Source organism: Triturus cristatus, chromosome 1_2, assembly GCF_964204655.1.
Source record: "Triturus cristatus chromosome 1_2, aTriCri1.1, whole genome shotgun sequence".
In the NCBI taxonomy this organism is placed as follows: domain Eukaryota; kingdom Metazoa; phylum Chordata; class Amphibia; order Caudata; family Salamandridae; genus Triturus; species Triturus cristatus.
This window is the reverse complement of record NC_140580.1, coordinates 1,161,842,084-1,162,995,516: the sequence shown is the minus strand read 5'-3', so window position 1 is coordinate 1,162,995,516 and position 1,153,433 is coordinate 1,161,842,084. Positions and strand designations below refer to the sequence as shown.

Genomic DNA, 1,153,433 nt, shown 5'->3' with positions numbered 1-1,153,433 from the left:
CTTCAGAACATACTTCTGAACCCCAAAGAGCCCATATTGCCCTTCCTGGGGATGGATAGTGGCAAAGGAGACAGTGGCGGATGATTGTGGAGCGCAGGACGTCTGTGGTGCCATCTTAAAGGACTATAGGTAAGGGTCCGACAGATAGGTTCATGAGCACAGTTGGAGAGGAAACAGTGGGGCCCAACTCACGTTCCACGTACCAATAAATCCAGACCAACTAGGCTGACCTCTGGACAGACGTGGGCATCTATACAGCATTGTAGGACGCTCCTTCACACACCTGGCGGCCAAAGCTTGAAACAACCTTCCCCTGCACCTCAGGTCCGCATCACCGCTCCAGCAATTCAGGGAAGAACTCAAGACCTGGCTGTTCTAATGAGCAGTCTGCCAAGGAGCAGCTTGCAACTCCAGCACCTTGAGACCCTCATGGGGGATTTGTTGCACTTTACGAATCCCTGATTGATTGCTTGATGGTTCATCTAAAGCTCGTTCCAACAGACAGAGCCGCGCAGTCAGGTCAAGCTGCCCATGATCGTGGATGAAAGCGATCTCACCCGCGGGAGTGAGGTGGACATCACCTGGGAAGGTCGAGGCGATGAGATGGGCTGGGCCCGGCCTCTCCTAATTGTTGGAAGGACCCTGGCAAGACTGGACAAGGGGAACGTGGAGGCGTGGAGGCTGATCCTCTTCCGTGCAAGATGTCAGCCGACCAGGCTTCCACACTGTTGTATCTTCCCCTCTTTCTTCACCCCCCTTGGTACCTTCCGTCCACCCCCTCCATCCCTCTTACCTTGGTATCTCCCGAAGCTCTCCTTAGAATGTTGACAACCTGCTCATGTCAGAGAGCAGATGACTTGGAATAAAGTGACAGTTGAACTTCCACTGGTCTCGTCACTTTCTTTACTACACTGGCGACGATCCTGCGAGGGGGGCAGGACAAGTCATTTCCCCTTTTTACGTTTACGCTCTCAAACTGCGTGTGACCTCCTGGACTCCGCACATCCTATGATTCAAGGAAGACTGACTGGCGTGCTGTGTCAGCGGCTCGGGCGAGTTGCTGTGGCTGTTCCGACTTTCTGTGTGAGAAGCCTCCTCGTACATAATAAGACTGTGTCAGATGGTGCCTGTGAAGGATTTCCTTGTCAGTGACGCGAGCGTCATCGCCCCTACCGAAGTCTGAAGTGCACCGCTGGTGTTCCGGGGGCTCTGCGCAAAGTGACCTGGCTGTCAGGACTTCCCAGCGAGGTCTGTTACTGTTTCACGACTCTTCTCTGTGGAGGTATTCCCCGTGCCACGACGGCTGCAGCTGTTGGCGCCTGTCAAGGGTTTCCCTCAGCGTGTCCTCGTCTCTAACGATCTTCGGAGGCGCATCGCTGGTGTTCCGGGGGCTCGGCGATTCTTCACCGAGGTAGGAGTGGAATTGGTGTTCCTCGGTGACTGACTGTCGGAACACCGTTGTGTTTGGCACCGGGGACTCGGCGCGAGTGCCGGTTGTTGGACGTCCTCCTCAGCGAGGTTTGTGATGTGAGGAATTTCCCCGTGCTGGCAGAAGGTATCCCGGCACTCCAGCGGCACAAGCCTCCTGTGGGGCACCCCTTTTTACCTCATCATCGCAGCTGTTGTGGTGGATTCCAGCGCTCCCTCAGCTGACGAGGAACTGGTGGTCGACGCGCCTCATCACGCCCACAAGTAGGTGGGAAGCAGAAGTGCTCTGCTGGGTCCTGCCGCCCCTTGCCATTTCGTCAGGTTTCTACGAGATTCCTCCGCGTCAGTGCCGTGAAGTCTCCTGCACTCCCTCAGCTGACGGGGGGGGGGGGGGGGGGTGAAAGTGACGCGCCTCCTCACGCCCACTAGAGGGCGGAAAGCAGTTTGTTCCGCTGGGTCCTGTCGCTCCTGGTTGTTTTCATCAGTTTCCAACAAGCCGCAGGCGCTGAGCTCGTTCTGGGGAAGGCACGATCGACAGCAACTTCAAATACTGGATCACTGAGGTACGTCAAGTGGTGGTTCCAGTGAGTTCGTTGTTTGAGAGGTCTTACCCAAAGGTGTGATTTTGGGGAGCTCAATGACTCCTTGATACGTGACCAGTTAGTCAGGTGCACAAGCAACAGTAAAATACAAGAGAAGTTGCTATCCAAAAACCCGTCGTTGGAGGAAGCGGTGTCTATTGCCCAGTCTATTGAACATACGGCAAAGTGCATGAAAGAAATAAAGGTATCAGAAGAAGTGGTTGCGGCAGTTCAGGCAGAACCTTCCAATAAGAATATCTCCAAAGTCAGGAGCAAGGGTGAGTCATACAGTAAGTCTCAAAAAGATCACTTGGACCTCAAATGCTACAGATGTGGGAGCAGCAATCATCTGGCCAACAATCCCATTTGCACAGCTCGCAATGCCCACTGTAAGAAATGTAATAGAAGAGGACATTTAGCCAGAGTGTGTAGGGACAGTGACAGCACTCAAGTTAAAGCCGTCAATGATACCAACATTGAGCAGCCAAGATTTACATTCCAAGTAAAAAGCACGTGTGGCAGTATCCCCTTTGAATACCCAAAATGCAGCATTACAATCAACGATACATGCATTGAAATGTTCGCAGACTCATGCTCTCCATTCACCTTATTAAACATGGAAGATTACAGGAAAATCAAAGGGGATTCAGGCATGCAAATCTCTAAACCTGACATCACACCCCAGGGGTACACCAAAGACCCCATTCCATTGGTAGGCATGGTGGAGACTGAAATAAATTTCAAAGGGAGATCCACAGTAGGCAAGATCTACCTGGTCAGCTCGGGTTCCAACCTCCTTGGGTGGCGTCACCAGAGAGAACTGGGGGTAATCCTAGATCCTAATGGTAAGGAACAAGTCAACGTAGTCAATGGCGCCACGGGGGAATCTCCCCTTTGTGACGAAATCCCCCACCTGTTCTCCAACGAGCTGGGAATTTTGAAACATTTTCAGCATAAGATAAAGATCAGACAAGGGGCGAAACCTGTGGTACATAAGACTCGCCAAGTTCCCTTACTGTTAAGACAGCCTCTCAAAGAAGAACTCGATAAACTCTGCCAACTTGGAGTCATTATACCCATCGACGCTTCAGAGTGGGTATCCCCAATTGTGATAGCATCTAAGGCCAATGGTCAGGGCATTCGCCTATGCATCGACTTACGCAGTCTCAACGAAAACATCTGGGTCGAACGGTTCCCGCTTCCCAACATCAATGAAATGTTGAGTACCATGGGGAAGGCTAAGTTCTTTTCAGTCATAGACCTTTCAATGGCATATTACCAAGTAGATCTTCACCCTGAGTCTAGACCTCTTACTGCATTTGCAACACCATTTGGCACCTATATGTTCCTAAGGATGCCTTTTGGCCTGGCATCAGCGGCTGCCGTCTTCCAAAAAATTATGCAAAAGGTATTGGAGGACATTCCTAACTGCATGTGTTTTCAAGACGATGTTCTAGTCTATGGGGCCGATGGAGAAGAGCATGACCTCATTTTCAGAAAAGTATGTTCCAGGTTATCTAATGCAGGTTTATCGGTTAAAAAGGAAAAATGCAGGATCAAAGTCATGGAGGTAGACTATCTGGGACACAATCTTTCCTTTGAAGGGATAAAACCCAAGATGAGCTTAGTTCAAGCAGTGGAAAACGCTCCTCTTCCCTCTAACAAGGAGGAGCTCAAATCCTTTTTAGGGTTGGTGGAGTATATGGCCAAGTTCATACCAAAGTTTTCGGAGAAATGCGAGCCCCTACGAGAACTATTAAAGAAAAAGAGTGAATTCATATGGGAAGAGATACATTCTCACTCTGTAAATGCTCTAAAAAAAGAGATTGTGGGTTCACGTGCTTTGGGACCGTTTGACCATAGGAAGAGAACCATCCTATGCACGGATGCATCCAACAAAGGGCTTGGAGCCACCCTATCTCAAAAAGGGGAAGGTGAGGAGACCATCATTGCCTTCGCCTCTCGTACTTTGAGTCCTCCTGAACGGAACTACTCCGTAATTGAGAGGGAGGCGTTGGCCTGCTACTGGGCCATCAACCATTTCAAGTTTTTTTTGTGGGGCAGTAAATTTACAGTCCGCACGGACCACAAACCCCTAACACACATCTTTTCAGCCAAGAAATCCCTCTGTGAATCACCCAGGATAGCAAAATGGGTCTTGGGACTGGAGAAATTCAGTTTCAGAATTGAATACTTGCCGGGGAAGGACAATGTCCTAGCAGACTATTTATCCAGGTCCCCGGTAGAAACTAACACCGTGGAAGACCTTTTGGATTCCCCCATTCTTGCGATTCATCTGCCTTCCTTTTCAAAAGAAGAATGGAATAACGAAATGAGCAAAGATCCTATAATGGAGGCACTAAAGAATTTAATCATAAAGGGGTGGCCAGATAAATGTGGGGATGTGGCAGAAGAGTTGAAGGAATTCTGGGAAGTCAGGAATGAGCTTACCATTCAGGAGGACAGAATCTACCGCAATGCTAAGGTTGTGCCACCCGAGACTTTGAGAGACAGAATAGTAGACCTTGCCCATGAAGGCCATTTGGGAAGAAGTATCACCAAAAGCAAAGTAAGGAACAACTTTTGGTTCCCAAAGATGGACTCTAGAGTGGAGTTAAAAGGTAAAAGACTGTTTTAGCTGTGCTAAGAGTGATAAATCCAAGTCCTTACGTAAGGTTCCCCTTTCGCCGGTGGAGGTACCTGTTGTTCCATGGACCAAGTTGGCCATGGACATTATTGGCCCCATGGATGCACTAGGTCCACTGAGAAGGTTCATGGTTGTGTTGGTGGACTACACCTCCCATTGGGTCAATGTCAAGTTCACCCCTTCCACCACTACCAAGAACCTTGTGGCATTTTTGGAATCTGTATTCTCATTTGAAGGTATTCCATCTACTTTAGTAACTGACAATGGGGTGCAGTTTACATCAGATGAAATGGTGACCTTCCTAAAGGAACACAACATCAAGCATGAGAAAACGGCCCTCTACTGCCCTAAGGCCAATGGCTTAGTAGAAAGGATGAACCGTATGATTAAGGAACATATACAACTGGCAACGTCTAACGGATTCAACGTAAATGATTCGCTTAAAGACTGTTTGTGGGCCTATCACACTGCACCCAACCTTGTAACAGGAATCTCTCCCTTTGTAATGTTAAGAGGGAGAGAACCAGGCACCAAGCTAAACCCTCTCTGGCTAGAAGGGGGTAAGAAGGTTGTATATGACAGGTCAGAAAGTCAGGCTAAGGTGCAGCAACATCAATCCCGCTACAAAGGCTGGTACGATAAGAAACATGGGGTGAAGGAGTTGGAACCTTTGGCCAATGATGCTGTAATGATAAAGAAACCCACCAGGGTTAAAGTGGGACAGAGTAAATTTTCCCCTTCTCAGAACGTCAAAGGGAGGGGGAAGAATGTGGTGGAATTGGAGGATGGTCAAGTTTGGAGTGGAGATAGAGTAGCTAGGTAACTGCTCCCTCCATGTTCATCGTTATGTTGGGTAAGGAGATGTGTTGTATCTTCCCCTCTTTCTTCACCCCCCTTGGTACCTTCCGTCCACCCCCTCCATCCCTCTTACCTTGGTATCTCCCGAAGCTCTCCTTAGAATGTTGACAACCTGCTCATGTCAGAGAGCAGATGACTTGGAATAAAGTGACAGTTGAACTTCCACTGGTCTCGTCACTTTCTTTACTACACACACACTTGATTATGGGCTATCAAAGAGGTTTATTTCGTGAAAACTGAGAGTGCGGTCACTTCCTGAAGGTTCTAAGGATCCAGAATCCAGTCTCTAGAACTCCTCAAGGTCTGGAGTATCCGTCTTCAGTGGACGCGGCGAGGACGGGAAGGTATTCGGGAGGACCATCAATCTCTTCTTCGGGAAATGTTCCCAGAGTCCCCTTGAAAGGTCCCGCAGAGCCTTCGCACGCGTGCCACCAAGCTTGTATATGTGGCCCATGGAAGAAAGATTGTCCCTCCCACAAAGATGCAGAGCTGAGACCTCCCCATCTGGCTCTTGGTGGCCAGGCGTTAGTCTGAAGTACTTGAGAGCTATCGTGGGCTGACGTTCCGCCAAGGGCCAGCAGTTCCTGGTAAACCCTGCACTCCCTTCTGTTGTCCTAAAATCAACCTTTTTTTACAGCTTTTTTCAAGCAAAAGGCAAGTTACTGATTACAGGAGCAGTTCCCACCAGCCTGCCACATCCACCTGGCAGGAGATGGGAGGAAGGCGTCTCTCTTCCACCAATTACCAGTTAGGATGCTGCAACCCCAGCACACTGCCCAGCAGGGGGCAGCATTGCACCTGGAATGGGGAATGGTTTGCCTTGTGGGCTCTTTAAAATTGGCTCCTCTTTCCATCTTCCTGCGGTTTTCTCTGGTCAGGTTTCGTCTGTGCTCAGTCTGAAACAAGCCTGTGGTTGTAAGAAGGCGACATCCCTGGGCAAGGGTGCTCAGTGGTGACCATGTACCGTAGTAATGTACAGCACCTGGTCACAGACCCCTGGACATGAGTCCAGCCCTACGTTCTGTCCAGAAAGTACTTCCCAGCCTCTTGAAGGGACCCCCGGACCCAGCCCCTCCCGGAATCTCCAAGCCTTCCTGAGCTCTGCAGCACGGCTCACTCCTTACATGAGGGACCTTCTCACGGGCTCGGAATCCCTCGCGTGGCTAACAGTGGAGGGTGAGACCTGCCTGCGACTCTCACAAAGCCCCCACCGTATCTCTTGGACATTTCACATTTAATAGGGAAGTGGAGAAATGGAAAAAGCAAGGAGGTGCCGGCTCTAGACATCCCAAAATGGCAATAAATAAAAAAAACTCTGTCACTCCTCTGCTGATGTGACTAGAATCAGGAACAGCAGTTTCACAGCGCTCAAAATAACTAGTGCCAATATCGGCAACTGTTGTCACATAACACATAGTAAATACATAAATAAACCACACGACACTTTTTGTAAGTGGAGAAATATTGCTGCAGGTTTATTAGCATAACCAATATGCAAACATGGTGGGTTATCTTAGGGGGTGATCCGATCCCAGGGCAGGCCAACCCCTAGCAGCCTGCCCGTCTGATAAGCCTAAATTACACCATGGCAGTCGCCGAATGGTGCATACCAAACCTTGGGAGGGGCCACCCCTCCCATCCGTGGACCACCAGTCCACATGCTTACTCACGCCCCCCCGCCCCAAAAGAGGTGGGCGGAGCGTATGCTGGCAGCCCCCGGTTGCTCAGACCCACAACCGCCCGTAGGACTAAACGGGCCGCCGTAGTTCTTCCAGGGGACACTCTAGACATCCCTGGGTATCCTGGCTTAGCACCACGCTGTGCTGCTGCATGAAGTACCCCTTGGTATCTGCAGACTCTGGATCGCCCTGTAACTCCTCCTGCAACACAAAATAACATGTGAGAGAGCCTAACCCCCTTCCTTGTACCTCTGTCTGCTGGGTAAGCGGAGGGGCGGGCAAGGCGCGACGAGAGGGACAAGAGGGCGAGGAAGGGGCGGGCACAGCCTAAATACCCTTGCCCCCTCCCCCACCGCCGGAAGTGACCATTCGCCGGACGTCTTCCCTGGCTGGGCCCAGGGACTAGACCGGCTGCCCCCAGTGCCTTCATGCGGCACTAAGGCGGCCGCCCTGATAGGGGGGCTGCTGCGCAACCCCCCGGGGCAGCCTTGCATAGTGCCAATATCGGCAACTGTTGTCACATAACACATAGTAAATACATAAATAAACCACACAACACTTTTTGTAAGTGGAGAAATATTGCTGCAGGTTTATTAGCATAACCAATATGCAAACATGGTGTGTTCTCTTACGGGCGATCCGATCCCAGGGCACGCCAACCCCTAGCAGCCTGCCCATCTGATAAGCCTAAATTACACCATGGCAGTCGCCGAATGGTGCATACCAAACCTTGGGAGGGGCCACCCCTCCCATCCGTGGACCACCAGTCCACATGCTTACTCACGACCCCCCCCCCCCCCCCCAAAAGAGGTGGGCGGAGCGTATGCTGGCAGCCCCCGGTTGCTCAGACCCACAACCGCCCGTAGGAATAAACGGGCCGCCGTAGTTCTTCCAGGGGACACTCTAGACATCCCTGGGTATCCTGGCTTAGCACCTCGCTGTGCTGCTGCATGAAGTACCCCTTGGTATCTGCAGACTCTGGATCGCCCTGTAACTCCTCCACAGCCTTGGGAGTGGCCACCGTCACTACCAGGGTCCCCCACCAAGGTAGCCTTATTTCCTTACAACCTGCTGCAGCCAAAGCTTCCCCTCGGTCCAGAGGAAAGGATCCATGCCTAAACTAGAGAGGTGCACCCCATCTCCCTCCAAACACCCTGTGGACTCGGTGTGTATAAGACCATGCCTGATGAAGCCAGAAACCACTTATTGCCGGGCTTCTCCCAGGTCCAGCCAAAACAAGTCTTAACCAATACCGGACCAGAGGCCATCATGCCCCATCAGGACAGGTGCCCCCATCCATTCTAAACTCCCCATGGATTTATGAATTAACCTGCCTAAAAATAGGCGACGGTCCAATGATACATTTGCCTGGCTGAAGAGCAAGACCTATTCCAAGCCACTCCTGCCAGGAAGTGCCCATGCGAGTGTAGTTAAGAGTTGACAAGTCCGCTCTACCTCCTCTTACCTCAGATAGCTGAATCTAGCACTAGTCGGAGTATAACCATCACCTTCCGACAGTCACCACCCTAAGTGAAGCCTTGCCCTCCCAAACTTCTGCTAGCATACCAGGGAGCAGACAGGACAGCGTGACCCAGGGGGGAACCAGAGCGTAAATACCTCTCTCTGTTGAATACTGGGAATGCCAGTAGTTCTCCTGCTACTTAGTAGCCCAAAATGTTTCCCAGGAGTTTCCCCCAATCATATGGACCAACGCCCTTGTTGGGAAGGCCACTTCCACAAACTGCATAGCTGCCAGCCAGTGCTGGAGGGCGGAAGAAGTTGCCCTTTACTGTTACTCCCATCAATGGTACCTGTTTCGTCTAACTCAAGGACGGGCTCCTAAGTGGGCTTACCAGGCTCCGCCCTTGAACCAGAGGTCAGACCCAAGCCCCTCTAAGTTCTGCTGCTTCACCTGCCCGTTAACACGAATAACTGGAGCAACTGAACCACTTATCGCCGTGCTACCTGTCCTTTAGAACAGGTGCGCGGGCACCTGTCCAAGCATCCAAACGCAACCAGAAAGTCGGACCGTACCCAGAACGGTAACCCCCAACTAGCCTCGAAGCGAAACAGACCATACTACTGCCTCAACAAGGTATGTCCTGTGCCTATTCCGTGTCTGGCTGTAAGGGTTAGACATTGCCAGTCCCAGTCCCGGGTGAAAAATAGGAGCTATACAGCTGCAAGTGCTAAAGATGGAACACGTGGCCTGATGAAGCAGACTGTAATTCCCTTGCTACTGTTGTGCACAAACCCACAACCATTGGCTCTCCATGGTACAATACCTTTATGCTAATCATGGTTTCCTAGGAGGATGTTGAAAAGTCTATGTTCAAGAAGTCTAACCGAGTCCTGAACAGTAACCCCCAACTGGCCCTGAACCGAGACAAACCATGCCAAGGCACATAGGAGATTTTAATAACTAATAGCAGGTCCAACAACGTAAACAGGCATCCTAAGTTTACAATAGGAGTGTTGGAGTAAGGGTATCCAGTGAGAATAAAGACGACCCTCCCATCTGACCAACCGAGGTGGGAACCACTCCTGTTCATTCCAGTACATATGGTCCCTGTTGACCTGTCACTGCCTGATGTACGTGACCTAGTTACATGGTCACTTTGCATGGCGGCATGCCATTGAGACAAGCATCCATTCCCCGATAAGTACCACTACCTGCCTACGCTACAATCTTGCCTGGCAATCCTCCATGCCCAGATATACCATGCGATGATTGCTCTACTCCGTCACTTGACCCGACCATACTTCGAAGTGTAATGCAGGACATGTGTCCTAGAGTACCTATTGTTAGGGTGCAAATATCCGTACCACAAATACCTGGTGTGTTCAATACTAATAACAGTACTAACCTCAATCATCGTCTTAAAAACCGCGTGTGACAAAGCGGGCGATTAAAGGCAGGCTAACCCCAGTGTGACACAGAAAGACCCACCACGCGGCTGTGCTCCAAAAAACCACCATCCCGCATATCACAGACCCGATGGAAAGACAACAAGAGCCTAACGCTCTACACCCGCGGATAACCCAGGAAACCCAATAAGACTTGCATAAATAACAACGGACATCCTTTCGGCGTCTGAAGGCCTGGCCCTTTCAGAAGTGACCTGGGGACCCAGGGCCAGGCACAGTGCAGGCCTCAGCACCTGTGGTGTGTGTGTGTGTGATCGAGGGCGACTTCAGTGTGAGCCAGGCCCCGCGATGCATACTGTCTTCAGGGCTAAGCACCGGCATTGCATTCTGAATGTTCCTGACGCAGCCAAGAAACATGCGCAAAACTACCGCAACTGGCACCCTGCCATAAAAGTATCCATTCTGCCTTCATGAACGCAAAAATTTGCTCTTGTGGCGATCCATATTAGTGTTCCCTCCAAACCAGCCGACCTAACCAGGCATTGGCAGCCCAGTCCCGGGCGAACCTAGCAGCTATACAGTTTCTGTTGCTGTAGACCGTACCTGTAGCTTGATGAACCGAATGCAATTCCCTTGCTCCTGTTGAGCACGGAACCCACAACAATTTCTCACCATGGTTCAATACCTTCACGCTGCTCATCATTTCCTAGCAGAATGTTGACAAATCTATGTTCTGCAATGGCACTACTTCGCAGCCTGCACCATTCTGCCAGTGCCGAGAAGACCTTTGTCCTGCTGCCCGGCATAAGCAATCTTGCCCTGTTCTAGAAGAGCCTGCTTCAGCCCTAGAGCAAACAATTCACCAGTAACCCCAAACTCACTCCACATCGGCGTACTCTTTGCTTCGCCTAGGTGCTGGATGCAAAGTGACACCTCCCCCTGCTCCCGACCATAGTGGTGAAGTGTCCCAGGAGTGCTTGGCTAATATAAAAGACCTCAACAGAACCGAGGGAGCCCTGCACCGCTACAAGTGTTATCGAGAGTAAAACTGGACTGCAGGGCTACCCAGCATGCTCCGGCACTGGCTATGGCATACAGACCGGCCACCAACACACCGCGCATTTAATAGGTGTTCCAAGTCCTACGGCCTGATTTGCCAATGAAGCAAAGCATTGCAACCAAGCCCCCAAAACCAGGCCCATTCCCCCGCTGTGGCAAGAAATACTATCAATCAACCTCCCATCTCTCATCATCCGTACTGGCTAGACTATGCCTCATTGGTAGGGGTGGGCGGAATTTGCGGAATTAACCTTCGCAAATTATCGCGAGAATGTTTAAAATTATCGCAAACAAGCAGAAATATCGCGAAGATGCGGAAGTTTTTTTCCGGCATGTTCGCGAGATTTTCTGCATGGTTGCGGGTCGCCAACTTACCCATGTGGTTGCTTGCGGGCGCGGCCATCTTGATTTGAGTTGTTCTCGCGGTGCATGATCGCGAGAAGAAAGACGTGATCGCGCGACGCATGACGTCACTGCGGGCGCGAACTGTCGCGAGACAGCGCAAATGACTAAAAACAATACAACATCTCATGGAGAACGCGACCGGATCAAGAAAACTTGTCGGCGAACGCAGGGATTCAGGTAAGGCGATCGCGCGCGCGCGAGAATGTATTATTTTACAGCGCGAGCAAGAAACAAATTATCGCCAAGCTGCGGAAACCGGAATTTTTGACATTTTCGCGCTCTCCGCGGAACGCAAAAATGTCACATTATCGCAATTTCCGCGAACGGAACGAAATTTTTGCCCAGGCCTACTCATTGGTGCATAGGATAATGAGACATCATTGTGGCTAACAGGCATATTCTCTTGAAAATTCCCTCCGTTCAGGCATGGTAAGGCCGGGTCACCAACACTACTAGCCAAACTAACTAAAGTTTTACACTCCTAGGCCCTTTCAGTGCGAATGTTATTGAATCAGAAGGCACAAGGGATACCTACGGGCCCGAGCCCATCCCGATGAAGGGTGTGCATTACCAACCGTGAGAGCCGTAGTCATTACTGGTGACCCCAGGCAAAGTCAGGCAGCACATTGCTTCCCCAGGTCTATTTACAACATTTGCTGAGTTACCAATTACGTTAAGGACATCTGCAATGCATAACCACCAGAATACGGTGTTGGGCCGGTGGCGATGAACGACGTACACAAAAGGCTGGTAAAGCAGTGGACACTGAGAGATGTAGCACTTGGCCACCAAGAACTCACACAATAGGTCAACCTGCCTGGCCCACCGCGGGCAATAACCGGGAAATCACACCTCCTTCCTGGACAAGGGACCTTGACGGACCCAACCAAAATGGGCCCCTCACCCTATGCCATTAACCGACTCGGGCCCACGAGGTAATCTACAGTGGCGGAGGACACCTACCCCTGATGGATGCTGTATACACATTGCCCCTTCAGGACATGCCTCCAAGGTGGCCGACTCACCACGTGCTCTCCGAAAGGCGCGACGAGAGGGACAAGAGGGCGAGGAAGGGGCGGGCACAGCCTAAATACCCTTGCCCCCTCCCCCACTGCCGGAAGTGACCATTCGCCGGACGTCTTCCCTGGCTGGGCCCAGGGACTAGACCGGCTGCCCCCAGTGCCTTCATGCGGCACTAAGGCGGCCGCCCTGATAGGGGGGCTGCTGCGCAACCCCCCGGGGCAGCCTTGCACTCTCACGATGACACGAGAAACCGTTTCTAGTACTAGATCAGCCTGACTGAACGCAACCGGACCTCTAGCTGCCCACTTCCGGTTCACAAGGCCCGTCCTCTGTGGTCACATGACTAGGTCATGACTCTTTAATATCCCCATTTACAGGGTGGGGTGGTTAAGAGCGGTTAAAGACGTCCCGGCCAACGGTGCCTTGCTCTGCTCTCCTGCTTGTTTTCCATGTTTGGGTCTGTCAGGGTCAGACTGGACGTGGGGCCAGAAGTCTTGCTTCTTCGCCCCTCCTCCATCTATCCTTGAACCACCTCTTTGCCCCGTTCTCTTCTGTTACCTGAATGGATTCTTTCCAAACAATCTCTGATTGAAAACCCTCTCCTCTATCCTGGTTTCTTGTAATCCCCACCTCAAGGGGTTGTGCTGCTAGTGGTCCTGGCTGCTCCTCAGATGTGTGTGCGGTGTCTGGTAAACCCTCGTTTGCTCATCCGCGCTCCTGGTGGACTCCCCACACCATGTGGCATGGCTGGTTGTATAATGGCCATTTTTATGGTTCCTGCTGTGCCTCTCTAAGGGGTACCCCTAGACCAGGCTTCTTTGACATATGTAGTTCTTATTGCTATGGGTTACCCATCTGCCATTTGTGGGTGGCTCCTCCCACCATATAGCGTGGCTGGTTGTCTAATGCCACCTGTCATGTGGTACTCTGCAGCAGCCTTGTGGAGACCTAGGGCTTTGTCGCTTCCGGACAGACTGCACTTGGGTAGCTCCATGCCCCTCGTGGGTGGACTCTTCAGAGTGAGTACCACGGCCCCTGTGTTATGTCCATTCTTGTGTGTAGTATATTTTACCAAACTACGGAGGATTGTCCAGGGGGCACGGCTGTATATGGCTTATCGGTGGCTAATGCATAGCTGTAAACCTTTGACTTATAATTGTGGGTCAGACTGCGGCTTCACCGGCTGATCCCATTAAGGTAAATAAAGAGGAAACACTTGTTTGGAGATCTATGAAGTGGCTGACCTCGTTGATGTCTATTAGCCACGTGGCCGCTTAGGCCACTGAACACCAGTCAACAAAAGCTCACAGCCACTGAATGTGGGTTCGATGACGGACACATACTCGTGTCCTGCTGGTTGCCGAAGGTTATGTCCATTACCATCTGAGTGGTGACAGAAAGTTGGCACCAGGTGCAGCTTGTTGAATCCTATCCAGTCCACAGCGCCTGTAGCATTTATTATATGATGTCATCAGTGATGTCATCAATTATATCATTAAACATGTCATGGCAGATGCAATCAGTGAGGTCATAAGCAGTGCATGACGGGAGCTCACTGACCGATAGCGAATTTCAGTGTATTTTTTGTTTTTTAAACATAAGCTCTGGTGTTATTTTAACAACTAACTATAACTTTACTTTAACATTTGATTTTTTCCATAGATTTTCTGTTTTTTTCTGTATTTTAAAATCTTATTACCATTCCTAACTATACCATCATTTTAACCTTTGGCTTTTTTGGTGAATTTTTACGGGGATGTGTTTTGATCATATTCTAAATGTAGCAGGTGTAGCACCGTCTTTAGGGCGCGTCTGGTTAATACTTGGATGAGAGGTCACCTGGGATTTCCATGTTAAAAGACATCGTGCAGCTCACCACAGACTCATGCTCCTTCCTCCTTCATTTGTTTTTAATTTTCTTTATTATTATTACATTATTTTTAGACTTTGGCCTGTGACTGCCAAACGTCAAATTGTCACTGCTTTAAGTGCCTAGAGTCCACGGAACCCAGGAAAGTCGCTCGGCTCTTTGGTACAAGCACAGGGAGGGGAGGTTGGTAGTCGGCTCTTGTTGTGGCGTGTTGCTGCAGCTGCTCGTGCCGAGGCCTAACCATGGTGCTGTCTAAGCCACTCTGGATGCGCAAAGGAACCAAGTGTAAAGGGTGTGAAAGGAAGGAGCGCCCTCTCTTCAGACCCTTCCACCCTTTTTATTATATTAATGTGGTGTGTTTGTACCACGGTGTCAGGGTTGTTACCACCGTTCCACGGGGACGCCTCGTTGAGTCCTGTGATACTAGATGTAGGGGTACTCCGGTACCGCAGTCCTGCAACAAAAATAAATATATATATATTATCATTGGACATAAGGGAGGCTCCCATCGCACATGGCCCTCAGTGTTAGGGAATGCCCACCCTGCCCCTTTGTGGCCTTTGATTTCTTTTCTCAGGACTCGGGCAACGAGTCTCCGAGTCATGTAATGGCTACCACAACATATTCTCCATGTTGTGGTCAGCCAATCAGGATCCATCAATCCACTTTGAATGGACAAATCACAATATATCAGAACACCAACGGTCCAGGTAACTAACTGTTTACCAACTTTACCATCTTCATGTCCACCTAAGCACCATTTTAAACACTACGTTTTGGAAAATAGCTGACAGGATTTGCACTAATTAAGAAAAAACATGCTTTTTTTGTAAAGTTCTAACTTTTTGTCAAATTTGGTGTAATTCTTTCCAACTATTGTTTTTGTACTGGATAGCAGATTTTCCAATGGGAATTGAAATAGGAAATGGCACGTTTGGGATCCCCACCCTTTTTAGGTTGAGCCTAGACAGCACTTGCGCTGTCTCTTCGGGACATGCTGTATTCAGTTTGTGGGCTTAGAGCCTGCCTACTGTTTCTCATTGGTTTGTTCCTGTGCCCTTTAAAAATCCTTACTTTCAAGTGGGTATTTGTTCCCATTTGTCCCACCTTTTCCTGGTTTGTTCCGTCCACTGGAGAATGCCCCCAGGATGTGTAGCCTTCCGCCTGTGTGCATTTAGGCTGTTGATGAGCGCTACGTTTTTCTTTTGTTTCTGCTGGCTGTATGGAAAGACTCTCTGGCCGCACAGCTGATCCCCCTGTGCGATTGAAAATCAGGCTTCTGCATGATCCCTGCTCCCGTTGCGAGATCTGCTCCTATCCAAACACCTTTTTTTCTCTCCATTTTACCGTCTCACTCTTATCATTGACTGCGCGCTGGGAAAGGCAGGGGCAACGAGTCACGCTGGCGGCTAAAAAACAACACCAAAAAAAACAGTGCGTGCCTTATCTGCTCCCTTTCCCCTCACTCCCCGACCCCCCGTCTCTCTCCGCATCTGCTCATTATGATTGGGGCAAGTGCCGGGATCCCAGGAAGCAGCTCTACGTTAAGGCTGATGCAACCGTTCTGTCCCCTGTTGTTAATTACCCCTGTTATCCATGTTCCCTTTACCCCCTCCCTCCTATATGTTACGCCTCGTCCTTTCATACCGCTCACTTGTTGTGAATGTCTGCAGCATAGGATCAACAGTTGTGTGAAGGAGGCAGTCTCGGAGGTGGCAAGCAGCTGCCGCGCTTGAAGATGCGAGGGTGATTGATGTGGTGTGTGATGAGCGTACGGGCGGGGGTGAGGGTCACTGCCCCACCGAAGGACGGGTTTCATTGGGTGAGGTTTATTGTCATTCCAGCTGAGGCGCAGCCATTAATGCCCCGGAAGCATGAATATTAACTAGGACCAGTTAAACGAAAGCGATATCAATACGGATGAACAGCGACACCAACAGTATTAACAACATTACAGATAACATCAGTTCTAATGGTCATAACAATCCCCAACAAGTAAAAAAACTGGCACTTATATTACTTGTGGCACGAGCTACAGTAGCAAAAATAACAATACTGACCCCACAAGAAATCATAGGAAGAAGAAGAATAAGCAGCCAGTATGACCACTATTGATATCAGTGTTCTTAGCGTGATTGTTTTGTCGTTGCTGCCTCTATTGTTGGCGTTACTAGTGTCAGTTACATTATTTCTTGTCATTATGCTCATTGTTATATTAACAGTGATAATAACGTCGTATATAACAATAAGAATGACGATGATCCTATTAGATCCGATAGTAGTGCTGGTAACAGTAATAGTGAGGGGGCATTCCACAAGTCTTGTGTAGAGGATCAAGGGGAGTATTTCTTTTATTCTGCACCTTGCTGGGTATTTATTTTTGCTCACCACGGTTATGACTTGGGGCAGAGGTAATGTCCTTCGCGTAGCTGCAGCTTGATTTGAGAGACCGAGATTCGATTAAACTCTGAAGGGAAATGGAGGTTTGCTCTGGAACTCCCATTTTCCTTTGAGCAAAAGTAGGGATTGGCTTGGGATAGTGGTTTGCTGTCCTCTTGCCATCTGGCACAGGTGTGGGCTAGTCCAGGCAGGCTTTCATTTGCCACCGATCACAGGTGTGGGCTAGCCCAGGCAGTCTTTCATTTGCCACCGAGCACAGGTGTGGGCTAGCCCAGGCAGTCTTTCATTTGCCACCGACCACAGGTGTGGGCTAGCCCAGGCAGTCTTTCATTTGCCACCGAGCACAGGTGTGGGCTAGCCCAGGCAGTCTTTCATTTGCCACCGAGCACAGGTGTGGGCTAGCCCAGGCAGTCTTTCATTTGCCACCGAGCACAGGTGTGGGCTAGCCCAGGCAGTCTGACAAGTGCCTACAGGCAAAGGGGTTTACTAGCGATGGGTTGCCCTCCATTTACAATCGGCCATTTTGAGATTCCAAAGCTGATATTGGCTTTCTGCCTCGCACTTTAGCCACCGCCTTGAATATGCTTGGATAAAGAGTGCGTGCTGGACCCTGGAGCCATCTTCCTGACTCTCCTGTCTTTTCTCCGCAGGCGCCTGGAGTACAGAATCTTTGTGTGCCATCTGATCCCATCGGTGCGGAAGCTCATCCGGCACCCCCTTCATGCGGTAGAAGTGCGGGGAGCATGTCTGCAAGGGTGACCTCCACAGCCGCTCCATCGCTCCACGCGTCAGACCGTCCAATCCATCGAGTCCTTCAGAGGCCTGGGGGAAAGGGGCCGAGGGAACCGAAGGACACCCGTTCTGGATTTCATCCCGCAGAGAACCCACCCCATGTTCCATCTCCCTGCATAACCCATTCTTTCTCATTGTGGGCCAGATACCTGGGCCACAGACACACCCATTTTTGCCTTAGATGACACGGATGGAATGTGAGCTGCGACCGCAGCATCTGGCGTCCTCTGACCGCCAACGCAACTCTGCCCTGTTGGATGGGAGAACTTTCATGCGAAAGAAACACAAGTTTTGCTGGTAGGGGTCAGGAGCCAGTGAAAAGGCAACATCTGCAAGATTATTCTGCAGCAGAAAATGCCACAGTGCTAAAAGCGGACTTTATTCCAGGAGTTGACGCAGTATTGTGCTTTTTTGGTGAAAACTGTGTTTTTTTTCTTTTGCACACACTCACCTATATTTGCTTATACATAGATATATATATATATATATCTTTTATTTATTTGATGTTAATGTCAGCTGTGTGTCTTGCGTCTGTGACAAGAGGCTAGAAGTGTTTTGTCTGTGCATGTTGGGGATGGGTGTTTGGGAGGGACACCAGGGGAGGGAGGATCATGTCCTCTCATTGACTTGTGACAATCCACTGTGCCACGCTTTACGAAACTCTGCTGCAGCATCTGATGGTCAAAATACTTTCATTCAGCATGACATAAAAACCTGTGATGTTGCATTACAGTGGGAGGCAGCTAAAGCTCCTGCATGGGGTCATTCTTGCTCTCTGCTACATTGAGAAAAATTAGGTTTTATTCCTAGATTATTAGCTTTGGAGGGTTGTGAGAAGTTCATGTTCTGCCTCCTTAGCCCCGCTTCCTCCAGTCCGACACCTCTGTACATTATCTTTCTTCCCTACACATCACATACTCAGAGTTTGATGAGAGCGGCAAGTAAGTAACCCATTTCAGGGCAGTGAGTTGTAGACTGAGGGATGGGAGCTCAGAGCTTTTCTACCCAAGGACCCATGTTATGAAAGCCCCTTCAGGTGAAGCCCAACATGTCTATTCTGAAAGCCCATCTTTCTTAAGCGGGCACTACGCCCCTTTGTACTGAACCGAGGCTCATGGAAGAGGGTGAGTTCCCTACTTAGCTGTGCTCTTTGAATTGCTTTATCTCTGCCGATACTGGACTCTTGGTGGCAACGAGACCTCTTCCGATACTGGACTCTTGGTGGCAACGAGACCTCTGCCGATACTGGACTCTTGGTGGCAACGAGACCTCTGCCGATACTGGACTCTTGGTGGCAACGAGACCTCTGCCGATACTGGACTCTTGGTGGCAATGAGACCTCTGCCGATACTGGACTCTTGGTGGCAACGAGACCTCTGCCGTGCCACATTACTACAGACTGGGTGGCCATCCAGATGTGCTCCAGGAGAAGGCGTGTCTCCAGCAGTACCACCTTACTACAGACTGGGAGTCCATCCAGATGTGCTCCTGGAGGAGGCGCGTCTCCAGCAGTACCACCTTACTACAGATTGGGTTTCCAACCAGATGTGCACCAGGAAAAGGCGCGTCTCCAGCGGTACCGTGCCCGGAGAGGGGTTAGCTCCCAGCTACTTTGAGCCCCCCAAGTTAAAGCAAGTACTCCACCCTCAAAGAAGCCAGTGCGCCACCACGCTGTGCGCTTAAAGATAGTCCCTTGCCCTACCATGCCTTTAAAAGAAGTGAGTTCTATGCGATAATCGCCGACCATGCGCTGCTCCGAAGGTGAATCCTTTGCATTCTCTGCCCTCGTTGAATGATGATGGGCCATTTCAGAACCATGCGTTGTGGAAATGACATTTGGTGGCGTCACCTAAGTTTGAAAGTGAGGTAAGAAATAAAAAGCTGGAAGTATTTCTTGTAATATGCCCCTGATCCTGCCGTAGGAGACAAAACCGTTTTTTGGACGTCTGCTGACATGTTCATTTTTTTAAAGAAATCTTTTTTTGTCATTCAGTGCACACATCCAGAATAAGAAGCAGAATGTTGCCTGCTCTGCACTTCCTTAAACACCTTGCAGGTGCATTATGGGTAAACGAGACCCCACACACGGACACCGCTGTGGCGCGAACATGATATCCCGCAGGACAGCAGCAGCCATCCAACAGTTTACACTGTCTCAGCTAGTACCTTCTTCAGGCACTCCAAGGTAAAGCTCCTGTGGTCCAGACCTCAAGAGACATTATAGATTACCCACAATGCTTCCTGAAGTTAACATTAATCAGAGTTCTCCTCGCTTCCGGTGTATCCCAGTTTAGCGTAGAAGGGGTTCGCATGAAGACTAGAGTTGTGCCTGATAGCATCCTATCCTTCTGCACCTGAGGCCACTTCTATGGTCAGTCAATAATATGACGTTCTATTTTTAACCGCATGTTTTAGCGGAATGTTGATCGCTATTGTTTTGTTATATATTTCCTGTGTAGTCCATCTCTCGCCGTAGGTTTGTTGAGTCGCCATGCATTTGAAGGAGGTCTGTCGCCCACACTATTCCATTTATTCTGGGAAGAGTTCGCTTGTTTCTCCCTTTAGGTTGTAGAAGGGGTTCTGGTGCCAGATCATACTGGATCACGTTATTAGGGCAGCCATCTCCCTGCCAGTGTGCTCATTCGTCCCTGATTTGTGTCCGTCTCTGTGTATGGCCAGTGCTGGGCGTCTCTGTTATTGTATGTCTTTTGTAGTCCCTTCTTGGTTCCTGTGTCTTTGTGCGTTTCATTCGTAATGTGAGAGGCAACATAAATTCCGTAGAGCTAGAAATGTCAAGTTTCCCTTTGTGATAGGATCTGATCGTTGGCCAACAGGGCCCTCTCTGTTGGTAAGTTGGTGACATCATCGTGGGGTTGGAGAGGCTGAAGAGGTGCTCAGAGGAGTTGGTTTGGTTGGATTGGTTTGAGGACTGCTGTAAAAGTCTTAAGCGAGGTGGCATGAGGACGACCACGGAGAGTTGGACATGTACGAGGAGGGCTGTGTGAGCTTGAGAAGGATTTCATTAGCTTGACAAAGACTGGACCGGCATGAAGATGGCTGTATGATCCTCACATGGGTCGCTTGAGCTCGGTGATGGTTGCAAAGATCTGAGGAAGGTTGCATAAGCTTTAGAACAGGGACTGGATGCAGGCGTTGGGTGGTGGTTGTAAAGGGATGAGCTGTGTGAGCATGAGATGTGTTTCATGAGCTCGTTGGTGGTTGAACATGCTCGGGGAGGGCTGTGTGAGCTGAAGACAGGTTGCATGATTTTGAGTGTGGTTTTAAGGTTATTAGAAAGACTATTTGAGCTTGAGAAGGGTCGCATGAGTTGGACGATGAATGGAAAAGGACAAGAAAGGCTGAACAAGCTTGGTGGTATAGATCAGCCGAACGATGATTGCACAGGTGCGAGGAGGGCGGTATGAGCTTGAGATGGGCTTGATGAGTTCAACAACAGAGGGTTGTATGCGCTTCAGAAGTATTCCATCAGCTGGATGGTGGGTTTATCAGCTGTATGATGGTTAGAAAGGGAAGAGGACGGTTATGTTTGAGATACATTTCACAGGTACGGGGTGGCTACATGCAAGAGGAGAGGGGTATGATGAATGTGATGGCAGTTGGACAGGTACAGATAGGGCTACATGACCTTGGGAATGGTTGCATGGGCTTCAAGATGGATGGACACTTGTGAGGAATGTCTTGATATGGTTTCGACGAGCTTGAGGTTGGTAGACAGGTACAAGAATGTTTTTTACTGTTTGTTTATGTATGGGTGAAGGTTGGTCTGACTTGTGGAGGTCTGTACGTGCATAAGCTGGGTAGTGTGAGCCGGATAAAGGTTGGACGGACTCCAGTAGGTGTGAATGTGTTCATGAAGGTGTAGAGGCACTGGTCTGGTATTGGACAGTTTGCAAAGGGTTTGACTGTCTCAATTAGGTTTACAGGTGATCAGGGAGAGATAGAATGGATCATGAATGACTTTGAGGGCAGTTGGATAAAAGCTTGAAAATGGTTAGTTGCGTTCGAGGTGGACTGGAGAAGGTTCCGTGTTTGAGGGGTTACAGAGATGAAGACGCTCAATAAGAGATACTCGTGCTGAGTGAGACTTATACAAGTCTTCTGAGGCCTTGAAGTGAATGTGGAGTCAACGATGGGCTGATCGAAGATGGGAAGTATTCGAGGAGTGTTTGGGAGGATTTGTGGGTCACTGGACTGATTCGAAAGTGTTGGAATAGCCTGATGAGTGTGACATGGTTTAACGAATGGAAGAATCTTTGCATGGGTGTAATGACCTTTGGAAGGGCTTGGATGCGCTCGGGAAGGGTTGAAGCTGCTTGAAGAGTCTTGAGTGGGCGAGATAGATTCCATGATGGATGGATGGGCTTGAGTTTGGTTGGACAGACCCAAGGAGGTCCGAATGGCCTAAAGGAGGGTCCCGTGCCAGCTTTATAACGGTTGTAGGGGCAGAAGAAGGGTAGGAGGAGTCAAAGATTGTGAAGAAGATTGGAGGGGTTTAAGAGGGGTTGGGAGGGCTCAAGGAGGGTTACGTGCTGGCTTAAGGATGGTTGTAAGGGCTTACAGAGGGCAGAGGGTATCAGCGGTCGCACAGATGTCTGGAAGGGTTTGGGGGGAGTTGGAAGGGCCGGTAGAGGGAGAGAACTGAGTCCATTCTGGCTTGAGGTTGGTTTTCAGGGCTGAAGAAGGGAAAGAAACTTTGAAGGTCTCGAAGGCGGCGGGAATAATTCAAGAAGGGTTAGAAGGGATTGGGGCGGGTGGAGGGTCTCAAAGATCTTTAAAAAGAGGAAACTGATAGAAGGGACACCAGGCAGAAATAATCCGACAACTAAGGGTATGAAATGTAAAATATTTGGAGCCGATACCATTATGCCACAGGTCACATTTGAAATTAGAAGGTCGAAGATGAAACTGCTGCATTTCTCAAAAGGTAGCCCCTCATTCTTGCCTGTCGTCCTGCTCTGGATGACGCGCTCTGACGCTGATATTGGCCACGCGAGCCCTGTCTCTTGTCAGCGGAAGTTTCTAGATCATGCTTACGTAAGTGACTGGATCCTGGTTCCTTTGAATTGATTGAGCGGTTCTCCGTTGTTAGTTGGCCTACATTCTTCTCACCTATTCCTTTGATTGGATCACAGCAGGCGCTATTTCATTTGTGATTGGCCAACAGCCGTGGTTCGTGCAGGTGACAGCGGTGGGGCCCGGTAAGGGGGGATTTCAAGGGCCGATGAGGAGGGGACATTAATTATTTATTTAAATTTCCCTCGGCATCGTCCCTCGAAATCCCCATTTACCCGGCCCCACCGCCCCACCGCCCCACCGCTTTTACCCGCATGGACCGTGACCGTTGCCTGATGTATTGACCGGTTGAATTCACTCTGTTTTTTTGTTGATTTTTCAATTTACTGATGTTACTCTGTTAGCTTTTGTTGAAGGTAGTAGATAGCTCAGTTTCTTATGGTTGCAGCAGAGGCAACTGTCACCCAGTGGTCGCAGGTTCGAAATACACCAAGTCTCCTCCTCAGCACTTTTTGCTGCGGCGTTGATTCAATGAGCTGTGATATTGATGACTTGTGTAGCTGCGCCTCGACGGTATGGAAACCATTTGTAGGCGCTGTTACCAGACTCCCATTCTGCCCTGGGTGACCAGTAGTTCTTCCCGCCTTGGTCAGAGAGTCATGTACCCCTCCCCCCCCCTCCCTAAATAAACATTTAAAATTCAGTTTTCAGGCCTTACGTCAGATTTCTGGAACATCTATATGAGCAGCCCCATGGGCAGCTGGACCCTCTCCCGCGCCTGCTTTCCACCCCAGAGGCTCTCTGTAAATCGAGGCCTCCTCTGGACCCACTAAATGTAACAGGAAAGCTGGAGTCTTTCCAGGGCCAAAGGTACAGGATTTGCTGGTTCGAAAGGGCCCATTTCGTGTCGCTTTCTAGCCTTTATTTTTCTTTTCTTTCTTTGCTCTTCATTTCCATTTATCTTTGTTCTGCGAATCTTTTTTTTAATATAAAATTGAATTGTTTTCCATATTTCCTGTAATTTACAATAAGAACTTTTAGCATGTGTAATTTACTCACCTCAGGCCCCCAGAGTGTTGTCACGGTGAATATTCCCTCAGCAGAGTAATATCAGGCCAGAGGTGCCTGAGATCAAACTGGGATATCATTCTATGATCGTTACATCAGACTACAACGTCACTCCAGGAGTTTGACGTCGTACTGTCACACACGCAATTTCACTCCCATAAGTCAACATGGTTCCGCAAACCTGACATCAGAAGCTGTCACTCTGGAAGCTGACCTCTCTTCAGGGCCTTGAAATCAGACGATATCAACATCTCTCCATAACACTGACGTCATACTGTGACATACATGGCTTCACTGCAGCATTCTGATTTCAGACTTTGACATCAAGCCAGGAATCCAACATAAGCTTCTGACCTGAGAACTTGCCCGTGACAACCTCACTCAATGACATAAATCCAACAGCATGCTATATTGTGAGGCCACTCCCAGACTGACCGGACATCATACCGTGACGTCACTCTGAAGGACTGACATCAGACTGACACACCTCTCTGGAGGAGGCCAGGCCCAGGGTGAACTCCAGGAGATTAGCTTTATTCCAAAGAGTTTATATGAAGCGGACATTCCTGCGGTAGGTAGTTGGATCACAGGATACACCTCTGAATTGTGACATCAGGCTGTGACCTCACTCTACAAGCCTGACATCAGACTCTGACGTCTCTGCAGCATCTCAACATCAAAACCAGTGATGTCACTCCATAAACCTGACTTCAGATTATGACACTACAAAAGAGGCTGGCTTCCGATTCTGACATCTCTTCCAGAATCTGATGTGAGTGTGTGACATCACCTGAAAGGTTTCCATGTCACTACAGAAACGTCACTTCATACAGAGACATCATCCTGGCAGCATGACATCAGACTGTGACATCACTTCTCAGTAATGGCCTTCCGTCCGCAGGAAAGCTGGGTCATCGCCCTATACATTTACAGTGAATGGAAGAGGTGTTATGAAAAACGAAACTGCATGCTTTACAAAGCTCCATGCAAGGGGATGCCCCAAAGGTAACACTAAGGGACAGGGGAAGGGGGACCTCTTAAAATGTGACTTATGCGGACAAGCAATCCCCAGAATGCAATGCAAGAAAAATGTGATGTGAACTTTTTCTGGTCATGTTGTAAAGCGGTTGAAAGGCATGTGCTGTTCCTCGAAGGCGGGCCAAGCCCCGCTGTGGGCGCAGGAGGAGACGGGATTGCCACATGCTAGAAGGGTCCCTTCCCCATACAAAGTGTGACGTGGCTTGGTTTGAATATAGCAGTATTAATCTCGGCCGGGGGTCCTGCCCACGCCCGGAGGCGCGAGCCAAAGGCTCACATGAAGATTGTGTTGTCAAATTGAAAAATATGATTTTTGTTCTGAATTAAAAACGTTGAATATTCGAACATTTTGTTAGTGTTGTGTTGCGCCCCAAGGGAGCAGAGTCCTTTATGTATTTGTTAACAGTTTCTCCAGCAGGGACATAGACCCAGAGGGGACAGAGTGCTTTATTTATTTGTTAACAGTTTCTCCAGCAGGGACATAGACCCAGAGGGGACAGAGTGCTTTATTTATTTGTTAACAGTTTCTCCAGCAGGGACATAGACCCAGAGGGGACAGAGTGCTTTATTTATTTGTTAACAGTTTCTCCAGCAGGGACATAGACCCAGAGGGGACAGAGTGCTTAGCAAAAGTCCAAATTAGCGGATGAGGTTACAAATCCATGACCTGTTCAAACACACCGAGGGCAGATATGGAGGGCAGAGAGCCATGATACAGCCATCTGCAGCCTCGATAGGGGCCGCTCCGTATAAAATAGATACAGATGTAAAGGTTGGGGAGGCTTACTACAGACAGACTAAAGTGATACAGCAGTGTGTCAGTCCAAGTTTAAAGAATGCAATCTTTCAGAATCAAGCACATGGATCTCTCCTTCTGTCCCTCTGGGTGGGAGGTGGCATTTAACCGGAGAGTTTTTCAGTCCTCATTAATGTATCCTGAGAGGATAAAACACCGATGTCCGGAAGGATGAAGTTTCAGACCCAGGGGGCCACTCCAGGGGACTGCTTTTGGGTCTTAGGGCCCGATTTAGAGTTTGACAGATGGCGTAGGGTCCATCAAGGTGGCAGAGACCACTGCCTCCACCATCCTGATGGTGGTCCGAGCATCTAATTCAGAGATGACCGGCAGCCCAACGGTCATCTCGGTACTTTCCAAGGAACCACCTTCACAGTGGTTCCCTTCCCCTTGCAAAACATTTGGTGAACATCCGCCGTTTAGTTTTGATGGCCGTTCGATAGAGCCAACAGGGGCTCCGCTAGCATACAGCGTATGGTCTGCCTATCTCTAAAGGAGGAGGGTGCACCGAGAGTTTGGCGAACAGGGTACTGCGTCAAGTTTGCGATGGAGTACCCTGTCTGCGAAACTCTAACTCCGCCTGTATGTCTGTTTGAAAAATCTCCAGAACCTTTAGTGCTGTTTCAGTCAAGGTCCCTGGTGCTGGCTCTTCACCGCGCCTCCCAGAATTAAAAGAAATAAGGGTGGCCAACCCCAGTTGCACCAGTGACTGTGTGAAAGTTGCATTCGACATCCATAGAGCTGAAAGGCTGAAGGCATCGGCCCCGCTCTCTCCTCAGCTACCCGTGCGCTCCTGGATCCATCTATGTCTGAACCCGGCATAGGCCAGGGATGGGGTGCGGAATATGGTCACCCTTTGTTCTTAAAAATATATCACTAGAGGTGTGGATTCAGTGAGTTAGTGTGGATTCACTGGTTCACTGAGTTAGTGTGGAGTCACCGATGTTGTAGTAGGGGCAGAAATTGTTTCATAAACCCCCCTAAAAGCTTTTGATCTGATGGAATGGTCCATCGTCGGGGAAATAAGTTCCGTTTGCACTCTCTGTCATGGAAGAAGATGGCGGTTATCTGAGATGGGAAGAGAGCTTTCCAGGGATTTTCTTTATAGAACATGCTGGGAAAAAAGAATAAAATCTACAAATGCAGCTATTTCCTTCCCATTTTAAAAGTGCTGGAATAATAAATTAAAGTAGGAAACATACCAGGGGCGTCTCTAAACTATACCTGTCCAAAGTCAAGTGTAGCCAGAGTTTCCGTGTATGACACGGAAGTGTTCATGCAGTTTTGTGGGAGTACCTCTTTAGTCCATCTCCAGTGAATGATTGATGTGTGACTCTGAAGTGTGAGTCTCTGCTTTGCACGAGTGATGTTCACTTGAGAAAGATGGAAACAGTCGTGCAAGGGATACCGGTTGGATGTGGGAACCCTACCAAGGCCTTCTCCGGAGTCTGTTATAGTTTCCTTCAGCTCTGTCTCTTTTTTTCTTGTGTTGTCACAAACTGGCAGTGGGAACCATATCTTTGCATTCTCAGGAGTAGCTGCTATAGTTTATTTGAGTTGTGTCTTGTTTTCTTGTGCTTTCTTCCTGACTTCAGTTGAGAGTTGCCTCTTGTTTCAGGAGTAATGTCTATCTTCTTGAAGTTTGTCCCTCACATTTTCTTGTGTATTTTCTTACTTTTCCTGAATCTTCTTCTCAAGTTTACTTTGTTGTTTTATTCATAATTACCTTGAGCTATAATATTTTCTTGAATGTGTTTTTCTCGAGCTGTATCTTGTTTTTTTTTTAGCGTTAACTGGTCTCTCGAGTCCCTTCTCCTATCGGTGAATCTTGCCTCTTTCCAAAAAAGCTGTTTCTTGGCTCTTCTTGGGTACTGCCTGTTTCTTTGTGAATTTGTATTTTCTAAAGTTTTGCCTGTTTGGTTTTATTGAGTATAAACTGATTTCTAAAATGTCTTTTCTCATTTTTTTCCAAATGTGGCTGTTTTTCTATGTGTTCCTTCGCGGTTTTCTATTTTCGTAGGTGTTTTGTTCTTGTTATCTTCTTTCTTCTCTGTTTTTTATGGTGTCTTCACTCGTCTCTTATGCGTTGACTGTTTTTCTAGATGTTCTCTTGAGGGTTACCTGTGTGTTGCCTGTTTTCGGGGTGTTTTACTGATTGCTGTTTGCTTTCTAGAATGCCTTGTTGTATTGTGAACTCTTGTCTGTCTTCATTCGCTTCATCCCTCCCATTTTCTTTGCTTGTCTCCTTGTGACAGCCATTTTCGAATAACTTTTCTAAAAGCATTAAAACCATTCCAAAATGGCCGCAGCATCTATAGCCATCTTGGAATGGTTTAATAATATTTTTAAATGGCTGCCTGACGATGCAGCGGAGATCGTTGGGCGAGGGGGTGGGAAGGGCAGGTGGCCTGGGGGAGGGGCCTAGGTGTTGAGGAGTGGGGGAGCAGGAAGAGACAGAGAGAACGAGAAAGGATAGACCCCATGCACTGTAATGCAATGTCAGTGGTGAGAGCATGCTTGTCATCCAGTCACAAATGCACCTTGAAAAGACAAACCCATGAATAAAGAGGAAAGACATCTACCGATGAGCAAGGGTCTGCCTCAGAGCGGCTCGAAGTCTGCGCTGGATAAAATAGGTCTGGCTGCGAACAGCTAAATCTGTCTGTGGGTGAGAACTAACAATGCTTGGACAACATGAGCCTCTTCAGCCTCCACTCGAGCAGTGGGTCACAAGCTTTGTTTGAAGATCGAGATGGGGTATGGGGTGATGGTGCATCACTGAACCTGCTCCCCTCAGCTAAGTGCCAGTACGGTCCAACACAATCTGATCTTCTGTGGGAAGTGCCATTACCGTCTAACACAATCTGTCCCCCACCCCTTGAAGAGGTGCAGTACTGTCCAACACACCCTGCCATGCATGTAGTATCCTGCAACCCTTAGAAGCGCCCGTACTGTCCAACAGAATCTGATCTCCTGTGAGCAGTGCCGGGACCGTCCAACACAATCTGATCTCCTGGGGGAAGTGCCAGTACCATCCAACACAATTTGTCCCCCACCAATTGAAGAGGTGCAGTACTGTCCAACACACCCTACCATGCGTTTAGTGTCCTGCAACCCTTAAAAGCACTCGTACTGTCCAACAGAATCTGATCTCCTGTGGGCAGTGCCGGGACCGTCTAACACAATCTGATCTTCTGTGGGCAGTGCCATATTATCCAACACATGCGGATCTGTGGGTAGTGCCTGTACCATCCAAAACAATTAATTTCCCCTCTGAGAAGTGCCGGCTGTGTTGGACGGGATCTGCTGTGTTTCAGAAGTGTGGGTTCCACACACCGTCATCTGTCCCCTTCCGCGAGTGGCTCTCGCCTATGAAGTTTAGTTCCATCCGAAGTCTGCCACTGTCCTCCACAATGAATTTGCTGGTACTGTCCCATTATTGGACCTGCAGTCCTTCTGGTGGATGCTGCTTTTCTGCCACTGTCCCACTGAAGGCGTTGCATCCCTGTTTAGCAATGCCTGCACTGTCCTATTTCGAGGTACAAATGTTCTGTCCTTGAAATATAACATACAAAGGACCTGATTGGTTAGAGAACAATGCCTGATAAAAAATAAAGCTCACCTGTGTATATTGGAGGCTTTGAGGTTGGTAAAAAGGGGTGATATTGGGGGTCAATCAATCATTCAATCAACTCAGATTTGTAGAGCGCGGCTAATCACTCGAAGATCAGTCAAAAAGCCAGGTCTTGAGTCCCTTTCTGAATCCCAGGAGCGAGGATGCTTTTGAGGTGAAAGGCGAGGCCGTTCCAGGACGTGGCAGCGTGGTAGAAGAAGGACCGTGCTCCACTGTAACTTCGGCAGATGCGGGGGGTGTGAGCGAGGCAGGCGGGCGCAGGCGTCCGGAGGGTTGGTGGTAGTTCAGGCGGTGGTTGATGTATGCTGGTACTCGGCCGTGGAGGGCCTTGTAGGCCTGTCAGCAGCTTGAATTGGCATCTTTTCTGGACGGGGAGCCAGTGGAGATTCCTGAGGTGGGGGTGATGTGGGTGCGTTTGGGGAGGTCGAGGATGAGTCTGGGCACAGCCTCCTCTCCTCGGTGTAGCGCCCTGGAATGAACGGGCTGTTTTACAAGACTCCATCATTAAAGATGAATGTGTGCTGGGCTCAATGAGTGCTTACTTTGTGCAGGTGTTTGCCGGTCCTCCGCACCATCTCCTGATTCTTAACAGTGACACTTATGTGTGACATTCCACCACATGGTGGCACTGGTTGACTATGTTTAGGCAGAACACATTAACGGAAGGTTTAAAAGCTCAATGTATGTAAAAACAATAACAAAACCTGTGGGTTTAATAACACCAATGGGTTTAGTCAGTTCGCACAGCTTTGGGTGGCCTGGAATAGTCGACATTGTCTAATTTATAGGAGTGTGGGTGAGGCTGGCATCTAGGCAGGGGCTGGCATTGATGGCACCGGCTGGTGCAGGGCTGGGACAAGCAGACGATGCCTCCTTGGCAATACCCGTACAGAACAGTACCTTGCTGTTTTACGGGTTGAGCTGTGAAGAGGGGCCGCCGCGACGGGTGTAATGTAGCTGAAAGCTATTGAGCTACATCACCGCCACTCCCTGGTTTTGGGGTTCAGGTAGGTGGTGCGGGCTTGGAGGGAGGTGGGGGCGAAGGATATAGACAGCCTCTTTAACCTGTAATCCACAAACCCAGGTTGATTCACAGAAGAACTTCGGTGGAAAGTGTCCTCTTCGAATCCGACATGAGGTTTTGGAAGCGCCTTTATCACTCTACACAAAGTCGAAGCACTGTGCCCCAGAGGGCTCGGACTGGACACTCTGGGGTTAATTTGGGGTGCCGGTTACCCGTCCTCCTAGGGACCATGGGTGGATCATTTAGTGTGTGTTAGCGTTCGGTGCGATGGATGGCACAGCGCCTCGAAGCGCTTCGTTTTATCACGCGTCAGTCTAGGCCTGCGCCGCGGGGGGTTACCAGGGCTGTGGGTCCACGTATCCCCACTCCCCTGCCCTCTTTGTCTACATGTGCACGTCTGTCTTTGTGGTCGTGTCCAGTCTTGAATAAAGGATTAACGCGCCCCATCCTCCGGGGGCTGAGACTGGGGGCTCCGGGCTGTGCCCCCACCCCAGCTGCATGCAGTATAATGCACAATGAATGTACACATGCTATAAATAGGTGTACATACGCGCAGACACAGCAAGAGTACATTATTTTTAACAAAATAAAGGAGGTGTGGAGGGACGTGTCTTTGTGTGTTTATTTCCTGACCTATTTTGTTCGCAGTGGGGGGCCCCATGAACGAGCAGACCCCCCCCCCCCCCCCCCGCCGCCCAATCCGCCTCCGAACCTCGCCTTTTGGAACTTAAAACCCTCAATGCACCTCAGCCCGTGAGTGTGAGGGAGGAGGTGTGTGGGGGAGCCTCGTCCATGTTAAATTCCACCCTCTTGGGGGCAGGAGGGGGCTCTTCTGAAGTGCTGTGTCCAGAGGCCTCATCCGGAGACCTGAGGGCAGTCCTGAACCTCTCACCTCGTGTCCAGTTCTAGAGACTTCATCTGGAGTGCTGTGTCCAGTTCTAGGTAATTCATCCCGGGTGCGGTGCCAGGTTATTCATCCAGAGTGCCGTGCCCAGTTTCAGGTTATTCATCCAGAGTGCTGTGTCCAGTTCTAGGTTATTCATCCAGAGTGCTGTGCTCAGTTCTAGGTTATCCATCCAGAGTGCTGTGTCTAGTTCTAGGGTATTCATCCAGAGTGCTGTGTCTAGTTCTAGGGTATTCATCCAGAGTGCTGTGTCTAGTTCTAGGTTATTCATCCAGAGTGCTGTGTCCAGTTCTAGGTTATTCATCCAGAGTGCTGTGTTCAGTTCTAGGTTATTCATCCAGAGTGTTGTGTCTAGTCTAGATTATTCATCCAGAGTGCTGTGTCCAGTTCTAGATTATTCATCCAGACTACTGTATCCAGTTCTACATTCCCCACCAGAGTATTAAGAGCAGTTCTAGATTATCCATCCAGAGTGCTGTGTCCAGTCTAGATTATCCATCCAGAGTCCAGTCTAGATTATTCATCCAGAGAGCCGTGTCCAGTCGAGATTATTCATCCAGAGTATTAAGAGCAGTTCTAGATTATCCATCCAGAGTGTAGTGTCAAATCTAGATTATTCATACAGAGTGCCGTGTCCAGTCTAGTTTATTCATCCAGAGTACCAAGAGCAGTTCTAGATTATCCATCCAGAGTGCAGCGTCCAGTCTAGATTATTCATCCAGAGTGCCGTGCCCAGTTTTAGGTTATTCATCCAGAGTGCTGTGCTCAGTTCTAGGTTATTCATCCAGAGTGCCGTGCCCAGTTTTAGGTTATTCATCCAGAGTGCTGTGCTCAGTTCTAGGTTATCCATCCAGAGTGCTGTGTCTAGTTCTAGGGTATTCATCCAGAGTGCTGTGTCTAGTTCTAGGGTATTCATCCAGAGTGCTGTGTCTAGTTCTAGGTTATTCATCCAGAGTGCTGTGTCCAGTTCTAGGTTATTCATCCAGAGTGCTGTGTTCAGTTCTAGGTTATTCATCCAGAGTGTTGTGTCTAGTCTAGATTATTCATCCAGAGTGCTGTGTCCAGTTCTAGATTATTCATCCAGACTACTGTATCCAGTTCTACATTCCCCACCAGAGTATTAAGAGCAGTTCTAGATTATCCATCCAGAGTGCTGTGTCCAGTCTAGATTATCCATCCAGAGTCCAGTCTAGATTATTCATCCAGAGAGCCGTGTCCAGTCGAGATTATTCATCCAGAGTATTAAGAGCAGTTCTAGATTATCCATCCAGAGTGTAGTGTCAAATCTAGATTATTCATACAGAGTGCCGTGTCCAGTCTAGTTTATTCATCCAGAGTACCAAGAGCAGTTCTAGATTATCCATCCAGAGTGCAGCGTCCAGTCTAGATTATTCATCCAGAGTGCTGTGTCCAGTCTAGATTATTCATCCAGAGTGCCGTGTCCAGTCTAGATTATTCATCCAGAGTGCTGTGTCCAGTTCTGGATTATTCAGCCAGAGTGCCGTGTCTAGTTCTAGATTATTCGGACAGAGTGCCATGTCCAGTCTAGATTAGTCATCCAGAGTGCAGTGTCCAGTCTAGATTATTCATCCAGAGGGCCTTGTCCAGCCTACATAATTCATCCAGAGTGCTGTGTCCAGTTATAGATTATTCATCCAGACTACTGTAACAAGTTCTACATTCCCCACCAGAGTATTAAGAGCAGTTCTAGATTATCCATCCAGAGTGCAGTGTCCAGTCTAGATTATTCATCCAGAGTGACGTGTCCAGTCTAGATTATTCATCCAGAGTGCCGTGACCAGTCTAGATTATTCATCCAGAGTGCTGTGCCCAGTCTAGGTTATTCATGCAGAGTATTAAGAGCAGTTCTAGATTATCCATCCAGAGTGCAGTGTCCAGTCTAGATTTTTCATCCAGAGTGCCGTGACCAGTCTAGATTATTCATCCAGACTGCTGTGCCCAGTCTAGGTTATTCATGCAGAGTATTAAGAGCAGTTCTAGATTATCCATCCAGAGTGCAGTGTCCAGTCTAGATTATTCATCCAGAGTGTTGTGTCCAGTCTAGATTATACATCCAGAGTGTTGTGTCCAGTTCTAGATTATTCATCCAGACTACTGTATCCAGTTCTACATTCCCCACCAGAGTATTAAGAGCAGTTCTAGATTATTCATCCAGAGTGCCTTGTCCAGTCTAGATTATTCATCCAGAGTGCCGTGTCCAGTCTAGGATATTCGTCCAGAGTATTAAGAGCAGTTCTAGATTATCCACCTAGAGTGCAGTGTCCAGTCTAGATTATTCATCCAGAGTGCCGTGTACAGTCTAGAATATTCATCCAGAGTGACGTGTCCAGTCTAGATTATTCATTCAGAGTGCCGTCTCCAGTCTAGATTATTCATCCAGAGTGCCGTGTCCAGTCTAGATTATTCATCCAGAGTGCAGTGACCAGTCTAGATTATTCATCCAGAGTGCTGTGCCCAGTCTAGGTTATTCATGAAGAGTATTAGGAGCAGTTCTAGATTATCCATCCAGAGCGCAGTGTCCAGTCTAGATTATTCATCCAGAGTGTTGTGTCTAGTCTAGATTATTCATCCAGAGTGTTGTGTCCAGTTCTAGATTATTCATCCAGATGACTGTATCCAGTTCTACATTCCCCACCAGAGTATTAAGAGCAGTTCTAGATTATTCATCCAGAGTGCCTTGTCCAGTCTATATTATTCATCCAGAGTGCCGTGTCCAGTCTAGGATATTCATCCAGAGTATTAAGAGCAGTTCTAGGTTATCCATCCAGAGTGCCGTGTCCAGTCTAGGATATTCATCCAGAGTATTAAGAGCAGTTCTAGATTATCCATCCAGATTGCTGTGTCCAGTCTAGATTATTCATCCAGATGCTATGTCTAGTATAGATTATTCATCCAAAGTGCTGTGTCCAGTATAAATTATTCATCCCACATGCTGTGCCTTGTTATAGACTACTGCAGATTACGGTATCCAGTATTAGGTTGCCCACCCAGAGTATTAAGAGCACTTCTAGATTATCCATTCAGAGTGCTGTGTCCAGTCTAGATTATTCATCCCAAGTGCTGTGTCTAGTTATAGATTACTGGAGGCTACTGGTTCCAGTTCTAGATTCCCCACTCAGCGTATTAAGGCCAGTTCTAGGTTATCCATCCAGAGTGCTGTGTCCAGTTCTATGTTATCCATCCAGAGCGCTGTGTCCAGTTCTAGGTTATCCATCCAGAGTGCTGTGTCCAGTTCTAGGTTATCCATCCAGAGTGCTGTGTCCAGTTCTAGATTCCCCACTCAGCGTATTAAGGCCAGTTCTAGGTTATCCATCCAGAGTGCTGTGTCCAGTTCTAGGTTATCCATCCAGAGCGCTGTGTCCAGTTCTAGGTTATCCATCCAGAGCGCTGTGTCCAGTTCTAGGTTATCCATCCAGAGTGCTGTGTCCAGTTCTAGATTATCCATCCAGAGTGCTGTGTCCAGTTCTAGGTTATCCATCCAGAGCGCTGTGTCCAGTTCTAGGTTATCCATCCAGATGCCTGTGTCCAGTTCTATGTTATCCATCCAGAGCGCTGTGTCCAGTTCTAGGTTATCCATCCAGAGCGCTGTGTCCAGTTCTAGGTTATCCATCGAGAGTGCTGTGTCCAGTTCTAGATTATCCATCCAGAGTGCTGTGTCCAGTTCTAGGTTATCCATCCAGAGCGCTGTGTCCAGTTCTATGTTATCCATCCAGAGCGCTGTGTCCAGTTCTAGGTTATCCATCCAGAGTGCTGTGTCCAGTTCTAGGTTATCCATCCAGAGTATTAAGGCCAGTTCTAGGTTATCCATCCAGAGCGCTGTGTCCAGTTCTACGTTATCCATCCAGAGTGCTGTGTCCAGTTCTAGGTTATCCATCCAGAGTGCTGTGTCCAGTTCTAGGTTATCCATCCAGAGCGCTGTGTCCAGTTCTAGGTTATCCATCCAGAGTGCTGTGTCCAGTTCTAGGTTATCCATCCAGAGTGCGTAAACATGCTTAACGCCAAGCAGCTTCAGAGCCCATGTTAGTCCAGTGCTATTGGTTGCTATGGTGATTCGTCATATGTGCTCAATCGAACCCTACCGTATAGCAGTATGGTGGGATCATTAGTGGGGGGGTCGATTCGAGGAGGTGTATGTGAGCTCGCGCCGGAGGCTGGTGGGGCTCAGATCAGCTACAGCAGAGCAGGTGTTTTTGGGTCGCAGGGGTTGGACTCTGCAAGGAGAGAGCTGGGTCCCTGTAAATTAGGTGTGTATAATTTTCAGAAATAGAGAGTAAGGCAATAACACCTGTGACAGAGAAGCTTGTGCTCAACCACAGGAGGCTTGACAAGGGTGGAAGCAAAGGTGAGGCCATTTGAAAGAAGAAACAGAAGGAGGCGACCGTCAGAGGTATTTAGGAAAGCGCAGGTTTCATGCCGGACTTTAGGAGTACAGAGGCCGTTTTTAGAGGCAGTGAAGGAAACTGTATTTGCATGTAAAGGCAGCGCTGTGTTAGGGATTTCTGATGGGCCCACTGTTGGACCACCGCCCCTGCTGGTCATCTGAGCGGCCCAGGGCTTGGAAATGAAAAAATAATGTCTGGACACAATAACGGCTGGACACACTTGGCGAACTATTGAGGGATTTCCATTGGACTTCACTCAAGGGAGGCAGTGACCTCAAGGTCATAGGAATGAAAGGAAATGTGTGGACAGATGATGCAAACGTTGGAAAGAAGATTCTGCAAATGCTGATTGTAATGCTGAAGCCCAGTGTGCCAATGTGTGGAATACCACAAGTGTTACAAGGAGGGCAGCACGTCCATGCCAGCCGTAGGTAGGGTGCTTGTATGTGGGGAGAAAGGCTTGAGGCATTAACACCACACGGTCTTACACTCTACCCCAGACTGCACCTTCCTTGCTCTGCATGCCTGGCGTCAGGCGGAAGTCCTCGGGTGTTACAATGGCACTTCCATGGATGCCCGCCAGAGGGAGCTGGAAGTGTCCACATTACAGCCGCCGTGTCCAGTTCAGGGACCGCATCTGGGTTTTGTGTCTACATTTAAATCAAAGACTCTAAAACAACAGCGAGAAATCACACGAATACAATGGCTAATGAGGGAGGATTTTTCAGCAATAAAATAAACTTGCCCGTGCAAGGATGTGAACAGGGTCACAGGGACAAAGATACTGTGGGGCAGACACTGACCCTAGGATGCTAACACTGGGAACTGATCGCAGTATTCTGACTCTGAGACAAACTTACACAGGGGCACAGAAAGTGACACAGAGGTACAGAAAAGACACCTGGGCAAAGAAACCGACATTGGGTCATAAAAACAAACACTGGAGCACAGGACCCCAAACCTGGAAAACAAAACTGAACACAGGACACAAAAGCCAGTAGACACTGAGACACAGAAACTGACCCAGAACCTCATAAACTGACACTGGCAAACAGAAACTGTAACTGGAACCCAGAAAGTAGCACTGGGACACAGAAACTGCCACAGAAACTGTCACATGGGCATAGAAACAAACACAGGGACACAGAGACTAACACTGGGACACAGAAACTGACAGAGCAACAGACACTGACACAGGGTCACAGAAACAGACACAGGGTCACAGAAACATACACTGGAGCCCAGAAACCAACACCTGGAAAACAAAACTGAACACAGGGCACAAAAGTCAATAAACACGGAGACACAGAAACTGACCCATAACCTCATAAACTGACACTGGGGAACAGAAACTGGAACCCAGAAAGTAACACTGGGACACAGAAACTGGTACTGGGACACCGAAACTGCCACAGAAACTGACACATGGACATAGAAACAAACACAGGGACACAGAGACTAACACTGGGACACAGAAACTGACAGAGCAACAGAAACTGACACAGGGTCACAGAAACAGACACAGGGTCACAGAAACATACACTGGAGCCCAGAAACCAACACCTGGAAAACAAAACTGAACACAGGGCACAAATGCCAATAAACACGGAGACACAGAAACTGACCCATAACCTCATAAACTGACACTGGGGAACAGAAACTGGAACCCAGAAAGTAACACTGGGACACAGAAACTGGTACTGGGACACCGAAACTGCCACAGAAACTGACACATGGACATAGAAACAAACACAGGGACACAGAGACTAACACTGGGACACAGAAACTGACAGAGCCACAGAAACTGACACAGGGTCACAGAAACAGACACAGGGTCACAGAAACATACACTGGAGCCCAGAAACCAACACCTGGAAAACAAAACTGAACACAGGGCACAAAAGCCAATAAACACTGAGACACAGAAACTGACCCATAACCTCATAAACTGACACTGGGGAACAGAAACTGGAACCCAGAAAGTAACACTGGGACACAGAAACTGGTACTGGGACACCGAAACTGCCACAGAAACTGACACATGGACATAGAAACAAACACAGGGACACAGAGGCTAACACTGGGACACAGAAACTGACAGAGCAACAGAAACTGACACAGGGTCACAGAAACAGACACAGGGTCACAGAAACATACACTGGAGCCCAGAAACCAACACCTGGAAAACAAAACTAAACACAGGACACAAAAGCCAATAAACACTGAGACACAGAAACTGACCCATAACCTCATAAACTGACACCGGGGAACAGAAACTGGAACCCAGAAACTGGTACTGGGACACAGAAACTGGAACCCAGAAAGTAACACTGGGACACAGAAACTGGTACTGGGACACAGAAACTGGTACCCAGAAACTGGTACTGGGACACAGAAACTGGTACCCAGAAAGTAACACTGGGACACAGAAACTGGCACTAGGACACAGAAACTGGGACCCAGAAAGTAACACTGGGACACAGAAACTGGCACTAGGACACCGAAACTTCCACAGAAACTGACACATGGACATTGAAACGAAAACAGGGACAGAGACTAACACTGGTACACAGAAACTGCCACAGAAACTGACACAGGGACACAGAAACTAGCACAGAGACACAGGAACGTACACTGGGACACAGAAAGAGACACAACCACAGAAACTGACACCGGAACACAGAAACTAACACAGGGACACAGAAACTGACACCGGGACATAGAAACTAAGACAGACTGGGACACATAACCTAACACCAGGACACAGAAACTGACACCGGGACACAGAATTGGAACCGGGACTAACAAGCAGACACTGGGTCCTGGAAACCAACACTGGACCATAGGAACCAACACCAGGAAGCAAAAAACAGCAGTCGGATAGTGACAATGAAGACACGAAACTGAGACAGAATCTCATAAACTGACACTGGGAAACAGAAACTGGAACCCAGAAAGTAACACTGGGACACATAAACTGGTACTGGGACACAGAAACTGGCACTGCGACACAGAAAATAGGACTGGGACACGGAAAATGCCACAGATACTAAGATTGGGACACAGAAACACACACCGGGACAGACACCGGGACATAAAAACTAACACAGGGACACAGAAACTGACAAAGCTACAGAAACCGACAGAGAGACATAAAAACAAACACTGGGACACAGGAACCAACATGCACATGCATCAAACATACCATTTGGGATTCCTTATTAGCGAAAAATAAGGATTCACTAATAAGGAAGCGCAAAAGCTTATACATGTAGGAATCGCTGAGAAAATAGCGATTCCTACAAATTCCTTAATTGCGACTCGCAAATTGCGAGTCGCAATTAAGGAATGACTCCCCATTCATTCCTATAGGCCTACAGGCTCATAGGAATGAATGGGAGGTTGCATGCGCAATTTGCGAGCACCAATAGGTACTCACAAATTGCGCATGCAATTTCAAGGGTGCAAGGGTGTCAAAATGACACCCTGTTGCACCCCTGAAATAGTGATGTGCACGCATGTTGCGCACACAAATGCCCCAAGGGCATGTGTGTGCGCAATATGAAACTTTGAAAAATGCACTAAAGTGCATTTTTCAAAGTTTTTGCAAATTACCATCAAGTTCAACTACATGGTAATTTGCGCCCCCTATTAGCGAAATCGCTATTCTAAAGTGTTTCTTGCATTGCATTTAAGGAATCGCAAATTGCGATTCCTTAAATGGAATTGCAATTTGAAAATTGCAAATAATTGTGAATTCTCAAATTGCGAGTGACTTGAACCTTGATGCATCGCAAATGCCCTTTTTGCGGGCGCAAATGGCCGATTTTTGCGTTTGCGCTTGCAAAAATGGTTGATGCATGTGCCTTCAACACCTGGAAAACAAAACTGAACCCAGGACAGAAAAGCCAGTATACACTGAGACACAGAAACTGACCCAGAACCTCATAAACTGACACTGGGAAACAGAAACTGGTACTGGGACACTGGCACTGGGAAACAGAAACTGGAACTGGGACACAGAAAGTAACACTGGAACACAGAAACTGGTACTGGGACACGGAAACTGACACTGGGACACAGAAACTGGCACAGAAACTGACATATGGACATAGAAACGAAAACAGGGACACAGAGACTAACACTGGTACACAGAAACTGCCACAGAAACTGACACAGGGACACAGAAACAAGCACAGGGACACAGGAACGTACACTGGGACACAGAAACTGACAAAGCCACAGACACTGACACCGGGACACAGAAACTAACACAGGGACACAGAAATGAACACTGGGACACAGAAACTGACAAAACCACAGAAACTGACACCAGGACATAGAAACTAAGGCGGACTGGGACACATAACCTAACACCAGGACACAGAATTGGAAACCGGGACTAAGAAACAGACACTGGGTCCTAGAAACCAACACTGGAGCATAGGAACCAACACCAGGACGCAAAAACCAGCAGTCGGATAGTGACAATGAAGACACAGAAGTTGACCCAGAACCTCATAAACTGACACTGGGAAACAGAAACTGGTACCGGTACACAAAAACAGACACTGGGATAAAGAAAAGAACACAGGAACACAGAAACTGGCATTAGGACACCAAAACAGACACAGAGTCAAAGAAACTGACACAGGGACATTAAAAACTAACACAGGAACACAGCAGCTAACACAGGGACACAGAAGCTGACACTGGGACAAAGAAACTGACATGGGGACACAGAAAGTCACACAGGGACACAGAAACTAACACTGGGACAAAGAAACAGACACTGGGTCATAGAAACCAACACCAGGACATCAAACTGACAACAGGATGCAAAGGCCAGTAGTCGGATGGTGACACTGAGGACACAAAGGTTGACTCAGAACCTCATAAACTGACACTGGGAAATAGAAACTGGAACCCAGAAACAAACACTAGGACACAGAAACTGCAGCAAAGCTACAGAAACTGGGACATAGAAACTAACAAAGGAACACAGAAAACTATCACCGGGACACAGAAACTGACAAAGCCAGAGAATCTGACACCGGGACATAGCAACTAATGCCTGGGTACAGAAACTGCCACTGAAACTGACACCGGGACATATAAACTAACAAAGGGACACTGAAACTAACAGCTGGGACACAGAAACTGACATAGCCACTGAAACTGACTGGTGTTATATTCCATATAGGTACCATAATATAGGCCTCAGTAATTTCATTACCCTTCATCACCTATATTCTTCCCTACATTACACTAGTCACGGTTTACCGGGACTGACCTTTTACCTAGATACGACACTGCATTCAGAGCACGGGTTTTCCCTAGTTTGAAATCTCATACATTATGCAGGAGGATTCTTGGAAGCACAGCCGGGCGACCATCTACTGTATAATATCTATGTATAAAGTTCATGCCCGACGTCATCCTTAGGCCGACACAGTAATACATCAAGGTAGGACAGCTGGGTAGACCTATGGGTATATATATATATCACATCTTGCTAAGATAGCTAGAGAAGACCGAGACTTCCCGGCCAACACACTGACCAGAGACACTGAGCTTCCTGCATGCAGACACTCCGGCTCGTAGAGGTCTAACATCATCGCAGGGTGTCCAGCTCACGACCAGGACGGGGTCCCATAGTCTCTCACTTCAGGTAATGGGGTTGACTAAATCCGAGAGGGATTCTTGGATTAACACCTACACCCCGGCTAGGTACATTTAGGTTGATCTAGTTAGGGAGACATCGTAGGAGTATACATCTTTTTATCATGTGTTATATATACTTGAATGTATTCATGATTATAGTAAGATGGTAGAACTATACCATCCATTTACCCTTATATAGTACTGCTAATCATTTGTATCCTATACTGTCTAATGGTTGTTGCAGCTCATCTATTCTACATCAGAATAACAACTGTTCAATAATTTATTTTTGAAAACGCCCGGCCTGTTTATTCTTTGTATCTCTCTGAGACAGACTAAGTAAGCACGAGTGACTGAGCGAAAAGTAGTATATTGTTTCCACAGTCCTGAGGAATCAGGGTTGTCATGTTCGGTGGTTGCCAGAAACTATTCTCTCCTTGGTAAGAGGAGATTCTAGTGGCACTGTGAGATAGTTGGTACAAATGGCCAACATACCCAGTGGGGGTGTTCAGGGTCAGTCTGACACCAATCCTCCAGAGTATGCTGTCCGAATGCGCAGATCCTGTATAATTGTTATAGGAGTTACACGACACAGCGCCACCAACGTTGGTTGGGTACTTATTTAACAGTAAAATCTGCGTAGTTCAGTCATGCTATTCTCAGAAATACCTAGTCAAAGAACACCAGAGATGTCTGGAGTGGGTGAGCAAACTCCACCACAGCTGAGTAGGTGAAATATCCTATTTATTGGCTCTTGGTTCATCAAGCTTGAAGGACACAGTGTTCCCAAATATTGTGCAAAACACCTAATCTTAGTTACCTTGAAAAGACGACGCAGATAGAGTCGCGCAAAACTTGCACCTCTCAGATGAAGAAGAAAATGCAGAAGCGATTCACGTTGCAGAAAATATTAGAAATGCAGTCACCCTGAAACTGCTTGCGCTTGGTCTAACACCTAGGGGTGGCATGGTAGCTTACGTGATTGAGGCACACAAATCATACAAAACAGAGATATTTTATTAGTAGATTACATTCCCAGCAGCAAATGCAAGAACAAAAACGTATCATTTCTACATAGAAGATGAATCACCAGCGGAATATTGTTTGTATGAGGACATTGAGGTTCCGCTCACGTACCAGGAACACTTATACTGGTTTAAAGGCACCCTAACCCATACAAGAAGTAGAGTAAGACTCGGCCTGCTCGGAAGAGAAGGAGCAACATGGCCAATATTAGCGGCCTACACACCACATCCTGACATCGAAACAATGCCAGGAGCAGACTTACTCTTACTTCACAAAGAATTAATAAAACTTTACAGAAACATGACGCAATTCAAAACGAGGACACTTACAGTCCAGCCAACGATGGTAACAACAAATACAACTCACGTTCAAAACACAGCAACTAAAATAACACCACAATTGTTACACGAAGTAATGGGTAAAATGCCCGCAAAACGTGAACAAATGCCATTCTGGGTAGCTAATAAAATAACACAGCTAGAAACAGTATTTCCAAATACTAGCCCTTATGAAAAACACAGAATGCTGACAATCTGCTTGCCCATGGAGATAACACCACAGATAGAGGACTGGACCTCGTGGGGGTACAGCTTTAGCTGCCATATACACCACAACACATGGTATCCCGTCATTAGCCGTAATACCAGATGTATTAAGACAAATACAAATTGAGTACGGAGCAGAACCTGCTCTGAACATAGGGATGAAGTTACTAGGGGGCATATTATCAAGGCCAGCGGATAAACTTATCGGTGCTTTAGCGTTCGTTTTCGGGCGTAAAGCGGCGATAACTTTATCGCCTAATCAGCAAGGACATGCTAGCACGTGTTTTGCTGACTTAGCCCCCATTTCCAGCACGCCTAATTTTGCATCGCTAATGAGATGCAAAGTAGGCGTGGCTGTGAAACCAACCAGGGAAAATATCGCAAAGGCAGCTTCGCGATATTATCAAGGAAGGGTAGCGATTTTTTAAATCGCGTTAAGTATGCCTTAACAAAGGAATTTAACGTCTGTTAAATTCCTGACTAAGGCATACTTAACATGGGGGGTGGATTGTGTGGCTAAGACCACAGGCCCCTATCATCAAGGGTAACGCCATTTTCCATGGAACATCGCTGGAAAACCAGCGATGTTCCATGGAAAACATCGCTATTACTAGGATAATTATCACCATTGCGCTGAGAGTTGTTAATACAGTGCTAGCATGGCGATAATTATCTGCGATAGCCGGCGTTAATCATTTTGACGCTAAGAGCGGCCAGCGATAATTATCACTGTCCGTTGATAATATGCCCCTAGGTAACTATGCCCAAGGATCAGCCATAATATTAGCAAATATTGAAGGGAAGGCAGCATCTGTTGGCTATCTGCCAACGCTTAAGGGAATTCAGGAACACGAACTACCTAAAAAAATTGAAACTGCGTATGCACAATTAGGCAGGGACAGTTTGGGTGGAAAAGCATTCAAACCACAACTTATGGGTAGTCCCGAGAAGGAGACCTTCAAGCAGATACCTGCTTCTTCTAAAAAGAAGTGGGACAATACAAAAAACTAAAAGTTAAAGAAAACAGATCTCAATCCAGAGGTAGATCTCCTCCACAGGAGCCCTCCGAAAGGAGGTATAACCTTAGGACTAGGGGCAATATTAGAACAAGCATTGGCATAGCCAATAGGTCTCGCCTTTGGGACCTCATAAGTGTTTAGCCATACAACAGTTAATGTTGTTGCAGTAAGGATATTGTGCTGCATAACTAGATACTTTTTTAACGGTATACAGTAAGACTTCTAAGGGAGTTTGGGGCGTGGGAAGTAGGAATTATGTTGATCATTAAACCCTATTATAATAAAGGTATTTGGAGGCAACAGGCGCTCTGCAATGTTGGGGGGGTGGGCAGTTTCAAGTCGACCATGCAGGGATGTAGGGAGGGGGATTTTACAGTGGGAATGTTTTTTAATATTTTTGTTGGCCAATTATTGAGCGGGTTTTTCTGCAGACACTGTTTCCACGCACTGACACACCATGCCTTCTTGCTTTTAGCAGCCTGGATCAGAAAAGACCTGTTTGTAAAGGGCATGCAGTGGGAAGGGCAATGGGAAGACAAAATATCATTGTATGCCGACAATATCCTGCCGTATGTGACTGACCTGAAAATGATCCGATTGATGCAGGTCATCACCATCTTAGGTAGGTACTCAGGCTATACTATTAATTAGCAAAAATCCATGCAATACCCCCTTAAGGGGTCCAGTGCCTCAGCTGCCGCCGGACTGTGCGGTGACAGTAGATCTGGTGGGATTCAGATACATAGGGATTTATGTCACTCCGAACCCCGTACTTATTCAACAGACAAACCTGTCGCCGGGGGCAGGAGTTGAGGATATGATAAACTGAAATTTCAGCCAGTAAGAGCTGCTAGAAGGCTTTCAAGGTGGAGCTAGACGAAACAATACAGACCTCAGAGCGCTTACGCTTAGATTTCTGTACTGTACTGAGACCTCTATTGGACATCGAAAGCTTTTGTAAATTCCAGTTAATACTACAATTACTACTAAACTTCACCAAGTTTCCTGCAAATGGGCTGCCACATTAAAGTCGAGACCTTCACACTTTTTTTATTTTTATTTTTCATTTTTATTATCACAAATTTAAAACAGTGCTGATTACACATAACAATGTCCATCATCATGTTGTACTCATTCCAGGTTATTTCCACAGGTAATACATTGTACACAGTTGCCCCACCCCATAACATAACATTTATAAGTGTCTGGTTTCTTGATCCCTGGCGTGTGAGTGGTTCTCTAATGGTTCGTGTGGGTTAATCGCTTAGGTCTGGGTCTGATTCTTCCGTGGGGAGGGGGCACAAATATTGCCGTGGAACAAATTCCATGTGCCCCATACCCTCTCCCATTTTTTGGGACACCCCCTGTGCATAAAGACTGCCTTTTCCGCCACCATCGCTCTATCCATGTCTTGACACCATTGCTGATGTTGGGGGGCAGTGTGCGTGCCCCAGTGCTGTGCAATATTGCGTTTAGCTATTGTAATCCCTAGGGTCGCCCAGGCCTGTGATGCATGGTTGAGGTCCGTTGGCTCCCAAATATTGAGCAGGCACCTCCGCGGCTCAAGGGGAACCTCGAAACCACAAACTCGAGTAATTGTCTCCATGACTGCCTCCCAGTAGTGTGTTATGTTGGGACAGTCCCATAGCATGTGGTAAAATGTGCCGTCTTGCCCACATCTCCATAGACTCAGAGATGTCTCAGTCCGACCGATTTTGTGGAGCAGCGTTCTAGTATAGTACATCCTACGTAAAATCTTCAATTGCACCAATTGTAGTCGGGACGGAATTGCCACATTTCACGGGGACGCCAGAGCCTCCTGCCAGTCCTGGTCATCCAAGTCCCCCAGGTCGGTCTGCCATTTGTCTCGTAGGGTGTGTTTGGGATCTTTTTGATTATTGATTAGTTTGCAATAAGTTAGAGAAATTGCTTTTTTAGTGAGATGGTCTGTAAGGAGGCGGTCCTCAAGCGGCGATGATTCGTGGAGATCGGTAACTCGGGGTATGGCTTTGGTGAGTGCGTTTTTCATTTGTGAATAGCGAAACTGTTCTGAGTCAGCCATTTGATATGTCGTGCGCAGTTGGGCAAATGTCACTACATTTCCCTTCTTCCAGAGGTCCCCAATTCTCGAGATACCAATAAGGTCCCATTGAGCGAAACCTTTACTGTAGCGGAGCCTACTTAGTTTATGCGTGTCCCACAGAGGTGTGACTTGGGTGAGGACTCCCTCCCAGCCCAGCGCTCGCTGCGCCGCAAACCATGTAGATACTGTGTGGGCAGTGGGGCCGATCCATGCAATTTTTTTGGTCTTGTTGTAAAGGGCCACCAAGGGTCCATCGGTCCCAAGAGTGTGCCTGTCAAGCCGGAGGGCTGGTTCCTCCGGCGAGGCATGGAGCCAGTAGTTTACTACTATAAGTTGTGAGGCCCAGTAGTACAGTTGTATATTTGGCAAGGCGATCCCACCATCGTACCAGCTCCTAGTGAGTTTAGATAGGGCTATGCGGGGGGGTTTGTCGCCCCAGAGGAGCAGTCCCACTTCAGCCTCGATGGCTTTAAAATAGGAGGTGGGGACTGGAGTGGGCGTATTTTGTAAGGCGTAAAGGAACCGCAGGAGAGCCATCATTTTGAATAGGGCCGCATGGCCCAGGAGTGTCAAGGGCAGTGCATGCCAGTGTTTCACGTTGTTTTTAAGTCTCAGGAGAGGGGGCACGAGATTTTGCTCGTGGAATTGAGTATGGTCTGGTGTAATGTGGATGCCCAGGTACTTAAAACCGCCTCTCCTGAGTTGTATCATTAATCCCCTGGGCAGGTGCGGGGGGGGGGGGGGCCATGGAGAACAAATTAAACCGATTTCGCCCAGTTAATCATATAGCCTGAGTTTCTGCCATAGGACGCACAGATATCTAGTAAACAATTAATTGAGTGGCTGGGGGGGTCATGTACAGTAATATATCATCTGCGTACAGTGATATACGGTCCTCCCACCCTTCTGTCCATCGCAGTCCTCGTATCACCGGGTCGCGTCTTATCCAAGTTGCGAGAGGCTCAAGCACCAGGGCAAATCGGAGCGGGGACAGGGGACATCCCTGTCTGGTTCCTCGCCCCAGAGGAAAGTCCTCAGATATGCGCCCATTGACCACTACGTGTGCCATGGGTTGTGTGTACAGTAATCTGACCCAAGCGCAAAAGTTGGGGCCGAAGCCAAAATGTTGTAGCACTGCGAACATGAATGACCACTCCACCCGATCAAAGGCCATACTGTCGTCTAAGGATAGAATGACCGCCTCTTCTTGGATGGTGGACATACAGGCCATGACGCCGTGGAGCCGTCTTAGGTTCATTGCTGTGTTACGGCCCGGCATAAAACCGGATTGATCAGGGTGTACGAGACGTGAGGTGCGGTTGGAGCCTGGAGGCTAGTTCTTTCGCTAATATTTTTGCCTCCGCGTTGAGTGAAATTGGGCGGCAGGAGGTGCAGTCCTGAGGTGGCTTGCCAGGTTTGGGAATCGTCACTAAAGTCGCTATCCTCTGATCCCTGGGAAGTATTCCCTTATCTAGACTGTCTTCGTACATTGTTAATAAATGAGGCCCCAGCCTATCTGCTTTGTAGAGTTCCACGGGAATGCCGTTGGGACCTAGTGCTTTGCCTGATTGGAGCTCCCTAAGTGCAGCCGTGATTTCATCTACCGTAAGTGGCTCGTCCAATGCACCGGCGTCTTGGGGTGCCAAGGTTGGCAAACGGATATCCTTGAGAAAGGCCAAGTTCTCTTCAACCGTGGCATCTGTGGTGGGTGTATATACTGCCTCATAGTGCCGCGCAAAGGCTGAAACGATGTCCTGCGGCTCCGTTACGTCTTCCCCAGAAGCTAGATGTAAGTGAGCAACCCAGCAACTAGCACGCTCTTTCTTGTATAGCCAGGCCAGCAACTTACCGGCCTTGTCCCCCACCTCATAAACAGTGTGTTGCGTTTTTGCGGCTTTCGCTCTGGCGTCCTCCCATGCATGGCCCCTGTAAGCTTGTCGAGCTCAGGTCAGATTATGTGTTGTCTCGTCAGTCGGGTCTCTTGCATGTTCCTCTTCGGCTAGACCAACCGCGCTCTCAAGTTCCTGCACTTGCCGGGCCTTGTCCTGTTTGTGTGAAGTTATTGCGGATATGGCCTGACCGCGTATCACTGTCTTGTACGCCTCCCATAGAGTACTAGGAGAAGCCAGAGAGTGTGTGTTTTCTTGAAAGTAGTGCTTTGTGGTTTTGTGCAATTGTTTCCTAATAGTCGGGACCTTCAAGTATCCCGGGTAAACTGGATAGATGCGTCTTTGTCCCGTGTGATGCGATGTATAGGTTACCGATATGGGGGAGTGTTCAGATAACCCTCTGGGAAGGTGCGTAATCTCTGTGACCGCTGCAAGGCTCGTCAGAGAGGAAAATACATAATCTATCCTGGACAGACTATTATGGGCTCCTGAGTGGTGTGTGTATTGGCGCGTCGTGGGGTGACGCGCGTGCCAAATGTCCACTAACCCCAGAGCTTCCGTGAAATCTCGCAGGTGTGGGGGGGGTTCCCTTGGTCTCGCGGTGGCAGCCTATCCCAGGAGGCATCAAGAACGGCGTTAAAGTCCCCTCCTATAACCAGTTCCCCAAGGGGTAAGGTGAGCAGGAACTTACCGAGAGCTGGGAAGGCCAGACTTTGGAGTGCGGGGGGAACATATACGGAGACTAGGTTATAAGCTCGTCCTTCCCATTGCCAGGAAAGTGCCGCAAAGCACCCCTGGTAATCTGTCTGGGTACTCTGTATTATCAATGGGCAGCTTTTTCGTACCAGTATCCCCGCCCCTCTAGAACCCGTAGTGAATTCGGAGTGCACAATCATTTTGAACCCCCATCTGTCCAGTGCTTTGGTGGCTGTTCCCACCAAATGAGTTTCTTGGAGGAAGATCACTGAGGGAGTTAGCCTCTTAAGATATTGTAGTACCAGTCCTCTTTTAATTTTGTTACCTAGGCCATTAACATTCCATGATATGATGGTGAGGAGGGGCTGGGCTTTTGGGTGTCATCCAGACGCAAATGCGAGGGGTCAGGAACTATGTCTTCCTGGGCGGTAAGGCAACCGTGGGACATTGGAGTCGTGTGTGAAAGTCGATGGGTTCCCTGTGTATTAACCCTAAAGTGTGTGGCATCAGCATTAAGCAATTGAACATATATAAGAAGGAAATTATGAACTTAAACAATACCTTAATCAAACCCCCCCTTCTGCCCCCCTCCCTGCCTCCCTGCTAGACCAGCCACCCCAACTGTGCAGAGTGCTTTAGTCCCATGAACAGTACTTGCGTGCGGGGGAGAGGGCATCCGGAGCACTCTGGACATCCCTTCACTCAAAGACGTTGGATAGGTCAGGGCGTTACAGTAAGTATAGTATCGGAACTGAAAATCTACGTGCAGTAGTAGGTCTCTAGTGGGCCACTTCTTGTTCGCCCTGGGCGATCCGAGCTGTGGACGGGCACTGTGGCATGAGGTGAGTGGATGTCCCAAGTGTGAGGTTTCATCGCTGCTCGGTCGGCGACCACCATCCCCAGTGGTTCACTGCTCCGAGTTCGCTTGATGTTGGTCGTTTTCTTCTCCCATGTGTCCCTGGCCCTGCGATGCCGCCACCGCGGGGTGGCGTTGTTGTCATCCATTGCCGTTTTTTGATCTACTGACCCGTAGCCAACTCTCCAACCAGTCATGGGCATCCTTCGGCCTATCGAAGAACCAGGCCTTGCCGTCTGCAACAACTCAGAGTTTCGCGGGGAAGAGCATGGAGTATGCAAGTTCTCTGCTTTTGAGTTCCTTCTTAACCTCGAGGTAGCTCCTTCTTTGATTCGTGACCACCGCCGTATAGTCAGGGAATAACGAGATGATGGAGTGTTCTATACGCAGCGGCGGGGCCACTCTCGCTGTTTGGAGGATGGCGTCACGGTCCCTGAAATTGAAGCTCCTAGCCAGGATCGGTCGGGGGGTGCTCCAGGCTTTGGTTTACCTCCCGGTATTCTATGCGCCCGTTCCACCGAGAAGAAGCTGGACAGTCCCCTTGGCTGGAGGTGGTTCTTGATGAGATCCTCTATATAGAGGTCCGTGGCTGGCATCCCCTTGGACTCCGGGACTCCTGTAATACGCACATTGTTGCGTCTCGACCTGCCTTCCTGGTCATCCAGTTTGGCTGCCATTTGGCGGTTTTGAGCTTCCAATTGCTGGACCTGTCGCTGGAGGCTGGCAGTGTCCTTCGTGAGAGACGCCGTCTTGGTTTTGACCTCGGTCATTCTGAAAACCATTTTCTGAAGGTCTGCTCGGAGAAGCGATACATCTGTAGAAAAAGTCCCCACTGTTGTTTGGACGTTGGTCAAAGCGGACATTATATCTAGCAATGTGACTTCTTGTCGGCCCTCGGGCGCGGCAGCAACATCCGTGGGTGCCCGTTGAGCGGCCGCGCCCGTTGCGTCTTTGGAAAATGCGTATTTGTCCAATTTGACTTGTTGGGGCGCTCGCTGACCCCGGCCCGCCATTGGATCCTGTCCACGGGAGTACTGGTGTTGCGCAGTACTCACCGCCTCCTGCCTCGTGACTGCGTGTCACTTCGCGGCCTGTCGGGTTTCCTGCTCGATTACGTGGGGCCAACGATGGCCACTGGGCCCGGCGCCAGCAGAGCGATGACCCAGCACAGAGGGGTGGGAGTCTATGGGTAGCAGCGCGTCGTCCAGTGCCTTATTCAAGCTCCATAAGGTGTGGTGATCCACTCGTTACTGCCAGTGCTGCCCGCTTGTGCTTCCAGTAATGTCAATGCGACCCAAAGCAGTGGGTCCCCTGAAGTACGGGGGCACGTGGCCCTCCCACGTGCAGCGGCGGCGTGTTGTCAGTGCGCAGCAGCTGGGAGCGTGGAATTGCAGGAGGGGGGTGCCAGTTCCTCAAACCTGTGCCCCCGTGTTTTTTGTTTTGCTCTGGAACCGTGCAGTTGGCAATGGCGCCGGGAAGATAGGTGTACTGGATCTGCAGTGTGGAGTCGTCCGTTGTAGCAGGGTCCCCAAGCGCCACAAAGAATGTGTGGGATCACGTCACCAGGGCAGGGAGCCCACACCTGTGTGTCCCAGAGGGTCCCTATGCCTCTCCCTCCGGTATTGCAGGCCACTGGCCGGGCAGCAAAGCAGATTCTCCGGGCCCTCCAGCATATTGTGTCACAATGGCTCCTGTCTCACTCAGCGCCTGGGGGCCCCAGATGTACAATGCAAGGCCTCTGTCAGACCTGAGGGAGCCGCAGGTGCGGGGGCTCCACCGGCGTCCTCCTGCGCGGGGCCTCGAGGGCCTGCCGGATGGGGATCGCGGAGCCGGGCCCCTCACAGTTGCCAGGAGCCATCGCAGTGATAGCGGGTCCTGCGGGGGCTCTTTCAGCGCCGGAAGGTGTCGCACCGAGTGGCCGCCAGGGCACAGACCCCCCAAGCCAGGCCAGTGCCCTCCACCACCCACTGCCGCGGGGTGTCTTGTTGGGCCAGAGGAGGCCGCAGGTCGTTCGATAATGCGAGTCTGATGCTCCGTGCAGGGCCGCAGGCCGCACCCTGTCCCAGGTCCGTAGAGGGATGGTGGAGCGCCGTTTTCGCTCCAAACTCGGTCGGAATGAGCCCACTGTGCTCCAATGCCGAGAGAGCGTCTTGCGAGTCAGATTTAGTGCGGATAAATGACCGGATTAGTAGGGGATGTTCTCGTGCTGGCCGGAGCTCAGTTAGGTTGCGGCCATTACTCTCGGCAGCAAGCAACGCCCCCGACGTTCACACTTTTAAAGTCGTTTTAAGAGAAATAAAATATCGCCATCGAGGTTCAAGATCACAAGGAAAATAGGGTTTAAAATTAATTTACGAGGAAATGGCTGACCTATTTTCAGTGCCAAATAGCACTTGCAAGGAAATATTGCCGGTTGGTGGGGAGAATTTGCCATGGTGTTCATTTGTAAAGCAGAAAACTGTGCGACCTCGGGGAAGGCCAATAATTGGGATCAACGAGAGACTTTGCTCAACTAATAAAAACCACACCCACACCTATAAAAATGTCCTCTTCGCTGACCCGTGGCTGTGCTTCCAGTGCCTGTGCTGCCACTCACCTTGTGTCCATTGCCTCGCTGCTGTCCTTCGTCCTCCGCCGCCGCCATTTCCACCAGCGGCCGCCGAGCGGGGACGGACCACAAATCCCATCATCCTGTGTGGCAGGAGACCCGCTGACACCATTTCCCGCGCCAGGAGGCGCTTAAAAGTCCGGTGCTTCCTCGGCCGAGCGGGTTCCTCTTCGCTGACCCGTGGCTGTGCTTCCAGTGCCTGTGCTGCCACTCACCTTGTGTCCATTGCCTCGCTGCTGTCCTTCGTCCTCCGCCGCCGCCATTTCCACCAGCGGCCGCCGAGCGGGGTCGGACCACAAATCCCATCATCCTGTGTGGCAGGAGACCCGCTGACACCGTTTCCCGCGCCAGGAGGCGCTTAAAAGTCCGGTGCTTCCTCGGCCGAGCGGGTTCCTCTTCGCTAACCCGTGGCTGTGCTTCCAGTGCCTGTGCTGCCACTCACCTTGTGTCCATTGCCTCGCTGCTGTCCTTCGTCCTCCGCCGCCGCCATTTCCACCAGCGGCCGCCGAGCGGGGACGGACCACAAATCCCATCATCCTGTGTGGCAGGAGACCCGCTGACACCATTTCCCGCGCCAGGAGGCGCTTAAAAGTACGGTGCTTCCTCGGCCGAGCGGGTTCCTCTTCGCTGACCTGTGGCTGTGCTTCCAGTGCCTGTGCTGCCACTCACCTTGTGTCCATTGCCTCGCTGCTGTCCTTCGTCCTCCGCCGCCGCCATTTCCACCAGCGGCCGCCGAGCGGGGTCGGACCACCAATCCCATCATCCTGTGTGGCAGGAGACCCGCTGACACCGTTTCCCGCGCCAGGAGGCGCTTAAAAGTCCGGTGCTTCCTCGGCCGAGCGGGTTCCTCTTCGCTGACCCGTGGCTGTGCTTCCAGTGCCTGTGCTGCCACTCACCTTGTGTCCATTGCCTCGCTGCTGTCCTTCGTCCTCCGCCGCCGCCATTTCCACCAGCGGCCGCCGAGCGGGGACGGACCACAAATCCCATCATCCTGTGTGGCAGGAGACCCGCTGACACCATTTCCCGCGCCAGGAGGCGCTTAAAAGTCCGGTGCTTCCTCGGCCGAGCGGGTTCCTCTTCGCTGACCCGTGGCTGTGCTTCCAGTGCCTGTGCTGCCACTCACCTTGTGTCCATTGCCTCGCTGCTGTCCTTCGTCCTCCGCCACCGCCATTTCCACCAGCGGCCGCCGAGCGGGGTCGGACCACAAATCCCATCATCCTGTGTGGCAGGAGACCCGCTGACAACGTTTCCCGCGCCAGGAGGCGCTTAAAAGTCCGGTGCTTCCTCGGCCGAGCGGGTTCCTCTTCGCTGACCCGTGGCTGTGCTTCCAGTGCCTGTGCTGCCACTCACCTTGTGTCCATTGCCTCGCTGCTGTCCTTCGTCCTCCGCCGCCGCCATTTCCACCAGCGGCCGGCGAGCGGGGACGGACCACAAATCCCATCATCCTGTGTGGCAGGAGACCCGCTGACACCATTTCCCGCGCCAGGAGGCGCTTAAAAGTCCGGTGCTTCCTCGGCCGAGCGGGTTCCTCTTCGCTGACCCGTGGCTGTGCTTCCAGTGCCTGTGCTGCCACTCACCTTGTGTCCATTGCCTCGCTGCTGTCCTTCGTCCTCCGCCGCCGCCATTTCCACCAGCGACCGCCGAGCGGGGTCGGACCACAAATCCCATCATCCTGTGTGGCAGGAGACCCGCTGACACCGTTTCCCGCGCCAGGAGGCGCTTAAAAGTCCGGTGCTTCCTCGGCCGAGCGGGTTCCTCTTCGCTGACCCGTGGCTGTGCTTCCAGTGCCTGTGCTGCCACTCACCTTGTGTCCATTGCCTCGCTGCTGTCCTTCGTCCTCCGCCGCCGCCATTTCCACCAGCGGCCGCCGAGCGGGGACGGACCACAAATCCCATCATCCTGTGCGGCAGGAGACCGGCTGACACCGTTTCCCGTGCCAGGAGGCGCTTAAAAGTCCGGTGCTTCCTCCGCGTCGCGGGACGCGCGCGGGCGGGGCCGGGCTAAGCCCGGGACAAGGGCGGGACCGTCTGTGGCCGTCAGGGGCCTAGGGAGGCCGGGCTGGGCCTGCCCTCTTGGTTCTTTTGTGTTACCGTCCCGATTCTGGTAAAGTGGACTGTTAACCTGTAATACGTGCGCTAAGCGTGGATGTGCTTGTATTAGCTCATAGCCATTTTGTACTATTCGCTTAACATCGCTTTATCCAATTGACCTCATGGCTATGTCCACACGTTCGGGAAAGAGAGGTGGGACTGGTGGGAGCACAGTTAGCGGCACTCTAGATCATTTTATAATACGTGCCTGCTCAGTCCTCGAAAAGGAAATAGCCATTACTGAACGCCGTTTATCTATCGACCTGCTTAACGCCAAGCGCTCGTCACTGGGCAATATAGCAACAGCAGTTTCCCCTGCAATAGAATCCACCCAGATTAATGTTACTAGATCAGGGGTTAATCAAAGCACGGCGCCCAGTGGGGACACAAAATCTGATAGCTCCCCTAACCATGGCCCTCCCTTACAATTAGACCTTTCATGTTCTCCCTTGCAGGCAATTCAAACAGCGACCTCTGGGCCGCCCACTAATCCAGCATCTTCTCCCGTCATTGTTCTTCCATCTGAGGTTTTTAACATTGTCGGGCCTAAAGTCGTTCCTAGCAAAAGGAAAAGAGTGGGTAGCAGTCACAAGGGGGATCGACAAAAAGCTTCTAAGAAATATAAAACCAAGTCATGTAATAATACTAATACCAAATTAGGTCGCACAGTGTTATTGACTCCTCGCTACCAGAGGACACATCCATCCACTGTGCATCCTACTAATTTGACCCCCCAAATAATATCTGCAGAACAGTTACCTCTGAATACTGGTTCTCATGGCCCTGAGTCTCAACCTTCCCTTGTTGACCAAATTGAACTTCTCATTAAATCTCTTACACTTCCATTGATTGAAAGAGTGAAGACTTTGTCTGAGAGGCTCGAGAGATTCGAACAGGCCTCTTTAGACAATTTCTTCTCTCTTAAATCATTAATTAAGCTGCACTCGAAGATTGGCCAAGATAATTCTGTCATTGTAGATTCCACTTCTAATATTCCAAATGAGCTTTCCTCCCAATCCATTTTGCCAATTCTGAATACTACCTCAAGTACAAGGCCTAAGAATGGAGCTCTTATATCACGTCACAAATCTGCAATATCCCCATGTATCCGGAATAGTGAACCCACGAATAACAAAACACTAGCCTCTGGCCCAACTATTTGTAATGATAATTCAGAAGTGTTGGTCCACGAGGTAGAATCTACCAAGAGTCAATCTAAACCACCTAGTGTGAGCCTCGCGCCAGATCACTCGAATGATAATTCTGCTCACACCCAGCAAGCCTTACCTCACATTAATTTACCACCGGAGTGTTTACCTTACGTGGTTGTCTTAACAGGAGTTCCGCGGCTTAAAGCTGGTAAATCTGAATCCTTTACCGAGCTAAAAAATAAAACAACCCATTGGCTGAATAACAACAGGCCGCTTCCGAGGCACCTGGACGGCCACGTCCTTCATGTCAGAAGGGTTTCCTGGGTGGGTAACAGACGCAAGAATATGTCTGGGGATTGTATTCTTGTAAACTTCAGGGATCCTCGTGTTGCAAGGCTAATTTGCAATCATCACTTAGGTTTTGCTACGAATGGTATAGGATGTTCCGATTTAAGCCAATTTTATTCAGACTTTTCATATTCTCACTACTCACAGTCTTTTTTCCATGTAGCTCACGATGGGTTTCAAAAGGGGGTTCAGTCCATCAGTGACAATGGTCTTGTCACTTTTCCCTTTATTAGGCATCGAGAACCACACCTACAGTACGACTTTGACTGACATGGAAACTTTGCTGCGGCTGATCTTTGTATCCCTGCTGGTGATGTTCATAGTGAAGTGGTAGAGGTTTCTTATGAACCTGACGGGGATTCTCCACCTATCACTCCCCCACTTCAAGTCCAACATCAAAGACCACAGTCTGGCCCACACTCCCAGCATAAAAATTATCCAGCGTTGGTTTCCACACCTATTTTATCCCAGGGTATTCCTAATCCCGCCACTTCTCCTATTATTTGTGATTCACCTTTAGATTCACCTTTAGATGTCCCTCCTTTAATGATCTTAAGTTGGAATGTTGCTGGCATCGCTAGCAAATTAGATCTTCCAACTTGGAACTCTCTGATAGAGCCTTATTGTATTTGTATCTTTCAGGAGACCTGGAGTACAGTGCCCCGCCATATGGTTGGCTTTACTACCTTCTTTGAGCCAGCCATTTTATCCTCGTCTGGGAGAGGTCGCCCTTCAGGCGGTCTCCTCATTTGGGTTAGTATTTCTCTTGGGTGCACTATCAGACAGGTTTGCCATATCTCTCCTGACATTCTAAGGATTACTATTAAGGGAGCCCAGGGCAGGAAGTCTCTTGATCTATTAAACGTTTATGCTAGAGGCCTAAGCGGGGGAGCCTTGTCACCCACCCTCATATCTCTTGAGCGGGAATTGCGCAAGTGCCATCACGCATCTCATGTTTTGGTAGCAGGAGACTTCAATTGCTCTTTTGAGCCCCTTTCATCGTTAGATCTTCCCGATCTATTGGAGGATGACACCAAAAGAGGCATTCCTTCACTATCATTGCCTCCTATTAGGAGATGGTCAAAGTCAGTTGTATTCATGAACACCATGATCTTAGAGTTTGGCCTAAGGGCGGCTAATGGCAGAACTCCTTCAGATCTGCAAGGCGCACATACCTACAATAAGATAGATCACTCCTCAAGGATAGACTATATCCTCCTTGACTTCAAACTTTGGCCATACGTGCTGGACATGGAAGTAATTCCCACTATCGATAGCGACCACAATCTGCTATCTTTAAGTTTACAACCGTTCTGGAAGGGAGTAACTGGACCTTTGATTCCAACAGTTGGTATTTTAATGTCAACTCTCGAGGTATGTCCCTCAAATTGTGAGAGACGCCTTAAATGGCGCAAAGTGATGCTTGATGAGAAGAAAGTCCAGTCGATTGGATCTATATTGCATATAGCACAAGCTGAGTTAGCCAGGTTTAATACCCATGAGACTGATTACGATAAGGTCTCAACTCTGTTCCAAGGCGTTATTAAAGAACTGGGGACTTTATTTTTAGTAAGTGGCAAAGGAGGACTACCGAGGGGGGGGGGGGGGCAAGCACAATTTTGCAGGAGGTTGGTATACACAAAATTGTAGGCGGAAGAAATCAGCTTTAATTACGGCCCTCAAAAGTAGAGTTACGTCAGAGATCCAGCTGGCTAGGAGAGAGTATACGATCCGTGTGTCAGATGCTAAAAAGGCCTGGGAAGAACTGTACTGGCAGGCACTAAGGGAGGCCTCCCTCAAGCGGGACTCTAGCCACTTCTGGAGTACAATTAGGACCAAGAACAGACCCGACCAAGATCTCATGACCTGTAACATTACTAGTGCGGCTTGGTTTGATCACTTTTCCAAGCTTTATTCTCTCCGACCTGAGAGTGAGGGCGAGCTTCCTTGCATGGAGGTCTTCCCCTCTCCGGGTTTATTGAATATTAATCTCTTTAATGAAGGGGAAGTGGCCTACGCCATCAAGTCCATTGTCCCCCAGAAGGCAGCAGGCCCTGACGGTATCCCTGGTGATGTCCTTAGACTAGATCCAGTTAAATGGGGGAAGGTCCTCTCAGCTTTAATTAATGCCATTGTTAATGGCGCTCCGGTCCCTGAATCCTGGAAGGGGGCTGAGGTAGTCCCGATCTTCAAAAAGGGTGGTAGGGACGATCCTGCCAACTACCGCCCTATCAGCCTGATCGACTCAACCCAGAAGGTCATTGGGAAGGTGATCTTGGAGAGGATGCTATCCTGGGTAGATGAGAACAAAATCCTCTCAGACTACCAGGCGGGCTTCAGGGTTGGGACAGGTACTATAGAGCAAGTTTTTAGACTGCTCCTTATCTACTGGAAGGTTGTTCTTCTTGGAAAGGGTAGTCTTTATCTCGCCTTTATAGATCTTAAAACAGCCTTTGATCTAGTTCCTCATCCTACCTTGTGGAATGTCCTAGCCAGTATGAAGATTCCATCTTACTTATTGGCTCTCCTAATAAAACTACATGAGGGAAATTTCGCACAGGTGCGTTGGGGCTCTCAGGGCCAAAAAACAGAGAGAATCCCAGTGAACAGGGGTGTTCGTCAGGGATGCGTTCTTGCCCCTACTCTTTTTTCACTTTATGTGAATGGTGTAGTGGAGCACTTGTTGCAAGTCCCTTCGGACGCACCATCCCTGGCGGGTGAACGTATTCCAACCCTCCTGTTCGCGGACGATACTCTTCTATTATCCAAAACACCCATGGGTCTCCAAACTCTACTTGACAGATTTCAAATCTTCTGCAATAACAGAGGGCTCATTATAAATTTCACCAAAACTAAATACCTAATTTTGAATCCACCTAAAAAGTTAGGACGGCCCCCTGTCCTGAATGCAGTCAATCTCGATAGGGTAAAAGAATTTGATTACCTGGGCATTCGCATTTCAGACACAATGCACTGGTCAACCCATATACAAAAGATGCTTTTAAATCATAAGTGGGTTACTGGAGCCCTCCTTAGAGAGCATCGTACTTCCTCGTCCATGCCAATAGCACCAGCCCTCGAGATATATAAAGCAAGAGGTGTAAGTTCGGCACTTTATGGTGCCGAATTATGGGGCCTAAACAATATTGACGAGCTTACCAAGTCTGATTCCAGTTTCTATAAGGAACTGATGGCATTACCCCAAAGTACACCTGTGGTACCTCTGTTAATGGAATTAGGGTGCCAGGGATTGAATGACATGGCAAGAGTTCGCCCCCTTCTCCTATGGGCCCGGCTCTGGCGTACCCCGGAGTTAGTGAAGTATGCTGAGGGTCTGTCTGAAATACTTTCTATGCCTTCCTGGCACAAAATTAAATGGCTAAAGGATGTCAAGACCCTGCTCTATGACCTTGGCCTAAAAGATGCTTGGGTGAATAGAACTTCACCCCCGAAAGCTGAACTAAAGATAATATACTGGAGATGGGTCACTGCGAAGAGGATCTCTAGTTCTCATGGTGCTAGATGCACCATTGAGTTCTTAAGGCTTAAGGATGAAGTGCGTTATGAGCCTTATCTTGACATTATCTAAAAGCCTTTCGACCGAGCACTTTATTTTAAATTTAGGGTTGGTACACTCCCAGTGTGCGAATTAACTGCACGCTGGAAGCCTCCACTCCAAACATCACCATTCTGTCCTTTCTGCGAGTCCAGAGTTGAGTCAATTGCTCATGTTCTATTTGCATGTCCCAAATATAGAATTCCAAGGACATACTGGCTCAAACCTCTCTGCAGAGATCTTGGGACTAGAGACTATACCATAGCTTTGCGCATCTTTAAATCTGATACTAGAACCCTGTATGTTTGCGCACTATCTAAGTTCCTAAGGTGGGCTTGGCTTTTAAGATCTAAAGCCCTCGCAGTCCAAATATAATGCAGATTTTCTCTTTTGCTATATTGACCCTTTTTTATCTTCTTTCAAAGAAATTGTCCTATTTATTATGTATATATGTATTTTTAAACATTGATGATGTTATTATTATTATTATTTTGTGTTTTGACTTTGTGATCTAATGATTGTTCATACTTTTTTAATTGTATGTGCTTTTAAGATATTCTTATATCGAAATAAAGCTTATTTCATTCATTCATTCATTCAAAAATGTAAAAAATATTACAGATAAAAAATATGAATCAGGGAAAATATCGAAAGGCTGTGACGTGTGAACTTTTATATTAGGTTGCAATACCTCCATGAGACTGACTGTTCGGATCGAGTTTCAGATACTGACGCTTATTTACAGTGCTTAATTTGAGCCAATGGTTGGGAACTGGCACCTATTATCCCTCATCAGGCATTTCTCAAGAGCAAGAGGGAGAAAAACAAACAAAGGTTGAAAGAAGGAGGAAGAGAAAGACGGTAAAACCGTCACAAAGCGAGAAAGCAGAAACCTGCAAGAGTGAAATAAAGGGGCAGGGAGTGTCTGACAGTGGATGGAAGAGGCCTGAGGTGGATTCAGGACTAAGCAGTCTTGGTGTTTGGCGCAATGACATTTAATAGCGCCGGTCGCAGGTGTCTTAGGACATTTGGGCATCGGCACTCTTTATTTTACAAATTAAGCATTGCTCTTATGTAGATGAAGGATGTTCATAAATCGGGTGTGTAGGAGAGTAGGGTCTGCTATCCTATGGTCACCCCAAATTTTTGCTTTTTGCTTCACTGGTTTTTGACATATTGAGGCTGTGGGCCTGCTAATCAGACCCCCGGCCTGCTGTTCTCTCTACTAAATTGACACTATGCACTATAGGTGCATAACCAATTGGAATTGGATCACCCTGTGAGCCCCTGTACCAGTGTACACTGGGTACCCAGGGCATTGGTGTATCTAAGGCCTACCAGGGGCTGAAGCATGTATTGTGCCACCCCTGGCCTGGCCTAGCAATTTGACACAACTGGCTGATCACTCAGCTGGGGTAAGTTGGTGTAACCACCTCTTACTTAGGTGTAGTATACCTATACCTAACCTTAAATGGGACCCATGTTAACCTATAAGTCACTCCTATGGCAGGCCTTAACAATCCTGAAGGCAGAGTGCTTGATTCCATGTGAGATGGTGCTCTGGCATGAGCTGAGCCTGTCTGCAGTGGTCGGAACAACTTCCTTCTACCGTTTCCAGATATCGTCATACCATATACTCTTAAGTGCATTATGAACCTCGCGGTTAAATGCTATCTTTGGTTTGGCTTTATCAAAACATGTCGAGTAAGGTGTCATACGAATTGGAATACTAACCCCTCGCCAATTCTGGCGACAGGGTTAGCATTCCACCCTTCTAGAGGGACACGACATGTACAGTACCTGAAACCCGGGTAAAATCAGACATAGCCTCAGCTCCACAAAATGGATGCTGCCACCACAGACACAAGTCTGCCCTCCTGCTGCTGGGAGTCCTTCCAGCTTGGGAGACGTGGACAAAAGGTTTCCTGCCAGGGGAGGTGCGTGCACCACCCCAGACAGGATTTTGTGTATTGGTCAGGTAGGGCTTGAATGGAATCAGACATGCCTGAGGCTCACAAGGAGCCTCGGTGCATATGCAAGTTCAAACCGGTCCTGGGGCACACCAGCCCCGGACCTGGGGCGAGCTGGACAAAGGATTGGGGGTGTAACCACCCCCCTTCCTGGTCCCACCCTTAGGGAGGGACCTAGCAGGTAGTCCGGCCCCTAGAATCCGCTTAAAGGTAGGAGCTGTGTCCTAAGACTTCAGACCTCCTGGAATCAACTTAACTAGAAGAAGAAGACGGGAACTTCGATGCTCTGCTGCACAGAGGACAGAAGGAAATCTCCCCTATGGTCAGGGAGTGACCATCTTGCTAACGCAAGCACCAACCAGCTACTCGACGTCTGATTTGCCGCCACCTCCCGCCGGAGCCCGAGCCCAGAGCCCAACAAGACCTGGACCTCCAGACCTCTCACCGCCCGATCCACAGTCCCTGAAAAGAAGGAACCCGTGGAGGCACCGAGACACGTGGAGCCAGCCATCTTGAAAGACCCACGACAAGCTGCAAGCACAACAACAGAGGCTCCCTCCAAGTTGTGCTTTGGGTCCTGAGAAGCCCAACATCCGAGCAGCATCTGCACCAAAGGTGAGCCCTCCAGCATCTCCACGATCTGCGTGGGGCCCCTCTGCACTTTGCATCTCGACGCGCCTGCCCGGTCCCTGGCCCGTTGGCTAGTGGCCATTTTGGCAACGAACCTTGAAATCTACGACGCTGGTCTGGTTGCTCCAGACTGGCCCCTGCTGCTCTCCAAAGGAGCAGCCCCTCTGACCTTGCTGGTCAGCACCATCAGCTTTCTTTATTCTTCACGACTTCTGCTTTTGCCAAGGCTTGTTTGCTTCCTTCGAGTCGCCGACACCGCCGACAGCGAGAGCCTGCGTGGGACAGCTCATGACCCGACTCCTGGACGTCGTCAACCTTCAGGGACCACGTGGCTGCGGAGACAAGCTACACCTCATCACCTGTTTGCACCCGACATCGCCTGGTACCTACCTGGTGCCACGCCGGTCACTGGCTAGTGACTGTGAACACTGTCCCCTCTGCTTTCAGGTCTTCTACAACTCCGATCCACTCTTGGATCCCCCGCATCTCTTCTAGACCGGTCGCCTGCAGCATCTTTGTCATCAGGCTCCATTGAACAGATAGACGAAACCCGACGCACTTCAAGACCTATGCACCCGCTTCCTGTGGGTGAGGTAAAGCTGGCACTCCAGTGCCCAAGTGTAGAGAAACATCTCTAGTGTCTGTGTTTTAAGTCTTAAGTTCGTAGTCCATCCAGAAGACCCTTCTAGCAGTAACTTTTGAACTTTTACGCACCCATTGAAAACCTATGGGAGCCCGCGTGTAACTTTCCTCACTGCACACGCGACCCGTGGACCTCCTGGTCACTAACTGAAGTTAGCTCCTTGTAGGCCCAGCGATTCTAGAGGCCCTGGGCCTTTTCCCTTTCCTGTTCGTGGTACTTATACCACTATTTTAGTATATGGTTTGAGTGGCCACCAGGGCCCATCCATATAAAGTGCAACTTCTGTATATTGTAATACTTTCTTGTTTAACAATTTGTGCTCCTGTGCTCATAAAGAGTCTAGGGGATACTTTGAGTAATAAATACATATATATTTTGAATATATATCTGTGTGGTGTCCTTTCATTGGTATAAAGGGGGGTTACATATGGTAAAACAGCCTGCTTAAAACGCTTTAACGAGTTTAGCCTCAAAGACTGCTTAGCCTACGCTACCACTAGGGCAGCTAGTCCGAAAAGGTTGACTTACAACCACACCATAAGGGTTGCTTGGCATGGTACAAGGTGGTCACTTTAACTAGTGAACATCATATACCAGGCCAACTTCTCACATTGGTGAGCAGCGGTTGGATTTGAGCTTGCTGTGTTTTACCTCTGTAATCTCTTTGTTACCAATTGAAAGATCATACAGGTACCTTTAGGTACATATAAAACAAGATTAGATATACTTAAGTTCTACTGAACTTAGTTGTTGTAGAGCAAAGGGAGTAGCACACCCTGACTACAACTACTAGATAGGTTTAGTAGGAAAACCCAAGTGTAGGTAGTTGCAACACATCCACCCACACTTAAGAGCAATGGCTGCGGCAGAGGGGTCCAATGTACCCATCTCTGTCGAGAGTGACCCCCAGAGGGCACCAACCATCTTTGCTACCCTAAATCAAAATGAGCTCAGGCAGTTGGCAAATATCAGGGGCCTTAAACAGCCCAGGAACCCTACCTCTGCTGAACTCAGAGAACTCTTACAGGCTGATGAAGATCAGAGAGCTCTCAAGAAAACCTCCCAGTTAGACCCCTTAGGGACAGGAACAGGAGGCCCTCCTTCTGAAAATGCCACTGAAGTACCCCTTTCCCACAGTCGCCCTTTAGTTGAGAATCTGACTACAGATGATGAGAATCAGCATAAGGACAGGGATGACAAAGGGGGTGAATCTGACAGTAGTAGCAGTTCAGATGGGAGAGACAGCCCAGTGCCAGGTGCCAGACCTGGCTCAGCTAACTTAAGGCTGCTGGGGACTGATAATGGGTTCACCCCATTGGATCTCCCTAGTGGACATAACCAGGGGTTTGGGAGGCAGAGGAATCACTCAGGTGACTCTAATGCTTCTCATGCCTCTAGAGGCTCTCAAGGTCACTCCAGGAGAAGGATGACCAGCCCTCAGAGGAGGGAGCATGAGGCCAGAATGAAGGAAGCTCAGCTGAGAATCAGGAGACAGGAGCTAGAAGTAGCCCTGATGGAAGAGAAACTGAGTAAGGCTAGGCAACCTAGAGAGAGTGGGTCTATACCCACTGGTGGCAGCATTGTCCCTAAGGACAAAGATAGGGTCTTTGACAATAGGAACCTGTCCTAGGTTGTGCCCCCCTACAAAAGTGGGGATGATATCCACAAGTGGATGACTGCTCTTGAGAGAGCCTGCAAAGTGCAGCAGGTTCCTGAAGACCAGTGGGCAGCATTCTTATGGCTCTCCTTTGAAGGTAGAGGCAGAGATAGACTCCTCACTGTTAGAGAGGAGGATGTCAGAAACTACAGAGCCCTGAAGAGTGTCCTGGTTGATGGGTTAGGCTTAACCACTGAACAGTACAGGTTAATGTTCAGAGATACCCAGAAGACACAGACTCAGGACTGGTCTGAATACATTGAATGTGCCACTAAGGCTTTGGAGGGTTGGTTGCTGGGAAGTAAGGTGTCTGATTATACAGGATTGTACAATTTGATGATGAGAGAACAGATTTTAAATAACTGTCAGAACCAGCAACTGCATCAACACTTGGTTGACTCAGATCTGACCTCTCCCCAAGAATTGGGAAAGAAGGCAGACAAATGGGTCAGAACCAGGGTTAAGCAAAAGAACCAGAACCAGGGCCAAGGGGGTGATCAGAAGAAAACAGACCAAAAGGGTGGAGATCAGAAATCCAAAGACCAGAAGTCTTCAACAGGGCCCCAAACTAGTACTAATGAGGGTGGGTCCCAACAATCTAAAGGGAAGAAGAAAGAAGGTCCAAAGAAACCCTGGTGCAAATCTTGCAAGAATACAACTCACTGGACTAGTGATTGTAAGAAGGGTGGAGCCCCCAACACTGTTGCCCCTAAGACACCTGCTCCCAGTACTACTGTTAGCAGTGTTGGTCCCCAGACAAAGGGTGTAGTGGGAATCATTATGGGAATGAAGGAGATTCTGACTTAGACAGAACCCTGACACAGGCAGTCTCTTATCTGTGATGGGGACATGGATTTGTCCCTGACTGTGAGCCCCAGTAACCTGGGCAAGTACAGACAGACTCCTTTAATAAATGAAAAAGTGGCTCAAGCCTACAGGGACACATGTGCCAGTGTCACTATGGTGACACCAGGCTTTGTGGACCCTGGACAGTACATACCAGGTGAGAATTACCTGGTGACCAATGCCAGCACTGCCACTACTTCACATAGTGTGGCTGTTTTTAACTTCTCATGGGGAGGGGTAACTGGCCTCAAAAGGGTTGTGGTTAGTGCAGACCTCCCAGTAGAATGTTTGTTGGGCAATGACCTAGAGAGTTCTCTATGGTCAGAATTGGAGTACAGGACACATGCAGAGATGTTAGGTATATCACCACATGTCCTTGCTGTGACCAGGTCACAGGCCAAAAAGTGCCTTACTGAACCACAGGTCTTGGATCCTGGAACAATGGACCAAGCACCTACCAAGAAGAAGAACAGGAGGGTTAAGGCTGTGCCTTCCCCCCTGCCTCCAAGTGATGATCAGCCTTCCCAGGAAGATCATCTAGAGAACCCTCAGGGAACTGTCCCTGAAGAGCTTGAACCTGAGCAGGTTGAGTTTCTGGGGACAGGGGGACCTTCCAGGGCTGACTTGGGGCAGGCTCAGTTAACCTGTTCATCTCTTGAACCCCTCAGACAGCTGGCTGCTGCTGAGGCTGCTGGGAATGCTCAAGGTACCCATAAAGTGTATTGGGATGATGGGCTCCTTTATTCAGAGGCTAGAGACCCAAAACCTGGTGCAACCAGGAGGTTGGTTATACCTCTGCAGTTTAGGGGCTTCCTTCTTACCTTGGCCCATGATATTCCTCTAGCAGGACACTTAGGCCAGAACAAGACTTGGGACAGGCTTGTCCCTCACTTTCACTGGCCTCACATGAATGAAGATACCAAGGAGTTTTGTCGCTCCTGTGTGACCTGCCAAGCCAATGGCAAATCAGGTGGCACAACAAAGGCCCCCCTAATACCACTACCTGTGGTGGGGGTTCCCTTTGAAAGAGTGGGAATAGATATAGTGGGTCCCATGGATCCTCCCACTGCATCTGGGCACAGATTTATACTGGTGGTAGTGGATCATGCCACCAGGTATCCAGAGGCAATTCCCCTTAGGACCACTACAGCACCTGTTGTGGCCAGGGCCCTGCTGGGAGTATTCTCCAGAGTGGGGTTTCCTAAGGAGGTGGTTTCTGACAGAGGTACCAACTTCATGTCAGGATACTTGACAGCTATGTGGAAGGAATGTGGTGTCAACTACAAGTTCACCACTCCTTATCACCCACAATGCAATGGGCATGTTGAGAGATTCAACAAGACCCTAAAGGGTATGATCAAAGGATTACCTGAAAAGCTCAGGCGAAGATGGGACATCCTTCTACCCTGCTTTCTGTTTGCTTACAGAGAGGTCCCACAAAAAGGAGTTGGCTACAGCCCCTTTGAATTGTTGTTTGGGCACCCTGTGAGAGGCCCACTGTGTTTAGTGAAGGAAGGATGGGAGTTACCTCTCAAAAAGCCTAAACAAGACATAGTGGACTATGTACTTGGTCTCCGCTCCAGGATGGCTGAGTATATGGAGAAGGCATCCAAAAACCTTGAGGCAAGCCAGGCCTTACAGAAAGCTTGGCATGACCAAAAAGGCTGTCTTGGTTGAGTATCAGCCAGGACAGAAGGTATGGGTGTTGGAGCCAGTGGCCCCAGCAGCACTCCAAGACAAATGGTCTGGACCCCATACAATCCTGGAAAAGAAGGGAGAGGTTACCTACTTGGTGGACCTAGGAACTCCCAGGAGTCCCCACAGGGTACTCCATGTTAACAGGTTCAAGGCATATGTTGACAGGGCAGACATGGGCTTGCTCATGGCTACAGATGAGGGACAGGAGGAAGAGAGTGACCCTCTCCCAGACTTGTTGTCTCAGAACCCTGAAGATGGTTCAGTTGAAGGAGTGACCCTTGGAGGCAACCTCACTGATCATCAGCAGATTGAATGTAGACAGGTTCTACAATCATTTCAGCATATGTTTTCATTGATACCTAGTCAAACTGACTGGTGTACCCATGTGGTGGACACTGGTGACAGTCTGCCTGTGAAGAACAAACTTTACAGACAACCTGACCACGTCAGGGACTGTATAAAGGCTGAGGTACACAAAATGCTGGAACTGGGTGTCATTGAGCCCTCAGAGAGCCCCTGGGCTAGCCCAGTGGTTCTGGTCCCCAAACCTCACACCAAAGATGGCAAGAGAGAGATGAGGTTCTGTGTGGATTACAGAGGACTCAATGCTGTCACTAGGACAGATGCACATCCTATTCCAAGGGCAGATGAGCTCATAGATAAACTGGCTTCTGCTAAGTTTTTGAGCACATTTGATTTGACAGATGGCTATTGGCAAATCAGATTAGCTGAGGAGTCTAAGGCCAAAACAGCATTTTCAACCCCAGGTGGGCATTATCAATTTTTGGTGATGCCCTTTGGTATGAAGAATGCACCTGCCACCTTCCAAAGGTTGGTGAATCAAGTCCTTACTGGGTTGGATGACTTTTGTGCAGCATATCTTGATGACATTGCTGTCTTTAGCTCCACCTGGGAGGATCACCTGATCCACCTGAAGAAGGTACTTGAGGCTCTGCAAAAGGCAGGCCTCACTATCAAGGCTACTAAGTGCCAGATAGGGCAGAGTAAGGTTGTTTATTTGGGCCACCTTGTAGGTGGAGGCCAAGTTCAACCACTGGAGAGTAAGATACAAACCATCAAGGACTGGTCTCCTCCAACCACCCAGACTCAAGTTCGAGCTTTCTTGGGCTTGACTGGGTACTACAGGAAGTTTGTTAAGAACTATGGGTCCATTGTGACTCCTCTTAATGATCTGACATCCAAGAAGATGCCCAAAAGGTTCAGTGGACAATAAGCTGTCAAAAGGCATTTGAAGACCTGAAGAAGGCCATGTGCTCTGCACCTATCCTGAAAAGTCCTGACTACTCCAAAGAGTTTATTGTCCAAACAGATGCTTCTGAGTTGGGTGTGGGAGCTGTGCTGTCACAACTTAATGTAGATGGTCAAGACCAACCCATTGCTTTTATTAGCAGAAGGTTGACCCCCAGAGAGAAGAATTGGTCAGCTATTGAGAGGGAGGCCTTTGCTGTGGTGTGGGCCCTGAAGAAGCTGAGGCCATACTTGTTTGGCACTCACTTCAAGATTCAGACCGACCATAAGCCCCTCTTGTGGCTAAATCAGATGAAGGGTGAAAACCCTAAACTGCTTAGGTGGTCCATTTCCCTACAGGGGATGGACTTTACAGTGGAGCACCGGCCAGGTACAGACCATGGGAATGCAGATGGTCTCTCCAGGTACTTCCACTTAGGACATGAATACGAGACTGGTCAAGGCTAGTTTAATGTCCCTGCGTTTGGGGGGGGGGGGTTGTGTAGGAGAGTAGGGTCTGCTATCCTATGGTCACCCCAAATATTTGCTTTTTGCTTCACTGGTTTTTGACATATTGAGGCTGTGGGCCTGCTAATCAGACCCCCAGCCTGCTGTTCTCTCTACTAAATTGACACTATGCACTATAGGTGCATAACCAATTGGAATTGGATCACCCTGTGAGCCCCTGTACCAGTGTACACTAGGTACCCAGGGCATTGGTGTATCTAAGGCCTACCAGGGGCTGAAGCATGTATTGTGCCACCCCTGGCCTGGCCTAGCAATTTGACACAACTGGCTGATCACTCAGCTGGGGTAAGTTGGTGTAACCACCTCTTACTTAGGGGTAGTATACCTATACCTAACCTTAAATGGGACACATGTTAACCTATAAGTCACTCCTATGGCAGGCCTTAACAATCCTGAAGGCAGAGTGCTTGGTTCCATGTGAGATGGTGCTCTGGCATGAGCTGAGCCTGTCTGCAGTGGTCGGAACAACTTCCTTCTACCGTTTCCAGATATCGTCATACCATATACTCTTGAGTGCATTATGAACCTCGCGGTTAAATGCTATCTTTGGTTTGGCTTTATCAAAACATGTTGAGTAAGGTGTCATACGAATTGGAATACTAACCCCTCGCCAATTCTGGCGACGGGGTTAGCATTCCACCCTTCTAGAGGGATACGACATGTAGTACCTGAAACCCGGGCAAAATCAGACATAGCCTCAGCTCCACAAAATGGATGCTGCCACCACAGACACAAGTCTGCCCTCCTGCTGCTGGGAGTCCTTCCAGCTTGGGAGACGTGGACAAAGGGTTTCCTGCCAGGGGAGGTGCGTGCACCACACCAGACAGGATTTTGTCTATTGGTCAGGTAGGGCTTGAATGGAATGAGACATGCCTGAGGCTCACAAGGAGCCTCTGTGCATATGCCAGTTCAAACCGGTCCTGGGGCACACCAGCCCCGGACCTGGGGCGAGCTGGACAAAGGATTGGGGGTGTAACCAACCCCCTTCCTGGTCCCACCCTTAGGGAGGGACCTAGCAGGTAGTCCGGCCCCTAGAATCCGCTTAAAGGTAGGAGCTGTGTCCTAAGACTTCAGACATCCTGGAATCAACTTAAGTACAAGAAGAAGACGGGAACTTCGACGCTCTGCTGCACAGAGGACAGAGGGAAATCTCCCCTATGGTCAGGGAGTGACCATCTTGCTAACGCAAGCACCAACCAGCTACTCGACGTCTGCTTTGCCGCCGCCTCCCGCCGGAGCCCGAGCCCAGAGCCCGACAAGACCTGGACCTCCAGACCTCTCACCACCCGATCCACAGTCCCTGAAATGAAGGAACCCGTGGAGGCACCGAGACATGTGGAGCCAGCCATCTTGAAAGACCCATGACAAGCTGCAAGCGCGACAACAGAGGCTCCCTCCAAGTTGTGCTTTGGGTCCTGAGACGCCCAACATCCGAGCAGCATCTGCACCAAAGGTGAGCCCTCCAGCATCTCCACGATCTGCGTGGGGCCCCTCTGCACTTTGCATCTCGACGCGCCTGCCCGGTCCCTGGCCCGTTGGCTAGTGGCCATTTTGGCGACGAACCTTGAAATCTACGACGCTGGTCTGGTTGCTCCAGACTGGCCCCTGCTGCTCTCCAAAGGAGCAGCCCCTCTGACCTTGCTGGTCAGCACCATCAGCTTTCTTTATTCTTCACAACTTCTGCTTTTGCCAAGGCTTGTTTGCTTCCTTCGAGTCGCCGACACCGCCGACAGCGAGAGCCTGCGTGGGACAGCTCGTGACCCGACTCCTGTATGTCATCGACCTTCAGGGACCACGTGGCTGCGGAGACAAGCTACACCTCATCACCTGTTTGCACCCGACATCACCTGGTACCTACCTGGTGCCACGCCGGTCACTGGCTAGTGACTATGAACACTGTCCCCTCTGCTTTCAGGTCTTCTACAACTCCGATCCACTCTTGGATCCACCGCATCTCTTCTGGACCGGTTGCCTGCAGCATCTTTGTCATCAGGCTCCATTGAACAGATAGACGAAACCCGACGCACTTCGAGACCTATGCACCCGCTTCCTGTGGGTGAGGTAAAGCTGGCACTCCGGTGCCCAAGTGTAGAGAAACATCTCTAGTGTCTGTGTTTTAAGTCTTAAGTTCGTAGTCCATCCAGAAGACCCTTCTAGCAGTAACTTTTGAACTTTTACGCACCCATCGAAAACCTATGGGAGCCCGCGTGTAACTTTCCTCACTGCACACGCGACCCGTGGACCTCCTGGTCACTAACTGAAGTTAGCTCCATGTAGGCCCAGCGATTCTAGAGGCCCTAGGCCTTTTCCCTTTCCTGTTCGTGGTACTTATACCACTATTTTAGTATATGGTTTGAGTGGCCACCAGGGCCCATCCATATAAAGTGCAACTTCTGTATATTGTAATACTTTCTTGTTTAACGATTTGTGCTCCTGTGCTCATAAAGAGTCTAGGGGATACTTTGAGTAATAAATACATATATATTTTGAATATATATCTGTGTGGTATCCTTTCATTGGTATAAAGGGGGGTTTCATATGGTAAAACAGCCTGCTTAACACGCTTTAACGAGTTTAGCCTCAAAGACTGCTTAGCCTACGCTACCACTAGGGCAACTAGTCCGAAAAGGTTGACTTACAACCACACCATAAGGGTTGCTTGGCATGGTACAAGGTGGTCACTTTAACTAGTGAACGTCATATACCAGGCCAACTTCTCACAGGGTGTTACAAATTCACAGACCTCCTGGGTTACTAGAATGGAACGACTACCATAGACATGGAAGAGAAAGATGGAAAGAGTTCTTCCAATGCATGGAGAGAACATTATGGCAGAGGCCATTCTGCTGGATGATTCTCCACCAGCAGAGAATCCTCCGAGTGAAAATGTATTACTTCCTCCACCTTCTGATGATGGTCAGTCTCAAACCAACTCTACATCAGGCTCGGACACTATCCCTGCACGAAACTGAATAAACAGGGTGCACAATTACATTGTGGGTTATACAGATCGACCCACTGCAATTCTGCTTTGAGATTTGTGGATTGCATAGTTGACACTAGTGCCAGTTACGTTTTGCACCACAATTTGGACCGACCAATTGGTGCTCAAGGAAGTTTATACCAGTCAGACAGCAGAAAGGTTGCTCTTGCAATGACAGTGAAAAATGTGTCACGAAAAGGTAGGGTGTTCTCACCCAAGCAATGAATGACTGAATGTTTATATGTATATATATATATCTCCAAAGAACTCCTTCTTACGAATCCCGATTGTCAGGAAGGACGAAAACGGACCCAAGCTGCTGCGTGCAAAAGTCTTTATTGTTCCATTAAGGCACCAAGCTCCGCCATGATGTGTTTCGACCTCGGTAAGGCCTTGATCACATATATATATATATATATATATATATATATATATATATATATATATATATATATATATATATATAGGCACGCAGTATTCCTCAGTTTTGCGCAAACAAGAATACACGAACTCCTCTTCGTCGGTGAACACTCTTTATTTCAAAAAGTATAAGAGTCTCCCTTCTGTCATGACGCGTTTCGCCACCGGAGTGGCTTGATCACATGAGACAAACTTTGCGTATGACGCGATTTAAAAAGGCAAACACACCTATCACATGGTGGAGAGGAAATAGAAGACATACTATCGTATTACATTTACAACTTCCTGCGGAAAAACAGACTCTTAATAAATGCACGTAATTCGATTGCAAACATAGTCAAATGTAAGTATGGCCCAGTATACCGAGTTAAACACTATATACAAAGTTTAAATACCTATTGTTGTAGTAAACTCGGAACACATAAAAAAATAATATATACATATAAATTTTTCATCATCTGTGTTAAAATGAGAACATATGTGATACATGGGCAATTCAAGACAGATCTAGTGTTAAATGTAAGTCATACACAAAAGAAGAATAGTAGATATACGTGCAGATATAGTCAGCAATGTATTCTGACACTACTCCATAAGTGTAATCTGGATAAAATCCAAAACGCAGTAATATCAAATGTTGAATGAATTTAGTCATAACAGTCCTCTCCAAATGTGCTCTAATATTTCCTATCGGCATGAGTAATAACTATTTTTAATATGATATTTTTTTTAAAAACATTATATATATTTTTTTGGTATACAATTTAATAATTTAATATGTAAACATTTTACGTAAAGTGCAATAGTGCCTAAAGGTGCAATAAATAAAGTACTAAAGTGCAAAAGTGCAATTCAAGACATTGTGCAAATCCGCAATAAATATATCGAATATAAAACTATTTGTAAAACTCATACATCAAGTAATACATACCGATAGGATCTCAATATTACCTAAAATTAGGATATTGGAATAATGTAGTGAAGTGGGTGTGTTTTTTTCTCTCTCAGTTATTTTCATGAAGTGAAGCAGCATCTTATATAACAAATCTAGATAGATAATCATAGAGTATAGAATTGCTAATATTTCGTAACATGCACCACCAGACCCGAAACCACCTAAGCATATGGTTTAAGGCAAGGAGGTAGAGACCCATGCATCGACATAGAGTAAATATGAAAAGAGGCACAACAAGATAGTATTTCTGCTATCATTGTCACTAGACTTTTATAGAAAGTTGTGCATATCTTCCGTTGTGTTGAGCCCGAAAGGTGTTTTAGTATCGAGCTCAATGATTATTCGTGTTTCCAGTTGTCTAAGCATACGCTCTCTATTACCCCCTTGTTTTAATTTCGGTATTGTATCAATTACATAGTAAGAGAGACAGGTAAGGTCATTGTCATGAACAGCTCTAAAGTGACGGGCTACAGGATAGGTGGAATCATTATTTACGATGGCCCTGAGGTGCTGTAAAATGCGTGCATGAACTTGTAATTTGGTGCTACCTACGTATCTGAGACCGCAGGTGCAAGTTAGGACATACACTGCAAAGTCCGTGCGGCAAGTGTAATGCCCCCTAATTTGTATTGGAGTGGGACTGAAAGGAGTGTTATACTGCAAGGTATTCACTCCAAACTTACATGCCCTGCACGAAGTGCATTTAAAGAAAACTTTTCTTTGCAACCAATTTGTTTTGGTGATGGTTTCAGCATTTTTAGACACCAACTGGTTTCTCATCGAAACTGCCCGTCTAAAAGTAATGGTAGGAGTGGATGGTAATCTGGGGGTCAACACTGCGTCTGTTTTCAGTATTGGCCAGTTACGATTAACAATCCTCCTGAGCTGGTTGTGCTGTTTATTGTATGTAATGATAAGACGGGGTGTATTGCTTTCTTGAGAATTATTGGTCACAGGTGTAACAACATTTGTCTTAGGGGATAGAAGGTCCTCTCGGGATTTCAGAGCCACCTTCACCTGAGCTTGTTTAAGGATGTTATTTTTATATCCCCTTTCCCTGAATCTGGATAATGCCTGTTCAGAGCATTTAACAAATTCCTCATCAGTGCTGCAGATTCGTTTCAGCCTAAGTAGCTCCCCGTAGGGGATGCTTCTAATCAGATGGCTGGGGTGAGAGCTAGTTGCATGTAGGGTGGCGTTCCCTGCTGTGGGCTTTCTAAAAAGTGTAGATGCAAGACGACCATCCTGGATGTAAATCATAGTATCTAGAAAGGGAACCTCAGAGGCGCTGATTGATGCAGTGAATTTAAGATTGCATGTGTTGTTATTCAATTCATTAATAAACAATAAAGCACTCTCACGATCACCTCTCCAAATGAAAAAAACATCGTCTATATATCTAAGCCAATGCATCACTTGTCTATCCGCCACTCTAGCCAGAATGCCATGGAGGGTCTGCTCCTCCCGCCAGCCCACATGTAAACATGCGTAGCTGGGAGAGAAGCAAGCCCCCATGGCTACACCCCTTGTCTGACGGTATACTGAATTCTCAAACATGAAGAAATTGTTAAAGAGACACCATTTGACCATCTCTAGAAGCATAATGTTGTGGTTATACAGGCCAAGGGGTCTATTGTCCAAATAATGCTTAATAGCTGACAAACCAGCGTGATGGTCAATGCTGGTGTATAAAGACTCAATGTCCATAACCACTAATAACAAATCATCTTCCCATTTAATGTTTTGAATTTTGTTTAAAAAATCACCCGTGTCTCTAATATAGGATGGCAGTCCTTGTACAAAAGGTTGTAAAAAATAGTCAACATATTCGGTGATATGCTCACTCATTCCTCCAATCGCCGAAATGATCGGTCTGCCAGGCGGGGGATTAATTTGTTTATGTACCTTAGGTATTAGATACAGGGTGGGAATGATGGGAAAGTCATTAAGCATAAAGTTCATTTCTTGACTGGAAATAAGACCCTGTCGTTTCCAGTTCATGAGATCTTTCTTAGTCGTGTCTTTGGCTTTATGATATTCACTTAGTGTGGTTTTGGAATAGCACTCAGTATTGGACAATTGTGTCTGGGCCTCTTTTATGTATTGTTCCTTTGGCCAGATGACCACATTGCCACCCTTGTCTGACATAGAAATGACAATGTCCTTTCTGTCCCTTAATTTACGAACAAGATTCTCATATTGCAAATTGTGGTGTTTAAGTCTGGTTTTGTTGTGATTAGTTCGATGATATAGTTTCTTGATGTCCTCTGTTAAGCGTTCGTGAAAAATGTCTATGGCGTCCTTATATATATATACACACACACACTCTCACTTCGTGCTCGTGCCTGGTGTAAAATGATATATTCCAAAAACATTTAAACAGTTGCTTTACATCCAACACATATAGCTCTTGACGGAAAAATAAAAAATGCTTTCCATAAAATATGCATGGAAAGAAATATTCAAAAATGTGCAACCCGTGCAATATATGTATCCCAGCAGCAGTGCAATCCACGTACTATAAAAATAATGGCACATAATTAAAATGAAACAGGTGCAACGTATATAATAAGTCACCATGACCTTCAAGCAAAACTCTGCCTTTTGTCAAGACTGTCGATCATGGAGGGAACATTTGACTTTCACAAAATGATTCCTACATGCATATTAGAGCCATGCAATTTGCACCTATTCGAAACCGTGCCGTGCCTAATAAGTGAAAGTAAATCCGTTTTTCTGTGGTGAGCTTTGAACAGTTGAGAGCTAACCTAGTCGGATATTGGACATAGAGATAAACTAATGCAAAGTAACTTTGTTTTTAGCAATATTTATTTGTGTATAGGTCAAAGTATTCGCGTGAATCGTGTTTCTTTTGTCTGTGGGCGGTGCCTGTTTAAAAGATCAGACGGGGCTGTAAAGGTAGGGTAGACACAGAAGAGAACAAATGGAAGGGGGGGTGCACGCGCGCGCGCTAAGCAGCAGCTGTTTACTCTTTTTCAAATCACACACTCGTGCTTGTGGCACGCCGCTGCATACTCCCGCAAGCTGTATGCCACCAGAAGAATGAGTATGTGCTTGGAAAAAGAGCTGTACGACAGCTAAAGGTCTCCTATGCAACGCATGCGTGCTGCGTAGGCGAGACCTAAAAACTGTCAGGTATCAGGATACTGATACACGTTACTCTCATTCCTTGTAGGGTTAAAAAAAAAACTCTGAGAGGGAACGACAGTCAGACAGACAAGAAGAGTGTACAAAGTCCAGAGACAAGCAACACGCTCAAGAATACGCTTCCACTTACGCACTGCAAAATGCCCTGGGTCCGGTGCCTGCACAATACTTCAGGGAAGTAGAAGGCCTTCAGAGAGAGCTGCTTTGGGACGGTAGACCGCGTATCGCCCTAAACAAGCTGACCTTAAACTGGTATGATGGGGGCATTAGCCTCCCGGACATCAAAAATATTATTGGGCGGCACAACTTGCTGCCAGAAATCATGGCACCTACGGGCGAGGCAATGACCCTGGTTATGCCATGGATAAATTGCTCCTCCCCGGAGGTAACTACAACAGAGCACTCTATTCGCAACCCAAAAGATACACCCGGAGAGGCCCCACTAACCATTCGGTACGAATTTGGCACGATGCCACTAACTCTCTTGGGTGGGGACGTAAATTGCCGTTAGCAACCCCACTCTGGGATGCTGAAACCCTAGGTAGCCTATGGAGATCGAAAGGTTTCGATAGATGGGACCTCATTGCCATCACACAAGTCAAAGACATTTGGGGAGAAGGGGGAGTCAAATCCTTCACCACACTACAGGCTAAATATGACCTAGCCGGCACTGAATATTTCCGGTATGCTCAAATTCTACACTCACTTCAATCACTTCTGCCCAAGGGGGCAGCCCCTCCTGAAGTCTCACCCTTAGAGGACAGAATCTTGGATGGCTACGTGCCAGAAAAAACGATTTCCCTAATATACAAAAGACTGATATACAACATGGCAGATCCCCTCCAGGCATTAAGGGAGAGGTGGATGGGGGATGGGATCGAGATAGTCGATGAAGACTGGCAAGAGGCAGTGTCATCCCCTAGAGTGGTCGCCATATCGGCACGCCTTAGACTGGTGCAACTAAAAATTCTTCACCGTGCGTACATCACCGGTATGGGGGAAACAGATAGCGGGGAGTGTAAGAGGGGATGTGGACACCTGGGAACCTTCTTACACATCATATGGGAATACGTCAGTTCCTTCTGGCGAAAGGTACATGAGACAATGTATGCAGTACCACATATCCGCCTGTCGCCGGAGGCAAGACGTTGCCTCCTTAACATATGGGAACCTACAGACCTGACCACTCACCAGATACAATGAGCCACCCTGGGGTTCATGATAGCCAAGCGAAACATTGCACAATTATGGGGCGCTGCTAAACCGCCTTCGCTAGAGGCCTGGGAAAGAGACCTTGATTGGTGTACGTTTAGGGAGAAGAAGGTCTATGTTGCCAGGGGATGGCCTAAAAATGGGACCGTATCTGGAACCATTGGAATAGCTATCGTGGAGAAATGTATACGCCACCAGACTGTTCTGAACTAAATGTCCCTCTTTCCCCGTGATGTCCCCCTCTTATGTCAAAATGTAATCCTCTTCCTCTATATGCCTTTGTAACATGTCATCTGGTTGTGTCTTCTGTATTGTTTATATGGACCGATGTATGTTTCAATAAAAAGATTTATTAAAATAAAGAATACGCTTCCAAAAAGAAGATAAACCAAAACAAAAACCACAGTTCAAAAAGAAGGAGCAAGCAGGTCTAAAGAGAAGACATGCCCAGAATTCTGAGGACTCGACTACAGAACGGGGAATGGGCTCTGACGATGCTAGACAGTGCGGCAGAAGTAACAATAGCTCGCCAGAACCAGATGGAATTTCTGGTGACAGCAGACTTGAATGATTATATCACGGTGGAAACACCTGATACTAGGGTAAGTGTCCCCCATAAATTGTATGAAATAACACTCCAAATGGAGGGGACAAATGCAGGACAGTTAGAGGTCTCTTTAGGGAGAACCTAACGTTTGGCTATGACATTTTGTTAGCTGAACAAGATTGGCCACCAGCATTCGTCATGGATTGCCATAGAAACAAACTCTGGGACACAGAAACTCCCACAGAGCCACGGAAACTGACACCAGGACAAAAATAGCTAACAAAGGGACTCCAAAACTAACACTGGGACACAGAAACTGCCACGGAGATACAGAAAACTGAGACATAGAAACTAACAAAGGGACACAGAAACTAACACCAGGACACAGAAGCTGCCACAGAAACTGACACCAGGATATAGAAACTAACACAGAGACACAGAGACTTGCACTGGGATACAGAAACAGACACCGGGACATAGAAAAGGACACTGAGTCATAGAAACCAACACCAGGACACCAACGCTGACGTCAGAATGCAAAAGCCAGTAGTCGGATGGTGACACTGAAAACACAGAAACTGACCAAGAGCCTTATAAACTGACACTGGGAAACGGAAACTGGAACCCAGAAACTAACATTGAGATACAGAAACTGGTGCCAGGACACACAAACTGGCACCGGGACACAAAACCTGACACTGGGACAACGAAACTAACACAGGAAACAGAAGCTAACACTGGAACACAGAAACTGACACTGGAACAAAGAAACTGACACTGGGACATAGACACTAACACAGGGACACGGACACTAACACAGGGACACGGAAATGACCACGAGAGACATAAACTGTCATAGAGCCACAGAAATTGACACCGGGATATGGAAACAAACAAAGGGACAGAGAAACTAACACTGGGACACATAAACTGACACAGAAACTGCCACTGGGAAATAGAAACTAACACAGGGACACAGAAACTTACACCGGGATATGGCAACAAAAACCTGGACATAGAAACTGCCACAGAGCCACAAAAACTGAAACTGCGGCATAGAAAGTAACACAGGAAACAGAAGCTAACACTGGGAAATAGAAACTAACACCGGGACACAGAAACTGACACTGGGACAAAGAAACTGACACCGGGACACGGAACTTAACATGGGAACCCAGAAACTGTCATAGAGCCACAGAAATTGACACCGAGACATGGAAACGAACAAAGGGACAAAGAAACTAACACCAGGACACATAAACTGCCACAGAAACTGCCACCGGGAAACAGAAACTGACGAAGCCACAGAAACTGACAACGGGATATGGCAACAAACACCTGGACATAGAAACTGCCACAGAGCAACAAAAACTGAAACTGTGGCATAGAAACTAACAAAGGGACAAGGAAACTAGAAGCTGGGACAGATAAACTGACAAAGCCAGTGACACTGGGACATGGAAACAAACACTGGAACACAGAAACTGCCGCAGAAACTGACACGGGGACATAGAAACTAACAAAGGCACAGCAACTAATACTGCGACACAAAAACTGCCACAGAGCCACATAAACTGAAACTGGGACATGGAAACTAACAAAGGGACACAGAAATGAACACTGGGACACAGAAAATGCCACAGAAAATGACACCGGTACAAAGGATCAGACACTGGATCATAGAAACCAACACCAGGACACCAAAACTGACAACAGGATACCAAAGCCAGTAGACGCATAGTGACACTGAGGACACAGAAATTGACCCAGAATCTCCTAAACTGACACTGGGAAACAAAAGCTGGAGCCCAGAAACCAACACTCGGACACAGAAACTGGTACCAGGAAACAGAAACTGGCACCGGGTTGCAGAAACTAACACTAGGCCACAGAAACTGACGATGCCACAGAAGCTGACACCGGGACATAGAAACTAACAATGAGATAAAACAAGCATTTACAATGCAATGGTCTCGGCATTGTTAAAGTTAGAGCTATTGGCATTGCTCATGACATTATTTTTGTTTATGTTTTTGTTTTTAAAACATATAAAGAAACGGCATTGTTTTTTACAATGTCAATAGCTTAATCACTCTCAAATGCGAGACCTATTGCATTTGCACCTACACACAGAGCCACACACACAAAGCCACCCACACACACAGAGCCACCCACACAGAGCCACTCACACACAAATAGAGCCACCCACAGAGCCACCTACACACACACACACACACACACACACACTTATTAAAAGGTGTTAATGATGGCGTGGCAATCGTCTGCTCTAAATACACAAACACACCCGGTATAGCCATTCGCCGCAAAGCACGGATACACATTAGGGTTTTTATTATCTTTAATAAAGTTTTATTTTCTTACAGCCTCAAAAGCACGCACAAGAAACGCACACAAACTTCAACAAACACACATTTCTGCATATGAGTGCACCTTAGTTGGCATAAGGAACCGCGCTCAACGCTTAAACGCATTTCTATATCCAAAATCATCCTAACAAAATAGTTAACACAACCGCAACGCATGCGTGCATTTCGCAGCACACATAACGGCATAACACTGACACCACACACACCGGTAAGTGTGAACCGGTGGTTGCAGGTGGCACTCCCGACACTCATTTTTTAGGAGAAAACCTTATTTTACCTCAGCATACCTTTATCCAAAGAAGAGAGAGAGAATTATACACAAGCATTTGCAATGCAATAGGTCTTACATTTACGCGAGTTTGAGCTATTGACATTGCAAATGACAATGCCTTTTTAATTTTTGTTTTTAAAACATAAATAAAAGGTTTTGTCATTTACAATGCCAATAGCTTAAACTTGTGTAAATGCTTGTTTGTAGTAGCAACTGGTGACACTGGATATCCTCAGGAAAATAGACTGAACAGGTGTCTCACTTTACTTTTGTGTGCAAGTACATAGCCCACATACAATTTTCACATAGAAGTCCGTCCAGCATAATTCGACTAAGAAACTGACATTTATTTCACAAGGAAAAAAAATATACAATGCTGCCTACTTCTAACTGCCATCGAACAGCATCACATGTTACAAGGGACACTTGACAGCAATGGGCATATTCAATCAACTTCCTTACTCCTTTCCTGCATTGTTTCTCTCTTTTTTTTGCCCTTCTTCTGTTGCCTCCATCCTTGCTTCTTCCCTTTCCAGCTCTCTCTCTCCTTCTGTCTTCCGTCCCATCTCTCTCCCTACTGCTTGTTTCTGTCCCTTCTCTCTGGACGCCCTTCTCTCTTGTGCCTCCAGTCGTTAACTAGTTAGGCGGTGGCCACCATCCCCTCCCTGCGGCTGCCACTCAAGCTGCCAGTCTTGCTTGATCGCCTTCAGGTGTTGTGTTGGTTGTGGAAGGGGCGGGTGCTGATGCAAGGGACTCCCAGTGGGCTCTGGCGGGTGGGGGGGGGGGGGGGGGGCAGCAATCTGGTATCTGCCCTCTCGGACTGAGCTGAGGAAATAAGCCATCTGTCAGAGAAGCAGAGGCACCTGACTGCTGCCTCTGCCTACAAGCAGGGAGGTGGGTACTTCCTAGAAAACTCTCTAAAAGCAACCGTGGGCGAAGGAAAACATGGACTGGATTCTGTGCCGGTTGTGACTTGGGGATGAGGTAACGGACTGGATTTTGTTCCACCGTAACCTCTTTGTAAGAGTTCACTGGCGAAAAATGCTACGTCACCGCCCACTCGCTCAGAAGTTGGCCAGGCCAAAAGAGTGTAGGAGCAGGGTGGGCTCGCAGGGTCCGGGGGGTGGGATGGAGCATGGAGGGACACTCTGGGGGACCAGAGGGCGAGAGATGAGCACCGGCCATGGAGGCACGGACTTCTAGGGGGCGGCACAGAGCACACCGACATACACTTTGCGAGAGACGTGCCCTGACCCAGCTGAGCCGCGCCTCCATTAAAAAACAAGCATTTACAATGCAATGGTCTCGGCATTGGTAAAGTTAGAGCTATTGGCATTGCTCATGACATTATTTTAGTTTATGTTTTTCTTTTTAAAACATTTAAAGAAACGGCATTGTTATTTACAATGTCAATAGCTTAATCTGTGTGTGGGTGCAAATGCAATAGGTCTCGCATTTGAGAGTGATTAAGCTATTGACATTGTAAATAACAATGCCGTTTCTTTAAATGTTTTAAAAACAAAAACATAAACAAAAATAATGTCATGAGGAATGCCAATAGCTCTAACTTTACCAATGCTGAGACCATTGCATTGTAAATGCTTGTTAAGGAGAGCCGTGGTGATTTGTTTGGGTGGTGGGCCAGGGAGAGCTAGAAAAAAATCACCACTAGAGGCTGGGAAGCTGGGGACAGAAAACAATGTAGGGCTCGGAGTTCAAGTGTGACGGGCACGTGGGAGAAAAATAAAGTATGTCTGTGATGTGGAAGGCAGAAGTCCTCCTGATTGAAATCATTGTAGTCTACCAGAAAGCCCATGAGGCCTGCATGCTAGGCCTCGGTGTGAAATTCAGCTTAGCGCGTGGAGTGTTTCTTGCTCCGTGTAGAGCGCGGAGTTCTGAAAAACTCAGTGGAGGAGAGTCTTTTCCTCTCTCGCCAACATTAAGTTGGCGAGAGAGAAAAATCTTACTCCAGACCACCCCACGGAGAGATTTCTCAACCTTGGCAGTCGCTGATGGTCACCACCGCTCACGCTGAGAAGCCTTCCGTTCGCGTTAAGGAAGCTGCCGCTCAAGTAGAAAATCTACTAGAGCAGCCGAAAGAAGTAGTGCCCTCTTGCGCTGTGTGTGGTGATGTCATCACGGTCCAAGAAACACTGCTGACCTCGCAATACAAGAGCATTACTTGCATCATCATTGCTGCCCTTGGGTTGTGTCACGTTACACTCTCAGTTCTCCAAGCCCCAGCATGGCTGCTTAGCCAGCATCACTTGGGTATTTAGGCTCAAATTGATAAGCCGGAAAGGGAAACTACAACTCCCAGAGTGATATGGGTTGTTGACTAAATGGCCAGAACTAGCTGATGGTGTCACACATAGGGCCACTTGGCTGTTAAAAGTGAATGGGGGAAAGGATTTCACATTACGTGACGTGGAAGCACCAAATATGGTTAGAATTCACCTGGAATAGAGGCCGGACCACAGAGAAATTGGAAGGAAATTTGTGCAAGGGGGTGGAGATGTAGTAGGAAGGAAGGAATATACGAAACAGCTTAGGAAGGAGAAGAAAACTAGATAAAAACATTAAAGTGGGAGGAGGATAAAGAGAAAGCAGGTGGTGAAGTGGAAACGACGAGAGAGGGAGAAGATTTAGGCAAAAGGAAGTATCGTAGAGGAGAAAACTAGCGATTATGGCAGGCAGAGAGTGAGTAAATGAATGAATAGACGAGAAAGATGGTGCATCGAACCAGAAGAGGGTTTGAAGCGAAAATGGATTGGCGGGGACGGCAGAAGGGGAGGGGTAAGTGCATGTCACAGGTGTCGTCTCTGCTTATTCTCAGACTGTCGGCTGTGCCAGGAGGTGGGCAACTTACCTGCTCCGAGCTGCTCTTCTCGTGTGTCTGCTGCGCTCCAGGCTGACCTGCAGGGGGATAGAGCTCTGTGGCAGCTGCAGTACTGGTGACAGGCTCCCAGTTTCCACTTTACTGGGTCTGTGTCCAAGTTGTGCCTTCAAGCTCTGATAGGCCTGTGTTCTCGTCACCCATGTCTGACCGTCACACGTTGCTGCAGCCATTTTAAATCCCTTCTAGATAGAGCCTTACATTTCAGAAAAGGGAATCCTGGTTATAACTGCCTTGTCCCGCTCATCATAAAGTGTCACTTAGTGTCACACGTAAGGCATTGCAGTGTCACGCATAAGCACACTGCAAGTGCGGGCATGTTGCAAACTCAGCTTTGGCAAAGCCAATAGCTCTGGCTAACGTCTTATAAAGGGCCTAAGGACGTCTCGAGATCTATTAGCTATGCCAATTCTTGTTTATTAATGCACTTCGACCACTGCTTGCGCCTCTAGTTATTCCTGCTCTTGAGACTTTCCCTTTCGGTGACCTTCTGTGCGTGCTCCCCGCCTCTCCCTTTCGCCGGCAGCACGCCCCCCTGCAACGAGGGAAAGCTGTGAAAAGCAGCTGGCTGTGAATCCGTTTCCGGCCCTTCAGCCGCAGAGCGGCGCGCAGACGGCAGATGGTGGGGACACGTTCGTGCCCCTTGTACTCAAGTGTGGGAATGCCACAGGGACGGAGCGCGAGGAGGGGACGGAGCGGAGGGGACGGGGCACGAGGAGGCGAGGGGCGCTTACACTAGGAATGAACGGGTTCAAGCCGCTGGGCTTCCCGGGGCAACATAACACCAATACACAGATATTGTACAGTAACAGTACAAATACTACACAGTCAAGATAAGGATATAGGCGGTGGTTATCATCTAAGAGAGTGTCTGCTGAGCAGTATCGAGTGATGTTAAAAGATGAATATGTTAGTTATTAGGTAATTTACTCATTTGTACCGAAGTCCTTACAGGCTTTCAAAATGTCTTATCAATGAGCGCTGCTGCGGCGACAAGAAGCGCACCACCTTCGAAACAACCATAGAAATGCACAATATGGGTGGACTGCCTTTAAGGACTTCCGGTTGCACTGCTGCAAGTAGCTTCAACGCGTCTCGCAGGAATAATTTATTTTGTATTTGTTTGGAACAAATCCATAAATACAGAAACTGTGCACGCCGTTGTGCAGAGGTGCAGGGACGCGGCGATGAAGAGACCGGTGCCGTGTAGATGTTCGCTGTCCAGTGGGTCAAATGAGGGGCCGAGCACACCTGGAAGGTTTGTTGCCAGAATATCGAGCTTCTCACATCGACATGCAAAAATATCGCGATCGGAATATCGACTGCCCGAAAATCAAGATGGTAAGTTTACTGGATATGGGTTTACATTACTTAACGTGGCATGTGTGTACTGTGTGTATTTTCAAAATACCTAGAAGTGGAGTTAAGAATATTCGCTGGAGAGAGTCGGTCTTTTTACGAACAAGGAGATCAGGTGAGGGAGCAACGCCGGGACACCACCGCCTTTCTCCGAGGCAGAGAAGAACTGCCTCGGAGAAACGCAGCGTCCTTTTCGGATTCGGGGGCGTGTTTTGCTGTTGTCTCCTCCCTGAGACTTTTCGCAAAAAACACGCCCTCCGATCCGAAAAGGACGGGGCATGATTGGAGTGACGGGACCTCTTCTCCAATGGCTGGCCAGCATTTACTAGGCCAGCCAATGGAGAACAGGGTAGAAGAGGGGCGGGTTCAAGCCCCTCTTCTCCCAAGTCATTATCTCTCGCGAGCGAGACTGCGCAAGCGCAGCCATCGCTAGCCGAGACCTAAAAAACACTGGCAGACACTTTGCGAGAGACGTGCCCTGACCCAGCTGAGCCACGCCTCCATTTAAAAAAAAAACACTGGCAGACACTTTTCCAAAAGCCGGGCAGCTTTTACAGCCTCGTCAACGCATTCCAAAACATTTAAATGCGTACATAGAATAACTTTTCACGTATATATGTTTACAGATAAAAACTAAAGACGTACCAGATTTGGGAGCCAGGTCTTGCCAGAGATAACCCGGAGTGGGAGGTGTAGCGTTCCTAACGCTATTAATTGCATTCTCGCGCAGTAGTGCTGAATAAACACAGGAGCCGGTACTTTGCACTTTACACGCGGCTCCCGACTGCCGCGCCGAGGCCACGCCTATTTATTTATACTAGCTAGCGTCTGACGTCACGCGTCAGCGCTAGCGCACCCCGGCAGCGCGGAAGGCTAGAACGCCTCGCGCGCGCCGGACATTACACTCCTTCCAACCTTTATAAAACATCAAACCAAAACGCAAAATCAAAAACCCAACGATGAGTCTGTTACCAGTCTGCCAGTCCTTACAGGTTACACCATATAGTCCGCCAACTGGGACGACGGTGCCGGGTTCTTCCGCAGGCTGTAGCGGGATTGGCCGCCTCTGGATAGGGCCACCTCGGGGGTTCTGCGCCTTGGGGTGTTAGGCTCCTCCCGGGACGGGGAGCAGCCGGGCAGGTTCCCCCCAGGGGTGGCTGGGATGGACTGGGAGTCACCATCTGCACTCCGACCGTCCTCCCCCTCCTGATCTCCGCTCAGTTGGTCGGGGCCGGGCCCCTCTGGTTCGGCTCCGGGCCCAGAAGGTGTTCCTGGGTGGACTTTTTTGAAGAAGGACACATCTCGGGTGACCGTTTCAGCTCCTCTTTGGGCGGTCACCATCGTGCCTGTCCGGCGGGTGACGACCCACGGTTGTGGTTCGAAAGGAAGTCTGAACTTGCTGCCTGGGTAGCGGTCCTTTACATACTCTCGATCCTGCCATTGTATCGTGGACTCCTTAGCTCCCCATCGTCGGCTGGCATGGTCATTCGAGCGCGTCCGATTGGCTAGAGTCTTTTCATTTGTGGCTTGTGCCGGAATCCAAGTCGGGTGGTGAGGGATCGTGTCACTCACGATTCTCCCCATAGTGGCTGTTCCTGGCGCTGCCTCTGTTGTGACATGGGGGGGTCATCCGGTACTCCCTCAGGAAACTGTATATCGCCCGCTCCAGTGGAGATCCGTCAGCCATGGCTATGCGAATGGTTTTGTTGAGTGTCCTCATAAACCTCTCCACCTCTCCATTGGCTTTGGGCCACCGTGGGGTTACTTTGCGGTGATGGATCCCCCAGCTCTTGAGATATTCTGCAAACTCCTGCCCCTGGAAGGGAGGTCCATTGTCGGTCTTGACCACCCCGAATATGCCATGAGTGGCGATGGTTTTCTCAAACTTCGCTATTACTTCAGTGGCTGTCTGGCTCCCCACGATTTCGACCTCTGGGTATTTGGTGAAATCATCAATGATGACTAACGCATACCGTCCATCTGGGAGATGTCCGAAGTCGGCGCTCACACACTCCCACGGTCTCAGGGGATTCTCTTCGGTCGCCACCGGGTGAGGGCGTTCCGGCTGTCCTGCTGCTTGGCACCACGTGCAGGTTCTCACCGCCTGCTCAACCATCGCATCCATCGCATCGCATACTTTGGCTCGGAGCCTGCCCTTCGTTTTCACCATTCCTTGATGCCCCCTGTGGGCGAGGTCTACCGCCTGTTGAGCGAGGCTGGCCGGCATGACCAGTCTCGGGCCACGCAGAAGACATCCTTGGGCGTCAACGGACAGTTCGCTTTTCACTCTCAAGATGGATTCCAGTGCCAGCTTGGCTTGGGGAGTCCTCCTGTTTAGCGACTCTTGGATTGTCCTCCAATCCCCCAACCTGACGGCCTCCACCGCTGCTCTCAGGCATTCATCACCTCTTGACGCTTCTATGATTGTGGCCAGGCTCATCGGGAGGGGTCGTGACCGCTCTGTCACATACCGGACGTGCTCCTCGGTGTCCTCTGCCTCTTCTTTCTCTTCGGTTGTGGCCTTCCGCGGGTGCCTTGACAGATAATCCGCCGGGTTCGTGACCCCCGGTTTGTACTCCACCCGGTAGTCGTACCCTTGTAGTTGGAGTATCCACTTTTCAATCCGCGGTGGCGGCTTCGAGGCTGACCCTTGGAACAGAGGTATGAGGGGCTTGTGATCGGTTGTTACCGTGAAGTGATGGCCGTACACATACACATGAAAGTGCCGGCAGGCCCAGTGGACTGCGATGGCTTCTCGCTCGATTTGCGAGTAACGCTGCTCCGTCTCGGTCAGGGACCTGCTGGCGTAGGCGATGGAGGCCCACTCTTCGTTGCTCTGGAGTTGGGTCAATACCGCTCCCAAACCAAAAGGGCTTGCATCGACCGCCACGTTGGTGGGCTTCGCCGGGTCGAAGAAAGAGAGGGTAGTGTCCGCAGAGAGGGCCGCCTTCGTTGCTTGGAACGCTTGCTCCTGTTCTGGGCCCCACTGCCACGTGGTCGACGACTTGGTCAGCTCCCTGCGGGGTTTGGTGAGGTTGGAGAGATCCGGAATGAAGCGGCCGCAGAAGTTGACCATGACCAGGAAACTCCTGGCCTCCGAGATGTTCGTCGGGGCTGGGGCTTCTTGGACATCCTTCACCTTGTCCGGGTCTGGGGCCACCTCTTGGTCCGAGAAGGTGTATCCGAAAAAGCTGATCTTGTTCTGCAGGAATTGACACTTCTCTCGGTGCAGGGTCAGGCCTGACTCCTGAATCCTTTTGAGGACCCCTCTCAACCGCTGGTGGTGTTCCTCTATGGTTGACGCATATATTAGCAGGTCGTCGCTCACATTAAGCACGCCGGGGAGCACACTGAGGACTTCTCTGATGGTATTTCGGAATACCTCGGCGGCACTCGAGATGCCGAAGTTGAGGCGCTGATACCGTCTGAGGCCCACATGTGTGGAGAACGTGGTAATGTACCTCGAGTCCGGATGAAGTGGCAGCTGGTGATAGCCTGATCGTAGGTCCATCTTCGAAAACCACCTGGCCCCGTTCAGCTCTCCCAGGATGTCATCAATGGTGGGCGTCAGGTGTCGCTCCCTCTTGACCGCGGCGTTAGGGAGGCGCATGTCCACACAGATGCAGACTTGTCCTGGCTGTTTCGGCTTCCTGGCGATGACAATCGGGGATACCCACGGGGTTGGCCCGCTGACCTTTTCAATGATGCCTTGTCTCTCCAGGGCCTCCAGCTCCTCCTCGACCTTTTGCCTCAGGTGGAACGCGATTCGCCTGTGCCTCAGTGCCACTGGTTGGACCGACGGGCCGATGTGTAAGGACACTTCCTTTCCCTTCAGGCACCCGATGCCTTTGAAAACTTCTCCGAACTCTTCCATGATGGTATCCAGTTCTTCCTCTAGGACTGCCATGGCAAACGAGATCAGTCTCAGCTCTTCGGCCGATTGCCCGCTCAGCAGCATCCCGCTGCCCTCTTCCGTGACATAGACGGTGGTGCTGATCCTCCTCTCACCATGTTGTAGCTCTGTCTTGAAGCACCCAATGAGGGGAATGGGTGTCTTCTGGCCGTACGCGAACACCCGGATCTTCGCCTCTCGCAGCAGGGGCTTGGTGCGCAGTTGGTGGTAGACATTGGCGGCCATCAACTCAATGGATGCCCCGGCGTCAATCGTCGCCTTTACCTCCTGTTGTTGGACTAAGATGCGACATTTTGGAAGTCTGCACTTCTTTTTCTGTGACTGGTGGATTGCAAACACATAATGGACTGGGTACTCTTCGGTGTCATCGTCCATGTCTTCGCTGTCTGCCTCTTCCTGCACCGCATGGGCCGCCTCCTTCTTGACTCTGGTGGACCGGCACACCGCCGCAAAGTGATTCATCCACCCGCAGGCGCTGCACTTTTTCCCTCTGGCTGGGCAGTCTTGCATGCGGTGGGGCTGGCCGCCACAGTACCCGCATTCTTTCTTCTTCGTCTCCGGTTGTCTTTTCCCTCCGGCTGGTCTCCCTTTGGGCCGTACCACGTTCACCGCTTCCGCCACTTGCACTTGCTCCGTCTTCACGGGACGATGTAGGGCTGCTTCCATGTGCGAGGCCCTCGCCTACGAGAGCTCCTTCGACCGTCCGAGGGTGAGGATGTCCGCGAGGGGCTTTCCTTCTTCCTGGAGGACCGTGACTCGGAGCTTGGACGAGTAACACCCCTGTATGATCTGCCCTCGGATCTCCTCTTGCTCATCGCGGAACCCACACGTGCTGGCTAACTCCTTCAGTCGGCCGTGGACCGCATCCAGAGACTCATCCGCCTCCTGTTTGGCTTGACGAAAGATGAACCTTTCATAGTCTCTATTCGCCATGGGTTCGAAATGGGCGTTGAGCGCGTTTAGCAGCGTGTGGTACGTTTTCGGCGTGGCTTCCACAAGAGTTTTGTAGATGCGGTGGATGTCTTTGCCTCCTAGGTGGAGTAGCAGTGCTCTGCACCTTTCCCTCGAGATGCCTGTCCCGTCAAAGTAAATTTGTAGGCGGTCCGACCAATCCCTCCAGCGCGGGGCAAGGGACGACGGGGCCCCGTCAACGGCAAACGGCTCAATGGCGGGAATCGACGCCATCTTGGCACGTGCGCAGCACGCGGTGGAAATCGGCTACCTCTCCTCTTCGTCGAAGCCGATAGGTGTGCACCCCCTATGGGCGTTGCGCGTGGACTTCCATTGGGCTTCTACACCATCCAGCGGGCGCGCATACCTCCAGAAGTCATCCGCGGGACTCTCCGGGAGCTCAGGGGCCTAGGCAATCCCACCAGGCGTGGGCCTGCTCTGGCGGAGGGTGCAGCCGTCGTCAGGCACCTCTTGGCATCAGGCGTGTCACCACCCAGGTGAGACATACCCCTCACAGGCTGCAGGATGGAGCTCCACGGCTCTCACAGAGTCTCCACAGATGGCAGGAGGGGCCTTCAGGGCTCTTCCAGTGTCCCCCACCTGAACCACCAGCAGGCACAGCCAGGTCACCATGAGGAGGGGACACCAAACCCAGGCTCAGGACACAAGTGTGGCCGATGTACACACCGTGGGGCACAAAATCAGCAAAGCAGGGCTCAGTACACCCCTCGTCGCCAGTGTAGCGTTCCTAACGCTATTAATTGCATGCTCGCGCAGTAGCACTGAATAAACACAGGAGCCGGTACTTTGCACTTTACACGCGGCTCCCGACTGCCGCGCCGAGGCCACGCCTATTTATTTATACTAGCTAGCGTCTGACGTCACGCATCAGCGCTAGCGCACCCCGGCAGCGCGGAAGGCTAGAACGCCTCGCGCGCGCCGGACATTACAGGAGGAGGGATAGTCCCTCGTTTGTTTTTATGACCCGGGCAGGGGTTCTGTGGAGCCAATGCCTAGACCAGCATTGTATTACTTTTAGGGAGTTATCATGGGGTAACGGTGAGGCAAAAGGCTCTCTAGGAAGGAGTGGGACAAGGAGGAAGACGGATAAGGGGGGAGTTGCGTGTTCCATTCTGCTCCCCAGGGACGGGGTTCCCCACTCTGAATGTCTAGGCGCTAGGTGAGAGTGAGCGCACCCGCTCAAGGTTTCCCCTGCGCCCACTGTGACCCCGTGCATGGAAGACTGGACTCTCTCACCTGCCAAGGACCAGGGAGAGGGCTTGGGGGGGCTCAGTCTGCCAGCACTGATTACCGCCGCTCCCGGCCTCGCCTCGGGAAGGTGCAGCCGACTCTATCTCACCGGCTCCGGATTTAAATCACCCGCATCCGGCACAAAAGCGCCATGAGAGCGCGGCGCCGCCTCGCAGCGCACAATCCCCACTCTCGGCTCAGTTTCTAAACAGCATCTCTCGCTGAAGACACGAATAGCGGCGTGCTGCTGGCTCCTATCACTTTAAGGCGTGCAGTGACTAGTGCGTCACGAGCAAGGCCCCGTTTCAGTTTCACCAACCACCATTCGAAAACTATAGAGTGCGATTCAGAAAGTGACCTCAAAGTAAGCGTTTCTTCCTAATTAAGGACCGAGTCACGCATTGCTGATATTCTTCCTCCCCGTCAGAACAGCCGCCCAGGTGTACATGCTTCGCCAAAGGTGGATTAAGAAAGTGAGCTTGCATTCCATCCGGTCGCCCTGCACTACTGTTCTCGTTAGTCCTCCAAGTAACATCACTATCGTAACTGCTGCTTTGAAGTTTTTAAGGCGCGTACAGTTGCCCATCTTTCAAAAGAGGAGGTAAATGGACTACATCTTAACACCCAATTTCCTAGCAGCCTAAGGTCACGAGCAAGGCAGTGAAGAGCCGGTCGACCTTTACGACCCTGTGCCTTGCCTCACGCTGATCTGCAGCGCTCGCGTAGATCCCCGGGCAAGGCACTTTCAGCAGCGCCTCTGCTTGCAGTCTCCTCTCTCTGCCATCTGAGAGCAGGGGGAGGAGCCGAAACAGCGTCGGAGAAACAGCGCGTAATTTTTGGATTGGGGGCGTGTTTTTCTTTCTCTCCTCTTGCCATTGGCTGGAATGTATACATTCCAGAGGAGAGAAAGAATCGAAAAAACACGCCCCCGAATCCGAAAAAGACGGGGCTTAAACGCACAGACGCCCCTCTCCTCCAATGGCTGGCCTCCGTTTAGGAAGCCAGCCAATGGAGAAGAGGGGCGGGTTCAAGCCCCGTACTGAACTCATTAAATCTCGCGAGCGAGACTGCGCAAGCGCAGCCTTCGCTAGCCGAGACCTAAAAACGAACACTAGGAAACAGGAACTGCACAGAGCCATCAAAACTGACACCGGGACATAGAAACGAACAAAGGGACTCAGAAACTTACACCGGGATACAGAAATTGCCACTGGGACATAGAAAAAGACACTGAGTCATAGAAACCAACACCAGAACACCACAGCTGATAACAGAATGCAGAAGCCAGTAGTTGGATAGTGACACTGAGGACACAGAAACTGACCACGTACCTCATAAACTGACACTGGGAAACAGAAATTGGAACCCGTAAGCTAACATTGGGACACAGAAACTGGTACCAGGGCAGAGAAACTGGCACCAGGACACAAAACATGACACTGGGACAAAGAAACTAACACAGGGACACAGAAACTAACACTGGGACACAGAAACTGACACCGGGACACAGAAACTGCCACAGAAACTGACACCGGGACACAGAAACTGACGAAGCCACAGAAACTGACATCGGGATATAGCAACTAACACCTGGACACAGAAACTGACACTGGGATAAAGAAACTGACACCAGGACAAAAAAACTAACAAAGGGCCACAGAAATTAACACGGGGACACAGAAACTGCCACAGAGCCACAAAAACCTGAGATATAGAAACTAAAAAAGAGACACAGAAATTAACACCGGGACACAGAAGCTACCACAGAAACTGACACCAGGAAATAGAAACTAACACAGGGACACAGACACTTACACCGGGATACAGAAACAGACACCGGGACATAGGAACAGACACTGAGTCATAGAAACCAACACCAAAACACCAAAGCTGACAACAGAATGCAAAAGCCAGTAGTCGCATAGTGACACTGAGAACACAGAAACTGACCAAGAGCCTCATAAACTGACACTGGGAAACGTAAACTGGAACCCAGCAACTACCACTGGGATACAGAAACTGACTCGGTCTATGTCCACTCTCCGCTGTGCCGTCTCTTGCCTCCATACTCCGACCTCCTCCTTGGGTGGTTCGAGCCTGCAGTCTACTCCTGCGCCTGCTGCCCGCTCCAACTGGGACCAGACTGCCTGCAACCCCCGTAACCTTTCTCAGCCGTTTTTTTTCTTAATTTTTCCCTGTTGTGCCACTGTTATTGTGGCCATCTGTGTCTTGCTCTAATTCCACCACTGTTTTTATTTTCTCGTGCCTTCCTGTTACTTTTGTCTTTTGCCGCTGCTGCCCCTGAGGCCCCTCCCCCCGTAATTCCCCACTTAATTCCCCCGCTCTCACCTCCCAGCCTCTCCTCCCTCCCACCTCCCCTACTTAATGGCGGCCGCGCGCAACAGGCGCGCCGCTGGCGCAGCAGGCGTGCCGCTGACACACCGAAGGCACGCCAAAGGCAAGCCCGTCTACGCCCATCCACGGCCAGCGCCAGAAACCCTGGACCTCCCACTACCCATCGCTACGACACCACCGCCCTCCTTGCACTCAAACCTGGAAAACTTAGAGAATGCCAACAGGCCTCGCCGAACACGACCCACGGCCAGTTCTCCTGCCTCCACTGCCGCCAGACCCTCACCGCCACCCCGGCCTCCAACACCTCCGACGCCAGCACCGGCGACACCCAAAAATGCATGCTCCTCAACATACGCTCCGTACACAAACACGCCATGGAAATCTCTCTCGCCCGACATCGCCTTCTTCACAGAGACCTGGACCAACGCATCCTCCGCTCCCGACATCAGCACCGCCATCCCAGACAGATACAAGATCCAGAGGAAAGACCACCCCAACCACCCAGGAGGGAGCCTCACCATCTGCCACAAGAGCACCCTCCGCCGAACATCTGCACTTCCAGATCCAGACCACCGCCAAAGACACACTCCGAGGAAGCCTCGTCTACAGACCCCCGGCCCCCGAACACCCTTCGCCACCACCATCACCGACTTCATCACACCCCACGCCATAGCCTCACCAAACTACATACTCATTGGAGACCTGAACTTCCACCTCGACAACCCCAGCGACCCCAACTCCATTATCCTTCGTGACAACCTCGCCAGCATCGGACTTAAACAACTCATCAACGCACCGACCAACAGAGCAGGACACACCCTCGACTCCATCTTCGTGGCAGGAAACAGCATCTAATTCAGCCACACAATGCAGCTGCTATGGACCGACCACCACTGCGTACATTTCGCCATCAACTCAACAAACCCAAGGCACCCAAACCAGCCCCACGCCCACCACGAAGGAACTGGAGCAAGGTTACCGACGAGCAACTTAACTCCACCATCACCCGAGAAAACCACATCTGGGCACCCGACAGAAATGACACAGCCAGAGAACTCCACACCTGGATCTCCAACTGCGCAGACGAGCTCGCTACGCAGGCCCAAAAGACAACGCCCCAGGAAAGCTGCCTGGTTCACCACCGCTCTCCAAGAAGCCAGACGCACCTGCAGACACCTGGAGAAGAACTGGAGAAACACCAAGACAACCGAAAAACACACCACCCCATCCCAAGACCTCTGCAACAAGCTTGGAACCTATTTGCACCTCAAGATCAAAAACCTCTATGACAACTTCATCGACCAGCCACCAGGTGCTACAGACAGTCCCCCACCCCTCAGAAACACCAGCCAGCCCACCATCTCCAACTGGATACCGATCACAGCCGAAGACACCACCTCAACCATAAAAAGCATCCACTCGGGGGGGCCCCCACAACCCCTGCCCCCCTCACATCTACCACAGAGCCGTGGCCGTCATCCCACCCGAACTACAACGCACCATCAACACCACCTTCAAAACAGGCACCTTCCCAGACAACTGGAAGCGCGCAGAAGTTAGACCTCTGCTCAAGAAGCCCACAGCTGACCCCACCGACCTCAAGAACTATCGGCCCACCTCGCCTTCTCCCCTTCGCAGCCAAAGTTGCAGATGAAACAGTCAACAGGAAACTGACACTATTCATTGAAGAGAATGCCGTCCTCGACCCATCCCAATCCGGATTCCGAAGCAACCACAGCACAGAGACCGCCCTACTCGCCGCAACAGACGACAGCCGCAGCCTCCTGGACCACGGCCACTCCACAGCCCTCATCCTACTCGACCTATCAGCAGCCTTCGAGACCGTCTCATACCGCACACTAGTCGCCAGACTACATGACGCAGGCATACAAGGAACAGCCCTGGACTGGATCCGATCATTTCTCACCGGAAGAAGCCAAAGGATCAGACTCCCACCCTTCCTCTCCGACCGCACGAAAATCCCCTCGGAGTCCCACAGGGTTCATCACTGAGCCCCACCCTCTTCAACATCTAATACATGGCCCCCCTCGCAGCCATCGTCTGACAACACAGCCTCAACATCGTATCCTACGCCGACAACACCCAACTCATCCTCTCCCTCACCAAAGACCCCACCACTGCCAAACTCAACTTCCAGAAAGGAATGCAAGACGTCGCAGTCTGGATGACCAACAGCTGCCTGAAGCTCAACGCCGAGAAGACAGAAGTCCTCTTCCTCGGTAGCACCCCTTCTGCATGGAACAGAACCTGGTGGCTGACCGCCCTCGGAAGCCCACCTACCCCCTCAGCCCACGCCAAGAACCTCGGCATCGTACTTGACTCATCACTCACAATGAACGGACAGGTCAACGCCGTCACCTCCAGCTGCTTCAACACCCTCCGCATCCTCCGCAGGACCTGCAAGTGGATCCCCCTGAGTCAAGGAAGACAGTCACCCACGCACTCATCACCAGCAGACTGGACAATGGAAACACACTCTACGCCGGCATCAACACGTCCCTACTCCACAAACTCCAGACAATACAGAACACCGCCGCCAGACTTGTCCTCGACATCCCCCGACATGAACACATCAGTAGGCCTGGGCGGTAAATTCCATTCCGCTCGTGGAATTTGGGTAATTTCTCTTTCCACGGGGAATGCGAAATTGGCTAAAATTCTGCATTCCGCGGATTTGCAAACTTTTTTGCTTGTTCGCGTTCTCAAAATGCGTGTAAGTGAGATATTTCCCCCCGAGCACGCAAACAGCATTCGCGAAAAGGAACAAAGCATTGTGAACAAGCAATTCCGTGTGTTCGAGGAACTTCTGCGTGCTCGCGGAGATTTCTTACCGTTTCGCGGAGCTTTGTGTAGCGCGACTATGCAAATTCCGCCCACCCCTAACCATCAGCCAACACCTATGAAGTCTCCATTGGCTCCCCGTGGAGAAAAGAATCACTTTCAAAATCCTCACTCACGCCTACAAATGCCTACACAACAATGGACCCAAATACTTCAACGACAGAATCAACTTCCATGTATCCAAAAGAAACCTCCGATCTTCCAACCTCGCACTGGCCGAAACCCCGCGCATCCACAGAGCCAGAGCAGGCGGAAGATCCTTCTCTCACATTGCAGCCAAGGCCTGGAACGAGCTACCGACAGACATCAGAGGCGCCCCCTCCCTGAACACCTTCAGGAAGACCCTCAAGACCTGGCTCTTTGGCGAAACAGATCTGCGGACCCCCCCGCAGCGCCTTGAGACCCTCACGGGTGAGTAGCATGCTTACAATTCCCTGATTGATTGATTGAAGCCAAGACACAAAAACTGGTACTGGGGCACAAAACCTGACACTGGGACAAAGAAACTAACACAGGAAATAGATGCTAACACTGGGACACAGAAACTGACACTGGGACAAAGACACTGACATCAGGACATAGAAACTAACACAGGGACACGGAAATTAACACGGGGACACCGAAACTGACACCGGGACAAGGAAACTAATAAAGGGACAGAGAGCTAAACTAACACTGGGACACAGAAACTGACACAGAAACTGCCACTGGGACACAGAAACTGATGAAGCCACAGAAACTAACGATGGACATAGCAACTAACACCTGGACACAGAAACTGACACCGAGACATAGAAACTAACGAAGGGTCACAGACACTAACACTGGGACACAGAAACTGCCACAGAGTCATAGAAACAGACACTGCAACATAGAAACTAACAAAGGTACATAGAAACTTACAGCTGGGACACATAAACTGACAAAGCCAGTGACACTGGGACATGGAAACTACCACATGAAACAGAAACTAACACTTGGATACAGAAACTGATACTGGGACAAAGAAACTGACACCGGGACATAGAAACTAACACAAGGACACAACAATTAACACAGGGACACAGAAACTGTAAAAGAGCCACAGAAATTGACACCGGGACATGGAAACTAACAAAGGGACAGAGAAACTAACACCGGGACACAGAAACTGCCACAGAAACTAATACTGGGACACAGAAACTGATGAAGCCACAGAAACTAACAACAGGACATGGCAACTAACACCTGGCCACAGAAACTGCCACAGAGCCACAGAAACTGCCACAGAGCCATAGAAACTAACAAAGGGACACAGAAACTAACAGCTGGGACAGATAAACTGACAAAAAGCCACATAAACTGACACCAGGACATAAAAATTAACAAAGGGACACAGGAACTAACACCGGGACACAGAAACTGCCACAGAGCCACAGAAACTGACACCGGGACATAGCAATTAACAAAGGGACACAGAAACTAACACCGGGACACAGAAACTGCCACAGAGCCACAGAAACTGAAACTGGGACATAGAAACTAAAAAGGGACACAGAAACGAACACTGGGACACAGAACATACCATAGAAACTGACACCAGGACAAATAATCAGGCACTGGATCATAGAAACCAACACCAGGACACCAAAACTGACAACAGGATGCAAACGCCAGTAGACGCATAGTGACGCTGAGGACACAGAAATTGACCCAGAATCTCATAAACTGACACTGGGAAACAGAAACTGGAACCTAGAAACCAACACTCGGACACAAAAACTGGTACCAGGACACAGAAACTAACACTGGGCCCCAGAAACTGACGAAGCCACAGAAGCTGACACCGGGACATTGAAACTAACAACGAGACAAAACACACGAACACTAGGAAACAGGAACTGCACAGAGCCATAGAAACTGACACCAGGACATAGAAACTAACAAAGGGACTCAGAAACTTACACCGGGATACAGAAATTGACACTGGGACATAGAAACAGACACTGAGTCATAGAAACCAACACCAGGACACCAAAGCTGACAACAGAATGCAGAAGCCAGTAGTCGGATAGTGACACTGAGGACACAGAAATTGACCAAGTACCTCATAAACTGACACTGGGAAATAGAAACTGGAACCCAGGAAGTAACACTGGGACACAGAAACTGGTGCTGCGACACAGAAACTGTCATTGGGACACAGAAACTGACCCTGGGACAAATAAACTGATACTGGGACACAGAAATTAACACGGGGACACAGAAACTGGAACCCAGAAACTTACATTGGGACACAGAAACTGGCACCAGGACACAAAACGTGACACTGGGACAAAGGAACTAACACAGGGACACAGATACTAACCCAGGGACACAGAAACTGACACTGGGACACATACACTGACAAATCCACAGAAAATTACACTGGGATATAACAACTAACACCTGGACACAGAAACTGCCACAGAGCCACAGAAACTGACACCGGGATGGAGAACCAAACAAGGGACACAGAAACTGCCACAGAGCCATAGAAACTGACGCCGCGACATAGAAACTAACAAAGGGACACAGAAACTAACAGATGGGACACAGAAAGTGACAAAGTCAGTGAGACTGACACCGGGACATGGAAACACACACCGGGACAAAGAAACACACACTGAGTCATAGAAACCAACACCAGGACACCAAAGCTGACAACAGAATGAAAAAGCTAGTAGTTGGATAGTGACACTGAGAACACAGAAACTGACCAAGAGCCTCATAAACTGACACTGGGAAACAGAAAATGACCAAGAACCTCATAAACTGGGACAAAGAAACAAACACTGGGACACAGAAACTGGTACTGGGACACGGAATCTGCCACAGAAAGTAACACCAGGACACAGAAACTGCAACAGAGCCACAGAAACTGACACTGAGACGTAGAAATTAACAAAGGGACACAGAAATTAACACCGGGACACAGAAACTGCCACAAAGCCATAGAAACTGACACAGCGACATAGAAACTAACATAGGGACACAGAAATTAATATATGGGACAGAGAAACTGACAAAGCCAGTGAGACTGACACCGGGACATGGAAACAAACACTGGGACACAAACTGCCACAGAGCCACTGAAACTGGGACACAGAAACCAACAAAGGGACACAGAAACTAACACTGGGACACAGAAGCTGCCACAGAAACTGACACCGGGACATAGAAACTAACACAGGGACACATAAACTTACATAGGGATACAGAAACTGACACCGGGACAAAGAAACAGACACTGGGTCATAGAAACCAACACCAGGACACTGAAACTGACAACAGGATGCAAATGCCAGGAGTCGGATAGTGACACTGATAACATAGAAACTGACCCAGAACCTCATAAACTGACACTGGGACAAAGAAATGAACAGTGGGACACAGAAACAGACTCTTGGACAAAGAACCTAACACTGGGACACAGAAACTGAAACTGGGACTAAGAACCAAACACTGGAGCATAAGAACGATCACCGGGATGCAAAAGCCAGTAGTCGGATAGTGACACTGAGGACACAGAAACTGACCCAGAACCTCATAAACTGGGACAAAGAAACAAACACTGTGACACAGAGACTGGCACTGAGAAACAGACACTGGCACTGGGACACGGAATCTGCCACAGAAACTAACAGCAGGACACAGAAACTGCAACAGAGCCATGGAAACTGACACCGGGATGTAGAAACTAACAAAGGGACACAGAAACTAACCCCCGGGACACAAAAACTGCCACAGAGCCACATACACTGACACTGCGACATAGAAACTAACATAGGGACACAGAAACTGACAAAGCCAGTGAGACTGACACCAAGACATGGACACAAACACTGGCACACCGAAACTGGGACATAGAAACTAACAAGGGGACACAGAAACCAACACTGGGACAGAGAGGCTGCCACAGAAATTGACACCGGGACATAGAAACTGAAACTGGGACATAGAAACTAACACAGGGACACAGAAACTTACATAGGGATAAAGAAACTGACACCGGGACAAAGAAACAGACACTGGGTCATAGAAACCAACACCAGGACACTGAAACTGACAACAGGATGCATAAGCCAGTAGTCAGATAGTGACACTAAGGACACAGAAACTGACCCAGACCCTCATAAACTAATATTGGGACACAGAAACTAACACTGGGACACAGAAACTGACTCTGGGACACAGAACCTAACACTGGGACACAGAAACCGGGACTAAGAAGCAGACACTAGGTCATAGAAACCAACACTGGTGCATAGGAACCATCACCGGGATGCAAAAGCCAGGAGTCGGACAGTGACAATGAGGACACAGAAACTGACCCAGAACCTCATAAACTGACACTGGGAAACAGAAACTGGAACACAGAAAATAACACTGGGACACAGAAACTGGTACCAGGACACATACACTGGCATTGGGACACAGAAACTTCTACAGATATTAACACTGGGACACAGAAACTGACACAGAAACAGACACCTGGATATAGAAACTACCAAAGGGACACAAAAACTAACAGTTGGACACGGAAACCAACACTGGGACATAGAAACTAACACAGGGACACAGAAACTAACACAGGGACACAGAAACTGACATTGGGACATAGAAAGGAACACCGGGACACAGAAACTGACACAAAGTCACAGAAACTGACACAGGATATAAAAACTAACACAGGGACACAGAAACTGCCACAGAAGCTTACACCAGGACATAGAAACTAACAAAGGGATACAGAAATTAACACTGGGACACACAAACTACCACAGAGGTACAGAGCTGACACTGGGATAAAGAACAGACACTGGGTTATAGAAATCAACACTGGAGCACAGGAAGCAACACCAGGATAACAAAACTGACAACAGAATACAAAAACCAGCAGTCGGAGAGTGACGCTGAGGATACAGAAACTGACTTAGAACCTCATTAACTGACACTGGGAAATAGAAACTATAACTGGAACCCAGAAAGTAACACCGGGGCAAAGAAACTGGCACCAGGACACAAAAACCGAAACTGGGACATAAAAACTGACATAAAGCCACAGAAATTGACACTGAGACATAGAAACTAACCCCGAGACCCAGACACTACCACAGAGCCACAGAACCTGCCAAAGTGACACAGAAACTAAAACTGAGACACAGAAACTGCCACAGAGCCACCGAAACTGACACCAGGACACATAAATTAACACAGGGAACAGAAACTAACACTGGGATGCAGAAACTGACACGGGGACACAAAAACTGACACTGGGACAAAGAAACTAACACGGGGACACAGAAACAAACACTGGGACAGAGAATCTGAAGCTGGCACAAAGAAACTGACACGGAACATAGAAACTAACAAAGGGACATAGAAAATAACACCGGGATACAGAACCTGACACGGAGACAAAGAAACAGACACTGAGTCTAAGAAACCAACACTGGAGTATAGGAACCAATACCAGGACACCAAATCTGACAACAGGTTACAAAAGTCAATAGTCGGATAGTGACAATGAGGGCACAAAACCTGACACAGGGCCATAGAAACTAACACAGGGACACAGAAACTTGCACTGTGACACAGAAACTGACACAGAGGTCAAGAGCTGACACCGGGACAAAGAAACAGACACTGGGTCATAGAAACCAACACTGGAGCATGCAAACAAACAACAGGACACCAGAAATGACAACAGGGTGCAAAAGCCAGGAGTCGAATAGTGACACTGATGACACAGAAACTGATCTAGAACCTCATAAACTGACACTAGGACACAGAAACTGACACAGGGACTGACACTGAAAATAGCACCGGAACACAAAAATTGATACTGGGACAAAGAAACAGACACCAGGAAAATGAAATTGACAACAGGGTGCAGAAAACAGTAGTTGCATAGTGACACTGAAGACACAGAAACTGACACTGGCAAAAAGGAAACTGGAGCCCAGAAACTAATACTGGGACACAGAAACTGGCACAGGGACACAAAAATGACACTGGGAAAAATAAACTAACACAGGAACACAGAAACTAACACTGGGGCACAGAATCTGATGATGTGACAAAGAAGCTGACACTGGGAGATAGAAACTAACAAAGGGGTACAGAAACTACCACTGGGATACAGAAACTACCACGGAAACTGACATTGGGACATAGAAACTAACTAAAGGACACAGAAACTGACAAAGCCACAGAAACTGACACTGGGTGATGGAAACTAACACCAGGACACAGAAACTGCCACAGAGCAATAGAAACTGATACCACCACATTGAAACTAACAAAGGGGCACAAATACTAACACCGGGACACAGAAATTGCCATGGAGCCACAGAAACTGACACCAGGACATAGATACTAACAAAGGGACACATAAACTAACACTGGGACACAGAAACCACCACACAGCCACAGAAACTGACACAGAGACATAGAACCTAACACAGGGACACATAAACTAACACCGGGACACAGAAACTAACACAAGGACACAGAAATTGAGTAGAAGGCACAGAGCTGACAAGGGAACAAAGCAACAGACACGGGATCATAGAAAACAACACTGAAGTACAGGACAACAAAACTGGCAACAGTTCGCAAAAGCCAGTAGGCAGATAGTGACATTGTGGGCACAGAAACTGATGCAGAACCTCATGAACTGACACTGGGAAAACGAAACTGGAACTAGAACCAAGAAACTAACACAGGGACACAGGAACATGGCACTGGGACACAAAAACTGACACTGGGACACAAAAACTGACACAAATCCAAAGAACCTAACATAGGGACACAGAAATTGACACAAAGCCACAGAAACCGTCACCGGACATAGAAACTAACACAGGTACACAGAAAACCTATAACAGGGAATAGAAACCAGTAGTGGGATACTGTCAAGGGGACACAGAAATTAACACCAAGACACAGAAACTAGAACTGGGACAAAAAAAACGCACACTGGGACAAATAAACTAACACAAGGACACAGAAACTTACATTTGGGGCAAAGAAACTAACACAGGGACAGAGAAACTAAAACTGGACACAGAAACTAACAGCGTGACACAAAAACTGACACTGGGACAAAAAATCTAACAGCGGGACACACAAACTGACACTGGGACAAAAAATCTAACACTGGGACACAGAAACTGCCACAGAGCCACAGAAACTGACACCGGGATATAGAAACTGACACAGGGACACAGAAACTAACAATGGGACAAAGAAACGTCCACAGAGCCACAGAAACTGACACCAGGATATAGAAACTGGCACAGGGACACAGAAACTAACAATGGAACAAAGAAACTGCCACAGAGCCTCATAAACTGACACTGGGACATATAAACTAACACAGGGACACAGCAACGGACACTTGGACACAAAACCTGCCACCTGCACACAAAAACTGTCACCAGGACATACAAACTGACACTTGACTGCAGAATTTGACACCGGTACACAGAAACTGACACCTGGACACATTAACTGACACCTGCAAACAGAAACTGACACCAGGACATTGAAGCTAACACTAGGACACAGAAATTGACACTGGGACAAAGAAACTGACACTGTGACACCTCAACCTACGCCACGGAACAGATAAAAATAGTGGGCACAGAAAATATCACAGGAACACAGAAACTGGCACCTGGACCCATCATTGACACCAGTACTAAGAAACTGACACTGGGGCACTGAAAATGAGACCAGAAACCAGCACTAGGGAATAGTAACAGACACCAAGACACAGAAAGTGACACAAAGTGTATACATTTCCCCACCCTCATACTTCCTATACCACAAGTGTTTACATTTTCCTACTCACACTCTTTCTATACCACTAGTGTTTACATTTACCCACTTGTACTATTTCTATACCACTAGTGTACACATTTCCCTACCCACACTCTTCTGTACGACTAGAGTGTACACATCTTGCCACTTGCACTATTTGTATGCCACTAGAATGTATATATTTCCCCACTCACACTCTGTATATTCCACTAGAGTGTTTACATTTCCCCACTCACACTCTTTCTATATCAAAGGAGTGGTTAAATGTCCCCAGTCGCACTATTCTATAGTACTAGAGTGTATACATTCCCCCACTCACACTTTTTCTATTACACCAGAGGGTTTATATTTCACCATTCACAATCTTTCTACAGCACTAGAGTGCATACATTTCCACACTTGCACTCTTTCTTTACATCTTGATTGTTTACTTTTCCCCAATTGCTCTCTTTCTAGACTCTCTAGAGTGTATACATTTCCCCACGCCCACTCTTTCTTTACTACTAGAGTGTTTACATTTCCCCACTCCCACTCTTTCTTTACTACTAGAGTGTTTACATTTCCCCACTCCCACTCTTTCTTTACTACTAGAGTGTTTACATTTCCCCACTCCCACTCTTTCTATACCATGAGTGTATAAATGTGTCAAATTACACTCTTTCTATACCACACGTGTGTTTACATTTCCCCACTCACACTCTTGCTATACCATGAGTGTATAAATGTGTCAAATTACACTCTTTTTATACCACAAGTGTGTTTACATTTCCCCACTCACACTCTTGCTATACTACTAGTGTAAACATATCAATATTCACACTCTTTCTGTAGCACTAGAGTATATACATAATCCCCTCTTGCACTCTTTCTATTCCACTAGACTAAAGTGTTTACATTTCCCCACTCACACTCTTTCTATACTACTAGTGTGTATATTTCTCCGCTCACACACTTTCTATACCATTAGTGTGTATACATTTACCCACCCGCACTCTGTATATTTCACTAGAGTGTGGACATTTCCCCACTCGCACTCTGTATATTTCACTAGAGTGTGGACATTTCCCCACCCGCACTCTGTATATTTCACTAGAGTGTGGACATTTCCCCACTCGCACTCTGTATATTTCACTAGAGTGTGGACATTTCCCCACCCGCACTCTGTATATTTCACTAGAGTGTGGACATTTCCCCACTCGCACTCTGTATATTTCACTAGAGTGTGGACATTTCCCCACTCGCACTCTGTATATTTCACTAGAGTGTGGACATTTCCCCACTCGCACTCTTTCTATGCTACTGGAGTTTATACATTTTCCCACCTGGCACACTTTCTATACCACTAGAGTGTTTACATTTTCCCACTCAGGGTCTTTCTATACCTCTTGATTGTTTACATTTCTCCACTCCCTCTCTTACTTTACCATTAGAGTGTTGTATACATTTCCCCACTACTACTCTTTCTATACAACTAGAAGGTTTACATTTCCCTACTAACACTCTTTCTATATTACTAGAGTGTATACATTTTCCCACTCACACTCTTTCAATGCTACTAGAGTGTATACATTTCCCCACTCGCACCTGAGGTGTTTGACAGTCTGTTGTCTCCCTCCCCTGTCTCGTGGTATGTACACACCTGAGGCGTTTGACAGTCTCTCCTCTACCTCGGCATCTATTGCTGTATCTACACACCGTCTCTTCTCTACCTCACCCTCTGTTGCTGTATGTACACACCTGAGGCGTTTGACAGTCTCTTCTCTACCTCCCGTTCTCACAGTATCCACACACCTGAGGGCTTCACAGTCTCTCCTCCGCCCCCACCCCACCTCGCTGTAGGTGTCTTTTATGTATTGAAGTGCCTCACTCATCCCCCTCTCTGTCTCTTTACGAGGCGCTTTAACACGTGTCTAAGCCGCCCGTCTCCAGTGCTCGTATTTATTATCGCTGGAGGGTCTGTGCTGGGGGGCCTGGGGCCTCTCTTAATCCATTAACCCCCCCCCTCCCTCCACAACCCCCGGGGGTGGGTGGGGGGGGGCAGCACCCACTGTGAATGCTACTGAGACCATGCTTACGTCCTGGGGATGGTGAGAGGCGGCCCCTACCGTGCCCCTGCTGTGCCATTACCTGGATTGTATTGATTGCCGGGGGCCTGGGGAGACCCCCTCCTGTGCTTGTGTGGGCAGCAGTCACCTGTCACCCCCCTCCTCCCCCACCCCGGACTCTTGCTTCTCCAACAGGACGTTGCATTGTTTGAACTTCTATTGACACAACACATGGAAATGTTTGAGCTGCCCTTTGACCCCGTCCACGGGGGTCTACGTGCCCCATTAAACTCAGTCCCTGCCCAAGTGACCCCTCCTTCCCCTGCTGGCTTCCGTTTGTAAATAAAACAAGGGTTTGAGCTGTGTCATGTGTGCCTGGAAGCCGTGACCCGTGGGCGCTGGCCCTGCCCGTGGTAGGGTCAGTGAAGGAACAGAGAAGGCGCTTGAACGCAGCGCTTGATGGCGCCATCGGGTGAATGGAAAGGCCTCGTCGTATTCACTTACTGTGAGTTCAGAAACAACCCCCCCCCCCCGCTTCCGTTCCACGCGGTCCCGGTGGCTTCTTTCTTCCAGAAGCTTCCTTCGTTTCCTTATGGCTGCCTCGCGGCTGCTTCATTCCAGAACCTTCCATCGTTTGGTTAACTAGGTGAAAGGTAAGACACGTGCGCTATGGACTTCAATCATCTCCTTTCCTTTTATCCAAAGATAATACTTTCATCAAATCTTGTAATAATAACCTATAATTAGGGGGCAAAACCACAGCCTTTCTCCCGGCCTTGCTTTACCCTAAAACGCCGAGGGTCTGTTGTCGATCGTTTGTACACGTTTCTCAAATCGTTTATTGCATTGTAGCTCTGACTATAATATTTTTATATATGTTGATTGAATTAATATTTCTATGGAAATATAATAAAATGCATTCCAGAATCTTTCTTCCTTCCTCTGATGATGTCTGGCAGGTTAGTTAATCAAAGAATCTCTCCTCGTTTGATAATCTCTGGTTTGCTTCTGACGTCTGGTACATTCTTCATTTGATGACGTCTGGTTGACTCGTGACGTACAGAATCTGCCTTGGATTGTTTATTCGAGGATCCAGGTTTGCTTGGTGATATTTGATTGCTTGAAACTCCAAAATCTCGCTTCATTTCATGGTGTCTGATTGGCTTTTGACAGACACCTATTTCAACGCCATTCATTGGTTGATACCTTTAACCAGGTTTCCGATATCATTTTGGGTCTCTGGGTCAGGGGTTGGTGGGGTAGGTGTTTGTGTGGTCGTAGGGGAAGCCTACCCAGAGCCTGGGGGGTTGGTAGTGTTTTTAGAAGCTGGCTAAGGAGCAGGGCTCACATTTGATTTGAATCTATCGAGGCAGACTCTACTGTCCACAAAACTATGTTATGTGGATTTGTAGAGCACGCGGATCACCCGAGGGGTATCCAGGCTCTAGGGCAGGTGAGTAGGCCGGTCGGCTCCTAGTTGAATAGCCAGGTGATCGGCTCCTAGTTGACTAGCCAGGCGATCGGCTCCTAGTTGACTAGCCAGGCGATCGGCTCCTACTTGACTAGCCAGGCGATCGGCTCCTAGTTGAATAGCTCGGCTCCTAGTTGAGTAGCCAGGCGATCGGCTCCTAGTTGAGTAGCCAGGCGATCGGCTCCTATTTGAGTAGCCAGGCGATCGGCTCCTATTTGAGTAGCCAGGCGATCGGCTCCTAGTTGACTAGCCAGGCGATCGGCTCCTAGTTGACTAGCCAGGCGATCGGCTCCTAGTTGAGTAGCCAGGCGATCGGCTCCTAGTTGAGTAGCCAGGCGGTCGGTTCCTATTTGAGTAGCCAAGCGATCGGCTCCTAGTTGAATAACCAGACGATCGGCTTCTAGTTGAAAAGCAGAGGCGATCGGCTTCTAGTTGACTAGCCAGGCGATCAGCTACTAGTTGAGTAGCCAGGCGATCGGCTCCTAGTTGAATAGCTGGGCTCCTAGTTGACTAGCCAGGCGATCGGCTCCTAGTTGACTAGCCAGGCGATCGGCTCCTAGTTGACTAGCCAGGCGATCGGCTCCTAGTTGACTAGCCAGACGATCGGCTCCTAGTTGAAGGCGATCGCCTCCTAGTTGACTAGCCAGGCGATCGGCTCCTAGTTGACTAGCCAGGCGATCGGCTCCTAGTTGACTAGCCAGGCAATCGGCTCCTAGTTGAGTAGCCAGGCGATCGGCTCCTAGTTGAGTAGCCAGGTGATCGACTCCTAGTTGACTAGCCAAGCGATTCTTGCGAATGGGGATGTCCTGGTGTGGTGGGGAAGGTCATTCCAGCATTTGGCAGCAATGTAGGACAGGAGCGTCCTCCAAACTTGCTCCAGCGGGTGTGGGGTACATGCGCTAGGGGGATTGAAGCTAAGAGCAGTTGTCTGGTGGGTTGGTGGAAGTCGAGGCAGACAGGTCTGATGTTGTGGAGGGCTTTGTATGTGTGGGTGAGCAGTTTGAATTGGCATCGCTTCTGGATTGGAAGTCAGTGTGGTTCTCTTAGGTGGGGTCTGAAGTGTGTGTTGTGGGGTAAGTTGAGGATGAGTCTTGCGGCGGCGTTCTGGATGGCTATGAGTTTGCAAAATCGACACTTAGAAGAAATTTCATAGAAAAACAGTCAATGGTTTCCTATGGAAGAAAATTCAAGTTACGGGTAAAGTATGTTCTTGTTACTTTTGTAATCCAGGGCTGGGCTCCTAGGTTCAGCACTGGGACCTCTATCTAAAACAGGTAAGTAATTACGTTTTCACAGTTGGTACGATTTTTAAAGAATATGTGTAGTTTGCAAAAATCGAAAGAAGAAATTTCACAGAAAAACAGTCAATGGTTTCCTATGGAAGAAAATTGAGTTAGTGGTAAGTACGGGTGTGAGTACTTTTCAGGGTCAGTGCTGGGCACCAAGATCTCTCCTAATAGCAGGTGAGTATTTCCGTTTTCGGTACTCGGTTGATTTTAGGTGAATATTTTAAAGTTTAGAAACTCCACAGAAGAAATTTCAAGTGAAACCAGTCAATGTTACCCTATGGAAGAACAGTGAGTTAACGGCTATTGGGTAAGTACTCGACTGGCAGAGTTACGGTTCTGGGCATAGACTCAGGGGTCTCCCAGGGTCAGGTAAGTACAGTTGTTACATCCTCAGTGGCACAAGGGCAGCTGGGTGCAGAGAGAGTTAGGCCCAAAGTTATCCTATGGGAGGCTGGGGGCCCTTGGTTGGTGGCTGCTGTCTAGAAGCCCACGTGGCTGTAGGAGCTGGGCTCCTGGTCACTTTCTCAGGGCAAATGGGGAAGTAGGTAGGAGTAGAAGTTACACTGCCAGGGCCACTCGGGCGGCTGGGTGCAGGGTGCTTTTGAGCCTTCGGGCGCTCAATGGATTGCAATGGAAAAGCTCCAGGATGAACAAAGGCTGCAAGCTTGGGGACGAAGATTCTTCAGGTGTGACCACAACTTCGAGAGGTAAGTTGGGTAGTTGGAGGATATGTAGGTACCCAGGAGTTGGGCACAGGTGGCCGCAGGGTGCAGGGGTGCCTTTTGATGTCGGGAAATCTTACCCTCGGATGATCGCGGTTGGGGGGGTCCCTGGTTCTGAGGCTGCAGGCGTCGTCAAGAGCGTTGAGGTGGGTCCTTGGGTGCCGGATTCGGGGTCACTGTCGCCGGGGGGACATCCACAGGGTCTTTGTCCACTCCAGCACAGGCCAGGCTTGGCGGGTGCAGAGTGTGCAGGGTTCGCGGTTCCTGGCTGGTGCCATGGGTCAGTTACTTGCTTTGAGCAGAGCCACTGCTCGTGGGAGTCCCAGATGCTCAGAGTCACAAGGTAGCCAGGTCCTCCGGGGTTTGTGAGGTTGCTGGCCATGGGAGATGACGGGATTTAGCAGGAGCAGGTTTGAGGGTCGACAGGCCGGTAGGGCTGGGGCCAAAGCAGTTGGTGTCTGCCTCTTGTTAGCAGCTGCACGGCAGGTCTTCTTTCTTCTTGATCTTCTTTGCTGTTTCGGAATCTGGAAACTTAGGTAGGAAGGTTCAGGGTGCCCCTAAATACTAAATTTAGGGGCGTCAAAGGTAGGTAAAGGGCAGGGTCCACTGGGTCCCTGCCCTGGGGTAGGTACACCCCCTATCCTGTCACTCTCCTGTGGGAGGGGGGCAGTGGCCTAGTCCTGATTGGGCATGGCTCCCCATCTTCAAGATGGTGAAAGCCCGGGGATGTGCTTCACCTCGCCTCCCCCACCTGAAGGGTGGGGTTGGCAGAGGCTGGCACACACCCTGTCCTTCCTTGGGGTTTCCGGCCAGTCTTCCCGCCAGAGAGGGGGTTTAGAACCAGTAGGGGCCAGTTGCTGGGTACAGCAAGTGGCCTGGAGAAGCTCAGAAAGGCGGCATGCCTTTGAAGCTTCCCCTGCCCATCCTGGGGTAGGAGACCTAGCACCTCGCCCAGGATGTGCACTGTTGCAGGCCCAGGAGAGCAGATGGCTCTCTACCCAGGGGTCCAGCAACATGTCTGCTGGGTGGCAGCCTAGGCAGCCCCTCAGACCAGATGTGGATTGTAGGTTAGGTTCAGGGGGCATCTCTAAGATGCCCTCTGTCGTGCATTGTACATTAAATCCTGCACTGGCATCAGTGCGGGTTTAATGTGCTGAGAAGTTTGATACCAAACTTCTCAGTCTTCAGTGAAGCCATCATTGTGCTGTGGAGTTCGTGTTGACAAGCTCCCAGCACCATATACTCTTAACTGGCAGCACTGCACTTACAGTGCCCAGGAATGGACCTGGGTACTGTAGGGGCACAGGGCTCATGCTCCTGTACCCACACCACTGGCATAGGGCACCCAGCTAGAGGGGTGGCTGATGTATGCCAGAGCAGTGTATGTTGTGGGCATGGCACACAGGGATGTGTGCCATGTCGACTCTCTGTTTTGTTCTATACCCAGACACTCAGCCTGCAAGGGCAGTGTGTTTGTGTCAGGGTACAGGGCCTCTAAGGGTGGCACAATAAGTGCTGCAGCCCTTAGGGGCCTTCCCTGGTCACAAGGCCCTGGGTACCTAGTGTACCATTTAACAGGGGCTGACATGTGGCCAGGGTTTGCCAATTGGGGTTTTAGGTTTCAGCATAGTTTTTAGGGAAGGAACAAAGGCCCTGGGCACCTGATTGGCAGGAGCCCAGGGCACACTCAGTCAAAGTACATTCAGCATTTCAGCAAAAAGTGGGGGCATACCATGCAAGAAAGATGGCACTTTCTCACAGTGTGTGTCAGGGTAGAGGGCCTCTAAGGGTGGCACAATAAGTGCAGCTGCCCTTAGGGGCCTTCTCTGGTCACAAGGCCCTGGGCACCTAGGGTATCATTTACCAGGGGCTGACATGTGACCAGAGATGCCAATTTGGGTTTTAGGTTTTTAGGGAAGGAACATAGGCCCTGGGCACCTGATTGGCAGGAGCCCAGGGCACACTCAAAGTACATTCAGCAATTAGCAAAAAGTGGGGGCATACCATGCAAGAAAGATGGCACTTTCTCACACCCACCAGTAGGATTCCCATGGAGAACTCCTATTTACAAAGATCAGGACTTCGGTTTTATCTGTGTTGAGCTTTAGGCAGTTCTGTTTAATTTATTTTGCTATCTTAGACATGCAGGTGTTGAAGATGGTCCTGGAGGTGTGGTTTTTGTCTGTGAGGGAGAGGATGAGCTCGGTGTCATCCACATATGATACGATGATTCCGTGGGATCTTATGACGTGGGCAATTGGTGTCATGTAGATGTTGAAGAGGTTAGGGCCTAGTGATGATCCTTGAGGGACTCTGCAGATGAGGTTCTTGGATCGGAGGTGTAGGGTGGCAGTCTGATTTGCTAGGTCCTGTCGGAGAGGAAGGAAGCCTGCCAACCCAGGGCAGGGCAGTTATTATGGAGATGTGGAGTTTTGGGGAGAGGGTGCTGTGGGAGATGGTGGCAAAGGCTGCAGAGAGGTCGCGTAGTAAGAGTGCTGTGGTTTCCACTTTGTCCATGATGGTCTGGATGTCGTCAGTTGCTGCTATGAGAGCAGTTTCCGTGCTGTGGTTGCTGTGGAATCTAGACTGTGAGATATCTAGTAGGTAGTGTTGTTCAAGATGGTCGGAGAGTTGTTTGATAACTTTCTGTACGATTTTGGATTGGAAGTGTATGAGGGAGATGGATCAGTAGTTGCTCATCTCTCCCGGGTCTGCCGAAGGTTTCTTCAGAAGAGCTGTGACCTCTGTGTGTTTCCAGTTACCTGGGAAGGTTCCACTTTGGAGTGAGGTGCCGATGGTGGTAAGGTGGGAGTTGATTGGAGTTCCACCTAGGTTAAAGATATGATGGGGGCAGGGGTCAGTGGGGGCCCGAGGAGATTGTTCTCATGATTTCGGCAGTGTCTTCTGGGGTGAGGGGTTTACAGTTTGTGATATGATGGTCCACTTTGGTGGTGGTGGGCAGTTGATGAATTCTGTGTGTAAAGAAGACTCCACCGAGGTAAGTTATGTAGTTTAATGAGCAAATCATGAGTAGAGTCGCACTTTCCAACCACCACCAGCAACTGCCGCTGTTGGAATTCCCATCATCCGTTGCGGTACTCAGCCACATCGCAATACAAGATAGAAAGAGTAAACAGACAATGCATACCCCCCCCCTCCCCCCCATTAACCCAAAAACAACAATACACACCCGTAAATGGGTGCAGAACAAACACAGCATGCAGTGCTTGTATGTGTAACTTGCACAAGGAAACTACAATTTTCGGAGAAAAAAAGAATAACATGGCCCCCAATAAATTCTTGGAGCCTCATCGGCATGGGACCTACCTGGCCATATTTGGTTGTGCCAGTATCCTTCTCAGCTACATCCTCACCAATGGTTGCATCTTGTGTTGTAGGTGCAACAGGGGAGGACCAGGTACCATCAAATGCTACATCCTCTAGTGCATCACAATGAACACCATTCCAGAACACCGGTTTAGTGCTACACCACTCACGCCATCATCCCTCAGCCACTTCCTGGATCGCACGTAGTCTTCCACAGAATTATTGTTCCAGTTCAACATTTTGTTACTCTTGGCTAATTTACTAAAGTGGCTAACTTTACCATCACTTAATCTGGCAGAATCAATAAAATATATTCTACCCTGAAAGTTTTAGAAAATTTACTACAATCTTTTCTTGTCCTCTCAGGATTCTTTACAAGTACTCAATCACTAATTTCTAACATACGCTCTTTGAGCCTAAGCTTTTGGTCATATAATCGATGTAGACAGCTTGAGCTTTCCTAATTTTCTCCCTGTCAAGAGGAAACCAGTACTCAAATGGAGAAAATCCGGATAGAGTAGATGCTATGTGTATGCCGAGGTCATCTCATTGAGTTCTTCCCAGGATTTCGTTCCATTCATGGCTATCTACACCACAACCATGACAACCTTGCTGAAATGCTCAATGGCACCCATATCCACTGGATGGTACAAGACATCTGTTTCGATGTGACTCCATTCCTGACTAGAAAATTCTTGACAATTTCCAACACAAATAGTGGTTCATTGTAGCTAAGGATAGACGTAGGGATTCTTTCACACATGAACAGCCTATCCAGAAACGTAAACACAGCCAGGAATCAATTCTGTCCACAACCGCTATAGTCCACCATTTAGAGAAAAGATCCTGCAATACAATCACAAACTTGAAAGAACCACTCACATCGAGGATGGGTCCAAGAATGTTGCTGCAATGGCTCCCCACGGACTCTCTGGAATCTGGACACACCCCTGTGATAACATCTCTAAGCAAACTACGATCCACGTCACTTTTTTCTGTATATATTATTCTTATACCAGGAGAATGAGTGTAGTCCCTGTGTTAAAATGGTTTGGGCTTCGTCAATGTCGACCTGCCCTTTTGGCACAACAACAGCTTGACAATGTGCACAGTGTTTTTAGGATGGTAATCTTTCTGAAAAAAGTTCTGTGTCAAAGAAAACAAATGCCTCTCTGCTGATTGGCTTCTTTTTTAATTCTTGGAAAACTGGCTGAGTTTAATAATGTTTTATCTTCTTATCGAATTCCAATTAATTTCTGTACATGTATTTTTATATGAACTTTTATATATGAAATGTTGTTACTATGCTCTTATGATTGTTTGTCCACAATTGAATAAAGCTTTATTGATTGATTGATTGATTGATTGATTGGACACACTATAGGACACACAGGATGTCTCAAAATAACTTGGGATTAATCAGCACAACAGCAATCGCTGCAGTTACGCACAAGCTTCTCAAACTCTGAGTCTATACCAGCACAAGATTCTCAAACTCTGAGTCTATACCAGCACAAGCTTCTCAAACTCTGAGTCTATACCAGTACAAGCTTCTCAAACTCTGAGTCTATACCAGCACAAGCTTCTCAAACTCTGAGTCTATACCAGTACAAGCTTCTCAAACTCTGCGTCTATACCAGCACAAGCTTCTCAAACTCTGAGTCTATACCAGTACAAGCTTCTCAAACTCTGCGTCTATACCAGCACAAGCTTCTCAAACTCTGAGTCTATACCAGTACAAGCTTCTCAAACTCTGCGTCTATACCAGCACAAGCTTCTCAAACTCTGAGTCTATACCAGTGCACCAGTTTTGCACCATGACCCTTCTTTTACTCTTAATGATGCTTAAATACCCTTCATGATTTATCTTTATAATTCTGTCTCTCAACCCATGTGGGGGTATTACTCTGGTTGCACTCAAGAAAAATCTCTTGTTATCCATTCATAATCCATCCGTAATTCCCCAATAACTCTTCAGCACTTTCATCAAACACATCTCATCAGGCAAAATACCCTGAATGTGCAATCACACCTCACATACAATAGCATTGTCAGCATAAACATCCAAATATTCTTTCACAGAAATCACTCTGACATTGTTTTCGTTCTCTAAAGTAACAGAAAGCTCACCCCATACATTGGGCGTCTGCCCCATTGTAAGTAGAGGTGACCTTCTCCGGCAGTCAACAGCTGTGTTCCTGACTCCTGGGACATACTGCACTCTGTATTTGTAATAAAATAGCATTTTGGAGATTTTGGAAACAATGGATTGGCTATAAACAAACCGCTTGTGCACAAGATTTTAATCAGCGGCTTATGATAAATGAGGAGCACTAACTCAGAGCCACACACATACTCTATGGATTTCTGCATGCCACACACACATGGAAACATTCCCCCTCAGTCACAGAGTATTTCCGCTCATCCAGAGTGAGGGAACAAGATGCAAAGGAGATTGTGGATTCCTGGACTCCCTCTATTCTCCATCAGGAACCGAACGATGCCTAAGCCCTTTCAGGTGGCATCAATGGTGAGGACACTTCTGGCAAGTGAGTCAAAAACTTGTAAGGGCATGGCCTTGCAAATATCTTCCTTAATGGCATCAACACATTTCTAAGAGTATCAGACCACACAATCCCTTGGCTGTTCTTTAGTAATTGCCATTTGTTGTGGGTTTTACATAAAAAATTATGTACAGACTTAGAATAGAATTCTGATAATCCTAAGAAGGAACTCACCTCATCCTTAGACATAGGGGAAGCTCCGTTTCTAATGGACTCCACAATTTCTCTCCTAGGTAACACCAATCTAATCTCCTGAATATGCCACGGAATGTACATTAAACCCACATTTCCAAAATTCAGGTGTTATACCTCTTTCCTTTAACACACTTAATGCCCTCTGCAGCAGTAGTAGTGGTGGTGGTGGGGCAGGCATACATACACACTCTCTCTTCCACAAAGGCAAACGCATCCTCATACTCATCCACATGCTTTTTTTTCTTGTTGCGGGTAAGCGGGTAAGCGGGGTACACAGACATTGGAAGTGTAGGTAATGGGAGGGAAGAAGCAACATGGACAAAGGTAGAATGAGGGGTGGGAGGTAAGATGCAAAACGGACGAGAGTAGAGGTGATAAGGGAAGAAGCAATACAGACAAGCGGGTGGAAGAAGCAGCAATAGGTATAAAGGGAGGTGGTAGGGAAAGAAATAACAAAGACGGTGGGTGGGTAGGGGTGGGCGGAATTTGCGAAATTCACTTTCGCAAATTATCGCGAAAATGTTAAAAATCTCCGCAAACACGCGGAAATATCGCGAAGATGCAGAAGTTTTTTTCCCGCCCGTTCGCGGTATTTTCTGCTTGGTCGCGGCTCGCCAACTTACCCATGCAGTTGCTCGCGGGCGCAGCCATCTTGTTTTCACTTGTCTCGCGGTGCATGATCGCGAGAAGAAAGACGTGATGGCGCGACGCATGACGTTACTGCGGGCGCGAACTGTCGCGAGACAGAGCAAATGGCTACCAACAATCCAACATCTCGTTGAGAACGCGACCGGATCGGGAAAACTTGTCGGCGAACGCGGGGATTCAGGTAAGGCGATCGCACGCACGCGAGAATGTATTATTTTACAGCGCGAGCAAGAAACAAATTATCGCTAAGCTGCGGAATGCGGAAATTTTGACATTTTCGCGCTTTCCGCGGAACGCGAAAATGCCAAATTATCGCAATTTCCGCGAACGGAACGGAATCTTGGCCCAGGCCTAGGGGTGGAAGTGAAAAACCAAAATGGAAAATTGAGATCGGGCGAGAAGTAGCAACACGGATAAGGGGGGTAGGAGGGGAAGAGGCAAACTAGACTAGGATGACAGGCTCTTTAAAAAGATATTGCTTTGGACAAAATGTTTTACTCAGTTTTGAGGTAGTAAGTAGTTGTAGGAAGGTGGATATCTGACTATGGTTACCCCCAAATTTTTGCCTAGTGTCTAGCTGGTTTTTCGACTTAGTTGGCCTGAGATCCTGCTATTCAGGATCTCAGCCTGGCTGTTCTCTCTTTAAAATGGACTCCATGTACCCTAGGTACATACCCAATTGGTTGGATCACCCTGTGAGCCCCTGTACCAGTGTACACTAGGTACCCAGGGCATTGGTGTATCTAAGGCCTACCAGGGGCTGAAGCATGTATTATGCCACCCCAGGCTTGGCCTAACAAATTTGACACAACTGGCTGATCACTCAGCTGGGGTAAGTTGGTGTAACCGCCTCTTACTTAGGTGTAGTATACCTATACCTAACCTTAAATGGGACACATGTTAACCTATAAGTCACTCCTATGGCAGGCCTTAACAATCCTGAAGGCAGAGTGCTTGGTTCCATGTGAGATGGTGCTCTGGCATGAGCTGAGCCTGTCTGCAGTGGTCGGAACAACTTCCTTCTACTGTTTCCAGATATCGTCATACCATATACTCTTAAGTGCATTATGAACCTCGCGGTTAAATGCTAACTTTGGTTTGGCTTAATCAAAACATGTCGAGTAAGGTGTCATACGAATTGGAATACTAACCCCTCGCCAATTCTGGCGACGGGGTTAGCATTCCACCCTTCTAGAGGGACACGACATGTACAGTACCTGAAACCCGGGTAAAATCAGACATAGCCTCAGCTCCACAAAATGGATGCTGCCACCACAGACACAAGTCTGCCCTCCTGCTGCTGGGAGTCCTTCCAGCTTGGGAGGTGTGGACAAAGGGTTTCCTGCCAGGGGAGGTGCGTGCACCACCCCAGACAGGATTTTGTGTATTGGTCAGGTAGGGCTTGAAAGAAACCAGACATGCCTGAGGCTCACAAGGAGCCTCGGTGCATATGCCAGTTCAATCCGGTCCTGGGGCACACCAGTCCCGGGCCTGGGGCGAGCTGGACAAAGGATTGGGGGTGTAACCACCCCCCTTCCTGGTCCCACCCATAGGGAGGGACCTAGCAGGTAGTCCGGCCCCTAGAATCCGAATAAAGGTAGGAGCTGTGTCCTAAGACTTTAGACATCCTGGAATCAACTTATCTACAGGAAGAAGACGGGAACTTCGACGCTCTGCTGCACAGAGGACTGAAGGAAATCTCCCCTGTGGTCAGGGAGTGACCACCTTGCTAACGCAAGCACCATCCAGCGAATCAACGTCTGCTTTGCCGCCGCCTCCCGCCGGAGCCCGAGCCCAGAGACTGACAAGACCTGGACCTCCAGACCTCTCACCGCCCGATCCACAGTCCCTGAAAAGAAGGAACCCGTGGAGGCACCGAGACACGTGGAGCCAGCCATCTTGAAAAGACCACGACAAGCTGCAAGCGCAACAACCGAGGCTCCCTCCAAGTTGTGCTTTGGGTCCTGAGAAGCCCAACACCCGAGCAGCATCTGCACCAAAGGTGAGCCCTCCAGCATCTCCACGGTCTGCGTGGGGCCCCTCTGCATTTTGCCACTCGACGCGCCTAACCGGTTGCTGGCCCGTTGGCTAGTGGCCATCTTGGCGACGAACTTCAAGAACTACACTGCTGGTCTGGTTGCTCCAGACTGGCCCTTGCTCCCCTCCAAAGGAGCAGTCCCTCTGACCTTGCTGGTCAGAACCATCAGCTTATTTCGTTTTCCACAACAATTGCTTTTGCCAAGTCTTGTTTGCTTCGATCAAGTCGCCGACACCGCCAACAGCGAGAGCCTGCATGAGACAGCTCGTGAACCGGCTCCTGGATGTCGTCGACCTTCAGGGACCACGTGGCTGCAGAGACAAGCTGCACCTTTCCTCCTGTTTGCACCCGACATCGCCTGGTACCCACCTGGTGCCACGCTGGTCACTGGCTAGTGACTGTGAACACTGTCCCCTCTGCTTACAGGTCTTCTACAACTCCGATCCACCCTTGGATCCACCGCATCTCTTCCGGACCGATCGCCTGCAGCATCTTTGTCTACAGGCTCCATTGAACAGATAGAAGAAACCCGACGCACTTCGAGACCTATGCACCCGCTTCCTGTGGGTGAGGTAAAGCTGGCACTCCGGTGCCCAAGTGTAGAGTATCATCTCTAGTGTCTGTGTTTCCAATCTTGAGTTCATAGTCCATCCGGAAGATCCTTTCTGCAGTAGCTTTGTAACTTTTACGCACCCATTGAAAACCTATGGGAGCCCGCGTGTGACTATTTGCTCTGCACACGCAACCCGTGGACCTCCTGGTCACTAACTAAAGTTAGCTCCTTGTAGGCCCAGCGATTCTAGGGGCCCTAGGCCTTTTCCCTTTTCTGTTCGTGGTACTTATACCACTATTTTAGTATATGGTTCGAGTGGCCACCAGGGCCTATCCATATAAAGTGCAACTTCTGTGTATTCTAACGTATTCTTGTTTAACGATTTGTGCTCCTGTGCTCATAAAGAGTCTAGGGGATACTTTGAGAAATAAATACATATATATTTTCAATATATATCTGTGTGGTGTCCTTTCATTGGTATAAAGGGGGGTTACATTTGGTAAAACAGCCTGCTTAACACGCTTTAACGAGTTTAGCCTCAAAGACTGCTTAGCCTACGCTACCACTAGGGCAGCTAGTCCGAAAAGGTTGACTTACAACCACACCATAAGGGTTGCTTGGCATGGTACAAGGTGGTCGCTTTAACTAGTGAACATCATATACCAGGCCAACTTCTCACAGTAGTCCTACAAGAAATCCCTGTACCAGTTTGCAAGGATTATTAAGAACATTAACAATTATACATCTTCACAAAATTACATTGGTAACAGTATAATCTAATAGTATTAAAATGAAACAAGACTTTTCCAATATTTTAGATATTAAATATAAGAAAATGCTTTTATAAAAGTATCAATGTTTGACACAAAAAATGATTGAAGCAAATACATTATTGTTAAAGCTTAGACTTTCAAGGAACAATGAGAGTGGATGGACGGGGTTTCATATTGGTTTCTCTTACAATGATCATACTAGACCAGACATGTCTCAAGTTGCACAATATAGATCATAGACAAAATAGAGACATGGTTTTGGCAATAATACAAAAAAGTATGATAGAAAGTGTCAATTTAAAAGCACAGAATAATGTATATATAAGGGTTTAAAATTCAAAATATTTGCTTTGAAGATAAGCAAGATTTATTCAGATATTCTGTAATCAGTGACCATAACAATTTCCTCTTAGTTAATAACAAACAGGGGATAGGAACTGCTGTATCTTATCTATGATTACAGCAAACTGCATACTACCATGCTTTAAAAGAAACACCTGATGCTTTTTTCCAATTGGTTGTTATTTGTTGAAAAGTAATCGCTAACAAAAGGTCAACCAATTTATTGTCAGGCAAACTGTAAGACCAATCATTAGATACATTAAAAAAAATATTCAATACTTGTTGCCCCAAAATTGCAATGTTTGGACAGAAAAATAACATATGCATCAGATTACTGTGGAGATAATTGCAAGACCAGCATTTTACTTAATCTGTTTTTATATAAAGTAGAAATTGATTTCAGCGTCACTAGAAGCCTACTATACATAAAATATAACATTTGAGTAGTATTTGCTGCTTTGGGTGTCTTCTGAATTTTTAACCATAACCTTTTCCAAAATTGAATGCCTCAACCAGTATTTAAATCATTTTCTACATTGGATTTGGGTCTGGAATAATCAGAGTTTGTTAAATATTTATATATTTTTGAAACTTTATGGATGGATATGTAAATGTGCATATGATTCTCTCATTTGTACAGGGTGTAACTTTCAGTTTTTTAAAGATTTCCTACAACTTCTTTAATGAGAGAGATACATTTATTTTTATAGGATAGACTGCAATTATATTTGATTGGAAAGCTAGATAAAGTTAACAGTACTGAATGATAAACAAATCGACTTATCAGTTTTATAGATTATTGTCTCCAAGAATGACCAAAATAGATTTCCTGTTTTCTTTAACACATTTGTTATGCCAATTTGAAGATTGAAGAAAAACATCCTTTTGGGACTTTCTAGCACACAAAAAGGTTCTAGAAGCATGCAAATATGTGTATAGATTAGAATGAACAATTTAAGAAGTATCGCTGAGAAAATACATTGTTTAAAAGAGAAAGGGTGTATAAGGGCTTTCTCAACATCACCCATAATGTGGAAAAGGGAATAATTACAGACAGCAGCCAATAGGAAAGTTGTCTTAATCAAAAAGCTTTTTTGATACAAGCGAATATTGGAAATTTCACTCCTCCATTTTGGCTCACCATTTTAAGATTAGATTAGGACAATCATGAAGTTTTCTTATTATTACATAAACATTTTTAGAGCAGAGTAAAACAATTTAAATATGAAGTATGGGATCTTTAATGGCATCATAGTGCAAAGGGAGCCATCATCATTGTAACTGAATTTAAACATCCCCACCAAGGTTCCATCGAACCACCTGAGACTATTATTGTATAAAACGTTCCTTAAAATTATTATTGACTGTCTATGTTCTAGTAAGGACGGCCAATGGCCCGAAGAGGCTTATTTTGAGCTATGTTAGTTTCATGAGAGATTTGGACCTGGAGACTAACCTCAAGAAAACCTTTGCCATGGTATGTGGACCCAGAAATACGAAAACTCGTACCTTAAAAACTGATGGTAAAACATTAGATAGGGTTACCTCCTTTTATTACCTGGGCTTGGATTTTGATTATGGTTGTTCTTGGTGAAGTTGTACCAAAAATAGGATATCGCGCTTCACTCAAGCTGTTGGCACCACTTCCTCGCTTGCCTTGTCTATTGGCAAAATACCTATTCCTCCGATTTGAGAGATATACTACCAGAAATGCTTGCTAATTTTAACGTATGCAATGGCTACCTGGGGATGTAGGGACGTTCATGTAATGCAGACGGATGAGAATAGATTTTGTCACCGGCTATTCGGCGTTCCCCCCTCAACCCCGCATTTTTCACTGCATTTGCAGTTAGGCTTGGAGTGCGTCCAAGATACCATAAAAGTTGCTCCCTTGGCTCTTTAGTGTTCGATTTGTTATACGAAAGAAGCCAAACTCATTCGGGCAGTTATTAGAGATTGCTTATCTTGTGCTCATGGATTAGCCATCCCATGGTTAAAATATATTAAAGATAGTTTTTTGATGCTGGGATGTGCCCACCTGTTTGAGCACCCTGAGACCATCATGAAAAAAGATAAAAACTGGGTTCAGGACTGTTTTCTTAAGCATAAGCAAGCCATCAGGGAACTAACGGAAGTGTCCAAACCCTTAGTCAGAGATTCTTGCATCATCCAAAAGGTGCCAACTATTGCTCCATACTTATTATACGTGACTAATGTGTATGAGAGAACACTGTTGGCAAGATTTAAATAAGGCTCCTTCCGTTGGCTAATATGTTTTCCCCTAGGCCAGTATTCCTCAGCCTCAATTTGCACTTGTCCATGTGATGAGCAATCTATGCCAAACTATTTTACACTTGGTATTTTTTTATCAATGTTATCTGCCGTTTACAAGGACATTTGTATTACCCTTGTTACGCAGATATACATTTTCCAAGTGTTAAGCCGCTATATTTGATTTGTTGCAACCTAATGACCGTAATGCATGCATGCAGTTGTTAGCTTCTTGAAGTGTATTTTGGCCAAAAAAAGGAGCATGTTATTATGATAAAATAGTTTTTATATTTTCTTTTTATTAAGTGTTGTAGATTTTGTTTCACAAAGTGAATTTTGTTCCTGGCATCTTTTTTTATCCATTATATTGTTCTATTAGATTTGATGTCATTGGAATCAAATTGTATGCACTGTCACTTTACAAACTGTAATAAACATATAATGTTTTCTTTTTAATTGTGGAAGTTTTTAAAATTTGTGTTTTATATTGTATGATTTTTATTGTATGTATCATTTATAATCTGCCTGCAGGAGATCGAATAAAGACAATGAATGAATTGACTGTCTAAGTGAGTAAATGAGCCATATGCCTAAATATTATATTTTAAAAGGAGGCCCAGGACACTCTAAAGAAATAAACATTTTCATGTTACAGAATTTGTTTGAAGGAAAAATGTCAATTTTATCAGAGCTTATTCGCGTTCTGATATTGAAGAAAAATAATTTATTTCCTCCAGAATGACTAGCAGAGTGATATCAAGATTAGATTTAAAAAAAAGAAAATCATCAGCATATACCACTAATATTAATTGTTCGGTCCTATAATTAAAGGCAGAAAAAGGAGGGTTCTCCGCGAGTCTGGGTAAAAAGGCTCTTCTAATGCCAAAATGGATTACAATGGTGATATTGATTTGATTATGAGACTTACTTAGAATCATCTTATCGTTTTTGAACCCACTAATGACTTTTCTCTTCACCTTCCTCACATGAGCCCTGAAGAAGTGGTTGATGAGCTGTGAAACACGTGTTGGCGGTGACTGTATCCGAGGATCCAGAACTTTTCATGGGACCTGTACTTTTCTTTAATTGTGATTAAAAGGTTATCACTGCAAAGAAAGTTTGGATGAAATGTACCGGTATAACAAGTAAAAAGGTTTTTGAAAAGAGGATTTGAAAAATGTTTTTCAATTAAAGAAAAAGAGAAAAGAGTGAAGGTGTATGATCACGGGTTCATTATTCTGTAGATAATGGATCGCTGCTGATGTGTATCTATGTACTCTGATCGAGAGTCATCCATTGCAGAATCTATGCAGTAAAACTATTGTTTGTAGCACGTTTGTGCATCACAGCAATAAGAAAAGTGCATTCCTTTTAGAACGCCCTTCACATTATGGAAGAATCACTACACTTTGACTGTACACTTTGTGGAAGAATCCAGCATCTGAAATACAACTCGACCATCATTGTTCATATTGGAATTACCATTATGAAGGGTATCAGATCGGTCACAAACAGTGGAAGAAGACACCATTAAAGGCAAGTAGCAGACCTTCTGCAGTGCGCATACAAGCAACATCGAACTGAATGTGGATAAGTCAACATGTGAAATATTCCACTACTCACCATTTTCCAAAAGAAAAGCCGTACCCCTCCTCTTGACCACTTTATGGGGCTAATTGATCTTACCCTCACTGGATCTTCTTCCAATATATTTATCATAACATGATCACCCTTTGGATAGACAAGTCCTTGACGACTTTCCTGTTATTCTAATTACACTGCACCTTGTGTTGTTTTTCTGAAACAACCTTGGGCAAATTGATTTTATTCCTTGCATGGGAATTATTATCCCACCTTATCCACACCATTGACCAGTATGTTTGTAGCCTTGTGATAGCCAGCCTACCACCGAGTATCTCATATGGAGTTTCCCTGTGGTAATGAGGTGTGGTGTGATAGGACCACAGTCTAGCCCTAATGTCTGCTTCAACATGGATGTGGGATTTAAGAGCTGTAACAAAATGGGTTTCGCCCATGTAATTCACCTGGATTTTTTGCCACTTGATCATCTGTTTTTTGGACTTCTTTCCATGGGTGAGCCTCTCAACTGGTAACTCACCCATGGTATACACACGGTAAATGAACTGCATGTGTTTACCACCATTGTCCACCTTTTAAGATAAGGGCATTGCAATGCAGCAATGGTAAGGGTACTTGGCTGGTAGCACACAAATATGTGTGAGGGCTGTGCATGTGAGACTACTGTTGTGCGCAGTCCCGTAACTGCACACAGGTAGCCTGGTGCAGAGGGGATTCTGCAGTGTTAGACAGTAAACTGATGTAAAGTCACCCCCCCGCCCCTCATTATGATCATGTATGTACATGTCGGGGTGTACTGTGATTTTTGGGGTTGTGACCCTTTAGGGGTCAAATATAATATTGCCAAAGGTATTTTCACCAGCCTTATGTGTATTTGTAAATTACTGCGTAGTATTAAGTAGTGTGTGTTTAATAAATGTACCTTTACTTATCTAAGGAAAAAGCACAGGCTGGACAGTCCTTTATTGTTTGTAAATATTGCATGCCAGCGAATGGTGATTACCAGCCCACACTGCCTCACCTAAGTCGGCCTTCAACTGCTTTGCCTCACTACCCTGAGCGAGTCGAGTGCTACAATGGGGTGTTTGGGGCCCAGTGAAGGGTTTAATGTGGACCCATTACTTGTGCAAGCCACACAACTAAAGGCCTGTTTCCTTCCAAGTGCCATTTGAATAGTTTCCTTGATGACTTGTTTAGCCCTTTCCACTTGCCTATTGCTGTGCGGATGATACAACGAGAATTTAGCATGCCCAATACCGTGAGTTTTGAGGAAGCTCATCATCTACTAAGAGGTAAATTGGCCCCCATTATTGCTCACTAACTAATGCAGAAAACCTTCACATCAAAAGGTTTTTTAAGGAGGTCAGGTACTTCTAAGGAATTGGAAACAGATACAAGCTTCACCTCTACCAAAAAGTCTACTAGTACAACAACAAAGCAAATGTCAGTTAACAGGGCATTAATGAGACATATAAAGTCTATACCAGTCTTCATCCAAGGCCCTTTTGGTAGTGACACAGCTGTCATGGGACACTGACATAACGTGACTGTTCACCATGTGCCCTTCTGCACATGGTGCACTGGCTAACATACATGTTCATACACCTATCCATGGATGACCACCAATAAGCCATTTGTTGTCTCTTTTTTGTTCCTGTCATATCCACATTCCCGTCATGTGATAAGGTATTCAAATGACCTATTTGGGGACTTGGAGAAACCAACAAATCGTTTACCATATACTTTAGTTTCAATATTTCTTTTTTTGAAGGTTTTTGCTTTGTACATCCCTTCCAATTTGATCTAATAGAAATTGTACCTCTCCATGATGACACTCATGGTAGTGTCAAAGTATGACTGCATCGTGTTTTTCGGCTTCAATAAAGACTTATCATTCAAGTTAATTTTCTTCTTTCTCAATGTGAGCAATGTGGTCAAATAAACTCCTTCCATCCATGCCCATGCAATTGTAAAGTAAAGCTTGTTTTTTTGCACCACTGAAGGTGCTGCCATTTATGGTCTCAAAATGCTTCTCAAAATATTTTGTCTGTTAAAGTCAATATTCAGTTGGCGGTCCTGGCACATTAAGGAAGGTACTGGGCATGATAACCCCAATTCATCATTCCAGCCATAATGACACAGTGACAACTCCAATAGAAGTTGTGATAGAAAATGTGGAAGGAGAATTGTAAAATAGCACAACCAAATGTTACAAGAAGTTGTCAAACTGATACAGCACTTCTTCTCTCAGTGGAAGGACATGATTCAAGCATGCAGCCAAAAATAAATAATGATACATTCTGGAAAAACAGCCCAAGGAGTATAAATTGATGTTACATACTGACACAATGAAATGAATGGAGAGGATGAAAATCAGGTTTGTGAGAATGTGTGGTTCTTGTCTCCCTCCATAGGTGTACTGCCAAAATATCTGCAACCGGCTCACCAGGTCTATCAAAGGACAGCGCTGCCTTGAGGAGTTGAATGGGTGGGAAGCCAGTAGTCGGATTGGCTGGGAATGCGATCGGCAGCAGAGAGTCAGAAGAATAGTGCACGACCACCAGTCTATTGAGAGGATGGAGAACATGCTGATAGGAGCCCAACATGAGCGTGCACCACAGTCGGCGTGGAGATCAGAGCACGCTTCACCCACCTTCACACGGCACAGCTGGAGTCCAGTGGTAGTCAGTGGTAAGTCGTGGCAGGAGCCAGCTAGGACTTCAACCGGCCACAGCAATGACAGGGATCCTGTCCGGCGTCTGCAGTTTGACTTATGTAGTAATGAGGCAGGAGGAACAGTAAGTATGTTTACTCAGGAGGAGGCAGAGGGAGTGGGTGCTCAGGGAAAATTGAGTGATTGTGCAGAGGGACGGAAAGGCAATGTGGTTCAAATACATTCAGATATTTTTAGAACTAAGCCGGTCTTCAATTAGACGAAACAATATGCAAAATAAACATAAGAGTCTAGGCACAGATAAACATGTCTCTGTTGCCCAAGTTTGATACAGTAACAGATATGTCAACGTTTCGACCCCTGTAATCATAAAGTCAGCAGAAAGAATACAGAACGAGTGAAAAGACTAGAGAAGCTAAACAGACACGCATAAGGGACTATAAGAACCTGATTCTTGGCGTGCACAGGACCAGAAGCAGGAAGGAGCATAGGAAGCCGCTGCCCAGATAGAAGATGCCGATGCCCAAGAAGCACCCATGGAGAAAGGAGACTGACACCTAAGGCAGAAGCAGAGCCCGAAAGGGAACCCAAGAAGATAGCTGGACATCACCGATACCAGTGAGAGGAGGACGGAGCTGCGGTCCCATCTCTCGACAGCCCAGCCTTGGAGGGTCATGGCTGTTCCGCTGTGTACTGAGGTGGCCCTGGGGACATGTACTAAAAGGTAAGGAGGGCCTGCATTCCAAAATAACACCCAGCAAAATAAAGGAAAAAAAAGGGGGAGGGTACCTAAAAACTAACTCAAACAAGGAATAAAGGGGACCCACAGACAAGACAGAATTTACGGGGACACCCAAAACTACAAAAGGAAAAGGGTTGAAAGAGTAAAGTCGATAAACATAACAAGAATTGACTGAAGAGTTAAGTACGGCTGCCTAACTGTCTAAACTGGTTAAAGGCCAGATAGAAATACTACGAGGATTTTGTCCCTTTTATAGACTTACCTTATTCTTTGTCCAAGGCACCTGGAAATGGAGGTCGGTCACCAGCAGAGGGAGAGATACCGCACACCAGCACAATTTCTAGAAAGAGAGAAAACAAAATAAAAGCTACTCCTTTGTTCCCACCTAGGATCTGGAATATACTAACTAGGACACCAAAAAATATTTTTGTTATTGCCTGGACAAACCCATGAGAACCAGGAAGATTGTCTTTTGTAGAAAATCCTGAGCTTCACAGCCTTACTAGTATGATCCCTTCCTCCATGGTGGCCCTCCCAGGTCTGAAAGAAGCCTGACGAGGCCTCACAGCCTTACCAGTATGATCTGTTCCTCCATGGTGGCCCTCTCAGGTCTGAAAGAAGCCTGACAAGGCCTCACAGCCTTACTAGTATGATCCGTTCCTGCATGGTGGCCCTCTCGGGTCTGAAAGAAGCCTGACGAGGCTTCACAGCCTTACTAGTATGATCCCTTCCTCCATGGTGACACTCTCAGGTCTGAAAGAAGCCTGACAAGGCCTCACAGCCTTACAAGTATGATCCCTTCCTCCATGGTGGCCCTCCCAGGTCTGAAAGAAGCCTGACAAGGCCTCACAGCCTTACCAGTATGATCTGTTCCTCCATGGTGGCCCTCTCGGGTCTGAAAGTAGCCTGACAAGGCCTCAGAGCCTTACTAGTATGATCCGTTCCTGCATGGTGGCCCTCTCGGGTCTGAAAGAAGCCTGACAAGGCCTCACGGCCTTACTAGTATGATCCCTTCCTCCATGGTGGCCCTCTCGGGTCTGAAAATAGCCTGACAAGGCCTCAGAGCCTTACTAGTATGATCCGTTCCTGCATGGTGGCCCTCTCGGGTCTGAAAGAAGCCTGACAAGGCCTCACGGCCTTACCAGTATGATCTGTTCCTCCATGGTGGCCCTCTCGGGTCTGAAAGAAGCCTGACAAAGCTTCACAGCCTTACCAGTATGATCCCTTCCTCCATGGTGGCCCACTCAGGTCTGAAAGAAGCCTGACGAGGCCTCACAGCCTTACTAGTATGATCCCTTCCTCCATGGTGACACTCTCAGGTCTGAAAGAAGCCTGACAAGGCCTCACAGCCTTACCAGTATGATCTGTTCCTCCATGGTGGCCCTCTCGGGTCTGAAAGTAGCCTGACAAGGCCTCACAGCCTTACCAGTATGATCTGTTCCTCCATGGTGGCCCTCTCGGGTCTGAAAGAAGCCTGACGAGGCCTCACAGCCTTACTGGTATGATCCCCTCCTCGATGGTGGCCCTCTCGGGTCTGAAAGAAGCCTGACAAGGCCTCACAGCCTTACCAGTATGATCCGTTCCTCCATGGTGGCCCACTCAGGTCTGAAAGAAGCCTGACGAGGCCTCACAGCCTTACCAGTATGATCCCTTCCTCCATGGTGGCCCACTCAGGTCTGAAAGAAGCCTGACGAGGCCTCACAGCCTTACTAGTATGATCCCTTCCTCCATGGTGACACTCTCAGGTCTGAAAGAAGCCTGGCAAGGCCTCACAGCCTTACCAGTATGATCTGTTCCTCCATGGTGGCCCTCTCGGGTCTGAAAGTAGCCTGACAAGGCCTCACAGCCTTACCAGTATGATCTGTTCCTCCATGGTGGCCCTCTCGGGTCTGAAAGAAGCCTGACGAGGCCTCACAGCCTTACTGGTATGATCCCCTCCTCGATGGTGGCCCTCTCGGGTCTGAAAGAAGCCTGACAAGGCCTCACAGCCTTACCAGTATGATCCCTTCCTCCATGGTGGCCCACTCAGGTCTGAAAGAAGCCTGACGAGGCCTCACGGCCTTACTAGTATGATCCCTTCCTCCATGGTGACACTCTCAGGTCTGAAAGAAGCCTGACAAGGCCTCACAGCCTTACAAGTATGATCCCTTCCTCCATGGTGGCCCTCCCAGGTCTGAAAGAAGCCTGACAAGGCCTCACAGCCTTACCAGTATGATCTGTTCCTCCATGGTGGCCCTCTCGGGTCTGAAAGAAGCCTGACAAGGCCTCAGAGCCTTACTAGTATGATCCGTTCCTGCATGGTGACCCTCTCGGGTCTGAAAGAAGCCTGACAAGGCCTCACGGCCTTACTAGTATGATCCCTTCCTCCATGGTGACACTCTCAGGTCTGAAAGAAGCCTGACGAGGCCTCACAGCCTTACTAGTATGATCCCTTCCTCCATGGTGACCCTCCCAGGTCTGAAAGAAGCCTGACGAGGCCTCACAGCCTTACTAGTATGATCCCTTCCTCCATGGTGGCCCTCTCGGGTCTGAAAGAAGCCTGACGAGGCTTCACAGCCTTACTAGTATGATCCCTTCCTCCATGGTGACACTCTCAGGTCTGAAAGAAGCCTGACAAGGCCTCACAGCCTTACAAGTATGATCCCTTCCTCCATGGTGGCCCTCCCAGGTCTGAAAGAAGCCTGACAAGGCCTCACAGCCTTACCAGTATGATCTGTTCCTCCATGGTGGCCCTCTCGGGTCTGAAAGTAGCCTGACAAGGCCTCAGAGCCTTACTAGTATGATCCGTTCCTGCATGGTGGCCCTCTCGGGTCTGAAAGAAGCCTGACAAGGCCTCACGGCCTTACTAGTATGATCCCTTCCTCCATGGTGGCCCTCTCGGGTCTGAAAATAGCCTGACAAGGCCTCAGAGCCTTACTAGTATGATCCGTTCCTGCATGGTGGCCCTCCCAGGTCTGAAAGAAGCCTGACAAGGCCTCACGGCCTTACTAGTATGATCCCTTCCTCCATGGTGACCCTCTCAGGTCTGAAAGAAGCCTGACAAAGCTTCACAGCCTTACCAGTATGATCCCTTCCTCCATGGTGGCCCACTCAGGTCTGAAAGAAGCCTGACGAGGCCTCACAGCCTTACTAGTATGATCCCTTCCTCCATGGTGACACTCTCAGGTCTGAAAGAAGCCTGACAAGGCCTCACAGCCTTACCAGTATGATCTGTTCCTCCATGGTGGCCCTCTCGGGTCTGAAAGTAGCCTGACAAGGCCTCACAGCCTTACCAGTATGATCTGTTCCTCCATGGTGGCCCTCTCGGGTCTGAAAGTAGCCTGACAAGGCCTCACAGCCTTACCAGTATGATCTGTTCCTCCATGGTGGCCCTCTCGGGTCTGAAAGTAGCCTGACAAGGCCTCACAGCCTTACCAGTATGATCTGTTCCTCCATGGTGGCCCTCTCGGGTCTGAAAGAAGCCTGACAAGGCCTCAGAGCCTTACTAGTATGATCCGTTCCTGCATGGTGACCCTCTCGGGTCTGAAAGAAGCCTGACAAGGCCTCACGGCCTTACTAGTATCATCCCTTCCTCCATGGTGGCCCTCTCAGGAATGAAAGAAGCCTGACGAGGCTTCACAGCCTTACTAGTATCATCCTTTCCTCCATGGTGACACTCTCGGGTCTGAAAATAGCCTGACAAGGACTAATTCATATGTCAAGTGAAGCAGCACAGAAAATGCTAAACAATGAGGCTAAAAAGTAGGGACAGGTGTGAATCCTTGATTAATCGGGAGACAAGGCAGTGTTGATATGTAAGAAAGGGGATGGACTCTGGAAACCGAATAATATAGGTCTGGGGTAATGGTCTATACCACGTGCGGTAAATACCCCTCCCTATAACGACAAACGCGTAAGGGTGTGTTTAAGGTGCTCTGGTGGATGTCCAGGAGAGTGTGCTGTGATTGTGATGGTGTGTTTAGTCTACTCTCGTTCATGTACAGGACTGTGTACTGTGACTGTGATGGTGTGTTTGGGGTGCTCATGTACAGGCCTCTGTGCTGTGACTGTGATGGTGTTTTTAGGGTGCTATGGGTCATGTACAGGACTGTGTGCTGTGACTGGTGGTGTTTCTGGGGTGCTGTGGTTTATTTACAGGAACGTGTGCTGTGACTGGAATTGGGTGTTTATGGTTTTCTGGTCCATGTACAGGACAGTATGCAGTGACTGTGATGGTTTGTTTGGGGTGCTCTGGTTCATGTGCAGGTCTGTGTTCTGTGACTCTGATGGTTTTTCTAGGGTCTTGTGGTCCATGTACAGGACTGTGTGCTGTAACTGTGATGATATTTGTAGGGCACTGTGGTTCATGTACAGGTATGTGTGCTGTGACTGTGATGGTGTGTTTGGGGTGCTCTGGTTCATGTGCAGGACTCTGTGCTGTGACTGTGATGGTATTTCTAGGGTGCTCTGGTTTATGTGCAGGTCTGTGTGCTGTGACTTTGATGACGTGTTTAGGTACTATGGTCCATATAGAGGACTGTGTGCTGTGACTGGGATGGTGTGCTTGGGTTGTAAGGTTCCACATGCAGGTCTGTGTCCTGTGACTGTGATGGGTACAGTGAGGTCTGGTCAGTGTGCAGTTCTATGTGCTGTGACTGTGATGGTGTGTTTGGGGTGCTCTGGTTCATGTGCAGGACTCTGTGCTGGGACTGTGATGGTATTTCTAGGGTGCTCTGGTTTATGTGCAGGTCTGTGTGATGTGACTTTGATGACGTGTTTAGGTACTATGGTCCATGTAGAGGACTGTGTGCTGTGACTGTGATGCTCTGGTTCATGCACAGCTCCGTGTACTGTGGCTGTGATGGTGTGTTTGGGGTGCTCTGGTCAGTGTGCAGGGCTGTGTCCTGTGACTGTGATGGTGTGTCTGGGGTGCTCTGGTTCATGCACAGCTCAATGTACTGTGACTGTGATGGTGTGTTTGGGGTGCTCTGGTCCATGTAGAGGACTGTGTGCTGTGACTGTGATGGTGTGTTTGTGGTGCTCTGGTTCATGTACAGCTCTGTGTACTGTGACTTCGATGGTGTGTTTGGGGTGCTCTGGTTCATGCACAGCTCCGTGTACTGTGGCTGTGATGGTGTGTTTGGGGGGCTCTGGTCAGTGTGCAGGGCTGTGTGCTGTGACTGTGATGGTGTGCTTGGGTTGTAAGGTTCAACATGCAGGTCTGTGTTCTTTGACTGTGATGGATATTCAGTCAGGTCTGGTCAGTGTGCAGTTCTATGTGTTGTGACTGTGATGATATTTGTAGGGCACTGTGGTTCATGTCCAGGTCTGTGTGCTGTGACTGTGATGGTGTGTTTGGGGTGCTCTGGTCCATGTACAGGACTTTGTGCTGTGTTGTGACTGTATTTCTTGGGTGCTCTGATCTATGTGCAGGTCTGTGTGCTGTGACTGTGATGGCATGTTTAGGGTACTCTGGTCCATGTAGAGGACTGTGTGCTGTGACGGTGATGGTGTGTTTGGGGGGCTCTGGTTCATGCACAGCTCCGTGTACTGTGGCTGTGATGGTGTGTTTGGGGTGCTCTGGTCAGTGTGCAGGGCTGTGTCCTGTGACTGTGATGGTGTGTCTGGGGTGCTCTGGTTCATGTACAGCTCTGTTTGCTGTGACTGTGATAGTGTGCTTGGGTTGTAAGGTTCAACATGCAGGTCTGTGTTCTTTGACTGTGATGGGTACAGTGAGGTCTGGTCAGTGTGCAGTTCTATGTGTTGTGGCTGTGATGGTGTGTTTGGGGTGCTCTGGTCCATGTAGAGGACTGTGTGCTGTGACTGTGATGGTGTGTTTGTGGTGCTCTGGTTCATGTACAGCTCTGTGTACTGTGACTTCGATGGTGTGTTTGGGGTGCTCTGGTTCATGCACAGCTCCGTGTACTGTGGCTGTGATGGTGTGTTTGGGGGGCTCTGGTCAGTGTGCAGGGCTGTGTGCTGTGACTGTGATGGTGTGCTTGGGTTGTAAGGTTCAACATGCAGGTCTGTGTTCTTTGACTGTGATGGATATTCAGTCAGGTCTGGTCAGTGTGCAGTTCTATGTGTTGTGACTGTGATGATATTTGTAGGGCACTGTGGTTCATGTCCAGGTCTGTGTGCTGTGACTGTGATGGTGTGTTTGGGGTGCTCTGGTCCATGTACAGGACTTTGTGCTGTGTTGTGACTGTATTTCTTGGGTGCTCTGATCTATGTGCAGGTCTGTGTGCTGTGACTGTGATGGCATGTTTAGGGTACTCTGGTCCATGTAGAGGACTGTGTGCTGTGACGGTGATGGTGTGTTTGGGGGGCTCTGGTTCATGCACAGCTCCGTGTACTGTGGCTGTGATGGTGTGTTTGGGGTGCTCTGGTCAGTGTGCAGGGCTGTGTCCTGTGACTGTGATGGTGTGTCTGGGGTGCTCTGGTTCATGTACAGCTCTGTTTGCTGTGACTGTGATGGTGTGCTTGGGTTGTAAGGTTCAACATGCAGGTCTGTGTTCTTTGACTGTGATGGGTACAGTGAGGTCTGGTCAGTGTGCAGTTCTATGTGTTGTGACTCTGATGGTGTGTTTGGGGTGCTCTGGTCCATGTAGAGGACTGTGTGCTGTGACTGTGATGGTGTGTTTGTGGTGCTCTGGTTCATGTACAGCTCTGTGTACTGTGACTTCGATGGTGTGTTTGGGGTGCTCTGGTTCATGCACAGCTCCGTGTACTGTGGCTGTGATGGTGTGTTTGGGGTGCTCTGGTCAGTGTGCAGGGCTGTGTGCTGTGACTGTGATGGTGTGCTTGGGTTGTAAGGTTCAACATGCAGGTCTGTGTTCTTTGATTGTGATGGGTATTCAGTCAGGTCTGGTCAGTGTGCAGTTCTATGTGTTGTGACTGTGATGGTGTGTTTGGGGTGCTCTGGTTCATGTACAGCTCTGTGTACTGTGACTTCGATGGTGTTTTTGGGGTGTACCCGTCCACATGCAGGTCTGTGTCCTGTGAGTGTGGCGAGTGTTCAGTGAGCTCTGGTTCATGTGCAAGACTCTGTGCTGTGACTGTGATAGTGTGTTTGGGATGTTCCATGTACAGGACTTTGTGCTGTAGCTGTGATTTTTTCTAGGTGCTCTGTTTCTTGCACAGGACTGTATGCCGTGACTGCGATGGCGTGTTTGGGGTGCTCTTGTTTGTATGCAGGTCTGCGTGCTGTGACAGTGATGGTGTATTTGGGGTGTCCTGGGCCATGTGCAGTACTCTGTTCTGTAACTGTGATGGTGTTTCTGGGGTGCTCTGGTTTATGTACTGGAACGGATACATTGAATGTGATGCTGTGTTTGGGGTGTTCGTGTACAGGACTCTGTGCTGTGAGGGTGATGGTGTGCTTGTGGTGTTCTGGTCGATGTGCAGGACTGTATGCTGTGACTGTGATGATGTTTCTAGGGTGCTCTGGCTTGTGTGCAGCTCTGTTCGCTGTGACTGTGATGGTTTGTTTGTGGTGCTCTGGTTCATGTGCAGGTCTGTGTTCTGTGACTGTGATGGTATTTCTAGGGCGCTGTGGTTCATGTACTGTGTGTTGTGACTGTGATGGTGTATGTTAGGTGCTCTGGATCATGTGCAGAACTCTGTGCTGTGATTTTGTGTTTGGGGTGCCCTGGTCCGTGTGCAGGACTCTGCGCTGTAACTGTGATGGTATTTCTAGGGCGCTGGGGTTCATGTTCAGGTCTGTGGGCTGTGACTGTGATGGTGTGTTTAGGGTGTTCTGGTCTACATACAGGACTCTGTGCTGTGAATATGATGATATTCTTGGGCGCTGTGGTTCATGTACAGGACTCTGTGCTGTGACTGTGATGGTGTGTTTAGGATGTTCTGGTCCATGTACAGGATAGTTTGCAGTGACTGTGATGGTTTGTGTGGGGTGCTCTGTGTGAGAAGGTGGCCTGATATATGCTGTCCACTAGTTATAGTGGGCACCTTGCACAAGTCCAAACAACCCCTTATGGTGATAGGTTAAAGACAACCTTTATTGAAAGCTATCCTAGTTTTAGCTATGGAGAGCAGCCTTCAGGCTAAGTCTTGAAGGAATGTAAAGAAGCTTGTTTAACCAGTCTATAATCTCTTGAGTCACTAAATGAAAGATATCCACACCAGGTATATATATAAAGTATATGTATTTATTCCTAAACACACCCTACTAGTCTCTTTATGAGGCTAGAGGTCAAAACATATTTTACACTTCAAATATCAAGTAAATTAGCACAATATACGATAGGCCCTATTAAGAAAGTGCTATAAAAACCATGACTTGACGAGACACAAGACCTAGAGCCTGTAGAAACGCTGGGACATCCAAGGAACCACCCAAAGTAGTGACACAGGGGACCCACAGGGGACGTGTGAAGTGTGAGAACACAGCCGCGAGCTCCCGTTAGCTTCTATGGGGAAAGTCGCGGTAAGAATTTTAAAGTTTAAGGACACTTAAGAGTGGACTAGGAACAAACCCTTTTGGACTTAGATAGTTCTAGGGCCAACACCCACAGGAGCACTGGAGTACTCGGGTAACCTCACCCAGGGAAGCCGGGTGAATAGGTGTCAAATGGTGTCGGGTCGCGTCATTGTTTTCAATGGCAGCTTGCTGAAAAGTGCTCCTGCTGGGAAGATGAGAAGTGTCCGAAGAGATCCAAGCCTGGATTGAAGATGTGAAGAACCTGAAAGCAGAGGGGACAGAGTCTGGGTCACTTGCCAGTGACCAGGTGCACGATAGATGAATGCCCAGCGATGTCGGGTGCTTCAGGTGCGAGGAGGGGAAGCTTGACTCTTCAGCCACAAGGACCAGGAGGCATTGAGGACGACCAGGAGCTGGATTCGAACTGTCCCACGAAGGATGTTGAGTGCTGCAGTGTCGGTGCCCGGATTGGACACAACAAGCCTTGACAACAGCAACCCATGCAGGAAGAGGAAAGATGCTTCGGTGCGGACCAGCAAGGTCCTGGGGACTCCCCAAGCGATGGAGAGTCTGGGCACATCTGGAGCAACCAGGAAAGCCCAATTAAAGTAAGAGTTGCCTTCACAGGGACCCACCAGTCAACGGACCAGGGATCGCGAAGGAGCCTCGAGCGAAAACACAAAGAGCGGGCTCACGGAACACACGTGGAGTGTAGGCCAGCAATCTTCGGTGTAAAGGTGCTCGGGGTCTGGGCTACAAGTAACCCAATGCACAGCCTCAAAGGACATCGAGAAGCTACGGGCTACGGGTCTCAGCTTTGCTGGGGACTCAGGTAAGCCTCTGGGAAGTCTGGAAACCCACCTCCTGTGTTGCAAATTCTTCGGCGTCCGGCGGGAGCTTCGGAGATGCAGACCGGACAGATGCATCTTTGGTGCCTGCCAAGCAGGGGAGTAACTCCTTTACTTCAAGGGAGATTCTTCAGTCATCTAGGTGTGTAGATCGTCGAAGTTCCAGGATTTCTGTAGCAGAGTTTCGTCCAGGTGTAATCTAAAGTCCTGTAGCCAGGGGTTCTATTCTTATACCCAAGGAAGGGGTTGGACATACTCTGGGGACCCACCTATGGGAGGGTCAGGAAAGAGAGGGGGCTACACCCATTTCCTTTGTCCAGTTTCACGCCAGAGCAGGGGCTGGTAGCCCCTGCAACTGGTTTGAGCTGGACTATGCACAGGGACACCAAATGTGCCCCCAGTGCAGACTTCAAAGCACTCCTGGAGTGCTCCCACCCAGCCCTAATCCACTAAGGCCTGTCTGGAAGGAGGTAAGACCTCCCTGTGACAGGAAACCTATTGTCCAGGCCTCCCCTGCCGGAGTTTGTGTCTGCAGCAGGAGGCCAGACTCGTGTCTGTGGCTGACAACATCCATTTTGTGATGCCAGGGCTCTGTTAGCTGGTACCGGGTATACCGGTGCTGTCATGTCTCTCCCTCTAGAAGGGTGGGATCATACTCCCACACCAGTTACTGGCGTGGAGGTATGATTCCAAGGTGTTTGACACCAAACACAACATGTTTCCGTGCAGCCAGTCCAAAGTTAGCATTTACCGTTTGGTTATAATGCACTTAAGAGTATATGGTCAGGCTGCATCACAGACAACCCCGGAGAAGAGATTCCGAAGGCTACAGAGGGGAAGCATGGGCACCCTCTCACACAAAACCAAGCACCCTGCCATCAGGATTGATAAGGCCTGCCATAGGGGTGACTGATAGGTTTATATGTGCAGTGATAGGGTGAGATATAGTGAACCTATATCTCAGTAAGGGTTTTATGCCCCACCTTACCCAGGCTGCAGTAGCAGACCTGTGGTGTCATTTTGGAGGGCTTCCCAGGGGTGGCGTAATACATGCTGCAGCCCCTGGTAACCCTCTGGGGTACCTATGCCCTTGGTACCTAGTATACCATATACTAGGGACTTATAAGGGCACCCCAGAATCCAATCTGTGGTGTACCTAAGGTACTAGGAATCAATTTAGATAGGAAGCAGCTAGGCTGGGGTCCTGAATAGCAGGGCCCCCAGCCAGACTAAAGTCGTAAAACAGTGAAACATCAGCAAAAAGTGGGGTTAACCATAAGAAGCAGATCCTACTCTCCTACACAACCCCCCGCCCCCCCAAACGCAGGGACATTAAACTAACCTTGACCAGTTAAGTCTTCATGTTCGTAGTGGAAATATCTGGAGAGTCCATCTGCACTGGCATGGTTACTCCCAGGTCTATGTTTCACTGTATAGTCCATCCCCTGTAGGGAAATGGACCACCTTAAAAGTTTGGGGTTTTCACCGTTCATCTGTTTTAGCCATAAGAAGGGCTTATGGTCTGTTTGAACAATGAAGTGAGTGCCAAACAAGTATGGCCTCAACTTCTTCAGAGCCCAAACCACAGCAAAGGCCTCCCTCTCAATGGCTGACCAACGTTTCTCTCTGGGGGTCAACCTTCTACTAATAAAAGCTACTGGCTGATCCTGACCTTCATCATTCAACTGTGACAGTACAGCCCCTACCCCCAACTCAGATGCATCTGTTTGCACAATGAACTTTTTGGCGTAATCAGGCCTTTGCAGAATGGGAGCAGTGCACATGGCCTGCTTCAGGTCATCAAATGCCTTTTGACAGCTAACTGTCCACTGAATTTTCTTTCTTGGGCATCTTCTTAGAAGTAAGGTCATTCAATGGAGTCACTATGGATCCATAACCTTTTACAAATCTTCTGTAGTACTCAGTCAGGCCCAAGAAAGCTCTGACCTGAGTCTGGGTAGTTGGAGCAACCCAGTCCATTATTGTCTGGATTTTGCTCTGCAATGGTTGAACCTGGCCTTCACCTACAAGGTGGTCCAGGTACACAACCTGACTCTGCCCTATCTGACACTTAGTACCCTTGATAGTTAGGCCTGCTTTTTGCAGGGCCTCTAAAACATTCCTTAGGTGGAGCAGGTGATCCTCTCAGGTGGAGCTAAAGACCGCAATATCATCTAGAAATGCCGCACTATAGTCTTCAAGGCCTGTAAGGACTTTATTCATCAACCTTTGGAAAGTGGCAGGTGCATTCTTCAAACCAAAGGGCATCACCACAAACTGATAATGCCCACTAAGGGTAGAAAATTCTGTCTTTGGCTTTGCATCATCAGCTAGTCTGATCTGCCAGTAGCCAGCTGTCAAGTCACATGTGCTCAGAAACTTGGCTGCGGCCAAAGTATCTATCAGCTCATCTTCCCTTGGGATGGGATGGGCATCAGTCCTAGTGACTGCATTGAGACCCCTGCAGTCCACACAAAACCTCATCTCTCTATTGCCATCTTTGGTGTGAGGTTTTGGTACATGGGCTACTGGATTAGCCCAAGAGCTATCTAAGGGTTTAATGACTCCCAAATCCAACATCTTTTGGACTTCTGTCCTGTTACAGTCCCTGACATGATCAGGTTGCCTGTAAATTTTATTTTTAAAAGGCAGACTGTCCCCAGTGTCCACTTCACGAGTGCACCAGGTAGTCTGACTTGGAGTCAGAGAGAACATATGTCTGAACTGGCTGAGAACTTTTCTGCAGTCAGTTTGCTGCTGGACAGTGAGGCTGCCTGCCAAGGCTACACCATCTACTGATCCATCATCAGGGTTCTGAGAGAACAGGTCAGGGAGTGGGTCACTCTCTTCCTCCTATCCCTCATTAGTAGCCATGAGCAAGCCCATGTCTGCCCTGTCAACATATGGTTTCAGTCTGTTGACATGGAGTACCCTATGGGGACTCCTGGGAGTTCCAAGATCTACCAAGTAGGTAACCTCTCCCTTCTGTTCAACAATTGTATGGGGGCCAGTTCATTTATCTTGGAGGGCTGCTGGGGCCACAGGCTCCAACACCCACACCCACACCTTCTGCCCTGACTGGTAAAAAGTCAGCACAGCCTTTTGGTCATGCCAGGCCTTTTGCAATTCCTGGCTAGCCTCAAGGTTTTTAGTTGCCTTTTTCATATACTCTGCCATCCTGGAGCAGAGACCAAGTACATAGTCCACTATGTCCTGTTTAGGGGGTTTGAGAGGTAACTCCCATCCCTCCTTCACCAGACACAAAGGAACCCTAACAGGATGGCCAAACAAAAGTTCAAAAGGGCTCCAACCCCCTTTTGAGGCACCTGCCTGTAGGCAAATAAAAGGCAGAGCACAAGGATGTCCCATCTGCGCCTAAACTTTTCTGGGAGACCTTTGATCATGCCCTTTAAGGTTTTGTTGAACCTTTCAACCAAAACATTGCATTGTGGGTGATAGGGTGTGGTGAATTTATAATTCACTCCACACTCCTTCCACATTGCAGTCAAGTAACTAGACATGAAGGTTTCAAGGTTCAAAAACAACTTTATTTAGACGATTGTCCATAAAACATTCTAAAAGCACATGAAGTTTGCATCCCTGTCTGATACTACCTCCTTAGGAAAACCCACCCTTTAGAATACTCCGAAGAGGGCCCTTGCCACCACAGGTGCTGTGGTGTTCCTAAGTGGAATTGCCTCTGGGTACCTAGTGGCATGGTCCACAGCCACCAGGATAAATATGTGCCCAGATGCTGTTTGAGGATCCATGGGACCAACTATGTCAATCCCAACCCTCTCAATTGGAACCCCCACAGGTAGTGGTATTAGGGGGGCCTTTGTGATTCCCACTGGCTTGACAGGTTAAACAGGAGCGACAAAACTCCTTGGTGTCTTCAGACATTTGGGGCCAATGAAAGTGAGGAACAATTCTGTTCCAAGTCTTGTTTTGACCCAGGTGTCCTGAAAGGGGAATATCATGGGCTAGTGCCAATAGGAAGCCCCTAAATTTCAGAGGTATTACCAATCTCCTGGAAGCACCAGGCTTCGGTCTCTACTCTCTGAATATAGGAGTCCATCATCCCAATAAATGTTATGGGTGCCACTAGCACTCCCAGCAGCCTCATCAGCAGCTTGCTGTCTGAGGGGTTCAAGAGAGGGGCAGCTCTGCTGCTCCTGGCTCAGATCTGCCCTGGAAGGGCCCCCTGTTCTCAAGAACTCAACCTGATCAGGCTCAAGCTCCTCTGGGACAGTTCCTTCTTCAGGACTAAGATCATCTCCCTCAGGAGGCTGATCTGTATTCTGAGCCAGGGGGAAGGCACTGCCTTAACCCTACTGCTCCTCCTCTTGGGAGTCACCTGGTCCATTCTTCCAGGATCCAGGGCTTGTTCAGTGTTAGACATTTTGGCCTGTGACCTAGTCACAGCAAAAACATGTGCAGGGATCCCTAGCATTTCTGCATGTGTCCTGAGCTCCACTTCTGCCCAAGCTGAAGTTTCTAGATCATTGCCAAGCAAGCATTCAACAGGGAGGTCTGCACTTACCACAACTTTCTTGAGGCCAGTTACCCCTCCCCAGGAGAAATTAACAACTGCCAAGGAATGGTCTGTCCTGACATAGCTAGCATTGGTCACTTGCTACATTTCACCAAGTATAATCTGCCCAGGATCCACAAGATCTTTGTCACCTTTGTGATTCTTGCTCCTGTGTCCCTGAATGCCAAAGCCTCTTTTCCATTTTTCAAAGGCTGCTGTCTGTATTTGCCCAAGTTACTGGGACTCACAAAGGAGGACATATCCATGCCTCCATCACAGACCCGGACAGCCTGAGTTGGTACTCTGACTAGGCCAGAGTTCATCTCAGAACCCAGGGTTAACCCTACTACACCCTTATTCTGAGTACCACCACTTGTAGCTGCACTAGGGGGAACAGTTGCCTTAGGGGCAATGGTGGCTGGATTTGAGTCTTTGGACTTTGTACAGTCACTAGTCCAATGAGTTTTCTGTTTACAGATTTTACACCATGGTTTCTTTTGGCCTTTTCCTTTGTTAGATTGAGACTCCCCCCCCCCCCAGATGAAGATTTTTGCGGACCTTGAGAAAACGTCTGGTCTTTTCTCTTCGCCCCCCCCCCCTTGTCAGAGTTCTTAGAATCTTGCCTCTTTGGGTAACCACCTTGGTTCTGAACCTTCTGCCTCACCCGTGTTCTGACCCATTTGTCTGGCTTCTTTCCCAATTCTTGGGGAGAGGTCAGATCAGAGTCTACCAGGTACTGATGCAACAGCTGATTTTGACAATTATTAAGTATCTGCTCCCTCATAATTAAGTTGTACAATCCTTTGAGATCACACACCTTACTGCCAAGTAACCAGCCCTCCAGAGCCTTAGTAGCACAATCTACAAAGTCCACCCAGTCTTGATTCTGTGCCTTTTGGGCATCTCTGAACTTTAACCTATATTGTTCAGTGGTTAGGCCAAACCCTTCAATCAGTGCACTCTTCAAGCTTTGGTAATCATCAGCATCCTCTTCTCTTACAGTGAGGAGAGTATCTCTACATTTGTCTGCAAAGGAGAGCCATAAGATTGCTGCCCACTGCTCCTGGGGGACGCTCTGAACTTTACAGGCCCTTTCCAGTGCAGTAAATCATTTGCGGATGTCATCCCCACTCTGGTAGGGAGGGACAATCTTGTATAGGTTTCTATGGTAATGAGACCTCTCCCTAACAATAGGGATGTTGCTGCCACCTAGGGACTCTAGTCCCAATTTTCTTCTAGCTTTCTGAAGCTCTAGGGACTCCCTTTCTAAGGCTATCTGCTCTCTTCTGATTCTAAGCTGAGCTTCCTCATACTTGAGCAGTCTCTCTTTCCTTTCATGAGAGGTTTCCCTCCTATGAGAGGAGACAGAGGTCCCTATGGAGGTGTCAGAATGATTATACTCATGAGAAGGAGATCTTGACCTTCTAGGCACACTCCCAACTCTTCCAGGTGGAGTAAAGAGAGGGCCATTGTGGGCATCTTCCTCATCTTCTGGAGAAGGTGCATTGTCCAGGTTAAGATCATTGTCATCTTCCTGGCCAGCTTCAGAGGTTAGGTCATGGGTATCTTCACCCCTATGCCCTTCCTCATCTGCTGCCCCACCCACTCACCCTACCCCTTCAGACCCTGAGAGCCTTCTGAGATCATCCAACAGCAGTACCTCTATGAGGCATTGGGTGTTTGCACTTTTCCCTGTCTTCAATCTCCTAGTACTACACAATGCTCTAAATTCCAAGACTGGGAGTTTGTCATACTTGGAGGCTAGAAGCCCACTGGCTTCTGGCAGCGACCCTCTGGTTCCTGGCCTTGAAGACATCACTAGTGAGGTGTGGTGTATGCACTACCTACTCTAGTGTGGCCTACTAAACTCTCTTGAGTTGTAGAAAGGACGTGATAAGCCTTTGACACACAACTCTAAGTTCAGTAGAACCTACTGTACTTTAAGCTCAAATTATATGTTCCTCAGGTACCTTTAGTGGTTTTCAGTTAGTCACTCACTTGAGATTATCTGGTAAAACAATGGCAAGCTTGAATCCCAACCACTGCACATCAATGTGAGAAGTTGGCCTGGTATATGCTGTCCACTAGTTATAGTGGGCACCATGCACCAGTACAAACAACCCCTTATTGATGATAGGTTAAAGACAACCTTTATTGAAAGCTATCCTAGTGGTAGCTATGGAGAGCAGCCTTCAGGCTAAGTCTTGAAGGAATGTAAAGCAGCTTGTTTTACCAGTCTATAATCTCTTGAGTGGCTAAATTAAAGGAGACCACAGGAGGTGTATATATAAAATATATGTATTTATTCCTAAACACACCCTACTAGTCTCTTAATGAGCCTAGAGGTAAAAGCACATATGTTACACTTCAAATATCACAGTAAATTAGCACAATATACGATAGACCCTAGGGGCGGACCAAACCATATATTAAGAAAGTGGTATAAGAACCACGACTTGACTAGACACAAGGCCTAGAGCCTGTAGAATCGCTGGGACCCCAAGGAACCACCCAAGGTAGTTACACAGGGGACCCACGGGGGACGTGTGCAGTGTGAGAACACAGCCGCGAGCTCCCGTTAGCTTCTATGGGGAAAGTCGCAGTTAGAATTTTAAAGTTTAAGGATACTTAGGAGTGGACTAGGAACAAACCCTTTTGGACTTAGATGGTTCTAGGGCCAACACCCATGGAAGCACTGGAGTACTCGGGTTACCTCACCCAGGGATGCCGGGTGCATAGGTGTCAAATGGTGTCGGGTCGCGTCTTCATTTTAAATGGCAGCTTGCTGAAAAGTGCTGCTGCCGGGAAGCTGAGAAGTGTCCGAAGAGATCCAAGCCTGGAGGGGTCGAGGACAACTAGTAGCTGGATTTGAGCTGTCCCACAAAGGATGTCGAGTGCTGCAGTGTTTGTGCCCGGATTGGACACAACAAGCCTTGGCAAAAGCAATCCATGCAGGAAGAGGAAAGATACTTTAGTGCGGACCAGCAAGGTCCTGGCAACTCCCCAAGCAATGGAGAGTCAGGGCACATCAGGAGCAACCAGAGAAGCCCAATTAAAGTAAGAGTTGCCTTCACAGGGACCCACCAGTCAACGGACCAGGGATTGCGAAGGAGCCTCGAGCGAAAACACAAAGAGCGGGCTCACGGAACACTCATGGAGTGTAGGCCAGCAATCTTCAGTGTAAAAGGTGCTTGGGGTCTGGGCTACAAGTAACCCAATGCACAACCTCAAAGGACGTCGAGAAGCTGATGCACTTGCAAATGTGCATGGTGTCCAGGAGTTCCGGTTCCACAGTACCCACAAGGGCTATGGGTCTCAGCTTTGCTGGGGACTCGGGTCAGCCTCTGGGAAGTCTGGAAACCTACCTTCTGTGTTGCAAATTCTTCGGCATCCGGCGAGAGGTTCGGAGATACAGACCGGACAGATGCACCTTTGGTGCCTGCCAAGCAGGGGAGTAACTCCTTTACTCCAAGGGAGATTCTTCAGTCATCTAGTCGTGTAGATCGTCGAAGTTCTGGGATTTCTGGTGCAGAGTTTTGTCCAGGTGTAATCTAAAGTCCTGTAGCCAGGGGTTCTTTTCTTATACCCAAGGAAGGGGTTGGACATACTCTGGGGACCCACCTATGGGAGGGTCAGGAAAGAAGGGTGGCTACACCCATTTCCATTGTTCAGTTTCACACCAGAGCAGGGGCTAGTAGCCCCTGCAACCGGTTTGAGCTGGACTATGCACAGGGACACCAAATGTGCCTCTAGTGTAGACTTTAAAGCACTCCTGGAGTGCTCCCACCCAGCCCTAATCCACTAAGGCCTGTCTGGGAGGTGGTAACACCTCCCTGTGACAGGAAACCTATTGTCTAGGCCTCCCCTGCTGGAGTTTCGGTCAGCAGCAGGAGGCAGACTCGTGTCTATGGCTGGCAGCATCCATTTTGTGATGCCAGAGCTCTGTTAGCTAGTACCGGGTATACCGGTGCTGTCATGTCTCTCCCTCTAGAAGGGTGGGATCATACTCCCACACCACTTACTGGTGTGGGGGTATGATTCCAAGGTGTTTGACACCAAACACGACATGTTTCCGTGCCGCCAGTCCAAAGTTAGCATTTACCGTTTGGTTATAATGCACTTAAGAGTATATGGTCAGGCTGCATCACAGAAAACCCCGGAGAAGAGATTCCGAAGGATGCAGAGGGGCTCTGCTCATGCATGGTCACCCTCTCACACAAAACCAAGCACCCTGCCTTCAGGATTGATAAGCCCTGCCATAGGGGTGACTGATCGGTTTATATGTGCAGTGATAGGGTGAGATATAGTGAACCTATATCTCAGGAAGGGGTGCATGCACCACCATGCCCAGGCTGCAGTAGCAGACCTGTGGTGTCATTTTGGAGGGCTTCCCAGGGGTGGCATAATGCATGCTGCAGCCCCTGGTAGGCCTCTGGGGTACCTATGGCCTGGGTACCTAGTATACCATATAAATGTAAATTGTAAATTTGATACTTGTATAGCTCACTACTCACCTGCAAGGGTCTCAAGGCGCTTGTACGAATACCGCTGTGGAACCCATCCTGGTTTGGCAATAACTTATGATTGGAGAGATGAGGGACACTTTTGCCTGGTGGTAGGGAGAGAATCCGAGGAGGCAGTCATGGAGGGTGGGGGCGCCAAAAATGATTGTCGCACCGGACACCACCAGCGCTAAAGCCGTCCTGCCCCCACCTACACCCCACCAGGTCCCATTTCTTCCCTCCCTCGGTCCTGGTGGTGGGCCCCATCCCACCCTCCTGTTTACATTCTAGAGAGAAGGCACACCTGCTTGACCCATCAGCACCTTAACGAGACTGCGCTGTCCTCCAAAAATCGTTGTCATCCGCGTTACTGCCTGTTGAGTGTTTCTGCAGCAACTTCCCACCGGTGAGTGCTCCTACCTCAACTTCCCACCATTGAGTTTTTCTACCGTAACTTTCCCCCATTGAGTGTTCCTACTGTAGCTTCCCACGTTGAGTATCCTTACAGCAGCTTCCCATCGATGAATGTTCCTACCGCAACTTCCCACCGGTGAGTGCTCCTACCTCAACTTCCCACCGTTGAGTTTTCCTACCGCAACTTCCCCCCATTGACTGTTCCTACTGTAGCTTCCCACGTTGAGTATCCTTACAGCAGCTTCCCATCGTTGAATGTTCCTACCTCAGCTTCCCCCCATTGAGTGTTCCTACTGTAGCTTCCCACGTTGAGTATCCTTACAGCAGCTTCCCATCGTTGAATGTTCATACCTTAGCTTCCCACCGTTGAATGTTCTTACCTCAGCTTTCCACTGTTGAGTTGTCCTTCCTCAGCTTTCCACCAGTGAGTGTTCCCACTACAGCTTCCCACGTTGAGTGCTCCTTCCGCAACTTCCCACCATTGAATGTTCCTACCGCTGCTTCCCACCGGTGAATGTGTTCCTTCCTCAGCTTCCACCGTTGAGTGTTCCTACCTCAGCTTCCACCGTTGAGTGTTTCTACCTCAGCTTCCAACCGTTGAGTGTTTCTACCGCAGCTTCCCACCGTTGAGTGTTCCTACCTCAGCTTCCACCGTTTGGTGTTTCTACCGCAGCTTCCCACCGTTGAGTGTTCCTACCACAGTTTCCCATTGTTATGTGTTTCTATCGCTGCTTTACTCTATTGAGTGTTCCCATCGAGCTTCCCACAGCTGAGTGTTCCCATTGAGCTTCCCACAGTTAAGTGTTTCTACCATAACTTCCCATTATTGAGTGTTCATACATCAGCTTCCCACTATTGAGTGTTTCTACCTCAGCTTCCCATCAGTGAGTGCTCCTACCGCACTTCCCACCACTGAGTGTTTCTACTGCAGCTTCTCACCGTTGAGTTTTCTTACTGCAGCTTCTCGCCGTTGAGTATTCCTACCCAGCTTCCTTGAGTGCCCATACTCAGCTCTCTACCCTCTGGTTTGTCGGCCCAGTAGTCTGCTCATGGAGTAGCTATTCCCACCCTGTGGCCAAGGCCTGCACCCAACCCCTCATGGAGGGCCATGTCTTTGGCTATGCACAGTGGGGTTGGCCCATAGCGCTTTGCCTATGGTGTGGCCTTAGCAGGTACCACAAACTCAAAGAAAGCTTCTCTTTCCCAAGCTGCCCCTTTGGAAGTGTTGGCTGTTCTGGTTCGGATCAGCGGTAATGGATGTGTCAGAGAAGGGTACCCTTGAATTGTGGCCCTTGAATTGTGGCTTGCGGACATGTGCATCTCCTGGATCTGTGGTATGCTGTCAGGAATTGTGGTTCCCCGACCCTTAAAATGGCAGCCACGTTCTATGGTACCTGCCTCGCTTGACCCGGGCCATTGTTTTAGGTTATGTGGTACCACAAATTCTGTAATGGTACGGTCGTTCGTTCCCGTGACTTATTTAAATGATTTAATTTGACCAATTAGGGACTTGGGGCCCGACCTTGGGTCAGAGTGTGCTCACCCTCTTCCCTTATATGGCCTTATATTTCTTTTTCAGGATTCAGGGATTTTGCTCCAGATGCTAAAATGGCTGCTGCAGGTGGAATGTTTCTACTACGGCAGCCAATCAGATCTCTGAGGGACAATAGGAGAAACAGCTCCCTTGTCCAATCAGACTTCTTTGTTTTTTTTAAATCTAGTGGAGGATCTGTGAATCCCCGAAGATAAAGATGTACAAAAGTGTTAAACCTTTAAAGCTCATGAATCCACTCTCAACAACTGCTGAATGGATTTACACCAACCAACAAGAAGCAGCTTTCTGAGTGGAGTTCTAGTTTTGTTCCATGTCCTCTATTGCCCCTCTATATACTTTGCCCCTACTGTATACTGTAGTAGTGCATGCACCCCACTTGTATCCTATCTCTTGTAAATGACCCCCGTTTCCTCCCCACACTGTTTGTCTCCTGCCTGCCTTATATGGTATTACTTTTTGCTTCCCACTTATGCTGGATCACCTGCAAGACATGAATCTGCAATCCTTGGAAAGCGCTCTGATGCCAAGATGGCACTATTTAAAACACAAAAATTAAATAAAATAATAAATAAAAGATAGATTGTTTTTTATATGATATGTTTATTGTGAGGTTGATACAGCTATTTTCTTCAAAGTTCATCACTGACTGGAATTAGAATGTCTAGGTTACATCTCATGAATATATATATATGTTGATACGATGATGGACACTGGTGAGAGCAGTGGATTTATGCAATTCTGCGGCTTCAACGTTTGCTGCATAATTATGGATCTACCGCCTTCATCACATCATTTGCCATATAAATAGCATCATTTGGAGATTTACCAAAATGTAGATTCACAAAAGTAATCTGAGACAAAATCCTAACTTTAAGACTTTCGGTATTCACAAAGGGCATTTAGGAGTAGTAGAGTTACGACGCTTAACTTTACTACTGCTAAACTGAGACAAAATCCTAACTTTACGACGTTAGGTATCCACAAAAGGCATTTAGGAGTAGTAGAGTTAGGATTCCTAACTTTACTACTTCTAAATGTCTTTTGTGAATACCGAGGGTCGTAAAGTTAGGAGTTTGTCTCAGATTACTTTTGAGATCGGCCCTTGTTTCTTGTTCAGATGGATGAAAACAATAGAGCTCATGAATATGCACCTCGTTTGCAGTTTTTATATTTAGTTCAGACAATGGATCATGATGTTGTCGTTTGTACTGCAGGACACTAGTACCTTTGTCAGTGGGAAGCTCCGCAGCGGGGCTGGGGGGGCAGGGGGCTGTCTCGTTGGTGAAGGGACCCATATTTCTTCAGGAATACTGGATGATTCTCTATGTCACAGTTACCTGGAAACGATGGGCTTTTCTGCCATTGCATTTTGTGCAATATAAACACCCAAACATGTAATAAATACATTTATGTTGCATACTGGTGATAGTACATTATGATGGCTCGGTCAGAGTTTCCATTAAAAGATCATTTTTTGTTTGCTTCATTACTTTGGTGCCGTTTGATGACTCTGCATGGTATTAAGATTTGGCTCAGCTGGTTCCAGAGAGATCTGTCGGGGTGGGGGCCAGTAAAGGTGGTATCCTCCCAGAGGATTTGTAGCGCTTTCTATCACGACCCCAAAGCGCTTGTGTGATGAGTTCAGAGATCTGTCCGTGATCCATGGAGTCTCAAACATGTCTGGGAGGGTGGCTGGGTGCTAGTGAGCTGGAAAGAGCGGGCCGCTCCATTTGGTGAAAAGGAAGCGGTACACTGCAGTTAGCCACATCCAGTCCTGCTACACTGACCCTGGTGCACTCAGTGTAACACGCGCATACACGCAAGAGCTTCAAACTGTTCCCTTCTTTGGAGGTATTTATATTGCACTTACTAACCCTGACGCTAGAAAGAACAAGCATTGGCATAGCCAATATGTCTCGCCTTTGGGACCTTATAAGTGTTAAGATATCCAGCACAATATCCTTGGTGCAACAACATCAAGTGTTGCATGGCTAAACACTTATAAGGTCCCAAAAGCGAGACCTATTGGCTATGCCAATGCTTGTTTTGAGTGAGTGGCTCGTGCAGGTATGCCACTGTGAGGGAGAGATGCTGCGAGTGCTTTTACAGGAGCCCCTATGACATTGCGCCTGTGTTAGTGGTGGACGTGGTGCTGGACGTGGTGGTGGTGGACGTGGTGGTGGATGTGGTGGTGGATGTGGTGGTGGTGGACGTGGTGGTGGACGTGGTGGTGGTGATGGTGGATGTGGTGGTGGTGGTGGGCGTGGTGGTGGTGGACATGATGGTGGTGGTGGACGTGGTGGTGGTTGTGGACATGGTGGTGGACATGGTGGTGGTGGACGTGGATGTGGTAGTGGTGGTGGATGTGGTGGTGGGTGTGGTGGTGGTGGTGGATATGGTAGTGGCCTTGGTGGTGGACATGGTGGTGGATGTGGTGGTGGTGGTGGATGTGGAGGTGGATGTGGTGGTAGATGTGGTGGTGGTGGTGGACATGGTAGTGGATGTGGTGGTGGTAGTGGTTGTGGATGTGGGAGTGGATGTGGTGGTGGTGGTGGATGTGGTGGTGGTGGTGGATGTGGTGGTGGACATGGTGGTGGTGAATGTGGTGGTGGTGGATATAGTGGTGGTAGTGGCCTTGTTGTTGGATGTGGTGGTGGACGTGGTGGTGGTGGACATGGTGGACATGTTTGTGGTAGGCATGGTGGTGGTGGTGGTGGATGTGGTGGTGGACATGGTGGTGGTGGTGGACATGGTGGTGATGGTGGATGTGGTGGTGGTGGTGGACATGGTGGTGGTGGACGTGGAGGTGGACGTGGTGGTGGATGTGGTGGTGGTGGACATGGTGGTGGTGGTGGACGTGGTGGTGGTGATGGTGGATGTGGTGGTGGTGGGCGTGGTGGTGGTGGACGTGATGGTGGTGGTGGACGTGGTGGTGGTTGTGGACATGGTGGTGGACATGGTGGTGGTGGACGTGGATTTGGTAGTGGTGGTGGACGTGGTGGTGGGTGTGGTGGTGGTGGTGGATATGGTGGTGGCCTTGGTGGTGGACGTGGTGGTGGATGTGGTGGTGGTGGTGGATGTGGAGGAGGATGTGGTGGTAGATGTGGTGGTGGTGGTGGACGTGGTGGTGGATGTGGTGGTGGTGGTGGTTGTGGATGTGGGAGTGGATGTGGTGGTGGTGGTGGATGTGGTGGTGGTGGTGGATGTGGTGGTGGACGTGGTGGTGGTGAACGTGGTGGTGGTGGATATAGTGGTGGTAGTGGCCTTGTTGTTGGAAGTGGTGGTGGACGTGGTGGACGTGGTGGTGGTGGACATGGTGGACATGTTTGTGGTAGGCATGGTGGTGGTGGTGGTGGATGTGGTGGTGGACATGGTGGTGGTGGTGGACGTGGTGGTGGTGGACGTGGAGGTGGATGTGGTGGTGGTGGATGTGGTGGTGGTGGACGTGTTTGTGGTGGGTGTGGTGGTGGTGGACGTGGTGGTGGTGGATGTAGTGGTGGTGATGGTGGATGTGGTGGTGGTGGTGGGCATGGTGGTGGTGGACATGATGGTGGTGGTGGATGTGGTGGTGGTTGTGGACATGGTGGTGGACATGGTGGTGGTGGATGTGGTGGTGGTGGACATGGTGGTGGTGGACATGGTGGTGGACGTGGTGGTGGTGTGGTGGTGGATGTGGTGGTGGTGGTGGACGTGGATGTGGTGGTGGTGGACATGGTGGTGGTGGGTGTGGTGGTGGTGGTGGTGGATATGGTGGTGGCCTTGGTTGCGGATGTGGTGGTGGATGTGGTGGTGGTGGTGGTGGTGGTGGATGTGGTGGTAGATGTGGTGGTGGTGGTGTTCGTGGTGGTGGATGTGGTGGCGGTGGTGGTTGTGGATGTGGTGGTGGATGTGGTGGTGGTGGATGTGGTGGTGGATGTGGTGGTGGATGTGGTGGTGGATATAGTGGTGGTGGTGGCCTTGTTGGTGGTGGACGTGGTGGTGGTGGTGGACGTGGTGGTGGATGTGGTGGTGGTGGACATGGTGGTGGACGTGGTGGTGATGGACATGTTTGTGGTAGGCGTGGTGGCGGTGGTGGTGGATGTGGTGGTGGACATGGTGGTGGACATGGTGGTGGTGGTGGACATGGTGGTGATGGTGGATGTGGTGGTGGTGGTGGGCGTGGTGGTGATGGACGTGATGGTGGATGTGGTGGTGGTTGTGGACATGGTGGTGGTCGACATGGTGGTGAATGTGGTGGTGGTGGACGTGGTGGTGGACGTGGTGGTGGATGTGGTGGAGGTGTGGTGGTGGATGTGGTGGTGGACATGGATGTGGTGGTGGTGGTGGTGGATGTGGTGGTAGTGATGGATGTGGTGGGGTGGTGGATGTGGTGGTGGTGGATGTGGTGGTGGGTGTGGTGGTGGATATGGTGGTGGCCTTGGTGGTGGATGTGGTGGTGGATGTGGTGGTGGATGTGGTGGTAGATGTAGTGGTGGTGGACGTGGTGGGGGTGGATGTGGTGGTGGTGGATGTGGTGGTGGTGGACATGGTGATGGTGGTGGATTTGGTGGTGGTAGACGTGGTGGTGGTGGGCATGGTGGTGGTGGATGTGGTGGATGTGGTGGTGGATGTGGTGGTGTTGGTGGATGTGGTGGTGTTGGTGGACGTGGTGGACATGGTGGATGTGGTGGTGGATGTGGTGGTGGTGGATGTGGTGGACTTGGTGGTGGTGGACGTGGTGGTGGGGGTGGACATGATGCTGGTGGACCTGGTGGTGGATGTGGTGGTGGTGGACATGGTGGTGGTGGACATGGTGGTGGTGCATGTGGTGGTGGTGGTGGACGTGGTGGTGGTGGTAGACATGGTGGTGGTGGATGTGATGGTGTTGGTGGACGTGGTGGATGTGGTGGATGTGGTGGTGGTGGATGTGATGGAGGTGGTGGATGTGGTGGTGGTGGATGTGATGGACGTGGTGGTGGTGGACGTGGTGGTGAGGTGGACATGGTGGTGGTGGACGTGGTAGAGGACTTTGTGGTGGTGGAGGACATGGTGGTGGACATGGTGGTGGTGGAGGACGTGGTGGTGGATGTGGTGGTGGATGTAGTGGTGGATGTGGTGGTGGATGTGGTGGTGGTGGACATGGTGGTGATGGATGTGGTGGTGGACATGGTGGTGGACGTGGTGGTGGATGTGGTGGTGGTGGACGTGGTGGTGGATGTGGTGGACGTGGTAGTAGTGGATGTGGTGGTGGTGGACGTGGTAGTGGTGGACGTCATAGTGGTAGTGGTGGACATGGTGGTGGACGTGGTGATGGTGGATGTTATGGTGGTGAACATGGTGGTGGTGGACAGGGTGGTGGTGGATGTGGTGGTGGTGGACGTGGTGGTGGACATGGTGGTTGTGATGGTGGATGTGGTGGTGATGGACATGGTGGTGGTGGACATGGTGGTGGGGGACGTGGTGGTGGGCAAGGTGGTGATGGTGGTGGATGTGGTGGACGTGGTGGTGGTGGACATGGTGGTGGTGGAGGACATGGTGGTGGATGTGGTGGTGGATGTGGTGGTGGTGGACATGGTGGTGGACGTGGTGGTGGTGGACATAGTGGTGGTGGACGTGGTGGTGGTGGTGGATGTGGTGGTGGATGTGGTGGTGGTGGATGTGGTGGTGGTGGTGGACGTGGTGGATGTGGTGGTGGACGTGGTGGTGGTGGATGTGGTGGACGTGGTGGTGGTGGTGGTGGACGTGGGGGTGGAGGTGGACGTGGTGGTGGTGGACATGGTGAAGGAGGTGGTGGTGGTGGACATGGTGGTGGTGGAGGACATGGTGGTGGTGGAAGTGGTGGTGGTGGAAGTGGTGGTGGATGTGGTGGTGGATGTGGTGGTGGACGTGGTGGTGGATGTGGTGGTGTGGACGTAGTGATGGTGGATGTGGTGGTGGACGTGGTGGTGGACATGGTGGTGGTGGTGGACGTGGTAGTGGTGGATGTGGTGGAGGACCTGTTGGTGGACGTGGTGGTGGTGGACATAGTGATGGTGGATGTGGTGGTGGACATGGTAGTGGACATGGTGGTGGTGGACATGGTGGTGGTGGATGTGGTGATGGATGTGGTAGTGGTTGATGTGGTGGTGGTGGATGTGGTAGTGGTGGACATGGTAGTGGTGGACATGTTAGTTATAGACCTGGTGGTGGTGGTAGACATAGTGGTGGATGTGGTGATGGTGAACATGGTGGTGGTGGAAATGGTGGTGGTGGATGTGGTGGTGGTGAACATGATGGTGGTGGACATGGTGGTGGTGGACGTGGTGGTGGTGGACATAGTGGTGGTAGACATGGTGGTGGTGGATGTGGTGGTGGGGGACATGGTGGTGGTGGACATGGTGGTGGGGGACATGGTGGTGGGCAAGGTGGTGATGGTGGTGGATATGGTGGACGTGGTGGTGGTGGACGTGGTGGTGGTGGAGGACATGGTGGTGGATATGGTGGTGGATGTGGTGGTGGTGGACATGGTGGTGGACGTGGTGGTGGTGGACGTAGTGGTGGTGGACGTGGTGGTGGTGGTGGATGTGGTGGTGGATGTGGTGGTGGATGTGGTGGTGGTGGTGGACATGGTGGATGTGGTGGTGGACGTGGTGGTGGTGGACATGGTGGTGGTGGACATGGTGGTGGGGGACGTGGTGGTGGGCAAGGTGGTGATAGTGGTGGATGTGGTGGATGTGGTGGTGGTGGACGTGGTGGTGGTGGAGGACATGGGGGTGGATGTGGTGGTGGATGTGGTGGTGGTGGACATGGTGGTGGACGTGGTGGTGGTGGACATAGTGGTGTTGAACGTGGTGGTGGATGTGGTGGTGGATGTGGTGGTGGTGGTGGTGGTGGTGGTGGTGGTGGACATGGTGGACGGGGTGGTGGACGTGGTGGTGGTGGATGTGGTGGATGTGGTGGTGGTGGTGGTGGATGTGGGGGTGGAGGTGGACGTGGTGGTGGTGGACGTGGTGGAGGAGGTGGTGGTGGTGACATGGTGGTGGTGGAGGACATGGTGGTGGTGGAAGTGGTGGTGGTGGAAGTGGTGGTGGATGTGGTGGTGGATGTGGTGGTGGACATGGTGGTGGATGTGGTGGTGTGGACGTAGTGATGGTGGATGTGGTGGTGGACGTGGTGGTGGACATGGTGGTGTTGGTGGACGTGGTGGTGGTGGACGTGGTGGTGGATGTGATGGTGGACGTGGTAGTGGTGGATGTGGTGGTGGACCTGGTGGTGGACGTGGTGGTGGTGGACATAGTGATGGTGGATGTGGTGGTGGACATGGTAGTGGACATGGTGGTGGTGGACGTGGTGGTGGTGGATGTGGTGGTGGATGTGGTAGTGGTTGATGTGTTGGTGGTGGATGTGGTAGTGGTGGACATGGTAGTGGTGGACATGTTAGTTGTAGACCTGGTGGTGGTGGTGGACATAGTGGTGGATGTGGTGATGGTGAACATGGTGGTGGTGGAAATGGTGGTGGTGGATGTGGTGGTGGTGAACATGGTGGTGGTGGACATGGTGGTGGTGGACGTGATGGTGGTGGACATGGTGGTGGATGTGGTGGTGGTGGACGTGGTGGTGGTGGACGTGGTGGTGGGGGACATGGTGGTGGACAAGGTGGTGATGGTGGTGGACGTGGTGGACGTGGCGGTGGATGTGGTGGTAGTGGAGGACTTGGTGGTGGTGGATGTGGTGGTGGTGTATGTGGTGGTGGTGTATGTGGTGGTGGTGGTAAACGTGGTGGTGGTGGACATGGTGGTGGACGTAGTGGTGTGTGGACGTGGTTGTGGTGGTGGTGGTGGACATGGTGGTGATGGACCTGGTAGTGGTGGACATGGTGGTGGTGGTGGGTGTGGTGGTGGACATGGTGGTGAGTGTGCTGGTGGTGGTGGTGGACGTGGTGGTGGTGGTGGTGGACATGGTGTGGGTGGTGGGCGTGGTGGTGGTGGACATGGTGGTGGGTGTGGTGGTGGATATGGTGGTGGCCTTGTTGGTGGTGGACGTGGATGTGGTGGATGTGGTGGTGGTGGTGGATGTGGTGGTGGTGGACGTGGTGGTGTTGGACATGGTGGTGGTGGTCGTGGTGGTGGACATGGTGGTGGTGGAGATGGTGATGGTGGACGTGGTGGTGGTGGGCATGGTGGTGGATGTGGTGGTGGTGGTGGATGTGGTGGTGGTGGACGTGGTGGTGGTGGACCTGGTGGTGGATGTGGTGGCGGTTGTGGACGTGGTGGTGGTGGGGGTGGATGTGGATGTGGTGGACGTGGTGGTGGTGGTGGATGTGGTGGTGGTGGACGTGGTGGAGGATGTGGTGGTGGTAGACATGGTGGTGGTGGAGGACGTGGTGGACGTGGTGGTGGTGAACATGGAAATGGTGGATGTGGTGGTGGATGTGGTAGTGGACGTGGTGATGGACGTGGTGGTGGTGGACATGATGGTGGACGTGGTGGTGGTGGATGTGGTGGTGGTGGACATGGTGGTGGACATGGTGGTGGTGGACGTGGTGATGGTGAACATGGTGGTAGTAGATGTGGCGGTGGTGGACGTGGTGGTGGATGTGGTGGTGGTGGTGGATGTGGTGGTAGTGGACGTGGTGATGGTGGGTGTGGTGGTGGTGGACATGGTGGTGGTGGACATGGTGGTGGTGGTGGACGTGGTGGTGATGGACGTGGTGGTGGTGGATGTGGTGGAAGTGGTGGTGGTGGACGTGGTGGTGGTGGACGTGGTGGTGGTAGAGGACATGGTGGTGGATGTGGTGGTGGTGGATGTGGTGGTGGTGGACGTGGTGGTGGGGGACATGGTGGTGGACAAGGTGGTGATGGTGGTGGACGTGGTGGACGTGGCGGTGGATGTGGTGGTAGTGGAGGACTTGGTGGTGGTGGATGTGGTGGTGGTGAACATGGTGGTGGTAGACATGGTGGTGGTGGACGTGATGGTGGTGGACATGGTGGTAGATGTGGTGGTGGTGGACGTGGTGGTGGTGGACATGGTGGTGGGAGACATGGTGGTGGACAAGGTGGTGATGGTGGTGGACGTGGTGGACGTGGCAGTGGATGTGGTGGTAGTGGAGGACTTGGTGGTGGTGGATGTGGTGGTGGTGTATGTGGTGGTGGTGGACATGGTGGTGATGGACCTGGTGGTGGTGGACATGGTGGTGGTGGTGGGTGTGGTGGTGGACATGGTGGTGAGTGTGCTGGTGGTGGTGATGAACGTGGTGGTGGTGGTGGTGGACATGGTGTGGGTGGTGGGCGTGGTGGTGGTGGACATGGTGGTGGGTGTGGTGGTGGATATGGTGGTGGCCTTGTTGGTGGTGGACGTGGATGTGGTGGTGGTGGTGGATGTGGTGGTGGTGGACGTGGTGGTGTTGGACATGGTGGTGGTGGTCGTGGTGGTGGACATGGTGGTGGTGGAGATGGTGATGGTGGACGTGGTGGTGGTGGGCATGGTGGTGGATGTGGTGGTGGTGGTGGATGTGGTGGTGGTGGACGTGGTGGTGGTGGACCTGGTGGTGGATGTGGTGGCGGTTGTGGACGTGGTGGTGGTGGGGGTGGATGTGGATGTGGTGGACGTGGTGGTGGTGGTGGATGTGGTGGTGGTGGACGTGGTGGAGGATGTGGTGGTGGTAGACATGGTGGTGGTGGAGGACGTGGTGGACGTGGTGGTGGTGAACATGGAAATGGTGGATGTGGTGGTGGATGTGGTAGTGGACGTGGTGATGGATGTGGTGGTGGTGGACATGATGGTGGACGTGGTGGTGGTGGATGTGGTGGTGGTGGACATGGTGGTGGACATGGTGGTGGTGGACGTGGTGATGGTGAACATGGTGGTAGTAGATGTGGCGGTGGTGGACGTGGTGGTGGATGTGGTGGTGGTGGTGGATGTGGTGGTAGTGGACGTGGTGATGGTGGGTGTGGTGGTGGTGGACATGGTGGTGGTGGACATGGTGGTGGTGGTGGACGTGGTGGTGATGGACGTGGTGGTGGTGGATGTGGTGGAAGTGGTGGTGGTGGACGTGGTGGTGGTGGACGTGGTGGTGGTAGAGGACATGGTGGTGGATGTGGTGGTGGTGGATGTGGTGGTGGTGGACGTGGTGGTGGGGGACATGGTGGTGGACAAGGTGGTGATGGTGGTGGACGTGGTGGACGTGGCGGTGGATGTGGTGGTAGTGGAGGACTTGGTGGTGGTGGATGTGGTGGTGGTGAACATGGTGGTGGTAGACATGGTGGTGGTGGACGTGATGGTGGTGGACATGGTGGTAGATGTGGTGGTGGTGGACGTGGTGGTGGTGGACATGGTGGTGGGAGACATGGTGGTGGACAAGGTGGTGATGGTGGTGGACGTGGTGGACGTGGCAGTGGATGTGGTGGTAGTGGAGGACTTGGTGGTGGTGGATGTGGTGGTGGTGTATGTGGTGGTGGTGGACATGGTGGTGATGGACCTGGTGGTGGTGGACATGGTGGTGGTGGTGGGTGTGGTGGTGGACATGGTGGTGAGTGTGCTGGTGGTGGTGATGAACGTGGTGGTGGTGGTGGTGGACATGGTGTGGGTGGTGGGCATGGTGGTGGTGGACATGGTGGTGGGTGTGGTGGTGGATATGGTGGTGGCCTTGTTGGTGGTGGATGTGGATGTGGTGGTGGTGGTGGATGTGGTGGTGGTGGACGTGGTGGTGTTGGACATGGTGGTGGTGGTCGTGGTGGTGGACATGGTGATGGTGGACATGGTGGTGGTGGACGTGGTGGTGGTGGTGGGCATGGTGGTGGATGTGGTGGTGGTGGTGGATGTGGTGGTGGTGGACGTGGTGAAGGTGGACCTGGTGGTGGATGTGGTGGCGGTTGTGGATGTGGTGGTGGTGGTGGTGGATGTGGTGGACGTGGTGGTGGTGGTGGATGTGGTGGTGGTGGACGTGGTGGAGGATGTGGTGGTGGTAGATGTGGTGGTGGTGGAGGACGTGGTGGACGTGGTGGACGTGGTGGTGGTGAACATGGAATTGGTGGATGTGGTGGTGGATGTGGTAGTGGACGTGGTGGTGGACGTGGTGGTGGTGGACATGATGGTGGACGTGGTGGTGGTGGATGTGGTGGTGGTGGACATGGTGGTGGTGGACGTGGTGATGGTGAACTTGGTGGTGGTAGATGTGGCGGTGGTGGACGTGGTGGTGGATGTGGTGGTGGATGTGGTGGTGGTGGTGGATGTGGTGGTAGTGGACGTGGTGATGGTGGACGTGGTGGTGGTGGACATGGTGGTGGTGGACATGGTGGTGGTGGTGGACGTGGTGGTGGTGGACGTGGTGGTGGTGGATGTGGTGGAAGTGGTGGTGGTGGACGTGGTGGTGGTGGACGTGGTGGTGGTGGAGGACATGGTGGTGGTGGAGGATGTGGTGGTGTTGGACGTGGTGGTGGTGGATGTGGTGGTGGTGGTGGATGTGGTGGTGGACGTGTTGGTGGTGGACGTGGTGGAGTTGGTGGTGGTATACGTGGTGGTGGTGGACGTGGTGGTGGAGGTGGACATCGTGGTGGTGGTGGACATGGTGGTGGTGGACATGGTGGTGGTGGACATGGTGGCGGTGGCAGACGTGTGGACATGGTGCTGGACATGGTGGTGGATGTGGTGGTGGTGGAGATTGTGGTGGTAGACGTGGCGGTGGTGGACATCCTGGTGGACGTGGTGGTGGTGGTGGACGTGGTGGTGGTGGTGGACAAAGGGCATTTAGGAGTAGTAGAGTTACGATTCTTAACATTACTACTGCAAGACATGAATCTGCAATCCTTGGAAAGCGCTCTGATGCCAAGATGGCACTATTTAAAACACAAAAATTAAATAAAATAATAAATAAAAGATAGATTGTTTTTTATATGATATGTTTATTGTGAGGTTGATACAGCTATTTTCTTCAAAGTTCATCACTGACTGGAATTAGAATGTCTAGGTTACATCTCATGAATATATATATATGTTGATACGATGATGGACACTGGTGAGAGCAGTGGATTTATGCAATTCTGCGGCTTCAACGTTTGCTGCATAATTATGGATCTACCGCCTTCATCACATCATTTGCCATATAAATAGCATCATTTGGAGATTTACCAAAATGTAGATTCACAAAAGTAATCTGAGACAAAATCCTAACTTTACGACTTTCGGTATTCACAAAGGGCATTTAGGAGTAGTAGAGTTACGATTCTTAACTTTACTACTGCTAAACTGAGACAAAATCCTAACTTTACGACGTTAGGTATCCACAAAAGGCATTTAGGAGTAGTAGAGTTAGGATTCCTAACTTTACTACTTCTAAATGTCTTTTGTGAATACCGAGGGTCATAAACTTAGGAGTTTGTCTCAGATTACTTTTGAGATCGGCCCTTGTTTCTTGTTCAGATGGATGAAAACAATAGAGCTCATGAATATGCACCTCGTTTGCAGTTTTTATATTTAGTTCAGACAATGGATCATGATGTTGTCGTTTGTACTGCAGGACACTAGTACCTTTGTCAATGGGAAGCTCCGCAGCGCGGCTGGGGGGGGGGGGCAGGGGGCTGTCTCGTTGGTGAAGGGACCCATATTTCTTCAGGAATACTGGATGATTCTCTATGTCACAGTTACCTGGAAACGATGGGCTTTTCTGCCATTGCATTTTGTGCAATAAAAACACCCAAACATGTAATAAATACATTTATGTTGCATACTGGTGATAGTTCATTATGATGGCTCGGTCAGAGTTTCCATTAAAAGATCATTTTTTGTTTGCTTCATTACTTTGGTGCCGTTTGATGACTCTGCATGGTATTAAGATTTGGCTCAGCTGGTTCCAGAGAGATCTGTCGGGGTGGGGGCCAGTAAAGGTGGTATCCTCCCAGAGGATTTGTAGCGCTTTCTATCACGACCCCAAAGTGCTTGTGTGATGAGTTCAGAGATCTGTCCGTGATCCATGGAGTCTCAAACATGTCTGGGAGGGTGGCTGGGTGCTAGTGAGCTGGAAAGAGCGGGCCGCTCCATTTGGTGAAAAGGAAGCGGTACACTGCAGTTAGCCACATTCAGTCCTGCTACACTGACCCTGGTGCACTCAGTGTAACACGCGCATACACGCAAGAGCTTCAAACTGTTCCCTTCTTTGGAGGTATTTATATTGCACTTACTAACCCTGACGCTAGAAAGAACAAGCATTGGCATAGCCAATATGTCTCGCCTTTGGGACCTTATAAGTGTTAAGATATCCAGCACAATATCCTTGGTGCAACAACATCAAGTGTTGCATGGCTAAACACTTATAAGGTCCCAAAAGCGAGACCTATTGGCTATGCCAATGCTTGTTTTGAGTGAGTGGCTCGTGCAGGTATGCCACTGTGAGGGAGAGATGCTGCGAGTGCTTTTACAGGAGCCCCTATGACATTGCGCCTGTGTTGGTGGTGGACGTGGTGCTGGACGTGGTGGTGGTGGACGTGGTGGTGGATGTGGTGGTGGTGGATGTGGTGGTGGTGGACGTGGTGGTGGACATGGTGGTGGACGTGGTAGTGGTGATGGTGGATGTGGTGGTGGTGGTGGGCGTGGTGGTGGTGGACATGATGGTGGTCATGGACGTGGTGGTGGTTGTGGACATGGTGGTGGACATGGTGGTGGTGGACGTGGATGTGGTAGTGGTGGTGGACGTGGTGGTGGGTGTGGTGATGGTGGTGGATATGGTGGTGGCCTTGGTGGTGGACATGGTGGTGGATGTGGTGGTGGATGTGGAGGTGGATGTGGTGGTAGATGTGGTGGTGGTGGTGGACGTGGTAGTAGATGTGGTGGTGGTAGTGGTTGTGGATGTGGGAGTGGATGTGGTGGTGGTGGTGGATGTGGTGGTGGTGGTGGATGTGGTGGTGGACATGGTGGTGGTGAACGTGGTGGTGGTGGATATAGTGGTGGTAGTGGCCTTGTTGTTGGATGTGGTGGTGGACGTGGTGGACGTGGTGGTGGTGGACATGGTGGACATGTTTGTGGTAGGCATGGTGGTGGTGGTGGTGGATGTGGTGGTGGACATGGTGGTGGTGGTGGACGTGGTGGTGATGGTGGATGTGGTGGTGGTGGTGGACATGGTGGTGGTGGACGTGGAGGTGGATGTGGTGGTGGTGGACGTGGTGATGGTGGACGTGTTTGTGGTGGGCGTGGTGGTGGTGGACGTGGTGGTGGTGGATGTGGTGGTGGTTATGGTGGATGTGGTGGTGGTGGTGGGCATGGTGGTGGTGGACATGATGGTGGTGGTGGATGTGGTGGTGGTTGTGGACATGGTGGTGGACATGGTGGTGGTGGATGTGGTGGTGGTGGACGTGGTGGTGGTGGACATGGTGGTGGACGTGGTGGTGGTGTGGTGGTTGATGTGGTGGTGGTGGTGGACGTGGATGTGGTGGTGGTGGACGTGGTGGTGGTGGGTGTGGTGGTGGTGGTGGATATGGTGGTGGCCTTGGTTGCGGATGTGGTGGTGGATGTGGTGGTGGTGGTGGTGGTGGTGGTGGATGTGGTGGTAGATGTGGTGGTGGTGGTGGACGTGGTGGTGGATGTGGTGGCGGTGGTGGGTGTGGATGTGGTGGTGGATGTGGTGGTGGTGGATGTGGTGGTGGATGTGGTGGTGGACGTGGTGGTGGACATGGTGGTGGTGGATGTGGTGATGGTGGATATAGTGGTGGTGGTGGCCTTGTTGGTGGTGGACGTGGTGGTGGTGGTGGACGTGGTGGGGGATGTGGTGGTGGTGGACATGGTGGTGGACGTGGTGGTGGTGGACATGTTTGTGGTAGGCGTGGTGGCGGTGGTGGTGGATGTGGTGGTGGACATGGTGGTGGACATGGTGGTGGTGGTGGACATGGTGGTGATGGTGGATGTGGTGGTGGTGATGGGCGTGGTGGTGATGGACGTGATGGTGGATGTGGTGGTGGTTGTGGACATGGTGGTGGTCAACATGGTGGTGGATGTGGTGGTGGTGGATGTGGTGGTGGACGTGGTGGTGGATGTGGTGGAGGTGTGGTGGTGGATGTGGTGGTGGACATGGATGTGGTGGTGGTGGTGGTGGATGTGGTGGTAGTGATGGATGTGGTGGGGTGGTGGATGTGGTGGTGGTGGACGTGGTGGTGGGTGTGGTGGTGGTGGTGGATATGGTGGTGGCCTTGGTGGTGGATGTGGTGGTGGATGTGGTGATGGATGTGGTGGTAGATGTGGTGGTGGTGGACGTGGTGGGGGTGGATGTGGTGGTGCTGGATGTGGTGGTGGTGGACATGGTGATGGTGGTGGACTTGTTGGTGGTAGACGTGGTGGTGGTGGGCATGGTGGTGGTGGATGTGGTGGATGTGGTGGTGGATGTGGTGGTGGTGGATGTGGTGGTGTTGGTGGATGTGGTGGTGTTGGTGGATGTGGTGGACATGGTGGATGTGGTGGTGGATGTGGTGGTGGTGGATGTGGTGGACTTGGTGGTGGTGGATGTGGTGGTGGGGGTGGACATGATGGTGGTGGACATGGTGGTGGATGTGGTGGTGGTGGACATGGTGGTGGTGCATGTGGTGGTGGTGGTGGACGTGGTGGTGGTGGTAGACATGGTGGTGGTGGATGTGATGGTGTTGGTGGATGTGGTGGATGTGGTGGATGTGGTGGTGGTGGATGTGATGGAGGTGGTGGATGTGGTGGTGGTGGATGTGATGGACGTGGTGGTGGTGGACGTGGTGGTGAGGTGGACATGGTGGTGGTGGACGTGGTAGAGGACTTTGTGGTGGTGGAAGACATGGTGGTGGTTGACATGGTGGTGGTGGAGGATGTGGTGGTGGATGTGGTGGTGGATGTGGTGGTGGATGTGGTGGTGGATGTGGTGGTGGTGGACATGGTGGTGGTGGATGTGGTGGTGGACATGGTGGTGGACGTGGTGGTGGACGTGGTGGTGGTGGACGTGGTGGTGGATGTGGTGGATGTGGTAGTAGTGGATGTGGTGGTGGTGGACGTGGTAGTGGTGGATGTCATAGTGGTAGTGGTAGACATGGTAGTGGACGTGGTGGTGGTGGATGTTGTGGTGGTGAACATGGTGGTGGTGGACATGGTGGTGGTGGATGTGGTGGTGATGGACGTGGTGGTGGACATGGTGGTTGTGGTGGTGGATGTGGTGGTGATGGACATGGTGGTGGTGGACATGGTGGTGGGGGACGTGGTGGTGGGCAAGGTGGTGATGGTGGTGGATGTGGTGGACGTGGTGGTGGTGGACATGGTGGTGGTGGAGGACATGGTGGTGGATGTGGTAGTGGATGTGGTGGTGGTGGACATGGTGGTGGACGTGGTGGTGGTGGACGTAGTGGTGGTGGACGTGGTGGTGGTGGTGGATGTGGTGGTGGTGGTGGACGTGGTGGATGTGGTGATGGGCGTGGTGGTGGTGGATGTGGTGGATGTGGTGGTGGTGGTGGTGGACGTGGGGGTGGAGGTGGACATGGTGGTGGTGGACATGGTGAAGGAGGTGGTGGTGGTGGACATGGTGGTGGTGGAGGACATGGTGGTGGTGGAAGTGGTGGTGGTGGAAGTGGTGGTGGATGTGGTGGTGGATGTGGTGGTGGACGTGATGGTGGATGTGGTGGTGGTGGACATGGTGGACATATTTGTGGTAGGCATGGTGGTGGTGGTGGTGGATGTGGTGGTGGACATGGTGGTGGTGGTGGACGTGGTGGTGATGGTGGATGTGGTTGTGGTGGTGGACATGGTGGTGGTGGACGTGGAGGTGGATGTGGTGGTGGTGGACGTGGTGGTGGTGGACGTGTTTGTGGTGGGCGTGGTGGCGGTGGATGTGGTGGTGGTGGATGTGGTGGTGGTGATGGTGGATGTGGTGGTGGTGGTAGGCATGGTGGTGGTGGACATGATGGTGGTGGTGGATGTGGTGGTGGTTGTGGACATGGTGGTGGACATGGTGGTGGTGGATGTGGTGGTGGTGGACATGGTGGTGGTGGACATGGTGGTGGACGTGGTGGTGGTGTGGTGGTGGATGTGGTGGTGGTGGTGGACGTGGATGTGGTGGTGGTGGACGTGGTGGTGGTGGGTGTGGTGGTGGTGGATATGGTGGTGGCCTTGGTTGCGGATGTGGTGGTGGATGTGGTGGTGGTGGTGGTGGTGGTGGATGTGGTGGTAGATGTGGTGGTGGTGGTGGACGTGGTGGTGGATGTGGTGGCGGTGGTGGTTGTGGATGTGGTGGTGGATGTGGTGGTGGTGGATGTGGTGGTGGATGTGGTGGTGGACGTGGTGGTGGACATGGTGGTGGTGGACGTGGTGATGGTGGATATAGTGGTGGTCGTGGCCTTGTTGGTGGTGGACGTGGTGGTGGACGTGGTGAGGGATGTGGTGGTGGTGGACATGGTGGTGGACGTGGTGGTGGTGGACATGTTTGTGGTAGGCGTGGTGGCGGTGGTGGTGGATGTGGTGGTGGACATGGTGGTGGACATGGTGGTGGTGGTGGACATGGTGGTGATGGTGGATGTGGTGGTGGTGGTGGGCGTGGTGGTGATGGACGTGATGGTGGATGTGGTGGTGGTTGTGGACATGGTGGTGGTCAACATGGTGGTGGATGTGGTGGTGGTGGACGTGGTGGTGGACGTGGTGGTGGATGTGGTGGAGGTGTGGTGGTGGATGTGGTGGTGGACATGGATGTGGTGGTGGTGGTGGTGGATGTGGTGGTAGTGATGGACGTGGTGGGGTGGTGGATGTGGTGGTGGTGGACGTGGTGGTGGGTGTGGTGGTGGTGGTGGATATGGTGGTGGCCTTGGTGGTGGATGTGGTGGTGGATGTGGTGGTGGATGTGGTGGTAGATGTGGTGGTGGTGGATGCGGTGGGGGTGGATGTGGTGGTGCTGGATGTGGTGGTGGTGGACATGGTGATGGTGGTGGATTTGTTGGTGGTAGACGTGGTGGTGGTGGGCATGGTGGTGGTGGATGTGGTGGATGTGGTGGTGGATGTGGTGGGGGTGGATGTGGTGGTGTTGGTGGATGTGGTGGTGTTGGTGGACGTGGTGGACATGGTGGATGTGGTGGTGGTGGATGTGGTGGACTTGGTGGTGGTGGACGTGGTGGTGGGGGTGGACATGATGGTGGTGGACATGGTGGTGGATGTGGTGGTGGTGGACATGGTGGTGGTGCATGTGGTGGTGGTGGTGGACGTGGTGGTGGTGGTAGACATGGTGGTGGTGGATGTGATGGTGTTGGTGGATGTGGTGGATGTGGTGGTGGTGGATGTGATGGAGATGGTGGATGTGGTGGTGGTGGATGTGATGGACGTGGTGGTGGTGGACGTGGTGGTGAGGTGGACATGGTGGTGGTGGACGTGGTAGAGGACTTTGTGGTGGTGGAGGACATGGTGGTGGTGGACATGGTGGTGGTAGAGGATGTGGTGGTGGATGTGGTGGTGGATGTAGTGGTGGATGTGGTGGTGGATGTGGTGGTGGTGGACATGGTGGTGGTGGATGTGGTGGTGGACATGGTGGTAGACGTGGTGGTGGACGTGGGGGTGGTGGACATGGTGGTGGATGTGGTGGACGTGGTAGTAGTGGATGTGGTGGTGGTGGACGTGGTAGTGGTGGACGTCATAGTGGTAGTGGTGGACATGGTGGTGGACGTGGTGGTGGTGGATGTTGTGGTGGTGAACATGGTGGTGGTGGACATGGTGGTGGTGGATGTGGTGGTGGTGGACGTGGTGGTGGACATGGTGGTTGTGGTGGTGGATGTGGTGGTGATGGACATGGTGGTGGTGGACATGGTGGTGGGGGACGTGGTGGTGGGCAAGGTGGTGATGGTGGTGGATGTGGTGGACGTGGTGGTGGTGGACATGGTGGTGGTGGAGGACATGGTGGATGTGGTGGTGGATGTGGTGGTGGTGGACATGGTGGTGGACGTGGTGGTGGTGGACGTAGTGGTGGTGGACGTGGTGGTGGTGGTGGATGTGGTGGTGGATATGGTGGTGGTGGATGTGGTGGTGGTGGTGGACGTGGTGGTGGATGTGGTGGAGGTGTGGTGGTGGATGTGGTGGTGGACATGGATGTGGTGGTGGTGGTGGTGGATGTGGTGGTAGTGATGGATGTGGTGGGGTGGTGGATGTGGTGGTGGTGGACGTGGTGGTGGGTGTGGTGGTGGTGGTGGATATGGTGGTGGCCTTGGTGGTGGATGTGGTGGTGGATGTGGTGGTGGATGTGGTGGTAGATGTGGTGGTGGTGGACGTGGTGGGGGTGGATGTGGTGGTGCTGGATGTGGTGGTGGTGGACATGGTGATGGTGGTGGACTTGTTGGTGGTAGACGTGGTGGTGGTGGGCATGGTGGTGGTGGATGTGGTGGATGTGGTGGTGGATGTGGTGGTGGTGGATGTGGTGGTGTTGGTGGATGTGGTGGTGTTGGTGGATGTGGTGGACATGGTGGATGTGGTGGTGGATGTGGTGGTGGTGGATGTGGTGGACTTGGTGGTGGTGGATGTGGTGGTGGGGGTGGACATGATGGTGGTGGACATGGTGGTGGATGTGGTGGTGGTGGACATGGTGGTGGTGCATGTGGTGGTGGTGGTGGACGTGGTGGTGGTGGTAGACATGGTGGTGGTGGATGTGATGGTGTTGGTGGATGTGGTGGATGTGGTGGATGTGGTGGTGGTGGATGTGATGGAGGTGGTGGATGTGGTGGTGGTGGATGTGATGGACGTGGTGGTGGTGGACGTGGTGGTGAGGTGGACATGGTGGTGGTGGACGTGGTAGAGGACTTTGTGGTGGTGGAAGACATGGTGGTGGTTGACATGGTGGTGGTGGAGGATGTGGTGGTGGATGTGGTGGTGGATGTAGTGGTGGATGTGGTGGTGGATGTGGTGGTGGTGGACATGGTGGTGGTGGATGTGGTGGTGGACATGGTGGTGGACGTGGTGGTGGACGTGGTGGTGGTGGACGTGGTGGTGGATGTGGTGGATGTGGTAGTAGTGGATGTGGTGGTGGTGGACGTGGTAGTGGTGGATGTCATAGTGGTAGTGGTAGACATGGTAGTGGACGTGGTGGTGGTGGATGTTGTGGTGGTGAACATGGTGGTGGTGGACATGGTGGTGGTGGATGTGGTGGTGATGGACGTGGTGGTGGACATGGTGGTTGTGGTGGTGGATGTGGTGGTGATGGACATGGTGGTGGTGGACATGGTGGTGGGGGACGTGGTGGTGGGCAAGGTGGTGATGGTGGTGGATGTGGTGGACGTGGTGGTGGTGGACATGGTGGTGGTGGAGGACATGGTGGTGGATGTGGTAGTGGATGTGGTGGTGGTGGACATGGTGGTGGACGTGGTGGTGGTGGACGTAGTGGTGGTGGACGTGGTGGTGGTGGTGGATGTGGTGATGGTGGTGGACGTGGTGGATGTGGTGATGGGCGTGGTGGTGGTGGATGTGGTGGACGTGGTGGTGGTGGTGGTGGACGTGGGGGTGGAGGTGGACGTGGTGGTGGTGGACATGGTGAAGGAGGTGGTGGTGGTGGACATGGTGGTGGTGGAGGACATGGTGGTGGTGGAAGTGGTGGTGGTGGAAGTGGTGGTGGATGTGGTGGTGGATGTGGTGGTGGACGTGATGGTGGATGTGGTGGTGGTGGACATGGTGGACATATTTGTGGTAGGCATGGTGGTGGTGGTGGTGGATGTGGTGGTGGACATGGTGGTGGTGGTGGACGTGGTGGTGATGGTGGATGTGGTTGTGGTGGTGGACATGGTGGTGGTGGATGTGGAGGTGGATGTGGTGGTGGTGGACGTGGTGGTGGTGGACGTGTTTGTGGTGGGCGTGGTGGCGGTGGATGTGGTGGTGGTGGATGTGGTGGTGGTGATGGTGGATGTGGTGGTGGTGGTGGGCATGGTGGTGGTGGACATGATGGTGGTGGTGGATGTGGTGGTGGTTGTGGACATGGTGGTGGACATGGTGGTGGTGGATGTGGTGGTGGTGGACATGGTGGTGGTGGACATGGTGGTGGACGTGGTGGTGGTGTGGTGGTGGATGTGGTGGTGGTGGTGGACGTGGATGTGGTGGTGGTGGACGTGGTGGTGGTGGGTGTGGTGGTGGTGGATATGGTGGTGGCCTTGGTTGCGGATGTGGTGGTGGATGTGGTGGTGGTGGTGGTGGTGGTGGATGTGGTGGTAGATGTGGTGGTGGTGGTGGACGTGGTGGTGGATGTGGTGGCGGTGGTGGTTGTGGATGTGGTGCTGGATGTGGTGGTGGTGGATGTGGTGGTGGATGTGGTGGTGGACGTGGTGGTGGACATGGTGGTGGTGGACGTGGTGATGGTGGATATAGTGGTGGTCGTGGCCTTGTTGGTGGTGGACGTGGTGGTGGACGTGGTGAGGGATGTGGTGGTGGTGGACATGGTGGTGGACGTGGTGGTGGTGGACATGTTTGTGGTAGGCGTGGTGGCGGTGGTGGTGGATGTGGTGGTGGACATGGTGGTGGACATGGTGGTGGTGGTGGACATGGTGGTGATGGTGGATGTGGTGGTGGTGGTGGGCGTGGTGGTGATGGACGTGATGGTGGATGTGGTGGTGGTTGTGGACATGGTGGTGGTCAACATGGTGGTGGATGTGGTGGTGGTGGACGTGGTGGTGGACGTGGTGGTGGATGTGGTGGAGGTGTGGTGGTGGATGTGGTGGTGGACATGGATGTGGTGGTGGTGGTGGTGGATGTGGTGGTAGTTATGGACGTGGTGGGGTGGTGGATGTGGTGGTGGTGGACGTGGTGGTGGGTGTGGTGGTGGTGGTGGATATGGTGGTGGCCTTGGTGGTGGATGTGGTGGTGGATGTGGTGGTGGATGTGGTGGTAGATGTGGTGGTGGTGGATGCGGTGGGGGTGGATGTGGTGGTGCTGGATGTGGTGGTGTTGGTGGACGTGGTGGACATGGTGGATGTGGTGGTGGATGTGGTGGTGGTGGATGTGATGGACTTGGTGGTGGTGGACGTGGTGGTGGGGGTGGACATGATGGTGGTGGACATGGTGGTGGATGTGGTGGTGGTGGACATGGTGGTGGTGCATGTGGTGGTGGTGGTGGACGTGGTGGTGGTGGTAGACATGGTGGTGGTGGATGTGATGGTGTTGGTGGATGTGGTGGATGTGGTGGTGGTGGATGTGATGGAGATGGTGGATGTGGTGGTGGTGGATGTGATGGACGTGGTGGTGGTGGACGTGGTGGTGAGGTGGACATGGTGGTGGTGGATGTGGTAGAGGACTTTGTGGTGGTGGAGGACATGGTGGTGGTGGACATGGTGGTGGTGGAGGATGTGGTGGTGGATGTGGTGGTGGATGTAGTGGTGGATGTGGTGGTGGATGTGGTGGTGGTGGACATGGTGGTGGTGGACGTGGTGGTGGACATGGTGGTTGTGGTGGTGGATGTGGTGGTGATGGACATGGTGGTGGTGGACATGGTGGTGGGGGACGTGGTGGTGGGCAAGGTGGTGATGGTGGTGGATGTGGTGGACGTGGTGGTGGTGGACATGGTGGTGGTGGAGGACATGGTGGATGTGGTGGTGGATGTGGTGGTGGTGGACATGGTGGTGGACGTGGTGGTGGTGGACGTAGTGGTGGTGGACGTGGTGGTGGTGGTGGATGTGGTGGTGGATATGGTGGTGGTGGATGTGGTGGTGGTGGTGGACGTGGTGGATGTGGTGGTGGACGTGGTGGTGGTGGATGTGGTGGACATGGTGGTGGTGGTGGTGGACATGGGGGTGGAGGTGGACGTGGTGGTGGTGGACGTGATGGAGGAGGTGGTGGTGGTGGACATGGTGGTGGTGGAGGACATGGTGGTGGTGGAAGTGGTGGTGGTGGAAGTGGTGGTGGATGTGGTGGTGGATGTGGTGGTGGACGTGGTGGTGGATGTGGTGGTGTGGACGTAGTGATGGTGGATGTGGTGGTGGACGTGGTGGTGGACATTGTGGTGGTGGTGGACGTGGTAGTGGTGGATGTGGTGGTGGACCTGTTGGTGGACGTGGTGGTGGTGGACATAGTGATGGTGGATGTGGTGGTGGACATGGTTGTGGACATGGTGGTGGTGGACGTGGTGGTGGTGGATGTGGTGGTGGATGTGGTAGTGGTTGATGTGGTGGTGGTGGATGTGGTAGTGGTGGACATGGTAGTGGTGGACATGGTAGTGGTGGACATGTTAGTTGTAGACCTGGTGGTGGTGGTGGACATAGTGGTGGATGTGGTCATGGTGAACATGGTGGTGGTGGAAATGGTGGTGGTGGATGTGGTGGTGGTGAACATGATGGTGGTGGATGTGGTGGTGGGGGACATGGTGGTGGTGGACATGATGGTGGGGGACGTGGTGGTGGGCAAGGTGGTGATGGTGGTGGATGTGGTGGACATGGTGGTGGTGGACGTGGTGGTGGGGGACATGGTGGTGGTGGACATGATGGTGGGGGACGTGGTGGTGGGCAAGGTGGTGATGGTGGTGGATGTGGTGGACATGGTGGTGGTGGACATGGTGGTGGTGGAGGACATGGTGGTGGATGTGGTGGTGGATGTGGTGGTGGTGGACGTGGTGGTGGTGGACATGGTGGTGGATGTGGTGGTGGTGGACATGGTGGTGGTGGATGTGGTGGTGGGGGACATGGTGGTGGTGGACATGATGGTGGGGGACGTGGTGGTGGGCAAGGTGGTGATGGTGGTGGATGTGGTGGACATGGTGGTGGTGGACGTGGTGGTGGTGGAGGACATGGTGGTGGATGTGGTGGTGGATGTGGTGGTGGTGGACATGGTGGTGGACGTGGTGGTGGTGGACATAGTGGTGGTGGACGTGGTGGTGGTGGTGGATGTGGTGGTGGATGTGGTGGTGTATGTGGTGGTGGTGGTGGTGGATGTGGTGGTGGTGGTGGACGTGGTGATGTGGTGGTGGACGTGGTGGTGGTAGACATGGTGGTGGTGGACATGGTGGTGGGGGACGTGGTGGTGGGCAAGGTGGTGATGGTGGTGGATGTGGTGGACGTGGTGGTGGTGGACGTGGTGGTGGTGGAGGACATGGTGGTGGATGTGGTGGTGGATGTGGTGGTGGTGGACATGGTGGTGGACGTGGTGGTGGTGGACGTAGTGGTGTTGGACGTGGTGGTGGTGGATGTGGTGGTGGATGTGGTGGTGGTGGTGGTGGTGGTGGATGTGGTGGTGGTGGTGGACATGGTGGATGTGGTGGACATGGTGGTGGTGGATGTGGTGGACGTGGTGGTGGTGGTGGTGGACGTGGGGGTGGAGGTGGACGTGGTGGTGGTGGACGTGGTGGAGGAGGTGGTGGTGGTGGACATGGTGGTGGTGGAGGACATGGTGGTGGTGGAAGTGGTGGTGGTGGAAGTGGTGGTGGATGTGGTGGTGGATGTGGTGGTGGACATGGTGGTGGATGTGGTGGTGTGGATGTAGTGATGGTGGATATGGTGGTGGACGTGGTGGTGGACATGGTGGTGTTGGTGGACGTGGTTGTGGTGGACGTGGTGGTGGATGTGGTGGTGGACGTGGTAGTGGTGGATGTGGTGGTGGACCTGGTGGTGGACGTGGTGGTGGTGGACATAGTGATGGTGGATGTGGTGGTGGACATGGTAGTGGACATGGTGGTGGTGGACGTGGTGGTGGTGGATGTGGTGGTGGATGTGGTAGTGGTTGATGTGTTGGTGGTGGATGTGGTAGTGGTGGACATGGTAGTGGTGGACATGTTAGTTGTAGACCTGGTGGTGGTGGTGGACATAGTGGTGGATGTGGTGATGGTGAACATGGTGGTGGTGGAAATGGTGGTGGTGGATGTGGTGGTGGTGAACATGGTGGTGGTGGACATGGTGGTGGTGGACGTGATGGTGGTGGACATGGTGGTGGATGTGATGGTGGTGGACATGGTGGTGGTGGACGTGGTGGTGGGGGACATGGTGGTGGACAAGGTGGTGATGGTGGTGGACGTGGTGGACGTGGCGGTGGATGTGGTGGTAGTGGAGGACTTGGTGGTGGTGGATGTGGTGGTGGTGTATGTGGTGGTGGTGGTGGTAAACGTGGTGGTGGTGGACATGGTGGTGGATGTGGTGGTGTGTGGATGTGGTTGTGGTGGATGTGGTGGTGGTGGTGGACATGGTGGTGATGGACCTGGTGGTGGTGGACATGGTGGTGGTGGTGGGTGTGGTGGGGGACATGGTGGTGAGTGTGCTGGTGGTGGTGGTGGTGGACGTGGTGGTGGTGGTGGTGGACATGGTGTGGGTGGTGGGCGTGGTGGTGGTGGACATGGTGGTGGGTGTGGTGGTGGATATGGTGGTGGCCTTGTTGGTGGTAGACGTGGATGTGGTGGATGTGGTGGTGGTGGTGGATGTGGTGGTGGTGGACGTGGTGGTGTTGGACATGGTGGTGGTGGTCGTGGTGGTGGACATGGTGGTGGTGGACATGGTGGTGGTAGACGTGGTGGTGGTGGGCATGGTGGTGGATGTGGTGGTGGTGGTGGATATGGTGGTGGTGGACGTGGTGGTGGTGGACCTGGTGGTGGATGTGGTGGCGGTTGTGGACGTGGTGGTGGTGGATGTGGTGGTGGTGGATGTGGTGGACGTGGTGGTGGATGTGGTGGTGGTGGACGTGGTGGAGGATGTGGTGGTGGTAGACGTGGTGGTGGTGGAGGACGTGGTGGATGTGGTGGTGGTGAACATGGAAATGGTGGATGTGGTGGTGGATGTGGTAGTGGACGTGGTGGTGGATGTGGTGGTGGTGGACATGATGGTGGACGTGGTGGTGGTGGATGTGGTGGACATGGTGGTGGACATGGTGATGGTGGACGTGGTGATGGTGAACTTGGTGGTGGTAGATGTGGCGGTGGTGGACGTGGTGGTGGATGTGGTGGTGGTGGTAGATGTGGTGGTAGTGGACGTGGTGATGGTGGACGTGGTGGTGGTGGACATGGTGGTGGTGGACATGGTGGTGGTGGTGGACGTGGTGGTGGTGGACGTGGTGGTGGTGGATGTGGTGGAAGTGGTGGTGGTGGACGTGGTGGACGTGGTGGTGGTGGAGGACATGGTGGTGGATGTGGTGGTGGTGGACGTGGTGGTGGTGGACGTGGTGGTGGGGGACATGGTGGTGGACAAGGTGGTGATGGTGGTGGACGTGGTGGACGTGGCGGTGGATGTGGTGGTAGTGGAGGACTTGGTGGTGGTGGATGTGGTGGTGGTGTATGTGGTGGTGGTGTATGTGGTGGTAGTGGTAAACGTGGTGGTGGTGGACATGGTGGTGGACGTGGTGGTGTGTGGACATGGATGTGGTGGTGGTGGTGGACATGGTGGTGATGGACCTGGTGGTGGTGGACATGGTGGTGGTGGTGGGTGTGGTGGTGGACATGGTGGTGAGTGTGCTGGTGGTGGTGGTGAACGTGGTGGTGGTGGACATGGTGTGGGTGGTGGGCGTGGTGGTGGTGGACATGGTGGTGGGTGTGGTGGTGGATATGGTGGTGGCCTTGTTGGTGGTGGACGTGGATGTGGTGGTGGTGGTGGATGTGGTGGTGGTGGACGTGGTGGTGTTGGACATGGTGGTGGTGGTCGTGGTGGTGGACATGGTGGTTGTGGACATGGTGGTGGTGGACGTGGTGGTGGTGGGCATGGTGGTGGATGTGGTGGTGGTGGTGGATGTGGTGGTGGTGGATGTGGTGGATGTGGTGGTGGTTGTGGACGTGGTGGTGGTGGTGGTGTATGTGGTGGTGGTGGATGTGGTGGACGTGGTGGTGGTGGTGGATGTGGTGGTGGTGGACGTGGTGGAGGATGTGGTGGTGGTAGACGTGGTGGTGGTGAAGGACATGGTGGACGTGGTGGTGGTGAACATGGAAATGGTGGATGTGGTGGTGGATATGGTAGTGGACGTGGTGGTGGACGTGGTGGTGGTGGACATGATGGTGGACGTGGTGGTGGTGGATGTGGTGGTGGTGGACATGGTGGTGGACATGGTGGTGGTGGACGTGGTGATGGTGAACTTGGTGGTGGTAGATGTGGCGGTGGTGGACGTGGTGGTGGATGTGGTGGTGGTGGTAGATGTGGTGGTAGTGGACTTGGTGATGGTGGACGTGGTGGTGGTGGACATGGTGGTGGTGGACATGGTGGTGGTGGTGGACGTGGTGGTGGTGGACGTGGTGGTGGTGGATGTGGTGGAAGTGGTGGTGGTGGACGTGGTGGTGGTGGACGTGGTGGTGGTGGAGGACATGGTGGTGGATGTGGTGGTGGTGGACGTGGTGGTGGTGGACATGGTGGTGGGGGACATGGTGTTGGACAAGGTGGTGATGGTGGTGGACGTGGTGGACGTGGCGGTGGATGTGGTGGTAGTGGAGGACTTGGTGGTGGTGGATGTGGTGGTGGTGTATGTGGTGGTGGTGTATGTGGTGGTGGTGGTAAACGTGGTGGTGGTGGACATGGTGGTGGACGTGGTGGTGTGTGGACGTGGTTGTGGTGGATGTGGTGGTGGTGGTGGACATGGTGGTGATGGACCTGGTGGTGGTGGACATGGTGGTGGTGGTGGGTGTGGTGGTGGACATGGTGGTGAGTGTGCTGGTGGTGGTGGTGAACGTGGTGGTGGTGGACATGGTGTGGGTGGTGGGTGTGGTGGTGGTGGACATGGTGGTGGGTGTGGTGGTGGATATGGTGGTGGCCTTGTTGGTGGTGGACGTGGATGTGGTGGTGGTGGTGGATGTGGTGGTGGTGGACGTGGTGGTGTTGGACATGGTGGTGGTGGTCGTGGTGGTGGACATGGTGGTGGTGGACATGGTGGTGGTGGACATGGTGGTGGTGGGCATGGTGGTGGATGTGGTGGTGGTGGTGGATGTGGTGGTGGTGGATGTGGTGGTGGTGGACCTGGTGGTGGATGTGGTGGCGGTTGTGGATGTGGTGGTGGTGGATGTGGTGGTGGTGGATGTGGTGGACGTGGTGGTGGTGGTGGATGTGGTGGTGGTGGACGTGGTGGAGGATGTGGTGGTGGTAGACGTGGTGGTGGTGGAGGACGTGGTGGACGTGGTGGTGGTGAACATGGAAATGGTGGATGTGGTGGTGGACGTGGTGGTGGACGTGGTGGTGGACGTGGTGGTGGTGGACATGATGGTGGACGTGGTGGTGGTGGATGTGGTGGACATGGTGGTGGACATGGTGGTGGTGGACGTGGTGATGGTGAACTTGGTGGTGGTAGATGTGGCGGTGGTGGACGTGGTGGTGGATGTGGTGGTGGTGGTGGATGTGGTGGTAGTGGATGTGGTGATGGTGGACGTGGTGGCGGTGGACATGGTGGTGGTGGACATGGTGGTGGTGGTGGACGTGGTGGTGGTGGACGTGGTGGTGGTGGACGTGGTGGTGGTGGATGTGGTGGAAGTGGTGGTGGTGGACGTGGTGGTGGTGGACGTGGTGGTGGTGGAGGACATGGTGGTGGATGTGGTGGTGGTGGACGTGGTGGTGGTGGACATGGTGGTGGGGGACATGGTGTTGGACAAGGTGGTGATGGTGGTGGACGTGGTGGACGTGGCGGTGGATGTGGTGGTAGTGGAGGACTTGGTGGTGGTGGATGTGGTGGTGGTGTATGTGGTGGTGGTGTATGTGGTGGTGGTGGTAAACGTGGTGGTGGTGGACATGGTGGTGGACGTGGTGGTGTGTGGACGTGGTTGTGGTGGATGTGGTGGTGGTGGTGGACATGGTGGTGATGGACCTGGTGGTGGTGGACATGGTGGTGGTGGTGGGTGTGGTGGTGGACATGGTGGTGAGTGTGCTGGTGGTGGTGGTGAACGTGGTGGTGGTGGACATGGTGTGGGTGGTGGGTGTGGTGGTGGTGGACATGGTGGTGGGTGTGGTGGTGGATATGGTGGTGGCCTTGTTGGTGGTGGACGTGGATGTGGTGGTGGTGGTGGATGTGGTGGTGGTGGACATGGTGGTGTTGGACATGGTGGTGGTGGTCGTGGTGGTGGACATGGTGGTGGTGGACATGGTGGTGGTGGACATGGTGGTGGTGGGCATGGTGGTGGATGTGGTGGTGGTGGTGGATGTGGTGGTGGTGGATGTGGTGGTGGTGGACCTGGTGGTGGATGTGGTGGCGGTTGTGGATGTGGTGGTGGTGGATGTGGTGGTGGTGGATGTGGTGGACGTGGTGGTGGTGGTGGATGTGGTGGTGGTGGACGTGGTGGAGGATGTGGTGGTGGTAGACGTGGTGGTGGTGGAGGACGTGGTGGACGTGGTGGTGGTGAACATGGAAATGGTGGATGTGGTGGTGGACGTGGTGGTGGACGTGGTGGTGGACGTGGTGGTGGTGGACATGATGGTGGACGTGGTGGTGGTGGATGTGGTGGACATGGTGGTGGACATGGTGGTGGTGGACGTGGTGATGGTGAACTTGGTGGTGGTAGATGTGGCGGTGGTGGACGTGGTGGTGGATGTGGTGGTGGTGGTGGATGTGGTGGTAGTGGATGTGGTGATGGTGGACGTGGTGGCGGTGGACATGGTGGTGGTGGACATGGTGGTGGTGGTGGACGTGGTGGTGGTGGACGTGGTGGTGGTGGATGTGGTGGAAGTGGTGGTGGTGGATGTGGTGGTGGTGGACGTGGTGGTGGTGGAGGACATGGTGGTGGTGGTGGATGTGGTGGTGGACGTGGTGGTGGTGGACGTGGTGGAGTTGGTGGTGGTATACGTGGTGGTGGTGGACATGGTGGTGGAGGTGGACATCGTGGTGGTGGTGGACATGGTGGTGGTGGACATGGTGGTGGTGGACATGGTGGTGGTGGCAGACGTGTGGACATGGTGCTGGACATGGTGGTGGATGTGGTGGTGGTGGAGATTGTGGTGGTAGACGTGGCGGTGGTGGACATCCTGGTGGACGTGGTGGTGGTGGTGGACGTGGTGGTGGACGGGGTGGTGGATGTGGTGGTGGGGGATGTGGTGGTGGTCATATATGCGGTGGTGGTGGTGATGAACATGGTGGTAGTGGACATGGTGGTGGTTATGGGGTTGGATGTGGTGGAGGACATGGTGGTGGTGGAGGACGTGGTGGTGGTGGACGTGGTGGTGGATGTGGTGGTGGTGGACATGGTGGTGGTGGACGTGATGGTGGTGGACGTGGTGGTGGACGTGGTGGACGTGGTGACAAATAGTGAGAAAAGGTAAAAGCAAAACACAGAGTGAATGATAAAAAATAATAAGAAAGCAAGATAGAGCACGAGGGAAGAAGTGATGAGAAAACTGTCACAGTAAATAGCCGTGCACAAGTGAATAACTAATGCCAAAATTTTGAAGCACATTCGTGCTTGTCACAGTAAAAGCAAAACACAGAGTAAATGATAGCCCTGCAGGAGTGAATAACTAATGCTGCTATTTTAAAGCACACACGTGCTTGTCACAGTAAAAGCAAAACACACTGCTGGCACTGCAATCGTGTGTTTGCTGGCCCGGGAGTGGTGCGTGCATGCGTGCGCGCAGTCGGTTCTTTTTGGAAGCACATACTCGTGCTTGTGGGCATGCCCCTGCTCGTTCCCGCAAGGTGGAGTATGTGCTCCCAAAAAGAGCAGAGCGACAGCTAAAGGTCCTCCTATGCAACGCATGCGCGCTGCGTAGGCGAGACCTAAAAAGGGAGGGGCGCTTCATTCAGTGAAAAGGAAGGGGGACACAGCAGGGATTCACAGCCAGTCATGTTACACTGACACTGGTGCACTCAGTGTTACGCGCGCATACGCGCAAGAGCTTCAAACTGTCCCCTTCTTTGGGGGTAATTATATAGCGCTTGCTGCACCTGACATTAGCTGGAAAGGGAAGGGCGCTTCAATCGGTGAAAAGGAGGGGTCAAGCAGTGATTCACAGCCAGTCGTGTTACACTGACACTGGTGCACTCAGAGTTACACGCGCATACACGCAAGAGCTTCAAACTGTCCCCTTCTTTGGGGGTATTTATAAAGCGCTTACTAACCCTGACATTAGCTGGAAAGGGAAGGGCGCTTCAATCGGTGAAAAGGAAGAACACAGCAGTGATTCACAGCCAGTCGTGTTACACTGACACTGGTGCACTCAGTGTAACTCGCGCATAGATGAGAGCTTCGAAATTGTCGCCCTTCTTTGGAGGTATTTATATAGCGCTTACTACCTCGACGCTATCAGGAAAGGGAAGGGTGCTTCATTCAGTGAAAAGGAAGAGGTACACTGCAGTTATCCAGATTCAGTTGTGTTACACTGACACTGGTGCACTCAGTGTAACACGTGCATAGACGCGAGAGCTTCGGAGCTGTCGCCCTTCTTTGGAGGTATTTATATAGCGCTTACCACCTTGACGCTATCAGGAAAGGGAGGGGTGCTTCATTCGGTGAAAAGGAAGAGAGACACAGCAGTTATCCACAGCCATTCATGTTACACTGACAATGGTGCACTCAGTGTAACACACGCATAGACGTGAGAGCTTCGGAGCTGTCGTCCTTCTTTGGACGTATTCATATAGCGCTTACTACCTCGACGCTAGCACGAAAGGGAGGGGCGCTTCATTCGGTGAAAAGGAAGAGAGACACAGCAGTTATCAACAGCGAGTCGTGTTACACTGACACTGGTGCACTCAGGGTAACGCGCATAGATGAGAGCTTTGAAATTGTCACCCTTCTTTGGAGGTATTTATATAGCGCTTACTACCTCAATAGCAGGAAAGGGAGGGGCGCTTCATTCAGTGAAAAGGAAGGGGGACACAGCAGTTATCCACAGTCAGTCGTGCTACACTGACACTAGTGCACTCAGTGTAACACGCGCATAGACACAAGGGGACCGATTCACAGAACTAACTTAAGACAAAATCCTAAAGTTACAACCATTTTGGTATTCACAGAAGACACTTACTCATTTCGGTATTCACAGAAGTTAGGAGTCCTAACTTTAGGACTCCTAAATGCCTTCTGTGAATACCGAAAGTCTTAAAATTATGATTTTTCTCAGTTTAGGAGTAGTAAAGTTAGGACTCCTAACTTCTGTGAATACCGAAATGAGTAAGTGCCTACTCTGAATACCGAAATGAGTAAGTGACTTCTGTGAATACCAAAATGGTAGTAAGTTTAGGATTTTGTCTTAAATTAGTTCTGTGAATCTGGCCCAAGAGCTTCGGAACTGTCGCTCTTCTTTGGAGGTGCGGGCGCAGGAGTAAATTTGTGCACATCAGTGTATTTAACTCCTTCGAACCCCCAAACTCTTTGAAAAGCGCAGGCCCATGGTGGAGAGAACCTCTAGGCCCTTCTCAAAGCTTATTCATAATGTAAAAAATCTGATTGTTGCACCATTCTTAAAGTGTGGTGCAGCTGTATATACCAGCCCCCTGTCCTGGTTCGATAGTGTGAGCTGCAGGGCACGCGCAGATCAACTCACTGAGGCATGTTATCCTCGTCAAAGCAGAGCCGATCTAGGCACGCACTACTATATGCGGATTACACATGGTAAATGCACACTAGGAAGGACCAGGCACTAGATGCAGAATTTTGGGGCAGATTTACAAGCCCCTTGCGCCACTTTTGCGTCACTTTTCCCATGTTAAAAGTGATGCAAAAGTGGTGCAAGGGGCTTGTAAATCTGCCCACATGTGCCTATCCAGTTAACATCACGTCTATCCACTACGTGTGTAGCACAGATAGGCACTACACTGAGCACAACTAGGCGCTATATACAGAGCGGATCTAGGCACCATTTGCACAGTGGCTATACACTACAAGGAGGGCAGATCTAAGCACTACGGGGAGAGCCGATGCAAATGCCTATCTATGCTCTGTTTGCAGTGTAGATCTGGGGGCACTCCTTGCAGTGTAGATCTGGGAAATTCACACAGAGCGAGTGTAGACACTACATGTAGCGTAAATCTGGGGAATTCACGGAGAGCGTATCTGGGCACTACATGCACTGTAGAGCTTACAGAGTGATTCTAGGCACTCTAGGCATTGCATGCAGTGTAGCTGGCACTGCATGCAGTGTAGCTATGGAGAAATCCCACACAGCGCATCTGAGCACTGCATGCACAGTATAGCTGAGCAATTCATACAGAGTTGCTCTAGGCACTACGCCCACTACAGAGCGGAGTAATTCATACAGAGCGTATCTAGACACTGCATGCAGTGTAGCTATGGGGAATTTATACAGAGGGGATCTAGGCACTGTGTGCAGCGTAGATCTGGAGAATTCACAAACAGCGGATCTAGGCACTGCATGCACAGTATAGCGGAGTAATTTATACAGAGTGGTTCTAGGCACTACATGCACAGTATAGCTGAGTAATGCATACAGAGCATATCTAGGCACTGCCTGCACAGTATCTAGCGTAGAGCGTATCTAGGCACTACGTGCACAGTATAGCTGAGTAATCCATACAGAGTGGTTCTAAGCACTACATGCACAGTATAGCTGAATAATTCATACAGAGGTATGTAGGCATTACGTGCACAGTACAGCTGAGTAATTCATACAGAGTGGTTCTAGGCACTACGTGCACAGTATAGCTGAGTAATTCATACAGAGTGGTTCTAGGCACTATGTGCACAGTGTAGCTGAGTAATTCATACAGAGTGGGTCTAGGCACTACGTGCACAGTATAGCTGAGTAATTCATACAGAGTGGGTCTAGGCACTACAATCACAGTACAGCTGAGCAATTCATACAGAGTGGTTCTAGGCACGGAGCCGCTTGCCTCCACTTTCTTTGCTGCCACCGGGTGACCACAACTCCTGGACAGCCCCGCTTTTGCTGGGCTTACTCTCTTGGACGTGCTGAAATTTGCTGGTCCCTGCAGAAGCTCCATTCGATGTAAGTCGCCCTGCTAATACTTACTTGGGGTAGCCAGAGTTTTCCTTCGCACAGTGGTGCTCCTTGTTCGTGAGCTGTCTCCTGTCCTCAGGATCAAATAAGTATCCTTTGCTATCTCCCAAGTGGCTAAAGGGAAGCAACAGGTGACCAGGGAGGGGACACCTAAGACTCTTCAAAATGTCACACTTGATTGTTTTCTGACCAAAGCCGCCTCTGCCATTAACAAGGAGATCATGGCAGTCGAACGTCGGCTATCGCTGGGGGCAGCTCTCTTGGATCACTGAATCAAGACCCCCTGTCTGGTGGGGAGCTCGAGGTAAAGGATCATGGTGTACCCAGATGTGAGTCGTCTCAAGTTATTCCCCAAACTGAGCTGCTCCCACACCCAGCCAACTCTGTCCTCCCTCTACCAACTTCTAAAGACTCTGGTCCTCCTGCAAAAAAGGAAGAAGAAGACGAGACACATGGAACCCACCACTGGAGCCAAGACTAGGGCTAAGAATAAGTTGCAGGACCAAATGCAAGGACCCTCCAGTACTTGCCCACCCGCTGTCACGGTGCAAGACTCGGACCTTTCCATTTTACCTAGCCCTACATACGTTGGTGACATTTTTATAAATCAGTTGCAAGAACTTTTATCTAAGACTTTTAACCCAATTCTATCTACACTCGATAAGATTGAGCAAAATGTGGCTCTTATAGTGAAATCTGTCACTTATGCCTCGGATGGGGGAGGGAAAAATCCCCTACATTATCAGGGCAGTACCAACACGGCGGGGTCTCATGGCACTACAGATATCCGACAGAGGCAGGGGAATCATGCACCTGCAGACCGCTCAGTAGTACTGCCTGGGTCGGGAGGGGTAGCTCTGGGGGCTGCCAAAAAGGGCCAGAGCACTCCAGCCATTCAAATGCTTGTGAAGCTGTGGAAAATAGGCCCAGGCCTGGCACCGTGAGTTCTAACCACACTCCCAAGGGGGCCGGTGTATGAAGGCGATGACCCAGCCAGTTAAATGCTTTGGCCCACCCTGTTATTGCACCACATGAGGCGGTCCTGGACCTACCTCCCGAATGCTGCCCCTACGTTGTTATACTCATCAATGTTCCCTTGTTACACCCCAATACCCAAGAAACTACAATCCAGTTAAAAAACAAGGTTTGCCATTGGCTCTCACTCGAAAGAATTTAATATCTTACATTATAAGGATATTTTGATGGTAAGAAGAGTGGGTTGGGTTGGCTCCCTCAGTAAGTCCATTGATGGCGATTGTTTGGTTGTAACCAGCCGGAATCCAGATCTTGCAGGGTTTACAATCAGGAGCTGGAACAATACCCCCAGTGCGAGTTCAGCACAGGGGCTAGTCATCATGCCACTAGGTTTCTTTTACAGACACCTTAAACCAGGAATCCCATCCCACCAACAAAATGTTTGTTTACCACGACCCGTCCAGTTTAGAGATGCGCCCTTTCCCACCCAAATCAGCAACAGATTTGAGGCACTCTCAGGTCTAGACAAGGTCGATTGACTGGCTTTTAGCAAAGATGCCCAAGTTAGTCTGCAAGGGAGCCCACTACAGAGTCTAACTCAGGCTGTCCCCATTGCTGAGGCGCTGTTACCGGCCATTCCTATTGAGCTAGAGACCTATAACTTAGCTAGCACATATACCAAGTGGCCGTCTACTACACCTATAAACGGCCCTACCCTTGAAGCTAGGCAGTTAGTGAAGGAAGGCCCCTCTATCGCCGAACAGTTGCATATTCTCTCATGGAACACCGCAGGCCTACGTTCTAAACTCAATGACCCTGAGTGGGGCACACTCGTGGATAACTGCCACTTGTGCCTTTTTCAAGAAACGTGGGCCACTGATCCGATCTTTAGGGGGTCTTTGTTTCCTTCAGTATCTAAGCAAAACGATCTCCCTCGGGCAGACCTGCGGGAGGCATGCTGACCTGGGTAAATATCTCTCTAGCAGGTAAAATTAAGTTGCCTTAACACAGACTCCCAGGAGATATTGTCTGTTGCCTTGAGCACGCTAAAAGGGAATACTCTTGTTAGGGTTTTTAATATTTATAATAGGTTTACAACCCCTCATAAACCTTCTAACACTATGACTACGCTAGTTAACTGTTTGGAATTAGATAGGAACAAATCCCCCCTTATCATAGCCGGAGACTTCAACACATCGTATGAACCTTTGGACTATGTGCAGGAATTAATGATGGAAGAGGAAGTTGCCAGAGGTATCACAAAGCTCCAAATCCCCCCACTCAAAAGATGTACTTGTGTAGCACAAAACGTCTTATCGCTTACTCTTACATATGGGGTGCGGGCTTGTAATGCGAGGACTCATTCAGACCCCAGGTCAGACTACACCTTCAAGAGGGGGAATACCAGAAGTAGAATTGACTACATTTTTGTCGACCTCGATCTTTGGCCATATGTCATTGATATGGCCGTTCTTGATCGAAATGATAGTGACCATAATGCCCTATTTTTAAGCTGTTCCGGGGTTCCAGTTATTAAACCTCAGTGTAGTTCAACAAAGGGTCATGTTGTAACCTCAAACAACAATAAGAGAAATAAGTGGTCAAACGTAGTTACCAATGACAAGCCCCTTGCCGGAATTTACAATGAGGTGACGCAATTTCTACTGAAGTTATCGAACTCTAACATAAACAATGATAGCATTCTAGCTAGCCATCTAGACCTGACATACAATATTTCCCCTTTTTAGTTCTCGCCTACGCAGCATGCATGCGCTGCATAGGAGGAACTTTAGCCATCGTACAGCTCTTTTTGGAAGCACATACTCGTGCTTGTGGGCATGCCCCTGCTCGTTCCCGCAAGGTGGAGTATGTGCTCCCAAAAAGAGCAGAGCGACAGCTAAAGGTCCTCCTATGCAACGCATGCGCGCTGCGTAGGCGAGACCTAAAAAGGGAGGGGCGCTTCATTCAGTGAAAAGGAAGGGGGACACAGCAGGGATTCACAGCCAGTCATGTTACACTGACACTGGTGCACTCAGTGTTACGCGCGCATACGCGCAAGAGCTTCAAACTGTCCCCTTCTTTGGGGGTAATTATATAGCGCTTGCTGCACCTGACATTAGCTGGAAAGGGAAGGGCGCTTCAATCGGTGAAAAGGAGGGGTCAAGCAGTGATTCACAGCCAGTCGTGTTACACTGACACTGGTGCACTCAGAGTTACACGCGCATACACGCAAGAGCTTCAAACTGTCCCCTTCTTTGGGGGTATTTATAAAGCGCTTACTAACCCTGACATTAGCTGGAAAGGGAAGGGCGCTTCAATCGGTGAAAAGGAAGAACACAGCAGTGATTCACAGCCAGTCGTGTTACACTGACACTGGTGCACTCAGTGTAACTCGCGCATAGATGAGAGCTTCGAAATTGTCGCCCTTCTTTGGAGGTATTTATATAGCGCTTACTACCTCGACGCTATCAGGAAAGGGAAGGGTGCTTCATTCAGTGAAAAGGAAGAGGTACACTGCAGTTATCCAGATTCAGTTGTGTTACACTGACACTGGTGCACTCAGTGTAACACGTGCATAGACGCGAGAGCTTCGGAGCTGTCGCCCTTCTTTGGAGGTATTTATATAGCGCTTACCACCTTGACGCTATCAGGAAAGGGAGGGGTGCTTCATTCGGTGAAAAGGAAGAGAGACACAGCAGTTATCCACAGCCATTCATGTTACACTGACAATGGTGCACTCAGTGTAACACACGCATAGACGTGAGAGCTTCGGAGCTGTCGTCCTTCTTTGGACGTATTCATATAGCGCTTACTACCTCGACGCTAGCACGAAAGGGAGGGGCGCTTCATTCGGTGAAAAGGAAGAGAGACACAGCAGTTATCAACAGCGAGTCGTGTTACACTGACACTGGTGCACTCAGGGTAACGCGCATAGATGAGAGCTTTGAAATTGTCACCCTTCTTTGGAGGTATTTATATAGCGCTTACTACCTCAATAGCAGGAAAGGGAGGGGCGCTTCATTCAGTGAAAAGGAAGGGGGACACAGCAGTTATCCACAGTCAGTCGTGCTACACTGACACTAGTGCACTCAGTGTAACACGCGCATAGACACAAGGGGACCGATTCACAGAACTAACTTAAGACAAAATCCTAAAGTTACAACCATTTTGGTATTCACAGAAGACACTTACTCATTTCGGTATTCACAGAAGTTAGGAGTCCTAACTTTAGGACTCCTAAATGCCTTCTGTGAATACCGAAAGTCTTAAAATTATGATTTTTCTCAGTTTAGGAGTAGTAAAGTTAGGACTCCTAACTTCTGTGAATACCGAAATGAGTAAGTGCCTACTCTGAATACCGAAATGAGTAAGTGACTTCTGTGAATACCAAAATGGTAGTAAGTTTAGGATTTTGTCTTAAATTAGTTCTGTGAATCTGGCCCAAGAGCTTCGGAACTGTCGCTCTTCTTTGGAGGTGCGGGCGCAGGAGTAAATTTGTGCACATCAGTGTATTTAACTCCTTCGAACCCCCAAACTCTTTGAAAAGCGCAGGCCCATGGTGGAGAGAACCTCTAGGCCCTTCTCAAAGCTTATTCATAATGTAAAAAATCTGATTGTTGCACCATTCTTAAAGTGTGGTGCAGCTGTATATACCAGCCCCCTGTCCTGGTTCGATAGTGTGAGCTGCAGGGCACGCGCAGATCAACTCACTGAGGCATGTTATCCTCGTCAAAGCAGAGCCGATCTAGGCACGCACTACTATATGCGGATTACACATGGTAAATGCACACTAGGAAGGACCAGGCACTAGATGCAGAATTTTGGGGCAGATTTACAAGCCCCTTGCGCCACTTTTGCGTCACTTTTCCCATGTTAAAAGTGATGCAAAAGTGGTGCAAGGGGCTTGTAAATCTGCCCACATGTGCCTATCCAGTTAACATCACGTCTATCCACTACGTGTGTAGCACAGATAGGCACTACACTGAGCACAACTAGGCGCTATATACAGAGCGGATCTAGGCACCATTTGCACAGTGGCTATACACTACAAGGAGGGCAGATCTAAGCACTACGGGGAGAGCCGATGCAAATGCCTATCTATGCTCTGTTTGCAGTGTAGATCTGGGGGCACTCCTTGCAGTGTAGATCTGGGAAATTCACACAGAGCGAGTGTAGACACTACATGTAGCGTAAATCTGGGGAATTCACGGAGAGCGTATCTGGGCACTACATGCACTGTAGAGCTTACAGAGTGATTCTAGGCACTCTAGGCATTGCATGCAGTGTAGCTGGCACTGCATGCAGTGTAGCTATGGAGAAATCCCACACAGCGCATCTGAGCACTGCATGCACAGTATAGCTGAGCAATTCATACAGAGTTGCTCTAGGCACTACGCCCACTACAGAGCGGAGTAATTCATACAGAGCGTATCTAGACACTGCATGCAGTGTAGCTATGGGGAATTTATACAGAGGGGATCTAGGCACTGTGTGCAGCGTAGATCTGGAGAATTCACAAACAGCGGATCTAGGCACTGCATGCACAGTATAGCGGAGTAATTTATACAGAGTGGTTCTAGGCACTACATGCACAGTATAGCTGAGTAATGCATACAGAGCATATCTAGGCACTGCCTGCACAGTATCTAGCGTAGAGCGTATCTAGGCACTACGTGCACAGTATAGCTGAGTAATCCATACAGAGTGGTTCTAAGCACTACATGCACAGTATAGCTGAATAATTCATACAGAGGTATGTAGGCATTACGTGCACAGTACAGCTGAGTAATTCATACAGAGTGGTTCTAGGCACTACGTGCACAGTATAGCTGAGTAATTCATACAGAGTGGTTCTAGGCACTATGTGCACAGTGTAGCTGAGTAATTCATACAGAGTGGGTCTAGGCACTACGTGCACAGTATAGCTGAGTAATTCATACAGAGTGGGTCTAGGCACTACAATCACAGTACAGCTGAGCAATTCATACAGAGTGGTTCTAGGCACGGAGCCGCTTGCCTCCACTTTCTTTGCTGCCACCGGGTGACCACAACTCCTGGACAGCCCCGCTTTTGCTGGGCTTACTCTCTTGGACGTGCTGAAATTTGCTGGTCCCTGCAGAAGCTCCATTCGATGTAAGTCGCCCTGCTAATACTTACTTGGGGTAGCCAGAGTTTTCCTTCGCACAGTGGTGCTCCTTGTTCGTGAGCTGTCTCCTGTCCTCAGGATCAAATAAGTATCCTTTGCTATCTCCCAAGTGGCTAAAGGGAAGCAACAGGTGACCAGGGAGGGGACACCTAAGACTCTTCAAAATGTCACACTTGATTGTTTTCTGACCAAAGCCGCCTCTGCCATTAACAAGGAGATCATGGCAGTCGAACGTCGGCTATCGCTGGGGGCAGCTCTCTTGGATCACTGAATCAAGACCCCCTGTCTGGTGGGGAGCTCGAGGTAAAGGATCATGGTGTACCCAGATGTGAGTCGTCTCAAGTTATTCCCCAAACTGAGCTGCTCCCACACCCAGCCAACTCTGTCCTCCCTCTACCAACTTCTAAAGACTCTGGTCCTCCTGCAAAAAAGGAAGAAGAAGACGAGACGCTTGGAACCCACCACTGGAGCCAAGACTAGGGCTAAGAATAAGTTGCAGGACCAAATGCAAGGACCCTCCAGTACTTGCCCACCCGCTGTCACGGTGCAAGACTCGGACCTTTCCATTTTACCTAGCCCTACATACGTTGGTGACATTTTTATAAATCAGTTGCAAGAACTTTTATCTAAGACTTTTAACCCAATTCTATCTACACTCGATAAGATTGAGCAAAATGTGGCTCTTATAGTGAAATCTGTCACTTATGCCTCGGATGGGGGAGGGAAAAATCCCCTACATTATCAGGGCAGTACCAACACGGCGGGGTCTCATGGCACTACAGATATCCGACAGAGGCAGGGGAATCATGCACCTGCAGACCGCTCAGTAGTACTGCCTGGGTCGGGAGGGGTAGCTCTGGGGGCTGCCAAAAAGGGCCAGAGCACTCCAGCCATTCAAATGCTTGTGAAGCTGTGGAAAATAGGCCCAGGCCTGGCACCGTGAGTTCTAACCACACTCCCAAGGGGGCCGGTGTATGAAGGCGATGACCCAGCCAGTTAAATGCTTTGGCCCACCCTGTTATTGCACCACATGAGGCGGTCCTGGACCTACCTCCCGAATGCTGCCCCTACGTTGTTATACTCATCAATGTTCCCTTGTTACACCCCAATACCCAAGAAACTACAATCCAGTTAAAAAACAAGGTTTGCCATTGGCTCTCACTCGAAAGAATTTAATATCTTACATTATAAGGATATTTTGATGGTAAGAAGAGTGGGTTGGGTTGGCTCCCTCAGTAAGTCCATTGATGGCGATTGTTTGGTTGTAACCAGCCGGAATCCAGATCTTGCAGGGTTTACAATCAGGAGCTGGAACAATACCCCCAGTGCGAGTTCAGCACAGGGGCTAGTCATCATGCCACTAGGTTTCTTTTACAGACACCTTAAACCAGGAATCCCATCCCACCAACAAAATGTTTGTTTACCACGACCCGTCCAGTTTAGAGACGCGCCCTTTCCCACCCAAATCAGCAACAGATTTGAGGCACTCTCAGGTCTAGACAAGGTCGATTGACTGGCTTTTAGCAAAGATGCCCAAGTTAGTCTGCAAGGGAGCCCACTACAGAGTCTAACTCAGGCTGTCCCCATTGCTGAGGCGCTGTTACCGGCCATTCCTATTGAGCTAGAGACCTATAACTTAGCTAGCACATATACCAAGTGGCCGTCTACTACACCTATAAACGGCCCTACCCTTGAAGCTAGGCAGTTAGTGAAGGAAGGCCCCTCTATCGCCGAACAGTTGCATATTCTCTCATGGAACACCGCAGGCCTACGTTCTAAACTCAATGACCCTGAGTGGGGCACACTCGTGGATAACTGCCACTTGTGCCTTTTTCAAGAAACGTGGGCCACTGATCCGATCTTTAGGGGGTCTTTGTTTCCTTCAGTATCTAAGCAAAACGATCTCCCTCGGGCAGACCTGCGGGAGGCATGCTGACCTGGGTAAATATCTCTCTAGCAGGTAAAATTAAGTTGCCTTAACACAGACTCCCAGGAGATATTGTCTGTTGCCTTGAGCACGCTAAAAGGGAATACTCTTGTTAGGGTTTTTAATATTTATAATAGGTTTACAACCCCTCATAAACCTTCTAACACTATGACTACGCTAGTTAACTGTTTGGAATTAGATAGGAACAAATCCCCCCTTATCATAGCCGGAGACTTCAACACATCGTATGAACCTTTGGACTATGTGCAGGAATTAATGATGGAAGAGGAAGTTGCCAGAGGTATCACAAAGCTCCAAATCCCCCCACTCAAAAGATGTACTTGTGTAGCACAAAACGTCTTATCGCTTACTCTTACATATGGGGTGCGGGCTTGTAATGCGAGGACTCATTCAGACCCCAGGTCAGACTACACCTTCAAGAGGGGGAATACCAGAAGTAGAATTGACTACATTTTTGTCGACCTCGATCTTTGGCCATATGTCATTGATATGGCCGTTCTTGATCGAAATGATAGTGACCATAATGCCCTATTTTTAAGCTGTTCCGGGGTTCCAGTTATTAAACCTCAGTGTAGTTCAACAAAGGGTCATGTTGTAACCTCAAACAACAATAAGAGAAATAAGTGGTCAAACGTAGTTACCAATGACAAGCCCCTTGCCGGAATTTACAATGAGGTGACGCAATTTCTACTGAAGTTATCGAACTCTAACATAAACAATGATAGCATTCTAGCTAGCCATCTAGACCTGACATACAATATTTCCCCTTTTTAGTTCTCGCCTACGCAGCATGCATGCGCTGCATAGGAGGAACTTTAGCCATCGTACAGCTCTTTTTCGAAGCACATACTCGTGCTTGTGGCAGCATACAGCTTGCTGGAGTGCGCAGCGGCATGCCACAAGCACGAGTATGTGCTTTGAAAAAGAGCAGACTGCTCTCTCCAGCGCGCACGCACCACTTGCGGGTGCACCCCTCCGCCTCTCTCTCCTGCTGCAGCGTGAGGCGCGGGCGCTTGTTTCATTTGGTTTTTACACTTGAATTTTGTCCGCTCCAGTGGCGACTAGGCCTGGGCTAAATTTCCGTTCCGCTCGCGGAAATTGCGATAATTTGACATTTTGGCGTTCCGCGGAGAGCGCGAAAATGTCAAAATTTCCGCATTCCGCAGCTTAGCGATAATTTGGTTCTTGCTCGCGCTGTAAAATAATACATTCTCGCCCGCGCGCGATCGCCTTACCTGAATCCCCGCGTTCGCCGACAAGTTTTCCCGATCCGGTCGCGTTCTCCACGAGATGTTGGATTGTTGGTAGCAATTTGCGCTGTCTCGCGACAGTTCGCGCCTGCAGTAACGTCATGCGTCGCGCGATCACGTCTTTCTTCTCGCGATCATGCACCGCGAGAAGAGTGAAAACAAGATGGCCACGCCTGCAAGCAACCGCATGGGTAAGTTGGCGAGCCGCGAACACGCAGAAAATACCGCGAACGGGCGGGAAAAAAACTTCCGCATCTTCGCGATATTTCCGCGTGTTTGCGGAGATTTTAAACATTTTCGCGATAATTTGCGAAAGTCGCTTTCGCAAATTCCGCCCACCCCTAGTGGCGACCTTGGCGAACACCTGGCTCGAAATTTGGACAGCCCACCAAGGTAGTCTAACTTCGTTGCCTTTCTTTTTCTGCTCTCACACTGTTCCCTTTTCTGTCCGCATTTGTCTTTTCTTGTTCCTTTCATCTTTCTTCACCTTGATTTTTGCTTTTTGTTTCACACTCTGTCCCTTCTCTTTGTCTCTGACCCTTTTGTACTTGCCTTTTTCTGGTTTCTTCCTCTGACCCATTTATCGATATTCTAACTGCTTATTTCTCTGTCTTTCCTTTCGTAAACCTTCCCTCTTGATCCACTTCTTTTTATTTTCTCTTGTGCTCTGCCCCGCATTCGCATTTCTCTCTTCTCATCTATCTCTCACTCTCCCACTCTTCCCTTCTCTGCACCTCCTTCACTCATTCCCCTACTCTTTATACTTTCTCACCTCTCTTGCGCACCTATTCTTACACTCTTTCTTTTCTATCCCTCTCTTCCTCTCTCTCGTCGGAATGCGCCCCCCCAACCCTGCTCTCTCTGTCTTTTCCCTTACTCCCATAATGTTTTATTTTCATGGATAGTGGGGTTTCAATGGCAGCCGTAGCAATACGGTTTCTCTTCATACTTTGGAGAAGTGTGCAATGAAGTACATCTTCCATCTCTGCTCTGGCAGCGCCGCCTTCTGGCGGCCTCCATTTGGCAGTCACTATAAAGGTTGCTGAATGTACAGTGTGGCCGCACTTCATGGATAGGACATAGTACCTCTCACAGTGAGAATTACATGGAGACATGCATGTTGTGGCGTTGGTATACAGGTTACACGTTCATGTTGTCTGTCTCCTTTTGTACTTGGTGCTTCCAGCATTAATAAATACTTTAACTAAATTCGTGGATGTTAACTAAACACTGTGGTCCTCTGGCAGCGACGAGCTTGAAGCTGCAAATGAAAATAATTTGCCAGAGGAATAATTTGGAAAGTCACTTTGGGGCAATAAATGTTTTAATTTTTATAGAGGCGTGTATATGGATGTCAGTCCCATCACTTTGAGCTTACTTACGACACGTCATGCAGAGTCCCACAGCGTACATACTAATTTTGTAATGTTGTGCCCCACGTTAATTTATATAATGACGTGTGGCAGCTGAAGATACAGTACCCCCGCCCACCACGTATCATCATTGATCATATAATGATATGCTACAATGTCAACACCCTTGCCCAAGTGTCATCTTTGAACATTTGATGGTGTGCTGCAATGTCAACACCCCTCCCCACGTGCCTTCAGTGGTCATATAATGATGTGCTGCAATGTCATCAACATCCCTCCCCAAGCGTCATCAGTGATCACATAACGGTGTGCTGAAATGTCGGCACCCCTCCCCACGTGCCATCAGTGGTCATATAATCATGTGCTGCAATGTCATCAACATCCCTCCCCAAGCGTCATCAGTGATCACATAACGGTGTGCTGAAATGTCGGCACCCCTCCCCACGTGCCATCAGTGGTCATATAATGATGTGCTGCAATGTCATCAACATCCCTCCCCAAGTGTCATCATTGATCATATAATGGTGTGCGGAAATGTTGGCACCCCTCCCCAAGTGCCATCAGTGGTCATACAATTGTGTTCTGCAATGTCAACAACATCCCTCCCCAAGTGCCATCAGTGGTCATACAATTATGTGCTGCATTGTCAACAACATCCCTTCCCAAGTGCCATCAGTGATCATATAACGTTGTGCTGAAATGTCGGCACCCCTCCCCAAGTGCCATCAGTAATATATCATAGTGTGCTGCAATGTCAGCAACATCTCTCCCCAAGTGTCATCAGTGATTATCTAATGGTGTACTGCACTGTCAACAACCCTCCCCAAGTTTCATCATTGGTCATATAATGGTATGCTACAATGTCAACACCCTTGCCCAAGTGTCATCTTTGATCATTTGATGGTGTGCTGCAATGTCAACACCCCTCCCCAAGTTTTATCAGTGGTCATACAATGGTGTGTTGCAATGTCGGCACCCCTCCCCACGTGCCATCAGTGGTCATGTAATGGTGTACTGCACTGTCAACAACACCCCTCCCCTAGTTTTATCAGTGGTCATACAATGGTGTGTTGCAATGTCGGGAACCCCTCCCCAAGTGCCATCAGTGGTCATACAATGGTGTGTTGCAATGTCGGCACCCCTCTCCACGTGCCATCAGTGGTCATGTAATGGTGTACTGCACTGTCAACTTCCCTCCCCAAGTGTCAGCAGGGATCATATAATGGTGTACTGTACTGTCAACAATCCTCCCCAAGTGTCATCAGAGATCATATAATGGTGTGGTTCAGTGTCAACACCCTTGCCCAAGTGTCATCTTTGATCATTTGATGGTGTGTTGCAATGTCAACACCCCTCCCCACGTGCCTTCAGTGGTCATATAATGATGTGCTGCAATGTCATCAACATCCCTCCCCAAGCGTCATCAGTGATCACATAACGGTGTGCTGAAATGTCGGCACCCCTCCCCACGTGCCATCAGTGGTCATATAATGATGTGCTGCAATGTCATCAACATCCCTCCCCAAGTGTCATCAGTGATCATATAACAGTGTGCTGAAATGTCGGCACCCCTCCCCATGTGCCATCAGTGGTCATATAATGATGTGCTGCAATGTCAACAACACCCCTCCCCAAGTGTCATCATTGATCATATAATGGTGTGCGGAAATGTTGGCACCCCTCCCCAAGTGCCATCAGTAATATATCATAGTGTGCTGCAATGTCAGCAACATCTCTCCCCAAGTGTCATCAGTGATTATCTAATGGTGTACTGCACTGTCAACAACCCTCCCCAAGTTTCATCATTGGTCATATAATGGTGTGCTGCAATGTCAACACCCCTCCCCAAGTTTTATCAGTAGTCATACAATGGTGTGTTGCAATGTCGGCACCCCTCCCCACGTGCCATCAGTGGTCATGTAATGGTGTACTGCACTGTCAACAACACCCCTCCCCTAGTTTTATCAGTGGTCATATAATGAGGTGCTGCACTGTCAACTTCCCTCCCCAAGTGCCATCAGCGGTCATACAATTATGTGCTGCAATGTCAACAACAACCCTCCCCAAGTGTCATCAGTGATATATCATAGTGTGCTGCAATGTCAGCAACAACCATCTAATGCCAGATCACACTATGTCACAAGTGATCCTGCAGTGAACTGTTCAACAGTGAATTTGTAATGCTGTGTCCCACATTGTATGAATACTTATATCATTCATTGAGGTTTTTTGCAAAGAGCTATGGGATAGTTAGATACAATAAAAAACAAATTGGACAAATAACAATGAAAATAGAGGAAAGGCAAAACAGTAGCAAAATTAAACAAGCATTGGCATAGCCAATAGGTCTCACCTTTGGAACCTTATACGTGGTCAGCTATGCAACAGTTGCTGTTGTTGCACCAAGGATATTGTGCTGCATAACTAAATACTGATAAGGTCCCAAAAGCGAGACCTATTGGCTATGCCAATGCTTGTTTTAAATCTCAGGGAGGTTCGCTCCCGTTCAAGCAGAAAAATGAACCCTGGTATAATAAGGAATGCAGGTGGGCAAGAGTCGAACTGAGGGAGGCAGTAAAGGAGGGGACGAGGTCAAACATATCGAGTAAACCAACATATCGAGTAAAAGGAAGAACTACAAGAGTTTACAAAGGGAGGCCAAACGTAACTGGGAAACCGAGAGCTGGCGCAGCCTAGTTGAGGCTTCTAGGCAAAAAGATTGCCGCTTATTTTGGCATCTCCTCTCTAAAGGGGTTACCTATCAGGTTGCCGAAATTGATTCTTACATACAACCGCATACCTGAGAATGGTACTTTCAAGCACTATACTCCCCGGAGGAAGGTGAGGCAGTGGGTATTACAGGGATGTACCCAGGGACCAAAACGTGGAGCCGGAGCCTGAATTAAATGAGGATGTGAGTTTTTCCATTTTGGAAGTCACGAATGCAATCACATCACTCCAAATTAGCAAAGCCCCTGGGCTCGATGGACTCCCTGGAGATCTCTATAAATCAGATCCCAATGTTTGGGGCACCTGCTTCATGCCGTTTTTAAAGCTATTATCCGTGGTTGCCCCATACCGGTTACGTGGAAGGGTGCTGAAATTATCCCCATACATAAACAAGCATTGGCATAGCCAATAGGTCTCGCCTTTGGAACCTTATGAGTATTTTGTTATGCAGTACAATATCCTAGGTGCAACAACATCAACTGTTGCATGTCTAAACACTTATAAGGTCCCAAAGGCGAGACCTATTGGCTATGCCAATGCTTGTTCTTAGTTTAGTTTTCTATCTCTTTTATGTAAGACGTAAGAGTAGGGATCCGTCCTTCTCGTGTAGTGAGGTCGATGGTGTAGGTGCCACCAGGCGGGGGCTCCGTTGAGGGCTGGAGGGGCTCCTCGGCCCAGCCAATCGTGAAAGCAGCCAGGAAGCAAAATGTCACTGGCACATCCATGTCTCAGAACTGCATGACAAACCAAAAATCTTTATTTAAAAAGCATGCTTTGGCGTCATTTAAAAATAAATACTAGGGAAAGAACACCCTAGCCTCCCTTGAGAGGATCAGAATGTAGCACAGAGCAAAGTCCAAGGCTTGTCTAACATTTTCGGAGGCATTTTTTAGCTCACTATTCTTCCTCCCGGTATAGGCTCTACGCGGGAGGAGAAGGGGGGTGGAGCCTTCGTTTCCGAGGGCTCAAGGCCCCAGGCGGCAGCTGCAACTGACGGTGACTGCAGAGGAGGCCGGCTGTTTCTCAGTGATCGCATTAGGTTGTTATGGTAACGCGGGTTTTCTCTGTGATTGAAAGGTGCAGAGGTCACGGGAAGAGCTGGGTGATTAGAGGAGTTGGAGGGCAGAAAGAAAGACATCCGTGCCTGGGAACAGGTCTGGAATAGCAATGAACGAGGGAGTCAAAGATGGAGAAATGGAGCAAACAGCAAACGAATGGAAGAAGCCTTGGGTGAAGGGAAGGAAATCCAAGGCAGGAGGAGAGTGTTATGGAAGTTAGTGAAAGATGGATAGAAGGAAGGAACGAAGGACAGAATAAAAAGAAGGGGGGAGGAAAGAGACGAACGCAAAGAAATGTAGGCAATATAGGCATCAGAAATAAGTCAGGAAGGAAGGAAATGCAGAATGAATGAGGGTTGGGAGGAAGAAAGGAACTGAGAAAAGAAGTTAGGACAGTAGAGAGCAAAGAAGAAAGAAAAGAAGCGTGCGCGCCGCACAAGTGGTGCGCGCGCGCGCGACGATTAGGCTGGTGAGTGGGCAGGAAAGGAATTTTAACAAGCGCGACGCACGAGTGGTGTGCGCGCGCAATGGGAAAAGTAGGCTGGCGAGTGGTGTGCAATGCGGTGCGTGGCTGAAAGCTGGCGGATGCGCGCGTGCACGCTTGCGTGAACACAAGCGCTAGGCCAGCCAGCAGCACTTTGAAAACTAACCTACAAAATGTCTCTCCGAGCAACGCATGCGCGCCGACTCAGCGAGACCTAAAAAGGGGATAAAGGGGACCCAGCAAAGTATAGGCCTATTAGCCTCATAGACATGTCCCAAAAAGTTTTTAGTAAACTAATTTTAACTCGTATCCAAGATGGGGCAGAGGACAACAATATTATCTCGCATCTGCAGGCAGGGTTTCGTGTCGCCACCAGCACCATAGACCAAGTATTCCATTTTATAATGCTTATATGGAAAGAGGTCACACTCAAGAAAGGTCATCTATACGTAGTATTTGTTGACCTGAAAACCGCTTTTGATTCCATTGATCGTACTCGGCTCTGGACTTCCCTGAGGACATGGGACTTCCCCATGCCCTACTCCATCTTTTAACCAGGTTACACCAGGATAACTACGCCAGAGTCAGATAGAATCAAGACGGGAGGCAGACCAGAAATATTTCAATAGAGAAAGGAGTACGCCAGGGGTGCGTGTTAGCGCCAAACATTTTCACTCTATACATGAATGAGCTCATAAAAGAGCTATATGACTGCGGTGGTGATCCCCTGAAGCTGGGTGATAAGCAAACACCTGCGCTTTTGTTTGCTGACGGCACACTGTAAGAAACTGGCTCTATATATACTGCACCAAAGTGAGGTACAGTGTGTATAGAGTCCAAGGGTCTCCAGAGGTTTGGCAGAGGTTGGTAGCTTGGTCGAGCAGTAAGGCAGTATCAGAGGACAGTGTTAAGCATTTGTTGTACACACTCAGTCAGCAAATGGTCTCACACACTCAAGAACTGAACTCTAGGCCAATTGTTTTGTATAAAAAAAAAATATACTGTTGTTTTATTTTAGAACCACAGATTTGCATAAAATACTTTCTCAAAATAAAATGCTGTTATTGAATACTTTCAATGAACAAAATAGACTTTGAATGCAATAAGGTACAGGGGTTGCAATAGGTAACACAACACTTTGTATATCTATAACATTGAGCTCAATGGGATTTTTAAGTAAACTGCAATAGAATTACTTTACGAACGTTTTTCTTACTCAGTGTTGGATCCTGGATTCAGCCCTGGTGCATTTCCTGTAAACAGTTGAAAGAAATCGTTTTTGTTAGACAGGCGATCTTTAAGGAATATTTGTATGTTGCAAAAATCGACACTTAGAAGAATTTCTGGTAAAAACCAGGCAATGTTATCCTACGGAGGAATATCAAGTTATCGTAAAATCACAGTTGTAATGACTTTTTCTAGTTAGTGCTGGGCACCTAAGTCCAGCGCTGGGGTCTCTCCTGAGAACAGGTGAGTAATTTCGTTTTCGTTTATCGGACGATTTTTGGTGAATATTTCAAAGTTTTAAAACTTGACAGAAGAATTTCCAAGTGAAAATCAGTCAATGTTACCCTATGGAGAAAATGTAAGTTATCGGCTTTCAGGTAAGTACTCGGCTGGCAGAGTTAAGGTTCTGGGGCAAGACTCAGGGGTCTCCCAGGTTCAGGATTGTACTGTTTGTGAGAAGTTGGCCTGATGTATGATGTCACTAGTTCTAGTGTACACCTTATATCAGCCCAAATACCCTTATGGTGATTGGTTGTAAAGTCAACCTTATAGACCAGCTATCCTAGTGGTAGCATGGACAAGAGCAGTCTTAGGCTAAACTCTGAATGGCATGTGAAGCCAGCTGTGATACCATATATAATCCCTTGAATACCAAATGAAAGGACACCACAACAGATATATATATAAAATAAAGTGTATTTATTCTAGTCAAACCCTCAGCACTCTTTATGAGATTAGAGGTAAGTACAACACAGTCTTATTTATGCATACATTAAGTCACACAGGTAAGTAATACAGTTAGGCCCTAGGGGCCACGCAAACCATATACTAAGTAAGTGGTATAAGGACCACTGTCACGGAAATAGGATAGGCCTAGGCCTAGGGAATCGCTGGGGCTACACTACACTAGCAACAGTTAGGAAGTGGGAGGCCCACGGGATTCAGGTGCAGAGTGGAAACACTCACGCGTAATGCGTAAAAGTCGATAGAAATAGTAGTTGTTAGCAATTAACAGTTTAAGGACACTTCTAAAGCAGCTAGAGAGTCGAGACTCGGAAACTAGACCCTAGGATAGTCACTACCCTTGTGAGCACCGAAGTACCCAAGTTACCTAGCCCACAGGCTGCGGGTGCATAGGTGTGAACTTGCGTCGGGTTTCGTCGTGGACTTCTATGGATGCCTGAAGGAAAGGTGCTGACAGGCAGTCAGTGAAGAGTGTCCGGTGGATCCCAAGGCTGGGATCAAGAAGAGAGGAGACCTGCAAGCAGAAGGGACAGAGTCAAGGTCACTAGCCAGTGACCACGTGGAACCAGGAAGGAACCAGGTCGCGAAGATTGCAGGTGAAGGTGAAGCTTGTCGCTGCAGCCACGGGGACCAGGGAACGTCGAGGACAACCAGGACCAGGAGGCGAGCTGTCCCACGAAGGCTCTTGCTGTCGGCGGCGTCGAAGTTGGACTAGGACTCACCAAGCCTTGGCAAGCGGAACCCACGAAGAACGGAGGACTTGCTTCTGGTGCAGACCAGGAAGGTCTGAGGTGCTTCTCTTTTTCAAAGAAGCAGGAGCCAGTCTGGAGGAGCCAAACCAGCGGTGAAGATTTCAGGATGCGTCGTCACAAAGGCCACTAGCCAGCGGGCAGGCAACCGGACAGACGCGGCAAGCAGGAAAATGCAGAAGGGCCCCACGCAGGACTCGTGGAGTGTGGGGGGCTGGTCTTCGGTGCAGATGGTGCTTGGGGGTGGGGCTTCTCAATCCCCGGTGCACAACTTCGAGGGTGCCTCAGAAGCTGCGCTTGAAGATACTAGCCACTTTTCCCAGGTAGCCGGTCCCACGTCTCTCGTCGCCTCCACGGATCTCAGCTCTGCTGTGGATGTGGATCAGGGTCGGAGAAGTCTGGAAGTCAGAGCTCTGGTCGGGCTCTGCAGTCGGTCCCTCGTAGAACTTTAGCAAAGCAAAGGGTAGTCTCTTGATGGTGCCTGTTTGCATAGGGTAGCCACTCCTTGGCCACAAGAGAGATTCTTCAGTCTTCTTCTTTCGTCGAATGTCGAAGGTCCAGAGTTTCTGTTCAAGTTGCAGGTTCAGGATAATCTAAAGTCTTGAGGCCCAACTCCCACTCTTATACTAATCTGGGGGGCTGGGATACCTGCTAGGTCACGCCTTATGGGTGGGACCTGGGAGGGGGTGGTTACACCCACTTCCCTTTGTCCAGTTTCGCGCCAGAGCTGGGGCTGGAGTGCCCCAGCGCCGGTTTGAACTGGACTATGCAAGGAACACCTTGTGTGCCCCAGGCATGTCTCATTCCTTTCAGCCCACCCTGCCCCAATACACTAAAGGCTGTCTGGGGAGGTGCTAGCACCTCCCCAAGCAGGAAACCTATTGTCCAGGCCTCCCTGGCTGAGATCACTCCCAGCAGCAGGAGGTCAGACTTGTGTCGTGGCAGCAGCATCCATTTTGTGATGCTGAGGCTTTGGTCAGAGGCTAACAGTAAAGTATGATTTCAACATCTCTTTCCCTCTAGAAGGGGGGATAATATCCTCATGTCCAGAAATGGTATGGGGGTATTATTCCACAGTGTTAGACACCTTACACGACATGTTTCGATAAAGCCAAACCATAGTTACCATAACCGTTTAAGATTATAAGGCACTTTAAGAGTATATGGTAGGCTATATCATAGAACAGCTATAAGGACATGGTTCCAAAAGCTGTAGACAGGCTCAGCTCATGCTAGAGCACCATCTCACATGTTACCAAGCACTCTGCCTCCAGGATTGTTAAGGCCTGCCATAGGAGTGGCTGATAGGTACACATGTGTCTATATGTAAGTTAGGTATAGGAATACTACACCTAAGCAAGGGGTGATTACACGACCTTGCCCCAGCTGAGTGATCAGCCAGTTGTGTCAAAATGGAAGGCCAGGCCAGGGGTGGCATAATACATGCTGCAGCCCCTGGTAGGCCTAGGGTACACCTATGCCCTGGGTACCTAGGGTACACTGTACAGGGGCCAATAAGGTGATCCTATCCAAATGGGTTATGCACCTAAAGTACATAGTATCAATTTAGAGAGAGAAAAGCAGGGCTGTGGGTCTGATTAGCAGGCCCACAGCCACATCTAAGTCGAAAACCAGTAAAGCAAAAGCAAAACGTGGGGGTGAACATAGAAAGCAGACCCTACTCTCCTACACTGTTGTTATACCCTCAGCGACATAGGGGCGGTCGGGTGCAGAGAGAGTAGGCCCAATGTTGGCCTATGGCGGGCAGGGGGCCTTTGGTTGGTGGCTGCTAGCAGGCAGGCCACACGGCTGTGGGAGCAAAGCTCCTGGTCACTTACTCAGGGCAAGTGGGGAAGTCGAAAAGGGTAGTTGGTGCACCCTCAGCAGCACTGGGGCAGCCGGGTGCAGTGGGCTTCTGGGCCGTCGGGCGCCCAATGGATTTCAATGGGAAAGCAGCAAGACGAACAAAGGCTGCAAACCCGGGGACGGTGATTCTTCAGGTGCGACCACCGCTTCGAGAGGTAAGTTGGGAAGCTGTAGGTTGGGTAGACACCCAGGAGTTGGGCACAGGGGACCGTGGGGCGCCGGGTGCAGGGGTGTCTTTAGGTATCGGGAAATCTTACCCTCTGCTGGTCGCGGTTTGAGGGTCCCTGGGGTTACAGGTAGGTAAAGGGCAGGGACCAATAGGTCCCTTCCCTGGGATGGGTAAACCTCTATTCTGCCACTCTCCAGTGGGAGGGGGGCAGGAGCCTGTCCCTGGTTGGCTGGGTCCCCCCATCCTCAAGATGGCGGGGACTCGAGGTTGTGCTTCACCTCGCCTCCCCCACCTTAGGGGTGGAGTTGGCAGAGGTGGGCACACCTCTCTTCCTCGCTTTGTTTTTCCTGCCGGGTCTCCCGCCCAAAGTGGGGGGTAGAACCAGTGGGGACCATTTGCTGAAAGCAGCAAATGGTCTGGAGAGGCTCACAAAGGCGGCATGCCTTTGAAGCTTCTCCTTCGTGAACCCTGCCCATCCTGGGGGGAGGAGGCTTGGCACCTCGTCCCAGGATGTACATTGTTTCAGGCCCCCGAGAGCAGCAAGCTCCTGACCCAGGGGTCCAGAAACATGTCTGGTGGTGGCAGCCTGCACAGCCATTCAGTCAGGTCACTGGGAGTTGGTCGAGTTTCAGGGGGCATCTCTAAGATGCCCTCTGCCGTGCATTTTACATTTAATCCCACACTGGCATCAGTGTGGGTTTATTGTGCTGGGAAGTTTGATACCAAACTTACCATTCCTCAGTGCAGCCATTATGGTGCTGTGGAGTTCGTAATGACAACCTCCCAGCACCATATACTCTTAATGGCAGCTCTGCACTTACAGGGCAAAGGAATGGAACTGGGCACTGTAGGGGTACAGGGCTCATGCACCTGTACCCTCACCACTGGCATAGGGCACCCAACTAGAGGGGTGACTGATGTATGCCAGGGCAGTGGTTTGTGGGCATGGCACACTGGGATGTGTGCCATGTCGTCTCTTTGTTTTGTTCTGCACCCAGACACTCAGCCTGCAAAGGCAGTGAGTGTGTGTCAGGGTACAGGGCCTCTAAGGGTGGCACAATAAGTGCTGCAGTCCTTAGGGGCCTTCTCTGGTCACAGTGTCCTGGGTACCTATGGTACCATTTACCAGGGGCTGACATGTGGCCAGAGATGCCAATTGGGTTTAGGCTTCAATGCAGTTTTAGGGAATGAACACAGGCCCTGGGTACCTGATTGGCAGGAGCCCAGGGCACACTCAGTCAAAGTACATCAGCAGTTCAGCAAAATGTGGGGGCATACAATGCAAGAAAGTGGGCACTTTCTCACATACGCTACTTATATCCAAGACCCCAAAGGGCATTCAAAATGTTCTAATTAAATTTTTTAAAGCGTGTGACTCTAGGGGCATGAAAATCAACTGCCTCAAAACGAAGTACATGGTCTTTAACCCTCACAAATCTGCTAAGGGTAAACTGGTTGTTAGATTTGGGGGTCTCTGTTTGGCACAGGTAGGTACTTGTGACAAGCAGGGACCCTCTCCTCTAGTCAGGACAAGGGGATTACCCTCTCAAAATAACCCCTGCTCACCCTCTAGGTAGCTTGGCGCGAGCAGTTAAGGCTTATTTCAGAGGCGTTGTAGGTTAAGCATTTGTGACCACATACAGTAACTTAGTGACAACACCACAAATGGACACCACGCTCGTATTATATCAAAAGTAGTTTAGCTTTTATGTAAGACTTAGCACAAGACAATATAACGACAAAAATAATCCACAATACTGTCAGCAATAACGAGTTCTGGTTTTAAGAATGCTTATCTTAGAGTTCTGTGCGCTTCGCACCCTTTTTCTGGCTCTCCCGGTGGTGAAAAAAGGCCCAGAAGAGTCTAACCGGCGCAGCGGACGCTTCGGTCCGATGTGCACCCAAATGCAGGGCGAGTTGTTCACAGTACCTTAATTGGATGTGTCCGGCACGGACGGAACAATGTGAAAGAAAGCATTGTATGCGGCGATGTCCTCCTGTCACGGTGCAAGCAACGGCTCGTAGACGTCCTCAGTGCGGGTCGGTTGGAACTCAGAGCCGCGTTGTTGGAGGGGACGGTGCCTGGTGCGGTGCGATCTTTTGACGTTTCGGCGTACGAGCCGTACCTTGGGAGTGGGCGCTTGTCAGTCTTTAAGCGCGGGGCGAGGCGTACTCCACCTGTCAGCGCGATTGTAGGTTTGACATCTGCGGCAGGGTGCGCGGTGATCAGTGCGGCTTGAAGGGGGTGAAACGAAGTGCAGTGCGTGGTCCCCCTGTCACAGTGCGAACTACGGCTCGTTGCCGGCGCTTGTGCGGGACGTTGGGCTCAGAGTCGTGTTGCTTGAGGCGGACGGCTTGGCACGGGGTTTCACCGAGTTCTAGTAGATCCTACGAGGCACACACAGCTCCCTGCCTCAGCGCTACAGGGAAAACAGCGTTTCCAGCAGCTCTCCTCAAGGCGGGTGAAGTCCACTGGTCCTGGGACTTCGTTCAGGGGGCAAGCTCACTCACAAGCCCTTGGAGATCTTTGGCACAAGTTAAAAATAAAGTCTTTGAGTCTTTCTCCTCTCCTTCAGCAACAAGGCAACCACTGCAGGCCAATCCCCCAGGTCAGGGACAGTATTCCTCCTTCAGCTTTCCCAGTTCCTTCTTTTCCAGCAGAGGTTTCTTCTTGGTAAATCTGGATCTAATTTCTGGGGAGCAGGGTCCCAATACTTATACCCCTAATTCCTTTGTTCCTCTGGGGTAGAGGGGCCTTTGCCCAGCCAGAACCAGTTCCGGAGCACTTTGTTGACATGTCTCTGACTTTCCATTCAGGGTGCAGAGACATCAGACGCTCCACAGGTGGTGGAGCCAGCATTGTGGTGGCAGAGCACAGCCCTATTCAGAGTCCAGGTGCACTCCTTCCACCCATCTGGATGTAAATCTCTCTATTCACCACCAGGCTACCTAGCCCTGTCCTCTGGAATCCCCCAGCCCTGTCACTCACAGAAACCAGACAGCACATACACATCATCGCAGAGGCGGGCTGAAATGGTTAGGCAAGCAAATACCAGCTTTCTAAAAGTGGTATTTGCAAACACAGAATATTAAAATAAACTTTACTAAAAGATGTATTTTATTATTCTGAGTTCAGGCATACTAAACTCGAATTTCTACCATGTTCTCTGGGTCTGTTAGGATCTAACAGGCACATGCATCATTATAGGATTTTGCGAGTCCTTAATAGCGAATATTAAGGATTCGCTATTAAGAACTCGCAAAATCCTATGCATGTAGAAATCGCAATATTAATTGCGATTCCTACACATTCCTTATTTGCGACTCGCAAATAGCGAGTCGCAAATAAGGATTAGCTCCCCATTCATTCCTATGGGCCTACAGGCCCATAGGAATGATTAGGAAATTGCAAGCGCTATTTGCGAGTACCAGTAGGTACTCGCAAATAGCTCCCGCAATTTCAAGGGTGCAAGGGTGTCAACATGACACCCTTTTGCACCCCTGACATGATCTGTGCACACATGTTGCTCACACACATGCCCTAAGGGTATGTGTGTGCGCAACATGAAACTTTGAAAAAAGCAGAAAAGTGCTTTTTTCAAAGCTTTCGCAAATTACCATGAAGTACTACTTCATGGTAATTTGCTCCCGCTATTTGCCAAATCGCTAGTTTTTTAACTATCATGCATGGCATTTAAGGAATCTCAATTTGAGATTCCTTAAATGCTATCGCAATATAAGGAATCGCTATTTAGCGATTCCTTATATTGCGATGTTTGCATTTGGGATGATGCATCCCAAATGCAAAAATACTGGTCGCAAAGGGGCAGATTCTGAGAATCTGCCCGTTTGCGACCGGTATTTAGCTTCATGCATGTGCCTGATAGAGTGTAATAATTCCAGCAGCCCATTCTGGCCTATGGAGAGCAGGTAGCCTTCAATAGTGAAAAACGAAAATGGCTGTAATTCACTATTAGGACATGCCACACACATCAGGGCTTGTCCTACCTTATGCTTACAATGCACCCTGCCCTTGGGCCTACCATAGGGGTGACTCACATGAAGTAAAGGGAAGGTTTAGGGACTGGCAAGTGGGTGCACTTGCCCAGTCAGGATGACAGTACCAGACTGCACGCAGGTTCTGCAATGGCAGACCTTAGACTCATTTTACCAGGCCGCTCCTCTGGGTGGCACAACCAGTGCTGCGAGCCCACCAGCGGCATTTGGATTTACAATTCCTGGGCACTCCTGGTGCACTTTACTGGGGTCTGACAGTAAACCAAATAAGCCAATCATGGAATCCAACCAACATATACATTTTAAATAGGGAGCACTTGCACTGTGGCACTGGTTGGCAGTGGCACAGTGCTCTGAGCAGCTAACACCAGAAAAACACATGAGGCACAGCGACAAAAAGTGGAAGGGAGACTCACGCCAAGGTGCCAGGTCTAACACTGGTGCTGGAAGGACAACCCTTAGAGCAGGTTAAAGCCTTCGATTCCTTAGGCATCAGAATTAGCGAGAACATAGCATGGTCCCCACAAAGTCTGAAGAGTGTTTTGAAATTACATCAAGTAGATGGCGCAATCGTTAAAAGAGCCAAACGTTCAGCCTTTCGCCCAGTTTCCCCCGCAAGAGAAATGTATAGGGCTAAGGGCTTGGGCGCAGCACTCTATGGGGCAGAACTTTGGGGTTTAGAGGACACTAAACAATTGGAAGTTGCAGGAAATAAATTCCTAAGAGCTCTTTTAAATATCCCGAAGAACACTCCCCTACTACCACTAGGCACTGACCTTGGGTGAAAATCAATCTCCCATCGTGCGGCACTAAAGGTGCTCGTGTTCTGGGTAAGACTCTGGACCAGCGAAACCTCAATATCCGTGAAAGATGCTGTGGAAGAACTGGTGTCCACACGAAGGAAAGCAGGTTACCCGTGAAAGATGCTGCGGAAGAACTGGTGTCCACACAAAGGAAAGCAGGCCTCTTAACTTGGTTTGGGAAGGTTAAGGGGGGGGCTTATAAAGATAGGGATGAGGACCCTCTGGGGTGACCCCGCTCCATCTCAAGGAATATGCTTCCTCAACTAAATATAATATTTTGGAATTTTATTAATACTGGTCGAAATGAATTAAGGTCACCAGGTATTTTAACAACACAATTTTTAAATGTTAAATGTTGCCCTAAATTCGAAATGTATATGGATGAAGTAGAACCCCCGCAAGCAAGTGCACTTTATATCCAGTTTAGATTCGGCACCCTTCCCTTAAATTCTGTGAGAAGCAAATGGTTGAACTGCACTCACCCCAACGTGCCGGACTTGTAATTCTGCCCCCGAAACTATTGCTCATTATCTTTTTTTTTGCCCCGCCTATGCTACATTGAGGAATACATGGATTGTCCCCGCATGCCGTGTGTTGTCTTTTACATGCCATTCAGACCTACTCAATATCTTGTTTTGACTCTATCCAGATACCTCCTTTATGCCTGGTGCTTGAGGGCTAAACATTTTTATTCTGCATCAAACTAAGATGGGCGGCTCAAGCTGCTATACTTTTTTAAATATTTTTTTGTATGATATGTGTGTATGATCTTGCTACTGATCAAATAAATAAATATAACATATAATATATAATATATATAATACAGCGTGTATCTAGGCACTACAATCACAGTATAGCTGAGCAATTCATACAGAGCGTATTTAGGCACTACATGCACAGTATAGTTGAGTAATTCATACAGAGCGTATCTAGGCACTACAATCAGAGTATAGCTGAACAATTCATGCAGAGCATATTTAGGCACTACATGCACAGTATAGCTGAGTAATTCACTCAGAGCGTATCCAGGCAGTACGTGCACAGTATAGCAGAGTAATTCATTCAGAGAGTATCTAGGCACTACATGCACAGTATAGCTGAGCAATTCATACATAGCGTATCTAGGCACTACATGCACAGTATAGCTGAGTAATTCATACAGAGTGTATTTAGGCACTACATGCCCAGTATAGCTGAGCAATTCATATAGAGCGTATCTAAGCACTACATGCACAGTATAGCTGAGCAATTCATACATAGCGTATCTAGGCACTACATGCATAGTATAGCTGAGCAATTCATACAGAGCGTATTTAGGCACTACATGCACAGTTTAGCTGAGTAATTCATACAAAGTGGTTCTAGGCACTACGTGCACAGTATAGCTGAGTAATTCATACAGAGCGTATCTAGGCACTACATGCACAGTATAGCTGAGTAATTTATACAGAGCGTATCTAGGCACTACATGCACATTATAGCTGAGTAATTCATACAGAGCGTATCTAGGCACTACGTGCACAGTATAGCGGAGTAATACAGAGTGGGTCTAGGAGGCTATGACGTGCCGTCTCATTGGCACCCCACATTTATTCACAACGCACCCTTTCCTGGAGGCTGTAAGTAACCTATCAGAGCACGTGCTGCCTCAACTGTCCGAGGTGGGAGCTCTGGTAGAGTGACCGCGTTTCCCAGGTACACAACTCCTGGAAACTCGGTGTATAGAGAGTAAAAGATGCGCACCCTTTATTACCCTCGAATGCAACCAGCGTTGAATCGAACCCCTGGGGTTCCAGGCGGATGAGGAGAGGAAGAAACTGCAGATTCCAGGAATGTTTGACTTTTCACTTTACCTGCCTAAAATCACAGGAGGGCGCGGGGCGGAGCCGGTATTCAAACCTAAACAATCGATATACTAAACGCCCTCCTTGGGAATAGGTAGGGCCCTTTGGCCAGAAGTCAGCACCCGGTCGGCCTTTGTTCCTAGTGGGAAGGGTGGGGTCCTTGGCCTGAAGCCCCCCACTCCCAGGTGCCTTTGTAGTGGGGAGGGAGTATACTGCACAAGGACGCCGCCTGTTTGTTTTAACCAATAAAGGCCAGTGTCCAAAGGGGAAGTGACTGGGAGGGGGTCATCTCAAGTCGGGAATGGCCCCTCCCCCCGGAGATCTGCCCAGGCAGGCTTGGAGTTGGACAGGGTTGGGGCGAGTGCTGCGGGAACAGCTGCCGGAGCCGGGAGAGGGGCTGCCAGGACCTGGTTGTCTCGGGACAGGACAGCTGAACACGCTGCCCTCATACTCGGGGGGCTGAGGGGTGCGGCCAGAGGAGGGGACAGGGAGCTCCCGGGGTCAGGAGGTGCTAGACAGAGGGGCTGGGGCAGGAGTTGGCAGACGGGGGGGGGAGCTAGGGTCAGGAGTTAGGGAGCTGGGGTCAGGAGTGAAGACACCGGCAGGCGTGTTCCAAACTCTCCGAGACAGGAAGGGAGGAGAGGGAAGGAGTAACGGAGAAGTGGAGGGAGAAGAAGAGAGAGTGAAATAGAAAAAGAAGTAAAGAGAGAGGAGGAAGGGCATAGGCAAAGAAAGGAGGAAAGGGGAAACGAAAGGGAAAGTGAGGTGAGGGAAGTAAGGGGTGAGGAGCAGAGAGGGGGGGGGGGTCGAGGCAAGGGGGCTCCTGCAGTGAGGAAGTGTCATGGCCAGGCTTAGGATATAAAGGCTGAGTAGGGGGTGACCCGTGAAGCTTAGGGGTGCCAGGAGTGAACCTTGGGGCGCTAGTGGTTAGACTTGGAGTACTTAATCCGGAACATTAGGGCTGATTCAGGGGTTTTAGGGGTGATCTCGGGGTGCTGGGAGAGAGCCCAGGTGAGGAGTGAGCCCAGGGTAAGCAGCGAGCCCGAGTGAGGAGTGAGCCCCGGAGTTAGGAGCGAGCCCCGGGTGAGTCCCGGGCGATGAGTGAGCCCCGGGTGAGGAGTGAGCCCCGGGTGAAGAGTGAGTCCGTGCTGAGGTGCCCCCTTAGGAGGCTCAGTGCCCAGGGGCCCAGGATGGGTCCGAGAGGCCCTTGTGGGGCCCTGTTGCTCCTGCTTTTTTTGCAGGGGGGCCTCGGGGAACCCCGGCAGGAGGCCCCCACCATCGCCTTCGTCTTCGATGTCACGGGCTCCATGCACGACGACCTCCTGCAGGTGATTGACGGCGCCTCCCGTATCCTGCAGCGCAGCCTGAGCCGCCACCTCCGGGGTGCAGCCGTCAGCAACTACGTACTGGTGCCCTTCCACGACCCGGGTAAGGACAGCGGGGGTACGGGGCCTGGCGTCTGCGGGGGGCTCCGGGACCTGGCGCTCACTCCAGATGGTCATGGGGTAGGGATGCTGGTATGGACTGGAACCAGGGCATCCTACAGGAGAGAGTACTAGCACCAGATCATCCTATGGGAGAGAGATTTGCGACTAGAACATCCTATAGGAGAGAGTACTGGGACCAGAGCATCCTATATGAGAGGGAATTGCGACTAGAGCATCCTATAGGACCGAGTACTGGGACCAGAGCATCCTATAGGAGAGAGTACTGGGAACAGAGCATCCTATAGGAGAGAGTACTGGCACCAGAGCATCCTATAGGAGAGAGTAATGGGACTACAGCGTCCTATGGGAGAGAGAATTGCGACTAAAGCATCCTATAGGAGTTAGTACTAGGACTAGAGCATCCTATAGGAGAGAGTACTGGGACCAGAGCATCCTATAGGAGAGAGTACTGGGAACAGAGCATCCTATAGGAGAGAGTACTGGGACCAGAGCATCCTCTATGAGAGAGCATTGCGACTAGAGCTTCCTATAGGAGAGAGTACTGGGTTCAGCGCATCCTATTTGAGAGAGTACTGGGACCAGAGCATCCTATATGAGAGAGTAATGGGACTAGAGCATCCTATACGATAGAGAATTGTGACTAGAGCATCCTATAGAAGAGAGTACTGGGAACAGAGCATCCTATGGGAGAGAGAATTGCGACTAGAGCATCCTATAGGAAAGAGTACTGGGACCAGAGCATCCTATAGGAGAGAGTAGAGTAATGGGACTACAGCATCCTTTAGGCAAGAGAATTGCGACTAAAGTATCCTATAGGAGTTAGTACTAGGACTAGAGAATCTTATAGGAGAGAGTACTGGGACCAGAACATTCTATAGAAAAGAGTACTGGGACCAGAGCATCCTATAGAAGAGAGTAAGGGGACTACAGCATCCTATAGGATAGAGAATTGCGACTAAAGCATCCTATACGAGTTAGTACTGGGACCAGAGCATCCTATAAGAGAGAGTACTGGGCACAGAGCATCCTATAGGAGAGAGTACTGGGACCAGAGCATCCTACAGAAGAGAGTAATGTGACTACAGCATCCTATAGGAGAGAGAATTGCGACTAAAGCATCCTATAGAAGTTAGTACTGGGACCAGAGTATCCTATAGAATAGAGTACTGGGACCAGAGCATGCTATAGGAGAGGGTACTGGGACTAGAGCATCCTATAGAAGATAGTACTGGGGCTAGGGCATCCTATAGGAGAGAGTACTGGGACCAGAAGGTCCGCTGGCAGACAATACTGGGACTAGAGCACCCTAAAGGAGAGATTACTGGGACTAGAGAATCCTATAGGAGAGAGTACTGGGACCAGAGCTTCCTATACCTATAGGAGAGAGTACTGGGACTAGAGCATCCTACAGGAGAGAGCAATGGGACTAGAGCATCCTATAGGAGAGAGTACTGGGACCAGAAACAACTATAGGAGAGAGTATGAGGACTAGAGCAACATACAGGAGATAGTACAGGGAATACAACATCCTAGAGACAAGAGTACTGTGACCTGAGCATTCTATCGGAGAGAGTACTGGGACTAGAGCATCCTATAGGAGAGAGTACTGGGACTACAGCATCCTATAGGAGAGTGTACTGGGACTAGAGCATCCTATAAGAGAGATTACTGGGACTAGAGCATCCTATAGGAGAGAGTACTGGGACTAGAACATCCTATAGGAGAGAGTACTGGGGCCAGAGTATCCCATGGAAGAGAGTACTGGGAACAGAGCATCCTATAGGGGAGAGTACTGGTACTAGAGCATTCTATAGGAGAGATTTCTGGGAATAGAGCATTCTATAAGAGAGAGTTCTGGGACTAGAGCATCTTATAGGAGAGAGTACTGGGACTAGAGCATCCTATAGGAGAGAGTACTAGGACTAGAGCATCCTATAGGAGAGAGTACTGGGACTAGAACATCCTAGTGAAGAGAGTACTGGGGCCAGAGTTTTCCATGGGAGAGAGTACTCTGACTAGCACATCCTATAGGAGAGAGTACTGGTACTAGAGCATTCTATGGGAGAGATTACTGGGAATAGAGCATTCTATAGGAGAGAGTTCTGGGACTAGAGCATCCTATAGGAGAGAGTACTGGGAATAGAGCATCCTATACTAGAGAGTACTGGGACTAGAGCATCCTATAGGAGAGAGTATTGGGAACAGAGCATCCTATAGGACAGAGTACTGGGACCAGAGCATCCTATAGGGGAGAGATTACCGGGACTAGCGCATCATATAGGAGAGCGTATGAGGATTAGAGCAACATACAGGAGAGAGTACTGTGGCCAGAGCATCCTATAGGAGAGAGTACTGGGACCAGAGCATCCTATAGGAGAGAGTACTGGGACTAGAACATCCTATAGGAGAGAGTACTGGGACCAGAGCATCATATAGGAGAGAGATTACCAGGACTAGAGCATCCTATAGGAGAGAGTACTGGGACTAGAACATCCTGGTTAGGAGAGTACTGGGGCTAGAGCATCCTATAGGAGAGAGTACTGGGACCAGAGCATCCTATAGGAGAGAGTACTGGGACTAGAACATCCTATAGGAGAGAGTACTGGGAGCAGAGCATCCTATAGGAGAGAGATTACCGGGACTAGAGCATCCTATAGGAGAGAGGACTGGGACCAGAGCATCCTATAGGAGAGAGTACTGGGACCAGAGCATCCTATAGGAGAGAATACTGGGAGTAGAGCATTCTATAGGAGAGGCATTATTCCATGGGGGCGAGCACGCTTGTAACGAAAGGGCAGTGTCAGTACTTCGGATCGGGCTGCTGTAATGGACATTTACTCCTACCCTTGGAACAAGCTATGGGAAATGGTTGTGAATTGTCGGCATTCACGAACATCCCACAGCAATCTGGCCGAAACACACTTATCCTTTCCTGCTGGGGAAGGATCTTCTCACGTGCAAAAGTACCTGCAGGTAAATCTTTTTACAGGAGTAAAATCTCCTCTTGTGAATCCCAAACCTGGCGTTCCGTTTGTGGGAGGGTCGTTAGTAAGCATGTGTTGAATGTACACGCTTTGTGATTAGACAGAGGAGAGGCGGTGTGTCCAGGTGTTCTCACTGTGCGCCCCTTCCGTGGGGGCGGGGGGCACTTGTGTGTCAGGCTTCTCTGGGATATGCGCCCCTCAGACCTCAGGCATGAACACCCTCTGTTGGCATACCTTGGCACTGCCAGTGCCCTCCCCGGAGGCTCCGCGGAGCCTCCTGGTGGGTGGCGGGTCTGGGAATGGAGTACCCCCCAGGCCCCCACCCCTGTGAGGACGGGATGTCTGGCAGAGTTAGGGTCCCTGGAAGAGTTTCCAGCGAGGTTTGCACGTCCAGCGATGTGAAACAGACAAAGGACTACAGCAGGGATGGCGGTTCTACTCACGGACTGGGCTCTGAGTCCCGATGGGAGAGAAGCACCGGAGTGGACTGGTGGGCGGGGGAGGGGGGGGGGGGGGGTACTGTGGACGAACAGCTGGAAAACTGCAGACTCAACAAGCTGGAGAAACAGGCCATCTGCAAATCACAGCCAGAGCTGGACCTCCCCGATGTAACAGATAAAGGGGTTTAATCCGCTTCCAGCTGCGCCGCTCCTGTAGAAACTCTCAAAGCCCTAGGACAGTCAGGGTGACCCGAGGGGCGGCGAGAAAAGGAGCCGGGAGTGTAATCACCAACTGTCGCGAGTCCTGGTGAAAAGGCACCTGCTGGGATCTCGCTGGAGGGCACCACAGTGTTGCTGGGAGGTTTGCCCCTGGAAGGGGGGGTCAGGCAGAGTGGGATCTGGGAGAGTGGGCGCTGGATGGATGGGCGCTGGGAGAGAGGGTGCTGGGAGGGTACGCGCTGGGAGAGTGGGTGATGGGAGAGTGGGCGCTGGGAGGGTGGGATCTGGGAGGGTGGGATCTGGGAGGGTGGGATCTAGGAGAGTGGGTGCTGGCCTGGTGGGTGCTGGGATAGTGGGTGTTGGGAGTTGGCACACACATCTGCTCAGCACCAGGACACCCTCACGGGTGATAACCAACCTTCCACAGACCCAGCTGGGCACACACACCTGGCACACACACTTGCCCAGCACCGGGACACCCTCACGGGTGATAACCAACCTTCCACAGACCCGGCTGGGCACACACACCTGGCACACACACCTGCTCAGCACCAGGACACCCTCACGGGTGATAACCAACCTTCCACAGACCCGGCTGGGCACACACACCTGGCACACACACCTGCTCAGCACCAGGACACCCTCACGGGTGATAACCAACCTTCCACAGACCCAGCTGGGCACACACACCTGGCACACATACTTGCCCAGCACCGGGACACCCTCACGGGTGATAACCAGCCTTCCACAGACCCGGCTGGGCACACACACCTGGCACACACACTTGCCCAGCACCGGGACACCCTCACGGGTGATAACCAACCTTCCACAGACCCGGCTGGGCACACACACCTGGCACACACACTTGCCCAGCACCGGGACACCCTCACGGGTGATAACCAACCTTCCACAGACCCGGCTGGGCACATACACCTGCGCAGCACCAGGACACCCTCACGGGTGATAACCAACCTTCCACAGACCCGGCTGGGCACACACACCTGGCACACACACCTGCTCAGCACCAGGACACCCTCACGGGTGATAACCAACCTTCCACAGACCCGGCTGGGCACACACACCTGGCACACACACCTGCTCAGCACCAGGACACCCTCACGGATGATAACCAACCTTCCACAGACCCGGCTGGGCACACACACCTGGCACACACACCTGCTCAGCACCAGGACACCCTCACGGGTGATAACCAACCTTCCACAGACCCGGCTGGGCACACACACCTGGCACACACACCTGCTCAGCACCAGGACACCCTCACGGGTGATAACCAACCTTCCACAGACCCGGCTGGGCACACACACCTGGCACACACACCTGCTCAGCACCAGGACACCCTCAAGGGTGATAACTCTGACAAGCACAGAGTCCCCCATGTTTGCTCTCTGCAGACCTCTTCCTGCCCTCCTCGAGCTCCTCAGCAGCAAACTGAAGGCCATTCAGGAGTTTAGAAAGCGAAAACCCATCCATCTTGTGATGTCCCGCGGGGTCAAAGGGTGTGTGATGTCACTTCTGCCACCTCTTTATTCCGGGGAGTCGCTTCTCATGGAGGTTACGCGAGAGTCGTCCATAGCGCCTGGACTGTGGCGCGTTTCTCACGCCTGGGCGCCTCGCGGGAGTGTCAGGATCCAGCCGCCCCACCCACCCCCCGACGCTGGGGCCCCGGGGCTGCAGTGTCACATCATCTCCGGCCGGACTTCCGGTCCAGCCTGGACAGGCCATTATCATGAGCGCTCTTTGAAGTCTGATGACCCTGCCTGCAGTCTCTTGTCAGCCGGCGTCTCGCCTGACCTTTGACCTGCGGCCACGCCCCAGCGTGTCTGCATCAGGCCTGGGCATGTCTGCTCCCCTCCGGAAGACCCGCCATTCTGGGGAGCCGAAAAGACATCTCACTAAACACCTACACGCCCAACCACCCGTGTGGGCATCCCTAGAAGCTGAACAGCCCCTTGTCTCTGCAGAAATGTGGAATAAGAAAGAGGCGCTACAAGGACACACCCTGGACCCCGCAGACCGAGGGGGGCACCTATCCAACAGCGGGTCCTAGCTGGAGCTGGAAGGGTTCATGCTGTACTCGAACCCCGGGCAGTGGCCGAAAAGGAGGTTTGTGGAAGTCACAACTTCATGAAAACAACAAGGAGGGAGAGTCTGCTATTTACAATATACATTTTAATGCAAAAAGACGCGATCAGAGGCGCTACATCAATGTACAGGAATGGAGCGAGTAAAGGGCGCGAGCTCGGAGCGTCCCACGTGCCCAAGAGAACGACGAGCAATGGACACAGTAAAACGGGGAATACAGCGACGACCCCTAGACATCATGGGGCGAGGGCTGCCCCGATCTTGGAATCTGTGACCAGGGTCAGACTCAAAAACATGTTAATTCAGACTATGGTCTATCAAACATACACAATACACCTAGAAACGCTACAAATACCCAAACCGTGTACAGATATCAATATTGTAATTTTATGTCAAAATTGCTGAATTTCTTTATCCCTATTAAAAATTGACCCAGTGCCATGCAGCATAAAAAATACAATTTAATAGGTTTTTGTTACTTTTTAACAAATCAGATTGTAAAAAGATATGTTGGATATATTGAAAGAAATGCCATCTTAAAATCAATGCATGCACAGACTAAAAGGAGAGGCAAATTCCCTTTCTATTCCACACCAACACGATCTGTTATTCTGTTATAGAAAAGAACCTTTGCCCCGGCTGGAATTGAGGAGTAAAACTGGACATCATGTGGGATTATAACATTTCCACCCAATACTAGAATTGGAAGGGGAGATGTAAGAGCGCGCTCTCATCACCCCACCAAGAGTCTCGAGTCACGTCTGACGTCCTATCACTCTGTCTTGACCATGGAGGGGCGGCTGGCCTCCATTCTGCTTTAGATTCATTGAATCCGGTCACTGGATTAGCAGAATTTGAGAGAGATCTCTTCTTAAACAGCTCCCTGTCTCTCATTGTGGGGAGATGTAAGAGCGCGCTCTCATCACCCCACCGAGAGTCTCGAGTCACGTCTGATGTCCTATCACTCTGTCTTGCCAATGGACGGGCGGCTGGCCTCCATTCTGCTTTAGATTCATTGAATCGGGTCACTGGATTAGCAGAATTTGAGAGAGATCTCTTCTTTAGCAGCTCCCTGTCTCTCATTGTGGGGAGATGTAAGAGCGCGCTCTCATCACCCCACCAAGAGTCTCGCGTCACGTCTGACGTCCTATCACTCTGTCGTGACCATGGACGGGCGGCTGGCCTCAACTCTGCTTTAGATTCATTGAATCGGGTCACTGGATTAGCAGAATTTGAGAGAGATCTCTTCTTTAGCAGCTCCCTGTCTCTCATTGTGGGGAGATGTAAGAGCGCGCTCTCATCACCCCACCAAGAGTCTCGCGTCACGTCTGACGTCCTATCACTCTGTCTTGACCATGGATGGGCGGCTGGCCTCCATTCTGCTTTAGATTCATTGAATCGGGTCACTGGATTAGCAGAATTTGAGAGAGATCTCTTCTTAAGCACCTCCCTGTATCTCATTGTGTCCGAGGCCCATTTAAACTCTTTATAAAGTATTTCTTTTTAACAATAAGTGGAACTTTGTTTTGGGGGACAAAGATTGTTTGTGCCAAAACGTGAAAAAGGATTGCACGGTCCCACAATGCTATTAGCTTTGTTTCAATTCCAGCGCCATTGTTACATTGTTTACGCCAAGGAGGAAGGTGGTAGAGATGGTAACTGTTTAAGACACTTAGGACCCGGTGCCCAGCTCGAGGGTGTGTTACTCCTCCACAATGGGGGATCTCCCGTCCACCTGACAACAAGTGATGGAGGGTTTAATGCAGTTGTAGTAAGGAGGACCAGAAATCCCTCCCAAACCCAGATATCCCTCACGTTTGTGACGGAGTAACCTATCGGCACAATTCTTACTCTGTAATGGGTCCCGCGGAGTTTCTCTGCTACGTAAGCAGGTTCCGCGCCATTTAAAGCCTGAGGCTGGATCATCGCGTTTCAGGCTTTTATCAGTGGTTTCAGTTGAGGGCCACCAACGTCCTTGACACCTTTGGGCGCCTATACAGGTAACCAGGCATTGATTCACACTACTTGTGTGGGAAAGTGGGGCTCTGTTGCAGTAACCGCTCACTTTTTGCCAGATTTCTGGTGCATTTTGACTGAGTGTGCCCTGGGTTCCTGCCAATAAGGTTCCCAGCGCCTGTGTTCTTTCCCTAGCCTGTACCATTGTTTCCACAATTGTCACCACTCTGCCCTACCTGTAAGCCCCTTGTAAGGGGTACCTCTGGTACCAAGGGCATGGTAGCCAGGGAAAGGACTCGGAGGGCTGCAGCATGTTTTATGGCACCCTAAGAGACCGCTCACCACAAACAGGCACCACTGCCATTGCAGCCTGCGTGTTGTGGTGCAGCTCGAAGTGAAGAGTCGACAAGGCACTCATCCCTGGGTGCCATGGCTGCCCAACACTGCACGAGGCCCAGGTAAGTCACCCTTAAGGCAGGGTGCCCTATACCACATGTGAGGGCCTGTCTGCCTGAGCAGGCCGGTCCCTATAATATCAAAGGCCATTCCTAGATATTATACGTGCACAGTAAAGCCAGACTGAGTATATGGTACAGAAGCTGGTTATTACGAGTTTCCTAGCACCATAATGGCTTTACTGAATCCTGAGATGTTTGGTATCGAACGTCTCAGAATATTAAATCTGCCCTGATTCCAGTGTCAGATGTATTATTCCAGGCACTCAGGGGTCCCTTCGTGAGGGGACCCCTGAACCAAACAACCCGCTGGTGGGTTCCTGACTGGTGAACACCAGCCTGCCACCACGAGACCGGTTTCGGTACCCCTGGGGTGGGAGCCTTCGCTCCTTGGGCTCAGTAACCGAGCCTTTCCTGAGCGGAGGTGGTCACACCTCTCCCAGGTCAGGAAGAGCCATCTGTGGCAGGGTAAGCTTCAAAGGCCTGGCTGCCGTTGCAATGCGATGCCCCAGCCTCTCGTGCTATCGGGAGCAGGCCCCCTTCCTGTCTTCAGAACCTTTTCAGTGGGAAAACAGGCAGGGACATTAAAACAGGCCAGAAGGTGTGCCCACCTCTGCCAACCCACCCCTCAGGTGGGGTAGGTGAGGTGAAGCCCACTATTCAGATGGCAGGCACTCACCAATCAGAATTAGGGATTGTACCCACTCCCCCACGTGGGATGTGCCCACTAAAGGGGTACCCACTATTCAGTGCCCACTATCTTGCAGATGGCAGGCACCCTCCAATCAGGATTAGGGATTGTGCCCACTCCCCCACGTGGGATGAGCACACTAAAGGTGTAGTCACCCTAATGGCAGTATTCCATTGCCCACTACCTCAAGACCTCCTAAAAAGCCACCTAAATACAGTATTTAGGGGGCAGCCCTGAGCCCAGAAGTTAGTTCTTGACGACCTAAGAAGATTGGAATCCTGAAGACGTCCCAGCACTCCAGGCCTAAATGACTTGGCACCAGCCCTACCGGCCTGCCTACAGCTCCGAAGAAAACAACAGCTCCAAAAAGGATCAGAAACCTCCAGGCTTGGTGAGGACTGATCCCCCACTTCAATAAAGACTTGAGACACCAGAGGACAGAGGCTCTTGCCACAGAAGAAGATCCGTCCCCAGCAGGACCAAGAAACCCTGCTCCTGGATTTACCTCTGCACCCATCTTCCATGGTCCGTGTCCCAATGGTTCATCAGTCCTGAAGTCGACCCCCAGCAGTTCTGACTTCCAAACCATCGAGGGGTGTCACCTCCAAGGTCTGTGGCAATGCCTGCAGCCTCTCACGATGACCCTCCTTCCCCGCGACCAGACTGGTAAGTGGATTCCCGATGTCGAAAGGCGATGCTGCAGTCTCCGACCCTGTGTCCTAATGACCTGATCCCTAAATGTACTGACGTCGCGTGATATCCCTACTTACCTGTCCAGCTGCTGGTTGCTCCCAGCAGACTTCCTGGACTGAGCCTGCAGCGGAAATCCAAAGTCGACAACCCCATAGGATTGCATAGGGCTCCAGACAGCATCCAAGCACCCTGCACCCAGCCGCCCCTGTGCCGCCGGTGGTGTAGTGTTGGTGCTAACTTGGGACCCCCTTTGCCCTCACCTTAACACTATGAGCTTGTTTCCCAAAACCGAGTGGCCGGCCAGTGAACAGCCACCAACCGATGTGCCCCCGAGCACAATCGGCTAACATTGGAGCACCCTGCACTCTGCACCCTGCCGCCCTAGTGCCCCTGGTGGTGCACCTCAAGTGCTGGATTGAATCTTGGGGAACCTTGGTTGTACCCCCCCAAAACTCAGCAACCAAAACCATTTACTTCCCTGCAAACTTAACACTTCGTTTTTCTCCATAGGATTGCATGATGGGCTTTTCTCCGAAAATTGTTCTGTGGTGATCGTGTCTTGTACTGCAACAAAGTAACTTAGAGTCTTCAAATGAGTTAACCTGCTTACTAGTGTACTACAATGCCCAAACTGTGTAATTAGTTTGTTCTGTGCAAAGTTAGAAAAGTAAATGAAAAGTAACTAAAAGTAATCTAAAGTAATTGCAAGTATTCTAAAGAGTGTGCAACCCATTTTCTCTACTGCAAAGCAACTTGTATGCTTCTACCAAACCAGCACTCGCTAGATCTGGAAAAGTATCTTTGTATTTAAAGGATCATTACCTGCTACTGAGTAAATCTTGGTTCTAGTAATACAAATAACAAAAGAACAACTTTTTATACAAACAGTTGGTCTGGATTCAGTCTTTGAGTGTGTGACATCATTTCTTGCCTGAGTGTGTATCGTAAATGCTTAACACTACCCTCTGATAAAGCCTTACTGCTCGCCCACACTACCACAATAGAGAGAAAGGTGCTATCTATTTTAGTCTCTGCTATACATCTGGAAATCCACTGGACTCTGTGCACACTATACCTTACTTTGGTATAGTATATACAGAGCTTTTTTCCTACAACTTGTGAGACAGTTCTTTGGGGCGATGGTCTCTACTCTTGAGGCTCAGCAGACATTGAGGGGTTGTATGTTTTCTATTATTTTACTTCATTCAGTACTAGGGGGTCTGCAGGGTTCAGGGGCATACTGACATATGTTACTCTCCAACGACTCTTGTTTCTGTAAGTGGCAGAAACACCTCCTTTTCTGCAAACACCAGGACAAGTTTACGATATGTCAGAACTTACAGCAGCCATGACACATCCTTCATGTGTGGAGGGGGGTGCCTCCCCTCACTACCAGGTGTAGGATCAGGAGCTCGATGCTGGCTGGACCTCTGATGGTAAGGACAGTGGCAAATCGAGTCTGAAGCCTAGATCATCACACCTTGTACTGCACAAGGACACTGGCTGGTGAGTCTAGGCAAGATCTGAGACACCGTTCCACCTTGCCTCAGTTTTTACTATGTTTAGTGTCCCGCAGTTACTCACAGCCAGTGCTTAACTTGTGCAGGTGGTTTCCGGTGCTCAGCCCTGGCACTTAATTGTTGACAACAGCACTTGTGGCTGTCTGCCACATGGTGGCCCTGTTTGCCTGATTTAGAGATGACTACAACATTAGTTGTTTATTAATTCAAAGTACATTACAAATTAGTAATACCTAGCTCCCAAGATATTCTTCTAGATTTGGGTCGGGAAGAGTCTGAACTGACACACCTGTAGGAGTGTGATGGTTAGTAGTTGTGTGGTAATATCATTGTCAGGGCTGGCAGGGGCGATGAGTAGTGCAAACTGCGGTAGCCCCTGACGAGGGCCCGGGCACTTATTGTTTTACAAAGTAAACACTGCTACAGCGATTGGCTTAGTTCCAGAAAGCAGCCTTGACTTGTCTAGGACCAACCCATGATCTCACCAGAACTTAATCCGTGTGGGATGCTGGTCTGCACTCCTGACCTCGTGTGACTACATACAGACTGTGGGCACTGGCTACGCTTCCTTGAACAGGGGTGTACAGTGATGGTCCAGGAGGGACCGATCCGTGCCATGTTCTCGGGATAACCACTCCACGTGTTCAAGAGACCCTTTGAGATTCATTCTATGTCCACTTATCCCCAGCACTGATCCGGCCTCACGAACAAATGTTGGACATCCCTGGCCTGGAACATGCACCAGTGGTGGAAAGGGAAAGACTATAACATTCACCAATGGATGCAGAGATATGGCCTACAGCAAGAGAAGGACAGAACGACCAGACCTAGAACCTACACGTGCAGGAGGACCCAAGGGTTAGACTTACAACTTGCATCGTGGGCAGAGAAACAAAGCACGTGGACAGGCACCGGTTCAGGGAGCGAGAACATTTAGAACATTCACCAGTAGACAGAAAAGTAAGACCTAGAACTGGTCATGAGATGAGCTCTAGAACATGCTGCAATGGAGAATGGAATCAGATCTAGAACATGCGCCAAGAGAGAGAACGGCAAGCCCTCTGGCAGGCACCGGTGCATAACATAATAAATGTGGAGCGTGCACAGCTGGACCGCAGAATGAGGCCTGGATGTGCATCAGTGGCCGTAGAGATGAGTGGCTGGTCACTGACCCATGAAGTGAGGGCTCTGACCTGGAACCATCTCAGAAGCTGAACATGCACCTATGGAGGGAAGCGGAAGACCCAGGGTGGTTAGCAATGGCAACAAGCAATGGTAAATGCAATAGGTTTCGCTTACAGGATTAATAATATATATTTTTGTGTGGCAAGCACACAAACCAATGAAAAGCAAGGGTGAGATGTAAGCCCCTGGTAAGATTTATATTTAATACAATAGCGCTGTGCAGACGATCCCTAAAAAGCGATGATGACCTAACATGCAACAGTACAGACATCCGCAAAAAGATAGGGAGCAGTGGACCCCTGCTTTAATGCCAGTGCCACGCGAGTTTTGTGGCGTGTGTTCCCAGAAGTGGCGATGATAGCTAGAAATACAATTTAGAAGCGCTTGTCTTTCTCTGTTTCTCGTGCCCTGGAAGTAGAATAGAAAAATGCACAATTGTGGTATAAGGGAAATAACGGTATTTAATCTGCAAACTTTGTGGGCCTCATTGTTCTGCTCGCAGAGGCTATGTGAGCGTGACAAAGAGAAGAGCCGCTATGAAACTGATGAATCAGAATGCAAGCACGTCATAGAGACGTTTAAAAAAAGACTAGAGCGCATTGTGAAAAGGCACATGTATGTGTGCAGCCTAACGTTGGTGAAGGAGAGGAGCGCGATTATTACACTGCAGTAACTGTAGACCACAGTTCCGTATTGCAGTGCGGACAAAACGTCAAAAAAAGTTCTGCTTCAAAAATGTATGAAAACAGTACTTGGGCCATGGGAAACTGATAAGAAAAACACATGAGAAACAACAGTAAATTGTATGCTACAGCCAATAGAAATTGAGGAAAAGTAAGTGGCAAGCATAGGACCCAATGAAAAGCAAGGATGGAATGTAAGCCCCTTTGTATTAACAATAGATTTCACAAGCAAAGTGCAAGCTCTGTGTACGTGAAACCTAAAAACGACATGACGTAGAGCACATGGCGGGAAAAGCCAGACCTCACATACAGGATCTGCTCTACAAACATAAGCCCAGTAGCATCTGGGTAAGTGGAGCAGGCACAGGGGGATTTAAATGCCTTAGGAGAAGTCAGATAGACAGTGTCTGTGCTACACACATAGCCTCTCACCCCCGCCAGTAGTGGCCAGGTCACCGGAGCAGGCACACGGGGATTTAAAGGCCCCTGGGGAGTAAACTGTCAAAGAATGATCATGTGTCAAACATCCTGACTCCTCTGGGAGTGGAGATAGAACAGCCAATGGACGCCCCCAGCATGCAGGGTCTACACCTACTCACCGCGGCCTGGTAAACTGAAACTGTGTGAGGAATGGACCCCTTCAGTGGTCTGGGCTATATTTCCTTCTACACAGCCCCCCCTCCTCCACTAGTATAAGCCTGGTATTAAAGAATTACTGAAACATAGGTGTTCAGTGTCTCAGGGCGAGAACCCTGCTCAGATCATGCCTGTCTGTTCCATCACTGTGTCTGTGTGCTGCAGGCGCACTCCGCGGGTCACTCACCCTCCCCTACAACTTCTGTGCAGAATATGTGTAAGGGCCCAGAGTTTCCCCCGACTTTCTATCAGTCCCTATTTTTGTATAATCATGCGTCCATTCTTTGTTGAATGCAGCTATAGACCCATAGGATACCTGCTTCTGTCCTTTCCGTAACACTGTCCTTGTTTGTGGCAGGCACACTCTGGACTCCCAGCCCTCCCTGATGCTCCATGCCTGTGTCTCATGAGACACTGTGTCTGTGTCTCCTATAACACTGTGCCTGTGTGCTGCAGGCACACTCTAGACTTCCTGCCCCCACTGTTCCTGCATGCCTGTGGCTTGTGAAACACTGTGCCTGTGCCCCATGAAACACTGTGCTTGTGTGTCATCTAACAGTGTCACCGTTTGCTGCAAGCACACTCCTGACTCCCACCCCTCTCTGTTCCTCCATGCCTGTGTCTCGTGAAACACTGTGCCTGTGTCTCATGAAATACTGTGATTGTAAACAGTGCCGCTGTTTGCTGCCAGCACACTCTGGACTCCCAGACCTGTTAATTTCTCCATACCTATGTCAGATTCTCGTGTAACACTGTGCCTGTTTGCTTCAGGCACACTCTGGAGTTCCAGCCCTCTTTGTTCTTCCTTACCTGTTACAGATTCTTGTGTAACACTGTGCCTGTTTGCTTCAAGCACACTCAGGACTTCCAGCCCTCTTCGTTCCTACTTACCTGCAACAGATTCTTGTGTAACACTGTGCCTGTTTGCTGCAGGCACACTCTGGACTCCCAGACCTGTTAATTTCTCCGTACCTATGTCAGATTCTCGTGTAACACTGTGCCTGTTTGCTTCAGGCACACTCTGGAGTTCCAGCCCTCTTTGTTCTTCCTTACCTGTTACAGATACTTGTGTAACACTGTGCCTGTTTGCTTCAAGCACACTCAGGACTTCCAGCCCTCTTCGTTCCTCCTTACCTGCAACAGATTCTTGTGTAACACTGTGCCTGTTTGCTGCAGGCACACTCTGGACTCCCAGCTCTCTTTGTTCCTCCGTACATGTGCCAGATTCTCATATTACACCGTGCCTGTATGCTGCAGGCACACTCTGGACTCCCAGCTCTCTTTGTTCCTCCTTACCTGTGCCAGATTATCCTATAACATCGTGCCTGTTGGCTGCAGGCACACTCTGGACTCCCAGCTCTCTTTGTTCCTCCTTCCTTGTAACAGATTCTTGTGTAACGCTGTGCCTGTTTGCCTCAGGCACACTTTGGACTTACCGCCCTCTTTGTTCCTCCATACCTGGGCCAGATTCTTCTGAAACACCGTGCCTGTTTGCTGCAAAGACACCCTAGACTCCCAGTTCTCTCTGCTCCCTCATACCATTTCCACTGCCCTCTGTAATAATGTGCCTATGTCTAATGTAAAACTGTGCCAGTGTCTTGTATAACACTATTATGCCTGTTTACTGCAAGCACACTTCAGACTCTCAGTTCTCTCGGTTCCACCATGCCTGTTCCACTCTCTTCTGTAGGACTGTGCCTATGCCTCATGTAAACCTGTGCCAGTGTCTTGTGTAACACTGTGCCTGTTTGCTGCAATCATGCTCTGGCCTCCCAGTCCTCTCCTTTCCTCCATACTCATGACCCGTCTAAAACTGTGTCTGATTGCAGTAAGAACGCTCTGCACTCCCAGCCCTCTCTCTTCCTTCATAGCTTTTCCTGTACCTTGTGCAATGCTGCACCTGTTTGCTGCACGCACACTCTGGACTCCGAGCACTCTCCATTTCACCATACCTATGCCCGTGTCTTGTGTAACACTGTGCCTGTTTGATGCAAGCACACTCTGGACTCCAAGCCCTCTCCATTACACCATGCCTGGGCCTGTGTCTTATGTAACACTGTGCCTGTTTGATGCAAGCACACTCTGGACTTCCAGCCCTCTCCATTAACCCATAGCTGTGCCCTTGTCTTGTGTCACACTGTGCCTGTTTGATGCAAGCACACTCTGGACTCCCAGCCCTCTCCATTACCCCATACCTGTGCCCGTGTCTTGTGTAACACTGTGCCTGTTTGATGCAAGCACACTCTGGACTCCCAGCCCTCTCTCTTCCCCCATGCCTGTGTCTCGTCAAACACAGCGCATGTGTCTCATATAACGCTGTGCCTGTTTGCCGCAGGCATACTCTGAAACTCCCTGCTCTATTCGTTCCTCCGTACCTGTGCCAGATTCTCGTTGAACACTGTGCCTGTTTGATGCAAGTAAACTCTGGACTCCCAGCCCTCTCTCTTCCGCCGTGCCTGTGTCTCGTCAAACACAGCGCATGTGTCTCATATAACGCTGTGCCTGTTTGCCGCAGGCATACTCTGAAACTCCCTGCTCTATTCGTTCCTCCGTACCTGTGCCAGATTCTCGTTGAACACTGTGCCTGTTTGATGCAAGCAAACTCTGGACTCCCAGCCCTCTCTCTTCCGCCATGCCTGTGTCTCATCAAACACAGCGCATGTGTCTCATATAACGCTGTGCCTGTTTGCCGCAGGCATACTCTGAAACTCCCGACTCTATTCGTTCCTCCGTACCTGTGCCAGATTCTCATTTAACACTGTACCTGTTTGATGCAAGCAAACTCTGGACTCCCAGCCCTCTCTCTTCCGCCGTGCCTGTGTCTCATCAAACACAGTGCATGTGTCTCATATAACGCTGTGCCTGTTTGCCGCAGGCATACTCTGAAACTCCCTGCTCTATTCATTCCTCCGTACCTGTGCCAGATTCTCATTTAACATTGTGTCTGTTTTCTGCAGGCACACTCTGGCCTCCCAGTCCTCTCCTTTCCTCCATACTCGTGACCCATCTAAAACTGTGTCTGATTGCAGTAAGAACGCTCTGCACTCCCAGCCCTCTCTCTTCCGCCGTGCCTGTGTCTCGTCAAACACAGCGCATGTGTCTCATATAACGCTTTGCCTGTCTGCCGCAGGCATACTCTGAAACTCCCTGCTCTATTCGTTCCTCCGTACCTGTGCCAGATTCTCGTTGAACACTGTGCCTGTTTGATGCACGCAAACTCTGGACTCCCAGCCCTCTCTCTTCCGCCGTGCCTGTGTCTCGTCAAACACAGCGCATGTGTCTCATATAACGCTGTGCCTGTTTGTCGCAGGCCTACTCTGAAACTCCCGACTCTATTTGTTCCTCCGTCCCTGTGCCAGATTCTCGTTCAACACTGTGCCTGTTTGCTGCAATCATGCTCTGGCCTCCCAGTCCTCTCCTTTCCTCCATACTCATGACCCGTCTAAAACTGTGTCTGATTGCAGTAAGAACGCTCTGCACTCCCAGCCCTCTCTCTTCCTTCATAGCTTTTCCTGTTCCTCGTGCAATGCTGCACCTCTTTACTGCACGCACACTCTGGACTCCGAGCCCTCTCGGTTACCCCATACCTGTGCCCCTGTCCTGTGTATCACTGTGCTTGTTTGCTGCACGCACACTTTGGACTACGAGCCCTCTCAATTGAACCATAGCTGTGCCCGTGTCTTGTGTAACACTGTGCTTGTTTGCTGCACGTACACTTTTGACTACGAGCCCTCTCCATTAACCCATAGCTGTGCCCGTGTCTTGTGTAACTCTGTGCCTTTTTGCTGTAAGCACCCTCTGGACTCCCAGCGCTCTCCATTACCCCATACCTGTCCCCGTGTCTTGTGTAACACTGTGCCTGTTTGATGCAAGCACACTCTGGACTTCCAGCCCTCTCCATTACCCCATACCTGTGCCCGTGTCATGTGTAACACTGTGCCTGTTTGATGCAAGCCCACTCTGGACTCCTAGCCCTTTTCTTTTCTCCGTACCTATGCTAGATTCTCCTATAACACTGTGCTTGTGTGCTTCAAGCATACTCTGGACTCCCAGCCCTCTTCGTTTCTCCGCACCTGTGATAGATTCTTGTGTAACACTGTGCATGTTTGATGCAAGCACATTCTGGACTCCCAGCCCTCTCCATTAACCCATACCTGTGCCCGTGTCTTTTGTAAGACTGTGCCTGTTTGATGCAAGCACACTCTGGACTCCTAGCCCTCTTCTTTTCTCTGTACCTATGCCAGATTCTCCTATAACACTGTGCCTGTTTGCTTCAAGTGCACTCTTGACTCTCAGCCCTCTCTGTTCCTCCGTGCCTGTGTCTCGTCAAACACAGCACATGTGTCTCATATAACACTGTACCTGTTTGCTGCAGGCACACTCTAAAACTCCCTGCTCTTTTCGTTCCTCTTTACTGTGCCAAATGTTTGTGTAACACTGTTTCTGTTTGCTGCAGGCAAACTCTGGACTCTCAATCCAGTCTGTTACTTCATACTTGTGCCTGTGTCTCACGCAACACTGTGCCTGTTTGCTTCACACACACTTTTGCCTCCCAATCCTGTCTGTTCCTTCATACCTGTGTCTCTCATAACACTGTGCCTATTTGCTTCACACACACTTTGGCCTCCCAATCCTGTCTGTTCTTCCATAACTGTGCCTGTGTCTCATGTAACACTGTGCCTGTTTGCTTCACACACACTTTGGCCTCCCAATCCTGTCTGTTCCTCCCTACTTGTCCCTGTGTCTCGTGTAACTCATATAACGCTGTGCCTGTTTGTCGCAGGCCTACTCTGAAACTCCCGACTCTATTTGTTCCTCCGTCCCTGTGCCAGATTCTCGTTCAACACTGTGCCTGTTTGCTGCAATCATGCTCTGGCCTCCCAGTCCTCTCCTTTCCTCCATACTCATGACCCGTCTAAAACTGTGTCTGATTGCAGTAAGAACGCTCTGCACTCCCAGCCCTCTCTCTTCCTTCATAGCTTTTCCTGTTCCTCGTGCAATGCTGCACCTGTTTACTGCACGCACACTCTGGACTCCGAGCCCTCTCGGTTACCCCATACCTGTGCCCCTGTCCTGTGTATCACTGTGCTTGTTTGCTGCACGCACACTTTGGACTACGAGCCCTCTCAATTGAACCATAGCTGTGCCCGTGTCTTGTGTAACACTGTGCTTGTTTGCTGCACGTACACTTTTGACTACGAGCCGAGCCCTCTCCATTAACCCATAGCTGTGCCCGTGTCTTGTGTAACTCTGTGCCTTTTTGCTGTAAGCACCCTCTGGACTCCCAGCGCTCTCCATTACCCCATACCTGTCCCCGTGTCTTGTGTAACACTGTGCCTGTTTGATGCAAGCACACTCTGGACTTCCAGCCCTCTCCATTACCCCATACCTGTGCCCGTGTCATGTGTAACACTGTGCCTGTTTGATGCAAGCCCACTCTGGACTCCTAGCCCTTTTCTTTTCTCCGTACCTATGCTAGATTCTCCTATAACACTGTGCTTGTGTGCTTCAAGCATACTCTGGACTCCCAGCCCTCTTCGTTTCTCCGCACCTGTGATAGATTCTTGTGTAACACTGTGCATGTTTGATGCAAGCACATTCTGGACTCCCAGCCCTCTCCATTAACCCATACCTGTGCCCGTGTCTTTTGTAAGACTGTGCCTGTTTGATGCAAGCACACTCTGGACTCCTAGCCCTCTTCTTTTCTCTGTACCTATGCCAGATTCTCCTATAACACTGTGCCTGTTTGCTTCAAGTGCACTCTTGACTCTCAGCCCTCTCTGTTCCTCCGTGCCTGTGTCTCGTCAAACACAGCACATGTGTCTCATATAACACTGTACCTGTTTGCTGCAGGCACACTCTAAAACTCCCTGCTCTATTCGTTCCTCTTTACTGTGCCAAATGTTTGTGTAACACTGTTTCTGTTTGCTGCAGGCAAACTCTGGACTCTCAATCCAGTCTGTTACTTCATACTTGTGCCTGTGTCTCACGTAACACTGTGCCTGTTTGCTTCACACACACTTTTGCCTCCCAATCCTGTCTGTTCCTTCATACCTGTGTCTCTCATAACACTGTGCCTATTTGCTTCACACACACTTTGGCCTCCCAATCCTGTCTGTTCTTCCATAACTGTGCCTGTGTCTCATGTAACACTGTGCCTGTTTGCTTCACACACACTTTGGCCTCCCAATCCTGTCTGTTCCTCCATACCTGTGCCTGTGTCTCACGTAACACTGTGCTTGTTTGCTTCACACACACTTTGGCCTCCCAATCCTGTCTGTTCCTCCCTACTTGTCCCTGTGTCTCGTGTAACTCTGTGCCTGTATTTCATGTAACAATGTGCCTGTATCTCGTGTAGCACAGTGCCTGTTTGCTGCAACCACACTCTGGGCCCTCTCTGTCCCTCCATGCATGTTCCTGTGTCTCATGCACTGTACCTGTTTGATGCAAATGTAGCCTGGACTCCCTGCCTCCTCCATTCCCACGTACCTGTTCCTCATGCACTGTGCCTGTTTGCTGCAAGCACTCTGGCCTCCCAGCCCTCTCCGTTCATCTACACCTATGCCTGTGTCTCATGTCACACTCTGCCTGTGACTTTATACGTTTTTTTTATAAATTCTATTTCCTAACTATATAATCCCTGTAAAATTTTGTTTTATTTCAGTAAATTTCTATGGATTTTAGGTCTCGCCGATGCAGCGCGCATGCACTGCTTAGGAGGGCCTTTAACCGTCTTTCTTCACTTTTTCAAGCACTGCACTCCTGCTTGTGGCGGCATCCACTTTGCGGGAGCGCGCAGCGGCACGCCACAAGCACGAGTGCAGTGCTTGAAAAAATTAAGACTGCGCGTATGCGCATGCACGCACCATTCTCGGGCTTGATAAGATAAGAGTTCAACGTTTTTTTTCAGGTGCGTTGTAATGCTTCCCCTATGTGCTGTCTCTCTATCTTAATTGAATTACTTTAAAATGAAATTGATTAATACCAATTAGCAATGACGACCACAAGCATGAGTGCTGTAAAACAGCTGCTGCTTGTGCTCTTTTGAAAGATGGGAAATTACAGGTTTTCAGAACATGCTGATTAAAGTCTTCGCTATAATTGTTTCTTTTATTTGTTCTGCATGTCTTTATTTGCATCTAATAATGTAGTATCCTCAGAGCATTAGGAATAGCCACAAATCGTTAAACTCTGCAAACATGTACGGGTTTTATATTCGAACCATTGTCACAATGAAAGTTGAGCTTTAGAGTACTCACCCTAACTGCAAATGCCTTGCATTAATGGCTGACTCACTCTCACTGACTATCACACTCTCACTGACACTCTCACAGACTCACACTTTCAATGACACTCTCACAGACTCTCACTCTCTCACATCTCACTTACACTCTCACTGACACTCTCACTCACACTCACACTCTCACTCACACTGAGTCTCACTCACACTGACTCTCTCACTCTCACTGACTCTCACTCACACGGAATCTCACTCTCACTGACAGACTCTCCCACTCTCACTCTCTCACTGACTGACTCTCCCACTCTCTCACTCACCCACTCTCTCTCACTGAGAGACTAACTGACAGACTCTCACTGACAGACTGACCCATTCACTCTCACTGACAGACTCTCACTGACTGACTCTCCCACTGTCTAACTAACTGACTCTCCCACTCTCTCTCACTGACTGACTGACTGACTCACTCTCACTGACAGACTCTCACTGATAGACTCTCACTGACAGACTCTCCCACTCTCTCTCACTCACTGACTCTCCCACTCTCTCTTACTCACTGACTGACTGACTCACTCTCACTCACTGACTGATTCACTCTCACTGAAAGACTGACTCTCACTGACTGACTCTAACTGACAGACTCTCACTGACTCTTCCCCTCTCTCACTGACTGACTGACTCTCTCTCACTGACAGACTCACTAACAGACTCTCGCTGACAGACTCTTACTGACAGACTGACTGACTGACTCACTGACTGACTCTCCCACTCTCTCACTAACTGACTCTCAAAACTCTCTCTCACTGACTGACTCACTCCCTCACTCTCACTGACAGACTCTTACTGATAGACTCTCACTGACACTCTCCCACTCACTCTCACTCACTGACTGACTCTCCCACTTACACTCACTCACTCACTGAGTCACTCGCTCTCACTGACTGACTGACTCACTCAGTCTCACTGACTAACTGACTCACTCACTCTCACTGACACACTCTCACTGACTCACTCTCACTGACTCACTCTCACTGACAGACCCTCACTGACACTCTCTCACTCTCTCACTGACTGACTCTCCCACTCACTCTCACTGACTGACTCACTCTCTCACTAACAGACTCTCACTGACTAACTCACTCTCACTGACAGACTCTCTCACTGACTCAATCTCCCACTCTCTCAATGACTGACTCACTCAATCACTCTCACTGACTGACTCACTCTCACTGACAGACTCTCACTGACTGACAGACTCTCACTGACAGACTCTCCCACTCTCTCTCACTGACTGACTGACTCACTCAGTCTCACTGACTGACTGACTGACTCACTCTCACTGACTCACTCTCACTGACAGACTCGCACTAATAGACTCGCACTAACAGACTCTCACTGACACTCTCTCACTGACACTCTCTCACTCTCTGCACTGACTGACTCTCTCAATGACTGACTGACTCACTCACTCTCACTAACTGACTGACTCATTCTCACTAACAGACTCTTACTGACTGACTCACTCTCACTGACAGATGCTCTCACTGACTAACTCTCCCATTCTCTCTCACTGACTGACTCACTCACTCTCACTGACTGACTCTCCCACTCTCTCTCACTGACTGACTCACTCACTCTCACTGACTGACTGACTCACTCTCACTGACTCACTCTCACTGAGACTCTCACTGACAGACTCTCACTGACAGACTCACCCACTCTCTCGCACTGACTGACTGACTCACTCTCAATGACTGACTGACTCACTCACTCTCACTGACAGACTCTCTCACTCTCTCACTGACTGACTCTCCCACTCGCTCTCTCACTGACTGACGGACTCCCTCTCACTGACTGATTTACTCTCTCTCACTGATTGACTCTCTCTCACTGACTGACTCTCTCTCACTGACTGACTCTCTCTCACTGACTCTCTCTCACTGACTCTCACTGACTGACTGACTCTCACTGACTGGCTGACTCTCGCTAAAAGACCGACTGACTCTCGCTAAAAGACTGACTGACTCTCACTGACTGACTATCCCACTGACTCACTCTCTTTCACTCACTGACTAACTGACTCACTCTCTCACTCTCATTCACTCTCTCTGACTGACTCTCACTCTCACTGACTGACTCTCTCACTCTCACTGACTGACTGACTCTCTCACTCTCACACTGACTCTCACTCTTTCACTGACTCTCACTCTCTCACTGACTGACTGACTCTCACTCTCTCACTGACTGACTGAATCTATCACTCTCACTAACTAAATGACTCCCACTCTCTCACTGACTGACTATCTCTCACTGACTGACTCTCTCAGTCACTCTCACTAACTGACTAACTGACTGACTGACCTTCACCCTCCTGTTATTTATGCCTCCCATAACAAAACAAGCATTGGCATAGCCAATAGGTCTCGCCTTTGGGACCTTATAAGTGTTTAGCCATGCAACAGTTGATGCTGTTGTACCAATGATATTGTGCTGCATAACTAAATATTTATAGGGTCCCAAAGGCGAGACCTATTGGCTATGCCAATGCTTGTTTAATACTATTTCCTAACTATAACGTCCGTATAACCTTTGTTTTTTCCAGTGAAAGTCTAATTTTTTTATTGCTATTTCCTAACTATAATGTCCCTGCAACCTGGGTGTGTGAATGGGTGCGTGAGTGGCCTTAAGGGTGTGTACATGGGTATGTGAGTGGGTGTGTGAGTGGTTCTCTGGGTCTCTGAGTGGATGTGTGAGTGGCTGTATCAGAGTGTAAGAGGGTGTATGAGTGGCTGCTTGAGTGTGGGATTGATTTTCTGGGTCTCTGAGTGGGTATGCGAGTGGCTATATGGGTGTGTGAATGGTTGTGTGGGTGTGTGAGTGGTTTAGTGGATCTGTGAGTGGGTGTGTGAGTGGCTGTATGGGTGTGTGAATGGGTGTGTCAATAAGTTCATGTGTGACTGGTTGTGTGGGTCTGTGAGCAGGTGTGAATGGTTTTGTGGGTCTCTGAGTGCTTGTGTGAGTGGCTGTAGAGGTGTGTGAGTGCTTGCATTGGTTTGTGTATTTGAGTGGGTGTGTAAGTGCCTGTGTAGGTAGTGGGTGTGTGAGTGGTTCTATGGGTCTCTGAGTGGGTGTGTGAATGGCTTTATGGGTATGCAAGCGTGTTCTGGGTCTCTAAGTAGATGTTTGAGTGGCTGTATGAATGTGTGAGTGGGTGTGTGAGTGGCTGTGTGGGTGTGTGAGTGGGTGTATTTTTTTTTAATTGGGATCTGGATCCACAGATCCATCATGGATTCACACGTAGGCCATACTGAGTGCCTTGGTGGATCCCTTCTATATAGGGCTCCCGGGTTTCCGTTTTTACTGATTTTTACAGATAAATACAGGCAGAAAACTATTTATTTTCCTGTCCGGGGAGGACTTGGCTTGGCAGTTCGGGCTGGACTGTTCCTATGAGAAACAGGGTCAAGACTGATTTGCATATGGCCGGGTCACAAAGTAGGGTGGCGTGGTGAGCAAAAGAGTGATGGATTAAAGCCAAATCCTTGTGAATGGGGGTGAATGTTTGCATTGTTCAGCATTCTGTTCATCATTTGTTCCTTTTGCTTTTGTCGTCCTAAGTGGGATGGGTATGCCCAGACGTCGGTCCTGTGCGCACTGAACCACTGGAATCAAGCTAGACTGGATGATGAGGGGTGTTACCCCAAAACCAGTCCCAGGATGCTTGTTTCCAGTCCAGGGAGGGCCTGGCTTGGCAATTTGGGCTGTACTATTCCCATGAGGCACAGGGTCAAGACTGATTTGCATATGGCTGGGTCCAAACTGGGGTGGCGTGGTGAGCAAAAGAAGGATGGATTAATGCCAGATCTTTGTGACTGGGGATGAATGTTTGCATTGTTCAGCATTCTGTCCATTATTTGTTCCTTTTGCTAGTCCCAGGTTTTCAGCCACTATGCCACTCTAGACAGAGGTCCTCCTAATTCCAATCAGTGCTGACCATGTTCCTCCAGGACACAGTCGATGGTTATCTGCACCCTGTGCCCCAGTGATGTACCGTAAAATGATGCCTCCCTGCAGAATGTGATGAGGGGCCCCTGGGTCTCCCATATCTCACAGATATACATAGATCACGAACTTAATGCGGACCCTTTGAACAGTTGAGTTCCTCCTTGCTCCTCAGGGCCTTAAGGGGCTCCACATTATGCCCCATGCTGCGGCCCACTGCTTTTTATGTCGGGTAATTTGAGATTCACACACCTAGAATCTCATGGAGTGGGCCTCAGGCCTTGCCTCCGCCATGTCCCAGTCCCACAGCTCCATGTCCCGGTACCACAGCCCCTTACCCCAGAGCCTCTGCTGAGTCTGCTCCATGCCACAGTACCCCATCTCATTTTCCCAGTACCACAGCTTCTTGCCCCAGTACCCCCACCTCCGTGTCCCAGTACCCCAGCTTCTTGTCCTAGTGCCCCAGCTGCATGTCCCAGTATCACAGCTCCATGTCCCAGTACCACAGCTCCTTACCCAATACCACAGCTCCCTACCCCAGAGCAGCTGCTGAGCCTGCTCTGTGCCTCCGTACCCCAGTTCCTTGCCCCAGTACCCCCACCTCCGTGTCCCAGTACCCCAGCTTCTTGTCCTAGTACCCCACCTCCGTGTCCCAGTACCCCAGCTTCTTGTCCTAGTACCCCAGCTCCATGTCCCAGTACCACAGCTCCTTACCCAATACCACAGCTCCCTACCACAGAGCAGCTGCTGAGCCTGCTCTGTGCCTCCGTGCCCCAGTTCCTTGCCCCAGTACCCCCACCTCCGTGTCCCAGTACCCCAGCTTCTTGTCCTAGTACCCCAGCTCCATGTCCCAGTACCCCAGCTCCATGTCCCAGTACCACAGCTCCATGTCCCAGTACCACAGCTCCTTACCCAATACCACAGCTCCCTACCCCAGAGCAGCTGCTGAGCCTGCTCTGTGCCTCCGTGCCCCAGTTCCTTGCCCCAGTACCCCCACCTCCGTGTCCCAGTACCCCAGATTCTTGTCCTAGTAACCCAACTGCATGTCCTAGTACCACAGCTCCATGTCCCAGTACCACAGCTCCTTACCCAATACCACAGCTCCCTACCCCAGAGCAGCTGCTGAGCCTGCTCTGTGCCTCCGTACCCCAGTTCCTTGCCCCAGTACCCCCACCTCCGTGTCCCAGTACCCCAGCTTCTTGTCCTAGTACCCCACCTCCGTGTCCCAGTACCCCAGCTTTTTGTCCTAGTACCCCAGCTCCATGTCCCAGTACCACAGCTCCTTACCCAATACCACAGCTCCCTACCCCAGAGCAGCTGCTGAGCCTGCTCTGTGCCTCCATACCCCAGTTCCTTGCCCCAGTACCCCACCTCTGTGTCCCAGTACAATAGCTCCTTCTCCACTTGTCCAATCGAAAACCTGGTTGTTCAAACAAGCAATATAGCCGTTTCACCTTTTTTGTGTTTTGCTCTCTTGCCCCCTTTGCATCTGTTTTTTTCTGTCTCAGCGCTGGGATACTCTAGTGAGTAGCTGTGCGCTCTATAAATCTATTTTAACATAACATAACATACCACAGCTCCATGCCCCAGTACCACAGCTCCTTACCCAGTACCACTGCTCCTGCCCCAGTACCCCACCTCCATATCCCAGTACCCCAGCTCCTTGCCCCAGTACCCCAGGTCCTTGCCCCAGTACCCCACCTCCATATCCCAGTAGCCCAGCTCCTTGCCCCAGTACACCAGCTCCTTGCCCCAGTAACCCACCTCCATGTCCCAGTACCCCAGCTCCTTGCCCCAGTACCCCAGGTCCTTGCCCCAGTACCCCACCTCCATATCCCAGTACCCCAGCTCCTTGCTCAGTACCCGCCTCCATATGCCAGTACCCCAGCTCCTTGCCCCAGTACCCCAGGTCCTTGCCCAGTACCCCACCTCCATACCCCAGTACCCCAGCTCCTTGCCCCAGTAACCAACCTCCATGTCCCAGTACCCCAGCTCCGTGCCTCAATACCACAGCTCCTTGTTCCAGTACCACAGTCGAGGTCGACGGCCAAACGGCATCAAGGCAGCATAAAAAGAGGGTAATCAGTGGGCGGTAGAGGTATATGTAGCTCTCCCCCGCCTCCTCCTGCCCGGAAGTGGGGCCGGCTGCATGGGGGACCCTCGAGGGTCCAAAACACTGGGAGGCTGACTCGTGTGCCATCCTGTGGCACTCCCCCCCCATGCCTGATTGCCCCTCCCCTCATGTTCTGAAACAGAGCTGCATAAATAGCGCATATGTGGGTCTTTCCGGCAGGAGACAGAAGACATCCTTGTTCTATGGATGGATGACTTCTGGGGGATGGGGGGGGGGGGGGGGGGCAGAGGCGAGGCTCTGGTACTGTGCAGACCCCTTGGCTTCCCTCCTCTTCCTCCCGGCAGCTCCTGTCTGCAGCCTTTGGCCCTACGGGCCCGTGGGAGTCATTCCATTTTCCAATGCCTTAAACAGGTGTAAACTCCAAAGGACATGTGAATTACAAAGGGGGGGGGGGGGGGGGCAGGCCCTGTCCGGCCCCCAGCATGCACTCTGTGCTGTACTTGTGAATTACAAAGGGGGTCAGACCCTGTCCGGCCCCCAGCATGCACTCTGTGCTGTACTTGTGAATTACAAAGGGGATCAGACCCTGTCCGGCCCCGAGCATGCACTCTGTGCTGTACTTGTGAATTACAAAGGGGGGAAGGCCCTGTCCGCCCCCCAGCATGCACTCTGTGCTGTACTTGTGAATTACAAAGGGGGGTAGGCCCTGTCCGGCCCCCAGCATGCACTCTGTGCTGTACTTGTGAATTACAAAGGGGAGGCCCTGTCCGGCACCTAGCATGCACTCTGTGCTGTACTTGTGAATTACAAAGGGGGTCAGACCCTGTCCGGCCCCCAGCATGCACTCTGTGCTGTACTTGTGAATTACAAAGGGGATCAGACCCTGTCCGGCCCCCAGCATGCACTCTGTGCTGTACTTGTGAATTACAAAGGGGATCAGACCCTGTCCGGCCCCCAGCATGCACTCTGTGCTGTACTTGTGAATTACAAAGGGGACAGACCCTGTCCGGCCCCCAGCATGCACTCTGTGCTGTACTTGTGAATTACAAAGGGGATCAGACCCTGTCCGGCCCCGAGCATGCACTCTGTGCTGTACTTGTGAATTACAAAGGGGGGAAGGCCCTGTCCGGCCCCCAGCATGCACTCTGTGCTGTACTTGTGAATTACAAAGGGGGGGGAGGCCCTGTCCGGCCCCCAGCATGCACTCTGTGCTGTACTTGTGAATTACAAAGGGGATCAGACCCTGTCCGGCCCCCAGCATGCACTCTGTGCTGTACTTGTGAAATACAAAGGGGATCAGACCCTGTCCGGCCCCCAGCATGCACTCTGTGCTGTACTTGTGAATTACAAAGGGGATCAGACCCTGTCCGGCCCCCAGCAGGCACTCTGTGCTGTACTTGTGAAATACAAAGGGGATCAGACCCTGTCCGGCCCCCAGCATGCACTCTGTGCTGTACTTGTGAATTACAAAGGGGATCAGACCCTGTCCGGCCCCGAGCATGCACTCTGTGCTGTACTTGTGAATTACAAAGGGGGGAAGGCCCTGTCCGGCCCCCAGCATGCACTCTGTGCTGTACTTGTGAATTACAAAGGGGGGGGAGGCCCTGTCCGGCCCCCAGCATGCACTCTGTGCTGTACTTGTGAATTACAAAGGGGATCAGACCCTGTCCGGCCCCCAGCATGCACTCTGTGCTGTACTTGTGAATTACAAAGGGGATCAGACCCTGTCCGGCCCCCAGCATGCACTCTGTGCTGTACTTGTGAATTACAAAGGGGATCAGACCCTGTCCGGCCCCCAGCATGCACTCTGTGCTGTACTTGTGAAATACAAAGGGGATCAGACCCTGTCCGGCCCCCAGCATGCACTCTGTGCTGTACTTGTGAATTACAAAGGGGATCAGACCCTGTCCGGCCCCGAGCATGCACTCTGTGCTGTACTTGTGAATTACAAAGGGGGGAAGGCCCTGTCCGACCCCCAGCATGCACTCTGTGCTGTACTTGTGAATTACAAAGGGGGGAAGGCCCTGTCCCTCAGCCCGGCATGCACTCTGTGCTGTACTTGTGAATTACAAAGGGGATCAGACCATGTCCGGCCCCCAGCATGCACTCTGTGCTGTACTTGTGAATTACAAAGGGGATCAGACCCTGTCCGGCCCCCAGCATGCACTCTGTGCTGTACTTGTGAATTACAAAGGGGATCAGACCCTGTCCGGCCCCCAGCATGCACTCTGTGCTGTACTTGTGAATTACAAAGGGGATCAGACCCTGTCCGGCCCCCAGCATGCACTCTGTGCTGTACTTGTGAATTACAAAGGGGATCAGACCCTGTCCGGCCCCCAGCAGGCACTCTGTGCTGTACTTGTGAAATACAAAGGGGATCAGACCCTGTCCGGCCCCCAGCATGCACTCTGTGCTGTACTTGTGAATTACAAAGGGGATCAGACCCTGTCCGGCCCCGAGCATGCACTCTGTGCTGTACTTGTGAATTACAAAGGGGGGAAGGCCCTGTCCGGCCCCCAGCATGCACTCTGTGCTGTACTTGTGAATTACAAAGGGGGGGGAGGCCCTGTCCGGCCCCCAGCATGCACTCTGTGCTGTACTTGTGAATTACAAAGGGGATCAGACCCTGTCCGGCCCCCAGCATGCACTCTGTGCTGTACTTGTGAATTACAAAGGGGATCAGACCCTGTCCGGCCCCCAGCATGCACTCTGTGCTGTACTTGTGAATTACAAAGGGGATCAGACCCTGTCCGGCCCCCAGCATGCACTCTGTGCTGTACTTGTGAAATACAAAGGGGATCAGACCCTGTCCGGCCCCCAGCATGCACTCTGTGCTGTACTTGTGAATTACAAAGGGGGGAAGGCCCTGTCCGGCCCCCAGCATGCACTCTGTGCTGTACTTGTGAATTACAAAGGGGATCAGACCCTGTCCGGCCCCGAGCATGCACTCTGTGCTGTACTTGTGAATTACAAAGGGGGGAAGGCCCTGTCCGGCCCCCAGCATGCACTCTGTGCTGTACTTGTGAATTACAAAGGGGATCAGACCCTGTCCGGCCCCCAGCATGCACTCTGTGCGGTACTTGTGGAATACAAAGGGGATCAGACCCTGTCCGGCCCCCAGCATGCACTCTGTGCTGTACTTGTGAATTACAAAGGGGATCAGACCCTGTCCGGCCCCCAGCATGCACTCTGTGCTGTACTTGTGAATTACAAAGGGGATCAGAGGCCCCGCTCCCCCCCCCCCCCCCCCCCCGCCTAGCTGAGCCTATCCAACCTCTGCTCTGTTGCCGCTGGCATAAGATCGTGCCTTGCTCCATCCAGGCCAACCACGAACGGTGACTTCTGATAGTCGCTTTTTGCCATAAATGTTTGAACAGTTCTATCTCAAGGTTCTCTTTATTGATTTTGTGATTTTGGTGTCATTTGACTCATTCAATTTTTCCATATTATTTTATTAATTGGCTATGGGATTTTTATTGTGTTGTGTTTTGACTTTTTAACTGTTTTGTTACTGCTAAAAGCGTCACACATTTCCCCAAACTAAGCCTGTCTGCTCTTGCGATAGCTATCCTGGGATTCATTTTAGCACAGTTTTTCCCCGACAAGCTGGTGTCCCTATTTCTTGTGGTGGATTCAAGTCGATCCCAATGAATAAGCCACCTTATTACAGTTGTCGTTCGAGGAACGGGCAGCCTCTGGGGAGCTACCACATTTAAGGTCCAGATCTCCGTCAGAGGGGAACTTTTACGCTGACGGCCCCACAGACCGGGAGAAGCCATTCTCCAAGTCTGTTTCCCAAACTGAGGGTAAAATGGTTGGGGGTGAAAAAATATGTATTCAAGCCCAAAACCAGATCCCTAAATGGTCTTTGTTGAAGAATCATGCAGAGAAATGGAAGTGACCAGAGGCAGAGTGTGGCAGCTGCACCCTACAGCTCCACTAATGTGTCCATTCATTGAAGCAATTAAATACAGTGTAGGAGCTGCGTGAATTATCCAAGAGTGTCTTGTGTCTCCAGTCAAAGGGCCTTATTTAGGGTCTGGCAGAGCCATAGAAATGCATTAGACTGGCGGTCCTCCTATCCAAGACCGTCAGAGATTCCCAGATGGTTCCAAACAAAGAAAATGTACATCAGAATGTTGCTGCTAAGTGGGGTGGACGGTTTGAGGTACGTAGACCGAAGGCCCAATGCCCTACAGGCTGTGGGTCGAGCGCAGGTTTTATAGGCAGGATATTGAGCATGTTTTTAGGTCTGCCTAATACAGCATATGCACTGTCACTAGTGAGGCTATTGTTCTTTAAAAAAACTTTAAAAGGGCCTAGAGCCTGCCGGTTACTTGCCATTGGTCAGCTTCAACATCACTCTCATTTCCTTGCTTCCCATTGATCAGTGTGTGTTGTTTTAATGTAGTCGTTGCATTGTTTCACTTAGTGTTCGTGTGTTTGTCTGTGCCATGGAGCATGGACCAAGAACAGCTTCATTTCGGCGGCCAGATATAGATACAGATATAGATATATAGAAAGTGCCAACTCATCCCAAGGGCATTGAGTGGTCTATTTGAGCACCAGTTACAATACACAAAGTTACATTCATTTGTTATGCTGGTTAAGTGATGTGCCGAGGATCACAGGATGTTGAGCTGACACTGGGACTCAAACCTGGTTCCCCAGTTTCAAACTCGGCAGCCCTGACCGTAATGCCACATTCATTTCCTGTTTCTACTGTCTTCCTATTTTCACGCCCATATTGCTTTCTTTTTCTCTCTCTCGCCCACGTGCTTCTGTGTTTTTTTGTGCGTATAGCGCCAACTCTGCCGAATGCCACTGGGGCTCTTCATGTGAGCTCCAGTTACATTACACAAGTTGGTTGCAAAGATGTTATGGTTTTGATCCAAAACCTGAAACTGACTAAACTTCGGCAGCTGTTGTGAACTGTGTCCACCCTTGGCCCCCAGCACTGGTCATAGCTCTTTCTGGTGATATTACATATCAGTGCAGCACATGTGAGCAGCTGCAGATGACTCCACTTGTCAGCATCTGTTTTGGATGTAAGTTTTCTTTATTACTGCACCCGCCCGACCTCCATTTTACTCTCTCTGTCGCCTGTGTGTATCTATCTATCTATCTATCTATCTATCTATCTATCTATCTATCTATCTATCTATCTATCTATCTATCTATCTATCTATCTATCTATCTATCTATCTATCTATCTATCTATCTATCTATCTATCTATCTATCTATCTATCTATCTATCTATCTATCTATCTATCTATCTTCGCAGTATTGTGCGGCCTCAATTGCTGGGCAATTTTTGGGATATATTTATGCGGCGGTTCCAGGCCGCAGAGGGATCGCACCATCCTAAGAAGTTTGTGGATGCGGACAGGGGGCGTCTTCCCCCTGTAAATGGTACTGCGAATTGTAACTTTAAACAGGTATAGTCCGATTCGGGAAGCCTAATGGAGGGCTTTAAAAACATTTATCCTGCAAGCAATCGTGGGCATGTAACCCACTGGAGGGGATAAATTGTGCTTAAATAGACTACGCTGCCCAGAATGCAACAATATTGGCACACCGGAGGCCAATTAAGGTACTGCGTACTTAAGAATGTGAGGGGCGGCGAGTCATGCACATTACTTTTTCCTGCTCACGAGGCCTCTGAAGAGATGGTGAAAGTCCACCGAAACGCATCAGGCCACAGGATGTATTACGGAATCGGAAGCTGTCTGTTTCTCATGTATAAGGCCTCAATTGCTGGGCAATTTTTGGGATATATATATATATATATATATATATATACACATATATATATAAATATTCACACATACATATATATATTTTACTGTCACATTGAGATCACATAAAACAAATATTGAAGAAGCCCTCCAGTTGCCAATTATCAAAAACTATTATAAACAATCAGACGTATTCAACAGAAATAGATCATTCATTTAATCTTATCTTAATCTATTAATTAATTAAATAAATAATATAGACAAACGATTCCATATAGTATACTTAAGATCATCCAGCTGTTAATATATTAATGACATCAATAGCTTGATCAATATTCAGAGCTCTGATCTCATTCAGGCCTTATTTCTTTGGTTCCATGCACAAGAGAGACACCTTGAGATCCCAAAGGCTATTTGTTCCCTTGGATCACTTTGTAGAATCCTTGCAGTCCCCCAACAGTGCCTCCCCCATACGTCTTCAGATGGCATTCATCCGTTTCTTGCGTGTTGTCATATAAAGAGGATGAAAGAACAGAAAGTGCGCCTCTGTCTCTGCAATCGGTGGGATGCTTGGGCAGTATTTGGAATTGGGAGGTACATTGGTCCACTTTGAGGTATGAGCCCTCAGCGGGAGAAGGCCACATCTATATTGCACATACAGACATTCAGCTTGGAAGGGGTACATTCTATCCATATAGGGCTCAAACCTCGGAGTACCTTTGTGATTCAAAAACAGTCCATATAGACATAATCCCCTCCAGGTGATCTCTCCAGGCCTCTTGCATCACTTCCTTCCAATACCTTTGTTTCACTTTTTGGGCATCTACTTTAGTTATCTGCGCTGGTGGCGTTCATAATTCACCCGTTCCTATTTTGACTGAAAGTTCCCTTATTGTATTTAGACAGGGGTTGCTACTTCTTTATCGAGGGCTATCAGTTCCTTGAGTGCATCCCTATAAGGTACTAGCTCTTCAGTGGACCAAAGTCTGATCCAATAGAAAACAGGTGTGTATTTACATTCCAAATGCGGCACTTCTGGCAGTCATTTATGGGGCCGATTCACAGAACTAATCTGAGACAAAATCCTAACTTTATGACTTTCGGTATTCACAAAAGGCATTTAGTGGTAGTAAAGTTACGATTCTTGACAATACTTCTCCTAAATGCCTTTTCTGAATACCGAAAGTAGTAAAGTTAGGATTTTGTCTCAGTTTAGTAGTAGTAAAGTTAAGAATCCTAACTTTACTACTAGTAAATGCCTTCTGTGGGTACCAAAAGTAGTAAGTTTAGGATTTTATCTCAGATTAGTTCTGTGAATCGGCCCCAAAGGGATTTCACCCTCACTCCAGCCGAGAAGGCGCCCGTCCAGAGTGTGGCAGTTTTCTGTGACTCTATGAACATACAATTCAATTACTACCAGAAATGCCACATTTGAATGTAAATACAAACCCATCGACCGGAAAGGTTGTTGATTATTGAATTAATGGATTTTAGTCGTACAGACTAAAACCTACGGGACCATACTAAATCTAAACTGCGGCAGTGGCAAGGGACAGCGAGACCGGTATATGGCACCTTTAGTGTGGGGGAACAGTGGCCTTTCATCTTTGAAAGGACTGTATTGATCCAGCTTACGTGCAAGGTACAGCAGGCGTTTCCATGTTTCACTCTATGCAAGAGCAAATGCTGCATCTGAGACTGTGAGAACTTTGAAATAATGAAAAATGAAATGTCTTCCATTTCGTTTGGAGAAATGAATTTACACACTGGCATGGCGGCCGACAATGCTGGCATCTGAACTAAGAATGGTAGTCCTTTCTTGTTGGTTACGTTTCTGTGTCCTCCAATGAAAGTATTTTCCATTCAATACATCGTGCCGATTGATGAGTACTGAAGAAGGCAGTGCTCAGATAAAATCCTACAAATGTCCCGTGAGTCCGCCATGCATCCATCTATCTATCTATCTATCTATCTATCTATCTATCTATCTATCTATCTATCTATCTATCTATCTATCTATCTATCTATCTATCTATCTATCTATCTATCTATCTATCTATCTATCTATCTATCTATCTATCTATCTATCTATCTATCTATCTATCTATCTATCTCTGTCCGTCCGTCCGTCCGTCCGTCCGTCTGTCTGTCTGTCTGTCTGTCTGTCCGTCCGTCCGTCCGTCCATCCATCTATCTATACAAAAAAGAAGCAGAGTGCCATCCATGACGAAGGTCTTTTCCCACTCCGGGCACTGTATTACAGCTGTGGATTGGCAAAATACCATCCAGGCCAGCCTGGAATGAGTAACAGCAACCCCTGGCGCGTGTTTCGCTATGGCCTGGCTCCTTGTTGTCTTCCATGAGTGCTTGCTTTCTGGGAACTCTTTTTTTCTTTTTCGTGAGACACTCCACAAGAGTACATCTGTTTTCGGTTGTCTCCCTCGTATGCTGGTTCACAGCAGTAAATGCTTGCTGTATTTCTCTGATAGGGCTTCCTGCCTCCTATCCTTCTGCTTGACTGACTCTACTTATCTCTGCCTCTACTGGTTCATCAATCCCCCATGCCTGAGGAACAATGTTCTGCCTTCCAGCTTGCTTATTTTGGTAATTGCTTTTTACTAATTGCAAACTAAAGCAATCCTCTTCCTCAATTTCCGGCACATGCCTTAGGCACTGAAAGTAGGGGAATCGGGGGAACCAAAGCACCCCCGAATAACCATGCTGGAGGTCGGAAGTGAATGAGCAATAAACAGGCCTTTCAATGTTTGTCTATGTAAATCTTGTCATATTTGCTGTGCATTGAAAGTCAGGGGTCAGATGTTAGGACTGTCTTTGGAAGAACGCTGGGGGTTATTTTAGTTTCTCTGCCACCAAAGTGAGGGCGATGTTTGTGGCAATCATGCTGGGCATTGGTGGTTGGAAGGGAGGCTGTGGGGTGCTATGTTTTTTCGAGCACATAACAAAATGTAAATGGCAGTCAATAAACTGTAAAAATATTTCAGATTATTCCAGATTTAGGAAAGCATAAATGAAGCACATATCTTGTAATTCTGAGGTGTGGGGAAAACAAATATTACAATATGGTCAAAACAAATCAATACGCTCGGTGGGGCCGATTTCCACACCTTATCGTTAAAGTGCTGCACAGTTTTATCAGTAAGACTGTATGTCTGTTCAAATGTAATAGTGATATCAATTCACTCTACAACACTTCTCTCTGACACTCTGGGCGACTCCACTAGCCAACACACTACTCCACTCTGTTCCACTCTATTCTACTCTATGCCACTCCACAGTACGCCACTCCACGACACTCTAGTCCACTCTATGCCCCTCCACTCTACACCACTCTGCTCTATGACACTCCACTCTATGCCTCTCCACTTTACTCCATGCTGTGCCTCACTACTCAATGCCACTCCACTTCACTCTGACACTTTAATCCACTCTACGCCACTGCCCTCCACACCACTCCACTCTATTTCACTCCACTTTACGGCACTCCACTCAACTCTACGCCACTCCACTCTGCAACATTCTACTCCACTCCATGCCCCTTTACTCCACTCCACACCACTCTATTCCCCTCAATGCCACTCTTTCACCTCTCTAAACTAATCCACACCACTTTACTCCACTCTACACCACTGCACACCACACCACTCCACTCTACGCCATTCCAGTCCATGCAACTCAACTCTGTGCCACTCTACTCTATGTCACTCTACTCCACAACACTCTACTCCACTCTAGGACACTCTGTGGCATGCCACTCTGACACTTGACTCTATTCCACTCCACTTTATGGCACTCCACTCCACTCTACGCCACTCCACTTTGCGACATTCTACTCCACTCCATGCCCCTTTATTTCACTCCACACCACTTTATTCCACTCAACGCCACTCTTTCACCTATCTAAACTAATCCACACCACTTTACTCCACTCTACACCACACCACACCACTCTATGTCATTCCATTCTATGCCACTCCACGGCACTCCACTCTACGCCTCTCTACTCAGCAACATTCTACTCCACTCATGCCCCTTTGCTCCACTCCACACCTCTCTATTCCACTCAACACCACTCTTACTCTTCCCTACAAAAATCCATGCCACTTTACTCCTCTCTATGAAACTCCACTTTTCAGCACTGCACTATACAACACTCTAAGGCATTCTAAAACACTCCACTCCACTTTACTCCACTCTACGTCACTGCACACCACTCCACTCTACGCCACTCCATCTATGCCATTCCACTCTATGACACTCTACTCTACACCACTCCATGACACTTTACTCCAGTCTATGCCACTCTACTCTACAACATTCTACTAAACTCTACAACACTCTATGACACTCCATTCTACACCACTCCACTCTACTCTGCTCTACATCACTCTATTCTATGACACTATACACCACTCTATGACATTCCACTCTACGACTCCCTATTCCGCTCCACTCTACTCCAATCTAAGTCGTTATATGACACTAAACAACACTATATGACACTCTACTCTATGACACTCTTCTCCACTCCACTCTGTGCCACTCTACTCTTGTTCCACCATATGCAACTCAATTCTACGACACTCTACTCCATTCCAGTCTACAACACTGTACTCCACTCTACGTCACTCCACTCTACGACAGTCTACTCTACCTTACACCACTCCTCTTTACTCTATCTATGTCACTCCACTCTACTCCACTATATGGCACTCCACTCTACGACGTTCTACTTCACTCTAAACACTCCACTTCACTCAACTCCAAGCCATGCCATTCTCCTCCACGCCACTCTCTTCTATGCCACTAACTTTTACCCATGCTGAACAGCAGTCACGTTGCTGTACAACATGGCTAACAAACATTGACAAAGCCAATCGCTCTCACACAGGCGAGACCAATTGGCTTTGCCAGTGCTTGTTTCACCTCACGTTACCATCTTAGTCAAGTGTCTCACACGCTCCTCCCACCTGCATCAGCAGTGACCCATCAGCAGTGACCTATCGGCAATGACCTCTCATCAGTGACCTGTCAGCAATGACCTATCAGCAGTGACCTATCGGCAATGACCTCTCATCAGTGACCTCTCATCAGTGACCTGTCAGCAATGACCTATCAGCCTGCAGTCTCTTGCTGCCTGTATTCACCTGGTGCTGCACTATTTTGATGCACATATCTTTTTAATGGGTCTTTTAAAACCAAGGCCACGCTTTACAACATAGGTTTAAATGCAGCTCCTCGAGTCCACATTCTCCCATTGATTTTATTTTTTTGGTTACATTTTTTTATTGATGAATCATAAATCAATCAATCTGTATTTATAAAGCGCGGCTGTTCTCCCGTGGGGGTTTTCAGGCGCTGGCGATTGATAAACAGAGAAGAGTACAAGTTTTCAGTTGATTTACAAACCAGAGTACAGAGCGAAATGTATAGATAAAAACAATTCTAAGAATCTATAATTCAATTGTTCCAGTGACGTGAAAGATAAAAGAACTCCCATTTTTTTCTAACTGGCATGCCTTCAGTGAGGCAGCAGGTATAACTGCAGTGAGGTGGAAGCAGACAGGCATGACTTCAGTGAGGCAGCAGGTATAACTGCAGTGAGGTGGAAGCAGACAGGCATGACTTCAGTGAGGCAGCAGGTATAACTGCAGTGAGGTGGAAGCAGAAAGGCAGGACTTCAGTGAGGCAGCAGGTATAACTGCAGTGAGGTGGAAGCAGACAGGCATGACTTTAGTGAGGCAGCAGGTATAACTGCAGTGAGGTGGAAGCAGAAAGGAAGGACTTCAGTGAGGCAGCAGGTATAACTGCAGTGAGGTGGAAGCAGAAAGGCAGGACTTCAGTGAGGAAGCAGGCATGGATCCAGTGAGGTAGCATAAATGGCTGCAGTGAGGTATAACCGGAAAGGCATGACATCAGTGAGGCAGCAGGCATGGCTGCAGTGAGGCAATAGGCATACCTTCAGACAGGCAGCAAACATGGCTGCAGTGAGGTAGCAGGCATGTCTTCAGTGAGGCAGCAGCAGGCATGGATCCAGTCTGGCAGAAGCAGGCATGACTGCAGTGAGGTAGCAGGCATATCTTCAGTGAGGCAGCAGACATGGATCCAGTGAGGCAGCAGCCATGGCTGCAATGCGGTATAACCAGAAAGGCATGACATCAGTGAGGTAGCAGGTATGGTTCAAGTGAGGCAGCAGCAGGCATGTCTTCAGGGAGGCAGCAGGCAGGATTCCAGGGAGGCAGCAGCAGGCATGTCTTCAGGGAGGCAGCAGCAGGCATGTGTTCAGGGAGGCAGCAACAGGCATGACTGCAGTGAGGCAGCAGGCATGACTGAGATGAGGCAGCAGCAGGCATGGCTGCAGTGAGGCACCAGGCATACCTTCAGAGAGGCAGCAGACTTAGTTGCTCTGAGGCAGCAGGCATGTCTTCAGTGAGGCAGCAGCAGGCATGGATCCAGTGAGGCAGAAGCAGGCATGAATGCAGTGAGGCAGCTTACATGTCTTCAGTGAGGCAGCAGCCATGGTTGCAGTGAGGTATAACCGGAAAGGCATGACATCAGTGAGGCAGCAGGCAGGATTCCAGTGAGGCAGCAGCAGGCATGTCTTCAGGGAGGCAGCAGGCAGGATTCCAGGGAGGCAGCAGCAGGCATGTCTTCAGGGAGGCAGCAGCAGGCATGTGTTCAGGGAGGCAGCAACAGGCATGACTGCAGTGAGGCAGCAGGCATGACTGAGATGAGGCAGCAGCAGGCATGGCTGCAGTGAGGCACCAGGCATACCTTCAGAGAGGCAGCAGACTTAGTTGCTCTGAGGCAGCAGGCATGTCTTCAGTGAGGCAGCAGCAGGCATGGATCCAGTGAGGCAGAAGCAGGCATGACTGCAGTGAGGCAGCTTACATGTCTTCAGTGAGGCAGCAGGCATGGATCCAGTGAGGCAGCAGCCAAGGCTGCAGTGTGGTATAACCGGAAAGGCATGACATCTGTGAGGCAGCAGGCAGGATTCCAGTGAGGCAACAGCAGGCATGTCTTCAGGAAGGCAGCAGCAGGCATGCCTGCACGGAAACAGCAGCAGGCATGACTGCAGTGAGGCAACAGGCATACTACTTTCAGAGAGGCAGCAGACATGGGTGCAATGAGGCAGCAGGCATGTCTTCAATGAGGCAGCGGCAGGCATGGCTGCAGTGAGGCAGTAGGCATACCTTCAGTAAGGCAACAGGCATACCTTCTGCGAGGCAGCAGTCATGTCTTCAGTGAGGCAGTAGGCATTCCTTCAGTGAGGCAGCAGGCATGCCTTCAGTGAGGCAGCAGCAGGCATGGATTCAGTGAGGCATTAGCAGGCATGACTGTGGTGAGGCAGCAGGCATGTCTTAAGTGAGGCAGGAGGCATAGATCCAGTGAGGCAGCAGCCATGGCTGCAATGCGGTATAACCAGAAAGGCATGACATCAGTGAGGTAGCAGGCATGGTTCCAGTGAGGCAGCAGCAGGCATGACTGCAGTGAGGCAGCAGGCATTTCTTCAGTGAGGCAGCAGCAGGCATGGCTGCAGTGAGGCAACAGGCATACCTTCAGAGAGACAACAGACATAGTTGCAGTGAGGCAGCAGGCATGTCTTCAGTGAGGCAGCAGCAGGCATGGATCCAGTGAGGCAGAAGCAGGCATGAATGCAGTGAGGCAGCTTACATGTCTTCAGTGAGGCAGCAGCCATGGTTGCAGTGAGGTATAACCGGAAAGGCATGACATCAGTGAGGCAGCAGGCAGGATTCCAGTGAGGCAGCAGCAGGCATGTCTTCAGGGAGGCAGCAGGCAGGATTCCAGGGAGGCAGCAGCAGGCATGTCTTCAGGGAGGCAGCAGCAGGCATGTGTTCAGGGAGGCAGCAGCAGGCATTACTGCAGTGAGGCAGCAGGCATGACTGAGATGAGGCAGCATCAGGCATGGCTGCAGTGAGGCACCAGGCATACCTTCAGAGAGGCAGCAGACTTAGTTGCTCTGAGGCAGCAGGCATGTCTTCAGTGAGGCAGCAGCAGGCATGGATCCAGTGAGGCAGAAGCAGGCATGACTGCAGTGAGGCAGCTTACATGTCTTCAGTGAGGCAGCAGGCATGGATCCAGTGAGGCAGCAGCCAAGGCTGCAGTGTGGTATAACCGGAAAGGCATGACATCAGTGAGGCAGCAGGCAGGATTCCAGTGAGGCAACAGCAGGCATGTCTTCAGGAAGGCAGCAGCAGGCATGCCTGCACTGAGACAGCAGCAGGCATGACTGCAGTGAGGCAACAGGCATACTACTTTCAGAGAGGCAGCAGACATGGGTGCAATGAGGCAGCAGGCATGTCTTCAATGAGGCAGCGGCAGGCATGGCTGCAGTGAGGCAGTAGGCATACCTTCAGTAAGGCAACAGGCATACCTTCTGCGAGGCAGCAGTCATGTCTTCAGTGAGGCAGTAGGCATTTCTTCAGTGAGGCAGCATGCATGCCTTCAGTGAGGCAGCAGCAGGCATGGATTCAGTGAGGCATTAGCAGGCATGACTGTGGTGAGGCAGCAGGCATGTCTTAAGTGAGGCAGGAGGCATAGATCCAGTGAGGCAGCAGCCATGGCTGCAGTGAGGTATAACCGGAAAGGCATGACATCAGTGAGGCAGCAGACATGGTTCCAGTGAGGCAGCAACAGGCATGTCTACAGGGAGGCAGCAGCAGGCATGGCTGTAGTGAGGCAGCAGGCATGCCTTCAGTGAGGCAGCAGTCATGTCTTCAGTGAGGCAGTAGGCATGCCTTCAGTGAGGCAGCACCCATGTCTTCAGTGAGGCAGCAGCAGGCATGGCTGCAGTGAGGCAGTAGGCATACCTTTAGTGAGGCAGCAGTCATGTCTTCAGTGAGGTAGCAGCAGGCATGGCTGCAGTGAGGCAGTAGGCATACCTTCAGTGAGGCAGCAGGCATGCCTTCAGTGAGGCAGCAGGCATGCCTTCAGTGAGGCAGCAGGCATGCCTTCAGTGAGGCAGTAGGCATACCTTCAGTGAGGCAGCAGGCATGCCTTCAGCGAGGCAGCAGGCATGCCTTCAGTGAGGCAGTAGGCATGTCTTCAGTGAGGCAGCAGCAGGCATGGCTGCAGTGAGGCAGTAGGCATGCCTTCAGTGAGGCAGCAGGCATGCCTTCAGTGAGGCAGTAGGCCTACCTTCAGTGAGGCAGCAGTAATACCTTCAGTGAGGCAGCAGGCATGCCTTCAATGAGGCAGCAGTCATGTCTTCAGTGAGGCAGTAGGCATGTCTTCAGTGAGGCAGCAGCAGACATGGCTGCAGTGAGGCAGTAGGCATACCTTCAGTGAGGCAGCAGTCATGTCTTCAGTGAGGCAGTAGGCATGTCTTCAGTGAGGCAGCAGCAGACATGGCTGCAGTGAGGCAGTAGGCATGCCTTCAGTGAGGCAGTAGGCATGTCTTCAGTGAGGCAGCAGCAGGCATAGCTGCAGTGAGGCGGTTGGCATACCTTCAGTGAGGCAGCAGTCATGTCTTCAGTGAGGAAGTAGGCATACCTTCAGGGAGGCAGCAGGCATGGCCGCAGTGAGGTAAGAGCTAAAGTCAATAGGGTCGTGGCGGTGCTAAGGAGGTATCCAGAAGTTGGGGGGGGGGGTGCTGTGTTCACAGATGTGGCCTGTGTCAGGTGTATGGGGGTGGTCCACGTGAGGTCACCGGCCTGCTTTGGCCACACAGGCTCCTTATGCAGTGACTGCCACCGGCCTGCAGAGTCTCTGCGCAGCCTTTCCTCATCTTCTGATCACAAGCAGGTGGGGTTAGGTGGGGACGAGGGGTGTATTGCATTTGGGGCGCAGACTAGGGCCCATGGGGGGTGGAGGCTGGATTTGAGGCCTGTGGAAAAAGGACGTCCCTCGCTCCTTCTGTGTACGAGTTACTTGGTTCCTTCAACAAGGGCGTAACTCAGGCCCCTACTACAGCCAAGGGGAGGGGCAGCCTGTCATGGGGGGGGGGGCGCAACTCTTTAGGTGTCCCCCGTCCATCCTAAGGCCGATTAATGTCTGCGAGCTACGGGAGACCTGATGGGTACATTCGAAAACCTACACAGAAGTATAAGTTCACCTTTGAGAGTCAGGCCCTAGGTTTGGACCTGAAATCTAAGGTTAGACCTGAAATCTAAGGTTAGACCTGAAATCTAAGTTAACCTGTGTGAGTCAAGCCCTAAGTTTGGACCTGAAATCTAAGGTTAGACCTGAAGTCTAAATTTACCTTTGTGAATCGGGCCCTAGGACCTGAAATCAAAGCTTAGACCTGAAGTCTAAGGTTAGACCTGACGTCTAAGTTTACCTTTGTGAATTGGGCCCTAAGTTCAGACCTGAAATCTAAGGTTAGACCTGAAATCTAAGGTTAGGCCTGAAGTCTAAGTTTACCTTTGTGAATCAGGCCCTTAGTCTGGACCTGAAATCTAAGGTTAGACCTGAAGTCTAAGTTTACCTTTGTGAATCGAGCCCTTAGTTTGGACCTGATATCTAAGGTTAGGCCTGAAGTCTAAGTTTACCTTTGTGAGTCGGGCCCTAAGTTCGGACCTGAAATCTTAGGTTAGGCCTGAAGTCTAAGTTTTCTTTTGTGAATCGGGCCCTAGGACCTGAAATCTAAGGTTAGACCTGAAGTCTAAGTTCACCTTTGTGAGTCAGGCCCTAGGTTTGGACTTGAAATCTATGGTTAAACCCGAAGTCTAAGTTCACCTTTCTGAGTCAGGCCCTAAGTTTGGACCTGAAATCTACGGTTAGGCCTGAAGTCTAAGTTTACCTTTGTGAAATGGGCCCTTAGTCTGGACCTTAAATCTAAGGTTAGACCTGAAATCTAAGTTTACTTTTGTGAGTCGGGCCCTAAGTTCGGACCTGAAATCTAAGGAAGTCTAAGTTTACCTTTGTGAATCGGGCCCTAGACCCTGAAATCTACGGTTAGACCTGAAGTCCATGTTCACCTTTGTGAGTCAGGCCCTAGGTTTGGACCTGAAATCTACGGTTAGACCTGAAGTCTAAGTTCACCTTTGTGAGTCAGGCCCTAGGTTTGGACCTGAAATCTACAGTTAGACCCGGAGTCTGAGTTCACCTTTGTGAATCGGGCCCTAAATTTGGACCTGAAATCTATGGTTAGACCTGAAGTCTAAGTTTACCTTTGTGAGTCAGGCCCTAAGTTTGGACCTGAAATCTATGGTTAGTCCTGAAGTCTAAGTTTACCTTTCTGAGTCAGGCCCTAAGTTTGGACCTGAAATCTAACGTTAGACCTGAAGCCCAAGTTTACCTTTGTGAGTCAGGCCCTAAGTTTGGACCTGAAATCTACGGTTAGTCGTGAAGTCTAAGTTTACCTTTGTGAATCGGGCCCTAGGACCTGAAATCTAAGGTTAGACCTGAAGTCTAAGTTCACCTTTGTGAATCGGGCCCTAAGTCTAGACCTGAAATCTAAGGTTAGACCTGAAGTCTAAGTTCACCTTTGTGAGTCGAGCTCTAAGTTTGGACCTGAACTCTAAGGTTAGATCTGAAGTCTAAGTTCACCTTTGTGAGTCGGGCCCTAAGTTTGGACCTGAAATCTAAGGTTAGACCTGAAGTCTACGTTTACCTTTGTGTATCGGGCCCTAAGTCTAGAGCAGAAATCTAAGGTTAGACCTGAAATCTAAGTTTACCTTTGTGAATCGGGTCCTAGGACCTGAAATCTAAGGTTAGACCTGAAGTCTAAGTTTACCTTTTTGGATTGGGCCCCAAGTGTTGAAGTACCTGGGCAGGGAGTGTGGGGGGAGGGGGCATATAGTACCAGCCCACGAAGGCCGTTTAACTCAGTGACTGCAGGGCTTACCGTTCCAGGTGTGTCTGTGAGGGCTGGCATGCTCCAGATGTGCGAGGAATGTGTGTGGTGGGGTGGGGAGGGGGCACATCCGCATTCTGCAGACACCCCTCATACTGATAGAGCCAGGGACAGAACGATGCTCCCTCGGTGTGCGCCCGTGCCATTGAGAGACAAGGAGGTCCTCAGTCTATGCACATATCAGGGAGAGAGGGAGTTCCCTCAGTCTGTGCACATGTCAGGAAGAGAGGGAGTTCCCTCAGTCTGTGCTCATGTCAAGGGGGGGGGATCCCTCAGTCTGTGCTCATGTCAGTGAGAGAGGGAGCCCTCTCAGTCTTTGCACATGTCCGGGAGAGAGTGGGAGCTCCCTCAGTCTGTATACATGTCAGGAAGAGGGGGAGTTCCCTCAGTCTGTGCTCATGTCAGGGGGAGGGTCCCTCAGTGTGTGCAAATGTCAAGGAGAGAGAAGGAGCCCCCTCAGACTGTGCTCATGTCAAGGGGGGGGGGGTCCCTCAGTCTGTGCTCATGTCAGGGAGAGAGGGAGCTCTCTGAGTCTTTGCACATGTCAGGGAGAGAGAGGGAGCTCCCACGTCCTGTGCACATGTCAGGAAGAGAGGGAGTTTCCTCAGTCTGTGATCATGTGGGGGGGGGGTCCCTCAGTCTGTGCACATGTGAAGGAGAGAGAAGGAGCCCCCTCAATCTGTGCTTATGTCAAGGGGGGGGTCCCTCAGTCTGTGCACATGCCAGGAAGAGAGGAGGAACCCCCTCAGTCTGTGCCCATGTCAGGGAGAGAGGGAGCTCTCTCAGTCTTTGCACATGTCAGGGAGAGAGAGGGAGCTCCATCAGTCTGTATACATGTCAGGAAGAGGGGGAGTTCCCTCAGTCTGTGCTCATGTCAGGGGGAGGGTCCCTCTGTCTGTGCATATGCCAGGAAGAGAGGAGGAGCCCCCTCAGTCTGTGCTCATGTCAGGGAGAGAGGTAGCTCTCTCAGTCTTTGCACATGTCAGGAAGAGAGAGGGAGCTCCCTCAGTCTGTATACATGTCAGGAAGAGGAGGTGTTCCCTCAGTCTGTGCTCATGTCAGGGGGGGGGGGTCCCTCAGTCTGTGCACATGTCAAGGAGAGAGAAGGAGCCCCCTCAGTCTGTGTTCATGTCAAAGGGGGGGGGGTCCCTCAGTCTGTGCTCATGTCAGGGAGAGAGGGAGCTCTCTCAGTCTTTGCACATGTCAGGAAGAGAGAGGGAGCTCCCTCAGTCTGTATACATGTCAGGAAGAGGGGGAGTTCCCTCAGTCTGTGCTCATGTCAGGGGGGATCCCTCAGTCTGTGCACATGTCAAGGAGAGAGAAGGAGCCCCCTCAGTCTGTGTTCATGTCAAGGGGGGGGGTCCCTCAGTCTGTGCTCATGTCAGGGAGAGAGGGAGCTCTCTGTCTTTGCACATGTCAGGGAGAGAGAGGGAGCTCCCACATCCTGTGCACATGTCAGGAAGAGAGGGAGTTCCCTCAGTCTGTGCTCATGTCAGGGGGGGGGGTCCCTCAGTCAGTGCACATGTGAAGGAGAGAGAAGGAGCTCCATCAATTTGTGCTTATGTCAAGGGGGGGTCCCTCAGTCTGTGCACATGCCAGGAAGAGAGGAGGAACCCCCTCAGTCTGTGCCCATGTCAGGGAGAGAGGGAGCTCTCTCAGTCTTTGTACATGTCAGGAAGAGAGAGGGAGCTCCCTCAGTCTGTGCACATGCCAGGAAGAGGGGGAGTTCCCTCAGTCTGTGCTCATGTCAGGGGGGTCCCTCAGTCTGTGCACATGTCAAGGAGAGAGAAGGAGCCCCCTCAGTCTGTGCTCATGTCAGGGGGAGGGTCCCTCTGTCTGTGCACATGCCAGGAAGAGAGGAGGAGCCCCCTCAGTCTGTGCTCATGTCAGGGAGAGAGGGAGCTCTCTCAGTCTTTGCACATGTCAGGAAAAGAGAGGGAGCTCCCTCAGTCTGTATACATGTCAGGAAGAGAGGGAGTTCTCTCAGTCTGTGCTCATGTCAGGGGGGGGGGTCCCTCAGTCTGTGCACATGTCAAGGAGAGAGAAGGAGCCCCCTCACTCTGTGCTCATGTCAATGGGGAGGGGGGGAGGGTCCCTCAGTATGTGCACATGCCAGGAAGAGAGGAGGAGCCCCCTCAGTCTGTGCTTATGTCTGGAAGAGAGAGGGAGCTCCCTTGTCTGAGCACATGTCAGGAAGAGAGGGAGTTCCCTCAGTCTGTGATCATGTCAGGAAGAGAGGGAGTTCCCTCAGTCTGTGCTCATGCCAGGGAGAGAGAGGGATCTCCCTCAGTCTGTGCTCATGTCAGTCTGTGCTCATGTCAAGGGGGAGCTCCCTCAGTCTGTGCTGATGCCAGGGATAGAGGGAGCTCCCTCAGTCTGTGCTCATGTCAGGGGGAAGGAGGGCTCCCTCTTCTGTGCACCTGTCAGGAAGAGAGGGAGCTCCCTCAGTCTTTGCACATGCCAGGAAGAGAGAGGGAACTCCCTCAGTCTGTGCTCATGTCAGGGAGAGAGGGAGCTCTCAGTCTTTGCACATGCCAGGAAGAGATAGGGAGCTCCCTTAGTCTGTGCTCATGTCAGGAAGAGAGAGGGAGTTCCCTCGGTCTGTGCTCAACCCAGGGATAGAGGGAGCTCTCTCAGTCTGTGCTCATGTCAGGGACAGAGGGAGCTCCCTCAGTCTGTACTCATGTCAGGAAGAGAGAGGGAGCTCCCTCAGTCTGTGCTCATGTCAGGGAGAGAGAGGGATCTCCCTCAGTCTGTGCTCATGTCATGGAGAAGGGGTGCTCCCTCGTCTGTGCTCATGCCAGGGAGAGAGGGAGCTACCTTGTCTGTGCACATGTTAGGGAGAGAGAGGGATCTCCCTTAGTCTGTGCTCATGTCATGGAGATAGGGAGCACTCTCAGTCTTTGCACATGCCAGGAAGAGAGAGCGAGCTCCCTCAATCTATGCTCATGGCGGGGAGAGAGAGGGATCTCCCTCAGGTCTGTGCTCATGTCAGGGAGAGAGGGAGCTCCCTCAGTTTTTGCACCTGCCAGGAAGAGAGGGAGTTCCCTCAGTCTGTGCTCATGTCAGTGAGAGAGAGGGAGCTCCCTCAGTCTACGCTCAAGTCAGGGAGAGAGAGGGATCTTCCTCAGTCTGTGCTCATGTCAGGGGGAAGGAGGGCTCCCTCTTCTGTGCACCTGTCTGGAAGAGAGGGAGCTCCCTTAGTCTGTGCTCATGTCAGGAAGAGAGAGGGAGTTCCTTCAGTCTGTGCTCAAGCCAGGGATAGAGGGAGCTCCCTCAGTCTGTGCTCATGTTAGGGACAGAGGGAGCTCCCTCAGTCTGTACTCATGTCAGGAAGAGAGAGGGAGCTCCCTCAGTCTGTGCTCATGTTAGGGACAGAGGGAGCTCCCTCAGTCTGTACTCATGTCAGGAAGAGAGAGGGAGCTCCCTCAGTCTGTGCTCATGTCAGGAAGAGAGAGGGATCTCCCTCAGTCTGTGCTCATGCCAGGCATACCGGTAGCTCCCTCAGTCTGTGCTCATGCCAGGAAGAGAGAGGGAACTCCCGCAGTCTGTGCTCATGTCAGGGAGAGAGGGAGCTCTCAGCCTTTGCACATGCCAGGAAGAGATAGGGAGCTCCCTTAGTCTGTGCTCATGCAAGGGAGAGAGAGGGATCTCCCTCAGTCTGTGCTCATGTCAGTGAGAGAGAGGGAGCTCCCTCAGTCTACGCTCATGCCAGGAAGAGAGAGGGAACTCCTGCAGTCTGTGCTCATGTCAGGGAGAGAGGGAGCTCCCTCAGTTTTTGCACCTGCCAGGAAGAGAGGGAGTTCCTTCAGTCTACGCTCAAGTCAGGGAGAGAGAGGGATCTTCCTCAGGTCTGTGCTCATGTCAGGGAGAGAGGGAGCTCCCTCAGTTTTTGCACCTGCCAGGAAGAGAGGGAGTTCCCTCAGTCTGTGCTCATGTCAGGGAGAGAGGGAACTCTCTTAGTCTTTGCACATGCCAGGAAGAGAGAGGGAGCTCCCTCAGTCTGTGCTCATGTCAGGAAGAGAGAGGGAGTTCCCTCAGTCATTGCTCATGTCAGGGAGAGCGTGAGCTCCCCCAGTCTTTGCACATGTCAGGAAGAGAGATGGAGCTCCCTCAGTCTGTGCTCATGTCAAGAAGAGAGAGGGAATTCCTTCAGTCTGTACTCATGCCAGGGATAGAGGGAGCTCCCTCAGTCTGTGCTCATGTCAGGGAGAGAGAGGGATCTCCCTCGGTCTATGCTCATGTCAGGGAGAAGGGGGGTCTCCCTCGTCTGTGCACATGTCAGGAAGAGAGGGAGTTCCCTCAGTCTGTGCTCATGGCAGGGATAGGGGGAGCTCCCTCAGTCTGTGCTCATGTCAAGGGGAAGGTGGCTCCCTCATCTGTGCTGATGCCAGGGAGAGAGGGAGCTACCTCGTCTGTGCACATGTTAGGGAGAGAGAAGGATCTCCCTCAGTCTTTGCACCTGCCAGGAAGAGAGGGAGCTCCCTCAGTCTGTGCTCATGTCAGGGACAGAGAGGGAGCTCCCTCGTCTGTGCACATGTCAGGAAGAGAGGGAGCTCCCTCAGTCTGTGCTCATGTGAGGGAGAGCGAGAGATCTCCCTCAGTCTGTGCTCATGTCAGGGGGAAGGGGGGGGGGGGCTCCATCAGTCTGTCCCTTAGTCTGTGCTTGTGTCATGGAGAGAGAACAATGTTGCCTTCTAAAAAAAACTTGGCGGGTAAATGCTTGCAATAAAATATAATTAAACACAGCAGCGGGTGGCCATCTTAGAATGGTATGTTGCTTAGTGTTATTGTTCTATAATGGCCGCTAGGTTCCTGGAATGATAAATCATAGATACCCTATGCACAATACTATTGCAATATGTCATTCAATAAACATCACAGTAGGCAGCCATCTTGGAAGGTGCTGTGCATTGTGTACCAATCCATGATGGACGGCATGTTACTTCTAAACGTGATGGCTGTCTTGGAGTGGTAAAAGAATACACTATGAACGATACCATTCTAAGATGGCCACTGGGGTTAGAAGCAGCGACCATACATGATGTGGCACGGTGCAGATGAGCGAGAAGCAGAGTTGCTGGGCAGTCTTAAAAAATAAATAAAACAGCAGGAGAAAAGAAACGAAAGAGGACCGACGGAAGGAGAACCTGCAAAAATAAAGGGCTAACCCACAAGTCTTGGCACTGAAGTGCTGTCTTTTTTAATGGATGTGCCCATGCGATCAGTCAAAGGGCGTTAGTCAAAGGGCATTAGACCGAATATCTGAAGTTGGCTGACCCATTGCCCAATGCTGTTTGCTGCCAAGGGCAGAAGCAAAATGTGAGTGATATTCAAACAGACCAATGACTGAAGAGGGCTGCCTCAAATGCCCTTTTATGAATGTAGAGGGCTGCTTCAAAGGCCCTCTATGTATGTGTCTGTATGTATGTATTTCTTAATGACGTTTTATAATTTGTGGTGTGTTTCTTCCCCAGAGATTGGCCCGGTCACAATCACCGACGACCCCCAAGAGTTCCAGAGAGAGCTGAGAGAGATGTATGTGCAGGTTGGTGCCCTCATCTGCCCTCCATTGACTTTGAGGCGTGGCCCTTAGGCGCGGAGGCCACAGTGGTCTCATAATTCTCAATGCGCCCTACCCTGAACCTCTCCTTAAAGCGGTCTAGAGACGTCTAGGCGCTGCTTCCACGACAATAGGGAGCAGATCCTGTGGGATGTGGGGGAGTAGGCATGCCCATCTTGTACCGGGGGATTCACCTCACAGCGGTGAGTGGTGCAGTGAAAACACTCTCCCAGGGGGGGATTCACCTCACAGCGGTGAGGGGTGCAGTGAAAACACTCTCCCAGGGGGGGATTCACCTCACAGCGGTGAGGGGTGCAGTGAAATCACCTTCGTGGGGGATTCACCTCACAGCAGTGAGGGGTGCAGTGAAAACACTCTCCCAGGGTGGGATTCACCTCACAGCGGTGAGTGGTGCTGTGAAATCACCCTCGCGGGGGATTCACCTCACAGCGGTGAGGGGTGCAGTGAAAACACTCTCCCAGGGGGGGATTCACCTCACAGCGGTGAATGGTGCAGTGAAAACACTCTCCCAGGGGGGGATTCCCCTCACAGCGGTGAGGGGTGCAGTGAAATCACCCTCGTGGGGGATTCACCTCACAGCGGTGAGGGGTGCAGTGAAAACACTCTCCCAGGGGGGGATTCACCTCACAGCGGTGAGTGGTGCAGTGAAAACACTCTCCCAGGGGGGTATTCACCTCACAGCGGTGAGTGGTGCAGTGAAAACACTCTCCCAGGGGGGGATTCACCTCACAGCGGTGAGTGGTGCAGTGAAATCACCCTCGCGGGGGATTCACCTCACAGCGGTGAGTGGTGCAGTGAAAACACTCTCCCAGGGGGGGATTCACCTCACAGCGGTGAGTGGTGCAGTGAAAACACTCTCCCAGGGGGGGATTCACCTCACAGCGGTGAGTGGTGCAGTGAAAACACTCTCCCAGGGGGGGATTCACCTCACAGCGGTGAGTGGTGCAGTGAAAACACTCTCCCAGGGGGGGATTCACCTCACAGCGGTGAGGGGTGCAGTGAAAACACTCTCCCAGGGGGGGATTCACCTCACAGCGGTGAGTGGTGCAGTGAAAACACTCTCCCAGGGGGGGATTCACCTCACAGCGGTGAGTGGTGCAGTGAAAACACTCTCCCAGGGGGGGATTCACCTCACAGCAGTGAGGGGTGCAGTGAAAACACTCTCCCAGGGGGGTATTCACCTCACAGCGGTGAGTGGTGCAGTGAAATCACCCTCGCTGGGGATTCACCTCACAGCCGTGAGGGGTGCAGTGAAAACACTCTCCCAGGGGGGGATTCACCTCACAGCGGTGAGTGGTGCAGTGAAAACACTCTCCCAGGGGGGGATTCACCTCACAGCAGTGAGGGGTGCAGTGAAAACACTCTCCCAGGGGGGTATTCACCTCACAGCGGTGAGTGGTGCAGTGAAATCACCCTCGCGGGGGATTCACCTCACAGCGGTGAGAGGTGCAGTGAAAACACTCTCCCAGGGGGGGATTCACCTCACAGCGGTGAGTGGTGCAGTGAAAACACTCTCCTAGGGGGGATTCACCTCACAGCGGTGAGTGGTGCAGTGAAAACACTCTCCCAGGGGGGGATTCACCTCACAGCGGTGAGTGGTGCAGTGAAAACACTCTCCCAGGGGGGGATTCACCTCACAGCGGTGAGGGGTGCAGTGAAAACACTCTCCCAGGGGGGAATTCACCTCACAGCGGTGAGTGGTGCAGTGAAAACACTCTCCCAGGGGGGGATTCACCTCACAGCAGTGAGTGGTGCAGTGAAAACACTCTCCCAGGGGGGGATTCACCTCACAGCAGTGAGGGGTGCAGTGAATTCACCCTCGCGGGGGATTCACCTCACAGCCGTGAGGGGTGCAGTGAAAACACTCTCCCAGGGGGGGATTCACCTCACAGCGGTGAGTGGTGCAGTGAAAACACTCTCCCAGGGGGGGATTCACCTCACAGCGGTGAGTGGTGCAGTGAAAACACTCTCCCAGGGGGGGATTCACCTCACAGCGGTGAGGGGTGCAGTGAAAACATTCTCCCAGGGGGAGATTCACCTCACAGCGGTGAGGGGTGCAGTGAAAACGGATGTATGATGTATTTACGCATTCTTTTACAACACATGCCTTTACAATGTGGGCAATACAAAGAATGCATCGTTACCACGCATTTCATTACAACGCAAGCTGTTACAACATCTTGCCTTAGGAAAGCACTGGACTTTGGAATAGTACATTTTACTATTCCAACTCCTGTCTGTGCAACAATAGGGAAGGTGTTAGATTTAAAATCCAGCAATGCGTTCCCTAAAGCAGGTTTTTGTAACGACTTGCGTTGCAATGGAACGCGTGGTAACAACACTTTCGTTGTCGTGCCTGCATTGTAATGGCACTGCGTAGTTCTGTCTGCATTGTAAACGCTAATTCCAAGTGAAAACACCCACCCACGCAGGACTTCACTGGATGAACAGCAGTTGCAAGCATCCTTCACCACCACCAGCTCTCCATTTCACCAAAGTGTTGGTGTGTGCCTGGTGTATGGACCTGGCGTATGAACCACAGTCACTGGCATGGTGATTCCAAAGGACATGGTGCCAGGGGTCTCGCGAGGTACCAGCACAAGTGACTGGTGTGGGGTCTCCTGAGGTGACGGCTGCAGTCGGTAGAAGGGTGTCTGCAGTGGCGGTGGCAGCAGTCACTAGAAGGGTGTCTACAGTGGTGGCGGCAGCAGTTGCTAGAAGGGTGTCTACAGTGGCTGCAGTCACTAGAAGGGTGTGTACAGTGGTGGTAGCAGCAGTCGCTAGAAGGGTGTCTACCGTGGTAGCGGCAGCAGTCGCTAGAAGGGTGTCTATAGGGGTGGCACCCGTCACTACAAGGGTGTCTACAGGGGTGGCACCCGTCACTAGAAGGGTGTCTACAGTGGTGGCACCAGTCACTAGAAGGGTGTCTACAGTGGTGGTAGCAGCAGTCGCTAGAAGGGTGTCGACTATGGTGGCGTCAGTAGTCGCTAGAAGTGTGTCTACAGTGGTGGTAGCAGCAGTTGCTAGAAGGGTGTCTACAGTGACAGTGGAAGCGTGGCCGCAGTAGTCACTAGAAGGGTGTCCACAGTGGCAGCAGTCACTAGAAGAATGTCTACAGTGGTGGCGGCAGCAGTCACTAGAAGGGTGTCTACAGTGGTGGCGGCAGCAGTCGCTAGAAGGGTGTCTGCAGTGGCGGTGGCAGCAGTCACTAGAAGGGTGTCTACAGTGGTGGCGGCAGCAGTTGCTAGAAGGGTGTCTACAGTGGTGGCGGCAGCAGTTGCTAGAAGTGTGTCTAAAGTGGAGGCGGCAGCAGTCACTAGAAGGGCGTCTACAGTGGTGGCGGCAGCAGTTGCTAGAAGGGTGTCTACAGTGGCTGCAGTCACTAGAAGGGTGTCTACAGTGGCAGCAGTCACTAGAAGGGTGTGTACAGTGGTGGCGGCAGCAGTCACTAGAAGGGTGTGTACAGTGGTGGCGGCAGCAGTCACTAGAAGGGTGTCTACAGTGGTGGCGGCAGCAGTTGCTAGAAGTGTGTCTAAAGTGGAGGCGGCAGCAGTCACTAGAAGGGCGTCTACAGTGGTGGCGGCAGCAGTTGCTAGAAGGGTGTCTACAGTGGCTGCAGTCACTAGAAGGGTGTCTACAGTGGCTGCAGTCACTAGAAGGGTGTGTACAGTGGTGGCGGCAGCAGTCACTAGAAGGGTGTGTACAGTGGTGGTAGCAGCAGTCGCTAGAAGGGTGTCTACCGTGGTAGCGGCAGCAGTCGCTAGAAGGGTGTCTATAGGGGTGGCACCCGTCACTACAAGGGTGTCTACAGGGGTGGCACCAGTCACTAGAAGGGTGTCTACAGTGGGGGCACCAGTCACTACAAGGGTGTCTACAGTGGTGGTAGCAGCAGTCGCTAGAAGGGTGTCGACTATGGTGGCGTCAGTAGTCACTAGAAGTGTCTCTACAGTGGTGGTAGCAGCAGTTGCTAGAAGGGTGTCTACAGTGACAGTGGAAGCGTGGCCGCAGTAGTCACTAGAAGGGTGTCTACAGTGGCATCAGTCGCTAAAAGGGTGTCTACAGTGGAGGCGGCAGCATTCACTAGAAGGGTGACGGCAGCGGCAGCAGTGGCTAGAAGGGCGTCTACAGTGGAGGCGGCAGCAGTCACTAGAAGGGTGTGTACAGTGGTGGGGCAGCAGTCGCTAGAGGGGTGTCTACAGTGGTGGTGGCAGCAGTCGCTAGAAGGGTGTCTACAGCGGTGTGGGAAGCAGTTGCTAGAAGGGTGTCTACAGTGATGGCGGCAGCAGTCTCTAGAAGGGTGTGTACAATGTTGGCGGCGGCATTCACTAGAAGGGTGTCTACAGCGGTGGGGGAATCAGTCAGTAGAAGGGTGTCTACAGCGGTGGGGGAAGCAGTCACTAGAAGGGTGTGTACAATCATGGCAGCAGCAGTCACTTGAAGGGTGTCTACAGTGGTGGGGGAAGCAGTCGCTAGAAGGGTGTCTACAGTGGTTGTGGCAGCAGTTGCTAGAAGGGTGTCTACAGCAGTGGGGTAAGCAGTCGCTAGAAGTCTGTCTACAGTGATGGCGGCAGCAGTCACTAGAAGGGTTTGTACAGTGATGGCGGCAGCAGTCACTAAAAGGGTGTCTACAGTGGCAGTGGCAGCAGTCGCTAGAAGGGTGTGTACAATGTTGGCGGCGGCATTCACTAGAAGGGTGTCTACAGCGGTGGGGGAAGCAGTCGCTAGAAGGGTGTCTACAGTGGTTGTGGCAGCAGTTGCTAGAAGGGAGTCTACAGCGGTGGGGGAAGCAGTCGCTAGAAGGGTGTCTACAGCGGTGGGGGAAGCAGTCGCTAGAAGGGTGTGTACAATCATGGCAGCAGCAGTCACTTGAAGGGTGTCTACAGTGGTGGGGGAAGCAGTCGCTAGAAGAGTGTCTACAGTGGTTGTGGCAGCAGTCGCTAGAAGGGTGTCTACAGCGGTGGGGGAAGCAGTCGCTAGAAGAGTGTCTACAGTGGCAGTGGCAGCAGTCGCTAGAAAGGTGTGTTTAGTGGTGGTGGTAGCAGTCGCTAGAAAGGTGTGTTTAGTGATGGCGGCAGCAGTCACTAAAAGGGTGTCCACAGTGGCAGTGGCAGCAGTCGCTAGAAAGGTGTGTACAGTGGTGGTGGTAGCAGTCGCTAGAAGGGTGTGTTTAGTGGTGGTGGTAGCAGTCGCTAGAAGGGTGTGTTTAGTGGTGGTGGTAGCAGTCGCTAGAAGGGTGTCTTATTATCAAAAGTTGAGAGGGAGGGAGAGGTGTACCTGGGTTCGCCCTCCTCAATTATACATTTATAGAAAAAAAAAGAACCCAGTGAATTCGGAAGGGATAGCAATGGACATAAACTCCCCAATGAGAGGAAAACTCTGTGTTTTTACAAGACACCTCACCCACCAGGGTTGCCCCTTGGTGGCATGCTTCATCATTAGGGTTTTTCCCAATCCTGCTGCTGACCGAGGCATGCTTCGACCAGACGGAATACCTGGGAGCACTTTTTTGGTGTTTGTGTCTATGATGAAGATGAAGTTGTGGGAGGGGAGTGGAGCGTGGGTGCTATACAAAATAAAAAATACCTGACTAGTGAGTCGACACGATTTTATTCCTGCCCCTAGTCGGTAAGATTAAAAATCAGGGGAAAGAGAAAGAAAGGAACGGATATCAATAAATCTATACCTTGTTTATCTGGTCAACAGGTTTCGAGCCCTGTCCCTATTGGCTCCTAATCATGACCTAGGGAACCTGGTTCCTACCGGTGCCACTCCTCACGAAAGTTCCTAAATAGGAAACACTCGAGTTGCAAGCCATGCAAATCACACAACCTACATACGATTTTATTCACAGGATAACGTCTCTGCGTTCACGCCGTACACATGTGTCATGATCCCACCAAGGAGAAGGGGGCCTGTAGTTAAACCTTCGTCAAGGCTGCCCTCTACTTAATACACCTGAATAGGCTTAGCCGGGGACCGTATCCTCGCTAGAAGGGTGTGTAATGAGGTTGCAACAGCAGTCACTAGAAGGGTGTCTACTGTGGTGGCGGCAGCATTAGCTAGAAGGGTGTCTACAGTGGTGGCGACAGCAGTCACTAGAAGGGTGTCTACAGTGGTGGCTGCAGCATTAGCTAGAAGGGTGTCTACTGTGGTGGCGGCAGCATTAGCTAGAAGGGTGTCTGGAGTGGTGGCGGCAGCAGTGGCCAGAAGAGTGTCTACAGTGGTGGCTGCAGCATTAGCTAGAAGGGTGTCTACTGTGGTGGCGGCAGCAGTGGCCAGAAGAGTGCCTACAGTGGTGGCTGCAGCATTAGCTAGAAGAGTGTCTACTGTGGTGGCTGCAGCATTAGCTAGAAGGGTGTCTACTGTGGTGGCTGCAGCATTAGCTAGAAGGGTGTCTACTGTGGTGGTGGCAGCAGTGGCCAGAAGAGTGCCTACAGTGGTGGCTGCAGCATTAGCTAGAAGGGTGTCTACAGTGGTGGCTGCAACATTAGCTAGAAGGGTGTCTACAGTGGTGGCTGCAGCATTAGCTAGAAGGGTGTCTACTGTGGTGGCGGCAGCAGTGGCCAGAAGAGTGTCCACAGTGGTGGCTGCAGCATTAGCTAGAAGGGTGTCTACTGTGGTGGCGGCAGCATTAGCTAGAAGGGTGTCTACAGTGGTGGCTGCAGAATTAGCTAGAAGGGTGGCTACAGTGGTGGCGGCAGCATTAGCTAGAAGGGTGTCTACTGTGGTGGCTGCAGCATTAGCTAGAAGGGTGTCTACAGTGGTGGCGGCAGCATTTGCTAGAAGGGTGTCTACAGTGGTGGCGGCAGCATTAGCTAGAAGGGTGTCTATAGTGGTGGCGGCAGCATTAGCTAGAAGGGAGTCTACAGTGGTGGCGGCAGCATTAGCTAGAAGGGTGTCTACAGTGGTGGCTGCAGCATTAGCTAGAAGGGTGTCTACAGTGGTGGCTGCAGCATTAGCTAGAAGGGTGTCTACAGTGGTGGCGGCAGCATTAGCTAGAAGGGTGTCTACTGTGGTGGCGGCAGCAGTGGCCAGAAGAGTGCCTACAGTGGTGGCTGCAGCATTAGCTAGAAGAGTGTCTACTGTGGTGGCGGCAGCATTAGCTAGAAGGGTGTCTACAGTGGTGGCGGCAGCATTAGCTAGAAGGGTGTCTACAGTGGTGGCGGCAGCATTAGCTAGAAGGATGTCTACTGTGGTGGCTGCAGCATTAGCTAGAAGGGTGTCTACAGTGGTGGCGGCAGCATTAGCTAGAAGGGTGTCTACAGTGGTGGCGGCAACATTAGCTAGAAGGGTGTCTACTGTGGTGGCTGCAGCATTAGCTAGAAGGGTGTCTACTGTGGTGGTGGCAGCATTAGCTAGAAGGGTGTCTACTGTGGTGGTGGCAGCATTAGCTAGAAGGGTGTCTACAGTGGTGGCTGCAGCATTAGCTAGAAGGGTGCCTACTGTGGTGGCTGCAGCATTAGCTAGAAGGGTGTCTACAGTGGTGGCGGCAGCATTAGCTAGAAGGGTGTCTACAGTGGTGGCGGCAGCAGTCACTAGAAGGGTGTCTACAGTGGTGGCGGCAGCAGTGGCCAGAAGAGTGTCTACAGTGGTGGCGACAGCAGTCAAGGTCAGGGTGTCTGTGGGAGTACCAGCTGTCATTGGCATGGTATGTCACTGATGTCACAATGAGTGGTATGGTTCCAGTGCTCCCAGTCTCAGTGATATGTACGGTGATTAAAGCAGTGCTAGATCTGGTGTCTCCAGAGCAGGGCTTAATTTGTAAAGAAACATAAGTGCCAGGGCCCTCGTCAGGAGACCACTGCAGCTCACACCACCCATTGTCATGCCACTGCTGCCAATGACAATATCAACACAACTACTGACAATCACACTCTTACAAGTGTGACAATTCTGACTATTCCAGGGCCCCAATGTATATCCAATTAATAACTATTGTTGTTGTGCTCATTTCTAAATTAGACAGATAGTACCTCCATGTGGCAGACTGTCACAAGTGCCAGTGTTGACAAATATGTGCCTGTGCTGAGCACCGGAAACCACAGGCTCAAATTAAGCTCTGTCCAGTAGGGACTTGCTGCAGTGATTGGCACTGTGTCTCTGGTGGTACCAGCCCATCTCTGGCTTGGTGTCTCAGCGGCGCCACCCAGGGTCAGTGGCATAGTGTCTTACAAAGTGCGAGTCTCGGTCACTGGCATGATTGTCCCAGAGGTGCCACTCCAGTGATTGGCATGGTGCCTCATGAGCTACCATTCCTAGTCATTGGCAAGGTACCTTTGAGGACATTTTCCACAGTCACTGAGGGATTGTCTCACAGACTATGGCAGATCATCTCTGGGCATAGCGACCCCACACACTGCTGCGTTATCTCCAGAGGTACCACCTCTAGTCTGAGATACCGCCCCTAGTCACTGCTGTGGTATCTCCAGAGGTACCGCCCCTAGTCACTGCTGCGGTATCTCCAGAGACACCGCCCCTAGGCACTGCTGCGGTATCTCCAGAGGTATTGCCTCTAGTCACTGCTGATGTATCTCCAGAGATACCACCCCTAGTCACTGCTGTGGTATCTCTAGAGATACCGCCCCTAGTCCCTGCTGCGGTATCTCCAGAGGTACCGCCCCTAGTCACTTCTGCGGTATCTCTAGAGACACCGTCCCTAGTCACTGCTGTGGTATCTCCAGAGTTACCGCCCCTAGTCACTGCTGATGTATCTCCAGAGATACCGCCCCTAGTCAGTGTTGACAAATATGTGCCTGTGCTGAGCACCGGAAACCACAGGCTCAAATTAAGCTCTGTCCAGTAGGGACTTGCTGCAGTGATTGGCACTGTGTCTCTGGTGGTACCAGCCCATCTCTGGCTTGGTGTCTCAGCGGCGCCACCCAGGGTCAGTGGCATAGTGTCTTACAAAGTGCGAGTCTCGGTCACTGGCATGATTGTCCCAGAGGTGCCACTCCAGTGATTGGCATGGTGCCTCATGAGCTACCATTCCTAGTCATTGGCAAGGTACCTTTGAGGACATTTTCCACAGTCACTGAGGGATTGTCTCACAGACTATGGCAGATCATCTCTGGGCATAGCGACCCCACACACTGCTGCGTTATCTCCAGAGGTACCACCTCTAGTCTGAGATACCGCCCCTAGTCACTGCTGTGGTATCTCCAGAGGTACCGCCCCTAGTCACTACTGCGGTATCTCCAGAGACACCGCCCCTAGGCACTGCTGCGGTATCTCCAGAGGTATTGCCTCTAGTCACTGCTGATGTATCTCCAGAGATACCACCCCTAGTCACTGCTGTGGTATCTCTAGAGATACCGCCCCTAGTCCCTGCTGCGGTATCTCCAGAGGTACCACCCCTAGTCACTTCTGCGGTATCTCTAGAGACACCGTCCCTAGTCACTGCTGTGGTATCTCCAGAGTTACCGCCCCTAGTCACTGCTGATGTATCTCCAGAGATACCGCCCCTAGTCAGTGATGCAGTATCTCCAGAGGTACCGCCCCTAGTCACTGCTGTGGTATCTCCAGAGATACCGCCCCTAGTCACTGCTGCAGTATCTCCAGAGATACCACCCCTAGTCACTGCTGCAGTATCTCCAGAGATACCTCCTTTGGTCACTGCTGCAGTATCTCCAGAGATACCGCCCCTAGTCACTGCTGCAGTATCTCCAGAGATACCGCCCCTAGTCAATGCTGCAGTATCTCCAGAGGTACTGCCCCTAGTCAATGCTGCAGTATCTCCAGAGATACCGCCCCTAGTCAATGCTGCAGTATCTCCAGAGGTACTGCCCCTAGTCACTGCTCCAGTATCTCCAGAGGTACCACCCCCTGTCACTGCGGTTTGTTTTCAGAGGTTCCAGGTCCTGTCATCGGTGCCATGTCTCTGAGATTACCACCCAGAGTCATTGTCACAGTAACTGGGGATAATACCACTGGAGATACCACACCAATGACTGCCATGTACCTGTGGAGCATCTTGTCCATCAGTTTGGGTAGTACCACTGGAGAATCTAGTGTCACCACAGGCACCATGCCACTGAGTGTAACTTGGCCCGCTAGAAACACTATGCCAATGACTTGTTCGTACCTACAGTTATGCCGCACCAAATGGTTGACTGGCATCGCAAGACATGCCATGAAATTGAGGTCCTTCATGCTAGAAATACTGTACTTTACTCCACTCCACACCACAACACTCTGTAACATTCCCCTCTATGACAATCTACTCCACTCTACTACTCTCTACTCTACAGCACTCAACTCCACTCCACTCTACGTCAGTCTACTCCGCTCTATGGCACTCTACTACACTCTGCTCCACTTCACTCTACAACAGTCTACACCACTCTATGACACTCTGCGCCACTCCACTCTATGCCACTCTAGGCCACTGTACTCCACTCTATGCCACTCCACTCTAGGCCACTCTACTCTGGACCACTTTACTCCACTCCACACCTCTCCACTCTATGACACTCCACTTTACACCACTCTATGCCACTCCACTCTATGACACTCTATGCCACTGTACTCCACTCTATGCCACTCCACTCTAGGCCACTCTACTCCGGACAACTCTACTCCACTCCATACCTCTCCACTCTATGACTCTCCACTTTACGCCACTCTATGACACTCCACTCTACTCAACTCTGCCACACTCTACTCCACTCCATTCTACAACACTCTACACCATTCCATACCACTATAGGCCACAACACTCTATGCCACTCCCCTCCACTCCACTCTAGACCACTTTACTCCACTCTATGATACTCCATTTAACGACACTCCACTAAACAACACTCCATGCCACTTCATTCTACGACACTCTACTCCACTCCATGATGCTCCACTCTGTGACACTCTACGACACTCCACTCTATGCCACTTCACTCTATGCCACTCCACTCTGTCACTCCACTCTATGCCACACCAATCTACTCTACTCTACGACACTCTGCTCTACGACTGGCTACGCCACTCTGTATGTATGTATGTATGTCATTTTGATAAGGACCAGGATTTAGTCGATCAGCGCTTTGCTAGTCGATCAGCGCTTTGCTAATGGCATGTCAGCCATAGCAGAATGGATGACTGAACACTTTCTGCAGTTAAATACAGGCAAAACAGAAATCCTGCTGTTTGGTGCTGCACTAACTTCCTGGTACCCTGAGTGGTGGCCGACAGCGTTAGGGCCCGCCCCTTCGCAAACTTTGATGGCAAAAAATCTAGGGGTCCGTCTGGATGTACAGTTATCGATGAAGGATCTAATCATGACCACTGCCGGGACCTGCTATCATACCTTGAGCCTTTTGCGCAGAGTGTTCATGTGGCTACCCCTAACTGTACATAGAACCCTAATTCAGGCTTTGATCATAGGTCGCCTGGACTGTTGTAATGCTTTATTGGCATCCGCAAATGAGTCATTTCTTAGCAGACTGCAGATCGTCCAGAATGTGGCCGCTTGCCTAGCTCTTAACAAACCACCCCGCACCTCCTCCGGGCCATTATTGAAATTTCTCCATTGGCTCCCAGTCCGCCAGAGAATAAAGTTTAAGCTCTGTTGCTTTGCTCAAAGAGCTCTTTATGGTATTAGCCTGATTTATATGGTGGATAAGTTCAAAGTGTACTGCCCGAACCGGTGTCTCAGATCGCAAGGAAAAAGGTTGTTGGTGGTCCCTCGTTTTAAGAAAAAACGATCTGGAGGCAAAACTGTTGCTTATTTGGTACCGAAATACTAGAATTTTCTGCCAGAGGATTTATGTAAATGTCCTAGTCTTGCCACCTTCAGAAAACTCCTGAAGATGGAATTATTCAAGGCTTGAGCTATGGGAATCTGTGCCTGCCTGACTTGTTTCAATGTTAGCACGGAGATACCCCTACGGGGGTGATTCCTGTGCTCTATAAATTCCCTACATACATACATACATATGCCACTCCACTTTACACCACTCCATGCTACACCACTCCAGTCTATGACACTTTACTCCACTCTACGCTATGCCACTCAATTCTACACCACTCCACTGCACTCTACGGCACTCCACTCTATGGCACTCCACTCTACGGCACTTCACACCCCTCACTCTACTCCACTCTATGCCCCTCCACTCGACTCACCTCCACTTCGACATTCTACTCCCCACTACTCCTTTGTATGCCACTCTACTCTATCACACTTTATTCAACTCTGTGCCCCTCAACTCTACTCCAGTCTATGATACTCCAAGACACTCCAGTCCATGACCCTCTATTCCACTCTTGGCAGTGCAACTCTATGCTCCTCATTTCCACACACCCCCCCACTCTACGTCCCGTCTACTCCACTCTTCGCCACTCTACTCCGCTCTACTCTAAGCCACTAACTTTTATCCATGCTGAACAGCAGTCACGCTGGTGCACAACATGGCTAAAACACATTGGCAAAGGTGAGACCTGTGGACTTTGCCAATGCATTTTTTTCTATATGGAGAAAAATGTTTTCTCTGCAGAAGAAAAATGAGAATGCGTTTGCACCGGGGGCTGCTTTTCACCTGTGAGGACTTCTCGCTATGTACAACTCCGCAAAGTGGGAATAGAAGCTACTTGGAGGTGTCACCTGGCATTCCCAGTAGTATGTGTGCCAACCTGTGCCCGGGGCATCTTTCCAGGCCTACTACTGGGAGTAATGTTGAATAGCAAAAAGTCATAAGTCTGTAACACACATGCAGACTTACTACGTTTTGTGACTTGTTCACCTGTAGCATAACATGTCTATGAGCACTGTGTAGGACCAGGGTGTTTTTTATCAATCTGTTGGGAAAATATTGTTAACCCTTACGCTACTAAACCTAGGGCCCGATTCACAAAGGTACACTTACACTTTTGTATCTGTTCATCACTTTTCAGTATTCACAAAGGTAAACTTAGACCAAACGTCTAACTATAATAGTAGTAACTTACCTTTGTGAATACCGAAAAGTGGTAAAGTTAATCTTTTGGTCTAAGTTTACCTTTGTGAATACCGAAAAGTGGTAAAGTTAGACTTTTGGTCTAAGTTTACCTTTGTGAATACCGAAAAGTAGTATAGTCACACTAAAGTGTACGTTTACCTTTGGGAATCGTGCCCCTGATGTCTGAGTTTTAGACCGCTAGGGCTTTATTTAAATGTGATGACCTGACTGCAGATTCGTCACTGTGGCGGAAGACACCCCGCAGCCATGCGGATAACAGCTGTGCCGCCCGTTTACAGATGTCAGTCCTTGCGGTTGGCATTTCCTCCTGAAATGGCTTCCATACGCCTGGCCAAAGCCGCTTAGCAGGGAGGAAGAGGGCGGACGTGAAGCCCACAGTGCCATGCCGGGGTGTCAGTACTCTTGTCACTTATGTGAGTTCTCAAGATGGACCCTGAAGTGGGGTCCTTTGCCAGAATCACATAACCTGCAGAGCCAGAGCCGGACTGGGGAACCAAAGCAGCCCTTGCAAATTCTGCCAGCCCATCCCCCGTAGGGTGCACAGCGAGCGAGCACAGCGAGCGAGCCTGGCCAATACAACGAGTGCTTGTGGGGTTCCTTTCCTAAGAAATGTTGGGAAAAAATTGCAAAAATGGTGCATGCTACAACATATTTCTCATATATTCAATTGTATGAGCATTTAAACCATAGTAAATGATGACCTTACACTGCACCAGGAAACCCAGCCACCTAAACAACTGTAACAGAGCATTTGTCACATATGTGGCTTACAGGCCAATTAGAAACTCTGGATATAAAATGTCAAAGTGCGGTTAAGACTTCCTTTAAGTGAGCCTGCTAGCATTGTGCAAAACAATACACTGTAGACATGTTGAAAGCAATTAAGGTATTGATGTTATAAATTAGGAAGACAAAGTTTGTTAACCATGTCACCTTCTAATCACCCCACAGTTTTTAATGCCGTGGTTTATAATAGAGATATTACTCCATTACCCAATTGTAGGTGGCTAACAGAGGAAAGCCTGAAAGGCATTTTAGTCTTTAACGCTGACCATTTATAACCCCCAGAGCCTCTGAGGTCTGAGGTGGAAGATACGGTCACCCCTCGACAAGTGTGGGCAGGGGGCTTCTCGGTCACGGACGGCCGGGGCCGTCTCTAGCACTGATGGCTGACTGAGGGCCAGGGCAATCTCTAGCACTGATGGCTGACAGTGCGACAGTCTTTTTTTGGGGCCCTTCAATGATCCCATCACCCTCCAGCCTCCAATGCACCTCATCTCTCCATAGCCCCTCTCTCACATGTATTTCATTTGTTTTATAGCACCAGTCATACCAGTGTAGGCTGTCAGAGCAGATTATATGACACACACAGACAGAGGCAATGAATCATACATGTGTATATAAAATGCCACATAAGACAAATGGTACTACCAGGTGTAGGAGTCATGCGTCATCCATCCTGGTAGGCATTTTCTAAGAATGCTTGGTCTGGAGAAGCACAAACTCAGGGTTCAAAATGTACCACAGTGGTTGGGGTTGGCTTTGTTAATGAGAATTTATTTCTACCCAAACAAACCCTTTTTAGCAACATTAGAGTAATAAAGACTGGGAAAACACATAACTTTCTAAACTGTGCTGTGCATTTTGCATGCAAGACTTTGATGGCCGTTCATAGCTCACTGTGTTATATCTAAAGTAACTTGTGAACTGCAAGTAACAAAAGGATCTCTGTGACAAAAGCAGCAACCCACTGAACTATCCACTAAAAATACTGTTCTGTGATCTGCATAGTACACGCTTTTTATAGCAGGCATATTAAACCTCAACGCTACTTTAGATGAGTCGAAAGTGCCACTACACAAAGCTCTGATCTCTCTCTAGTAGGTACATTAATCACCACAGATATCTTTATACTTTTATTGTTGCCTAAAAACTGCTGGATATACAAGGAACTCTGCAGCGGGTGCTTTTAAACCTATCACAAATTCGAAAACACAATTTTCCTAGGAGGCTGAAGTGGTTGCGGGCCGATATTGCAGCACTTCTACAAAACCAGCCCCACTGCAAAAAACTGGCTCCCCACACTTCCAGTGTCCCGGGAAAAGCCTGATGGCTGGTCCAGCCTTGAACATGAGGCCCATGGGCTGGGAGCTTTTCCTTGCGGGTTGAGGGTGTGATATAGATTTTCTGTCTGGGACAGCCAAGGTTTCACTGCGGGCTCTGCACAGGACTGTAACAAGCGATGACTTCTGAGGGAACTCCACTTATAATGCCATTAATTGGGTGGCTTCTCCAATCCCATGGCGGTTGGTTCAAGGGTCTTCCAAAGGGTGTTCACAATGGTGGAGCTGGTGATGGCTGCGCCACTGGGACCGTCGCAAGCCCTTGTCCTATAAATGGATCATCACGTTGGAGAAGTGGGTACACAAGACACAACTTGAGTGTGCAGATGCCCCATTACTACCCACTTCCTACTGACCCCCCAGGTTTTATCAAATATCCTAGGCTACATATTGCTTACACTGGATGGGCCAATCTGATGCTTCCCTTAACCTACTGCATGCTTTCTACTAACAACTACGGCCCTTCAGTGCTGTCACTCATCCAGAACCCTTCCATGCTGCTGCTCATCCACAACCCTTCCATGCTGCTGCTCATCTAGAACCCATCCATGCTGTCACTCATCCAGAACCCTTCCATGCTGCTGCTCATCTAGAACCCTTCCATGCTGCTGCTCATCCAGAACCCTTCCATGCTGCTGCTCATCCACAACCCTTCCATGCTGTCACTCATCCAGAATCCTTCCATGCTGCTGCTCATCTAGAACCCTTCCATGCTGCAACTCATCCAGAACCCTTCTGTGCTACTGCTCATCTAGAGCCCTCCCATGCTGCCACTCACCTCGAACCCATCCATGCTGCCACTCATCTAGAGCCCTTCCATGCTGTCACTCATATGGAGCCTTCCCATGCTGCCACTCATCTGGAACTCTCCTATTTTGCCACGCATCTTTAGCCCTTCCAGGCTGCCACTTATCTGGAAACCTTCCATGATGCCACTCATCTAGAAACCTTCCAAGCTGGCACTCATCTGGAGCCCTTTCATGCTGACACTCATTTAGAGCCATTACATGCTGCCACACATCCAGAACCCTTCCATGCTGCCACTCATGCAGATCCCTTCCATTCTGCCACTCATCTAGAACCCTTCCATGCTACCGCTCATCAAGAACCCTTCCATGCTGCTGCTCATCCAGAACCCTTCCATGCTGCCGCTCTTCAAGAACCCTTCCATGCTGCTGCTCCTCCAGGACCCTTCCATGCTGCTGCTTATCTAAAACACTGCCATGCTGCAATTCATCCAGAACCCTTCTGTGCTACTGCTCATCTAGAGCCCTCCCATGCTGCCACTCACCTCGAACCCATCCATGCTGCCACTCATCTAGAACCCTTCCATGCTGGCACTCATCTGGAGCCCTTTCATGCTGACACTCATTTAGACCACTTCCATGCTGCCACACATCCAGAACCCTTCCATGCTGCCACTCATGCAGAGCCCTTCCATTCTGCCACTCATCCAGAAACCTTCCATGCTGCCGCTCATCAAAAACCCTTCCATGCTGCTGCTCATCCAGAACCCTTCCATGCTGCTGCTCATCTAAAACATTACCATGCTGCAACTCATCCAGAACCCTTCTGTGCTACTGCTCATCTAGATCCCTCCCATGCTGCCACTCACCTCGAACCCATCCATGCTGCCACTCATCTAGAGCCCTTCCATGCTGTCACTCATCTGGAACCCTCCTATTTTGCCACTCATCTTTAGCCCTTCCATGCTGCCACTTATCTGGAAACCTTCCATGATGCCACTCATCTAGAACCCTTCAATGCTGCCATTCAATTAGCGCCCTTCCATGCTGTCACTTAATAAAAGCCCTCCCATGCTGCCACTCATCTGCAACCCTCCTATGTTGCCACTCATCTAGAGCCTTTTTATGCTGCCACTCATCTGGGACCCATCAATGATGCCAGTCATCTAGATCCATGCTGTCACTCATCTGGAACCCATCCATGCTGCCAGTCATCTAGATCCATGCTGCCAGTCATCTAGAGCCATTCCATGCTGCTACTCATCAATAACCCTTCCATTCTGCCACTCATCTAGAGCCCTTCCATGCTGCCACTCATTCAGAACCCTTCCATGCTACCACTCATCTAGATCCCTTCCATTCTGCCACTCATCTAGAGCCCTCCCCTGATATCACTCATCTAGAACCCTCCCATGCTGCCACTCACCTGAAACTCTTCCATGCTGCCACTCCTCTAGAGCCATCCCATGCTGTCACTCATCTAGAACCCTCTTATGTTGCCACTCATCCAGAGCCCTTCCTTGCTGTCACTCATCTAGAACCCTTCCATGCTTCGACTCACCTCAAACCCTTCCTTGCTGCCACTCATCTATAACCCTTCCATGCTGCCACTTATCTAGAGCCCTTCCATGCTACCGCTCATCCAGAACCCTTCCATGCTGCAACTCATCAGAAGGACTTCCATGCTGCCACTTATCTAGAGCCCATGCTGCCACTCACCTAGAGTCCTTCCATGCTGCTACTCATTTAGAGCCCTTCCATGCTGTCAATTAATAAGAGCCCTCCCATGCTGCTCCTCATCTGGAACCCTCCTATGTTGCCACTCATCTAGAGCACTTTCATGCTGCCACTCATCTTGAACCCATTAATGCTGCCAGTCATCTAGAGCCACTCCATGCTGCTACTCATGTAGAACCCTTTCATGCTGCCACGCATCTAGAGCCCTTCCATGCTGCCACTCATCCAGGACCCTTCCATGCTACCACTCATCTAGAGCCCTACCATTCTGCCACTCATCTAGAGCCCTCCCCTGCTACCACTCATCTAAAACCCTCCCATGCTGCCACTCACCTGGAACTCTTCCATGCTGCCACTCATCTAGAGCCCTCCCATGCTTATCTAGAACCCCCTCCTGTTGCTACTCATCTAGAGCCCTTCCTTGCTGCCACTCATCTAGAACCTTTCCATGCTGCCACTCATCTAGAACCCTTCCATGCTGCCACTCATCTAGAGCCCTTCCATGCTGTCACTCATCTAGAACCCTTCCATGCTGCAACTCATCAGAAGGACTTCCATGCAGGCACTCATCTAGAGCCCATACTGCCACTCACCCAGAGCCCTTCCATGCTGCCTCTTACCTGGAGCCCATACTGCCACTCATCTGGAGCCCTTCCATGCTGCCACTCATCTAGAGCTCTCCCATGCTGCTGCTCATCCAGAACCATTCCATGCTGCCACTCATCCAGAACCCTTTTATGCTGCCACACACCTCAAACCCTTTAATGCTGCTACTCACCTCGAACGCTTCCATGCTGCCACTCATCTAGAGCCCTTCCATGCTGCCACTCATCTAGAGACCTCCCATGATGCTGCTCATGCTCTTGTTTTTGTGTTTTGGTTCAGGGTGGAGGGGACTGTCCTGAGATGAGTGTTGGAGCTATCAAGCTGGCTGTGGAGGTGTCCCGTCCTGGATCTTTCATCTACGTCTTCACGGACGCGCGTGCCAAAGATTACCGAAGGAAGCAGGAGGTGCTTCAGCTGCTGCAACACAAGCAGTCTCAGGTGAGACCCTGAAACAGGTTCACTAAGGCAATGGGGCCCTCTAGGGAGCGGGAAGCAGTACTGCAGTTCAACCATTCTCAGCTGAGAGCCCATTGGACAGTAATCCCTGGGGATGGGTCGTGTGGGGAACCCTGAGTGGCTCCCACATCTCAAGCGGCATCAGATAAGAGCCCAGGTCAAGGTAAAGGTCTGACTTTGGACAGTCACAGTTTAGCTCCAAGAGCAATCGTCACCAGCGCTCCCTTCATCACTGTAGAGCAGATTTTTGCCCTGTGTCTGTTTGACTCCTTAAATCCATCTATGGTAACCCTAGTATTGAGGCTGCTTGTGCGTTTATGTCTCTTTTGTCCAGTGTTCTGATTTGTTCTCATAATCCTCTGCTCTCCTGTAGGTTGTCTTTGTGTTAACAGGGGACTGCGGGGACAGGAGCCACCCTGGATACCGAGTGTATGAGGAGATCGCCGCCACCAGCTCGGGGCAAATCTTCCATCTGGACAAGCAGCAAGTAAATGAGGTAAGTTCAAACTGTGGGGCTGGATGAGGCAAAGCTGAGCTGAGGTGGCCAACTGTGGGGCTAGAGGAGGCAAAGCTGAGCTGAGGTGGCCAACTGTGGGGCTGGATGAGGCAAAGCTGTGCTGAGGTGGCCAACTGTGGGGCTAGAGGAGGCAAAGCTGAGCTGAGGTGGCCAACTGTGGGACTGGAGGAGGCAAAGCTGAGCTGGGGTGACCATATGTTGCTTTCTGTAATGGAGAGCAGTTCTTCTCTTCTTTGTGTGGACTGCAATCATTCAGTAATCTCTGTGAGGTCTTATATTTGCTCTCTGTGTGAGGGTTGTCATAGATCACTGTGTGTTGCTAGCAGTCATTGGTTGTTCTTTGTGTGGTTGGACCTCTTTTGCTCTCTACGGGGGTTGTTGTTCAATGATTTCTTATGCACGTACATTGTTCACACCATTTGTACATCTCTACATCTCCTCTTAACCATAATCTATCCATTTGTGCTACTGCTTGCACCAATGAATGTGAATCTTAAAGTGAACTACTCCTCAGATAAATCCAGTGGCGGCTGGGAACAAGAAAGGGGGGGACAAATGGGTGGTGGGTGCATGCTTGCAGGACGAGTGTAAACTGTAAATAAAAAGAAATAGCCACTTACCTTGCTTGCTGCACGCCGTCCTCGATCTGTCACCACCAGGCTCCGTGGGCTCCAGCAAATTCCCCTAACCAATGTTAGCTGTGCTCTCATGCTAGTTACCAGCATGAGAGATGTGTCAGGATTGGATGGAGTGGCCTCTCTCAGCGCTTTGTGCTTTCTCTTACCCAGCTCTGCAAGAGGGCTGGGTTAGAGCTGTTAAAAAAATGCTCATATCTGGCAAGACAGCTGGCCAAAGAGACATGCACACTTTAAACCTAAGTGCACACCCAGCCCACCACTCCTCCCTGCTGAAGCAAAGGCCTGCCCCTCTCATGACCCTCCATTCGGGACGAGTTAGTGAAAAATAAATTAGTCATAAATTCCCTTTAGTATAATTTTATTTTTCATCTCTGGGGCTTTTCAGAGGGGCATTTTTGTCAGTGGGGCGGCACTTCTCCGCTCCTCGACACATCATGCTCCTTGTGCGTTATTTAGACCTACACTGCCTACATTCTGGTACTTGTAGCCCTGCTCTTTTGTGGTCTCGACACAGAGAGCTTCATCCATCTATCCCAGACAGGACTGCAAACAATAATACATAGAGTGGGCTTTGGGACCGCCCCGGCTCATCATTGGATGATGTCCTTGTCAATCTCAGGTCGCTGCTCTTTATCGTATGGATTTCCTCCTTATTCTTGTAGTTGTCCTTCCTAAGGAGTATTTCTTCTTTACCATTGCTTTCGATTGGCAAAAATGTCTATTCTTTATTGCCATAATTCGATCCTCAATATATACAATTTCATAATGCAATAGTATGTCACAAATAATCTAAAATTTCATCAAAAATGAATGCTTTAAAACATCATTCGTAATAGACAAATCATCATATCATATACAGGCTGACAGGAGAGGGGAAACCATGTGCCAAACCAGTTTTCCAGGGGTGTGTAGCCTCCTTGGTAGCCACACCTCTGGGCTGGGGAGCTCCAAACACCAGGAGAGGATCCTGCCATATTGGAAGTGGGCAGAATGGTGCATCCTGGGATGCCAAGATGCTACAGTTTGCAGGAAAGAGTCATCAGGTGGGAGGGAACCTGGTAGCCCATTGGCTACCAACCGCATCCTGCCCAAGAGAATTTTCTGAGCAAGTAGGGCACCCCTGACACCCTGAACTTAGATCTCGACTGGACTGGAAGAAGGACGAGATGGGCTGCCCTGCTGCACCATGGAACCAGCAAACAGAGGCTGCACCATCGTGGACTGCACCTACTGCAACTGGTGGCTAGCAAAGGAAAGGAAGTGTGCCTTCTGTATCCTGCTCAAAGATACCCTAGCTCCAGAGCCCAGCCAAAGCCAACAGACTCCAGGGGCAAGCTGACTGGCCTCCTGTTCACAGCCCAGGCACACAGCATCTGAAGAAGTGTGGTAAGGCGAGTTGGTAACCCAAAGTCTTCAACCCACTGACAACTGTCACTGTGCAGCACCAGGTACCAGGACCTGATGCACAAAGTTGCACCTTAGTTTACTGAACCCAGAAGTGTTGTTGAAGTGCAACTAGGGTCTCCAGAGGACAGGTTATCAACCCAGGAAGGATTGGCCTGTGACCGTGATCTTGGGTGACCGGTTGTCCAGCACCGAGAGGACTTCAAGGGACGTCAGCCTTGTGCCCATGACTGCCTCACCCCATTGTGGACTGAGGAGTAGTTGCAGGAAAACCTCAGTCGACTGCATCGCATCCACAGCATCCTTTAGCATCTTCAGTATCCTTCATTCCTTGCATCAGGACCACTTCCACAAGTCCCCCTGACACCGGCTCAGCATCCACAGCATCCTTGAGCATCTTCAGCATCCTCAATTCCTCGCATCAGGACCACTTCCACAAGTCCCCCTGACACCAGCTCAGCATCCACAGCATCATTGAGCATCTTCAGCATCCTTCATCCCTTGCATCAGGACCACTTCCATAGGAAAGCGCTGCAAAGGATAAAAGCGCCTGGAACTGACTGAAGACTGCATCACCTGCTGAGGTAACTACTCTAAGGACCTTGCTGGTCCCCCTGGCTTGCTGCTCCCTACTGGAGTTGGTTGCTTGAAATGATTCTAAAAGACTGCAATACAACTGGCGCAACTTTTTGCTGACAAAGTTCATGTGTCCAATTCTTTGAATTTTCCAATTTGTGTTCCCGGTTGAGTGAAATGGTTTGATTTACTATACCTTGAAAATTCTATATCTGGGTAACCCTCCGGTAGATCTTTTTCATTGTGGTGTCTAAAATATATAGAAATACAGTGTACTAGTACAATTTGGTGTTGGATTTCTTACTGATTTCTTCTTCAATTGCTTTGTGGGGTTTCGATGCGTAACACTTGCTCTTTTTTGTAAGCCTTGCTGTTCAGAGCCTCAGCTACCCAGGGTTGAGCTGAAGCTTTGACCAACGAGACCTGCTGCTCTTAAAGGGGCTGTGAAGTGTATTACACAGTGAGGTCTCACACCTGTAACATGTAAAGCACCCCATATCCTCACACTGAGGGTAAAGTAACACATAGCCCTCTGAAGACAGGAAATAGTTAGAGACCCCCTGAGGATAAAGAAAGCCATGACCCCTCTGCAGACAAGAAAGAGACTGAAAACCTTGGAGCGCCAATAAAGGAGAGAGAGCGCTCTGAAGACAGAAAAGAGGCTGAGACTCCAAAATAGTGACACGAAGGAGACAAACCCTGGGAATGACTATGGTCACATACGACACAACTGCCGGGAGTCCTTCCCGTCGGATCGCCTAATTTAAATCTATTTTCACTGCACGTAGTCTTCTTCCTCTCTGCTACAAGAGCTTTGAAGGCAGAATTGTCAAATCGGTGCATGTTGGCGGGGCTCCATGTTTTTAGTCCTCGCCTTTTACAAGTCATTTTATCAAGTGACTGACAGCCCGATGTACTAAGCCTGAGTCTCAAATAGAGGAGGATGCACAGGCAAATTCATATGGCGGGCCGAGCCTGAGTCGAGCCATGAGTGTGGCTAGGCTCTAAGAGTGCATGCACGGCCGAGCCGAGACATAAAATGTTTGGCATTGATGTATGTGAATTAATGGAAAACAAAAATTGAAAAAGCACTTTGGAGGAAACCAAATTAAGAAAAGCTGTTTTAAGGAAAAACAAATTTGAGGAAACATAAATAAATAGAAAATTAAAGGAAAACATTTAAAGGAATGATAATGTTAAGGAAAAACACTAAATTACAATAAACGTATGTGGAGTTTGGGGTACTGAGTGTTTTTTGGGTTTTTGGATAGGTGATGTTTAGGGTTGAGAAGAGTTTTTGGGATCTGGAATGGGTGGAGTTTTGGGGTCTGTGATCAGGGGTTTTAGGATTCATGGATGAGTGAAGTTTGCAGGTGGTTGGGCTTTCTAGGGTTCAGGGATGTGGGGAGTGTGGGGGTGGTGAGCAGTTTTACTGTTCACAGATGGGAGGAGATTAGGCTGATGTGAGGTTTCAAGGTTCAGTGATCTATAGATTAGAGGGGTAATGAAGACTTTATAGGTTTCAGGAATGGGTTGAGTTAAGGTGTGGTTAGGGGTTTTAGGAGGCAAGGATGGGTGGAGTTCATGGGCCGAAAAACTTGTAGGATTCAGGAAGGGGTGGAGATAAGGGGTGGTGATAAATTTTAAGGGTTCAGGAATGGATGGAGTTTAGGGGTAAAAGGCATTTTAGTGTTCAGGGATAGATGGAGTTTAGTGATGGTTTTTAGGGTTCAGGGTTGGGTGCAGTGCAAGGTAGAAATATTTTTTAGGGTACAGTGATGGGTGGAGTTTAGGGGTCATGGTAGGTTATAGCTTACAGGTGTTTTCAGGGGGCAGGTGTGGAGGATGTGTAGGGGATGTGAGGGGGTCAGGGGGTCTGGGGTGGATGGTGTTTAGGCGCGGTGAGGAGTGAGCTAATTAAAAGAATCTGAAGCCAATTTCGAAAAAAGGACGTTGGTTTCTATGAATCATCAACCAATCCCTTGAGACTGCCTCTTTCCCCGACAACTGGAAACACGCTGAGATCACCCCTCTCCTGAAAAAACCTTCAGCGGACCCCACCGACCTGAAAAACTTCAGACCGATCTCCCTGCTCCCTTTTCCAACCAAGGTCATCTAAAAAGCCGTCAATAGCCAGCTCGCCGACTTCATTGAAAAAAACAACATCCTTAACTCCTCCCAATAAGGCTTCAGGAAAAACCACTGCACCGAAACTACACTCCTCGCTGTAACAGACGACATCCGCTCCCTACTTGACAGAGGAGAGACGGTGGCCCTCATCCTCCTGAACCTCTCCATGGCCTTCGACACTGTCTCGCACCGCACCCCAGCCCGCAGACTTCACGACACGGGAATCCGAAACAAGGCCCTCGGCTGGATCCTCTCGTTCCTCGCCGGCAGAACTCAATGAGTCAGACTCCCTCCATTTGTCTCAGAACCCACTCCAACCACCTGTGGAGTCTATTAGCCCGACCCTGTTCAACATCTAGATGGCCCGTTCGCAGCCATCGTCAGAGCACACGGACTCAACATCACATTGTACATAGAAGATACCCAACTCCTCCTCTCCCTCTCCAACGAACCCAATATCATCAGACGTAACTTTCAAGACGGAATGGAAGTCATCGCCAGATGGATGAAGAACAGCTGCCTCCAACTCAACACGGACAAAACTGAGATACTCATCATGGGCCTGCAACCCGATGCCTGGAACAACACCTGGTGGCCCCCTGCCCTTGGGGACCCCCCCGCCCCCACCGACTACACATGTTACCTTGAAATCATCTTGGACTCTGAACTCAAAATGGACCACCAGGTCAACGCCATCACCTCCTCCTGCTACCACACCCTATGTCTACTCCGAAAGAACTTCAACTGGATCCCCCTGAACACAGGAAACCCATCACCCACGCCCTCATCAGTAGCAGACTCGACTGCGGCAACGCACTCTACGCCGTGATCAACAACAACCTCCCCCGCAAACTCCAGAACGTCCAGAACACCGCCGCCAGACTAGTCCTCAACTTTCCACGCCACTGCCACATCAGCCTACACTGGAATCCCGTCGAGAAGAGAAGCACCTTCAAGCTTCTCACCCACGCACACAAGGCCCTCCACAACACCGGACCCGCAAACCTAAACCACCGCCTCACGTTCCACGCTCTCCAACGATCTCTCCCCCGGCCCAGCTCTCCCTCACGACAGTACCGCGGGTCAAGAAAACCAGAGCAGGAGGACGCTCCTTCTCCCTACTCGCAGCCAAGGCTTGGAACTCCCTCCCTCTCCACCTCCAACAGACCACATCGCTCCCCAAGTTCTAAAGGACCTCAAGACCTGGCTCTTGGATGGAACTCAGTGACCCTCCAGTGTGCTGCGGCCCCCACCCCCTATCCTCCAGCGCCTTGAGACCCGCTCCCGGGTGAGTACCCAAGCCCATGATTGATTGATAAAACCGTAAATGGCATTCACCCTGCACATTCCCATAAAACCGTTTAGGTGAATGGTTTCTCAGTAATGGTTTCCAAGAATTAGTTTTTTTATTAAATTACATACAACTTTACGTATGTGTATCGTGCAACAAACTTAACGTACAGATATGATACAATCTCTTCAAAATTCAAAAAGTGTTTTTTTTCGCATGTGGAAGCGTTTCACATTTGTACATCAGATTCTATCACTGCACTGAGAGACATTAAGAGGGATAGTTTCAGACCCCCCCCCCCCCCCCCCCCTCACATCCTTCCCCCAACGATCATGCCGTCAGTGAGCTAAGAGTCAAGCCCGAGGTCGTGTAAACTGTAAACATGGCCGGGAGTCTTTGCATATAGAGAGCAGCGCTGCAGTCTATCGAAGCAAATGTAAGAGGGGCTTGTACAGCGCACATCCTGGGTTCAAGTATTTCAAAGCGCCCCCCCTCACAGATGATACTAAGGAAAACGGCGACTCTGAAATAGAATGTTTGCCTAGGATCACACAATTTGGAGAAGCGGGCAAGCCGGGATTGATTCCAAGTTATCTGGTTTCACATTTTGAAATCCAGCCACCAACTGTACATCTGTGTTTCTCTTAACGTCAGAGGTCACTGTTTTCGCACGGACACAGACCCAATTACCAAGCTAAGAATGCCTGTACGTGGGGTTGTCACACCGCAAGCATCCCCCCCGCCCCAGGCTACGCCCCTGCTTGTATGTAGACCGTCCCTGGACTGGAGGGCAGCGCAACCCCCAAGGGAGGGGGGCATCGGAGGTTGGGGCGGAAGAGGTCCCCTTCCGGAGGAGCCCCGCTCCATTTCACGTCCTAATGGCTCCCCCCCTCGGGGGGCTAAAGCAGCCCCTTGACTTTGAACCCGAAGAGGGCAGCGGCGCATCTGATGCCAATTAGCAATTACCACAAGCTTTCCTCTCCCTGACATCAGCGAATTATCTGCGTGTTTACTCCATGAAACAAGTGTTTATTCTGTGGTCGTGCCGGGTGCTGGCCCGTACCCCACCCCCACGCCTTACCCTGCCTTCTCCCAGGCTAACTCACCGTCCCGCATCCCTTCGCCTACTACCCCTCCCCCCCACGCCAGCAGATGAGGTGTGTGCGTCTTCACCTGCCACTCTGCCCACGTCCCATCTACGTGTCCCCATGCCAGTCTCCTCTCTGTGCCCTCTCTGTACATGTACCATGCCAGTCTCATCTCCATGCCCTCTCTGTACATGTACCCATGGCAGTGCTCTCTTTCTACAGGTACCCATGCCAGTCTCATCTCCATGCCCTCCCCATACATGTACCCACGCCAGTGCCCTCTCTGTACATGTACCCAGGCCAGGTTCCTGTCTCTACATGTACCCATGCCACTCTCTTCACCATGCCCTCCCTGTAAATGCACCCATGCCAGTGTCCTCTCCATGCTCTCTCTGTACATGTCCCCATGGCAGTGCTCTCTTTCTACATATACCCATGCCAGTCTCTTCTCCATGCCCTCTCTATATATACCCATGCCAGTTCCCTCTCTCACCGTGTACCCCTGCCAGTCTCTCCTCCATGCCCTCTCTGTACATGTACCCATGCCAATCTCCCTCCATGCCCTCTCTGTACATGTACCCATGCCAGTGCTCTCTGTGTACCCATGCTAGTCTCTTCTCCATGCCCTCTCTGTATATGTACCCAGCCAGTGCCCTCTCTCTACATTTTCCTATGCCAGTCTCTTCTCCATGCCCTCTCTAGATGTACCCATGCCAGTCTCTTCACCAAGACTTCTCTTCTTGTACCCATGCCACTCTTTTCTCCATGCCCTCATGTTCCCATGCTAGTCTCTTCTTCATGCCCTCCCTACATGTAGCTATGCCAGTCTCTTCTCCAAGCCCTCTCTACATGTGCCCATGCCAGTCTCTCTTCCATGCCCTCTCTGTACATGTACCAATGCAAGTCTCTTCCCCATGCCCCCTCTACATGTGCCCATGCCTCTCTCTTCTCCATGCCCTCTCTGTACATGTACCCAAGCCTGTCCCTTCCCCAAGCCCTCTTTACATGTACCAATGCCAGTCTCTACTCCATGCTCTGTGTACATGTATCCATGCCAGTGCCCTCTCTCTACATGTACACATGCCAGTGCTCTCTCTTTATGTGTACCCAATGCCAGTGCTCTCTCTCTACATGTACCCATGCCAGTGCTCTCTCTCTCTACATGTACCCATGCCTGTGCACTCTCGCTACATGTACCCATGGCAATCTCCTCTCCGTGCCCTTTCTATACATGTCCCCATGCCGGTCTCCTCTCCATGCCATCTTTGTACATGTACCCATGCCAGTTGTAGGCTCAGTATATGGTGTACACCTTTTGGTGATACACCCTGCAATGAGTCCAGGCAACCCTTAGTGATAGTGTAAGAGGTCCAGAGTATGCAGCCCTCTCAGGGGGTAGCTGTGTAGAGCAGCTAAGGCTTATCCGGGAGGGTGTAAAGCAGGTGCATTCACCTCACAAGTCAGTTAGTGACGCTTACACAAGAAAGAACCACACCAAGTGTTAAAATACTACAGTAGTATTTATTATACCCCAACACTAAGACTACTTCGGTATATCTCCTACCTGGAGATATGCATACAGAATAAATACACCCGCAAAACAGGCAAGTAAAGCATATAAAACACATGTGCCCCTATGGGGGGCCAAACCATATACTAAGTAAGTGAAATGCAAAGATGGTACCTAAGCAAGATTACCACCCAAGGACCTGTAGGCCAGGGGAAGCACATAACTACCCAAGGTTAGTAACTAGGAGTCCCTAGATGTCCGGGTGCAGAGGTGATATCCCGGGTCAGTGTCCGTAGGAAAGCATGGGGAAGTTGCAGTTAGGATTTTCAGGATTCAGGATCCTTCCCAGAGGACCCAGAGGAAACACTTTGGAGCCAGGGAGGTTGGAGAGTACCCCCATCCGTGGATACCCAGAGAAGCAGGATACCTACACCAAGGAGTCCGGGTGCATAGGTGTGAAGTTGTGTTGAATCCGCCTGCCTTAGTCAATTTTGATCTACGGAAGTCCAGCTGGTACCATGACTCGCGAACCAGGCTGGTGGAACCCAAGCATAGATTCCGCAGGAGGCACACATGAGGAGAGAGGAGACTGAGTCCAAACCACCAGGAGTCGTCCAGGAGGTGCAGGAGCACAATGCCCACCCTTCTCGGGGGTACTTCATGGTAGGAGTTGCTGCTGTGTAGACCAGTCGATGAGGTAGAAACACAGGGGCTATCCACGAACTGTCCCATGATGGTTGACTAAATTCAGGTGTGTCACTGGCTGGCAGGACCACAAACAAGCCTTGGCAAATGCAGCAGACTTGTTGCAGTAACAGTTGCAACAAGCATTGGCATAGCCAATAGGTCTCGCCTTTGGGACCTTATAAGTGTTTAGCCATGCAACAGTTGCATAACTAAATACTTATAAGGTCCCAAAAGTGAGACCTATTGGCTATGCCAAGCGGCTGTGTGGCCGCGAAAGTGATCGCGATCAAACATCAAAGCGAAAGTAAAAGTAATCGCAGTCAAGAGCGGCGCACGCGCCCGCGCACATGCACTGTAGCTCTAGGCTGGCCTGGTAGAACTTTTTGGAGCCCGCTCAAAAAGTCTCGCCAGACCAGCGCATTCGCTGTGTCAGGCGAGACCTAAAAAGGAGGACGAGCAAGGTCCAGGTAACTCACCCAACACAGGTAAGTTAGGGCCAGCCCTCAGAAAGCAGGAGAGCCATCAGGAATTGATTAAGACCTCAGGAGGACCCACTGGTAGCAGGCACAGGGAGGCCTCAGCAGCACAGCAAGGATCAAGTCCCATTTCACAGAAGATACAAGGAGGACATCATTTTTGCAGCAGGGTGACGCTTGAGGCTGTGGCTTCTTGGAACTCGAAGAGCTTCAAACTGGAGGTTAATAAGCCTTAGCAACAGCAGACAGACCCAATGCACTGGGACGCAGTTCCAGTGGCTCCACAAGGGAATGCAGTCTTACAAATTGCACAGAAAACAGTCCAGGCTTCTGGAAGACCACCAAGCCACCACCTGTGTTGTAGAGCCTTGAAGAGTCCATGGGACAGCAGGATCCCCAAGCCGGTCATCGATGTTGAGTTGCCTGTGGCTGCAGGGGAGTGACTCCTTCACTCCAAGGGAGATTCCTTCCAGCTGCCCGTAATGCACACAGAGTCCTTGTGACTCAGGAGGATGCATGGCCACAGATGTTGCAGAATGGTTGCTGAGCACGGAGATGAAGATGCAGTAGGAGCTTTCCTACCAGAAGCAGTCTTGTCTTGAGTACGGCACAGCCCACCAGCAGGGTCCAGTGTCCAGGAGCAGAAGAGTCTTGTGGAGAATCCTGAAGATGAGCCTTGCAGAGGAGTCCTTGTTCCAGACAAATCAAGGGTCTCACCCTTACGAGACCCCTTAAGTAACCCAGGAAGGGGGTTGGACAGCTTCTGCGGTGACCCACCTCTCAGGGGCAGTCAGGGACGTTACTCTGATGGTCTGATCAGTCAGATGTCACAAGGGCCTCTGCTTATTTTGCTTTCGAGATGGCAGAATCAAGCGGTCACCTTGTGGACCTCTGGGCACCTCTCTGGAGAAGGAGCTGGACAGGGGGGTAGTCTCTCCCCTGTCCTTTGTGTGATTGCGTGCCAGAGCGGGAGCCAAGGGCACCTGGACTGGGGAAAACCAGTTTATACAAGGAGGGCATCAAATGTGACCTTCAAATCAGTCTGGTGGGGCCAGGATGCACCCCCACCGTAGCCCAGAGACACCAAATTCTAAATGTGAGGTGGCTACACCTCTCCTCTACAGGAAATCCTTTTTTCCTGCCTTCCCCTGCCCGAGTAAGGTTGAATGTTTTGGTTGTTTTGCTGGGCATGCAGCCACAGAGTCTCCACCCCAGTGAGTTGCCCAACCATGCACTCAGAGCCAAGGAGACAGATTTGTTATATTTAAACATCAGCCTCCGCTCCGTTGACTGATCAGGGTTCTCATGTCCGCGCCTCCGCTCTGTTGACTGATCAGGCTTCTCATGTCCGCGCCTCCGCTCCGTTGACTGATCAGGGTTCTCATGTCCGCGCCTCCGCTCCGTTGACTGATCAGGGTTCTCATGTCCGCGCCTCCGCTCCGTTGACTGATCAGGGTTCTCATGTCCGCGCCTCCGCTCTGTAGACTGATTAGGGTTCTCATGTCCGTGCCTCCACTCTGTAGACTGATCAGGGTTCTCATGTCCGCGCCTCCGCTCCGTAGACTGATCAGGTTTCTCATGTCCGTGCCTCCGCTCCGTAGACTGATCAGGGTTCTCATGTCCGTGCCTCCGCTCCGTAGACTGATCAGGGTTCTCATGTCCGCGCCTCCGCTCCGTAGACTGATCAGGGTTCTCATGTCCGTGCCTCCGCTCCGTTGACTGATCAAGGTTCTCATGTCCGCGCCTCCGCTCCGTTGACTGATCAGGGTTCTCAGGTCCGTGCCTCCGCTCCGTTGACTGATCAGGGTTCTCATGTCCGCGCCTCCGCTCCGTTGACCACCTAAGGGTAAAAGACCCATGGTAGACCAACAACTCTGAAAGTCCCCAAGAACTTAGTGAAGGGGTAGCACTGGCCAGGCTGCTACTCAGATTCTATCCCTCACCCCCTGCAAGAGGAGGACTCGGCTGCTTAACTTCCCTCGCCTCGACAGCCGAGGACCCGGAACCAGTCTCTTGCAGATCCAGGTCGAGTGCAATACAGGTATGTCTGTAAAACACGCTTTTACCAGGAGGGGTTACCCGATAATGGTGATGATGATGTTGACGAAGATGATGATTGTGATTGTAATGAAGACGATTGTGATGAAGATGATGATTGTGAAGATGATAATTGTGATTGTTAGACGGTGACCTCAGAGGAGCCCGGAAAGGGGTCCTGACTACCCTGAGACCCACCCTCAAAGTATCGTAGCCGGGCACTGGCGGGAGATTCCCCAGGGGGAGGACTCTCGCAACTAGGTTCGTACTACTGGCACCACACGACACAGAGGGACCACACTGGGTATTCTCAGAACAAGCTTTATCAAACAGGTATCACTGCAAATATGTACAAGGTGAGCACGGGCTCAAGAGTCTCGGAAAGGTAGGGGGTAGCGGGACTGTCTCTGGTAACGGTTCAAAGCAGGGACGTACCCGGCGCACAGCTCACAATCCTCGAGCTGGGGGATACGTGGTCGGAGTTGGGGTCCGGCGGGACCGTGAGAGTCTGGGGGAGCCGCGAGTCACTCAGCAGGGCTCAGGTACAAGTTCGGAGGTCTTACGATCTTCAGGGAGCCGCGAGTCACTCAGCAGGGCTCAGGTACAAGTTCGGAGGTCTTACGATTTTCAGGGAGCCGCGAGTCACTCAGCAGGGCTCCGGTACAAGTTCGGAGGTCTTACGATCTTCAGGGAGCCGCGAGTCACTCAGCAGGGCTCAGGTACAAGTTCGGAGGTCTTACGATCTTCAGGGAGCCGCGAGTCACTCAGCAGGGCTCAGGTGAGTTCCAGTTCCAGGAGCCGCGACCACGTCAGCAGGCTTCTCGTTGTTCCAGCGTCGAATCTGCCGGACAGTCTCAGAGCACCCCTTGTTATAGGTCGACCCTGCTTTGATGTCCGGAGTCTGCGCAGGCAGGGGTCTTGTCACCTGGGGGCCGCTTGTCGGGGTTTCCTGCTATTGTCTTTTGATCCTTTCAGGGCCGGGTCGGGAGGAGTCCCAGACACCCAGCAGGCACGGAGCCAGCCCGCAGGGAGGCCGGAGGGCCGATCGAAACCCATCGTCCCAGGGGAGTTCAGAGGTGTGATAGAAACTGCTCCTCCCTCTCTCATCCCCTGGAAGCGTGATGTCCTCCAGCCGGAGTGGCGCCTCTAGGCCCGGGTCGCGCTGGGGCCGGGCGGCCATCTTGTTGCAGGGAGTGGGCACGCGGGCCCGGGGTGGCCGAAGGGAGAGAGGCCATGGACGGGGATGTCCGGAGTTGGCGCAGGTGTCCTGGTGGGAAAGGTCGGCTGGGCCGCGTGCTAGGGCTGCAGGCACCAGGTTTCGGTGGTGCGGGGGCCCGGAGGGCCATTCTACGAGGCCGGGTCCAACACGCGTCCCCCCCAGCTGAAAGCCGGAGAGAACTGCCCATCAGCTTGGGGGGTTCTCTTCGCTGAGGCGGAAGAACCGGGAGAGGCCGTCAGCATTGGCGTGGTCCGTACCAGGGCGGTGTTCCACGGTGAAATCCATCCCCTGGAGGGAGATTGACCACCGCAGTAGCTTGGGGTTTTCTCCTCGCATCTGCATGAGCCAACGTAAGGGCCGATGGTCAGTTTGGACTCTGAAATGGGTGCCAAACAGGTAGGGTCGTAGCTTTTTGAGTGCCCAGACCACGGCAAAGGCTTCGCGCTCTATGGTGCTCCATCTTTGTTCTCGGGGCAACAGCCGCCGACTGAGGAAGGCGACGGGCTGGTCTAGGCCTTGGTCATTTACTTGGGACAGGACGGCCCCAATGCCATGCTCGGAGGCATCGGTTTGGACGATGAACTCCTTGGCGTAGTCGGGAGCCTGGAGGACGGGGGCAGTACACATGGCCCTTTTTAGGGCATCGAACGCTTCCTGGCAGGCAGCCGTCCACTGCACTTTCTTTGGCTGTTTTTTAGACGTGAGTTCTGTGAGAGGGCCGACAAGGCTGCCATACCCCCGAATGAATCTTCGGTAGTAGCCCGTGAGTCCCAGGAAGGCTCGGACCTCCGTCTGGGTGATGGGTGGTTCCCAGGCCAGGATGGCGTCGATCTTTAGCTGTAGCGGGGCGACCTGGCCACTCCCGACCTGGTGCCCCAAGTAGACCACGGATCCTTGCCCGATCTGGCACTTGCTGGCTTTTACTGTGAGGCCTGCCTGGCGCAGGGCGATTAGCACCCTTCGGAGGTGCTGGAGGTGCTCACTCCACTCTGAACTGAAGACAGCGATGTCGTCCAGGTATGCCGCGCTGAACTGTTCTAGCCCGGCCAGGACTCTATTCACCAGTCGCTGGAAAGTGGCCGGGGCATTTTTCATCCCGAAGGGCATTACGCGGAAGCGGTAGTGCCCATCGGGGGTGGAGAAAGCTGACCGCTCTTTGGCCCCTTCGGTGAGCGCAATCTGCCAGTATCCGCAGGTGAGGTTGAATGTGCTGAGGAACCGGGCTGCCCCTAGTCGGTCAATGAGTTCGTCGGCTAGTGGAATGGGGTGGGCATCGGCTCGGGTAACGTCATTGAGCCCCCGGTAGTCCACGCAGAATCGGAGCTCGGGGGCGACACCGGGGGCCGCTGCCTTCGGGACCAGGACCACGGGGCTGGCCCAGGGACTGTCAGAGGGCTCGATCACCCCCAGGGTCAACATCTTCGAGACTTCCGCTTGAATGCAGGACCGGACCCGGTCAGGAACCCGGTAGGCTCGGTGTCTCACCGGCGGGCTGTCCCCAGTGTCCACATCATGAACACACCAGTTGGTGACCCAGGGGGTCAGGGAGAAGAGGTCAGAAAATTGTCTTAGGAGCTGGCGGCAGTCCGCTTGTTGCTGGGCAGTGAGGGCTGGGGAGAGGTTCACTCCTTCCACGGAGCCATCCTGCGCCTTGATACACAGGAGGTCCGGGAGGGGATCCGACTCATCTTCGGCCCCGTCATCGGTGGCCAGCAGGAGGCTTAGTTCTGTCCGCTGGAAGTGAGGCTTGAGGCGGTTCACGTGCAGGACCCGGAGGGGATCCCGAGGCGACTGGACGTCCACCAAGTAGGTGACTTGGCTCTTCTTCTCGACCACTTTGTAGGGCCCAGTCCATCGGTCCTGGAGAGCGCCAGGCTTCACGGGGGCCATGACCCACACCTGCTGGCCCGGCTGGAACTCGACCAGAGTAGCATTCTGGTCGTACCAGCGCTTCATTTCTTCTTGACTCGCCTCCAGGTTGGCCTCGGCCAGTTCTCGGAACCTCCTGGTCTGGTTCCGGAGGGCCAGGACATATTGGAACACATCTCGGGGGGTGGTCTGGGGTGCTGCCTCCCACCCTTCCTTAACTAAACTGAGGGGACCTCGGATGGGGTGCCCATAGAGTAATTCAAACGGGCTGAACCCTAAGGACTTCTGGGGGACCTCCCGGTAAGCGAACAAGAGGCAGGGGAGCAGGACGTCCCACTTACGCCGGAGGGGCTCTTCTAGGCCAGCGATCATCCCTTTCAAAGTCCTATTAAACCTCTCTACTAGGCCGTTCCCTTGGGGATGGTACGGGGTGGTGAACTTATAGGACACCCCACATTGTTGCCACAGGGACGTCATATACCTGGATATAAAATTAGTGCCGCGATCGCTCACGACCTCGCGGGGGAAACCCACCCTGGAGAAGATCCCCATCAGGGCCCGGCCCACCACGGGGGCCGTAATGGTGCGTAGGGGAATAGCCTCTGGGTAGCGGGTGGCGTGGTCCACAAGGACCAAGATGAAACGGTGACCTTGGGAGGTGGGGGGGTCCAGTGGCCCCAAGATGTCGATCCCGACTTGTTCGAAGGGGGTACTGACGACCGGGAAGGGTTGGAGGGGAGCCTTGCGCTTCCCCCCACTCTTCCCACTGGCTTGGCACGTGGGGCAGGACTTGCAGTGGGCCTCTACCGCTGCCTTCATCTTAGGCCAATAAAAATGGGTCACGAGACGGCTGTAGGTCTTGTCCTGACCCAGGTGACCGGCGAGGGGGACATCGTGGGCTAAGCCCAGGAGGAAATCCCGGAAGCGGAGAGGTACCACCAGTACCAGTCCGGATCCCAGCTCCACTGATTTCTGCTCACTATACAGGACGTTATTCTCCCAATAGATTCGGTGCGTTCCGGTCTGGTCACCTGCGGCTTGGCCCTCGGCCTGGCGCCGCAGCCCGACCAGGGAAGGACAGGTGGCTTGCTCCCGGCAAAATTCTTCTCGGGTGGGCCCGCCCTCGTGGCGCCAATGGGCCAACTCGGGTAGATCCCCCAACTCGGGAACCGGGGCGGGGTCGGATGGTGTGGGTTCGTCGCTGGCGACGGACCCTTCCGATGGGGGAACGGGAGGACCCTCGGCGGGGACGGTGCTGGCTACTTCGACCGGGGTGCTCTCGATTTCTCTCCGGGGAGTGAGTCGGGCTGTCATAGATCGGGTGGTGGCACACACCCACTTGGGGAGTCCCATCATTCCTATGTGGGCCTTGCGCTCTACGTGCTTCCAGGGAGAACTCTCCAGGTCGTTCCCTAAGAGGCAGTCGACCGGCTGGGAGGTTCTTACGGCCACCTTGAGTTTGCCTATCACCCCTCCCCACTCAAATGGCACCAGGGCCACCTGACACATACTTTCCCTATTGTCTGCAGATATTACGGGGCAAAAGACATTGGGGAGGATCTGCTCCTCGGGAACTAGGTGCCTGAGGACACCGGTGATACTGGCCCCGGTGTCCCGCAGGGCCTCTACCTGGTGGCCATTGATCTTGACGAGCTGCCCATATTTCTGTGTGTTGGACGGTAGGAGGCTACCAGGGATCATTTCCCTATCTCCCAGGGATACTAGGGCCATCGCGGCTGGTTCCCACTCCTCGTCTCCCTCAACCTCCTCCCCTAGGGCTACGTTGGCTATCTGTCTCGCAGGGGTGACTTGGGTGGCCATGGGGCACTCTGGGTCATTGGCGTAGTGCCCGGGTTTCTGGCAGCGGAAACATGTGACGGTCACCCGGTGTCCCCGTCTCCCAGGGGGCCCTGTTACTGGTGGGGGGGGCGCCGGGAAAGGTGGAGGTGGTGTCTTCGGGGGGCTAGGCTGGGACTCCCTCGGCCCTCCCTGGTTCCCTCCCCCTCTCTGGCGGGGTGGTCCCTGACTGGTTCGGGGGTACTCTCCTACCATGCCCCGGGAGACCCGGGTGTTGGTCCAGCGGTCGGCCTCCACGGCCAGCTTCCGGGGATCTGTGAGCTTGCTATCCAGCAGATGTTGACGTAGCTCTACGAAGCAGTTCGCAGCCAGATGTTCCCATAACATGAGGTCAGTGAGTTCGGCAAGGGTGGTGACTTTGCTGCCCTTGACCCACCCATCGAAGGCCCGGCTAAAAAAGTTTACATACTCCACCCAGGTGGTGCCCGGGATCTTCCTGCAGTCCCGGAACCGTTGGCGGTACATTTCTGGGGTGAGGCCGTATCTTGTGAGGAGAGCCTCTTTCATGTGGCTGTAGGAGGTCTGCAGGGAGAGGGGTAGGTCGAGCAGGGTGTCCCTTCCTTCGCTCAGAAACCGTCCCCACAACCCCGCCCCCCAGTCCTTCTGTGGAATCCGATGGGAGGTCATGGCGACCTCGTAGGCCCGAAACCATTGCTGAATGTCATCGTTTTTATAATATTCTTTGACCACATCCTTGGGGATGTGGACCTTCTGTTCCGCTGGGGGGGCCGTCTCTCGGTTCCCCGAGGGCCTCCCGTCCTCATTTCGGGCCTTGAGCTCGAGTTCCTTTAAGCTCCGTTCGTGCTCCAGTTGGAGCTTTCTTCCTTCGTGCTCCCGTTGGAGCTTCTTTTCTTCCAGTTCGCCTTGTACACGCATTTGCTCTACTGCTAGCTTCTTCTCCGCTAACTTCAATTCGCCCTCGATTTTGAGTTTGGCTAACTCGAGTTCATGACTGCGGCTTCTCTCTCTGTCCGCGAGCTCTTCCGGGGATAGGCCCCCATCTGGTACGATGCCTCGCACCTGATTGCTATTGCTTTCATTTTGGGGGGGTTCGGCTTCGTCGGGGCGCTCCCCCGTGCCTTCCGGGCGGGAGGCCCCGGTCTCCACCCAAGTTTTCAGTGCTTTCTGCAAGTCTTCCTTAGTGTTGAGGCCAGTGGTAGCGATTTTAAGTTCTTTGCAAAATTGTTTTAGCTCTTTGTGTGTGTATTCTTCCAGATGCTCCACCTGGAACACTCTGTTGGCGTTGGTTTCTGCGGAGCTCGTGGCGCTTCCTTCTGCCATCTTTGTTGGTCGTGCGTCCATCGTTTACTGTACGATCTCTAGGTGATGGGCCCGAATCCCGTCGCTTGCCACCAATGTTAGACGGCGACCTCAGAGGAGCCCGGAAAGGGGTCCTGACTACCCTGAGACCCACCCTCAAAGTATCGTAGCCGGGCACTGGCGGGAGATTCCCCAGGGGGAGGACTCTCGCAACTAGGTTCGTACTACTGGCACCACACGACACAGAGGGACCACACTGGGTATTCTCAGAACAAGCTTTATCAAACAGGTATCACTGCAAATATGTACAAGGTGAGCACGGGCGCAAGAGTCTCGGAAAGGTAGGGGGTAGCGGGACTGTCTCTGGTAACGGTTCAAAGCAGGGACGTACCCGGCGCACAGCTCACAATCCTCAAGCTGGGGGATACGTGGTCGGAGTTGGGGTCCGGCGGGACCGTGAGAGTCTGGGGGAGCCGCGAGTCACTCAGCAGGGCTCAGGTACAAGTTCGGAGGTCTTACGATCTTCAGGGAGCCGCGAGTCACTCAGCAGGGCTCAGGTACAAGTTCGGAGGTCTTACGATTTTCAGGGAGCCGCGAGTCACTCAGCAGGGCTCCGGTACAAGTTCGGAGGTCTTACGATCTTCAGGGAGCCGCGAGTCACTCAGCAGGGCTCAGGTACAAGTTCGGAGGTCTTACGATCTTCAGGGAGCCGCGAGTCACTCAGCAGGGCTCAGGTGAGTTCCAGTTCCAGGAGCCGCGACCACATCAGCAGGCTTCTCGTTGTTCCAGCGTCGAATCTGCCGGACAGTCTCAGAGCACCCCTTGTTATAGGTCGACCCTGCTTTGATGTCCGGAGTCTGCGCAGGCAGGGGTCTTGTCACCTGGGGGCCGCTTGTCGGGGTTTCCTGCTATTGTCTTTTGATCCTTTCAGGGCCGGGTCGGGAGGAGTCCCAGACACCCAGCAGGCACGGAGCCAGCCCGCAGGGAGGCCGGAGGGCCGATCGAAACCCATCGTCCCAGGGGAGTTCAGAGGTGTGATAGAAACTGCTCCTCCCTCTCTCATCCCCTGGAAGCGTGATGTCCTCCAGCCGGAGTGGCGCCTCTAGGCCCGGGTCGCGCTGGGGCCGGGCGGCCATCTTGTTGCAGGGAGTGGGCACGCGGGCCCGGGGTGGCCGAAGGGAGAGAGGCCATGGACGGGGATGTCCGGAGTTGGCGCAGGTGTCCTGGTGGGAAAGGTCGGCTGGGCCGCGTGCTAGGGCTGCAGGCACCAGGTTTCGGTGGTGCGGGGGCCCGGAGGGCCATTCTACGAGGCCGGGTCCAACAGTGATGAAGATGATGATGAAGATGATGATTGTGATGAAGATGAAGACGATTGTGATGGAGATGATGATTGTGAAGATGATGAAGATGATTGTGATGAAGATGATGATTGTGATGAAGATGATGATGAAGATGATGATTGTGATGAAGATGATGATTGTGATGAAGATGAAGATGATTGTGATGAAGATGATGATGAAGAAGATGATGACGAAGATGAAGCTGTAGATGATAACAATGATTCAGAATCTCTCAAATGCACAGATACCCCGGGTCTGGGTGTCCAGGCTCTAGTCTGTCTGTAATGTCCACATCGCCCCCACTTCCGTCCTCGTCCATTAGTGTTGGCAAGGTTCCTCCCTTCCACAGATGGCACAGCTGTTCCTTCTGCCAGGAAGAGGACCTGTCCTCCCTGCAGCTGCAGCTTACCACCCAACAGTCTGAATATCGTATGGCATGAATATGTGACACAGGAACTATTCATACCCTGTCAACAAATAACAAAATAAAGTCTTACTGTGAATACAAACCAATGAAATTACAAAGAATATTGTGCCTTGTGTAAGATATGTAAATGGTTGGGAGCACACAATTAAAAGTAGACTGTTGGCTCAAACGCAGAAATAAGGTAAAGCGTGTGGCTTACTTAGCAGCGGAGGCTAGTAGGAATGGCCGCAGCATGCCCGGTCCTGTGCCCAGATGGGCGTAGATGGCCTTGCCTTAGGTGCACCACCTGTGCGCGTTCACCTGGCATTGACAAGATGAAACCCTTGAATAAAGATGGCTGTGGGGTGGGTTAGTGGAAAGACAATCATGTTCTGGTCACCTCACAGGAAGTAGGAGGTTAGGAAATTGTCTTTGACACGAGCAAGAGGTAAGATCAAGAAAGGGAGCCTGAGTCCTAAATAAAACATGTTTATTGTTACCTAACTCCATGGTACACATTTTATCAACCTTGGAAGGATGAAAGGGAAGTGGACCCTTCCATCCTGGGATTCAAAGCCTTGACCATAAGATCCAGTGGATGCATCAGTCCTCTGGGGCATCGGCCTTGGCTTCTTCCTTTTAATGTTTGTGCTGCAGTGGGGTCTCCACACAGCGCCTTTATCATCCTTTAAGTGTTTCTTCCCTGGCCTGAGATCTGCAAGCCAGTCCATTGTCCTTTCCTTCCAGGCTAAATGTATCTTACTGTCCTTGACTTCTCCATGCCATGCACTTGGTTTTCAGGTAGAGAGACCCCTCTGGCTGGCTCTGCCTATGCCTTCCATGGTGAGTGTCCCTCACTGAACTGACTGTTCCATGCCCGGTCCTTGTCTTCCTTTTTAAGTGTCTGTCACTGGCAGTGCAGCATGGCAAAGGCCCTTGATGGACTGATTGTGCAATGGCATGTCCTTCCCTTTATATTAAATATGCCTTACTGGCCTGACTTCTCTATGCCAGGTACTTGTTTTTCAGATGGAGTCTCTCTTGGTGTCCTGTCTCCTCAAAGTCATGTCCTTGCCTTCCATGATGAGTGTCCCATACTGGCCCCACAGCTTCAGGCCATGTCCTTGTCTTCCATGATGAGCGTCCCTTACTGGCCTGACACCTCTCAGCCATGTCCTTGTACCCCACAATGTGTGTCCCTTACTGACCTGACAGCTCCAAGCCATGCCTTTGTCCTCCATGATGAGTGTCCCATACTGGCCCCACAGCTTCAGGCCATGTCCTTGTCTTCCATGATGAGCGTCCCTTACTGGCCTGACACCTCTCAGCCATGTCCTTGTACCCCACAATGTGTGTCCCTTACTGGCCTGACAGCTCCAAGCCATGCCTTTGTCCTCCATGATGAGTGTCCCATACTGGCCCAACAGCTTCAGGCCATGTCCTTGTCTTCCATGATGAGCGTCCCTTACTGGCCTGACACCTCTCAGCCATGTCCTTGTACCCCACAATGTGTGTCCCTTACTGGCCTGACAGCTCCAAGCCATGCCTTTGTCCTCCATGATGAGTGTCCCTCACTGGCCTGACAGCTCCAAGCCATGCCCTTGTCTTTCATGATGAGTGTCCCTCACTGGCCTGACACCTCTCAGCCATGTCCTTGTACCCCACAATGTGTGTCCCTTACTGGCCTGACAGCTCCAAGCCATTCCCTTGTCCTCCATGATGAATGTCCCTTACTGGCCTGTCAGCTCCAGGCTATGCCCTTGCCTTCAATGATAAGTGTCCCTTACTGGCCTGACAGCTCCAAGCCATGCCCTTGTCTTCCATGATAAGTGTCCCTTTCTGGCCTGACAGCTTCAAGTCATGCCCTTGTCTTCCATGGTGAGTGTCCCTTATTGGCCTGACACCTCTCAGCCATGTCCTTGTATTCCATGATGAGAGTCCCTTACTGGCCAGGCAGCTACAAGGCATGCCCTTGTCTTCCATGATGAATGTCCCTTACTGGTCTGACAGCTCCAGGCTATGCCCTTGCCTTCAATGATAAGTGTCCCTTACTGGCCTGAGAGTTTCAAGCAATGTCCTTGTATTCTATAATGTATGTCCCTTACTGGCCTGACAGCTCCAAGCCATGCCCTTGTCTTCCATGATGAATGTCCCTTACTGGCCTGACAGCTCCAAGCCATGCCCTTGTCTTCTATGATAAGTGTCCCTTTCTGGACTGACAGCTCCAAGCCATGCCCTTGTCTTCCATGGTGAGTGTCCCTTATTGGCCTAACACCTCTCAGCCATGTCCTTGTATTCCATGATGAGAGTCCCTTACTGGCCAGGCAGCTACAAGGCATGCCCTTGTCTTCCATGATGAATGCCCCTTACTAGCCAGACATCTCCAAGCCATGCCCTTATCTTCCATGGTGAGTGTCCCTTACTGGCCTGATAGCTCCAAGCCATGCTCCTGTATTCCATTACAAGAGTCCCTTACTGGACTGCCACCTCCAAACCATGCCCCTTTATTCGATGATGGCCTTTCAGTCTTGTGCCATGTTTTATGATGTGTGTCCCTTACTGGCCTTACACCTCCAAGCCATGCACTTGTCTTCCATGATAAGTGTTCCTTACTGGCTTGACAACTCCATGCCATGCCTTTGTTTTCCATGACGAGTGTCCCTTACTGGCTTGACAGCTCCGCGCAATGCACTTATTCCTCAGGTTGAGCATCTGTTGCTATCTTGCGTCCTCCAAGTTTTGCCTTTATCTTCCATCAGGTACTAAGATGGGTGGAAGAAGCAATACAGGCCTTGAAGGTGCACCTGCTGTCCACAGACCACGAGACGGAGGGCGAGCACACCTGGAACATCCCGTTCGACCCCAGCTTGAAAGAGGTCACCATCTCCCTGAGTGGGCCGGAACCACACATTGAAGTCAGAGACCCTTCAGGTTTGCACAGTGGAGGGCTAACACTACTCATGGCAAGGGCTCGGGAGGGTGCTTGTACCATGAGGCAAGTCAGGGCTGTGACAGGAAGCCAGGTCTGGGACAGGACTGTTACAGTCTGGGGAATGAATGAGTGGTTGAATCAATTGTAAACCAATGATGGGTATAGAAGCTCATCTCATCGCAATATTAAGGGGGTTTGGACTCATATTATGAGCTCTTGTTGGAAACTATTTTTCACTTTCTTGGATGAAAAGTTGATTCCGTTGGGCAAACAAGAGTTGACACATCCCCACGAGTAAGGCGATGAGGGAGGGGGCGTAAATGGAGAACTAGGTGTTGAATTTACTGCCTCAAGTTAATAACTCTATTTTTCCCATCCTCTACCATACCTCAGTGAACATCTTTGACATCTTCGGGATCTCCAAACATGTTGCTGTCGATTGACTGCCTTCAGTTGCTGCATGCATCTCCACCAGCCTTCACCTCTATCCATCCTGCTCTTTCCTATATCCTCTCACCATGTTGAGTTGCTTTCCTCTGCCCTCTTTTCCAGTTATCGTGTTCTGGTGCATGGCCTCTAGGACACAGCACCAACACTGAATAGAAGTGTCCTAGTCTGGTTTTGTTTTCTGTTCCAGGGAGAATTCTTCAAAAGGGCCAAGGCATGGAAGAGCTTCTGAACATCCCGAACTCTGCCACCGTGCTGGTGATCAAACCTATCGAGCCAGGACTGTGGACAGTGAAGGTAGGAGACCAGCGGTGTACAAGCCTCGTGGTGCTCTACACGTCATGCGATGGTCCATCAGTTCTTTTAACTCTGAATTAAATCTACCTCTAGATCAGTAGCAGCGGACGCCACTCGGTGAGGATCACAGGCGTGAGCACTCTCGATTTCCAAACAAGCTTCTCCACCACACGAGTCATCGATCCAGCTCGCACCAAAGATCGTCCCCTTCAAGGTAATCCAAACATAGCTTCACATACAAGTTCTCTACCAAGTCAGAAGCATTATCAACGGACTAAAATCATTCACATACACAAAAAGAGCACAGCAAAATAAAATCGCATTACCACAGCGCCTTGAGACCCTCATGGGTGAGTTGTCGTGCTTCATAAACCATGATTGATTAATTGATCGATAAAACATAAATCCAGAAAAAATCTCACAAGTATTAAAAACAACATAACACAAAACTTATAACACTTCAAAAAAATCTCTTTTGAGCATTTTTCTGGAGTATTAACTTTGACTCAAAGTATACCATCTTCACGTTGTCTACAACGCACTGTTTTTCCCATTACGTTTGTAAGTAGTTCCTCATCCAAGCATTCTATAATGTGAAAAGCAGGGACAGATCTCTGTGAATCATCGACGTAGCATTGCGGGGGCCCTGGTGGGAAACCCCACATTCTTCGATACACAACATGAATGTATTCTTCTGATGATGACTTTACAATTGAAATCTACCCACTTAACATCCAACTGCTTTGTTAACTCAATAAAAACACACAATAAATAACACACACTTATAAATACACAGCCAAATACTAGGTGTGACACTCATGTATACAAATGCTCCCAATTATGCCCTGATTGAAACACATCATTTTATATTACTCTACTTATCAATAAAGAACTCTGCAGGGTATGCACAGTGGGGTATAACATTACAACTATATTGAACAACACGAAACCGAGCCGCTTACTTAGAATATCCTTAAGGCATGTTGTCTGCCTAAAAATCTTTCGTAATGGAAATTGTTCAAATTATTTCAAAAATGTCTATTGTTATTGGGTCATATTTACCCAGGGCTATAATTTAATATCCTTTCATATCATAAACAACCTCAACAGTAAGTTGACAGTGAGGACATTTTGTGCAGTTATCAAAACATTAAATACATTTTTCCACTTTATTCATGTTGGGAAAATTCCATATTGTTCTATCGATAAATAAATAAAGCAATAGTTACTTGTGGCAACTCAGCTTCTCCAACAAGGTATGAGAAATGCTCTGTAAATCTAAGAAATATGTAACAGCAGGACTGTCTTGTCAAGGCAGGACTCCTATGCTGTAAATCTAAGGAACTTAGCACAGCACTACCGTCCTGTCTTGACCCGAGTCTTAGGAAGCAGGCTCTGTATATACTATCCCAAAATGAGGTATAGTGTGCACAAAGTCCAGTGGAACCCCAAAGGTAGGCAGAGGTAAAGTTAGATAACACCTCACTCTCTATTTGTGGTAGTGTGGTCGAGCAGTAAGGCTGTATCAGAAGACTGTTTTAAGCATTTATTGTACACACTCAGGCAAAAAATGATGTCACACACTCAAAGACTGAACTCAGGCCTATTGTTTGTATCAAAAGTATTTCTTTAGTTGTATGTTATTTTTAGAACCAGGCAGGACTTGGTACAGGTAAGTGGAATTGTACCTTTTAAGACAGGTTGATCAAAACTAGCAAGCTGGATGAAAGTGACCAAGGGCCCGATTCACAGAATTAACTTAAGACAAAATCCTTAACTTACTACTTTTGGTATTCACAGAATGCACTTACTACTTTTGGTATTCACAGAATGGATTTATGACTACTAACTTTACGTCCGCGCTCGGGCTGGAAATTCCGGCCCGGAGGCGAAGCTTCCGGCCCGGAGGTGGGGCTTCCGGCCCGGAGGCGGGGCTTCCGGCCCGGAGGCGGAGCTTCCAGCCCAGAGGTGGAGATTTTTGCCATGGCTAAATCTCCGCCACTGGCCGGAATCCCCACCAGCGCTTCATCTCTTCTTGGCTAGCCTCGAGGTTTGCCTCGGCGAGCTCCCGGAACTTCTGGGTCTGGTTGCTGAGCGCCAGGATATAGTGGAATACATTGGGAGAGGTTCCTCGGGGAGCCGTTTCCCAGCCCTCTTTGACCAGGCTCAGGGGTCCCCGGACGGGGTGTCCGTAGAGTAATTCGAATGGGCTGAACCCCAGAGATTTTTGGGGAACTTCCCGGTAGGCGAACAGGAGGCAAGGGAGGAGGACGTCCCATTTCCGGCGAAGGGGTTCTTCGAGGCCCATGATCATTCCTTTCAGGGCCCAGTTAAATCGTTCGACTAGGCCATTGCCTTGGGGGTGGTATGGGGTGGTGAATTTGTATGACACCCCGCATTGTTGCCATAAGGACCTCATGTACTTGGAGATAAAGTTCGTGCCACGATCACTCACGACTTCGCGAGGGAACCCCACGCGGGAGAAGATCCCCATCAAGGCCCGGCCCACCACGGGGGCCGTCACGGTGCGGAGGGGAATGGCCTCTGGGTAGCGGGTGGCATGGTCCACCAGGACGAGGATGAACCGGTGGCCCTGGGCGGTCCTGGGATCCAGGGGTCCCACGATGTCGATCCCCGCCCGCTCAAAGGGGGTATTAAAAACGGGGAAGGGTTGTAGCGGAGCCTTGCGCTTCCCACCACTTTTTCCGCTGGCCTGGCACGTGAGACATGACTTGCAGTGGGCCTCTACATTCGCTCGCATTTTGGGCCAATAGAAGTGGGTAACCAGGCGATGATAGGTTTTGTCTTGGCCTAAGTGTCCCACCAGGGGTACATCATGGGCTAGGCCTAGGAGGAAACTTCGGAAGCGCAGAGGTACCACCAGTACCCGGCCCGATCCCAGCTCGGCCGACTTCTGTTCGCTGTACAGGAGGCCGCTTTCCCAATATACCCAGTGGGTTCCGGACTGGGCGCCTGCTGCCCGGGCTTCTGCCTGCTGTCGGGGTCCAATGAGGGAAGGGCAGGTGGCTTGTTCCCTGCAGAATTCTTCTCGGGAGGGACCTCCCTCGCAGTGCCAATGGGCCATCTCGGGTAGGTCCCCGAGCTCGGTCAGTTGCTCGGGGTCTGGATGCACTGACCCGTCATTGGGAACGGGTTCTTCTTCCGGGAGAGGGTTGTCGGGCTCGGGTAGCGTGTCCCGGTCCTCGAGGACGGCGACTGGGTTCAGGGGTAAGACCTCAACTCCCTCGGAGGAAGGCGATCGGGCAGACATGGAGCTCGTGGTGGCGCATACCCATTCGGGTAGGCCCATCATCTCCAGATGGGCTCTTCGTTCCACTTGTCCCCACAGGGAGCTCTCGAGGTCGTTGCCCAGGAGGCAATCTACTGGTTGGGATGTTCGGACTGCCACTCTCAATTTAGCGGTGACTCCCCCGCATTCGAAGGGTACCAGGGCCATACGGCAGAGGCTCTCGGAATTGTCCGAAGATATGACTGGACAGAAGGCATCGGGCAGGATCTGGTCTTCGGAGACCAGGTGGCAGTGGACCGCTGTGACACTCGCCCCGGTGTCGCGGAGGGCCTCGACTCGGTGACCGTTGACCGTCACTTGTTGTCGGTATTTTTTCGTGTTGGCGGGTAGGGGTGTTCCGGGAACCATCTCTCGGTCTCCTAGAGAGACCAGGGCCATGGCTGCTGGTTCCCACTCCTCGGAGTCTTCCATCTCTTCTCCTAGGGCTACGGAGGCCATTTGTCGGGCTGGAGGGGCTGTCGCTGCGGGTCGTTGGTACATGGGACACTGGGGGTCACTGGCATAGTGTCCGGTCTGTTGGCAGCGGAAACAGGTGATCTTGACTCGGGGTCCCTGCCTCCCCGCGGGCCCTGTGCTGGCTGGAGGTGGGGCTAGAAAGTGCGGGGGTTGGCCTCTGTGGGGACTATGCTGGGGGCCCACCTGGGATTCCCTCGGTCTGCCTTGGTTCCCTGCGCCCCTCTGGCGGGGGGGTCCCTGACTGTGGCGACCGTAGTCTACCACGGGGCCCCGGGAGGCCCGGGTGTTCACCCATCGGTCAGCTTCGACCGCCAGTTTCCGAGGGTCAGTGAGCTTGCTGTCCAGGAGTTGCTGGCGTAACTCCACAAAGCAATTTGCGGACAAGTGTTCCCATGCTATTAGGTCAAACAGTTCCTCAAAGGTGGAGACCTTGCTGCCCTTGATCCACCCGTCCAAGGCCCTGCTGTAAAAGTTCACGTATTCTACCCACGTAGTACCGGGTATCTTTTTGCAGTCTCGAAACCGTTGCCGGTACATCTCGGGGGTAAGTCCATATCTGGCTAATAGGGCCTCTTTCATGTGGCTGTAGGAATTCAGCACCGTGGAGGGCAGGTCCAGCAGGGTATCTCTCCCCTCGCTCAGGAACCGGCCCCACAAGCCAGCCCCCCAATCCTTCTGTGGAACTCGGTGGGATGTCATGGCGACTTCGTAGGCCTTGAACCACTGCTGGATGTCGTCGCTCTTGTAGTATTCCTTCACCACATCCTTGGGGATGTGGACCTTTGGTTCCACGGCGGGGGAGGTCGGTTGGTTTCCCGTGGTTCTGGACTCCTCACTCTTGGCCTTGAGTTGGATCTCTTTTAGGCTGCGTTCGTGTTCTAGTTTTCTTTCTTCGTGTTCTCGCTGGCGTTTCTTTTCCTCGAGTTCCCCTTGTAGGCGTAATTGTTCTACGGCTAACTTTTTTTCGGCCAATTTTAGCTCTCCCTCTATTTTTAGTTTGGCTAGTTCTAGTTCGTGGTTGCGGCCACTCTCTCGGTCCGCTAGCTCTTCCGGGGGTAGGCCCCCCTCTGTGGCGTTGCTCCTTACCGAGATGCTTCGTGGTTCGTTTGGCGGCTCTCTTTCTCGGGCGTCTCCTTCGGTTTGGGGCAGGGAAGCTCCTGCCTCGACCCAGGTGTTCAATGCTTCCTGGAAATCTTCTTTAGTGCTTAATCCGGTGGTAGCGATTCCAAGGTCGTTGCAGAACTGTTTTCGTTCTCGATGCGTATAATATTCCAACCGGTCCTCTCGGAACGTCAGGCTTGTGTTGGTTCCTGCAGTACTCATGGTGGTTTCTCCTTCCATCTCCTTTCGGTAGTGCGTCAGCCGTTTACTGTACGATCTCTAGGTGTCGGCTCGGATCCCACCGCTGCCACCAAATGTTGGAAGGGCGTTCTCCGGGGGGCTTCAGAATATGTTCCTGACCACCCTTTGACCCACCTCTCCCAGAGTTAGGCTGAGCAATGGGAGGCCCTTCCTGGAAGGGTCTCGTTCCTAGGATCGTACACGCTGCGCTTACACTATTTGACAGAGGGACACCACACAGTAGTTCTTAGTAAGACAGTATACTTTATCGATAGTTTCAGGGGATCTTTATGATCCGGGATGCAGCTGTTGGATCAATGCCACAAGCGGCGGCGGTTTCGTGATGGGGGTATTGGGGTAGCGGGACAGTCTTTAAGTTCAGTGTCTCTGCAGAGTATCCTTCGCACAGCTCTCAATCCTCGAGCTGGGGGATTTGGGTTCACTCGGCAATCTCCGCCGATCCTCCTGGATAGGAGCGCCGCGAGTCTCTCAGCAGGCACAGGTGGTTTCAGATTCTCGGGAGCCGCGACGGCGTCAGAAGGGCTCAGATGGTTCAGAGTTCGGGGAGCCGCGACAGCGTCAGCAGGGCTCAGATGGTTCAGAGTTCGGGGAGCCGCGACAGCGTCAGCAGGGCTCAGATGGTTCAGAGTTCGGGGAGCCGCGACAGCGTCATCAGGGCTCAGATGGTTCAGAGTTCGGGGAGCCGCGACAGCGTCAGCAGGGCTCAGATGGTTCAGAGTTCGGGGAGCCACGACAGCATCAGCAGGGCTCAGATGGTTCAGAGTTCAGGGAGCCGCGACAGAGTCAGCAGGGCTCAGATGGTTCAGAGTTCGGGGAGCCGCGTCAGCGTCAGCAGGGCTCTCGTAGGTCCAGGTCTTCTCTGCCGCCTGTCCCTCCAGCACCCCTTGTTATACTCCCCCTCCTCTTTGAAGTCCGGAGTCCTCGCAGAGAGGGGTCTTGGTGCCTGGGTGCGGTGTATCGGGATTTCCTGCCGCTCTGCCCTTTGATCTGTTCAGGTTGGTCTGGGAGGGACTCCAGACGCCGGGGGCCTGGTGGCCGATCGAAACCCTCCTTGGGGAGGAGATCAGGGGTGTGACAGAGACGGTGCGTCTCCCGGTCTTGCTTGGGGGTTTCTCTCTCCCTCGGCCGGGCATGCTTGGTAGTGTCTTGGGTTTTGCTGGGGCCCCGGTCGGCCATCGGGTTTATTGGGCCATGGTGGCCGGAAGTCTGTGATACCGGGGATCAGGTGCGGTTGCAGGGTTGCTTACTGGTCGGGAGGGTCCACGCCACAAGGCCGGTCTCACACTGTGAATACCAAAAGTAGTAAGTTTAGGATTTTGTCTTAAGTTAATTCTGTGAATCGGGCCCTTAGTTACAGGTTTGTAAAATATTTAAAGAAAATAGGTATTTCTAATTACTTTCTGATTACTTTTCAGATTACTTTTTAGAGTACTTTTTAAAGTACTTTTTCCTCTCAATGTGATATGCCTTGACATCACACTGGGACATTTCCTAGATAAAGGTAAGTAATACTGTTTGGCATTAAAACACAGGTTGGTTAGGTTTCCGTACAAACACAACTCACAAACCTTTTCAGAGGAAAACAATCCATGCAATCCTATGGAGAAGAATGAGGCTATTGGTTTGCAAGTAAGCAATCGGACTTTGGAGGTAAGTTTCTGGGATTAGAACGAGAGTTCCCCCAGGGTCAAGGATGCACTCAAAAGCACCCTCAGCGGCACTAGGGCGACCATGTGCAGAGAACTGTAGGCCCAATGTTAGTCTATGGGCTACGGGCCCATTGGTTGGTGGCTGATCTCCGGCAAGCCACAGCGTTGAGGGAGCAAAGCTCCTTGGGTTAAGCTCAGGGTAAAAGGGGGTCCAAGTTAGCACACAATGTGCACCCACATTGGCACAGGGGCGGAAGGGTGCAGGGTGCTGGTTTGGCATCGGGTATCCTGTTGATTTAAAAGGGAGATCTCCAGTCGGAACAAACACTGCAGGTTCGTGCAAGGAGGCTTCCCGGAGGCGACCACCAGTTGGCGAGGTAAGTTGGAATGCAGGGGGTTGCCAGGACACCGTTGGTTGGGCCACCCAAAGCCGTGGGGCATTAGGTGCAAGGGTGTCTTGAGGAGTCGGGTTTCCTTACCAGCTCCGGTCGCGGTCAGGGGGACCCTCCAGATAGAGACATGAGTTCAATGCTGTAAATCTAAGGAATTTATCACAGCACAACATGCCAGTCATGACATGAGTCCTATGCTGTAGATCAAGGGACTTATCCCAGCATGACTGTCCTGTCAAGATATGAGTCCTAGGCTGAAAATCTAAGGTATGTGTCACAGCACAACTACTCTATCACAACTTGAGTCATATGCTGTAAATCTAAGGGGTGTGTCACGGCACAAATGCTCTATCATGACGTGAGTCCTATGATATAAATCTAAGGAACATGTAACAGTACAACTGTGCTGTCATGACATGAGTCCTATGCTACATATCTAAGGAACATATCATAGTACAACTGTGCTGTCATGACATGAGCCCTGTGCTATAAATCTAAGGAACTCATCACAGGACAACTGTCCTGTCATGACATGATTCCTATGTGTCAACCTAAGCAGCTTATCACAGCACAAATGTCCTGTTATGACATGAATACTATGCTGTAAATCTAAGGAACTTATCACAGCACAACTGTCCTGTCATGACATGACTCCTAGGCTGTAAATCTAAGGAAATTATCACAGCACAACTGTCCTGTCATGACATGACTCCCTGACTGTAAATCTAAGGGATGTGCCACAACATGACTGTCCTGTCTAGAAATGAGCCCTATGCTGTAAAACTAAGGCATGCATCTCAGCAAAGCCACTCTATCATCACTTAAGTCATGTGTTGTAAATCGAATTTATCACTGCACACCTACTCTGTCATGACATACATGAGTGCTGCCTTGAAAATCTGAGTGATGCATCACAGAGTAACTCCTTGGCCTCACATGGGCACAGTCGTTTAAATCGAAGGAGTGAGCGACAACTCGCGTTTTCCATCATGACATGAGTCCTGCAATGTGAATGTAAGGAATGCATCCCAGAGTCCCTCTGTCATGACACGATTGTCATCATTTGAAGTTTCATTAGGCACAATGTGTCTTTTAACGAGTAGGTAATCCCAAGTGAACCTATGTAGACACACATGCTGTCAGCCAGCACCCAGGGCCTGAGATTCATGAACATTTACATGAAGGATAAGGGAGGAGGAGCACTCTGCCACCAGGTCCGCCCCATTTCTCCATTGCATTCTGGGAGATGTAGTTCATGGCATTTTAAATGACTCACAAGTAGAATATCTTTTGCCACCATTGTGCACCAATCAGTGTCTGCACTGCTGGAAATGTGTTTCTTCAGCAGAAAGTAGCAGAGAGGTTTGTGGGGGTCTAAAATGACTCTTGTATTATATCACGTAAAGCACCCCTCTAAAGTATGCAGGTACATTCCATGGTTTGCCAACCACATGCCTTCCAAAAGAGCCTAACAAACAGGGGGTAGGCGGGGGGAGGGGGCGGTTGTGGTGGGGGTGTCATGAAGGAGATCTGTGTGCTAGCACCGAATCTTCCAACAAACGTCATTGTAACTGTGAGGTCGCGCACCATGTGTGATCTCAGACATTTCTTCGGGTAACGTTGAATGTTCAGAGGAATCATTCCTGCGTGTGGCTCCCGGGCAACTTCTAAACAACCCTCAGTCACAGTGTTTGATTCTGCGTAGCCTCTAGTTCTGCTATCTTTCTGACCCTGCTCTTGTTATTTTGAATGAGTTCCGCGGGTGCTTGAATGAGTGAACATATGGCCAATATATGTGTGCCTCCTGGCGCAGGGTCTAGGGCTGGACTGCGGCCCCTCAGTGTGACTGTCTCGGGCACACGAAGCAAGGCCCCCCTCTGGTCCTGCATGAGATCTCACGTGTTTCTACTTTTCACATACCTTCCAAGGCTTTCAGCTGGTCCCCTTTGAGGTGACTCCATGTGTGACCTGTGGCATATCTCCCAGGGTTCACCGCTGGATCTAGGACATCTCTTCTTGTGTGACATCTGGCACTTGCTTTAAAGCTCATGCAATCCATTCTAGCTTTACACAAGAGACACTTCTTCCTAGACTCCCCCCCACTTTACACAATGAATTACTTGCACTTCTCAATTTCTCCTCAAAATGTCCTTGCCGTGTATAGAAGGTGCTTCCTGTAGGCTGCTGTATCTAACACTATGTAGGGTTATTAAATGTGTGCCCGGGGCACCCGTACCCATGCTGCCAGTCCGTGCTCTGTTTCTTTGGATGTTTCACCACAATATCGACTTTTAAATATTGTTCTGCCAACTTATTGCATCCAGATGATCAACTATTGAGGGGACGGTGCATCTGGAAGCAGAGATCTGCTTTTCTTAACTCCACGACCACCTTGAAGACCCCCAGAGCTTCCAGGCCCCTAGACATGGATCGGCACACGCAGTCTTCCCTATCCGTGTCACCTTCACAACACTGTGCTGATGATCTGGCCACAGTATTACCTCAGGGTGATATTTAGTGAGTTGAAATAGTAGTTTATCATTTTTAGAGTGTTCTTTCACCTGAGGGTGTAGGAAGCTGGCTCTGTATATACTATACCAAAGTGAGGTACAGTGTGCACAGAGTCCAGTGGAACCCCAAAGGTAGGCCGAGGTAAAACTAGATAGCACCTCACTCTCTATCTGTGGTAGTGTGGTCGAGCAGTGAGGCAGTATCAGCGGACAGTGTTAAGCATGTGTTGTACACACTCAATCAGCAAATGATATTACACACTCAAAGACTGAACTCAGAACAATTTGTTTATATAAAAATATTATTTAGTTATATTTTATTTTCTAGAAACAAGCCAGGTCTGGCACAGGTAAGTATAATAATACTTTGCAAGATTATGAGGTGAAATACCAGTTGAATGCAGTTGGATGGTTTACAGGTAAGTCAACATTCAAAATTACTCTTCAGTTACTTTGTAGGTTACTGTGTACGTTACTTGTTAGATTGCTTTATAAGTTACTTTTGATACTCAGTGTGATATGCCTAGATATCACACTCAGACATATCCTAGACAAAAGGTAAGTAATTCAGTTTTTATACATATGTAGTTTCTTAAGGCTTTTATACAAACCAACTCCACACAAAAAATAATTTTCAAAGAAAAGTAGTCAATGCAATCCTTTGGGAGGAATTGAAGTTATCGGTTTACAGGTAAGTTCTTGGTTGTGGGAGTTTGGTTCTGGGATTAGAACCAGAGTTCCTCCAGGGTCGAGGATGCACTTTTAAAGCACCCTCAGCTGCACTAGGGCGGCCGGGTGCAGAGTGCTGAGGCCCAATGTTATCTAATGGGGGATACGGGGCCTCAGGTTGGTGGCTGCTCACGAGCAGGCCACAAGGTTGTGGGAGCAAGCTCCTGGTGTTAAGCTCAGGGCAAAGAGGGGTCCGATTTAGCATACAAGGTGTACCCACAGCGGCAGGGGCAGCTGGGTGCAGGGTACTGATTTGGCGTCGGGTGCCCTGTTTTTTAATTTGGATTCTCTGGTTGCAACAAACACTGCATGCTCGGGGATGAAGATTTTCTGGAGGAAACCACTGGTTGGAGAGGTAAGTTGGGATGCCAGGAAACTCTCCGTTGGGCCACCCAAGGCCGTGGGACGTTGGGTGCATGGGTGTCTTTTGGCACCGGGTTTCTCTTACCAGCTCCGGTTGCGGTCGGAGAGATCCTCCAGAAAGAGACTGCAGGCGTTGGTTGCAGTCTTAAGGCAGGTCAGGGATCACCAGATCCAAGGTCAGGATTGCCCTGGGAGCCTCCTCGTGGTGTTGGGCCACTCAAACTCAGGCCATCGGCGTCGGGTGCAGAGTGGTGCAGACTTGCATATTTGGCCAGAGTCTGTGGTTGAGCAAATCTAGAGCTCGTGGGAGAAAAAGTCTGGTTTGGGAAGGCAGGGCAGGGCAGGTCCTCCGGGTTCTTGGGGGCTGCTGGCTGCAGGACACAGCAGGATTTTTCTGGAGCAGGTCGAGGTCGGAACAGGCCAGTAGGGCTGGGGCCAAGTCAGTTGGTGTTCTCCTCTTCTTCTTCAGCACAGCTCTTCGGTCCTTCTTCTTCTTGTCTGAGGAGGCAAGGTTCAGGGTTGTCCTAAATACTAAATTTAGAGGCGTTACAGGAAGGTACAGGTTGGGACCAATGGGTCCCTTACTTGGGGTGGGTACACCCCCTTTATGCCAACCTCCAGTGGGAGGGAGGCTTACGCCTCACTCTGGTTGCTGGGTCCCTCCTTCTTCAAGATGGCAGGGACTGAGAGTTGTGCTTCACCTCGCCTCATCCACCTGAGGAGTGGTGTTCACAAAGGTAGGCACATCTCCCCTCCTAACTTTTCCCATCGATTCTCCAACCCAAAGTGGGGGTCAGAACCGGTGGGAACCAATTGCTGGGAGCAGCAAATGGCTGGGGTAGCTCACAAAGGCGGCAAGCCTTTGAAGCTTCTCCTTCGTGGACCCTGCCCATCCTGGGGGAGGAGGATTGGCACCTCGTCCCCGGATGTGCTTTTTCTCAGGACCCCGAGAGCAGCAGGCTCTCAACCCAGGGGTCCAGAACATGTCTGGTGGTGGCAGCTGGTGAGCAGCCACTCAGCCAGGACACTAGAGTTAGGTCGTTTTTCAGGGGGCATCTCTAAGATGCCCTCTGAATGCATTTTTCATTAAATCCCACACAGGCTCACTCTGGGTTTAATGGGCTGCGAAGTTTAATACCAAACTTTCCAGTTTTCAGTAAAGCCATTATGGTATTGTGGAGTTCATAATGGCAGACTCCCAGCACCATATACTCTTAATGACAGCACTGCACTTACAATGTCTAAGAATGGACTTAGACACTGTAGGGGTACAGGGCTTATGCACCTGTACCCTCACCACTAATATAGTGCACCCAGCTAGAGGGGTGACTGACCTATGCCAGGGCAGTGGGTTGTAGGCATGGCACACAAGGATGTGTGCCATGTCAACTCTTCACTTTGCTCTGCACCAAAACATGCAGCCTGCAAGGGCAGTATGTGAGTGTAATGGTACAGGACCTCTAAGGGTGGCACAAACATTGCTGCAGCCTTTGGAGGCCTTCCCTGGCCACAGTGCCCTTGGTACCTATGGTACGTTTTACAAGGGACTTACATGTGGCCAGAGAGTTGCCAATTGGATTTTACAACAGTACAGTTTTTGGGGAAAAACATAGGCCCTGGGTACCTGATTGGCAGGAACCCAGGGCACAATCAGTCAAATTACATCAACATTAGGCAAAAAGTGGGGGCAGTCATACAAAAAGTGGCACTTTCCTTCAGTGGGGTGTCTTGGTGCTAAAGGATCCTGAGATCATGGACTGTAGATTACGTTTTACACTTGACGAGAAGAGACTCTATAATCAGACACAGGAGGAGGACTAGAGGTTTAGCCAAATAAGGTGGCTTTCAAAGTTTCTTAACCCCTACGTCGCGGGGGTAATTCTCACGCGGCGTGGGGCAGGGGGGGGTGGGTGCGTGGCGGCACTGTGCTCGTGACGAGCCCAGCTCGTCATGAGGCACAGTGGAGCTGTGCTCATGACGAGCTGCGCTCGTCCCGACTCCGCCCACTAATTGATTCTCCCGCACAGGCGGGGAATCAATCGCGCGAGGGCGGAGCGCAACCGTTATGATGAGCCCAGCTCGTCATGAGCACAGCTCCACTGTGCCTCATGACAAGCTGGGCTCGTCATAAGCACACAAGGGGTTAATAGCCAAATGGGAGTTCTAGTCTTGAGGCAGAGAGGGGGTTATTCCAGAGTTGAGGCCCAAAGAACGGAGCGAATGCCCACCAAGCCTTGCTCTAATAATTTTGGGTACAGTCAGGAGTATGTTGCATTTGTAGCAAAGGCTTCCATCTGTCGAGTAGTGACTGAACCGTTGCCTTAGACATGATTTCTCAGCGCTTTAAATAAACTCTTTGCCTAACTGGGAGCCTGTGGGGTAGGATCCAGGCTTGGGACATGATCCTTCAAGAGGAGCTCCTGTTCTAAGTCCTCAGTTCTTTGTCCCCTGCAGCCAATGTAAGGCTTCTTCTGAGAGACCAGGATATAAGATGTAACAACAGTCATTCTGGGTAGGATACAGGCAGAAACCCCTGGTGCCTAATATTCCTCGGGCAGGAATGGGACATTTGAGACAATATCATTTGGCTAATGAGACAACATTGACCTGAGATTTGATGGAGAGATGGTCGTCCGAAGTGACTCCCTAGTGATAAATCAGCTGTTGAAGAGGGGGGCAGGTGGGACGCGGGCTAGACGGTATGATGGCAATGATCTAAGATGTTCCTGACCACCAGAATGTTGGTCTTAATAGCATTTAATTTGAGGAAATTTGGGGACCTCAAGCTTAAATTCCCTTTAAGAACCCATATAAAATTAGTGGTGGAACTGAGGGCTGATCTATCAAACCAGATATTCAAATGAGTGTCTCTGACACCGCAAGACAGCCTTGAAGTGAAAAACCGGGTGAGAGGTTTGGAATAGACATTCAACAATATTGGAGACAGTGAGGAGCTCTGTGGGACCCCCAAAGACCCCTAACATACACCCTGAGCCTCTGGACCAGTAGGGGTGGGGGGTCATTCGCTATTCTGAGATACGTTCTTCTCAAATCTGTTCTCTCATGTCCATTGGTTCTCCCTTTGATATCTCTCTCCCTCTCTTTCCCCGGTATTGGTGATCCTTTCTCACATGCCAGCCTTCTGCATCCTCTCCTTGGTTGATGTGCATTCCTTCCCTCTGCAGGTGTCCCCATCTCTGCACTGATAAACTGCACTGGCCTGCCACCCCCTGGGCAGCTGGAGAACCTGCAGCTCCTTGATGGTTCTGCCCAGACCCTCTTGTCTGTGCCAACCGAGCGCTTCACCCAGGGCGGGTCCCAGCAGCTGTGGTCTGCGTCCCAGTTCCACTCACCCAAGGACAGCTTTTACCTGAAGGTGGCAGGCACTGACCGAGGTGGGCACGCCTTCCAGCGCCTCTCCAGCGTGGCTTACTCCAGCGCCATCCCAGGTGAGCCTCACCTCAACAGGTTCATGAAATCCAGTCATGTGAATTGTGTCTGTGAATTAATGAAATGAAGACTGCTGAGCTGAGGAATCATTGTATTTCTAGCAGACTGTCCATCCTGTGGTGTTTGCAGATGTTGTTTGCTGTCCTTCTGTTATTTTACTAGTCAGACCTACACTCTGTGGTCAGCCCTTGATAATGTTCAGCGGACTCTTGGCATATTCCATTCTCGTCAGTCAGAAAGGAATCTTTTACTGGCACAAAGCAGAAGGTTTCACCTGTAGGAGCTTTCAGGCCTTTTCAGGGATAGCACTGATGAGAACGAACTCCAGCACAAGATGGCGGCTTGAGGAAGAAACACTAAAAGAGAGGATGTATGAGAGCCATAACTTCATGCTGCAACATGCTCTCAGGGCTTGCAGAGTTAAAAATGTTGAGACTTGAACAAAAAGGGTTTGTGCGTTGCACAATTAATATTAAAATGGTATATTTGACCAGGGTACAAAATATTACTAGCGACTGGGTTATCTGTAACGTGCTGTGTGAGTCACCATTATGGGCTGCTCTTACATGAGTATGCTGGATGGATAACTGTGGTGCATGACTGTGACTTGTGTATGATCACATCTGTAGTGGTATGAGAGGCAAGCAAAAAAAGGGGGAGCCAACATCTGCCCCTGCCTTTTCTTTCCGTCTGTCTACACATCTCGTTGGCATCCCCTCTTTCCCTCTGTCTACCCATCTCGTTGGTTTCCCTTCTTTTCCTCTGTCTACCTATCGCATTGGTATCTCTCTTCTTTCCCTTTGCCCATCCATCTCGTTGGCATCCCTTCTTTGCCTCTGTCTACCCATCGTGTTGGTATCTCTCTTCTTTCCCTCTGTCTACCCATCTCGTTGGTCGGTCTTCTTTCTCTTTGTCTACCTTCACGTTGGCATCTCTCTTCTTTCCCTCTATCGACCCATCTCGTTGGTATCCCTTCTGGTATCTCTTCTTTTCCTCTTTCTACCCATCCCGTTGGTGTCTTCCTTCTTTCCCTTTGTCTACCCATCTCTTTGGCATCTCTCTTTTACTCTGTGTAGCCCTGTCATTGCTATTACTTTACCTCGCCTCTTCCCATCTCACAACTTGCCCTTTTTGCACACAGAGCTGCCTCTGGTCACCATGCCCAGCAGCCTCCATGGCTTCCATCTACAGCCACTGCAGGTCCCTTGTGCTGTGCAGAGTGACATCCCCTTCCGGCTGCGGATGTCCCAGGATGGAGTGATGCTGGGTGAGGAGCACCATTTTACGTAAGTGGTCCTTTCTGCCTTTCTTGCATCGTGTGTGGAAGTGCGTAGACGGACCAGGTTATCCAACAAGAAGCCTCTGTTGTTCATGGTGTACAGCTGTGAGGGAAGATGACAGTGGTATTAGCCCCTGGTCTCTAGATATGGGATAAAATACTAGTGTATTAAACTACTTGCTGATGCCGAGCTATGGGATAAAATACTAGTGTATTAAACTACTTGCTGATGCCGCGCTATGGGATAAAATACTAGTGTATTAAACTACTTGCTGATGCAGCGCTGTGGGATAAAATACTAGTGTATTAAACTACTTGCTGATGCAGAGCTGTGGGATAAAATACTTGTGTATTAAACTACTTGCTGATGCCGCGCTATGGGATAAAATACTAGTGTATTAAACTACTTGCTGATGCAGCGCTGTGGGATAAAATACTAGTGTATTAAACTACTTGCTGATAGAGTGCTACGGGATAAAATACTAGTTTATTAAACTATTCGCTGATGCAGAGCTGTGGGATAAAATACTAGTTTATTAAGCTACTTGCTGATTCAGAGCTGTGGGATAAAATACTAGTGTATTAAACTACTTGCTGATTCAGAGCTGTGGGATAAAATACTAGTGTATTAAACTACTTGCTCATGCCGCGCTGTGGGATAAAATACTAGTGCATTAAACTACTTGCTGATGCCGCGCTGTGGGATAAAATACTAGCGTATTAAACTACTTGCTGATGCAGAGCTGTGGGATAAAATACTAGTGTATTAAACTACTTGCTGATGCAGAGCTGTGGGATAAAATACTAGTGTATTAAACTACTTGCTGATAGAGTGCTACGGGATAAAATACTAGTTTATTAAACTATTCGCTGATGCAGAGCTGTGGGATAAAATACTAGTTTATTAAATTACTTGCTGATGCAGAGCTATGGGATAAGATACTAGTGTATTAAACTACTTGCTGATGCAGAGCTATGGGATAAAATACTAGTGCATTAAACTACTTGCTGATGCAGAGCTATGGGATAAAATGCTAGTGTATTAAACTACTTGCTGATGCCGCGCTGTGGGATAAAATACTAGTGCATTAAACTACTTGCTGATGCCGCGCTGTGGGATAAAATACTAGCGTATTAAACTACTTGCTGATGCAAAGCTGTGGGATAAAATACTAGTGTATTAAAGTACTTGCTGATGCAGAGCTGTGGGATAAAATACTAGTGTATTAAACTACTTGCTGATACAGAGCTGTGGGATAAAATACTAGTGTATTAAACTACTTGCTGATACAGAGCTATGGGATAAAATACTAGTGTAATAAACTACTCGCTGATGCAGGTCTGTGGGATAAAATACTAGTGTATTAAACTACTTGCTGATGCCGCGCTGTGGGATAAAATACTAGTGTATTAAACTACTTGGTGATACAGAGCTATGGGATAAAATACTAGTGCATTAAACTAGTTGCCGATGCAGAGCTGTGGGATAAAATACTAGTGTATTAAACTACGTGCTGATACAGAGCTATGGGATAAAATACTGGTGTGTTAAACTACTTTCTGATGCAGTGCTATGGGATAAAATACTAGTGTATTAAACTACTTGCTAATGCAGAGCTATGGGATAAAATGCTAGTGCATTAAACTACTTGCTGATGCAAAGCTGTGGGATATAATACTAGTGTATTAAACTACTTGCTGATGCAGAGCTGTGGGATAAAATACTAGTGTATTAAACTACTTGCTGATACAGAGCTGTGGGATAAAATACTAGTGTATTAAACTACTTGCTGATACAGAGCTATGGGATAAAATACTAGTGTAATAAACTACTCGCTGATGCAGGTCTGTGGGATAAAATACTAGTGTATTAAACTACTTGCTGATGCCGCGCTGTGGGATAAAATACTAGTGTATTAAACTACTTGGTGATACAGAGCTATGGGATAAAATACTAGTGCATTAAACTAGTTGCCGATGCAGAGCTGTGGGATAAAATACTAGTGTATTAAACTACGTGCTGATACAGTGCTATGGGATAAAATACTGGTGTGTTAAACTACTTTCTGATGCAGTGCTATGGGATAAAATACTAGTGTATTAAACTACTTGCTAATGCAGAGCTATGGGATAAAATGCTAGTGCATTAAACTACTTGCTGATGCAGAGCTGTGGGATAAAATACTAGTGTATTAAACTACATGCTGATGCAGAGCTGTGGCATAAAATACTAGTGTATTTAATACTAGTGCATTAAACTACTTGCTGATGCCGCGCTGTGGGATAAAATATTAGTGTATTAAACTACTTTCTGATACAAAGCTATGGGATAAAATACTAGTGCATCAAACTACTTGCTGATGCAGAGCTATGCGATAAAATACTAGTGTATTAAAGTATTTTCTGATGCCGTGCTATGGGATAAAATACTAGTGTATTAAACTACTTGCTGATGAGGAGCTATGGGATAAAATACTAGTGTATTAAACTACTTGCTGATGCAGAGCTATGGGATAAAATACTAGTGCATTAAACTATTTGCTGATGCAGAGCTATGGGATAAAATACTAGTGTATTAAACTACTTGCTGATGCCGCGCTGTGGGATAAAATTCTAGTCCATTAAACTACTTGCTGATGCAGAGCTATGCGATAAAATACTAGTGCATCAAACTACTTGCTGATGCAGAGCTATGCGATAAAATACTAGTGTATTAAAGTATTTTCTGATGCCGTGCTATGGGATAAAATACTAGTGTATTAAACTACTTGCTGATGAGGAGCTATGGGATAAAATACTAGTGTATTAAACTACTTGCTGATGAGGAGCTATGGGATAAAATACTAGTGTATTAAACTACTTGCTGATGCAGAGCTATGGGATAAAATACTAGTGCATTAAACTATTTGCTGATGCAGAGCTATGGGATAAAATACTAGTGGATTAAACTACTTGCTGATGCAGAGCTGTGGGATAAAATACTAGTGTATTAAACTACTTGCTGATGCAGATCTATGGGATAAAATACTAGTGTATTTAATACTAGTGCATTAAACTACTTGCTGATGCCGCGCTGTGGGATAAAATTCTAGTGCATTAAACTACTTGCTGATGCAGAGCTATGCGATAAAATACTAGTGCATTAAACTACTTGCTAATACAGAGCTATGGGATAAAATACTAGTGTATTAAACTACTTGCTGATGCCGAGCTATGGGATAGAATACCAGTGTATTAAACTACTTGCTGATGCAGAGCTATGGGATAAAATACTAGTCTATTAAACTACTTGCTGATGCAGAGCTGTGGGATAAAATACTAGTGTATTAAACTACTTGCTGATGCAGAGCTATGCGATAAAATACTAGTGCATTAAACTACTTGCTGATGCTGAGCTATGGGATGAAATACTAGTTAATTAAACTACTTGCTGATGCAGAGCTGTGGGATAAAATACTAGTGTAGTAAACTACTTGCTGATGCAGATCTATGGGATAAAATACTAGTGTATTAAACTACTTGCTGATGCAGAGCTGTGGGATAACATACTAGTTTATTAAATTACTTGCTGATGCAGAGCTATGGGATAAAATACTAGTTTATTAAGCTACTTGCTGATTCAGAGCTGTGGGATAAAATACCAGTGTATTAAACTACTTGCTGATTCAGAGCTGTGGGATAAAATACTAGTGTATTAAACTACTTGCTCATGCAGAGCTATGGGATAAGATACTAGTGTATTAAACTACTTGCTGATGCAGAGCTATGGGATAAAATACTAGTGCATTAAACTACTTGCTGATGCAGAGCTATGGGATAAAATACTAGTGTATTAAACTACTTGCTGATGCAGAGCTGTGGGATAAAATGCTAGTGTATTAAACTACTTGCTGATGCCGCGCTGTGGGATAAAATACTAGTGCATTAAACTACTTGCTGATGCCGCGCTGTGGGATAAAATACTAGTGTATTAAACTACTTGCTGATGCAGAGCTGTGGTTTAAAATACTAGTGTATTAAACTACTTGCTGATGCAGAGCTGTGGGATAAAATACTAGTGTATTAAACTACTTGCTGATGCAGAGCTGTGGGATAAAATACTAGTGTATTAAACTACTTGCTGATACAGAGCTATGGGATAAAATACTAGTGTAATAAACTACTTGCTGATGCAGGTCTGTGGGATCAAATACTAGTGTATTAAACTACTTGCTGATGCCGCGCTGTGGGATAAAATACTAGTGTATTAAACTACTTGGTGATACAGAGCTATGGGATAAAATACTAGTGCATTAAACTACTTGCCGATGCAGAGCTGTGGGATAAAATACTAGTGTATTAAACTACTTGCTGATACAGAGCTATGGGATAAAATACTGGTGTGTTAAACTACTTTCTGATGCAGTGCTATGGGATAAAATACTAGTGTATTAAACTACTTGCTGATGCAGAGCTATGGGATAAAATGCTAGTGCATTAAACTACTTGCTGATGCAGAGCTATGCGATAAAATACTAGTGCATTAAACTACTTGCTAATACAGAGCTATGGGATAAAATACTAGTGTATTAAACTACTTGCTGATGCCGCGCTGTGGGATAAAATTCTAGTGCATTAAACAACTTGCTGATGCAGAGCTATGCGATAAAATACTAGTGCATTAAACTACTTGCTAATACAGAGCTATGGGATAAAATACTAGTGTATTAAACTACTTGCTGATGCAGAGCTGTGGGATAAAATACTAGTGTATTAAACTACATGCTGATGCAGAGCTATGGCATAAAATACTAGTGTATTTAATACTAGTGCATTAAACTACTTGCTGATGCCACGCTATGGGATAAAATATTAGTGTATTAAACTACTTTCTGATACAGAGCTATGGGATAAAATACTAGTGCATCAAACTACTTGCTGATGCAGAGCTATGCGATAAAATACTAGTGTATTAAAGTATTTTCTGATGCCGCGCTATGGGATAAAATACTAGTGTATTAAACTACTTGCTGATGCAGAGCTATGGGATAAAATACTAATGTATTAAACTACTTGCTGACGCAGAGCTATGGGATAAAATACTAGTGCATTAAACTACTTGCTGATGCAGAGCTATGGGATAAAATACTAGTTGATTAAACTACTTGCTGATGCAGAGCTGTGGGATAAAATACTAGTGTATTAAACTACTTGCTGATGCAGATCTATGGGATAAAATACTAGTGTATTAAACTACTTGCTGATGCAGAGCTGTGGGATAAAATACTAGTGTATTTAATACTAGTGCATTAAACTACTTGCTGATGCCGCGCTGTGGGATAAAATTCTAGTTCATTAAACTACTTGCTGATGCAGAGCTATGCGATAAAATACTAGTGCATTAAACTACTTGCTAATACAGAGCTATGGGATAAAATACTAGTGTATTAAACTACTTGCTGATGCCGAGCTATGGGATATAATACAAGTGTATTAAACTACTTGCTGATGCAGAGCTATGGGATAAAATACTAGTCTATTAAACTACTTGCTGATGCAGAGCTGTGGGATAAAATACTAGTGTATTAAACTACTTGCTGATGCAGAGCTATGCGATAAAATACTAGTTTATTAAACTACTTGCTGATGCTGAGCTATAGGATGAAATACTAGTTAATTAAACTACTTGCTGATGCAGAGCTGTGGGATAAAATACTAGTGTATTAAACTACTTGCTGATGCAGATCTATGGGATAAAATACTAGTGTATTAAACTACTTGCTGATGCAGAGCTGTGGGATAAAATACTAGTGTATTTAATACTAGTACATTAAACTACTTGCTGATGCCGCGCTGTAGGATAAAATTCTAGTGCATTAAACTACTTGCTGATGCAGAGCTATGCGATAAAATACTAGTACATTAAACTACTTGCTAATACAGAGCTATGGGATAAAATACTAGTGTATTAAACTACTTGCTGATGCCGAGCTATGGGATAAAATACCAGTGTATTAAACTACTTGCTGATGCAGAGCTATGGGATAAAATACTAGTCTATTAAACTACTTGCTGATGCAGAGCTGTGGGATAAAATACTAGTGTATTAAACTACTTGCTGATGCAGAGCTATGCGATAAAATACTAGTTTATTAAACTACTTGCTGATGCTGAGCTATGGGATGAAATTCTAGTTAATTAAACTACTTGCTGATCCCGAGCTATGGGATAGAATACTAGTTTATTAAACTACTTGCTGATGCTGAGCTATGGGATAAAATACTAGTTAATTAAACAACTTGCTGATACAGAGCTATGGGATGAAATACTAGTGTATTAAACTACTTGCTGATACAAAGCTATGGGATCAAATACTAGTGTATTAAACTACTAGCTGATGCAGAGCTATGGGATAAAATACTAGTTTATTAAACTACTTGCTGATGTCGAGTTATGGGATAAAATACTAGTATATTAAACTACTTGCTGATGCAGAGCTATGGGATAAAATACTAGTGCATTAAACTACTTGCTAATACAGAGCTATGGGATAAAATACTAGTGTATTAAACTACTTGCTGATGCCGAGCTATGGGATAGAATACCAGTGTATTAAACTACTTGCTGATGCAGAGCTATGGGATAAAATACTAGTCTATTAAACTACTTGCTGATGCAGAGCTGTGGGATAAAATACTAGTGTATTAAACTACTTGCTGATGCAGAGCTATGCGATAAAATACTAGTTTATTAAACTACTTGCTGATGCTGAGCTATGGGATGAAATACTAGTTAATTAAACTACTTGCTGATGCAGAGCTGTGGGATAAAATACTAGTGTATTAAACTACTTGCTGATGCAGATCTATGGGATAAAATACTAGTGTATTAAACTACTTGCTGATGCAGAGCTGTGGGATAAAATACTAGTTTATTAAATTACTTGCTGATGCAGAGCTATGGGATAAAATACTAGTTTATTAAGCTACTTGCTGATTCAGAGCTGTGGGATAAAATACTAGTGTATTAAACTACTTGCTGATTCAGAGCTGTGGGATAAAATACTAGTGTATTAAACTACTTGCTCATGCAGAGCTATGGGATAAGATACTAGTGTATTAAACTACTTGCTGATGCAGAGCTATGGGATAAAATACTAGTGCATTAAACTACTTGCTGATGCAGAGCTATGGGATAAAATACTAGTGTATTAAACTACTTGCTGATGCAGAGCTGTGGGATAAAATGCTAGTGTATTAAACTACTTGCTGATGCCGCGCTGTGGGATAAAATACTAGTGCATTAAACTACTTGCTGATGCCGCGCTGTGGGATAAAATACTAGTGTATTAAACTACTTGCTGATGCAGAGCTGTGGGATAAAATACTAGTGTATTAAACTACTTGCTGATGCAGAGCTGTGGGATAAAATACTAGTGTATTAAACTACTTGCTGGTGCAGAGCTGTGGGATAAAATACTAGTGTATTAAACTACTTGCTGATACAGAGCTATGGGATAAAATACTAGTGTAATAAACTACTTGCTGATGCAGGTCTGTGGGATCAAATACTAGTGTATTAAACTACTTGCTGATGCCGCACTGTGGGATAAAATACTAGTGTATTAAACTACTTGGTGATACAGAGCTATGGGATAAAATACTAGTGCATTAAACTACTTGCCGATGCAGAGCTGTGGGATAAAATACTAGTGTATTAAACTACTTGCTGATACAGAGCTATGGGATAAAATACTGGTGTGTTAAACTACTTTCTGATGCAGTGCTATGGGATAAAATACTAGTGTATTAAACTACTTGCTGATGCAGAGCCATGGGATAAAATGCTAGTGCATTAAACTACTTGCAGATGCAGAGCTATGCGATAAAATACTAGTGCATTAAACTACTTGCTAATACAGAGCTATGGGATAAAATACTAGTGTATTAAACTACTTGCTGATGCAGAGCTGTGGGATAAAATACTAGTGTATTAAACTACATGCTGATGCAGAGCTGTGGCATAAAATACTAGTGTATTTAATACTAGTGCATTAAACTACTTGCTGATGCCGCGCTGTGGGATAAAATATTAGTGTATTAAACTACTTTCTGATACAGAGCTATGGGATAAAATACTAGTGCATCAAACTACTTGCTGATGCAGAGCTATGCGATAAAATACTAGTGTATTAAAGTATTTTCTGATGCTGCGCTATGGGATAAAATACTAATGTATTAAACTACTTGCTGATGCAGAGCTATGGGATAAAATACTAGTGTATTAAACTACTTGCTGATGCAGAGCTATGGGATAAAATACTAGTGCATTAAACTACTTGCTGATGCAGAGCTATGGGATAAAATACTAGTGGATTGAACTACTTGCTGACGCAGAGCTGTGGGATAAAATACTAGTGTATTAAACTACTTGCTGATGCAGATCTATGGGATAAAATACTAGTGTATTAAACTACTTGCTGATGCAGAGCTGTGGGATAAAATACTAGTGTATTTAATACTAGTGCATTAAACTACTTGCTGATGCCGCGCTGTGGGATAAAATTCTAGTTCGTTAAACTACTTGCTGATGCAGAGCTAGGCGATAAAATACTAGTGCATTAAACTACTTGCTAATACAGAGCTATGGGATAAAATACTAGTGTATTAAACTACTCGCTGATGCCGAGCTATGGGATATAATACAAGTGTATTAAACTACTTGCTGATGCAGAGCTATGGGATAAAATACTAGTCTATTAAACTACTTGCTGATGCAGAGCTGTGGGATAAAATACTAGTGTATTAAACTACTTGCTGATGCAGAGCTATGCGATAAAATACTAGTTTAGTAAACTACTTGCTGATGCTGAGCTATGGGATGAAATACTAGTTAATTAAACTACTTGCTGATGCAGAGCTGTGGGATAAAATACTAGTGTATTAAACTACTTGCTCATCCATATCTATTGGATAAAATACTAGTGTATTAAACTACTTGCTGATGCAGAGCTGTGGGATAAAATACTAGTGTATTTAATACTAGTACATTAAACTACTTGCTGATGCCGCGCTGTAGGATAAAATTCTAGTGCATTAAACTACGTGCTGATGCAGAGCTATGCGATAAAATACTAGTACATTAAACTACTTGCTAATACAGAGCTATGGGATAAAATACTAGTGTATTAAACTACTTGCTGATGCCGAGCTATGGGATAAAATACCAGTGTATTAAACTACTTGCTGATGCAGAGCTATGGGATAAAATACTAGTCTATTAAACTACTTGCTGATGCAGAGCTGTGGGATAAAATACTAGTGTATTAAACTACTTGCTGATGCAGAGCTATGCGATAAAATACTAGTTTATTAAACTACTTGCTGATGCTGAGCTATGGGATGAAATTCTAGTTAATTAAACTACTTGCTGATCCCGAGCTATGGGATAGAATACTAGTTTATTAAACTACTTGCTGATGCTGAGCTATGGGATAAAATACTAGTTAATTAAACAACTTGCTGATACAGAGCTATGGGATGAAATACTAGTGTATTAAACTACTTGCTGATACAAAGCTATGGGATCAAATACTAGTGTATTAAACTACTAGCTGATGCAGAGCTATGGGATAAAATACTCGTTTATTAAACTACTTGCTGATGTCGAGTTATGGGATAAAATACTAGTATATTAAACTACTTGCTGATGCAGAGCTATGGGATAAAATACTAGTGCATTAAACTACTTGCTAATACAGAGCTATGGGATAAAATACTAGTGTATTAAACTACTTGCTGATGCCGAGCTATGGGATAGAATACCAGTGTATTAAACTACTTGCTGATGCAGAGCTATGGGATAAAATACTAGTCTATTAAACTACTTGCTGATGCAGAGCTGTGGGATAAAATACTAGTGTATTAAACTACTTGCTGATGCAGAGCTATGCGATAAAATACTAGTTTATTAAACTACTTGCTGATGCTGAGCTATGAGATGAAATACTAGTTAATTAAACTACTTGCTGATGCAGAGCTGTTGGATAAAATACTAGTGTATTAAACTACTTGCTGATGCAGATCTATGGGATAAAATACTAGTGTATTAAACTACTTGCTGATGCAGAGCTGTGGGATAAAATACTAGTTTATTAAATTACTTGCTGATGCAGAGCTATGGGATAAAATACTAGTTTATTAAGCTACTTGCTGATTCAGAGCTGTGGGATAAAATACTAGTGTATTAAACTACTTGCTGATTCAGAGCTGTGGGATAAAATACTAGTGAATTAAACTACTTGCTCATGCAGAGCTATGGGATAAGATACTAGTGTATTAAACTACTTGCTGATGCAGAGCTATGGGATAAAATACTAGTGCATTAAACTACTTGCTGATGCAGAGCTATGGGATAAAATACTAGTGTATTAAACTACTTGCTGATGCAGAGCTGTGGGATAAAATGCTAGTGTATTAAACTACTTGCTGATGCCGCGCTGTGGGATAAAATACTAGTGCATTAAACTACTTGCTGATGCCGCGCTGTGGGATAAAATACTAGTGTATTAAACTACTTGCTGATGCAGAGCTGTGGGATAAAATACTAGTGTATTAAACTACTTGCTGATGCAGAGCTGTGGGATAAAATACTAGTGTATTAAACTACTTGCTGATGCAGAACTGTGGGATAAAATACTAGTGTATTAAACTACTTGCTGATACAGAGCTATGGGATAAAATACTAGTGTAATAAACTAGTTGCTGATGCAGGTCTGTGGGATCAAATACTAGTGTATTAAACTACTTGCTGATGCCGCGCTGTGGGATAACATACTAGTGTATTAAACTACTTGGTGATACAGAGCTATGGGATAAAATACTAGTGCATTAAACTACTTGCCGATGCAGAGCTGTGGGATAAAATACTAGTGTATTAAACTACTTGCTGATACAGAGCTATGGGATAAAATACTGGTGTGTTAAACTACTTTCTGATGCAGTGCTATGGGATAAAATACTAGTGTATTAAACTACTTGCTGATGCAGAGCTATGGGATAAAATGCTAGTGCATTAAACTACTTGCTGATGCATAGCTATGCGATAAAATACTAGTGCATTAAACTACTTGCTAATACAGAGCTATGGGATAAAATACTAGTGTATTAAACTACTTGCTGATGCCGCGCTGTGGGATAAAATTCTAGTGCATTAAACTACTTGCTGATGCAGAGCTATGCGATAAAATACTAGTGCATTAAACTACTTGCTAATACAGAGCTATGGGATAAAATACTAGTGTATTAAACTACTTGCTGATGCAGAGCTGTGGGATAAAATACTAGTGTATTAAACTACATGCTGATGCAGAGCTGTGGCATAAAATACTAGTGTATTTAATACTAGTGCATTAAACTACTTGCTGATGCCGCGCTGTGGGATAAAATATTAGTGTATTAAACTACTTTCTGATACAGAGCTATGGGATAAAATACTAGTGCATCAAACTGCTTGCTGATGCAGAGCTATGCGATAAAATACTAGTGTATTAAAGTATTTTCTGATGCCGCGCTATGGGATAAAATACTAGTGTATTAAACTACTTGCTGATGCAGAGCTATGGGATAAAATACTAGTGTATTAAACTACTTGCTGATGCAGAGCTATGGGATAAAATACTAGTGCATTAAACTACTTGCTGATGCAGAGCTATGGGATAAAATACTAGTGGATCAAACTACTTGCTGATGCAGAGCTGTGGGATAAAATACTAGTGTATTAAACTACTTGCTGATGCAGATCTATGGGACAAAATACTAGTGTATTAAACTACTTGCTGATGCAGAGCTGTGGGATAAAATACTAGTGTATTTAATACTAGTGCATTAAACTACTTGCTGATGCCGCGCTGTGGGATAAAATTCTAGTTCATTAAACTACTTGCTGATGCAGAGCTATGCGATAAAATACTAGTGCATTAAACTACTTGCTAATACAGAGCTATGGGATAAAATACTAGTGTATTAAACTACTTGCTGATGCCGAGCTATGGGATATAATACAAGTGTATTAAACTACTTGCTGATGCAGAGCTATGGGATAAAATACTAGTCTATTAAACTACTTGCTGATGCAGAGCTGTGGGATAAAATACTAGTGTATTAAACTACTTGCTGATGCAGAGCTATGCGATAAAATACTAGTTTATTAAACTACTTGCTGATGCTGAGCTATGGGATGAAATACTAGTTAATTAAACTACTTGCTGATGCAGAGCTGTGGGATAAAATACTAGTGTATTAAACTACTTGCTGATGCAGATCTATGGGATAAAATACTAGTGTATTAAACTACTTGCTGATGCAGAGCTGTGGGATAAAATACTAGTGTATTTAATACTTGTACATTAAACTACTTGCTGATGCTGCGCTGTAGGATAAAATTCTAGTGCATTAAACTACTTGCTGATGCAGAGCTATGCGATAAAATACTAGTACATTAAACTACTTGCTAATACAGAGCTATGGGATAAAATACTAGTGTATTAAACTACTTGCTGATGCCGAGCTATGGGATAAAATACCAGTGTATTAAACTACTTGCTGATGCAGAGCTATGGGATAAAATACTAGTCTATTAAACTACTTGCTGATGCAGAGCTGTGGGATAAAATACTAGTGTATTAAACTACTTGCTGATGCAGAGCTATGCGATAAAATACTAGTTTATTAAACTACTTGCTGATGCTGAGCTATGGGATGAAATTCTAGTTAATTAAACTACTTGCTGATCCCGAGCTATGGGATAGAATACTAGTTTATTAAACTACTTGCTGATGCTGAGCTATGGGATAAAATACTAGTTAATTAAACAACTTGCTGATACAGAGCTATGGGATGAAATACTAGTGTAGTAAACTACTTGCTGATACAAAGCTATGGGATCAAATACTAGTGTATTAAACTACTAGCTGATGCAGAGCTATGGGATAAAATACTAGTTTATTAAACTACTTGCTGATGTCGAGTTATGGGATAAAATACTAGTATATTAAACTACTTGCTGATGCAGAGCTATGGGATAAAATACTAGTTTATTAAACTACTTGCTGATGCCGAGCTATGGGATAGAATACTAGTGCATTAAACTACTTGCTGATACAGAGCTGTGGGATAAAATACTAGTGGATTTAATACTAGTGGATTAAACTACTTGCTGATGCAGAGCTGTGGGATAAAATACTAGTGTATTAAACTACTTGCTGATACAGAGCTATGGGATAAAATACTAGTGTATTAAACTACTTGCTGATTCAGAGCTGTGGGATAAAATTCTAGTGTATTAAACTACTTGCTGATTCAGAGCTGTGGGATAAAATACTAGTGTATTAAACTACTTGCTCATGCCGCGCTGTGGGAGAAAATACTAGTGTATTAAACTACTTGCTGATAGAGTGCTACGGGATAAAATACTAGTTTATTAAACTATTCGCTGATGCAGAGCTGTGGGATAAAATACTAGTTTATTAAATTACTTGCTGATGCAGAGCTATGGGATAAAATACTAGTTTATTAAGCTACTTGCTGATTCAGAGCTGTGGGATAAAATACTAGTGTATTAAACTACTTGCTGATTCAGAGCTGTGGGATAAAATACTAGTGTATTAAACTACTTGCTCATGCCGCGCTGTGGGATAAAATACTAGTGCATTAAACTACTTGCTGATGCCGCGCTGTGGGATAAAATACTAGCGTATTAAACTACTTGCTGATGCAGAGCTGTGGGATAAAATACTAGTGTATTAAACTACTTGCTGATGCAGAGCTGTGGGATAAAATACTAGTGTATTAAACTACTTGCTGATAGAGTGCTACGGGATAAAATACTAGTTTATTAAACTATTCGCTGATGCAGAGCTGTGGGATAAAATACTAGTTTATTAAATTACTTGCTGATGCAGAGCTATGGGATAAGATACTAGTGTATTAAACTACTTGCTGATGCAGAGCTATGGGATAAAATACTAGTGTATTAAACTACTTGCTGATACAGAGCTATGGGATAAAATACTAGTGTAATAAACTACTCGCTGATGCAGGTCTGTGGGATAAAATACTAGTGTATTAAACTACTTGCTGATGCCGCGCTGTGGGATAAAATACTAGTGTATTAAACTACTTGGTGATACAGAGCTATGGGATAAAATACTAGTGCATTAAACTACTTGCCGATGCAGAGCTGTGGGATAAAATACTAGTGTATTAAACTACGTGCTGATACAGAGCTATGGGATAAAATACTGGTGTGTTAAACTACTTTCTGATGCAGTGCTATGGGATAAAATACTAGTGTATTAAACTACTTGCTGATGCAGAGCTATGGGATAAAATGCTAGTGCATTAAACTACTTGCTGATGCAGAGCTATGCGATTAAATACTAGTGCATTAAACTACTTGCTAATACAGAGCTATGGGATAAAATACTAGTGTATTAAACTACTTGCTGATGCCGCGCTGTGGGATAAAATTCTAGTGCATTAAACTACTTGCTGATGCAGAGCTATGCGATAAAATACTAGTGCATTAAACTACTTGCTAATACAGAGCTATGGGATAAAATACTAGTGTATTAAACTACTTGCTGATGCAGAGCTGTGGGATAAAATACTAGTGTATTAAACTACATGCTGATGCAGAGCTGTGGCATAAAATACTAGTGTATGTAATACTAGTGCATTAAACTACTTGCTGATGCCGCGCTGTGGGATAAAATATTAGTGTATTAAACTACTTTCTGATACAAAGCTATGGGATAAAATACTAGTGCATCAAACTACTTGCTGATGCAGAGCTATGCGATAAAATACTAGTGTATTAAAGTATTTTCTGATGCCGTGCTATGGGATAAAATACTAGTGTATTAAACTACTTGCTGATGAGGAGCTATGGGATAAAATACTAGTGTATTAAACTACTTGCTGATGCAGAGCTATGGGATAAAATACTAGTGCATTAAACTATTTGCTGATGCAGAGCTATGGGATAAAATACTAGTGGATTAAACTACTTGCTGATGCAGAGCTGTGGGATAAAATACTAGTGTATTAAACTACTTGCTGATGCAGATCTATGGGATAAAATACTAGTGTATTAAACTACTTGCTGATGTAGAGCTGTGGGATAAAATACTAGTGTATTTAATACTAGTGCATTAAACTACTTGCTGATGCCGCGCTGTGGGATAAAATTCTAGTGCATTAAACTACTTGCTGATGCAGAGCTATGCGATAAAATACTAGTGCATTAAACTACTTGCTAATACAGAGCTATGGGATAAAATACTAGTGTATTAAACTACTTGCTGATGCCGAGCTATGGGATAGAATACCAGTGTATTAAACTACTTGCTGATGCAGAGCTATGGGATAAAACACTAGTCTATTAAACTACTTGCTGATGCAGAGCTGTGGGATAAAATACTAGTGTATTAAACTACTTGCTGATGCAGAGCTATGCGATAAAATACTAGTTTATTAAACTACTTGCTGATGCTGAGCTATGGGATGAAATACTAGTTAATTAAACTACTTGCTGATGCAGAGCTGTGGGATAAAATACTAGTGTATTAAACTACTTGCTGATGCAGATCTATGGGATAAAATACTAGTGTATTAAACTACTTGCTGATGCAGAGCTGTGGGATAAAATACTAGTTTATTAAATTACTTGCTGATGCAGAGCTATGGGATAAAATACTAGTTTATTAAGCTACTTGCTGATTCAGAGCTGTGGGATAAAATACTAGTGTATTAAACTACTTGCTGATTCAGAGCTGTGGGATAAAATACTAGTGTATTAAACTACTTGCTCATGCAGAGCTATGGGATAAGATACCAGTGTATTAAACTACTTGCTGATGCAGAGCTATGGGATAAAATACTAGTGCATTAAACTACTTGCTGATGCAGAGCTATGGGATAAAATACTAGTGTATTAAACTACTTGCTGATGCAGAGCTGTGGGATAAAATGCTAGTGTATTAAACTACTTGCTGATGCCGCGCTGTGGGATAAAATACTAGTGCATTAAACTACTTGCTGATGCCGCGCTGTGGGATAAAATACTAGTGTATTAAACTACTTGCTGATGCAGAGCTGTGGTTTAAAATACTAGTGTATTAAACTACTTGCTGATGCAGAGCTGTGGGATAAAATACTAGTGTATTAAACTACTTGCTGATGCAGAGCTGTGGGATAAAATACTAGTGTATTAAACTACTTGCTGATACAGAGCTATGGGATAAAATACTAGTGTAATAAACTAGTTGCTGATGCAGGTCTGTGGGATCAAATACTAGTGTATTAAACTACTTGCTGATGCCGCGCTGTGGGATAACATACTAGTGTATTAAACTACTTGGTGATACAGAGCTATGGGATAAAATACTAGTGCATTAAACTACTTGCCGATGCAGAGCTGTGGGATAAAATACTAGTGTATTAAACTACTTGCTGATACAGAGCTATGGGATAAAATACTGGTGTGTTAAACTACTTTCTGATGCAGTGCTATGGGATAAAATACTAGTGTATTAAACTACTTGCTGATGCAGAGCTATGGGATAAAATGCTAGTGCATTAAACTACTTGCTGATGCAGAGCTATGCGATAAAATACTAGTGCATTAAACTACTTGCTAATACAGAGCTATGGGATAAAATACTAGTGTATTAAACTACTTGCTGATGCCGCGCTGTGGGATAAAATTCTAGTGCATTAAACTACTTGCTGATGCAGAGCTATGCGATAAAATACTAGTGCATTAAACTACTTGCTAATACAGAGCTATGGGATACAATACTAGTGTATTAAACTACTTGCTGATGCAGAGCTGTGGGATAAAATACTAGTGTATTAAACTACATGCTGATGCAGAGCTGTGGCATAAAATACTAGTGTATTTAATACTAGTGCATTAAACTACTTGCTGATGCCGCGCTGTGGGATAAAATATTAGTGTATTAAACTACTTTCTGATACAGAGCTATGGGATAAAATACTAGTGCATCAAACTACTTGCTGATGCAGAGCTATGCGATAAAATACTAGTGTATTAAAGTATTTTCTGATGCCGCGCTATGGGATAAAATACTAGTGTATTAAACTACTTGCTGATGCAGAGCTATGGGATAAAATACTAGTGTATTAAACTACTTGCTGATTAAGAGCTATGGGATAAAATACTAGTGCATTAAACTACTTGCTGATGCAGAGCTATGGGATAAAATACTAGTGGATCAAACTACTTGCTGATGCAGAGCTGTGGGATAAAATACTAGTGTATTAAACTACTTGCTGATGCAGATCTAAGGGACAAAATACTAGTGTATTAAACTACTTGCTGATGCAGAGCTGTGGGATAAAATACTAGTGTATTTAATACTAGTGCATTAAACTACTTGCTGATGCCGCGCTGTGGGATAAAATTCTAGTTCATTAAACTACTTGCTGATGCAGAGCTATGCGATAAAATACTAGTGCATTAAACTACTTGCTAATACAGAGCTATGGGATAAAATACTAGTGTATTAAACTACTTGCTGATGCCGAGCTATGGGATATAATACAAGTGTATTAAACTACTTGCTGATGCAGAGCTATGCGATAAAATACTAGTTTATTAAACTACTTGCTGATGCTGAGCTATGGGATGAAATACTAGTTAATTAAACTACTTGCTGATGCAGAGCTGTGGGATAAAATACTAGTGTATTAAACTACTTGCTGATGCAGATCTATGGGATAAAATACTAGTGTATTAAACTACTTGCTGATGCAGAGCTGTGGGATAAAATACTAGTGTATTTAATACTTGTACATTAAACTACTTGCTGATGCCGCGCTGTAGGATAAAATTCTAGTGCATTAAACTACTTGCTGATGCAGAGCTATGCGATAAAATACTAGTACATTAAACTACTTGCTAATACAGAGCTATGGGATAAAATACTAGTGTATTAAACTACTTGCTGATGCCGAGCTATGGGATAAAATACCAGTGTATTAAACTACTTGCTGATGCAGAGCTATGGGATAAAATACTAGTCTATTAAACTACTTGCTGATGCAGAGCTGTGGGATAAAATACTAGTGTATTAAACTACTTGCTGATGCAGAGCTATGCGATAAAATACTAGTTTATTAAACTACTTGCTGATGCTGAGCTATGGGATGAAATTCTAGTTAATTAAACTACTTGCTGATCCCGAGCTATGGGATAGAATACTAGTTTATTAAACTACTTGCCGATGCTGAGCCATGGGATAAAATACTAGTTAATTAAACAACTTGCTGATACAGAGCTATGGGATGAAATACTAGTGTATTAAACTACTTGCTGATACAAAGCTATGGGATCAAATACTAGTGTATTAAACTACTAGCTGATGCAGAGCTATGGGATAAAATACTAGTTTATTAAACTACTTGCTGATGTCGAGTTATGGGATAAAATACTAGTATATTAAACTACTTGCTGATGCAGAGCTATGGGATAAAATACTAGTTTATTAAACTACTTGCTGATGCCGAGCTATGGGATAGAATACTAGTGCATTAAACTACTTGCTGATACAGAGCTGTGGGATAAAATACTAGTGTATTTAATACTAGTGGATTAAACTACTTGCTGATGCAGAGCTGTGGGATAAAATACTAGTGTATTAAACTACTTGCTGATACAGAGCTATGGGATAAAATACTAGTGTATTAAACTACTTGCTGATTCAGAGCTGTGGGATAAAATACTAGTGTATTAAACTACTTGCTGATTCAGAGCTGTGGGATAAAATACTAGTGTATTAAACTACTTGCTCATGCCGCGCTGTGGGATAAAATACTAGTGCATTAAACTACTTGCTGATGCCGCGCTGTGGGATAAAATACTAGCGTATTAAACTACTTGCTGATGCAGAGCTGTGGGATAAAATACTAGTGTATTAAACTACTTGCTGATGCAGAGCTGTGGGATAAAATACTAGTGTATTAAACTACTTGCTGATAGAGTGCTACGGGATAAAATACTAGTTTATTAAACTATTCGCTGATGCAGAGCTGTGGGATAAAATACTAGTTTATTAAATTACTTGCTGATGCAGAGCTATGGGATAAGATACTAGTGTATTAAACTACTTGCTGATGCAGAGCTATGGGATAAAATACTAGTGCATTAAACTACTTGCTGATGCAGAGCTATGGGATAAAATGCTAGTGTATTAAACTACTTGCTGATGCCGCGCTGTGGGATAAAATACTAGTGCATTAAACTACTTGCTGATGCCGCGCTGTGGGATAAAATACTAGCGTATTAAACTACTTGCTGATGCAGAGCTGTGGGATAAAATACTAGTGTATTAAACTACTTGCTGATGCAGAGATGTGGGATAAAATACTAGTGTATTAAACTACTTGCTGATACAGAGCTGTGGGATAAAATACTAGTGTATTAAACTACTTGCTGATACAGAGCTATGGGATAAAATACTAGTGTAATAAACTACTCGCTGATGCAGGTCTGTGGGATAAAATACTAGTGTATTAAACTACTTGCTGATGCCGCGCTGTGGGATAAAATACTAGTGTATTAAACTACTTGGTGATACAGAGCTATGGGATAAAATACTAGTGCATTAAACTACTTGCCGATGCAGAGCTGTGGGATAAAATACTAGTGTATTAAACTACGTGCTGATACAGAGCTATGGGATAAAATACTGGTGTGTTAAACTACTTTCTGATGCAGTGCTATGGGATAAAATACTAGTGTATTAAACTACTTGCTGATGCAGAGCTATGGGATAAAATGCTAGTGCATTAAACTACTTGCTGATGCAGAGCTATGCGATTAAATACTAGTGCATTAAACTACTTGCTAATACAGAGCTATGGGATAAAATACTAGTGTATTAAACTACTTGCTGATGCCGCGCTGTGGGATAAAATTCTAGTGCATTAAACTACTTGCTGATGCAGAGCTATGCGATAAAATACTAGTGCATTAAACTACTTGCTAATACAGAGCTATGGGATAAAATACTAGTGTATTAAACTACTTGCTGATGCAGAGCTGTGGGATAAAATACTAGTGTATTAAACTACATGCTGATGCAGAGCTGTGGCATAAAATACTAGTGTATGTAATACTAGTGCATTAAACTACTTGCTGATGCCGCGCTGTGGGATAAAATATTAGTGTATTAAACTACTTTCTGATACAAAGCTATGGGATAAAATACTAGTGCATCAAACTACTTGCTGATGCAGAGCTATGCGATAAAATACTAGTGTATTAAAGTATTTTCTGATGCCGTGCTATGGGATAAAATACTAGTGTATTAAACTACTTGCTGATGAGGAGCTATGGGATAAAATACTAGTGTATTAAACTACTTGCTGATGCAGAGCTATGGGATAAAATACTAGTGCATTAAACTATTTGCTGATGCAGAGCTATGGGATAAAATACTAGTGGATTAAACTACTTGCTGATGCAGAGCTGTGGGATAAAATACTAGTGTATTAAACTACTTGCTGATGCAGATCTATGGGATAAAATACTAGTGTATTAAACTACTTGCTGATGTAGAGCTGTGGGATAAAATACTAGTGTATTTAATACTAGTGCATTAAACTACTTGCTGATGCCGCGCTGTGGGATAAAATTCTAGTGCATTAAACTACTTGCTGATGCAGAGCTATGCGATAAAATACTAGTGCATTAAACTACTTGCTAATACAGAGCTATGGGATAAAATACTAGTGTATTAAACTACTTGCTGATGCCGAGCTATGGGATAGAATACCAGTGTATTAAACTACTTGCTGATGCAGAGCTATGGGATAAAACACTAGTCTATTAAACTACTTGCTGATGCAGAGCTGTGGGATAAAATACTAGTGTATTAAACTACTTGCTGATGCAGAGCTATGCGATAAAATACTAGTTTATTAAACTACTTGCTGATGCTGAGCTATGGGATGAAATACTAGTTAATTAAACTACTTGCTGATGCAGAGCTGTGGGATAAAATACTAGTGTATTAAACTACTTGCTGATGCAGATCTATGGGATAAAATACTAGTGTATTAAACTACTTGCTGATGCAGAGCTGTGGGATAAAATACTAGTTTATTAAATTACTTGCTGATGCAGAGCTATGGGATAAAATACTAGTTTATTAAGCTACTTGCTGATTCAGAGCTGTGGGATAAAATACTAGTGTATTAAACTACTTGCTGATTCAGAGCTGTGGGATAAAATACTAGTGTATTAAACTACTTGCTCATGCAGAGCTATGGGATAAGATACCAGTGTATTAAACTACTTGCTGATGCAGAGCTATGGGATAAAATACTAGTGCATTAAACTACTTGCTGATGCAGAGCTATGGGATAAAATACTAGTGTATTAAACTACTTGCTGATGCAGAGCTGTGGGATAAAATGCTAGTGTATTAAACTACTTGCTGATGCCGCGCTGTGGGATAAAATACTAGTGCATTAAACTACTTGCTGATGCCGCGCTGTGGGATAAAATACTAGTGTATTAAACTACTTGCTGATGCAGAGCTGTGGTTTAAAATACTAGTGTATTAAACTACTTGCTGATGCAGAGCTGTGGGATAAAATACTAGTGTATTAAACTACTTGCTGATGCAGAGCTGTGGGATAAAATACTAGTGTATTAAACTACTTGCTGATACAGAGCTATGGGATAAAATACTAGTGTAATAAACTAGTTGCTGATGCAGGTCTGTGGGATCAAATACTAGTGTATTAAACTACTTGCTGATGCCGCGCTGTGGGATAACATACTAGTGTATTAAACTACTTGGTGATACAGAGCTATGGGATAAAATACTAGTGCATTAAACTACTTGCCGATGCAGAGCTGTGGGATAAAATACTAGTGTATTAAACTACTTGCTGATACAGAGCTATGGGATAAAATACTGGTGTGTTAAACTACTTTCTGATGCAGTGCTATGGGATAAAATACTAGTGTATTAAACTACTTGCTGATGCAGAGCTATGGGATAAAATGCTAGTGCATTAAACTACTTGCTGATGCAGAGCTATGCGATAAAATACTAGTGCATTAAACTACTTGCTAATACAGAGCTATGGGATAAAATACTAGTGTATTAAACTACTTGCTGATGCCGCGCTGTGGGATAAAATTCTAGTGCATTAAACTACTTGCTGATGCAGAGCTATGCGATAAAATACTAGTGCATTAAACTACTTGCTAATACAGAGCTATGGGATACAATACTAGTGTATTAAACTACTTGCTGATGCAGAGCTGTGGGATAAAATACTAGTGTATTAAACTACATGCTGATGCAGAGCTGTGGCATAAAATACTAGTGTATTTAATACTAGTGCATTAAACTACTTGCTGATGCCGCGCTGTGGGATAAAATATTAGTGTATTAAACTACTTTCTGATACAGAGCTATGGGATAAAATACTAGTGCATCAAACTACTTGCTGATGCAGAGCTATGCGATAAAATACTAGTGTATTAAAGTATTTTCTGATGCCGCGCTATGGGATAAAATACTAGTGTATTAAACTACTTGCTGATGCAGAGCTATGGGATAAAATACTAGTGTATTAAACTACTTGCTGATTAAGAGCTATGGGATAAAATACTAGTGCATTAAACTACTTGCTGATGCAGAGCTATGGGATAAAATACTAGTGGATCAAACTACTTGCTGATGCAGAGCTGTGGGATAAAATACTAGTGTATTAAACTACTTGCTGATGCAGATCTAAGGGACAAAATACTAGTGTATTAAACTACTTGCTGATGCAGAGCTGTGGGATAAAATACTAGTGTATTTAATACTAGTGCATTAAACTACTTGCTGATGCCGCGCTGTGGGATAAAATTCTAGTTCATTAAACTACTTGCTGATGCAGAGCTATGCGATAAAATACTAGTGCATTAAACTACTTGCTAATACAGAGCTATGGGATAAAATACTAGTGTATTAAACTACTTGCTGATGCCGAGCTATGGGATATAATACAAGTGTATTAAACTACTTGCTGATGCAGAGCTATGCGATAAAATACTAGTTTATTAAACTACTTGCTGATGCTGAGCTATGGGATGAAATACTAGTTAATTAAACTACTTGCTGATGCAGAGCTGTGGGATAAAATACTAGTGTATTAAACTACTTGCTGATGCAGATCTATGGGATAAAATACTAGTGTATTAAACTACTTGCTGATGCAGAGCTGTGGGATAAAATACTAGTGTATTTAATACTTGTACATTAAACTACTTGCTGATGCCGCGCTGTAGGATAAAATTCTAGTGCATTAAACTACTTGCTGATGCAGAGCTATGCGATAAAATACTAGTACATTAAACTACTTGCTAATACAGAGCTATGGGATAAAATACTAGTGTATTAAACTACTTGCTGATGCCGAGCTATGGGATAAAATACCAGTGTATTAAACTACTTGCTGATGCAGAGCTATGGGATAAAATACTAGTCTATTAAACTACTTGCTGATGCAGAGCTGTGGGATAAAATACTAGTGTATTAAACTACTTGCTGATGCAGAGCTATGCGATAAAATACTAGTTTATTAAACTACTTGCTGATGCTGAGCTATGGGATGAAATTCTAGTTAATTAAACTACTTGCTGATCCCGAGCTATGGGATAGAATACTAGTTTATTAAACTACTTGCCGATGCTGAGCCATGGGATAAAATACTAGTTAATTAAACAACTTGCTGATACAGAGCTATGGGATGAAATACTAGTGTATTAAACTACTTGCTGATACAAAGCTATGGGATCAAATACTAGTGTATTAAACTACTAGCTGATGCAGAGCTATGGGATAAAATACTAGTTTATTAAACTACTTGCTGATGTCGAGTTATGGGATAAAATACTAGTATATTAAACTACTTGCTGATGCAGAGCTATGGGATAAAATACTAGTTTATTAAACTACTTGCTGATGCCGAGCTATGGGATAGAATACTAGTGCATTAAACTACTTGCTGATACAGAGCTGTGGGATAAAATACTAGTGTATTTAATACTAGTGGATTAAACTACTTGCTGATGCAGAGCTGTGGGATAAAATACTAGTGTATTAAACTACTTGCTGATACAGAGCTATGGGATAAAATACTAGTGTATTAAACTACTTGCTGATTCAGAGCTGTGGGATAAAATACTAGTGTATTAAACTACTTGCTGATTCAGAGCTGTGGGATAAAATACTAGTGTATTAAACTACTTGCTCATGCCGCGCTGTGGGATAAAATACTAGTGCATTAAACTACTTGCTGATGCCGCGCTGTGGGATAAAATACTAGCGTATTAAACTACTTGCTGATGCAGAGCTGTGGGATAAAATACTAGTGTATTAAACTACTTGCTGATGCAGAGCTGTGGGATAAAATACTAGTGTATTAAACTACTTGCTGATAGAGTGCTACGGGATAAAATACTAGTTTATTAAACTATTCGCTGATGCAGAGCTGTGGGATAAAATACTAGTTTATTAAATTACTTGCTGATGCAGAGCTATGGGATAAGATACTAGTGTATTAAACTACTTGCTGATGCAGAGCTATGGGATAAAATACTAGTGCATTAAACTACTTGCTGATGCAGAGCTATGGGATAAAATGCTAGTGTATTAAACTACTTGCTGATGCCGCGCTGTGGGATAAAATACTAGTGCATTAAACTACTTGCTGATGCCGCGCTGTGGGATAAAATACTAGCGTATTAAACTACTTGCTGATGCAGAGCTGTGGGATAAAATACTAGTGTATTAAACTACTTGCTGATGCAGAGATGTGGGATAAAATACTAGTGTATTAAACTACTTGCTGATACAGAGCTGTGGGATAAAATACTAGTGTATTAAACTACTTGCTGATACAGAGCTATGGGATAAAATACTAGTGTAATAAACTACTCGCTGATGCAGGTCTGTGGGATAAAATACTAGTGTATTAAACTACTTGCTGATGCCGCGCTGTGGGATAAAATACTAGTGTATTAAACTACTTGGTGATACAGAGCTATGGGATAAAATACTAGTGCATTAAACTACTTGCCGATGCAGAGCTGTGGGATAAAATACTAGTGTATTAAACTACGTGCTGATACAGAGCTATGGGATAAAATACTGTTGTGTTAAACTACTTTCTGATGCAGTGCTATGGGATAAAATACTAGTGTATTAAACTACTTGCTGATGCAGAGCTATGGGATAAAATGCTAGTGCATTAAACTACTTGCTGATGCAGAGCTATGCGATTAAATACTAGTGCATTAAACTACTTGCTAATACAGAGCTATGGGATAAAATACTAGTGTATTAAACTACTTGCTGATGCTGCGCTGTGGGATAAAATTCTAGTGGATTAAACTACTTGCTGATGCAGAGCTATGCGATAAAATACTAGTGCATTAAACTACTTGCTAATACAGAGCTATGGGATAAAATACTAGTGTATTAAACTACTTGCTGATGCAGAGCTGTGGGATAAAATACTAGTGTATTAAACTACATGCTGATGCAGAGCTGTGGCATAAAATACTAGTGTATGTAATACTAGTGCATTAAACTACTTGCTGATGCCGCGCTGTGGGATAAAATATTAGTGTATTAAACTACTTTCTGATACAAAGCTATGGGATAAAATACTAGTGCATCAAACTACTTGCTGATGCAGAGCTATGCGATAAAATACTAGTGTATTAAGGTATTTTCTGATGCCGTGCTATGGGATAAAATACTAGTGTATTAAACTACTTGCTGATGAGGAGCTATGGGATAAAATACTAGTGTATTAAACTACTTGCTGATGCAGAGCTATGGGATAAAATACTAGTGCATTAAACTATTTGCTGATGCAGAGCTATGGGATAAAATACTAGTGGATTAAACTACTTGCTGATGCAGAGCTGTGGGATAAAATACTAGTGTATTAAACTACTTGCTGATGCAGATCTATGGGATAAAATACTAGTGTATTAAACTACTTGCTGATGTAGAGCTGTGGGATAAAATACTAGTGTATTTAATACTAGTGCATTAAACTACTTGCTGATGCCGCGCTGTGGGATAAAATTCTAGTGCATTAAACTACTTGCTGATGCAGAGCTATGCGATAAAATACTAGTGCATTAAACTACTTGCTAATACAGAGCTATGGGATAAAATACTAGTGTATTAAACTACTTGCTGATGCCGAGCTATGGGATAGAATACCAGTGTATTAAACTACTTGCTGATGCAGAGCTATGGGATAAAATACTAGTCTATTAAACTACTTGCTGATGCAGAGCTGTGGGATAAAATACTAGTGTATTAAACTACTTGCTGATGCAGAGCTATGCGATAAAATACTAGTTTATTAAACTACTTGCTGATGCTGAGCTATGGGATGAAATACTAGTTAATTAAACTACTTGCTGATGCAGAGCTGTGGGATAAAATACTAGTGTATTAAACTACTTGCTGATGCAGATCTATGGGATAAAATACTAGTGTATTAAACTACTTGCTGATGCAGAGCTGTGGGATAAAATACTAGTTTATTAAATTACTTGCTGATGCAGAGCTATGGGATAAAATACTAGTTTATTAAGCTACTTGCTGATTCAGAGCTGTGGGATAAAATACTAGTGTATTAAACTACTTGCTGATTCAGAGCTGTGGGATAAAATACTAGTGTATTAAACTACTTGCTCATGCAGAGCTATGGGATAAGATACCAGTGTATTAAACTACTTGCTGATGCAGAGCTATGGGATAAAATACTAGTGCATTAAACTACTTGCTGATGCAGAGCTATGGGATAAAATACTAGTGTATTAAACTACTTGCTGATGCAGAGCTGTGGGATAAAATGCTAGTGTATTAAACTACTTGCTGATGCCGCGCTGTGGGATAAAATACTAGTGCATTAAACTACTTGCTGATGCCGCGCTGTGGGATAAAATACTAGTGTATTAAACTACTTGCTGATGCAGAGCTGTGGTTTAAAATACTAGTGTATTAAACTACTTGCTGATGCAGAGCTGTGGGATAAAATACTAGTGTATTAAACTACTTGCTGATGCAGAGCTGTGGGATAAAATACTAGTGTATTAAACTACTTGCTGATACAGAGCTATGGGATAAAATACTAGTGTAATAAACTACTTGCTGATGCAGGTCTGTGGGATCAAATACTAGTGTATTAAACTACTTGCTGATGCTGCGCTGTGGGATAAAATACTAGTGTATTAAACTACTTGGTGATACAGAGCTATGGGATAAAATACTAGTGCATTAAACTACTTGCCGATGCAGAGCTGTGGGATAAAATACTAGTGTATTAAACTACTTGCTGATACAGAGCTATGGGATAAAATACTGGTGTGTTAAACTACTTTCTGATGCAGTGCTATGGGATAAAATACTAGTGTATTAAACTACTTGCTGATGCCGAGCTATGGGATATAATACAAGTGTATTAAACTACTTGCTGATGCAGAGCTATGGGATAAAATACTAGTCTATTAAACTACTTGCTGATGCAGAGCTGTGGGATAAAATACTAGTGTATTAAACTACTTGCTGATGCAGAGCTATGCGATAAAATACTAGTTTATTAAACTACTTGCTGATGCTGAGCTATGGGATGAAATACTAGTTAATTAAACTACTTGCTGATGCAGAGCTGTGGGATAAAATACTAGTGTATTAAACTACTTGCTGATGCAGATCTATGGGATAAAATACTAGTGTATTAAACTACTTGCTGATGCAGAGCTGTGGGATAAAATACTAGTGTATTTAATACTAGTACATTAAACTACTTGCTGATGCCGCGCTGTAGGATAAAATTCTAGTGCATTAAACTACTTGCTGATGCAGAGCTATGCGATAAAATACTAGTACATTAAACTACTTGCTAATACAGAGCTATGGGATAAAATACTAGTGTATTAAACTACTTGCTGATGCCGAGCTATGGGATAAAATACCAGTGTATTAAACTACTTGCTGATGCAGAGCTATGGGATAAAATACTAGTCTATTAAACTACTTGCTGATGCAGAGCTGTGGGATAAAATACTAGTGTATTAAACTACTTGCTGATGCAGAGCTATGCGATAAAATACTAGTTTATTAAACTACTTGCTGATGCTGAGCTATGGGATGAAATTCTAGTTAATTAAACTACTTGCTGATCCCGAGCTATGGGATAGAATACTAGTTTATTAAACTACTTGCTGATGCTGAGCTATGGGATAAAATACTAGTTAATTAAACAACTTGCTGATACAGAGCTATGGGATGAAATACTAGTGTATTAAACTACTTGCTGATACAAAGCTATGGGATCAAATACTAGTGTATTAAACTACTAGCTGATGCAGAGCTATGGGATAAAATACTAGTTTATTAAACTACTTGCTGATGTCGAGTTATGGGATAAAATACTAGTATATTAAACTACTTGCTGATGCAGAGCTATGGGATAAAATACTAGTTTATTAAACTACTTGCTGATGCCGAGCTATGGGATAGAATACTAGTGCATTAAACTACTTGCTGATACAGAGCTGTGGGATAAAATACTAGTGTATTTAATACTAGTGGATTAAACTACTTGCTGATGCAGAGCTGTGGGATAAAATACTAGTGTATTAAACTACTTGCTGATACAGAGCTATGGGATAAAATACTAGTGTATTAAACTACTTGCTGATTCAGAGCTGTGGGATAAAATACTAGTGTATTAAACTACTTGCTGATTCAGAGCTGTGGGATAAAATACTAGTGTATTAAACTACTTGCTCATGCCGCGCTGTGGGATAAAATACTAGTGTATTAAACTACTTGCTGATAGAGTGCTACGGGATAAAATACTAGTTTATTAAACTATTCGCTGATGCAGAGCTGTGGGATAAAATACTAGTTTATTAAATTACTTGCTGATGCAGAGCTATGGTATAAAATACTAGTTTATTAAGCTACTTGCTGATTCAGAGCTGTGGGATAAAATACTAGTGTATTAAACTACTTGCTGATTCAGAGCTGTGGGATAAAATACTAGTGTATTAAACTACTTGCTCATGCCGCGCTGTGGGATAAAATACTAGTGCATTAAACTACTTGCTGATGCCGCGCTGTGGGATAAAATACTAGCGTATTAAACTACTTGCTGATGCAGAGCTGTGGGATAAAATACTAGTGTATTAAACTACTTGCTGATGCAGAGCTGTGGGATAAAATACTAGTGTATTAAACTACTTGCTGATAGAGTGCTACGGCATAAAATACTAGTTTATTAAACTATTCGCTGATGCAGAGCTGTGGGATAAAATACTAGTTTATTAAATTACTTGCTGATGCAGAGCTATGGGATAAGATACTAGTGTATTAAACTACTTGCTGATGCAGAGCTATGGGATAAAATACTAGTGCATTAAACTACTTGCTGATGCAGAGCTGTGGGATAAAATGCTAGTGTATTAAACTACTTGCTGATGCCGCGCTGTGGGATAAAATACTAGTGCATTAAACTACTTGCTGATGCCGCGCTGTGGGATAAAATACTAGCATATTAAACTACTTGCTGATGCAGAGCTGTGGGATAAAATACTAGTGTATTAAACTACTTGCTGATGCAGAGCTGTGGGATAAAATACTAGTGTATTAAACTACTTGCTGATACAGAGCTGTGGGATAAAATACTAGTGTATTAAACTACTTGCTGATACAGAGCTATGGGATAAAATACTAGTGTAATAAACTACTCGCTGATGCAGGTCTGTGGGATAAAATACTAGTGTATTAAACTACTTGCTGATGCCGCGCTGTGGGATAAAATACTAGTGTATTAAACTACTTGGTGATACAGAGCTATGGGATAAAATACTAGTGCATTAAACTACTTGCCGATGCAGAGCTGTGGGATAAAATACTAGTGTATTAAACTACGTGCTGATACAGAGCTATGGGATAAAATACTGGTGTGTTAAACTACTTTCTGATGCAGTGCTATGGGATAAAATACTAGTGTATTAAACTACTTGCTGATGCAGAGCTATGGGATAAAATGCTAGTGCATTAAACTACTTGCTGATGCAGAGCTATGCGATTAAATACTAGTGCATTAAACTACTTGCTAATACAGAGCTATGGGATAAAATACTAGTGTATTAAACTACTTGCTGATGCCGCGCTGTGGGATAAAATTCTAGTGCATTAAACTACTTGCTGATGCAGAGCTATGCGATAAAATACTAGTGCATTAAACTACTTGCTAATACAGAGCTATGGGATAAAATACTAGTGTATTAAACTACTTGCTGATGCAGAGCTGTGGGATAAAATACTAGTGTATTAAACTACATGCTGATGCAGAGCTGTGGCATAAAATACTAGTGTATTTAATACTAGTGCATTAAACTACTTGCTGATGCCGCGCTGTGGGATAAAATATTAGTGTATTAAACTACTTTCTGATACAAAGCTATGGGATAAAATACTAGTGCATCAAACTACTTGCTGATGCAGAGCTATGCGATAAAATACTAGTGTATTAAAGTATTTTCTGATGCCGTGCTATGGGATAAAATACTAGTGTATTAAACTACTTGCTGATGCAGAGCTATGGGATAAAATACTAGTGCATTAAACTACTTGCTGATGCCGCGCTGTGGGATAAAATACTAGCGTATTAAACTACTTGCTGATGCAGAGCTGTGGGATAAAATACTAGTGTATTAAACTACTTGCTGATGCAGAGCTGTGGGATAAAATACTAGTGTATTAAACTACTTGCTGATAGAGTGCTACGGGATAAAATACTAGTTTATTAAACTATTCGCTGATGCAGAGCTGTGGGATAAAATACTAGTTTATTAAATTACTTGCTGATGCAGAGCTATGGGATAAGATACTAGTGTATTAAACTACTTGCTGATGCAGAGCTATGGGATAAAATACTAGTGTATTAAACTACTTGCTGATACAGAGCTATGGGATAAAATACTAGTGTAATAAACTACTCGCTGATGCAGGTCTGTGGGATAAAATACTAGTGTATTAAACTACTTGCTGATGCCGCGCTGTGGGATAAAATACTAGTGTATTAAACTACTTGGTGATACAGAGCTATGGGATAAAATACTAGTGCATTAAACTACTTGCCGATGCAGAGCTGTGGGATAAAATACTAGTGTATTAAACTACGTGCTGATACAGAGCTATGGGATAAAATACTGGTGTGTTAAACTACTTTCTGATGCAGTGCTATGGGATAAAATACTAGTGTATTAAACTACTTGCTGATGCAGAGCTATGGGATAAAATGCTAGTGCATTAAACTACTTGCTGATGCAGAGCTATGCGATTAAATACTAGTGCATTAAACTACTTGCTAATACAGAGCTATGGGATAAAATACTAGTGTATTAAACTACTTGCTGATGCCGCGCTGTGGGATAAAATTCTAGTGCATTAAACTACTTGCTGATGCAGAGCTATGCGATAAAATACTAGTGCATTAAACTACTTGCTAATACAGAGCTATGGGATAAAATACTAGTGTATTAAACTACTTGCTGATGCAGAGCTGTGGGATAAAATACTAGTGTATTAAACTACATGCTGATGCAGAGCTGTGGCATAAAATACTAGTGTATGTAATACTAGTGCATTAAACTACTTGCTGATGCCGCGCTGTGGGATAAAATATTAGTGTATTAAACTACTTTCTGATACAAAGCTATGGGATAAAATACTAGTGCATCAAACTACTTGCTGATGCAGAGCTATGCGATAAAATACTAGTGTATTAAAGTATTTTCTGATGCCGTGCTATGGGATAAAATACTAGTGTATTAAACTACTTGCTGATGAGGAGCTATGGGATAAAATACTAGTGTATTAAACTACTTGCTGATGCAGAGCTATGGGATAAAATACTAGTGCATTAAACTATTTGCTGATGCAGAGCTATGGGATAAAATACTAGTGGATTAAACTACTTGCTGATGCAGAGCTGTGGGATAAAATACTAGTGTATTAAACTACTTGCTGATGCAGATCTATGGGATAAAATACTAGTGTATTAAACTACTTGCTGATGTAGAGCTGTGGGATAAAATACTAGTGTATTTAATACTAGTGCATTAAACTACTTGCTGATGACGCGCTGTGGGATAAAATTCTAGTGCATTAAACTACTTGCTGATGCAGAGCTATGCGATAAAATACTAGTGCATTAAACTACTTGCTAATACAGAGCTATGGGATAAAATACTAGTGTATTAAACTACTTGCTGATGCCGAGCTATGGGATAGAATACCAGTGTATTAAACTACTTGCTGATGCAGAGCTATGGGATAAAACACTAGTCTATTAAACTACTTGCTGATGCAGAGCTGTGGGATAAAATACTAGTGTATTAAACTACTTGCTGATGCAGAGCTATGCGATAAAATACTAGTTTATTAAACTACTTGCTGATGCTGAGCTATGGGATGAAATACTAGTTAATTAAACTACTTGCTGATGCAGAGCTGTGGGATAAAATACTAGTGTATTAAACTACTTGCTGATGCAGATCTATGGGATAAAATACTAGTGTATTAAACTACTTGCTGATGCAGAGCTGTGGGATAAAATACTAGTTTATTAAATTACTTGCTGATGCAGAGCTATGGGATAAAATACTAGTTTATTAAGCTACTTGCTGATTCAGAGCTGTGGGATAAAATACTAGTGTATTAAACTACTTGCTGATTCAGAGCTGTGGGATAAAATACTAGTGTATTAAACTACTTGCTCATGCAGAGCTATGGGATAAGATACCAGTGTATTAAACTACTTGCTGATGCAGAGCTATGGGATAAAATACTAGTGCATTAAACTACTTGCTGATGCAGAGCTATGGGATAAAATACTAGTGTATTAAACTACTTGCTGATGCAGAGCTGTGGGATAAAATGCTAGTGTATTAAACTACTTGCTGATGCCGCGCTGTGGGATAAAATACTAGTGCATTAAACTACTTGCTGATGCCGCGCTGTGGGATAAAATACTAGTGTATTAAACTACTTGCTGATGCAGAGCTGTGGTTTAAAATACTAGTGTATTAAACTACTTGCTGATGCAGAGCTGTGGGATAAAATACTAGTGTATTAAACTACTTGCTGATGCAGAGCTGTGGGATAAAATACTAGTGTATTAAACTACTTGCTGATACAGAGCTATGGGATAAAATACTAGTGTAATAAACTAGTTGCTGATGCAGGTCTGTGGGATCAAATACTAGTGTATTAAACTACTTGCTGATGCCGCGCTGTGGGATAACATACTAGTGTATTAAACTACTTGGTGATACAGAGCTATGGGATAAAATACTAGTGCATTAAACTACTTGCCGATGCAGAGCTGTGGGATAAAATACTAGTGTATTAAACTACTTGCTGATACAGAGCTATGGGATAAAATACTGGTGTGTTAAACTACTTTCTGATGCAGTGCTATGGGATAAAATACTAGTGTATTAAACTACTTGCTGATGCAGAGCTATGGGATAAAATGCTAGTGCATTAAACTACTTGCTGATGCAGAGCTATGCGATAAAATACTAGTGCATTAAACTACTTGCTAATACAGAGCTATGGGATAAAATACTAGTGTATTAAACTACTTGCTGATGCCGCGCTGTGGGATAAAATTCTAGTGCATTAAACTACTTGCTGATGCAGAGCTATGCGATAAAATACTAGTGCATTAAACTACTTGCTAATACAGAGCTATGGGATACAATACTAGTGTATTAAACTACTTGCTGATGCAGAGCTGTGGCATAAAATACTAGTGTATTTAATACTAGTGCATTAAACTACTTGCTGATGCCGCGCTGTGGGATAAAATATTAGTGTATTAAACTACTTTCTGATACAGAGCTATGGGATAAAATACTAGTGCATCAAACTACTTGCTGATGCAGAGCTATGCGATAAAATACTAGTGTATTAAAGTATTTTCTGATGCCGCGCTATGGGATAAAATACTAGTGTATTAAACTACTTGCTGATGCAGAGCTATGGGATAAAATACTAGTGTATTAAACTACTTGCTGATTAAGAGCTATGGGATAAAATACTAGTGCATTAAACTACTTGCTGATGCAGAGCTATGGGATAAAATACTAGTGGATCAAACTACTTGCTGATGCAGAGCTGTGGGATAAAATACTAGTGTATTAAACTACTTGCTGATGCAGATCTAAGGGACAAAATACTAGTGTATTAAACTACTTGCTGATGCAGAGCTGTGGGATAAAATACTAGTGTATTTAATACTAGTGCATTAAACTACTTGCTGATGCCGCGCTGTGGGATAAAATTCTAGTTCATTAAACTACTTGCTGATGCAGAGCTATGCGATAAAATACTAGTGCATTAAACTACTTGCTAATACAGAGCTATGGGATAAAATACTAGTGTATTAAACTACTTGCTGATGCCGAGCTATGGGATATAATACAAGTGTATTAAACTACTTGCTGATGCAGAGCTATGCGATAAAATACTAGTTTATTAAACTACTTGCTGATGCTGAGCTATGGGATGAAATACTAGTTAATTAAACTACTTGCTGATGCAGAGCTGTGGGATAAAATACTAGTGTATTAAACTACTTGCTGATGCAGATCTATGGGATAAAATACTAGTGTATTAAACTACTTGCTGATGCAGAGCTGTGGGATAAAATACTAGTGTATTTAATACTTGTACATTAAACTACTTGCTGATGCCGCGCTGTAGGATAAAATTCTAGTGCATTAAACTACTTGCTGATGCAGAGCTATGCGATAAAATACTAGTACATTAAACTACTTGCTAATACAGAGCTATGGGATAAAATACTAGTGTATTAAACTACTTGCTGATGCCGAGCTATGGGATAAAATACCAGTGTATTAAACTACTTGCTGATGCAGAGCTATGGGATAAAATACTAGTCTATTAAACTACTTGCTGATGCAGAGCTGTGGGATAAAATACTAGTGTATTAAACTACTTGCTGATGCAGAGCTATGCGATAAAATACTAGTTTATTAAACTACTTGCTGATGCTGAGCTATGGGATGAAATTCTAGTTAATTAAACTACTTGCTGATCCCGAGCTATGGGATAGAATACTAGTTTATTAAACTACTTGCCGATGCTGAGCCATGGGATAAAATACTAGTTAATTAAACAACTTGCTGATACAGAGCTATGGGATGAAATACTAGTGTATTAAACTACTTGCTGATACAAAGCTATGGGATCAAATACTAGTGTATTAAACTACTAGCTGATGCAGAGCTATGGGATAAAATACTAGTTTATTAAACTACTTGCTGATGTCGAGTTATGGGATAAAATACTAGTATATTAAACTACTTGCTGATGCAGAGCTATGGGATAAAATACTAGTTTATTAAACTACTTGCTGATGCCGAGCTATGGGATAGAATACTAGTGCATTAAACTACTTGCTGATACAGAGCTGTGGGATAAAATACTAGTGTATTTAATACTAGTGGATTAAACTACTTGCTGATGCAGAGCTGTGGGATAAAATACTAGTGTATTAAACTACTTGCTGATACAGAGCTATGGGATAAAATACTAGTGTATTAAACTACTTGCTGATTCAGAGCTGTGGGATAAAATACTAGTGTATTAAACTACTTGCTGATTCAGAGCTGTGGGATAAAATACTAGTGTATTAAACTACTTGCTCATGCCGCGCTGTGGGATAAAATACTAGTGCATTAAACTACTTGCTGATGCCGCGCTGTGGGATAAAATACTAGCGTATTAAACTACTTGCTGATGCAGAGCTGTGGGATAAAATACTAGTGTATTAAACTACTTGCTGATGCAGAGCTGTGGGATAAAATACTAGTGTATTAAACTACTTGCTGATAGAGTGCTACGGGATAAAATACTAGTTTATTAAACTATTCGCTGATGCAGAGCTGTGGGATAAAATACTAGTTTATTAAATTACTTGCTGATGCAGAGCTATGGGATAAGATACTAGTGTATTAAACTACTTGCTGATGCAGAGCTATGGGATAAAATACTAGTGCATTAAACTACTTGCTGATGCAGAGCTATGGGATAAAATGCTAGTGTATTAAACTACTTGCTGATGCCGCGCTGTGGGATAAAATACTAGTGCATTAAACTACTTGCTGATGCCGCGCTGTGGGATAAAATACTAGCGTATTAAACTACTTGCTGATGCAGAGCTGTGGGATAAAATACTAGTGTATTAAACTACTTGCTGATGCAGAGCTGTGGGATAAAATACTAGTGTATTAAACTACTTGCTGATACAGAGCTGTGGGATAAAATACTAGTGTATTAAACTACTTGCTGATACAGAGCTATGGGATAAAATACTAGTGTAATAAACTACTCGCTGATGCAGGTCTGTGGGATAAAATACTAGTGTATTAAACTACTTGCTGATGCCGCGCTGTGGGATAAAATACTAGTGTATTAAACTACTTGGTGATACAGAGCTATGGGATAAAATACTAGTGCATTAAACTACTTGCCGATGCAGAGCTGTGGGATAAAATACTAGTGTATTAAACTACGTGCTGATACAGAGCTATGGGATAAAATACTGTTGTGTTAAACTACTTTCTGATGCAGTGCTATGGGATAAAATACTAGTGTATTAAACTACTTGCTGATGCAGAGCTATGGGATAAAATGCTAGTGCATTAAACTACTTGCTGATGCAGAGCTATGCGATTAAATACTAGTGCATTAAACTACTTGCTAATACAGAGCTATGGGATAAAATACTAGTGTATTAAACTACTTGCTGATGCTGCGCTGTGGGATAAAATTCTAGTGGATTAAACTACTTGCTGATGCAGAGCTATGCGATAAAATACTAGTGCATTAAACTACTTGCTAATACAGAGCTATGGGATAAAATACTAGTGTATTAAACTACTTGCTGATGCAGAGCTGTGGGATAAAATACTAGTTTATTAAACTACTTGCTGATGCTGAGCTATGGGATGAAATTCTAGTTAATTAAACTACTTGCTGATCCCGAGCTATGGGATAGAATACTAGTTTATTAAACTACTTGCCGATGCTGAGCCATGGGATAAAATACTAGTTAATTAAACAACTTGCTGATACAGAGCTATGGGATGAAATACTAGTGTATTAAACTACTTGCTGATACAAAGCTATGGGATCAAATACTAGTGTATTAAACTACTAGCTGATGCAGAGCTATGGGATAAAATACTAGTTTATTAAACTACTTGCTGATGTCGAGTTATGGGATAAAATACTAGTATATTAAACTACTTGCTGATGCAGAGCTATGGGATAAAATACTAGTTTATTAAACTACTTGCTGATGCCGAGCTATGGGATAGAATACTAGTGCATTAAACTACTTGCTGATACAGAGCTGTGGGATAAAATACTAGTGTATTTAATACTAGTGGATTAAACTACTTGCTGATGCAGAGCTGTGGGATAAAATACTAGTGTATTAAACTACTTGCTGATGCAGAGCTGTGGGATAAAATACTAGTGTATTAAACTACTTGCTGATAGAGTGCTACGGCATAAAATACTAGTTTATTAAACTATTCGCTGATGCAGAGCTGTGGGATAAAATACTAGTTTATTAAATTACTTGCTGATGCAGAGCTATGGGATAAGATACTAGTGTATTAAACTACTTGCTGATGCAGAGCTATGGGATAAAATACTAGTGCATTAAACTACTTGCTGATGCAGAGCTGTGGGATAAAATGCTAGTGTATTAAACTACTTGCTGATGCCGCGCTGTGGGATAAAATACTAGTGCATTAAACTACTTGCTGATGCCGCGCTGTGGGATAAAATACTAGCATATTAAACTACTTGCTGATGCAGAGCTGTGGGATAAAATACTAGTGTATTAAACTACTTGCTGATGCAGAGCTGTGGGATAAATTACTAGTGTATTAAACTACTTGCTGATACAGAGCTGTGGGATAAAATACTAGTGTATTAAACTACTTGCTGATACAGAGCTATGGGATAAAATACTAGTGTAATAAACTACTCGCTGATGCAGGTCTGTGGGATAAAATACTAGTGTATTAAACTACTTGCTGATGCCGCGCTGTGGGATAAAATACTAGTGTATTAAACTACTTGGTGATACAGAGCTATGGGATAAAATACTAGTGCATTAAACTACTTGCCGATGCAGAGCTGTGGGATAAAATACTAGTGTATTAAACTACGTGCTGATACAGAGCTATGGGATAAAATACTGGTGTGTTAAACTACTTTCTGATGCAGTGCTATGGGATAAAATACTAGTGTATTAAACTACTTGCTGATGCAGAGCTATGGGATAAAATGCTAGTGCATTAAACTACTTGCTGATGCAGAGCTATGCGATTAAATACTAGTGCATTAAACTACTTGCTAATACAGAGCTATGGGATAAAATACTAGTGTATTAAACTACTTGCTGATGCCGCGCTGTGGGATAAAATTCTAGTGCATTAAACTACTTGCTGATGCAGAGCTATGCGATAAAATACTAGTGCATTAAACTACTTGCTAATACAGAGCTATGGGATAAAATACTAGTGTATTAAACTACTTGCTGATGCAGAGCTGTGGGATAAAATACTAGTGTATTAAACTACATGCTGATGCAGAGCTGTGGCATAAAATACTAGTGTATTTAATACTAGTGCATTAAACTACTTGCTGATGCCGCGCTGTGGGATAAAATATTAGTGTATTAAACTACTTTCTGATACAAAGCTATGGGATAAAATACTAGTGCATCAAACTACTTGCTGATGCAGAGCTATGCGATAAAATACTAGTGTATTAAAGTATTTTCTGATGCCGTGCTATGGGATAAAATACTAGTGTATTAAACTACTTGCTGATGCAGAGCTATGGGATAAAATACTAGTGCATTAAACTACTTGCTGATGCCGCGCTGTGGGATAAAATACTAGCGTATTAAACTACTTGCTGATGCAGAGCTGTGGGATAAAATACTAGTGTATTAAACTACTTGCTGATGCAGAGCTGTGGGATAAAATACTAGTGTATTAAACTACTTGCTGATAGAGTGCTACGGGATAAAATACTAGTTTATTAAACTATTCGCTGATGCAGAGCTGTGGGATAAAATACTAGTTTATTAAATTACTTGCTGATGCAGAGCTATGGGATAAGATACTAGTGTATTAAACTACTTGCTGATGCAGAGCTATGGGATAAAATACTAGTGTATTAAACTACTTGCTGATACAGAGCTATGGGATAAAATACTAGTGTAATAAACTACTCGCTGATGCAGGTCTGTGGGATAAAATACTAGTGTATTAAACTACTTGCTGATGCCGCGCTGTGGGATAAAATACTAGTGTATTAAACTACTTGGTGATACAGAGCTATGGGATAAAATACTAGTGCATTAAACTACTTGCCGATGCAGAGCTGTGGGATAAAATACTAGTGTATTAAACTACGTGCTGATACAGAGCTATGGGATAAAATACTGGTGTGTTAAACTACTTTCTGATGCAGTGCTATGGGATAAAATACTAGTGTATTAAACTACTTGCTGATGCAGAGCTATGGGATAAAATGCTAGTGCATTAAACTACTTGCTGATGCAGAGCTATGCGATTAAATACTAGTGCATTAAACTACTTGCTAATACAGAGCTATGGGATAAAATACTAGTGTATTAAACTACTTGCTGATGCCGCGCTGTGGGATAAAATTCTAGTGCATTAAACTACTTGCTGATGCAGAGCTATGCGATAAAATACTAGTGCATTAAACTACTTGCTAATACAGAGCTATGGGATAAAATACTAGTGTATTAAACTACTTGCTGATGCAGAGCTGTGGGATAAAATACTAGTGTATTAAACTACATGCTGATGCAGAGCTGTGGCATAAAATACTAGTGTATGTAATACTAGTGCATTAAACTACTTGCTGATGCCGCGCTGTGGGATAAAATATTAGTGTATTAAACTACTTTCTGATACAAAGCTATGGGATAAAATACTAGTGCATCAAACTACTTGCTGATGCAGAGCTATGCGATAAAATACTAGTGTATTAAAGTATTTTCTGATGCCGTGCTATGGGATAAAATACTAGTGTATTAAACTACTTGCTGATGAGGAGCTATGGGATAAAATACTAGTGTATTAAACTACTTGCTGATGCAGAGCTATGGGATAAAATACTAGTGCATTAAACTATTTGCTGATGCAGAGCTATGGGATAAAATACTAGTGGATTAAACTACTTGCTGATGCAGAGCTGTGGGATAAAATACTAGTGTATTAAACTACTTGCTGATGCAGATCTATGGGATAAAATACTAGTGTATTAAACTACTTGCTGATGTAGAGCTGTGGGATAAAATACTAGTGTATTTAATACTAGTGCATTAAACTACTTGCTGATGACGCGCTGTGGGATAAAATTCTAGTGCATTAAACTACTTGCTGATGCAGAGCTATGCGATAAAATACTAGTGCATTAAACTACTTGCTAATACAGAGCTATGGGATAAAATACTAGTGTATTAAACTACTTGCTGATGCCGAGCTATGGGATAGAATACCAGTGTATTAAACTACTTGCTGATGCAGAGCTATGGGATAAAACACTAGTCTATTAAACTACTTGCTGATGCAGAGCTGTGGGATAAAATACTAGTGTATTAAACTACTTGCTGATGCAGAGCTATGCGATAAAATACTAGTTTATTAAACTACTTGCTGATGCTGAGCTATGGGATGAAATACTAGTTAATTAAACTACTTGCTGATGCAGAGCTGTGGGATAAAATACTAGTGTATTAAACTACTTGCTGATGCAGATCTATGGGATAAAATACTAGTGTATTAAACTACTTGCTGATGCAGAGCTGTGGGATAAAATACTAGTTTATTAAATTACTTGCTGATGCAGAGCTATGGGATAAAATACTAGTTTATTAAGCTACTTGCTGATTCAGAGCTGTGGGATAAAATACTAGTGTATTAAACTACTTGCTGATTCAGAGCTGTGGGATAAAATACTAGTGTATTAAACTACTTGCTCATGCAGAGCTATGGGATAAGATACCAGTGTATTAAACTACTTGCTGATGCAGAGCTATGGGATAAAATACTAGTGCATTAAACTACTTGCTGATGCAGAGCTATGGGATAAAATACTAGTGTATTAAACTACTTGCTGATGCAGAGCTGTGGGATAAAATGCTAGTGTATTAAACTACTTGCTGATGCCGCGCTGTGGGATAAAATACTAGTGCATTAAACTACTTGCTGATGCCGCGCTGTGGGATAAAATACTAGTGTATTAAACTACTTGCTGATACAGAGCTATGGGATAAAATACTAGTGTAATAAACTAGTTGCTGATGCAGGTCTGTGGGATCAAATACTAGTGTATTAAACTACTTGCTGATGCCGCGCTGTGGGATAACATACTAGTGTATTAAACTACTTGGTGATACAGAGCTATGGGATAAAATACTAGTGCATTAAACTACTTGCCGATGCAGAGCTGTGGGATAAAATACTAGTGTATTAAACTACTTGCTGATACAGAGCTATGGGATAAAATACTGGTGTGTTAAACTACTTTCTGATGCAGTGCTATGGGATAAAATACTAGTGTATTAAACTACTTGCTGATGCAGAGCTATGGGATAAAATGCTAGTGCATTAAACTACTTGCTGATGCAGAGCTATGCGATAAAATACTAGTGCATTAAACTACTTGCTAATACAGAGCTATGGGATAAAATACTAGTGTATTAAACTACTTGCTGATGCCGCGCTGTGGGATAAAATTCTAGTGCATTAAACTACTTGCTGATGCAGAGCTATGCGATAAAATACTAGTGCATTAAACTACTTGCTAATACAGAGCTATGGGATACAATACTAGTGTATTAAACTACTTGCTGATGCAGAGCTGTGGCATAAAATACTAGTGTATTTAATACTAGTGCATTAAACTACTTGCTGATGCCGCGCTGTGGGATAAAATATTAGTGTATTAAACTACTTTCTGATACAGAGCTATGGGATAAAATACTAGTGCATCAAACTACTTGCTGATGCAGAGCTATGCGATAAAATACTAGTGTATTAAAGTATTTTCTGATGCCGCGCTATGGGATAAAATACTAGTGTATTAAACTACTTGCTGATGCAGAGCTATGGGATAAAATACTAGTGTATTAAACTACTTGCTGATTAAGAGCTATGGGATAAAATACTAGTGCATTAAACTACTTGCTGATGCAGAGCTATGGGATAAAATACTAGTGGATCAAACTACTTGCTGATGCAGAGCTGTGGGATAAAATACTAGTGTATTAAACTACTTGCTGATGCAGATCTAAGGGACAAAATACTAGTGTATTAAACTACTTGCTGATGCAGAGCTGTGGGATAAAATACTAGTGTATTTAATACTAGTGCATTAAACTACTTGCTGATGCCGCGCTGTGGGATAAAATTCTAGTTCATTAAACTACTTGCTGATGCAGAGCTATGCGATAAAATACTAGTGCATTAAACTACTTGCTAATACAGAGCTATGGGATAAAATACTAGTGTATTAAACTACTTGCTGATGCCGAGCTATGGGATATAATACAAGTGTATTAAACTACTTGCTGATGCAGAGCTATGCGATAAAATACTAGTTTATTAAACTACTTGCTGATGCTGAGCTATGGGATGAAATACTAGTTAATTAAACTACTTGCTGATGCAGAGCTGTGGGATAAAATACTAGTGTATTAAACTACTTGCTGATGCAGATCTATGGGATAAAATACTAGTGTATTAAACTACTTGCTGATGCAGAGCTGTGGGATAAAATACTAGTGTATTTAATACTTGTACATTAAACTACTTGCTGATGCCGCGCTGTAGGATAAAATTCTAGTGCATTAAACTACTTGCTGATGCAGAGCTATGCGATAAAATACTAGTACATTAAACTACTTGCTAATACAGAGCTATGGGATAAAATACTAGTGTATTAAACTACTTGCTGATGCCGAGCTATGGGATAAAATACCAGTGTATTAAACTACTTGCTGATGCAGAGCTATGGGATAAAATACTAGTCTATTAAACTACTTGCTGATGCAGAGCTGTGGGATAAAATACTAGTGTATTAAACTACTTGCTGATGCAGAGCTATGCGATAAAATACTAGTTTATTAAACTACTTGCTGATGCTGAGCTATGGGATGAAATTCTAGTTAATTAAACTACTTGCTGATCCCGAGCTATGGGATAGAATACTAGTTTATTAAACTACTTGCCGATGCTGAGCCATGGGATAAAATACTAGTTAATTAAACAACTTGCTGATACAGAGCTATGGGATGAAATACTAGTGTATTAAACTACTTGCTGATACAAAGCTATGGGATCAAATACTAGTGTATTAAACTACTAGCTGATGCAGAGCTATGGGATAAAATACTAGTTTATTAAACTACTTGCTGATGTCGAGTTATGGGATAAAATACTAGTATATTAAACTACTTGCTGATGCAGAGCTATGGGATAAAATACTAGTTTATTAAACTACTTGCTGATGCCGAGCTATGGGATAGAATACTAGTGCATTAAACTACTTGCTGATACAGAGCTGTGGGATAAAATACTAGTGTATTTAATACTAGTGGATTAAACTACTTGCTGATGCAGAGCTGTGGGATAAAATACTAGTGTATTAAACTACTTGCTGATACAGAGCTATGGGATAAAATACTAGTGTATTAAACTACTTGCTGATTCAGAGCTGTGGGATAAAATACTAGTGTATTAAACTACTTGCTGATTCAGAGCTGTGGGATAAAATACTAGTGTATTAAACTACTTGCTCATGCCGCGCTGTGGGATAAAATACTAGTGCATTAAACTACTTGCTGATGCCGCGCTGTGGGATAAAATACTAGCGTATTAAACTACTTGCTGATGCAGAGCTGTGGGATAAAATACTAGTGTATTAAACTACTTGCTGATGCAGAGCTGTGGGATAAAATACTAGTGTATTAAACTACTTGCTGATAGAGTGCTACGGGATAAAATACTAGTTTATTAAACTATTCGCTGATGCAGAGCTGTGGGATAAAATACTAGTTTATTAAATTACTTGCTGATGCAGAGCTATGGGATAAGATACTAGTGTATTAAACTACTTGCTGATGCAGAGCTATGGGATAAAATACTAGTGCATTAAACTACTTGCTGATGCAGAGCTATGGGATAAAATGCTAGTGTATTAAACTACTTGCTGATGCCGCGCTGTGGGATAAAATACTAGTGCATTAAACTACTTGCTGATGCCGCGCTGTGGGATAAAATACTAGCGTATTAAACTACTTGCTGATGCAGAGCTGTGGGATAAAATACTAGTGTATTAAACTACTTGCTGATGCAGAGCTGTGGGATAAAATACTAGTGTATTAAACTACTTGCTGATACAGAGCTGTGGGATAAAATACTAGTGTATTAAACTACTTGCTGATACAGAGCTATGGGATAAAATACTAGTGTAATAAACTACTCGCTGATGCAGGTCTGTGGGATAAAATACTAGTGTATTAAACTACTTGCTGATGCCGCGCTGTGGGATAAAATACTAGTGTATTAAACTACTTGGTGATACAGAGCTATGGGATAAAATACTAGTGCATTAAACTACTTGCCGATGCAGAGCTGTGGGATAAAATACTAGTGTATTAAACTACGTGCTGATACAGAGCTATGGGATAAAATACTGTTGTGTTAAACTACTTTCTGATGCAGTGCTATGGGATAAAATACTAGTGTATTAAACTACTTGCTGATGCAGAGCTATGGGATAAAATGCTAGTGCATTAAACTACTTGCTGATGCAGAGCTATGCGATTAAATACTAGTGCATTAAACTACTTGCTAATACAGAGCTATGGGATAAAATACTAGTGTATTAAACTACTTGCTGATGCTGCGCTGTGGGATAAAATTCTAGTGGATTAAACTACTTGCTGATGCAGAGCTATGCGATAAAATACTAGTGCATTAAACTACTTGCTAATACAGAGCTATGGGATAAAATACTAGTGTATTAAACTACTTGCTGATGCAGAGCTGTGGGATAAAATACTAGTTTATTAAACTACTTGCTGATGCTGAGCTATGGGATGAAATTCTAGTTAATTAAACTACTTGCTGATCCCGAGCTATGGGATAGAATACTAGTTTATTAAACTACTTGCCGATGCTGAGCCATGGGATAAAATACTAGTTAATTAAACAACTTGCTGATACAGAGCTATGGGATGAAATACTAGTGTATTAAACTACTTGCTGATACAAAGCTATGGGATCAAATACTAGTGTATTAAACTACTAGCTGATGCAGAGCTATGGGATAAAATACTAGTTTATTAAACTACTTGCTGATGTCGAGTTATGGGATAAAATACTAGTATATTAAACTACTTGCTGATGCAGAGCTATGGGATAAAATACTAGTTTATTAAACTACTTGCTGATGCCGAGCTATGGGATAGAATACTAGTGCATTAAACTACTTGCTGATACAGAGCTGTGGGATAAAATACTAGTGTATTTAATACTAGTGGATTAAACTACTTGCTGATGCAGAGCTGTGGGATAAAATACTAGTGTATTAAACTACTTGCTGATACAGAGCTATGGGATAAAATACTAGTGTATTAAACTACTTGCTGATTCAGAGCTGTGGGATAAAATACTAGTGTATTAAACTACTTGCTGATTCAGAGCTGTGGGATAAAATACTAGTGTATTAAACTACTTGCTCATGCCGCGCTGTGGGATAAAATACTAGTGCATTAAACTACTTGCTGATGCCGCGCTGTGGGATAAAATACTAGCGTATTAAACTACTTGCTGATGCAGAGCTGTGGGATAAAATACTAGTGTATTAAACTACTTGCTGATGCAGAGCTGTGGGATAAAATACTAGTGTATTAAACTACTTGCTGATAGAGTGCTACGGGATAAAATACTAGTTTATTAAACTATTCGCTGATGCAGAGCTGTGGGATAAAATACTAGTTTATTAAATTACTTGCTGATGCAGAGCTATGGGATAAGATACTAGTGTATTAAACTACTTGCTGATGCAGAGCTATGGGATAAAATACTAGTGCATTAAACTACTTGCTGATGCAGAGCTATGGGATAAAATGCTAGTGTATTAAACTACTTGCTGATGCCGCGCTGTGGGATAAAATACTAGTGCATTAAACTACTTGCTGATGCCGCGCTGTGGGATAAAATACTAGCGTATTAAACTACTTGCTGATGCAGAGCTGTGGGATAAAATACTAGTGTATTAAACTACTTGCTGATGCAGAGCTGTGGGATAAAATACTAGTGTATTAAACTACTTGCTGATACAGAGCTGTGGGATAAAATACTAGTGTATTAAACTACTTGCTGATACAGAGCTATGGGATAAAATACTAGTGTAATAAACTACTCGCTGATGCAGGTCTGTGGGATAAAATACTAGTGTATTAAACTACTTGCTGATGCCGCGCTGTGGGATAAAATACTAGTGTATTAAACTACTTGGTGATACAGAGCTATGGGATAAAATACTAGTGCATTAAACTACTTGCCGATGCAGAGCTGTGGGATAAAATACTAGTGTATTAAACTACGTGCTGATACAGAGCTATGGGATAAAATACTGTTGTGTTAAACTACTTTCTGATGCAGTGCTATGGGATAAAATACTAGTGTATTAAACTACTTGCTGATGCAGAGCTATGGGATAAAATGCTAGTGCATTAAACTACTTGCTGATGCAGAGCTATGCGATTAAATACTAGTGCATTAAACTACTTGCTAATACAGAGCTATGGGATAAAATACTAGTGTATTAAACTACTTGCTGATGCTGCGCTGTGGGATAAAATTCTAGTGGATTAAACTACTTGCTGATGCAGAGCTATGCGATAAAATACTAGTGCATTAAACTACTTGCTAATACAGAGCTATGGGATAAAATACTAGTGTATTAAACTACTTGCTGATGCAGAGCTGTGGGATAAAATACTAGTGTATTAAACTACATGCTGATGCAGAGCTGTGGCATAAAATACTAGTGTATGTAATACTAGTGCATTAAACTACTTGCTGATGCCGCGCTGTGGGATAAAATATTAGTGTATTAAACTACTTTCTGATACAAAGCTATGGGATAAAATACTAGTGCATCAAACTACTTGCTGATGCAGAGCTATGCGATAAAATACTAGTGTATTAAGGTATTTTCTGATGCCGTGCTATGGGATAAAATACTAGTGTATTAAACTACTTGCTGATGAGGAGCTATGGGATAAAATACTAGTGTATTAAACTACTTGCTGATGCAGAGCTATGGGATAAAATACTAGTGCATTAAACTATTTGCTGATGCAGAGCTATGGGATAAAATACTAGTGGATTAAACTACTTGCTGATGCAGAGCTGTGGGATAAAATACTAGTGTATTAAACTACTTGCTGATGCAGATCTATGGGATAAAATACTAGTGTATTAAACTACTTGCTGATGTAGAGCTGTGGGATAAAATACTAGTGTATTTAATACTAGTGCATTAAACTACTTGCTGATGCCGCGCTGTGGGATAAAATTCTAGTGCATTAAACTACTTGCTGATGCAGAGCTATGCGATAAAATACTAGTGCATTAAACTACTTGCTAATACAGAGCTATGGGATAAAATACTAGTGTATTAAACTACTTGCTGATGCCGAGCTATGGGATAGAATACCAGTGTATTAAACTACTTGCTGATGCAGAGCTATGGGATAAAATACTAGTCTATTAAACTACTTGCTGATGCAGAGCTGTGGGATAAAATACTAGTGTATTAAACTACTTGCTGATGCAGAGCTATGCGATAAAATACTAGTTTATTAAACTACTTGCTGATGCTGAGCTATGGGATGAAATACTAGTTAATTAAACTACTTGCTGATGCAGAGCTGTGGGATAAAATACTAGTGTATTAAACTACTTGCTGATGCAGATCTATGGGATAAAATACTAGTGTATTAAACTACTTGCTGATGCAGAGCTGTGGGATAAAATACTAGTTTATTAAATTACTTGCTGATGCAGAGCTATGGGATAAAATACTAGTTTATTAAGCTACTTGCTGATTCAGAGCTGTGGGATAAAATACTAGTGTATTAAACTACTTGCTGATTCAGAGCTGTGGGATAAAATACTAGTGTATTAAACTACTTGCTCATGCAGAGCTATGGGATAAGATACCAGTGTATTAAACTACTTGCTGATGCAGAGCTATGGGATAAAATACTAGTGCATTAAACTACTTGCTGATGCAGAGCTATGGGATAAAATACTAGTGTATTAAACTACTTGCTGATGCAGAGCTGTGAGATAAAATGCTAGTGTATTAAACTACTTGCTGATGCCGCGCTGTGGGATAAAATACTAGTGCATTAAACTACTTGCTGATGCCGCGCTGTGGGATAAAATACTAGTGTATTAAACTACTTGCTGATGCAGAGCTGTGGTTTAAAATACTAGTGTATTAAACTACTTGCTGATGCAGAGCTGTGGGATAAAATACTAGTGTATTAAACTACTTGCTGATGCAGAGCTGTGGGATAAAATACTAGTGTATTAAACTACTTGCTGATACAGAGCTATGGGATAAAATACTAGTGTAATAAACTAGTTGCTGATGCAGGTCTGTGGGATCAAATACTAGTGTATTAAACTACTTGCTGATGCCGCGCTGTGGGATAACATACTAGTGTATTAAACTACTTGGTGATACAGAGCTATGGGATAAAATACTAGTGCATTAAACTACTTGCCGATGCAGAGCTGTGGGATAAAATACTAGTGTATTAAACTACTTGCTGATACAGAGCTATGGGATAAAATACTGGTGTGTTAAACTACTTTCTGATGCAGTGCTATGGGATAAAATACTAGTGTATTAAACTACTTGCTGATGCAGAGCTATGGGATAAAATGCTAGTGCATTAAACTACTTGCTGATGCAGAGCTATGCGATAAAATACTAGTGCATTAAACTACTTGCTAATACAGAGCTATGGGATAAAATACTAGTGTATTAAACTACTTGCTGATGCCGCGCTGTGGGATAAAATTCTAGTGCATTAAACTACTTGCTGATGCAGAGCTATGCGATAAAATACTAGTGCATTAAACTACTTGCTAATACAGAGCTATGGGATACAATACTAGTGTATTAAACTACTTGCTGATGCAGAGCTGTGGCATAAAATACTAGTGTATTTAATACTAGTGCATTAAACTACTTGCTGATGCCGCGCTGTGGGATAAAATATTAGTGTATTAAACTACTTTCTGATACAGAGCTATGGGATAAAATACTAGTGCATCAAACTACTTGCTGATGCAGAGCTATGCGATAAAATACTAGTGTATTAAAGTATTTTCTGATGCCGCGCTATGGGATAAAATACTAGTGTATTAAACTACTTGCTGATGCAGAGCTATGGGATAAAATACTAGTGTATTAAACTACTTGCTGATTAAGAGCTATGGGATAAAATACTAGTGCATTAAACTACTTGCTGATGCAGAGCTATGGGATAAAATACTAGTGGATCAAACTACTTGCTGATGCAGAGCTGTGGGATAAAATACTAGTGTATTAAACTACTTGCTGATGCAGATCTAAGGGACAAAATACTAGTGTATTAAACTACTTGCTGATGCAGAGCTGTGGGATAAAATACTAGTGTATTTAATACTAGTGCATTAAACTACTTGCTGATGCCGCACTGTGGGATAAAATTCTAGTTCATTAAACTACTTGCTGATGCAGAGCTATGCGATAAAATACTAGTGCATTAAACTACTTGCTAATACAGAGCTATGGGATAAAATACTAGTGTATTAAACTACTTGCTGATGCCGAGCTATGGGATATAATACAAGTGTATTAAACTACTTGCTGATGCAGAGCTATGCGATAAAATACTAGTTTATTAAACTACTTGCTGATGCTGAGCTATGGGATGAAATACTAGTTAATTAAACTACTTGCTGATGCAGAGCTGTGGGATAAAATACTAGTGTATTAAACTACTTGCTGATGCAGATCTATGGGATAAAATACTAGTGTATTAAACTACTTGCTGATGCAGAGCTGTGGGATAAAATACTAGTGTATTTAATACTTGTACATTAAACTACTTGCTGATGCCGCGCTGTAGGATAAAATTCTAGTGCATTAAACTACTTGCTGATGCAGAGCTATGCGATAAAATACTAGTACATTAAACTACTTGCTAATACAGAGCTATGGGATAAAATACTAGTGTATTAAACTACTTGCTGATGCCGAGCTATGGGATAAAATACCAGTGTATTAAACTACTTGCTGATGCAGAGCTATGGGATAAAATACTAGTCTATTAAACTACTTGCTGATGCAGAGCTGTGGGATAAAATACTAGTGTATTAAACTACTTGCTGATGCCGAGCTATGGGATAGAATACTAGTGCATTAAACTACTTGCTGATACAGAGCTGTGGGATAAAATACTAGTGTATTTAATACTAGTGGATTAAACTACTTGCTGATGCAGAGCTGTGGGATAAAATACTAGTGTATTAAACTACTTGCTGATACAGAGCTATGGGATAAAATACTAGTGTATTAAACTACTTGCTGATTCAGAGCTGTGGGATAAAATACTAGTGTATTAAACTACTTGCTGATTCAGAGCTGTGGGATAAAATACTAGTGTATTAAACTACTTGCTCATGCCGCGCTGTGGGATAAAATACTAGTGCATTAAACTACTTGCTGATGCCGCGCTGTGGGATAAAATACTAGCGTATTAAACTACTTGCTGATGCAGAGCTGTGGGATAAAATACTAGTGTATTAAACTACTTGCTGATGCAGAGCTGTGGGATAAAATACTAGTGTATTAAACTACTTGCTGATAGAGTGCTACGGGATAAAATACTAGTTTATTAAACTATTCGCTGATGCAGAGCTGTGGGATAAAATACTAGTTTATTAAATTACTTGCTGATGCAGAGCTATGGGATAAGATACTAGTGTATTAAACTACTTGCTGATGCAGAGCTATGGGATAAAATACTAGTGCATTAAACTACTTGCTGATGCAGAGCTATGGGATAAAATGCTAGTGTATTAAACTACTTGCTGATGCCGCGCTGTGGGATAAAATACTAGTGCATTAAACTACTTGCTGATGCCGCGCTGTGGGATAAAATACTAGCGTATTAAACTACTTGCTGATGCAGAGCTGTGGGATAAAATACTAGTGTATTAAACTACTTGCTGATGCAGAGCTGTGGGATAAAATACTAGTGTATTAAACTACTTGCTGATACAGAGCTGTGGGATAAAATACTAGTGTATTAAACTACTTGCTGATACAGAGCTATGGGATAAAATACTAGTGTAATAAACTACTCGCTGATGCAGGTCTGTGGGATAAAATACTAGTGTATTAAACTACTTGCTGATGCCGCGCTGTGGGATAAAATACTAGTGTATTAAACTACTTGGTGATACAGAGCTATGGGATAAAATACTAGTGCATTAAACTACTTGCCGATGCAGAGCTGTGGGATAAAATACTAGTGTATTAAACTACGTGCTGATACAGAGCTATGGGATAAAATACTGTTGTGTTAAACTACTTTCTGATGCAGTGCTATGGGATAAAATACTAGTGTATTAAACTACTTGCTGATGCAGAGCTATGGGATAAAATGCTAGTGCATTAAACTACTTGCTGATGCAGAGCTATGCGATTAAATACTAGTGCATTAAACTACTTGCTAATACAGAGCTATGGGATAAAATACTAGTGTATTAAACTACTTGCTGATGCTGCGCTGTGGGATAAAATTCTAGTGGATTAAACTACTTGCTGATGCAGAGCTATGCGATAAAATACTAGTGCATTAAACTACTTGCTAATACAGAGCTATGGGATAAAATACTAGTGTATTAAACTACTTGCTGATGCAGAGCTGTGGGATAAAATACTAGTTTATTAAACTACTTGCTGATGCTGAGCTATGGGATGAAATTCTAGTTAATTAAACTACTTGCTGATCCCGAGCTATGGGATAGAATACTAGTTTATTAAACTACTTGCCGATGCTGAGCCATGGGATAAAATACTAGTTAATTAAACAACTTGCTGATACAGAGCTATGGGATGAAATACTAGTGTATTAAACTACTTGCTGATACAAAGCTATGGGATCAAATACTAGTGTATTAAACTACTAGCTGATGCAGAGCTATGGGATAAAATACTAGTTTATTAAACTACTTGCTGATGTCGAGTTATGGGATAAAATACTAGTATATTAAACTACTTGCTGATGCAGAGCTATGGGATAAAATACTAGTTTATTAAACTACTTGCTGATGCCGAGCTATGGGATAGAATACTAGTGCATTAAACTACTTGCTGATACAGAGCTGTGGGATAAAATACTAGTGTATTTAATACTAGTGGATTAAACTACTTGCTGATGCAGAGCTGTGGGATAAAATACTAGTGTATTAAACTACTTGCTGATACAGAGCTATGGGATAAAATACTAGTGTATTAAACTACTTGCTGATTCAGAGCTGTGGGATAAAATACTAGTGTATTAAACTACTTGCTGATTCAGAGCTGTGGGATAAAATACTAGTGTATTAAACTACTTGCTCATGCCGCGCTGTGGGATAAAATACTAGTGCATTAAACTACTTGCTGATGCCGCGCTGTGGGATAAAATACTAGCGTATTAAACTACTTGCTGATGCAGAGCTGTGGGATAAAATACTAGTGTATTAAACTACTTGCTGATGCAGAGCTGTGGGATAAAATACTAGTGTATTAAACTACTTGCTGATAGAGTGCTACGGGATAAAATACTAGTTTATTAAACTATTCGCTGATGCAGAGCTGTGGGATAAAATACTAGTTTATTAAATTACTTGCTGATGCAGAGCTATGGGATAAGATACTAGTGTATTAAACTACTTGCTGATGCAGAGCTATGGGATAAAATACTAGTGCATTAAACTACTTGCTGATGCAGAGCTATGGGATAAAATGCTAGTGTATTAAACTACTTGCTGATGCCGCGCTGTGGGATAAAATACTAGTGCATTAAACTACTTGCTGATGCCGCGCTGTGGGATAAAATACTAGCGTATTAAACTACTTGCTGATGCAGAGCTGTGGGATAAAATACTAGTGTATTAAACTACTTGCTGATGCAGAGCTGTGGGATAAAATACTAGTGTATTAAACTACTTGCTGATACAGAGCTGTGGGATAAAATACTAGTGTATTAAACTACTTGCTGATACAGAGCTATGGGATAAAATACTAGTGTAATAAACTACTCGCTGATGCAGGTCTGTGGGATAAAATACTAGTGTATTAAACTACTTGCTGATGCCGCGCTGTGGGATAAAATACTAGTGTATTAAACTACTTGGTGATACAGAGCTATGGGATAAAATACTAGTGCATTAAACTACTTGCCGATGCAGAGCTGTGGGATAAAATACTAGTGTATTAAACTACGTGCTGATACAGAGCTATGGGATAAAATACTGTTGTGTTAAACTACTTTCTGATGCAGTGCTATGGGATAAAATACTAGTGTATTAAACTACTTGCTGATGCAGAGCTATGGGATAAAATGCTAGTGCATTAAACTACTTGCTGATGCAGAGCTATGCGATTAAATACTAGTGCATTAAACTACTTGCTAATACAGAGCTATGGGATAAAATACTAGTGTATTAAACTACTTGCTGATGCTGCGCTGTGGGATAAAATTCTAGTGGATTAAACTACTTGCTGATGCAGAGCTATGCGATAAAATACTAGTGCATTAAACTACTTGCTAATACAGAGCTATGGGATAAAATACTAGTGTATTAAACTACTTGCTGATGCAGAGCTGTGGGATAAAATACTAGTGTATTAAACTACATGCTGATGCAGAGCTGTGGCATAAAATACTAGTGTATGTAATACTAGTGCATTAAACTACTTGCTGATGCCGCGCTGTGGGATAAAATATTAGTGTATTAAACTACTTTCTGATACAAAGCTATGGGATAAAATACTAGTGCATCAAACTACTTGCTGATGCAGAGCTATGCGATAAAATACTAGTGTATTAAGGTATTTTCTGATGCCGTGCTATGGGATAAAATACTAGTGTATTAAACTACTTGCTGATGAGGAGCTATGGGATAAAATACTAGTGTATTAAACTACTTGCTGATGCAGAGCTATGGGATAAAATACTAGTGCATTAAACTATTTGCTGATGCAGAGCTATGGGATAAAATACTAGTGGATTAAACTACTTGCTGATGCAGAGCTGTGGGATAAAATACTAGTGTATTAAACTACTTGCTGATGCAGATCTATGGGATAAAATACTAGTGTATTAAACTACTTGCTGATGTAGAGCTGTGGGATAAAATACTAGTGTATTTAATACTAGTGCATTAAACTACTTGCTGATGCCGCGCTGTGGGATAAAATTCTAGTGCATTAAACTACTTGCTGATGCAGAGCTATGCGATAAAATACTAGTGCATTAAACTATTTGCTAATACAGAGCTATGGGATAAAATACTAGTGTATTAAACTACTTGCTGATGCCGAGCTATGGGATAGAATACCAGTGTATTAAACTACTTGCTGATGCAGAGCTATGGGATAAAATACTAGTCTATTAAACTACTTGCTGATGCAGAGCTGTGGGATAAAATACTAGTGTATTAAACTACTTGCTGATGCAGAGCTATGCGATAAAATACTAGTTTATTAAACTACTTGCTGATGCTGAGCTATGGGATGAAATACTAGTTAATTAAACTACTTGCTGATGCAGAGCTGTGGGATAAAATACTAGTGTATTAAACTACTTGCTGATGCAGATCTATGGGATAAAATACTAGTGTATTAAACTACTTGCTGATGCAGAGCTGTGGGATAAAATACTAGTTTATTAAATTACTTGCTGATGCAGAGCTATGGGATAAAATACTAGTTTATTAAGCTACTTGCTGATTCAGAGCTGTGGGATAAAATACTAGTGTATTAAACTACTTGCTGATTCAGAGCTGTGGGATAAAATACTAGTGTATTAAACTACTTGCTCATGCAGAGCTATGGGATAAGATACCAGTGTATTAAACTACTTGCTGATGCAGAGCTATGGGATAAAATACTAGTGCATTAAACTACTTGCTGATGCAGAGCTATGGGATAAAATACTAGTGTATTAAACTACTTGCTGATGCAGAGCTGTGGGATAAAATGCTAGTGTATTAAACTACTTGCTGATGCCGCGCTGTGGGATAAAATACTAGTGCATTAAACTACTTGCTGATGCCGCGCTGTGGGATAAAATACTAGTGTATTAAACTACTTGCTGATGCAGAGCTGTGGTTTAAAATACTAGTGTATTAAACTACTTGCTGATGCAGAGCTGTGGGATAAAATACTAGTGTATTAAACTACTTGCTGATGCAGAGCTGTGGGATAAAATACTAGTGTATTAAACTACTTGCTGATACAGAGCTATGGGATAAAATACTAGTGTAATAAACTACTTGCTGATGCAGGTCTGTGGGATCAAATACTAGTGTATTAAACTACTTGCTGATGCTGCGCTGTGGGATAAAATACTAGTGTATTAAACTACTTGGTGATACAGAGCTATGGGATAAAATACTAGTGCATTAAACTACTTGCCGATGCAGAGCTGTGGGATAAAATACTAGTGTATTAAACTACTTGCTGATACAGAGCTATGGGATAAAATACTGGTGTGTTAAACTACTTTCTGATGCAGTGCTATGGGATAAAATACTAGTGTATTAAACTACTTGCTGATGCCGAGCTATGGGATATAATACAAGTGTATTAAACTACTTGCTGATGCAGAGCTATGGGATAAAATACTAGTCTATTAAACTACTTGCTGATGCAGAGCTGTGGGATAAAATACTAGTGTATTAAACTACTTGCTGATGCAGAGCTATGCGATAAAATACTAGTTTATTAAACTACTTGCTGATGCTGAGCTATGGGATGAAATACTAGTTAATTAAACTACTTGCTGATGCAGAGCTGTGGGATAAAATACTAGTGTATTAAACTACTTGCTGATGCAGATCTATGGGATAAAATACTAGTGTATTAAACTACTTGCTGATGCAGAGCTGTGGGATAAAATACTAGTGTATTTAATACTAGTACATTAAACTACTTGCTGATGCCGCGCTGTAGGATAAAATTCTAGTGCATTAAACTACTTGCTGATGCAGAGCTATGCGATAAAATACTAGTACATTAAACTACTTGCTAATACAGAGCTATGGGATAAAATACTAGTGTATTAAACTACTTGCTGATGCCGAGCTATGGGATAAAATACCAGTGTATTAAACTACTTGCTGATGCAGAGCTATGGGATAAAATACTAGTCTATTAAACTACTTGCTGATGCAGAGCTGTGGGATAAAATACTAGTGTATTAAACTACTTGCTGATGCAGAGCTATGCGATAAAATACTAGTTTATTAAACTACTTGCTGATGCTGAGCTATGGGATGAAATTCTAGTTAATTAAACTACTTGCTGATCCCGAGCTATGGGATAGAATACTAGTTTATTAATCTACTTGCTGATGCTGAGCTATGGGATAAAATACTAGTTAATTAAACAACTTGCTGATACAGAGCTATGGGATGAAATACTAGTGTATTAAACTACTTGCTGATACAAAGCTATGGGATCAAATACTAGTGTATTAAACTACTAGCTGATGCAGAGCTATGGGATAAAATACTAGTTTATTAAACTACTTGCTGATGTCGAGTTATGGGATAAAATACTAGTATATTAAACTACTTGCTGATGCAGAGCTATGGGATAAAATACTAGTTTATTAAACTACTTGCTGATGCCGAGCTATGGGATAGAATACTAGTGCATTAAACTACTTGCTGATACAGAGCTGTGGGATAAAATACTAGTGTATTTAATACTAGTGGATTAAACTACTTGCTGATGCAGAGCTGTGGGATAAAATACTAGTGTATTAAACTACTTGCTGATACAGAGCTATGGGATAAAATACTAGTGTATTAAACTACTTGCTGATTCAGAGCTGTGGGATAAAATACTAGTGTATTAAACTACTTGCTGATTCAGAGCTGTGGGATAAAATACTAGTGTATTAAACTACTTGCTCATGCCGCGCTGTGGGATAAAATACTAGTGTATTAAACTACTTGCTGATAGAGTGCTACGGGATAAAATACTAGTTTATTAAACTATTCGCTGATGCAGAGCTGTGGGATAAAATACTAGTTTATTAAATTACTTGCTGATGCAGAGCTATGGTATAAAATACTAGTTTATTAAGCTACTTGCTGATTCAGAGCTGTGGGATAAAATACTAGTGTATTAAACTACTTGCTGATTCAGAGCTGTGGGATAAAATACTAGTGTATTAAACTACTTGCTCATGCCGCGCTGTGGGATAAAATACTAGTGCATTAAACTACTTGCTGATGCCGCGCTGTGGGATAAAATACTAGCGTATTAAACTACTTGCTGATGCAGAGCTGTGGGATAAAATACTAGTGTATTAAACTACTTGCTGATGCAGAGCTGTGGGATAAAATACTAGTGTATTAAACTACTTGCTGATAGAGTGCTACGGCATAAAATACTAGTTTATTAAACTATTCGCTGATGCAGAGCTGTGGGATAAAATACTAGTTTATTAAATTACTTGCTGATGCAGAGCTATGGGATAAGATACTAGTGTATTAAACTACTTGCTGATGCAGAGCTATGGGATAAAATACTAGTGCATTAAACTACTTGCTGATGCAGAGCTGTGGGATAAAATGCTAGTGTATTAAACTACTTGCTGATGCCGCGCTGTGGGATAAAATACTAGTGCATTAAACTACTTGCTGATGCCGCGCTGTGGGATAAAATACTAGCATATTAAACTACTTGCTGATGCAGAGCTGTGGGATAAAATACTAGTGTATTAAACTACTTGCTGATGCAGAGCTGTGGGATAAAATACTAGTGTATTAAACTACTTGCTGATACAGAGCTGTGGGATAAAATACTAGTGTATTAAACTACTTGCTGATACAGAGCTATGGGATAAAATACTAGTGTAATAAACTACTCGCTGATGCAGGTCTGTGGGATAAAATACTAGTGTATTAAACTACTTGCTGATGCCGCGCTGTGGGATAAAATACTAGTGTATTAAACTACTTGGTGATACAGAGCTATGGGATAAAATACTAGTGCATTAAACTACTTGCCGATGCAGAGCTGTGGGATAAAATACTAGTGTATTAAACTACGTGCTGATACAGAGCTATGGGATAAAATACTGGTGTGTTAAACTACTTTCTGATGCAGTGCTATGGGATAAAATACTAGTGTATTAAACTACTTGCTGATGCAGAGCTATGGGATAAAATGCTAGTGCATTAAACTACTTGCTGATGCAGAGCTATGCGATTAAATACTAGTGCATTAAACTACTTGCTAATACAGAGCTATGGGATAAAATACTAGTGTATTAAACTACTTGCTGATGCCGCGCTGTGGGATAAAATTCTAGTGCATTAAACTACTTGCTGATGCAGAGCTATGCGATAAAATACTAGTGCATTAAACTACTTGCTAATACAGAGCTATGGGATAAAATACTAGTGTATTAAACTACTTGCTGATGCAGAGCTGTGGGATAAAATACTAGTGTATTAAACTACATGCTGATGCAGAGCTGTGGCATAAAATACTAGTGTATTTAATACTAGTGCATTAAACTACTTGCTGATGCCGCGCTGTGGGATAAAATATTAGTGTATTAAACTACTTTCTGATACAAAGCTATGGGATAAAATACTAGTGCATCAAACTACTTGCTGATGCAGAGCTATGCGATAAAATACTAGTGTATTAAAGTATTTTCTGATGCCGTGCTATGGGATAAAATACTAGTGTATTAAACTACTTGCTGATGCAGAGCTATGGGATAAAATACTAGTGCATTAAACTACTTGCTGATGCCGCGCTGTGGGATAAAATACTAGCGTATTAAACTACTTGCTGATGCAGAGCTGTGGGATAAAATACTAGTGTATTAAACTACTTGCTGATGCAGAGCTGTGGGATAAAATACTAGTGTATTAAACTACTTGCTGATAGAGTGCTACGGGATAAAATACTAGTTTATTAAACTATTCGCTGATGCAGAGCTGTGGGATAAAATACTAGTTTATTAAATTACTTGCTGATGCAGAGCTATGGGATAAGATACTAGTGTATTAAACTACTTGCTGATGCAGAGCTATGGGATAAAATACTAGTGTATTAAACTACTTGCTGATACAGAGCTATGGGATAAAATACTAGTGTAATAAACTACTCGCTGATGCAGGTCTGTGGGATAAAATACTAGTGTATTAAACTACTTGCTGATGCCGCGCTGTGGGATAAAATACTAGTGTATTAAACTACTTGGTGATACAGAGCTATGGGATAAAATACTAGTGCATTAAACTACTTGCCGATGCAGAGCTGTGGGATAAAATACTAGTGTATTAAACTACGTGCTGATACAGAGCTATGGGATAAAATACTGGTGTGTTAAACTACTTTCTGATGCAGTGCTATGGGATAAAATACTAGTGTATTAAACTACTTGCTGATGCAGAGCTATGGGATAAAATGCTAGTGCATTAAACTACTTGCTGATGCAGAGCTATGCGATTAAATACTAGTGCATTAAACTACTTGCTAATACAGAGCTATGGGATAAAATACTAGTGTATTAAACTACTTGCTGATGCCGCGCTGTGGGATAAAATTCTAGTGCATTAAACTACTTGCTGATGCAGAGCTATGCGATAAAATACTAGTGCATTAAACTACTTGCTAATACAGAGCTATGGGATAAAATACTAGTGTATTAAACTACTTGCTGATGCAGAGCTGTGGGATAAAATACTAGTGTATTAAACTACATGCTGATGCAGAGCTGTGGCATAAAATACTAGTGTATGTAATACTAGTGCATTAAACTACTTGCTGATGCCGCGCTGTGGGATAAAATATTAGTGTATTAAACTACTTTCTGATACAAAGCTATGGGATAAAATACTAGTGCATCAAACTACTTGCTGATGCAGAGCTATGCGATAAAATACTAGTGTATTAAAGTATTTTCTGATGCCGTGCTATGGGATAAAATACTAGTGTATTAAACTACTTGCTGATGAGGAGCTATGGGATAAAATACTAGTGTATTAAACTACTTGCTGATGCAGAGCTATGGGATAAAATACTAGTGCATTAAACTATTTGCTGATGCAGAGCTATGGGATAAAATACTAGTGGATTAAACTACTTGCTGATGCAGAGCTGTGGGATAAAATACTAGTGTATTAAACTACTTGCTGATGCAGATCTATGGGATAAAATACTAGTGTATTAAACTACTTGCTGATGTAGAGCTGTGGGATAAAATACTAGTGTATTTAATACTAGTGCATTAAACTACTTGCTGATGACGCGCTGTGGGATAAAATTCTAGTGCATTAAACTACTTGCTGATGCAGAGCTATGCGATAAAATACTAGTGCATTAAACTACTTGCTAATACAGAGCTATGGGATAAAATACTAGTGTATTAAACTACTTGCTGATGCCGAGCTATGGGATAGAATACCAGTGTATTAAACTACTTGCTGATGCAGAGCTATGGGATAAAACACTAGTCTATTAAACTACTTGCTGATGCAGAGCTGTGGGATAAAATACTAGTGTATTAAACTACTTGCTGATGCAGAGCTATGCGATAAAATACTAGTTTATTAAACTACTTGCTGATGCTGAGCTATGGGATGAAATACTAGTTAATTAAACTACTTGCTGATGCAGAGCTGTGGGATAAAATACTAGTGTATTAAACTACTTGCTGATGCAGATCTATGGGATAAAATACTAGTGTATTAAACTACTTGCTGATGCAGAGCTGTGGGATAAAATACTAGTTTATTAAATTACTTGCTGATGCAGAGCTATGGGATAAAATACTAGTTTATTAAGCTACTTGCTGATTCAGAGCTGTGGGATAAAATACTAGTGTATTAAACTACTTGCTGATTCAGAGCTGTGGGATAAAATACTAGTGTATTAAACTACTTGCTCATGCAGAGCTATGGGATAAGATACCAGTGTATTAAACTACTTGCTGATGCAGAGCTATGGGATAAAATACTAGTGCATTAAACTACTTGCTGATGCAGAGCTATGGGATAAAATACTAGTGTATTAAACTACTTGCTGATGCAGAGCTGTGGGATAAAATGCTAGTGTATTAAACTACTTGCTGATGCCGCGCTGTGGGATAAAATACTAGTGCATTAAACTACTTGCTGATGCCGCGCTGTGGGATAAAATACTAGTGTATTAAACTACTTGCTGATGCAGAGCTGTGGTTTAAAATACTAGTGTATTAAACTACTTGCTGATGCAGAGCTGTGGGATAAAATACTAGTGTATTAAACTACTTGCTGATGCAGAGCTGTGGGATAAAATACTAGTGTATTAAACTACTTGCTGATACAGAGCTATGGGATAAAATACTAGTGTAATAAACTAGTTGCTGATGCAGGTCTGTGGGATCAAATACTAGTGTATTAAACTACTTGCTGATGCCGCGCTGTGGGATAACATACTAGTGTATTAAACTACTTGGTGATACAGAGCTATGGGATAAAATACTAGTGCATTAAACTACTTGCCGATGCAGAGCTGTGGGATAAAATACTAGTGTATTAAACTACTTGCTGATACAGAGCTATGGGATAAAATACTGGTGTGTTAAACTACTTTCTGATGCAGTGCTATGGGATAAAATACTAGTGTATTAAACTACTTGCTGATGCAGAGCTATGGGATAAAATGCTAGTGCATTAAACTACTTGCTGATGCAGAGCTATGCGATAAAATACTAGTGCATTAAACTACTTGCTAATACAGAGCTATGGGATAAAATACTAGTGTATTAAACTACTTGCTGATGCCGCGCTGTGGGATAAAATTCTAGTGCATTAAACTACTTGCTGATGCAGAGCTATGCGATAAAATACTAGTGCATTAAACTACTTGCTAATACAGAGCTATGGGATACAATACTAGTGTATTAAACTACTTGCTGATGCAGAGCTGTGGCATAAAATACTAGTGTATTTAATACTAGTGCATTAAACTACTTGCTGATGCCGCGCTGTGGGATAAAATATTAGTGTATTAAACTACTTTCTGATACAGAGCTATGGGATAAAATACTAGTGCATCAAACTACTTGCTGATGCAGAGCTATGCGATAAAATACTAGTGTATTAAAGTATTTTCTGATGCCGCGCTATGGGATAAAATACTAGTGTATTAAACTACTTGCTGATGCAGAGCTATGGGATAAAATACTAGTGTATTAAACTACTTGCTGATTAAGAGCTATGGGATAAAATACTAGTGCATTAAACTACTTGCTGATGCAGAGCTATGGGATAAAATACTAGTGGATCAAACTACTTGCTGATGCAGAGCTGTGGGATAAAATACTAGTGTATTAAACTACTTGCTGATGCAGATCTAAGGGACAAAATACTAGTGTATTAAACTACTTGCTGATGCAGAGCTGTGGGATAAAATACTAGTGTATTTAATACTAGTGCATTAAACTACTTGCTGATGCCGCGCTGTGGGATAAAATTCTAGTTCATTAAACTACTTGCTGATGCAGAGCTATGCGATAAAATACTAGTGCATTAAACTACTTGCTAATACAGAGCTATGGGATAAAATACTAGTGTATTAAACTACTTGCTGATGCCGAGCTATGGGATATAATACAAGTGTATTAAACTACTTGCTGATGCAGAGCTATGCGATAAAATACTAGTTTATTAAACTACTTGCTGATGCTGAGCTATGGGATGAAATACTAGTTAATTAAACTACTTGCTGATGCAGAGCTGTGGGATAAAATACTAGTGTATTAAACTACTTGCTGATGCAGATCTATGGGATAAAATACTAGTGTATTAAACTACTTGCTGATGCAGAGCTGTGGGATAAAATACTAGTGTATTTAATACTTGTACATTAAACTACTTGCTGATGCCGCGCTGTAGGATAAAATTCTAGTGCATTAAACTACTTGCTGATGCAGAGCTATGCGATAAAATACTAGTACATTAAACTACTTGCTAATACAGAGCTATGGGATAAAATACTAGTGTATTAAACTACTTGCTGATGCCGAGCTATGGGATAAAATACCAGTGTATTAAACTACTTGCTGATGCAGAGCTATGGGATAAAATACTAGTCTATTAAACTACTTGCTGATGCAGAGCTGTGGGATAAAATACTAGTGTATTAAACTACTTGCTGATGCAGAGCTATGCGATAAAATACTAGTTTATTAAACTACTTGCTGATGCTGAGCTATGGGATGAAATTCTAGTTAATTAAACTACTTGCTGATCCCGAGCTATGGGATAGAATACTAGTTTATTAAACTACTTGCCGATGCTGAGCCATGGGATAAAATACTAGTTAATTAAACAACTTGCTGATACAGAGCTATGGGATGAAATACTAGTGTATTAAACTACTTGCTGATACAAAGCTATGGGATCAAATACTAGTGTATTAAACTACTAGCTGATGCAGAGCTATGGGATAAAATACTAGTTTATTAAACTACTTGCTGATGTCGAGTTATGGGATAAAATACTAGTATATTAAACTACTTGCTGATGCAGAGCTATGGGATAAAATACTAGTTTATTAAACTACTTGCTGATGCCGAGCTATGGGATAGAATACTAGTGCATTAAACTACTTGCTGATACAGAGCTGTGGGATAAAATACTAGTGTATTTAATACTAGTGGATTAAACTACTTGCTGATGCAGAGCTGTGGGATAAAATACTAGTGTATTAAACTACTTGCTGATACAGAGCTATGGGATAAAATACTAGTGTATTAAACTACTTGCTGATTCAGAGCTGTGGGATAAAATACTAGTGTATTAAACTACTTGCTGATTCAGAGCTGTGGGATAAAATACTAGTGTATTAAACTACTTGCTCATGCCGCGCTGTGGGATAAAATACTAGTGCATTAAACTACTTGCTGATGCCGCGCTGTGGGATAAAATACTAGCGTATTAAACTACTTGCTGATGCAGAGCTGTGGGATAAAATACTAGTGTATTAAACTACTTGCTGATGCAGAGCTGTGGGATAAAATACTAGTGTATTAAACTACTTGCTGATAGAGTGCTACGGGATAAAATACTAGTTTATTAAACTATTCGCTGATGCAGAGCTGTGGGATAAAATACTAGTTTATTAAATTACTTGCTGATGCAGAGCTATGGGATAAGATACTAGTGTATTAAACTACTTGCTGATGCAGAGCTATGGGATAAAATACTAGTGCATTAAACTACTTGCTGATGCAGAGCTATGGGATAAAATGCTAGTGTATTAAACTACTTGCTGATGCCGCGCTGTGGGATAAAATACTAGTGCATTAAACTACTTGCTGATGCCGCGCTGTGGGATAAAATACTAGCGTATTAAACTACTTGCTGATGCAGAGCTGTGGGATAAAATACTAGTGTATTAAACTACTTGCTGATGCAGAGCTGTGGGATAAAATACTAGTGTATTAAACTACTTGCTGATACAGAGCTGTGGGATAAAATACTAGTGTATTAAACTACTTGCTGATACAGAGCTATGGGATAAAATACTAGTGTAATAAACTACTCGCTGATGCAGGTCTGTGGGATAAAATACTAGTGTATTAAACTACTTGCTGATGCCGCGCTGTGGGATAAAATACTAGTGTATTAAACTACTTGGTGATACAGAGCTATGGGATAAAATACTAGTGCATTAAACTACTTGCCGATGCAGAGCTGTGGGATAAAATACTAGTGTATTAAACTACGTGCTGATACAGAGCTATGGGATAAAATACTGTTGTGTTAAACTACTTTCTGATGCAGTGCTATGGGATAAAATACTAGTGTATTAAACTACTTGCTGATGCAGAGCTATGGGATAAAATGCTAGTGCATTAAACTACTTGCTGATGCAGAGCTATGCGATTAAATACTAGTGCATTAAACTACTTGCTAATACAGAGCTATGGGATAAAATACTAGTGTATTAAACTACTTGCTGATGCTGCGCTGTGGGATAAAATTCTAGTGGATTAAACTACTTGCTGATGCAGAGCTATGCGATAAAATACTAGTGCATTAAACTACTTGCTAATACAGAGCTATGGGATAAAATACTAGTGTATTAAACTACTTGCTGATGCAGAGCTGTGGGATAAAATACTAGTTTATTAAACTACTTGCTGATGCTGAGCTATGGGATGAAATTCTAGTTAATTAAACTACTTGCTGATCCCGAGCTATGGGATAGAATACTAGTTTATTAAACTACTTGCCGATGCTGAGCCATGGGATAAAATACTAGTTAATTAAACAACTTGCTGATACAGAGCTATGGGATGAAATACTAGTGTATTAAACTACTTGCTGATACAAAGCTATGGGATCAAATACTAGTGTATTAAACTACTAGCTGATGCAGAGCTATGGGATAAAATACTAGTTTATTAAACTACTTGCTGATGTCGAGTTATGGGATAAAATACTAGTATATTAAACTACTTGCTGATGCAGAGCTATGGGATAAAATACTAGTTTATTAAACTACTTGCTGATGCCGAGCTATGGGATAGAATACTAGTGCATTAAACTACTTGCTGATACAGAGCTGTGGGATAAAATACTAGTGTATTTAATACTAGTGGATTAAACTACTTGCTGATGCAGAGCTGTGGGATAAAATACTAGTGTATTAAACTACTTGCTGATGCAGAGCTGTGGGATAAAATACTAGTGTATTAAACTACTTGCTGATAGAGTGCTACGGCATAAAATACTAGTTTATTAAACTATTCGCTGATGCAGAGCTGTGGGATAAAATACTAGTTTATTAAATTACTTGCTGATGCAGAGCTATGGGATAAGATACTAGTGTATTAAACTACTTGCTGATGCAGAGCTATGGGATAAAATACTAGTGCATTAAACTACTTGCTGATGCAGAGCTGTGGGATAAAATGCTAGTGTATTAAACTACTTGCTGATGCCGCGCTGTGGGATAAAATACTAGTGCATTAAACTACTTGCTGATGCCGCGCTGTGGGATAAAATACTAGCATATTAAACTACTTGCTGATGCAGAGCTGTGGGATAAAATACTAGTGTATTAAACTACTTGCTGATGCAGAGCTGTGGGATAAAATACTAGTGTATTAAACTACTTGCTGATACAGAGCTGTGGGATAAAATACTAGTGTATTAAACTACTTGCTGATACAGAGCTATGGGATAAAATACTAGTGTAATAAACTACTCGCTGATGCAGGTCTGTGGGATAAAATACTAGTGTATTAAACTACTTGCTGATGCCGCGCTGTGGGATAAAATACTAGTGTATTAAACTACTTGGTGATACAGAGCTATGGGATAAAATACTAGTGCATTAAACTACTTGCCGATGCAGAGCTGTGGGATAAAATACTAGTGTATTAAACTACGTGCTGATACAGAGCTATGGGATAAAATACTGGTGTGTTAAACTACTTTCTGATGCAGTGCTATGGGATAAAATACTAGTGTATTAAACTACTTGCTGATGCAGAGCTATGGGATAAAATGCTAGTGCATTAAACTACTTGCTGATGCAGAGCTATGCGATTAAATACTAGTGCATTAAACTACTTGCTAATACAGAGCTATGGGATAAAATACTAGTGTATTAAACTACTTGCTGATGCCGCGCTGTGGGATAAAATTCTAGTGCATTAAACTACTTGCTGATGCAGAGCTATGCGATAAAATACTAGTGCATTAAACTACTTGCTAATACAGAGCTATGGGATAAAATACTAGTGTATTAAACTACTTGCTGATGCAGAGCTGTGGGATAAAATACTAGTGTATTAAACTACATGCTGATGCAGAGCTGTGGCATAAAATACTAGTGTATTTAATACTAGTGCATTAAACTACTTGCTGATGCCGCGCTGTGGGATAAAATATTAGTGTATTAAACTACTTTCTGATACAAAGCTATGGGATAAAATACTAGTGCATCAAACTACTTGCTGATGCAGAGCTATGCGATAAAATACTAGTGTATTAAAGTATTTTCTGATGCCGTGCTATGGGATAAAATACTAGTGTATTAAACTACTTGCTGATGCAGAGCTATGGGATAAAATACTAGTGCATTAAACTACTTGCTGATGCCGCGCTGTGGGATAAAATACTAGCGTATTAAACTACTTGCTGATGCAGAGCTGTGGGATAAAATACTAGTGTATTAAACTACTTGCTGATGCAGAGCTGTGGGATAAAATACTAGTGTATTAAACTACTTGCTGATAGAGTGCTACGGGATAAAATACTAGTTTATTAAACTATTCGCTGATGCAGAGCTGTGGGATAAAATACTAGTTTATTAAATTACTTGCTGATGCAGAGCTATGGGATAAGATACTAGTGTATTAAACTACTTGCTGATGCAGAGCTATGGGATAAAATACTAGTGTATTAAACTACTTGCTGATACAGAGCTATGGGATAAAATACTAGTGTAATAAACTACTCGCTGATGCAGGTCTGTGGGATAAAATACTAGTGTATTAAACTACTTGCTGATGCCGCGCTGTGGGATAAAATACTAGTGTATTAAACTACTTGGTGATACAGAGCTATGGGATAAAATACTAGTGCATTAAACTACTTGCCGATGCAGAGCTGTGGGATAAAATACTAGTGTATTAAACTACGTGCTGATACAGAGCTATGGGATAAAATACTGGTGTGTTAAACTACTTTCTGATGCAGTGCTATGGGATAAAATACTAGTGTATTAAACTACTTGCTGATGCAGAGCTATGGGATAAAATGCTAGTGCATTAAACTACTTGCTGATGCAGAGCTATGCGATTAAATACTAGTGCATTAAACTACTTGCTAATACAGAGCTATGGGATAAAATACTAGTGTATTAAACTACTTGCTGATGCCGCGCTGTGGGATAAAATTCTAGTGCATTAAACTACTTGCTGATGCAGAGCTATGCGATAAAATACTAGTGCATTAAACTACTTGCTAATACAGAGCTATGGGATAAAATACTAGTGTATTAAACTACTTGCTGATGCAGAGCTGTGGGATAAAATACTAGTGTATTAAACTACATGCTGATGCAGAGCTGTGGCATAAAATACTAGTGTATGTAATACTAGTGCATTAAACTACTTGCTGATGCCGCGCTGTGGGATAAAATATTAGTGTATTAAACTACTTTCTGATACAAAGCTATGGGATAAAATACTAGTGCATCAAACTACTTGCTGATGCAGAGCTATGCGATAAAATACTAGTGTATTAAAGTATTTTCTGATGCCGTGCTATGGGATAAAATACTAGTGTATTAAACTACTTGCTGATGAGGAGCTATGGGATAAAATACTAGTGTATTAAACTACTTGCTGATGCAGAGCTATGGGATAAAATACTAGTGCATTAAACTATTTGCTGATGCAGAGCTATGGGATAAAATACTAGTGGATTAAACTACTTGCTGATGCAGAGCTGTGGGATAAAATACTAGTGTATTAAACTACTTGCTGATGCAGATCTATGGGATAAAATACTAGTGTATTAAACTACTTGCTGATGTAGAGCTGTGGGATAAAATACTAGTGTATTTAATACTAGTGCATTAAACTACTTGCTGATGACGCGCTGTGGGATAAAATTCTAGTGCATTAAACTACTTGCTGATGCAGAGCTATGCGATAAAATACTAGTGCATTAAACTACTTGCTAATACAGAGCTATGGGATAAAATACTAGTGTATTAAACTACTTGCTGATGCCGAGCTATGGGATAGAATACCAGTGTATTAAACTACTTGCTGATGCAGAGCTATGGGATAAAACACTAGTCTATTAAACTACTTGCTGATGCAGAGCTGTGGGATAAAATACTAGTGTATTAAACTACTTGCTGATGCAGAGCTATGCGATAAAATACTAGTTTATTAAACTACTTGCTGATGCTGAGCTATGGGATGAAATACTAGTTAATTAAACTACTTGCTGATGCAGAGCTGTGGGATAAAATACTAGTGTATTAAACTACTTGCTGATGCAGATCTATGGGATAAAATACTAGTGTATTAAACTACTTGCTGATGCAGAGCTGTGGGATAAAATACTAGTTTATTAAATTACTTGCTGATGCAGAGCTATGGGATAAAATACTAGTTTATTAAGCTACTTGCTGATTCAGAGCTGTGGGATAAAATACTAGTGTATTAAACTACTTGCTGATTCAGAGCTGTGGGATAAAATACTAGTGTATTAAACTACTTGCTCATGCAGAGCTATGGGATAAGATACCAGTGTATTAAACTACTTGCTGATGCAGAGCTATGGGATAAAATACTAGTGCATTAAACTACTTGCTGATGCAGAGCTATGGGATAAAATACTAGTGTATTAAACTACTTGCTGATGCAGAGCTGTGGGATAAAATGCTAGTGTATTAAACTACTTGCTGATGCCGCGCTGTGGGATAAAATACTAGTGCATTAAACTACTTGCTGATGCCGCGCTGTGGGATAAAATACTAGTGTATTAAACTACTTGCTGATGCAGAGCTGTGGTTTAAAATACTAGTGTATTAAACTACTTGCTGATGCAGAGCTGTGGGATAAAATACTAGTGTATTAAACTACTTGCTGATGCAGAGCTGTGGGATAAAATACTAGTGTATTAAACTACTTGCTGATACAGAGCTATGGGATAAAATACTAGTGTAATAAACTAGTTGCTGATGCAGGTCTGTGGGATCAAATACTAGTGTATTAAACTACTTGCTGATGCCGCGCTGTGGGATAACATACTAGTGTATTAAACTACTTGGTGATACAGAGCTATGGGATAAAATACTAGTGCATTAAACTACTTGCCGATGCAGAGCTGTGGGATAAAATACTAGTGTATTAAACTACTTGCTGATACAGAGCTATGGGATAAAATACTGGTGTGTTAAACTACTTTCTGATGCAGTGCTATGGGATAAAATACTAGTGTATTAAACTACTTGCTGATGCAGAGCTATGGGATAAAATGCTAGTGCATTAAACTACTTGCTGATGCAGAGCTATGCGATAAAATACTAGTGCATTAAACTACTTGCTAATACAGAGCTATGGGATAAAATACTAGTGTATTAAACTACTTGCTGATGCCGCGCTGTGGGATAAAATTCTAGTGCATTAAACTACTTGCTGATGCAGAGCTATGCGATAAAATACTAGTGCATTAAACTACTTGCTAATACAGAGCTATGGGATACAATACTAGTGTATTAAACTACTTGCTGATGCAGAGCTGTGGCATAAAATACTAGTGTATTTAATACTAGTGCATTAAACTACTTGCTGATGCCGCGCTGTGGGATAAAATATTAGTGTATTAAACTACTTTCTGATACAGAGCTATGGGATAAAATACTAGTGCATCAAACTACTTGCTGATGCAGAGCTATGCGATAAAATACTAGTGTATTAAAGTATTTTCTGATGCCGCGCTATGGGATAAAATACTAGTGTATTAAACTACTTGCTGATGCAGAGCTATGGGATAAAATACTAGTGTATTAAACTACTTGCTGATTAAGAGCTATGGGATAAAATACTAGTGCATTAAACTACTTGCTGATGCAGAGCTATGGGATAAAATACTAGTGGATCAAACTACTTGCTGATGCAGAGCTGTGGGATAAAATACTAGTGTATTAAACTACTTGCTGATGCAGATCTAAGGGACAAAATACTAGTGTATTAAACTACTTGCTGATGCAGAGCTGTGGGATAAAATACTAGTGTATTTAATACTAGTGCATTAAACTACTTGCTGATGCCGCGCTGTGGGATAAAATTCTAGTTCATTAAACTACTTGCTGATGCAGAGCTATGCGATAAAATACTAGTGCATTAAACTACTTGCTAATACAGAGCTATGGGATAAAATACTAGTGTATTAAACTACTTGCTGATGCCGAGCTATGGGATATAATACAAGTGTATTAAACTACTTGCTGATGCAGAGCTATGCGATAAAATACTAGTTTATTAAACTACTTGCTGATGCTGAGCTATGGGATGAAATACTAGTTAATTAAACTACTTGCTGATGCAGAGCTGTGGGATAAAATACTAGTGTATTAAACTACTTGCTGATGCAGATCTATGGGATAAAATACTAGTGTATTAAACTACTTGCTGATGCAGAGCTGTGGGATAAAATACTAGTGTATTTAATACTTGTACATTAAACTACTTGCTGATGCCGCGCTGTAGGATAAAATTCTAGTGCATTAAACTACTTGCTGATGCAGAGCTATGCGATAAAATACTAGTACATTAAACTACTTGCTAATACAGAGCTATGGGATAAAATACTAGTGTATTAAACTACTTGCTGATGCCGAGCTATGGGATAAAATACCAGTGTATTAAACTACTTGCTGATGCAGAGCTATGGGATAAAATACTAGTCTATTAAACTACTTGCTGATGCAGAGCTGTGGGATAAAATACTAGTGTATTAAACTACTTGCTGATGCAGAGCTATGCGATAAAATACTAGTTTATTAAACTACTTGCTGATGCTGAGCTATGGGATGAAATTCTAGTTAATTAAACTACTTGCTGATCCCGAGCTATGGGATAGAATACTAGTTTATTAAACTACTTGCCGATGCTGAGCCATGGGATAAAATACTAGTTAATTAAACAACTTGCTGATACAGAGCTATGGGATGAAATACTAGTGTATTAAACTACTTGCTGATACAAAGCTATGGGATCAAATACTAGTGTATTAAACTACTAGCTGATGCAGAGCTATGGGATAAAATACTAGTTTATTAAACTACTTGCTGATGTCGAGTTATGGGATAAAATACTAGTATATTAAACTACTTGCTGATGCAGAGCTATGGGATAAAATACTAGTTTATTAAACTACTTGCTGATGCCGAGCTATGGGATAGAATACTAGTGCATTAAACTACTTGCTGATACAGAGCTGTGGGATAAAATACTAGTGTATTTAATACTAGTGGATTAAACTACTTGCTGATGCAGAGCTGTGGGATAAAATACTAGTGTATTAAACTACTTGCTGATACAGAGCTATGGGATAAAATACTAGTGTATTAAACTACTTGCTGATTCAGAGCTGTGGGATAAAATACTAGTGTATTAAACTACTTGCTGATTCAGAGCTGTGGGATAAAATACTAGTGTATTAAACTACTTGCTCATGCCGCGCTGTGGGATAAAATACTAGTGCATTAAACTACTTGCTGATGCCGCGCTGTGGGATAAAATACTAGCGTATTAAACTACTTGCTGATGCAGAGCTGTGGGATAAAATACTAGTGTATTAAACTACTTGCTGATGCAGAGCTGTGGGATAAAATACTAGTGTATTAAACTACTTGCTGATAGAGTGCTACGGGATAAAATACTAGTTTATTAAACTATTCGCTGATGCAGAGCTGTGGGATAAAATACTAGTTTATTAAATTACTTGCTGATGCAGAGCTATGGGATAAGATACTAGTGTATTAAACTACTTGCTGATGCAGAGCTATGGGATAAAATACTAGTGCATTAAACTACTTGCTGATGCAGAGCTATGGGATAAAATGCTAGTGTATTAAACTACTTGCTGATGCCGCGCTGTGGGATAAAATACTAGTGCATTAAACTACTTGCTGATGCCGCGCTGTGGGATAAAATACTAGCGTATTAAACTACTTGCTGATGCAGAGCTGTGGGATAAAATACTAGTGTATTAAACTACTTGCTGATGCAGAGCTGTGGGATAAAATACTAGTGTATTAAACTACTTGCTGATACAGAGCTGTGGGATAAAATACTAGTGTATTAAACTACTTGCTGATACAGAGCTATGGGATAAAATACTAGTGTAATAAACTACTCGCTGATGCAGGTCTGTGGGATAAAATACTAGTGTATTAAACTACTTGCTGATGCCGCGCTGTGGGATAAAATACTAGTGTATTAAACTACTTGGTGATACAGAGCTATGGGATAAAATACTAGTGCATTAAACTACTTGCCGATGCAGAGCTGTGGGATAAAATACTAGTGTATTAAACTACGTGCTGATACAGAGCTATGGGATAAAATACTGTTGTGTTAAACTACTTTCTGATGCAGTGCTATGGGATAAAATACTAGTGTATTAAACTACTTGCTGATGCAGAGCTATGGGATAAAATGCTAGTGCATTAAACTACTTGCTGATGCAGAGCTATGCGATTAAATACTAGTGCATTAAACTACTTGCTAATACAGAGCTATGGGATAAAATACTAGTGTATTAAACTACTTGCTGATGCTGCGCTGTGGGATAAAATTCTAGTGGATTAAACTACTTGCTGATGCAGAGCTATGCGATAAAATACTAGTGCATTAAACTACTTGCTAATACAGAGCTATGGGATAAAATACTAGTGTATTAAACTACTTGCTGATGCAGAGCTGTGGGATAAAATACTAGTTTATTAAACTACTTGCTGATGCTGAGCTATGGGATGAAATTCTAGTTAATTAAACTACTTGCTGATCCCGAGCTATGGGATAGAATACTAGTTTATTAAACTACTTGCCGATGCTGAGCCATGGGATAAAATACTAGTTAATTAAACAACTTGCTGATACAGAGCTATGGGATGAAATACTAGTGTATTAAACTACTTGCTGATACAAAGCTATGGGATCAAATACTAGTGTATTAAACTACTAGCTGATGCAGAGCTATGGGATAAAATACTAGTTTATTAAACTACTTGCTGATGTCGAGTTATGGGATAAAATACTAGTATATTAAACTACTTGCTGATGCAGAGCTATGGGATAAAATACTAGTTTATTAAACTACTTGCTGATGCCGAGCTATGGGATAGAATACTAGTGCATTAAACTACTTGCTGATACAGAGCTGTGGGATAAAATACTAGTGTATTTAATACTAGTGGATTAAACTACTTGCTGATGCAGAGCTGTGGGATAAAATACTAGTGTATTAAACTACTTGCTGATACAGAGCTATGGGATAAAATACTAGTGTATTAAACTACTTGCTGATTCAGAGCTGTGGGATAAAATACTAGTGTATTAAACTACTTGCTGATTCAGAGCTGTGGGATAAAATACTAGTGTATTAAACTACTTGCTCATGCCGCGCTGTGGGATAAAATACTAGTGCATTAAACTACTTGCTGATGCCGCGCTGTGGGATAAAATACTAGCGTATTAAACTACTTGCTGATGCAGAGCTGTGGGATAAAATACTAGTGTATTAAACTACTTGCTGATGCAGAGCTGTGGGATAAAATACTAGTGTATTAAACTACTTGCTGATAGAGTGCTACGGGATAAAATACTAGTTTATTAAACTATTCGCTGATGCAGAGCTGTGGGATAAAATACTAGTTTATTAAATTACTTGCTGATGCAGAGCTATGGGATAAGATACTAGTGTATTAAACTACTTGCTGATGCAGAGCTATGGGATAAAATACTAGTGCATTAAACTACTTGCTGATGCAGAGCTATGGGATAAAATGCTAGTGTATTAAACTACTTGCTGATGCCGCGCTGGGGGATAAAATACTAGTGCATTAAACTACTTGCTGATGCCGCGCTGTGGGATAAAATACTAGCGTATTAAACTACTTGCTGATGCAGAGCTGTGGGATAAAATACTAGTGTATTAAACTACTTGCTGATGCAGAGCTGTGGGATAAAATACTAGTGTATTAAACTACTTGCTGATACAGAGCTGTGGGATAAAATACTAGTGTATTAAACTACTTGCTGATACAGAGCTATGGGATAAAATACTAGTGTAATAAACTACTCGCTGATGCAGGTCTGTGGGATAAAATACTAGTGTATTAAACTACTTGCTGATGCCGCGCTGTGGGATAAAATACTAGTGTATTAAACTACTTGGTGATACAGAGCTATGGGATAAAATACTAGTGCATTAAACTACTTGCCGATGCAGAGCTGTGGGATAAAATACTAGTGTATTAAACTACGTGCTGATACAGAGCTATGGGATAAAATACTGTTGTGTTAAACTACTTTCTGATGCAGTGCTATGGGATAAAATACTAGTGTATTAAACTACTTGCTGATGCAGAGCTATGGGATAAAATGCTAGTGCATTAAACTACTTGCTGATGCAGAGCTATGCGATTAAATACTAGTGCATTAAACTACTTGCTAATACAGAGCTATGGGATAAAATACTAGTGTATTAAACTACTTGCTGATGCTGCGCTGTGGGATAAAATTCTAGTGGATTAAACTACTTGCTGATGCAGAGCTATGCGATAAAATACTAGTGCATTAAACTACTTGCTAATACAGAGCTATGGGATAAAATACTAGTGTATTAAACTACTTGCTGATGCAGAGCTGTGGGATAAAATACTAGTGTATTAAACTACATGCTGATGCAGAGCTGTGGCATAAAATACTAGTGTATGTAATACTAGTGCATTAAACTACTTGCTGATGCCGCGCTGTGGGATAAAATATTAGTGTATTAAACTACTTTCTGATACAAAGCTATGGGATAAAATACTAGTGCATCAAACTACTTGCTGATGCAGAGCTATGCGATAAAATACTAGTGTATTAAGGTATTTTCTGATGCCGTGCTATGGGATAAAATACTAGTGTATTAAACTACTTGCTGATGAGGAGCTATGGGATAAAATACTAGTGTATTAAACTACTTGCTGATGCAGAGCTATGGGATAAAATACTAGTGCATTAAACTATTTGCTGATGCAGAGCTATGGGATAAAATACTAGTGGATTAAACTACTTGCTGATGCAGAGCTGTGGGATAAAATACTAGTGTATTAAACTACTTGCTGATGCAGATCTATGGGATAAAATACTAGTGTATTAAACTACTTGCTGATGTAGAGCTGTGGGATAAAATACTAGTGTATTTAATACTAGTGCATTAAACTACTTGCTGATGCCGCGCTGTGGGATAAAATTCTAGTGCATTAAACTACTTGCTGATGCAGAGCTATGCGATAAAATACTAGTGCATTAAACTACTTGCTAATACAGAGCTATGGGATAAAATACTAGTGTATTAAACTACTTGCTGATGCCGAGCTATGGGATAGAATACCAGTGTATTAAACTACTTGCTGATGCAGAGCTATGGGATAAAATACTAGTCTATTAAACTACTTGCTGATGCAGAGCTGTGGGATAAAATACTAGTGTATTAAACTACTTGCTGATGCAGAGCTATGCGATAAAATACTAGTTTATTAAACTACTTGCTGATGCTGAGCTATGGGATGAAATACTAGTTAATTAAACTACTTGCTGATGCAGAGCTGTGGGATAAAATACTAGTGTATTAAACTACTTGCTGATGCAGATCTATGGGATAAAATACTAGTGTATTAAACTACTTGCTGATGCAGAGCTGTGGGATAAAATACTAGTTTATTAAATTACTTGCTGATGCAGAGCTATGGGATAAAATACTAGTTTATTAAGCTACTTGCTGATTCAGAGCTGTGGGATAAAATACTAGTGTATTAAACTACTTGCTGATTCAGAGCTGTGGGATAAAATACTAGTGTATTAAACTACTTGCTCATGCAGAGCTATGGGATAAGATACCAGTGTATTAAACTACTTGCTGATGCAGAGCTATGGGATAAAATACTAGTGCATTAAACTACTTGCTGATGCAGAGCTATGGGATAAAATACTAGTGTATTAAACTACTTGCTGATGCAGAGCTGTGGGATAAAATGCTAGTGTATTAAACTACTTGCTGATGCCGCGCTGTGGGATAAAATACTAGTGCATTAAACTACTTGCTGATGCCGCGCTGTGGGATAAAATACTAGTGTATTAAACTACTTGCTGATGCAGAGCTGTGGTTTAAAATACTAGTGTATTAAACTACTTGCTGATGCAGAGCTGTGGGATAAAATACTAGTGTATTAAACTACTTGCTGATGCAGAGCTGTGGGATAAAATACTAGTGTATTAAACTACTTGCTGATACAGAGCTATGGGATAAAATACTAGTGTAATAAACTAGTTGCTGATGCAGGTCTGTGGGATCAAATACTAGTGTATTAAACTACTTGCTGATGCCGCGCTGTGGGATAACATACTAGTGTATTAAACTACTTGGTGATACAGAGCTATGGGATAAAATACTAGTGCATTAAACTACTTGCCGATGCAGAGCTGTGGGATAAAATACTAGTGTATTAAACTACTTGCTGATACAGAGCTATGGGATAAAATACTGGTGTGTTAAACTACTTTCTGATGCAGTGCTATGGGATAAAATACTAGTGTATTAAACTACTTGCTGATGCAGAGCTATGGGATAAAATGCTAGTGCATTAAACTACTTGCTGATGCAGAGCTATGCGATAAAATACTAGTGCATTAAACTACTTGCTAATACAGAGCTATGGGATAAAATACTAGTGTATTAAACTACTTGCTGATGCCGCGCTGTGGGATAAAATTCTAGTGCATTAAACTACTTGCTGATGCAGAGCTATGCGATAAAATACTAGTGCATTAAACTACTTGCTAATACAGAGCTATGGGATACAATACTAGTGTATTAAACTACTTGCTGATGCAGAGCTGTGGCATAAAATACTAGTGTATTTAATACTAGTGCATTAAACTACTTGCTGATGCCGCGCTGTGGGATAAAATATTAGTGTATTAAACTACTTTCTGATACAGAGCTATGGGATAAAATACTAGTGCATCAAACTACTTGCTGATGCAGAGCTATGCGATAAAATACTAGTGTATTAAAGTATTTTCTGATGCCGCGCTATGGGATAAAATACTAGTGTATTAAACTACTTGCTGATGCAGAGCTATGGGATAAAATACTAGTGTATTAAACTACTTGCTGATTAAGAGCTATGGGATAAAATACTAGTGCATTAAACTACTTGCTGATGCAGAGCTATGGGATAAAATACTAGTGGATCAAACTACTTGCTGATGCAGAGCTGTGGGATAAAATACTAGTGTATTAAACTACTTGCTGATGCAGATCTAAGGGACAAAATACTAGTGTATTAAACTACTTGCTGATGCAGAGCTGTGGGATAAAATACTAGTGTATTTAATACTAGTGCATTAAACTACTTGCTGATGCCGCACTGTGGGATAAAATTCTAGTTCATTAAACTACTTGCTGATGCAGAGCTATGCGATAAAATACTAGTGCATTAAACTACTTGCTAATACAGAGCTATGGGATAAAATACTAGTGTATTAAACTACTTGCTGATGCCGAGCTATGGGATATAATACAAGTGTATTAAACTACTTGCTGATGCAGAGCTATGCGATAAAATACTAGTTTATTAAACTACTTGCTGATGCTGAGCTATGGGATGAAATACTAGTTAATTAAACTACTTGCTGATGCAGAGCTGTGGGATAAAATACTAGTGTATTAAACTACTTGCTGATGCAGATCTATGGGATAAAATACTAGTGTATTAAACTACTTGCTGATGCAGAGCTGTGGGATAAAATACTAGTGTATTTAATACTTGTACATTAAACTACTTGCTGATGCCGCGCTGTAGGATAAAATTCTAGTGCATTAAACTACTTGCTGATGCAGAGCTATGCGATAAAATACTAGTACATTAAACTACTTGCTAATACAGAGCTATGGGATAAAATACTAGTGTATTAAACTACTTGCTGATGCCGAGCTATGGGATAAAATACCAGTGTATTAAACTACTTGCTGATGCAGAGCTATGGGATAAAATACTAGTCTATTAAACTACTTGCTGATGCAGAGCTGTGGGATAAAATACTAGTGTATTAAACTACTTGCTGATGCCGAGCTATGGGATAGAATACTAGTGCATTAAACTACTTGCTGATACAGAGCTGTGGGATAAAATACTAGTGTATTTAATACTAGTGGATTAAACTACTTGCTGATGCAGAGCTGTGGGATAAAATACTAGTGTATTAAACTACTTGCTGATACAGAGCTATGGGATAAAATACTAGTGTATTAAACTACTTGCTGATTCAGAGCTGTGGGATAAAATACTAGTGTATTAAACTACTTGCTGATTCAGAGCTGTGGGATAAAATACTAGTGTATTAAACTACTTGCTCATGCCGCGCTGTGGGATAAAATACTAGTGCATTAAACTACTTGCTGATGCCGCGCTGTGGGATAAAATACTAGCGTATTAAACTACTTGCTGATGCAGAGCTGTGGGATAAAATACTAGTGTATTAAACTACTTGCTGATGCAGAGCTGTGGGATAAAATACTAGTGTATTAAACTACTTGCTGATAGAGTGCTACGGGATAAAATACTAGTTTATTAAACTATTCGCTGATGCAGAGCTGTGGGATAAAATACTAGTTTATTAAATTACTTGCTGATGCAGAGCTATGGGATAAGATACTAGTGTATTAAACTACTTGCTGATGCAGAGCTATGGGATAAAATACTAGTGCATTAAACTACTTGCTGATGCAGAGCTATGGGATAAAATGCTAGTGTATTAAACTACTTGCTGATGCCGCGCTGTGGGATAAAATACTAGTGCATTAAACTACTTGCTGATGCCGCGCTGTGGGATAAAATACTAGCGTATTAAACTACTTGCTGATGCAGAGCTGTGGGATAAAATACTAGTGTATTAAACTACTTGCTGATGCAGAGCTGTGGGATAAAATACTAGTGTATTAAACTACTTGCTGATACAGAGCTGTGGGATAAAATACTAGTGTATTAAACTACTTGCTGATACAGAGCTATGGGATAAAATACTAGTGTAATAAACTACTCGCTGATGCAGGTCTGTGGGATAAAATACTAGTGTATTAAACTACTTGCTGATGCCGCGCTGTGGGATAAAATACTAGTGTATTAAACTACTTGGTGATACAGAGCTATGGGATAAAATACTAGTGCATTAAACTACTTGCCGATGCAGAGCTGTGGGATAAAATACTAGTGTATTAAACTACGTGCTGATACAGAGCTATGGGATAAAATACTGTTGTGTTAAACTACTTTCTGATGCAGTGCTATGGGATAAAATACTAGTGTATTAAACTACTTGCTGATGCAGAGCTATGGGATAAAATGCTAGTGCATTAAACTACTTGCTGATGCAGAGCTATGCGATTAAATACTAGTGCATTAAACTACTTGCTAATACAGAGCTATGGGATAAAATACTAGTGTATTAAACTACTTGCTGATGCTGCGCTGTGGGATAAAATTCTAGTGGATTAAACTACTTGCTGATGCAGAGCTATGCGATAAAATACTAGTGCATTAAACTACTTGCTAATACAGAGCTATGGGATAAAATACTAGTGTATTAAACTACTTGCTGATGCAGAGCTGTGGGATAAAATACTAGTTTATTAAACTACTTGCTGATGCTGAGCTATGGGATGAAATTCTAGTTAATTAAACTACTTGCTGATCCCGAGCTATGGGATAGAATACTAGTTTATTAAACTACTTGCCGATGCTGAGCCATGGGATAAAATACTAGTTAATTAAACAACTTGCTGATACAGAGCTATGGGATGAAATACTAGTGTATTAAACTACTTGCTGATACAAAGCTATGGGATCAAATACTAGTGTATTAAACTACTAGCTGATGCAGAGCTATGGGATAAAATACTAGTTTATTAAACTACTTGCTGATGTCGAGTTATGGGATAAAATACTAGTATATTAAACTACTTGCTGATGCAGAGCTATGGGATAAAATACTAGTTTATTAAACTACTTGCTGATGCCGAGCTATGGGATAGAATACTAGTGCATTAAACTACTTGCTGATACAGAGCTGTGGGATAAAATACTAGTGTATTTAATACTAGTGGATTAAACTACTTGCTGATGCAGAGCTGTGGGATAAAATACTAGTGTATTAAACTACTTGCTGATACAGAGCTATGGGATAAAATACTAGTGTATTAAACTACTTGCTGATTCAGAGCTGTGGGATAAAATACTAGTGTATTAAACTACTTGCTGATTCAGAGCTGTGGGATAAAATACTAGTGTATTAAACTACTTGCTCATGCCGCGCTGTGGGATAAAATACTAGTGCATTAAACTACTTGCTGATGCCGCGCTGTGGGATAAAATACTAGCGTATTAAACTACTTGCTGATGCAGAGCTGTGGGATAAAATACTAGTGTATTAAACTACTTGCTGATGCAGAGCTGTGGGATAAAATACTAGTGTATTAAACTACTTGCTGATAGAGTGCTACGGGATAAAATACTAGTTTATTAAACTATTCGCTGATGCAGAGCTGTGGGATAAAATACTAGTTTATTAAATTACTTGCTGATGCAGAGCTATGGGATAAGATACTAGTGTATTAAACTACTTGCTGATGCAGAGCTATGGGATAAAATACTAGTGCATTAAACTACTTGCTGATGCAGAGCTATGGGATAAAATGCTAGTGTATTAAACTACTTGCTGATGCCGCGCTGTGGGATAAAATACTAGTGCATTAAACTACTTGCTGATGCCGCGCTGTGGGATAAAATACTAGCGTATTAAACTACTTGCTGATGCAGAGCTGTGGGATAAAATACTAGTGTATTAAACTACTTGCTGATGCAGAGCTGTGGGATAAAATACTAGTGTATTAAACTACTTGCTGATACAGAGCTGTGGGATAAAATACTAGTGTATTAAACTACTTGCTGATACAGAGCTATGGGATAAAATACTAGTGTAATAAACTACTCGCTGATGCAGGTCTGTGGGATAAAATACTAGTGTATTAAACTACTTGCTGATGCCGCGCTGTGGGATAAAATACTAGTGTATTAAACTACTTGGTGATACAGAGCTATGGGATAAAATACTAGTGCATTAAACTACTTGCCGATGCAGAGCTGTGGGATAAAATACTAGTGTATTAAACTACGTGCTGATACAGAGCTATGGGATAAAATACTGTTGTGTTAAACTACTTTCTGATGCAGTGCTATGGGATAAAATACTAGTGTATTAAACTACTTGCTGATGCAGAGCTATGGGATAAAATGCTAGTGCATTAAACTACTTGCTGATGCAGAGCTATGCGATTAAATACTAGTGCATTAAACTACTTGCTAATACAGAGCTATGGGATAAAATACTAGTGTATTAAACTACTTGCTGATGCTGCGCTGTGGGATAAAATTCTAGTGGATTAAACTACTTGCTGATGCAGAGCTATGCGATAAAATACTAGTGCATTAAACTACTTGCTAATACAGAGCTATGGGATAAAATACTAGTGTATTAAACTACTTGCTGATGCAGAGCTGTGGGATAAAATACTAGTGTATTAAACTACATGCTGATGCAGAGCTGTGGCATAAAATACTAGTGTATGTAATACTAGTGCATTAAACTACTTGCTGATGCCGCGCTGTGGGATAAAATATTAGTGTATTAAACTACTTTCTGATACAAAGCTATGGGATAAAATACTAGTGCATCAAACTACTTGCTGATGCAGAGCTATGCGATAAAATACTAGTGTATTAAGGTATTTTCTGATGCCGTGCTATGGGATAAAATACTAGTGTATTAAACTACTTGCTGATGAGGAGCTATGGGATAAAATACTAGTGTATTAAACTACTTGCTGATGCAGAGCTATGGGATAAAATACTAGTGCATTAAACTATTTGCTGATGCAGAGCTATGGGATAAAATACTAGTGGATTAAACTACTTGCTGATGCAGAGCTGTGGGATAAAATACTAGTGTATTAAACTACTTGCTGATGCAGATCTATGGGATAAAATACTAGTGTATTAAACTACTTGCTGATGTAGAGCTGTGGGATAAAATACTAGTGTATTTAATACTAGTGCATTAAACTACTTGCTGATGCCGCGCTGTGGGATAAAATTCTAGTGCATTAAACTACTTGCTGATGCAGAGCTATGCGATAAAATACTAGTGCATTAAACTATTTGCTAATACAGAGCTATGGGATAAAATACTAGTGTATTAAACTACTTGCTGATGCCGAGCTATGGGATAGAATACCAGTGTATTAAACTACTTGCTGATGCAGAGCTATGGGATAAAATACTAGTCTATTAAACTACTTGCTGATGCAGAGCTGTGGGATAAAATACTAGTGTATTAAACTACTTGCTGATGCAGAGCTATGCGATAAAATACTAGTTTATTAAACTACTTGCTGATGCTGAGCTATGGGATGAAATACTAGTTAATTAAACTACTTGCTGATGCAGAGCTGTGGGATAAAATACTAGTGTATTAAACTACTTGCTGATGCAGATCTATGGGATAAAATACTAGTGTATTAAACTACTTGCTGATGCAGAGCTGTGGGATAAAATACTAGTTTATTAAATTACTTGCTGATGCAGAGCTATGGGATAAAATACTAGTTTATTAAGCTACTTGCTGATTCAGAGCTGTGGGATAAAATACTAGTGTATTAAACTACTTGCTGATTCAGAGCTGTGGGATAAAATACTAGTGTATTAAACTACTTGCTCATGCAGAGCTATGGGATAAGATACCAGTGTATTAAACTACTTGCTGATGCAGAGCTATGGGATAAAATACTAGTGCATTAAACTACTTGCTGATGCAGAGCTATGGGATAAAATACTAGTGTATTAAACTACTTGCTGATGCAGAGCTGTGGGATAAAATGCTAGTGTATTAAACTACTTGCTGATGCCGCGCTGTGGGATAAAATACTAGTGCATTAAACTACTTGCTGATGCCGCGCTGTGGGATAAAATACTAGTGTATTAAACTACTTGCTGATGCAGAGCTGTGGTTTAAAATACTAGTGTATTAAACTACTTGCTGATGCAGAGCTGTGGGATAAAATACTAGTGTATTAAACTACTTGCTGATGCAGAGCTGTGGGATAAAATACTAGTGTATTAAACTACTTGCTGATACAGAGCTATGGGATAAAATACTAGTGTAATAAACTACTTGCTGATGCAGGTCTGTGGGATCAAATACTAGTGTATTAAACTACTTGCTGATGCTGCGCTGTGGGATAAAATACTAGTGTATTAAACTACTTGGTGATACAGAGCTATGGGATAAAATACTAGTGCATTAAACTACTTGCCGATGCAGAGCTGTGGGATAAAATACTAGTGTATTAAACTACTTGCTGATACAGAGCTATGGGATAAAATACTGGTGTGTTAAACTACTTTCTGATGCAGTGCTATGGGATAAAATACTAGTGTATTAAACTACTTGCTGATGCCGAGCTATGGGATATAATACAAGTGTATTAAACTACTTGCTGATGCAGAGCTATGGGATAAAATACTAGTCTATTAAACTACTTGCTGATGCAGAGCTGTGGGATAAAATACTAGTGTATTAAACTACTTGCTGATGCAGAGCTATGCGATAAAATACTAGTTTATTAAACTACTTGCTGATGCTGAGCTATGGGATGAAATACTAGTTAATTAAACTACTTGCTGATGCAGAGCTGTGGGATAAAATACTAGTGTATTAAACTACTTGCTGATGCAGATCTATGGGATAAAATACTAGTGTATTAAACTACTTGCTGATGCAGAGCTGTGGGATAAAATACTAGTGTATTTAATACTAGTACATTAAACTACTTGCTGATGCCGCGCTGTAGGATAAAATTCTAGTGCATTAAACTACTTGCTGATGCAGAGCTATGCGATAAAATACTAGTACATTAAACTACTTGCTAATACAGAGCTATGGGATAAAATACTAGTGTATTAAACTACTTGCTGATGCCGAGCTATGGGATAAAATACCAGTGTATTAAACTACTTGCTGATGCAGAGCTATGGGATAAAATACTAGTCTATTAAACTACTTGCTGATGCAGAGCTGTGGGATAAAATACTAGTGTATTAAACTACTTGCTGATGCAGAGCTATGCGATAAAATACTAGTTTATTAAACTACTTGCTGATGCTGAGCTATGGGATGAAATTCTAGTTAATTAAACTACTTGCTGATCCCGAGCTATGGGATAGAATACTAGTTTATTAATCTACTTGCTGATGCTGAGCTATGGGATAAAATACTAGTTAATTAAACAACTTGCTGATACAGAGCTATGGGATGAAATACTAGTGTATTAAACTACTTGCTGATACAAAGCTATGGGATCAAATACTAGTGTATTAAACTACTAGCTGATGCAGAGCTATGGGATAAAATACTAGTTTATTAAACTACTTGCTGATGTCGAGTTATGGGATAAAATACTAGTATATTAAACTACTTGCTGATGCAGAGCTATGGGATAAAATACTAGTTTATTAAACTACTTGCTGATGCCGAGCTATGGGATAGAATACTAGTGCATTAAACTACTTGCTGATACAGAGCTGTGGGATAAAATACTAGTGTATTTAATACTAGTGGATTAAACTACTTGCTGATGCAGAGCTGTGGGATAAAATACTAGTGTATTAAACTACTTGCTGATACAGAGCTATGGGATAAAATACTAGTGTATTAAACTACTTGCTGATTCAGAGCTGTGGGATAAAATACTAGTGTATTAAACTACTTGCTGATTCAGAGCTGTGGGATAAAATACTAGTGTATTAAACTACTTGCTCATGCCGCGCTGTGGGATAAAATACTAGTGTATTAAACTACTTGCTGATAGAGTGCTACGGGATAAAATACTAGTTTATTAAACTATTCGCTGATGCAGAGCTGTGGGATAAAATACTAGTTTATTAAATTACTTGCTGATGCAGAGCTATGGTATAAAATACTAGTTTATTAAGCTACTTGCTGATTCAGAGCTGTGGGATAAAATACTAGTGTATTAAACTACTTGCTGATTCAGAGCTGTGGGATAAAATACTAGTGTATTAAACTACTTGCTCATGCCGCGCTGTGGGATAAAATACTAGTGCATTAAACTACTTGCTGATGCCGCGCTGTGGGATAAAATACTAGCGTATTAAACTACTTGCTGATGCAGAGCTGTGGGATAAAATACTAGTGTATTAAACTACTTGCTGATGCAGAGCTGTGGGATAAAATACTAGTGTATTAAACTACTTGCTGATAGAGTGCTACGGCATAAAATACTAGTTTATTAAACTATTCGCTGATGCAGAGCTGTGGGATAAAATACTAGTTTATTAAATTACTTGCTGATGCAGAGCTATGGGATAAGATACTAGTGTATTAAACTACTTGCTGATGCAGAGCTATGGGATAAAATACTAGTGCATTAAACTACTTGCTGATGCAGAGCTGTGGGATAAAATGCTAGTGTATTAAACTACTTGCTGATGCCGCGCTGTGGGATAAAATACTAGTGCATTAAACTACTTGCTGATGCCGCGCTGTGGGATAAAATACTAGCATATTAAACTACTTGCTGATGCAGAGCTGTGGGATAAAATACTAGTGTATTAAACTACTTGCTGATGCAGAGCTGTGGGATAAAATACTAGTGTATTAAACTACTTGCTGATACAGAGCTGTGGGATAAAATACTAGTGTATTAAACTACTTGCTGATACAGAGCTATGGGATAAAATACTAGTGTAATAAACTACTCGCTGATGCAGGTCTGTGGGATAAAATACTAGTGTATTAAACTACTTGCTGATGCCGCGCTGTGGGATAAAATACTAGTGTATTAAACTACTTGGTGATACAGAGCTATGGGATAAAATACTAGTGCATTAAACTACTTGCCGATGCAGAGCTGTGGGATAAAATACTAGTGTATTAAACTACGTGCTGATACAGAGCTATGGGATAAAATACTGGTGTGTTAAACTACTTTCTGATGCAGTGCTATGGGATAAAATACTAGTGTATTAAACTACTTGCTGATGCAGAGCTATGGGATAAAATGCTAGTGCATTAAACTACTTGCTGATGCAGAGCTATGCGATTAAATACTAGTGCATTAAACTACTTGCTAATACAGAGCTATGGGATAAAATACTAGTGTATTAAACTACTTGCTGATGCCGCGCTGTGGGATAAAATTCTAGTGCATTAAACTACTTGCTGATGCAGAGCTATGCGATAAAATACTAGTGCATTAAACTACTTGCTAATACAGAGCTATGGGATAAAATACTAGTGTATTAAACTACTTGCTGATGCAGAGCTGTGGGATAAAATACTAGTGTATTAAACTACATGCTGATGCAGAGCTGTGGCATAAAATACTAGTGTATTTAATACTAGTGCATTAAACTACTTGCTGATGCCGCGCTGTGGGATAAAATATTAGTGTATTAAACTACTTTCTGATACAAAGCTATGGGATAAAATACTAGTGCATCAAACTACTTGCTGATGCAGAGCTATGCGATAAAATACTAGTGTATTAAAGTATTTTCTGATGCCGTGCTATGGGATAAAATACTAGTGTATTAAACTACTTGCTGATGCAGAGCTATGGGATAAAATACTAGTGCATTAAACTACTTGCTGATGCCGCGCTGTGGGATAAAATACTAGCGTATTAAACTACTTGCTGATGCAGAGCTGTGGGATAAAATACTAGTGTATTAAACTACTTGCTGATGCAGAGCTGTGGGATAAAATACTAGTGTATTAAACTACTTGCTGATAGAGTGCTACGGGATAAAATACTAGTTTATTAAACTATTCGCTGATGCAGAGCTGTGGGATAAAATACTAGTTTATTAAATTACTTGCTGATGCAGAGCTATGGGATAAGATACTAGTGTATTAAACTACTTGCTGATGCAGAGCTATGGGATAAAATACTAGTGTATTAAACTACTTGCTGATACAGAGCTATGGGATAAAATACTAGTGTAATAAACTACTCGCTGATGCAGGTCTGTGGGATAAAATACTAGTGTATTAAACTACTTGCTGATGCCGCGCTGTGGGATAAAATACTAGTGTATTAAACTACTTGGTGATACAGAGCTATGGGATAAAATACTAGTGCATTAAACTACTTGCCGATGCAGAGCTGTGGGATAAAATACTAGTGTATTAAACTACGTGCTGATACAGAGCTATGGGATAAAATACTGGTGTGTTAAACTACTTTCTGATGCAGTGCTATGGGATAAAATACTAGTGTATTAAACTACTTGCTGATGCAGAGCTATGGGATAAAATGCTAGTGCATTAAACTACTTGCTGATGCAGAGCTATGCGATTAAATACTAGTGCATTAAACTACTTGCTAATACAGAGCTATGGGATAAAATACTAGTGTATTAAACTACTTGCTGATGCCGCGCTGTGGGATAAAATTCTAGTGCATTAAACTACTTGCTGATGCAGAGCTATGCGATAAAATACTAGTGCATTAAACTACTTGCTAATACAGAGCTATGGGATAAAATACTAGTGTATTAAACTACTTGCTGATGCAGAGCTGTGGGATAAAATACTAGTGTATTAAACTACATGCTGATGCAGAGCTGTGGCATAAAATACTAGTGTATGTAATACTAGTGCATTAAACTACTTGCTGATGCCGCGCTGTGGGATAAAATATTAGTGTATTAAACTACTTTCTGATACAAAGCTATGGGATAAAATACTAGTGCATCAAACTACTTGCTGATGCAGAGCTATGCGATAAAATACTAGTGTATTAAAGTATTTTCTGATGCCGTGCTATGGGATAAAATACTAGTGTATTAAACTACTTGCTGATGAGGAGCTATGGGATAAAATACTAGTGTATTAAACTACTTGCTGATGCAGAGCTATGGGATAAAATACTAGTGCATTAAACTATTTGCTGATGCAGAGCTATGGGATAAAATACTAGTGGATTAAACTACTTGCTGATGCAGAGCTGTGGGATAAAATACTAGTGTATTAAACTACTTGCTGATGCAGATCTATGGGATAAAATACTAGTGTATTAAACTACTTGCTGATGTAGAGCTGTGGGATAAAATACTAGTGTATTTAATACTAGTGCATTAAACTACTTGCTGATGACGCGCTGTGGGATAAAATTCTAGTGCATTAAACTACTTGCTGATGCAGAGCTATGCGATAAAATACTAGTGCATTAAACTACTTGCTAATACAGAGCTATGGGATAAAATACTAGTGTATTAAACTACTTGCTGATGCCGAGCTATGGGATAGAATACCAGTGTATTAAACTACTTGCTGATGCAGAGCTATGGGATAAAACACTAGTCTATTAAACTACTTGCTGATGCAGAGCTGTGGGATAAAATACTAGTGTATTAAACTACTTGCTGATGCAGAGCTATGCGATAAAATACTAGTTTATTAAACTACTTGCTGATGCTGAGCTATGGGATGAAATACTAGTTAATTAAACTACTTGCTGATGCAGAGCTGTGGGATAAAATACTAGTGTATTAAACTACTTGCTGATGCAGATCTATGGGATAAAATACTAGTGTATTAAACTACTTGCTGATGCAGAGCTGTGGGATAAAATACTAGTTTATTAAATTACTTGCTGATGCAGAGCTATGGGATAAAATACTAGTTTATTAAGCTACTTGCTGATTCAGAGCTGTGGGATAAAATACTAGTGTATTAAACTACTTGCTGATTCAGAGCTGTGGGATAAAATACTAGTGTATTAAACTACTTGCTCATGCAGAGCTATGGGATAAGATACCAGTGTATTAAACTACTTGCTGATGCAGAGCTATGGGATAAAATACTAGTGCATTAAACTACTTGCTGATGCAGAGCTATGGGATAAAATACTAGTGTATTAAACTACTTGCTGATGCAGAGCTGTGGGATAAAATGCTAGTGTATTAAACTACTTGCTGATGCCGCGCTGTGGGATAAAATACTAGTGCATTAAACTACTTGCTGATGCCGCGCTGTGGGATAAAATACTAGTGTATTAAACTACTTGCTGATGCAGAGCTGTGGTTTAAAATACTAGTGTATTAAACTACTTGCTGATGCAGAGCTGTGGGATAAAATACTAGTGTATTAAACTACTTGCTGATGCAGAGCTGTGGGATAAAATACTAGTGTATTAAACTACTTGCTGATACAGAGCTATGGGATAAAATACTAGTGTAATAAACTAGTTGCTGATGCAGGTCTGTGGGATCAAATACTAGTGTATTAAACTACTTGCTGATGCCGCGCTGTGGGATAACATACTAGTGTATTAAACTACTTGGTGATACAGAGCTATGGGATAAAATACTAGTGCATTAAACTACTTGCCGATGCAGAGCTGTGGGATAAAATACTAGTGTATTAAACTACTTGCTGATACAGAGCTATGGGATAAAATACTGGTGTGTTAAACTACTTTCTGATGCAGTGCTATGGGATAAAATACTAGTGTATTAAACTACTTGCTGATGCAGAGCTATGGGATAAAATGCTAGTGCATTAAACTACTTGCTGATGCAGAGCTATGCGATAAAATACTAGTGCATTAAACTACTTGCTAATACAGAGCTATGGGATAAAATACTAGTGTATTAAACTACTTGCTGATGCCGCGCTGTGGGATAAAATTCTAGTGCATTAAACTACTTGCTGATGCAGAGCTATGCGATAAAATACTAGTGCATTAAACTACTTGCTAATACAGAGCTATGGGATACAATACTAGTGTATTAAACTACTTGCTGATGCAGAGCTGTGGCATAAAATACTAGTGTATTTAATACTAGTGCATTAAACTACTTGCTGATGCCGCGCTGTGGGATAAAATATTAGTGTATTAAACTACTTTCTGATACAGAGCTATGGGATAAAATACTAGTGCATCAAACTACTTGCTGATGCAGAGCTATGCGATAAAATACTAGTGTATTAAAGTATTTTCTGATGCCGCGCTATGGGATAAAATACTAGTGTATTAAACTACTTGCTGATGCAGAGCTATGGGATAAAATACTAGTGTATTAAACTACTTGCTGATTAAGAGCTATGGGATAAAATACTAGTGCATTAAACTACTTGCTGATGCAGAGCTATGGGATAAAATACTAGTGGATCAAACTACTTGCTGATGCAGAGCTGTGGGATAAAATACTAGTGTATTAAACTACTTGCTGATGCAGATCTAAGGGACAAAATACTAGTGTATTAAACTACTTGCTGATGCAGAGCTGTGGGATAAAATACTAGTGTATTTAATACTAGTGCATTAAACTACTTGCTGATGCCGCGCTGTGGGATAAAATTCTAGTTCATTAAACTACTTGCTGATGCAGAGCTATGCGATAAAATACTAGTGCATTAAACTACTTGCTAATACAGAGCTATGGGATAAAATACTAGTGTATTAAACTACTTGCTGATGCCGAGCTATGGGATATAATACAAGTGTATTAAACTACTTGCTGATGCAGAGCTATGCGATAAAATACTAGTTTATTAAACTACTTGCTGATGCTGAGCTATGGGATGAAATACTAGTTAATTAAACTACTTGCTGATGCAGAGCTGTGGGATAAAATACTAGTGTATTAAACTACTTGCTGATGCAGATCTATGGGATAAAATACTAGTGTATTAAACTACTTGCTGATGCAGAGCTGTGGGATAAAATACTAGTGTATTTAATACTTGTACATTAAACTACTTGCTGATGCCGCGCTGTAGGATAAAATTCTAGTGCATTAAACTACTTGCTGATGCAGAGCTATGCGATAAAATACTAGTACATTAAACTACTTGCTAATACAGAGCTATGGGATAAAATACTAGTGTATTAAACTACTTGCTGATGCCGAGCTATGGGATAAAATACCAGTGTATTAAACTACTTGCTGATGCAGAGCTATGGGATAAAATACTAGTCTATTAAACTACTTGCTGATGCAGAGCTGTGGGATAAAATACTAGTGTATTAAACTACTTGCTGATGCAGAGCTATGCGATAAAATACTAGTTTATTAAACTACTTGCTGATGCTGAGCTATGGGATGAAATTCTAGTTAATTAAACTACTTGCTGATCCCGAGCTATGGGATAGAATACTAGTTTATTAAACTACTTGCCGATGCTGAGCTATGGGATAAAATACTAGTTAATTAAACAACTTGCTGATACAGAGCTATGGGATGAAATACTAGTGTATTAAACTACTTGCTGATACAAAGCTATGGGATCAAATACTAGTGTATTAAACTACTAGCTGATGCAGAGCTATGGGATAAAATACTAGTTTATTAAACTACTTGCTGATGTCGAGTTATGGGATAAAATACTAGTATATTAAACTACTTGCTGATGCAGAGCTATGGGATAAAATACTAGTTTATTAAACTACTTGCTGATGCCGAGCTATGGGATAGAATACTAGTGCATTAAACTACTTGCTGATACAGAGCTGTGGGATAAAATACTAGTGTATTTAATACTAGTGGATTAAACTACTTGCTGATGCAGAGCTGTGGGATAAAATACTAGTGTATTAAACTACTTGCTGATACAGAGCTATGGGATAAAATACTAGTGTATTAAACTACTTGCTGATTCAGAGCTGTGGGATAAAATACTAGTGTATTAAACTACTTGCTGATTCAGAGCTGTGGGATAAAATACTAGTGTATTAAACTACTTGCTCATGCCGCGCTGTGGGATAAAATACTAGTGCATTAAACTACTTGCTGATGCCGCGCTGTGGGATAAAATACTAGCGTATTAAACTACTTGCTGATGCAGAGCTGTGGGATAAAATACTAGTGTATTAAACTACTTGCTGATGCAGAGCTGTGGGATAAAATACTAGTGTATTAAACTACTTGCTGATAGAGTGCTACGGGATAAAATACTAGTTTATTAAACTATTCGCTGATGCAGAGCTGTGGGATAAAATACTAGTTTATTAAATTACTTGCTGATGCAGAGCTATGGGATAAGATACTAGTGTATTAAACTACTTGCTGATGCAGAGCTATGGGATAAAATATTAGTGCATTAAACTACTTGCTGATGCAGAGCTATGGGATAAAATGCTAGTGTATTAAACTACTTGCTGATGCCGCGCTGTGGGATAAAATACTAGTGCATTAAACTACTTGCTGATGCCGCGCTGTGGGATAAAATACTAGCGTATTAAACTACTTGCTGATGCAGAGCTGTGGGATAAAATACTAGTGTATTAAACTACTTGCTGATGCAGAGCTGTGGGATAAAATACTAGTGTATTAAACTACTTGCTGATACAGAGCTGTGGGATAAAATACTAGTGTATTAAACTACTTGCTGATACAGAGCTATGGGATAAAATACTAGTGTAATAAACTACTCGCTGATGCAGGTCTGTGGGATAAAATACTAGTGTATTAAACTACTTGCTGATGCCGCGCTGTGGGATAAAATACTAGTGTATTAAACTACTTGGTGATACAGAGCTATGGGATAAAATACTAGTGCATTAAACTACTTGCCGATGCAGAGCTGTGGGATAAAATACTAGTGTATTAAACTACGTGCTGATACAGAGCTATGGGATAAAATACTGTTGTGTTAAACTACTTTCTGATGCAGTGCTATGGGATAAAATACTAGTGTATTAAACTACTTGCTGATGCAGAGCTATGGGATAAAATGCTAGTGCATTAAACTACTTGCTGATGCAGAGCTATGCGATTAAATACTAGTGCATTAAACTACTTGCTAATACAGAGCTATGGGATAAAATACTAGTGTATTAAACTACTTGCTGATGCCGCGCTGTGGGATAAAATTCTAGTGGATTAAACTACTTGCTGATGCAGAGCTATGCGATAAAATACTAGTGCATTAAACTACTTGCTAATACAGAGCTATGGGATAAAATACTAGTGTATTAAACTACTTGCTGATGCAGAGCTGTGGGATAAAATACTAGTGTATTAAACTACATGCTGATGCAGAGCTGTGGCATAAAATACTAGTGTATGTAATACTAGTGCATTAAACTACTTGCTGATGCCGCGCTGTGGGATAAAATATTAGTGTATTAAACTACTTTCTGATACAAAGCTATGGGATAAAATACTAGTGCATCAAACTACTTGCTGATGCAGAGCTATGCGATAAAATACTAGTGTATTAAGGTATTTTCTGATGCCGTGCTATGGGATAAAATACTAGTGTATTAAACTACTTGCTGATGAGGAGCTATGGGATAAAATACTAGTGTATTAAACTACTTGCTGATGCAGAGCTATGGGATAAAATACTAGTGCATTAAACTATTTGCTGATGCAGAGCTATGGGATAAAATACTAGTGGATTAAACTACTTGCTGATGCAGAGCTGTGGGATAAAATACTAGTGTATTAAACTACTTGCTGATGCAGATCTATGGGATAAAATACTAGTGTATTAAACTACTTGCTGATGTAGAGCTGTGGGATAAAATACTAGTGTATTTAATACTAGTGCATTAAACTACTTGCTGATGCCGCGCTGTGGGATAAAATTCTAGTGCATTAAACTACTTGCTGATGCAGAGCTATGCGATAAAATACTAGTGCATTAAACTACTTGCTAATACAGAGCTATGGGATAAAATACTAGTGTATTAAACTACTTGCTGATGCCGAGCTATGGGATAGAATACCAGTGTATTAAACTACTTGCTGATGCAGAGCTATGGGATAAAATACTAGTCTATTAAACTACTTGCTGATGCAGAGCTGTGGGATAAAATACTAGTGTATTAAACTACTTGCTGATGCAGAGCTATGCGATAAAATACTAGTTTATTAAACTACTTGCTGATGCTGAGCTATGGGATGAAATACTAGTTAATTAAACTACTTGCTGATGCAGAGCTGTGGGATAAAATACTAGTGTATTAAACTACTTGCTGATGCAGATCTATGGGATAAAATACTAGTGTATTAAACTACTTGCTGATGCAGAGCTGTGGGATAAAATACTAGTTTATTAAATTACTTGCTGATGCAGAGCTATGGGATAAAATACTAGTTTATTAAGCTACTTGCTGATTCAGAGCTGTGGGATAAAATACTAGTGTATTAAACTACTTGCTGATTCAGAGCTGTGGGATAAAATACTAGTGTATTAAACTACTTGCTCATGCAGAGCTATGGGATAAGATACCAGTGTATTAAACTACTTGCTGATGCAGAGCTATGGGATAAAATACTAGTGCATTAAACTACTTGCTGATGCAGAGCTATGGGATAAAATACTAGTGTATTAAACTACTTGCTGATGCAGAGCTGTGGGATAAAATGCTAGTGTATTAAACTACTTGCTGATGCCGCGCTGTGGGATAAAATACTAGTGCATTAAACTACTTGCTGATGCCGCGCTGTGGGATAAAATACTAGTGTATTAAACTACTTGCTGATGCAGAGCTGTGGTTTAAAATACTAGTGTATTAAACTACTTGCTGATGCAGAGCTGTGGGATAAAATACTAGTGTATTAAACTACTTGCTGATGCAGAGCTGTGGGATAAAATACTAGTGTATTAAACTACTTGCTGATACAGAGCTATGGGATAAAATACTAGTGTAATAAACTACTTGCTGATGCAGGTCTGTGGGATCAAATACTAGTGTATTAAACTACTTGCTGATGCCGCGCTGTGGGATAAAATACTAGTGTATTAAACTACTTGGTGATACAGAGCTATGGGATAAAATACTAGTGCATTAAACTACTTGCCGATGCAGAGCTGTGGGATAAAATACTAGTGTATTAAACTACTTGCTGATACAGAGCTATGGGATAAAATACTGGTGTGTTAAACTACTTTCTGATGCAGTGCTATGGGATAAAATACTAGTGTATTAAACTACTTGCTGATGCCGAGCTATGGGATATAATACAAGTGTATTAAACTACTTGCTGATGCAGAGCTATGGGATAAAATACTAGTCTATTAAACTACTTGCTGATGCAGAGCTGTGGGATAAAATACTAGTGTATTAAACTACTTGCTGATGCAGAGCTATGCGATAAAATACTAGTTTATTAAACTACTTGCTGATGCTGAGCTATGGGATGAAATACTAGTTAATTAAACTACTTGCTGATGCAGAGCTGTGGGATAAAATACTAGTGTATTAAACTACTTGCTGATGCAGATCTATGGGATAAAATACTAGTGTATTAAACTACTTGCTGATGCAGAGCTGTGGGATAAAATACTAGTGTATTTAATACTAGTACATTAAACTACTTGCTGATGCCGCGCTGTAGGATAAAATTCTAGTGCATTAAACTACTTGCTGATGCAGAGCTATGCGATAAAATACTAGTACATTAAACTACTTGCTAATACAGAGCTATGGGATAAAATACTAGTGTATTAAACTACTTGCTGATGCCGAGCTATGGGATAAAATACCAGTGTATTAAACTACTTGCTGATGCAGAGCTATGGGATAAAATACTAGTCTATTAAACTACTTGCTGATGCAGAGCTGTGGGATAAAATACTAGTGTATTAAACTACTTGCTGATGCAGAGCTATGCGATAAAATACTAGTTTATTAAACTACTTGCTGATGCTGAGCTATGGGATGAAATTCTAGTTAATTAAACTACTTGCTGATCCCGAGCTATGGGATAGAATACTAGTTTATTAAACTACTTGCTGATGCTGAGCTATGGGATAAAATACTAGTTAATTAAACAACTTGCTGATACAGAGCTATGGGATGAAATACTAGTGTATTAAACTACTTGCTGATACAAAGCTATGGGATCAAATACTAGTGTATTAAACTACTAGCTGATGCAGAGCTATGGGATAAAATACTAGTTTATTAAACTACTTGCTGATGTCGAGTTATGGGATAAAATACTAGTATATTAAACTACTTGCTGATGCAGAGCTATGGGATAAAATACTAGTTTATTAAACTACTTGCTGATGCCGAGCTATGGGATAGAATACTAGTGCATTAAACTACTTGCTGATACAGAGCTGTGGGATAAAATACTAGTGTATTTAATACTAGTGGATTAAACTACTTGCTGATGCAGAGCTGTGGGATAAAATACTAGTGTATTAAACTACTTGCTGATACAGAGCTATGGGATAAAATACTAGTGTATTAAACTACTTGCTGATTCAGAGCTGTGGGATAAAATACTAGTGTATTAAACTACTTGCTGATTCAGAGCTGTGGGATAAAATACTAGTGTATTAAACTACTTGCTCATGCCGCGCTGTGGGATAAAATACTAGTGTATTAAACTACTTGCTGATAGAGTGCTACGGGATAAAATACTAGTTTATTAAACTATTCGCTGATGCAGAGCTGTGGGATAAAATACTAGTTTATTAAATTACTTGCTGATGCAGAGCTATGGTATAAAATACTAGTTTATTAAGCTACTTGCTGATTCAGAGCTGTGGGATAAAATACTAGTGTATTAAACTACTTGCTGATTCAGAGCTGTGGGATAAAATACTAGTGTATTAAACTACTTGCTCATGCCGCGCTGTGGGATAAAATACTAGTGCATTAAACTACTTGCTGATGCCGCGCTGTGGGATAAAATACTAGCGTATTAAACTACTTGCTGATGCAGAGCTGTGGGATAAAATACTAGTGTATTAAACTACTTGCTGATGCAGAGCTGTGGGATAAAATACTAGTGTATTAAACTACTTGCTGATAGAGTGCTACGGCATAAAATACTAGTTTATTAAACTATTCGCTGATGCAGAGCTGTGGGATAAAATACTAGTTTATTAAATTACTTGCTGATGCAGAGCTATGGGATAAGATACTAGTGTATTAAACTACTTGCTGATGCAGAGCTATGGGATAAAATACTAGTGCATTAAACTACTTGCTGATGCAGAGCTGTGGGATAAAATGCTAGTGTATTAAACTACTTGCTGATGCCGCGCTGTGGGATAAAATACTAGTGCATTAAACTACTTGCTGATGCCGCGCTGTGGGATAAAATACTAGCGTATTAAACTACTTGCTGATGCAGAGCTGTGGGATAAAATACTAGTGTATTAAACTACTTGCTGATGCAGAGCTGTGGGATAAAATACTAGTGTATTAAACTACTTGCTGATACAGAGCTGTGGGATAAAATACTAGTGTATTAAACTACTTGCTGATACAGAGCTATGGGATAAAATACTAGTGTAATAAACTACTCGCTGATGCAGGTCTGTGGGATAAAATACTAGTGTATTAAACTACTTGCTGATGCCGCGCTGTGGGATAAAATACTAGTGTATTAAACTACTTGGTGATACAGAGCTATGGGATAAAATACTAGTGCATTAAACTACTTGCCGATGCAGAGCTGTGGGATAAAATACTAGTGTATTAAACTACGTGCTGATACAGAGCTATGGGATAAAATACTGGTGTGTTAAACTACTTTCTGATGCAGTGCTATGGGATAAAATACTAGTGTATTAAACTACTTGCTGATGCAGAGCTATGGGATAAAATGCTAGTGCATTAAACTACTTGCTGATGCAGAGCTATGCGATTAAATACTAGTGCATTAAACTACTTGCTAATACAGAGCTATGGGATAAAATACTAGTGTATTAAACTACTTGCTGATGCCGCGCTGTGGGATAAAATTCTAGTGCATTAAACTACTTGCTGATGCAGAGCTATGCGATAAAATACTAGTGCATTAAACTACTTGCTAATACAGAGCTATGGGATAAAATACTAGTGTATTAAACTACTTGCTGATGCAGAGCTGTGGGATAAAATACTAGTGTATTAAACTACATGCTGATGCAGAGCTGTGGCATAAAATACTAGTGTATTTAATACTAGTGCATTAAACTACTTGCTGATGCCGCGCTGTGGGATAAAATATTAGTGTATTAAACTACTTTCTGATACAAAGCTATGGGATAAAATACTAGTGCATCAAACTACTTGCTGATGCAGAGCTATGCGATAAAATACTAGTGTATTAAAGTATTTTCTGATGCCGTGCTATGGGATAAAATACTAGTGTATTAAACTACTTGCTGATGCAGAGCTATGGGATAAAATACTAGTGGATTAAACTACTTGCTGATGCAGAGCTGTGGGATAAAATACTAGTGTATTAAACTACTTGCTGATGCAGATCTATGGGATAAAATACTAGTGTATTAAACTACTTGCTGATGTAGAGCTGTGGGATAAAATTCTAGTGCATTAAACTACTTGCTGATGCAGAGCTATGCGATAAAATACTAGTTTATTAAACTACTTGCTGATGCTGAGCTATGGGATGAAATACTAGTTAATTAAACTACTTGCTGATGCAGAGCTGTGGGATAAAATACTAGTGTATTAAACTACTTGCTGATGCAGATCTATGGGATAAAATACTAGTGTATTAAACTACTTGCTGATGCAGAGCTGTGGGATAAAATACTAGTTTATTAAATTACTTGCTGATGCAGAGCTATGGGATAAAATACTAGTTTATGAAGCTACTTGCTGATTCAGAGCTGTGGGATAAAATACTAGTGTATTAAACTACTTGCTGATTCAGAGCTGTGGGATAAAATACTAGTGTATTAAACTACTTGCTCATGCAGAGATATGGGATAAGATACTAGTGTATTAAACTACTTGCTGATGCAGAGCTATGGGATAAAATACTAGTGCATTAAACTACTTGCTGATGCAGAGCTATGGGATAAAATACTAGTGTATTAAACTACTTGCTGATGCAGAGCTGTGGGATAAAATGCTAGTGTATTAAACTACTTGCTGATGCCGCGCTGTGGGATAAAATACTAGTGCATTAAACTACTTGCTGATGCCGCGCTGTGGGATAAAATACTAGTGTATTAAACTACTTGCTGATGCAGAGCTGTGGTTTAAAATTCTAGTGTATTAAACTACTTGCTGATGCAGAGCTGTGGGATAAAATACTAGTGTATTAAACTACTTGCTGATGCAGAGCTGTGGGATAAAATACTAGTGTATTAAACTACTTGCTGATACAGAGCTATGGGATAAAATACTAGTGTAATAAACTACTTGCTGATGCAGGTCTGTGGGATCAAATACTAGTGTATTAAACTACTTGCTGATGCCGCGCTGTGGGATAAAATACTAGTGTATTAAACTACTTGGTGATACAGAGCTATGGGATAAAATACTAGTGCATTAAACTACTTGCCGATGCAGAGCTGTGGGATAAAATACTAGTGTATTAAACTACTTGCTGATACAGAGCTATGGGATAAAATACTGGTGTGTTAAACTACTTTCTGATGCAGTGCTATGGGATAAAATACTAGTGTATTAAACTACTTGGTGATTCAGAGCTATGGGATAAAATGCTAGTGCATTAAACTACTTGCTGATGCAGAGCTATGCGATAAAATACTAGTGCATTAAACTACTTGCTAATACAGAGCTATGGGATAAAATACTAGTGTATTAAACTACTTGCTGATGCCGCGCTGTGGGATAAAATTCTAGTGCATTAAACAACTTGCTGATGCAGAGCTATGCGATAAAATACTAGTGCATTAAACTACTTGCTAATACAGAGCTATGGGATAAAATACTAGTGTATTAAACTACTTGCTGATGCAGAGCTGTGGGATAAAATACTAGTGTATTAAACTACATGCTGATGCAGAGCTGTGGCATAAAATACTAGTGTATTTAATACTAGTGCATTAAACTACTTGCTGATGCCGCGCTGTGGGATAAAATATTAGTGTATTAAACTACTTTCTGATACAGAGCTATGGGATAAAATACTAGTGCATCAAACTACTTGCTGATGCAGAGCTATGCGATAAAATACTAGTGTATTAAAGTATTTTCTGATGCCGCGCTATGGGATAAAATACTAGTGTATTAAACTACTTGCTGATGCAGAGCTATGGGATAAATACTAGTGTATTAAACTACTTGCTGACGCAGAGCTATGGGATAAAATACTAGTGCATTAAACTACTTGCTGATGCAGAGCTATGGGATAAAATACTAGTGGATTAAACTACTTGCTGATGCAGAGCTGTGGGATAAAATACTAGTGTATTAAACTACTTGCTGATGCAGATCTATGGGATAAAATACTAGTGTATTAAACTACTTGCTGATGCAGAGCTGTGGGATAAAATACTAGTGTATTTAATACTAGTGCATTAAACTACTTGCTGATGCCGCGCTGTGGGATAAAATTCTAGTTCATTAAACTACTTGCTGATGCAGAGCTATGCGATAAAATACTAGTGCATTAAACTACTTGCTAATACAGAGCTATGGGATAAAATACTAGTGTATTAAACTACTTGCTGATGCCGAGCTATGAGATATAATACAAGTGTATTAAACTACTTGCTGATGCAGAGCTATGGGATAAAATACTAGTCTATTAAACTACTTGCTGATGCAGAGCTGTGGGATAAAATACTAGTGTATTAAACTACTTGCTGATGCAGAGCTATGCGATAAAATACTAGTTTATTAAACTACTTGCTGATGCTGAGCTATGGGATGAAATACTAGTTAATTAAACTACTTGCTGATGCAGAGCTGTGGGATAAAATACTAGTGTATTAAACTACTTGCTGATGCAGATCTATGGGATAAAATACTAGTGTATTAAACTACTTGCTGATGCAGAGCTGTGGGATAAAATACTAGTGTATTTAATACTAGTACATTAAACTACTTGCTGATGCCGCGCTGTAGGATAAAATTCTAGTGCATTAAACTACTTGCTGATGCAGAGCTATGCGATAAAATACTAGTACATTAAACTACTTGCTAATACAGAGCTATGGGATAAAATACTAGTGTATTAAACTACTTGCTGATGCCGAGCTATGGGATAAAATACCAGTGTATTAAACTACTTGCTGATGCAGAGCTATGGAATAAAATACTAGTCTATTAAACTACTTGCTGATGCAGAGCTGTGGGATAAAATACTAGTGTATTAAACTACTTGCTGATGCAGAGCTATGCGATAAAATACTAGTTTATTAAACTACGTGCTGATGCTGAGCTATGGGATGAAATTCTAGTTAATTAAACTACTTGCTGATCCCGAGCTATGGGATAGAATACTAGTTTATTAAACTACTTGCTGATGCTGAGCTATGGGATAAAATACTAGTTAATTAAACAACTTGCTGATACAGAGCTATGGGATGAAATACTAGTGTATTAAACTACTTGCTGATACAAAGCTATGGGATCAAATACTAGTGTATTAAACTACTAGCTGATGCAGAGCTATGGGATAAAATACTAGTTTATTAAACTACTTGCTGATGTCGAGTTATGGGATAAAATACTAGTATATTAAACTACTTGCTGATGCAGAGCTATGGGATAAAATACTAGTGCATTAAACTACTTGCTAATACAGAGCTATGGGATAAAATACTAGTGTATTAAACTACTTGCTGATGCCGAGCTCTGGGATAGAATACCAGTGTATTAAACTACTTGCTGATGCAGAGCTGTGGGATAAAATACTAGTGTATTAAACTACTTGCTGATGCAGAGCTGTGGGATAAAATACTAGTGTATTAAACTACTTGCTGATACAGAGCTATGGGATAAAATACTAGTGTAATAAACTAGTTGCTGATGCAGGTCTGTGGGATCAAATACTAGTGTATTAAACTACTTGCTGATGCCGCGCTGTGGGATAACATACTAGTGTATTAAACTACTTGGTGATACAGAGCTATGGGATAAAATACTAGTGCATTAAACTACTTGCCGATGCAGAGCTGTGGGATAAAATACTAGTGTATTAAACTACTTGCTGATACAGAGCTATGGGATAAAATACTGGTGTGTTAAACTACTTTCTGATGCAGTGCTATGGGATAAAATACTAGTGTATTAAACTACTTGCTGATGCAGAGCTATGGGATAAAATGCTAGTGCATTAAACTACTTGCTGATGCAGAGCTATGCGATAAAATACTAGTGCATTAAACTACTTGCTAATACAGAGCTATGGGATAAAATACTAGTGTATTAAACTACTTGCTGATGCCGCGCTGTGGGATAAAATTCTAGTGCATTAAACTACTTGCTGATGCAGAGCTATGCGATAAAATACTAGTGCATTAAACTACTTGCTAATACAGAGCTATGGGATAAAATACTAGTGTATTAAACTACTTGCTGATGCAGAGCTGTGGGATAAAATACTAGTGTATTAAACTACATGCTGATGCAGAGCTGTGGCATAAAATACTAGTGTATTTAATACTAGTGCATTAAACTACTTGCTGATGCCGCGCTGTGGGATAAAATATTAGTGTATTAAACTACTTTCTGATACAGAGCTATGGGATAAAATACTAGTGCATCAAACTACTTGCTGATGCAGAGCTATGCGATAAAATACTAGTGTATTAAAGTATTTTCTGATGCCGCGCTATGGGATAAAATACTAGTGTATTAAACTACTTGCTGATGCAGAGCTATGGGATAAAATACTAGTGTATTAAACTACTTGCTGATGCAGAGCTATGGGATAAAATACTAGTGCATTAAACTACTTGCTGATGCAGAGCTATGGGATAAAATACTAGTGGATCAAACTACTTGCTGATGCAGAGCTGTGGGATAAAATACTAGTGTATTAAACTACTTGCTGATGCAGATCTATGGGACAAAATACTAGTGTATTAAACTACTTGCTGATGCAGAGCTGTGGGATAAAATACTAGTGTATTTAATACTAGTGCATTAAACTACTTGCTGATGCCGCGCTGTGGGATAAAATTCTAGTTCATTAAACTACTTGCTGATGCAGAGCTATGCGATAAAATACTAGTGCATTAAACTACTTGCTAATACAGAGCTATGGGATAAAATACTAGTGTATTAAACTACTTGCTGATGCCGAGCTATGGGATATAATACAAGTGTATTAAACTACTTGCTGATGCAGAGCTATGGGATAAAATACTAGTCTATTAAACTACTTGCTGATGCAGAGCTGTGGGATAAAATACTAGTGTATTAAACTACTTGCTGATGCAGAGCTATGCGATAAAATACTAGTTTATTAAACTACTTGCTGATGCTGAGCTATGGGATGAAATACTAGTTAATTAAACTACTTGCTGATGCAGAGCTGTGGGATAAAATACTAGTGTATTAAACTACTTGCTGATGCAGATCTATGGGATAAAATACTAGTGTATTAAACTACTTGCTGATGCAGAGCTGTGGGATAAAATACTAGTGTATTTAATACTTGTACATTAAACTACTTGCTGATGCCGCGCTGTAGGATAAAATTCTAGTGCATTAAACTACTTGCTGATGCAGAGCTATGCGATAAAATACTAGTACATTAAACTACTTGCTAATACAGAGCTATGGGATAAAATACTAGTGTATTAAACTACTTGCTGATGCCGAGCTATGGGATAAAATACCAGTGTATTAAACTACTTGCTGATGCAGAGCTATGGGATAAAATACTAGTCTATTAAACTACTTGCTGATGCAGAGCTGTGGGATAAAATACTAGTGTATTAAACTACTTGCTGATGCAGAGCTATGCGATAAAATACTAGTTTATTAAACTACTTGCTGATGCTGAGCTATGGGATGAAATTCTAGTTAATTAAACTACTTGCTGATCCCGAGCTATGGGATAGAATACTAGTTTATTAAACTACTTGCTGATGCTGAGCTATGGGATAAAATACTAGTTAATTAAACAACTTGCTGATACAGAGCTATGGGATCAAATACTAGTGTATTAAACTACTTGCTGATACAAAGCTATGGGATCAAATACTAGTGTATTAAACTACTAGCTGATGCAGAGCTATGGGATAAAATACTAGTTTATTAAACTACTTGCTGATGTCGAGTTATGGGATAAAATACTAGTATATTAAACTACTTGCTGATGCAGAGCTATGGGATAAAATACTAGTTTATTAAACTACTTGCTGATGCCGAGCTATGGGATAGAATACTAGTGCATTAAACTACTTGCTGATACAGAGCTGTGGGATAAAATACTAGTGTATTTAATACTAGTGGATTAAACTACTTGCTGATGCAGAGCTGTGGGATAAAATACTAGTGTATTAAACTACTTGCTGATGCAGATCTATGGGATAAAATACTAGTGTATTAAACTACTTGCTGATGTAGAGCTGTGGGATAAAATTCTAGTGCATTAAACTACTTGCTGATGCAGAGCTATGCGATAAAATACTAGTTTATTAAACTACTTGCTGATGCTGAGCTATGGGATGAAATACTAGTTAATTAAACTACTTGCTGATGCAGAGCTGTGGGATAAAATACTAGTGTATTAAACTACTTGCTGATGCAGATCTATGGGATAAAATACTAGTGTATTAAAGTACTTGCTGATGCAGAGCTGTGGGATAAAATACTAGTTTATTAAATTACTTGCTGATGCAGAGCTATGGGATAAAATACTAGTTTATGAAGCTACTTGCTGATTCAGAGCTGTGGGATAAAATACTAGTGTATTAAACTACTTGCTGATTCAGAGCTGTGGGATAAAATACTAGTTAATTAAACAACTTGCTGATACAGAGCTATGGGATGAAATACTAGTGTATTAAACGACTTGCTGATACAAAGCTATGGGATCAAATACTAGTGTATTAAACTACTAGCTGATGCTGAGCTATGGGATAAAATACTAGTTTATTAAACTACTTGCTGATGTCGAGTTATGGGATAAAATACTAGTATATTAAACTACTTGCTGATGCAGAGCTATGGGATAAAATACTAGTGCATTAAACTACTTGCTAATACAGAGCTATGGGATAAAATACTAGTGTATTAAACTACTTGCTGATGCCGAGCTCTGGGATAGAATACCAGTGTATTAAACTACTTGCTGATGCAGAGCTGTGGGATAAAATACTAGTGTATTAAACTACTTGCTGATGCAGAGCTGTGGGATAAAATACTAGTGTATTAAACTACTTGCTGATACAGAGCTATGGGATAAAATACTAGTGTAATAAACTAGTTGCTGATGCAGGTCTGTGGGATCAAATACTAGTGTATTAAACTACTTGCTGATGCCGCGCTGTGGGATAACATACTAGTGTATTAAACTACTTGTTGATACAGAGCTATGGGATAAAATACTAGTGCATTAAACTACTTGCCGATGCAGAGCTGTGGGATAAAATACTAGTGTATTAAACTACTTGCTGATACAGAGCTATGGGATAAAATACTGGTGTGTTAAACTACTTTCTGATGCAGTGCTATGGGATAAAATACTAGTGTATTAAACTACTTGCTGATGCAGAGCTATGGGATAAAATGCTAGTGCATTAAACTACTTGCTGATGCAGAGCTATGCGATAAAATACTAGTGCATTAAACTACTTGCTAATACAGAGCTATGGGATAAAATACTAGTGTATTAAACTACTTGCTGATGCCGCGCTGTGGGATAAAATTCTAGTGCATTAAACTACTTGCTGATGCAGAGCTATGCGATAAAATACTAGTACATTAAACTACTTGCTAATACAGAGCTATGGGATAAAATACTAGTGTATTAAACTACTTGCTGATGCAGAGCTGTGGGATAAAATACTAGTGTATTAAACTACATGCTGATGCAGAGCTGTGGCATAAAATACTAGTGTATTTAATACTAGTGCATTAAACTACTTGCTGATGCCGCGCTGTGGGATAAAATATTAGTGTATTAAACTACTTTCTGATACAGAGCTATGGGATAAAATACTAGTGCATCAAACTACTTGCTGATGCAGAGCTATGCGATAAAATACTAGTGTATTAAAGTATTTTCTGATGCCGCGCTATGGGATAAAATACTAGTGTATTAAACTACTTGCTGATGCAGAGCTATGGGATAAAATACTAGTGTATTAAACTACTTGCTGATGCAGAGCTATGGGATAAAATACTAGTGCATTAAACTACTTGCTGATGCAGAGCTATGGGATAAAATACTAGTGGATCAAACTACTTGCTGATGCAGAGCTGTGGGATAAAATACTAGTGTATTAAACTACTTGCTGATGCAGATCTATGGGACAAAATACTAGTGTATTAAACTACTTGCTGATGCAGAGCTGTGGGATAAAATACTAGTGTATTTAATACTAGTGCATTAAACTACTTGCTGATGCCGCGCTGTGGGATAAAATTCTAGTTCATTAAACTACTTGCTGATGCAGAGCTATGCGATAAAATACTAGTGCATTAAACTACTTGCTAATACAGAGCTATGGGATAAAATACTAGTGTATTAAACTACTTGCTGATGCCGAGCTATGGGATATAATACAAGTGTATTAAACTACTTGCTGATGCAGAGCTATGGGATAAAATACTAGTCTATTAAACTACTTGCTGATGCAGAGCTGTGGGATAAAATACTAGTGTATTAAACTACTTGCTGATGCAGAGCTATGCGATAAAATACTAGTTTATTAAACTACTTGCTGATGCTGAGCTATGGGATGAAATACTAGTTAATTAAACTACTTGATGATGCAGAGCTGTGGGATAAAATACTAGTGTATTAAACTACTTGCTGATGCAGATCTATGGGATAAAATACTAGTGTATTAAACTACTTGCTGATGCAGAGCTGTGGGATAAAATACTAGTGTATTTAATACTTGTACATTAAACTACTTGCTGATGCCGCGCTGTAGGATAAAATTCTAGTGCATTAAACTACTTGCTGATGCAGAGCTATGCGATAAAATACTAGTACATTAAACTACTTGCTAATACAGAGCTATGGGATAAAAAACTAGTGTATTAAACTACTTGCTGATGCCGAGCTATGGGATAAAATACCAGTGTATTAAACTACTTGCTGATGCAGAGCTATGGGATAAAATACTAGTCTATTAAACTACTTGCTGATGCAGAGCTGTGGGATAAAATACTAGTGTATTAAACTACTTGCTGATGCAGAGCTATGCGATAAAATACTAGTTTATTAAACTACTTGCTGATGCTGAGCTATGGGATGAAATTCTAGTTAATTAAACTACTTGCTGATCCCGAGCTATGGGATAGAATACTAGTTTATTAAACTACTTGCTGATGCTGAGCTATGGGATAAAATACTAGTTAATTAAACAACTTGCTGATACAGAGCTATGGGATCAAATACTAGTGTATTAAACTACTTGCTGATACAAAGCTATGGGATCAAATACTAGTGTATTAAACTACTAGCTGATGCAGAGCTATGGGATAAAATACTAGTTTATTAAACTACTTGCTGATGTCGAGTTATGGGATAAAATACTAGTATATTAAACTACTTGCTGATGCAGAGCTATGGGATAAAATACTAGTTTATTAAACTACTTGCTGATGCCGAGCTATGGGATAGAATACTAGTGCATTAAACTACTTGCTGATACAGAGCTGTGGGATAAAATACTAGTGTATTTAATACTAGTGGATTAAACTACTTGCTGATGCAGAGCTGTGGGATAAAATACTAGTGTATTAAACTACTTGCTGATACAGAGCTATGGGATAAAATACTAGTGTATTAAACTACTTGCTGATTCAGAGCTGTGGGATAAAATACTAGTGTATTAAACTACTTGCTGATTCAGAGCTGTGGGATAAAATACTAGTGTATTAAACTACTTGCTCATGCCGCGCTGTGGGATAAAATACTAGTGTATTAAACTACTTGCTGATAGAGTGCTACGGGATAAAATACTAGTTTATTAAACTATTCGCTGATGCAGAGCTGTGGGATAAAATACTAGTTTATTAAATTACTTGCTGATGCAGAGCTATGGGATAAAATACTAGTTTATTAAGCTACTTGCTGATTCAGAGCTGTGGGATAAAATACTAGTGTATTAAACTACTTGCTGATTCAGAGCTGTGGGATAAAATACTAGTGTATTAAACTACTTGCTCATGCCGCGCTGTGGGATAAAATACTAGTGCATTAAACTACTTGCTGATGCCGCGCTGTGGGATAAAATACTAGCGTATTAAACTACTTGCTGATGCAGAGCTGTGGGATAAAATACTAGTGTATTAAACTACTTGCTGATGCAGAGCTGTGGGATAAAATACTAGTGTATTAAACTACTTGCTGATAGAGTGCTACGGGATAAAATACTAGTTTATTAATCTATTCGCTGATGCAGAGCTGTGGGATAAAATACTAGTTTATTAAATTACTTGCTGATGCAGAGCTATGGGATAAGATACTAGTGTATTAAACTACTTGCTGATGCAGAGCTATGGGATAAAATACTAGTGCATTAAACTACTTGCTGATGCAGAGCTATGGGATAAAATGCTAGTGTATTAAACTACTTGCTGATGCCGCGCTGTGGGATAAAATACTAGTGCATTAAACTACTTGCTGATGCCGCGCTGTGGGATAAAATACTAGCGTATTAAACTACTTGCTGATGCAGAGCTGTGGGATAAAATACTAGTGTATTAAACTACTTGCTGATGCAGAGCTGTGGGATAAAATACTAGTGTATTAAACTACTTGCTGATACAGAGCTGTGGGATAAAATACTAGTGTATTAAACTACTTGCTGATACAGAGCTATGGGATAAAATACTAGTGTAATAAACTACTCGCTGATGCAGGTCTGTGGGATAAAATACTAGTGTATTAAACTACTTGCTGATGCCGCGCTGTGGGATAAAATACTAGTGTATTAAACTACTTGGTGATACAGAGCTATGGGATAAAATACTAGTGCATTAAACTACTTGCCGATGCAAGGCTGTGGGATAAAATACTAGTGTATTAAACTACGTGCTGATACAGAGCTATGGGATAAAATACTGGTGTGTTAAACTACTTTCTGATGCAGTGCTATGGGATAAAATACTAGTGTATTAAACTACTTGCTGATGCAGAGCTATGGGATAAAATGCTAGTGCATTAAACTACTTGCTGATGCAGAGCTATGCGATTAAATACTAGTGCATTAAACTACTTGCTAATACAGAGCTATGGGATAAAATACTAGTGTATTAAACTACTTGCTGATGCCGCGCTGTGGGATAAAATTCTAGTGCATTAAACTACTTGCTGATGCAGAGCTATGCGATAAAATACTAGTGCATTAAACTACTTGCTAATACAGAGCTATGGGATAAAATACTAGTGTATTAAACTACTTGCTGATGCAGAGCTGTGGGATAAAATACTAGTGTATTAAACTACATGCTGATGCAGAGCTGTGGCATAAAATACTAGTGTATGTAATACTAGTGCATTAAACTACTTGCTGATGCCGCGCTGTGGGATAAAATATTAGTGTATTAAACTACTTTCTGATACAAAGCTATGGGATAAAATACTAGTGCATCAAACTACTTGCTGATGCAGAGCTATGCGATAAAATACTAGTGTATTAAGGTATTTTATGATGCCGTGCTATGGGATAAAATACTAGTGTATTAAACTACTTGCTGATGAGGAGCTATGGGATAAAATACTAGTGTATTAAACTACTTGCTGATGCAGAGCTATGGGATAAAATACTAGTGCATTAAACTATTTGCTGATGCAGAGCTATGGGATAAAATACTAGTGGATTAAACTACTTGCTGATGCAGAGCTGTGGGATAAAAAACTAGTGTATTAAACTACTTGCTGATGCAGATCTATGGGATAAAATACTAGTGTATTAAACTACTTGCTGATGTAGAGCTGTGGGATAAAATACTAGTGTATTTAATACTAGTGCATTAAACTACTTGCTGATGCCGCGCTGTGGGATAAAATTCTAGTGCATTAAACTACTTGCTGATGCAGAGCTATGCGATAAAATACTAGTGCATTAAACTACTTGCTAATACAGAGCTATGGGATAAAATACTAGTGTATTAAACTACTTGCTGATGCCGAGCTATGGGATAGAATACCAGTGTATTAAACTACTTGCTGATGCAGAGCTATGGGATAAAATACTAGTCTATTAAACTACTTGCTGATGCAGAGCTGTGGGATAAAATACTAGTGTATTAAACTACTTGCTGACGCAGAGCTATGCGATAAAATACTAGTTTATTAAACTACTTGCTGATGCTGAGCTATGGGATGAAATACTAGTTAATTAAACTACTTGCTGATGCAGAGCTGTGGGATAAAATACTAGTGTATTAAACTACTTGCTGATGCAGATCTATGGGATAAAATACTAGTGTATTAAACTACTTGCTGATGCAGAGCTGTGGGATAAAATACTAGTTTATTAAATTACTTGCTGATGCAGAGCTATGGGATAAAATACTAGTTTATTAAGCTACTTGCTGATTCAGAGCTGTGGGATAAAATACTAGTGTATTAAACTACTTGCTGATTCAGAGCTGTGGGATAAAATACTAGTGTATTAAACTACTTGCTCATGCAGAGCTATGGGATAAGATACCAGTGTATTAAACTACTTGCTGATGCAGAGCTATGGGATAAAATACTAGTGCATTAAACTACTTGCTGATGCAGAGCTATGGGATAAAATACTAGTGTATTAAACTACTTGCTGATGCAGAGCTGTGGGATAAAATTCTAGTGTATTAAACTACTTGCTGATGCCGTGCTGTGGGATAAAATACTAGTGCATTAAACTACTTGCTGATGCCGCGCTGTGGGATAAAATACTAGTGTATTAAACTACTTGCTGATGCAGAGCTGTGGTTTAAAATACTAGTGTATTAAACTACTTGCTGATGCAGAGCTGTGGGATAAAATACTAGTGTATTAAACTACTTGCTGATGCAGAGCTGTGGGATAAAATACTAGTGTATTAAACTACTTGCTGATACAGAGCTATGGGATAAAATACTAGTGTAATAAACTACTTGCTGATGCAGGTCTGTGGGATCAAATACTAGTGTATTAAACTACTTGCTGATGCCGCGCTGTGGGATAAAATACTAGTGTATTAAACTACTTGGTGATTCAGAGCTATGGGATAAAATACTAGTGCATTAAACTACTTGCCGATGCAGAGCTGTGGGATAAAATACTAGTGTATTAAACTACTTGCTGATACAGAGCTATGGGATAAAATACTGGTGTGTTAAACTACTTTCTGATGCAGTGCTATGGGATAAAATACTAGTGTATTAAACTACTTGCTGATGCCGAGCTATGGGATATAATACAAGTGTATTAAACTACTTGCTGATGCAGAGCTATGGGATAAAATACTAGTCTATTAAACTACTTGCTGATGCAGAGCTGTGGGATAAAATACTAGTGTATTAAACTACTTGCTGATGCAGAGCTATGCGATAAAATACTAGTTTATTAAACTACTTGCTGATGCTGAGCTATGGGATGAAATACTAGTTAATTAAACTACTTGCTGATGCAGAGCTGTGGGATAAAATACTAGTGTATTAAACTACTTGCTGATGCAGATCTATGGGATAAAATACTAGTGTATTAAACTACTTGCTGATGCAGAGCTGTGGGATAAAATACTAGTGTATTTAATACTAGTACATTAAACTACTTGCTGATGCCGCGCTGTAGGATAAAATTCTAGTGCATTAAACTACTTGCTGATGCAGAGCTATGCGATAAAATACTAGTACATTAAACTACTTGCTAATACAGAGCTATGGGATAAAATACTAGTGTATTAAACTACTTGCTGATGCCGAGCTATGGGATAAAATACCAGTGTATTAAACTACTTGCTGATGCAGAGCTATGGGATAAAATACTAGTCTATTAAACTACTTGCTGATGCAGAGCTGTGGGATAAAATACTAGTGTATTAAACTACTTGCTGATGCAGAGCTATGCGATAAAATACTAGTTTATTAAACTACTTGCTGATGCTGAGCTATGGGATGAAATTCTAGTTAATTAAACTACTTGCTGATCCCGAGCTATGGGATAGAATACTAGTTTATTAAACTACTTGCTGATGCTGAGCTATGGGATAAAATACTAGTTAATTAAACAACTTGCTGATACAGAGCTATGGGATGAAATACTAGTGTATTAAACTACTTGCTGATACAAAGCTATGGGATCAAATACTAGTGTATTAAACTACTAGCTGATGCAGAGCTATGGGATAAAATACTAGTTTATTAAACTACTTGCTGATGTCGAGTTATGGGATAAAATACTAGTATATTAAACTACTTGCTGATGCTGAGCTATGGGATGAAATTCTAGTTAATTAAACTACTTGCTGATCCCGAGCTATGGGATAGAATACTAGTTTATTAAACTACTTGCTGATGCTGAGCTATGGGATAAAATACTAGTTAATTAAACAACTTGCTGATACAGAGCTATGGGATGAAATACTAGTGTATTAAACTACTTGCTGATACAAAGCTATGGGATCAAATACTAGTGTATTAAACTACTAGCTGATGCAGAGCTATGGGATAAAATACTAGTTTATTAAACTACTTGCTGATGTCGAGTTATGGGATAAAATACTAGTATATTAAACTACTTGCTGATGCAGAGCTATGGGATAAAATACTAGTGCATTAAACTACTTGCTAATACAGAGCTATGGGATAAAATACTAGTGTATTAAACTACTTGCTGATGCCGAGCTCTGGGATAGAATACCAGTGTATTAAACTACTTGCTGATGCAGAGCTATGGGATAAAATACTAGTCTATTAAACTACTTGCTGATGCAGAGCTGTGGGATAAAATACTAGTGTATTAAACTACTTGCTGATGCAGAGCTATGCGATAAAATACTAGTTTATTAAACTACTTGCTGATGCTGAGCTATGGGATGAAATACTAGTTAATTAAACTACTTGCTGATGCAGAGCTGTGGGATAAAATACTAGTGTATTAAACTACTTGCTGATGCAGATCTATGGGATAAAATACTAGTGTATTAAACTACTTGCTGATGCAGAGCTGTGGGATAAAATACTAGTGTATTAAACTACTTGCTGATACAGAGCTATGGGATAAAATACTAGTGTAATAAACTAGTTGCTGATGCAGGTCTGTGGGATCAAATACTAGTGTATTAAACTACTTGCTGATGCCGCGCTGTGGGATAAAATACTAGTGTATTAAACTACTTGGTGATACAGAGCTATGGGATAAAATACTAGTGCATTAAACTACTTGCCGATGCAGAGCTGTGGGATAAAATACTAGTGTATTAAACTACTTGCTGATACAGAGCTATGGGATAAAATACTGGTGTGTTAAACTACTTTCTGATGCAGTGCTATAGGATAAAATACTAGTGTATTAAACTACTTGCTGATGCAGAGCTATGGGATAAAATGCTAGTGCATTAAACTACTTGCTGATGCCGAGCTATGGGATATAATACAAGTGTATTAAACTACTTGCTGATGCAGAGCTATGGGATAAAATACTAGTCTATTAAACTACTTGCTGATGCAGAGCTATGCGATAAAATACTAGTGCATTAAACTACTTGCTAATACAGAGCTATGGGATAAAATACTAGTGTATTAAACTACTTGCTGATGCAGAGCTGTGGGATAAAATACTAGTGTATTAAACTACATGCTGATGCAGAGCTGTGGCATAAAATACTAGTGTATTTAATACTAGTGCATTAAACTACTTGCTGATGCCGCGCTGTGGGATAAAATATTAGTGTATTAAACTACTTTCTGATACAGAGCTATGGGATAAAATACTAGTGCATCAAACTACTTGCTGATGCAGAGCTATGCGATAAAATACTAGTGTATTAAAGTATTTTCTGATGCCGCGCTATGGGATAAAATACTAGTGTATTAAACTACTTGCTGATGCAGAGCTATGGGATAAAATACTAGTGTATTAAACTACTTGCTGATGCAGAGCTATGGGATAAAATACTAGTGCATTAAACTACTTGCTGATGCAGAGCTATGGGATAAAATACTAGTGGATTAAACTACTTGCTGATGCAGAGCTGTGGGATAAAATACTAGTGTATTAAACTACTTGCTGATGCAGATCTATGGGATAAAATACTAGTGTATTAAACTACTTGCTGATGCAGAGCTGTGGGATAAAATACTAGTGTATTTAATACTAGTGCATTAAACTACTTGCTGATGCCGCGCTGTGGGATAAAATTCTTGTTCATTAAACTACTTGCTGATGCAGAGCTATGCGATAAAATACTAGTGCATTAAACTACTTGCTAATACAGAGCTATGGGATAAAATACTAGTGTATTAAACTACTTGCTGATGCCGAGCTATGGGATATAATACAAGTGTATTAAACTACTTGCTGATGCAGAGCTATGGGATAAAATACTAGTCTATTAAACTACTTGCTGATGCAGAGCTGTGGGATAAAATACTAGTGTATTAAACTACTTGCTGATGCAGAGCTATGCGATAAAATACTAGTTTATTAAACTACTTGCTGATGCTGAGCTATGGGATGAAATACTAGTTAATTAAACTACTTGCTGATGCAGAGCTGTGGGATAAAATACTAGTGTATTAAACTACTTGCTGATGCAGATCTATGGGATAAAATACTAGTGTATTAAACTACTTGCTGATGCAGAGCTGTGGGATAAAATACTAGTGTATTAAACTACTTGCTGATACAGAGCTATGGGATAAAATACTAGTGTAATAAACTAGTTGCTGATGCAGGTCTGTGGGATCAAATACTAGTGTATTAAACTACTTGCTGATGCCGCACTGTGGGATAAAATACTAGTGTATTAAACTACTTGGTGATACAGAGCTGTGGGATAAAATACTAGTGTATTAAACTACTTGCTGATACAGAGCTATGGGATAAAATACTGGTGTGTTAAACTACTTTCTGATGCAGTGCTATGGGATAAAATACTAGTGTATTAAACTACTTGCTGATGCAGAGCTATGGGATAAAATGCTAGTGCATTAAACTACTTGCTGATGCAGAGCTATGCGATAAAATACTAGTGCATTAAACTACTTGCTAATACAGAGCTATGGGATAAAATACTAGTGTATTAAACTACTTGCTGATGCCGCGCTGTGGGATAAAATTCTAGTGCATTAAACTACTTGCTGATGCAGAGCTATGCGATAAAATACTAGTGCATTAAACTACTTGCTAATACAGAGCTATGGGATAAAATACTAGTGTATTAAACTACTTGCTGATGCAGAGCTGTGGGATAAAATACTAGTGTATTAAACTACATGCTGATGCAGAGCTGTGGCATAAAATACTAGTGTATTTAATACTAGTGCATTAAACTACTTGCTGATGCCGCGCTGTGGGATAAAATATTAGTGTATTAAACTACTTTCTGATACAGAGCTATGGGATAAAATACTAGTGCATCAAACTACTTGCTGATGCAGAGCTATGCGATAAAATACTAGTGTATTAAAGTATTTTCTGATGCCGCGCTATGGGATAAAATACTAGTGTATTAAACTACTTGCTGATGCAGAGCTATGGGATAAAATACTAGTGTATTAAACTACTTGCTGATGCAGAGCTATGGGATAAAATACTAGTGGATTAAACTACTTGCTGATGCAGAGCTGTGGGATAAAATACTAGTGTATTAAACTACTTGCTGATGCAGATCTATGGGATAAAATACTAGTGTATTAAACTACTTGCTGATGCAGAGCTGTGGGATAAAATACTAGTGTATTTAATACTAGTGCATTAAACTACTTGCTGATGCCGCGCTGTGGGATAAAATTCTAGTTCATTAAACTACTTGCTGATGCAGAGCTATGCGATAAAATACTAGTGCATTAAACTACTTGCTAATACAGAGCTATGGGATAAAATACTAGTGTATTAAACTACTTGCTGATGCCGAGCTATGGGATATAATACAAGTGTATTAAACTACTTGCTGATGCAGAGCTATGGGATAAAATACTAGTCTAGTAAACTACTTGCTGATGCAGAGCTGTGGGATAAAATACTAGTGTATTAAACTACTTGCTGATGCAGAGCTATGCGATAAAATACTAGTTTATTAAACTACTTGCTGATGCTGAGCTATGGGATGAAATACTAGTTAATTAAACTACTTGCTGATGCAGAGCTGTGGGATAAAATACTAGTGTATTAAACTACTTGCTGATGCAGATCTATGGGATAAAATACTAGTGTATTAAACTACTTGCTGATGCAGAGCTGTGGGATAAAATACTAGTGTATTTAATACTAATACATTAAACTACTTGCTGATGCCGCGCTGTAGGATAAAATTCTAGTGCATTAAACTACTTGCTGATGCAGAGCTATGCGATAAAATACTAGTACATTAAACTACTTGCTAATACAGAGCTATGGGATAAAATACTAGTGTATTAAACTACTTGCTGATGCCGAGCTATGGGATAAAATACCAGTGTATTAAACTACTTGCTGATGCAGAGCTATGGGATAAAATACTAGTCTATTAAACTACTTGCTGATGCAGAGCTGTGGGATAAAATACTAGTGTATTAAACTACTTGCTGATGCAGATCTATGCGATAAAATACTAGTTTATTAAACTACTTGCTGATGCTGAGCTATGGGATGAAATACTAGTTAATTAAACTACTTGCTGATGCAGAGCTGTGGGATAAAATGCTAGTGTATTAAACTACTTGCTGATGCAGATCTATGGGATAAAATACTAGTGTATTAAACTACTTGCTGATGCAGAGCTGTGGGATAAAATACTTGCTGATGCAGAGCTGTGGGATAAAATACTAGTGTATTTAATACTAGTACATTAAACTACTTGCTGATGCCGCGCTGTAGGATAAAATTCTAGTGCATTAAACTACTTGCTGATGCAGAGCTATGCGATAAAATACTAGTACATTAAACTACTTGCTAATACAGAGCTATGGGATAAAATACTAGTGTATTAAACTACTTGCTGATGCCGAGCTATGGGATAAAATACCAGTGTATTAAACTACTTGCTGATGCAGAGCTATGGGATAAAATACTAGTCTATTAAACTACTTGCTGATGCAGAGCTGTGGGATAAAATACTAGTGTATTAAACTACTTGCTGATGCAGAGCTATGCGATAAAATACTAGTTTATTAAACTACTTGCTGATGCTGAGCTATGGGATGAAATTCTAGTTAATTAAACTACTTGCTGATCCCGAGCTATGGGATAGAATACTAGTTTATTAAACTACTTGCTGATGCTGAGCTATGGGATAAAATACTAGTTAATTAAACAACTTGCTGATACAGAGCTATGGGATGAAATACTAGTGTATTAAACTACTTGCTGATACAAAGCTATGGGATCAAATACTAGTGTATTAAACTACTAGCTGATGCAGAGCTATGGGATAAAATACTAGTTTATTAAACTACTTGCTGATGTCGAGTTATGGGATAAAATACTAGTATATTAAACTACTTGCTGATGCAGAGCTATGGGATAAAATACTAGTGCATTAAACTACTTGCTAATACAGAGCTATGGGATAAAATACTAGTGTATTAAACTACTTGCTGATGCCGAGCTATGGGATAGAATACCAGTGTATTAAACTACTTGCTGATGCAGAGCTATGGGATAAAATACTAGTCTATTAAACTACTTGCTGATGCAGAGCTGTGGGATAAAATACTAGTGTATTAAACTACTTGCTGATGCAGAGCTATGCAATAAAATACTAGTTTATTAAACTACTTGCTGATGCTGAGCTATGGGATGAAATACTAGTTAATTAAACTACTTGCTGATGCAGAGCTGTGGGATAAAATACTAGTGTATTAAACTACTTGCTGATGCAGATCTATGGGATAAAATACTAGTGTATTAAACTACTTGCTGATGCAGAGCTGTGGGATAAAATACTAGTGTATTAAACTACTTGCTGATACAGAGCTATGGGATAAAATACTAGTGTAATAAACTAGTTGCTGATGCAGGTCTGTGGGATCAAATACTAGTGTATTAAACTACTTGCTGATGCCGCGCTGTGGGATAAAATACTAGTGTATTAAACTACTTGGTGATACAGAGCTATGGGATAAAATACTAGTGCATTAAACTACTTGCCGATGCAGAGCTGTGGGATAAAATACTAGTGTATTAAACTACTTGCTGATACAGAGCTATGGGATAAAATACTGGTGTGTTAAACTACTTTCTGATGCAGTGCTATGGGATAAAATACTAGTGTATTAAACTACTTGCTGATGCAGAGCTATGGGATAAAATGCTAGTGCATTAAACTACTTGCTGATGCAGAGCTATGCGATAAAATACTAGTGCATTAAACTACTTGCTAATACAGAGCTATGGGATAAAATACTAGTGTATTAAACTACTTACTGATGCCGCGCTGTGGGATAAAATTCTAGTGCATTAAACTACTTGCTGATGCAGAGCTATGCGATAAAATACTAGTGCATTAAACTACTTGCTAATACAGAGCTATGGGATAAAATACTAGTGTATTAAACTACTTGCTGATGCAGAGCTGTGGGATAAAATACTAGTGTATTAAACTACATGCTGATGCAGAGCTGTGGCATAAAATACTAGTGTATTTAATACTAGTGCATTAAACTACTTGCTGATGCCGCGCTGTGGGATAAAATATTAGTGTATTAAACTACTTTCTGATACAGAGCTATGGGATAAAATACTAGTGCATCAAACTACTTGCTGATGCAGAGCTATGCGATAAAATACTAGTGTATTAAAGTATTTTCTGATGCCGCGCTATGGGATAAAATACTAGTGTATTAAACTACTTGCTGATGCAGAGCTATGGGATAAAATACTAGTGTATTAAACTACTTGCTGACGCAGAGCTATGGGATAAAATACTAGTGCATTAAACTACTTGCTGATGCAGAGCTATGGGATAAAATACTAGTGGATTAAACTACTTGCTGATGCAGAGCTGTGGGATAAAATACTAGTGTATTAAACTACTTGCTGATGCAGATCTATGGGATAAAATACTAGTGTATTAAACTACTTGCTGATGCAGAGCTGTGGGATAAAATACTAGTGTATTTATTACTAGTGCATTAAACTACTTGCTGATGCCGCGCTGTGGGATAAAATTCTTGTTCATTAAACTACTTGCTGATGCAGAGCTATGCGATAAAATACTAGTGCATTAAACTACTTGCTAATACAGAGCTATGGGATAAAATACTAGTGTATTAAACTACTTGCTGATGCCGAGCTATGGGATATAATACAAGTGTATTAAACTACTTGCTGATGCAGAGCTATGGGATAAAATACTAGTCTATTAAACTACTTGCTGATGCAGAGCTGTGGGATAAAATACTAGTGTATTAAACTACTTGCTGATGCAGAGCTATGCGATAAAATACTAGTTTATTAAACTACTTGCTGATGCTGAGCTATGGGTGAAATACTAGTTAATTAAACTACTTGCTGAGGCAGAGCTGTGGGATAAAATACTAGTGTATTAAACTACTTGCTGATGCAGATCTATGGGATAAAATACTAGTGTATTAAACTACTTGCTGATGCAGAGCTGTGGGATAAAATACTAGTGTATTTAATACTAATACATGAAACTACTTGCTGATGCCGCGCTGTAGGATAAAATTCTAGTGCATTAAACTACTTGCTGATGCAGAGCTATGCGATAAAATACTAGTACATTAAACTACTTGCTAATACAGAGCTATGGGATAAAATACTAGTGTATTAAACTACTTGCTGATGCCGAGCTATGGGATAAAATACCAGTGTATTAAACTACTTGCTGATGCAGAGCTATGGGATAAAATACTAGTCTATTAAACTACTTGCTGATGCAGAGCTGTGGGATAAAATACTAGTGTATTAAACTACTTGCTGATGCAGAGCTATGCGATAAAATACTAGTTTATTAAACTACTTGCTGATGCTGAGCTATGGGATGAAATTCTAGTTAATTAAACTACTTGCTGATCCCGAGCTATGGGATAGAATACTAGTTTATTAAACTACTTGCTGATGCTGAGCTATGGGATAAAATACTAGTTAATTAAACAACTTGCTGATACAGAGCTATGGGATGAAATACTAGTGTATTAAACTACTTGCTGATACAAAGCTATGGGATCAAATACTAGTGTATTAAACTACTAGCTGATGCAGAGCTATGGGATAAAATACTAGTTTATTAAACTACTTGCTGATGTCGAGTTATGGGATAAAATACTAGTATATTAAACTACTTGCTGATGCAGAGCTATGGGATAAAATACTAGTTTATTAAACTACTTGCTGATGCCGAGCTATGGGATAGAATACTAGTGCATTAAACTACTTGCTGATACAGAGCTGTGGGATAAAATACTAGTGTATTTAATACTAGTGGATTAAACTACTTGCTGATGCAGAGCTGTGGGATAAAATACTAGTGTATTAAACTACTTGCTGATACAGAGCTATGGGATAAAATACTAGTGTATTAAACTACTTGCTGATTCAGAGCTGTGGGATAAAATACTAGTGTATTAAACTACTTGCTGATTCAGAGCTGTGGGATAAAATACTAGTGTATTAAACTACTTGCTCATGCCGCGCTGTGGGATAAAATACTAGTGTATTAAACTACTTGCTGATAGAGTGCTACGGGATAAAATACTAGTTTATTAAACTATTCGCTGATGCAGAGCTGTGGGATAAAATACTAGTTTATTAAATTACTTGCTGATGCAGAGCTATGGGATAAAATACTAGTTTATTAAGCTACTTGCTGATTCAGAGCTGTGGGATAAAATACTAGTGTATTAAACTACTTGCTGATTCAGAGCTGTGGGATAAAATACTAGTGTATTAAACTACTTGCTCATGCCGCGCTGTGGGATAAAATACTAGTGCATTAAACTACTTGCTGATGCCGCGCTGTGGGATAAAATACTAGCGTATTAAACTACTTGCTGATGCAGAGCTGTGGGATAAAATACTAGTGTATTAAACTACTTGCTGATGCAGAGCTGTGGGATAAAATACTAGTGTATTAAACTACTTGCTGATAGAGTGCTACGGGATAAAATACTAGTTTATTAAATTATTCGCTGATGCAGAGCTGTGGGATAAAATACTAGTTTATTAAATTACTTGCTGATGCAGAGCTATGGGATAAGATACTAGTGTATTAAACTACTTGCTGATGCAGAGCTATGGGATAAAATACTAGTGCATTAAACTACTTGCTGATGCAGAGCTATGGGATAAAATGCTAGTGTATTAAACTACTTGCTGATGCCGCGCTGTGGGATAAAATACTAGTGCATTAAACTACTTGCTGATGCCGCGCTGTGGGATAAAATACTAGCGTATTAAACTACTTGCTGATGCAGAGCTGTGGGATAAAATACTAGTGTATTAAACTATTTGCTGATGCAGAGCTGTGGGATAAAATACTAGTGTATTAAACTACTTGCTGATACAGAGCTGTGGGATAAAATACTAGTGTATTAAACTACTTGCTGATACAGAGCTATGGGATAAAATACTAGTGTAATAAACTACTCGCTGATGCAGGTCTGTGGGATAAAATACTAGTGTATTAAACTACTTGCTGATGGCGCGCTGTGGGATAAAATACTAGTGTATTAAACTACTTGGTGATACAGAGCTATGGGATAAAATACTAGTGCATTAAACTACTTGCCGATGCAGAGCTGTGGGATAAAATACTAGTGTATTAAACTACGTGCTGATACAGAGCTATGGGATAAAATACTGGTGTGTTAAACTACTTTCTGATGCAGTGCTATGGGATAAAATACTAGTGTATTAAACTACTTGCTGATGCAGAGCGATGGGATAAAATGCTAGTGCATTAAACTACTTGCTGATGCAGAGCTATGCGATAAAATACTAGTGCATTAAACTACTTGCTAATACAGAGCTATGGGATAAAATACTAGTGTATTAAACTACTTGCTGATGCCGCGCTGTGGGATAAAATTCTAGTGCATTAAACTACTTGCTGATGCAGAGCTATGCGATAAAATACTAGTGCATTAAACTACTTGCTAATACAGAGCTATGGGATAAAATACTAGTGTATTAAACTACTTGCTGATGCAGAGCTGTGGGATAAAATACTAGTGTATTAAACTACATGCTGATGCAGAGCTGTGGCATAAAATACTAGTGTATTTAATACTAGTGCATTAAACTACTTGCTGATGCCGCGCTATGGGATAAAATATTAGTGTATTAAACTACTTTCTGATACAAAGCTATGGGATAAAATACTAGTGCATCAAACTACTTGCTGATGCAGAGCTATGCGATAAAATACTAGTGTATTAAATATTTTCTGATGCCGTGCTATGGGATAAAATACTAGTGTATTAAACTACTTGCTGATGAGGAGCTATGGGATAAAATACTAGTGTATTAAACTACTTGCTGATGCAGAGCTATGGGATAAAATACTAGTGCATTAAACTATTTGCTGATGCAGAGCTATGGGATAAAATACTAGTGGATTAAACTACTTGCTGATGCAGAGCTGTGGGATAAAATACTAGTGTATTAAACTACTTGCTGATGTAGAGCTGTGGGATAAAATACTAGTGTATTTAATACTAGTGCATTAAACTACTTGCTGATGCCGCGCTGTGGGATAAAATTCTAGTGCATTAAACTACTTGCTGATGCAGAGCTATGCGATAAAATACTAGTGCATTAAACTACTTGCTAATACAGAGCTATGGGATAAAATACTAGTGTATTAAACTACTTGCTGATGCCGAGCTATGGGATAGAATACCAGTGTATTAAACTACTTGCTGATGCAGAGCTATGGGATAAAATACTAGTCTATTAAACTACTTGCTGATGCAGAGCTGTGGGATAAAATACTAGTGTATTAAACTACTTGCTGATGCAGAGCTATGCAATAAAATACTAGTTTATTAAACTACTTGCTGATGCTGAGCTATGGGATCAAATACTAGTTAATTAAACTACTTGCTGATGCAGAGCTGTGGGATAAAATACTAGTGTATTAAACTACTTGCTGATGCAGATCTATGGGATAAAATACTAGTGTATTAAACTACTTGCTGATGCAGAGCTGTGGGATAAAATACTAGTTTATTAAATTACTTGCTGATGCAGAGCTATGGGATAAAATACTAGTTTATTAAGCTACTTGCTGATTCAGAGCTGTGGGATAAAATACTAGTGTATTAAACTACTTGCTGATTCAGAGCTGTGGGATATAATACTAGTGTATTAAACTACTTGCTCATGCAGAGCTATGGGATAAGATACTAGTGTATTAAACTACTTGCTGATGCAGAGCTATGGGATAAAATACTAGTGCATTAAACTACTTGCTGATGCAGAGCTTTGGGATAAAATACTAGTGTAGTAAACTACTTGCTGATGCAGAGCTGTGGGATAAAATGCTAGTGTATTAAACTACTTGCTGATGCCGCGCTGTGGGATAAAATACTAGTGCATTAAACTACTTGCTGATGCCGCGCTGTGGGATAAAATACTAGTGTATTAAACTACTTGCTGATGCAGAGCTGTGGTTTAAAATACTAGTGTATTAAACTACTTGCTGATGCAGAGCTGTGGGATAAAATACTAGTGTATTAAACTACTTGCTGATGCAGAGCTGTGGGATAAAATACTAGTGTATTAAACTACTTGCTGATACAGAGCTATGGGATAAAATACTGGTGTGTTAAACTACTTTCTGATGCAGTGCTATGGGATAAAATACTAGTGTATTAAACTACTTGCTGATGCAAATCTATGGGATAAAATGCTAGTGCATTAAACTACTTGCTGATGCAGAGCTATGCGATAAAATACTAGTGCATTAAACTACTTGCTAATACAGAGCTATGGGATAAAATACTAGTGTATTAAACTACTTGCTGATGCCGCGCTGTGGGATAAAATTCTAGTGCATTAAACAACTTGCTGATGCAGAGCTATGCGATAAAATACTAGTGCATTAAACTACTTGCTAATACAGAGCTATGGGATAAAATACTAGTGTATTAAACTACTTGCTGATGCAGAGCTGTGGGATAAAATACTAGTGTATTAAACTACATGCTGATGCAGAGCTGTGGCATAAAATACTAGTGTATTTAATACTAGTGCATTAAACTACTTGCTGATGCCGCGCTGTGGGATAAAATATTAGTGTATTAAACTACTTTCTGATACAGAGCTATGGGATAAAATACTAGTGCATCAAACTACTTGCTGATGCAGAGCTATGCGATAAAATACTAGTGTATTAAAGTATTTTCTGATGCCGCGCTATGGGATAAAATACTAGTGTATTAAACTACTTGCTGATGCAGAGCTATGGGATAAAATACTAGTGTATTAAACTACTTGCTGACGCAAAGCTATGGGATAAAATACTAGTGCTTTAAACTACTTGCTGATGCAGAGCTATGGGATAAAATACTAGTGGATTAAACTACTTGCTGATGCAGAGCTGTGGGATAAAATACTAGTGTATTAAACTACTTGCTGATGCAGATCTATGGGATAAAATACTAGTGTATTAAACTACTTGCTGATGCAGAGCTGTGGGATAAAATACTAGTGTATTTAATACTAGTGCATTAAACTACTTGCTGATGCCGCGCTGTGGGATAAAATTCTAGTTCATTAAACTACTTGCTGATGCAAAGCTATGCGATAAAATACTAGTGCATTAAACTACTTGCTAATACAGAGCTATGGGATAAAATACTAGTGTATTAAACTACTTGCTGATGCCGAGCTATGGGATATAATACAAGTGTATTAAACTACTTGCTGATGCAGAGCTATGGGATAAAATACTAGTCTATTAAACTACTTGCTGATGCAGAGCTGTGGGATAAAATACTAGTGTATTAAACTACTTGCTGATGTAGAGCTATGCGATAAAATACTAGTTTATTAAACTACTTGCTGATGCTGAGCTATGGGATGAAATACTAGTTAATTAAACTACTTGCTGATGCAGAGCTGTGGGATAAAATACTAGTGTATTAAACTACTTGCTGATGCAGATCTATGGGATAAAATACTAGAGTATTAAACTACTTGCTGATGCAGAGCTGTGGGATAAAATACTAGTGTATTTAATACTAGTACATTAAACTACTTGCTGATGCCGCGCTGTAGGATAAAATTCTAGTGCATTAAACTACTTGCTGATGCAGAGCTATGCGATAAAATACTAGTACATTAAACTACTTGCTAATACAGAGCTATGGGATAAAATACTAGTGTATTAAACTACTTGCTGATGCCGAGCTATGGGATAAAATACCAGTGTATTAAACTACTTGCTGATGCAGAGCTATGGGATAAAATACTAGTCTATTAAACTACTTGCTGATGCAGAGCTGTGGGATAAAATACTAGTGTATTAAACTACTTGCTGATGCAGAGCTATGCGATAAAATACTAGTTTATTAAACTACTTGCTGATGCTGAGCTATGGGATGAAATTCTAGTTAATTAAACTACTTGCTGATCCCGAGCTATGGGATAGAATACTAGTTTATTAAACTACTTGCTGATGCTGAGCTATGGGATAAAATACTAGTTAATTAAACAACTTGCTGATACAGAGCTATGGGATGAAATACTAGTGTATTAAACTACTTGCTGATACAAAGCTATGGGATCAAATACTAGTGTATTAAACTACTAGCTGATGCAGAGCTATGGGATAAAATACTAGTTTATTAAACTACTTGCTGATGTCGAGTTATGGGATAAAATACTAGTATATTAAACTACTTGCTGATGCAGAGCTATGGGATAAAATACTAGTGCATTAAACTACTTGCTGATGCCGAGCTATGGGATAGAATACTAGTGCATTAAACTACTTGCTGATACAGAGCTGTGGGATAAAATACTAGTGTATTTAATACTAGTGGATTAAACTACTTGCTGATGCAGAGCTGTGGGATAAAATACTAGTGTATTAAACTACTTGCTGATACAGAGCTATGGGATAAAATACTAGTGTATTAAACTACTTGCTGATGCAGAGCTGTGGGATAAAATACTAGTGTATTAAACTACTTGCTGATGCCACGCCGTGGGATAAAATACTAGTGTATTAAACTACTTGCTGATGCACAGCTGTGGGATAAAATACTAGTGTATTAAACTACTTGCTGATGCAGAGCTGTGGGATAAAATACTAGTGTATTTAATACTAGTGCATTAAACTACTTGCTGATGCCACGCTGTGGGATAAAATATTAGTGTATTAAACTACTTTCTGATGCAGAGCTATGCGATAAAATACTAGTGTATTAAAGTATTTTCTGATGCAGTGCTATGGGATAAAATACTAGTGTATCAAACTACTTGCTGATGCAGAGCTATGCGATAAAATACTAGTGTATTAAAGTATTTTCTGATGCAGTGCTATGGGATAAAATACTAGTGTATCAAACTACTTGCTGATGCAGAGCTATGGGATAAAATACTAGTGTATTAAACTACTTGCTGATGCAGAGCTATGGGATACAATACTAGTGTATTAAACTACTTGCTGATGCAGAGCTGTGGGATAAAATACTAGTGTATTAAACTACTTGCTGATGCAGATCTATGGGATAAAATACTAGTGTATTAAACTACCTGCTGATGCAGAGCTGTGGGATAAAATACTAGTGTATTTAATACTAGTGCATTAAACTACTTGCTGATGCCGCGCTGTGGGATAAAATTCTAGTGTATTAAACTACTTGCTGATGCAGAGCTATGCGATAAAATACTAGTGCATTAAACTACTTGCTAATACAGAGCTATGGGATAAGATACTAGTGTATTAAACTACTTTCTGATGCAGAGCTATGGGATAAAATACTAGTGTATTAAACTACTTGCTGATGCAGAGCTGTGGGATACAATACTAGTGTATTAAACTACTTGCTGATGGAGAGCTATGGGATAAAATACTAGTGTATTAAACTACTTGCTGATGCAGAGCTGTGGGATACAATACTAGTGTATTAAACTACTTGCTGATGCAGAGCTATGGGATAAAATACTAGTGTATTAAACTACTTGCTGATGCAGAGCTGTGGGATAAAATACTAGTGTATTTAATACTAGTGCATTAAACTACTTGCTGATGCCGTGCTGGGGGATAAAATTCTAGTGCATTAAACTACTTGATGATGCAGAGCTATGCGATAAAATACTAGTGCATTAAACTACTTGCTAATACAGAGCTATGGGATAAAATACTAGTGTATTAAACTACTTGCTGATGCAGAGCTATGGGATAAAATACTAGTGTATTAAACTACTTGCTGATGCAGAGCTATGGGATAAAATACTAGTTTATTAAACTACTTGCTGATGCCGAGCTATGGGATAAAATACTAGTTAATTAAACTACTTGCTGATGCCGAGCTATGTGATAAAATACTAGTTTATTAAACTACTTGCTGATGCCAAGCTATGGGATAAAATACTAGTGTATTAAACTACTAGCTGATGCAGAGCTATGGGATAAAATACTAGTGTATTAAACTACTTGCTGATACAAAGCTATGGGATGAAATACTAGTGTATTAAACTACTAGCTGATGCAGAGCTATGGGATAAAATACTAGTGTATTAAACTACTTGCTGATACAAAGCTATTTGATGAAATACTAGTGTATTAAACTACTAGCTGATGCAGAGCTATTAGATAAAATACTAGTTTATTATCTACTTGCTGATGTCGAGTTATGGGATAAAATACTAGTATATTAAACTACTTGCTGATGCCGAGCTATGGGATAGAATACTAGTGTATTAAACTACTGGCTGATACAGAGCTGTGGGATAAAATAGTAGTGTATTAAACTACTTGCTGATGCCGAGCTATGGGATAGAATACCAGTGTATTAAACTACTTGCTGATGCAGAGCTATGGGATAAAATACTAGTCTATTAAACTACTTGCTGATGCAGAGCTGTGGGATAAAATACTAGTGTATTAAACTACTTGCTGATGCAGAGCTATGCGATAAAATACTAGTTTATTAAACTACTTGCTGATGCTGAGCTATGGGATGAAATACTAGTTAATTAAACTACTTGCTGATGCAGAGCTGTGGGATAAAATACTAGTGTATTAAACTACTTGCTGATGCAGATCTATGGGATAAAATACTAGTGTATTAAACTACTTGCTGATGCAGAGCTGTGGGATAAAATACTAGTTTATTAAATTACTTGCTGATGCAGAGCTATGGGATAAAATACTAGTTTATTAAGCTACTTGCTGATTCAGAGCTGTGGGATAAAATACTAGTGTATTAAACTACTTGCTGATTCAGAGCTGTGGGATAAAATACTAGTGTATTAAACTACTTGCTCATGCAGAGCTATGGGATAAGATACTAGTGTATTAAACTACTTGCTGATGAAGAGCTATGGGATAAAATACTAGTGCATTAAACTACTTGCTGATGCAGAGCTATGGGATAAAATACTAGTGTATTAAACTACTTGCTGATGCAGAGCTGTGGGATGAAATGCTAGTGTATTAAACTACTTGCTGATGCCGCGCTGTGGGATAAAATACTAGTGCATTAAACTACTTGCTGATGCCGCGCTGTGGGATAAAATACTAGTGTATTAAACTACTTGCTGATGCAGAGCTGTGGGATAAAATACTAGTGTATTAAACTACTTGCTGATGCAGAGCTGTGGGATAAAATACTAGTGTATTAAACTACTTGCTGATGCAGAGCTGTGGGATAAAATACTAGCGTATTAAACTACTTGCTGATACAGAGCTATGGGATAAAATACTAGTGTAATAAACTACTTGCTGATGCAGGTCTGTGGGATCAAATACTAGTGTATTAAACTACTTGCTGATGCCGCGCTGTGGGATAAAATACTAGTGTATTAAACTACTTGGGTATACAGAGCTATGGGATAAAATACTAGTGCATTAAACTACTTGCCGATGCAGAGCTGTGGGATAAAATACTAGTGTATTAAACTACTTGCTGATACAGAGCTATGGGATAAAATACTGGTGTGTTAAACTACTTTCTGATGCAGTGCCATGGGATAAAATACTAGTGTATTAAACTACTTGCTGATGCAGAGCTATGGGATAAAATGCTAGTGCATTAAACTACTTGCTGATGCAGAGCTATGCGATAAAATACTAGTGCATTAAACTACTTGCTAATACAGAGCTATGGGATAAAATACTAGTGTATTAAACTACTTGCTGATGCCGCGCTGTGGGATAAAATTCTAGTGCATTAAACTACTTGCTGATGCAGAGCTATGCGATAAAATACTAGTGCATTAAACTACTTGCTAATACAGAGCTATGGGATAAAATACTAGTGTATTAAACTACTTGCTGATGCAGAGCTGTGGGATAAAATACTAGTGTATTAAACTACATGCTGATGCAGAGCTGTGGCATAAAATACTAGTGTATTTAATACTAGTGCATTAAACTACTTGCTGATGCCGCGCTGTGGGATAAAATATTAGTGTATTAAACTACTTTCTGATACAGAGCTATGGGATAAAATACTAGTGCATCAAACTACTTGCTGATGCAGAGCTATGCGATAAAATACTAGTGTATTAAAGTATTTTCTGATGCCGTGCTATGGGATAAAATACTAGTGTATTAAACTACTTGCTGATGCAGAGCTATGGGATAAAATACTAGTGTATTAAACTACTTGCTGATGCAGAGCTATGGGATAAAATACTAGTGCATTAAACTACTTGCTGATGCAGAGCTATGGGATAAAATACTAGTGGATTAAACTACTTGCTGATGCAGAGCTGTGGGATAAAATACTAGTGTATTAAACTACTTGCTGATGCAGATCTATGGGATAAAATACTAGTGTATTAAACTACTTGCTGATGCAGAGCTGTGGGATAAAATACTAGTGTATTTAATACTAGTGCATTAAACTACTTGCTGATGCCGCGCTGTGGATTAAAATTCTAGTTCATTAAACTACTTGCTTATGCAGAGCTATGCGATAAAATACTAGTGCATTAAACTACTTGCTAATACAGAGCTATGGGATAAAATACTAGTGTATTAAACTACTTGCTGATGCCGAGCTATGGGATATAATACAAGTGTATTAAACTACTTGCTGATGCAGAGCTATGGGATAAAATACTAGTCTATTAAACTACTTGCTGATGCAGAGCTGTGGGATAAAATACTAGTGTATTAAACTACTTGCTGATGCAGAGCTATGCGATAAAATACTAGTTTATTAAACTACTTGCTGATGCTGAGCTATGGGATGAAATACTAGTTAATTAAACTACTTGCTGATGCAGAGCTGTGGGATAAAATACTAGTGTATTAAACTACTTGCTGATGCAGATCTATGGGATAAAATACTAGTGTATTAAACTACTTGCTGATGCAGAGCTGTGGGATAAAATACTAGTGTATTTAATACTAGTACATTAAACTACTTGCTGATGCCGCGCTGTAGGATAAAATTCTAGTGCATTAAACTACTTGCTGATGCAGAGCTATGCGATAAAATACTAGTACATTAAACTACTTGCTAATACAGAGCTATGGGATAAAATACTAGTGTATTAAACTACTTGCTGATGCCAAGCTATGGGATAAAATACTAGTGTATTAAACTACTAGCTGATGCAGAGCTATGCGATAAAATACTAGTTTATTAAACTACTTGCTGATGCTGAGCTATGGGATGAAATACTAGTTAATTAAACTACTTGCTGATGCAGAGCTGTGGGATAAAATACTAGTGCATTAAACTACTTGCTGATGCAGAGCTGTGGGATAAAATACTAGTGTATTAAACTACTTGCTGATGCAGATCTATGGGATAAAATACTAGTGTATTTAATACTAGTGCATTAAACTACTTGCACACAGAGGCGGCATGCCTTTGAAGCTTCCCCCTGCCCATCCTGGGGGAGGAGATTTAGCACCTCGCCCAGGATGTGCCATGTTGCAGGCCCAGGAGAACAGGGGTTTTCCTACCCAGGGGTCCAGCAACATGTCTGCTGTGTGGCAGCCTAGGCAGCCTCAGAACAGACGTGGATTGTAGTTTAGGTTTTAGGGGGCATCTCTAAGATGCCCTCTGGGGTGCTTGGTACATTAAATCCCACACTGGCATCAGTGTGGGTTTAATGTGCTGAGAAGTTTGATACCAAACTTCTCAGTTTTCAGTGTTGCCATTATGGTGCTGTGTTTGATACCAAACTTCTCAGTCTTCAGTGTTGCCATTATGGTGCTATGTTTGACGAGCTCTCACCACCATGTACTCTTAAATGGCAGCACTGCACTTACAGTGCCCAGGAATGGACCTGGGTACTGTAGGGGCACAGGGCTCCTGCTCATGTGCCCACACCATTGGCATAGGGCACCCAGCTAGAGGGGTGGCTGATGTATGCCATGGCAGTGTAGGTGGTGGGCATGGCACAGAGGGATGTGTGCCATGTCGACTCTTTTTTTTTTCTTGCACCCAGACACCCAGCCTGCAAGGGCAGTGTGTGTGTGTAAGGGTACAGGGCCTCTAAGGGTGGCACAATGAGTGCTGCAGCCCTTAGAGGCCTTCCCTGGTCGCAAGGCCCTGGGTACCTAGGGTACCATTTACCAGGGGCTGACATGTGGCCAGGGTTTGCCAATTTGTGTTTTGTGTTTTTAGGGAAGGAACATAGGCCCTGGGCACCTGATTGGCAGGAGTCCAGGGCACACTCAGTCAAAGTACATTCAGCAGTTCAGCAAAAAGTGGGGGCATACCATGCAAGAAAGATGGCACTTTCTCACACTGGGCTCCTGGTCACTTGCTCAGGGCAAATGGGGAAGTAGGTTAGAGTAGAAGTTGTACTGCCAGGGCCACTCGGGCGGCTGGGTGCAGGGTGCTTTTGAGCCATCGGGCGCTCAATGGATTGCAATGGAAAAGCTCAAGAACGAACAAAGGCTGCAAGCTCGGGGACGAAGATTCTTCAGGTGTGACCACCACTTCGAGAGGTAAGTTGGGTAGTTGAAGGATAGGTAGGCACACAGGAGTTGGGCACAGGGGGCTGAAGGGCGCCGGGTGCAGGGGTGCCTTTTGGTGTCGGTAAATCTTACCCTCTGTTGATCCCGGGTTGGGGGGTCCCTGGTTCTGAGGCTGCAGGCATCGTCAGGAGAATCGAGGTGGGTCCTTGGGTGCTGGATTTGGGGTCACAGTCGCCGGGGGGACGTCCTCGTGGTCTTTGTCCACTCCAGCACAGGCCAGGCTTGGCGGGTGCAGAGTGTGCAGGGTTCGCAGTTCCTGGCTGATGCCAGAGGTCAGTTACTTGCTTTGAGCAGTACCACTGCCCGTGGGAGTCCCAGATGCTCAGAGTCACAAGGTAGCCAGGTCCTCCGAGGTTTGTGAGGTTGCTGGCCACAGGAGATGCCGGGATTTAGCAGGTTCGAGGGTCGACAGGCCGGTAGGGCTGGGGCCAAAGCAGTTGGTGTCTTCCTCTTGTTAGCAGCTGCACAGCAGGGCTTCTTATTTCTTGATCTTCTTTGCTGTTTCAGAATCTGGATCTAAGGAAGGTTCAGGGTGCCCCTAAATACTACATTTAGGGGCGTTACAGGTAGGTAAAGGGCAGGGACCACTGGGTCCCTGTCCTGGGGTGGCGACCCCCCTATCCTGTGATTAAACAAAGAGGACTAGCTTAAGTTGACCAAAGTGTTACAGTACTCAAATTAGTTCTGTCACGGGCACCTTGATGGTGTATTCATGAAGCCCTCACCCACCAACCTAGTTGGTGGCATGCTTCATCATCGGGCCCACCCTGTGACACCTAGTATGTCCCGGGTGTGCTACGACGCCTGATTACAGCGGAGCTGGTATATTGCTGAGAGTGCAGTGAGGTTGGGTGAGTTGTGATTTAAAACGGCTTGGTGGTGGTCCCAGTACCTGAGGGTAAATTAAATTTTAATAACTGGGCCGTCACCAGCGGCTAAAAGTAAGGCTACAGGACGCGTGAGGGTGGCGAGTTACTGCCCCCTGCGTCCTTCAGATGGTCGACATGTTTCAGCCAGTGCCTTAGAGTGTTCTGGCTTTCCTCAGGACCGTTTTTTTTTAAAAAGTGTGGTGAAATAAAACAGACTTAGTGTTGTGGTACAGACTATGTGATACACTCACTAAGGCGTTTTTCTATTTGTGAGAGGGGGATTCCCTTCTCATGCATATCTGTACAAACAAACATTAAGAACAGTGACAAAACATTTACAGAGAGAGTCAGTAGTCAATTTAGACATAGGGTCAACAATGCTTAGGTGGCCGGATCTATAGTGCAAGGTGAGAGGACTATAGTCGGCTGGGTGTGATGGTACTGGTGGTGCCATTAGAGTGAAAATACGCGACTAATTAGGAGCGTGGTGTGGCTAAAACACGGAAATCACACTGAAAGGAGTTGACTTAGTGTGGCAGGGCGCAAGAAAATTGTTCTTACGCTTTGGGTTATTAGCCAAGGCTTCCTGGAGGGAAGCGGTAAGGGGATGACCCTATGGGAGAAAAAGAGATAGGCTGTAGGGGTTAGGGACCTGTGAGGAAAGAAGCACTTACCCAGTTTGTTGTTTGTAGGCTTGTCAGGTTTGTCATACTCACAGTCTTTCTGGTCAGTGCCTGCCTTATACCTGTTGTCCCGCCGTCGTCCTCCGGTAGAGTGAGCCTGTCGGCGTGTGGGCTTTTTATACTATGGTTAACAAGGTAATGAAGAGCACCTGTGGGAATAGTAAGGGTGGAAGGACTACCCCTTTGTGTTGTTGCTGCTCATGCTCGTGGTTTGCACACTAGTCTCTCGTGCATGCTCAGTATATCAGCGTGATTGCTATGTTGCTGCTCATCCTCATGATTTGCACACTAGTTTCTCGCACATGCTCAGTATGAATGCGTGATTATAATGCAGGTGATTTGTACTCTAGTCTTTTGCATATGCTCAGTATGATAGCGCGATTGCGTTAAGGTACATGTAGCAACTAAAATATGCCGCCGTTGGTACGGGGAAAGGGGCAACACCCGTGTTAGGTGTGGCGTGGTCTTATCTGCGCAGGCACGAAGGGATCAGCGTTGGCTATGTATGCGCTAATATTGGGGAAACATGCCTGTGGGACGCGCCGCCTCCCAGAGTGGTTCGGCCCGTTAATCACTGCTAAATGCGTATGCGCTGCTAGGCGCTGCGCGCTAAAGTTGACATGTCAGTATTAGGGGGGTTGAAGCATGTGCCCATGATAATGGCAGCCTAGTGGTACACACAAGGGGGAGCATGATCTATGTCTATGTACAGAGGGACTATGGCACGGGGGACTGACCACTGTACACAGGCGAGGTAATTGTGACTAGTGTAGGTCTAGGGTGTGACTGAATTCCACGGTATGGCGTCGTTGAGGCCATTGGTTTGGGTGGATAGGCGATATATCCAACGTTGTTCCTTGCTGAGTAATTTCTTCTCATTATCCACTGCCAGTTCCGGTAGTTGTTCGATGATGGTCCAGGTCAGGTCATTGGGAGTGTGTCCCTGGGTGTTGAAATGACTGGTCAGTTTACTAATGTTCTTCTTGCACCTGATTGTGCTCCTGTGTTCTGTGACTCTAGTTCTTATTTTGCGGGCGGTCATACCGATGTATCGGGGGCCGCAGCTGCAGGTAAGTAGGTAGATCACGTTACGTGAATTACAGTTTGTGTGGCTGCGTTGAGTCCACACTTTGTCTGGTTCTAGTATCAATGTTTTTGTATGGCTGGTAAGATGGCACACGCTACAGTCATTGCATGGATAATGTCCAGAGATTTTAGGCAGGCACCACGCATTCAGGATAGTGTTGGGTTCTCTATTGGTCAGGGGTCTGGGGCGGGAGCTCACGAGTTGGTCTTTCAGGTTGTTGCACCTTTTGTAGGCAAAATTAGGGGTTTCCCATTGTCGTTGTCCAGAGTTTAGGATTTTCCAGTTTCTGCGTATGAGCTTCGCCACCTCATTGGAGGCTGTGTTGAATGTGGTGACACACGTGATGGGTTGGTCACTCTTGTCCTTGGGTACAGTTTCCAGGAGGGCCTCCCTATTTTGGTTCCTGGCTCTTTTCTTGGTTTTGTTAATGATGGCCCGGGGGTAGCCTCGTTCCTCCAGTTTCTTAGACAGGTCTGCCGACTGATTTTGTAGTCGGTTGCTTGAGTGCAGTTTCTGCGTATACGCAGAAATTGCCCAAATGGTAAGTTTTCCCTTAAAGGGCGGGGATGGAAACTTGTGTAGTGGAGGAGTGAGTTCCTTGAGGTAGGCTTGTAATAGGAGGTAGTGATCAGTTGGCCATCTTTGGCCCATATGTTCAGATCAAGGAATGCCAAGTGGCTTGCACTCGAGGTGCTTGTGAATTTCAGGTATGGGTCTCTTTCATTGAGCCAAGTGAGGAAGAGTTGTAGAGTTATTTCTGATCCCTGCCAGATCATAAGGATGTCGTCTATATATCGACGCCATGTGAGAATATTCCTGGTATAGGGATTGGTGTTGTGGGTGATGTGGGTCTGCTCAAAGAGGTGGACATAGAGTCCTGCCACGCTGGGGGCGAAGACGCTGCCCATTTAAGTTCCGTTGGTTTGGAGGTACAGGCTTCCCTCATACTCGAAATAGTTTTCCTTTAGTGCTATTGTGGCACATTGGAGGATGAAGTCTCTGGGTGTGCGGTGCGGCCATGGGGACCCCATAAGTACCTGTCTCAGGACTTGGATGGTGGCGTCCTGGGGGATACTGGTAGGCTTTCAATATCCAGGCCCACCAGGAGTTGGGTTTCTGGGTTGAATTCAGTGTTGTTGATGACTTGTAGTAAGTGTTTGGTGTCCTTGATGTAACTGGGTGTTTGCTGGACCAGTGGGTTAAGAAAGAAATTGCAATAGCGAGAGAGGGGTTCCAGAAGGGAGTTGATGCCAGACACTATAGGTCTGCCCGGGGGGGGGAGAATACCTTTATGTATTTTCGGTACTGTGTAAAAGTATGGTACTTTTATCTTTTGGGGGCAGAGGTACTCTGCTTCTTGTTTGGAGATGTGTTCCGACTGGTGGGCGGTATTCACTAGGGCCTGAATAGTGCCTTGTAGTGAGTTGGTTGGGTCATGTTCTAGTTTCTTGTAGTTTCTTTGGTCGCTCAGTAGTCGGCGGCATTCGGTGTCATAGTCCTGCTTGTCTAAGAGCACAATGCCTCCTCCCTTGTCGGCAGGTTTTATTATGATGGAGGGATTGTTTTTGAGTTCCTGGATGGTTTCTCTGTCTTCCTTCGACAGGTTGTTGAAGTGGTTGGTTGGTTCTAGGTTCTCGACATCATTGTAAACAGCCATGATCTCTGGGGGCACTGTGGAGGGTGGCGGGGTGAAGGTGGATTTGGTCCTCAGGCCTGTGATGTTAGGGTTTTCAGTGGGAGTTGAGGGCTTCATGAATACACCAACAAGGTGCCCGTGACAGAACTAATTTGAGTACTGTAACACTTTGGTCAACTTAAGCTAGTCCTCTTTGTTTAATCACATATAAACCCTTGGGGACTCGGACTAGCTAACTAGTCCTCTCTCTCCCTCTTGTTACACGCGACCCCCCTATCCTGCCACTCTCCTGTAGGAGGGGGGCAGTGGCCTAGTCCTGATTGGGCAGGGTTCCCCATCTTCAAGATGGTGAGAGCCCGGAGATGTGCTTCACCTCGCCTCCCCACCTGAGGGGTGGGGTTGGCAGAGGCTGGCACACCCCCTGTCCTTCCTTGGGGTTTCGGGCCAGTCTTCCCGCCAGAGTGGGGGTTTAGAACCGGTAGGGGCCAGTTACTGATTACAGCAAGTGGCCTGGAGAAGCTCACAAAGGCGGCATGCCTTTGAAGCTTCCCCCTGCCCATCCTGGGGGAGGAGACCTAGCACCTAGCCCAGGATGTGCATTGTTGCAGACCCAGGAGAGCAGGGGCTCTCCTACCCAGGGGTCCAGCAACATGTTTGCTGTGTGGCAGCCTAGGCAGCCCTTCAGACCAGAAGTGGATTGTAGGTTAGGTTCAGGGGGCATCTCTAAGATGCCCTCTGTCGTGCATTGTACATTAAATCCTGCACTGGCATCAGTGTGGGTTTAATGTGCTGAGAAGTTTGATACCAAACTTCTCAGTCTTCAGTGTTGCCATTATGGTGCTGTGGAGTTCATGTTTGAGAAGCTCCCAGCACCATGTACTCTTAAATGGCAGCACTGCACTTACAGTGCCCAGGAATGGACCTGGGTACTGTAGGGGCACAGGGCTCATGTTCCTATACCCACACCGCTGGCATAGGGCACCCAGCTAGAGGGGTGGCTGATGTATGCTATGACAGTGTAGGTGATGGGCATGGTACACAGGGATGTGTGCCATGTCGACTCTCTGTTTTGTCCTATACCCAGACACTCAGCCTGCCAGGGCAGTGTGTTTGTGTCAGGGTACATGGCCTCTAAGGGTGGCACCATAAGTGCTGCAGCCCTTAGAGGCCTTCCCTGGTCACAAGGCCCTGGGTACCTAGTGTACCATTTACCAGGGGCTGACATGTGGCCAGGGTTTGCCAATTTGGGTTTTAGGTTTCAGCACAGTTTTTAGGGAAGGAACATAGGCCCTGGGCACCTCATTGGCAGGAGCCCAGGGCACACTCAGTCAAAGTACATTCAGCAATTCAGCAAAAAGTGGGGGCATACCATGCAAGAAAGATGGCACTTTCTCACAGTATATATATATATAAGAATTATCAGGAAGTACCATCTACAAACAAAGCAGGAAAAAAAGAATCCGAAGATGGCTAACACGTACCATGACCAACAGGGCGCCATCTGAAGTCACACAGGGAACGTACCTGGCACCAAATGGTGGTCAACGATGCCCAAAACAGAAAAAAACAAACACACAAGAAAACAAAGACTATTCCAGCCCACCCACTACTCCTACTGGTAAGTAACCAATTTGTTTTCACCCGGTAAGAGGATTCTGGCACCTCAAGAACTAATCCTCCTTTATCTCCAATCAACACAGTCCTCCCTTTCAGGCTGAAGTGGTTACGGATGATGGCATCAGTCTTTCCACTCACAAGATTACATGTGCAACCGCACAGGAGTGGATGGCAAAGCAACGGCCACAGTTAAAAGGCCTTTGGAATGATATAATGTTTGTTGCTCATCAAGTGCAAAAGGAATTAATATGGTGGACAGAAAGGATGACTAAGTGAAGACATTTCCCGCAGCCAGTCTGCACTTTGACAGCCACCACAGAACCATCCCACACACCTGATAGGGTCCATAGATGGGGCAACCTAAACATGGCTAAATAGTATTACGACTGTCGCCAGACACCTCACATGCATTTTTGCTTTATTGCTTTGGTCCATGAGTAATAGCACTTCCGGAGGACCAGTCATACCGTGTCAATGCTGCCTCAATACTCACCCTAAGCCCTTTTTCAATGACCAATCTTTAACGTTAAGGTTGACAACATGAACACTTTAAGTTACCAAGCTTTGAGTACATTAGGAGCTGATACCGGACGAAACATCACACACCCTACATAGTAGTGTCTTTCCACTCCAATGTTGTGGCCCAGAGGAAATGCCGGATCAAGGTCTTCATCAATTATTAAAACCTGGCCGACAAGCTTAGCGGTCCTTGAAGCTTTGGGGTAAATAGCAGGGCAGGTCCCACAGTCCTAGTAGTGGAATTACTTCCGGTCTGATGTAGTAGGTGCTCGAGTGTGCTCAGATGGCATGGATGTGGTGTAATAATTTTGCCGATGTCAACTAAAAGCTTGGAGCTGTGCGGTCTACAAGTGCTGAGTGCTGTTCTATGTGGGTCATGTTGTGAGAGGGGTTGCTGCATAGGCTGTTTGGGCTAGGGTTCTGATTGGCTACTAGGTCCAGGGTTTCCTATTGGATTTAGGGATTAGGGCTTTGGCTTTGATTGGCTGTTAGGGCCAGGGCTGTGATTGGTTAATAGTGCTAGGTCTCCCATTAGCTCTAGGGTTTAGGGTTTGGGTTCTGATGTGTTAGGCTTAGAGTTCCATTGGCCAATATGGCAATTTTAAGCATAGGGCTCAGGGCATCTCAGCCTGGGCGTCGAGGCTAAGGGCAGAGAGGACAAGGGCAGTTGCCTGTTTGGGCTGGGGGAGAGGGCAAAGGCAGTTGCCTGTTTGAGCTGGCGGGAGAGGACAAGGGAAGTTGCCTGTTTGTGTCGGGCCTTCGGCCAGAGATGCTGCTCAATTTTCACTTACGAGCTACCACCTTAAGCCCTCCACATCCACCAACATCCAAACACAGTATCAGCAAAAGCATTCTACTCATGCGCCACAAACAAACCTCATACAGATTTCAATGTGTATTGAACCACCACAAAACCCAAAAAATCACACCTACACACAATTCTATCCCAACTACAACACTATGGCACCTGTATTCTCACACAAAACACAACTCTGTCCTATTCCACTAACACATCACCAACCCAAAGCCACATTATACATAACTTTAATGCATCCAGACACACACTCCCTGTTCAAACAAAACACCAGCTCTGTCCTCTACTTGCTCCTAACAGATCCCCTTTTATCATAACAAAACCTATACTCAGCCTTCCTTCACACCATCAACCAACACCCGCCTCCTCTTCTTACCGATTACACACAACCATACAATCCTTACACGCCGCTCCACCGCTCACATTACCTATTGCAGTGACCACCTCTAACACAAACACTCATAACTCTTGTCCATTCACTCTTACACACCACAAACTCTTCTCGAAACGAAATCACCACCTCCGTACTATTCAAATACCACTCACCAGCAGCACTGCACATACTAATCGATCACAGAAAACCACTGCATCAATATCCCCTCTCACTACTCCACAAAAGAAAACACACAGATCTCAATGTATTATATTCCTTACATATATATTTCCTTACTGTGTAATCATGTATCTATATATTTATTATTTTAGTCCTATTCTACAAGAAAAAAATACTCTCTTGAAAGATGTACTCTCTCCTACTATCACCCTACACCTCTATCAATGTATCCTCTATGTTCACTCTCTCTCACTCCAAGCCCTTTCTACTACAATGATCTCCAAAGTAACCCTTCCTAGACTCCTCCCTCTCTACACCTCCTGGCTCACCCCAAACATCAGCTTACTACTATGTTCTTCGAAACAACCTTACTAAATTCGCCCTCATGTTACCTCTTCTTTGACTCATCCAACACCTCAGTTTCCTACTCTGATTCTCTTCATCTCTAATCCCTTTCTACAGGCTCTTCCCTCCTCCATCTCTCCTTCGCTCATCCCAGACCTCAACTTGCTACTGTGATCTCCCAATTAACACTTCTGGGTTCTCTTCCCTCTTCTATCCTTCCATTACTCTATTCAATCCAACTGACAGACTCATGTGTCCTCCGCTCAAATGAACTCGTACCTCCCAATACTAATACTACGCTCATATTTCCCTGTACTGATTCACCACTAATCCTTTTAGTTTCCAGAGTAGTGTGCTACTCGCCATAAAATGCTTTGACGCCTCGTTAGGGGTAGTAAGCGCTATATAACTACAATTACAATAACTTCGGTTCTGGGTTTGGGCATTAGGTCTTAGGTGTTACACCAGTTCTGGAGTGGGGCATTAAGCCTAGGGTATTATGTCCTTTCTAGAGTAAGACATTAGGTTTTTTGAGTTTCACTAGTTCTGGAGTGGGTCATTCGATCTGAGGTGGTACTTCAGCTCCGGAGTGGGACTCTGGGTTCTAAATATTACACAGGACTGGCAATTTATTTTTTCTCTTTCATTTATTTTCTATTACAGAGAATCAGGGAACTTCACTTGGGAAATCACATCTGTCTCTGGAAAACATGAAGGTCTTTATGAATGTGTTGCATTCAGCAGAGCCGGGGCTGGCCATGGCCGGTCCTATCTGTCAGTAACAGGTGAGTTGAGCCCATCATGAGGTCAGTCCTGGGCACTGACATCTGCAGGTAGAGATAGATATTTAAAGGTAATCGGATGTCTTTAGTTATCTGTGTTTTTAAGCATGGCAGCCAGTCTCACAGTAGATATGATACATCTTACGAATAACTGTGGAACCAACTTCCTGTGCAGTGAAAATTGGATCTATCACTACCTGTCAGTGACAGGGGAATCCTGTCATGCCGGCACCACCTGTCAGTGAGAGGGGAATCTAGTCATGCCGGCACTACCTGTCAGTGACAGGGGAATCCAGTCATGCTGGCACTGCCTGTCAGTGAGAGGGGAAACTAGTCATGCCGGCACCACCTGTCAGTGACAGGTGAGTCTAGCCATGCCAGCACTACCTGTCAGTGACAGGGGAATCCAGTCATGCTGGCACCACCTGTCAGTGACAGGTAAGTCTAGCCATGCCGGCACCGACCTGTCAGTGACAGGTGAATCTAGTCATGCCGGCACTACCTGTCAGTGACAGGGGAATCCAGTCATGCTGGCACCACCTGTCAGTGACAGGTAAGTCTAGCCATGCCGGCACCGACCTGTCAGTGACAGGTGAATCTAGTCATGCTGGCATCTACCAGTCATTGACAAGTGAGTTTAGCCATGTCAGCAATGACCTGTCAGTGACAGGTGAGTCTAGCCATTAGGGCACCTACCTGTCAGTGACAGGTGAGTCTAGCCATTCCAGCACTACCTGTTAATGAAAGTTGAATCTATTCACACCCACTCCACTCAGTGACAGGTGAGTCTAGGCATTATGGCACTTACATCTCAGTGACAGGTAAGTCTAGTCATGCCAGGCGCTTGGTGTACCATTGGCTCCATTGGGGTTTGGCTCACCACCTAATTTTTGCTGAAAGTTGTGTCTGGCTATGTTCACACATAGGTGTAAGAGGCAGGTGAGTTTAGACATGCCTGTACCTCGTGGTCAATGAAAGGTACAACTTATACCACACACACCTGACTGCTAGTGATAGTGTAGCCATACCTGCACATGTGTTACAAAAGAGGAGTCTAGTTAGGTTCACACCCAGATATCCCTGTTAGTGGTTGTTCAGTCGAGTCACCTGCATCACTTTCTGCCATTGAGCATTGATGTGCACCCAACACTTCCTGAAGAGTGAAGAGGGAGTAGGGAAGCAAGAGCAAGTGTGAGATTAGAGATCAAGGCATCAACCAAAGAGGGAGGGGACTGATGGACTATACCAACTATTCAATGAGGAAGGAGGGCAAGTGAAGAGGCAAGATTACTGTAGACGACATTAAGACAGGAACTGAAGAAGCCTTGCTAATCTGACATTTAGGGAAGAGGCCCTGGCCTGGTGAGAGGAGCATCTCAGACCCTCTGATCTTCTTCACAGAGCCTCCTCCGAGTATCCCCCCCCTCAAGAACATCACTGCATCACCAGGTGAGAGGGTCGTCCTCTCTTGCCAGATACTGGGCGATGTCCGCTACAACCTCACCTGGCTCCGGAATGGGAGGTCCATGGACACCACCTCACAGCGAGTGAAGGCCCTGCGGAACCTGTCACTAGAGATCCAGGATGTCCAAGTGGGGGACGCCGGCGAGTACCAGTGTGTGGCGAGCAACCTCCATGGCACAGCACGAGGCCACATCTGGGTCTTTATCCAAGGTGAGAAGGAGCCAAGGGTTCACCTGTGGATCCATCAGAGGGCTGCGGGAGGGAAGAATGATTGCTGATGCCCTTTGTGTCTCAGTAGGAACACAGTGTATGCCTATCTGGTTAACTATACACATCTCTGCACCTTAGTGGGGAGATGTGGAGTTTGAAAACAAACACAAGTGCTGAACCTGAGGCCTTTGCTTGGGGTCGTGCAACAACTAGTGTTTACTAGCCTGGGGGTGCAAAGTATTTACTTGTAATTACTCTGAAGATGAAGTTGGAAACTTCCTCCTTGGCCAAGTGTGGTGAAGTTTTTCCAACTTTCGTCCAACTTTACTCGAAGTGAAATCTTATACCTTAGTCAATAAGGGCTCTGAGGAGTTCACTTTGCAGTGAGCACAGATTATGTTTGGAGAAGTGTGGCTCACTGGTTAGAGGAGGCATACCCTGAAGCAGAGGTCAGACCCGGGACCAGGGTTCAATTCCCGACGCGGCAGGGTCTGAGCCCAAGTGTCCACGGACTCGATAATTCTCACTTCGGTGCCTACTCGAATCATGGGTTCACACTCTGCAACTCTGGGCAATAGCTTGCTTAATCTCCACTATGGCCCCCCCGTGGCGGGATGCCTGGCTTTCACCTTGGGGATGCCCAGTACGGGTTATCTCACAGGGAAAAGCCAGGACGGGTTCCCAATGCAAGCGCCGAGATGCCCAAGGGTAAGTCGAGCGCTATATAAGAACACACATACATACATACTTCCAACCTGAATGAAGACTTCTGCTGTGAGTACATATCAAAGAGAAGCCACTTCTCTGGTGGTGTTTAGTCCAAAACATGTTCACAAATCTTTTTTGTTTGTTCACGTCTTAGAAGCACCGCGGGCCACTGTTGATGCCAGCCCTCTCCGCTTGCCCCAGGGCGAGGAAGTTCGAGTCCACTGTGAGGCTTCGGGACATCCTGTACCTGAAATCTCCTGGAGACGAGGAGATGATGTTCTGAATGAAGACAACCGGTACCATTAGTGCAGCTGGGTCTCTGGGAGGTGTGCGAAAGCCAGCATGAGCAGTGTGTGCTTAGTAACGTTGTGTGTTTTTTTAGGTACCGCATTGATGACGGAACCCTAATCATTCGGGACGCAAGAGCAGCGGATGCTGGGGACTACAGCTGCCATGCTATCAATGAGTTTGGCGAGGATGTGCAGTCAGTGACACTGATTTACACAGGTAACTTGTCCCCTCTAGGATTGTGGACCCTGGGCGGGATGAGGAGTTTTCACCAATGAGGTTGTCAGTGGGATGGGCTTGCAGAAAGGTGATAGGGGGCACTAAGTTGTGATCCAATGGCTTCTGTCTCTCACCCCCCACCAGTGCCACATACAGAAGAATAAGGGGGCCAGTAGTAGCAACTGCAATGCCATAAGAAAGAAACTAGAGACACTGAGCTCCACCACTCTGACTCATCACTTCTGCTAGTCACTGAGGTCTCCACGGCATGGTGGGTCGTTTAATGGAACTAAGTGATATCTGTAGGAAACTGGCCATAACAATCCTACTGTAACTCTGAATAGACATGCTTTAGTGCTGTCTTTGTGTAACCAGCTCTTTGCATTCTAATGTAGAACTTTTTGTTTCTGAAAACTTAACTAACAGGAAACAAGTTTATAAATATTAGGGGTGGGCGGAACTCGTGGAGGTTCACTCCACGGAATTCCGCAGAGTTACATAAAAATTCTGTGCGATTCCTGCAGAGTTCCTTCAACTGACAGAAATATTCATGTCACGCTGCTTGCGCTGCAGTTTAGCACCAGTAGCGTGAGTAGCGCAGAAAAAAATCCGCGTGAACGGCACCATGTGGTGAGCAAGAGCGTGCAGCCATTCAAGTTGATTTAACAGCTGCTTGAGTAGAATATCTACGCGGGCAGAAGCAAATCTACTCGAGAAGCGGCCCTCTGACTGCGACTGCTCGCGACCGCCGCAACCACCCGCTTTCAAAAATGACACTAAGGGATGCCAAATCTCGCTCGCATTTCTTCAGCTTTGGGGGAAAAAGATTCACCATTTCGTGATTGGCAGGATCTGAATGTAACTCCGCCTTGCAAGAGTAATGCTGAGTTGCCAAATTCTGCCAATTCCCTGGACGGGATGAAACGTTCCACCCACCTCTGAGAAATATATGTTCATCTACACCTGTGAGTAGGATAATGAGCTCAACCTTCTTTACTGTGCATCTCAGGGGAAGATGAGTTACAGTTTCTACATGGCCTGTGTGCCTCTGCATGTGATTAACATACATTAATATCCTTTCATTCCTAGCTGGGCAACTATTGTAAACATTTTTGAAACCCTGAATACCTCATGCATTGACAGAGACGCACTCATAGAGCAACCATAGCTCTGACTTTAGAGTCTTTCCTCTTCCCTCACATGATAATATTAAGTGCAGACAGCAGTCCTATAATCTTTTTTAAAGTTTGAGTTAAAAATTCAAATTAATTCAAAGTATGTTTTCACGACATGACCGCTTTTAGAACGCTTCTCTGTATTCCTAATGTCCTTCAAATACAAATCCACAGGAAAACTATAGTTCTTGCAAAGGAATGCAAGATCTGTGTAGTAAGGGCCGATGTTGCAGCAACGAAGTATCACAATTAACCAGCAAAGATACCTTGAGCCGCGAGGAGAGTTATACCAGAAATCCAAGATGGCCACCACAGCGAGGCAGCCCATGGCCGGCTTGGAAATGTAGTTTGTTGTTGGGACGCTGCTCTGCAGTGCGATCTCCATGAACATGACGCCTCCCTCAACACAGTTGCAACACTGTGCAAGAACAAGCAGCCTCTTTTTTCTCCTAGTTGAACTTTGTGCAAGTGGGTTTGGAGATTCTCTCTCCCATGGTCGCCAAGTCTTAATTGGTACGCCATCTCTCCAGCTATAGCCTAGCTATGATGGTAAGGGTTTAGTTCCATAAGCATGGCACCGGGACATTCTGTGTGTACTCAAACGCCTATTCACTGATGAAACGCGCACTCTAGGCCCCGCCTCCTCTCAAAGACATTTTGAACACCTGGAGACTTTGTCAGCTCATGCTTCACTGTTGACGGGTGAATATTTAATGTGTTAAAGATTGGGGCTACTAGCTGTGTTTCAGCTATTAACCAGTTGTAATTTCGGTGGCAATTAATAGCTAAATGACCCCACAAACACGCATTCTGTTCAAATCGTTTCTGGAATCTAAGGGGACATGGCTGGAGCGCGTATGCCTCCAGAGGGAAGTGTGTGGCAGGATGGGCAAGGCCAAAACAGGATCCATGGAAACTGACTAAAGCCAGGAACCTCTTGGTTTGCAGAGTTTGCTGCTGGGAATCAACTTTGTTTGACAGACTGCTGCCAGTCCCACCAAGCTCTGGTACACATTTTATTCAGCAAATGAAACACTGCAACCCAGGATAAAAGGACAGGATACCGTAGCTAATTGGCACATCCCTCCATGGCTACACAATGCATATCACTCTGAGGCGCCCACCCAGCCAGGTTGAGAAACCTTCCCGTAGGCAGAGAGGATCTTTCCTGTAAGGTCTTCCCTTGCAAGTAGAAGGTACGTGGCAGGAGATTCAGAATGCAGGCGCTCTGGGGTGCTTGTGAACAGGGGGCGTTGCATCAGCTGCTAGTATTTAGTGTGGGCGCCCTGCTGCTTGACACAAAGCACATGTGTCCAGTGGAGTTCTGGGGTAGTAGTTGCATACGCTTCATTCATGAAAACAATCCAACTATTCATATTTGTTATGCAATGATTCAATTCATTACTGCATTTACAACCAGGTGTAATTTACTACAGGAGTAAAGTGTGTGTCGGTTTCACTATTCTGTTTGTGAGACATGAACATATGAGTTTGCTCGTATTTATGTAGGTTATTCATTATTTTCTGTTATCTGTGAGACTTTAACTACTGAGGCATTGTCGAAGCCTGTATGTCTTTCGCTAATGTGTTTTATGTTTTACGTAAAGCAGTAAAAGGTTCCTCTAAAGGCAGCTCCTCTTCCCTCTGAGTCTGGCTTGTATGTGAAGGCCTCAAGCTCCAATCTGCACAGAACCCAGCGCTGCGCGATAATGCACAATGTCGTCACACCAAAGCCCCAGAAGTCCATACCAAAGTCAGATTTGTGATGTACAAATATGTGGCAATCATGGCTGGGTCTGGTCGCTCCTGGGCTGTGTCACTAAGGAATGGAGCGCATCGGCCACCCCATGAGTCGTTCCTCAGTATGAACCTCGTGCTTCTCCCTGGTCGAAGCTCATTGTGAAAGGAAAGCTACACCTGTTGACCCATGGTCAGGGGCTGACGGACGCATGCAACAGAAGCCGGAAAAGCAATGCCACAGTCGATAGTTCTATGCAATGGACTTGTCACTATTGGAGCAGAGACCACTCTTCGGGGTCTTGTGTATCCGAAGGGTCTGGCGCTCGTCTGGTTGGTTGAAGATGACTCAGTGGCTCCCACACAAACTCTCTCTTCTTCTTCTTCAGAGCTTCCAAGCGTCATCGCAGCGAGCCCGTTGGTCCAGGTGCCCTTGGGAAAAGTCGCCACGCTGGAGTGCCAGGCTTCGGGAGTGCCAACCCCTCATATCACGTGGTTCAGAGGTACAGTAGAGTTTGATTGTGAGGACTGACCTCGTTTTTCATTTTTGTGCACAGTGCATGCCCTGTAAAGAGTGTTAATGAAAGTGAAATGCTATGATGTCAGGGGATCATCTCAGTAAAAACTGACCAGTAGTAACTGGTTGGATGGAAGTGTGTAGCAGGTAAACTTGCTCAGAATTAACTATTTAGAAGATTGAAAAAATAAACATTGTAAGGACTAAATGTACTGTAGTGCCTGGGAGCCTTGTAAAAGGCACACACTAGTGAGAAGTCCTGCTTTTTAGGTCTCGCCTGACTCAGCGCATGCGCTGATCTGGCGAGACTTTTTGTGAGGGCTCAAAAAATGCTACCATGGCCAGACTAGAGCTACAGTGCATGTGCGCGGGCGCGCGCTTAGGAGCAGAGGCTGGCAAACCTCGTCATGCTCACTAAGCGCCCGTGATCACTTTCACTTTCGCCCGTGATCACTTTCGCGGCGCCCCTTTGATGTTCTCGTTCAAAGAACATCAAAGAACATGTTGTTGTGTTAATGCTTTGCTGCGCCCATTTGACTTACAATGTGCTTTCTCTTTCCACAAACTCGATGTTTGTGTTCCTTTATTTTGAGATGCTTTTAGTATTACTGTTTTGTGACTTAAAGAACATTAAGGAAATGTTACCGTGAAACTGGACAACGTTCACAGTGTTTATTTCTGATAGCAGCGGCTGCTTCATGTCCGTTGCACCATTCAGGGAGTCCTTTCGTTGGCGCTTTCATGAGGAGATGATGAGGAACCTGGAAACTTTTGGCACATTCTCTTTAAAAGCACAGCATGTTGGTGACTGGTTAATCGATTAGACCTATGTAGCACTTTAGATCTCAAAGCGCTATGGTGGGTGCAGCAGTTACAACTCATGAAATATGGGGTGCAACTCACAAGGAGGGGGCAGGTTTGAGTGCACATTGGCTACAATCGAACTCTTAAGATGATGGGCTGTGTGTATCCATTATCAGCACTCAGTCTTCGCTAAGTGATCTTCCTTGTTTTGTTGTTGTGTTAATGCTTTGCTGCGCCCGTTTTACTTACAACGTGCTTTCTCTTTCCACAAACTCGATGTTTGTGTTCCTTTATTTTGAGATGCTTTTAGTAATACTGTCACACACACAACCACAACCACACACACAAAAACACCCACAACCACACACACAACCACAACCACATGCACAACCACACAACCACACACACACACACAACCTCAACCACACACAACCACACATACAACCACACACCCAACCACACGCACAACCACACCCACGGCCACACACACACAACCACACACAACCACACAACCACACCCAACCACACAACCACACACACAACCACACACACACAACCACACACAAAACCACACACAACCACACACACACCCACACACCCAACCACACATTCACACACACACCCACAACCGCACCCACACACACAACCACACAACCACCCACACAACCACACACACAACCACACACACACACACAACCACACACACACACAACCACACACACACACACACAACCACACACACACAACCACCCACACACACACACAACCACACACACAACCACACCAAGCATTGGCATAGCCAATAGGTCTCACCTTTGGGACTTTATAAGTGTTTAGCCACGCAACAGTTGATGTGGTTGCACCAAGGATATTGTGCTGCATAACTAAATACTTAGAAGGTCCCAAAAGCGAAACCTATTGGCTATGCCAATGCTTGTTCTGATTGTGGCCGCAATAGGTTTAGTGTCTCAGTTACTCTTATCAAAATGGTGCCGATTCACAGAACTAATCTGAGATAAAACCTAAACTTACTACATTTGGTATTCACAGAAGGCATTTAGTAGTAGTAAAGTTAGGACTCCTAACTTTACTACTACTAAATGCCTTTTGTGAATACTGAAAGACGTAAAGTTAGGATTTTGTCTCAGTTTAGTAGAAGTAAAGTTAGGAGTCCTAACTTTACTACTACTAACTGCCTTTTGTGAATACTGAAAGTCGTAAAGTTAGGATTTTGTCTCAGTTTAGTAGAAGTAAAGTTAGGAGTCATAACTTTACTACTACTAAATGCCTTCTGTGAATACCAAAAGTAGTAAGTTTAGGATTTTATCTCAGATTAGTTCTGTGAATCGGCCCCAAAGTTACTAATCCGAGTTACAACAACTCTAAAGATCCTCAGCAGTGACAGAGAATTGTCTTCCAATGTGACTCAAACAAGTGCTCCAGCTCCTTTCCTACAATCACCAAGCGGGGTGCTGCTCTGGGGTGTCTGGAAGAGCTGCAGGAGTTTGAGTCCACCTGGGTTAAGAAGAGTCATCATGTCCCCCTCCTAGTAGTGAGTGCCACAGGAACCCCGCCAGAGTAGTGCTAATGTAAAAGTCGCACTTAAGATGGCACCACTCTTGCAAGGTATTCATGAGAAATGAAGTTTTCGTAACATAATAACAATCTTTAGAGGGCCTCAAAGTTTTTTTTATATCAAAAGAGGATTTGTTTTGTTAACTTTTAGATTAAGTGGTGTCCTCAGAACCTTTCATTTAATACATATTTTATTATCTCACTCAAGGAACCCACCCAGCCCACCAGCAGGCACTCAGGTGATTAACTGGTTACCAGCCCTTAAACCTGGTTGTATTCTGAACTTGTTAAGCAGGAAAAAGAAATAAAAACATATCCACCTTACATCAGTAAATGATTCTTAGCACTTTTAGGTCATTGCTACTAACTGCACGGGTCACCCACTCCTTCCACTGTTCCTGTTACTCACAGACGAGTTGTTTCGATTCTTTAGATGCAGTCAGACTCACATATTCTTCAGAATTTATCAATGAACTGGACTGGGACGTGTCTTCCTTGTGGGCGTCTTCTTTGCTTATCAACACAAAACAAAACAATAAATATTGTAGATATCGACACTGATAATAAAAATAAATGACAACAACATCAACAGACAATCCGATGCCCAGGATCCTTGGAGAGCCCTGTGGACGGCTCCTCGGCTGATCATTCGTTAACGCCTATAAACAATCAATGGAACTGCATTCAGCACCCTCATAGACAGTTGATATAGCCATAAAAGTCATGGATATTTATAAGCATGAATACAATATTCAATAAGTGTTGTCAATCCTTGTAAAGGAACATGCAAATACTTCTTTCTCTTAGTAACGAAAATAACAACATCCAATTGTTTCTCCAAGCTTTTCACTGTTGGTTTATTCTGTACGCTGACACTTCCAGCAAAGATCAACCAACACGTGTTTCGTCTTTTAAAGACTTTTTTAAGGCTGGAAATATAGATATAATACATGCTTTTTGATCTTTGTACACAAATGGTGGCTACAGTACAGATACTTGTAAATTCATAAGTTAACATTCTAAACCTATATAGAAGTACTCCCTAAATACTTAAACCATTCTAATACACCAAAAAAGAATTTAATTTCATGGCAATAAGAGTATACATAGAATGAGAGACAGAGCAGAGATAGATCATTGACCGAAGATTTTACACAAAAAATCATTGATTGTAAAGTCAAACCTTCACCAAACGTAGTGACCGAGGTTTCAAGGTGATTCCACCCCGTTGTGGCAGTTTTAATAGTATAACCACACACCCTCCAGCTCAGTACTACTAATGATCTTCATGTGTTGTAGCAAATAGCCACGAAAGCCCATTATATCCATTATATCTATATTTCCAGCCTTACATCTCACTCATTGCTCGGAGTATCAGCGTAGCAGGTTTCTTCACTATTACATCTCACTCATTGCTCTGAGTATCGGCGTAGCAGGTTTCGCCACTATTACATCTCATTCATTGCTCTGAGTATCGGCGTAGCAGGTTTCTTCACTTTTACATCTCATTCATTGCTCTGAGTATCGACGTAGGAGGATTCTTCACTATTACATCTCATTGCTCTGAGTATCTGTATAGCAGGTTTCTTCACTTTTACATTTCATTCATTTCTCTGAGTATCGGCTTAGCAGGTTTCTTCACTATTACATCTCATTCATTGCTCTGAGTATCGACGTAGGAGGATTCTTCACTATTACATCTCATTGCTCTGAGTATCTGTATAGCAGGTTTCTTCACTTTTACATCTCATTCATTTCTCTGAGTATCGGCTTAGCAGGTTTCTTCGCTATTACATCTCATTCATTGCTCTGAGTATCTGAGTGGCAGGTTTGTTCACTAATACATCTCATTCATAGCTATGAGTATCGGTGTAGCAGATTTCTTCACTATTACATCTCATTCATTGCTCTGAGTATCTGTGTAGCAGGTTTCTTCACTATTACATCTCATTCATTGCTCTGAGTATCTGTGTAGCAGTTTTCTTCACTATTACATCTCATTCATTGCTCTGAGTATCGGCGTAGCAGGTTTCTTCACTATTACATCTCATTCATTGCTCTGAGTATCGGCGTAGCAGGTTTCTTCACTATTACATCTCATTCATTGCTCTGAGTATCTAAGTAGCAGTTTTCTTCACTATTACATCTCATTCATTGCTCTGAGTATCTAAGTAGCAGGTTTCTTCACTGTTACATCTCATTCATTGCTCTGAGTATCGGCGTAGCTGTTTTCTTCACTATTACATCTTATTCATTGCTTTGAGTTTTGGCGTAGCAGGTTTCTTGACTATTACTTCTCATTTATTGGTTTGAGTATCGACGTAGGAGGTTTCTTCACTATTACATTTAATTCATAGCTATGAGTTTTGGCGTAGCAGGTTCCTTCACTATTACGTCTCATTCATTGCTCTGAGTATCTGTGTAGGAGGTTTCTTCACTATTACATCTCATTCATTGCTCTGAGTATCTAAGTAGCAGTTTTCTTCACTATTACATCTTATTCATTGCTTTGAGTTTTGGCGTAGCAGGTTTCTTGACTATTACTTCTCATTTATTGGTTTGAGTATCGACGTAGCAGGTTTCTTCACTATTACATCTCATTCATAGCTATGAGTATCGGCGTAGCAGATTTCTTCACTATTACATTTTATTCATTGCTCTGAGTATCTGTGTAGCAGGTTTCTTCACTATTACATCTCATTCATTGCTTTGAGTTCTGGCGTAGCAGTTTTCTTCACTATTACATCTTATTCATTGCTCTGAGTATCGGCTTAGCAGGTTTCTTCACTTTTACATCTCATTCATTGCTCTGAGTATCGGCTTAGCAGGTTTCTTCACTTTTACATCTCATTCATTGCTCTGAGTATCGGCTTAGCAGGTTTCTTCACTATCACATCTCATTCATTGCTCTGAGTATCGGCTTAGCAGGTTTCTTCACTATTATATCTCATTCATAGCTATGAGTATCGGCGTAGCAGTTTTCTTCACTATTACATCTTATTCATTGCTTTGAGTTCTGGCGTAGCAGTTTTCTTCACTATTACATCTCATTCATTGCTCTGAGCATCGGCGTAGCTGGTTTCTTCACTATTACATCTCATTCATAGCTCTGAGTATCTGAGTGGCAGGTTTGTTCACTAATACATCTCATTCATAGCTATGAGTATTGGCGTAGCAGATTTCTTCACTATTACATTTCATTCATTGCTCTGAGTATCTGCGTAGCAGGTTTCTTCACTATTACATCTCATTAATTGTCTGAGTATCGGCGTAGCAGGTTTCTTCACTATTACATCAACCAATCAAGCATTTGTAGAGCGCACTACTCGCCCGCCAGGGTCTCAAGGTGCTAAGGGGGGGGGGGGAGATGCTACTGCTTGAACAGCCAGGTCTTGAGAAGTCTCCTGAAGGTCAGCAGGTCCTGGGTTTGGCGCAGGTGGATGGGGAAAGTGTTCCACGTCTTGGCGGCGAGGTGGGAGAAAGATCTGCCACCGGTGGTCGTTCGGTGGATGTGTGGAACAGTGGCGAGGTCAGCGGAGCAAAGCTGGTGGTTGGGGGTGTAGAAGGTGAGTTGTTTGTTGAGGTATGCTGGTCTGGTGTCTTGGAATGCTTTTTGAATGTGGGTGAGGAGCTTGAAGGTGATCCTTTTGTTGACGGGGAGCCAGTGCAGGTCCCTCAGGTGGGCAGTGATGTGGCTGTTGCGGAGGATGTCAAGGATGAGGTGTGTAGAGGCGTTCTGTATGCATTGAAGTATTTTCTGGAGTTTGGCCGTGATTCCCGCTTAGAGGGCATTGCCGTAGTCTAGCCTGCTTGTGAAGAGGGCCTATTACATCTCATTCAAAGATCTGAGTATCGGCGTAGCAGTTTTCTTCACTATTACATCTTATTCATTGCTTTGAGTTCTGGCGTAGCAGTTTTCTTCACTATTACATCTCATTCATTGCTCTGAGTATCTGTATAGCAGGTTTCTTCACTTTTACATCTCATTCATTGCTCTGAGTATCGGCTTAGCAGGTTTCTTCACTATTACATCTCATTCATTGCTCTGAGTATCGACGTAGCAGGTTTCTTCACTATTACATCTCATTCATTGCTCTGAGTATCGACGTAGCAGGTTTCTTCACTATTACATCTCATTCATTGCTCTGAGTATCGAAGTAGCAGGTTTCTTCACTATTACATCTCATTCATTGCTCTGAGTATCGACGTAGCAGGTTTCTTCACTATTACATCTCATTCATTGCTCTGAGTATCGACGTAGCAGGTTTCTTCACTATTACATCTCATTCATTGCTCTGAGTATAGGCGTAGCAGGTTTCTTCACTATTACATCTCATTCATTGCTCTGAGTATCGGCGTAGCAGATTTCTTCACTATTACATCTCATTCATTGCTCTGAGTATCGACGTAGCAGGTTTCTTCACTATTACATCTCATTCATTGCTCTGAGTATAGGCGTAGCAGGTTTCTTCACTATTACATCTCATTCATTGCTCTGAGTATCGACGTAGCAGGTTTCTTCACTATTACATCTCATTCATTGCTCTGAGTATCGGCGTAGCAGATTTCTTCACTATTGCATCTCATTCATTGCTCTGAGTATCGACGTAGGAGGATTCTTCACTATTACATCTCATTCATTGCTCTGAGTATCTGTGTAGCAGGTTTCTTCACTATTACATCTCATTCATTGCTCTGAGTATAGGCGTAGCAGGTTTCTTCACTATTACATCTCATTCATTGCTCTCAGTATCTAAGTAGCAGTTTTCTTCACTATTACATCTCATTCATTGCTCTGAGTATCTAAGTAGCAGGTTTCTTCACTGTTACATCTCATTCATTGCTCTGAGTATCGGCGTAGCAGTTTTCTTCACTATTACATCTTATTCATTGCTTTGAGTTTTGGCGTAGCAGGTTTCTTGACTATTACTTCTCATTTATTGGTTTGAGTATCGACGTAGGAGGTTTCTTCACTATTACATTTCATTCATAGCTATGAGTTTTGGCGTAGCAGGTTCCTTCACTATTACGTCTCATTCATTGCTCTGAGTATCTGTGTAGGAGGTTTCTTCACTATTACATCTCATTCATTGCTCTGAGTATCTAAGTAGCAGTTTTCTTCACTATTACATCTTATTCATTGCTTTGAGTTCTGGCGTAGCAGTTTTCTTCACTATTACATCTCATTCATTGCTCTGAGCATCGGCGTAGCTGGTTTCTTCACTATTACATCTCATTCATAGCTCTGAGTATCTGAGTGGCAGGTTTCTTCACTATTACATCTCATTCATAGCTATGAGTATCGGCGTAGCAGATTTCTTCACTATTACATTTCATTCATTGCTCTGAGTATCTGCGTAGCAGGTTTCTTCACTATTACATCTCATTAATTGTCTGAGTATCGGCGTAGCAGGTTTCTTCACTATTACATCAACCAATCAAGCATTTGTAGAGCGCACTACTCGCCCGCCAGGGTCTCAAGGTGCTAAGGGGGGGGGGGGAGATGCTACTGCTTGAACAGCCAGGTCTTGAGAAGTCTCCTGAAGGTCAGCAGGTCCTGGGTTTGGCGCAGGTGGATGGGGAAAGTGCTCCACGTCTTGGCGGCGAGGTGGGAGAAAGATCTGCCACCGGTGGTCGTTCGGTGGATGTGTGGAACAGTGGCGAGGTCAGCGGAGCAAAGCTGGTGGTTGGGGGTGTAGAAGGTGAGTTGTTTGTTGAGGTATGCTGGTCTGGCGTCTTGGAATGCTTTTTGAATGTGGGTGAGGAGCTTGAAGGTGATCCTTTTGTTGACGGGGAGCCAGTGCAGGTCCCTCAGGTGGGCAGTGATGTGGCTGTTGCGGAGGATGTCAAGGATGAGGCGTGTAGAGGCGTTCTGTATGCATTGAAGTATTTTCTGGAGTTTGGCCGTGATTCCCGCTTAGAGGGCGTTGCCGTAGTCTAGCCTGCTGGTGACGAGGGCCTATTACATCTCATTCAAAGATCTGAGTATCGGCGTAGCAGTTTTCTTCACTATTACATCTTATTCATTGCTTTGAGTTCTGGCGTAGCAGTTTTCTTCACTATTACATCTTATTCATTGCTTTGAGTTCTGGCGTAGCAGTTTTCTTCACTATTACATCTCATCCATTGCTCTGAGTATCTGTATAGCAGGTTTCTTCACTTTTACATCTCATTCATTGCTCTGAGTATCGGCTTAGCAGGTTTCTTCACTATTACATCTCATTCATTGCTCTGAGTATCGACGTAGCAGGTTTCTTCACTATTACATCTCATTCATTGCTCTGAGTATCGACGTAGCAGGTTTCTTCACTATTACATCTCATTCATTGCTCTGAGTATCGACGTAGCAGGTTTCTTCACTATTACATCTCATTCATTGCTCTGAGTATCTAAGTAGCAGTTTTCTTCACTATTACATCTTATTCATAGCTATGAGTATCGGCGCAGCAGGTTTCTTCACTATTATATCTCATTCATTGCTCTGAGTATTGGTGTAGCAACTCATCCCACTATTGCATCACTATTTCTTAGTATCGATGTAGCAGCTTTATACTATTGCATCTCAATCATTGCTATGAGTATCGGCCTAGTAGCTCATTCATTTCCTTACGTTTTAGTGGAACTGCATACTTCATTATTGCATCTCATTCATGGCTCTGAGTATTGGCTAGTAGCTCATTCGTTTCCTTATGTTTCAGTGGAGCAGCATACGTCATTATTGCATCTCATTCATGGCTCTGAGTATCGGCCTAGTAGCTCATTCATTTCCTTACGTTTCAGTGGAGCTGCATTGTGAGAAAGTGGCTCTGTATATACTGTTCCTTAATAGGTACAGGGTGTACAGAGTCCACAGTCCCCCAGGGTTTGACAGAGGTTAAAGTTAGGTATAACCTTACTCTCTGAAGTGGTAGCTTGGTCGAGCAGTAAGGAAGTACCAGAGGACAGTGTAAAGCATTTGTTGTACACACTCAGTCAGCAAATGGTTTCACACACTCAATAACTGAACTCTAGGCCAATGGTTTATATAAAAAAAATATATGCTTGTTTTATTTTAGAACCAACACTTGGAGTTAAAATATACTTTCTCAACAGTAGATTTTTCATATAAATACTTTTGCAATATGCAATAGATTTTAGTAAACAGTTACAAGCGGTTGCAGTAGGCAACTCTATTTTTAAACACAACAATACATTGAGCTCAATGGTAAATTCAAGTTATTTGCAACAGATTACTTTTTAGATTACTTTTGGAATTCCAGGACTGGATCCTATATTCAGTCCTGGGTCAGTTCTCAGAATCAAGTGATGAAAGTCGACTTAAGTACTGTAATGATTTTTAACTAATATTTAGCTATGTTAAAAGTTGACACTTAAAAAATATTTCAGAGAAAACAATCAATGATTCCCTATGGAAGAAAATGCAGGTTACAGGTACAGTATGTTCTCGTTACTTTTGTAATCCAGTACTGGGTGCCTAGACTCAGTACTGGGACCTTTATCCAAAACAGGTAAGCAATTACGTTTTCAGATATTATACGATTTTTGAAGAATATTTAAAGATTGCAGAAATCGACACTTAGAAGAAATTTCACAAAAAAACAGTCAATGGTTTCCTATGGAAGAAAATTGAGTTAAGGGTAAGTACAGTTGTAGAGATTTTTCAGAGTCAGTGCTGGGCATCAAGATCCAGCACTGGGAGTTCACCTAGGAACAGGTGAGTAAATTCGTTTTTGTCACTCGGCTGATTTTTGGTGAATATTTGAAGATTTGAAAAGTCCACACTTAGAAGAAATTTCAGGAAAAAGCCAGTCAATGTTACCCTATGAGGAAAATAGAGTTTGCGGTTTAAGGGTAAGTACTCGACTGGCAGAGTTGAGGTTCTGGGCACAGACTCAGGGGTCTCCCAGGGTCAGGTAGGTACAGTTGGTTCACCCTCAGCGGCTCTAGGGCGGCCGGGTGCAGAGAGAGTTAGGCCCAATGTTATCCTATGGGGGATAGGGGGGCCTTGTTTGGTGGCTGCTGACTGGCAAGCCACGCGGCTGTGGGAGCTGGGCTCCTGGTCACTTACTCAGGGCAAGTGGGGAAGTAGGAAGGAGTAGAGTTTTCATTGCCAGGGCCTCTCGGGCGGCTGGGTGCAGAGTGCTTTTGAGCCTTCGGGTGCTCAATGGATGTCAATGGGAAATCTCCGGTTAGGAAAAAGACTGCAAGCTCGGGGACGAGGACTCTTCAGGTGCCACCACCACTTCGAGAGGTAAGTTGGGTAGTTGGAGGATAGGTAGGTACCCCGGGGTTGGACACAGGGGGCCGTGGGGCGCCGCGTGCAGGGGTGCCTTTAGGTGTCGGGAAATCTTACCCTCAGTTGATCACGGTTGGGGGGGCACCTGGTTCTGAGGCTGCAGGCTTCTTAAGGAATGTCGAGGGAGGTCCTTGGGTGCCGGATTCGGGGTCACAGTCGCCGTGGGGTCGTCCTCAGGGTCTTTGTTCACTCCGGCACTGGCCAGGCTCGGCTGGTGCAGAGTGTGCTGGGTTCGCGGTTCCGGGCTGCTGCCAGGGGTTAGAGATAGGTTTCGAGTAGAGCCTCTACTCATGGGAGTCCCAGGGGCTTAGAGCCAGGTCCTCCGGGGTTGGTGAGGTTGCTAGCCACAAGACATGCCGGGCTGGAGCAGGAGCAGGTTCGAGGGTCGACAGGCCGGTAGGGCTGGGGCCAAAGCAGTTGGTGTCTTCCTCTTTTCAGCAGCTGCAGGGCAGGTCTTCTTTCTTCTTGCTCTTCGTAGTTTTGAATCTAGAATCTGGGGAAGGAAGGTTCAGGGTGCCCCTAAATACTAGATTTAGGGGTGTTACAGGTAGGTGAAGGGCAGGGACCAATGGGTCCCCATCCTGGGGTGGGTACACCCCTATCCTGCCTCTCTCCTGTGGGAGGGGGGCAGTAGCCTAGTCCTGATAGGGTAGGGCTCCCCATCTTCAAGATGGCGAGAGCCCGGAGATGTGCTTCACCTCGCCTCCCCCACCTGAGGGGTGGGGTTGGCAGGCTGGCACATCCCCTGTCCTTATTTGGGGTTTCCGGCCAAATCTTCCCGCCAGAGTGGGGGGTTGCAGGGGCCTGGGGAAACTCACAGAGGCGGCATGCCTTTGAAGCTCCCCCCTGCCCATCCTGGGGGAGGAGATTTAGCACCTCGCCCAGGATGTGCATTGTTGCAGGACCAGGAGAGCAGGGGCTCTCCTACCCAGGGGTCCAGCAACATGTCTGCTGGGTGGCAGCCTAGGCAGCCTCAGAGCAGACGTGGATTTGTAGGTTAGGTTCGAGGGGGCACCTCTAAGATGCCCTCTGGGGTGCTGGGTACATTAAATCCCACACTGGCATCAGTGTGGGTTTAATGTGCTGAGAAGATTGATACCAAACTTCTCAGTCTTTAGTGTTGCCATTATGGTGCTGTGGAGCTCGTGTTTGACGAGCTCTCAGCACCAGGTAGTCTTTAAATGGCAGCACTGCACTTACAGGGCTCAGGGATCGACCTGGGCACTGTAGGGGCACAGGGCTCTTGCTCCTGTGCCCACACCATTGGCATAAGGCACTCAGCTAGAGGGGTGCCTGATGTATGCCATGGCAGTGTATGTGATGGGCATGGCACACAGGGATGTGTCAAAAATCAACAAGAGAGGAAGGGATCTACACGGCTAGTCCCCTCAGTAGATTATCCAAAATCAACAAAGCCAGTGTACAGTAAATCAAATCAAGGGGCACTGTAGTCAAAACAACACTGTAGTCAAAAGAGCACAGGTCCACAAATTCCATGTAAACCGGTATGTTCACGGAAAGAAAGTAGACCTCTATGGAACAATACCCAGTTGGTATAAAAAGCCCTCACTCGCCAACCTGGTTGGTGACATGCTTCATCATTGGGCTTCCACTGGGACGACCGAATGTCATCCCAGTGTGCTGCAACGCCAGGTTACTGCGGAGCGGGGTTTTTTTGTGTGGGGATAGTGAATTTAAAATCTCCAATTTGAGTCAAAAATAAAACTTTAATAATTTTGCTTAATTGGAAAAGAATAAAAGGGAGTGAGGGTCAAAAAAATAAAAGACCTGGTTCACTCCGCGGCGGTCAACATGTTTCTGCCTCTATGAGTGTTAATCGGGCATTCTTCAGGACCAGAGTGGATGTGCGGAGCCCCGGTGGTGTGAACTCTCTAAGGTCCACCCTACCGTGGGCTACTTATGTGAAAAGCAAAAAAACTAGATAGTGAAAACTCCGCCAGTTAATGTTATTTGTTAAGGGGAGAGGAACGAGTTTACTAGAGAGGCCAGTCCGTTAAATGCCTCATGGATCCCGGGAGGGGGGTGGGAGCAAATTGGCACACCGCCCTTGCTGCTCAGCACCCGTGAAAAACCTACACAGCCTCTTGCTGCCGGTCGACAGCAAGAGGCTGTGTAGGTTTTTCACGGGTGCTGAGCAGCAAGGGCGGTGTGCCAATTTGCTCCCACCCCCCTCCCGGGATCCATGAGGCATTTAATGGACTGGCCTCTCTAGTAAACTCGTTCCTCTCCCCTTAACAAATAACATTAACTGGCGGAGTTTTCACTATCTAGTTTTTTTGCTTTTCACTTAAGTAGCCCACGGTAGGGTGGACCTTAGAGAGTTCACACCACCGGGGCTCTGCACATCCACTCTGGTCCTGAAGAATGCCCGATTAACACTCATAGAGGCAGAAACATGTTGACCGCCGCGGAGTGAACCAGGTCTTTTATTTTTTTGACCCTCACTCCCTTTTATTCTTTTCCAATTAAGCAAAATTATTAAAGTTTTATTTTTGACTCAAATTGGAGATTTTAAATTCACTATCCCCACACAAAAAAACCCCGCTCCGCAGTAACCTGGCGTTGCAGCACACTGGGATGACATTCGGTCGTCCCAGTGGAAGCCCAATGATGAAGCATGTCACCAACCAGGTTGGCGAGTGAGGGCTTTTTATACCAACTGGGTATTGTTCCATAGAGGTCTACTTTCTTTCCGTGAACATACCGGTTTACATGGAATTTGTGGACCTGTGCTCTTTTGACTACAGTGTTGTTTTGACTACAGTGCCCCTTGATTTGATTTACTGTACACTGGCTTTGTTGATTTTGGACACAGGGATGTGTGCCATGTCGACTTTCTTTTTGTCTTGCACCCAAACACTCAGCCTGCAAAGGCAATGTGTGTGTGTAAGGGTACAGGGCCTCTGAGGGTGGCACAAGGAGCGCTGCAGCTCTTAGAGGCCTTCCTTGGTCACAAAGCCCTGGGTACTTAGGGTACCATTTACCAGGGGCTGATATGTGGCCAGGGTTTGCCAATTTGGGTTTGGTTTGTTTTAGGGAAGGAACATAGGCCCTGGGCACCTGATTGGCAGGAGTCCAGGGCACACTCAGTCAAAGTGCATTCAGCAATTCAGCAAAAAGCGGGGGCATACCAGGCAAGAAAGATGGCACTTTCTCATACAACCCCGCCCCCCCCCAAACAAAAGGTGATGAGACTAACCTTGTCCTATGGAGTCTTCATTGTCTAAGTTGAAGAACCTGGAAAGTCCATCTGCATTGGCATGGGCAGTCCTTGGTCTGTGTTCCACTTCAAAGTCCATTCCCTGTAGGGAGATGGACCACCTTAGTAGTTTTGGATTTTCCCCTTTCATCTGCATTAGCCATCTGAGAGGTCTGTGGTCAGTTTGAACCAGGAAGTGAGTACCAAACAGGTATGGCCTCAACTTCTTCGGGGACCAAACCACAGCAAAGGCCTCCTTCTCAATGGCACTCCAACGCTGCTCTCTGGGGAGTAGCCTCCTGCTTATAAAAGCAACAGGTTGGTCTTGGCCTTCATCATTGGTCTGGGATAGGACCGCTCCTATCCCTAGCTCAGAGGCATCAGTCTGCACTATGAACTGCTTGGCATAATCTGGAGCTTTTAGAATTGGTGCTGAGCACATTGCTTCTTTTAGGGTGTCAAAAGCCTTTTGGCAACTAACTGTCCAGTTCACTTTCTTGGGCATTTTCTTGGAGGTGAGTTCTGTGAGGGGGGTCACAATGGACCCATACCCCTTCACAAACCTCCTGTAGTACCCAGTCAAGCCAAGGAATGCCCTGACTTGGGTCTGGGTTGTTGAAGCTATCCAGTCCATGATGGCCTGGATCTTGGGTTGTAAGGGCTGTACCTGGCCTCCACCTACAAGGTGGCCCAAGTACACCACAGTACCCTGCCCTATCTGGCATTTGGATGCCTTGATAGTGAGACCTGCATTGTGCAGAGCCTCTAAAACTTTCCCAAGGTGGATCAGGTGATCCTGCCAGGTGGAGCTAAAGACAGCAATATCATCAAGATAAGCTGCACTAAAGGACTCCAGCCCAGCCAGGACATGGTTCACCAGCCTCTGGAAAGTGGCAGGGGCATTCTTTAACCCAAAGGGCATCACAGTAAACTGGTAATGCCCATCAGGGGTGAAAAATGCTGTCTTTTCTTTTGCTCCTGGGGCCATGCCAATCTGCCAGTACCCTGCAGTTAAGTCAAAGGTACTGAGGAATTGGGCAGCCCCTAATTTATCTATCAGCTCATCTGCTCTTGGGATAGGGTGAGCATCTGTCTTAGTGACAGAGTTGAGCCCTCTATAGTCCACACAGAACCTCATCTCTCTCTTTTCACCTTGTTGATGAGGTTTGGGAACTAGAACCACTGGGCTGGCCCAGGGGCTCTCAGAGGGTTCAATGACCCCTAACTCCAGCATCTTGCTGACCTCAGCTTTGATGCTCTCCTTGACTTGGTCTGACTGTCGATAGATTTTGTTTTTGACAGGTGCACTGTCACCAGTGTCCACATCATGGGTACACCAGTTTGTCAGACCAGTGGTCAGGGAAAAGAGGCTAGCATACTGCTGCAAGACTTGCTTGCAGTCAGTCTGCTGTTGGGCAGAGAGGGTGTCTGAAAAAATCACACCATCTACTGATCCATCTTTTGGGCTGTAGGAGAGGAGGTCAGGGAGAGGTTCACTTTCTGCTTCCTGCTCCTCATCAGTCACCATCAGCATGGTGATGTCAGCCCTGTCATTGAAGAGCTTGAGGCGGTTCACATGGATGACCCTTTTGGGTGTCCTGCTAGTGCCCAGGTCAACTAAGTAGGTGACCTCACTCTTTCTTTCTAGGATAGGGTAAGGGCCACTCCATTTATCTTGGAGAGCCCTTGGTGCCACTGGCTCCAAAACCCACACCTGTTGCCCAGGTTGAAATTCAACCAGTGCAGCTTTTTGGTCATACCAGTGCTTCTGGAGCTCCTGGCTGGCCTCAAGGTTCTTGGATGCTTTTCCCATGTACTCAGCCATTCTGGACCTTAGGCCAAGCACATAGTCCACTATGTCTTGTTTGGGCTCTTGAAGAGGCCTCTCCCAGCCCTCTTTTACAAGACAAAGTGGTCCCCTTACAGGATGACCAAACAGAAGTTCAAAGGGTGAGAAACCTATTCCCTTCTGTGGTACTTCCCTGTAAGCGAAAAGCAGGCATGGTAACAGGACATCCCATCTCCTTTTGAGTTTGTCAGGGAGCCCCATGATCATACCTTTCAATGTCTTGTTGAATCTCTCAACAAGGCCATTGGTTTGTGGGTGGTAGGGGGTAGTAAACTTATACTGCACCCCACACTCTTTCCACATGTGTGTTAGGCAAGTAGACATGAAGTTGGAACCTCTGTCTGAAACCACCTCCTTAGGAAAACCCACCCTGGTGAAGACACCCAGGAGGGCCTTGGCTACTGCAGGAGCTGTAGTAGTCCTAAGTGGAATTGCTTCTGGGTACCTAGTGGCATGATCCACTACCACTAGAATAAATGTGTTCCCTGAGGCTGTGGGAGGTTCCAGTGGACCCACAATGTCCACTTCTACCCTTTCAAAGGGGACCCCCACCACTGGTAGTGGGATGAGGGGGGCCTTTGGGTGGCCACCTGTCTTGCCACTGGCCTGACAGGTAACACAGGAGCTGACAAACTCCTTCACCTTTTGGTGCATCTGGGGCCAGTAAAAGTGACTTACTAGCCTTTCCCAAGTTTTGGATTGCCCCTGATGTCCAGCTAGGGGGATGTCATGAGCCAAAGTTAGGAGGAACTCCCTGTATTTCTGTGGCACTACCACCCTCCTGGTGGCTCCAGGAGTGGGATTTCTTGCCTCAGAATACAGTAATCCCTCTTCCCAATAAGCTCTGTGGGTACCACTGACATCTCCCCTTGCTTCTGAAACAGCTTGCTGCCTCAGGCTTTCAAGAGTGGGACAGTCTCGCTGACCCTGGCACAGCTCTTCCCTAGAGGGTCCCCCTGGGCCCAAGAGTTCAACCTGTTAAGGGTCAAGCTCCATGGACTCAGTTCCCTCAGAGGTATCCAAATCCTCTCCCGGGGAGAGGGGTCCTGAATGTTTTGCTGTGTAGAAGCTGGTTCCCCAGTCTTCTTGCCTTTTCTCTTGGTTGGCTGGGCCATTATTTCAGGCTCCAGACCTACTTTGTCACCCTTCCTCTTGCTCTCTGCTCTGGTTTGCACACACACCAATTCAGGGATGCCCAGCATGGCTGCATGGGCCTTTAACTCAACCTCAGCCCAGGCTGAGGTTTCCAGATCATTTCCAAGCAGACAGGCAGCTGGCAACTTTGGAGAGACCACTACCTGTTTCAGGCCAGTAACCCCCCACCCCCCCCCCAGCCTAATGTTACCATGGCCATGGGATGACTAGTGGTGACACTGTTAGCGTTGGTGACTGGGTAAGACTTCCCAATCAAGTATTGCTCAGGGGAAACCAGTGTGTCTTTCACCATAGTGACACTGGCACCTGTATCCCTCAGAGCTTCTACCCTAGTTCCATTCACCCAGGGGTACTGTAAGTATTTCTTTAAGTTGGGGGGCCACACAGCTACCGTGGCAAACTCCACTTCTCCCAAGGAGACTAGACTTGCTTCAGTGTGTTCCCAGATTTGCTCAGGGTACACCTCTGATCCCATTTGTATACTTGCTGCCCCAGGAGTGGCTGTACTGGGTGCCTTAGGGGCTTTGATTTGGGGGCAAGCTACAGTTAGGTGTCCCTGCTTCTTACAGGTATTACACCAGGCCTTTAAGGGATCACAGTTCTTCCCCCTATATGGTTGGGGCACATAGGGAGTAGTTTGGGTCCCACCCACCTGAACAGGTTTTTGGGGCCCTTTGGAAGACTCAGACTTTTTATCTTGGGGATTCTCACCACCTTTCCCCTGGGGAGGTTTTGGGACCACTTTCTTTTGGTCACCCCCAGTGGCTGTCTTGGTCACCCTAGTCTTGACCCAGTGGTCTGCCTTCTTTCCCAATTCTTGGGGAGAAATTAGACCTAGGTCTACCAAATGCTGATGCAACTTTTCATTTGTGCAGTTACTCAATATATGTTCCTTCATGAATAAATTATACAATACAGTAAAATCCTCACACCATGTCCAGCTAACCAACCATCCAGTGTCTTCACTGAGAAGTCTACAAAATCAATACAGGACTGGGTCTGGGTTTTGTGAGCCCCCCTGAATCTAATTCTATACTCCTCAGTGGTGAATCCAAATCCCTCAATCAGAGCTCTCTTCATGAGGTCATAGGATTCTGCTTCTGGCCCAGAAAGGGTCAGAAGCCTGTCTCTGCAGTTACCAGAGAACAGTTCCCATAGGAGTGCCCCCCGGAGAGATTTCTTTACTTTTCTGATATCACAAGCCCTCTCAAAGGCTGTGAACCATTTGGTGATATCATCACCTTCCTCAAATTTAGGGACAATCCCTTTGGGGATCTTAAGGTTAGAAGTTTCCTCCCTATCCTTATTTTTATTATTGCTGCCACCATTGATGGGGTGCTAAACCCATCTCTCTCCTTTCTTTTTCTAGAGCCAGGAGCCTGGACTCTAGCTCTAGTCAAAAGGCTGTCCTCTTCACTGGTGGGTGCCCCAGTGTTCTCTCTGGTACCAGAGCCACCTGTGTAGTCTCTAGGTGCCCAGATGCTAATCCTTGGATTGGAGGGTATGGGTGCCCTCTCCTCCTTAGGGAATAGCATGGGGGGGGGGGGTTATTGTCAACCTCCTCTGCTTCCCTTTCCTCATCTGACTGGCCATTACCATGTTCATATGGGTGGTCCTTAGCATACTCAGCCAAGAGCTCCTGGAGCCCTAGTTTGGTTGGATGCAGGCCCATTTGTAAATTTTTAAGTTTGCATAAGGACCTCAATTCCTTGAAAGACAAGTGTAAGTAAGGTGTGAGGTCGAGCTCCTCCACCAGGTCCATGTTATTATTATCACTAACAGCTGGGTTTGTTTGAGACATTCTAACCTGACAGTTCTAACCCTCTACCCTGACTATAGTGACTTTTATTTTTCTAAAATTCTAATGGGACTTAAGCAAGGCCCTAGCAAGACTTTTAGTAATTTTGGAAAAGACCAATCAGAATTCTAAAGGCAATTTTTAAGAGTTCTGTCGTGTGATCAGATGGTAACCAAGTAGTCCAACAAATGCAAGTTTGTATCCCACCGCTGATCCACCAATGTGAGAAAGTGGCTCTGTATATACTGTTCCTTAATAGGTACAGTGTGTACAGAGTCCACAGTCCCCCAGGGTTTGACAGAGGTTAGAGTTAGGTATAACCTTACTCTCTGAAGTGGTAGCTTGGTCGAGCAGTAAGGAAGTACCAGAGGACAGTGTAAAGCATTTGTTGTACACACTCAGTCAGCAAATGGTTTCACACACTCAATAACTGAACTCTAGGCCAATGGTTTATATATAAAAAATATATGCTTGTTTTATTTTAGAACCAACACTTGGAGTTACAATATACTTTCTCAACAGTAGATGTTTCATATAAATACTTTTGCAATATGCAATAGACTTTAGTAAACAGTTACAAGTGGTTGCAGTAGGCAACTCTATTTTTAAACACAACAATACATTGAGCTCAATGGTAAATTCAAGTTTTGCAGCGTGAATCTTTCTGGATTCACTATGCTGTGCATTATTCCGCGATCTTGTGGTTGGGTCCGGATTCGTAGTCTTTTCTTTGTTTTTTTTTTGTTTTTTTTTGTAGCCCAGGTGGGCGTCGACGTCCACCATTTGGTGCACCTCCCGTGACGTCGTCGTGCTTCCTGCGGAAGTCCCACCTTTGGGGCGCCATCTTCAGATTCTTTTTTCCGCCGTTGGGTCTGGATCGTCATCGGGAAGCTCCAGAAATTCACTCGGAGGAAGAAGGAAGAAAAGCGAGTTTCATCGATAGAATCAAGAGAAGACATCAGGAATAGAACAGATTTCATCAGGAGCGCGAAGAAAGAGGACCAGCGAGCTTTTTTCTTCGACTGCCTTGGAGAATGCACGCTCAGAGACCCTGAGCGAAATGGACAAGACGCCATTCAAGTTCTGCCCAAACTGCCACCACAAGTTCGCGCAGAAAGACCAGCATCCGGTCTGCAACCTCTGCCTACCGGTGGATCACCAGAGTATCGACTGCAACGCCTGCTCAGCCTTCGCGCCGAAGACACTCAGGGTGAGAGAGAGGCAGAGAAGAGCCAACGCCAACATGGATGGCAAAGGGAAACCCCCGACACTCTACGAGCTGGGCCTCGACACGGACGACGAGGACAACGTCGCCGAGACAGCCGAAAACTTCACGGTCGTAGAGACCGACAAGAAAAAAGAAGACGAGGTAAGAGAATCGTCGAGCGCAAATCAAAAAACACCTAGAAAACACGAGGGTGACTCGAGAAAAACTGAGTCAAGGCCCACGAAGGGAGCCCCGGCGCCGAAAACTTCGACGTCCAAAGGGGGAACTTCGGACAAAAGGCCCAGCGGATCCTTACAAATGGACTCCCTGGTGCAGAAAGACGCCGAAAGGCAAGGGTCGTCGAAATCATCCCATGAAACGGGCCGATCGACGCAGAAAGAACGTTCGACGTCGACGCAAGTTTCATCGAAAAGACCCGCGGTCGACGCCGAAAGCATCTCCGAAATGGAGAAAAAGAAGAGGCGGCTCGAGGCCGAAATGGAGAACATCCTTCAAAGGAAGAAGGAGTTCGACGCCAGGATGAAGGAATTCAAGATTCCAACGGTTTCATCGGCGGACGTCGTCGAGGTCGAAGACGAGTTCGACGCCGAAGGGCTGACAAGGGATCTCGAAGAAGAAGAGGAGCCCTATTATGAGGGAGAAGCCGAGGAAGAAGACCAACAGTCGTTCTACGAATCGGCGGCATCTACCAGCAACGACGTCGAATGGCACGATCTCGACACCGAAAACCCGGAGGAGCCCGTGGACACGTACCCCTCGAGGCCTTCGCCACCCGACGACATCGGGGTGTACAATATGGTGGTGAAGAGCGCAGCAATGGCCTTCGGCGTCAAACTCGACGAAGAGAGGCCGAAAGCTGATTTTCTCGTCGAAACACTGCTCCCCATCCAGACTAGGAGTCAGTTCCTCCCCATGCTACAAAGCGTGATGAACCAGGGGAGAGAAGCCTTCAAGGAGCCTGCCACCTGCCGGTCGATCACGCCCAGGACAGAGAAGAAATATAAGCACTCCTCCCTGGACCCACCTTACATCAAGGGTAGCGCACCGCAGACTCCATCATAGCCTCCACGGCCAGGAGAAGGGCCAACGTTCCAGCAACTTCGGGCCCACCTCCGGATAAAGAGAGCAGGAGGATCGACCTCACAGGCAGAAAGGTCGAGAGGAACGCCGCAATGCACTGGCGCATGGCGAATTCGAATGCACTCCTCAATAGACACCAATACCAACACTGGGATGAGATGGGGGAGCTAGTAAAGCACCTCCCCGAAGAATACCGCCAGAGAGCCTCTCACCTGGTAGATGAAGGCAAGAACATCGCCAACTCCTGTATAAAGACGGCGTTGGATGGGGCAGAGACTTCAGCAAGACACATGGCCATAGGGGTCACAGAGAGGAGGCATGCATGGCTAAGAATCTCGGGATTCAAACCGGAAGTGCAGAACAACATCCTTGGCACCCCCTCCAACGGAGAGACACTGTTCGGAGCAACGGTGGACGAAAAGCTCACCCAGCTCAAGAAGGAAAACGAGACAGCGAGGTCCATGGGGGCCCTACAGCTGAGGGGAATGAGACGAGGAAATCCCTCGAGGAGACCCTACGGTAGGGGTGGAAGCCAACAGGGGACGTCGCACCAGGCGTTCCAACAAGGTCAGCAGGGCGAAGGTCACGGACAAAGTCAGCAGAAGCAAAGCTGGCAATATCAACCTCGGGGCCAGTCCTTTCGCGGGAGAGGGAACGGACGTGGCCAAAGGAGGAGAGGGGGCGATCAGCCCTCCTCGAAGTGACTCAGCACGCAAGAAGACGCCTACCCTCGTCAGGTCCCCAAGGGTGAGGCGCAAAAAAGTGTCATCAGGGGGAAGAGAAGATTCAAGAGCCTACGAGCATACGACACCAGTAGGCGGAAGGCTGAGGTTCTACCTTCAGGAGTGGCGGCGTATAACCACAGACAAGTGGATACGGAACATCGTGCAGTACGGATACTGCGTAGACTTGGAGAAAAGACCTCCAAACAGGAAGCCGAAGGGAAGACAGAGATCGGCCCAAGAACTGGCAATACTCAGAGAAGAAACGCGGAAACTCCTACAAAAGGGAGCCATAGAGACAGTACCGTTCAGGGAACGCAACAAAGGGGTCTACTCAAACTACTTCGTGGTTCCGAAGGTAGACGGGGACCTCAGACCCATACTGGACCTCCGTTACCTAAACAAGTTCGTCAGAACGCAAAGGTTCAAAATGACTTCACTGCAGGAGGTACTGCCACAGATAAGAGAAGGGGACTTCATGGTCACCGTGGACCTCAAGGATGCCTACCTTCACATCCCAATAAACAGAAGGCACAAGGGCCTTCTAAGATTCAACATCGAACAGGAACACTACCAGTTCACAACCCTGGCCTTCGGATTAAAATCAGCGCCAAGGGTCTTTACAAAATGCCTGTCGGCGGTAGCGGCACACCTACGAAAGCAGGGAATACACGTATACCCCTACTTGGACGACTGGCTGGTCAAGGCAAACTCACGCGAGAAGTGCGAGAGGCACGCAAAACGCGTAACAGACACCCTCACAAATCTGGGATTTTCCATCCACTGGGGAAAATCATCGCTGGAACCGGAACAGGTAAAGATTTTCCTGGGGGCAAAGATCAACTCCCTCAACAGTACAGTAGTGCCCAGCGACAGGAGGACAGATGCTCTACTGAAGGAGACGCAGCTCTACCAGAAGGGGTGAGCTCTGACAGTGAGGGCGGTGAGCAAGATGATGGGGATGATGGCGTCCTGTATCCAGCTGGTGCCGAATGTACGCCTGCACATGAGACCATTCCAGGAATGGCTGCAACAGCAATGGTCACAAGCAAACGGAAGTTGGGAGGATCTAGTGGTTGTTACGCACGCAGTGCAGGAGGAGATAACTTGGTGGAACAGAGACAACATAACAACGGGGAGAAGCCTGACACCACCAAGCACAACAGTGACCATTACCACGGACGCATCGCAGAAGGGATGGGGAGCGCACATGGACAACCTCAGAGTGAGGGGTCTATGGGCTCCAGCAGACGCGGTCCGCCACATCAACTACCTCGAGTTGAAAACGATACTGCTAGCCCTGAAGGCATTCCAGAGACACCTGTTCGGCCAGAGGGTGTTGGTACAGACAGACAACACCACGGCGATGTTCTACATCAACAAACAAGGGGGGACACAGTCGTTTCCACTCTCATCCCTAGCTCAGGAGATTTGGAGATGGGCCATACCTCTCAAGATAGATCTACTGGCAATTCACCTACCAGGGAAGGACAATGTGGAGGCAGACTGGCTGAGCAGGCAGACCTCAGCATCGCACGAGTGGGAGCTCAATGGCCAGGAAACGGAGAAAATCTTCCGGAGATGGGGGACTCCCACAATAGACCTATTTGCAACACGGCACAATGCAAAATGCCAAGGCTTCGCGTCCAGGCAACCAGATCAGCAATCCAAGGGAAATGCCCTATGGATAAGCTGGTGGAGGACATTTGCCTACGCCTTTCCACCGATACCCCTGTTGCACAGAGTGCTCGACAAGTGCAGAACCAGCAACATGACTCTGATCCTGGTGGCTCCACAGTGGGCGAGGCAGACATGGTTCTCACAGATTCAAGAAATGGCGCAAGGCAATCCGTACAGGTTCGAGAGGAGAAAAGACCTGCTCTCAATGCAAAACGGGGAGGTCCTGCACCCAGAGCCAGAGACCCTCAACCTAGCAGCATGGCTCCTGAAGACCTAGAGTTCGCACACCTAAGGTTACCTCAGAGCACTATGCGAGTGCTACGGGAGGCAAGGAAACCTACTACAAGAAAGTGCTACAGCGCAAAGTGGAAGAGATTCACGGTGTGGTGCAGGAAAAAGGGCCTGCAAAACAGAATGACAAGAGACTCAACTGTGCTGAGGTACCTCACACACCTTCTAAAGAGTAACCTCTGCTCGAGCTCCCTAAGGGTACACCTAGCAGCGATCGTTGCCTACACCAGAGGTGAGAAGGGTGGAAGTTTCTTCACCTCGCAGGTGGTGAAGAGATTCATGGAGGGAGCCAAAAGAATGGCACCCCCGAAAAGGTTGCCGCCGCCGGCATGGAATTTAAACGTGGTTCTGACGGAGCTCATGAAGGCGCCGTTTGAACCCATTCACAAGGCCACTCTACAAATGTTGACGATGAAAACTGCCTTTCTAGTGGCCATAACCTCACTACGCAGGGTGAGCGAGCTTCAAGCACTAACGCTACAGGAGCCCTACATTCAAATTCACAAAGACAGGGTAGTCCTGAGGACGGACCCACACTTCATGCCCAAGGTAGTGTCGGCGTTCCACATGAATCAGAGTATCCAGATACCGAGTTTCTTCCAAAACCCGACTACAAACGCAGAAAAGGCCCTGCACACCCTCGATGCCAGAAGAGCGGTGATGCACTACATTGAAAGAACCAAGGAACTCAGGAAGTCGAAGCAGCTGTTTGTGTCCTTTGCTACTAGCTTCATGGGTAGACCAGTGACCAAGGGCACCATCGCTAGGTGGATTGCCCTCACTATTCAATTCTGTCACAAACAGGCTGGACAGGAGCTAACGGAGGGGCCCCAAGCTCACTCCACAAGGAAGAAGGGGGCCACAGTTGCCTTCCTGGCAAACACGCCCATCCAAGACATTTGTCTCGCAGCAACTTGGGCATCTGTGCACACGTTCACAAAGCACTACTGCGTGGACATTCAAATGAATAAGGAAGCACAGGTCGGACAGAAGGTGCTACAACACATCTTCAACGACCAGCGATCATCTTCCACCCAGCCACCACAAAAATAGGAAAACCGCTACAAAGTCTATGCACAGCATAGTGAATCCAGAAAGATTCACGCTGCAAAACGAAAAGTTTCTTACCTGTCGGTGTAGTTTTGCAGCTTGAAGATCTTTCTGGATTCACTAGCGAACCCACCCACCTCCGCCAGGAAGATGAGGCTGGAGGAAGAGGGGGTGAAATGGATAGGATCAAAGAAGTGGAAACGTACAGAAATATGGACGAAAGGATTAATCAATCGCCTAGGGTTAAAAAAAAAAAAAAAAAAAAGAAAAACAGGGAAAAAAAGAACCCGAAGATGGCGCCCCAAAGGTGGGACTTCCGCAGGAAGCACGACGACGTCACGGGAGGTGCACCAAATGGTGGACGTCGACGCCCACCTGGGCTACAAAAAAAAAAAAAAAAAAAACAAAGAAAAGACTACGAATCCGGACCCAACCACAAGATCGCGGAATAATGCACAGCATAGTGAATCCAGAAAGATCTTCAAGCTGCAAAACTACACCGACAGGTAAGAAACTTTTCGTTATTTGCAACAGATTACTTTTTAGATTACTTACTGGATCCTAGATTCAGTCCTGGGTCAGTTCTCAGAATCAAGTGATGAAAGTCGACTTAAGTACTGTAATGATTTTTAACTAATATTTAGCTATTTTAAAAGTTGACACTTAGAAAATATTTCAGAGAAAACAATCAATGATTCCCTATGGAAGAAAATGCAGGTTACAGGTACAGTATGTTCTCGTTACTTTTGTAATCCAGTACTGGGTGCCTAGACTCGGTACTGGGACCTTTATCCAAAACAGGTAAGCAATTACGTTTTCAGATAATATACGATTTTTGAAGAATATTTAAAGACTGCAGAAATCGACACTTAGAAGAAATTTCACAGAAAAACAGTCAATGGTTTCCTATGGAAGAAAATTGAGTTAAGGGTAAGTACAGTTGTAGAGATTTTTCAGAGTCAGTGCTGGGCACCAAGATCCAGCACTGGGAGTTCACCTAATAACAGGTGAGCACTGGGAGTTCACCTAGGAACAGGTGAGTAAATTCGTTTTTGTCACTCGGCTGATTTTTGGTGAATATTTGAAGATTTGAAAAGTCCACACTTAGAAGAAATTTCAGGAAAAAGCCAGTCAATGTTACCCTATGAGGAAAATAGAGTTTGCGGTTTAAGGGTAAGTACTCGACTGGCAGAGTTGAGGTTCTGGGCACAGACTCAGGGGTCTCCCAGGGTCAGGTAGGTACAGTTGGTTCACCCTCAGCGGCTCTAGGGCGGCCGGGTGCAGAGAGAGTTAGGCCCAATGTTATCCTATGAGGGATAGGGGGGGCCTTATTTGGTGGCTGCTGACTGGCAAGCCACGCGGCTGTGGGAGCTGGGCTCCTCGTCACTTACTCAGGGCAAGTGGGGAAGTAGGAAGGAGTAGAGTTTTCACTGCCAGGGCCTCTCGGGCGGCTGGGTGCAGAGTGCTTTTGAGCCTCCGGGCGCTCAATGGAAGTCAATGGGAAATCTCCGGTTAGGAAAAAGACTGCAAGCTCGGGGATGAGGACTCTTCAGGTGCCACCACCACTTCGAGAGGTAAGTTGGGTAGTTGGAGGATAGGTAGGTACCCCGGGGTTGGACACAGGGGGCCGTGGGGCGCCGCGTGCAGGGGTGCCTTTAGGTGTTGGGAAATCTTACCCTCAGTTGGTCGCTGTTGGGGAGGCACCTGGTTCTGAGGCTGCAGGCTTCTTCAGGAATGTCGAGGGAGGTCCTTGGTTGCCGGACTCGGGGTCACAGTCGCTGTGGGGTCGTCCTCAGGGTCTTTGTTCACTCCGGCACTGGCCAGGCTCGGCTGGTGCAGAGTGTGCTGGGTTTGCGGTTCCGGGCTGCTGCCATGGGTTAGAGATAGGTTTCGAGTAGAGCCTCTACTCATGGGAGTCCCAGGGGCTTAGAGCCAAAAGGTAGCCAGGTCCTCTGGGGTTGGTGAGGTTACTAGCCACAAGAGATGCCGGGCTGGAGCAGGAGCAGGTTCGAGGGTCGACAGGCCGGTAGGGCTGGGGCCAAAGCAGTTGGTGTCTTCCTCTTTTCAGCAGCTGCAGGGCAGGTCTTCTTTCTTCTTGCTCTTCGTAGTTTTGAATCTAGAATCTGGGGAAGGAAGGTTCAGGGTGCCCCTAAATACTAGATTTAGGGGCGTTGCAGGTAGGTGAAGGGCAGGGACCAATGGGTCCCCGTCCTGGGGTGGGTACACCCCCTATCCTGCCTCTCTCCTGTGGGAGGGGGGCAGTAGCCTAGTCCTGATAGGGTAGGGCTCGCCATCTTCAAGATGGCGAGAGCCCGGAGATGTGCTTCACCTCGCCTCCCCCACCTGAGGGGTGGGGTTGGCAGGCTGGCACATCCCCTGTCCTTATTTGGGGTTTCCGGCCAAATCTTCCCGCCAGAGTGGGGGGTTGCAGGGGCCTGGGGAAACTCACAGAGGCGGCAAGCCTTTGAAGCTTCCCCCTGCCCATCCTGGGGGAGGAGATTTAGCACCTCGCCCAGGATGTGCATTGTTGTAGGACCAGGAGAGCAGGGGCTCTCCTACCCAGGGGTCCAGCAACAGGTCTGCTGGGTGGCAGCCTAGGCAGCCTCAGAGCAGACGTGGATTTGTAGGTTAGGTTCGAGGGGGCACCTCTAAGATGCCCTCTGGGGTGCTGGGTACATTAAATCCCACACTGGCATCAGTGTGGGTTTAATGTGCTGAGAAGTTTGATACCAAACTTCTCAGTCTTTAGTGTTGCCATTATGGTGCTGTGGAGCTCGTGTTTGACGAGCTCCCAGCACCAGGTACTCTTTAAATGGCAGCACTGCACTTACAGGGCTCAGGAATGGACCTGGGCAATGTAGGGGCACAGGGCTCCTGCTCCTGTGCCCACACCATTGGCATAAGGCACTCAGCTAGAGGGGTGCCTGATGTATGCCATGGCAGTGTATGTGATGGGCATGGCACACAGGGATGTGTGCCATGTCGACTTTGTTTTTGTCTTGCACCCAAACACTCAGCCTGCAAAGGCAGTGTGTGTGTGTAAGGGTACAGGGCCTCTAAGAGTGGCACAAGGAGTCCTGCAGCCCTTAGAGGCCTTCCTGGGTCACAATGCCCTGGGTACTTAGGGTACAGGGCCTCTAAGAGTGGCACAATGAGTGCTGCAGCTCTTAGAGGCCTTCCTGGGTCACAAGGCCCTGGGTACTTAGGGTACAGGGCCTCTAAGAGTGGCACAATGAGTGCTGCAGCTCTTAGAGGCCTTCCCTGGTCACTAGACCCTGGGTACCTAGGGTACAGGGCCTCTACGAGTGGCACAAGGAGTGCTGCAGCTCTTAGAGGCCTTCCTGGGTCACAAGGCCCTGGGTACTTAGGGTACAGGGCCTCTGAGGGTGGCACAATGAGTGCTGCAGCTCTTAGAGGCCTTCCCTGGTCACTAGACCCTGGGTACCTAGGGTACAGGGCCTCTACGAGTGGCACAAGGAGTGCTGCAGCTCTTAGAGGCCTTCCTGGGTCACAAAGCCCTGGGTACTTAGGGTACAGGGCCTCTAAGAGTGGCACAATGAGTGCTGCAGCTCTTAGAGGCCTTCCTGGGTCACAAGGCCCTGGGTACCTAGGGTACAGGGCCTCTAAGAGTGGCACAAGGAGTGCTGCAGCTCTTAGAGGCCTTCCTGGGTCACAAAGCCCTGGGTACTTAGGGTACAGGGTCTCTAAGAGTGGCACAAGGAGTGCTGCAGCTCTTAGAGGCCTTCCTGGGTCACAAGGCCCTGGGTACCTAGGGTACAGGGCCTCTAAGAGTGGCACAAGGAGTGCTGCAGCTCTTAGAGGCCTTCCTGGGTCACAAAGCCCTGGGTACTTAGGGTACAGGGCCTCTAAGAGTGGCACAAGGAGTGCTGCAGCTCTTAGAGGCCTTCCTGGGTCACAAAGCCCTGGGTACTTAGGGTACAGGGCCTCTAAGAGTGCCACAATGAGTGCTGCAGCTTTTAGAGGCCTTCCTGGGTCACAAAGCCCTGGGTACTTAGGGCACCATTTACCAGGGGCTGACATGTGGCCAGGGTTTGCCAATTTGGGTTCGGTTTGTTTTAGGGAATGAACATAGGCCCTGGGCACCTGATTGGCAGGAGTCCAGGGCACACTCAGTCAAAGTGCATTCAGCAATTCAGCAAAAAGTGGGGGCATACCAGGCAAGAAAGATGGCACTTTCTCACAAGCATACGTCATTATTGCATCTCATTCATGGCTCTGAGTATCGGCCTAGTTGCTCATTCATTTCATTAGGTTTTATTGGAGAAGCATTCATCATTATTGCACCTCATTCGTAGCTAAAAGTATCGGCTAGTAGCTCATTCATTAATTACAATTTAGTGGCGGTAAATCCTCCTGCCACTGTGGTGGATTTTCCTGAACGGCTATTGAGAGTGACTATCTTCTTACCGCCCTCCTCTAACTGAGGTCATTACTGCATCTCTTTCTGTTTCCATTCACCCTTGCATTCGTTTTTTGATAAACAAATTCAATTGACCGTATGCCCGAGGCATTCTATTACTTTTCTACCTTTTTAGTAGGTTGTCATGTTCTCACCCTTGGGACTCGAATCAGATGTGTAGCGCTTGCTTTCCTGCTGGAACTGTCTCTAAGCACTTCGGCTGCAGACAGAGTCCGCTCCTTAGATGGTTTTGGAATTCATATGCGGCTTCAAGACCTAATATCTGTATATGTTAGCCATTTTAATGAATATATTTCATTGAAAGGGCTCCCTGGCGGAATATTAATCCATGTGGGGTGGAGTGTTCGTGGTCTAGTGGTGAGAGCTTCCCACATGTGCCCCCTACCACTGCTTCTTGCCTATTGCTCTTCTGTAGCGTCCATAGCGCTTGGACGAGTAGGCGCTAGGAAATAGTGCCTGATATGTTGTCAATGTTTTGAGTCTTCATTTCCAGATGTGTTCACGGCTACCCAAAGTCCATGGTTTATATTTAAAAAAGATCAGCGGATGCATCTGTATCACAGTAAATGTAAATAACTCGTGATTGAAGCATGGGGAAAGCTGGCAGTGAGTTGAACCAGTAGTGTGAGACCGTGGGGGTTACTGGGCAGCTCTATCCATGCACTTTATTTGTAGTATATGAAACTAGTGAAAAGGGTGCTGTTCCACGAGTCAGGACAGACATCTGTTGCTGGCGTCTGCTCAGGAAGAAGGTTATAACTTCAAATAATAAACAACTTTCTTTTATTGATGCTCATTTGACATGTTATCAGGCCCGACCCTACTGTTTTGAACTGTGCAGGAGGAGAGAGTAGTATCCAAATAACACAAATGGCAAAAAAAACAAGCATTGGCAATACCTATAGGCCTCGCCCATGGACGAGCTATGGCCTTTGGCAATCAGGTGAGGTATCTAAAGAGGACAGGGCAAGGAGAGTGTTGGATAATGGCATGCTTAAAAAAAGCGGTATAATGAAATGAAATGAAAAATTATATTTATATAGCGCATAGACTACCCGGAGGCCTCGCAGCACTTTAATTGATCACTGTGGCGGGCCGCAGGGTGAGACTAGCACGTTTTTGCAAACAGGTGGGTTTTCAAAGCTTTCCTAAAAGCCAGCCGGTTATTATTTTCACTGAGGGCTAAGGGGAGGGAGTTCCAAAGTCTCGCAGCAGTATGGGAGAAGGAACGGCCGCCCCAACGTGCTTTGTTGATTTTAGAAGTGGTAACTAGGTGCAATGATCCCGAGCGAAGGGCTCTGGATGGAGTGTAGGGCACAACTAAGGGGGACAGGATGGCAGGGCCTGTTCGATGGAAAGATTTGTGCACAATGCACATAGCCTTAAACTGTGCTCTAGCAGCCATCGGGAGCCAGTGCAATTCTTTTAGAGCTTTCTTGGCTGACTGCCAGCGGGGGATGTTGAATAATAATCGGGCGGCGCAGTTTTGCGTGACTTGGAGCCTGTTGGTCACTGAAGCCGGGGCACCCAGATATAGCGCGTTTCCATAGTCCAGGCGGGAGAGTATCAGGGCCTGAACCATGATTCTCCTCGCCTGGAAAGGAAGCAAAGGGAGTACTTTGCGGAGCATTTTCATTAGGCCGACACACGTGGAGGCAGTTTTGGTAGCCTGGACCGAGAAGTCCAGCGCTTTATCGAGCCAGATTCCCAGACTCTTTATCTGCGGTTTGGGAGGGGGGGGAGCACCAAGACAGGTGGGCCAAATTGATGTCAAAATGGTCGGAGGAGGATTACCCAATAGCATAATCTCTGTCTTCTCCCCGTTAAGTTTGAGACAGGACGATTGCATCCACTTAGCAACGGCCTCTAGACAGAGGCCCAGGGTGTTGGACGGCTCCTCAGTGTGGTCCAGAGAGACCACCAACTGGGTGTCGTCCGCGTAGGTGACAATACGCACGCCAAAGGGCTGGACTATCTCCGCTAGAGGTCGCATATAGACATTAAAAAGTGTGGGGCTCAGGGAGGAGCCCTGAGGAACCCCACATCTAAGTGGTTGCTTAGGGGTGACTGCTTTGCCCTCAAACACCTGGAAGAAGCGCTCGTCCAGGAAGGAGGTCAGCCACTCCAGGGCCGCGCCCGACACGCCCATGCCTTTCAGACGGTGTAGCAGTGTGGCATGGTTGACAGTGTCGAACGCGGCACTGAGGTCGAGTAGTATGATGGCTGCTTTTCCTCCCCGGTTCAGCACCAATCTAGTTTCTTCCGTCACTGCTAGGAGAGCAGTTTCAGTTCCATGCTGCGGGCGGAAACCCGTCTGAGAGGCGCATAGCAGACTATTTGATTCTAAGTAGTCCACTAAGATATTATTGATGTGCCTTTCAAGCAGTTTGCTCATCCAGGGAAGTAGGGAAATGGGGCGGAAATTGGCCAAGTTGTTCTGGTCCAAGGTGGGTTTTTTCAAAAGGGCCCTAACCATCGCACATTTCCATGGTGCTGGGACGGAGTTAGAGGAGATGGAAGCATTAAGGACATCCAGAATGACAGGGCGGATGATGTCCATCACCTTATTGAGAGTTTGTGGGGGTGCTGGGTCATTGGGGGATCCCGAGATGACTTTAAGAAGCATTCTGTCTACTGTCTAAAGTGTTGGAATCTAGGAGGGGGAATTCATCCAGTGAGCTGGGGGCTAAGAAGTCAGAATCTGTGGTGGTGGTGTGGTCCATGTCACCACTGCCAGTAGAGTATAAAGCGGACTTCACTTCAAATGGAAGAGCTAATACTGCAATGCATCATAGTTCCAGGACTATTAGCCAGTATTGGCAATAATGAAGTGGGACAGCCCAGCACAACAATTTCACTGGTTAGGGAATTGGCTAAACACAATTCCTCACTCAGCACCACGCAGGCTCACTCCTTCAGCAAGCATATTAGCAACAAAAGAAACTTTAGCGTGCCAAAAACTCATCACAAGCAGCAGGTGGGAGGGACTGTGTGCAAAGTAACTAGTGCTCATGGGCAGCAGTCCAATACCTTCGATCAAACTGACAATATATAAATATGCAAGAAATAAAAATAAAGGCATTGGCAAAACCTTGCCAATGCTTTTTTTATATGCGGAGGTAGAAGGGCTGAAAGCAATGGCCGAGGGTTTTTAGAAATAAAAAGCAATGACGGAAGGGTGAGGAGTACGGGAACTGAAAAAAGTGAGGGAAGGATGAAAGCAGAGTAATTGAACACAGCGACTGGAGGGGGCACGACTGAAAACAAAGACGTAAAGGCGGAAAGGTTAGAAAGCAACAAAAATAATAAATAATGGCAAAATCAGCCAGATTGAAAACTCACTTAGAGCACGCTGTAATATCACATGGTGTGGCTCTGTCGGTGTTCCTTATGGTCGCCGTATCGGTATGATTATATCCCCTGATTGCACGGCCCATGGAAAGGGGACTAGCCTAAATGAGAGGCAAACACTGGTCGCCATGTTAGTATGTTAGAAGTATTTTGCCGGTGTCAAGGAACAATCTCGTTAATATTTAGTGTGTCTTGATCTGTGATGCATGACACTGTTTCAAGTAATTGTATGCAAACAAATACAATATTAGTAATTCCAAATTATAAATTGAGCACGCTAACAAAAAAATACGAGATGCAAAAACTACCCATGTTTTAAGTAAGCAAAGAAAGGTCTTGCTTATGGGCGAGCTACTGCATTTGGCAATCGGGTGGGAGTGAATGGGAGGGCAGGTGAGAGTGATGAACGGGAGGGCAGGTGGGAGTGATGAACGGGAGGGCAGGTGGGAGTGATGAACGGGAGGGCAGGTGGGAGTGATGAACGGGGGCAGGTGGGAGTGATGAACGGGGGCAGGTGAGAGTGGTGAACGGGAGGGTAGGTGGGAGTGGTGAACGGGGGCAGGTGGGAGTGATGAACGGGAGGGCAGGTGGGAGTGATGAACGGGAGGGCAGGTGGGAGTGATGAACGGGAGGGCAGGTGGGAGTGATGAACGGGAGGGCAGGTGGGAGTGATGAACGGGGGCAGGTGGGAGTGATGAACGGGGGCAGGTGAGAGTGGTGAACGGGAGGGTAGGTGGGAGTGGTGAACGGGGGCAGGTGGGAGTGATGAACGGGAGGGCAGGTGGGAGTGATGAACGGGAGGGCAGGTGGGAGTGATGAACGGGGGCAGGTGGGAGTGATGAACGGGGGCAGGTGAGAGTGGTGAACGGGAGGGTAGGTGGGAGTGGTGAACGGGAGGGCAGGTGGGAGTGATGAACGGGAGGGCAGGTGGGAGTGATGAACGGGAGGGCAGGTGGGAGTGATGAACGGGAGGGCAGGTGGGAGTGATGAACGGGAGGGCAGGTGGGAGTGATGAACGGGGGCAGGTGGGAGTGATGAACGGGGGCAGGTGAGAGTGGTGAACGGGAGGGTAGGTGGGAGTGGTGAACGGGAGCAGGTGGGAGTGATGAACGGGAGGGCAGGTGGGAGTGATGAACGGGAGGGCAGGTGGGAGTGATGAACGGGAGGGCAGGTGGGAGTGATGAACGGGAGGGCAGGTGGGAGTGATGAACGGGAGGGCAGGTGGGAGTGATGAACGGGAGGGCAGGTGGGAGTGATGAACGGGGGCAGGTGGGAGTGATGAACGGGGGCAGGTGGGAGTGATGAACGGGGGCAGGTGAGAGTGGTGAACGGGAGGGTAGGTGGGAGTGGTGAACGGGGGCAGGTGGGAGTGATGAACGGGAGGGCAGGTGGGAGTGATGAACGGGGGGCGGGTGGGAGTGATGAACGGGAGGGCAGGTGGGAGTGATGAACGGGAGGGCAGGTGGGAGTGATGAACGGGGGCAGGTGAGAGTGATGAACGGGAGGGCAGGTGGGAGTGATGAACGGGAGGGCAGGTGGGAGTGATGAACGGGGGCAGGTGAGAGTGATGAACGGGAGGGCAGGTGGGAGTGATGAACGGGAGGGCAGGTGGGAGTGATGAACGTGAGGGCAGGTGGGAGTGATGAACGGGAGGGCAGGTGGGAGTGATGAACGGGAGGGCAGGTGGGAGTGATGAACGGGAGGGCAGGTGGGAGTGATGAACGGGAGGGCAGGTGGGAGTGATGAACGGGGGCAGGTGGGAGTGATGAACGGGAGGGCAGGTGGGAGTGATGAACGGGAGGGCAGGTGGGAGTGATGAACGGGAGGGCAGGTGGGAGTGATGAACGGGAGGGCAGGTGGGAGTGATGAACGGGAGGGCAGGTGGGAGTGATGAACTGGAGGGCAGGTGGGAGTGATGAACGGGGGCAGGTGGGAGTGATGAACGGGGCAGGTGGGAGTGATGAACGGGGGCAGGTGGGAGTGATGAACGGGAGGGCAGGTGGGAGTGATGAACGGGAGGGCAGGTGGGAGTGATGAACGGGAGGGCAGGTGGGAGTGATGAACGGGAGGGCAGGTGGGAGTGATGAACTGGAGGGCGGGTGGGAGTGATGAACTGGAGGGCTCTAATGTAATAAGAGATGCTAAAACAAAATAAAGTGTGCAAGAAGCAACTTAAAGAGGCAAAGGTTTGAAGATATTATTTTGGGATACTATCTCCTTACGTACACAACTAAGTGGAAGCACTGAAGGGTACCCGCTGAAAAATGCCCCCAACACTTGAGATTGTTTGAAGTAGTGTTTGAAGTAGGCTGCTTTATAATAACAATAAAAACATCCTTTGCAATAATATTTTGAAAGTACTTATTCTTCAAGTAGAACACGCCTACATCCAAGGTGCTTGGCGGGTGCATTTACACGTACGACTAAAAACGATTGAAATGTTGATATATCTTGTCAAGTTCCTCTTCCAGTGTCTCTAAATGGGAACACACTCATGAGACAGCAGGTCAGTTCCTGGTCACCTTTTGGACTTCCCCTTCCCTCTGCATGCTGCAGAGATTGGAGGTACCTTTTCCTGTGTGGATGGCGAGACCGGTGCCATTTCTCTCGTTTTTAAGCTGTGCCCGAACCAGTAAACTAAAATAGACATCAAAGAAAGATGAATAAAAAAAAATACCAATAATAAAAAAACACATTAGCAAGCGCAGAGCAAGGAAGAAGCAAAGATAGAACCCCCACCAGGCCGCTATCTGCACAGAAAGCAATGGTAACAAGCATTTGCCGCGCGGCGCTTATAAGCTGCCAAAGTGAAAATGATAGCGATCTCGTTGCACTTAATGACCCGTGAAAGACAGATGGTGGCTGCACGCGTGCACGCTCGCTTGAACGCATGTGCTAGGCCAGCCAAAGTGTGGGGTCGCACTTTTAAAACCCACCTACTAAATGTCTCGCAGAGTACCGCATGCGCTGGCTCAGGCGAGACCTGACAAATGGTCAGATTTGGAGTTTGGTGCTAATGGAAGCGCCTTTGGTTTCTGAAGGAAGCCCTAGATTTACAGCAGAATCCTCCGGCTGAATGTACTCCATCTTGGCTGTGGTACGATGGGGTAGCTGCTGCCGGTGGATTGACAAGGATTTAACTTACCTCAGTACTGAGGGGTGGGGGCAGGACTGGTAGAGCTGCTGTGGGGCCACAGCTCTTTGAGTAAAGACCTTTGCTCTCTCGTCTTTGTTTGGAACCAGGTGAGCAGGAGGTGAACCCATCACCAGGTACCCAAGAAGGAACGCTTAAGATCCACGGAGTGCGCGCGTCGGATGCCGGAGAGTACACCTGTCTGGCCACCAATGAGGCGGGGGTGTCAGACGAGGTCATCAGGCTGGAGGTGGGAGGTAAGTCTGTGAAGAAAATGCTGGAGTGGGTGAGATGGACATCGGACTCACAAGAGGGGCTGTGATCGCCAAGAATCGCTTTGGCCGTACAACAGTGGCAGGAGGATTTACCGCCAATAAATTGTAATTGATGGCTTAACATATTTTCTCTATTTGAAGGGGTTTTAGTGACTCAGGAAGTATGGCGCTCTACCCTGTAAATGTGAGTGTCAGTGAGATTTGTTGTGTACGGTGCAACCAGGTCAGGGTAAAATCCCTTTAACCCCTAAGATTTGTGTAGGGAAAACCCTGCACTGTTCTATATATGTCAAAAGTCCCGGGCACACGTAAAGTAATTTGTAAAGTGATGGCTTAACTTATATTTGGGTGGACCACCCATTGTTTAACCAGGGCGATGGAGTAAATTACTCCGTCACCCTGGAGCGTCAGAGTAAATGACTCCATCACCCTGGCGGAAGAACCACTTGCCAGATTTTTAAATGACTGCCAAGCTGACGGTACTTTATAAATCATTGACAGGATCTGCCATCACGATGGTTCCTGTCAATGCATTTAATGTTTGATACAAGGCTGCGTCAGCAGGACGGAGCCCTGCACTAAACTGTTTTCCTTCTTATTTTCAAAAAGAAAATCTCACAATGGCATTTTCCTTGTGAAAATAAAAAATGCAATACTCCACTCGCCATGGGAGTTGTCTCCCATGGCGAGGGGAGTATTTATCAGTTTTCACTGCCCCATGTTCTCGGGTTTTCCTGGCGGCGACGGACAGTTAAAACTGACGTCTAAATCCACCCATTTAAATTAGGCTGGTGGAGTTAGAGGTCTGCTTCTGACGGCCCTTACTCTACAGAGCATTGGAGAAGTTTTACCTCGTCGGCGATGAAGTAGTGTCTGCTGTGGCCAAACCTAAGGTCCTCTCACACATAAATCTGGCGAGCGGACCACTGTGTTGACGGGGAGGATCTCTGTCACTGTTGAGATGGAGTTTCCATCTGCCAACATATAAATCGGGCCCTAAGACTCATTTTTTATATCAGACGAGGAGGTTTATAAATAGTACTTTGTGGCATTATTGAGGCAGTTGTAGTATGTTGCAGCCGGGGAAAACACCGGTGGAATTTTGCACATTAATGGTACCCGAGTACCTGTCTTTTAAAAAAAATTTAGAGCGGGGTGCAACTGGAAGAGAGATTTGTTTAAATAAAATGTTATGTTCGAGGCATATGAGCTGCAGATTGTACACTTAGCATAGGTCGCCATCTGGTGTTGGGCCCGGATGTTTGCAGTTTGTTTTTCTTCTTGGACCGTCTTTGGAAGTCACGAGTTTGGTGACTCCTCCTTCGGTCCGTACTGCGCATGGGCTTCGGCTCCATCCTCAGATTGTTTTTTTCCGCCATCGGGCTCGGATGTGATACTTCGTGCTCCGGCTTCGAACTTCTACGGTTCCAGCCTCGACGGAAAATCCTCGATTCTTCGAGTTCCTTCATCTTCATCTCTCGAAGCGGCACTTTTTCCATCCCGTACATCGACACCGGCCTTCGGGCCCTCCGCGACTCCGGTCCCGGCCGATGGAAAGGACTCCGTTTAAAAAGTGCCCAAAATGTGGGTCTAAATTTCCCCACACCGACCTCCATCAGGTGTGTAACCTTTGCCTCTCTCCGGAACACGAGGCTCGAGACTGCCCCGCCTGCAAGTCTTTTCGATCGAAGAAAACGATCCGAGATCGAAGGGCTCGACGCACCATGGCGCACTCATCCTCGACAGCTCCACCGGACATCTTCGGAGACGACGCCGAAGCTTCGGGGCAGACACACACCGAACTGGGAGAAGACATCGTCAGCGCTTCCGAGGCCGACGACTCAGACCTGGAGGACGTAACACCAGGACAGCGGGCCGTGAGTACAATGCCCCCTCCCAGCCCCGCACCGAAAACCAAAGAGACTCCGGTTACTCCCTCGCCTGCCGGCCTGGGCAAAACCAAAACCAAAGCCTCGATCACCCCACCTTCGGGCCCGGTGTCGAAGCACTCAAAGTCTCACGGCAGCTCGGGATCGAGCCAGCCGACGCCCGGTGCCGATAAACACCACTCGGCACCGAAGCCTGCAAAATCCAGCTCGACTCCGAAACCACCGGTGCCGAAGCCTGGACACTCGGCGCCGACCAAACACAAACAGAAATCGGTCGGCACCGACGCTCCGGCGCCGAAACAGCATTCGACGCCGAAACACACGGAGACCTCCAAAAAGCATGGCGTACACAGAACATCGAAACCTCCGGTTCCGAAATCGCCGGTGCCGACAAACGACTCGGCGCCATTGGCTCTGTTTACACCAGACCCTTTACAAAAGACTTTGTCCAGAGATCCAAAGACTGGCCTTTTGACTGTGATTACTAAGAAGCGTCGCCTTGAGGCTCCGGCTCCTCCTCCTCCACCCAAAAAGAGGGACTCAGCTACTTCTCCCCTTAGAGTACCCTCCCCACTGCCACCCCCCCTCCCACCACCACCCCCTCCACCTTTACCTCACTACGATCCGGCCCCATCCCCAGATCCGGATGACGGGGACCCGGACAATGACCCAGGGGACGCCCCAATGGATTCCACTCCACCAGGGACCCCAGATCCATGGGAGGATTATAATAACCCTGATGTACCCAATGTACCTCAAGACGACCTATACCCATCAAGGCCGTCTCCTCCAGAGGACTCTTTAGGGTTTCACCATTTAGTGCAGAGAGCAGCACACTACCATGGGGTGGACATGCACACTGAACCAGTGGAAGAAGACTTCCTACTGGATACATTTGATTTACAAGATCGTTCCACTGCTATTTTACCCATGCTTAAGGGTGTCACCAAGCACGCTACAGAGGTATTCAAAGACCCTGTCAGAGCCAGAGTACTAAACCCTAGAATAGAGAAGAAGTACAAGGCGGCACCCACAGACCCTGCATACATCAAGGGCCCTGCTCCTCTAGATTCCCTAGTTGTCTCCACAGCTAGAAAGCGGGCTAACTCCCAATCCTCAGGAGATGCCCCACCACCAGACAAGGAATCTAAACTTCTGGACGCGTCTGGTAAACGCACCGCCTACCAGGCTGCAAACATGTGGCGCATTGCAAATACACAAGCACTGCTTGCGCGATATGATAGAGCACACTATGATGAATTAGAGGCTCTTATGCAGCACCTTCCAGAGAAATACAAACGTCAAGCTCATGACCTGATACAGGAGGGCAAACTAATCACAAACACCTCCATTAAGTGTGCCCTCGATGCAGCAGACACTGCTTCTAGAGCCATAAACACCAGTGTCCTGCTTCGCCGCCATGCCTGGCTCAGGATATCAGGGTTCAAGCCTGAGGTCCAGACATCAATACTTAATCACACCTTTGACCAGCAAACACTCTTTGGCCCAAAGGTAGACGAAGCGCTCGAAAAAATGAAGAAAGATACAGACACAGCGAAGTCTATGGGAGCGCTCCAGACCCAAGCCTCTAAGCGTTCCTTTCGACGCTCGTCCTTTCGTGGCACAGGTAGAGGCTCCTCCACCGATAATGCCTCTACCTCCTACAAATCCCCTCCTCAAAATACCTTTTCAAAGGGCAACCAAAGAGGTGGTTACAGAGGCAACAACAATAAGGGCAGGGGCAAAACCAACAATACCCGTTCTGCCACCCCACCCGCACAATGACTCCCCTTCGCTCCCCCCAGACCATTCCACTCCGGTCGGGGGCAGACTACAAGATTTTATCCACGTATGGGAGTCCATAACATCGGACAAATGGGTGACCCAAATCATTCGGTCAGGGTACTGCCTCGAGCTAACATCTACCCCACCCAATATCCCACCAAGGCACCGTCCAATGTCCCAAGAGCATTCCACACTGCTCAAACAAGAGGTACTCTCGCTCCTCCAGAAACACGCCATAGAGCAGGTACCCGGCAATCAACGAAATCTAGGGGTCTACTCCCTATATTTCTTAATCCCAAAGAAAGACGAGACCCTCAGACCCATTCTGGATCTCCGGCCTCTAAATGCCTACATACATTCAGACCACTTTCACATGGTCACCTTACAACAAGTCCTCCCACTCCTCTGCCAGGGAGACTTTCTCACAACACTGGATCTGAAAGACGCGTACTTTCACATTCCAATACACCCCTCTCACAGAAAATACCTCAGGTTCGTGGTGGACGGGCAACATTACCAATTCAAGGTTCTCCCCTTCGGGGTCACCACTGCACCACGGGTGTTTACCAAATGCCTAGCAGTAGTAGCAGCACACCTCAGACGTCAACATATTCACGTCTTCCCTTACTTAGACGACTGGCTCATAAAAGCCGCGTCCTACCACCAATGCGTGCAACATACAAACAGCACCATCCAACTGCTTCATCAGCTAGGCTTCACGGTGAACTACCAAAAGTCCCACCTCATACCATCTCACACAAAGCAATATCTCGGGGCCACCATAGACACCTCAAAAGGTATTGCCTATCCAAACTCAGCCAGAATCACAAGCATTCTAGCCTTACGCAAAATATTCCTTCCTCAACACTCTCTACCAGCAAGAGTGTTTATGAAGCTCATAGGGATGATGGCGTCTTGCATCTTCATAGTGCCCCATGCAAGACTCCACATGCGTCCACTTCAGGAGTGCCTAGCACAACAGTGGAACCAGGCCCAGGGTCAGCTGACGGATCTGGTGTTGGTGGACGGCCGCACACATCACTCTCTGCAGTGGTGGAACACCACAAACCTTTCCAAGGGACGGCCGTTCCTGGACCCGGTTCCCCAAGTGACTCTAACAGCGGACGCATCGCTCTCCGGCTGGGGAGCGCACCTCTTACACCTCACAATGCAAGGTCTATGGACGCCACAGCAAAAATCGCTCCACATCAACCATCTGGAGCTCTTGGCGATCTTTCTAGCCCTAAAATCTTTCCAAAAGCAGATTTCAGGCAAAGCAGTCCTCATTCGCACAGACAACATGACTGCGATGTATTATATACAGAAACAGGGGGGGACACACTCTCCCCAGCTCTCCCGCTTAGCCCAGAGCATATGGAGATGGGCAATTCCCCAAAACATTTTTCTCCTGGCACAACATGTTCCAGGCGTACAAAACACCATAGCAGATCTGCTCAGCAGACAGACTCAACAACTACACGAATGGGAACTGCATCCACAAGTTCTTCACCCATTCTTCCAACAGTGGGGGCATCCTCAAATAGACCTCTTCGCCACCCACGAAAACAAAAAATGCCCAAGCTTCGCCGCCAGATACCCACACCCATTGTCCAAGGGCAATGCGATATGGATGAACTGGTCAGGCAGATTTGCATACGCCTTTCCACCACTCCCACTAATTCCATTAGTGGTCAGGAAACTACAACAGCACTCCCTCACACTCATTCTGGTAGCTCCGACGTGGGCCAGACAGCCGTGGTACACCACGCTACTACAACTATCAGTGGTACCACATCAAAAACTGCACCTTTCCCCATGCCTCCTAACCCAGAACCATGGAGAAATCAGGCACCCGGACCCAGCTCAGCTCAACCTGGCGATCTGGCTCCTGAAATCTTAGAATTCGGGTACCTTAACCTTCCCCCTGATTGCATGAACATCATCATGGAAGCCAGACGTCCTACCACTAGAGCATGCTATGCCGCAAAGTGGAAAAGATTTGTAATGTACTGCCGTAACAATACAATCAACCCTCTAGATGCATCCATACAACACATCATATGCTATCTGCTCCATCTTCACAGGTGTAACCTGGCGTATTCATCCATACGCCTACACCTAGCAGCGATCGCTGCCTATCTACAAAACAGACAGCATTTGTCACTCTTCAGAGTGTCCGCTATTAAAGCCTTCATGGAAGGCCTTAAACGAGTAATTCCTCCCAGGGCACCACCCTCCCCTGTATGGAATCTAAATTTGGTCCTTACACGACTAATGGGTCCGCCCTTCGAACCAATGCACAAATGTGAGCTACAATTTCTCACCTGGAAAACAGCTTTCCTTGTAGCTATCACTTCCCTTAGAAGGGTTGGTGAAATACAAGCGTTCACCATACAGGAACCTTACATACAAATGCATCACAGCAAGGTCATACTTCGAACTAATCCGAAGTTCCTGCCCAAAGTCATTACCCCCTTCCACCTCAATCAATCAGTGGAATTACCTGTCTTCTTTTCGCAACCCCAATCTGTTGCGGAAAGGGCCTTACACACACTAGATGTGAAAAGAGCGTTGCTATATTACATACAAAGAACGCAACCCTTCAGGAAGACCAAACAGTTGTTCGTTTCCTTTTCTCCACCACATAAAGGCAACCCCATCTCAAAATCAGGGATAGCTAGGTGGATTGTAAAATGCATACAAATTTGCTATCAGAAGGCAAAGAGAACATTATCTGTTCCCCCTAAAGCCCACTCTACAAGAAAGTTAGGGGCTTCTATGGCTTTTCTAGGGAATATACCCTTAGATGACATATGCAAGGCAGCCACATGGTCTACACCGCACACATTCACAAAACACTACTGTGTAGATGTGCATTCCCAGCAGCAAGCTAGGGTGGGCCAGGCTGTACTAAAAACACTCTTTCAAACAGCTGCAACGGATACCGGTGGTCGCCGCTAAGGTTGGGTACTGCTATATAATCTATGCTAAGTGTACAATCTGCAGCTCATATGCCTCGAACGGAATATGCTACTTACCAGTATGCATCTGTTCTTGGCATGTAGAGCTGCAGAGTTGTACACGCCCACCCGCCTCCCCGGCTACCTGTATCCGTTCCAGTCCATCTTATTTAGATACAACACACATGGGTTTCTCACTGTTATTACTACGCTCCATCATTTCCCTGTTGGCGAAAAACAATCTGAGGATGGAGCCGAAGCCCATGCGCAGTACGGACCGAAGGAGGAGTCACCAAACTCGTGACTTCCAAAGACGGTCCAAGAAGAAAAACAAACTGCAAACATCCGGGCCCAACACCAGATGGCGACCTATGCTAAGTGTACAACTCTGCAGCTCTACATGCCAAGAACAGATGCATACTGGTAAGTAGCATATTCCTTTTCTTCTGCCGGTTGAGATACCTGCATTGGGTGGACAATCTAACAGCCGGGCGAGCATGTTCACAAGCCCTCTCTCTCACTTGGTTAACAGATGTTATTGAGTGTAGAGGGCAGAGGACATGGACTGCATGCTGTGACACAGGTGGTATCGCAACACAAAAAAATGGCAGACGGAATGCTGAACATTGTCCAACATCACCCCCAGTAAATCCAGTGTTCTTTTGCTCACCATGCCATTTGAGTTTGGACTCAGCTCTATGCATATCAGTCTTGGCCCTGCTCCCCATGGGTACAGTCCAGCCCAAACTGCCTGGCCAGGCCCTCCAGGGACCGTAAACAAGCATCCTGGGACTGGTTATGGAGTACCTCCCCTCATCAGCCAGGCCAGCTCGAATCACATGGCATAGTGAGCACGGAACCCACTTAGGATGGATGAGACGGACATCAGACTCAAAAGAGGGACTATAATCGCCAACAATAACTTTGGTTGTCTAAGACTCCTGTCTGGGCGTCTGTCTGAGCACAGAACACTTCCATCCTCAGTTAGAGGAGGGCATACCCTTCCAAATTGAGGCGACTATACCAACACAAAACAAGCATTTGCAATGCAATAGGCCTCGCATTTGCGAGAGTTGAGCTACTGGCATTGTAAATGACTATGCCTTTTATATATGTGTTAAGAAAACCCCCATAGTACACAGTGCGTGTTTACACATTGCGGCTTGCAGGTTTTTAAAACACATAAACAAAAGGCATTGCCATTTACAATGCCAATAGCTCTTTTATGTATTATTGTTGGAGCTCCTTTATGAATGTTCACGTATTTACAGTTCATACTATGAAAAGTTGTAGCATGTTTAAACCCCAACTTCAGTCACACAAATATTGAAAGTACAAATCTTGCTCAATGCAAAGGTAGATTAACATCAGCAACGGCCATCAAATATTCCAACAGTGTTAAAGTTTTCATCCGGCAGTCACAAAGCATCATTTTACCTTGTCACTTTGCTCCTTCCCCTTTTCCCCTCGAAAGATTCCGATGATTCCAAAGCGGTCCTGGTAGTACAAGCGTTCTAGTAGGGATTGGACTCCTCAAACCCGCCCATGCCTTTCTATATTTCATTTACAGCGCTATTCGAGTTAGAAAACATTCCCAGTCGAGCCCTTCATGACTGGTATTAAATGCACGTTTTTCTGAACAGATAATTCTTTTATTGGTCCACTTACTACTATTACAGGTTGAGTTAACAACATATATATAGAATCATGTCAAGTCGGAAGCCTTTGCATCAGGAAAAAGAACTGCGTTTTACCTGTTGACTTGCACTGTAAATAAAAGTAAAAAAGTATCGACTTCTTAGGGACCAAAAACCATCATTGTAAAGTCGAAGAGCAATCGACTGCAACCTTTACTGGTTGGGAGGTATGTATATCATTATGCGTTCGGACTATTCATTCTCACGAGCGCACATTAACCTATACTCACCATGAACTTCATATATTGGTTGGTGGTGGATTCTCATTAGAATTAATTTTGTTCTGTTCATCAATGAGGTTTTTCACAAACTTGAAGTGTTTGGAGGCGGCACGTCTTGTGGGAGACAACTGACGGAAAGATCCAGTCATAGAACACACGCCAACTGCCGCCCTGTCTCCTCCATTCTTGCTGCGCTGTATGTATTTCTGATGTACCTTCCCTTCCGCTTTAGTCTTCAAGAGGGCCAGGTGTTCCGCCTGCGGCAAGGATCGTTTCCTAAACTCTACAATGTGTTCCAAAATGGGATTCTTTCTCTAGGTGCTTTAGTCAAACAAGCATTGGCAAAGCAAGAATTGCCAAAAGCACTACGTTACAAGCGGAATACAAAATGCAAATTCTATGGATGAACGCCTACAGGAGGCAACAATTACGCATAAGCATAAGCATGTGCTTTAGTCAAACAAGCATTGGCAAAGCAGGAATTGCCCTTAGCACTATGTTATAAAGCAGAATGCAAAATGCTTTTGATGCAAACTCTTTGGATGAACGCCTACAAGAGGAAACAATTACGCATAAGCGCGTGAAAGAGCAAGCACTGAAGAGCTGCAGAACAATTACACATAAGCGCACCGAAGAGCAAGCACTGACGATCGTCAGCCATGGCGGAAAGTAAAGATTTTAAAAATTATCTCCCACACAACAGCCGAGAAAGCAAAGCATAGAGAAACTGTACTTTACCGGTGCACCTCACCCTTGAAGGGAAGTGACGCACCAGCAAAGCAAGTGAATAAGAAGGCGGCAAAGAAGAAGGACAGGGGATTCAACCAATTGTAAGTAGCAGGCTGGAAAAAAGTAATAGTACTGATTACAGCAGGTCTTGCAGACAGCGCATGCGCTGTAGCTCGACCAAGAAATGATGGACGGAATGCTGATGATTGTCAAACATTCATCTCCAGTACAGAGATCTGGGCCGAAATCCACCCTCTGGGTGCATGTATTAGTAAGTCCACTACTGGAATCAATGCAGGTTCAATAATGTGAGATGTTTGATAGCAAACATCCCTAGTTTCACTGAATCCATCATGCAGCTGGGGAACTCATTTTCAGCAGTGTCCAGCACATGTCTTTAGATGGCTTCCCTGGTCCACTTGTACTGGCAGTAATGAAACTGACCAGCACTGGGATATATCTGCTCGTACAGATATGCCCACGCATGTGGTATCAGTCACCCTGCTTTAGGGCTGCACGACCTGCTGTATGGGTGACTTGCAAATACCACATGCAGTGTTATGTATCATGGCTCACAGGGATGAGTGTCATGTTGTGTTTTCACTTTTGCTTGCATCAAAACATGCAGCCTGCAATGGCAGTCTTGCATGAGTTTGGTGAGGGGTCCCTTAGGGGGGTACAGCCCTTAGGGACCCTCATTAGTACCTCAGGCCCTAGGTACCAGGCGTGCCATTTAGGGACTTACAGAGAGTACTAAAGGTATTGTCAATTGGGGGAAACAATTGTACAGTTTTGGGAGAGAGATTTGGCCCTGGTGACCCGGTTAGTAGGAACCCAGTGCACTTTCAGACGAAATCGTATCATTTACCAGGCAAAAAGTAGGGACGGCTATGTCAAAAAGCGACACTTACCTACACTGAGGTAGATTGGCTCAGGTCTCTGTGTCTTCCCTGGCAGTGCTGCAGGTGAGACTGAGGTGCACTGGGAGAGCTGTGTGTGAATCGCATTACTTAGACTAACACCCTTGAGGGGTTCTGGTGGTCAGGACTGAGGTGCACCGGAAGAACCGTGTGTAAATTACACTATTAGGCTAGAACCCATTAGAGCTGCCGCGGGCAGGATTGAGGTGCACTGGGAGAGCAGTGATCAGGACTGAGGTGCACTGGGAGAGCTGTATGTAGCTTACATAATTTCTTTTTTTGAGGGGAGGGGTGGGGAGGGAGGCTGCCTGTTTCCTGTTCCTGCCAGAGGCAGGACAGCAGGAGAGCAGGTCAGGAGCAGAGACGACGTGTGACTCGGGAAGGTACGTTTATTTTATTTTTAAATTAACCCGCTCTGCTGCGCGAACCCCCACGCAAACACTCCACCCCTCCACCCGTGAGTCGTGCCGTCCACGACTGAGACTAAAACCCCCGAGGGGTGCCGTGGTTCAGAACTGAGGTGCACTGGGAGAGCTGTGTGCCGCTTACATTACTAAGCTAGAAGCCCTGACGGGTGCCGCGGTTCAGGACTGAGGTGCACTGGGAGAGCTGTGGGTCAGGACTGAGGTGCACTGGGAGAGCTGTGTGCAGCTTACATTACTAGGCTAGAAACCCTGAGGGATGCCGCGGGTCAGGACTGAGGTGCACTGGGAGAGCTGTGTGCGGCTTACATTACTAAGCTACAACCCCTGAGGGGTGCCGCGGGTCAGGACTGAGGTGCACTGGGAGAGCTGTGTGCGGCTTACATTACTAAGCTACAACCCCTGAGGGGTGCCGCGGTTCAGGACTGAGGTGAACTGGGAGAGCTGTGTGCCGCTTACATTACCTAGCTAGAAGCCCTGAGGGGTGCCGCGGTTCAGGACTGAGGTGAACTGGGAGAGCTGGGGGTCAGGACTGAGGTGCACTGGGAGAGCTGTGTGTGGCTTACATTACTAAGCTAGAATCCCTGAGGGGTGCTGCGGTTCAGGACTGAGGTGCACTGGGAGAGCTGTGTGCGGCTTACATTACTAAGCTAGAAGCCCTGAGGGGTGCCGCGGTTCAGGACTGTGGTGAACTGGGAGAGCTGTGGGTCAGGACTGACGTGCACTGGGAGAGCTGTGAGCAGCTTACATTACTAGGCTAGAAACCCTGAGGGGTGCCGCCGGTGAGAACTGAGGTGCACTGGGAGAGCTGTGTGCCGCTTATATTAGTAAGCTAGAACCCCCGAGGGGTGCCGCGGTTCAGGACTGAGGTGCACTGGGAGAGCTGTGTGCGGCTTACACTACTAGGCTAGAACCCCTGAGGGGTACCGCGGTTTAGGACTGAGGCGCACTGTGAGAGCTGTGTGCGGCTTACATTACTAGGCTAGAACCCCTGAGGGTTGCCGCGGGTCAGGACTGAGGAACATTGGAGAGCTGTGTGCAGCTTACATTACTAGGCTAGAACCCCTGAGGGTTGCCGCGGGTCAGGACTGAGGAACATTGGAGAGCTGTGTGCAGCTTACATTACTAGGCTAGAACCCCTGAGGGGTGCAGCGGGTCAGGACTGAGGAACATTGGAGAGCTGTGTGCGGCTTACATTACTAGGCTAGAACCCCTGAGGGTTGCCGCGGGTCAGGACTGAGGAACATTGGAGAGCTGTGTGCAGCTTACATTACTAGGCTAGAACCCCTGAGGGGTACCGCGGTTTAGGACTGGGGTGCTCTGGGAGAGCTGTGGGTTAGGACTGAGGTACATTGGAGAGCTGTGTGCGGCTTACATTACTAGGCTAGAACCCCTGAGGGTTGCCGCGGGTCAGGACTGAGGAACATTGGAGAGCTGTGTGCGGCTTACATTACTAGGCTAGAACCCCTGAGGGGTACCGCGGTTTAGGACTGGGGTGCTCTGGGAGAGCTGTGGGTTAGGACTGAGGTACATTGGAGAGCTGTGTGCGGCTTACATTACTAGGCTAGAACCCCTGAGGGGTGCAGCGGGTCAGGACTGAGGAACATTGGAGAGCTGTGTGCGGCTTACACTACTAGGCTAGAACCCCTGAGGGGTGCCGCGGGTCAGGACTGAGGAACATTGGAGAGCTGTGTGCAGCTTACATTACTAGGCTAGAACCCCTGAGGGGTGCCGCGGGTCAGGACTGAGGTGCACTGGGAGAGCTGTGTGCGGCTTACATTACTAGGCGAGAACCCCTGAGGGGTGCCGCGGGTCAGGACTGAGGAACATTGGAGAGCTGTGTGCAGCTTACATTACTAGGCTAGAACCCCTGAGGGGTGCCGCGGGTCAGGACTGAGGTGCACTGGGAGAGCTGTGAGCGGCTTACATTACTAGGCTAGAACCCCTGGGGGGTGCTGCGGTTCAGGACTGAGGTGCACTGGGAGAGCTGTGGGTTAGGACTGAGGTACATTGGAGAGCTGTGTGCGGCTTACATTACTAGGCTAGAACCCCTGAGGGGTACCGCGGTTTAGGACTGGGGTGCTCTGGGAGAGCTGTGGGTTAGGACTGAGGTACATTGGAGAGCTGTGTGCGGCTTACATTACTAGGCTAGAACCCCTGAGGGGTGCAGCGGGTCAGGACTGAGGAACATTGGAGAGCTGTGTGCGGCTTACACTACTAGGCTAGAACCCCTGAGGGGTGCCGCGGGTCAGGACTGAGGAACATTGGAGAGCTGTGTGCAGCTTACATTACTAGGCTAGAACCCCTGAGGGGTGCCGCGGGTCAGGACTGAGGTGCACTGGGAGAGCTGTGTGCGGCTTACATTACTAGGCGAGAACCCCTGAGGGGTGCCGCGGGTCAGGACTGAGGAACATTGGAGAGCTGTGTGCAGCTTACATTACTAGGCTAGAACCCCTGAGGGGTGCCGCGGGTCAGGACTGAGGTGCACTGGGAGAGCTGTGAGCGGCTTACATTACTAGGCTAGAACCCCTGGGGGGTGCTGCGGTTCAGGACTGAGGTGCACTGGGAGAGCTGTGGGTTAGGACTGAGGTACATTGGAGAGCTGTGTGCGGCTTACATTACTAGGCTAGAACCCCTGAGGGGTGCCGCGGGTCAGGACTGAGGTGCACTGGGAGAGCTGTGTGCGGCTTACATTACTAGGCGAGAACCCCTGAGGGGTGCTGCGGGTCAGGACTAAGATGCACTGAGAGAGTCCTGTGCTGCTCATGTTACTGGATGGCACAGGGACATGTGGGGGTCAGAGTGGTTCAGTACAATTGAAAGACTCTCTGCAAAGGCTCTGAATTTGGATGCGCAAAGCTCATCATTGTAGTCCCAGCTGCCCATGGATAATGTTTGTGATTTTAGGCCCATCGCCCTATCTGACTCTATCCAAGGTACACCAGCTGCACTTGTTTCACGCTTCTAGTCTGGCTCTGCTCACGACGGGCATGGATGACGTGTGGACAGATCAGAGATGGATTTTGGCACATGATCACCCAGACAGCCGGCTCTGAGCGATGTCTGCCTGGTGCTTCTAACTGCAGCCTGGCATCGGTTCCAGGCGTTTATGGATAGGAGACACCATGCTTGGAAGCCCCTATGTGCGGCTGGGCAGGTGGATATCTCTTTGGCTCACCAGCACCTCAGCGACTTCTCCCTTGCGCTGGGTCCAGACGATACAGAGCTCAGTAGCCGGACTGATCCTCAACCTGCCCAAATGGACTCAATATCACCCAGCACCTGAGAGCCCTCCACTGGCTCCCCGTCCAGAAAAGTTGCCAATTCAAACTACTGACCCGTGTTTACAAAGCCCTTCATGACCAAGGGCCTGCATACATGAACCACCGACTGAACTTACACCAGCCATCCAGAAACTCCGCTCTGCCTCCCTCGCCAGACACCGCACATCCGCCGTAGCCACAGTGGAGGACGCTCCTTCTTCTACACCGCCGAAACGTCCTGAAATGCCCTCCCCCTCCGAACATCTCCCACGCCCGCAGACTTCAGGAAGAAACTCATGACCTGGCTCTTCGACTAGGCCAGTTTCACAGTTCCTGGATCCCCTCACGGTGATAAGCTGCGCTCTACGACTAGCAATTGATTGATTGATACCCAGGTTTGTGTGAAGGAAAAGCCCTTTTTCCCCAGACTGTGTTACAGACAACGGCTCAGGCCTCATGCATTTCCAATGGGCTATGGGGACACAAAATGTGCTGCCCATGCACGTAGACATGGGCACCCTACTTCCACAAAGTCACCCCCAGACACACACCATCTCACCAGCACCTGAAGGCCCCATATTGTAGATTTTCAGGCCTCGACTCGAACCCTGCATAGCTCCAGAAAATGCCTATTACTGCGGTCAGTTCCCTATTAACACTGTCTGAAGGGCACAGAAGTGCCCCCAGATCATGGACTCCTGGTGTTTGGAACATCAAACTAGATTTCAGGAAGTCTACACACGCTTTGAGTACTTCCATTTCTGTTTTAAGGAGCATTCAGTGTTGTGGTGTGTGGGCCCTAGGCCTGTATGATGGCAGAGTGCATCTGGAGTGAGGGCACATGTGCCCAGACCCCTTTTATTAGCAGGGTCACCTTATTGGATGGGCTCGGGTGAGTGTAGGGGCAACCTTCTGAGTGGGGCTGCCTGTGACGCGTTCTCAGGACACTACAAATCTGTCATCCAATGGGGTGGGGGCTTAAATATATAGCTGAACGCCTACCAAACCTTTCAAACCTTTCAAACCTTGTGGCTGCAGCCCTTGGGTCAGGTGACCTGGATTTGATTAATAAATCTGAACCACTGTGAAGTCTTACAACTTTTATCATCTAAAAATACAGGTTTATGGCTAGGACCACATGACTGGGTCCTATCTGAGGTGGCAAAGTGGGCAAAATAACGATGGGTTGGAATGCTACCCTGTGCGAGTGCCAGCGGTTGGACTTACTTCGAGCAGCTTCCTATCACCGTTTGTGTGTTTCCTGTACTGCCCTAAGTGGCCATGGGTATACCTAGACGTGGTCCCATGCTCACTGTGCCACTGAGAGCCCCAATCAGGGTGAAACTGGCCGTTGGTTGCTTATGTTCCCATTCAGGGAGAACCTGATTTGGCAGTTCGGTCTGGTCTGTTCCTACTGGAGCAGGGTCAACATTGATTTGCTTATGGCTGGGTCTAAAGTGCAGTGACATGGTGCTCAAAAGAATGATGGATTGGAATGCTACCCCAAGTGGTTGCCAGTGATTAGACTTATTGCAAGCATTCCTCCCATTGCCTTTTTTATTATCTGGCTTGGCAGCTCAGCTGTCGCCCAACAATTATGTGAGCATCCCTAGAGGGGCTTTGGCTCCGCCCACATATTGGGGGCAGGTGTACATGTTTTGATTGGGCAAAAGTTGCGTGCTTCCACAAAAAAGTGTTTTCCCTCCACGCAGATGTGGTCATTTTGTTTATTTATCCAGGTGCCTGAGGTTGAACTCTCAGGGTCACTCACATGACATTGTGAGGCTATTAAAGTCTCTTAGATAGCAAGGTCATTTATGGTGTCTGTTGTTCTCTGGTACCAGCACTGATGGGAGGAGGGCAGTCCTTAACCTGCATGGATTTTTAGGTCTGGCTTGATAGTGCAACAGTCACCGGCCCTTTTAATGCGTGAAGGGCGGCTGCCTAAGCAAAGCAACTGAGCACAAGGTTGCCCACGACATCAAACACCTGTAGGGGGGCAGATTACAAGGTTTCCTTCAGGAAAGGAGGAAGACAACTGCCAGCACATTGGTGCTAAACTCCATAAAGTACAGATAGTGCATAGAACTACAGAAAATGCGGTCACAACAAAAACCCCAAAATGTGTTTTTTTGCAGAGAATAAAAACTAGTGCTCCTGCAACCAAAGATAAAGGAACTACTACAGAAAGAGGCCATAGAAGAGGTCTCCAAGATGGAGTACAAAAATGAGTTTTCTCCATGTATTTCCTTGCCCCAGAACAGTACTTATCCCTGAGACCAGTCCTAGAACTCAGTCCCCTAGACAAGTTCATCAGGACACAGACAACGATCACAATGCAAAAGATCATTCCGAGGATGAGGTAAATCAACTACCTCGTAACAGTAGACCTCTGGGATGCCTACTTCCATATCCCGATGAATGAAAAGTACCTGAGGTGTGTCGTCAACAACTTACATCATCATTCAGAGTACTGCGGTTCAGGACTAAATCTGCCCGAGGGTACTTTTGACAACATGCCTTGCAGTGATTCCGGTCTATCTAAGAAGGCAGGAAATGCACGTACACCCCACCTAGACGACTGGTTCGGGAAGGGCAGCTCACTAAAGCAATGCAAAGCAGCATGTAGGAGTTGATGCAAACTCACAGTCTATGGGCCCGATTCACAGAACTAACTTAAGACAAAATCCTAAACTTACTTCCATTTGGGTATTCACAGAAGTCACTTACTCATTTCGGTATTCACAGAAGGCACTTACTCATTTCGGTATTCACAGAAGTTAGGAGTCCTAACTTTAGGACTCCTAAATGCTTTCTGTGAATACCGAAAGTCTTAAAGTTATGATTTTTCTCAGTTTAGGAGCAGTAAAGTTAGGACTCCTAACTTTAGGACTCCTAAATGCCTTCTGTGAATACCGAAAGTCTTAAAATTAGGATTTTTCTCAGTTTAGGGGTAGTAAAGTTAGGACTCCTAACTTCGGTGAATACCGAAATAATAGTAAGTTTAGTATTTTGTCTTAAGTTAGTTCTGTGAATCGGGCCCTAGGCTTCTTCTTAAATATGGAGAATTCACCCCCAACACCCACAGGGAGAACGTTTTCCTGGAGATGGCTCTGAACTCAGTGATGGGGGGGGGGGGGGCTTCCCTATACAAAATTGCATCCATTTGTTGCGACCTTCTTACCATCTGTCAAAGCTATTATTCTGATGGGTGTCTTCAAAGTAGACAGCAGAGAAAGGGTCCAGCCGAGTCCATTGCAGCCCGTCTTAAACAGATTTGGAATAACCCCTTGGAGACTGCAGCGAGCACAGCATTAACGTTGGGGCTTTTAACCTTTGTCCAGACTTTGGTCAACACTTTGATCTTCTTTAGTGTTTTAAGTAAATGTAAAATCTCTTCCATGAAACAGTCTAACCATTGGTTCTCTCCTGAACTCGGCGGACTTAAACTCAATCACAGACAGGGAAAAAGGCTCTGGAGGGAATCTGTCCACTATTACTAGTCTCTGTACCACTAAACTGAAAATTCATAAATCAAAAATAAGTGAAGCAAAATATGGTATCAAAATAAAACGGATTCACATGCCCCCAGTCCAGCAAAGGAGTTATTTAAACTCATTAATGAACTCCAGGTTTCTGAGGCGTCTTCAAATACTATCCGCGTTCCGACAGCTCCTGCGATGACTTGGCCAAACTTTTCTATAACAAAATCGTTAGGATCTGCGATTACATTGCATCTAAAGGGATTTCTATGCCTTGATCTTTTGATTCTTTTATCATGCAGCAACCCTGCACCAGCACGCTTTCCAATTTTGTTCTCATTTCCAACGAAGTCCACTAGAAACTATTACCAAGAACGGTTCCTCCGACTCCTTTCCAGACTCAACACCAGAAAAATGGCTTTGCTCTTTTAGTATTGTATAGTAATATTAGACAAGTTGTTAACAACCTTCAACACACCTCTTATGTCAGGTACTTTCCCCAATATATAGAAAACAACAAAGGTTAAACCTTTGCTGAAAAGACCTTCCTTGCATCCCTCTGTGGTCAACAACTTCAGACTATTTTCTCTGCTTCCTTACTGGTCTGAAATCCTTTTAAAGTTGGCTTTTCACCAGATTCAAGATGTTATTGGAGACAATAACCTTCTGCTTTCATTTCGAGCTGCCTTTAGACCTCTAAGCAGCACTGAAGTTGCAGTGGTGGTCCTAGATGATTCCCATGGACTAGCCGACAGTGGTTGGCCAAAGTGGGCCATAAGTCCTCCTAGACGCATCCTCTGCTTTTGATACATTTGACCAATCACTGCTATTTCCTAGAATTGAGACGGCTGGAGTTACAGGTACTGTAAAGGATTGGAGGATCTCTTATCTGACAAGACGCCTTCAGATTGTCACCACCCCTTAATTAAAATCTCCAACGACCCTCTTACCTTAGTTGTTCTTCAGGCTCAATCTCTCGCCGCCTTTTGTTCAATATCTATCTGCCTCCACTTACTCGACTGTTCTCCTCGCCAGAGCTAGATTTTATATGTACGCCGATGATGCTCAGTTGATTATTGGGATCGATCGATGCTCACTTCAGTCTCCCACTATGTCCAATAGTCTTCAGTTCATTCAGTGGTGGATGGCTAAAACCCACCAACGGACCTGTCAACCACGCCTCCCGCCTTATCCGCCTACCTATGGCCATTGCCCCGCCTCTTCTCCGTGGTTCATAAGCTGGGCATTTACTTGGTTTCTGTCCCTTTCTCCATGCTGCCAAAGGGACTAGTTCCTGTGGTTTCTCATCCTATTGCCCTCTGATAATATTTCATTTTTTGAAAACAGTTTTAATGCCGCTCATCAGTGCTTTGGTCCAATAGTGATTGGACTCTGCCAGCTCTGTTTCCATCTCCACTCCTGCCTCATGAATCAAGCACTCGAGCTGATTCAGCGCCCGCAGCCTGATTGCTCGGCGAGCAGCGTCAGCATCAACTCCTTACCAAGACAAGTCCATCGGCTGCTGTCTGAACCCGGACTCTGTCACAGCAGTGGTGGTCGCCCACAGAGCCACGCACCCATCGTGTCTGGGGTTCATGGTTGACAAACTCAATTGGCAAAAATCCTCCAGTGTTTTAAGATCAAATGACAAATTCTCTGTTGTCCAAACTAAACCGGCATCCTTTGGCGACCGACCCTGCCTGACCAAGCTCTTCCCTGTCAATCTTTTAGGAAACTGTTAAAACCAGTCTGTTTATTAGTTGTTTTCTGCTGCTGAATCCAGACTGGTTACTTCAGCTGCAAGAAACTAAGGGGGACGTGTCCTCCATGAACAACCAGAACCAGAAAGTGCCTATTCTTCCAATGGGCAAATTATACATCATTATTTAGACATAGCAGGGGGCAGCTGCCTGTTAAACGCAAGCAGCGTCCAAAATTCACATTATTTTTAAGCACCCATGACAAATCCTTTCTAAAGGGTGATGGCCTTTTAAGTTGCACCGCTCTCTTTTTCTTGAACCCCTCTCTGTGTTAGTGGGACATTTAAAAGTTCGTGTTGAGCACAAAGACCCGGGTTCAAGAGACTGAGGGACCCACAAAATATGGATTATTATATGTTCTCATTGTTTTGACACTTTTGAGGGTCAACCAAAGGTGTTCCCCCCAACGAATTACATCACTTGGTAAGTTGCACCCACCTTGAAATGCTGACTAGTATCCCACAGTACGAAGTTGAGCTGGGTTTCCATAGCGCCTGGATATTGCAGACTTGCAGCGCTAGATACGAAGTATGACCCTAGGGAGATGTATGTATTTTCCCACCACAGTGCATTTCACTGCCAACAGATTTTGCTGAAGGTTTCTCTCTCTGTCTCCCGCCAGCACCCCCCAAATTCACGAATTCCCCCTCGGACATCTCTGTAGCCGTCGCGGATGGCGTCACTCTTCTGTGCCGCGCGGAGGGTATCCCTCCACCGAAGATCACCTGGGCCAGGGCGGATGGGGCACCGATCTGGTCTCAAGGGGGCGCTCAGCAGCTGGAGGTGGGGCACCTCTCATTGGAAGGTAAGAGTAGGTTCTGCTTGCCAATGCGTGTGTCATCTGAGGGGGGGTGCACTTGTACATGTATTTGCCACCTAAGGGGCTCTGACTGTACATATATGTGCCATTCGAGGAGGGGCTGCAGTTGTACATATATTTGCCATCTGATGGGGCTCTGAGCCTCTGACTGTACTTATGTGTGCCATCTGAGGGGACTCTCCCTGTAAATGTGGCATCTAAGGGGGCTCTGACTGTACATATGTGTACAATCTAAGGAGGGACTGCACGTGTACATGTGTGTGCCATCTGAACCACTGACTTTACATATGTGTACTATCTAAGGAGGGGCTGCATGTGTACATGTGTGTGCCATCTGAACCTCTGACTGTACGTATGTGTGCCATCCAAGGGGGGCTCCACTTGTACATATGTGTGCCATCGGAGGGGGCATGGCATGTAAATGTGGCATCTAAGGGGGCTCTGACTGTGCATATGTTTGCCATCTAAGGAGGGGCGGCCCTCGTACATGGTGTGCCATCTGAGTGGGCTCTGTCTGTACGTGTGTGCCATCTGAGGGGACTCTGCCTGTCAATTTGGCATCTAAGGGGCCTCTGACTGCACATATGTGTGCCATCTAAAAGGGGCTCCACATGTACATGTGTGCCATCTAAGTGGCCTCTGACTGCACATATGTGTACCATCTAAGGAGAGGCTGCGCGTGTACATGTGTGTGCCATCTAAGGGGGCTCTGACTGCACTTATATGTACCATCTAGGAAGGGGCTGCATGTGTACATGTGTGTGCCATCTAACGGGGCTCTGACTGCACATATGTGTACCATCAAAGGAGGGGCTGCATGTGTACATGGGTGTGCCATCTAAGGGGGCTCTGATTGTACATATGTGTGCCATCTAAGGTGGGTAGGAACTTGTACATGTGTGTGCCATCTGAGGGGGCTCTGCCTGTACATGTGTATTCCATCTGAGGGAGCTCTGCCTGTAAATGTGGCATCTAAGGGGGCTCTGACTGTACATATGTGTGCCATCTAAAGAGGGGATGCACTTGTACATGTGTGTGCCATCTGAGAGGGCTCTGACTGTACATATATGTGCCATCTAAGCGGTAATCCACTTGTACATGTGTGTGCCATCTGAGGGGCTCTGCCTGTACATGTGTGTGCCATCTAAGGAAGGGCGGGACTTGCACATGTGTGTGCCATCTGAGGGAGCTCATCCTGTAAATGTGGCATCTAAGGGGGCGCTGACTGCACATATGTGTGCCATCTAAAGAGGAACTGCACTTGTACATGTGTGTGCCATCTGAGGGGGCTCTTCCTGTAAATGTGGCATCTAAGGGGGCTCGGACTGTATATATGTGTGCCATTTGAGGGGGCTCTGCCTGTAGATGTGTGTGCCATCTGAGGGGACTCAGCCTGTACATGTGTGTGCCATCTGAGGGGGCTCTTCCTGTAAATGCGGCATCTAAGGTGGCTCAGACTGTATATATGTGTGTCATCTAAGCAGGGGCTGCAACTGTACGTGTGTGTGCCGTCTGAGGGGGCTCTGCCTGTACATGTGGCACCTAAGGGGGCTCTGAGTGTACATGTGTGTGCCATCTGAGGGGGCTCTTCCTGTAAATGCGGCATCTAAGAGGGTTCGGACTGTATACATGTGTGCCATGCAAAGTGGGCTCTGTCTGTACATATGTGTGCCCTATAAGGAGGGCAGCACTTGTACATGTGTGTGCCATCTAAGTAGGGCTATGACTTTAATTGTGAGTACCATCTAAGAAGGGCTCAGCCTAAAATATGTAGGTGCTATCTGGGGGGGTATGGGGGTGCCATCTCTGACTGGGGGAGCCAATTAAGGGTGAAGAGGGAGGCTCCACATGAAATGAGAGCGCCATCCAATATAGTGAGAGTGTCCCGCCTGTACACGTGTGTGCTATTATCTCTCCTTCCTCCTCCTCCAGGTGTGATGCTGGAAGACCAGGGCATATATGTCTGTGAAGCCCAAAACACATTTGGGAAAATCCGCGCTGAGGTTCGGCTCACGGTCACCGGCTTGGGTGAGTGCCTGATCCTCGGGTGCGATGCTGCTGGCTGCCCCATCAGATGCATGCTAGTTGGCTCCCTGAGTCAAAGGGTCCATTTCACTTCTTTCCTTCCATGTGCCAAGCTTTCTTTGTACGATTTCTCTAACTCAACACCCTCTTTGTTTGTCTCGGTTTCTTTTGTTTCCTCTTTCCTACCTCCCACCGCCAGCATCTTTCCAGCTCAAAGTACAGGCCCAGAGACCTCTCAGTACTCTACCCTTCAAGAACCATGGGCTCGATTTCTACTTTGGCGGACGGGATATCTGTTGCATCGGTAGCAGGGTATCTGTCCACCAGACTCTGAATGTGGCCTCCATGTCTAGTAAAATAAGAACAAGGCTAATAAATGCCACAATAAGGGGCCCGATTCACAAAGATGGCCTTACACCTCGGTGTAAAATTACGATAGTTTGCTACTCACAAAGGTATTTTAATAGTAGTATCTTTATGACTGCGGAGTCACATTAAAATACAGGGCTGTTCTTATGTGTGGAGACTCCTCAGCCGTAAAGGTACTAGCTGTAAAATACCTTTATGAATTGCAAACAATCGTCAACTTACACAAAAGTGTAAATTTGCTTCGTGGATCAGGCCCAGTGTATCCCCAGAAGCCCCCTTTGCAACTCATCGTACACACGCCTGAAGAAGGGTCTCACTGAGGATGAATTCCTGTTCTTCACGAACTATCCACATATATGGCAGCAAACTTTCTAAACACTTATCACCCATACATTTTCAGAAGTGTAGGGCCACCATAAAGGCCACATGGTCCTCATTCTCAGCCCCCTCTGAATGTTTAGAACCAACATCTACACCAATGGCCCAATCCTGCCTCAGGTCAAATGACACAAGTGAGTCATCCTTCGAAGGGCCTTCTGCAGACTTGAAAAAGCTAAAGCAATCCTCCACTTGCAGAGCCATCATTGATTGTTACGACCTTAATCCGCCCAGGACCTTTTCAGATCAGTCCCCGAGCTCAAGGCTATGGATGCAGTGGTTAAACTGGCCTGACTCAGTGCCATAGATACCAAAGCCCCACTTAACAGCCTCTCCCTCAACCTTGGCTCCACACTCGACATCCTGGGATCATCAAAAAGAAAGCTCGAGTCAAGCACCCAAACCGTCAACCAGTGTTTGTGCAGTGGGGCGCGGACAAGATGAAACATCAGCTGCCATTTTGAATGTCATTGGTCAACAAAGACAAGATGCACTGCAAGAGGTCTACCTCAAAGCTGTTCAGAGCCACAAAAGCGGACAGATTAAAATCGATCAGTGAGACTTCCTGCCAAAGAAGGGGATCTGCAGTATTTATTGGTACCGTCTACGCCACATCCCTCATACAATAAACTCTGAGCTGGGAATGAAACAACTAAAACACCTCTCTTTCCCTAAAGGCACTGCAGCATAGCATCACCATGCTGTTGCAGAAACCATCCACGGCTCAGAAATTCTGGCTAACCACTGACTGATCTCTAAACTACAATTTCCTCTGTAATTACAGCCACCTTTATGCAAAGCCACTTGAGGTATATCCAGGGTCCGTCCATCTCCTGCCCGAGCTTGTGCACTTTTTTGCACACTTCTCCCTGCAGAGTGATTACATAAATTGGTCCTGAAGAACGCCATACACCTCACTGTAGGGTTTATAGATTTGCAAAAACCTATTGACCCCATCACCATCAGTGGGTTGAAGGTTTATTATTCCCCTCTTAGTTGTAAATGTATTCCTTGGTGATGCTTAATAAAGTATGTTGTGGTCCTCCAAGAGCTCTTTTTAACTTCTGCACTTCTGCACCACACACTCGGCCACATTCAGCCACACCCTACAAGCTCCCAAAGGCTCCACTCTAAAAAGAGCTCTCCAAGCGCTCCTCCCCAGCCAGAGGAGTTGTAGCCCACACCACAAACCTCTTAGTAGGTGGTGTGAGGAGGAACCCTACGATGAAGCATTCTACCTAAAGGTGGGCGAGAGTTCTCGTCCCAGTCAAGAGAAACTCCGCTTGAGAGCCATCCGGCGCGACTGGCTCTCTTAGACCAGGAGCATCCCTGTGCGTGGTGAATAGTTTGTTGGGGGCAATGCACCATTGGTCTCCAAACACTCCCTCTTGACCTCCCTGTGTTTTAATTGCCCTCCTCACACATGTCAGCATTTGGAAGCAGAAAAGAGGGAGGTTTTCAAAAATTAACCCCACAAATTAAATGTCATCATTGACTTGCATTGAAATGGGAGTAATTTCAGGTGAAAGAAAGCAATAATAAAACACATTTTGCCTTTAAAAATCAGGAGTCTCACATCTGTGTTGACATGTATGCCTCCTTTCAGACATGTGTCCTCGTGTTAGCTTGAGACACATCTTCTCAGCCTGAGACATGTCCCTCATGTTTTTACCTAGAGACACTTCTTCTCATCCCTAGACATGTCCCTCATGTTCTTACCTTGAGACACCTCCTTCCAGCTTGAGACATGTGTCATGTTGTTACCTTGAGACAGCTCGTCTCAGCCCGAGACATGTCCCTCATGTTCTTACCTTGAGACACCTCCTTCCAGCCTGAGACATGTGTCATGTTGTTACCTTGAGACAGCTCGTCTCAGCCCGAGACATGTCCCTCATGTTCTTACCTTGAGAGACCTCCTTCCAGCCCGAGACATGTATCATGTTGTTACCTTGAGACAGCTCGTCTCAGCCCAAGACATGTCCCTCATGTTGTTGCCTTGAGACACCTCTTCTCAGCCCGAGACATGTGTCATGTTGTTACCTTGAGACAGCTCTTCTCAGCCTGAGACATGTCCCTCATGTTCTTACCTTGAGAGACCTCCTTCCAGCCCGAGACATGTATCATGTTGTTACCTTGAGACAGCTCGTCTCAGCCCGAGACATGTCCCTCATGTTGTTACCTTGAGACACTTCTTCTCAGCCCTAGACATGTCCCTCATGTTGTTACCTTGAGACACCTCCTTCCAGCCCGAGACATGTGTCATGTTGTTACCTGGAGACAGCTCTTCTCAGCCCTAGACATGTCCCTCATGTTGTTACCTGGAGACAGCTCTTCTCAGCCCGAGACATGTCCCTCATGTTGTTGCCTTGAGACACCTCTTCTCAGCCCTAGAAGTGTCTTATGTTGTTAGTCTGTGACACCTCTTCTCAGCCATAGACATGTCCCTCATGTGGTTACCTTGAGACACCTCCTCTGAGCCCTAGAACTGTCTCATGTTGTTTCCTTGTGACACCTTCTCTCAGCCCGAGACTTGTTCTTCATTTTGTTAGCTTCTGTTACACCTTCTGTCAGCTGCAGTGTCTCGTGTTGTTACTTTCTGTGACTCATTCTTTCAGCCCTAGACGTGTCTGATGTTGTTACCGTCTGTGGCACCTCTTCTCAGCCCTAGACATGACCCTCATGTTGTTACCTTCTGTGACGCTTCCTTTCAGCTGCAGACATATGTGTCATGTTATTGCCTTTTGTGACACCTCCTTTGGGCCTTAGACATGTGTCTTATGTTGGTACTGTCTGTGACTTCTCTCAGCCGAAGACTTGTGTCTCTTATTGTTACCTTCTGAGACACCTCCGCTCAGCTTTAGGCTTACGTCTTGTGTAGTTACATCTTCTGTTACAGATTCTCCCAGCCCCAGACATGTTACATGTTTTTCTTTTGGTTCTTTTTCTGCAGTTGGTCCTGAAGTGGCTGTGGGGTCCCCAGTGGTCAGCATTCTGCATGGTCAGTCTGTCTCACTTCCTTGCACCATCCTGGCAGGAACACCTGCCCCTGTCCGCCGCTGGACCAAAGATGGCCGCCCGGTGAGCTTAACACTGGACATTCCTACCAAGAGCTGTTCTTCCTTGTCCCACTTTTCATCACTTCACAAACCAAACCAGGAAATGTTTAATTGATGCAGCATTTAGCTTATATTTTGAATTTTATGTAATAGAGAATACATGAAAAAGCTCTGTTTTCGATGGGCACAGGCATAGCAACGAGTCACCTACACATTCATGAGTTTTCAAAATGATAGTTTAGAAGGACTACCTGACCTTTCACCAATTCTGAAAGTTCGGTGAGGCTGGGGCTGAGTCAATTTATGTGAAGTCTTTCCTTTGAGCTTGAGAGTAAACTCTCCTTTAAAAGCTGCAAGAGTTGGAGCAGGTGCAATCACCTGACAAAATCACGTGATAGGAGGCATGGCTGGGTTAGAGTGAGTCAGTGACTCCAAGTGGATTGGGAAAGAGTCATTTATATATCTAGCAAAGCGTGCTTGTGGCCAAATCTGTCCTATTCCTGTTAATCTTGAGGTGATGAGAATCCATAGGCCCTCTGTTCCACCTCCTGATTTGTTTACATCCTTACCAGGTCTGCATTAGGTCCAGCCAGATCTGTAGCACAGTGTCTGAATGTTCCCAGCTACTGAAATTACTCGACCTGGAAAAGGCTTCCTAAATCCGGGACTGGACTTTGCATGAGTTGTTTTATCAGGATTGACATGTTGTTCATTATTCCGCTATCTAGCGGTTGAGTCCGAAATTATTTTGGCAGTCCCTTTTTAGGTCTCGGCTAGACAGAACAGGTGCTGTCTTGAAGAGACATGTTGTATGTACTTTGTGAGCTTCAAACTGCCCATAGGTTTCCCATTTGCTGTCTCTATCGTCGCTCTCATATTTTTTCTCCCCATTTGTCCATGGCATGCTTTTGTCATGACTCTTCCTTTGTTTAGCCCTCCCCAAGAGCATAGACCAATTACACTATCCCTCCACTGCTTCCATTTTAGGATCTGTTTCAGGGACTACTTTTTTCTTTGTTAAAGAACACTTAGCACAAGTGCTTGTGTTTTCACTCACTGCTTCAAGCTCCTCTACAAACAGGCCTGTAAATCTTGTTCTTACCTCGTCACATTTGCTGTGCATTCAATCAAATAACAGACGCTGTTTTCCAAGGGCACCTGTTTAACTATTTTAGACATGATAGTTATACGTCAACACTCCGGTCCGGAATCGGTATGATATACTTGTAATTCTGTGTGCCTGTGATTGACTTTCAAAACATATGGCTAAATCACACTTCTATCACTTCAATTTAAAGACTTTATTAGGGTCCGTGTTTACAAACAAAATCAAGCGATGCAAAGCCTTTAAGCGCATGTTGTAACAGTAATTCACAAGCATTCATAATCAAATGTAATGTTGCACCTGCAAATCAAAGTCAAATACTTTCCACATACTGCGTTCATTTTTTATTTTGATTTGCCAGTGCAACATTACTTTTAATTCTGAGTGCATCCAATTTAATTGCAAAACGTACGCTTAAACGAAGGCTTTGCATCACATGATTTTCTTTTTAAATACATACCTAAATGAACTCTTTTCATTGCAGTGATAGAAGCACAAATTAAATGTGTGTTTTGGGTGAAATCACAATTAAAAATGTTTCACCAGAAAATCAGGGTACAAATAAACGCAATAATTTGCCCGTGCAGCATTACTTTTCATTCTGATTTACTTTCAAAATACTTACTTTCACGTTTCAGACATGCACTCACATACAGCCTCCAAGAAATACACAGAAGGGAGAGTTTATATTTACATCTCCCTTTTGCGTATTATTTTATCATGCCTGTGCGCTTGATTTTCAATTGTCACATCCATCAAATTAAAGGCTGGCCATCGCATGGAAACAGCAGTGACTATGTTTTATATATTTACAAACATACATTTCCTTTAGATACCTTTTATTAATCTCTATCACTTAATGGAACAAGAAATATATATTGGAAACAAACATGCTAAGTAGGAACATATACATTGTTCCACGCAAGCAGGGAGACCAAAACATTGTTATTACATTGTTATTACATGATGCCATTTGTAAGCGGAGGCCTGCTGTGGAGATATCATTTCTCTATGCTGATACGTGCCTGTTGCGTTGCTTTCAGTGCTCCGGCCTCTGGACGAGCCAGGGCATATTGCACGATCCGCTGGTGACACTGCGAGGAGGGCAGGCCTTACCTAGCACCAAGTGCACATGGCTGCGCCGATGTGCCATTAGCATTAACAACACCTGTAGACATTAACATTGACAGCCCCTATAGCTCTCGGTTTGCCAAACGCTTGTTTTTATCTTCTGGGTGGTGTCCACCATTTGGTAGCATGTCCTCCCTCTGTGATTTTAGATGCCCGCCCTCGAAGGCTCTGTGCGTTGTTGCTATCTTTAGATTTTTTTTCCAACTTTGGGTATGGACGTAAGTAAAAACGCCAGAGATTTTCAAGAAAACCTGAGTGTTTCACAGAAGGATTTTTGGGAAAACACAAAGAAGCCAGAACAAAATCCAAGGTTACAGCAAAACATGGAGGAAGGTTTTCCACAGAGAAAAAAACAGAATTCAGAGAGACATCACCCTCGATGGTAAGACAAGGCACACAGGGGACGGTGCAAACCCCTTTTAGATATTACCTGAAGTGCCACTATAAATGCAAACAGACAGCCACGAGGTTTGTAATCTTTTTTTTTTACCTTAAGACCACAACGCTCAGGACTGGAATGTTTCTATGAATTTCAATTAAAAATACTGAAGACAAGGGGAAAACAGAAGTGAGCTCATTACAGCATGGCTCAGGAACTGCGGCCCCTCCACAGACGAGGAGCGCCTCGAAGACACCAAGAGAGTGCAGGGAGAAGACTTCAACACCGAAAGGGTCACCGAAACAGAGAAGGCATAGTCAAAGATATCGTCGAAAGAGGAGTTGAAGAAACACCAGGTAACTCAGGGGCGCAGCAGTGCTGAGCTGAAGCAATTAGGCTCAAAATTGAAAGTGGCCCCAACACCAAAAACAGCGGGGATGAAAGGTGAGCATAAACATAAGGAACCCAAGGGTCGAGGTCGAAAGAGTACCATTGGCGGTAAACCCTCAGAACCAGCCTCGACTCCGAAAGGCGACTGAGAGCATGAGAGGGAACCAGAGTTCCAGAGAAGGAGGCCTCAGTGCTGGAGAGAAAGGGTGCCACACTCAATGTCAAACAAAGTTCTCTTGATGTCGAAAGAAAGAAAGGTAAGCTTGAAGCTGAGACAGACGCCCTCATGCAGAAGAAGAGGTAGATTGACAATTCCCTCAAGAGATATCACATCTGCGAGGAAATCGGGTGTATTATATTGTGTGGTTGTGAGAGCTCAGCGTGTAAAACACTTACCAACCCCTCTAGGTCCAGTAGGTTTTGTTTGTTAAACCTTTAGCTCAATCTTGGGTAGCTGTGGTTCTGAAGGCAGGCTTTCTCAATGGAACAAGTGTAACGCATTTAGACAGCACCAAGAGAACTGAAAGAGAATTAAACAAAGCACTCAAGAGGTCTGACACCAAATTATAAAAATAGTTTAGACTGCATCATTTTTTGCACCAAAACAAAAAAGATCCGCCGGAGGTGTCCGGTGATACAGAATTTACAAGGTATAGTAAATCAGCACTTTTTACTCAACCGCAAACAAGCACTGGCAGTTCAACTAATTTGACACTTTTTCAAGAAAAACTTGGGTAGGTAGCAACGCTGCTACTAGTAGTTACTTTAGGTGACAAACTCCGTCAGGGAGTCAGTCGGGCCTCAAGGTCGACTTCCAGCATCAGCATGCCCTACCAGTCGCTAAATACAGGCTCTTCTTTTCGTGGCTGTAGCTTGCCTTCTGCAGTCTGGTGACTTTCGCGGGTCCTGCAGTGATCCAATAATCTGGGCTACCAACTCGCCCCAGAAAGTTTCTTCAGCTGTTGTGGCCCTGTGCTGTGAACAGGAAGCCAGCCAACTGACCACTTGAGTCTCCTACTTTGACTGGATTCAGGATTCGTCTTCTCGACAAGCAGTACACAGCAGGCACAAAACCCTTGTTTTTTGCTAGCCACCAGGTGCAGCAGGTTCAGTCCACGTCGGTGCAGCCTCTCTTCGCTGGGTCCCTGGTGCAGCAGGGCAGTCCTTCTTCGCTCCTCTTCTCCAGTCCCACAAGATATGAGTTTTGGATGCCAAGGGTGCCCTTTTTATGCCCAGAAAATGCCCTCATGGGAGGTTGCAGTCAATGGACTACCACGTTCCCTCCCTCCTTATTTCTACTTTCTGTGAAGTGTGGTATTTAACTATCTCAGAAAGCTCCATTCAGCCCTTTTCCAACATGGCAGACCCCTCTTTTAGCGTGCAGAGCTCCCTCGCCCAACCCAGAATTGTGGCTACCAAGGAAGTTACACACTCCTGAATAAACCGTTTGACAACTGGTTTCCAATCTCTGCCCCTAGTGCCAGCCTGTTTGCCTATACAGTAGAGTGACCCCTCTCCCATTTACCCTTCGGCGGCTTCTACTTTGAAGGTTTTGGCTAACACTCGTTTGGCTTCCTGCAGACGAATTTGACACCTTCAACACCGCTCCCCTATGCAGCCTTCTATTGTGTCCTCTCCTGGGCATTGTTCACTCCTCCCCAGGATGGCAGGAGGCTGTCTGTGAGGACAGTCCTTGTGTGCGACCGTAAACGGGCACTGGATATCTTGGGCAACTAGAGAGGCAACTTCTAAAGTTGCACTTTTCCCACCAGTGACATTAAATTCGATCTAAGAATTATATTGGACTTAATGCACTGATTCTTGTGTTACCTGACAGCGCCAACCTTAGTATTCTCATTCAGAAGCTAGCAGGGCTGGGGTGCCCGCCTCCAGCTCTGCACTTGCCAAAGGGGCTGCTAGTAGTAGTGCACAGTAAAAACGACAATTGAGGGCTTTTACTTTTGGAACATGTTAAAGTGCATGTTCAATATCCAGCACCCTGCCTTCGAGCTCGACAGGCCTACCTTAGGGGTGACTTACATATATTAGAAGGGAGGACTATGGCAAAGGGAGTTAGCAGTTTTAAGCTGCCCTTCCAGTCTGCAGCGGCGGACTGGGAGCCATGTTTTACCTTCTCCCACTCAGGGTGGGTAACTTCCATGCCCTGGGTACCCCATGTACCATATACTAGGGACATGTAAGTAAGTTAGGCTATGCCAATCGGTATAAGCCAATTAAACGTGCACCATTCGAATGCTCAGAGCCCATTCACTGAGTACTGTGTTTCAAGGCTCAGGGTATTTCAGAACCATTACACCAGTGCCTAGTAGGCACAAAGTGTGGGGTCTGGGGATAAAGCTCCAAAAAGCCTGTTTCCTTTCAACATCCCATTGATGCTCCAAGCAGGAAAGGAGCAAGAGGTAAAACTGGTAGAGCTGGAGTCTCCAACAACCCCTGAGCCCAAAGAGAAGGACGGAGAGGAACTCTTCTGCGAGCAGGAAGAAGGTCAGTTAGATCAGTTTCCTGCGAGACCCAGAGGAGGAAGGGTGGTAGGACACAGAAGTCGGCTCCCTCTAGGATGGAGTTGACACCTCCCAGGACCTTCCTATCAAATGACATCACAATGTAAAATTCTCTGATCAAAAGGCCAGTGGACTCATATGGTGTCCAACTAGAGGAAGAACAGACTGAGTCCTGTTCCCTGATGGAAACCCTCTTCCCAATTCCGAGGTAAACCAGTTTCTCCCTATGCTGCCACGTGTCTCAGACAAGGACATGAGGCCTTCAAGGAACCGGCGACAGCAAAAGCGGGGACCCCAAAGGTAATCAAGAATTACAAGCGTTCTTTGTAAGAGCCCCCTTACATCAGAGGCAATGTGGGGGCAGAATCCATTATCGTGACTAGTGCATTCAAGAGGGAAAATGCTCCAACCACCATGGGTCCCCACCGGGCAGGGAGAGCTAGAAGATGGAAATGATGGGGAGAAAAATGGAGAGGCTGGCTGCAACCCAGTAGAGCATCACCAACTTTAACACTCTCCACGACCAATATGCTCACCAGCAGTGCGAGGAAATGTATGCGCTTATGCAGCATCTCCTGGACCAATAGCAAGCCAGAGCAAACAGGCTCGCCCAAGAAGGCATGGCTATCTCGAATCAGCACTAGAGGTGGTGGATATGGTGAGTAGACAGCTGTGTGAGGGCACTGCCCTGAGAAGACACGCATGGCTATGAGTCTCAAGTTTCAAACAGAAGCTGCAAGTCATGGTGCGAAATATACCCTTAATGGGCAACAACCTGTTGGGCGATACACTGCAGAAAATGAACAGCAACAGTGCCAAAGCCAGGGGAGTTCTCCAGTTCAGGGGATTTCTCTGAGGAGGCCAACACAAAGAAGACCGTCGGTTAGGGGAGGATCACAGTCAGTCGCCCCTCACACCAGCTTTGTGCCTAAGACAGCTCACTGAGCACACTGCCTCAGTGGCAATACCCCAGCACAGCAAGCCAGCCCATTGGAGGGCGGCCAGAAGAAGATGCGCCTTGTCTCAAGCAGCAGGGCATCCGAGCAAATGACTCGCCATCAAGCCCCTCCCTACACTCACACCTATAGGATTCAGAATCCGAGGGTTTCTCAAAGAACAGGAAAATAATCACCTCAAACCAATGGATTTGAAACATGATACAGCATGGGTAATATGGAACTGGTACAAACCCCACCAAACATAAGACCTAACACAGGGGGCTTGATTCATAAAGGTAAAATAAGACGACTACACCAAAGAAGCCGGCAGAGGGAGCAGAGAGTGATGCTGTACGTCAAAGTGGAACAGATTCAAAATTGGTGTAAAGGACAAAGAGCAAAACACTAGTGGACACAAGGAGCCACGATGGTCAAGTATCTCACCCGCACTCTAGTTGAGGGATTCTGATACGTCTCTCTTAAGGTTCACCTCTCTGCCATAGTATCATACTCCAGAGGGGTCACAGGTTGAAGTTTCTTCAAAGCCCCAGTGATTTAGGGGTTCCTGGAATGGGCAAAGAAGATAGACTCACCAAGAACAGTGGACATAGGAAGGGCGGTCAGTCATGTAGTACTTACGAGATACAAGAAATATCAGGAAAACTAACCAGTTCTTCGTCTCATTCTCACCAACCAACAAGGGCGCACTGGTGAGCAGCGAGACCATGCAGGGTGGATAGTCTAAACAGTCCAGACATGCTACAAAAAAGCTGGTGTAGTGGTAGCGCAAGGAACCGGAGTGCACTCTAAAAGGAGTCAAGGCGCTGCATTAGAATTCACAGAGTGACTCCATGATGGACAGATGGATGGCAGCCTTGTGGTCTTCCCCACACACCTTCACAGAGCAAACAAAGAGGCACAGGTGGGACAGGAAGTGCAGAAGCTCCTGTTTGCATCCATAAAGTAATTTCAAACCAACCTCCCAGGGCGGGCCAATACCACTACATAATCAATTCACAGTTGTGAATCCAGAAAAGATTCATGGTGCAAAAGGAAATGGTTACTCACCTGCAGGAGTAGTTTTGCAGCGTGAAGCATATTCTGGATTCACATACGACCCTTGCACCTCCCTGTGGATAACAAGAAAGGTCAAATGGAAGTGAGAAAAATACGGGAAAGTCACAACACGCATAAAAGTAGTCAAGGGAAAGGGGGAAAAAGAATCTGAAGATGGCGACCGTGCAGAGGGACTTCCAAGGTGGGCATCTGATGTCACCGAGGGAAGGGCGTGGCACAGACGTGGCACAAACTGGTCAACAATGACCCGTTTGGGCAATAATTCCTGAGTCAACCACTAGATGGTGGAATAATGCTCAGCAGGTGAATCCAGGTGAATGTTCAAGCTGCAAAACTACTCCTACAGGTAACCATTTTGGTAATTGAAGTTGAAGTGGCCCCAGTACTGTAAGCTGGCCCTCAGAAAACCTCTCATCTGAAAGCTGAAGGTTGGGTGAGAAGTGTGAGTGTGTGCTTAGATGACAGAGGGTTGAGCAGTGCTCAGAGGGGTGCACAGTCTCGTGGTGTTCCCCGAATATCCCTGTCCCAGCTAGTGGCTGGGAAGCCCCGTTGGATGTGATTCTCTCTGCTGAGAGGCCTTGTGTGCTCTTGTCCTCTCTTTCCTTGACCCGTTACAAGCCTCCTTGTAAAAATATGGATTGAGGGGGGGGCGCAAGATGCAGCCCGCATAGCAGCCACGGTTTCATATTGTGTATGTGAGACATTTCTCTGGTTTCAGCTGGCCTATGAGTGACATTCTTCTGTTAAATGTGTTTCACTTCGAGTTACTCTTGCTCGCCACTAAATAAAAGGAATGACCAGTATCTGAAGACCATATACATGCTAGTCCTCTTGGCGTTGCTAATGCTTGTTAGCAATATCAGTTCAATAGATAATAACAGGGATTTTTTTCTGAGTAATTGGAATAGAAAATGTTTCAATTCTGTGAACATGAGTTGAACATTCTAGGCCAGTGGAAGGGACAGTGGTCGTCAGAGTGTCTCAAACACGCCTGTTCTTTCCTTCACACCCCTTCCCTCTGTAATTTCTCCATTTATCAGCTATGTTTGCCATCTCTTTCCTCACATCTTTCTGAAATCCTCCATCTGCATATCTCACAAGTCATCTCCTTCCACTTTGCTTCTGTTGTTTCATGGTGCTGTCGGTATTTCGACAGCCGTGTACCACCTTCACGACCCTTCACATAAAATGGTAATTAGAATTGGCATATGTGTGACCATGTGTGCTCGGCAGAGAGGATTGGAGGAGCAGCCTGTCGCTGAATCGACCTTGACCCACCGACAGGCCTGTAAAATTCTTTCACTGACTTCAGCCTCAAGTCCATAGATCTCAGACCTGCTCAGTCAGTCACACCCTCCCATAACCTTAAGTTACCCCTACACCTGGTGGTGACTCAGTTCACAGCACGTTGAGAAGTCACTGGTCTCTGGATAGGTTTTATTTTGGATATGCTTGCCTTAAGGGTGGTTCTAGAAGGAGAACAGCAGACTGGAAATGTTATTTAGTAACCGGTACTGTCTCTGCCCTTTTGCCTTCTGTGTTTGAAACATGAGGGCGGAGTCTCAATGCACCATGAAACTTTCCTACTCAGAAGAGTAATCCACCGCTTACTCTTTGTGTTTAATGCTCTACCTGATTTGATGAGAGATCTGTTCGGAGTTTCCGAATCGAGACCCAGTTGTTGTAGTCTGATCATGAGCCCCACAGAGGTGAGACCTTTCAGGACACGTCACCGTTTCCCTGTAGGATAGAATTCTTCTTATGGCACCCAATACCGGAAGCGGTTAGTGGATGGAGGGACACAGCCAATGAGATACATCTTTGATGGCAGACCTGATGATTGAGAGGAAGAAGGCCCTCTGGGCGGAAGAGCACAGCCATGCCCACCAGCACGGAATATAGGGACCTTCTGTAGGAAGACCTTCCTTAACCATCTACCGTCTTTTCACTAGGTGAAGCCAAGCAGTCGCGTCTCGCTGCGCAGCGATGGAACTCTCCGTATAGACATGACATCCCAGGAGCATGCTGGGAAGTACACCTGTGAGCTCACCAATGCAATCGGCTCTGCCAGTCAAGATGTGATTCTTAATGTCCACGGTAAGCGTGTGTGATCTTATAGTGCAAGTCTAACCTTCTGTAATGAGTCACTTTTTCAAACAACTGTGTCATTGCATTAAAAAGGACCCCCCCGTCCGTAGCCCCCTCTTACTTATCACTTATCACTGCCCAAAGTACAGAATACCTCCAGACATTTCCCATTGTATCACAACATGGGTTAGAACATTAGACCATGTTTCTCTGGTCATTGGTTTTCGCTGCCCTTCGGTTCCGCATTGTTAGGATGGGTTTCGAGACTGAGGCCCATCAGCCCCTGATAGACGCATATCGTATGAAGGGTGCACTGGACTCTGCAGCTGCAGAAGAGGGGTCCTCTCTTAGGATTGAAGAGCGGCCCGGTCTGAATCTTGGAGATGTCTCCACACCGTTACATGCGTTTCACACTTGTACCCTTGTTTGTTTGTAGAAGTTCCCAGCATTCACCCTGGACCTGTGAATTACACTACTACAGAGGGTGAGGCGGTCACCCTCCTGTGTGCTGCGAACGGGCACCCCCGCCCCCACATCATCTGGACCAAGGTAAGTCCCACTGGAGAAGACCTCTACTCCATCACTGCGAAGAGCATTGACTTACTTCCGTTCGACACTCCATCTCCCTTCCTGTCTCTGTTCTCTCCTGTAAGCCACGCCCTGTAGTATTAACCTATATACTTTGTTGTGTATGCCACCCTCTGACTCGAGTGTGTGACTCCAGTGTGCCATGCTACGTGTCTGTGTGCCGCCCTCTGACCCACACTTTGTATCCAGTGTGCTTCCACCTTGACTCCACTGTCCTGTGTGACTTTTGTGTCCTGGTTGCCACACCATCTGTGCCACTTTCTGGCTCCTGTAGGGCAAGCCCTGAGTCTGATGTGCCACTCTCGCACTCTGTGTACACTGGGCCATGCTCTCATTCCATTGTGCAGCACCTTTGATCCCGAATAGTACAATTTGATCAGGTGTGCCACTGTGTGTGTTGTGTGTACTGAACACATGACCCACTGCGGAAGAATGTGGTGTCTGTGTGCCATCCCCTAGCTCCACTGTGCCACCCCATGGACCCTGAACGATGCAGCGTGATACAGATCTGCGCCTTTATGTGTCCTGTCTATGGCATACAAGACCCACTGCAGCAGAATGTGGTTCCGGTGTGCCATACCCTGGCTCCACTTTGCCACCATCTAGATCCTGGGTGGTGCAGAGTGATATAGGTGTGCCCCTATATGTGTCCTGTGTACTGCCGAAAGGATCCACTCTGGCAGAAACTGGAGCCTGTGTGCCCTCCTCAGACCCCACGTGCCCTGAATCCTGAGTTGTGTGTTGTGGTACGCGTGTGCACCTGCGTGTGTCCTGTGCACTGTGCACTGCCCGCAGGGTCCACTGCGGCAGAATGTGGATTGTCCGTGCCTTTCTCTGGCTCCAGAGTGTCATGCCTTGGATCCTGAGTGGTGTGGTGTAATACAGGTGTGCCCCTATGTGTCTCCTGTGTGTGTCCTGTGCACTGCACTCAGGGTCCACTGCGGCAGAATGTGGTGCCTTCCTCTGGCTTCACTGTGCCATGCTTTGGATCCTGAGTGACGTGGTGTGGTACAAGTGTGACCCTAGGTGTATCCTGTGCACTGTACAGTGCACTCAGGGTCCGCTGTGGCAGAATCTGGGCTCTCTGTGCCATCCTCTGGAACCAGTGTGCCTCACCCTGTGTGCAAGCCATGTACATGCAGACGTGCCAAGGCTGGATCTCAGTACAGCTGCTGATGTACATGATACCAGGAGTGACAGTGAGGCGTACATGCGTGGTGCTATGTCACGCGGAATTGGGCATCACAGAACATTGCGATGCAGCGGGTATGGTGTCGCTACCATCTTCGCACATACATTACTGCTTAGTAAGTGCTGCCCGAGCCCTTCCCTCTGTCTTCAGGGATAATTCCAAACTTCCTGGAGTGCCAGAGTGGTGCCCCTGCTCTGCCCGCCATGTGTCTGCCCACGTCCTCTCACTCCTCACCACCTCTCGCTTATCTTTCTATTGACCTTACATTCCCCCACAGCCATCCCTTGGTCTTCCTTTTACAGGGGAATGATGTTATGTCTCTGCGGAGCCCGTTTCATCAAATCAACAGAGATGGCAGCCTGCTCCTGCCCCTGCCCTCTGCCAGGGACTCTGGGGTCTTCACCTGCACAGCTACCAATGTGGCCGGGGTCTCCCGGCAGGAGGTCCGGCTGTCTGTCTACAGTAAGAGAGTTTCAAGCATGGCCTCTGCAGCATGTATGACGCATGAGCATCACATGTATAGAATTATAGAAGTGATGCATAGTATTGATAGAATTAATGTAATTATATTATATGGCTACATTCATGTTTACACTTAAAATAACATATTTCAATATTTTATCATAAATATGCACTTTTTTAACATTAAATTATATTTATTTCTATTTTTCACTTATTTTAGATAATTGATATTTTTTAACATTATTTCCGATGGGATTTTATTTTAATTTCCTACCTCCATTAATTTCTGTTAGAGAGTGTTGCCATGTGTAGTGCTGGACTTACTACTGTTTTTTATAAGTAGTAACTTACTCTCGTATTTTGTGAATAAGCAAAAAGCAGTAAACTTTCTCAAACATCTGCTTTACTCTAAAGTGTAAGTTACCTTCGTGAATCCGGACCATTGTGTTTGACCGCTCATCTATGCGCCTTGACGATATATACAATTCTACATATACATATATTTATATATATGTACCATGATGATATAGCAGTTAGTTGAGGTTTTTATTCCTCGATACTTGTCACCTTGTTGTTTTGACGGATCGAGAGCTGCACAGCCCGTAAGAAGTGTCAAGGTCCAGGACCCGCCATTTAACAGGGTAACGCAAAATGTGTGGGTGCTCAAGTGGAAGGCTCAGCGCAATGACCTAAATTTTCCCTGACTCTAAAGACAGGGCAGAGAATTAAGCCTGTGACCCCCCCCCCCCCCACCCCCCCCCCATTGATGGACATGCACCATCCCGGTAGATCATGCTGACCGCAAGACCTGATGTGTAACTCTGCGCATGTGCGGAGCCCAGGGATGTCCCATCTGGCTTGTGATGATTGGCTTGTGGCTAACAGTCAGGAGAACTGGAATTATGCGGTTGTGTGGCCACTGTGATTATGCATAATTATAGATTTGCCGCATTTGACACATAACCAATCAGATGCCACATAATCTGCAGATATTAACAAAAAAAATTGTTTTTATCTCAAACAGTTTGTAAGTTATAAGAACGCAGAGGCACGTATTGCCGCGCAGTGAAAGGCTCTTTGCAAAGCTGAGCTTGTCACCTTTTTGCTTCTTATTACTATATTTGTGTATTAAAATGACACTAATGAGGTAAAGCCAATGCCCAGACAGTGTTCCCAAGTTTAAAAATGACGAAATAATGTAGTAATATTATTACAAAATGTGCTGCACTATGCCACATAATGTGTATTTTCTTGCTGCATAATTTACTTAACCCTGCCGCACAATCTGGCCCTGTCATGCTGCATGAGTCCAGTGGCCCTGCTAATAGTGCTGGATGCCCACAAGGCATGGCTGCCAGGCACCTGATACAGGCAGAGTGGAGCCCCAGCCTCTGAAGTGCAGGGAGGGCATGCCCAGACCAGCACATCAGTGGCCTCACCCATGTGCCCATTGTTGTTTCCCCCTTCTAGCCAAACCGAGGATCAGCGGCAGCCATTCGCAGGATGTGCAAGAGACGCCAGGACCAATCAAGCTGGTGGGAGTCCTGGGGAGGCAGATTATGCTGCCCTGCGAGGTCCATGGGGCACCTGCCCCCCAGGTGGTCTGGAAGAGGGGTGGCCTCCCTTTGCCCATCACTTCACCCAGGTGAGAGCCGCCGGCACGCTGTATGGGGATGGGTTTAGAAGGTCGGGACGGGGCCTTCACTTGGACAGTGTCTGGGGTAAGCGCTTCCTGGTGATGGGGCCATATGTAAATCAGGATAAATGGCTGCCAGGCAGTTTCAGGTAAACTGCTGCTCACATGTTTAAACAGTGCTTAGTTGGTAAAAAAAGGAATACGTGCCAGCCAGAATGTTTTTTCCGAGCACTGGGCATGCAGCGGGTGTCGGCCTTAGAGCCAATATTAGCAACATGCCCCTCCCGCAAACACAGCAATCTCATAATAAAGAACACACAAGACGCACTGTTTGTTGGAGAAAACATTGCTGCGGGTTTATTTGCATAAGAAAGATGCCAGCATGGTGGGTCAACTTACGGGCGATCCAAGGACAGGCAGCAGTGGCACCCCTAAGCTGCCCTGCCCACCTGAGGAGCCAAATTTCACCGTGGCCCTAACCAATCGGTGCTCGCCATTTTGGGGGATTACCCCTTACATCATGTGGACCACCAGTCCACCCATTTACTCACGCCTCTTGAGGGGGTGGAGCGTATCCAGGCAAGCCCCCGTTGCTCAGATTTACGGGATGTTTTTTCAGAGCACTGAGCATGCAGCGGGCGTTGGCCTGAGGCAGGGGTGTAGAGGGAGTTACATTTAATATTTTTCTCCATTTATTTTTTGTCATGCACACAAGCATCTCCTTCCATAGCTCTGCTTCGATTCTACATTTGTCCCCGCCATGGAACAGCATGCACACCGTCTGGGAGGAAGAACTACAGCCCTTCTTTTATTTCCATTACTGTTTGTGGGAATAGAAGACGGGCTGCCAGTGCAGAACTGTATTGGCTGTGTTTCTATCTCTGTGGGCTGTTGTGGAGTAAACAAAGGGACTGAGAGGTGTGCCTGAGAGATCTGCTTAGTGCTTGAGAGATTCACCTAGTACCAGAGATCCTGGCACACTCCTTCAGAGAGCTACCTGTGGCGGGATCTCTCTACCAATGGCGTGCAAACACGTCCTTGTGCCTAGAGGAAGGCCTGATGCCTGTGAGCTCTGTATGTATGTATGTGTGCATGTATGTATGTATGTGTGTATGTATATATGTATGTATGCATGTATGTATGTATGTATGTATGTATGTATGTATGCCTGCATGTATGTATGTATGTATGTATGTATGTATGTATGCTTTCATGTATGTATGCCTGCATGTGTGTATGTATGCAAGTATGTATGCATGCATATGTAAATGTAAATGTAAATGTTGTATACTTGTAAAGCGCACAGCTGCCCCAGCAACGGGGCGTCCCGGCTCTGTATACCGCTGGGGAACCCATCCTGGCTTTCCCTGTGAGATGGTCCCTACTGGGCATGTCCAAGGTGAAGACAAGCATCCCCGGCGCTGATGGGGCCGTAAGTGGAGATTAAGCAAGCTATTGCCCAGAGTTGCCGAGTAGGATCCATGGTTAGAGTAGGCACCGAGGCGAGAATTATCGAGTCCGCTGACCTTGGCCCAAGACCCTGCCGTGTCGGGAATCGAACCCTGGTCCCGGGCCGACCTCTGCTTCCGGGTCTGCCGCCTCTAACCAGTGAGCCACACTCTATATATATGTATATATGTGTGTATGTATGCCTGCATGTATGTATGTATGTAAGTATGCATGTAAGTATGTATGCATGTATGGATGTATGTATGCATGTATGGATGTATGTGTGTATGTATGTATGAATGCCTGCATGTATGTGTGTGTGTGTATGTATGCATGCATTTATGTATGTATGTGTGTATGTACACATGTATGCCTTCATGTGTGCATGTATGTATGCTTGTATGTATGTATGTATGTATGTGTGTATGTATGCTTGTATGCATGTATGTATGTGTGCATGTATGTATGTGTGTATATATGTATGTATTTCTGCATGTGTGTATGTATGTATGCTGGTATTTATGTACGTATGTGTGTATGTATGCATGTATGTATGTATGTATATATGTATGTATGCCTGTATGTATGTATGTATGCATGTATATATGTGCTTTTCGTTTGCTACCAACCTAGCCAAACAGCAGTGAGGCACTGATTCCAGGAGCTTAATATCTCCCTCTAGTGCCTCAGAGCTCCTCACGGTGCCTGATAACTCTGGTGCGTGCCGGAGAGCTCCCCCCAGTGCCTGCTCCTTCCAGAGCCGGACCGCTGTCCCTTTTGCCTGAGAGCTCTCTCCATGGAACAATCTGTCTACCAAGTGCCTGCCAGCTCCTTCCGGTACCTAGGGTCCAATTTATTAAGGTTTCTAGATGTGGCGTTTGTTTACTTCTTATGTCTACAGAGGTTTATGTTTCCATTTCCATAAGTGTTAGGTTTTGTGACAGAAGCATGTGCAGTAAAGTCCTTTTGATGAAAAGGACCAGCAATGTCACAGAAAACAACCAGATGTTGATTGGTCTCTAAATAAGGCTTAAAATTGAAACTGTTAATAGCTACAAGTACTTGGGGATGTGGTTCGTGAGGAACCTCTCATGGAAAAAGCCCATTGACTCGATGCTGGAAAAAGCTGTTTCTTCAGTAGGGGAACTCTAGAAATGTGATAAAATGTATGAGGGTCCCCCTCTAAGACCAGTATTGGCAGCATATTAGGGGATGATTCGGCCACAGGTCCAATTATTCCCGGGCACCGAACTCCACTCCGTTCACGGAGTTTGCAGAGTTTTACGCACTCTGCGGAGCAGGTGGAGTGTTTTCCTCGCTCGTGCTCACCCAATCCAATGCTAGACCACCTCCCAGCGAGATTTCTCAACCCGGGCGGTCACGGATGGTCGCGACCGCTCACGTTGAGAAACCATCCGTTCATGTTGAGGAAGCTGCCGCTACAGTAGAAAATCTACTCGAGCGTCAGAAAGAAGCAGCGCCCTCTTGTGCTGCGAATGGAGCCGTTTGCGCTGATTTTCCAGCGCGGGTCAAACACCCAGCACTAAAAATCAGCACGGACGACACGACCTAAGGCACTCCACTGCTTGCGGAACTCTGCAAGGCTTGGCGGAGGATTTTTTTCACTTATGCGGAACTCCGCTAACTCCGCCCAGGCCTAGTTTTGCAGCGTGAATCTTTCTGGATTCACTATGCTGTGCATTATTCTGCGGTCTAGTGGTTGGGTCCGGAATCGTAGTATTTTTTCTAATTTTTTTTTTTTTACGTGGCCTAGGTGGGCGTCGACGTCCCACCATTTGGTGTCCTCCCATGACGTCAGCGCGCTTCCTCCAGAAGCTCCCACCTTTGGCCCCATCTTCAGATTCTTTTTTCCACCGTTGGGTCTGGATCGTCACCGAGGAGTTCCAGAGATTTTTGGAAAAGAGAATAGGAAAATCAAGCAGAAAACACCAAAAGTTGGAGTTTTTCAACACACGACCAGGAGCAAAGAGCCGGGATGACGAAGAGGGTGAGTAAGATAAAGAACTTGGATGTCCAACGGAGAATGCGCACATAGGGGGCCCCCTGAGGGCAGGAATGGACAAAACCCCATTCAAATTTTGCCGTAATTGCCACCACAAGTACGCGCAGAAGGACCAGCACCCAGTCTGCAACCTCTGCCTGCCAATCGACCACGAAAGCAAGGATTGCAACGCCTGCTCGGCATTCGCCCCCAAGACCCTCAGAGTGATTGAGAGACTGAGGATTGCAAACTACTCCATGCAGGGGCAAGGACAACCCCCGTCGCTCCGGGACATGGTCCTCTCCAGCGGAGAAGAGGACAACATCGCCGAGGGACCACAGGACTACACGGTCGCAGAGACCAAAAAGAAGTTGACAAAGGAGGTAAGAGAGACGTCAACCCTTAAAGCCCCGACAGACTCTCGAAAAACTGAGCCAAAGTCCTCGAAAGGAGCACTGGCGTCGAAGCACTTGACGGCCACAGCTGCATCCACGGACAGACAGCCCAGCGGACTCCCAGCCGGCGAAAGCTCTAGAAAAGCCTAGGCCACGCAGCACGGTCCCGAAATGCCACGCTCGATGCCGAAGGAAAAAGAGCCGAAGGCGACTTCGACGTCAACATCGACGACCTCGAAGAGAAGCGCCAAAACTCTCGACGCCGAACAAGCGGCCGAAATGGAGAGGAAGAAGAGAAGGCTCGAGGTCGAAATGGACAGTATCCTCCAGAGGAAAAAGGACTTCGACGAAAGGATGAGCAGATACACCATCCCTACGAAGCCCTCGACGGTAGTCGAAACAGAAGTCGAAGAGGAGTTCGACACCACCAACCTGCCGAAAACTCCTGATCCAGCAGAGCAACAGGACGAAGAGGGCCTGTATTATTACGAAGGAGAAGGTGAGGACGATCAGCGAACATACTTGGGCTCGACATCCTCGGAGGCGCAGGACCTGGAATGGCAGGACCTCGATGCAGAAAGCCCATCGAGGCCTTTACCGCCAGACGACATTGGCATCTACAACATTGTCATCAAGAATGCTGCAGCAACATATGGGGTTAAATTAGAGGAAGAGAAACCAAAAGCTTGTTTCCTCTTGGAGACTCTGCTCCCCACTCAAACTAGGAGCCAATTCCTACCCATGCTCCTAAGTGTGCTGGACCGGGGCAGGGACGCTTTCAGGGATCCAGCAGCCTGCAGATCTGTCACCCATAGAACAGAGAAAAAATACAAGCATTCCTCGAAGGACCCAGCATATATCCAGAAATCCGTACCAGCTGACTCCATTATAACGTCAACAGCCAGGAAGAGGGCCAACATTCCCACAAACTCAGGGCCACCTACAGACAAAGAGAGTAAGAGAATAGACCTCATGGGGAGGAAAGTAGAGAGGAATGCGGTGATTCACTGGCGCATTGCGAACTCCAATGCCCTAATAAAAAGGCACGCATACCAACATTGGGAGGAGATCGGGTAGCTGCTCAAACATCTCCCAGAACAATACCAGCAGAGGGCAACACACCTGGTGGAGGAAGGCAAAAACATGGCCAACACCTGCCTAAAGTCGGCCCTGGATGTGGCAGACACATCCAACAGGCTTATGATGATTGGAGTAACGGAGAGGAGGCATGCCTGGCTAAGGATCTCAGGTTCCAAACCAGAAGTCCAGAACAATATTCTGAACACACCCTTCAACGGGGAACAACTGTTTGGGACACCAGTTGACGAGAAGCTGACACAGCTCAAAAAGGATAATGAAACTGCAAGGTCCATGGGAGCTCTGCAGTTCAGAGGGATGAGAAGGGGCACACCCTCAATGAGACCGGGCGGCAGAGGAGGAAGCCAACCGGGAGCATCGCACCAGGCCTTCCAGCAAACTTATCAAGGAAACATCCAGGCGCAGCAGCAAGGTCAGCAACAGCAAAGCTGGCAGTACCAACTGATGGGCCAGTCCTTTCGGGGGCGATCGAACGGACGGGGACAAACGAGAAGAGGGGGACAGCAACCCGCCCCCAAGTGACTCCGCTGTACCAAACGTGCCCACCCAGACAACATCTCTAGAGGGGCGGCACAACAAAAGACTCAAAATGCAATTAGACACACACAAAGGAGAAATCATCGAACATGTAACACCGGTAGGAGGCAGACTAAAACACTTCTTCCAGGAGTGGAAGAAGATAACAACGGACAAATGGACACTCAACATCATACAGTTCGGCTACTGTATAGAACTGGAAAAAACGCCACCAAACAGGAGGCCAACCAACAAAACGCGCTCAACAAGAGAGCTCTCGCTCCTCCTGCAGGAGGCACAAGAACTCCTCCACAAGGAGGCAATAGAAACAGTGCCGTACAAGGAAAGAAACAAGGGAGTGTACTCCAACTACTTCCTCGTACCAAAAGTGGATAAAACGTTAAGACCCATCCTAGTCCTACGGTTCGTAAATAAATACATTAAAACACAAAAATTAAAAATGACGTCCCTACAGGAAGTTATACCACAAATAAGGGACGGAGATTTTATGTCCACTATAGACCTCAAGGATGCCTACCTACGAAAAGTTCCAAAGTGTGGAGTTGGACAATCTAATACTTTTACAACTGTACTAAGTAACAGATACTCTTTTACTTACCTGTTTCCAGGAAATGTCCCAGTGTAGTATCCAGGCATACTACACTGTGTAAGAAAAGCAATCTGAAAGTAATGTACTGGTCATTTTACTAAAAAGCCCATTCAAAGTATGTGTACTGTATTTTCAAAGCATTGCATTTCTCAGTAACAGTACTGTAATCAAAACAAGGTGCATATACAATTACCATCCAAACTGTGTTACAACTGTATGTTTACTGCAAAGTATTTATCACTTACCTGTGCCAGGCTTGCTTGGTTCAAGGAAATAAAATAACTAAAAGAATATTTTTATACAAAAACTGGTCTGAAGTTCAGTCTTTGCGTGTGTGAATTCATTTGCTGACCGAGTGTGTACAACAAATGCTTAACACTTACCTCTGATAAAGCCTTACTGCTCGACCACACTACCACAAATAGAGAGTGAGGTGCGATCTACTTTACCTCTGCCTACCTTTGGGGTTCCACTGGACTCTGTGCACACTATACCTCACTTTGGTATAGTATATACAGAGTCAGCTTCCTACACTGACTGACTGACAGATGCTGATACAGTAGTTGTCGAAGCCCACTTTGGTAGGTATGGGTATAGCTGACACATGTTTCGTCTCAGAGACTTTTTCAAGGCTTTTGTATACCAGGTGCAACTTGTCTGAAAGAAGTGGTTAATGTCGATATGGAAATTGAACAACATCATTTGTCAGAGTTAAGTGAATGTGCAAGAAATTGGAGGTGAAGGGAAGCACATAGTGACGAAGTAAACTTACAACAAAATACTTGCCATGATTTAAAATGCTCACAGCCGAATTGCAGAAAGCATCAGCGCTGTACTCCAAAAATCCTTTAAATCAGAATTATTTATTAAAAAGCAGGAAGCAAAGACCGGTTAATAGCAAAGATGTGCACGCAAGACCCCAATGTTAGGGCATGTAACAGTATGTGATATAAAAGTTATTGACAAGCGCAAAGACAAGCTCAGGCCTATTACCAAGGTGACGGCTCAAGACACTGCGGAGAAAGCGAACATAACCTAGGAAAGGGAGAAACTAGGAAAGAATGAGGTGCATGTCAGAGCGATAAGAAGGGATGAAAAAGGAAGTACAAGTGAATTTAGCTAGAAAAGCAAATAATGACAAGAAACATAGAATTAGGGAAGTCTGTATACCAAAAACACGAGAGAATACAATCAAAGGGATACACTAAAATAACAGAAAACTATGTAACAAGAGAATGAAAGAAATACGAGCGTGAGACAATCGAAGGACAATGTCTGAAACAGCGCCTATGAGCGGTGAAATAACAGCAATGTCAAAGGTGTCAATATGCTCGCAATTCTAATGCTGCAAAGTGAGGAATAAAGCATAACAAGCTGTACATTCAGGAGACCCTCTCCATTTGACATGTCAGACCTCCCGACGTTAGGTCGACGATAGGAGAAGTGGAGAAGCAGATTTCAGCTCTATCTTCAACCAACCTGCGAAGGGTGCACTGATGAGAGGCCAAAGACTTGTTAATAGATTTTGTGGGAGATGATGTGGAAAGGCTGTTGTCCACGTATTCATCACAACAAAAAGATACATATAAAAATAATGAAATGGCTAAATGAACAGTTCCATCCCCCAAAGTAATACTGATTATAAAAAATATGTTGTAATGCCGTGTGTCAGGAACAAAATCAATCTGTGAACGACTTTGCAACATTATTGTGAAAGTTAATAATGCATTGTTAGTTTCATAAGTTTAACAATGCGGAAGCAACAGGAACGCATGTTTGAAGGATGTCACACCACCGTGTTCATGACAAAGTTACCAAAAGAACTGCTAGAGCTACAGAAAACATCACGGTTGGCAAGGACTGATGTAAGAGCAGAAGAACATGCCATAGGTATGGAATCTGGAAGAAGCAGGAAGACACAAGAAATGTGGCTCATGAAGGGAAGGAGAAGGAGAGTCCAGAAATACCCAGAAGACCATAGCAGGAGAACAAAGTGTGCTACAAATGGGGGTTAACATTTCCACATCCAGGAACCTGTCGGGCAAAGGGACAAGAATGCAGCAAGTGTGGGAAGAGCAGCCGCTCGCCGTCTGTATGTAAGACCAGGACTGTTTGAGGAAAAAAAGAAAACATGAGATGTGGCAAAGAAGCAAGAGGCGATACTCAATACAGAAGGCAAGTGGAAAGTGACATGGAAGATGTGTTGTCGAATTAAACATATAGAGCGTCTTAATTTGATAGAAGACGAAGAGGAAGAACAGATGAATTGAATGGATCGGAGTTAAGAAAAAAATAACTTCTGTAAAATTACAAACAGGACAACATAATGCAAAGTTTGTGTTAGTCAGTATGAAAGCATGGACAATAAACCATCTAACATTAATGTTTTCCAACGAGGAGCAAAACATACGACTGAGAACTGGGGCACGTTTCAAGAAACAGTAACTCATGGAAAGGTGGCATCTCAAGGGCAGATATATGTATTCAGAGCAGACATACCATGTCTGGGCCTATTAAAATCTGCACACTTTATGGGACTCAGTGATGTGACAATCAAAATACCAGAGAAACATCAGATAATACAGTGATCTCCACAAGTCCTCATTCAAGGTCTGTGAAAATGAAAGGATTCACAAATAAGTTTGCCTATCAACGAAGCTGTTCAGCAAGTAGCTCAAAGCCTCAAACTTCTACCAATACGTCTTTTGAAAAAAGCAGGATACAGTTCAGACAGTTTCGGGACCAACACCACGGGTCTCCCCAATAGTTGCAGAACCAAAAAAAGGAAGTGACAGAATTTGCAGCTGATTTGATCTGCGCCCCCAAAATAAGTCATTAGAGAGAGAAGGGTCATTACTAGGAGACATTAGAAGCTTCCTGCATGAAGTGACTGCCTAGTGTAAGGTAGATCTGCACAAGGGCTATCATCAACTAGAGTCAGACGAACAATCAGGGTACATAACCGTCTTCTTAACGCTGCTAGCATTATTGTAGTAGGAAAGGCTCAGTTTTCATATATCATCAACCGCAGACTATTCTCAAGAACCTGTCCGGAAAATGATAAGACCTGTAAAAAACAGCCTGCGTTATAGTGATGATATATGATAACCTTGTATTTGGGAAGACGCAAGAGGAATGTGATATGCATTAAATGAGGTGCGACGAAGGCTCCTGAATGCATGATTAACATTGAATGAGGAAAAGCAGGAGTTTGCAAAGAAAGAGTTGGCATGTTTTGAGCACACATTTTCAAAGGAAAGAATGAAACCAGACCTGAGTAAAGTAAAATCAATTCAGGAAATTGAAAGGCCAAATTATGTATCTGATATATGTTCCTTTTTTAGCAATGCAAAATTATGGTTGGTGATTTATACCCTAATTTGTCACAATTAGCACAAGCCGAAGAAGGGACATGTATTCAGCTGGACTGAAGGGTGTAATGCAGTGTTCTGCGGGATAAAGAGCTGGATTCATCTGCAAAGCACATGGCGTATTTTGATCCGCAGCTGCGCAAAGGACTGACTGTTGATGCAAGTCCAGTTGGCTTTGGAGCAATACTGGCTCAACATAGACCAGGCAGAGGTTCGCCAAGATGCATCCTTTGATGAACAGGACAGAGTTTGAATGAAATAGAGAACGCATCCTCTCAGGCGGGAACAGAAAGTCTGGCTTTGGTAAGGGCTTGTGAATGTTATCATCTATTTATTTATTGGAAGCCATAGTAACAGACAAGCAAACACTCCTCACAAGGCCTGGAAATACAAAGAATGACCTGCCACCGAGGTTTAATGACTATTACTATAAGATCACTCATCTGATTATGCGTCACGTCATCCATCGCCTTACAATAGAGACGAGTCAGAGGAAAATCTCCCGGCAGCAAAAGAGCACATACATTCCATATTCCGAGAGTCAATCACAGAAGGAATGAGAGGATGCAGAAAAAAAATGAAGATGTTGCGACCATACAAGAAGTAATTATAAAGTAATTCACACAAAGAAATGGAGACATGGTAACTCTGGCACGCGATTTCGGAGAGGAGTGAAAAGTATCATGGGAGATGTATGAGCATCAATCACTGGAAAACTACCCCAGTTGCCCTCAAACAAACAGCACTGTTGAGCAATTTATGGCTTTCATTGAAAAGCCTAGACAAAGATCAAAATGGTGGCAATTCTTGCTGCCCCAGTCAGTGTGTCGAATGTTGTATAGCTACCGAGTGCCTCCTCATACAACCACAGGTGATCCTCCTTTCGAATGACTACTTGATCTACTAAATAGGACAAAGCATCTACAATTCTATGCCAATGAGAGTGGCAAGCACAACGAAGCAGTAGAGCTTGACAGAAGATCCAAAGAATGAAAGATTGTTCCGATTCCAGACGCCGCCAACGTCTCGGTATCAAGCCAAGACATTGGGTGCTGGTACAGCAGCCGCAGTTGAAGAAGACGGATGCAGGTTTAGAAGCACCTCGTTACGAGTTCCTCGGATTAAAAGAACCATGGTGACTGCAACTGATGAAACAAAGAAATCTCTATCATTTTAGACGAGTGGTAGAGCCACGCAACTCATCATCGAAAGTGTTGAGGTCAAATAAGCGAGAACCAGCAACTTAAACTTTATTTGATATCTCCCTACGCTAAAGTACAGGGAAAGTTAAAAAGGTTTATTAAATGTGAAAAACAATAGTAAAAATATTTAAGTGAAATATTATTAGTTCGTGACTGCTGCCCAGCGCTTAGGGACCCTTTTTTTAAACTGTTCTACTTTGTTTGTGTATTGTTTTAAAAAGACTGAACTTGTGTTTTTTAAAATTTGCACTTCGCTGTGATCAGCGACACCCGCTCCACTAACCTTGCTGTAGCTTCCTGGTGCCACTCCCCCAGGTCAGCCAATCAGAACGGGTGAGGGGCGGAGCTGACGCTAACACCGGACATTTATGCCGGCAAGATCGAGGGAGCGCAGCGGACGCGCCGGCGGCGCGCCAAAGGCAAGCCTGTCTGCGCTCATCCTGCACAGTGCCAGCCATGCTGCCCGTGACGCCAGGAGACTGCGTTATTCAAGCCAGGCATTGCGGGAGATAGGTGAGAAAGGTGGCGCCGGGGTAGGCATGCCTGTATTTGAGAACTCTGCCAGCCCGGAGTCCGACTTCATTAGGAAGGAAGCTTTGGTCTGCGGGTTACTCAATGTTAGATCTCTCCCCAAACATGTCACAGAGATCCAATTACTCACTGAGGTGCATCATTTTGATTTGCTACTCTTGACTGAGACTTGGAGTTTTCCTGACTCCGTTTTTGAACTTGGTCTGGCCTCTCCCCCAGGCTATAAGATCTTTCATAAGCCCAGGGCCACAGGTAGAGGGGCGGGGTTGGCTTTATGTTTAAAGATGGCTGGGCCTTTGCACCTCTGGACATCGACGCAGTAGAGGGTTTTGAGCTCCTGTGGTTCTCCTTAAAAGACCCCAGGGGACACCTACTGGATGGCATAGTATGTTACAGACCCCCGGGCGCTATCAATCCATCCCAGCTGCAGATGCTGATAGATGTTTTTAATAATATGGCTGCTACTCACTGGAGACTGCTTATTGCAGGGGATTTTAATCTCTGGCATAATGGGACCTTAGATACAGGCTGTCATACCCTTTTCCAATCTTGTGAAAGTCTGGGCCTATTTCAAGGAGTAACCGGACCTACACATATAAGGGGACATATGCTTGACTTAGTTTTCACGGAGGAAAGGGTTATTAATCGCATGGAAATTCTTCCGGTTGACTGGACTGACCACCATTTGATTAAATTCTCGATGGCCATTCCGAGCCAAGGAACTACTGCCCTGAGGGATGTTAGGAACTTCCTGGGCAGGGATTGGTAGAGGTTGTTGGAAAAAGCGACACGGGCACCACTGTTCCCTTCTAATGGGGATTTTTGTGCACACAGTTCAGTGGAGGAGAACTATACGGTCTTCTGTAGTCCTATTACTGCCACCATTAATCATATTGCCCCTTTGAAATGTTGTAAAAATAGAGGCAGACCCTCCGCCAGATGGTTTAATGAAAAACTTAAAGACTTGAAATCAAAATGTAAACAGGCAGAACGAAAATGGAGAAAGCACTATGCAGATGAGGATAAGACTGCCTGGAAAGTGGCCATATCTCTTTATAAAAAATAATTTTTTGCCGCTAAACAGGAATATTTCGCTGAGATCATTCTAAATTCATCAAATAAGTCTAAATGCATTTTTAAATTAGTTGATGATCTCACTAACCCTCAGTGCTCTCAAAATCAGATTCAGCCCACTCAAGATCTCTGCGATAGTTTAGCAAGTTCCTTTCACGAAAAAATCAGTAATATCATCATGGGGCTAAAAAATAACACCTCCGGCGGGTAGGAAGTTTGATTCCTAAAGTAGCTACCTCAGTTGATAGTGAGGGCGGAGTGCCTTATGTAGGTATACAGACTGGGGAAGGGACCGGTAAACTGAGTCTTTTGGACCATTTTGAGACTCTCTCAGAAGAGGAATTCAGTAGGCTCGCCATGGGCGTCGCCTCAGGTTCCCCCTTGGACCCCCTCCCACATAAAATTTGAAAGGAATTTGCCTTAGAACTCTTTCCCAGGCTTCGACAGATCTGTAATCAGTCACTCTCCAGTGGAGTGGTACCATCTGGCTGGAAACAGGCTGTAGTCACGCCACTTTTGAAGAAGGCCTCTCTTGACTCAACCTGCCCGGGCAACTATCGGCCTATCTCTCTCCTCCCCTACCCAGTGAAAATTCTTGAACGTCTGGTCAGAAAATCTCTGTCAGCATTTGTAGAACAGACTAGTTGCCTGGCAGATGTAAAATTTGGCTTCCGTCCAGAACACGGAACTGAGTCAGCTCTGGTGACCGTGATGGACGATCTGCGTCAGTTGGCAGACAGGGGACAATCCGCAATACTTATTTTGCTTGACCTGTCTGACGCTTTCGACACGGTCAACCATGATATTTTGTTGACCCGTTTAGAGGAGGTGGGAGTAGTGGGCACTGCCCTAAATTGGTTTCGATCATATTTATCGGGCAGATGTCAGGCTGTGGCTCTTCCACCGTTCCAGTCAGCCTTCACTAATATTTATCATGGGGTTTCACAAGGATCTGCCATCAGCCCGATCTTATTCAACATTTGTTTGAGCCCATTGATTAATACCATTCTGGCTCATAATGTAAAATTGATAAACTACGCTGATGACACTCAGATCATTCTTTCTCTTGATGGAACCCAGCCTCATGCCCGGGAGGAGTTCCATGCATGCATGCATGATACAGCGCAGTGGCTACGAAATAATTTTTTACAATTTAATTCGGATAAGACTGAAATTTTGCACTGTGCAGTTGGGAAGGTTCATCTGCCCCTTCCTGGTAACTTTTGGACTCTCGGCACTTCCACTCCCTTGGCACCGTCTACAACGGTGCGAAACTTGGGAGTCATGTTCAATGCCAACCTGTCATTGGAGACGCAAGTGAACAAGACGGTAGGGTGCTGTTTTGGCCTTATGAGAGCCTTAAGAAAGATCCTCCCACTGCGTCCAATCTCGGCTAGAGCTTTGATTGTCCAAGGCGCTATCTTAAGTAGACTTGACTACTGTAACGCCTCATTGTTGGAATCTCCTAAATATTTAATCCAGAGATTACGTGTTCAGAACACAGCAGCAAAACTAGTTCTGTCCAGACCACGTAGCTCTTCTGCCTCAATGTGCCTGGCCGAGCTACAATGACTTCCTGTGCAGCAAAGGATATTTTTGAAATCCCTTTGCATTGGGGTTCAGGGCGCTGCATGGACTCGGTCCTAAGCCACTGCAGAAGAAACTGGTTTGGTATACTCCTACCCGAAGTCTCCGTTCCTCTTCCGCCTGTCTGGCAAAGGTACCCAGATTCTACAGGGCCAGACTGGGAGGAAGATCTTTTAGCTATGCTGCCGCGAAACTCTTGAATGAACTTCCACTTGCAATCAGACAATGTAGTACCTTGTCCCTGTTTAGGAAAAGGATTAAAACATGGCTGTTTCCTAGAAACTGATCCTGTTATCTTCGAGTAATGCTTATTTTAGGCTCTATTCTGTTTTCTCTGCTCCTGTTTCGTGCTGGTCCGTGCTCGCGTATCTTCAGCGCCGGGGTACCCGTAGGGTGTTTGTCGCGCTCTATAAATATACAATACAATACAATACAATTGTAAATTAATATGATATATTTATTTTAAGTGTAGAGCAGCATTTTAAAAAAATGCTACAGCATTGTTAACTTAATTTGTAATTAAATAATTAGTTATTTTAACTATATTAAATTAACATTATTTTTTAAAGGTTTACTATAAAGATTTATTTATAAAAAATCACCCCTAAGTAAAAATATTATTCATTTATCATATATTAAAAGTTGCAAAAATGTATGTATAGAGTTTATTTAAATTAATCTAATAATTTTTTTGCAAATTAGTTACATTTATTTTTAAATTAAAAAAGGTTATTGAAATATTTTATAAAAATGTTTTTAATTGCATTTAACATTTTTAACTTCAAATTAATTTTATGTAAAAATGTTAAAAGTTGAAATATTCATTTCTAATTTACCATTATTTACTCCGGGGGTCTATTTTAAATCCCCACATCAATTATTTTTTATGGAGGGCAGCCGCGGTCCGTGCAGGTAACAGCAGTGGGGCCGTGTAAAGGGGGATTTTGAGGGATGTTGCTGAGGGAAAATAAAATAAATAATTAATTTTCCCTCTGCATCGTCCCTCGAAATCCCCCCTTACATGGCCCCACCGCCCCACTGTTGTTACCTGCAGGGACCGTAGCTGATGGAGGGGTGTTGCAGTATCAGTGGTTGGCCATGTGTGGTACTGGACTTACTACTGCTTCTATATGGCAGAAGTAACTTTACACTCATAAATTTGGTCCACCCCATGTTTCAGGGGCTGGAGACGTATAATTCTACACTTTTGGGTAGTTTTACATTCGGATTTTGTCAATTGCCCAAAGTAGTAAAGTTACTTAAAACTGTGCGAATATATTTATTAGTAGTAAATGTACACATGCAGCTTTGTGAACAGTCCCCACTGCTACTCTCCCTGACACCTGAGAGCTCTCTCTGGTTTCTGCCACTCTCCCTGACACCTGAGAGCTCTCTATGGTTCCTGCCACTCTCCCTAGCACCTGAGAGCTCTCTCTGGTTCCTGTCACTCTCCCTGACACCTGTAAGCTCTCTCTGGGTCCTGCCACTCTCCCTGGCACCTGTAAGCTCTCTCTGGGTCCTGCCACTCTCCCTGGCACCTGTGAGCTCTCTCTGGTTCCTGCCACTCTCCCTGACACCTGTAATCTCTCTCTGGGTCCTTCCACTCTCCCTGGCACCTGTGAGCTCTCTCTTGCTCCTACCACTCTCTCTGACACCTGTAATCTCTCTCTGGGTCCTTCCACTCTCCCTGGCACCTGTGAGCTCTCTCTGGTTCCTGCCACTCTCCCTAGCACCTGAGAGCACTCTCTGGTTCCTGCCACTCTCCCTGACACCTGTAAGCTCTCTCTGGGTCCTGCCACTCTCCCTGACACCTGTAATCTCTCTCTGGGTCCTGCCACTCTCCCTGACACCTGTAATCTCTCTCTGGGTCCTGCCACTCTCCCTGACACCTGTAATCTCTCTCTGGTTCCTGCCACTCTCCCTGGCACCTGTGAGCTCTCTCTGGTTCCTGCCACTCTCCCTGACACTTGAGAGCTCTCTATGGTTCCTGACACTCTCCCTAGCACCTGAGAGCTCTCTCTGGTTCCTGTCACTCTCCCTGACACCTGTAAGTTCTCTCTGGGTCCTTTCACTCTTCCTGGGACCTGTGAGCTCTCTCTTGCTCCTACCACTCTCTCTGACACCTGTAATCTCTCTCTGGGTCCTTCCACTCTCCCTAGCACCTGAGAGCTCTCTCTGGTTCCTGTCACTCTCCCTGACACCTGTAATCTCTCTCTGGGTCCTTCCACTCTCCCTGGCACCTGTGAGCTCTCTCTGGTTCCTGCCACTCTCCCTAGCACCTGAGAGCACTCTCTGGTTCCTGCCACTCTCCCTGACACCTGTAATCTCTCTCTGGGTCCTGCCACTTTCCCTGGCACCTGTGAGCTCTCTCTGGTTCCTGCCACTCTCCCTGACACTTGAGAGCTCTCTATGGTTCCTGACACTCTCCCTAGCACCTGAGAGCTCTCTCTGGTTCCTGTCACTCTCCCTGACACCTGTAAGTTCTCTCTGGGTCCTTTCACTCTTCCTGTCTTCCTGGCACCTGTGAGCTCTCTCTGGGTCCTTTCACTCTCCCTGGCACCTGAGAGCCCTCTCTGGCTCCTGCCACTCTCCCTGGCACGTGAGAGCTGTTTCTGGTTTGAGCTACTCTCACTGACTCCTGTGAGCTCTCTCTGGTTCCTGCCACTCTCCCTGGCACCCGAGAGCTGTCTCTGGTTCCTGCCACTCTCCCTGGCACCTGAGAGCTGTCTCTGGTTCTAGCCACTCTCCCTGGCACCAGAGAGCTCTCTCTGGGTCCTGCCACTTTCCCTGGCTGTAGGGAAGTGGGTTTCTGTTGCAGTAACCACCCCCACTTTTTGCCGGATAACTGATGCACTTTTCCTTGGTGTGCCCTGGGCTCCTGCCAATCAGGTGCCCAGGGCCTGTGTTCCATCCCTAAAACTGCCTAACAGCCAAAACCCAATTGGCATCTCTGGCCACGTCAGCCCCTGGTAAATGGTACCATAGGTTCCCAGGGCACTGTGACCAGAGAAGGCCCCTAAGGGCTTCAGCACTTATTGTGTCACCCTTAGAGGCCCTGTACCCTGACACACACACACTGCCTTTGCAGGCTGAGTGTCTTGGTGCAGAACAAAACAGAGAGTCGACATGGCACACATCCCTGTGTGCCATGCCCACAAACACACTGCCCTGGCATACCTCAGCCACCCCTCTAGCTGGGTGCACTATGCCAGTGGTGAAGGTGCAGGTGCATGAGCCATGTACCCCTACAGTGCCCAGGTCCATTCCTGGGCCCTGTAAGTGCAGTGTTTCCATTAAGAGTATATGGTGCTGGGAGGTCGACATTACGAACTACACACCACCATGATGGCTGCACTGAAGACTGAGAAGGTTGATATCCAACTTCTCAGCACATTAAACCCACATTAATGCCAGTGTGGTATTTAATGTAAAATGTACGACAAAGGGCATCTTAGAGATGCCCCCTGAAACTAACTAACAAACCAGTGTCCTGACTGAGAGGGTGCCTAGGCTGCTACCCAGCAGACATGTTGCTGGACCCCTGGGTAGAGAGCCATCCACTCTTGTGGGTCTGCAACAATGCACATCCTGGGCGACGTGCTAGGTCTCCTCCCCCAGGATGGGCAGGGGAAGCTTCAAAGGCATGCCGCCTTTGTGAGCTTCTCCGGGCCACTTGCTGTACTCAGCAACTGGCCCCCAACTGTTCTGACCCCCTCTCTGGCGGGAAGATCGGTGGGAAAACCTAAGTGAGGAAAGGGGGTGTGCCAGCCGCTGCCAACCCCACCCCTCAGGTGGGGGAGGCGAGGTGAAGCACAACCCCGGGCTCTCACCATCTTGAAGATGGGGAGCCCTGCCCAATCAGGACTAGGCTACTGCCCCCCTCCCACAGGAGAGTGGCAGGATAGGGGGTGTACCCATCCCAGGGAAGGGACCCATTGGTCCCTGCCCCTTACCTACCTGTGACGCCCCTAAATTTAGTATTTAGGGGCACCCTGAACCTTCCTTCCTCAGATCCAGATTCGGAAACAAGCAAGAAGATCAAGAAACAAGAAGACCTGCCGTGCATCTGCTAACAAGAGGAAGACACCAACTGATTTGGCCCCGGCATCTCCAGTGATCAGCAACCTCAAAAACCCCGGAGGACCTGATTGCCTTGTGACTCTAACTAACTGGGACCTTCACGAGCAATGGTACTGCTCAAAGCAAGTAACAAGCCCCTGGCATCAGCGAGGAACCGCGACTCCTGCACACTCTGCACCCGCCAAGCCTGGCCTGTGCCGTAGTGGACAAAGACCACGAGGACATCCCCCCGGTGACTGTGACCCCGAATCCAGCACCCAAGGACCCACCTTGACGCTCCTGACGACGCCTGCAGCCTCAGAACCAGAGACCCCTCCAACCGCTACCAGCAGAGGGTAACATTTCCCGCCGCCGCCAAGACCTGGAACACCCTCCCACTGAGCCTACGACAGACCCAAGACCTGCTGACCATTAGGAGGCTACTCAAGACCTGGCTGTTCAACCAGTGGCGCCCCCCCCCTCCCAGCGCCTTGAGACCCTCGCAGTTATGTAGTGCGCTCTGCAAAATGATTGATTGACGCCAAAAGGCACCCCTGCACCCGGCGCCCTGCGGCCCCCTGTGCCCAACTCCTGGGTGCCTACCTATCCTCCAACTACCCAACTTACCGAAGTGGTGGTCGCACCTGAAGAATCTTCGTCCCCGAGCTTGAAGCCTTTGTTCGTCACGGAGCTTCTCCTTTGAAATCCATTGAGCGCCTGACGGCTCAAAAGCACCCTGCACCCAGCCGCCCGAGTGCCCCTGGCAGCGCAATCTCTACCCTAATCTACTTCTTCACTTGCCCTGAGTAAGTGACCAGGAGCCCAGCTCCCACAGCCGCATGGCCTGCTAGCCAGCAGCCACCAACCAAGGGCCCCCTGCCTCCCATAGGAAAACATTGGACCTAACTCACTCTGCACCCGGCTGCCCCTGTGCCGCTGAGGGTGTAACAACTGTACCTACCGGACCCTGGGAGACCCCTGAGTCTATGCCCAGAACCTTAACTCTGCCAGTTGAGTACTTACTCAAAAAGCCAATAACTCACTTTTCTTCCATAGGGTAACATTGACTGGTTTCACTTGGAAATTCTTCTAAGTGTCGAGTTTTTCAACTTTAAAATATTCACGAAAAATCAGCCGATCAACGAAAACAAATGTATTCACCTGCTATCAGGAGAGATCCCAGTGCTGGATCTTGGTGCCCAGCACTGACCCTGCAAAGTAATTACAACCGTACTTACCGCTAACTTGATTTTCCTCCTTAGGATAACATTGCCTGTTTTTTGCAGAAATTCTTGTGTCGATTTTGCAAACTTACAAATATCCAACACTGAGTGAGAAAAAGTAACGATAACCCCACTTACCTGCTAAGTGAATTTCCTCCCATAGGATAACATTGGTGATTCTATGTGAAAAAGTTTCTACGTGTCAACTTTTAAAATACAGTAATATTCCTTAAAAATCACAACTGTAACCAAAACGTTTTTACTCAACTGTTTACAGGAGATGCCCCAGGGCTGAATCTAGGATCCAGTCCTGTGGTAAGAAAAGTAATCCAAAAAGTAATCAATTGCATTTAACTAGAAATTCCCTTTGAGCTCAATGTATAATTGTGTTTGAATTGTGTTGCCTATTGCAACCAATCAATCAATCAATCAATCAATCAATCAATCAAAGACATTTCTAAAGCGCACTACATACCCGTAGGGTCTCAAGGCGCTGGGGGTAGGGGGGGTGCCGCTACTGCTCGAACAGCCAGGTCTTCAGCTTCTTCCTGAAGGAGAGGTGGTCTTGGGTCAGGCGCAGGTCGGTCGGGAGGGAGTTCCAGGTCTTGGCGGCCAGGTAGGAGAAGGACCTTCCTCCTGTAGTCGCTCTTCGGATGCGGGGGACCGCGGCGAGGGCGTGGTTGGCTGAACGGAGGTGGCGTTTGGGAGCGTAGAAGTTGATTCGGCTGTTGAGGTAGCTCGGGCCTTGGTCGTGTAGGGCTTTGTGTGCGTGGGTGAGGAGGCGGAAGGTGATTCTTTTGTTGACGGGGAGCCAGTGTAGGTCTCTCAGATGTCCGGAGATGTGGCTGGTTCGTGGGATGTCGAGGATGAGTCTGGCTGAGGCGTTCTGGATCCGCTGGAGTCTCTTCTGGAGCTTGGCGGTGGTACCGGCGTAGAGGGCGTTGCCGTAGTCCAGTCGGCTAGTGACGAGGGCCTGGGTGACGGTCTTCCTGGTCTCGGTGGGGATCCACCAGAAGATCTTCCGTAGCATGCGTAGGATGTTGAAGCACGCCGAGGAGACGTTGTTGACTTGTCTGGTCATGGAGAGGGAGGAGTCCAGGATGAAGCCCAGGTTGCGTGCATGGTCTGTCGGTTTGGGTGCGGTGCCCAGGGCGGGAGGCCACCAGGAGTCGTCCCAGGCGGAGGGTGAAGAGCCCAGGATGAGGACCTCCGTCTTGTCTGAGTTCAGTTTCAGGCGGCTGGTCGTCATCCACTCGGCTACCTCTTTCATCCCTTCGTGCAGGTTGGCTCTTGCGGCGGCGGGGTCGTTGGTCAGGGAGAGGATCAGCTGGGTGTCGTCGGCGTAGGAGATTATGCGGAGGTTGTGTTGGCGTGCGATGGCCGCGAGGGGGCTCATGTAGACGTTGAAGAGGGTGGGGCTCAGCGAGGATCCTTGGGGGACGCCGCAGATGACTTCGGTGGCCTCTGACTTGTACGGTGGTAGGCGGACTCTCTGTGTTCTTCCGTCGAGGAAGGAGATGATCCATTCCAGAGCCTTGTCCTGGATTCCGACGTTGCTGAGGCGCTGTACTAGGGTGCGGTGGCAGACAGTGTCGAATGCCGCGGAGAGGTCTAGGAGGATGAGGGCCGCTGTTTCTCCGTTGTCCATCAGGGCTCGGATGTCATCGGTGGCGGCGATGAGGGCGGTCTCGGTGCTGTGGTTGGCTCGGAAGCCAGACTGTGAGGGGTCGAGGGATCCATTCGTCTCGAGGAAGGCGGCCAGCTGCTTGTTGACGGTCTTCTCGATGACTTTGGCTGGAAACGGGAGGAGCGAGATGGGGCGGTAGTTCTTGAGTTCGGTGGGGTCCGCTGTGGGTTTCTTGAGTAGAGCGCTGAGTTCGGCGTGCTTCCAGCTCTCGGGGAAGGTGGCGGTGTCGAAGGATGTGTTGATGATGTCTCGCAGGTGGGGTGCGATGACAGCGTCGGCCTTGTTGAAGACGTGGTGAGGGCAGGGGTCGGTCGGTGATCCGGAGTGGATGGAGTTCATCGTGCGGATGGTGTCTTCGGTGCTGATCGGGGTCCAGGCGTGGAGGGTGGTGGTGGGGGGTGGTTGTTCTGTCGTGGTGTGCGTTGGTTGGTTGTTGAAGCTGTTGTGTATGTCCGCGATCTTGTTGTGGAAGTATGAGGCGAGGGAGTTGCAGAGGGCTTGCGATGGGGTGATGTCGTTGTTTCCTGCGCTGGGGTTGGATAGCTCTTTCACGATGTTGAAGAGTTCCTTGCAGTTGTGTGCGTTGTTGTCCAGCCGGTCCTTGAATGCTGTTTTCTTGGCGGCGCGGATCAGCTGGTGGTGCTTCCGGGTGGCAAGCTTGAAGGAGGTTCTGTTGTCCGGTGTAGGTTCCCTTCTCCAGACTTTCTCGAGGGCTCGGCAGTTCTTCTTGGAGCTCTTGAGTTCGTCGGTGAACCATGGGGCTTTCTTGCTGCCGGGTCTGCTGGGCGGGGTCCTCAGCGGGGCGAGCTCGTCCGCGCAGTTGCTGATCCACTTCGTGAGGTTGTCGGCAGCCTGGCTGGGGTTCGCTGAGCTGGCAGGAGGGTGCTGGCTCAGGGAGGTGGCGAGCTGGTCGGCTGTGATCTTGTTCCAGCTTCTGCGGGCAGCCTGTTGCTGGTGGTGGTGGGTCGTCGTTCTTTTGAAGGTGAAGTGGACGCAGCTGTGGTCCGTCCATTGAAGCTCTGTGGCGTGGCTGAAGTCGATGTCTGTGCAGGAAGAGAAGACTGCGTCAAGTGTGTGTCCGGCGAGGTGGGTGGGGGTGGACACCAGCTGCTTGAGTCCAAGATTGGCGAGGTTGTCGAGCAGGGTGCTGGTGTTGCGGTCGTTGCATTCAAAATCTATTGCCTATTGAAAGTATTTATCTAAAGCATCTCATTATGAGAAAGTATATTTTAACTCCAAGTGTTGGTTCTAAAATAAAACAACCATATATTTTTTTATATATAAACCATTGGCCTAGAGTTCAGTTATTGAGTGTGTGAGACCATTTGCTGACTGTGTGTGTACAACAAATGCTTTACACTGTCCTCTGATACTGCCTTACTGCTCGACCAAGCTACCACTTTAGAGAGTAAGGTTATATCTAACTTTAGCCTCTGCCAAGCCTCTGGGGACTGTGGACTCTGTGCACACTGTACCTATTTGGGAACAGTATATACAGAGCCACTTTCTTACACTGGCACCTTTTAGCTCTCTCTGGTTCCTGCCCCTCTCCCTGGCACTTGAGAGCTCTCCTTGGTTCCTGCCACTCTCCCTGACACTTGATAGCCCTTTATGATTTTTGCCACTCTCCCTGGCACCTGTGAACTCTCTCTGGTTCCTGCCACTTTCTCTGATACCCGACAACTCTCTCTGGTTCCTGCCACTCTCCCTGGCACCTAAGAGCTGTCTCTGGTTCCTGCCACTCTCCCTGGCACCTGAGAGCTCTCTCTCGTTCCTCCACTCTCCCTGACACTTGAGAGCTGTCTCTAGTTCCAGCCACTCTCCACGGCACCTGAGAGCTGTCTCTGGTTCCTGTCACTCTCCCTGACACCTGAGAGCTCTCTCTGGTTCCTGCCACTCTCCCTAGCACCTGAGAGCTCTCTCTGGTTCCTGCCACTCTCACTGACACCTGAGAGCTCTCTCTGGTTCCTGTCACTCTCCCTAGCACCTGAGAGCTCTCTCTGGTTCCGGTCACTCTCCCGGACAAATGAGAGCTCTCTCTGGTTCCTCCACTCTCTCTCACACCCTTTAGCTCTCTTTGGCTCCTGCCCCTCTCCCTGACACCCGAGCGCGGTCTCTGGTTCCGGTCACTCTCCCTGACAACTGAGAGCTCTCTCTAGTCCTCCACTCTCCCTCACACCTGAGAGCGCTCTCTAGTCCTCCACTCTCCCTCACACCTGAGAGCTCTCTCTGGCTCCTGCCACTCTCACTGACACCTGAGAGCTCTCTCTAGTCCTCCACTCTCCCTGACACCTGAGAGCTCTCCCTGCATCCTGACACTCTCCACGGCACCTGAGAGCTCTCTCTGGTTCCTCCACTCTCCCTGACACCCGAGCGCGGTCTCTGGTTCTGGTCACTCTCCCTCACACCTGAGAGCTCTCTCTGGCTCCTGCCACTCTCACTGACACCTGGGAGCTCTGTCTGGCATCTGCCCCTCTCTTTTGTGCCCCAGGATCCTCTGGCCCTGCCCTGGCGCCGAAGTCTCTGCTCTGCCCAGGTTATAGAAGCTTGGCTCACAGCTCGAGGGGGTCTGCCCATCGGAACATCTGCCCTCGATGAATAATATCTTTAAATAATTGAGTCCACTGGCGCTTAGATGACATTACAGATACAATTGGACAGGCACAGATCAGGCCAGCGAGAGATCCTGTTCCTCGCTACACCACTGGGAGTCACATATGATATGATATAATGGGAGATGATGTATGATATGTTATGTGATATGATATATGATATGACAGGATATGATAAAATATGATATGATATATATGATATGTTATAAGATATGATATGTGATATGACATGATATGCTATGCAGTGATATATGATATGATGATATGAGATGTATGATCTCATAATATATATGATATGTTATGATCTGATCTATGATATGCTATATGATATTAATTTATATGATGTAATATATGATATGACATATGTGGTGATATATGATATGATAAGTTATATTGTATGATCAGAGATTAAATGTATATGATATGAGATATAATATGAGATATATGATATGATATATGATATGATATGTGTGGTGATATATGATATGATATGATATAATATAATCTGATACGATATGATATATGATGTGATGTAGAATGTGGGGGTTGGAAGCAGTGATTATAGAAAAGGCTCAGCCTCCTGTATGAAATTTGTTTTTTAACTGGGAATGATCAGCGAAAATGAATTTTAAGACCTGAGGATGCGGAAGGGTTTGTGGAAGGCAAGCAAAGTGGACAGACAGGTTTTTGATTGGCGTGGGATCACTGCCTTATGACACATAAAGTGCCTTGAAGATGATGCGGTTTTAAATTGGAAGCCAATGTAGAGGTCAGCGGCGTAGCTTTTGAATGTTTAGGAGCTGTAAAGATCAGGCCTACAGTAGCGTTTTGTATAAGTTCAAGCTCCTGAATTGAAAGGCAGGGAGGCCAGTCTATAAGTGTAGAAAAGCGCTCCTTTTTGCATGGTTATCCCCCAATTTTTGCCTGACTCTGAATGCAACTTTGACTGAGTGTGCCCTGGGTCCCTGCCAATCGGGTTCCCAGTGCCTGTGTTCTGTCCGAAAACTGTGCCTTTGTTTTCACAATTGGCACACTTCTGGCTCACAAATAAGTTCCTTGTGAAAGGTATCCCTGGTACCAAGGGCACTGTGACCAGAGAGGGTCTCTAAGGGCTGCAGCATGTATTGTGCCGTCCTCAGAGACCCCTCACCAAACACATGCACACGGCCACTGCAGCCAGCATGTTTTGGTGCAGCTAATACTGAAGAGTCAACATGGCACATATCATTGTTTGCCATGCCTACAAACTACTGCTTGTGGCATAGGTGTGTCACCCCTCTAGCAGGCCTCATAGCCCTAAGGCAGAGTGCACCATTCCACAGGTGAGGGCACAGCTGCATGAGCACTATGCCCCTACATTCTTAAGTCCATTCTTAGACATTGTGAGGGCAGTGAAGCCATATTGAGTACGTGACCTGAGAGTTTGTCATTATGAACTCCACAGCTGCATGATGGCTTTACTGAATGCTAGGAAGTTTGATATCAAACTTCTCAGCATAATAAACCCATACTGATGCCAGTGCTGGATTTATTGTAAAATGCACTCAGGAGACATCTTGGAGTTGCCCCCTGAAAAACTACCAACTCCCTGGTGTGCAGCTGACTGGTCTGCACCAGCCTGCCACTTCCAGACATGTTTCGTACCTCCTTGAGGTGGAAGCCTTGTGCTCACGTGGGTCAGAAACAAAGCATGCTTGGGGTGGAGGTGCTTCTCACATACCCCCAAGCAGGAACAGCATTCAGGGCACGGAGCCTCAAAGGCTTCCTGCTCTTTGTTAAGCTAGCCGGGGCCTCTCCAGCTAGTGGAGATGCCCCTCCCCCCCACCAAGCCTCACTGTTGGTGGCAAGGTCGGCTGGAAATTATTAAGCAGGAGAGGTGTGTCCCCTCTCAGCCAGGACCGCCCCTAAGGTGTCCCGAGCTGAAGAGATCCCCTCGTCCTCCATGTTGGATGGAGGGATTTTAACTAATAGTATGAGGGGATGCCCCAGCCCCAAAAGGAGGGGTCATACAAAGGGTGTTGACACCCTAAGGGTAAGTAGCCCTTTGGCTACTACCTGCAACTACCTGTAACTCCTCTAAATTCAGTATTTAGGGGCACCCCTGAACCTCGATCCTCAGATTCCTGGCAACCTGAAGAAGAAGAACGACTGAAGAGGCGTGCAGGAGTGAAGTCTCCAGATGACAACTGACTTGGCCCCAGCCCTACCGAAGAAACTCGTTCTGCAGGCCCAGTGACCTCCACAACCCTGGGAGTTCTGCCTGCCTTCCCTAACGACCAAGAACTCCAGAGGACAGGGCTCTGTACACGAAGAAACCAACACCAAGGACCCCCTTTCCTTCTGGATCCGCAAGTCCTGCCCAATCTGCACCTAATGCCCACGGCCTTAGTCTGAGTGGCTCACCAGTCCAGAGAAGTCTCCCCAGCTATCTTGACCTCAAAACCATTGCTGGCTGACCTCTTCTGGACTCCACGAAGACGCCTGCAACCTCATCATGAAGGGTCCCCCTGACTGCGATCAGCTCTGGTGAGGATTTCCCGATGCCTAAAGACACCCCTGCATCCTCAGCCCCCCAACCTTAGGGAGCCCAGCCGATGTTGCCCTGGCATCTGCCGATTTCCCAACTTACCTGCCCAGCTTGTTGGTCACATTCGCCCAGCCTCCTAGTCCGAGCCTACTGCCTCTTTGTGAAACTGAGTTCCCCCAACTGCTTGCATTGGGCGCACAACACTGTCTTTGCACCCTGCACCCGGCCGCTCCTTGTGCCGCTGATGGTGTATGCTAGGTGCTTCCTTGTGGTCCCCCCTGTGCTGGCTTAAGCCCCTGGGGCCTGTGCCCAGAAACCACGGGTACTTACCTGCAAACCGTGCAAATCCAAACACCCCCAGTCTTTTAAAGATTAACATTGTTTAACTGGTGTCCAATTGGACCTTGCCATGAGTTTGTCCAAACCCCTGAAGACTGGGATTGTAAATTGTGTACTTACCTGTTAATGTGCATAACTCTTTCCTTCCGTAGGATTACATTGTATTTCTTGCTATTTGCCTTAAGGGCCTGGTTACGAGTTTGGCAGTGCGGCGCTGCGTCTGCCCCGCCATCGCACTGCCAAACCTGTGGTCGGGGAGCTTGCCAGATTACGAGTGTTTCTCATGTCTGGAAGGCTTTTTTTTAATGTTCGCACAGGGTTGCCTCAGAAAATGAGTACCACAATGGGATCGCAAAAACAGTTCATGCCGTGCACAAATAGACACACAAGCAGGGGTGTAGCTTTCTGACAATCAGACTGGCATATAATGTTTAAATACATTATAAGACAACAAAGGGGCATGAGAGTGGCCTAAGGGCATTGGAAAGGGAGAGGAATGTGGTTAGGTAGGAGCACTAAGAGAGAAAACGCAATATTTTTTAAAATAACCAATATTTTTGAGGACTTTCAAAACAGAGAGGGAGAGAGTGTGTGTGCTTTTGTGTCTGTGTGTATGCAAACATTTCTGCTGAAATCCGACTGACATCTCACAATACCCCACTGAGATCACCGTACCCAACTATTTATTAGAAAATAAGTTTATTAGGGGGGTGTAACACCCCAACAACCCTTCAAACCCCCCCCTCCCCGTAGCAGGGGCATAGCTTCAGGAGAGGTGTTCGGGGGGTGACAACGCTCAAAAAAATGCACTCCTATCTTGGTAGTTCAGTTTGGGGGTCCTAATTCGGGTCTGGTATGTGTCTGTGTCAGTACACCAGAAATATAAGACATACAGAGAACTGTGATGTAAATGGGAGAAGGAGAGAGAGAGAGAGAGAGAGAGAGAGAGAGAGAGAGAGACAGAGAGAGAAAGAAAGAGAAAGAGACAGAGGGAGAGAGAGAGAGAGAGAGAGAGAGAGAGAGAGAGAGAGAGAAGGGGAGAGAGAGAGAGAGAGAGAGAAAGAAAGAGAGAAAGATAGAGAGAGAGAGAGAGCGAGGGAGAGAAGGAGAGAGGTAGACAGAGAGAGAGAAAGCGAGAGACAGACAGACAGTCAGAGAGAGAGAGAGAGAAACTCCTTTTTCTCCAATCACAAATGAGCACACTTTTAACTACTTGAGTTCATGATGTGCGCTGTACAAACACCTCTTATATCTGCTCTCATAGGCTGTCATTTTGTTCCATTCATAATAAGAAACTGGAACATGTTTAGGGTGCACGTGACTCCTGATTTGCCTCTTAGTTCATTAACGGCATTGTTGCTGGGCAGCGAGCCATAAATGTTTCAGATAAGTCTCACCTTCAATAAATATATGTCCGTGCAGTGATATAATCTGATGTACCAAGGTGAAACGCTTCCATATGTTAAAGTAATAGATTTTTTCCAATTTTGAAGAGATTGTATCATATCTGGTCATTATGTTTGTTGCGCGATACACATGCCAAACGTTTTCAGGGCTCGGCTCGTGCATCGACTCTTAGAGCCAAGCCGGACCCATGGCTCAGTTCTGGCTCGGCTGCCCTATTATTTTGCCCGTGCGCCCTCCTCCGTTTGTGACTAGGGCTGGGTACATGGGGCCGTCAGTCACTCGATGAAATGATTTGTAAAGGCGAGAACTAGAAACACAGAGCCCCGCCCAACTGTAGCGATTTGATGACGCTTCCGTCACTGTTGTTGTAGCAGAGACAAAGAAGAGGGCGTGCAGTGAACACACATTTGAAAGAAGTGATCGCGGGGCAGGGACTCCAGGCGTTGTGTAGTTCGTGCCTGTAGTCATCATTTCCCAGAGAAACCTACGTGGCCCAAGAGGGACGGGCAGAGGTGTCGCTTCGGCTTGGGGGTTAGGAGGGTGACTCCCCTCAAGTGCATCCTTGGTTTGGCAGTTGGGTCAGGGGGGCCGGAGTCGGTGCTGCCATGTCATGTCGGTTTTCTCCTAATTCTGATTTCACTAGGAGGTTTTATCGTCTTCATTTTTTATTGTGACCTTAAATATATATAGTAACTGGTTTGTGTGCACCCATAGGAGTACTCCATACACAGGGGAAAATGCGCTTCTTTTTGGAATTCCAAACATTGGCAGTATACTGTAGTAGGCTTGGAAAGCTGCGCCAGTCTCCAGTTTCCAGGCACGCTACCGTCACTCAGACATCCAAAAGATGATGGATGAATGAATGCCTGCAAAGAGTCTGACCAGTGCCTTGGTCATCCCAGCCCCCCACCCTTGGGAAATCTGAGATTCACCCCCGAATTTCACTGACTAAGCTACGCCCTGAGAAGTGCACTCAGAAATACAAACATCCCTACACACACACTTTCAGTTTCTCCCCCTCTCGTTCGCTCTCTCTCTCGCCTCACTCTTTCACTCTCTCTCTCGCCTCACTCTTTCACTCTCTCTCTCGCCTCACTCTTTCACCCTCCCCCCTCCTTGTTTGCTTTGCCTGTTTTTCTCTCCCCTGTCGTTCTCCTCTCTTTCTCTCTGCCCCCTTTCGCGCTCCTTTTTGCTCTTTCTCGGTCCCTTTCTCTCTGCCCCCATCTCTCTCTCAGTCCCTCTCTCTCTCTGTCCCACTCTCTCTCTCTGTCCCCATCTTTCTCTCTGCCTCCATCTCCGTGTCTGTCCCTCTCTCTGCCTCCATCTGTTTATCTGCCCCATCTCTCTTTCTGTCCCTCTCTCTCTCTGCCCCATCTCTCTTTCTGTCCCTCTCTCTCTCCGCCCCATCTTTCTCTCTGCCCCCACCTCTCCCTCTCTCTCTGTCCCTCTCTCTCTTCCCCATCTCTTTGCCTCTCTCTCTCTCTGCCCCATCCTTCTATCTGCCCCCTCTCTCTCTCTACCCCGTCTCTCTCTGGACCCCATCTTCCTCTCTGCCCCATCTCTCTTCACTCCCATCTTTCTCTCTGCCCCTCTCTCTCTGCCCCTTCTCACTTTCTCTCTCCCTTTCTCTCTGACCCTCTCTCTCTCTGACCCTCTCTCTCTCACGCTCGCTCTCTGTCTGCCCCTCTTTCTCTCGCCTCTCTCTCCCTCTGCCTCTCTCTCTCTCTCTGCCCCATCTCTCTCTCTGCTCCCTCTCTCTCTGCCACCTCTTTCTCTTCTCTCTCTCTCTCTCTCCCTCCCTCTACCTCCCTCTGCCTGTCTCTCTATCTCTGCCCCATCCCTCTCTCACTGCCCCCTCTCTCTCTAGCTCTGTGTCTCTCTCGCTCTCTGCCCCATCTCTCTCTCTCTGCCCCCATCTTTCTCTCTCCTCTCCCCCCCCCTCTCTCTCTCTCTCCCTCCCTCTCCCCCCCCCCCCCCCCCACCCTCTATGCTGGGCTGATTAGTTTCTATGTGCCCGGCAGAGGGCACACCTCATCCCCCCTCTCATCTATCCCCACATGCAGACATCTGGACCCCCACATGCAGACATCTGGACCTCCCTAAATAGGGTCTGTCCTTTGCCAATGGGGCTTAGAGTCGGGGCCGGCGACTGACATGACCGACGGCTGGGAAGCTGGGGACGCTTCTCAACACCTTATAGGCACGTGCAGGACTCCCTGGGGGGGGGGGGGGGCACTCCACTCCTCTGGAGTATCGGCCTGTCTCTGCTCACATGTTATCGTCTCTCTAATTCACTCTGTTTGCTCCTCTGAACCCGCCCGTCCTTGGTCTCTGCACTTCACCTTGCCCCGCTCTCCTCCTCTGACCCCCCTGAATTTTCGCGCTTGTTCTTCCCCTCTCCCGCCCTCTGATGGTTAACTTCTAAGCCCCCATAATTCCCATTTCTCGCTCCTTTGCTTCCGCAGTGCTCCTAGGCTCCGCTCCCCAACACCTTCCCTTGTGTGGCCTCTCGTCCGCTCTCATCTGCCTCCACCCCCCACCCGTCCCAGGTGTACTTCCCCCTTTTAGGTCCCCTACACACCATCACCGCTCCACTCCTGGCTGCGCCCCACCTCTCTACCTCTGCCCCCCCCACCACTGCTCCTCACCCCGGGGTCTCCCCACCGCACGCGCCCCTGGTTGGCTCCGGCCACCGCTTATGCACATGAAGAAGTCTGAAGTGTGTGATCTGAAACAAAAATCCCCCCCCCCCCCCCCACACACACACACCTCCCCCTCCGTCAGTCCGTAGAGGACACTTTGTGTAAAAACATCCAAGGAACGCTTCACAGGTGAGATCATTGTGGTGGTGTGTGTGGGGGGTATGGGGGAGGAGGGAGTGCAGGCAGGGAGATGGGCGGGAGGGGGGGCTCAGGAGAAGGGATGAGGGGAGACTGACATCTCAACCAGGGGCGGGAGAGACACAAACACAGCGGAGGACGGCGAGAATGGTGGGTGTCTGGAGGGGCTATGATACAAGCATGTTACAGATATGAGCAGAGGCGTTTTAAGGCATGGGCAAACTGCCCCAGGGCCCCAACCTTTCAGGTGTGGGGGGGCCTGATTGAGCCAGCTCTGTTCTGCATAAAATCTTATCCTGACGACCTTTAGAAATTCTTAAACAGATTGTTTTAAATATGGTTTCCTTTCAATTAATTTTTGATGTGAGTAATATGTGAGAGTCTATCACAGACATTTTGCAGATGTTTCATGAGACATCCATAGGAAAGCTTCTTTTAGATCCAAACAGGACCTCACATACGAGACATGGGAGGGGGTCGCAGAGATTATTGGCAGTGATATTAGCGAGCTGCGGCTGTGTTACAATATGTTAAATACTAGATGCAAACACATTGAGAGTTGTGTTGAGTGTGCCTGCGCACCCACCAGGACCTGGCCAAAGCCTGCATGAAAAAGCTGTAATCGGATCTTAAATTCAAAGCTCTTCCGAACAGGGGCCCCCAAAATACATTTGACCCAGGGCCCTCAAAATCCTTAGGATGTCCCTGGATATGAGACTGTCCCAGGGTCCTGTGGAGTCTCCCTGCCCCTTCAACCGAGCAGCACGGATGAACACCATCAGATGTCATATTCCGATATCCCGGCCAGAGTGGATAGGTGGGACCGCTGGCGGCTCTCGGGGGCTGGGGGGGGGGCGGCACCCGCAGATGGTGCCGCACCTGTTCAAGGTAGGCTGCATCACAACACGGGGATGCAGGCACCCCAGCTCAAGCCGCTATAAACTCCCGCCAGCATAGCGCCAGCAGGAGGCAACACTCCCCACCCCCCCTCCACAGTAGCATGCATGTTCTACGCATAAATAAAACACACCACAGAAATTTTGTTTGGGTAAGAAACTGCTGCAGGTTTATTATATACACAGTTATGTAATATGGTGGGTTATCTTACGGACGATCCAAGGGCAGGCAACCATCTGGGCCGCCTGTCCGCCTGATGAGCCAAGCAGCACTGGGGCGAACCCCATCAGTGCTGCCCCTTCGGTGATCCTCTTCCCGGATCACGGTCCCTTATTAATCACGCCCCTTTCAGGGCGAAGTGTAGCAAGGCAAGCCCCCGGTTGTTCAGGCCCACAACCGCCCGAAGGACTAACGGGGCGCCGACACGGTTTTCTAGGAACCTCCCATGAGGCTCCAGGGCTCTGGCACCCCCTATAGTGCTGTGCAGAGGTACCCTTCGGTACCCATTTGCTTCCAGATCGCCCTGTAACTCCGCCTGCAACGAAAAATAACAACATTACAACATTTTATGCCTCCCCCGCTGCTTCCACGGCGGGTAAGCGGTAGGGTGGGACACGGCGTGTCCAGGGAGCAAAAGAGGAAGGACAGAGGGTGGGGGAGGCCTATATACCCCCCGTTCCTCGCGCCCCGGAAATGACGCGACCTGCGCACCGCAGCCCCTGGCTGCCTGGGTAGGGGGACTCCTCGAGGGGTCCCCATAATCAGAGGAAGGGGGTGGGCTGGTGCCTTGCTGGCACTAGAGGCCCGCCCTTCTAGGGCACCCTGCGGGCGCCAGGGCAGCCGCATGAGGGGCGCCAGCACGTTGTCCTTCTTTTGTGTCTCTTCAGAGGCGTCCAGCTGCTGCTGTGGTAAATAACATCTGCTTTCACACACCTCATTTCTAATGAGTGTTAATGTTCACCCCTTATAAGGGACACGCTCTTATTTGCCTTTAACATGCTGCTGCTGCCCTCCCCCGCCCTCCGGGCTGTTTCACCCGTGTTTATCTACAAGAATGAAGCCAGAAATTCCAGAGCTACGTTTTATTTTGTGTCTGGCAAGTGACACTATCACATGATTGTAGGAAAGTAGGTTTCTGTTGCAGTCACCCCCCACTTTTTGCTAGACTACTGATGCACTTTGACTTGGTGTGCCCGGGGTCCCTGACAATCAGGTTCCCAGGGCCTGTGTTCTTTCCCCAAACCTAACCCAATTGGCATCTCTGGCCACAGGTACCCAGGGCACTGTGACCAGGCAAGACCTCTAAGGGCTGCAGCACTTACTGTGCCACCCTTCGAGGCCCTGCACCTTTACACACACACACACACACACACACACACACTGCCTTTGCAGGCTGCGTGTCTTACTGCAGAACAAAGTGAAGAGTCTACATGGCACACATCCCTGTGTGCCATGCCTACAACCCACTGCCCTGGCATAGATCAGTCACCCCTCTATCTTGGTGCACTATACCAGTGGTGAGGATACAGGGGCATGATCCCTGTACCCCTGCAGTGTTTAAGTCCATTCTTACACATTGTAAGTCCCCAACCGAAAACCGTGGTTAAGAACCTAGGAGTTCTGATGGACAGTGCCCTCTCATTTGAGAGTCAAGCCAAAAAAGTGGCAGGCGCCTGCTTCAGTCTCTTACGCGGCCTGAAACCCATTCTGGGATTTTTCCACGCACCCGGCCGCCAAACGATTGTCCAATCTGTGGTGCAGTCCCGATTAGACTACTGCAACGGGCTCCTACTCGGCGTGAACAAGACCGTAACTAAAAGACTCCAACGGGCACAGAATGCTGCTGCACGCACTCTTTTTGCCCTACCAAAGCATTACCATGCCTCCAATCTTCTTCGTCGTCTCCACTGGCTCCCAATAGAACAGAGAGTCCACTTTAAGACTCTCTGTACTACACACAAGATCTTGCAAGGCCAAGGCCCCCAAATTCTGCAAGGGCTGTGCTCATCGTATGTTCAAACTCGAGCCCTGAGCTCCGCTGATCTGCATGTAGCCTGTCCCCCGAGTGCGCAGGCTAAGGCCAGGGGGGCGCTCTTTTAGGGCCATGGCACCCGCCCTATGGAACTCTGACCCCCTTGCTGCTCGGGGCACACAAGATCACTGGGCTTTAGGAAACTGATTAAACCTGGCTTTTTTCTAATCTCTAGTTAAATCCCTCCCGATAGCCTCCTGTCTGTCTCAGCGCTGGGACACCCCGTTGCTGGGGCAGCCATGCGCAAGTATGCTTAACATAACATAACATAAGTGCAGTGCTGCCATTAAGAGTATATGGTGCTGGGAGTTTGTCATTACGAACTCTACAACACCATAATGGCTTTACTGAAAACTGAGAAGTTTGGTATCAAACTTCTCAGCACATTAAACCCACACTGATGCCAGTGTGGGATTTAATGAAAAATGCACACAGAGGGCATCTTAGAGATTCTCCCTGAAAAGTAACCTAACACTAGTGACCAGGGTGAGTGGCTGCTTTCAGCTGCCACCCCCAGACATGTTTCTGGACCCCTGGGTCGAGATCCTGCTGCTCTCTGGGGCCTGAAACACTGCACATCCTGGGACGAGGTGCCACGCCTCCTCCCCCAAGATGGGCAGGGTCCACGAAGGGGAAGCTTCAAAGGCTTGCCGCCTTTTTGAGCTTTCCCTGGCCACTTGCTGCTCTCAGCAACTGGTCCCCACTGGTTCTACCCCCCACTTTGGGCGGGAGAACCGGCGGGAAAAACAAGTGAGGAAGATAGGTGTGCCCACCTCTGCCAACTCCACCCCTCAGGTGGGGGAGGCGAGGTGAAGCACAACTCTCAGTCCTCACCATCTTGAAGATGGAGGGACTCAGCCAACCAGGGACAGGCTCATGCCCCCCTCCCACTGGAGGGTGGCATAATAGGGGGTGTACCTACCTCAGGGAAGGGACCTATTGGTCCCTGCCTTTTACCTACCTGTAATGCCCCTAAATCTAGTATTTAGGGGCACCCCTGAACCTTGCTTCCTCAGACAAGAAACTGCAACAAGAAAAGAAGAAGGACCGAACAGCCGTGCCGAAGCTAACAAGAGGAAGACGACCATTGAGTTGGCCCCAGCCCTACCGGCCTGTCTCCACCTTGAACCTGCTCCTGCGAAATCCCGGTGTGTCGTACTGCCAGCAACGTCGAAAACCCCAGGGGACCTGCCTTCCTTCAAGTACAAAGACTTTGTCTCCCGTGAACACCGGATTTGTTTGCTTCCTCATTATACCTTTGTGTACCACACCGGATTTGTTCACCTGCAACCTCTGGCTCCGGCCGGACACCGCAAATCTGCCCCACTCTGCTCCCGCCATCCACGGCCCGAGCTCCAGTGGGCAAACACCACGAGGAGGTCACCCCGGTGATCCTGACCTGAGATCCGGCGATCCCTGACCTGCCTCAAGCCTCCAGCCGACGCCTGCAGCCTAAATCCAGAAGGCCCCCGTGTGAGAAAGTGCCATCTTTCTTGCATGGTATGGCCCCACTTTTTGCTGAATTGCTGATGTACTTTGACTGAGTGTGCCCTGGGCTCCTGCCAATCAGGTGCCCAGGGCCTGTGTTCCTTCCCTAAAACTGCATTAAGCCCAAAACCCAATTGGCATCTCTGGCCACATGTCAGCCCCTGGTGAATGGTACCCTAGGTACCCAGGGCCCTGTGACCAGAGAAGGCCCCTAAGGGCTGCAGCACTTATTGTGCAGGACTTAGAGGCCCTGTACCCTGACACACACACACTGCCTTTGCAGGCTGAGTGTCTTGGTGAAGAACAAAACAGAGTCGACATGGCACACATCCCTGTGTGCCATGCCCACAAACACACTGGCCTGGCATACCTCAGCCACCCCTCTAGCTGGGTGCACTATGCCAGTGGTGAAGGTGCAGGTGCATGAGCCATGTACCTCTACAGTGCCCAGGTCCATTCCTGGGCCCTGTAAGTGCAGTGCTGCCATTAAGAGTATATGGTGCTGGGAAGTCGTCATCACAAACTCCACAGCACCATGATGGCAACACTGAAGACTGAGAAGTTTGATAGCAAACTTCTCAGCACATTAAACCCACACTGATGCCAGTGTGGGATTTAATGTAAGATGCACAACAGAGGGCAACTTAGAGTTGCCCCCGGAACCTAACCTACAATTCACGTCCTGTCTGAGAGGCTGCCTAGGCTGCCACCCAGCAGACATGTTGCTGGACCCCTGGGTAGAGAGCCATCCGCTCTCCTGGGCCTGCAACAATACACGTCCTGGGCAAGGTGCTAGGTCTCCTCCCCCAGGATGGGCAGGGGGAAGCTTCAAAGGCATGCCACCTTTGTGAGCCTCCCCAGACCACTTGCTGTAGTCAGCAACTGGTCCCCACCGGTTCTAGCCCCCACTCTGGCGGGAAGACTGGCGGGAAAGCCCAAGTGAGGAAAGGGGGTGTGCCAGCCTCTGCCAACCCCACCCCTCAGGTGGGGGAGGCGAGGTGAAGCACATCTCCGGGCTCTCGCAATCTTGAAGATGGGAAGCCCTGCCCAATCAGGACTAGGCTCCTGCCCCCCTCCCACTGGAGAGTGGCAGGATAGCGGGTGTACCCAGCCCAGGGGAGGGACCCATTGGTCCCTGATCTCTACCTACCTGTAACGCCCCTAAATTTAGTATTTAGGGGCACCCTGAAGTTTCCTTCCTCAGATCCCGAATCCGAAACAAGCAAGAAGAAGAAGAAAAAAGACCTGCCGTGCAGCTGCTAACAAGAGGAAGGCACCACCTGACTTGGCCCCAGCCCTACAGGCCTGTCGACCCTCGAACCTGCTCCTGCTAAACCCCGGCGTCTCCAGTGGTCAGCAAACTCAAAAACCCCAGAGGAGCAGACTACCTTGTGACTCTAAACGACTGGGACTCCCACGAGCAGTGGTTCTGCTCAAAGGAAGTAACAAACCCATGGTGCCAGCCAGGAACCGCGACTCTTGCACACTCTGCACCCGCCAAGCCTGGCCTGTGCCGGAGTGGACAAAAACCCAGAGGACGTCCCCCCAGTGACTGTGACCAAGAATCCAGCACCCAAGGACCCTCCTCGACGCTCCTGATGACGCCTGCAGCCTCAGAACCAGGGACCCCTCCAACCGCGACCAGCAGAGGGTAAGATTTCCCGACGCCAAAAGGCACCCCTGCACTCAGCGCCCTGTGGCCCCCTGTGCCCAACTCCTGAGTGCCTACCTATCCTAAAGCTTCCCAACTTACCTCTCAAAGTGGTGGTCGCACCTGAAGAATCTTCGGCACCGAGCTTGCAACCTGTGTTCATGTGGTAGCGCCTGACGGCTCAAAAGCACCCTGCACCCAGCCGCCCGAGTGCCCCTGGGAGTGCAACCTCTATCCTATTTTTCTTCCCCACTTGCCCTGAGTGAGTGACCAGGAGCCCAGCTCCCACAGCCGCGTGGCCTGCCTGCTGGCAGCCACCAACCAAAGGCCCCCTGCCCGCCATAGGCTAACATTGGGCCTAACTCTCTCTGCACCCGGCTGCCCCTGTGTCGCTGAAGGTGTAACAACTGTACCTACCTGACCCTGGGAGACCCCTGAGTCTATGCCCAGAACCTTAACTCGATTTTATCCACACTCAGTGTGGGAGGGTATGCTCAGACGTGAGTCCCTTGCTCATTGCACCATCAGGATTCAGGCAAGCCGGGCCGACGAAGGCTGTGATGCCAGAAACCGGTCCCCGGAAGCTTGTTTCCTTCCCAGTATAAGAATTGGCTTGGTAGTTTGGTTTGCCCTGTTCCCATCATGCACTGGGACAGGTACAGACTAATTTGCATGTAGCCAGGTTCTGAGCTGGGATGGTGCAGTGAGCTAAAAAACGGTGATGGATTAAAACCATGATCTCTTGACTTGGTAAGAGTATTCTGCATCATTCAGAAACTCTGTCCATCACCACCCCCTTTTTCCCAAATCGATTTTATCCACACTCAGTGTGGGAGGGTATGCTCAGACGTGAGTCCCTTGCTCATTGCACCATCAGGATTCAGGCAAGCCGGGCCGACGAAGGCTGTGATGCCAGAAACCGGTCCCCGGAAGCTTGTTTCCTTCCCAGTATAAGAATTGGCTTGGTAGTTTGGTTTGCCCTGTTCCCATCATGCACTGGGACAGGTACAGACTAATTTGCATGTAGCCAGGTTCTGAGCTGGGATGGTGCAGTGAGCTAAAAAACGGTGATGGATTAAAACCATGATCTCTTGACTTGGTAAGAGTATTCTGCATCATTCAGAAACTCTGTCCATCACCACCCCCTTTTTCCCAAACAGAACCTTAACTCTGCCAGTCGAGTACTTATCCAAAAGCCGATAACTCACTTTTCTTCCATAGGGTAACATTGACTGGTTTCACTTGAAATTTCTTCTGTCGAGTTTTAAAACTTTAAAATATTCACTAAAAATCAGCCGATCAACGAAAACAACATTACTCACCCGTTATCAGGAGAGATCCTAGTGCTAGATCTTGGTGCCCAGCACTGACCCTGAAAAGTAATTACAACCGTACTTACAGATAACTTGATTTTCCTCCATAGGATAACATTGCCTGGTTTTCGCCAGAAATTTTTCTGTGTCGATTTTTTAAACATACAAATATTCCTTAAAAATCTCCTGTGTAACAAAAACGATTTCTTTCCACTGTTTACAGGAAATGCACCAGGGCTGAATCTAGGAACCAGCCCTGAGTAAGAAAATCATACGCAAAGTAACTGAAATTGCACTTACTTAAAAACTCCCATTGAGCTCAATGTTATAATTGTGTTTGAATTGTGTTGCCTATTGCAACAACTGTAACTATTTCATTTAAAAGTCTATTGCTTATTGAAAGTATACAACTGCAGCATTTTATTCTGAGAAAGTATTTTGATACCTATTGTTGGTTCTAAAATAAAACAACTATATATTTGTATATACAAAACAATTGGCCTAGAGTTCAGTTCTTGAGTGTGTGAGACCATTTGCTGACTGTGTCCAACAAATGCTTTACACTGCCCTCTGATACTAACTTACTGCTCAACCAAGCTACCACTTTAGAGAGTAAGGTTATATCCAACTTTAACCTCTGCCAAACCTCTGGGGATTGTGGACTCTGTGCACCCGAACCTTACTTTGGTTCAGTATATACAGAGCCACTTTCTTACACCCCCTAACCGCAACCAGGAGCTGGTAAGAAGATCCGACCCCAAACGGCACCCATGCACCCGATGCCCAATGGCCTTGTGTGCCCAAACCGATGGTGCCTAACCAACCCCTAACTTGCCAACTTACCTCCCAAACTGGTGGTCGCTCCCAGAAGACCTTTGTCCCCGAGTCTGCAGTGCCTTTGCAAACTGGAGGTTCCTCATTGAAACCAACAGGGGCCCAACGTCAAAACAACACCCTGCACCCGGCCTCCCTAGTGCCGCTGAGGGTGAACCTTTGGTGCTAATTTGTTTCCCCATTTGCCCTGAGCTAAAGTCCAGGAGCTTTGCTCCCACAACCCAGTGGCCTGCTTGCCAGCCGCCATCAACCGGAGGCCCCCTATCCCCCACTGGATAACATTGGGCCTCAGCACTCTGCACCTGGCCGCCCTAGTGCCGCTGAGGATGTAACGAGAGTGCATACTTGACCCGGGGGGAACCCTGGTTCTAACCCCAGAAGCTCAACTCCAAAGACGGATTACTTACCTGGTAATCGTTAACTTCATTTCTCTCCATGGAAACCAGAAAAATAACCATTGTGCAAAACTGATTTTACTTACCTTTTCTCTAGGAAATGTCCCAGTGTGATATCTAGGCATATCACACTGAGTAGAAAAAGTAATCAAAAAGTAATCTCAAAAGTAACATAAAAGTAACTTACCTGTAATTTTCATTGCAAAGTCGATGCAAAGTATATGTACAGCATTTCACAGTATTGCATTACCAGTAATACAAACTGTACCCATTTCAAAGTACATTCACAATTCCATTTCAAACTGTATATTTACTGCAAAGTATTTATCACTTACCTGTGCCAGGCTTGTTTGGTTCTACAAAAAAAAATTACTAAAAGAATATTTTTATACAAAACCAACTGGTCTGAGTTCAGTCTCTGAGTGTGTGACATCATTTCTTGCCTGAGTGTGTATAATAAATGCTTAACACTGCCCTCTGATACGGCCTTACTGCTCGACCACACTACCACAAATAGAAAGTGAGGTTCTATCTAACTTTACCTCTACCTACCTTTGGGGTTCCACTGGACTCTGTGCACACTATACCTCACCTTGGTATAGTATATACAGTGCCAGCTTCCTACAGTGATGCTATTAGCCATGGTGCTCTGCGCCCCTTGCTGTTTTGCATGCCAACACCTTCATTGTGGTGTTAAACTCCCAGGTACAGTACAGGAACTGGAGAAGCTATTACACATGACATGCAGCCACTCTTCAGTTATGATTCACATTTTACAGAGTCGTCCAGACCACCACAACAACTCCTCGCTTCACAAAAAACACTAAAGTAAACTCATTTCGTTAGAGTTCACTCATTTCATGAACGGACAAAGCAGACACGTTGGACTCGTACTTAAAACAGAGACAAAGCACCTGCACCGACCCTTTTACAAAACAACAATCCAAGAATACTCTAACTCAGCCTCACCCTTCTTTCCAACACATTTCACACAATGAATTTATGGACCTGGTCAAAGCAAGCAGGCCTGCCGGCAGCACTTCAGACCCGTGTCTACCGCAAACCTTCAAGACAATTCTTCTAACAACCTCTGCTGCCAATCCAGTAAGAAGAATCATCAACGATTCCTTAACTACCGGAATATTTGCAGAAGAACTCAAAAAGTCATACATACGCCCATCACTGAAGAAAACAAACTTTGACCGCTGAGCCCTGACAACTACAGACCGATTTCAAATGGACCTTTCCTGGCCAAACTGATAGAAAGAGCAGCGTTCGCCCAGATGTCACAATTCATTGAAGACAATGCCATACTTTGAGACTTCCAAACGGGATTCTGTCTTGGAAGAGGCACAGAATCTGCCCTCCTTGCCATCTGGGATGACCTGAAGAACACAGTAGACCGCAACGGGGTTGCTGCGCTACTTCTCTTAGACCTCTCAGCTGCCTTTGACACGGTTGACCATGACACTCTGAAACAAAGACTCTATGAAGCCGGCATAGAGGGAACTGCTCTAGACTGGATCACGTCCTACCTTCCAAACCAAACTAATGTCATCCATACTCCCCTTTCTCGTCCAAACCGTACGCCACAAAAGCTGGGATCCCTCAAGGCTCTAACATCTCGCCCCTGTTTTTCAACATCTACATGAAGTCATTACCGGTACTGATCAATCAATTTCACCTCACGGGCTATAACTATGCAGATGACACACAAATCTTCCTTCAACTGGAATGCCTCAAAGACATTGGAAACTCGCCAATTTTCAGTTGTCTCAGAGCCGTGGATCAATGGATGACTTGGAGCCATCTCAAATTGAATGCTTCCAAAACGGAAATACTCATGTGTGGCGATTGGAAACATTATGACCCGCTCGCCGTGTGGCCTGCTGATCTGGGAAAACCGCCTAAAGTATCAAAGGAAGTAAGAAACTTTGGAATGACCATGGACTCCAAGCTATCAATGAATGTCCAAGTGGACAAACTAACAAGATCAAGCTTTGTTACTATAAAAACTCTACGACTAATCTTTCCCCATTTGGAATTTCCACACAAGCTCCAGGCTACCATCTCCCTTGTTCTATCCAAACTCAATTACGCCAATAGCATTTACCACATAAATGCAAACCCTTTTTCCCTCTTCTATCCCTCCACTATCCTTCTCAATCCAAATAGCTGACTAACATATCCACCACTGAAAATACTTTCATATTTCACTAGACTGATTCACCACTGATCCTTTATGGTTTCCAGAGTAATGTGCTACTTGCTGAAAAAGCGCTTCGATGCCACGTCAGGGGTAGTGAGCGCTATATAAATGCAATTACAACACAATACCACAGATTACCTTTAACGACTATGAAAAGACTACAACAGATTCAGACCTCAGCTGTCAGACTACTCTTGCGTATGAATCCAAAAGACCACATCTCCCCTGCGTTGAAAGCCCTGCATTAGTTACCGGTTGCCAGAAGATCTACGCTCACGCTGCTTTGTATCACCCACAAAGCGATACATGGAACAAGACCACTTTTCATTAGTGTAAGAAAGTGTCTCTGTATATACTGTTCCCAAATAGGTACAGGTGTACAGAGTCCACCGTCCCCAGAGGTTTGGCAGAGGCTAAAGTTAGATATAACCTTACTCTCTAAAGTGGTAGCTTGGTCGAGCAGTAAGGCAGTATCAGAGGACAGTGTAAAGCATTTGTTGTACACACTCAGTCAGCAAATGGTCTCACACACTCAAGAACTGAACTCTAGGCCAGTGGTTTATATAAAAAATATATGATTGTTTTATTTTAGAACCAACAATAGGTATCAAAATATACTTTCTCAGAATGAGATGCTTTAGTTAAAAAGGACACAGTGATTTTGGTTTTAATAAAAAATATGTTGTGTAGATTATGATATGTACTGAGAAGCATATAAAAGTGTTTTGAACATTTTTTGAAAGAATTATTGTAAAAAATATCATCCTCTAAATATCTGTGCTTGATTTTATGAAAATATGTACAATGATCTATAATGAAATGTGTTTTTTAATTGATACAATTACCATTTTTAATTTTAATAAAGATGCAAATAATAAAACAACAAGAATATTAGTTCAGTCCATGTGCTGTGATACTTGAAATGTATGCTTTCTTTTTTCTTTGGTTCATTGTAGTATGTATACAAACTCATTTGAGTAGTGTTGAACAACACAAAAGGGATATCTTTATTGTTCAGTGCTCACACACTCAAGAACTGAACTCTAGGCCAATGGTTTTGTATAAAAATATATAGTCGTTTTATTTTAGAACCAACAATAGGTATCAAAATATACTTTCTCAGGATAAGATGCTTTAGATAAATACTTTTCAATAGGCAATAGACTTTTGAATGCAATAGATACAGTTGTTGCAATAGGCAACACAATTTCAAACACAATATAACATTGAGCTCAATGGGAATTTCTAGTTAAATGCAATTGATTACTTTTTGGATTACTTTTCCAGTCCTGCGACATCTCCTGTAAACAGTTGAGTAAAAACGTTTTGGTTACAGTTGTGATTGTTAAGGAATATTATTGTATTTTGAAAGTAGACAGAAACTTTTTCACATAGAATCACCAATGTTATCCTATGGGCGGCAATTCACTTAGCAGGTAAGTGGGGTTATGGTTACTTTATCTAACTCAGTGTTGGATCCTGGATCCAGCACTGGTGCATCACCTGTAAACAGTTGAAAGAATGAGTTTTTGTTATACAGGCGATTTTTAAGGAATATTTGTAAGTTTGCAAAATCGACACTTAGAAGAATATCTGGCAAAAACCAGGCAATGTTACCTTGTGCCTCTTTCTTCCACCACCAACACTCCCTGCCTCTTTATCTCATGAATACCCAGGCTGTGTAGTCTTGATTTCACCTCATGCCTCTTACTTCCACCACCAAGACTCACTGCCACTTTATCTCCTGAATACCCAGGCTGTGTAGTCTTGATTCCACCTCAGGCCTCTTACTTCCACCATCAACACTCCCTGCCTCTTTATCTCATGAATACCCAGGTGGTGTTGTCTTGATTCCACCTCATGCCTCTTTCTTCCACCACCAACACTCCCTGCCTCTTTATCTCATGAATACCCAGGTGGTGTTGTCTTGATTCCACCTCTTGCCTCGTTCTTCCACCACCAACACTCCCTGCCTCTTTATCTCATGAATACCCAGGCTGTGTAGTCTCGATTCCACCTCATGCCTCTTACTTTCACCATCAACACTCCCTGCCTCTTTATCTCATGAATACCCAGGCTATGTTGTCTTGATTCCACCTCATGCCTCTTTCTTCCACCACCAAGACTCACTGCCTCTTTATCTCATGAATACCCAGGCTGTGTAGTCTTGATTCCACCTCAGGCCTCTTACTTCCACCACCAACACTCCCTGCCTCTTTATCTCATGAATACCCTGCTGTGTTGTCTTGATTTCACCTCATGCCTCTTTCTTCCACCACCAAGACTCACTGCCACTTTATCTCCTGAATACCCAGGCTGTGTTGTCTTGATTCCACATCATGCCTCTTCCACCAACAACACTCCATGCCTCTTTATCTCATGAATACCCAGGCTGTGTTGTCTTGATTCCACCTCATGCCTCTTACTTCCACCACCAACACTCCCTGCCTCTTTATCTCGTGAATACCCAGGCTGTGTAGTCTTGATTCCACCTCATGCCTCTTTCTTCCACCACCAACACTCCCTGCCTCTTTATCTCATGAATTCCCAGGCGTTGTAGTCTTGATTCCACCTCATGCCTCTTACTTCCACCACCAACACTCCCTGCCTCTTTATCTCATAAATACTCAGGCATTGTAGTCTTGATTCCACCTCACGCCTCTTTCTTCCACCATCAACACTGCCTGCCTCTTTATCTCATGAATACCCAGGCTGTGTTGTCTTGATTCCACCTCATGCCTCTTACTTCCACCACCAACACTGCCTGCCTCTTTATCTCATAAATACCCAGGCGTTGTAGTCTTGATTCCACCTCATGCGTCTTACTTCCACCATCAACACTCCCTGCCTCTTTTTCTCATAAATACCCAGGCGTTGTAGTCTTGATTCCACCTTATGCCTCTTACTTCCACCACCAACACTCCCTGCCTCTTTATCTCATGAATACCCAGGCGTTGTAGTCTTGGTTACACCTCATGCCCCACTTCCACCATCAACACTCCCTGCCTCTTTATCTCATGAATTCCCAGGCTGTGTTGTCTTGATTCCACCTCATGCCTCTTACTTCCACCACCAACACTCCCTGCCTCTTTATCTCATGAATACCCAGGCTGTGTTGTCTTGATTCAACCTCGTGCCTCTTTCTTCCACCACCAACACTCCCTGCCTCTTTATCTCATGAATTCCCAGGCGTTGTAGTCTTGATTCCACCTCATGCCTCTTACTTCCACCACCAACACTCCCTGCCTCTTTATCTCATAAATACTCAGGCATTGTAGTCTTGATTCCACCTCACGCCTCTTTCTTCCACCATCAACACTGCCTGACTCTTTTTCTCATGAATACCCAGGTTGTGTTGTCTTGATTCCACCTCATGCCTCTTCCACCAACACCACTCCCTGCCTCTTTATCTCATGAATACCCAGGTGGTGTTGTCTTGATTCAACCTCGTGCCTCTTTCTTCCACCACCAACACTCCCTGCCTCTTTATCTCATGAATTCCCAGGCGTTGTAGTCTTGATTCCACCTCATGCCTCTTACTTCCACCACCAACACTCCCTGCCTCTTTATCTCATAAATACTCAGGCATTGTAGTCTTGATTCCACCTCACGCCTCTTTCTTCAACCATCAACACTGCCTGACTCTTTTTCTCATGAATACCCAGGCTGTGTTGTCTTGATTCCACCTCATGCCTCTTACTTCCACCACCAACACTCCCTGCCTCTTTATCTCATGAATACCCAGGTGGTGTTGTCTCGATTCAACCTCGTGCCTCTTTCTTCCACCACCAACACTCCCTGCCTCTTTATCTCATGAATTCCCAGGCGTTGTAGTCTTGATTCCACCTCATGCCTCTTACTTCCACCACCAACACTCCCTGCCTCTTTATCTCATAAATACTCAGGCATTGTAGTCTTGATTCCACCTCACGCCTCTTTCTTCAACCAGCAACACTGCCTGACTCTTTTTCTCATGAATACCCAGGCTGTGTTGTCTTGATTCCTCCTCATGCCTCTTACTTCCACCACCAACACTCCCTGCCTCTGTATCTCATAAATACCCAGGTGTTGTAGTCTTGATTCCACCTCATGCGTCTTACTTCCACCATCAACACTGCCTGCCTCTTTATCTCATAAATACTCAGGCGTTGTAGTCTTGATTCCGCCTCATGCCTCATACTTCCACCAACAACACTCTCTGCCTCTTTATCTCATGAATACCCAGGCTGTGTAGTCTTGGTTCCACCTCATGCCTCTTACTTCCACAATCAACACTCCCTGCCTCTTTATCTCACTCCTGCAGGCTCTCCTTCATCCCTGCTTTCTAACTTTGTCACTGTTTTTCCATCTTTCTCTTCGTCCTTTTCCCCTTTTGTGTTTTTCTCTCTTTTAATCTGGATCAAAGGCTGTTGATAAAAAATAAGCGCTGATCCCCAAAAGAGTGCACCAGTGAACCCCACCTGCAACCACCGGCTCAAATTAAGCACTACTTAGCTGTGACAATAGTTTGGCAGCTAGAAACTCCTCTAGAGCCGCATGCTTTCCATACTGTTCCTTCTAGAGGTTGGGTCCAGAATTATCCTTGTTGTAAACGCGCTCTTGTGCTTTGGGCATTGACCGTAGGTGGGGTCATTAACACTCACAGCGTTGAGTGTAAGCCCACAATGCCCCTGTGCGTGGTCGCCATGTGGCCATTGAGGTCATTAACACTCACTGCGTTGAGTGTAAGCCCACAATGCCCCTGTGCGTGGTCGCCATGTGGCCATTGAGGTCATTAACACGCACGGCGTTGAGTGTAAGCCCACAATGCCCCTGTGCGTGTGTAGTGTCCTGAGAAATGGGGCACTAGGACCCCGAGGAGGGCAGAGGGCAGGAGAGGTCACCGGACACCAGTTCCGGTCAAGGGGTGAGGGGCAGAGCACAGGAAGCAAGGGACGAGGCAGGACGTGCAGCATGCTGGCTGCAGATACACAACGATACAATAAAGAATAGAAGCTGACCTGGCTGTGTGGTGGTTATTGCTGAGACGCGACGCGACAACTGGCGACGAGGCGGGATCGAAATCCATGCGTCGCGGCGACTGTCGGAGCCCACCCGGTCGCGGAACAAAATTCGGAGCCAGGAGCCCACCCTGGTCCGAAGCGCCAGCAGAAGAAAACATCGTTGCGGGAGCCCACCCCGGCGCTGCTAACAGAAGTAAGAGCAGCGCGTTAGTGAAACTGAAGGAAAGATCAAGATCCCTCCCGTGCGTGAGCTTTAACGAACTCTCGCGAGAGGAGGCGGCCATCTTAAAGTCAGGCGAATTGAGCCAATTAGCGCCCAAGATAGACGGCGGCCATTTTAAAGGGTCAGGCAAAGTCCCGAACAGCGCGAAATCGCGCGAGAGTGCGGCGGCCATCTTGGAGTCAGGCGAATTGGGCCAATAGGAGCACAGGAAGGCCGGGAGGCCATTTTAGAGTCAGGCAAAAAAGGAAAATAGACGAAAAACGGTCCAAATAAAGAGAAAACGATAAGAAAAAGGTGCCAAAGAAAGAAAAAAGCACCAGAAGAACAAGAAGGAAGAAGAAAGAAGGAAATAAGTACATAAATAAAACAAAGAAAGGAAGAATATGGGTGACGAAGAAACAAGGAGCACACAAGCTGTGTTCCGCAGGCCACTGCCATTTAACATATCGGAACCACAAGCAGGCATCAGATGGGAGAGATGGCTACGACAATTTGAACGATACATGCGCGCGACGGACGTCGCAGAGAGCAAACAATTAGATCTGCTGGTCAACCTTGCGGGAGACGAAATAGAAGACTTAATGATGACACTACCAAGTGAAAAAACGGCAGATTACAAAGGCGCGAAAGCGTGCCTCACAGAGAAGTTCGACCCCCAACGCAACATCGATTTTGAAAGGTACACGTTCCACACAGCATGCCAGCAACTAGAAGAGAGCATGGATGATTTCGCGACAAGGTTGCGGAAGTTGGTGACATACTGCGAATTCGATAAATTCGACAACGAAGAAGCAATACGAACGCGCCTCATCGTAGGGTGTTTGTCAGTAGAGTTCAGAGCACGCATCCTAAAAGAACCAACAACACTTGAGAAAATACTGACGATGGCCCGCACAGAAGCACGGGCCACGCAACATGCCAAACAAATACAAATTGGAAAAGAAAAGGGAGAAGCGATGGCACATCGGATGACGGAACATTTCAAAAGGAACGACAACAGGGAGCAACAACATCACAGGAAACAAGCGGTCACCTGCTACAGATGCGGCCTTGACTTCCCACACGTTGGCACCTGCCCAGCAATGGGCCAGAAATGCAGAAAATGCAATAGGGACAATCACTTCGCAAGCACCTGCATGAGCAGGCAATTTAGGAACGAGAGGGGACGAACAGCAAGACAAGGGACAACAGGCACCAGACACGCCAGACATATGGAGACAGCAGAGAGAGGCTCGTCGGAAGAGTCGGATGAACAGACGACGGCTGGGAGAGAAGCACGGCTATACCTCATGTCCGACACACCCAAAGAAGGAAGACAGCAGGAACACATCCAGCTGGTGGAGAAACAGCAAATAAAAAAGACGGCCACAGTAGACATCGACGTCGGGCGCCACAGAACAAAATTTGTGCTAGACAGTGGTGCCACATGCAACATAATGTGCATGTCCGAGTACGTGAAAATGAGAACAAGGCCAACGCTATCGCCATCAACAGTAGATGTGTTCACGTGGGGATCAAAGACACCAGTAGAAAACATGGGCAAGTTCACTGAGACACTAACATATCAGGACGTGACGCTACAGGAAGAAATACATGTGCTGAAAGGGGACATCCCAGCGCCCTGCCTGCTGAGTAACGTGACGGCACAAGTCATGGGGCTGTTGGCGATGACGTACCACATGACAGAAAAAGAAAACATACTGCAAGAATATCAAGAAATACTGCAGGGACTGGGGAAGCTAAAAGACAAACAGGTCACCCTACACATAAATGAGGCGGTGAGACCAGTGGCACAGCATCACAGGAGAGTGCCGATTCACCTACAACCGCAAGTGGAGGAAGAAATAAACAACCTACTGCAGCAAGACATAATTGAGCCTGCAGACGGGCCAACACCGTGGGTATCACCGATTGTGGCAGTCCCGAAGAAAAATACTTCCAAAATAAGGATCTGTGTGGACATGAGAATACCGAACACTGCAATATCGAGGGAACGTCATCCAGGACCTCATCTGAACGACATGATCAGCAGGCTGACAGGGGCGTGCCGATTCTCAAAGCTAGATCTATGCAAAGGGTATCACCAACTAGAGCTGGACCCACAGTCGAGGTACATAACAACATTCTCCACACACCTAGGACTATTCAGATACAAACGGCTCAGTTTTGGTATCTCGTCAGCGGCCAAAATATTTCAGGAGACAATAAGACAGGTGATACGACCAGTACACAACAGTTTCAATTACAGTGACGACATCCTAGTGTTTGGGAAATCGGACGGAGAACATGACAGCGCCTTAAGGCAAGTGTGCAAACAACTAAAGCAGGCTGGACTAACACTAAATGGAGAGAAGTGCGAGCTAGGGAGAACAGAACTGATTTTCTTCGGACACATATTCTCGGAAAAAGGGATGAGGCCTGATCCCAGCAAAGTGGAAACGCTAAAGAAGACAAAGCCACCGTCAGATGTGGCAGAAATAAGGTCATTCCTAGGCCTGGCAAGCTACTGTGCCCGATACATACAAGACTTTGCCACAGTGAGCACGCCGCTGAGAGAGCTAACAAAACAGGGCCAGAAATTTGTCTGGTCTCAAGAATGCAATGAGTCGTTCGAAGAGATAAGGAAGGCTGTGATGACGGTGGAGCACCTCGCATACTTCGACCCTCGGCTCTGCACCGAGCTGACGGTTGATGCCAGCCCAGTGGGGTTGGGTGCAATATTAGCACAACACCTGCCGGGAAAGGAGTCACCAAGGAAGATTGTCTCATACGCCAGCAAAAGCTTGACAGACATTGAGAAGGCGTACTCCCAGCCGGAGAAAGAAAGCTTGGCGGTGGTATGGGCATGCGAGCATTACCACATGTTTGTGTACGGAAAGCCATTCACCATCATCACAGACCACCAAGCACTAGTAACAATTTACGGCAACCCAGCAGCAAAGATGCCGCCTCGCATTGAGCGCTGGGGCATCAGACTAATGGACTACGACTTCAAAATTATACACAAATCTGGGAAAGAGCAGAATCCAGCCGACTACATGTCACGGCATCCGCTGCCACATGCAGAAAAAAAGGCCTCAATGGCCGAGGAATACTTAAACTTCGTGCTAAAGCAAAGCACGCCGGCACCAGTAACTCTCACAGAGATAGAGAGAGAAACGGAAAGAGATGACACACTCCGAGCGGCCAGAGAAACGACGAGACAGCAAAGATGGAGACATATAAACAACAACTGCACATGGAAGGGAGGAGTACAAAAGGAGGAGATGCTGGCCCTACAGAAAATAAGTGGGGAGCTCTCGGAGACAAACAGCGGAATCGTAATGAGGGGCACCAGGATAGTCATTCCAAGTTCACTACGACGCCAAGTGGTCAGCATTGCACACGAGTCACACAGGGGCATTGTGGCGACAAAAAAACTGCTGAGAGAAAAGGTCTGGTTCCCGGGGTTAGATCGTCTAGTCGAAGATACGATCGCGGCCTGTCACCTCTGTCAAACGACGGGTCCGCCTGCAAGAAAAGAACCACTGCAAATGTCGGAACTACCAAGAGCAGTATGGACAACAATGGCCGCTGATTTCTTTGGACCTCTAGACGCGGGAACTTACCTACTGGTCATAATGGATGAATACTCCAGATTCCCGATTGTGCGATCAGTCTCCTCAACGTCAGCAGCCGCAACGCTACCTGTTCTAGACGACATATTCGCAGCCTGGGGCTCGCCGGAGACGTTGAAAACGGATAATGGCCCTCCGTTCTCAGGAGAGGAATTCCGAAGGTTCATGGCTTACCTCAGAATACAGCACAGAAAGGTAACACCACTATGGCCGCAAGCAAACGGCATGGTCGAAAGATTTATGGGAAACATCAAGAAGGCAGTTCAGAGGGCGAAACTGTCGCAGATTTCCCTAGGCCAAGCACTATGCCAAATGCTGAGGGATTACAGAAACACGCCTCATGGATCGACAGGGAAATGCCCGGCGGAGTTAGTACTAGGGAGGACAAGCAGAACAAGGCTGCCGCAGATAGAAGGACCGGCCGCGCCGGGGCACGAAGGCGTGGCAGCAAAAGATGAGGCAGCCAAGAAGAGAATGAAGGAATATGCTGATGGAAGACGACATGCCATCAAATCACACCTCCATGAAGGAGATACTGTCATTGTACGACAGAGACAACAACGGAAGTCGGACAGTGCATTCGCCCAAGACCCATTGACGATAACACAAGTGAAAGGAACAATGATAACAGCAGAGTCAGACAGCAGGCGAATTACAAGGAACAGCTCACACTTCAAAGGCTTGAAAGAAGAAAAAGAGGAAGAGCACGTGACAGGCACCGAAGGGATAACAACAACAAGGGAGTGCAATGGAGCAGGTGTCGCAGAAGCAACAAGGCCAAAGGAGGGCCAAGGACAGGTGGAGAGGCCAAGAAGAGACATTGTGAGACCGAAGAGACTAATAGAAGAAATGTGAAATGCCGCTCTAGGCAGCATCTCACGGGTCACATCAGTCGACAGTTCACATCCTGCAACTGACTACAAAAGAGACTGTCCCATTTTATTACTAACGAATGCTACTGTCGTAATGCCTTTGTGACAAAGGGGGGAGATGTAGTGTCCTGAGAAATGGGGCACTAGGACCCCGAGGAGGGCAGAGGGCAGGAGAGGTCACCGGACACCAGTTCCGGTCAAGGGGTGAGGGGCAGAGCACAGGAAGCAAGGGACGAGGCAGGACGTGCAGCATGCTGGCTGCAGATACACAACGATACAATAAAGAATAGAAGCTGACCTGGCTGTGTGGTGGTTATTGCTGAGACGCGACGCGACAGCGTGGTCGCCATGTGGACATTGGGGTCATTAACACTCACGGCGTTGAGTGTAAGCCCACAATGCCCCTGTGCGTGGTCGCCATCTTTAGATTGTTTTCTGCGCTGGTGGCTTCGGAAGCTGACGCAGAGCTCCATGTAGACTGCTGAGGTCCAGGGAGGTTTACGTTCCAGAGACACCACTGGTGACAGCTCGAGAACATAAAGGGATCAAGCGTGACGTGGAGACAAATATGTGTCCCTTAGGTCTTCAGCCATTGGATGGTTGGAGGAAGCAGGCTTTGTTGGACTCGGTCATTTCAGGGTCTCTTTGACATCTTAATTCAAAACGTTACGGAAAATACCACGTTTAAATGTCACCTCAAGTGGAGTATAAGATTGGCAAAATGTGATGCACACAGTGTACTTAATTCATGTTTACCCTCACACCATCCGTCAGAGGGATGCTTTGTATGAGCTCAATTTAAACTGCAAACTTTAAAGGACAGACTGAGAGATTGCACCATAGCCCAGGCGAAGCCGTCTGTGCGAAACGTCCCCCAGCCCTCACTGTGCCATCCTTGCACCCCAGTACTCATGGCCTCAGGCCTAGGTCACTGCTTCACACTCACCCCACCCTCACCCATGTGAACACCAAAGTCAGTCTCACACCTCTCACCTTTACAATCATCTTTCACAATCATAGCTACATGTGAGTTCATGTCAACAGTGCCTAGAGGCCACCCCTCTCGTCGAGGTGCTCTGCAAACATTCATATGTTATTCGGTGTCAGGGTACCCACGCGGGAGGAATGATGCTGCAGCAAGAGGGCAGTGCCAAGGGATGCCCTTCACATCTGTAATATGAACGACTGGACTGGCATTGAAAACATCCCAGGCTAATATTAGAAACCAGCCCCACAATGCACCGCGCACGTGAGTGCAGTGTGGGTCTCTCTCCCTCGCGGTGGGCTTGGGACAGGCTCTTCCTGAAGGATATTGGTGAAAGAAATTGGTAAAAAGAGTGCGTTTTATTAGAGTCTAGTGTGTCACATCCCCGTGCAAGGAGCATATGACGTCCAGGCTGTTGTGAAGTCGAACGAATAAAGTATTCAATCCTTTAGCGTGTGCCACCGTTCCCATGAGCAGCAGTTTACCAAACAAAAAGGCACAAGTATGGGCTTATAAATAACTTGTGAGCAAATATAAAAAAGCATTGGTGTTGTCAATTTTTGATTTGTGTTGTCATGGTTTTTTCGAAAGTTTATTGTTGTAGAAGTTGCTGGGCCGTCATCAATCCATCAAAAAAACGGTGTCTAAAATAAAAATAATTATTCGGTTAAAATAAAAAATAATTATTTGGTTTAAAAAATCATGCATTACCGTAGCAGTCTCCAGCTCCGAAGGTGAATCCTTTGAGTGTGTATGTGCTTGTTGTGAAAGGGAATAATGCCATCTCCCACAGTGAAGTTATCCAGTGACTGAAGTGGGCTGATCCATGGCTGACCCTTTGTCCTATGCTGCAAGCTGTAGTGGGCGGAAATAACATTTGAATGTCTCAATAACAGACCACTAAACGAAGAGGGTGGCTGAAAGCCCCTATAAGTAAGAATATTACATGTAATTGTAGTAAAATTAAAAAAGGTCTTGGCCATCGCCACACATAAAAATAATGCAAGGCAAGCAAGTAAAAATGTATACCACAGATGATGCTGTGCCCGCCTAACACAACGTGCGCCAGTAAGTAGATGTCCATGGAGCCTTTCCAGGTTACTTCATGGCAGCTCACTCAGCCCTTAGAACTACCCTTTAGTTTTTATCTCTCCTAGAAATGCTACAATAGATTGTGGAATAAAAAATATTGTTTTAGCATAACTGTGGAAGTGGCAGCCATGTCCTTGCTCAATTCTGAACCAATGTCACCAAGTTGTGCCCACCTCTGACGCGTGTGGTCTCACTCTGATGCCTGCCATCGTAGACATGAAGTATTTAAATTGCTTGCTCAGCTTCAAATGTTTACATTTTTGTATCGGTCTGAAGGCTGTGTACTATCCACCGATTTCAGTTTACGCCCCTCCAGGACCAGGAGGAAGCTTGTCACCCTCTCTGTGATTCACAGATTATTGTTCTTTAATGTTAATAAACATTTTCAGACCTCTAATACGGCATGCGCACAGATTTCTTCGAGAAGCCTCCGCAGCCGTGCTGCTCTCTCTGTCCTGAACATGGGTTCATTCCTCTGCCGGGAGGAGGCTACTGCCTTCCACCATTTCTTGGACCTGTTCAGTGTTCAAGATGTGCTGGAATCTAAAAGTCTGTGGCCAAGACCCAAAAGCAGGAAACAAATAGTGCAGATATTTTAAATACAGCAGTGATATGAACAAGTGAATGAGTAAAATAATAATGCTTTGGGGAGAGGCGATGTGTGCAGTGGAGAGAGGGAAAGAGGCTTAACTACTGAGCAAAAACGTTTGTAAAGTATTCACAACAGAAACTACTTGTGAGAATTCACGATGCATTCTTGGGGTGGCCTAATCCGCACTTAACAAAAATAAAACATTAATTATACATTATATATTGCAGAATATATATATATATTATAGTTAGGACCAACTTTTCCGGTAGACAAAGCATTTTTGGTTTGCTAATAACTTTGGCGCTCTTTGACAAATCTTTACGGAATTTTTAAAAGTAGTTTGCCACTCTCTTTAGGTGCTGTGGGGAAAGTTTCTTTCCATACTATACATTCATATAATAAACAACAGATACTCTGACAGTTATTGCCCAGTAACCCTTGACTGCCCTGGGACCCTAAGAAGGCCTCACAAGTGCCCCATTGTATCATATGAAAGACATGACCCCTCTTTCAGAGTTCCCCTATTGTGTGAGGTTTCCATCATTCCATGGCATTAACACAAGCTCTGCTCTCTGTAGGTTCGGTGTCCTGCCCTCCTCGACCCTCCGTCTGTCTGAGCTGAGGGTCACCGACAATGGCGAGTATAGCTGCATTGCATCCAACCCGGCCGGCAACGCCTCCCGGACCTACATCCTGGAGGTGCAAGGTAAGGAGACCTCATTCATGCACTGCTGTCCACAGGCACCAATGAGTGCACACCGGGCTTTATGGCCAGAATACACGGGGCTCTGGGTGGCATTACATAGGGTAATGGAATGTACTGTACATCCTTATAGTGCTGAGATACACCTGGGAAACCCCTCACCTGTGTCGGGATCTCCTGGCCAAGGGGTGTAGGTAGTTGGTGGATCATGACAAAAGTTCTGAAGATGTTGCAGCGGGCAGAAAATGTACAAGCAGACTGTCCAGATGTGGACAGAAAATATTAGAATCCTAAAATAGCCATAGACGGCCTGACAGCAATCCAGATGAAACTGAATTATGTAGGGCAGGGCTTCCCAAACAGTTCAGAGCCATGACCCACTTTTGAGAACGACAAACGTTTGCGACCCACCTAGCGTTATTGGACATGGGGCAGGCGATTTTGGAATGCAAAGTAAAGCATTGTGCGGTAGCGCACGGTCATTAACAGACGGCTCACTTTGGGCACTAAATGTGCCCAGACATATAGTTTTACTGCTAAAACTGTATCGTACACAAATGATAATGTGTTACAATCTTTTCAGTGATTATTTGTCATTTGTGTGTCACCAAGTAAAGTGTCTTGATTTGTGTTGATCCTAATAAAACTCTGTTCCCATCACACCTCAAAATTACAAAAAAATATGTTTCATGTTTGCGTTCCTACGTGTTGAATGTGTACAGTTCACTTACAGGTATTTACAGTTTGTTGTGTTACAAAAACTGACCTCCTACAGCCTCTCCTTTCACACTCTGGACCCCAGCAAGATTGTCACATGATCCACTTTACTTTTCTTTCTCTGACTGCAAAGTGAGAGGAGTTTGTAAACACCAGTCCGCATGTTAAAAACATAAGCAGCAGTTTTACAGAAGACACAGCCTGACATTGACTTAAACCTCTACAGCTGATTCAGTAACAGCTCCATCCTGCACGGCTCCACTTTATGCATGGTCCATCGGTGAACGTCCTTGTGCACAAGAGACCCCTGGAGTCTTTGTCATCCTCCATTCACACACCTTGACTCCCAGCTCCAGGCAGCCTTTAGCCCACAGTCCAGCCGGTGGGGCTGGATGAGAGTCAGTTGGCTTGTGCAGGCAGGTACAGTTCACACTCACAGCTTCCAATCTTCAGAGTTCCTGTGCCGGTGTCCCTGGCTTGTGTCACCATGGCAGACAAGAGTCTCTCTAGTCTTTACGAGTCTGCCGAAGCTGCCCGGTGGGGCTGGATAAGAGTCAGTCATCTTGTGCAGGCAGGTACAGTTCACGCTCACAGCTTCCAATCTTCAGAGTCCCTGTGCTGGTATCCCTGGCTTGCGTCACCATGGCAGACAAGAGTCTCTCTATTCTTTACAATTCTGCCGAAGCTGCCCGGTGGGCCTGGGTGAGAGTCAGTCATCTTGTGCAGGCAGGCCCAGTTCACAGCTTCCAATCTTCAGAGTTCCTGTGGCGGTGTCCCTGGCTTGTGTCACCATGGCAGAGGAGAGTCTCCTTTACGAGTCTGCCGAAACCGCCCGGTGGGGTTGGGTGAGAGTCAGTTGGCTTGTGCAGGCAGGCCCAGTTCACACTCACGGCTTCCAGTCTTCACGGAGTTCCTGTGCTGGCGTCCCTGGCTCGTGTCACCATGGCAGACCAGAGTCTCTCTATTCTTTACGATTCTGCTGAAGCCGCCCGGTGGGGCTGGGTAAGAGTCAGTTGGCTTGTGCAGGCAGGTACAGTTCACACTCACAGCTTCCAATCTTCAGAGTCCCTGTGCTGGTATCCCTGGCTTGCGTCACCATGGCAGACCAGAGTCTCTCTATTCTTTACGATTCTGCTGAAGCCGCCCGGTGGGGCTGGGTAAGAGTCAGTTGGCTTGTGCAGGCAGGCACAGTTCGCAGCTTCCAATCTTCAGAGTTCCTGTGCTGGCGTCCCTGGCTTGTTTCACCATGGCAGACACGAGCCTCTCTAGTCTTTACGAGTCTGCTGAAGCCGCCCGGTGGGGCTGGGTAAGAGTCAGTTGGCTTGTGCAGGCAGGTACAGTTCGCAGCTTCCAATCTTCAGAGTTCCTGTGCCAGTGTCCCTGGCTTGTGTCACCATGGCAGAGAAGAGTCTCTCTAGTCTTTACGAGTCTCCTGAAGCTGCCCGGTGGGGCTGGGAGAGAGTCAGTCATCTTGTGCTGGCAGGCCCAGTTCACAGCTTCCAATCTTCAGAGTCCCTGTGCTGGTGTCCCTGGCTTGCATCACCATGGCAGACAAGAGTCTCACCAGCCTTTACGAGACAGGACCTCCATTCTTCTTATCTACCGGTCCCAGTGCAGTCCTTGATGTGCACTTCACAGACCTCGCCCTCCTCTGACAGTCCACTCTCTGGACACCAGTCCACACTGAGTGTAAGTGAGCTTTGTCACTTCATTTCCACTTCCAAAATCGTAACTTCACCAAGTTCAGTGCCAGACCAGTTACAACTGGTCTACTGGTCTGTGTTACCAGAAGAGTCCTCCGATGCTCTTGGAAGGCCTGGAAGACTCAGCGCTGGGCATCAGCCCACACTGGCGCTTTTGGAGAGCAAAACTAACAAGACTTGGTCAGGGTGACTTGGTCAGGGTGGGTCCCGCCCCCACCCCCACCCACAGTCCAGCCGTCTCGCACACACTAACATGCGTGCATGATGTATCCATCTGTCTTCTCAGACCTCCAGCTGTACTCTGCCCCTTGTTCTAAAATACTTTGTCTGTTTTGAAAAGTCTGGCAGCCCTGGATAGACAAATAAAACGAGCATTGGACAAGCCAATTGGTCTCTTCTCTTGGACCTATTACCTGTGCAATGCCATTTAGCCATGCTGGATAGCACTGGCGAGATGCTGTGCAGCCAGGTGAAAAGCTAAAATAAAAAGTTTAAGAAAAGGCAATTATGCAGCTGCATCAGTTTTTAGGCAACCACATCCTTTGTTATACATGCATGCATACAAAAGGACAGAGGCGCCATTTTATGTATGCATCAATGATAGATGCACCAGTAAATAAAAAAAAAGAAATACAAGTTGCACAAACACACTTTTCAGAAGCACACAATTTTGTCTGCAAAACAAAAAATTATAATAATTTTAAAAAGACTGCCGTGGGGAGAGTGGGCAACAATGGGGGATGGGAGTAGGTAAGGGACACAGTGGTGAGAGGGCAGAATAGGATAAACGCATCACTCAAGGGAGAAGTGCTTGAGCGAAAAAGGAACATGAAGGGAGAAGCACACGAGGGAGCGCGCAACACGGATGGGGAGCAGAGAGAAGCACGTGTGCAACAGAGAGCAACATGGAGTGCAGCTTAGGAGGAGAAGAAAGTACACCAGGGACACAACTGAAAACACATGCACTCTCAGGGAGGGCTTAACGGAAAACTACAGTTCCCAAAAAGTAAGCAGCGGAAGAACACAGGGAAAGAGGCTATGCTCCATGGGAGGGACAAAAACAGAAGAGGAAGGAAGGCCAAGGCAAGGCAATGAATGAAAAGCAGGCTAATGAGTGACAATGAAGCAAACCAATGGTAAGCAATGGGTGGGATCTAAGCCCTCTGTACGTTCACAGTACGTCTTTAGCACCCAACTTGTGCTGTCTGGTAGGTTCAACCTAAAACTTGCTCCAAGACTCTGAAAGAAAACTCCTAAGTTGTCAGGGTTGTTATTTTTTGAGTTTCATAAACAAACTTCACTGTGGGACGTTTGCTGAGTGGCTGCAGGAAACAAGATTTTGACTCCGCGGAATTCCACAGAGTCACAAAAAACTCTGCGAGATTGCGTAGCGTTCTGCCAATGGGCGGAGAGAGGCACATCGCCCTGCTTGTGCTGTGATTTAGCAATGGGAGCGCGTTTCACGCTGAAAATCAGCTTGAACGGCACCACAAGGTGCACCAGAGAGCACAGCTGCTCGAGTTGATTCTGCTGCCGCTCGCGTTGATTTTCTACACGAGCGGCAGCCGCCTTCTGACCGCAAATGGTCACAACCGCCCTCATTCGAAAAATCTCACCAGATGTCCTCTTAGCCACTGAAATTCGCATTAGGGGATGTCAAATCTAGCTCGCCAATTTGCCATTTTGGCGGAAGCATGAGAAAAATTTCTGCCATGCAGCAATTGGCGAGATTTGGTCAGAACTCCACCAATTCTATCGGCAGAATGGAATATTTCACCCACCCCTAACAAGGTAGGCACGCAGCAAACTTTCAGTGCTTCGGGAGAGACATGCTAGACAGGCATGCCTACTGCTAGGCACGGATCTCTGCCTGCTGCTTGTGAATGGCTCCTGTGTGGATATATGGTACAGGCATGTCTACTGCTAGGCATGGATCTCTGCCTGCTGCTTGTGATGGATCTCTGCCTGCTGCTTGTGTATGGCTCCTGTGTAGATATATGGTACTGGCATGTCTACTGCTAGGCACGGATCTCTGCCTGCTGCTTGTGAATGGCTCCTGTGTGGATTTATGGTACAGGCATGCCTACTGCTAGGCACGGATCTCTGCCTGCTGCTTGTGAATGGCTCCTGTGTGGATCTATGGTACAGGCATGCCTACTGCTAGGCTCGGATCTCAGCCTGCTGCTTGTGAATGGCTCCTGTGTGGATCTATGGTACAGGCATGCCTACTGCTAGGCACGGATCTCTGCCTGCTGCTTGTGAATGGCTCCTGTGTGGATCTATGGTACAGGCATGCCTACTGCTAGGCACGGATCTCTGCCTGCTGCTTGTGAATGGCTCCTGTGTGGATCTATGGTACAGGCATGCCTACTGCTAGGCTCGGATCTCTGCCTGCTGCTTGTGAATGGCTCCTGTGTGGATATATGGTACAGGCATGTCTACTGCTAGGCACGGATCTCTGCCTGCTGCTTGTGGGTGGCTCCTGTGTGGATCTATGGTACAGGCATGCCTACTGCTAGGCACGGATCTCTGCCTGCTGCTTGTGAATGGCTCCTGTGTGGACCTATGGTACAGGCATGCCTACTGCAAGGCACGGATCTCTGCCTGCTGCTTGTGAATGGCTCCTGTGTGGATCTATGGTGTAGGCATGCGTACTCCTAGGCACGGATCTCTGCCTGCTGCTTGTGGATGGCTCCTGTGTGGATCTATGGTACAGGCATGCCTACTACTAGGCATGGATCTCTGCCTGCTGCTTGTGAATGGCTCCTGTGTGGATCTATGGTACAGGCATGCCTACTGCTAGGCACGGATCTCTGCCTGCTGCTTGTGAATGGCTCCTGTGTGGATCTATGGTACAGGCATGCCTACTGCTAGGCATGGATCTCTGCCTGCTGCTTGTGGATGGCTCCTGTGTGGATCTATGATACAGGTATGCCTACAGCTAGGCACGGATCTCTGCCTGCTGCTTGTGGAAGGCTCCTGTGTGGATCTATGGTACAGGCATGCCTACTGCTGGGCACGGATCTCTGCCTGCTGCTTGTGAATGGCTCCTGTGTAGATATATGGTACAGGCATGTCTACTGCTAGGCACGGATCTCTGCCTGCTGTTGTGGATGGCTCCTGTGTGGATCTATGGTACAGGCATGCCTACTGCTAGGCACTGATCTCTGCCTGCTGCTTGTGGATGGCTCCTGTGTGGATCTATGGTACAGGCATGCCTACTGCTAGGCACGGATCTCTGCCTGCTGCTTGTGAATGGCTCCTGTGTGGATCTATGGTACAGGCATGCCTACTGCAAGGCTCGGATCTCTGCCTGCTGCTTGTGAATGGCTCCTATGTGGATCTATGGTACAGGCATGCCTACTGCTAGGCACGGATCTCTGCCTGCTGCTTGTGGATGGCTCCTGTGTGGATCTATGGTACAGACATGCCTACTGCTAGGCACAGATCTCTGCCTGCTGCTTGTGAATGGCTCCTGTGTGGATCTATGGTACAGGCATGCCTACTGCTAGGCACAGATCTCTGCCTGCTGCTTGTGAATGGCTCCTGTGTGGATCTATGGTACAGGCATGGCTACTGCTAGGCACGGATCTCTGCCTGCTGCTTGTGCATGGCTCCTGTGTAGATCTATGGTGCAGGCATGGCTACTGCTAGGCACGGATCTCTGCCTGCTGCTTTTGGTTGGCTTCTGTGTAGATCTATGGTACAGGCATGCCTACTGCTAGGCACGGATCTCTGCCTGCTGCTTGTGGTTGGCTTCTGTGTAGATCTATGGTGCAGGCATGCCTACTGCTAGGCACGGATCTCTGCCTGCTGCTTGTGAATGGCTCCTGTGTGGATAAGTTACAGGCATGCCTACTGCTAGGCACGGATCTCTGCATGCTGCTTGTGGTTGGCTTCTGTGTAGATCTATGCCGCAGGCATGCCTACTGCTAGGCACGGATCTCTGCCTGCTGCTTGTGAATGGCTCCTGTGTGGATCTATGGTACAGGCATGCCTACTGCTAGGCACAGATCTCTGCCTGCTGCTTGTGAATGGCTCCTGTGTGGATCTATGGTACAGGCATGCCTACTGCAAGGCACGGATCTCTGCCTGCTGCTTGTGGATGGCTCCTGTGTGGATCTATGGTACAGGCATGCCTACTGCTAGGCACTGATCTCTGCCTGCTGCTTGTGAAAGGCTCCTGTGTGGATCTATGGTACAGGCATGCCTACTGCAAGGCACGGATCTCTGCCTGCTGCTTGTGAATGGCTCCTGTGTGGGTATATGCCACAGGCATGTCTACTGCTAGGCACGGATCTCTGCCTGCTGTGTGTGAATGGCTCCTGTGTGGATATATGCCACAGGCATGTCTACTGCTAGGCACGGATCTCTGACTGCTGCTTGTGTATGGCTCCTGTGTAGATATATGGTACAGGCATGTCTACTGCTAGGCACGGATCTCTGCCTGCTGCTTGTGAATGGCTTCTATGTGGATCTATGGTACAGGCATGCCTACTGCTAGGCACGGATCTCTGCTTGCTTCTTGTGAATGGCTCCTATGTGGATCTATGGTACAGGCATGCCTACTGCTAGGCACGGATCTCTGCCTGCTGCTTGTGAATGGCTCCTGTGTGGATATATGGTACAGACATGCCTACTGCAAGGCACGGATCACTGCCTGCTGCTTGTGGATGGCTCTTGTGTGGCTCTATGGTACAGGCATGTCTACTGCTAGGCACGGATCTCTGCCTGCTGCTTGTGAATGGCTCCTGTGTGGATATATGCCACAGGCATGTCTACTGCTAGGCACGGATCTCTGCCTGCTGCTTGTGGATGGCTCCTGTGTGGCTCTATGTTACAGGCATGTCTACTTCTAGGCACGGATCTCTGCCTGCTGCTTGTGGATAGCTCCTGTGTGGCTCTATGGTACAGACATGTCTAGTGCTAGGCACGGATCTCTGCCTGCTTCTTGTGAATGGCTCCTGTGTGGATATATGGTACAGGCATTTCTACTGCTTGTGAATGGCTCCAGTATGGATATATGCCACAGGCATGTCTACTGCTAGGCACGGATCTCTGCCTGCTGCTTGTGAATGGCTCCTGTGTGGATATCTGTTACCTTACATAGGTTTCAATCTTTCTGCACAGGCACCTTTGTGAATCTCCCCCACAGTGTTTTAAAGACAACTATATAAACGTGACAGGGTGTTTGTAACACGGTCGTTGTAAACAGAGACTGTGCTGAGTTCATCATGATACATGCGTGGTGCTGTGAGCACATGTCCTCTGCAGACCCGGGGCCCCAGGTCCGCCCTCTGCGTTGGTCTGCCCCAGGGGCCCGGAGCTGTGAGCACATGCCCTCTGCAGACCCGAGGCTTCAAGTCCGCCCTCTGCGGGGGTCTGCCCCAGGGGCCCGGAGCTGTGAGCACATGCCCTTTGCAGACCCAGGGCCCCAGGTCTGCCCTCTGCGTGGGTCTGGCCCAGGGGCCAGAGCTGTGAGCACATGCCCTCTGCAGACCCGGGACCCCAGGTCCGCCCTCTGCGTGTATCTGCCCCAGGGGCCCGGAGCTGTGAGCACATGCCCTCTGCAGACCCGGGACCCCAGGTCCGCCCTCTGCGTGGATCTGCCCCAGGGGTCCGGAGCTGTGAGCACATGCCCTCTGCAGACCCGGGACCCCAGGTCCGCCCTCTGCGTGGATCTGCCCCAGGGGCCCGGAGCTGTGAGCACATGCCCTCTGCAGACCCGGGGTCCCAGGTCCGCCCTCTGCGTTGGTCTGCCCCAGGGGCCGGAGCTGTGAGCACATGCCCTCTGCAGACCCGGGGCTTCAAGTCCGGCCTCTGCGGGGGTCTGCCCCAGGGGCCCGGAGCTGTGAGCACATGTCCTCTGCAGACCCGGGGTCCCAGGTCCGCCCTCTGCGTTGGTCTGCCCCAGGGGCCCGGAGCTGTGAGCACATGCCCTCTGCAGACCCGGGGCTTCAAGTCCGGCCTCTGCGGGGGTCTGCCCCAGGGGCCCGGAGCTGTGAGCACATGTCCTCTGCAGACCCGGGACCCCAGGTCCGCCCTCTGCGTGGATCTGCCCCAGGGGCCCGGAGCTGTGAGCACATGCCCTCTGCAGACCCGGGACCCCAGGTCCGCCCTCTGCGTGGATCTGCCCCAGGGGCCCGGAGCTGTGAGCACATGCCCTCTGCAGACCCCGGACCCCAGGTCCGCCCTCTGCGTGGATCTGCCCCAGGGGCCCGGAGCTGTGAGCACATGCCCTCTGCAGACCCGGGGCCCCAGGTCCGCCCTCTGCGTGGGTCTGTCCCAGGGGCCCGGAGCTGTAATCACTCGGTGACCGCAGACGCCACCTGTGCTCTTCGCAGACTTGTAGATTGTTTCTGCTGTTGAATGAGTCATTCCGATGAGATGATCACAGACAGCAGCTGCTCCCCATCACCACACTCTCAGCACCAGAGGACTGCCGCCCCCGCCTCTCTGAGGGAGGACGCCCCCTGCAGGCTCTCAGGAGCAGCGACCCCCTCCGCTGTGCGGCTCCTGCCGTCTCGGGTCAGAGGTGTGAATCACGTCTGACTCCTGAGGCGGCAGACACTCCGAGGAGCATCGCCCCCCCCCCAGCCCTGAGAATAGCACATCAGACATTAACTAAGGGGCTGGGGGGGGGGGGGGGGGGTGGGGGGGGGTTGTGTGCTGCACCACCCCATCCAATGTAAATTATTGTTGGAATCTGCCCTACCCCACCCTATGCTGCCCCAACACTGGAATGTACTCACGCCTACGACCTGCAGCACCGCGGGTATTCCTGTAGTGGGAACTACACACAGCTCTGCCAGTGCGCCTCAGTCCTGCCCTGCTGTACCCTGTAACGCTGCAGCACTGAGGCCCACACACAGCTCTGCCGATGCTCCTCAGTCCTGTCCTGCTGCACCCCGTAATGCTGCAGCACCGGGACCCACACACAGCTCTGCTAGTGCACCTCAGTCCTGCTCAGCTGTACCCTGTAACGCTGCAGCACTAAGGTCCACACAGAGCTCTGCCAGTGCGCCTCAGTCCTGCCCCGCTGCACCCCGTAATGCTGCAGCACCGGGACCCACACACAGCTCTGCCAGTGCGCCTCAGTCCTGCCCTGCTGTACCCTGTAACGCTGCAGCACTAAGGTCCACACAGAGCTCTGCCAGTGCGCCTCAGTCCTGCCCCGCTGCACCCCGTAATGCTGCAGCACCGGGACCCACACACAGCTCTGCCAGTGCGCCTCAGTCCTGCCCTGCTGTACCCTGTAACGCTGCAGCACTAAGGTCCACACAGAGCTCTGCCAGTGCGCCTCAGTCCTGCCCGCTGCACCCCGTAATGCTACAGCACCGGGACCCACACACAGCTCTGCCAGTGCGCCTCAATCCTGCCCTGCTGTACCCTGTAACGCTGCAGCACTAAGGTCCACACAGAGCTCTGCCAGTGCGCCTCAGTCCTGCCCCGCTGCACCCCGTAATGCTGCAGCACCGGGACCCACACACAGCTCTGCCAGTGCGCCTCAGTCCTGCCCTGCTGTACCCTGTAACGCTGCAGCACTAAGGTCCACACAGAGCTCTGCCAGTGCGCCTCAGTCCTGCCCCGCTGCACCCCGTAATGCTGCAGCACCGGGACCCACACACAGCTCTGCCAGTGCGCCTCAGTCCTGCCCTGCTGTACCCTGTAACGCTGCAGCACTAAGGTCCACACAGAGCTCTGCCAGTGCGCCTCAGTCCTGCCCCGCTGCACCCCGTAATGCTGCAGCACCGGGACCCACACACAGCTCTGCCAGTGCGCCTCAGTCCTGCCCTGCTGTACCCTGTAACGCTGCAGCACTGAGGCCCACACACATCTCTGCCAGTGCGCCTCAGTCCTGCCCTGCTGTACCCTGTAATGCTGCAGGAATGAGGTCCACACACAGCTCTGCCAGTGCACCTTAGTCCTCTACCCTGTAATGCTGCAGCGCCGGTGACCACGCACAGCTCTGCCTGTAATGCTGCAGCGCCGGTGACCAGGCACTGGCACAGCTCTGCCTGTAAGGCTGCAGCGCTGGTGATCAGGCACAGCTCTGCCGGTAATGCTGCAGCGCCGGTGACCACGCACAGCTCTGCCGTGTAATGCGGCAGCACCGGTGACCACGCACAGCTCTGCCTGTAATGCTGTAGCGCCGGTGACCAGGCACTGGCACAGCTCTGCCTGTAATGCTGCAGCGCCGGTGATCAGGCACAGCTCTGCCTGTAATGCTACAGCACCGGTGATCAGGTACAGCTCTGCCTGTAATGCTACAGCGCCGGTGACCACGCACAGCTCTGCCTGTAATGCTGCAGCGCCAGTGACCAGGCACAACTCTGCCCGTAATGCTGCAGCGCCGGCATCCACGCACAGGTCTCCCGATGCAGTTCCGTCCTGCGCCGGATGTACCTCAGGGACTGTAGAGCTCAGTGCTCTTCTATTACAGAGACCAATATACAGGGGTGTCGACCAGGCCCGGCTCCAGGAATTTTTATTTGGGTGGGCCAAGGGTGCATTTGGGTGGGCCACTGCGGGCTCGATTTGTCTCATATATGTCTGGGCAGGCCTACTTCCGGGTCCTCCTTTATCTCTTCTTAGTCTTACAAGGCCCAGTAAAACGCACTCTTTTCCAGATCTCTTTCTAAATGTTATTACTCTCAAAAAGTGCTTCTTCCATGTAATGTCCCTTTGATGGGAAGAGGAGGTTTCTAAGGTGGGAGTATCAGGCAAGTGACACTACTCGGGCTTCAACTGTGCGAGCCCCAGGGAGAATGCCTCTTCATTACTATCTCCACCTGACCCCGGACTCAGCAACGCACTCCCTTACAGGCTCCCTCTGTGCGAGCCTTCAGGGAGGATCCCTCTTCATTACTATCTCCACCTGACCCCGGACTCTGCAGCGCACTCCCTTACAGGCTTGATTATCCACTACTCCTCTCCAGTGCACCTTATCTCACAGCTGACCCTGTACCCCAGCCCCATATCAGGCACCATCGGGCTCCACTTTCATTTTTCCTGGTAAAAACATTAGTAAAATCACCTTCAAACTTAAAACATTGAATATAGCAGTAAATATATGTAGCACGCACTTTATTGTTCCATAGTAACCCTTATGACCTGACTGCTAATTAAATAAACAAAAACAGAAAGGCCATGACAGGGACGGCTTCAGCACTGATGCGAAAGTCTTTTTTGGCGCCGCATCAATAAGCTCTTTCTCCGTAAATACCTTTACTACCACCTTCCAACAGTGCCCCTGACCTCCTCGGATTCCCTCACTGCCACACGCCTCAAGTGCCCCTCATCTCCCCATAGCCCCTCCCCCTCATGACCTCCTCCTCGGATTCTCTCGCTGCCACCCTCCACCAGTGCACCTCATCACGCTGTAGCCCCTCCCGCTCATGACCTCCTCCTCAGACTCCCTCACTACCACCCTCCAACAGTGCCCCACATCTCTCCCTCACTCCCCCCTCCACCTCATGACCTCCTCCTCGGATTCCCTCACTGCCACCCTCCAACAGTGCCCCTCATCGCTCCATAGCCCCTCCCCCTCATGACCTCCTCCTCGGATTCTCTCGCTGCCACCCTCCACCAGTGCACCTCATCACGCTGTAGCCCCTCCCGCTCATGACCTCCTCCTCAGACTCCCTCACTACCACCCTCCAACAGTGCCCCTGACCTCCTCGGATTCCCTCACTGCCACACGCCTCAAGTGCCCCTCATCTCCCCATAGCCCCTCCCGCTCATGACCTCCTCCTCGGATTCTCTCGCTGCCACCCTCCACCAGTGCACCTCATCACGCTGTAGCCCCTCCCGCTCATGACCTCCTCCTCAGACTCCCTCACTACCACCCTCCAACAGTGCCCCACATCTCTCCCTCACTCCCCCCTCCACCTCATGACCTCCTCCTCGGATTCCCTCACTGCCACCCTCCAACAGTGCCCCTCATCGCTCCATAGCCCCTCCCACTACCTCCTCCTCGGATTCCCTCACTGCCGCCCTCTAACAGTGCCCCTCATCTTTACGTAGCCCCTCTCTCATATGCATTTCATTTGTTGTGTAGCGCTACTCATATCAGTGTAGTGTGTGTCAGTACTTTACACCGCGCACACATTATACAGAGACAACGAATCATACAAGTATGTAAATCAGCCTACAGGGAATGTGTCATAAGCCAATGAGGATTAGAAGGTGTATGAATCACATGTCATCCATACTGGTGGGCAGTATATGTTAAGAGGGTTTGGTCTGGGGAAACACAACCTTACGATTTAAAGAGTATTCCATGGGGGTCAGCTTTACTGATAAAAATGTATATCTGTCCAAACACTCATTTTAGCAACATTAGAATAATGAAAGACTGAGGAAGTTCTAACTATATCAAAAAACAAAAAAAGCGAAGTTCTAACTACACCATTCATGTTTGTTTGCAGCTCTTTGGTGACAGTTCATTGGTCACTGTCCTATGCTAAGATTGTAACTTCTGAACTTCAAGTAGCACAAGGATCTCTGTGACAAAGTCATAACCCACTGAGCTTCCACATAAAATACAGTTCATCTGGATTTAAAAACTACTAACAGACAAATGATTGCTGTCCAGCAGGATCATTGATCACCAGCGTAATCTGGGCATTTTGTATTGTCTTATTTTTGTCCTGCATCGGCCATGATAATGATAAAAACTGTTTAAATGAAGCGCACAGGAAGTATGTGTCCTGCTGGGCCTGTGCACATTTTAAACCGAAAAACAAATAGTCACACATTCTCTTACCTACTACTCCATTAGTCAAACGTTGTGTCACAGCCTGATGTAATAAGCTGCTGCAGGGGTCAGGAAAGGTGAATAGGAATAAACAAACTTCTTTTCTCCTGCGCTGCAAAGAACAAGAAATATCCAGGCAGCAGGACAGTAGGCAAAGGTTACCTGTGCCAAAGAAAGGATTTTGCCTTTCGCCATGTGGAGATGAAGAGGTGAAAAAATAAACAAAGCCTCTTTAACATATAAATGGTCTTATAAAGACCTGTGAAGTACTCGGGTGCGTCTGTGATAATCTCAAAAACTGTCTTTGCGCTCCCGGGAAGCTGTCTCAGCCCGGGCGCACACACACTCAGACAACCCTTTGAGCCCAATGGCGTTGCGCGCCTGCCTTCAAGCCCTCACTGCGAGGGCCAAGACTCCTGTTTGGGTGGGCCTGGCCCACCCGGTCCACCCGCTAGAACCGGGCCTGGTGTCGACGCCCCTCATTCTACTACTCCCTTCCACAGGGCTCGGATGGGCATCAGTGGTGTCCCTCTTAAATGTCCTCCTTGCTCGGGTCATGAGTCCCCCAAGGGTCTCTACTCTCGTCAGCCTCTACCGGGAACCCCGAGCCCGCTCGTAGGCCTGCCCACCAGCCACTGCCACCTCCACGCAGGTGATTCACGCTCTGCAAGGAATGAGCGACACAGAGCCCCACCAGAGACACCGCGCATGACCAGCACCGGCCTAGAACATACCACCAGGACACAGGGAGGCAAAGACAGGTGAGGAGCTCAGATGTCCCCCTTCTGGCAGCTCAAAGGAGGAGGGAACCACAAGGAAGGCGCCGTCCTTCCAGGCAAAGCCCTCAGGCCAAGGAATTCATCACTTCAACGCCCCAAGAGATCATGAGAGACAAGACAAAAGACCTGTTAGTTTGAACCTCCGCGGTCTGTGGCCGGTTGTCTCATCACCCAACAGAAGACACTGTAGTCCCCCCCCCCCCCCCCCCGCGCGCCACTCCATCGGGCCCAGTGCTCCCAGCCCTCCCCTCCCTTCAGACCCTCCTCTCGGTTTTATCGCTCTAGTCTTTGCAAATCTGCAGCTCTCGGACACCCCCGGTCCTTGCTCATACTATAGAAATCAAATCGATTTATAGAAACTACATTCCTTGCTGGCCCCCCATCCTAAGACCCGCATCATTGGACACTCAGTCCTGGCTTGCAGCATCCTGGAGCATCACAGTGGGCTCCAGATCCAGACACGTCTCGTCCTATTTATTGTTACTTTTGACTGCCTGCCCCAGCCCTGCTACCACACCCTCCAAAGCCAGGGCTTACCACTGCCTTAGAGCCGGTGGTAAGTCAGACCCCTCTGCTACAGCGCCCTCTAAAGCCAGGGCTTCAGTGCTACCTTAGAGCCAGTGGTAAGCCAGACCCTCTGCTACAGCGCCCTCTACAACCAGAGCTTCAGTGTTACCCTAGAGGCAGTGGTAAGTCAGACCCCTCTGCTACAGCGCCCTCTAAAGGCAGGGCTTCAGTGCTACCTTAGAGCCAGTGGTAAGCCAGACCCTCCGCTACAGCGCCCTCTACAACCAGAGCTTCAGTGTTACCCTAGAGGCAGTGGTAAGTCAGACCCCTCTGCTACAGCGCCCTCTAAAGGCAGGGCTTCAGTGCTACCTTAGAGCCGGTGGTAAGCCAGACCCCTCTGCTACAGCGCCCTCTACAGCCAGAGCTTCAGTGTTACCTTAGAGCCCGTGGTAAGCCAGACCCTCTGCTACAGCGCCCTCTAAAGGCAGGGCTTCAGTGCTACCTTAGAGGCGGTGGTAAGTCAGACCCCTCTGCCACAGCGCCCTCTAAAGGCAGGGCTTCAGTGCTACCTTAGAGCCAGTGGTAAGCCAGACCCTCTGCTACAGCGCCCTCTAAAACCAGGGCGTCAGTGCTACCTTAGAGCCGGTGGTAAGCCAGACCCTCTGCTACAGCGCCCTCGAAAGCCAGGGCATCAGTGCTACCTTAGAGCCGGGTGATAAGTCAGACCCCTCTGCTACAGCGCCTTCTAAAGCCAGGGCATCAGGCTACCTTAGAGCCGGTGGTAAGTCAGACCCCTCTGCTATAGCGCCCTCTAAAGCCAGGGCTTCAGTGCTACCTTAGAGCCGGTGGTAAGCCAGACCCCTCTGCTACAGCGCCCTCTAAAGGCAGGGCTTCAGTGCTACCTTAGAGCCGGTGGTAAGTCAGACCCCTCTGCTACAGCGCCCTCTAAAGGCAGGGTTTCAGTGCTACCTTAGAGGCGGTGGTAAGTCAGACCCCTCTGCTACAGCGCCCTCTAAAGGCAGGGCTTCAGTGCTACCTTAGAGGCGGTGGTAAGTCAGACCCCTCTGCTACAGCGCCCTCTAAAGGCAGGGCATCAGTGCTACCTTAGAGGCGGTGGTAAGTCAGACCCCTCTGCTACAGCGCCCTCTAAAGGCAGGGCTTCAGTGCTACCTTAGAGGCGGTGGTAAGTCAGACCCCTCTGCTACAGCGCCCTCTAAAGGCAGGGCTTCAGTGCTACCTTAGAGGCGGTGGTAAGTCAGACCCCTCTGCTACAGCGCCCTCTAAAGGCAGGGCATCAGTGCTACCTTAGAGGCGGTGGTAAGTCAGACCCCTCTGCTACAGTGCCCACTACAGCCAGAGCTTCAGTGTTACCCTAGAGGCAGTGGTAAGTCAGACCCCTCTGCTACAGCGCCCTCTAAAGGCAGGGCTTCAGTGCTACCTTAGAGGCGGTGGTAAGTCAGACCCCTCTGCTACAGCGCCCTCTAAAGGCAGGCCATCAGTGCTACCTTAGAGGCGGTGGTAAGTCAAACCCCTCTGCTACAGCGCCCTCTAAAGCCAGGGCTTCAGTGCTACCTTAGAGGCGGTGGTAAGTCAGACCCCTCTGCTACAGCGCCCTCTAAAGGCAGGGCATCAGTGCTACCTTAGAGGCGGTGGTAAGTCGGACCCCTCTGCTACAGCGCCCTCCAAAGCCAGGGCATCAGCGTTACCTTAGAGCCAGTGGTAAGTCAGACCCTCTGCTGCAGCGCCCTCTAAAGCCAGGGCTTCAGTGCTACCTTAGAGCCGGTGGTAAGTTAGACCCCTCTGCTACAGCACCCTCTACAACCAGAGCTTCAGTGTTACCCTAGAGGCAGTGGTAAGTCAGACCCCTCTGCTACAGCGCCCTCTAAAGCCAGGGCATCAGTGCTACCTTAGAGCCGGTGGTAAGAGAGACCCCTCTGCTACAGCACCCTCTACGAATATAGGTCTTTGTCCCGCAGTCTTTTTCCCCGCATACCATTACTCCACAAGTCAGAACAACGACTTGCGGAGTGGGGGCGTTGGATTTTGGAATAGTATAATTTACTATTACAACTCCAGTCTGTGCGGGCACTAGGGAAGGTGTTGGATTTTAAATCCAACACCTCCCCCCACCCCTCGCAAGTCGTTGTTCCGACTTGTGGAGTAATGGTATGCGGAATCACAACGCGGTCATTGTAACGACCGCGTTGTGATTCCATGCAGGAAAAAAGTTTCGTCATAAACATTGATTACCGCCCTCTACAGCCAGAGCTTCAGTGTTACCCTAGAGGCAGTGGTAAGTCAGACCCCTCAGCTACAGCGCCCTCTAAAGGCAGGGCTTCAGTGCTACCTTAGAGCCGGTGGTAAGTCAGACCCCTCTGCTACAGCGCCCTCTAAAGGCAGGGCATCAGTGCTACCTTAGAGCCGGTGGTAAGTCAGACCCCTCTGCTACAGCGCCTTCTAAAGCCAGGGCATCAGTGCTACCTTAGAGCCGGTGGTAAGCCAGACCCTCTGCTACAGTGCCCTCTAAAGGCAGGGCGTCAGTGCTGCCTTAGAGCCGGTGGTAAGAGAGACCCCTCTGCTACAGCGCCCTCTAAAGCCAGGGCAGCAGTGCTACCTTAGAGGCGGTGGTAAGTCAGACCCCTCTGCCACAGCGCCCTCTAAAGGCAGGGCTTCAGTGCTACCTTAGAGCCCGTGGTAAGTCAGACCCCTCTGCTACAGCGCCCTCTACAGCCAGGGCATCAGTGCTACATTAGAGACGGTGGTAAGCCAGGCCCTCTGCTGCAGCGCCCTCTAAAGGCAGGGCTTACCACTGCCTTAGAGCTAGTGGTAAGTCAGACCCCTCTGCCACAGCGCCCTCTAAAGGCAGGGCTTCAGTGCTACCTTAGAGCCAGTGGTAAGCCAGACCCTCTGCTACAGCGCCCTCTAAAACCAGGGCATCAGTGCTACCTTAGAGGCGGTGGTAAGTCAGACATCTCTGCTACAGCACCCTCTAAAGCCAGGGCATCAGTGCTACCTTAGAGACAGTGGTAAGTCAGACCCCTCTGCTACAGCGCCCTCTAAAGGCAGGGCGTCAGTGCTACCTTAGAGCCGGTGGTAAGCCAGACCCCTCTGCTACAGAGCACTCTAAAGCCAGGGCATCAGTGCTACATTAGAGACGGTGGTAAGCCAGGCCCTCTGCTGCAGCGCCCTCTAAAGGCAGGGCTTACCACTGCCTTAGAGCCAGTGGTAAGTCAGACCCCTCTGCTACAGCGCCTTCTAAAGCCAGGGCTTCAGTGCTACCTTAGAGGCGGTGGTAAGTCAGACCCCTCTGCTACAGCGCCCTCTAAAGGCAGGGCTTACCACTGCCTTAGAGCCAGTGGTAAGTCAGACCCCACTGCTGCAGTGCCCTCTAAAGCCAGGGCATCAGTGCTACCTTAGAGCCGGTGGTAAGTCAGACCCCTCTGCCACAGCGCCCTCTAAAGGCAGGGCTTCAGTGCTACCTTAGAGCCAGTGGTAAGCCAGAACCCTCTGCTACAGCGCCCTCTACAGCCAGAGCTTCAGTGCTACCTTAGAGCCGGTGGTAAGTCAGACCCCTCTGCCACAGCGCCCTCTAAAGGCAGGGCTTCAGTGCTACCTTAGAGCCAGTGGTAAGCCAGACCCTCTGCTACAGCGCCCTCTAAAGCCAGGGCAGCAGTGCTACCTTAGAGCCGGTGGTAAGTCAGACCCCTCTGCCACAGCGCCCTCTAAAGGCAGGGCTTCAGTGCTACCTTAGAGCCAGTGGTAAGCCAGACCCTCTGCTACAGCGCCCTCTAAAACCAGGGCATCAGTGCTACCTTAGAGCCGGTGGTAAGTCAGACCCCACTGCTACTGCGCCCTCTACAGCCAGAGCTTCAGTGTTACCCTAGAGGCAGTGGTAAGTCAGACCCCTCTGCTACAGTGCCCTGTAAAGCCAGGGCATCAGTGCTACCTTAGAGCCGGTGGTAAGCCAGACCCTGTGCTACAGCGCCTTCTAAAGCCAGGGCATCAGTGCTACCTTAGAGCCAGTGGTAAGTCAGACCCCTCTGCTACAGCGCCCTCTAAAGGCAGGGCTTCAGTGCTACCTTAGAGCCGGTGGTAAGTCAGACCCCTCTGCTACAGCGCCTTCTAAAGCCAGGGCATCAGGCTACCTTAGAGCCGGTGGTAAGTCAGACCCCTCTGCTACAGCGCCCTCCAAAGCCAGGGCAGCAGTGCTACCTAAGAACCGGTGGTATGTCAGACCCTCTGCTACAGCGCCCTCTAAAGGCAGGGCATCAGTGCTACCTCAGAGCCGGTGGTAAGTCAGACCCTTCTGCTACAGCGCCCTCTAAAGGCAGGGCTTCAGTGCTACCTTAGAGCCGGTGGTAAGCCAGACCCCTCTGCTACAGCGCCCTCTAAAGGCAGGGCTTCAGTGCTACCTTAGAGCCCGTGGTAAGCCAGACCCCTCTGCTACAGCGCCCTCTAAAGCCAGGGCATCAGTGCTACCTTAGAGGCGGTGGTAAGTCAGACCCCTCTGCTACAGCGCCCTCTAAAGCCAGGGCATCAGTGCTACCTTAGAGCCGGTGGTAAGTCAGACCCCTCTGCTACAGCGCCTTCTAAAGCCAGGGCATCAGGCTACCTTAGAGCCGGTGGTAAGTCAGACCCCTCTGCTACAGCGCCCTCTAAAGCCAGGGCAGCAGTGCTACCTAAGAACCGGTGGTATGTCAGACCCTCTGCTACAGCGCCCTCTAAAGGCAGGGCATCAGTGCTACCTCAGAGCCGGTGGTAAGTCAGACCCTTCTGCTACAGCGCCCTCTAAAGGCAGGGCTTCAGTGCTACCTTAGAGCCGGTGGTAAGCCAGACCCCTCTGCTACAGCGCCCTCTAAAGGCAGGGCTTCAGTGCTACCTTAGAGCCCGTGGTAAGCCAGACCCCTCTGCTACAGCGCCCTCTAAAGCCAGGGCATCAGTGCTACCTTAGAGGCGGTGGTAAGTCAGACCCCTCTGCTACAGCGCCCTCTAAAGCCAGGGCATCAGTGCTGCCTTAGAGCCGGTGGTAAGTCAGACCCCTCTGCTACAGCGCCCTCTAAAGGCAGGGCTTCAGTGCTACCTTAGAGGCGGTGGTAAGCCAGACCCCTCTGCTACAGAGCACTCTAAAGCCAGGGCATCAGTGCTACCTTAGAGCCGGTGGTAAGCCAGACCCTCTGCTACAGCGCCCTCGAAAGGCAGGGCTTCAGTGCTACCTTAGAGCCGGTGGTAAGCCAGACCCCTCTGCTACAGCGCCCTCTAAAGCCAGGGCATCAGTGCTACCTTAGAGCCGGTGGTAAGCCAGACCCTCTGCTACAGCGCCCTCGAAAGGCAGGGCTTCAGTGCTACCTTAGAGGCGGTGGTAAGTCAGACCCCTCTGCTACAGCGCCCTCTAAAGGCAGGGCTTCAGTGCTACCTTAGAGCCCGTGGTAAGCCAGACCCCTCTGCTACAGCGCCCTCTAAAGCCAGGGCATCAGTGCTACCTTAGAGGCGGTGGTAAGTCAGACCCCTCTGCTACAGCGCCCTCTAAAGCCAGGGCATCAGTGCTGCCTTAGAGCCGGTGGTAAGTCAGACCCCTCTGCTACAGCGCCCTCTAAAGGCAGGGCATCAGTGCTACCTTAGAGGCGGTGGTAAGCCAGACCCCTCTGCTACAGCGCCCTCTAAAGCCAGGGCATCAGTGCTACCTTAGAGCCGGTGGTAAGCCAGACCCTCTGCTACAGCGCCCTCGAAAGGCAGGGCTTCAGTGCTACCTTAGAGCCGGTGGTAAGCCAGACCCCTCTGCTACAGCGCCCTCTAAAGCCAGGGCATCAGTGCTACCTTAGAGCCGGTGGTAAGCCAGACCCTCTGCTACAGCGCCCTCGAAAGGCAGGGCTTCAGTGCTACCTTAGAGGCGGTGGTAAGTCGGACCCCTCTGCTACAGCGCCCTCTAAAGGCAGGGCATCAGTGCTACCTTGGAGGCGGTGGTAAGTCAGACCCCTCTGCTACAGCGCCCTCTAAAGCCAGGGCATCAGTGCTACCTTAGAGCCGGTGGTAAGTCAGACCCCTCTGCTACAGCGCCCTCTAAAGCCAGGGCATCAGTGCTACCTTAGAGCCCGTGGTAAGCCAGACCCTCTGCTACAGCGCCCTCGAAAGGCAGGGCTTCAGTGCTACCTTAGAGCCGGTGGTAAGCCAGACCCCTCTGCTACAGTGCCCTCTAAAGGCAGGGCTTCAGTGCTGCCTTAGAGCCGGTGGTAAGTGAGACCCCTCTGCTACAGCGACCTCTAAAGGCGGGGCTTCAGTTTAGCCTTAGAGCCGGTGGTAAGTCAGACCCCTCTGCTACAGCGCCCTCTACAGCCAGGGCATCAGTGCCACCTTAGAGCCAGTGGTAAACGAAACTTTCTTTCAGGGTGAGGCTACAGAGACATTGTGAAAAGTGGACTCAGGCCCAGGCTCCCAGCCTTTCCGGGGGCCCCTTGCGAGCCCCTGATAGAGGCAGCTCTGTTCTGCAGAGAGTCTTGCCCCGGAGACCTTGAACATTTCTTAAACCGATTATTTTAAATACCGTCTTCCTTTAATGTGTTTTTAATGTGGGTTTATTAGAGCCTATTTGAGACATTCTGCAGAGAAATGTGTTTATCCTTGAATATTAGATATAAACACATTTAGACTCTGGACCCGCGCGCCTGAGCACTGTCAGTGAGGGATGAAAGAGCTGGGATAATAAACCCAACGCTGTTCTGAACAGAGGTCCCCAAGATTCATTTGGCACAGGGCCCCCAAAATCCTGAAAACACACATTTGCTGAAAGTTGAATTTACTGGATTGAGGTAAGAGATGGCGTCATCGGTGCGGGGCAGTGGTTAACATAAGTCACTGACATGTGAATGTGAATGTGAATGTACAGATATTTATATAGCGCAAATCACCAACCGGTCTCTAAGCGCTTGCTTAGGGAACCCGTCCTGGTATTCCCCTGTGAGATAACCCAGCAGGGCATCCACAAGGTGAAAGCCAGGCATCCCGCCGCGAGGGGCCATTGTGGAGATTAAGCAAGCTATTGCCCAGAGTCGCAGAGTGTGAACCCATGAATCAAGTATGCACTGGAGCGAGAATTATCGAGTCCATGGACAATTTTATGGACTCAAGACCCAGCCGAGCCGGGAATTGAACCCTGGTCCCGGGCTGACCTCTGCTTCCAGGTCTGCCTACTCTAACCAGTGAGCCACACTTCTCCACTCGACATCCTAGGGTGGAGGCGCTCACTGCGCGCAAGGCCCAGCCTCATCCATGTCCTATGGGTCACTGACGGCCTTGGGTAGGACCGGCCAAGGCCTGCTATGGAGAGCACTGGACACCCAGGGGGCAGGCAGTCACTGGTAGAACTGTTTTGGAAGAGCGCGTGAGCGCCACATGTCTACACCCGGGGCATTTGAGCATCACGCAAACCCCTGAAAGTTTCAAGCTGACACCCGAATGCGTGTGAGCTGCACCATGACAACACGGGTGCGTGTGAGCTGCACCCTGACACCCCGAGTGCGTGTGAGCTACACCATGACAACACGGTGCGTGTGAGCTGCACCATGACAACACGGGTGCGTGTGAGCTGCACCATGACACCCCGGGTGCGTGTGAGCTACACCATGACACCCCCTGGTACGTGTGAGCTACACCATGACACCCCCTGGTGCGTGTGAGCTGCACCATGACACCCCGGATGCGTGTGAGCTGCACCATGACACCCCGGGTGCGTGTGAGCTGCACCATGACACCCCCTGGTGCTTGTGAGCTGCACCATGACACCCCCTGGGGCATGTGAGCTGCACCATGACACCCCCTGGGGCGTGTGAGCTGCACCATGACACCCCGAGTGTGTGTGAGCTACACCATGACACCCCGGGTGCGTGTGAGCTGCACCATGACACCCCGGGTGCGTGTGAGCTGCACCATGACACCCCCTGGTGCGTGTGAGCTGCACCATGACACCCCAGGTGCTTGTGAGCTGCACCATGACACCCCCTGGTGCGTGTGAGCTGCACCATGACACCCCAAGTGTGTGTGAGCTACACCATGACAACACGGGTGCGTGTGAGCTGCACCATGACACCCCGGGTGCGTGTGAGCTGCACCATGACACCCCGGGTTCGTGTGAGCTACACCATGACACCTCCTGGTGCGTATGAGCCTCACCATGACACCCCGGGGGCGTGTGAGCTACACCATGACAACACAGGTGCGTGTGAGCTGCACCATGACACCCCGGGTGTGTGTGAGCTGCACCATGACACCCCGGGTGCAAGTGAGGTACGCACTGACAAGGGGATGTTTAACTGACCCCTCAAAGCATGCGAGCTGCACCCTCACCCCTTGCTGCATACTGACATGGGGGTGTCTGACCGACCCCCTGGTGCGTGTGAGCTGCACCCTCACCCCTTGCTGCTTGTGAGCTGCACACTGACATGGGGGTGTCTGACTGACCCCCTGGTGCGTGTGAGCTGCACATTGACGCCCCGGGTGCAAGTGAGCTACACACTGACAAGGGGGTGTATGAGTGACCCCCAAGGTGCGTGGGAGCTGCACCTGCTCACCCCTTGATGCTTGTGAGCGACACACTGACCTCTGTGTGCAAGTGAGCTGCACACTGACCCCCTGTTTGCATGTCGGCAGCACACCAACTTCTGGATTTGTGCACACGCTTACACCCAGATGTCCGTGAGCTTCACCCTAATTCCGGGGTGCGTGTGAGCTACATGCCGACCCCTGGTGCGTGTGAACTTCACACTGACAAACGGGTGCGTGTGAACTTCACACTAACACAGGTGTGCCTATGAGGCGGTCACAGGCTTGATTCCGACAACTCAAATAAATGCACGGTATTCGGGCAAAATATTGAGTTTTAAATATTGAGTTACAGAAATATCGAATAAAATATAGGGATACCAAAATACCGTGATGCAGAAATATCATTGTCAATAACACCATTGCCCATGGTATAGTTGTCAATAATATAGTTGTAAAAACATTGTTTTTTAAACTATCTTTGTGTTTTACTTCCTACATTGATTTTATGTTATTATTCTTTATATAATTGTTAATTATATTTTTAAATATAGTCTGTAATTTTAAGTAATTTATCATATTTAATTTAATTGCTAATAGTAATTTATAGTATCGCAGTGGGTTGCTAGGTTTGTGGGGGTATAGGGTCGGGAGTTAATTAAGTATAACTAATTAAACATAAGTTATGAAATTATTAATTAATAAATTGATTATTAATTATGTAGATTGTGTAATAATTATAGTTGTTAGTTATATATTAGATGCAGGCTGCTGGGTTTGTAGGGGTGTACGTGGGAAAGTTGGGTAACAAATAATGAATTAACAATAAATTAGTAATTTAATATTGACTATTTAATTGACTAATAACTATGTAAATTGTGTAATCGTTATATATTTTTTAAATTTATATATCAGGTGCGGACTGCTTGATGTGTAGGGGTATTGGGTGGGAACGTAGTTAAGTAATAATGACCAATTCATGATTAATATATTGATTATTATTTAACTGATTATTAATTATGTTACTTGTGTTATACTTATTTATTTTAGTTATATTTTAAGTGTGGGCTGTGGGGTTCTTGTGTGGGAAAAGTAATCATTAAATACACTTTTAAAAAAAAAATGATAATTAATTATTAAACTGTTTAATAATCATGTATATTGTTGAATTGTTTTTTATTTTTATGTATTCTTTTTTTGTTAATTTATAATTTTGTATAATTTCCTATGAAAATATCTAATACAATTATTTGAAATGGAATAATGTTTATATTAATAGATTTATATTTGTAAATTCATATGGTTATTTACATTCGTGCTGTGTTTGAAATGAAGTACTTTGCCTACTGTTGAGCAGACTGGAGTGGGAATATCGAATGTAACCCCTCCGCAGTCCAACGCTTTCCGTACTGTTGCACAAACTAGAGTGGGAATAGTACATTTAACCCCTCTGAAGGCGAGTATTTTCCCTTCAGCTCACAGACTGGAGTGGAAATAGTAAATCTCACCCCTCCAAGTGTAAAATTAAAGTAAATGATTTAAAATAGTTAAAATACAAATAAATATGAGCTAATGTTATAACAATTTAAAAATAAAATATGTATATTAACTAATTATAAGATATTTGAACAACCTTTTATTGAATTGATAAATTCATGTAACACTAGTTTACATTAAAATATAATTAAACTAATTGTAATAAATTCTATACATCACTCCTAATAATTATTAATGCATAATAAAATATTTATTTTTACTTTAGGTGGGAATTTAGTTTTTAATTTAAACTTCAGAAAAATATATATATAATTTGTATTTAATTTTATATTTTTTAATCAATAAATATTTTATTCAAAATCAATGTAATAGTCCTGTAGCAGTTTTATTTTATCCTACATTTGAGAATAAATGTATACATTTAATTTAGTGTAATATTTGACATAAAAGTACTTTTACTAATTTATTATAAAGATTGCTCTTTAAAAAAAGATGTTTCCCTATGCTTTTCCATAGAGAAATCTCCACCTCAACTGTGGAATCTCCCTATTTCAAAGTATAGAGAAAAGTAATGTATGCACAGTATGGCAGGCACCATGGGGTGCCTGCCACAGGGTTCAAGGTTTTGCCAAACCATGCCTTTTGTCAATGGGAGCATGAGTTCTCGTTCGGAACACAGGCTCCCTTTGCAGTCAATGCAAGTCCGACCGAATGATGTCCGCAAGCATCGTAATCGTTCAGTAGGACTTGCAGAACCTGTTTCGGTCGGGAACGATTCTGAAACAATTCGGTCGGAAGAGTTTCCAGACGACATCTTAATCGGCCCCTAAGTAGTAAACATATATGTGTGAGGACCTCCCCATAGGAAAGATAGGAGAGGCTGAGGTCCAGATTTACACATGTAGGAATAGCATTTTGTATCACTTTAGTAGTATGAGTGTAATGCTACTAAACGTACTAGAAATTGCAGTTTGTGATCAACCGCTTGGTGTTTTGACGTATTTATTTGAAGATGGAATCCCATTTCGATTTGGTTTTCCTTATAAGTAATGACTGAGACGAGGATGAGGGACGTAAGGATAATGGCCTGATGAACTGCTGGTAATCCTGCTCATCCTTGTCACTGTGATTATGACAAGGGCTCCCGGTTTTATGGTATAAGAGAAAGAAATGTGAGTTACATAAGACCACAAGAACAGAAAGCTAATAAGTTGGAATGGAATATGAATTAAAAAAAATGTTAAGTGAAAATAACGCAAAATATCACAAAGCGCCAATGACAGTCTATGGAAGAGGAGGACCGGGACGTAGGTGCAATTTGAGCCCAACAGAGATGAAGCCCTGGTCAGTTACAACAAGTGGTTTAGTCTTGGTGAAAGTCTAGAAGTCAAAAAGTTAGAAAAACATTCTATGTTCTAACGCAGAAAGGGACTTTGAAAATAAAAATCCTGTCTGAGCGGGCCGCCATGGAGGAACTGAAAACCTGACACCTGTAGCAGGTTAGTCCTGCAGGAGCCCTGGAGCTTTGGAGATTTCAGCCTGAAAATATTTAAAGCCCCAACGCAGAATGGGACTTAATTGTTTTTTGGAGGTCCTAGGAGCCTATAAGGGAAGAAGGTGAAATTAATTAAGACGCTGTGGGACTGCAAGTTGGATACTTTTTTGAGCAGGTCCCACTGTGGCTCTGGAGGAAAGGGTTTGAAAGTTTCCAGACTTTGTTCTGGTGTTCAAATCATGACAGGAGTACACTCCTTAGGCCCCCAAGATCTCAGGGGAGGGTATTTAAGAGACTCTCTGTGTCAGGCAGAAGCCAACAGCACAGTCCAGTCCACGTTCTGTTGCCGCTGGTCAGCTAAGTATCTCCTGGAAAAGGCTTCTTGCAGCTTGTTGTGTCCATGTAGCCACACAACATGTCAGCCAACTGACTCTTGGAGTCCACCTCTTTGTCCCGGGTACAGGTGGGAGTGGTCTAGTCCTTCAGGGCTCTCCTCAACTCACGGACAGCAACTCCAGACATTTTCTTGCCTTCTGCCGGTCCAGAAAGTGTTCTGAGAATGGGACCTTGGGGTGCCACATTAATGCCTGACACTAGCTAGTAGGTGGGGGTGACTCTTGGGTACTCCATAACCAATGGGGTAAAAGTTGCCAGGGGCAACCCTACCCACTTTTTCAGTGCTTCCAGTTTTCCTTACTCCAAATAATGCTACTGTGCCCCTCACCCTCAAAATCCAAGATGGTGACACTTCTCTCCTTGTGCAGAGCTTGTTTGCCCAGCCAGAGGTGCAGCAGGGTAATGAGCTTGCTTTCCTCCTACTGGGGTTTGTGCCAGCCTGAGTATGCAGCTAAAACCTGGAGCTTTCCAATTGTCACCTAACATTTGCTTGTGACAAGTCAGGCCCCTTTGAAGGCAAGTTACTTGGCGCACCCTACCTGCCCTTGCTGCCATGGGAAGGAAACACCTCCCCACTCCCAGGGGAGGCATATTCTTTGCTCTGAGAGCGGTTTTTAGGTCTCGGCTGGCGTGGGCTGCGCACATGCGCAGTCTCGCTGGCGAGATTTAACGTTTTGGAGGAGTTTTGGTAAAGGGCTCTAAACCCCGCCCCTCTTTTCCATTGGCTGGCGTCACTGTTTATGCTAAACGGTGGCCAGCCATTGGAAAAGAGCTTGTTGTGATGTTTACTTTTGGCTTTTTCGCCCGTCCCATTTGGACGGGCTCGCCTGCTTTCCTTCTAAAGTAAAAGGTTTCTTATCTTTATGGGGCCAAACACATGGCCCCATAAAGATAAGAAACCTTTTACTTCAGAAGGAAAGCAGGTGAGGCTGTCCAAGTGGGATGGCAGAAAAAGAGAAAAGTCTACGTCAGCTGCCTGGCGAGCGCTTGCTCCAATATGTTTCAAATACTCAGCTTGTGGCTGTTTTGTTGTATTGGCTCTGAGGATAAGCCCGCTCTTAATTGTTGGAAGTATTAGCTCCGTCTCCTGTACTGGTTTGTCAGCCCCCCCGTACCAGTCTAGTTGCGCCCCTGGTTACATCTGTGTATCCCCCGATTAGGAGAGAAGCGGCAAAGTCCTCTGTTGGAGAGATCTCAGCTGAGGGGACACCCACTAGCGACATCTACTCCTCTCTAAACGATGGGCTTCTGTCCCTGATGCTCCACCGGTGTTGCGACCCTTTAACGAGGGCTCGTCACTTTCTGCACCCATGGGTGGTTCTGTGGGTACCACCCACCTCACCCTGGGGCCCCTCGGTCAGTCCTCCCCCGGACAACGGCTGCATCTTTTGTGCATTGCACGAGGACCTCTGGCCCCTTGAGTGATGTCCAGAGTGTAGAATATACTCACCGTGGCCCACTTGTGTCCTCACCCGCACAGTTCTGAGTGTGCGAGAGGAGCCAGCCTGGTGTGGTGTGTTATTCTTAGAAGTGGCAATTCACCCCTGGTAACATGACGAAACACACATGGAATTAATGACAACCCTGGGAGCAGGTCATGTTCCAAGAATAAACTCACGGCGCGCTGAGGCATGAGTGTAACCCTTCCAACCCTGTTATTATGAATTCACTTTTAGTTTAATGGAGCAGGACCGCGTACCGCACAATTAGAAGTGCCGCACATTCACAAGAGCGCATTTCAGGGGTGGCCTTGGCTCTGTGTGTCAGGGGAGAGTCACAGACTTGCAGTTTCTCCAGGAGAGTCCTTTCTTCAGGGGCTCTGCTTTCAGACTCTTTCTGGTGACCACAGTGGTGTTACACCGACGCGCATAGGTACAGAGGGACCGTTCAGGTCGGACCCTCACCACCTAACCATCTGTGTATCAATGGAACCTGCTACCATGCAAAAACCCACCCCCTTCCAGCGCCCCATGGGCACCACTGGAGCTCTGTGGCCACTGCATGTACCCAGGCTGGAACACAACCCACATTGCTTCAGTATATCGGGGAAACCAACTCTGGGCCCACGAAGACCTGTGCCCACCTGTCTGCTGGCAGCACCCTCTACCGGCTCAATCACAACTCAACACTTCTTCACTTTGTTACCGGTTAGATTTGAAGCATATACCAGGGCTTTAAGTGGGGTGAAAAAACTGGGGGTCTCTCAAAGCGGCGTGGCCAATGTAATTAAGGGCGTGGCTTAAAAACACGTAAACTAAAAAACTGTGCTTAGCATAGTGTGCCGCCCGACTTGTGTTTTGCTGTTTCTGTCATTGCATCCAGCTATATGATACAACAAGTAACATCATACCTACAACCAGTGGTCGAAGTGGGGGGGGACGGCAGGGCACGGCGTGCCCCTACTTCTTCATTTCCAGCGATTCCGTTCCCCTACTTTTTTATTTTCAAAATGCGTCCCGGGACGCAAGAAATCACCATCGCCTATTAAGCTCGACGTTCGAGCATGGGCGTAGGAAGTGTGGGGGACGCGGGGGACAAGGGTGGGGGGGGGGGACGAGGGGACAAAGGAATTTCCCCTCATCCTTCTGTTATCGCAGGGCCATTAGCACGCGAAAGCGCTACCTAATGGCCCTGCACTTGACCTGCCTGGAGTCAGAGGCCCCGCCCTCTGCCTTTTGTTCTGCTGCAGGAAGGCTCAGTCGTTCTGGGAAGGGCAGAGAACGGAGACAAAATAAACGCTGCCTCTTTTCCTTCATGGCAAGGACCGTGTCCACTACTCCTGATCTGCCTCTGGCGGCGGCCCTCCTCTCTTCTTTATTCCTCCATCTCTTGCTGTCTCTGTCTCGCTCCTGCTTACGTGCTGATTTCAAGAGGCAGCTCTTAAGGTCCTCTCTCTTGCCTCTCCTTTTCTTTATTTGTTCCCCTGTGAAATTGGTCCAAAAAAGGCTGAACACTTTGGCTGTAAATGTCCTCACTTTCTGACCGTTTTCTATTGAAAAGAAAAACCTTGGAATGGAGAGAAAAAATAGTTAAATACCTAGATAAAGCAATACAGAGTGGTCAGCAGACAGGCCAGACTGTTATTTACACCCACACACATATTAGCGCCACTTTACAGAGTTTGCCAGTGAAAGCGCTACTTTCTTTTTATCTTCTTTCTTTGAACAACATTGTTTTCCCAGGGTGGGTAAGTGCGCCATTCCTAAAGGGACTGCAATACCTGGTTGATGGGTAGAGTGGAAACGTTTAATATGATCGTTTTCAACTTTTTAATTATTTTAGCTTATAAAATGCGGCTCTGTGTTTGGGTGTGTGGTCTTTTTTTAAACCAAACTGCATACATTTTGAAAGGATATAAGCAATGGACATTGAAAGGGGTCCCTTCCTGGCCCTGTAGCCATGTCTTGAACTTTTCAGGCAAAATCACTTACTGATTTCTGAATAATGAGTTTAAAACCGTTAAGGTAACCATGTTTTTTTCTGATCACAGTTCACATGTTTTGCTGATTCTTGCATTCCCTATGAGTGTTTGCTTTTTCCAGGGTGTTATTCATTTTTTTTCAGGCAACATTTTACTGTTGTCTAGTGCATAATTTGAATTTAGTCGCAGCACAGTTGAGTTGTGCTGAAGGCAGTGCGAGTTTCTCTCAGTGGGGCAGTATGGTGTTCAGTGTGGGAGAGAATGTGGCACTCTGGCCAGAGCTGCTGAATTTGGAACTGGAGAACCATGTTCAGACCTTCATGACCAGTTCACCATACCACACTCCTGACGGAACTTATTCCGATGCTACAACTTAGAAGGCCCGATAGACCTTAGAAGCCCAGGTGTCTTAGCACCCGCAGGTGGACCTGTCCACCACAATCCATACTGCAGTTCACTTCCAGTCTTACGGGCAGGCATATGAAGAAGCACATCCTAGATCGACAGTGAATCTGTCACTGAGGTCACAAGACCCTTGAGGCCAGTCCACCTCACCCATTGGTACCTCCATTGGCCTTTTTCCAGCACTAGCAGTGCAACTTGCCAGGGGTTGGCAATGTAGGATGTGCATGCACACCAAACTTAGGGGGTGATTATAATGGCAGTGGGACCACGTCGGTGGCGGTCCCACCGCCATTGGTGACTGCATCACAGCCCGCCATATTACAATGGCGGGTGGTTACCTGGCGGTCGGAAAGACCAACCACCACGCACCCGACGGGCTTCTTGAGCCCGCCGGTGTGGTGGAGGGTCTCGTGGTTCCTACAATGCTGGTGGTGCCTACCATGCACCGCAGCAGGGATTACGATGTCCCTTACCCGCCAGCTTATCAATGGCGGTTCACCTGCCATGGAAATGCTGGCAAAAGGGACATTGGGGGCCCGTAGCAGGCCCCTTTACCACTGGCCCCCAGACATGGGTCCTGGGGGGCATCTATGATGCCCCACAACATATCACTGCACCATGTGGCAGGCACCGATATATTTAACATGTTCCTTTTTTTTTACTTTGCAGCGGATGATGCAGCCAGCAGCACCTGCTTCAATGTAAAAGATAGGCACTGCGAACACCGTAGTGGCAGTCGCATTGTAATGCCTATCGTGGGGCCTCCACCTTGAAGACCAGCGGTCCCATTCCCCGATTCGATGGCGGTGGTACTGAAGTCCGCCTGCCATCATAGTCAGCCCCTAAGTTTGCATTTTATGAATATGATTCAGCGGGAAATAAATTGATGTTTGCAATTTAATTGACTTTGGTTGGCCTCTTATCTATGAGATTTCCCTGTTGAATGTGCCCTTACATTATACATTTTCGGTTGTATGAATTGATTGCATACTACACTCTCCTACAGGTATTAACTTGAGTGTCATTAGGAGTCTGGGACCATTTGTTTTCTTAGGAATTGTTTTCTTTACTAACCATTGCAAAGGGCCCTAAACTTCACAGCAACACAAGTCACATTTCTTTTAGTAATTTGGGATCCGTTTGAGCTACAAAATTGTTTTGGAGGAAATCGTATGATTATGCAGCAGATGATGTATTATGTGGCAAATATGATACAGCCATAGTTAAGTGGAAAATATTTTTCCACTTAATTTTGCCCCAACATTGTAGTTGATCAATTTGTAAGTTCCCCAAACCCAAAAGTCGAGTTTGGGCACAATTTGCATTTTAAAAGCAGCCCTATAACACAGGGCTACTTTTAAAGTGACCTCAGGCTTCAGCAGTGCACACATGCAAGCGCAGAAAGGGCTGCTGGCCTCTAAACTGCCATGCCTTATTATATTCTAGGGACTTAAAGGTAGTTCTAATCCCCCTGCCCTATTATGTACTAGGGCCTTATAGGAGAGGTCATGCCAATCATAGGGGTACCCTAACCCATAGTGCACCCTAGTGTATGTAGGTGTTTTCACTGTATTTTAAGTGCCTCTTTCAGAATAGCACTGGCTGTTTAGGCAGAGGCCAGGGTCAGTCAGTCAGGTACCACCAGTACCAGTCAGCAAAAAGTTGGGGAGTGCCCAGGGCGGCTTTGCAACACTAGAGAAACACAAACTCAGAATGTAAAACAAAACACCATGGTTGGGGGCTTCTCTTCAATAATCAGAATTGATTTCTATCCTAATTAACCCATTTTCCAACATTATGATAGGGAAAGACTGGGGAAAAATCATAACGTTCTAATCTATACATTGAAGTTTTTATGCAGCTCTTTGATGACGGTTAATAGCTCACTGTTCAATGTTAGGATTTTAACTTATAAACTTCAAATACCAAAAGAATATCTCAGACAAAAGCAGTAACTCACTGACCTTTTGAATTAAAACTTTCACTAGACAAGCCTTCGATCTCTCTCAAAAAAAGAACATTAATCACCAAAGTTATCTTCACATTTTTATTGTTGCCTGAAAATTGCTGGAGACCAGGAATGCAGCAGCAGGTACTTTTCAAACCATAATGCACTTGCAAACATGACGCTCCCACCCTAAGTCAGCGGCCTTTGTTTGCTTTGTGCATTAAGATGCAAGATTCATATATATGTTTTTTTTAAACATTTGGTCTCATTACTATATGAATGTAAATAACAATAAAGCATACATGCGAATTGTGACTACATGCCTGCTTTTCTCAATATTTCACTTCGAAAGTATGCAATTGTATTTGTGTAACGGGCGGTGATTTGTATAGGGTCACTGGAAACTGCACAAGGTTGTCCCTGTCCCCCCCAGAATTTTAGTGTCTCCTACGCCCCTGCGTTCGAGGACGGGCGGCAGAGAAGTAACAGGACTCTGTCTTTTTCTTCTTACCCAGAGAAGCAAAATACAGTGTCCGCTTCTGCTCTGTAGCTTCAGCTGCCTTTCCCCCTCCCCCCAACTCTTTCCCTCTTCCCTCTCTTTCTGTCTAGCAGTTCTTCTCTTACAGAAAACCGAGATTTCAAGACAGGGTTTTCACTCTCTTTCCTCTCCTTTCTTTTATTTCCTTCCCTGTGAAATGGATCCAAAAAAGAAAATAATTTTTGCTGGAAATGTCCAGCATCTGGAATAAAAGGTTAAAAATAGGAAAAATAACTAAGTAAAGTAAGACAGACTGGTAGCCAGAGGCGCTACTAGAGCCAAATTTCAGGGGGGGGGGGGCTTAATCTTTAAGCAATAGGCAGAGTGGAGCTGCAGGGGCTCCTGGAGGGGTGAAACAACAGCAAGGCCTCATTAACACGCAAATGGTCTTTAAAAGACCTGTGAAGTGCTCGGGTGTGTGCTGTGTGTGTGCCAATGGGCTGCTGGTAGCAATCAGGTAAGCCTAATTAGAGGTAAAGTTGCCTTCACAGGGACCCACCAGTCGACGGACTAGGGATCGCGAAGGGACCTCGAGAGAAAACACAAAGGGCCAGCTCACGGAACACTCATGGAGTGTAGGCGGGCAATCTTCAGTGCAAATGCTGCTCGGGGTCAGCGCTATAAGTAATCCAAAGCTTAGCTGCAGGAGTTGTTGGAAAGCTGATGCTTCTGCAAAGTGACGTGGTGTCCAGGGGTTCGGTTTGCACAGTCGCCACGAGGGATACGGGCCTCAGACTTGCTGTGGGCACTGTTCGACCTCTAAGACCACGGAAACCCACCTCCTATGTTACAAAATTCTTCGGAGTCTGGTGGGAGCTTCGGAGCTGCAAACCGTTCAGATCTGTCTTTGGTGCCTGCCTTGCAGGGGAGTAACTCATTTACTCCAAGGGAGATTTTTTACTTATCTAGTTCAATGTAGATCGTTGAAGTTCCAGGATTCAGTATCAGAGTTTCGTCCAGGTGTAATCTAAAGTCCTGGAGCCAGGGGTTCCTTTCTTATACCCAAGGAAGGGGTGGGACAAACTTTAGGGACCCACCTATGGGAGGGTCAGAAAAGAGAGGTGGCTACACCCATTTCCTTTGTCCAGTTTCGCGCCATTGCAGGGGCTGGACTATGCACAGGGACACCAAATGTGCCCCCAGTGCTGAACTTCAAAGCACTCTTGGAGTGCACCCACCCAGCCCCAATACACTAAAGTCTTTCTGGGAGGTGGTGACACCTCCCTGTGAAAGGAAACCTATTGTCCAGGCCTCCCCTGCCGGAGTTTCGTCCAGCAACAGGAGGGCAGACTCGTGTCTGTGGCTGGCAGCATCCATTTTGTGATGCCAGGGCTCTGTTAGCTGGTGCCGGGTATACCGGTGCTGTCATGTCTCTCCCTCTAGAAGGGTGGGATCATACTCTCACACCAGTTACTGGTGTGGGGTATGATTCCAAAGTGTTTGACACCAAATACCACATGTTTCCGTGCAGCCATTCCAAAGTTAGCATTTACAGTTTGGTTATAATGCACTTAAGAATGTATGGTTTGGCAGCATCACAAACAACCCCAGAATAAAGGTTCTGAAGGCTGCTGAGGGGCTCTGCTCATGCATGGGCACCCTCTCACATAAAACCCAGCACCCTGCCTTCAGGATTGGTAATGCCTGCCATAGGGGTGACTGATAGGTTTGTATGTGCAGTGATATGGAGAGATATAGTGAACCTATATCTCAGTAAGGGGTGCATGCACCACCTTACCCAGGCTGCAGTAGCAGACCTGTGGTGTCATTTTGGAAGGCTTCCCAGGGGTGACACAATACATGCTGCAGCCCCTGGTAGGCCTATGGGGGTACCTATGCCCTTGGTACATAGTATACCATATACTAGGGACTTATAAGGGTACCCCAGAATCCAATCGGGAGTGTACCTATAGTACTTGTAATCAATTTAAGGGAGAAAGCAGATAGGCTGGGGTCCTGAATAGCAGGATCCCAGGCAGACTAAGTCAAAAACCAGCAAAACACCAGGAAAAAAGTGGGGCAACCATGTAGTCAGATTCCACCTTCCTACACAAATCACAAAGTGCACATAATGTAAATAGGTCAGTGGGCTTTTGTCAGAGAGCTCCTTTTGTTACTTGCAGTTTAGAAGTTAAAATCCTAACATACAACAGTGAGCTATTAACTTTCATCTAAGAGCTGCATACAACCTGCAAGGTATAAATTAGAGTGTTATGTTTCCCCCCCCCAGTCTTTGATTATCCTAATGTTGCAAAAAGTGTTCTTTTGGACAGAAATCAATTCTGATTATTAAAGAGTACCCCCAACCATGGTATTAAGTTTTAAAATTCTGAGTTTATGTTTCTCCAGACCAATCACTATTAAACTATACCGCCTAGTAGTATGGTTGTCATGTGACTCCTACACCTTGTAGTCCTTAGTCTTATGTAACATTTTCTATACAGTGATGTACACACATATTGATTGTCTCTGAGTAATGTGTGTGATGTAAAGTGCTCTGACACCCTACACTGGTATGAGTGGCGCTGTAAATCAAATTAAATGCATCTGAGAGAGAGTGTGGTTATGGAGACTTGAGGGGCACTGTTAAAGGGTGGTAGTGAGGTAATCCATGACAGAGGGGGCCATTAGAGGGTAATAACAAACATTAATGCACAGGGCACCGCCAGTGCCCTTGAGGCCAGTCCGCCTCACCCATAGTTAGCTCCATTGGCCTTGTTTCAGAAGTAGTAGCTGCAACTCACCAGGGATTGGCAATGCAGAATTTGGCACGCACACCAAACTAAGTTCGCAAACTTCACAGTCTCTCTGCTTCATTCACAAGCACTTTAAACATGTGCTGCTTGCTGTGGGGCCACTGGAATTAAATATGCAGCAAAGGAGGACACAATTATGCCACAGTGTTGACTAAATTATGCATTTAAAAAAAGGCTGCCGCGTAATGCAGTATATTTTCTGACACTTTCTTATTTTGACATGAGTACACATGCTAACAGTCTTTGGAAAGATTTTGCCTTATTAGCACCAGTGTAACATACAAATGCAACAGTGAGAAAGATGATCAGTCACCCTTTGCAATAAGCCATCCACTCCGCAGCAAAACAAGTCGCATTTTTTGTTAACTTTTGATACATTTGAGCTATAAACAATTTATTAGTTTAAATGATCAGATCATGCAGCAGATCTTGCATTAGGAGGCAAATATGGCAGAGCCAGAGTTATATAGAAAACATTTGCAAACTAGGATATTTTGCCATTCATGTTTGAACTGCTGTTGTGGAAAAAGGGAGAAGTGCTGATGATAAACACCATGGCTCTGCGACAAATGGCTTGTGCTTCCACATTTTATCGTATTTGGGACATTCTGTGATTAGAAGCATATCCCACAATGTGAATGTGTTTTACTGTCAATAACTCATTATAACCTTATATAATCATGTGTATCCATTGGTTGATTAAACTGGGCAGTGAAATGCCAAACAAATACTAAAAATTGGGATATTTGCGCATTCTGGCCACAGCTCTGGCTCCGCCCACTGAGCCAATCCTTGGGTTATTCCCGCCCTCTGATTCTCCGCCCACAGTTCCCCTACTTTTTTTCCCCCACTTCGGCCACTGCCTACAACAAGTCAGGACAATTGGCTTTGTCAATGGTTGTTAGTTGCATAGGATAAATAAGCAACAACTATGGCTTGTATATGATATTGCAAAAGCTTCCACTTAAAGCCCTGCTGACACCACAACAATGTCGCTGCTCCTGAGTTTCAAAAAGAGAAGGGAAATCCAGAGAGAGAATGACTCTCTTTAAAGGATTTCCCTTCCCCTACAACGCTCACCTGGCATGACGTCATGCCGTAACTTCTCCTCTAGTGAGAAGTGAGCAGTGTGAGCAGCGTACATGATGTGCCTGCTGTCTCTGCAGTCCGGGAAAAAACAGACTGCCTGTGCCAGGGCAGAAAACAGAGCACGATAGAGACCCGTTTCGAGGCCTCCTTTAAACAAGCATTGAAAATGCAATAGGTCTCGCCTTTGATTAAGTTAAAGCCATTTGCTTTGCTAATGGTATTGTATAGCAACGCAAATGGCTTTAACTTAATCAAAGGCGAGACCTATTGCATTTTTAATGCTTGTTACATCTCTTACACACCTAATTTGGCTGACAGCAGGCTGGGCAGTTGCTGGACAGCTAATGCAAATTAGCCTTCAGCATCTTTAAGCAGGATAATGATCATTTTCTAAAAGTTAGATTTTCCATATATTTAATTAAAATCCAACTTAACCATTAGAATGGACTTTTATTAAATATAAAAATAAGTCTTTGAATACAAACCGTATGGTGCAGGTCAAAGTTATTGACTAAAGTGTATAATCTATACTTTGACTTTTCCTTTGTGCCAGCTACAGCCTGGCCAGGTCCAATGTCGATTTGGGCCTAGTCACTGGGGGAATATGCCATTTCTAATGTCACAAGTGTTCCACACTTGAATGTTATGTACCCTACCTTGTGGGCAGGAAGGTGCACTTCGGGGTAACATTTAAATATTTAAACACATGTTTTCCTACCTGTCAAAAGCATGATTTTGACGGGTCCGTGCAGCAGGGTTTAGGTCGCTGCCAAACCTCCACACAGGGTAGGCCTGAAGCCTTGTTTCCACGGGAGTCGGTTTCTGTTGCAGTAACCCCCCCACTTTTTGCCTGATACCTGATGCACTTTTCCTTGGTGTGTCCTGGGTCCCTACCAATCAGGTACCCAGGGCCTTTGTTCCTTCCCTAAAAACTGTACTAAAGCCTAAACCCAATTGGCATCTCTGGCCACATGTCAGCCCCTGGTAAATGGTACCCTAGGTACCCAGGGCATTGTGACCAGAGAAGACCCCTAAGGGCTGCAGCACTTATTGTGCCACCCTTAGGGGGCCTGTACCCTGACACACACACACTGCCTTTGCAGGCTGAGTGTCCTGGTGCAGAACTAAACACAGAGTCGACATGGCACACATCCCTGTGTTCCATGCCCACAAACCCACTGCCCTGGCATACATCAGCCACCCCTCTAGCTGGGTGCCCTATGCCAGTGGCGAGGACACAGGTGCATGAGCCCTGTGCCCCTACAGTACCCAGGGCCCTTCCTGGGCACTGTAAGTGCAGTGATGCCACTAAGAGTATATGGTGCTGGGAGGTTGTCTTTATGAACTCCACAGCACCATGATGGCTCCACTGAAGACTGACAAGTTTGATATCATACTTCTCAGCACATTAAACCCACACTGATGCCAGAGTGGGATTTCATGTAAGATGCACGACAGAGGGCAACTTAGAGTTGCTCCCTGAACCTAACATACAATCCACGTCCTGTCTGAGAGGCTGCCTAGGCTGCCACCCAGCAGACATATTGCTGGACCCCTGGGTGGAGAGCCCCCGCTCTCCTGGGCCTGCAACAATGCACATCCTGGGCGAGCTGCTAGGGCTCCTCCCCCAGGATGGGCAGGGGGAAGCTTCAAAGGCATGCCGCCTTTGTGAGCTTCTCCAGGCCACTTGCTGTACTCAGCAACTGGCCCCCACCGGTTCTGACCACCACTCTGGCGGGAAACCCTACGTGAGGAAAGGGGGTGTGCCAGCCTGTGCCAACCCCACCCCTCAGAAGGGAGAGGCGAGGTGAAGCACAACTCCGGGCTCTGGCCATCTTGAGGATGGGGAGCCCTGCCCAATCACAGCTAGGCTCCTACCTCCCTCCCACCGGAGAGGAGCAGGATAGGGGGTGTACTCACCCCAGGACAGGGACCCATTGGTCCCTGCCCTCACCCTACCTGTAACGCCCCTAAATGTAGTATTTAGGGGCAACCTGAACCTTCCTTCCTCAGAACACGATTCGAAAACAAGCAAGAAGATCAAGAAACCAGAAGACCCGCCGCGCAGCTGCTAACAAGAGGACGACACCAACTGACTTGACCCCAGCCCTACCGGCCTGTTGATCCTTGAACCTGCTCCTGTGGGACTCCGGCGCCTTCAGTGGTCAGCAACCTCAAAAACCCCGGAGAACCTGACCACCTTGAGACTCTACCAAGACTGGGACTCCCACGAGCAGTGGTTCTGCTCAAACAGCAATACCCCTGGTGCCAGTCAGGAACCGCGAATCCAGCACACTCTGCACCCGCCGAGCCCGGCCTGTGCCCGAGTGGACAAAGACCCTGAGGACGTCCCCCCGGCAATTCTGACCTGGAATCCAGTGCCCAAGGACCCTCCTCGACGACCCAGACGACGCCTGCAGCCTCAGAACCAGCGACCCCTCCAACCCCGACCAGCAGGGTGTAAGATTTTCCGACATCAAAAGACACCCCTGCACCCGGCGCCCCACGGCCCCCTGTGCCCAACTCCTGGGTGCCTACCTATCCTCCAAGATCCCAACTTACCCCTCGAAGTGTTGGTCGCTCCTGAAGCGCCTCCGTCCCCGAGCCTGCAGCCTTTGTTCACTTTCCAAGATCTCCATTCAATAACATGGCGCGCCCAACTGCTCAAACGCATCCTGCACCCAGCCGCCCGAGTGCCCCTGCCAGTGCAACCTATGTCCTAATCTACTTCCCCATTTGCCCTGAGCAAGTGACCAGGAGCCCAGCTCCCACAGCCGTGTGGCCTGCTCGCCAGCAGCCACCAACCGAAGGCCCCCTGCCTCTCATTGGATAACATTGGGCCTAACTACCTCTGCACCCGGCTGCCCCTGTGCCGCTGAGGGTGTAACAACTGTACCTACCTGACCCTGGGAGACCCCTGAGTCTATGCGCAGAACCTTAACTCTGCCAGTCGAGTACTTACCTAAAAGCCGATAACTCACTTTTCTTCCGTAGGCTAACATTGACTGGTTTCACTTGGAAATGTTTCTAAGTGTGGAGTTTTGGAACTTTAAAATATTAATCTAAAATCAGCCGAACAACGAATTCCGATTTACTCACCTGTTATCAGGAGAGACCTCAGTGCTGCATCTTGTAGCTCAGTACTGACCCTGAAAAGTAATTTTAACTGTACTTACCAGTAACTTGAATTTCCTTCCATAGGATATCATTGCCTGCTTTTTGCTGAGTTTCTAAGTGCCGATTTTTGAAACTTGCAAATATTCTTTAAAAATTGTGCCAACGATAAAAACATAATTACTTGCCTGTTTTAGATAGATGTCCCAGTGCTGAACCTAGGAGCCCAGCACTGGATTACAAAAGTAACACGAACATACTTTACCTGTAACTCGAATTTTCTTCCATAGGAAACCATTGACTGTTTTTCTGTGAAATTTCTTCTGTCGATTTTGCAAACTTATAACCTTAAAAAATCGCCTGTATAACTTAAACACAGTTTCTCAACTGCTTACGGGTGGTACACTAGTGCTAGATCCAGGATCCAACACTGACCTAGAAAAAGTAACCATAACCCCACTTACCTGCTAAGTGAATTGCCTTCCATAGGATGCCATTGGTAATTTGATCAGAAAAAGTTTCTGTGTCAACTTTTAAAATAGCAACATATTGCTTAAAAATCACAACAGTAACTAAAACGTATTTACTCACTTGTTTCCAAGAACTGTCCCAGGGCTGAATCTAGGATCCAGTGCTGGAGTTAGAAAAGTAATCCTGATAGTAATCAATTGCATATAACTTAAAATTCTCATTGAGCTCAATGTATTATTGTGTTTGAAATTGTGTTGCCTATTGCAGCAAACTGTAACTATTGCATTTCAAGTCAATTGCCTCTTGCAAAGTATTTAACTAAAGCATCTCATTCTGAGAAAGTATATTTTTGCAGCGTGAATCTTTCTGGATTCACTATGCTGTGCATTATTCCGCGATCTTGTGGTTGGGTCCGGATTCGTAGTCTTTTCTTTGTTTTTTTTTTTTTTTGTAGCCCAGGTGGGCGTCGACGTCCACCATTTGGTGCACCTCCCGTGACGTCGTCGTGCTTCCTGCGGAAGTCCCACCTTTGGGGCGCCATCTTCAGATTCTTTTTTCCGCCGTTGGGTCTGGATCGTCATCGGGAAGCTCCAGAATTACACTCGGAGGAAGAAGGAAGAAAAGCGAGTTTCGTCGATAGAATCACTAGAAGATATCAGGAAAGGAAGAGACTTCATCAGGAGCGCGAAGAAAAGAGGACCAGCGCCCTTTTTCTTCGACGGCCTTGGAGAATGCACGCTCAGAGACCCTGAGCGCAATGGACAAGACGCCATTCAAGTTCTGCCCAAACTGCCACCACAAGTTCGCGCAGAAAGACCAGCATCCGGTCTGCAACCTCTGCCTACCGGTCGATCACCAGAGTATCGACTGCAACGCCTGCTCAGCCTTCGCGCCGAAGACACTCAGGGTGAGAGAGCGACAGAGAAGAGCCAACGCCAACATGGATGGCAAGGGGAAGCCCCCGACGCTCTACGATCTGGGCCTCTCCACGGACGACGAGGACAACGTCGCCGAGACAGCCGAAAACTTCACGGTCGTAGAGACCGACAAGAAAAAAGAAGACGAGGTAAGAGAATCGTCGAGCGCAAAACAGAAAGTACCTCGAATACACGAGGGTGACTCGAGAAAAACTGAGTCAAAGTCCACGAAGGGAGCCCCGGCGCCGAAAACTTCGACGTCCAAAGGGGGAACCACGGACAAGAGGCCGAGCGGATCCTTAGAAAAGGACTCCCTGGTGCCGAAAGACGCCGAAAGGCAAGGGTCGTCGAAAACATCCCATGAAACGGGACGATCGACGCAGAAAGAACGTTCGACGTCGACGCAAGTTTCATCGAAAAGACCCGCGGTCGACGCCGAAAGCATCTCCGAGATGGAGAAAAAGAAGAGGCGGCTCGAGGCCGAAATGGAGAACATCCTTCAAAGGAAGAAGGAGTTCGACACCAGGATGAAGGAATTCAAGATTCCAACGGTTTCATCGGCGGACGTCGGTGAGGTCGAAGACGAGTTCGACGCCGAAGGGCTGACAAGGGATCTCGAAGAGGAAGAAGAGCCCTATTATGAGGGAGAAGCTGAGGAAGAAGACCAACGGTCGTTCTACGAATCGGCGGCATCTACCAGCAACGACGTCGAATGGCACGATCTCGACACCGAAAACCCGGAGGAGCCCGTGGACACGTACCCTTCGAGGCCTTCGCCACCCGACGACATCGGGGTCTACAATATGGTGGTCAGGAGCGCAGCAATGGCCTTCGGCGTCAAACTCGACGAGGAGAAACCGAAAGCCGATTTTCTCGTCGAGACACTGCTCCCCATCCAGACAAGGAGCCAGTTCCTCCCCATGCTACAAAGCGTGATGAATCAGGGGAGAGAAGCCTTCAAGGAACCTGCGACCTGCCGGTCGATCACGCCCAGGACAGAGAAGAAATATAAGCACTCCTCCCTGGACCCCCCTTACATCAAGGGTAGCGTGACCGCGGACTCCATCATAGCCTCCACGGCCAGGAGAAGGGCCAACGTACCAGCAACTTCGGGCCCACCTCCGGATAAGGAGAGCAGGAGGATTGACCTCACAGGAAGAAAGGTCGAGAGGAACGCCGCAATGCACTGGCGCATGGCGAATTCGAATGCACTCCTCAATAGACACCAATACCAGCACTGGGATGAGATGGGGGAGCTAGTAAAGCACCTCCCCGAAGAATACCGCCAGAGAGCCTCTCACCTGATAGACGAAGGCAAGAACATCGCCAACTCCTGTATAAAGACGGCGTTGGATGGGGCAGAGACTTCGGCAAGACTCATGGCCATAGGGGTCACAGAGAGGAGGCATGCATGGCTAAGAATCTCGGGATTCAAACCGGAAGTGCAGAACAACATCCTTGGCACCCCCTTCAACGGAGAGACACTGTTCGGAGCAACAGTGGACGAGAAGCTCACCCAGCTGAAAAAAGAAAACGAGACGGCGAGGTCCATGGGGGCCCTACAGCTGAGGGGAATGAGGCGAGGAAATCCCTCGAGGAGACCCTACGGTAGGGGAGGAAGCCAGCAGGGGACGTCGCACCAGGCGTTCCAACAAAGTCAGCAGGGTGAAGGTCACGGACAAGGTCAGCAGAAGCAAAACTGGCAATATCAACCTCGGGGCCAGTCCTTTCGCGGGAGAGGGAACGGACGTGGCCAAAGGAGGAGAGGGGGCGAACAGCCCTCGTCGAAGTGACTCAGCACGCAAGAGGACGCCTACCCTCGTCAGGACCCCAAGGGTGAGGCGCAAAAAAGTGTCATCAGGGGGAAGAGAAGATTCAAGAGCCTACGAGCATACGACACCAGTAGGCGGAAGACTGAGGTTCTACCTTCAGGAGTGGCGGCGTATAACCACAGACAAGTGGATACGGAACATTGTGCAGTACGGATACTGCGTAGATTTGGAGAAAAGACCTCCAAACAGGAAACCAAAGGGAAGACTGAGATCGGCCCAAGAACTGGTTAATACTCAGAGAAGAAACGCGGAAACTCCTACAAAAGGGAGCCATAGAGACAGTGCCGTTCAGAGAACGCAACAAAGGGGTCTACTCAAACTACTTCGTGGTTCCGAAGGTAGACGGAGACCTCAGACCCATACTAGACCTCCGTTACCTAAACAAGTTCATCAGAACGCAAAGGTTCAAAATGACTTCACTGCAGGAGGTTCTGCCACAGATAAGAGAAGGGGACTTCATGGTCACCGTGGACCTCAAGGATGCCTACCTTCACATCCCAATAAACAGAAGGCACAAGGGCCTTCTAAGATTCAACATCGAACAGGAACACTACCAGTTCACAACCCTGGCCTTCGGATTAAAATCAGCACCAAGGGTCTTTACAAAATGCCTGTCGGCGGTAGCGGCACACCTACGAAGGCAGGGAATACATGTCTACCCCTACTTGGACGACTGGCTGGTCAAGGCAAACTCACGCGAAAAGTGCGAGAGGCACGCAAAACGCGTAACAGACACCCTCACGAATCTGGGATTCTCGATCCACTGGGGAAAATCATCGATGGAACCGGAACAGGTGAAGATTTTCCTGGGGGCAAAGATCAACTCCCGCAACAGTACAGTAGTGCCCAGCGACAGGAGGACAGATGCTCTACTGAAGGAGGCGAAGCTCTACCAGAAGGGGCGAGCTCTGACAGTGAGGGCTGTGAGCAAGATGATGGGGATGATGGCATCCTGTATCCAGCTGGTGCCGAATGTACGCCTGCACATGAGACCATTCCAGGAATGGCTACAACAGCAATGGTCACAAGCAAATGGAAGTTGGGAGGATCTAGTGGTTGTTACGCACGCAGTGCAGGAGGAGATAACTTGGTGGAACAGAGACAACATAACAGCAGGGAGAAGCCTGACACCACCAATCCCAACAGTGACCATTACCACGGACGCATCGCAGAAGGGATGGGGAGCGCACATGGACAACCTCAGAGTGAGGGGTCTATGGGCTCCAGCAGATGCGGTCCGCCATATGAACTACCTCGAGTTGAAAACAATCCTGCTAGCCCTGAAGGCATTCCAGAGACACCTGTTCAACCAGAGGGTGTTGGTCCAAACAGACAACACCACGGCGATGTTCTACATCAACAAACAAGGGGGGACACAGTCGTTCCCACTCTCACCCCTAGCTCAGGAGATTTGGAGATGGGCCATACCTCTCAGGATAGATCTACTGGCAATTCACCTACCGGGGAAGGACAATGTGGAGGCAGACTGGCTAAGCAGGCAGACCTCAGCATCACACGAGTGGGAGCTCAATGGCCAGGAAACGGAGAAACTCTTCCGGAGATGGGGGACTCCCACAATAGACCTATTTGCAACACGCCACAATGCAAAATGCCAAAGCTTCGCGTCCAGGCAACCAGATCAGCAATCCAAGGGAAATGCCCTATGGATAAGCTGGTCGAGGACATTTGCCTACGCCTTTCCACCGATACCCCTGTTGCACAGAGTGCTCGACAAGTGCAGAACCAGCAACATGACTCTGATCCTGGTGGCTCCGCAGTGGGCGAGGCAGACATGGTTCTCACAAATTCAAGAAATGGCACAAGGCAACCCATACAGGTTCGAGAGGAGGAAGGACCTGCTCTCAATGCAAAACGGAGAGGTCCTGCACCCAGAGCCAGAGACCCTCAACCTGGCGGCATGGCTCCTGAAGACCTAGAGTTCGCACACCTAAGATTGCCGCCGAGCACGATGCGAGTGCTACGGGAGGCGAGGAAACCAACTACACGAAAATGCTACAGCGCAAAATGGAAGAGGTTCACTGTGTGGTGCCGGAAAAAGGGCCTGCAAAACAGAATGACAAGAGACTCAACAGTACTGAGGTACCTCACACACCTTCTAAAGAGTAACCTCTGCTCGAGCTCACTAAGGGTACACCTAGCGGCAATCGTGGCCTACACCAGAGGTGAAAAAGGTGGAAGTTTCTTCAGCTCGCAGGTGGTGAGGAGATTCATGGAAGGAGCCAAAAGGATGGCCCCCCCGAAAAGGTTGCCGCCGCCGGCATGGAATCTGAATGTGGTCCTGACGGAGCTCATGAAGGCACCGTTTGAACCCATTCACAAGGCCACACTGCAGATGTTGACTATGAAGACGGCCTTTCTGGTGGCCATAACCTCACTACGCAGGGTGAGCGAGCTTCAAGCACTAACGCTGCAGGAACCCTACATTCAGATTCACAGGGACAGAATAGTCCTGAGAACGGACCCACACTTCATGCCCAAGGTGGTGTCGGCGTTCCACATGAATCAGAGTATTCAGATACCAAGTTTCTTCCAAAACCCGACTTCAAACGCAGAAAAGGCCCTGCACACCCTCGACGCAAGAAGAGCGGTGATGCACTACATTGAGAGAACCAAGGAACTCAGGAAGTCGAGACAGCTGTTTGTGTCCTTTGCTACTAGCTTCATGGGTAGGCCAGTGACTAAGGGCACCATCGCAAGGTGGATTGCCCTCACTATTCAATTCTGCCACAAACAGGCTGGACAGGAGCTAGCGGAGGGGCCGCAGGCGCACTCCACAAAGAAGAAAGGGGCCACCGTGGCCTTCCTGGCGAACACGCCCATCCAGGACATATGCCTCGCGGCAACTTGGGCATCTGTGCACACGTTCACGAAACACTACTGCGTGGACATTCAGATGAACAAGGAAGCACAGGTTGGACAGAAGGTGCTTCAGCACATTTTCAACGAACAACGCTCATCTACCACCCAGCCGCCACAGAATTAGGAAAACCGCTACAAAGTCTATGCACAGCATAGTGAATCCAGAAAGATTCACGCTGCAAAACGAATAGTTTCTTACCTGTCGGTGTAGTTTTGCAGCTTGAAGATCTTTCTGGATTCACTAGCGAACCCACCCACCTCCGCCAGGAAGATGAGGCTGGAGGAAGAGGGGGTAAAATGGAAAAGATCAAAGAAATGAAAACATACAGAAGATGGACAAGAAGGATTAATCAATCGCCTAGGGTTAAAAAAAAAAAAAAAAAAAAGGAAAGGAAAAAAGAACCCGAAGATGGCGCCCCAAAGGTGGGACTTCCGCAGGAAGCACGACGACGTCACGGGAGGTGCACCAAATGGTGGACGTCGACGCCCACCTGGGCTACAAAAAAAAAAAAAAAACAAAGAAAAGACTACGAATCCGGACCCAACCACAAGATCGCGGAATAATGCACAGCATAGTGAATCCAGAAAGATCTTCAAGCTGCAAAACTACACCGACAGGTAAGAAACTATTCGTTTGATACCTATTGTTGGTTCTAAAATAAAACAACCATATATTTTTTATATAAACCATTGGCCTAGAGTTCAGTTCTTGAGTGTGTGAGACCATTTGCTGACTGAGTGTGTACAACAAATGCTTTACACTGTCCTCTGATGCTGCCTTACTGCTCGACCAAGCTACCACTTTAGAGAGTAAGGTTATATCTAACTTTAGCCTCTGCCAAACCTCTGGGGACTGTGGACTCAATGCACCCTGTACCTATTTGGAAACAGTATATACAGAGCCACTTTCTCACATAGTCCACAAGTGAGATTTAGGTTTCCATACCAGATGTGTATTTCTGCACATGTACAATGGCTTTAACGGCTGGGAAATAATGCAGCACATTTTTTTGTATAGTTTTACCGCTTTGTTTTGAAATGTTTACACGTGTTAACACTCTCTGAGCAAAGGTTTCATGTCATTAGAACTGGTGCGACATTCAAATATAGTATTTAGCAGCAGAAAGATGGCCGGCCAGCCTTGGTGAAGGCTTTTTTTGTTAAACCCTGTAGATTATGCAGCAGATGATGGATTATATAGCAAATGCGTCAAATTCATAATTATGTGGAAAATGCCACAGCCGAATAATCACACAATTCAAGTAGACCATTTTATAGGAAATGTAAGTGTGCCAATCAAGTGTCAAGCTGAGTTTGACATGTTTTAGGGGTTAGAGCACAACCACAGAGCAGGTGAGTCCCAAAAATATGAAAAACGTGGTGTGAACACCCACAAACACAAAGGGGTCACCAGTATCATTTTAAGGAGTCTGGAGGCCCTGGGCAGAACGTATTTTGGGGGCCCAGGTATGGAACAATTTTGAATTTTATTACCCATTCCCTGATAATCCAAGCCCACATCATGCTAAACAATACTTATTTGTTAAACTTTAACAGGACCGCACAGAAAAACAGTGGGAATATGTCTTGCCTTGGACAAAACAAATCCTTAAGATGGCACTGGGTAGAGAGACAGAGTCAGAAGTAGAGGAAGGTAGAGAGCGAGAGGGGTTCATATAAATAGAATAGACAGGGATCAAATAGAGAGAAAGTTCATTTTCTCATGTGGGCCCTTGGAAGGTGGGGGCCCTGGGTAATTGCCAACTCTGTCCACGCCTTTATGTATCTCTGGGGTCACTTTGCAGCAGTGAGGATTTTATTTTCAGCCTCCCTGGACTTCCCTGTATCGCCAGGGCGGGGTCACATCATGAGTAGTGACGAGGGCGAGTAGGACTAGGAGTAATGAAGATTATTCGTAAGTAACCAGGCCATTACTAATGAACAGCAGGAAGGGACGGTCAGTCTATCCTCAGGCAACTGTGATTAACAAGTCACCAGTCTTTGGTCTTTAAGGGGCACTCGGCCTAGGGACAAACTGCACCTCTTAATTTTAAAGAAGTCATTAACCTATGTTTGTTTTTGAAAACCTGTAATGCACCTCTGGTCTCACCTCAGGCGCCTCCTGTAGCCACAGGTGTAGAACTTCCCTTTTCCTCTTTTATCTTACCCTTGCCCCTCAGCCCCCCCCCCTCATTCCTGCCTCACAGTGCCCCTCCCCCAGCACTGCTCCTTTGCTCTGCACTGTTTCGTCATCCTTCTGAGGTCATATGTGCTTTAGATGGTGATGTCTGTATAAAGGTTCAGATATGGCTCCAAGACTGGGGGGTGACTTCTGAGGTCCCAATATTCAGGTTTAAAAAAAAAAAAGACAGAGACACCCCCTGCCAGTATACCACCCACAAAACCCACTAGCTGTGCAACATGGACATGGTGGAAACTGAGACTCCATACCACCGTCAGTGGCCCACTGGCTTCCCGCCGAGTTAGAATCAAGTGGTGGGACCCTGGCGGAAAGGTTTGATTCCAGAGAGGGTACATCATGGGAAGGGTAATCGGGGTGTTACGAATACCCCAAGTCTGAAATTCAATTCCCTTCTGCTGTTTCTCCTCACCCTGATGACACATTTTTTCCATCATGAGATTATGACCCCTAATGCCCTGCCCACCCTTTGTGGTCTGTCCACCTTCTAAATTAGGAGTAGTGTCCCCCGATGACCCAGGCCAAGGGATTAGGGGGAAAAGGCTGCGCCTCCACCCATGAATGAAGCGGGGGGGGGGGGGCTTCCCTTGTAATGCTGGCGAGATGGGGATGTAAATGAACACAACTAGTTTCTCTCCTGGGACTAGATTAGAACCAACTTCCTGGTCACCTGTTTTCAGGTGCCTTGGTTTAAATTTTCAATTATTACAGGAATTTGGGGTATAAAATGTATTGTTGTGTCACATTAATAGATCAGGATACATAAGTGCATATCATTTCACATTTTCTTTAGATTTTGTGCAACATACAAAAAACTTTACGACTGTGTTCCAGATATAACCTTTTTACAGGAAAGACTAATCATTTAGCAGCCCTTGACGTTGTACATGCACATAAGGTCAGAGGCTCAAGACACAGATTTAAGTAGAGGCTTAAAAAGTCTCAAATACAGTCAATGCATTTTCTGTTGGCATAGTTTCCAGCCATTGTTTTGTTCCATGATTGTATGTTAATTATTCACACAAGCCTCCATATAGTGTCGATAGGTTTCAGCCTTCTAAGTTTGTCAAAAGGCTTCCTCTGGACAAGCAACAATGACCTGCAATCAAACTATACATTCTAATAAATGTGATCCATTCACTTTCTCTTTATATACCTAAACATGCCACTTGACTCTTTAATTATCCTATATCTATACCATAACCTTCAGGACAAGTATGCAATAGTGTAGTGGCAGCAATAGCATTGATCAGTATTATGTACACACTGTCTGTATGACCGAGCTTATTGACTATCCGTATGCATGTTTATCATCCAGTGCTACCAAACATAAGCGATTACGTTTGTTTGTTTCGTGGATGATACATGTATTAGTGCTTCTTATACAATCCCATAGTGGATGATATCTGACACTGACTGTACGCATCACCGCATTTTAATATTCTACACATGAACGGCGTGAACGCAAGCGAACTAGACCAAAGTCAAATTCACGTAGGATGTCTACTGTGTTGCTGTCATAGGTTTATCTTCTAACCTTGCACAAGGTACACCCCCATTTTGTGCAGCAAATGGATCTTATCGTAGATGTAATCATTGGGATCAGGTCATTTTAACCAATGGTTCACCACTAGTCAAATTAAGATGTTCGCCCTACACATCCACACCTTTATGCTGGGCAGTACCTGGGGGTCAGCCTTGCCCCCTTTACTTTTCAATATCTGTGTTCAACAAATAGCAAATTGCAAATGGAAAGTCTGTTGGCAAATCCAGCCCTGAAATTTTGCCCCCCCCACCCCAAATACTATCTCTATGTCGGAGGAAATTCCTCTGTTGGATTCTACCTTTGAGTTACCTCCTTCTCCAGAAATAGGAGGAGGCCCCTGATCTCCGTGTGCCTAGGTTCCTGTAGCTAACCTCTTGTACCAACAACAAAAGCTGGGTTCATCCAGGTTCTTGAGCTGACTGCGCTTCACTCTCTTTCCTGTTTCAGTCCCGCCTCGAGTCCGTCGAGGGCCAAAGATCCTTAAAGCTCTCTTGGGGCAGAACCTGGTCCTGCCCTGTGTGGCCCAGGGTGACCCGATTCCTACACTCCGCTGGTACAAGGATGGTGTCGCCGTGTCCGTGGGGGCGGAGGAGCACCTGGATGGCCCAGATGGCTCCATCACTGCCGAGGATGTCCAGCACTCGGATTCTGGGCACTATCGATGTGTCGCCACAAACAGCGCCGGGCAGGATGCGCTGGAGTTTGTCCTGGAAGTATTAGGTAAGTGCTGGGTCAATCCCTATGGAAGAATGTTTGGGCATCAGCTAACTGCTCAATAGGCACCAAGCGAAGGAGAGCCGAGGTAAAGATGGATTAACAGGGGATGAGGACCCACTGAGTTAGATGGGCAGGAGAGTAGAGAGAGGATGGCTTGGGTAGTGAGTGTACGGCCCACTGTGCTGCTTGGCTAACTGTCTGTTCCTTCTTCGGTCCACAGAGCCCCCTTCTTTCCTTGATGGAGCCGATGTCCTGCTGGAGAAGCAGGTTCATGACAGGGTAGAACTCACCTGCCCCGTGCAAGGTAAGAGCTAATCACCCAGCAGTTGGGGTATTCGTGGAGTATTCACCGGAGGGATGGCTTAATCAAAGGAGAGGAGAGGTACTCACATAAGGGCAGCTATTCTGACAGGAAGGTACCCAACAAGGCAGCTTATCACAGGAGAAGGGGGTACTCAAAGGGGGTATCCCGTGCCAGCAGATGTACTGGGGAGGGATACTCACAGGAGCGGTATTGCCAGAAGATTTCACATACTCACATGCCGGTGAGCATACTCATAGGAGAGGAGAGGTATTCGAAGGTGAGAGGACATACAGGATAGATTTAGTGATCAGGAAGCAGGACGTCTTGCACTTCTTGGGGTTGCTGAGGTCGATGAGGTATACGTATACAGGAGATCGAGTGTGTAGTTGACATACACGGGGAGTGCGGGCATTCTCACAGGGAGCAGGACTTCTTGCACTTCTTGGGGTTGCAGAGGTCGATGAGGTATACGTATACAGGAGATAAAGTGTGTAATTGACATACACAGGGAGTGCGGGCATTCTGACAGTGAAGGGGACCTTCTGTCATTGGGAGCACTTCCGAAAGAGGCAGGGTGGTGTCATACTTTTTCCAGATCTGATTGGCAGTAGGATACACCTAGCAGTAATAAAGGTGTGTTGTAGGTATTCATACTGCCCAAGGCTCTGCATGCTGCTATTAGCAAAGGTTAATCAAGGCTTCCTTAGTTTCCTTGAGACTCCAAGGTAGTTTTGGCCGAGGAGTCTAGCTTTACTCAGACGATGCGGTGGGAAATCTTGTATTTGGATGTGTAACACAGAAGTTATATTCTTAACTCATTCCGATAAATAGGGCATCTAAATTTCGTTCTAATGGTAGAAACAGAACTGTGAGCCAGTAGATATGTACCCTGAATAAAAGAAATTGCGACTGTGGCCTACACTTTGACTATGCAAATGTGTGGGCTATAGAGTATATGATCTTTGGATTCTATAGCCAATGTGACTCTATGAGCCATGTGAATCTGTGAGCTTTGTGAAACTATAGGATTTCTGAATCTGTGGCCTATGTAAATTTATGGGCTGTGTGAGTCTGTGGGCTATTAAATGTTATGTTATGGCAGTTTATAAAGCGCTATGGTTACTCCAAACTTTATGACCGATGTGAATCTGTGGGTTTTCTGAATCTGTGGGCTTTGTGAATCTGTGGGTAAAGGGAAATCAATGAACTTGATAATCCCTGGGCTATGTGAGTCTGTGGATTACATGAATCTATGAATTCGTGGTCTATGCGAATCTGGAAGCTCTGTGTATCCAGGGGCTTTTGAATCCGTGGGCTACGTGAATCTAAGGGGTCTGTGAATTTTTGCACCATGCTAATCTATGGGCTTTGGGAATCTATGGACTTTGGGAATCTAAGGGCTTTGGGAATCTATGGGCTTTGGGAATCTGTGGGCTTTGGGAATCTATGGGCTTTAGGAATCTATGGGCTTTGGGAATCTATGGCTCTGGGAATCTATGGACTTTGTGAATCTATGGGCTTTGGGAATCTATGGGCTTTGTGAATCTATGGGCTTTGGGTATCTATGGGGTCTGTGAATCTATGGGCTTTGTGAATCTATGGGCTTTGTGAATCTATGGGCTTTGTGAATCTATGGGCTTTGGGTATCTATGGGGTCTGTGAATCTATGGGCTTTGTGAATCTATGGGCTTTGGCAATCTATGGGCTTTGTGAATCTATGGGATTTGGGAATCTATGGGCATGTCTCTCGATCACTTGAAAAAACCTGGCCCGGTATGTGACTTCTTGTCTTTGTAAAGTCACAGCTCTTCTCTACAATTTGTCAGTGGGTTGGTTCCCTGTAGCATGGGTGGATAACAGAATGAAAGGGCTCCATACAGTGTGGACAATAATGTATTGATACCCCGTGGTGGCATCAAGGCAGCTCGGCGTTTCTGCTGGTTTACAGAGATCGGGTCCTGTCACAGCTTCTTGATTTGAAAGAGGCTTTGTGACTTCTGAATCAATTCCGTTGCAGCCAATCAGAGGGCCGAGTGCTCCTTTGGGTCATCATGGTTAGGGTATGGCTACGAATTGGACAAAACGCCCTGCCTCTCAAGACTGTCCCTAGTCATGTTTGTCTTGACATTAGTTTATTTAGTATTTGAAAGACTTATTTTTACTTTATGACAACAATCACAGACCATGTTTATATGATATAAAATGAATTCATTTTGGTCCATATGTTCTCATTACTAAATAACTTGTTGCAGTTATGTTTCATTATTCATGTAGGGGAACACAATTCTTTCTCAATTTCAAAATGTAAATAAACTATTGTCACTGAAAATAAACAGGGATGAAAATGATGAGGATTTCTTAACTCGGCCAGTCCTGGAACTTTAGAGACCGGAGGCGGTATTAATGCGTGGTAGGCAAGCGGAGAAGTCAGGGCTCGACTTCCTAGATGTTTTATTGATAAAGCACGAGCATTGTAGTTAAAAGATACCTGCGTAAGATACGCAAGCATTGCAGTGAAGTAGATGGTTAGTGATGGGAGCGCTGAATAAGAGGTATCACAGGGCTGGGATGAGGCGGGGCTAGAAAGGGAATAGAAGATTGCAGGCTTGATCAGGGCAAGGAAGACAGTGCTGGCAGGTCAGAGTGACCTGCCACAGTAGGGTGGGTTTGTGAAAGTAAGGCAGGCAGTGAATGTGAGAAAGTGCCATCTTTCTTGCATGGTATGCCCCCACTTTTTGCTAAATTGCTGAATGTACTTTGATTGAGTGTACCCTGGGTTCCTGCCAATCAGGTGCCCAGGGCCTATGTTCCTTCCCTAAACCACACAAACCCCAAATTGGCAAATCCTGGCCACATGTCAGCCCCTAGTAAATGGTACCCTAGGTACCCAGGGCCTTGTGACCAGGGAAGGCCCCTAAGGGCTGCAGCACTCATTGTGCCACCCTCAGAGGCCCTGTACCCTTACACACACACACTGCCCTTGCAGGCTGAGTGTCTGGGTGCAGGACAAAACAAAGAGTCGACATGGCACACATCACTGTGTACCATGCCCATCACCTACACTGCCAAGGCATATGTCAGCCACCCCTCTAGCTGGGTGCATTACGCCTATGGTGTGGGCACAGGAGCAGGAGCCCTGTGCCCCTACAGTACCCGGGTCCATTCCTGGGCGCTGTAAGTGCAGTGCTGTCATTTAAGAGTACATGGTGCTGAGAGCTCGTCAAACACGAGCTCCACAGCACCATAATGGCAACACTGAAGCCTGGGAAGTTTGGTATCAAACTTCTCAGCACATTGAACCCACACTGATGCCAGTATGGGATTTAATGTACTAAGCACCCCAGAGGGCATCTTAGAGATGTCCCCTTACAGCTAACTTACAATCCACGTCTGCTCTGAGGCTGCCCAGGCTGCCTCCCACAGCCTCAGGGAACAAATGTATTCTAGTAGTAGTGGATCATGCTACTAGGTACCCTGAAGCAATTCCACTTAGGACTACTACAGCTCCTGCAGTAGCCAAGGCCCTCCTGGGTGTCTTCACCAGGGTGGGTTTTCCTAAGGAGGTGGTTTCAGACAGAGGTTCCAACTTCATGTCTGCTTACCTAACACACATGTGGAAAGAGTGTGGAGTGCAGTACAAGTTTACTACACCCTACCACCCACAAACCAATGGCCTTGTTGAGAGGTTCAACAAGACATTAAAAGGTATGATCATGGGACTCCCTGAGAAACTCAAAAGGAGGTGGGATGTCCTGTTACCATGCTTGCTTTTCGCTTACAGGGAAGTGCCACAGAAGGGAGTAGGTTTCTCACCCTTTGAACTTCTGTTTGGTCATCCTGTAAGGGGACCACTGTGTCTTGTAAAGGAGGGCTGGGAGAGGCCTCTTCAAGAACCCAAACAGGACATAGTGGACTATGTGCTTGGCCTAAGGTCCAGAATGGCTGAGTATATGGAAAAGCATCCAAGAACCTTGAGGCCAGCCAGGAGCTCCAGAAGCACTGGTATGACCAAAAAGCTGCACTGGTTGAATTTCAACCAGGGCAACAGGTGTGGGTTTTGGAGCCAGTGGCACCGAGGGCTCTCCAAGACAAATGGAGTGGCCCTTACCCTATCCTAGAGAGAAAGAGTGAGGTCACCTATCTAGTTGACCTGGGCACTAGCAGGACACCCAAAAGGGTCATCCATGTGAACCGCCTTAAACTCTACAATGATAGGGCTGACATCACCATGCTGATGGTGACTGATGAAGAACAGGAAGCAGAGAGTGAACCACTCCCTGACCTCCTATCCTACAGCCCAAAAGATGGGTCAGTAGATGGTGTGATTTTCTCAGACACCCTCTCGGCCCAACAGCAGACTGACTGCAAGCAAGTCTTGCAACAATATGCTAGCCTCTTTTCCCTGACCCCTGGTCTGACAAGCTGGTGTACCCATGATGTGGACACTGGGGACAGTGCACCTGTCAAGAACAAAATCTATCGACAGTCAGATCAAGTCAAGGAAAGCATCAAAGCTGAGGTCAGCAAGATGCTGGAGTTAGGGGTCATTGAGCCTTCAGAGAGCCCCTGGGCTAGCCCAGTGGTTCTGGTCCCCAAACCTCATCAACAGGGTGAAAAGAGAGAGATGAGGTTCTGTGTGGACTATAGAGGGCTCAACTCTGTCACCAAGACAGATGCTCACCCTATCCCAAGAGCAGATGAACTGATAGACAAATTGGGGGCTGCCAAATTTCTCAGTACCTTTGACTTAACTGCAGGGTACTGGCAGATTGGCATGGCCCCAGGAGCAAAAGAAAAGACAGCATTCTCCACCCCTGATGGGCATTATCAGTTTACTATGATGCCCTTTGGGTTAAAGAATGCCCCTGCCACCTTCCAGAGGTTGGTGAACCATGTCCTGGCTGGGTTGGAGTCATTTAGTGCAGCTTATCTTGATGATATTGCTGTCTTTAGCTCCACCTGGCAGGATCACCTGATCCACCTTGGGAAGGTTTTAGAGGCTCTGCAAAGTGCAGGTCTCACTATCAAGGCATCCAAATGCCAGATAGGGCAGGGCACTGTGGTGTACTTGGGCCACCTTGTAGGTGGAGGCCAGGTACAGCCCTTACAACCCAAAATCCAGGCCATCATGGACTGGATAGCTCCAACAACCCAGACCCAAGTCAGGGCATTCCTTGGCTTGACTGGGTACTACAGGAGGTTTGTGAAGGGGTATGGGTCCATTGTGACCCCCCTCACAGAACTCACCTCCAAGAAAATGGCCAAGAAAGTTAACTGGACAGTTAGTTGTCAAAAGGCTTTTGACACCCTAAAAGAAGCAATGTGCTCAGCACCAATTCTAAAAGCTCCAGATTATGCCAAGCAGTTCATAGTGCAGACTGATGCCTCTGAGCTAGGGATAGGAGCGGTCCTATCCCAGACCAATGATGAAGGCCAAGACCAACCTGTTGCTTTTATAAGCAGAAGACTACTCCCTAGAGAGCAGCGTTGGAGTGCCATTGAGAGGGAGGCCTTTGCTGTGGTTTGGTCCCTGAAGAAGCTGAGGCCATACTTGTTTGGCACTCACTTCCTAGTTCAAACTGACCACAGACCTCTCAGATGGCTAATGCAGATGAAAGGGGAAAATCCAAAACTACTAAGGTGGTCCATCTCCCTACAGGGAATGGACTTTGAAGTGGAACACAGACCAGGGACTGCCCATGCCAATGCAGATGGACTTTCCAGGTTCTTCCACTTAGACAATGAAGACTCCATAGGACAAGGTTAGTCTCATCACCTTTCGTTTGGGGGGGGGGGGGGGGGTTGTGTGAGAAAGTGCCATCTTTCTTGCATGGTATGCCCCCACTTTTTGCTAAATTGCTGAATGTACTTTGATTGAGTGTACCCTGGGTTCCTGCCAATCAGGTGCCCAGGGCCTATGTTCCTTCCCTAAACCACACAAACTCCAAATTGGCAAACCCTAGCCACATGTCAGCCCCTAGTAAATGGTACCCTAGGTACCCAGGGCCTTGTGGCCAGGGAAGGCCTCTAAGGGCTGCAGCACTCATTGTGCCACCCTCAGAGGCCCTGTACCCTTACACACACACACACTGCCCTTGCAGGCTGAGTGTCTGGGTGCAGGACAAAACAAAGAGTCGACATGGCACACATCACTATGTACCATGCCCATCACCTACACTGCCAAGGCATATGTCAGCCACCCCTCTAGCTGGGTGCATTACGCCTATGGTGTGGGCACAGGAGCAGGAGCCCTGTGCCCCTACAGTACCCGGGTCCATTCCTGGGCGCTGTAAGTGCAGTGCTGTCATTTAAGAGTACATGGTGCTGAGAGCTCGTCAAACACGAGCTCCACAGCACCATAATGGCAACACTGAAGCCTGGGAAGTTTGGTATCAAACTTCTCAGCACATTGAACCCACACTGATGCCAGTATGGGATTTAATGTACTAAGCACCCCAGAGGGCATCTTAGAGATGCCCCCTTACAGCTAACTTACAATCCACGTCTGCTCTGAGGCTGCCCAGGCTGCCACACAGCAGACACGTTGCTGGACCCCTGGGTGGGAGAGCTCCTGCTCTCCCGGGCCTGCAACAATGCACATCCTGGGTGAGGTGAGAAATCTCCTCCCCCAGGACGAGCAAAGGGAAGCTTCAAAGGCATGCCGCCATTTGGAGTTTCCCCAGGCCACTGCAACCCCCCACTCTGGCGGGAAGCTTGGCCGGAAACCCCATACAAGGACAGGGGATGTGCCAGCCTGCCCACCCCACCCCTCAGGTTGGGGAGGCGAGGTGAAGCACATCTCCGGGCTCTCGCCATCTTGAAGATGGGAGGCCCTACCCTATCAGGATTAGGCTACTGCCCCCCTCCCACAGGAGAGAGGCAGGATAGGGGGTGTACCCACCCCAGGACAAGGACCCATTGGTCCCTGGCCTTCACCTACCTGTAACGCCCCTAAATCTAGTATATAGGGGCACCCTGAATCTTCCTTCCTCAGATTCCAGATAGAAAACTACAAGAAGAGCAAGAAGAACAAGGACCTGCCCTGCAGCTGCTAAAAAGAGAAGAAGACACCAACTGCTTTGGCCCCAGCCCTACCGGCCTGTCGACTCTCGAACCTGCACCAGCGCGACATCTCTCGTGGCCAGCAACCTCACCAACCCCGGAGGACCTGGCTACCTTTTGGCTCTAAGCCCCTGGGACTCCCATGAGTAGAGGCTCTACTCAAGAAACCTAGTTTTAACCCCTGGCAGCAGCCCGGAACCGCGGACCCAACACACTCTGCACCAGCCAAGCCTGGCCAGTGCCGGAGTGGACACAGACCCTGAGGACGACCCCACGGCGACTGTGACCCCGAGTCCGGCACCCAAGGACCCCCCTCGACATTCCGGAAGAAGCCTGCAGCCTCAGAACCGAGTGCCACCCCAACCGCGATCAACAAGAGGGTAAGATTTCCGACATCAAAAGGCACCCCTGCACCCGGCGCCCTGCGGCCCCCTGTGCCCAATCCCGGGGTACCCACCTAACCTACAACTACCCAACTTACCTCTCAAAGTGGTGGTGGCACCTGAAGCATCCTCGTCCCCGAGCTTGCAGCCTTTTTCCAAACCGGAACATTCCCATTGATTTCCATTGAGCGCCCGACGGCTCAAAAGCACCCTGCACCCAGCCGCCCGAGTGGCCCTGGCAGTGCACTCTCTACACTAACCTACTTCCCCACTTGCCCTGAGTAAGTGACCAGGAGCCCAGCTCACACAGCCGCGTGGCTTGCCAGACAGCAGCCACCAACCAAGGCCCCCCTATCCCTCATAGGATAACATTGGGCCTAACTCTCTCTGCACCCGGCCGTCCTGAAACCGCTGTGGGTGAACCAACTGTACCTACCTGACACTGGGGGACCCCTGAGTCTATGCCCGGAATTTCAACTCTGCCAGTCGAGTACTTACCCTTAAACCGCTAACTTCATTTTTCTCATAGGGTAACATTGACTGGCTTTTTCTTCAAAAATCTTCTAAGTGTGAACTTTTCAAAACTGCAAATATTCACCAAAAATCAGCCAAGTGACAAAAACGAATTTACTCACCTGCTCCTAGGTGAGCTCCCAGGGCTGGATCTTGGTGCCCAGCCCTGACTCTGAAAAGTGTCCACAACTATACTTACCTCTAACTCATTTTTCTCCCATAGGAAAACATTGTCTGCTTTTCTGTGAAATTTCTTCTAAGTGTCTATTTTTGCAAATTTGAAATATTCTTTTAAAATCGCACCATTTCTGCAAACGAAATTACTTACCTGTTTTTGATAAGGATCCCAGTCCTGGGTCTAGGTACCCAGTCCTGGATTACTAAAGTAACGATAAAGTACTCTACCTGCAATTTGAATTTCTTGCCATAGAGATCCATTGAATGTTTTCTTTGAAATATTTTCTAAGTGCTAACTTTTGAAATAGCTAAATATTATTTAAAAATCATTACAGTTATTAAGTCGACTTTCATCACTTGATTCTGAATACTGACCCAAGGCTGGATCTAGGAGCCAGACCTGGAATTCCAAAAGTAATCTGAAAAGTAATTTATTACAAGTAACCTGAATTTACCATTGAGCTCAATGCATTGTTATGTTTAGGAAATAGGATTGTTTATTGCAACCAACTGTGACTGTTTACATAAAGTTATTGCTTAAGACAAAAGTATTTATATTCAACCTCTCATTCTGAGAAAGTATATTTTTATCCCCTTTGTGGTTCTAAAAATAAAACAAGCATATATTTTATATATATAAACCATTGGCCTAGAGTTCAGTTATTGAGTGTGTGAAACCATTTGCTGACTGAGTGTGTACAACAAATGCTTTACACTGTCCTCTGATGCTGCCTTACTGCTTGACCAAGCTACCACTTTAGAGAGTAAGGTCATACCTAACTTTGACCTCTATCAGCCTCTGGGGGACTGTGGACTCTGTACACCCTGTACCTCTTAGGGAACAGTATATACAGAGCCACTTTCTCACAGTGAATGGTAGCACAGAGAGGTGTATCCCACAGTAAGGTGGGGTTGTGTAGGTAAGGGATACAGCAGTGGTAATGAAGGCAGTAAAATATTACAGATTCATAACTTTTTATGAACACAAAGTCTTGGGAAGTGGGATTGATTAAGGCTTTGCCTCCATGGCTTGGTTCCATGGCATCAGTAGGTGCATGGCATGGTTCCATGGCGGTGGTGTCTCCATGTTATGGCTCCATGGCAGCAGTGACTCCATGGTGTGGCTCCAGGCAGTGGTGTCTCCATGTTATGGCTCCATGGCTGTGAGGGTCTCATGACATGGTTCCATGGCAGTGGTGGCTCCATGGCAGTGGTGTCTCCATGTTATGGCTCCATGGCAGTGATGTCTACATGTTATGGCTCCATAACAGTGGTTACTCCATGCTATGGCTCCATGGCAGTGGTGTCTCCTTGTTATGACTCCATGGCAGTGGTAGTCTCATGGCATGGCTCCATGGCAGTGGTGACTCCATATTATGGCTTCATGGCAGCGGTGTCTCCTTGGCATGGCACCATGGCTGTCGTGGTCTCATGGCATGGGTCCATGAGAGCTGTGGGTCAATGTTATGGCTCCATGACAGAGGTAGCTCCATGTTCTGGCTCCATGGCAGCGGTGGCTCCATGTAATGTCTCCTGCCCTGCCTGTCCACCTCCACAGGCTGCTCCTGTCCTGCTTCTCTGCTTTCCTCCCCAGTTTTACCTTTTTCCCAGGCTGTCTCTGCCCATCTTCTGAACTGCCCTCTGCTGCTTCTGACATCTTCTGTATGTACCTGGGCTTCACCCCTTCTACCGACGTCTACAAGTGCAGCACCAGCCAACACAGCTTCACCCCATGCACCTCCTATTTTGACCAATCTACCCACTTCTCCACCCGTTTCATATATGTAACTCCCATCCACTCTACTCCACTCAGCTCCGAGGTAAACACTCTCTGATCTTTTACCTGACACTTTCCATTTTCACAGGCTCTCCCAGGCCACTGATTCGCTGGATGAAGGATGGGGCGGAGCTTTCTGGCAGCCACTCAGGAATCAAGCAGCTGGAGGATGGATCCCTGCTCATTAACGCAGCCTCACCCAATCACGGTGGTGACTTTATTTGCACAGCAACCAATGAGGTGGGATCTGTCAGGAAGAGAACCCGGCTTGTGGTCTATGGTGAGTAACTGCTTGCAGGCTCTGTCTGGAGAGCGGATAATCCCTAAGATTTGATCGATGGTCATCAAGCTGTTCCATTCTTGTGAATGGTGCAATTGCTGCTAATAAGAAAACACTCATCGTTTACTGACTGCTGATAAATGCTTTCAATAAATCAATCAATCAGGATTTTTAAATCGCAGCTAATCCCCCGATAGGGTGTCCAGGCACTTGTAAATCCCAGAGGATTATTCGAACAGCCAGGTCTTCAGGACCATTTGGAATTCCAGAAGTGAGATGTTGGTCCGGCGGCGCGTGGGGAAGCTGTTCCAAGTCTTTGTTGTCATGTGGGAGAAGCATCGCCCTCCACTTCTGCCTCGGTAGATGCAGGGAGGATGGGCAAGTGAAAGGGAGGCGGTGCGTAGTCTTCTCGATGGTTGGTGGACTGATAGTCCCACGGGACAATGTGCTTGCGCTGTTGTAGATGGCGTACCTCCATAACAACCTCCTTGAATGTCGGATAAACATCACACAGTGCTCGTCCCAGTATCACTGGGGCTCGGGGACATTCACCATCAGCTTGCAGAGTTCTTGCCCATTTGTTGATGATGCAGTATTCACTGTGTGGAGTCAGCTGTAACATAATGATTCGTTATTGCTGATGGTGTGATGCCGCCATCAGGTTCGGTTCTGTTGTCTGGTACCTGCATGGTGCGTAGTGGCTGCTGTTGTGAAGATGGTCAGCTCTGCGATTACATGCCCATGCATATCGGAGGTTTGGTTGGAGAGGTGTGCGACTGTAGTATAATAGAAGCGAAAAGAGGTGGATGACGTGAGTTAGGTCCTGAGGAGTGGTCTGGTTGTGTTACCTCAAGTTTGATGCTGCCGATGTACATGCAGATGTTTATAGGGCGATGTGAGAGGCCTCTGATGCGTGTTATGTAGCATTTATTTATACCACGTCCCGGATCTAAAAGTAGAAGCACGCATGGTAGGTGTGTCATGCCCTGCTACTCTAGGTGGCACTTCCCTAAGGGAATACATTGATGCCCCACTAAAAGAGTCAATGGACCGCGCCATGAGGCATTGAAGGTGCAACCTCAGGGTGAGACATATTATGTGGAAGGGCAGAGGAGAGGGAAGGAAGAGTGGGGTTACGGTAGTAAAGTGTCACTGAACAGGTTAAAGTAAAAGCCGGGGGGGCAGGGGGTGTAAATGAAATCATCCCGGACACTCTGAGACGGGGCTGAGTGGATGTCTCTGGTGAGTGACATCTTAGGGCTGGGTGATGGGGAGGACGGGTGCACTGACATCTGTATGGCTGCATGCTCAGAGGTAGAATGAGGGACAATCGAGGGAATGGACCTGTGTGTCAGAGAAGAGGATGAGGCCCAGGGCTTTCTGCGAGCAGGATTGTGGGATCCGGTGCTCGCGACAGAGCTTAGAGCGGAGTTTCCTTTAGATGCTCGCCCAGGTGTGGGATCAAGTCCTCAGGATCAAGAGTGGATTGTCAGACCACAGCGAGTCCAGTATAGCGCCTACGTCAGTGATAAATGAACCAGTGGCCCCAGGATTGCAGAGTAGTACCAGGATGCTAGCGCCTACGTCAGTGATGACTGGTGCAGCGTGTGGTGCCGTTTGCGCTGATTTTACAGCGCAGAACAAGCTCCCGGCGTCAAAAATCAGCACGAGAAGCGCGATATGCTGAAATTCCACCAGTTGCGGAACTATGCAGACTCTCGCCGAGTTTTTATGTAACTCTGCAGAAGTCCATGGAGTAAAGCTCTGGGGGTTCCGCCCGCCCCTTCCATGGACTTTCTGTAGCGTTCACAATGTGCCCTTTACTTGAAGTCTCGAAATTCAATAGATGGCCTTTGAGTGGTTGATGATTGAATAATTGGCAACCCTGTGATGTCACTGGGGGCCAAATTGTGCTTGACGTCACTTCCACTACCCGTGTAATTCCGGTGAATTCCTCTCTAAGCTCAGAAGCGACCTGTACTCGGGGGCTCTTTGAACCTCTGTCTGATGATGAAAGCCCCAGCACAGGCCGAGTCCGGGTTTTCGTAAATCCAGTGTCTTCCTCCTTTGTCGGGGTTTCTTAGATACACGAGACCAGACAATACTGGGCTGAATGAATTGTCCTGAAGTTGTAAATCTTGTGTTTAGGGTAGTGTAACGATTTCGTGACGCTGCTTGGCTTTAAATAGTTTTAAGTTGGTGACGTGTTTCCTATCCTTGCGCCTCCACGAGTGCCAGGCGACCTGGGTTGTGAGCTGTGTTCCTGTCGCCTTCACAGGTTTGCAGTTTGCGCAGAGAGTGGGACGTCAGGGGGATTACAGGAGACGCCGAGGCGTTCACTGTGAATCAGGTCTGGCTGTGAAATGTGACACCTGGCTCGTAAACTCAGACTTCATGCTGCTCTCCCGCTTTGAAGGGCTCCTGTCCAGCAACAAAGTATTTTAGATATGTGTTATCCTTGGGGAAAGTTCCCACAGCCCTCTTTCAAGTGAGACAATGTTTCAAGGCTTGTGAAACCACTGAAACGACACGCTGAGACTCCCGAAGGCGTCTGGACACGTCCCTGCTCTGGGGGCCACACATTCCTGCAGCGTAACATGTCCAGGTGTTTACTGGCAGGAAATGAAGGGGCATATCAGCAACACCCGGCGATAATGATCGCTCAGCGCTCTTAGCGTGAGGATAATTATCGCCGGCTAGCGTGAATTTTTATCTCTGAGATAGCGTGCTATTAGCAACGCTTATCTCAAAAGCGATAAAAATCCTCACGCTAACTGCCTTACGTGAGATTATCGCTGGAAACCCAGCGATAATCTCACACAATGTGGCGTTAGCTTGATGATAGGGCCCCACAAACTTAGCCATGATATCCACCTACCATAGGATATCATGGCTAAATCAGTCCTGAAGCAGGCGTAAGGAAAGTGGCGATAACCGGGGTTATCGCTACTTTTCTTGTCGCTATGCTTCATAGCGTGGGGCTTGATGATAGGAGAAATGTCGCTTAGCGACATTTCTCCTGTCATGTCAGGTCAGGAACGCCCACTTTGCATCTCATTAGAGATGCAAAGCTGGGCATTAGGAATTCCTACGCTAGCGCAAGTTTTCACGCGCTGTCTATATGTGTAGTGTGAATGTTTAACCTGCTGTATTCCACTGCAAGCATGGGGAATAAATGAGGGCTTGTATCTAGGCAGTAGAAGAAACCTACAAAGAGAACTTAATTTCCTATTAACCGTTTGCACAAAAAGGGACATCACTGGATTTCCGATCATCCATCGTACAGGAAGTGACATAACTGGTTTCCGTTTCCCGCCCACGGCACCCTGCACTCCTCCTCTTTCCCACAAATTACTTAATGGCAGCTGCAAAATGGATGATGAAAGGATGTGTGCAGCAGGCACATCTGCGCCTATCTGCACCTGCACCGTGTCCAGCACCAGGGACCCTGGTTCTGTCCCCAGCCCGCTACCGTGCTGCACTCCTCTGTGCTTTCAGGCCTGGCTGCCTTCACTGCACTGCTGCCACACAGAACCACACAACATTGAAACAAGAGTTCACATGTGTCTCCTGCAAGTTCTTATGATCAACCACTCCTACACCAACAGCATCCAGCAGCCCATTTGCCAATAGATCAAACTCGCGAAATGCGAGACCTATTGCATTGCAAATAATTGTTTTTTCAACTATGGGAATTACAGGAAATTAAAGAGAAGAACTTTTTAATTAAAAAGTTGTTAAGAAAAATACAATTTACTCTTCATCACCAAATTTGTTTGTAGAGCCCCAAGAGATACAGTGGAGCAGACCTGCCAGAAAGTACAATAACACAAGCATTTGCAATGAAATTGGTCTCCCATTAGTGAAAGTTGGAGTTAATGGTGTTGTAAATGACAATGTATTTTGTTTATGGAGTGGATGTATGTAGTATGGAGTTTAATTATATGGATTGGATTGAACTTGTTAGTTGTGGAATTGTGTGGTGTGGAATAGTGTGTGTATTTGTGTAGTGGAATTATGTGGATAGTAATTATGTGGAATTAAATTAGGTGGAATTATGTAGAATGGGATTAAGTGTTATGGAGTGTAAATATCTGTATTGGTATGTTGTCTTGTGGCATGGTATGTAGTGGAATTTAATTATGTGTTGAGCTGTTGAATTGTGTGACATGATGTTGAATTTTGAGGTGTGGATTGGATGCATTTGTTGTGTAAGTGTGTTGATTTGAATTATGTGGTTTGTTGTTGAATTATGTGGTGCAGAATGGAAACGTGTGGAGCTGAATTGCGTGACATGGAACCATGTGGTATTTTGAGTGAAATTATGCTGATGGGAATTATGTGCCATGGTGTGGAGTGTTTTTTTATGGATGGTTGCTATGTGGCATAGTGGTTTTATGTGGGATGTGTTTATCTGGTATTTAGTAGAGTGTAATTAGGTGGCAATGATTAATGAGCACCTATGTGCAAAGGCTATATTGAATGTACTTTATTATCCTTTATGAATAACGGTACAAACAGCTCCAGGAGGACTGTCAAAATTATATGTGTTTGCAGGGCCTGTTTTCCCCTTAGTAAGTTGTTGGATGCAAAGTTACCAGACAGAAACCGCCACAACATTTCCCAATAATAAATAAACACAGATCCTGGAGATGCTGCCAGAAAGAGTACTTAAATGAAGGGTTTCAGGTGATATTACAGTTTGGATGCAGCACTTTAAACCATCCCTTGCCCATGACTTGGAAAAGAAATAACTTTTTAAACACAATTTAGGTGGCGAATGCAGATTTAATTAATAAAGCTTCAGCAGCATTTCAAATGTTTAAAAATGCAAACTCTAAACAGGTTTCTTGATAGGATTAGAACTCAGACATACAAAGTGCACAGTAATCTAAATACAAAGTCTTGATCTGCTAGTGTGCTGGGTTTAAGACACTGCCCTGGTGACATTACATGTGAAGTCTAATGGCTCACTGTAGGAGGGTGGAGTAGCAGACGCAGCCATAAATCTCGGCAGGGAGCTCATTTATGGAAAAGAGCCACCTAGCGAAGCAAAGAGGCCCAGCTCGGCAGGCGCTCATGTGAGAAAATAAATAGCTGTTGTGTGTGAAAAGTGTGGCAGAGCAGAAAGAATACAGAGGAGCAGGACGGCATGCCAGGTCCGTCATGTGGGGAAGTGCACGGAGCAGAGAGGCACACTGGCGAGAGAACCATACAAGCACAGATGTGGGGGGAAGAGCAACAGAAGGGAGACCTCTGAAACAGCCCTGCTGCTGCGCATCGGGGCTGAACTAACGCCAATTAAGTAATTTTCCCCTCATTCCATCAAAAAAAGGAGAAACATTGAGCAATAAATCTTACAGGCTATAAATAAATGAATAGTGCGTTAAACACAAAACATGTACAAAAAAGCACCCGTAAATGGCGCCTGAAAATAAAGTGACCGTTGCGTTTCAAAATCAGAATGTTTTTATTTATGTAGCTAAAAGAAAGCACTGCTTTCTTAATTTGCACAAGCAGAGTGGCACACAATAATGTGCTTCACGTTTGCAGTTAACCTCGAGGCAAACGATTTTGAGGAATACGAACCGCTGCAGTGCTGGGGCCAAGGTGCCCTCTGTTAGCCTCGGTCGGGAGCACACACAAGTGCACCATTAAAGACCCCAGCAGTGGGGTAGCAGGGGGGGCAGCGAGGATCTGCAGCACGCAGCTGAAATGCTCCCTGGAGTCAAAATGCAGTAACCTGAAAAGTGTGAGGAAGAGCAACTACTTGCGCAGGCACGCAAGACGTTTTTCGTGCAGCTGGGACCAGGAGAGACGCCTGAGGAGCCGGCCCAAGTACTAGGAGATTGAAAAGAAGTTGCACAGCAGGACGCCCATGCGCAGCATTTTGCTTGACTCCTCTAAGTAACAAGATGAAAACAAATGTAAAACCATGATGGAGCAGCGTTTATTGCAGTTTTAAATAGCGCGAACTCCACACAAAGATATTGGATCACTGTGCTTGAGCACCGGTAAAATTACGCAAGATCACATTGAGGTTTTGAGGCATGGGGAGAAGTGATGTGCCCAGAATCATAGGATTTTGAGCACGCCGAGATTCAATCATGGTTCTCAAATTCCAAATTCTGCAGTGCTGGTTGTAACGCCACAGTCAACCCTGCAGCTGGACAGACGTGGAGATTAAGACGCACAGCGCCATTAAACGGAGCCTTGCTGGTGGTCGTGTACGACAACTTGTATTTTGCTTCTTCTGTCATTGCATACAGATATATAATACTGATAAAGCAAGTAACATTACACCTACAACAAGCCAGGGCTATTGGCTTTGCCAATGGTTGTTGTTTGTGTAAGATAAATCAGCAACAACTACGGCTTCCTTGTATATAACATTGGAAATGCTTCCGTTCTGAAATGATGAGACAGAAAGAACTATAACGAGTCTCCTTGAAGTTACCTCAAAAGCAGTGACGAGTGGCACTGCTGCAGAGGTAAGATTTTTTTTTCACCCCGAGGGCAAAAATGGAGAGCCCGATAGAGACCCGGTTTGGCAACTGCTTTATAGAACTGCCAGTGCAGAGCACCGGCAGGACCCGGCCTACTTAAAGCCCTGGCTCTCACCTGCAGGAAGATGGAACCCAGCAGGGACCACAGCTCCTGACACACTCGTGATCACACAGCACATACAACACTGGCAGTAAAAGCATGCCCTAGCCGGCTGTGCCCCTGCATCTGTGGGGGACTAGGACAACTAACGGCGACACTGAGTCAGTTTTGGTGCAGGTCGGCTCACACAGAGGCCCAGAGCTCTGCGCACACTAAGCACCTTGAGATTCAACCATGGTTCTCAAATTCGAAATTCTGCAGTGCTGGTTGTAACGCCACAGTCAACCCTGCAGCTGGACAGACGTGGAGATTAAGACACACAGCGCCATTAAACGGAGCCTTGCTGGTGGTCGTGTACGTCAACTTGTATTTTTTTGCTTCTGTCATTGCATACAGATATATAATACTAATAAAGCAAGTAATATTACACCTACAACAAGCCAGGGCTATTGGCTTTGCCAATGGTTGTTGTTTGTGTAAGATAAATTAGCAACAACTACGGCTTCCTTGTATATAACATTGAAAATGCTTCCGTTCTGAAATTATGAGACTGAAAGAACTATAACGAGTCTCCTTGAAGTTACGTCAAAAGCAGTGACGAGTGGCACGGATAGCCTGTGGGCTGGAAATCCGCACCTCTTAGGAATGTAGCTCTGCCCTGTCACTGCCGCCTCCTTGTATGGAAAAGCACTTCAAACGACGGGGACTCTTCAAACATGCATTCCTCCTCTCAGCTGAGCCTGGACTGCCTTAGTCCTACACTATAACCCCCCTCCCCCAATAAAACGAGCGCGGTCCCGAAAGTGAAAGAGGACTGCGCTGCAGCCGGAGCATAGAGATCTCTTGTTTGTATGGGGCTATGTGTTTCTAATTAGAAACACATGGCCCCATAAAGATAAGAGAGTGCTTTGCGACAGCAGCAAAGCAGGCGACTCAGTCCGGCTCGGAGGCCATAGGGCGTTACCCAAAACCCCTAATTTCCAATGGCAGGCCACTGTTTAGCATAAACGGTGACGCCAGCCAATGGAAATCAGGGGCGGGGCTTCAAGCCCTCTACTGAAACTACTCGTTAACAATAAATCTAGCTGAGGCGAGCAGCGCTTTGCGCTGCAACGCCACGCGAGACCTAAAAAGGAAAGGTGCAAGATCATCATGATGTGAGTCATTGACTTTCAAGGTCTCCGGTCACAGAGCTGATTCCTCAACTGGTCCGGGTGTCCCTGAGTTTCCTTGGCCAGATTGAAGCCTTCAAGGATGCCATGCTGCAGATTTATGCCACATATCCATTTTACTCTAGCATGCCTTCAGGCCCCAAGGAGCCACATGTGCCCCCAGTTGGGTTACAGCCAGCTGACCTATCCTCAGCACCATCGGACCCCTTTGAAGTCTCTTTGCCCCTCACCAACACCGGTACGGGCTCCCACTCCAGCACCAGGACCTGTGCCAGGCAGCGCCGGAAGAGGCTCCCGTACTGATACTGACATTGGACACTTCAGCTCTATCTCAACTGATGTCACGCAATGAGATTACAAACTCACAACTGGTTGCTATACACCAGGGATCTGAAAAAGTATCTCTACCAGGGAGTGTATGCCATCGCAGGCTCCATTATCTTTTTGGCTGTAATTCAGTTCAAGAGACAGGAGATGATGATTGGGCTTTTGGGGCGGGTGTTCCCTCACCTCACTGCAACGATGAAGCTCTTTAAATGGATTTGCAATAATCCAGCGGCCAAGACACATCTTCTGAGGCAGAGCTTGACTCGCTACCAATGGCAGCGGTTTCCCCCTTTGCCTTTGCAGTGGTGGTCCTGAGGGCAGCTGTGGTCAGTTGAGATCGAAACTTTTATCCTGACAGAAATTTTACAGCCAGGGCCAGGCACTTCTGAGCCCTTGCTCCCTTATAATGAGGCCATCACCGATAACATGATGGTCACATTATCAAAGCCCTCTTCTTGCCCATCCGTGGATAGGCAGTTGGCCAGGTGTTCCACTCCGGCTCCTGGTGACCCGGATTTTCTTACTAAACATTGTACTCCAGAGATCCTTGGAGTTCAGGCCTCAACCAGTGAAGGGAATCCCAGTTCACTCTCCACAGCTCCTTCCAATAGGGAATTTAAAAGGATTGAGGCCTTTGGCAGCATATAATTTCCTTCACCATTATGGTATTATGGTTAATTAATGCTTTTTGGATGCTGGATCATTATGCACATGCCCTCTGGAATATGACCTGTGAGATCTTGCTGGCGGTTCTGGAAGACTTTATTACCTTTTTAGCTCAAAAGATTTATAATGGACAAGACGCAGGCAAATATGTTTTCTGCACCGGTCCAGATGCTACTGACTTCCTGGGGAGGGCAGTGGTCAGGAGTGTTGTACGTTGTCAACACACGTGAATGAACGCCACAGGATTTCCCGGCTAGATGCAGTCCTCCCTTATGGATGGGCCTTTAGATGGAGCACTCCTTACAGTGAGGAGACAGACTGGAGCTCTTTAAAGACGGTAGAGCCATTCCATGCTCCTTGGGTCTGTTGTCACTTTTCAAGAAGTTTCCACACCAGTTCATAAAGTTCAGATGCTATTCCAGGGGAATGGCATATAACCAAAGACTGCCTTCTCAACCGATACAGCAGTTACCCCAGTCCTTTTGCGGAAACTGACTGCATTTGATCTGCGTAGTGAAGGGGTGATGTCATCCTTGTCACTTGGTGTCTTGTCACAAAATCTATTTACGTCAGATGCTGGTGTGGAATTGGTAGGACTGATCCCTTACAAGCGAAGCTGTCGGACATACTGCTGCTTGTCTTATCTTTGGTGAAGCAAGGCCTTGCTGTGGGCACTTTTAAACATTGTCAGCTTTTTCCTCTTTCTATTAAGCCTGGGCATAGTTTGCAGAGTTTTGCTACGCGGAACTCCACGAAGTTACAAAAAACCTCTGCGAAATTCCACAAGTGGCGAAGTGTAGTGCGAACTCCTGTTCGCGCTGGTCTTCCTGCCGCTCGGGTAGAAATTCTACCCGAGTGGCAGCGCGTGCTCACAAATTTACAGATCGTGAGCGCGAGTGGGAAAAAACTCCATTGCACTATGCAAAGCGGAGTTTTCTGCACTGTGCGAGCTCCGCGGAGTGCAGAAAACTCTGCAAACTCCGCGAGCGGAGCTGAGTTCACCACCTAGGCTACTTTCTACATGGACTGGACCAAATGTCTTTGTTTAAACCACCTGTTGTGATGTGATTTATTAAAGGTTTCAAACATGTTCCCCTAAGCCGTCTGTGATTCCATCCAAGATCTTGACCTTTCTCATACATACATCCTCTGAGCCAATGCATAGTTGCTTGCTGTACCTCCTGACTTTGAAGACCGACTTGCTTTTCATGATAACGTCAGCTCATTGCCCGAGTGAATGCCAGAGACTTTCAGTCAACCGCCCAACATCACCTTTTATCCCAGCTAAGGTAATGCTGAGGACTTATGACATTCTTGTCAAGTCATGACTCCCTTCCACATCAACTTGACAAACAAATGCTTTGTTTTGTAAAAGCGCCCCATACTGCGCTTTCACTTTAATGGCGGCGGCACATCTTTCTTTAGACACAGCCTGTCTCAAGAAAGGGGCGCCACCGCCTTTAAAGTAAAAGCGCGGCATGAGGCGCTTTTACAAGCAAGCATTTGCAATGCAATAGGTCTCGCATTTGAAAGAGTTTAAGCTATTAGCATTGTAAATGACAATGTCTTTTATTTATCTGTTTTGAAAACCAACACAAAAATAAAAGGCATTGTCATTCACAATGCCAATAGTTCAATCTCTCTCAAATGCGAGACCCATTGCATTGCAAATGCTTGTTGTGGGAAGGGATCAGGCAGTTCTGTCAGCTAGGGATGGCACTCAAGTAAGCTCTTACCAGAGACAACTTGAAGTTGCCATGTTGGAATGTCCCAGAATGCTGTTTAGGAGAGTTAAGACAGGGGCAGAATGAAGATGTAGTTTCCTAGGATTGGCAAGGGTGCCTGACTTTTAGAACTTCCCACTTCCATTTAAGAGAAAAAAAACCTACACAAGGGAGAGACTGATAAGAAGACACTGAACCTGGGAGTAATGATGGCAAAAGAAGGCCCAGCTGGAAGGAGAAGTACGCGGGGCATGCCTTCGCGTAGCTTCGGCCATGGGCAGGAGAGAGCACAGTTGCTCCCGTCTGTAGGCAGAAGCCAAAATAAGCATTTCTAGCTCCCGCACGAGGTGGAAGCAGAAGACGACTGCAAGCTCCTGTTGTGGTGAGGGAAGGCACGGGACCTGGACGGGGCAGCACCTGGGTGGCCTGTGTGTAAAATGAAAAGGAATACAGCACAAGGCCTGCCTTGCTGGTAATGACACCCCTTTGTAATGTGATATTGCATCTAGTATAGGTGGGGGCGTTGTGATTATAGGGTTCAGGACTCACTATGGGTGTAACACAATATGGAGATGTAACCAAAAGCCTTTCCATCTACTGAGTGTACATATTTGTAATCTAATGAATACTGTTTAGTAGTGTATGTGTAATAAAAATACTTTCCTTTTTAAAAGAAAAGGCACTGGCTAGACAATCATTTGAGTGCTGTTGTTCCGTACCTGTGAGCTGAGGTGACTAGCCCACACCACCTCCTCTAAGAAAGTCTTGGGCTGCTCTGCTTCTCTACCCGGAGTAAAGTGCTACAACTGAGTACTCGGTTCCCAGTGAAAAGTCAATTGCAGACTTATTACATGGGAAGGACTGATATCCTTTGCAATTAATGACACAGTTTTGTACACAATGTCTTTCTTCAAGTTTGTGAATCTTTTATGTGCAAGTGTTTTATTTTTTTAAGTGTGCATTTGTTACAATATTGGCAGCATCTCAAGTACTACTTTATTAGATTAATCGTGTTTCAAATGAAGAGCGAACCGCCTTTGGCTTACATCCCAGATGTGTAGAAGCAGCTTGTCTGTGCCAAGCCCCAGAGCATGGTATTTTGTCATTTAAGTATATTTAGCATTTTATTCTCACAACATATGGCCACATCAACATGAACAAGAGATATGGCTGCACCTCAATAGCAAGGCCTATCATATTTTCCTGTCTTCCTCCTAGGCGGAGCTAGCGTACCTCTACAACGATATGGCTTTGGGGCTCAGCATGGACAATAGTGCCATTGAAAGATGGCCACCACCAGGAGTTATCCTTCTCTTTCGTTTTCATGGACTGCTCTTGTGTCTGCTCTACCACAAAGCTATTGAAATCCATTTTGTTTAGTCTGATTGAAGGTTGAAATATCCAACTTCTACTCTCCTTGCGGAAGGTATGCTGGTGTCAGTTGCCCATCCAGTGGTGTCTGAAGCCCAGACCCTTCCTTGTCCTGGGGTAGCCTAGAATGTCCCTCTCGGTGTTTTATTACCATATTAATGTGCCCTTCCACCAGGAGTTGTGCCATCATTAAGTAGGTGCTAATATATCAGCCTTAAGAATGACTGGGACTCACTCATACACCTCAGGACCCTCTCATCACTTCGGGAATTCAGGAAGGACTCAAGACCTGGCTGTACCGGTCCCAGGATGCTTGTTTTTGGTCAGGGAAGACCTGGCTTGGCAGTTCGGGCTGAACTGTTCCCATGAGGCACAGGGTCAAGACTGATTTGCATATAGCTGGGTCTGAACTGAGGTGGTGAATTGAGCTAAAGAACGATGATGGATTCAACCCAGATCTGTGACTGGGGCTGAGTGTCTGAAAAGTTGCAGTGCTACGTCCCTCATCTCCTTGTGTTTGCCGAATAAACAGATCACCATGAAGCAGCTCACAGCTCCAACGCCTGAGACCCTCACTGGCGATTTGTCGTGCTTTACAAATTCCTGATTGATTGATTGACTGTTGCTCTTTAATTTGAGTCGATACTATTCGTTGCTGCTGCCAGACAGGAATTTTGGGTCCTCTTGACTTAGGCCTTGTAACCCCTTTATTTGGCATCAGACTCAATTTTACGGGTGAAATTCGGCATACGTTTGCTTATAATAAGTATGGAGTGTTCTTGAACTTAATCTCCACCTTCGAAGGTTTGTTGATGGGTGAGAAGACAGGTAGCCAGGGGTCATACTCTGTGCCTGGTCAGACGACAGGTAGCCAGGGGTCATACTCTGTGCCTGGTCAGACGACAGGTACTCAGGGGTCATACTCTGTGCCTGGTCAGACGACAGGTAGCCAGGGGTCATACTCTGTGCCTGGTCAGACGACAGGTAGCCAGGGGTCATACTCTGTGCCTGGTCAGACGACAGGTACTCAGGGGTCATACTCTGTGCCTGGTCAGACGACAGGTAGCCAGGGGTCATACTCTGTGCCTGGTCAGACAACAGGTAGCCCGGGGTCATACTCTGTATCCGGTCAGACGACAGGTAGCCCGGGGTCATACTCTGTGCCTGGTCAGACGACAGGTAGCCCGGGGTCATACTCTGTATCCGGTCAGATGACAGGTAGCCAGGGGTCATACTCTGCTTCCGGTCAGATGACAGGTAGCCCGGGGTCATACTCTGTGCCTGGTCAGACGACAGGTAGCCAGGTGTCATACTCTGTATCCGGTCAGACGACAGGTAGCCAGGGGTCATACTCTGTATCCGGTCAGATGACAGGTAGCCAGGGGTCATACTCTGCTTCCGGTCAGATGACAGGTAGCCCGGGGTCATACTCTGTATCCGGTCAGACGACAGGTAGCCAGTGGTCATACTCTGTATCCGGTCAGACGACAGGTAGCCAGTGGTCATACTCTGTATCCGGTCAGACGACAGGTAGCCAGGGGTCATACGCTTTGTCCGGCCTTTCCCCTGGCTCCAAACAGGCTCTTCTAGGAAGTTACCTGACACAGCTGTAACAACAGGATCCTGACACCTGCTGATCCGGACAGTATCCAAAAACATTAAACCTACATGATAACATTATGTAATGTGTGGTGTGCGTGGTGTGCAGCAGCTGGTGCCAAAGATATTAAAGATGTGTACTTCACATGTTTGTTTCCTCCTAGCTCCACCAGAGATCCGACAGAATGGCCAACCGATGAACGTCTCAGTGATGGCCAACCAGCCATTAACCCTGGGTTGTGAAGTCACAGGCATACCCCCTCCGGCAGTTTCTTGGTACAAAAACGGACAGCTGGTAAGTGTAGGCAGACATACCAACCTCGACCGCGGTGGTCTGGGATACCAACCCCTGAGCAGGGTGGGGCTTCAGCCTGTTTTTAAACTCATGCCTCGTTTGCCTCCACTTGCAAGATAGTGAATGCCAAGAAGTCTTATGGTCCAAAGATTCACATGAATGGCTGATGGATACATTTTATGTAATACATTATACCCAGCACAAGTTCAGCTCTCTCACATCCGGTTATTTGAATAAAACAGTGTCTTGTGTGGTCTCTGATGAGATCGCCCCTGAGTTAGAAGGTGAGCGCCTAGAACAGTTTGAGGAAAGCAAGGGAAGTTTGGTACCTGGTGCTTTTCTCTTCCCCCCTAAGCTCTTGTTCTCCCTCCAGGTTGGGGATTCTGGCGTGAGCCCTTCTCCCAATGGGAGCCACCCTCTGGTGTTCCACAGAGCGCGGAAAGAAGATTCGGGCTCCTACAGCTGCCGGGCCACCAACAAGGCTGGGGAGACGCAAAGGCACTACAATCTGCTGGTTTTAGGTATGTACTTGGGAGGCACCGAGGCGCTACATTCTGCTGGTTCAATGTATGTACTTGGAAGGCACCGAGGCGCTACATTCTGCTGGTTCTATGTATGTACTTGGGAGGCGCAGCGGCGCTACATTATGCTAGTCCTAGGTATGTACTTCGGAGGCGCAGCGGCGCTACATTATGCCGGTCCTAGGTATGTACTTGGAAGGCACAGAGGTGCTTTGTTCTGCCGGTTCTATGTATGTACTTGGGAGGTGCAGAGGCGCTACATTCTGCTGATTCTAGGTATGTACTTGGGAGGTGCAGAGGCGCTACATTCTGCTGGTCCTAGGTATGTACTTGGGAGGCGTAGAGGCGCTATCTTCTGCTGGTCTTAGGTATGTACTTGGGAGGTGCAGAGGCGCTACATTCTTCTGATTCTAGGTATGCATTTGGGAGGCGCAACGGCGCTACATTCTGCTGGTCCTAGGTATGTACTTGGGAGGCGCTACATTCTGCTGATTCTAGGTATGTACTTGGGAGGAGCAGAGGCGCTACATTCTGCTGGTCTTAGGTATGTGCATGGGAGGCGCAGAGGCGCTACATTCTGCTGATTCTAGGTATGTACTTGGGAGGCGCAAAGGTGCTACATTCTGCTGGTCCTAGGTATGTACTTGGGAGACGCAGAGGCGCTACATTCTTCTGGTTCTAGGTATGTACTTGGGAGGCGCAGAGGCGCTACATTCTGCTGATTCTAGGTATGTACTTGGGAGGCGCAGATGCGCTACATTCTGCTGATTCTAGGTATGTACTTGGGAGGCACAGAGGCACTACATTCTGCTGGTTCTATGTATGTACTTGGGTGGCGCAGAGGCGCTACATTCTGCTGGTTCTATGTATGTAATTGGGAGGCGCAGAGGCGCTACATTCTGCTGATTCTAGGTATGTACTTGGGAGCCGCAGAGGCGCTACATTCTGCTGGTTCTATGTATGTACTTGGGTGGCGCAGAGGCGCTACATTCTGCTGGTTCTATGTATGTAATTGGGAGGCGCAGAGGCGCTACATTCTGCTGATTCTAGGTATGTACTTGGGAGGCGCAGAGGTTCTACATTCTACTGGTTCTAGGTATGTACTTGGGAGGCGCAGAGGCGCTACATTCTGCTGGTTCTATGTATGTAATTGGGAGGCGCAGCTGCGCTACGTTCTACTGGTTCTAGGTATGTACTTGGGAGGCGCTACATTCTGCTGGTTTTGTAGCGTGAATCCTTTTCTGGATTCACATGCTGTGCATCATCCCACCATCTAGTGGTTGGGTCCGGAATAGTTTTTTTCTTCTTCGTATTTTGGGTGTCTTAGACCACCATTTAGTGCCTGGTCCGTCCGCTGCGTGACGCCAGACAGCGCCCTGGATGTTGTTGTGTGTAGTAGCCATCTTCAGATTCTTTTTTCCGCCGTTGGGTCTGGAAGCAAGAGGGTAAGCTCCGAAGAATTTCTGAAAATCCCCGAAAGAACTCGACATTTAAACAAAAAAGTTACATCGGACATTGACTACGCGACCGGAGAACACATCAGGCCTCCGGAGATGATATCTTACATATCTGATATATATATTACCTACTGGCGGTCGCCAGTAGGTAGTTATCGTTAGGACCACGTTTCCATAGGAAATCCGCAAAATTCTATTTTGAATAACTTTGGCGCCGGTCGACGAATCCTCGCGAATTTTTCAAAATAGGTGGGGCGCTACGCTCCGCTCCTACCCGGGGGGATTCGTCAAGCGGGGGCTGAGATAAAAGGGGGGTCCCAAAACGCGTTTTTCCCATGCATTTTTGCATAGGACCTTTAGACGCAGCTACAGCCCGAACGGCTGAACAGAATTACTTGAAATTTGGCAGAGAGGTAGCCATAAGGTCAAGGAAGTGTCAAGGGTGTAAATCTGTTCAGTATTTCCTGAGAAAATAGCATTTAAAAGCATATCAATATCTATACGCGCGCACCGTGCGCGCACTGTGCGCGCACCCTGCCGTCGCGAGCGCAATTCTGATTGGTTGTTAGATGTCGGTAAACATTCGAATCGGTGGAAACCAGGAAGTGTCGGCCGCCATTTTGTCTCTCGCAGTTTGAGGGGGTGAAAAACAAAGGTGGAGAACGTGAAAAGGGGGCAGAGTGGACAGTTCCTGACCCCCTAGCCTTGGTCAGGGGGTCACACAAGGACCCCCAAGGGAGAATTTTTTTTTTTTTTTTTTTTAAATCGCGAGGTGCGCGCACCCTGCACGCACTGCGAACCGTGGGCGCTCGGTGGGTGAAGCGCACCGAGTGCCCACAGAGCACGCACGGGCGCAAAGCGCACCGTGCGCGCACGGTGTAAAACCTGAAAAAAAAAAATAACTTAGCATTAAAAAAAACGTACAAATTCACTGAAAAAACCATAGGTTTCACACACGTTATAGTTACGAATTAGCATTTAAAAAACCTTGCAAATTCACTTAAAAAACCATAGGTTTCACACATGTCATAGTTAGCTGGACATTTCACTCGTAAAAATCCAATGAAATTCCCCCGTTATAGTTAGTGCAGGCAACTATAACTCACGCGACCGCAATCCTCTGCTGATGACGTCAGATATTACATCACTGATGACATATGTGTCTTTCTGAAAAATAAATATTTGTAATATATGTATAGCTAAAGATTACTGGAAGAAGACATGGGTAAATAAGTGTCTAAATACAGTGATGTAATATCTGACGTCATCAGCAGAGGATTGCGGTCGCGTGAGTTATAGTTGCCTGCAGTAACTATAACGGGGGAATTTCATTGGTTTTTTACGAGTGAAATGACCAGCTAACTATAACATGTGTGAAACCTATGGTTTTTTAAGTGAATTTGCAAGGTTTTTTAAATGCTAATTCGTAACTATAACGTGTGTGAAACCTATGGTTTTTTCAGTGAGTATATATATATATATATATATATATATATATATATATATAAAAACACACAAGTTGAGAGAGGCATCGTTATTGAGAGAAAGTTCATCTGGTTCAAATCCCACAAATAATGGAGGACAGTGATGTCAGAAAAGGCCAGTCTTTCAGATAGTTGATTCTGTAGATTCTTTATTATAGCCTTATAGCCCGCCATAGCGGGCTATATCGACTATTAAAGGCCCGCTGCAGCGTTAAAGGCCCGAGCCGAAGGCGAGGGACTTCAACAAGGGAGCGGGACTTTAATATCCAGTATAGCCCAGCTATGAAGGGCTATAAGGCGATTAGACATTCTGCCACTAGAGGGCAGAATGTTCTAACAAATAAAACGAAGCCTTCAGGGAGCGCGAGGGAATTCAAATCCCCTCAGGCTCCCTGAAGCCTTTGTTAACAGCCAGAGCTGTGAACAAAGAAACATTGGAATGTTGGAGCTCCGGGCTTATACCAGCCATTATAAGCCCGGAGCACTCCATTGTTTTCAATGGAGCTTCCAACGTTCCAATGTTCTAATCACAATTATATACACAGCAGCCAACGCATTTCACCCTTGCGGGCTTCTTCAGGGCAAGTAATTTGTGTTCACACTATTTCGAACGATGTCCTAAAAACGATGGTCCAGTTCGATCGGCACTATTACGTTTTGTTCAATTTCGGTTGTCGAATCTTTAAAGAATTTTTCCACTGTATATTGGTCCGTAACACCTTGTCCCCTTCAGGGACGTGTGTGTTATGTGCGCTTAATCGTCAACCTTTTCATGCGGCCATATAGGAGACTTGTTACGCTTTTGAAGTTGCAGGAAAAAGTGTGTGTATATATTGTGTATGTATGTATATATGTAAATATATGTTCGAGGCATATGAGCTGCAGATTACACACTTGTGCATAGATCGCCATCTGGTGTTGGGACCGGATGTTTGCAGTTGTTTTTCCTCTTGGAAAGTCTTTGGAAGTCACGAGGTCGGTGACTCCTCCTTTGGATCGTATTGTGCATGGGCTTCGGCTCCATCCTCAGATTGTTTTTTTCCGCCATCGAGCTCGGATGTGATCTTCGCGCTCCGGTTCCGAACAGGTTTCCAGTTTAATCGACACGCAATCCTCACCCCAATTCGCGGTATTGTTTCGATTGCGATCTCCACACTCGACGCGGCTCTCATCGATCAAGACCTTCGATTCCAGTCGTCGACGCCAGCCTTCGGGCCTACCCAAGCTCCGGTCCTGGCTCATGGAAAGGACTCCCTTCAAGAAGTGCCCTCGATGTGGGTCCAAATTCCCCCACACCGATCTCCACAAAGTATGTAATCTCTGCCTCTCCCCTGAACACGAGGCTCGAGACTGCCCGGCGTGCAAGTCCTTCCGGTGCAAGAAAACGATTCGAGACCGAAGAGCAAGAAGGACCATGGCGCACTCGTCGACGGCGATTCCAGATGACATCTTCGGAGAAGGCGTCGACGCTCCGGAAGAACACCACACCGACGAGGGCCTCGTCAGCGCCTCCGAAGCCGACGATTCAGATGTGGAGGACATCACTCCGGCACAGAGGGTCGTGAGTACCAATTTGCTCCCCCAGACCCTCACCGGCACCGAAAAAGGCTTCGGTCACGCCTTTGCCTCTGGGCCTAGGTAAGACCAAAGACATTGCTTCCCACACCGCACCTTCGGGACCGGTAAAGAAGCCGATTAAGCCTTACGGCGGCTCGGGATCGAGTCAGCCCACCGTCGGTGCCGACAAACACTCCTCCGCACCGACACCGAAAAAGAAAATGGCCTCCTCTTCGGCACCGAGCCCCATACCGAAACATTCAGTGCCGAAACCCAGTTCCACCTCCTCGGTACCGACTCCATCCCCGGAACCGACAAAAGCACACAAGGCCACCGGCACCGAGATCTCGAAGCCGAAACCCATCTCGGCACCGACCAAACAAAAAGCCTTTTCCAAGCCGCATACTTCCAAACAGGACACTAAAGCCAGAAAACCAACGGCCCCGACGCCTTCGGCGCTGACGGATAAACCACCTTCAGAAGAACTCTTTACACCGGATCCCTTGCAAAAGACATTGACCAAGGATCCCAAAACCGGACAGCATCAAAAAGAGACAGCTGGAAAAACCTACCCCAGCTCCACCTCCAGAGAGGAAGGACTCTGCTACATCACCTTTCAGAATGCCTTCCGCACCTCTTCCACCCCTTCCACCTTCTCCCCCCTTCTCCCCCTCCACCTTCTCCACCCCCTCCTCATCATTTCCCAACACCCCCTCAGGATGATGATGATCATGACGATACATATGATGACATGGGGGACGTGCCCCACGATTTACCTACAGGAGATCCCACTCCCACAGGCTCCCCAGACCCATGGGACGACTATAACAACCCCGACATCCCTAACGTCCCGCAAGATGATCTCTATCCTTCGAGACCATCCCCACCAGAAGACTCATTGGGGTTCAACCATCTACTCCAGAGGGCTGCACACTATCACGGGGTAGATCTCCATACCGACCCCGTGGAGGAGGATTTCCTCCTCAATACTTTCGACACCACGCATAGGGCCACCTCCATACTGCCCATGCTCAAAGGAGTGGTAAAACATGCACCAGAGGTCTTTAAAGACCCAGTCAGAGCCAGGGTTATTAACCCGCGCATTGACAAAAAATACAAAGCCGCCCCGACAGATCCCTCCTACATCAGAGGGCCAGCACCCCTAGATTCCCTGGTAGTGTCCACAGCACGGAAGAGGGCCAACTCCCAGGTGTCAGGCGATGCACCACCACCTGACAAAGAGTCAAAACTCTTGGACGCATCCGGCATGCGCACTGCGTCACAAGCTGCCAGCATATGGCGTATCGCCAATACCCAAGCGTTACTGGCTAGATATGACAGGGCCCATTATGACGAGTTAGAAGCCATAATGCAACACCTCCCTGACAAATACAAAAACAGGGCAAACGAGTTAGTTCAGGAGGGTAAAATCATCACTAATACCTCCATCCGTTGTGCCCTAGATGCAGCAGACACCGCCACCAGGGCCATCAATACTAGCGTCCTCCTCCACCGCCATGCCTGGCTCAGGATCTCAGGATTTAAACCAGAAGTGCAAGCTTCCATCCTGAACCATTCCTTTGACCAGGAACATCTGTTCGGCCCAAAAGTGGATGAGGCCCTAGAAAAAATGAAAAAAGACACTGACACGGCGAAATCTATGGGAGCCTTACAATCACACCCTCCCAGGTGTTCCTTTCGCCGTTCCACCTTTTGGAGCACATCCAGAGACTACTCCTCTGATACCGCTTCCATGTCATACAAAGCTCCTGCCCAATCCACCTTCATAAGGGGTTACCAAAGAGGCGGCTACAGGGGCAACGATAATAAAGGCAGAGGCAAAACAAACACCGCCCGCTCTGCCCCCACACCTGCCTAATGACTTCCCTCCACTCCCCCCAGACCATCCCACTCCGGTCGGGGGCAGACTCCAAAATTTCCTTCATGTCTGGGCTACTATCACCTCAGACAAATGGGTGACACAAATGATTCGGTCAGGCTACTGCCTAGAGCTAATTTCTACCCCCCAAACATTCCACCCAGGCAGCGCCCAATGTCACAGGAACATCTAGCATTACTAAAGCAGGAGGTAATCTCCCTCCTACAAAAAGGGGCGATAGAACATGTTCCTACCAACCAACGAAATCTAGGGGTTTACTCCCTATATTTTCTCATACCAAAAAGGGACGAGACTCTACGGCCCATCCTAGACCTCCGGCTCCTAAACGCATACATACACTCGGACCATTTTCAGATGGTAACACTTCAGCAGGTACTTCCCCTGCCACTTTAGACTTAAAGGACGCTTACTTCCACATTCCTGTACACCACGCTCACAGGAAGTTCCTCAGATTCGTAGTGGACAACCAACACTACCAATTCAAGGTACTCCCATTCGGAGTCACAACAGCACCACGAGTATTCACCAAGTGCCTAGCAGTCGTGGCAGCACACCTCAGGAGACAACACATCCATGTCTTCCCATACCTAGACGACTGGCTAATAAAAGCCAGCTCATACAACCAGTGTGTACAACACACGCATGCCACTAGCCAACTACTTCCCCAGCTGGGCTTCACGGTAAACCACGCAAAGTCCCATCTGCAACCGTCCCACGTAAAACAATACCTCGGTGCCACCATAGACACCTCAAAAGCGCTAAATTTATAGCACACCACTCCCTTCCAGCTTGAGTGTTTATGCAACTATTCGGGATGATGGCCTCTTGCATATTCATAGTACCTCACGCAAGACTCCAGATGCGTCCTCTCCAAGAGTGCTTAGCGCGCCAATGGAACCAGGCCCAAGATCAATTAACAGATCTGGTGTTGGTAGACGGTCGTACCCATCGCTCTCTGCAGTGGTGGACCACCAAAAACCTTTCCAAAGGGCGACCGTTCCTGGACCCGGTTCCTCAGATAATACTGACAACGGATGCATCGCTCTCCGGCTGGGGAGCTCACCTGTTACATCACACCATGCAGGGCAGATGGACACCTCAACAAAAGTTACTCCACATCAACCATCTGGAGTTACTAGCAATATTCTTAGCCCTGAAATCTTTCCAGACACAGATTTCAGGCAAGGCAGTCCTAGTCCGCACAGAGAACATGACAGCCATGTACTACATTCAAAAACAAGGTGGCACACACTCTCCACAGCTCTCTCAGCTAGCGCAGAGTATATGGAGATGGGCCATATCCCACAAAATCTTCCTCCTACCCCAACATGTCCCAGGTGTCCAGAACACTATGGCCGATCTACTCAGCAGACAGACACAACAGATCCACGAGTGGGAACTACATCCACAAGTTCTTCACCCGTACTTTCAACTGTGGGGGCATCCACAGATAGACCTCTTCGCCACCCACGAAAACACCAAATGCCCAAGCTTCGCCGCCAGATATCCACACCCATTGTCCAAGGTTAATGCGATCTGGATGAATTGGTCTGGCAAATTTGCGTACGCTTTTCCGCCTCTCCCACTCATTCCATTAGTGGTGCGAAAGCTACAACAGCACTCCCTCACTCTCATCCTAGTAGCTCCAACTTGGGCCAGACAGCCGTGGTACACCAAACTGCTGGAACTATCTGTAGTACCACACCAAAAGCTACACCTCTCTCCACTCCTCTTAACCCAGAACCATGGAGAGATCAGGCACCCGGACCCAGCTCAGCTCAACCTTGCGATCTGGCTCCTGAAATCCTAGAATTTGGCTACCTTAATCTTCCCCCTGACTGTATGAACGTCATTAAAGAAGCTAGGCATCCCACCACTAGAGCCTGCTACGCCGCCAAGTGGAAACGTTTTGTTGTCTACTGTCACAACAATACCATCAATCCCCTAGATGTGTCCATTCAACACATACGTTTATTAGACTGCACCTCACAGCCATAGCAACTTATCTGCAAAACAGGCAACATCTATCACTTTTTAGAGTACCTGCCATTAAAGCCTTCATGGAAAGCCTTAAAAGGATAATTCCACCCAGACTGCCACCCTCACCTGTGTGGAACCTAAACATCGTTCTCACCAGACTAATGGGGCCTCCCTTTGAACCTCTGCACAAATGTGAACTCCAATTCCTAACATGGAAAACCGCTTTTCTTGTAGCCATCACTTCCCTCAGAAGGGTCAGTGAAATACAAGCACTTACCATTCAAGAACCTTTCCTGCAAATGCACCATAACAAGGTTGTTCTCCGTACCAACCCAGAATTCCTCCCTAAAGTCATTTCTCCCTTTCACATAAACCAAGCGGTAGAACTACCAGTTTTCTTCTCGCAACCACAAACCATTGCAGAAAGAGCTCTCCACACACTAGATGTCAAACGAGCCTTACTCTACTACATACAGAGAACACAACCTTTCCGTAAGACCAAACAGCTGTTTGTCTCTTTCTCTCCACCGCACAAGGGCAACCCCATCTCCAAGTCGGAAATAGCTAGGTGGATTGTCAAATGCATTTCGATTTGCTACCACAAAGCAAAACAAACGCTTTCCGTTCCCCATAAAGCCCATTCTACACGTAAAATAGGGGCTTCAATGGCATTTTTAGGGAAAATCCCATTAGATGATATCTGCAAAGCAGCTACATGGTCAACACCGCACACTTTCACTAAACACTATTGTGTAGATGTGCAAACTAAGCAACAAGCTAGTGTGGGCCAGGCTGTACTCAAAACGTTATTTCAAACCACTGCAACAGATACCGGTGGTCGCCGCTAAGGGTAGGTACTGCTATATAATCTATGCACAAGTGTGTAATCTGCAGCTCATATGCCTCGAACGGAATATGCTACTTACCAGTATGCATCTGTTCTTGGCATGTAGAGCTGCAGATCTACACACGCCCATCCACCTCCCCGGCTACCTTTATCTGTTCCAGTTTATCTTATTTAGATACACACATGGGTTTCTTCACTGTTATTAATACGCTCCATCATTTCCCTGCTGGCGAAAAACATTCTGAGGATGGAGCCGAAGCCCATGCGCAATACGATCCAAGGGAGGAGTCACTGACCTCGTGACTTCCAAAGACTTTCCAAGAAGAAAAACAAACTGCAAACATCCGGGCCCAACACCAGATGGCGATCTATGCACCGTGTATAGATCTGCAGCTCTACATGCCAAGAACAGATGCATACTGGTAAGTAGCATATTCCATATCATAGTTATATAGTGTGAACTCTTCAACGTCTTCCTCAATTGGAGCAGCTCTGGGGCTGTCCTTACGGATACAGGGATCTTGTTCCAGGACCTGGTTGCATAGATGGAACAGGCCTGCAGTTCCTTTTTTGATGTCTTTGCCCCACAATGCAGTTGAGTTGTGAGACCCATATTTCAGATTCTTTTTGTCAGATGAATTATGAATTGATTTAAGCGCAGATATAGTGCATCTGGTGCTGGAGAGATCCCTAACAGCAGTTTCTGTTTGTAATAAATGCTGTAGGGAATTCTAGACTCTGGGAGAGAGAGGCTGCGGTCTGGATGTGAGCGGCGATGGCGCTCCCATAAGGCTCAGGCAGTTTGTACCACGAAGGTAACCTGGTATATCTAAGGAATCCCTGACTCACTCTTGGTAGCTTGCCCTGAGCAACAAGTCTTTCCTCAGTGAAAGCGCTGTGGTATGTGTACATAACTAGTCAAACAGCGATATACCTGACATATAAAGGACATACAGGTCCACGCAAAGTGAGTTAAAAAGACAACTACGCAATAATTCATGCCAGGTAACACAGAATAGTTCAGATTGTGTTTATGGAGTACCACAAAAATCAAATATATAATCCAGAAATCGGATGTTTCAAAAATAGTCCAAGCTGAAAGTCGTGTTCCAGCTGTGAGCTATACGGCTTCAAATCTATGTCCCAGAGGTGCGTGTGCCAAACTAAGACAACATGTTTTGGGACAGACTTCTCTTCTGCCGCTGACTCAGACCCGGACCCTCTCACTTCAGTCCACGGACCTTTGAAGGAAAACCACTCCCAGTCCTGCATTGTGGAAGGAGAAAGATGTCCATAGACTCTGTTCAGGAGCAATGTGACCATTGTAATGTAATGTAATGTGGACTCATAACGCGCACTATCACCCCACGGGTATCCTGGCGTTGAGGTTAACAGGAACTCCCCTAAATGCATGTTTACCCACCAGGTGACCATTCTGTGCCCTTTCGCAGCCCTCCCCCCAGCCTTTGCTTCCGCGATTACCCGGTGACGTGGCTGCTGGGGAGAAGAGCGGTTATCAAGTGTAAGATGAGGCTATTTACAGAAAGAAATATATATGTTTCTGAAATGACGTTTACCTGCATATAGTTAGAATATATGTCATAGCTAATAACATCTTTCATTGCAGCAGGTAACGCACACACAGTGTCACCAATCGTCTCTTCAGACGAGGTTATCCTAATGTTATACAATTATTTCTGATAGCATTTTCCAAACCCAAGTTATTTAATTGTCAAATAGATTTTTATATGGTATGAGATATGTTACTGCTGAAGAACCTTCCAGCAAAGCACACGGCCTAAATTACACACGGTTGTTTTAATCTGGCTCACGGTATTTCCTTCCTTACTATCTCTCGCAGCTGCGCACTTGACTTCTGCGCGGGGAACGAGCGCAGAGACAGCTGACTGGAAAAGGAGCAGGTCTGACAACTGAGATGATACAAATCCTACCCCTCTGAAAAGAGAATGTGTGGCTGGGCCTAATCAATACACTGCGGACATCACAGCAATGAAAATATTAGCTGGCCGAAGCTGAAAGAAAGCAAAACCCTCTGAAAGAATCGAATTACTCACAAACACTGGGGGGCAGATTTACAAGAAAGTGGCGTGTAGAGATGCGTCACTTTCCCTGCGCCACGCTGAGAAACCCTTGCGCCACCATGGATGCGCCGCATTTACAGTGCGACGCACCATGGCGCAAAGATTGACAAATGCATCAGAAATTCTGACGCATCTGTTGGGGCAAAAGTCACGCATTGCTGGAGTCATGTCGCAAGCACGACACTACTCCAGCAATGCATTTTGAGGCCTATTCCCACTACACTGCGTCACTCCTTACGCCTGCTTCAAGCATCCGTAAGGTTTTGACGCAGTGAAATCTTGTAGATTCTTTGCCTCCAGGTTTCATCGCCACATGTCAAAAGGGACTGCCCTGTCACTAGATTGGTCAGGGACATTTGCATACGCTTTTCCACTGATACTCCTGATCCAAAGAGTCCAAGAAAAAACGAGACAACCAGGAACAAACCTAATTCTCATTGCTCCACAATGGGCCAGACAGACATGGTACTCAAGTTTGCTAGAATTGTCCAAGGGACAACTAATCAGACTCAGAGCGGACAACAAACTACTACACTGCAACAGGGCCAAATCTTCCACCCAGAGCCAGAGACGCTAAGCCTGGCAGCCTGGCACCTGCACACGTAGAGTTTGGTCACCTCAACTTGCCTCAAACTCAAGGTAGATGCAGAGCAGTGTATCCAGCCGGTTCTAGGTGTATACTTGCAGTGTCTCCCTAAGCAAGGGAGACATGGAACAGTATGTTCTGCTGGTTCTTGTTGTATACTTGTAGTGTCTCCCTATGCAAGGAAGACACAGAGCAGTATGGTCTGCTGGTTCTAGGTGTAAACATGCAGTGTCTCCCTATGCAAGGGAGACACAGAGCAGTCTGTTCTGCTGGTTCTAGGTGTATACTTGCAGTGTCTCCCTATGCAAGGGAGGTGCAGAGCAATCTGTTCTGCTGGCTCTAGGTGTATACGTGCAGTGTCTCCCTATGCAAGGGAGACACAAAGCAATGTGTCCTGCCGGCTCTAGGTGTATACGTGCAGTGTCCCTCTATACAAGGGAGACACAGAGCAGTGTGTTCTGCCGGCTCTAGGTGTATACTTACAGTGTCTTCCTATGCAAGGGAGACATAGAGCAGTGTGTTCTGCCGGTTCTAGGTGTATACGTGCAGTGTCTCCCTATGCAAGGGAGACACAGAGCAGTGTGTCCTGCCGGTTCTAGGTGTATACGTGCAGTGTCTCCCTATGCAAGGGAGACACAGAGCAGTGTGTCCTGCGGGCTCTAGGTGTAAACGTGCAGTGTTCCTGTATACAAGGGAGACACAGAGCAGTGTGTCCTGCGGTTCTAGGTGTATACGTGCAGTGTATCGCTATGCAAGGGAGACACAGAGCAGTGTGTCCTGCCGGCTCTAGGTGTATACGTGCAGTGTCTCCCTATGCAAGGGAGACACAGAGCAGTGTGTTCTGCCGGCTCTAGGTGTATACATGCAGTGTCTCCCTATGCAAGGGAGACACAGAGCAGTGTGTCCTGCGGTTCTAGGTGTATACGTGCAGTGTATCGCTATGCAAGGGAGACACAGAGCAGTGTGTCCTGCCGGTTCTAGGTGTATACGTGCAGTGTCTCCCTATGCAAGGGAGACACAGAGCAGTGTGTTCTACCGGTTCTAGGTGTATATGTGCAGTGTCTCCCTATGCAAGGGAGGTGCAGAGCAATGTGTTCTGCTGGTTCTAGGTGTATACGTGCAGTGTCTCCCTATGCAAGGGAGACACAGAGCAGTGTGTCCTGCTGGCTCTAGGTGTATACGTGCAGTGTCCCTCTATACAAGGGAGAGTCAGAGCAATCTGTTCTGCTGGCTCTAGGTGTATACGTGCAGTGTCTCCCTATGCAAGGGAGACACAGAGCAGTGTGTTCTGCCGGTTCTAGGTGTATACGTGCAGTGTCTCCCTATGCAAGGGAGACACAGAGCAGTGTATTCTGCCGGTTCTAGGTGTATACGTGCAGTGTCCCCCTATGCAAGGGAGACACAGAGCAGTGTGTTCTGCCGGTTCTAGGTGTATACGTGCAGTGTCTCCCTATGCAAGGGAGACACAGAGCAGTGTGTTCTGCCGGTTCTAGGTGTATACGTGCAGTGTCCCCCTATGCAAGGGAGACACAGAGCAGTGTGTTCTACCGGTTCTAGGTGTATACGTGCAGTGTCTCCCTATGCAAGGGAGGTGCAGAGCAATGTGTTCTGCTGGTTCTAGGTGTATACCTGCAGTGTCTCCCTATGCAAGGGAGACACAGAGCAGTGTGTTCTACCGGTTCTAGGTGTATTCGTGCAGTGTCTCCCTATGCAAGGGAGGTGCAGAGCAATGTGTTCTGCTGGTTCTAGGTGTATACCTGCAGTGTCTCCCTATGCAAGGGAGACACAGAGCAGTGTGTTCTACCGGTTCTAGGTGTATACGTGCAGTGTCTCCCTATGCAAGGGAGGTGCAGAGCAGTGAGTTCTGCTGGTTCTAGGTGTATATGTGCAGTGTCTCCCTATGGAAGGGAGGTGCAGAGCAATGTGTTCTGCCGGCTCTAGGTGTATACGTGCAGTGTCTCCCTATGCAAGGGAGACACAGAGCAGTGTGTTCTGCCGGCTCTAGGTGTATACGTGCAGTGTCTCCCTATGCAAGGGAGACACAGAGCAGTGTGTTCTACCGGTTCTAGGTGTATACGTGCAGTGTCTCCCTATGCAAGGGAGGTGCAGAGCAATGTGTTCTGCTGGTTCTAGGTGTATACGTGCAGTGTCTCCCTATGCAAGGGAGACACAGAGCAGTGTGTTTTGCCGGTTCTAGGTGTATACGTGTAGTGTCTCACAGGTGTCTTACTAAATCAAACTGATGCTACCTTGAAACTGCTTTCGTTTCCCTTCTCTGTTTGGCATCTTCCATATTAATCTTTCTGTTTTTGTGAGTTGAATTTTAAAAATCAACTGAGTTTTATCATCAAGAAAAGGCATTTTTAGGATACTAATTTCGTATTCGTGCTTCCACAAACGTCTAGTGAATTGTACTTTATTGAAGTTGCAAAGATAGTTACATATTTTTGGGATTGAGCCCCCAGGGCTACCATAGAGTCGATTTGTCTTTACTGTGTGCTAGTTGGCTGTTGGGCGGGGCAAATTGCATTAGTACGCGCTTTCCACTCCAGTCACAAATGGAAGTGACCACAGGGAGCATAAAAAACCCGACTGCTGTGCTTGCACAATAGAAGCACACGATGGAGTGTGAGGCAAGCCTGTCCACGCCCTGGAGCAACCAGGGGCCAAAAATTACAGCTGTTTGAAATCCTAGACTAACAAGTCTATGCCAGATAACAATGTTGAAGGATTCGGGGCGGGTGGGGGTTGGTGGAGGGGGTGACCACTTATAAAGTACTCCAAGCATTTCCTACACTGCCGCTCAGTTTCGAACCTATGATGTTTTATTAGTCCTGACTCATTAGCAGTTAAAACTCTAATGTGCGCTGGCATGTGGGCTGTAGATACACATTCTCTGCATACTCCTGTCAGCTAGTGTTGGGTCCCGAGCTGTGCAAGTTGTTTTTATTCAAAGAAGTCTTTCGAGTCACGAGGTCCAGTGACTCCTCCTCTCTGTAATACTGTGCATGGGCGTCTTTTAGTAGTTTTCTCTCTGCGGTCGGGTTTGGACATGTGTGCCTTCGCTCCGTGATTCGACTCAGAGCATGTGAATCTACAGCACTACAGGCAATGATCAGATGCTTACAGGGTCTAGCTGAGCAGTTCTTCAGCGTGAATCTTTTCTGGCTTCACTATGCTGTGCATCATTCCGCCATCTAGTGGTTGGGTCAGTTCTGTACTGGGCTTCCAGAGGCCGTCGATGAAGAAAGGGCTTTCTTAGTAAATAGGACCAGGGCAAATTCCTCTAAATGAAAAGCCGTGCTATGTGATTCCAGATCTGCCGTTGTCCGTCCTCATTAGATCTGTGACAATATTGAACAAAACACAATAGACTGAAGAACCTATTAGTCCCTCGGTTGATGAATTATAACACTGTGGTTATTCGATTTATCGCATGGCTCGTACCACTGTCGTTTAAGTATTAGCAACAACACACGTATGTATTCAAATTGAGCCCTTTAAAACTCATCCTAGTATTGACACTAAAGCTTTGCAATATGTGCTGTATTTCATATTCTTTTATGTATTAATATTATATTTTATATTAATCCATCGACCTTCTAAGACACCTGTAAATATAACTACTTCTGAAATGTAAGACACAGGGCCGCGAATATTGCTATGGTAGATGCCACCATTTGAGGTGATTTGTAGCTGTGGACTCCTGTTACAGGTTAAGCAGGCCAAGTCAGGTTTTAATTTAAACTCGGTATATAGTCAGCCCACACAGACAGTGGGGCTTTTGTTAGAGCCTGTCTTCGCCTCTATTAAGATAGACCACACTGCTTTAATGTGGAGTGACCATTTCGCAATATAATTCACAATTTTGTTGCTGAAGGGCTTTAAACACACTTCAGCTAATGAAATTTGTGTAGGTCAAAAGTGAAAATATTGGTACTTTAAGTCAATAGCTGAACAACTCACAGAAGGATCTAAAAACCTTTATAAATATCTCACCAAACCAGACCTGATGACATTTTACTTTTTATAAACCAATCACTTGCTGATATTTTAGATGCAAGGATTACAATTTCAGAGCATAACATGAAAGGCAAACCTCAGAAATAATAATACGATTTATACAGCACCTGGCTGCTTCAAACGAAGCGTCCCAGCCCTGGGATACTGACTTAGGAGAGAGAAACAGGTTGCCCTTACAACTAAAAGAGATTTTAACTAGATCCAAATGGCTTGGACCTCAATGTCTTCCCTAGAAGGAGTTTGGAGGGGGCAGCTGGATTCCAGCCGGAAGAGAATTACACATTTTTGGTGCAAGATAACGGAAGGCACTGCCTCCAGTTGTGGCTCTTTTGAATTTGAGGATGAAAGCCTGTTTTGCGCTGGCCGATCTTGGGTCCCTCATCGGAACATTGGGAGTAATCAATAATCATTGACTGCAGGTACTCGCGCCCTGAGAGGCGAGGGCCCTATCGCAGACGCATCGAGCCTTAAAAGTAACCCTCTGCTTGACTGGTAACAGCGCAGTTTCCTCAGAGCGGTGCTGATGGAGGCGCGCATGGACAGTCAGAGCGGTGTCCTGGCAACTGCGTTCTAACTCATTGAAGCCTGTTTAGATGAGCCTGAGACGCGCCCAGGCAGAGGACACTGCAGTAGTCCAGCCTGGATATGACAAGTGCCTGGACTACAGTTTTTTGGGTCAGTTCAGGAAAAAAATGAAGAATTTCTTTCATGGATCTTAGTATCCTGAAACCTTTTCCAGAGAGTGAGAGAGCATTAATCTGGGCATCGAAGGAGAGTTTATCCTCAAACCATGGGCGCAGATCTTCCAGGCTCTTGGGAAGATGGTAAATGTACCGGTGGAGAGAGACCCCATACTGGCGTTACTAGGTTATACCGCACAGCTCCCTCAGGCGCACCGCAAATTCATTGGCACAGTCTTGCTCTTGACCAGGCGCAGGGTGGCTTAGGGGGAGAGCTCCCAAATTCAAAGAGTGGCTTGACGATCTGACCTATTGCCAGGGACAGTTGGCCACATATGCCGAGACCCTTCCGCCGAACTCCAGACCAAAGGATATTTGGAGTCCCCTCCAGAACTACCTCCTAACACACACCGCGGAGGGGTCTGACCCCTCCCCTTGGAGCAGGACACTGGGGGGTAACGGCGAGACTAGCTTTCTCTAGGAACTTTTTGTTTTTCCACCCCATGGCCGTCGATACAGAGAAAGTTCAATAATGCAGATGCCTGTGGTCTATCCTCCTGTGCATGCACGTCCCTTGGTGGGGGATCTCAGCCATCTCAACTCTTCGCTTTAGGTACAAACATCCAACATGTGGTTTGTTAGCGCTGTCCTCCAGGGGCACGATGATCATGTACATTGTCCACATGTCGCCGGAATCTGGTTTTACACAACAATGATATTTTGTTATGACTGGGTGCATCTATTGTGCTGGTTGGGATGTGTATCCTTCGAATAGCTTGTAACAACTGTAGTCCCCCTGTGGTACCCTATTGCCTGCCTATGTTGTGCTCTGTCCCTCCTTCTTTGGTGTCTTTTCTTTTTACTTACCCATGCTGTGCTGTGCACTGTCTGTAATGCGATAAAAACGTTAAATAAAGTAAAAAAATGTTGGGGAGTCTAACATGCCGCTATTGCAATGTATGCGCAGGTTACCTTTTCCTTATAACAACAGGAAGCTCGCTGATGAAAAGTCTTGAATGATATAATGGTATTTTGCCGATCAATTAATGTATTTAATTTATTTTACAGCGCACACTCTGAAATTAATTTAGAGAGGAATATTGTTTGAGCACAAAAAGTACGATCTATGTATGCATGAACCTATTACAAAATGGCCGATGTCTTCCCGATTACTTTGGTTACGCTTTCACCTTGTGTCCCCTTTTTGTGTTAATTACTAGGTCACGTTGCACGTGATAACTTGTATATATGAATGTAGTGAAATATAATGAATAAACCCATGAGCAAGGCGTGTTGACGACTAAATGCATTGGGTTTTTTCCGGCTTGGTACCATGAAAGAAAAGGATTCCCAAGCAAAAAAAAAAAAGTTTATCCTCAAACCAGGTGCCCATATTTGTAACCCTGGGCTTGGGAGAGGGCAGAGGGCCAAGTCTGTCAGGCCACCATGCGTTGGGCCAGATATTGGTGCGCTTGCCCAGGACCAAAACTCTGTCTTCCCTGCATTCAGCTTCAAGCAGTCTACGTCCGTCCAGGCAGCGACCTCAGAAACCTTGGTTTGCTGAATGTTTATGGAAATAAAATTGCAATCAATGCAATTTTGGGAGTAAGTGGTGGAAAAATTACCACTCTGCCCTTTACATTGAATATACTCTTTTTTTGTAAATCATATTATTAAGGGTAGATTAAGGCTCAGAAAAAAGACATATTACTCTAAACAAATATTAAAAGCCCCAAATATTTCCAAAGAACCTTTAGGAATGTAAGCAAACTGCAATGCCTCATCAGGGGGACCACCGTAAATAGATTATTCCATGAATTTTGTGATATTCTGGTAATTTTATTTACAAATAAAATCTGGAAAATTAGAAATGAGAAATTAAAATGTAAAATTAGAAATGAGAAATGAAATGTAAAATTAGAAATGAGAAATGAAATGTATTGCTCAAATACAGCAAAATGTGACACTTGTGAGTCTGAGAACATTTTGCTTATTTCAGGTCAATCATTTCTTGCTATAATAAAAGCACTGTGGGCCTCAGACTCCCCTGATGACATGTATCCAGCTCGTTTGATGAAAAGGCTGGTATTACTTTGTTCAAATACATTTCTCCATCTGTTCAATAATTCATTAGAAGCAGGAATAGTGCCCATTTGGTTCCTAAAATACCCAGTAACTATCGTCCCATCTCTCTACTTCCACTTCTTCAAAGTGCTTTAAAAATTATTTACATACAACTGTCAGAATTTATGGAAGCGAGTTGTGTCTGAAGTGCTTTTCTAGCTGCTTTCGATCAGTCAGAAGCACTGAACGTGCTTTGCTCTCAGCTATCGATCATCTCCATCTGATTGATGAGGAGTGAGCACTCTAATATTATTGGATCTTTCGGCAGCCTTCGACTCTGTGGATCATGCGATCATGGTGTCGAGGCCAGATGAGATAGGAATTACTGGCCAAGTTCTGAGTGGTTTCTTCTTTTTCATCAGATTGTAAGCAAATGATCGCTACCCCTCCCTATCGAGCGAAAGCGAGAACTCCCAGCAGGCATAATAAAGGGCTATTTGTTCCTTTTACCAGACATTGATCCAGCTCATCAGGGTTCAATATAGAATGCTGTGATGCACTCACGGCTTCATTACGGGAGTGTCATTTATTTGGCTCCTACGTACCCGTCTGCATCCACTTCAGCTGGTCCACGATGCGGCCGCTCCGTTAATTGGCCACGGCTCTATAAGGCACACATATCACTTGTTCTGCGCCGGCTCCACTGGCTGCTCTTGAAAAGTAGGGCTCTGTTTCAGGCTATGCCTGTTGTTGATCACAGCGTTTCATTGCATTCCAGAATACTTAGCAAAGCCTTTCTATTCTCCACCCCAGCACGAGCAGTCAGCTCGCTGTGTCTACCTTACTATCCACACTTCACGTCTCAGTAAATTCGGAGACAGAGCGTTCTCCATCGCTGCAGCTGCAGTAAGGAACTCTGGTTTATTTTCTTTTAGGAAAGCACTAAAAACATATTTATGTGAACCCTTTTACAATTCCAGATTTAGCTATGAGAACGATTTTAAGCTTCGAAGTGCTTGGGCAAACGTGCACTCTCAAAGTCACATCCTTTTGACCATAGACCTTAGGGGAGGAGCAGAGGCAGCACGTCCTTTTGGTTCTAGGTATGTACTTGAGGTGCTTCGCAGGCAGGGTAGGCAAATAGTATGATCTGCTGGTTCTAGATATGCACTCAGGAAAAGGTGCAGAGGCAGTGTATTCTGCTGTTTCTAGGTATGCACTCATGAAGGTGCAGAGACAGTGTATTCTGCTGGTTCTAGGTATGCACTCAGGAAGGTGCAGAGGTAGTGTATTCTGCTGGTTCTAGGTATACACTCAGAAAGGTGTAGAGACAATACGTTCCGCTGGTTCTAGGTAGGCTCTCAGGAAGGAGAAGACGTAGTACAGTCTGCTGGTTCTAAGTATGCACTCAGGAAGGTGCAGAGACAGTGTATTCTGCTGGTTCTAGGCATGCACTCATGAAGGTGCAGAGACAGTGAATTCTGCTGGTTCTAGGTATACACTCAGGAAGGTACATGGCTGGGTATTGGGCCCACTGTGTTTGTAGGACCTCCTCTGATTGGAGGTCATCATTTGGCCATGGCTGGGTATTGGGCCCGCTGTGATGTAGGACCATCTCTGATTGGATGCCATCATCTGGACATGGCTGGGTATTGGGCCCGCTGGGATGTAGGACCTTCTCTGATTGGATGCCATCATCTGGACATGGCTGGGTATTGGGCCCAATGTGATGTAGGACCTTCTCTGATTGGATGCCATAATCTGGACATGGCTGGGTATTGGGCCCGCTGTAATGTAGGACCTTCTCTGATTGGATGCCATCATCTGGACATGGATGGGTATTGGGCCCGCTGTGTTTGTTGGACCTTCTCTGATTGGAGGACATCATCTGGCCATGGATGGGTATTGGACCAGCTGTGTTTGTAGGAACTTTTCTAATTGGAGGCCATCATCTGGCCATGGCTGGGTATTGGGCCTGCTGTGTTTGTAGGACCTTCTCTGATTGGAGGCCATCATCTTGCCATGGATGGGTATTGGGCCTGCTGTGTTTGTAGGACCTTCTCAGATTGGGGGCCATCATCTGGCCATGGCTGGGTATTGGGCCCTGCTGTGTTTGTAGGACCTTCTCTGATTAAAGGCCATCATCTGGCCATGGCTGGGTATTGGGCCCTGCTGTGTTTGCAGGACCTTCACTGATTGGAGGCCATCATCTGGCCATGGCTGGGTATTGGGCCTGCTGTGTTTGTAGGACCTTCTCTGATTGGAAGCCATCATCTGGCCATTGCTGGGTTTTGGCCCCGCTGTGTTTGTAGGACCTTCTCTGATTGGAGGCCATCATCTGGCCGTGGTTCGGTATTGGGCCCTCTGTGTTTGTAGGACCTTCTCTGACTGGAGGCCATCATCTGGCCATGGCCTGGTATTGGGCCTGCTGTGTTTGTAGGACCTTCCTTGATTGGAGGCCATCATCTGACCGTAGCTGGGTATTGGGCCCGTTGTGTTTTTAGGACCTTCTCAGATTCCGTGCCATCATCTGGCCATGGCTGGGTATTGGGCACGCTGTGTTTGTAGGACCTTCTCTGATTGGGGACCATCATCTGGCAATGGCTGGGTATTGGGACCTGCTGTGTTTGTAGGATCTTCTCTGATTGGGGGCCATGGCTGGGTATTGGGCCCTGCTGTGTTTGCAGGACCATCTCTGATTGGGGCCATCATCTGTCCATGGCTGGGTATTGGGCCTGCTGTGTTTGTAACACCTTCTCTGATTGGAGGCCATCATCTGGCCATGGCTGGGTATTGGGTCCGCTGTGTTTGTAGGACCTCCTTCTGTCCAAAATCCTAGAAAAGTGCATACTCCAACAACTAACCCAACACCTGGATAACATCAATCTCTTGGACTCCCACCAATCTGGCTTCAGAGAAGGCTGTAGCACATAAACCGCGATCCTCAATATCATCGACAATATCCACCACTCACTAGACTCTGACCAATGCTGCCTCCTCATTCTCCTTGACCTATCAGCAGCATTCGACACAGTAGACCACAAACTCCTCATTAGGGCTCTCCAAGAAAGAGTCGGTCTTGGTGAGGTGGTCCTCCAATGGTTTTCCTCCTTCCTACACAATCGCACTCAAAAAAATTAAAATTAAAAACTTTGCTTCTGACTCGCACCCTGTCAACAAGGGAGTCCCTCAAGACTCAGTGCTCTCCCCGCAACTCTTTAACATCTACATGGAACCTCTCACCAAACTCCTCAGAGCAGCCAACATCCGTTTCCATCTTTACGCAGACGATACTCAGATATATCTGGAAACCACCTCCCTAGGTGACATTCAAAGACTCAATGACGTACTGAGAGATGTCCAACACTGGCTGTCCTCGAATCACCTTAAACTAAACCCCGACAAAACCGAGATACTTCTCATTTCGAACAAGGGGGAGAACCCTCAAATTGTTGAATGGCTAAAGGCCGTGGACGCGCTCAACGGGAATCTCACCCTAGCTGACTCTGTCAAATCACTAGGCATCACACTAGACCCGAAACTATACATGACCAAACACATCAAGAATTTGGCCAAGAACGCTTTCCTTAACCTTAAACTACTGAACAAAATAAAATCCTTCATTCCGCCTAGTGATCTCAAACAGGCCACTCAAACACTGGTACTGTCACGACTGGATTATGGGAACGCAGTCCTCTCAGGAATTGCAAAGTAACACCTAGCTCCCATCAGAACAACTCTGAATGCGGCAGCCAGAACGGTCACCGGAATCAAGAAATTTGACAACATCTCTCCTGCACTCAGAGATCTTAAGTGGCTCCCAGTTGAAATGCGGATCAGCTTCAGAACAGCCTGCCTCACTCATAAAGCCCTGCATACCGGCAAACCCGAATACCAGGAACCTCAGAAGCTCAAATTCTCTCCTTCTCATCCCGCCAAAAACTCAAAAACTAAAAACTGCGGCTTGATCCTTCGCTGGAAGCGCGCCCAAAATCTGGAACTCCATTCCCCCTCACATCAGAACCATTCCCTCTTTTGTAAAATTCAAAACCCAACTCCAAATCCTATTCCTTAATCGTGCCCTAGGGAGTAGATAGGAGCACTCGGAATGGGGGTAACAGACACCCTGCATTGCTCCAACATCATGTCCGCAAGACTACGAAGCAGATGTTCCCTTGACTACGAAGCAGACCCCTCAACAACACCCTGCATTATTATTGTGTTGTTCTCCTGTCTCGTTTGTTGTAATCACTGCAATGTATCCTCTGTAAAGCGCTCCGATACCCTCGGGTCAGGCCAGCGCTATATAAAACTTCTAAAATAAAAATAAAATAAATTGGGTGCCACCATCTAGCCAGGCTGGGTACTGGCCCTTCTGTGTTTGTAGGACCTGCTCTGATTGGAGGCCATCATCTGGCCATGGCTCGGTATTGGGCCCACTGTGTTTGTAACACCCTCTCCGATTGGAGGCCATCATCTGGCCATGGCTGGGTATTGGGACCACTGTGTTTGTAGGACCTTCTCTGATTGGGGGCCATCATCTGGCCATGGCTGGGTATTGGGCCTGCTGTATTTGTAGGACCTTCTCTAATTGGAGGCCATCATTTGGCCATGGCTGGGTATTGGCCCCGCTGTGTTTGTAGGACCTTCTCTGATTGGAGGCCATCATCTGGCCATGGCTGGGTATTGGCCTGCTGTGTTTGTAGGCCCTTCTCTGATTGCAAGCCATCATCTGGCCATGGCTGTGTATTGGCCCCGCTGTGTTTGTAGGACCTTCTTTGATTGGAGGCCATCATATGGCCATGGCTGTGTATTGGGCGCTGCTGTGTTTGTAGGACCTTCTCTGATTGGGGGCCATTGCTGGGTATTGGGCCCTGCTGTGTTTGCAGGACCTTCTCTGATTGGGGGCCATCATCTGGCCATGGCTGGGTATTGGGCCCTGCTGTGTTTGCAGGACCTTCTCTGATTGGAGGCCATCATCTGGCCATGGCTGGGTTTTGGGCCCGCTGTGTTTGTTTGACCTTCTCTGATTGGAGGCCATCATCTTGCCATGGCTGGGTATTGGGCCTGCTGTGTTTGTAGGACCTTCTCTGATTGGGGGCCATCATCTGGCTAGGGCTGGGTATTGGGCCCGCTGAGTTTGTAACACCTTCTCTGATTGGAGGCCATCATCTGTCCAGGGCTGGGTATTGGGCCCGCTGTGTTTGTAACACCTTCTCTGATTGGAGGCCATCATCTTGCCATGGCTGGGTATTGGGCCTGCTGTGTTTGTAGGACCTCCTCTGATTGGGTGCCATCATCTGGCTATGGCTGGGTATTGGGCCCGCTGTGATTGTAGGACCTTCTCTGATTGGAGGCCATCATCTTGCCATGGCTGGGTATTGGGCCCGCTGAGTTTGTAACACCTTCTCTGATTGGAGGCCATCATCTGTCCAGGGCTGGGTATTGGGCCCGCTGTGTTTGTAACACCTTCTCTGATTGGAGGCCATCATCTTGCCATGGCTGGGTATTGGGCCTGCTGTGTTTGTAGGACCTTCTCTGATTGGGGGCCATCATCTGGCCATGGCTGGGTATTGAGCCCGCTGTGTTTGTAGGACCTTCTCTGATTTGAGGCCATCATCTTGCCATCGTTGGGTATTAGGCCTGCTGTGCTTGTAGGACCTTCTCTGATTGGGGGCGATCATCTAGCCAGGGCTGGGTATTGGGCCCGCTGTGTTTGTAACACCTTCTCTGATTGGAGGCCATCATCTGGCCAGTGCTTGGTATTGGGCTCGCTGTGTTTGTTACACCTTCTCTGATTGGAGGCCATCATCTTGCCATAGCTGGGTATTGGGCCCCGCTGTGTTTGTAGGACCTTCTCTGATTGGGGGCCATCATCTGGCCATGGCTGGGAATTGGGCACTTCTGTTTTTTATGACCTTCTCTGATTGGGGCCATCATTTGGCCATGGCTGAGTATTGTGCCTGCTGTGTTTGTAGGACCTTCTCTGATTGGAGGCCATCATATGGCCATGGCTGGGTATTGGGCACTTCTGTGTTTTTATGACCTTCTCTGATTGGGGGCCATCATTTGGCCATGGCTGGGTATTGTCCCCGCTGTGTTTGTAAGCCCTTCTCTTTCTCATGATACAGCTCGGTTTGGGGGACTCACACTCTGTAGAACCTTCTCTGACCAAGGCTGAGTTTGAACTCTGATCTTTACACTGAAGGTCACTTTGATGATGGCGCAGTATTTCCTGTTCCTTTTACCACCTCATCTGGCTCATGGCAGTGGCAGCTGGTATCTGTGGTGGGGCAAGGGGGGGGGGGGGGGGGGGGGGAAGCGCACATGCATAAATATGAAAAAATAAAACTTACCTGAACCGATGTCCTCCGCTCTGGACCTCGTCCGATGAACTGGATGCTGCTGTGTGGGCACCAATCCTGGCGCTGCTCTCATGCTGTGAGAGCAGCTCCCTGATTAGAGGGAGCAGCCTCACCCAGTGGTCCACAGCGCCATGGAGGCCGGCCCTTACTCTGACCCAGCTGTCTTTGGTTAGAGGGTTCAAAGTGCACATGTCTGACTCGCCTTCGCAAGACAGCCGGCCAACGGGACATGCGCACTGTGAAAAGTGCACAAGCAGCCCAGCCTCCTCCCGGCTGCTGTCATTCAACAGTGGCCCACCCCGTTCTGACGCTTGGTTCAGGGTGGGAAGATGACATAAAATGTTAATATATTACCATTTTATTTGTCCTCTTTGGAGGTAACTCAAGTAGGGCGACACTCCTCCGCTCCACCGGAGGCGCCGCCCCTGGCTCTCGCTGGTTTTGAAGGACACTCTACTCTTTACCCACATGTCTGCTGGTTTCTCCACAGTGCCACCGGCGGTGTCAGGGTCGGGATCCTCACAGGACGTGTCCGCCTTGGCAGGCTCTGAAGTGGAGCTGCGGTGCCGGAGCACCGGGGTCCCCACGCCACAGGTGGAGTGGACAAAGAACGGGAGGTAAGTCTTACCCTTCACTCACTCTTCTGTGCTGGCATTTATAATATTAAATGCAATAACATGACTCTATATGCAGCTCGCCCAGGTAGGTTTGCAGCGTGGCAAACGATGGGTTGCTTTATGACCGAGAAGGTTTGCCTAACTTTTAGTAGGGAGGGTGGCACACATGAAATGTGTCTCCTTCATTTCTGCCTCCCTGCCCATCACATGTGAGGTACCTGAGGGTCAGCACTGGTCCCTTCTGTGCACTGTTCAGATGAGACCCCTACCAGACCTGATCAGATGGGAGAGATGTAACTCCATCCTCTATGGAAAGATTGAGGGCTGTCTATTGAGGGCTGTCTATTGAGGGCTGTCTATTGAGGGCTGTCTGAGGGCTAGTGGGCTGCAGCGAAACATGGGTGTGATGGAGGGCGTCCGACTGACTCTCGACGCCCTCTCACGTCTCCGACACACTGTCCATAACCATCACACATGCAAAGCATTGCCACCAAAGGTCAGGACAGAGTGAATGATCTGGGCTCGGTCTGGATCCCAGAGCTCAGTCCAAACCCGCAGACTGACGTTAGACAGAGACTGCGGGTGGAGGTTCCCTCAGCCGCAGACAGTGCTCCACGTCATGACTCACATGGGTCTCATCAGCTCTAAGGTACAACTTATGCAATGTGCTCAAAATGCGGCTGTTCGACTAATCTTTGGACTTAGAAATTAGGCCATGTCTCCGATCTTAGATCTTTACGCTTGCCATGAATGCCAGAGTGAGCTTGAAGATCTTATAACTGTCTGCATTGTTTGAGACCTAAGCAGGGCTCATACTGTCCAGGTATAGCCCCTCTGTCACCCAGTGTTCCCCCCAGCTCTGTCCTGTACGAGGTGTCGTTCTCAGAGAGGACAGAGGGGATTTGGTGTGTGTCCCTCAGTTCTGGAGGTGAGCACTCCAGGTCAGCCAGGCGCGCTCCTTGGTAATGCCTCACGAATATCTGAAACCCTGCTAGTTCTGCTGACCAGTGTAGGATGCTGGGTATGGCTTGGCAGTGGTGTGGCCAAACACAAACACCCCCCCACACACACACATAAACACAACACACACATGTCCCACACGCACACATACACACACACACCACACATGCACACCATACATGCATGCACACACACATGCACACACACCACACATGCATGCATACCACAGACACACACAAATACATGCACACACACACATACACGCACACACACTACACACACACATCCACACACATCTGCACACGCAGACCAAACACGCACACACACATACCACACACACGCACACGCTCACACACACACACACACACACACACACATATATACACACATGCACATACACCACAAATGCATGCGCACCACACACACACGGACATACACAAATACATGCACAAGCATACACATACACACACGCATGCACACACATACCACACACTTGCATATGCACACACATGCACACCCACCACTCACACACCAGAAACACACCACAGACACACACACACACACACACACACATATATATATCTCCAGCCCCATACGCACATATAAGAAAATGTACAGACCTTAAATGAATGGCTCGCATTATATTGATTTTCCAAGGATGAAAAGCTGGTTTGGGCAGGTGGGGATTCAGCCATACGACCTACTCATCTCCCCCCCCCCCCCCCCAAGCTTCTGCTGCAAACACTTTACCCCACTGACCTATGTTACGTGATGTTCCCTTCTATGCGTGCCCACACCGCTGTGGCTATAGCCTGAAACTCCTCATCCTCGTATCAGTGCTTCATGTACGCTTCTGGCCCATTGAATCCCAACCCGCAGTCCACCGCGCTTCCAGCAATGGCTGCCACAAGAGGAATGTGTCTCTTGTGGCAGCCAATTAGATGTGTCGTTACCACGGGTCCAGGCTGCGGCTCTGAAAAGGATGATGGGAAAAAGGCTCCCTTGGCCAATAGGATCTCTCTTTTTATTTAATTCCCAGACTAAGAATAATTCAAGAATCCCAAATAGCAGAGATATTTTTTTTTAAACCGTTAAAGCAGAATTTTTATCGCACTAATGTCTCAAAAACGAATCAATAGATGGACTCAAAACCCATGGAAGCATGATTTCTGAGTTAAGTTCTACTTTCATGCAAAGTTGGTGTAACTCTATTCAGCCGTGCCAGGCTGTAGGCGTGAGAACAATTTCCTAAGGGACCTTAATTGGGAAATAACTTTTTTTCGACCCTCCTTAACTTTTTTCTCTGAACTGATGTGCATGAAAATTGTCATGTCATACCTTACCTGACTAACTTAGTAATTTGCCATTTTTTTCACAAATCTTTCCACATGGTTAATAGTTAGTTATAGGCAAATAAAAAAATAATCCAATGGAAATTGATTCTGAACCATGACCACGCTGTGGGGATTATCACTGTGTTTTAAAATATATTTATAAAAGTTAACTCCCCTGCTCAGAACAGTCCTCCCGCCTCGTGGCGGCGTTGCTCCGGTAGCAGGGGTGAGAACCCTGGGTGTCATAAAAGAATAAATACCAAACAGAAAAGGAGCCAATCCGACATTTTCATAAAGGCGCAGCACACAGTGCATTAAGGGACTGATTTGGAAATGAGAAATTGACGTCGGGCAGCGCCGCAAGTCTTCGTACAGCGCTACTCTTGCTCCGCACTGGAGCACAATTAGCTGCCTACTGCCAACGTAGGCACCCTTGCACCATGGTGCAAGGGGGCCTGGGTTGTAAGCAGAATTGTTTTTGTGCAGACAGGGGCCCCTTCCTGCTCAAAAACAATCCGGAGAGGTGTCTACCTCTGGAAAGAGGAAAAAACAAGGAGAAATACAAATATTTCTACTTGTTACGCCTGCTCTAGGGAGGCGCAAGGTTTTAGCGCTGCCCCAGGTTTATGTGATTAAGTAAACCTGGGGCAGCGTTAAAATCCATGGGTGCTGCGTGGGAACACCCACCGCAACGTCCATGGAACGCCTCCTTGACGCAGAGTAAGGCAACGCAGCGACATGCGCTGCTTTGTATTTTTCCATCGCTATCAGGCCCTGCAGGGTGGCTTTGCGTCGTCTCATAGATATGATTGAGACGCTTGCGCCGCCGGAGCGTCAAAAAAAGTGACCCTCGGCGCCGCAAGCCTCTCATAAGCAAGCCCCTTCGTCTCAGGAGCCTTTGTCGCTTCACCAAGACTGTTCGGCAAATATGCATCATGTTTCTACAGCCATACTCATAAAATCACATTCATACGTTTATTACTTAGGGCGAAGGTGAAATTCCACCTTTTACTACAGTACAGCAGAAGTAGCAATAGAAAATCCCTGAGATAGCATGCTACAACGACGCTACTCCAAGAAAGAACTGTTCTCAGAGCCCCAAGGCCTCTCCCCTGTGGTTTTACAAAGCCGTCTAAAGTAACTGCCTGCACCCCGGATCCGGCTAAATACCCTTTAGAAACTAAAGACACACGCGCACACGCCTTGGCATGAAGCGCATGTGCAGCTACGCAGAGTGCAATATACCATCTACTATACTCTGCGCATTTGCATATTTTCTCTTCTACATATGATATGGTTAAGAACGCTCCTGTTTAAACTTCCCTCCACAGTATGACGTGAATCAATATTCTGACTCCATTATTTGTAGGACAATACATAAAGCACACAATGACAAAGGCACTCATGTGGTAGCATGTGGACAATGCATGTCCGCTGTGCATTGACCAGACTTGGCTTCCCAAGAGCAGTGCGACAGTGCCATCGTGAGGTTAGTCGGGATACTGCATGCTGCGCGCAGCTTCTCTTGAATGCGGCTTCACCGCAGATTGCATTCTGGGGAGGAGAGTTCCCTCATATTTCCCTGCCCCTGGCAGTGCTGCTAGATATGTTTTGTCAGCCTGGGCTGGTTTCTCAGCAGACACCGAACACACGCTCGCTTTCCTCTGCACGCACAGTGGTTTCTGAGACCGCCCCAAGGCCTAGGTCCGATATCGCAGGAATCCCTCAGATGGGGGTCGCGGGCGCTACCAAGTATGACATATGTGGCGGCTGGCCAGCACCACGTACATGTCCTGCTGTTGTTTACTAAACGGTTCTCTTTTTTTGCAATATTTCTAAACATAATACAATACATGGAATTCTGCGACCCCTGTATAAAAAGTACCCCACATCTCATTTCTTTCTGATCGGCGACTTGAGACGCACCCAGTCACCGACTATAAAGAATAGACATAGACGCTCGACTGTAATAACTAATTACAGTCGAGTCTGGCCTCACAATGCTCGCTGCCAGAGCGAGCAGCAAGGGAGAGGGGCGTGTCACGGAGGATGCTTGCAGCTGCAATTTATACAAGGAAAGCAGGAGCTGGCTTCTCTTTCTCCTGATAGGATTTTCTAAAACGAAAAGCATTTAGCAGACAAGGGAAATGTATAGCACCATGTTTACTGTTTGCACTCCTTCGGTAATTTTAGAAGTGTTAGAATCTTTCTGCATGTTGCTACACATTCTGAACGACTGCGCCTAAAAAAAAGACTTGAATTTAACTGATTTTATTATAGTTTTGCAACTAATATCTGACAGCTTTTTTGATGTGCTTAATGTTGTACTAGAGATTGTGGGCCTCATTTACAACGCCCCTGCGCCACAGGAACGTCGCTGAAAGTGACGGTCCTGCAGCGCACTCTGCAGGGCCATATCTACATGGCCACAGAAACCCGCCCTGCGTGGCTTTTCAGAGCCTTGTAGATATGGACTGGGGCAGCGCAGCACACGTTTGTGTTGCCTCCCACTGCGATGGGGAGGCGTACCATGGGAGTTACGGTGGGTGTATCACCCACGGCGTTTGACACATTCCCGGATTTATGAGATTATGTAAACCTGTGAATGCATCAAAATACCATTATTTCTCCTTGTTTTTTCCTCTTTCTGTGTGAGCTGCATTCAGCAGCACACAGAGGAAATCACCTCCATTCTTCGTTTTTGTGCAGGACGGATACCTTCCTGCACAAAAACAATCAACCCTAAAATGCAGATACCCTTGCACTGGGGCTTGGCAGCCATTTGTGCACCAGCGCTGGGGGAATGGATAGGAATGCACCGTATCTGATAGATACAGCGCATTCCTGCCCCTTTCTATTGACGTCAGGCAGCGCAGCAGGAAGGCTTGAGGCGCTGCTCTAAGCCACAAGATCATGAATGAAGTCCTCTATTTTTAATCTTCGTGTTTGCAAACATGCTCTCTTTTTCATATGAAAGAACCTCACACCAAGTGTTTAAGCAGTTTGTGGGCAAGGTGAGGGCGTGTACATGTGTGATGAGGAATAAAGCACACCCTACCATACATGGTAAGGATATTGAGGTCACCTCAGAGTTCCATAACCTTATTACGGAACTCTTCTTCAGCTGCTTTTTTAGGTCTCGCGCCTAGCGGTGCAGTGCGGAGCACTGCTTGCGCAGCGAGAGTCCTTTTGTCCGGGGTTCCAAAACGGAGCCAGGAATCGCACACGCTCGTGCATGTGCTTTTCCTTTTGTGCCCCGCTATTGGCCTTTGCGTGCGTGTTTTTTCCAAAGAGAGCATGCAATAGGCCAAAGGCGGACGCATTGCTCCGCCCCTGGCCTATTGGTGTCTATTACGCACACCAAAGGACATGTGGTTTCAATTATCGTGCCCAGACACGGGCGCGATAATTGAAAACATATGGCTCACTGTGGCGCGCATGCACCACTCGCGGGCGTGGTTTTTTTATTTTTACAATATCGATCGCTTTCGCCATCGCTTTCACTGCCGCTTGTTCTGCAAGAAGTCAGAAGTGAAGCCTTTCCTGGACACAGGGCCAGCAGTTCATCCCCCAGGACCAGCCTGTGTTGCATTCAGAACCCCATGTGCAGGGTGCACCCGTCCTTCCAGGAACCATCACAGCGCGCATGTGTTTTTTTTCTTTTTCCTTTCTTTTGGTGAAATTCGCGCCAATGGTGCATTTTATTGACCTGCCATTGGTTGCAATGTTTTGGGGAGGCTTTGACTTCATTTCACCAAGAGGGCAGAAGAGTCCAGCCCGAGAACCGCGCCATGCGCGGTTAGTATGTGCACGAGTAAAACCCACAAGCTTGCGCTTCTAAATGGATGGGGCTCTTCAGTCACTCCTACTTTCTCACTGACTGAGACAATTTTCTGGACACCTTGGACGTCACCTTGATGGACATGCCCATCTGAGGCCTCCTACAGGCACCAGTAGTCGCCGGCATTCTCGAGTAGTGCCTCCCCCAGTGCAGCCCAGGTAGTGCCGACGACATGCAGGTTCAATGCAGGCTTTCCCCACCTAGACCAGGCACTGCACAGACCCTTCATGCTTTCCACAACACAGGACAAGGACAAACGTAAAAACACCCACCACTTAGACAGGATACAACACCGCCATGCCAGCTTTCGCCCATAAACTGGAAGACGCCTTGTAAGATTCCCCCAGTGCATGCCTGGTGCAGTCCAAGCCTAGAGACCCACAAGGCTGCTTCCTGCTCTGTACATTCGATAGAGGTTCGTTGAAGTGGTTGCACAGCTGTCAGTGTTGTGGGTACCCGGCACCCCGCCCAAGCTACCTCACTGTTTCCAACACATCACACTCCTGTGTACAGGTAAACAGCTGCATGTGTGCCCTGTGATGAGCTGCACTGCAACATGTCTCCCCCCTTACAAGATGCGAGCCATGCTGAGCACAGCCCTCGTACCTACACGTCGAGCCAGCAGGGCACGGCCATAGCCCAGTCTCGTTTTAAGGATTTGGAGGGCCACGAGCTAGACATGTTTTTATGGGCCCTGCTCGCAACAGCATTTTATTGCCCACTCTATGCTCAGACCCCATGATGTCGAACAAAATTAACTCATACTTTAATGGAGGAATAGACAGATTGACGTTACAAAATTAATTCACATTCCCATGGTCTCCTTGGGAGTTGGCAGAGCCATGGGCAACTGCCCACTGCGAGTCATGCCTTAAAAAAAATGACTGAAATAAACAGGACCAGCGCCTGCCATGCCTATTGCGAGCACAAACCTTCCAGGCTGGCGACAAAGGATTCAACAGCACCACACCCGCGAGTCCTACAACTCCCTTTATGGGCTGCGCTTCAAAACCACCCACCAGTACCAGCTTCGGAGTAATTACTGGCAGGAGACCCCGCTCAGTCCCACTGCACCAGATGCACCAATGATAGCTACCTTAATAGTACACGCAGCAGAATCCACACATGACCCGCCCCGGGTTGGTGTCAACACTCACAAGACACCAACGCTCAGGACCCCAGGGGCCCACAGTAATGCTCAACCCGAATTACTGAAATCTCACCCAAGCAACCAGAAAAACCTAGCCCCCCACCACATCGGGCACACCAAGGTCAGTAAACTCGCAGCATCAGGAGCGCTCCGCCGGTATCAGCCATGCTAGATTCCTCCTTATTACCCAAAAAATAAGACTTCGTGGTGCATTCATTTATAGAGCTCGAAGCAAGACCATGGGGCCTAGAAAAAGCATGGGGCCCAGGGAATGATGACACACCCCTCCCAGAAGGGCCCGACGTCAGTGTTGCTTATCCAACAAAACTTGCTTACTGCCAGTGCTAGCGTTCAAAGTACTTTAGCGTCTTACTACATGAGAGTGAATGTGCAGAAGCACTTTTCAAAACAAGCATTGAAAATGCAATAGGTCTCATTTGGCAAGGTAGAGAGCACAGAAATTCTATGTGTCTTATCACTGAGAAAACAAAATTCCTTTCCACTCAGAAAATCTTAATTTCTGTTGAAGATGCCAGCTCCAAACAATTTAGCATTTGTCTGTTTCATTCTCAAAGGATTATTCACAAACGTTTTGCATGGTCACTCTCATGACACACCTGAATTCCCAAATCCTAATTCACAAAATTAATGGCAGATTCTCCACTGTAATAATTATGGGATGGATGTTGAGAACATACGAGCGCCTAGAAGACGACAGAAGGGTGGTTCCAGGGAATGAGGTGGACAGTTGAAAAGTTTACGTTGTCATTATTAACATATTTTGGCAAAGGCTTTTTACATCCTGCTTATGCATCTAACTTTAGGAGTAAGAAATACTGTACTAAGTGTGCACATTGGACATGAATGTGTCCTAGAGATCCGCATATTTCAGAACATTTAGGGGATTGGATTGATTCTTGTGAACAATTCCATGTTGGTAAGGTTAGAATGTTTTACCACCTCCCCCCAGACTACACTAGCTGATGCCCTGTTAGTAGAAAACAAAACACTCAAACACCAGTTTATTTTTGAGTGAACATGGAAACCTGCATTTTGTACACTTCAGTGCTCAAAGGTACATATGTCTTTAAATCCTTAGAACTAGTAACTTTGCAAACAATTGTACGAGCCTTGGATTTCGAAAAATTACTGACGTTTTGTCTCACATGGTCTGCGTTTCTATGTACTGTACTCTCCTTTCCAACGGCGTGGATGATTAACAAATATATTTATAATTATGTAGGAAACAAGATTATTATATAGATTTCTTAAAGACCTTCAAACCCCTTTACATTTGTAATGAATATTAAGCAGGGTAAGGCAATTTGGATATAAGCAAAGGAGGTCCCTGTTACATATGTTGCTGTATCTACAACTGTGACCTTACACAGAGAATTTAGTGAGTAACAAGACAGTAACAGCATGGAGTCTGTAAGCCACTCACTGGTAACCTGCTTGTCTTGCTGTTCATTCGATTCTAATAATGTTCCTCTAAATCCTGTATGCTCAAGGAGTTTTAAGGCTTCAGTTTCTAAAAAAAAACAAGCATTTGCAATGCAATAGGTCTCGCATTATTAAAGTTTGAGCTATTGGCATTGCTAAATAATGCAACACGAATAGCTCAAACTTTAGTAATGCAAGACCTATTGCATTGCAAATGCTTGTTGTATATGGTCATGGAACTTCTCAATGGCTTGCAATATCCTTATAATGTATGACAGGGGGTACTTTATCCCATATGTAATTAAAAAAATGAAGAGACACCTTCTAACCATCTGGAGCCTTCATTGATATTTTTACCCACAGTTGACCACACTATCCTGAAATGATTCCCTTAGTAATTCAAGGACTCATTTCCGAGGTTTTGGCGCAGGGCAACACTGCAAGGAATCTGGCTGTGCTGCCCTGCGCCAAAAGAAAAGGGCAAAAATGCACCGTATCTGTAAGATACCGCGCATTCCTGCCTTTTACCCCTGCGCTGGTGCACAATGGGCTGCCGAGCGACAACGCAGGCACCCTTGCCCCATTGTGCAAGGGTGCCTGCGTCGCGGAACTGATTGAGTTTGTGCAGGAAGGGACACCTTCCTGCACAAAATCAATCCATTCAGGAGACTTCCTCATTCTATGTGTGCTGCAGAATGCAACACACAAAGAAAAAGGAAACAAGCATTTACAATGCAATGGTCTCAGCAGTGTTAAAGTTAGAGCTATTGGCACTGCTCATGACATTATTTTTGTTTATATTTTTATTTTTAAAACATTTAAAGAAACGCCATTGTTATTTACAATGTCAATAGCTTAATCTATCTCAAATGCGAGACCTATTGCATTTGCACCCACACACAGAGCCACACACACAAAGCCACCGACAAACACAGAGCCACCCACACAGAGCCACCTACACAGAGCTATTCCCATAGAGCAACCCAGACACAAATAGAGCCACCCACACAGAGCCACCCACACACAGAAAGAGCCACCCACGCATAGAGCCACCTACAAAAAAAGCCACCCACACAGAGCAACACACACAGAGGCACACACATACACACACACAGAGCCTCCCACACACACACAGAGCCACACATACAAGTGTCTGCCAGGCTGGTTTTCATGACTCTCTTGTGACTTCTTAACGTTTTTGCAACACCTTGTCCACCAATGTATGGGTTCTCGGAGTAAAGCTTTCCCTACATGGTGACGCTCATCCATCCTGTAGGACTCCTTGCTCCCTTGCCTCCTATTCCTCAGTGTAATGTATACATTACAGTAACAGATCAGCATAGCGTATCAGATCCGAGCAGTACCATATGGCATCTAGTTATACGTCTCGGCCTATCATGGCATTATAACAAATCGTAGCCTAGTATCACCAACCAGCGCTGGCGTTGCCCAGGATCACACTGCGCGATCGCGCAAAACATCACATGTGCCGTAAAGCACTACTAGCACAACACAATTTGAAGTGGATAGTTTGCTTTCTGTACCTAGTGCTTTGAAGAGGTTCACAATACAAGGCATGATGTGGTGAATTCGGACATCCGAGTCGCTGCTCTCATTGGTGCATATGATATACGTGTTTAAACCGTTGTATCTGTGTGCTAGTTTTGTGCTGTCTGCTGTGATCTCCGCGTGACCCATAGGTCTGAATCCCAGGATGTGCGTCTCAACTCTTTCTCCTCAGGATGATAAAATGGGTGTCATGGAACTCACTTTTATTGTTTAGTGCTAAAAAGGACAACTGCCACAGCAACTGCTGCATAAAATAAAACGTATATTTGTTTTTACTAAAAACGATTAAACTAACGGTAACAACGCAGAGACAACAACCGGTTCAGTGGACTAATGTATCCACCGATCTGTGTTTAATGCCACGGTACCGGGTTTAAATTCTGTTTGAACCACTGAGCCTTTCATCCTTCCAACGTTGACAAAATGAGTACCACACAACGTGCACTATTCAAACAACAACAAGCTTCCCCCACAAATCGCTGCTATGGAAATAGTGCTCTGTCCCTCTGCGCAGTATTTCCTTGGAGATGTAACATTGCCTTCAATAGGTGAACTCACTTTTATCGTGTCTTCAAACTCACAACCCAAGATGTGCACTATAGTCCAAACGTCAAAAACAACAGCGCTGGCGTTGCCCAGGATCACACTGCGCGGTCGCGCAAAACATCACATGTGCCGTAAAACACTACTAGCACAACACAATTTGAAGTGGATTATGTCTCCGAGCCCTCTTCCCCCACACCCCAGAGTGAAGGGGGTGCATCCCCCCCTCTGTGTCCAAACCTTCCCAGTACATACCTTCTCTGTGGGGGTGGGGAAGGCGGGGGAGAGCCAACACCGCAGGAAGTTAAAAGAGTGGGTCCCGAGAAAGAGGAGCGGTAGTGGAGGGGGCAGAGGGTGGTAAAACGAGATAAGAGCAGGGAGAGAACGAGATGCAGAAAGGGAGATGGGGCGGGGTGCGAGGAAAGGGTATGAGAAGAGAGAAGATAAGAGAAAGTAAGATGAAGAGAGAGAGATTGGTGAGGGAAGTGTAACTGCTGGAGGCGGGAGGGGGGGCAGGCACGAAAGAAGAGGAAGCGCACGTGAAAGATAGGAGGGAGTTTGAGGGAAAGAGTGACCCAAAGGAAGAGAGAGGAGATAGCTGGGTGGTGGAAGAGAAACGTGTGAGGTGAAAGGCAGCAGGAGGAAATGAGGGGTCACAAGGAGGGAGTGAGTGACACAGAGGGAGGAAGTGACACAGCAGGACTGGAGGGGCAGAGAGGAACTGATAAGGAGAGCGTAGACCAAAGGAGATGAGAAAAGAAGAAATGTGGCGCCAAGGAGGGAGCTCGAGAGATAAACAGAGGGGGCGCGTGGCCGCGATGGGAGGGAAGTAAAGGGGGGGGGGTGGAGGTGAGCGTGTGAGGGAAGGGGAACAGAGTGGAGGGAGAGAGGAGCTCAGAGCGCGGATGCTACCAGTTTCAGCCGCCCCCTCTCCTGCTCTGACCGTACAAATAACACACCCTGAAGAGCTAATGACCTTTTAACCCACGGAGCTGGACACAGGGCACCTCCGAGGGCGGTTTGGGGGGGGTGGAGGGGTGGCAGGTGGAGGGAGGTGAAGGCTTCACCAACTCATGGGTAATCATTCACACCAAGGCTTGCTTCCATTTAACCCTATTTGATGACTCTGCTTGACCACAGACTTTATTAATGTCATTGCACCAGCTGATCCTGGGGTTTTATCTCTAAAAACATGGATCTTATTTCGTAATAAAGAAGGCACGTCTTTATCAGGGAGCATGTGACGCCATTGTGCAACTCTGGCTCAGTTGCAGTATTTTTAACTTCAATGCCTGCCTAGCAGGCTAGCGCGCTATAACAAACCCAAAGGTAACAGTGCAATGCTCTAAAACATCCAGAAAAATAAATACCCCGACCCCACCCAGGAGGATGAAGAGACAAATGCGTCCGGACGCCGGGACACCACTGCCTTTCTCCGAGGCGAAGCAGAAATGCCTCGGAGAAAGGCAGCGGCGCTTTCGGATTCGGGGGCGTGTTTTGCTGTTATCTCCTCTTGCCATTGGCTGGAGGAGATAATTAGACTTTCTGCAAAAAACACGCCCCCGATCCGAAAAGGACGGGGCCTGATCGGAGTGACGGGACCTCTTCTCCAATGGCTGGCCAGCATTGAAGAGGCCAGCCAATGGAGAACAGGGGAGAAGAGGGGCGGGTTCAAGCCCCTCTTCTCCAAGTCATTAAATCTCGGATCGAGACTGTGCAAGCGCAGCCTTCGAGCCGAGACCTAAAAACTAGGACAAATTGAAACATTTATCTTTGTTGTGCCCCCCTAACGCCACCCCTGGGGTGGCGTTAGATTCTGACGCATTCCCAGGTTTACGATTTCTCGTAAATCTGGGAATGCTTCAGATTCCATGGGTTTTGCGTGGGGGCACACACTGCAACACCCATGGAACGTCCCTTTCACACAGTGTTCTATGTGAAAGGGACACATATTTACAAGGCCATGAAAAGCCACATAAAGCGGCTTTACGTGGCCTTGTAAATATGCCATGGCACATTGCGTCAGTGGAACGTCAAAAAAGTGACGTTCCGGCGGTGCAAAAGTGCGAAAGCATTCCATGCCCACTGGTGACCAAGAGTAACAGGCGTGGGCTCCTCCCACTGTCTTGTGACGGTAATGTGAGGTGGTTGCCGACCTCTTCCCTTTGTAGAGGCCTCAACGTGATGTTCTTGATAGTAAATGAAACATCCCCCATTCGAATCCCTCAAAGTGTAGTAAGAACCCACCCTATGTGGTCTTAGATGGTGGGGCGTGGGATCAACATACGATGCCATACTCTTGTCTCAACACTGCTGGCAACAATGCAGGAAATGGGGCGGGTCCAGCAGCATCTGTGGATCCAGCAGCGTTTACATTATTGAGCAAGATCTGGGATTCAGGCTCGACCCAGTGAAATATACTGAATTTGTCTATATGTGTAAAATGCCAACACACATATTCAGCAGCCTCCATGTGTTGTCTGCTTTCTTTTAGGAGCAGGAACCTGCGGGGGGGGGGGAGGCTTTCTTATTTTCACTTCCAGCTGGGCCCAAAACAAAGGTCTGATTTAAAGGGCCCTCAGCCCTGCTGTTGTTCTAGGTAGTATCATCCTGGCTGGACGCCATCTTTATCCTAACTCCTAGATCTCAATCTAATGGATTGAAACAAAGTACATTAGCCCTATATGCTCTCTGAAGAGTCAAAACTGTGACTAAACAACAAACCGATCTCTCCCGCCAGCGTGTTATCCACTGGAGTCATAATGCCATTACAATTATCCCCTGAAACGTTCTGTGCACACAAAGGTCTCCGCAGCAGGTATCTTAACCCTTAAGGTATTGTAAATGCAGCCTCTTTGTGACAAATGACGGAAGCCAGAGCACGTTTACTTTCACACTGGTCCTTGTTGGCTCTTTCCCTGCTGTAAAGTTTAAAAAAGGAATATATATCGGTTGGCTGTCAGACTCTGCTTTTTATGGCTCTATGTCTCGTGACTTCACCCCCTTTCCGCTGCCACACCTTGAGCCCCAGTTTATGGGTTCTTGGAGTCAGTTTTTTCCATTTCCGGCCCTGGCTTGCAGGCTCTGCTCGTTTTAGGACTGGCATCCTTCTTTTCCTGGGTGATGTCGCCTCCAAATAGCAAGTGTCTCTAACTCCTGCGCTCTCTGCCTCAGCACAAATGGGTGTCTGTTCCTCCTAGAAGCTCCGTCTGCGCACTGCCAATTGTCTCTTCCTCTTGAGAGCTCTGTCCATGCACTGCTGGTAGTCTCTTCCTCTTGAGAGCTCCGTCTGCGCACTACCAATTGTCTCTTCCTCTTGAGAGCTCTGTCTCTGCACTGCTGGTAGTCTCTTCCTCTTGAGAGCTCTGTCCATGCATGCCAGCAGTGTCTTCCTCTTGAGAGCTCTATCTGTGCACTGCTGGTAGTGTCTTCCTCCTGAGAGCTTGGTCCATGCACTACCAGCAGTCTCTTCCTCCAGAGAGCTCTGTGCATGCACTGCCACTAGTCTCTTCCTCCTGAGAACTCTGTCTGTGCACTGCCAGTATTGTCTTCCTCTTGAGAGCTCTGTCCGTGCACTGCCAGCAGTCTCTTCCTCTTGAGAGCTCTGTCCATGCATGCCAGCAGTATCTTCCTCTTGAGAGCTCTCTCCATGCACTGCCAGTAGTCTCTTCCTCTTGAGAACACTGTCTGTGCACTGCCACTAGTCTCTTCCTCTTGAGAACTCTATCCAGGCACGGCTGGGTGTTTCTTCCTCCTGAGAGCTCTGTCCATGCACTGCTGGGGGCTCTTCCGCTTGAGAGCGCTGTCCGTGCACTGCCAGTAGTCTCTTCCTCTTGAGAGCTCTATCCAGGCACTGCGGGGTGTCTCTTCCGCCTGAGAGCTCGGTCCATGCACTGCTGGGGGGCTCTTCCGCTTGACAGCTCTGTCTGTGCACTGTCAGCAGTGTCTTCCTCTTGAGAGCTCTATCTGTGCACTTCCTCCTGAGAGCTTGGTCCATGCACTACCAGCAGTCTCTTCCTCCTGAGAGCTCTGTGCATGCACTGCCACTAGTCTCTTCCTCCTGAGAGCTCTGTCTGTGCACTGCCAGTATTGTCTCCCTCTTGAGAGCTCTGTCCGTGCACTGCCAGCAGTCTCTTGCTCTTGAGAGTTCTGTCCATGCACTGCCAGTAGGCTCTGCCTCGTGAGAGCTCTCTCCAAGCACTGCTGGGTGTCTCTTTCTCCTGAGAGCTCGGTCCATGCACTGCTGAGTGTCTCTGCCTCTTGAGGCCTCTGTCCGTGCATGGCAGTAGCCTCTTCCTCTTGAGAGCTCTGTCCAGCCCTGCCAGTAGTCTCTTCCTCTTGAGAGTGCTGACCATGCACTGCCAGTAGTCTCTTCCTCTTGAGAGCACTGTCCGTGCACTGCCAGTAGTGTCTTCCTCTTGAGAGCTCTCTCCAGGCACTGCTGGGTGTCTCTTCCTCTTGAGAGCTCTGTCCAGCACTGCCAGCATTCTCTTCCTCTTGCGTGTTCTGTCCATGCACTGTCAGTAGTCTCTGCCGCGTGAGAGCTGTCTCAAGGCACTGCTGGGTGTCTCTTCCTCCTAAGAGCTATGTCTATACACTATCAGCAGTCTCTTTGTCCTGAGAGCTCAGTCCATGCACTGCCAGTAGGTTCTGCCTCGTGAGAGCTCTCTCCAGGCACTGCTGGGTGTCTCTTCCTTGTGAGAGCTCTGTCCATGCACTGCCAGCAGTCTCTTTCTCTTAAGAGCTCTCTCCATGGCCTGCCAGCAGTCTCTTCCTCTTGAGAGCGCTGTCCGTGCACTGCCAGTAGTCTCTTTCTCCTGAGAGTTCGGTCCATGCACTGCTTGGTGTCTCTGCCTCTTGAGGCCTCTGTCTGTGCATGGCAGTAGTCTCTTCCTCTTGAGAGCGCTGTCCGTGCACTGCCAGTAGTCTCTTCCTCTTGAGAGCTCTCTCCAGACACTGCTGGGTGTCTCTTCCTCATGATAGCTCTGTCCATGCACTGCCAGTAGTCTCTTCCTCTTGAGAGCTCTCTCCAGGCACTGCTGGGTGTCTCTTCCTCCTGAGAGGTTGGTCCGTGCACTGCCAGTAGTCTCTTCCTCTTGAGAGTTCTGTCCATGCACTGCCAGTAGGCTCTGCCTCGTAAGAGCTCTCTCAAGGCACTGCTGGGTGTCTCTTCCTCCTAAGAGCTCTGTCCATGCACTGCCTGCAGTCTCTCCCTCGTGAGAGTTCTGTTTATGTTCTGACAGCAGTCTCTTCCTCTAGAGAGCTCTATCCCTGCACTGCAGGTACTCTCTTCCTCCTGAGAGCTCTATCCCTGCACTGCAGGTAGTCTCTTCCTCTTGAGAGCACTGTCCGTGCACTGCAGGTAGTCTCTTCCTCTTGAGAGCTCTGCCTGTGTACTGCCAGCAGCCTCTTCCACTTGAGAGCTCTGTCTATGCTCTGACAGTAGTCTCTTTCTCTTGAGAGCTCTGTCTATGCTCTGACAGCAGTCTCTTCCTCTTGAGAGCTATATCCCTGCACTGCAGGTAGCCTCTTCAGAGCTCTGTCTATGCTCTGCCAGCAGTCTCTTTCTCTTAAGAGCTCTATCCCTGTACCACAGGTAGTCTCTTCCTCTTGAGAGCTCTGTATATGCTCTGACAGTAGTCTCTTCGTCTTGAGAGTGCTGTCCCTGCACTGCAGGTAGTCTCTTCGTCTTGAGAGCGCTGTCCGTGCACTGCCAGTGGTGTCTTAATCCTGAGAGCTCTGTCCATGCACTGCCAGTAGTCTCTTTGTCTTGAGAGCTCTCTCCAGGCACTGCTGGGTGTCTCTTCCTCCAGAGAGCTCTGTCCATGCACTGCTAGCAGTCTCTCTCTCTTAAGAGCTCTCTCCATGGCCTGCCAGCAGCTTCTTCCACTTGAGAGCTCTGTCTATGCTCTGACAGTAGTCTCTTTCTCTTGAGAGCTCTGTCTATGCTCTGACAACAGTATCTTCCTCTTGAGAGCTCTATCCCTGCACTGCAGGTAGTCTCCTACTTTTGAGAGCTCTGTCTATGCTCTGACAGTAGTCTCTTTCTCTTGAGTGCTCTGTCCATGCACTGCCAGTTGTCTCTTCGTCTTGAGAGCTCTCTCCAGGCACTGCTAGCAGTCTCTTTCTCTTGAGAGCTCTGTCCGTGGCCTGCCTGCAGCCTCTTCCACTTGAGAGCTGTGTCTATGCTCTGACCGCAGTCTCTTCCTCTTGAGAGCTCTTTCCCTGCACTGCAGTCTCTTCCTCTTGAGAGCTCTTTCCCTGCACTGCAGGTAGTCTCTTCCTTTTGAGAGCTCTGTCTATGCTCTGACAGTAGTCTCTTTCTCTTGAGTGCTCTGTCCATGCACTGCCAGTTGTCTCTTCGTCTTGAGAGCTCTCTCCAGGCACTGCTAGCAGTCTCTTTCTCTTAAGAGCTCTCTCCATGGCCTGCCTGCAGCCTCTTCCACTTGAGGGCTCTGTCTATGCTCTGACCGCAGTCTCTTCCTCTTGAGAGCTCTTTCCCTGCACTGCAGTCTCTTCCTTTTGAGAGCTCTGTCTATGCTCTGACAGCAGTCTCTTCCTCTAGAGAGCTCTATCCCTGCACTGCAGGTAGTCTCTTCCTCCTGAGAGCTCTATCCCTGCACTGCAGGTAGTCTCTTCCTCTTGAGAGCACTGTCCGTGCACTGCTAGCAGTCTCTCTCTCTAAAGAGCTCTCTTCATGGCCTGCCAGCAGCCTCTTCCACTTGAGAGCTCTGTCTATGCTCTGACAGTAGTCTCTTCCTCTTGAGAGCCTCTTTGTAAAATACATACATAAAACAAATGGAGATTAAAAATCCTTGGAACATAAAAAGCTGGCCTTGTATCCAAATGTACATATTTCGAAAGAGATGCTGCTACATTATAAAATACACGCATGAATAGAATAAAAGAAACCGAGCAGTTAGCGCCGAGCAGTTAGCGCCACTGCACAAATGTAGGCCTGGCCAAGAGACAGGGTGCAATAGGTTTGGGTAAAGAAGTTTGCGCTCTGTCTAGGCGCCGGCGCTCCCTAACCTGATGGTGTCAGCTTGGTCGTGTTTAGTAATCTCAAGAAAACAGGGGGTTGGGGGTGCTTTCAGGAGAGTGCGTTCAAACAGCAGGGATTACAGGGCCTAGTGGGGGCCTGGTCACTCTTCAGCCCTTCACCTGCATGACCAGGGCCTCAATCTTTGAAACAGTAAATACATTTGACCAAAGCACAGTTTAACATAATATTGGTTGGGTCAAAGCAGGTCAGCACTGCTTCCCTGCAGGGTCTTGTGCCCTTAGCGATCCACCCTCTTCGTAACGAAGCCCTTCTATCCTCTCGGAAGGAGGGGCACAGGCACAGTACATGCATTATGTCCTCTTTTTGCTGTTCAGAACGGGCACGTTGCCTGTTCCTCACCCCTTTTCCAAGCTGGAAGATGGCTTGGGATAGGGCTTACCCCCATCCTCAGCTTCATGAACTGTGCCTTTGTCCTTTCGTTGTAAGGATTGTTTAAGTAACACTGTGGTTTCAAGAATTTATCGGTGCACAATGTCATCCAGCTGTGTTTCCGTGCAGCGAGGGTGGCCCTATCGCCTGTTAGTGAAAGCTGTTTTGTGCTGATTTTTGCCACCATTTTGAATTCCTGATGGCTGATGGTTAGGCCCCAAGTAGTTGCTGAGCCAAGCGTGCTCACGGCTTGAGTCAGATAGCACTTTCCCGCCGACCTTTGTTTAGTGGCCAGTTCAGTCCATAGGTCGTGGCCCAGAGTGCCTTCCTTTGTGGCCCTGAGCTTGTGACAGCTTATTGCAAAGGACACCTTACATGCCAGCGACTGTCTGCATATGCCAAATTCCAGACTTATTTGAGCTGGTGATTGTGAGAAAGTGCCATATTTCTTGCATGGTATGCCCCCACTTTTTGCTGAATGTACTTTGACTGAGTGTGCCCTGGACTCCTGCCAATCAGGTGCCCAGGGTCTATGTTCCTTCCCTAAAAAACCTCAAACCCAAATTGGCAAACCCTGGCCACATGTCAGCCCCTGGTAAATGGTACCCTAGGTACCCAGGGCCTTGTGACCAGGGAAGGCCTCTAAGGGCTGCAGCACTCATTGTGCCACCCTTAGAGGCCCTGTACCCTAACACACACACACTGCCCTTGCAGGCTGAGTGTCTGGGTACAAGACAAAACAAAGAGTCAACATGGCACACATCCCTATGTGCCATACCCACCACCTACACTGCCCTGCAATACATCAGCCACCCCTCTAGCTGGGTGCCCTATGCCAGTGGTGTGGGCACAGTAGCATGAGCCCTGTGCCCCTACAGTACCCAGGTGCATTCCTGTGCACTGTAAGTACAGTGCTGCCATTTAAGAGTACATGGTGCTGAGAGCTCGTCAAACACGAACTCCACAGCACCATAATGGCAACACTGAAGACTGAGAAGTTTGGTATCAAACTTCTCAGCACATTAAACCCACACTGATGCCTGGGGGAGGTGCTAAATCTCCTCCCCCAGGATGGGCAGGGGGAAGCTTCAAAGGCATGCCACCTCTGTGAGCTTCCCCAGGCCACTGCAACCCCCCACTCTGGCGGGAAGCCTGGCCGGAAACCCCAAATAAGGACAGGGGATGTGCCAGCCTGCCAACCCCACCCCTCAGGTGGGGGAGGCGAGGTGAAGCACATCTCCGGGTGCTCGCCATCTTGAAGATGGGAGGCCCTGCCCAATCAGGACTAGGCTACTACCCCCCTCCCACAGGAGAGTGGCAGGATAGGGGGTGTACCCACCCCAGGACAGGGGCCCATTGGTCCCTGCCCTTTACCTAACTGTAATGCCCCTAAATTAAGTATTTAGGGGCACCCTGAACCTTCCTTCCTTAGATTCCAGATTCCAAAATACAAAGAAGAGCACGAAGAAAAAAGACCTGCTGTGCAGCTGCTAAGAAGAGGAAGACACCAACTTCTTTGGCTCCAGCCCTACCGGCCTGTCGACCCTCGAACCTGCTCCTGCTCCAACCCGGCACCTCTTGTGGCCAGCAACCTCACAAACCCCAGAGGACCTGGCTACCTTTTGGCTCTAAGCACCTGGAACTCCCATGAGCAGAGGCTCTACTCAAAATCAGGTTCTAATCCCTGGCATCAGCCCGGAACCGCGAACCCTGCACGCTGCACCCGCCAAGCCTGGCCTGTGCCGGAGTGAACAAAGACCACAAGGATGATCCCCCGGCGACTGTGACCCCGAGTCCGGCACCCAAGGACTTCCCTCGACGCTCCTGACGACGCCTGCAGCCTCAGAACCAGGTGCCCCCCCAACCGTGATCAACAGAGAGTAAGATTTCCCGACACCAAATGGCACCCCTGCACCCGGCGCCCTGCGGCCCCCTTTGCCCATCTCCTGGGTACCTACCTATCCTCCAACTACCCAACTTACCTCTCGAAGTAGTGGTGGCACCTGAAGAATCTTCGTCCCGAGCTTGCAGCCTTTTTTCAGCCAGTAGCTTTCCCATTGAAATCATTTGAGCGCCCGAAGGCTCAAAAGCACCCTGCACCCAGCCGCCCGAGGGGCCCTGGCAGTGTAACCTCTACACCTATCTACTTCCCCATTTGCCCCCTGAGCAAGTGACCAAGAGCCCAGCTGCCACAGCCGTGTGGCCTGCTAGTCAGCAGTCACCAACCAAGGCCCCCCTGCCTCTCATAGGATAACATTAGGCCTAACTCTCTCTGCACCCGGCCGTCCTGAAACCGCTGAGGGTGAACCAACTTTACCTACCTGACCATGGGAGACCCCTGAGTCTGTGCCCAGAACCTTAACTCTGCCAGTCAAGTACTTACCCAAAAGCCGATAACTCAATTTTCTCCATAGGGTATCATTGACTGGTTTCTTCTGAAATTTCTTCCAAGTGTGGAGTTTCTAAAACTTAAAATATTCACCAAAAATCGGCCGAGTAACGAAAACGAAAAAACTCACCTGCTATTAGGAGAGATCCCAGTGCTGGATCTTGGTGCCCAGCACTGACCCTGAAAAATATTCACAACCGTACTTACCAGTAACCCAATTTTCGTCCGTAGGAAATCATTGACTGTTTTTCAGTTAAATTTCTTCTAAGTGTCGATTTTTGCAAAATTCAAAGATTCTTTAAAAATCGTACCAACTGTGAAAACATAATTACTTACCTGTTTTAGATAGAGGTCCCAGTACTGAGTCTAGGCACCCAGTACTGGATTACAAAAGTACCGCGAACATACTATACCTGCAACTTGAATTTTGTTCCATAGGGAATCATTGACTGTTTTCTATGAAATTTCTTCTGTCAACTTTTAAAATAGCAAAATATTGCCTAAAAATCATAACAGTAACTAAGTCGACTTTTATCACTTGTTTCTAAGAACTGTCCCAGGACTGAACCTAGGCTCCAGTCCTGGAGTTACAAAAATAATCCTGAAAGTAATCTATTGCAAATAACTTAAAACTTCCATTGAACTCAATGCATTATTGTGTTTGAAATTGTGTTGCCTATTGCAACAACCTGTAACTATCTACAAAAGCTAATTGCATATTGCAAAATTATTTACCTAAAGCATCTCAGTCTGAGAAAGTATATTTTAACACCTATTGTTGGTTCTAAAATAAAACAAGCATATATTTTTCATATATAAACCATTGGCCTAGAGTTCAGTTATTGAGTGTGTGAGACCATTTGCTGGCTGAGTGTGTACAACAAATGTTTTACACTGTCCTCTGATACTGCCTTACTGCTCGACCAAGCTACCACTTTAGAGAGTAAGGTTATATCTAACTTTAGCCTCTGTCAAACCCTGGGGGACTGTGAACTCTGTACACCCTGTACCTATTTGGGAACAGTATATACAGAGCTACTTTCTCACAGTGATGTGTAGGAGGGAAGCTGGAAAATTGTTCTGTAGATCTTCGTGAGCGTTTTGTCAAGTATCGCACTCTCCTGTCCTTTAAGTGCCTCTCTCCCCTATGTTAAGGTCGGGAGAACCTTTGCCTGGGCCACTGGAGGATAGACGTGAGTGTGGGTCTTTTTATCCTTGTATACACAAGTCTGAGAGCAAACGATAGTGCAGCGCCTTTCTTTTTATTTCGTTCATCTTGCTGCTGCTCCAGAGACCATGTCAGCTCTTGTGTTCTGGCACCTCGAACGGCAAGGATCTTAGTTTTCTTCTTGTTGATCAACAGACCATTCCCAGTTGAAAATGTGGCGGTTGCGTCCAGGAGGCGCTGCAGGACAATCCTTGTTTTGCTGATGAGAACCAGGTTGTCTGCATAGAGAAGGTTTGAACGGTGAAAGCCGCCCAGTTTGGGCAGGTGAGAGTTGACTGTGTTCAGGGCCGGGGTTAAGTCAGATAGAAACAATTTGAATAGTTTAGGTGCCAGAACGCAACCTTGCTTGAGGCCTTGTGTAGGGGTTATAGGCCATGACAAGCACGATCCGTCTTCATTTCTTATTCCGACCCATGTGTCGTGATGCTGCAGCTGCAGGGCCCTGAGCTGGATGTACGGGATGCTAAGGTGCGCAAGTTTCTGCCAAAGCTTCCCCCTATCGACCCTGTCGAAGGCAGATTTGTAGTCAATGAAGCCTATATAGACTGGATGGTACTTGAATTCCGCCTGGTCAATCAGTAAGGAGACTGCAATGAGGTTCACGGTTGTCCCTGTGTCCTTTATGAACTCAGTTTGGTTTGGAGGTATGATTTTTTTGTCTCAGCCCATGCTTGTAGTGAGTCCAGAAGCACGCCAGCAAAGTACTCTGCTTTGTTGTCGATTAAATCTATCAGGCGATAGTTCCCGGCCATCTTTTTGTCGTCCCCCCTTGAAGATGGGAGCGAATATTCAACCATGCCATGAGGGGGGGATGCAGTTCATTTCCGGTATGGTTGATTAGAGCGGGACTAGTTGGGTAGCTCAGAATGTTGGGTCTTCCTTATAGAGAGCCGGTAAAAATCCCGCCTGGTCCTGGTGCCCCCTCTCTGCGTTCATTAGCAATTTGTTTCTGGATTAGGGCATCAGTGATGCGGCGCCCGGAAATAGCCTGATCGCAGCTCACTACAGGATGTTCTGAGAAACTGCTGGCCGCCGGATCTTCCCCCTGAATAGAGGATTGATCAGGTTGCGCTAGCTTATTGAAGTGTTCATATAGAAAATGATACCACGCTGGCTCCGAGATGCTGGAAGACGCCACTTTTGGGAGAGGTTCACCCAGTCCGTTTATTGTGCGCCAGAAGTTTGAAGAGTTGTTTGTCCTGGTGTCGTACAGTAGTTTTGTCCAGACTGAGTTCCATATCTTCCTTTGGTATTCCCCTTTCACCACCTTCAGATGTCTTCGAGTTTCCCTTACGCTGCTTATTATTTTTGGGTCCATTAGCGAGCTTCTAAGGCTTCTCCACAGCTGGTTGATCCTTTTGTGGGTGATCTGTATTAGGTCGTTGGTTCCTCCTCCTTGTGTGGAATGCAACTTTTCAGTTTTGAGGGTTGTTGTCTTTCTCGGTACCAGCTTTGCGTGCTGGTCTGCCAGTTTTTCTGTAAACGTTGCCCAGCACGTTGCCCAGCTAGTAACTAGGTCTCCCTCTAAATTTTGAGTGTTGGCTAGTAATAGTTTAGCTTCTGCGACGAGGATTGGGAGGGAGTTGATGAAGCACTTGATACATTTGAGGTTGATGGTAAAGCTTTCAGAGCCTTGATTAGCTGCACCATCGTACTTATCTAACCGGATGTTAAGGGTGAGCTCTTGAGGGCGGTGGTCACTGTCCATTTTTTTGCCAAAACCAAATGAAGGGATTTTTTCAATAAGGGAAGGTTGACAAGTGTATAGACGATTAGGGAAACATTGCAGGAGGGCAAACTTACGACAGGCACTGCCACCTCAGTACACACTCAAGAGTACACTGTGGGAGGGCCCCTGGTAATGGGCACTGCCACCTTCAGTACAAACTCAAGAGTAAACTGTGGGAGAGCCCACTGGCGACAGGCACTGCCACCTTCAGTACAAACTCAAGAGCACATTGTGCGAGGGCCTGCTGGCACCAGGCACTGCCACCATCAGTACAAACTCAAGAGCATGCTGCAGGAGGGCCCCTGGCGCCGGGCACTGCCACCTTCAGTACAAACTAAAGAGTACGCTGCGGCAGGGCCACTTGCGATAGGCACTACCCCCTCCAGTACAATCTCAAGTACACTGTGGCAGGGACCCAGGCTCTGGGCACTGCCACCTTCAGTACAAACTCGAGAGTACACTGTGCAAGGGCCCGCTGGCGACGGGCACTGCCCCCTTCAGTACAAACTCAAGAGTGCACTGCGCGAGGGTCCGCTGGCGATGGACACTGCCCCCTTCAGTACAAAATCAAGAGATCACTGCGGGAGGGCCCCAGGCGCCAGGCACTGCCCCCTTCAGTACAAACTCAAGAGTACACTGTGGGAGTGCCCCTGGCGCCAAGCACTGCCACCTTCAGTACAAACTCAAGAGTACACTGCGCGAGGCCTGCTGGTGACGGGCACTGCCCCCTTTAGTACAAACTCAAGAGTACACTGCGCGAGGCCTGCTGGTGACGGGCACTGCCCCCTTTAGTACAAACTCAAGAGTACACTGCGCGAGGCCAGCTGGTGACGGGCACTGCCCCCTTTAGTACAAACTCAAGAGTACACTGCGTGAGGGCCCATTGGCGATGGGCACTGCCACCGTCAGTACAAACTTGAGTGTACACTGCGGGGCACTGACACCTGACACCAACAGCATGTGTGCAGGCTCGCAGTACCTCCATGGAAGCCTTGATGTGCCGATTATGCCCCTCTAGGAGCTATACACAACGGAGAGTTGTGTTAATAAGGTGTGTTTCTGCATCTGTCCCAGCACAACCTGTGCGGGCAGAGGAGGCCTCGCCGGGGTAGGCGTCAAGTGAGCCAGGTGCCCGGTGCTCGCTCATCCTGTCACACACCAGGTGTTAGAAACGTGCTTTAAAGGATTCTTTCCACAGTCTCCCACCTGTCACCCCTGACTCTGGAGATACAAATGCAGTAATGACACCTGGGAGGGTCAAGTCCGTTCACTTTGTAGTCTGGGAGCTTCAAGGCCCCCACTCTGGGAATTCTGACAGCACCCTTCAAAAGAAAACACGGTGCCCCCCCCCCCCCCCCCCAACCAGGAATCCCAGCCCCTCTGCTGAAAGAAATCCTTGTGGAGCACTTGAGCACACCTGGGACAGCTGTGCCCCCCACCACCCACGACTCCCCACGCCCCAGGAAGGATGATCCTGCAGTTTATGGGAAAAGGGAAATCCACTAAACCCCCCAAACCCCTCCCCAAACCCTAACTTTAAATCCAGCTCACCTGCTCGTCAGCAATGTCCCCCCTCCTGGGGTAGTTTTATTTGTACATCTGCCGCATAATCTGCTGATTTCAACATAAAAAAATATTTCTAGGTCAAACGGTTCAAAAGTTACAAAAAATGCAGCGGCAGGTGTTGCCGCGCTGTGGGGGGCCCTTTGCAAAGCTGGACTAGTCAACTTTCTGTTGCCTATTTTGACATTTGGGTGTTAAACAGATACTAATGAGGTGCAACCAATGCCCAGACAGTGTTACCAAGTTGAAAAATGACTAAATAAGTAATACTGTTACAAAATGCGCCACATTTTGCAGCATAATGTGGCTTTTCTTGCTGTATAATTTACTCAACCCTGCCACATAATTTTCCCTCTCCTGCTGCATAATTCCAGTGGCCCTGTCTGTAACTACTTTGCATCACTCCATGGACTTCCTCTCAGAGGAAATATCTCTGTTCATGGTTAGTGGTGAACCAGATTACATTAAAACTGGAGGAGGTTGTGAACCAGGCCACGCGGAAGCAGCTTCTTGTAGAACGGGAGAGCAATAGTAGTCTGCCCCTGGAACACCAGTGGTAAACACTACCCACCAGCTTGCTTCATGATTCTTAGAATCATTAGGAAAATTAAGACCTTTTTGACCGAGAGCAATCTCAAGACAGTAGTCATGGCCCTCATAACATTGCGTCCGGACTATTGTAACAGCCTTTAATTGAACATACAAAAACAGCACATGTATAGGCTTCAATTGGTCCAAAACGCAGCAGCCAGACTGCTGTCCGGAACACCTAAATTTGCTTCTCTGAAAGGAGAACTTAGGAAGTTACACTGGCTTCCGATAAAACAAAGAGTTTGCTTCAAGGCACTCTGCATTTTTTTTAAGGCCATTAATGGCATCGGTCCTGAATCTCTTAAGCAAAAGTTCCATTGGTATGTACCTGGTAGAACGTTACGCTCTACCAGTGCTAAACAAGTGCAAATCCCCAAGGCAAAAAAAGTTAATTGGGGAGGTAGGAGTTTCACTCTCTGCGCCTCTCGAGCTTGGAATGAGCTTCCCTTTTCTCTTAAGACTGCCCCCGATCTTTTGTCCTTTCGTAGGGGCCTCAAGACTTGGCTTTTCCTGCAGTAGCGCTCCTCAGCTTCCCAGGCAACCAGTACTTAGCGCCAGGACACCCAAGGGTAATCGCGCGCTCTATAAGTGCAAATAACATAACATAACATAACACCAGAGTTACTGCCCACTAACCACTGTCTCCCCAGGCATCTTGAGAAGGCCCGCACCCTTTCACTTAAGTGGGGTAGTCACCTGCCAGCTTGTGCTCTGTAGAATTCAGTGGTATGTTGTGAATGTTCGGTATGTCTCGTGGGATGGCTGCCTGCCTACCGTCTCGGTTATCTATGGATCTTTCTTGAGTTGACAGGTCTCGGCTGACACCTGTAGGGGCTCTCAGTGCCCTGCAGGTCGGGCTCCTTCCTTTCCATTCTAGTCTGGCTGCTATCCAGTTTCAATATTCTCGCCATAGATACTGTGTTCTATCCCAGTGATTGTGTTTGAGGTGGACAATCTTCATTTTATTGGATTGGTTTGTCAGTCACTGACGAGCAGCTAACCAATATATTGAAGAGTTGCTATGGCCTTCTGGGAGCACTAAACTTTAAGAACTTAATTTAAGTATTTATGTTACAAGTCAGAATTGTAACTTAGGCCCGATTCACAAAGGTAACGTTAAACCAAAAGTTTAACTTTTAGTTATTCACAAAGGTATGTTACTACTAGTAACTTTACTGCTAGTAATTTTACTAGTCATAAGTTTACTAATAGTAGTAAAGTTATGACTAGTAAAATGACTGGGAGTTAAGTTACTAGTAGTAACATACCTTTGTGAGTACTTGAAAGTAGTAAAGTTAGACTTTTGGTCAAAGTTAGACATTTAGTCTAATTTTACCTTTGTGAATAGGGCCCTTAAACTTCAGGTCTAAATTTAGACTTCATGTGTAAAGTTAGACTTCAGGCATAAAGTTAGAGTTCAGTTGTAAAGTTAGACTTTAGTCTAAACTTAGACCTCTGGTGTAAAGTTAGACTTCAGGTGTAGAGTTAGATTTCAGGCATAAAGCTAGACTTCAGGTGTAAAGTTAGACTTTAGGTGTAAAGTTAGACTTCAGGCATAAAGTTAGACTTTAGGTGTAAAGTTAGACTTCAGGCATAAAGTTAGACTTTGGGTGTAAAGTTAGATTTCAGGCATAAAGCTAGACTTCAGGTGTAAAGTTAGACTTTAGGTGTAAAGTTAGACTTCAGGCTTAAAGTTAGACTTTAGATCTAAACTTAGACTTCAGGTGTAAGCTTAGACTTCAGGTGTAAAGTTAGATTTCAGGCATAAAGCTAGATTTCAGGCATAAAGCTAGACTTCAGGTTTAAAGAAAGACTTAAGGTGTAAAGTTAGACTTCAAGCATAAAGTTAGACTTCGGGTGTAAAGTTAGACTTTAGATCTACACTTAGACTTCGGGCGTAAAGTTGGACTTCCGGTCTAAGTTTACCTTTGTGTCTTTAGCTGTTCATCAGTCACACAAAGTTCCTGCACTAAGAGAATCTCTTTAAAGTTAGCTTCTGTGGTTACAATCTTATTCAAACATCAACTGGTTTAAGGGGAGGACATCTCTTGTGCTAGCCTGCCTGAACCTACTGTGGATGCTTGACTTGGAGCGCAGGCTTGAAGATGATAGTTTGTTACTTAGAGAGGGATCTTTACTCCTACCCAAGCACCAGATATCCTCCTGAGATACCAGATTTAGATAGGATATTTCTTAGCTTGCTAAATGTTATTCTGATGTCTCTTTATTAGGCCCCTGTCTCTTGAAGACACTCGCCTGGAGGTCTCAGAGGAGGGTCAGCTGCTACGAATCCATCACAGCCAATCAGGAGACCAAGGGAGCTATCGGTGCCTGGCTTTCAATCTCGCTGGCCAGCAGGCCAAGGACTTCCGGCTAAACATCCACAGTGAGTCCCTTTCTTCGAACTACATTCCCCATACGCACCTGCGCTTAGCAGCAGTCCTAGAACAACATCACCAACGTCATTTAGATGCGCATCAGCAAAACCCGCTCATTAAAGCCTCGTTTTCATGTCCTTGAGCCCGCCTCTAAAAATGCACCAAGGTACCGTTCGCACACATGGGCTGCTCTGAAAATCAACATATGTCTTTGTGTTTCTGGTCTTTATATATCACTTGTGAGCTCCTGAACCACTGAAGGGCACGTTTAGCAGAAATAACATAACATGAGTATTTATAGAGCGCACATTCACTACTGAGGGGGTCTCTGGGCGCCTTTGAAAGATGACAGAAGATTATTGGTACCCAGTTCAGTGGTATTTATGTTATCAACCTTAAGAGGATGAAAGTCTGAGAGCACCCCGGTGACCACAGGATCAAACACTAGTTCCTTCAGTGGAATTATTAATCGCTAATTCACCAGACCAGGCTAGTTCAATGTGACGCAAGATGGCCTCTTGCCCACTCCTATGAGCCCTTCAAGGGCACTGGTCTGTAGAGAACACTGCTCAGCTTCCCTCCATGCTTTAGCTCTTTGCCTGGCACCTGATTAACGCCACCAGCATGTCCCTTTTGTCCTCAAGCTGCCACCTCACTGCCACCACCTCATCTCTTCCAACCTCACCCTTCTTCCTTCCACCTCCTCGTCACTTCTTCCTGTGTGTGTGGTGAAGGCTCAGGAGTTCCTCATTCTCTTCTTCTTTCTCTTTCTTTACAGGTCCCCCCACTATCAGGGCAGCGGATGGGGTGACCGAGGTGCCCGTGCTTTTGGGGCGCGCGGTGGTGCTTCAGTGCGAGGCACGCGGATCCCCTGCGCCCAGCATCACCTGGTACAAGGATCTACGCCCCATCGTCTCCAGCCCCAAGATGGCGTACAGAGAGGGTGGGCAAGCCCTGGAGCTCAGCAAGGCCCAGGTGTCTGACTCCGGCTCGTACACCTGCCGCGCCACCAACCTGGCTGGCACGCAGGAGAGGTCCTACCGGCTGGAGGTGTACGGTAAGTGTGGTCTGCTCCTGGGAAGGTATGGGGGGGTATTATGGGATCGGAGGGTCTCCTCCCCAGCTCAGAACCTGTCGCTCTTTCGCATATTAGGCACTGCTTAATTTGGTAAAAAAATAATTCCAGGGCCCGCGCGTCAGGAGGCCACTGCAGCTTGCACCACCTATGACCCCTGCCAGGACTGCCAATGACCGTACCAACACAACTTCTAACTATCACACTGCTACAAGTGAGGCAATTCAAAGTATTCCAGGCCCACACAGCTCTAAGGATGGCTTGGCAGCCAGTATTAGTCATTTCTAAAATATATTGAGTTGATAAACAACTGTTGTTGTTTGTATCTCTAAATTAATAAACAGTGCCACCAGGTGGCAGGCTGTCATAAGTACCGGTGTTGACAATTAAGTGCTGGCGCTGAGCACCGGAAACCACCGGTTCAAATTAAGCACTGATAGTAGACCAAGGTAGAGACAAAGGAATGTATATGGCAAGAACCCAGCGGCTCCTTGTGACTCAGATGCGACTATCCAGAACTCTTAAGGGTCTCTGGGCCCGTGGCCTTGGGTGTAGCAATCATATAAATGAAATTAGTAATTTGGAACGCTAGTACTCTGGGGTTCTGCAAAGCCTATGCAGAGAGTCTGCATCTGTTTAGAAATTTGAATATTAGCAGTTCAATAAAGTATAAATGCATACAAACCAAAATGCAAAAACAATAAACATCAAATCACTACACTATAAAAGTGAAAGAAATTGAAATTGAAGGCTACATATTAAGTTGATATCCTTAGCTGACTTTTGGGAACTGACACAACTATAGCAAATGGAATCTAGTATGCACAATTGGCCATCACAACAGGAACGCTGGTGCGCGGCGACAAGAAGACACGCATTCGAAGCAAGACAAGGCACATTGCGATGCTAGAGTCCAACAGATCACTTCACCTCTTAGAAATAAAATTAAACTTTGAAACACTTTATCCTTCTAATTAAAATAAAATTGCGATTGTTGTATGTTTTTGTTAATGAATTAATAATAGCACATTCATACATTTATTACCATTGCTGAGGGAGGAGCGAGTCATCATGACTCATTGGAAACTTCGTCTTTTGTGAGGCGTAGCCCGTTCCCACACATCTCAATGGTAATAAATAGAATATTACAATCTGCACATCTTCATGTGTGTGCGTGTACATATATATAAATAAATATATATAATTTAAGTTACTGAAAAGTACAAAGGTTAAAGTGTTAAGTGATGTTGTAGTTTGGCATTAAAATTATATAAAAACTGCCGCTTAAAACACAAAAAAACACTGAAATTCACAAGTTACAGTTTACTGAACTCTATAATTTGTGCGCTGCCACGCACAGCTAGCTTATGACCTCACAAATTATTTCATGACATCACTGATGGCATCTCCAAATCTCAACCACTCCCACAGGCGCCCAGCCCCCATGGGCACCCAACCACCCCCACTACACACAGCCTTTGGGAGTGTGCAGCGGTGGCTTGAGAGTGTACCCAACCTTCTGCAGGGTGCCAACCCCACTGCGCACAGCCTTTGACCTGCATCTGTGTAAACTGAAGTGATTTTAGACTTTATTTTACTACTTCGAGTGTGTATTTAAGGTGATTGACAACTTTCCTACCTCGATCCCCCTATGCCATGGGATACTTTCTCGAGTGGACGCCCTGCCCTGGGACACGCAGGCCACGCCCACCACCTGACAGGCCACACCCCTACCTCCGCCACTATTTATCATGTGTTTCCACCGGAAGCGCAGCGGAGGGGCGCAGCGGGGGCGCCGTTTGCGCGCCGAAGGCGTGCCTAGGGCAAGCCCGTCTGCGCCCGTCAGCGACCAGACCGCGGCCGGGGCCAGACATGCTGCTGGCGAGGGATCTCAGGGTGAAAGGATAGTGTGGTCAGGTGAGGACCTAAAGGCTCTGGCTCCCCCCTTTAAATGCTGTCCGCACTCTACAGACCCTCTGACCTTCGCCCCTCCTCAGATTTGTAACACTTGTGAGATAGTCTTTGGCAACGTAAATTCTGTGAGGCCTCCTAATCCCAAATCTCCACTTCAGATAGGCATTAGAGCCGGACTACTGAATTGTAGGTCCCTGGCCAAACATGCTGATGATGTCTGGCTGTTACTTGAAGAACAGGAATGGGATATCCTGTTTTTAACAGAAACATGGATGAAGGAAGACAACTTGACCTCCATTGCATTGGCAGTCCCTCTGGGATTTAAAATATGCCTCGCCAACCGTTCTGGGACAAAAAGAGGCGGTGGCGTAGCTATCATTTTTAAAGAGCACTTAAGACTAACCTCCTCAGCACCTACGACTATTCAAGGAATTGAAGGCCTCCACTTCTGCTTTCAGGCAAGTCCTCAGCTCTCATTAGCAGGACTGGTGATTTATCGCCCACCGGGCGGCGCAGATTCTAACTTATCTATCCTACTGGACATGATTGTTCAGAGCTCGCTCCTCCACCCCCATTTTATTGTGGTGGGTGACTTTAACATCCACATGGATAAATCCGACTGTGCCATGGCAGAGCTACTTAGAGCTACTTTAAGCATGGCCAGTCTTAGACTGATCAATGAGGGCCCTACACATAGGGGGGGCCATACTATTGATGTCATCTTCTCTAATATCAAAAATGTGCTGTCCGAGGATCCACTCCCTCTGACCTGGTCAGATCACTCACTTGTCCCTTTTACACTGAACTTGGCGCACGACATTTCTGCGTCCAGTAAATGTTACTTCCTAAAAAGACAATGGAAGAAGCTGATCCCCGAGACTATGGGCCCTGTCCTGGAAAAGACTACCCCATCCCTGACAAACAACGCCAATATTGATGCTCAACTCCTCAACGAGTGGGTTGGAAAGATGGTTTCCTCCATTGCGCCAGCTTCCCATGCACTATCGAAAAGAGACTCTCCCTCAGCACCCTGGTTTTCGCAGGAGCTAAGAATAGAGAAATCAGCTTGTAAAAAGCTGGAGAGACTCTGGAGAGCAAACTATGGTCTGGAGGAAAAGATTAGGTACAAAGAAGCTTCTAAAAATCTACGGAAAGCTATTAGGAAAAATAAAAAACGTTTTTATGCAGACTCGATTCTACAGGCAGAACAGTCTAGCAAACAGATTTTCAAAATAGTACAGTCTTTTTTTAAACCAAAGTGCATTGAGAGGGAGGTTGCTCCAACAGTTATGCTTTGTGAGCAAATTTCTGAGTTCTTTGATCAAAAAATTAAAAAGGTCTACGACTCTTTTGGACCAGAAATAAAAACAGTGAAACAGGACCTCGCGAATAAGAGCGAGCTAAGTGAGACTTTCACCCAGTTCCTCAATATCCCCGTGAGTGAGGTACGGCAAAAACTGCTCCGATGCAAATCTGGTTCACCCGACGACCCCTGCCCTGCAAAATTATGGAGCTCTATAGCCGACTTCATAGCTCCTACACTTCATCATATCTGGAACTCCTCCATTGCTTCGGGCATATTTCCGGATGCATGGAAACATGCTACCCTCCTGCCCTTAAAGAAAAAGCCTAACGGGGACCCGGAAGATCTCACTAATCTCCGCCCGATATCCCTATTAGCCGCCCCGGGAAAAATGTTGGAAAAAGTCATACAGCGCCAGCTGAGTAAATTTGTAGAAGTAAACAAAATTCTCCATGAAACACAGTCTGGCTTCCGGCCCGGCTTTAGCACGGAAACAGCGCTTATTGAGGTAGCCGAGTCAGTTAGGTGGTCGATGGATGCAGGGAACTCAGCAATGCTGGTACTCCTGGATCTGTCGGCTGCCTTTGATACGGTGGACCACGCCAGACTACTCAGCCGGCTGGCCGAGATAGGGATTCAGGATAAGGCGCTGGATTGGGTACACTCCTACCTATCCCAGAGAACCCAGAAGGTGGCACTTGGAACGATCTCGTCGGCTCCCAAGCCCCTTGGCTGTGGAGTCCCGCAGGGGTCGGCCTTAAGCCCCCTTTTGTTCAATGTCTACCTTGCTCCTCTCTTTCCCTAATTGCCAACTGGGGTGTCAAGGCAATTTCATATGCCGATGACACACAGTTGGTATTTCCGTATTCCGAGATCACGCAAGAGTCCTTTTCTAACTTCAAAGGCTGTCTTCAAGATGTAGCCCACTGGATGAACGCTAATAAATTAAAACTTAAGACCGAGGTTATCTTTTTTGGCAAGGGCTCCCCGCCCGCGTCAGATCTTTGGTGGCCGTCGGAGATGGGTCCTGCCCCATCACCCAGTCACACGGCAAAAAATCTTGGAGTGAGATGGGATGATTGCATGTCCTTTACCTCCCATATCCAACAAGTTGCCGGATGTTGTACGAGCAAACTGAGAAATCTTCGTAAAATCCTCAGACTCCTACCAGAAGACTGCCGAAAAACGGTTATCCACGCTACTGTGACCTCAAGGCTGGATTATGCCAATGGACTCTACCTAGGCCTACCAAAATACCTGACACAAAAGCTTCAGGTAGTTCAAAATGCGGCTGCAAGACTGTTACTGCGAATTCCACTCAAGCAGTCAGTCTCTCCGCATCTTCGATCTCTGCACTGGTTGCCAGTTGCCAGCAGAATAAAGTTTAAAGCACTAACGCTGGCTTTTAGATCTTTGCATGGCTCCTGTCCAGTATACCTGAAAAACCGTCTTCCCAGATACTCCCAAACCCGCGCATTGCGGTCTAACTGCCGTGTTCAACTGACAGTCCCACGCACGAAAAAGGCTCGACTCGGGGGTCGGACTTTTTCGGCTAACGTCTCCGCTCTGTGGAATACCCTGCCACAAGAAATTTAACAGGCCCCTTCCGAATCCTGTTTTAAGACACTGCTAAAAACCTGGCTTTTTAACCAACCACGCTAGCTTTTTAATTTTTAATTGCTAATTTTAACTACTTCCCATGTCTTCTGTGTTCTACTAGCGCCGGGACACCTCCTCGCGAGGTAGCTGTCGCGCTTTACAAAACCCAGTATTATTATTATTATTATTACAATGGAGGTTGGCCTCAGGGCATAGTCTCACAGCCTACGGCCTGCACAGTGGAGGTTGGCCTCAGGCTCTAGTCTCACAGCCTACGGCCTGCACAGTGGAGGTTGGCCTCAGGCTCTAGTCTCACAGCCTTCAGCCTGCACAATGGAGGTTGGCCTCAGGGTCTAGTCTCACAACCTGCGGCCTGAACAATGGAGGTTGGCCTCAGGGTCTAGTCTCACAGCCTGCGGCCCACGCAGTGGAGGTTGGCCTCAGGGTCTAGTCCCACATCCTACAACCTGCACAATGGAGGTTGGCCTCAGGCTCTAGTCTCACATCCTATGGCCTGCACAGTGGAGGTTGGCCTCAGGGTCTAGTCTCACATCCTACAGCCTGCACAGTAGAGGTTGGCCTCAGGGTCTAGTCTCAGAGCCTACAGCCTGAACAGTGGATGTTGGCCTCAGGGTCTAGTATCACAACCTGCGGCATGCACAATGGAGGTTGGCCTCAGGGTCTAGTTTTACAGCCTACGGCCTGCATAGTGGAGGTTGGCCTCAGGCTGTTGTCTCACAGCCTACGGCCTGAAAAATGGAGGTTGGCCTCAGGCTGGAGTCTCACAGCCTTCGGCCTGCACAATGGAGGTTGGCCTCAGGGTCTAGTCTCACAACCTGCGGCCTGCACAATGGAGGTTGGCCTCAGGCTCTAGTCTCACAGCATACGTCCTTCACAGTGGAGGTTGGCCTTGGGCTCTAGTCTTCTTACAGCCTACGGCCTGCGCAGTGGAGGTTGACCTCAAGCTGTTGTCTCACAGCCTATGACCTGAAAAATGGAGGTTGGCCTCAGGCTCTAGTCTCGCAGCCTACGGCCTGCACAATGGAGGTTGACCTCAGGCTCTAGTCTCACAACCTACGGCCTGCACAGTGGAGGTTGGCCTCAGGCTCTAGTCTCACAGCCTACGTCCTTCACAGTGAAGGTTGGCCTCAGGCTCTGGTCTCATATCCTTCGGCCTGCACAGTGGAGGTTGGCCTTGGGCTCTAGTCTCACAGCCTGCGGCCTGCACAGTGAAGGTTGGCCTCAGGCTCTAGTCTCACAGCCTACGGCCTTCACAGTGAATGTTGGCCTCAGGATCTAGTCTCACAGCCTACGGCCTGCGAAGTGGAGGTTGGCCTCAGGCTCTAGTCTCACAGCCTACGGCCTTCACAGTGAAGGTTGGCCTCAGGGTCTAGTCTCACAGCTTGGCCTCAGGGTCTAGTTTGTGACCAGAGCCTTATCCTTTTTTAAATGCTTCTTTGGTACCACAGTACCACAAGGGATGCTTATTTGGGTACTGTAGTACTGGGTGCTGTTACCGCCAAATGCAGAATCCCATTTATTTTTATTTTTTTACATAATGTGTGGGAGGTGGTCCTTTTGGGATCACATGGCCCAGGGGCGCTGATCTTCCCCACCCTGCCCTCTTATTGGATTTTTCAGGGTTTTTTTCAGTTCTCAGGAACCCAATCGGCAGTCACAATATTTTGTTCTCAGCTGTGGCCAGCAAATCGGATTGCTCAGCACTGCGGTACCAGCATAAGTAACACAGAACCGCGGTACCAGCATCAGTAACACAGAACCGATATGGCAGACAGGAGAACATGCTCTCTCAGACAAGCAGAAAGCTCTATATGCTATTTTTTCCATACCAGAATCAACCATCAGGAACTATCTGAGCCTTAACCCCCTCATGCCCTACCTGAGCCCCTCTTTAAATACTAATTTCTCAAAAATCAGTTGCATTGGTAAGGTTGTATTGGAATTAAAGTACGTGAATTAACCTGGGAAATCACAGTTTTGCCCCTCCCCCCTTCTTCTTGCCCCCGCTTAACGGATCTGCAGGAAAGTTTCCGTGAAAGAGTTAAGGTGGGTGAAATCTTATTTTTAGAAAGTTTTGTGTAGATTCACCAATCAGTGCCAAATTGATTAGCGAAAAAAAATGGTCTTTTGATAGAAACTCTGAACTGTAACTGCACTGTTTAAGATATACAGATGTATAGATATATATAGTTTTGCAGCATGAATCATTTTCTGGATTCACATGCTGTGCATCATTCCGCCATCTAGTGGTTGGGACCGGGATTGTCTTTTTTTCTTTCTTTTCTCATATTGTGGTCGCTGTTGACCACCATTTGGTGCCAGGTACGTCCCCTGTGTGACGTCAGATGGTATTCTAGAGTTCAAGTGCATGGTGGCCATCTTCAGATTCTTTTTTCCACCATTGGGTCTGGAAGCAAGACGGGAAGCTCCGAAGATTTTTTTGTTTTTCCTGAAAAACTTCGAAAAAGAAGAAGCCTATCAAAGGAGAACATCGATCATCGACATCACTGAAAAGTTATCAGGGAGGCAGAACTGGAGGACCACGCCGGTCCACAAATGGCGAGGTAGGGGTGAGGGAGAATACCCCCTTCAAGTTCTGTCACAAGTGCCACCACAAGTACGCACAACGCGACCCACACAACGTCTGCAACCTCTGCCTGCCCGAAGACCACAAGGACTGTGAGGCCTGCGCAGCGTTCCTACCGAAAACGCTAAGGACATGTTGAAGTCAAAGGCAGGCCCACTATGCTACAATGTCGCAGACAGCGAAGAAAACCTCTCTAAGAGACCTGGGTTTCTCGAGCAACGATGAGGAACATGGAGCACTAGCGGAGTTGACGCACGAGGGATCGGACGTCGAGGTCCTAGAAGGGGAGTCTGAAAACATCCACGCTGAGAAAAAGGCTAAGGATCCGAAAAAGAAAGCGGAGAAGGTAAGACACCTTAAAGATCCATCGGAACCGAAGGGCCACGAACACAAAGCGCACAAGGCAGCCCCGACGCTGAGCAAAAAGGCGATAAAAGGTCAGCTGCATTTGAAAGAACCCCACGGGACACAGCCAAAGGTTACTGAGGAGGGAAAATCACCGAAAATGCAGAAACATGGGGTCGACTCCGAACCCGCAAAAAAGACCACTACACCGCCGAAGACTAACGTCGATGTCGGGGAAGAAAAGAAAATCTCTGGCCACCGACGCCAAGAGGGTCCTCGAGGTCAAAAAGAAAAGGAGAAGACTCGAGGAAGAAATGGCAACGCTCCTGCAAAAGAAGAAGGACTTTGATGCCTGTGAGAAAGTGCCATCTTTCTTGCATGGTATGCCCCCACTTTTTGCTAAATTGCTGAATGTACTTCGATTGAGTGTACCCTGGGTTCCTGCCAATCAGGTGCCCAGGGCCTATGTTCCTTCCTTAAACCACACAAACTCCAAATTGGCAAACCCTAGCCACATGTCAGCCCCTAGTAAATGGTACCCTAGGTACCCAGGGCCTTGTGGCCAGGGAAGGCCTCTAAGGGCTGCAGCACTCATTGTGCCACCCTCAGAGGCCCTGTACCCTTACACACACACTGCCCTTGCAGGCTGAGTGTCTGGGTGCAGGACAAAACAAAGAGTCGACATGGCACACATCACTGTGTACCATGCCCATCACCTACACTGCCAAGGCATTTGTCAGCCACCCCTCTAGCTGGGTGCATTACGCCTATGGTGTGGGCACAGGAGCAGGAGCCCTGTGCCCCTACAGTACCCGGGTCCATTCCTTGGCACTGTAAGTGCAGTGCTGTCATTTAAGAGTGCATGGTGCTAAGAGCTTGTCAAACACGAGCTCCACAGCACCATATTGGCAACACTGAAGCCTGGGAAGTTTGGTATCAAACTTCTCAGCACATTGAACCCACACTGATGCCAGTGTAGGATTTAATGTACTAAGCACCCCAGAGGGCATCTTAGAGATGCCCCCTTACAGCTAACTTACAATCCACGTCTGCTCTGAGGCTGCCCAGGCTGCCACACAGCAGACACGTTGCTGGACCCCTGGGTGGGAGAGCCCCTGCTCTCCCGGGCCTGCAACAATGCACATCCTGGGTGAGGTGAGAAATCTCCTCCCCCAGGATGAGCAAAGGGAAGCTTCAAAGGCAGGCCGCCATTTGGAGTTTCCCCAGGCAACTGCAACCCCCCACTCTGGCGGGAAGCTTGGCCGGAAACCCCATACAAGGACAGGGGACGTGCCAGCCTGCCCACCCCACCCCTCAGGTGGGGGAGGCGAGGTGAAGCACATCTCCGGGCTCTCGCCATCTTGAAGATGGGAGGCCCTACCCTATCAGGATTAAGCTACTGCCCCCCTCCCACTGGAGAGAGGCAGGATAGGGGGTGTACCCACCCCAGGACAAGGACCCATTGGTCCCTGGCCTTCACCTACCTGTAACGCCCCTAAATCTAGTATTTAGGGGCCCCCTGAACCTTCCTTCCTTAGATTCCAGATAGAAAATTACAAGAAGAGCAAGAAGAACAAAGACCTGCCCTGCAGCTGCTAAAAAGAGAAGAAGACACCAACTGCTTAGGCCCCAGCCCTACCGGCCTGTCGACTCTCGAACCTGCACCAGCGCGGCATCTCTCGTGGCCAGCAACCTCACCAACCCCGGAGGACCTGGCTACCTTTTGGCTCTAAGCCCCTGGGACTCCCATGAGTAGAGGCTCTACTCAAGAAACCTATTTTTAACCCCTGGCAGCAGCCCGGAACCGCGGACCCAACACACTCTGCACCAGCCAAGCCTGGCCCGTGCCGGAGTGGACAAAGACCCTGAGGACGACCCCACGGCAACTGTGACCCCGAGTCCGGCACCCAAGGACCCCCTCGACATCCCGGAGGAAGCCTGCAGCCTCAGAACCAAGTGCCACCCCAACCGCGATCAACCAGAGGGTAAGATTCCCGACGTCAAAAGGCACCCCTGCACCCGGCGCCCTGCGGCCCCCTGTGCCCAATCCCGGGGTACCCACCTAACCTACAACTACCCAACTTACCTCTCGAAGTGGTGGTGGCACCTGAAACATCCTCGTCCCCGAGCCTGCAGCCTTTTTCCAAACCGGAATATTCCCATTGATTTCCATTGAGCGCCCGAAGGCTCAAAAGCACCCTGCACCCAGCCGCCCGAGTGGCCCTGGCAGTGCCCTCTCTACACTAACCTACTTCCCCACTTGCCCTGAGTAAGTGACCAGGAGCCCAGCTCCCACAGCCGCGTGGCTTGCCAGACAGCAGCCACCAACCAAGGCCCCCCTATCCCTCATAGGATAACATTGGGCCTAACTCTCTCTGCACCCGGCCGTCCTGAAACCGCTGAGGGTGAACCAACTGTGCCTACCTAACACTGGGGGACCCCTGAGTCCATGCCCGGAATTTCAACTCTGCCAGTCGAGTACTTACCCTTAAACCGCTAACTTCATTTTCCTCATAGGGTAACATTGACTGGCTTTTTCTTCAAAAATCTTCTAAGTGTGAACTTTTCAAAACTGCAAAAATTCACCAAAAATCAGCCAAGTGACAAAAACGAATTTACTCACCTGCTCCTAGGTGAGCTCCCAGTGCTGGATCTTGGTGCCCAGCCCTAACCCTGAAAAGTGTTCACAACTATACTTACCTCTAACTCATTTTTCTCCCATAGGAAACCATTGTCTGCTTTTCTGTGAAATTTCTTCTAAGTGTCTATTTTTGCAAATTTGAAATATTCTTTTAAAATCGTACCAATTCTGCAAACGAAATTACTTACCTGCTTTTGATAAGGACCCCAGTCCTGGGTCTAGGTACCCAGTCCTGGATTACTAAAGTAACGATAAAGTACTCTACCTGCAATTTGAATTTCTTGCCATAGAGATCCATTGAATGTTTTCTTTGAAATATTTTCTAAGTGCTAACTTTTGAAATAGCTAAATATTATTTAAAAATTATTACAGTTATTAAGTCGACTTTCATCACTTGATTCTGAATACTGACCCCAGGCTGGTTCTAGGAGCCAGACCTGGAATTCCAAAAGTAATCTGAAAAGTAATTTATTACAAATAACCTGAATTTACCATTGAGCTCAATGCATTGTTATGTTTAGGAAATAGGATTGTTTATTGCAACCAACTCTGACTGTTTACACAAATATATTGCTTAAGACAAAAGTATTTATATTCAACCTCTCATTCTGAGAAAGTATATTTTTACCCCCTTTGTGGTTCTAAAAATAAAACAAGCATATATTTTATATATATAAACCATTGGCCTAGAGTTCAGTTATTGAGTGTGTGAAACCATTTGCTGACTGAGTGTGTACAATAAATGCTTTACACTGTCCTCTGTTACTGCCTTACTGCTCGACCAAGCTACCACTTTTGAGAGTAAGGTCATACCTAACTTTAACCTCTATCAGCCCCTGGGGGACTGTGGACTCTGTACACCCTGTACCTATTAGGGAACAGTATATACAGAGCCACTTTCTCACAATGCCTCATTGAAGGATTATCGTATCCCGAAAACACCGGCGCCCGCACCAGAGATCGTCGACGCCGAAGAGGCAGAAGATGCCAAAGGAGAGGAAGAAGGGATCTTCGACTCTCCGCCGACACCAGAACCTCGAGGCAAGGAACCCGAGAAATACGGAGATATACCAGAAGAGGAGGAAAACTCTGAAAGTTTCGAGGAACAATGGAACAACCTTGACACCGAGAGTCCGGAGGAAAAGACTTGCTGCTATCCTTTGAATGCTTCGCCTCCTGATGACATAGCTTTTTACAATGACATTGTCAAAAGGGTAGCACATCAATTTGGAGTCCCTCTTCGAGAGGAAAAAGGGGATACATGTTTCTTGCTAGAAATACTGGCACCGGCTTCAAAGGGGACACAATACCTGCCTATGCTGCCAAGTATCCTGGACCAAGGCAAAGAAGCATTCAAAGAACCAGCTTCAAACAAGGGGGCAACCCCCAGAGTAGAGAAGAAGTACAAACGCTCCTCAAAAGACCCAAAATATATTCAGGGAAGTACAGTACCTGACTCTATCATTGTCACCGCAGCCTGGAGGAGAGCCACTGCAGTCTCCAACACAGGGCCACCACCTGAAAAGGAAAGTAAGAGGATGGACAAGCTGGGGAGGAGAATGGAGAAAGAGGCAGCAACACAATGGCACATTGCCAACTCTAATGCCCCCTTAAACAGGTACGGACACCAACATGGGATGAAACAGAGGAGTTGCTGAACAAACTCCCCGAGGAGGACAAGAAGAGGGCAAAATCTTTTGTCCAGGAAGGGAAAAACGTAGCTAACTCCTGCCTAAAGTCAGCCCTAGATGCAGCAGATACTGCGAGCAGACAAATGTGCACTGGAACCATCCTCAGAAGGCACGCCTGGCTCAGACTTTCTGGGTTCAAACAAGAAGTTCAGACCTCAATTATCAACTGACCACTCAACGGTGAAACTCTTTTTGGCAAGGAGGTGGATGAATCCCACCAACAAATTAAAAAAGACCATGAAACAGCAAGGGCTATGGGAGGCCTACAGCAAAGAGGATGTTTCAAAAGATGAGGTTCCTCTAACAGAAAATCCACAGGAAGAGGCAGCTTTGGGCAAGGACAGCGAGTGACACAACCATCTCAGGGACAGAACCCAAACCAACAGATGGGTCAACAGTCTAGCTTCCAAGGTTGGCAACAACAGCCGAAACAGCCATTTCGAGGTAGACGGAATGGCAGAGGAAGAGGCCACTCCTCTAGAGGAAGAGGAAACAGGTCTAACTGACTTTATAACGGAAAAGGACCCCCACAAAACACCAGTAGGGGGAGAATATCCTTTTTCCACACACAATGGAAAAGGATCACAACAGAAAATTGGATATTAAATTTGGTACAATACGGATATCGCATAGAGCTAACAAAGACCCCACCTGCAAATCCGCCAAAAACAAGAAAATTAAACAGATCAGAACAAACACTGCTCAATGCAGAAATCAAAGAACTAAGCCTAAAACGGGTAATGGAAAAGGTACCAAAACAACAGTGATACAAAGGAAACTACTCTCCAAACTTCCTAGTACCCAAACAGGACCAAAGTCTAAGGCCAATCATGGGCCTAAGATTCATAAACTAGTTCATACTAACACAACACTTCAAAATGTGTACCCTTCAAGAAATAATTCCATAGATTCAAAAGGGGCATTACTTGGCAACAATAGATCTCAAGGACTCCTATTTACATATCCCAATGAACAGAAGGCACAGGCAGTACCTAAGATTCCTTCACAATGGAACACACTACCAATTCAAGGTACTCCCATTCAGAATAAAATCTGCTCCATTTCCTGGGAGCAATAAATACAGTGAAAGCGAAAGCATACCACACAGAAGCCAGGATAAACGCAATCTATCAAGAAACAACCATCTACCAGAGGGGCCAGTCTCTGACAGTGAGGAAGGTAATACAACTAATGGGCATGATGGCATCATGTATCCCACTCATCCGTCACGCTCGCCAACACATGCGCCCATTCCAAGAATGGCTCACCAACAGCTGGTCACAAGCCACAGGAAGTTGGAAGGATCTAGTGGTTGTTACACAAAGGGTGCAAGCACAGACACAATGCCGGGCATGCAACAACATAGCACAGGGGAGACTTTTCAGGAACCCAACTCTTTCTGTGACAGTCACCACCGATGCATCACTCAACGGGTGGGGTGCACATCTCAACCAGCTGAAAGTTCATGGTCATTAGAGCAAGAAGGACTCAACAAAACATGTCAATTTTTGGGAGATGAAAACAGTTTGTTTTTGCATTTGTCACCCCGAGTGGGACGGGTATGCTCAGACGTGAGTCCAGTGCTCTCCATGCCACTGGAATCAAGCAAGCCTGGCTGAAGACGGCTGATACCCCGAAACCGGTCCTAAGATGCTTGTTTCCGGTCCAGGGAGGACCTGGCTTGGCAGTTCAGGATTGACTGTTCCCATGAGGCACAGGATCAAGACTGATTTGCATATGGCCAGGTCTAAACTGGGGTGGCATGGTGAGCAAAGGAATGATGGTTTTAACCTAGATCTCTTGACTGGGGGTGAATGTTTTGATTTGTTCTGCATTCCGTCCATCAATTGTGTATCTTTTACTACCCTTGACAAGGCATTGAGGTGCTTTTTCGGCGATTATCACGCTTCTCCGGAACCCATAAAGGATTAGTGATGAATTAGTAGAGTGAAATATGAAAGTAATTTGAGTGGTGTATATGTTAGTCTGTTATTTGGATTGAAAAGGATAGTGGAGGGATAGAAGAGGGAAAGACTTAGATTTTTTTTTTAGGAATTCATAGCAGTAGGAGGAGGCTTAGGATGAGTAAAAGGGAGGTGGCGGGGGATGAGTAAACAAGCATTTGCAATGCAATAGGTCTCGCATTTGCGAAATTTTAAGCTAATGGCATTGTAAATGACAATGCCTTTTATTTATCTGATTTTAAAATCAACACGTAGATAAAAGGTTTGTCATTTACAATGCCAGTAGCTCAAAGTCTCGCAAATGCGAGACCTATTGCATTGCAAATGTTTGTTTGAGCAGCCTGGGGGGGCGATTTGGGTGGTTTCTGCGTTGTTCGATGCCGCCAGTAGCCCAGTGTATGGCCTTTCTGGAGGTAGATGGGCGTCCATTACCTCCCTCTTATCAACGGCAGATGTGTCATTCCCTTTCTCTCTGTAGGCGGGTCCTTTAATATATGCATATTGAGGGGGGACAGGGGGCCTGAGCAAAAGTGGCCTCACTTGTTTTCAGGTGTCTTTCACCAGTGTAAATTAATCCATGCATTTTTTTTAACCCTCCCCCCCCCTTTCTTTCATAAAATTTCGCAGAAACAGTGTTTTGCGGAAAGGCAATATGCATATGTGGGCCACTTTTTTTTGGCGTGCCCGGGGCAATTTTTAATCCTAATCCAACCCTGATACTATGGGACCCCTCTTCACATTCTTTGTGTGTGTGTGTGTGTGTGTGGGGATGATTTTGCGGTATGGTCCAGTTGCCACTGTGCGGCAGCCATCCCATGTCCCCTTCATCATGCTGCCCATAGCCTTGGGTAAGGGCATCCCTGTGCCACTGTTGCTCCCTCGTGAGTCTTGTTGTCACAGTGAGGGCGATCATCTGTGACGGTGCCAGTGTCCAACACAAATAAACGCCCACCCCTTCCCCCCACCCTAAATCTGAGGCATGCACCCTAGATTTTCACCTAAACTAACTAAGTCACAGCGCCGAGCACCGCCTCAGATGCACCCACCCTGGCCCCAGCTGGTGCTGCACCCGGTCATGTGTTTTGTGTCAGTGTGTGAACTGGGAGGGCGCACGGTGTGCTCCTGTGCACTTTCACATCTTCACCTGTGGGAAAACAAAGCTTCCGAAAACACGTGACAGTTAAACTCTGGGGCCTTACCATTTCCACTGCGCGGGCATCGAGCTGGGTGAGCGGCGCGGACACCGCGAAGTGGATCTTCTTCCGGTCCTTGCGTTCCATCCTCCGGGCCGGGCTGGGTCTCTTTCTGTCACTGACTGGATGTCCCCGACTCGCTCGGTCTATGTATCTTCCTGGCTATCACGCTCTACCTGTGTCTGCCTCTTCCTGGTGTCTCGAGCTACCTCCCTGTGTCCCAGAGTGCCTTGATCTGTCTGTACCTGTCACTATTTTCCTGCCCCGCGTGTCTCTCTCTTTTTCTCACTCCACATATATTTATGTCCGTTACCTCTACCTGCTCTCTCCAGTCTCCCCCCTACCCGGCTCTCAGTCTCTAACACCCTCTCTATCCCTATCTGAGCCTGTCTCTCATATTCACACTCATGAACTTTGTCAATTCCTAAACCATCTCCCATCCACCACCCCTGGACTCCCCCTCTTTCTCGCGTTCTTCTCTCTGTCTCTAAAACTCTTTCCCTTGGCTGTCTCTGTCCTGGGCATCTCTCAATCTTCCCGTGAGTTCTTCCTGCCTCAGTGTCTCGAGTGAGAGGCACCATCCTTCAACGAATAAGGTCAATCCAGCGGGCTAAAGGTAGTCTCTCCCAGGGGGACCCCTTTGGGGTAGTTCCAGGAGGCTCGGCCGCAGGGTGGCCCAGGTAGGTCCTGCTGGGGCGGGCTACAGATGACGGTCCAGGCGTGGTCCTGCTGGGATGGTAAAACCGAGACTAGATCTCGACGGGTCCCGCAGCCGCTTGGTAGGTGCTGTTGGATAGGGGCCCCTCGGAGGGTCCGGTCGGAGGGGACTGCAGGGTACGGGTCTGGGTGGGTCCTGCCCAAGAGGGTGCTCCCGTATTGTCCTGGGTGACAGGGTCCAGGTGGGTCCCGCAGGAGGTACTGCAGGGTAGGAGCCAGCAGGGTCGTACAGAAGAGGGTCGCGTCTGAGTGACCGGACCAGCTATGGTGCTGCAGGATAGCATCCAGGTGGGTTCCAGAGGGTCCTGCAGGAGGTGCCTCAGGGTAGGAAGCAGGGGAATCTTGCAGAAGAGGTTTGTGCCGCAGGTTGGTTGGTAAGTTTCACCCCAGAGCTGCGGTCCCTTGTTGATGCAGACACGCTCTCTGCAGTGCACACTGATACAGCATGTTCTGGTCCTGCAGGTCCGACAGCACTCCGCCCCTTCTGTTTCCACCCTTCTGCCTGGGTTCTCCTGAGACCCGGGGAGGAAGTTCGGCCTGGCCAGGAACAGTCCCTGGAAAAACTTGTGTCGCCCCTGAGGTGCTGCCAGCAGCTGTGGCTTCGGCAACTCCCGCTCCCGCCATGGCGGCTACCCCATCTTTCGTGCTGCAGGAGAGAAAACATCTCCCAGGTGGGAAGGTGAGAGTGATGCCGTGGGAGGAGAGGCGGGGGAGAGCAGAGAGTGGTTAGCCCACAAAGAAGTAGTATGGGGCTTGTGAAGAGAGGAAATATCCTGGCACGAGTTAGCAGGGAGAAGGAAGACTGAGGGAGAGAAGGCGGGAGACAATGAGCAAAGGAAGGAATAAAGGAAGGGGAGTTAAGGAATAAAGGAATGGGAAACAAGGAACGGAGGAAGGAATAAGGGAACGGGAGACAAGGACCGAGGAAGGAATGAAGGAACGGTAGACATGGAACGAGGAAGTAATAAGGGAACGGGAGATACGGTATGAGGAAGGAATTAGGGAACGAGTGACACACGTGGCACCTTGTCTCCTTTTGGGATGGCCCATCCGGACTGGATCTCACGGCTTGTTTATGTAACACGCCTCCTTGAGATAAGAAATTGCTTCACGACAGCCGTGAAGCAGGCGATACAGTCCGGATGGGCCGGACCAAAAAGCGAAAGGGAGGCAACGCAAACAGCTCATTTCCAATGGCAGGCCACCGTTTAGCATAAACGGTGACGCCAGCCAATGGAAATGAGGGGTGGGGCTTCAAGCCCTTTTCTGAAATCCCTCTCTCACAATATCTCTCGCCAGCGAGCAGCGCATGCGCTGCAACGCTAGGCGAGACCTAAAAGGGAGGTGGAGGGGAAAGAGTAGAGGGAGGGTTTAGACAGGCTTGTTTTTGGGGATCAGAATAGTAAAAGAGGTGTGAGATGATGCAAGAAGGAGTGGAGTAAGGAAGAGTCTCAAAAGGGTTATTTTGGGGATCATAGTAGCGGTATGGGGTTTGAGATGAATGAGAGAGTGGAGGTAATGGATATATTGATAGAGGTATAGGGTGAGAAATAGCGTAGTGCATTGGATATGCTGAATTAGAAGAAAAGCAATAAATAGGTAAAAGTAATAAATATATAGATCCAAAAGTAATAAAGATATAGATCCATAAGTACATGGAAGGTCTATAGATGCATAAAGGAAGGTGGTATATGTAGATTAAAGATGCATTAAATAAACCCTGGCTTTCAAGTGTTGTACTCTAAATTACATTATATATATATATATATATATATATATATATATATATATATATATATATATATATATATATATATCAGCTAGTGGTATCCTCGTGCGAACGCGCACAAACAGGACCACGGACTCACGATATGCTGTTGCCAAATTATCGGTGCTTTATTCAAAAGGAAAGGTGCAGTCTATATATAATATTTTTAGATCAACAGTGAAGCAATTGTAGATAAAGAGTTATGATAAAAAGACTTACTTCTTTATGTAGTCACTCATATAAATGTTAATAACATAGAATATTGTAAATATCTGTAATATGTTTAAGTTAAACTAATGAATAGCTATATATAATTTTTTTAAATAAATTGTTCTACATGCTTATACAAAGAAATACACATATATAGGTGCATATCTATAGTACAAATAAATGCTTGAATACAGAGGGATATACTGTATTTTTCTATGGTGCTTATGTGGGGAAGAGCCAATTCTTGAGTAGTTTTCTGAAGATAAGGTGGTTGTCGGTGGATCTGATGTTGGGGAGTAAAGAGTTCCATAATTTGGCTGCTTGAACAGAGAATGGTGTGCCACCCATGGTTTTTCTTGTCTCTTGGGATTTTGAGGCGAGGTGCCCCTCTAGAGCGGAGGTTCCTTTGTTGAATGTGTTTGGTGATTTTATTCCTAATGAAGAGCGGTGCCGTTCCATGTATCGCTTTGTGGGTGATACAAAGCAGCTTGAACGTGGATCTTCTAGCAACGGGTGACAAATGCAGGGCTTTGAAGGCAGGGAGGACATAGTCTCGTGGTTTTACATGTAAGAGTAGTCTGGCAGCCGAGTTCTGAATCCGTTGTAGTCTTTTCATGGTTGTTAAAGGTGATAAATGGTAGGGGCTGTTGGCGTAATTGAGTTTGGACAGAACAAGGGAGATGGTAGCCTAGACCTTATGTGGAAATCCCAGGTGGGGGGTAGATGCATGTCAGAGTTTTTATAGTAACAAAGCTTGATCCTACTAGTTTGTCCACTTGGGCATTCATCAATAGCGTGGAGTGCATGGTCATAGTGGGGTAAGAACTGAAGAAGCTGCGAGATATCAAGATATCCAAAGGTACACCTTCACTCGTATTCTATAACCAAATGAGCAGTCACACCTTGTTACAGAACGCCTAGAAGGTGTTAATGTGTGTTTTATAAAAGAACTATATACATAAACATAAAAACATACTCATAAACTAAAAGGTAGTACAGAAGTCACACTGCAGGAATCCACAACAGGGAACCTGTCAGAGGGAATGAAAAATCCTCCTAAGGAAGTTATCAAAATGCCTTATTCTTCTCAGTGATAAGCTCAGATGTCATTCCTAGATACTCACTCTCAGAATGTGGCTGGTTTCAGAGAGGTTCAGACAGATTGGATGCCTTTGTGAGGCCTGGGGGAGGCCTCAGCTCCTGTACTGAAGGTGGCACAGAGATGTTCATGTGAGCACTGTGCAGCTGCTGCCTTTACTAGGAACAGCTCGGGAGTGCACAGCATTGTTATGCGCTTGTGTTGCACGGAGAGGCACAGGCAGAGCCTTCTGCTGGTAGAACAGCACCTTCTTGACACCTTTTCTCTCTGTGTCTCTTTCTTTCCAGTGGCTCCAGATATTGAAGGATGGAGTGACCAACCTGAGAAGGTCACAGCCGTGGCGGGCCAGTCCTTGGAGCTGCAGTGCCTGGCCAGTGGGCACCCTCCGCCAGTCTTGTCCTGGCTGAAGGATGGACTCATGCTGTCCACCACCCAAGGGTGGCACACCCAGGATGGGGGCCAGAAACTCACTATTACAGATGTTTCTGTGGCCTCCCAAGGGAACTACACCTGTGTCGCTATCAGCGCTGCTGGGGAGGCAGTGGTGCACTACTCCGTGCACGTGTACGGTAAGGGAGGCTCTGGTGCACTGCTCCGTGCACATGAACGGTGAGGGAGGTTGTGGTGCACTACTCCATGCACGTGTATGTAAGGGGAGGCTGTGATGCACTACTCTGTGTATGTGAATGGTAAGGGGAGGTTGTGGTGCACTACTGTGTGCATGTGTACGGTAAGGGAGGCTGTGGTGCACTAGTCTCTGTATGGGTACGGTAAGGGGAGGCTGTGGTGCACTACTCCGTGCACGTGTCCAATAAGGGAAGGATGTGGTGTACTACTCTGTGCATGTGTATGGTAAGGGGAGGCTGTGGTGCACTGTGCTGTGTGCATGTACGGTAAGGGGAGGCCATGGTGCACTACACTGTGCGCATGTATGGTCAGGGGAGGCTGTGGTGCACTACTAAGTGTATGTGTATGGTAAGGGGAGGCTGTGGTTCACTACTCTGTGGATGTGTACGGTAAGGGAAGGCTGTGATGCACTACACCGTGCGCATGTACGGTAAGGGGAGGCTGTGGTTCACTACTCTGTGGATGTGTATGGTAAGGGAAGGCTGTGATGCACTACACCGTGCGCATTAACGGTAAGGGGAGGCTGTGGTGCACTACTCCATGCATGTGTATGGTAAGGGGAGGCTGTGGTGCACTACACCGTGCGCATGTACGGTAAGGGGAGGCTGTTGTGCACTATTCTGTGGATGTGTACGGTAAGGGGAGGCTATGGTGCACTACTCCATGCATGTGTATGGTAAGGGGAGGCTGTGGTTCACTACTCTGTGCACGTGTACAGTAAGGGCAGGGTTCTTGATGTTAAGAGTATTGAAAAGATGACTAAGAGATAAGTGAGGAATCAGGACTGCTGGAGGGGGGTACCCAGAGCTCCTATGGGGCAAGCAGTGGGCGCACAATACTTTTACAGGACTGCGGGAGTGGAGCAGGGTACCCAGAGCTCTTGTGGTGCAAAGCAGTATGCGCACAATACTTCTACATGACTGCCAGGGTGGTGGAGGGGAAGTACCCAGAGCTCCTGTGGCGCAATCAGTAGGTGCACAGTTCTTTTACATGACTGCGGGCGGGTGGGTACCCAGAGCTCCTCTGGTGCAGATGTTAGGCGCACAGTACTTCTACTGGACTGGGGGAGGGGGGTTAGTGTGGTACCCAGAGCTCCTGTGGCAAAATCATTAGGCACACAGTACTTTTACAGGCCTGCGGGGGAGGGGAGGACCCAGAGCTCCTTTTGTGCAGTCGGTAGGCGCACACGTCTTCTACAGGACTGTGAGGGCGATGAGGAGACGTACCCAGGAATCCTGTGGCACAGTCGCTAGGCGCACAGTACTTTTACAGGCCTGTGGGGCGGGGTAGAGGTACCCAGAGCTTCTGTGGCGCAATCAGTAGGCGCACAGTACTTCTACTGGCCTGCGAGGGCTCTTGATTATGTGTTTGCTGCAGGTGCTGACATGGGTTTGGAGTGAGGGATGGGTGTGACGTTGATGCTCTGACTGACAGATACAAATTCATTCATAATTGACCATGTTGCATTACTCTCTGAAGATTGATTACTTGTCTCTGGTTATTGTTCCAATGCAGAGTTGACACACTCCTGATTCGGAGATGAAGGTGTTACTCAATGGTCACTGGATGTATGAATGATTCGTATGGATTAATGCTCAGTGGGAGGGGCTGAATGGCAGTATTGAGTGATGTGCTCATGAATAGAGACTGAGAGCAGGTGGGGGGACAGTTTCACACTGCATTACTTGCTCTCATTACACCTCTCTTGTATGTAAACCTTACCCAAGAGCCTGTTTGTCTTTTCAAACACCACAGTTCCTCCTCGTGTGAGTATTGGAGGCGGCTCGCGACAAGTGACCCTGGCTGTGAATGAGCCCCTGGAGCTGACGTGCCATGTGACTGGCTTCCCTACACCCCGGGTCTGGTGAGTTAAGAGCTGGTTGGGCATGGAGGGTCAGCTGATTCTGAGCCCCTGGTCCTGACATGCCATGTGACTGGCTTCCCTACACCCCAGGACTGGTGAGTTAAGAGCTGGTTGGGCATGGAGGGTCAGCTGACTCTGAGCCCCTGGAGCTGATGTGCCATTTGATTGGCTTCCCTACACCCTGGGTCTGGTGAGTTAAGAGCTGGTTGGGCATGGAGGGTCAGCTGACTCTGAGGCCCTGGTCCTGGCATGCCATGTGACTGGCTTCTCTACACCCCGGGTCTGGTGAGTTGAGAGCTGGTTGGGCATGGAGGGTCAGCTGTCCCGGAGGCCCTGGTCCTGGCATGCCATGTGACTGGATTCCCTACACCCCGGGTCTGGTGAGTTGGGAGCTGGTTGGGCATGGAGGGTCAGCTGTCTCTGAGCCCCTGGAGCTGACGTGCCATGTGATTGGCTTCCCTACACCCCGGGTCTGGTGAGTTAAGAGCTGGCTGGGCATGGAGGGTCAGCTGACTCTGAGCCCCTGGTCCTGGCATGCCATGTCACTGGCTTCCCTACACCCCGGGTCTGGTGAGTTAAGAGCTGGTTGGGCATGGAGGGTCAGCTGACTCTGAGCCCCTGGAGCTGACGTGCCATGTGATTTGCTTCCCTACACCCCGGGTCTGGTGAGTTAAGAGCTGGGCTGGGCATGGAGGGTCAGCTGACTCTCAGCCCCTGGTGTTGGCATGCCACGCGATTGGCTTCCCTACACCCTGGGTCTGGTGGGTTAAGAGCTGGGCTGGGCATGGATGCTCAGCTGTCTCTGAGCCCCTGGAGCTGGCATGCCATGCAACTGGCTTCCCTACACCCCGGGTCTGGTGAGTTAAGAGCTGGGCTGGGCATGGAGGCTCAGTGACTCACACATGGGTGTCCTTGTGACCAGTCAGAGGATGGCCAGGATGAACAGATGGCATTGCCAGCCTCACCCATTGGTGCCCTACTTATCTTGGGGGAAGGGAAGCAGAGCTTGGCATTTCCCTGAGTAGAGGAGGGTGGGCGAGGAAGAGCAGACTGCTGCATTCTAGCACTGGGGGATATTTTAATCTATGGAGGATGCAGGAGTCACGGCGTAAACATAAATATGGTCTCTCCTAGAATGGGGAGCAGTTACACACTCTCATTTGCATAAAAGCGCAAATAGTTTGCTTCAATTAAGTGGAGTGAGGGTTATGTCTGGGGTTCAGCTCTCTGGCTTTAGAGTAGGTAATGGTACCTTAAATACATTCTTGGCACTTGGTTTACTGCCCTCCCATGGATCAGCGGTGGTGTTGCCGTCCTTAATATGGAGCTGGCCCCATTTGTGCCTCCTACAGGTGAAAAGTAGCCCAGTAGACCACTTTACGAGGACTTGCCCCCCTGCTGCACCCTACAGGTGGATACAATTGAGTAATATAGGGCGCTGTTCTCACCTTTTAACCCTAAAGCTGGGAGATAATAGGGCAGGTCCTAGCGCAGAGGGCTCACCGCTAACCGCCCTGATATAAGGCAGGTTAAATAAAGTTCTTGATGAAACTTCTGAATTGTTGATTTCTTTGTTGTTTTGATGTAGCCAAGGGGAATTCAGTGTCATCTTGTTTAAACGTTTAATTATACTGTTTGTACAATGACCATATCCCTGAGAGGGATTTTGCAGTTTTCGTGCCCCTTGCCGTGCTGGGTGTTCTCTGTGGTTGTGTAAATGTTTGGTAGTAAATGTTCCACACATACTGCTGGGATCACTTCTAGTCCATCCGCTTCGCGGCTCTCTGGTGGTGGATTGTCACACTGCAGACCCTTGCACACAGAGGTGATCTCCTTGTTGGCATTTTACGTGCCTCTTATATTGCATAACTATACACAGAGCCCTCGTCCCCTCTGTGTTTGTGGCAGATTTGAATCCCCCTCCAACCCCTTCCTTGCCTCTTCCCCCACAGGTGGCTTAAAGATGGGCACCTCTTCCAAGAGCAGGACATGGTGGATGTGTCTGGAGACAGCTCTGTCCTTCTGGTTCCACTGGTGCAGCTGAGCCATGCGGGGCGCTACGCGTGCATGGCCGAGAGTGAAGCCGGGGAGGACGCCGCAGAGGTGGATCTACTTGTACAAGGTAAGAAGCCGATCTGTCCGCTGAGATCCTAACGCGAGTACCAGGGATCTAGAGTAGGAGATTGTGTTGTGGTGATAAGGTCTCTCTTACCATTAGAGAATGTTATTCTGGTGATCTAAACTTTCAAGATGCAGTTTTTGACTTCCTGTTTAGACATATCTGACACTTACAGTCCAAATAACCCTTGTCAATCAGTAACTCACCCCAGACAAAAGACACCCCTTTGTTGAGAGTCCAAGCAGGGCCTGTGCGCCCGCGAGGATGGAAACCCTACCAGGAACCTCTCAGGCTTGCAAACTTCCCTCTGGAATTTAAAGGCTTTGCCATGGTCAGCTGTCACCCTGACTTCACATGGGGTGGAGGTTTACAACCAGTCTTCTTTTAGTACCAATAAGCCCAATAATGTGACGTCAAAGAGGAAAAATATAATGTATTTATAATGCCCAAAACAGCCACTCCTTTACCTGCTTACGGGCAGCATGGGTGACTTAACACCTATTCATATATTTATTTTGAGTGAGGCATTCCTGATTTAAGTACCACTCATGACTATTGAATACCTTCAGAAACTCCAGGCCATACTGTTGGCTCGAATGACACCTGCCAGTATCCTATTGGCTTACAATATATAGAGACTACCTTTGATCCATCTCATATAGATTCCATATGGATCCTCATATGTATAACAGTTTGAGGGCAGTGCAGAAAGATAAGGCGGTGCAAAAACAGTCTTTAAAGAATATATGACGTTACAGCGCAAACAATTACAACGCATGCTTTTACAACGTGGTTTTTACATCACAACTACCATTACATTGCATGATTTTACAATGCATGCCATTACAACGCATTTTTAAAAACTACCATTACAACAAATTCCATAACAATGCATACCATTACAATAAATACCATTACAACGCATAATACTTTTAGGGCAACAGTAGGGTAAGTATTGGATAGTGTAGGGGTAAAAATTACTCTTCCCACTCCAGTGAGTGCAACAGTAGTGTAAGTGGTTTATAGTGTAGGGTTAAAAATTACTATTCCCACTCCAGTGAGTGCAACAGTAGGGAAAGTGTTGGACAGTTTAGGGGTAAAAATTACTATTCCCATCCACCCCAAAACCCATACCCACCCTAAAACTAAAAAATCTCCGTTACTTACGTTGTAATGCGTTGTAATGGCATGCGAAGGCAGTTGCGTTGTAACAGTTGCGTTGTAAAAGCAGTGCGATTTAATGGTTGCGTTGTAATGGATGTTTCCCGTCTTTAAATGTTCATTGAGTTTGGCGAACTTCGCTGAAACGTTAAAATGTTCATGGTCCAGCCACGGAACGGTCATCATTACTCAGGGATGTGGGCATCCTGTAGGCTGTCTGGCATTCAGCAGTCCATCTCCTGAAAGAACCTTTGACCTGCGTCTGCACAACTTTACAAATATGTGCCTTGCAGCAAAAATAATTTTACCTTCAATTCATGGTGCGGAATTAATGAAAATGATTGTAGTGACTGCGTTCTCTGGCTTTTTCATCTCATAGCCTCACATAACTTGCTCACATTCTGCTCTGGGCAAACAAGTCAGGGTTCCCAATCCTACAAGAGGACAGTGTCAGTTCATGACACACAATTATCGTCACATCTGTGGATAGGAACACCGTTCCTACTTCTCCTCTTCTCCTAAACTCCTGGAAGAGCAAGCAAGACTCTGATGCAAACAGGCATTGTGTTTTCTAATTTTCATTTTGGGACAGCGGCAAATAGGGCAGGGACATGACATGCACACACCATTAAAGGGAGGCCATGCCATGGACCTTTTGACAGCGTTGGTAATGTGATCGTCTAAGCACATGCGTTCCTTTTTATATCATCGCCTCTGTGCAGTACGGTGTAACAGTTCATGTTCTCGCATATAAACAGTATTCGCGGTTCAGAGCGGGTCTTAACTGCTTCACTATCACATTTAGGAAATTAGAACATTCTGCTTGGGGTGTTAAGTTTGGATTCTCATACCTGAGAGCGGCATCCTGTTTTGTTGTCTTATTTGAGTCACTCGTTACACTTTAAACATTTTTTGTGCATTGTTCGTTCTTAACAGTACATTTCCACTCCCCCCCATGAGCATATTCACAGCCCTTCTCTTCTTTTCCATCATGCCCCCCACTATTGCACGAGGACTAGCCGCAACCGATTGGCTCATTGAGGCACGTGACCACCTCTCCCCCGCCCCTATGTTTCCCACTTAATCTGTCCTCCCCGGGTGTCCTACCCAGGCTTCCGGGTGACAAATGAACATTTCAGATCACCATTGGCTTGGGTTCAGTGTCTGCTCCAGATATGTCACACCATTCCTCAGATCCGGCGTCACGACCCTTACAGTTCATGCTGGAGGAGAATGAGGTTAGTTTGGCCTTCTCCCCTTCTAGGTGATCCTACTTCTTGTATCACACTCCAGAAAAGTATAGGGGCCTGATTCACAAAAGGGGAAGACGGGGCGAAGGATTAGAGAGAGAGAACCACACTTGCTTCCAGTAGGATGGTTGGTAGAAGACCGGGTGGGACTCTCTGAAATACGAGATAGCACAGTATCATAGAGACGCAATATGACTCACCGGTCTGAGTTGATGCGTTGTTATAACTAGCCTCTAGGCAAACCCAGAAACTATTCTGAGAAATGAAGACAAGTCGTGCTTCCCTCAACGAGAAAGCTAATTTGTAGACACCAAAATCAAAAAGAGGAAATCTGAAGCTGTCAAGAATTCCTGTCATGCGAGGGGAGGAAAACGGTAACCAGCGAAAACGGACTACATCTCCCAGGATGCTTAGCGGTTGAGAGGTTATGTAAACAGGAGAGCTGTTACATAACTCAAGGAAAACACGCCCTTATGTAAACAGGAGAGCTGTTACATAACTCAAGGAAAACACGCCCTTATGTAAACAGGAAAGCTGTTACATAACTCAAGGAAAACACGCCCTATAAAGGGAGGAACCGGGAGGTACAACGCTGTCGGATATTGTGTTTACACCGACGTACCTGCTTAGTGAAGAGCAGTGTTCCGGAGTGGTGCTCCAGTAAGGCAAGAACGGAGGTAGGTCGAGTCGTTACTCCCTGGGCCGTGTCTTGCCCCATCGTCACCTGTGAAGGACCCGGAAGCTCTACCGGATAACCATTGAGCTTCGCTTTTTGACTCGGCTGAGTCAAAGCGCAGTGGCGCTTTTGCTGGTTGGAGTCGTAACTCCCAGCCCGACCAGAGATACAGGGACTGCCAGCTGTAACGCACACCAGGAGGTGTTTGCCGCGTTACAGACTCGGAAGTCCACAGGATCGATCGAGCGGCTGCTCTCGGTTCAGTCTTCTTTGCTTGTGATTGGGGTATCGGTGACGCATCACCAGGAGGTGACTCCGCGTCCCGGTGCAGTCTGAGGAAGAGGTTGAGCGGCTGCTCCCTTCAGGTAGAGAACCCGGCTGGGTGTTTCCCTGACTCCTCGATTCTCCCCAACACTCTTCGTGCCCCTCACAGCCTACCGATTGGCATTGTCGGCCATTTCATTTCTGCCCTCTGTTGGCATACGCCGGGATCGGCGTATATGCAGAGGACGGTTAGGACCATCCGTGCTGTGGGCTGGTAACGTACTTAGCCTGGAGGATTCCAGTGACTATAACCTTTGTTTATTCCTTGTATTATTTTTGCCTTCATTAAAATAACTAAACCTTCACAAGTGGTTGCGTTCTCATTATCGTGTCTGTTAAACGATCCTGAGACGTTCAGGGCATTACAGAAGCCAAGTCAAAAACAGGTTCCTAGTTGACTAAGCCAAATCACAGAGGAGAACCGGAGCACGGTAAAAAAACAGTAGCAAAGTCAAAATACCAAGATCTGTCTAAATACAAATAGAGGGATCAATAGAAAGAAGTTGGAGAAGGAAAACCGAGGCAACTGACTCAGGCAATAAAGAACAAGGGTGTGTGACCAGAACTACAAGTGCGAACTGTAATGTCAAGTGAGGGAGTCAATGCAGTTCGTATTGCTAGATACATTCTTCTGCATCCACTGACCCTTCATAGAGCTCTGCCAATTCTGACGTGGAAGTCAAGTACCAGTCTTCAGGTGTCGAGGTCCCCATGTTTCAGATTATACCCTGGAAACTGTTGTCCTCCATGACTCTAGTTTCTAGTGCCCCGTTCTCCCTCTCCTCCATATGATACATTACCTAACTCTCTTGAATGATATCTTGACACAAAATCTGGCACCTGGTCACAAACAGAGAACACCTAGCTATCCTAAATATATTTGTCGTGAATCCACACTTGTGATCTTAATTTCACAGTGACTGGAAATTAGAAAGTCAGCCAAATGTTCTGCTTTTAAAAATGTTTTCTGCACCTGATCACTTGTCCTTTTTAGTTCAAGCCTAGACAACACTTGCACTGTCTCTTCGAGACATGCTGTATATATTTTGTAGGCTTACCGCCCACCTGTTGCTTTTCATTTGGTTGTTCTCAGTTACCTTTAAAAACTCTTGCTTCCAAGTGGTTATTTGTTCCTGTTTGTCCCTCCTTTACGTTGTTTGTTCCCTCCCATGGAGCAGACGCTCATTACTTGTAGCCTTCCTCTTGTCCCATTTTAGTTACTGGTTCAGGGACTTTTTTTCTAAATTCTTGAATGAGCACTTAACACAAGCGCTCGTGCATTTCCCTTGATCAGCGTGGCAGCCGTGATGCGGGTGATTGTACTTAGTCTGCTGCTGTAGCCTTCTGGGTCCAGTGGCCATGCAATGAACATTACGCCGCGATACTGCGACCACTCAGTCACCTCAAAGCTCCCAGGTACATATACCAACTATCGAGACGTACAGAGATTTGTGCATGCTCTCATGGGGTGATACGCCGCTCCTATCTATCCCCTCTGCCCCAAGCATGTCTGAAGAGGACGTTGGGAGCTCCCCGAGGTGAGGTCTGCATGTATTGCACCATCCGGGTTCTCTATGTTTCAACCTGTTTATGCACTGTGCTGGGTGCTTAGTGTTTCCGCCATGTTGAAGCAGTGCCTGGAGAAGTGTCCTCTTGCACATACCACACTGTCAGCGACTGAGCAGTGCGTGTGTGGGAAGAGGCAGACGAAAGCGCGCATTGAAGCCTACCTCTAAAACGTAGCTGCCCAACATTTCGTGGTTCATTTTTGTTCATATCGATTCGTCACCAAGCTTAAAGCCCTACATCAGTGTTTGTTTACAGAATATCTAGAGGCGGATACCAGTGCAGTGAATGTGGCTACAATGCAGATGACTTCTTTCTGTTCTTTTAGGCCACCCCTTGTGTTAAGTGGACTATCCTTAGCAGGGATTTCAATCTGTTTGGGCATCTCATAGTAACGAGGGTGTAAACCTTCATTTTGAAAGTGTGTGCTCCAGATTAGTTGGTTCCTATTCGAAGTCTGAGAGCAATGAACAATCGCATTTATCTTCAAGTATTTCCACATTTGGGATCATCTTGAGCGGAACCTTGCATCGCTGACGATGCTTCTTCTTCCACAATGTGTACTGAAGCCATTTTCATGAACAGGCTCATCTGTCACATTTTGGAGAAAACATTGTTCCCATGACCGTTCCCTGTTTCTGCAGAAAGGGACTCCTCTGTCCCCCAGTCCTGCTTCTCGGTGTATTTCTGTCATTATTATTTGGCATTTGTCATCGTCTTTAGAGACAGCTAGCAGTGTTTATCATGGAGAACAGGCTGGTTATAACATGTTTCTGGGCTTGTAGAGAGTAAAAAATGAAGAGACACCAGAATTTCTCAAATAAAATATGTGTGATATGATTGTGATTTCAACATGTGAATGATATGTTATTTGTGAACCTAATATGGGTATTCACTGGCTGGATGAATGATTAATGAAATATACGCACCTATCCAAGAGTTTCCAGAACACTGACTGGATGTTCCATGCTAACTTCACCATAAACTTCCAGAAACAAATCCCCACGAATCAGCAAATACCTGGTATTGAATTATTTAAGCTTGTATGTGTCCGATGGGCTACTTGGTTCTGAGTCAGCACTTGAGTTGCTGTGGGGATGATTAAGAGGCAGCACTCTGCCTTCCTCTGCCGTGTACATCAGCGGCAGCTCTTCCTCAATAAACTTTGCTCTGCCTCAATGTGACCTCTCACACATGCATTCCCTCCTTGTTCTCTGTACAGAGCCACCATCGGTGACCATCGTGGGAGGAGACAGTGTGTCAGTCTTATTCCGCCAGCCTGTGACCCTTGAGTGCACGGCGTATGGTACCCCGTCTCCCTCTCTGAGCTGGTGGAAGGATGGATTGCCCTTGCAATATTCAGGTGGCATGCTTCAGGTGAGAGCGGCAACTTTAAAGACCAACCATGCATGCTTGTGACACTGAGCTGCTCTGGGGGCACACGCACAACACCCCAGCAGGAGTCAGCAACATTTCAGCCTGTTTTTAGTCTGTCACTCCTGGTAAGTGTCCTGACTCGTGTGCAAGAAGCATAACAGAAGCTCTATGTTTGTATTTTTGCTCTTGCCATGAGTAGTTCTCGTGTCTATATCATAAGCGAGTGGATTGGCCTCACTCCAAGATGTTCTTTACCTCTGCAGATCGCAGCAGCTGGAGTAATGGATGAGGGGGTGTACTCCTGTGTGGCAACCAATGCCGCTGGCGAGGGAAAGTGGGACCAGACCCTGAAGGTGCTTGGTAAGGGAAATGCTGGAGCGCGCTGGATGTGGCAAAGGGAGGGAGCTCTGCGCTTGGATGATCGCGGAGAGGCGCTGTGTGGTGGTGGACCTCTGTCCATTGAGGGAGGGGCTGCACACAGCTGGGGTTCTGTACAGGATGTGAAGGCTGTGTTTGATGCTGGAGCAAGCTTCGTGCAGGGGAGGCTGTGCAAGATGCTTGACCTGTGGAGGTGAGGGTATATGTAACGTAGCGCCTTGGTCTGTGTGTAGGAGGCTGTATTGCCAGAGCTCGGTTAGTGGACAACAGACTGTGCACTTCCGGAACCATGCCTATGGAGTTGGATCTGTGTGTGATACCGGCCGGCCTCTAGACACAGAATTCAGGCTGCCCACGAGGCTCGACCGGTTTACCATACTTGTCATATCCACAGACATGGGCGGCAGGATGATCACTTCTGGCAATCCTACAGCCTGCAGACTCTTCGAGAAGCCTCAGACTGAACCTGTTAAAACTGGTGAAAGAGTTCTCGCAGCAGCAGGAGGACCCTCTAGAGGTCTGTGAAGCCTGTCCTAGAGCTGCCGAATGCCCTCACTGCACTGTGTACTGAAGAGATGTTTTAGTAAGGGTTTAAAAAAATGCACCCTGGGCTCAAAGATCACTCATTTATAATTGATTCACTGGGGATATTGTGAGCACTGAGCCAGCAGTGTGCTGTAATTGTGTCTGCTGTCAGAGCTCCAGGTCTCACTGACTTGCTTTTCTTTTCAGTGCCCCCAAACATTGAGCCCACAGCGATGAATCAAACGGTCATGGAGAACCGGCCAATATCCTTCCAGTGCCTGGCATCGGGGAACCCACCCCCAGGTGAGGAAGGGATTCTTCCACTGGTTAATTCATGTGCCACTGACTCCCACCTCTGAGAATTTGTTAGACCATCTTTACCTCAATATTAAGTTCCTTCAAATCTATGATAACCTGTGGGAAACTTTTATGCGAAAGAAGAGAAGGCCAATGCTTGAAACGTGTTCTGTTTACCTTGGCGGGCAATGGTCCAAGATACCAGCGTAGAATCCAGACCGACAGCCTGGAAATATATTATAGTACCAAAGACCCCGGCGATCAGCGTTTGCATTTGAATCAAAAATAAGTGATTGTAAGTTCTTAAATACAAAGAATTCTCTTATATTATGTACGCCATCATGGATAGAAACGTGTGCGTACCCTTATATTACCTTTTAACGAATCCAGAAATGGGACAAGTTATTTTTAAATTTAGTGGCGGCCTCAATCTCTTTTATGCACAAGCTGAGACGAGGAGGTTAATGAGAGGAACTGAGGGGCTGTGCTGTATCATAGGTGTAAAAAGTAATAATGTCCATTTATGACTAGATTGTCCTCTCTTATTTCAAATAAGATGCTAATACATAAAAAGTGTTTTCATCAAGTATGGTATAGGTTCACAATTGGAAACTCATAAATGCATATGTGATGTGCGCGTTTTAGATGTGACTTTTGCTCTAGATAAATATTTAAGTTATAGATTATTTTTAATAGTGATAGTCATCTCCATCTTACATTGAGATGAATGTATTTGCTGTTTCATATTTGTTATGAGGACCACAGAACAAATAAACCAAATTATCCTAGAACAAGGCCATATTGACTTTGCCACTAGGTGTCACTGGTGTACTAATACAGGACGTTAGTCTATGTCATTTGCTGACTGATCACAAGGTGTCAGTGTTGCACCGCAGTGTACTGCTCACCGAACTTCAGTCAAGGTCATTCTGTGGAATGGTCAGTAGGGATCAGTGCAGCTCCCATGTCTGTCTGCTCCCAAGTGGCCATTAGCCGCGGCCCTACTGGGCTAATTGTTAAACTAGTGTTCGCTCGTCCATGCAGGGCTTCAGCAGAGGTCAGATGGGGACTGACCGCTGGGAGTTACTGCAGCACCAAGTATGAAAAAGGCAAAAAATTAGAATATTGCAGTAAAGCTACTCATGCTATCACACGGCAATAGTTTTACAGAGAACAGGAAGTAAGAAGAGTACAAAAAATACCCGCATGTTAACTCTATCTCAGTGAAGAGCAGTTGTTTACTGAAGAGACCCTACATTGTATAAAGACTAGGTAGGACAGGGGACATCTAAGGTCCGCACTATGGAGAGGTGTGAGGAGAAGCTTGGATCTGCCTGGAGCTTGCACGTGTTCCACAGGTTGAACTGTCCTTTTATTCGCCTGTCCTTTTCAGATGTGTCCTGGTACAGGGGCTTCCAGCAGCTCTCTGCCACAATGGGTATCACACTGACTGACCATGGAAGGATTCTGCGGATCGAGAGTGCCCACAGCTCTGACGCGGGGGACTATCGCTGCCTGGCGACCAATGTGGCGGGAAGTACTGAGGTTTGGTACAACCTCCAGGTGCATGGTAGGTGATGGGGAAAGAGTGCCTGTACTGAAGTTACTCTGGTGCAGAGGGAAGAGTAACAGACCAATTGGGGTTGGCAATCATTCAAACAAAGAGAGGAACATCCTTCCATCCTCTTCAGTCAGCTTTTCCCTGTCTCTCTCTTTCTCCTCTGCAGTGGCTCCTAAAATCACCTCCATCACAGACCCAGCCGTTGTCTTGGCTACCCGTCCTGTTTCATTGGAATGCAACGCCACGGGTATCCCAGAACCAATGATTGTGTGGATGAGAGATGGGACCCCTGTTTCCACACTGAGCGGTGGTCCACAGGTGAGTGGGGTTCATGTAGATGAGAGCCCGGTTTCGACATGGGGTGGTGGCCCATAGGTGAGTGGGTATAAGAGATGACCCCTAGTTTCCACATTGAGCGGTGGTCCACAGGTGAGTGGGGTTCATGTAGATGAGAGCCCGGTTTCGACATGGGGTGGTGGCCCATAGGTGAGTGGGTATAAGAGATGACCCCTAGTTTCCACATTGAGCGGTGGTCCACAGGTGAGTGGTGTTTATGTAGATGAGAGATGAGGCCCATGTTTCCACACCAAGTAGGGTCAACAGGTGCGTGGTGAGCTGCATGGATGAGTGTCGAGACTGCTTATTTCCAAAATGAGTACTGGTCCACAGGTGAATGGGGGTGGTGTAGATGAGAACTGAGACCCCAGTTTCCACATTGAGTGGTGTAGGAAAGTGACTATTTTTGTCATTGGTCACGCCTACTTTTTGTCACTGGTACTGATGTTTTTCGTCTGATGTGCACTATGTCCCTACTAACCAGGCCCTAATGCCAGTGCTCCTATCCTAAAACAAACCACATGTTCAATCGCAACCCAATTGGCAAGATCTTTAGCACCCCTGTGAGTCCCCAGTAAATGGTGCCACTGGTACCTAGGGCATGGGTATAAAGAGGGTCCCTAAGGGCTGCAGCATGTATTGAGCCTCATTGAGGGACCCACACCCAAAATCATGAAGACTGACATTGCGGGCTGCGTGAAATGGTAAAAAACATTCTGAAAACACAACATGGTGCTCTCCCTGTGTGCCATTCCCATGCATGGCATATACTATATGTAAGTCAATCCTACAGCAGGCCTTAGAGCCCTAAGGCAGAGTGCATTATAGTATCTGTGAGGATATATCTGCATGAGCAGATATGCCCCCTATTGTGTCTGGTTCCATTGCTGGGCATTGCAAGTGATCAGGAAGCCATCTTAAGTATATGTACTGGGCACTGGCCTGTACTAGTTCCCTAGATACTTGATGGCTTTACCGAAACCCATGATGTTTGGTATGAAAAATCTTGTCTTAATAAATCTGTACTGTTGCTAGTACTATATTTATTATGACATGCACCCAGTGGCCACCGTAGAGGTGCCCTGTGAAAACCTACCAGTATCTTGTGTGCTGGCTAACTGGTATCGTCCAGCCTGCCACTGTGAGAAAGAGCCATCTTTCTTGCATGGTATGCCCCCACTTTTTGCTGAATTGCTGAATGTACTTTGACTGAGTGTGCCCTGGACTCCTGCCAATCAGGTGCCCAGGGCCTATGTTCCTTTCCTAAAACCCTAAAACCCAAATTGGCAAACCCTGGCCACATGTCAGCCCCTGGTAAGTGGTACCCTAGGTACCCAGGGCCTTGTGACCAGGGAAGGCCTCTAAGGGCTGCAGGACTCATTGTGCCACCCTTAGATGCCCTGTACCCTAACACACACACACTGCCCTGGCAGGCTGAGTGTCTGGGTACAAGACAAAACAGAGCGACGACATGGCACACATCCCTGTGTGCCATGCCCACAACCTACACTGCCCTGGCATACATCAGCCACCCCTCTAGCTGGGTTCCCTATGCCAGTGGTGTGGGCACAGAGGCAGGAGCCCTGTGCCCCTACAATACCCAGGTCCATTCCTGGGCCCTGTAAGTGCAGTGCTGCCATTTAAGAGTACCTGGTGCTGGGAGCTTGTCAAACACGAACTCCACAGCACCATAATGGCAGCACTGAAGACTGAGAAGTTTGGTATCAAACTGCACAGCACATTAAATCCACACTGATGCCAGTGTGGGATTTAATGTACCAAGCACCACAGAGGGCATCTTAGAGAGGACCCCTGAAACCTAACCTACAATCCACGTCTGTTCTGAGGCTGCTTAGGCTGCCACACAGCAGACATGTTGCTGGACCCCTGGGTAGGAGAGCCCCAGCTCTCCTGGGTCTGCAACAATGCACATCCCGGGTGAGGTGCTAAATCCCCTCCCCCAGGATGGGCAGGGGGAAGCTTCAAAGGCATGCCACCCCTGTGAGCTTCCCCAGGCCACTGCAACCCCCCACTCTGGCGGAAAGCTTGGCCGGAAACCCCAAATAAGGACAGGGGATGTGCCCGCCTGCCAACCCCACCCCTCAGGTGGGGGAGGCGAGGTGAAGCACATCTCCGGGCTCTCGCCATCTTGAAGATGGGGAGCCCTGCCCTATCAGTACTAGACTACTGCCCCCCTCCCACAGGAGAGAGGCAGGATAGGGAGTGTACCCACCCCAGGACAGGGACCCATTGGTCCCTGCCCTTCACCTACCTGTAACGCCCCTAAATCTAGTATTTAGGGGCACCCTGAACCTTCCTTCCCCAGATTCCAGATTCCAAAATCCGAAGAAGAGCTAGAAGAAAGAAGACCTGCCCTGCAGCCGCTAAGAAGAGGAAGACACCAACTGCTTTGGCCCCAGCCCTACCAGCCTGTCGACCCTCGAACCTGCTCCTGCTCCAACCCGGCATCTCTTGTGGCCAGCAACCTCACAAACCCCGGAGGACCTGGCTACCTTTTGGCTCTAAGCCCCTGGGACTCCCATGAGTAGAGGCTCTACTCAAAACCTACCTCTAATCCCTGGCAGCAGCCCGGAACCGCGAACCCAGCACACTCTGAACCAGCCATGCCTGGCCAGTGCCGGAGTGAACAAAGACCACGAGGATGACCCCACGGCGACTGTGACCCCCAACTCCGGCACCCAAGGGCCTCCCTCAACATTCCTGAAGAAGCCTGCAGCCTCAGAACAAGGTGCCCCCCCAACCGCGATCAACAGAGTGTAATATTTCCCGACACCAACAGGCACCCCTGCACCAGGCGCCCCGCGGCCCCTGTGCCCAATCCCGGGGTACCTACCTATCCTCCAACTACCCAACTTACCTCTCGAAGTGGTGGTGGCACCTGAAGAATCTTCGTCCCCGAGCTTGCAGTCTTTTTCTAAACCGGAGATTTCCCATTGAAATCAATTGAGCGCCCGAAGGCTCAAAAGCACCCTGCACCTAGCCGCCCGAGTGGCCCTGGCAGTGCAACCTCTTCACCTATCTACTTCCCCACTTGCCCTGAGTAAGTGACCAGGAGCCCAGCTCCCACAGCCGCGTGGCCTGCTAGTCAGCAGCCACCAACCAAGGCCCCCCTACCTCTCATAGGATAACATTGGGCCTAACTCTCTCTGCACCCGGCCGCCCTTGTGCTGCTGAGGGTGAACCAACTGTACCTACCTGACCCTGGGGGACCCCTGAGTCTATGCCCAGAACCTTAACTCTGCCAGTCGAGTAATTACCTTTAAACCGATAACTCAATGTTCGAGGCATATGAGCTGCAGATTACACACTTGTGCATAGATCGCCATCTGGTGTTGGGCCCGGATGTTTTCAATTTGTTTTTCCTCTTGGAAAGTCTTTGGAAGTCATGGGTTCGGTGACTCCTCCCTTGGATCGTATTGCGCATGGGCTTCGGCTCCATCCTCAGATTGTTTTTTTCCGCCATCGGGCTCGGATGTAATCTTCGCGCTCCGGTTCCGAACAGCTTCCAGTTCGACGATCGACGCGCAATCCTCAACCCAATTCGCGGTACTGTTTCGAACGCGACAGACCTTCAGTGCCAGTCGTCGACGGCAGCCTTCGGGCCTACCCAAGCTCCGGTCCTGGCTAATGGAAAGGACTCCATTTAAAAAGTGCCCTCGATGTGGGTCCAAATTCCCCCACACCGATCTCCACGAGGTATGCAATCTCTGCCTCTCCCCTGCACACGAGGCTCGAGACTGTCCGGTGTGCAAGTCCTTCCGGTCCAAAAAGACTATTCGAGACCGAAGAGCCAGAAGAACCATGGCACACTCCTCGACAACGATTCCGGACGACATCTTCGGAGAAGGCGTCGACTCTCCAGAACAGCCTCACACCGACAAGGGACTCGTCAGCGCCTCCGAAGCTGACGACTCAGATGTGGAGGACATCACTCCGGCACAGAGGGTCGTGAGTACTAATCTACCCCCCCCCACACCCACGCCTTCGCCTCTGGGCCTAGGCAAGACCAGAGACACTGCTTCACACACCGCACCCTCGGGCCCGGTAAAGAAGCCAAGTAAGCCTTCCGGCTGCTCGGGCTCGAGCCAGCCCTACGTCGGTGCCGATAAACACTCTTCGGCACCGAAAAAGAAACCGGCCTCCATCTCGACACCGAGCCCCGCACCGAAACACTCGGGGTCGAAACCCAGCTCTTCGGTACCGACATCATCTTCGGTAAACACCAAAGCACACAAGGCCACCGGCACAGACACTTCGAAGCCGAAACCCATCTCGGCGCCTACCAAACAACCGGAATTTCCTAAGCATGGTTCCAAACAGTGAACCGGCACAGAAAAACATAATAAACCAACGGCCCCGACGCCTTCGATGCCGACGGACCAACCAGCGTCACCAGAACTTTTTACACCGGATCCCTTACAAAAAACATTAACCAAGGATCCCAAAACTGGACATTTAATGCTCTCTATCAAAAACAGACAATTGGAGAAACTGGCTCCCCCTCCACCTCCAAAGAGGAAGGACTCTGCTACCTCCTCTTTCAGACTACCTTCCCCACCTCCTCCACCGCCTCCACCTTCCCCTCCTCCACTTCACACACCGCACCCTCGGGCCCGGTAAAGAAGCCAAGTAAGCCTTCCGGCTGCTCGGGCTCGAGCCAGCCCTACGTCGGTGCCGATAAACACTCTTTGGCACCGAAAAAGAAACCGGCCTCCATCTTGACACCGAGCCCGGCACCGAAACACTCGGGGTCGAAACCCAGCTCTTCGGTACCGACATCTTTCAGACTACCTTCCCCACCTCCTCCACCGCCTCCACCTTCCCCTCCTCCACCTCCACCATCCTCTCCATCCCCCCCTCATCATTCCCCAACTCTATCTCCGGATGATGATGATCAGGGGGATCCATGTGACGACATAGGGGATGCACCCCAAGATCTACCCACAGGGGACCCCACCCCCACAGGATCCCCAGACCCATGGGACAATTATAATATCCCTGATGTCCCTAACGTCCCACAGGACGATCTTTACCCTTCCAGACCTTCTCCACCAGAAGACTCATTGGGGTTCAACCACCTATTGCAAAGGGCGGCACACTATCACGGGGTAGATCCTCACACCGACCACGTGGAGGAGGATTTCCTCCTCGATACATTCAACACCACACATAGGACCACCTCCATATTGCCTATGCTCAAAGGAGTTACAAAGCATGCGCCAGAGGTCTTTAAGGACCCAGTCAGAGCCAGGGTCATTAACCCGCGCATCGAGAAGAAATATAAATCTGCCCCTACAGATCCCTGCTACATTAGAGGGCCTGCGCCACTAGATTCTCTAGTAGTCTCCACAGCATGTAAAAGGGCCAACTCCCAGGCATCAGGCGAAGCACCACCACTTGACAAAGAGTCTAAACTCTTGGACGCATCTGGCAAGCGTACTGCATCCCAAGGTGCCAACATATGGCGTATCGCCAATACACAGGCGCTACTCGCCAGATATGACAGGGCCCATTATAATGAACCATCTCCCTGATAAATATAAAGCTAGGGCCAACAAACTCATTCAGGAGGGCAAAACCATTACTAATACCTCCATACGTTGTGCCTTAGACGCAGCAGACACAGCCTCTAGGGCTATCAATACTAGTGTCCTTCTCCGCCGCCATGCCTGGCTAAGGATATCAGGTTTTAAACCACAGGTACAAGCCTCCATCCTTAACCATCCCTTTGACCAGGAACATCTGTTTGGCCCCAAAGTGGATGACGCCCTGGAGAAAATGAAAAAGGACACGGACACGGCAAAATCCATGGGAGCCTTACAATCTCACCCTCCCAGACGCTCCTTTCGCCGCTCTTCCTTTCGGAGCACATCCAGAGGCTACTCCTCAGACTCTGCTTCCACTGCATACAAATGCCCTACTCAGTCCACGTTTACAAGGGGTTACCAAAGAGGCGGCTACAGGGGCAACAATAACAAAGGCAGAGGCAAAACAAATACCGCCCGCTCTGCCACCGCGCCTCCCCAATGACTTCCCTCCACTTCCCCCAGACCATCACACTCCGGTCGGGGGCAGACTCCAACATTTCCTTCCGGTCTGGACTACCATCACCTCAAACAAATGGGTAACACAAATAATTTGGTCAGGCTACTGCCTAGAACTAACATCTACCCCCCCAAACATTCCACCCAGAAAACGCCCGATGTCACCAGAACATCTACGGCTACTCAAGCAGGAGGTAATCTCCCTCCGAGGCAATAGAACATGTTCCAACCAACCAACAAAATATGGGGGTCTACTCCCTGTATTTTCTCATACCAAAAAGGGACGAAACTCTACGGCCCATCCTAGACCTTCGCCCCCTAAACACATACATACACTCAGACCACTTTCATATGGTAACGCTTCAGCAGGTACTTCCGCTACTTTCCCAAAACGACTTCCTCACCACTTTGGACCTAAACGATACTTACTTCCACATTCCAGTGCACAAGGCCCACAGGAAGTACCTCAGATTCGTAGTGGACGGCCACCACTACCAATTCAAAGTGCTCCCGGTCGGAGTCACAACCGCACCACGAGTATTCACCAAGTGCCTAGCAGTGGTGGCAGCACATCTGCGAAGACAACACATTCACGTCTTCCCTTACCTAGACGACTGGCTAATAAAAGCCAGTTCATACAATCAGTGTGTACAACACACACACACCACCATCCAGCTACTTCATCAGCTGGGCTTCACGGTAAACCACGAAAAGTCCCGTCTCCACCCATCCCACATAAAACAATATCTAGGTGCCACTATAGACACCTCAAAAGCGCTCGCCTACCCCAATCCTGCCAGGATTGCAAGCATCCAGGCTCTGCACACAAAATTTATAGCACAACACCCCCTTCCAGCTCGGGTGTTCATGCAACTAATAGAGATGATGGCCTCTTGCATCTTCATAGTACCTCATGCAAGACTCCAGATGCGTCCTCTCCAAGAGTGCTTGGCGCACCAATGGAACCAGGCCCAGGGTCAATTAACAGATCTGGTGTTGGTAGACGGTCTTACCCATCGCTCTCTTCAGTGGTGGACTACCGCAAACCTTTCCAAAGGTCGACCGTTCCTGGACCCGGTTCCACAGGTAGTACTAACAACAGACGCATCGCTCTCCGGCTGGGGAGCTCATCTATTACATCTCACCGTGCAAGGCAAGTGGTCACCTCAACAGAAGCTACTCCATATCAATCATCTGGAGTTACTAGCGATCTTCCTAGCCCTAAAATCCTTTCAGACACAACTTTTGGGCAAAGCAGTCCTGATCCGCACAGACAACATGACAGCCATGTATTATATTCAAAAACAAGGCAGGACACACTCTCCACAGCTCTCTCAATTAGCACAGAGCATATGGAGATGGGCCATACCCCGGAAAATCTTTCTCCTAGCTCAGCATGTCCCAGGAGTCCAAAACACTATGGCAGATCTACTCAGCAGACAAACACAACAACTCCACGAGTGGGAACTTCACCCGCAAGTTCTTCACCCATACTTTCAAATGTGGGGGCATCCACAGATAGACCTCTTCGCCACCCACGAAAACAAAAAATGCCCAAGCTTCGCCGCCAGATACCCACACCCATTGTCCAAAGGCAATGCGATATGGATGAACTGGTCAGGCAGATTTGCTTACGCTTTTCCGCCTCTCCCACTAATTCCATTAGTAGTGCGCAAACTACAACAGCACTCCCTCACACTAATATTAGTAGCGCCAACTTGGGCCAGACAACCGTGGTACACCACACTACTGGAACTATCTGTAGTACCACATCAAAAATTACGCCTCTCTCCACACCTCTTAACCCAGAACCATGGAGAGATCAGACACCCGGACCCAGCTCAGCTCAACCTTGCGATCTGGCTCCTGAAATCCTAGAATTCGGATACCTAAATCTTCCTCCTGACTGTATGAACGTCATCAAGGAAGCTAGGCGCCCTACCACTAGAGCGTGCTACGCCGCCAAGTGGAAACGTTTTGTTATCTATTGTCATAACAACACCATCAGTCCACTAGATGTGTCCATTCAACACATCATAGGCTACTTACTCCACCTACAAAGGTGCAATCTAGCCTATACGTCCATTCGACTACACCTCACAGCCATAGGAGCTTACCTACAAAACAGGCAACATCTCTCACTCTTTCGAGTACCTGCCATTAAAGCCTTCATGGAAGGCCTTAAAAGAATAATTCCCCCCAGAGTGCCACCCTCACCTGTGTGGAACTTAAATATTGTTCTCACCAGACTAATGGGACCTCCTTTTGAACCCCTACACAAATGTGAACTTCAATTCCTAACATGGAAAACCGCTTTTCTTGTAGGCATCACTTCCCTCAGAAGGGTCAGTGAGATACAAGCATTTGCTATTCAATAACCGTTTCTACAAATGCACCATAATAAGGTGGTTCTCCGTATCAACCCAAAATTCCTCCCCAAAGTCATTTCTCCTTTTCACCTAAACCAATCTGTAGAACTACCAGTATTCTTCTCTCAACCACAAACTGTTGCAGAAAGAGCTCTTCACACACTAGATGTCAAACGAGCCTTACTCTACTACATCGAGAGAACACAACCCTTCTGTAAGACCAAACAACTGTTTGTCTCTTTCTCTCCACCACACAAGGGCAACCCCATCTCCAAATCAGGGATAGCTATGTGGATTGTCAAATGTATTCAAATTTGCTACCATAAAGCAAAACGAACGCTATCCGTTCCACCTAAAGCCCACGCTACACGTAAAATAGGGACTTCAATGGCTTTTCTAGGGAACATCCCATTAGATGATATCTGCAAAGCAGCTACATGGTCAACACCGCACACTTTCACCAAACACTATTGTGTAGATGTGCAAACTAAGCAACAAGCTAGTATGGGCCAGGCTGTACTTAAAACACTATTTCAAACCACTGCAACAGATACGGGTGGTCGCCGCTAAGGGTGGGTACTGCTATATAATCTATGCACAAGTGTGTAATCTGCAGCTCATTGCCTCCCCGGCTACCTGCATCTGTTCCAGCTTATCTTATTTAGATAACACACACATGGGCATCTTCACTGTTATTACTACGCTCCATCTTTCCCTGCTGGCGAAAAACAATCTGAGGATGGAGCCGAAGCCCATGCGCAATACGATCCAAGGGAGGAGTCACCGAACTCGTGACTTCCAAAGACTTTCCAAGAGAAAAAACAAACTGCAAACATCCGGGCCCAACACCAGATGGCGATCTATGCACAAGTGTGTAGATCTGCAGCTCTACATGCCAAGAACAGATGCATACAGGTAAGTAGCATATTCCTTTCTTCATAGGGTAACATTGACTGGCTTTTTCCTGAAATTTCTTCTAAGTGTGGACTTTTCAAATCTTAAACTATTCACCAAAAATCAGCCGAGTAACAAAAACGAAAATCCTCACCTGGTCTTAGGTGAGCTCCCAGTGCTGGATCTTGGTGCCCAGCACTGACTCTGAAAAATACTTACAACTATACTTACCAGTAACCCAATTTTCTCCCATAGGAAATCATTGACTGTTTGTCTGTGAAATTTCTTCTAAGTGTCCATTTCTGCAATCTTTAAATATTCTTTAAACATCGTATAATATCTGAAAACGTAATTACTTATCTGTTTTGGAAAAAGGTCCCAGTACTGATTCTAGGTACCCAGTACTGGATTCCAAAAGTAACGAGAACATACTGTACCTGCAACTTGAATTTTCTTCCATAGGGAATCATTGACTGTTTTCTTTGAAATATTTTCTAAGTGTCAACTTTTAAAATAGCTAAATATTGTTTAAAAATCATCACAGTAATTAAGTCGACTTTCATCACTTGATTCTAAGTACTGACCCAGGACTGAATCTAGGATCCAGTCCTGGAATTCCAAAAGTAATCCTAAAAGTAATCTGTTGCAAATAACTTGAAACTTCCATTGAGCTCAATGCATTATTGTGTTTAAAATTGTGTTGCCTATTGCAACCACTTGTAACTTTCTACAAAAGTAAATTGCATATTGCAAAAGTATTTATATAAAGCATCTCATTCTGAGAAAGTATATTTTAATGCCAAGTGTTGGTTCTAAAATAAAACAAGCATATATTTTTTATATATAAACCATTGGCCAGGAGTTCAGTTATTGAGTGTGTGAGACCATTTGCTGACTGAGTGTGTACAACAAATGCTTTACGCTGTCCTCTGATACTGCCTTACTGCTCGACCAAGCTACCACTTTAGAGAGTAAGGTTATATCTAACTTTAGCCTCTGCCAAGCCTCTGGGGACTGTGGACTCTGTACACCCTGTACCTATTTGGGAACAGTATATACAGAGCCACTTTCTCACACCCCCACTACACTTTTTGCCTGGCTTTTGATGCAACTTTGACTGTAGTGTGCTGGGTTCCTGTGGTGCAGGTTCCAAGTACCAGTGTGGTGCAGGTTCCCTAAACCTGACCCACAATTGGCCCTTCAGGTCCTCTGTAAGTCCCTAGTAAAATGTACATGGGTACCTAGGACATTGGAACTGAAGAGGGTCCCCTAGGGACCTCTCACCTAGGCCATGAAGACTGCCACTACATCATGCAGACAAAACAACAAAGTCGACATGGCACACTGCCTGTGTGCCATGCCAACTAGCACTGCTCAAGATATAGGTAAGTCACTCCTCTAGCAGGCCCTAAGGCAGGGTGCACTATATCACAGGTGTGGGCATATCTGCATGAGCAGATATGCCCCTACATTATTAGGGTATATTTCTTAATATTATAAGTGCCAGGGAAGCTATAGAGAGTACATGGGCTGGGATCTTGACAACCCAAGTTTCACAGCACCATGATGGCTTCACTGATCCCAGGAATGTTTGGTCCCAAACAACTCCTTGTAATAAATCCACACTGATGCCAGTGTGAGATTTATTTCACCATGTACTCAAAGGGCACCTCAGAGGTGCCCCCTGAAAACCTACCAACCCTGGGCACTCAATGGCTTTAGACAGCCTGCCACACACAGACATGTTTCTGAATCCCTGGGTCGAGAGCCTCTGCTCTCTGGGACCAGGAACAATGCACATCCTGGGCAGAGGTGTTACACCTCATCTCCCAGGATGGGCCCAGTGCTCGAAGATAAAGCCTCAAAGGCCTGCCACCTTTGTAATGTGACCCCCAGCCTCTGCTGCTAGCAGCAGATGGTAGCCCCCAGTTTACACCCCCACTTTGGGCGGGAAAACTATGAAAGACTAGGAGATGTGCCCACCTTTGCCAACTCCACCCCTCAGGTGGAGGAGGCGCAGTTAACCACACTTTCAGTCCCCTCCATCTTGAAGATGAAGTGACTCTTCTAATCAGGGCTAGGATTATGCACCATCCCACAGGAGGGTGGCACAATTGAGGGTGTAGTCACCCCATGTAAGGTGTCCATTGGTCCTACCTGCTAATCCCCTAAAAACGCCCCCTAAATCTAGTATTTAGGAAGCTCCTTCAGACCGTAAAACTAGATCTGTGACGACCTAAGAAGAAAGAAGACATCCCTGAAGTCGACCCTGCAGAGGAGCGTGAAGATGACGACTTCCTTGGACCTAGCCCTGCCAGCCTGTCTCCAGCTTTGATGAGGCTGCGCAAAAAGGCAACCTGTCTTGCTGCCAGTGACCTCTGAAAACCTTGGGAGGACTGCTGCTTTCGAAAAAGACTCCAAACTCCCGTGGACAGTGGACCTGTCCAGAAGAAATTAACTCCAAGAACTCCTGTGCCGTCTGGAACCTTGAGTACTCACCACTCTGCACCGACCCGCACGGCCCATGTCTGAGCGACTCAATTATCCAGTGAAGTCTCCCCAGCGATTCTGACCTGGAATCCAGTGTTGGCTGACTTCTGACCTTCACGGCGGCGCCTGCAGTGTGAATCCAGATGCTCCCCCTGACCACTACTGGCTCCGGCAAGAAGACTCCAATGTGGAAAGGCGCCTCTGAAGCCCCTGGGCCTGGGTGAGCTGAACTGATTGTGTCCCTACAACCCTCTACATCTCTACTTACCTCTGCTGTCGCTGGTCTCCTTCCTGCAACCTCTGGTGCAACGCCTGAAGCCTGTTTGTCAAAAGCAGAATCCTCTTTGCAAAGCATTGGACGCCCGATGCTGAAATGGCACCCTGCACCCGGCCAGCGCAGGTGGTGTATGTTTGTTGCTGCTTTGTGCCCCCCCTTGACTGGTCCTATCTCTCAAAGCTTGGCCCCTGCAACCAATCTACTTACCTGCAAGCAGTGTGGCTTTGAGCACCCCCAGTCACCATTGAAACGCATTGGGCTTAACTCCGATTTTGACCTCTGCACCCAGTCGCCCCTGTGCCACTGGTGGTGCAGTTTTGATACTCACTTGACCCTTGCCCGTTGCTGACCTTGGTCGCGAAGCCTGGAACTGTAAGTTGCGTACTTACCTGTTTAACCGCATTATACTTTTCCTCCATGGGATATCATTAAACTGTTCATAAATTGCAGTGTCGAGTTTTGAAAGTGTAAAGTATTTTTAATTAAAAATGTACTTACCTTATTACAAAGATCTTGGTCTTAAAATAAACCACAAACAAAGCTCATTTTTACAAGATTGGTGTGGATCTCCTTTTTGAGTCATGTGTCCATTATTGGTCAATATTGTGCAATAAATGTCTTTCACTCCTCTGTGTTAGGCCTAAGGCTGCTCAACCACACTACCACTAATAGAGAACTTTGGGGGTTTTATTGAGCCCTGTACACTTTTGGGGAACCCCTGCACTCTGTGCACCGTATAACTACCTAGTGGGCATGCCATATACAGTCAGCTTCCTACAAAGTGTTTGAATGGGGGTTGGTGTACTGGATTGGGTGTGGGTGTTCGGTAGTGGGTGCGTTTGTCCTTGGAGCTGTGGGTGTTCTAAAGTGGGGTTAGTTGTCCTGTGAAAAGTTGGTGTCCTGGAGAGGGGGTTCATGCTCTGCAAACTCTCGGTGTCGAATGGGAGTGAGCGTGCTGGGAACTGTAAGTGTCTGAATGGGGGTAGGTGTCTGGAAGGAGCTGGGAGTTGGCGTCCCGGGAGCTGTCGGTGAGAGTGGGTGTCCTGGAGAGAGTGGATGCCCTAGAAACCTTTCTAGTTTGTTGTAGTGGGAATGGGGATACTCTGAACTGTCAGTGTGTGAGTGGGGGTGGATGTCATGAGGGCTGTCAGTGTCCTATTGCGGGTATGGGGTCCTGGGGTGGGCATGGGTGTCCTGTGAACTGTCTGTGTCTTGCAGTGGGAGTGGGTATCCTGGGAACTGTCGGTGTCCTTGGGTGGGAGTGCGTATCCTGCGACTTGTGAACTGTTGGTGCCTTGGGTGGGAGTGGGTATCCTGAGTCCTGTGAACTGTTGGTGCCTTGGGTGGGAGTGGGTATCCTGAGTCCTGTGAACTGTTGGTGCCTAGGGTGGGAGTGGGTATCCTGGGAACTGTCTGTGTGTTGCAGTGGGAGTGGGTATCCTGGGAACTGTCGGTGCCCTTGGGTGGGAGTGGGTATCCTGGGTCATGTGAAAAGCGGTGCCCTTGGGTGAGAGTGGGTATCCTGGGACTTGTGAACTGTCGGTGTCCTTGGGTGGGAGTGGGTATCCTGGGACTTGTGAACTGTCGATGCGCTTGGGTGGGAGTGGATATCCTGGGACTTGTGAACTGTTGGTGCCTTGGGTGGGAGTGGGTATCCTGAGTCCTGTGAACTGTTGGTGCCTTGGGTGGGAGTGGGTATCCTGAGTCCTGTGAACTGTTGGTGCCTAGGGTGGGAGTGGGTATCCTGGGAACTGTCTGTGTCTTGAAATGGGAGTGGGAATCCTAGGCCCTGTGAACAGTTGGTGCCCTTGGGTGGGAGTGGGTATCCTGAGTCCTGTAAACTGTCAGTGCCCTTGGGTGGGAGTGGGTATCCAGGGTCCTGTGATCAGTTGGTGCCCTTGGATGGTAGTGGGTATTCTGGGTCATGTGAACAGTGGTGCCCTTGGGTGGGTGTGGGTATCCTGGGTCCTGTGAATAGTCGGTGCCCTTGGGTGGGAGTGGGTATCCTGGGTCATGTGAACAGCGGTGCCCTTGGGTGAGGGTGGGTATCCAGGCTCCTGTGAACAGTTGGTGCCCTTGGGTGGGAGTGGGTATCCAGGGCCCTGTGAATAGTTTGTGCCCTTGGGTGGGAGTGGGTATCCTGGGTCATGTGAACAGCGGTGCCCTTGGGTGAGAGTGGGTATCCTGGGACTTGTGAACTGTCGATGCGCTTGGGTGGGAGTGGGTATCCTGGGACTTGTGAACTGTCGGTGCCCTTGGGTGGGAGTGGGTATCCTGGGACTTGTGAACTGTCAGTGCCCTTGGGTGGGAGTGGGTATCCAGGGCCCTGTGAACTGTTGGTGCGCTTGGGTGGGAGTGGGTATCCTGGGACTTATGAACTGTCGTTGTCCTTGGGTGGGAGTGGGTATCCTGGGACTTGTGAACTGTCAGTGGGCTTGGGTGGGTGTGGGTATCCTGGGACTTGTGAGCTGTTGGTGCCCTTGGGTGGGAGTGGGTATCTAGGGCCCTGTGGACAGTCGGTGCCCTTGTGTGGGAGTGGGTATCCTGGGACTTGTGAACTGTAAGTGCGCTTGGGTGGGAGTGGGTATCCTGGGTCATGTGAACAGCAGTGCCCTTGGGTGGGAGTGGGTATCCTGGGTCATGTGAACAGCGGTGCCCTTGGGTGGGAGTGGGTATCCTGGGTCATGTGAACAGCGGTGCCCTTGGGTGAGAGTGGGTATCCTGGGACTTGTGAACTGTCGGTGTCCTTGGGTGGGAGTGGGTATCCTGGGACTTGTGAACTGTAAGTGCGCTTGAGTGGGAGTGGGTACCCTGGGTCATGTGAACAGCGGTGCCCTCTGGTGGGCGTGGGTATCCTTGGTCATGTGAACAGCGGTGCCCTTGGGTGGGTGTGGGTATCCTGGGTCCTGTGAACAGTCGGTGCCCTTGGGTGGGAGTGGGTATCCTGGGTCATGTGAACAGCGGTGCCCCTGGGTGAGAGTGGGTATCATGGGTCCTGTGAACTGTCGGTGCCTTGGGTGGTAGTGGGTATGCTGGGAGTTGCCTGTGTCCTTTGAGAGGAGTGGGTGCTCTGGGAGCTGTCAGTGTCTTGGGTGGAGTGTGCTGTGAACTCTCAGTGACCTGCAGAGGGGGCATTCCCTTCACACTCTCACTGAGGTGGTGAAAAGTGGAGGTGAGGGGTTGAAGGTTTGACCCCTTGTTGATGGTCCTAAAGTGAGTGCCAATAGAAGTGTGTTCCATGCTGTGGGGCCCTTGAGTTGCAAAGCCTGTACCCCTGTACATTTCGGGACATAACATGAGTTGGCCTGTTTAACGTTCGTGTTTTCTACTAACATCAATTAGACATACTCGCCTTTCAGTGGCATTAGTGGAACCATGTACATGTACTTGGCATCGGCCCAGTGAAGGATGCAGAGGACCCCTGTTTGATGTATGCACTATGAGGGACGTTTGCATATTGCACCTATGTTTGCCCTAATTCTGTGTCGTGGTTTGTTGCAGGTCTTGATGCAGGGGCGAATCCTACAGCTGGCTGCGGTCCAAGTCTCGGATGCAGGAGCTTACGCTTGTGTGGCAGTGAATGTCGCGGGCGAGGACCGGCGAGACTTCACCCTGCAAGTGTATTGTGAGTATGGACCTGTGACCTCATCATGATACCTGGGTTAGAAGATTCCCCCTGGCATCAAGTAAACCAACCACTTCCAGGTGCGAACAATCCACTGGTGGGCGAGCTGTGCACAGCTTCAAAAGGATGGTTCTCTGTGTTATTGTAAAAACTCCCACTATTCCCACCCAAGGCGAACAGTAGATGGATCAGGGTGAAAAGGGGGCAGATGACCTCCCTGTGATGGCGTAAAACCAGAGAGGACCAACCCTGTGAGTAATAAACCAGCCAGCGGGCCCATCTGCAGTCAGAGATGCATACACCTCCCAGTGTGTTACCATGTACGGCTGTAAGACTGGACAAAAGGCTCACCCCTGAGCTTCACCCTACACCTACCTTCCTCATTACTGTGATATTGACCCCTAAATCATGACTGGGTCCAAACGCCGTCTCCGACACTGGAGACCATAGTAAGAGCCTCGTAGAATTCATACATTAGGTTCCCCTCTGCAGTGTTTGCGACTTCTCGTAAACTGGCTGCAGGTGTTTCATATACATGCTTACACTTTGGAAATACAGCCAACCTTATGGCAAACCTTTCTTAGGTGTTTCTATTTCTGCTTTTCATTTATTTATTTTCTAATTGATTGCATCTATCTTATACTTTGCATTTTGCAAGCCATCCTCCATGTGAAGCACTGTTGCTTATAATAGTCAGGTTTTGATGCATACATAATTCCACCCTCTAATGGCAGGGCTAGTGAGTTTCATTTGCTCCTCTCAGATTCAAAATTTTTAGCTTTGACAATTAATGTACCTTAAATAACTTTCTAAGGTGTCTGCTCGATGGCCAGACTGCACTTCAACTCAGGTTTGGAAACACCCATGCCGTACTTAGAAAAACAACAATATGTTTGTAAACACCCTTTATGCTACAGGGACAAATATTTCCCAAAGGAAACCCAAGCTCCAGGGTACCGGGTCAAACAAAGAGGGCCTCTCAAACTGTGTATTTCCAAACGCCTTCCAGAGGTTCATTACTGCCGTGTGAATAGTATCACAGGTTCACATGTTGTAAATACTTCTGCCATCTAAGGGCTCATTAGCATTTACTTTACTGAAAAGTTTTTTTCACATTGCAGCCATGAAAGTGAGACTGTCTTCAATGAGACTGCGTCTATGCTTTTCGTTGTTGTCACTGCTTTCTCCTGCATTTCCCCCTGTTTCCTAAGTGCTTTCTCCTTACTTTCCCCTCATTTTTCACAGCTTTCTCCTTGCCTTTTCTCCCATTTTTTGAGTGCCTTCTCCTTGTTTTTCCCTAATTTTTCACTTCTTTCCCCTGCTTTATCCCCCATTTTTGAGAGCCTTCTCCTTGCTTTTTCCTCATTTTTTACTATGTTCGACTTGCTTTTCTCCTCGTTTCTTGAGCACCTCCTCCTTGCTCTTCCCTCATATTCATTGCTTTGGCCTTGCTTTTTCCCATTTTTGAGTGTCTACTGCTTGCTTTTCCCTCTTTTTCACTGCTTTCTCCTGCATTTCCCCCTGTTTTTTGAGAGCCTTCTCCTTACTTTTCACTCATTTTTCACAGCTTTTTATTTGCTTTTCTCCCGTTTTTTTTGTCTTCTCCTTACTTTTCCCTTATTTTTTACAGCTTCCTCCTTGCCTTTTCTCCAATTTTTAAGTGCCTTCTCCTTGCTTTTCCTCTTTTTCACTGCTTTCCCCTTATTTTCCTCCTGTTTTTTTGAGTGCCCTCTCCTTGCTTTTCCCTCTTTTTCACTGCTTTCTCCTGCTTTTCCCCATTTTATTTAGAGCCTTCTCCTTACTTCCCTTAATTTTCCACAGTTTTCTCCTTGCTTTTCTCCTGTTTTTTGAGTGTCTTCTCCTTACTTTTCCCTCATTTTTTACAGCTTCCTCATTGCCCTTTCTCCCATTTTTTTGTTGCCTTCTCCTTGCTTTTGCCTCATTTTTCACTGCTTTCCCCTGCCTTCTCCACCATTTCTGAGAGCCTTCCCTTGCTTTTACCTCATTGTTTACTGTCTTCTACTTGCTTTTCCACCCATTTTTTGAGTGCCTCCTCCTTGCTCTTTCCTCATATTCACTGCTTTGTCCTTGTTTTTCCCCTGCTTTTAGAGTGCCTTCTCCTTGCTTTTCCCTTGTTTTTCACTGCTTTTTCCTGATTTTCCCGATTTTTTTTGAGAGGCTTATAATCTCCTTACTTTTCCCTCATTTTCACTTCTTTCTCCTGGCCTTTTCACCTGTTTTTTTTAGCAACATCTCCTTGCTTTTTTCTCATTTTCACTGCTTCTCCTTGCTTTTCCTCCTGTTTTTTGAGTGCCTTCTCCTTGCTTTTTCCTAATTTTTTCACTGCTTTCCCCTGCTTTTCCCCCAATTTTTGAGAGCCTTCTCCTTGCTTTTCCGTCGCTTTTAGGGCGAGCCTAGGCAGCGCGCATGCGCTGCCTGCAAGACCTGTTGTTATCGCCTCTATCGGCTTTTGGAATGCCCATGAATTGCCATTTGTTCGTTGTTGTGCCATTTAGAAATACTTTTTTTTATTGGTGCATTGGGTCTGATTCTCCTGCCTTTGCATGCTTGGGTCACGCCCAGGCGATTTCACTCATTGTTTACTTGCGTTGGCCATCCCAATACGTCCTCAGTTCCTCCTGGTCATCCTGATCTGCCTTTTTATTTTATAGGCTATCAACATCGTTTTAGGCTTTCAGGCCGTTTCATGGAGTAAGGCTCTGTTTAGCTCCAGCAAAGTGGCAATTTCTGTCCGGTAGCTGTTGGGCTATGCCAATAGCTCTAACTCAAATAAACACAAGACCTATTGCATTTCTAATGCTGTTACTGTCTTCTTCTTGCTTGCCCCCCATTTCTTGAATACCTTCTCCTTGCTCATCTCTCGGTTTCACTGCTTTCTCCTTACTTTTTCCTGTTTTTTACTGCTTTCTCCTGGCGTTTTAGCCCATTTTTGAGTGTCTTCTCGTTGCTTTTCCCATGTTTTCACTGCTTTCCCTGCATTTCCCTATGTTTTTTTAAGAGCCTTCTCCTTACTTTTCCCTTCTTTTTTTTACCTCATTTTTGTGTGCCTTCTCTTTGCTTTTCCCTCGTGTTTCACTGCTTTCTCCTTGCTTTTTCCTCAGTTTTTTTTATAATGCCTTCTCCTTGCTTTTACCCTCGTTTGCACTGCTTTCTCCTTGTTTTCCCTCATTGCGACTAAATGAACAGATCACCACGAAGTATTTAACCATCTCCACTGCCTTGAGACCCTCACGGGTGGTTTGCAGCGCTTTATAAATCCTGATTGATCTTTTCAAGTAGCTAATTCCCTCTGTACCACTTTATGTGCTTTTCTCTTCCAGTGCCCCCCAGTATCCTCGGAGAGGAGCTGAACACCTCTGTCATCGTAAACCAGTCTGTGACCCTAGAATGTCAGAGCCATGCCATCCCACCCCCCACTCTGAACTGGCTGAAGGATAGACGTCCCCTCCTGAAGAGGGCGGGCACACACATCTCTGAAGATGGCAGCTATCTACAGGTAAGAGCGTGGAGAAAAAAAGATTGGAGCAGGAGGAATAGTGAGAAAATGCAGAAGAAAATAGAGGGAAGTGAAAGAATAAAAAGACTTGAGAGAGAGAAGAAACACAGACGCAAGACTAAAGAAAATGGAGGAATGGAAAATAGAGGGACAAGAGAAATATGATGAGGGAGGGAAAGAGTAAATGAGAGCAGAGAGGGAGAGAGAGAAAGAAAAAAGGAGGAAAGAGAAAGAGCACGAGCAAATGGTATGCAAGAATGTGAAGAAGACAGAGAGAAAGACAATAGAGAAACAGGAAAGAGGAAACATCTACAGAGTATAAGAGATGGAGAATTTGAAAATGACAGCATAAAAGGAAAGAAGAAAAGACAGCTGTAGAAAAACAGTAAAAAGCAGAGGAAAGTCTTAACTGTTGCTTTGCGTTGCACAGATTGAGCACGTCCAAGTACGGGACGCAGGACTGTACACCTGTGAGGCTTCCAACAACGCCGGGCGATCGGAGAAGCACTACCACCTGGAAGTATGGGGTGAGACCTGAGCACACCTCTTAGAGGCCAGATAGGAGCAATTAGGGGCAAGGCAGCTTGAGGTGTCCTCCCCTCTGGACAGCGCGTCCCTGCAGACTTCGCTCCCAGACTCAGTGCACAAGCTTCTCTGGTTAACTTTAGCTGAGCGGCATCTTTAACCATCTCACTAGACTAATGTAACAAAAACAATCATAACGCATACATTCATATATACATACATAGAGGAGCTTTGGGCCAGCTGTCTTCATGCATTGGTCCTTTCAACTGTCATTCACATTTATGTCCTTCCACCATAGCGCAGCATTGGGCAGTGGGTCAGCCCCTTTCAGCCATTCGCCAACTTCACTGTGACCGATGTTTTTCTGATCACATGTGCATATTGGAAAAAGAACTGAACTTCAGTGCCAGGGCTGACATGCCAATTAGAATCATATTTTTCTGTAACGTGCAAGAAAACTAAAAGATATTTCTATCCCTGTGCCAACTACATCTGCCTTCTAAGAAGCAGTGTTTACAAAATATGTGATGGTTATTTTTTAAATGTATATTCATATTAAACGCATTTGGCTGCCGTATTAGACGTCATGTTTTATTTTTTCATTTTTGTGGCACGTACTTGCAATAAAAGGTTTTTATAAATGTAACCATCGGGTTAGCGTGCCAAGGTCAGACCTATTGGTTTTGCCAGACGGTGCGTGTTTTTAGTTTGGCGCTGTGCTGGAACCGGTTTAGGATTCTTCATCAAAATTGTGTCCTCAAGGCTGCCGTGCCCTTTATCTCACACCGTGATTGTGAGGCACGTTCTGTCTATATGTACAACCTACTCACACTTCCTGCTTTGCCCTGTTTTTTGTAAGTAATTCTTTATTGTTTGATAAACAAAAATCATTACAATTTAAAACATTGACATCATATAAAAAACAGTACTTTGCTCTGAAGTATTGTTGAATATGTTTAATCCCTCTGGTGGAGCTGTGCTATTCAAAAATATAAATTAAATAAATAAATTAATAAATCTGACTAAGAGTGGTGAAAGTTCAACAACAGTGTCATAGCTGCCACACACATTTCTCTTTTCTCTTGTATAAATCTCCTTTTTGATGGATACTTCTCATCTGTGGAATAGTACCAGGCATCAGACTGGATCCGGAAACTTCTAAGCTCTTGCGTCTCGGGTCGGAGCTTCATATCAATGCCAGAAATGGTATAAGATGGCGTCACCAAAGCCATCCAGCGCCCACCCTGGGGCAGCGATGTCAGGTCCATTTTTTCTGCACTTTCGACTGAGTTTCGGAGCTTCCGTGCTCTCTCATGCAGTACCAGTGTCTCCTCCTAGATATCAGGCTGGAAGCCCTGCAGGGATTTTGAGGGACAGATGTCCATAACTGATCCACTCTCCATCTGCCTCTGTTGCCTTGGGTTGGCCCATGACTTCCTGTCTTGTGAATGCTGATGGAGTCTGCACCCAAGACCATAAAAGGGCGTGACGTGAAGCTCTTCATGGCCCGACACGAGAACTGCAGTGGACGTTACTCCACTCCTCGCACAAGGTTGCCATTTTCACAGTCTTCAGATGGTATAAAAAAGATACACAGGCAACCTAAGGAACATTGTGAAGGCAAGTTACCACAACGCCCTCTAACTCCTAGAGGGTCCTTGTCCTTGGAGGTGGAGCTGATTATTATGGACCCACCACCTCCACTACGGGCACTTGGTTCAGCACCATCAGCGTCAGTCCCCAAAGTCACGCCACAACAGAAGTCACAGAGAGAAGCACAGTTAATACAGGAGGAGGAACATAGAAGCAGAGTCCACAACATTTTATGACTGGACTCAGATCTTTTAAAATTGTAGGCTTTAGGGGAGGATTTTAGGGCATTGACTGTGTCAGGAATATGCTGGTGGCCTGCACACATCCCCTGAGATGGTAATGGACTTTCCGGCTCGACCCCTACGCCAGAGGTGATGTTGTTTCACTCCATGGTAACAAATGTCGCTGAGGTGCTGGAACTTCAACACCCAACATTGAAAGTCAACTCCAGTGTCCTCACTAAAGTCCTCCTGCTGACAATCCCAATGCCAGAACCCTTGCTGCCTTTCAATGATACTCTAGTAAATCACGCCCTAGTGGCGTGGCAGAGGCCCACCTCTGCTTTAGCGGTCTTCACACTTTTGGCTCATCGCTACCACCCTGTCCAGGGAGGCGTTGCATCCCATCCTTTGCCTGAAAGTCTGGTCATACAGGCATCATGTTCGTCAGAAGAAATTGGCTAAACCCTTCCCAATCACCCCTTCGGACCTGGAACTCCAAGCGCTTTGAGACTATGGAAAAAATACCTTTTCTACTGGGATTAAAGTCCCTGAATGCGTCCTGCCTCCGAGCATGCTACACCCATGCCCCATAGGATATGGCTCAGATGGTAGCGCCTCACATACCAGAAGAGATGAGGGCACACTTCAAGAGCTGGTCCAGGATGGTCAGAATGCATCATGCCACATAATGAAATCAGCACCTCGTGGATCTTCCATTTGACAGTAGGGCTTAAGCGTGCTTTCGGAGATAAAGCGGAGTCTGCGCTGGAAAGGTTCAAGACCAGCAAAGCAACAGCTTGCTCTTTAGGACTTCAAATGCTGCTGCCTATGAGGGATGGCTACGCATTTCTGCATTTTCGTGGCATCTCAAGAAATGTTTCTTTTGAAAGCGGTAACCCTACAAGCCCCAATCACAACAGCAACATATCCACTTGTTAAACAGTATAGGGTCAGGGCCAGAGGAAAGGCCAGAGGATCCACTCAGCAAACCTACTCCTCTTCCTCTCCTCTCGCTCATCACCAAGCGAGCAGACTTAGCGCCTGATTTAGATCGCAGGGGATGGGTTACTCTGTCACAACGGTGACAGATATTCCATCCGCCGAAATATAAACCCTATTATATCCTGTGGGATTTATATTTCGGCTACCGGTATATCCGTCACCGTTGTGACAGTGTAACTCATCCACCGAGATCTAAATCAGGCCCTTAGTTTGCTTCCCCAAGTTCACTCAGAATCTGTGGGAGTGCAGCTGTCCTCCTTCCTTCGGGCCTCCAAGGCCTTTATTTTGGACTAGTGGGTCTTACAAATCATAGAAAGAGGCTACACCATTCCCTTCCTTCTGGCTCCACCCACCCAATTTTTCACCTCCAGTTCTACCATCTTTTTCCAGACCACCTCACCATCCAGCAAGGGGAAGGGGCCGCACTCCTCTTCAAGGAATCTGTGGAGTTAGTGCCAGATCAGGAAAGTGGCCATGGCTGCTACTCCCATTACTTCCTTCATCCCAAAAAGGACGGTGGCCTACAGCCAATCCTGGACCTCAGAGAATAGAATTCCTACCTGAACAAGGAAAAGTTCAAGATCCGGACTCTTGCTATAGTGTTATTGGCGTTGAAGCTAGAGACTTTTATTGTTCTTCTAACAAGGTGTGAGAGTTCTGAGATTCCGGGGTTCCCTAGCTCCCTGCATGTTCCCTGGTCAATGCTGCATGTTGGTGCACGAGGGCCCTCAGAGGTGCCTCTGCTAGCAGTGGCTACTGTATGGGGGAGACCTGTCAGACTCATCATGATCTCTCCCAGTGCTGCGGCAGAAGTGTTTTGGTGGGGTAAGAGGCAAACCTGAGTTTTCGGGTGTCCTTCACTTCCCCACCAACGTAGGGCAGGGAGTCTATCTGGAGATTTGATGCCTCTGATCTCAGGAAGATCAGATTCTTCATATCAACCTGTTAGAACTGAGGACAATTCAGCTGGCAGTCAAAGCCTTCCTCCCCTCCATCCAAGGTCGGTCTGTCCAGATCTTGATGGACAACACAACAGTGATGTGTTACATCAATAAGCAAGGGGGAGTAGGGTGTCACTTCTTTGCTTGCAAGCGTTGAGTCTGTGGTTTTGAGCACACTGCCAAGGGGATCTGGATCACTGCTGGGCACTTTGTGGGGTCTCTGAATGTTGCAGCCGACAGCTTGAGGCGGCATTATCTTGCCGACAACAAATGGCATCTTCTACCAGAGGTAGTCCAGGACATCTTCACCCAGTGGGGCACTCCTCCCGGGGCTTTGTTCATCTCATTGAACACTGCTCAGTACCAACAGTTCTGTGTCCTCCGGTATTCATTACTGGGAGCCTAGGGCGACTTGTTTTAGTTAAAGTGTAACTTTCAGCTGCACGACACATTTCCACCCATACCCTTGACTCCTCAAGTTCTGAGTAAGATACGCCAAGATCGGGCCCAAGTCATTGGCCAAGGAGGGTGTGGTATGTGGACCTTCAGTGCTTCACCATATGTTCCCAGCTCAAGCTGCCTTTCAGACTGGAACCTTCTCTCCCATTCGATGGGGATGGTTCTGTGTCCCAATCTCCGCCCGACTCGTACAGCTGTACGAGCGAGCAAGTACGATGCGAGCTACATGAAATTCACCGACCGACTCGTTTCCGGGTCCGAACCGCTCCATACGTCTCGGTCGTAAGCTAACCGTGGCATGCAATGGATGCGATTCACGACCGAGCCAGTACAATGTACGCGTCGGACAGCCTGTGCAGGCCGGAGTGTCCGGCTCGCAAATCGTCCGTGTGGTTGCCTTTGGGGGTCCGCGTCGGGCCCCCTGTCACCCACAGCCCTACGACTCGGACACAGGGGGAGACCCATGGGTCTCCCCAACACAGGCATGTACAGTGCGGATGGCACCGACGCGTACTCACTGTAGAGGGTGCACTTACCCATTCAGTCAATGGGAGCCCATGTACGCGTCGTACGACCGGCTCCCATTGACTTCTATGTGAGTCCGACCGAACCAAGTCCGACAGCATACGACCGCATCGTACTCGCTCGGTCGGACTGCAGGACTCCGGCTCGGTCGGAAAACACTCCGAAACCGGCTCGGTCTGAGTGCTTTCCGACCCGGATCGGAATCGGCCCCTGAGTGGGGATATCAGAACTCCTTTCATCTGCCACCGAAGGTGGTGAACATATTGTCAGCATGTTGCCCCTCGGCCAAATTTGCTTACTCTGGAAGATGTAGTAACTTCATTGCTTGGTGCACGGACAACAACGTGGACCCCTTACAGGTTAAGTTGTCCCAGGTCTTGCAGTTCACAATTTCCCTTGCCCAGCGGGTTTGTGCGGTAGCCGCTGCCAAGGAGTATTTGGCTGCATTGTCAGCATTCCTCTATCTTTAAGACCAGCTTTCCTTGTTCAAGTCCCACATTGTGATGCGTTTTAGAAGGGGTTGACACATCTGTATCCTCCAACTCCCTTAGATGTGCCCCAGTGGGACCTTAACCTATTATTAACCTTTCTAATGGTGACTCCGTTTACCCCTGCATAGTTGTCCTTTAAGAATGTTGGCTTTAAAGACAGTGTTATTAGTGGAGAGCACATCAGCCAGACAAGTAAGTGAGTTGCAAACTCTCAGTTCTCACCCACCTTTCACCTCCTTTTATCCTGACAGGTTAGAGTTGTGAACCAAAGGCTACCTTCCTTCACCTCTTTTCAGTCCATCACCCTTATGTCAATTTATGCCTCGCCCTGTCCCACGAAGGAGGAGGAGCGGTTAGATAGGGTGGATCCTAGGCGGGTGGTCAACTACTACTTGGATGGCACCAAGGACATATGACTGGATGACCAGATCTTCTTGGGCAACTGTGGTGCTAAAATAGGCAACGCAGTTCAGAAAAGGGAGCATCCTCTGCTTTAAGACCCATTATGCCTTGACCAAAAAGGAACCTCTGGAAAGGATAAGGGCTCTGTCCACCAGTGCCAAATTGACCACTTCTGCTCTTGCCAGAGGAGTTCCAATAGCAGAGATTTTCAGAGAAGCAATGTGAGCATCCCTACACACCTTTGCTAAGCGTTAATGCATGGATTCAGAAATGTGTAGGGATGGGCACTATGCTGGTTCACTGACAGAATATCGAAACCCAAAATATCCCCATACCACAATATCGAGTTATAAATATCGATGTAAAAAATATCAACATCCGACATTTATAAAGGTATATACAAAAATATAAATTTTTGTTATAAAATAATAAATAGTAAATATATTAAATAATAACATTTATTTTAAAAACAATTAGATTTAATATACAGTTTAACAAATATAACAAATAAACGTAATTAAAAAAGTTAAACACACATATAATAATTAATATATATATATATTTACTTTAAAACCATTAATAATCTATTAATTTAAAAAAATATCTAATTTCAACATTATATAAATATTTAACAAATAAATGTGTATATATATATATATATGTACCAATAACATAAAATCCATTACAAACATTTTATTATAAATTAAAACATTAAACTATTTAAAAATCTTTAAACTTAAATTTCTCACTCCAGTCACTGCAACAGTGGGTAAAGTGTTGGATAGCGGAGGGGTAAAAATTACTATTACCACTCCAATGAGTGTAATATTAGGGAAAGTGTTGGATAGCGGAGGGGTAAAAATTACTTTTTCCCACTCCAATGAATGTAACAGTAGGGAAAGTGTTAATAGCGGAGGGATGACATTTACAATTCCCACTCCAGTCAGTGCAACAGTAGGAAAATTGTTGGATTGCGGAGGGGTAAAAAACAGTATTGCCACTCCAGTCAGTTCAAAATTAAAAACAAACAAAATATCAACAACAACAAAAAAATATTTAAATAACAAAATAAAGAAAAAATATATAAATATATTAAACATTATAATAAAAATATATGTAATATTTAAAAAAAACATATTATAATGTTAAATACATATGACAAATACCTACAAATATTATATTAAATAAAAGAAAAATATAATTTGTAAACAAACAATTATTTAGAGACAAAAACATTAATTATTACATACATTTCGTTTATTTACTTCCTACCCTGTAACACCATACAATTCACAACCCATATCTAAATTTGAAAAAAACTGTATTTCCATAATTAATAGAATTGATGATCAATTGAAAAATTATTATTAATTAAAAAACAAATAAATACATTTAAAAATGCATTAACTTCCCACCCTTTACCCCTATAATCCCCACCACTAAAATTAAACTGTAAACAAATTACACAAATTTAATGTATTTCCCATTTAAAAACAAATAGTATTTAACAACTGGTTATAAAGTAAGTAAACATAATTTACTCCCCCTCCTTTACCCCTGTAAAACCAAAACCCACACACACAAAAATTAAAAATTAACTTAATTAATTATCAATTAATCAATATTAATGATCAACGAATTATTAATTATTTACACATAAATTACTTTCCACCCTTTACCCCTATAAACCCCAGAACCCGCACCTAAAATTAATTACACAATTCCCATATTTAATTTTCAATTAAATAATTAATATTAATTAATAACTAATTATTAATTAATTAAAAGAAATTATTTTCCACCCTTTACCCCTATAAACCACACAACCTGCACCTAAAACAAATTACACAATTGCCATAATTACCAATGAATTAATTAACAACCAATTAATAATTAATTACAAATAAATTACTTCCCTCAATTAACACTATAAAATTTCAATTAAATAAATAAAAAATAATCATTGATATATTATAAATAAATTACTTTCCATCCTATTCCCCTATAAACCTACAACCCACTACGGAACTAAAAACGCACAATTTAATTAAAGTAACATTTCTAACTATTAAATATTTAATACACATAGCATACATTTAAAATATAAACTAAAATACATAACACTAATTAAAAAATCGATATTTTAAACAACTATACTCTTGCAAACAATATTAATGACTTCTGTATTTTTGAAAACTATATTTCTTACCTTAAATGAGATATTCTTGACCTCAATATTCTTGCTTTTGATATTTCTGTGTCACAATATTTACAACTCAATATTAGTGTAATTCGACATCTCCAACTCAATAGTCTGTCTGAATACCTTTGGATTCTATTCTACAGGTGAGGAATCTGCAGGAAAAAGTATCCATCGGAAGAAAAAGTAACTTTCCTGTGGTAAAGGTCTTTTAGATGGATCCTCTAGCTACCTACAGATTCCTCACCAACCCGCCCACCTTCCCGTGTGATGGATTTGTGATAGGTTGAGTTAATGCCATACCAGTTCAGTTTTTTTACTGCACTACTACATCAATTAATGTCAGTCTGTCTGCTTTCCTCGAAAGCTGGGAAAATGTGAATGTAAACTGACATTGTTGACACGGGGTGGGCGCTATATGGCTTTGTGATGTCATCTGATGCCTTTTTCGGTGTTGATACGAAGCCTGCACCCTCTACCAGTGCAGCTCAGTAACGCTCTAATATTTTTACATGCTTCTCTGATCTTCACTTTTTTACATTGCATGCATTTTGTTATTTTCCTCGTTCATCATTATCTTCCTGCTGTCCCACTTTAATTTGCTCAGCTTGTCCACTAGGCATAAATTTTCTTTCAATTATACATTGGTTTGATTTCCCTTCTTTTAAAATATTTAGCTAAACCTTCTCCCTCACTAAACACCCAACTGGTGCCTTCTTTTACTCCCTCATCTGAGATATCCTCTTTGGAGACATGGGTCTGGTGCCCCTGGTACTTAAAACCCATCTGATCTCTCGCACAGTGATCAGCGGTGTCTCCTCCCTGTGCTCTCTCATTGATCCTCACAAGTTTCACTAAGTCCATTTTACATCCTTCAGAGGTTAATTGTCCGAGTGTTACAGTCTGAATTTAGAATGGCCATCATACTTTGCATTTTTTTATCTTCTAGTGCACCCCTCATTTCCCGCTTCGTCAGGAGTGGCCCCCATCACCATCTCTATACTGGAGGGGCATTCGGTCAGCCTGACGTGTGACTGCAGCGGGCTTCCTGCCCCTACTCTGACATGGAGCAAGGATGGTAACTGCACCTTTATGATTAGTGTTGGGTATTGGAAGGGGGGTGAGGGGAGGGCCAAGCCGGAGAGCTTTTAGCCTTGCCACAGTCCACACTGAAATCAGAAGGTGTAGAAACACCCTGTTGCTAACCTTTCCATGTACACACATGTTTTAACCAGCACCGTCTCCCCTATCTCCTTCTCCCTCAGATTGCCTGCCGCCTGCTTTGGGCCCAACCCGTCCTGAGCCTGTCGGTTAGACGGGGATCTGGGCTCTGGTTGGCCTTGGGTTGTACCAGTAGGCCCAGCCTTCCTTTACTCATTGTGATCATGTTGTGTGAGCTCTTCCTGCTGAAGCCAGTGCAAGAATCTAGCCCATCTTAACTTAAGCTCCATCGTGACCTGACTTAAGGGTCCCGCAGCATGCGGGGGCTCTTTAGGGATTTTATATGATTGGACTGAGCTTACAGATATGCTTCCTTTTTGTAGGTTTTGCCTGTGCACCCCTGAGTATAAGGGCAGTGGCACCGTCTTCTGCAGTGCGATTCATCACTTGTTTGTTTGAAGCTATGGGCAGTGTTGGGCAGTGCTGGGCAGTGTTGGGCAGTGCTGGGCAACATTGGGCAGCGTTGAGTAGCGTTGTGCAGTGCTGGGCAGCGTTGGGCAGTGTTGGGCAGTGTTGAGCAGTGTTGGGCAGCGTTGGGCAGTGTTGGGCAGTGTTGGGCAGTGTGGAGTAGCGTTGAGAAGTGTTAGGCAGCATTGAGCAGCGTTGGGCAGTGTTGGGCATGTTGGACAGTGTTGGGCAGCATTGGGCAGCGTTGGGCAGCGTTGGGCAGTGCTGGGCAGTGTTGAGCAGCGTTGGGCAGTGTTGGGCAGTGTTGGGCAGCGTTGAGCAGCGTTAGGCAGTGTTGAGCAGCGTTGGGCAACGTTGGGCAGCATTGAGCAGCATTGGACAGTCTTGGGCGGGGTTGGACAGTGTTGGGCAGCATTGGGCAGCGTTGGGCAGTGTTGAGCAGCATTGGGCAGCGTTGGGCAGTGTTGGGCAGTGTTGGGCAGTGTTGGGCAGTGTTGAGTAGATTTGGGCAATGTTGGGCAGTGTTGAGCAGCGTTGAGCAGCATAGGGCAGCGTTGGGCAGTTTTGGACAGTGTTGAATAGCATTGGGCAGCGTTGGGAGTGTTGGGCAGTGTTGAGTAGCATTGGGCAGTATTAGGCAGTGTTGGGCAGTGTTGGGCAACGTTGGGCACTGTTGGGCAGTGCTGGGCTGTGCTGAGTAGCTTTGGGCAACGTTGGGCAGCGTTGAGCAGCGTTGGGCAGTGTTGAGCAGCATTGGGCAGCGTGGGCAGCGTGGGCAGTGTTGGGCAGTGTTGGGCATGGTTGAGTAGCGTTGGGCAACGTTGGGCAGTGTTGGGTTGCTTTGGGCAGAGTTGAGCAGCGTTCGGCAGTGCTGGGCAGTGTTGGGCAGCATTGGGCCGCGTTGGGCAGCATTGGTCAGTGTTGGGCAGTGTTGAGCAGCATTGGGCAGCGTTGGGCATTGTTGGGCAGTGTTGAGTAGCGTTGGGCAACATTGGGCAGCATTGAGCAGTGTTGGGTTGGCAGTGTTGGGCAGCATTGAGCAGCGTTGGGCAGTGTTGGGCAGTGTTGGTCAGTGTTGGGCAGTGTTAGACAGTGTTGGGCAGCATTGGGCAGTGTTGGTCAGCGTTGAGCCGTGTTGCATTGGGCAGTGTTGGGCAGTATTATGCAGTGTTGGGCAGCATTGTGCAGTGTTGGGCAGTGTTGAGCAGCGTTGGGCAGTGTTGTGCAGTGTTGAGTAGCATTGGGCAGTGTTGGGCTGTGGTGGGTAGCTTTGGGCAACGTTGGGCAGTTTTGAGCAGTGTTCGGCAGTGTTGGGCAGTGTTGGGCAGCATTGGGCAGTGTTGGGCAGCGTTGTGCAGTATTGGACAGCGTTGGGTAGTGTTGTGCAGTGTTGAGCAGCGTTGGCCAGTGTTGTGCAGTGTTGAGTAGCGTTGGGCAACGTTGGGCAGTGCTGGGCAGTGTTGGGCTGTGTTGAGTAGCTTTGGGCAACGTTGGGCAGCGTTGAGCAGCATTGGGCAGTGTTGATCAGCATGGGGCAGCGTTGGGTAGTGTTGGGCAGTGTTGGGCAGTGTTGAGTAGCATTGGGCAACGTTGGGCAGTGTTGGGCTGTGTTGGGTAGCTTTGGGCAACGTTGGGCAGCGTTGGGCAGTGTTGGGCAGTGTTGAGCAGCATTGGGCAGCGTTGGTCAATGTTGGGCAGTGTTGGGCAGGGTTGAGTAGCGTTGGGCAACGTTGGGCAGCGTTGAGCAGCATTGGGTTGGGCAGTATTGGGCAGCGTTGAGCAGCGTTGGGCAGTGTTGGGCAGTGTTGGGCAGTGTTGGGCAGTGTTAGACAGTGTTGGGCAGCATTGGGCAGCATTGGGCAGGGTTGGTCAGCATTGAGACCTGTTGCGTTGGGCAGTGTTGGGCAGCATTGTGCAGTGTTGCGCAGTGTTGAGCAGCGCTGGGCAGTGTTGTGCAGTGTTGAGTAGCGTTGGGCAGCGTTGAGCAGCGTTGGGTTGGGCAGTATTGGGCAGTGTTGAGCAGTGTTGGGCAGTGTTGGGCAGCGCTGGGCAGTGTTGGACAGTGTTGGGCAGTGTTGGGCAGCGTTGGGCAGTGTTGGTCAGCATTGGGCCGCATTGAGCAGCGTTGCGTTGGGAAGTGTTGGGCAGCGTTGTGCAGTGTTGGGCAGTGTTGAGCAGCGTTTGTCAGTGTTGGGCAGCATTGGGCAGCGTTGGGCAGTGTTGGACAGCGTTGGGCAGCGTTGGACAGTGTTGTGCAGTGTTGAGCAGCGTTGGGCAGTGTTGTGCAGTGTTGAGCAGCGTTGGGCAGTGTTGGGCAGTGTTGAGCAGCATTGGGCAGCGTTGGCAGCGTTGGGCAGTGTTAGGCAGTGTTAGGCAGTGTTGGGCAGTGTTGAGCAGCGTTGGGCAGCGTTGGGCAGTGTTGGGCAGGCTGTATTCCTTGCCTCACACCGGGCTGAAATTGCTGTGTAGGGCTTGGACAGGCTTTTCCATCCTATCTCTTATCTACAGTGAATTTGACAATCTGGCTGTGACTGTATGTGTTACACCCAAAGTGAACCCCCAAAGTGAGTGAGAATGACAACCTCCCCTCACCCCAAGCTATGAGCAGATTGGCTTGAGTGACAGTGATTCTGGTTCAAGAGAACCTGCCTCTCCTGGTAGGACAAGGGTGACCACCTGACCACTGTAAGGACCCTCCAATCACCAGTACCTGGGCCCCTAGCTAATCACCTTTGCTGGGCATGTGAGGGTCACGTGTACTTCTCCAGTGTGAGTGCTGCCTCTCTGAAGGTGAACGGAAGGAGTCCATGTTTGTGTCACACTGTGGTGTTCCTGCACACTCTCCTTTATCCATGGCAGGCAGAACCTCAGTGCACCCCTCCCCTGTGATTAGAGCCCCCCTTGTGAGAAATGGTCTTGGGATCCTGCGTCAGTCACTGGTTACTGGTCAGTGTTTACCACTCGTGTTCCTGGGCCCAGCCAACTGGGTAACCAGGTTCACCCTTCTTCGATCTTGACACTCTAGGTAGCGAGAGTGAGCAGTGAAGGCTTTACTCCAGGAGGGGGATGGGCTTAGAAACTCAGTATCTGAATGACACGATGAATAACACTCAGTAAACACAGTGTCCAGCCTTCGCTAGATCTTAGAACGAAAACATGTATTTATATAAACCTTTGCAAAACCATTAAACATATGAAGCACACAATGTGCTGGCGCCTCTATAGTAGGAATATTCTAGCGCCTTCATAAAAAGTGCTGCCTCTGCCATAACACTGGTCCTATGGCAGTGGTAATCCAGTGCTGGGGAGGGGAGCTAGGTTGGGAAGTGGCGCGTTTGAGTAATTCAGACACTTTGGATCTCATTGGGTCTCTAAATTATGCACCAGGTTTGTGTTACAAGGGTTTCTTATTTGTGCCGGTGTCTACGATGCAGCTGTTTTCAAGAACAGCTTGGACTGGCCCAGATCGATGCAGATACTCGGCTGACCTCTTGAGTGGGTGGGAGCTGCCCCCTGATTCTGGAGCTGAGTGAAGCACCTTTCTAGCTCCTACAGGTCTGGAGATAGTACTTTCTAAAGTCCAGGTTGGTCACTGCAAACCACTTCCTAGTGGACTCTACCTGGGCTTGTCGGTGATTTCTCTTCAGCTCCTCTGTGTTTCCATCAGGGCCTTCTGGAAGCCTTGGAGCAGTTGGCACAGATCTGGCCACCACAGAGAGCCTAGAAACTCATCTCCTAAAGGGGGTAAAGAAAGACTTTGATGCTGCGTAACCCCTGGCCACTGGTTGCATCTCCCGCTGCTTGAAAAACCCTACTTATTAGCTTCTGGTAGACCCATCTGTCATTGATCGCACTCTGGAAGTCTCCTTCCTGGTGGTCATGACTTCACCCGGATATCTAGGCGAAAAGGGGCCTGATATGCAAACCTACCCGGCACAAGGGCCTTCCCTGACCGTCTGGTTCTCCCTCTGGGACCTGGTTGCCATCCACTGGGGACCCTGCCATTCACTAGAGGTGGTCGATTGCACATCCTACAAGTATCCTTCGATTGCACATCCCCAAGTATCCTGCGATTGCACATCCCAAAGTATCCTTCGATTGCACATCCTACAAGTATCCTTCGATTGCAAATCCCACAGTATCCTTCAATTGCACATCCTACAAGTATCCTTCGATTGCACATCCCCCAAGTATCCTTCGATTGCACTTACCACAGTATCCTTCGGTTGCACATCCTACAAGCATTCTTCGATTGCACGTCCTCCAAGTATCCTTCGATTGCTCATCCTACAAGTATCCTTCGATTGCACATCCTACAAGTATCCTTCGATTGCACATCCCCCAAGTATCCTTCGATTGCACATCCTACAAGTACCCTTCGATTGCACATCCCACAGTATCCTTCGATTGCACATCCTACAAGCATCCTTCGATTGCACATCCTACAAGTATCCTTCGATTGCACATCCCCCAAGTATCCTTCGATTGCACATCCTACAAGTACCCTTCGATTGCACATCCCACAGTATCCTTCGATTGCACATCCTACAAGTATCCTTCGATTGCACATCCTACAAGTATCCTTCGATTGCACATCCCCCAAGTATCCTTCGATTGCACATCCTACAAGTACCCTTCGATTGCACATCCCACAGTATCCTTCAATTGCACATCCTACAAGCATCCTTCGATTGCACATCCTTCGAGTATCCTTCGATTGCACATCCCACAGTATCCTTCGATTGCACATCCTGCAAGTATCCTTCGATTGCACATCCCCCAAGTATCCTTTGATTGCACATCCCACAGTATCCTTCGATTGCACATCCTACAAGTATCCTTCGATTGCACATCCTACAAGTATCCTTCGATTGCACATCCCCCAAGTATCCTTCGATTGCACATCCCACAGTATCCGTCGATTGCACATCCTACAAGTATCCTTCGATTGCACATCCCACAGTATCCTTCGATTGCACATCCTACAAGTATCCTTCGATTGCACATCCCCCAAGTATCCTTCGATTGCACATCCCACAGTATCCTTCGATTGCACATCCCACAGTATCCTTCGATTGCACATCCCCCAAGTATCCTTCGATTACACATCCCCCAAGTATTCTTCGATTGCACATCCCCCAAGTATCCTTTGATTGCACATCCCCAAGTATCCTTTGATTGCACATCCCACAGTATCCTTCTCCAGGTTCAGAGTTAATCCAGGTTCAACTCCAGATATTGAATCTTGCATTGTGGTGCTGGAAGCAGGTCAATACCTGGAACCCTCCTTGGCCTCCTGCTACAGGCTAACCTTTTTTGGACTTCTGGTCACACTAAATGTCTGAAATCAATTCATTTTGCTCTCATATCATTGGGTCACAAGGTTGGTCTCCGTGGCATATAAGCCGGCTCATTGCAGGGTTGACACCAGAGAGGTACTTTACATTCTTGGGGTGTTTGGTGGGGCTCCCCTACCCCACATCCACATAACAGCCACGTGGTTGGTCCTTCCACATTGGTACCTCACTATTGGCTGAGTGTGGGTGAGAGGGGACCATCACCTCTAACACTTGTATACACTCTTCTGTTGTGCTTGCTTGAGTTGTCTGTTCTCATCGTTGTAGTGTTTGCTTAAGGCTGCCAAGAAGCCTCATGTCAGGTCTCACTCCTGCATCCAATCTTGGTATTTCAGCTATTAGCGCTTTGCATCCTGGGGTTTGTAGTTTATGTTTAACATTGAAGGAATCTGCCCAAAGATCCCAGAATGTAAAGTGGTCTTCGCATAATGCCAGGCCTCAATAAATGTGTGTGACATGGACCCACTGGCAGCTATGATGTGTTTGCATTTATTGTGAACTACTGTGTATTTCTGTTTTTGGCTCTATGAATGAAGATGTAAACCTTGCGCCCATAAATTTACCAAGTTAGGCCTGGGAGGACAAAGGAATTGCACAAGATGTGATCAGATTACTTACAAATAATTTCATTACTCTGAGTTTCCCTCCCTTGTACGTACAGGGATAGGAGGGCATATTCCTTAAGCAATAGAGATTCTGTGCAGTGGCACACTTTCTGGGCCACCCAGGTTAAGGGGACTAGCCAACTTGGATATTTTAGTGGGTCATAACAAATCGTCATGAAATATTATATCAAGAGGGTGCCTGTTTTTCAAAGTTCATAGGTGCGCGAACAAAGGAATGTGGAAATCAGATTAATTAAGATTACCATGGTGCTAAGTAATCCAATCGCTTTATTACGGCTTGATTTGGCAGCCTGAAGTGAGGCAGTACCTCAGAGACCGGCAGTGGTTCCTCTGGTCCATTTGTCACAGTATTTTGATAGCTCCACAGCCCTTTAAAGGTTGTCTTTACTCGTTGCCTGGTTTGCAAGGTCCTTGTTTTGATGTAACTTCACTTCAGTGTGGGATGTTGGTCGCATGTGTGGTTGTGGACTGAGTTTTCACTTCTCCACCTCTGCAGGTGTGCGTCTTGAAGGCACTGGCAGGCGTAGCTTTTCAGCCGCAGGAGGTCGAGTGCTGCAACTTCAAGGTGCTCTGGCGTCTGACGAGGGGTCCTACACCTGTGAGTGTGCCAACGCTGTGGGCAGCAGCACAAAGGAGCAGCGCCTGGAGGTGCTCGGTGAGTCCTGGCGCAGGCGCACCTGACAGATCTAATGTGTGGTGTAGGGCAAGTGGTTTGGGTCTCCAGTCTGTTTACCTTCTCCTGTCAAGTTCCTGTCCTGTGTCTCAGATAGCCCTTAAAGCTGTCAATAATCTCTGCTCCCTCATTGCTTCTCTTTGTGCATGGCCTTTCTCTTGGTTTTTGTAAATGTGAAGACATTCCTCAGGCAGCATCCCACTTCTCTGCGCTAGATGAACAGTCGATCAATGAGGATAAGATTTATCCAGAGTTAGCTTTAAAGATAAAGCGTGCACCCAACATGAACCACTAGTGAAGATTTTGTTGGAGAATAATGAATATGTAAGTCTCACATGTTGAACTAAGGCTTTTTGTAGCTGTGTGTTTTCATGGGATTCCTGACTTTGCCCTAATGTGTGACAGAGTTTGCATGGTTCTGTGGGTTGAAGCGACCCGTGGCAACCGTTCTGCGTCCAAGATCTGATTTGAGAAATCCAAGCTTAGCCTCTGTCTATTGCCTCAATAATCAAATCATGTCTTATTTTCTCCTTTTGGGACCTGCAGCGGTGCCAAAGATATTAGGCAGTGCGGAGGCCATCACCAGGACATCAGTGCAGAGAGGTGACTTGGTCACCATGGAGTGCATGGCCATAGGGCGGCCAACACCCCTGGTGACCTGGCTCAAAGATGGTCACTCCATGGGCAGTGCACAAGCGATCACCATGGACAACCAAGGACAACAGCTGCGTATCCATAGGGTTCAGCCCTCACATGGTGGGCGCTACACCTGCCTCGCTGTGAATGCTGTGGGACAGGCGGAACGGAAGTTTGAGGTCATCGTACATGGTGAGGAGTTGGCCAATGTCAGCAGAGAGGGTGAGAGTGGGAAGCAGGGGCATGGGGTGTAGTAAAGGAGCTCCCAGTGTGGCAGTTGAGACCAGAATTAAGTGAGTCCTGAAGAAAATGTATGAGGTCAACGACAGAAAATGAGTGACAGTAAGATGAGCGTGAGTGAGAGTCTGAGTGACAGTGAGATGGGCATGAGTGGAAGTCTGAGTGACTGTGACATGAGCGTAAGTGAGAGTCTGAGTGACAGTGAGATGGGCATGAGAGAGAGTTTGAGTGACAGTGAGATGGGCGTGAGTGAGAGTCTGAGTGACAGTTAGATGGGCGTGAGCGAGAGTCTGAGTGACAGTGAGATGGGCGTGAGTGAGAGTCTAAGTGACAGTGAGATGAGCATGAGTGAGAGTCTGAGTGACAGTGAGATGGGTGTGAGTGAGAGTCTGAGTGACAGTGAGATGGGCGTGAGTGAGAGTCTGAGTGACGTTGAGATGGGCAAGAGTGAGAGTCTGAGTGACAGATGGGCGTGAGCGAGAGTCTGAGTGACAGTGAGATGAGCGTGAGTGAGAGTCTGAGTGACAGTGAGATGAGCGTGAGTGAGAGCCCTCTGAAATAGAAGAGGCTGACTTGTATTTTTTTACTGTACAGATTCTGCTGCGAGTGCGGAGATTACACCCTGGGTGCAAAGGGGAATCTTTTTGCTCGGGTGGAGATTCAACCCCAAGTGTGGAAACTCCGCCCGAGGGCGGACGTAAAGATACTGCTTGTAACTTACCTTTGTGAATACCAAAAGTCGTAAACTTAGACATTTGGTTTAAGTTCATCTTTGTGAATTGGGCCCTCTGTTGGTATGTCTCCATCACATAGGAAACCTCAGATCTCAGATGTGAATTTAACCATCTCCATTTTCTCGTAGTTCCTCCTGAGCTCTCAAGGACCGTGGGGCCAGTGGTGAATGTCTCCGCACCTCTTCATGGTGCCCTGACCTTCACTTGTGAAGCTTCAGGGAGTCCACCCCCAATCGTCAGCTGGTTCCACAAAGGGGTTCCTCTTGTCTCCGGAGATCGTGTGCGCCTCCTCTCAGGTGAGTGGATACTTCTTCTCACAAAGCAAGAGCTGGTGTCTGATGTCAAGTGTGAGACGTTGGGCCAAACTCCTTTTTACTGCTCCCATCCATTCATTCATCCATTCATCCATCTATGATTACAAGTACCAGAAGGCAACCTGGTATGATCGTTTGTCATCAGACAGTGGATATGAAACAAAAGAGACACTGCAGGACACTGCAGGGCACAGCTTTTAGCTGCGGGTGCCGTACACTGGCAAGGAGGTGGACACGCTTTGCATGTCACAGACCACGCAGCGCTAGATTTTGCTATGCCAGCATGAGGTGTCTGTCTCTGCTAGAAACCAGTGACACACACAAGGATGTTCAGTAGTAAACAGCAAAAAATAGCTACCCCCAGACAAAGAGCAGTAAAGGAGGGTGGGAGGGAAATTGGGCAGGAGGAAATGAAGGACTGACATGATATGCATGACTTATCAACACATAGAGGGGCAGGGAGTAATGAAGGTGCGGTCTACACGCTCCCTAGTACTATCAAAGAGGTACAGATGATGCTGTTCCGGTAACACGCCACACCACTAGTGTACCCAGGTGAAGTGAAGGTCGGTGGGAATACTTACATTTTGGAGCAAGAGCCCTCACCCACCACACAAGGTGGCATGCTTCATCATCGGAAGCTGCCCTATGCAGCTGTACAGTGGCGGCTTGAGGGTCTGGGGCTGGCCTATAGAAACATTGGGACATTTCCTCACGGCCTGTGGAGGGCTGGTGCAGAAACCTGCACTGGCCTGTGGGGAAATCTCCATTTTTGGTGTTGAATCAATGATTGTCTGTTGCTACTGGTGGTACCTGCAAATAACTGAAGCGCCCTGACGCCTCTTCGACACTGTTTCTCACCCCCCCAGGAGGCCACGTCCTGAAGCTGATGCACCTACAGGACCAGGACGGTGGCCCTTACTCTTGCGTGGCCACCAACTCTGCGGGTGAGGCGGGGAGGAACTTCACTGTGGACATTCTGGGTAAGAGCAGTCAATGGTGCCAGTTCCAGTTGCCTAGTTACAAACAGTTTCTGTCTAACCCTTTTTATGCATTTGAGTTTCTGTACATTCGACTGAGTGTGTCAGGCAGTAGAGAAACAAAACAGGTACTATTGGGTAAATGAAATGCCGACTGCAAGCAATGGCTGCCGCCGGATGCCAACCACCATCTCCAAGGTGTGACTTTCCCCCACCTAGAGTGACTTCACAGGCATACTTAGTATTGTGAGTGGCCTCTGTGGTCAAGGCTGGTGCTCTTCTGGCCCATCCAAGGGACAGCCTCAGCTGAGAAGGTTGATAGTGAAAGTGTGATAGCAAAGAGTCATGCAAGAAATGCCAGCAGGTGGTTCAATAGTTTAGCAACTGGACAGGCATGTTTGAGGGACAACTGTGTGGGATGTAAATGACTGGGATGATGGAAAGGGGGGCGGGCTCATGTAGAATTGAAGCCCCACTTATCATGGGGTGCTTAGAGTAAACAAACATTGAGGTCTGTGTGGAACCGGAGGTATTCACCTTTGAGTCCTAGCTCTGCCAGAAGAGTTTACCAGAGAAGGGAGCCTTGGACCAAAACTGTGTTGGATCAGAGAACACTTCAGAAAAACAAACTTTTCAAAGGTGCTTATGCAAACAGGGGGTGCGGCAGAAGTATGCGGAACAAGATTCACATTTCACAGATCAGATCTCATTCTATGAGCGCTTTGATTTGACGAGACTTGTTGGCATCATCTGACGCTGTCCACGACAGAATCCACCCGGAGCCGCTTACCCTCCGTGGACTGCCTGGTAAGGTTTCAGAAGGTGTTTTCTCCTTCCTGAAAGACCAGATCCAAAGAACAGCCGAGGCCAATACGTGTACCCCCTGCTCCCTGTGTCTGCCGGCATTGCACAAAGCTCAGTTCTTTTGCCTGATTTGTTTAATACATATGCACAGCCCATGTCATTTCTGATTAGGGATTGGGGATTTGGGGTCTATTTTTATACTTATGCTCACAACACTCAATCATTTCGTCGTCTAACGGGGTCTAGTTCAAACCCCTATTACTGAATAAACATCTGAAAAACTATAAAATGGAGGGATAATAATGGGCTTCGGATCAAGCTGGACAGAAGTCTTGATTGCGGTGAATCGCCCCCTCCCCCGTCACCCATGGACCTCTCCCGGTCTGGTCATCACAGTTTTGGCCCAGCTGGTGCAGTCCCTCTCCTGCTCCAAAATGTTTAGGATTCAAAATAGGATCTTGGCTTGAAAGGAGTCCTGAGTTTTGGCAGTGATCTCTTGCTGTGCAGTGCAGATCTGCTGACGTAGCCTGTCCTTCCTGTCCTATCTCCTGGAGATAGAGAAGCGATGCTCTCTGCTCTGATTGGCCACAGACTGGATTGCTACCCCATACTCAGGCATAAATAAAAGCCTTCTACATTGATTTCAATCAATCCAAATATCAAGCCGCCGGGCTTATGATTTGCACTCTTATGTTTCAATAAAGAAAAACTGGAAGCAACTACTCTGACTGCTAGGTACTGGCATCATGGCTATGAAATGCCCTGAGCCCTGCTGAACAGGACTCAGTGCGTGTGCTCTGAGCCCTAAAATGATGCATGTTAATTGGCTTCTCTTAATTGGGCTAGCCAAATTTGTTTGTAAGTCCCTAGTATATGGTGCCAGTGGTACTAAGGGACTGTAAGTTAGAGTGTCCCCCAGTGACTGCAGCACTGAGTGGGAGAAGGTAAAACATGGCTCCCAGTCTGCCACTGTGGACTGGAAGGGCAAATTAAAACTGCTCACTCAACTTTGCCATTTAAAGTAATGGCAAAGTCCAAACCTCCCCATTTAGGTCTCGCCTAGGCAGCGCTTGCGCTGTCTCTTCGCGACGTGTTGTATTCAGAATATGGGCTTGGAGGACTGCCCATCTTTTCAATCGGTTCCTCTTTCTGTCCTTTGTAAATGCCAGCTTTTGTTTGGTGGATACGCTTAGTAGTCACTCCTTTTGGTCTTTTGTATCCTCCCATGAGGGCTGCTCCCGTTACATGTGTTCTAACTTGTGGTGCTTTATAGAAAGCTTCTAGAGCACTCTTTTTTCTTTTTTGGCCTGTCTCTGCTGTTAAGTGTTCTATTTACTTACTATTTACTTCGCTTCTGCAGCTTTATTTGTCCTGTTTTCACATAATCTCTCTGTGCTGCCCCACTCCCTCACCCCTCCCACAACACTGCTGACCCGCCCCCAGCACTCTTCCAAGGTTGCTGCTTTTTTTTGTTTAAGTTAAATTGCAATTCTTATACTTTAATCTTCCTGTGCCCTCTCTCCCAACCCCCTCATCCCTCTGACAACACTACTTGCCCGCACCCACCATCCCTACAAGAGCGCTGTGATTGCTGGTTTATTCCATGTAAATTTCTACATTTATATAGCGTGGGCAAGGGAGAGAATAAGTGATTTGCACAAATGTACCAAATGTTGATCCGAGGTTCATGCATGGATTTCCAGCTCCTGTGTCGGCAGCTGGCAGGGAGGTTACCTGCTCCCCCACCCCTACAAGATCGTTGTTTATTTTTTTCATGTCAATTTGTACATTTCTATAGCACGGGCAGGGGGGAGAATGAGTGACTTGCCAAAATGTATAAAATGTTGAGCCGAGGCTTGAACATGGATCCCCAGCTCCTGAGTCGGCAGCTGTCAGGGAGGTTACAGTGCCAAAATGCTCACTGATTGGCTAACCCTGGCAAGGAGATGTTAGAGCACATGGCCTGCTGCTATTGGCTGCCGACAAGCTCCAATGGGAGGCAGCGCTAGCAGCCACCTGACTGTAGTGCTCCAGGGTGGTGCATGCTGGTGCAGCAGTAGATCAAACCATGCCCACTGCAGCCGTCGGGGAGCCGTGCGGAGGGGGTGGCACCGGTGCCCTGATGAGGACAGGCATCGGATACTAGCGAGGTAGAGTCAATGTGACCTCCTGGTAATGCTCTGCACCCCATGGTGCCCATGTAGGGGAATTGGGTATCACCATGGAGCCCAGGCAGGAGCGGTGAGATGGACCTATATATAACGTTAGGTGTTATGTAAACGCTGCTGGCCCTGTGTCCAGTGGCTAGTCAGTGCCAGGGCACATAGGATGCAAGTGCCTGCCATGAGGCAGCCAGAGATAAACCACATTCTCCCCCCACAGGACTAACCCCATATACTGCTCCTCATTGCTGCTCCTTCACAACCTCTCCCCGTCCCCCATTTAGAATTTGTTCTATTGTGAAATTCTCGCTTGTGGGATGAGGAAAACACAGTCACGGATTACCTACTTTGGCACAGTTTATCCGTTGTGTCCTTCTACATTAAAACATGCAAGCGTTTTAAATTAAACCAACCATGTGTATCACATGGGTGGAAAATCACTATTTAAATTTTTACCTTTTTTCTTCCCCAATACGTAGCCAGATAAGTGCTTCCTTTGCACCTCGCCTTAGCCTTCTTCTAAATACCATTTTTATTGATCACGTGTTCAAACTGTGTGATCCTGGCCTAATCGCCCATCATCCCTTTGCCCCCGTTTTCTTACAAACCTAGGACTCTGGGAGCGATTAAAAGCAATCTGTATACCCGTGTGAAGCGGCACTATATGGAACTGGAATGTTACACTGGCAGCTACTGCTCGCATCACAAGCTGCTGTGTTATTACTGTTGTACTAGTCAGCATGTCAGACAAGATTACATTAGTGGCCTTCATATGCAATATCCCCAACAGTGAACCACCTCAGTGCTACAAATATGGTTGCCATCAGTAATGTAAAAAAGGCTTTATCAATTTCTATTCCCTCTACATTACTAATCCATAAGTCATAACTGTTAAAAACATTTCCATTTCAATGCCAAAAGCTCTAACTCTAAAAAGAAAAGCAAGACCTATTGCATTGCAAATGCTTGTTAATAAATGTAAGTCACACTTATGGCAGGCCTACTGAGCTCTGAGGCAAGATCCTTATATTAAAAAGTGAACTATGTATTTTTACATGTTTCAGCAGTAAAAACCCTAAATTGACGTTTTTACTCTGGAAAGGCTAGTAGCCCCATTGGCAAGTACAGAGTCACACGCTGCCACCCCAGCCCTGTCAGCTTCTGAATGGGATTACTAAGGTTGGTGCTGTTTGCTATCAATAGAATCAGTGCATTAAACCCAATTTAATGGTTAAATAAAATTTAACGTGACTGGAGGGCAAAGTGCAACTTTAGAAGCTGCCACTTTAGTTTTTTTGTTTTTTAAATTGTTTTTATTGATTTTACCAAACAGTGAGCCAATCATCGTCAGGTGTGCAAAGGACATATAGGTTTGCAATATAATCTTACATGTTTAGAACCATCTTAGGCTAAGAAACATCAATAGTGTCGGGCATCCCTAAGTGTCCTCAAATGGCCATACATAATGAACTAGCATCTTTAAAATAAGTCTCTAACAATATGCCAAAACAGATCTTTCTCAGCATTCTTGTTTACATCATCATTTTAGTGAAGCGGTGGATAATGCGTTAAAGCCGTCAAGATTCAGTGCAATTAAACATAGCTTTCACTTTAGTTGCCCGAGGTTCCTATTGCCCATTTACTGGTGTACACGGGGCTTGTCTGGCAGACAGCCTTCTGCCCTCCTGCGGAGACATGCTAACGACTCCCAGAAAAGAAGACAATAGGGACCTGCATGTTACCTCCGTCCTGCAGGAAGCCACACAGGTGTTAGCCCAAAAGGCGAGCTTCAAAGGAGAAGAACAAACTTTGACAATCTCCAATACCCTAATCCGTCTCACCCTATACCTCTCTCAATATATCCTCTACCTCAACTCTCTGACTCATCCCAACCTCATTCTACTACTATGATCTCCCAAATAACACTTTCTAGACACTTCCCTCCTCCATCTCTCCTTGGCTTACCCCAAACCTAATTTTACTACTATGATCTCTCAAACAACCCTTTCTAAATTCTTCCCTCATGGATCCCTCCTTTGACCCACCCAAACCTCCTTTTACTGCTATGATCTCCATAATCCCTTTCTAGACTCTTCCGTCCTCCATCTCCCCTTTTGCTCATCCCAAACCTCATCTTACTACTATGATCTCCCAAATCTCCCAACAGACCCGCTCAAATTAACTCATATTACCCTATACTGATCCAACGCTAATCCTTTTGGGTTCTGGAGTAGCGTGCTTCTCATCGAAAAGCGCTTTGATGCCTCGCCAGGGGTAGTAAGCACTACATAAATGCAATTACAGTTGTAACACTGAGGAATAACTTGTTTTTATTTCTCTCCTAATGCATCGATTTTACCAGCTCTAAGCTCATTGAATAATATCTGTTACAGTTACCAAATGGATAATGTGAACATAATCAATGTATTGACTTCAGAAAGATGAAAGACTGAGTTGGCCCTGCCAGTATATAAAGTTGTGTACTGCAGATCACACAGAGGTCAGTGACGATTGGTTAACTTGCAGAGTCGTACTACCATCTAAATGCAGTATCTGGACGGCAACTCTCTAGCAACAATTAACTTGTCATAGAATTAGAAACTTGTAGTCACCTAAGAGTCGTGTGACGAAGCTTCCTGCTCGAGTGCGAGTTTAAAAATACCGTTTAGAATTTTCCATAATTAAATGTTAGATTGTAGGCATTTCTACATTTTTTTAATATTGTGCAACACCCAAAAGTGTGTTGCGTTTGACAGACTGTTTGTACCGAGTTGTTCCGCGGCTATGAGTGATTTCTGCCTGAAGGCTGCCGTTCCCACACCAGTGTTTGTGGAACGATGCTGTGAGCAGAGATGCTGCTTCTGAAAGCTGCTTTAGGTACCAGTATCCTGCTGTCTTCCGTGACGTCATCGCACCCACCCCTGGTTGCAGCGTCGTGGCTCAGGCTTGCACTACAGCACAGTTGCCCTACAGAGGGGCAGGTTCATAGGGACAGGAAAGAATTACATGTGATTTGTGGAGCACCGGATGGTAAACTGGGATCTGCTTTAGAAAACCATCCCCAGGCCGTGTGGCTGCAGGGACAGAACAGGTCCCTTCTGTGCAGAGAGTGACCCCAGATAAATATTTACTGCGCCCACTTCCCTTTCTTGCATTTCTGGAGGGGTGTCTATTCCTGCAGGCGGACCTGCGATACTTTGACTTCATTTGGTGTTTGTTGCACCTCCCTGAGTGAGTGTCCGTTTCTCATGCTCTTTTTCACTTTTAGTTCCACCAGAAATTGAGAAGGAAAACGAGGAAGAAGTCCAGAGAGTGCCCGAGGGTCAGACGGTGCGCTGGACGTGCGCAGCCACAGGTGAGCTGAAAGCATGACTGTAGTAACAACTGTAGTGTGCCAGGAGAGTAGCTGTTCTAAGACTGTAGTGTGCTGAGGAGTGGCTGTCCTAAGACTCTAGTGTGCTGGGGAAGTGGCTGTTCTAAGGCTCTAGTGTGCCGGGGAGTGGCTGTTATAAGACTGTAGTGTGCCGGGGAGTGGCTGTTGTAAGACTGTAGTGTGCTGGGGGAGTGGATATTCTAAGACTGTAGTGTGCCAGGGAGTGGCTGTTGTAAGACTGTAGTGTGCCGGGGAATGGCTGTTGTAAGACTGTAGTGTGCCGGGGAGTGGCTGTTTTTAAGACTGTAGTGTGCTGGGGGAGTGGCTGTTCTAAGGCTGTAGTGTGCTGAGGAGGGGCTGTCCTAAGACTGTGGTGTGCCGGGGAGTGGCTGTTGTAAGACTGTAGTGTGCCGGGGAGTGGCTGCTCTAAGACTGTAGTGTGCCGGGGAGTGGCTGTTCTAAGGCTGTAGTGTGGCGGGGAGTGGCTGTTGTAAGACTGTAGTGTGCCGGGGAGTGGCTGCTCTAAGACTGTAGTGTGCCGGGGAGTGGCTGCTCTAAGACTGTAGTGTGCCGGGGAGTGGCTGTTGTAAGACTGTAGTGTGCCGGGAAGTGGCTGTTTTTAAGACTGTAGTGTGCCGGGGAGTGGCTGTTCTAAGGCTGTAGTGTGCCTGGGGAGGGGCTGTTCTAAGACTGTAGTGTGCCGGGGAGTGGCTGTTCTAAGACTGTAGTGTGCTGTGGGAGCGGCTGTTCTAAGACTGTACTCTGCTGGGGAGTGGCTGTTTTAAGACTGTAGTGTGCTGGGGAGTGGCTGTTCTAAGACTGTATTGTGCTGGGGAGTGGTTATTCTAAGAGTGTAGTGTGCTGTGGGATTGGATGTTCTAAGACTGTATTGTGCTGGGGAGTGGTTATTCTAAGAGTGTAGTGTGCTGTGGGATTGGCTGTTCTAAGACTGTATTGTGCTGGGGAGTGTCTGTTCTAAGACTGTAGTGTGCTGGGGAGTAGCTGTTCTAAGACTGTACTCTGCTGGGGAGTGGCTGTTCTTTTTTTTAAAAATAATTTTTTATTTTCATCATCACAAATGACACATAAGTACTATAGTGCAAAAGAAAAAACCTAGAGAGAATTTAACATCACCTTAGTAATAGATCAAAAAGAACATAGAAAATTGTAAAGGAGAAGGAGAGCAACAATCATAAATAAATCAAACAAGACCATGTAGACAAAGTTTCATATAGTACTTAAATAATATAAAATTATAAAATCAGAAAGACATAGGTCGCAACAATACTTCAAATTTAGCTAAAGAGCGAATTCCCCTTGCCTTTGCTAGGGCAGCCTCTAAACCGTAAGTTTCCTTAATTATGACCCAACAATCCTCAACCAGTGGTGGTGTGGGAGAAATCCATACCCTGGCTATAGTTAATCTAGCAGAAGCCATCAGAATTGAAAAAAGACATGCCATCGCTGGATTATTCTCCCTATATCCCAACATAATTTCTAAATCAGTAAGTGGTTGATCCAACCCAAGTTTAGACTGTAAAAGTTGTTCCATTTTCTTCCAAAAAACCGTCAGAGCTGGGCATGATATAAACATGTGTAATAAATTAGCAGCATATAATCCACATTTAGGACAGTGTTTTTTATCACCCTCCACATTTCCTTGGGCCCATTTAGCTATTTTAGCCGGTGTATAATACAACATACAGACAGCACGTAATTGCTGAAGTTGCAATTTAACAGAATGAACCGATTTTTTCAGATTCCCTAATGCTTGTTTGATCATGTTGGGTGAGACCGCTATACCCAAAGTTTGACTCCAGCATTCGGCTAATTTTTTACTACCATCTAATTTAAAACCATGTAAATGTGTATACATCAGCCCTATTAGAGATTTAGTCTTTCTTCCATATATACAATCCCAGACGTTTGACTCCATAGGCTCAGTTATCCTTACATTTAAAGTCAAATAGTTTCTTACTTGCAGATATTTAAAGAAAAAGTGTGATGGCAAGTTATAAATTAAACACAAATTTTCAAAAGATTTGATTCCTTTCTCACTATATATCTCACCCAGACATGTAATTCCATACTTAACCCAAGATTTACCAGCCTGATCCTCAAAAACCTCGGGAAAAAGAGGATTCCCCCACAATGGGTATTTGTTATGAAATAGTGATAGTTTACACTTAGAAGACATATCTCTCCAAACATATACAGTATCCCTCACAGTCTTAAACTTAACTCTTTTAAAATAGTTAGGGTCGTTTATTCCATATAAAAACATGTCCTGTTGATTACCTAAAACAAACTTAAAGAATGAATGCGTCTGGTCCAAACCCAACAAACAGCGGAAACGTCCTGTAAATGAGGCCCAGAAATATATTTTGAAGTCTGGGAAACCTAGTCCGCCTTGTTCGTATGAAGATTTGAGTAGCTCAATTGCCTTCCTAGGTTTCTTATAGCCCCATATAAAACTGCTACAGATACCCTCCAGTTTTTTAAAAAAGATATTAGGAATTTTCATAGGTATTGAGCGAAAAAGATATAGAAATTTAGGAAGTATTTTCATTTTAATTAAGTTACATCTGCCAAGCAGACCCAAGGGAAGCCTATGCCAGATTCTAAACAACTTAGTAGTAGCCTGGAAGAGTGGTACATAATTAAGATCAATAATCTGATTAACTTTAGCTGTTATCTTTACTCCTAGATAAGTCACGGTTGTATATGCCTCGGTAATGGATTTATGTATCCCGGCTGTAGTGAGCACCTGAGTTTTATTAACATTTAATTTATACCCTGAGACATTACCATATTTCTCTGCTTCTTGCTTAATCCTCATCACAGCCTCACTTGGATTAGTTGCGTAAACCGCTATGTCGTCGGCATATGCCGTAAGTTTAAGTTTGAAAGTGCCCGATTCCAGCGGATTAATGTACACACAAGATTGTAAAGTACGTAAAAATGGCTCTATGTATAAAGCAAAAAGTAGTGGAGACAGAGGACAGCCCTGTCTGGTCCCACATAGAATCCTAAAAGATGCTGATCGGGATCCCATATAGGAAAGATTCGCTTGTGGGTTACGATATAGAGCCTGTATGCAAGATTGAAACTGCGTGCCTATACCGATCTTAGATAGCACTGCCCATAAAAACTCCCACCTCACACGGTCGAACGCTTTTTCGGCGTCTAATAAAATCATTCCAAAATCTATTTTCCTTTGCTCTGCGTAGTCAAATGCTCCAATAGCCATATTCACGTGAGCAGTGGTATTCCTCCCTGCTATAAATCCATGTTGTCTTTCAGAAACTAGATCCGGCATAAGCGGAGCTAGACGGGTTGCCAAGATCTTTGAAAATATTTTTGCATCTGCATTAATAAGAGAAATTGGCCGGTATGACCCACATTCAGTTGGTATTTTATCCTTTTTTAGAAGTCGGTACTGCTCCACTGACAGCTACAGATTGTATTACACTAGTAAGTGGCAAAAGCAAGGTCTTCTTAAAGGTTCTATAAAATTCCAGCGGCAGTGAATCAGTGCCAGTAGCTTTCCCAATAGGCAATGTTAATAATGCTGCCTCCACCTCTTCCAGCGAAACCATTTCATCCAAAGTAGCAACTTTGTCACTATCTGCCACTGGAAGATCACTATTATTGATGTAGCTTAATACCTCATCTTGATTAGAGGGCCATGTAAGAGAATAAAGCTGTTGATAAAATAATAGGAATTGCTCCAAGATATCTGAAGCTTCAGTATACATTAACCCGTTTGCCCCTTTAATAGAATTAATTTTAGTTTTCGCTTTTGTTTCTGCAGTCTGATATGCCAGTACATGTCCTATATGCTCCCCATATTCATATTTTTCTAAACGATGCTTACAATAATTAGCAGCCATTTTATCCCTTAGAAGCTGTTTAACTATGATTCTTGCGTCAATTAATAAAGAAAACACCCTATCCTGGGCCATTAAATCCTTTTTTTTAACTGCCTCTACATGTTGTTTCTCCAAATCTCGCAAATTATATACCAAAGTCTCCATCTCACTTTTTCGTTTTTTGTTCTGTAAGAAAATATATTTTTGTGTAATACCACGAACATACGCCTTCATAGTATCCCACACAATTACTGGAGATGCAGATCCAGCATTTATTTTGAAGAATTCCTCCAATTGCTGAGTAATATGTACCAAATATTCATTATCCTTCATCAAGTATCTAGGAAAAGAAAATGGCCTAAGTTCTTTTTTCTCAATTGTAACCCGAAAAGAAAAAATAATGGGGTTGTGGTCAGAGGTTACCCGAGGGCAAATTTCCATTTTTGATGTTAAAAGTAGACTATCAGACACAAGAGCCATATCAATCCTAGAATATGATTTGTGAGGGGCCGAATAATAAGTGTAGCCCGGTATTGAAGGATATATATATCTCCAAGCATCTTTGATAGACTGAAGTCTTATCATTTGTAGGATTGCTCCGCGAGTTTTACGCATTCTTAAATTAGTACTTTTCCCAGTGGAGTCTATACTATAATCTATGGCACAATTAAAATCCCCCATAACCAATTTTTCCCCCTCCCAATTTAGCAGTTCTAAATTAAGAAACTCAAAAATAGAGGGGTCATCCACATTACAACCATATACAGCGCAGATCACATATTTTTTCCCCCATATATCGAGCTGAGCTAACGCCCAGCGCCCCCATTGATCAGCCTGCTTTTTAATCACTGTGCAGTTAAACCTTTTATCTTTTAAAATAGCCACTCCTTTTATGGAAACAGTTTGAGTAGTGCAAATAATAATATCAAGTCCTAAATGCATCAATAAATTTCGGTCCTTATAGGCCAGATGTGTTTCTGTAAGAACCGCAAATTGAGGCTGATAAATTCGAATCTCTTCCCGGACTAACCGTAGTTTAGTTGTATTATTGATGCCAGCCACGTTACATACCAGACAATTAATCCAATTCATGATGAATTTCTAATTTTTGGATGAGCCCTCCTCCTTCCACTACCATCAATATACCAATAAACATAATATTTACTATTTTTGATCTATTATTTCGTCTATTAATCAGTACTGAAAACATTAAGAAGACTGAAAAAAACCTTCCCCTTTTAATACCATGGTGCCCTAGTGATGATGATTTCCCCCCCCCCCCAATTCAACCCCACCCTCCCTCCCTTGTCCTTTGCGAACAACATCAGCATCTAAGAATGACAACTCACCCTGTCTCTTAGAAGAACCCTCCCCCCCTAGAAACGCCTGCCGCTGGAAGGGCAGCCTTTCAGAGCAGCAGCATAGATGGTCATCCCACCCCGCTTTTGTTACAACCTCCTTTAACCCACAAAAAAAAAAAAAAAAATATTTAAATCGAATCTTCCTCCCTCCCCCCTTTTGTTTTTTTTATCTTTTTCCTTCCCTTCTTTCCTTTAGCTTTTCTAGTCTTTTTTTTCTTCCTTGCCTTTTTTCAATCTAAGATGTTAACTGATATTTTTGACAACAGGAAAGAGGAAGAGGAGACATAGAAAGGGCCAACGCCCCAAGTGATAGTCCAAGTAGTAGTCCAACATTGACATTTTTCATAAATTCAATTCACTTCAGTTTAGCTTCAAAGTTCAAAAAAAAAAAAAAAAAAAAAAAAAAGAAAAGAAAAAAGAGATGATATAAAGCCTGGAACCCCCCGGGCTATTCGCTAAACATTAAATCCATGCCTTTTGAAGTAATTTAGAGCCCCCGAGACCCCAAACTATCTTTGTTCAGCAGCTTCTGCTAGCCACTTAGCCACTGCCAAGCCCGTTTCTTTTTCTTCCAAAAAAATGTAAGTATGGCTGCCCTTAAGTACTTTTAAACGTGCAGGCTCTTGTAGAAAAGCTTGGGCTCCTAAAGCTTTTATAGGATCTATGAATTGACGTAGTCTCCAGCGTCTGTCCATTGTAGCCTTACTAAGATCCGATCTTACAAAAAAAGTAAATTAATCTATCGATATTGGAGTATTAGGTCGTGATTTTGCTGCCACTGCCTGTCTCAATAAGAAATTCCCCAAGTAGATCAGAAAAGGACGAGGGTACTGCCCTCCCTTATTCTTCTGAGTTAATGGCAGCCTATGGACCCTTTGAAGTTGGGAGTCCCAATCCCAGTCAGAAAGATCCGGAAAAGCTTTTTGGAATAGTTTAACCATAAACCCCCTCGGGTCCGCCCCCTCCGCGCCTTCTGAAATACCAAATAGCCTCAGGTTTTGTCGCCGCTGGCGATTTTCCATGTCTTCCAGTTTGATCTGCATGCCTGAAATCTGTTCCTCATGTTTTTTAGTAGAAACATCTGTAAGCGCTGATAGTTCCTCAGTAGCTAACACTCTCTGTTGCAATTCTGAGATATCTCGAGTTAATCCGCCAAGTTTATCCGCCATTTCCTGCAATGATTGTCGCATTCTGCTATTGTCTTCTCTGGCCTGAGTATAGTGTAATTGCGCCTCTTGTCTTTGCTCAGTTAAAGACTGTAATATCAGGCTTAATACAGGCTGTTTTTAAGACTGTAGTGTGCTGGGGAGTGTCTGTTCTAAGACTGTAGTGTGCTGGGGAGTGGCTGTTCTAAGACTGTACTCTGCTGGGGAGTGGCTGTTCTAAGACTGTAGTGTGCTGGGGAGTGGTTATTCTAAGAGTGTAGTGTGCTGGGGGAGTGGCTGTTTTTAAGACTGTAGTGTGCTGGGGGAGTGGCTGTTTTTAATACTGTAGTGTGCCTGGGGAGCGGCTGTTCTAAGACTGTACTCTGCTGGGGAGTGGCTGTTCTACGGCTGTAGTGTGCTGGTGAGTGGCTGTCCTAAGACTGTAGTGTGATGGGGAGTGGCTGTTATAAGACTGTAGTGTGCTGACGAGTGTCTGTCCTAAGACTGTAGTGTTCTGGGGGTGTGGCTGCTTTAAGACTGTAGTGTGCTGGGGGAGTGGCTGTTTTTAAGACTGTAGTGTGCTGTGGGAGCGGCTGTTGTAAGACTGTACTCTGCTGGGGAGTGGCTGTTCTAAGACTGTAGTGTGCTGGGGAGTGGCTGTTCTAAAACTGTTGTGTTCTGGGGAGTGATTATTCTAAGATTGTAGTGTGCCGGGGAGTGGCTGTTGTAAGACTGTAGTGTGCCGGGGAGTGGCTGCTCTAAGACTGTAGTGTGCCGGGGAGTGGCTGCTCTAAGACTGTAGTGTGCCGGGGAGTGGCTGTTCTAAGGCTGTAGTGTGCCGGGGTGTGGCTGCTCTAAGACTGTAGTGTGCCGGGGAGTGGCTGTTCTAAGACTGTAGTGTGCCTGGGAAGTGGCTGCTCTAAGACTGTAGTGTGCTGGGGGAGTGGCTGTTCTAAGACTGTAGTGTGCCGGGGAGTGGCTGTTTTTAATACTGTAGTGTGCCGGGGAGTGGCTGTTCTAAGGCTGTAGTGTGCCATGGAGTGGCTGTTCTAAGACTGTAGTGTGCCTGGGGAGGGGCTGTTCTAAGACTGTAGTGTGCTGGGGGAGTGGATATTCTAAGACTGTAGTGTGCCAGGGAGTGGCTGTTGTAAGACTGTAGTGTGCCGGGGAGTGGCTGTTTTTAAGACTGTAGCGTGCTGAGGAGGGGCTGTCCTAAGACTGTGGTGTGCTGGGGAGTGGCCGTTGTAAGACTGTAGTGTGCCGGGGAGTGGCTGCTCTAAGACTGTAGTGTGCCGGGAAGTGGCTGCTCTAAGACTGTAGTGTGCCGGGGAGTGGCTGTTCTAAGGCTGTAGTGTGCAGGGGTGTGGCTGCTCTAAGACTGTAGTGTGCCGGGGAGGGGCTGTTCTAAGACTGTAGTGTGCCTGGGGAGGGGCTGTTCTAATACTGTAGTGTGCTGGGGATGGGCTGTTCTAAGACTGTAGTGTGCCGGGGAGTGACTGTTCTAAGGCTGTAGTGTGCTGGGGGTGTGGCTGTTCTAAGACTGTAGTGTGCCAGGGAGTGGCTGTTGTAAGACTGTAGTGTGCCGGGGAGTGGCTGTTTTTAAGACTGTAGTGTGCTGGGGGAGTGGATGTTCTAAGGCTGTAGTGTGCTGAGGAGGGGCTGTCCTAAGACTGTGGTGTGCCGGGGAGTGGCTGTTGTAAGACTGTAGTGTGCCGGGGAGTGGCTGCTCTAAGACTGTAGTGTGCCGGGGAGTGGCTGTTCTAAGGCTGTAGTGTGCCGGGGAGTGGCTGTTGTAAGACTGTAGTGTGCCGGGGAGTGGCTGCTCTAAGACTGTAGTGTGCCGGGGAGTGGCTGTTGTAAGACTGTCGTGTGCCGGGAAGTGGCTGCTCTAAGACTGTAGTGTGCTGGGGGAGTGGCTGTTGTAAGACTGTAGTGTGCCGGGGAGTGGCTGTTTTTAAGACTGTAGTGTGCCAGGGAGGGGCTGTTCTAAGGCTGTAGTGTGCCGTGGAGTGGCTGTTCTAAGACTGTAGTGTGCCTGGGAAGGGGCTGTTCTAAGACTGTAGTGTGCTGGGGGAGTGGATATTCTAAGACTGTAGTGTGCCAGGGAGTGGCTGTTGTAAGACTGTAGTGTTACGGGGGTGGCTGTTTTTAAGACTGTAGTGTGCTGGGGGAGTGGCTGTTCTAAGGCTGTAGCGTGCTGAGGAGGGGCTGTTCTAAGACTGTGGTGTGCCGGGGAGTGGCCGTTGTAAGACTGTAGTGTGCCGGGGAGTGGCTGCTCTAAGACTGTAGTGTGCCGGGGAGTGGCTGTTCTAAGGCTGTAGTGTGCTGGGGAGTAGCTGTTGTAAGACTGTAGTGTGTCGGGGAGTGGCTGCTCTAAGACTGTAGTGGGCCGGGGAGTGGCTGTTGTAAGACTGTAGTGTGCCGGGGAGTGGCTGCTCTAAGACTGTAGTGTGCCGGGGAGTGGCTGCTCTAAGACTGTAGTGTGCCGGCGAGTGGCTGCTCTAAGACTGTAGTGTGCCGGGAAGTGGCTGTTCTAAGGCTGTAGTGTGCCGGGGAGTGGCTGCTCTAAGACTGTAGTGTGCCGGGGAGTGGCTGTTCTAAGACTGTAGTGTGCCTGGGGAGGGGCTGTTCTAAGACTGTAGTGTGCCGGGGAGTGGCTGTTCTAAGGCTGTAGTGTGCCGGGGAGTGGCTGTTCTAAGACTGTAGTGTGCCTGGGGAGGGGCTGTTCTAAGACTGTAGTGTGCTGGGGAGGGGCTGTTCTAAGACTGTAGTGTGCCGGGGAGTGGCTGTTCTAAGGCTGTTGTGTGCTGGGGGAGTGGCTGTTTTTAAGACTGTAATGTGCTGTGGGAGCAGCTGTTCTAAGACTGTACTCTGCTGGGGAGTGGCTGTTCTAAGACTGTAGTGTGCTGGGGAGTGGCTGTTCTAGGACTGTATTGTGCTGGGGAGTGGTTATTCTAAGAGTGTAGTGTGCTGTGGGATTGGATGTTCTAAGACTGTATTGTGCTGGGGAGTGGTTATTCTAAGAGTGTAGTGCGCTGTGGGATTGGCTGTTCTAAGACTGTAGTCTGCTGGGGAATGGCTGTTCTAAGCCTGTACTCTGCTGGGGAGTTGCTGTTCTAGGACTGTATTGTGCTGGGGAGTGGTTATTCTAAGAGTGTAGTGTGCTGTGGGATTGGCTGTTTTTAAGACGGTAGTGTGCTGGGGAGTGTCTGTTCTAAGACTGTAGTGTGCTGGGGAGTGGCTGTTCTAAGACTGTACTCTGCTGGGGAGTGGCTGTTCTAAGACTGTGGTGTGCTGGGGAGTGGTTATTCTAAGAGTGTAGTGTGCTGGGGGAGTGGCTGTTTTTAAGACTGTAGTGTGCTGGGGGAGTGGCTGTTTTTAAGACTGTAGTGTGCCTGGGGAGCGGCTGTTCTAAGACTGTACTCTGATGGGGAGTGGCTGTTCTACATCTGTAGTGTGCTGGTGAGTGGCTGTCCTAAGACTGTAGTGTGATGGAGAGTGGCTGTTCTAAGACTGTAGTGTGCTGACGAGTTGCTGTCCTAAAACTGTAGTGTTCTGGGGGAGTGGCTGCTTTTAAGACTGTAGTGTGCTGGGGGAGTGGCTGTTTTTAAGACTAGTGTGCTGTGGGAGCGGCTGTTCTAAGACTGTACTCTGCTGGGGAGTGGCTGTTCTAAGACTAGTGTGCTGGGGAGTGGCTGTTCTAAGACTGTTGTGTGCTGGGGAGTGGTTATTCTAAGAGTGTAGTGTGCTGTGGAGGGACTGTTTTGATACTGTAGTGTGCTGGGGAGTGGCTGTTCTAAGACTGTTGTGTGCTGGGGAGTGGTTGTTCTCAGACTGTAGTGTGCTGGGGGAGTGGCTGTTTTTAAGACTGTAGTGTGCTGTGGGAGCGGCTGTTCTAAGACTGTACTCTGCTGGGGAGTGGCTGTTCTAAGGCTGTAGTGTGCTGGTGAGTGGCTGTCCTAAGACTGTAGTGTGATGAGGAGTGGCTGTCCTAAGACTGTAGTGTGCTGATGAGTGGCTGTCCTAAGACTGTAGTGTTCTGGGGGAGTGGATGTTTTTAAGACTGTAGTGTGAAGGGGAGTGGCTGTTCTAAGACTGTAGTGTGCTGGTGGGTAGCTGTTCGTAAAACTGCCAATCATGACTGGGCTCTTTTGGCACCTTCATAAATCCTCACACGTGGCTGAATCTGATTCGATCCATTTCTAGTCCCCACTGGCTCGCCTCCCCCCCCTTATTCCACCTCACAGTGACTTCTCATCAAGCCCCTTCGCCTTTCTGCCAATGTGTTCATCCCCTTCCCAAAGTTCTTCAGGCCCAGGGCTGGGCATGGACCGCTTCTTCTACACGTTGAAGCTGCCGAATCACAACCAGGAATGCGCCAGCCAATCACAAGCTTTTCTCCGTGTTGGGCAGGTAACCCCAGGCCGAAGGTGACCTGGCTGAGGGACGGCCAGCCCCTGTTGCGTGGAGATGGCTTCCAGGTGTCCGCTGATGGGTCAGCCTTGCAGATTGAGAAGGTCAAGGCGTCCAGCTCCGGCCACTACTCATGCGTGGTCTCCAACTCCCTGGCGGAGAAAACCAGGCATTTCCTGCTGACAGTGCTTGGTGAGTGAAGGTGACAGGGGAGGCAGCGAGGAGGTGGGATATTGTGAGGGCCGCGGGGGGTTAGGACTGTGGGGAGTGAGGGGAGGACCATGGGGGATGTGAGGAGACGCAGATAAAGGAGACGAGGAAGGTGAGAGAGGGAGGTATGTTCGAGGGAGGAGGGACGTAACACATAAAGTGGGTGGGGTAAGAGGTAAACGAGGCTGATGGAATTAGGCCACTGGAGAGCTGAGGAATGAGGGGTAGAGTGCATTGAGGTATGTAAAATCAATGAGGTACAGAAAGGCAGTAAAGTAGGTAGAACTGAAGAGGACAATGAGGGCGATGAGAGCTATGAGGTACATGAGGTCAGTGAGGTACATGAGCGCGATGAGGTATGAAGAGGCTGCACGGTGGACAGGAATCACGTGGTAAATGAGGATGTGGAGGATGAAGTGGTCAGTGAAGGCAGCAAGCAAGTGGGGTCCATTAGTCTTCATGCTCTGTAGGCCTTATCCAAACAAGATGCAAGGCAGAGGTTAAGTCAATGGTTTCCTTCTCCAGTTCGGTGGAAATCAGAGCTTTCACACACAGTTTCCTTGTCTGGTTTAGTCTAAGGCAGAGCTTTCACTCACACATTCCTTCTCCAGTTTGGTCCGCACCAGAGCTTTCACGCAGTTTCCTTGTCCAGTTTGGTCCACGCCAGAGCTTTCACGCACAGTTTCCTTGTCCAGTTTGGTCCACGCCAGAGCTTTCATGCACAGTTTCCTTGTCCAGTTTGGTCCACGCCAGAGCTTTCATGCACAGTTTACTTGTCCAGTTTGGTGCACGCCAGAGCTTTCACTCACACATTCCTTGTCCAGTTTGGTCCACGCCAGAGCTTTCACGCAGTTTCCTTGTACAGTTTGGTCCACGCCAGAGCTTTCACGCACAGTTTCCTTGTCCAGTTTGGTCCACGCCAGAGCTTTCACGCAGTTTCCTTGTACAGTTTGGTCCACGCCAGAGCTTTCACGCACAGTTTCCTTGTCCAGTTTGGTCCACGCCAGAGCTTTCACGCACAGTTTCGTTGTCCAGTTTGGTCCACGCCAGAGCTTTCACGCACAGTTTCCTTGTCCAGTTTGGTCCACGCCAGAGCTTTCACGCACAGTTTCGTTGTCCAGTTTGGTCCACGCCAGAGCTTTCATGCACAGTTTCTTTGTCCAGCTTCATGCAAGATGGAGCTTGTATGCCTCATTGGTAGAATGCCTGATCCTAGTATTGTCTATGCAGGAAGTGTTGGTGTGTTGTGAGTGAAGTTTTGACAGTGCTTCAGACTTCTTGCTGAAGCTCAGTGCTGCACATGTGTACTTTTGTCACAACATGAAGCTAGAGTAGTGATCTATAGATGGAAATGCACACCCCACTGGGTCTGTTCTTGAGGGCCTTGCAGTGCTGTGTTGGATTTGTCCAAACTCACGGAAGATGGAACTTAAAAGCCTTGTCTGAGTTGGTGCAAGCCAGGGCTTATATACGTGGTTGCCTTTACACATTCGGTGCCAGCAGGCGCTGACGAGTTTGCATCTGTCTTGGACCCGTCTTTGTCTATAGCGGGACCCTCTTCGCCGGCTGTCAGTTACAAGTTGAAACATATCACAAGCCCTGCCCTCTGTAGTGTGACATAGGTGCATTAAACCCTTCACTGCAGTTTCATCTGAGCCTACCGCATTTTTACAGCCTTTTTACCCCAGAGAATTGTATGTTGACCCAAAGCTGCATCAGTGGTCAGGGCAGCATAATTAAAGGTAGGGTCCAGTCAGAGGGCTATTGCACTACAAATGTAATATGGATTGGAGAGAGAGAGGGGTTTCGGAGAGAGAGAGCGGTTACAATTACTTCCAATAGAACATGTTCAGCGAGAGTGTTCCTGAGGCAAGGAACTGCGAATTTTAGCAGTTTTAATCAATATGTTAGGATAATAATTGACATGCAAAGGTTCTAGGACAGTAGTTCAATATGTATATATATATATCAGCACAACTTGGAGAATTCCTAACAAGCTGGCAGTTCAGGAGGGCCCGGCTGAGTTAGTCACAGTTCAGGCAGTCTGATATGTGACTGACTCTGTTGCAACACCCTGATCTCCCAGCGGATCTGGGATGTCTAATGATTGACTTACAGTCCTGCGTGTGTCAGGGTTTCTCACCCTGCCTGGGAGTTTGGGAGGATTAGGCAATGGTTGGACAGCTACAAAGCAGGATGAGCAAGGCCCGAGGCTCACAATAGATGACGCGCATATAGAACCACTGCTCATAGCTCTCTTTCCTTGTGTTCAACCACTAAGGATTAGAAGGTTGCTTGGTGCAATGTTCAGGGAACTGTCTGCATCCATGCACACTCCTAACCCTCTTCTGGTCCTGATGTTCTGTCTCTTCCTGCAGTGAGTCCCCTTATTCCCGGAGGTGCTGATGACGGTGCCACTGAAGATGTCATCGTGATTGTCAATAACCCGATCCTGCTGATCTGCGAGGCCCTGGGGTTCCCTGTCCCCACTATCACATGGCTCAAAGATGGGGTTCCCTTCCAGCCCTCAAGGAACACCCAGTTGCTCCCTGGTGAGTCTCCCTCAAATTATGCGTGTTGTAGTGGCAGAGTCTGAGAAGGGAGCTGTAAAAATTACGTGTCAGACAACACTTATTTTATGATGACAAGTTTTCCACAACTGCATGTATACTCTACGGTAACATTATGAGCCCTTGGGTCAATCCATTAACTTCCAGGTCACCCTGGATTTTGTTGCTATTGGTCAATCAACTATAGTATTTGCCCAGTGTCCCAGAATATCTTCAATGAAGCAGTCTTCAAAGTCTCAGCGTCCAATGACTGTTTATACGTCCACACTTGTGCCTGTGATTGGTTTTGGGATGACTCCCCTTGATAGATACCTCAGGGGGATGGGTGGGTTTTATGTGTGTTTTCTGCCGCACATTAAAGTGAGTGTTTCCCACTATTTCTTTCTGCTCCTTAAAATGGAGTTTGGCTGGAATTTGTCTAACAGAACCGGTGTGTTGCATCCCTGGTACAGAATTTGTGGAAGTCTCTGAAGTCAGGTTTTGACATAAAAGACTAAGATTTAAGAAAAATAAAATCTTTTTTTTGGACAAAATTACTGAATTGAGGCTGCCTGTTCACGATGACTAGCTCTCTGTTTCTTCCCCGAGCAGAAGGCCGTGCCCTGCAGATCCTTAATGCACAGGAAGAAGATGCTGGGAGTTACAGTTGCGTGGTCACCAACGAGGTCGGAGAGGCGGTCAAAGTTTACCACGTGAAAGTGTTCAGTATGTAGAAAGAATCTATTGTTTTGCATTTCAAAGTTTCTTTCCTAAACACATTTGGTGCTGTTGTAGGTGGGTGCAAACCAGATGTGCGTTGATATTGTACTTTAATTTACTGTCACTGAGGACAGCGGCCTCAGTTAGTACTTACAGATGTAGCACAATTACATCTAGGTGGTAAATTTGTTTTCCTAAAAACCTTTCACTAACGTTTCTTTTGTAAATTATCTTTTATAATTTTCCATCCACTCTCTTTATTTGACCGTAACATTCTTTTATAAGTAAGAACATCCCCTCAATATATAGTATATTTTTTGTACTATAACTGGATTTAGATTCATGATTACTTTTACCTGTGGGTACGTAGCCAAATCTTGATGTTACCAATAAGTAGCACATTGATGTCATTTGGACATCATCAAGTTCTGAAAGGTTGGGTGAGTCCTTTACTTGGACAGCATTATTGATCTCTTCAGTTGGACATCATGATGACTAGGAAGGATAGTCGGGTCTCTTCAGTTGGACATCATGATGACTAAAAAGGATAGTGGAGTCTCTTCAGTTGGACAGCATGATGACTAGGAAGGATGGTCAGGTTTCTTCAGTTGGACATTATGATGACTAGGAAGGAAGTTTGGGTCTCTTCAGGTGGACATCATGATGACTAGGAAAGATGGTCGAGTCTCTTCAGTTGGCCATCATGATGACTAGGAAGGATAGTCGAATCTCTTCAGTTGGCCATCATGATGACTAGGAAAGATGGCCGAGTCTCTTCAGTTGGACATCATGATGACTAGAAAGAATAGTCTGGTCTCTTTAGTTGAACATCATGATGACTAGTAAGGATAGTCGAGTCTCTTAAGTTGGCCATCATGATGACTGGGAAGGATGGTTGGATCTCTTCAGTTGGACATCATGATGACTAGAAAGGATGGTCGGGTCTCTTCAGTTGGCCATCATGATGACTAGGAAGGATGGTCGGGTTTCTTCAGTTGGACATCATGATGATTAGGACGGATAGTCGGGTCTCTTCAGCTGGACATCATGATGACTAGGAAGGATGGTCGTGTCTCTTCAGTTGGACATCATGTTGACTAAGAAGGATAGTCGTGTCTCTTCAGTTGGACATCATGATGAATAGGAAGGATGGTCGGGTCTCTTCAGTTGGCCATCAGGATGACTAGGAAGGATGGTTGGGTCTCTTCAGTTGGCCATCATGATGACTAGGAAGGATGGTCGGGTCTCTTCCATTGGACATCACGATGACTAGGAAGGATAGTCAGGACTCTTCAGTTGGACATCATGATGAATAGGAAGGATGGTCGGGTCTCTTCAGTTGCCCATCATGATGACTAGGAAGGATGGTCGGGTCTCTTCCATTGGACATCATGATGACTAGGAAGGATAGTCAGGACTCTTCAGTTGGACATCATGATGAATAGGAAGGATGGTCGGGTCTCTTCAGTTGCCCATCATGATGACTAGGAAGGATAGTCGGGTCTCTTCAGTTGGCCATCATGATGACTAGGAACGACGGTCGGGTCTCTTCAGTTGGCCATCATGATGACTGGGAAGCATTGTGGTAAATAATTTAATTACCGGGACTTAATTTGATACAGAAAAATAATAAAAATAGCTCAGTAAAATAAGAGGCAAAATCCGTGATATTAGAGGTTAGGAACGGGCTTTATTCCAATGGACGATTTCGAAATCGTGGACTCCATGTTCCATCACCACGGAGGCTCAGGAAGTGAAGTACATACTTTATTAATAAGTAATCACTTTTATACAATAGGCATTACAGTGAAGCAAATGCTGGAGGCGTAACAATTGATAGCAGAGATAGAACATACATGCGTAGCAAAAGTGGGCGTAACTGGGTGGAATTTAAAGAACGTCATCAGGTATGATGTCATAATAGGGTGGTTCCATAAAAGAATTTTGCAATGTCAGCAGAAATACTTGGCAGAAATGCGCGCGCAGCAGCATGACGTATGATTGACGTGCGACTAGGGGGTGAAGGGGATTTGACATTTAACTCTACATGTGGCGACAGATGTCTGGAGGGTCAAGTCAACCTAATCCCAAATCATATCTAACATCCTATGTTTAAAGAACTATGTTATCCAAAAGAGAGGTCTCTTAGAGTAGAATCTTATTCTATACTGACTATACTGACTGTTAGTGCGTGTACAAGCGTCTAAGTGTCTACACTAGATGCGAGGGCAGAAGTCTTCCATGGTAATAGGGCTATGAATTACTTGCATAAAGACAGAGAAGCCGGGCCTTTGCTCGGTAGCTGGAAGAATGTTTACTTAAACTACTAGACAGGAATGCATTGGGCAGGGAGCGGAGCAGATAATTTCGAAGGTGAAATACAGTTCTTGGCAGGCAGCAAGCTGATGTCAGGCACCGTGAGCCGCGCAGGGAATGAGACAAAGTTCATGGTCACAGATGCAGGCTCAGACTGGAGCTTTCAGAGGCAGAAGGCAGAAAAAGGCTTGATGGCAGAATCAGGGCCTACTCGCCTGAACTGTAAAATAGCATAAGTGAACCATATAAAGCCGGTGGCCTTTCGTACTTAGGAATGGAATATCCGGCCCATTCATGGCGGATCTGAAAGAGGACATGTTGGCGGTGGACGCACATGTGTTTGCGTCTTCATAACTGGAACTGGAGGAAAACATACATGTACTTGTGATTTATACATGAAACCGTTGGGGTCCAAGATAGGGGACATAACCGACCATAAAAATCCATATTTCCACATTCCCTCCTTGTCCCCTACTTGCCCGTCAAGAGATATCAATCTTCATCAATCCATTGATCTGTTCATATAGCATCATTTGTTCTTCTTTCTTCTTCCGGGATCTTGAATGAAAATCTTGATGTGGAATACACGATGTGGCACACAGACCACAAATCGCTGGTCCACATTGCAGGCATAAACAGCAACTGAATAGTATGAGAAAGCCAATACCTAGGAAGGATAGGACCTTCCATCCAAAGGTAGATAATACACTCCAAAACCAACCGGACCAAGTCCAGGTGCCTGGACTCTGGTGTATCTGGCTTACAATCTTATGAAGGCGAGTTATGGCTTTATATACAGATGGCGCATTTTCTGGTATAAAAATGCAACAACTTGATCCGATGACCCTACAAGCTCCGCCCCTATCGGCCAGGATGACGTCAAGGACAAGACGATTTTGAAGCACAACAATCCGCATAGCAGACTGCTCTTCTGTTAAATTGTCTAAGGCGGAAATAGTTTCGTTCACTACTGCTTCAAGGGTTCTAGTTAATCTACGTATCAGCTTACTATTAGTAACGGTACCTATATAGGGAAAGAGACCTTTATTGAAATCTGTGTATTTTTCCCATGCTGTTTCAGTGTAATCGACTATTGGGAGATCTCTCCTTTCTCTATTGTGTACTAAATGAGTATTTCTGTGATAATCAGGAGGAGCTAGAAAAACAGGTGGCAAAAGGAATCCGATGTAGCAGGTACCATCCCAATCTAGAGGCAGACGTATATATGCCGTCTGACCACATATAAAATAGGAATGGCGGGAAGCTCTAGATGTCGACTTGCCTTGATCACTAAATTCTATTACAGTGGTGCATCTACTATGGCCCATATGTATGGAACCATTCTTTCTTACACATAATTCACCTTTTACTGGAAATACTGACATGGCGGGCAAAATTGGAGTAGCTTCGGATTCGACATTCAAGATCAAGAGATTAAGCGTAAAATTACCTAATCCATATACTTCATTTTCTAGATCAGTTCCTGTTCTTTTGGGAAGTCCCTCCTTGTTGGGGTGGCAGACTTTAAGTAAAACTAAGTTCAGATTTCCCCATACCCCGTTGTCTTGATAAACTGCGGAGTTCGAATCTTGGGAATTAATTAAACTAAACCATGCTCCACAGGAGCCGTTGTGTGTGAACGGGTATGGAAAGAGAGGTAGAATTCCTTTATAGTTCTGATAGGGAGGGAGTCGGCCACATATCCAACAATTTGTAGCATTGCTAACCTGATGGGAATGATGTAACATACTAATAAAAGTGTTATTGCGCAGCGCAAATCTATATGACAATTCATGCGGAGGTAATTCACTAAAAGAATGTTCAGCAGTAACATTATAGACATGTTTAGAAATAGGATAATATATGTGCAACAATATACTTGCAGTGATTATTATAAGACTCAGGAAAAACAGAATTAATAACGTCACTATACAATGACTACGCAGTGATTTACAGTACGCATGTTGTTTCAACATTTTTCGGGTTTTTCCTCTATTCAGGTCTAAGGGATACATGTCAGAGACAAATTCAACCGCTTCACCTTGGAGAGGACTTAAACAATCAAATTGTCTGACTTATTAGACCTGAGTTTTAATTTATATTGTTCCGGGCTACTGAGTTCAACCAAAGGGAGCTTTGAGTCAATGGGCGAAGACACACGAGGTGTGGTATTTACATCCGATGGTAGTCCATGAAATTTCTTGATATGACTTGAATGTACCCAGCCTTTTCTGCCCTCGATCTTCACGGCTGTCCTTGTGGTGAGCAGGACCAATTGCGGCGACTTCCACCTAGGATCCAGCTGAGTCTTCCGATCAAAATTCCTCACTAAAACTAGATCCCCCGGAACTACGTCATGGGGTTTCACCTCAGTGTTGTCAGGAAAGGCTGCAGCTACCTGTGAACGACAAGATTGTAGTGCAGACATCAAGGAAGCCAAGTAATCTGTCAGCATATTACAGTCAATATCAGTTATTTTGCGTGGTATAGGCGTCCCCCACATATTTGGTGGCCTACCAAAGACCACTTCATAAGGAGATAGCCCTGTTCGAGAGTGCGCTACCATTCTCATGTAAAAGAGTGCAACGGGTAAGGCTACTACCCAGTCGACACCTTTCTCTCTACATATTTTAGACAATCTAATTTTCAGAGTTTGATTATGTCGTTCCACGAGACCTGCTGCCTCGAGGTGTCGGACACAATGAAACTTCCACTGATATCCTAGCAGAAGTGAAACATGTTTCATTAGTTCGGAGGAAAACGGCTGGCCGTTATCTGAGTAGACAACACGTGGTAAACCGTACCGTGGGAAGAATTCTCGAACTAGCTGCTTGGCAGTGGTCGGGGCAGTGTAATCTGATACTGGATAAGCTTCGGTCCAGCGGGAAAGAGCGCAGACAACTACGAGAACATATTTGAATCCTCGACATCGTTCCATCTGGATATAATCCATCTGGAGGACTTCAAAAGGGTGATCAGGAGGCTGAAATCCACCCTGTTCTACGGGAATGCTTTTTCCTGGGTTAAACTGACAACAGATCATACAGGTACGGACTTTTTGTTTAGCTGCTGCTCGTAAATGTTTGTTGAACCAAATGTGTTGGATGCTATCTAGCATAGCTTTCTCTCCTAGATGCGCTGGACTGTGTATTGTATTTATGATAGCTTGGACCATAGAGTCAGGAAGAAACCATACAGATTTCTCCTTCGTCATCCATCCCTGGTCCGTTTGGATCCCTCCTAATTCCGTCCATTTCTTTATTTCGTCTGGTGTAACATGTGTCTGTATGTCAATTACATCAAGAGCGGGATCCTTAACCATCATGCAATGTGTTGGTGTCGGGACTATTGTCTTTGTCATGTCGGATGTTCGAGTTTGAGCAGTCTGTTTAGCTGTTCTGTCAGCTAGATCATTGCCTTGAGAAATAATATCAGTAACTTTCGTATGAGCTTTACATTTCATAATTGATATTGCAGTGGGTAGATGTATTGCATCTAATAAGGCATGAATGAGGGGTCCGTGCTGAATGTGGGCACCGTGAGAAGTTAAATAACCTCTCTCTCGCCACAGCACGCCGAAGTCATGTACAACTCCGAATGCATAACGTGAATCAGTGTATATGTTGACTTTTTTATTTGTGGCTTGAATACAGGCTTGTGTCAGAGCAATAAGCTCTGCTGCTTGAGCTGACAAGGTATTTATACAGTTTGTTTCAATGACTTCAGTATCTGTTGTGACTGCATAGGCGGCCACTAACTCTCCTGTACCTGTTCTCATACATGAACCATCTACATACAACGTCAGGTCTGGGTCTGACAATGGAACGTCTGTCAAATCTTGCCTGGGTTTCGTCGTGATAGTGATAACTTCAATACAATCATGTGCAAGTGGGTCTGTTCCATTTACAGGTAACAGTGTGGCAGGATTCAATGTACTACAACGTCTGATTTCTATATGTGGCTGAAACAATGTTAATTCGTAACCCGTGAGTCGTGCTACAGTCAAGTGTTGTGTTTGTGTGCGGTTCAAGAGAACCTCTACTGCATGTGGTACTTGTACTGTCAATGGATGTCCTAACACTATGGCATCGCTTTGTCTGATTGCTAAAGCTGTCGCTGCCACTGATTTCAGGCACGCAGGCAGAGCCTGAGCTACGGGATCTAATGTACTAGAAAAATAAGCACACGGTTTGTGTGATCCTGCTTGTTCCTGTGTGAGTACTGACAAGGCAGTACCTTCGCGTTCTGTAACAAAGAGCGTAAATTGTTTGCTGTAACATGGTGTTGCTAGGACAGGTGCTTGACATAAAGCTTTCTTTAAACTTTCAAAAGCGTGTGTATGTTCCTGAGTCCAAGGGAGAACAGTCGATGTGGCTACCTCCTGTGTTGTCAATTGAATGAGTGGTTTTGCTAAAAATGCATATTGAGGGATCCACTGCCTACAATATGAAGTGAGGCCTATAAAAGCCCGCACCTCCTTTTGTGTCTTGGGTATTGGCATATTTGCAATTAGCTGGATGCGATCTGGTGTAAGCTGCCTTCCCTCCTTGGACAGCGAGTGACCAAGGTAAACAACTCGCTGAACACAGAATTGCAGCTTAGAAGGGGACACCTTGTGCCCCTTTTCGGCTAGAAATTGTAAAACCGTCAGTGATGCTTTTTCACATTCATGTTCGCTTCGGGCGGTGATCAGCAGATCATCGACATATTGAAGCAGGGCAGTGTTGACTGGCATGTGTATACTGTCAAGTTCTCGTTTCAGTGCTTGGCTATAGATGCTGGGGCTTTCTGTAAATCCTTGGGGTGCGCGTGTGAATTTAAAGCTTCGTCCATTTAAACTAAATCCGAACAAGTATTGACTTTCTGGATCTATTGGGACGCTGAAAAAGGCATTCTTGAGATCAATTACAGTAAAGAATGTTGCTTCGGAATCAATAGCTGTCAGTAATGAAGAGATGTCTGGAACTACGGGGTATTGTGGTACAATGCATTTATTTAATTCGCGCAGATCAATAACCAATCGATATACTGGTGGAGCCTTTGGATCAGTTCGTTTAAGAATCGGAATTATCGGTGAATTACATACATTGGAGTCGGTCTCCACAACCACTCCTTGGCCAATAAGCTCGTCAATGATTTGCAGTAAAGCCATTACAGCATCTGGGGGTAACTTGTATTGTCGCATTCGTGGTAGTACCACTCCTGCCTTTAGTGTGACTCGATATGGTGTAATGTTCATGCAACCAACATCTGTAGGGCCTTGTGCCCATAAATGTGTGGGTAAAGTCTGCAGTCGGGAATCCATGTCTCGGGACACATAGTGCCCTTTGAAATCTCGTAAAAACAATCTTACTCCTTCCGGAGAACAACATATTATAGCTCCTAGAGCTTTCAAAGTTTTTATACCTAACAAGTTTTCTGGACATGATTTAGTAAGCAATAAATCTGTAGTTCGGGTCAAAGGTCCTATCGTAAGTGGAAGAGGCTGTGATACTTCATTAACAATAGGTTTTCCTGAAAAACCAAGGGAAATATTCTGTGAGCCTGAGAGGGGTGCCCCTGGAACTTCACTACGTTTTATAGTTGTTCGACTTGCCCCTGTATCAAGTAAAAATTTTCTATCTTGGCCTAATAGTTCACTATGTACATAAGGTCCTTCTTGGTCTACAGGGACCTCGATAAGGGGTAAGTCAACTTCCCTCTCTAGGCTGGTTCATGCGTATCGTTGATAATCAGGATATTCATACTGTGCGGTCTGGTACAGCTGTCGTGTCGTTGTTTGTGTGGCAGCAACAGGCAGCGCTGGTGCAGCTGGCACAAACTGTATAGACTGTTGTGGAGCTGGCATGGACTGGGCATGCTGCGGTGCTCCTTGTTCATTCTGATCCTGTCTAGGTGGCCGTGGTCTTTCTTGTGTTTTGCCTGTGGCGATATTACGCTTCAAGACTGGGCAATCGTGTATGTAATGACCTGGTTGTTTACAATAGTTGCATGTTCCTTTTACAGGTCCTGCTGAATCACCGGACTGTGTCGTACCCTTTTTATGACCTTCAGCTGGAACTGTCTGGGAGACTAGCATTTTCATTTTTGTGTCTTTCATGCGTCTCTGCTCATGTTCTTGTTCCTCTCTAATTCTATTGTAATGGTACTGTAACATTTGTAACATTTGTGATGGGGTATTACCTTGCCAGGTACTCTCGAATTTTAATACTCTATTTTTCACCTGGGGCAAGGAATTTTCAACTAATTTTGTCACAAACAGATGTGGGTATGACTCGCTACTTGCTTTTATACCACTATTTATACCAAAACATTTTTCGAATCGAGCATAGAAATCACTAGTGTCTTCATCTTGCTTTTGTTTACAGGCTGAGATTGCACCCCAGTCTTCCTTTTTCGTGGTTAATAAACGTGGCAGTACCTGTACTAGTAAACCTGGTAGTGCTTTAGTTTTATCCCCAAGCCCTGCTCCTGCAGTTCGGGCCTTTTCTTCTGCTTCTAAGGTTGTCCATTCTATCTTTTGGTCTCCCACCTCCCACTCTTTTTCCTTGAGTTTTTCATAAATGCCAGCAGGCATTAATACCTTTAATATTGTCATAATGTCGGGATAGGTATACTCTCCCATGAGTAACATGTCTTTGATTTCTCGGTGGAAACCCGCTGGGTCTTTGTCATGACTGGGCACCACTTTCTTCATTTCTAACAATTCTATTTTCGATATGGGCGTATATACATATACACGTTTAAACTCATTGTCCTCGCCCTTTATTGGGTGTACTTCTCGTAAGGGGTTCTGTCTGTCCATGTAATACGTCGTTCTTTCCTTGATGGGCAGTGAGACATGTTCTGGGCATACAAAAAGACTGTACTGCTTTCTTGATTCTAGTATTTCTCTAATTAATTTAGTACCTGAACCTCTCCATCTATTCGTGAGTAATTCAGTCAATATATCAGGTAAAGGACCAGGATCGGAATGTTGGCTTTTATAAAGTATAAGAAGTTGTTGAATCATATAAATCCCAGCTAAACGCTGTTCATCTGGGGTGAGGTTCAAAAATGTGTGTGCTACTGTATCATCACCATATTTTCCGGGACTGTCAACCCACTGAACGGCTGACCTGGCTAATTCTTGTTCATCGATAGAATCGAGAAAATGATAACCCCTTCGTTCTCGGAGTAATTTGTCAGCGGCTTGGAACGAATGCTCGGGGGACCTTATATTTATTACAGGTGTTTGGAAATTCCTGTTATTATCTGGACATACCGGACGTATCGGATCAGTGAAACATCTAGTACTATTACAAGATCTTCCTCTACCTACATAGGCTATGGTTTCTGACTGTCCTGTGGGCAGTCCTAATCCCTCCTCCTCCTCATTTTGTTCGAACTCGTCTACCGCTAATCTCTCTTCGTGTAGGCGTTCTATTTCTTTACGGATCTTTCGGCACATGGCTATTATACATTTTTGCCTATCATGTCTCCCTTCTGATATATTCTGGCTCCATCTGGTAAGGGTTTGCATTATTTCCGGATCTACCCCCGGTCGGTCTTGATTTCTGATTACACAATTTATGAGGAAACGTAACAGTTCCCCCTGTATCTCCACTTTCTGGTATTCCATAGCTCTGTTAATACATTCAGAATCTCGCCCTGTTTGGACATAATGATATATATTGTCTAAATGCATAGTCATTCCTGGTAGCTTTCCTAAATACATCGCAGCTCGTCTGATACGTAATGAGGCCAGGACCATTTCGTCCTCTTTGCCGGGCACAGGGTCATATCTACAATCTACTAGAAGTTCCTTAAGCGTGCGGGAATTTATGAGTTTGGGGGTACGTGGATGTGCTGATTCTTGAAAAGTAAGTTTATTTATTCTGGGTGGCGTAGAAAAAATGTTGGTAGCACCTCCGGTAGCCCCGTCTGGGGTATCGGACGTGAAAGGATTCGTTGAACGTGATACAGCAACTATAGGTGTGGACACAGCTGTAGGAGTAGCTGTAGGAACAGATGTGGAAACAGATGTGCTTGCCGGAACTTGTGTCAGGATTTGATGCTGTAAGGATACAGATACAGGGTCTTGGCGTTGAACCTCCCCGGCAGACGGTCTATGTGGGGCGGGGTTAGCATACTCGGGAGCTGCGTCATCTAAATATGAGGAAAGAAAAACATCTTCTGCTGTTCTAGGATGCCCCTTGGGATGCATTCTTATTGGGAACAATGGGGGTGGCAAGTCTTTTGGTATCTTCGGAGTAGCCTTAGGTAATCCCTCGGCCAGAAGGGGATACATACCATTCATAAGGGCATTTCTTTGTCTGTCTACTTGTTCTGATTTCACTCGTGTACCTTCTTGAATTAATAGACTTTCTCGGACTTTATTTGAATTTTCCTTACTCCTCTCTTCCTGTCTACGTGCTTTTTCTGTACGTCTATACGATTCTTTACGCCATAATTCAATGGCGTCTTTCTGTGACTGTCTGGCTTTCCTTTTCCATAATTCTTCCTCTACTTTCACGATGCAATCTGCATCCCAGGTCCCAGCTGCGGGCCACCTCTGACTTTCTGGTAATTCCTTAGTGTAGTCTACCCATAGATCAAGAAATAATATGGCGTCTAGGCCATGTTTATGATACATGAAGTACCCTGGAGTGTCCCTAGGAGGAATGGGAACAGCTTCTTCGAGTACCCCTTTTCTAGTTGTGATCTGTCTTAGTTTCGAAAAGAGCGGCATATTGAGAACTGATCTGATACTTGGTCTTGAACAAACTTAATACAATAAAACACAATAATGAACAGTCATTCATACCACAATATGCAGGACGTATTAACACATTTAACATTTAACGTTTTAAATGAGCAACAATGATGATGACGATCTAAGAAAACTTAACCACAAAACATAATTCTCGGCATTAACTGATTTATTCTGAATTTTTATATACTTGATATACTAGATATACTGCTAAACAGTACAGATACACTGCTAAAACAGTGCAGACCGGATTTGTGTACCCAAACCCGTCTGGATCGGCACAACTTATGTGCACGCCAGAACGCCTCCCCAGTAATGGTACTCACCGGGTAGCTCGGAACGGAAGGCCTCGGAACGGAACTGAACTGAACTGGACTGGACTCGACTCGAAAACTTCGGAAATTTCGGGACATCGGAAACCTGGTGGGCCTCTGTATACCTCGGATCTTGCTCTCTCAGCTAGGCTCTGGTCGGGATACTTCGCACTTCTCACCGCCTCGTCTGGGTGTTGATCGCAGCCTCAGTCGCCCCCGCTTGACCGGAGGGAGATACAGGAAATCCTGCTGGTACGCGTTGTTGTCCGTCCAGCTGTGGCAGGAGACCGGGCCTGCAACGCACCGCCGGCGCGTGAGATGAGAAAGTGTCCCTGTTCGGGCGCCATTCATGTGGTAAATAATTTAATTACCGGGACTTAATTTGATACAGAAAAATAATAAAAATAGCTCAGTAAAATAAGAGGCAAAATCCGTGATATTAGAGGTTAGGAACGGGCTTTATTCCAATGGACGATTTCGAAATCGTGGACTCCATGTTCCATCACCACGGAGGCTCAGGAAGTGAAGTACATACTTTATTAATAAGTAATCACTTTTATACAATAGGCATTACAGTGAAGCAAATGCTGGAGGCGTAACAATTGATAGCAGAGATAGAACATACATGCGTAGCAAAAGTGGGCGTAACTGGGTGGAATTTAAAGAACGTCATCAGGTATGATGTCATAATAGGGTGGTTCCATAAAAGAATTTTGCAATGTCAGCAGAAATACTTGGCAGAAATGCGCGCGCAGCAGCATGACGTATGATTGACGTGCGACTAGGGGGTGAAGGGGATTTGACATTTAACTCTACATGTGGCGACAGATGTCTGGAGGGTCAAGTCAACCTAATCCCAAATCATATCTAACATCCTATGTTTAAAGAACTATGTTATCCAAAAGAGAGGTCTCTTAGAGTAGAATCTTATTCTATACTGACTATACTGACTGTTAGTGCGTGTACAAGCGTCTAAGTGTCTACACTAGATGCGAGGGCAGAAGTCTTCCATGGTAATAGGGCTATGAATTACTTGCATAAAGACAGAGAAGCCGGGCCTTTGCTCGGTAGCTGGAAGAATGTTTACTTAAACTACTAGACAGGAATGCATTGGGCAGGGAGCGGAGCAGATAATTTCGAAGGTGAAATACAGTTCTTGGCAGGCAGCAAGCTGATGTCAGGCACCGTGAGCCGCGCAGGGAATGAGACAAAGTTCATGGTCACAGATGCAGGCTCAGACTGGAGCTTTCAGAGGCAGAAGGCAGAAAAAGGCTTGATGGCAGAATCAGGGCCTACTCGCCTGAACTGTAAAATAGCATAAGTGAACCATATAAAGCCGGTGGCCTTTCGTACTTAGGAATGGAATATCCGGCCCATTCATGGCGGATCTGAAAGAGGACATGTTGGCGGTGGACGCACATGTGTTTGCGTCTTCATAACTGGAACTGGAGGAAAACATACATGTACTTGTGATTTATACATGAAACCGTTGGGGTCCAAGATAGGGGACATAACCGACCATAAAAATCCATATTTCCACAGCATGGTCGGGTCTGTTCCATTTCATGTCCATGTCCTTTTCTCCTCAGTCCCTCCACAGATCCAGACAGACACTGCCGATGGTAACCTTGTGGTGAAGGAAGTGAAGACGAAGGTCAACAGTAGCCTGTCTCTGCACTGTGAGTCACGGGCAGTGCCAGCACCAACGATCACCTGGTACAAAGATGGACAGGTTAGTCCAAAGTTTTTTTTTACATCAAACATTCATATTCCTAAAGTATTTCATGGTAAAAGGTACTCATTGGTTTTCTCCTCACTGAATGTGCCATTTACTGTAATGTCTTCTCTGGCAGTCCCCTCTCTGCTCATACTCTGTTGGATATTGATGCTTTTGGCATTCCCTAGCTGCTCTTCCTTGCTCTTTTTATGTGTTCTACTCTGGCAGTGCCCTCTCTCCTGATGCTGTCCTTAGTAATGTTCTGTTTTGGTTTTCTGTCACTGGTTTATCCTTATCTTTATTGTTTTGTCTTTTCTGGCATTGCCCTGTTATGCCATATTCTCTTGGTTACCTCTCTTTTTCGCTTTCCCTGGCTGGTGTTGCCTTCTCCTTCTTGTGCTGTCTCCTATGGCGTTGCCCTCTCTGGTCACACTCTCTTGGGTATTGCTCTTTTTGTCTTTTCCTCTCTGTCTTCTGTGTCATTGTCCCCCATATCATTTCCTGCTGTTCTTCCCTACTCTAACTTTGCCCTCTCTGTAAGTACACTTTCTAGCATTGCCCCACACCTTGCACTGTGCTCTGTGACCAGGCAGCTTTTCTAACGTGCTCTCAGAAAGCCTTTAGCAAACATTTTAAAAAGTGTCTTTTTGTTTTCTCCTCAGCTTTTAGAGAGTAAAGGCCACCTGCAGATTTTAAATGATGGACATGTCCTGCAGATGCAGCCCACCAGGGTCTCTGACTCCGGACACTACACCTGTGTGGCTGCCAACATGGCCGGGCAGGACGAGAGGGACTTTGACGTCAGCATTCAGGGTGTGTGGGGGTTTCAATTTATCAGTTTCACTGCCTGATGAAAGAATGATGGTGTTTCATAGGGAGGGTGGGGCTCTAGCATACAGTGCCCTAGTGGAGGAAGGCTGTCTACCCTACAAGCAAAGCACAAAAATCAACACAAATCCATATATAAATGTTGAGCCTCCCTTCAGAAGGGATCAATTCATCCATTTGGCCATGTGACCAGCCTCTGGAAGAGCTACAGCGGACACTTCTTTAGCCAATCGGATTGACCACTTCGGTAATGGATGTAAAAAGGCCCTTGGAAAGAGCAGGAGCAATGCTTGGGTTCATGAGAGATTAAAAAGTACTGAGGGGAAGTTGTCTCATCACTGAGCACATTATCGACCCCTGACCCTGTGTGGGCTGTCATTGAGACCTGCAATTTCTCTTTCAGTTCCCCCCATCTTCCAGAGACCCGGGAGCACTAATGCGGCCTTCGAGCTGGTGTACTGGAACAATGGTGATGAAGAGGATGTGACTGAGCACCGGGAGGTCATATTGGGGGATCCTGTGTCTATGCAATGTGACACCAACGCCATCCCTCCCCCGACGCTCCGCTGGTACAAGGATGGGCGGCCGCTGCTTGCTTCTGATACTGGGGTGCTATTATTACTAGGTAGGTGTCTCACCCTGAGTCCTGTACTCTGTCTGGTGACATTCAGCAGTCCGTGCTCTCGCAACACCCACATCTGCCTGTAGATACGTTGCATGGGGAACGTCAGCCGTGCTGGGCACTGTTAAGACCGTGGAGTTGCAATCTTCATGAATTCATGTTTTCAAGGATTCATTATTTGTATTTGGATGCAGCCCTTCTCAGGGATAATGGAAACTAACATAAAGAGGGCATGATATGTTTCAATGATGGGAGACCGTGAGGCAAAACAGTGTAGTACAGCAATTCATGTTTGCAGAAACAATTGGAAAATTTTGCAAAAACGTCTGATTGCTTTTTAATGGAGGTTTGGCATTGAGCAGAGCTCGCCCAGAAGGTCTTAGCCTTGAAGAAGACGTGATGTCCAATGCATGCTCTTTTCTGCAATTGTAGTAACAAAAAACAATGTCTCAACAGGGAAAATGAATGAGAGGACCAATCGATACACAATTCAATCAAGAGAAGGGAAGACAAGAGAGATCAAAAGATAGAAAGGGAACAGATTTTATAATTAGATACACAATTGGTATATACAATTCAAAATAACCATAACAAACATATGTGCACTGACAGTGAAGTGAAAAAGTGAACGGCGCAGTGACATAAGTGTGAGAATGACAACAAGGTACGGCAAAATAATTCAAATAAATTCAAGGTCGAGGAGAGTTATATACAATGGATGATTTACACATAATCATAAAGGTCTCACAGGACCCTGTAGTGAGCCGTAAATAATGTTTTCTGCAATTGAACCTTTTGTTCAGTAGAGGCAACATACTGGCTGAGGAATAGATTTATAATATCCTAAATCCTGTCATGTGTGTTAAAGGTTGGATGGGTATTCAGCTGGTAATGGCAGGCAGTGCGGAGGAGACTGATACTGAAATACTGGCGAGACAATGCTCAACATGCCAAGGTTTACAAAGCAGAAAAGAGCTGTGTGGTGGGATGGATAAGGCTTAGTGTCAGACCCCATTCGAAGGGCAGACAGAAGCTACTGGGCCCCAACCATGGCCCATCGCAAAAAGTAAACAAGGCACACAAAACGTGAGTCCACGCCTGGGAAATACTCTAACTCTGGGGCCCAACCATGGCCCATCGCAAAAAGTAAACAAGACACACAAAACGTGAGCCCACACCTGGGAAATACTCTAACTCTGGGGCCCTATTTGACCTATGATCTGTATAGGACCAACTTGCTCTAGAAAAATCATCCAGGTTTCTAAGCAATTTTTAAAAATTGTGAGGAATGACCTTACACACCATGCTTTATCATTTGCCATGCTTGGTCGCCAAAGAATCCTCTAACGGCGAGCCGGCTTCCAATGTTCACAGGAAGGACTTATGGATGGAGGGTGGAGAATGGGATCTGGATAATGCAGAATAAAAATCATGGCTGCCTCCCGATAGAAACTACATTTATTCTTTTCAAGAAACAGCGAAATGGTTAAAAACTGAGGGGATGCAAAGAGGTGATTATTACTCCTGCATCTAGCAGGTCAACATGTTTCAGCCTGTGGCCCCATCAGGAGTGTTTGGCTTTCATCAGGACCAAAGATCCCTATTTTCCTAAGCTGTTAACACAAGCATAATCAACACACAGCAGGTGTACACATAATACCAAATATTCTCTTCCTGCCAGACACAAGGATGATTCTTCAGCATATATTATATTGTGGAAACAACCTTTACAACGCAGTCATTACATCGCACTACCTTTACATAGCAGTCATTACAACGCAGCCATCACATCACAACATCCTTTACATCGCATGTCATTACAACGCAGCCATTACATCGCATGTCACTACAACGCAGGCATTACATCGCAAGTCTTTACAATGCATACCATTACAACGCATAGTACCCTTACACTATCCAACACTTACCCTACTGTTGCACTCACTGGAGTTAGAATAGTAATTTTTACCCCTACACTATGCAACACTTACCCTACTGTTGCACTCACTGGAGTAAGAATAGTAATTTTTACCCCTACACTATGCAACACTTACCCTACTGTTGCACCCACTGGAGTTTGAATAGAAATTTTTACCCCTACACTATCCAACACTTACCCTACTGTTGCACTCACTGGACTGAGAATAGTAATTATTACCCCTATACTATCCATCACTTACCTTAAATGCGATATAATGGTATGCATTGTAATGATATGCGTTGTAAAGGTAAAATGTGATGTAATGGAATGCGTTTAAAAGGTCGTTTCTGAAAATGCAATGTAATGGCATGCGATGTAAAGGCATGTGTTGTAAATGTATGCGTTGTAACGTCATACATTCATTATATGGTCCTCTGATAAATATACAGAAATAAGTAATCCAAAATAATAGGATGAAAGACATAAAGGACAAACAGGGACTAGTAAAACTTGAAGACAATGCTTCTTGTTACATTCTGAATTTCAGCTTTATTTGAAACACCATACGGCACTCATAGTGGTATACACTACAATCCATTTGGCCCCTGGTTAGTGGCGGCTGACGAGCAGCCCACGCAGCTGTGGGAGCTGGGCTCCTGGTCACTTGCTCAGGGCAAATGGGGGAGTAGGTAGGAGTAGAAGTTACACTGCCAGGGCCACTCGGGCGTCTGGGTGCAGGGTGCTTTTGAGCCTTCGGGCACTCAATGGATTGCAATGGAAAAGCTCAAGGACAAACAAAGGCTGCAAGCTCGGGGACGAAGATTCTTCAGGTGTGACCACCACTTCGAGAGGTAAGTTGGGTAGTTGGAGGATTGGTACGTACCCAGGAGTCGGGCACAGGTGGCCGCAGGGCGCCGGGTGCAGGGGTGCCTTTTGTTGTCGGGAAATCTTACCCTCTGTTGATCGCGGTTGGGGGGTCCCTGGTTCTGAGGCTGCAGGTGTTGTCAGGAGCATCGAGGTTGGTCCTTGGGTGCCGGATTCGGGGTCACAGTCGCCGGGGGGATATCCTAGGGGTCTTTGTCCTCTCCGGCACAGGTCAGGCTTGGCGGGTGCGGAGTGTGTAGGGTTCGCGGTTTCTGGCTGATGCCAGGGGTTAGATACTTGCTTTGAGCAGAGCCACTGCTCGTGGGAGTCCCAGATGCTCAGAGTCACAAGGTAGCCAGGTCCTCCGGGGTTTGTGAGGTTGCTGGCCACAGGAGGTGCCGGGATTTAGCAGGAGCAGGTTCGAGGGTCGACAGGCCGGTAGGGCTAGCGCGAAAGCAGTTGGTGTCTTCCTCTTCTTAGCAGCTGTACGGCAGGTCTTCTTTCTTCTTGATCTTCTTTGCTGTTTTGAAATCTGGAAGCTGAGGAAGGAAGGTTCAGGGTGCCCCTAAATACTACATTTAAGGGCGTTACAGGTAGGTAAAGGGCGCACCCCCTATCCTGCCACTCTCCTGTGGGAGGGGGGCAGTGGCCTATTCCTGATTGGGCAGGGCTCCCCATCTTCAAGATGGCGAGAGCCCGGGGATGTGTTTCACCTTGCCTCCCCCACCTGAGGGGTGGGGTTGGCAGAGGCTGGCACACCCCCTGTCCTTCCTTGGGGTTTCCGGCCAGTCTTCCCGTCAGAGTGGGGGTTTAGAACCGGTAGGGGCCAGTTGCTGAGTACAGAAAGTGGCCTGGAGAAGCTCACAAAGGCGGCATGCCTTTGAAGCTTCCCCTGCCCATCCTGGGGGAGGAGACCTAGCACCTCGCCCAGGATGTGCATTGTTGCAGGCCCAGGAGAGTGGATGGCTCTCTACCCAGGGGTCCAGCAACATGTCTGCTGTGTGGCAGGCTAGGCAGCGCCTCAGACCAGATGTGGATTGAGAGTTAGGTTCAGGGGGCATCTCTAAGATGCCCTCTGTCGTGCATTGTACATTAAATCCTGCACTGGCATCAGTGCGGGTTTAATGTGCTGAGAAGTTTGCCATCAAATATCTCAGTCTTCAGTGGAGCCATCATGGTGCTGTGGAGTTCGTGTTTGATGAGCTCCCAGCACCATATACTCTTAAATGGCAGCACTGCACTTACAGTGCCCAGGAATGGACCTGGGTACTGTAGGGGCACAGGGCTCATGCTTCTGTGCCCACACCACTGGCATAGGGAACCCAGCTAGAGGGGTGGCTGATGTATGCCAAGGCAGTGTATGTTGTGGGCATGGCACACTGGGATGTGTGCCATGTTGACTCTCTGTTTTGTCCTGTACCCAGACACTCAGCCTGCAAGGGCAGTGTGTTTGTGTTAGGGTACAGGGCCTCTAAGGGTGGCACAATAAGTGCTGCAGACCTTAGAGGCCTTCCCTGGTTACAAGGTTCTGGGTACCTAGGGTACCATTTACCAGGGGCTGACATGTGGCCAGGGTTTGCCAATTTGGGTTTTAGGTTTTAGGGAAGGAACATAGGCCCTGGCCACCTGATTGGCAGGAGTCCAGGGCACACTCAGTCAAAGTACATTCAGCAATTCAGCAAAAAGTGGGGGCATACCATGCAAGAAAGATGGCACTTTCTCACAGGCATGTTTTCTGAAGATCACATTTTCGGTCTTGTGTGTGTTCTACTTGAGGCAGTTTAACTTCTTCCAGTAGGCAAATTCAGCCATGAAGTGGTTAAAGTTGTTCCTTTTGCAGGCTGTTTTGTCCGAGAGGGACATTATCAGTTTTGTGTCATCAGTGTAGGTGAGAATGTTGATATGTGTGCAGATGACGTTAGCCAGCGGAGTCTTGTCAATTTCGAATCAGGTTGAGCTGAGCACAGAACTCTGCGGGGCTCTGCAAATGAGTTTCTGGGCTTCTGAGGAGTATGGCAGCATGTTGACTATTTGGGTTCTTTGGGTAAGAAAAATGCAGATCCATGGAAGGGCTTGTCCTTTCAATGCCCGTCTCATAGAGTTGTTTGATCAGGATTGGATTGGAGACTGCCGAGAGCTGCAGAGAGGTCGATTAGGATGAGGAATCTTTTTTCTCCTGTCGAAGATCATCTGGATATCATCTGTTGCGGCAATTCTGGACGTGGTGACGATCTTCTACATGTAGCAGCTGGATGTGGTGACGATCTTCTAGTAGCTGGACATGCTGCCGATCTTCTAGTATATGTAGCAGCTGGATGTGGTGATAATCTTCTAGTATATCTAGCAGCTGCACATGGTGACGATCTTCTAGTATATCTAGCAGCTGCACATGGTGATGATCTTCTATTATATCTAGCAGCTGTATGTGGTAACGGTCTTCTAGCATATCTAGCAGCTGGACATGGTGACGATCTTCTAGTATATCTAGCAGATGGACGTGTTGACGGTCTTCTAGTATATCTACCAGCTGGACGTGGTGACGGTCTTCTAGTGTATCAAGCAACTGCACATGGTGACGATCTTCTGGTGTATCTAGCAACTGCACATGGTGACGATCTTCTAGTATGTCTAGCAGCCGGACGTGGTGACGATCTTCTAGTATATCTAGCAGCTGGACATGGTGACGTTCTTCTAGTGTATCTAGCAGCTGCACATGGTGACGATCTTCTAGTATATCTACCAGCTGGACGTGGTGACGATCTTCTAGTATATCTAGCAGCTGGACATGGTGACGATCTTCTAGGATATCTAGCAGCTAGGCGTGGTGATGATCTTCTAGCATATCTAGTAGCTGGACATGGTGACGATCTTCTAGTATATCTAGCAGCTGGACGTGGTGACGGTCTTCTAGTGTATCAAGCAACTGCACATGGTGATGATCTAGTATATCTAAGAGCTGCACATGGTGACGATCTTCTAGTATATCTAGCAGCTGCACATGGTGACGATCTTCTATTATATCTAGCAGCTGTATGTGGGGACGGTCTTCTAGCATATCTAGCAGCTGGCCATGGTGACGATCTTCTAGTATATCTAGCAGCTGGACGTGGTGACGGTCTTCTAGTATATCTACCAGTTGGACGTGGTGGCGGTCTTCTAGTGTATCAAGCAACTGCACATGGTGATGATCTTCTGTTGTATCTAGCAACTGCACATGGTGACGATCTTCTAGTATATCTAACAGCTGGGCGTGGTGACGATCTTCTAGCATATCTAGCAGCTGGACATGGTGACGATCCTCTAGTATATCTAGCAGCTGGATGTGGTGACGGTCTTCTAGTGTATCAAGCGACTGCACATGGTGACGATCTTTTAGGTTATCTGGCAGCTGCACATGGTAACGATCTTCTAGTATATCTAGCAGCTGCACATGGTGATGATCTAGTATATCTAGCAACTGGACATAGTGACGATCTTCTAGTATATCTAGAAGCTGCATGTGGTGACGATCTTCTAATATATCTTGAAGCTGCACGTGGTGACGATCTTCTAATATATCTAGCATCTGGACGTAGTGACGATCTTCTAGTATATCCAGCAACTGCACATGCTGACAATCTTCTAGTATATCTTGCAGCTGGACGTAGTGATGATCTTCTAGTATATCTAGCAGCTGGACGTGGTGACGATCTTCTAGTATATCTAGCAGCTGTACGTGGTGACGGTCTTCTAGTGTATCAAGCAACTGCACATGGTGACGATCTTCTAGCATATCTAACAGCTGCACATGGTGACGATCTTCTAGTATATCTAGCAGCTGCACATGGTGACGATCTTCTATTATATCTAGCAGCTGTATGTGGTGACGGTCTTCTAGCATATCTAGCAGCTGGACATGGTGACGATCTTCTAGTATATCTAGCAGCTGGAAGTGGTGACGATCTTCTAGTATATCCAGCAACTGCACATGCTGACAATCTTCTAGTATATCTTGCAGCTGGACGTAGTGATGATCTTCTAGTATATCTAGCAGCTGGACGTGGTGACGATCTTCTAGTATATCTAGCAGCAGGACGTAGTGACGATCTTCTAGTATATCTAGCAGCAGGACGTAGTGACGATCTTCTAGTATATCTAGCAGCTGGACTTAGTGATGATCTTCTAGTATATCTAGCAGCTGCACGTGGTGACGATCTTCTAGTATATCTGGAAACTACATGTGGTGACGATCTTCTAGTATATCTAGCAGCTGGACTTAGTGATGATCTTCTAGTATATCTAGCAGCTGCACATGTTGACGATCTTCTAGTGTATCTAGCAGCTGCACATGGTGACGATCTTCTAGTATATCTACCAGCTGGACGTGGTGACGATCTTCTAGTATATCTAGCAGCTGGACATGGTGACGATCTTCTAGGATATCTAGCAGCTAGGCGTGGTGATGATCTTCTAGCATATCTAGTAGCTGGACATGGTGACGATCTTCTAGTATATCTAGCAGCTGGACGTGGTGACGGTCTTCTAGTGTATCAAGCAACTGCACATGGTGATGATCTAGTATATCTAAGAGCTGCACATGGTGACGATCTTCTAGTATATCTAGCAGCTGCACATGGTGACGATCTTCTATTATATCTAGCAGCTGTATGTGGGGACGGTCTTCTAGCATATCTAGCAGCTGGCCATGGTGACGATCTTCTAGTATATCTAGCAGCTGGACGTGGTGACGGTCTTCTAGTATATCTACCAGTTGGACGTGGTGGCGGTCTTCTAGTGTATCAAGCAACTGCACATGGTGATGATCTTCTGTTGTATCTAGCAACTGCACATGGTGACGATCTTCTAGTATATCTAACAGCTGGGCGTGGTGACGATCTTCTAGCATATCTAGCAGCTGGACATGGTGACGATCCTCTAGTATATCTAGCAGCTGGATGTGGTGACGGTCTTCTAGTGTATCAAGCGACTGCACATGGTGACGATCTTTTAGGTTATCTGGCAGCTGCACATGGTAACGATCTTCTAGTATATCTAGCAGCTGCACATGGTGATGATCTAGTATATCTAGCAACTGGACATAGTGACGATCTTCTAGTATATCTAGAAGCTGCATGTGGTGACGATCTTCTAATATATCTTGAAGCTGCACGTGGTGACGATCTTCTAATATATCTAGCATCTGGACGTAGTGACGATCTTCTAGTATATCCAGCAACTGCACATGCTGACAATCTTCTAGTATATCTTGCAGCTGGACGTAGTGATGATCTTCTAGTATATCTAGCAGCTGGACGTGGTGACGATCTTCTAGTATATCTAGCAGCTGTACGTGGTGACGGTCTTCTAGTGTATCAAGCAACTGCACATGGTGACGATCTTCTAGCATATCTAACAGCTGCACATGGTGACGATCTTCTAGTATATCTAGCAGCTGCACATGGTGACGATCTTCTATTATATCTAGCAGCTGTATGTGGTGACGGTCTTCTAGCATATCTAGCAGCTGGACATGGTGACGATCTTCTAGTATATCTAGCAGCTGGAAGTGGTGACGATCTTCTAGTATATCCAGCAACTGCACATGCTGACAATCTTCTAGTATATCTTGCAGCTGGACGTAGTGATGATCTTCTAGTATATCTAGCAGCTGGACGTGGTGACGATCTTCTAGTATATCTAGCAGCAGGACGTAGTGACGATCTTCTAGTATATCTAGCAGCAGGACGTAGTGACGATCTTCTAGTATATCTAGCAGCTGGACTTAGTGATGATCTTCTAGTATATCTAGCAGCTGCACGTGGTGACGATCTTCTAGTATATCTGGAAACTACATGTGGTGACGATCTTCTAGTATATCTAGCAGCTGGACTTAGTGATGATCTTCTAGTATATCTAGCAGCTGCACATGTTGACGATCTTCTAGTATTTCTGGCAACTGCATGTGGTGATGATCTTCTAGTATATCTAGCAGCTGCACATGTTGACGATCTTCTAGTATATCTAGCAGCAGGACGTAGTGACGATCTTCTAGTATATCTAGCAGCTGGACTTAGTGATGACCTTCTAGTATATCTAGCAGCTGCACATGTTGACGATCTTCTAGTATATCTAGAAACTGCATGTGATGACGATGTTCTAGTATATCTAGCAGCTGCACGTGGTGACAATCTTGTAGTATATCTAGCAGCTGGACGTGGTGACAATATTCTAGTATAGCTAGCAGCTGCACATGGTAACGATCTTCTAGTATATCTAGCAGCTGCACGTGGTGACGATCTTCTACTATATCTAGCCCCCTGTCCTTCAGCACCCCCCTTTCTATTTACTATTGTGTGAGCCCTGGTCACTGGTATATCTAACAAGTTATCTCTTCTCAAACACAGTCTAACAGCCTGCTCACCTTTCAGGTGGTCGCTTGCTGCAGATCCCGATGGCCAGAACTGAGGATTCTGGGAAGTACACTTGTGAGGCGACCAATGAAGTGGGAGAGGACAGCTTGCACTATGAGCTGGTGGTGCTGAGTAAGTATCTGTGATGCCTTTTTGTCTTTGCTCGGGGTTAATATTAACATACAGAGCCGAACACAAGCACTTGTTATCTGTTACAAGCTTAGGAGTGTTGTGCAGGTGAAGTCATAGGGCATTCAATGTTAAGACCCGCTCCTCTCCTGTGTACATTGGAGCTATTCCCTCTCACCTGTTGGTGTTTCACTGTAAGTATGTTGGCTCATAACTTTAAACACGTAAGCCTGCCACGGTAAACACTATTCATACTCTAAAGACATTTTAGCAACATGTTAGTCCATAACTTCAAATATTTTAGTACTTTACTTTAAAGATGTTTGATCTGAACTTAGGTTGGTCCTTCACGTTAAGTAAGTGTTGGTCTGTCCCTTTAAACATGTTCATTTTAATATGAGAATTACACATGCCATGGCTACCTAACATGTTACAACCATACTAAATTAGGTGCTGTTTAAGGCACAATACAACATCTGATACAACAATATGATAAAAAGACTAAAAAGTAGTGAGCAAGGGCCGGACTTTGGCTATAAAACAATGAAACGTTTTTTTGAGTTCCTTGGAGCTGTGGCCTCTGGTCTTGTGATTTGACGTTCTTCATATCTACGAGTGTCAAGAACTGCAGTTACATTTTCGAATTTGCTCTTTAATGTGCCAGCTCTCAGTGACTGTTGGAAATTTGCCCCTTTTTCTTGTTCACCCTGAATGTTTTTTTAAAACTTTTTTGCTGAACCAGAATTTTTGTTTGCTATAGAACCCTGCACTTTATGCCTGCTAACCAGTGGTAAAGTTCTTGTGCTCCTCCTGTCAACATGGTAAAATGTGTATACTCGCCATTGAATTATTTAGCTTACCTGTAAGTCCTTAGTATAAGGTACCCCCAGAGTATACCGGGTCAGTAAGTCAAAGTTCACTGCAACCCCCTTTGTGCCATCCACTACATTCACAAAATAATCATGACTGCAGGCCTGTCACCAGTAGCACGGTGTGCAGGGTTTAACTGAAAATTTGACCTGTCAAAATAACCCCTTTTGACAGGACCAAATGTTCCTCTTAAATGTGTATGTCACCCCTATGTAATCCTTTAGTCCTTATTGCCCATAGGGCAAGGTGCATGGCATTTAAAAGTAGGACATGTAAACACGTTCTTACAGTGGAAATGCCCTCAAAGCTATTTTCACTGTAGCAGGATTGGCTGTTCCATAGGAAAACACTGGAATGCAATTATAAATACTAATCCTTTATCTTGGGAATGGAACTAGCTAGAAAAGCCATAAAACAACTCTATTTAATAGTTGTCAAAAATTCAATTCAATGATGAAGTCGGATTTATACTAAATATTATGGAAAGCCAACGTTTAAAAAGTTACCTTTGCCCTGCCTGAAATCCCATGAAGCTAAATCTACATGTTCTCCTACTTTGGCCAGCCAGTAATGAATTAATTTGGTGTGAAAAAGGAATGAACATCCTCCCATAAGCAAAACAATAGGCTTTCCCAAATATGGAGATGACCCTGCTGAATCAGACTTTACAAAGGTGGGCTGGAAGGATCCTTTTTGACATTAAAGTGCCAAGTCCTGCTTGAATCTCTCATCCTGTTTGATGGGTCTGCTGGTGTTTTTTGATACAACACTTTGGGCGCACTTCAAAGAGGCCTCCCCTATCACAGGCAAATGTTAGCTGACACTTTAGCAGGGCCCTTGTTTTGTCCTGGCAGCCAATCAGGCCCCAATCACAGTGGGATTCTCTTTGACATTACTGTGTCATAGCCTGTTTGACAGGTCTTCTGGATTTATATATAATATTTTTTTTTTGGTGGGGGGGGCACTTCAAATGAAAGAAACAGAATGCCATAACACTCTGGGGCATATTTACAATGAAATGGCACAGTACGGCGCTGCGGGCAATTTAACTGCGCTGCGTCATTACAAGAATACGGTGCACCCTAATGTTTAGCTGCAGGTGCTGAAAAAGCTGCCTAGCACTAGTACCATAACCCTTGCACCATGGTGCAAGGGTGTGTGTTGCAGGGATGATTGAGTTTGTGCATTAAGGAACACCTTCCTGCACATAAACAATCATTAATGATGTTTTTTGCTCATTCTATGTTTGCTACAGAAAGCACACATAGAAAGAGCAAAAAAACGAGGAGAAAAATAGTATCTCCTCATTGCGCCCCTCTAATGCCTCCCTTTAAAGGTGTTAGATTTTGGCTTCCTCAGGCTTACAGATCGTTGTAAATGTGGGGATGTGTAAAAAAGAAATTGGTGTTGCGTGGGAATGCCTATAGAAAAACCCATTAAACGCCCCTGTGCCACAGTAAAATGCGGTGAGGAGGGCCATATTTACAAGGCAGCGATAAGCCACAGAAAGTGGCTTGGCGCCGCCCTGCAAATATAGATCAGGGCATTGCGCCACCGGAGCATCAGAAAAAGTGACACTCCAGTGGCGCAATGCCCTTGTACATATGCCCATCTGTTTGTATCCACTGTCTGTATGCTGAAAACTCAGCTCTGATTTTACCAGTGTCTCTGAGTCTGTTGAGGATACAGGGACTGCCTAAAACTGGATTGTAGTGTTAGATGCAGGATGACACAAGGTTTACAGTAGTATACTCTTCACACACACCACCAGCCCTTAAAGTCCAAGAAGACTGGACCTGTTCTCCCTCTTGTATCCAGGACAATGATGGGGTCTCCAAGGGGCATATAGCTGACCTCCTGTTAAAGATACACAGACAGGATAAGCTATAAGAAGCTATTTCCTGTAACTGCCCAGCTGGCCAATGGCAGCTGCACGTGGACTGGACCCAGCTGTGGCCTCTGCCTGACAACCTGTGAGACTCTAAGCGTCATCCCTTATGTCCTGGGGCTTTATAAGTGTACCCCTGTGGTGGATTTGGACTTAAAAGATTACAATCAAAAGGCAAACGTTGGAGCAGGATGAACCTGGTTAAAAGAGGAAAGAGTATTTTTCTCATCGCTGTGCATATTTTCAACAAAAGGATTTTTCCTGGTGCCTGTAGGATTTTCTGCCATGAGGTGGAGAATCACCTCACTGAGTAAAGGGCACCATTGAGGGAGAGTGGATCTATGCCCAATGTAGATCACTGATGAGTTATCAAGCAAGAGTGGCTCTAGGCCAATGTAGATCACTGATGAGTCATCAAGCAAGAGTAGCTTTAGGCTGATGTACCTCACTGCTGAGTCATCAAGCAAGAATGGGTCCAGGCTCATGTAGATCACTGCTGAGTCATCAAGCAAGAGTGGGTCTAGGCCTAATGTAGATCACTGATGAGTCATCAAGCAAGAGTGGCTCTAGGCTGATGTAGCTCACTGATGAGTCATCAAGAAAGAGTGGCTCTAGGGTAATGTAGTTCACTGCTGAGTCATCAAGCAAGAGTGGCTCTAGGCTGATGTAAGTCACTGCTGAGTCATCAGGCAAGAATGGGTCCAGGCTAATGTGATCACTGCTGAGTCATCCAGCAAGAGTGGATCTAGGCCTAATGTAGATCACTGATGAGTCATCAGGAAAGAATGGGTCCAGGCTAATGTAGATCACTGCTGAGTCATAAAGCAAGAGTTGGTCTAGGCTAATGTAGATTACTGATAAGTCATCAGGCAAGAATGGGTCCAGGCTTATGTAGATCACTGCTGAGTCATCACGCAAGAGTGGTTCTAGGCTAATGTAGATCACTGATGAGTCATCAAGCAAGACTGGCTCTAGGCTGATGTACATCACTGCTGAATCATCAAGCAAGAGTGGGTCTAGGCCTAATGCTGGTCACTGCTGAGTCATCAAGGAATTCTTGATGGCTCTGTTACAAAATAGCAAATTTATCCCAAGGCAGATTCATGTATCATCTATGTATTTTATTATTATGTTTATATTGCTTGTATTGCACACAATACAGAACTAAATTGGTTCTGCGGGAGAGGAGATACTGAGATGTACGATAACACTTTTCCAAAATGGTCAGTTTCACAAGCTGACTGAAAAAGAGCGCAAACATGCTCTGTGAGTTGGAATTAGGAAGGAAGGTGGGACTTAGAAACTTTTATAACAACACAAAGGCAACTACACAAAAGAATTTTCACCTCTGGTGTCAGAAGCTCCGGGTACCAGGGGTTTTTACATTCAGACTGGTTGGTTTTGCCTTATTTCATGACCCGCGCTGTGATGAAAAGACCTTGCTCAGTGTCCAGTCTTCACCACACATGCTCAAAAGTTGCAGTAAATTGACTTTTGCCCCTGGAGCTAAAGGGGTTTTTGAGTGAAGTCACAGTGTTCTTATGGGGTCTTTGACCATCAATGACCGCGCTTTGTTGCCTCTCTTTTTTCTTTGCAGGTCCTCCATCGTTTCAGAGTGACGTGCACGAGGTGATAGAAGAGGTGGCCGTGATAGCCAATGGCACTGCTCTCCTGAAGTGTGAGGCTACTGGGACACCATCCCCCGAGATCTCTTGGCTCCGGAACAGTATACCCATCGTAGACACAGAAAGACACCATGTCCTGGAGGAGGGCCGACACCTTCAGGTATGTCTGTTTAATCGATTATAAATCTATCTTTACCTGGACGCTTTGGGAGAGGGATTGGCATTTGCACTCAGATGGCTGTGTACCCCCTTTCCAATGATGCCGCCCCCTCAGAACATCTCTTTATGGCAATAATGTGTCCTGTCTGAAGTTAAGCTTAAGACGTTGTAAACAGGCAGCCAATGTATAATCGTAGCCTTGGGGTGTCTATCTCACACACTTCCGCCTCCAATACACTTCTAGTGGCTGCGCCCCAATACAAGATGAGAGCACCTCTCTGGGCACTATTGCACAACATCAAAAAGCTTCCCTGATAGGCTCATGGCAAATACAACACACTGCCAACCCGGCACTCCCCCAATGGGGTAACGTCCTACCCACCTCAATAATGCACTTCTGCATCTCACAGTGGGATGAGAAGCACTCTATAAATGCTGCTATTACTGCTACTACTCCTGCTGCTACTTCCACCCTGTGCCCCTTCATGTGCCAGGAGAGTTCTCTTTCATTGTGACTTCCTGCCGCATCTTTGCACTTTGCAAAGAGAGTACCAGGCCCTCCAGGATGCATGCCTTTGTGTGTCCTCATGCATCCTGTGTGCATCCATGTGTCCATCACACACTCTTGTAAATCTTTGTATTCCAATGTCTGTCCTCGTATGGCCTTTGAACCTCTGGGTCAGTGTCATTTTAAATATTTTGAGGCCCACAGGCAAGACATATCTGTGGGGCCGTGCATGGAACACATTTGAATCACATTACCTATTTCCTGCTAATTCAAGCCTGCATGATGTCAAACGATACTAAAATATATTGTCGACATTAACACAGTCACACAAACACTGTTGAAATATGTTTGCTCGGGGCCCCAAAAATGCTTAAAATGACACAGAGTAGAGAGACAGAGTCAGAGGTAATGGTAGCCAGACAGGAAGAGAGGTTTAGACAGAAAAATAGGATAAACAAAAGTCACATAAGGAGAAAATGCACTTTCTGAGGGGGCCTTGAAAGGTGGCCAGTTACCCACTTTGCTTATGGCTTAAACTGTCTTTGTTCTGGGTCCCATGTCTGGTTCCTTTCACCTTGAGCTGGTTCGCTGACGAGTTCTGATCTGCCTCCCAGCAGCTGAACTGTGTTCCTTTTTCGTAGATCCTCGGCGTTGAGCTGGAGGACGCGGACACCTACGTATGTGTGGCAGAGAACGCAGCGGGGTCTGTAGAGAAGCTGTTCATGGTCACGGTGTCAGGTGAGTCTGTGGAAGCCTGAGTTGTGCACCTTCAGCTTTAATACATTGGAACAAAAAAGGATTTAAATAATGCTTTAAAAATGTAACATTTTATTATGGGGTTGCAGTTCCTCCAGAGATTCTAGGTGTGAATCCGGAGACTATCACAGGCATCCTGGGAATCACTGTTAACCTGAAGTGTGATGTGCGGTCACATCCGGTGCCGGAAATCACGTGGTACAAGGATGGGCATGTGCTGCTGTCCAGTGAGGAGGTGCTTATCCTGTCCGGTGCGTATGAGTCTCTTTGAATGGTTAATATACACGCACCGCCTGCGGCACAGCTTACAGAATGGCAAACACTCCCCCACACAGATGCACCCTCTCGGCCATTCTACCATACAACTACTCATCCAAACATATAAAAACTTGGGGTTAGATGTACTAAGAAACCGTTTTGCAATTAGGAAATCGCAAAAAAGCATGTACGAAAGTGTGTTGAACACTTTCTGCGATTCCCAGTGGGTCGCAAATGACCTACCTCATGAATATTACTAAGGTAGGTCGCAATTTGTGATTCATTAGGAATCGCAAAAACCACCGGGCTGATTGCCTGCTGAGGTCAGCAGACCACCATGTCTGTGATTGCTTTTAAATAAAGCAATCTTTTTTTCTGTAAAACAAAGAGAAAAATGAAAGGTTTTCTTTTCATGTTTTAAGAGCAGGCTGTGGTCCGTGGGACCACTGCCTGCTCTTAAAAACAGTTTCACATACAGTCACAAAGGGGAAGGTGTGCCTTGGGGACCCCTATGCAATTGCGAATGGGTTACCACCAATTTGAAACCGGCGGTAAATTGCAAATGTTTTGCGACTGCATTTTGGTCACAAAACATTCGTACATACCACTGCGATTCGGTATTAGGGAGGGACGCCCCAAACATGCCTCTTCCTAATACCGAATCACAAACCCATTGTGCTATTCGGTAAGAAAATCTGAATTGCAAAATGGATTTTGAACATCGTTAAAGGCTTTTTTGCGGTCGCAAATGGCCAAAGCTTTGTCCATGTTGCCCTAAATGTAAGAGGCACCAAGAATGCAATTTCCTTTCATCTTTTGGTACCATTTTATTATTAGGAACACATTTGTTGCACGTAAGTCACAAGACAATAATGCTATGTTATGTTCATCTCATTTTAACACCATTAAAATATTCAAAGTGATACAAATATAGTTATACCAGTATATGCATAATACATAGATGAATGTTTAGAAACCGCCAACACACCTTTGGCGACCCAGTCGCTTTTTTTAAGCCTTGAAACAGACAAACGGAGAGATCAGCACTAACATATATGTGACCTCTGACACTGTTTTAACGTAATTGTTAATGTCCTATAAGATTCCTCGCCTTATTGTACGCTTTTATCTTAAGAGGTTTTATTATGATGGAGTCATTTAGTTTTCAAACTTTTTTTGTAATATCCACATATCATGAGAATTTTTATATGATAAAGTGAGATTGTGAGTTTTGTGGATGATCTTTTAATTCATCTTCATTAGATGTATATTTTTGTCTCTACATAAATATCGGCTTGCGAATTTCAGGCACTGTCAATGCGCTACTGGTAGCCAGAATAAATCTACCATGCACTCGCTAGCCGTGCACATCCACCACCCACTCTTGCAAACATTCCCTCTCACTCATCTGTCGCATACCAGTGGACCTTGAGAAAGGTGTGCAGACTTCCTACCAGCATCATTCCACTTGTGCACTGTTGATGGTGGATAAGGGGTAGAACCAAGTTAGATGTAGCTGTCCAGTGGTGAGTTCAATACTGTTAGTGGGCCACAGAGATGGCCCCTCGCTTCACTCATTTCACACTGCACATTGGGTAAGCAAGGCCACAGACATGTCAGCTCCTGCTGGTACATCTGTTCACATCTGGGAAGGACCAGCACTCGTGCCAGACAGTCCATTTCTAGCCCAGGTATAGATGGTCAGGGCCTCTGAGGGACGTCAGAAACAGCTACACGAGCTGGGATCTGGAGTGAGCGCTAATGTCTTTGGTTCTTCCAGGTGGCCAAATCCTGCAGATCCCAGAGCTGAGACTCTCCAACGAAGGCACGTACAAGTGTGAGGCGAGCAACGCGGCAGGGACCGATGTGAAGCTGGTCCACCTGCAGGTGCTTGGTAAGTGGTGTGTTTGCGCTCGTGCAGGATGTTGACTCGCGGAGGTTTGATTGCGTGTTGGTAACATGTCTATCATGTCACACACCAACAGTCGATCCTCTATAAAGTTCTGAAGAAACTCTCCTTTTCTGCCAGAATATTGTCCATGACTTCATTCACAGATATCACATCCTCTGGTAGCACTTTCTGAATCGTGTGTCAGTCATTGATGTATGTATTTAAACTGCAATCTTATCCAGCATAGACCCTGCCCCAGAGGGCGTCTCAGTGCTCGACACGCAAAGGTACTAACAGTGGAGTTATGACCAACAAAGCTGCTAGTGGCAAGAAACACAGACTTAATGACCCAGGGAGAGAGCAAGTGGCCATTATGAAACAGGATATGCAGAGTGGGCGAGCACAGAGAAGGGTTTATGCCTGTGTATTGGATCGTGTGCATGTCACGAAGCACTCAGTTGTGAAACTGCGGAAAGCACCTCAGCATAAGTAAGTTATGCATGAACGTGGTCGATTTAGAATTTCCGGTCTTCAGGACTCAGGCTGCACAACTGTTCTGATTTGTAACGTGTTCTTGTTGATCTGTTGTAGTTATGGTAATAGTAGCTACAGAGCACGTGCAGCTCTGTTTCTGAGAGCCCTAAACAATCCAAGTGTCCTGATTTTTTATGTGTGCTTCGTTGTTCTCTCTTATTAAGTTAATGTTATGTGCAGTGCTCGTGTAACAGGCAGCTAGCTTAGCTGAAATTATCTTATTTGTATTTAACCATTGCCCTCCAAAAGACAAAATACTCTTCATCCCACAATCCACAGACTCCTTCAGTTTTTTTGCTTTGCCAAACCCAACAGCAAGAAAGTAGCATTCAGCTTCCTCTGAATCAGGCAACAGACGCCCCAGTGGTCTGAAAAGCTGATGGAAAGCACTGTTTAAATACACCAATGCTTTCAGGAGATGTTTCTGGTTAATAGAATGATCAGTCCTACAGTGCTGGATAAACGCCGCCTTCTGTTCTGGATCTGCGTTTTTCATGTTAGACTCATGAGCGTAGTCGCTGATGACTGCCTGTCTTGTTCCCTCAAGTTCCACCGCACATCGCGCGTCCACCCGGAGAGCGGCAGGAGGTGCTGGTCATCAGTCTTGGACAATCCATCGTCCTGCAATGCGAGTCCAATGCTGTGCCGGAGCCTTTAATAACCTGGTACAAGGATGGACACCAGTTACCAACCTCTACAAAGCAGCAAAGACTTGAGATTGAAAATGCCCAGGTAAGAGTTATCTATGTATCTATTCATACATGACATCTATGTAGCAGCAACTAATCCTAACCGGATAGCCAGCATCAATTTATCTAGAAAACTGCAGTTTAACTTCAAACATTTTAACCTAAGTGTAGAAACGTATCAGACAAGAACATAACCTCGTTCATTTCCAAAACACATTTTAGAACTTCATTAAAAAAGCAGTCAACAGTCAATGGCTGGAAGTGCATTAGAAGTGTGTTCTGAGTGTACACATGTAAGTAGTATTTTGAGTTGTTGCGCCCTGCCGACGGCAGCGGAGCGCTGTATAGGGTTCAAAGCAAAGATACAGCTGGTGTGTGAGCTGTTACTGCCTCATGAAGTTGTGTTCTCAAAACGAGGTGCGTCTTCAACTCTTACATAAATTGGAGCAGTGTTGGGGGGGTCCTGATGAAAAGGGGTTATTGCTCCAGATCCTGGGTGCATAGATGCACAAGGCCTGTTGCTTTTTTCATTTCTTGTTTTCACTTCTTTGCCTCCTGCCTCATGGTGTCCTAGCACTAGGTGTGCCAAGAGCCAACAGAAATGCTAGAGCTGGCTTTAAAAACAACTTCTTTCAGCATTTCTTATTTTTCAAATGGTAGTAGATTCAACATAAAACATGCACTATGTGACAGTGATTGTTGACATCATGACACACAAGTGATTGTCCTTTTGGACAGCATCGCGGTGCGTCGTTATGCGTCAGTGATTGATCTTTGTCAAGCAGGTGACATATCATTGCGTGGCAATGTTTGTGCTTTGTATACATTTAGTGGCGCATCATCAAAAAAAGGATGTGTGCTTGCAACAAGTGCTGCTGTGCGCACTTAAAACATTACAAGCTGTTTTTCTTCAAAGAAGGAATTTCAGTTTCAAGATGTCTCGTGATACTTCCTTGAACCCCACACGCTGCAGGACACAGACTCTCCCTAAACTGTTCTTTCTGCCTTCGGTTTTGACTGCTCTGGTGCTGCTGCTCACCAAGGTCCAGATTTCTCCACCAGAGGACTGGAGCACTAATGGTAAAGACACTGAGTACATCTGAGCATACCCTGCCAACTTATGGCGAACAAAGCAAAAACCAAAGGTGATGGATTTATGCAAATCAGTCTGACCCTGTGCCTCATGGGAACAGTCCAGCCCGAACTGCCAGGCCATGCCTTCCCTGGACCGGTAACAAGCTTCCTGGGACCGGTTTCTGGCATTTCAGCCGTCTTCAGCCAGGCTTGCTTGAATCCAGTGGCAAAGTGAGCAAGGGACTCGCGTCTGAGCATACCCTGCCAACTTATGGCTAACAAAGCGGTACAAAAGGGGGTGGTGATGGACGGAGCATCAGAACCAATCAAACACTCACACCCAGTCAACAGATCTGGGTTTGATCCATCACCGTTCTTTAGCCCACTCTGCCACCCCAGTTCAGATATGGCCATATGCAAATCAGTCTGACCCTGTGCCTCATGGGAACAGTCCAGCCCGAACTGCCAAGCCATGCCTTCCCTGGACCGGAAACAAGCTTCCTAGGACCAGTTTCTGGCATTTCAGCCGTCTTCAGCCAGGCTTGCTTGAATCCAGTGGCAAAGTGAGCAAGGGACTCACGTCTGAGCATACCCTGCCAACTTATGGCGAACAAAGCAAAAACCAAAGGAAATGATGGACGGAGTGTTGAACATTGCAAGCACTCACCCCCACTCAACTGATCTGGGTTTAATCCATTACCTTTGGTTTTTGCTTTGTTCGCCATAAGTTGGCAGGGTATGCCCAGACATGGGTCCCTTGCTCACTTTGCCACTGGATTCAAGCTAGCCTGGCTGATGACAGCTGAAATGCCAGAAACCGGTCCCAGGAAGCTTGTTTCCGGTCCAGGGAAGACATGGCTTGGCAGTTTGGGCTGGACTGTTCCCATGAGGCACAGGGTCAGACTGATTTGCATATGGCCATGTCTGAACTGGGGTGGCAGAGTGGGCTAAAGAACGGTGATGGATCAAACCCAGATCTGTTGACTGGGTGTGAGTGTTTGATTGGTTCTGATGCTCCGTCTATCACCACCCCCTTTTGTACCGCTTTGTTCGCCATAAGTTGGCAGGGTATGCTCAGAAGTGAGTCCCTTGCTCACTTTGCCACTGGATTCAAGCAAGCCTGGCTGAAGACGGCTGAAATGCCAGAAACCGGTCCCAGGAAGCTTGTTTCCGGTCCAGGGAAGACATGGCTTGGCAGTTCGGGCTGGACTGTTCCCATGAGGCACAGGGTCAGACTGATTTGCATATGGCCATGTCTGAACTGGGGTGGCAGAGTGGGCTAAAGAACGGTGGTGGATTAAACCCAGATCAGTTGACTGGGGGTGAGTGCTTGCAATGTTCAACACTCCTCCATTTCCTTTGGTTTTGCTTTGCGATAGAGCAGGACAGCGCCACGTTGTCGTTATGATGTCACTTTGGTGTATTATGCTGTGATAGAGCAGGACAGCGCCACGTTGTCGTTATGATGTCACTTTGGTGTATTATGCTGTGATAGAGCAGGACAGCGCCACATTGTCGTTATGCAGGTGGATGAGCAAGAGCATCACTTTCTCACAGAGACCTTTTCAAAGTCTGAGCACACTATACCGTCCCCACCCACTCTAAAAACATAAGGTGCTCTACAGATGGTTTCAAAGACCCTCTGATGACCACAGTGGTCATTCCAAGTGTTTGGAACAAGCTCAGTTCTGCATTGCAAGACCCTTTATTCATTCATGGGCAAGTCCAAACGGACCCTCTTTTTGTACACGGTGCAGGTAAGAAGGCTCTCATGCGGGGTAGAGGTGACACTCCCCCACCAGACAAGCAGAATAAGAAAATTGCCATGGCAGGAAAATGTGTCGCGTTAGGGACTGCTGCATAGTGGCAGTACGAAAGTGGGTTTCTGTTGCAGTAACCCTTCTACTTTTTGCCAGACTACTGATGCACTTTTTTTTGGTGTGCACTGGGTCCCTGCCAATCAGGTTCCCAGGGCCTGTGTTCTTTCCCCAAAACGAAACCAATTGGCATCTCTGGCCACAGGTCAGCCCCTGGTAAATGGTACCACAGGTACCCAGGTGACTGTGACCAGAGAAGGTCTCTAAGGGCTGCAGCACTTATTGTGCCACCCTTAGCTGCCCTGTACCTTTACACACACACACTGCCTTTGCAGGCTCCGTGTTTTGGTGCAGAACAAAGTGAAGAGTCGAAATGGCACACATTCCTGGGTGCCATGCCCACAAACCACTGCCCTGGCACAGATCAGTTACCCCTCTAGCTGGGTGCCCTATTCCAGTGGTGAGTGTACAGGTGCATGAGCCCTGTACCCCTACAGTACCCAGGTCCATTCCTGGGCCCTGTAAGTGCAGTGCTGCCATTAAGAGTATATGGTGCTTGGAGCTTGTCATGCTTTTGGGCCCCTAGGGTAGGAGCCTACGCTCCCTGTGCCCGGAAACAAAGCCTTCTGTGGCAGGGGAGCTTCAAAGGCCTGGCAGCCTTTGTAATGCGACCCCAGCCTCTCCTGCTATCAGGAGCAGGCCCCCTTCCTGTCTCCCCTCCCTTTCGGAGGGAAGACGGGCGGGAAAAACAAGCCAGCCCAGGAGGTGTGCCCACCTTTGCCAACTCCACCCCTCAGGTAGGGGAGGCGAGTTGAAGTCCACACTTCAGTGCCCGCCATCTTGCAGATGGCAGGCACTCCCCAATCAGGACTAGGGATTGTGCTCACCCCCCACGTGGAGTGAGCACACCAAGGGTGTAGTCACCCTAAGGTCAGTAGCCCATTGGCTACTGACCTCAAGACCCCTAAAATGCCCCTAAATACAGTATTTAGGGGGCAGCCCTGAACCAAGAAGGCAGATCCAGCCTGCCTACAAGAAGAAAAGAAGAAGGAGGACGAAGAGCCGTGCAGAGCTCACAAGAGGACGACGCCCACTGACTTGGCCCCAGCCCTACAGGCCAGTCTCCCCTCGAACCTGCTACTGTGAAATCCCGGCGTGTCCAGCAGCCAGTAACCTCACAAACCCCGGAGGACCTGCCTGCCTTCACTTCCCAGACTGTTTCTCCTGTGAACGCAGGACGTGTTTAAACTGCAGCTTCTGGTGCCAGCCAGAGACCGCGATTCCAGCCCACTCTGCACCCGCCGAACCCGGCCCAAGCTCGACTGGCAAACACCACGAGGAGGTCCCCCCGGCGATCCTGATCCGAAATCCAGCGAGCCCTGACCTGCCTCAAGCCTCCAGACGACGCCTGCAGCCTCAATTCAGAGGACCCCCCTACTGCGACCAGAGCGGGTAAGAAAATCCGATGTCAAAAGGCACCCCTGCACCTGATGCCCCACGGCCTTGTGTGCCCAAACGAACGGTGCCTAACCAACCCACGACATCCCAACTTAACCCTCGAAGTGGTGGTCGCACCCAGAAGATCCTCGTCCCCGAGCCGGCAGTGTTTCTTTGTCCTGGAGGTTCTCCATTGAAAACAACAGGGCACCCGACCTCAAAACAGCACCCTGCACCCGGCCGCCCTAGTGCCGCTGAGGGTGCACCTTTGGTGCTACTTTGGTCCCCAACTTGCCCTGAACTTAACCCTAGGAGCTTTGCTCCCACAACCCAGTGGCCTGCTTGCCAGCAGCCACCAACCGGAGGCCCCCTATACCCCAGTAACAAAAACGATTTCTTTCTACTGTTTACAGGAAATGCACCAGGGTTGAATCTAGGATCCAACCCTGAGTAAGAAAATCATTCGTAAAGTAACTAAAATTGCATTTACTTAAAAAGTCCCATTGAGCTCAATGTTATGATTGTGCTAGAATTGTGTTGCCAATTGCAACAACTGTTACTATTGCATTCAAAAGTCTATTGCCTATTGAAAGTATTTAACTAAAGCATCTCATTCTGAGAAAGTATATTTTGATACCTATTGTTGGTTCTAAAATAAAACAACCATATATTTTTATATACAAACCATTGGCCTAGAGTTCAGTTCTTGAGTGTGTGAGACCATTTGCTGACTGAGTGTGTACAACAAATGCTTTACACTGTCCTCTGATACTGCCTTACTGCTCGACCAAGCTACCACTTTAGAGAGTAAGGTTATATCTAACTTTATCCTCTGCCAAACCTCTCATAAGGGAACCCCTGGACTCTTTACACGGTGTACCCCCATTTTAATTTAGCATATACAGAGCCAGCTTCCTACACTGAAGCAACGGCATGCTCTTTGTACGGTTCAGTCTGAGTGGTGCTGCTGTTTGTGACACTATTATTGGTTGAACACCCATTTTCTGACTTGCCTGAGTGATATAGCTGTTTAAAAAGAAGCAGCAGGCTCACTTTAGGGCCTCTGAGTGTTGTTACTGCTCATTACAATGAAGCGAGTGCATGCATATTTTTATGCCTATGTGAACTGCAGTCTGCTCAGAAGTGAGGACTTGTGCATTCTGGGCCAGCCTGAGCTCTGAGGCTGTTTTCATTCACACATCTGTCCCCAAACAACCTCCTATCTGACCCTGTTTCTCCTTCCTCAGGTTTCTGACTCTGGGATATATGTCTGCAAAGTGACCAATGTTGCTGGGGAGGCAGAGCGGACATTTTCACTCAGCGTCCAAGGTAAGTGCTGGAAACCAGAGAACAGGTTGCCCATGGAACACAGATGTTCCTGGGAGATGATGGACAAGAAAGGACAGGAGGAGGGAGACAGATCATCCAAGCAGCGCCAATCAGAATAGCATCTGTGTTTGCCAGGGTACAGTGTCACTCAGGCATCACCCTTCAGCACACTGCATGTGTCCAGGATCCTCACAAGCCTTGAGATTCGGCCCCTAATGCTCCACTAATCCCTTATTTAAAGAGTCAAATGCACCAGATGCACTTGTTGTAAGACGTTCCACCCTTTGTTTGTTGTTTTCGCCCCTTGTATACCTGAACATCACTCCCCGTTGCTGCGAGTGCGCACATGGGAAAGGGTGATCCTTGTTTGGAGGTTGTGTGGTGAGACAGATTGACACTAGGTTGCCGTCCTTCTCCAGATCAACTGATTCCATGGAGATGTTCAGCTTTGGTTTGGTTCACATCAAGGGATGTCTAGCACAGGCAGTTGTTCACCAATATTTACTTGCTCTGCCCTACAGTTCCTCCAGTCTTCGAGGACACGACTCTGGAAACAGTCAGACAGACAGCTGGCCACCCCATCACTCTCTCATGCCAGGCAGCAGGAAATCCCCCACCCACCCTCACCTGGCTAAAGGATGGGTCTGCTCTAGGTGAGTTAAATCCAGGGGTGCAGTAGGGTGCCCTGGGGTCTACATGCTGTTCCCTCACCTCAGTGAAACCCATGCATGTTCTTTCTCTCCCCATACAGAGAGCCGTCCGGAGCGGGGCGTTGCTGTCAGGGGAGCCCTTGTGCAGATCAACCGCCTGCAGCCCGCCCATGGCGGACGGTACACGTGCATCGCACACAACGCACAGGGCCAAGCTCGGAAGGAGTTCCTCCTGGAAGTTCAAGGTGTGTCTTCTTCAGAGAAACGTCCTGTTTCTTTTCATGGAGAGAAAGGTTTGAGTGATCAGAGCAGAAGAGCGAGGTGTGACTCAGCATGGGTGCAGTGGCACCAGGACTGTGGACCCCCATCTCTCTGCAGTTGGAGGTCCAGCCCTGGAGGCTTCTTGAACTCAATGGGTCATCGCTAGGATACGGTGTCACAGAGCGTCTCAGTATGAGCTCCCCCTCTCAGACCTGACCCCAACAATAGCTTTGCTGCTCCTTGGTGATGTAACCTGCAACTTTCTGTCCCTTCTATGCACATGCTCACTAAACTGAATTAGTTCCCAATCAGTACCAATGGATAACCCTGTTAGCAGTATCCATGCAAAGACCAAGGGTTGATGGTAGCTGTTTTCAAAACATAGAAACAACACTTTGAGGAGGTCCATACAGATCTAGGGGGTGGAATATTAGTGAAGCGCACTGTGGCTGCCTGTGTGATATCCACACACTGAGGGCTTGGAGCCTTTGGGGGTCATCAACGTTTGTCAGACAGGGTACTGGCAGAACAACCTGTCTGTCAAACTGAGGACCCGCCCGCTCTATCTAGAGTTGGGCAAATTGTCAGTTTTGCAGCGTGAATCTTTCTGGATTCACTATGCTGTGCATTATTCCGCGATCTGGTGGTTGGGTCCGGATTCGTAGTCTTTCTTTTGTTTTTTTGGGGGGTTTTTTTTGTAGCCCAGGTGGGCGTCGACGTCCCACCATTTGGTGCACCTCTCGTGACGTCGTCGTGCTTCCTGCGGAAGTCCCACCTTTGGGGCGCCATCTTCAGATTCTTTTTTCCGCCGTTGGGTCTGGATCGTCATCGAGAAGCTCCAGAGTTTTAGACGAAGGAAGAAGGAAAATACACGAGTTTCATCGAAGGAGAATTTACAGAAGACTACAGAGAGAAAGGTATTACAGCCGGGACGACGAAGAAGGAGGGGATCCTCTAAATTCTTCGACGCCTATAGGAAAATGCGCACTCAGAGGCTCTGAGCGCAATGGACAAGACACCATTTAAGTTCTGCCCTAACTGCCACCACAAGTACGCGCAGAAGGACCAACATCCGGTCCACGAGTGGGAGCTCAATGGACAGGAAACGCAGATGCTATTCCAAAGTTGGGGAACACCGACAATAGACCTGTTTGCAACATGCCTGAATGCAAAATGCCAAAACTTCGCATCCACACAGCCAGAACAGCAATCGCAAAGGAATGCCCTATGGATAAGTTGGTCAAAGACATTTGCCTACGCTTTTCCACCGATACCGCTGCCACCACTGGCCCCGGTGACAAACTTTGCACTCATTCCCTGATGGACACGGAGCCATCACTGGCCCCACTGACGTAAACTTTACACACAGGCCCCGATGGACATGGAGCCACCACTGGCTCCACTGACGTAAACTTTACACAAAGGGCTCGATGGACATGGAGCCACCGCTGGCCCTGCTGAAGTAAACTTTACACACAGGCCCCGATGGACACGGAGCCACCACTGGCCACAATGATATAAACTTCACACACAGGTCCCGATGGACACGGAGCCTCCACTGGCCCCACTGGCGTAAACTTTACACACAGGCCCCCGATGGACACGGAGCCACCACTGGCCACAATGATATAAACTTCACACACAGGTCCCGATGGACACGGAGCCACCACTGGCCCCACTGGCGTAAACTTTACACACAGGCCCCAATGGACACGGAGCCACCACTGGCCCCAGTGACAAATTTTACACACAGGCCCCGATGGACATGGAGCCACCACTGGCCACACTGATATAAACTTCACACACAGGCCCGATGGAAACGGAGCCGCTAAGTAAGTGCCACAGACCATTCACTCAGTTTAGATTGAACACTCTTATGTATTTTCTTTCTGTTTTGGAGTACTATAAAAGTCTGACTGTCCTGAAAAGTAAAAACAAGCATTGGCAAAGCAATAGGTTTCGTCTATGAGAACTATTTCCTTTCTCAATGTTTTTTAGACATGCTGTACAACATAGCTGCTGCCTGGCTTCTACAAAAACTTTTTTAAAAGGCGTAATGACGTGGCCACTGTGCCACTTTGTAGGCATGCAAATGCATTTAACACGCATGTGCAAACCTAAATAATACATGGGAAGTTGTTTTTTTTCTGCCCTGGCCCGAGATGGCTCAGTAAATTTAAAAAAAAAGTTTTGTGAGTGTGCTTTATTGAAACTTTTTGCGAAAGTGCTTTTAAAAACAGATGAGCAGGTTACAGGAGGGTGGTGACTAATATGGCGGGTAGAGGGAGAAGAAACACGAGGAAGAGAACACTGGTGCAAAGGGAAAAATTCACAGGTGAAAGGGAGAAAATAAAGTGGTTGGGGAAGCACACATGTATGAGAGAGCAACATGAGTGGGGGGAGAAGTACATGGGCGAGCAAGAGCAACATGGCGAGAGAAAAGCACAGGGGGGTAAAAGCTAGAAAACACATGCACTCTCATGAAGTGTCTAAACAAAAAGAAAAAAGTTGCTGCCTAAATGTGAGCAGAGCTCCAAGGAAGGAAGAAACAGAAGACTGACGACCTGGGACGTGAACAGCCATCGAATAAGAAGCAGGCCAATGAGGGTGACAGTACAGCTAACCAGTGGGAACCAATTGGCTGGCTGCAATCCCCTGTCTGTTCTTGATAAGCCCACAATATGTCTTGCGCTGTCTGATAAGCCCACAATATGTCTTGCGCTGTCTGATTAGCCCACAATATGTATTGCGCTGTCTGATAAGCCCACAATATGTCTTGCGCTGTTTGATAAACCCACAATATGTCTTGCGCTGTCTGATAAGCCCACAATATGTCTTGCGCTACAATATGCCTTGCGCTGTCTGATTAGCCCACAATATGCCTTGCGCTGTCTGATTAGCCCACTGTATGTCTTGCGCTGTCTGATAAGCCCACAATATGTCTTGCGCTGTTTGATAAACCCACAATATGTCTTGCGCTGTTTGATAAGCCCACAATATGTCTTGCGCTGTCTGATTAGCCCACAATATGTCTTGCGCTGTCTGATAAACCCACAATATGTCTTGCGCTGTCTGATAAGCCCACAATATGTCTTGCGCTGTCTGATAAGCCCACAATATGTCTTGCGCTACAATATGCCTTGCTCTGTCTGATTAGCCCACAATGTGTTGCGCTGTCTGATAAGCCCACAATGTCTTGCGCTGTCTGATAAGCCCACAATATGTCTTGCGCTGTCTGATAAGCTCACAATATGTCTTGCGCTGTCTGATAAGCCCACAATATGTCTTGCGCTGTCTGATAAGCCCACAATATGTCTTGCGCTGTCTGATTAGCCCACAATATGTCTTGCGCTGTCTAATAAGCCTACAATATGTCTTGCGCTTACTGATAAGCCCACAATATGCCTTGCGCTGTCTGATAAGCCCACAATGTGTCTTGCGCTGTCTGATAAGCCCACAATGTGTCTTGCGCTGTCTGATAAGCCCACAATATGCCTTGCGCTGTCTGATAAACCCACAATATGTCTTGCGCTGTCTGATAAACCCACAATATGTCTTGCGCTGTCTGATAAGCCCACAATATGTCTTGCGCTGTCTGATAAGCTCACAATATGTCTTGCGCTGTCTAATAAGCCTACAATATGTCTTGCGCTTTCTGATAAGCCCACAATATGCCTTGCGCTGTCTGATAAGCCCACAATGTGTCTTGCGCTGTCTGATAAGCCCACAATGTGTCTTGCGCTGTCTGATAAGCCCACAATATGCCTTGCGCTGTCTGATAAACCCACAATATGTCTTGCGCTGTCTGATAAACCCACAATATGTCTTGCGCTGTCTGATAAGCCCACAATATGTCTTGCGCTGTCTGATAAGCCCTCAATATGCCTTGCGCTGTCTGATAAGCCCACAATATGTCTTGCGCTGTCTGATAAGCTCACAATATGTCTTGCGCTGTCTAATAAGCCTACAATATGTCTTGCGCTTTCTGATAAGCCCACAATATGCCTTGCACTGTCTGATAAGCTCACAATATGTCTTGCGCTGTCTAATAAGCCTACAATATGTCTTGCGCTGTCTGATAAGCCCTCAATATGCCTTGCGCTGTCTGATAAGCCCACAATGTGTCTTGCGCTGTCTGATAAGCCCACAATGTGTCTTGCGCTGTCTGATAAGCCCACAATATGCCTTGCGCTGTCTTATAAACCCACAATATGTCTTGCGCTGTCTGATAAACCCACAATATGTCTTGCGCTGTCTGATAAGCCCACAATATGTCTTGCGCTGTCTGATAAGCCCTCAATATGCCTTGCGCTGTCTGATAAGCCCACAATATGTCTTGCGCTGTCTGATAAGCTCACAATATGTCTTGCGCTGTCTAATAAGCCTACAATATGTCTTGCGCTTTCTGATAAGCCCACAATATGCCTTGCGCTGTCTGATAAGCCCACAATGTGTCTTGCGCTGTCTGATAAGCCCACAATGTGTCTTGCGCTGTCTGATAAGCCCACAATATGCCTTGCGCTGTCTGATAAGCCCACAATATGCCTTGCGCTGTCTGATAAGCCCACAATATGCCTTGCGCTGTCTGATAAGCCCACAATGTGTCTTGCGCTGTCTGATAAGCCCACAATATGTCTTGCGCTGTCTGATAAGCCCACAATATGTCTTGCGCTGTCTGATAAGCCCACAATATGTCTTGCGCTGTCTGATTAGCCCACAATATGTCTTGCGCTCTCTAATAAGCCTACAATATGCCTTGCGCTTTCTGATAAGCCCACAATATGCCTTGCGCTGTCTGATAAGCCCTCAATATGCCTTGCGCTGTCTGATCAGTTTGATCTAATCAGGACTCCTCACATCCTGGGAGAAAAGTGCCATGATGCCAGGGTCGTTAGTATTTTGTTTTATACAAAACAAACTCCTGCCTTGGGAGCTTGTTTTTGGCAAACGAACGGTTTGCTGAGCAGTCACATAAAACATTCATGCTGCTGACGACCTTATAGTGCCTTCAGAGGCGCGGCCGTGGTGGCGTGTCTGGAGATCTCTGCACGTGGCAGCTGGTAATCTGCCAGGGTGGCAGAGTTTATGACCTGTGCCTCCTACTGTACGACCAGTAACCCCCCAAATCTGTAAACAAGCCCCTTTGTCTGTCAGTCGATCCACACTTTGTACCTACTGTAAGCCCGAAATGACACACAAAGGTCGTGCATCTGTTTTTATTACTGACAAATCTCTATTCAGGGAGATATTCATGTCCACATATCATAATAACAAACTTAAAATGCCCCAAGCGTGTTAGACCTTAGGTACAGGTAAAGGAAGGAAAAAGAGACTGGCAATATATAAAGGATGTAAATGCTTAAACCGGCTCACATCAGCACCGTAGGATCCGAACCCCGCGCGAGCTGGCAGGGAGGGTTACACGCGACCTGGCTCTGTCCCATTCGCATCAATTCGATGGAAAGCCTGGAGGCTGCAGAGATGTGCACGGAAGCAGCAGGCCTTGGGAGGCAGAGGCTGGTGGGCAGAGGAGGAGAGCGCCACACAGAGATCAGTGCGGACAGGGCAGCGCCAAGGAGAAATGTCGCCAAACATAGTGCCTCTCTTGAAAGACTGAAAATCACAGCACAGGATGAGGGTGGCCAGCTTGAGCGTGCTTCAGAGAGAGGGCATAGAGTGTGAACCAGACACAGTTTCAAAGAGCTTGCAGCACTGGGTGTCCACTGTGTTCGTGTGGGTGTAAATTCACAAAGTATTTATTATTAAACTAACCTTTTTTTAAGTGATAGTTTTGAAAAATATATTGGCTTACTTAATAATCTGCTATTTTTGTCACTTTTTGCCTATCTTCTTTCTGTCTGAATTATTCTTTCATTGATCCTGTTTAATAGATCATACTACCTCTGGTAACGTACCTGGTTCCCTTTCAGTGGCGCCCAGAATCCTCGACGCTGGGGTCCCCAGTGAGCGCAGTGCCACAGAGAGGCAGGAAGTGACGCTGGAGTGCGCGGCCGAAGGGACTCCGGAACCAGAAATCACATGGTTGAAGGATGGCAGGGTGCTAGACCTGCCCTCTGACCCTCACACCAGGTATGAGTCCTGCTGTGTATTGTAGCAACTGACCATGGCCTGAGGGGGGCATATGTGTCCAGATCTACAGCCTCAAAGAGGGGGTGCTGGGCTGATGGGAAAAGCGAGGAGCTGGAATCAGCTCACTGCATACTAGGGAAACAACTTCAGCGGCAAGATGTCCAGGTGCTGACCCTGCTCTTCCGTCATGGATGGTCAGCTCGGCCATGGTCATGTCTGTAGCGCGGGTGGTGGTTTCCCTACTTTTCTTCAGGGAAATATAATTGTTGGTTCCAATATGTAATATTCTTTACACATAGTCAAAAAGCTACTTTACTGCGATGGAATGATCTCAAATCTGCTTCCTTGCGGTGACCCACGCTCACAACTTGCTGAAAGTTTTCTCTGCATGCTACTTACATGTGCCAGGGGTGCTTGCGCGGTCCATGCTCAGCTCAATGTTGATGGTTCACGCATGAGGCATGCAGCCATGTCCAAGTGTGCAGTGGGTCCTGAGCAGAACTGGACTTCTGATTGGACAATGATGGTCTGGAGTCATTGTCAGGTGTAGAGATGGGCCATCAGCAAGATAGACAAGTGTGATCGCGCAGATAGGGGTCTCATGCCTGCTTCCTTCCGTGGGTAAATGCGTGACCGTGGGCAAACTACTTTACCTTCTTGTGTCCCAGTCCCTTTTAATGCCTAAAGTGTGTGTGTGTGGCAGCAGTATCACCACCAGTGCCAGCACTGTACTACACTGGATGCTTCTACACACACGTCACGGAGTCGCAACAGCCTCAGATGGAGAACAGACTCCGCTGGATGGAAGTGGAGCCCCCGGGAGTGAGGGTACACTAAGGTAGAGGGCTGTATGATAGCATACCTCTGGTATACTCATATCTCACCATGTTTCTATGCAGTCTTTCTCCTGATGGAAGATCCCTGGTTCTGATGGCGCCCCAGGCCTCTGACGCAGGGACGTACACGTGCCGCGCTCGGAACATCGCTGGTGAAGACACCAAAGTGTTTCTGCTGAACGTTCATGGTAGGTGGCATGAAGACCACCAGTGGGGCTGGTGGTAGTAGCACTTTGAGTGGGATGAAAAAGGTGGGGACCTTTAAAAGGGGTGTGGTCAAATAAGCTTACTTACAGTGCTTTAAATGGGAGAGAATGAGTGCAGGTGGGCATTAAAATGAGCTAGAGGTGGGCGGGCTATGGGCGGGGCTATGGGAAACACATAATCATACTTAATGGCTTCTATACCAGTTGCAGCAGATATCAAAACACAACAGAAATGCATTTACGTAAACAAAATAGGTTAAATCATTACACAAAATGGCAAACAGGATATGTTAACATGTCCTTGTTTTGTAATATTGCAACTTCTTAATGTCATGCCGGTATTTGTTGTTTGGCACAATGCAATATATTCTCAAGCGTGCACACACACAGAAACAAACAAGCAGCGTACACAAAAGCCTTCCACCGTGCATTGGAGCCTATGCTGCACAGTCAGCAGCGGCTGAGCTCAGGACGACAGAAGCGCCTTGGCTGTCAGCGACAGCTTCTTCTCGGACAGCCTAGTGCTCACCAGCACTATAAGCCAATGAGCCTCCCAGTAGCGAAGTGCCGGTACTAACAGTGATAAAAATAAGAAGTGCCGGTACTCAGTACCTGTGAGTATCGTCCCATTTAAAGCACTGTCTCTGCCCTTTTCACTACGGTCAGGTTCTTCCTGCCTCTTGCTGGTTCAGTGTCTTTACATCCATATCTCCTCTCCGTTCTCTATTCGCCTCTCGTTTCTACCCAGCCTCTAACCTTCTCTCCATGGTTCTGCCCCTCTTACTCCCACCTCTCGCTTACTCTCTCCACAAGTCTCTTACATTTTGTCACTATTTTTTTCCCCGCTTGCGTCCTCTCCTCCACTCCATGATGTACCCATATCCGGCATTTGCCACCTGGCCAGTATTTTCTTGTGCTATATTTCGTTATTTGTGTTGATATAGCACGCTTACTGTTGAGGCCTATATTTTTAAATAAAGGCTCGCAAAAAAAAAACATTGCTAAATCAGGATTGATATTTTTTCCAGTAAATAAAAGCATAAATCAATCAATCACTTCAAAAGTATTTGCAAGCTGCGAAAGTGTGTGCCTGTGCGCATGCACACGCGCCGTCGCAGCCCTGTAAATCCTGCAAGGCCACGTTTTAAACTAAATTTCAGGCTAAAAGTTATTTAATTTCTCTTGATCAGAGTGCTTACCGGCATTTAAAGAGGTAATTTAATTGAAATCACATGTGGTTCATCAATAGTTAAACCAGTTACTTCACGAAATAAAGCAGATTTTTTAACTTTACACACATTTATATTAAAACACCATTTCTAAGCACCCATTTCAGAATTGAACTAATATATGGTATTTTTATCGGAAATAGTGGCAATCCTAACTTCTGCTGTCACCACACTTTTATACATTCACCCCCCTTCCTTCTATGTTTATCTCGTTTCCCCCCAACCAGATCCATTGCCAGTTGTCATTCCTGAGGTGCTGAGCATTCCCTGCTCTTCATTGCTCTTTGGGCGAACAGAGCAAACACAAGATGATGGATGCAGCGCTGAAACAATTTACACACTCACCCCCAGTCACAGATCTGGGTTAAATCCATCATCATTCTTTAGCTCAATTCACCACCGCAGTGCAGACCCAGCCATATGCAAATCAGTCTGACCCGTGTCTGGGCATACCCTGCCAACTTAGAGCGAACAAAGCACACACAAGGAGATGATGGACGGAGTGCTGAAACTTTTCAGACACTCACCCCCAGTCACAGATCTGGGTTGAATGCATCATTGTTCTTTAGCTCACTTTGTTACCCCAGTTGAGGCACAGCTATATGCAAATCAGTCTTGACCCTGTGCCTCATGGAAACAGTCCAGCCTGATATGCCAAGCCATTTCTTCCCTGGACTGGAAACAAGCATCCTGGGACCGGTTTCGGGTTAACAGCCCTTATCAGCCAGGCTATCTTGAATCCAGTGGCAAAGTGTGCAAGGGACCCACGTCTGGGCATACCCTGCCAACTTAGGGCGAACAAAGCAAACACAAGGAGATGATAGATGGAGAGCTGAAACTTTTCAGACACTCACCCCCAGTCACAGATCTGGGTTGAATCTATCATTTTTCTTTAGCTCACTTCGCCACCCCAGTTGAGGCACAGCTATATGCAAATCAGTCTTGACCCTGTGCCTCATGGGAACAGTCCAGCCCGAACTGCCAAGCCATGTCTTCCCTGGACCGGAAACAAGCATCCTGGGACCGGTTTCGTGCTAACAGCTCTTCAGCCAGGCTAGCTTGAATCCAGTGGCAAAGTGAGCAAGGGACCCACGTGTTGGCATACACTGCCAACTGAGGGCGAACAAAGCAAACACAAGGAGATGATGGACGGAGCTCTGAAACTTTGCAGATACTTATCCCCAGTCACAGATCTGGGTTGAATCCATCATCGTTCTTTAGCTCACTTCGCCACCCCAGTTCAGACACAGCTATATGCAAATCAGTCTTGACCCTGTGCCGCATGGGAACAGTCCAGCCCGAACTGCCAAGCCAGGTCTTCCCTGAACCAGAAACAAGCATCCTGGGACCGGTTTTTGGGTAACACCCTTCATGAGCCAGGCTAGCTTGAATCCAGTGGTAAAGTGAGCAAAGGACCCACGTCTGGGCATACCCTGCCAACTTAGGGCAAACAAAGCAAACACAAAGAGATGATGGACAGAGCGCTGAAACTTTTCAGACACTTTTTTCTTTTTGCATTTATTGCTCTTTGGAGAGGGCTGACTTTAGACCCAGGGAGCCCTCGTTGTTACCATGTAAAGGCAGCCAATAATGTCGGAGGGGCACACAAAGGGAAGCAGCTCCTGTGCTGAAAAAACACGAAACAAATCCCAGCTTTGGCGAGGGTGTAGGTTTGTGTTGCACCGCCACTCGCTTTAGTATGGCCAGTTCAATGCCCAAAATGGGACCGGATTACTGACCCACCGCTCCAGCCCATTTCACACACCTGAGGTTAAAGAAACAGGGGTAACCCTATAACCCAAGGAACCTGGGCCACATCAACATAATATAAACAATGGTTCCATAGGGAAAAAAATAATTTCGTTAACAATAAATCAAATCTCACAGCATATACTAATCAATTGATTAATCAATATCAATAAAGGATATACAATTTAAATACAGAAATGTATTGTTTATATTCAAATTAAGTATCTATTCTTTCAAGGATAAGAATAATCACAAAAAGAAGAAAGGCTGTATATACAATAATTTGAGAAAACGACGCAGTGACAAAGTGAATAAGGTGATTTAGTGCAATAAGTGACAATGTGAATAGTTACAATATATACACGTATTTACTAAGTAAAGCAAAATATATACGAAAAATGTTATTTTGAATGTCCTTAGTTTCCTTATAGATATACAGTGCTCCTTGCAAGACACATATCCTATATTTTAACTAACAAGGAGATCTGATTGATAAAGGACTAGAAAGCCGTCGACGTTTCGACCCTACACCGAGCACTAGTTATAAATAGTCGTATCGGGTCTTCTTCGGGACACAGGAAATGTATATCAGCCTAAGATGTAGGTGATTTAGCAGGTGTACCCAATAATGTTACACTGGCATCTTGTATATCTCCAATCAATGAGAAACAGGCACATGAAAAATCTGGCTGAAATGGAGACCTCTTGGATATGATGAATTAATTCTTCTTTTTTTCTTTCTTGTTTAATTGACAAAACTTTTTCTTATTTTCTGACTTCAACGTTAAGGCTTTGTATACGAAGTTTCACAAATAGCCACAGCCACCAGGACATTAATTCCGTGATGGTATTCAATGGCTTCCATCCATCGGGAGGTGTTCATATTATTTAAAACGGCACACATTTCACACACCTGACAGAGCGGGGGTTGGGAGGGCTAAAGTACTTTCAGCTGAATGGTCGTTAAATGCCTAATCAGCAGTGCCCAGATCCCGTCCTGTTAATCACAAGCCCTCTGCAGCACCTGCAGGGTGGGGAATTCAAATGGGCGCTGCTAATCCAGCAGCCTCTCTGCAAGAGGCTGCTCAGTGTGATTGCGAGCTCTGGAAGCAGAGCAGCATCTGTCCTGCTTTGGAGGAGATACCTAGTCCGAGCCTACCGTGCCATCAATCAGGGTACCGGTACTCTCCCTGACTAAAGTAAAAAGTGCCGGTACTGACGGCTGGAAAACTTGGAAGTGCCGGTACTCAGTACCGGTGAGTACCAGCCCATTTAAAGCACTGCTTATATAAGAATCCGTTACAGTACATGCAGTCTTTGTAATAAGCATGTGAACTAGAATCCTGTACTTGGCACCCCTGACCTGCATTCGGGTGACTCTTTCTCCGATTTCTGCTAATCACTCAAATACATCACACAACAACGAACACACAGACACTGTGAGAAAGACGCACGACCTTGGGCCTCCCCTGGGAGTTTTACTCACAAACCTGCTCGAATTGGGGTCGGTCGACCAGCTGTGTGTGGATCCGTCGCACTTTTTTATGTCCAATCGACTTTACGCCAGTCGACATGGAACGCCCTTATCTAATTGATTCAACTGTTGAATTTGGGTGGCGTGCAGTGTTGGTCTAACACCTTACCTTACCATAACGTGGATTTATTCAACAAGGTCACAGCGGCCGGAGCCTACTATGACGTCTTTGGACTCGATTTATTTTGTATGGTTCTGTTATATTTAGCAGTTTTTTAAATTTGAGTAATTTGGTGTTGCGTAATTACGCAGAATTTCAGCAAAATTATGTAACATAGAGATCAATCATTTTGCACTATATTTAGTACAAAATGCGCCTTTGCATCAATTTTTGACACCTGGATGTAATTTGCGCTAAAAAAAATTGCAAAAAAGCTGTTGCATTCTGCTGTTCCTGTGTGTTTGCTGTAATTTAAACCGTGAATGGCGTGTTCACTGTAAAATTGTAAGGTGAACGGACCATAATTATGTTGAGTGGCGTAATGGTGTAATTTGAGGTATTTTAAATAACAACGTAACACAAAATATTTCACATTGCAAAAATTACTGTGGCATAATTTACATTTTGCCCAGGCTTAGTTACTTTCTCAAGAAGAATTTTCATCCCTATCATGATACGATAAATGGGAACACGCGTGCTGCTAATGCTTTCAGCAGTCTTTGCTATACCTCGTTTTATGTCCATACAGGCTGTAGGAAAATAGATTATTATGTGTGTGGTTGTGAGACTTTACCGTGTAATACTGGCACATTATCAGGTCCAGTTAAGTTTCTCTAATAAATCCCTCTGCTCACTCCTGAGTGTCTGTGCCACAGAGCACTCCGGCTTAATCCAAGGGACAAGTCTAACGCATTTAGAAGTATCAACACAGTTTATAAGCAAGAAACACAACACAATAAAAATCCAACATCAATTTAGAAAAATAGAGTGTATTTATATCTTAAAAAAGGCACCAAATTGGCATAAATCTATTGAATTTTTAAAAGTAAGTAAATCACTGTAGTTTTTAGGTCGAGCATTCAAGCCCTCTTGTATATACTTTAGTATATACCTATATGTGTATGTACTTTGTGGGCTCTGGATATCAGCCCTAGGACTTGTCTGCTTCCGTCTAGGGACTTCTTTTTCTGTTCAACTGCTTCTATTTATCTGTCATGATAGAAAACGACCAGTAGAGGTCAGTAAAATACCAGAATAGCTTTTTGCTTGTTCAACTGCCTCTATTTAATTGTCTTGATAGAAAACGACGATTATAGGTCAGTAAAATACCAGAACTGCTTTCTGCTGAGGAACTTTATTTTTTTTTAATTTTTCTGGCAACTGTCTCTATTTGACTTTCTTGATAGAAAATGACCAGCAGAGGGCAGTAAAATACCAGAATCACTCAAGCATTCTCCAGGTTCCAGTCCATAGAATTTGGCTTCCACGAGCACCCGTAGACAATAATATTTTTTGTCAAATCTTGTATTTTCAGTGATATGACCACTGAAGGCCCTGATTTTCTATTAGAAACAGCTCTTTGGACTATACCATTTGCAGCTGAAAGGCAATATTTCTCTCCATGTGTTTCTATACCTGGCGTGTCACGCAGCTTGGTGCCTACTTTCCCTCCATGTTAAAGAACAGTAGATGTTTCAGCACCCAGGCTAATGCGCTGCATAGCTAAATACATATAAGGTCCCAAAGGCGAGGCCGATTGCATTGCAAATGCTTTTTGATGTACTGTTTTGAGCACAATGAAGTGAAAGTTCTCTGCCCTTGGCTATCAGAAACCTTCCTACAGATATTGACTCATTACATACAGTATGAAAAGGTGTCCACATTAACCCTGGATGTGGGTTTGATCTAAATATGCAACACTAGAAAATGTTTATAGTTTCCTGTCAATGTGTTACCATGGTTCCTTGATAGATGCCAGAGATTACCATGGACCCCATCCCTGAAAACGATGTTGTCACTGTGGAAGAGGGAAGGCCTGGGGTGATAGGACAGGCCTCCAACCTGTCAGGGTGACTGTGGAGCGTGTCTCTGGAGCTGTGAGTAGAAGGTTCTCAGGGCAGTCACATGTATGTGATACTACACCCATGTGACCTGCTGCTAAAGAGTTTGTGCTAGAAAGGCTACGTCAATCACAAACTGATACAACAAAGTACTGCACTATCCTGTGAGCACTAACCCATGTGTCAGACACAAATCTGCCACAGAAACTGTTAATGTGGCTATAAATGCATGAGGATTTTTTTAAAACTCCTTTTTCTTAATAACATAACAAGGTTTGTGGCAGTAATTACATCAGAGCTCTCAGAGACCATTGCAACTTTGGTTTACACTAGTTCTCCAAACTATATTTTGTCCACATTTCTTTACTCTTCCCCAACAGCCCCCTCATTGGGTACCCTCTCTCTTACATTCATACATCCTCTAGATGACACCCAAGGGGCCATACATGGACTACCATGATATACGTTCCATTTGCCCCAAACTTGCTCCCACTTTTTGGGACTGCCCCTGCTTTCATATACTACCTTCTCCGCTACCATACACCAATCCATATCTTTCTTCCAGTCTCAGAGATAATGCAGAGAGGTTTTGTTTTATCATCACGACCCATATCCTCTGCGATGCTGCGGGTGTGGCAGCTCAGGGTCTTATGGCTCTTAGTGGCCAGAGGTTGCCCTTGGTGATGCGGGGTTTTCGGAATCTTCGATGTTGTTTGTTAGGCCTCTCCTCTTTTATGCAAGATTACCGGGTATTGTGCCTTGATGCTGTTGGCTATCCTGTTTGCATGACCTTAGCCTTCTGCAGGGGGCGTGACCCTAACCCGCTCACATGTTGCTTCTAAGCAAAATGTCAAATATGCAATGAAATTCTGTAAAAACCTTAATAAAGTGCATTATAATCAATGTAAGTGCTTCCGCACTGCATCCATGGCCCTGTCTTGTCTTCCCCCAGTCCCTCCAACTATCAGTCGAGGAAGCAGCGAGTCGAACGCTATCTCTGCTGTTCCTGGGGGACTGGTGACCCTGGAGTGCCAGGCCCGGAGCTCCCTGCCTGTTCACATAAACTGGTTAAAAGACGGATTTCCGCTTCCTGTGTTTGACCGCATCCGGCTCTCCACAACTGGGAGCACGCTCAGGTGAGATGGGAGACCATGGTGTCCTACTGTCCCAAGAGACAGCACATCCCGAAGGGCGAGGGGGCACTGCTACAGAAGCGCAGACAACATCACACATGTAGGACCTCACTTTCGAATGTGCAGTGCATTGTGGGAATGGCATGTAAGCCAATGTTTAGGGCACATTTTACAATAATGGTCCATGGGTGTTGTTGCCCCTCTGTCCTTTACTGAAGGAAGATGTGCAGTAACTGATAGCAAGACATAAACCAACTCTGCCACTTTTCCTCTCCTCCCCTTTCTCACAGGATTTCTCAAGTGCAGGCCTTGGATGCTGGTAACTACACCTGCATTGCCTCCAGCCAGGCGGGCGCAGCCGAGAGGACATTCATCCTTCTGGTCCAGAGTGGGTGCCCTTTACACTTTATTGGATGACATACTCAAGTGTGAAAGTCATACAAGTAGAATAAATAGAAGAGTTATAGAAACCTCCGATAGAAGAAGTGGAAAGGATGGGGATCTCTGTGATTGTCTAATTATTCCTGTAGAGCAGGCAATTGATTTAACGTTCTGATAAATTTTGAAAACCCTGGGTTTTTTCGAGTGGCGCAGGTGTAGCACTCAGTGGACAATTGGGCGTCGGTGGGCTGATGTTATCTACCTATTTATGTATTGTGTTTCAATGATGGTACCTTGTCACCTTTTGGCACTTTGGAGCACTTCAAGACAAAGCGAGAATACAAAAATAGGCAAACTGAGATGGAACTAGGTAAATGCAGACATTCATAGTAGGCAAAACGTGCATGGCGTGTCAAAGGTGGACGCAGAGGACATGCATCGCAGTGTAACTAGTGTAACTCCAGGGTGTGGTTTGTGTAGCGTGCCCTGCAGGAATTTAAGTGGTTACAATCTGAGGTCCAACCTCACTTAGTGCAGAATTTGTAATTCTAAGTTGGGCCCAAACACTTTTCTGCAGATTCTGAAGTTACCACAGCCCTGGAACGAGGTTATAAGCAGGGGCATTGATACCACAGAAGAAGCAGAAGGGAATTACGCCATTTTGTGGCAGATTTTCTATTACTTCCCTACAGAGCAGTATGTTACTGCTCAGGCTATGAAACTAAACTATGTTACTGACATTACTGACATTGTGCAAGAGGTTGCATCCTTGTAACAGATTTAAACCTGAGAAATTTGAAAGTAATGTGGATTTTGAATTTTGAAAGACTCAGACTCGGCTTACTGTTTTGTTAGCAGTGTGGAAACTTTGGTAAAGCTGGAGTTGAAGAGGAGTTGTTGATGTTGCACTAGACATGAACATTCTCAAACTAGCTGGGTCTCTTTTACTTGTCTCTCATCAATGTCTTCTCAGCAGGGATTGTCCTTAAGCTCTGTTGATGGCTGGTGTTACCTTAATGTTTCTGTTTCCTTTAGATGCCTTTGAGCTGTGTTTTATAGGCGATGACTGGCTGTTTGAGATGACCTTGCTGCTGTGTTTTATGACCAATGACTGGTTCTTGTTGAGCTGTGTCTGCTGGTCAGTGTCCCTTTGAACTATCTGGCTCTTTGAGGTAGCTTTGACCAGTTTTAATGGCCAGAACATTGGTCAGTTACCTGCCTTTCTTAGGGATTGAAAAGAACTGTGCTTGCTGACCAGTGTCTCTTACAGATGTCAGGACTCTGTCTCTTGATTGATTTCTCTTACAGGTAGCTGAGTCCTTGAGATGTCCTTGAGCATTGTTTGACTGTGGGTGTCTCTCCATCAATGGCCAGGCTTTTAGGGTGGCCGTGAGTTGTGTTTGATGGCCAGACTATTACAGTTGACTGGCTTCTTGGGGATGCCTTGACCTGTGTTGTTGGCCAGTGTCTTCTGTGGACTTGCGGTGTGGGAGAGTCATGGGATGGCTTTCACGACCTGTATGTTTTGGGATGGGTGACTTCTTTCAGCCACCTTGCGTTGAGTTTGACTGACAGTGTTGCTTTCAAAGAATGCTGCTGTTGATCTTGACTTGACTTCTGTCTCACGGTGCAGGTCGGCCCGTTCTGGAGCAGGCAGAGAGCACTGAGGATGTGTCAGTACTGGTAGGCTCTGCCATTACCCTAACCTGCGAGGCTCTTGGGACACCACGCCCAGCCCTGTCATGGGTGAAGGATGGAGAACCCTTCACCCTCAGAAGCAACCTCATCACCAATGGAATGGGAACAAGGCTGCACCTGCAACACGTCCGGGCAAGTGATGCTGGACTTTACTCTTGTGTAGCAGCGAACCCAGCGGGGAAAGTTAGCAAGCACTTCCGCCTTTCTGTCATGGGTAAGAACATCTGGTTTTACTTTTCACACCCTTGGCCTAGGCTGTTTTAAAATGCAGTCAATTTAGAATTTCTGGTGCTTTCTGCCTTACAAAACAGCGAGGCTTGAACGCTGCTGAGAGCACATCTCAAATGTCTTTCGATTAGAACCCAGCCTCTAGTGCTGTGTAGAACCTGCTGCTCACTGTACAGAGAGCCCTACTCCAAGTCGAGAGTAAAGCTTGAGTCCGTCACCGGTGCAGGGTCTGTCTCACGCTCCAGAGTAAGAACCTGGATTCCTCTTCAGTGTGGAACCTTTCTTCCACTATAAACTAGAAGTTTACTTCCACCGCAGACTAGACTTGCACTCACACTCCATTGTGTCATCTAGCTCACACTCCTGTGTAGAACGCTGCTCCCTGCCCAGTGCAGACACTGTAGAACTGATCCTAATTCTTACTTCAGAGTTGGCCCTGCAGTGGCTCCTGCTCCAGAGTAGAAACGTGACTAGCGTCATCTCCAGTGTTGCACCCAGACCCGTCTCCTCTGTGCAGCCCAGATCATATTCTTCTGTGCAACAGAGATCCAATACAGTTTGGCCCTTACGTCTTTCTGCTCTCCTTTAAACATTGACTCATACTGAGATGAACTTCTGAAGGCGGAGATGGGTTTGCCTAATATGAAAGTTTTCCCGGTCCATGCTCGTGGTATCTTATTCTTGCTCCTGCAGAGAGCCTACAAGCCCTTTGCTCCTTAATCGCTTCTTTACCCGTTTCCGTGCTCAGGGCCTCCATATGCTTCCTACTGCCTCCCTCTCTTAATAAAATCCACACTTTGCCCATCTATCGATCTATGTTGAAAATAATGGTTCCTTTGCTAACGGGCCCTTTTGGCCCACTGACTAGTTCTAAGAAGTGTATGGACATGGTGTCTTAACCCCTCATTCCTATTTCGTGCATGTTGCAGCACCCCCCCAGATCGAGGGCTCCAGTCAAGCCACAGATGTGTCCCTTGCTGTGAACGCCACCCTGGAACTAATATGCAATGTGGCGGGCGTTCCAACACCCACTGTGACCTGGGAGAAAGACGGCGTGCCGCTGTCCACCGCTGAAGGCGGAGCAATAGCGGGGAAAATCCTGCGCATAGAGCGGGTGCAGGTGAGTCTCGTTACTGTTTGTGGGTTTGATTCAGAAAGTGGGTGGATCTGCAAGTCTGTGGAGAACATTTCACCTTAAAGTCTCTTGCTGAAATCTGATATTGGCTGAGACGGAAGGATCCGTTACCTTTGAACATGACCTGAGATTAGTTCTAGTGGGAAACCTTGTGATTGGCAGAGACCATCACCCACTGATCAACCTTTCAGTTGGTGCCTACAGAGGAGTAAAGGGTTTGACACCAACTCTTTCTTGCATCTAAGAAGGTCTATCTAGGGTAGACACCTAGACATCTAGAACGGAGCTGCGATGGCTTCGGCTGCTATAATTTTCCTTTCCCACATGTTCGCGTCCAATCATATTTACTGAACCCAAACAAGGTCAAATGTGGATGCTATACCGTTCTTGATAGACAGCTGTGGGCAAGCGTGGGAGCGGCTAAGGACATGCTTCTCTGAGACACAGATATGAGGCCATACAATCTTAATTTCTTCACCTTCTCTCCTGTTCGCATATTATGTGACCCTTTCCCGCCTCCTCCAAGATGGAAGATGCTGGATTCTATGTCTGCCTGGCGAGAAGTCCTGCTGGTGATGCCTCCAGGGGTTTCTGGGTCCGGATGCAAGGTAGGTCATTGCTATGCTTGCACTGGGGAGCCAAGGGTAGATACACTGGCTGTGTCCACCGGGAGTGTGGGTACTTTCACTTTAACTCTGCAGACATTCAACATGTCAGTCCTTTTCCAAGCGTTATCCCCCTGCATTGAAGGTCAGAAACACATTTACGACTTGCTTGAGAGCTAGAGAGAGAACAGCTACCAGTGTTATTGGAACAACATCCTCATATCCATCAGGATCACCTGGACGCTGCTTCAATGTAGGAAAGAGTTGAATACGCACCTCTTTAAAGAACACTACATCACAGTGCGTCAACGGTCCACAACTCAGCTTCCTCTCGTCACTCATGGTCTTTATGCTGGTATTTGACCTTCGACAGTGCTCCGCTGCCTTTTTTGGGCTAGGTTTGTACTACAGAAATACCATATGCATAGATACATCCTTGCAGACATCCATACCGACACACATATAGACATACACACATTAACCTCTTATAGAGAAGAATGGACAGTGTTGGGCTAGCAGTGCATCAGCTTTGCAGGGACGTGCACTTCTTAACCAGCCCACTCATAGCAACGATTCAGGGGAACCTTGCGGGCTCACATTTGTAAGAGGCTAAGATTATTTCATGTGACGTATTGACACACTTTGTTCAGTCCACACACCACATTACTTCAAGGCGCACTGGGGTACTGCCGCTTCAAGCAGCAAAATATATGTTTTCAGGTTTTTGCACGAGGGTGCTCGTGTAAGAAATGCATTTGTTCCGGAGGTTTAATGCTTGAATGAAGATATACCTGTCTCTGATGGAAGATTATTGAATTTAGGACATTTGTGGAGCATGAAGGACTGTTCAAATTGCATGACGATTTGCTTCATTGGTGGGGATGGACTCTCTGATGCGAAGGTACTCATTCTCCCCCATATGGTGCCAGTGCAGAATTATCATGTTTGAGTCACTCTTTCTGTGTTTAGATGTGAGTTTTTAGACATGGTTTGGCCTGCTGAGTCTATCCAGCAGGTCCCCCTGGAGGCTGGCATAGAGGTATATATCGGGTCCACTTTGGCTTTGACTAGGGTGGCTGCTGCGGCTCCACGGAGGTCAGGGCGACGCAGGATGAAACCAGGAGGCTTTCTTTACCATGGCAGTACATTGATGACATGAGTAGGTAACTACTGAGGCAGAACCCTACAGCTGGGGCTACTGTGGCAAGGTCCATACGGTAAAAAGGCATCCAGAGCAGGATGGGTGCCAAGTGGAAGCCATCAGTTTGGGCCCCTCTTTCCCATCCGCTTCTCGTGACGTCAGGTCACTGATAAAAGTGTACATTAGTTCAGGGGGTACAGACTTTCAGGTGGTTCTAGGGGTCATAGATGTATTACTGGCAGGAGAGAACGAGGTCTCCATACATGATATTTAAGGGGGCATTTACATAATGATTAGGAAGGATGTAAAGCGAGCGCCTTTGGCGGGCTCTGCAGAGGACAAGGGTGGATTCGGAATGAGCTAAGTTTTATCCATCGTTCTTCATTGTTCAGCAAACATTGGCATTAGTCATAGTGTCCACAGGCTGCCAATTAGTGGATTATGACGCACAAGCTGAAGGTGTCCAAGAACTCTTGTATGATGACCATATCAGAGAGCCTTGGTCTGCTGCACTAGTTTGTTACTATAGACTGAAACATGGGATTCTTCAGTGTCTTGTTTACATCAATTACTTGATTGTCGAAGGCACAGGCTGCGCTGTGATTCTAGGAGTTGTAGTCGACAAACCACATTGTGCTGCAGTATCTTGGAGCCCTTGCGGTCTGCAGGTGGACAGAAATTCCCAAGAACTGGTGGTTTCGACCAATGCCTTGGTTGGGTCTTGGGTCTCTGGCCTCAGTGTTGGCCCCTGGTCCTAGTGTTGCTGTTTGAGGCCGGTGGCATGGTAACCAATATCGGTTGCTGGCGTCGCCCGAAGGTCAGCACCTTCTTGCTCCAGGTAAAGTGGGGTGTGGAATGCTGATGGCATTGTGTTACCCGGATCTGAGGGAGCAGGGATGAACACGCTGTGGGAGGTACTGAGGTCAGGGCAGAGGGTGCTGGGGATTCGAGAGGACAGAAGCTCTGATGCTCTTATTTTTAATAACTTTGACTTCTAGGAAAATGCTATTGGGGTGTTACTTTGACATCTCAAAGTAAGTAAAGGTAAATTAATCTATCTGGTCTTTAGGGAATTTTAGCTGCTCTTGAATAGGTCTTCAGTTTGTTCCACGAAAAAGAATCGTATTTATTGTTTGAGTCACTGTTGATTTATTCTGCTTAGAATTGTGTCCTAGAGCGATTGTTTGTGAACGGCTGCGGCAATATATTCTGTTTTTGATTTATTACCGGCAAAGCTTTTTGGTTGGGATACAGGCAGTTAGGTTTTAAGGTGTGAGTAGATGTAATGCAGACAGAGGTGACTTCATAAATCTTTTTGGGGAGAAGTTGTTTGAGTGTGATGATGGCTAGCTGTCAGGACACTGGAGTGGGGCCAATGACCTGGCACCTTCTTGAATTACTTTGGAAATAATTTGGCTTTGTGCCTAAATTAAGTTATGACCAGTTCTGTGCCTCATGTGAGCCGTAAAAGGGGATTTGACGATGCAGAAACATATGGACGTGACGCCTGTCCTTTTCATGGACGTGGTTAGTCTCCGTTGCTGGGGAGGACCAGCCCAAGTCAAGGCCCTTTCAGGTGGGTGGGCCACTGTCAGAACAGTAAGGTTGCCTTTGAGTTTGGAGTCTTGGAATTTCAAAGTAGAATGAGTGCCACATCATCGCCCCAGCAGCTGAAATTACCCAATATTTGGACTTCACGGAGATCCATAGTAGATCCTCTGTGATAATTTCAAGAACCCAGCAGAACTCCTATTTGGGTACAACATTTTACTAAAACAGTTGTAGGCACGTCAACAGCTGGTGAACCTTCTGCGCAATGCTGACCACTGCCAGGAAGTTGGGGAGTTCAAAAATAGAGGGGGGCGGAGGGCACCAGCGCATGCAGCCCCTCATGACTTTTGCCTGGCATTGGTGGTGCAAGAAAGGCTTGCATTTCAAACCAAGATTTTCTCTTGTGCTCCTGCAGTCCCGCCCAGAGTCGTCGGATCAAGCGAGCCGCGTACCTTCACCGTGGTGCCCAATGGACAACTGGTCCTGGAGTGTCACGTCGAGGCAGAACCTTCCCCCAGCATAGAATGGCAGAAGGGAGGGAGGCCTTTGCTGGTGAGTATTTGAAGAGTGGTGGGGTGCAACCCCTAGAGAGGACAGAGGGGGGCTCATCTTGCTGACAGAGGTCCCACCTCAAGCTAGTCTCCCTCCGCGCCATCTCACACACACCCACACACCTGTGGAAAACTCATGCGCCGCTGCATGTGTGACACCAGCCTCTAGATTATTTTGCATTATTGTGAGCTGTCCATTGTTTGTCTTGCTGTTTCACAAGTCGTCTTACTACAAAGTAACTCAGTCCTATTATGTCAACACCACATTGAGATGTTTGCTGGTTTCTTTGAAACTAGTTGTGTATCTCAGTCAGAGGAACATCCTCAAAATATATTCAAGGTTCAGCCAGTGACTGACGAAGCTCCATCAGCCACTCGCTGCATTCGCTAAACGGACTGTAGCGCCTCCTCTGTCTTCTGTATCAAGTGACACGTCACCCTCTCAACCTGCAGCCCTTCCTCCTTATGGCTTGAAACCTACCTCTCTTGACCAGCTTGTATCACTCCTACTCCCCTTATAGCCCACACACTCTCCAAGGGATCTCACTCATGTCTGATTGCCAACACAGCCTGTCATTCATTTGTTCCACTGATGTCTCATCCAATAGGCATGTCTTCTCAGAAGCATCTATCCCCAACTCCTTGAAAATAGGTCTTGTAACAGCTCTCCAGTCTCTCGTTCTCTGAATTTTAGAAAAATCATCCAATTAGCATCTTATTCATATTTTCCAAACTCTTGGGAAAAAAATTGCAATGCATCTGAGCTCCAGTAACGTTCTGACCCGTGTTCGTTCAGGTTTTAGACTGTTCTTCTGAGACATTAAAACTGCATGATTTGGTTTTTGAAACAAAACATTTCCATTCATGAGGGTGCAGCCTCCTTCCTTGTGCTTCTAGAACTATCTGTGGGCTTTGATACGGTGGAGAAGGCTATAAAATATATGGGATCCTCTGTCCTTTGTGTTAGGGGCTTCAGACCACGAAAGTAGGTAGATCCACTCGCTCCTGATAGTTGACCCAGCTTGGTTTGTTTACCTCTGAGATCAGTAAGATGGGCTGAAAGTTAAAGTAGTAAACATAAAATATTTTAATTTAATAGAATGTAAATTAAATAAATCCCACACATTTGTAATACTATATGAAATACATACATAAACACACAAATTCACACACACACACACATATATATGTTTATATACATTTATATATGCAAACAGAGTAACATATTTTATCAAAATACTTATTTTTTGTAACCTTAATTTTTTAAAGGGCCAAAAAAAGCATTTATTTTTTAAAGTTTGCGGTGGAATTCGCGATGGATCCGCGAATCCAGCTGAAAATATAAAAAGAAACGTAGCATGGCCTTCCGTGCTTCGTTTCCATTAGGCCCCCAGGTGGTCCAGGTCCCGGAGGCAAACAAAAATAAGGATGCAGGGGACCTCCCCGGGAATAAATGTACAAAAATGCATGGGGGGGGTTCCAGCCCCCCCCATGCAGCCCCAGGGACCACCACCTCCCCGTGGCTAATTATGTGATCTGTGGGGGAGCCACGCCCCCCACCCCCGCAGCTCCTGGGACCACCACCTCCCCAGGGCTATTTCAATATATATGTGTGTGTGTGTGTGTGTGTGTGTGTGTGTGTATATATATATATATATATATATAGAGAGAGAGGCTGGGCCGCATGCTAGCTAGACTGATACGCCCCCAATATCTATCCTCTTTAATTACTCAGCTTCAATTTGATGATGGGACATCAATCACGGGTAATGCTGACATCATCACCACTTTTCTTTCTTATTACTCTCACCTATACACCACCCATTCTCCCCCCCTCCAATGAAGTTCTCACTAATTATTTAGCCGAAGTGGCCATGGCCTGGCTTGAGGACGGTCAGCAGACGTTTTTGGCATCGCCAATTACGGTGGATGAGTTTTCTCAGGCGATAGAAGATCTTAACGGGACCCTTGCCCCTGGTACTGACGGGTTGTCCAGCATATTTTATAAGACATATAAGCATTACTAGTTCCTCATCTGTTGGAGGTTAAAGCAGAATCTTTGGAGAGCGGATGGTTTCCTTCTATGATGAGTGAAGCCGTCATTTCCCTGCTCCTTAAACCAGGCAAACCCTCTAGCCGATGCGCCTCTTATTAGGCCATTATCTTTACTAAGATCCTAGCGACTCGTATTTCCCTTCTGGTCAACAAGATTATATCCCCGTTCCAAACCGGTTACGTACCAGGTTGCTCTAAATCCGTAAATCTGCACACCCTGTTCGCAATTATTAATCAAATCACTCCAGAACATCCTGCTGTGGCGATGCTGCTTGACGCTGCAAAAGCATTTGACTCACTGGAATGGTCCTTTCTATATGCCACATTACACATACTGGGCATCCCCAAAGGTTTTTCTGATTTGATATGTCTCCTATACACAAATCCATTGGCCCGGTTTCAGGTAAATGGAGCACTTACGGATCAGTTTACATTATCGCGGGGTGCCAGACAGGGATGCCCTTTATCTCCATTATTATTTATAATCGCTATGGACCCCCTGGTGCATCACCAACAGGAGCGTCACCTACAACGTGGTCTCAGATTTCACTGCTGCCCTCCATTGGCTTCGCTGTATGCAGATGACGTAGTGCTTTTTGTTCGAGACCCTGAACTTAACCTCCCTCCGCTCCTCTGCAAAATTGTATGATGTGGTACCTTCTCTGGACTAGTTATAAACGGACTAAATCCGAAATGTTTCCGTTAACGGATGCACAGCCCCCTTTACTCTAGATTTCCCTCTGCGCTGGTGGGATGACCCCCCCGGTACCTGGGCATTCTCTTGCACCGCAATGCGGCGGAGGTTATTTGACTCAATTACGGGCCCACAATTGATCGATTATCCACTCAGATTGACCAATGGCTCAAGCTCCCCTTGTCTATTACCGGAAGAATTGCCATCATTAAAATAGTGGTTCTCCCGCGGTTTTTATACCTGTTTCTCAATATTCCTCTTCCACTTACCTCCAGACGTTTTGAAACGCTCCGGGGCATGCTTACTAGACTGGTCTGGGCTGGTAAACAGCCACGTATCAGTAGGCAGACATTGACAATGCCCTATCAGCGTGGTGGCTTTGGCATTCTGGAGTTCTATTTATACTATTTAGTGGCGCAGTCACACTAGGCGTATTATTAGTACCACCTGGACGCAAGGCTGCAATTTCTTAAGCCGGATTGGTCGCAGGCTCGACCGCATTCTCACTCTGCCATCATACCGCATGGCCTAGCTAGATCGCCCACAGAAATACCGACGCTCCAGATGACATATTGGGCGTGGGTAAAATTGCGCCGTTATTTGAATGTTGATCCTCTCTACTACCCGCACTTAGCACTCCTGGGTAATTAATCGGTGTCCCCAACTATGGAAACATTAACTAAACAAGCATTGGCATAGCCAATAGGTCTCGCCTTTGGGACCTTATAAGTGTTTAGCTATGCAACAGTTGCATAACTAAATACTTATAAGGTCCCAAAAGCGAGACCTATTGGCTACGCGAAAGTGAAAGTAATCGCGGTAAAACGCAGCGCGCGCGCCCGCGCACATGCACTGTAGCTCTAGGCTGGCCTGGTAGCACTTTTTGGAGCCCTCTCAATAAGTCTCGCCAGACCAGCGCATGCGCTGGGTCAGGCGAGACCTAAAAACCCTAACCCAACGCGGGCTACAGAAGTTTGGTGATCTATTTTATGATTCTCAGTTACGCTCCGTTGCGAGTCTCGTGGGGAATGATGGGTCCCATTTGGACAGGTTTGTCATATGTAGAACGCGCGCCGCTATGCCTACTTTGCTCCGGTTATCTGCAGCGGAACCAGCAGATTTTCCCCCGCTTTCATTAATCCTTACATCTGCCAGAAGCGCTCATTTGGTCTCCCGACTATACCACTTGGCACTGACCCTCCGACCATCAGTAGGGATGGGTGCATGGGAAAGGGACCTTGGGCCCCCTCTGCCGGATGTGACGTGGGCCTATTGCTGCGAACAAACGGATCTCCTGCAATCACCTCCATAAACTCTTACATTTTAAATACATACATAGAGCATACATCATACCACAGGTGCTGGCAAAGATGGATCCTGTGAAACCTCACGGCTGCCCCACATGCGCAGCCGAACACGCAGATTTCTCACATTTAGCGTGGAACTGTGCACCTCTATTAGCATACTGGCGGGAGGTCTTCCGCCATCTCGCACTAACGATCAACTTGGAACTATCCCCTTCCCCATTAATGGCTTTGTTGAGCTGTGTAAAACCATTGACTGCTGGTGTTTGTCGATTCGCCGACATCGCCCTGCTCCTCACTAAGGGGCAGGTTTCCAAACAATACCCACAATTAAGGCCTGGATGAGAGATTTAATGTACTGTGATACCACTAGCGATACTTACACTACATTACAGCCTCGTTCCCCCGGAACTAACAATATCTGGCAACCATTACTCTCTTATTTATTACTTCATCCAGAAGAGACGGGATGAACGTGTGCTGCTTGGCCCTGACATACAAGCTGTGTGTACATGTTAATGGAACTTGAATAAACTCTTATTTTCCCTTTCCAGCTGTGGGGCACAAGTCTTGCACTGTATGATATAATATCCTTGCTTTTTTCCGCACCCCTCTAATGTTCCGAGGCACCTGAGGTACTGTTACCACTAGTTAATGCGCTGTAATGCCTCTAATGCTGCTTACGGAGTAATCTGTATTAATTGTCGCACTGTAATTGAAGTCCTAATGTGTTATTTTGAATATCCCTGTGTGGTTGCTTATTGTTATCCCTCCCTCTTCTTTTTTGGTTACTAATTTTTAGTTTTTCCCCACACGTTGTTATTGAAAAACCACAATGAAAAAGAAAAACAAGGCCTAGACCCCTACAAACCCAACAGCCCACACCTAAAATATAATCAAAATAAATACCTATTCCATAATTTCCTTATTTAAAATTCAATTAAATACTTAATTTACAAATAACACATAAAAGTTAATTAGTTATTACTTTCCTCCCCATTATCCTGAAAACCTAGCATCCTACAACTAAAGTAAAATGAATCCATATTCCATATCTGACATAATTAAAAATCAAATAAAAATTAACAATAAACTGTTAATGAATTATTACTTAATTAATGGCCGACTCTACACCTCTGCAAAACTTACAGCCTGCAACTAAAATCTAAGTAAAATAAATAACTATTCCATCAATTACATAATTAAAAATTAATTAAATAATGAATCATCAATTAATAAATAATAATTACTTAAGTTCCCACCCTATACCCCATCAAATGTAATAGCCCGCAAATAGCATATAACAAAAATAAATCAGTATTACCTAATTTACATAATAAATATCAATCATATAATTAAATTAATTAGATAATTCATAATTGATTATAAACTAATTAACTTCCCACCCTATTCCCCAATAAACCCAACAACCCGCTACAGTACAATAAATTACTATTAAAAATTAAATAAAAAATTATAAATTATCTAAAATTATAAACTATATTTATAAAACAATAATAATGTTTATATAGCTCATAGTAACACAACATTATTATATCAACTAAAACACATTCAGACCTTTAAAAAAAATCTTTTTAACCACTATCAGCCTTATGCATCAAGCCAAAATCCAGTCGGTAAAATACCGATTCCTTATTAGTTCCCGGTATTAAGGAAAAAATACCCAATCCCAATGCATCAACCCAAAAGCAGAAATCGGTATTTAAGGAATCCTTAAATAGCGATTCTTTAAATAGGGATTCCTTAAATACCGATTCCTTAAATAGCGATTGCATTTAAGGAATCCCAAAGTGAGATTCCTTAAATGCAATGCATCAAAGTTAAAAAATTAGCGATTTCGCTAATAAGGGGAGCAAATTACCATGAAGATGAACTGCATGGTAATTTGCAAAAACTTTGAAAAATGCACTTTTGTGCATTTTTCAAAGTGTCATGTTGCGCACACACATGCCCTTAGAGCATGTGTGTGTGCAACATATGTGCACATATCATTTTCAGGGGTGCAACAGGGTGTCCTTTTGACACCCTGGCACCCTTGAAAGTGCTCCAGCTATTAGCGATTCGGTAATACCGAATCGCTAATACAGAATGGCTTTACATTCATTCCTATGGGCCTCCAAGCCCATAGGAATGAATGGGTAGATATTCCTTATTACCGATTCGGTATTACCGATTCGGTAATAAGGAATGTTAAGGAATCGCTATTTGAATAGCGATTCCTACATGCATAGCCTTTTGCTATTCCTTATTAGCGATTCCTTATTTTTCGCTAATAAGGAATCGCAAATGCTAATGTTGATGCATATGCCCCTATATTATTGAAAACAATAATAAAAACTTCAATATTATTGAAAACGATATTAAAAATACAAATATTATTTAAAACAATATTACTTACCTCAAAAACGATATTCTTTTCAATTATATTTGCCCTCCACAATATTTGTGCGTCTAGCTATTTAATTTGACATTTCTGGCTCCCAATATTTTAAAGTCGATATTTTGTTCTAATACTCCTCCTTTGCCCTACCGTGATGCGCTCCATTATGCCTTTCCTATATCACTGCATCAGCTGCAACCAAAAGCAGAAAATGCTGCTGTGTGAGCTATACTTGGCCTGGGAATGAGAGATTATGGGCTATTTAGAGTTTGGCAGACAGAGCACTCCACCACAAATGAGATGTGGTGCATGTGGAGTATGGAGCCTGCACACTGCTGTGGACTGCAAGACTCTCCTGACGGAACATCGCTGGGGATTGCGAAACTCTCCTGTTCACACACTGCTGCGGAATGCAAGACTCTCCTGCCCGCACACTGCTGCAGAATGCTAGACTCTCCTGCCCGCACACTGCTGCAGAATGCTAGACTCTCCTGCCCGCACACTGCTGCAGAATGCTAGACTCTCCTGCCCGCACACTGCTGCAGAATGCTAGACTCTCCTGTCCTCATACTGCTGCGGATTGCAAGACTCTGCTGTCCACACACTACTGGGGAATGCTAGACTCTCCTGTCCGCATACTGCTGCAGATTGCAAGACTCTGATGTCTGCACACCACTGGGGAATGCAAGACTCTCCTGTCCGCATACTGCTGCGGATTGCAAGACTGCTGTCCACACACCACTGGGGAATGCTAGACTCTCCTGTCCGCGCACTACAGGGGATTGAAAGACTCTCCTCTCCGCACTCTGCTGTGGATTGCAAGACTCTCCTGCCCGCACACCAATGGGAATTCAAAACTCACCTGTCTACACACTGCTGCGGATTGCAAGACTTCTCTGCCCCAAGCACTTCTGGGGATTTCATGGTTCTTCTGCCCAAACACTGCTAACGAACACATGACTCTCTTGCCCGTACACAACTGTGGATTGCATGACTCTCCTGCCTTCACACTTCTGCATATTGCATTACTCTCCTTCCTGCACATTGCAGCAGATTGTATGACTCTCCCACCCGCACACTGCTGCGTATTGCATGACTCTGCTGGCCACACACATTTGCGATTGCATGACTCTCTTGCCTTCACACTTCTGCGTATTGCATGACTCTCCTGCCTTCACACTTCTGAATATTGCATTACACTCCTTCCTGCACATTCGATATACCCAAGACCTGAAAGTGACGGGGGATATCAGAATTAACCGGGGTGTTCGACAGGGGTGTATCCTGGCTCCATTCCTCTTCAACCTGTATATCAACGAGTTAGAGGAATACTTGCTAAGAACTGGAGCGGATTACCCCTATGTAGGCCGAAAGGGCGTTCCAGTTCTGCTCTACGCGGACGACGCTGTCCTTATTTCAAGGACAGCAATCGGCCTTCAGACACTTTTAAACTCCTTCTTTGATTTCATGGAGTCTCGAGGCCTAAGTATTAACAACTCTAAGTCCTATGTTATGAAGACAGGCCTAGGGTCACGAAAATCTAATCTTTTTAACATAAATGGGGAAAAAATTCCAACCACCAAAACCTTTTCATACCTCGGGGTCCTTCTTGATCATCAATTATCTTGGGGCCCCGCTGTTCTTAAGAAGAAGGGCGAGGTAACCCGCGTTAACGCAGCCATACTTGGCTTCGCGAGAAAAATGGTCAATAGCCCGGTGGCTGCCTTGCTTAAATTATACCAGGCCAAGAGCGTTGCCGTTGCTTGCTACGGAAGCGAGCTCTGGGGCTACAGCCAGACGCGGGACCTGGAGGTTGTAGAAAATAACTTTCTGAAGAAGATACTGAGGCTGCCAAGGGGAACCGGAAACTTCTCGGTACACGAGGAGCTAGGTGTGCCCTACCTTAGTGATAGAATAGCAGCAAATCCCCTATTGTGTTGGATGAACTGTTGGCTAAATAACGACATACCTCTTACCCATGATATACTAAAAGAAGCTTTAACATGGGATGGTAGGTTCAAGGTCCCGTGGCTGAAGTATATTAACGATCGTCTTATTGAAATAGGACGGCCTGACCTGTTTTTAACCCCAAATTTCATTACTAAATCAGATGTCACTTTTGTGAAAAATACATTCATGACAACCAGGTAATTTGCCCGGGAGGAGGTTGAGCTCCAGAAAGACAGTGTTAAGAAACATGTTCTACTTAAAACCTGTCTACAAATGGAACCATATCTATCATGGCCTATGACTGGCTACGAACGTTACCTATTAACAAGGTTCCGTTTTGACCTGTTTCATCTCTTACTGGCGGTACCGAGTGGGGCCCATCGAGGTCAAGTGTAGCCGGCTGCGACGGGAAGTCTCCGCAAGATCTGGCACACTTTTTATTTATTTGTCCTTATTACATAGTACCTCGGAGGCTATATCTAAAACCATGCCTGAAAGAACTGAAATTAGCACAGATCAAACCAGCACTTTACTACCTTCAACTCCTGAAATATGACTGCACCTTATTTGTATGCAGTTTTCTGAAATTAGCAATTACTTTCAGGAAAAGTATGGAGGGATAATTATGCTGCTATTGCCGTTAGGTATTTTTAACTTTTTTACCTTGTTATAATTATTTATATTCTTAACATGTTTATTCTGCCTGTTACTCTTGTTTTATATTGTTTATGTAAATTTTTGTCTCACAAATGAAATGGATGGTTTGATTTTAACTGTATGTTTATGAATTGCGCTTTTATGATTGTAAGGTTTACAATCGAATAAAGTCATTTGTACTGTACACTGCTAACGAACACATGACTCTCTTGCCCGTACACAACTGTGGATTGCATGACTCTCCTGCCTTCACACTTCTGCATATTGCATTACTCTCCTTCCTGCACATTGCAGCAGATTGTATGACTCTCCCACCCGCACACTGCTGCGTATTGCATGACTCTGCTGCCCACACACATTTGCGATTGCATGACTCTCTTGCCTTCACACTTCTGCGTATTGCATGACTCTCCTGCCTTCACACTTCTGAATATTGCATTACACTCCTTCCTGCACATTCGATATACCCAAGACCTGAAAGTGACGGGGTATATCAGAATTAACCGGGGTGTTCGACAGGGGTGTATCCTGGCTCCATTCCTCTTCAACCTGTATATCAACGAGTTGGAGGAATACTTGCTAAGAACTGGAGCGGATTACCCCTATGTAGGCCGAAAGGGCGTTCCAGTTCTGCTCTACGCGGACGACGCTGTCCTTATTTCAAGGACAGCAATCGGCCTTCAGACACTTTTAAACTCCTTCTTTGATTTCATGGAGTCTCGAGGCCTAAGTATTAACAACTCTAAGTCCTATGTTATGAAGACAGGCCTAGGGTCACGAAAATCTAATCTTTTTAACATAAATGGGGAAAAAATTCCAACCACCAAAACCTTTTCATACCTCGGGGTCCTTCTTGATCATCAATTATCTTGGGGCCCCGCTGTTCTTAAGAAGAAGGGCGAGGTAACCCGCGTTAACGCAGCCATACTTGGCTTCGCGAGAAAAATGGTCAATAGCCCGGTGGCTGCCTTGCTTAAATTATACCAGGCCAAGAGCGTTGCCGTTGCTTGCTACGGAAGCGAGCTCTGGGGCTACAGCCAGACGCGGGACCTGGAGGTTGTAGAAAATAACTTTCTGAAGAAGATACTGAGGCTGCCAAGGGGAACCGGAAACTTCTCGGTACACGAGGAGCTAGGTGTGCCCTACCTTAGTGATAGAATAGCAGCAAATCCCCTATTGTGTTGGATGAACTGTTGGCTAAATAACGACATAACTCTTACCCATGATATACTAAAAGAAGCTTTAACATGGGATGGTAGGTTCAAGGTCCCGTGGCTGAAGTATATTAACGATCGTCTTATTGAAATAGGACGGCCTGACCTGTTTTTAACCCCAAATTTCATTACTAAATCAGATGTCACTTTTGTGAAAAATACATTCATGACAACCAGGTAATTTGCCCGGGAGGAGGTTGAGCTCCAGAAAGACAGTGTTAAGAAACATGTTCTACTTAAAACCTGTCTACAAATGGAACCATATCTATCATGGCCTATGACTGGCTACGAACGTTACCTATTAACAAGGTTCCGTTTTGACCTGTTTCATCTCTTACTGGCGGTACCGAGTGGGGCCCATCGAGGTCAAGTGTAGCCGGCTGCGACGGGAAGTCTCCGCAAGATCTGGCACACTTTTTATTTATTTGTCCTTATTACATAGTACCTCGGAGGCTATATCTAAAACCATGCCTGAAAGAACTGAAATTAGCACAGATCAAACCAGCACTTTACTACCTTCAACTCCTGAAATATGACTGCACCTTATTTGTATGCAGTTTTCTGAAATTAGCAATTACTTTCAGGAAAAGTATGGAGGGATAATTATGCTGCTATTGCCGTTAGGTATTTTTAACTTTTTTACCTTGTTATAATTATTTATATTCTTAACATGTTTATTCTGCCTGTTACTCTTGTTTTATATTGTTTATGTAAATTTTTGTCTCACAAATGAAATGGATGGTTTGATTTTAACTGTATGTTTATGAATTGCGCTTTTATGATTGTAAGGTTTACAATCGAATAAAGTCATTTGTACTGTACACTGCTAACGAACACATGACTCTCTTGCCCGTACACAACTGTGGATTGCATGACTCTCCTGCCTTTACACTTCTGCATATTGCATTACTCTCCTTCCTGCACATTGCAGCAGATTGTATGACTCTCCCACCCGCACACTGCTGCGTATTGCATGACTCTGCTGCCCACACACATTTGCGATTGCATGACTCTCTTGCCTTCACACTTCTGCGTATTGCATGACTCTCCTGCCTTCACACTTCTGAATATTGCATTACACTCCTTCCTGCACATTCGATATACCCAAGACCTGAAAGTGACGGGGTATATCAGAATTAACCGGGGTGTTCGACAGGGGTGTATCCTGGCTCCATTCCTCTTCAACCTGTATATCAACGAGTTGGAGGAATACTTGCTAAGAACTGGAGCGGATTACCCCTATGTAGGCCGAAAGGGCGTTCCAGTTCTGCTCTACGCGGACGACGCTGTCCTTATTTCAAGGACAGCAATCGGCCTTCAGACACTTTTAAACTCCTTCTTTGATTTCATGGAGTCTCGAGGCCTAAGTATTAACAACTCTAAGTCCTATGTTATGAAGACAGGCCTAGGGTCACGAAAATCTAATCTTTTTAACATAAATGGGGAAAAAATTCCAACCACCAAAACCTTTTCATACCTCGGGGTCCTTCTTGATCATCAATTATCTTGGGGCCCCGCTGTTCTTAAGAAGAAGGGCGAGGTAACCCGCGTTAACGCAGCCATACTTGGCTTCGCGAGAAAAATCGTCAATAGCCCGGTGGCTGCCTTGCTTAAATTATACCAGGCCAAGAGCGTTGCCGTTGCTTGCTACGGAAGCGAGCTCTGGGGCTACAGCCAGACGCGGGACCTGGAGGTTGTAGAAAATAACTTTCTGAAGAAGATACTGAGGCTGCCAAGGGGAACCGGAAACTTCTCGGTACACGAGGAGCTAGGTGTGCCCTACCTTAGTGATAGAATAGCAGCAAATCCCCTATTGTGTTGGATGAACTGTTGGCTAAATAACGACATACCTCTTACCCATGATATACTAAAAGAAGCTTTAACATGGGATGGTAGGTTCAAGGTCCCGTGGCTGAAGTATATTAACGATCGTCTTATTGAAATAGGACGGCCTGACCTGTTTTTAACCCCAAATTTCATTACTAAATCAGATGTCACTTTTGTGAAAAATACATTCATGACAACCAGGTAATTTGCCCGGGAGGAGGTTGAGCTCCAGAAAGACAGTGTTAAGAAACATGTTCTACTTAAAACCTGTCTACAAATGGAACCATATCTATCATGGCCTATGACTGGCTACGAACGTTACCTATTAACAAGGTTCCGTTTTGACCTGTTTCATCTCTTACTGGCGGTACCGAGTGGGGCCCATCGAGGTCAAGTGTAGCCGGCTGCGACGGGAAGTCTCCGCAAGATCTGGCACACTTTTTATTTATTTGTCCTTATTACATAGTACCTCGGAGGCTATATCTAAAACCATGCCTGAAAGAACTGAAATTAGCACAGATCAAACCAGCACTTTACTACCTTCAACTCCTGAAATATGACTGCACCTTATTTGTATGCAGTTTTCTGAAATTAGCAATTACTTTCAGGAAAAGTATGGAGGGATAATTATGCTGCTATTGCCGTTAGGTATTTTTAACTTTTTTACCTTGTTATAATTATTTATATTCTTAACATGTTTATTCTGCCTGTTACTCTTGTTTTATATTGTTTATGTAAATTTTTGTCTCACAAATGAAATGGATGGTTTGATTTTAACTGTATGTTTATGAATTGCGCTTTTATGATTGTAAAGTTTACAATCGAATAAAGTCATTTGTACTGTACACTGCTAACGAACACATGACTCTCTTGCCCGTACACAACTGTGGATTGCATGACTCTCCTGCCTTTACACTTCTGCATATTGCATTACTCTCCTTCCTGCACATTGCAGCAGATTGTATGACTCTCCCACCCGCACACTGCTGCGTATTGCATGACTCTGCTGCCCACACACATTTGCGATTGCATGACTCTCTTGCCTTCACACTTCTGCGTATTGCATGACTCTCCTGCTTTCACACTTCTGAATATTGCATTACTCTCCTTCCTGCACATTGCAGCAGATTTTATGACTCTCCCACCCGCACACTGCTGCGTATTGCATGACTCTCCTGCCCACACACATTTGCGATTGCATGACTCTCTTGCCTTCACACTTCTGCGTATTGCATGACTCTCCTGCCTTCACACTTCTGAATATTGCATTACTCTCCTTCCTGCACATTGCTGCAGATTTTATGACTCTCCTGCCCGCACACTGCTGCGTATTGCATGACTCTCCTGCCCACACACATTTGCGGATTCCATGACTCTCCTTCCTTCACACTTCTGCGTATTGCATGACTCTCCTGCCTGCACACTGCTGTGGATTGCATGACTCTCCTGCCTGCACACTGCTGCGGATTGCATGACTCTCCTGCCTGCACACTGCTGCGGATTGCATGACTCTCCTGCCTTCACACTTCTGCGTATTGCATGACTCTCCTGCCTGCACACTGCTGCGGATTGCATGACTCTCCTGCCTTCACACTTCTGCGTATTGCATTACTCTCATGCCTTCACACTTCTGCGTATTGCATGACTCTCCTGCCTGCACACTGCTGCAGATTTCAAGACATTCCTGCCCGCACAATTCTGCATTTCCATGACTTTCCTGCCCCAAATACTTCTGAAGATTTCATGGTTCTCCTGCCCGCACATTGCTAAGGAACACATGACTCTCCTGCCCGCTCAATGCTGCAGATTGCATGACTATCCTGCCTGTTCACTGCTGCATATTGCATGACTCTCCTGCCTGCACACTGCTGTGGATTGCATGACTCTCCTGCCTTCACACTTCTGCATATTGCATGACTCTCCTGCCTGCACACTGCTGCGGATTGCATGACTCTCCTGCCTTCACACTTCTGCGTATTGCATTACTCTCATGCCTTCACACTTCTGCGTATTGCATGACTCTCCTGCCTGCACACTGCTGTAGATTGCATGACTCTCCTGCCTGCACACTGCTGTAGATTGCATGACTCTCCTGCCTGCACACTGCTGTAGATTGCATGACTCTCCTGCCCGCTCAATGCTGCAGATTGCATGCCTCTCCTGCCCGCACACTTCTGCAAATTCCATGACTTTCCGGCCCCAAATACTTCTGAGGATTTCATGGTTCTCCTGCCCGCACATTGCTAAGGAACACATGGCTATCCTGCCTGTTCACTGCTGCATATTGCATGACTCTCCTGCCTGCACACTGCTGTAGATTGCATGACTCTCCTGCCTGCACACTGCTGTGGATTGCATGACTCTCCTGCCTGTTCACTGCTGCATATTGCATGACTCTCCTGCCTGCACACTGCTGTAGATTGCATGACTCTCCTGCCTGCACACTGCTGTGGATTGCATGACTCTCCTGCCTGTACACTGCTCCTGGATTGCATGACTCTCCTGCCTGCACACTGCTCCTGGATTGCATGACTCTCCTGCCTGTTCACTGCTGCGTATTGCATGACTCTCCTGCCTGCACACTGCTGTAGATTGCATGACTCTCCTGCCTGCACACTGCTGTGGATTGCATGACTCTCCTGCCTGCACACTGCTCCTGGATTGCATGACTCTCCTGCCTGCACACTGCTCCTGGATTGCATGACTCTCCTGCCTGCACACTGCTGTGGATTGCATGACTCTCCTGCCTGCACACTGCTGTGGATTGCATGACTCTCCTGCCTGCACACTGCTCCTGGATTGCATGACTCTCCTGCCTGCACACTGCTCCTGGATTGCATGACTCTCCTGCCTGCACACTGCTGTGGATTGCATGACTCTCCTGCCTGCACACTGCTGTGGATTGCATGACTCTCCTGCCTGCACACTGCTCCTGGATTGCATGACTCTCCTGCCTGCACACTGCTCCTGGATTGCATGACTCTCCTGCCTGCACACTGCTCCTGGATTGCATGACTCTCCTGCCTGCACACTACTGTGGATTGCATGACTCTCCTGCCTGCACACTGCTGTGGATTGCATGACTTTCCCGCCCAAGCACTGCTGGGAGATCTCACTGCTATGGATCTCAATCTATGCTATATGCAGACTGCTGTTAATCTCATGTTGTCCTCCTTGGATGCTACTGAATGATCTCACTGTAATACTCCCCTCACACTGGGGGTATCTCAACGTAATACTGCCGCTCACTGCAAGGTGGTAATGTGCTGATGCAGAAGTGGTGCTGCGTTGGTGCTGAGTTGCTGCTGAGGTGGGTCTGCGGTGGTGTGATTTTGGTTGCACTGGTTGTGCACTGATGAGGTGGTGGTGTGCTGATGCTGAGGTGGTGCTTAGTGATGTGGTGGTGGTGGTGAGGCATGGTGAGGTGGTGGTGCATAGGTGGTGCTAAGTTGTTGGTAAGATGGTGCTTAGTTCTGCTAGAGAATGAAACTTCGAAGCAAGATGTTGTGTTTGTATAGGGGGTAGAAATAAATATGTGAGCACGATTTATGTTCCTTCGTGCACATTTTGTGCGCACCTTTGAGACCCAGTGGCTTTGCCAATGGTTCAAGTCATGCTGTACAGCATGACCAATGCTGTGCAGCATGACCAATGCTGTGCAGCCTGACCAATGCTGTGCAGCATGACCAATGCTGTGCAGCATGACCAATGCTCTGCAGCATGACCAATGCTGTGCAGCCTGACCAATGCTGTGCAGCCTGACCAATGCTGTGCAGCATGACCAATGCTGTGCAGCATGACCAATGCTGTGCAGCATGACCAATGCTATACAGCATGACCAGTGCTGTGCAGCATGACCGATGCTGTGCAGCATGACCAATGCTGTGCAGCATGACTTGTAAAATAGAAGAGAGATGGTATATTTTACTATGCAGCAGCAGGTAGCAATATCATGGTTCTCATTAGTGGTTTATATTACAGATAATATTAAATAATGCACAACAATCAACCTCTTCAAGGGCAGGAGTATTGTAGGCATTAATGAACTAAAGCACAGGGGATAATCTGATCTCATGCGAATAAAGGAGAGAGAATGTTTTGCTCACTTTTATAGGGATTGTTTATACGGCACACATTACAAAAGGAATTGTACAGAGATGCTTCAAAAACGTTTCTGTATTAGCCAATGAAGCGGTATTCATTTTCACCTAGTGTAATAGGATGAAAGGCTGAGTCAGCAGTACTGTAACGTGCAGGCTGAATACAGATATCTTACCGCACATGGATCTCTGTTTAACGTTGCTTGTTTGAGAAAGCAACTGAAGGAAATAAAGTGCTCTAGTCGCCCCAAAGCATTTCGAAAAGTGGGAAGTCTATGCTGGGGTGACACAGAAAACTGTCAGCGTCATATAAAAGCACGAAACACGGGGACAGAGAAATACTCCACTCCTCTCGGGGGAGTCACGTCCTATGTTGCAACAGAGAGTCTGCCTCCGATGGAGATGTCTCCTTTACTCTGCGTCTTCCTGTATGCACAGCACAAGTACATCGAGCAATTGATGACAGGCGTCACATACCAAACTGACAATCATCTATGCATTTACCGAAAATGAGGGTTTAATAGGCTGACTGGAAAAGCAGGGTGGTAAAAATGAAAAGAACAGCAAAAGCTCATGTTATGGATACAAAAAAGATAACGACTCATTTAAAAAGAAAGAGCAGGCATGTTAGGTGGCAGGATCGACAAGCACTGGAGGAGCCAGAGGCTTTAACCATACTCAGTTCACTGCTTCCTTGTCCGCAGAATTCTGAGTGCCTACACACAGCCATCTGCGGACAAACAACGGCCTAGCGGTGCAATATTTCATGACGCTTGTGGAAGGAAAAAAAACTAGATCACAAGAAAAACGTACATGTGCAGCTCACACCATATATCCTCCTGTAGCACAAAAACAACTCAACACAGCCAACGCAGCAGAGGTGGAAAGAAAACCCAGGTAACGCCTTGAATGGTGCTACGGCCCCGCCACCGCAATGGAAGATGGACTTGCCTGAATGTGTCCAATCAAATTCTCCTAAGAGTGACAATCTGCCCGTTATAGTGTAATTGTGGAAGGGGCCATGCACAGCTAAACAAGAAGCGCGAGCAAAAAAAGGAGACGGAGAGGGCGAAGCGAGTGAGTGGCCGGGACATGTGGGCGAGGAGAAAGGCGCGCGCGATTGGGAGAGCAGTCTGCTCATTTTCAAGCTCTGCACTCGTGCTTGTGGCGCGCCGCTGCTCGCTCCCGCAAGGGGGATGCCGCCGTAAGCACAAGTGTGTGCTTGAAAATAATGAAGAGTGTCAGCTAAAGGCCCTCCTATGCAGCGCATGTGCGCTGCATAGGCGAGACCTAAAAATCTCCATTACTTGCCTTATAATGCGTTGTAATGGCATGTGTTGTAATGGCATGCGTTGTAATGGCATGTAATGTAAAGGCAGTTTTGTTGTAACAGTTGCGTTGTAAAGGTAGTGCCTTGTAATGACTGCGTTGTAATGGATGTTTTCCCCTGCACACTGCTGGAGATTTCACTGCTCTCCTGCACTCATGCTTCTGCAGCTCCCAGTGCATACATCACTAATGGTGCCATGCTCACTGAATTTCTTCCCTGCCACTTTCTAGGCTGATGGCCGCATACAGTTCCTGGCGAATGGACGCTTCCTGCAGATCCACAGCCTACGGGTGTCGGACAGTGGAGAGTACAGCTGTATTGCTAGAAACACCATTGGGCGACTCGTCCTGCACTTCCACGTGGAGATCCAAGGTGAGTGCTGGCGCTATCGAAAAGAAAACCTGACGACCTGGGATATTAAATCCTGATTCGTAAGATGAACTGCAGTCCCACGTGCACTCTACGGAGTGTCCTGAGTTAGTCTTAAGGCCTGATTTAGATCTTGGTGGACGGGTTACCCCGTCACAATGGTGATGATATCCCGTTCTCCGAAGTTTAAATCCCATAGGATAGAATTGAATTTATATTTCAGCGGACGGGATATCCGCCACCATTGTGACGGAGTAACCAGTCTGCTGAGATCGAAATCAGACCCTTATTCTCAGTGAATCCCTTCAGCAATGATAATCACCCAGGTCCTGATTACGATGTTGGTCGGAGTTGCCTCCGACCGACATTGCTGCGGATGGGGAACCGACCGACCTCAGGTCGGCTGTTCCAACACTGCAATTAGGATCGCAAACTTCCATTTTTCAATGGGAGCTTGTGCTGCAGGAAGTTTTCAAACATTCCTGCGCCGTGTGGCACGCATTGCCACACAGTGCAGGAATGTGAAGGGAAGCACCATAGGTGCCCCCATGGCCACATGTGGAGGGCCGGGGGGAAGGGGGTCCTGCTAGGGGCCTCCAAAGACACTTTCCGACAGCAGTTCCATGTCAGAAAGGCTGATATGGAACTGCTGTTGGAAAGTGCCATCTTAATCCTGATGGCAGAAATGCCATCCTTAAGGGATTATGAGGCCTTTCCGACTGGCCAACGAGCTCCTAGAGCCCGTCGGAACCGAGTCGGATTCCCCAGCAAGTTCAAACTCTGACCACCGTCATTGTAATACAGTGATCGGAGTTTAAACCTACAATGTCGGTTGGAAAGCCTCCCACCAGCGCTCGGAGGCTTTCCAACACCCATTGTAATTAGGCCCCCAGTGTGGTGGTAAAGTTGTGATGCCGGTAGAGATGAACTTAAAGATTACTCTGCGATTGCCCATTCAGGATAGAGTGAATAGGTTTATCCATGTCTGCCCAGTCTCTATTGGTGAGGGGTATTTTCTCCCCGTGAACTCCATCCCTCCCTCTTCTATTCACCTTTTATTCACCTTTGACTGCTGCAGTCCTGCGATCTGAAGGTGGAGGGGTGCTCCTTCCTTCCTGCATCCATCAGCTTCATCAAACCTCATTTTCAGGGACCCCAGATCTCCCCTCTACCCCCTTAACAAGGTGAAAGTGAATGCTCTTTTCTTCTAGCTCCTTGGATTCTGTGAAGTACCCTGACCATACAGGCAATCGTTGTGCGTTAAGGGCTGAAATCCAGCTGCTCTGCAAGCGCGTCTTACACAGGAATCGGAATTACGAGTTGACTGATAATCATCTCACCCTTGTAGTTTTCCTCTGATAAACCCTGGCAGGTCACCGCTGCTAAAATGTAGCGGGGTGAAAAAGCCCCCCCAAAAAGGCAAAACATACAGCATTTGGTGTATTAAAAACAGATTCTGCATATTATACTCCGTTATCCTTTTTTAAAACTCAGAACAGAAGGTATTTACCACACGTGCTTAATACCTCACCCTATTCTTGCAAACTAACAGCGAGGGCCATAGACAACTTTAACAGTGATAACTTCACAGAGGCCTCAAGATGGCCGTGCGGATTGGCGCCAGCACAGATTAGTAGGAATGGAGTCAGAGTGGTACATTTCCAAGGCCAATGTAATGCAGCATTTTCAATGAGATTACATATCTATTCCGGTGACCTGATTTACTGTTATCTGTTCTGGAGTCTGTGATAGCTTGCAGGTCAAGGGCCTCTAGACAGGTGCGTGCTCACAGAAACACACCTGCACAAGTTTGCACAGATAGGTACACGTACACATATATACAGGTACCTGTGTGTAACTGCAGGTCCATATGATCCACAGGTTTGTGCACAAGATCACCCAGCTGGCTTGCCCTCACCGGTGTCTCCTTCTCATCCTTTGCAGTGGCCCCCTTTATCCAGCCGAGACCCTCTATCCTGAGGCTGCATGTGAACCAGACTGCTGAGCTCCCCTGCAGGGCGGAGGGCTCCCCCCAGCCCACAGTGACCTGGCGGAAGGATGACCGTGAACTGAAGGAGAGCGCTAGGTAAGGAGGTTCAGAGGGGGGGCTGGAGTGCAGGGATAGTCGCCTGTGGTGAGGAGCAGAGACACGTCTCAGCTGCTACCTGCCTTTTATTTTATACTATCCAGTGAAGCCCACAGCAGAAGTGTTAGGGAGGGAGTGGAGAAGGTTACAGGGAACAAAACTAGACAATGAGTGCTGAGGGCTCCTGGTTGTCTGAAAAAATGCCAGTGTGTTATGTTATTGCAAACATCTGCAGAGGCTGCAGAGTACAGAGAGGAGAGAAGGGCAGCAAAGGGAGGGTTTCTTTTCGGTGGATTGTTTGTGTTTCATTATGCTCCAATGACTGCCATAAATCTCATTTACTAACCTCAACTTTTTATTTGCTTCCTGCCTATTGTATCTCCCACTCCATTGTGCCTGGTTCTCCAACCTCTGCTCTCATCTCCCTCTTGTTCCATCCATCTCTCTCGCCCTCTCTCTCTCTGTCTCTCTCGCTCTCCCTCCCTCCCGCTCTTACTCTCCGTCTCCTTGCTCGCTCCATATTTCACCCTGTTCCTGTCACTCCTTATCTGTCTCTCTTGCTCCCTCACCCTTATCCCTCTCTTCCACCATATTGTTTCAATCTCTGAATCCCTGTCCCTCACTCTACATCTTTTACTGTCACTTTTCACTGTTTCCCATACCCTGTCCTCCTGCCTTGTTATCATTACCTCTCACGTCACCATTCTCATCTCGCTCTCTCCCTCGCCCCCTCCCTCTCTCTCTCTCCTACTCTCTCTGTCCCTCTCTCTCTCTTCTCTCTCTGTCCCTATCTCTCCCTCTGCCCTCTCTATCTCCCTTTCTCTCTCTTTCTCTCTCCCTCCCTCTATCTTTCTCTCCTTCTTTCTCTCTCCACCCCTGTCTTATGTTGCATTCTCTCCATCCTGATTTCCTTCCTTCCATTCCACTTCTCGCTATGGCTCTTCCTCAGATTGGCGTTCCTTCCTGATGGGTCCTTGCGAATTCACCCTGCCCACATTCAGGATTCTGGATATTACCTGTGCACGGCCTCGAACTCCGCTGGCGCGGACCGACGGAGCATGGAACTAAGGGTCTTCGGTATGTGGTCAGCGCAGCTTGTCAGCCGGACAGTGATCAGGGTGTGGGATCCAACAGATGGAATCAGTAGGGATAGGAGGACAGTAGGGCACCAACCTTCAGCAGATCATCTCAAGAGCAAACAGAGCCGCCGCTCACCTACTCTTGATATGTGTGGGGTAAGATGAGCGAGACCAGAACTACACTTCCCAGGGAACCATTCAGTAATGCTGGAGCGGCTGCCTGGTTTCACCCAGTAAGATTTATTTAGGTTTAGAACCTAAGATAAATTGAATAAAAAATAAAATAGAAAATATTGGCCCTGATTTATATCTCGGAGGATGGGTTATTCTGTATCAACAGTGATGGATATTCCGTCCGCCAAAATATAATTTTTTTTAGGATATAATGGGATTCACATTTCAGCGGATGGGCTATCCCTCACCACTGTGTAGGAGTAACCCGTCTGCCTAGATCTAAATCAGTGCCATAGCTAGAGATCAGTGACACGCTGCATATACCAATAGTGCTGACGTAGGAAATATATAACAGAAAGAGACAAAACGATAGGGGTGCCAGTGGTTGCCGAGGGCAGTCTAAGCAGTGAGCTGAGTCAGCCCCCTAAGAAAATGGCCTGTGTGTTTGTGATTGTGGAAGGAGAGGATAGCCCGGCCGTGTCTTTGTGGTCTGCACAGTGCCGAGATGGGCCAATGTTAGCACAGCAGTGATCGACTAAAGGTGGTGGGGCGTAAAACACTTACACGAAGAACAAGCCTGTGCACTGCAAACTACGGTATCAGATGTCTAAAGAACCGGTGCCCAGCAGTGAGGGCCTCGGTCCCTCTTCAGGGCTTTTAATCCTTTCCATCAAACTTCCTCACTGAAAAAGCACCTGGAGTGATGTACAGGATGCCTTTTCACTATTGCCCACAGTGCCTTTCCAAAAACCCTTGGACTGATCACCACCAAGTCTGTAATCTATGTCTCTCTCCCGTACACGACAACACCAAGTGTTGGGTCTGCTTTATTTTCTGGTCCAAAAGACCATTTGGCACTGATGTGAGCTCATGTGGGCTCATCGGAGGATGCAGCTCCAGGATCCAGAGACTCATGATATTTTTGGGGGGCAGTACATTGAGGCACAACAGGAAGAACAGCCAGGGCCATCAAAGCGAGAGCTTGTCTATTTATCTCCAAACGTCAAAGCAGAATTCTCCTCTGATTCCATGGAGGAACAGCAGCAAGAGCCCAGAGCTGATAATGTGACAAGCAAGACTTGGACCACGAGTACTGTCTGACGGCCACCACAACACTGCTCAGCGGTCTTGAGCCACAAGCGAACGCCTCCATCATAAAGGCCAGGCCGCTAGTCCTGGGTCTCATAGTCTCAGCTGGGCTAACACTGCCTTGGCCATGGTCGGTGCCGAGTAAAATCTTTGGAGCCAAGACCGACCCTACTTTCAGGCACAGACCCAAACCAATCCTTGAAGGCAGTAAGACATTTTGGTGTCGGCCTTTCCATGGCTTCTCCCATTGCATGTGCAGTCACCCAAGGATCCAGACACTCTCCCGGTCTCTTGAGTTTCTACATGGCCCCAAAAGCCCTCATTCTGGGTGCACACATGTTGGCTTCGATAAGTATGTGGCCGATACTCAGCTTTATCTCAAACTGAAAGAAATGAACAGTGCTTCACCAAAAGGTACCAACGTGCCTGAAGCAAGTCTACAGCTGCCTGCAGTTCAGCTGGCTCTGCTACAAAGTCAAAGCCAGAAGTCCTGTGTGTGGTCCCTGTTGCCCCTTCACCTGTTCGTTTCACGTGGCCTGACACTAGAGATCCTGTTCCTGAGGTTAGCCGTATGGATGCTACCTTCGACAATAATCCCACATTTTATTCTCACATGAAGTCAGTTACCAAATCAGCCCCATACCATCCGCAATTACTTTGAGGTACCCTTCCTTGTCTCTAAATAGATTGTACCAGCCCTGGTCTTTATAGCATCTCTCCTTGGGCAGTTATAACAGTGTTCTTGCCAACTCTGAAATGCACATATTCCTCATGGCACTTATTATGTTTACATTTCATATCTGATAGAGACATCTAGCCGCAGATTCCTTAACTTAGAATATCTCCCCAGGCGTCAGACTGGATCCGGAAAATCTTTTTTCCCCCAGCAATACCTCTGCACGCCAGAAGGTGGCATCACCCGGTTCCATCCTGACGTCGTCCACAGAAGTGACGTCAATGGAGCCATATTTTCTTCTTTTCCGCGTCCTAACCCGGATCCGGGAAAGTGATACCTCTGGCCTGTTTTTGTTATCTTCAGGCCTTCTCGACACCTTTTTGCGTCAAGGAACAGTGTGTTCGATGCCTGCGAGCTTCAAGCCGTGCCGGTCCTGCTCGAGACAGATGTCAGCGACAGATCCTCAAAAAATCTGTATGTGGTGCTTGGGCGAGCATCACGACTCCGTGGAGTGCGACGCTTGCCGCCAGCTGCGGCCGAAATCCCTGCGGGAACGCCGCATGAAGCTGCTGTCTGCCAAGATGTCCCGAACGGACCCCTCACGACACCGGTCTCCTTCTCCAGCTGAGACGTCCACGCGGTGCCAGTCCTCACAGGAGGATGTTCCTGTTCGGGGCAGGTCCCGGGACCGTTGCTGTCATTCGCCTACCTCAGGTAAGCACAAACGGAAGTCGTCGGCTTCGCATCAACATCATGTTGGGGCACGTGGCTCTCGGTCTTTGCCGGACTCGGGCCCCCAGGAGTCGTACCCCGCATATCCCCGTTTCCGGTTGCTGGGGCAATTCGACCTCAGATGGAGGACTACTGCAGGGCCCTGCAGCCCTTTCTTGCTTTGCCTGCCCTCCCTGGCATGCCATCGGGCCCCACAGGGGGGGTAGGGACTCAGGTCGGGCTCCACCAGCGGGTTTACCCTCGGCTCTGACCGAGTGCCCTGACTCCGACTCGGAGTCACCGCAACATCGGGACATGGCCCGGAGGGTCATCCCACGACATCTAGCCTTTCCAAAGCACTGTCACACAGCGTTTTGAGGCTCCCTGCGTGGCGCTGGTGGTGGCTGCGGCGCGGTGCACGACACCGTTTCGGTGCACTCTCTCCCCGCAGGTTTCCACCTCTGGGAATGTTGAGTCGATGCCGGTCCGACTCCGGCCGGTCGAGGCCTTTTTGGAGGCCGCCAGCTCGACTCGGACGGTCGAGACCTTTTCGGAGGTCCCCGACACTTGCTCCACTCAGCCAGTCGAGGCCTTTTTGGAGGTCGCCGACGCTGCCTCGACATCGCCTCGACGCCGGTACCATCTCCGGCTTTATTGGTGGAGGATGTTGTCCCAGTGGATTCCTCACCCCCTGAGTCATTTCAACGCTCTCTGGAGCGGGCACCAGTGGGGCATTGCCCTACTCATCCTTTTGCTGAGCCTCTGTTAGGTGGCCGGATTCGCTTGCGGCCGTCACCAGCTGATGACTTGCTGTCACCACCTCGTGGGGCCACGGGGGCTAGTGAGACGTTTGTCAGGGCTGGTTGCAGGGCTGCAGACATTTTGAGGATGCAGCCGCCCACAGTCTCTGGACCTTCGGAGCCTTTGCTGGATCTTCTCCACCAGGGCGTGGGGGACATGGAGCCATTGTTGCCATCATTCTCATTATCATTATTTGACATCCTTCTCGGGACGTGGGCGAGACCCTCTTCAGGGGACCCCGTGGATCGTGCTGTGGCACATCGCCATCGCCCGGCTCCCGATGACCCCGCCTGTTTGACCCTCCATCCTGGGGCTGGAGGACTTGTGCTTCAGGCGTCTCTCTCTACCATTCCTGTTCCGTTGCATCCTCCCACTCGGGAGTCTCAGTGGTTGAAGTCATGTGGCCGCGATGTGTTTGCATCCGCCAGCCCGGGACTCCGGTCCCTAAACACGCTGTGTGTGTTTGCTCGGGCTACATTTGCCCTTTGGGACTCTGTCGAGCAGCTCCTCCCCTCCTTGCCAGAGAGCTCTCATGCCGATCTGGCTCCCTTAATCCGTGATGGCCATGATATGGCGCAATTTTAGATTCAGTCTGCCATGGACACCACTGACTCTGTGGGTCGAGCTATGGTTGTCATGCGCCGCCATGCGTGGTTGCGCGATGGCGTTTTCCCAGAGCATGTTCAGGAGCGGCTTAGAGATCTACCATTTGATGGGGTCACTCTTTTTGACACCCATGCTGATTCGGCAGTCAGGCGCCTCCTGTCTATGTTTGATTGTCTTCCCAGATTTTAATCCTCTTGGAGGATTTTTGGTTTCGTGACGGTGCCGTCACTTTCTTTTCTGTTACCCGTTGTGGGTTACAGATGTTCTGGGTTGTATGGCTGTTCAGCCATGTTATTTCCTTATTCTGGTACAGCTGGTCAAGCTGTGTTTACCTTTCTTTTAAGCCTCTGCCTACAAGCTTGTCTCAAGGGGGACCCTTCTTTTGTGGGGTTGTGCCTTACCCTACGTGGGGTATTTGTTGGCGGTTATATTGCTACTCTTCCTTATCCAGGAACTTTTGCCACAAGCTGGCCCTACCACTTGTGTAGGATGTCTCCTCTGGTGAGTTCCATGGGGTTGGTTTCTCTCCGGGGGTTACAATTGGTTGTCTATGGTTGGTCCGTAATACATCCCCACCTCCTTAGGGGCGTCCTTCCCTGCTGTTTCATTGGGGTTTTGTCACACCTGTTCTTTCCTGGCGTGTTCTTGCAGCCTCGCTGTGCCCGTCGTGCCTGTCTACAGGTGGGCATGCCCCCTAGGGGGCAGGTTCCTCTGTTCCGTTTTGGAACAGTCTCTTCTGTATTCTGTGAATACTTGCCATATTGGTGCATACAGGTTGTGCTCTACATCTTTTCTTGTGGCTCAAGTACTGTCAGGGTTCTTGCCTAGGGCAAGGGGAGTTCCCGCCGGCTCTGTCTCGGCTGTGTGTTGCCTCCTACCCCACTTCCCTAGCAGGGTCTCCGGTCCCTTGCTTCTTGCAGGACAGAGGGTCCGGTTTGTCCACTCCTGCCCTGTGCATATTTCTTAGTTCTTCAAGGAGTGGCTCTTGTCTACGACTTTCTGCCACCGGATCTGTTCTCCACCCCAGGTGTTTCTCGGGGTGTGGGTTCTTACTCACATTTGTAGCACTGGTGATGGGCTCCCCACCAGCTGGCTTTCTGGGTGTGAGTTCTTACTCCCATTCTGGCACAGTTGCTTCTTTAGGTAGCATTACTGTGCATGTATTCTTCTCGACATTCTCCCTGTTGGTAGACGGTGTCGGGCTATGGCGATGTATGCTTTTGGCGACAGGCTTCTGTCTGTGCCTTCTCTCAATCCTTTATTGGCAGTATCGTGGGCTATGTTTCCACCTGCCTCACGGGAGACCAGGTTTCTTCCCCCTCGGGGAACTGTTGTTTTTTCTACGTTCTGTGACTGTTATGCCGCACACCGGTACAGTGGTACAGATTGAGCGACTCCCCTGTTTAGAGTTTCGTCACTTCACGTGTGTGTGGCAACATTTCTGTCTCTTTGTTTATATGTCAAAGGTTCTACACGCCATGGAGGTGCTCGCATACTAGGTTCTTTTTGCCTTAGTATCAGGCCTTCTTGCTCACTCTCTCCTTCGGAATGGAGTTATCTATGTGTTCCTGGCTTTGCAGGTTATCCCCTCACAGTGGTACCTTTCGGTACGTTGGCTGCATGCCTACCTACTGAACTTTTGCTCGATGACGACTATTCTGTCTCTGTTGGCACATGACTCTGGGTTCTGCCCTGCCACTGTTGTCACGTGTCCTAGGGGGTACACATTTGATGTGTGTTTTTTCTTACTCACACGGGCCTCCTGCTGCGGCTCCTGTTCTTGGCCGGACAGTCTTCGGACTGTCCCCTGTTTCATTTTGGCATCCACTATGGTGTATGTACAAGCGGTATGCTCTACCGTTGTCACGTTGTTTTGCCCCTTTGGGACTTTGTTCCTCATGGATCGTAGGGACTGGTGCTGGGATCCTTCTTTGAAGGAGTCACGGCATTGTTTCTTACGTTGGCACTAATCTTTCTAGTTCTGTATTTCCTTAAGTCTGTGTCTGGGCGAGAGAGGTCTTACACCATCCCTCGTCAGATTTTGGTGTCTTTGTTGTCCCTTGTTCATGTTCCTTATGGAGTTCCCTGGGTCTTATGTCAGTTGCTCTGGCATTGTGGTTCCCACCGTGTTTCGTCAGCCTTTTGACGAATATGTTCTCCTTCGGTAACGATATATCTGGTAGAGACACAGTCTAGCTGCAGATTCCTTAACGCCCGCCCATCCTCCCCGCTCTGAGAAGACCTTTTCATATGGTGTTTTTTCACCTAGCCCCTCCCTTTCTGGTGGCCTTGGTCTTCCGGGGTGTGCTCTCACACCTCACTCTCGGGTAGGGTGTGTTCTCCTGCGTGGGGCCCTTCAGCCTCCCCTCAGTCCTAGTGTTTGGTTGGTGGCATGTTCTCGCACCTTCCTTTGGCGCAGGGGGTGTTGTTCGGCTTGCGAGCCCTTTGGCTCTCCGCTCCGTCCCCGTTTTTAGGTTATGTTATGTTATGTTAAAATGATTTCTATAGTGCTCTGTTACCCAGAGGTGTCCTGGCGCTGTGCACTACCCACCTGAAATTAACTTATGGTTGTTTGCTGGAGAAGGTGATTATGTAAATAGCCAAGTTTTTAATTCTTTCCTAAAAGGGAGGAGCTCAGTTATATCTCTAAGGTGGAAAGGTAAGCTGTTCCATGCCTTAGCAGCACAATGGCAAAAACTCCTGCCTCCCCAGTTAGCTTTGTGATAGCGGGGAAGGTTCACTTGTTTGGCTTGAACCGAACGTAGGTCTCTTCCGGAAACATACCACTGAGGGGCATGTTTCAGAAAATCAGGACCAACTCCACTGAGTGCCTTAATAACTATGCACAGGGCCTTAAACTGAATTTGTTGTTTAACAGGTAACCAATGGAGTGTCCTAAGACCCATCCTTACCGAAACAAACTTAGATGTCCCTGTGATCAGCCTAGCCGCCGCATTCTGCACGATCTGGAGTCTGGCCAGATGTCTCTCTTGGATGTTAATATAGAGACTATTGCAGTAGTGTAGTCGAGACAGAATGAGTGCTGTGGCTACTGTCTTCAGGCTGTCTTCCAGGAGGAGGAATTTGATTTTCCTGAGGGATCTAAGAATAAAAAAGCAGGAGGAAACAACCCTGCTAATTTGGTCACCGAAGGAGAGCTACAAATCAAGAATCACTCCCAGATTCTAGGCACGAGCCACAGGTGCTGGGGGTGAGCCCATTGCTGTTGGCCTCCAATCCGGTGTCCAGAGGTTAACGATGTTCTCAGACCCCTTCTGGATAGACAACACAATCTGTGTGTCATCCGCATATGAAGTTAACTGGAATCCAAATGATCTAATCAGGTGGTTAAGGTCTTTACTTTTCACTGCCTTCTCATGTTGCTCCACCTGTGTTCTTCATGTGTGGAGTTATTCTGTTTTTTATTCCCTCCCACCGCCCACGCCTGTGCCTCCTTCTTTCTATGGCAGTCGGTTGGGTTGGGTTCTCTTTGGTGCTACAGTCATTCAGTCTCTGGAGGGTGTGTGTAGTGAACTTTCTGGTGGTCATTCACTTCTAGTCACTTGTCTTGCAACATGTTGCTTCGATATTGTGGTTCTTTTCAATTCCCTCCTGTGGGGACAAGCTGTGCCTGGCTTGTCATATCTTTTGCGCCGCAGCCGTTACCCCCTCGAGGTGGGGCACGACTTGGCAATTTGTTGGGCCCTTGCTTGCAGCAAGTGCTCTGTGAGCTCCCTTCAGACCCTCCAGGTACTGGGTGCTTTTTCAACTTCCTATTGTTTCTCATTCCAAATGATTTGACTCTCATTTTCATGTTCCTTATCGTTGTTGTTTCAACGATTTTGCTCTTTTTTAACACACACTATTCCTATGCTATCGCAGTTTTTTGCATGGCTCCGCGTTGTGGCGCGGAAAAGTTTCCTGTAGAAAACTGACGTCAGCACACCGAGAGGGGCTTATATGGCTCCATTGACATCACTTCCGTGGACGACTTCAGGACGGAGCCGGGCGATGCCAACTCCTGGCGTGCAGAGGTATTGCTGGGGAGAAAAAGATTTTCGAGATCCAGTCTGACGCCTGGGGAGATATTCTAAGTTAAGGAATCTGTGGCTGGACTGTGTCTCTACCAGATATATCGTTACCGAAGGTTAGTAACTCTTCCTTCTCGAGCCCCAGCATGGTGTCATATAAGTGTGCATGTGTCACCACAAATGCACACATATGCTCCACAGCACTGCACAGGCAAATGTTTTTAGTTTACTTTTGAGTTACTGTTCTATGATGACGGACCCCCTTGTTGGAGAAGTAATGTTAACAAGCATTGGCATAGCCAATGGGTCTCGCCTTTGGGACCTTATAAGTGTTTAGCCATGCAACAGTTGATGCTGTTGTACCAATGATATTGTGCTGCATAACTAAATACTTATAAGGTCCCAAAGGCGAGACCTATTGGCTATGCCAATGCTTGTTTCGCTTTTATTATCGTGTTGCAGTTATCGAAATTAGCTATTTTGTAACTAACGGGGCAACATTTTAGGTACACTAGCGAAATTTGCAAAACTCCCGAATTTTCCCATTAGAAACAATTCTCAAAATTGCCTATTATGCGATTTGGTGCAACTTTTTTAACCCAATTGCGCTACTCGGGTAAAAAAAGAGACGGGTTCATACACAAAATGTCTTAACAAGAGACATTTTTTGCTCGAACCAGTATCCTTCCGGTATCTAGTGAGTTTTTTTTTTAGTTCTCAGTGAGGTGAGTGCTCGAGGTTAAAAAAAAAAGTGATGAGATTCTGGCAAACCACTTGGCGTTAAAAGTAGAATTTCACATCATTTGTCTAGTAATTTGCAAAATTTAGTGAGAAAAGAGATGTTAGACGGTTTTGCACGTCCCTTCACTAGGACAAATCATGGCATAGCATATCAGCTTCAGCGCATTTTTAAAATGTTGTCTGGAAATGTTGCATGTCCTTATCATAAAAATAAAAAGTGCTCATACAAGCTTTCCTCCAATTCGTGTCAAACGTGCAGCAAACGCTGGCAACTGCAACACAGCAGAGACAAAGAGCTGACTTCTGTAATGTGGGTCAGCACTCTAGACTCTGATTTCTCACCACAACTGAACGTGTACAATTACTGAAAACAATGACTCCTCTGTTTATAAACTCAGAGCAGCCTTTCATTAGAATACTAGAGGGAGAGAAGTAGAAACCAGAGCATGCCAAAACACAGATCACCTTTTCAGCGCTCACCTTCAGGGGAGAATCCAGGTAGTAAACAGGATTCAAAACACAGTTCATTAAGTGTCGCGTTATTGTCCTACATTACGTTTCAGGAAATTGAACCACAAGGCAAAAATAAATGACATGACTCAGAGCCGGGGCCTTGTGGGGGATATTTAGGAGCACAGATGAAGCCTTTGCTGCTAAAACAAAGGTCTAGAGATAACATGCGCATTAAAAACTCAACCCACAGCCCTTAGCACATTTCAAACCAGGTAGTGAAATAAACTGCAAAGAGAAAGAACTAGAACCTCTAAGCGTCTACTCCTCGTCCAAGTCCTTACTAAACAAGCAGGAAGTGGGATAAGGGAGGGGGTGGCAAATGGTGAGCACTTTCGCGGCCGCTTTGATGTTCTCAGTGGCCGCGCGGCTCACTGAGAACATCAAAGCGGCCGCAAACGTGATCAGGTAGGCTGCCAAATGATGCGCGCGCCCGGTGCACATGCACTGTAGCTGGAGGCCTGAAAAGCACTAGTTTGCACTTCCAAATCCCCCGTTTACTAAAGCTCTTGCCAGAGCAGCGCTAAAGCGCTGGCTCAGGCGAGACCTAAAAAGTGCATAAAACGCATAATAGGGAAACAAGCTTGCGGCTGCAAGGGCCTACAAAGAAAGTAAAAAAAAAAATCAATTACTAAAAAAACTAAAAGGGGACGCAAAGGGAAGGGGAGCAACGCAGGAGCAGAGGAAGGAGGCATGTCTGTCAACTCACCCTCAATTTGTGTGTCACCTGCATTCAGGTATATACACCAGCCAATCTATTATTTTTCACTCTCAGTAAACTTTCAGCAATCTCTGGCCCCATGTTGCATGAGACCAATTATGACGAAGCAGGCGGGCATCAGCTTCCACCCACCTGATGGTTTTATCTGTGGCAGACGCTGTACTCTCCTAATAAAGCGAGAGGAAAAGAGAGAGCAAGGAAGGACTGAGAGATGGGAGAATGGAGAGGCCAAGCAGCTTTTCTCGGTTAAAGAAAGATCTGAGGGAGGCATCCTCAACTCATCATTCATAGGAAGTCTACTGACAGCCTTCTTTACTGCCCAAAAATATGTTGTATTTCATTTAATATATTTAATTAATTAAAGATTTCCTTTCAAAATAAATTAATAGTGCTGTAGCATTTTTTATTTTGATCTACATTAAAAAGAAATATATACAAATAATGTACATTCATATTTTGAATAATTGTTTTTGAATTAAATAAACAGTTTTACTTTTCCCTTTACTGTACCAAAAGGAGACTTCACAGTCAGGTTGGAGAGCTCCCTTTCGTAAAGTATAGTGAAAACTAAAAAAGTTTCCCAAAACTTTTCTAAAAATCCCTGACTCCATTATTTCCTATGAAGGGTGTTGCATTATCAGTGGGTGGACATGTGTGGTGCTGGCCTTACTGTTGTTTCATTTTTGGCTGTAGTAACTTACACTTATCTATTTTGCTCCACCCCCTTTTTCGGGGGATAGATATGTGTACGTCTACACTTTTGAGTAACTAAACACTCAGATTTTTGTGAATTGCCAAAAATAGTAACATGTCTTAAAAGTGTAAGAGTGAAATGCATTTTCAAATGACTTACAAGTGTAAGTTACTTTTGTGAATACCCTAGTCCCTCTTCAAAGCTGTTATTAAAATACAACACTAAAATTGACAATTTGTCGCTCTAATGACTCATGAATTGTATTAAACATATTAGTTGTAGATTCTGCTACATATCCATGAATGCAGAGTAGGGAAGATCATGTTCATCCAAACATGCTTTGCAGTGTGTTAAGAGGTTTGTCAACGCCGCGTTTCGGTGATAATGCTCCATAATCTCCACCTTCCTCAGGACAGACACTTTCATGAATATGTAAGGATAATACTCCAATGTATTACTCTAGAGAATTGTTCAACAACTATAAAAACATATGAAAGCAATTTAAAAATAGACTTGTAAATTATGAATATGGATATATAACATGACAAGTGCATTGTGCAAATACCACAACATAAAGGTTTTCTCCCCCTTACATGTCAACCTGTCTTATAGTCATAATAACTTCATAAAGAAAGATTTTAATGAAAGCCGCAGGTATATTTATGTTGTTTTTTTAATTGTTTTTATAGTTGAAATACATATTTGTGCAGCTCGGATACAGCCAGTAGTAGAATGTGAAGACAACCACACTTGAACTCAAGGATATTTGAGCGGCAAGATTGATACATGTAACTAAAGTACAGACTTCTATGATATAGTGATTGTAATATTGTGCCAAGCTTTGTAAATTTATTTATAAAAAAACAAAAGAAGAGGCCAAGACATGGCGGTCATCTGTGGTCCAAGGCATCTGTTTGACTCCCCATGATCCCCAAGCTCCCCCCCTCTTATGCGCCCCCCTCCATCATTTGCTTCATGGACTCACTGGCAGTGTGTCTTCTCTCATCAGCTAATGGAGGATTCTCAGACTGGTCAGACTGGGGACCCTGCAGCCAAACTTGCAGCCAAGGTGTCCAGCAGAGGACCCGGCTGTGCAATGACCCTGCGCCGGCCAATGGAGGTCTGCCGTGCCCGGGCCGGCACACCGAGTCCAGGAGCTGCTTACTCTCCCCATGCCCAGGTATGAAGCACGCATGCCTCTTGCAGATTGGTGCATGTGCATGCGTGTGTGGCTCCTCTTGAAGAATCTTTGATTGTGATGTCATATTTATGCAGCTCACAGAATATGATCTCATAATGCAAATGCTGTTTCTCTCGTAGAATGTTTGAGTGTGATGTCATAATGCATGGGTAGCTCCAGTAGAATTTTTCAGATGTCATAATGTGTCTTCTTGAAGAATGTTTGATTGTGATGTCATAAAATCATGCAGCTCCATTTGTATAATGTTTGCGAAGTTGTAGTATGCTTGCAGCTTTCTTTAAGAGTGAGGAATATTTTAGAAAGTTTGAGATCTCAGGATGTACACATGCAGCTTTTATTAGGAACCAGGACTTTCTAGAAAGTTTGAGATCTCGAGGTATGCATGCAGTCTTCTTTATGAGTGGTGTCTATTACTACAGTGTGTAAAGCCGTCATAAGTCAGTAGAGGCAGCGTTGCTACATACAATGTTCTGGGTTTACATCAGTGTTTTGACTCCTTCTGACTGTACTGTGTTCCCCTCTCTGTCCTCCCTCTTTTCTCTCTCCTGCCGCCTGTCCCCTCCTCCTTTTCTCTCCCTGCTTCACACCCTGCACCTGCCTCCTGGACACCGCTTTTCTCCTCTGCCCCATTGCTACACTTTCTCTTTCTGCCGAAGTGGATGGTAAGTGGACAGCTTGGGGCAGTTGGTCGGGCTGCTCCGTATCCTGCGGTGGGGGAGAGCGCCAGCGCACCCGTTCCTGCCTTGGCCCAGCTCCGCAGTATGGAGGTAAAGCTTGCACAGGCCACGACGTGGACACGGCATCCTGCCAGGAGGGACCCTGCCCTGGTAAGTATCAGCACATTGTGGTTAGAGTTTGAGAGAAGCTTCTCATAATCTGAATTTACAAATAAATGTGACAATAGACTGTGGGGTTTCACAATGAATGTGCCCCAGCATCTGGTTACAACAAGGGCTTTTGGGATATTTGAGAAGAAAAAGGAGTGAAGACTGGAGCCCCCAGGCCATATGTTGTCCATAGGGCTAACTGCAAGAGACGCGGTGCCGTGAAACTCTCTGCAGTGGAGAGAAGTTATTCTGGGAACTCAATCTGTAGTTTTCTAATCTAAATATGTTTTAAGCCCCTTAGTTCTAGCCTTTTAATATTGCCACAAAAAAAAGCTGAGAATCAGAAGTGACTAGCTGGTGAGTGAATGCTGAGCAGCTGATAGTAGTTTTAATTCCCCCTTTAACTGGAGCCAACATGGCTCAGAGTAGCCACCTTAAGCCAGCATTGCTTCATATAATTAACGTATTTGTAAAGCACTTGTTCACTCAAGGGCATCTTGGTGCTGAATAACAGATGTTTGTTGTTATGTAGCTCCATGCTACTCATTTGATTCACCTCAGAAGGATGAAAGAGCGAGTGGACCAGACGGGATTTGAACCTGTGACCATGAGGTCGAACACATGCCCCTACAGTGGAGGCATTAGTCCACTAAGCCACCAAACTCAGCCTGGGTAGACGAGAGAGCAGGAGAGGAAAAAAGGGCTGGGGCACCAGTGACTACGGGAAGCATGCCAGATGTTGAGGTCACAGGAGAGACCTGTAGTCTGTTGCTCTGCCACTGAGGGGAACTACAGCTTTTACCTCCACCAAGAGAGTGAACACATACATTCTGAAGCAGCATGAACAATGAGTAAGCAGTGAGGAGCCATCTTTTCGCCTCAGTCCCAGCACGAGCTCTCTTTGATGCACCTATTTATGGGCAGTGGCAATGGCGGGGGGGGTTAGCGGGGGAAGGGAGCATCAGAGGCACGAGTGCATCGGTCAAGCAGCAGCATAATTAAGAGGGTCTGAGAGTGACCACCGAGCCACAGGAAGAAGTATAGTGTCTGTCGGTACCTCCCCATGGGTATGTAGACAGCCATGTTGCTGCAATGTCAAGTAACTTATTGGCTGAGTCGCAGGACTGGATATGCAAGTCGTCTCTTGATCATAGGGAGGCTCCATAGTTTGTGTCTCTTTTCTGGGACAAGGGATATATTGGAACATGCACTGGTCAAGCAGTGACCATGTGGGTCTGTGATCTGAAAGGTATCGTAATTGCAAACCTTGCACGCAGTTGGCCCAGTCCTTGACATCAGTAGGTGTCTCGTTGATCGTCCATCACTGTCATTTGATGATTGGTTCGTGATGTTTCTGAAGATGGCCGGTCCCCATGGAGTGTTATTTATTCTATGTTCCCTCCTCCCTTTTTCTGTTCCTCCGTGCCAGCCGGGCCGCTGAGGGTCAGAGGAAGCCTGATCGGAATCATTAACCACAGAGAGTTTGGGATTGCCTCAATGAGCGCCAACATCACCGAGGATCACCACTCCGGCACAGCCACTATAAGCACCAGCATTGAGAACATCCCGCCCAGCGTCGGTAAGTCAAGACACAAAGTAAATATTGTACAGCTCAGAGAAGCCTGGGACCAGCTTCGAAGCACACGTGGGCGGATCCAACAGAGTGAGGTGGAGGGACAAGCATGGTACGGAGGAGCATCAACCGCAGAACCAGTCCAGTGTGACGGACAGGTGTATTTAGGGGCAGCATAACCAAGGTTTCGCAAGGAAACCTCAGGGCAGTTGTTGCACGTCCCAGGTATTTATTTGTTCAATTATTCATTCAAGTATGAATCCTGCTCACAGCCCCCGCAGCCTAATGATGTTTTTTCCGGCTCTGTATCACCATATTTCTAATTTCTTGACTGATTTGATCCATGGTAAATGTGAGACATTTTTTAAATCTCATGAGGATCAAAGGTAAGATTGAGATGTTTCTACTTGGTGCCAAGTCACTGCCTGGCAAGTTCAGCTTCCAACCACAATTTCCGTGGCAGAGTAACTGACTCTTTGTGCTTCTCCTCCGCCAGGGCCGCTGATGAGGACTTTGGTTGCAGTCACTGCCCCCGTTTATTGGTCCTCGGCCTTTCAGAACGGTGGCACGGCGAACGGATTTGCTCTGAGCAAAGGTGTCTTCCGTCAGGAGTCCCAGGTGGAATTCACTACAGGTGAGGATGAGTCGAATGCTCTGAAAGCCAGCTCCAGGTGTGAGATTCAGGTTGCAAAATGTTGCACCAGAAGAGTTGGAGGGTGAACGAGTGGCTGCGGCTGGAGGATGGATGGGGCAGGGGTCCCACATGTCAACAGGAATTGAGTCTGTGGAATTATCTGCAAAGAGGTTTCTATTTCATAACAGCCAGGGTGGTGCTGCACATCCGCAGAGCGCTGTTCAGGGATCATGTGACTTCAGAGCAGTCAGGGAGGTGACATACGTGTGCATAAGGCTACGAGGTGAACTTCTGAGTTCAGAGCAGGTATGAGGGTGACACCCATGTGTAGAAGGCCACAAGAGGGCCTTCAGGCTGCAGAGCAGGTAGGGAGTTAGACATCTATATGGAGGAGGCTATCCAGCTCCCTAAATCAGTGAGATGCCCATTTCTTTGTGAAGCGTCATGAGATTGCCGAAGTCTCACTGTGGCCCTTTGGTGACAGGCCTGAAGCATGCTATGAGTAGGTCTGTGGTGTGGTAGATACCACGGTTGCATTGAGACTCATGTGCCTTACAGCAGGCTTTGCATCTGACATTGCACCCCGTGCTCTTGGGCACCTTCCATATGAGGGAACAGGCAGTGGGGTGAGCCTCTGCCTTTTGTATCGTGTGTTTAGTTCATGTATGTAGTCAGGATTATGTGAGGTGATCCAGATTATTGCCTTTGGGCACCTTGTGGTGATGGTGTAGGGTGGGTGCATGGTGTACGAGGGGCTGTGGGGTTGGGGAGCGAGGGTATTTGTGATGTGACCTACCGTAGTGCCCCTACAATGTCTGGTGCTCCAGCTGTGATTGCTGTTTCTTTGTCCTTCCAGGAGAGCTTGTGCGAGTGACGCACATCGCCCGCGGTCTGGATTCTGAAGGCGCCCTCTTGCTGGACATGGTCATCAATGGATTTATCCCAGAATCCCTTTCTGCATCGTCCAGTGTGGTGGTTCAGGTGGGTAATGTGTTTGGTAAAGCCAGGACAAGCGTGTCTTCAGTCAGCAACTTGCAGCGAAAATACGTGGGCTTAAAACTTTAGCAAATGCCTCCCCTGTCTCTGGTGCCTATGAAGTAAGAGAACAGAGGGAAGATGAAAGATCTGAGACTCTGAGCGGTGTCTGAGGAGACACTCTCAACGTTATCAGCAATGTCTCTTTATATTTTACTCTTGTGCAGACCCAATATTCGCGTCTCTGTGCTTAAGCTGGGACTTCTTGAAAACGCTCCATTCTCCACTTTTTTCAAACTCAACCTCACGTCTTCATTGTTCTTGGCTTTCATGACCCAATGTGACATCTTTTCCAGAACCTGATTCTAAAGGGTAATGTCTTGCGAATGAGAGGCACTGCTGCATATGGGGCAACATAATCCTGCAGCTCCTTTACATTTTTTTAAACATAATTTGAAAGGATTGTAAATTGTTTTATTTCCTAAATCTTATTGCGTTATTTTTTTTAAAGAAAAATAAACATAACGGTTCCAGGAGAAAGGTTCTTCTTAAAAATTGTGCGGCAAAATCCTGCACGGTCAGAGATACTCAATGCTTTGACAATTCCAATGACAAATCTGCATAATGATTACAAATAATTTACTTTAACATTTATATCCAGCGTATTCGAACCCAGCACTTTCTCCTCCTGACAGGGGGCATGGCTTGGTGATTGATGCATACCGTGTGAATCTAAGATAGATTCACGTACCAAAAGAAGTACCTGTAACACATTTTGTTTTAGATTCTCTTGAGACTCCACTGTGTTCCTCAGAAGAGCTTGGCAGTCTACAGAATATTTTCAGGTCATTAATTAATAAAGAGACTTGGTGAAAACATATGTTTAGTGCTTAGTGGTCTGCTAGTCGAAGCCATAGTGCGATATTATGATCAACACGCCGACACCACTATTTTGTTATCAAATGTATTTGTATTAAGTTTTGTAATATTAATTAAGCAACTCATTTCTTTGTCGTGTTACCAAGAAGTACCGTTTCTCTAATATGCATTCATTACATATACCCTAGTCCACTGCCCCCCCAAAAAGGTTGATTCTATGCCAATTTACATCACAGAGCTCTTCCTATGTATCTTATCAGCACATAGAAAATTCTCTCAAGTTTTTCTCTTGCTATGGATTGTATTGGTTTATTGACCATTCATCAGCAAAATGACCCCCTTGCCCTCCATCTAGGGGACAAACTGCGTTTGAAATGTCTTGACTCGTGATTTCCTGTAGTAGTTTCGACATACTCTCTAATCGTCAGCTTGTACCCTGTACATTACTGTTCAATCGTTCAAGAGCAAGTATACCCCAACGTCTCTGGTACTATTGTATTATGGGTGGAGTTTACGTCATCTTCCAGTTAAATGCAGTGGTAGTTTTTGGGATTCCCAAACCCTGCAACACATCATACCAATCTTGTTTTGAGAGGCCTTTGTACCCAGCTGGCCCAAGGCCTAGAGGTATAATGTCTGGGTTTAAAGGCAGGAGGTAACTCAAGGTAGACTGAAGGAACTTTATAACTCCCTCCCAGTATTCTTTCAGCTTGGGGAGGGCCTTTCTCTTGCTGCTCCGGCCTCTTGTCTGGGTTTGGGTAAGCAGCTGGTTGAGCAATATATGTTATATTGATTTGTAGCAGGTTTGCTGCTTCCGGTCCTCTAGTGTCCAGAAATGATTCTAGATCCTCTGGTTTGGTGAATTCCTTATTTTTCCCATCACTTGTGACTAACCACATTGTTGGTTCTAAAGGTCATAATGGAGATTCCTTACTCAGAGCCTGGGACAAAGAGACAAGAATTTATTTCGCTCAAAGGAGGTTACATATGGGAAATCCTCAGCTATGAAAATGTTGTGGTTCTGGAACAGGAAGGGGCTATGGTTATGACATATCGTGCTAACCGAAGTCTCAAGAAACACCCCACTTCTGGTCTCGGAGTGCTCTGATGTTTAAGGCCGCTTGAGCGCACTACGTGTGCTTGCTGAAGTTCATCTTTCAGCACAGATTCATATTGCACGACATCTCAGAGAAACAAGATCAGGAAGCTCTCCGTGTTGTTCTGTTCCTCTCCTTCCAGTAAACCAACAATGTGTATGTTGTAACATCTCCTTCTGTCCTCCAGGTCCACTAGTGGTACTTTGTATATTCTAGACCTGTTCAAGTACGGGGCCCCTACACATTAAGCTCAATTGCGATTCCACAGCCTCCATTTTCTTTTCCGCAGAATCCAGCCCAGTTTGCATCATGGCTAGGTCTGTTCTCATTGATCTGACCTCAATCTCTCTTTGTGCTGTGCTGGCCTTGACTATCCCTTCATAGCGTTTAATGGATGATGGTTCTTGCCTCAGAGTTCCTGAGGTAAGGTCGCCATGATGGAAACGTGTTTCTACTGCAGTTCACCCTTCTCAGCTGCGCCCTGCTGTGCCTCTGAGAGGAGGACCTGCCTCTGGGATTTGAGCAGTTGTGTCGGAGGCATCAGAGTCTGTGTGCTTTCAGCAGTATATGGCTTCTCTGTGAAGCGGGTGACCGACATGTACCCTGATTGTCTCGAACCCTGATTACAAATCGTTGTGTCAGCTTCACCTTCACAATCTTGCCGTGTCAGTAGCCCAGCCAGTACGGGCTTCACAACTCTGTTAATGGGAGGTGCCCCATCATTAACCCCTAGTGTGCTGCATTGATAAAATGTATTGTACTCTATTGACCCCAAGAATACTGATCCTTGTGGACCAACCAGTGAGAGCAGCAGGGTGTGTGGATCCTACAAACGGGCCCAAATGGCTCCATGGCTTCAGAATAGACTCTCCCCTGTTCCAGGGCCGTAATCGATTATCAGCAATGCCCCCTTATTTACTCATGCAGCACTTCACATATTAGGGAATGTTTCTGTTGTTTCTCAAGTTCCTGTGTCAGAGAGCAGGTCGACCCCTGCGCTTTAGTGGTGCCCCGTCCTCTACTGTGTCAGCCATCTCATTAATTAGACTCAAATTCGGACATCTACCCCTTCTTTCTTGGAGCCGGGTCAGCTGACCAGCCGGCTCTTTCTGGTAATCATCCAAACCTGTGCCGTAGCGAAGATGCCACCAACCCTGGTGCAAGCAAGAAAAATGACCCATTTGATTATTTTTGGGGTATTTTTGGGGTAGCGAAATATAGCAATTTTCAGTGCTCAATGGGCCCATCAGGGATCTGGGTCCGGGTGCACTGCACCTGCTGCACCAATGGTAGCTATACTCCTCGTCCTGGTGCCTTACAGAGCCTTCCCAGTGCTGCGTAGCGCCGACAAGACTAGTCTCCATCAATGCAAAGTCAAGCTCTTTCTTTCGTGTGTTGAGATTACATAACACATGACTTTGTTGCATTTAAAACATTCTAGCAAACTAAAATCTAGCAGGAACAGACGAGTTTAATTTTCCTTACTAATAGACATCTGCAGAGCGTGTTGCCTGAATTTTAGCCACTATTTCCTGTGAAATAAATAAATAAGATCATCTTTTTGATGACAAATGCATATGTTTGACAAATAACTATAAAGTTACAGATGCATATTTCTTGTCCTTCAAGCGGCTTTGGTAAAAGGCTCTGGGCATCTTCTCTTCTGAACTTTCACCTTATCTGTTGTTGCAGAACTCCAGACAGTCGGCTCTCACCTCCTTAACTCTTCTGCTCTGGGCAAATAGTCTGTTTGCTCTTAGATGCACTAATGGTTCACATTTACAAACATATTTGTCTTTAACTCCTGCAAATCGTTGCCCTTGGAATTATTCATTAACCTTCCTCTGATTGTCCGAGGTATTATGGGCCGTCGCAGATAAGCCATCTGTCCACCTGCCCTAGTTCGAGTTTACGGTTGGGTGGTTTGTTTTTTACTGTCCGTCACTGCCAGAATACACTAAAAATAAATACAATGACCCTCACACCCCAGGGTGTTTTTGGAAAATTAAAGTTTTACAAGTTTGGTGTAAGTGTCTGTAACCAATGATGGATGCACACCAGACTTTCAAATGGCATTGTATGGACCACTGTGATGGCATAGAGCTCACTGCAGGGTGGACAGAGTAAAGACTGGGTGGTGAATGCAAACTCCCCCGTCACCCTGCGCCTTTGCTCCATCCACAAGACTCCAAATGGGGCCCAGAGTTCATTATGAGCTGATATTCATGTTACAGATACACTTTGCTGGGTTTTATTTGTGGTTCCCCTTCCTGCTTATCTCTCTTGCCATTATTGATTCCTGTTTCCCTTTTTGGATGAATCATTCCCATCTGTCTATGACTTGACGTATGTATGTGGTATTTGTAAAGCTCAAACCTAGCTGTAATGCAGTGCAGCACTGAAAATGGGGGCAATGGGGGGGAGGCAAAGATATGGTCAACAAGGGATTGGAGGGTTACCTTGTTTCTGTGTCATGATGTAGTGTTCCTTGGCTTTAATTTATTCCAGCTTTCAGGGTTTGTTCTTGTTCTCTATTCTGCTACTGGCTCAATTCTTTCCCTCGCTCAGTGTTTGTCATGGCTCTTTCTTTCTGTTCTTCACTGAACTCTTTCACTCTTTTGGTGTTTCACCTGATTCTCCTTTCCAGTTTTGGATGAATTATTTCCATCTGTTGAAGTTTATCCTGGTTCTCTTTTCTGTTTCTGAATAAATTATTTCCCTCTGTCTGTGTTTGTCCTGGTTCTCTGTTCTGTTTCTGCTTGAATTCTTTCCCTCTGTCTATTTTTGTCCTGGTTCTCTTTTCTGTTTCTGGTTGAATTCTTTCCCTCTGTCTGTGTTTGTCCCCATTCTTTTTTCTGTTTCTGGTTGAATTATTTCCCTCTGTCTGTGTTTGTCCTGGTTCTCCTCTCCATGTTTGGCTGAATTATTTACATCTATTGGTATTTGTTGTGGTCCTCCTGGTTTTAGCAGAAATCTTTTCATCTACTGGTGTTTATCTTAGTTCTCATTTCTGCTTTGGATGAATCATTTCCATTTGTCTGTGTTTGGCCGTGGTATCCTTTGCCGTTATGACTGTATTTTTCCATCTGTTGGTGTTAGTCATGGCTCTTCTTTCTCTTCTTCACTGAACTGTTCCCCTCTGTTTCTTCTGGTTCTCTTTTCTGTTTTTTTGTGAATTAATTACCGCTTCTATTTGACCTGGTTTTCCTTTCCCTTGTAATGTTTGGTTGGTTCCTCTTTCCAGCTCTGACAGAATGATTTCACTCTGACTGTGTTTGTGCCGGTTCTCTTTTCAGGTTTTGATGACGTTCTTTTCCTCTGCCTGTCCTAGTTCTTCGATCTGTTTCTAGTGCACCCTGTTTCCCTCAAGTTGTGATTCTAATCTAATAGGTGTCTTCCCTGCATTCAGTTATTATTAGGTTCTCTTTGGTGTCTGAGTCGTTTTTCTCTGTTGGTTTTAATCACTGCCTCCCCTCTGTGACTCCAGGATTTCAACGAGCGCTACATCCAGACAGGCCCTGGGCAGCTCTACGCCTGGTCCACCCCTCGCGTCGTGCAGAATGGAGCTCTGCTGCCCCTACACTGTAACCACACTGTGGAGTATGACCCTACCCTGGGCAGGCAACCCATGCTCGTCCAGCACCTCCAGGGCAGATCTGTGTCTGCCACATACCTGCCCCGGTCTGAGGAGCTGCGCTTCGTGCTCACTGTCGCCCTCCGTCCAGGTAAGCGGGGGACCAGCGAGCCAAGTAACTTCTTTATTCTCATGTTTCCACAACATCGCATAACGCCACCTTCAAGTGCATAACAACACCTTCATAGTGCACCGTACAATATATGTGTTGTGTGCCATGCTTACATTGTTAAATATTTACAGAGGGAGTGAAGCGTACTCTACAACAGTTTCTGCTTCGTCTCCATTGACTTGAGGTGCCACACGAGTAATGTACACCATTACAACGCGGTATGGCTACATCGTGGTTTTTACAACGAAAGTCGTTACACCGACTTGCACTGGAGGGCGCTCTAGACTAAGGAATAGTGTGAATTACTATTCCAACACCTTCCCTACTGTACGTAGACTGGAGTTGGAATAGTAATTCACACTATTCCTAAATCCAGCGCCCTCCAACGCAAGTCGATGTAACGACTTGCGTTGTCAAAACCGCGATGTAACATACCGCGTTGTGATGGTACGCGTTGTATCATCATACATCCCGCACGCACGGGTGGTGCGCGTGCCTACAAAGTGATACAGCCGCAATGTTATCGTGCCTGTTTCTGTTTGTTTTCTTTAGCCATGCTGCACAGCATTGGGGTTGCTTTACAGCATGGCTAAAAACAATCGACAAAGTCAATAGGTGCCAAAGACGAGTAGTACCCTATTGCCAATGCTTTATTATTTGAAACTATCAGTGCTAAACTCGTCCAGTCCATCCAGCACTGCCCAAATGTGGCACTTTGCGGGCTATCATGTGCTCCCCACAGCACTTACCACCGGAAGACGTCGCTCTCAAACATCCAGCAGAGCACATAAGTCACTACTTCACACACATCTATCCAACCAGCGATGCAAACATCTCAGTGCAGTCACTCCAGATTCTTCTGCCTCAAAGCACAAGAAGATATCAGGCAGAACTCCACACACCAGAAACACTAAGAACGCACTTCACAGAAAAACACAAATGCATCCAAGACAGCGCAAGTAAACACGGCTCTTACCTACAGCCCCGCATTTAGACTGGGTCCAGGAGCCAGGCAAGAACAGAGAACTAAGGAAGCATGATCGTGAGCAAAATCTCACGTCCTAAGGATACACCAGTCTGACACTGTTCACTGTCCTACCTGATCTGTCCTGCCTGGTCTATCCTACCTGGTCTGTCCTACCAGATATGCCCTACCCGGTTTGACTTACCTGATCTGTCTTACCTGGTGTGTCCTGCCAGATCTGTTCTATCTGGTCTGTCCTACCTGGTCTGTCATACCTGGTCTGTCCTGCCTGGTCTGTCCTGCCTGGTCTGTCCTGCCTGGTCTGTCCTACCTGGTCTGTCCTACCTGGTCTGTCCTACCTGATGTGTCCTACCTGGTCTGTCCTATCTGATTTGCCCTACCTGGTCTATCCTGCCTGGTCTGTCCTACCTGGTCTGTCCTACCTGGTCTGTCCTACGTGGTCTGTCCTACCTGGTCTGTGGTACTTGATTTGTTCTAACTTGTGTGTCCTGCCTGGTCTGTCCTACCTAATGTGCCCTACTTGGTCTGTTCTACCTGATGTGTCCTACCTGGTCTGTCTTACCTGATCTGTCCTACCTGATCTGTCTTACCTGGTCCGACCAACCTGATCTGTCCTACCTGGTCCGACCTACCTGGTCTGTCATACCTGGCCTGTCATACCTGGTCTGTCCTGCCTGGTCTGTCCTGCCTTGTCTGTCCTACCTGGTCTGTCATACCTGGTCTGTCCTACCTGGTCTGTGTTACTTGATTTGTTCTAACCTGTGTGTCCTGCCTGGTCTGTCCTACCTGATGTGCCCTACTTGGTCTGTTCTACCTGATGTGCTCTACTTGGTCTGTTCTACCTGATGTGTCCTACCTGGTCCGACCTACCTGGTCTGTCATACCTGGCCTGTCATACCTGGTCTGTCATACCTGGTCTGTCCTACCTTGTCTGTCATACCTGGTCTGTCATACCTGGTCTGTCCTACCTGGTCTGTGTTACTTGATTTGTTCTAACTTGTCTGTCCTGCCTGGTGTGTCCTACCTGATGTGTCCTACCTGGTCTTTCATACCTGGTCTGTCATACCTGGTCGGTCCTACCTTGTCTGTCATACCTGGTCTGTCATACCTGGTCTGTCCTACCTGGTCTGTGGTACTTGATTTGTTCTAACTTGTGTGTCCTGCCTGGTGTGTCCTACCTGATGTGTCCTACCTGGTCTGTGAGCACATGCGAGCTTCAGCTGAGGGGTCTGGCACCTTTGAACAGTGTGACATTTACTAACCAACTGATTCTGCACAGGGATTGCAAAAGAAGGGTTTCACCTCTGCTGTGTTGTGTGTTTTCTTTCACAAGAGGGTTGGGGTGAGAGGGAGACTGAGAAGCCATAAGTGACGACTTCCTACACCCTCACACCTGGCCATGTATATGCATTAATGAAGTACCCACATACAATGCACTCACTCTCTGAAGGTTACACTTAGCGAGAGTCCACGTCAGTGCACTCCTCTCAGCAGGAAGGGCCCCTTCTCTCGCTGGCACTGCCCGCTGGCACACAGAGGCTTTAAAGGAGGGCTGCTGATCCGTTGACGCTGACCTGACATAATGTTTGCCTTTGCCACAGATGCGGCTAGAGATTCCTGCCCAGGGGGCTTCCTGCTGAGTGAGAACTCCTACTGCACAGGTAAGTGAGTGATGCTGGCACCTGCGTAACGCACATTAACCGTACCCTCCACAATCTGCCTCAACCTCATTTCCAAACACATTTCTACTCTGAATCAGATGAACAGATGTTTTAATAAATTAGCTATGATCACAAACACAGACAGGTTCACCAGGCTCCTGTATCTGAGCTCATGCCCGAGTAGCTATTCACTGAAGACAGGAGTAGGTGACACTCCAGTAAACACTCCGCGATATAATTTTTAATATATATGGGCTAAAGTACCCCCTGCTGGTCATTATAAGGATATTGCAAGTCACAGAGGAGTTTCATTACCATATAGAGCAATGAGGCGGGATTCAGGTCATAGATTGTGAGGGTGAACCCTGACCTCTGCAGTAGGTCTTCAATCCATGGGGCTATCCTCTTTATAAAAGGACAGTGAGCACATAACTAGGCAGGCCTTGCAGTGTGCATGCCCTGTTAAGTACCCCGCCCGGAGGCAATGCGGCTTGTGTGCCTTTTCCACATATCATTTAACGTCTTAGAAAGGATATTGAATTCTATTGTGAAACTGGAAAGAAGAGTGACAGCTTTCGCCTTGGTCAGCCTGCCAAGAGGGATTCAAGCCCAGGGAGGATGAACAGGAAGTGAGGCCCCTTTCGTGGTTTCTGCACGGCAGACAGGTCTGGCTCACTCTCTTCTGTGGCTTTCATTACTGTTTGTGAATTGCCCCACACCCTGCATGCAACCTCCTGTCCTCTTTCGATGTCCATGGTCAGCAGCCAGCCATGGGCCATAGCCTCAGCTTCATCATCAGTGTTTTGGGAAGGGACAATGGGGGGGATCCAGCCTCACCCCACAGCCTCTTCTTGAGGGGCTGTATCGACAAATGACCACCTGTGCTCCTTTCTTGCTGCCTCATCCCAGCATCGTTTGCAGACGTGAATCGAAGCAGGAAGCAGTCGTTGAAGCTGACAGTTTGGGTGGCTCCACGCAAGCTTTTGGTGACAGTCATGAGGGTATGGGAGAGAGTCAGTTGAATGTATTTGGAGAAAGAGAGGGTCCTTTGAATAAGAGAGACTATTCTGAAACAAATAGGGATGGTTATGTTTCGACTGAGTGAGATTTCGGACCCGGGCAGAGAAGTGGGTTTGTCCCAATATTTGCTGATAACTGTTCCTGACACCGGCAGTGTATAGCAAGGTATTTCACTGGGGTGTGTGTAGAGAATATTTGCAGACGTTCATGATGTGAAGACATTCATAGATGTTCCAAAATCTGGGAGAGAAAGGTAAATCAGTGCTGCGTTATCGTGCAGGAGCTGTGTACGGATGCCTGCCCCTGAAGTTGGTGATGCATGATAAGGTAGTTGAGCAATGTTTGTGCTGACGATGTTTACAGTTCTCTGATGGTCACTCCTTTCTGTGCTGTGGACTGACATTAACTCATCTCTACATCTCTCTTTCCTGTGTTACAGATGAGAACGAGTGTGATCTGGGGAGTGTCTGCTCCCACACCTGCCACAACACTTTGGGAAGTTTCTCCTGTGCGTGCCCCAGTGGATATGTCCTGGCACCCGATAGTACTACCTGCCGAGGTGAGTCTGGCTACGGCTAAGGGATAGTGCGAGGCCCAGGCAGAAATACGTGTACGCTGGTAGGCTATGATTATATGTTTGCGGCATGTGTAGCTGTAGATACACACGCTATGCATACTTCCGCCACCTAGAAATGGACTCGGACGTGTACAACTTTTAAATTGTTATTTCTCTGCAGTCTGGTTCAGATGTGTCAATGTGATCTCCAGTTTGACGCCATATGGTGTTCACGCCAGGAGCCGTGGATCCGTTTCCCCCTTGTTTGTTCCAAACAATCCTCCTTGCTCATCGGTCTATACTGTCAAGTACCTTTTCTATTTTGTATCGGTCACCAACCTCTCGACTCCCACCTTGGGGTCGAGAACGTCCCAGTGATGGAAAGAGCTCCATTCCAGTTCAGTCATTGCCATGCCAAGTACCTGAGATCTAACCTTCAAGAAGTCTGTAATCTTTGCTTGTCTTCCAACCACCTTGAAGCCTCCTGCTCGCTTACTCCGTGTTCGTTAAAAAATTACTCTTCAGAACTGACACGCTAGTTGCCTCTCCCCGGCTGCCATGGCGCATAGATGGGAGGAGGAAGAGACCCCAGACATCTTCAGTGAGTGACAGGTCGAAGAGTCTGACGCTCCAGTTGTTGAAATAGAGGCGGCCTTCTCTCTGGAAAGCATAGACTCCGAGGCGGATGTTGAGTCAGAAGTAACGCTGGGCATCAAACTCCACTCCACCTGCGCAGTTTTTGGAATTTTGCCAACTCCAAGCTCCATTGGGAACGCAGTGTTCAGGCAATAACTCCGACTCTGCGGCTGAACGGAGTCAGCCCCTGCACCCACTCCCAAAAAGAGTAGGAAATAAACACTTACCTGTTCTGGCATCTCTGGGCTGCCCTCCTCCTCACCGTGGACTCCTCCTTGTCATCCACCGTCGTCGCCTGTCACAAACCCTAGTTTGTACGTTTTGGGAGAACTGCGCGTGCGTGCACGCACGCGCAGTCCTTTTAAGACGTACAACGTAGGGGTTTGCGGCCGGCGAGGACAGTGGACGGTGAGAAAGAGACCAATGGTGAGTAGGAGGGAAGCCCAGGGATGCCACAGCAGGTAAATGTTTATTTACTACTTTTTTCATTTTTATTGTAGGTGGAGCGGAGCAGAGTTCCACAGAGCTTTTTTTTCAACTCCGTGGAACTCCGCATAGTGGTGCTCCCCCAACTCTGCCCACCCTTAGTCAGAAGAGCCACCATAGACACAGCGCTCAAAGAAAACCAAAGTGAGTACTTCTACTATGAGCCCTCTGGTGCCCCACTGCCTTTTGGCCATGGTCGACACTGATGGTCCAAGCTGAACTCGACACCTGTTCCTCACTCGATGCCCAAGCCATCTTCATGGCCCCCCAGCTTTATCTGCTCCTTCGTCATCAGAATCGAAGGCGCAGCCTCGACCGCCCTTAGACTCGAAATGCATGGAGCCAAAGATTTTGGATCATAGACAAACCGCATCAAAGCATTCGGAGCAGAAGGCTGAGATCGGCGCCAAGACCCTTGGACCTAAAGCATTCAGAGCCGAGATCGAGCTTGACACCTTCTGGACAGTGATCTTCGATTCCATCACAGCTGCCTTCTACTACTGCCGAATCTGCCGCTTGTTATGATTCCGGAGATCCAATCCTGGAGCATCTGCATTAACACATTTATGCTACGCAGTAACACATCCATTATTATCCCGGCACTTGTCGGATCCTTAGCGAAACCTCCACAAGTGCCGAAGAGGAAATTTACTTTCGAGGATGCCATCAACCCCCAGTGCTTCCTGCTCCTGAAAGGCCCAAAAGACACGACAGGGCTACCTCTCCATTACTTGCTGCTTGACCTCCCCCTGTTTCTCCTGTGTTGCCTTTGATGTCTCCACCGCACTCACTAGGGGTTCCTCACACTCTTGCGGGGATAGTCCTGTGCTCCCTGTGATTCTCATAACCCCCGTGACCCACTGGGCCTAGACCCCTGGGATGATTATAATGTAGAACCCCTGCAGATACAGACCCAGGCCTGTGCCCTGCTAAACCCTCTCCTCCAGAATGTTTTTGTTTTAAACATATTTTATTGGCATTTATACATTAACAGTGCATACAATTGTACATATCTCGGCTCAGTCTGTAATGTGCCGTCTTCAAATACCCTTTCTTAACAAAACTATCCCCCCTCCCCCCTCGAGTTGCGTGCTAATAAGTGAAATGTGGAAGGTGTGTGCGGAGAGGTTATCAAGTTCTAGAGTCCACATAGGCGATTGCTGCCTCGCTGTGTCTCTCAAGTGGGTGGGGTTAGTTGCGCCTCTTGGGTTCGGTGTTGTCGCCCTTGGAGTGCTCCCCTCGCTGCCAATGTCTGTATCAGCTGCTACTAGTTCCCCAACAAGAGCTTTCTCCATCTTGCCTATTCCCTTGCTGGCCTCTCGGAGTAGCAGTCTCCCTTCTGTTCCCGCCCATCTTTCGAGCTCTTTCCTCCAGGTAGTGATTCTCGGCCCACCTGGTGCTTTCCAGTTCCTGGCTATTTCCCGCTTAGCTAAAATATAGGCAAGATCCTGAAACTTTCCTGTTACCCTGTTTCTGGCTGTATGAGGGAACCATCCTAAGAGGAATTGTTCTGGGGTCAATGGGAGTTCTTTGTCAATCAGTTCGCTTATGATCTGTCAGAGTTCCCCCCAGAATGTTTGCAATACGGGGCAGCTCCAAAACATGTGGAGTATGTGCGCTTCACTTTCTCCACACCTGGGGCAGGCTGCCGCTTCTACGCCAAAATACCTCCTGATGCGAACCGGCAGCACATAGTAGTTAATTAATTTGAAGCGCGCGTTCCGAGACACCTTCGGGGTGCGTTCTGGGATTTTGTCCCAGTCTTATTCCAGTATTTGTTTACCGAGGTCCTCTTCCCACTGAGTTCGCAAGCGCTCTAGTGGTTGCTGCGTGTCCCGCTGAATTGCTTTATAGAGGCAGGACACAGTTTTGATCCTTCCTGCTGATAGCGCAACATACCTGCATCCCGCCAATGCTCTTGGCTCAACGTCCCCAGTCTTCCAGTGCGTCCTAATCCTGTGCGTTAAAGCTCTATGCTTCAGGAAGTGACCCCCAGGCAAATCATACGCTGCCCGCAAGTCTTCAAAGGGAAGGAGCGCAGAGTCATGGTATAAGTCACCCCTCTCTCTCAGCCCTGCCTCTACCCAGTCCTCGAGTCCTGCCCAGTGTTCCCCCTCCGGGAGGTAGCGCACCATCGAGAGTGGTATATCGGGAGAGTAGGTAGCTGCTGCGCCCACTTTCCTCAGGTACCTGGTCCAGCAGCGTACTATGACCCTAGTCTATGCTGTGTCCCCAGCTGAGGTGCGACGCACCTGGAGGAGGATTCTCACCAGCGTGGCAGTGTCAGGCGCAGTAAGGCACTGCTCCCTGTCCGGGTCTCGATCTGCCGCTAGCCACTGTATTAGCCAGTATAGTTGTGCCGCTAGGAAATAAGTCTCGAGATCCGGGCGGGAACAGAAGGGAGACTGCTACTCCGAGAGGCCAGCAAGGGAATAGGCAAGATGGAGAAAGCCAGGGCCTGGGAGGCTCTTGTTGGGGAACCTCATGACTACACGGCCAACAGGTTACCTCTTCTGGCCTTTATAATTTTGAGACAGGGCCTTTTAAACTATTGAGCGTGATTGAAAATAGATCGATTAAATCAAACTGAAAATATGAATGCAAAATGAGCCTACCATGAATTTATTAAGATCTATATATATGTTTCATAGTATCTCTTGCTGCCGGAAACTCAGCGGTACATTGCCAGCTACCATTTAACAACTTGAGCTGAGGAATGCTCATTGACAAATACTGAAGGAAGGATTATTATTACTAGTCCTGAAGAAGGTGGTCTTATCTTTTGTTCCACCGAAACGCGTCAACGCTAATTGTTTGGTTGCATTTGTCTTCGGACTAGAATTACTAAAACCAGGGTGAATTGCTCCCGGCTATTTCTGGTCCATAGGGATTACAAATCAAGGCACGATCTTGGTGCTCTTTTTTATATTTTCTCCTTCCATGTGATCTTTACTCACTGTTTTTTATGAAATTTTGAATCAAGTAAATTGTTTTAATTTTGTATTTTTCTGTATAAACATATACATGCTTTTTAATAAAGATATATACTTGGTTATTATATGTCCTTCTTTGATTACTTATTGCTGTGAATTGGATCATTTATGTGATATTATACATGTTTTTATTTTTTAATGTTAGGTTTCTCACATCTCATATCAAACTGTTCCCAGTATCTGATGTATTTGATTGATTGATATATTGGAGTGTATGGTATCTAAGTAGCGATCTAAACAAAGTCTGTTTTCAGTACAAAGGGAATTTTTCTAACTATATAGTTGATTTCGGTGCTCTGTCCCTTTGGACTCTAATGAGCCCCTCTCCTTGTTTTCAAGGTGCCCATTTCAGGGACAGTATTAGTGGATTGTGATCCGAGATGGTGCGCACGAGGTATTCTGCACCTGTGACAAGGGGTTGGACATCTACTGAGCTAAGGAGGGCGTCTAGGCGTACATGCACTTCGTGGACACTTGCGGATTCAGGGTGCGCCAGAGATCCATCAGCCCCCAACTCTGTCTCCATGTGGTGAATGCTTGGGAAGCGCGCGCTGCTTGGGAGTTTTGCAATGGAGGGTGGAACCTGTCTAGTAATACATCATCTACGGTATTGAAGTCGCCCCCTGCCATGACCGTGCCCGCTAAGTATTGTGCTAGTCTGTGGTTCAGTGTCGCAAAGAAGGTAGATTGGTCCACGTTAGGAGCATAGATGCTAATTAAGCTAATCTCCCGGCCCTCTAAGTCTACCTTTTACTGCCACATATCGCCCCTCCGGGTCTACCATTGAGCTTAGCAACTGAAACGGTACCCCGCTTGTATCCATATTAACACCCCTCTCGCATATGCCGAGTAGGTGGTGTAATAGAGCTGCCCCCTCCATCTTTTGTGTAGGGCCTGTCCTTCCTTCTGTGTTAGGTGCGTTTCCTGCCGTAGGCTATCTGGGCTCCCCTTCTCCTGATACAAGAGAGTACTTTGTGGCGCTTTGACATGGTGTGCATTCCCCTAACATTCCACGTCATACATTTATAGTGTTGCTTATCAGCCATTGCCTCTGGGGTCAGCGAATCAACCTCTGCCCAGGCCGAGCGATACCCTCCTTGTACCCTCAGCTCTCTTTGCCACATAATTCCTCATATAGTGCAACTCAAGGTTTCCCACCTTTGTTAACAGTAAACATATTCCCAAACTCCCTCTCCCCAGGATAAGTAGGAAAACCCCTCTCATCCAAACCAGTGCAAAAAGTGACTGCTTGCAGTTCATTCAGTCAATCTCCAGGGGGGCCCCTCTTTGGCGCTCTTCCAGCCTCTGCGGCCCCCATCCCTTACTGAGTCTTCCATGTGCCGCCCCTCCGCTGCGCTTCCCCCTTCTACCCCTGTACCTTAATGATGAGACAGAGGTGTCTTCTGGCCGTCTGGTTGTATTCACCGCCATCTCCCGCTTCCCGCCGTTAGATGATGTAATCTGCCGTTTGCGGAGTAACAAATGCAATGTCAGGCTCTGCGCCTCGGAGTGGCTTGTTCCGCTCTCCGATCCCATTTCTGTCAGCTCATCGCCACTCTCAAGGAGGACCCAGATTCGCTGTTCCGCCGCTGATCAGGGCCACCACCTGCATTGCGCTCTGCTGCTCTAGCTGTGCCTCCTCCTATGAGGGCGCCATGGTTTCCTTCCCGTTCCTTCGTTTTCGTGAACGAAGTCCTCGTCTCCATCCCCCTGACCGATTCTGTGCTTGTACTGCTCCTCCTTGTCGATCTATCCAGTCAGACACCTCCTGTGGGGTCCTGAAGAATTCTGCGCCTTCAGTCGTGGTGACCCGTAGCGTAGCCGGGTACTGTGTCACACATTTGTAGTTCAGTTGGCGTAGTCTCTGTTTCACGTCCCTGTATGATCCCCTCTGGCGTACTTCGCGTGAGAAGTCTGGGAAGATGCGTACTACAGAGTTGTGCACTTGGATGCCGCCTTTGAGTCACGCCTGAGTTAGAATGTGATCCCTGTCCTTGTAATGGAGAAGTTTTGCTATTGCCACCTGCGGCGGCGCTCCTGGTATGGGCGGCTTGGCAGGGACTCGGTGCGCCATCTCCAGGGCAAAGAAGTTGCACAGGCCGGTCGGTGCCACTTCCTCCCTGAGCCATTTCTCGAGGTAATCCGCCATGTTGCGGCCTTCAATTTTCTCCGGCAGGCCCACTATTCTCAGGTTGCTTCTGCGGGATCGATTTTCGGCATCCTCCGCCCTGTATCCTAGTGTTCGTACTTTGGTTTCCAGCATTGTCATTCAGCGCTGCATGTCTGCGACCATCGGAATAGCATCAGCCAATGTTCGCTCATTTGTCGTGACCCGGTCCGCTAATTTCTTATGGTCCTCCTGGAGCAGTCCCATGTCCAGGCTGAGAGAGTCAATTTTCTTTTCCAGGCGGTCGCTGGAGGTGATGATGGCTCGCAATATGTCCTGCAGCATAGGGTCTGCAGAGCTCTCCGCCCCGTCCCACATTTCTCAGTCTGGTCTGGGGGTTTGCTCGCCTTGGGTTCCGTCTTGTTGTTCCGTTTTGGGGGCTTTCCCATGGTGTCTTCCTGCCCCACGGTAGTTCGAGCACTGCGTGTGCTCATGGGATTTAGATAATTGAGTGCTCAGTGTTCTCCAACCCCTCTGCTCCTCCGCCCTTTCCTCTGTTCAGGGCTGTGCTCAGGGCTCCTCGGATGCGCTCCTAGTTTGATCAGCCCAACGCTTCTCGGGGTTCAGACCAAAGTCCCCGGGGTACTCTGAGCCCCCTTACTCAGCTTGCTGGTGTCGTTCGGCCTGTGTAGGTTGTGGGGTTCCCCCATACTGCAGTTCCCTTATCTCCCCTCCTACAGGGACGCTGCTTCTAGTGTTCGCCCAAGCGGTTGCGAATCAGGCCATGCCGCAGTAGTTATGCTCTGCAGGTTCCCATGGAGGTCCTCTGGCACCTTCCCGGTCTTCCCGCTCGGCGGGCCTTACCACTGTCTTCCTCTAGCTCCTCGGTATAGGTCTCAAGACCCCGTGGCAGCATGCACGCCGGGGACCCAACTGAGGCGCTGCAGGCCCCAGACCACGCTGCAGGTGCTCCTCAAGCTCCTCCACCGTAGGGCGCCACCATTTTGCCTGAATCTGGCCGCTGCAGGCAATGTTTTCGCTCTCCGTCCACCAATATCCAGAGGGCCCCGCCAAACAGTACCTTGTGCTCAGTGTGGGGCCAGTGGGAGAGCCCATCGTTCCCTTCTCGCGTGCTTCTGCGCTGCCTCTCTGCACTCCCTGCAAGTGCCTCTGCACCTGCTGGGCCCCCTCTCTTTGGCCGTGTCTCTGGGTGCGTTTAGGGCTTCTGCTGCTCAGCAGCTTTCTCCCCTCAGCCTGACTTCCTGGGCTGTCGGGCCTTATGCAGGTTCTCACCCCAGGGCAGGAAAGATGCACCACAGGACCCCGGCCACTATATAACGACCTTTCGGGCATCTCCGCTCCTGGGCGCCGCCCTTTTATCCGTCTCTGAGCGCCGTAGGCGGCGTGCGCTCTGTTCTCGCGGTAGCGCACCCAATGCTCCTCCTGACTGGGCTCTGTGGCCGATGTGAGGCCGAAGGAGGGGTTTAGCCGTCCGCCACCCGATGGTGTCCGCTCTAATGTACTGCGCGCTGTCTGGACTTAACAGCGTTCACCGGGCGCCGCCATTTTGGATTTCCGCCCGGGTGCGTTCTCCGTGCCTGCTTCTGCTAGATCCCGGCCACGGGGAGGTTTGTTTCACCTCCGGTGCATCCCGTCTGTTTTGACCGTTGTGGGGATGCGTTTTGGGGCTTCAGGCCCCGTGTAGGGCTTCAGGATGGCTGCAGATGGTGGCCGGCCGACGGGAGCTCCCGAGCAGTGCTGCTCACTCCATCGGCGCCAGGCCACGCCCCCTTAAACCCTCTCCTCCAGATGATGTTACTTCATACCATGAGGTTCTACTTAGGGATGCTACTTTCCACAATGGAGAGCTCCATGTGCAACAAGAGGAGGAGGATTTCCTTGTGGAAACCCTCTCTTCTACCCAACGCTCACTGGGTTTCTCAAACCTGCCAAGGAGATTTTCAAGGAGCCAGTTAAGACGAATGTTATCATGCCTAGAATAGAGAGGAAGATCAAGACCTCCCCCAATGACCCTCCATACATTTGTGGCCAGTTACCTTCTGACTCTCTGGTGGTTCATACAGCCAAGAAACCTAACACACAAGGCACTGGTGACGTGCCCCACCTGACCGGTAGAGCAAGAAGATAGATGCCGGGGGGAAGAGAGTGGCCACGTAGTCGGCAACGCATTACCAAATTACCAGTTGCATAAGCTCACTATCCCGGTACAACTGCACCCGCTGGGATCAGATGGCGGACTTGGTAGAACATCTCCCAGAACAGTACCGCATGAAGGGGCAGCAGTTGGTAGTAGAAGGAAAGTTTATTTCCAATACTAGCACCCGCTGCGCTCTGGATGCTGCGGATGTAGCCGCTCACAAGCCTCCTCTTTCACCGCCACGTGTGGCTGTGTTTTTACAGGTTCGAGCTGGAGGTCCAGGAGCACCTCCTGAATGTCCAATTCAGTGGCCAGCATCTCTTTGGCCCTCAGGTCGACGAGATGCTCAAAAAATAAAGAAAAACACTGATACGACCAAGGCCATGGGCTCCCTCCAAACACCGCCTCCCTGAGGTTTCTTTTGGCACTCATAATTTCATGGAGCATCCAAAACCCCCATTCTAGAAACCTCTTTCACCTTCACTACGCCAACGCAACAATCCTCCTCATGGGGTTACTTCAGGGGTGGATACAGCGGGAACAATAGTGAGGGCAGAGGCAATGGTGCAGCCCCAGAAGGGATTTCCTCCCGAAACAGTGTCGATCTTTGACTACCCCCTGATCACAAAATGCCTGCAGATTGCAGGGGTTTCCGCCCTGCTGGTCAGAAATCACCTCAGTCATTGGGTTCTAGATATGCAGGATGGATATTGCCTAGAACCCACACAAACACCCCCAAACATCCCCCCTCTGCAACACAAACTATCCACAGAACATTTGCGACTTCTTCACAAGGATCTGCAAACCGTCCTGGACAAGGGTGACCTAGAGGCGGTTTTGCCTGAACACAGTGGAAAGTTTGTATATGCCCTGTACTTTCTTATACCCAAGAAGATTAGCTCTCTTAGACCCATCCTCGATCTCAGGCCCCTCAATAAATAAATTCTGCCGGAGTACTTCCCCGTAGTGACTGTACAGGATGTCATACCGTCATCGTAGAACAGAGGCTTCGTGACCACCCTAGATCTGAAGGACGTCTACTTCCCCATACCCATCCACCCAGCACATTGAAGATACCTGAGGTTTGTTGTAAGTGGACATCATTATCAATTCAAAGGGCTCCCCTTTAGGGTTACCACAGCTCCAAGGGTTTTTGCCGAATGTCTAGCCGGGGTGGCAGCTCATTCAGGAGAAGCAGCATTCACGTGCTACCTTACCCAGGCGACTGGCTGATCAAGAGCGCCACACAGCACCTCTGCCTAGCACACACCCAGACCAAAAATAACACCTTGCACGGTCTGGGTATCACCATCAATCTGACCAAATCCCACCACTAGCCCCTTCAAATACAGCCCTTCCTTGGGGCCATCCTAGATGCCTGTGTGGGAAAGCCTTACCCCAGCCCAGCAAGATTACAAGCCTTCCAAACCATGTTACCTTTTTTTCAGCCAGATCTTGGGGCATCAGGTGACAGTCAGAAGTGTGATGCGTTTATTAGTCATGATGGCCTCTTATATAGCTATAGCCCCTCATGCCAGGCTCCAGTCCACATGTGCCCGGTAGAGCAGCGCCCAGCGACACAGTGGTCTCAGGCAGAGGGTCATCTATAGGACCTACTGTTGGTTTGGGGCCGCGCACATCCCTCTCAACAGCAATGGAATGCAAACAACCTGTTACAGGGGTGGCCTTTCCTGGACCCAGTTCCACAAGAGACCATCACCACGTATTCCTCACTCACAAGTCGGGGAGCGCATCTCAATCGTCCCATTGTTCAGGGTCAGTGGACCCCTGGCCAGCAAACCTTTCACATCGTTAACCTGGAGCTGCTGGCCACCTGGCTCGCTCTCCGGGCTTTTCACTCTCTCATCCAAGGCAAGACAGTCCTGTTATGCATGGACAACATGACTGCCATTTTGTACTTACAGAAACAAGGGGGCACACATTCCCCACAATTGTCCATTGTAGGCGAGAGCATCTGGTGTGGGCAGGACATCATAGAGTGCATCTGCTCATTCAGGGTGGACAACAATCTGGCGGACCTGTTCAGCAGGTCACACCAACAAATCTATGAATGGCAACTCCACCCCCAGAGCCTACTCCCGTACTTTCAGCATTGGGGTTCCTACAGATAGAAGTGGCTCGCCAATGCTGAAAAAGCAAAATGTCCAAACTTTGCCACCAGACTACCGCACCCATAGTCCAATGGGCAAAGCACTATGGATGACTTGTTGAGGGATATTTGCCTACGCTTTTTCTCCTCTACCACTCCTACCGCTCCGGGTCAGGAGGCTGACGCAGGCATCCCTCACTCTCATCTTAGTGGCACCATCCTGGGCATGCCAGCCATACTACTCCTCGCTGCTGGAACTCTCTCTAATCCCACATGAGAAGCTCCCCAACAGGCCAGGTCTTCTCACACAAAACCACGGCGTATTCAGACACCCCAAACCTCAGCAGCTCAACCTTGCGATCCGGATCCTGAGGTCTTACAATTTCGTTTCCTTAACCTACCAGAAGAGTGTATATCTGTTCCCAAAGAGGCACCCAGGTCTACGACCAGGGCCTGTTACGCAGCCAAGTGGAAACCTTTCATGCTCTATTGTCTTCCTAAAAATGTAAATCCTTTCACAGCTTCTGTTCAAGACATTGTCTCTTACCTCCATCACTTACAGAAGTCAGGCCTCGCCCACACTTCTATTGGTTTACAGCTCCTGGCTGCTGTAGCTGCCTACTTACAGAATAGGCCACCTGCTCCTGTCTAGAACCTGTCTTGACTAGACTCTTGCCCAGTGCAGTTCTTGCCTTGGAAGGTTACTTTTCTGGTAGCCACCACTTCCCTAAGAGGAGTTAGTGAAATACACGCTCTTACCTTTGAAGACACTTGCTTCTAAGTACATCAGGACAGAGTGGTTCTCTACTCCAATTCCTCCCTAAGGTAGTTTTGCAGCGTGAATCTTTCTGGATTCACTATGCTGTGCATTATTCCGCCATCTAGTGGTTGGGTCCTAAATTGTTGTCTTTTCTCTCTCTCTTTTTTTTTTTCATGGCCCAGATGGGCATCGACATACCACCATTTGGTGTCCTTTGTGACGTCGACACGCTTCCTCCGGAAGCTCCCACCTTTGGTCGCCATCTTCAGATTTTTTTTTCCACCATTGGGTCTGGATCGTTACCGAAGAGTTCCAGAGATTTGGAGAGAGAATCGACGCAAATAGCAGAAAATCGATGAAAATCACAGATTTCAACACACCCGACAGGTCAGGTAACCGGGACGACGAAGGAGAAGGTTTTCACCCGATATCTCGACGTTCAATGGAAAATGCACACACAGGGGGCCCCCTGAGCACAGGGATGGACAAAACACCTTTCAAGTTTTGCACCAATTGCCACCCCAAATACGCCCAGAAGGACCAGCATCCAGTCTGCAACCTCAGCCTGCCACTCGACCACAACAGCGAGTACTGCAACGCGTGCTCGGCGTTCACACCCAAGACCCTCAGAGTAAGAGAGAGGCAGAGAAGGGCGAATTACACCACGCAGGGGCAGGGGCCACCTCCATCGCTCCGAGACTTGGGCCTCTCCAGTGGAGAGGAGGACAACATTGCCGAAGGACCAGAGGACTGCACTGTCGTCGAAGTCCAAAAGAAACCGTCGAAGGAAGTAAGAGAGTCGCCGACCCACAGACACTCGACTGACACTCGTAAGAGTGAAGCAAAGTCCTTGAAGGGAGCATTGCCCTCGAAACACTCGGCGAAAGAAAGCAACAGCACCCAAGGAAAAGCAGCCCAGCGGATCCTTCGAAAAAGAATCCCAGATGGCGAAAACCCACGAAAAATCACGGTCGTCAAAGGATGCCCCCGAAAAGGACACCTCGATGCCGACAAAAGAAGGGTCAACAACGACTTCGACGTCAACGACCTCGGAGCGAAGCTCTCAAACTCTCGACGCCGAACAAGCTGCCGAGAAGGAGAGGAAGGAAAACGAGGCTCGAGGCTGAAATGGCAAGCATCCTGCAGCAAAAAACAGGACTTCGATGAAAAGATGAGCCAGTACACCATCTAGCCGAAGCCCGCGGCCGAGGTCGAAAGGGGCCACAAAGTCCCTGACCCAGCGAAAACGCCTGAACCGGTCGAGGAACAGGAGGAAGAGGCCCTGTATTACTTCGTGGTCGAAGGCGAGGAGGATCAGCAAACCTACCAGGACTCGACGTCCTCAGAGGCGAAAGACTTGGAGTGGCATGATCTCGTCACCGAATTACCGGAAGAAGGAGTAGACACATACCCTTCAAGGCCTTCACCGCCGGATGACATAGGGGTCTATAATGTGGTGGTAAAAAAGGTTGCAGAGACATATGGAGTAAAATTGGAGGAGGAGAAGCCCAAGGCGTGTTTTCTCCTGGAAACTCTGTTACCTCAACAAACAAGGAGCCAGTTCCTGCCCATGCTCCCTCGTGTGCTGGGCCAGGGCAGGGAGGCTTTCAGGGAGCCAACTGTATGTAAATCAGTGACCCTGAGGACAGAAAAGAAGTACAAGCACTCCTCAAAGGACCCTGCATACATTCAGGGATCAGTACCAGCTTATTCAGTAATAGCAGCAATGGCTAGGAAAAGGGCTAATGTACCCACAAATGAGAGTAGAATGATGGACCTCATGTGGAGGAAAGTAGAACGGAGTGCGGCGATTCAATGGCACATCGCCAACTCAAACACCCTAATCAACAGGCACGCATACCAGCACTGGGAGGAAGTGGGGCAACTCCTGAAGCATCTACCAGAACAGTACTAGCAAAGGGCAGCCCACCTGGTAGAGGAAGGGAAAAACATGGCTAACACATGTATGAAGTCGGCCTTGGCTGGAGATGTCCAGCAGGCAGATGATGATTGGGGTGACAGACAGAAGGCACACATGGCTTAGGATTTCAGGCTTCAAGCCTGAGGTACAAAACAACATCCTGAACACACCCTTCAACGAAGAACAACTTTTTGGAACGCCAGTTGACGACAAGTTAACTCAACTCAAAAAGGACAACGAGACATAGGAGCACTGCAGTTCAGAGTGATGAGAAGGTGTGCACCCTCAAGAAGGCCAGATGGTAGGGGAGGGAACCTACCTAGTACATCGCACAAAACCTTCCAACAAGGTTATCAAGGAAACGGCCAGGGCCAGCAGCAGCAGCAGGGACAGCAGCAGAAGAACTGGCAGTACCAGCCACGAGGCCAGTCCTTTCGAGGGCGCTCAAACGGACGAGGACAGGCACAGAGAGGAGGGCAACAACCCACCTCCAAGTGACTTTGCCGTAAGGCAAACACCCACCCTAACAACACCTCTAGGGGGGCATCAAGACATAAGGCAAAACCAAAACCTGATTTTACAAAACAAGCAGTTTCTCCAACATATAACGCCAGTAGGAGGCAGAATAAGGGACTTCCTCCAGGAATGGAAGAAGGTCACAATGGACAAATGGATACTAAACATCATACAATACGGCGACTGTATAGAACTAGAAAAACAACCTCCAAACAAGAGACCAAACAACAAGGTGGACTCTGCAAAGAAACCTTCGCTCTTGCTGCTAGAGGCGCAGGAACTGCTCAGCAAGGAGGCAATAGAGATAGTGCCGTACAAGGAGAAGAAACAAGGGGGTTTACTGCACATACTTCCTAGTACCAAAAGTGGACGAAACGCTAAGACCTATTCTAGATCTAAGGTTCTTTAACAAGTTCATAAGGACACAAAGATTCAAAATGACATCTCTGCAAGAAGTAATACCCCAAATACAAGAGGGGGATTACATGGCAACTATAGACTTAAAAGAAGCATACTTACACATCCTCATCAACAAAAAACACCTACTAAGATTTGTGATTAACAAAACTCACTACCAGTTCACAGTGCTCGCATTCGGACTCAAATCCGCACCAAGAGTGTTTACAAAATGCCTAGCGGCAGTAGCAGCGCACCTAAGGAAGCAAGGAATACATGCATAGTTGCATACCCCTACCTCAACGACTGGCTCGTAAAAGCAAGCTCTTACAGCCAGTCCGAAGAGCACATCCTGCAGGTGATACAAACAATAATCCAACTGGGTTTTTCAATCCATTGGGGAAAGTCTTCAATAGACCCGGAACAGGTGAAGATATTCTTAGGGGCAGAGATCAACACCATACAGGGCAAGGTGTTTCCCAGCACAAAGAGAACTTTGGCAATACTGAAGGAGACACGTCTTTACCGCATGGGGAAAGCTCTGACAGTGAGGACAGTGAGCAAGCTAATGGGAATGATGGCGTCATGCATACACCTGGTCCCAAATATTCGCCTCCACATGAGACCGTTCCAGGAATGGATACAGGAATGGATACAGCAGCAATGGTCACAGGCAGCAGGGAGGTGGGAAGATATAGTGGTTGTCACACACACGGTGCATCAGGAAATAGCGTGGTGGAACAAGGAAAACATATCACAGGGGAAACCATTCACACAGCCAACTCCACCCATTACAACAGACGCCTCCCAGCTGGGGTGGGGCGCTCACATGAACAAAGTCAAGGTGAGGGAGTTATGGTCACAGCAGGATACGGTCAAACACATCAAATACCTAGAACTAAAAACAGTGTTCCTAGCCTTAAAAGCCTTTCAGAAGGAGCTGTACGGAAACAGGGTGTTGATCCAAACACACAACACAACCACCATGTTCTACATCAACAAACAAGGAGGAACACAATCAGTGGCACTATCAGGGCTAGCACAGGAAATATGGACATGGGCCATTCTACTAAAAATAAACCTACTAGGAAATACATCTCCCAGGAAAGGACAACGTGAAAGCAGACAGACTCAGCAGGCAGATGTCAGCATCCCACGAATGGGAGCTCAACGAACAGGAAATAGAGAAGTTATTCCGGAAATGGGGTACACCACAAATATACCTATTTGCAACACACCAAATGCAAAATGCCAACATTTCTCATCCAGACAACCAGACCATCGGTCCCAAGGGAATGCGCTATGGATAAGTTGGGCAAAGACATTTGCCTACGCTTTTCCCCCGATACCACTGATACACAGGGTACTCAACAAATGCAGGATCAGCAACATGACGCTAATACTAATAGCACCTCAGTGGGCCAGACAGTCCTGGTTCTCACAAATAGTAGAGATGGCGCAGGCACCGGCACACAGATTCCCAAGGAGAAGGGACCTGTTAACAATACAGAACGGGAGGGTGCTACACCCTGAGCCAGAGAGCCTCAGCCTAGCGGCATGGCTCCTGAAGACCTAGAATTTACACACCTCAGTCTACCAGCAAGCACAATGACGGTGCTCAGGGAGGCAAAGAGACCTATGACAAGGAAGTGCTACGTATCAAAGTGGAAAAGATTCTCCAAATGGTGCATTAGGGAGAAACTACAAAGGAAAATTACTAAGGAATCAACAGTACTAAAATACGTAAGGCATCTACTACAAAATAAACTAAGCTACTCATACCTAAGGGTGCACTTAGCAGCGATAGTGTCTTACACAAGAGGAGAAACAGGAAAGAGTTTCTTCACCTCCCAAGTAGTAAAAAGATTTCTAGAAGGGGCAAAGAGAATCGCACCTCCTAACAGAATGCCAGCACCAGCATGGAACCTCAACGTAGTGCTAACTCAATTGATGAAAGCACCATTTGAGCCTATTCACAAAGCTACACTGCACATGCTCACACTAACAACAGCCTTCTTAGTAGCTATCACATCGCTACGAAGAGTTAGTTGCAAGCGCTAATACTTCAAGAGCCTTACCTACAAATACACAAGGACAGGATTGTAATGAGAACAGATCCACATTTCATGCCAAAGGTGGTGTCATGGTTCCACATCAATCAGACAATTCAAATACCAAGTTTTTAATCAAAAACCAACGACAAGCACAGAAAGGCTGCTACACACACTGGATGCCAGGAGGGCAGTGATGCACTATATAGAGAGGACAAAGGAGTGCAGAAAGACAAAGCAGTTCTTTGTATCCTTTGCCAGCTGTTTTTGGGATGACCAGTTACCAAAAATACCATTGCACGGTGGATTGCACAAACCATACAACTCTGCCACAAACAAGCAGGACATCAGTTACAAGGAGCAGCTCATGCTCACTCAACAAGGAAGAAAGGAGCAACAATTGCGTTTCTAGCAAACACGCCTATTCAAAACATTTGCCAAGCAGCAACATGGTCTTCAGTACACACGTTCACTAAGCACTACTGTGTAGATATTCAAATGAACAAGGAAGCGCAAGTCGGACAGAAGGTCTTACAACACATATTCAGTAACCAGAGGTCATCTTCCACCCAGTCATTACAATAAGGACAAACCGCTACAAAGTCTATGCACAGCATAGTGAATCCAGAAAGATTCACGCTGCAAAACGTATAGTTTCTGACCTGTCGGTGTAGTTTTGAAGCTTGAAGACTTTCTGGATTCATTAGTGAACCCACCCACCTCCACCAGAAAGATGAGACAGGAGAAAGAGGATTAAAACAGGAAAAAGACTTTAAAAGTCAAAAGAAGAGAAACAGTAACGCGAGAAAAGAAAAAAGATTCCGAAAATGGCGACCAAAGGTGGGAGTTTCCGGAGGAAGCGCGTCAACGTCACGAAGGACACCAAATGGTGGTATGTCGACGCCCACCTCGCCACGACAAAAAAAAAAGAGAGAAAAGACAACAATTCTGGACCCAACCACTAGATGGCAGAATAATGCACAGCATAGTGAATCCAGAAAGTCTTCAAGCTGCAAAACTACACCGACAGGTAAGAAACTATACGTTTCTAGCTTCCACCTTAATTAGACAGTCAAGCTGCCAGTCTTCTTTCCACACCAACATACAGAAGCAGAAGGTGCTCTGCAAGCTCTTGATGTTAAAAGAGGACTAATGTATCATATCAACAGGAGAAAACCTTTCGGTAAGACACAACAGCTATTTGCGCCCTACTCCAAGCCATAGTAAGGACGTGCTCTTCCCAACGGAGATGTTGCACGTTGGTTGGTTAATTGCATACAGACTTGTTATGACACAGCTAAAAGAACCCTGACCATCCCTCCCAGACCTCATTCCACTCCAAAGAAAGGGGCTTCTATGGCTTTCTTAGGTAATATTCGACTATCTGACATAAACAAAGCAGCCTCCCGGTCCACCCCTCATACCTTTACCAAACACTACTGTGTGGATGTCCTGGCCAGACACCAAGCTAGAGTTGGCCTGGCTCTTCTACTTACACTTTTCCAGTGTTCTGCAATGTCATCAGGCTAGGCCACCGCTTTTAAGAGGTCTGCGTTTTCAGTCTATGCACAGCACGTGTATCCACAGCTACACATGGCACAAACAGAAAATGTTACGTACCCTGTAAGCATCTGTTCGGAGCATGTAATGCTGTAGATTCACATGCGCCCGCCCTCCTCCCCAGTCACCTGGGGTTGTTGTAGATATTCATTTTCTATTTTCTTTAATTTCTTTACTATGCATGGTCATCTTTACTTGTTTCTCTATACTCCAATCTCTCCGTGCAGAAAAAACAATCTAACAATGGCCCATGCGCAATACCACTAATAACTGAATTCACTATGTCCCATGACAAAAAAAGACTTCCTTCTAACAAAAATAAGTTGTACACGTCTGAGCCCAACACTAGGTGGCGGAAGTATGCACATGTGAATCTACAGCCCTACATGCTACAAACAGATGCTTACAGGCGCTTCATACTACATATTTCCCTGAACTTTTAAGTACCAATTACTAGATTTTTTTCACATGCATCACCTCACCCTCTATTATGCCGTGCATTCCAAACAGAGTTGTGATCACTGCAGATTCCACTTTGATACCAGTGATTCTAGGTCATTAACAAAGGTGTCAATCTAGACTTCATTAAGAGGTATACTTTTGGATTCCAAACAAAACAGATTGGTTTATTCTTCCTAATTTTAGGCTCATGATTATGTCAGTATGAATAATACTTCTTGTTGCAAAGGGCACAACTAATCTTCAACTTCGGGTTTGTAAGCTTAAGCTGCAAGTTCTGAACTGATAGACACAACCAAGACTTTACTATAAATCCTTAAACACTCGCAGGGGTAGAAATTGGGAATTTCTGATGTAAAAAGAGAAATGACTGTAACATTTTTTGTACTCAAATTAAGCCTGTCTAATTCAAAAAACCTTTAAAAAAAAATATCTACAACACTTTATCCTTTTAAAGTTAAGCGTCATTCAGGAGAGGGGAACAAATACTGAGGCGTTGCTGTTAAAATTACAGACTCATAGAATCAAACGCAGGGATGCCAACTCAAATATTAACACTGAGCCAGCTGCATAATTTAAGGAAACTTTCAAAGCACACATAATGGTGAAAATAATACTAATATCTACTAATAATATTTAAGCCTGACCCACATATATGCACAAATGAAAAAACCCTGATTTTGATGTGATCAAATAGTGGAGACATTTATTAAATTTTGTATAGTTCTTCATGGTCAATTTCAGAGGGAAGCCAGCATTGGCATGCAATAGATCATAAAATGCTTAGTTATTTCAATTCTTTTTAATCATTCTTTTTTTCAATATCCCTCCCTTTTCTTGTTCCAGAACTTGTTTTTTGCTTTTTCTTTATTCAGTTTCTAACCTGACACTCTTAAATGCTGCCATCCATTATTATCCATTATTGCATCTGTGTGGCTTAAGAAACATATTTTTTCTGTCTAGGTAAGACTGAGGGAAAGAGGTACTATTCATAGAACAGACCCAGAAATTTCCATTTTGCTTTTAAGCAATGATTAGGTTAAAGGTTAATGAACTTCAAATTTCTTTAATTTGGGGTATTCATTTGAAAATATTAATATTATTTTATTTTATTTAAAAAAATATATTGTTAAAAATAGATTTACAAGAAATTCGTTTAAAATAACGACAATGTTTTTTTTAACCCAAAGTGTATGCCTGTTAACAAAGGGCCTGATTACGATCTTGGCGGATGAGAGACTCCGTCACAAACGTGACAGATATTCCATCCGCCGCATTACAAGTTCCATTAGATATAATACATTTGTAATACTGCAGCGGTATATCCGTCACGTTTGTGATGGAGTAACCCTGTTCGCCAAGATCATAATCAGTCCCTTAATGAATTGTAAATGTAAATGTAAATCCAGTATTTGTAAAGCGCAGACAGCTACCCGAAAGGCATCCCGGCGCTGGGGGCCATTGGGAAGATTAAGCAAGCTATTGCCCAGAGTCACATGGTGCTGGGCTGACCTGCTGCCGGTGCCGGGGGTCGAACTGTGAGCCCCAGATTCCAGCATCAGGTGCCACACCTCTTCCTCTTCCTACACCTACTAAATGTAGTAGGAAAGGCATGTGAATGAAGTGCCTTTTAAGCCCATGTCTCCTCCCGAGACCTTGTCCTCCTGCCTGACCGGCAGTAACACCCTACTTGACATCAACCCTGATATCCACCAGGCCCCAATGTAGTGAGTCCTACACTCGCCGCGGGTTCCATCTATTCCACGGAGAATACATTGATTAGCTTCAACCTGAGGGATCTTCGTTCTCTACTCCTACAACCCGTGTCATCTTCAAGGAAGACTGCGCGTGTTATGATGCAATACTAGCACCGAACTCCACCTCTGGTGACCAGACCAGATGTGAAGCTATGACAACACCGGACAGGAAGTCAAGCGCATGAAATGAAAGCGCTGCAAGCCACACTTTCTTAAGATATCTAAAAAGACTATGGACAAACATCTTGTCGCACCACAGGCCTGGTCCTCCCCTTCTGAAGGCCAGAAGGGAACTTCAAACTCATCCTTGAGAAAGCATCTCCCCCATCGCCATCAGGAACCCAAGCTAGTCCTGGTCCATTGCCCACGGCAGAGCCAGCTGCCCCCTCTGGCCCCCAAAGTGCCAGTGCACTCCACACACATAGCTCATACCACACTCCTTCTCTTGGTAGCCATGTTACATAGAAGCCAGTACATACATTCAGAGAGATAGAACATGCACACTACAAAAAATACATTTACAGACATGTTTTTAGAGCAAGTGCAGAGTGTGGGAGCCAGTAACACACTCATCAATATGTCAGAACAAACACAGCAGTTTTCAGGGCCTGCAGTGGGTTTCCAGGCACGGGGGAATGTAGGTGGGCGAGGGGTACAGAATGCACACCCAGGTAATGCAGACCTTGCTTGCATAGACATTGTTGTCACATGTCTTCTCCTCTTCTCACACAGACGTGGACGAGTGTGATCTTGGAAGCCACACATGTCCGGTGGGCCAGCAGTGTGTCAATGTGCCAGGGTCCTTCCGGTGCCGGGTGAGGTGTGGTGCAGGATTCCATGCAGACGCTGAAGGGACAGGCTGTGAAGGTACCTCAGGGCTTAGGGAAAGCTGTGAAAGTGTTGATAAGTGCGAGTGGAGGAGTGTGGAAGGGTTGTGCAGGGTTGAAATGAGGTAGGGTATGAGGTGGAGTGTAAGCATTACTTTGAAAGTATAAGCAGTGGTAGAGGGAAGACACCCTCAGGAAAGGTTGGTGAGTGACTGGAATGGGGGGCCTGCTAGGAATGTGGAAGTGCTGTGTGTCGTCACAGCTGAGGTTGAGTGGAGAGGTGTGCATCCGACAGTGATATAATGTGCTCTTTTTTTATCTCTTTCTGCTTTAGATATTAATGAGTGTGAGGAGCCCCCAGCATCGCCCTGCGAACAGCGGTGCCTGAACACAGTGGGGTCCTACCAGTGCGCTTGTGACCCCGGGTACCAGCTGATTGGCCAACGATGCACGGGTCTGTACCAAAGATGGGTGGGGGGACAATGGGTGGTTGGAGGTATGTGGTTTGAGGTATGTGAAAAATGGTAGGGGGAATTAAAGTGAAAGTTTCTTGAGAAGTGTGGTCTCTGGCTGGCCCCAACCTAGTGACACCTAGGGTCTTATTTATGAGAGGCCTGCACCGGGGGTCACTTTTTCTGCCACTCTGGCGGTGCCAGCCGCTGAATCATATAAATGATGCGGCGCAAAGCCACCGTGCAAGGCCTGATTGATATGGAGTAAGACGAAGATGTGCACGTCGCTGCCTTGCTTTACCCTGTGCCAGGGAGGGGTTCCATGGGCGCTGCTGTGGGTTTTCCCTCGCAGCACCCATGGATGTTGACGCTCTCCCAGACTTGCTTAATCATGTAAACCTGAGGCAGGGCCAAAACCTTAGCCTCAGGGCCCAGAGGCGGGTGGTGTTGGTGACTGGATCTTCCCACCAGGAGCTCCTTCTACCCCCTACCGCCCCCTTTTATTGTACGAGAGACTGTGGGACGAGCTCCTCTTGAAGGGGCACTAGTGACCTGCCGCTGGGATGAGATCAGATGTCGTTTGGCCTGGCTCCTGGTATCAAACTTTGTGTTTTTCACTCCAAGAACATTTGGCCTCTTTCAGCTTTGGCCAACGCGCCCCAGTGGCCGTGACATGCACCTCCCCAGTGGCCGTGACATGCACCTCCCCAGTGGCCGTGACATGCACCTCCCCAGTGGCCGTGACATGCACCTCCCCAGTGGCCGTGACATGCACCTCCCCAGTGGCCGTGACATGCACCTTCCCAGTGGCCGTGACATGCACCTCCCCAGTGGCCGTGACATGCACCTTCCCAGTGGCCGTGACATGCACCTTCCCAGTGGCCGTGACATGCACCTCCCCAGTGGCCTTGACATGCACCTCCCCAGTGGCCTTGACATGCACCTCCCCAGTGGCCATGACATGCACCTCCCCAGTGGCCTTGACATGCACCTCCCCAGTGGCCGTGACATGCACCTTCCCAGTGGCCGTGACATGCACCTCCCCAGTGGCCGTGACATGCACCTCCCCAGTGGCCGTGACATGCATCTCCCCAGTGGCCGTGACATGCACCTCCCCAGTGGCCGTGACATGCACCTCCCCAGTGGCCGTGACATGCACCTCCCCAGTGGCCGTGACATGCACCTCCCCAGTGGCCGTGACATGCACCTCCCCAGTGGCCGTGACATGCACCTCCCCAGTGGCCGTGACATGCACCTTCCCAGTGGCCGTGACATGCACCTCCCCAGTGGCCGTGACATGCACCTCCCCAGTGGCCGTGACATGCAGCTCTTCAGCGCCCAAAGGACCTTCGGCTAGGGACCGGCAAGAAATGTTCTTTTGACTTTGTTAATATCTTGCAGCAGAAGATGCCAGCTGCCACCTTGGCATCTTTCAGAGCTTCTGTAGGTGGAGTTCACAGAGACAATGAACCAGAAGCAGATTCCTGACAGAGGCATCGAACCAGGGGCTTCAGTGCAGGGTAGAGCCTGGTCCCACCCGAGCCCCTGATGGTTATGATGCATGCTGCCCGCTGCAGAGACATTTTAAGGCATGGGCAAAGTGGGCTCTGGCCCAGGGTCCCAGCCTTCAAGAGACCCCTGATAGAGCCAGCTCTGTACTGCAGATAGTCTTACCTTGATGACCTTTAATAATGCCTGAACAGATTGTTTTAAAAATCTTTTCCTTTAGTTTATTTTTACGACTGTGGGTGATGTGTGAGAGTCTATTATGGACATTCTGCAGAGAAATGTTGTGCTAATGTTTCATGAGCCAACCATGATAAAAGTTTCTTTTAGGTCCAAACAGGACCTCACATATGACAAATGGGGCTACAGAGATTATTGGCAGTGATATCAGTGAGCTGCGGCTGCGTTACAATATTGAAGACAAGTCACTATCCCTGAATATTTGATGTAAATACATTTGGAATTGGGACTCGTGGTCCTGTGCACCGTCAGTGACCCAGGCAAAGAGGGCATGAAAGAGATGAAACTGGATCCTAGATTCAAAGCTGTCCTGAGCGGGTCCCCCAAAATACATTTGGGCCAGGGCCCATGAAATCCTTCAGATGTCTATGCCGCAATGCTCACTTCTTCAGCGCATAGCAATACAGAGCTGTAGCATTAGTGAGCTGCATAGGGTTCTCACGCAGAGCATAGTGCCTCACTTTCCAAAAGCACCAGCAATCCGGAGTTCCCATACATCAGGCAGTTGTTATGCCATGAAAAATGGAAGTTCCAGTGGCTGCTACGCTACCGTGGCACACATCTGAGGAGGCAGGTAGTGCCAGTCCTTAACGCACGCTGATTGTCCACACGTGGATCTTAGCTGAAGGTCTAACAGAAATAGGTCATAAGGATGATTGCTAAATATAATCGGAGCATTAGCAAAAATTACAACACATACAAATGAGACACAGTGGAATTATAAAAAAAACAAATAATGTGATAGGTTAAAAACTGGATTTGCTTAGACTGAAATGACTTAAGACAGTAAAGCACTGGCATGTTTCAACTGATTGTAGATTGAACAGCCTTCTTCAGGATAGATCCCCTCCTCTGTAGGATGAAAACAATTCCAAAGATGCAGATTGTGCTTAATTATGTGGCAGTGTGCGAAGAAAGTAACTGGACATATGTGCAGGATATATTTGTTGATGAGGCAGACCTTAACGCAAATCTTTTTGTAAGTGTCTATTTACATTAATTTCTATGTCTCACAATCTGATGCAATACACCTTGGTACCTATGTGAAGAGTAGACAGAGAAGCTGGTAGTACATGTAAGTAGTGCATCCAGGGTCCTGTTTGCACACTCTTCAAAAACCATATCCGGTGTGTCTTTATGCTTGTGCACCCAGCAAGTTGAAATGTGGTGGATGTGTTCTGAGAATTAGTACACGTGTGCACAATTGTACAAACCTCTGTTGTGAAGGCGCCTTGTGGTGTGGTTCTACCGTTGTTTATTTAGTAGGCTAGAAAGGACATGGGTGTAGGCCATGTGAGCCAGGGGTAGCCAAGTGAGAAGCGTGTCTTAAGTTTCTCTGTATCTTATTCCTTGCAGACATTGATGAGTGCACCAGGAACGTCTGTCCCCAACAGCGCCAGTGCAAGAATACACCTGGGAGTTATGTATGCCTGGAGGCCTGCCCTGCTGGCACCACCCGCACAGAGGCGGGCGTTTGCTCCGGTGAGTGCTTTAGATGTGTAGTGCAAAGGAGTCCTGTGGTAGACTCTGGCTCTGGAACTCACCCTGCTCCAAGAGGCCACAGATCTCTGGCTGACACTCTCTGCTTTGTTCACAGATGTGGATGAGTGTAAAGATGGGTCGCACCTGTGCCGTTACAACCAGGCGTGCGAGAACACCGTAGGAGGTTATCGCTGCACCTGTCCCCGTGGCTACAGGTCACAGGACCTTGGACGACCCTGCCTCGGTATGTATCTAAGTGGGAGCCATAGGACTCCCCTCACAGTGAGCTATATAGGCCATCTTTGAGGTTCTCTGGCAGTGTTTGGTGCTCAGCACTGGAATAACTGGGGTGGGGCAGGTGATGACTGATGTGCTTTGGGAGAAGGGTGTGTAGGCCCAGTACTAGCACCAGTGCTTAATTTGAGCCGCTGGTTTCCGGTGCTAGGTCCCGGCACTTAATTGTCAATATCGGCACTTATGACATTCTGCCACAAGGGGGTGCTGTTGCTTAATACAGAGACGAGTAGGATGCCAGTTGTTAATTAATTCAATATATGCATTAAAATGACTATTACCTGCCACCCAAGCCATTCTTACAGCTGTGGGGGCCTGGAATAGTCTGAATTGTCACTTGTAGGAGTGTGATGGTTAGTAGTTGTGTTGGTACTATCATTGGCAGCGCTGACAGAGGCAATGGCTGGTGCAAGCTTCAGTGGACTTCTGACGAGGGACCTGGCACTTATGTTTTTTTTTACAAAGCAAGCACTGGCTAGCACTTTGTTATGCTGCAGGCGAGGACAGCGGAGAATCGAGAAACATGTTTGTGTCCCCCAGTACTTGGATACTGAGGTGGGGAGGGTACAGGTCAGCATTGTGTGTGTTACTGAGTGTTTGTAGCTGCCCACCCTGTGCGCATGTGGTTGTATTTTGGGTGTCTGCACAGATGTAGTTGTATTGAGTGAGTGTGTATGTTTGTATGCACGTGGTTGTATTGTGTGTTTTAGCACCTATGGTTGCATTCTGTGTGTTTGTGCATGTTTGGTTGTATTCTGGATGTGTGTGTTTGCACATGTATGGTCGTTTTCTGTGTTTGTCTCTTCATGCACATGTGGTTATATTGGGTGGGGGTGTGTATGCAGGATCATCTGCATGTGTGCACTTGTGTCAGGGCGGATGTGCATTGGAAGAGTGTAGTAACCTGTATTGTCTTTATCTGGTTACTTTCTCCCCAGCTGCTCAGCCAGTGTGAATGTGATACATGGAATGTTGATGTGATGGGCATGAATGGAATGTTTGGGTGCCTGCATGCTTGAGTGTGACTGTTGGAGTATGGGCTGAGCAGCACGCTGAACCGCTCCTGGTGGGGCTGCATCACATGAACTCTACATCCTGTAACTACAACTAATAAATATACCTGAAGTACATCACAGCTACCTGGAGTTATTTACTACAGAAAGGTGTGTGTGGTCCCAGTAATGGGTGATGCCACATGTCTGGTTGAGGAGACTCTGAAATGTGTGTGTGACAGAGGTGGCGACACCCTTTATGCCCGTACCCGCCTCTATGCACGTCATAGCTCCCACCCACCAGCTCCCGGACCCAACATCAGAAAGGCGCTTGCTTCATCTTTCTGCCTGAGCTGAAGAGAAGTGACTATCCTAGTGGCAGCCGTGACTTCAGAAACTATAGAGAGTGTGTGACTTCAGAAACTATAGAGAGTGTGTGACTTCAGAAACTATAGAGAGTGTGTGACTTCGGAAACTATAGAGTGTGGGACTTTAGAAACTATAGAGTGTGTGTGACTTCAGAAACTATAGAGAGTGTGTGACTTCGGAAACTATAGAGTGTGTGACTTCGGAAACATATAGAGTGTGTGATTGTGACTTCAGAAACTATAGAGAGTGTGTGACTTCAGAAACTATAGAGAGTGTGTGACTTCGGAAACTATAGAGTGTGTGACTTCGGAAACATATAGAGTGTGTGATTGTGACTTCAGAAACTATAGAGAGTGTGTGACTTCAGAAACTATAGAGAGTGTGTGACTTCGGAAACTATAGAGTGTGTGACTTCGGAAACTATAGAGTGTGTGATTGTGACTTCAGAAACTATAGAGAGTGTGTGACTTCAGAAACTATAGAGAGTGTGTGACTTCGGAAACTATAGAGTGTGCGACTTCGGAAAATATAGAGTGTGTGACTGTGACTTCGGAAACTATAGAGTGTGACTTTAGAAACTATAGAGTGTGTGTGACTTTAGAAACTATAGAGTGTGTGTAACTTCAGAAACTATAGAGAGTGTGTGACTTCAGAAAGTGTAGAGAGTGTGTGACTTTAGAAACTATAGAGAGTGTGTGACTTCATAAACTGTAGAGAGTGTGTGACTTTAGAAACTATAAAGTGTGTGACTTCAGAAACTGTAGAGAGTGTGTGAGTTGAGAAACTATAGTGTGTGACTTCAGAAACTATAGAGTGTGCGTGACTTCAGAAACTATAGTGAGTGCGTGACTTCAGAAACTAGAGAGTGTGTGACTTCAGAAACTATAGAGTGTGTGACTTCAGAAACTATAGTGTGTGACTTCAGAAACTATAGAGAGTGTGTGACTTCAGAAACTATAGAGAGTGTGTGACTTCGAAAACTATAGTGTGTGTATCTTCAGAAACTATACAGTGTGTGACTTTAGAAACTATAGTGTGTGACTTCAGAAACTGTAGAGAGTGTGTGACTTTAGAAACTGTAGAGAGTGTGTCTGCCATAGGATCTACCTCCACCTCTCGACTCTCTGCAACCTGTGACGGAGCGGTGCCTGGGTGGGCCATGTCCAACACTGCTGTGTGGGCAGTGTGTCATAGTGGTGTAGTATACAGCACCCCCGCAGTGTGTCACAGTGGTGTAATATACATCTCGCACTCCCCCCCCCCGGCAGTGTGTCACAGTTGTGTCGAATACAGCACCCCAGCAGTGTGCCACAGTGGTGTAGTATACAGCGTCTCCCGAATTGTGCAACAGTAGTATAGTATACAGCTCACGCCCCCCTCCAGCAGGGAGTCACAGTGGTGTGTAGTTTTGTCACCCGAGTGGGACGGGTATGCCCAGACGTGGGTCCCGTGTTCTCCATGCCACTGGAATCAAGCTATCCTGGCTGAAGAGAGGTGAAAACCCGAAACCGGTCCTAGGATGCTTGTTTCCAGTCCAGGGAGGACCTGGCCTGGCAGTTCGGGCTGGACTGTTCCCATGAAGCACAGGGTCAAGACTGATTTGCATATGGCTGGGTTCAAACGGGAATGGCATGCTAAGCAAAAAACCAATGGATTTAGGCCCAGATCTCTGTACTGGGGTGAATGTATGACATTGTTCTGCATTCTGTCCATCAACTGTTGTTTTTGCACAGTGGTGTGTAGTATACAGCGCCCCTCCTGCAGTTTGTCGCAGTGGTGTAGTATACAGCTCATTCAACACCCCCCGCCCCCTCATCCGCAGTGTGTCATACTTGCTTAGTATACAGCTTACACGCCCCCACAGTGTGTCACAGTGGAATAGTATACAGCTCACACTCCCCCCCCAACGCAGTGTGTCACAGTGGTGTAGTATACAGCTTACTCAAACCCCCGCCCTCTCCTTCGCAGTGTGTCACACTAGCTTAGTAAGTATACAGCTCAAACGCCCCCGCAGTGTGTCACACTGGTATAGTATACAGCTCACACTCCCCCCCCCATCGCAGTGTGTCACACTGGTATAGTTTACAGCTCACATGCCCCTCGAAGTGTGTCACAGTGGAATAGTATACAGCTCACCCCCCCGCAGTGAGTCACAGTGGTGTAGTATACAGCTCATTCAAACCCCCGCCCCCTCCTTCGCAGTGTGTCACACTGGCTTAGTAAGTATACAGCTCCAACGCCCCCGCAGTGTGTCACACTGGTATAGTATACAGCTCACACGCCCCCCACAGTATGTCACAGTGGAATAGTATACAGCTCACACTCCCCCCCTTGCAGTGTTTCACAGTGGTGTAGTATACAGCTCACACTCCCCCCACCGCAGTGTATCACAGTGGTATAGTATACAGCTCAGACGCCCCGCAGTGTGTCACAGTGAATAGTATACAGCTCACACGCCCCCGCAGTGTGTCACAATGGAATAGTATACAGCTCACACATCCCCCGCAGTGTGTCACAGTGGTATAGTATACAGCCCACACGCCCCCGTGTGTGTCTCAGTGGTATTGTATACAGCTCACATGACCCCATCACAGTGTGTTACAGTGGTGTAGTATACAGCTTACACACCCCATGCAGTGTGTTACAGTGGAATAGTATACAGCTCACACGCCCCCCCGCCAGTGTGTCACAGTGGTATAGTATACAGCTCACACTCCCCCATCGCAGTTTGTTACAGTGGTGTAGTATACAGCTCAGACGCCCCCGCAGTGTGTAACAGTGGAATAGTATACAGCTCACACTCCCCCCCATTGCAGTGTTTCATAGTGGTGTAGTATGCAGCTCACACTCCCTCCCATCACAGTGTGTCACACTGGTATAGCATACAGCTCACACGCCCCCGCAGTGTGTCACACTGGTATAGTATACAGCTCACACGCCCCGCAGTGTGTCACAGTGGAATAGTATACAGCTCACACGCCACGCAGTGTGTTACTCTGGTATAGCATACAGCTCACACGCTCCCCGCAGTGTGTCACACTGGTATGGTATACAGCTCACACGCCCCCGCAGTCTGTCACACTGGTATAGTATACAGCTCACACGCCCCGCAGTGTGTTACTCTGGTATAGCATACAGCTCACACGCCCCCCGCAGTGTGTCACACTGGTATGGTATACAGCTCACACGCCCCCGCAGTGCGTCACACTGGTATAGTATACAGCTCACACGCCCCCACAGTGTGTCACACTGGTAAGTATACAGCTCACACGCCCCCGTAGTGTGTCACAGTGGAATAGTATACAGCTCACACGCCAAGCAGTGTGTTACTCTGGTATAGTATACAGCTCACACGCCCCCCGCAGTGTGTCACACCGGTATAGCATACAGCTCATACGCCACCCGCAGTGTGTCACACTGGTATAGTATACAGCTCACACGCCCCGCAGTGTGTCACACTGGTATAGTATACAGCTCACACGCCCCGCAGTGTGTTACTCTGGTATAGTATACAGCTCACACGCCCCCTGCAGTGTGTCACACTGGTATAGCATACAGCTCACACACCCCCACAGTGTGTCACACTGGTATAGTATACAGCGCACACGCCCCTGCAGTGTGTCACACTGGTATAGTATACAGTTCACACGCCCCCGCAGTGTGACACTCTGGTAAGTATACAGCTCACACGCTCCCGCAGTGTGTCACAGTGGAATAGTATACAGCTCACACGCCAAGCAGTGTGTTACTCTGGTAAGTATACAGCTCACACGCCCTGCCGTGTGTCACACTGGTATAGTATACAGCTCACACTCCCCCCCATTGCAGTGTTTCATAGTGGTGTAGTATGCAGCTCACACTCCCTCCCATCACAGTGTGTCACACTGGTATAGCATACAGCTCACACGCCCCCGCAGTGTGTCACACTGGTATAGTATACAGCTCACACGCCCCGCAGTGTGTCACAGTGGAATAGTATACAGCTCACACGCCACGCAGTGTGTTACTCTGGTATAGCATACAGCTCACACGCTCCCCGCAGTGTGTCACACTGGTATGGTATACAGCTCACACGCCCCCGCAGTCTGTCACACTGGTATAGTATACAGCTCACACGCCCCGCAGTGTGTTACTCTGGTATAGCATACAGCTCACACGCCCCCCGCAGTGTGTCACACTGGTATGGTATACAGCTCACACGCCCCCGCAGTGCGTCACACTGGTATAGTATACAGCTCACACGCCCCCACAGTGTGTCACACTGGTAAGTATACAGCTCACACGCCCCCGTAGTGTGTCACAGTGGAATAGTATACAGCTCACACGCCAAGCAGTGTGTTACTCTGGTATAGTATACAGCTCACACGCCCCCCGCAGTGTGTCACACCGGTATAGCATACAGCTCATACGCCACCCGCAGTGTGTCACACTGGTATAGTATACAGCTCACACGCCCCGCAGTGTGTCACACTGGTATAGTATACAGCTCACACGCCCCGCAGTGTGTTACTCTGGTATAGTATACAGCTCACACGCCCCCTGCAGTGTGTCACACTGGTATAGCATACAGCTCACACACCCCCACAGTGTGTCACACTGGTATAGTATACAGCGCACACGCCCCTGCAGTGTGTCACACTGGTATAGTATACAGTTCACACGCCCCCGCAGTGTGACACTCTGGTAAGTATACAGCTCACACGCTCCCGCAGTGTGTCACAGTGGAATAGTATACAGCTCACACGCCAAGCAGTGTGTTACTCTGGTAAGTATACAGCTCACACGCCCTGCCGTGTGTCACACTGGTATAGTATACAGCTCACACGCCCCGCAGTGTGTTACTCTGGTATAGTATACAGCTCACACGCCAAGCAGTGTGTTACTCTGGTATAGTATACAGCTCAGACGCCCCCGCAGTGTGTCACACTGGTATAGTATACAGCTCACACGCCCCCGCAGTGTGTCACAGTGGAATAGTATACAGCTCACACGCCAAGCAGTGTGTTACTCTGGTATAGCATACAGCTCACACGCCCCCCGCAGTGTGTCACACTGGTATGGTATACAGCTCACACGCCCCCGCAGTGTGTCACACTGGTATAGTATACAGCTCACATGCCCCGCAGTGTGTTACTCTGGTATAGCATACAGCTCACACGCCCCCCGCAGTGTGTCACACTGGTATGGTATACAGCTCACACGCCCCCGCAGTGTGTCACTCTGGTATAGTATACAGCTCACACGCCCCCACAGTGTGTCACACTAGTATAGTATACAGCTCACACGCCCCCACAGTGTGTCACACTGGTAAGTATACAGCTCACACGCCCCCGTAGTGTGTCACAGTGGAATAGTATACAGCTCACACGCCAAGCAGTGTGTTACTCTGGTATAGTATACAGCTCACACGCCCCCCGCAGTGTGTCACACTGGTATAGCATACAGCTCATACGCCGCCCGCAGTGTGTCACACTGGTATAGTATACAGCTCACACGCCCCCGCAGTGTGCCACACTGGTATAGTATACAGCTCACACGCCCCGCAGTGTGTTACTCTGGTATAGTATACAGCTCACATGCCCCCCGCAGTGTGTCACACTGGTATAGCATACAGCTCACACACCCCCGCAGTATGTCACACTGGTATAGTATACAGCTCACACGCCCCGCAGTGTGTCACACTGGTATAGTATACAGTTCACACGCCCCCGCAGTGTGTCACTCTGGTAAGTATAGAGCTCACACGCTCCCGTAGTGTGTCACAGTGGAATAGTATACAGCTCACACGCCAAGCAGTGTGTTACTCTGGTAAGTATACAGCTCACACGCCCCGCCGTGTGTCACACTGGTATAGTATACAGCTCACACGCCCCGCAGTGTGTTACTCTGGTATAGTATACAGCTCACACGCCAAGCAGTGTGTTACTCTGGTATAGTATACAGCTCACACGCCCCGCCGTGTGTCACACTGGTATAGTATACAGCTCACACGCCCCGCAGTGTGTTACTCTGGTATAGTATACAGCTCACACGCCAAGCAGTGTGTTACTCTGGTATAGTATACAGCTCACACACCCCCTAGCTCCACACTGCATCAGGTGTGTGGAAGTAACCCTCTTTCGAACAACTGCAGGGCACCCCCACATTTAACCTGTGAACATTTCTTTCTGAATGCCGCCTTTAGACACAGGTTAAATCTTGCACGCATTTCCTGTGCCTTATGCCTACCACTACGCAGTGAACTGTGCTCGGGTGCCCTGGCGTATTGTAACCATCCTTTGCTTTCGTTTCAGATATCAATGAGTGCCAGCAGGTGCCCAAACCCTGTGCCTTCCAGTGCCAGAACCTGGCAGGTAGTTACAGGTGCCTGTGCCCCCCTGGCAAGGCCTTGCTTGCGGATGGCAAGTCGTGTGCTGGGCTGGAGAGAACGGCGGGGGGCTCCGGTCTGCAGTCCGAGGTGGCCCGGCCCAGCGGACCCCTGCAAGGGAACTCTCTCTACACCTGGCTGACCCACAACCAGAACCGAAACCCACCGAACCAAGGGAGCAGGGGCTGGTGCCCTCCTGGGTTCAGCAGACGGAGCGGAACCTGTGCAGGTGAGGCAGTCGGGGCACTGCCCTGGGTGAGGTCAGGCTGTGCCTGGCATTAGTATGCCTAAAGTCATGCTGCATAGGGACTTTACTGTGGGTGAGGTCAGACTATGCCTAGTGTCAACCTGCATAGGAGCTTTACTGAACATGTCATACTGTTCCTGGCATTAGTGTGGTTAAAGTCATGCTGCATAGGGACTTTACTGGGGGTGAGGGCACACTGTTCCTGGCATTAGTGTGGTTGTAGTCATGCCGCATAGGGGCTTTACTCTGGGTGAGGTCATGCTGTGCCTTGCATTAGTGTGGTTAAAGTCATGCCGCATAGGGGCTTTACTATGCGTTTTGTGCTTCTAGGTTTAGGCGCTTTACTGTGGACAAATCGAGCCACATAGGGGTATTCCTATGGGTCGGTCATGCCGAGTCTTGGCATCACTGTAGACCAATCTGTGCTATGTCTGGGCATTACAGTTAGTAAGCGGAATAACTACAGGCGTGGCTGTCACAAGTGTGGATCTGCAAGGTTTGAGCAATACTGCAGTTCAAGCTGTATAAAATGTGGCATTACTGTTGGTCAAACTGTGTAAAGTGTGGTGTTACTATAAGAGAAGGTGCCCCCTATTTATTTATGGGTTGTAGAGGTGGGGAAAAACTGAAACTGTGAAAAGACCTCTAAACTAACCCACTTAATTTAGCTACTGGCTAGAAGCTCTCATGAGAAGACATATCCCCAAAAACAAGGTACATTCCTACAGACTGGTTAATTCATACAAAAGTATTTTATTGTTTATAAAAATACATATATTTTTTTAATTTCTTTATCTTTTTTTATATGCCTTTTTTCACATATATGTTTGTGTTATCACAATTAAATAAACATACATGTATTTACAATTTTAGTGTAGACATTGACTTAAAAAACAATTTAAACAATTGTTTATGACCCCACAAAAACACCCATCAAAACTACATTTACACCTCTCAGAAATACTACAGTCATACTACCATTCACACAGCATGAACAATATCACAGAAAAAGTGAAATTTTACAACATATATCAGATCTTATTTCCTTCTGACAGAGACAGTAGAGGATTTGATTCCTTTCTATAATCGTTTCCGATTCAATTGTTTTCTCGTTTTATGTCTCTGGTAGAATTACCTTGTGTGTAAAAAGGTCTACTCATGTTTCGGTGGATATCGTGTTAGAGCCACCTTCATCAGGACCAAATATGTATTCGGTCAATGTCAAACAGACGCGGGCGAGGACAGTGGGGTTATCTGATATACTCTTTATGTGGTCTTCTCCAATGATCGCATCTTTATCACATGTAGCAAAAAATGCATATAAGACCATGTATTTAAAACGGCTTCCAAATTTTAGGTCGGTTGTCAGATTAATTAATGGAGAGTTTTGCCTCTGTGATGTGTATGTCGTACTCGCCCCAAAGTTGGTGGATATCAATGACTCCAAAGTCAGGCAAATGTGTTCTATGCCACTGAGACCATCTTGGGTATGGTCCAGAATTTTTTTTATTTTGTTTTTCGTTGTGGGTTGCAGTCGTCTATTATCGTCCGTGGCCTCCGCCGGCATTTTCCCAGGGAACTTGGAAACAAGCTGTGTAAAGTGTGACATTACTGGGTCAGGTGGAGTAAAGTTTGGCATTACTGCTGGTCAGGTTGTGTGCGGTGTTACTGCGTCACGCTGTGTAAAGTGTGACATTACTGGGATCAGGCTGTGTAAAGTGCGGCGTTACGGGGATCAGGCGGTGTAAAGTGCAACGTTACGGGGATCAGGCGGTGTAAAGAGCGGCGTTACTGGGATCAGGCTGTGTAAAGTGTGGTAATACTGGGGTCACGCTGTGCAAAGTGTGTTGTTACTGGGATCAGTCTGTGTAAAGTGTGGTAATACTGGGGTCACACTGTGCAAAGTGTGAAGTTACTGGGATCAGGCTGTGTAAAGTGTGGTAATACTGGGGTCACGCTGTGCAAAGTGTGTTGTTACTGGGATCAGTCTGTGTAAAGTGTGGTAATACTGGGATCAGGCTGTGTAAAGTGTGACGTTACTGGGATCAGTCTGTGTAAAGTGTGGTAATACTGGGATCAGGCTGTGTAAAGTGTGGTAATACTGGGGTCACGCTGTGTAAAGTGTGTCGTTACTGTGAGCAGGCTGGTTAAAGTGCGGCGTTACTGGGATCAGGCGGTGTAAAGTGCGGTGTTACTGGGATCAGGTTGTGTAAACTGTGGTTTTACTGGGATCAGGCTGTGTAAAGTGTGGTAATACTGGGGTCACGCTGTGTAAAGAGTGGCGTTACTGGGATCAGGCTGTGTAAAGTGTGGCGTTGCCGGGATCAGGCTGTGTAAAGTGTGAAGTTACTGGGATCAGGCTGTGTAAAGTGCGGCGTTACTGGGATCAGGCTGTGTAAAGTGCGGCGTTACTGGGATCAGGCTGTGTAAAGTTTGGCGTTGCCGGGATCAGGCTGTGTAAAGTGTGGTAATACTGGGGTCATGCTGTGTAAAGTGGGACGTTACTGGAATCAGTCTGTGTAAAGTGTGTCGTTACTGGAATCAGTCAGTGTAAAGTGTGAAGTTACTGGGATCAGGCTGTGTAAAGTGTGGTAATACTGGGATCAGGCTGTGTAAAGTGTGACATTACTGGGATCGGTCTGTGTAAAGTGTGGTAATACTGGGATCAGGCTGTGTAAAGTGTGGTAATACTGGGGTCACGCTGTGTAAAGTGTGTTGTTACTGTGATCAGGCTGGTTAAAGTGCGGCGTTACTGGGATTAGGCGGTGTAAAGTGCGGCGTTACTGGGATCAGGTTGTGTAAACTGTGGTTTTACTGGGATCAGGCTGTGTAAAGTGTGAAGTTACTGGGATCAGGCTGTGTAAAGTGTGGTAATACTGGGGTCACGCTGTGTAAAGTGTGGTGTTACTGGGATCAGGCTGTGTAAAGTGTGGCGTTGCCGGGATCAGGCTGTGTAAAGTGTGAAGTTACTGGGATCAGGCTGTGTAAAGTGCGGCGTTACTGGGATCAGGCTGTGTAAAGTGTGACGTTGCCGGGATCAGGCTGTGTAAAGTGTGGTAATACTGGGGTCACGCTGTGTAAAGTGGGACGTTACTGGAATCAGTCTGTGTAAAGTGTGACGTTACTGGGATCAGGCTGTGTAAAGTGCGTTGTTACTGGGATTGGCTGTGTAAAGTGTGGTAATACTGGGATCAGGCTGTGTAAAGTGTGGTAATACTGGGGTCACGCTGTGTAAAGTGTGGCGTTGCCGGGATCAGGCTGTGTAAAGTATGGCGTTACTGTGATTGGCTGTGTAAAGTGTGGTAATACTGGGATCAGGCGTTACTGGGATCAGGCAGTGTAAAGTGTGGTAATACTGGGGTCACGCTGTGCAAAGTGTGTCGTAAGTGTGGCGTTACTGGAATCAGTCTGTGTAAAGTGTGAAGTTACTGGGATCAGTCTGTGTAAAGTGTGAAGTTACTGGGATCAGGCAGTGTAAAGTGTGGTTATGCTGGGGTCAGTCTGTGCAAAGTGTGGCGTTACTGGGATCAGTCTGTGTAAAGTGTGAAGTTACCGGGATCAGGCAGTGTAAAGTGCGTCATTACTGGATAAGGCTGTGTAAATTGTGTTGATTAGGCACATCCATAACTCTTTTTGTCTCTTTTTGTTTCTCTTCCCTCCTACTGTCCTTTCTCACCTCCAACACTTCCTCCTCCTTATTGTACATCCTGCTCTTTCCCCCTCTTGCCCCTCTTCCCATCCACTCCTTCCTGCCCTCCCCCTGCTCTTCTGCCACATTTCCTTTCTTACTGCTTCTTCTCCTTTCCCCTTTCGTTCGTCTTTGATACTCTTCTCTTCCTCTCTTTCTACCCCACTCCTCTCCATCTCCTCTCTAATCTTGGTCTCTCTTCCTCACTCTCTTCTTGCTTTTCCATCCCCATACTCCTCTCTTCCCCTGCTCCTTTTCCTTTCCTCCTTCACTTTCTCTTTCCCCTTCATCTCCTGCCCCTTGTTCGGATTCCTCACCCCTGTAATATTCCTCCTCCTGTTCCCTTTCCTATCTATCCTCCTCCTTTCCTCCGTTTCCCCTTTCTATCCTCCCCCATTCTCCTTCTCCTCCCCTGCTATTCTATCCTCCCTTTAACATCATCATCTTCCTCCTTCCCTTTCCCTTTCTGTTCTCCCCACTTCCTATCCTCTCTCTTTTTCCTCTCCTCCTACTTCCCTTCATCTTCTATTCCTCTCCTTTGTTCTTGCCACCTTCCCTGCTTTTCTTTATCTTCTCCTGCTCTCCGTCTTCTACTGTGCTTCTCTTCTTCTTTTCTTCCGCTCCATTTCTTCTACTCTCCTTCCTCTTACCTGCCTCTCTTCACCTTCTCCTCCTCTTCTTCTCCTGCTCCCTTTCCTCCATCCTGCTTCTCTTCATCTTCTCCTCCTCCTCTTCCTCTCCCCTGCATCTCTTCATCTTCTCCTCCTCTTCCTCTGTTTTTGACCTGCTCCGCTTTCTCTCCCCGCTTCTCTTGATCTTCCCCTCCACTACATCTCCTTTTCTCCCGCCCCTTCCTCTCTCCTTCTCTTCACCCACTCATCCTCTTCCTCTCCCTTTCTCCTGCTTTCGTTCCTCTCCCCTGCTTCCCCATTTCCTCCTCTTATTTTCTCCTCTTCCCCTTACTCTCTTTCTGCTTATCTCCATGTTCTCCTCTTCCTCTCCTTTTCTCCTCCTCCCTTTCCTCTCCCCTGCTTCCCTAAATCTTCTCCTCCTCTTCTCCGGACCATCTTCCTCTCCCTGCTTCTCTCTATCTTCTCCTTCTCTCTACCTCCTATTCCTCGCCCCTGCTTCTCTCCATCTTCTCCTTTACTCCTCCCCTTCTTCTTCTCTCCATCTTCTCCTCTTCTTCTCCCCTGCTACTCGCTCTCTCCTTCTATCCATCTTCTCCTTTTCTCCTCCTCCCCCTCCTCTCCTCTCCATCTTTTCATTTTCGTATTTTCTCCTCCTCCCTCTTCCTCTCCCTCTCTCCTTCATCTCTTCTTCCTCTCCTTTTCTCCTCCTCCTCTCCTCTGTTTCTCTCCATCTTCTCCTCTCCTCCTCACCCCCTCCTTTCCTCTGCTTCTCTCCATCTTCTCCTCTTCCTCTCCTTTTCTTCCCCTCTTCCTCTCCCTTTCTGTTGCTTCTCTTCGTCTTCTCTGCTTCTCTCACTGATCTCTTCTACCTCTTCTTTCTCCTCCTCCTCTTCCTCCCATCTGCTTCTCTCCATCTTCTCCTCTTCTTCTCCTCATCCCCTCCTTTCCTCTGCTTCTCTCCATCGTCTCCCCTTCCTCTCCTTTTCTTCCCCTCTTCCGCACCTTTTCCCCATCTCCTCTTCCTCTCCTCTGCTTCTCTCCATCTTCTCCTCTTCTTCTCCTTTTCTCCTCCTCTTCCTCTCCTCTTCTTCTCTCCATCTTCTCATTTCCTTATTTTCTCCTCCTTCTCTTCCTCTGCTCTGCTTCTTTCCATCTTCTCCTCTTCTTCTCCTTTTCCTCTCTCTATCGTCTCCTCTTCTCCTTTTCTCCTCACCCCCTCCTTTACTCTGCGTCTCTCCGTCTTATCCTCTTTTTCTCCCTTTCTCCTTCTCTTCCTCTCTTTCTTGCAATCGTGTTCTCCACTTCTCCTTCTCTCCTATTCCCCTCTTTTCCTCTTCCTCCCATCTGCTTCTCTCCATCTTCTCCTCTTCTTCTCCTCATCCCCTCCTTTCCCTTGCTTCTCTCCATCTTCTCCTCTTCCTTTCCTTTTCTCCTCCTCCCTCTCCTCTCATCTGCTTCTCTCCATCTCCTCCTCATCTTCCTCTCCTGTGCTTCTCTCCCTCTCCTCCTGCTTTTCTCCATCTTCTCCTCTTCTCGTGTTGTCCTGCTCTCCCTCCTCTCCTCCCGCTACTCTTTATCGTCTCCTCTTCTTCCACTCCTTTCTCCTGCTCCCCTCCCTCTCCCACTGCTTCTCTTCATCGTCTCTTCTTCTTCATTTCTCTTGTCCCGACCCTTTCTGCTCTCGTTCCCTTTCTCCTCTTTTGCTCTCCTCCTCCTCTGTTCATCTTTTTCCTCACCTCTGTAATCTTCCTCTTCTCTCCTTCTTCCCTCTCTGTCTCCATGCTTTTACTCCCTGCCCTCCACTGCTCCTTCCCTCCCTCTGTCTGTCTTGCCCACTTCTCTCCTCCACCCCTGCTTCCCTCCCTCTGTCCCTTGCCCTCTTATCTCCTCCACCCCTGCTTCCCTCCGTCTCACTTGCCCTCGTCTTTCCTCAAATCCTGCTTCCCTCTCTCCGTCTCCCTTGCCCTCTTCTCTCCTCCACCCCTGCTTCCCTCCCTGCGTCGCCCTTGCCCTCTACTCTCCTCCACCCCTGCTTCCCTACCCCTCTCCCTTGCCCTCTTATCTCCTCCACCCCTGCTTCCCTCCGTCTCACTTGCCCTCGTCTTTCCTCAACTCCTGCTTTCCTCTCTCCCTCTCCCTTGCCCTCTTCTCTACGCCACCCCTGCTTCCCTCCCTCCGCATCCCTTGCCTTCTTCTCTCCCCTGCAGACATAGACGAGTGCCAGCTGCGGAGCCCGTGCCAGCACGAGTGCAGGAACACGGAGGGCAGCTACCGCTGCCTGTGCCCGTCCGGCTACCGACTTCTGCCCAATGGCCGCAGCTGCCAAGGTGGGTGTGCAGGGCCAGTCCCGAGCGTTCATGCTGCACATGCCTCTCTGTAAGAACTGTGCTTTTAACCATGTGTAAGATACTCATTCTCTCTTTCTTCCCAATCTCGCGCCATCTCTTTCTCTCACTGCCACCTCATTCTCCTTGACTCCATTGTCTCTCTCACTCATTCTCAACAATCGTGTGTCATTTCTTCCTGTCTCTGCCACTAAATTCTCTTGGACTCTCTTCTCTCTCTTCCTCTGTCACTTTCTATCGCTCTCTATCACTTTCTTTCATTCTCCCTTTCTTCGTCTCTATTTCTTTCTCACTCTCTCTTTCTCACTCCTTCAATCTATCTTTGTTTCTATTAATCCCTCCCTTTCTGTCTCTTTATCTCTCCATACCTCTCTCCCTCTGTCTTCCACACCCTTTCTCTCTCTCCCTCTGCCTTCTATCTCGCTCTCTCTTTCTCCCCCCTCGCTTACCTGACCTCTTTCCTCTTGTCCTTACTTCTCCCTCTACCTCTTACTCTCTTACATTCTCTCTCTGCCTTTTTATCTCTGTCTTTCCATCAAATTCCCTTGTTTTGTCCTCTCTTTATTTCTCATGTTCTCGCTACCTCCCTACCTCTCCCTGTCGCTCTCTCGCCACATCTCCCTGTCTTTCTCTCCCCATGGCGCTCTCTCTCCTCTCCCTGTCTTTCTCTCACCGTGACACTCTCTCGCCACCTCTCCCTGTCTTTCTCTCTACATGACGCTCTCTCCCCACCTCTCCTTGAACTTTCTCTCTCCATGACGCTCTCTCTCCACCTCTCCCTGTCTTTCTCTCTTCATGACGCTCTCTCGCCACCTCTCCCTGTCTTTCTCTCTCCATGACGATATCTCTTCACCTCTCCCTGTCTTTCTCTCTTCACCTCTCCCTGTCTTTCTCTCTTCATGACGCTTTCTCGCCACCTCTCTCTGTCTTTCTCCATGGCGCTCTCTCTCCACCTTTCCCTGTCTTTCTCTCTCAATGACGCTCTCTCCCCACCTCTCCCTGTCTTTCTCTCTCCACCTCCACCTCTCCCTGTCTTTCTCTCTCCCTGACGCTGTCTTGCTCTCCCTGTCTTTCTCTCTCCATGACGCCCTCTCTCCACCTTTCCCTGTCTTTCTCTCTCCCTGACGCTGTCTTGCTCTCCCTGTCTTTTTCTCTCCATGACGCTCTCTCTCCACCTTTCCCTGTCTTTCTCTCTCCGTGACGCTGTCTTGCTCTCCCTGTCTTTCTCTCCCCATGACGCTCTCTCTCCACTCTCCCTGCCTTTCTCTCTCCATGACGCTCTCTCTCCTCCTCTCCCTGTCTTTCTCTCTCTCTCAATCACCCTCTCATCCTCTTCTTCCTCTCTCTCTCTGTTTCCCACCTCTTTCTCCAAAACCTTTCTCCCGCTTTCTCTTTTCCCTCTCTCCCTATCCCAATCTCTCCTTCTCTCAATCTCTGTCTTTCTATCTCTTTATTGCTCTATGTCCATGTAATTCTCATATTCTCCACTCTATGTTGGTCCCTTTCTTGTTTTTCTTTCGGTCTCCTCTCTTCTTCCCCTCCCCGCTCCACCTCTCTTTTTCTCTCTACCGCTGCCTCTCCTTTCTCGTTTTCCCATCCCCTCTTTCTTCCTGTATCTCTCTCTCTATTTTCAATGTGTCTCTCTTTATCTCTTTCTCGCTCCCTCGGACCCCTTCACCCTCCCAGATGTGGACGAGTGTGCAGAAGCCAGAGTGACGTGTGGCGCGGACCAGATGTGCTTCAACACGAGAGGAAGCTTCCAGTGCCTGGACACGCCCTGCCCGGCCACGTACCGGAAAGGACCCAGCCCGGGGTGAGTTCCGGAGTGCCCTGTGGGCGGGGCTTCTCCTCTGCCCCCTGCGAGGCGAGGGCGGGGGTGCTTTGAGCATCTCACGGCGCTGGTCACACGGGACTCCTGGCCTGGTTACATTCACACATGCATCTATTAGAGTCCATAGACCGGGAGAGCCAGGGAACTAGTCCTAAACAAGCAGTGAAAATGCAATAGGTCTCGCCTTTGATTAAGTTAAAGACATTTGCTTTGCTAATGGTATTGTATAGCAAAGCAAATGGCTTTAACTTAATGAAAGGCGAGACCTATTGCATTTTTAATGTGGGTTTCCTTATGCAACTAACAACCATTGGCAAAGCCAATATTCCTGGATTGCAATAGGTGTAATTTTTACTTGTTGCATTATATATCTGGATACAATGACAGAAGCAGCAAAACACCAGTCGGGCAGCACACTGTGCTAAGCACAGATCTTTAAACCACGCCCTTGATTACACCGGCCACGCCCCTTTGAGAGACCCTCCACTTAAACCTCAGAGGATCAGCATCTTTTTCCAAGGCATTCCATTCCAGCGAATGGATGCCATATTGTAGTTGCCCAATTGTAAGCCCACCACCTGGTAGAACTTACAGGTGTAGTGCAGGGGGCGTAGCTTGAGAGGGGTTTGGGGTCTTGCACCCCCTTACAAAATTATTCTGCAGCAAATAGTGGGGTACGGGTGCTTTCAGACGGGTGTGGTGAGGTGTCTGCCGGATTCCAACTGGAGTTTTACAGACACACTCTCTCTCTCACTCTCTCTCTTGTCTCTTCCTTAAAACGTGTTTATTTTGAAAACAATTGTGTCTTAGGTCCCCCCAACACCCATCCTCCTCTCTCTTTCCACTGCCTTGTAACCCCCCCGTGTCCTGCTTTTCATGATGTATTCTAATAAGATATCCCAGCGTGACTGTTGGTAAATTTGAAGCTTACACCCCCCCAATCTCACTGACCAAGCTACGCCCCCGGGTGCCGTCAGCTGGCATGGGGAGCCGTTATAGAAGGCGTCCTATAGATTGAGGCGTCTCTAGGAGAGAAGCATGGAAGGTCTGTGGTGCCATCCGGCTGGTTGCAGGACTCAGTGTATGGATCATATAGGAAGGAACCAATCTATTTAGAAGGGGGTTGTTTTGTGCAAAAAAGCTTGGTTTTGGTGTCCTCCTAATGCTGCCGCACTTGGCCTCGCACTCCCTTTTGCCTTTCCTCCTGTGCCCCTGTCTGCAGGGGGCAAAGAGGGACCAGTGGTGGTAGGGCTCTTTTCAGAGTGGAGGAGGTGGGTGGGGGGGGCTGCCATTCATGTTGACTCATTGACGTCACGGGGGTCTTGAAACATCCAAGTGCTAAGCACAGTGTAGTATCGAGCCGAGGGACTGGTGGTGGTGAAGCACGTGGAAATCAGATTTCTGACTATATTTACCACAAGCGCGTTATGCAAGTAAAGTGTTTGGATGGTTCTAACGCTAATTGAAATGCTTGCTTCGATCGCACTCCAGAATTATAAAAAACAAAAAACTGATGTCATTCATTTGAACTTTTCTAGCTCTGATATATTTTGAAATAATTGGAAAGTTCATTACAAGCATTCAGAAACGTAAAATAAAGATTGTGGCTGTCACCTGCCTGTAACCCGTTGCGCTCCCTTGAACTAGCCAATCCACGATGCGTGAAGGGCTTGCTCACCCCAGCCTGCCTTTAGGCGCTTTATTCCACTCGGTGCACCACTTCCGTGTTCTCTCTCAGACACAGGTGAAGCCGGTTGTGTCTGCAGCACGTTTACCCGTGGCTTGTTCGTAAGTCCCGCTCTGACCTGTTGAGCTGTGCTGGTTACCTGGTTACAGACAGCGTGACCTCGCCCTGCCGCCGTCCATACTAGCGCCTGCAGAGGGGTCAAGCTTCTCTTCCCGGCGGTGAGGCAGCCTGTGAAGAAGTACTACAGAGCCCTCGCCATGCATCGCTCTAGTCACCAGACTGCACTACTGAACACAGCACTATGAACAATGTGCATGCATGTCCTCAGTCCCACATGCTCTCCGAAAGCGAAAGAGGATCGCGCCGGAGCTTGTCTTTATAGGGCCATGTGTTTGAAACACATGGCCCATAAAGATAAGAAACCTTTTGCGATGCACGGAAAGCAGGCAAGCCCGTCCAAGTGGGTCGTCTGAACAAGCCAAAGGGAGGCAACATACAAAGCTCTTTTCCAATGGCTGGCCACCGTTTAGCATAAACGGTGATGCCAGCCAATGGAAAAGAGGGGCGGGGCTTAAAGCCCTTTACTGAAACTTCTCCAAAACATGAAATCTCGCCAAGCGAGCTGCGCATGTGCGCAGCATGGCTAGCCGAGACCTAAAAAGACGCTGACGTCACAACAGGAAGTGACGTCACGAAAGGTGGCTTGCATCATCAGACTCATTGCCTCCCCTCGCTCACCCCTTGGGTGCGATTGCATAAGAGAAGCCAGCACATGAGCAGCGTTCTGAATGAGCTCCGATCTAGCCCGAGAGTGGCCAAAGAGTGAATGTGTGGCTCCATTTGCTCCAGTTATCGAGCTCCCGGTAAAATAAGTGGGGGGACGCCGTCCACCCGCGTGGTACCCCGACTTGAGCCCTGGGTAGAGCCATGATCAGATGGCAGACACCCTCCTCCCCCGCCCACTGCCATATCTCCAGAAACCTCCCTTGTGCGGCAGTATGTGCCGCATGATTTTTAAATGGCCTGGCGGGAAGATGGTGTTGGGGCATGCTCCCTTGGACCTAGCCCCATATTTGTCCTTAACCTTAAGGGTGAGGAAGGGAGAAGGAATGCCTCAAAGTGGAGACTTAGGTGCTAAAAAGTTAACTTGGATGATTGACGTCATACAGAAGATAGCCGACGTCAAAAGAAAAGACATTTGAAGGCCAAGAGGGAGGCTTTGATCAAGAGGGAAAATAAAGAATTCATTAGTGCCATGAAGGTATACAGGATTCCTAATCAAACATCGAAGGAAAAACCGGTAGAGTAGAGGAAGTGGAACTGCTAACTTCACCAAAAGTGGTGGAACACCAAGAAGAGACCTCTGAGTACAAAGATGAATATTCAAAGGCGAGACCGCCGAGGAAGGATGGCAGGCCATAGAGGCTGATTCATCAGCGATGGAGTTGGCACGTACCCCTCGAGACCTTCGCTGCCAGACGATATCGCCATTTACATTGTGGTTGTAATGAGAGTTACTGCTCTAAGCTCTAAGTAGAGCACGCACAATCCTGCTTCCTACTGCAAACACTGGTGCCCTCTCAGAGGAGACCCCAATGTATTCTCATGCTGCCCAGTGTATTGGAGCGGGAGAGAAAAGCATTCAGAGAGCCAGCCACAGCCAAGGCAGTTTCCCCTAGAGTAGGAAAAAGTACTCAAGACCCAGCTTACATCAAGGGCAGTGCCCGTACCGACTCAATAATACACTGTGCAGCATACAAGGAGGCTAATACGCCCGCAGCAGTGGAACCACCACCCTACAAGGAGAGCAACAGGTGGAAATGGTTGGTAGAGAAATTGAGCGCTCCTCATTGGTCCAATGGGGGACAGCCAACTCCAATGCCTTTTTAAACAGGTGCGGGCACCAGCAGTAGGAAGAAATGCCAAGCCTCTTACAACGCCTGCCTGAGCATTGCCAGAAAAAGGCAAAACGTATAATCCAAGATGGAACAACAATAATCAACATCTGTCTGAAGACGGTCCTTGATGCGAGAGATACAGACAGCAGGCACATTTTCTCTTAAGCCATCCTCTGGAGACGTGTGGCTGCGCGTGTCCGGCTTCAAGCAAGAGGTACAAGCAGCGGTGGCAAACATGCCGTTCGCCAGAGACAGCCTCTTTTGAGCCGCAGTCGACGACTTCCTACAGAGAATAAAGAAGGATAACGACATTCCATGGGAGCACGACTATTCAGAGACCACTCTACTCCAAGAAAGAGAGCACCCGTGAAATGCGGTCCACAGCCGGTAACTCCCCACTCTCATTTTACGCTACAAGGGCCAAGGGTACCAGGGTGCCCAACACAATGGCACTACTCCAGCACACCAAGGTAGCCCTTTCACAAGCGAGGGCCCGGGTAAGAGGAGCAGCATCAATGGATGCTCGGCACAGTAGATAACAACTTCAATCCAGGGGTCCACATACACACAACACCGGTGGGGGGAATAATCCGAGTATTCCTCTAGGAATGGAACAGCAACACCTCTGAGACGTGGATACTCAACATCATCCCGCACAATACTGCATGGAATTCTTGACACTACTGCCCATCATCAGGCCACAGCCAAGACCATACAGCAAAGAAGATCTGCAGCTCCTCAGACGAGAAGTGGCAGATTATCTGCATTAAAAGGCGATAGAAAGAGTTCCAGAAAGAGAAAGGGGACAAGGAGCCTACTCACTCGGCTTTGTGGTCCAAAGCACGACACATCCCCCAGACCCCTATTGGACCTCAGGGCCCTCAACTGGTTGATCAAAACACAAACGTTTCAGATGTCAACACCACAGGAGGTCAGCCCGCATCTACAAATAGAGGATTGTATGGCTATAAGAGACCTCTTGGACGCACACCTCCACATACCAGTGACCGACAGGCACAAAGGTTCCAGAGAGTCTTTATGGACAAGGAACGTGAACAGTTCACGGTGTTACCCTTCGGGATAAAATCAGCCCCATGGGCGTTCACAAAATGACTAGCTTCAGCAGTGGCGCATCTGAGAATAAAAGGAATCCATGCTTATCCTTACCTAGAAGATTAGCTGGTAAAAGCAAAGTCGAGCAAGCAATGCTAGGTCAGTATTCAGACAGTAATCACAAGATTCCAGAAACTAGGCTTCTGCATCAACAAGGAACACTCGTCCCCAAAACTGAAGAGAAGGAAGACTTTCCTGGGGGCAGGGCTACATTCCAAAGAAGGGAAAGCTTCCCTGTCAAGAAGAGAATCTGGTTATTAACAGAGCAAGTTTGTCTTGACCAGATTGGGCAAACTCTGCCAGTGAGGACAGTGGGGAAGCTGGTGCCCTCATGCATACCCCTCATACCAAATGACCAACTCCACTCCAGACCTCTGCGGAAGTAGCTACCAATACACTGGTCTCGGCGACAGGGTTATGGGAGGTTCGGGTGGATGTCACAGACAGAGTACACAATGAGAAACAATGGTGGAAACCAAGGATCATCACAGTGGGTGGCCCTGTCACTCATCCATCATAACCATGGATGCTTCTCACATGGGGCGGGAAGCGTACATGGGGAACTTGACCGCCAGGGGCCTTTGGACCCCAGAAGTGGCAGTAAAACACATACATGTGATGAAACTTAAGGTTTCCTTGTCCTCAATTCTTTCAGAGGCAGATCAAGGGCAGGGGCGTGCGGATTAAGAGAGACAATACTACCACCATGTTCTACCTTCACAAACAATGGGGGAATGCAGTATTTTTATAGGGGTTAGGGAAATTTGCATAACCTTTCCACCCAATTCCTCTTATATTCAATAATTTTATTTAATTGAGCATTATTTTCTACGGGGTTCTATTTTAAGTCTCTATCTCTGTTATTGTTTATGGGAGAGTTTTGCAGAACCAGTGGTTGGCCATGTGTAGTGCTGGACTTACTGCAAAACTGTAAGTTACCTCAAAAAGTTCAGTTTGTGGATACCAAAAAGTTGTAAACTTACTCAAAAGTGCAGTTTGTGAATCAGGCCCATAGAGTTCCAGAAACAATAATGGAAGTCCTGAAAGAAGCGCAGAGACCAATAACGAGGCGATGCTATCCAGCACTTTGGAACAGGTTCAGACAGTGATGCTCCAACGAACTAGATCCTTGCACTTGGACGGAGGATGCCACAGTCCTAAAATATCGAAAATATCTACCGGACAAGGGGCTCTCTTATGCCTCAATAAGGGTACAATGAACATCCAGTGCAGCGTACACAAGACGGATAAAAGAAATGATTTATTTTTCCGAACACCAGTTGTCAAAAGGTTTTGTAGAAGGGGCAGAGACTGACACTGCCCACAGCAGCCCCCACACATACGTGGAATTTAAACCTGTTGCTAGCACATTTCATGAAACCTCCATTTGTTTGAAGGAGGGACATAGCACCACATGGTCGGCAACCATGTTCACTTACAAATACAAGCATTGGCACAGCCAATGGGTTTCGCTTCTGCGATATCTATTGGTTTTGTCAATGTTTTTAGACATGTTTCACAGCAGGGCTAGCTGCTGAGCAGGGCTAGCTGCTGAGCAGCATATTTCAAAGTTTAAAAAAAGCACTATGACACGGTCAGCGCTGTCCGCGCCATAGCTTTTTATTTTTTTTATTGGCTTTAAGCTATGTTGTACATCAGCTAGCAGAACTAAGCTCATGACCTTGGCTGTCTGTAAGGTTTCCCTTTTGTGCCATAGACACAATACTTAAAACTTGATTAACCTATTAATTATAGCTTTTCCCATTACTCATAATATTTAGGTTTCGCCTGAGACAGCGCATGTACTGTAACTTGTGAGACATTTTGTGTTGGCTTAAAAGGGGCTTGGAGCCCGCCCATTCCTTATTACTTATTTGCTGGCTCCTGATTTGGCAGCGGGTGCCAGCTTCACTTTCTCTTTCTTTTTTTCTGCCTCCCATGGAGCATGGACCAAGTACTGATTACTTTTTCCGATTAGTGTCCTTCCACTGCTCAAGGAGGTACTTTTTCTCTTCTTACCCTGTTGCTGTCCTTGTTGCTTGTTCCCCTGCCCCTCCTCTCTCATCATTGCTTGCCTCTTGGTGGTTGCCCTCTTTCACGTTGTTGCTTGCCTGTCATTGCTTGCTTCATCTTTGTTGCTCCTCCCTCCTGTTCCATTGCTTGCCCAGCGCCCCTTCCCGCTTTGTTGCTTGCCCATTGTTGCTTGCAGCATTGTTTCTGCCTCCATGTCCCTTACTTCTGTTACTGATTGCCCTGTGACGATGGTGACAGGTGGTAACCTTCCAAAACTTTATCGGAATAAATAGAAAAACTTTGCAGACTTCTTGTGCAGATATCTGGCTGTAATGGGAAATGTGAATGGTGTCCATGTTTAAATAAACAAAAATAAATCAATACCTGTGTGTTAGAGGACCGTAACTGTAATTGGGTAGTAAGATATACACATTTGCATGACTATTGCCCTAGTTATGAGTAAATATGTAAAGGGTTTCATGGCGGCTGGAATAACCATTTCTGACCCGTATCTCCACATATGTTTACTCCTATTATGAATGAAACCCCATGTAATGGGGAAAACTGTGAGGACCTGAATTTACCATGTGGAAAGCTGCACAGAATCTCCGAATTTAACACATGCACTAATCTCATGCTCTGAGCAGGGACTTCTGAGTGAGGCATAGGTGGAGAGGGGTAAAGAGGGTATGGAGGAAAGGAGAAGAATAGCTCTGGTCCTGGGAGAGCATTGCATGCTCCCCCTTGCCAGAGAAAAAGGTCAGGCAGGGCCATTTCCGGGTGCCTGGCGTCAGGTGCAGCTGGAGCCTCAACCACGACCAGCTGGTGAAACCAGGCCTAGTGTTCTAATACCCAGGAACACTATGGCCCTTATTACAAGAGGCCGCCGCCAGAGCATCACTGTTTATACGATCTGGTGGCGCAGGCCTCTCAGTCATATCTATGGGGCGATGCAAAGCCACCCTGCTTGGCGTTGCATGGCCTCATAGATGTGGAGTAAGGCATGGCAGCGCACAGGGCTGCCATGCTTAATCAACATCAAGGAGGTGTTCCATGGGCATTGCTGTGGGTGTTACCCCTCAACACCCATGGATTTGGGCACTCTCCCAGATTTACAACATCACGTAAACCTGGGTCAGCACCAAAAACTTACACCTCCCCAGAGCAGGCGTAACGAGGAGAAATGTTTCATCTTTCCTTGTTTTTTCCTCTTTCCACGTGTGCTGCATTCAGCACACAAAGGACGAGGAACACACCTCTCATGATTGTTTTTGTGCTGGAAGCTATCCCTCCCGGCACAAAACCAATAATGACAACACACACACCCTTGTACCATGGTGCAAGCGTGCCTGCGTTGGCGCTAGACTGCAAATTGTGCGCCTGCGCCTGCTGAAAGGACAGGAGTGCACTGTAGCTTGTAAATATGGTGCATTCCTGCCCTTTTGAATTGGCGTGGAGCAGCGCAGTAAAAGCCCTTGCGGCGCTGCCCTACGCCAATTCTTTGTGAATGAGGCCCTTAGTGCAAAAACAGTGGCCCATCAACAGGGAGACTTCTCTCCAACCTACTCGTAATCAAAACCTATGTATTTAAATCAACATTGCCTCTGCTCATCGTGTGAGAACTGTTTGGAATTGTTGACAGTTTTCTGATTTGAACAATGAATATGTCGGCTAATCTAGTACAGCACAAGTGATGCTCATCCTTTCTTCCCTGCAGGACCTGCTTCCGACGCTGCCTGCAGGACTGCACCTCCGGAGGACCCTTCTCTCTGCAGTACAAGCTCCTCACCCTGCCTTACGGCATCCCAGCCGGACATGACGTAATCCGCCTGAGTGCCATCTCAGACGCTGGTGTCCTGCAGAACCAGACCTCCTTCACGGCCCTGGAGTATGATGGGGGTAGCCCTTTCGCCATTCGGGACCAAAGTGGCCATGGCGTGATATACACTCTGCGCGCTCTGGATGCACCTGGGGTGTATCAGATGAAGGTGCAGGCCTCCGCCTACAGCCTGGATCCAAGGACACTCAAGCACCAGAGTGTCTTCATCATCTTCATATCTGTCTCTCCGTACCCATACTGAGGCTACCACAGGTGACTCTGTCACAGGAGACTCGTGCCACCCTTATGCCAAGAAGGCCACGCTAAGTCCTCAGTAGACAGCCATGAAGACTACAATCAGAGATATAACAGATCACCCCTGGAGGTGCAGGCTTGCCAAACCATCACAAGACAGTTCCACCTCACTCCTGTCAGTGCCAAGAGCAAACCTTCAACATACACACAGCCATGCAACACTTTCAATATACACACAGCAGGCATTGTGAGCCCAGCAAAGGCCAGGACACAAAAACAGCACACCATTACCAACCTAGAATTGACAGGGTGGCTTCTCAACAGACACAGCCATGGAACACCTTCAATATACACACAGCAGGCCATTGTGAGCTCAACAAAGACAAGGCCACAACAGTCAAAGGAAACAGCACACCATCACCTCTCCATAAGTGATACTGCAGACTCCCAACAGACACTGCCAAGGGCCACAGAATCTCACCTAATACTCAGGAGGCCATTGTGAGCTCAACAAAGACAAAACCACAAAAGTCCCTCACCACTGCAGTGAAACATCGCACCGCCACCAACCCATAGGCGTCAAGGCTGACCCTCAACAGACATAGACGAGGCAGATCTTACTGTGCCCACCAGAGACAGGGTCCCGGCTGTTCCTCACGATACCAGAGAGATGGTGCACCTGACCACCCCACAGGTGGCATGGACTTTGGAAGCTCTCATCACCAGGTAGAGAGGGTCGCCAGACCCTCACTGCTCCACAGGAGACCCAGCCGTGGCAAGCCGCCACCATCTCCTCAAGGAGACATCCATGGAGGTTCATCACCATGCCACGAGAGAGAGTCCCTGGAGAGATTCACTGCTCCACTGAATCCACGAGAATTGTAGCTTCTTCAGAAGTGTTCTCCAAAGAATAATCCGTGGGTAAAGTTCGGCGTAAAACAATTAGGATGATTTTCATTTTGTTAATAAAAATTAAAGAAATGTCCTCTACTTTTCCAAAGTGCCTTTTAAAATATATATTTTACATAAAGTTGTCAATAAACATCATTACTTTAGTGCTTAGTCCAAGGGGCAGTATATGATATTGCATCTAATCCTCAGGATGCGAAAAACAGAAAATAGCCACAGAGCTGAATGTAGTTTACAACATCATATATTGAAAGTCTTAAGACCGCTGAGACAAAATGAAAATGACTGTTTTCTTAAATCAAAGAAAAACGTTTTCAGCTTTGTAAATAAAAGTCATTTTTTTACATTTCCTTATTGACACGGTATTCCATCATATGTTTTAGTTCCTTCGTCGGCTACTTGTCTTGCAGGTTCAAGGGACTGCTAATTATAAGGAATATAAATTAAGACTGGAGTGAGGGTCAATACTGAGGGCTCCTATCTCTCAGAGGGTAAAGTTTGAACATTCAGCCCTGTCTTTTCAAGTAAACTTTCCCCCCAGTGCTGAGCTAGTTCACAGCCCACAGCCCACAGCACACATTGTGGGCGTGTCACAATACAAGAAGGACTCTCAGGTGTGTTCCCTAGCTGTAATAGACCACCGTCTCTTTTTTCTAGAGTTTAATATAACGCAAACTAGACCCGAAGATATCAGAGCGCTTTACATGAGCACCAGTTTAATAACAGATGAACACATTCATTTTTTATGTTAGGCACGGGGAGATTAAGTGATTTGCCCAGAATCACAGGATGTTGAGCATCGCAGCTGAGACTCGAACCTGGTCCCCCAGCTTCACAGTCGACCGCTCTAGCCGTAAGGCTACATCCTCTCCCCATCCTCTTTCTGTTCTCCCACTGGTTTGCAGTTCTCCGGCTACATCAGGCTGGCGCCCAGTCCTTGGCGACAAGGCCCATGTTGTCAGGTCCCTGTTCATTATGCCTAATTGTAAGAAAGTGGATTATTCTCTGGGTAGGTGACTGCCTCAAAGAATAATCACAACCCATGTCAGGATGAACCCTCCAAGTCGTTACATTAACCTGAGCTCATCCCACCAATGGCTTTGACACACCGGAGAGACGATTAAGATAGGGCAATCTGTAAAGTATGTATGCAGTACCAAAACAGTTTAAAGCCCTAATAAAAACCAATAAAAAACCCAAACTTAAATAGAGAAATAGATTACAATGTAATAATTAAAATTCCACCAGAATGGCAAAAATCTAATGAAGGGAACCAGAGATGTGACTTTTTAAAGTTTTAAGTTGAAATAGTGTCAATAAAAAGTAAGGGGCCAATGATAGTCAACGGCCATGTTAGACCGTGACTTGGGCATGCTTTGAGGCCTACTGCGATTCACCAACCAGGTTTGTCCTGGTTAAAGATTTGACCTTCTGACTCAGGGGTTTGAGTCCCAGTTAACCACAGGAGTACACTTCTTCGGCCCCCATGTCCTCTTTGAGGGGTGGGGGGGGCACTTGGAGGCTCACAGGGTGTCACGCAAACCCCGCCAGCAGACTCCAGTCCAGGTCCAGTGGCCATCTGGGTACTTCCAGGAAAAGGCCTCCGGCAGCTTGTTGTCTCCCTGTAGCCTCACAAGATGTCAGCCAGTTGACCCTCAACGTCAATTTCTTTGTCCTTGGTACATGAGGGAACAGGTCCAGTCCTTCAGGGCTCATCTCAGGTCACAGACAACAGCTCTGAAATTCTACTGGTCCAGAAAGTGGTCACATGTGGAAGCTTGGAGGTGCCACATTTATGCCTGGCACTATCTGGAGAGTGTGGGTGACTCCCGGACACACCCTAGCCAATGGGGTAGAAGTTATTGGGTTATCCTTACTCAATTTTCCAGTAGCACTTGTTTGCCTTGCTGCAAACAGTCCTGAAAGTCCATGCGTCAGGGCAATTTCAAGATGGCAAAAATCTTTAGACACACTAAACTTGGGCTCTGAGGGATGTGGTGTATATGGGGAGGCCCCAAAAACCCATGGACAGAAGTCTCGTAGGACAAAATCAGGGTCTTTCAGGACGTAACTGGGTGATCTACAAGAATTGTCTTGGCATCTTGTTCTTACCTTTACAAGTTCACCCCAAGTGTTACATGTGGAGCAAGACCTTTTACACTGCACTGTCAAGAGGCTTACAGCGCCAACCTGCATATTTTGTTAAGCTCTGTGGAGTCATCTCTGCCTAGTCAGGTGAGCCTATTGTTTACCCCTCCGAGGCTTTTTACACATATTTTATGCCTATTCCGGGTGGAGCACAGGCTGAGAGCTGGTAGAGACTTATGCTAATTAGCCTTCTGACAGGTCAGGGAGATAAAGGCGCCCGTTCTATAAGTAACTTTTACTTAATATTTATTAAAAATCTGACTTCACTGTTGAATTGGATTTTATTTAACTATTAAAAATAGTTATTTAATAATGTTTCTAGGTGTTCCCATTCCTGATATATGGTATTAGTATTTTAATCTGTACTCTGTTTTTCTGCATAGTTCAACTAGGGCTGGCACAGTGAAAATAGCTTTTTGCATCTTGCCACTGTAATGACATGGCAAAATAATTTTTCTACATGTCCAACTTTCAAATACCATGCCCCCTACCCTGTGAGCTGTGAGGCCAACGCAGGGGGCTTAATATTTAAAAGGAAGGTTTCCCTATCAACAAGGGTTATTTTGACAGGTTGTACTGCAGGGTTTTACACTGCAGCAGGGTCAGTCTGAAGTAATGTAATATACAGAATGATGGCAGTGGTTTTAGAGAAAAGCCAGCACCTCTGTTTAGTTTGCAATTGTGCAGCGCAATATGTCCTCTGGTGTGCTCAATGTCTGCACTGTGCCATCCACAGTGTCACTCAGTATATAGAGAAAGAATCCTCCATGCACATTGACCAATACAATTTAAACAAAGCACAGCACAAAAAAGTATTAACTGACTATCAAAAGTCAGTGATATAGTTAATTCCAGACAGAGCAATGAATAAGACAAAGAGGGGCCGATTCACAGAACTAACTTAAGACAAAATCCTAAACTTACTACTTTTGGTATTCACAGAAGTTAGGATTTTGTCTTAAGTTTGTCTTAAGACAAACTTAAGACGGATTTAAGACAGTCTTAAGACAGACTTAAGACAAGCTTAAAACAGACTTAAGACAAACTTAAAAGAGACTTAAGACAGACTTAAGACAGACTTAAGACAAACTTAAGACAAAATCCTAACTTAAGTCTGTCTTAAGGCTGTCTTAAGTCTGTCTTAAGTTTGTCTTAAGTCTGTCTTAAGACTGTCTTAATTCTGTCTTAAGACTGCCTTAAGTCTTTCTTAAGACTGTCTTAAGTCTGTCTTAAGTTTGTCTTAAGACGAACTTAAGACAAAATCCTAACTTCTGTGAATACCAAAAGTAGTAAGTTTAGGATTTTGTCTTAAGTTAGTTCTGTGAATCGGGCCCACAGTATATCTTGATGTCAAATGTTGACACGTAGGTAAAGCAAACAAACAGCCACTGGCTGTCAACATTTGATAGTCAGTTAATACTTTTTTGTGCTGTGCTCTGTTCAAATTGTATTGGTCAGTCTGAAGTAATGTTTGCCCCGCCACTGTAGTAAATACCACAGAAGGTGCTGCAGTCCACTAGTGGCATTGAACTTTCAGGCGCGGGTGCACTTTCTACTCCATATATTAGGGACGTAAAGGCAAGTTAAAGGTGTCAATTAGAAATAATCCAATTCAGCCATGTTTAGAGAGGAAGCACGTGCCCTCTGCTCATGGTTAGCAGGGATAAAGTGCCCAGAGGCGTAATGCCAGCACAAAGATAGGGTGCAGTAAAAGGCGAGAAATCTGGGGTGACCACACAGAAATGCAAGATGTCCTACAGCTGCTGTGGGTTTCATGTAGGGTTGTCACCTTTCCCACAGAAAAATACCAGCTATTTGTTTAACAGTTTGCAGTGGCCCAGGCATGATACTTAAATAGGACTCTATATAAAATCGTCCATATTCATTCATAACATAGCCTTGCTGCCTTTGTTTACTTTAATTATCAGTCGTCAATCATTAAGGGAGCTCTCGAACACACTTTGAAGTGCTTTCTGCATATATTTGCTATTTTAAGTAGGTACTGATGAGAGAAAAAATACCAGCTTTAGGTGATGTTCCCACTTTTTGTACCGGCCGGGACATTAAGATGCTGGGGATGCGGGTAAGAAACCAGTCGGTGGGATATGTAGTAGCCGTATACGTCCTTACATTTTGCTTCAAAGTAATTATTTGCTGTTGAGTTGAGTGATTGTGTGGTAATTAATATTAATTTACTCGCATTGGCTTCACAGCGGCTGCTGAGGCACAGTTCACTCTGCCTGGAGCTTATCAAAGGTTGAAAGGAGTTGTGCTTTTTTCCCTGCATAATGCAGTCGCTCTATAACAGCCTTACTGCTATCCCAGCGCCTCGAGGCCCTTGGGTGATTACCCTCGCCCTATAAGAACCCTGATTGATTGATTGGTCCTTTCAAACTCCCAATCATGATGAAATAGACGAACTGTGAACAAAGCAACTACAGGGTCCACAATGCAACAGGAGATGAGATAGTTTGTGGTGTTCAAGCCAAGGTACACGCCTTTTGGTCCCGGGTGCCAGTTGGTTGCAGCGTGGAGACACACGTGGTTTTGGATTCAAGCCTTGGTTTGCTAAGGCCCGGTGCCTACGTGCGGAGGGAGACGCCCCCTTCCAGTACAGGCTGTTATTTGAGGAGATGATTAATGTGTAACCCCTTTTAATCTGACACTGTGACACTCCTCTGATGAGAACTGAACAATGTGCAATATGGGATTGCACAGGTGCAAATTAGACACACATCTTTACCACCTAAATAACTGTTATGTCCTGCGAGACACGTTCTAGTGTATCGACAGGGGCAGAGTTGGTAACCACTCCCCATATGGGAGTGGGCACACACTCCACACCCATCCATCACCGGCGTCACGAGTGACGTGACCCAGCTAATAAAGGGGCCCGACTGCACGTGCTCGTGGCCAGTTGAATGACTATAGATACCGTATCTGTGTCAATCCTTTGCTAGCATGTGGGCCTACAGCCCACAACATCACATTGGCGATGAGCGGGCCTTTCCCGCGAGTGAGCAGCCGCCCTTCTAAACGTGGAGGGGGAATGCTGCCCGTGTAGAGGGCACCCCCTGCGAGTCGGTGTAAGAAAGTGGCTCTGTATATACTGCACTAAAGTAAGGTTCAGTGTGCAAAGAGTCCACAGTCCCCAGAGGTTTGACAGAGGCTAAAGTTAGATATAACCTAACTCTCTAAAGTGGTAGCTTGGTCGAGCAGTAAGGCAGTGTCAGAGGACAGTGTAAAGCATTTGTTGCACACACTCAGTCAGCAAATGGTCTCACACGCTCAAGAACTGAACTCTAGGCCAATTGTTTTGTATATAAAAGTTCGAGGCATGTGGGCTGCTGAATTCATATCTGTGCATAGATCGCCGCCTAGTGTTGGGTCCGGATGTTTGCACGTTGTTGTCCTGGAAGAGTCTTCGAAGTATCCTGGGATAGGTGACTCCTCCCCTGGACTACAGTGCGCATGGGCATCCTCTCCATCCTCAGATTGTTTTTTTCCGCCATTGGGTTCGGATGTGCTTATCTTGACTCAAGTTAGGAAAAACTTTTTCCAGGTCAAAAGGCCTTTAGTTCGCGTCGGTACTGTTCCCGATCGGTATCGATAGTATCTTTGTTAGTTTACTAACTTCCAGAACCAACTTTTTCGCATCTTACCCGACCATCGACCCGACATCGACGATGGAATCGAGGACGCCATTCAAGAGGTGTCCTGTATGCAATGCGAAATATCCCCATGTCGACGTCCACCCGGTGTGCAACAAATGCCTTTCACCGGATCACGACGAGTCTACATGTATGGCCTGTGCCCGATTCCGATCCAAGAAGACTCTCCGGAATCGACGAGCAGCGAGACTCGAAGCGCAGCAAGCGGCACCGGCCCCGACCAACATCTTCAGCGCCGAGGACGAAGATGTCGAAAACGTGGAGAACCTACCCTCAAGCCCCGCTTCCGAACACGACTCCGGATCGGAGGACGTCGAAGAACGACTCTTTCACAGAGATGAAGCCGACACCGAGGTAGGAGACTACGATGAGGCCTTAGGGGCCGAAGAGAGTAGCTCCGGTGACGAGCAAGGCCTACCCGTACACACTGAGGATATCCCAGTGCGCCAGTCTATGGCCCCGGTCGAGGGATCGCCTTCGGGCCTTACCCAAGACCTATCCCGCAGTTCTTCGGCCCCGCCCTCTGGCCCGGCCTCGGACAGTCAGCGGCAGCCATTACTACCTAAAACGGCTGGTTTCCCTTCTTCGAAACCGAAACCGAAAGCTGTACTGGTTCACCAGAAACCGAAACCAAAAGTGACGCTGGTCGGCTCGAGGCCCACCACACCTTCGACGCCAGCAAAACCCGTCGGCACCGACCGCACCAAACGAGACTTCGGTGCCGAGCTTGCAGCAGCCGACGTCGGCGCCGACACACGGAAAAAGACCTTCGGTGCCACCAAACCTACTCGGCTCCCGGCACCGAAACAATCGGCTCCGACCCCAAAGGTCAAACTGCCTGCTGCGTCTCACACCGCTTCGACAGCACCACCAAAGGCACACTCATCGACGACGTCGACGGCCACTACCGCTCCTCGACTCGATGACCCACTGGCGCCGAAGAAGTCCACGCCCGCCTCTACAGAACCGGTCGGCGCAAAAGAATCGATGGCGCTCCAGGTGCGGCCAGTTGCTGCGCAACGCGTCAAACACAAAGCAGTCCTCCAGGACACGTCAGGCTCCGAGCCGATAAAAGCTCCAACGGCCTCTTCGGCACCAGCCAACATCACTTTTGGCCTGCCTCCATCCACGGCCCCGAAACTGTTCCAAATCAGAACACGGGTCACCCACACCACGATCACGCCTGCCGAACGCTCTCCTGCAGAGACGTCACCATCACACATCATCGACACCGACACCGGCAGGATGATGCTCCACAAGAGGAGAATAACTTCCGAGCCAGCTTTGGACTCCTACCGGATCCCGCTTAAGAAAAAGCTGCCAGTGGCTTCGGAACCAGTTCTTTACGAACCTCTCCATTCCTCTTACCAAGATCCACAGTCCTTCTCACCCACACACTCCGAAACAGACGTTTTGGAGGACTACATAGGTGACCACGTCCCCTACCCCGGAGAGATGGACCCTGAAGGCCAACAGGACCCTGACCAAGCTTGGGATGACCCTGTAGACTCGGGTGCACCTATGGATACACAGGACCCGCAACTCTATGGAGCAAAAACGTCTCCCACAGAGGACACTGCCGCATTCAACGCCCTCATTGAACGTGCTGCGGCCAATCATGGTGTGCAACTCCACTCTGACACCGTCGAGGACGACTTTCTCATGGATACTTTCGCATCCTCAGAAAGGAATATAAAACTCTACCCATGTTGAAGGGTGTCCTCAAACCAGCAAAGGACATCTTCAAGGAACCCACCAGGGCAAGAGTAATAAACCCCAGGATCGACAAGAAATACAGGTCGGCGCCTGGGGACCCTACCTACATTAGAGGCCAGTTACCTCTGGATTCCATAGTAGTTGCGAATGCTCGCAAACGGGCACACTCGCAAACAACAGGTGATGTTCCTCCCCCGGACAAAGAGTCCAAGGTGCTAGAGACCTCCGGCAAACGGGTTGCGGCCCAGGCAGCTAACATATGGCGCATTGCCAATACTCAGGCGCTCCTCGCTCGCTACGATCGAGCACACTACGACACATTAGAACAATTACTCCAACATCTCCCTGACCAATTCAAAGAGGGTGCAGAGATCCTCATCAGGGAGGGACAACTCCTCACAAACGCATCCATTAAGTGTGCACTGGATGCCGCGGATACAGCTGCCAGAGCCATAAACACTAGCGTCATGTTGCGACGACACGCCTGGTTACGAATCTCCGGATTCAAACCTGAGGTACAAAATAACATCCTCAACCAGCCTGTCAACCCCGACTACTTATTCGGGCCAGAGGTTGACACCACCCTAGAGAAAATAAAAAAGGACACAGACACTGCAAAGTCCATGGGGGCTCTCCAAACGCAGTCCTTTCGGAGCGGCTCCTTTCGTCGCCCCGGAAATAGAGGAGCAGGTAGAGGACAGGGGTCACAGCAAACCTACAACAAGGGAAACACACAAAGTTCCTACGATAAAAACACCCGGGGTGGTTATCGTGGCTCAAGCACAAAGGGCAGAGGACGCGGATACGGCAACACCAGGTCCTCCCCCAAGAACAAACAGTGACGCCCTCTCCCTTCCTCCCGACCACATAACACCTGTCGGGGGAAGGCTACAAAGGTTCCTGTCCACGTGGAACTCCATCACCACGGACAGGTGGGTCAAAGATATTGTCAAACACGGTTACTGCCTAGAATTAACCTCCACTCCACCCACAATACCTCCAAAACACCGTCCTATGTCCTCAGAGCACTTAACGCTCTTACAGCAGGAAGTGCTAAGTATGCTACTAAAAGGCGCAATAGAGGTCGTACCCGTCCACGAGCAAGGTACGGGGGTGTACTTTTTAATACCGAAAAAGGACGGGTCACTCAGACCTATACTAGACCTGAGACCCCTGAACCGCTACATTCTCTCCGAGCATTTTCACATGCTCACTTTACAGCAAGTCCTCCCGCTGCTCAAGCAGGGAGACTTCCTGGCCACACTGGACCTCAAAGATGCGTATTTCCACATACCCATTCACCCCTCACACAAAAAATACCTCAGGTTCACTGTTCAGGGGCAGCACTACCAATTCAAAGTCCTTCCCTTCGGCGTGACAACAGCACCCAGAGTTTTCACAAAGTGCCTAGCTACTGTGGCTGCCCATCTACGGAGACAGCACATACACGTCTACCCTTACCTGGACGACTGGCTTGTTCAAGCAAAGTCAGCCCAGCAATGTGCCAGCCACATGTCCCGCACCATTCACCTCCTTCACAGTCTGGGGTTCTCACTAAATTACCCAAAATCCCATCTCCAACCCGCACACGTACAACAGTACCTAGGTGCGACTATAGACACTCTGGCGGCCACAGCTCAGCCAAATTTAGTGAGAATCAACAGCATGCAAATGCTGATTTCCAAGTTCAAACCACGACACTCCCTTCCCGCGCGAGTGTTCATGCAGTTGATAGGCATGATGGCCTCCTGCATTTTCATAGTCCCACACGCGAGACTACATATGCGCCCGCTTCAGGAGTGCTTAGCACGTCAGTGGAATCAGGCTCAAGGACAGTTGAAAGACCTAGTGTTGGTGAGCGGTCGGGCATACAACTCTCTGCATTGGTGGAATCCACAAAACCTTTGCAAGGGCCGACCGTTCCAAGAGCCTGTTCCACAAATAATACTGACAGCGGACGCGTCTCTCCAGGGATGGGGAGCTCATGTACTCAACTACACAGTGCAGGGACTATGGACAACACAACAAAAGAAGATGCACATCAACCTTCTGGAACTGATGGCAATCTTCCTGGCTATGAAAGCATTCAAAGTACACTTGTGCAACAAAGTCGTGTTGATCCGGACGGACAACATGACCGCCATGTACTACATACAGAAGCAGGGAGGAACACACTCTCCACAGTTGTCTCATCTGGCTCAGAGCATGTGGAAGTGGGCCATTCAAAGGAACATGTTCCTCATGGCGGAACACCTCCCCGGCAAGGACAACCAGATGGCGGATCTGCTCAGCAGACACAGCCACCAGATGCACGAGTGGGAGTTACACCCATCAGTACTCCAACCGTACTTCCAGCAATGGGGTCATCCAGAGATAGACCTATTCGCCACAAGCGAAAACGCAAAATGCCAAAGCTTTGCCGCCAGGTTCCCACATCCACAATCGCAGGGCAATGCGATATGGATGAACTGGTCCGGCAGATTTGCGTACGCTTTTCCCCCAGCGCCGTTGATACCGCTGGTGGCTCGCAAACTCAGACAACACTCCCTGACACTCGTCCTGGTTGCTCCAACGTGGGCACGCCAGCCATGGTACACCACTTTTCTCGAACTTTCCGTGGTGCCGCATCAAAGGCTGCGGATCAAACCCGCGCATTTGACGCAGAACCATGGAGAGATTCAGCACCCAGATCCGCAACAGCTGAACCTGGCGATCTGGCTCCTGAAGTCCTAGAGTTTGGCTACCTAAACCTGCCACCTGACTGTATGGACATCATTAAGGAAGCTAGAAGACCCACTACCAGAGCTTGCTATGCAGCCAAATGGAAAAGGTTCGTCATTTATTGCAATAATAATGACATTAACCCGCTAGACGTATCCATCCAAAACATAATTTGTTACCTCTTACACCTATACCGATGCAATCTGGCGTACACCTCTATACGTGTCCATTTGACCGCAATATCAGCCTATCTCCAGAACAGGCAGCACCTCTCTTTATTCAAAGTGCCTGCCATCAAAGCATTTTTGGAAGGACTCAAACGAGTAATTCCTCCAAGCCACCCACCGGCTCCAATGTGGAACCTCAACTTGGTCCTCACACGCCTGATGGGTCCACCCTTTGAACCTCTACACTCATGCGAGATTCAATTCCTTACCTGGAAAGTAGCTTTCCTAGTAGCGATCACTTCTTTAAGAAGAGTTAGTGAACTCCAGGCACTAACCGTTCAAGAGCCGTTTATACAGGTTCACGCCAACAGGGTCGTACTACGCACCAACCCCAAATTCATGCCCAAGGTGTTATCGCAGTTCCACATGAATCAAACTATTGAACTGCCTGTTTTCTTTCAAAACCCACAAACTGTCGCAGAAAGAGCACTCCATACACTAGATGTGAAGAGAGCCCTCATGTACTATATCGACAGGACTAAGATCTTTAGGAAGACAAAACAACTTTTCGTTGCCTTTGCCCCACACCACAAAGGTAACGCTATCTCTAAAGCGGGTATAGCCAGATGGATCGTTAAATGTATTCAAATTTGCTATCAAAAGGCTAAACGCACATTAACGATTCCCCCACGAGCCCACTCAACACGTAAGTTAGGGGCCTCCATGGCTTTCCTGGGAAACATCCCTTTGCATGATATATGTAGAGCAGCCACCTGGTCCACTACACACACATTTACCAAACACTATTGTGTAGATGTGCAATCAAAACAGCAGGCAGCTGTAGGACAGGCTGTTCTCAAAACTCTTTTTCAGACCGCTGCAGCTGGTACTGGTAGCCGCCGCTAATAGGAGGTACTGCTATGTATTCTATGCACAGATATGAATTCAGCAGCCCACATGCCTCAAACTGAATATGCTACTTACCAGTATGCATCTGTTCTTGGCATGTAGGGCTGCTGACATTCATATCGCCCTCCCTCCTCCCCGGCGCCTGTGACAGCTGCAGCTCTCAGAATTACCGTAAGCATGGTCATCACTTTCTGTATCTACTCCATCACTGCCACAATGGCGAAAAACAATCTGAGGATGGAGAGGATGCCCATGCGCACTGTAGTCCCGGGGAGGAGTCACCTATCCCAGGATACTTCGAAGACTCTTCCAGGACAACAACGTGCAAACATCCGGACCCAACACTAGGCGGCGATCTATGCACAGATATGAATGTCAGCAGCCCTACATGCCAAGAACAGATGCATACTGGTAAGTAGCATATTCAATATATAGTTGTTTTATTTTAGAACCAACAATAGTTATCAAAGTACTTTCTCAGAATAAAATACTGTAGTTGTATACTTTCAATAAGCAGTAGACTTTTAAATGCAATAGTTACAGTTGTTGCAATAGGCAACACAATTCAAACACAATTATAACATTGAGCTCAATGGGAGTTTTTAAGTAAATGCAATTTCAATTACTTTGCGTATGATTTTCTTACTCAGGGTTGAATCCTGGATACAACCCTGGTGCATTTCCTGTAAACAGATGAAAAAATCGTTTTTGTTACACAGGCGATTTTTAAGGAATATTTGTATGTTTCAAAAATCGACACTTAGAAGAATTTCTGGTAAAAACCAGGCAATGTTATCCTGTGGTAAGTACGGTTGTAATTACTTTTCAGGGTCAGTGCTGGGCACCAAGATCCAGCACTGGGATCTCTCCTGATAACAGGTGAGTAATTTCGTTTTTGTTGATCAGCTGCTTTTTAGTGAATATTTTAAAGTTTCAAAACACGACACTTAGACGAATTTCCAAGTGAAACCAGTCAATGTTACCCTATGGAGAAAAAGTAGGTTATCAGCTTTCAGGTAAGTACTCGACTGGCAGAGTTATGGTTCTGGGCATAGACTCAGGGTCTCCCATGGTCAGGTAGGTACAGTTGTTACACCCTCAGCGGCAATGGGGAAGCCGGGTGCAGAGAGAGTTAGGCCTAATGTTAGCCTATGGCGGGCAGGGGGCATTTGGTTGGTGGCTGCTAGCAGGCAGGCCACGCGGCTGTGGCAGCTGGGTTCCTGGTCACTCACTCAGGGCAAGTGGGGAAGAAAAATATGATAGAGGTTGCACTTCTAGGGACACTCGGGCAGCTGGGTGCAGGGTGCTTTTGAGCCGTCGGGCGCTCAATGTATTGCAATGGAGAAGTTACAGATGAACAAAGGCTGCAAGCTCGGGGACGGAGATTCTTCAGGTGAGACCACCACTTCGAGAGGTAAGTTGGAAAGCTGTAGGTTAGGTAGGCACCCAGCAGATGGGCACAGGGGGCCGCAGGGCGACAGGTGCAGGGGTGCCTTTTGGCGTCGGGAATCTTACCCTCTGCTGGTCGCGGTTGGAGGGGTCCCTGGTTCTGAGGCTGCAGGCGTCGTCTGGAGCGTCAAGGAGGGTCCTTGGGTGCTGGATTCTCATTCACAGTCGCAGGGGGGACGTCCTCGTGGTCTTTGTCCACTCAGGCACAGGCCGGGCTTGGCGGGTGCAGAGTGTGCAGGAGTCGCGGTTCCTGGCTGGCACCAGGGGTTTGTTACTTGCTTTGGGCAGAACCACTGCTCGTGGGAGTCCCAGTCTTTTAGAGTCACAAGGTAGCCAGGTCCTCCTGGGTTTTCGAGGATGCTGACCACTGGAGACACCGGGTTTTAGCAGGAGCATGTTCGAGGGTCGACAGGCCTGCAGGGCTGGGGCCAAGAAAGTTGGTGTCGTCCTCTTGTTCGCAGCTACACAGCAGGTCTTCTTTCTTCTTGTTCTTCTTGCTTGTTTTGGATTTGGGATCTGAGGAAGGAAGGTTCCTTCCGGGTGCCCCTAAATATTAAATTATGGGGCTTTACAGGTAGGTAAAGGGCAGGGACCAATAGGTCCCTTCCCTGGGGTGTGTACACCCCCTATCCTGCCACTCTCCAGTGGGAGGGGGGCAGGAGCCTAGTCCTGATTGGGCAGGGCTCCCCATCTTCAAGATGGCGAGAGCCCGGAGATGTGCTTCACCCCGCCTCCCCCACCTGAGGGGTGGGATTGGCAGAGGCTGGCACACCCCCTTTCCTCACTGTGGGGACCAGTTGTTGAGTACAGCAAGTGGTCTGGGGAGGCTCGCAAAGGTGGAATGCCCATCCTGGGGGAGGAGACCTAGCACCACGCCCAGGACATCCATTGTTGCAGGCCCAGGAGAGCGGGGGCTCTCTACCCAGGGGTCCAGCAACATATCTGCTGGGTGGCAGCCTAGGCCGCCTCTCAGGCAGGACGTGGATTGTGGATTAGGTTCAGGGGGCAACTCTAAGTTGCCCTCTGTCGTGCATCTTACATTAAATCCCACTCTGGCATCAGTGTGGGTTTAATGTGCTGAGAAGTTTGATACCAAACTTCTCTGTCTTCAGTGTGCCATCATGGTGCTGTGAAGTTTGTGATGACGACCTCCCAGCACCATATACTCTTAATGGCAGCACTACACTTACAGTGTCCAGGAATGGACCTGGGTACTGTAGGGGTACAGGGCTCAGGCACATGTACCCTCACCACTGGCATGGTGCACCCAGCTAGAGGGGTGACTAAGGTATGCCAGGGCAGTGTGTTTGTGGGCATGGCACACAGGGATGTGTGCCATGTTTTGTTCTGCACCAAGACACTCAGCCTGCAAGGGCAGTGTGTGTGTGTCAGGGTACAGGGCCTCTAAGGGTGGCACAGTAAGTGCTGCAGCCCTTAGGGGCCTTTTCTGGTAACAGGGCCCTGGGTAACTAGGGTACCATTTACCAGGGGCTGACATGTGGCCAGAGATGCCAATTGGGTTTAGGCTTCATGCTGTTTTAGGGAAGGAACACAGGCCCTGGGCACCGGATTGGCAGGAGCCCAGGGCACACTCAGTCAAAGTACATCAGCAATTCAGCAAAAAGTGGGGGCATACCATGCAAGAAAGATGGCACTTTCTCACAGTCGGCGCAAGACGCGCCTGGTGCCCTGCGAGGACGAGGGGAGCCGGTGGCGGGAGCCCACCCCGCATTGAAGTGCCTGCTGTCGAGCTGTCCAGCATGGAGTAAGCCCAGTGAGAACGGCGACCACGTGGCGTGTCCAGGAGCTGGTGGCATGCCCCAGCACCCAGCCTACTGAGACCCGAGTGAGGAGCTGAAGCGGAGCCCACCCGCATCGACAGCGCCAAATCGCCGAGCATGAGGCGCGCCCGTAGGCTGAACAAAAAGTGAGCCGATCGGAGCCTACCCACATCGGTCGCGGCGACATGCCGTGCAGAAGGTGAGCCTTGACTGCGGGACATCGGGGCCCGGGAAGGATTAGCCAGTCTCCGGGAGCAGCACTAACCTCACCCCGCCCCCGCGCAGCAGGAGAACTGAGTGAGGCTGCTGCGGGCTGGTGGAGCACGGAAGTAACCGCCCAAAGCCGATCGGCACACAAAAGGCGCAACCTTAGCCCAGAAGGACTATAAGTGTATGGGCCAAGGCGCACGAGGGCTGCAGGGCGGGTGGACGACTGCTGCCGCGAGGAGCGGAGCACAGCGAGTGATGGTGTGCGGCCAGCGCTGCTAAAAAAACGTTTAAAAAATAAAATAAACTGAAGACACCCACAGCAGCCCTAAACGTGAACGTGGCACAACTGAGACACACTCACAGTGGCGAAGGGGAAGTCCTCCTCCTGCAGAGTCCGGCGGTGCGTATGCGTCCTGGGTGGCAGCTATAAGAGAAAGTGCCACGCCTAGGAGGTGAGGGCGGTCACCGAAGCGCACCGGTTGCTGGCTGTAGTGTCCCACAAAAAAAAAAAGGAGAGGCCGTGCTAACAGGCTTCTGCTAATTGCCAGCCAGTACTAACTGCCATCGTGTGGCCGATTAGCGGTACTACACTCGCTGCACGAAATACACTGCACACAGTGACTGCACCCTGTGATGTCCCCTGCAGGAGACTCTGCCTCTAACAATAGCCATGATCACAAGGACAGCACCTTAACCAAGCCTGATTGCCGACCGTCACCCCAGAAACATGTCTATGCACAGTGTCAAGAGCCACCAGCACTCTGCCACAGAAGCAAGTCTATGTGACGGTCTAGCACTGCATGTATGCTGGCCAGAGAAAAGAGGCTGGCATCACCCCTGCAGCAGGGTAGCTAGAATATGCACGGAATCAAAAGGACATGGAGTTAAAGTAAAGTGAGGCTGCAGACACAGAGTAAAGCAGCACTGCCATCTAGTGGCCAGTGGGCGACATCGCGCTCAGCCCAACAGGCAGAATAAGCAGTACAAGACTGCCATAATGTGAAGGAAAGCTGATGTGCCAGGGTGGTGCCAGGCTACTACACAGCCTTTGAGGATAAAGAGTAAATGCGCAGGAACGCGCTGGGAGTACAGGAATACAGCACAGGGGTAACTGTGGCAATTCAGAACAGAAACGAGGACAGCGAACAGGGTTTGAATGAAGGGACAAGCAGACCCCTAAGACTTTGTCATTTCAGTGGGGGAAGGAAGTAAGCGAGCCCCACTCGGCAAAGGCAACTGGAGACACCTGGGGGTATCCAGTAAAAGGGGAAAAGAACCATGAAGACAGAGACCGCCTGCATACCGCATCAGTCTCAAAGCTAAGCGAGAGAGAGAGCCATATACCCCAACGCAGCAAAGGAACCCTGAAAGCACTACTGCATCCAGCTCAGCGAGTAGTGTGCAGGACACTGGCAGGCAAGGAACATTGGAGGGGTGAGACAGTTACACCCCACGAGGAGCCGCAGGAAAGACTGATGGAGAGCGCAACCTCAGTGCCTGCCTTACCCCACAGCAATTGAGAAGGGTGCGTCACACGCCCCTGGCGGTGAACAACCGTCACTGCAAGAAAAGAGCAGGCACGACCGGTGCCAGAAGAGGGCGCCCTAGCAAAGAAGAGCTCGCAGTCCGAGGTGCGTGCCGCATGCACCCAGAAGCGCGCCAGCACAGGTGCACACCCAGGAGGAAAAGAAATCTCTCCAAAAGGAAGAAGCACGGCTGACATCAGCAGGGAGATCCCATACATCTCCACAACAGCAACGGAGCCCGGAACGGGCTAAACGCAGCACAGTGTCCTCCCTCACACTGCCTCAAGCAGGAGCCGTCAGTGATCCAAGGCTGACGAGAGGAGAGTCGTACACCACAAGTGGCCGGCCACCACCACTCGCTCCCTACTGCCTGTGGAAGCCATTCCCCGGAGAGGGAACACCCGGAGAAGGAGCGTCAAGAAGCCACAGCTCCCCACTGCCCGTGGGAACTATTCCCTGGAGAGGTAACACCCAGAGTAGGAGCGTCACGAAGCTGCCTGAAGAAGGAGCACCCAAGATGAGTGGCTGCTCGCCATGCAGCCGAGAAGAGCGACTGAAGGTTCGCCTGAGTGGTCCGGAGACCATTGAAGTTCAATGGCTCCATTGACCTTGTTAGAACATGGTGCATGTCAGTGCACCCGATGAGGAAGAAGAGTGGAAATCGTGTCACCCAGAAGAAGCGGGACAGACACAGGTGTGTCAAAGACAATGAGAGGAGAAGCATGAGAACTCGTAGCACCACAAGCCAAGAACACCTCCACAGACACCAGACACCCTCCAAGGCGGACCGACGGCCCTGGCAACAGCACCAAGGGAGAACCACACGTGAGCCACAGCCAGCCCAAACCGCGTTGTTCCCATCGCTTCACAGTGAGACCGTCCAGCCCCGAGTGTCGGCAGTTGGAGTTGTGTGGCATCCCTGCTCCTGACCGCAAATGCCAGAGGTGCAAGACAAGATTCAGAAGAGGCAGTCATGTGGCTACACCGTCCGTCCAGAAACTTCCTCTCCTAGTTAATCATCGCCACCTGTCGTCCAGGCCCAATGGCAGCGACGTCATCAGTGCCATGTGCATGACACCGCACTCATCAAGATATGTGGAAGTGGGACCGGAGGGTCTGCACCAAGAATTGAACAACCAGCTGAGATCAGAAGGGGAAGTCGTGAGTGGCAGGGCTGGATGATGAAGAAGACCCAAGCTACAACAGGAGTGAGTCCTGACACAGCGACCGCAAGGGAAGAGAGAGATAACCCGAGAAGGAACTAGCAACCGCACAGCGGGAGTCCGAGAGTAAGCCGCCCAGCCTGCGCGAACCGCGTCTCAAGCTTTATGTTTCTCAGTGTGTTCATCACTCCTCTGTCATCAAAGTCCCAACAGCCCAAGAAGTCCCAGGACACAAATGCAAGTGCCTCCCCAGAGAACATGGAGGTACCTGGCCACTCCCTGCCTCAGGTGATCGACTACAGACTACAAGACGCCTGCATCCATCAAGGCAAGTCATCACCTGCCGTTGTCCCGATTCATCACCCAGATGGCAATGCTACCACGCCAGTCCTCATCACGTGCGTCTATCGACACCATCTTGAATACACATGGAGTGGAGTCCTACAATATTGCCAAACTAGCCAGCAAGAAAACTCAGAGGCTACCTGCTACACCTGGTCTGCACCTGAACTGCGGCAGCGAGAGCATGTCCTGACCAAGACCCATTCACCCTTGAGGTTTGTGCGAGCGACTGGCTACTGGCTCCTCAGTGGTTTGCAGCTGCCCTCAGCCGGCACACACGCAATCCCATCGCAGCCTACCAGCGGTCCCATGGCAAGCCCGAAGAAGGGCCTCCCCAGGCGGGAGAGAGAGAAGAGACATTGCCCCACCGACAGGTCACCGGACACAGCAAGGCAGCCTAATAGAGACTTCAGCCAAAACAGAAATAATCAGGTGAACTTTCACTATGGACTCCCACCATGATCTTGATGCAACAAGTTAATGAACTATTGTTACACGCCACATACCATCATTCAGGTCAGCGGACAGAAGTTACGTGGGACTAAAGGACATGCTTACACTGGCGCATTCCTAGTGCGCAGATGACATTTTCAAGCAAGCGTTCTCATCCTGAACCGATCAGGTCAAATGATGAATACCTGCTGAGAGTGTCCTGGCACAGTCGAACTCACCAGCCCTTGTCTGCCGGTGTCCTGATGCCGGACGCGAGAAACTGATGGACCCTCTGGTGTATACTTCGTTATTGTTTATCCCTACAGGTTGAATTATAGAGCTTTTGTTTTATTAAAATTTGGGAGGAATGTTATGTCCTGCGAGACACGTTTTAGTGTCTCGACAGGCACAGAGTTGGTAGTCACTCCCCATATGGGAGTGGGCACACACACACACCCCACACCCATCCATCACCGGTGTCACGAGTGACGTGACCCGGCTAATAAAGGGGTCCGAGTGCACGTGCTCGTGGCCAGTTGAATGACTGTAGATACCGTGTCTGTGTTAATCCTTTGCCAGCATGTGGGCCTAGAGCCCACAACATCACACATAACCACAAAAAATAGAAGTCATTGGGACACAAGAGTACGTGCTTATGAAACTCACACAGCCAGGGGAGTAGTGTGGTCAGTAATCAGTGTGTGTGAGCGACCCTTGACCTTGCCTGGTAGGTCGCTCCCCCCCGCTGCAGCTCTGCCTGCACCCCTGCTGCCGCTGCTGAAGTCGAGGCCCTCCACCACCCGCAGGCTACCACCTGCGCCTCATCCCTGGTGGCCAGTGGTGGCCTTTGGTTTGTATCTGCTCCTTGTTGTGCCTGTAACTCTGTCTGCCTGTCTCCCTCCTGTACTCCGCTGCCCTCGTTCGGTACACCCGTTCCTCTTCTGTACCACCCTGCCCCCCGCTCATCGCTTTACTTCTGTGCCCCCTTTTTTGATTCTGTACCCCTTTACTTACTTCTGTGCCCCCTTTTTTTATTCTGTACCCCTCTTTGCCTTGTCTCCTTCCTGCGACCGCTCCGCTTCCCTGCTCCCATCCCCGCCGCTGCTTCCCCTGCGGCCCCACCCCCTCCGCACCCATTCGCTGCCCCTGACACAAGCCTCCCGCCTCCCAGCTGCTCCAACTTCCCCATATATGGCGGCTGCTGCACGGCCGCGCTGCTGGAGTGCCGAAGGTGCGCCTAAGGCAAGCCCGTCTGCGCCTGTCCGCACCTGGACCGCGCCCAGCGCCAGAACCCCTGCCCCCGCACCAGCCATGAAGACCGCCTCCGCTACTACGCCAACACCCTCGTCGCTCTCAACCCAGGAAGGACCCACACCTGCTGCAAGGCCACCCCGAAGCGCACCCACGGTCCCTTCGCCTGCCGAAACTGCAGCTTCTCCTGCCTCGAAGGTATCGAGACACCCGCCACGACGGAACCCAACCAGCTCAGATGCATCCTGATCAACACCCTCGCCGCACGCAAACACGCCGTCGAGCTCTGGGACCTACTTGACACCGCATCCCCGGGCGTCGCCTTCCTGACCAAAACCTGGATGAACGAAGCCTCCTCTCCAGACATCGCCATAGCCATCCCCGATGGGTACAAGATCACCCGCAGAGACCGCACCAACGGAGCCGGAGGAGGAATCGCCATCGTCCACAAGAACACCATCAGGGTCTCAACAAACGCCAATGACACTCTCAGCACCACCGAACACATGCACTTCCAGATCCACACGGACCCTAAGACCACCCTAAGAGGCACCCTTGTCTACAGACCGCCAGGACCCCGGCCACAATTCTGCGACTCCATCGCCGACCTCATCAGTACGCACGCGCTGACCTCCACCGACTACATCCTCCTCGGAGACCTGAACTATCATCTGGAGAACAACAACGACAACAACTCCTCCACTCCGATCGACAACCTCGCCAACCTCGGACTAAAACAGCTCGTCACAATGCCGACCCACATCGCCGGTCACACGCTTGATGCCATCTTCTCCTCAAGCCCCCACATCGCCTTCCGCCACGCCTCCGAACTCACCTGGACAGACCACCACTGCATCCACTTCTCCTTCCAAAAACCCCTCGCACACCACCGCACCCTAGAGATCCCCCGCCGCTGCTGGGGCAAAGTCGCCGAAGAACAACTACAGACAAACCTCGAACTCAAACCACCGACCAACCCCACCAACCCCGACGATGGTGCACGCACCCTCAGACGCTGGATGGACGACTGCGCCAACACCTTAGCCCCGCTGAAAAAGCCCACCAACCGAGACTCCAGCAAAAGAGCCAGCTGGTTCACCCCGGAACTCCTAGCATCAAAGCGCACCTTCCCGGAAATTGAAGAACAAATGGCACAGCGACAAGACTCCGGACAGCCGTGCTGCCCACAAAGACGCCATCCGCAACCACCACCACCTCATCAGGACCGCCAAAAGGACCTCCTTCAAAGACCACCTTGACACCAATGCACACAATAGCAAGGAGCTCTTCAACATCGTGAAGGAACTCTCCAACCCCAGCTCCAGCGCCAACGACATCCCACCATCGCAAGCCCTGTGCGACTCCCTCGCCACCTTCTTTCACCGAAAGATCACCAACATCCATGACAGTTTCAAACCCCGGACGACCCCTACAGGCCTCGACACGCCGGACCCACCGCATCCCACCGACCACGACTCCCTGACAACCTGGGCCAACGTGAGCACCGAGGACACAATCAAGACCATGGGCACAATCCACTCCGGATCCCCGTCTGACCCTCTCCCACACCACATCTTCAACAAAGCCGGCAATTCCAACGCACCCCACCTGCGCAACATCATCAACCTCTCCTTCGAGACCGCTACCTTCCCTGAGAGCTGGAAGCACGCCGAGATCAACGCCCTACTGAAGAAACCCAAGGTGGATCCGAGCGACCTCAAGAACTTCCGGCCATTCTCCCTGCTTCCATTCCCAGCAAAGGTCATCGAGAAGATAGTTAACATCCAGCTCACCCGTCACCTCGAAGACAACAGCATCCTGGACCCCTCTCAATCAGGATTCTGCAGCAACCACAGCACCGAGACCGCCCTCATCGCCGCCACAGACAACATCAGGATCCTGCTAGACAACGGCGGCCCTCATCCTCCTGGACCTCTCCGCCACCTTCGACACCGCCTGCCACCGTACACTACGCACGCGCCTCCACGACGTAGGGATCCGAGACAAGGCCCTGGACTGGACCACCTCCTTCCTCTCCGGCAGAACTCAGAGAGTCCACCTCCCCCCGTTCCGGTCCGAAGCCTCCGAGATCATCTGCGGCGTTCCACAAGGATCCTCCCTCAGCCCGACGCTGTTCAACGTCTACATGGCACCACTCGCACGCATCGCCCGACAGCACAACCTCAACATAATCTCCTACGCCGACGACACGCAGCTGATCCTCCCCCTCACCGCCAAATCCAACCTCCACCAGGGAATGAAGGCTGTCGCCGACTGGATGAAGGACAGCCGACTTAAGCTGAACTCAGACAAGATGGAGATCCTCATCCTCTGGCCCAACCCCTCCACATGGGACGACTCCTGGTGGCCCGCATCACTGGGGACACCCCCGGCTCCTACCAACCACGCACGCAACCTGGGAGTCACCCTCGACTCGAAACTCACCATGACCAAACAAGTCAACGCAGTCTCCTCCACCTGCTTCAACACCCTCCGCATGCTCCGCAAGATCTACAGATGGATCCCGACAAACACAAGGAAAACAGTCACCCAGGCCCTAGTCAGCAGCAGACTCGACTACGGAAACGCCCTCTACGCCGGAGCCTCGTCCAAGCTCATCAACAGACTGCAAAGAATCCAGAACACCTCTTAACGCCTGATCCTCAACGTCCCGCGCCGCGACCACATCACCCCCCACCTGAGGAACCTGCACTGGCTCCCCGTCGACAAAAGAATCTCCTTCAAGCTCCTGATCCACGCACACAAGGCAGTCCACAAGACCGGCCCAGCCTATCTCAACAGTCGACTCTCCTTCTACGTACCCAACAGGAAACTCCGCTCCGCTGACCACGCCCTGGCCATGGTCCCGCGCAACTATAGCCAAATTTCGGGGGGGGCTAAGAAAAATTTTGGGGGGGGCTGAATCTTTTAAGCCATAGCCAGAGTGGACCTGCAGGGGCTCTTAGAAGGGGTGAAACAACAGCGAGGCCTCATTAACATGCAAATGGTCTTTTAAAGGACTGTGAAGTGCTCGGGTGCGGCTGTGTGTGCGCCGGGAAGCTGTCTCATCCCGGGCTGCCACACACGACGGGGGGGGGGGGGGGCTGAAGCCCTGTGAGTCCAATGGGTGTTGCGCGCCTGGTCCCGCGCATCCATAGAACAACATCCGGAGGCAGGTCCTTCTCCCACCGCACCGCCAAGACTTGGAACACCCTCCCCCTCTACCTGCGACAAACCGAAGTCCTGCTGACCTTCAGGAGACCACTCAAGACCTGGCTCTTCGACCAGTAGCAGCAGCACCCCGTACCACCCCCCCCCCCCCCTCACCTTGAAACCCTCATGGGTAAGTAGTGTGCTTTACAAATGAACTGATTGATTGATTGATTGACTGATTGTGTAGGGGGAAGTGGGGCAGATTTCCCAATTATCACGCTGGCACATAATGTTAAAATACATTATACAACAAGCAGGGCGCATGAGACGGGCTTAAGGGGCGGCGGAAAGGGAGAGGAAATCGGATTGGTAGGTGTCTAAGTGAGAGAAAAACACATTATTTTGAGAAACAACCGTTTCTAACGGAGAGGGAGAGAGTGTGCGCTGTATGTCTGTGTGTGTGCAAATCCCTGGTGAAATCCGACAGACGCCTGACCATACCCGATTGAAAGCCCCTGCACCCAACTACCATAAAATACATTAACTGTGCTGTAAAAAATGACTTCTAAGCCAGGTCCGGAGGCGAGGGGTGTGCATTCACTGCCTCCAGTGCTTTAAATGGGTAAAAGTAAGTGCAGGTACTCGTTAGAATAGAGGCGTGGCAAGTGGGCGGGGCGAAGAGCAATATATGTGCGTACCTAATGACTTCTGTAGCAGTTGCAGCACATGTCAAAACACACGAGAAATGCGTTTATGGCATTAAAACAGATTAACTCATTACACATATTTACATGCGCCTCGGAAGCAGAGCGGAATCCGCCCTAGAGGAGAAACCTAACCTGCGCCTGCCGTGCTGTGGATCAGGGCACCGGTCTCTCCCTAGCTACAGAGAAGTGCCGGTACTGAGGGCAAAACAAACCCGAAGTGCCGGTACTCAGTACCCGTGAGTACCGGCCACTTTAAAGCACTGACTGTCTCCCCTTTATTGATAGCAGTTCCTAGAGAACTTCAGTATCTTAAAAGGGACAGTGCTGATCAATTCACCAATCACAGAAGCTGATGACGTATAACTGTGCGTGCTATCTCCACCTCTTCTTTTACACTGCTCGAGTTGAGTGCAGCCTTGAGGCCTCTTTACTCGTCGTGCCCGTGATGCTTACATCGTGCGGGTACCATGTTTTACGGGCTGCTTTCCGTTCGCCGGATGCGGACCTTGTGTCCGTCTCTTAGCGCGGTGAGCCTGCGGGAGGGCCGAGCCACTGTCAACACTCAGCCTGGCCACTGGGTGGCGCTGTTGTCCCGGAGTCTCTGCCTTCCCTCAGTGCGCGTGGACGGGGGCGGATGGAGTTCCCCCATCCTTGTCGCAACGCGCAGGGCAGTCATCCCGCAGGGAGCACGTCAGTTTTACGGTCAGTCTATTCGGCCTCTCCCTCCTCACACCGCTGAGGTCACGGTGTTTTCCACAGTGGGAACACGGAATTAAATTAATAAAGCAAAGAGTCTTAGCACTCATGAGGCGTCTGCCCTGAAAAAACATTCAAGGGCAAACTTTTTTCAAAATAAACGATTAGGTGTTGCTGCGGCTCTACACAAACATAAGGCATCCCTCAGAGCCCGCGACTGTTCCCATTACTGTGACGAGGAAGAGAACGAACGGCCCCAGCGGGCCATAATATTCCAGGGCAGGCAGGGTTGGCTTGGGATAAAAAAAAGGTCCGTCCGGGCAAAAAAGGGGCTCCCATTGGCAGACTGCACAGCTTCAGTGTTTGAATTATTATGTAAAGAAGGAGGGGGTCTCTGAAAGAGGCAGGTTTTCTTAGCTTCACTGAGATTATAAAACACATATGTTGTCAGAACTCTGTGTTTACAGATTAGTTCAGAATGGTGACCCACACCTGGAGATAAGGGAGACCCCTTCTGCTCAGGCCCCGCCCCTACATGAATGGGTACCCAGCGAGAGACTGCGAGCGACACGTCTGCCAGGGTGGTAAAGGAGGTAAACGAGGCCCCTCTGTCCCCGGAAAGGCCGCTGAGGCCCCCACTGGGCCGCTGGCGGCGTCTGAACAGCAGAAACGCAGGCCACATCGCCCCCCAGGCTGCCAAAAAGAAATGGCCCACAGCTGCATCTCAGATACCAGCCCAGTCTGCAACTCAGATACCAACCCAGTGCCCGAGTGCCCGCCTTACCAATCCGACCCCGCTCCAAGGGGGCATAGAGAATTTGCTCTTTTTTTCAGTTCTACAATGGCACAAACTCTATCCGAAGGTATCGGAGCGCTTTATGTGAGCACCAGAGACAGTACACAAGCAGATTCTTAGACCAATCAGTGGACAACTGAACAAAATGGCAGCTGAAAGACCAGCGCTGAAGGATTATGTTGTGAGGCTGGTGAGGGTTAACTATGCGAAACTCTGACAAAACCCCAAATAGGTCCTGTGGGTTCACAACAATACATCGCTGGCTCAGCCCTGGTCGTACCGCAGAGAGCAGACAGGCTTTGATAGAGGAACATGTGTTAAGCGTTTCAGAGCACCAATGTGGACGATAAGTAATTGACACGACTCGAGAGAAATTCGACCCCAATTTGTTAAAATAGAGCAGATTTATATATAAATGCAGACACTAAAACGAGCACAATTTGCTGAGCATAGCTGGCGTTATGGGATTTGGAAGGACGAATGAATCAGTGCAGTTCAGTACTGCAGATCTGTAGCATAGCGGTCAACGGGGAAAAGCACTAGTGACAATGGTCACTTGCAGGTCGAGTTGCGTGTAACACAAGGAGGGCAAAGGCGATGTGGGTCCCAGGACCAGCCCACAACAGTCCTTTGGATTTTACCTGGGCCGTAGGGCCCGGTGCAGACCTGTCCTGGCTGTCCATGGGGCCGAAGCCGGAGCCGCGGGGTGCTGGTTCTGTCGCTTAGATAGTGCTGGGGAGGAAAGGATACAAAAACTCGACAACGGGGCCACCGAGGGGGTGGGTTGAAGGTGCTACAAGGTTGCCTCGAGGCACAGCGTCAAACAAAGATAGTGATAGTTGGACTGACTACCAACAAGACTTAGATAAACAATGGAAGAGTGTGTCCATCAAGTATGAACGGAAGTACATTCTGACCACCAACAATCCTTTCTCGTCCTATATATCTTTTTGGAAAAGATATATAGACGATATCCTGGTGATTTGGAAAGGACCAGAGATCCAACTTGTTAAGTTTTTCGAATGGATTAATACTTGCGATCCCAGTCTCAAATTTACCAACACGTATGTTCAGAACGAAATAATATTTCTTGATCTGACCATTACCAAATGGGAAGGCAAGTTACTAACTAAGACCTACTATAAACCAACCTCGAAGAATAACCTCTTAGCCTTCTCTAGCTTCCATCCACGACCCCTGAGAGAAAACCTCCCATTTGGTCAATTTTTGCGTATCAGACGCAACTGCAGTCGCATGGAAGACTATCGCATTCAATCCAATAATCTATCTACAAAATTGAAAAGAAGGGGTTATCCAGATAAAATTCTAAATCGCAGCTATAAGAGGGCTAAAAATCAACACAGACAAGCCCTACTGGAGGATTCAGTTCAATCAGTGGAGGAAATCCCTTTGACATGTGTGACGACTTACAGCACGGCCTCTAATGCTGTGACTACATCTATTCGTAAACATTGGGGTATCCTTGGAAGCAACAACTTAAAATGGGAGAAACCTCTTTTTTCTTTCAAAAAGGCTAGAAGCATCAAAGATGCCCTTGTGCACACGAGACCACGAGCAGTACCACCTGACAATATTCCCTCTGTATTACAATCCTGGGGGCTCCCCAAAGTGACAGGTCATTTCCCATGTGGGCAGTGCAGTGTGTGTCACCTCACGAAAGCCAGCAAGACTTTGAATCTCGAACAAAACAAAGTTTGGAGTCAACGTGCACACACGAACTGTAACTCATCCAACGTTATCTATCTATTGACATGCCCGTGTGGGATCAGATACGTTGGTATGACCACACGCAAAATCAAACAGCGTATTGTTGAGCACAGAAGTACCATCCGCTGTGGGAAAAGTATCACAAAAATGACCGAACATTATGTACACCTTAAACACACCCCCGATGACTTGACCTGGACTATAATTGAGCAAATTAGACCAGGGAATATGGCAACCAACATCCTGTTCGAAAAAGAACAACGTTGGATCTATCGCCTGTCAAGTCACACTACGGGTTTTAACGATAATATCCCTTGGGGCACAGTGTTAAAACGGTAAAACATTAAAACATTATCATCATCATGTACACTCTAGTTTTTCAGTCATTTTGTTAAATGCCATTTACTATTCAAGACATCACCATGATGTGTTATAAAAATGAGCATGTTGCAGATGTTAATCTTCCCAGCTCTTTAACTTTAGTAATGGGTTCATTTCTCAGTGTTCCATCCCAAACCCAGTATGAAGCGGCATTTATCATCAAAACAATCTCGCCTCCTGTGCACCCAGCTTTATGCCTGTTGCTCACAACTATTCTGGAGAAATGTGCATAATCACCATTATGTCTAGCTTCCACCTATGCCAGACTTCTTTTATTTTCCCAACCTTTTGGAATGGTTCAATATCGGTAATCGAGTAGTACTTTGCCGACCAGGTCACATTTGGATAAACCTCTTGGTGCATGGCGGCTTCCCCGGAAGCCGTGTCAGTCACTATTTAGTCCTCTGATAGGAATGAAAGGCAGCAGTCTAGTCATCTCCTTCCGCATTCACCGTATCACGTGATATGCGTGATGACGTTACGCTTCTCAATCGGAAAGCGCATCCTATTTCTAGACCACTCCCGGTCCGGACGTTAACATTCGAGTCTGTAGGAGGGGCGAGTAGGTTTCCTGAGGGCTGGTGACTTTGGCGTAGTAAGTAAAGGTGCTGCTCTGCTGAATTCCGTATCTTTACCTTTACCATGTAAGTTATTTATTTTACTTTCATCACTCCTTGTTTAGAGTGTGACAATAGGTCCCGCCTCCCACCCGGACTCATGTAGTGAAGTTGATTTGAACATCACGTAAGCACCGTTTACGGATTTCTTGGTGTTCACCAACCAGTGTGATAATTCCTCGCATCTCCATTTTTTAAAGCCAAGCGTTTTTCTGCCTCCCATGGTCAGCCAGATTGTAGTGCTGACTAAGAGTTTGATGGCAAATTGTTCAGGCATCTTTGCCGTAATTACCACCTACCAGGGTGTAGCATTCTCCGGCACTATTTGTTCTAGCGCTAATGAGCACCACAGGATATTTCCTTTACCGACACGGGTTGATACGAGTGTGGACTCCCGAAGGTTCTGATAGTATAGAAATTTCACCCTGTGTGAGCATGAAACCCACTCACAAATTTGTTTGATTATCCTAAGCCTGTTCTCTGTGAATATATATGTATTTTGTGAATCACAGTTTGTTTTTTCTGTTTTACTTTTCCTCTTGCTCCAACAGAACTAAAGCTCTCAGAAATCCTGAAGGGTTACTTTATTTTGACCGTAAGTTTTTAGCGGTTCTAGACGCCACAGGTTAGGGTACGCCTTAGCAAGCGTATACCGCCGTGGTGGTCTTCCACTAGGTCCTGAAGAATGCTTCATGTAATAACGCCAGAAGCAGAAACATGTCGACCACTTTGATCACTTTGCACTGTATTTAGGACGTAGCTGGCCCAATTATCACCAGAGTTCTCACGTCCACCACATTGTTTTTAACTGTGTCCAGTTTACCACTATTAAAATTGCTTATTGGTTCAAACTGTGACATTTTTTAACCAACACTATCACAGATTGCACTGCATTCAAACACAAAAAACCAGCTCCGCTGTACTTCAGGCGTCGCAGCACACCGGGGAGACATTCGGTCTCTCCGGTGGGAACCCAATGATGAAGCATGTCACCAACTAGGTTGGTGAGTGAGGGTTCTTTTAAAACAGAGTGATTCACCTTCCTAATATCGTCCAGCACTTGTTCATACTTGATGGACACACTCTTCCATTGTTTATCTATACCAGCCCCGGGGGACTAAGAGTGGCTCCAAAAAATTCCCTCTCTCTCTTGTTGTTAATTTATACCAACAAGACTTGGCAGCGGCAAGCTTAGCCTTGAGTTATTTTGAAGGTCTTGAGTATGAGAGAAAATGGTAGCCACCTGAAACTTGCTGGAGGTCAGGACTATGTTTCTCACAATCCACTAGACCATTTACTTTCTGGCAATCTCTCGGCGGGCCTGATGGCCTGTGATTCTGTGGTTCCCAGAGCGAGCTTTACCTGCAGGCTGCAGGGGACTAGTACCTCTAGTCCAAGGGGGTTCTGGAACTGCCTTTGGCTCTCAGAGGGGTGCCTCTTTCCTTGGAGTTTGTCTCTGGTCTGGGACCAGTCGCAATTGAGCAGGTGCAGAGTGGTTGCCACAGGTGCAGGTCATCGCGCCTTTGCTTTGTGATGGTCCTGCAGTTGCAGACCCCAGTCTCTTCTTTCTCCGTCATTGCAAGTCAATTCAGATCTGAGGTTCTGGTGCCAGGGGTAAGTCCTAGATTTAGGGGCATCAGGGGTGTGGGTGCAAGTAGCCAATGGGCTACTACCCCTAGCAGCTAATCCACCCCTGAGATGATGGCATCTGGGGGTGTGTGCCACCTCTGCTACCCAGAAATCTCTATTCTGCCACTTTTAATGGCTGTACAGACCAGGTAGCCCACCCTAGTGGCTAGTCTTCTGGGGATGTACACCTCCTGCCTACCTAATTGTCCTACCTTCCTAGGAGCAAATGTACCTGGGGGCAAGGGGATGGCTGTTTCCTCCTTTGGAAGGCAGCATGGGTGCCCATCCGGGGCAGGGTAAGCTTTCATGCTTACCACCTTGATGTGCCACTTTACTAGCCATCCTGTCTCGGAGTGAGGTGTCACCTCCATCCCAGGCAGACCGTTGTTTCTGACTCCTGGGAGTGGACAGATTCCTCTCTTGGCAGCAGCAGCTGCAGGCTGGTAGCTACGCTACAGGGAAGGCTGGGACAACCAGATGGACAACCTCTTAGGTAGCCACCTGGGTGCATGCCTCATTCAATCTAACTTTGCGAAGAAGTCGATTTTGATGAGACAAGTTGTTTGATACCAAACATGACACCTTTCAGTGGAACCATAATGGAGCTGGCAACCTCTGGATGCCCTGGTGCCAGCCCATGTTAGCCTATGGCCCCCTGACCACTTATAGTTGCCTTTAATAGAAAGAGGCTACTATAGGGACACATAAGCTTGCACTTACATGTCCACACCTTTAATATAATGCACCCTGCCTCCTGGGCTCAGCAGGCCTCCTTTAGGGGTGACTGACATACATTAAAATAATGCTGTGACTCTGTAACTCAATATGAGGCAAAGCTGAGTTTGAACAGTTTGCACTGCTCATGCAGTCTTCCACGGCAGGACTACTGTTATCTGTTAACTCGGGTCTTTCAGGGTGGCAAAATCAATGCTACAGACCCTGGTGACCCCTTTAACTCCGACATTACTTTCAAAACATCTGTACTTTCAAAACAATATGATCCTTTTTGGAGGTCCTCCAAAGGTGGCGAAGGCAGAACCGATGAAGATAACGCATCTTCAGACGTGGAACCTGGGTGCAGCAGACCTAGGTGTCCCAACCCCGTGCCCAAGGGGCCTACGATGATGATAACTTCCAGTTCGCCATGTTTGAGCCTGCGCATATCTACCACCCACGGACCAGAGGCGCAAGGCCCGCTGGTCTTCGCAGTCCCGCGAGTAGAGTGGAAGAAAAAAAATAGCACTCGTCCCTCTGGCACCCCACTACAAGCTTCTCCAGGCAAACACGGTGATACGGGCAAAGTCAGCAGAATATCCAGCCTCCGAGCGGCTCCAGCGAAGCGGGGGCCGCGAGGCGTTAAGTACCGTGGGGGGGAGGGAACGGGAAGAGGCGCCAGCTGCAGTCAATGTCAGGAGAGGCGCAAGGCCCGCTGGTCCTCGCAGTCCCGCGAGTAGAGTGGAAGAAATAAAAATAGCACTCGTCCCTCTGGCACCCCACTGCAAGCTTCTCCAGGCAAACGCGGTGATACGGGCAAAGTCAGCAGAATATCCAGCCTCCGAGCGGCTCCCGCGAAGCGGGGGCCGCGAGGCGTTAAGTACCGTGGGGGGGAGGGAACGGGAAGAGGCGCCAGCTGCAGTCAATGTCAGGAGAGGCGCAAGGCCCGCTGGTCCTCGCAGTCCCGCGAGTAGAGTGGAAGAAAAAAAAATAGCACTCGTCCCTCTGGCCCCCCACTGCAAGCTTCTCCAGGCAAACACGGTGATACGGGCAAAGTCAGCAGAATATCCAGCCTCCGAGCGGTAATTTATATATTATGTATATTTATCTTTGCATCTCCTCTACATTGTTTATTCTTATTGCATGTACTTTTTGTACATCTCATGTATATTTTATCTATATTTTCTTTCCATTTCTCTTGTACTTTGGTCTTAACCTTTTTTTTCCTTTTCTCTTGTACTTACTCTTGCTTACTCTCTGGTGCTTCTCTTCCTTGCTCACGCTTGATTTTCTTGGTATCTTTGCTATGATCCCTTCACGTTTGGGTTCACTTTCTTCTAGCTTTTTCTCTACTTTTCCATTTTTCTATGTCCTGGGTTTCTCCTTGTTTGAACCTTCCTCTTCTTGGAGGTTGCTTTTATTGGTTTTGTAGAAGAAGGGCAGGTGTGTAGTAACCTGTGTTGTATGTATCTCGTTACTTACTCCCTAGCTGCTCAGCCAGTGTGAATGAGATGCATGGAATCTTGGTGTGAGAGTCTTCAATGGAGTGCTCGGGTGCCTGGATGCTGGAGCGTGTCAGTTGGAGTATGGGCTGAGCAGCAGGAAGACTGCTCCTGGTGGGGCTGTATCTCTACTACCTATCTACATGTAACTGGTCTCTATAAATCTACGTAAAATTACATCCTGGCTGTGGACCTCGTCACTACAGTCCCCCCAACAATGACCAGGTGTTGGTAAGAAGATCCAACCCTAAAAGACACCCCTGCACCCGATGCCCCACAGCCTTGGGTGGCCCAACCAACGGTGTCTAACCAACCCCCAGCATCCCAACTTACCTCTCCAAGTGGTGGTTGCACCCAGAAGACCTTGTCCCCGAGCCTGCAGTGTATTTGCAAACAGTAGAATCCCCTTTGAAAGTAAAAGGCACCTGACGACAAAAGAGCACCCTGCATCTGGCCGCCCTAGTGCCGCTGAGGGTGTATTTTTGGTGCTTAACTGAACCCCTAATTGCCCTGAACTTAAGTCCAGGAGCTTTGCTCCAACAACCTTGGGGCCTGCTCGTAAGCAGCCACCAACCGGAGGCCCCATTGGATAACATTGGGCCTCAGCACTCTGCACCTGCCCACCCTAGTGCCGCTGAGGGTGTTTTGAGAGTGCATCCTTGACCCTGGGGGACCCCTCAGTCTAACCCCAGAAACCTAACTCCCACAACAAAGTACTTACCTGTTAACCGATAACACTATTTCCTCCCATAGGATAACATTGACTCTTTTTCTATGAAAAGGTTTTTAAGTGTAGAGTTGGAAAATCTATAAAAGTCTCTAAAATTGTATACAAATTACCAAAACGCTTTTACTTACCTTGTTACAGGCAATGTCCCAGTGCAGTATCCAGATATACTACACTGTGTAAGGAAAGTGATCTGTAAAGTCATCTACTTGACATCCTATTGAAGAGTCAATACAAAGTATATGTACAATATTAAAGCATTGTGTTACTAGTGATTCTACTGTAATCAAACCAACGTATATATACAACTGCAATTCAAACTGTAATATTACTGCAAAGTATAAGACACTTACCTGAGCCAGGCTTGCTTGGTTCTAGAAAATAAAATAACCAAAGGAATATTTTATACAAACAAAATTGTTCTGAGTTCAGTCTTTGAGTGTGTGATATCATTTGCTGATTGAGTGTGTACAACAAATGCTTAACACTACCCTCTGATAAAGACTTACTGCTCGCCCACATCACCACAAATAGAGAGTGAGGTGCTATCTACTTTGACCTCTGCCTACCTTTGGGGTTTCACTGGACTCTGTGCACACTATACCTCACCTTGGTACAGTATATACAGAGCCAGCTTCCTACATTGGCGGATCAGCGGTGGGCTATACAATTTTGCATTTGTTTGACTAACTTGGTTACCACCTGATCACACAGCAGCACTCTTAAATTGTCTTAAGAATTCTGATTTTTTAATCGACACTCGGGAACAGAGGGAGCCTGCAAGGAACCAGGACCACTCGGGAACAGAGGGAGCCTGCAAGGAACCAGGCACACTCAGGAGCTGTGAGATCTCTGCAAGGAATCACGGCCACTCAGGCACAGAGAGAGCCATACAAGGAACCACGGCCACTCAAGAGCAGAGAGGACCCTGCAAGGAACCAGGACCACTCAGGAACAGGGAGAGCCCTGCAAGGAACCAGGACCACTCAGGAGCCATGAGATCCCAGCAAGGAACCAGGACCACTCAGGAGCAGGGTGAGCCCTGCAAAGAATCAGGACCACTCAGGAGCAGAGAGAGCCCTGCAAGGAACCAGGACCACTCTGGAACAGAGAGAGCCCTGCAGGGAACCAGGACCATTCAAAAGCAGGGAGAGCCCTGCAAGGAACCATGACCACTCAGGAGCAGAGAGAGCCCCACAAGGAACCAGCACCAACCAGGAGCAGGAAGAGCCATGCAAGGAACCAGGACCACTCAGGAGCAGGGAGTGTCCTGCTGGAACCAGGACCACTCAGGAGCAGGGAGAGCCCTGCAAGGAACCAAGATCACTCAGGAACAGAGGGAGCCTGCAAGGAACCAGGAATATTCAGGAGCAGGGGAGCCCTGCAAGGAACCAGAACCACACAGGAGCAGAGAGAGCCCTGCAAGGAACAAGAACCATTCAGAAGCAGGGAGAGCCCTGCAAGGAACCAGGACCACTCAGGAGCAGAAAGAGCCCTGCAAGGAACCAGGACCACTCTGGAACAGAGAGAGCCCTGCAGGGAACCAGGACCATTCAAAAGCAGGGAGAGCCCTGCAAGGAACCATGACCACTCAGGAGCAGGGAGAGCCCTGCAAGGAACCAAGACCACTCAGGAACAGAGGGAGCCTGCAAGGAACCAGGAATACTCAGGAGCAGGGGGAGCCCTGCAAGGAACCAGAACCACACAGGAGCAGAGAGAGCCCTGCAAGGAGCAAGAACCATTCAGCAGCAGGGAGAGCCCTGCAAGGAACCAAGACCACTCAGGAGCAGAGCGAGCCCCGCAAGGAATCAGGACCACCCAGGAGCAGGGCGAGCCCTGCAAGGAACCAGGACCACTCAGGAGCAGGGACAGTCCTGCTGGAACCAGGACCACTCAGGAACAAGGAGAGCCCTGCAAGGAACCAGGATCATTCAGGAGCAGAGAGAGGCCTGCAAGGAACCAGAACCACATAGGAGCAGAGAGATCGCAGCAAGGAACCAGGACCTTTCAGAAGCAGGGAGAGCCCTGCAAGGAACCAGGACCACCCAGGAGCAGGGAGAGCCCTGCAAGGAACCAGGACCACTCAGAAGCAGGGAGAGTTCTTTGGAACCAGGACCACTCAGGAGCAGGGAGAGCTCTGCAAGGAACCAGGACCACTCAGGAGCAGAGAGAGCCCTGCAAGGAACCAGGACCACTCAGGAGCATTGAGAACCCTGCACGGAACCAGGACCACTCAGGAGCAGAGAGAGGCCTGCAAAGAACTACAACAACTCAGGAGCAGGGACAGCCCTGCAAGGAACCAGGGCCACTCAGGAGCATTGAAAGCCCTGCGAGGAACCAGGACCACTCAGGAGCAAGACGAGCCCTGAAAGGAACCAGGACCACTCAGGAGAAGAGAGAGCCTGGCAAGGAACCACCAGGAGCACTCAGGACCAGAGATAGCCCTGCAAGAAACCACCAGGACCACTCAGGAGTAGAAAGAGCCCTGCAAGGAACCACGACCACATGGACCTGTGAGATCTCTGCAAGTAACCACGGCCACTCAGGAGCAGAGAAAGCACTGCTGGAACCAGGATCACTCAGGAGCTGGGAGAGGCCTGCAAGTAACCATGACCTCTCAGGAGATGTGAGATCGCTGCAAGGAACCGCGGCCACTCAGGAGCAGAGAGAGCCCTGCAAGAATCCACGGCCACTCAGAAGCAGAGAGGACCCTGCAAGGAACCAGGACCACTCAGGAGCAGGGAGAGGCCTGCAAGGAACCAGGACCATGCAGGAGCAGAAAGAATCCTGCAAGTAACCAGGACCACTCAGGAGCAGAGAGATCCCAGAAATGAACCAGGACCTTTCAGAAGCAGGGAGAGCCCTGCAAGGAACCAGGACCACTCAGGAGCAGAAAGAGCCCTGCAAGGACCAACAACCACTCAGGAGCAGGGAGAGTCCTGAAAGGAACCAGGACCACTCAGGAGCAGAGAGAGCTCTGCAAAAAAACACAGCCACTCAGGAGCAGAGAGAGCCCTGCAAGAGACCACGGCCACTCAGGAGCAGAGAGGACCCTGCAAGAAACCTGGACCACTCAGGATCAGGGAGACGCTTGCAAGGAACCAGGACCACGTAGGAGCAGATAGAACCCTGCAAGGAACCAGGACCACTCAGGAGAAGAGAGAGCCTGGCAAGGAACCACCAGGACCACTCAGGACCAGAGATAGCCCTGCAAGGAACCACCATGACCACTCAGGAGCAGAAAGAGCCCTGCAAGGAACTACGACCACCTGGACCTGTGAGATCTCTGCAAGGAACCACAGCCACTCAGGAGCAGAGAAAGCCCTGCTGGAACCAGGACTACTCAGGAGCAGGGAGAGGCCTGCAAGGAACCACGACCACTCAAGAGCTGTGAGATCTCTGCAAGGAACCATGGCCACTCAGGAGCAGAGAGAGCCCTGCAAGAAACCACGGCCACTCAGGAGCAGAGAGAGCCCTGCAAGAGACCACGGCCACTCAGGAGCAGAGAGGACCCTGCAAGAAACCTGGACCACTCAGGAGCAGGGAGACGCTTGCAAGGAACCAGGACCACGTAGGAGCAGAGAGAACCCTGCAAGTAACCAGGACCACTCAGGAGCAGAGAGATCCCAGCAAGGAACCAGGACCTTTCAGAAGCAGGGAGAGCACTGCACGGAACCAGGACCATTCAGGAGGAGGGATAGCCCTGCAAGGAACAATAACCACTCAGGAGCAGGGAGAGTCCTGCAAGGAACCAGGACCACTCAGGAGCAGAGAGAGCCCTGCAAGAAACCACAGCCACTCAGGAGCAGAGAGGACCCTGCAAGGAACCAGAACCACTCAGGAGCATGAGAGCCCTGAAAGGACGACAACCACTCAGAAGCAGTGAGATCCCTGAAAATAACCAGGACCACTCAGGAACAGGGAGAGCCCTGCAAGGAACCAGGACCTCTCAGGAGCCGTGAGATCCCAGCAAGGAACCAGGACCACTCAGGAGCAGGGAGATCCCTGCAAGGTACCAGGACCACTCAGGAGCAGAGAGGACCCTGCAAGTAACCAGGACCACTCAGGAGCAGAGAGGACCCTGCAAGTAACCAGGACCACTCAGGAGCAGGGAGAAGCCTGCAAGGAACTGCTGCTGCCGTGAAGGGAAGTGTCTGGAGAGATCCAAGCCTGGATCTAGGATGTAAGGAACCTGAAAGCAGAGGGGACAGAGTCTGGGTCACTTGCCAGTGACCTAGGGCAGGATGGACCAATGCCCACAGATGTCGGGTGCTTCAGTTGAGTTGATGGGTGTCTTGACTCTTCAGCCACGAGGTCCAGGAGGCGTCGACGAAGTCCACGAGCCAGATTCGAGCTGTCCCACGAAGTCTGTCGAGTGCTGCGGTGTCAGCGACCAGAATGAACCCAACAAGCCTTGGCAACGACAAGTCACTGGAATTCAGAGAAAGGACTGCGGTGCAGACCAGCAAGGTCTGAGGGACTCAGCCAGCAAGGTTAAGTCGGGGCACGTCTGGAGCAACCAGGTAAGCCCAATCAGAAAAGTAGTCGCCTTCGTGGGGACCTACTAGCCAACGGGCTAGTGATCGTGAAGAAGCCTCAAGTGGTCACACTTGGAAGCTAGCCCACGGGTCACTCGTGGAGTGGAGGCCAACAATCTTCGGTGAAGGAGGTGCTCAAGGCTGGGTTTACTCGGAGCCTAAAGCACAACTTCGAGAAGGACCAGGAAGATGGTGTTGCTGCAAAGGTTCACTGTGTCCAGGGGTCATGGTTCCACGTCACCCACGATAGCCACGGGCCTCAGCTTTGCTGTGGACTCAGGCTAGCCTCGGGGAGTTCTGGAAATCCACCTCTGGTGATGCAAAGCCTTCGGCGTCCGGCGGGAGCTTCAGAATTGCAGACCGGTCAGTTGCTTCTTTGGTGCCTGCCAAGCAGGAGAGTCACTCCTTAACCCCAAAGGAGATCTCTTCAGTCTTCTAGTTAGGATAGAACGTCGAAGGTCCAGGATGTACATTGCAGAGTTTCGTCCAGGGTAATCTAAAGTCCTAGGGACTGGATTCCTATACTTATAGTGAGTTTAGGGGATGGACTAACTCTAAGGCCCCACCTATGGGTGGGCCAGGAAAGAGGGATGGTTACTAAGCCTGGGCAAAGCACTACGCTACGCTCGCGTAGTTTGCGAAGTTCGCGCTACTTTGCACTACTCGAATTGCACGTAGCACAGTGCGAACACACGTAGCGTAGTGTTGTGTAGTGCTGCGGTCATTTTCTGCTTGCTCGTGGTTCTCAACGTCAAGTTGGCGACCGCGAGCAAGCAAAATGACATCCCGGCGAGACTTTTTCCTTGTTCGCGATCAGCAACATCAAGTTGGCGATCGCGAGCATGGAAAATAAACCTCCCGGCGAGATTCCCAATGCGAGGAGGTCAGGTTTCTCATTGCGAGTGGTCGCGTATGCTCGCGACCGCTCGCGATGAGAAACTACCAGTTTGCGTTGAGAAAGCTGCCGCTCGAGTAAAAATCTACTCGAGCAGCAGAAAACTAGAGCTCACACTGTGCAAGATGCCATTTTCAATGATTGCACAGTGCCGGTTGCTTGTCCGCACTGTGCAATCATTGAAAACGACATCTGGCACGGTGCAAACAAGGTACTACGCAGTTCATGAAGTCCTACGCGTAGCTCGCGTAGTGCGAAGTGCACTTTGCGTAGCTTCGCGAAGTGCTACTTCGCGAACTACACCCAGGGTTAGTGGTTACACCCATTTCCTTTATCCAGTTTCGCGCCAGAGCAGGGGCAGGTAGCCCCTGCAACCGGTTTGAACTGGAGTATGCACAGGGATACCAAGTGTGCCCCCAGTGCAGGACTTCAAAGCACCAGAGAGTGCTCCCGCCCAGCCCCAATACACATCAGCTTGTCTGGGAAGGTGGGGACACCTCCCCTTGACAGGAAACCTATTGTCCAGGCCTCCCCTGCCAGAGTTTTGGTCAGCAGCAGGAGGCCAGACCTGTGTCTGTGGCAGAGGCATCCATTTTGTGACAAGGGCTCAGGAAAGTCCTACCGGGTTAGACCATTGTGAACATGTCTCTCCCTCTAGAAGGGTGGAATGCTACCCCCGCCGCCAGAACTGGTGGGGGGGTAGTATTCCAAAGCGTTTGACACCAAACAAGACATGTTTCCGTGCAGCCATCCCAAAGTTAGCATTTACCGCGAGGTTATAATGAACTTAAGAGTATATGGTCAGGCTGCACCACAAACAGCATCAGAGGAGATACTCCGAACGCTGCAGAGGGACTCTGCTCATGCATGGGCACCCTCTCACATAAAAACCAGGCACTCTGCCTTCAGGATTGTTAAGGCCTGTCATAGGAGTGACTTATAGGTTTTATATATGTGTGCAATGGTAGTGATATAGGTAGCCTATACCACTGTAAGAGGTGCAAGCACACCCTTACCCAGGCTGCAGTAGCAGACCTGTGGTGTCATTTTGGAGTGCTTCCCAGGGGTGGGATAATACATGCTTCAGCCCCTGGTAGGCCTCTGAGGTACCTATTATTATTATTATTATTATTATTATTAGATCACTTATATCGCACACGAATCATTCCCCAGGGGATCTCTCGGCGCTAGCAGAAGAGATCAGCGATCAAAGAGAAGGAAAGGAACAATTAGAAAAGCCATGTTTTAAGCATTCTTTTAAATAGTGCCAGATTTGAGCATTGGCGGATTGATTCAGGGAGGCTATTCCATAACTTGGGGGCCAAGTGGGAAAAAGCACAACCCCCTATCCTTGCTTTCCTAATTTTATGTTCACACAAGGTTTTGCTATTACTGGATCTGAGCTGCCTTGTGGGCTGATACCATTTGAGTTTATCCATAAGATAAACCGGTCCAAGTCCATGTAGGGATCTAAAGACCAAGCACAGCATTTTAAACATGGCCCGTTTTCTAACTGGCAGCCAATGTAGTTGGTGCAAAAGCGGCAGAGAAGAAGTTCGCGCAGGCTTATCAAGAGCAAGGCGAGCAGCTGCATTTTGCACTACCTGCAATCTGGAAAAGAGGTCCTCCCTGATACCAACCAGTAGGGAGTTTCCATAATCCAGGCGACTCATTAACAATGCCTGGATGAGGGTTTTTCTAGCACTCAGCGGGATCCAAGGGAAAATCTTCCTCAACATCCGCATGGTACCAAAACAAGAGGAAGCCGGAGTTTTGACTTGAGTCTCCATTGAGAGCTGGTTATCTAAAATGATCCCTAAATTCCTCGCACAACTTCTAGGGATAGGGGCTGGACCCAGTTTTGGTGGCCACCAGTCAGGGGTCCAGAGGTCCGCAGCTTTGCCGAACAGGAGAATCTCGGTCTTAGAGGAATTCAGTTGTAAAAAGTGACTCCTCATCCAGTCGGCGATGTTAATCATATAAGCTGCGAACTTAACTTTCGTAGCTACGGGATCCTTTCCGATGTTTATGATCAACTGCGTGTCATCTGTGTAAGAAATGGCCTCGAAACCACAGTTCCTGATGACTGACGCTAGGGGGGCCACATATAGATTGAATAATGTGGGGCTCAAAATAGAGCCCTGTGGCACCCCCTTATCCACTCGTACTGAAGATGACACGCAGGACCCCAATTGGATAGATTGAGATCTATCAGATAAATAGCTCTGAAACCACCTGAGAGCTAAGCAGCCGACTCCCACCTCCCGCAATCTACTTAACAGTATGAAGTGGGAGATAGTGTCGAAGGCTGCCGACAGGTCCAGCAACACCAGCATAACCGGAGAAGCCTCATCGAGCAACAGCCTGATAGAATCCGTGACTTCAAGCAGAGCAGCCTCAGTGCTATGAGATGTACGGAACCCTGACTGAGTAGAATCCAACAGCTTATTCTCTTCTAAGTAGTTGGAAAGATGACAATTTATAATAGATTCCATAACTTTAGACCAACAAGGAAGAAGAGAAATAGGTCTATAGTTAAGAACCTCAGTAGGGTCAGCTGATACTTTCTTGAGTAGTGGCTTGACACGAGATATCTTCCATTTTTTCGGGAAGGTGGCTGTCACTAGCGACATATTACAGATGGCAGCCAGGGATTCTGCAAGGACAGGAGACAATTCCTTCATAATCCTAGGTGGCAGAGGATCCAAAGGGGAACCCAACTTGGTTTTAGCCAACAGAGCCTCAACCTGAGCAACTGTAATGATAGGAAAAACATCTAGACCAGATGAACATAATGCTGGTCTAAAGACCTGGCTATTATTTAAATTATTGTTCCCCTCAAAAGTACGATAAATCATGTCAATTTTGTCGATAAAGTGTGTCGCTAATGCGTTACAGAAATCCTATGTAGCTGGAAGGAGCACGTCATTATTCCGTGGACAGGTAAATTCTCTCAAAATCTTGAAGAGCTCCTGCGAGGAGTCCTTAGCCTCCATGATCCGCGTACCTAAGTGAGCTCTCCTAGCCTTGTTACAATTGTTTAGATAGATTCTGTGAGCTGCACGATAACTGTCTCTATCGGCTGCTGCTTTAGATTTTCTCCATCTTCTTTCTAGGGATCTAATGCTGGTCTTCTCCTTTTTTAAGGCTTCAGTGTACCATGATGCCGGAGCTATTCTTGGCGCGATTTGCATCAGTTTCAGTGGTGCAATCACATCAAGAGCCTCCATAATGGCGGCCTCAACTCTCTCTAAAGCGGCGTCGCAATCAGTCTCACCAGAAGATGGGGGAGAGTAATTACGGCTAAAGGAGGCGGCCGTCACTCTTTTCCATGCTCTATGAGGTTCCATACGATGCTTAAGTCGTTTAGGCAGCCCCAATGCATTCCAAGAGAAGCAGAGTACGAAATGGTCTGTCCAGTCCACAGCCATCGGGGTCTCTACTCTCAAGTCCAACATGTTGGAGAAAATAGTATCCAAAGTGTGGCCAGCACGGTGGGTAGGGCCGGTCACTCTAGAGATAAGCTCTAAAGATTCCATACTGGGGAGCAGACTTGCTGAATCCCTATTTGAAAGAACTTCCAAATGATAATTAAAGTCCTCAACCAATAAGAATCTAGTTGACTGCAATATGAAAGGGGCCAATCTTTCAGAAAGACCGGTGCAAAAGATCTTTTTTTCACTATTAGGAGGGTGATATACTAAAGCTCCTGTCAGCTCAATAGTGTGAGCTTGTTGCACTCGGAAGATCAGTAACTCAAGAGAAGGGGAGGAAACCCTATCCAGAATTGTTGCATGATACGGAGAGCGAGTTGCAATAGCCACCCCTCTTTCCAACTCTGTCCAAACGTGTGACCGAATATTCTCCTGGGAAAGCCGTTTTTAATGAGGAGATATTTTCATCGTTAAGCCAAGTTTCTGTAAATAGACATAAATCCAGCTTAACGCTGTCCAACAGGTCCCAAATTTCAGTGGCATGTTTTGGTAATGAGCGTACATTAAGAAAAAGGGCTTGAATGGCAGATGATTTCCCCCCCAGCTGCTTCTCCCCCTCCTCCCCCGAGGAGGGTTCCACCCGCTGGTCTAGCTGACCCTTCTTAGGCGTACCTGCATATGGAGAAGAAACGAGAGAGGACAACTATAGCATAATGAGTCACTCTCCTGAGTAATCGCACCTGTGCCATTTGCCGGTTTCCCCCCCAACCGTTTCGGGACCTTCTGAGCCAGACCTAACAAATTTTCTCGAGGATACACTATCCTCCGGACAGAACATACCTGAGCAGAAGTCATATCTAAGCATCCAGCAGCCGGCAGCGTACGAGGCGCGGACGAGCGCAGACGAGCTTGCCTTGGGCACGCCTTCGGCGCGCCGGCGGCGCTGACGCTCTGGGCTTTATACCCCTGGAAAGCTGCACCGCTAACCGCAGTAATGGCGTCTATACTCTGCCGATCGGCAGTAGAGATTCCACCGCAAATGAAGCAATGAGGCAGAAAGACTGACCCAAAGTAAGCACCAGATTGTTATTTTTTATAAAAGTTGTAGGGAAACACGACACGTATTCTCCTCTTTGCCAGTTCCCCCCTGTTCCCGCATTCAGCAGTGATTTTCAATTGATTTGCCCATGTACAATAAAACCTCAAACAGAAAAGGAAATAAAGGAAAGTTAAATTTTTAAAAAGCGATATTCAGCATAAAACAGAAGCGCAGTGCTTTGCCTTTCTCTGACGCGCTAATCAATGTCACCGCTCTAGGTCCATAGTATACCATATACTAGGGGCTTATAAGGCACTCCAGAATCCAATTAGATATGTACCTAATGTACATGCAAACCATTTTAGAGAGGAAGCAGCTAGGCAGTGGTCCTGATTAGCAGGGCCACAACCAGACTAAGGTCGAGAAACAGTGAAACACCAGCAAAAAGTGGGGGTACCCATGTGAAGCAGATCCTACTCTCCTACACCGACTGCACAGCAAAGATGGGCAAGGATAGTAATTACAAGTAAACAGAATAAGGCTGAAGCGCTAAACCGCATCTCTCCGTAGGAGTCGGATGCAGTGGTTCTGGGTCAGGGCACAATAAAAACAATCTGATTTTAATTCCAGCCTGCTTTCAGCTTTGGGACACTTCGCAGTTTGTCGAGGCCAGGAGGCTGCGTAGGCCCCGCAGCAGTGATCACAACAAGATGTGCGGACCCCTGGCCGGTGCCTGCCGCACGCCCCTGGCAGCACCTCCGGGAAGCTGAAAAAATTCGAAATATTCCACTCACCGTATCCAGAAGTGCACATTGCACAATTCCCTCTGCGGGCCTGGGAAGGGGGTGCGGGAACAATAGAGGCTGATCTCACCTCTCAAGGAGGGGGAGACTGGGAAGACTGCCGCAGAACCGGGGGTGGTAGAAGGGGACAGCATGAGTGAAGAGAGAAGATGGTGAAGAGAGAAGAAAGTAATGAGGAAGTTACTATGAGACTAGCGGAGAGGGGAGGGGAACAGTGAGAGAGAGAGAGGGAGCACAGCATGAGGGGCGAGAGGGGAGAACGCTCACAGGTGAGTTTCATGAGGTTGAGGGAATAAGAGTGGGGAAGAAAGACGTGGCAGGAGGGAGACAGGGAAGAAAGAAGGAAATTAGACCTTAGAATACAGAAGGAGACATAGGAGGAAGATGAAAGGCGCAGAAGGGGGATAGAGTGGGGAAAGAAGGGTCAGGAGGACTTCAGGGCAATAACGGGAGTGGAAAAGTGGAGCCTAGAAGGGGCAAAGGGCATGACCTGGTGGACGCGGGAGAGCAGAGAAGCATAGGGATGTTAGGGGGCAGCCTAGCACGAGAGAAGTTCGTAGAAGCAGAAGAAAGAGTGGGATAGCTTGTGGTAGAGCAAGAAAGGGGCGACCGGGCAAGCCAAATGGGGCATAACATGAAGTAGTGGTGTGGTCACAACTCGCAGAAAGTAAAATCACGTACATGCTACGGTCCGAGGCAGTGCTAAAGTAATATGGAGGGAGGGTTGAGGGGCGAGGAGGGGAGAGGGCAGCAAGCAATGGAGCAGGTGGTGCGGCCGCAATAATGAACACGCTGAAAGCGTAGACAAGCCCGGGAATTGTGTGCGCACGCGCTCGCTAAAATGAAATAAACCAGCTGCGAGACGCACTCTGTAGTGGGGGAGGGGGAGGGGCATTGAAGCGAGGCGCGCGCGCTTGGGCAAGCGAGAGGAAAGCCAGATGGCGCCTCTGCTCGTGCCTGTGCGTGTAACCGCACACTGTATGCCACACAAAGCTGTGGTCGGACTTTCAAAAGCCCACTCTCTAAATGTCTGGCCATCACAGCGCACGCGCTGGCTCACGCGAGACCTAAAAAACAAGGAGAAATAAGTATATTTCTACTCATTACACCTCCTTTGGGAAGGTGTAGCATTTGGACACATTCACAGGTTTACTAGTGTTTGTAAATCTGGAATCACACCAAAACCATGTGTGTATGTGTGGGAACATCTACGCTCCACACATAGAACACGTTCCCAGGGCAGAGTAGCGCAACGCACTGCCTTGCACTGCCTTGCACAACTCCAGATTTACTATGCCACGCAGAGGGGCACCCGGTGGCTTTGTGTGGCATCGGAAATCTCACTTTAGGGCCACGCAAGCCCTTGATACACCTGATCCTCAGTGTGCCAAGCTGTAGGCTCAAAGAAAAATAAGGCTTTTATTTGCAGGTAACCAAAACCAGCTGCTGAAGCACAAACGTTAACCCTAAAGGTGCGACATGTACAGAGCCCTACACCCATGCGCGGATGGTTTAAAGCGCCTGGTTACTAAGGGCCTGGTCGATATCTCCATACACAAATAAGGGATTTGCAATATGGGCTGGCAAACAGGAGTGTTACGTACTAATAGCCTGGGTCACTGGCAACTTGTACATTGGCACGAGTGGCAAGAGAACATGCTTATGAATACTAGTTTGGCAAATTGCAGTTTGCGACCCCCTGTGACTGGCTGCAAAGGACCTCAGACCCCAGTCTGGAAGATCGCTTCAGTAGAAGTCCATCCTCCTTGCTGCCCTGTGCTTCGAAGGCTCCCAGGCTGTCCAGTTTCAACTGGTCAAGGTGTGGATATGGGGTGCCCTCGAATGAAGTCCAGCAGAAGACCCCTGTGAGACAGAGGAAGAGGCAAGACACGCACTCCTCAGGGGGGCAGAGGAGCATTCTTGGGGGGTAGGGAGGGGCAGAGGCGCAATCCTCAACAGGGGGCATGGCCTGTGGGACAGAGAGGCAGAGGGTCGTTCTTCAGGGGGGACATACTCTGTGGGACAAAGAGAGAGGGACACTCCTCTGCAGGGGGCAGTTCCTGTGTAACAGAGGATGAGAGGGGCACTCCAAAGCAAGGGACAGTTCCTGTGAGACAGAGGGTGAGAGGGACACTCCTCTGCAGGGGGCTGTCCCTGTGTGACATAGGATGAGAGGGGCACTCCTCTGCAGGGGGCAGTTCCTGTGTGACATAGGGTGAGAGGGACACTCCTCTGCAGGGGGCAGTTCCTGTGTGACATAGGGTGAGAGGGACATTCCTCTGCAGGGGGCAGTTCCTGTGTGACATAGGGTGAGAGGGACACTCCTCTGCAGGGGGCAGTTCCTGTGTGACATAGGGTAAGAGGGACACTCCTCTGCAGGGGGCTGTACCTGTGTGACATAGGGTGAGAGGGACACTTCTCGGCAGGGGGCAGTTCCTGTGGGACAGAGGGTGAGAGGGACACTTCTCGGCAGGGGGCAGTTCCTGTGGGACAGTGGGTGAGAGGGGCACTCCTTTGCAGGGGGCAGTTCCTGTGTGACAGAGGGTGGGGGGACACTCCTCAGCAGGGGGTAGTTCCGATGTGACAGAGGGTGAGAGGACACCCCTCAGCAGGGGACAGTTCCTGTGTGACAGAGGGTAAAAGGGACACTCCTCAGCAGGGAAAGGATCCTGTGGGACAGAGGACGAGAAGGTCACTCCTCAGCAGGGGACATTTTCATATCATACAGAGGGTAAGAGGGCAACTCCTCAGCAAGGGGCAGTTCATGTGTGACAGAGGGCGAGAGGACACGTCTCAGCAGGGGGTAGTTCTGATGTGACCGAGGGTGAGAGGGACACTTCCCAGCAGGGGCAGTTCCTGTGAAACAGAGGGTGAGAGGGACACTCCTCTGCAGGGGGCAGTTCCTGTGAAACAGAGGGTGAGAGGGACACTCCTCAGCAAGGGACAGTTCCTGTGAGACAGAGGGTGAGAGGGGCACTCCTCAGCAAGGGACAGTTCCTGTGAGACAGAGTGTGAGAGGGACACTCCTCTGCAGGGGGCAGTTCCTGTGTGACTGAGGGTAAGAGGGCACTCCTCAGCAGAGGACAGTTCCTGTGGGACAGAGGGTGAGAGGGACACTTCTCGGCAGGGGGCAGTTCCTGTGAAACAGAGGGTGAGAGAGACACTACTCTGCAGGGGGCAGTTCCTGTGGGACAGAGGTCGAGAGGGAGACCCCTCTGCAGGGGGCAGTTCCTGTGTGACAGAGGATAAGAGGGCACTCCTCAGCAGGGGACAGTTCCTGTGTGACAGAGGGTAAGAGGGACACTCCTCAGCAGGGAAAGGATCCTGTGGGCCAGAGGACAAGAAGGTCACTCCTCAGCAGGGGACAGTTCATATCATACAGATGGTAAGAGGGGAACTCCTCAGCAAGGGGCAGTCCCTGTGTAGCAGAGGGTGAGAGGGTCACTCCTCTGCGGGGGACAGTTCCTGTGTGACAGAGGGTGAGAGGGTCACTCCTCTGCGGGGGACAGTTCCTGTGTGACAGAGGGTGAGAGGGCCCTCCCCAGCAGGGGATAGTTCTTGTAAGACAGAAGGTAAGAGGGACACTCCTCAGCAAGTGGCAATTCCTGTGAGACAGAGGGTGAGAGGGGCACTCCTCTGAAGGGAGCAGTTCCTTTGAGACTGATGGTGGGGGGACACTCCTCAACGGGGGGCACTTTCTGGGAGACAAGGTTCAAGAGGGACACTCCTCTAAAGGGGGCAGTTCCTGTGAGACAGAGGGTGAGAGGGACACTCCTTTGCAGGGGGCAGTTCCTGTTTGACAGAGGGTAAGAGGGTCACTCTTCAGCAGGGGCAGTTCCTGTGTGACTGAGGGTGGGGAGGGCACTCCTCAGCAGGGGGTAGTTTCGATGTGACAGAAGGTGAGAGGGTCACTCCTCTGCAGGGGCCAGTTCCTGTGGGACAGAGGGCGAGAGGGACACTCCTCAGAAGGGGCAGTTCCGATGTGACCGAGGGCAAGAGGGCACTGCTCAGCAGGGGGCAGTTCCAATGTGACAGAGGGTGAGAGGGACACTCCTCAGCAGGGGGCAGTTCTGATGTGATAGAGGGTGAGAGGGACACTCCTCAGCAGGGGGCAGTTCTGATGTGATAGAGGGTGAGAGGGTCACTCCTCTGCAGGGGGCAGTTCCTGTGTATGGTGGTAAGAGGGACACTCCTCAGCAGAGGATAGTTCTTGTAAGATAGAAGGTGAGAGGGTCACTCCTTAGCAGGGGGCAGTTCCTGTGAGACAGCGGGTGAGAAGGTCACTCCTCAGCAGGGGGCAGTTCCTGTGAGACAGAAGGTGAGAGGGGCACTACTTAGCAGGGAGAAGTTCCTGTGAGACTGAGTGTGAGGGGGCAGTTCCGATGTGACAAAGGGCGCGAAGGGCACTCCTCAGACCCGGGAAAACCTATGGGATTACGGGCGAGAGAAGACGTCCTAAGCAGGGGGCTGTGCCCAGGGCCGGCTTTAGTGCTGGTGGCGCCCTGTGCGACAATGTTTGTTGGCGCCCCCCAATGACCACCTCCACCAGGGAGTCTCTCACTAGCACCCTTTAACAGTGACCATGTCTCCATAACCACACTCTCTCAGATGCATTGAATTAGTTAGAGCACTTTGCATCACACGCACATTACACAGAGACAATCAATCACACGTGTGTAAATCAGTGTATAGGAAATGTTACATATGCCAAAGGACTAAAAGTGTAGGAGTCACATGTCATCCATACTGGTAGGCAGTATAGTTTAAGAGTGTTTGGTGTGGAGAAGCACAAACTCAGAGTCGAAAAAGAAACAGCATAGTTGGGAGTTTTCTTTAATAATAAGAATCGATTTCTAGCCAAATTAATCCTTTTTGCAACATTAATGAATGCTCTAATAATGTATATTTTGCAGTGTGTATGCAGTTCTAGGATGAAAGTTGATAGCTCACTATTCTATATTAGGGCTTTAAGTTATAAATTGCAAGTAACAAAAGGATGTCTCTTTTGAAAGCAGTAACCTACTGATCTGCACTCTGTAATCTACTTGGCACACGTTCTTTGCAGCAGGCATATTAACCCTCTGCACTAACTTCACATAAGTCAAAACCTCAACTATGCAAAATGCTGATCTCTCTCCAGGACGATAATTAATCACAGGAGTTATCTTGACATTTATGTGAGGCCTGGTAATTGCCGGGGAAAGAAACGCTGCAGCAGGTGCTTCAAAAGCGTAATAAAGCGCCCACAGGAAGCCAGCACCCGGTGCGGTGGCACCGGTCGCACCGCCCTAAAGCCGGCCCTGGCTGTGCCTATGAGGCAGAGGGCTGAGCATGTGTGTAGCACACAGATGGGGAGAGCCCCTGCTCGCCCCACCCCAGGTCAGGTGAAGGAATCGCTCATCAGCATGGGGCTGCGGGGCACTAGGCTCTGTAGACTGCCCTCAGCCACTGCCCTGAACCTGTCTGGGCTGCGATGTGCAAGCCAAGCAGTCTGTGCTTGGGAATGTGGGGAGGCAGGGAGGGGTGGGGGCAGGGAGGGTGGCGCTGGGGCAGAGAGGGGGCCATGTGGGAGGGAGGGGGGCAGGGATGGGGCTCCTGCCAGTTCCATCAAACAGGCCGTGTTTGTGGCAGTGGCCTTGACTGTGTCCAGAGATGTGGAGACAGCACTGTACAGTTGGCAGAGCGATGGACATCACATGTCCTGGGGAGGAGGGGGCGGGGTCAGTCAGTTGTAGAGACAGCTCAGAGGCCATGACAGGAAGCAGGGGAGTGCCAAGGGGTCTCACGGGGGACAGAGGGGAGGCTCTGAGAGGTGGGCTCTGTGTGCAGTCTCATATTGTGATAAAAATCAAACACCCTAGAATGGAAAGTGATACAGGAGGAGGTGGGGGCAGTGCTTCATTTGTAAAAAAATAAAATTAATATTAAGTGCCAGGGCTCTAGTTAGGAAGTCACCGCAGCTTGCACCGTACCGTGCCCATGCTGTAAGAAAGTGGCTCTGTATATACTGTTCCCAAATAGGTACAGTGTGCACAGAGTCCACAGTCCCCAGAGGTTTGGCAGAGGCTAAAGTTAGATATAACCTTACTCTCTAAAGTGGTAGCTTGGTCGAGCAGTAAGGCAGTATCAGAGGACAGTGTAAAGCATTTGTTGTACACTCAGTCAGCAAATGGTCTCACACACTCAAGAACTGAACTCTAGGCCAATGGTTTGTATACAAATATATGGTTGTTTTATTTTAGAACCAACAATAGGTATCAAAATATACTTTCTCGGAATGAGATGCTTTAGTTAAATACTTTTCAATAGGCAATAGACTTTTAAATGCAATAGTTACAGTTGTTGCAATAGGCAACACAATTTCAAACACAATATAACATTGAGCTCAATGGAAATTTCCAGTTAAATGCAATTAGTTACTTTGAGGATTACTTTTCTAACCACAGGACTGGATCCTGGATTCAGTCCTGGGACATTTCCTGTAAACACTTGAGTAAAAGCGTTTTGGTTACAGTTGTGATTTTTAAGCAATATTTTTGTATTTTAAAAGTTGACGCTTCGAAACTTTTTCACATAGAATCACCAATGTTATCCTATGGGAGGAAATTCACTTAGCAGGTAAGTGGGGTTATGGTTACTTTTTCTAGCTCAGTGTTGGATCCTGGATCCAGCACCGGGGCACCACCTGTAAGCAGTTGAGAGAATGTGTGTTGGTGACACAGGCGATTTTTAACGAATATTTGTAAGTTTTCAAAATCGACACAGAAACATTTTCAGCAAAAAACAGGCAATGTTATCCTATGGAGGGAAATTCAAGTTGCAGGTATAGTATGTTCTCGTTACTTTTGTAATCCAGTGCTGGGCTCCTAGGTTCAGCACTGGGACATCTATCTAAAACAGGTAAGTAATTGCGTTTTCACAGTTGGTGCGTTTTTATAGAATAATTGTAGTATGCAAAAATCGACACTTAGAAGAAATTTTACAGAAAAACTGTCAATGGTTTCCTATGGAAGAAAATTGGGTTAGCGGTAAGTATAGCGGTTATTACTTTTTAGGGTCAATGCTGGGCACTGAGGTCCAGCACTGGGATCTCTCCTGATAGCAGGTGAGTAAATTCGTTTTCATAATTCAGCTGATTTTAGAGGAATATTTTAAAGTTTCAAAACTCGACATTTAGAAGAATTTCCAAGTGAAACCAGTCGATGTTACCCTATGGAAGAAAAGAGAGTTATCGGCTTTAGGGTAAGTACTCGACTGGCAGAGTTAAGGTTCTGGGCATAGACTCGGGGGTCTCCCAGGGTCAGGTAAGTACAGTTGTTACACCCTCAGCGGCACAGGGACAGCTGGGTGCAGAGTAACTTAGGCCCAATGTTATCCTATGGGAGGCAGGGGGCCTTTGGTTGGTGGCTGCTGGCTAGCAGGCCACGCGGCTGTGGGAGCTGGGCTCCTGGTCACTTGCTCAGGGCAAATGGAGAAGTAGATTAGGGTAGAGGTTGCACTGCCAGGGGCACTCGGGCGGCTGGGTGCAGGGTGCTTTTGAGCCGTCGGGCGCTCAATGGATTGCAATGGAACGAACAAAGGCTGCAAGCTCGGGGACAAAGATTCTTCAGGTGCGACCACCACTTTGAGAGGTAAGTTGGGTAGTTGAAGGATAGGTAGGCACCCAGGAGTTGGGCACAGGGGGCCGCAGGGCGCCGGGTGCAGGGGTGCCTTTTGGTGTCGGGAAATCTTACCCTCTGCTGGTCGTGGTTGGAGGGGTCCCTGGTTCTGAGGCTACAGGCGTCGTCAGGAGCATCGAGATGGGTCCTTGGGTGCTGGATTCAGGGTCTCAGTCTCTGGGGGGACGTCCTCATGGTCTTTGTTCACTCCGGCACAGGCGAGGCTTGGCGGGTGCAGAGTGTGCAGGGTTCGCGGTTCCTGGCTGCTGCCAGGGGTCAGTTACTTGCTTTGAGCAGTATCATTGCTCGTGGAAGTCCCAGTTGCTTAGAGTCCCAAGGTAGCCAGCTCCTCCAGGGTTTGTGAGGTTTCTGGCCACTGGAGATGCCGGGGTTTAGCAGGAGCAGGTTCGAGGGTCGACAGGCCGTTAGGGCTGGGGCCAAAGCAGTTGGTGTCTTCCTCTTGTTAGCAGCAGCACAGCAGGTCTTCTTGTTTCTTGATCTTCTTTGCTGTTTCGGAATCTGGATCTGCAGAAGGAAGGTTCAGGGTGCTCCTAAATACTAAATGTAGGGGCATTACAGGTAGGTAAAGGGCAGGGACCAATGGGTCCCGTCCCTGGGGTGGGTACACCCCCTATCCTGCCACTCTTCTGTGGGATGGGGGCAGTAGCCTAATCCTGATTGGGCAGGGCTCCCCATCTTCAAGATGGCGAGAGCCCGGGGATGTGCTTCACCTCGCCTCCCCCACCTGAGGGGTGGGGTTGGCAGAGGCTGGCACACCCCCTTTCCTCACTTAGCTTTTCCCGCCGATCTTCCCGCCAGAGAGAGGGTCAGAACCAGTGGGGACCAGTTGCTGAATACAGCAAGTGGCCTGGAGAAGCTTCCCCTTGCCCATCCTGGGGGAGGAGACCTAGCACCTCTCCCAGGATATGCATTGTTGCAGGCCCAGGAGAGTGGATGGCTCTCTACCCAGGGGTCCAGCAACATGTCCGCTGTGTGGCATCCTAGGCAGCCCCTCAGACAAGACGTGGATTGTAGGTTAGGTTCAGGGGGCAACTCTAAGTTGCACTCTGTCGTGCATCTTACAATAAATCCCACACTGGCATCAGTGTGGGTTTACTGTGTTGAGAAGTTTGATACCAAACTTCTCAGTCTTCCATGTAGCCATCATGGTGCTGTGGAGTTCGTGTTGACGACCTCCCTGCACCATATACTCTTAATGGCAGCACTGCACTTACAGTGCCAAGGAATGGACCTGGGTACTGTAGGGGCACAGGCATAGGGCACCACAGGCATAGGGCACCACTGGCATAGGGCACCCAGCTAGAGGGGTGACTGAGGTATGCCAGGGCAGTGTGTGTTGTGGGCATGGCATACAGGGATGTGTGCCATGTCGACTCTTTGTTTTGTTCTGCACTAAGACAATCAGCCTGCAAAGGCAGTGTGTGTGTGTCAGGGTACAGGGCCTCTAAGGGTGACACAATAAGTGTTGCTGCCCTTAGGGGCCTTCTCTGGGCACAAGGCCCTGGGTATCTAGGGTACCATTTACCAGGGGATGACATGTGGCCAGAGATGCTGGTTGAGTTTTGGCTGTTAGGCAGTTTTAGGGAAGGAACACAGGCCCTGGGCACCTGATTGGCAAGAGCCCAGGGCACAACAAGGAAAAGTGCATCAGTTATCAGGCAAAAAGTGTGGGGGGGGGGTTACTGCAACAGAAACTAACTTCCTTACACATGCAAGCTGCCAATGATAGTAACAACACACCTACTAACCATCACACTCCTACAAGTGTGACAATTCAGACTATTTCAGGCCCCCAAACCTATAGGAATGGCTTGGGCGGCAGGTATCAGTCATTTTAATGTATATTGATTTAATAATTAACTGTTGTTGTGGTCTTCTTCAAATTAGCCAGATAGAGCCACCTTGTGGCAGATTGTCACAAGCGCCGGTGTTGACAATTAAGTACTGATGCTGAGCACCAGAAACCACAGGCTCAAATTAAGCACTGCCTTGGTCACCCTGCCCACGTCACAAGTAACAGACGGAGAGATCTTCCTGTCCGGCATCAGCACCGACCGAGGGAGAAATACACACACCGGCCCTCTGAAACTACGCGGCAGTGGAGGGACACATTTTAACACACATTGGGGATTCGATGCCGTAAAAATGCATTTACTTTCAAAAGCATTTAGCAGATCGTATGGAAAAGATTATTTGTCCTCTTAACAACTACTACTGTCCTACATAGGAACCCAGGGACAGTCATATATACAGTGTAATTCCTACCAGAGCGAAATAGATTGTGGAAAATATTTAAGATGCTGCGCTCAGTAGAATAAGAAGCCCCCCCACTCAAAAAAAAAAATACAAAAACACAGGGGTGGAATATCTTTCTCTGTTCAAGCAGCCAAACTATGGAACTTCATACCTGCACACATAGGATCCACTCACATACATCTCATCTATACCGAGCGAAACATGTGTCGGCTACAGTCTTGTTGCCAAAATGGTGCAATTCCCTACATAGAAATGATAATTCCAAACAGGACATAAGCAGTTTTCTTGATCAGCCATTTTCAAACCAGCTGCAACAAGAGATCTTCAGATATGTTATGAGGATGTTACACAGCTGTTATCCCTTCTAGCCAACCACAGCCAACAAGACAGTCTCGGAGCCTTTGAGCTGTCCTCCTGGGTGATGACATTATGACCTCCTGGGAATTTTCCGCTCTCCTGCCCCCTTTAACCATTTACATGCAAGCTCTGAATCGACACCTGCACCAGGTCAAGGGTCACCATCAGATAAGCATTGATGGCATCCAAATCCTCTTTCAGCTGGATAGTGGGCCAGAGAGCCAGGGCAGTGCCAGCCAAAGCCTGGACCAGGTGTTGCATTGGGTGAAAGGCTGCTTCCTGGGTATGAATACAGCCAAAAAGGAGGTTTGTGGCACTTAGGGGTATTTATGGGGATTTGACGCAGGGCAGTGCAGCAAGTCACCTTGCTGCACTGCCCTGCATCAAAGTGAAGGGGCAGGAAAGTGCTGTATCTTTGGTATATGACACACAATTGGTGGACGGAATGCAGAACAAATCAAAACATTTACCCCCAGTCGAGATCTGGGTTAAATCCATCATTCTTTTGCTCACCATGCCAACCCAGTTCAGACACAGCTATATGTAAATCAGTCTTGACCCTGTGCCTCATGGGAACAGTCCAGCCCGAACTGCCAAGCCATGTCTTCCCTGGACCGGAATCAAGCATCCTAGGACCGGTTTTGGGGTTTCACCCCTCATCAGTCAGGTGGGCTTGAATCAAGTGGCCCAGTGAGTATTTTTGGTATATGGCACATTCCTGTCATTTCCCCCAGAAGCCGAGTGCAAAGACAGGCACCATTGCACCTTGGTGCAGGGGTCCCTTTATTGCATGCAGGAGTGTTTTTGTGCAGGAAGAGGCAACTTCCTTCATAAAAACAATCCTGGGAGGCTTTTTCCTCTTTCTATGTGTGCTGCAGAATGCAGCGCACCTACACATGGAAGGAGGAAAAAATGAGAAATAAACATATTTCTCCTCGTTGTGCCTCACCTGGGGAGGCATACGTTTTAGGCACATCACCACATTTACATGGTCTTGTAAATCTGGGGATGTGCCAATATCCATGTTGTTGCATGGGAACAACCACCACAGCGCCAATGGAATGCCTCACAAATGGTGATGCAACGGCGGTGCAAAGGGCACATAAATATTCCTTTTAGTTTGAACTATATATCTGACTTATTTTCCTTTGTCTGTAGTTCGACCTCAGCCCTCCTCCTTCAGCAGCAACAAAAGTGAAAAAAACTTGGAATCCACCTGGACTGTGAGCTCTCGTTCAGCTCCCGGCTCACCTGGTGACCAGCAGCATCAACTGACAGCTCTCCCTGCTGTGGGAACTCATCCTGCTGCTCCAAAGTAGAGGTGACAAGCACCCCGGTGATGGGATGTCTTTATTATGGCAACACTGTTCACGCCAGACTCCTCAAGAAACCCATCTTTAGACAGCAAAGGCCACCAAGCCAAACTGGCAGAATGTGCCAGGACCCACTGCGGACAGGCTACTCGGAAGAGTGACCCGCAGGAGTCTTACAATCACTAAAGTCTGAAAACAAATGTTTTCAGCGCTTTCTTACATTTTAATTCCTCCATAATGGACCTCAAATGTCCAGGTAACTGATTCCACATTCCGGCCGCTTTGACCGTGAAGGACCCTCCTCTCCGGGAAAGCAGGATGAAGCGAGGATTACTGGAGCGCAGGGACATCCCTGGTCTGAGTACCTTCATCCTATCAAGGTCCTTTGATATCAAGAGCTTGATGCATCAACGTCAATGCCTTGTACAGTATGCCTTGTCCACCTGGCGGCCTGTGCAGTCTCTCCTATATCGTCTAAAGTCGACGGGCCGCCATGTTCTGCAGAAGCACAGACATGCACATCCCTATGTGGGGACTCATCTTCACTTCGGTAGATGTTACGAACCACAATTAAATTTAAGAGCAAGATTGTTGTTGATCAGCACATGCTTCTAGCTGTTAGTCTATTAAAAAAATAAAGCATGTTCACCATTTATGCAAAGCCTCAGAAATAAACAAGCATTAGCAATGCAATAGGTCTCGCATTTGGAAGAGTTTAAGCTATTGGCATTGAAAATGACAATGCCTTTTATTTATCTAGTTTGCTAATTAATACATAAATAAAAAGCATTGTTTTGAGCATTTAAAAGGTCAAACTCTTGTAAATGTGAGATCTATTCAAAGAAGCGGCCGCCATTGTCCTCAGGTGCTCGAAAAGTGAAAATACGCACGGTACGCTGAATGTTGCAGGAAAGCATGTCGTGACTGAAGTAGGAGAAACACATTAAAGAAGTGCTTACAGACTAAAACAGACGTACTGTGTAACCACCGAAGTAAAAGGGCCAGTCCTAATGGGAGGTTACAAATGAAGACAAGGCAGAACTAAGGGGGGACTAACAAGCCTTCTAATGAATCAGAAGCCAGCATTTATGAAGAGCAATGACACAAGCCAATGACACAAATGGGCGGAGAGTGGGCGGGGCTTCTATTCCATACTCCAATACAGCATGCTGCAGAGCAGCGCATGCGCTGCCCAGACTCGACCTAAAAAGTTCCAGGTAATGTTATGACCCTTATCCCTCACTCCTACGAGTGTCTGTCAGTAGTGTAGTCTGTGTTATCAACCAAGACCTCTCTGCCACTTCTATGTGGGGGCTTTCACCGTGTACTGGCAGACTCTGTACAGTGCAGCTTAGCAAGAGTCATACGGCTAGCCAGGTGTTGTCGGTACAGCACTCTTCCATCAGGCAGGTGTCGACATCTGGATGTCAAGATGCCAAGCCAGCTCCCTCTGATGCTGTGCCTGTTGTGTGCAGTGGTGTGTGCTCCCTCCGGATGAACGAGAGGTTGTGTGGTGTCACGACGAAGGACCTCACTGCACACCTCTAGTCGCCTCAGTGGCAGTGTGAATGTGTTACAGATGTTGTATGCGAACTGGCATCTGCTCGGTGATGTCATGTGCCTTTGACATACCCACCAGTAGGGCTTGTTCATAAACAACACTTGCAAATATTGATTGATTGAACTATGTCTGAAAATCTAAGAACCATGAGTGCTTTCTGGAAACATTGCCATAGCATGAGTGGCACAGAATCTTGCATCACATGTTGCCTGCACAAGGATGATGTGGTTTCCTGTTCTTGTGACGTGTGCAACAGATCATCGGGTGGTAAGGTAGGAGTACTCTCTGTGTCGCCAATGACGTCAGTGAACTTAGCTTTGGTACAGAAGGTCTTGCCAGCGCCATATAAAACTCTTAAATAAATTAATAAAAGCTTGACTTTGCTAGTCCTGGATTAAGTCCTGGTTTAGGGATGCTCGTGCCCTGTGGTGTAATGGTCAGGGTCGCGTCCAAGGCAGAGATAATGGACCCTGAGGTGAGAAGAGTGAGGCACTCGAGTGGGTCTAATCCTGCAGAAGACCAGGGCTGTGGCAATCCTCACCGCCTTCAAGAAGAACTAGGAAACATCAATCAAGAAAGACTTTCCCGGAAGTTCACCGGCACCAACGCCCTCCTTACAATAAATACCCATGACTTATGCAAATGAAGGGGGCAAAGACAGAGAAAACACCATCATGCAGAGAGCCTATGATTTACATACATATATCCATGGCCGCCCGGGCTATCCTCCTGACACTGAGGGACTGAATACCACGAACCAGGGGACCCTCTACCGAGTGAAAATATGTAAAGGCATCATTTCTGCAGACTTCGAAGGCGTGTGGCTTCAGCACCACGTAACACCCCATCTGCTTCACCTGCAAACAGAACTACTGCCCCAAGTCAGTGGCCATGCAGCCAGATCACTTCCTGAGAACTGTGCATGCCACACTCAGACCTTCTCATGTAGGACATGTACCACATGCCACAAACATGTACCACGCTAACTACTCATGCAAGATCTAGACTGCAATAGTCACACATCAGATGCCTTACCGGGCTCGACTAATATCATATGTCATATCATATTAAATCATATCACATCATATATCATGTCACATCACATCACATATCATATATCATATGTATGTAATGTATGTATGTTAGAATTATTTGTAGAGCGCACTGTGACCAGAAATGGTATCCTGGCGCAAAGAGCCACTAAATAAGGAGATAGCAGATCAAAAAGCTGAGAAGCAGATCACTAATGAGGGAATAACCAGGTTTTCAGTGCCTTCTTAAATTTTATTATGTCAGAGTGAGCTCGCACGGGGGCTGGTAGTTTGTTCCATATACGGGCTGCGTTAATAATAAAGGTGCGTCCCTCTTATCTGACTTTTTAAAATCTCGGTTTATGAACATAATTGCCTGTAGTGGATCGGAGATTTCTACCAGGTGTGTATTTTTTAAATTTATTTTGCAGGGGTATAGGTCCTTTTTTTTGCAGTGCCTTATGCACAACGCAGAGCGATTTGAAGATTATTCTCTGTTTGACAGGCAACCAGTGCAGCTCCTCAGAGCTTCTGTAGCAGATGAGTAGCGAGGTTTTTTCAACGTAAGTTTGGCAGTGATTGTCTGAATATGTTCTAGGGTTTTGTAACAGGTGGTTAGGGGCTCCTAGGAGCAGGGCATTGCAGAAGTCCAGCCTGCTTAATATTACCCCTCTCGAGATTAATGCTCTAGCTGGTTGGTCAAGCAATGGATATAACTTCCTAAGGGCCCGAATCAGTGTAAAACAGGTCCTGCTAAGTCCATTGACTTGATTTTCCAGAGTCAGGCCTTGGTCGATTATTACACCCAGGTTTCGTACCGCTACAGGGTTACCCAGTGGGGTTTCCGTTGGTAGCGGCCAGAAGTTGGATGGTAAAGGTACCGGAATTTTATTGGAAGAGCAGCAGAGAAGTTCCGTATTTTGCATTCATCTTAAGAGAATTTATGTTCATCCAATTAAAGATGTCCAGAATACAAGCTTGAAAATTACTAATGGTGTCCTCCTGATTATTGTTCAATGACAGAATCAATTGTGTATTGTCTGCGTAGGTTAATTAACTTGATATTATGATATAGTAGTGATATGAGAGGTTTGATATAAATGTTGAACAAGATAGGGCTCAAGAAGGAGCCCTGAGGAGCCCCATTTGTTGTCCTTCTAAATTTGGATGAAACAGGGAGGAAGAGATACGGCTTGCAAACGCCCTGACAGGTAGGATTCTAGCCAGTTCAGCATCTGTCCCCCCACACCCACTGCCATAAGTCTGGACAGTAGGGTGTGGTGGTCCACTGTATCAAATGCCGCCGATAGATCTAAGAGGACAAGTACAACTGACTGTCCATTGTCAGTAGCCCTCCGCTGTTTATCGGTGGCACAGATTAGGGCAGTCTCAGTTCCATGACCAGGACGGAATCCGAATTGCTCTTCCTCAAGTTGTGCGGTATCCTCTAGATAATATGAGAGCAATGCACTTATGTGACGTTCTAGAATTTTTACTGGCAAGGGAAGAAGAGAAATCGGCCTGAAGTTGGCTAAATCAGAAGGGTCGGCTAAGACTTTTTTTAGCAGTGGCTTAACGATGGCTTTCTTCCAACAGTAAGGTACCTTCGCAGTTTCTAAAGAGTGGTTATAGAGTTGTAGGAGAGGGCCAGGGAGCTCGTCTTCCCATATTTGCCATTGCTTTGGCGGCAGAGGGTCCATCGGTGACCCTGATTTTATAGTCCTATACAAGGATTTCAAAGTCTCGCTAGAGATAGGATCCAGCCCAGTGAGTGTCACAGAGGGTGGGTCTGACGGAGAGGGGTCTAAAAGGGGAGACAATCCAAGTTGAGCTGGACTGGGGGGATGTGTAATAGAATATTTACCTACAATAGGTTTGTCAGTTCCCTCCAGAAAAGTCTTAATTTTATTCTCAAACTATTCTGATAGATTATTGCATGGTGTCTGTGATGGTTTAATCTCTCACTTGAGGCGAGATGGGTCAGTAAATTCTGTAAAAATGTCAAATGTTTTCCTTGCTTTGTTGGGAGCTGCAATGATCTGTTCATAATAGTAGTTAGCTATCATTTTCCTTATTATATTTATAATCACATAACGCGTTTTTTAAATGAATCTTATCTACTTCAAGATAGTGACACCTCCATTTCCTCTCTAATTGCCTGCCTTTAAATCTGGCATCTCTCAGTGTAAGATCGTACCAGGGAGCTGAGACTTTTTTCCAATTCTTCATGGAAGTAAGGATATAATTTTGTCTAAAGTTTTTTAAATTTCCCTTTTGAATCTGTTATAATTCACCTCCACATGTATTATTGATGAAAGGTTTGGTTTTAGCTTATTCCACGCTCTACCTCTGCTAACTGCTGAGTCGGCTGCTGGTTCAACAGAGGAACGGCTCTTAGCCAAAGTCAGGTGAAAGGTGATCAAATAATGGTCAGTCCAGCAGAGAGGAGTTATTTCCTCTACCAAAGTCAGATTTTCTGGGGAAAAGATAAGGTCCAAGGTGCGGCCATCTATGTGGGTGGGGCCATGGACCTGCTGCTGGAGACCAATTGTCTCGCAAGTGCTACGCAGCTCCTTATAAGCTGCTGGTAGGCCTTCTTCTGCCAAATAATTAAAGCCGCCCAACAGAAAAAAGCTGTTATGCATGATCCATACATTGGAGATATTGTCTAAAAAGGAGGACATATGTCTACTTACAGTAGTGGGCGGTCTATAACAAAGAATCCCTGTGGCCAAGTTTGTCTGTTGATCCTTTAACTGGAATCCTATTGTTTCTATCCCCTCTACTTCGTCTGTGGAGAAAATGTTGAAATCCCACCTATCTCTGTGGAGGATGCCTAAACCACCCCCTTTTTTACCCAAGTCGGGGCTTATGGAACCCCCTAAAACCATCTGAACATGCCCTGTCAAGGTCAGAGAGAGAGTCCTCCGTAGACCAAGTTTCTGTGATAAACAATACATCTAATTTCCCAGTATCCGCATGTTTAGGGAGAGATCTAGCATTCAACAGACCACAGGTCAATCTATTATTTGGATATATTTTATCCTTTCGAATCTCAATAGGCATAGTATCTAGCCTTACAGTAGGTTGCTTACCAATCAGCATTAATTCCTCACCCGTGTAACAGAGTCTATTCTATGGAATGCAGCCAAATCTGGCAGTATGGCTGGCGCAGAGTGCGTCCGGAGCGTGGACGGGCGCAGACGAGCTTGCCTTTGGCACGCCTGCTGCGCGCGTCTGCTGCGCGTGTATGCTGCGCGCGTATGCTGCGCTTATGCTCTAGCTTGCTATTAAGTAGCATCTAGTGATGCTAATTGATGCTATGAGCTGGGGGCGGTCCTGCTGAGATACGGGTGCCGCTTTTGGCCAGAAAGTGATGCGTGAGCTGTTAACTCTGTTTATCGGCCCCTCAGTAACAAATTAGATTTAAAAATGAGCGAAGTCCAAAATACAGTTTTATAAACACCTATTTAAAAGTGCCCCCTCAAATACATAGGTCAAATTCAATTTACACAGTTCAGATTCGAAGTCCTAAATACAATTTTAAAACAACTATTTAAAAGTGTCCCCTCGAGTACATGGGTCGAATTAAATTGCACAGTTCAGATTCAATTCAACTTCACTATTCAATTCAAATGAGCACCTAGCGATAACGATGTTAGCCTTACTATCATATCATATAATATTAAATTATATCACATCATATATCATGTCATATCACATCACATATCATATCTGATATATCGTATCATATATCATATCATATTAAATCATATCACATCATATATAATGTCACATCACATCATATATCATCATATCATATCATATATCATATCATATTAAATCATATCACATCATATCATATCTCATCATATATCATATTGTATCACATCATATCATATCACATCACATCATATACCATATCATATCACATCACATTACATCAAATCATATATCATATCATATCACATCACATCACATATCAATTCATAGGGACAGTGGGAGGCGCTGACCAAATATTCAAAATGCATAATGCTTCATGCTAGATCATTGGCCACGCATAGCCTGGAGTGCGCACGGCTTATAGAGGAAGAGGAGATAAAAATTGCTTTCATCACAGAATCCTGGACGGATAATTCTTCAGGCCCGGATATAGTGAAAGCGACCCCGCTGGGATTTTTATGCTTCACTTTAGACAGGCCTCACAAGAAAGGGGGAGGGGTTGGCGGTGATCTATCACGGGTCAATCAAGGCAGTCTTCCAGCCCATCGTTATGGAGGCTTGTGAAGCGCTATCTTTTAATTTTTATGTATCCCACCACCACACTTTCAAAGGAAGTTTACTGTACAGGCCACCAGGAGCCAGAAATTCATTTATAGCCGCACTTGGTAATGTACTGGAAGAAGGTCTATGTGCAGATGCCTACACGGTTATGGGTGATTTTAACTTTTATTTAGAGGCACTTACTGACCCAGACACATTGGCCATGAATGATATGATGAACGGCGCTGACTTGAGGTAGCTGGTTGTTGGGCTCACTCATGAGGCTGGACATACCTCAGATGGTATCTTCTCCAGCCACCCAGGTCTCAAGTTTACGGGACTACTGCCACTCGTTTGGTCGGACCATGCCGCCTTCCGAATCGAGTTGACACTGACGGGACTGAACATGAGGGGGCAGTGTCCAAAAGGCCGTGTAGCCACTAGAGCATGGAATAAAGTTGAAGGGACAGCTTTGCAGGAGCTCCTAACTGCCACGGCAGGTCAATTGCCAGTGGGAGTGGATAAAGCGTCTGTAGTTTATACGAATTGGCTGGAACAAGCCTGCAAGACTCTAGCTCCAGTTAAGACTCTTCGCCCTAAAAGATCGCAACCTTCGGCGCCATGGATTACAGAGGATTTGAGAAATCAGAAACTCGTGTGTAAATGGCTGGAGCTGAACTGGAGGAAGGGCTACGGAGAAGCTGATAAAACACTGTGTAAGACCTGGGATCACCAAGCCCTAAGGGGGTAATGTGACTCGAGCGGCTGAGCACCCAAAGGCTTCTGTGTAAAGCGACCATACAACACACGCAACCTCTGAAGCAGGGAACGCACACAATAAGGGACGCCACACTGTAGAGTTTATGCAAATAACTCAAGTTTATCTAAGCAGTTAGATGTAAATGCAGTTCATTAGATGTAAATGCAGTTCATTAGCTGTACATGCAGTTCATTAGATGTAAATGCAGTTCATTAGATGTAAATGCAGTTCATTAGCTGTACATGCAGTTCATTACATAGGTTAGCATCTGTTTCACCAATATTGCATAACGGTGCTGTAGGCAGTACCTGATGACCTCAGTGTTATCTTCACCAGCAATTCCCCCTGAGGCCCTAGGCCACACTCGTATACCTTAACATCCGTTGTAAGGACTGGGAGTCTTAGCGCCACACCTGGGGACTAGTAGGGACTCAGGGCAGACTTCGCGGGCTTACCGCCACCCCTGGTACCCTTAGCGCTTCAGTGGGCGATTACCGCGCTACTCGCACCAGTCAGGCCTTGTACACCTTTGAACAGAGCTTAAGAACCCACCGGTACTCGTGATAATTGCGCATGGAATCCTTGTGAGCAGAGCCTATGAACATAGCGCTACACGTAATAACTAAGCATTGAACACTTCGGGGCAGAGCCTGTGAACATAGCGCTACTCGTAATAATTGAGCATTGAACACTTCGGAGCAGAGCCTGTGAACATAGCGCTACTCGTAATAATTGAGCATTGAACACTTCGGGGCAGAGCCTGTGAACATAGCGCTACTCGTAATAATTGAGCATTGAACACTTCGGGGCAGAGCCTGTGAATATAGCACTACTCGTAATAATTGAGCCTCAAGTACTTCTGTGCAGTTCGTGGGGCACAACGCTACTCGACAGTCTTGGAGGAAAGGGGCAATCCCTCGGAGGGGTGTCAAAGTCTTGGGTGAACGGGGGAAACTCCCACGGAGGGGAACCAGGGTCTCAGGGTGCGGTGCTGCTCCCGGTCTGTAGGGGGCGCACCGGGTCCGTCCCAAGCCTCCCGGCTTACCTTGATCTCGACGTCTGGAGGTGTCCGACCCAGCTCCGGACTCCGCAGTCGATCCTTCCGTGACGGGGCCACGGCCTCACACAGCTCCGCCAGCAGCTGCAACGGCAGCGATGGAGCCCCGGGCTTCTCTGCGGGCCTCGACGCGATGAGGGGGCACACTTCAGGCTTCCGGGCCGCGGCGGTGAGCGCGCTCTGGTCCCCGCACCAAAGGGGGGGGGTCAAATTAAGCGGGAGAGCTCTGCGCTCAACGGGGATGGATGCGGGGGATCTCAGGCCAGGTCAGGGAGCGCAGGGGTCTCAGCGCTAGTACCTGGTTGATCCCCAGCCGTTCCGCAATCAGCTTTGGCATAAAGATTCAGTGTTCAGGTTTGACACGAAGTCTCAGCATTCAGGTTCAGCATGCAGTCGTGCCATGAGGTCTCAGCATTCAGTTTCTGCATTCAGGGGTGACCTGAAGTCCTGATGGCGCAGATGTCTCTGGCGCCCTTGGGGGGTTCTGTTCTTGGGGGGTAGGGATTGAGTTGGCGACTAGGTCCTTCCTAGTCAGGCTGGGCAGAGGTTCCCTGGGTCCTTCTACTGCTGGGCAAGATCAGTGGGCTTTACAGGATCCCTCACTCACTTAAGAGGCAGCACCTAAATCCTGTCACTCTCAGAGGCATAAGTCCCTGGCTAGGCCCTACCGCCTAAAACTCCTGCGTGGATTCTCCAGCTCTGCTTTACCCCAACTGGCCAACTGACTAGAAAATGTTCCCTCCCTCTGTTAAGTAGCCCTAGGTCAGGTGACCTCTATCCAAGGCGGCAAAAGTAAAAACCCCACCTCCCTTCTAGAAGGTTCCAGCACATTCCAGGAGCTTCCCCATTCTACCTATGAGACAAAAAAGGCGGGCTGGTGTTGCAACATTGTTGTGGGGTTCCAGCCAGCTCCTGGCAGCTAGGGTGCTACTAATAAAGACCACTCCGCAGCAGCAGGGGCCTGTGGCAGCCATCTTGGGAGAAGGGAGCACCTGCACCTTAACACTGGTTATTTGATCTAACATGCATAAAAAAACGAAAAAATTCAGGGAAAAGGGGCCAAGTCCAACACACTGTATAAGCTCAGTCTGCAAAATTATAAACAGCTCATTTTTGCCACCTAACAAAAGTACTTTACAATTCGTATTGATTTGGCAAAGAATTCGGCAAAAGGGCTATTCAGAACTGTTTCTAATCTGGCTTCTCCAGGTACAGCCAGAGTCCAGCCCAGCCAGAAACTTTGCGAAGATATCGCCAAGTTTTTACCTGATCAAAGTAAAGTCCATCTTGTGCGCTTTCAGTGGGTCCAGCTCTGGGGAGGTATATGCAAGTGCGGAGGAACCAAAGTTAGCAACAGTTCCCAACGTAATGTTTGAGAATTTCTCACCAGTGTCTCTTGAAGACATCCTCACGGCTGTAAACTCAGAGTCACCCCACGACCCATGTCCGGTGGCAGTGGCCAAGCTGGCACCGATCGCTATTGCGTCGCTGCCATTACCAATCGTTATTGGCATGTATGCAACTGGGCAGTTTCCTACATGTTGGAAATTACCCTCCATCCTGCCCCTATTAAAAAAAAACAATCTGGATCCTAACGATCCCAACAACTTCCGTCCCATTTCTAGGCTTCTACTCCCACCGAAACTGCGACTGCCCTCATTAAAGCCCCAGATGAGATCAGGGGGGCTGTAGATCGGGGGGCCAAGGCAGTTCTGGTGTTTTTGGATCTGTCCGCTGCCTTTGATACGGTCCATCATGATATTTTGATGGACCGTCTAAAGGCATGCGGGGTCCTTGGGAAAGCTTGGGACCTTTTAAGATCCTTTCTGTCTGGCAGGAGACAAATTGTTGCACTTGGAGATCATCAGTCAAAACCGTTTGCACTGCCTTGCGGTGTTCCACAGGGCTCTTCCCTTAGCCCCACACTTTTTAATGTTTATGTCTCCTCTCTGGCACCTATAGTTAGGACGTTTGGGTTTGGCTTGACATCATATGCGGATGACACCCAAATTGTAGTGTCACTGCTACCCGGAGAGGAGGCTGGTTTAGACAATCAATTCCATGAGTGTATGTTATCAGTGGGGAGCTGGATGGCAGAGAATTGCCTAAAACTCAACACGGGTAAAACAGAGGTCATGTTGTTTGGAAACAATATTAACTTCTGGACTCCAAACTGGTGGCCAGACTTGATGGGCTCTCTCCCCGCGCCCGCTAATAAGGTGAAAAACTTGGGTGTGATAATGGATGAGGGTCTTATCTTTAGGCAACAGGTTAATTCAGTGGCATCTAAAACCTTTTATGTAATTAAAACAATTAGGAAAATACTGCCGTTCCTGCCCCCGAGCAGCCGACAAACAGTGGTCGCAACTCTCGTTATGTCGAGATTGGACTACTGTAACAGTTTGTACCTTAATGCTCAACAAAGGCTCCTGACTAAACTTCAATCACTGCAGAATGCAGCAGCCAGATTGCTTTTGGGCACACCTCGGTTTGCGCCCATTACCAAGGAAATAAACAAATTGCACTGGCTACCGGTAAGAAACCGAGTACGCTTTAAAGCCCTGTGTCTGGTCTTCAAGGCGCTGCATGGTTCAGGTCCTGACTACCTAAAACAGTATTTCCACTGGTACACACCGAAAAGGCCACTCCACTCATTAGGGGCTAGGTTGGTCTCAGTGCCACACCTAAAAAAAGTTCGATGGGGAGGCAGAAGTTTCACTTACACTGCCGTTCAAGTTAAGATGCATCACAAACCTCTTAGCTTTCAGGAAAAGCCTAAAGACCTGGCTCTTTGCCCAGTAAACTTCTTCCTTTGGCCACAGGAGATATAACTAGCGCCAGGACACCTCCGGGCAGCAGCTGCGCTGTATAAATATCATTCACATTAACATAGTTAATGTATAGAATCAGAGACCCGGGGCACCAGAGCGCTAAAGGAGTTCATTGACTCTAGGCCATTACTCAGATAAGTGGATATTAACAACCTGCAAACAGGAGAGGTTGTTGAATTCCTCTAAGGCTCTCTGGAAGAGCTCTGGAATGACTCCCTCTTCAGCCTTCCTCTTACGGGTTGTGTTTAGTGGGTCCAAGAGCTGCTCCCCAGCAGCACAAAACGCGTGAACCTCTGGGAGATGTAAAGGGCATTACCGTGGAAGGGGTTATACATCCAGGTAAGGGTTTTAAACAAAATTCTAGAAGCAACTGGCAGAAAGGGAATGAGTGTGAGGTGCTAGGAAGACCTGGGACTTCTCTCACTGCCGAGCTCTGAAGCTTTTTAGGCATGGCACTAGCCAAGACCCTGTGTTCCTTTAAATTCCTTTTCTGGGTACTGGCTCACAAAGCATCGCTGTAATCTTGTTCAGAGCAGGTAATGGCTCTTGGAAAGACACCTCAATTCTCCTGTGAAAGCAGATGGTTCAGTTTTGTGTCAGAGCTTGAGACATTCATTTGTATACTGAATTACCTGATTGAGTTGTCCGTCCATTGATGTTTGCTCCTCTAGATATGCTTCTAAGGCTGTTACTTTAGCCTTAATTTCCACTTTGGGTGAATCAAGCAGAAAAGAATAGTAATCAGCCTTGTAGCGTTCCATCCAATGACCCGTCCAGTTCCAGTTCTGCAGCATTAAAAGCTGCCCGGCTCTAGTCATCTACATCTGAAAGGTCTCAAAGACCCCGGTTACATCCTCTCTGAATGATAGTGCATCTGTGACCAGAATCCCACCTGAGCATCATCTGCAGAGCAGGAAAAATTCACTCCCAGATTAAGCAAGAGCTTGTACAAGGGTTGTATATAAGCATTAAAAAAAACTGGAACGAGGCAATCATTCCTGGACCCCCACAGGTAACCATCATGGCCTCGCCCAGACAGCAATCCACAGTTACTCTACCTGTCGGCTGAAGACAACGAGGAATCCACCCAGCTAAGGACAAGAGCTTAGGACGGGCAAGAGTGTCAAAGACTGCAGAGCGAAACCCACACAACTAAGGGCCATCTCAACACCCCAGTGAGTCTTTTCAAGAGCATAGGGTGGTAAAGACCACATATTTAAATCCACACAACCAGCGACCATCTCAGCCCCCAGTGAATCCTTCAAGACCATAGGGTGGTAAAGACCACTTAATGGAATTCACACAACCAAGGACTGTCTCAATCCTCCAGTGAGTCTTTCCAAGAACTTAGGGTAGTAGAGGCCACTTAATGGAATCCACACAACCAAGGACTGTTAGACCTGGCACCATTGGCGTGGGTCACCCTTCCATTTTTGTCTGTGCCTCAATATATTTTTGTGCTGGTGTTAGCTGCTCAGGGCACTGTGCCACTGCCATCCAGTGCCACAGTGCAAGTGCTCCCTATGGTAAAATGTATTATGTGAATTGACTTCCATGTTTGGCTTATTTGGTTTATTATCAGTCCCTAGTAGAGTGCACCAGGGGTGCCAAGGGCTTGTATATCCAAATGCTGCTAGTGGGCTTGCAGCACTGGTTGTGCCACCCACAGAAGCAGCGGGGTAAAATGTGTCTAAGGTCTGCCATTGCAGAACCTGCATGCAGTCTGGTACTGTCATGCTGACTGGGCAAGTGTCCCCACTTGCCAGTCCCTAAACCTTCCCTTACCTTCATGTTAGTCACCCCTATGGTAGGGCCTAGGACAGGGTGCATTGTAAGGATAAGGTAGGACATGCCCTGAAGTGTGTGGCATGTCCTAATAGTGAATTACAGCCATTTTCGTTTTTCACTATTGTAAGGCTACCTGCTCTCCATAGGCCAGAATGGGCTGCTAGATTATAACACTCTATAATCCTAGCAGGCTCAGGAAGCATGGTAGAAATTCGTGTTTAGTATGCCTGAACTCAGAATAATAAAATACATCTTTTAGCAAAGGTTATTTTAATATCCTGGGTTTGCAAATGCTACTTTTAGAAAGTTAGCCTTTGCGTGCCTAACCATTTCAGTCCGCCTCTGGAGGGGAGGGCTATCTTCTTTGTGTGTAGCTTGAGTGACAGGGCTGGGAAGTTCCAGGAGACAGGCTGGGGCTGCCAGGTGGTGAATAGAAAGATTACACCAGGATGGGTGGGAGGAGTGCACCTTGACTCTGAATAGGGCAGTGCTCTGCCACCACAATGCTGGCTCCACCCCCTGGGGAGCGTCTGATGTCTCTGCCCTGCCTGCTGAAAGAAGAAGCGAGAGTCCCAACAACAAAGTGCTCCTCACTGAAAAGAACTGGACTGGGATTATGCAAAGGCCCCCTGGCCTGTAAAGACAAAAGAAACTTGGTATAAATGTCGGAGCCCTGCTCCTAAGAAATCAGATCCTGATTGAACCACGAAGAAACTCTGCCTGACTAGAAGGACCTGGAAGAAGCTGAAGGAGGAGTAACTTTCCCTGACCTGGGGGATTGGCCTGCAGTGGGTGCCTTGCTGAGAAAGGAGAGGAAAAGACTGAAAGAGACTTTGCACTTTGTTTTTCAACTATCTCTTAGGTCTTGGAAGAAGAGCTTGCCCCCTGAACTGAGTCCCAGGACCATTGGACTCATCTGCCTTCCAAAATTGAGTTGCCTGGACAATTCTAGCTTGTTTCCCACTGGATGTGGCCCCAGTACGCCTCGTACTCCATCCGCCGCGAAGCCGTGTCTTTGCCGCCCGGCACCGTGCGTCTACGCTGATCCAAAAGCGTTAGTACGTGCCGTATCCCTCCCGGCCGCATCGCACCTAACCTTCCCCGCCGATTCGAGACGTACAGCCCTGGCTGCCGAACCCTGTACGCTGAAAACAAGCTTCGCTGTCCCGCAGGTACGGTCCGTACGCTGCTAACGTACTGCCCGCGCCGTACTCAGAGCCGAGAAGCCGCAGTAGGCTGATCCTCCCCGTACGCTGTACGGCGCCGAGAAGTGTCGCCGCCTATCCGCACCGAAGGTACGGCTCGAACGCCGAACGCCACGGTCTCTGCAAGCTGATCCGGACCATCCGCAACGTATCCCTGAAGGTCCCGTACCAACGCCGCGTCCCGACGCCGCGACCCGACCAGACCGAATGCGCTGCCGAACTACGATCCGGACCCATCGACTTGTCCCGCACTGTCCGTCGCGGACCCCACGAACTTAAGGTACTTTGTTCTGTTCGCACCGCAGCGTGCATGTCACGGACCCCGGAGTCCGCACCGATTGTTTGACTCGTACTTTCTTTGTTTTTAATGCGGATGAGTCGCACACCCAGGTACGAACCGTACAAAGCCTGAAAAGAAGCAGAATTGAGTAAAAGAAGCCTATTTTTGCATTTTAAGCCTTTTTACAAGAACATTGAACTTTGAAATAATACTGTGGTCATTTCTAATCGTTATTCTGGTCTTGTGCTAAGCCTTATATAAAGAAACCTATTTTTGATACAACCTTGACTGGTGTCCATTTGTGGTGTGTCATTGTATTACTGTATGTGTTCACAAATGCTTAACCTATGACGCCCTGAGAATAGTCTTGACTGCTTGCGCCACACTACCAGAAGGGTGAGCAGGAGTTATTTGAAAGGGTGATCCCCTTACTCTGACTTAGAATTGAGAGTCCCTGCTTGTCGCAAGTGCATACCTGTGCCAACTAGAGATTCCCAATTCTAACAAGGACCATCTCAACTGCTAAGTGAGACTTTCAAAGAGCATAGGGTGTTAAAGACAACATAAGGAAATAAACCTAACCAAGGACCATCTTAATGCCCAGTGAATCTTTCAAAGACCATAGCGTGTAAAGACTGTATAATGGAATCCACACAACCAAGGACCTTCTGAGCCCCCCAGTGAATCTTTCAAAGAGCATAGGGTGGCAAAGACTGCTTAATGGAATCCACCCATCAAAGGACCTCCTCAATCCTCCAGTGAGTCTTTCCAAGTACATAGGGTGGTAAAGACCACTTAATGAAATACACCCAACCAGGGACTTTCTCAACCCACCAGTTAATCTTTCCAAGCGCATGGGTGGTAAAGACCACATAATAGAATCCACACAACCAAGGACCTTCTGAGCCCCGCAGTGAGTCTTTCAGAGAGCATAGTGTGGTACAGACTGCTTAATGAAATCCACCCATCAAAGGACCTTCTCAATCCTCCAATGAGTCTTTCCAAGAACATAGCGAAGTAAAGACCACTTAATGGAATCCACCCAACCAGGGACCTTCTCAACCCACCAGTGAGTCTTTTCAAGCGCATAGGGTAGTAAAGACCACACAATGGAATTCATCCAACCAAGGACCTTCTCAACCCCCCAGTGAGTCTTTCCAAGAGCATAAGGTGGTAAAGACCACTTAATGGAATTCACAGACCCAAGGACCTTCTCAACCCTCCAGTGAGTCTTTCCAAGACCATAGGGTAGTAAAGACCACTTGATGGAATTCACTCAACCAAGGTCCTTCTCAATCCCCCGGTGGGTCGCTCAAAGATTTTAGGGGGGTAACAACTGCATAAAGGAACCCACCCAACCAAGGACCTTCTCAACCCCCCTGTTAGTCTTTCAAAGAGCATAGGGTGCAAAGGCTGCATAATGGAATCCACCCAACCAGGGACCTTCTCAACCCCTCAGTGAATCTTTCCAAGAGCATAGGGTGATAAAGGCTGCATAATGGAATCCTCCCAACCAAGGACCTTCTGAACCCCCTAGTGAGTCTTTCAAAGAGCATAGGGTGGTAAAGAATGCATAATGGAATCCACACAACCAAGGACACTCTCAACCCCCCTGTGAGTCTTTCAAAGAGCATAGGGTGGTAAAGACTACTTAATGGAATCCACCCAACCAGGGACCTTCTCAACCCCAGGGTCGTATCAAAGGCCCCCACAAACCCCATGGTGCGGGGGGGCAAGCTCCAGGGGGGCCCCTCAGCACAGTGCTCCAGCCCGGGAGCTCCTGATTGAGCCCAGAGGGGGCCGCTCCACGTAGCTTGCAGGGGGCCCCCTCAAGTTTTGTTACGCCACTGCTCAACCCCCTAGTTAAATCTTTCCAAGGGCATAGGATGGTAAAGACTACTTAATGGAATACATCCAACCAAGGACCTTCTCAACCCCTAGTGAGTCTTTTCAAGGGCATAGGTTGGTAAAGACTGCTTAATGGAATCCACCCAACAAAGAAACGTCTCAATCCTTCATTGACACTTTCCAAGAGCAGAGGGTGGTAAAGACCACGTAATGGAATCCACCCAACCCAGGACTTTCTCAACCCCCCCAGTGAGTCTTTCCAAGAGGATAGGGTGGTAAAGACCACCTAATGGAATTCACCTGCCTGAAGACCTTCTCAACCCTCTGATGAGTCTTTCCAAGACCATAGGGTAGTAAAGATCACATGATGGAATTCACCCAACCAAGGTCCTTCTCAACCCCCCAGTGAGTCTTTCAAACAGCATAGGGTGGTAAAGACTGCATAATGAAGCCCACCCAACCATGGACCTTCTCAGCCCCTCACTGAGTCAAAGAGCATAGAGTGTTAAAGACCGCATAATAGAATTCACCTAACCAGGGTCCTTCTCAAACCCCCAGTGAATCTTTCCAATAGCATAGGCTGGTAAAGATCACTTAATGGAATCCATCCAAACAAGGACCTTCTCAACCCCCCAGTGAGTCTTTCAAAGCGCATATGGTGGTAAAGACCACATAATGGAGTCCACCCAAACAAGGACCTTCTGAAACCTCCAGTGAGTCTTTCCAAGAACATAAGGTGTTAAAGGCCACTTGGTGGAATCCATTCAACTAAAGACCTTCTCAACCCTCGGTGATTCTTTCAAAGACCATTGGCCGTTAAAGACTGCATAATGGAATTCACCCAAGCAAGGACCTTCTCAACCCCTCGGTGAGTCTTTTAAAGAGCATAGGGTGACAGACAGCATAAAGGAACCCACCCAACCATGGACATTCTCAAGCCCCCAGTGAGTCTTTCAAAAAGTATAGGGTGTTAAAGACTGCATAATGGAATCCATCCAACCAATGACCTTCTCAACCCCCAGTGAGTTTTTACAAGAACACAGGGGGTAGAGACCACTTAATGGAATCCAACCAGCTAAGGATATTCTCAACCCCAGTGATGTTTTCCAAGAGCATAGGGTACTAAAGACTGCTTGATGGAATCTACCCAACCAAGGAGCTTCTCAACTGCACACTGATTATTCACAAGAGCATAGGGTGGTAAGGACCGCTTGATGGAATCCACCCAACCAATGACCTTCTCAACCTCCCCAGTGAGTCTTTTCAAGAGCATAGGGGGGTAAAGACCACTTAATGGAATCCACCCAACCAAGGACCTTTTCTACACTCTAGTGAGTCTTTCCAAAATCATAGGGTGTTAAAGACCGCATAATGGAATCCACCCAACCAATGTCCTTGTCAAGCCCCCAGTGAATATTTCCAACAGCAGAAGGTGGCAAAGACATCATAATGGAATCCACACAAGCAAGGACCTTCTCAACCCTCTCAGTGATTCTTTCCAAGACCATAGGGTGGTAAAGACCACTTAATGGAATCCACCCAACCAGGGACCTTCTCAGTCCCCCAGTTAATCTTTCCGAGAGCATAGGGTGGTAAAGACCACTTAATGGAATTCACCCAACCAAGGACCTTCTCTACCCCCTAGTGAGTCCTTCCAAGAGCATAGGGTGTTAAAGACCGATTAATGGAATCCACCCAACCAAAGAAATTCTCAACCCCCAGTGAGTCTTTCAAAGAGCATAGGGTGGCAAAACTGCATAATGGAACCCACCCAACCAAGGACCTTCTCAACCCCCCAGTAAGTCCTTCAAAGGGCATAGGGTGATAAAGGCTGTATAACAGAATCCAACCAACCAGGGACCTTCTCAACCCCCTCCCCACCCCTTAGTGAATCTTTCCAAGAGCATAGGGTGGTAATGACCACTAAATGGAATCCACCCAACCAAGGACCTTCTCAACCACCTAGTGAGTCTTTCAAAGACCATAGAGTGGTCAATGGTGTCAAAGATTGCAGAATGGAATCCACCCTACTAAGGGTCTTCTGAGCCACTTTTCTGCTCCCCCACACCAGCTACCTTCTAAAGAGCTTAACAAAGGAACCAAAGGCCACAGAAAGGAATCCATCGGATAAAGGTCCTTCTCACCCATCCCTGCAAGACTTAGTTGACCGTGGTGTTACTGATCGCAGAAAGTTATCCACCCAACTCAGGGCCCTCTCAGTCACTCCGCCACCCGAGAAAGAGCTTCATGGGGGGGTCTAAAGACCTTATATGTAACAGGTGAGAAATAGGGTCCGAGGGAAACACCCGACCAACCTAGACAAGTCCCTCACTAATTATGTATAAACAAAGAGGTCCAGGGGTCAGAAAAACAGAGAGACAGAAATCAATCAAGGAAAAAATATGAAAACCTGTGTAATACAAAAATCACTATCTGGACAAGAAAGTCCTCATAAAGAGGCCATAATCTCATCACCCACCGTGGTGGCATGCTTCATCATATGGGATCTCCTCTTAACCACACCTGGTGTGATTAAGGAGCTACTATTCCCAGCGTATGTCTAAGGGAGGAGCTCGCGTATGTTTTAAACTATACAGGAAGAACTAGATCTCCTAAAGATTAATGAAGCCAGCCTAGGTAAGGTGAAAAGATGGAGTGCAGTGTAAGAAAAAAGTGATATAAAATTGACTACAGGGAAAAAAATGATTTAATAAGGATCTCCCGGTGCCAACAATAAAAGAACAGTAGTGGTGCGGTCTAAACGAAATTGCGAGCGCGCATACAATAAACCAAACAAAGGTCTACATGTTTCAGCCAATACAGATCAAAGGATTATGATCATGGCTTTCTTCAGGACCATACATAAACTACTGCAGTTAAATCTTAGTGCCTAAATCACTAAAACGTGTAATTGTCAAAAAAGTATATTAAACCAGAACGATACAACCAACTAGTGTTGATTATATTGTATAGAACACTACAGGACACGAAGATGAGTACCTGTACAAAAATGACAAAAACATAAAATAAGTGAGGAATATTCTCAGCCAGATAGTGTAGATCACACAACTTAAAACCAACATGACCAAATGGTGCCAGAAAACTCTTGGCAGATCTTACCCGTATAAAATCGGGACTACCGCCTGCCGCTCCTGGTCACAACTCAGGGCGTGGGGCAACGCTCTGTGAAAGATAAAATAAACTAATAGAGTGGGAGTCACACGCCGTAATGGTGGTAAATCCAGCGAGTGTAGTGATGATTTTGTTAAAATTATGTATTATTCAAAATGATCCCTAAAAAGAGATCAATATGGCCACTGAAAGACTATGTTGTCACATGAATAGTGATTGCACATCTTGTTCATGTGGCTCATAGTTGTTCTATGTAGGATCATAGAGACCACAAATTCACGCATGACAAACTGCACGGCCACCTGCTCGATGGGCAAAATAGCTGGTCTTGACCATCCAAGGGAGGGGTTGTAACTGCCTAAAAGGCCATGCAATAGAAAAATCACCTCTGGTTGCAAAGTTAGAAACGGTCTCATTTATAAAGACCGCCAAACGTTCTAAAATCATTAGAAAGGCCACAATCTCTAAAATAGAGGCACGAGCGTCGACCATATCAGATTCTGTGATAGGTTTGTGGCCTGGACTATATGGTGATTTACAGCTGGCGCTGTCCTGTCTCGCCTCTCAGTGCCCACCTATAGCTGGTGCATTGTCCACTGTTGTGCAGCTTTTTATTTGCACTTTTTCCTTGTTGGAGTATGAAATAAGGACAGTCTCCAAACATCTTTGTAGACCTGAATATCTTTGGGCATGGGCACTTCTGGGGCGCAGACGATGACGTCGGCACAGGGGCGCCCACCCATACTCCCAGCGCTCTTTACGTGTGCCCCTCTCTGCTGCCATCCTGGGTACACAGGTGTGAGCGAGCGGCCAGGAGTTGGCAGTGCTGCCTTCATTGGGCTTGCTTGCACCGAGTGAGGTGGGGCTCATCTCTAAGCTCGTCATGTTTACTGAGCCCACCCCTTTGTCCTTGCCTGGACCCGTGCAAGTCACCTGCCCGTGCCCTCGTGTTCACCATCCTCGTGGGACACGTGTTTCACAATGTCCTGGACGAGCCGCGCTGACCATTGCTTCATCCCGCTGGCACGGCCCGCTCTTGGCACCGACTCGGGCCTGCCACCGCCTTTGATGCCCCGAGGGTCGCTTTCTGACAAAGAGCACCCCCTCGCCCCCACACATCCACACCCCGCCCAAAGGCTGTAGACCTCTCGGTGATCACGAGGTGGGGGCTGGCCAGGGCCCCAGGGGGAGGGTCTGCGCAGGCCTTGGACACTGGAAGGGAAGACACCAGAGTGGGCGGGGCAGGAGGGGGCAGAAAGTATCTGCTGCCCAGAATGATAGCATAAAACACCAGGGGTGTTTGTAGAGTGCACGGCCAGGACACAAGGCTACTCCCGTAACCCGCGTTCCCCCCTCCTGACACATCTCTGGTTTACTAAGGTGGTAATAGGAGGTTTCATGGTGTGTGGTCCAGTCCCATAGGATTCTAGGATGCCCCCTGGAGTGGGGCCTGAGCTCCTGACCCCTGGGTGTTCCGGGGCGCTCTGCCTGGACTGAGGCTGCAGCATGTCGGGGTCCCTCAGAAGAGCAGGTGAAATGCCGGCAGCAGGGTAGCGCCTTCTCAGGGTGAAGAGAAGTTCTGCACGCTCAAGGCGCTCCGTCGTATGACGTGTCAAGGGGCTGGCCATTCACTCCGTGCAAGCGAGAGCGATCAGCGGGAGGAGGGTGCCAGTGGTGGGGTGCTACCAGTATGGATGAAAACAGCTAGAGATGGTCTTTCGTGGGCACCCTAGACTCTTGGCAGGTTCCTTTACAAAACTTTCCACGACCGAGGAGCAGCCAGGTTAGAAGGTGCAGGGCCCGATTCACAGAAATAACTTAAAACAAAATCCTAAACTTACTACTTTTGGTATTCACAGAAGGCATTTAGTAGTAGTAAAGATAGGATTTTGTCTTAAGTCTGTCTTAAGTCTGTCCTAAGTTTGTCTTAAGACTGTCTTAAGTCTGTCTTAAGTCTGTCCTAAGTCTGTCTGAAGTCTGTCTTAAGTCTGTCCTAAGTTTGTCTTAAGTCTGTCCTAAGTTTGTCTTAAGTTTGTCTTAAGTTTGTCTTAAGACTGTCTTAAGTCTGTCTTAAGTCTGTCTGAAGTCTGTCTTAAGTCTGTCCTAAGTTTGTCTTAAGTTTGTCTTAAGTTTGTCTTAAGACTGTCTTAAGTCTGTCTTAAGTCTGTCTTAAGTCTGTCTTAAGTCAAACTTAAGACAAAATCCTAACTTTACTGCTACTAAATGCCTTCTGTGAATACCAAAAGTAGTAGGACAGACTGAAGACAGACGTAACACAAAATCCTAACTTATCTACTACTAAATGCCTTCTGTGAATACCAAAAGTTCTAAGTTTAGGATTTTGTCTTAAGTTAGTTCTGTGAATCGGGCCCGCAATCTCCTTCTGGGTAGAGGGTCCCAGCCCCCTTTGAAAGCTGGCCCCGTCCATGCTCCAGCACTGGAAATCATCAACACCCTCTACCAGAGGCAGTGATGAAGGCAGAGAGCTAAAGCTGACACCAACCCTAGCCAGGGTCTGGACCATTGAAGCACCCTCTACCAGAGGCAGTGATGGAGGCAGAGAGCTAAAGCTGACACCAACCCCAGCCGGGGCCTGGGACCATTGATGCGCCCTCTGCCAGCGTGAGAGATGTGAAGCTTGCACGAATCCTAGCCAGGGCCTGGGACCATTGACGCACCTTCTGCCAGTGGGAGAGAACTGAAGCTTGCACCAACCCTAGCCAGGGCCTGGGACCATTGACGCACCCTCTGCCAGTGGGAGACAAGTGAAGCTTGCACCAACCCTAGCCAGGGCCTGGGACCGTTGACGCACCCTCTGCCAGTGGGAGAGAAGTGAAGCTTGTACCAACCCTAGCCGGGGCCTGGGACCATTGAAGCACCCTCTACCAGAGACAGTGATGGAGGCAGAGAGCTAAAGCTGACACCAACCCTAGCCGGGGCCTGGGACCACTGAAGCACCCTCTACCAGAGGCAGGGATGGAGGCAGAGAGCTAAAGCTGACACCAACCCCAGCCGGGGCCTGGGACCATTGAAGCACCCTTTGCCAGTGGGAGAGAAGTGAAGCTTGCACCAACCCTAGCCGGAGCTTGGGACCATTGACACGCCCTCTGCCAGCGAGAGAGAAGTGCAGCTTGCAACAACCCTAGCCAGGGCCTGGGACCATTGACGCACACTCTGCCAGTGGGAGAGAACTGAAGCTTGCACCAACCCTAGCCAGGGTCAGGACCACTGAAGCACCCTCTGCCAGTGGGAGAGAAGTGAAGCTTGCACCAACCCTAGCCGGAGCTTGGGACCATTGACACGCCCTCTGCCAGCGAGAGAGAAGTGCAGCTTGCAACAACCCTAGCCAGGGCCTGAGACCATTGACGTACCCTCTGCCAGTGGGAGAGAACTGAAGCTTGCACCAACCCTAGCCAGGGTCTGGGACCATTGACGCACCCTCTGTCAGTGGGAGAGAAGTGAAGCTTGCACCAACCCTAGCCAGGGTCTGGAACATTGAAGCCCCCTCTGCCAGTGGGAGAGAATTGAAGCTTGCAACAACCCTAGTCAGGGTATGGACCATTGAAGCACCCACTGCCAGTGGGAGAGAAGTGAAGCTTGCACCAACCCTAGCTGGGGTCTGGACCATTGAAGCACCCACTGCCAGTGGGAGAGAAGTGAAGCTTGCACCAACTCTAGCCGGGGCCTGGGACCATTGAAGCACCCACTGCCAGTGGGAGAGAAGTGAAGCTTGCACCAACCCTAGCCAGGGCCTGGGACCATTTAAGCATCCACTGCCAGTGGGAGAGAAGTGAAGCTTGCACCAACCATAGCCAGGGTCTGGACCATTGAAGCACTCTCTGCCAGTGGGAGAGAAGTGAAGCTTGCAACAACCGTAGCCGGGGTCTGGACCATTGAAGCACCCACTGCTAGTGGGAGAGAAGTGAAGCTTGCACCAACCCTAGCCGTGGTCTGGACCATTGAAGCACCCACTGCCAGCGAGAGAGAACTAATGCTTGCACCAACCCTAGCCAAGGTCTGGACCATTGAAACACCCACTGCCAGTGGGAGAGAAGTGAAGCTTGCACCAACCCTAGCAAAGTGTAGAACCCCTGGAGAGCCTTCTGCCAGAGAACAGAAGCTGGTTCCAACCCAAACCAGCATCTAGAACCCCTACCATCCCAGGTATAGAGTTAGAGAACCGAAGCTGGCACCATCCAAACCAGCGTCTAGAACCCCTAGAGTGCCAAGTATAGAGGTAGAGAACCAAGGCTGTCACCATTCCTAACCAGAGTGTAGAAGCCCTACATGCCATCTACAGAGGTACAGAACCAAAGCTGGAACCCACCCTAATCAGAGTGTAGAACCCCTCCTGCACCATCTGTAGATGTACACAACCAAAGTTGGCACCAACCATGGCTAAAGTCTGGAACCTCTACCGCACCATCCACAGAGGTACAGAACCAAAGCTGGCACCAACCTCAGCCAAAGTCCAGAAACCTTGATGTGCCCTCTGCCAGAGGATGAGAAGAGAAGCTTGCTCCAAACCTACCAAAGTGTAGAACCTCTGCAGAGCCTTCTGCCAGAGAACCACAGCTGGCACCAGACATAGACAAAGTCTAGAACCCCTGTAGCGACCTCTGCCAGATGCAGAGAACCAAAGCTAGTATGAACCCTAGGCAAAGTCTGGAACCCCTGCAGCGCCCTCTGCCAGATGCAGAGAACCAAAGATAGTATGAACCCTAGCCAAAGTCTGGAACCCCCGCAGCGCCCTCTGCCAGATGTAGAAAGCAAAAGCTGGCATCAACCCTAGCCAAAGTCTGGAACCCCTGCAGCGCCCTCTGCCAGATGTAGAAAGCAAAAGCTGGCATCAACCCTAGCCAAAGTCTGGAACCCCTGCAGAGCCCTCTGCCAGATGTAGAGAACCAAAACTGGCATCAACCCTAGCCAAAGTCTGGAACCCCCGCAGCGCCCTCTGCCAGATGTAGAGAACCAAAGCTGGCATCAACCCTAGCCAAAGTCTGGAACCCCCGCAGCGCCCTCTGCCAGATGTAGAGTACCAAAGCTGGCATCAACCCTAGCCAAAGTCTGGAACCCCTGCAGTGCCCTCTGCCAGATGTAGAGAACCAAAACTGGCATCAACCCTAGCCAAAGTCTGGCACCCCTGCAGCACCCTCTGCCAGATGCAGAGAACCAAAGCTAGTATGAACCCTAGCCAAAGTCTGGAACCCCTGCAGCGCCCTCTGCCAGATGTAGAGAACCAAAGCTGGCATCAACCCTAGCCAAAGTCTGGAACCCCTGCAGTGCCCTCTGCCAGATGTAGAGAACCAAAGCTGGCACCAACCCTAGCCAAATTCTGGAGCTCCTGCAGCGCCCTCTTCCAGGTGGAGAGAACCAAAGCCAAGTCAAGAAATACATTCTTACAGAAATATTGCACATCATCAAATTCATTGACATGGTACAGTTACAAATATAAAACCGCGAATGAATAGAACGTAATTAAATCAATACAGCCAACACACCAACCTAAAACAAGAATAAAATGGTACATAAAATAAAATATCTTCTTACTAAAACTCATTGAGCGATCTGTGGCCATTTGTCCCACTCGCATCAAAGTGTTTGGGAGGGCATCTGTTTGACCAACTACATGCGAGACTCATTTCTCCAGTTTGCGCAACAAAAGAGCATTGTACAGGCAACGCGGCGCAAACCGGCAGAGAGGCGATCCAGATTAGGAACCTCTGACAGGGCACCATCGAGCAGTCAGCCCTGCTGGAGTATGAACATCCAATGTCAATCATGAGGAGTAAAGTGCATTGTGCAGGGCCATAATTACCACGATCATCAAGGGCTTAATGAGTCTGGCCTCGCTGGCAGACCCACTTGACCAATTTCAGGGACTGTGCCCTGACCAGGACATCCTCCTCATCTGATCTGCGTCTACCTAATAGTTCAAGAAACACCCCCGCGCCCCTAAAAGGAATACCAAGGCCAGTGTAGGACAGCTCGAGAGGATGCCTCCTGGCATGGGATGAAACAATTTGCACAAATATTGGCCGATGGCAATGGCTACATCCTGGTATCACAAACCACATGCCAGGTTTAGACCCATTTTTCCCGCCCACATCCCATATTTATTTTAAAACAGGAAGTAAGATCTTCTTCCTTTTCTTAGGAAGAGTGCCCGGTCCACCAGCAGAGGGCTCACTGAGCATATTTTACCCTGCTTACATTGACACTAACCATGGTTCTCTCCAATTTTCATCTCTGGCATCCACCATCCCCGGTCGACTCCTACATTCAATCACGGACGGTAGCGGGCACCGGGCATTTCCCCGGTGGGCCGCCAGGGTGAGGGCTGGTTTTGGGTCCATAGAAGGCCGTTTTTGTTACCAGGGTCCGGCAATATCTGCCCCCTGTATCAAAATCTACTGAAACCGACCTTAGCAAACAGGTCGACTGCACTCCCTCCACTCCCACCCCTCACCATGGGGGCCGGCCGAGCCGTTTGCTAGGGCCAGTTCCCAGTCCAGCCCTGCATTTAGCCGCAGGATCTCATTTCCCAGAATCCTGCCTGGAATTCAGTATAGACACGGGAAAAGGCCCATGCCCTCCTGAGATATTAGGAAAGGCGTAAGAGGTCTCTTGTTCCTCAAATACGGAAGGTCCTCGCTCCAGCTGTTTCCTCAGCACCTGAGTGCTCTTTATTTGACTGATTTGTTTTGCTTCGCCCCCTTCAAGGCGCATATCTGCACTCCAGCATTACTCTCACTGAATTCCTCTTACCAGGGAAGATTGACGTGACCCCAGGGAGAACCAACACTGACAATTTATCACAGGGGACTCCATTTTTAATAAAGCACTCAGGCTGCGGTTCTCAGCCCCCTCCTTATAGCTCGAACCATTGCATTGTTTGGTAAATCAAGGAGTGATTTCAAAATGCTTCCTTCTAACCCTGCCCATGTGACCCGTCTATCCATTGCCAGCAGCCAGCACCTCCACTCCGTACAGGGGCTGGGGGATCAACTTACCATGTAGGACTTTACTTAGTGGCTCAAAGGTATAGCTGTCGTGTTTGCGGTCAAACCGTTTCAAGCCATTCACTTCAGTTGTCAATACAAGCCTCCGAATGCCAGCTGTTTATGCCATCTTAAATCATCCGAGAAAATCATCGCCAAATACTTATTCTTTCGGTCCTGCTCCAACCGACATTGCCTAAAAAAAAGCTGAATCTCTTTTGACTTTTTGTGAAGAACAAGGATTTTGTCTTTGATGTTTAATTTATTTTCACGACAATAAGGGCCAGATGTACCACCATTTTTTACGGCCCCAAACGGGAAATCGGCCCACTTGCAACCGCAAAAAAGGTCTGCCTTATGAACAAACCATATTTTGCGAGTGGTTAACCTATCACCGACTCGCAAAATAGGGTTTGCAACTCACTATTAGGAAGGAGCGTGCCAAGGGCGTTCCTTCCTAACAGCGAGTCGGTATTGCAGCCGCAAAACCCTCGCAGTTTACCACCCATTACAAAAAGGTGGTAAGCCACTCGCAAATGGGAAGGGGTCCCCAGGGACCTGTTAGATTATGCTTGTCGATGCTCTCGTAATACCATGCATAAGTTAGCATTTGCTGCACCATTTTCTTTTTCAGACTCCATTTTGTGCGAGGTTTGAAACTAATTCTTCCCTGTTCCGAGAAAGACCCTTTGCTAAGTTTCGTTTCTGTAATGAAGAACTGCTTGTGCCAGTGCATCTTTTTCCAAAGATAAAGAACCTCTCCCACCTGTCTGGCAGTTTGATCGCAGCACGGGCTGGAACGACCTTGAGAGGGTCTTGAACTGTGTAAGATATGGGAGTAGAAACCTTTTTTTTGTCTTTCGCTGTCTGGTCACATCTGTTTCGAAAATTCCACTGAGGGCGTGCTCTTAGCTAACCATGCAATGTAAATAAGGTATCTTCATGCTTACTGTACCTCAGGTCCCTCTGTAGTACAATTATTGGTGTATATTCTCCACTGTTTCTCTGACTCTTCATTCAGTATGGAAGGCTGAGAGGTGGTCTGTGGTGACCCGGGTGGCCCTAAGCGGGTCACTTCCTTCAGACCCCTTTCCCTTTGTGACTAGCAGAGAAAGTATTTTTTAAGAGCAGGCAGTGGTCCCAGGGAAATGTGAAAAAGAAAAGTTACATTTTTCTTTTTTAAATGCAGGTTCTCTGACAAAATATCGATGTTAAAAATATAGAAGTAAAAAATATCGATGCAAAAATATAGAATGCAAAAATATCGACTCTATACTTAAACAGGTAAGTACAAAAATATTGAAAAAAAATATTGATGCAAAAAATATTGTTGTACAAAATATCGAATTTTATATATGTATATAAAATAAAATAATACATATTAAATATGTTAAATAATAAAATTAATATAAAAAATAAAGTAGATTTAATATAAATTAAAAAATATATAATCAATAAACTAAATTAAAAAAAGTTAAACACACATACATAGTAATTCAAATATATTTACTTTGAAACAATTAATAAACTATTAATTTATATTTATTTTATAATGTTAAATTAAATTAAAAGTAACAAATATATGTACCAATAACATAAAATCTAATTAAAAAAACATTATATTATAAATTAAAACATTTAACTATTTAAAAATCTTCAAACTTAAATTTCTCACTCCAGTGAGTGCAACGGTAAGGAAACTGTTGGATAGGGGAGGGGTAACAATTACTATTCCCACTCCAGTGAGTGTAAGAGTAGGGATAGAGTTGGATTGCGGAGGGATAGAAATTACTATTCCTACTCCAGTGAGTGTAACAGTAGGGAAAGTGTTAGAAAGCGGAGGGGTAAAAATAACTATTCCCACTCCAGTGAGTGCAACAGCGGGGAAAGTGTTAGCTAGCGAAGGTCTTACAATTTCTATTCCCACTCCAGTGAGTGCAACAGTAGGGAAAGAATTGGATAGCAGAGGGGTACAAATTACTATTCCAACTCCAGTGAGTGCAACAGTAGGGAAAGTGTTAGATAGCGGTAGGGGAAAAATACTATTCCCACTCCAGTGAGGGTAACAGTAGGGAAAGTGTTGGATAGCTGAGGGGTAAAAATTACTATTCCCACTTCAGTGAGTGTAACAGTAGGGGTAAAAATGACTATTCCCACTCCACTGAGTGCAACAGTAGGGAAAGTGTTGGATAGCTGAGGGGTAATAATTACTATTCGCACTCCAGTGAGTGCAAAAGTAGGGAAAGTGTTGGATAGCAGAGGGATAAAAATTACTGTTCCCACTCCAGTGTGTAGGAAGGTGGAATCTGACTATATTGTTGCCCCCACTTTTTTCCTGATGTTTTGCTGGTTTATGACTTAGTCGGACTGGGATCCTGCTATTCAGGGCCCCAGTCTATCCGCTTTCTCTGTAAAATGGTTTCCATGTACATTAGGTACATATCTAATTGGATTCTGGAGTGCCTTATAAGCCCCTAGTATATGGTATACTATGGACCTAGGCCATAGGTACCTCAGAGGCTACCAGGGGCTGAAGCATATATTATGCCACCCCTAGGAAGCACTCCAAAATGGCACCACAGGTCTGCTACTGCAGCCTGGGTAAGGGAGTGCTTGCACCCCTTATCGTGGTATAGGCTACCTATATCACTACCCTATACAGACACATATAAACCTATAATTCACTCCTATGGCAGGTCTTAACAATCCTGAAGGCAGAGTGCTTGGTTTTGTGTGAGAGGGTGCCCAAGCATGAGCTGGGCCCCTCTGCAGCTTTCGGAAATACTTCCTTATGGCTGTTCTGTGATACACGGAAATCAGCAAGAGAGGAAGGGAACAACATAGGACCACTCCTACTCCCCTCAAAATAAGTCAGATAATCAACAGAGGAGTCTATCAAAAATAGTAAAAAGAGAGAAGAGCAAGCATGTAAACAATCGCAGTAAGTTTTTACTGTTGGAAAAAATCACTTGTTTTTTTTTTTAAAAGTCCTCACTCACCAACCTGGTTGGTGACATGCTTCATCATTGGGCCTCACCAGGAGTGGCCAAATGCCACCCTAGTGTGCTGCGACGCCAGTTTACTGCGGAGCTGGTAAAAAAAGATTGTGTGAAGAGTGAATAAGTGAAATTTAAAAATGTCCGAATTGTGTCAAAAAAATATACTTTATTAGTTTTGCCAATCAGACATGGTTAAAAAAAATTGTGTGGGATAAAGAACTGGAATTAAAAGTTAATTTTTATCCCTAAGGGTGCGGTCAACATGTTTCTGCCATAATGAGTGTTAGTCAGGCTTTCATCAGGACCAGGAGAGTGATAGTGAAGACCCGGCGGTATGGGCGCGCTTAGGCCCACCCTAACCAAGGGTTTACAAGTGTTAAAAATATAAGAAAACACTCGGAATAGATGCCGTCATGGATAGAGGGAACCGAGTTTATTCTAATAAACAAGGAGTTTATTGTGACGAAGAAAAACATACAACACAAAAAGACATAAAAGACAAACAAATTTGAGTCAGTATGCTTCTAACAAATGTCACAGTTAGAAAACATGCAAACGTGCTCTTCATGGTGCTCTACAGTAGCAGTAACAGGATCTCAGGTGCTGCTATCGGCAAACTCGTGTGAATAAAGGACTGCCTATGGAGTCCTTGTGAAAGAGCAGAGAGCAAACGTTCCCTGTCTTATTCATACAACAGGTTGTACGACATAGAGGATCAAAATGCCCACGTAACATAATTACTAGCAAGTGAACTAGGCCAACAAATAAGCGACCAAACGTCAAAGTGCTGCTGGGCAAAACAAAACTGCAATTAGAGACGTAATGTTCTTACATTAGGTGCAAAGGTTCAATGCACCCTGGGTCACGGGAGGGGGGTGGTGACGAAATGGCACACCCTAAGAGAGATAATAAAGGGGAGCGTGAAAATAACAAAAGAAAGGGGAAAAGGATAAATATCAAGGCTCGCTGTGGTAGAGGTTAGTACTTAGCGTGTGTTAGAAGAATATGACTCACGCCAGGCACCCGTTATGGACCTACGCACACCCTTGTGGAACCGGACCCCGACGATAGTGAATCGGCGGTCCGGTTATTGAATATAAAGCCGGAAGACGATGGAACGCGATCCTGTGGGGCATTACGTGGGGTGTCACGTTGCGTCACGCTGATCATCTGACTATGAGAGTGTTACATTAGCCAATAGTCGCCCTAGAAAAATGAACACGTGGGCTCGGGGGACGTGTCAGAATGACGCTGATCAACCTAGCCAATAGCGGACTGCAACATTAACTGAGATCTGCCTATCTGGTAACTAAGGGGAGAGCACCCAAACAAGGATGAACGGGTGCGATCTCCAAGTACTAAGGGAGCGTGGATGAATTACATGTATTGTAAACAACAAAAAGCTGACACCCAGGGGTCGGGGGTAGCAACTCATATAATTTAAAGTGCCAGAGGGATATATTGATGGTGTAGAAAAATGATAACAAGCGATACATTAGATCGCTATAATGGATGGGTCAAATACATGAGAGACAGAAGACACAGACCACTAATACTAAATAGTGCTGGATACAAAGCCGCAAACTAGCCAGTTAAACATGCTAGTCTACAAAGAGATGTTAGTGATGGGCCTAAAGATACTTTGAGGCAGGCAATGACAGGGGTAGATTGATGGACAACCTATAGAATGGTGGCCCAAGGGATATTGTCATTCAATCCATTGTGATGTGTCCGAAGGTGGTACAAAGATTACTAAACTTAAGAGGGCCCTTGAAAATAGAGTGACAGGGAGAGGAGGGCAGGGGAAATAACTAATACAAACAACAAGCCTCCCCCTATTCAATTCTTAATAGGTGATACATCCAAGAATAATTAAAAGCCTCATTATGCCACAGAAGATATTTTCATTTTGGTTTATTTTATAAAAACAATGATATAGAAAAACAATTATATAAAATATATATTCAATTTAGACAATTTCTGCAATTTCTGCTTATGAATATCAGAAGAGCCAGCCCTTCAAAGAGCAAAGATATAAACAATACAAAAAATAATACCTCACAAAACACAACTAAACAGAACATACAAATAGACAGTACATAAATGGGAAAGAGAGAAAACACAAGAGTACTTCAAATATATAATGGTCAGGAAAATTATACTAGAGTTTAAACAACAAACATAGGTCTACACATAACAAAGAAAATCCTTCACATCAATTAATTAACAAACAAAGCGCCGACGCGCGTTTCGGAGCGGACCTACAGTCCACCAGTTCCTTCGTCAGGGCGCAGAAGTCACAAGTCCCATCCGGGAATTCTTTTGATTGGTTTATATACAAACTGCGAGGTGAAGGGGCTCCTTAATAACACAGTATATAACCGTAAACAATCTGTGGGCAATAATGAGGCACAAAAACATGTATATAAATGTTAAAAACAAGGCCAAATATGTCTATTGGAGCTAACCACAACCACGGAAACACCAGAGTAGTGGGATCAGTATAGACTGGTCACTCAAATTTCCAGGTGGAGTGTGAGAATAAAATATACATAGTATATAGGAGTGCCTGAGTGCGGAAGGAACAAGATAAGAGCAAGATATAGGAGAGGGAGAAAGATATACAGATAAATGTAAATATTCTTAAATGATTTAGGGTATGCATGCTAAAGATAATATGGATAAGATAAGAGAATGAGAGAATAAACAGGACCAATGCTATGTAATTACCTACTTATTGCATGTTGGGCCTCTAAACGCCAACACATAGAAGCGGATCAGAATAGAGGTAGAGGTACTGGGAAGAGTGGACCCACTACGGAGTGATACACTGCAAGTGTAAAAACAAAAAAATATAAAGCTCATAACAATAACAAATATGGATAATGTGGCTATCAAGTTACCGAACTTACTAGGCTTCTATGAGTCAAGAACATACAGTAATTTCCAAAGATGAGATATGGAGATATGGGGTGAGTAATCCTCGACTAGAGATATAAACGTGCCGTGGTGGACAACAAAACGGAATAAGTATGAGCTCATTCGTACTTTGAGATAAAATGAGAGCAAATAAATAACCTATTGGTCTAGTGGTGATAGTAAACGTAGCTAGAAAGAAAAAATCTAACACTAAGTACTGCTTACTTGATAAAGATATGCTTATTATGCGTGCTTCACTAAATCCACAGCTGCTTCATATTCTAACATTGGAGAGGTGCCGTGGACCCAAATAAGGATCCCAAGGCGGTACACCCATCTCTGCTCTTTTTCATAGAGTATCTTCTGAGTGTTTTTGCGAGTGGAAACCTGTTCAATTACTGTCCATCTCATGTCGTTGGTAGTGTGATTAAATTGTAAAAAGTGTTCACCCAATTTGGTGGTAGCCCGACCACACCTGATGTTACTTCGATGTTCACAAATACGTAATTTGACTTTACGAGTGGTCATCCCCACGTATCGTAAATCACAAGGGCAGGTTATTAAATACACCACATTTGTCGAGTTACAGTTAGTATGGACCCTCTGCGTCCATACTATTCCAGTTTCAAGGGTCAGGGTTTTTGTGTGGGACGTTAGATGGCAAATGCTGCAATTAGAGCAGGGAAAAGGTCCTATAATTCTGGGTAGGCCTCAGGCATCAGTGATGGATGGAGGCCCCATAGTAGGTGCCTCTATTGGGCGGGTGTTAACCAGGGAGTCACAAAGACTACGTCCTTTCTTAAAAGAAAAAAGTGTTTCCCCCCATTTTCTATTGGTGCTATTTACAAATCGGCAATGGTTGATAATGGTTTTTGACGTGTCAGACGCTGAACTGAAAGTGGTGACACACGTCAAAGGAATGACATTAGGCTCTCTAGGGTGTTCTTCAAGAAGAGCTTCTCTCGGCTGGTTTCTCGCTCTTTTATAACCTTTGTTAAGGATAGAGGGTAACCTCGATTCTTAATTTTGGTGGTCAGGTCTGATGACTGTGTGCGGAAATCTTCCAGGTGGCTGCAATTCCTTCTTAGCCGCAGGTACTGACCATAGGGACGAATTTCCCGCAAAGGTCTTGGATGAAAGCTCGTGAATTCCAGAAGGTTATTCTTGGCGTAGTTTTGTAATGTGTTTTAGTAGAAAAGTGCCCATTTTGTTTGGAAATCACCACATCCAGGAAGACAACTTCTTGTCTGTCCACTGTGTGCATGAACTTTAAGTTTGTATCAAGGGTATTAATCCAGGATAAGAAATCCTGCAAACATTCCCCAGTTCCTTGCCATATCATGAAGATATCGTCAATGTATCGCCTCCATAAGTCTATGAAGGAAATAAAAGGATTGCTGGCGTCTTGTATGAACTTGTGTTCAAAATCATGAACATACAGCCCAGCCACACTAGGGGCAAAGGCGCTGCCCATGGAAGTCCCGGTTGACTGGAGGAACAAGGTCCCTTTATATTGAAAGAAGTTCCTCTTAAGTGCCAGTGTTGCACACTTGATAATATATTCCTTGGGTGTGTTGTATACCCAAAGGATAGTGTTAAGAGCTTCACCCAGGACTCGTATACAAGCTCTCAATGTCAAGAGTTACTGATATAGTTTGATCTACTTCGCATTCCAGTGTATTGAGGAGATTTAGAAGACTTTAAGTATCCTTGAGGTAGGAAGGTGTTTGTTGGACCAATGGCTTAAGGAAATAGTCACAGAAGCGTGACAGTGGTTCCAGTAGTAAACCAATGCCTGACACAATCGGGCGCACAGGTGGGGGTGTCTTGTTTTTGTGTAGCTTAGGCAGCATGTGAGAATAAGGTATGGTACTGTTTGTCTTGGTCAGGAAAGCAGCTTCATGTTTCGAGATATACCCATTCTCTTCTGCCTCAACTACCAAGCTTTTTATGCAGGTCATCAACTCTGGGGAAGGGTCCCTATTAAGTGGTTGGTAATTCTTTGTGTCAGCCAAAAGGCGTAGACATTCACGGTCATAATCAGTGGTGTTAAGAATTACTACTGCTCCGCCTTTGTCTGCTGGTTTTATTGTTATTGCAGAGTTAGATCTAAGATCCTCAAGTGCCTTGAATTCTAGGGCACTTAGATTCTTAAATTCGGTTGGTTCCTCCAGGTTCTCGATGTCATTAAAGACTGCCTGTTCAAAGGCAGTAATCTCAGCTGGTGCAGTATATGGGGGTGGATTGAAGGTAGAGGTGGCCCTCAATGGTGTGTCACCTATACTGTGTTCCTGGGCATTAAGATTCTTCCCTTCAAAGAAAGCTTTAAGCTTCAATTTTCTGAAGAAATTAGAGAGTTCGCAATGGAGGCGGAACTTATCCAAACGGGCAGTAGGAACAAATCCCAAGCCCCTCTCCAGGACCTTAGTTTGTGCTGGGGACAAGGTAAAATCAGAGAGGTTTACAATCAGACTCCCTGTGCACTTGTGCTCGCTTGTTGTTGCTTGCTCCGAGTGTGATTGCCCACTGGGTCGTCTTGTTCCCAACGTACTTGTGTTTGCCCTCTCCTCTTGCCTCTGCCTCTTCTTCCCCTTTCTAAAAAAGGAGGTCGGTAGGAGTTGGACTGAAAAGGGGCAGAGGGTATGAACCCAGGGTGCCAACCCATAAGGGGCATTTGAGGTTGTTGGAAATGAATTGGATGCATACCTCCACCTCCTTGCATTGGATAGGGAGGCCACATTGGTTGTGGAAAAAAGGACCTGGTTCTTCCTCTAGTCCCACCCCTCTGTCTTTGTCTGAAGCTGTTACTGCTAGATCCACTGCTATTCGAGGAGTTGTCATCTGAGCTATCAGTGTAGGAGCTAGATCTACTAGATGGTGTGTAAGTTGGGTCAGCATAAGGATACACTTTCTTAAAGGCACATTTTTTCAGATCTTTTTGAAATTGTGTTATCCACGCTCCCTTAGTACTTGGAGATCGCACCCGTTCATCCTTGTTTCGGTGCTCTCCTCTTAGTTACCAGATAGGCGGATCTCAGTTGATGTTGCAGTCCGCTATTGGCTAGGTTGATCAGCGTCATTCTGACGCGTCCCCCGAGCCCACGTGTTGATTATTCTAGGGCGACTATTGGCCCATGTAACACTCTCATACTCAGATGATCAGCGTGACGCTACGTGACACCCCACGTGACGCCCCACGGGATCGCGTTCCGTCGTCTTCCGGCTTTATATTCAATAACCGGACTGCCGATTCACTATCGTCGGGGTCTAGTTCCACGGGGGTGTGCGTAGGTCCATAACGGGTGCCTGGCGCAGAAGGCGTGAGTCACATTCTTCTAACACAAGCTAAGTACTAACCTCTGCCACAACGAGCCTTGATATTTATCCTTTTCCCCTTTCTTTTGTTATTTTCCCGCTCCCCTTTATTATCTCTCTTAGGGTGTGCCATTTCGTCACCACCCCCCCTCCCGTGACCCAGGGTGCATTGAACCTTTGCACCTAATGTAAGAACATTACGTCTCTAATTGCAGTTTTGTTTTGCCCAGCAGCACTTTGACGTTTGGTCGCTTATTTGTTGGCCTAGTTCACTTGCTAGTAATGATGTTACGTGGGCATTTTTATCCTCTATGTCATACAACCTGTTGACAGGGAACGTTTGCTCTCTGCTCTTTCACAAGGACTCCATAGGCAGTCCTTTATTCACACGAGTTTGCCGATAGCAGCACCTGAGATCCTGTTACAGCTACTGTAGAGCACCATGAAGAGCATGTTTTCTAACTGTGACATTTGTTAGAAGCATACTGACTCAAATTTGTTTGTCTTTTATGTCTTTTTGTGTTGTATGTTTTTCTTCGTCACAATAAACTCCTTGTTTATTAGAATAAACTTGGTTCCTCTCTATCCATGACGGCATCTATTCCGAGTGTTTTCTTATATTTTTAACACTTGTAAACCCTTGGTTAGGGTGGGCCTAAGCGCGCCCATACCGCCGGGTCTTCACTATCACTCTCCTGGTCGTGATGAAAGCCTGACTAACACTCATTATGGCAGAAACATGTGGACCGCACCCTTAGGGATAAAAATGAACTTTTAATTCCAGGTCTTTATCCCACAAAATTATTTTTTAACCATGTCTGATTGGCAAAACTAATAAGTATATTTTTTTGACACAATTCAGACATTTTAAAATTTCACTCATTCACGCGTCACACAATCTTTTTTTACCAGCTCCGCAGTAAGCTGGCGTCGCAGCACAGTAGGGTGACATTCGGCCACTCCTGGTGGGGCCCAATGATGAAGCATGTCACCAGTGAGTGAGGACTTTTTAAAAAAAAAAAACGAGTGGTTTTTTCCAACAGTACACTCCTCTGTTGATTATCTGTTCTGTGATACAGCCATACCATATACTCTAAACTGCATTATAACCTCGCGGTAAATGCTAACTTTGGAATGGTTGCATCAAAACATGTCGTGTTTGGTGTCAAATGCTGTGGAATACTACCCCCCCACCCCCCCCCCCCACCAGTTCTGGTGGCAGGGGTAGCATTCCACCCTTCTAGAGGGAGAGACATGTTCACACTGGCTAAACCCGGTAGGACTTTCCTGAGCCCTGGCATCACAAAATGGATGCCTCTGCCACAGACACGGGTCTGGCCTCCTGCTGCTGACCGAAACTCCGGCAGGGGAGGCCTGGTCAATAGGTTTCCTGTCGAAGGGAATTATGACCACCTCCCCAGACAGACAGATGTGTATTGGGGATGGGCGGGAGCACTCTCTGGGGCTTTGGAGCCCTGCACTGGGGGCACACTTGGTGTCCCTGTGCATAGCCCAGTTCAAACCGGTTGCAGGGGCTACCTGCCCCTGCTCTGGCACGAAACTGGACAAAGGAAATGGGTGTAACCACCCCTCTTTCCAAGCCCACCCATAGGTGGGGCCTTAGAGTTAGTCCATCCCCTAAACTTACTATAAGTATAGGAATCCAGTCCCTAGGACTTTAGATTACCCTGGACGAAACTCGGCAAAATATATATCCTGGACCTTCGATGTTCTATCCTGACTAGAAGACTGAAGAAATCCCCCTTTGGGTCAAGGAGTGACTCCCCTGCTTGGTAGACATCAAAGAAGCAACTGCCCAGTCTGCATCGCTAAAGCTCCCGCAGGGCGCCTTTAGGCTTTGCATCACCAGAGGTGGACTTCAAGGCTAACCTGAGTTCACAGTAAAGCTGAGGCCCGTGGCTATCGTGGGTGATGTGGAACTGTGACCCCTGGACACCGTGATCTTTTGCAGCAACACTATCTTCCTGGACCTCCCCGAAGTTGTGCTTTGGGCTCTGAGTAGCCTCAGCCTTGAGCACCTCTTGCACCGAAGACAGTTGGCCTCCACTCCATGAGTGATTCGTGGGCCAGCTTCAAGTGCGACTGCTTGAGGCTCCTTCGCGATCACTAGCCCATTGGCTAGCAGGTCCCCACGAAGGCAACTCTGTTTCTGCTTGGACTTTCCTAGTTACTCCAGAAGTGTCCTGACTTACCCTCACTGGGTGAGTCCCTCAGACCTTGCTGGTCTGCACCGCAGTCCTTTCTCTGAATTCCAGTGACTTGCCGTTGCCAAGGCTTGTTGGGTCCATTCTGGTCGCCAGCACTGCAGCACTCGACAGACTTTGTGGGACAGTTTGAATCCGGCTCGTGGACTTCGTCGACATCTCCTGGACCTCGTGGCTGAAGAGTCAAGACACCCATCAACTCACCTGAAGCACCCGACATCTGTGGGCATTGGTCCAACCTGCCCTCGGTCACTGGCAAGTGACCCAGACTCTGTCCCCTCTGCTTTCAGGTTCCTTCAATCCCAGATCCAGGCTTGGATCTCTCCGGACACTTCTCCTTTTCACGGCAGTAGCAGTATTTTGCAGGCTCCCATTGAAATCGACGACGCGACCCGACACCAAAAGACACCTATGCACCCGGCTTCCCTGGGTGAGGTAACTCGAGTAGTCCAGTGCTCCCATGGGTGCTGGCCCAAGAACTTCTTAAGTCCAAAAGGGTTTGGTCCTGACTCGATTAGAAGTGTCCCTAATCTTTAAATTTCCAACCGCGACATTGCCCATAGAAGATAACGGGAATCCGCGGTTGTGTTTTCACACTGCATACAGTCCCCGTGGGTCCCCTGTGTCACTACCTTGGGTGGTTCCTTGGGGTCCCAGCGATTCTACAGGCTATAGGCCTAGTGTCTATCCCAGTCATGGTTCTTATACCACTTTTTTGGTATATGGTTTGGTATGCCCCTAGGGCCCAAACGTGTATTTGTGCTATTACTGATGATTGCTATTTTGTAACTTAAGTACTTCGAACTCCAGTCCCATAAAGAGACTAGAGGGGTGTGTTTTATCTTAAATACATATATTTTAAATATATACCTGGTGTGGTTGTCCTTTCATGTGATCATTGAAGAGATTATAGGCTGGTAAAACAAGCTGCTTTACATTCCTTCAAGACTTAGCCTGAAGGCTGCTCTCCATAGCTACCACTAGGATAGCTTTCAATAAAGGTTGTCTTTAACCTATCACCATAAGGGGTTGTTTGGACTGATACAAGGTGCCCACTAGAACTAGTGAACATCATACATCAGGCCACCTTCTCACACAGTGCGTGCAACAATAGGGAAAGTGTTGGATAGTGGAGGGGTAAAAATTACTATTCCAACGCCAGTGAGTGCAACAGTAGAAAAAGTGTTGGATATAGGGGGATAACATTTTCTATTTCCACTCCAATAATTGTAAAAGTAGAGAAAGTGTTGTTATAGCGGAGGGGTAAAAATTACTATTCCCACTACAGTGAGTGCAACAGTAGGGAAAGTGTTGGATAGCAGAGGGGTAACAGTTAATATTCTCACTCCAGTCAGTTCACAATTAAAAGCAGCACAGCTTTCGTATGAGAGGGGGGAACCACTCTGAATCTCAAATCAAGTCACAAACACCCCCAGCCACAAATGGGGCAGCCTAGCCATGAGCTGCAATGAAGAACGGGTCAGCCAACCTTGGTCAGCCGTGCCATTGCCCCATGTGAAGGACAATAAGGGATGCCTCTACCTGGGTAACAACATGCATCTTGACACCCCTTCTCACTGTCAGCCTGGCTGGATGCCACAAGGATGCTGTCCAATTGAGTGCAAAAAGTCCTTATCTGCCTTGATTTCGTGCCTTTTGTTGTTGTTTGGTGAGTCTACTAAAGCCTGGAAACAGAAGAATATTACTGCCCTCTATGCTTGATTCTCTCATTTTACCTGCGGCTGTCAACACTGACTCTTTCATTGCCTAGCTTGATCACTGCTTGGGCACACTCCCAACAGATTCTCAGATTAAATGGAGTGTTGAGCATTTACTGCACACTCATAGTGTGGTGCTTGCATCGACTAGTCATAGCTCCTCCTCCTTTCGGTGCATGCCTTCGGGTGAGGAAGAAGATGGGTCCTGAAGAGTAACTTGGTAAGACGGTTGTGTGAACATTGCAAGAAGAAAGCTGCAGGCGGTGGGCGAAGCGTGAAGTTCGCAGATTGATTGTATTTTTACAACTTTGTGTGATTATTGTTACAGGCCGAACAAAGCAAACACAAGGAGATGATGGACGGAGCGCTGAAACTTTTCAGACACTCACCACCAGTCACAAATCTGGGTTGAATCCATCATCATTCTTTAGCTCACCACGCCACCTCAGTTCAGACATGGCCATATGCAAATCAGTCTGACCCTGTGCCTCATGGGAACAGTCCAGCCGGAACTGCCAAGCCACGTCTTCCCTGAACCAGAAACAAGCATCCTAGGACCGGTTTCTGGGTAACAACCTTCATCAGCCAGGCTAGCTTGAATCCAGTGGCAAAGGGAGCATGGGACCCACGTCTGGGCATATGATGCCATGAGGCACAGGGTCCAGACTGATTTGCATATGGCTGGGTTCAAACTGGAATGGCTTGGTGAGCAAAAAAACGATGGATTTAGGCCCAGATCTCTGTACTGGGGTGAATGTATGACATTTTTTCGGCATTCTGTCCATCAATTGTTCATTTTGCATTTTTTGTTACAGGCCAGCATGATTTATTTTGATAGAATGTCTGAATTTGCATTATCATAGGTTAGTTCTTATTAATTTATTGTTTTTCACTTTGTGGCGACTGCCCCTCTTACATGCCACATTACTATCCTACCTGACGAAGACATACTCTGCTGAGTAGCCGAGAGGCCGCTCGGGGGCAGCTATTGCTTAGTCCTTTTAAAAAGAATATCGTTTTGCTGCTAACTATTGCTATTTGCACAGAGTTCACTCGGGGTTTGGACAGAGGATTGATCCCGATTTTAACTCTTTAATTGTGTGTTTTAAAAAAGTGGCTTTTACTTCTGCACATCCGCATACTTGCACTATAAAAATTACTCTCTCACCTGCTGCTTGAGCGGGACCCCCCTTGCCTTACATCGCGATTTGCAGCTTGTAAAGCGCCATCTTGGAATAGGCAGGAAGGTCGAAGCCAGGCGCCATATTACCAGGGGCACCGGGTCTACAAGGGGGCAGGACATAAAAGGGGCCAAATGCTAGCGCGCGCGCCGATGGCGCGCCAGAGGCGCGCCAGAGGCAAGCCCGTCTGCGCCCGTCCGCGCGCCGGACAAGCATAGGATGGCTCAAGCTCCTGCCAGCGATGTTGAGGGACGCCGCCGGTACACCAGACTACAGCTCCTGGATATAGGAGGTAGGATGGCCCCCACTGTACCCACTCAGAGCAAGGGTGCTATGCAACCCTGCAATTCAGTACCTAGAACAGGCAAGCGACCTCTGAAAGAGCCAGGCACACTCAAATGTGCTCTGCTGAACTGCAGATCGCTAGTTAAGCATCACACTGAAACTGCACTGCTTCTAGAAGATCTGCGGCTGGATGCGCTCTTCCTCACAGAGACATGGGCTAGAGCAGATGCAGCTGTGGAGATTGGCTCCGCCTGTCCGGAGGGTTTTAAGTTTATACATAAACCCAGACAGGGCGGTAAGGGAGGAGGGGTGGGACTAATCTACAGGGAGAATTTGCGCCCGAGCCTGTTACATACGGAGGCGATTGAGGGGATCGAAGTCATGGCCTTTTCACTACAAGGCGACAGAGGGAACTTACTTACAGGCCTGCTCTGTTATCGTCCACCGGGGCTGCACACTCCAACGCAACCTCTTTTGAATATAATCATCAACCTTGCACTCACACATTCTAAGATGGTTGTCCTAGGTGACTTTAACTGGCGGGAGGACGCAAGCACAAAGAACCAGTTGAGGGATCTAACGGCTACCTGTCTTGGCCTTGGCCTCCACCAGCTAGTTACATCTCCCACCCACCAAAAAGGCCACATACTGGATCTGTTGTTCGCAAATAAGACGGAGGTCGAACTTTTAGGCGCTCACCCGCTTATTTGGACAGACCATTTTTGTATTCAGTTTAAGATACTGCTACCAGCTACCTCTTGCCAATCCGAAACCACGGCAACATACAGAGAGGGTAGAAACTGGGTCAGATTGGCCAAAACCGGATCACGGTTGACTCTCCCCACAGCTAGTCTTTTCCTAACCTCCAGATCGGTGGAGGATAATTACAATGCCTACCATAAGTTTATAACTAACGAACTGGACTTTTTAATCCCGAAGAAGAGGATTAGAGTCAGGAGCAGACCATCAGCGCCTTGGTATGATGATGACCTGCGACAGTTAAAACAGCTCTGTAGGCAGATTGAAAGGAAATGGAGGAAGGGGCTTCTTGCTAGGGATAAAGCGGCGCTGAAATCCGCACAGAGTAGATACAAGCAACTTATCCTGGATCGCAAAGCGAGCTTCTACGCTGACTCTATAGCGTCTGCCCCAAATGGAGCAAGGGAACTGTTTAGAATAGTGAACTCCCTATCGGCCCCTAGCTGCCTCGAAAATAAAGTAGTACCCTCCAAGAGGTTATGCGATGATATTGCTACCTACTTTAAGGACAAGGTGAAGAAGATCACGGACCTCTTCGGGGTCTCTGATAGAGTAGCTGATGCCTCTGGGAAAGGAACGCACCACGAGAAGCCAAGTGGTGATTGCTCTCTAACCCTTTTTCCATCCCTGGACCCAACCGTCCCTGCCAGCTTCCGGCCAATATCACTCCTCCCGTTCCCTATTAAAATCTTGGAGAAGGCGGTGAGCAGATCCCTCTCGAGTTATCTAGAGGCTAACCGTTTGCTGGACAGGGACCAGTTCGGCTTCCGCCCTTGCCACGGAACCGAGTCCGCATTAGTCACCATGCTGGACACGTTGCGGATGCGGGCTGACACAGCGAGCACCGCTGTTTTGGTGCTCCTAGATCTGTCAGCCGCATTCGATACCGTGAGTCATGAAACACTGCTGCGACGGCTGACGGAGGTTGGGGTTGGGGGCCAAGCACTACAGTGGCTGCGCTCTTATCTAACGGGAAGACACCAAAGGGTGACCATGGGTTCCTTCATCTCAGAGACCACACCAGTGGACTTTGGAGTTCCACAGGGCTCTAGTATCAGCCCCATCCTATTTAATATATACTTACAACCGCTATTTTCCATCATTAAAGCGTTTGGGGTGGAGCTGATCAATTATGCTGACGACACCCAACTGGCCTTTTCCTTGGAAGGCAAACAGGCAGTCTCTCTGGAGCAGTTCCAAAATTGCATGAGGCAGACTACGGACTGGCTACGGAGAAATTGTCTGCAGTTCAACGGAGACAAAACAGAACTGTTGCTTTATGCACCAACAAAACTGATTCAACATCCTCCGGTGGACTTCAGAATCGCCCCGGATTCAGCTCCACTGACGCCAGTTAGCACTGTACGGAACCTGGGGGTTTTGTTCGATAACAACCTTCAGCTGGCTTCACAGGCTAGCAAAACTTCCAGTACCTGCTTTGGTCTACTGCGACTTCTACGCCGTGTCCTCCCATTGCTGCCTGCAGATTCTCGTAACACGGTTGTTAGAAGCATTATCCTCAGCAGGCTGGATTACTGTAACTCTCTGTATCTCGGAGCCCCCCAATACATTCTGCAGGGGCTACAGAGAGTTCAGTCAGCTGCTGCCAAGTTGGCACTTGGTCGTGAGTTTGACTCTTCCTCCACCCAGGCACTCAGAGATCTACATTGGTTACCCGTTAAAGAAAGAGTCCGTTTTAAATCTCTGTGCCTGGTGCACAAGGCAATCCATGGACTAGGCCCGATCCCACTCCAGGAAAGATTTGCCTGGTATTCCCCGGTAAGGCAGCTGCGATCATCCAAGGCCAACCTGCTGGTACAGCCCAGTTTTAAACGGGCAAGACTAGGAGGGAGGGCATTCAGGGTGGTTGGAGCTCAAAGCTGGAACGAGCTCCCACCAGCTCTCAGACAAACGCAGTCTTTGATAGAATTTAGAAGGAGCCTCAAAACCTGGTTGTTCCCAGCAGCGTAAAGTCTCCGACTTGTCCTCTCGTGCGATAAAACATCTTGTATGGTCAGAGCGCCTGGATACCCGTAGGGTTACAGTTTTTGTTTTCTCTCTGCGCTATATAAATCCTTACATTATTATTATTTGATGTATTTACTGTTTGTTCTTCAATACTCGCTGTTTGGCGTAGGCCATCTTGCGTGATTGTTAAACATGGTTGCTTCTGTGGTATGCTGCTTTCAACAAGTTAGTGCTGATTATGCACACAGTTCCAATCCACACATTTCCAATCCACACCACATAATTCAATACCAAACCACGTAATTCAAAACAACACAACTACACAAGACGCCACATACATCCAACCTACACCACAAAATTACACATCATGCCACAAAATTCAACAGCACACCACATAATTAAATACCACTACATACCACTCCACAACACAAAATGCAATTAAACATAATTAGACTGTATAACACACAATCCCACTCCACATAATGCCAGTACACTTAATTCCACATAATACTATCCACAAATTTCCACTGGACACCATGCCATATATTTCCACTACACAAATCTACTTCACAAAACACAATTCCATGCCACTCAATTCCACAACTAACAATTCAAATCTAATACACATAAAATAACTACACACCACATACATACACTTCATAACACATGGGTGAAACACATTGTCATTTACAATGCCAATAGCTCTACCTCAAGCAAATGTGAGTACATAATGTCTTCCTGGCTATATATAAAGTAACAAAAATGATTAACACTTAGTATAAGTTTTCAACATGCTGCGCATGAGCCACAATGCTCTACAACATACTTAAAGACATTGGCAAAGCCAATAGCTCTGGCTAAACACTTACACAATCTCAAAGGTGAGACCTATTGGCTATACAAATGCTTGTTTATAGTTCAAGCATGGCTGCAAACCCAGAAACAGATGTCTGGTTGAATGAAAGTAGGGTTTCCCAGCGCATACACAATAATTGCTTTGCATCCTGTTTCCCTTCCTTCCAAATGCACCCCCCTGCCCCCACCAGTGTTAAATGTAAAACCCAACAGACCTGTCAGGCAGGATTTGACATTGAAACAGGATTCAACAGACCTACTGGCATTGCCAATGCTTGTTTTTTAGGTTGATGAAACAAGGTCTGGCGACACCTGCTCTGTCACCGCAGGCCTAATTAGAAGCATCCTTCTGTGATTATTCCCAAGGAGTTGTCATCATTCCATAATCCCAGATTCATTTTTTAGACTGTGCAAGGGGCGCTTCTTGTCAGGTCCGGCACAGATACATACTTTGGCTGCGTGCCATCGAGAGACCCATTGTATCTGAGATTTTAATATGCAATTTTGGGATTTGCACCAGTTCATTACAAACAAGATTTTTTTGTGTACTTCTTCTAGTCCTTGTGTTGAGATGTTGTCAATCCCATTTTAGATCCGCCCACAGACGCTTGGCTATCGCGCCTCATGCCCGCTGGTATTTCTGAGCACACATGCGTTGCTCACAGAGGGAGCTCTCTTGTAATACTTTACAATAAAAAGCATTTAAAGACAGCTATCTGTGAGTGCCCAGGCATGATAACAAACTGGCAGCCATCTTGGAATGGTTTTTGGTAAACTTTCCATAAACAATGGAAAGAAAAAGAGCACTGGCAAAGTCAACAGGTCTGAAGTCGCATGTCAAAGCTTGATTGTGATCGTGTAATGCCATAAAGCCTAGTTCTGCACATCCTCAGGGTGTGTCGGCTGCCTCTCTGGCTAGAAGTAACATCATTAGTAGACATGAGGTAACCCCGAGCAGGCGCGAGGACAACTTTACTGACTCCAGAGAAGGTTACTGTGGCAGACGATGGATAGTGTCATAGACCAACAGGTCCTTTTTGGGTGACATGGGTCAGGGATGAAGCTGTTACAGTGTTCACCTGTGTCAGACTCCATTGTGGGGCAAGGGACAAGTAGGGGCTACTGGGTATCAACCGTGAGTGTTGGGGCCGCTTGCCTCTGATGTCCTGTGGTCTGTCCTACTATGAATCCTGAAATGGTGCCAAATGCAACACTTTCCACACTTCACTCTCAGTGGCAGCGATGGCAACGGTCACAGGCTTCTCAGGGAGGAAGTGTGGGGGTCTTCCAGCTTTTCAGCTCAACAATCAATCAACGTCCAGTCCAGTGCTGATGTCTACAAGAGAAACAAGCATTTGCAATGCAATCGGTCCAGCCTTTGGGACCTTATATGTATTTAGCTATGCAGCACATTAGCATGGGTGCTGAAACATCTACTTTTCTTTAACATGGGGGGAAAGTAAGCACCAAACTGAGGAACACGCCAGGTATGGGAATACATGGAGAGAAATATTGCCTATCAGCGGGAAATGGTATAGTCCAAAGCTCTGTTTGGGGCCTTCTACAAAAAGAGCGTCACATAGAACCAGTGGTGCGGCACATGCAGCTAGAGGGGTGGCATAAAGAGCAGCCCTCAAAGCCCTATAGCAGCTCACAGAGTTAGCGGACCACTCCACGTAACTGGGAAGTGCAGTCTCTACTGCATTAAATATGAGCTTCATTAATTGTGTACTTCCCAGGGGAGCAGGACTGAGTCAGCTGCTTACCTGGCTGCAAACAATTCGGGCCCGCTACAGCAGTCTCGCTGGCAGTGCATGCGCGCTGACCCAGGCTCGACCTAAAAAATCTATGGTGTCCACATTTGTATGCGTTTGCACAATCACAATACAAAAATGCCCAATGCATATTGGCCGGCACGTTTGCTGTAAGCAGAAAGTAAAGTCAGACATCAGCGAAGCAGCCATCTTTAAAGACAAAAGTATAGCCTACTGATAAACGTAGTAACAACCAACACACTTCTGTTTGTAAATATTAAAAACGCTGGTGGAGTTAAAAAAGGAATGGTATCAGACATATAAAATCGAAAACAAATAAAAATATGAAGACACTCACTATTTAGAGGAACTTTTTCAATATAAGCTTAAGCCTGGGTCGTACTTACTCGAGCTTGCCCCTTCACATACAAATAAGACTTGACTGTCGGCTACACTCCAATATGGCTGCGTCTTCCCCTGTGAGTATTAGGCTACGGTTGTCGTAACATGTTGGCACAAGCACTGTGCACACGGTCCTTCAACCTGATTGTTGCCCTAGTAACAGACGCAGCTGTAACGCTGCCAAAGGAGTGGTGGTGGTGGTATAGACGAAGCCTGGTGAGGTATCCCAGGGGCAGACAGAGGATGGAGCAGGAGAGCGGGTGGGGCTAGATCCGGGGCAAGGGGTGTCATATATGTATAGCGGGAGACAGGAGGAGAGCGAGGAGGAGAGCGAGATACCCTGTGCTTTTTAACCCCTTCCCCGCTCATGACGGAACCACTCCGTCATGAGCCACGGTTGCGCTGTGCTCATGACGGAGTGGTTCTGTCATGCTGCGGCCATTGGCCGCCGCTCTGCCCACGCGGCGCTAATTCCCCGCCTGTGCGGGCGATTAACGCAGTGGGCGGAGACGTGACGGAACCACTCCGTCATGAGCACAGCTCAACCGTGGCTCGTGATGGAGCGGTTCCGTCACGAGCACAGCGCCACCGCGCTGCCCCCAAACCCCCCCAGCGCCGCGGTGGAATTCCTGCCGCGGCCAAGGGGTTAAGATTTTAGTTGATTTTAAATAGAATGCGATATGTATATACTAAGACTGTCACATGCTTGTATATGGCAACTACTTCGGCCGTTTAGCACATTTCTCCTCCATCTTTATCATTTAAATAAACCAATGGGGCTGAAAGGCATCGTCTGTGCTGTACTTCGAGGTTCAATTTAAGTCCACAGTGGGAAGTGTGGTAGTGAAAACTGAATTCATTTATAAAGCGGGCTGCAGCTGCATCGGGTTACCTGCTACATTCCAGCTTGTCCGTTTCTGAACCCCACCATCCTCACACCAATCTCCAATCTACCACAGTCTGGGGGGAGGGAGGATGTGGCATAACAGCCAGAGCTGCTGACCTTGGAGCTGGGGAACCAAGTTCGAGTCTCGGTGTCGCCTCAACGTCCTGTGATTCTGGACAAATCACGTAATCTCCATTCCTACCAAAAATAAATGTGTAACGTAACTAGTGATCATGTAATGCGCTCCAATACCTTCGGGTCGAGTTCGCGCTATATAAAGCTGCAAAAAATAAATAAATAGGGTCCTTCAACTCACCTCTGCATTGCACCGGACCCAATAAGGTTATGCCCCAGCTCGTAAGACACATTGCTAAATCAATTTCAAATTCCTATTGATTGGAATTGGTGGAAGGGTGTTGTAACCAATAACCATGGGTTTACCACTTAGCTTGGGCTCCAGCAGGGCTTTAAGTGGGCTGGGTCCTACCGGCACTCAGCACCGGCAGTTCTAAAAAGCAGGTGCAAAGACGGGTCTCTAGCGGGCCCTCCATTTTTGCGCTCACCCTCGGTGAATTTAAAAAAAAGCTTTGCAGCAATACCACCGGAATGACACTGACGTTAGCCATTGACAACATGGGTTGGAGAGTGGGCGGGGCTTCTCCTCCATACTCCACTACAGCAGTCTTGCTGAGCAGCACATGCGCGCTGACTCAGGCTCGACCAAAAAATAACTTTATTACCCACTGGAGCTCAGTGTCTGCGTGTACTCTTCCTGCTTCCTCCCTGCCCTCTCCACAATCCAGATGCTCTCCGTTATAGATACCCCCCTCTCTGTGTGAAATGCATTAGTAGTGTTAATATAGCTCAGGTACAGATTAGTCACCCCCAAACATATGTGCACACATTCTCAGTTCAAGTTCTTGCCACAATGAAGAGGAATGAGTCCTTGCAGATTGGCCTTGCGTCTGTTTTCAAGCATACACGCGCACAATCTGCTGGGAGAGGACACCCACCGGCAGCCATTCTTCTGTTCAATCGCATCGCCGGGCAGTGTGCAGCAATGTGACGGCGCTGGGCCCTTTGGCAGCAGGGTCAGAGATGGCAGTCTAGGCTTGGCGCAGAGTGGTGGTGGGTGTCTGTGGCTTGAGGTCTTGGCAGTGGGTCCACATCAGTACTGGAAACCTCTCTTTGGGGTCCAGGTTGGACCAGATGACAGTTCGCCTCCTCAGACTGGTCACAACTTCAGTCGCTGTGCAGCCCTGCACAGGCATTGCTCAAGGGGCACAGTTACATCCCCGCACAGGCTGCTCACACCAGCCAGTGACTGCCACGCACAGGCTAACCTCCTTTCTTGGTTCTTCTTTCTTTCAAGTCTCCTATCCAGCCCATTGTTTTTGTGCAGAGTGATGCTTCTCACCGCAGAGTAGTCTCCAGCCGAGAGGACCCACAACGGAGACACAAAGAAGTGTGAGTTTTCTGCACCTGTGTGTCCTCTGACAGCTGAAGGAGTAACCAGGGAAAGACAAAAGGACAGGCCACGTCTAAACGCGCTCTTATGTTGCACAGCTGAGCCTCCAGCCCACCCTCACCCCTGCAAACCACCGAACTGCGATGTTGAGAAAGTCTAATCCGCAGCGCCTTGCTAAGGGAGTCAAGGACCAATTTGAAGGCGACTTGGCCTCCTGTGGAAGACTCTCCTGCTCAGCACCCTGCTTTCCAGGTGTAGACACCATCATTGCATTGCAACGGGTGACAGTCTGCAGCCGGTCTTTTGGACCCTGAACAGGGACCTTTCCCTGGTGGTAAGAGGCGCTGATCGAGGGAGCTCATTTTAGAAACCCAGACAGAGCAAAGGACCATTACCTCAAGTGTGTATTGACTGGATGTGAAGCTTGGCCAAGTGGAAAACTCTCACTTGTGATAAGCATAAAGTCAGTTGTAAACTGATCTCAGAAGATGGGTGTCAGTCAGAGGAGAGAGCCCACTCTGCCAGGTCAAGAGTTGGTACTCAGTGTTTACTATGGGTACTCGGAATCAGATGCCAAGGACCAGCTCTCAGATCCCAAGCACTGGGACAGCAAACTGGCGTATAGGTTTGGGTGCTCTGGGCAGCCATGTAATGGGACAACATGACCCAAGCCACGCTCTGTCGCATCAAGTATGGCACCGCCAGCGGACAGGGGTCAGGGCAGGTTTGACGTAGGCTGAAAGCAGGTATTTTTCGTTCCACCATGGGGATGCATGGGGTAGAAGGGAGCCCAGCTTTGATAATGCTGTAGCCCTGCCCATGTTTCGGCAGTGGTTGCCGGGCTGTGGATCTGCATCAGGTGAAACAGGGCCTGGTGTCAACTGACCCAGAATCATCAGGTCTGGAGAAATCAGGTGACCCACAATTGCTGCACGTAATATCCTGCCTGGAGATTCCGTAACAGGTGGAATACTGCAACTTGTAGTCAGAGCAAACAACATTAAATAAGTTAAAAATGAGACAGGATGAAAGGCATAGAAAACAAGCATTATGGCCACAACAAAATAACTGCTATGCAAGCTTCGCCAGTATGATGATCCTGTCCCTGATGGCCAAAGGGAGTTGGTGCACTCAAACTACTCTGGTGCACACAACAGACAATCCTAATGGTCCAAGGCTAAATCATGAAAGCCAAGAACATTGATAGCATTCTGAGAGGAACTTTGGCTTATTATTAGGGGGGCTATAACTCAATTTGCATAATTCTGGTCTCTTGACAGATTTCAGCACCTGCAATCGTGACATCCCCCTGCAAAGACTTGAGAAGAGGGCTCCATTCTCTGATCTTTCACTAGAATGCACGGGATCCTCACTCTCCAATCACAGCCCACAGGTTGGAAGATGGTCAAAGAAATTGTCTTCACTCACGGAATCCTGCAAAGTGCCTCAAGGGTTACCCCATACCTCATGTTGCACATCTACATACACCGATTGGTCCAATTCATAGAGCAATGTCAGGTAACTGTTCAGTGTGCCATGATGACTCCCACCTCCACCTTCAACTGGAAAACAGGTCAACTAAGCAGTGGCCCAAAACCTTGGGCCTGGACAATGAATTCCACAGGGTGAAGGAGAAAATCCTCTGAGTCCAAGAAGAGAATCAACTGAGTCGAAGAAGAGAATCTCTGAGTCGAAGAAGAGAATCCTCTGAGTCAAAGAAGAGAATCTCTGAGTCGAAGAAGAGAATCCTCTGAGTCGAAGAAGAGAATCCTCTGAGTCGAAGAAGAGAATCTCTGATTCGAAGAAGAGAATCCTCTGAGGCGAAGAAGAGAATCCTCTGAGTCGAAGAAGAGAATCTCTGAGGCGAAGAAGAGAATCCTCTGAGTCGAAGAAGAGAATCTCTTAGGCGAAGAAGAGAATCCTCTGAGTCGAAAAAGCGAATCCTCTGAGTCAAAGAAGAGAAACTTCTGAGTCGAAGAAGAGGATCCTCTGAGTCAAAGAAGAGAAACTTCTTGGGTCGAACAAGAGAATCCTATGAGTCAAATTAACCAAGACTGAGATCCTGGTGCTGGTGGAGCAGACTCCACCCTTCCAAAGTCATTCCACTCTACATAATTCTTCCTCATTGAAAGTAAGGAAATGAACAGTCATTTCCTGCTCTGAACTCTTCTTCAGTCCCTAAATTAATGCAGGGTCAACAGTACCAAACCGCGACCTCTATCAACCTTCACTTTCCTGATAGCTCCTCCCTCCCCTTCATCGGAATCAAAGGGTGAAGGTCACTGATGAGGGTGTGACTATGACGGACTCCCAAAAGAGGTCTGTATCAAGATGTGCAAAGGGTCCAAAACCAGGACTGAACTCTGCCTGAATCTGAAGAGACCCGATCACATGAAGCCAGTCGCGAAGGCACTCTTACAGTGCATGCACGTCCCTTAAATGAAGGGACAGAATTAGGTCACAAGTATGCCTCTCTTAAGTACATGCGAAGTGATAAGCTGTGTGCCTTTCCCCCTCCATTGCATGTAGATGTGGAGCCCAGGATAGCTCCCAGCCAGGATACTGCAAAAAAAGGAGGCCTGATAGCCCCTTGACTTTCCACCTGCACGTTGCTGCTCAGAATGAAGGCAGGCAATGTGCAGGCACTGCTGAATGTGCTCCTGTGAATGAAAATTACACTTGGGCATGTTTAGCATATTTCTGTGGGGCCAAAACTCGTGTCTGCCCGCATGTACCCTCAACTTCTGCCCCGGTTAACCACCAACCAGAGTTTGGGAAGGAAACAGGCATTGGTGAGAACTGCCCTTCATTGGCACAGAAACTACCTACAACACGTGTGTGCAGAAGAGTTTTATTTTATGGGATTGTCATCCAATGTAGGAAAGTGCCTCTTTTGACATGGTTAGCTCCCACTTTTTGCTTGGAACATGATGTGATTTCGAATGAAAATGTACTGGGTCTCTGCTAACCAGGTTCCCAGTGAAGATCTCTTCCTAAAACTGAACCACGATTGGCATAACTTAAGCAACCCCTGTAAGCCCCTAGTAAATGGTACCCCTGGTACCTGGGGTATTGGTAATGAAGAGGGTCCACAAGGGCTGCAGCAGTAGTTGTGACACCCTAGGGATCCCTCATCAAGGCCATGCACTCTGCCATTACAGGCTGCGTGTCTTGGTGCAGAGAAAGCTGAAGAGTCGATATGGCACACACCCCTGTGTGTCCTAATGCCCGACAGCAGGGCGCATTATACCACATATGTGGTCATATCTGTCTGAGCAGATATGACCCTACACTATCTAAGTCCATTCTTAGGTCTTCTAAGTGAGCAGGGAAGCCACAGAGAGTACATGGGCTGGGCACCCGTCATTACGAGTTCCCCAGCACCCTGATGGCTTCACTGTACCCAGGGATGTTTGGTACCAAACATCTCATCTTAATAAATCCACACTGATGCCAGTGTTGGATTTATTAATAAATGCACACAGAGGAGACTTTATAGGGTTGTAGGAAGGGAGGATCCTTCTGCATGGTTACCCCCACTTTTTGCCTGCTGCTAAGCTGTTTTTGACTAGTCTAACAGGGATCCTGCTAATCAGGATCCCAGTCTATCTGCTTTCTCCCTTAAATTGTTATGTTCAGTACTTAGGTACATCCCAGATTGGATACCGGGGTACCCTTATCAGTCTGTAGTATATGGCACTAAGGTACTCAGGGCATAGGTGCCCCGGAGTTCCTCCATGGGCTGAAACATGCATTATGCCACCCATGGGAGACCATTCAAAATGGAACGACTGGCCTGTAATTTCAGCCTGTGGAAGCTGGCGCTAGCACCACTTACTAAAGATATAGGTTTCCTATATCTAGGGTCTCAGCACCTAAAACCTATAAGTCACCCATATAGCAGGCTTTTGCAATCCTGAAGGCAGGGTGCTTGGTTCTAAGTGTGAGGGTGCCCCTGCATCAGCAGGACACCCCTTCAGCCTACGGAGTCCATTCTCCCAGGTTGTAAGTGAAGCAGTCATATACTATATGGAGGGGCACCGCATGATTATGAGATGACCATCTTGAAATTGACTGCAACAAATCCTATCATGTTTGGTATCAAACATGTTGGAATCAGACCTCCCACACCATAAACGGTGTGGGGGGTATGATTCCAAACACTGTAAGAGCACTCCATTAGTGTTCCCAGTGCCAGCCTTCTATGCCCGGAGAGCACAAAATTGTGCTGCCAACCAGATACACGATTGTGCCCTCCTGCTGCTGAGCCAATCTCGAGCAGGGGAAGGCAGAACAATGGGTATCCTGTCACAGGGAGGTGTAACCACCTCCCAGACAGGATTTAGTGTATTTGGGCTGGATGGGTGTGCTTGCCAGCGCCACGCAGTCTGCATGAGGGGCACATTTGATGTCCCCATGTATAGTCCAGTTGAAACCAGCTCTGGGAGCCATTGGCTCCTGCTCTGGCGCGATACTGGACTAAGGACATGGGAGTAACCTCCCCCCTGTCCAGACCCTGAATTGTCCCAACCCTTTCCTGTGGGTACTTAAGGGCTTACCTGGGTGTAGGTCCCTAGATTCATTGTGAGACAAGATTCAATTCAAAAACCACTTCTACTTCTACTGTCTGGGCACTCTGGACTTCGCTGGACTTCGTTTGGGCTTGACTTCGTCCTCCTTTCAGTCTGCTACATCGTCTGTGCCTGTGCACTGTCCAGGAACCTTCCAAGGCCTGTGGGCATTCAAGACAACTGAAGGAATATCTCTTGAAGTGAAGGAGTCACTTCCCTGAATTTTGAAGGCACCACAACTAAGTTGACTGGTCTGCTGATCCTGAGCTCCTACGGACTCTGAAAGGTTCTGCACTGCAGGTGGTGGTTCTCCACAGCTCTCAAGGTCTGCCCTGCCCTCTCACCAAGGCCAGTATCCCTCGTGGGAGCGGCAGGAACCGAACCCCTGTGCACCTCGTCAGCTTGCAGTTGCAAAGGATTGTTGAATTCCTTCTACCAAGATCTTTGGGCTCCAAGTAACCCCAACCTTACGCCTCTCCAGTAACCAAGTCTTCTTCCACATCGCATCGTTTGCACTGTGGCCTGCATCTTTTGGTGAGCTGCTCGAGGTCGCCTTGCGACTCCAGTGCCTCCAGCCTGTGGGTCCTGTTGAGGGTCATCTTTGCTTCTTTTGGGTTCCCCTGATTGCTTGGGGCCTGCCCTGACTCCCCTGTTTGTGGTGAGTCTCTTGGACCTTGCTGGTCCCAACATTGCACCTTCGTCGACTTCTGCGCTGACTGCATTTGCCAAAGCTTGTTGGTGCTCCCGCGGGCAACCGACCCCTCAGCACTTGACATCTGACGTGGGACAGCTAGTGCACAGCTGCTGGTCTTCCCCTGCATCGTCTGGTCCTCACAGATGCAGAGTTAAGGTCTTCGTCAACTCTCCTGCAACTCCCGACATTGGTGGGCATTTGTCTTCCAGATCTCCTGGTCACTCCTGAGTGACATAGACTCTGTCCCCTCTGCTTGCAGGTACCTCTCACCTAGAATATGTCTTCGGATTCCATGGGTCACTTTCTCCTTCTTCAGCAGCAACACTTTCCTGAAGTCCTCCATTGGGTTCCACTGCCGTTTCCGACACCACTTCACACGTATGCACCCGGCTTCCCTGGTGTAGGTAATGTGGGTACTAGGGTATCCAACGGTGGGGTGCTCTCCAAACTTCTGTCTTCCACGAGATTTCGTCAGGGTCCACTGGGAACGGTCCTTAATCTTTAAAGTTCCAACCGCGACTTACGCGTTGATTTGTACTGAGCACGCTGTTGTGCTCCCACACTGCACACGCTCTCTGTGGGGTTCCTAGTGCCGCATCTTTGGTGGTTCCTTGGGTCCCTAGCACTTCTACATCTTCTCAACATTGTCTTGACCCGAGTGGTGGTTCTTATACCACTTTCTTAGTATATGGTTTGGTACCCTCTGTGTCTCACTGTGTATTCTGTGCTATTTACTGTATTTCTATGCAATGTAATGAGTGCATTGTGTTTAGCTCCAGGTAGGAGATATCTAAACATTTTAGAGAGCATTATATAATAAATACATATTTTTATAAATACCTTGTGTGGTTCTTTTTCATTTAATCTATATTATAAGATTGCATTCTGGTAAAACAAGCTGCTTTACACTACTTCTGGACTAAGCCCGAAGGCTGCTCTCCACAGCTCCACTTAGAGAGCTTTCTAAGGTTGTGTGAGACCTCTTAAATCACCATAAGGGTTGTTTAGACTGGTGCAGGGTGCCCACTTACATTAGTGGACATCATAAACCAGGCCAGCCTCTCACATGGGTCATGTGAAAACCTACCAAACACTGGTGTGGACTCTGACTAGTCTTAGCCAGCCTGCCACCACCAGACATGTTTCTGACCTCATGGGGTGACAGCCTGCGTGCTTAGAGGCCGGGAAAAATCCCTGCTCTGGGTGCAGGAGCTTCACACCTCCTCCAGCCTGGAATGACATTCCAAGGTGGGAGGCTTAGCCAATTAGGGTCAGGTTTGTGCCCACTCCCCAAAGGAAATGGTTGCATAAAGGGTGTAGACACCGTGAAAGTAGGTAGTCCATTGGCTACTACCGGTCTCCCCCTTTAATGCTCCTAAATCTAGTATTTAGGTGGCACCCCTCAACCCAAAACTTCAGATTCGATGGACCTAAGAAGAAAACTGACAAAGAAGAGCTGCTGCAGAATTTTGGCGTGAAACCCTGCTTGCTGCCTTAAGGACTCGACCATAGTGGTGTGCTGTCTCGTCCTGTTGCTGTGAAGACTCTACAAACTCCAGAGGCCCTCCAGCACTTTGAAAGTCACCAGAGTAGTCCCTTGGAGTAGAGGAGCTACTCCCCTGCAGACCGGAGGCAGCAACCCCCAGTGTCTAGGATATTGACTTGGAGCTCCCTGGCCCGACCAAAGTACCCATGCTCTGGGGGGTCAACTCTTACTCCACACTGAGTGTGAAGACACCAGGACCTACTGGAGCTGTACTGTCCCTATCCCTGGGGTACCGTACCGCCTGCAACCAACACCGAGATGAAGAGGCCAATCCGGACTTCAACTGCCCGAAAACAAGCACCCGTCGAGGGACATCGAGACCACTGAGGCCCACTTTGTGAGTGGCCCAGCTGTCTTGAAATCGTCCCTGCAAACCTGCCTGCCTTTGACCACGAAGACCATCTCGACCTATCTATTCTGCACCCAGCCCACCCGACCTGAGTACCGACGAATCAGCTGTGCTCCCCTGGTCATGAGGCCCTTGTTACCTGAGCCCTTGTTTGGGGTCCCCTGGACTTACCCGTAAGTCCTCCAGTGCAGCCTGTTTTTAGTTGACCCACCGTCTTCATAGCTCACCAGTTACCAACGACCTCAGCACCCTGCTCCTGGCCCAATCCGGGACGCTCCCGACTATCCACTGGTGGAACACTGGACCTTGGCCTGTTGCTACCCTAAACTCTGAAGGGGATCCCTTAGAACCAACTGTACGATTTTACCTGTATTTTTAAAGTTTCTCCCATTGACTATCATTGTGCAAAATTGCTCACAAAAATGAATTATTTTCTGAAATTCGAAAAATCATATCTAAAAAAGTACTTACCTGTGAACGAAGTTTTTGATCTGAAAAATTATATAAAAATGAATATTATTTTTGCAACTTGTTCTCAGATTTATTCTTGGGTGTGTTTCTCATTTATAGCCATATACCCTCTAATAACCCTACCTGCTCGCCCACACTACCACAAATAGAGCCTTAGCATAATCTGCGTTAGCCTCTATAAAGCCATTTGGGGACTCTCTACACAGTGTACTGTTTTTTAGTGCACTATATAGGAAGGTTGAGAGCAGATGTAGATGACATACAGAGCGTGCAGAGTGGATGTAATGCACAGAGAGAAGAAGCGTTACGCATAAAATAGATACATTATTGGTAGAGAGGTGGAAAGCAAATGTACAGGTGGGTGAGAATATGGGATTGGAAATTTGAATCAAAGGGCTCAGATTGGAGGTGGCCAGTGAAGAAAAGATGTAGAGGGGCGAATAGAGAGATAGGACAATGGATGGAAAAAGTGAAGGGTGGTTAGTGGAGATCCCGAATGAAGGATGAAGGGCGAGTGTGGACATCAAGAGCGGAGCACAGATGGGCCTGGTGTTGAGTAGATGGTTTGGGGGGGGGGAGTGAATTTTCAGTATAGTGTGAGAACAAATAAAGCAGATGTGAAGAGTGGAAGTGGAACATGATGGCACAGGAAGATGTGGGCTGTGGGGTGGGGAGGCATATGGTGGAAAGAGGGTGTACAACCTGCACACACGATTCGCTGAGGTGTTGGGAAGAGCTGATACCGCAGGAAGGGTCTGGACACTAGATGAACAGAGTGGATCATGCATTTGAAGAGTGGAAATATGATGCAGAGAATGAAGATGGAAGCACTATGCGGAGAGAAAATTAAGGCTTGAGAGAGCATGTGAAGGCAGGAGCAAGTACATGGAGGGTGGCAAGACCACCAGGAGAGAGGAGAGTAGATGTGAAGGGTGTAGAGATTAATTGGAGAGTGGGAGCGCATATACCAGAAGGCAAAGACAAGTGCAAGCTTGAGAGTGCATGTTTAGGTTGAAGGGTAACTGTGGAGAGTGATGTACAGAGTGTGGAGCAGATTTAGATTATGGATGTATAGGGTGTGGAGCAGATGTAAAGTATGGATGTATAGGGTGTGGAGCAGATGTAATGTATGGATGTATAATTTGGGGAGCAGATGTAAAGTATGGATGTATAGGTTGCGGAGCAGATGTAAAGTATGGATGTAAAGGTTGGGTAGCAGATATAATGTATGGATGCATAGGGTGGGGAGCAGCTGTAAAGTATGGATGTAAAGGTTGGGGAAAAGATATAATGTATGGATGCATAGGGTGGGGAGCAGATGTAAAGTATGGATGTAAAGGTTGGGGAGCAGATATAATGTATGGATGCATAGGGTGGGGAGCAGATGTAAAGTATGGATGTAAAGGTTGGGAGCAGATATAATGTATGGATGCATAGGTTGCGGAGCAGATGTAAAGTATGGATGTAAAGGTTGGGGAGCAGATATAATGTATGGATGCATAGGGTCTGGTGCAGATGTAAACTATGGATGTATAGATTGGGGAGCAGATGTAAAGTATGGATGTACAGGGTGGGGAGCAGATGTAATGTATGGATGTATAGGGCGTGGAGCAGATGTAAAGTATAGATGTACAGGGTGGGGAGCAGATGTAAAGTATGGACGTATAGGGTGTGGTGTAGATTTAAACTATGGATGTATAGATTGGGGAGCAGATGTAAAGTATGGATGCAAAGGTTAAGGAGCAGATGTAATGTATGGATGTATAGGTTCGGGAGGAGATGTAAAGTATGGATGTAAAGGTTGCGGAGCAGATGTAAAGTATGGATGTAAAGGTTGGGGAGCAGATATAATGTATGGATGCATAGGGTGGGGAGCAGATGTAAAGTATGGATGTATAGGTTGCGGAGCAGATGTAAAGTATGGATGTAAAGGTTGGGGAGAAGATATAATGTATGGATGCATAGGGTGGGGAGCAGATGTAAAGTATGGCTGTAAAGGTTGGGCGGCAGATATAATGCATGGATGCATAGGGTGGGGAGCAGATGTAAAGTATGGATGTAAAGGTTGGGGAGCAGATATAATGTATGGATGCATAGGGTGGGGAGCAGATGTAAAGTATGGATGTAAAGGTTGGGGAGCAGATATAATGTATGGATGCATAGGGTGGGGGGCAGATGTAAAGTATGGATGTAAAGGTTGGGGAGCAGATATAATGTATGGATGCATAGGGTGGGGAGCAGATGTAAAATATGGATGTAAAGGTTGAGGAGCAGATTTGGAGAATGCACATAGGTCTTCTGTCACTTATGAGTCATCTAGCCAATGTCATCTGCAGCCACACTTCACAGATAGAGCTGCCCTTGATGTTACTCTAGCCCAGTAGTACTCCAAACATGACGAAAGGTTGGGGGTGTAGAAGCACTGTTCCCAATAAGGTGTGCGCGCGCACACCATGCTCACCCGGAGCGCGCAGTGTCCTGGAACTAGCGCGCACACTGCATCCCTGCGAGACCGTTCGCGCTGCCACTTTTAAAACGCGAGAGGCGCGAAATACAGTCATTTCCTGGTTGCGGGAGGCAGAGGAAAGGCAATGGTGACATGAGGGAGTGGCAGGTAAGTGTCTCCCGTACCGCTCGTGGGGTTAGCAGGCCTTGCATTCACTTGCTGCATTAATGTTCCTAATAGTGCACGGCTGCGGGGCTGATGTGGGCCTTTGAGATAGTATTCATGTTAATTGCAGCGCCATTGAGCACTGCAATTAACACGGGCGCTGCAATCAACATGAATACTAACACACGTTGTGTTGGTTGACTTTCTGAATTTCTTTTCTTAATAGTGCGCGGCTGCGGGGCTGATGTGGACACACAGGCGCTTCAATTAACATTAATACTATTTCAAAGACCCACATCAGGACCGCAGCCCATAGCTGCCAATGTTTCAGATTGCTTTGTGTGACGTTTCCATAATTTTAGTGCAATTACTACTGAACTTTGGCAGTTTTATATAGCGCTACCTCGATCCGAAGGTATCAGAATGCTTTAGATAAGCACCAGTTGCATTACAGACGGACACATTCATTTTTAGGCTACCTATACTCTAATGCTTCTACACCATCTATTACTTTTCTTCATACTTGTTTTATTGTGCCCTCTCCCCTGTGTTTCCTTTTTATGGTGATTTATTTTTGTAACTCTTTAAATATTCTGTGCCGCACCCTCTCCAATGATAGGCCGCGGCTCTCCTGCCCTGCATGGATTAATTATGGCACCAGCCATCACTGCGTCATTACCCTGCAGTGACCAGCTATCACCCATCGCAAGCAGGTAACAAAAGAAGAGAGAGAGACCGTCATTGGTGCTAGGCTCTTGCTGCGTATTGTCATATGTTTGGAATAGAGATACCTTGAGGCCTTCCATATGTGAGGACGCAAAGGCACGAGCCATTTGTACTATTTTATAAAAGGTAAAGGATATTTAAATCAGAACCTTTCCTTTTGGCCTTCTACGTTTCAATCCCAAAACAAAGAATAAATGAAAACGCAGGACAGTTTTTATTCAAATGAAGTAGTTGTAAAGCGGATGCTGTCTTTATTAGCTTTGCAGGTAGAATGTGGTTCAATATATTCATCTAATTTTAAAAAGCATATATGTTAATTTTTTTTAAAGCAAATAAAATGTGCCTTGAAAATACTATCACATATTTGTCCTGCAACATAAAACACAGGTAAATACAAACATTACTTGTAGTTTGGATTGGGCGCTATGAAATCATCTATGTGAACTGTTTTTCTGTTTTGCCCTAAATCCTGTGCAGCTGCTGGTTTGGATCGTGGCATGTGCCAACCGCTATACTTTCATAAAGGTCCCATGCTTTTCTAAACCCAAAGTGTACTTGCCTGTGTAAACAATTCATGTAATTGCGTGTATATCTAAATTGAAAACCTGCCTTAAGACACTTCATGGGGCCCTACATGTGTGGAAATGCACTCTCTTTTCATTCTTTTAAGCAAAGGTTTTGAGTGATATTTGGCGCTGCACCCACCCGCGCGGTCTGGTTCCTGGCGCACATAGCCTTAATTGCAGCGCACAGAGACCTTATACTGCCACACACAGAGGAAAAAAATTAGAGGGATCATTGGGTAGAAGTCACCTGCGGCCCTCCTGACCTCCACATGTGCCCCCCCCCTCCGCTGAACGACGGCACTGGGCTGCTGTTACCTTAAGAGGGCACTAGCATTCAGAGAGATGTTAAAGAACGGGCACGCGTTCACTTACAAGATAAGTAAAGAGGCAAACAGGGTGTCTTGCACCACTTAACTTTAGGAACACATTCATTTATACATCTTCCAACAATCATGCAAAAATATGAGACAGTCTCTTGAAAAAATAATCAATTCTATTTCATTAAATATGTAGAAGCGTTTCACCTTAGTACATCAGATTATATCACTGTTTTGAGAAGTCGTTTTTCAAAGATATACTTTTCAGAAATAAACATAGAAACATCCATGCCTTCTTCCACCGAGAACGATGCTGATAGTGAACTAAGAGGCAAGTCAATTGTCACGTGGAACCATCCGGGTGGCCTGGGATATTTTTACATGGACAACATTATAGTTTATTAAAGCAATCACATGAGAAGGTTAAACCCATGCATTTCAAGGTGCTCATATGTGATAATGATGAAAAAGGAGCTAAAAAGAAATAAACCAAGTGCCTAGGATCACACAAGTTGGTCAAGTTGAGAAGCCAGGATTGATCATAAGTTTTTACATTTCTGTTTCATTCCAATCCAATAAATAAGTTACTTGATTTTACACTTGACTCTCCCAAGGTAGCAGCAGCAAGCAGAGAAGGTGTAACCCATGGTTCAGTAGATGGACAGAAATTCAAATACGCGTTGCTGTGCAACTTGGCAAAAACCTTTGACAAAGCCAGTGAATCTTGCATAGCTGAGACTAACTGACTTTGCCTGTGAACGTTAGCTCAGTGTAATCTATTTTTCCTGGCACAACTTGAAGTTTTCCACGAAAAGTTGCAAGGTTGCATTTATTTCATCTCATTTGACTGAGGACGGTTTAATCTGGGCAACGCCCTTAATTCTGAATAAAAGTCCTTGGCTATAACAATACACTACATTTTTACAACAATTTAAAGCACTGTTTACCCATCGACAAATCATGAAAGCAGCTCACAATACCCTCTTACAGACCTGCCAACTCCCACGGTGGCACCGTGTGTCACACAAGTTCAGCCGGCTTTCACACAGTCACCAGGTGAGGACCGGAATCACACGATGGCAGGAAAAACGAGATGAAAACCACCTTAAACAGTAGATTTTCAGCTCGTTTTTGGAGGCTGTAAGCAACCTTTGTCCATTCAGAGTTGGTAAAACACCCCAGGACTTTGGCGACGGCCTCAATGAGCCTTTTTTTTATGGGAAAAGAGCTGGGGGGCTTGGTGAGGGGCAGGGTGCCTCGCAAGTATCTCCAGCACGAGGCCCGCCCCCTTTAAGGCTTTGCCCCTCCTCACAACGTGGCATTAAATAGTGAGTTGGCCTGTATGCTGTTAGCATTAAAAGACTTACTCAATTAATTTTTTTATTTTTATTTTTTTTATTTTAGGAGTTTTATATAGTGCTGGCCAGACCTGAGGGTATCAGAGCGCTTTACAACATTTGTAAAGTAAAAATCGAGTACAAAGAGTAGTAATAGTAAACACAGTGATTCGTGACGGGTCAATGTTCAGGATTTGTCAGGTAGCAGTCGAGTACAGAGAGTAGTGTTAGTACGCACAATGAAACGTGATGAGTCTTGTTCAGTGGGGGGACATAGCTGTGTGTCAAGAGGTAGGTGCTGTAAGAAGTTCTTCTTATCACAGTGATTGGATGCTAAAAGACCTTGGAAGAAGATCTTTGTGGATTTTATTACTGCAGTGCAAGTTGTGATAGTTTTGTATTTTAGCCAAAGATGTACATCTCATTCATTGCATCCATTATTTACTGCTCCCCAATTAACTATGATTTCAGGAAAGAAATTGTACGTTTACATGGTATACCCTTATGAATGATCACTGACAGGGGTTCTCAGTTCATCCCTAAATTTGGAAATACACTGATTCACAGTTTGGATGGAGTCAGTTTTGTTTTTCAGTCTGCTAGTCATCATCCCCAGACTGACATTCACACTGAGTGAATTAATGAATCCCCTGAGCAGTGTCTTCATTGCTATACTAATAATCAACAGGAACAATATTTAGTTGCAATTAGCAGAACTGGCTTAAACAATTCCCAACATTCTTCTTAAGGATGCTGTCCTTGCTTGTACTCCTTTGGTTTTAGATACCTCTAGGTCATTCATGGTCTACATGGACTCAGCCTAACTAGGCTCACCCTTGCCCTTGGGCATGCAACACTATGCCTACCACTTCTCTGGACAATGGTACAGTGCCTCAGCACCGATGCGGTCATCTGGGATAGGTTTAAATCCCATCCCCGGGTTCACTAGCTGGTCTCCCTTCCAGAGTTTGTTCCAAAAAGTACCCCCTCTCCGTTTGGTCCTTGCACCCCAAAGATGCAACCTCTCTGGACCCTCACCCTCAGCCTGCCGCTGAGGTCATTCTGCTGCTACCACCCTTTCGGGATGACTGTCTTCCCTAAAGAAAGCACAGCCACTTGTGCTTCCCCACACAGAAAAGCACCCTTTGGCCACTGGCCTGGCTCCCTGATAGGAGCTCAGACCGGCCTCACCACCACACTGGCAGTGCCAGGAAGGAACACTGAGGGTGCCTCATCAGACATCCTACAGCTCATACCCCCCGTCAGTAGCTCCACACGAAAACAACCCCGGGAACCTAGACCCCTTCCTTGTTCTCCGCTGCGAGAACAGGGCCTATGCACCCTCCCCTCCGAGATGCGCGCTCTCCTCCCTGAGTACCCTTAGAGAGCCTGTGGGCCCCGAGTTAGCTCGACCCAGGCCCACCTCTCATGACTCTCCCCGGTCTCCCTGCACCGCCTTGGGATACCGCCCAGGGACCTATAGGGTCCCTGGATGGCCTGCACCACCCCTTCTGAAGAGCAGGGTCCCTTCACTTAAGATGGGCCACACCTACCTTCAGGGTAGTACTACCACTCTCAGCCCGGGAACCTAAAGATCCCTGCTAGGCCTGCACCACCCCTTCGCGAAACACAGGGTCCCTTCACTTAAGATAGACCCCACCTGTGTTCAGGGTGGTACTACCTGGCAGAAGTCCACCTCCTGCCTCGAGCTAGGGGATCACCCCCATGCTCCTGGTCCTGGGGTTCAAGTCCCACAGGGCCTCCTTTGGGGCCACCCACTACCAGGGGCCACCCCTGGGTTGCTCACCTCCCCACCGGTTAACCTGGGGGACTTGCCGGACACTCAACTCTACCACACCCTCCTCCCACCGTGGGAAAAGTTTCTTGGGGTCTCCCACCATGGGAACCCCTGGGGCGCTACTACCCGGGGTAAAGGAGCCTCCTGCCCCACCCTTCCAGTGGTTTTGGCCTGTGCCATTAGCAAGAAACTTCCAGTGGGGGAAGGATATCTGGGGCCCCTCCTGTGGAAACCCTCCCTGCCCTTAAAAAGCGCGGGAACCTCCCAGGACCCCTACTTCTCCTGTCCCCCTTGACGGTCAATCCACCCATACACCCCCACCTGTGATGTAGGTATCAGTTGCTGTCCCTATCTCTTGAGGAGACACCCTCCTCATGCAGGTGTACTGTATGTAGTGTTAGGGTTTAAAGGTGTACAATATGGCTTAGAACATTTGTATGCAATAATTTCCTGGAAAGCACCATCCCGTTAGCACATTATAATCAACATAGCGCGGTCATATCAATACAGCTTACATTTAAACCATAATAACTTCTCATGACACATATGGGTGCAGGGCTTTCCTTTCCCATACCTTTAGTTCACATAACCAAAACTTTGAACCTTTCTCAGAGCCTTGCGCTCTCCCATTTGCTCATTGCTGCATAGGTAATGTGTGGCAAAATTGGACTTATCAAATGCTATAAATGCGCACCAGAATGGGATACTATGTATCCCACCGCTGCCACCAATGTTGGAAAGCGAGGCAGCATCTGTGAGGCATGCACAAATAACATGACTACATTTGTCCTTCACTGGGAACCAAACACCCAATTGTAGTGCCTGACTCTCAGAGGGCAGTGTTGCAGAGCAGTCTGAGGCTTACTCAAGGGAGGTGGTGTGCGCTAGTAATCGCCATTTGCAGGTGCACAAAAGTAACACTCAATGATTGATTGTCCAGTCTGTACTTTGCTTTATAAAAGTAAGAGTACATTTATTAAACACACACACTACTCAATACTATGCACCAATTTACAAATATACATAAGCTGTTGGAATTACTTTGTCACATTGCATAACATCTCCACCCCTCCCACAGGGGGGGTGGGGTCTAGCACCACCACTCCCATGTATGCCCATCAACTTGCCCCCAATGCAGATAGTTGAACATAACCTGGAGCGAGGGCCCTGCGCACTGGCACCATCCAAGTGGCGACCCACCCCATTACCTCAACAAGCATTAAAAAGGGGTAAACCTGCCTTGGTGACACATGACCCTGACTGAGCTTCTCCTACTGACCATAAAGAATGCACCTCTATATCTTAAGGGCTAGCAGTCTGGGGTCTTCACCTAAGCGCAGCAGCAAGAATCCATGTTTACGCACACTTCAGAATGACAGTACTCATCACCTTGGTTGATCATTTGAATGCATTGCAATTATAGCCCCTAAAGGCATCACAGATGAAATCACAGGATTGTGCATATACAGCCAGACACCCTAGCAGGACTGTCTGGCAACATAACCCCACTTGGCTTATGACATCTCCTTACACATGTGACTTACAGTCCCTTCAAAAGAAGTACTCCTGGCAACTACACTTCTCCTGCAGTGCGCCTCTTCACTGTAAAAGGAATCACGGGTAAAAGCATGGGATTACTTGTATACAGCCAGACCCCCTAGCAGGAAGGTCCAGCAACATAACTCCATTTAGCTTAACATCACCTTACACAGGTACTTCACTTTACACATGTGACTTTCAGTCCACCTAAAAAGAAATAACCAATAGTAAATGCATTTCGGTGCAATTACACCACTTCACCTCCAGAGGATGCACTTCTTCACACATCCCCAACTCAGCCCTTCACTTCATGATGCACTTCTCCACACACCCTCAGCTGTAGAACAAAAGTTCCAGCCTAGAATGTGTTTAAATGCTAGCTGAGCCCTTGAGGGGTAGTTTCCTTTAGGTCCCCATGACACTGAGGGTGGAACTTTTCTTCGTGCTGGGGGGGAAGACTGCGCTTCTCCAGCAGCTCCCCCAGCACCTTTTCACAAGTGAGGGTGACCCCCCTCCTCTGGGGGCCACAAAGCACCAAAACAGCAGATTTCCAAATGCCCGGCGAGGCATTATGGGGCGCTTCATGCTCCTCTTTACCAGCCCCAGCCACTGGGAACACTCTCCTCCGCCCTCGGGGTCTGTGAGAGAGTAGATTCAGCAGGGTGCTGTCTTCACTGGCTCCCTGCGCCAGCCTTTCGCGTGGCTATCCTCTGCGCAGAGGCCACTGCTCCTGCGCTCTGGTCCTGGGCTCTTCTTCTGGTGCTGTTAGGGCCCTGGGGGCAGTCAGGGGGTCTCTCCTTCCAACTGCCCATTGTGCCAGGCTCCAGCATCTTCATCCTCAGCAGACCACACCCCAGAGAGAGCTTCTCTTCCTGTGCAAGGACTTTTTAAAAGTTGAGTAGGGGGCTGGCAGGAAGTCCCTGTTAGTCCTATCAAACAGCGACACATCACTTTCCTGCCCCTGCTCCCTCCTTCTTGTCCAGCCTCTGGGTTTGTTCAAAATGGCGTCGTCCAGTGTCTCTGACCACATGTCCTCTGAAAACCCAACTCCTTCCCTCCTTGGTGCAGCCTGGTGCCTGGCACCTAGTGATGGATGAGCCTGTAGCCCCACCCATCATCTCTTCATGGAGAGGAGGCCCTCGCTTGTGGAAGAACGGTTATCAATCTATCCAGCTGAGGTCAGCCCTCAGCCTGGGTCTGGTCATGGCTGCCTCAGAGAAATATGACAGTTCTGGATGACCCAAAAGCAGTACAAATATGACTTTGGACTCTGCAGAATACTTATTTTCACATTCGCTACATTGGACTTAAGTGCGTGTTTAGAATCTGTAGGCCTAATGGAAGTTAATCTAGCCATGGGCCCCACATCCCCATAGGGGAATAATGAAGTGAAAACACAGTAAAACACACTGACTTTCCCTGGCATGTTTCTTTCCAGTGTATAAAGCCTATTCCATGTCACCACCCAATACTGCATAAGTCCTGCCACACCATTCACTTTGTAGCTGCTCCTGGACTGCGCACGCTAGGAATCTCCCCTGCGCAGCCTGTACACATGCACACACGCATGTACACATGTGTCTGCATGTAACCAGCCCGTGTCCCTTACTCCAGCTGCTGTGCGGTAGCCTGGTCAAGCCAGGGGAACACCAGTAAAATCCCCATGCAGTCTCTTACATCCTGAGTTCACTGTGGGTGAGTCCCAACGTATGAGGCTCCCCCACAGTAAAAGCTCAACAATTAGGTGCTCAAAAAGCGAAAAATCCGGGCGGCCCATAGTGTCAGAACCACCTTCTAACAATACATATATCTGAAGAGGAACTGCAGCACCAAAGAGTCATATGCAGCAGAGGAAAAGAGGATGGTAGGAAGATTTAAAACACGAGGGTATGCTGGAAAAACTATTAGAGCAGCAATTGAGAAGGCATTTAGAATAGACAGGGCAAGCCTACTAACAGCAGGGATAAGAACAAACAGGAGGTGAGATTGATCTCAACCTTCAACTGTGAGTCCAGATCTATTCAGCGGATTGTGAAAAAACACTGTCACCTTATACGATCAGACACAACGGTTGACAGATTAGTCAGTCCCAGCCCACACATCACCTACCATAAGAATAATTCCTCACGTGATATCTTGGTTCGCAGCCTTTTGGCCCAAGGCAGTGCAAATGCAGAATCTTGGCTGAGGGAACTCCTGGGCTTTCACAAGAGTGAGAGATGCAAAGCCTGTGCCAACAGCTCTAACTTGAAAAGTTATAACCTTACAACAGGCAAGACAGCAAAAATACACAAATTCATTAGCTACAACAGCGACTATGTGGTTTATGTGTTAGTGTGTATGTGTGGCTTGTACTATGTGCCCAGCACCATCTTTCCTGTAAATTAGAGGATTTTAAAACATCTTCAAGCAATCAAGAACAAGGACATGAAATATACGATTGCAAAACATTGTGAACAAGTGCATGGGAATGTCTCAAACATAGTTTCTTAGATATAGTTTTTAGGTCGGGCCTAGTGCAGCGTGCATGCGCTGCTCTGGCGAGACTTATAGTAAGGGGGCTTCAAAAAGCTCACCACACGCTCATGCGTGTGGCCTATTGCTTGCGGTTACCCGCACAGGCACCCTCTGTTTTGAATTATCGTGCCCAGACGCGTGCGCGATAATGCAAAATAGATGGCCTGGTGCTCGCTCTCGCACGCACCACTCATGGGAAGCTGCATTCCTTGAATTCCTTGTTTTCGTTTCTCACTACCTCCCATGGATTAAAAACATCACGCTCCAATACACAGATGGCAACATGAGCCAGTGTTTTAAGAACTGTCTCGTGCTGCACCTCCACGCACAACATAAAGTGCAGTAAGAATTAAATGAACACGCACAAAGGTGGGATTTGTGGCCATTCACAAGCATTTCTAACGCCCTTCCTTCATCGAACAATCCGACCAAAGGCCCACCTTAATAAATGCCGCCGAAACTGTACATCAGGCAAGAAAGATCCTTTTCCTCAGCCCCACCCCATAAAAAACCACACACACACACCATGGTGGATTAGATAGAAATACATAAATTTCTCCAATGACGAGCACGTACAGTTTTTTGTGACTCGAGATGACACATCCATTCAATGGTCATTGTCGTGTGAGTCACAGGCCACCTGTAAAGGCTAAATCTGACAAAAACGAAGGGCCCGATTCACAGAATTAACTTAAGACTAAATCCTAAACTTACTACTTTGTGGTATTCACAGAATGCACTTACTAATTTTGTTATTCACAGACTGCATTTACTACTTTTGGTATTCACAGAATGGATTTACGACTACTAACTTTACGTCCGCACTCGGGCCGGAGCTTCCAGCCCAGAGGCGGGGCTTCCGGCCCGGAGGCGGAGCTTCCGGCCCGGAGGTGGAGATTTCGGCCATGGCTAAATCTCCGCCACCGGCCGGAATCCCCACCTCCGGGTCAGAAGCTCCGCCTCCGGCCCGGAAGCCCCGCCTCCGGCCCGGAAGCCCCGCCTCCGGGACGGAATTTCCGGCCCGAGTGCGGACGTAAAGTTAGTAGTCGTAAATCCATTCTGTGAATACCAAAAGTAGTAAGTGCAGTCTGTGAATACCAAAAGTATTAAGTGCATTCTGTGAATACCACAAAGTAGTAAGTTTAGGATTTAGTCTTAAGTTAATTCTGTGAATCGGGCCCGAAGGGTCTGCAGAGCAATCAAAGGCTGTGCCAAGCTTTTCAGTAGCTGTTTGTGCTTCTCCTTCCGTTCCGATACAAATATCAAATAAAACACACACTGAGGATTCAACGCTTTTTATGCTCTGTAACATCCCTCTGTGCACCAAAACCTTTTCTTCTCTTTTTGCCACTTACCTTCCTTCTTACTTGTCAACTTGAATTTACTTCCGGTGAAGTGCGCGGCTTCCATTAGATTTTCTTTCAGAGTACTTAACCTTTTCATTCACGCTAGTCCATGATCAGTAAGAGGCGTTGGCGCTAGGCAGCTGGGGTGCTGTACCATTCTCCAAGGACACTCTGCGGGACTCGGGGTGTGCCTTTCCGTCATGACGAGCTGAAAGCCTGGCCGTCATAAGTGCACATCCTCTGCACACAGCTGATGTTCCTAACACACCGCGCCCAGGCAGATTCAAAGCAAAAGGGCCCCATAGGCAAGAAAGGCAGGGGACAAGGGTGAGCCAGTAATGCATCAGAGGTAAATAAATGTTGTTGTTTTTTTTAACCCTCTTTAAACTGTAGAATTGATATAAAACTAGCACTTTTGGGACGACTTGGGAACTGGAGAGCCAGGTTCGAGTTCTGGCCTTCCCTCAACATCCTGTGATCTTGGGCAAATCACGTAATCTCCCCGTGCTCCAAAGATAATGTGTAATGTAATTTAGTGCTCGTGGAAAGTGCCCTAATGCCCTTGGGTCAAGTTCGCGCTATATAAAACTGGAACAAAAAACGTTATTAGAATTGTAATCTGGGATCTATTATACATACTATTTTCTGAAGAAGGTGCATTAACCCATAAAGCTTTGTCACTGCTAATCGAACCTATATTGTTCAAGTTACGCATGCACGTGCCTGAGGAAAGTGCATTTATCCCCTGAGCTTTCTTGCTGAGACCTGCGCCTCAGACACAGACCCGTGCTGTTGGTATGTTGACCCAGTGATCTTTCTCACCAACACTGGATTCAGTGACCTAGAAATACAAGCATTGGCATAGCCAATAGGTCTCGCCTTTGGGACCTTATAAGTCTTTAGTTATGCAGCACAATATCCTTGGTGCAACAACATCAACCGTTGCATGGCTAAACACTTTTAAGGTCCCAAAGGCGAGACCTATTGGCTATGCCAATGCTTATTTGGTGTTGACAGGATCCCAGCCAAGGCAAGAGGGGTAGACAGACAATGCAGCTTGAGGCGAATGGAGTCTGAATATATCATCCGACTCAGCAGCAGACACCCTGGTGGTCTGAACCGCAATGAGAAGCTCCACGTACACTTAGGATAGTTTCCCCTTCGGGATATCCATTGCAGATTATCCTGTATGGTAATTTACCTGTGTTAAAATGCGCGTTCTTTCTTAAACTGGAAAGAATAGCACACCGAGTAGACCCCTTTTCTAATGTTGTTTTATTTTCTATTTTTCTTTGGATCTATTTCTTTTTTGCACCTTCTTTAAAAATAGCATCAAGATTATGCAGGACTTTCTAGAACACGGCAGGGAAGCGCAGAGCTTTATAAGTGAGAGACTTAGCCACTGGGCTTTGGGGGCATGTGTATCAAGCCCTTTTCCTGTTCGCAAACGGGCCGATTCTCAGAATCAGCCCGTTTGCGAACGGGAAAAAGTCTTTTGGGATGTATCATCCCAAAAGGCCATCGCAAAAAAGGGAATGGCAAAATGTACAGTTCCCTATTTTGGGAATGCATTTAAGGAATCGCAAATTGCGATTTCTTAAATGCAATACTAGAAGCACCCAAGTTGTGCAATTTTGCCTTACGAAAACGCAAATTACCACCAACTTGAAGTTGGTGGTAATTTGCGATTTCCTAGAAAAATGCTTTTTATAACATTTTTCAAAGTGCCCTGTGGCACACATACATGCCCTTATGTATGTGTGCCACATGTGCACACATGCATATTTCAAGGGAGCAACAGGGATTTGGATTTCTTAAATTGCGATTTCCTACTAGAAAATCGTAATTTAAGAAATGCAAACCATTTCCTATTTGACCCGTAGGTTGGAATGCAATGGAATTTCATATTTGCGATTCCATAATAGCAATTCCCACTTTGTAGGAACCGCTATTAGGGAATTGCAAAATTAGTACATATCTTTTTGCATTTCCTAAATAGCGATTCCTACGGATTTTTTATGTCCACCAAATCAGTATATGACATACAACTTGTGGATTCGTGTAGAAGTCGTTATGTCAAAACGTGTGTGGAGAGAAGTATATTGTTTATTAGCCACTGATTGAAAATTGTATGAATAATGATTTTTTTGCTGTAAGCTTTATACAGAAAAGTTGTTGAAATGTTTCCATATACCATATATGATATGTATTTATCATGTCGATTACATGAGTTATGTTATCCAAATAATCCCGTGCCTTCACTTTGATATCTACTCACACGTCCCTCTGGTATTTGTAACATGTTCCCCCAATAGTATCTTGTTGTACTTTACTTATTGTGCAGGAAGAGTTGCCTGAGAATTTCTTGCACTTGATTAAAGTATCCTTGCCTTAGGAACCATCATTGTCAGGGGGGGGGGGGCATTTGCATTTGCAGTAGTGTTCCAAAGTGGCATTGAGTGGAGTAGAGTGTTGTAGAGTGGAGTGGCATAGAGTGGAGTATAGTGCTGTAGAGTGGAGTGGCATGGAGTGGAGTAGAGTGCTGTAGAGTGGAGTGGTAAAGAGTGGAGTAGAGTGCTGTAGAGTGGAGAGGCATAGAGTGGAATAGAGTGTTGTAGAGTGGAGTGGCATAGAGTGGAGTATAGTGCTGTAGAGTGGAGTGGCGTAGAGTGGAGTTGAGTGCTGTAGAGTGGAGTGGCATAGAGTGGAGCAGAGTGTTATAGAGTGAAGTGGCATAGAGTGGAGTAGAGTGCTGTAGAGTGGAGTGGCATAGAGTGGAGCAGAGTGCTGTAGAGTGGAGTGGCATAGAGTGGAGAAGAGTGTTGTAGAGTGGAGTGGCATAGAGTGGAGTATAGTGCTGTAGAGTGGAGTGGCATAGAGTGGAGCAGAGTGTTGTAGAGTGGAGTGGCATAGAGTGTAGAAGAGTGCTGTAGAGTGGAGTGGCATAGAGTGGAGTAGAGTGTTGCAGAGTGGAGTGGCATAGAGTGGAGTAGAGTGCTGTAGAGTGGAGTGGCATAGAGTGGAGTAGAGTGCTGTAGAGTGGAGTGGCATAGAGTGGAGTAGAGTGTTGTAGAGTGGAGTGGCATAGAGTGGAGTAAAGTGGCATAGAGTGGAGTGGCATAGAGTGGAGTAGAGTGTTGTAGAATGGAGTGGCATAGAGTGGAGTAGAGTGCTGTAGAGTAGAGTAGAGTGGCATAGAATGGAGTAAAGTGGCATAGAGTGGAGTATCGCAGAGTGGAGTGTCATAGAGAGTAATAGAGTGGCCTAGAGTGAAGTGGTGCACAGTAGACTGGCGTATAGTGCAGAATCTTAGAGTGCATTGGTTTTGAGTAAAATGGTGCAGAGTGTATTGGCGTAAAGCAAAGTGATGTAGAGCAGAGTGGTGTAGAGTGCAATGGCACGGAGTAGAGTGGCGCAGAGTATATTGCAGTGGCATAGAATGGGCCACAGTCACATGCTGCCAAACAGGAAGAGGAGAGAGAGTTGTAATGTTAACTCACGAATAAATGTAATGGCTAAGCGCAGGAAAAGTCCTTTGTAGCAACTGAAGAAACTACAGTTGAAGTAAATGAATTGAAGTAAATTAACAGGATGCAGAGGAGCCAGTAGGAAGTAAAAAACATCTTAAAAGTCTGGGGTCTACTGAGCAGGCGAGTGGTGAAATACAGAAAAACACGGGCTAAGGCCCCTGCATCGTGAGGATATTGGCTCTCCTGCTGGGTCCCCAAAGTGTCCGTCTAGCGACTCCACGCGCCAGTGAGACCGAGCTTGGCCCCGCCCCCTTCCCGGACATCGGAAGCGGCGACCGGCCGGGCCCGAACCACAACTCCCAGGCACCCCTGGGACTTGGACGCTACCCTGAGCATGCGATTGGTGGCGCATAAAGCACCACCTGGTCCCTCGCCCCGCGAGGACGCGCGCGGGGCACGCCGGGCTAAGCCCGGGCAAAGGGCGGGCCGTCTGTGGCCATCCGGGGCCGGACGTGGCTGGGCTGGCCACCCCCTGACGTCGCACCCCCTGGAACTGTGAGACTATTTAATTATTCATTGTCGACTTTGGGTATTGTTGTTCAGGCTATTGTGCTGTTGGTTCTTGGTCTTGCAGCCAACTGTTTGTGAACCACTGTGTTACATATATCCATCTAGGTTTGCTCCACTATGGCGCTGTGCCTTAGAAATGGCAGAAAAATTACACCAACTAGCCATGGGGGCTCTGTATCCGGAACCTTGGATCGGTTCATCACTAGAGCAGCAAATGTTCTAGAAAAAGAAATTGCATTTACTGAGAAAAGGTTGTCTCTTCAGCTAATGTCCAAACGCTCCTCTCTGGGTGCTATTATGTCTGCAGTTACCCCTGAGCACCCTCGGCAAATTGATGCTACCAGTTCAGTATTATGCATGGAGGGAGTCGGAGAGGGTGGGTTAACCGCCATATCAATCAACAACTCCCTTGTTTCAACTTCAGATAGCATATCTATCTTACCTAGCTGCCCCATTGACCCAAAAGTTTTGAATGCCCCTACTAAGGCCGATACAAATGCGCTATATCCCCCTAAAAATGGGAAAAACAACAAGTCTCAACACACCGTTGGCAAAAGAAAGCGAGGAGGAGGGTCCCAAAAGGGTGGAAGTGCAAAGCAAGCTAAAACCAATGCAGCAAACGCACCCCAAAAATCAAAATCGATTCATATATCCGTACCCACTGCCTCCATCGCCCCCCCTTTAGTGTCATCAAAGTCACTACCTCGTTGCCACTATGAAAATCAACCCTTAATAGGTATTCTAGAAACTATAGAACAACTTTTGAGATCTATGTTGCTCCATTTGATTGAGAGGGTTAAACTTGTAAATGACTCTATGGTAAATTTGGAAAGTGCCGTAGCATCAATTACTACGTCCATCAATAAAATAGTGGAACCCCCACGAGCTTCTGGGCAAGAAATATCCAGGTCTGCGATCTCCGCTGCCCAGAGTGTTACATTAGGAACATCTGTAGAGGCATCAACTAGCCCAAGTACTCGCTCACACCCCAAACCTTCTACAAATGCCTCACCACAAATCCACCCTACAGGTTATACCAGGGAGGATGTTGTTAGAGAGGATAGAGTTGGTATGGAAAAGCTAGCGCACATAGTGCGCGGAAGTCGCCCACTCCCTAGAGAAAATCGGAATCCAGAGGTGGAGATACAGCGAGCTAAGCTCCCATGTATTAACCTCCCCGTGGAATCCGCGCCCTATACTGTTATTTTGGCCAATGTCCCCGAAATCCATCAAGATAAACTAGAGACCCATGGGGATTTAAAGAATAAGGTGTTCCACTGGTTAAACAAGAATCGCCCACTTCCGCAAAAAATAAATGCAGAGATTCTGCTTGTGAGAAGGGTGAGTTGGCTGGGTGGGAGACACAAGGACCTAAAGGGCGACTGTATAATCGTCAACTTCAGGGACCCCAGAGTGGTCAGGCATATTTGTCATGATTGGGAATTGCGGGGTAAAGTGGGAATCCTAACTTTAACCTTGAACTACTTTTTCCCAAGTTTTCACCACAACCACCTTTCTGTCACACATAATGGGTGGGATATAGTACCCAGACACCAACATTCTGCTCCTTTCCAGGTCTCCACCCCTCCCCGGGTAAACCGTACTGAGTTGTATAGTGGTTTGGAGGGGGTCGACTGACTGGGTGCTAGAAAAAGGAATGGTATCGCGAGCAGGCACAAGGCTAATGAGACAGTGGCCCAAGTAGCACTACTAAATAATAATAGCAAAAGTACTAACTGGGTTAATTTGGGTGACAGTTGTGTGGTCTCCTCCCTAGCATCCATTACGTATTCACCTACTCCTCAAAGAAAGACTTATTCACCTTCTGCTGTCCCTACTGTGGATTCCATAGCCCGAACTCCCACCGACCTGCCTATACTGTTCCCTGCGATAGGAGAAACTGTCCGGATTGTGGAGAATTATTGTGGAGGTAGTATGACCGAGGTTACCAGTCACCCAGGATGCCGAAATATAAACAAAATTGGCCCTAATGCTCCCCAACCGGCATTGCCTCTCCCTTCTATTATTTCTGATGATGGCACCCATTTGCACACCCTGGTATCCTGGAATATCGCAGGTTTAAAGAGTAAAATCACCACTGCTGAGTGGATTGACCTGGTGGACACACATGATATCATGGCATTCCAGGAGACCTGGGCAGTTGAACCAGTACATCACATGGGGTGCCTTAACTACCACAAAGCTGCAGTCGTGGGGACAAAGGGCAGACCGTCAGGAGGTTTAACCTTCTGGATCAAACAATCTATGAATTTCCAAATTAAGGAATTACATTACATATGGGAAGCCCAGATATCATAGCCCTTAAGCTGTCCCAGGCAGATGGTTTAGATGGTTTTGAGCTTTACATAATCAATGTGTACAATAGACCCAAGCCTGGTGGGCGTGGTTCCGATACTTTCCCAATATTGGATTCCTTTTTGGACTCTCTTAGATCTGACAGCAACATAATAATTGTAGGTGATCTAAATTGCTCGTTTGAGCCTTTAAACTCGGATGGGGAATCTTTCACGACAGAGGAGGATACCGTGTGGAATATCCCCCAGCTAAACCTTATACCTATTAAGAGATGGACAGAATCGGTCCTGCAGTGGATGAGTCTTTGTCTTGAACGTGGCTTTAGGGCTGCAAATGGGCGGTCTGCCTCTGATAAAATGGGTAGGGCCACCTTCGACAATGGCCGTTCCAAAAGCAGAATTGATTATGCCCTCATAAAAATTGAGTATTGGTCTACACTAAATGACATGGTGATTATGGACCGCCCAGAGAGTGACCATAATCCTCTTATATTGGGACTTTTGCTAAAAAATGGAGGTAAGCTTGAGCCCGCAGCCAAGGTAGTTACCGCAGAAGCCCTTCTTACCAATAATTTACGCAGGGTGCTTTGGTCTAGGATTGCCGCTGACCCCGTGGTCCTGGATGAGGTTTCCACCAGGTTGGTTAGGACTCTGGGGGTTCTGCAATCGTTCCCAACTCAGGAAGATATAAACAGAGATATAACCAACCTCCATGATGAACTATTTAGTGACCTCAGGCTGTATTTTTCAAAACCCGATATATCAAAGAAGCCACCTAGTGACCCACTGTGTAAATCATGGTACAATAAGCTGTGTAGGGAATCCTACAGTAGATTAACCCTAGCTATCAAAACTAAAATAACCTCAAATATTAGGATAGCAAGGCTAAACTACCACAAAGCAAAAAAAAAAGGCTAAACTCGATTGGGATACTCAACACTGGCAGGACCTCTTAGCAGCCAGTAAACATAGAAATTTGACAGAGTTTTGGCATATAGTTAAATGGGGAAATGGTATCGTCTCACAGGTTCCTGCAAATCATGTTCCAAGAGAAGCCTGGGTTGAACATTTTGGAGCTCAGTTCTCTGTGGATATTTTGATTGATTTAATTGCCACTCCTACCCCTACCCCTGAGGTATTTGCCAATGATCTGACTCTTGTGAGCAGCGATGTTGAGGTGGCATTAAAAATTATCCCTAGCGGCAAGGCACCGGGTATCGACTGTGTTCCTACCGACCTTTTTAAACAAGATAAAGGAGATTGGATCCCATATATAGTCTATCTGGCCAACGCTATGGCAAAAGGGGCCACAATCCCAGATTCCTGGCGTGGTGCTGAGATCCTCCCGATTTATAAGAAAGGTGACCGTTCCAGCCCTGAGAACTATAGTCCGATCAGTCTGATAGATGCTGTACAAAAAGTCATCGCTAGGATGGTTTTGATGCGCATCCAGAGCTGGATCGATTCGGGGGATATTATATCACCCTTACAGGCAGGGTTCAGGTCTAGTACCAGCACCATAGAGCAGGTCCTTCGATTTCAACTGCTGTACTGGAAAGTTGTCAGCTTAGGCGGAGGATCTATTTATGCCGCCTTTGTTGACCTACAATCAGCGTTTGACTTAGTTCCCAGGGCCAAATTGTGGGGGGTGCTAAGGGCACTAGTGATGCCTCCGGAGCTTTTGAATATGGTAATCAAACTACACGAAGCAAATTTTGCACAAGTTCGCTGGGGCAAGCAAGGGCAGGTTACTCGAAGATTCGCTGTGTCCAGGGGTGTTAGACAGAGCTGTGTTCTAGCCCCAACCCTATTTTTGTTATTCATTAATGGGGTGGTGCAATACTACACAGCCCATCTGACTGATGCCCCTTCTTTGGGTGGCCTAAAGTTTCCGCTACTTATGTTTGCGGATGACACCCTTTTGCTATCGCAGACACAGGTAGGCCTGCAAGCGGCATTGACCATATTCGAGAAATATTGCCTTGATTATGATTTGCAGGTTAACATCTCGAAAACCAAGTTTATGGTGTTTACCAAAAGCAGACCTGCAGTCGGTCAAATCAAAATGAACAACAATAAGCTAGAACAAACAAACATTATGACTTATCTAGGGATCGTTTTGGAGAGCAAAATGAGCTGGAAGCCCCAGATCGAAGCCTTATCGCTCAAGTTTGCCCAACTCACGGGGTGCTTGATAAGTGAACAGAGAAAGTCTGAGATCAAGAGGATAGGCCCAGCTATGAAGATTTTTAATGCAAAGATAGGCTCAGCGATCCTGTATGGTGTGGATCTCTGGGGTTTTGCTGACCTGTCTGCTCTGGTAAAAATCCAGAACAAATTTTTAAGAAAACTGACAGGTCTTCCCTGTTCTAGCTCCACGATACCTTTATTAATGGACCTGGGTTGCCATGCAATAGTCGACTTGGCCCATTTCAAACCATTGGCTTTGTGGAGGAGGCTATGGACCACCCCCGAACTAGCGGCCTATGCTAAGGCCACTAAGGATGTAAGATCTATCCTGGGTTCGGGTAACATCCCCTGGTTCAGAAACCTTAAACTTATGCTTGATTCAATGGGCTTGGGTAAACTGTGGTTGGATCCCGCGAACAATCTATTTCCCCCCAAAAAAGTCTATAAAAACATCTATTGGGCAATGGTTTACCAGAAACACGTCTGCCAGATTTCATCCACATCTTTGTCAGGATTGTTCCTGGATTTAAAATCCTTTCCTGCCCTGGAAGACTATTGGGACACAGTAACAAAGCCCAGTGATAGGAAGCTTTATCATCAGTTAAGGGTTGGCTCCCTCCCAACCAGACTGTTTGTAAAAAACTGGAAGGGCCAAGTGTCTGATTGCTGCCGTAGTTGTCCAGAACGTAAAGAATCGATCGCCCACATATTCTTTGAATGCCCTGCTTATGCAGCCCCTAGGGCCAAATGGCTCAAACCGATTTGTCGAAACCTAAAGATAAGGTTTGGGTCTGAGGCCCTGAGGCTTCTCAAGTCGGATACAAGTGAACCGATTGTTATCGCCGTATCAAAACTTCTGGGCTGGGCGTGGTTCTTGAGGGCTAAACATGACCCAGAGTTTGGCGTCTCATATGATATGCCCTGATGGTCCTGAAATTTTATCCTGGTTTTTTGTCCTACTTTTGTTGTAGGTTTTAAATCTTGTATTCTTACTGTTGGTTTTTATTGTGATCTTATTATGGTATTTATTTTTTAATGAGGTTCAAATTGTATGGAAATGTCTTTTATGATGAAATTATCGAAATAAAGACTTATTGAATTGAATTGAATTGAATTTAAGGAATCGCAAATTGCGATTTCTTAAATGCAATACTAGAAGCACCCAAGTTGTGCGATTTTGCCTTACGAAAACGCAAATTACCACCAACTTGAAGTTGGTGGTAATTTGCGATTTCCTAGAATAATGCTTTTTATAGCATTTTTCAAAGTGCCCTGTGGCACACATACATGCCCTTATGTATGTGCGCCACATGTGCACACATGCATATTTCAAGGGTGCAACAGGGATTTGGATTTCTTAAATTGCGATTTCCTACTAGAAAATTGTAATTTAAGAAATGCAAACCATTTCCTATTTGACCCGTAGGTTGGAATGCAATGGAATTTCATATTTGCGATTCCATAATAGCAATTCCCACTTTGTAGGAACCGCTATTAGGGAATTGCAAAATTAGTACATATCTCTTTGCATTTCCTAAATAGCGATTCCTATGGATTTTTTATGTCCACCAAATCAGTATATGACATACAACTTGTGGATTCGTGTAGAAGTCGTTATGTCAAAACGTGTGTGGAGAGAAGTATATTGTTTATTAGCCACTGATTGAAAATTGTATGAATAATGATTTTTTTGCTGTAAGCTTTATACAGAAAAGTTGTTGAAATGTTTCCATATACTATATATGATATGTATTTATCATGTCGATTACATGAGTTATGTTATCCAAATAATCCCGTGCCTTCACTTTGATATCTACTCACACGTCCCTCTGGTATTTGTAACATGTTCCCCCAATAGTATCTTGTTGTACTTTACTTATTGTGCAGGAAGAGTTGCCTGAGAATTTCTTGCACTTGATTAAAGTATCCTTGCCTTAGGAACCATCATTGTCAGGGGGGGGGCATTTGCATTTGCAGTAGTGTTCCAAAGTGGCATTGAGTGGAGTAGAGTGTTGTAGAGTGGAGTGGCATAGAGGGGAGTATAGTGCTGTATAGTGGAGTGGCGTAGAGTTGATTGAGTGCTGTAGAGTGGAGTGGCATAGAGTGGAGTAGAGTGCTGTAGAGTGGAGTGGCATAGAGTGGAGTAGAGTGTTGTAGAGTGGAGTGGCATAGAGTGGAGGTGAGTTCTGTAGAGTGGAGTGGCATAGAGTGGAGCAGAGTGTTGTAGAGTGAAGTGGCATAGAGTGGAGTAAAGTGGCATAGAGTGGAATGGCATAGAGTGGAGTAGAGTGTTGTAGAGTGGAGTGGCATAGAGTGGAGGTGAGTTCTGTAGAGTGGAGTGGCATAGAGTGGAGCAGAGTGTTGTAGAGTGAAGTGGCATAGAGTGGAGTAGAGTACTGTAGAGTGGAGTGGCATAGAGTGGAGCAGAGTGCTGTAGAGTGGTGTGGCATAGAGTGGATTAGAGTGTTGTAGAGTGGAGTGGCATAGAGTGGAGTAAAGTGGCATAGAGTGGAGTAAAGTGGCATAGAGTGGAGTGGCATAGAGTGGAGTAGAGTGTTGTAGAGTGGCGTGGCATAGAGTGGAGTAAAGTGGCATAGAGTGGAATGGCATAGAGTGGAGTAGAGTGTTGTAGAGTGGAGTGGCATAGAGTGGAGTAAAGTGGCATAGACTGGAGTGGCATAGAGTGGAGTAGAGTACTGTAGAGTGGAGTGGCATAGAGTGGAGTAGAGTGCTGTAGAGTGGAGTGGCATAGAGTGGAGTAGGGTGCTGTAGAGTGGAGTGGCATAGAGTGGAGTAAATTGGCATAGAGTGGAGTATCGCAGAGTGGAGTGTCATAGAGAGTAATAGAGTGGCCTAGAGTGAAGTGGTGCACAGTAGACTGGCGTATAGTGCAGAGTCTTAGAGTGCATTGGTTTTGAGTGAAATGGTGCAGAGTGTATTGGCGTAAAGCAAAGTGATGTAGAGCAGAGTGGTGTAGAGTGCAATGGCACGGAGTAGAGTGGCGCAGAGTATATTGCAGTGGCATAGAATTCAGTGGCACAGAGTACTTTGTTTCAGAGTACAGTGCAGTGTCATAGAGAGGATTGGCACAGGGTAGAGTGGAGCGTAGAGTAGAGTAGCATAAAGTAAAGTGGCATAGAGTAAAGTGGTGTAGAGTGCAGTGGCATGGAGTGCAATGGTGCAGAATAGATTGGAGTGGAATGGAGTGATGCAGAGTGCAGTGGTGCAGAGTGAATTGGAGTAGAGTGCAATAGAGAGGCGTGGACTTGAATACTGCAGAGTGCAGTGGCGGAAGTGGGTGGGATCGGCAGGACATGGGATGTCCCTACTTTTCAAATTTAATTGAATCCGTTTCTCTACTTTTTTATTTTAAAATTGCGTCCCCGGGCGACAGAAATAGCTACGGCCTATCGATAAGGCTCGACCGTTCAGGGATGGATGGTGGGTGGGAGGGGGCAGCGAGTGGAAACGACTCTGTCTTTTCCTTTTTGCCCAGACAAGACCAGGACAGTGTCCACCTCTCCTGCTCTGCTGCTGTCAGCCGCCCTACCCCCTCTTTCTTCCTCTTATTCCCTCTCTTTCTCTCTGTCTCGCTCCACTTTGCTTGCTGAAAACCGAGACTTCAAAAATCGGCTATTACCCTCTCTTTTCTCTCCTTTCCTTCATTCGATTCCCTGTGAAATAAATACAAAAAAGAGAGGAACACTTATGCTTGAAATGGCATCTTTTTCTGACATTTTTCTATTCCAATGTTTAGCCTTGAGACGGAGAGAAAAAAAAAAAAAAATACATCAAAAAAGCATGCCAGAAAGGTCGCAAAATGGCCAGAGTGGTTTTATTCGCACCCAAACACATTAGCGCCACTTTACAGAGTTTGCCAGTGAAGCGCTTCTTTCATTTTCTGGTCTTTCTTCGACCAGCGTCGTCATCCTCGGGTGGGGAAGCGCACCATCCCAGGAGGTCCTGCAACACCGGCTGATGCGTGGAGGGGAAAACGTTTAATGTGATCCTTGTCAGCTGTTTTCCTTATTTTAGTTTATCAAATGAGTCCTGCAGCTCTGTGTTCAGGCATGTTCATCTTTTTAACTGCTTTCGTTTTGTAAGGCTAGAACTTAGAAGCAATGGACAGTGAAACGGGTCCCTTCCAGGCCCTGTAGTCGTGTCTTTAACTTTTCAGGCAAAAATACTCATTGATTTCTGAATATTAAGTGTAAAAGTGTTAGGGTAAGCATGTTGTTCCTGCTCACATTTCACATGCTTGACTTAATCTTGCATTCCCTATGAGTGTTTGCTTTTTCCAGGATGTTGTTACTTGTTGTTTCAGGCAGCATGTTACTCTTGTCTAGTGCATTATTTGAATTGAGTTACATTCAGGTGTTTGTAGCGGGGCACAAATGGGTTGCAGCTGAAGGCAGTGCAAGTTTCTCTCAGTGGGGCGGTATGGTGTTCAGTGGGGGAGAAAACATGGCAAACAGGTTCAGCCTTCATGACAAGTCCCCCAGACCACTCTCCTGAGGGAGCACATTCCCATGCTCGACCGTAAAAGCCCTGGTGTCTTAGCACCAGCCGGTGGACCCTAGCGGTGGAAAGTGTGGGTTAATCTGAAGGCATGTCCACCACAATCCACACTGAAGTTCACTTTTGGTCCTGAGGGCCGGCCTAGGACACAGCACACCCTAGAGCAACAATGACTTTGCCACTGATGTCACAGGACCCATGAGGCCATTTCGCCTCACCCATAGGTACCTCCATTGGCCTTGTTTCAGCAGTAGCTGTGCAACTCACCAGGGATCGGCAATGCAGCACTGGCACGTACACCAATCTAAGTTAGCAAACTTCACAGACTCTGCTTCCTGCACAAGCACTTTTAACATGTGCTGCTTGCTTTGGGGCCACTGGAATTATGTAGCAATGGAGGAAAAAATGATGTTGTAGCGTTAACTAAATTATGCAGCAAAAGAAATGCTTGAGCGTAATGCGGTACATTTCCTGATACATATCATTTTAACATTTTTACATATACTAACAGTTGCTGCAAAGATTGTGCCTCATTAGTACTAGCCCTGGGCAGAGTGGAGTGAGAAAAAAGCTCCACCAAGCTATGCGAAGCTCTGTGAGCGGTGGAGTGAGTTACCTTGCGTCGTTTGCACTAATTTTTAGTGCTGGGTGTTAGTCCCGTGCTGTATAATCAGCGTGAATAGAATCGCGCACAGTGCAGGAGGGTGTCGCGTCTTTCTGCCGCTCGAGTAGAAGGTCTACTTGAGCAGTAGCTTCCTCAACATGAACGGAAAGTTTCTCAGCGGTAGCGACCGTCCGCTTTGAGAAATCTCGCTGGGAAACAGTCTGACGTTGTATTTTCATTGCTCGTGCTTGGCAACTTACCATTGGCAGGCAAGAGCGGGAAGAAAACCCTGCTCCGCTATGTAGAGCGGAGTTTTACAGAACTTTGCGAGCTCCGCGGAGAATTAAATGTGAAAAACTCCACAAACTCTGTGAACAGAGCGGAGTTTATTGCCCAGGCCTAATTTGTACCAGTATAACATGCACATGCAGCAGTGAGAAAGGTGACCAATCAACCCTTGCAAAGGGCCCTCAACTTCGCAGCAACATGAGTCACATATTTTAGTAACTTTTGATCCGGCCGTTTGAGCTACAATTGTTTCATTACATTTGTCAGATTAAGCAGCAGATTATGTATTATGTGGCAAATATGGCAGAGCCATAATTATTTAGAAAGCATTTGCAAACAAGGATATTTTGCCATTCATGTTTGGACTGATCTTGTGCAAAAAGCGATGAGAAGTGCGGATGACAGAAATGGCAAGGCTCGGAGACAAATGGCTTGGGGTTCCACTTGTAATCATATTTGGGGCATTCTGTAATTGGAAGCGTATCCCACTTTGTGAATGTATTTTAATGTCAATAACTCATATTAAACCTTAAATAACCATGTGTATACATTGGTCGAATTAAATAAAGTAGTAAGCTTTAACTGGGCAGTGAAATGCCAAACAAATAGTAAAAATTGGGATTTTTGCTCTTTCTGGCCGCACCTCTGACTCTGCCGACTGACCCAATCCTCTGGTTATTCCTGACCTCTGATTCTCCGCCCATGGTTCCCCTACTTTTTTCCCCACTTTGACCACTGCTTAGAGTGCAGTGGCATAGAGTGCAATAGAGTGGCGTAGAGTGGTTGTACAGAGTCGAGTGGGGGAAAGAGCTGTGGTGTAGAGCACAGTGGCGCAGAGAAGAATAGAGTGGCGTAGAGTCCAGTGACGTAAATCGCAATGGTGTACAGTGGCATAGCGTGCAGTGGTGCAGAGTAAAGTGGCGTTGAGTCTAGTCTTTCAGAGTATAGTGTCAAACAGTGCAGTGGCATAGCGAGGAGTGGCACAGAGTAGAGTGGAGCAGAGTATTTTTGTTGTTTTCCAGGCGGGAGCATCTGTTATTGAACGTCATGACCTCTCGTCGTAGTTCCAGACGGATGCCTGGTAGGCTCAGAGAGTTGAGAAGCGTCATTTGCTGCTTTGTATATTTGTGTCTATTTAATTTTAATTTGTGTTAGACTTTGGGGTTCATTTTGCATTTTGTTTGAATTCTTTGTTGTGCTCTCTGCATGTCATTATTCGTGTTTTCGTTATTTGTAGATGCGCCTTCAAGCTTTCTTCTGTTTGCATTTTTTTGATGTTTTATAACACTACGGTAAACTCAGCTATGGGTGAGGACGCCTGCACAGTCATCGTGTTTTCTTGAACCATGACGCGGATCATTCTTGCAAACTCCAACCCATACAACATGGACTACCGGTTCTTTTCCAAGGATGAAGGTTGTCGGGAGTCATTTTTATAAGTGGTTGTTGTAGGCATTTCGGTGTTTACATCGACATAAGAAGTACGTTGAGCTTTCATCATGTGTGCAGGTCTGAACTTAATGCAAAAACCAGTCCCAACATGTGTCCCAATTTGTGAGTTCAGCCTGATGAGTTCTGAACAATCAATGTGCCTCAGGCGCCGGGCGTGCTTTAGTTTTGGGCGCTCTTGTGAGAACACTAAAGGTGCCTTTAAAGTTTTGTCCCATTTTATCCTTTTCAGCACGCCGTCTTGCAAAAAGGTCCGAATCTGTTTTTTGTGTTATTTACATGAAGCTTTTTGATTTCACTGCCCTTGAGTCACCGAAAAACATTATTGAAAAAATATGTTTGGTTTCCTGTCATTCGTACAACCAATGCAAACGAATGGAAATGCACACTGCCTAATGGGCCCAAGCGGAAGAAGGAACCATGAGCTTAGATCGGAATGTTCTACACACACTTTGTCTGATTTTCCTCTGCTTCACATTTGGGTTCGGCAGAACTTATTATGCAACCTGGTTATCTTTACCCAAGGGTGAACAGGGTTTGTAGCCCCAGAAGGCACAGTTCATTGTTGTTGTGTGCTAGAAAAGATAACACCCGCCTACAGCCTGTTCTCTCGCATGCGTACTCAGAAGGATGGATTGTCACATAAATTCTCTCACTGTGAAGTCAACAAAAGAAAAGTGAAGACCAAGTTCCCTTGGAATACAAAGCCTGACATTGGACCTCTGTCTTTGAATGCACAGCAAATGAGACAAGATAAGAGCAAGAGTTAAAGGTATGTTTACTGATAGTGAGTACTGGGGATGATATAGTGAACAAGGTATGCTCACGGCAGAGGCGAAGTGAAGCCGAACAGCCTAAAACAACAAGCAAATGACAGGGCTAGCTAGGAAAGATGCACTCTGTAGAGTAGCTCAACAAAAAGAAACAAATATGTCCTAAAAGTGCAAGTAGTATAAGGACACAAGTACATGGGCCATGCTCTAGGGGAGGGTCACATGCAAGAAGAGGGAAGAGACGAGCACAAAGCTGGCCAGCAGGAAGCAAACAATAGAGAGTGGCATTGAAGCCCACCAAATGTAAGTAAGTCCACTCACAGTAAACAAAATATCTCGAAGAGACAGCACGTGCGCTGTCTATGCGAGACCTAAAAAGTGTATTTCACCTCAGCGCATCAGATTATGTCACAGCATTGAGAGGCATTAATTAAACATGATAGCTTTCAAACAACTTTGAAACATGTATATGATACCAATACGAATAGTGAACTAAAAGCAAGTTGATTTGTCAAGGGCACCCTGCATGTGCATGTATTTTAATTGTACATTGACCAACATTCAAACATAACGCGCGTCCGGAACTCACGTATTGGAAGGGTTTCTCATTTGTGATAATGAAGGAAAAGGAGGGTCAGTCAAATAAAATATTTGCCTGGGATCACACAATTCTGATCAGGCCGGAAGCAGGAATGTCTGGTTCCCCGTTGAGCCATTAAATATGCACCTCTTCCCTCTGCTGTTTGACATCAGAGTTGAGCGCTTTGTCTTTGGTTCTTGGTGCACGAGGCTGCAGCGTGGGCGGCGAGCGGAAGCCACATGAAAGCTCGGCTCATTCTGGCCTCGAGGGTCCCACAGGAGGTGGAGCTGGGCTAGAGCCTGGTGCGATCCTTCAGGGGCTCCCCCACCTTTAATACTGGCCCTACAAGTCGCGTATGTATTTACAGATTAACCAGTTTCACAACATACATTTCTTTCGGGCATCCTGGCAGGAAGGCTGCCGCTTCCCCCTCTCAGTGCCCCTCCCTTGGCCTCACGGTTCAGGAGACCTCCGCCCTTCTCTTTTAGACAGAGACAATCAGAGTCCATGGGGTCAGTTGTTTTTTAATAAAAAAAAAATTTGGAACTGTTTTTGTAAGATAAAAAAACTTGGGAACGCTGTTCCCAACAGACCCCGCCCACTCTCCCCTCTGGTCAATGATACTGGCTTGCTGTGTGCGTCATAGAGACACTGGCATGAGTCCTTTGAACTCACAGCCTCCTTGATAACGCAGTCCGCCTCCAGGGCAGGTGTGTGCATCTCCCGCCTCTAACACAGGCTCCTGGCAGCATTAGCGTGAGCCGTGAGGAGGGTGGGGTGCGTCCAGGAGTCGACGCGAGTGGGGGCTTTGGTCCATCCGCCATGTTCACGAGGCCTGGCTCCTCGGCTCCTTTGTAAGGACCCCCTTTCCAGCCCCACTCCAGAGCCTCGGCCAACTCACAGGTCTTTCTTTTATGTGACAGGTCGCTTAGTCTATCTTTGGTCGAAGAAACAATGGGAGTGTCGGTTGTGGGGCGTTGGGAGCAGCCTTGCCTCCCTCACCGGACCCGGTGGGGATGGCTTTTAGTACATCGCCAGCTGCAGCAGACGGCCTGAGTTCAACCCATCGGGCTAGTTACTGATTGCCAAGGTGGCAGCTGCAGAGAGAGGCTGGGTGGTGGGCAGTCTGTCCTAGCATGCCCAGCTCTCGCTGGTGTTATCTGAAGCGGACGGGCAGTGCCCGCTGGGGGGGGCCCTGGCACTCTCTGATACCTTGAGTCTTGCTTCCGGAGGTCAGTGCAGACCTTGGGGCACACACATGGCCACGATGCACCCAGCACTTAAGGCTGGTACTCATGGGTCAAAGGCTTTTAAAGTCCCCCAGAGGTCGATGCAGATCGCTTGGCCACGCTCAATACGGCGGCGCGTGGAACCGGCTGAGACGCAGCACCCAAAGGACACAGTGGAGAAAAGGCCAGAAAAGGTTGCAATAAAAACCATGAACCCAATGAAAAGAAAGAATCGAATACAGGAGATCTGCTGAAATAGACAGCATGTGTAAGGTTCAGTAGTGAGACCTATAGTAAGGGTTTATTGTGGAGGCGAGTTAAAGTCTGTGTAAGGACAGGCTATTCAAGCACGATTTTAAGAGTACCCATGGGCCTTTGCAGCCAAACACACCTCGGACTGTTTTCTCTTATTCTGAATATGTTGTTAAATCATGTTGATGTTTTTCTTAATATTCTTTGGGGTAGATAAGTGGATAAATGTATGGGTGGATGGATGGATGGGTATGTGGTTGGATGGATGGATGGATGGATGGATGGATGGATCGAAGGATGGATGGATGGATGATGAATGGATGGATAAATGTATGGGTGGATGGATGGATGGGTATGTGGTTGGATGGGTGGATGGATGGATGGAATAATGGGTGGATGGATTGATGGATGGATGGATGGATGGATTGAAGGATGGATGATGAATGGATGGATAGATGGAAGGATGAATGATTGGATGATGAATGGATGGATAGGTGGAAGGATGAATGCTTGGAAGGATGGATGGATGGAAGGATGGATGGATGGATGTGTATGAATTAAGAGGGTGGAGTTGGTTGAGTGGATGGGTGGATCTGGACTGTAGCTTGAATGTGGGTGGATGCAAGGATGGATAGATGGATGGAAGGATGGATGGATGGATGTGTATGAATTAAGAGGGTGGAGTTGATGGAGTTGGTTGAGTGGATAGGTGGATCTGGGCTGTAGCTTGAATGTGGGTGGATGCAAGGATGGATAGATGGATGGAAGGATGGATGGATGGATGGATGGATGTGTATGAATTAAGAGGGTGGAGTTGGTTGAGTGGATGGGTGGATCTGGGCTGTAGCTTGAATGTGGGTGGATGCAAGGATGGATAGATGGATGGATGGATGGATGTGTATGAATTAAGAGGGTGGAGTTGGTGGAGTTGGTTGAGTGGATGGGTGGATCTGGGCTGTAGCTTGAATGTGGGTGGATGCAAGGATGGATAGATGGATGGATGGATGGATGTGTATGAATTAAGAGGGTGGAGTTGGTGGAGTTGGTTGAGTGGATGGGTGGATCTGGGCTGTAGCTTGAATGTGGGTGGATGCAAGGATGGATAGATGGATGGAAGGATGGATGGATGGATGGATGTGTATGAATTAAGAGGGTGGAGTTGGTGGAGTTGGTTGAGTGGATGGGGGATCTGGGCTGTAGCTTGAATGTGGGTGGATGCAAGGATGGATAGATGGATGGAAGGATGGATGGATGGATGGATGTGTATGAATTAAGAGGGTGGAGTTGGTTGAGTGGATGGGTGGATCTGGGCTGTAGCTTGAATGTGGGTGGATGCAAGGATGGATGGATTGATGGATGGATGGATGGATGGATTGAAGGATGGATGATGAATGGATGGATAGATGGAAGGATGAATGATTGGATGATGAATGGATGGATAGGTGGAAGGATGAATGCTTGGAAGGATGGATGGATGGAAGGATGGATGGATGGATGTGTATGAATTAAGAGGGTGGAGTTGGTTGAGTGGATGGGTGGATCTGGACTGTAGCTTGAATGTGGGTGGATGCAAGGATGGATAGATGGATGGAAGGATGGATGGATGGATGTGTATGAATTAAGAGGGTGGAGTTGATGGAGTTGGTTGAGTGGATAGGTGGATCTGGGCTGTAGCTTGAATGTGGGTGGATGCAAGGATGGATAGATGGATGGAAGGATGGATGGATGTGTATGAATTAAGAGGGTGGAGTTGGTTGAGTGGATGGGTGGATCTGGGCTGTAGCTTGAATGTGGGTGGATGCAAGGATGGATAGATGGATGGATGGATGGATGTGTATGAATTAAGAGGGTGGAGTTGGTGGAGTTGGTTGAGTGGATGGGTGGATCTGGGCTGTAGCTTGAATGTGGGTGGATGCAAGGATGGATAGATGGATGGAAGGATGGATGGATGTGTATGAATTAAGAGGGTGGAGTTGGTGGAGTTGGTTGAGTGGATGGGTGGATCTGGACTGTAGCTTGAATGTGGGTGGATGCAAGGATGGATAGATGAATGGATTGGGACTGGAACATCCATTGCATTATATTCAGGCCTCCACCCCTACCTGTGTGCTGACTACCCATATAACTGGTATCCCACCTTCTATCTTGGCTCCAGCATCGCGCTAATCTAAGCATGTGCAAAGGCTGGGGCGAGGTCCTGGACCTGTTCTGCCAATTGGTGGGGTGCATTAATCAAGCCCATCACATTGGACAGAGGTCTACTGTCCCTGTCCTGGATATAACTTATAAAGCGGTGATGTCAGCATATTGTATTTTGAGACTGATAGTGAGACCAGTCCTTTTCATTTGTGTCCCTGAGTGTGTTCCCTACAGGCCCCTGGTGTATAAAGTTCCTCTGTTATGTGAATGCTCAGAAGCATGTGCTGACGTCCTGGGTGTGTGCGTGGCACGTGAGCAGTAATAGGCTTCTATGTGTAAGTGACCCTCAGAACTGAAGCCAGCGGGAGCCATCTTAGATGCCCCTGACTTGGCATTGCACAAAATGGAGGTAGAGGACAGATCCCCCGAGCGGGAATGTGCACTGGCTGCATTCTGGTGGCTGACAATGGGGATCCTGAGGTGAGGAGGGTGGAGACTGAGCTAAATGTAGGAATTCCACAAGGACTTGTATTAGCAGAGGGAGGCTGACTACTCGTCCCTGGGTGCTGCCACTTGGTTGATTATAGGGAGCGGAGTGGAGGCTGCTGTTTCTGTTGCAGTAGGTGAGGATGTTTCCATGTCAGGCCTGCTTTTAGCTGTCCCTGATTACTGCCTCAGAGAGGCTGCTGATAGCCAGGTGCAGAAACCTCACTCTTGCGTGTGCCTCTGTGGTGGAGATAGCCCGGAGAGCTACTTGCTGTGGGAAGGATCACTTTACACAAATGATGTGCCCGGAGAGCAGCCTGTGAAGGACACTTGAAAGGAGAACCATCGCATGAATGGATACACATCCCCTTGTCTAAAAACATGTATAAAAGTGAAGCCAAACCACAGCGCGTTATTCCAAGTCCTTAATGAACAAGGAAAGGGAGTGTGAAGCAGAGTGTGTGATATACTTTTGTGTGACCAAGACTGGTGTCTGCCTCAGAGCCAGTCTCCCAGAGATGAGGTGTCATCATCTGAAGCCTGCACTTTCAGGTGGAGTAGCTGAGGTGCTACCTGCATGCCTGGAAGCCTGCCTGCCTGCCTGCTGAGAGAGGGAAGAAGAATGCCTGGCCCTGCAGAAGGAGAGACTGTCCAGGAGGAGAAGCCCAGCATGTCTTAAAGATGGCGGTGTTGCAGGGATTCTGCTTTTGCACAGAACTATGCGCAGGAAACCAAGACCTCAGAGAATTGTGGTGTACCAGAAACTCCCCTCAGAACCAAGAACCCCTATCCGACTAGCTTAGTGTCACATTCGTTATCCGAGATTTAGCTCGGCGGTCCCAATGTATAGACAACCCAGAACAAGCGACTTAGATACTCTCAGGAGTGGTGGGAATCCGAAATACCCGTTGGTAGCTATATATCAGTCCACAACAGAATAGCAAAGACACGGTAAAGTTTAAAGAGTTTATTTGAGAAACCTCGTGCCTAAGATGCAGTACTTTGGCTAACACAAGCAGACAAATGGTTAGGATCAGCACCATCAGCATTGTTACAATACCATAGAAAATGAAAGGAGCAATCATAATAATAATGACAGTGGAAAGCGACCACCCTCCTTTCTCTAGCAACTAATAAGTTATTATTAGACTAATAGAAGGTCTCTTAGGCTTGCATGGGGGACCCCATACCTTATAGATTAGCTTAGTGGAATCACATCACAGGATCAGCTAGGCTCTCTCCTGCAACAGCTCTTCGTTTCGAATGTAACAGAAAACATGTTGATCTGTAATATTAAAGGGCTCGTCTTTCAGGTATTGGCAGCTGTATGTATGTTGTGGCTAAGAAGTGGTACGATCAACCTGAACACAACAACCTGCACCGTCTAGTGACCCAGACTCGTTCTTTACACGGTGTACAGACCAAGGTCACTGCTCGCTGTTAAGGATGTTAAACAACAGACGGTTCTCATGTGAAGCAAAGTCGAGTCAGCAGTTTCTCGAATGAATAACATGTAACAACAGTGTCGCCTGCAAAAGCAGCAGAAGCGGCAAGCTGGCTTTCTAACAGCCGTCGAGGTTATGCTAACTTAGCGTTGTACATAGGGAGTGGTTAACCCATACTACACCCCCCCTTGATCGGACTACTAACCACTAGGGGCGCACTTATCAAGAACGCAGAGTTCAAGTTAGAATGAACGGAACCAAGGGCATGAACTATAAGTCCATATAAGGTAAGTGTAAGTTTGAAAAGAACAAATAATTCAAAAACGAAAAAAGATGTCGTCAGGAGAAAAAACCATGAAAAAATGGGGAAAAAATGACATCGATGGACACACCCCGAGTCCGCCAAGACAAAGAGTCAATCCATAAAGGTGTAGGCACAATAAGTTGCAACAGCCTCCAAGAGGAAATCATTGGAGCGTTCCGCAAAAGTATCTGCCATCCAATTCAGCAAGGGAAAGGAACACACATGTTCACTCACAACTGGAGCTTCCAGCACCACACGGGGACAACAGGAAGGTTCCTCGATATAACTTCGTTCCAGAAAGTCAATCGCAGCCTCTTCAATGGCCCAATTTCCAAGGACTCCATGTGCCGCACCCAAGGTCATAAACCCAACACCAGAACATTCAAACTCATGAGCCGTTAAGGGGCCCATTAGTTGACCAAAATCCGGTACAGGTGACACCGAAGTTGTCAGGCATAAATCCAGAGCCCACTGGAATGGACAATCCAGGCAGTGAAAGACGGGTTGCACACAAGTAAAGAAGGCAAACTGGAAGGACAATCCATAAGCGACACTTAAAGTCGCCAGGGGCAACGTGCCATAGTATTCAAGCATCCGGTTACGCAGATGTAACAGCCGGGGCATGTTGTCTCGGTACGCAAGTTGCGCAGCCATTGCGTAGGACGCAAAGCAACAGAAGTATTCCAGATATAAGGGCGAGAAGCAAAGGAAGACCTCCGAAGACGCTGGAAAAAATAGAATGAAAAAATGCGGGAATCACACCAAAAATAGTTTGAAAGGAGCTCACGAGGCCGGAGCCCACAAGTTTAAAGATAGTCTGTATCAATGTTCCAAAATGGAAGGGGAGGTCAGTATTCAAAAGTGCCTGCACCTCCATGCGGGTGTTTGCCACGTGAAGAAGAAAGGTTTCACGGGATGAAGTCAAAGCGACCTTCCTTTGAGACAAAAGAGCCCTTATTCTGCTCATCTGGTTGAACTCTGCGCTCAAGGTTGGGATCGAAGGCCAGATAGAAACATCGAGCTGGCCATGAGGGGTCGGGAAAAGGACATTATTACAGCAAACAACACGCTGTGAAACAGTGACTATGTATGGTATGCCCTTTAGCATCCCACAGCAATTTTCATTATTTAAAAGCAAATAACTACCGTTAGCAAGCAGTGTAAATGAAGGAGTTATAACTGGCACCGGTACACCTTTCAGAACGCAAGCCAAATTAGGAGCGTGTACATTGCAAGTACCATGTAATTGTATGTGTCTACACACCACAGAATGATCAGGAGCAGAAGTGCATTCCTCACCCTTCAGATAAACCTCTGTGCCCTCCCGCATGCATCTATATGTAAACGTGAGCGACAAAACTTCGTGCAGGAACGCACTATCAAGTTGTTCATATCTGCCTAGAGCATAATCTTTCATGCATGAACTAAACTTAAAAAGCGAAAACGGTAAAGTGATCACGCCGTGGATAAGCCACACGGCTGAATTTAACTCAGCAATAGAGAAAGGCAATGGTTCTAATTTCTCAATGTGCAGTAATGAATAAGTCGCATCCTTCATAGACATAAACTGTTGTTTCGCAGTTAAATTAAAAGGGAGGAACAAAGAGGAAACATTCATGTAATCCCATGGGACCTTCCCTTCCTTTAACGTTTGTAAAGTCCATGCAAACTGCATAACAGAACGCAACTGATTCTGGCCATGGTACAACACAGACAAATCAATCATCCTGCACAATGTCTACGACAGATGAAACAATATTATCTAAAGTGTAAATTCTAGAAGACAAGGTATTTATACTATTATCAATCACAGCCAAAACTTTTTCCATATTGGCCTGGTCAATAGCACGTAATCTGGACGCAGCCTCGATTTGCGACATTTTCCAAACTTCGTTGTAAATAGCATATACATATCTTTTGGACCTGCCTATTGCAGGACCTTTAATAAAATCATTCAGATCAATTTTGTCGTTTAAACGTGACAAATGAAGTTTAACAGATGCTAATGTGGAATGTTGCAGCCACGACTGGCATAACTTACCCACAGAGTAGGTAGTTATAGTGTGTGATGATTCAAAGCGAGGATCTACCCTGACTTGAGTGTACCCAGGTGCCAAGGCTAAAAATCAACGTTGACAGGAATCTGAACCAGTTTGCCATAACAACCACCCCTCAGGATTAAACGCTGAAACATTAAAGGTGGTGTTGGAAATGAGGGACTGCAACCTACTAAGGGAAAGATCTGTGTAATTACCCCAGCCGGGATAAGCACCCAGATCAGGGATCGTGGGGGAATTCAATCTTTTAGACGTTGCCAAACCAAAACAGGTTGTCTGAAAAATAGATGAATTCAAAAACAATATATGGTTTGAGATAAGACAGGCGCGATGCAAAGCTTCTGTTCCCTGAACCTGCCATGGTTTAGATCCCCAAACCGATTTAAGATCGATAGTAGCTTTCCATAGCTCATAGCCTCCGATAGCCAATTCGTCCATAAAGGACTTGGAATATAATAATTTGGTATGTGTCAACCTAACCTTAGAGGCGGACTCAGCCGCCACTTTAAAATAAAAGGAGGTCGGTTTAGACACACTAAAATCCGAAACATTTGTGAACTTGTTCACCAATGTGGCAGAACTGCCATGATAAGGGGCCGGACAGTGTTCCCATTGTGTGTAATTTACAAAATTACAGAAAGTATTTGCTCTGTGTAGGAAATGTGTGCCATAATGTTGATAACAAAATTGTTCACCATAATTAGCAGAATTCAAATACAAATCTTCAGCATCAAATGCAGCATAATATTTTAGATCAGAAAATAGTGCTTCTATTGCTTGTACATCCCAATCATCAGATCGGATATTCTGTTTAACTACATCACCCATAGAAACACGAAATACATTAGGCACATTAATCACTTCGGTAGGTCCATGAATTTGAAATTTAACAGCATCCCAAGCGATCCCATCACGCACAGGCCAGGCAGTAATGTTCACAAAAGTCTGGTCCCTTTTCATAATGTGTGATGAGGAATGGGGGGCCAAAGTTCCATCAATTAATCCAATCGTAGATCTTTCAGTCAGGTAGTGTCCATTGATAAGTTTAAAAAACACTATCACAAAGCCAATGGTCATGAACAAAAAAATACATATTAGCACCAGCCAGATGTAAGTCCATGGTGCCACCAAAAAATGTCTCTTGAACCAGGCAAAAAATATAGCAATTTTGGAAGGGGCAGTGGAAGTCATTGATTCAGTGTCAAAGGAAGAACGTGACTGGTTAATCGCTGTCGAATGTAACAGAGGCAACGGGACACCTGCAGGATAAGCATACTCAGGATCATCAGGCAAACCACCATCAGTAGGCGGCATAGAAGGGGCAGCAACTGCATGCATCTCAACGGCAACCTCAGGCATGATGTTCGAGGGCGGCATCACAACAGAATTTCGCAGAATGGAAGGGCAAGAAACTGAAGGTGTCATACTATGGAGAATCGGCCACTCGCTGTAGCTTGACATTGTCAATCGAGATGTACCTGTTATCCTTGCGACCAGGAAGTGGCGGTAAAATAACTGTACGTGTACCCTGGACTCCAAGCACCGGGACTGGTGCACGATAAGAGGGGCCAAACTCTTTCTTGTTCTCCACCTTCTCACGGACCAGGTCACCAACTCGAGGTAGCCAGCCGACCACCGGAATCTGGAGCTCAGCTTCGCATGTAGAGGGTACGTGTTCCTTTGCTAGAGTGTCTCTGGCTTCTTGAAGATTCTGCAATACAGCACAGTGATCATCTAGGTCAAAAGGCGCGGCAGCCGCCGCCATGTCTAGACCCTCAAGGTCCGGAACAAACATTCGTACTCCAAAGAGCATCATGTATGGGGTCCGCCCACCCAGAGACCTTCTAGGGAGATTATTAAGTGCACGTTGCACGTCATACAAGTGGGTTAGCCAGCTTCGGCCTGTACCTAAAACCCTTGCTGTCAAAGATTGCTTTAGGTCACGGTTCATTCGCTCCACAACACTATTGCCCTCAGGCCGGTATGGAGACGAAAATTTGACTTGGACCCCCAAACTTCTCATTGCTTCTTTGTAAGCCCTAGAGGCAAACGCAGGGCCCTGGTCAGAATGAAGGGTACCACATGCAAAACTCCCAATAAAGACACGCAAATCCTTGATGAATGTCCGGGCATCAGAACTCCTTTGCGGCCACACCCACAGAAAACGTGTGCACGAATCCACTGCAACCAAGATGTACTTGTACGCAGTATCAGAGGAAAAAGGACCGCAGTGATCTAAATAAACACACGCAAGTGGTTGATTAGATATATACAGCTGTGTTTGTGGTGGACGCGCGACAGAAGAAGGCTTAATCTGCTGACAAATGTCACATAAAAGGACATAAGCTCGCGCTTGTTTGTACAAACCGTACCACCAGTAACGTTGCTGTAAAAGAGACACAGTCGCCGAAACGCCGGCTTGCGCAGACGCAACACCTTCGTGGGCAGCTGTAATCAGAGATGGTCTGCAGTCTGCGTTGGGAATCTGTCACCAACGTCGTTAATCCTCACTAACGGGACGTTATCAGGACTTAAACGATAATGGTAGCGGGAAGGGAATCCTTTCGGAAAGCCCGTCCCTGTCTCGGACGCAGCAATAGCTGCCAAGATGTCATCATCAATCCTAGTTTTGGATCTTGTAACTGCTGCTACTAAATATGTCGCCACTGCGGTTTTTGCTGCCTCGTCAGCCAAGCTGTTACCGACAGCATGGACACTAACTCGTTGGTGACCAAGAGTGTGAATTACATTCACGAGGGGCAGTCCTTCTTTAAGTTCTGCCACTCGAACCCAAAGCGTTTTGTGCTTTATTGTGCTACCTTTCGAATCACGAAAGTCATTGTGACTCCAAAAGTGTAGATTCTCGTTGTATGATTGAACACAATAGTACGAGTCACTCACTATAAGAGTGGTGACTCGAGGATCAGCAAACTCCAGTGCATCAGACTGGAACTCACCGTTCACGAAAGTACCTACTACAATTGCGCAGGCCACTGAATAGGCGTGCTTTGATCCAGTTGCGGGTTGCGCAGACCCATCAGTGTAAATGACACAATGGTACTCCTCGAGCGGGCGCAAAGTCAGAGGAGCCGGATGAACAAATTAATACTTCAAGAACTCCTGTGTCTGTAATGCCGCGTCAAAGATATATGTGACGTCAGGCGAGGTCAAGGAGGTTGCCCATTGTATCCACCTTGAATGCAAAGCCTTAAAATTGGGTACACTGGCTTTAGTGACCGCCTCAAGGGCAGGGTACGGTGTTACCACCAGCATGTGCTTCCCCTGTGATAGCGCTCGCTCTTTCAGGATCGCCATCTGAACTGCTGTTAGTACTTTTTTCGACAGCGGAGAAGCGCAGCTCAGTCGAAGTGTACAGATGAGATTTGAATGCAATGGGGACGGTGTCGCCCTCATTGAACGTCAAGTAGGTGAAACCCACTGCACCCGGTACGATTCTAATGACCAGGTTAGTGTGGTTATCACGAGTTTGTAAGAATTTCGAAGCAAGAAGATCAGACTGCAAAGATTGCAATGCAGCTGAATGCTCTGGCAGCCAGCAGGATTTGGTAAAAGTAGGTTGTACCAAGGCATAAAGCGACTTGATACGCTGGGCATAATCAGGAATGTAGGTACGACCGAAATTCAGAAAACCCAGCAAAGATTGTAATTTCTTCAGTGTCGTAGGAGTGCTAAGGCGTGCGCATTTCTCAAGGAACTGCGGAGCCAAGCCTCGACCCTCATGATTGAGTTCGTACCCCAAGAACAACACTGTGAACTCGGAAATGTGGGACTTCGCAAAGTTGAACTTGTAACCGAAGTCAGCAAACATAGTTATTATGTTATCCACGCGAGCAAGGTGTGGAAGCAACTCGTCGTCCGTCAGGTAGATATCATCTACATACGAATATGCTTCCGGGTCAATCATCTCCAAGAGAGAGACCACACGAGCAGTAAAGACCCCGAGGCTATTTTTATAGCCCATCGGAAGCCTTTTGAACTTCTTTTGTTTGCCACCCGAGGTAAACGCCGTCCACTCAAAGCTATGAGGGGACAGGTTGTGGCTATAAAAGCCATTGGAGATGTCAAGAGTAGTTTTAAATCGTTTTCTCACGAGACTATCGACGAGAGCCGAACTGTGTGTATTCTGTACCGCACATGTCCGGCAGTGCGAATTTAAGTGCCGGTAATCCAAAACAAGGCGGTACGATCCGTCAGGCTTCGTCACAGTGAATAAAGGATTATTCATGGGTGACACACATGTTTCAATTACTCCCTGATATTCCAATTGTTCAAGGATGGACACGACGTGAGATCGAGCCTCGCGACGCATGGGGTATTGGGGTTGTGGCTGGGGTTCTGACCGCAACGGAATCGTATGATTGTGAGAAAATTTGTCCCAGCCCACCTGAGTACGATACAACGCAGGTGCGAGCACCTGCGCCCACTCCCCGGCTAACCTGTTAGAATGTTCCAGTGGCACTGTGTGCCCAAATGACGGGAGGATTACTACCTCCCCTCTAGGAGCCTCTAAAACGAAAGCCGGGGGCCAATCTGCCTCCGCCAAAAGAATATCATAGGTGGAGGTTAGATTATCCCAAAATACCACTTTAATTTTACGTTGTATGTCACCCTCAATTAAAAGGATAATTTCAAACATCCTTTCAGGGGGAGCTACGCGAGTATCAGCAGATTCAACACTTACATATGTATCAGTTGCTGTCGCCGCCAGAAATGGACGCAGCGCTTACCGCACTACTGTAACTTCCGCCGCACTGTCTAGCAGCGTTAGTGCCCATGTCTGGTTCAGAAGTTGTGTCCGTACCATCTGAGGCATATCTCGCAGTCAGAGCAGCAACTTTTTTCTTCTGAAACGGGGGCCTTTGATGTGCAGACTCGTCCTGCTTGCCTTTACCGTCAGTCTGACGGGGCTGCTCACGACCTTGAGCACCCCTTCCCTTCCCACGATCTCCGCCACCAGATTGAAAAGCCGATGTTTCCTGTGAAGAACGAGGAGAGCGTTGTTCAGGAACCTGAAATCTATCAGGTGACTTAATATTAGAACGATCGCGCAAATCATAAGTGCGTTCACTTTGTATCTGCACCGGCGACGCAGAACGAGACCTCCGTTTCTCTTGCTGCTTCCCCTGTTTTTTAGCTCACCAACTTTGTTTTGGAAAGTTGGGCTTCTCGTCTTTGGTAGACGAACTCACTTTAGGCTGCTGCACCACAGTAGGAATGATCACGGTAGGTTTCACACCCAAGGCGCTATGACCCACCATTCTGTAGGCTTTCGCTATAATTTTTGCGAATTCCTTTGGCCTGTCGCCCGGATCCACAAGTGCCAACATATTACACTCTTGGAATTGCATGGCATCTCCTTTGAGGTTGCCCATAACCATGGAACAAACAATATCGAAGCTGTCGACAAGCCTCATTCCCAACTCAATTGCTGCCTCTGCACCATGATTGTCTTGGACCTTCTTGATGACCGAGGGCAGAACAGACATAGACGGAGTGCCATAGCACTTCGCATAGGTCGCAGCAAAGACCTTGCCCCAATTGTCACAGTCGACCATATCCGGGACCAGATCCTTCGGCAAAGTAATAGTGAGTATCCTGTGTTTATCCACAGGAGAAGTATGAGGAAACACGGCTTCTAATTGATCAAATTTTTCAGCAAGCCAGTAAGGAAATTCATCCCTATTTTGGGGGCGCTTGCCGACGACCGCATTAACCATAACAGGACTGATGACCACCGCGTGATGGTCAGTCGTGTGGCCTGCAACAGCAGGTGCCCCCACCTGTACATTGCGAGACATGTACTGCACTAACGCCCTATGGACCGTAATCAGGGCAGTGTGTAGCACTCGTAACTCCGCCACCGCCACAGTCATGTAGCGGGGGTGGGGTGTATAACCGGCCAGCACCGGCCATGTGGCCCCTGCAATAGACAACGGGCCCATTCTCGCCGGTACTACCGCATGGGGAAGGGCGCTATTAAACCAAATAGTATGCTGCCAGGCAGTGAGAGGAATCTCAAGTGTCCGATAAGGGGCATAGGCTGCAGGCACTGCTGTGTGAGTATATTCGTGGAACAAATTGTCGTTTGCATCCACTTTCTCAAACGTCACCCAAGAGTAAAACAACTCATACGGGAACGCTGCATCAGCACCAACTACTAAAATAACAGCCAAGCCATCATCAGGGACCCCATAGACCCGTAAATGTGCGGTCAGGGGAACCCGACTATGCGCGGCAACATTGACCGCCATCGGGACACTCAGAAGAACAACAAAAAGCTCTACAGTAGCACTGGGGTTCAAAAAAAGAAAACCTTTTTAATTATCAAGCTTGAAAGAACCTTTAGTCGAAACCTAGGTAGGTTAAGCCGTCACTCCCGTTGTCCGGAAACCAGAGAGAGGGCGTTGTGGACTAATAAAAGCACTACTAAGGAGTCTCAGATCAAAAGACCAAACGTTAGGTGCGCCATGTTGCAGGGATTCTGCTTATGCACAGAACTATGTGCAGGAAACCAGGACCTCAGAGAATTGTGGTGTACCAGAAACTCCCCTCAGAACCAAGAACCCCTATCCGACTAGCTTAGTGTCACATTCGTTATCCGAGATTTAGCTCGGCGGTCCCAATGTATAGACAACCCAGAACAAGCGACTTAGATACTCTCAGGAGTGGTGGGAATCCGAAATACCCGTTGGTAGCTATATATCAGTCCACAACAGAATAACAAAGACACTGTAAAGTTTAAAGAGTTTATTTTATAAACCTTGCGTCCTAAGATGCAGTACTTTGGCTAACACAAGCAGACAAATGGTTAGGCTCAGCATCATCAGCATTGTTACAATACCATAGAAAATGAAAGGAGCAATCATAATAATAATGACAGTGGAAAGCGACCACCCTCCTTTCTCTAGCAACTAATAAGTTATTATTAGACTAATAGAAGGTCTCTTAGGCTTGCATGGGGGACCCCATACCTTATAGATCAGCTTAGTGGAATCACATCACAGGATCAGCTAGGTTCTCTCCTGCAACAGCTCTTCGTTTCGAATGTAACAGAAAACATGCTGATCTGTAATATTAAAGGGCTCGTCTTTCAGGTATTGGCAGCTGTATGTATGTTATGGCTGAGAAGTGGTACGATCAACCTGAACACAACAACCTGCACCGTCTAGTGACCCAGAGTCGTTCTTTACACGGTGTACAGACCAAGGTCACTGCTCGCTGTTAAGGATGTTAAACAACAGACGGTTCTCATGTGAAGCAAAGTCGAGTCAGCAGTTCTCGAATGAATAACATGTAACAACAGTGTCGCCTGCAAAAGCAGCAGAAGCGGCAAGCTGGCTTTCTAACAGCCGTCGAGGTTATGCTAACTTAGCGTTGTACATAGGGAGTGGTTAACCCATACTACAGCGGGATATCAACAAGAAGCTGGAATTTCTTCTAGTACAGGACCGAGAAGCTACCACTTGAGACAGAGCCCTTTTTATGCTGGTAGAGACAGGGCTGAGCAAATTACATTAAGGAGAAATTGGCTGAAATGGAACTAGTTTAATTTGCAACAATCACAATAAACTAACACACAAATACTAATGCCCTATTTCCCTCATACTTGCACTAACTACTTCCTCTACGTTTCACTCCATGTTTGCATCGACTACGAGTAGTTCTAACACCTATGAGTTGCAAGTCTATGTTCATCCACAGAGCTTATAGTACTACCATTCTTGGTAAGAGGGCAGAATTTTGTGACAACTGTCCATTATGTCGACTTTCACATTTTTCTTAGTATGTATCTGTTTGATAGTTTGTAATCTTTAAGAAAGTCCAGTTACATAGTCATGCTTGCTCAATACTGCTGTATGATATGCAGGCTAAAGAAAATAAACCTACTTTACATTTTACTCATGTCAGCCATCTATTTACTTGCTTTTATTTATTGATTGACCTGCTCAGATGTGTCTGTAAAATTCATCTTTTGTCCTGAATTTTAACAGCCACTGCTGAGAATTTGCCTCCATTCAAGGTGGTTACCCCATTCTTGGGGGCTCATCAGTAGAGTGCAGCCCTACTGCAGAAAGTGTACAGGTGAAATGAAACAAAATTAAGGTTTTATAAAGCGCATGTATGCCGAGGTGTCTTAGCGCTGGAGCTGTCATAACCTGAGCAGAGGAGGTGAACTGAGATTAAGAATTGGGCCAATCGGCCATGTTTTCAGCGCCTTTCTGAACAGTTGTCTGTTGGTTTGGCATCTCAAGTTGAATGGCAGGGTATACCAAAGTTTAGGGGCCAGATGGAAGAGACATCTTCCACCCCATTTTACGGTCTTCACCCTGGGGATGACCAACAAAGAGGCAGTCGATGATCAGAGACTGCGTTGTGGGATGTGCCGTCTGATTCTATTGTTGAAGTACGCAGGTCCTGTCCCATAAAGGGTCTTGTGGACAAAGCACAGGAACTTAAATTGAACCCTCGCCTGTACTGGCAACCAGTGCAGCTCTCGGATCACTTTGGACACTAAGCTAAATTTGGGTATTTTAAGAAGCGATCGTGCTGCCGCATTTTTAAGTGATTGAAGCTTGCATATGGTCCCTTTATTTGCACCTAAGTAAAGGGCATTACAGTAGTAAATCCTTGATAACACTAAGGTCACAATTACTGTTTTCCTTAGATCCATCGGGATGAAAGGTAGAATTTTTCTTATGGTCTTCAGGGTGAAATAACAGGAAGATGTAATAGAATTGACCTGGTCGGATAAGAAGGACACCTAGACTTTTTACTTCCTTACCGGGGCTGAGCCCCTTCAGGCCACCAAGCTGTGTTCCAGGGGGCAGGGTTTTTCTGAAATGAAGCACTTCGGCTTTACCAGTGTTCAACTTTAAACAGTGGTCACGCATCCAACTGATTATATGTACCATACAGTTGTTGAATTTTATTACCACGTCGTAAGTGTTTGATGATAGAGACACCACTATTTGCGTGTCACCGCGTAACAGACAGCAGTGAAGCCATGAGTTTGGCCACTGGGGCAACATAGGCATTGAACAGGGTTGGGGATAACGAGGACCCCTGGTGCACTCCACATGGCAGGGCGTAAGGATGTGATTTATGCCCTCCCATCACAACAGTTTGTTCTCTGTTTGTTAGAAATGATCTTAGTATCTCGGAGGCTCCTCCTGTGATCCATATTTCAGATAGGCACCAAATGAGCACTTGATTGTTTACCGTGTCGAATGCGGCTGAAAGGTCTATCAGGATAAGTATTGTCTTCCCTCCTCCATCTAGCTGGATGTGGATCACCTCGGTGGCTGCAGTGAGGGATGACCCTGTGCTGTGTAGACATCGAAATGCATGTTGTTCCTGGTCCATTTTGTCATTTGACTCCAGAAAGCACATCATTGAGCATATTTTCCAAGATTTTAGAAGGAAACGGCAAACAGAAATTGGCTGGTAATTTTTGATCTCAGTGGGGTCTTGGGAAGGTTTTTTCAGAATGGGACGTCCTAGGGATTTTTTCCAGATGTTTGCAAAAGATCCAGCATTTAAGATGTTATTCAGAAGAGGTGATAAATGGCCTGCTATGGTACAAGGTGCCCTGGGGAGAGCCATAGCCAGACAAGGGTCCAATGGGGAAACAGACTTGGTAGACAAGATAAGTTTCTCCACTTGCTCAGGCGTTAGGCGATTGAAATGATCAAGATGAGCCTCCGTATCACTTCACCATTTTCTGGCCCATCAATTACGTCTGGGTAATCTCTAACTTGATGGCTAGAAAATCCGTCAAAAACTCTTTTTACTTTACTTTACTGAGGGTCGCCTTCAGCTCATCAGCAGAGTACAGTGCTGCTGCGGCCAGTATAGAGGTCTCCTGGGGCTCATCAGCGGTCTAGAGTCTCACTGCAGACAGTGTAGACTGAGGTCTCCTTCAGCTCATCAGCAGAGTACAGTACTGCTGCGGCCAGTATAGAGGTCTCCTGGGGCTCATCAGTGGTCTAGAGTCCCACTGTAGACAGTGTAGACTGAGGTCTCCTTCAGCTCATCAGCAGAGTACAGTACTGCTGCGGCCAGTATAGAGGTCTCCTGGGGCTCATCAGTGGTCTAGAGTCCCACTGTAGACAGTGTAGACTGAGGTCTCCTTCAGCTCATCAGCAGAGTACAGTACTGCTGCGGCCAGTATAGAGGTCTCCTGGGGCTCATCAGCGGTCTAGAGTCTCACTGCAGACAGTGTAGACTGAGGTCTCCTTCAGCTCATCAGCAGACTACAGTACTGCTGCGGCTAGTATAGAGGTCTCCTGGGGCTCGTCAGCGGTCTAGAGTCCCACTGCAGACAGTGTAGACTGAGGTCTCCTTCAGCTCATCAGCAGAGTACAGTACTGCTGCGGCCAGTATAGAGGTCTCCCCTGGAGCTCGTCAGCGGTCTAGAGTCCCACTGCAGACAGTGTAGACTGACGTCTCCTTCAGCTAATTAGCAGAGTACAGTACTGCTGCGGCCAGTATAGAGGTCTCTCCTGAGGCTCGTCAGCGGTCCAGAGTCCCAGTGCAGACAGTGTAGACTGAGGTCTCCTTCAGCTCATCAGCAGAGTACAGTACTGCTGCGGCCAGTATAGAGGTCTCTCCTGGGGCTCGTCAGCGGTCCAGAGTCCCACTGCAGACAGTGTAGCCTGAGGTCTCCTTCAGCTCATCAGCAGAGTACAGTACTGCTGCCGCCAGTATAGAGGTCTCCTGGGGCTCATCAACGGTCCAGAGTCCCACTGCAGACAGTGTAGCCTGAGGTCTCCTTCAGCTCATCAGCAAAGTACAGTACTGCTGCCGCCAGTATAGAGGTCTCCTGGGGCTCAACAGCGGTCCAGAGTCCCACTGCAGACAGTGTAGACTGAAGTCTCCTTCAGCTCATCAGCAGAGCACAGTACTGCTGCGGCCAGTATGGAGGTCTCCTGGGGCTCATCAGCAGTCTAGAGTCCCACTGCACACAATGTAGACTGAGGTCTCCTTCAGCTCATCAGCAGAGTACAGTACTGCTGCGGCCAGTATAGAGGTCTCCTGGGGCTCATCAGCGGTCTAGAGTCCCACTGCAGACAGTGTAGACTGAGGTCTCCTTCCGCTCATCAGCAGAGTACAGTACTGCTGCGGCCAGTATAGAGGTCTCCTGGGGCACATCAGCGGTCTAGAGTCCCACTGCAGACGGTGTAGACTGAGGTCTCCTTCCGCTCATCAGCAGAGTACAGTACTGCTGCGGACAGTATAGAGGTCTCCTGGGGCTCATCAGCGGTCTAGAGTCCCACTGCAGACAGTGTAGACTGAGGTCTCCTTCAGCTCATCAGCATAGTACAGTACTGCTGCCGCCAGTATAGAGGTCTCCTGGGGCTCCTCAGCGGTCTAGAGTTCCACTGCAGACAGTGTAGACTGAGGTCTCCTTCAGCTCATCAGCATAGTACAGTACTGCTGCCGCCAGTATAGAGGTCTCCTGGGGCTCATCAGTGGCCTAGAATCCCACTGCAGACAGTGTAGACTGAGGTCTCCTTCCGCTTATCAGCAGAGTACAGTACTGCTGCGGCCAGTATAGAGGTCTCCTGGGGCACATCAGCGGTCTAGAGTCCCACTGCAGATGGTGTAGACTGAGGTCTCCTTCAGCTCATCAGCAGAGTACAGAACTGCTGCGGCCAGTTTAGAGGTCTCCTGGGGCTCATCAGCGGCCTAGAGTCTCACTGCAGACAGTGTAGACTGAGGTCTCCTTCAGCTCATCAGCAGAGTACAGTACTGCTGCGGCCAGTATAGAGATCTCTCCTGGGACTCATCAGTGGTCCAGAGTTGCACTGCAGACAGTGTAGACTGAGGTCTCCTTCAGCTCATCAGCAGAGTACAGTATTGCTCGGCCAGTATAGAGGTCTCCTGGTGCTCATCAGTGGCCTAGAGTCCCACTGCAGACAGTGTAGACTGAGGTCTCCTTCAGCTCATCAGCAGAGTACAGTACTGCTGTGGCCACTATAGAGGTCTCCTGGGGCTCATCAGCAGTCTAGATTCCCCCTGCAGACACTGTAGACTGAGGTCTCCTTCAGCTCACCAGCAGAGTACAGTACTGCTGCGGCCAGTATAGAGGTATCTCCTGGGACTCATCAGCGGTCCAGAGGCACACTGCAGAGAGTGTAGACTGAGATCTCCTTCAGCTCATCAGCAGATTAGAGTACGGCTGCAGCCTGTATAGAGGTCTCTCCTGGGGCTCCTCAGCGGTCTAGAGTTCCACTGCAGACAGTGTAGATTGAGGTCTCCTTCAGCTCATCAGCAGAGTACAGTACTTCTGTGGCCAGTATAGAGGTCTCCTGGGGTTCATAAGCGGTCTAGAGTCCCACTGCAGACAGTGTAGACTGAGGTCTCCTTCAGCTCATCAGCAGAGTACAGTACTGCTTCGGCCAGTATAGAGGTCTCTCCTGGGGCTCATCAACGGTCCAGAGTCCCACTGCAGACAGTGTAGACTGAGATCTCCTTCAGCTCATCAGCAGAGTACAGTACTGCTGCGGCCAGTATAGAGGTCTCTATTGGGGCTCATCAGCAGTCCAGAGTCGCACTGCAGACAGTGTAGATTGAGGTCTCCTTCAGTTCATCAGCAGAGTACAGTACTGCTGCGGCCACTATAGAGGTCTCCTGGGGCTCATCAGCGGTCTAGAGTCCCACTGCAGACAGTGTAGACTGAGGTCTCCTTCAGCTCATTAGCAGAGTACAGTCCTGCTGCGGCTAGTATAGAGGTCTCTCCTGGGGCTCATCAGTGGTCCAGACTCGCACTGCAGACAGTGTAGACTGAGGTCTCCTTCAGTTCATCAGCGGAGTGAAGTACTGCTAAGGCCAGTATAGAGGTCTCCTGGGGCTCATCAGCAGTCTAGAGTGCCATGTAGGATAGTTGTTTTTGACGCTTATCAGAAGAGTAACAAGTAGCATGTGTGAATGATGCTTATCAGCACAGTGCCATGTAGGATACGAGTATTTGACTCTAATCACCAGAGTGCCATGTAGGATACAAGTGTTTGACTCAAATCAGCAGAGTGCCATGTAGGATACGTGTGTTTGATGCTTATCAGCAGAGTGCCATGTAGGATATGTGTGTTTGACGCTTATCAGCAGAGTGCGATGTAGGATACGTGTGATTGACACTTATCACCACCAGAGTGCAATTTAGGATACGAGTGTTTGATGCTTATCAGCCGAGTACCATGTAGGATACGTGTGTTTGACGATTATCAGCAGAGTGCCATGTAGGATACGTGTGTTTGATACTTATTAGCAGAGTGCCATGTAGGATACGTGTGTTTGACGATTATCAGCAGAGTAACATGTAGCACGTGTGTTTGATGCTCATCAGCAGAGTGTCATGTAGGATACGTGTGTTTGACGCTTATCAGCAGAGTAACATGTAGCACGTGTGTTTGATGCTTATCAGCAGAGTTCCATGTAGGATACATGTGTTTGACGCTTATCAGCAGAGTGCCATGTAGGATACGTGTGTTTGACGCTTATCAGCACAGTAACATGTAGGATACGAGTGTTTGACGCTTATCAGCAGAGAGCCATGTAGGATACGTGTGTTTGACGCTTATCAGCAGAGTGCCATGTAGCATCCATGTGTTTGACGCTTATCAGCAGAGTGCCATGTAGCCTCCATGTGTTTGACTCTGATCAGCAGAGTGCCATGTAGGATACGTGTGTTTGATGCTTATCAGCAGAGTAACATGTAGGATACCAGTGTTTGACTCTTATCAGCAGAGTGCTATGTAGGATACGAGTATTTGACGCTTATCAGCAGAGTGCCATGTAGGATACGTGTGTTTGATTCTCATCAGCAGAGTGCCATGTAGGATACGTGTGATTGACGCTTATCAGCAGAGTGCTATGTAGGATACTTGTGTTTGACGCTTATCAGCAGAGTGCCATGTAGGATACGTGTGTTTGACGCTTATCAGCAGTGTGCCATGTAGGATACGTGTGTTTGACGCTTATCAGCAGAGTGCCGTGTAGGAAACATGTGTTTGACGCTTATCAGCATAGTGCCATGTTGGATATGTGTGTTTGACGATTATCAGCAGAGTAACATGTACCACGTGTGTTTGACGCTTATCAGCAGAGTGCCATGTAGGATACGTTTGTCTGATGCTTATCAGCAGAGTAACATGTAGCACGTGTGTTTGACGCTTATCAGCAGAGTGCCATGTAGGATATGTGTATTTGACACTTATCAGCAGAGTAACATGTAGCATGTGTGTTTGACGCTTATCAGCAGAGTGCCATGTAGGATACGTGTGATTGACGCTTATCAGCAGGGTGCCATGTAGGATACGTGTGTTTGATGCTTATCAGCAGAGTAACATGTAGCACGTGTGTTTGACGCTTATCAGCAGAGTGCCATGTAGGATACGTGTGTTTGACGCTTATCAGAAGAGTAACAAGTAGCATGTGTGAATGATGCTTATCAGCACAGTGCCATGTAGGATACGAGTATTTGACTCTAATCACCAGAGTGCCATGTAGGATACAAGTGTTTGACTCAAATCAGCAGAGTGCCATGTAGGATACGTGTGTTTGATGCTTATCAGCAGAGTGCCATGTAGGATATGTGTGTTTGACGCTTATCAGCAGAGTGCGATGTAGGATACGTGTGATTGACACTTATCACCACCAGAGTGCAATTTAGGATACGAGTGTTTGATGCTTATCAGCCGAGTACCATGTAGGATACGTGTGTTTGACGATTATCAGCAGAGTGCCATGTAGGATATGTGTGTTTGATGCTTATTAGCAGAGTGCCATGTAGGATACGTGTGTTTGACGATTATCAGCAGAGTAACATGTAGCACGTGTGTTTGATGCTCATCAGCAGAGTGTCATGTAGGATACGTGTGTTTGACGCTTATCAGCAGAGTAACATGTAGCACGTGTGTTTGATGCTTATCAGCAGAGTTCCATGTAGGATACATGTGTTTGACGCTTATCAGCAGAGTGCCATGTAGCCTCCATGTGTTTGACTCTTATCAGCAGAGTGCCATGTAGGATACGTGTGTTTGACGCTTATCAGCACAGTAACATGTAGGATACGAGTGTTTGACGCTTATCAGCAGAGAGCCATGTAGGATACGTGTGTTTGACGCTTATCAGCAGAGTGCCATGTAGCATCCATGTGTTTGACGCTTATCAGCAGAGTGCCATGTAGCCTCCATGTGTTTGACTCTGATCAGCAGAGTGCCATGTAGGATACGTGTGTTTGATGCTTATCAGCAGAGTAACATGTAGGATACGAGTGTTTGACTCTTATCAGCAGAGTGCTATGTAGGATACGAGTATTTGACGCTTATCAGCAGAGTGCCATGTAGGATACGTGTGTTTGATTCTCATCAGCAGAGTGCCATTTAGGATACGTGTGATTGACGCTTATCAGCAGAGTGCTATGTAGGATACTTGTGTTTGACGCTTATCAGCAGAGTGCCATGTAGGATACGTGTGTTTGACGCTTATCAGCAGTGTGCCATGTAGGATATGTGTGTTTGACGCTTATCAGCAGAGTGCCGTGTAGGAAACATGTGTTTGACGCTTATCAGCATAGTGCCATGTTGGATATGTGTGTTTGACGATTATCAGCAGAGTAACATGTACCACGTGTGTTTGACGCTTATCAGCAGAGTGCCATGTAGGATACGTGTGTTTGACGCTTATCAGCAGGGTGCCATGTAGGATACGTTTGTTTGATGCTTATCAGCAGAGTAACATGTAGCACGTGTGTTTGACGCTTATCAGCAGAGTGCCATGTAGGATATGTGTATTTGACACTTATCAGCAGAGTAACATGTAGCATGTGTGTTTGACGCTTATCAGCAGAGTGCCATGTAGGATACGTGTGATTGACGCTTATCAGCAGGGTGCCATGTAGGATACGTGTGTTTGATGCTTATCAGCAGAGTAACATGTAGCACGTGTGTTTGACGCTTATCAGCAGAGTGCCATGTAGGATACGTGTGTTTGACGCTTATCAGCAGAGTCCCATGCAGGATATGTGTATTTGACGCTTATCAGCAGAGTAACATGTAGCACGTGTGTTTGATACTTATCAGCAGAGTGCCGTGTAGGATACGTGTGTTTGATGCTTATCAGCAGAGTGCCATGTAGGATACGTGTGTTTGATGCTTATCAGCAGAGTGCCATGTAGGATACGTGTGTTTGACGCTTATGAGCAGAGTGCCATGTAGGATACGTGTGATTGACGCTTATCAGCAGAGTGCCATGTAGGATACATGTGTTTATTTCTTATCAGCAGAGTGCCATGTAGGATACGTTTGTTTGGTGCTTATCAGCAGAGTGCCATGTAGGATACGGTTGTTTGGTGCTTATCAGCAGAGTAATATGTAGCACTTGTGTTTGACGCTTATCAGCAGAGTGCCATGTAGGATACGTGTGTTTTTTCATTTCAAAAGAATTTATTGTTTTAAACGCGCAAATATGACACATAGGATATAAACCAAAGTGATACAATTGATATCGGGCAATAAGATAATAAATACATTAATATAAAATTAATTGGTAGGAGAGCAATTCATTGTCATTCATTAATCTGCAGACATCAGATAAATAAATACTTAAGGAGGGAAGACCCAAAATGATGTCTGGCAAAGATATATATCAAAAGTATCACCCACAGATGGCAAATTAGGGAGAAGAGGAAAGAGAAGAAAGGAAGAAAGAAAAGACGGAAAGAATAGGAAAGAGAAGAGGAAAGAAAAAGAGAGACAGAGAGAAGGAAAGGAAGAGGAGAGGATTTCCAGAGGAATCACCCAACATACAAGACAACACTAACCAGACAAATCAAAGGGATATTGCTCCACCAACCCTTCAGCGGCCAACTTCATGTATGAATCTAGGGCTTCCCATACACCAGAGGAAATAGAAGGAGAAAGATGAGCATGGTCCACTGACGTATGAGCACTTCGTAGAAAGGAAACCCAGGCCCACCAAGTATGGTAAGAGACAGACGAAAAGGATTTCCACTCCATGAGAATTACTTTGACTGCAATAGTTAACAAGAGGTCCAACAACTGGAGCTCCATGGGATGTAAAGGCAGAGGGACTGGGGCCGCCAACGGACCCAAAAGAATTAATGGAAAAGACAGTTGAAATTTGATGTTAAAGATGAGCATAAGGTGTTTGTGAACTGAATCCCAAAAGGGTTGGAGAAGGGAACAATCAAGGAACATATGTTGAAAATCTCCTGGTAGAAGCCCACAGCTCCAACATAAATTGTCTTCTTTGAGATTAAGTGAGTACAGACGAATGGGAGTCCAATGAAGAAGATTAATAGAGAAAAACTTAGACTGCGTTAGAGAGGGGGCAATTTTGTTACGAAGAGAAAATTTACCAATATCTTGCCAGGTATCAGAAGAGATATGAGCAGTAACACTATGATCAAAATGATGTAACCATTTTTGTTGTGTGACAGTATGGGAAGGGAGTGTAGAGGACGATAAAAATTTATAAATCCGAGACGCAACATGGCCAGTCCTGATCCAAAGCTGAAAAAGCGTAATCAACGGGGAAGAAGGATGAAGGTGTACTTTAGCAAGTGCAACCTTAATCTTAAGAAAAGTATAAAAATCTAAATTAGATAAAGAAAAATGTTGAGCAAGGGATGAAAAAGGGGAAGGATCATTGTTGGAATCATAGAGATGTTTAACAAGTGAAACACCTTTCCCAGCCCAGTAAGACATCAACGCAGGGTCAATATTAATTTTGATTTTAGAATTGCGCCAAATAGACGACCATCTAGTTTTATGTAATGGAACTGCTACCCTCTTATCAACCTTACGAACCGCTGCAATAGTGTCTAAAATAATAGAGCGAGAGAATGGAATAGAAAGGGTGTTTGTGGTTAAAAAAGATGCAGTCGGTAGAGGGGAGGCCAGTTCCTGTTCTATTGTCAACCAAGCTGGAGCATGAATAGATGGGGAAGAAAACCAAAGGGCACCCTGGGACGCCAGAAAAGCAGTTTGATATTTCCCCCAATCAGGAAAATTACAGCCCCCCATATCATAAGATTTCCGTAAAAATTTATAAGCAATCCTAGCCCTTCTATCATTCCATAAAAATTTAGAAGTGAGCAGATCAAGTTCATGGAAGAAGGAATCAGAAAGCCTTACTGGAAGCATAGAGGAAACAAAATTAATAATAGGAGTGATCATCATTTTTAGAGTCTGCATACGGCCCCACCAAGAAATATGCTTCGGAGACCAATTTTCTAAAAGACGTCTCACCTTAAGAATAGTTTGGGATTCATTATAAGAAGCCGTAGCATATAGGGTGGTACAAAAATAGATACCCAGATACTTTAGGTGTTTGGATTGCCATTTAAAGCCCGCCGAACCCATATGAGAGGAGAAGCAGTAAGCATTTAAAGGAAACATCTCTGTCTTATCTTTGTTCAGAGTGTATCCTGAAACTTTTGAAAAAAGAGCAATCGTATCCGAGATAGCAGGGATGGCCAATGCAATATCATCAGAGAAAATGAGAACATCATCTGCATATGCCGCTGTTTTTATCTGATGAGACCCAAAAGAGAACCCTTTAATATCTGGATGCGAGTCAATCATTCTGAGGAGAGGATCAATGGACAACAAAAATAGGAGAGGGGACAAAGGACAACCTTGTCTAGTGCCCTGACACAGGTTAAAAAAGGAAGACGTAGCACCGTTCACCCGTATATTAGCTCTAGGTCGGGAGTAAAGAGACATAACCATACGAATAAAGGAATCTCCAAGATTATGTGCACATAGAACCGCTCGTAGAAAAGGCCAAGAGACCTTATCAAAGGCCTTTTCAGCGTCAAGGGCCAAGGCTGCCGCCGGAAGATTAGATCGTTTAGCGGCACCGAGAATATGACAAAAAGTACGAATATTATCCCGTGCAAGACGCCCCTTTACAAAACCTGTTTGGGAGGGATGAACCAAATGAGGAATAAAGGACTCTAATCGTTTAGCTAAAATTTTAGCAAAGATCTTGGCTTCCATGTTAAGGAGGGATATGGGACGAAAATTTTTGGGATCTGCGTGATCTTTCCCTTCTTTGGGGATAACTACAATAGTAGCATCCGCCGCAGAACCAGACACAGAACCATCCTTAATAAAAGCATCAAAAACGGATTGGAGTTTCGGGACAATCACGGGAATAAAGGTCTTATAAAACGCAATAGGATATCCATCAGGACCAGGAGCTTTACCAGACCGAGTAGCTTTAATCGCGGAAATGATTTCATCAGAAGTAATCGGGCAATTTAATGACTGATTATCTACCTCCGAAACAACTTTCAAAGGAACCGAATTCAAGAACTCCTGACATTGTTCAAAAGAAGCTTGAGCTGACGGGGTATATAAATTGTTATAAAAATCGCGGAACACCTCAAGGATTTCTGCAGTTTGAAATTTTTTCCTACCAAGCTGGTCAGTAATAGAAGGAATTTGAAAAGTGTTACAAGAAGATTCCTGGAACTTTAAAGTGGCAGCAAGAATCTTGCCTGCACGATTTTTTAACAGCAGTCTCTTAGATTTCTGAGCCTGCAGGCCAATATGAGCTCTCTTAGTGACTATAGTATTGTATGAGTACTTTAGATTTTTAATAGACTGGAGGCAGGTCTTATCCTGAGAATGTCGAAAAAGGGATTCCTGACGTTTGATCTCGTCTGCTAAGTCCGTGAGTTCCTTTTTAATGGCTGCGTTTCTCCTTGACATACATTTAATGATCTGACCACGGAAAGTACATTTAAAAGAGTCCCAGAGAACAACCGGGGAACTGACTGACCCAACATTTTCAATAAAAAAAGTCTCAATGTCATTGGAAAACTCTCGCACCAAGGACTCATCATGTAAAATTTCTGTGTTTAGTCTCCACGAACGAGCTCGTGCCCTAGGGACAAAGGAAGTAAGAGTAAATGTGACTGCGGCATGGTCAGAAACTAAAATAGGGTGAATAAGCGGAGAAGAAGAAAATTGAACCAGAGAAGAGTGAACCAAAAGATAATCAATGCGCGAAAAGGACGAATGAGGGGAAGAAAAAAAGGAGAAGTCACTACCAGTGGGATTGTGAAGACGCCATACATCCTGAAGATGGGTAAGAGAGCACATATTAATCATTTGTTTGTGTGCTTTAGGGGGACGAAAGTTAAAGGCAGAATTCCTATCCAAGATCGGGTCCATTGGCAAGTTAAAGTCACCACCTACAATAAGATTACCAGAGTGAGGAGTATCCTCGAGCTTTTTGGTAATCGCATTCCAAAAGACCGGGTCATCCTTGTTGGGGGCATAAATATTCATGACAAATAAGTCAGCATTACCATTGGACAACTTAGATAGTAACCAACGCCCCTCCGTATCCTGATCAGAGGAAACGATAGATAGCCCAGAGTGTTTAGAAACTAAGGTAATTACTCCATTCCTTTTACCACAAGCATCTGAACAAGCAACATCAAAGACCCACTCTTTCTTCAGAAACAACGCCTCCTTGGCAGAGAGCTTTGTCTCCTGAAAAAGGACGAGATCCGAAGAAAGAGATTTACAGTAGTCCAAAATCTTCGACCTTTTGACTGGATGATTTAACCCTTTAACATTAAGGGAAAGTATATTTAGTCCAGACATAGAACCAATATCAGGAGAAAAAGATATTCCATATGTGACAAATTAAGCGCAACAACCAAGAGAGCTAACCAGCAGACATCAACAGCCAACACAAAACAGGGTGAGACCAAAGAGGAAATCCGAAAAGAAGAAAGGAAAGAAGGGAAAGAAGAAAGGAAAGAAGAGGAAAAAGAAAGCAGGAGAATACAAGGAAAGAGAGAGAGAAGGGCCCATCCGGCAGGTCTGAAAAAGACCAAATTCATACAAGGGGGGACATGGAAAAAAGAGCGAGGGGCCAACAGGAGAAATAACAACAACAGCATAAAAAGCCCCAAAGCAGTGCATAGCCGATTATACATTTTAAAAGAGAACACTATCTAAAAGCCAAGAACCGGAAATAATTATCACTTATTAGAAGACAAAGCGAAATGAGAAACTGTAAAGGCAACACGTTTGACCAAATTAATGTATAGATAACAACTAAAATAAATCATAGAGAACGGTAAGAGCAGAAAAGAGAGAAAAAGAAAGCACGATCAGTCAATAAGAGCTGGTGGAAAGTGAACTAAGAGAAACCATTACTAATAGGTAGAACCAGACCAAAGCGGACTCCATCAAGAGAAAAAGGACCATAATGAAGAGAAAAAAAAAAGAAATACAATCTAAAGCATACTATATGATACAATATGGGAAAGATACGTGAAATATAATGAAAAACGGTATATAACATCTTATTGATATAACAGTCAGTGAATCCCTATGGCAGCTAAATAAGAGACCTAATACTATATATAAATATGTAAAATCTATATACAAACTTATAGATAACTTGGCATGAATAAATAAAGCCATATACACGCAAACTGGCAGAATAAATATGCTTGCCTAAAAAGTGAACATGTAGATAAGAGGGGCATAAATGTATCAAGAACAAAGCATCTCTAAAAAAGCTAACCTACTCGAAAAAGATAAATAATGACACAATGTAATCAAATCACGCAATGAAAAAATCAATAAAGTAGGTATCTAAATGATACAATATGGGAAAAATAGGTGAAACATAATAAAAAACGGTACGTAGCATCTTGTCAATATAACAGTCAGAGAATCCCTTATAGCAGCTAGATAAGAGACCCAATACTATATATAAATATGTAAAAACTATATACAAACTTAAAGATAGCTGGCCATGAATAAATAAAGCCATATACACACAAACTGGCAAGATAAATATGCATGCCTAACAAAGTGAACATGTACGTAAGAGAGGCATAAGTCTGCCAAGTACAAAGCATCTATAACAAACTAGCCTACTTGAAAAAAACAAATAACACAATGTAAACAAATCACTCAATGGAAAAAAAAACAGTGAACTAGGTATAACTAGCAAAGGGACAAACAATGACCTACTCCAAAAAATATGAAATAACAAAAAACAAACATGAAGCAAAAGAACCGACCACAAAAGAATAAGATAAACCAGATTCACCACAAAAATCGACGCACATACCGAAGACATACCACTGAAAAGGAAAAGGACCATGACCTAATACGTCGAAAGACAAACTGGGGAGGCAATGAATGACAGGACGCTACGCGGACAAAAGTGAAGTCACGCCAACAAAAGAAGTTACCACAAGAAATTAAAAGGTTTATACAATAAGACTAACAACACTAAAGACCAATACACCATAACGATACTAAAAGAGCACCAAGAGACGACAAAAATACGTCAAGACCAATGGACATAAAGACCACTGCGCAGATCTAAAAGCAGCTAAGGACGACAAGTGAACATAAGTGAAAATAGAACCATCAAGAAACACTACCACGAAAAATTGGACAGATCATACAGTAGGACTGACGACAATAAAAGGCCACTACACTATAACGATAGGAATGAAAAACATAAGACAACAACAGCACGTCCAGAAGATTGGACATTAGGACCACCACGCAGATCTAAAAGAGGGTAAACCTAATAGACCTGGCAAAGACAAAAAAAACTCATTGCATTATGTATAGTCATATCAGGTGCCAGAGGAGCCAGGAACCAGCGAGGCCCCCATTTGAAGTTCCATCTGCGATTCCAACTGATTATCCAGAAACGAGGCCAGATCAGCAGGTTCATCAAAGATTCTGGAGCGCCCTTTGAAAGTAATACGGAATTTTGAGGGGCCAGCAAAAGAGAAGGGAACATTCATCTCGGCTAAACGCTTCCGGAGATTAAGAAAACCCTTTCTCCTAATGACCGTGTCTCTGGCAAAGTCTTGAGAAATTGAAATGCGATGGCCATTCCAAGAGACAACTCTAACCTTCCGCATATGAGCCAGAATTTGCTCAGTGTGTTGATGGCGCAGTGGCTTGAAAATTATTGCTCTAGGTTGCGTAGCAGACTTAGGACGAAATGTAGGAACACGGTGTGCACGTTCCAGTTCAAAATCCCTTTGGAAAGAAATTTGCAGTGTGGAAGGAATCCATTGATAAAGGAAATCAATCATAGAAGATGCATCTTTCTCAACATCCTCCGGAAGACCAAAAATGCGCAGATTAGACCTGCGGTTACGATCTTCTTGCTCAGTAAGGTCTTTCCGCAATGCTGCCATTGAACGCTCTAACTGTGAGAGAGATCTAGATTGCTTTTGCATGGAGTCCTCTGCGCCACTAATACGTGCTTCTGTGTCCGAAACACGAAGAGAGAGGGCCCTGAAGTCATTCCTGATGGCTAGCACCTCTACTTGCAGTAAATCTGTGTTAGTCTTGGTAGATTGCGCAATTTCATAGACCTCATTGAGGCGCGTCAGGATAGACTCAAGAGTGGCGCTAGGGTCCTTTTGCGCAGATTCAGGTGTAGGGGATAACTGTTTGGACCTTTTAAGAGACGCTTTAGAGTCTTTTGCGTCCTTAGCATTTGGTGACGGGCCCATATTCGCAGCCATAGAGCACACCAGCTCAGCAGGAGCAAAAAAGGTACCAAGCAAAAATAGAGAGCGCGCTCACATCAAGAGAGCGATAATAATGGCGTCTATCAGGGCAGAGAAAGGAGCTACCTCACAAAAATATCATGCCCTACAGATATCAAAAACGGCACCTTCCAACAACCAGAAACAGCCACGAAGTATGGAAATATCAGTCAACGAGACCTCCTAAGAGGGCGATGGCGGTGCGCTGACTAGAAATATGACAGTAGGAAACCAAACAGTATGGTCATAACAAGCAGCAAAGCAGCAGGAGGAAATAATAAAAAAATAATATAAATGTATGAAAAGTGAGCAACTTCACCAGTTCTTGTCAGTCCTTATTCCCGGCAAATCCGTGACAGTGACGTCGTCGTGCTGAGGAGAGAAAACATCCCACTCTTGAGAGAGACAAAATGGCGGCCGCTCGCGAAAATACCGAGCGCCACCTAAAAACGCCCGAAATATGGTCACCGGCAGCCTCAAATATCAGGAAACGTCTCTCATTACATGCTTGGCAGCTTCATATCCAGGAGAGCATCTTCAGAAATGACCGGGGCAATCCGAGGCGACAGCAAACCTCCGTCGGCTCTCGCTCCAGCGCAGAGCTCAAGCACAAACCGCCATCTCGCAGCGGCGTGCAAGCCACGCCCCCTAGGATACGTGTGTTTGACGCTTATCAGCAGTGTGCCATGTAGGATACGTGTGTTTGACGCTTATCAGCAGAGTGCCGTGTAGGAAACATGTGTTTGACGCTTATCAGCATAGTGCCATGTTGGATATGTGTGTTTGACGATTATCAGCAGAGTAACATGTACCACGTGTGTTTGACGCTTATCAGCAGAGTGCCATGTAGGATACGTGTGTTTGACGCTTATCAGCAGGGTGCCATGTAGGATACGTTTGTTTGATGCTTATCAGCAGAGTAACATGTAGGATATGTGTATTTGACACTTATCACCAAAGTAACATGTAGCATGTGTGTTTGACGCTTATCAGCAGAGTGCCATGTAGGATACGTGTGATTGACGCTTATCAGCAGGGTGCCATGTAGGATACGTGTGTTTGATGCTTATCAGCAGAGTAACATGTAGCACGTGTGTTTAACGCTTATCAGCAGAGTGCCATGTAGGATACGTGTGTTTGACGCTTATCAGCAGAGTGCCATGTAGGATATGTGTATTTGACGCTTATCAGCAGAGTAACATGTAGCACGTGTGTTTGATACTTATCAGCAGAGTGCCGTGTAGGATACGTGTGTTTGATGCTTATCAGCAGAGTGCCATGTAGGATACGTGTGTTTGATGCTTATCAGCAGAGTGCCATGTAGGATACGTGTGTTTGACGCTTATGAGCAGAGTGCCATGTAGGATACGTGTGATTGACGCTTATCAGCAGAGTGCCATGTAGGATACATGTGTTTATTTCTTATCAGCAGAGTGCCATGTAGGATACGTTTGTTTGGTGCTTATCAGCAGAGTGCCATGTAGGATACGGTTGTTTGGTGCTTATCAGCAGAGTAATATGTAGCACTTGTGTTTGACGCTTATCAGCAGAGTGCCATGTAGGATACGTGTGTTTGACGCTTATCAGCAGTGTGCCATGTAGGATACGTGTGTTTGACGCTTATCAGCAGAGTGCCGTGTAGGAAACATGTGTTTGACGCTTATCAGCATAGTGCCATGTTGGATATGTGTGTTTGACGATTATCAGCAGAGTAACATGTACCACGTGTGTTTGACGCTTATCAGCAGAGTGCCATGTAGGATACGTGTGTTTGACGCTTATCAGCAGGGTGCCATGTAGGATACGTTTGTTTGATGCTTATCAGCAGAGTAACATGTAGGATATGTGTATTTGACACTTATCACCAAAGTAACATGTAGCATGTGTGTTTGACGCTTATCAGCAGAGTGCCATGTAGGATACGTGTGATTGACGCTTATCAGCAGGGTGCCATGTAGGATACGTGTGTTTGATGCTTATCAGCAGAGTAACATGTAGCACGTGTGTTTAACGCTTATCAGCAGAGTGCCATGTAGGATACGTGTGTTTGACGCTTATCAGCAGAGTGCCATGTAGGATATGTGTATTTGACGCTTATCAGCAGAGTAACATGTAGCACGTGTGTTTGATACTTATCAGCAGAGTGCCGTGTAGGATACGTGTGTTTGATGCTTATCAGCAGAGTGCCATGTAGGATACGTGTGTTTGATGCTTATCAGCAGAGTGCCATGTAGGATACGTGTGTTTGACGCTTATGAGCAGAGTGCCATGTAGGATACGTGTGATTGACGCTTATCAGCAGAGTGCCATGTAGGATACATGTGTTTATTTCTTATCAGCAGAGTAACATGTAGGATACGTTTGTTTGGTGCTTATCAGCAGAGTAATATGTAGCACTTGTGTTTGACGCTTATCAGCAGAGTGCCATGTAGGATAAGTGTGTTTGATGCTTATCAGCAGAGTAACATGTAGCACGTGTGTTTGACGCTTATCAGCAGAGTACCATGTAGGATACGTGTGTTTGATGCTTATCAGCAGAGTAATATGTAGGATACATGTTTGACGCTTATCAGCAGAGTGCCATGTGGGATATGTGTGTTTGATGCTTATCAGCAGAGTGCCATGTAGGATACGTGTGTTTTAACTTTCATCAGCGGAGTACCAACATGTGTTCAGGGACTTCTTAAGGATTTTGGGGGGCCTGGGCCAAATGTATTTTGCGACCCCTGTTCTGAATAGCTTTGACTGTATGATCTAATTTCAGCTCTTTAATGTCCTCTTTGGCCAGGTCAGTGACAGGGCACAGGCACTCTGGTCCAAATTTTAAATGTGTTTACATTTAATATTCAGGGACAATGACGTGTGTTTTAAATCTTATAGATTCAGCAGCAACTCCCCAATAACATTGCTAATACTCTTTGTGCCACCCCCCCCCCCACCTCTCATTTCTCATATGTGAGGTCCAGTTTTGATCTGAAAAATAACCTTTTTATGAATGTTGCATGGTTTTGAGAAGCAAACATTTCTCTGCAAAATGTCTGTAACAGACTTCTATATCTCACCCAACCATATTTACAACAATCTGTTTAAGAGTTCATTAAGGTCAGGGCTTTAAGTGGGCCGGGTCTCACCGGTGCTGAGCACCAGCAGTTTTCTAAAGGGGCCTCGAAAAGGGTCCCTATCGGGCTCTGTTTTGTGCCCTGGCACAAGCTGCCCGTTTTTTTTCCAGACTGCAGTGATAGCAGCACATGATGTGCGTGTGCTCACACTGCCCACTTCTTACTAGTGGAAGTTACGGCATGACGTCATGCCAGGTGAGCGCTGCAGGGGAACGGAAATCCTTTAAAGAGAGTCATTTTCTCTCTGGATTTCCCTTCTCTTTTTGAGACTCAGGAGCAGCAACATTGTTGTGGTGTCACCGGGGCTTTAAGTGGAAGCGTTTTCAATATTATATACAAGCCATAGTTGTTGCTT

The 1,153,433-nt window shown here is 47.3% G+C and overlaps 2 protein-coding genes across 2 annotated transcripts in view; both read left to right on the top strand.

Moving 5' to 3' along the window:
• NCS1 (neuronal calcium sensor 1) overlaps positions 1-27,495 on the top strand; it is a 449,313-nt gene extending 421,818 nt beyond the window's left edge. Inside the window, exon 8 of the mRNA XM_085613972.1 lies at positions 17,469-27,495. The gene's annotated coding sequence lies outside the window, so the exon portion shown is untranslated. The remainder of the gene's footprint in view (positions 1-17,468) is intronic.
• Positions 27,496-208,132: 180,637 nt separating this feature from the next.
• HMCN2 (hemicentin 2) lies at positions 208,133-977,711 on the top strand. The gene is made up of 90 exons (XM_085613971.1): positions 208,133-208,722; positions 258,676-258,746; positions 277,224-277,382; positions 277,774-277,896; positions 300,465-300,636; positions 301,275-301,381; positions 301,475-301,595; positions 315,338-315,601; positions 316,744-316,888; positions 459,341-459,462; positions 460,861-461,133; positions 461,996-462,137; positions 462,224-462,348; positions 465,650-465,763; positions 501,561-501,707; positions 521,476-521,658; positions 523,606-523,701; positions 527,396-527,523; positions 536,996-537,140; positions 537,568-537,680; positions 539,214-539,373; positions 540,844-541,018; positions 595,320-595,447; positions 645,394-645,666; positions 645,884-645,967; positions 655,968-656,159; positions 669,789-669,919; positions 670,293-670,440; positions 695,976-696,102; positions 724,109-724,263; positions 725,034-725,312; positions 744,670-744,951; positions 746,765-746,873; positions 748,826-748,995; positions 755,192-755,346; positions 755,610-755,706; positions 756,457-756,552; positions 757,940-758,116; positions 758,274-758,425; positions 774,040-774,163; positions 777,505-777,680; positions 778,111-778,207; positions 786,989-787,117; positions 794,148-794,306; positions 794,871-795,152; positions 796,063-796,230; positions 797,118-797,231; positions 803,463-803,549; positions 814,359-814,550; positions 816,947-817,120; positions 817,730-817,843; positions 830,809-830,951; positions 831,599-831,749; positions 832,168-832,389; positions 841,579-841,692; positions 846,045-846,232; positions 847,381-847,477; positions 847,585-847,746; positions 849,534-849,647; positions 850,726-850,910; positions 856,443-856,524; positions 857,046-857,177; positions 857,276-857,419; positions 863,366-863,525; positions 864,425-864,549; positions 872,033-872,216; positions 872,504-872,601; positions 874,228-874,506; positions 875,450-875,640; positions 876,182-876,263; positions 879,368-879,504; positions 897,266-897,407; positions 899,349-899,490; positions 900,440-900,567; positions 912,333-912,503; positions 913,181-913,351; positions 914,781-914,930; positions 915,421-915,558; positions 916,415-916,539; positions 921,997-922,234; positions 924,842-924,901; positions 926,361-926,480; positions 947,120-947,254; positions 947,549-947,668; positions 950,769-950,894; positions 951,010-951,138; positions 958,843-959,145; positions 965,691-965,810; positions 967,515-967,641; positions 976,088-977,711. The coding sequence occupies exons 1-90, from the start codon at positions 208,392-208,394 to the stop codon at positions 976,449-976,451; spliced, it is 13,986 nt and encodes a 4,661-aa protein (XP_085470097.1). The 5' UTR covers positions 208,133-208,391; the 3' UTR covers positions 976,452-977,711.
• Positions 977,712-1,153,433: the final 175,722 nt, after the last annotated feature.

Excerpts from the sequence above, each read along its gene's own strand:
- HMCN2 (XM_085613971.1), top strand. The coding sequence starts at position 208,392 with ATGAGTGAGCCCCGGGTGAGGAGTGAGCCCCGGGTGAAGAGTGAGTCC. Across the intron at positions 724,264-725,033 it reads CTTCCGGCTAAACATCCACA|GTCCCCCCACTATCAGGGCA; the intron begins GTGAGTCCCTTT and ends CTTTCTTTACAG. Across the intron at positions 794,307-794,870 it reads GCAGCGCCTGGAGGTGCTCG|CGGTGCCAAAGATATTAGGC; the intron begins GTGAGTCCTGGC and ends TGGGACCTGCAG.